Consider the following 1,153,433-nt stretch of genomic DNA (forward strand, 5'->3'; position numbering starts at 1 on the left):
CAGGAGGGATAGTCCCCCCAGGACTTGGCAACCTCCCGGGAGGCAGTGAAACGGCTGTGAAGAAAAATAAAACCTTTTTTTTTTGTTTGTTTTTTTAAATAACTTAAATGAAAAGAACAGGCTCTCTTCAAGAGAAAAAGAAAGCCTGCAAACAATTAACTCCTAAACTACCTGACTAAAAAATAACAAACTACCACAGACTGCAGGGGTTAGGGACGTCCACCTCTGCTGGGAGACAGAGAAATACTGAGGGACTGCAGGTGGTGCTCCAGGGGATACGTCAGAGTCAGGAGAACGTTTCTCTGCCTCCCTCTGCTGGATTGGTGACATAACCCAGGGTCTGGGCTGATCCAGGTACGTACAGGGAACAGAGAAATACTGAGGGACTGCAGGTGGTGCTCCAGGGGATACGTCAGAGTCAGTAGAATGTTTCTCTGCCTCCCTCTGCTGGATTGGTGACATAACCCAGGGTCTGGGCTGATCCAGGTACGTACAGGGAACAGAGAAATACTGAGGGACTGCAGGTGGTGCTCCAGGGTATACATCAGAGTCAGGAGAACGTTTCTCTGCCTCCCCCTCTGCTGGATTGGTGACATAACCCAGGGTCTGGGCTCATCCAGGTACGGACAGGGAACAGAGAAATACTGAGGGACTGCAGGTGGTGCTCCAGGGGATACGTCAGAGTCAGTAGAATGTTTCTCTGCCTCCCTCTGCTGGATTGGTGACATAACCCAGGGTCTGGGCTGATCCAGGTACGGACAGGGAACAGAGAAATACTGAGGGACTGCAGGTGGTGCTCCAGGGGATACGTCAGAGTCAGGAGAATGTTCTCTGCCTCCCTCTGCTGGATTGGTGACATAACCCAGGGTCTGGGCTGATCCAGGTACGTGCAGGGAATGTATTTTTAGTACTTGCCTTATACTGTACAAAATTACTGAATTTTTTTTCTTTTATCCATAGTATGATGTATGCATATTATGATTAACTATGATGTTAATTAACTATGATAATTAACTATGATGTTAACCTACTCATGCCTTTCTCTCTCTTCTCCTAGTTCCATTACCCTTGTTCATTGTAACTTCATTTCCTAGGCACTAGTTTCAGTTTTATTGTTATTCTGCACTCCTTGTTCAAATGTAAACCGGCATGATGTGATCTTATCATGAATGCCGGTATATAAAAAACCTAATAAATAAATAAATAAAATGATGCAAATCGAAATTTTAATTGTACGCCAAACTCAGAAACCTCCCCCAAAAGCTTACATTCAGAGCTCTTGAAAGGAAGGATCCTAATCTCAAGGAAAACCTGAAATCCACTGGCTGAGGGAGCCCCAGTTTTCTACCTGAAGTTGAGCTCCACCACCCAGTGCGGCTGTCACAGCAGGAGCCCCCCTTTTTTTTTTTTTTGGACAGTTCCCCTCTGCTCCTTTGAGATTCAGTTCCATTGGAATCAAGAGTGGGATCTGGTTTCACAAGCCTTCCCTCTCGACAACCTAGAGATTTTTTTTCCATTTTCCATCCCCTTCAGACTTACTGCAGTCCACTCACTGCAGAGACAGTGCCCTGCAAGGGGACCACGGATCAGAGATGCGGCAATCATGGGCCCTAAATCTGCTCACCAGGTGTCACCATTGCAAGATGACCGACTCCCTTAGTGTCCCGTCCCCCCCTCGTCTTCCCCGGGATTTAAACCCTGCCTCCACCGCATATAAGTCCTCCGGGGAAAGGGAAAAAATACTTCTGTTACCTGAAGGTAACTTGCCTTGACCTACCAATGAAAAGAAGGCACGAGCTACATGCACAAAAATAAAAGGGCCCAGCCCCTACCGACATGGAAAGCAGAAAACTGACCCAGGAGTCAAACCCAGGTCCTTCCACTTGCTGTGCCCGCTTGCTCCAACTTTTCCCTTGCTCAGATCCTCCATTCATCTCCTTATTCTGCAGCAGTTCTCATGGGATATGGGGAAGTCAGGAACAGCCGCCAGCTGCGGCGAGGTGGGAAAAGGAAAGCAGAAAGAGAGAGCAGCAGCAATACCAGGTGCAGTGGAGGATAGGGCCAGGAGAGAGAGCCATGTGCGGGAGAAACGGTTTTTGTGTGCACCTTGTTGTGACGAGGCAGCTGTTATCGACCTCCCATTGCTCCTCCATCAGTTACCCCTCTGTGCGGGTGTCCAGCAACTCCTGGGTTCACATTACCATGACCTGGGAGCCATGAAGGAAGACAGGGAAAGAAAAAGACCAGAGACCAAGTCCAAGCTCAAACCTTGCCTTTACTGCACTGACCAATGTTGCCCGATCTGAAATACAAAAATTCCTTATGGAAACCTCAAAATTTACCATATTTTACAAATAATTTTCATAATGCTGAAAAATTGTATTGCAAACGTGAAGTAAGATGGATATAAAAGTTAAACAAGTCTAGAATTGCTCGTCAGAAATGTGCGTTTTAATGTCACTTTGATGCATAACATTCTTTGGTGTGGAGGATGGTGTTGTGGGACAGGGTGAAGCAGCTACTGGTGGCCCTGGTACAAGCCCTACTCCTATCCCTTTACTCCTGCTGCAGTACGGAAACATCACTTTTTAAATGTATCATTCAACATAACTTTTCTTTTCACAGAACATGCTCTTTTAAGTTGCCACACAATTCCAAATTCATTTTTGTCAATTAGTTTGCTTTTCATTTTTTCCCCGCTTTTGACTTTGCTCTCTCCTTCCTTCCTTCCTTCCCGTTGCTCCCCCAAGCTTTTTCTCTGTCCCCCCAGTTGTTTTCCACTCTCCTTTCAACCTATAACCCAAACTTCTTCCTTCCCTCCAGCTTAACCTCTCCCGGCTGCTCTCACCCAGATTCCTCCCTCCCTCCAGCCTCTACCTGCAGAGAGGTGGCTCACCCTGGCCTGTGCCCAAAATAGAGCACTGCCACCCTGTGCCCAAGTGCAACAGCATCACCTCTTCCACCTTACATTCGGGTCCATGAGACACATCTGGCATGCCTAGCTAGGGTTGCCAACTTTTAACTGTCAAATTTCGAAACATTTGGAGATGCTGTTTAATATCTTCACTAGGGCCAGTTTTTGGGGTGGGTGAGCCGGGCGGTTGCCCAGGGCGCCTTCAGCCGAGGGGGTGCCCTGAACAGTATGGGGACAGATAAGTGGAGGCCCAGAGTGGTCACTGAAGATCCCATCCCACCGCAGGAATTGCATGGCCATGCTGGGATCCCATCCTGCTGCGGCCAAAGACACAGCCAGCCCGGCTGTGGCATATTCCACCCTGCAGAGGCTGAAGACAGGCCCAGGCTGGTCACGACCGAAGCCTGAAATCGCATAGCTGTGGCAGATCCCATCCCACTGCAGCTGAAGAGAAGACTGGAAGGGGGGGGGGGGGGCCACCATCAGGTGAAGGGAGTGCTTTTCACCCACTGTGCCATTCACCTTAAATCCGGCTCTGATCTTCACCGATGGGGTTTACGCACATGCGACATTACTAGCCTTCACCATTACAAAAAAAAAGAAACCTATTATTTGATAGCAGATAAGGAACAATCTAGTTTGCTCAATTACTTTCTGCTAGTGTCTTAGACCCTAGTTGATCTCTGGCTTTTCCCTCACTTCTTTGCAATTAATGATCCCGTGCTTTCTTTGTCATTGTTTTTGCCTCTATCACCTCCACTGAGAGGTTATTCCATGTATCCACCATCCTTTCTCTGTGAAAAAATTTTTTCCTATGTTATTCCTAAGTCTACCCCTTCAGAGCCTCATAGCATGACCACTAGTTCTCAAACTTCTTTATTCTGAAAAAGGTCTGCTTTTACCAGCCCAGGGGCCAAATTACTGTTTTGTAACATTCGTTAGGCCTCTGATTAAATCATGGACTGAAGTGTGCCCAAGTGACACAAAATAAAAATATCCAAACACACTGAATGTACAGTAGCTACCAAAGCACCTGCTATATTTATTGATTTTCAGTTTCAATTGTATTTTTCCTGGAAATTTATCAGTTTTTTTTACAACAAACAAAAATTGAGAAAATCTGTGTAAAAACAGACTATTTTTTTGGTTTGTTGTAATAAACAGTGATAAATTTCCAGAAAAAATAAAATGAAAATTGAAAATGAAGGTCCCTAACTCTATTGTATAATTGAAGGGGAGGATCAGATGCTAACCTGCAGCATGAGGGCTAAAAATCAGGACATTTCAGAACATTTTAGCCCTCCTCCTTTTTTCCAGGACAGTACCCCAAAAATATGTACAATCCAGAAAAATTATGGACAATTAGGCATGCCCCAGTTTCCCCACCGGGCACAATGTGCATGACAGTAACTACAGATACAGCACAGATCGCTCACTCCTTCACCAGCTCCCCCTGATGGGGCATCATCTGACTCCGGAGAGGAAGAGGGATGTATGTGTCATGGGGAAGGGGAAGGAGGAGGGGCAGGGGACCCCTTCAATTATCGGTTTCTCCACCTTTACTACTATTCTCCTCCTGTGATGTCATATGTCAGAGACAGAAAGCCAAAACGATAACATATGCAGTTTAAAAATAACATATCAAGATCCCCATGTTTCATTAACAGTGAATCTGAAACTGGGTTTGATTTTAGGCGCAGCACATGCAAAGGCCAGATGTTGGCCCACACCCCCTCTCTCCCCTGCATCTTGAGGCAAGAGACACTGCATTCGTACACTGCATTCGTACAGCAAAGCTCCGCTCCCCTCCCTGCCTGCCTGCCTGCCAGCCAGGCAGCTTCAGGCTGGAGACGGAGCTCAAATGCAAGCAGCAAGCTCCGCTTTCCCCACCCAGTACCTGGAGGTGGCACGCGCTAGCAGCAATTGGGAAAGACCACGGTCAAAGTCCGGCGGCAAACTCCGCTGCCCGCCCCTAAACACCTTCCGAAGCAAGAAATGCTCGACAGCGACGAGCACGGAGCTCACTTTCAAGCAGCAAGCTCCATCCTTTCCGCCCCCTGCCGGAAGCAGACTGCTAGTGCAGTGGCGAGGGGAGACGGGGGGCGGGGTCGAGCAGAGGCAGGATTCTGCTAATTGGCTACCGTGCAGGCAGGCGCAGAAAAGACTTGGCAAAACCAACGTGGTCTCCTCTCATCCTTCTTTCCTCACAAGGCTGGAGAGGGAGGATTCATCTGATTGGCTGCGCAGGGAGGGGGGGGGGGGGGGTTGCGGAGAATACAAGAAAGAGAGCACGGTCAGCCATTGCTCCTCCCCCAAGAGCTGATTGGCTGCAGGTAACCAGGAAGTAGAAGCTGCCGGGCTTTCCAGGGGATGCTTACTTCAAAATGAACAAACCGTTGTTTGTCCTTCGCTTTTGGCACAAATGTATCCTGACTCAGTGAGAAAAAAATATATATTTTTTGGATTTACTAATGATAGAATGGATCCAATTATCATGTAAATATGATCATTTTTCTAACTGACCTGAAGAGGCAGAAGCTACGTTTCCGGCTTCCATCCTGCAATGAATCTCCTGTTCTGGGGTCCTGGTGTGAGCAAAGACTCACTAATGTTGCTCTTACAGAGGATAGTACAGTATAGAAATAGAATTGTATTTCTTTATTCTCATATTCTAATTTTTGGTTACTTAAAAAGTAAAGTTGCCTAGAGAAACGTCTGGTAGAAGCTGTTAGAAATAAGCCCAGCTACACAGTCCACCCCCCTTTTTGAGCAATAATAAGGCATTCAGCACATATAGTACAGGCAGGGGAGGCAGCATGTGAATAAGGGATTGTCAGAAAGAAAGGAATGCTGCTCCTTTCCTTTAGCAGTTAGAAGGAAGCAAGCAGCGATACCATGCCCCACATCCCTCCCCACACCTGGCTTTAGCAAGGACTTTTGCATAGAAAACAGCACATAGACAAAGGCATCATGAATAGTATCTTATTGGGCATTTGCATATACACAAGAGAAAGAGAGAGGGGAGTCAGGAACAGGATTGAACAAGCAGGAGTCAGGGAGATAAGCACAGCAGGAGTCCAGCACAGTCAGCTGCATGGACATAGCCGGTTCAGTAATTGGCTACTGGATCCCGCGAAGATAAGGGTATAACCAATCAGGTAACAAGGGGAGCATGAGCTGAGCAGCACCTGGACAGACAAGCTAGGGAACAGGGGAGTGATCAAAAAAGGGAATTTGTAAAAACACAGAGGGAGTTATTGGGGAGGGAAAAGGGGGTAGGCCAGGGAGGGGGCTGGCTTAGGTTGAAAAATGTATAAATTGAAAGGCACAAGGCTGTGAGGGTGTGCTTGCTTCTGTGGGACACCCGTACTTGCAAGTTCATAAAATAAAAGAAATATATTGTTTCACCAAACTTTTTGTGTTCACTATATAATTTTCTGAGAAGGTGCAGTACCACTTCCTACACTGGAGCCATCTGTCTCTACACTAGTCATATTAATCCACATCACCATTCGGTCTGCAGAAATTGTCAAGAAAATCTATAATCATTGACAACCAACCATCAAGGGAACTCCCTGATGTGTGGCAATGTGCTGCAGCTATATGCGAGACAACCACTCTGTGATTGTCACATGCGATAGCTGCCGTCTTTATTCTTCAAATTCTTTATTCTGTATATTTTATACTTTTTAAATTTTTTATCTGAATGTGCTTTGTATCTTATATGTGAGGTATCCTCTCCCCGGCGATCAAACCAATCCTAAGCATTTTTGCTACTATTTTTATGTACTTATCGATTTTCGTTGATGCTTGATGAGTTTCTGCTGCTGCTGAGGGGTCAGGGCCGCCTTCCGGACCTCCTTAAATGGGAGAGACAGGAGCTGTCCTGGCTTGGGAGGATAGCAGCCATAAAAATGAATGCGCTACCAAAATTATCTTACCTTTTTCAATCCCTACCAGTTGAAATATCAGATGCCCAATTAGCCATATGGCAGCGCAAACTCCTACACTTCATTTGGAAAAAAAGACCGTCACGGGTGGGGAGACATATACTTTATTTACCGACTAAACGGGGAGGGTTAGGGGTCCCTTGCCTAGAATGGTACTGTGCAGCGGCACAATTAAAGTTTATTTTTGATTGGCATGACCGTCAAGCAGGGAAACGTTGGGTGACTTTGGAAGCAGCTTTACTAAACAAATGCCATCCGGATACCCTGATATGGCTGCCAATTAAAGCCAGAGATATACGAGCCCCAATCCCAACATTAAAGCTATGGGACAAATGGAAGACAGAGGTAGTGGGTAGTAAATGCTATTATTATAGCTCCCCAATATTTATGAACAGAGATTGTATTCCAGGTTGTTCCAAAGCTGCAGCTACTAAGTGGATAGCAAAAGGCTGTAGTAAACTGGAACACCTAAGGTCTGGAAATAAGATAAAAAGCTTCCAGGAACTTCAGGATTTATTCCTTCTGGACAGATCAGACTATTATTTGTATGTGCAACTATTTCACTTTATGTCCCAACCGAGAGTTAAAGAAGGGATATTAATGTGAAAATTCCTGTTTGGGCGGCTGAGCAGAGGTGAGGACTTGCCTGGAAGCAGGAGAAATATCTGCCCCTGAAGTGGTACTTGTGCTTGCTTTCGGAGCCTGCCCGCGACCAGAGAAGGGACCAGAGCCCCGCCCCCCGACGCTCTTGACGTTAGCGGAAGGAACACCGGCGCCCATAAAATCGGCGCTGGAGAGAGACTCTGTTGCGGCTGAGCAGAGGTGAGGACTTGCCTGGAAGCAGGAGAAATATCTGCCCCTGAAGTGGTACTTGTGCTTGCTTTCGGAGCCTGCCCGCGACCAGAGAAGGGACCAGAGCCCCGCCCCCCGACGCTCTTGACGTTAGCGGAAGGAACACCGGCGCCCATAAAATCGGCGCTGGAGAGAGACTCTGTTGCGGCTGAGCAGAGGTGAGGACTTGCCTGGAAGCAGGAGAAATATCTGCCCCTGAAGTGGTACTTGTGCTTGCTTTCGGAGCCTGCCCGCGACCAGAGAAGGGACCAGAGCCCCGCCCCCCGACGCTCTTGACGTTAGCGGAAGGAACACCGGCGCCCATAAAATCGGCGCTGGAGAGAGACTCTGTTGCGGCTGAGCAGAGGTGAGGACTTGCCTGGAAGCAGGAGAAATATCTGCCCCTGAAGTGGTACTTGTGCTTGCTTTCGGAGCCTGCCCGCGACCAGAGAAGGGACCAGAGCCCCGCCCCCCGACGCTCTTGACGTTAGCGGAAGGAACACCGGCGCCCATAAAATCGGCACTGGAGCGGCGCACCACCGCCGCCGGCGCACCACCAAAGCCGCGCGCCCTAAGGGGCGCGCCGGCTTGTTCCGGCTTAGTCCGGAGAAGGACGGGAGGACGGGGACCCCTCCTCACGGATTATGCCAGCTCGCCATAGGGAGTGACGGACCTAAACAGTACTTTGTCAGGGCGTATCGTCGTGAGTTCCTGACTCCAGTTTCTACTATACTTTATTTGTACTATCAAAAATGCCTCATAAAAGGAAAGGCAAAGTTCGAGTCTATCCACCAGACCCGAGCCTAGCTATCGGGCAACGATTGATTTCAGATTTCGCCCTGCAACCACAAGAAATAAGGGCTTCAGTCCCCATTGGTGAACAGGCGGGAGGAGAGCTCTATTCACCTGGGGAACTGTCACTGAGCCCCCCCGAATGTAGAACACCACTGAGAACTTTGCCTCAAAAAACCGACCGAGGAGTTGTGCAGCTTGCTGAAAATACCATCAGCCAGAGCCTACTGGGTGGCCCAGACGTCGGTCAAATGAGTGGAGAGGAAGGAGCCTCTTCCAATCCCCAAAGACTGGAATTATCAGGAGGGGAAGGAAGGAGTAGATGTGTATCCCCCAAGACACCAACTGAAGCTGATGAAAGCTCCATTCATGGGGTAAGGAACCCTCCTCAGCAATTGAACAAACCTGCAGTGATAACCCTAGAGAACATCTGGGAACTTGTAGCAGGAATGTCCCTTAAACTAGATATTCAGACCCAAAAGCTGGACGAGATAGCGGCCAAGGTCAGGGTCCTCGAAACGGACACAAAAACTAAATTTATTGAACAAGGTAACTCTATTAAAAAGATAAATGAAGATATAGAAAGCCTGCAGAATGCAAACGCTGTAATAGTCTCAGAAAAAATATCATCCTTGAGAAGGCTTGAGTCTATTGAAAATTATATGAGACATTTAAATTTGCGTTTACTTAATTTTCCCGTTATTGCTGGGGAAATACCTCTTTTGTCTTTTAAGAAATATGCAATCGAGGCATTAAAAATTCCAAATGATATGATACCACCAATAAAAAAACTTTTCTTTTTACCTAAAAGAACCAGTACACCCTTATTATTACCTCCACAGTCAGATTTTCAGAATCTGACAGACTATTTGGAAAACTCTAACGTAGAAATAATGGATAGGGCGGTCCTGTTTATTACTTTCTTTGACGAAATGGCGGTATCATTGATAATGAAGAGCTACTTTAAGAATATGAATATTTCCTATTTAGGTGGTCAAATTCGAGTGTACCCTGACCTAGCAAAACCTACGCAGCAGCGTAGGAAAGAGTTCCTATTAATGAGAACCGAGGTCCTAGCATTAGGGGGTAGTTTTAAGTTAAGATACCCCTGTAAATGCATAATTCAACTGGCCAGGAATACTTATGTTTTCTTTGTACCTGATCAGCTGAGGGCCTTTATTTCTGGGAGGAGGCTTCCTGAAGCAACATAAGGGTATAGAATAGATTATAAATTGTGGTCAAAGTACCTTTCTTAAAATGCTTGCAGTATTAAAATATCTCCTCGTAGATTACAGTCTGCCTCTCCCTGTTTTTCCTATGTAATATGAGATTGAGATATCAATTATGTTTTTTGTTAAGTATAGACAAGTTTTCTTAGTCTAAATCTGTTTGAATGAATATCTCTGTATTTTCCATACAAATGTTTCGTTTGTAATATTTGTAAAATGATTATAAATAAATATATAAAAAAAAAAAAAAAAAAAAAAAAAAGAAAATTCCTGTTTGAGGGGCTATCTACCACACCCCATTCAATAAAGAGAAGTATATCTAGAATTTACCGTATGTTAAATAAAGACAGACCCTCTAAACCCACACACATCACTCAATGGGAAAGAGATCTAGGGCACGAGTTGGAGGATAAAGAATGGGACTTGTGCTTCATGTCTATCAGAAAGAGCTCAATCTCCGCTAATATTGTAGAGAATGGGTACAAACTACTCTACCGCTGGGATCTCACCCCTGCCAGATTACAGAGATACTATCCTAATCTGACCGGGAAGTGCTGGCGTGAGTGCGGCGAGGTGGGTCACCTATTTCACATATGGTGGGAATGCCCGGTTATCACAATCTTCTGGGACAAAATAGTTGAGATCTTATTCGAAATAGTAGGGGTGCATATCCCAAAGGATCCCAGGTTAATATTCCTAAGCTTACCTGTAGAAGAACGCTCTCCGGATGTATACTTGTTGAGTATACAAATCATTTTAGCTGCCCGTTTAGAGATCACAAGACACTGGAACAGTAAGGCGGCTCCCACAATCAATTCAGTGACCCAAAGGCTTGCTCAAATTTATCATTTAAACAACCTCACGGCTATTAGACGTAAGCAACTACCCAAGCTTGAGAAACATTGGAAGCCATATCTTGACTGGCAACTGACACATGCTATGGCCCCATGATATGCAAACTTAATGTTAAACAGTGGAATCATTGAAACCTCACTGTGAAACAAATACCTTGGTGATTACCACAACATCAGCCTCCTTTCCGGGAAGATGGGGTGGAGAGGGAAGGTAGGGGGGAGAATAGGTACTGGGTACGAGAGGGTGAAAACAATAAAATACCTCATAAAATACTCAGGTCGCAAGAGAATAGTACCGCATAAAGAAACAAAATGTTTATTGTGAAACAAAATGTTTATTGATAAAAAAAATATTGTTTAAATGGTTGATAATTGCCTATTGTTGGCACACAAAAAAGAGTTGTATATGCTGAATATACTTTGTGCAAATTTACAATGTCGTGTACAGTTCTACATGGTCTATGTGCATTTGCTGAATAAACAACAAATTACAAAAAAGAAAAAAGGTGTTACCACTTTTGGTTGAAAAGTTGGGTTTGTCCTCAGCAATACCCTATCTAGAAAAAATTTCTGTATAAGGAGGATAGGTCACTAATACTTGGATTTCACTAATTCTGCTGGCTGATGTTATCGCTACTAAAAATATCACTTTTCATGTAAGCATTTGAAGGGAGGAATCTTGTAACAGTTTGAAAGGTGCTTTCGTTAAACTTTCCAAAACTAAATTAAGATCCCACTGTGGGACAGGAGGCTTAATGGCTGGATTTAATTAGAAAAACTTTCATAACTCTTGCTACTACCATGTGCTGATAAATTGGTCTATACTCACATTTCTATGATATGCAGCCATAGTACTTAGATGGTTTTTAACTGAAGACAAATTCAAATCTGAGTCCGAGAAGTGCATGAGATAATCCAGCAGAAGATGAACAAACAAATTGACAGGTTCCTGATGAATGTTGATACACCAAGTGACATACTTTCAGTAGTTGAGAAAATATGTTTATCCATGTGGAGGTTTTTCTAGATTGTTGAATAATTTATTTCTCTCTTCGCGAAACATGTTGTACAGTGTCTTCCACTTTTTCATTCATTGCATAGTTCAGCTCTGGAATTCATTAGCAGAAGATGTGGTTATAGCAGTTAGTGTAACTGGGTTTAAAAAAAGGTTTGGATAAGTTCCTAGAAGAAAAATCCATAAACTGCTATTACAGTAATTAATAAGCAATAGTAGCTTGTGATCTAATGTTTGGGTATTTGCCAGGTACTTGTGACTTGGATTGGCCACTGTTGGAAACAAGATACTGAGCTTGATGGACCATTGGTCTGACCCAGTATGGCAAATCTTATGTTTTTATGTTCTAGCCTTTGAGAAGCCAAACTGCCGGTGATAATGATCATACTTTTATGTGAAGAATTTTTCCTTGGTCTTGACTTACGAAATGAGGAATTAGGGGTAATCTGAATTTTACCTCCTCTTCTAAATCTCATATAGTGTTGTACTTGATTTGTATGGGCCAAACTGGAACTATAAAAATCATTGTTGCTCTATTTGTTATGAATCCTCTGCCCGCGGGTCTCCCCACAAGCAGGCACTCACCCCATGCTGTTTCTTCACCCGATGCGGCTAGTGCCGCCAACGTCGGGCCTCCTGGCGCGGCTGGAGCCGTGGACTGAAGTTCCTTCTGTGGCCTGGAAGCCGCCCTGCTTTGCCCTCTTCACTGCGGCCGGAGCCACAGACCTTGCTGCCTTCCATTGCGGCCCGGAGCCGCCGCCAACGTCACCCCATCTTCGCGGCTGGAGGCCGCAAAAGCCTCGGTCTTTCCTGGCGGCTGGAGCCGCCGTCGAGGCTTCCTGCAGCGGCTGGAGCTGCTGCCTATGTCGGGCCTGCGTCTCAGGCCAGCCTGCCTCTTCTGCACGCTGTGCGTCGGTGCAGGCCGCTGTCCGCGGTCCTGCACAGCTCTTCCTGCTCCTTAGGCGCCGGCGCTCGCCTCTCTGCAAGATTTAAAGGGCCAGGCACAGGAAGTGTGCTGGCCCCACCTAGGGAGTGTACTTTCTGCTTCAGCCCTATTAAAGGTCTGCTCCGTCAGTCAGTCTTTGCCTTGCATCGGAGTTGCTTCACTCTGGAGGCTCCTGCCTGCCAGAGCTCCGTCAGGTCTTCTACGTCTTCTCCATGGAGTTCTTGTTGTTTCGTCTCGTCATGCCAAGTCATGTTCATGCCTGAGGTCCTCGTCCAGGTGTCCTGGTGTCTCGCTTTGATCCTCCGTTTCCTGATGTTCCAGGTTCCTTAATGTCCTGCTCCTGTGTCTTCGTCTTCGGTGCTCTTGAGCCTTCCGTACTGCCGGCTGTGGATCTCCCGGTGACGCTGCTTCGTCTTGGAGATGCCAGCAGTGCGCTCCTGAGCTTCATGTCCTGTCTTCGTCTGTGATGCCGTTGCATCAACCCAAGCTCCTGTGTCTTCGTATTCAGCGCTCCTGAGCCTTCCGGTACCTGTTAGGCCGGGGGTCCCTCGGATGATGTCTTGCCCGAGTTTGGACTAGCCTACAGGTGGACGTGTGTCCTGTGCTCCTGAGCCGTCATCCCTGCCAGCAGTAGGTGGAGCATCGGATGACACCGGCTTCGTCGTTGGAGTTCTGCTTCGACTGGATCCTTCCCTGCGCTTGTCCCGCTCCCAGCGTGGTCCGTGACCAGCCTCCTCGGGCTGTGTAGGGCACGCAGTGGGACAGGGTGGTCCGCGACCAGCCCATTGGGTCCGCCCGTGAAGGTGGGCTGAGAAGGGCGCCCTGAGAGACAGTGCCAATGTCCTTCCGCCCAGCTTCTCGTCTCGTCTGGACTTCGTCAGTTCCTCGTCTCGTCCTGGATGCTGTTGCATCACTCTTGGTATCATGTCTTGTTCCTGATGCCGTCGCATCGACCACTGGTCCGTGATGTCTTCGCATCAGCTTTGGTGTCAAGTCTTCGTCTACCATGCCGTTGCATCGATCCTGCTGTCATGTCTTCGTGTCAAGGCCCGTCTGCCCTCAACCTCAGGCCAGGCCTGCTGCTCCATGCTGTTCCACGCAGCAGGTCCGAAAGGGCTCAGAATGGTCGGAGGACCATTCATATTCCAACATCATCTGTTGTTGGCTATGGGAGCTTGCCGGCCTGGCAGAGGGTAAGACCGTCAGCCATGGTGGAACATGCCGTCAACCCTCAGTCCGGTCCTGGATCCATCTGGGGTCGGGCTGAGGCCCAAGGGCACACTAAAAACACCTCTTATGTAACAGAATGCAAGGCCTTTCAAGGCCCCTTACTCGACACTATTTTGTTTAATTTTATGAGAGCTCTTGGAATGAGCAGTATTGATGTGTAAGCAAACATCAGCTCTTTGCATTGTGAATGTGTCAGTTGATGCTGCTTCTGAAGTTGGGAGTCTTGATCCAAAAAATGAGGACATTTCTTATTTGTTGATGAGGCAAATAGATTCATATATGGATTTCCCAAGCAGTGAATAACCTGTGAAGAGCTTGAGTGTGGCCATATCTTCCGACTGAGCCCATCCGCTATCATAACTTATTTCCCTGGGAGATACACTGCTATAAGGGTGATTCCATTTGCCAATGCTTTTTATCATAATTTGGCTGCTATTGCACAAGGATGAAGCAAACTCACTCCTCTTTTGTCTGTTGTGTAGTACATGACAATTTGATTGCTGATCAGAATTTGCACCATCTATTCTTCAATAGGGAAAGAAAAGCAACAAGCATTCTGCTTACAGCGATGAGCTCCAGTTTATTCACATGAAGAAGTCTTTCTGACTTGTTCTAAAGGTCCTTAGTGGTTACATCTCTGAGATGTGCCCCCTATCCCTTTAAGGAAATATCATAGTTGTAGATGGAAGGAAAGGTCACTCCGATATCAGGCTGCTTTCTTTCAGACACTGTTTTGGCGCCTGGTCGCAGCAGCCCCCAGCCAGTCCCCCCTACCTCCTTTGTTCGCCCAGCGCGACAGCCCTACCTCCGCAGCAGGGAGGGCTGTCATTGCTTGAGCCACGAACGCTGGCCCGCGCGGCTCAAGCAACGTCTTCCTCACAGCCAGCATCGGGGCCTCCCCTGATGCGCACGCGTGGGAGGCCCCGCCTCTTAAAGGGGCCGCGGCGGGAGAATCAACCCGGTCCCAGAAGATGACGTCTGCTAAGAGGGGTATTTCAATTCCACAGCTGCACACTCACATTGCCTTCGCAACAGGTCTTCCTTGTTGCTTCCTGGCGTTTCTTCCTGCCTTGCCTCCGAGTTCCTGCCTTGCCGCCGAGTTCCTGACTCGCCTCAGAGTTCCTGTGTCCAGTCCTTGCTTTCGTTCCTGTGTCCAGTCCTTGGCTCGATCTCCTGGTTTTGACCTCAGCTTGTCTTCCCGTCTCTGATTGTCTGCTACCCATCCTGACCCTTGGCCTGTGTCTTCGTTCTGCTTCTTCGCCGCCTGCCCCGGATCTTCTGCCTGGACTCCATTCTGCTTCTTCGTGGAGTGTCGGTTCCTGTCTTGCTGGGTGAATGCTCTGAGTACCCGCTCCTTGGGGGCTCCTCTGCATTCATAGGCTATCCACTCCTTGGAGGGCCGTCCTGCCTGATCTCCTAGAACCATTCCATGTGGGTACTTCTCTTCACCAGCTCCACCTCCCGGAGACGAGCTCCATCGGGGGCAATCCCTCGGGGGTCATCACTGCTCGCTCCGGCTCAAGGGTCAACAAATGTAACAGTTTGTGAAGGCCATGGACCCAGTGGACTTGTCTGGCCTCCAGGCTATCCTGGCCTGGCCCAAAGACTACTGCGGTGGCAAGGGACACCTATTGGCTCAATGTCCTGAACGTCCGGGAAACTCTCGGGCCTAGGTGTCACAGGAGGGCTGACCCTAGGCTGTATCAATCCCACTCCTCCATGTATGCTTCCCGTTACATTGCAATTCTCCGGAGGGTCCTTTACACGCTAGCCCTTGTCGACTCCGGTTCCGGCGGGAACGTCATCCTATCCAAACTAGTTCACCAATTACAACTACCCGTGATGTCCCGTACACCGCCATTGCTGATCTTGTCCATCCAAGGAGACCCTCTCCCAGGACGGGTCACTCTTTGCACTGCTCCTGTGACACTTCAAACTGGGGTTCTCCACAGGGAGGAGGTGTCCTTCTTTATCCTCAAGAAATCCATTCTTTCCGTGGTTCTAGGGCTTCCTTGGCTACAAAAGCATTCACCCACCATTGATTGGAAGACCCTGCAGATCACAGCCTGGGGTACTGACTGCTTTTCCACTAGCCTTCAACCAAGACCTCAACCACAGTTGGTGCTTGCTAGCACTACCCTTCAGTTATCTCCTCAGTACAGTAACTACGCCGATGTGTTCTCCAAAGAGGAGGCGGAGTCCTTCTGGAGCATCGGTCCTTCGACTGCGCCATTGACTTACTACCCAATACAGTTCCGCCCGTGGACGGGTGTATCCGCTTTCCTTACCCGAGACGCAGGCAATGTCTAAGTACATAAAAGAAAACCTCGACAAGGGTTTTATTCACCCATCTTCTTCTCAAGCAGGTGCAGGCTTCTTCTTTGTAGTCAAGAAGGATGGTTCTCTAAGATCCTGTATTGACTATAGGGGACTCAATGCGATCACTCGAAGGGATCGTTATCCACTTCCTTTGATTTCCAAACTACTGGACTGCCTCCATGGAGCCAAGGTATTCTCTAAATTGGACCTTTGTGGGGCTACAATCTGGTCCGAATAAAACCCTGAGACGAGTGGAAGACTGAGTTTAATACACGTGATGGCCATTACAAATATCTCGTAATGCCATTTGGACTATGCAATGCACCCGCAGTGTTCCAAAATTTAATGAACGAGATATTCCGGGATATGCTTCAGAAAGGGGTAATGGTCTACCTTGATGACATCCTGATCTATTCCAAGGATCTGAATATACATCACACAGACGTTCGTCGGGTTCTCCAATGTCTAAGAGAACACCATCTATTTGCTAAATTAGAGAAATGCCTCTTTGAACAGGAATCCCTGCCTTTCCTGGGCTTCATCGTATCTACCACTGGCTTCCATATGAACCCGGACAAGTTAACCAGCATCCGGGAGTGGCCACAACCTGTGGGACTTCGTTCATTGCAAAGGTTTCTTGGCTTCGCTAATTTCTACAGGAATTTCATTCCCCACTACTCACATATCATAGCACCCTTAAAGGCGTTTACTAAGAAGGGAGCTAATACTAAGCATTGGCCAGATGAAGCCATGCATGCCTTCAACGAATTGAAGAGGGCATTTCTGCAAGAGCTGTGTCTTCACCACCCCGATCCAGCTCGTCCATTCATTGTGGAAGTTAACGCCTCTGACTTTGCAGTAGGGGCGGTACTCAGCCAACACTCTCCTCAAGGGACTCTTCTCCCCTGCTCTTTCTTCTCCCACAAGTTTTCCCCCACAGAGAAGAATTATGGAATTGGAGACAAGGAACTGTTAGCCATCAAGATGGCTTTTGAAGAATGGAGACAATGGTTAGAGGGGGCACATTACAGTTTACACCGACCATAAGAACCTTGAGTTCCTCAGTAAGGCTCAACATCTAAATCCGCGCCAGGCCCGGTGGTCACTTTTCTTCAGTCGATTCGACTTCGTGCTATGTTACCATCCCGCAGCTAAGAATGCACGAGCAGATGCACTTTCCAGGCTGCATGAGACTGAAAATGCACCGGAGGTAACCCACTACATCTTGGATCCTGCCAAAGTCCAACTAGTGGCTACCGACACTATACCACAAGGGAAGATGGTAGTTCCCCTTCGCCAGCGACCAAAAGTACTTGCTTGGGCACATGACTCCCTCACTGCTAGGCACCCAGGCAGAGCCCGAACTCTAGAACTAATGTCCCAATATTACTGGTGGCCTCAGATGTCCCAGGACGTGAGATCCTATGTGGATTCCTGCCCCACTTGTGCACAGCAGAAGCCCTTGCCTGGTCAGGGTTTACTACAGCCTCTCCCGGCTCCTTGGGAACCATGGACACACATCTCCACAGATTTCATGGTAGACCTGCCTACGTCCTCTGACAATCATGTGATCTGGGTCGTGATCGACATATTCTCTAAGATGGCACACTTCATTCCCCTATTGAAGCTACCATCAGCTTCAGAGTGGGCACAACTCTTCACGTTGCACAAAAAGGGAGAAGGAATAGCTTTTTGGTTAGAGCAGTGGGCTATGAACCAGGAGATCAGGGTTTGAGTCCTGATGTCGCACCTTGGGCAAGTCATTTTACCCTCCATTGCCTCAGGTACAAAAACTTAGACTGTAAGCCCTCTGGGGATAGAGAACTACCTACAGTACCTGAATGTAAACTGATGTGATATCTCAGATCAAATGTCGGTATATAAAAATAATAAATAAATAAAAAATATATATATATATATTTCAATTGCATGGCCTTCCCCTGCATATCGCATCCGATCGCGGCCCCCAGGTTACAGCCAAGTTCTGGCGGGCACTGTGCAAGAAGTTTGGAGAACACTTGGATTTCACCACAGGGAAACGGACTGTTATGGTTTGAGGTGTTGGAGTGGATTCTTGGGTACTGCAGCAATGGCCACTCCCACTCCCCCTGCACAGCTCTCCTGCTGCTTTCCCTAGGCGCTGGCGCGCATCTCATGTCATTTAAAGGGCCAAACACAGGAAGTGTGCTGGCCCAGTTTCAGCCCTCGACCTCAGGCCAGGCCTGCTGCTCCATGCCGATCCAAGCAGCAGGTCCGAAAGGGCTCGGAATGGTCGGAGAACCATTCAACTTCCAACATCATCCTGCTGTTGGCCTTGGGAGCTTGCAGGCCTGGCGGAGGGTAAGACTGTCTGCCATGGTGGATCACGCCGTCAACCCTCGGTTCGGTCCTGGATCCGTCTGGGGTTGGGCTGAAGCCCAAGGGCACACTAAAACACCTTAGCTAACAGAATGCAAGGCCTTTCGTCGCCCCTCACACAACAGAATGCAAGGCCTTTAGAGGCCGCGTGTCTCGACACAAGGGAATTTGAGGATTTCTGCTATCCAGTGTGGTAGAGGCTTGAACTTATTTCTATAATTCTCTGCTACTGCAAACCATATTCATTGCATAAGTTCATCAGAATATGGAAGATTTGAGTTAGTAGGTGCTGATTCTTTGCCTTGTTTTAAAAGAGAATGTCTAAATAGATGAGACGGAGGTGGATGTCTAGATGGAGACAGAGAAAAATACCTTGTTCACTTCTTTGCAGAAGCTCGAGAGAGACTGGAATCACCAGAGGAAACTTGCCTCTCTTCACTTGATGAAGAAGAAGATAAAGATGGCAATAGGGCTTGTCTTTGTGCCTGAATATCCTCATGGATCCTATGAATGCCCAGAGGAAAAGAAATATTTTGATCTTCTGAATCTGAGAGGTAAATAATTTGTGCAGAAGATAATAGATCATTTATCTGTTCCTGTTCAGGTTGAACTAAGCCTTGTAATTGAGATAATCTTCTTGAAGGAGACATTGGAGAACCAGTCTGAGAAACATGGCTACACCAAGTCTGGTATTCTAAGTCTGAACTCTGGACAATTGTATCTGATGCAAGAGCTTGACTCTGTGACAAATCTAAGTCTCAAGAAGATCTGTGATACCACTTCTTATGAGTGGAAGAGGTCCTATGTGAAGATGACAGCCCAGGCTGTTCCAGTGCCATTTTAGAAGGCTTCGAGTTTGAGGTATAGTCCTTGATAGGATGGCTCGGCACCATTGAGGGTTGCCTCAGAGTCATTGGTGCATGCACCCGTGCTGCTGAAATCTGCACTGTAGAAGGTGTGTGCATAGAGGAAGATGGCTTTGACGTCGTAACTGATCGTGCTAGCACTGATGACTTTTGAATGTGCGCCAAAGAGGTGTGCTTCGATGGCACTGAAATTCTGTTGTGGTAACAACACCGATGTATGTATTGATGCTTTCGGCCCTGGGAGTGGTACTGAAACACTCGGCTCAGATATGAATATTTTGGCTTTTTGGCGCCAAATAATTTAGTCAAAACCTGAAAAATTCTCATCATTGACCCTTCAAAACCCTCTCATTGATGAGGATTTTGGATCTGAGTTATGGTGTATACAAGGTTTTATGGCTTCCCCTGAGGGAGAGCGATGCCTCTCATACGCAACTTAGCGGATAGCTTTGAGCTTCATAGAGAGCTTATAGAAACGGTATTTCAGTGTTCAAGGGGACATATGGTGACATGGACCTTAGATCATTGGGTCATGAACTGTGCCTAGACATCCCAGTGGCAGAATGAACCGGCAACAGCACAATGCGGTTGGGTGGCTGATGGTACACACTATGCCACTCCCTGACAGGTCCTGCTAGGAGGACAGCAGAAAAGCATGCTCCTCACTGCTTCCTCATATACCTGAATAAGGTGGCACGTGGTCACTAAAGCACAGCAGAAGCTGAGCACCATAGCGGCTTCCCGAGTTCTGGTGTTATAGCATTGAGGTGCACAAACATAAACGGGAGCAGCATAAGAGTAGCTATGGTCAATACTTGGTAGGGTGAGCTCTTGTATGATCTGTTACAATGTGTTCCTCCCCACCCCAACATATACACTTCCAGGGTCGGTGCAAGGATATTAGGCTCCCTAGGCAAAACTTACAGCCTGCCACTACCCGCCTCCGCACATAATAAAAACTTATCCATTTATAATAATAGATTTTACATGAACAAGAACATTCAAACTACAGCCTGCTGGGGTAAAAATATCACTTACAACATGTATATTATATTTACATGCAGTGCTGTAAAATCCTGTAAAAAAAAAAGTGAAAAATACCTTTGGAATTGATATTAGGTCTATTGTAAAGTGTGTTGGGTATGGGCTTGGCCCTCAAAAAGCCACATGTAAAATGAATTACAATTTAAGTATATTAAATCTCCCATACCAAAACTGCAATAACTGCCAGCCCTCAAACACTAACAACCCTACTTATGAATAGGCAACACTGCAATTATTACATCAGGCTCTAAAACGTCAATACACCTACTATTAGGAAAACAGAAAAAGCCAAACTGCTATAGATCCCTACACAGAACCTACACACTAGCAGAATATGTCAGCTTAGTCACTCATGCAAACTACAGACTCTCACCAAATGCAGAATAAAGTGACTATAAAGTAGTAATACAAATGTGCAGACAAAAACTGAACTGTAAACCACAACAAGCCAGACTATGTATGCAGTGCAACAATGGAAAAACAGAAACATTAGAATTCTCTCTTGAGGCTGTGGGGTTGATGCTACTGCGCCTACAGGGCTGGGTGGGGGGAGGGGGCACGCTGTTGCTGTTGCTCCTACAATCGAATGCTGCACTGGCTAAGGCTGATCTTGCCACTCCCTACAAAGGCCTGGGGGACACGTTGTTCTATCAGCTGCTTCTGGCCGCAACAACATGGCCTTTCCTTCCTCTTTTCTCGCGTGCACCCACCACTTCCTAATTCAGGCCACACAGATGGAAGAAGCCATGTCATCATTGCCCCCAGATCCGTGGCATTCTAGGTGGTCGCTTAGTGCTTCACTGGCCCTGTACACTCCTTCCTTTCCTCCCCACAGCCATCCAAACCCATCATGCCTGCCCATGGGAGGAGCTACAGACACAGCTGAGTTGGGTGCTGTATGCCATGGGTTTTCAACCCATTCATCTAGACAGACTTAACCAGTCAGGTTTTCAGAATATCTACAATGAATAGCATTACATAGATTTACATGTGCTGCTTCCACTGTTTGCAAATCTACCTTATTCATATTCATTGTGAATATCCTGAAAACCTGACTGACTTAGATGTGTCCCAAGGACTGAGTTGAGAACCCCTGAAATATACTATGGGCTGAGAATCTGCACACCCCCCCCCCCCCCCCCCGCCTTCTCCAACATTTATACTCCCTCCATAGCCTTCCTACACCAGCCACCCAAACAGGCAATACCTACCCATGTATATGCACTTACACAGCCACAGCTGCTCACATAGACCCACATCTTCCTCCTACACCTCCCTCTCCCCCTGCAGACACACAGTCTCAGCCTCTCACACAAGAAGAGACAGAGTTGATGGCCTCAGCTCTCCTCTGTAATTGTAGCAAGCAGAGCAAATTACTTTGGCATGAATCCAGTGATCAAGTCTCTCTGGCTGTAAAACTGTGCAAGGATGCAGGTTGTAGTATCATGAGATACTTTGGGCCTTTGCTGATGACGTCAGACAGACAGGATACAGCATTGACAGACTGGAGATGCAGCTCCCAGTGAGAAACTGCAGCAGCAGGCGCAGAACTCTTTTATCTACGCATCTTTGCCTCCTTGCCATCTTGTGTTCAGTGGCCCCAAACGGGCCACAACTGAAGCAGCAGCCACCCTCCCATCATTCCATCACTGAACCATCAGCTGCACTGACTGCAGAACTCCTCCACAACCCCCCTCCCTCCATTTCACCTCTGAAAGAAGGATATCTTGGCACAGTTGGAAACCATTGCATTTTCTGGAGGAGGATGAAGGCAGGAGACCCTATCCCCTTCCTCAGCATGCTAATCCTCAGGATGGACTAGGCGATGAAGAAATTTATTTTTTTTGGGCCTGGTCCATCCTGAGGACTAACATGCTGGTGGAGGGGAGAGAAAGATAGTAGTATTGTAGGAAAGGAATGGAAAGGGGGTGGTGGGATGGTGAGCACCCTGAGAAGTGGGGAAAAATCAGGTTGGGTGGGCGATACTGGTGCTGGGTAGAGGGTGCGAGAGGCACTCTATGCACACACTCACTTGTTGACTTTCAGCCTGGATAGTAGATTTTCAAGTCCTTCATCCTCTCTAGTTAGGGTTACTGCCACATCCAGGTTAATTGGAAGAAGCTGATCCAGTTCTGGTTTTGCCCAATTGCAAAAACAAGACAAATAAGGCAGAGAGAATCTTAAATGTCCATCAATGTTAGATTCAAAAGAAATTTTAGTCCAGTGTATCATCAGATACATCCAAATTCATGAAGGGTTACACCTTTTTTTTAAATTTGTTTTCATTTTGTTTGGCATTTGTTTCATTTACTTGAAACAAAATAAACACCAAATCAGCAAAGATGGGAAAAATAAAAGGAAACGGGTTGGGTTCCCTCTTCAATACCACCCCCTCAGGTCCTTCCCTAGCTCCCTGAATGCCTGAAAGCTTCCCTACTAGACTCTGCTCCCAGGCTGCTGACATCATTGGTGGCCATCAGGTAATGCAGTGGGGATGCCAACTGCTGAGGATCAGGAGCACTCTTGATTCTCAGCAGTTGGAACTTGGTATCCCCACTGCATTACCTGAAATCCCCTTTTGTGTGATGCAAACCCAGGAGCGAGGTCTGGAATCATAGATCCAGTGGTGGGAGCTTGCAGGCATGCACTGGGGAACCCAGGAGACTGGGCAGAAGAACCTAAGCTCCCCAGAGGGCCTGGGACCTGATGGGAGAGCACCTGCTTATACACCGCCAAAAGAAACAAATTACCAGTACAAAAATCTTTAAAAATATAAAAATAGTATATACTCTCATCTGAAATTTATCAGCTTTGATTTTCTAACAGCCTAGTTTCTTATAAATCTGAGATATGAAATCTTTTGTGCAGACTTCTAGATATTCATTTTACTTATCAATTTATTTATTTCTTCATGTTTCTATTTGCTTTACCAATGCCACCCAAGGCAGCTTGCAATACAAACTTATGCAGTCAACAATACAGGACTTACAACAGGATAAGCATTCCAAAACCAAACAAGGCGCTATTTGTATATCTCTTACCACCTACTGTAGCGGGAGCACTAGGGTGTGGTCCCAATTCCGGAGAGGTTAGTGTGCCCTTGAACCACGGCGTGACTGCAGAGGAGCTCCAAGGAAGCGCCGAGGCAGGCAAGGCGTGTCCAAGCTCGGACGGACAGGCTGAAGACCAGGAACTCTGACCTCTGCTGAACCTGAATGCACCAGGGCTAGCCCTCCGGCTACTCGATAGCCCTTTCGGACCTGCAGCCTGGAAACAGCAGATGCGACAGGATGGACAGAGGTCGAGGACAGGCGATGGTACTGGAACAAGACGAGGACACTTGGAGACATGGTCGGGCGAAGGTACTTGGATACATGGTCAGGTAAGACACTAGGCAAGAAGGCAAAGCTGAGACAAGGCTGAGGTTTCAGGATGAAGAGAGGACCCGGGCGGCTCAAGATAGGTCCAGCCGGAAGAGGCTTCAGTGACCTGGCACGACTGGTGCCCTGGCACGTCCACTGACAGCAGGGTCCACTGAATGTGCAGAGGTTGGACCCCGGAGCCTGGAACATCTGCACAAGGACAGGCTTAAGGGAACTAAGTGGATGAAGACTCTTGGAGAGTGGATAGACAACAGCAAGGTTAAAACTCAGGATGAGGTGGAATCCAGGCGACATTCATAGCAGGTTCCAGCCAGAATAGAGGCTTCAGTGATCTGGCGCGGCCAGCCCCCTAGCAGGTCCACTGACAGCATGATCCACTGGTGGGAGGCTAGGGTGGACCCGGAACCAAGAACATCCAAGGACTAGACTTCCAAAGAGAGGGACCGGAAGGAATGGACGCCTGGAGGCAGAACATCTGAAGATGAAGATATCAGGATAAACTGAAGACAAGGACATCTGGAACACCTGAAGACAAGGATGTCAGGGCATCTGCAAACGAAGACATCAAGGACATTGGAGGATGAGGACATCAGAGACATCTACGGGCAAGAACATCAGGGATATCAAGGGCGAGGATATCAGGAATATCTAAAGACTAGGACATCTGAAGTTAGGATCATCTGGAACATCTAGAGACAAGGACGTCGGGGACATCTAATGATGAGGACATCAGGAGCATCTAAAGGTGAAGACAAAGACATGGGATCCGACAAGAGACTAGGAACCATGGACGAAGACAGGATGAAGGAACAGGAACCATGAATGAAGACAACAAGGGAATTCCCATGAAGAACGGAGTGCCTTGAAGAAGCTGGAGATGAAGAGAGGTCCAGGAGCGGATTGGCTCCTTGCGAAGGCATTGGAGAACTGGCAAAGGGCCCTTTTATAGGGCTGAAGAGGAAATGCCTGGATGACATCATCAAAAGGGGCCGCGGGACTACTCCCACTGCGGGCCCTTTAAGAGGCAGAGAGAGGCGCGGCCACACGCCTAAGGCAGGATCACAGAGAGCGGCATCCAAACCGCGAAGAAGGAGGCTGGAGGCGGCACTAGGCCGCAAAGCAGGGCCCAGCACCAGAGGCGGCTTCCAGCCACAGGAAAGGAGGCTGGGCGGCTCCATGCCACGTGGACAGCAGGTCATGCGGCGGCCCCGCCACGCAGGAAAGTGCGGCAGCCGTCACCGGGCTGCACAGGAGGACTACAACAGCCCTGCCAATGCAGGGAAGATGTTGGTGGCCTCCGGGCCGTATGGAAGCATGGCGGCACAGCCCGCCTTGCAGGAAGAAGGTGTGGGCGGACTCTGGACCACGGGACTAGACGGCAGAGAGCTGAGAGGCTGTTTGCGGCTAGGCCCGTGAGCAGAATCGTAACATCTACAAGTACAACAATTGTACCTTCAGTGTAGATACTGATGCGGGCAGCGCTCATCGAGCTAATCTGTAAAGGCAGACCTCCATGCTTTACTTGTTTGTGAAAATCTTCCTGTAAAAGAGCCCTATCATTACCTACAGGAGGTTCTAACTTTGGAAACAGTATCTATTTGAAAAATAATTTTTCCGATTTTTATATTTTCTAATCTAGCTTTGCTTGCGCTTGCTGATGTCATTGCAGGAATACAGTGATGTGAATTTCATGCATCAGTAATACCAAAAGACAGGTTCCCACTATGGCAGTACTAGATCACAAAGTATTTCTAAAAAGAGCTAATTTTTTAAAACAAGATGCTGTTTCCAAAATCATAGCCTCACATGGTAAGTGATAATAGTCATTTAAAGTAATTGTAAGTGTGTGGTAGTCTCCCCTCTGACATGAACTAGGCATCATTCAATTTCATTTCTATTCATGAACATTTTTTAATTATTTTGTTTGGTAATTGTTTTTTCCCCAAACAAGGAAATATATAAATATTTAACAATACCTAGTTTTCTTTTTTTGGTTCAGAAATTTGCATGGGCACGAGGGCCCATGAAAAAAGTGTGAGCTAGGGGTCCCTGAGAGCCCTATTAGCTCTGGCAGAAATGTTAATGAAATTGAATAAAAGGTTCAAAAGTTATTGGGGGAACACACTTACAAGGAAGGATAGACAGGAAGACATATAGACATGATGATCTAATAAAGCCAGATTGCTTGTAGAAAACTAAGTTAAAAAATTGATGTATGGGCATCAGGGACCTATGAAAAGAATGGACTGGGGATCATTGGGTGCCCTACTTTCTATGGCAGAAATGTGAAAGAAATTGGATTAATGGTTCAAAAGCTATTAGGGGAGGATTGATGATGGTCTTATACAGCCAGCTCCCCCATAGGAAATTTGGCTATAGCCATTAGCCAAAGGCAGCACAGCTTAAAAACTGCTTGATGACATCAGAATGTGCTCTTACCTCACTGATATATCAAAATCTCTTTTTTATGCTTTCAAACATACCCAGAAACATTACACAATTCTTTAGAGGCAGTTGACTTGCATGGAATGAAGCTGTATCTCAAGCTTTGTGATTAGGGACCTAGACATTAACCAGGGCAGCTCGGTGCTGTCACCGTGTGTTATTACAGCTGAACTGAACTGGCCTGTTTCCCTACAGGAAAGTGAGATAAAAACAAACTTGCTTTCCTCACTTGACTTGTTGCTATATTTTAAATAATGGGGCCTATGTACTAAGACAGTAACTTTGAAACAGCCACATGGGCGCACATGTACGCGCATTTGCCGGCTAGCGTCCAGAGACACGTCCATTTTATAATATCTGTGCGTATATGCACGCATGTTGTAAAACAGCCTGGACGCACATACACGTGCGCACAATTTTAAATGGAAGTGTGCGGCCTCTGCCGCGTGCAACCTCTGAAGCGTGCAACCTCCGAAGCGTGCAACCTCTGCCGCGTAAGTCAGAGAATTTTATAAAGCACACCCGCTGACGCCCTAGCTAGTTTTCTCAGTTTGTTCCCAGTTTAGGTATAGGACTTCCAGACCTCCCTAATTTATTAGCCTCAACCCTTAAAACCCCACTGACTAGCCTAGATTTTTTTATGTGTTTTTTACTTACACTCCATCCACAGCAGAAATAAATGTACACGGCACACGCAGGGATGTGTAAGTATTTATGCGCACGTTTCTTGGCCAGGCACACCCTGCCCAGACCACACTCACGTTCCGCCCCTTCTTTAAAAAATTTTGCCTTGTGCGCGCATCAGGAGATACGCACGGCCATGGGCAGCTTATAAAATCCATTTGGTGAGCGCCAGCCCAAATTGTGCGCATATCTCCCACTTCTTGCACATAGGGCTTTTAAAATCTACCTGTAAGCATTTTTCCCATAGATGTAAAACGGGAAAAAAAACATTTAAGTACATCAGGCTATATATGATCATGAACCTATCACTAGTAACCAATCTTTAAAAAATGCTTGATGATATCACATTCTAGAGATGTGAATCGTGTGCCCGATCGTTTTAACGATCAGGTTCGGACGGTCGCTCCCTATGACAAAGTGAGGGCAAAGGCAATCGGTGCCATACTGGCAGTCGATCGCCTTTGCCCTCACTTTGTCACAGGGAGCGACGGTCGCTCCCTGTGACATAGTGAGGGCACAGGCGATCGGCGCCATTTTGAAACCTCCAGCACCGGCACTGGCACTGAGGGTATGATTGAAGGGATGGCTCCCGGACCCCCCGCTACACCACCAGGTACATGTAAAAGGTTTTTGGGGGTGGTCGGGAAGGTGGGAGAAGCAAAGGGGTAATTTGTAAAGGGTCGGGGTGGTTTTTTTTTTTTTAATCGGGCCATCGGTGCCATTTTTATCAGTGGTAGCCAAAATGGCGTCGATGGCCTGAGAGTGGGAGATCGCGCCGGGACACCCCCCCCCCCCCCCACTGGACCACCAGGTAACTTAACATTTTGGGGAGGGTGGGGGAGGGTAAGGAATTGGTTTTAAAGGGTCGGGGTGGGTTTAGGGGTTGTTTTGGTGTGCCGGTTTTCCCGCCCTCCCCCAAATAATGCCCGTGCCCTATAACGATACAATACAAATGCCTCTGACAATAAATCGGGGGCATTTGTATTGTATCGTGCACTCTAACGATTTAGAACGATTCTAAAATTATCTGACGATAATTTTAATCGTTCAAAAACGATTCACATCCCTATCACATTCTGCCCTCACTTGAGATTTCAAGTGAGGTTGATATTCAAAAGCCTTCATGTGGGTAACTTTGGACTTACATGGACAAAAGCCAGGTTTTTAATATTTCCTCCCTGTTGACCCCACAACGTTTTGTGCGTACAATATTTATCCAGTCAATGGAGGCATTTTGGGGGCAGGACCGAATTTTAACTGATAAGAGCACATCTTGAGCCTCTCTGGCTAAAGTTATGCACAGAAATCTGGTCGGTAAAACAGCGGTTCTAACTTTACCTGGATAAAATTATGCACACAACTTTTTGTTTGAGTATACTCAGTGGGAGACCTGTGCACACCTGTGCCGCTGAATATCCTGGACCAGTTACACTCATAACTTTCCCCCGGATAGGTTTGCTGCTCACGCGTCTCTGAATATCGACCTCTCTGTTTCTTCTCTAGAGAGAGGCGACTTGGTAGCCTCTTGCTATATTTGAAACTGCGTCCTCGAGGATAGGCACTAAGCAAGGGCAGGGCATTGCAGCCGGAGACACCACAACGTGCTCCGATCGCTTTGAGATTACAACTGAACCGATTTATTTTTCTGTAAGAAACTAAGGCACAAACAGCATTTCTAAGGGTCGGGGGTGTTGGGGGTACGTGAAAAGTGTGAACTTGGGGGGGTGCAGTCACTGACGGAAATCTGAATGAAAATGAACAGTTCCAAAGTTATTCATGTTAGCTGGGGGCAAATGTACCAACTGAAACCGACATAGCTATGATGACCTTAGAAGGCGAATTTCTCTGTAGGAAACTAGGATAAAATTTCCTTTAAAAATGGTTTTATAGCCATTCAATATAGAAAGACTAAACAGCAAAACAAATCATTTTACCTGGAAAAAATGACTTGGCTGAAAATTGCCCTCATCTACTCAGCTAAAAGTAGAGGCGGGCTTCCATAGTGCAAGCTAAATCTAGCCGGGTTATAAAGAGGCGTTCTGGGGGATGTCTTTAGGGTGAGGGAGTAAAACAGCATGCTGACTTGACATCTTCAAACGAGCTCGCACTATTTGACCCTGCTCGGTTTTTGGCGCAGTCATTTTGCAGCCACAGACTGTCAAAGACAAGCAACTCACGTTGTTTCCCTTTGAGAGATGACTGCAGACTAAAAGTGTCCACGTACACTGCAGATCATACAGGCTATTCAAAATTGCCCCCTTTGTGTCTTTTCTTTCACACTAAATTATCTTTCCCTTATTAATGATACAGTCATCCTCTTAAGGGCTATATTAAATATTTGTCTTCAGCAGAATGACATGTCAAGAGATTTATTAGGTGCCGCAATCCAAAGGTCCTTTTTCTCTCTTTATCACCCAAGTAGTGACTTATTAAACAGATAAACAGTTGATTAGTTTGAAAGAAAACCAGAAGTCCAATGAATCCAGCTAACAGCTATCTCCATTTAGCAATTCAAAGAAAGTAGAGAAAACCCCTGTGTGTCTACCACCCGGTAAATAAATGCATTCTGACCCCAATTAGAGCAGTAGACACCAGGACTGACCCAAGGGGGATACATGTTCTGGGGCAAATCAAGCCTCCACTCCAACATTGAAAATGAAGAGCGAAGGCTGGGGCCTATCTGAACCATCTCCCAATTTACCTCCTGGCCCAGTCCACATTTCCGAGGAATGGCAAGTGATGTCAGATATTGGGAGCGTGCTAAAGCACAGGGCCCGGGGCAGTTGTCCTATTTCACATCTTAGGACGGCCCTGCTTGAAACACATCCTCGGTAAGCACATTTTCCTGAAGTCTATTTTACATCTCCTTACAATGTCAGCCCTTTTTCCTCTAGAACACTGCCTAATTTTCTTTTGAAGGTTTTTGTAGCCATGACTGTCTTTGTTGGGAAAATGTTTAATAATTTCACCACTATTTCAGTGAAGAATCGTAACGTCTTAAGATTGATGATGTTTTCACTTTTTCCTGAAGGGGGACATCTCTTTGTTTTGTTTGCTGTTCTGGTAGTAAAATATGCTTAAGAACATAAGAAATTGCCGTGCTGGGTCAGACCAAGGGTCCATCAAGCCCAGCATCCTGTTTCCAACAGAGTCCAAAAACCAGGCCACAAGAACCTGGCAATTACCCAAACACTAAGAAGATCCCATGCTACTGATGCAATTAATAGCAGTGGCTATTCCCTAAGTAAACTTGATTAATAGCCGTTAATGGACTTCTCCTCCAAGAACTTATCCAAACCTTTTTTGAACCCAGCTACACTAACTGCACTAACCACATCCTCTGGCAACAAATTCCAGAGCTTTATTGTGCGTTGAGTGAAAAAGAATTTTCTCCGATTAGTCTTAAATGTGCTACTTGCTAACTTCATGGAATGCCCCCTAGTCCTTCTATTATTCGAAAGTGTAAATAACCGATTCACATCTACTCGTTCAAGACCTCTCATGATCTTAAAGACCTCTATCATATCCCCCCTCAGCCATCTCTTCTCCAAGCTGAACAGCCCTAACCTCTTCAGCCTTTCCTCATAGGGGAGCTGTTCCATCCCCTTTATCATTTTGGTTGCCCTTCTCTGTACCTTCTCCTTCGCAACTATATCTTTTTTGAGATGCGGCAACCAGAATTGTACACAGTATTCAAGGTGCGGTCTCACCATGGAGCGATATAGAGGCTTTATGACATTTTCTGTTCTATTAACCATTCCCTTCCTAATAATTCCTAACATTCTGTTTACTTTTTTGACTGCTGCAGCACACTGAGCTGACAATTTTAAAGTATTATCCACTATGATGTCTAGATCTTTTTCCTGGGTGGTAGCTCCTAATATGAAACCTAACATTGTGTAACTACAGCTTGGGTTATGTTTCCCTATATGCAACACCTTGCACTTGTCCACATTAAATTTCATCTGCCATTTGGATGCCCAATCTTCCAGTCTTGCAAAGTCCTCCTGTAATGTATCACAATCCGCTTGTGATTTAACTACTCTGAATAATTTTGTATCATCCGCAAATTTGATAACCTCAATCGTCGTATTCCTTTCCAGATCATTTATAAATTTATTGAAAAGCACCGGTCCAGGTACAGATCCCTGAGACACTCCACTGTTTACCCTTTTCCACTGAGAAAATTGACCATTTAATCCTACTCTCTGTTTCCTGATTTTTAACCAGTTTGTAATCCACGAAAGGACATCGCCTGTTGAGAGCGTGGCCTTGGCAGGCCTTGCATTCTGTTGAGAACGGGGGTGTTTAGTGTGCCCTTGGGCCTCAGCCCAGGCCCAGACCTTCAGGGTCGAGCCGAGGGTTGACCCTCTGCCAGGCCTGCAAGCTCCCAAGGCCAACACCCAAGGATGTTGGAAGTTGAATGGTCCTCCGACCATTCCGAGCCCTTTCGGACCTGCTGTGAACAGCATGGAATAGCAGGCCTGGCCTGAGGTTGAGGGCAGATGGATCCTTGACACGTAGACAGGACTATGATGGATGCGGGGGCATCTCGGACGAAACTCGGTTGATGTGACAGCATCAAAAGCATGACAAGGAACTTGATCCAAACAAGACAAGACATAGGGAAGGAGGACATTGGCACTGTCTCTCAGGGCACCCTACTCAGCCCACCCTCGGGACTGAGTCGCAGACCACCCTGTCCCAGGGGAGCGGGACAAGCGCAGGAAAGACCCAGGCAAGGAGGAACTCCAATGATGAAGCCGGTGTCATCCGAAGCTCCCTCTAAGGCTGGCAGGAACGGAGGCTCCGGAGCGCAGGGAGCAATCCCACCTGCAGACCGCACCAATCTTGGGCATTCACCATCCGGGAACCACGGCTCTGCAGGAACAGAAGGCTCAGGAGCACCAGACGAAGACGCAGGGAAGAACATCCTGGCAGGCAGACACATCAGGATAAGGAAGATCATGGTGGAACATCAGGACATGGTCAGGGACCTCATGCAAGACATCAAAACACGAAGACGTGGTATAAAAGCAGATGAGACGAGGAGCTCCACGAAGAACAGAAGACCTTACAAGGCTCTGGCAGGCAGGAGCCTCCAGAGGGAAGTCACGATGATGCAAGGCAAAGACAGACTGAAGTTGAAGTCCTTTTATAGGGCTGCAGACTGGCGACTCCCTGGGAGGAGTTTGGCAGCCCCACACCCAGCTGGCCCTATAACTACGGAGAAGTGCTGTGGGCCGGCCCCTAGGGAAGGGCATGGCTCAAACCAGGAAGTCCATGCAAGCACAAGCAGCCTCAGGCAGGCCCCACGGACATCGAGGCCTCCCAGGCCCTGGAGCAAGTCCTGGACAGTTCGCAGGCAGGACCCTGGCTTGGAGCGGCCTCCAGTAAGAGGTAAGGAGCCTCCCGTAGCCCAGCTACAGGAGGGTTCATAACATCACCTCCTATCCCATGACTTTTTAGTTTTCGTAGAAGCTTTATATAAGAGTATTCATTGCAGGGATTCTAAAAGTCCTCCAAGACTTGCTCACCAGAGGTGAAATGCACTCGCCATTTACTTCTGCCTCTTCCCCTTCACCCCCCCCCCAATAATTTTTTTTTATGGGGATAAGAGAGTTGCAGCATGACTGCATGGTGAGTATAGGACTGCAAACTGGCTGACATCCAGCCAGCAGGGCCGGTTTTTATCTGGCCAGGCCAACTGCCAGCACAAGTTCAAAATTGTAAACACGAAAGCTGGTAATTGGTACAGCATCTGCTAGGAACCCACTCCATCTGCTTTCACTGTCTCCCTTTTGCCCCTCCCCCAGCTCTCCAGTGCCCGCATAGCTCTCATCTCTCTCTCATCTTGCCTCATCTTGTCACAGGAGAGCAAGCTAACCTGCCTCTAACCCACACTTCCTGCCACCTGTGCCTCTCCTGTTCATGTGGTTAATAGTTTCAAATCAGTTGTTTGAAATGCCTGGGAGGGAGGGACATCAGTGGCAAGAATAGGTTAGAGAAGGGCCAGCTGAACTCTTTTGCCAGCTGAGACTGGGGCCGGGCCATGGGAGGGAGAAGGGAGCAGGGACTAGGAGGATTGGGAGGGGATTGAGACAGCTCAAGTCTTCCAGGTTGTCTGCTCCATCTCCTGAACTAATACTTCAATATCCCTCCATTGTGAGGCCGTTGGCCTCCATTCATAAACAGCCTGCAACCCACCCGTTCTCTGAAGGACAGTTGCAGCTCCATGGGGATGCGATTAGAGAGTGCACAGATGCTCACTCTCTCCCTGGATGCCTGCTGCCTCCTCCTTCTTGCAGTACATTTCTGGTTTAGAAAGAAAGCACTTTGGAAAGAAGGCGGGTGCCCTCAGAGGCAGGTAGGGAGCTAGAAGGTATGAACAGGGAGGTGTGAGATGGGAACTAGAAGTTGTGAGGCTGCAGAGAAGTCATATTGGAGAATAGGGAGTATGAGCATGGGGGTATAAGATTGGAGGTTGGCGGGAGGGGGTGAGTTCAGTGGGTGTCAAGCTGGGAATTATAAATGAGGATATGTGGGACAAGGAGCTGGTAGTATAAGTGGGGGGTGTGATTTTGGAATGGGGGAATGAACAAGGATGTGTGAGAAAGTCTGGGCTGTAAGATGCTGTGGATGTGAGATAGGGAGCCAAAAGGTAAGGAGAGGATGAGAAATGATGTAAAGGATGTGCAGAGGAGTAAGAGGCAGTGAAAAGGGATAGAGCTGGGAGGGAGTAAGAGAGCACAGAATGGGAAACTGGATAGGGAGTAAGAAACATATAGCAGAAAAAGACCATATGGCCTATCTAGTCTGCCCATCCACACCAACTGCTCAGCTCTATACCTCTCTTCAGAAATCCCCCATGCATGTTCCAGGATTTCTTGAATTCATATACATTCTTATTTCTATGACCTCCACTGGGAGGCTGTTCCATTCATCTATCACCCTTTCCAGAAAGAAATATTAAAGGGAAGATATTTGTAGTATTGTATTACTATTTTCCTTCCCTGCAAAGGATCTTTTTTGTGGTAAGAAATATTTTTCCGTCAATAAGCAGGGCTTAATTATATGTGATCTGTGGTTGATGTCGTCAGATGGCACTGAAAGGAACTGTCTCTCCAAACTAGTAGAGCTTTGAGCTGTACTGAGCATGTGCAGGAGTCCCCAAGTGGGCATTGCCTCAGTCTGTTTTTATCCTTGCTTTGCACGGAGAGTTTTCTTTGTCTCTCTCTCTTGTCTCCTTAGTCGATAATCTTCTGATTATTCGCTTTTCTTTAGTGACCCACAGCAACACTTTTCAGTGCTAACTACAGCCTTAAAATAAAACAAAAAAATACTTTCAACATTTTGAAGTATATTCCTCAGAAGATTCCAGATGGTGTCAAAAAAAGCAATCAGTGGCTTCAAGGCCTATGTCTGTGGACAAATAATGTACAAGACAAATGGACATGACTTATGCTATCGATACTTAGGACCAGAAAATGACCAGTCCGACTGTCCTGCACATGAATGGATGTTTCCTAGGTCCCAAAGATCCAGGGCAGCAAAAATAACTAGTCCAAGAATTGGTAATAAGATCAGGTCTGCTTCTAGAAGCCATCATTCTTCTCCATCATCAAAAAGCAGCCAGAGCAGGTCCTTTAGCGCTATTTCTTCAAACTGAAATAATCCAGACTGGACAGCTTGCCAGGCATTGAGCCTGAAGTGGCCATGGTCCATGAAATCAGTCAGAATGCCTGTCAAGGCAAAGCACTGAGACTCCTTGATGCACTCTGTCCCATTTCCATCGAAAAAGAAAAAAACATTGATGCAGCATTAAGGAAAAACCAGCTGTAGAAAGAGATGCACTAGGACCTTTGATACACTCGATACATGGAGCATCAAAACCCCATAAAAACAAGCTGATGTATTGACCAAAAGGACTGCATCAGACTGACCTATGCATATTGCATTGGGACACTCAATGCACAATGGGGTAGATTTAAAAAAACTGCGCCCACGCGTACTTTTGTTCGCGCGGCCGGCTAAAACAAAAGAACGCCGGATTTTAATAGATACGCACGTAGCGTATCCGGGGTCGGCGCGCAAGGCTGCCCAAAATCGGCAGCCTGCGCGTGCCGAGCCGCGCAGCCTGCCTCCGTTCCCTCCAAGGCCGCTCCGAAATCGGAGTGGCCTCGGAGGGAACTTTCCTTTCACCCACCCCCCAGCCCTATCTAAACCCCCCTACCTTTGTTGGAAAAGTTACACCTGCCTGATTCCCTGGCCCAGGAGTGGTTTCGGAGGCCTCGGCCATGCCCCCAAAATGCCCCCGGGCAGGAACCACACCCGCGGCCCCATCCCCGGATGACGCGCCGCCGCAACATGCCCCCCCGACACACCCCTGACATGCCCCCCCCCCAGGAAAGCCCCGGGACTTACGCACATCTGTGACTAGAATGACTTGATATGGTACTGGTTGAAGGAACCAGTACCTTCTTGTGTTATGGATGGTTGTAATCATCAACGTATCTCTTTCTTCATCTCTGAGTAATTGTTACTCTCTTATAAAGTGGTTCAAGGAGTTGATTCCACTGAGTTCTTAATCACCACTGAAGTCGATGCATATGTAAGTGTGTTAAGGGGACTACATGAATTGCCACTGCTAAATGACCTAAAAGCACCAGGACTCGACGGGCTGTTGTAATTGTCAATTTCAACAGTGCATTGGCAACTTTGTAAAGGTTTTTTATTCTCTCTGAGAGTAGGAACATTCGTACTTGTATTGTATCTATAATGGCTCCAATGAATTGGATATTGAATGCATTGAGCGGGCTCCAGAACTAATTTCTTGAAGTTGATCAGAAATCCGAGAGAATGAAGTATGGTTATTGAGATATGGAGGAGGGATTGTAATGTGTTCCTCGATGGAGCTACCAAGAGCCAGTTGTCCAGATAAGGGAATATTCAAATCCCTTGATGGCATAAATGAGCCACTATCACTGCAATGCATTTTGTGAAGACTTGGGGGAGGGGGAGGGGGGGGGAGGACAGGACAGGTGATATTGTAGTGGTAGTGACAGTTGCCCACTTTGAAACTTAAGTATTGCCAGAAAAAGAAGGGTGTATCGGGAAGTGTGCACAAGCATCTTTGAGATCTAGGGAACATATCCAATCATTTTACCAAATGAGCAGAAGAACTGTGCTCAGAGATGTCATCTTGAATTTTTCTCTGCAAAGATATTGATTGAGATTTTGAAGATTCAAGACAGGCCGGAGCCCTCCTGACGTTTTTGGAATCAAAACATATTGGGAGTAGAATCCCTGATTGTGAAGAAAATAAAGTATTTTTTGAACTGCTTGAGTGCTTGAGGGGCACTTAAAAGCACTTAAGTGCCCCTCAAGCACTTAAAATTATTTATTTTAAGTGCTTGAGGGGTCTGGGTTAATTGGGGGAAGTGCAGGCTAAAGAACCGGGGGGGGGGGGGTGTCTTGAGGACCTAGCTAGGGATGGGCAAACTGATGGTCGAGCTGGTGAAACTGGTCATGTCCTGGACTTGCGTCTCTTATAAAATTCCCTCACTTGCGCATCTCAAAGCCGACATTTCCCTGATGTGCTTGTCCACGTTTAAAATAAGGAGCACATATACAAGCACCCAGACTATTTTATAAAATGTGCGTGTATCTGTGTGCAGGATATAAAATATATACACGCGTATATGGGCGCCCGTGGGAAAGTTACTGTCCATGTTCCTGGGAGAGTCACAACGAAACCACATACAAAAAACGGGCAAGTCTCCGTTTTGACCTGTCATTTTGATCAACACTGTAAACCGGGCAGACTGGATGCACCAACTGTATCTTACAACGCATTAAAGATGTTTATTTTCCAAAAAGAGACGGGGCGCAGGCATGGTTTGGATGCTCCTGGATTTTACCTTAAAATTAGCGCATAAATACTTACGTGCACTGGTGCATGCCGGGGTCTCCTGTCATGTAACTTTACTTCTGCTGTGGATGACGTGTAAGTCGTACAACAAAAACAATTAAACAGATCAATGGGGTTTTAAGGGTCGGGTCTAACAGGGGGGAAGGAGGGCTTTTAAACTAGGGGGGGGGGTTTGGAAGTCCTATCCTTTAATTGGGCAAACTGGGAATGAACTGGTAAAGCAGGCAATGGCATAAGAACATAAGAAATTTCCATGCTGGGTCAGACCAAGGGTCCATCAAGCCCAGCATCCTGTTTCCAACAGAGGCCAAAAACCAGGCCACAAGAACCTGGCAATTACCCAAACACTAAGAAGATCCCATGCTACTGATGCAATTAATAGCAGTGGCTATTGCCTAAGTAAACTTGATTAATAGCCATTAATGGACTTCTCCTCCAAGAACTTATCCAAACCTTTTTTGAACCCAGCTACACTAACTGCACTAACCATATCCTCTGGCAACAAATTCCAGAGCTTTATTGTGCGTTGAGTGAAAAAGAATTTTCTCCGATTAGTCTTAAATGTGTTACTTGCTAACCTCATGGAATGCCCCCTAGTCCTTCTATTATTCGAAAGTGTAAATAACCGATTCACATCTACTCGTTCAAGACCTCTCATGATCTTAAAGACCTCTATCATATCCCACCTCAGCCGTCTCTTCTCCAAGCTGAAAAGTCCTAACCTCTTCAGTCTTTCCTCATAGGGGAGCTGTTCCATTCCCCTTATCATTTTGGTAGCCCTTCTCTGTACCTTCTCTATCGCAATTATATCTTTTTTGAGATGCGGCGACCAGAATTGTACACAGTATTCAAGGTGCGGTCTCACCATGGAGCGATACAGAGGCATTATGGCATTTTCCGTTCTATTAACCATTCCATTCTATTAACCATTTTAAAAGGGATGCATCAACGTGCACCCCTTTTAAAATCCCCCCATTTACGTGGTGGAAGCAGGATTTGTGTGCACATGCGCACACCCACTTAAAATTGAGCGCACATGTATGTGCAACAAGGCTATTTTATAACATGCGCACATATATGCACGTATGTTTTAAAATAGCCGTATCCCTGGGTGTGAGCCAGTAAACGCGTGCACATCTGTATCCACGCACTGCTTTGAAAGTTACCATCCCAGATTTTATTTGCTGTGTAATCACCAAACAACTTTTACTTAAAGAAGTGCAATCTATACTTTCAAAATATCTAAATAAAGAAGGTACTTCAAGAGTCCTGTTTTATTCATCTGAGCTTTTCATTTTCACTGGGGAAACTTTCAGACACTGTAACCTTTGAGCTTCTGTAATCGATTTTTTTTTTATTACTCATACCAGTTCCACCCATACCTTCATAAAACATTTCACATAAGTTGATAAGGCAGTGTTTAAATACACACAAAGCTGTTTTCTAGTTTCAAGCACGGTGCGTTCTTTCTTGCTTCCTCTCCTACCTGGGCTTGATCTATCAGCTTTATATTCATCTGTGAAGAAAGAAGACACCTCCAAAATTTAAATGGGCTTGATTGGGTCAAGGCATTCCAAAATCAAACAAGCTCGAATTTTAATGCTAGGTCTGGACGCAGCAGGAAAATCGACTTTGCTGTACAAGTTTAAATTTAGAGAATCTTTTACAACAATTCCAACAATAGGCTTCAATGTAGAAATGATTGAGACTGATAAAGATGTTGCGTTGACTGTCTGGGATGTTGGAGGACAGCAGAAGATGAGGACACTTTGGTGCTACTACTTTGAAAATACAGATGGTTTGGTATATGTTGTGGACAGTATGGATAAGAAACATTTGGAAGATTCAAAGAAAGAATTTGAGCTTATCATAAAGAATGAATTGATAAAAAATGTACCAGTGGTTGTGCTGGCAAACAAGCAGGACCTTCCTGGAGCTCTGAATGCCGAGGAAATCACTAGAAAATTAAATATGAGGAGACACTGCAGTGACCGAGACTGGTTTGTGCAGCCCTGCTGTGCACTCACTGGCCAGGGCCTAGCAGAAGGGCTGGGCAAAGTCGCTGAGTTTGCGAAAAACTTCAAGAAATCAAAAGAAGACACTTTTCTGATTTCCAAGCAAAGCGTACGCCTGAAAAATTCAAGACCTGTGGAACATGGGATAAACTAACCCTGCCATTTCTAAGATTCTGCTCTGAAGAACTAATGGATTCCATGCAAAAATGACATTTCATATCAGGCGGCGAGAGCTAAACAGCGCAAGAAAAAGCATTGTACTATTATGACTCATGTAAACCTTTGCACACTGTCATTTTATGCATGTGAAAAAAGCACAAAAATTATAGTTGTAATTTACCTGCACATGTAATGTGTTGTACACCAGGAAAAATAAGCAAGGCAATTATGCAGGCTACTGTAATTGTACAGTACAGCTCTAAAGGTAAGAATGTGATATTTATTTATTGTATGGGGATTTAGGCATTAAAACAGTTCTACTTTTGTAATCTATTTGTGTGTCCATTAGCTTTCTTAAATAATAGCCAAAGTATATGCAACAGTCGTTTCTCAGCATGCAATAAGTTAAGTGTGCCAAGCTGAATCAAGCAGGGCTAAAGATATATACTGTAAAGTCATAAAAGAAAGAAAATAATTTTACACTTTCAGCTGGTATTTTACTCTAGGAAAAAAACTTTTCACTTCTGTGGATCAAACTTCTGAATACATTTCCTCTGATACTGCTTCATTCTCAGTAAAAACATACCTGGCTATAAACTTTGAAGCAATAAACTCATGTTGTATTAAAACGTAATATAATGTGAATGAACTTTTCTTGTTTTTCTCTTAACGTTATATTCCAGTTTAAAAGAGTCTGCTCAGACCTGTTTTGTAATATAATGTATTTGTAATATTGTAATATAATATATTTGTCTATATTTCTATTGCATTTGTTCCTTCCTCCCATTCTTCCTGCACCCCCCCCCCACCTGTATTCTCCCATTACTGTCTGACCCTTAGCAATCCTGCTATTCATATTTTTTGCAACCTGTTTTTCATATATTTAAATGCGTTTTACTCTGCTTTTCAAGCATTAGCGTGTACTTGCTAACCCCTCCAACTGTGCCTTAGATGTATTTAGACCTGTTTCTTTCTGTGATCTTATTCTATCTAGTTCAACTTTTCAATTGTAAAGCACTGTTGCTAGTCGTTTTGTTAATTGTAAACCGATGTGATGTTACTAAACGAATGTCGGTATATAAAAACTGCAAATAAATAAAATAAATGTCTATTATTACAGTCTCATGTTCTACACTGCTCGGAAGATTGAGTTAAATCATTAGTGATAGAAAACTAATTATTTATGGATATGTGATATTGTTAACATGTTGTCTAATAAAGATGTTATTTTATTTTCTGCGTAAATTTGTCCAAGAAACATTGACATGTTACCAAATAAAAGAATTTGCACTTTTCACCCCTACATTTTGGAGCATTTGCAAACTAGTTTTTATTGTTCTTTGCAGCAGAACGTGAGCAATCAATCATTAGTTAAGTACAAATCTGGTAGAAATGCTGGTATAAGAAAAATAAAACTAATCCTAGTTTGTTACTAAATCACTAGGTGGGACGTACAGACCATTAGAAATTCTATAAGCAAGCATATGAGGTTTAATTATTAGCACAATGTTGGCATGATGCATAGTTGTCAGCTCTTTCCTAAAACCCTGGAACATTTAAACCCGACCATTACTGAACCTCCTTGCTCACTTTTAAAATACTTCATCAGCCATTGTGATGTGTTGCACAAGGATGCAAGAAATGTATGTTGCTTGCTCTGTCTTGTGTTACTCAAAAGAAGAGGCAGCAATTTTTATTACTAAAACCTAGGTTACAGCAGCTAGGTGTGCTTTGCGATATCTTTGTAAGTGTGTAGTAAAGTAAGAAGGAATAGGAGATGTTTTTGTTGACCCCTCACAACCTTCAGTCTTCCTGTCAGGCAAGATTGTAGTGTCCGACTCTCTGGTTTCAAGTCCACAGGAGGGAAGATCTTGCAGTAACAGCACAGGAGTTACTCTGGGCACCTGTAAGGATAAACTGCCTGTTTAGGTTTTATTTTTTTCCATTTTAGATAATTGCCTGTGTGCTATTTCTCTACTCTCTCTCCCATCTCCTGCCCCTTATTGTGGTCTAATTTGTTAAGAAATGAATGTATGTACCATGTTTTCCTTTTATGCTGTTTTCTGTTAGTACTGTCCTCCTTTTCATAGTCTGTAAAATTTCCTTTGAGCTTTAATGCTTTGTGAAATTGTTGAAATTAATAAACAAATGACTTAATAAACCTCCTTGCTCTGACCCACTGAAAAGCAGTCATTCTGAAGCAATAAAAAACCAGTTTCAAAGAATTATTTGAAGCAAACAAAAACTGCCTTCTTTAAGTGGCCAAGGGGGTCATTCCCTAAGCTAGGTTAGGCAATAATGCATGGAAATGGTTGTTTGCCGCATGATATTTCAGTGTTTCCATGCGGTATTTGAAATTTTGCACATTAATATTTTCTTCCTACAAATGTTTATGGAAATGAAGAAATCTTATTCAAATTATGCAGAAGAGCTTTGACTTCATCTTCATGCAAAATGATAATGTAAGGTATTTCAGAAATGCTGAGCGAAGCTGAAAAAAAATCTACATCTCTGGACTTCTAGCTATTTGCTTTTTGCCTTTTGGAATTGTAGTTATTTGCTTTTTTCCTTAAAAATCATATGAAAACAGCCAATTTCACATATTTATTTACTCATTCTTATAGACCGCTCACTCAGGGTAGATCCCTGGTCGGTTTGGTGTACAACATATTAAAAAGATAATCCTAAAATAAAATAATTACAATTAAAATAATTAAAAAACACTAAAAAATTAATAAAATAACTTTCAAAACAAAATAAAAATAATAAAATTAAATGAATAACCCTTGCTTACCAGCCTGAAGACACCCCAGAATTTAACTGTATCTTCTCAAGAGTACATCAGTGATGGAAACAGCCAGAATTTCACCTTCTTATGAAAAAGCAGGTAATTTAACTCTTTAATTCCCTCAAGGCTGCGTTCAGAGCCTATTGTAGACAAAATTATTTTCCAAATGGTACTTTTAGTTATTTCCTGGACTGATGGAACACAAAACAGAACCCCAGCCACCAAAAGGCAATGTCTCCTTGCCAGGTAGAGAGTGCATTGTACAAATCAACTCCTCTTGTACCTTTCATCAATTCAAACAGCAGAAAATCTTCAGTGATAACAACTTTGCTGTTTGTACCTCCTACTATGTATGTAAAACCCCTCCCCCAAACCCCACTCTGAGCTAAAATTGCCCCCCCCCCCCTTACAGTGGTATAAATAGAAAGTGACATTGATTTCTCTACAGAGTCTCTCTCTCACTCTCTGTTAAATAATGCAAGGCAGTTAGTGTTGAAGAAATTACCAGAAAGTAAAACTTCAGACACACTTATCCATAACTGAATCTGTTAAAATTCCTTACCTATCTGCCCATGCTTCTTCCTGGAAAAAGATTTGGGTACAATAGCATGATTTTGGTAGATAGGAGGTCACAAAGGCCCGCCAGGAGCAAACATTTCATCCCCGTATCACCTTGCTGGGTCTTCCAGAGGATGAGGTAATCGAGTATTGCTTGAGCTCTGAGGCCATAATGGCTTTATATGAAGATCTCCAAAACAAAAACCGGAGCCAGTCACTGCCAGGTCCCAGGCCAGACCAGGCTTTGTAAAATTGCTGAGCTGCATCCATTTCATGGCTTTAGGTTCACTCTGAACAACACTCAGCATAGTTGGGGGAATGCAAGCTATTTTTTTCAAGATGCTTGCATCAGGTACTATGAGTCATGAGCAGCCGGATTTACAATCACATCAGCTTCCCCACAATGAAGCAATAACAGAGTACCCCAATTATCCTTGGGGCTATAGATTGCACCTATGTAGCCCTCATCCTACCCCCGTTAGAGAGTGGGAGTCTTACTGCACGGGCGTACACAGGCGTGCATTCATTCACTGCCGGCGGGGGCTGCCGGAGGCTGCTTTCGCCGCCGGCTCCCTCCGCCTGGATGAATGCACGCCCGCCGGCTCCCGCCGCCGCCTGGATCAAACGCGCGCCCACCCGCCCACTCCCGCCGCCGCCTGGATCAAACGCACTCCCACCCGCCCGACGGCTCCCGCCGCCGCCTGGATCAAACGCACGCCCACCCGCCCGCCGGCTCCCGCCGCCGCCTGGATCAAACGCGCGCCCACCCACCTGCTCCCGCCGCCGCCTGGATCAAACGCGCGCCCACCCGCCCGCCAGCTCCCGCCGCCGCCTGGATCAAACGCCTGGATGAACGGGCGCCCGCCGGCTCCCGCCGCCGCCTCGATGACCGCCCACCCGCCCGTGTGGAGATGGGGGGATTCGGAAAGTGACACGGTATTTATATATATATATGTAACAACTTTACGCTGCAAATGTTAGTATACATGGAGGTCGTCCATGGTGCAGTCCGGTACGTAGCTGTTCGAACACCACACTAACACCAGGTAGAGGGTAGGCGGTAAACTAACAGGTTAAGGACGTGGCAAAATAGCGGGTTACAAAGGAGATAATCGGAGCGCGCGTCACAGTATCGGAGGGAATAGCTAATTCCTTCATAAATTGGTAATTCGTTCATTTACATATATACATGCTGCGTGCGGAAAAGGTTACGGGTCGGTTTCAAGAAGCGCTAAGGACGCGTGAAACTGGAGACTGTATCGCAGGATCGCTTTACGCATCCCAATTGTGCACCCACAGCGAGTTAATCTCCAACCGCACCTTACAGTATCGAGATGTTTCTTAGTTTCTCTACAGCTCAGCCACCTTGGGATCGCTGTTCCAGTACCTGAGGGACTACAGCCCAGCCGGGCGCTTCCAGTTCACTACTGCCACCTGTCTAATAAAAGAACTAGTTGTGTGTCTGTCTCCTACACTAAGCCTGACCAGTGGTCCCTTTCGGGATTTCCCCCGAGGCGTGGTCACCTGCCACTGGTCCAAGGATTCACCCACAACTATTCTAAATAACTAACAGATTGCTGAATGCCAGCTTTAACAACAGAGCTTTCTGACATAAGGCTAGAAATCTGGTCAGTGTAGCTTCCACTGCCATCCTTTTGGAAGGGTCGTGGCAGGGGGATTCCACAAACTTGTCCGGAGGGAGGTGGTGGAAATCCAGGTAATGTCCCTCTCGAATGATGGCTAGGACACACTTGTCCGAAGTTATCTCGACCCATCTTTGGTAGAATAGGGCAAGTCAGTTCTCTATGGCTTCTTCCTTTGGACGTGTCGGCTGATTTTCATTGTGGGGTACGGCTGGGTCCTGGGCCCGAGCTGGCTCCCCTTTTGTTGTGCTTATTCCGAAAGGACTGGCTCCTGCTTGCGGGACCAGCCGCTTGATATGTACTTCTGTATGGGTTGAAGCGCTGTGATCCTCTGCCTCTGGAAGTTCGAGGGAAGGGTCGCTGGTTTCTCTTATTCCTGTCCTCCGGTAGCCGCGGCAGTGGGGATTCGCCTCATTTGTTGGCTAGTTTCTCTAGTTCGCTTCCGAACAGGAGGGATTCCTTGAAGGGCATCCTTGTGAGTCTCGTTTTGGAAGATGCATTGGCCGACTAGACACTCCTCTAGCTGCGGTGCGCACCAGGTCAGAAGCGGCATCCTTGAGTAATGATACTGCTGGTTCCAGGGTTTCCCTAGGAGTGTTGTTCCTGGTCTGTGATAAGCAGGCGCGTGTCACCATGGCACAGCAGGCCACAATCTGTAGCGACATAGCGGAGACGTCAAAAGATTGTTTGAGGATGGATTCCAGACGCCTGTCTTGAGCATCCTTGAGTGCTGCTCCTCCCTCCACTGGGATAGTAGTGCACTTCGAAACCGCACAGACCATGGCATCCACTTTCGGACATGCCAGGAGATCTTTGGCAGCTGGGTCCAGAGGGTACATGGCTGCCAGAGCATGCCTCCCTTTGAACGTAGTCTCCGGGGCATCCCATTCCAGGAGACCGGCTTGTAATAGTGGGAAATGACGGGAGGTTTGAAGGAGTCCCTCTAGTAGGAGATTCGTCTTAGGTTCCCCTGAGGCACTTGTGCCCGGGATAGAAAGCTCTTTCAAGCTGTGTGTGACCAGATCTGGAAGCTCGTCCTTGGTGAAGAAGCACCTCATGGTTTGGTGGGGTTCTGTCCCCGGAGGGAGTTCCCCTTCCTCCAGGGGTTCTGATTCCTCATCTGAGATGTCCGTGTCCCCGAAGGTGGGGCTTCTGGGCGGTGGAATCACTTCCCTGGCATAGAGGGTCCCGGGATGTTGAGGTCCTCTGGTGGTTGTGGCCATATTATTGGAGGCCCCGGTTGCATGTGGACGAAGTTCTGCAGGCCTTTGAAGAATTCCACCCAGGAGATAGATGCTGGGTCTAAATTAAGCGGTGCTGTGTTTCTAGGGGGCCTTGTTTGATGGAGGGTCCCGCTGGGAGACGCTAGGTCCGGCGTACTGTTCGAGAAGCTGGAACCCGGTACCGGCTGGGGAGGGCCATGGGCTGGATCCCCCAGGGCCTTCTCGCACTGTATACACAGGGCCATGGCCTCATGCTGTACACCTCTAATGTGGCATGCTGGGCAAAGGCCCTGAGCCTTGAGCTTTTTTTCCGGTGGTGCCATGGCTTGTACGCGTAAAATACAGTTATGCGCTCCGGTGCGTCGAAGTTGTGCGCGTAAGATTGGTACGCGCTCAGGGAGATGTGCGCACTGTTGTGCGCACAGATCGAAGTTATGCGCCCGGCACAGTAAGCGCGTGGCTATTCGCGTCGCTTGTGCGCACGGTACTTGGGCGCGCGACATTGTGCGCATAAAGTATTTGTGCGCACGGCTCATCTCTGTGCACACGGATCAGGACGGCGGACAGGGCGGTGAACAGATCAAAATGGTGACGGCGACCTTGCAGACAATATGGCGACCACCTCGGAGGGTCTCCTCGTGGGAGGACCATTGGATCCGACCGGGGTCTAGCCCTGCTAGGGCAGATCAACCCGGTGGCACTGGTCCCAGCTGGTGACCTGTGTGACTCCTTGAGCTTCGGAGACCGGAGACTTTTAAATAGATTTCTACCTTACCTTGTCTCGGCGCTTTCCGGTTTTGTTCCGAGTGGCTTTCAGCTGTGAGGGGAGAGGGAAAATACCTTCACCGCAGCGCTCGAAGTTGCACCTGCCACCTCTCAGCCTCACCCGATGTCGGGGTCTAGGTCCCCGCCGAGGATTGGCCACCGGACCGAGGCTTACCTCTGAGGGATCGCGGAAATCACCTCGGGAATTCTCAACTGGGGGAGAGACCCAATGGGTGTCATCGCAGGAGAGAGCGGCTCATCTGTAGAGGTAAGATTTCTTCTTGTTTGGTTTTCTTTGCTAAATTACTCTAACGCTGTGCTAGCGTGCATAGAGTCCCGAACGTCTAGGGAGACGGAAAATACTGGAGAGCTGAACTTCCTGCAGGGGTATATGTACTAGGGCTGATGTCAGATTGAAATCTGATCCGTCTCCAACTGCTATCAGAAGTACACTATACTCATTGGTCCTGAGTCCATCTGCTACACACTAGGAAAGCATAAATTCTAGGAATCTAATAAATATTGAGATGTGTGGATGCTGATTGGTTGAGAGCTTGTTATTAATGTTTCTGGATCATATTTAAATTGTTAACTTCAACTGCAACACTCAGAGCTCTCCTGGTTTGGTCAATGACTGTAACCTGTTTATTACTTTGTATGCAAATCAATAAGTTCAATAAAAGAGAAACATAAATAAGCCTCAGTTGTTTGCATGATATTACACATTTTTCTTTTTTAACACATACTTCAGCTGAGGTAAACGAAGCCAATTTAGAGGTCTTCAGGAAATCCCCCAAGGGTCTTTCCATTGGGATTTTCCACACATTATGATGATTACTGTCAACTTCCTCTAATATTTACTCTGCATACACTACAGCTTGACTATGTTTGTCCTCTAACTAGTATGTTGATTTATTTCGGCAAGATGAGGATGCTATACTCCATCTTTTTTTTTCTCCTTTGGCTTTCCCCTGTTATTGCAATACACTTATGATGTATTGTCTCCTTTGTAGTTCTGTATTTCCCTGATGATTTTGGTGCTATTACGTGTAGTATATCTGAATTCAAGATAACCTGTGTATGCAGCAGTTACAACCCTAAATAGAAGGTACAGTGGTATCCTTCATGGGGGGCAGTTACAACTCTAAATATTTTGCTAGGCAGATTGGATGGGCCATTTTAGCCTTTTTCTTTTTTTTTTTCTTTATATTTTATTGAATTTTAACAATACATTTTGGTAAAATTCAAGAAAACATATTGGAATCTGGAATTATGAACACATTAACATATTATATAAATATATATAGAATTCCAATAGACAAGTCCTCATTCTGGGAGGCTATAGCGGAATACAAATTAAAGAAAAAGAAACTGCAATAATTACAGCATAAGGAGAGACAATACTAATTACTTTACCATTACACTCCACACATTCCAATCACTTAAGATACCTGCTTATCAACAAGAAATATCTCTGAGTAGGATCTTGAAATATAAATTTATTTTTCTGATAGATAACCAGACACTTACAGGGGAATTTTAAAAAGAAAACTGCCCCAAGGGATAAGACTCTTGGTTTTAACAAAAAAAATTGTTTTCTCCTCATTTGAGTGTTTCTAGAAACATCAGGGAATACCTGAATTTTCTGACCACAAAAAGAAACTTCTTTGTTTCTAAAATATTTCTAAAACACCAAATTTTTATCCTGCTCACTACAAAAGGATACCAAGAGGGTAGCCCTAGAGGGGATATCATCTATAGATGCCTCCAAAAAGGAGGTCAAATTAGGACTATCCCCCTGCAAAATGTCCATCTCCTCTTCCCGATCTACTGATCTCACCTTAAAACGAGGAATGTAATATAATTTAGAAATAGCCATTTATTTCGCTGATGATATAGATAATACTTCAGTAGCTGAAAGTAATCTTGAGACAGGAAAATTTAGAAAACAAAGATTCCTCATACGGATCTCATTCTCCAAATTTTCCAATTGTTTTTGTGACAAACTATCTTTCATAAAAGCAGTACTAGATATTATGAATCTGTCAGGATTCTGGGTTGTGGACCCTTGGGCTGAGGTGGGGTTTGCACTACCTGAGGGTTTGAGCTATGCAGGTCCCCACCGTTGGCAGGCGGAGCCAGGTGACTGACAGAGGCTGACTGGAGCTTCACCACTACCCGCCCTCGTTCCCCGAGGGTTGAGCCTTTGGGTACTTAGGTGGCCTCTGTATGAAGTCTTTGGAGGATCAACAAGAGAGTCAACCAAAGGTCCACAGTGTGGTCAGGCGCAGCAATGGTCGAAGGCAGGCGGCAAGCTGTAGCGAGGTCAGGCATAGCAAAGGTCGAAGGCAGGCGGCAAGCTGTATCGTGGTCAGGCGTAGTAATGATCGAAGGCAGGCGGCAGACTGTAACATGGTCAGGCGTAGCAAAGGTCGAAGGCAGGCGGCAAACAGTATCGTGGTCAGGCGTGGCAAGGAAAACTGGAACCTGAGAGACACACAGGATAGGGAGCAGTTGCCAAGGCGAGTCCTGACAGTCAGGACTCGCCTAATATACTCCTGCAGGGGTGATGTCATGCAGGAGGACCGGGAGGCATAGTGCGCCGCGGGCCCTATAAGAAGGGTAGAGAAGCGGGCGTGCGTACCTAGGAGGCCAAGAGAGAGAAGCCGACGGCGGCATCTCCGCCGTGAACAGTGGCCTCCCGGCGGCAGGCCCGACCGCGAGAGGAGAGACAGGGCCGGAAGCGCTCCTCCTGCCCTGCTGCGATGGGGAAAAGGGTAAGGCAGGCCGGTCGCACATTCTGTGGCCAGCCAACGTAACACTAGATGACTGTAGTGAAGTAACTTGAGATGTTATGGTTCTAGAGGATACTTCTAAATTATTTATACGTGATCCATAATCTTCTAATGTATTCTTAATTTCACTTGAAAGATGTTTCCATATTAATAAGCAAAGTCCATACATCTGCTAATGTTGCTTTCTGGGGGTCTAGGTTCACAGAACCCAATCTTCCAGTCTGTAAGAAAGAATTTGACTCTGAAGGGCCAGATTCCCTTAAAGCAACCTGTTGCCTTTCCAAATTTCCCATATTAAGTTGTGAGTTAACAGTCATCAAAAGAGAAGTATCCATAACAGTATGGGTTAATGGTGGCTGGCTAGGACTCTCTGGGGAGCCTGAAGAAAAATAAATTTCAGAAATCGAGTTCCTTGTTGACTGCCTCACCCGTTGCTCCACATGTAAATCCATTGGACCTCTCACAGCCACCGAGCCAGGAGCTGATGTCACAAACTTTGTTTTCCTCTTTCTACCCATAAACTCGGGTGTACAAGAGGAAAGAAAATCTGTGATAAGAGTCGCGCCCCTTTGGCATGCGGCTTTGGCTGTGCGCCGCAGCCTCACTGATTTTATCGGATCCTCAGACCCCAAATGATGACATCATCGGGGGCGGGACCCTCTGGAGCACAATGGGGCACAGGTGGTAACAGCCCTTCACATAAAGGGGTAGATTTTAAAAGAAGCGCGATCAGCCTACTTTTGCTTGCGCATCAGACTCAAGCAAAAGTACGCTGGATTTTAGTAGATACGCGCGGAGCCGCGCGTATCCACTAAAATCCTGGATCGGCGCGCGCAAGGCTATCGATTTTGTATAGCCTGCGCGCGCCGACTCCCCCCGTTCCCTCCAAGGCCGCTCCGAAATCGGAGCGGCCTCGGAGGGAACTTTCCTTTGCCCTCCCCTCACCTTACCCTCCCTTCCCCTACCTAACCCACCCACCCGGCCCTGTCTACACCCCCCCCCTTACCTTTGTCGGGGGATTTACGCCTCCCGGAGGGAGACGTAAATCCCCGCGCGCCAGCGGGCCTGCTGCGCGCCGGGCCGCGACCTGGGGGCGGGTACGGAGGGCGCGGCCACGCCCCCGGGCCCGTAGCCACGCCCCCGTACCCGCCCCCAAAACGCTGCCGACACGCCCCCGGAACGCCGCGACGACCGGGCCCGCCCCCCGACACGCCCCAGACAGCCCCCCCCTCGGAGAACCCCGGGACTTACGCGAGTCCCGGGGCTCTGCGCGCGCCGGGAGGCCTATGTAAAATAGGCTTCCCGGCGCGCAGGGCCCTGCTCGCGTAAATCCGCCCGGTTTTGGGCGGATTTACGCGAGCAGGGCTCTGAAAATCCGCCCCAAACTCCTCCAATCTGCAATCCTCTGACCAATTTCCCCAGTGGGAGAACACTCTCTCTGGATGACCTCCGAGTTCTTCTCACAGCCTTGCTGATTATATAGGGTCGTCAAGCCCCGAATGATGACGTCATCGGGGGCGGGACCCTCCGGAGCACAACGGGGCAGAGGTGGTAACAGCCCTTCACACAAAGTCCTCCAATCTGCAGTCCTCTGACCAATCTCCCCGATGGGAGAACACTCTCTCTGGAATGACCTCTCATTTTAGCCCTTTTTCTGTGTTACTATATTAAGAGGGCTGAACTTATCTGCACGGAGTAACTATAGTAAAAACCCAAACAGTGAAAGATCTAGGAATATGGATTGACCCAAAACTGAACTTCAAAAAGCACATTGCAATGAAAATCAAAGAAGGTTTCCACAAATTACTAATTCTCAAAACACCTAAAACCACTCCTGAACCAACCCCGAATTCAGAACCATTCTCCAATCCCTGATATGTACAAGCCTCGATTATTGCAACTCACTCCTGATAGGCCTACCCAAATCAACTACTCGACCACTCCAAATACTACAGAATGCCACCGCCAGAATACTCACCGGCCACAAAAAAACGGACCACATCACCCCTGTTTTAAAAGGACTACATTGCCTACCCGTAGAAAAAAGAATCAAATTCAAAATACTAACCATCTTTCACAATGCAATACACGACAGTGAAAACGCCTGCCTAAACACCATTATACAAAAACACAATACTCAATGCAACACTAGATCAACAAACAAAGGACAGCTAGACATCCCATCAGTCACAACCGCCAAACTCACTACCGTAAGAAAAAGAGCAATATTAATAGCCGGTCCTCACCTCTGGAACACCCTACCGGAAAACCTAAGACTACAGAACAACTCAAAAATATTTAGAAAACTACTCAAAACCTGGCTATTCAGACAAGCCTACAAAGAAGGGATAGGATAAACTATTACTCTACCCTACCCAAGAAAAATAATCACCGCTAAGCACTTTATTACCCACTAACTCTTCCCAACCTTTATACCTAGCATCATAACCAGTTGAGCCTATTACTACCAACTGCTGTTACTCACTTGTAGATTATACTCAATACGAGACATCACCGCGCTGTGAAACCACTAAAACTAGATGACATAATTACCATGACATACCCCTTCGGTATTAATGTACAAAGTATGACTGTTCATATAATCTCTTGTTATAACCCCTCCCACAGTTACTATGTAATCTGCCTGTTCTTGTAAACCTCTGTTTTTACTTGTATTTCGGAGTGAAGGCCTGCACCACCTCTCTCCGTTATTAATGTAAACCATTGACTTTTCATGTAAACTGTTGTTATACCTGTAAACCGGAGTGAAGGCCATCGGTAAACTTCGGTATATAAAAACATACAAATAAATAACTAACTAAACATAAATGAGCATAGGGAGGCTAGATGTTTTGGAAAACAGCCTCACTAATTTTGATACCTGTATGGATTATTACAGAATTTCTTAAGACATAGAAGGGAGCCTGGATATTGAGCTAAATACTACTCTTGTAAGACTCAAAGAATGTTACAAGATCTGAAGAGTCCTGTTAAGTGGGAGTGGTGGAGATCAGAATTGTGGAGAATTTTGAACATGTTTGGGTTAGAGGGGCATGATGGTAGTGGAAGAGAATTGAGGGGCTGAGTGGAAGACATAGGGAAGGAAACTGGTGTTGGTTTGCATATAGGAATTTGTATGCTTATCTACTCAGAGCCAGATTTAAGATTTTGGTGCCCATAGGTAGAGTGCCATGGCAATGCCCCTTTGAAGCTGTGCCAGCATATGACCCTAAAGCAAGAAGCAGGCTCCTCTTTGGTCTGGATATTTGGCGCCTTCACAATTTGGCATTCTAGGCCAGGGTTTCCCATACTTTTAGCCAATGTGACATTTTAGTACTTGAAAATTCACGACCCCAGACAACCAAAACAACCCTCCAACTTCTCTTACACTTCGCTTAACCTCTGGCAGATTGTGCTGTCAGTAGATAGCCTGAGGGCCTTCCTGGCCACTGAAGCTTCCTTTCTGGCTATGTGAGTTAGCGTGCAATCTGAATTCCACTCCATCCTGAGTTTTACCTTGCTATTGTCAGAGGCTAGGCGAAGACATTGGAGGACAAGGCTTCAAAGAGAGGAGCCGAAAACAATGGATGCTGAAAGGCAGAACTTCTGGAGACTAGATGGCGTGGTCATCTGGAGACAAAGACATCAGAGACGAGACATCTGAAGGCAGGTTCAACTGGGGTATCTGAGGCAAGGACATCAGGACTTAGGACCCCCAAGGCACTCAACCAAGAGCAACAAGGAGGCACTGGAAGATAGGACATCCGAATGCCGGGTCTTCCAGACTTTGGACCTGCCGGATACTCAACCAAGAGCATCGCAAAGGCTCCAAAGATCAGGCCAGCGGGACATTTACTGGCAAGGACTACTTCAGAGGAAGCCAACTGCAAACAGGGCATCTGAGACGGACATCAGGGGAGACAGGACAGCAGGAAGCAAGGTTATCTGAAGACAGAGACATCTGAGGATGAAGACATCGGACGAAGACATCAGTCCTTGACTTGCCTCAACCCTGCCTCAGCCTTGCCTTAACCTTGATGTAGCCCTGCCCGAACCTTGACGTAGCCATGTCTGAACCTTGGTATAGCCGTGACTGGACTATGATGTAGCCATATCTGAACTTTTGGCATTGCCATGACTGAACTCTGATGTAGCCATGTCTGAACCCTGACATACCCATGCCTTGACCTTGATATAACCATGCCTTGGCCTTGATGTAAACCGTGGCTTGATCTTGATGTAACTATGACCTAGTCTTGCCTTCTTGCCTCTTGTTTCGCCGACCATGTCTCCAAGTACCTTAGTCCGACTATGTCTTCAAGTATCATCTGATCGTGTCTTCAAGCATCCTCGTCTGACCATGTCTTCAGTGTCCTCGTACGACCATGTCTTGAGTCTTCGTCTTGTTCCAGTACCATCGCCTGTCCTCGACCTCTGTCCATCCTGATGCATTTGCCATTCCCGTATGGCAGGTCCGAAAGGGCTATCAAGTGGCTGGAGGGCTACCCCAGACACCAGCATTGCGTTGTTGGGTCTCTACTGATGCATCAGGTTCAGAAGAGGCCCGAGTCCCTGGTCTTCAGTCTCTCTGCCTGTGCTAGGATATGTCTCACCTGCCTCGGTGCTTCTACGGAGTTCTCTGCGGTTGCGCCATGGTCCATGGGCACACAACTCTCCCCGGAATTGGGATCGCTCCCTAGCGCTCCCGTAACACAAAATAAACAAACTAAATCTAAACAACTCAGTTTGATGCATACGAATCTAAACAACTCAGTTTGATGCAAACTAAATCTAAACAGCTAAACTAAATCTAAACAGCTCAGTTTGATGCATACGAATCTTGGGAAAGAATAATCAAAGAAATAGAAGATGAACATAGCCCAATCCAAACAAAAACCATCAAAAATAACAAAGATAACAGAAAAAAGAAGAACCCATGGTATAATTAAGAAATGAAAGAATCAAAAAAAATCTATGAAAACTAGAAAAGCAATGGCGAAAATTCCCCACAGATGAAACTCTAAGAAAATATAAATCCTATCTAAATCAATACCGAGCATTAACAATTCTCACATCATCCTAATCATCCTCACAATGCAAGAGGATATAACTGAAATAAATAAATAGTCATCATTCGACAGAATCTCAAAATTAGAGATAAGTAAAATAATATCCAAACTAAAACCTGCTACATATCCACTAGACCCAATACCCGCCAATTCATTGAAGCTAATAAACCAGGCAATAACCCCAGCAATCATAACAATAGTAAACCTCTCCCTTGATGAGGGATTTATTTATACCTCAAAACTTAAAGCAAGCAGTGATAAAACCAACCTTAAAAAATAAAGCAGGAAGAATAGATGACTGGGATAACTATAGACTAATCTCTAACTTAACCATTCCTTGCTAAAATAATAGAAAAGGCTGTACTTACTCAACTGGAGATACATCTAGACAATCAAAAAATTCTATACCCTAACCAATTTGGATTTAGGAAAAATCATTCTACAGAAACTCGACTACAATAGATAACTGACCCACTATTAACAGGTGTTATGCCCGTCAGTCGCAGATGGCTGCGACCACGCTTACTTACATCCTGCACCGTTCTCCAGCCCTTACCCGGGTCTGCTCGCAGCACAGGCTAATCTCTACCACAGTGTTCCCCATGGCTCCTCGTGGCGGCTGAGACACCGCCGCCAGCTACGTTGTCTCCGGGCCTTCCTAGGCGCATACGCATATCACCGGGCCCTCCTTTGAAGCCTCTTCGACGGGAACCTTGGGGGCGTCCCTACTTGATGATGTCAACGGATCAAGGTACTTAAGATCCACCTTCGCCCTCAGCTAGCCGACTTGGCAACAAGTTCCATACGTCTTTACTAGCTCCTGTTCCGTGTTCCGGTGGCTACGCTCTTGAACTCCGTTGGACCTTGGACTCTGTCTGGTACCTGCTCCTTGGGGGCCAGTGGCGCTCGCACGGGGACTTTGACTCCTGGCCTACCCCACTCCTTGGGCTGGCCCTGCACTTCTTGTAGTCCTACTCTGCAAGGTTCCGCGCTCCTCGGAACTGTCCCCTGGAACACCCTTACCACTCAGGAGTTACTCTAGCGCTTCCCCGCTCCTAGGGGTTGTGCCTACGGCAGCTTCTTCCTACTTCTCAAGTGACTCAGCACCGTCCCGCTTCTCGGGACAGTGTCCTTGTGCTTTACTGTGACTGTCCGCGCCTCCCCACACCTCGGGGTCGCGCTTACGTGCTATGAGACTACCAGCACTTTCCCGCTCCTCAGAGCTGTGCTTCTCTATCATACAGAGAATGCCTGTGGTCCCCGCTCCTCGGGTTCTACCTACATCATCACTGGAGACCGGACTCTGGCTTCCCTGCTCCACATCTCCTCGCTCCACAGCTCCACCCCTCGGGGGGTGTCTCCGCTATCCCTCCTGCATGCCAGTCTCAAGTTTCCCACTCTACGGCCTGCCTGGCGCTTTCCCTCCGGAGTCTCAGTCAAGGTATTATTGGGCAGCCCGCTCGTCTACTGGGGAATCCCTCCTGGCTCCTCGGGACCTCTCCACAGTCTTACCCGGAGCTCCCTACCGTACCTGACCTCACCTCCCATTGGTGTGGGCCTGTGGGGCTCCTCCCCACAGGTTGTAACATCTCATACCACGGGCCAAGGGTCCACCAACCCACAAACCATAACAAGAGGATTCAACTCTGATGAATCATATTGCCTTGTTCTAATCGACTTATTAGCAGCCCTTCGATACTGTAGGACCATAACCTACTGTGCGGAGAGTTGAGAAATATAGGAATAGACTGAACTGTATTAAGATGGTTCACCTCCTTCCTAGCTTCTAGATCATTTCAGGTAAAACTTGACAATCAGCTTTCCAACACCTTCCAATGCAAAACAGGAGTTCCTCAAGGATCTGCACTATCTGTAACCTTAACATCTACATGCTACCAATATGCAAAATACTAACACCCATGTAAGGGACTTAAGGCCTCACCTGGAGTACTGTGTTCAGTTCTGGAGACCGTATCTACAAAAAGACAAAGACAAGATGGAAGCGGTACAGAGAAGGGCGACCAAGAAGGTGGAGGATCTTCATCGCATGACGTACGAGGAGAGATTGAAGAATCTAAATATGTACACCCTGGAGGAAAGGAGGAGCAGAGGTGATATGATACAGACTTTCAGATACTTGAAAGGTTTTAATGATCCAAAGACAACGACAAACCTGTTCCATAGGAAAAAAATCAGCAGAACCAGGGGTCACGATTTGAAGCTCCAGGGAGGAAGATTCAGAACCAATGTCAGGAAGTATTTCTTCACGGAGAGGGTGGTGGACGCTTGGAATGCCCTTCCGGAGGATGTGGTGAAGACCAGAACTGTGAAGGACTTCAAAGGGGCGTGGGATAAACACTGTGGATCCATAAAGTCAAGAGGCCGCCAATGAAGAGTGGGTGACTCGCCAGAATGACGGCTACTGCCTGGAGACAATACCCTTATTCAATAAACATACACATGCTTACTGTGACTCCAACATCGCTCTAAGCTTCAACAGCAAGAGGAAATGTGGAAAAATGGATTTACACTCACAAAGAGGGGAGTAGCTGGCTTGTTACGGCGGTTACTACCCCAAACCAAATAAGCCTGATGCTTCACCTTCAATGCATATACAGCATAGTTCTCTGCTTCAACGGCAGGGGAGAAGAAAAAAGGGTTCGCACTCACAAAGTGGGGAGTAGCTGGCTTGTTACGGCGGTTACTACCCCAAACCAATTGTGTCCGATACTTCACTTTCGATGCATATCCAGCATGGCTCTCTGCTTCAACAGCATGGGAGAAGACTGATACATCATGCATTTCCAGCATAGCTCCCTGCTTCAACAGCAGGGGAGAAGAAAAACAACCAATAAGGACTGTATAACATAGTCTGGGTAAAACAAATAAGCATGGGTGTAGCTTGCTTATTGCGGCGGTTACTACCCCTACTACCCCTAACTAATCAAGCTAGATATTTCAATGGTGGGGGTGGAAGGGAAATAGAACCAAGAGCTAAGAGAAACAGATAAGTATGAGAGAAAAAAACGTGTGAAGCTTGCTGGGCAGACTGGATGGGCCGTTTGGTCTTCTTCTGCTGTCATTTCTATGTTTCTATGTTTCTATATGTTTCTATGATGAAAACTTAACATTGAAGGCCCATATTAGGCCAGATTGACAAACTAAAGAGTAGCAAATCACCTGGACCGGATGATATGCATCCTAAGGTACTGAAGGAACTAAAAAATGAAATTTCTGATCTATTAGTTAAAATTTGTAGCCTATCATTAAAATCATCCATTGTACCTGAAGACTGGAGGGTGGCCAATGTAACCCCAATATTTAAAAAGGGCTCCAGGGGCGATCCGGGAAACTATAAACCAGTGAGCCAGACTTCAGTGCTGGGAAAAATAGTGGAAACTATTCTAAAGATCAAAATCATAGAGCATATAGAAAGACATGGTTTAATGGAAAACAGTCAACATGGATTTACCCAAGGAAAGTCTTGCCTAAAAATCTGCTTCATTTTTTTGAAGGGGGTTAATAAACATATGGATAAAGGTGAACCAGTAGATGTAGTGTATTTGGATTTTCAGAAGGCGTTTGACAAAGTCCCTCATGACAGGCTTCTAAGAAAACTAAAATGTCATGGGATAGGAGGCGATGTCCTTTTGTGGATTACAAACTAGTTAAAAGACAGGAAACAGAGAGTAGGATTAAATGGTCAATTTTCTCAGTGGAAAAGGGTAAACAGTGGAGGGCCTCAGGGATCTGTACTTGAACTGGTGCTTTTCAATATATATATAAATGATCTGGAAAGGAATACGACGAGTGAGGTTATCAAATTTGCAGATGATACAAAATTATTCAGAATAGTTTCAGGAAAAGACAGAAAGGCACCGACATACAGTCCTTAGGACTATACAGTAGATTAGTCTATGAACTCCACACCACAATTAACCATAACTATAATACTATGTGTAATAAAACTACCGGTGTAAGGAACTTGGTACAATTGGTCATGAACTACTTCGCTAAATGACTATGTCTAATGATATATTGTAACCGAACCTTTGACGGCACCTGTTAGAATGTACTATTGTACACTTTTACCTACAATAAATATGTGCCTACATGTAAACCGTTGCGACGGTATTTAACTTAGCAACGGTATAGAAAAGTTTTTAAATAAATAAAATAAATAGTTAAATCACAAGTAGATTGTGATACATTACAGGAGGACCTTACGAGACTGGAAGATTGGGCATCCAAATGGCAGATTAAATTTAAAGTGGACAAGTGCAAGGTGTTGCATATAGGGAAAAATAACCCTTGCTATAGTTACACGATGTTAGGTTCCATATTAGGAGATACCACCCAGGAAAAAGATCTAGGCATCATAGTGGATAATACTTTAAAATAGTCGGCTCAGTGTGCTGCAGCAGTCAAAAAAGCAAACAGAACGTTAGGAATTATTAGGAAGGGAATAGTTAATAAAACGGAAAATGTCATAATGCTTCTGTATCGCTCCATGGTGAAACCGCACTTTGAATATTGTGTACAATTCTGGTCATCGCATCTCAAAAAAGATATAGTTGCGATGGAGAAGGTACAGAGAAGGGCAACCAAAATGATAAAGGGGATGGAACAACTCCCCTATGAGGAAAGGCTGAAGAGGTTAGGGCTGTTCAGCTTGGAGAAAAGACGGCTGAGGGGAAATATGCTAGAGGTCTTTAAAATCATGACAGGTCTTTAACGAGTAGATGTGAATTGGTTAGTTACAGGGGGCATTCCATGAAGTTAGGAAGTAGCACATTTAAGACTAATCGGAGAAAATTCTTTTTCACTCAATGCACAATTAAGCTCTGGAATTTGTTGCCAGAGGATGTGATTAGTGCATTTAGTGTAGCTGGTTTCAAAAAAGGTTTGGATAAGTTCTTGGGGGTGAAGTCCATTAACTGCTATTAATCAAGTTGACTTAGGGAATGGCCTCTGCTATTACTGGCATCAGTAGCATGGGATCTTCTTGGTGTTTGGGTATTTACCAGGTTCTTGTGGCCTGGTTTGGCTTTGGTTAGAAACAGAATGCTGGGCTTGATGAACCCTTGGTCTGACCCAGCATGGCAATTTCTTATGTTCTTAGGTTACAATAAGCTGAGGATACTGAGTCGATTGAAACCATTACTAACCATAACTGACTTTAGAACAGTACTATAAACACTATTATTCTCAAACTTTGACTACTGCAACTCCTTACTTCTAGGACTTCCAGCAAGTCATATAAAACTTCTTCAACTACTACAAAATGCCGCAGCAAGACTAATATCTGGAGCAAAGAAATACGACCACATCACCCCAACTCTGATGGATCTGCATTGGTTCCCAAAACAATCAAGAATATATTATAAAGTTCTAACAATCATCTTCAACAGCATTAACTCAGACAACAGTGATCTACTTGGAATAACATTTAAACTGCACAATCCTCCCAGAACTCTCAGTTCACAAAGCAATGGTCTCCTAACAATCCAAACTATAAGAAATTCTCATCTAACACAAACCAGAGACAGAGTTATATCAATTGCCGGCCCGAAACTCTGGAATTCAATGCCTGACAACTAAGAATAACAACTGATAAAAGAGATTTAAGAGTGAACTGAAAACATGGTTGTACAAAAATGCCTACAACACAACATAAATCTTCAGTATACTATAACTATTATAAACATTTTATTTATTTATTTATTTATTTAACACTTTTCTATACCGACCTTCATAGTAAAACCATATCGGATCGGTTTACATCGAACAGGGTAAAAAACTGGAGCGACAACTAAAGTAAATAAACAAATGAAGTGGAAGAAGCAAAGTTACATTCAACAAGGGGTATGAACTTGGAAGCTTAATCAGCTGGAAAGAGAGGTTAAAGCAAGCAGTAATTATAAATATAATACAATAGAGAAAACAGGTTAAAGCATAATGTGCTTAGAAGTACCAGAGTCCATCGTTCAGGCATAGAATAAGGGCAAACTAGTGTGTATCTGGAGGGTCTGAGAAGGCTTGGCGGAAGAGCCACGTCTTGAGTTTTTTCCTAAATGTTAAGAGGCAGGGTTCCAATCTGAGGTCTGAGGGGATGTTATGCCAGATAGATGGGCCTGCTGTCGAGAAAGCTCGGTCTTTGGTCGAGGTGAGGCATGTGGCTTTAGTTGGGGGAAATTGCAGGGTTCCTTTGTGAATTTCTCTAGTTGGTCTGTTGGAGGAATGGAGTTTGAAGGGGATTTCGAGGTCGAGTTGGAGTTGATTGTGGATGGATTTGTGTATTAAGGTGATTGATTTGTGCAGGATTCTGAAATTAACTGGTAACCAATGTAGGTTTCTGAGGATGGGTGAGATGTGTTCTCCACGGTTAGTGTTGGTCAGCAGTCTCGCTGCGGCGTTCTGTATCATCTGCAGTGGCTTGGTGGTAGATTTGGGAAGGCCTAGGAGGAGGGTGCTGCAGTAGTCAATTTTGGCAAACAGCAAGGATTGGAGGACTGTCCTGAAGTCGTAGAAAAATAGGAGTGGTTTGAGTCATTTTAGAACCTGGAGTCTGTAGAAGCAGTCTTTGGTTGTGGTGTTGACCATTTTCTTTAGGTTTAGGCGATTGTCGAGAATTACCCCGAGGTCTCTTACATGCGTATGGGTGAGATGGGTGTTGTGGGGGGACGGTGTTGTGGGATGTTGTGGGATGGGTGTTGTGTTGAGATGGGTGTTGAGTGTTGTGTTGGGTGTTGAGTGTTGTGTTGAGATGGGTGTTGAGATGGGTGTTGTGGGATTTCAACTTTCTTTGAAATCCCATCCATTCCTAACATGCTTATAGATATATATGTTCCAATAATATGTATGTATTTTGTGTCTGACCTCTGTCCATTGGATCTTATATGTCTAAATTATGTCAGATGATCTATTATTTTGAAAGTTTAAGTGTGAACCAATGTGATCTAGTGATTCTCACATGGAACGATGGTAGATAAAACTACTAAATAAATACTGCAATGCTTACATACCTTCAGGCCAATGCAATAAAGTGCACTCAGCCTCACGATGTATTCAGCGCGAGGGCCGCACATTTGTTCCTTAGTGCATTCCTGTTAACGTCACCACTAATTTACATACAGGCCGATTCAGTAAAAAGTGCGGGAGAGCTGGTGCTCTGTGTCGAGTGCCTGCTCTCCCGACGAGCGCCCAGGCACCTCTCCTGGGCACGCGATTCTGTATTCAAATTAGGTGTCGCGCTAATAATGAGGTGCTAGGGACAATACCTGTCATCGGGTCCGACAACCAACGCTCAATTTTACCAGCGGCGGTTTTCAAACCTGACAGCCACGGGTTTGGAAAACGGACGCCGGTAAAATTGAGCGTGGGTTGTTGGACCAGCTGACAGCCACCTCTACTGCTAATAAGGAGGTGCTAGGGATGTTTTTCTAAACCCCCTCACCGGCGGGTTAGATTTTTTTTTATTGGGCAAGCATTAATTTCTGAGACTTTCAGTATCCCGGGTGACTGACTAATAGGCTTATCAACATGCATTTACATGTGATGAGCGCTATTAGTTTTCGGGGGGTTGTATCAGCCTGGCACTGCATTGGGTACCTAGAGGCTGTGGATGTGTGTTAGGAAAACAAGTGCGTAACACAAGTGCATGTTCTACCGCACATTTTTAATGCATTGGCCCCTTTAGGGGAAAAAAGTCCCATTTGCTGTGGCATAAACTGTTTTAAAATCAGCCAGTTAATGTTACTGTTCAGAAACTACTGTAATTCACTATACTGGGTCTTCCTAACAAACAGGCCAATACAGTGTGGAGCGCACTGTTAACCCGCGATTGGACGTGCGTTTTCGACACGCTAGCTTTACCTCTTATTTAGTAAGGGGTAATAACCCGTTGAAAACGCGCGTCCAACCCCTCCCCCCGAACCTAATAGCGCCCGCAACATGCAAATGCATGTTGATGGCCCTATTAGGTATTCCCGCGCAATTCAGTAAGTAAAATGCGCAGCCAAGCCGCACATTTTACTTTAAGAAATTAGTGCCTACCCAAAGGTAGGAGTTAATTTCTGCTGGCGCCGGGGAAGTGCACAGAAAAGCAGTAAAAATTGCTTTTCTGTGCACCCTTCAACTTAATATCATGGCGATATTAAGTCGGAGGTCTCGAAAGTTAAAAAAAAAAATTGAAATAGGCTTGCGGCTCGAAAACCGGACGCTCAATTTTGCCGGCATCCGGTTTCCGAACCCGTGGCCATCAGCGGGCTCAAGAACCGACACCGGCAAAATTGAGCGTCGGCTGTCAAACCTGCTGACAGCCGCTGCTCCTGTCCGAAAAGAGACGCTAGGGACGTGCTAGTGTCCTTAGCGCCTCTTTTTATTGACGGCCCTAATTTAAATAAATTAAATTACTGCAACGCGCACACAGGAGGGCGAGCGCTCGCCCGCTATCCCGTGAGTTTTACTGTATCGGCCCGAAAATAATTCATGTGCTGCAACTTATTCCCAATTCTGCTGCAACCATTCAGGCAGATACAGTACAGTGCGCTCCACCGTGTTTGGACGCACGTTTTTGACACGCTAGATTTACCCCTTATTCAGTAAGGGGTAATAGCACGTCGAAAACGCGATATTAAGTAGGAGGTCCCAAAATTTAAAAATAATTAAAAATTGAAAAAAAAAAATGAAATCGGCCCACGGCTTGAAAACGGGACGCTCAATTTTGCCGGTGTCCGAACCCGTGGCTGTCAGCGGGTTTGAGAACCAACGCCGGCAAAATTGAGCGTCGGCTGTCAAAGTCACTGTCAGCCGCCGCTCCTGCCAAAAAAAGAGGCGCTAGGGACGCGATAGTGTCCCTAGCGCCTCTTTTTACCGCGGGCCCTCATTTAAATACTGAATCCGCGCGCACAGGAGAGTGGCCTGTGCGCGCGCTCTCCTGCGACTTTTACTGAATCGGCCTGAACGGGCGTTTTGTGACCGGATTTCAGTTGTAGAGCTTTCCTAATGCAAGTTCTTAGAAATGTTGACGCTGAAGCCTTGACCCTAGTACTTTCAAATGTCAAACTGCTTAATTCAACCTCTTTGTAGTTTGGTTACCGAACGGACATATAGGGCTAAAAAAAATGAAGCGAAATACATGCACACGCATTTTTTTTCTGTCTTTCCATGTCGATGGAGGCCCCATCAGGTTTATTAGTGCATTTTCAGTGGGTTGCCATGCTGCTCCCCATTTCGCTCCCCTCAATCTGTTTCTCATCATTTTTGCAGTATTCTCAACGTCTCTTCACCGACTGCCCAGCCCTTCCTAATTTTATAACTCATCGACGACAGCATGAAGCTGACTGCTCCCGGCCCGCGCTAGCGGCCTCAGAGGGGCGCTGATTAGCAATTACTGCGCGGCGGCAGGGGGAGGCGCATTACATTATTTACAGTCTTTATCGCATAACTGCACTTGCGCCTTACGTCACTTTGCAACTACCCACCACATCTCATCTTTTTTTGCCCCGACTAAAGGGGGCCGCCAGCTAATTGGCTCCCATCTGGTCACGTGATCAACCCCCCCCCCCGACCCCCCTCCTTTCCAGCCCTTCGGCGCTTTACCCTCCTTTACTCGGCACACCCCGGTGTTCAAAATGGCTGCCGCTCGCGTGCCTGGCGAAGAAGCCGAAACCACGAACGCCTCCTCGCCCCCTGAAAAAATAAACAAAAACTTTCTTTAGCGCGTCCCCTCTGCTCCGGAGGACCGAATCGCCAGGAAAGCGGGGGGTCGCCCAAGCGAAATCCCAGCGCTCTTCGGTCTCAGCCAATCGGCCGCCCGCGTTCCTGGAATGGGCGGGGCCTGCGGCCTCCAGATCGAGGCTCCCTCTCTACCGGCATTCCGCTTAGGCCAGTGAGCGGGAGGTAACTGCCGGCTGGGCGCAGTCGGGCGAGGCCGGGCCGAGCCGAGCGGGCGCTTCACGAGCGAAGGCAGCAACGACCGAACCGACGCGCCGAGATGGCGGACAACGAGAAACTGGATAACCAGCGGCTGAAGAATTTCAAGAACAAAGGCCGCGACTTGGAGGTAGCCGTCTCTTCGCGGGGGCGGGAGGGGCTGCCTGTTTTATTATTATAATTATTTTTATTTTTTTTTTTTTATAAAGAAGTTGGGACCGGCGGAGTCGCGTCCGGCTGCAGGTTCCGCTGTGACGTCTTTCGTAATTTCCAGCCTCGCGAAGTTTGTGGGCCCGGGGCCCGGGAGTGTGTGTCTGGATGAGGCCTACCTAACTTCCTTCCTTTCCCGGCAGCCTGGGCTCGGTGCCGCTGGCCTGTCGGGGAAATGGGGGGGAGGAGCCCAGTCGGCGGCGGAGGATTAAACTCGGACCTTGCCGGTGCCGAAGCTGAGGAAACTCGCGTGCGCACCCGTGTGCACGTTAAAGCATGGCAGGCCGAGCGGGCACTGACCCTCTGGAAGACTTCGGTTGGCCATTTAAAAACAAACCTGGCCCTCTCTCACTTTTCACCCGGCTTTGTGTGTTTTACATCCTGCTTACCGACCGTCCTCGCACTTTTATTTTAGTAGGTGTGGGTAGGTGCTCGTGTTTGTAAACCAGGCTGAGACGAAGAGCAACAGAAAGCAGTGCCAAGTTTAGATAGGAAGTGACTTTACTTAAAATACTTAATATCGTATGTTGGTAATCGTTTATTTCAGGTATGATGGATTTATTATATAATCACTTGTATGAAAAAAATGCATTTTTATTTTTCACGGAGTTTTTCGTTAGGACGCACAGCTCCAGCACGATTTCTTGCATTTTCTATATCGGAGTTTAGGATTGAGGTTTCCTTTAATTTGCGTATCTAATAGTCTTTTCAAATCAGATTATTAGTGTTGACTAGTAGACATGCTAACAGTTCTTGCTCTGTGCCCAGCTTATATTTATTCTTCTGATGTGACCATCATTTTTTGACTTTGGGCTGGCATGGTTACTCCGTTCACAAGTTCCATCGTCTTTTTGTAACTATACTGGGCTTCCACCCTCAGAAAAAAACAAAAATTTGTTTTATTTATTGGTTACCGTGATTGCTGTCAGGACAAATTAGTAAGCAAGGAGCATGCCTAGGAATTAAATATTGAAATAATACATTAGTATATTAGTTATTCAAGTAGCTTTAATTTTCGTTCCAGTTACGTTTTGATTATCAGGCCAAAATTCAATGTAATTTTGAGATGAGTTAAGTTGATTATCTACTTTCAGATATTTTGAGCAACTTTAAGAACAAGCTAATATATATCTAACTGATTTGAGACTTTGGTACTTATGATTTTAAAGTGGTTGGTGTCAGTTTCCTATATACAAGCATGATCTTCATATTTGCTAAACTGTTGCTCAACTATTCTTTTAAGGCATCAGGTTTGTCAGATATAGAATCTGATCAGTTTAAGGAATAGCTTAGTATTTTGGATATTTGGAATGGGTACAGCCAGAGTAGTTTGATCTCTTAAAATAATTTCCTGAATACTGAGTTTTAAGTGCATGGAATAGTAATATTAAATTTTCATGTGATTTGTTTTACCCAATTCACGTTACCCAAGTGAGTATTTACTCTTGATTATCTTGTTCGCGGCCATATTGAATTTAACCATTTTCTTAATTACATTCCTAAAGTCTCTTTTGCCCTTACATTCTATTCAAGATAAATATATAAGCTCCACTGAGAAGGGACTGTTTCATGTGTTTTTGTACAGCACTGTTATGTCAAGTAGTGATATAGACATAAGTAGCAGTTACTAGAATGAAGTTGGCATGCTTGTCTACTTTTGAGTAGGAAGAGTCTCATTGTTTGCTGTTTTTGTAACTCAGTGACTTGCATACCTGCACTACTGCATACTTCCTTAAGGCCCAAGTGGGATATGGTCAATCACATTTATTTCCAATATATGTATCCCATCTTTCTGTAGAACATTATAGTATTGTCTTGAACCATCAACAGCTGACAAATAATTTAATGGATGTTTATCACAAAACGATGCAAATATACCAAAAAACATTCTGGACTTGTACATGTTTAAATACTGAATGGATCATTGTCCTTCACTCTTTCAAAAATGTAAGAGGGGGATCTTTTTTCTGATATTGCTGATGGTAGTACATTTAACTATATGGATGGAATTAATACTTGCATCCTCCCTCATAAAAAGCAAAAAATCCTAAGTACCATTATCAACACTTCAGATTTTAGTACAGGATATTTGTACATTTAACCAGAATTCAGTACAGGAATTTGTAACCTTAGCAGATATTCCAATATCAATACATATACCTAGTTTAACCTTTCAAGAAGTTAGAATAACTGGGGTTTACAGGTCCTCAGCCAATACCCTGATTTACCACTTGTGAATGAGTAGTAACATAGATGAAGCAGAAAAAGACCATCTGGACGGTCCAACTTAATACATATAGGTTTGCACACTGTATGTTTATATTGTTCTCTCATTGTGTAACACATTTTATTGGAGGTGCAAATAACTTTGCGGACATACTATGCCAGTTTCAGCCAGTCCTACTGATGCACCTGCCCCTGCCCCCAAAGAAATACCGTTTAGCCATCCCTTACCTTATGGTTTACTTAAGGCTGCTGAAACACGGACTGTCTTGTTGAAATAATGTGGTTCTATGTGAGTTTGTGCTGTGTAGTGCAGAAACTCCTATCCTGGACACTTGAGAACTGCATGGGAGTTTCTGCTGTGTGTAGTTCAAACTCACAAAACTGCATGGTGCTGATGAGACCCTTGTTTTGGCAACTAGAAGAAAAACCTGGGAGGGGAGGAAATTTTTAGTTGTTATGGTGACCTGGTGCCCTGAATTTGAAATCTGCTATAGGGTTGTATAAAAAGAGACAGATGGGGAGCAATGTTAGTTCAAAATATTCAGCATGCTCTCCTGTTTTTTTGTATTTTCTTAAATTTCAATACAAGCATTATTTGTACCATATTTGTGTATAAAATAGAGGAAGCCAATTTGCAACCTTGTTTTCAGAAAAGGCATCACTGACAATCGGGCCGATATAGTGTGCTCCGGGGCGCACTTTTAACCCGCCATTGAACACGTGTTTTCCCTTACTCCTTATTCAGTAAGGGGCCGAAAACGCGCGTCCAACCTGCCGAACCTAATAGCGCCATCGACATGCAAATGCATGTCGATGGCGCTATTAGGTATTCCCGCGCGATTCAGAAAATAAAATGTGCAGCCAAGCTGCAGTTTTTGCTTTCAGAAATTAGTGCCTACCCAAAGGTAGGCGCTAATTTCTTCAGGGACTGGGAAAGTGCACAGAAAAGCAGTAAAAACTGCTTTTCTGTGCACCCTCCGACTTTAATATCATGGCGATATTAAGTCTGAGGTCCCAAAGGGTAAAGAAAAAAAAGTGAAGTCGGCCTGCTGCTGTCGGGTCGAAAACTGGGCGCTCAATTTTTTGCTGGCATCCGGTTTCCGAGGCTGTCAGGCTCGAGAACCGATGCTGGCCAAATTGAGCGGCTGTCAAACCTGCTGACAGCTGCTGCTCCGGGCCAAAAGGAGGCGCTAGGGACACGCTAGTGTCCCTAGTGCCTCCTTTTGCCTGTTTCTACCGCCGGGCCTCATTTAAATACTGAATCGCGCGCACAAGCAAGTGGCCTGTGCGCGCGCTCTCCCGTGGACTTTACTGAATCGGCCCAAATGTAATTTACTATTTATCATGCTCTTGAATGGTGTAATAGTAAACGTTGGTTCTCAGAGGCTGCAAAAAGTTTATTTGTCAGTAATAAAGTGTATGTTTGGAATTTATTTAAATAAGAGCCATGCTATGTGAATGCATATGGGAAAGTTAAGGATATCCAGAAAAGCAGTCTTGTTTACAGCTCATCAGAGCAGAGTGGGCTTTGGTATTTGATTTTTAAGCTTGCAGTTATATATTTTGTGCATAAGTTTACCTATCTGTTCTTTGTGCGATCTTGATTAGTACCACGTCCATGAAAAAAATCTAAAGTACGGTATATCCTAAAAGCCTTTTGTGCTTGTTGCTTTCGTTCAGATCATGATTTTGATTGGTATGTTGCATTATCTGGTTTCATACTTACTAAATATATACTGTATGCTCACTCTTCCTGACTCCTTGCTTACTATTGTAGGACACGGTGTACTTACGGAAAGTGTCTCCTATCCAGTGTGGTGGCTGTTTTAGTTTTTTGCTAGTCGTAGAATACAAGTCCTTGTGCTAATGTTTGTCTTCAAAAAAAAAATGTAGATCAGTGGGCCTCTTTCAAAATATGCATACTAGCAAACATCAGCTGATCATTTATCATAAAATCATTTGCTTCTGGATCAGAAATTCAATGGCCACCTGAGCATCTTGAAATACTTCTGTGCATGTCACATTGGATTTTTAATTTTTCAATCCAGGACTGTCCCACCACTCAGCAAAAACATCTTAGCTATTTGGCTACATAGAATGTTAAAGAAGTTTTATTTAAACTGAGATTCATAAGGCATGGTCTGGTTTAAGTATTTATTGGAATTGTGGACCCATTATATTTTGCGGATTCTGATTAGAATTCAACAGTGCCTAAATCAGGCTCAATAAACTATTACAGTCCAGACTGATTTTGATACAGAAATGGGCATGCCCTAACATTTTGGATTGTGAACCCCCACAATCCAGAAACTGATTCATTTTTCAAATATTTTTCATTTTTTACTTGCTAACTTGTAAGGTAAATGCTGGTCACCTCTAATTCTAGAAACAAGTTAGTGCAAGGGAACACCAAACAATTGCAGCTCGATCAGTATAAAATAAGTCGACTTGCAAACTATATTATGGACAAGATGGAAAAGTTAATATTAACCGCTTGAACATAGTTTCTTCTACCTGTTCATGATTTGTAAGTAAGTTTTATTTTACATGTAATATATTTCATCTCTGTATTGTGCTATTGTATTCATGGAACAGAGCTCTAGAAACTCGGGTAAAGTCTATTGCATGATGGATGGCTATGTGCATTGTCTTGCAAGTTGCATGAATGTTTCTAAGGAAGGGTAAAGATGATATTGTCCAACTGAAGCTCAGAGACATGGAGGAACTTGGCTGAAGTCGCACAGCAAGCCTGTGATAAAACAGTTCAGTCATTCCAAGGTTCTCCCGCCCAAGCACTAATCTTTTCAGACTGTGTAAATGTTTCAAGTATTTAAATATTCATCCTTAAAATCACAAGAGAAGATAAAATAGATGTGTAGTTTCTTCTGTTTTTTGTAAATAGGTGTATCAGACTTGGATTAATGCTTCTGGATCAGCATACTGTTCCAGATATCCTCTACTGAGAGAATCTCATTTCGTTACCAGTTCAGTTACAAGTTGTCGGGTTTTTTAAGTTATATTTTTTTCCAGGCATTGATTATAAGACTTGTTTTGGGAATATAACCTGGAACATTTTTAAATAACCCCTAGTTAGGGTACTCCTTGAAGAGCCAACAGTTTAATAGTGTTGATAAGAGGGATGATTAATCTTCCTCAGCAGCAGTAAGGAGACTTTTTGGGTATAAATAGAGATTTTCTGCAAGGCAGCATATATTTTTCATTTTGCCTTTCTTGAAAGGTATTCTAAGTTCCTTTTTTTGTGGAAATGATGGCAGCACTTCTACTTGTCAGTGAAAATAGTCAACAGTTTTTTTTTCAGAGTGCATTGGTAACTTTAAATGATAAATCAGATTACCTAGAGTAGGCCTTAAGAGGTTCAGAGTTCGGGGCATATTATTATAATAAATGCACTCTGTGCCATTCTTATAGTTTAAAATCCTACAGAAGATCACACCTGGATAGATGTGGCTCCCCCCCTTTTGTTTTCTTGTTGGTAGTTGAGTACAAAATATATGGAATTCTACAAATACAGTATCAAAGTTTGTGCAGGGAGAATCCTATAGAAATGACCATACAGTGACAAGGGAAAAGGAATTATATTAAGTTTAAAAAAAACCCCAAATACCCCAAACTTTGTGGATTATTAGGTATTTCCTTAACTTGATTTTAATGTGTTTGAAATTTTAGAGTATGAGAAGACAACGAAATGAAGTAGTCGTGGAGCTGAGAAAGGTAAGAGCTTCAAATCTGAAGTGAGCTCTAGTCAGATTTAATTTTCTGCAAATTGAGCATTGGATTAGAGAGAGAGCTTAAACTTTCTGCAAAATTTTCAGTGCATATGAATAGCATAAATACAGTTTTAGAAACTATATTCTTGGAAGGTATAAATCTGGATAAAAGTCAGTCAATACAATATAACAATTTTTAGAAGATGTGTGGTAAAGTCCTTCATAAGAGTCTCTTTAGGAAATTGAAAAGGCAAACAGAATGTTAGGAATTATTGGGAAGGGAATAGCAAAACAGAGGATGTCATACTACTTCCTTATCGCTCAATGACTAGATTGCACCTTGAATACTGTATGCAATTCTGTTCACTGCATCTCAAAAAAGATATAGTTGCACTGGAGAGAGTACAGAGAAGGGCGACCAAAATGATAAAGGGGATGGAATGGCTCCCCTATGAGGTAAGGCAGGTTCAGCTTTGAGAAGAGACTGCTGAGGGGAGGATATGATAAAGGTCTACATAATCATGGAAGTACTTGAATGGGTAAATGTGAAAGTTATTTACTCTTTTGGATAATGCAAGTACTAGGGGGTACTCCATGAACTTGGCAGGTACCACATTTTAAAACAAATCAAAATTCTTTCTCTCAATGCACAATTAAGCTCTGGATTATATTGCTAGAGGATGTGGTTAAAGCAATTAGTATAGCTGGATTTGAAAAAGGTTTGGATTAGTTCCTGGAGAAGTCCATAAACTGCCATTAATCAATAGGGATTAGCCACTGCTTGTTGCTGGCATTAGTAGCATGGGATCTACTTAATGTTTGGGTACTTGTCGGGTACTTGTGTCTTGGATTGGCCACTGTTGGAGACAGGATACTGGGCTTGATGGATCCTTGGTCTGACACAGTATGGCATATCTTATGTTCTTATGGGATATGAGGCAGTATCTTTTTGTTGATTAATAACTGATTTGAAAGCTAAGGGGTAGATTTTCCTCTTGTGCGCACTTCCCAGCGCACGCACATGGATGCGCCAGTTTTCTACCATGTGCACGCTGGCAAATCCATGGGCCGCACGCACATGTGCACCAAACTTTTTAATCCGCGTGCTTGGGGGGGGGGGGGGATTTCTGCGTGGGGATTCATTCCAGCCTTCCATGGTTCCCTCTCAGTCTGCTCCAATTAAGGAGCAGACTGGGAGGGAACTACCCTACCTCTTTTTTTTTCTTTTTTTTCTTCTGTTTTGCAACTTACTTCACCTCCTGAGCTGAAGTAAACTGTGCACACCAGCCGGCTGCCAGAGCGAGAGTCTCTGGGACAGTGAACAATGGCGCCGTTCAAAAAATTGGCTCGGCCCAGCCACGTGCATAAAGCCTGGAATTTACATGCACATGGGTTTTAAAATCCAGTTTTAAGAAACTAAAGAATAGGATTAAATGGTCAATTTTCCCAGTGGCAAGAGGTGACTAGTGAGGACACCCAAGGATCTGTTCTTTGTTTTAACATATTTTATGAATGAACGATAGTTGTCAACCCAGGAAAAGGACCTTGAAGTCATTGTGGATGATATGTTGAAGTCCTCAGCTCAGAGTTCTCAGAGAATGAAACTGAATATTTGGTTGCCTCTTTATGGATCCATAATGTGACCACACCTCAAGAACTGTGTGCTGTTCTGGTTGCCCCCATCTCAAAAGTTGTCAGAAGGGCAAGTTTAATAATATAGTATGGAATGGCTCCTCTCTGAAGAAAGGCCAAAAATTTAGGGCTCTTCAATTTGGTGACTAGAGAACTGAAAGGAGATAAAATAGGTTTATGAAACTGAAGGGCGTAAAGCAGGTTTAGGATTAACCTTTTCCTGTATTAATTTAAAATGTAATTACTTAGACTGTCATGTAAATTGTTATTTTGACCGATATAAAGTTTTTGTGTGCAGAATTTTTTTAAATTTTTTGCACAGAATTCCCCAAGGAGTATACTAGCGATCACATCCTCTGGCCAAAAGTTCCACAGCTTAAGTATGCATTGACTGATGAAATGCTTTCAGAACTTTATTTTTAAAGATGTTACCAGTTAGTCTCATGGGGTCTCCCCAGAACTAGAATTATTCAGAAAGGTAAATAACCATTACTTAAAGATGCAGAATTTTAAATATTTTTGGCAGAATTTCCCTAGAAATTCACTGAGAGTGTCCCTTCCGCTCATTCTCCCTTCTCCCCTGGCCACTTTGCCCTCTCAGGCCCCAACTCCTCCATCTCCCAGTATCTCTCCCCTCCACCTCTAGGCTCAACCCCTTACACTCTATAGCTAGTCTCGGTTGTCCCCGTTCTCAGTTCTGCCTTTCACACATGCTCCCTCTCTCTCTAATACATACACCCTCATACAGGCTCCCTTACTCTCTTGCATACACACATCCTCCTCATACAGGGCCCTCTCGTTTGCATATACACCCACACAAGCTCCCTTTCTCTCACGCAGGCTACCTGTGTCTCTCTCATGCACCCCTTCACACAGACTAACACCCTCACATATACACAATCCCTTTTTCATACACGAGCTCCCAATCTCTCTCACACTCCTTCACAATCTCCTCATATAGGCTCCCTCTCTCTGAAACCCACACTCAAGCATCCCCCACCCCCTTCTTACCTCCCATGCTTTCACCCTCCCCTCTCTCACACACACATTCTCTCACCGGCATGCCGTGAACGGAGCGCGTCCTGCGTGTGCTGCGGGATGCGCTTCGTTCGTGACGAAGATGAAGCCTCGGGCGTGCTTTTTGCGGCGAAGATGGAAGGCCTCCATGTGCCGCAAACGGCGCGCCGGGGCCTTCATCTTTGCCGTGAACGGAGCATGTCCCGCAGCATGCCGGGTTCTCCTCTATTTTCTGCGTTGGGGGAAATTCTGCGCTCCACAGTAGCGCAGAATTCCCCCAGGACTACTAGTAGTACAGCCAGGTTTAAAAAGGTTTGGAAAGCAGGCCCATTAACAACTACTACCCAGTTAGTCTTGGATTATCCTATCTTACTTCTGGGAGTGAGCAACTGGGAGTGGATATCATGGTCAGGATCTGACAGGTATTTCTAAGACTCAGAATGTCTACAGTTGGAGAAAGGATGCTGAGTCCTCTGTTGGACTGACTTGGCATGGCACATGAGTTCTTATAATGATACTGTATATAAATCACATTTCAGTGGTAGGATATGGAAGTGAAGCATGGATTTATAATAGTTAAAATACTTGTATTTAAAATGGTGTGTGAGGGGAAAATTTCTGAAGATTAGCTGGAAGAACATGATCTTAAATGCAAGGGTACCTGAGACAGGAGGTGGTTGATGAAACTTTCTTATATTAATCTGTGATGGCATATTAGCTAATTTTGTTCTGGAAGGCATAATAGAGAGCAAAAAGAAAAACAAAAGTCTTGAGGAGACAGACGAAGGAAACCGAACGTAGAGAGAACTTGCACACCAGTGTTACTGTGTGTCTAGGTGTCGGGCTGTGATTTCTGGGATAGCGCTGCTGTATCCATTTGGCTAGGCCGTGGTTTGCAGGGTCTGCCACTTTGCAAAGAGCGTGTCTTCAACACAGTGTCCCCTTGCAGCCCATTAGCAACAGCACTGGAACTGTGCAGCCATCAACAAACTGATTCCACCAGGTCCTACAGCAAGCAACTGTAAAAGTGATCAAGAGGCTGCTTGTGATTTTGTTACCTGCTGTTTCCAGGGCTGGCTCTAGGACAAATGGCACCCTGGGTGAAAATTGATGGCATTTCCCGCCCCTACACTGTCCCTCTTCCTCACTCACCACATTCATTCTCTCTCCCCAGCCTAGGCATTCTCTTCCTCCTCTTTCCTTTCAGCTACTCTTTTCCCCCACCCTCCCTCTCCTCCAGGTATTCTCTCTACTACTAGGCACTCTGTAAATAATATAAAACCCAATCCAAACATATTCCAAACCTATATAGTATACTTGCCAAAATGGCACTGATTCCTGGAACTCAAACAGCAAAAATAAATACCTGTGAAAGGCAGCAGTGCAAGTCTGGTTGGTCTTTTTTTGCTTTCAGTGCTGCCTTCTCCACTTTCCATTTCCAGGGTTTTCTTAGTCATTTCCATTTTCTGTTTCTTCTCTCTCATCTTGTTTGGTTAAGAACATAAGAAAATGCCATACTGGGTCAGACCAAGGGTCTATCAAGCCCAGCATCCTGTTTCCAACAGTGGCCCATCCAGGCCATAAGAACCTGGCAAGTACCCAAAAACTAAGTCTATTCCATGTAACCATTGCTAATGGCAGTGGCTATTCTCTAAGTGAACTTAATAGCAGGTAATGGACTTCTCCTCCAAGAACTTATCCAATCCTTTTTTAAACACAGCTATACTAACTGCACGAACCACATTCTCTGGCAACAAATTCCAGAGTTTAATTGTGCGTTGAGTAAAAAAGAACTTTCTCCGATTAGTTTTAAATGTGCCCCATGCTAACTTCATGGAGTGTCCCCTAGTCTTTCTACTATCCGAAAGAGTAAATAACCGATTCATATCTACCCGTTCTAGACCTCTCATGATTTTAAACACCTCTATCATATCCCCTCTCAGTCGTCTCTTCTCCAAGCTGAAAAGTCCTAACCTCTTTAGTCTTTCCTCATAGGGGAGTTGTTCCATTCCCCTTATCATTTTGGTAGCCCTTCTCTGTACCTTCTCCATCGCAATTATATCTTTTTTTGAGATGCGGCGACCAGAATTGTACACAGTATTCAAGGTGCGGTCTCACCATGGAGCGATACAGAGGCATTATGACATTTTCCGTTTTATTCATCATTCCTTTTCTAATAATTCCCAACATTCTGTTTGCTTTTTTGACTGCCGCAGCACACTGAACCGATTTCAATGTGTTATCCACTGACACCTAGATCTTTCTTGGGTTGTAGCACCTAATATGGAACCCAACATCGTGTAATTATAGCATGGGTTATTTTTCCCTATATGCATCACCTTGCACTTATCCACATTAAATTTCATCTGCCATTTGGATGCCCAATTTTCCAGTCTCACAAGGTCTTCCTGCAATTTATCACAATCTGCTTGTGATTTAACTACTCTGCACAATTTTGTCTCATCTGCAAATTTGATTATCTCACTCGTCGTATTTCTTTCCAGATCATTTATAAATATATTGAACAGTAAGGGTCCCAATACAGATCCCTGAGGCACTCCACTGTCCACTCCCTTCCACTGAGAAAATTGCCCATTTAATCCTACTCTCTGTTTCCTGTCTTTTAGCCAGTTTGCAATCCACGAAAGGACATCGCCACCTATCCCATGACTTTTTACTTTTCCTAGAAGCCTCTCATGAGGAACTTTGTCAAACGCCTTCTGAAAATCCAAGTATACTATATCTACCGGTTCACCTTTATATTGATCTTAAAGCGGTTAAGTTCAGTAAATTTCAAAGAGATACAGCGGACTATCAGACCGGGTACGTGTACAAATGGATGGCCCAGAAACCATCCAGGAAAGTCACGTTTGCAGACAGCTCCTCTTCAGGAGACTCAGCAGGAGAGGAGACTCGTCCACCACGGACTCGTGGTCAGACACGCCGGGCTCGCGGAACCGCTGGGCCGACAAACCTAGGACACTCTACGCGCACTTTGGAGGTACCCGCTCCGGCTCAGGGCGACTCCTCTGCCACATCAGCAGCCTACTCTGCATCACGTTACTCTTCAATTGCTGCCGCTTTTTTAGACTCGGGCCAGCCCCGACCACAACCGCAGCAGGACCCTCGTCAGACTCGACAACGAGGAGCCATGTCTCTTCAGAACCGCCCGCCCCGGTCGAATCGGACTCAGGCAGACCTCTGGCAGTGAAATATGAGACGGTCTTTAATTTATCCTCACGCATTCTATCACCTGCGGAGCGAAGTGTATTACATCGGGGACTCTCATTTGTTCCCACTAAAAGAGGGGACTTATTTGATCTGCAGGTGCATCTACATCGCTTCTTTAGGACTCTTAAGCTTAAATTGTTTTTTGAGGATTTTCCGCCATCCAGTGATCCATCGGTCGTTCATACCAGATCTAAATGGACCCCACCGGGGGTGGGGGACGTCTCCCTGGGAGCTTTCGAGCGTTTAGTATGTAAAGATGCCGCACTCATTTGTTCTCAACATCAATATATCAGATACAATGTATCAAGGGATGAGGCCACTGCTATTAAAAATCTTTCCAATGATTTAACCATTGTAATCAAGCCGGCGGACAAAGGGGGAGGGATTGTTATTCAAGACAGATCTGATTATGAAGCCGAGGCCCTGAGACAACTTGGAGATTTGTCTTTTTACCTTCCCCTGCCCTCTGACCCCACTGGACCTCTACTCCAGGATATTAAATCTGTGGTCCAGTCCGCCCTAGATGCTCATATTATTACCAATAAAGAAGCTAAGTTTTTGATTTCGGTCCATCCTGTCATGCCCTTGTTTTACACTCTCCCAAAGATTCACAAAACGTTAGTGCACCCTCCGGGCCGCCCTATAGTGTCCGGCATTGGATCTTTACTCGAACCCTTGTCCCAGTTTGTAGATGTTTTTCTAAAACCACTGGTACCCCAGATTAAATCTTATGTGCGGGATTCTTCCCATTTTATGACACTTTTGTCACAAATTGAGGTTCCCCAATCTACAATTTTTCTTATTACGCTAGATGTGGTATCACTCTATTCTAATATTCCTCAAAGTGAGGCGCTCACTGTCATCGAAAAAGCTTTGAACACACGTCCATTACCACACAGAGTCTCTACAGGTTTCCTGATCCAACTTGCCGAAATAGCTTTGACAAAAAATTTTTTTCAATTTCAGGATATTACGTATCAACAGGTTAAAGGAACTGCTATGGGGGCCACTATGGCCCCCAGTCTAGCGTGCCTATACATGGATGAATATGAAACAGTAAACATTTACCCATCAGCGTGGTCTTCATTCATCCATGTATGGCTACGCTATATTGATGACATTTTTATCATCTGGACAGGCTCTGACATACAGTTTTTTCTGTTTTTTGATTGGGTTAACTCACTTAGCCCTCACATAAAATTTGACTTTAGCATTAACCCTTCTAGTATATCTTTTCTGGACATGTGGATCACTTGGAAGGGGGACAGTTTTGAGACCACCCTCTTCCGTAAAAAAACCGACCGGAACACCTTATTGGCCTACAACAGCTGTCACCCCCGGGCACTGCGTGACAATATACCTACGGGGCAATTTTTACGACTTCGCCGCCTTTGTTCAACACGAGAGGAATTTTTAGCGCAATCACAATGTATGTTTACCAGATTCCTTGAAAGGGGTTACCCAACACGAATTGTGAAAAAAGCGTTTAAACGGGCGTTGTATACGCATCGTGATTGGCTTTTTAGTACCCCCACACAGAGTGATGACGTTTGCTTTACCTGCATCCTCCCATTCTCCACCGTAGGTAGGTCCATTGTTAACATGATGAAACGCCACTGGTTGGCCTTGTCACTAACTGACGTAATGCATGGTCCCCCACGCTTCACATTTAAGAGAGCCACTAATTTGAGAGACCTCCTTGTGCATACCTCACTAGTGCCCCCATTAAACTTACCTCGCTCTAGTGGCCAGCACAATCCCTGTGGTCGTTGCATAATGTGCAGCCATACGGAGTCCGTGACAGTTTTTAAACATCCTGTGTCAGGACGTGTGTTCAGCCTTTATTCTTTGTCAGATTGTTGCACAAAAGGGGTTATTTACGTTATTCAATGCCCCTGCCCGCTGGTCTATGTGGGGAAAACCTCACGGATGATTAAGACACGGATCATAGAACATTGTTCGAATATTAGATCATCTAGGATTGACGAGCCCTTAGTAGCCCATTGGACACATGCCGGACATTCCATCGCTGATCTCTCCTTCCAGGTATTGGAGGTGGTCTCTCCCTCCCCACGGGGAGGTGATTTCGCCAGCATGCTTGGTCGGAGGGAGCAGCGTTGGATTTTCACCCTCAATTCAGTCTCCCCTCATGGTCTGAATAAAGATATAGAGTGGTACCAATTTTATTAGTTATTCCGCCTCAGGTATTGGTTCGATCACAGGTGTTCCTCTGTTAGTTTCAGCCTCTCGCGAGAATTCTTTCTCGCGCCATTTTATGTTCTTTAAATTCAGGTTGAAATCAGCGGGCGATTGCGCTCCTGATGTTCCTGTATACAGGTATGTGAAGTATGTTTTGAAGATACATATTGCAGCCTTATGTTCCGTTTCTTGATTACTCATATTATATTTTAGATTTGAATACCATCTTGTCCCTCCCGATGCAGCCACCGCGAAACACGGGACCGTGTCGGGGGACTGAAATAAATTCTTCTGTTACACAAATGGAGTTGCCACAATGAATGTATTATGAAGACTTACATGAAGATTCACAATAAAATACTGTTTATCAACTAATTGAATGGAACTGTAGTGTTCTACTTGCACCAGTGTTCTTAGGTAATTGAAGTCTCCCATTATTACTGCACTACCAATTTGGTTAGCTTCCCTAATTTCTCTTAGCATTTCACTGTCCGTCTCTCCATCTTGACCAGGTGGACGGTAGTATACCCCTATCACTGTAGTCTTCCCTGATACACAAGGGATTTCTACCCATAAAGATTCAATTTTGTATTTAGTCTCATGCAGGATGTTTATCCTGTTGGGACTCTATGCCATCCCGGACATAAAGCGCCACACCTCCTCCCGACTGCTCCTCTCTGTCATTGCGATATAATTTGTACCCCCGGTATAGCACTGTCCCATTGGTTATCCTCTTTCCACCATGTCTCTGAGATGCCAATTAAGTCTATGTCATCATTTACTGCTATACATTCTAATTCTCCCATCTTACTTCTTAGACTTCTGGCATTAGCATACAAACATTTCAAAGTTTGTTTTTTGTTTGTATTTTTATTCTGCTTTTTAATTGATAGGGATAAGTTAGAATTTTTAGCTCAGGTGAGTTTTTAGTTACAGGCACTTGGACTACTTTTCTAATTATTGGAACCTCACTGTCGGGATGCCCTAATTCTAATGCATCATTAGTATCCTTTAAAGATACCTCTCTCCGAACCATGCGCTGCTGAGCGACTGTCGGCTTTCCCCTTTGTTCTAGTTTAAAAGCTGCTCTATCTCCTTTTTAAAGGTTAGCGCCAGCAGTCTGGTTCCACCCTGGTTAAGGTGGAGCCCATCCCTTCGGAAGAGACTCCCCCTTCCCCAAAAGGTTCCCCAGTTCACTTTCTTCCCTGCATCTCTTGACAATCTTTCTTTTCATCTCATGTATCTGGCTCTTTTCACTGGATGTGGAAGGCTGAAGAAGGCAAGGCTGGACTCAAGAATGCAGGAGAACACCTTGCTAATTATTCTTTCCATTGTCCCTTCTTTCTCTCTTACCAATTGGTTTTCTTTACCACCTCCAGTTGCTTCCTTTCTGACTCCCTCTCCTTAAAACTATCTTTACCTCTTTGTAATTTCTTATTGTTTTGAACCCTTTCTGCCTTTCTCATCCCTTTTTCATTTCACCTACCTACAAGCAATTTATTTCTCAATCTAACCCTCCTTCCCTAGTCTCCTTTTTCCTACTCCTAGTCCCACATTTTCATGCTCTGTACTCACTTCATCCCTAGCCACTCATCTACTTTCTTTGGTCTATAATCCCCTCACCAATTCAAGCTTCGTCATTATTCCAGTCCCTTTTTTTTGCCATTTTGGGTCCTCTCTATCCTCCCAACCCTAATCCCTTTTCTAGCTTCCTCCATCCCCATGGCCTCTCTTCCCAATTTCTCTCCAGATTTGGCTTGTCCCACACTCAATCTTCCCTCTACCCCAAAATGTGATTCCTTCTCCCAGTTCCTCCTTTCTGAGTCTGCTCTCACCTTTTTCTTCCTATCCTGTCACTCCTGGATCTCTCCCTTTTATGCCTTTTGCTGGCCAACTCCTCACCCCACACACTTTTACCACTCCATATAGTGTAGGTCTCCTGCTCCATGCCTTCCATAGCCAGGAGTACACCAGCTTCTTCCACTACATGGAGGCCAGTCTTGCAGTTTGAGGAGCAAGATGACATAATCTCATAGCTCATACTGCAAACCTTGCTCCGTGCAGTAGGGGAAGCAGGCATGGAATAGGAGATATGGAGACCCAGACTCTGCCCACCAAGCTTTGAGGAAGTTTAGCCTCCTCCAGCCTAGTCTTATACTATGATCACCACAGCTCCTGGCCCACTAGCTGAGGAGCCCATTGGGTGATGCTGGCAGTACCCCATATCTTACAGTGCCCTAAGCGACTGCCCCCCCCCCCCCCCCCCCCAAAAAAAAAAAAAGCTCATCCTGTCCAAAAGCTGGCTCTTGGATGTATCTCACCAAGAGTTCCTTTTGGTAAATTGAGTAATGTGACTGTTAAACTTGGAAAAGCATAATGGAAATTACTGCCAACCATTAAATTGGTCAGATGAGGTTGTCAGATCTGGGTTACTGTAGTTAAATTTGATTACTAGCCTCTGTTCTTTCATGCCCCAGCCAGATGAAAGTACTTGTTAGCAGGAAAGTCAGACGGCACAGGTCAAGTCTCGCTCTTGTTGCTGCCAGAGATCATTGTGCAGGTCATAGTTGACACATTCTCATCTGACTCTTGACAGAAGTTGAGTTCAGGGATTGACTGTAGAGGTTCTACTTTTAGGTGGTTATGGTAGTGTTAAAATAAAAATTAAGGCTGGCCTTGTATTTTCTTAGGGTGATTAGCAAAGCAGAGTTTGGCACTTTTGAATTGCCAGATGTTTTTGGTGCAATGAGGAAATTGTTCTGTATGTTAGGATAAATTTAGTATGAATTAAAAGAAAATGAAATGGTGATTGGGATTATAGTGATATTCCTAAGAACTGGTCTAAATCCAACTACACTACTTATCTGACTTAGTTTCTTGGTAATTCTTAAAACAAGACTAGATATAAAGAGGGAGGAGGTGTGGCTTAGTGATTTAGAACAGTAGGATGCAAACCAAGGTTCAAATCCTGCTTCTCCCATTGACATTCCTTGTGTTCTTGGGACAGTTTCTTCTATTGCCGTAGATCCCACTTAGACTGTAAGCTCTATAGAGTATTGTACCTGAAAAGTTGTAAAAAAAAAAAAAAAAAAAAAAAAAAAGCTTGAGCTAAAACTGGAAAGGCAATTGAGATTAGAAATAAAAAAACACAATCTTTATTCTAAAAATAAGCTTGGAGTGTGTGTGTGTGTGTGTGTGGCTCTAGCTCTATTCAACACAGCTTTCATTGTTTGTAATGGGGCTCAATACATTACTAATTGTGTGTGATGCATATACTGCTTTATGCCATAACCTCTATACAGTACTGCAGGGAAGTACCAAAGAGATACTTGGTTTACACTTCATGGTGAGAAAAAAGCACAGTGCCTTTAAGTGGATAGGCATAAGATACTCCCCTTTTTTTTTACTCAAGTACTTTGCTTAAACTTGGACAGCTTTGATCCTGTTTGCTAAATGAGAAGCAGTTCTTTAAAAATGCTGAACAGTTTATACCATTTTTTTCAGCATCTTTATCTAAAGAATTTTTTACAGGCAGTGAATACAGTTTCTTTATCCTTTTGTCCCTTTGACCTAATTTATGATAAGTTAAACCTATGAAAGCTTTACCCAGATCTTACAAGTTGGTAACAGTAACTGCTTCAGAAACCTTATTTGTTTACAGCTCTTCTTTCCACACACATCCCCCCCCTTCCTTCATTCTACCACTGCATAAATATTTTCAATATTAGTGGGCAGTGAGTGCCTCAGGGATCTGTACTGGGACCCATGCTTTTAAATATATTTATAAATGATCTGGAAAGGAATAGGAGTGAGATGATCAAATATGCAGATGATACAAAATTATTCAGAGTAGTTAAATCACAAGTGGATTGTGATAAATTGCAGGAAGACCTTGTGAGACTAGAAAATTGGGCATCCAAATGACAGATGAAATTTAATGTGGATAAGTGCAAGGTGATGCACATAGGAAAAAATAACCCATGCTATAATTACACAATGTTAAGTTCCATATTAGCTACCACCCAGGAAAGATATCTAGGTGTCATAGTGGATAATACATTGAAATCATCTGTTCAGTGTGCTGCGGCAGTCAGAAAAGCAAACAATGTTAGGAATTATTAGGAAGGGAATGGTGAATAAAATGGAAAATGTAGTCATGCCTCTGTATCTCTCCATGGTGAGACAGCACCTTGAATACTGTGTACAGTTCTGGATGCTGCATCTCAAAGATATAGTTGCGATGGAGAAGGTACAGAGAAGGGCAACCAAAATGATAAAGGAGATGGAACAGCTCCCCGATGAGGAAAGACTAAAGAGATTAGGACTTTTCAGCTTGGAGAAGAGACAGCTGAGGGGGGGATATGATAGAGGAGTTTAAAATCATGAGGTCTAGAATGGGTAAATATGATAGGACTAGGAGGCACTCCATGAAGTTAGCATGTGGCACTTTTAAAACTATTCGGAGAAAGTTCGTTTTCACTCAATGCACAATTAAACTCTGGAATTTGTGGCCGGAGGATGTGGTTCGTGCAGTTAGTGTAGCTGTGTTTAAAAAAAGGATTGGATAAGTTCTTGGAGGAGAAAATCCATTACCTGGTATTAATTAAGTTGACTTAGAAAATAGCCACTGTTATTACTAGCAACAGTAGCATGGGATATAGTTAGTTTTTGGGTACACTGCCAGGTTCTTATGGCCTGGCTTGGCCACTGTTGGAAACAGGATGCTGGGCTTGATGGACCCTTGGTCTGACCCAGTATGGCATGTTCATATGTTTTTATTTATTTTATTATTTTTTATATACAGACATTTGATCTGAGATCACATTGGTTTACATTCAGGCACTGTAGGTATTTCTCTATCCCCAGAGGGCTTACAATCTAAGTTTTGTACCTGAGTCAATGGAGGGTAAAGTGACTTGCCCAAGGTCACAAGGAGCGACAGTGGGACTCGAACCCTGGTCTCCTAGGCTATTCCTCCTCCCCTGGTCTTTGGCATCACAGTGCATTTGCTCTTCAGTTTTGATATGTCCTATGAATGTGGTCTGAAATGGCCTGTTGTGAACACTCACCTTAACTTCTTTTTTTAATTTTCAATTTGAAAGAACAAAAGAGATGAACATCTGTTAAAGAGAAGAAATGTGCCACATGAAGATATCTGTGAAGATTCAGATTTAGATGCGGATTATAGAGTGGTAAGATTCTCTGCAAATGTAAGTTGAAACTATTGTACAACATTATTTTGTACTGGCTAATTATTATTTTTTTTAATTCCTATAGCAAAATACTTCTCTGGAAGCAATAGTACAGGTAACTATCTTCATGTTTAAAAACATAAGGGGGTAATTTATGTTCTTCACCTATATCTTCAGTTCTTTTTTTAAATTTTAGAATGCATCAAGCGATAACCAGGGTATCCAGCTAAGTGCGGTGCAGGCTGCAAGGTAAGAGCTGGTTTTACTGAAATTCACTTTACATCAATGTAGGTTAGGTTTTGAAAAATAAATCCATTTTACTTTGCTAAGGAAATGGCATATATCATTTTTGTTTCTTTTTTAAAATTTGAGTCTTTTTACTGAATTGCATTTAAAACTGCATGTTAATGTGTAGTTCTCTATTTTGCTACACCAGTCCAAACAAGTGGGTTATGCTTTCCTGCCAAGAGGTGGAGGCAGACCTATATGAACTGGTGTAATAAGTCTCCAGCAGGTGCAGATATATCTGAACTGGTGCACGGTTTGGAGGGCTCCCAGTAGAACTCAATGAGTGAGGGAATATTCAGCCTCTGTTTGAGATTGAGGGGCTCCATCTGCCTTAAGTTTTGAAATTTTTTCTTGTTGAGGCTATGGTCTGTTTTCTTCTGTCTCCTCCTCCTCGTATTATTGTCCTGTTCCCTTCCTGTTTCAGGGGCTTTTTCATTGAGTAGGATAGCTGATTAAAAAAACCCCAAAAACCTGAGGGAAGGATCAACTGCACAGATTAACTTTGGATTCAGGCTGTTTTGGGAGAGCCCTAAGGAAAAGGAAGCATGATGAACCTGAAGTGCTGCACGTGTGGAGCCTGCCGCTAAGAGTTCTTCCACAGCAGTGTTTCCCAACCCTGTTCCGGAAACCCAATGTATGCAAATCTGTCATGCATATTCATTATAGGAATCCTGAAGCCCTGACTGGTTTAGCTGTGCCTCTAGCAGAGGGTTGGGGAACACTGATTTGCAGGCCTAAAGTGCAGTGGCTGTGGGAGGCATGGGGCCAGTGTCTGCTGCAAGATTTCCTGGGATAGGAGCATTTGGGGGTGCAGGACTTGAATGACTTTTGGGCAGGAGATGCCATTATTTTAAGTGCATAGCGAGCACAATATGGACAACCTGGAACAGTCTCCTTGACTTCTCCTTCTTCGAGAGGCACCCTGGAGCCATCATCTGAAGTCTCTGGAGCTTCTATGGGAATCTGAGAGAAATCACTTTTTCCTTAGGTCTTGTGCAAAAGTAGCACAAACATTTCTCCTGCAAGGGTAATCCCGAGGGACAAGAGTTGATTCTCCCAAACTCAGCATTTTTGGGGGAATCAGCACCCCCCCCCCCCCCCCTCTGCTGGCAAAGATTTCTCTTCAGGAGAGGGATTTTCTCCCAGGATTTCTGGGCAATCCTTACCTCCAGCCAGTTTGCCTTGGGATGGGAAGGATGACAATGTTGGGGGGGGGGGGGCCCCCAAGAGGAAATGGGGAAATTCAGCAGATACTGAGGAGTTTCTGTCCTCCAATTTATTGTAAAGTAGCGGGATTAGTCTCATATTCAAGGTGCTGAAATTCTTAATATTTCTGGTCAGCCGCCCGAGAATCCCAGATTAGATAGGGGTCCCATTTTGAACAGCTACAGGAAACCTCCAAAGTTCTTTCCCGAACACTGGCTATCTGATCTGATTACTTTGGAATAGGAAATCTTTCCCACCGCACCCTTCTGGAAGTTTAGTTTGTCCTTTGTTTTAATTTGTTTACCCAGCTCTTTATGCCCCAATATTCTTATCTAAACGGATTATTAGTAACACTAAATCTAACTAAGAGAGAGATTCTAACAGATACAAAAGCTGTAATGGCTTTTTTTTTGTTTTATTTAAATCTTGAACACAACAGCAGAGATGCCCAAAAAGCAACTTAATATACACTGTTTATATTTGACTGTAATAAAGTGAAATCACAGACAGCAATCTATTATACACAGAAGCCTACTACAATAATTTAAGAATTGACCAGGCAGTAGTCAGTCTCCAAGCTGTGTGTGAACACATACCACCTCTTCAGATTTAAAAGTGGTCCCAGTTTCTCAATTTCTAGGTGTGCTGACTTTTTATAAGTACTGCTTGGGGAAATTTTTAGAACTATAAAGGTTTTGGGGAAAAGTAAACTATTGAGGTATATTAGTGTGTTTGTGTGTCTATTAAATAGTTATTGGGCAGGCAAAAACCAGGAGTTTGTATTTCTCTCCATCTCACCCCTTTCCCACCTATCCCTTAGACCCCTAGCTCATCTATATATATTTGTAAATTTTGCTCATAACGTTTTGTTTGATTATTTCCCGCCTTTATCTCCCCTCCTCATTTGTTCATATGTTAATTCGTTATATCTGTTCGATGTAAATCGCCATCCCAGGCGCCTGTTTCAGTTACACTGTAAACCAATGCGATATCCCTGATGAACGTCGGTATATAAAAATTTTAAATTAAAGGATTGTATTTATTTATTTTATTTATAGGCAAGTGATGCTTTCACACTAAATAAAAAAAACTTAGCCTTAATTTAAATTAAGAAATTCCCCACACCTTATTAAGAGTTTAATCATTCCCCGGTAGATCACTACCAGATAAATAGTGAATACACTAATATATTTAAAGGACTCTAATGGTATGCATTCCTACTACCATAGCAGCCTAAACCTAACTAGGAACTGAACAGATCTAAGATGAAGGCAGCAGTCCAGTAGCAAGAGGGGGGCCTCCCAGTCTTTTGCATCAAGTGTCACATGTATGAATGGTTGTTTGTGGTTTTTTTTTTTTACCCCACCGGTGAAAAGTTGTACTTGTGCACCCAGTGCAAAGAGCTCCTGGCTCTCAGAGAACGAGTCCGATCTCTGACCTGCAGGAGATGAAGCAGACACAGTGGTATATAGATGAGACCTCCGGGATCGTAGCCAAGTCCCAACTCCAGTCTGGTAGCCCTGGTGCTGCCTTGGAGGAGGAAGGTTTCATGATTGGAGAGCATCAACCCCGTGCAGCAGGAAATGATCCTGTAGCAAGGACCCACTCTCCAGCTAATGCACTGTCTTCTTGCACCACGGATGTCTCCCAGGGCTACTGCCCAGGAGGGAAAGGTTAGATCAGCTGTCATAGTTGGTGATTCAGTTATTGGGAATGTCAGCTGGGTGGCTGGTGGGCATGAGTATTGCCTGGTAACATGCCTACCTGTCAACTAAAAAATAAAATTTAAAAAAAAAACTTTTGAAATGTTTGTATGCTAATGCCAGAAGTCAAAGTAGTAAGATGGGAGAATTAGTGTATAGTAGTGAATGATGACACTTAATTGGCATCTCAGAGACATGATGGAAAGAGGATAGCCAATGGGATAGTGGTATACCAGGGTGCAAATTATAGCACAATGACAGAGGAGCATCTTAGTGGCGGGGTGGTGCTTTGTCCAGGATGGTATACAGTCCAACAGGATAAAGATCCTGCATGAGCTAAATGCACAATCAAATATTTATGGGTAGAAATCCCTTACATGTTGGGGAAGAGGATAATGATAGTATACTACCATCCACCTGGCCAAGATGGTGAGACAGACAGTGAAATGCTAAGAGAAATTAAGGAAGCTAACCAAATTAGTAGTGCAGTAATGGGAGATTTTAATTACCCCAGTATTGCCTGGGTAAGTGAAACAGGATATGCTAGAGAGTTCCTGGATGGAATAAATGAGTTTTATGGAGCAATTAGTTCAGGACAGATGAGAAGGAGCTATTTTAGATCTAATTCTCAGTGGAGTGCAGGATTTGGTGAGAGGGGGTAACTATGGTGGGGCCACTTGGCAATAGTGATCATAACATGATCAAATTTGAACTAACTGGAAGGGGACTAAGTAAATCTACAGCTCTAACACTAAATTTTCAAAAGGGAAACTTTGATAAAATGAGGAAAATAGTTAGAAAAAAACTGAAAGGTACAGTTGCAAAGGTTAAGTGTACAACAGGTGTGGACATTTGTTTAAAAATACAATCGTAGACATGCAGTCCAGACCTATTAGTAAAAATTTGTAACCTATCATTAAAATCATCCATTATACCTGAAGACTGGAGGATAGCAAATGTAACCCTAATATTTAAAAAGGGCTCCAGGGCGATCCGGGAAACTACAGCCTGGTTAGCCTGACTTCAGTGCCAGGAAAAATAGTGGAAAGTGTTCTAAACATCAAAATCACAGAACATATAGAAAGACATGGTTTAATGGAACAAAGTCAGCATGGCTTTACCCAAGGCAAGTCTTGCCTCACAAATCTGCTTCACTTTTTTGAAGGAGTTAATAAACATGTGGATAAAGGTGAACCGGTAGAGGTAGTGTACTTGGATTTTCAGAAGGCGTTTGACAAAGTTCCTCATGAGAGGCTTCTAGGAAAAGTAAAAAGTCACGGGATAGATGGCGATGTCCTTTCATGGATTGCAAACTGGCTAAAAGACAGGAAACAGAGTAGGATTAAATGGACAGTTTTCTCAGTGGAAGGGAGTTGGCAGTGGAGTGCCTCAGGGATCTGTATTGGGACCCTTACTTTTCGATATATTTCTAAATGATCTGGAAAGAAATACGAGTGAGAGAATCAAATTTGCAGATGACACAAAATTGTTCAGAGTAGTTAAATCACAAGCAGATTGTGATAAATTGCAGGAAGACCTTGTGAGACTGGAAAATTGGGCATCAAAATGGCAAATGAAATTTAATGTGGATAAGTGCAAAGTGATGCATAGAGGGAAAAATAACCCATGCTATAGTTACACAATGTTAGGTTCCATATTAGGTGCTACAACCCAAGAAAGAGATCTAGGGGCGTCATAGTGGATAACACATTGAAATCTTCGGTTCAGTGTGCTGCAGCAGTCAAAAAAAGCAAACAGAATTTTGGGAATTATTAGAAAGGGAATGGTGAATAAAACGGAAAATGTCATAATGCCTCTGTATCGCTCCATAGTGAGACCGCACCTTGAATACTGTGTACAATTCTGGTCGCCGCATCTCAAAAACGATATAATTGCGATGGAGAAGGTACAGAGAAGGGCTACCAAAATAAGGGGAATGGAACAGCTCCCCTATGAGGAAAGACTAAAGAGGTTAGGACTTTTCAGCTTGGAGAAGAGACGGCTGAGGGGGATATGATAGAGGTGTTTAAAGTCATGAGGTCTAGAAAGGGTAGATGTGAATCGGTTTTTTACTCTTTCGGATAATAGACTAGGGGGCACTCCATGAAGTTAGCATGTGGCACATTTAAAACTAATCTGAGAGAGTTCTTTTTTACTCAACGCACAATTAAACTCTGGAATTTGTTGCCAGAGGATGTGGTTAGTGCAGTTAGTACAGCTGGGTTTAAAAAAGGATTGGATAAGTTCTTGGAGGAGAAGTCCATTACCTGCTATTAAGTTGACTTAGAAAATAGCCACTGTTATTACTAGCAACATTAGCATGGGATAGAGTTAGTTTTTGGGTACACTGCCAGGTTCTTATGGCCTGGCTTGGCCACTGTTGGAAACAGGATGCTGGGCTTGATGGACCCTTGGTCTGATCCAGTATGGCATGTTCTTATGTTCTTATTCCATGCATTAAGAAAGATGGAAGGCAAAACAATTACCGGCATGGTTAAAAGGTGAGGTGAAAGAGGCTATTTTAGTAAAGAAAAAAAATCCTTAAAATTGGAAGAAGGATCCGTTTGAAGAAAATAGGAAAAAGTATAAGCATTGTAAAGTTGTGTAAAACATTGATAAAACATGTGAAGAGAGAACTTGAAATGAAGTTAGCTGTAGAGGCAAAAACTCATAAAAATGTTTTTAAATATATCGGAAGCAAGAAATCTGTGAAGGAGTCGGTTGGACTGTTAGATGACCAAGGGGTTCTTGGGGAAGATAAGGCCTTTGCAGAAAGACTAAATGAATTCTTTGCTTCTGTGTTTACTAATGAGTATGTTGGGGAAATACTAGTTCTGGAGATGGTTTTCAATGGTTGTGAGTTAGATGAACTGAATCAAATCACTGTGAACCTGGGATATGTAGTAGGCCAGATTGACAAACTAAATCACCTGGACAAGATGGTATGCATCTCAGGGTTCTGAAGAAACTCAAAAATGAAATTTCAGATCTATTAGTTTCAAATTTGAAACCTATCATTAAAGTCATCCATTCTATCTGAAGACTGGAGGGTGGCCAGTGTAACCCCAATATTTAAAAAGGGCTCCAGGGGTGATCCGGGAAACCATAGGACCAGTGAGCCTGACTTCAATGCTGGGAAAAATAGTGGAAACTTCTAAAGATCATAATCACAGGGCATATAGAAAGACATAATTTAATGGAACACAGCCAGCATGGATTTACCCAAGGGAAGTCTTGCGTCACAATTTGAAGGGATGAATAAACATGAGGACAAAGGTGAACCAGTAGATGTAGTGTATTTGGATTTTCAGAAGGCATTCGACAAAAGTCCTGCACGAGGGGCTTCTAAGAACTAAAAAGTCATGGGATAGCAGCAGATGTCCTTTTGTAGATTGCAAACTGTTAAGACTGGAAATGGAGAGTAGGATTAAATGGTCGGTTTTCACAGTAGAAAAAGGTAAACCGTGGAGTACCTCAGGGATCAGTGCTTTTTTTAACCAGGGCAAATAGTTAATAGCCTCATCAACATACATTTGTATGTGATGGATGCTATTAGTGGGTGGTTTTGGGGGGGGGCGGGGGTTGGATGCGTGTTTTGGACACGCTAAACACCTTACGGTATATGGGGTTGTAGATGCACATCCAACCGTAGGATAAATAGTGCGCTCAGCACACTGTATGGTATCTGCCTGTCAGATAACTACCCTGTTTCCCCGAAAATAAGACAGTGTCTTATATTAATTTTTGCTACCAAAGATGCACTAGGCCTTATTTTCAGGGGATGTCTTATTTTTCCATGAAGAAGAATTCACATACCAGTATATTGTTGAACAAAAAAATGAACTCTCTCCTCGAGGGCCTGCTCTCCCTGCCTCGGTGCCTGTATTCAACTATTTCTGCCTGCTGGGATCATTTTTAACTTGCTTCCTTTTCTCCATTGGGAAAAACTGAAAGGTGGAGGCTGCTGCCGACTCAAACCTAGAAAATGACCACTGATGTTACTGAATCCTGAGAGAACGGGGCGTTGAGCACATTGTCCATTTCCATCCATTCTTCTCCATTCATTTGTTGATCTTTGAGAGAATGCAGAAGAAAGGAAACTGACTAATCTGATTAATTTGATTCCTTCCTTCTTATAGCAATTTGTATGAGATTTTATTAATCTAGATGTCCAATTATATCACCAATATACCGGTATAGGGCAGTTGCTGAACAAAACAAAGCTTGCATTCTCTTCCCTTTTGGGCTTGCGTGCTCACAGAATCAGAGATTGAAAAAGAAGAATGACGCTCTTTATACAGTAATTTAAAAAAATGCAAGCTGCGGCTACGGTAAGAAGCGTCCGTGAAGCGTTAGGCCCGCGCAACCCATTTTACTGTATAGAGCGCTATACAGTATCCTGGGTGTGCTGGCCTAACGCTTCACGGACACGCTGGAACCGGTATCTGTCATTTGAAATGACAGGTACCAGAAAGTGGACGGTTCTCCTACGCTTGGGATTGCCAGGCCTCTCTCCTCTCCTCCCGAAGCAAGCAACGAAAGCGGGAAAAAAAAAGCGAAAAAGTGAAAAAAATAAGTTGGGAGAGAGGACGGGCAATCCTACGGTACGCTCGGGATTGCCAGTCCTCTCCCCCTCCTCCCGAAGCAAGGCGCGAAAAGCAGCCTTGCTCCGGGAGGAGGGGAGAGGACTGGCAGTGTAAAGCCCTCCTCCGGAGACGGACCTCTGACACGGATCGCGGCTCCCCTGCCTCCCAGAGGCGAAGATGTACGTGCGATTGGGCCGCTCAATGCGTGACGTCACGCATTGAGCGGCCCAATCGCACGTACAGGGGCCGCTTTTGCCCGTGCAGGCATCCATCTTCGCCTCCGGGAGGCAGGGAAGCCGCGATCCGTGTCCGTTGATGTCCGTCCCCGGAGGAGGGCTGTGAAAAAAGTAAGTCACTTCATTGCTTTACACTGCCAGTCCTCTCCCCTCCTCCCGGAGCAAGGCTGCTTTTCGCGCCTTGCTTCGGGAGGAGGGGAGAGGACAGGCAATCCTGAGCGTAGGATTGCCTGTCCTCTCTCCCCTCTCTTGCAACCTTTTTTTTCGCTTTTTTTTTTTTTTGCTTTTCGCTTTTTTTTTTCTGCTTTCGTTGCTTCAGGAGGAGGGGAGAGGACTGGGGCTGCCCCGGAGACCAGCACCCATGGACGGGGGCTGGGGGAAAGTTTGCCGCCTACCCTTACCCCTGCCTCTAACGCAGGGGTAAGGGTAGGCGGTAAGTTAGCAGGTTAAACGCGCGACAAAACGGCAGGGGTGCGCGTTACTGTATGGGAGGGAATACTGTAGCTAATTCGATCGTTTACATGTAATATGTGCTAGGTCTTACTTTCGGGGGAGGTCTTATATTTAGCAATTTGGCAAAACCTCTACTAGGTCTTATTTTCGGGGAAACACGGTAGGAGACATTCCATGAAGTTAGCAAATAGCTCATTTAAACAAATCAAAGAAAATTCTTTTTCACTCAGTGCATAGTTAAGCTCTGGAATTCATTGCCATAGGGTGAGATTACAGCAGTTAGTGTAACTGGGTTGGAAAAAAGTTTGGATAAGTTCCTAGAGGAGAAATCTATAAACTGCTATTAATAAGCAATAGTAGCTTAAGATTTATTGTGGGTACTTGCCAGGTACTTGTGATTCGAATTGGCCACTGTTGGAAACAGGAAACTATGCCAGTATGGCATATCTTATGTGCTTAAGCTATCTAGTTGGTTAATAGACCATACAGTGCATTTTTTGCTGTCTGGCTTACAGTTTACAGACTCTACTCATCAAATGAGAGCCATGGTGACTTAAGTGGCTCATCTCAGGGCCACATCTGTTCCTCCCTAATACATTCACATACCATAAAAGCTAATAATGAAACTTGTACCTGTTCTTAAATTGTTTCAAAACCAAAACCCCTAGCCAATGGATACCATAACTAAGTAACTGTCATTCTAATCAGTAGGTTGAGATGTTACCATTTAACCACAAAAGCTTTGAAGAAATCTTTCTACTACTTTAAAAAGGATATGTGCAGCAGACTACAATGTGTCACCATTTTCCCCAACTTTAACATTTTACAACTTAGTGGCAGCCTTTTTTCAATATGCACCAAAACATCTCTGTACAATAAGATATCAAACCTAAGCTACAAGAGATATTGCATGGGCCTGAAAATTCACTAAAAAAATAAGACTGTTAGTTTCTCGAACTGAAATAAACAGGGTCTGGGCCTACCCAACTAAGGTGAGCTGAGGCCAACCATAGCCTCCCTAAGCCCCTCCTATCCTCTTCCCACCCTGTAAAGAAAGACATGGGAGCCAGGCCTAGCCAGAGGCAAACATGTCCCCCCCCTCACTTAACCTCATCTGTGTATATTTACAGCAAAGAAAAGGGGCAGGAGCGATGCATGTTCCCTGTATGTACCTGGATCAGTCCAGACACCTGGGTTTTGCCTCCCCTCCAGCAGGTGGAGACAAGTTTTTTTCAAAACAACCCAGCCATATATAACGAGGTGCTACCCACAGTCCCTCAGTCTGTCTCCAGCAGGTGGTGGAGGTGCAAAACCCATGGTCTCTGCTGATTACCTGATAACAATTAGTGGCTAGAGTAGGGTTGTCAGGTTTAGAGTTGGCACACTAAGGGATTCTGTGCCTTTAATTCTTTAAAAAAACAAAAAAAACAAAACAGAGGAAGCAAGTCCCTCACCGACTGAGGTTCTGTCAGTCTCCCAGGAGGTTGCTAGGTCCTGAGGGGACCATCCCTCCTGGTAGAGACCGCTGCTTGTAAGGGTCGAGGACCCTGCATTTAGGGATCTGCAGTGTTGGGTTGATACCGGGGAGCCCTGCTCACTCACCCCTACAGGAGCAGGGCCTGCTCCAGAATCAGGGACAGCATTCAGGCAAGTTTGGGGAAAAAAAAAAGTTTTTTTGTGCACTCTCTCTCCAGTACTTCTCTATCCCTTTGCCGCTTTTCGCTGCATCTTCTAGTTTTTTTTGTTTGTTTTGTATTTTATAGTTTTCATTGCTGTGGTAAGGATGCCTCGGGGGTGCAGCTTGATGCTCGCGTGCCTCTCGAGGGAGGGCCTTTGCGTGGCCTGTTTACCCGGAGGTGAAGGTCCCTCCGTTTTGCCCCAAGGAGATTGCCAGAGGGTTCCTCGGTCCTCCACGAAGCTACAGGCAGCCGGCCCGGCCCCAGCTGATCTGTTCCTGCTGAGCGCGGGAACGGAGGCCATCTTTAATTCCTTTCGGGCAGCCACGCAGGCCACAATGGGGGAAGGGTTTTCACCACCCTCCTTATCTCCTCAGCAAATTGTCCCCAAGGGGGGTGTGCCAGTGGGTTCTATTCCCCCTGCAAATGAGGGTTGCCCTGAGGGGGCTGATGATACCTCTTCTGATTTGGATTCCTCTTTTTCTTCTGAGCTTGTCCTGCTGATGCACAAGGCCTTTAAGGAGAGAGAGGCTGGGAGGAATTGGGAAAAATTTTCTTCACAGGCTTCTCTTAAAAAGGTAAGGAAGCGTGCAGGTTCAGGGGGGGCAGGGGGCGGACTGTCCTAAGGGCAAGAGGCCCTTGCGGTCTGTGCCTACTGGGACGGATTCGGACTCCACGTCCCAGGATGACCCAGATCCACAGCCCAAACCCCCGGGGGGGGGGGGAGGGGGTTGATGAGGACACTAATCCACCACAGGAGGGGAGCCAAGGGGTTCAGGCTATGGAAGGCGACGATCCAAAAGTGGTTCGCCTCTTTAAGAGATGAGCTGAATCCGCTTATTCCGGCCATTCTCGGCGAGTTAAGCTTGGATGCCCCACGGGCAGAGTCCCGGTTGGGGGCTATGGATCCTGTATTGCTGGGCTTCAGGAGTCCGTCCATATCTTTTCCTTTCCATTTCTCGGCAACAGATCTTTTGAGAATGGGACACCCCGAGGGGGAAGTGACGTCAGCCCTACAGCATGGTTGCTTGAAGCGATAGCTCCTCTCCCATCCATCCTAATTTCGGCTTTTTTGGTGTAATCCAGGCTAATTTTTACTTCTAGCAAGCACTGGAGGACAAAGGTTTACGTTGTGATGACGCATAGGAAGAAATTGCTGGACTTTAAAAACCTTCTTGTATGAACCGGGAGGCTCCCGATTTGCGGCCTTGAGTGAAGATCCTGAGCCAGGAGATCAAATAATGGCGGACGGGGACACGCGGCATGACTCAGACGAGTCTGAAGCTGTGGTAGACTGAATGGAGGCAGGACAGTCTGGAGCACTCCTAGAGCCCACGAAAGCGGACTTTAAACAGTGGTTTTTTGAGATACAAAGATATAAAATCCTCAAGACGGATATGCAAAAGGCGATAAATGAGTTCCGTTCTGAACTGGGGGAATATGGCCGGCGGGTTGAAGACGTAGAAAATATAGTGGAGGGACAGGTCGTGGAAGTCTCACGCATTAAATCTGATGTTATCTATTTACAAGTGACAAATGAGGACATCTTAAACTAGAAGATTTGGAGAACCGTTCACGATGTGCTAATATAAGAATCGGGGGGATACCTGAAACTGAACAGTATAAGGATGTGGGTCTGGTAGTGCAAAACCTCTGCCAGCAAGTACTCAATGAGCGATCGGAGCCCCGAGATCCTTTTGAGGGCGAAATCGTACTCGAGCGCGCTCAGAGCGCTGCATGCCCCAAAACAGAACAACCCTAGGGATATCATTGCATGCCTACACAGTTATCGCATTAAGGAGGCAGTAATACAGCAGGCGCAAGATGGGCACCATCAAATGGGACGGTCACTGTTGCGATATGAGTTGGTGGCGATCACACTTCAAAAAAGGAGAGACTTGCAACCAGTGACTGCGTTACTTCAAAAAGAAAATCTGCGATATCGATGACTATATCTGACTGGTCTTGCTTTCACCAAAAATGGCAGCACACACCAAATCAAGAACGCAACGGAATGGCCCCGATATTGGCAGGAGCGGGATTACATCTCCCAGATGCTGAGAGACACTCAGAAAGTGGCGGGAACCGGTCATCCCAGATGGCAACGGGTGGGGAAGTCTGGCTCCAGATTGGTCAGGGAATGAAATCTTTTGAAGATTTGTGCACTGCATATCCGTTACCTGTTACTGATGAGTTTGCCTATATGCAGTTGCGGCATTTTTTGCTTTCTAAAGAAGTGAGGAGGGATATGCTCAAAGGGAAGACTCAGAAGGTTTTTGTGAGGTCTATGTGAAGAGGTCATAATCAAAAATTTATACTCCTTAATGGGGCAGTGACTCTCACGCTGCGATATATAACAGCTTGGGAAAAGGATCTGGGGATTCTATTTGATGAAGGAGATTGGGAAGTGTGTTTTCGGGCAATAAGTCGCAGCTCTATAGCAGCGCAACTGGTAGAAAACAGTTACAAGATATTTCGATGGTATCTCACTCCTTGTAAATTGAAGAAAATGGGGTTATGTAAAGAGTCACTATGTTGGAGGAACTGTGGCCAGGAAGGCGATTTTTTAATCATATGTGGTGGACATGTCTGGCTATCAAACCTTTGTGGACACATGCAGCGACATGGCTTAAGGAGGTGCTACATATAGATATACAATTAAGCCCGAAGGAGGTGTTGAATTTCCTGAAGCCAAAGTTCCTATGGAGTACAGCTATTTTATTAGAGCACTTGCTCATGCTGTTCAAGGTGAAATCGCCAAACAATGGAAAGATCACACAGCTCCTGGGTTTTTTTTTTTCTGCGGTTTTACAGAGGCTGAAATGGATTTATCATATAGAGTATTTGTCAGCTTTGAGGAGGGACTCGCTGGCTAAATTCCATAAAATCCACGGCTGCTGTTACTCATGGAATTCTCGGGGGACATCCCCGGGAGCGAGTGATTCACGGGTAAGCCATGCTTTCCTTCATCTAGGACACCCATCCTACCGGGTGTCTACGTTTCTCGGTTGAGGGCACTGGCTGTCTCCAGCTTATAGCCAATTTAACCAGTTCAAATTATCAAGTTAACCAAGCTATAAAGTTAATCAAGTTATTCAAATTATTCAGTCATACATATATCCACAATGCTTTTCGAGGAGAATACTGAAGAGCTGCACTTCCTGCAGGGGTATATGTACTAGGGCTGACGTCAGATTGAAATCTGATCAGTCTCCAACTGCTATCAGGAGTACACTATACTCATTGGTCCTGAGTCCATCTGTCTACACTAAGGAAAACAAAATTATCAGGTAAGGAATTTCTCCATTGGATCTGCTGAGAGTCCCAAAGGTGGATGTAGTGGTGTCTGCAGTAACCAAGAAGTCCGCTATTCCAGTTACGGGAGCTATGGCTCTCAAGGACCTGCAGGACAAAGTTGGAGCTACAGCTCAAGAGGGTGTTCGAGGTGTCAGCACTGGGAGGCCGGGCAGCAATGTGCAGTAATTTTGTGCTGCGTGCGGGTCTTCTTGGGGCCCAGCAACTCCAGGCCAACGCCGACCTCTCCGAGGGGAAAGCTCTTCAGGTGAACTGGCTGGAGGCGGTCATCGCTTATAGCGCAGATGCCCTCTATGACCTGCTGCGCACATCGGCGAGATCCATGGTGTCCGCTGTTTCCACGTGCAGGCTCCTCTGGCTCCGGAATTGGGCGGCTGATGTCTCTTCAAAGGCCCACCTTGGTTTGCTACCTTTCAAGGGGAAGTTGTTCGGCAAGGAATTGGAAGACATGATCCAATCTCTGGGAGAACAAGGTTCACAAGCTACAGGAGGACAGGCCCAGGTCGAGAGGATAGTTTACAGCGCGGTCTCGTTTTCGTGGTACTAGGAGACCCCGACCGGCACGGTCGTCCGGTTCGTCCTTTCGCCCAGGTTCAAACTGGCAGCAATTGTGGCCTCAGTCCTTCCGAAGCAGGTGCTTCAGCAGACCAGGCAACCTGCAGCCAGCCGCGGGGACTAAGGGCTCACAATGAGATACTGCCGGTCCATTCCTCAATACCTGTAATCCATGAAATACCAAACGTGGGAGCAAGGCTCTCGCTGTTCCTCGAGGAATAGACTAAATTGATGTCGGACCAGTGGGTCCTCTCTGTGATAAGTCAAGGTTACGCTTTAGATTTTTTACAGCGCCCTTGGGACAAGTTCCTAGTCTCTCCATGCGCGTACTGAGAAAAGCGAGAGGCTGTACAAGGCACACAGACGCCTCGTGGGCTTGAGGGCGATAACACCGGTTCCGCCTGCGGAACGGGGCAGAGGCTGCTATTCCATTTACTTCATAGTCCTCAAAAAGGAAGGTACTTTCAGGCCAATCTTAGATCTCAAACGGGTCAACAGATGTCTTCACGTACCTTGCTTCCAAATGGAGACCCTTCGGTCCGTCATCGCCTCCGGCAAAGAGAGTTCCTGGCTTCTCTGGATATCACGGAAGCATACGGTCATCACACCAGAAACTCCTCAGGTTCTGCATTCTAGGCACTCATCAGTTCTGGGCTCTGCCATTCGGACTCACCACCACTCCCAGAACATTCGCCATGGTGGTAGTTGCAGCGCAACGCCGGGGGGGGGGGGGGGTGAAAGATTACTTGAGTTTTGGGATCCATGACGTCAATCCTGGAACTGGTACCCTGGCCTTTGCTCATTTGCGTCCTTTACAATCAGCATTGCTGTCCCGCTGGAACCCGGTGTCGGAACAGTTCCACCTTCCGCTTCCGGACTCCGTGAGAGCCAGTCTCGACTGGTGACTTGTCTTGGAACATCTGGAGCGTGGAGTTCCCCCTGGTAATGCCCGACTGGATAGTTTTCACCACGGATGCCAGTCTCTCCGGCTGGGGAGTGGTTTGTCTGGGGGAAAGTCTGTGCAGGGGCAGTGGTACAGAGAACAATCTCAGTGGTCAATCAACCGTTTGGAAACCAGAGCCAAGCTCTGGCATTGGCTGCCTTCCTCCCGCTCCTTCGGGGGAAGTCGGTGCGAGTCTTGTCCGACAATGCAACCACTGTGGCCTATATCAATCGCCAAGGAGGAACCAAGAATCGTCCGGTGGCAACGGAGGCTCGACTGTTGATGGGCGGAATAGCATCTTGTCAGCATTGCGGCTTCTCACATTGCCAGGGTGGACAAGGTGCAGGAGTATTAGTGTTGGATCTGAGCCTGCCAGCAGAATCAGATGCAAGACCCCACCATAGGCTCAGTCGCCACCATCTCGATCCCGGAGAGTGGGAGTTGGCCGAGGCTTTTCAGCTCATCTGCGAGCGATGGGGCACGCCATGCATGGATCTGATGGCCACATTTTAGAATGCCAAGATTCCCTGGCCGACTAATATCTTACTGTACATGTTTCCTCCCTGGCTGCTGATCGGCAAAGTGATCTGACTAATAGAGCTCCATCTGGCAGAAGTGATTCTGGTAGCCCCGGAATGGCCGAGGTGTCCCTGGTTTGCAGATCTGCTCAACCTGTCCACCACGGATCCCCTGCGTTTTCAGGAGTCCGCGGCTCTTCAAGGCCCCGTCTGTTTGGAAGAGGCGGATCGCTTTTGTCTTGCGGCCTGCCTTTTGAAAGGCAATGGTTGAAAAATAAAGGTTATTCGGACGTGGTGGTGGCCACATTGTTGAGGTCGAAAACAGTCTCCTTTCCTAGCTTGTCAGTCTGGAAAGTTTTTGAAGTTTGATGTTCGGATCGTGAGGTGGATCCTATGCGGGCGTCTGTCCCCGACATTCTGGGTTTTCTGCAAACCAGTCTCTCTAAGGGTCTCCTGTAGTTCCCTCAGAGTACAGGTTGTGGCGCTCGGTTGTCTCCGAGATAAGGTCCAGGGGGTAGTGTTGGCATTGCACCCGGATGGGGCACTTTTTCTGAGGGGGGCGAAGCACTTGCGCCTTCCACTTCGCCATCCGTGTCCTTCCTGGAACCTCAATTTGGTGCTTTTGTCCTTGTGTGCACCACCTTTTGAGCCTATAAAGCAGACGACGCTAAAGGATCTCACGCTGAAAGTGGTATTTTTGGTGGCAATTTCTTCGGCGTGCCGAGTGTCCGAATTGCAGGCGTTATCGTGCCAGGAACCCTTCTTGTGGATTTCTGATTCATGTGTGTCCTTGCGAACAGTCCCATCCTTTCTCCCAAAGGTGGTGTCTTCCTTTCACTTGAATCAGTCTATCGAACTTCCCTCATTCTCCGATGTGGATCGATCGGATCCAGTGGCCAAGGATTTACAGAAGCTGGATGTCAGCAGGGCTCTGCTACAATATCTGGAGGTTACAAATCCTTTCCGGGTATCAGACCATCTCTTTATCTTGTAATATGGCCTCCAAGACTACAATAGCTCGTTGGCTGAAAGAGGCCATCGGTTCAGCATATCTACTGCGTGGTAAGACGGTACCGGTGGGGTTTCGCGCTCATTCTACGTGGTCACAGGCCGCTTCTTGGGCGGAATGTCACAAAGTCTTGCCCCAGGAAATTTGCAGGGCGACTACTTGGAAATCTTTGCACACTTTTGCTCGTATCTTTCTGTTTATGCTTCAGTATCGCTTGTTCTATTCTGTTCCCGTTTGGGGGTTGACTGAGCATTATGATAGTTATGTATATAGATTGGTTTGTTCCATGCTGCTTTGACATTACGTAAGACTGGTGAGGGACTGTGGGTAGCACCTCATTATATATGGCTGGGTTGTTTTGAAAAAAACTTGTCTCCACCTGCTGGAGGGGAGGCAAAACCCAGGTGTCTGGACTGATCCGTGGTACTACAGGAACAAAAATTATCAGGTAAGAAACTAATTTTCCTTTAACTCCTGCCCCTCCACAGGTCCTTTAAAAACAGTACTGGTCTGCCTTAGAGCTATCCAGTGTTTTTAAAGGATCTGCAGAGGAGTAGGGTATAAAGGGGCAGGAGCAATACCTGTTCCTCACTGTCAAACACCACCAATACTTGCAGCTCACCCACTAATGGAAGAGGTAAGAGGGGCTAAAGAGGTTATTGGCCCTGGCAACATTTCCTGGGATGAGGAGTGGGGGCACCAGAATGGGGTTGGAAGGGCCTGGTTCTAGCCCAAGCCTTGTGGTGCTCTTTATGGGGAGCGTAGGAGGGGGATCTAAAGGATCTGGTGAGGCAATTTAACAGAACAAATGTCTACATGTTTTAGAGTATTTTTTGGGCAAGGCCCTTTTCCAAATGGAATGAAAGGATAATGGCTTTTTTTGGTTTTGATCTATTTAAAACAAATGCACAGCCTGTGAGTGTGTGTAAATAAAAAAAAAAATAGCTTGCTCTTACATAGTTTTCCACCTAATCAATGTCACTACAGTTTAAATCTAATTCTTAAAGCCAATTTTTTTTATATGGGATTTTTATTTTACGGTTTCTTGACTTGGGCACTCTTAAGGCTTGAAAAGCTAGGCTCTTCCCATCCCTTTGACCCTTAGCCTGGATACATACTGTAAACTGTAGATTTTAGCAGATGAATTTTTCCCAAATAGTGTCTGCAATCAGTCAAGTGTTCTAGGTTTTCTTTCTTGTTCATCTGTAGTAAAGAGCATGACCTTTTATGACAAAGTAGGATGCAGTCCAATTAGTTTAAATCTGCACTTCTCTTTTTCCTTAATTTATGCTGTGAAATGTTTTTTTTTTTTGTCTTAACAGAAAGCTTTTGTCTAGCGATCGCAACCCACCAATTGATGATTTGATAAAATCGGGAATTTTACCTATTTTAGTCCATTGCCTGGAAAGAGATGACAAGTGAGTCTTAAAAGATTTGTATCAAGATATCTTCAGAAATGAAAATGATCTTGAACTCTTTTTCTGTTTTACTGCTTAAATTCTATCTGAAGAGGTGAGTGTTTTGGGGTTTTTTGTCAGCCTTATATACCAGTGTCACTAACGTAATCTCTTTTCATAGTCCATCTTTACAGTTTGAAGCTGCGTGGGCTTTGACAAACATTGCATCAGGTACCTCTGAACAAACACAAGCTGTAGTTCAATCCAGTGAGTATGTTTGGTTTTTTTACATAGTCTGTTAAATTTCTATAGTGTGTGTGAAAAAGAAAAAGGTATATGCGATAGCATAACTGCTTTGTATTTGCACTTACAACTTTGCAAACTGGGGTTCAGGATCTCAAATGACAGTACTCTTCAGGCTCCAGAAGCAGTAGCATTAGTATTGGCAGCCCCTACTCTCGTGTGAGTTTGTGATAAAAGTAAGCCATGTCTGAGGAGGGATTGGGACCATTGCTGGGTCTGTGAGCTTGCACTGGCTCACAAGCCCCATGTGGACTTTCATTACTAATGCTACTGCTGCCGCTTGCACATCACAATCTAGCTTGGGACCAGCTGTGAGGGAAAGAGGAGGGTTCAGTGTGCATGGACTGATGAAGATTGCCATGTCTCTTTTCTCCTCACCATTCACTGACTCTACTTTGAAAACTGTTGCTCCTGTCATCAGCCTGCTCTTTTCACCAGTTGTCCTCCACTTTTGGTCTGGGGCCCAAAAGAAAATGTTGCCACTGGCCCAGGGTAATGTTTACAGAAGGGGCTGCTTGTAGGGAGAGATCAGATGCGGGAAAGGTTTGAGGATTTGATCAGCTGGAGAGGGATTAGGGGGAGGAAATGAGTGGAGTAAATTAGAGGAGGGGAGATGCAAAAAGAGGGTTGGAGGGGATGACACAGGATCATTTGGGGATTGAGAAGGTGGCGTGAGGATCAGCTAGGGGGAATGTAGAATGGGCTTGGCAGGGGAGAGTAGCTGATGGATGGAGGGGAAGAGATTGTGAGGATCAGCTGGGCTGCTGTGTCGGAGGAGTGGAACCCACATCCCTGTAATTTGTTTTGTCTGCTAGGATCATGTGAATTTTCAAGTGTTAAAATGGAGTTAAATTAAACATTTGGGAAACTCTGTAATAAGGGTTCCCTGTACGTACCAGGATCAGTCCAGACAGCTGGGTTATGCCTCCTGTCCAGCAGATGGAGTCAGAGAGAAAACTGAAAGCACCCCCTAGATATACTGGTGTGCCACCTGCGATCCCTCAGTATTATCTCTGACTCCAGCAGATTGAGAGGCATAACCTGCGGTCCTGGCCTGGTCAGTTTGTCAGTACTGGGAAACAAATTATTATAGTACGCTAGTTATACTTAGGACCGGATCAAGTGGTTTCTTCTCTCTCTTGTTGTGTTATTCTTGTTAGACTGTCTGTTTCTCTCTCTCTCTCCCTGGCAGCGCAGGAGCTTAGAGCGTGGCAGGCACAGAGGGCTTGCCCTCTTATTTTCCCCGGCTTAGAGTGTCCATGAGGCTGGGGGAGAGTTTACCGGTGGGCCGGTCACCCTCCCCCCATTTTCCAGGGTCCTAGCCCTGAAGGGGGTTTAGAAGGAGAGCAAAGTTGAAAAAAAAAAAAAAGACAAAAAAGTGTTTGAGCCATTTAAGGCCTGTTGGTGACAGGCAGTGAGCTGGTTTGTTGCTTAGCCCCGGCCTGCCAGTGCCTCTACGGACGTCGGAAGGGGTGGCTGGGTCACCCGGCGCAGTTCTCTGGTACAATTTACTTACCTTCTTTTTTGGCGCGCTTTTCTGGCAGCTCCTCTGCCACCGCGATGCAGCGTTCTTCGGCCTGCACGGCCTGTGGGGGGGGGCGGGGGCACGACTCTCCTGGGAGGGTCTCTGCTCCCACTGTCTTCCCGGGGGTGGGGGACCTTCCCGGGGGTCGAGCGCTGCCCGCAGCGATTCTTCTCTGCCCCCGACGCCGCAGCTTAGCACAGCTCCGAGCAGCCATCCTCCGGCCCCTCCTCCTTCGGGGAGGTGAGCAGCGGCCATCTTGGCCACGAGGCAGGCGGATCACTCGGCTGCAGAGGAGGAAACCTCTCCTCCCCCTTCCCTTCCCGACCTCAACCCGATTTGGGGCGATTTGCGGGATTTCGGAGCCCCCCCTTCTCCCGGGCTCACATAAGTTGAATTCAAAAACAAAAAAAGGTCGGTGCCGTTTTCGTCTGTCTGTGTGCTCCTAAAGCACAAAGCTCTACTGCAGGCAGAATCTGGTGGGGAAGCAGCAGGTCCGTCTCCCCCGAAGACTCCCAGGACAGGAGACCCTGCTGGGGGCGGGGATCTACAGAGATGCAGGCCACCCGCCCGAGGGGGGGGGCCGGGAGTGCGGGGGACTCAGTAGCCGCTCCGGGCCCTCCAGGGGGGGCACCAGAGTTGCATGCAGCGGACAACCTAGAGGTCTTAGAAGGGATGCCCCCAGGTGCTACATTTATTTGGGAAGGATGAGTTAAGTCCCTCATCCTCCATGTCCTGCAAGGGCGGGAGCTGCCTGCTCCACCTTCCAATGTTGCTACCTCCACGGGGGATATTGCTATGGCCAGCCTTCGGGCCCCCCGATTTTCCCTTTACATCCCAAGGTTTTCTAAATTTTTTCTAGGGAATGGGAATTACCGGAGGCTTCCCTGCGGATGAACAGGGCCATAAATTAAAAAAAAAAAATAATAATTTGTATTTGTGACCCGCGGTATATTTGGATCTGTTCCAGACGCCCGCGGTGGATTCAGCGATCACGGCTGTGGTCAAACATACGGCTAGTCCGGTTACGGGGGGAATAGCCTTGCAGGATCTCCAGGACCCTAGGTTGGAGGCCTTATTGAAACGCATTTTTGACGTGGCGGCCTTGGGGGTACGAGCAGCCGCGTGCAGCAGTCTCGTCCAGAGGGCCATCCTGTGCTGGGTCCAACAGCCTTGACCGCGCAGGAGCTCCCTCCGGCTGTGGCGGAGCGGGCAAAATTGTATTGAAGCGCCGGTCGCATACGCAGCGGATATTTTATATGATTGCTGCGCACTTCAGCGAGAATTATGTCCTCTACAGTTTCAGTGCGGCAGTTGTTGTGGCTCCGTCGTTGGTCGGCAGACGCCTCCTCCAAGGCCAGGTTAGGCTCCTTCCCCTCTTAAGGGCAAGTTGTTATTCGGTGAGGAACTAGATCAGATTATTAAGGACCTGGGAGATAAATAGGTTTACAAATTGCCCGAGGACAAGCCCCATCGGTTTCGGTCCTCTGGGAATACCAGGGCTCGGTTTCTGGGTCAACGGCATTTCCGTACGGGTATGGGTGATTTCTTCCCCAGATGCAGCAACCCACGACATCCCAGTCCTGGTCTTCTTCCTTTCATGGTAGGCGGCCTCCGCGGGGAGGTGCCTCGCAAGGATTTCTGCCGGCAAGCCCGCTCATTGAAGACGCGCAGTCCCGCTCCTCCGTTCCTTTAACCGGAGATCGGCTGTCCCGTCTTTGGGAGGAGTGGGTCCAAATAACTTCGGATCTATGAGTGCAAGACGTGACTCGGCAAGGTTACGAGTTGGATTTTGCACGTTCACTCCGGGATCTCTTCATAACATCGCTGTGCGGGCCCCTGGAGAAGCAGCAAGCTGTACTTCAGTGGTCCCGGTCCCACCGGACGACATCAAGACAGGTCGGTATTCCATATACTTTCTGGTTCCCAAGAAGGAGGGCACCTTCAGACCGATCTTGGATCTCAAAGGGGGTGATCAAGGCCTTACGCGTGCCTCATTTTCGGATGGAAACGCTACGGTCGGTTATTGCGGCCGTTTACAGGGGAGACTTTTGGCTTCTTGGCCCTGGCCGAGGCGTATCTTCACATCGGTATCTGAGAGCGGCATCTGAGGTACTTGTGGTTCATGGTGTTGGGACGTCATGGCCAATTTTGTGCCCTTCCATTCGGGCTGACGACCGCTCCTCGGGTATTCACCAAGGTTCTCGTAGAGGTTGCGGCCTCTCTCAGTCGGCAAGGGGTTCTAGTGCATCCCTATCTCGACGATTGCTTCCTCCGGACGAAGTCGCGAGACTCTTGCAATCGGGCGGTTCCTTGGTGGTGCGGCAACTTCAGTTGTTGGGTTGGGTGGTCAGCCTCGCAACGAGTTGACTCGAGACGACCCAACAGTTGGAATTTTTGGACGCTCGCTTCAATACCCTAAAGGGCAAGGTTGTTTCTCCCACATCAACGCATGCTCAATCATGGCTCAGGTGGGGCGCCTGATTGCCCTTCCCATTCCTACGGCTTGGGATTATTTAAAGATCATTGGTCCTTTGGAGTCTACTGCGGAGTTAGTGCAGTGGACTTTTGCGCAAATGCGGCCGTTACAAACCGCATTGCTTTCTCGTTGGGATCTCAGGTCCGAGGTTTACGGCCTGGAACTGCCCTGGCTGGACCCGGCCCACTCCAGTCCTTCCAGGTGGCTAACTCCCGGTCTTCTCCTGCAGGGTGCGGACCTGGAGCCTCCGTCTTGGATTGTGGTGACGACGGATGCCAGCCTATCGGCCTGGGGGGGGGGCGTTCTGTCAGGCCCGAGCAGTCCAGGGCGCGTGGACAGCGCTCCAGTCCACTTGGTCCATCAATCGCCTGGAGACCAGAGTGGTGCTTCTGGCCTTACGCCGCCTCCTCCCGATCGTCCACGACCGAGCGGTCCGGATTCTGGTGGACAATGCGACTACAGTGGCGTAAGTAAATCGACAGGGGCGGCACTTGTCGAGCATAGCGGCCACTCACATTGCCGGCGTGGACAACGGGCAGGCGGATTCTCTCAGTCATCGGCATCTAGATCCCGGAGTATGGGAGCTGTCGGCGGAGGCGATGCACCTCATCGCCCAGCGTTGGGGGACCCCACGCTTGGATCTGATGGCGACCAGACTAAATGCGAAAGCGGTGCGTTTCTTCGGCCGAAGGCGGGAACACGGGTCAGAAGGAGTGGACACGTTGGTGCTTCCGTGGCCCCGTCAGTTTCTTCTTTACGTGTTTTCCTCCATGGCCTCTGGTCGGAAAGGTGTTGCGGCGCATAGAGTATCACCAAGGCCTGGTGATTCTTGTACCTCTGGAATGGCCGCGCCGTCCGTGGTTTGCGGTTTCGTCAACCGGCCGGTCGACGGTCCACTACGGCTGGGGCATCTTCCAAATCTTCTCCGTCAGGGCCTGGTGTTTTCGATCTGGCGGATCACTTTTGGCTGGCGGCCTGGCTTATCAGCGGAAACAGTTGAGGCAGAGGGGCTATTCAGACGCGGTTGTTTCAACTCTCCCTCAGGCGCGAAGGTCTTTGGAAGATTTCCACGTTTGGTGCGCTGCGCTACCTGTTGCGCCCCGTCATTTGTCTGTGGGTCACATTCCTTCGTTTCTGCACGATGGCCTGCAGAAGGGGTTGGCGTACAATTCGCTCCGAGTTCAGGTTGCGGCGTTAGGTTACTTGAGAGGCAAGGTCGAGGGGTTTTCTCTTGCGAGTCACCCTGCTGTTGTGCGGTTTTGTTTTGAGAGGTGGTCGGAATTGGCGACCTCTGGTGCGTGTTCCTTGTCCTTCCTGGAACTTGAGCTTGGTACTCCGTGGCCTGTGTGCGGCACGTTTGAGCCTATCAGGATGGCTTCCTTGACGGACCTACCTCTCGAGACGGTTTTCTTAGTGGCCATCTCCTCGGTCCGTCGTGTTTCTGAGCTGCAAGCTCTTTCCTGCAGAGCACCATTCTAGCATGTTTCCACGTCGGGAGTCTCCTTACAGACCGTACCCTCCTTCTTACCTAAGGTGGTTTCTTCGTTCCATGTTAACCAGACGGTTGATTTGCCCTCTTTCTCGGAAGAGGAGCTCCGGTCGGCTCCAGGCAAAGACCTGAGGCGTTTGGACGTCCGTTGGGTCCTTCTGCGTTATCTGGAGGTTATCAACGACTTTAGTAGGTCAGACCACCTGTTTGTCTTGTGGAATGGGCCCAAGAAGGGGCTTCAGGCGTCCAAGTCTATTATCGCCGCTGGTTGAAGGGCGCTATCGCGTCCACGTATATTGGTTGTGGTAAACCGGTTCCAGATGGGCTTACGGCTCATTCTTTGCGTTCTCAGGCGACTTCGTGGGCGGAAAACATCAATTGGTCTCTAGTCAAGAGATCTGCAGGGCGGCCACTTGGTAATCATGGTATAAGTTTTCCCGGCATTATCGGTTGGATGTCCGTGGTCCGTCCGCTCAGTCGTTTGGGAGCAGCGTGATTCGAGCGGGACTCTCAGGGTCCCACCCCAGTTCAGGCGGCTCGGGTACATCCCAGCTGTCTGGACTGATCCTGGTACGTACAGGGAAAGGAAAATTAGGTTCTTACCTTTGCTAATTTTCGTTCCTGTAGTACCAAGGATCAGTCCAGACGCCCGCCCACGGTTCTGGGAGTCCGCTCGTCTTCTCATATTCCACGGTCCTTCCTTGGCAGATTGTGTTCGCTACGTTCGGACCAGTTTTTAAGGGTAAGTTGTAATTCCTCAGTTTGTCTTTTACACTATTTGTGTTGTATTAGTTCTACCTGGTCTTCTTTGTTGTCCAGGAAGTTTCTGTTTGATCTAGTCTTTAAGTACCTACATGCCTACAAAATTACAAGGGGGTACAGGAAATTTTTGAGGAAGTTGTCTGAAGTGGTCAATTACTTATTTCTGCTTTGATATCACATATACTGAGGGATCGCAGGTGGCACACCAGTATATCTAGGGGGTGCTTTCAGTTTTCTCTCTGACTCCATCTGCTGGACAGGAGGCATAACCCAGCTGTCTGGACTGATCCTTGGTACTACAGGAACGAAAATTAGCAAAGGTAAGAACCTAATTTTCCTCTTCTCACACCCCAAGCATTGTTTTATCCACAGTGCTACTACACAAACTTTTCATAGTGTGGTTATTGAAAGGCACCCATCTGTGCAAGATTATATTAAAGAAATCTAATTTTTCTTAGCAGTCAGGTGGATCCACGACCAGTGGGTTATGCACCTCTACCAGCAGAAGGAGACTGAGCACCGCTGATGTCAGTTCAGGGGTTTTATATACAGGGACAGCCTACCAGTATTCTTCACCTCCAGCAGATGGATGTGCATCTTCTACTAGGGATTGCATTAATTTTTTTGTAAAAGGAGAAATGTTTATTGCCCCGTTCTCCTGTGGTTAAACCTTGTGGTCCCTCCCTAAGGTGATATCTTTGGATCCTTCCCTCAGATGAATACCTTGATCCAGTAGCTGGTATCAGCTGGTGTGAACTTAGCCGTGTGTGTTGGGGGGAGCTGAAAAGGTCTGTGACCCTCCCCCTGTAGTTGGAGACTAACTCTGTACTTGGCTGGGACTGGCTGAGCTCAGGTAGAGTAGTTTTGTTTTTTTTTAAGGGAGGGGTTTGATTTTAGGGACTCCTCTCCCTTCCGGTCTCTTTGTGCTTGGCATGACAATCTGATGTCCGTTCCCACCTCCTTGGGACTTTGGCAGCCTGCTGGGCTAGGCCCCATTCTCAGGCTTAGATTGTTCGCCGCATGGTAGGCTGTGGTGGCATTTGTGCACATTCACTGCACATAAGGCTGCCCTCTTCAGGTATGTCTGTTTGCGCTTACACACCTAGTTGGGTGCCTAGGCAGGAGTTGGGCGCATAAGGGTGCCTAGGCAGGAGCTCATATTTGTGCATCTACCTGAATAGTACATTTCCTAGTGTGTAGCCAGTGGACTCAGAACGAATGGGTATAGTATGCTCGTGCTAGCAGTTGGAGAGGGATCTGACGTCAGCACGGGTATATATACCCCCACAGGAAGCATAGCAACTCAGTAATTTCCATCTCCAAAGCAGTTTGGAGAGCCTGCACGCTCGCTGAGCGTGTTTCCAATCTATTTTCTACATTCTTTGTACTAAATTTCTTCAGGAACATCGAGCCCCGCACTCCTGCGGTGATACCCTTGGGGTCCCTCCCCCAGTTGAGTTTCCCAGGGTGATTTCCGGGGTAAGCCGCGGACCTTCACCAAGGTGGTCATAGTGGTAGCAGCGGCGCTCAGACTGGAAGGAATCCTTGTCCATCCCTACCTATACGACTGGCTAATCAGGGCGAAATCACGAGAGGAGAGCCATTTGGCTACCAACAGAGTAATCGCCCTTCTGGAAAGCCTGGGATGGGTAGTCAACCTCAACAAGAGTTACCTACAGCCTTCCCAATAACTGGAATACCTGGGAGTCCAGTTCGACACCCAGGCAGACAAAGTCAGCCTCACTACCAAGAGAAGGTTAAAACTTCAGACGCGTCTCCGGTCCTTGATGGGAGCCAGCCGGCCCATAGCTTGGGATTATCTGCAGGTTCTCGGCCTTATGGCCTCCACCCTGGAAGTGGTGCCCTGGGCAAGGGCCCATATGAGACCTCTACAACACTCCCTGCTCTCTCGCTGGAGCCCCCGCTTCCGGAATTATTCCACGCACCTACCTCTGCCGGCCAGAGTGAGGACCCAGTTACGGTGGTGGTTGCAGTCCAACCACATGAGCAGGGGGTCGAAGATGTCCTCCCCCACGTGGACTCTGCTCACCACAGATGCCAGCCTGAGCGGCTGGGGAGCACACTGCAAAGAACTCACCGCACAAGGGCGGTGGAACAGAGAAGAGTCAGGGTGGAACATCAACCGTCTAGAGGCACGAACAGTCCAGCTAGCCTGCCTGCAATTGGCTCACAGACTGAGGAACAGAGCAGTCAGTGATGTCCGACAACGCCACCACGGTGGCATACATCAACCGCCAGGGCGGAACCAAAAGCCGACAGGTATCTCTAGAGATGGCCCCGTTGATGACTTGGGCAGAGGCAAATCTTCAGGACATCTCCGCAGTCCACATTGCCGGGAAGGACAACACCACGGAAGACTTCCTCAGCAGAGAAAGCCTAAATCCGGGGGAATGGCAGCTGTCACCCACAGCCTTCCAGATGATTGTGGATCATTGGGGGATTCCGGACATGGACTTACTAGCGGACAAGTCCAATGCTCAAGTACCCAGATACTTCAGCCGCAAGCGAGATCCGTTCTCACACGGGATCGACGCCCTGGTTCAGCCATGGCCCCCAGGGACTCTGCTATACACTTTTCCTCCGTGGCCGCTGCTGGGCGCCATCATCCACAAGATCCAGAAGCACCAGGGCCTAGTTCTTCTAGTGGCACCAGACTGGCCAAGAAGACCCTGGTACGCAGACATGAGAAGACTACTGGCAGGGGAGCCCCTTCCCCTGCCTCCTCTCAGGGACCTGCTTCGTCAAGGTCCCATCCTCCACGAGGATCCGGCTCAATTCTCTTACGGTCTGGCCATTGAGAGGGCTAGACTGAAGAAAAGAGGTTACTCGGAGCCCGTGATAGATACACTCCTCCGAGCCCGCAAGTTTTCCACTTCCCTCACCTACGTAAGGATCTGGAGAATATTTGAAGACTGGTGCGATACTCACGACACCAATCCACATGTGACCACAATTCCTATTGTTTTGGATTTTCTACAGGATGGGCTTCAGAAGGGTCTCTCCCTCAGCTCCATCAAGTTTCAGGTGGCTGCGCTGTCTTGCTACGGTCCCAGGAGGGATGGCAAGACCATTGCCAAGCATCCAGATGTTTCTCGCTTCCTGAAAGGAGTCAAGCACATTCGTCCGCCACTCAAGTGGCCAGTGCCTCTGTGGAACATTAACCTAGTTTTGGATTTCCTCGCGGGATCCACCTTCGGGGGCCTGTCTCTCCGTTCTCTAACTTTGAAGATGGTGTTTCTGCTGGCAGTGTGTTCCGCACGCTGCATCTCTGAGCTACAAGCGCTGTCCTGCCGTGATCCCTTTCTGAGAATCACTCCGGAAGCTATCCATCTTCGCACGGTTCCCTCCTTTCTACCTAAAGTGGTTTCACAATTTCACCTCAACCAAACCATATCCTTGCCTACCATGGCGGGTTTAAAAAAATCTGAAGAAGGGCGTTTACTACGCCATCTCGACATTGGCAGATGGCTGCCCAGATATCTGGAATTGACACAAGAAGTACGAAAGACAGACCATCTGTTCGTCCTGCACAGCGGAAAGAAACAAGGTGCAGCGGCCTCTCGGCCCACCATCGCCCGCTGGATTAAAGAAGTTATCAGAGCGGCTTACGTAGAGGCCGGGAAGTCACCGCCTCTACAAGTCAAGGCTCATTCTACCAGAGCCTAAGCAGCATCTTGGGCAGAATCCAGGATGCTGTCGCCTGCAGAAATATGTAAAGCGACATGGGCCTCCCTCCATACCTTTTCCAGGTTTTACCGTCTGGATGTCCAGGCCAGGGAGGACACAGCATTTGCGAGGGCAGTCCTACATGGTCCTCAGGCAGCCTCCCACCCAGGCGGGGAGTAAAGCTTTTGTACATCCCATTCGTTCTGAGTCCATCTGGCTACACGCTAGGAAATGTTGAGATTACTTACTTGATAATCTCCTTTTCCTTAGTGTAGACAGATGGACTCAGCATCCCACCCAGGCTGCCAGTATACATGGGTTTCACAGATTCCAGGTAGGCCATGTCCTTTTGCTTACCTAAGAGTGTCCCCTTTGCCAGGTGTCGACGCCTTCTGGTTGTGAATGCTGGTGGTCTCCAGCTCCTATCAGTCGGTCAGGGGAATCCTGTTTCACTAATTCATTTATCGTCAGTACACACATATCCATAACAGCTTTTGCAAGGAAGATTACTGAGTTGCTACGCTTCCTGTGGGGGTATATATACCCGTGCTGACGTCAGATCCGTCTCCAACTGCTAGCACGAGCATACTATACCCATTCATTCTGAGTCCATCTGTCTACACTAAGGAAAAGAAGATTATCAGGTAAGTAATCTCAACATTAGACACCTACTTGGGAGATTGGCTGCTGGTGGCCCCCAACCAGTCGACCCTACGAAGCAACCTCCTCAGAAACATATCTTGCCTGGGCCTTCTGGTAAACTACAAAAAAATCGAACCTACAGCCTACTCAGGTCTTGCAATTCATCGGGGCTCGCATTGACACCATTCCATATCAAGCCTTCCTGCCGGAGTCCAGGGCACTTGCCCTGATAACACTAGCCAGTCGCCTCCAAGTGACCACCACTGCTCCGGCCCGCCAACTACTCATCATTCTCGGTCACATGGCCGCCTCTGTCTTACCACACTCGACTGCATATGCAACATTTACAATGGGGCCTGAAGTCCCAGTGGAGCCAGTTCTTCAGTTCTCTCCACTCCTGTCACACGGCCAGCATGAAAAAGGATATGGAGTGGTGGCTGACGCCATTGGCTCTCACGTCAGGCCTTCCTCTCTGGCCCCCTTGACATTACACGATTCTCACCACGGACGCTTCCACCAAGGGGTGGGGTGCCCATCTCACCCACCTAGAGACTCAGGGCCTGTGGTCTGCCTGGGAACAATCACAACAAATAAACCTCCTGGAACTCCGTTCCATTCGGAACGCTCTTCGGGCCTTCGAGCATATCCTCCACTGACAACCAAGTTGCCATGTTCTACATCAACAAAGGAAACTTTGCAGAGAAGCTCAGAATCCTGGAATGGGCAGGGAGCAGATCAATCTCCCTTCAGGCCACTTACCTGCCTGGGATCAACAACTCCAGAGCCGACAGACTGAGCAGGATATTCCTTCCCCACAAGTGGGAACTCCATCAGGATGTAGCAGATCAAATATTCTGCACTTGGGGTCTTCCCCGAATCACCTCTTTGCAACAGAACAGGAAGGTCAAGGCTTTTTGCTCGGTGTATCCCAGTTACCACAAACAAGCACAGGATGCATTCCTCATAGACTGGACAGAGGGCCTACTCTACGCTTTCTCTCCAATACCTCTCATTCCCCGCACAGTCCAGAAGTGCATCGGACAATGCGGATCTAATTCTCATCGCTTCAGCGGGGGCCCAGCAACTGTGGTATGCCTACCTATTTCAGTTATCGGTGGACCAACTGATTCCCCTGGGCACCAGTTCGTCTCCTCACCCAGGAAGGGGGCTCGCTGCTTCATCCACTCCACTCATCTCTGAATCTCACTGCATGGAGATTGAAAGGCTGGTATTCAACCACCTGAACCTTTCTACTCGGCTTCAGGATATTCTGATCTCATCCAGGAAACCCTCTACAAGACTCAACTATCAGCAGAAATGGGCACGCTATGCCTCCTGGTGCTCGGATAATGGCGCAGACTCGCTCACCTGTCCACCGGAGCGTCTTCTGGACTACCTCCATCTGTTCTACCAGAGGGGGCTGGCCACAGCTTAGGTTTGAGTTCACTTCGGTGCCATAGCTGCCTACCACTCTCCGCTCAATGAGGTGCCAATCTTGCTTCACCCGCTCGTCTCCAGATTCATAAAGAGGTTCTACGTTTCTGACCCCCGGTCCAAAAACCTTCAGTACCATGGGATACAAATGTAGTGCTAGAGCAATTAATGCAACACCCTTCGAACCACTGACACTTGTCATCCCAGATTCCTCTCCTGGAAGGTGCTCTTCTTGGTAGTCCTCACATCAGCAAGACACGTCAGCGAGCTACAAGCCCTAGTACACTACTCGCCTTACCTAGAGTTTTATCATGACAAGGTTACGGTGTACACATCCCGCCTTCCTCCCAGAAGTAGTATCAGCTTTCCACATCAACCAATCAATTGCCTTCAACGTTTTACCCAAAGCCTCATGCCAATGAGGGCAAGAGTAGACTACACATGCTGGATTGTAAATGAGCACTCGCTTATTATAAATGCTGCACTCATTCTGATCGCAGAGCCTCCCAGCTCTGTCTTCTTTAACCCGAACACCCCAGGACTTCCAGTTTCCAAGAGAACATTCTCGACTTAAACCTCAAACTGTATTCAGTTCTGCTATCAAAAGCGTTAGACCCTGTCTGCCACCCCTAAGGCACACCAGGTCCGGGCTATGGCTTCAATAGCTCATCTCCACAAGGTGCCTCTTTTGGTCATTTGTAAAGCAGCCACATGGTCCTCGCTACACACATTCATATCCCACTACTGTTTAAACAAGCAGACAGCAGATGATGCATGCATGGGAAAAACAAGTCGGGCACTTCTTGAACACCAAAATACATAAGAACTGTCCACATGTTCTTCTATCTTGAGCGCATTGCCTCACTTCATCATGGACACATGATCTGAAATATCTGCGCTCAATACTTCAGCTGGGGACTGCCAGACAGCATGGCTAATTCATGCTGTTTATCTACAGGAAAAGAGAAAGTTTGCTTACCGTAGATGGCAGATGAATTAGCCATGCTGACCCTCCACCTCCCCGGACAGTTACCAGTACTATATCTAGTCTTGCTTGGATACGGACTTAGGAGACCTGGGGCAGCGCAGGAAGATAGATATAGGCACACACTGACAAAGCTCAGTGATCTTTGAGAGCTCCGCCACCTAGCTGCCCGAAGGATGTCCAGACAGCATGGCTAATTCATCTATGTATAGAAAACACAGTTTACAGTAAGCAAACTTGCTGCTCTTGTGGCAATTTTGTTTTGCACATAGTCTCCGAACTGCAGGCCTTGTCTTGCAGGAAACTGTTTCTGTGTGTAACTCTGGGCATGATACAGTTGCATACTGTTTTGTCCTTTTTGCCAAAGGTGGTCTTGGATTTTCACTTGGAGTTTCCCTGCCGCCTTGGATGTCAAGAAGCATATCTTGAGGTATTTAGATGTTTCTGAACCTCTCAGGAAGACACTCAACTGTCTATACTGCATGGTAAGAGTAGACTGGGTGAGCTGGTGTCGTGGGCTATAATAGCCCGCTGGTTTAAGGAGGTAGTCATGGCCACGTATGTGGATGCTGAGCTGTCATTGCTTAGTCAAGTTAGAGCTCATTCCACTAGAGCTCAGGCAGTGTCATCAGCAGAGATTAGTTTGCTGTCTCTTGTCAAGATTTGCCAAGCTGCAATGTGGTTATCCTTACATACCTTTTCCAGGTATTACTGCCTGGATATGCAGGCTCGGGAGGATGCAACCTTCGCACGGGTGGTATTGATCGGACTGTGGGTAGCCTCCTGCCCTGTTCAGGAATAGCTTTGGTACATCATACTGGTCATGGATCCACCTATCTGAATGTTAGGAGGAGGAATTACTGCTTGCCTGATGATTTCCCTTTCCTTAATGAAGGTAGGTGGATCCACCTTCCTGCCCTTGGCTGCTGGATGATGGTGTTAGGTCGTCCTGCATGGCTGCATGTTCCAGTAGTTACTGGTAAGTATCAATCCAGACCCTATACTAGTATTGCACTCCTTGTCTGAGCTCAGTGGTTCCTGATAGCTGAGTGCTTGTCTATCTGTTAAACAAGTTTTTTGTTTGTCCATAGTTAGCTTTTGTAGAGTATACTGGGGGCTTAATGTCATTGCAGGGGGGTGTGTGTGTATACTGTGACATCAGCTTTGCTTTAGTCTCCATCTGCTAGTAGAGGTGCATAACCCACAGTCATGGATTCACCTATCTTCATTAAAGAAAAGGAAATTATCAGGCAAGTAGTAACTTCTCATTAGTGCTTTTGAAAAGCAGCATTAGAATCTGAAGTCCTCCACTTAACCACAGAACAAGTATGTCAGCAGCAGCAGTAGTACAGACTTCACATTACCTTGATAGAATGTCTTATTCATGTTCTGGAAGGACTGTCTGCTGTGCTTAAGATTAGTTCAGTGTCCCTCTATTTTGTATGTCCTTAGCAGTGATGCCAGGTAGTAACATTGCTTTTTTTTTTTTCTCTTTCTGAATTACTATAACTTACTTCTGGTATTAATTGTCTTTCAGATGCTGTACCACTTTTTCTAAGGCTACTGCATTCTCCTCACCAAAATGTGTGCGAGCAGGCTGTATGGGCATTGGGAAACATTATAGGTTTGTGGGCTTTTTGGTTTTTTTTTATCGTTTAAGAATTAAAGAAATATAAGAGTTGCTTGTGTTTCCTATGTCAAATTTAAACCTAAAAGTTCTGGAGAGCAAATCTGAAATGTAAGCATAAAAATAGAGATGAATAAAATGAGGGCCCATAAGGACCATCTAGTCTGACCATTTACTTGATAGTTATGTGTATTCTGGAAAACATTTGAATCAAGAAATTTGTTGGCAAATGTGTGGGGTTTTTTTTTAGTTTTTTTATTTGCATAAACATTGTTTAATTTTCTTAGAAAATTTTACTGTGCAAATATTTGTTATGCCCTAAATAAATTTGTGATCTTATTCAGCATGTTAATTGCCATATTAAGTAGTTAAAAAAAAACCAAACAAAAAAACTTGTTTTCCAGGTAGCCAGATAGTTGAACTGAATTTTTTGTTTTTGTTTTTTGGGAGATGGGGTGGTTTGAAATAGGCTTTTAAATATGTTTAACTGTTTACTGAACTAAATTCAAAGCCAGAAATTGCTAAGCTTGCCATATAGCGTTGGCATTTTCATTGTTACTCATGAATTTTATGAAATTAATTTTTAAAACATTTTCTATGCTCAATCTTTGGGTACAGTAGCATAAACCTCAGTTTCTTTATCTGTCCTCTAGGAATTCTGTGCTTCTCAGGCTTTTTTGAATTCTGTTCCTGTTTCTATCACCTTTATTGGAAGGCTGTTTTCATCTTACTGTTATTTCCATCCTCCCTCCTTTTGGGCTTCTACAGGGTAGCCCATGGAAAAGTAGCCCATTTTAACTGCTATTAATCAAGTTTACTTAGGGAATAGCCACTGCTATTAATTGCATCAGTAGCATGGGATCTTCTTAGTGTTTGGGTAATTGCCAGGTTCTTGTGGCCTGGTTTAGTCTCTGTTGGAGACAGGATGCTGGGCTTGATGGACCCTTGGTCTGACCCAGCATGGCAATTTCTTATGTTCTTAAAGTAGCCTGCCTGCTTGGCACTAGTATTGGAGGTGGGCTACTTTTCCATGGGGCCACCCTGTAGTTCATTTGGAAACAGGCTGGGATCTGATGCCATGAGTCTTCATTTGCAGCTAGCCAGGAAACCTTTCCCCTTATCTTATATCCCCTTCCTTCTCACTTAGTCCACTCATCAGAACTTTAGTCTTCAACGGAGGACCATTCACCAGAAACCCTACAGTTATTTAGGGGCCTTAAATCCATGCATTAGATGTCACTGCACAGTGAGGGCCTCTCTTCCTCCATTTTCCCCCTCCCATCCCAATAAACACTGATCCCTAGCATGGCTGACCTGGGAAGCAGATAACTTGAGCTGGGACTCAAATTCAGGTACCCACACTGCCACTGGGCTGACCATGAAGAAATCTTTTCTGATGTTAGTCCTCATTCTACACTCTTGTAGCCCTATATTATAACCTCTTACTTATGGTTTGACACCTAGTAGTCATAAGACATGCCCTACATTCTAAAACCACCAAGGTAATAGAAACACAGAGGGCTAATATTCAATGGGTTCTCTAAAATCAATAGTGTTAAACTAAACTGTCAGAGAACCATACATATTTTATCACAAGACAGTTAAGTGAAAACATACAAAAATGTTTGTTTAAGGATAACACAACACCTATCTAGACAAAATACTTACAATCCATTCATTCATTAAAACCAAATACAGTGCATCAAAAATGGACCTCACAACATTTGCAGTATGCAAATTTCACAACAATGTAAATATGTATTGTTTAAATCTTTGTAGTAATCTTATTCTTAAACCCAGCTATACCAATAAGCCCAATTATACAAATGTTATAAATACATTTCAATGAAATTTCTTATGCAGTTGCTTCCACAAAATACTGTCCATTAAAGATGACTAATAATTGTGCACTGTCTTGAGGCCGTGCTCTCTGCTAGTCCCCTTGATGCAGATCTTTGTTTCACCCGAAAAATGGGCTTCCTCAGGGAGAACTCCTTGCCGATCTCCACTATCACCAAATTAAGCTAAAAGTAATAACAAACATCTTAATTTTGGCTGAAAAACCTCCCTTGTAAACCATGTCTCAACAGCTGTAATAAACCCTTACCCATTCAACTGCATCGCATACTAAAATGCCAAAAATGCTTCAAATTCAAGCTCAAATATCCAAAATTCAAAACATGTAACTCTTCTTCAAAAATGTTTTATTCCAAATGTTTTGACATTTTTAAACCGGTGACACAAGCTGTAACCTACAAAGATAAATTCAAAAGATTTTTCAAAAGTTATAGGATAAAAGAGGAACAGATAACTGAACAAACATCACAATGCCACATACCTTCAAAGAACCGGAAATGACGGATACACCAAGCAGCTTCTAAAATCTAAGAGCCCCCTGACTTCCTTATATTGGCACCAAACCCCAAGGGCGTAATCAATTAACCTAATAATCAATGAATGTGGCTAAACCTCTTAAGAGAAGATTCACTATAGCGATGAAACGCCAAAACTCTGAAAATTATCAAAGAAACGCAGCCCACTCAATAGGGCCATTCAGTCCGGACAGGGAGCTAGTATTCCAATTAAAAATAAATCTTTGCTCAACCCGTCTCAAAACAGAGGACAGGTCCCTTCCAGGTTCCAATTTAACCTGTCTAATTACAAAAAATTTTTAAATCAAGAGAATGTTGTAGAGTATGCACCATTGGTACAGCATTGGACAGAGAAACAACATTCTCTTGATTTAACATTTTTTGTAATTAGACAAAATTGGAACCTGGAGGGGACCTGTCGTCTGTTTTGAGACGGGTGGTGCTGGTGCAGCAACAGCTTTTTTTTTGGCAACTCTACCATGCAGCCCATTTTTGTTCAAGTATCTCCTTATTGTGCATGCTGAAACACCCACACCGCTTTGTTTCAGAGAAGCCTGTATTTCAGTAGAAGTTACCTGTGGGGTTTTCTTTGCATCCTGACAAATTTTCCTGACAGTTGTCTGAAATCTTTCTTGGTCTAGTTTGGTATTAACTGAACCCATTATTTCCCACTTCTTGATCAGAATTTGAATAGTACTGATTGGCATTTTTAAATCTTTGGGTATCTTTTTGTAGCCTTTTCCTGATTTATAAAGATGAGCTATTTTGCTCGCAGATCCTTTGACAGTTCTTTTGGTTTCCCCATGCTTCAGTAATCACCAAAGTCTGTGCAGCCCTGGATTAAGTACACAAGGGTTTCTCAAGAGCTAAGAAACTCATTGACTATTCATACACAGACTCTAATTACCTATTCTTCATTGCTATCTCAACCTGTGTGAGTCAACCTGAGTGTATATTATCAGCCCAAATATTCAAGGATATATAAACTTTTGAACAGGACCATCTTATTTCCTTTATTGTGTAATGATTGTGCTATTCTGTGGTATATAAAATAGTTTCATTTGAAACACATTAAACATAACAGACATGTTTTGACTGATCAATCATGTTTTCTTAAAATGCTTACAAATTCTGCCAGGGATATGTAAACTTATGAGCACAACTGTAAATGGGTCACATGACTATACTAATCTACATATGATTTAAATGTCTACATGCATTCAAGAGGGTTTGTGGAAATGTATGCTTGTATATAAGCTATTTAGAAGTTACGATACCAGACAAGTCCAACCCCTAGTGCAGTGTTTTCCAACCAGTGTGCCTTGAGACTTCAGGTGTGTCACAGATGTCATTGTCTGATATTCAGATCCAGACAGTACCTGGGCTCTGATCTTAGCACTTCACAACAATAAGAGTTGCCAGTTGTGACTCTTAAAGAAGGACATGCATAGTCCTACATTCTAGCTATAGCATAAGCCCTGGAGTACGGTAATTAATGGGTAGCATGCAAGGCATGGATAATTGGGTCCTGCTTTCTATGATGCACACAGCTCCTTCTCATCTTCCTCTCTTGAGCTTCTTCCTTTGAGTCCTGCCAGTCTGTCTTATCCCCAGGCTGAGTGAGAAAAGGAGGGTGTGCATTGAGTACTGGATGTGACTGTGCACACACTCTTGGAAGCAGTAGTAGAGGAGTTCTGGCAGCCACATGCACAGCACTTTTACATGGATCCGGCCCACTGGGACAAGTTTGTTCATGTCTGCTCCCTCTTTCTTTGTTTTAAAATTTAGAAAAGATTGAAGTTTTTAGCACTTCCCCAGTTCTTTTGATCATGAATCCTCTGCATTGCCTGCCCCGGGCAGGTTGGTGTGACATACAATATTTTTGTTTATGTAGGTGTGCCATGGGCTAAAAAAGGTTGGGAAACACTGCCCTAGTGAACTGTAATTTTGCCCTCTCCCTGTACGTACCCGGATCAGTCCAGACCATGGGTTGAGCCCCCGTTCCAGCAGGTGGAGACAGACCAGAGTTCTGAGGCTGCCCATATAAGGACGGAACCCACCCAGGAACCCCTCAGTATTTGTCTGTCTCCAGCAGGTGGAACAGCTCACCCTTTGGTTCCCTGTTAGCTTGCCCTCTGGGTTTCTTCTTTCTTAGGGGCAAGCTCACATAAGTGCCATTTTAATTTGCTTCTTATATGTAAAAAAAAAAAAAAATTTCTCTGACTGCCTCTTAAAGTAGACACTTTTGTCTCCCTCGCTCTTGGGGTTCCTAGGGGGGCTTTGCCCCTTGATATTTATCAGCCTAGGTTCCCTTCCCAGTGACCTGTATGGGTGATACTGGTGATGCCAGTCCCTCTCCCCACTTTCTCTGCTGCCGTGCCCAGAGATGCCCATTCCTCGGTTGTGCCTTTCAGGGAAGAGTTACATTCCCCTGACTCTGTGAATAAAATAATTTTTTACTTTATGGTTCTCAGAGATTTATTTATTCTTAGTTCTTTCTTTTGTTTAAAAAAAAAAAAGCAGCAGTTTTTATTTGTGTGGAGAGAGCGGGGTTCAATCTCCCGCCTACCTCCTCTGGGGCTCCCAGCTTAGCTGATTCTCATTAGTTTCGTGGCTACTTCCTCATGCCGCGGCCACTTTGCTGTGTTGCTTGTGGAGAGTCGTCCTCCCGACTCTCCTGCGAGGGGGTTTGTTCTAGGTGCCTTTCAGGGGGTGAAGGCTCCTCTCTCGAATCGCCAGCAATTAAACTGCGGGGAAGGACTCTCCGACTTGCTGCCAGGCCGTTTTTGTCCCGGGATCGTGCGGGAGCGGTGGCCATTTTAGGTTTTTCTGAGCATTCTCTTCCTGCTTATCCGGGAGCAGGGGACTCTATTTCTCAACTTTTTCCACCCGATTTGAGCCCGGTTCGCTCTCGGGGTGCTGGCTTTGAACCCACCCCCCTGTAAGCAGTTCAGTCCGGGCCCGTTTTTCCTCAGAATTTGTTCTGTTAATGCATGATTCTTACCTGGCCAGTTTACAGAGGGAGGTGGACCCCCCCCTCCTGTTCCCCCTTCCAAATCCTCCTAATTTTCCAGTGCCTTTCCCTGACATTGTTCTGGACCCTCAGGGCCCTATTAAGGTTCGCGTAGTCCCGGGAGCTCCCCCTCCCCAGCCTCCTTTGGACCTTTTGATGTAGGGGATGATGATTCTACTGCCCCCCCTTAGAGGGCGATGATCCTCGTGTCCTGCGCTTATTTCGGCAGGAGGAGCTGGAGCCCCTCATTCCCTTCGTTCTTCAGGAATTGGGAATTGATGCCCCCCAGATGATTCTGTGGCGGCGGCGATGACGCTAAACGCGGACCCGGGACTTGGGGCCTTACCGCGTACTTTCCCTTTTCATCCTATGCATCGCTTGCTCCTCCTCAAGGAATGGGAGTCCCCAGAGATGGGTCTTCGCGTTGGAAGAGCTATGGATAAATTATACCTGCTCCCTAAGGACTGCCTGGACATGTAAAAATTCCTAAGGTGGATTTTTCTGTCACCGCTGTGACAAAGAGCACTACCATTTCGGTAGTGGGCGCTACAGCATTATGGGATGTTCAGGACCGTAAGCTTGAATTTTATTTGAAACACATTTTTGAAGTCTTAGCTCTTGGTGTCCAGGCGACAATTTGCAGCAGTCTCATGCAGCGGGCAAGCCTTAGGTGGATGCAGCACCCAGGACCTCCCGTCTGCGGAGGGTGCTATAGCCTATGGTGCAGATGCACTATATGATTTGCTTCGGGTCCAAGCTAAAGCTATGGTTTCAGCGGTATCTGCCAGTCATCTTCTCTGGTTACACAATTGGTTCGCTGATACTTCTTCTAAGACTCAGTTGGGCACGCTTCCTTTTAAGGGCAAGTTGCTTTTTGGTGAGGACTTGGAACAGCTTATTAAGTCCTTGGGGGAAAACAAGGTCCATAAGCTGCCAGAGGACCGTCCCAAACAGTCAGTCTTTTTTCCCGACTCGCACTCGCTTCAGGGGGAATCGCCGTTATGTTAACAGGGCCCGTGGATCCTTCCCCAGGGGAGGGGTATCCAGGTCACAGTCTTGGTCCCATTCCTTTCGTAGCCGTCTGTTTCCGAGATGGCCATCAGCAGTCCACCACCTCTAAGTCAGCACCCCAATGAGATTCGGCCGGTCCATTCCTCCGCACGAAACTTAGGTGGGCGTCTTTCTCTGTTTCTCGAGGAGTGGGCCAAAATCACATCCGACCTCTGGGTCCTCGATGTGATAGAACACGGCTACACATTAGAATTTGCCAGACACCTGCCTGATCTCCACATCGTCTCCCCTTGTGGCTGTTCCAAGTGGCCTGCGGTTTGTCACACCCTGTTGAAACTTCAGGAATTGGGGGCGATCCTTCCGGTTCCGGTACACGAAAGGGGCGCAGGCCAATATTCAATTTACTTTGTTGTTCCCAAAAACGATTCCTACTGTCCCATTCTGGATCTCAAAAGGGTCAATCAGGCCCTCAAGGTTCCCCGTTTCAAAATGGAAACCCTGCGAGCAGTAATTGCAGCGGTTCGTCCCGGAGAATTTCTCGCTTCCCTAGAATCTGAAGGAGGCTTATTTTCACATCCCCATTCATCAGGAACATCAGAAGTTCCTTCGTTTTCAGATCCTAGGTCAGCACTTCCAGTTTCGGGCTCTCCCGTTCGCTCTCGCCACTGCTCCCCGCACTTTTACCAAGATCATGGTGGTAGTTGCAGCAGCTCTTCTTCGAAAAGGGATTTTAGTCCATCCTTACCTGGACGATTGGTTGATAAGGGCCAAGTCCGTCTCTCTGCGCGCTCGCATCTCACATCTCTCGGTTGGATAATAAACTACTCCAAAAGCACTCTTCAGCCCTCGCAAGAGCTGGAATTTTTGGGCGCATTTTTCAACACTCTGATCGGGAAAGTTTTTTTTCTTTCAGACTCACAGACAATCAATCTGATAGATCAGTTGAACATTTTTCTCTCCCTCTTCCCACGGCGTGGGATTACCTCCAGGTTCTAGGGACCATGGCTTCCACGATCAATCTTGTCCCCTGGGCGTTTGCTCATATGCGTCCTTTACAGAAAGCATTGTTGTCCCATTGGAAGCCGATGTCTGAGCAGTATCAGGAGATTCTCCCTCTCTCCGACTCTACCATCACCAGCATACGATGGTGGTTTTCCCTTGCTTACCTTCTCAGGGGAATGCCTCTTTTGACTCCCTCTTGGGTCATAGTAACAACAGACACCAGCCTCTCCGGATGGGGAGCTGTCTGCCAATCTCAAATGACTCAAGGGTTCTGGTCCCTGTCTCAGTCTCTGTGGCACATCAATCGCCTAGAAGCCCGAGCAGTTCGCTTGGCCATCAAGTTTTTTCTTCCTCTGATTTGTCACAAAGCTGTCCGGGTGCTATCAGACAACTCCGCCACAGAAGCTTACATAAATCGACAGGGGGGAACTCGAAGTCGTCTAATGGCGTTAGAAGCCAGCAAAATTTTTCTCTGGGCAGAAAGGCACTTGGATCACCTGGCAGCTTCCCACATAGCGGGAAAGGAGAATGTTCAAGCAGACTTCCACAGTCATCAACATCTTGATCCCGGCGAGTGGGAGTTATCAGACGTAGCGATGGATCTAATCGTGCGCAGGTGGGGTCCTCCTCACCTAGACCTCATGGCGATGCTAGCCAACGCCAAGTCTCCCCGGTTCTTCAGCCGGTGGAGGGAGCATTGTCAGAAGGGGTGGATGCGTTGGTTCTTCCCTGGCCCTCTGACGTTCTTCTCCACGTGTTCCCACAGTGGCCGTTAGTGGGGAAGGTTCTTCGGAGAATAGAACTCATCACGGTCCGGTCATTCTCGTGGCTCCTGAGTGGCCCCGACGGCCGTGGTTCTTGGACCTGGTGAATCTCTCGGTGGACGGACCTCTTCGTCTGTCATCTGCCCCATCTTCTGCGGCAGGGTCCCGTATTTTCCAACCAGGCGGATCGCTTCTGTCTGGCAGCATGGCTTTTGAACGAAGACTTTTGAGACGCAGAGGATATAAAGATGAAGTTATTGCCACCCTTCTCAGGGCTCGCAAACAATCAACATCCCTTACTTATGTTACGGTCTGGAAGGTTTTTGAAAATGTCTGTGAAGAGTTGGGTGTTTCGGCTCGCTCGCCTGCCTTCTATTGCGGTTTTTACTTTCTTTTCTTCAGCGTGGTCTCTGCAAGGGTCTTTCGGTTAGCTCTCTGTGTGTTTAGGTCTCAGCTCTTGGTTCTCTCCTGGGCACCATTGAAGGTCAGCCTGTCTCCTCTCATCCGGATGTCGTTTGTTTTCTCAGAGGCACTAAGCATTTAAAGCCGCCTGTCCGGTCTATTTGTCCTTCGTGGAATTTGAATTTGGTGCTTTGAGCCTCTTCGTCGTGCCACTCTCAAGGACTTGACTCTCTCAAGACTCTTTTCCTGGTAGCTATCTGTTCGCCAGGAGTGTCTGAGCTTCAATCTCTATCTTGTAGAGACCCTTTTTTGCGTTTTTCAGACTCGGGCGTTTCCCTAAAGACCATACCTTCTTTCTTACCTAAGGTGGTTTTGTCTTTTTATATTAACCAGTCCGTTGAACTCCCCGCTTTTTCACCAGAGGATATCGCGGCGTCTGGTAATAGTGATCTTTGGCGTCTCAACGTCAAACGAGTCTTACAGCATTATCTTGAGGTCACTAATGATTTTCGGGTTTCCGATCATCTTTTTGTCCTGTGGCGTAGACCCAACAGGGGGAAGCAAGCTTCTAAGGCTATGATCGCTTGCTGGTTGAAGGAGGCGATTTCTTCAGCCTACATTTACAAGGGCCGACCAGTTTCTGAAGGCCTAAAAGCTTATTCTTTACATTATCAAGCGACTTCTTGGGCGGAGTCTCAATCTGTGTCGCCGCAAGAAATATGTAGGGCGGCTACATGGAAATCTCTTCATACTTTTGCTCGTCACTACCGACTCGATGTTCAGGCTCCAGCCTTTGGTTCCTTTGGTCAGCAGGTGCTTCGAGCGGGACTGTCTGGGTCCCACCCTCTATAGGGAGCTTTGGGACATCCCATGGTCTGGACTGATCCGGGTACGTACAGGGAAAGGAAAGTTAGTTCTTACCTGATAATTTTCGTTCCTGTAGTACCACGGATCAGTCTAGACACCCGCCCGATCTTATTCTGTCCGCTCGAATTCATTCCTGTTTTTCTGGTTAAGAACATAAGAAAATACCATACTGGGTCAGACCAAGGGTCCATCAAGCCCAGCATCCTGTTTCCAACAGTGGCCAATCCAGGCCATAAGAACCTGGCAAGTACCCAAAAACTAAGTCCATTCCATGTTACCATTGCTAATGGCAGTGGCTATTCTCTAAGTGAACTTAATAGCAGGTAATGGACTTCTCCAAGAACTTATCCAATCCTTTTTTAAACACAGCTATACTAACTGCACTAACCACATCCTCTGGCAACAAATTCCAGAGTTTAATTGTGCGTTGAGTAAAAAAGAACTTTCTCCGATTAGTTTTAAATGTGCCCCATGCTAACTTCATGGAGTGCCCCCTAGTCTTTCTACTATCTTTCTTACAGGTTTATTTCTCTATTTTTGTCTCCTGCATAATTTTTCTGGAATTTACTGTTAGGCACCGGAAGCATCTTTGTGATGATCAGGGATAGAGATACAAGAGCGTTTAGTTACACAGTTCATTCAATTGTTTTGTTTGGTTTAAATTAAATTTACTATTTATCCTGGTACTTGCTTGATCTTATTCCTTTTCTGCTTTGACAATGGTTATGCTGAGGGTTCCTGGGTGGGTTCCGTCCTCGTATGGGCTAGCCTCAGAACTCTGGTCTGTCTCCACCTGCTGGAACGGGGGCTCAACCCATGGTCTGGACTGATCCATGGTACTACAGGAACGAAAATTATCAGGTAAGAACTAACTTTCCTTTATCAACTTTAGTACCGTATTACACATTGGATCTTAAGAGAATAAAAACATACTGAATGAGTAAAAATGTACATACTAAAGAGCACTGATTTAAATTTTCTGAAAAACACTCAAAGTAGCTTTTTGAAAAGCAAACCTAATTTTATAGTGCTTACAAGTCCATGTATAGTGTATGCTGGCAAACCTACATGTCTCAGCATTATTCTGTGCCCTTGGAATAGAAAGGATATGGTTTATTTTTGCAATGTGGTGTTCTAAAATGTCTAACAATTAGACCTCATAAACACTAATGTAGAATAGGTAGGACCTCTGACTTAAAAGGAAAGAAGAGAGGTATTTACAAGCCACAATGAATTTGGTTGTTTGTACAGGTGATGGACCTCAGTGCAGGGATTATGTCATCAGCCTTGGAGTTGTGAAGCCACTGCTGTCCTTTATCAGCCCATCTATTCCCATAACTTTCTTAAGAAATGTCACGTGGGTAATGGTCAATTTGTGTCGTCACAAAGATCCTCCACCACCAATGGAAACCATTCAGGAGGTAAACATTTTCTGAGATTTTTTGGTATTGAGACTGCATGCTGTTAGCCAAGCAGAGATATTTGCTCAGTTCTACAAATTTGTTAAGCCTAAGTAATGCCTAATATTAACTTGCTGAATACAAGCTTTCTTGCCCTCCTGTCAGTGTACCACAAATCAGAGTGACATTGCTTGTGTAGGGGACAGGCACACGTGGATTGAGGATAACTATTCATTGTTTTATTTACATATTTTAGGTATTAAAAACACTATGGAGGTGCTGTATTAGAGATACTAAGTAGGTGCTCTTCTGCAAAGTTTAAGAGCTTCAATTGTGTAGGGTCAGAAATTTATATTGATTAGTTATGTCAGTCTTAATCTGAATAGTTGGGAGATTATTTTCCTATTGGGCAATAGGATTTAAATCCATCCTTATTTCTCTGCCTAGTCCATGATGATTTTAACATTGATTTTTTTTTTTAATTAGTTTGAAAAAATTGGCTTCAAATTTTAAGAAAATCCTTTCTGTCCTTGCCTTAACAGATTCTTCCAGCCCTTTGTGTTCTAATCCACCACACAGATGTAAATGTAAGTTAAAAGTTTTTTTTGTGCTGTAACTTTACAGATAGGTATGTTGCAACAAGTGCATTCTTGAAGTCTAAAATAAGACTAGTGTCCAGAACTCAGTGTTTCTCTAGGGAAAGGTGCCTTTCAATTTTCTCAGTCTCAATTTAATATGTACAGCTCCAGTAGCAAAGTATTTACCATCTAAGTGAAATGGAAAATTGTCTAGCATGTGAATGTTATATCTGCATATGATTTGGAAAGGGAAGAATTTCAGACTTGAAGAGCATTCATCTGCAAACATAAATTCTTCCATAGGGAAAGGGTCAAATACCCTGTCATTTTAGGGAAGATTTCAAAACAATTGACCTAGACATAAAGTATTTGACCCTCTAAAATAGAGGTCCCCAAACCTGTCCTGGAGGGCCACCATCTGCCCATTTCCTGCCTACCTTGGTCAGGGATAGAGATGAAAGGGAGTAATGTCTTTTGCATGTTGGATGTCAAGCAACATTTTGCTGTGGTTTTTGGAGGTTACTAAATCTGTCTGGAAGTCTGATCACCTGTTTGACCGCGTTAGAGGGCTCAGGCAGTATTGTGGGTGGAAGTTTGATTATTGTTGCCTGTTGAGATTTGGCGAGCGGTGATGTGGTCATTGCTGCTTGGGAGGAAACATAGAAATGACAGCAGAAAAAGACCAAACGGCCCATCCAGTCTGCCTAGCAAGCTCCAACACTTATTTTCCCATACTTATCTGTTTCACCGACCACCAAGTTCAGGGCCCTTGTTGGTAACTGATTTGAATTTCCTACCATCCCCTGCCGTTGATGCAGAGAGTAATGTTGGAGTTGTATCAAAGGTGAAGCATAAGGCTTAATGGTTACTGGTAGTAACCACCGCATCAAATAAATTACCCCGATGCTTGTTTACCCAGACTGCACAGATCAATGCCTTGTTGGATGTTGTCTGAATGTAAATCCTCTTTTCCACATTTCCCCCTGCCATTGAAGCAGAGAGCAACGCTGGATATGCATTCAAAGAAGTATCAGGCTTAATTGGTTTAGGGTAGTAACTGCCGCAATAAGCAAGCTATCCTCACGCTTATGTTTACCCAGACTGTGTAGTTCAGTCCTTGGTTGTTGCCTGAATGCAAATCCTCTTTTCCACATTTCCCCTTGCCCGTTGAAGCAGAGAGCAATGTTGGAGTTACATTAACTGTGTGAAGGCTTATTGAGTAAGAGTAGTAATCACCAGGTAGTAGCCACCATTCCAGCAAGCCACCCCTGTGGCTCTTCTCTTCATTCCCATCCTCTAGCCTTTATGGATCCACAGTGTTTATCCTATGCCCCTTTGAAATCCTTCAGTTTTAGTCTTCACCACTTCCTCCAGAAGGGCATTCCAGGCATCCACCACCATCTCCGTGAAGAAATACTTCCTGACATTGGTTCTGAGTCTTCCTCCCTGGGGTTTCAAATCGTGACCCCTAGTTCTACCGATTTTATTTCCAACAGAAAAGGTTTGTTGACCATGGATCATTAAAACCTTTCAAGTATCTGAAAGTCTGTATCATAGCACCCCTGCTCCTCCTCTCCTCCAGGGTATTCATATTTAGGTTCTTCAATCTCTCCTCATAAGTCCCTTTATGAAGACCATCCACCTTTTTGGTCGCCCTTCTCTGGACTGCCTCCATCCTGTGTCTGTCCCTTTGGAGATACGGTCTCCAGAACTGAACACAGTACTCCAGGTGAGGCCTCACCAAGGCCCTGTAAAAGGGGATCATCACTTCACTGTTTGTGTGAGTGGCATTGACTTTCAAGTTTAATCAGTTTGTCCACAGTTGGCTTTTCTAGAGAATAGTGGCAGGTTGATGTTGGGGCAGGACTATATATCTGTAATAGCTTCTTACTCCATCTCCATCTACTGGCATAGGTGCATAACCCACTGGTGGGGGTTAGCCTGCCCTCAGAGGAAAGGAAATTATCAGGTAAGTAGTAATTTCTCCATCCTAATCTAAAAAATATTTTGAGGTTAATCGCTTGTGTGCATATCTTGATTAGACTCAAACATTGCCCTCTGCTTCAATGACAAGAGGTAATGGGGAGTTGGTGTCAGACAGCAATAAACCTTGCCTTGACTTTTACAGTCTGAGAAACTGGTAAGTTTGGGGGTGAGCTGTACAGCGCAGCAGATACTACGATAAACCTGCTGGGCACACTAAATGGACCGTTAAGTCCTCTTTTTTTTTCCTGTCGTTTTCTTATATAAATTTAGATGTAAAACTTATTTTAGAGAATAGAAATGTCCCAGTTACTAAAATAGGTTCTTCTGAGGTTTCATATGTGGGTCTTTCTTCAAGCGTCTTCACATCTGTAATGAAGCAGTTTGTCTCAGTAAAATGTGAATATCACAATACCTCCTTAAATCTGCATAAGATCACCTAAGTAGAGGACATACTAGGCACTCCCAGTAGTAAGCCTTCGTATGTTTTTCCAATAATCACATGGTCAAAGTCCAACTAATTTCACAATTTTTGTATACTTTTGAAATGCACATAAAATCACTTAACTTTGATCAAAGCATCCAGCAGAACTTCACATATGTGAAAGTTTTACTATCGGGAGTGTCTAGTATAATCTACTTATATGATTTTATATAGACTTAAGAGATATTGCTAGGTATTTTCCTTGCCTCCTTTTTTGACACTATTTGTTCTGGAATTTGTGTATTATGAACCAATATGATTTGTGCTGAATGAAATGACTGAAGATTTTTTTCTTAAAATAGGAAAGGCATGAGCACTATTAATAGGAAATCTGTTCTAGCACCAAAATATATAGGGTGAACTGCTTAATTATAACATTTTAGATGGCCCTGTAGTCTCTGTCAGTGTGGAACAGCAGGAGCTTGTGTCCTTCTTTATTAGACTCCATGCTTTCCTGCATACTCTGCAAGATGTCTGAACAACCATCCTGGGTGGATGTTGAGTTCCTTCCCACTGTCCATATTAATGTACTAACTAAACACTCACCTTTTTTACGTCTTAAATCCTGGTTCTTCTGTATTATAACCTTAAGAACATAAGAAATTGCCATGCTGGGTCAGACCAAGGGCCCATCAAGCCCAGCATCCTGTTTCCAACAGAGGCCAAACCAGACCACAAGAACCTGGCAATTACCCAAACACTAAGAAGATCCCATGCTACTGATGCAATTAATAGCGGTGGCTATTCCCTAAGTAAACTTGATTAATAGCCTTGTAAATGTTAACTATATTTATTATAATAGTAAATCTCCTGAAACATGTTTTAACCAAATTGTATGCTTCAAGCACCATCTGTGTTTCTGTAGAATGCTGCATGTACTTAGTAGCAGCACTGCAGAAATTAGAAGTTAAAATGTCAGGGCTCAGGCATATCATAGTGATGCACTTGGGTCCCAAGGCAGGGTTCAAGGAGGGCCACCCTTGATGTTTATAAAAGTATTAGTGCCTTACATGCATGTTACAAAATGTGTGGCCTCCATAATTCTGTTGAAGTTGCACAGGCTGGTTTATATAATTGTCTTTATTATAATTCATATGTAATTTATCAATATGTTTACATATTAGATATTGGTGGATACAGTTTGGGCCCTCTCCTACCTAACAGATGCCGGCAATGAACAAATTCAGATGGTAATAGATTCTGGAATAGTCCTCAATTTGGTCCCTCTTCTCAGCAACCAAGAAGTTAAAGTACAGGTAAGGTTTTTGTTTTGTCCGGTTTTTTGTGTTCTTAAAGGCTGCTTTGTATGCACTTTGAGGTCGATGCAATAGCAGCTTGGGGGGAAAAAGGGGTTCATGATTGAGCTCCTGCTCTCCTAATGTATGCCGATCGACCTCTCTGGGGCGCCTGATTCAATATTTAAATTGGCTGCCACGGTAAAAAGGAGGCACTAGGGGAAATTGTGCACCCCTGTTGCCTCCTCTGCAGCGGGTGCCCAGGAGAAGTGGCTGCCAGCAGGCTAGGAAAAAGGACACTCAATTTTGAGGTATGATTTTTCAAAATTTTTTTTAAAGGCTCTCCTTTTTTTATTCCTCCAACTTAATATCGTCATTAAGTCAGAGGAAGTACAGAAAAGCAGTATGTTAATGCTTTTCTGTACACTTTGGGCGGCTGCTGCTCAAAAATTGCCTGCTCTGGGCATGTTATGAGGGTTAAAAATGTCAGGCGCACTTTTTTTTTTTAAATTGGGGAAGAATAACTAATAGCCTCATCAAAATGCATTTGCATGTGATCAGCGCTTTTAGTTTCATGGGGGGCGGGTGTTTGGACGCGCTAATTCCTTTATAGCAAGAGATTGTGGACATAGGTCCAAAACTCACATCCAACCATGGGTTAACCAGTGCGCTCAGCTGAGCATACTGTATTACATCAGCCTGTTTATGAAGACCCGTTTTCAGAATATTCTGATTTCCTAGAGCGTAGCCAGATGGACTCGGGACCAGTGGTTGTGTGTTCCTCTGTTAGCAGATGGGAGACGGAGTCCGGTTTCAAAGCTGACGTCACCCTAGATATACTCATGCAGTGACCTCAGTTCTTCAGTATCTCTCTGTCTCCTAGCAGATGGGGATGCTATCCCCACACTAGCACGGTATTAGTGGGATTGCAGCACTAATCCAAAGAAAGCCAAGAGCCATCAGGTGTCTCTGGAAATAGACCCCCTTATGGAATGGGCGGAGCTAAACCGACAAGGGATCTTGGCCTCCCACATCACAGGAAAAATCAATGTCACAGCGTCCTCAGCAGGGAAAGCCTGGATACAAGGAATGGACACTGTCGACCAAAGGCTTCCAGCTTCTAGTAAATCACTGGGGCCTCCTGGCCATGGACCTACTGGCCACATCTCACAATGTGAAAGTCCCCCGGTTCTTCAGTTGCAGGCAAAATCAGCACTCCCAAGGGATCGATGCCCTCATCCAGACCTGGCCAGAGGAGGACGTACTGTACGCCTTACCCCCCATGGCCTCTACAGGGCAAGATCATCCGCAAGATAGAACACCAGAGGTTTAATCCTCCTAGTGGCCCGGATTGGCCCAGATGCCTGTGGTACGCAGACATATGAAGGTTTCTTATGGGGAGGGGGAGTCTGTGCCTCCACCCACACAGGGACCTTCTCCAGCCAGGGCCCGATTCTTCTCGAAGATCAGTCTCTAGTCTCTTTTGGGCTGATAGTCACCTTGCTTTGCGCGTGGAAGTTCTCATCGTCCCTGGCATACATACGGATCTGGAGAATATTTGAGGCCTGGTGCGAGGGCCACTGGTGCCCCCGCAAATGGCCAAGATTCCCATGATTCTGGAATTTTACAGGATGGCCTGAAGGAAAGGGTTGTACCTCAACTCCCTGAAGGTCCAGGTAGCAGCCCTCTCCTGCTTCAGAGCCAAGGTGAACGGAAACAGTCTGTTGGCACTTCTGGACTTGGCCCGTTTCCTTAAAGGGATAAAACAACTCCGACCACCCTTAGTGGCCAGTCCCCCTATGGAATGTCAATCTAGTATTGGACTTCCTAGCAGGACCTTCCTTTAGACCGATGCGCAGTCTATCGCTGCGCCTATGAACACTAAAGACTGTATTTTTGGTGACAATATGCTCAGCCCGTCGCATCTTGGAACTACAGGTACTATCCTGTCTGGAACATTCATAGAAACATAGAAATGACGGCAGAAGAAGACCAAATGGCCCATCCAGTCTGCCCAGCAAGCTTCACTCATTTTTTCTCTCATACTTATCTGTTTCTCTTAGCTCTTGGTTCTATTTCCCTTCCACCCCCACCATAAATGTAGAGAGCGGTGATGGAGCTGGAGCTGCATCCAAGTGAAATATCTAGCTTGATTAGTTAGAGGTAGTAGGGGTAGTAACCGCCGCAATAAGCAAGCTACACCCATGCTTAATTGTTTTTACCCAGATTATGTTATACAGCCCTTATTGGTTGTTTATCTTCTCCCCTGCCGTTGAAGCCGGGAGCTATGCTGGATATGCGTGAAGTATCAGTTTTTTTCTTCTCCCCTGCCGTTGAAGCAGAGAGCTATGCTGGATATGCATTGAAAGTGAAGTATAAGAATGGAGTGATCAAGCTAGTTGAAAGGCATCAGGAATAGAGGAAGGTGGAGGTAGTAATTTGGTTATTTGGTTTGGGGTAGTAACCGCCGTAACAAGCCAGCTACTCCCCGCTTTGTAAGTGTGAATCCTTTTTTCTTTTCCCCTGCCGTTGAAGCAGAGAGCTCTGCTGGATGTGTGAAGTAACAGTTTTTCTTCTCCCCTGCCGTTGAAGCAGAGAACTATGCTGGATATGCATTGAAAGTGAAGTATAAGAATGGAGTGATCAAGCTAGTTGAAAGGCATCAGGAATAGAGGAAGGTGGAGGTAGTAATTTGGTTATTTGGTTTGGGGTAGTAACCGCCGTAACAAGCCAGCTACTCCCGTCTTTGTGAGTGCAAATCCTTTTTTCCACATTTCCTCTTGCTGTTGAAGCTTAGAGTGATGTTGGAGTCACAGTAACCATGTGTATGTTTATTGAATAAGGGTATTGTCTCCAGGCAGTAGCCATCATTCTGGCGAGTCACCTACTCTTCATTGGCGGCCTCTTGACTTTATGGATCCACAGTGTTTATCCCACACCCCTTTGAAGTCCTTCACAGTTCTGGTCTTCACCACTTCCTCCGGAAGGGCATTCCAGGCATCCACCACCCTCTCCGTGAAGAAATACTTCCTGACATTGGTTCTGAATCTTCCTCCCTGGAGCTTCAAATCGTGACCCCTGGTTCTGCTGATTTTTTTCTTATGGTAAAGGTTTGTCGTTGCCTTTGGATCATTAAAACCTTTCAAGTATCTGAAAGTCTGTATCATATCACCTCTGCTCCTCCTTTCCTCCAGGGTGTACATATTTAGATTCTTCAATCTCTCCTCGTACGTCATCCGATGAAGATCCTCCACCTTCCTGGTCGCCCTTCTCTGTACCGCCTCCATCTTGTCTTTGTCTTTTTGTAGATACGGTCTCCAGAACTGAACACAGTACTCCAGGTGAGGCCTCACCAAGGACCTGTACAAGGGAATAATCACTTCCCTTTTCTTACTCGATATTCCTCTCTCTATGCAGCCCAGCATTCTTCTGGCTTTTGCTATCGCCTTGTCGCATTGTTTCGCAGACTTCATATCATTAGACACTATCACCCCAAGGTCCCTCTCCTGCTCCGTGCACATCAGCCTTCCCCCCCCCCCCCCCCCCCCCCGAATACAGTTCATTCGGATTTCCACTCCCCATATGCATGACTTTGCACTTCTTGGCATTGAATCTCAGCTGCCATATCTTCGACCACTCTTCCAGTTTCCTTAGATCCCGTCTCATTCTCTCCACTCCTTTCGGCGTGTCCACTCTGTTGCAGATCTTAGTGTCATCCGCAAAAAGAGAAACCTTACCTTCTATCCCGTCCGCAATGTCGCTCACAAAGATATTGAACAGGACCGGTCCCAACACCGATCCTTGTGGTACACCACTTAAAACCGCTCTCTCTTCAGAGAAGGTTCCATTTACCATCACACATTGTCTTCTGTCCGTCAACCAATTTGCAATCCAGGTCACCTCGGCACTCACTCCTAAGCTTCTCGTTTTATTCACCAGTCTCCTGTGCGGAACCGTATCAAAAGCTTTGCTGAAGTCCAAGTATATGACATCGAGCGCTCTTCCTTGATCCAATTCCTTGGTTACCCAGTCAAAGTCAATCAGATTTGTCTGACAGGATCTTCCCCTGGTGAATCCATGTTGCCTCTGGTCCATCAATTCTCCGGACTGTAGATAGTTCACTATTCTCTCTTTCAGCAGAGACTCCATTACTTTTCCCACCACCGAAGTGAGGCTAACCGGTCTGTAGTTGCCAGCCTCCTCCCTGTTCCCACTCTTGTGAAGCGGGACCACCACCGCTCTTCTCCAATCTCTCGGCACCACTCCCGTTTCTAGGGATCTTTTGAACAGGTCACACAGCGGACCCGCCAGAACATCTCTGAGCTCCCTCAATATCCTTGGATGAATCCCATCAGGCCCCATGGCTTTGTCCAGTTTCAGGTTCTTTAGCTCTTCCCACACGTTTTCTACTGTAAAAGGATTTTCATCTATTCCACTTCCCTCCAGTTTCTTGTGTAGAGATGGTCCTTCTCCAGGGTCTTCTTTAGTGAACACAGAGCTGAAGTATTCGTTTAATATTTCTGCCATTTCTTCGTCTGTCTCCACACATCGATCGTTACCACCTTTCAATTTCACTATACCACTTTGGACCTTTCTCTTTTCGCTGATGTATCTGAAAAATGTTTTGTCACCATTTTTTATCTCCTTGGCAATCCTCTCTTCTGCTTGATTTTTTGCCAACTTGATTGTTTTCTTCGTCTCCCTCAGTTGATACAAATATTCTTCTTTGTGCTCCTCCCTTTGGGATCCTTTATATTTCTTGAAAGCTGTTCTTTTAGCTTTAATTTTGTCAGCCACCTCCTTTGAGAACCAGATAGGTTTCAATTTTCTTTTGCTTTTCTTTGTTTCTAACATATAGAGCAGTTGCCTTGGTGATTGCTCCTTTTAGATTGATCCACATCTCTCTCGTTCTCCCATCCTTTAAGTTCTTCCTCCAGGTACTTTCCCATTTCCTCAAAGTCTGTGTTTTTGAACTGTAAAACTAGGGTCTTTGTGGTTCTTTTCCCTATTCTATTAGTGATATTAAACCATACCGTTTGATCACTGCTGCTGAGGTGGGCACCCACCTGGACATCTGAGACATTATCTGCATTAGTGAGCAATAAGTCGAGTATAGCACCTTCTCTTGTGGGTTCCAACACCATTTGTTTGAACAAAGATACTTGCATGGCATCCATTATTGCTCTACTATTTTAGTTTCTGCAGATGGGATTTTCCAGTCTACATCTGGCATATTAAAGTCACCCACGATCACCACTTCTCCCTTCCTACCTATCTTATGGATGTCTTCAATCAGATCTCTGTCCAGCTCTTCCTTTTGGTTTGGAGGCCTGTAAACCACTCCAATATAAATGGACACTCCGTCATCTTTTTTTAGGTCGACCCATAGAGCTTCTTCTTTACCCCAACTTCCTTGTAGCTCAGATGCTTGGATGTTTCTGACATAAAGAGCCACACCTCCCCCTTTTCTATCCTCTCTGTCCTTCCTTAACAAGTTGTAGCCTGGTATTGTTGTATCCCATTCATGAGATTCTGTGAACCATGTTTCTGTGATAGCAACAATGTCCAATTCTGCCTCAGCCATTAGGGCCTGCAGATCTGGGATTTTATTTCCCAAACTATGTGCATTTGTGGTCATAGCCTTCCAGGTACTCTCTTTAAGGTTATTGCTTTTCCTGGACTCCTTATGAGATATTAGTTGAGATTTGTTATTCACTTCACTCTTTCCTTTTGCAGTTTTGCCACTGATGACAGAGTTATCCATCTCAATTAGATTTTTCTTTTAGTTATGGATCTTGAAATACTGCATGCATTGTGTTTTTTCCCTCTTTTCTGGTAATACTGCAATGTTTTTCTCAAGAACTTCCTCAGTTTTTAATATAGAGAAGGCTTGTTCTTTTTACATTTGGTACATTGTGTGTCTCCTCATCACAGGTCTAATTCTACCAGACCCACTGTATTCCTGGTTTTTAAAGAATTTCTTAATGACCTGTTTGAGTGGGGGGGGGGTATACCTGTTGGCTGCTCATCTGTCAAGAATGGGTGACTGTGGGTCCTACCTGAGCCTAATGGATCTCCTTTTCTTGACTCCTGGTTTTTCCGTGATATTGGGGAATTATTATCTGAGTAATGCAATGTGGGTGTACTACCTTTAATTGAAGCTAATTGAGCTTTTATCTCAGTCAGCTCCATTTTCAAGGACGAGAGTTGTGCACAAATTGGGCAAGCTCTAAGTTTCCAGATGCTTTCCCTCAGAATAAAGGCTCCACAGCAGTTACATTGGATAGTCCTCATCTTGGTAGTTTGTGATTTGTATTTCCTTGACTGTTACCAATGTACTAATTTATCTCGCTGCCAATGGTAATCTAGGCAGTCTTTATTAGAAATAAGCCCCAGGGGTGGGTGGGTAGAGGGGTAGGGAGGGAGGGAGTCAAACAGTTTAGCCTGGGACAAGCTGGGTAAAGCAGGGCACTTCTGGACTGTTGCCTTTGCTTTTTGGACAATTGTTTTAAAAAACAGTCTTTATGCCCCAATTTTTAGTTTGAACCGAATTTTTGTGCCAACTAACTCCAAGGGAGAGTTTAAAAGCTGTTTAAAAGCTGTTTTAAAAGCTGGAGAGCTGTTTGTTTGGAGGTTTCTTTTTTGGGTTTTTTTTTTTCCTTCTAGCTTTATTCAAACAGCAAATCAACTTACTAGAATAATAACTTACTATAAAGAAATGAAACACAGACCATTCCTTCGATTTACTCTCGGAACATTACAGCTTCGCACTTTTCCTCCTTCTTACCAAAGGTGGTCTCGGAGTTTCACTTGAATCAATCCATCTCCTTAGTCTCGGAGGGTCACAAGGACAGACTCTCGCCTTCTTCGCCATCTAAATGTTGGCAGATTCCTAGTGCAGTACTTAGAACACTCAGAACCAGAACGCAAGACGGATCACTTGTTTGTTCTTCACGGCAGGAAGAAACAGGGCGAAGCAGCTTCGCAAACTACTATAGCCTGCTGGATCAAGGAAGTAATCAAGGCAAATTTACATAGAGGCAGGGAAGCCTTTACCCCTTCAGGTCAAAGCTCATTCTATTAGGGCCCAGGCAGTATCCTGGGCAGAGGCTAAGCTACTGTCACCCACCATCTGTCGAGCAGCGACATGGTCTTCCTTACACACCTTCTCCAGGCTCGAGAGGACGCAGCCTTTGCAAGGGCAGTGCTAACTGGACCACGGCCAGCCTCCCGCCCCATTTGGGAATAGCTCTTGTACATCTCACTGGTCCTGAGTCCATCTGGCTACATGCTAGGAAATGGAGAAATTACTTACCTGCCAATTTTATTTTCCTTAGTGTAGACAGATGGGCTCAGCATCCCGCCCACGGCTGCCCAGGAGAGGCGCCAAGGAATCGTCCATGAGGCAAACCTCTTACATATGAATACGGGTAAGCCTTTGCCCTACCCCTAGTTCAGAGCATACACAGTATGGCTGGTTTAGACGCTTATGTTGGTTGAGTATGCTGGCGGTCTCCAGTTTTTAATCAGATTTTGTTAACCAAGGGTTTAATCAAGTTGTATCCAAATTCTAATCAAGTTCTTCAATTATATATGGCCACGATGGCTTTTCGAAGAGAATACTGAAGAGCTGAGGTCACTGCAGAAGTATATCTAGGGTGACGTCAGCTTTGAAACCTGACTCAGTCTCCCATCTGCTAGCAGAGGAACACACAACCACTGGTCCTGAGTCCATCTGTTTACACTAAGGAAATTATCAGTTAAGTAATTTCTCCATTTCTAATGGGTTCCATTTACTCAATAGCTTGAGTAAGAAATGGTACACAAAGCAGTATGTTGTCTCTTGTGGAGAAGTTAGTTCCTGTTGTGTGTCTAGCAGGTGAATTTATTCAGTGTGCACAATATTGAGAAGGCTTTGAAGTCAGGAACTTTGTTTTAACAAGGCAGAAAAGATTTACTGACTTCATTTATCGAAGTACATCCTCCTCCTGTGTCCATATTCTGTATACAGTATGTGTTCGATTCTATACTTGAACATTTAGTATTTATATTTCCATGTATGTGTTTTGTTCAGACTGCTGCACTTCGAGCTGTAGGAAACATTGTTACTGGTACTGATGAACAGACCCAAGTAGTTCTGAACTGTGAAGCTCTTTTACACTTCCCAGCACTTCTGACACATCCCAAAGAAAAAATTAATAAGGTATGTGACATTAAAAGCAACCATATAGCCTTGATTTTGTGATCATAATAAAGAACTGGAGGGAATTTTATGAATGACCAGTTTTTTGTTTTTTTTGATACATTGGACATCCTATTAGAAACATTCACATTTTTTTCAATTTTGAAGAGGTGCTGCTAGATTAAAATGGCTCATGAGCCAATAGGCTTATTTGCTGGAGTATGCTGAGTGGTTTCTCCAGCCAATTTCAGATGATGGTAATTCAGCAACTCCAGACATCTGAAAAGGAGTAAGGATCCTGCAAACTGTGAAGAAGCTGATGATGTACCACACAGTTCAGAGCTGAGGCTGGCCTGAAAACACATGGAAAGATTTTTTGTGTTTTTTTTTTAAATTCAATTTTCCCAAGGTACTCTTCTGAACCATGGAGGCTTTCTAACTGTATAGTGCAACTTTTAATCACTGTCTACAATTGTTTTGGTTTAGAGAAATATTTGACAGTTTTGGGTGAATTGACTGTGCAGCTTAAAGAAAATACTTTTTATAAAGTTATTTGAGGTTATATAGCGCACAATAGAGCTTTTTAAACATTGCTGTGTAATATTTGGAAGGCACATTTAATTTGGACATTTTATTGCCAAATTATTTAAATTCTTTGGGCAGCTTCTATAATCTTGAATATTTGCAGCTGTACTTGGAATGGAGCTAGAAGTGATCTTTGGAATGATTTTTCATTTGTGAAATCATAGATTAGTACCTCCTCTAAACCAGACAAGTCTAATGGCATACCCTTAAGTGGTTGATCCTAGGGCATTGGTGGAATTGCTTAAAGATTTTTTTGAATGTGTAATAGATGGTACATATTACTGCCAGTTGTCATTTTTAAATATTCCAAGGTAAACGGGATTGGTTTTGTGTTAAAATTGTACACCTGCAGGTGGTAGTTGAACCCACATGGCATTTTAAAAGGATCCAACTGGTTCAAAGGTGGTGGTGACTGTTTTGCCTTTATCAAATAATGTAAAAGCCCTTATGGTTATGACAGCCAGTTCTGAGTGTGAATCACAAAGAAAATGGAGGATTTTAATTGGTATGTTTTGAGTAATTGTGTGTGGTTTTTGGGATGAATGAACAAGTTTATGTGGATTTTTCTTTTTTTTTTTTTTTTTAACTCCTAATGCAGTATCTCTCAGATTTTGAGAACAGTTTTGTGTTCTGTACTTTATAGTAGATTTTGTTGAAATCATGCACAGATAGACTAACTTTTTCACATAATGGGGCGGATTTTAAAAGCCCTGCGCGCCTATTTTGCATAGGCCGCCGGCGTGCACAGAGCCCCGGGACGCGCGTAAGTCCCAGTGCTTTCTAAAAGGGGCGGGGAGGGGGCATGCCGTGGCGTTTCGGGGGTGGGCCCGGGGGCGTGGTGCCGGCCCGGGGGCGTGGTCGAGGCCTCCGGACCAGCCCCCAGGTTGGGTGACTGCGCCAGCAGGCCGCTGGCGCGCGCAGATTTACATCTGCTTTTAGCAGGCGTAAATCTGCCAACAAAGGTAAGAGGGGGGTTAAATAGGGCTGGGGGGGTGGGTTAGGTAGGGGAAGGGAGGGGAAGGAAAGTTCCCTCCGAGGCCGCTCCGAAATCGGAGCGGCCTCGGAGGGAACAGGCAGCACGCGCTGGGCTTGGTGCGTACAGGTTGCACAAATGTGCACCCCTTTGCGCGCGCCGACCCCGGATTTTATAAGATACGCGCGTATCTTATAAAATCCAGCGTACTTTTGTTTGCGCCTGGTGCGTGAACAAAAGTACGCGATCGCGCAATTTTTAAAAATCTACCCCAATGTTTGTGGTAAATATCTAGATGAACAATATTTTGAGTGATAGGAATTTCACTGATTTATATACACTTAATAATTCATTTGAGGCAGGAATGAAACAAATATAATTACCCTTATTTTTTATGTGCTGATGAAATGCATGTTTCCCTAAACATTTTTATTTTTTCACTTAAAATAGGAATAGAAACCATATTTTTGAGTTGTGTGTAGCTATGAAGTGTGACCAAAGGCGGCGGCTGCAGTCTCCAGGCTCAAATTTGAGTCTGTAATAATCCCTTGTCCATTTCTGCCTCAGTTTTTGTTGGTTAGCGTGCAGCGTGGGATTGTACCCCACACTTCACAGAGAAACAGCAAACTTGCCAGCAGCAGAGGTTTTAAGCATCTTCCAGTGCTTCTCAAGCTCATGGTTGTTGGTTCACCACATATGGAACTGCTGAGCAGAACCTGGGAGTTGTCACTTAGGGTAATGGTAATAGGTGCTGCTTCCCTTTCATTAAGGACTTACCAAAACCTCCTTTGCTGCCTAGGCATATTTGAATAGTCATGTCTGAGAAGCACAAAAATGCTCCAGACAGAAAAAATGTAAATGTCACAAGAATATATCCTTTTTAAACAGGTTTATTCTGTCTGCTGTGAGGCAGTGATTCTTAACCCAGTTCTCGGGACACAGCTAGCCAGTCAAGTTTTCAGGATATCCTGAAAGAATATTCAGGAGACAAATGAAGGTATTGCATGAGAATTTAAGATTTGCAATAAATAACACTGGGGAACACAATTTTCGTTGAGTTACATCTGACACTTGTTTTTGACTAACTTTTGACATCTGAATCCAAAAATGACCCCAGTTTTTCTCTCGTCAACTTTTTAAGGTACGATACCCTCCCTTTGTCCCAAAAATCATACAAAACGTACATAGAAAGGAAATACAGTATATTTAGGTAATTTCTTTTATTTGAATGTAGTCCATTTATATCCCTTTAAGTTCTTTATTTTCAACTTGTTTCAATGTATTCCACCCCAAAGGCGACAGTTTCAGTTCCTTGTAAACCGGTGCAATATGTATATTTTACAGGAACATCGGTATATAAAAATTAAAAATAAATAAATTTAGTTATTTTATTCATACAAAGGCTATATATTGTTACTGTAAGTCAAATTGTGTACTAGTAGTAAAGTTCTGCTACCAAACATACATATTAAGGTAAAAATTTACACTTTCCGAGCGTGTGGCAGATGGACTCAGGACCAATGGGTATAGTGTACTCCTGATAGCAGTTGGAGACGGATCAGATTTTAATCTGACGTCAGCCCTCGTACATAAACTCCTGCAGGAAGTGCAGCTCTTAAGTATTTTCCGTCTCCATAGCAGTTAAGGACTCTATGCACGCTAGCACAGCGTTAGAATAATTTTTACCAAAGAAAACCAAATTAAGGAGAAATCTTACCTCTACAGATGAGCCCCACACTCCTGCGGTGACACCCGTTGGGTCCCTCCCCCAGTTGAGATTTCCCGAGGTGATTTCTGCGATCCCTCGGAGGTAAGTCTCGGTCCAGCAGCAGACCCTCGGCGGGGACCTAGCCCCTGACATCAGGTGAGGCTGAGAGGCAGCAGGTGCAACCTCGAGCACGGTGGTAAAGGTATTTTCCCTCTCCCCCCGCAGCCGGAGACTGCCCGGAACAAAACTGGGAAGTGCCGCGACAAGGTAAAGTAGAAACCTGTCTAAAAGTCTCCGAAGCTCGAGGAGAGGCACAGGTCGCCAGCCGGGACCAGTGCCACCAGGTTGATCTGCCCTAGCAGGGCTAGATCCCCCGGTCAGATCAGAGGGTCCTCCCACGTGGAGACCCTCCGAAGTGGTTGCCATATTGTTCGCGTGGTCACCGTCACTATTTTGGCTCTGTTTGGTTCCCTGTTTGCCGTTTCGATCCGTGCGCACAGAGGCGAGCTGTGCACACAACGTAGCACGCACAAGTACCGGGCGCACAAGCGAAGCGCATAACCACGCGCTTACTGTGCCGGGCGCATAATTTCGACCTGTGCGCACATCTCCCTACACACGCACAACTTCGCACACTGGAGCGCACAACTGTATTGTATGCGCACAAGCCATGGCACCACCTGAAAATAAACTCAAAGCTCAGGGCCTTTGCCCAGCATGCCACATTAGAGCTGCACAGCATGAGGAGGCCAAGGCCCTGTGTATACAGTGCAAAGAGGCCCTAGGGGACCCAACTCATGGCCCTCCCCAGCCGATACTGGACCCCAGTCTCTCGAGCAGTACTCCAGACCTAGCATTACACAGCGGGACCCCCTCAAACGGGGCTCCCCAGGGACACAGCGCCCCCTAGTCTAGACCCAGCTTCTATCTCCTGGGTGGAATTCTTCAAAGGTCTGCATACCTTCGTCCACATGCAACCAGGGCCTCCCATAATGCGGCCACAGGCTCCACCAGAGGATCTCAACATGCCGGGACCCTCTATGCCCAGGGAAGTGATCCCACCACCCAGAAGCCCCACCTTCGGGGACACGTACATCTCAGATGAGGAGTCAGAACCCCATCAAACCATGAGACACTTCTTCACCAAGGACGAGCTTCCAGACCAGGTCACACACAGCTTAAAAGAGCTTGCCATCCCGGGCACAAGTGCCTCGGGGGAACCTAAGACGAACCCTCTATTAGAGGGACTCCGTCAGACCTCCTACCATTTCCCACTATTACAAGCCGTCCAGCAACTAATTGACCTGGAATGGGATGCCCCAGAAACTACATTCAAAGTGGGCCGGGCTCTGGCAGCCATGTTACCCTCTGGACCAGCCGCCAAAGATCCCCTGGCATGTCCGAAAGTGGATGCCATGGTCTGCGCGGTCTCGAAGCGCACTACTATCCTGGTGGAGGGAGGAGCAGCACTCAAGGATGCTCAAGACAGAGGTCTGGAATCTATCCTCAAACAGTCTTTGACGTCTCCGCTATGTCGTTACAGATCGCGGCCTGCTGTGCCGTGGTGACACGTGCCTGCTTAGCACAGAACAGGAACAACACTCCTGGGGAGGCCCTGGAACCAGCTGTATCATTCCTCGCAGATGCTGCTTCGGATCTGGTACGCACAGCAGCTAGAGGAGTCTCAGCCACCGTGGCAGCCAGAACACAAATCTGGCTCTGAAACTGGTCAGCGGATGCATCCTCCAAAATGACTCACAAGGATGCCTTTCAAGGGAATACTCCTGTTCGGAAGCGAACTAGAGAAGCTAGTCAACAAATGGGACGAGTCCCCACTACCGCAGCTATTGGAGGACAGGAATAAGAGAAACCAGCGATCCTTCCTCCAGACCTCCAGGGGCAGAGGATCACAGCACTTCAACCCATATAGAAGCTCATATCAAGCAGCCTGCCCCGCAGGCCGGAGCCAGTCCTTTCGGAACAAGCACAATAAAAGGTGAGCCAGCTCGGGCCCAGGCCCCAGCCGTACCCCACAATGAAAATCAGCCGACCCATCTAAAGGAATAAGCCATAGGGGGCAGACTTGCCCTATTCTACTACACTTGGGTCAAGAACTTCGGACAAGTGGGTCCTATCCATTATTCGAGAGGGATATTACCTGGATTTCCACTACCTCCCTCCGGACAAGTTTGTGGAATCTTCCTGCCATGACCCTTACAAGAGAATGGCAGTGGAAGCTACACTGACCAGATTACTAGCCTTAGGCTATAACACCGGTGCCTCCACAACACATAAATGGAATAATAGACAGTATTTATTTTATTGTCCCCAAGAAAGAAGGAACGTTCCGACCTATCTTGGACCTCAATGCTGTCAACCATCACCTATGCGGAAAACCCTATACTCAGTAATAAGGGCGATACAACTGGGAGAGTTTCTTACCTACCTGGATCTTTCGGAAGCCTACCAACACATTCCGATCCATCAAGAGCATCAGTGTTTTCTATGCTTCTCGATCCTGGACAGTCACTACCAGTTCCGGGCACTACCTTTCGGGTTGGCCACTGCACCCCAGATGTTCACCAAGATCATAGTGGTGCTGGCAGCAACACTAAGGAAGGAAGGAATCCGCGTGCACACTTATCTAGACGATTGGCTGATCAGAGCGAAATCCCCCAGAGGAAAGCCACCAGGCAAGCAGTCAAAACCCTACTGGAGAGCCTCGGGTGGGCGGTCAACACAAACAAGAGCTGCCTGTAGCCCTCCCAATCTCTAGAATACTTGGGAGTCTGGTTCGACACCAAACAAGACAAGGTCATCCTGACACAGACAAGGAGATCAAAACTGATGACCCAGTTACGAACCCTGTTGAGCGAACTTCGCCCCACAGCATGGGATTACCTACACGTTCTCAGCCTCATGGCATCCACACTGGAAGTAGTCCCATGGGCACGAGCTCACATGAGACCCCTACAACGCTCACTACTATCACGATGGAATCCACTGTCCCAGAACTACACCGTACGGCTTCAGCTCCCCGACAGAGTCCGGGCCCAACTACAATGGTGGCTACAAGAAGCCCATCTGAGCCAGGGAACGAGACTGTCCTCACTAACCTGGATCCTACTCACCACGGATGCCAGCCTATGAGGATGGGGAGCACACTGCCAGGAGCTAACCACCCAAGGGCAATGGAACAAACAAGAGTCAGGATGGAACATCAATCACCTAGAAGCCTGGGCAGTCAGACTAGCCTGCCTAAGGTTCGGTCACAGACTCCGAGACAAAGCTGTCAGAGTAATGTCAGACAACGCCACAACAGTGGCCTACATCAACCATCAGGGAGGAACCAGAAGCCAACAGGTGTCTCTGGAAATAGACCTCCTAATGTCATGGGTGGAAGTGAATCTTCAAGAGATCTCAGCCGTCCACATTGCCGGGAAAGACAATGTCGCGGCGGACTACCTCGGCAGAGAAAGTCTGGATCCAGGAGAATGGAAACTTTCGACCACAGCATTCCAATTGATAGTAAACCATTGAACACCAACCATGGACCTTTTGGCAAACCGGTCCAACGCCCAAGTACCCAGATTCTTCAGCCGCAGGAGGGAACCCAAGTCCCAGAGAAAATAGATACCCTGGTACATGCCTGGTACTGGCCTCTAAAGTGGCTGGTGCCTCTTTGGAACCTCAACCTGGTCCTAGATTTCCTAGCCGGAACCTCCTTCAAACCTCTCCGCGGCCTGTGTCTCCGACTATTAACATTGAAGACAGCCTTCCTGCTGGCAGTCTGTTCAGCCCATCGTATATCCGAGCTACGAGCACTGTCCTGCCGAGAGCCGTTCCTCACTCACCCCGGGAACCATCCAGTTACGCACAGTTCCATCGTTCCTCCCCAAAGTGGTGTCACTTCCATCTCAACCAAACCATCTCGCTACCATCGCCAGATGAGCATAAGAATTCAGAAGAGGCTCGAGGTCTACACCATCTCAACGTAGACAGGCTCCTAGTCAGATACCTGGAAAGGTCTGAATCCGTACGAAAGACAGACCATCTATTCGTCCTTCACAGCGGGAAGAAGCAGGGGGAAGCGGCCTCGCGAGCAAACATAGCCCGCTGGATCAAAGAAGTCATCAAGGCGGCCTACATAGAAGCAGGCAAGCCATCGCCTTTACAAGTCAAGGCCCATTCTACTAGAGCCCAGGCAGTGTCCTGGGCGGAAACCAAGATGCTGTCACCTGCCGAGATCTGCAGGGCGGCAAGATGGTCCTCCATCCACACCTTCTCCAGGTTTTACCGCCTGGATGTTCAGGCTCGGGAGGACACAGCATTTGCAAGGGCAGTACTAAGTGGGTCACGGGCAGCCTCCCACCCGGTTCGGGAGTAGCTTTTATACATCCCATTGGTCCTGAGTCCATCTGCTACACGCTAGGAAATGAAGAAATTACTTACCTGATGATTTCATTTTCCTTAGTGTAGACAGATGGACTCAGCCTCCCACCCACAGCTGCCGTTACTCATGGAATTCTCGGGGGACATCCCCAGGAGAAAGTGATTCAAGTGTAAGCCATGCTTTCCTTCTTATAGGACACCCATGCTACCGGGTGTCGACATTTCTCGGTTGAGGGCACTGGCGGTCTCCAGCTATAGCCAGTTCAATCAGTTCAAATTAATCGTTATTCAAGTTATAAAGTTAATCAAGTTATTCAAATTATTCAGTCATACATATATCCACAATGCTTTTCGAGGAGAATACTGAAGAGCTGCACTTCCTGCAGGGGTATATGTACTAGGGCTGACATCAGATTGAAATCTGATCTGTCTCCAACTGCTATCAGGAGTACACTATACCCATTTGGTCCTGAGTCCATCTGTCTACACTAAGGAAAACGAAATTATCAGGTAAGTAATTTCTCCATTATAGCTTTTCCGGCAGTGTTCAATCTGTGGACAATCTCACCTGATGCTCCAACAGTAATCAGCCATCATATGTACATCCCATCTACCTTGATACCATGCCTCCATGACCATCAAATCTTGGTGGAATCATTCACCTTGCTCATCACTGACTGCACCAAGGGAAGTCAGCAAGATGGCTATGCAGAAAATGCACCTTGAAGCTTATGTTGTAACAAAGCATTTTGAGGCTCTCCAAGAGTTTCTGGACAATGTCTGTGTAATTCTGTGCTTGTGTATTTCCAAGAGTCCTTTTCAAGGTTTTTGAATGACAACCAAGCATTTTTTTGAAGTTCTGACATTGTTCTGATGAATGTTCATCTTTAATGAGCTGCCGAATCTGTGGACCATCAAACACATCGGCCTTTATCTTTTCAAACGACAGGCTAGGAAATGTCAAAAGGAGATCCTTGAAACAGTCTCCTTCAGTTGGCAAAGCTTTAACAAATTGCTTCATGAGACAGTTTTATGTGCAGAGGTGGGAATATAATGTTCTTTCTGCCGAATCTGTGGACTGTCAACAAGTGGCTCATGTAGAATGTTTGGATCAGCAGGTTTGAGGTCGGATCTTGGAGGCCAATTCGACTGCACCCAACTCTTCTCACAAGCTCTGCTGTACCACTCACAAAAAAACAGGGATACTTGGTATCCTAAGAGAGGCTGACATGATAAAAGAAAACTGCAGTTTTGAAATCAGCATGCCTATTTAAGTCTAAAACAGCTGAAAAATTTAACTCAACAGGAATTGTTAAAAATTGTTCCCCAGTATAATCATTACCAGTACAGTTCATTGTCTTTTGGGCTTTCCTCAGCTTCAAGAATATTCTGAATTTCCACTGATATAGCAAACTTTTTTTTTTTTTTTTTTTTTTTTTTTTAAATAGCTAGACAACCTTATTGGAGCAGATTGTTTTGCTCAAGCTACAGTTCACAGGGATAAAGTCTTTGATTTCATACAAAGACACAACCTGGAAGACAAATCTTAGATTTCAGCACAAGACTTGATTCATCTGGGAGCAAGATTCAACCTGAAGCAGTGTTCATGCGTATTCATTAGGGTTATCCTGGAAACCTGACTGGTATGTGGCCCTTGCGGACTAGAGTTGGACAGGATTCTCAATCTTAAGCAAAATTTCATATCCACAAAAAGACTGAAATGCCATCTCAGGTGAATGGGAGTGATGTTCTGTTCAATCTATGAATGCAACAGAAAGTGTTTCCTTATGACTGTTAAAAATTAGTGGTATTTAATTCCTTAAACTGGATCTTTTCTGACAGTCAAGGTAAAATCTAACATTGTGGTTATCTCATACATCAGCAAGTAGAGTGGCACAGTAAGGCAAGCAGAACATTTAAGCAGATTGGCTGAGTTGTTTCTATCTACATAATGGAGAATGCAAATTCAAATCAGTTACTAGATCATCCGAAAATGGTGAATGCCACTCAGATCCTATGGCCTTCTTCCAGAAGTACTACAAGAGGCATGAGTATCCATTCAATAATAGATGATCAACAGATACTAGAGAAGAATCTATTGTATGGTTCCTCCCTCTCCCTGTATCCTCAAAAGTCATCTATCCATCATATCAACTAAATGGTCAGACTGCCTCATTTAATTGGTAATTCTCATTTGGTGTCCAGGCCTACAGGGTTGTCAACCTAATTTTCAGGGGATACATAGCCAGTCAAGTTTTCAGGATATCTGCAATGAATATCCATATGAGAGATTTGCATACAGTTGAGGCAGTCTCTAACCCAAGGACTGGATTTAGAACTGTACTAGACATGTCGGTTCTCATTTCATTTTGTCTGCCACTTATCCTTCATTTGAACCCTATGCTTTGGAATATTATGGCTGAAAGAGCTTCAGTTGAAGAAAACTGTAAAGCATCAACATGAAGTTCAAGTTGCTCATTCATGTAACATTACCAAGTAGATAGGTAGTTTCTCAAGCAGCATATTTTGGAAGGAGTGTTTTCCAAGTGGTAATTAATCCACTATTATAGTACTTTAAGTTCCACAATATACACTGGGGTGGGGCTGTAACAGAATTGGAATTTTTTTACCCATTATTCCCTCACTAATCTACACTATCCCATCCATCTTTCTAAATCTTTTCAGTTACCTTTCAAAAGGAAACAAAAAAGGTATTCTTCATGGAAATGGGGAGTAATGTAAAGATTGTCAAATAGTGTGTGTTTTGGGGGGGGGGGGGTGTTCACAATCTGACACCTTAAACTGGGGAAGATCTCATAAACTGAGGCTGGAATGGCTGAGGTGGTGACAGTGGAAAGCTCAGAATTAAACATTAGACTGCATTGAAAGAGCCATTGAACAGACATACTGCTGCAACCCCTGGGGTAGAGTGGTGTGAAAAATGAAAGGACAAGAATTTGACAGTAACTACAATTAAAACATAACCCTATAATACAAAACCATTGTGGAGTCTGATTTTTGCAAAGATCCCAAATATTTTATCCTGTTTCTTGATAATGGATAATAGTTACATGATGGTGCATATAATTTAAAAAATAAATCACTATAAAACTCTTTTGGAAATGATGAAATGGAGATCACAGGGTATCAGTTTTTGTATGGGGTGTGACTGGAATATTTGTAATCTATTTAAATATTATGACTTTATTATTAAGTGTGTGTGAGAAAATCATTTGGTTATTGAATGCGGGCACTGAAACTTGCAATGCTGAGTTTGGAGTGCATCTGAGGCATACGACTTGTTTTTTTTATTTTTTATTTTTTTGCAACTATGCCAGTGATTGTAACCCAAAGATAGCTCCCAGAAATAGCCTGGACACCCTTGAATCTCTAACAGGTTCATTGTTATGAATGTGCCTGTGAGCTGATCCAGAAGAGCAATTAAAAGTTAATTGGCATGAATAAGCCGTACATGTGTGTAAAGCTAGATAGAACAATTGCCAATGAAACTGTCATGCCAAGAAACAGAATAGGAAACATTTTAGGTTTCATGAAGTTCAATTAAGTGACTAAAGCAGAAGATTAAATATTTTTGGCAGTGGGCTGTTACCTGTTCAACCCCACTGAAGAACTCCATTAATGGTATTGTTGCTGCAGTCTACTTTTCAAGCATTTCATCAACAAAATAATGCCGTTTCTAGTTGAAAATTGGTATTGGTGTAAATAGTTTCCTCTGCATTCAGGCAGGTTAGTCCACACAAATGGGTTATGCACCTCTACCAGCATATGGAGCTGAGTAAAAGCTGACTTCATATACAGTCCCACCTTGATATCAGCCTGCTAGTATTCTTGGAGGCATGTGATGTATGTTTTTTTTTCCAGAACAGTTATGGTGCCAGGGACAAAAGTTTCAGCATCTAACTAGGTTGGCCTACAGGTTAAGACTCCAATCCTCAACATTGCAGCCGATGCCAGTTCAAGCTCCACTGGGGACTCTTCCGGACAAGCAGTTTTTTGCAGGAGTCTTTAAGGGAATGTACTCTAATGAAGTCATATAAAGACAGTTTGCAGTGTGTGTGTGCTTTAATTTTTATGCAGCTTGCCATATAAGGACAATGGAGCTATCACCTTTTGTATGGCCATGGTTTATTTATTTTATTTTTATTTATTTAAAAGGTTTTATATACCGACATTCATCAAAGATATCACATCGGTTCACAGCGTAACATAAAACTAGTGCCTGTAACGGCGCTTTACATTGAACAAGTTTACCAAAATACAATTAAAAACATATTGAAACTTAATAACTAGAAAGTAAAGGGAAAGGTGGGGGAAATAAAGAATTAAACTAAAATTAAAATAACATGTTTACAAAAGGGTAAAAGAAGAAAAAAAAGGGGGGGGGGGGAAGTGACAGCAGAATAAAGTTAGATTAATAAATTATTGTAGGGAAAAGTGACAGAGGAGTTATTGAAGGGGAAAGTGGCAGAAGAATAAACGTAGATGAAAATTATTGTAGGCAAAAATTGCAAGTATATACAATATGTACAATAATAGGGATTAACATAATTTAACATATGTGCAGGGTAAGGGGTGAAGGTGAGGAGGAGGGAGGGGAGCAAAGGGGAAGGAGAGGGGTTGGACAAGATTTACCTACTTTGGTTTTTTGTTGATACTGTCCATCTCCCTCTGAGGGGAGTGGGGTGGAAGGAATACAATGATCATTTCCTTGATTTCCCATGACCAAGACATCTGAGAGATTTGGGTCAGTCCAGCAGTGTTAGTCTTGGGTCTGTGGCTCTGGGATGGACCCATCCCAGCCTTTCCTGAGTGGAATCCCAGAGTCTTCAGGCTTTTTCTGCAGGGTTAACCAGCAGAGACTCCATGCTCCCACTTTTCAGTCACTGCATGCAAGTGCCACAATGAGGCAGTCCTGGTAATATTCAGGAGGATGTGCTTGATAGGTCGGTTGCTTCCTGTGGTAATTTGGGTTTCTCCCTTCTGGATGTAGGGGAGATTCCTTCAGATTTGGAACCACATTACTCTAATTTGAGTTTTCACAGTTAAGTTGCCAGGTCTGTTTTAGACTCTGGAGATGTTCGGTCTGGCTGGGAGTAACTCTGCCTTGTGCAGTAGGAGGTCCCCTAACTCGTCACGCTATGCAAGGTGTCATGCTTTCTTTCCTCTCCTGGGTGCAATTTCAGGGTTGATTGTCTGTGAATGGAGTACCTTTGAATCTAATTTCATTGGAGGGTGTGCTTTGGCAGGTTTATGCCCCTTGGTTGAAAACAAGGGTGCTCTTGACTATGCTTAGGGTAGGTCTGAGGCTGTCCTTTGTGGCCATGGCGAGGCATTTACAGATTGCATCCTGTTGCTCCCTGGTAGTGCGGATTAGTTGCATCTCTCTAGAGAAAAACAAGGAATGGGATCTGATGGCAGTTCAGTATGGAAGTGGAGGGACAGTATTCTTAGCCAGTGCAGGCTGTGACATGGTGATGGTCTCCAGGTCCAATCTCGCAAGGTTACCCTTTTTTAGGGTTTTCATTTCTGAGGTGTCCTTCGACACCGGAGCTTCTCTATCTTCACAATGAAGGTATACAGATTTGCCTACTGGCTCAGAGGTGGGTCCAGGTTAGTCAAACCACTAGGTCTTTGACATAAGGGATGGCTATGCTCTGGAATTCTCCGGATCTTTCTATAATCTCTACCGAGCAGAGTGCCAATAGAGACTACCTTAACAAAGCTATTGGATTTTAAGGCCATCATGCTTGTTCCCAAATCACAAAAAAAAAAAAAATTGCAGGCAGCTATCCCCCTTTTTTTCAGTCGTTCTTAAGGAAGTTGAGTGTCATTTGTGGCTGACTCCTTCCGGAGGAAAACTATGCGTTAGAGAGGTTTTTCACGTCTTTGTTTCTGACAGAGGCATGTCTATGCATTTCCAGAGCTTGGCCATTACAAGACGTCATGATCATTTTCAGGCATTGTCCTTTGAGCTAGTGGATGCGCACCTGAACAGTCTACAAGGTCTTGGTGGTAAGTCTGTCGTGGCTGTGCAAAGGAGGCACGTGTCTAGACTATTTACAGTCATCTTAGACACTGTAGTATTTTGGTGTGGAGCATCAGTCAGGGGTTCATAGTTTAGTTCCTGGGATCAATGGTGGCCAATTTGGCCTTGGGCAGTAGGCATACTTGTGGCCTCCAGCGCACGCTCACTCCCAACGGCATCCTTGGTTGCAGGAGTGCATAGTGTGGCTTCACTTGCTCCTGCCAGTGAGGGACCACTTGCAATGGTGACTACAGGTGGATCATCTCAGGGAGGGGATTTGCCTGGAGACACCAGGCCATGAGGTTCTTATGTTAGATATGAGCCTGCTGAATTATGGGGCTACCTATCAGGAATTAGAAGCACGTGTACTCAGACTGTTATGTTTGTGCTTCACCAAACAGCTGGAAGCTCACCTAGTCACAGTTCTGGCAGACAATGCATAGAAAGTAGTCTACATCATTCATTTAGGCGTAACAGAAATCTTTTCACTCATGTTAGTGCTTTGGGGTTATCTAATCTTGTGGAGGTACTGTAATTCTTCAGTTAGCGGTCCAAGTGTGCAAAACTTTGGTGCTCCTGTTCAGGTGTGGCTGTGGGGTTGGATGATATAAGCTTTCCTGCCAGGATGATAGCATCTTTCTCAAGATTGCTGTCTAGACCACAATCGTATTTCTGATATCTACAGATTTGGCTGTGGAGGCCATGTTTGATCTATAGAGGTTGCTACTGGGCTGTACTCTTAACCTGTCATTCAGGACAGATTGGGTGCTCTAGGGACCCTTCCACTCAAAGATGCGGATCTGTTTCCTTATGGTTTGATCCTTGAGAGAGTTCGGTTGCTGGTGTGGTTATTCAGTAGTGATTTCCACTTTGCTCTGGGCCACAGAGGGTTCTATCTCTCTGGCTTATGTTAGTCTGAAACCTTCCAGGGCTGGGATGAGGAGTGGGGTCCTTTTTTCTCTCTGGGAGAAAGTCCTTTTAGAATTTCCTGCCTGAAGATTGGCTTAGAGGCTTGATCTTTACCACCCTGAAGATTCAGGTAACAACTCTCACTTGTGACGGAGGACAAGTATTTGCTGGCCTGGAGGTGTCCTGGTTCTTGAAGGGAGTTTAGTTTTCTGCCTCCCTTGTGGCTATCAGTACCACTGCGGAACCTTAATCTGCTCTTGACCTTGGCGATTTCCACCTTTTGTCCACTGTGTGGACTTTCCTTGCAGCTACTTACCTTTTTGCAGGCAGTTTTTTCTCGTGGCAATCTGTTCAGCATGTCTGGTTTCTGAGCGGAGAGATCTTACCATAAGCTGGCTTGTGACTCCATGGGGTGTTACAGTTTAAGGCTGTGCCACTGCCTTGCCGACAGTGGTTTCGGAGTCTGACTCGCTCTATTCCCTTTCCTACACTAGAGGGGATTAGTGATGAGTTGGTCTCGTTTTTTGTGTTCCTTGGATGTCAGATGACATTGGATGAGGTACTTGCAGTTTTCTGGCTCTTTCAGGTAGCTGGATCGATTGTTTATGGTTCATGGTGGAGATAAAGGGATCAGACAAAGCAGGCAGCTATAGCTTGGATGCTGAGATTTCTAAGTAACTTAGAGCACATTCTATTAGAGCTCTAGCAGTATTGTGTGGTGAGTAGGTTATTTTCTTCTGCTAAGATTTCCTGGGCAGCAACGGAATATTCCTTGCACATCTTTCCAAGCATTGTCGCTTGGCTGTTTGGGCTTCGAAGGGCGCAGCCTTCATGCGTGTTTTGTCCTCTGCCTCACACCCTGATTGGGAGTAGCTATGATACAGCCCACTTGTGTTGATTGACCTGCCTGAGTCCAGAGGAAGGAGAAATTAGTACTTGATGATTTTCTTTCCTTTAAGGAAGGCAGGTCAATCCAGAACCCGCCTTCGGCTGCCTACTTGCTTTTTGCTTGTCCCTTCTTGCAGACAATGCAGACTGTTCTGTTTATTTGTTGAAGGACTGGTAAGTGATATAACCAGCCGCTGAGATTAGTGCATGTTAATGCTTTTGGCTGAGCTGTGTTCTTGATTGGGTAGAAACATGGCTGGTAACTGTTAAACACGTTCCCTTATATCCAGTTTGGCTTTTTCAGAGAATACTGGCGGGCTGATGGGGCAGAACTATATGTCCATGATGTCAGCTTTACTCTGTCTCCATCTGCTGGTAGAGGTGCATAACCCACTCGTGTGGATTGACTGGCCTTCAAAGGAAAGGAAATTCAGGTAAGTAGTAATTTCTCTGTCTTCTAGAGATCTTTGAAAAAGTTAATACCTTTTTTTTTTTCTTTTTTTTTAATGTATGCCGTGCATGAGTGGACTGATCATTTTGTATATTTGGGGATGCTGTTTAACCAAGATAGCTAATGTTTTCAAACATTGAAAATCTTTTTATAGTGCTTGACTGCTTAGAGTAATAGTGTGAAAAAAAAATCCTAAAGTTCATAAGCTCAGAACATTTCGAGATCCCTCCATTTTAAGGAGACCAGTATCTTCATGTTCCTCAGTTTTCCCTTTTGTTCTGTTGAATGCTTATTGCAGATCATGCTTGTATTTGTAATCCCTTTTTATGGTGACAAAATGGAAGCACTCTTAAATGAGCTAGGGTTAAATTAAAACTTGGACAGTGATCTCTAAGCACAAAAATTGGATCACAACATTGGATAAAATATTGTTATACTCTGCAGGAGGCAGTATGGTTCCTCTCCAATATTACTGCAGGCAATCAGCAACAAGTTCAGGCGGTGATTGATGCCAATCTTGTACCAATGATAATACATCTTTTGGATAAGGTGAGTCTCTTTTCCATATTTTATCATTTAGTTTTGTAATGTAGGCAAATAAGATTCAAAAGTTTCTTCTGCCAGATGATCTCACAGGTTTTGTGTTAATTTTATTTCAGAGGTACAGATACCATAAACAAGAATAAGCATATCAAATGTTAGAAACAGATCTTATGCATAACAGATAATTGGGGATTTATTACTGTAACTGCTGGCATAATTGTTAGAAGGAAAAGTTGGATGGCCAACTTGTATCTAAAACATGACATTTTAGAAGTTGATTGAGTAGTCTCGTAATTTCTTGTTTGTTGCTAGTTCGATTTGTCTTCTACCCATGTCTCATTTTAATTGTCCTAGTCCATTTTGTCTTCAATTTATTATAGCCCACATGACTCATTTTTATCTTCATCTTCCATTTGTCATCTTTTCATGCTATATTTGTACTGTCAGTATGGTGGCCTGCATGTTCTTCTGATACGATCAGAAAATTTTACTTAAATTGATGGAGGGCAAGTTTCATATCATTTACGTGGTTCAACTGTGCATTTGAAAACTACTCTGTCTGGCTAAGAGTATACATGAAGGTCCATAGCATGCATACTTTCTACCACATTGAGAGAAGGGGGGGAGGACAGATGGTAAGATTGGAAACTGTGCATAGATTGTATGTATTTTTCAAATCTTCACACACTTGAGTATCTGGTGGAAGAAGCTAGCCAGAATGAGTTTTCAAACTGGCATTTCTTGTGCCATGTATATCCTCTGTTTCAGGATTCTTGCAATCTTACTGTTTTTGAAATTTATTGTAATACTAATTTTAGGTTTAATTAAATGCCTTTCATTGGTAGCTTGAGGCGAGCTGCATTCAGGTATTGAAGGCATTTCTCTCTTTAGTGGGCTTATAATCTAAGTTTGTATCTGGGTTAAATCACTTCACCTTCCACTGCCTCAATGTCAAAAGGAGTATCAGCAGGATTTGAACCCTGGCTTCCCTGGTTGCCAGCCTGCTGCACTAATCACTAGGCTTCTCACCACTCAACGTTTTTAGAAATGACTGACTTGGGGTATTTCTTATGTAGAATGTTAGAACCTTGGGACATGTAATTTTTGAACTGAATCTTCATTGTGCTCAGTGAGTCAGCTGAGATTTGTTTCATTTCCAAATAAGGCCTTCATAGCCTCTTATTTTTCTTTAAGGTCACAGTTGCAGTGGAGTCCATAGTGATTTTTCATTATCAAATCTCAGAGTTTAAACTACTTGAGTGACTATTATGGTGCTTATTTGCTATTTTATTTTGCATTACAGGGTGATTTTGGTACTCAGAAAGAAGCTGCCTGGGCCATAAGCAACTTAACTATCAGTGGGAGGAAAGATCAAGTGAGTTGGGGTTGTTTTTTGTTTGAGTACTTCAAAACAAGAATGTAGAACTAGGCAGTAGAGTAGCTGCAGTTAAAGCACAAAGACCATTTATATGCACACAATTCAGGTTTGCCTCAAGATTGCTTTAAATAACATTTTGCTGCCCGTTTGGGAGAGACCCAAGTGGCTGGTCTTCATTATTATATCCATACTGAATTGTTTAATTGTACATCGCCTTGATTGTCATTGAAGAAAGGTGATCCATCAAGTACAATAATAAACAATGAAACTGTTTTCTGATAATGCAAAATGAGATGTTGTGCAGTAAGTGACATTTAAAAAAATGAAAATATTCCATTTTAAAATTCTGTATCCTTTTCTGTTCCCTTAACTGTTCTGTATTTTATGCACTAATTAGTCCTGTGCTTTTTAAATGCTACTATGAATTTACATTATTGGCAAACATAGTTATGAGTGACTGAAGTTAATGTACCAGAATACAACTATGGGGGTCAGGGGAGCTCTGCTTCTGTTATAACTTGTGTAGTATAAACATTTTGTAAATATTGAAACCTAATAAAGGGCCAATGTAAGTTTAAGTTAATTTTTTTTTTAAATTAACTTTTGTTTCTTTCCTAGGTGGCATACCTTATCCAACAAAATGTAATTCCTCCATTTTGCAACTTGCTAACAGTAAAAGATGCCCAGGTGGTACAAGTAGTCTTGGATGGGCTAAGTAACATATTAAAAATGGCTGATGAGGAGGCAGAAACCATAGCCAACCTTATAGAGGAATGTGGAGGTATACGCATTAATCATTCCCTTTTTTTTTTGTGTGATACCAGTGCGTTCCCATTTACAGCAGCAGGTTGGTAAAATGTGCGTGTATGTGGGTTGAAATTTACCGTTCTTTGAAATTGGAATGAGACTGGCACTCAACGTTTCATACCTATCTCTGGTGTAGCATCTTAGACCTGACTTAGTTACTACCAGTGATCTTTTGAGCACCAGAAACAAGTGTTATGGAATTCATTTGTTCCCTGTATGTACCAGGATCAGTCCAGGATATGTCCCCCGTCCAGCAGATGGAGTCAGAACAGACTTCGAGGGGGTTACCATATAAACCAGCTCACCCTCTGCAGGAGCTCAGTATCTTTCTGACTCCAGCAGATGAGAGTTGGGGAACCAGCGGCTTCCCCAGGGTGGCAGGATCTTAGATTCTTCTGTTCTTTTCTTCTTTCCTGTCACTCCTTTACATTTTGGATCAAGTTTTAAAAGTTAAAAAAAAAAAAAAAAAAAAGGGGTGTTCAATTTTTGGGGAGGCGTGGCTCAGGTCTGTTCTGCCTCCTCTCTTGCTCTCTCCTCCTTCCCTGGCTGGGGTAAGTGACTGTGTCTTTCTCTTTGCAGAGTTTTGGATTTTTCCTTTAGGTTTTGAGCGCTGGTGCCTCGTGGAAGCCAGTGGTGCCGGCCTCTCCGCGTTGTCTTCTCCGTCCTGCGGCCCTGAGACGAGTCTTCCCCGGGGCCGCCGCTGCAGGGAGGGGCGTTCCCCTGCACTTCAGGACGTCTTGGGCGGGTAGCGCAGGCAGTTCGGGCCCCCCCGCGGCACATTTTCGCTCCTTGGGGGCCCCCCCCCCCCCCGCGGCGTTTCCTGGTTCTCCCCCGGCGCCCTCGATGCCACAGCCGTCTCGTTGTGCGGCCTGCGGCGAGCCGGGGTCGAGAATCTCGCGGGAGGGGATTTGTGCGCGATGCCTCCCCGGGGGGGGGGGGGGGAGGCACTTCGCAGCCCCTAAGCACGTTTTCCTTCCTCCCCTCCCCGCGGACCGGGCGGCGCGGGCCGGCCACTTCGCCGCCTTTGGCGGGAATGGCGGCCATTTTGAATTTGCAGCGCGATGCTCTCACTAATGCAGCGCAGGACACTAGGGATTTTCAGGAGGCTTCCCCACCGAATTTATCCCCGGAGGAGGTCTTGCCCGACCAGGGGTCTGCAGAGGGTCCCTCCCCTGGGCCCCCTCCCAGCATACCAAGGTTTTCGCCAGTTTATACTCTTAATGCACAGTGCTTATTTACAGGGCCTGCAGGCCCCCGGGGGCCTGCCCCTGGGCCCTTCCCCGGCCAAGACTCCTCGTGTTTCACCTGCTCCACAGGGCCCCCCCCCCCCCTGACCTGGTGGGATCGGTGTCTGGGGCCCCCGGATTGCCACCCCAGATTCATACTGCCCCGGGTGGGGCCGGAACGTCTTCTGCTAGGCTTGGGTCAGTACCCAAATTTAGAAGGCCTTATATGCTAATGCCCTGCACTACTTGTCTTTACATTAAAAAAAAAAATACTTGTATTAAAGTTTTTTTGTAGCCCACTTATAGTGAACCAGATGGGCTAAGTGGGTTACAACATATACGAAATGTTATTCATTTTCACTATGCAGAAAAGGATCCTAGTCTATCCAGTCTATCCAGTCTGCCCAGCAAGCTTATGGAAGTATCTACTGCACTGTGCATGTTACTTCCATGCTTATCAGCTTACTAGACCGTAAACATTGTAACACCACGCTGAAACCCAAATGACCTCATACGAACTCGACCAGTCTCAACACAGATATCTCCAAAAGCTTCTCTAAAGAGGAGGGTCTTCAACTGTTTTCTAAAAAACTTTATTTCCCTGAACATACCGGGATCAGTCCAGACAGTGGGTTGAACCTCCTGTCCAGCAGATGGAGATGTAGAGAAAACCGCAAAGGATATCCTATCAGGACAGTGCTCTACCTGTGTCCCTCCAGTATTTCTCTGTCTCCAGCAGATGCAGATAGTAGAACCTGTGGTTCCCCTTCTTGTAGCAGTTTCTTAGATTGCAAAAGTTTCTCGTCCTTCCATTCTTTACTTTCAAAGGATCAAGCAAGTATTTATTACTCTCAACATGTTTAAAAAAGTTTATTCAGCAGGAGCAGCAAGTCCTGTCTCCCCGTTCTTACTAGGGTCTAGGGGTTACCCTGTCCCCTTGAGTACTTCAGCCTAGGACCCTTTCCCGGTAGCCCATTGCCTGGCCCTGGGGTGATACTGGTGGTCCAGTCTCTCCCCCATTGAGACTCCTTGAGAAGATTCATGCCTCAGTCTCTGGCTGACAGAAATTTATTCCTCTGTTTTCTTTCAGCTACTGTTTAAGCTCTTAAAAAAAAAAAAGATATGCTTGAGAGTTATTTCACAGTACCTTGGACAACAGGAAGCAGCTTCAGGGGAAGGAGCAGGGAGCAGAGCTATTTTTATCTTCTCTCCCATCCGCAGCCAGGCACAGGGGAGCAGCCCCCTCCCCCCTCACCATGCCGAGGTCTCCATAACTGGTATAGTTTGTGGAGAGCTTGCCTCGAGGCTCTCCTGCAAGGGAGTTTGCTTGAGCTATTTACCTGGTGGGAAAGGGCCATCGGCAGTGCAGGAGAAATCAGCTGTTTGAGGCAGAGCTTGCAAGCTCGCTGCCAGGCCAGCCCCGTTTGCGGGAACGGTGGCCATTTTGTTGACAGATACAGAGCCTGTTTCCTTACCACGGGGGGGGGGGGGGGGGAGAGATTTATTAAATTTATTTATTTATTAAAGGCTTTTATATACAGACTTTCTTGATACAAATCAAATCAACTCTGTTTACAATGAACTAAGCAGAAAATATAATTAACCAATCAACAAGAGATAAGGAGCATACAGTTACATTATAACAAGGATGCCTTAACTTGGAGTAAGAAATAAAGAAGGGGTGAACGAAAAAGTAAATAAAATAAATACTATATACAAGAGGGGGGCAAGGAGCCAACCTCTTTAATAGATACTATGCATGAGAAATATGGAAAATTTGTTTTCATAGGTGGGTGGTGGACAATTCTAGATCAGGCAATGGGGTTTGTAGTGGGGAAGGCTTGGCTGAACAGCCATGTCTTTAGTTTCTTTTTAAAAGTTGTTAGGTCTCCAGTCTGAGGTCCGGAGGCATGGCGTTCCAAATGGAAGGGCCTGCGGTAGAGAATGACCGGTCTCTGATGTTTGCGTGGTGCACTAATTTGATTGGAGGAACGTGTAAAGATCCCTTGTAGGCATCCCTTAAAGGCCTGGCCGTCGAGTGCAGTCTGAGAGGATGAAGCAGATCAAGAGGGGTCTGATGGTGGATATTTTTATGAATGATTGTGAGAGATTGGGAATTTCCTTCCCCCCCCCCCCCCCCCCCCCCCCCCCCCATTTAAGCCCCATGGGTCCTTCTGATGTGGTCTCTGACCCCCCTGGATGAGGTTCCCCCTCCAAGGCCAGAAAAAGCCCCCACTCATTTCTCCACAAATTTTGTTCTTTTGCTACATAAGGCTTGTGGCCAGCTTGTTGCAGCAGGAGGAACCCTGCACAGACCCTGTGCACCTTCCTACAGGCCCTTCACCCACCAAAGTGCCTGAGGAATCTGCAGACCAGGGTTCTCAGCCCTCCAGTCTCTCGAGGGGCCACTCGGATTAGGACCATACCTGGGGAGCAAAGCCCGCTCTCACTCAAAACCCGCAGGTTGAGGGGGATGACCTGTGGGTCTTACGCCTGTTCCAGCGAGAGGAGCTGGACCAGCTTACACCTTTTTTGTTTGGCTGAGCATAGATGCCCCTCTGGAGGAATCACAGACTACCCCGGGTTTTAGTAACGTAGACCCTGTCCTGGCTGGTTAGAGAGCCCCTCCGCGTATTTTTCCTTTTCATCCTATGCTAATGCAATTGCTACTCCAAGAGTGGGAAGCTCCTGAATCCAGCTTACAGGTCAGCAGAGCAATAGACAAGCTCTATCCCCTCCTGGACCAGTGCCTAGAGATGCTCAAGGTACCTAAGGTGGATGCTTCGGTATCCACTGTAACAGACAACCACCATCCCAGTGGTCGGAGCGACGGCCTTGACGGATCTTCAGGATTGGAAATTGGAGGTTCATCTCAAGAGGATTTTTTAAGTCTTAGCTCTCGGCGTTCGGGCGACAGTCTGTAGCAGTCTCGTGCAACAGGCAAGCCTCAGATTGGTTCAACTACTACTCAGCACCCAGGACCTCCCGTCTGCAGAGGCAAAACAGGTGGAGCGGCTGGAAGTTGCAGTTGCATATGGGGCTGATGCCCTCTATGATCTTATCAGGTTGCAGGCCAGAGCCATGGTTTCAGTGATGTCAGCCAGACACCGCCTCTGACTGTGGAATTGGGCAGCAGACTCCTCTTCTAAATCACAGTTGGGCAATCTCCCTTTTTAAGGGTAAGTTGCTTTTTGGGGAGGACCTGGAAACAGCTTATTAAATCTTTGGGTGACAAGATTCATAAGCTGCCTGAGGACTACCCTAAACAGTCCAAGCTTTTTTTTTTCCTTTGCACTTTCTTTTCTGGGGGCAGCACCGGTACAAGCAGCCATGGGGGACCTCCCAAAGAAATACCTCCACTAGATCTCAATCATGGTCTCATTCCTTTTGTGGGCGACATCCATTCTGGGATGGTCACCCTCAAGCTTCAGCCACTAAGTCCTCCCAGTGAGATGCAGCCGGCCCATTCCTCCGTTCCCAACTTAGGTGGACGTCTGTCCCTGTTCCACGAGGAATGGGTCAAAATTACTTCGAATCAGTGGGTCCTCGAGGTAATCGAAAGAGGCTACGTGTTAGAATTTGCTCGGGATTTCCTGGACCGCTACTTGATCTCTCCCTGCGGGAGTCGGAAACGTCTAGCAGTGTGCCAGATTCTACACATGCTTCAAGAGCTCGGTGCCATAGTCCCGGTCCCCCTGGAGGAACAGGGGTCCGGCCAGTATTCCATCTACTTTGTCGTCCCCAAAAAGGAAGGCTCTTCGACCAATCCTAGACCTCAAGACAGTCGTCAAGGCGCTCAAGGTTCCCCATTTTCGGATGGAGACCCTGAGGGCAGTCATAGCAGCGGTTTGCTCAGGCGAATTCCTTGGTTCTCTTGACTTGATGGAGGCCTACCTTCACATCCCGATCCGTCAGGAACACCAGAAGTATCCTGGGGCGGCACTACTAGTTTCAGGCGCTCCCGTTCAGTCTTGCCACTGCTCCTCGCACATTCACCAGTCATGGTGGTAGTGGCGGCCTTCCTCTGCCAGGAGGGAGTCCTAGTCCATCCTTACCTGGCCGACTGACTCATTCGGGCAAAATTGGAGAAGCTCTGTGCGATAGCAATCAACAGGGTCTTGTCTGTCCTTGCCTCCCTTGGATGGATGGTCAACGTCTCCAAGAGCAACTTCAAGCCCTCTCAGGTCCTGGAATTCCTAGGACCATGCTTCGACACCCGCGTGGGAAAAGTTTTAACTGTTCGAGGCCCGGGCGCTCAAGCTCATGGATCAAGTACAAAATCTGTTATCTCTCTCAGTGCCCACGGACTGGGACTATCTCCAGGTCCTGGGCTCTATGGCTTCAACTATAGATTTGGTTCCTTGGGCTTTTGCACATATGCATCCTTTACAGAAAGCTTTGCTATCCTGCTGGAAGCTGGTCTCTGAGAAGTTTCAAACGCCTCTACCGCTCTCTGACTCTACCATCGCCAGCATGCAGTGGTGGCTCTCACTCGCCCACCTGTTGAAGGGGATGCCCCTGAAGACACCCCAGTGGATCATTGTCAGGACGGATGCCAACCTCTCCGGTTGGGGAGCAGTGTGTCAGCATCAGGCTACCCAGGGGCAATGGTCCCCGGTCCAATCCCAGTGGCACATCAATCATCTGTAGGCCCGAGCAGTCTGGCACTCAAGGCTTTCCTGCCCTTGGTCTGTCGCAAAGCTGTGTGAGTCCTCTCTGACAATGCCACCACAGTAGCTTACATCAATCGCCAGGGGGGCACCAGGAGTTGTCTGGTGGCCCTGGAAGCCAGCAAGCTGCTCTCCTGGGTGGAGCACCTTCTGGATAGACTGGCAGTCTCCCATTTTGTGGGGAAGAATTTGCAAGCAGACTTCCTCAGTCGTCAACATCTAGACCCCGGAGAGTGGGAGTTGTCCGAAGAGGCGATGGATCTTATCGTGCGCAAGTGGGGAGCTCCCCACTTAGACCTGATGGCCTCCCTGAGGAATGCGAAGGCTCCCAGATTCTTCAGTCGCAGAAGGGAGAACTGCTACCCTGGCCTTGCGACGTCCTCCTCTACTTGTTCCTGCCCTGGCCTCTGGTGGGAAAGGTACTCAGAAGGATAGATCATGGTTCACGGATCTGGTGAACCTCGCGTCAGACGGTCCTCTTCGCCTCTGTTACCTACCAAACCTCCGGGCCGATACAGTAAAGTCTGTGGGAGAGCCACTCCTGTGCATGCGATTCAGTATGCAAATTAGGCCCGGCAGTAAAAACAGGTAAAAGGAGGCACTAGGGACACTAGCACGTCCCTAGCGCCTCCTTTTGGACCGGAGCGGCGGCTGTCAGCGGGTTTGACAGCCGACGCTCAATTTTGCCGGCGTCCAGTTTCCGAACCCGTGGCTGTCCGCAGGCTCGAGAACCAACGCCGGCAAAATTGAGCGTCCGGTTTTCGAGCCGCGGGCAGACTTCAAATTTTTTTTTTTACTTTTGGTAACTTTCGGGACCTTCGACTTAATATCACCATGATATTTCCCGGTGCCCAAAGAAATTAGTGCCAACTTTTGGGTAGGCGCTAATCTCTGAAAGTAAAATGTGCGGCTTGGCTGCACATTTTCCTTTCTGAATCGCACGGGAATACCTAATAAGGCCATCAACATGCATTTGCATGTTGCGGGCGCTATTAGGTTCGGGGGGGGGGGGGGGTTTGGACGCGCATTTTCTGCCCCTTACTTGAATAAGGGGTAATGCTAGAGCGTCAAACGCACATCCAATCGAGGGTTAACAGTGCGCTCCGGAGCGCACTGTACTGTAGTAGCCTGCTCCTTCGGCAAGGTCCTATATTTTTCGATCAGGTGGACCGCTTTTGTCTAGCGGCCAGACTTTTGAGTGGCAGCGACTGAGGAAGAAGGGCTATAAGGAGGAAGTTATATCCACTCTGTTGCGGGCACGTAAGACTTCTACCTCTCACTTACTCACTCTCCATACCCAGATGTATGTGCCGATTCCAGAGTACCAGCACACGAGGCCCCGGTGTCCCAGGTCCTCTCCTTACAGAGAACGGCCTCTCCAAAGGTTTGTCTTTTTTAAATTCCTTGTGTGTACAGGTTTCGGCTCTGTTCCCTTTTACGGCGGTCGATGGTTAAGCAGTGGCGGCCCATCCGAATGTTCGATTCCTCAAAGGGGCCAAGCATTTGAACCCTCCCGTCCGGGCTACTGGTCCATCATAGAGCCTTAATTTGGTACATCGGGTTCTTTGTGAGGTGCCCTTCGAACCCCTCCAGCAGGCCACGCTTAAGGATCTGACTCTGAAGACAGTATTTCTAGTCTCTATTTGCTCAGCCAGGAGAGTGTCTGAACTCCAAGCCATGTCTTGTAGGGAGCCTTTTCTTCGTTTTTCTGATTCAGGTGTTTCCCTTATAGCAGTACCATCCTTCTTACCAAAGGTCATGTCCTCCTTTCACATAAATCAGTCAGTGGAGCTCCCTGCTTTTTCTCCAGAAGACATTGCAAGCACTAGTTTCGAGAGAGAGAGATATCCTGGACAAATTTAAATGCTCTTACATTCTATAAATATCTCTGAGAGAGCGACAGACATACTCAGTTTTCTCAACCGCAGTCCCTTGCAATCCTTGGGCAAGAAACAATGCCAGCAGCAGTTGAGGCATGGTGACCATCTGTCAACAATGCCATCCAGGACAGCGAGGGCATCTTCCTCGGTGCTGGAGAATGACCGGGCCGAGCACAGAGGGAAACATCGCCGGCACTGACGTGGTTCTGCGTTTGGTGGCGGCACTGATACCACACTGGCATCAATGTCCATTGAGCCAGTTGCAAAGCGGGCCCAGGTACAAGTGTCTCCATGCTCCTCTGCATCCGAGGCACCAAGATGTTCCCCACCAGTGCCTGTACTGAGCCACCACGGATTCATATGGAAGTGCCAGTAACGCCTAGCCTGTCTCCCCCTGTAGCTGCACTATCTATACCAGCTTCCAGGGAGGAGCTGGTAGTCCTTGTCCATCAGGCTGTCCTAGATGCCTTCCGGAATCTACTAACACCAGAGCCATCGATATTCGCACCGTTATGGCACCTACCAAGGAAAGCCTAAGTCATCGCCAGCTCATCCTTCTGAGCCTCCACGGACCCCTATACCTATCCTGGGATCCTCGAATGGCGATGGGCACTCTAATTCCACTTCGGCACCGATCCCATGGAGACCTAAGTAAAGGACGTGTCTGAAACCATCCCTTTGGACCTGGTCACTAAAAAGGACCAGAAATTTTTGGGAGGGTCTGTCACTATTTCTTCCAAGAACTATATTATTGTCACATATTGCTATTTACCAGCTATATTTGACACATCTCCAAGGGAACTTCTTTGCCATCCACATGAATTTTGAGCAACATATGATTGCTTCGAAACGTCCTCCTGTTGCCAGCAACAAGACTCAGTGCTAGGTGGTGAACCTGGCTTACAGCCCCTGATTTACGATCCGAAGTCCAAGATAAGCTAGCTGATCTGCCATGCATCGCAGATAATCTCTTCGTGCACAAGGTCCAGCAGACAGTGGCTCAATTGCAAGACCACCGTGAGACCCTGTGACAGCACTCTTAAGTTTCTTGCACAGCAAAGAGGGATGCTAGAAGGACCATTTACGCTCCCGTGTGAGACCAACTGATATCCAGATCACACCAGCTCCGCCTGTCAGGCAGGCTCCTGTATTTTTCAACCTTGCCAGAGAACAGAACAGTCCATCCCACTGAGGACCAGGGCCCGGTATACCATTCCCTGGATGCAACAAGGCAGGGGATTTTAATCCTGCTATTTCCTACTTTCAAAGAAAACTGGTGACAATCCTGGACCTCAGAAATCTCAACAAATTTCTTCAGAAAGAAAAGTTCAAAATGGTGTCTCTTGGCACCATGCTTTCCTTACTACAACAAGGGGATTGCCTCTATTCTCTGGACTTTCTATATGCTTCATAGTGAGTCAACATTTTCAATACCAAGTTCTGCCATTCGAACTATCTTCAACAACTTGCGTATTTCACCAAATGCCTAGTAGTGACTGCTGCTCATCTACAAAGAACAGCATTCACAAGTTTCCTTACCTGGACGACTGCCCAATAAGGAGTCAATCCAAGCAAGGAGCTCTCAATTCTCTGACTCACTATAAATCTACTACATTTGGCTGGGAATTCTGATCAACTACCATAAATCCCATATGGAGCAGATCTGGGCACTGCAGTCGCAATGGCCTTCCTGCCCAACAACCGCGCAGACATCCTATCAAATTGTCCATATCGCTGCGCGCATGCAACATAGCCTCAGCCCATCAGTTTTTCCATTGCTGGGGCCATATGGCTTCCATGATCCTTGTCACTCCTATGGCCAGACTAGCCATGAGAGAAACTCAGTGGATTTTAAAATTTCAGTGGCTCTAAGCCGTTCAACTGCTTTTGTCCCTGATCTACATCACCGATCCAGTAACCAGATGATCTTGGCCATGGTCGCATCCAACTTGGGTTGGAGAGCTCGTATCACACCCTCCAAACCCAAAATGGGTCGACGCCGCTCCATGAAAAGTCTCAGTTCAACTTCCTGGAGCTTCGAGCCATGCATTATGCCCTTTATGCCATCAAACGCTGCCTCACACAAAACTTTGTGGTTACAGACAACATAGTGGCAGTATGGTATTCGAACAAATAGGGATGCACAGGCTCTTATCTGCTCTGCCAGGAAGCTGTGCAGTTCTGGGCCTGGGCCCTTGCACACTCCATGCATCTCAGGGCCACTTATCTAACATACTAACAGATTATCTCAATTGATGTCTCCAACCCCACAAGTGGTCTCTGAATCCATGTGTAGCGAGTAAAACCTAGCGCTGAGGTCAACCAACTATCAACCTCTTACGTCCGAATCAAACCACAGAGTGGACAGATTCTGCTCCCTACCCAGGCTTCGAAATGCATTAGCCATGGACACCTTTGCTTGCCCCTGCAACAAAGGCCTCCTTTATGCGTCTCTTCTGATACCGCTCATAGCCAAAACTCTCTTGTGAACCTACAGCAGGACAAATTTTCAATGATTCTCATAATCCCGTACTGGCCTTGTCAAGTATGCTTCCCCATACTTCTCAACCTATCACTCCAGGAACCAATTCGGCTGCACACAGGTCAACCTCATAACACAAACTCACTGATATTCTCAGGTACTTGTAGCTTCACGAAAACCTTCCACACATAAATCTTACCATTCGAAATTGGCAAGATTTATCAAATGGCGTGCACAAAAAGGTATTGGCCCCTTTTTCCTGCCCCCACTCCATCTCTATTAGGCTATTTAGAATACCTTTCGGATTCTGGTCCCCAGACATTCTCCGCATGGGTACACCTCAATTCCATCTCAGCAAACCACTAGGGAGTAGGGGATGCCCTGTTAACAGCTCAACCCCTTATGAGTTGGCTTATGAGTTTTCTACTACTTAAGCCTCCTCTACGATCACTGTTACGGAATGCGGCCTAAATGCTTACAAGGCTCATGCGTGCCCCATTCGAATCTTTGTTTTCCTATAACGTTCAAATTCTAACATAGAAAATTATTTTCCTCATAGCCATCACCTCTGCTAAAAGGGTCAGTGAGTTACAAGCCCTTGTTGCATACTCACCCGACACTAGGTTCCTCAGTGACTGTGGTCCTCCGTACTCACGGAGGCAAACAAACTCTCTCCAACTGGCTAGCAGCCTGTCTCGAATTCTGCTATGAGGAAGCTGGCCTTCCTCTCCAGGGGCGAGTGCAGGCACAGTTTGTAAGGGCCATGGCAACATTGGTAACACACTACCGTTCAGTACCAATTGCCAACATCTGCTAGGCTGCGACATGGAGCTTTCTTCACACATTCGCAGCCCTCTATTGCTTAGATAAGGAAATCTGTCAAGACTCTGCCTTTGGCCAATCTGTCTTGCAGAACTTTGTTCCAGTATAATCCCCAACTCCTTCCACAACCACCTGCTGTGATTTCAGGCTGCCTCATTGCCAATAGCACCCCAATTTTTGTGCCTGCTGCACGAGTTGTCTGTTGTAATGAGTCAGCTGTAGCTTGCTAATCACCCATATGTGAGGACTACCATCCTGCTTGTCCTGAGAGAAAGCAGAGTTGCTTACCTGTAACAGGTGTTCTCCCAAGACAGCAGGATGTAGTCCTCACGAAACCCACCCGCCACCCCGCAGAGTTGGGTCCACTTACATTTATTTTTTTGCTCGCACTTTTTGCTACAAATGAGACTGAAGGGAGAACCCTGTGGACACAGGGATCATGGCATGCTCAGTGTGCCAGTCAGTTTCTAGAAACTTTGACAAGTGTTCCGTAATAGGGCTCCACCTGATGATGTCACCCATATGTGAGGACTACATCCTGCTGTCCTGGGAGAACACCTGTTACAGGTAAGCAACTCTGCTTTACCTGATATTGAGAATTATCCTTTTTTATTTAATGGGATTAGGTTCCCATTTAAAATGGTAGTGAAATATTGAAATCTTTTTTGATTCACATTTAAATTTTCTATCCCATTTGCAATAAATTCTTAAATTTGGGTTTTTAAATTGTGTATATTGCATCATGTAAGGTATATTTTGGATAAAGACTTTTGTATTCTGATGCAGTTTGTTAGATTATTGTAATGCCCTGTTTGTTGGGCTCCCTTTGGACCATATTAGTCCATAGTCCATTTTGCTCCATCCAGAAATTAATTCTTGTAAGACATTTAGGAATTTTACTCTATCACAAGGAAATACAATTATAAGTCATCAGCGTAGTAGTGTGATTCAAATGGCTGGTTTAAAAGTAGCATCCAGATTTTGGAATTTCTAACTAATTATTCCTAATTGTCTGACCAGACCAGTTCAGAAGCATGGTTTTTCTCCTTACCAGCAAATGGAGGCAGAGAATGAAAGCTTTGCTGGGAACAGCCTTATAAGGAACTGTGCCATCTGCAGCCTTTCAGTATTTGTCTCCAGCAGATGGTGGAAGTGCCAAACATACAGTCGTGAATCTGGTGGATGGAGTTTGAGGATTGCAGAGGGGAGCTGAGGTCGTTAATAACCACCCCCCAGAGTACGGGCGAGCAGGGGGTTGGATCCTTTTTTGCTGAGCCCTAATACTGGAGGAGGATTAAAAAACAATGACATGATGCCTTCCCCCCCCCCCCCCCCCCTTCCTTCTGTGGGTCCTGGTTCTCTGATTTGGAGTAGATTATTCACAGTGAAGTACCCATTTCTTTTTAAGGGATTTGTGGTTTCCAGTTTATTGCTTCTCATTGCTTTAAGGGTAAAAAAGAGACAGAGAGGCCTGCAGCATCAGACGGTGCAGCAGTGAAGTACAGAGCTGGTGTCTTGAGTGTTCTGTGGTGCAGGAGAAGATTTTAAGCTAATGTTTGGGGCCTGGAAGGAATGTAGGAGCACGAATCGGCCATGGGGGGGAGGGGGGGATGCTTAGGAGAACAGCATAGCTTATCCAGTGTGTCTGCCGCCATGGAACGTGGGAAGTGTCCCACTTCCGGAAACTGATGGAAATCATTTTGACTTCGTACCTCTACAAGGCTTGTGCTGGGGGGGGGGGAAGATCATTGGGGACCCTCTAGGCAGATAAAACAGCCTTCTAAGTTGGTTTCTGTTACTGCTCCTGCCGGGGGGGGGGTTGATGTGGCCAATGATAGAAGTGTTTCAGTGTTCAGTGCACTGCTTTGGAAGGCAGAGACCTCTTTCCAGGTGGGTTCTGGGGAAGACTTAGCTGCTCAGGGGGGGAATGGAAACTTCCCCAGTGGAGTCTTTCTTCTAAGTTTGTCGTCCTTATTTGATTAAGCAGGGTACTAACAAAATGAAGCATGGTTCCAGGGCATTCCCCTTCTTGGTCTCCTGCAAACAATCCTGAGCCAAGAAGGCCAGGAGGGATTTGGACCCAGATTGGTCTTCAAGGTCAGTGGATGGTTCTTTGAAAGGCCTTGCAGCGGGGGAGGACAGGGAGAGTGACTGATAGAGGCCCCCTGGAAGAGGGTGAAAGTCTGGGCATGGAAGGTGATGATCGCTGGATGCTTTCTCTCTTCAGGAGAGAGGAACTGAGCAGTGATTCTCCTAGCACAAGCAGGATGGTAGTCCTCACATATGGGTGACATCATCGGATGGAGCCCGGCGAAGAAACTTGTCATCCATGCGAGGTCCCTCTTCAGTTTCTTTTTCTGCAGTGCTGTTGCCTCTCGGTTCTTGGAGCTCTGCTTTTTTTTTTTTTTGTCTAAATCTGGTTCTGAAGGAGTTAGGCTCATTTCATTAGAGCCAAGGTAATATAAGTTCAGTTGGTGTTGCCGCAGGTAATCTGTAGAGCTCCTACATGGTCCTCGTTGCATTCTTTTTCCAGGCATTATCTCTTGGATGTGCAGGCTTGGGATGCCTCTTTTGGGGCGAGCGTTTTGAGAGCAAGACTTTCAAAGTCCCTCCTAGTTTAAGGGTGATTTGGGTATATCCCATGTGTCTGGACTGGTCTGTAAGGAGGCTTAGGAAGGTCAAACTAAGTTTCTTACCTACTAATTTTCTTTCCTCATGTCCTACCAGACCAGTCTAGAGTTCCACAGAATGTTTGTGTGGTTTTTTTTCTTCCTTGTTTACTTCTGCTCACTGGGTGAGGCTGCTATGGAGGATAAGGCTGTAAGTGGCACAGCTCCTATTCCCAGCAAAGCTTTCATTCTGTCTCCATCTGCTAATAGGGAAGAAAAACCATGTGTAGGACTTGAGGAAAGAAAATTATCAGGTAAGTAACCTAATTTTATTTTAATCTGCTTGTATGTGAGAAATATGTAGTTTAAAATATTTTAATATAGATTGAATTTTTCTTAATCATGCAACTTGTTCCACTCTGTATTCCTACCAGCAGGGTCATTAAAGTGTGAGTGGTTTTTTTTTCTCTAGTTTGTTGCTTCAGTGTGGGTGAACTTAAAAAAAAAAAAAAAAAAAAAAAAAGCAGGAGGATTTTACTGTCACAATTTGTTTTTAGAATACATTTTTTTTTTTAAATCACAGGATGTAGATAGTATTAAAGTGGCAATTAACATCAGGAAATGTAGAGTATTCATATTAAACTTTTTTTTTTTTTTTTTTTTTTTTTTTTAATACTTCATAGGATAGGGTTGGGGAACATCCAGTCCTCAAGGGCCAAACACAAGTTAATGTTTGACCATCCCTAATGAATACATAAACTCGCTGCTTCACTTGCATGGAAATCTATCTTGTGCATATTGGGGATATGAAAATCTGACTGGGGTATGGCCCTCAGCCTTGGAGGTTCTCAACCCTTACCATAGAGCCTAGCTCTCAGCTTCATCCCACATGCAATTTTAGTTTAATGGAAAATACATGCTGCTGGTATTCTTTGAATACATTAAGAACATAAGAACATGCCATACTGGGTTAAACCAAGGGTCCATCAAGCCCAGCATCCTGTTTCCAACAGTGGCCAGTCCAGGCCATAAGAACCTGGCAGTTATATAATAGCCTGGGGTCCTTGAGCCAAAGATATCTTGTATCTGACTATTTTGGATTTGTTTTGGTGTAATATTTAGTCCTGTATTGTAATATTTAAATGTTTCAAACAGGGTTGGAAAAGATTGAACAACTACAAAATCATGAAAATGAAGACATCTACAAACTGGCTTATGAAATCATTGATCAGTTTTTCTCATCAGATGATGTAAGTCCTCTTGCAGGTTTTGAAGACTCACGGGACCACTAATCAGTTTTTTCCAGCTGAAAAATGGTTCAAACAAATTGGCAATAAAGAGTTCAAGTAATTGCATGGAAGAGCAAGGTTATCCTGAAGGTGTGGACAGTGGAGGAGACTAGATGCAGGATAAGTGCAAGATGTGTGGGCCTTTTGTTTTTAAAAGCCTGTGTTGAGGTAAAGGGAGTAGCAGAGCAAACGAAAATGCAGAGCTGGATTTATAACATAGGAACAGTAAAATTAAAGGACCAAAATGCAAAGTGAGCATAAGGGGAAGAGTGGAACACAGGTTTAAAAAAAAACAAGCAAACTCATATTTGAAAAGTTTGAAGGAAGGAGGGGGACCGTGGCATGAACAAGGAAGACAGACTGGGATGGACAGAGCACAGAATGACTTTTTTACAACTTTGTCTCTTGTTACTAAGAACTCATGTACATTTGTTTTTGTTTAGATTGATGAAGATCCTACACTTGTTCCAGATGCAATACAAGGTGGAACATTTGGTTTCAATTCATCTGCCAACGTACCAGCTGAAGGGTTCCAGTTTTAGGAAGATAAGTTTGGAAGTTAGATACAGTGCAGCAATGATAAGTGGTTTGATCCATCAAGCTTGGCTCATGGGATCTGCTGCTGCATTAAATCGGGAAAGAAATGTGCAGATTTCATTTGGAATCGAAGAAAAGCCCAAATGGAGTCAAGATTGTGAGTGGGTGCGAATGAGAGTGAGTGGCAAATGTAACGAAAAACTTCACAATGAATGCTTATTTAGGTTGTTCAGAGAAAAAGGGCTACAGGTCAAAGGTCTTCAGTGCCTGCAAAGGAATATCGACTTACTAGTGCAACTGGGGAAAAAGATGCAGTACTATCATCAAGCCTTGTAAGCTTAAGAAAATAGGATACCCATATAAGTCCAAGGAGAATGAGCCCAAGCCTTGCTATGAAGCACTGTGTGAATGGACAACAGTGAATGAATGTCTGGACTCGACGCTGTGGAGCCAGGCTGATCTTTCAAACACGGGGCTCCTTCAGTCACGATGAAGCAGACTCCTAGTCCTGCCGTGGCGTGTGTACGAGCGAGCGTATGGGTGTGGTGCTGTATGTGAACGCATGCAAGCTTGATTCGCCTTCAGGGGGCCGATACTAAACCTAGTAAATCATCAAAATGAGGTCATAAGTGTTACCTTACACTGGACATGGAAACAAAGACCGGTTTAGCAGCAGATTGTGGTTTAACTCCTGCAGCCTGTGTGCTTTCTTTTAGTTTCTTTTTGTTTATTTTTAATTTCCTTCTTGTATGGCTTATTTTTAGTTGTTTAAAGTCAGATAAAATTTCAGGAAGGCTTCCCTGTGCATTTGCACCAGATAAATATTATGAAAAGCTTTCCATATCACCAAAACTAATTTGTGTAGAATTTTGCATGAATTCATAAATTTCCCTCAAAATTGACTGTTTTGCAGTACAAGAGTTGCCATATGGAATAGTAGAAAACAGTAAAATGTGCTAAGAGAGCCATCCTTTTCATTTTCAAAGATGACATTCAAGATCTTTGCATGTGGTAATCTACAGCATAGTTCATTTTTAGATCAATTTTGTTGAGTCCTGTACAATTGTTTCAGTTGTGGTAGAATACTGTGCTGTGTTTCAGCGTTACTAGTTTTCAAGCTTTGTTTTCTATGAAAATGATATGGAAACAATTAAAATACAAAAAAATAAAAAATAAAAAAAATTTGGTGCATATGTACTGCTGAATAAAGACTGGTAAAGAGGTGTGACTAGATGTACAAATCCATTCATGGTTTGAACACCTTTAATGATATGCCTAATCTGTTAAATTGTTTTAGACTCTTTTTATCTTAGATGTAGGCAGCCACAAACTATCTATTTTGAGCCACTTTAGGGAGAAAACTTTGTATTTTTAAAACTTGCATATCAAGCATGCAAGTGTTTTTTAATTGGAAAAATGCCTCAGTTTTGAGGTTCTGCATACTAAATTAAAGGAAACTTTGATTAATTTGTACAAAAAAAGCAAACTCCTTTATAAGGTGGCTCATTGTAGGAAATGCTGTGCCTTCCCCCTTTGAGCACAAGTGTTGCATGAACAGCAGTTTGCTATTATAAGACATACAAAGTTAGCCACCATTAGCATCTATAACTACTTTGTGTTTAAAAGTTTACTGGTAATTCTGGAACACTGTAGAATGGATAAAGATTATTTTGTGATCATAACTCTTTGTTGGACTAGAGTATTTTTGCAGCATTCCTTGTCATCTGAAATTTGGTACAAGTTTAAAACTAGAAGCAGCAGAAAACTAGCTTGTAAAATTTATCTACTGTGGAGTGCAGGCTAGGCTGTCTTGGGGGAAATAAACATTGAAACTTCAAACCAGCTGAGTTGCCTTTTTGTTATGGACGCAGGTAAACAGCAGTGCTGTGTAACCAAGACACTTCCCTACCCCTTAGGATATCCCTTAAACTTAGCTGTTCGGGTATACAGGTACAAATGAAACTAGTTCAGACCTGTGTAGGAGTGTGGCATTAGACACTAAATGCTCAGTTTAAACTTATCTGGATCATATGTTGGCAAAAGTAAAATGGCTTAAAAAAATTTGCTTTTCCCTAACTTACTTGGAGCCAGCCTGTAGTTTTCATTAGAATAATACAAACTGAAGGAAGCACATAGCATTTGATTACCCCTGATTCTTTTCCAATAACGTCAACTGTAGTTTGTTTGAATTTAAGTGCTCTGTAGTATAGTACTTTTAGTTTGTTTCTAATGGGATGTATTTTAAACCACTTTTTATGAAGCACTACACAAAGTGAGAGCAAACCAAAGGAAAAGGTGGTGTTTTGCTGCAGATTTTGTTTTGAAATAAGCTGTTTATAATCAGTGATGTCCTGTTAGGTTTTTTCCAGCTATCTTTGCACAAGAACTTTTTCTTCAGCACACTGTGAAATTGTTAGATTATATTGTAGAATCTTTAGGTTCCTATTCATACCCCAGATCAGTCTAGATACGTGGTTTTGCATTCCTACCAGCAGATGGAGGCAGAGAATAAAAACTTCTCAGGCACTGCTACATAAGAGTGTGCCGCCTGCAGTCCCTCAGTCTCCAGCAGGTGGTAGAGGTGCAAACCTGCAGTATGACAAACAAAATAGAGAAGAGAAAGAAGGAAGACATGAAATTTGAAGAGGTGCTTCCTGAGGTGTTAGGTACCTTCATGGGCCATCTGTTAGGTAGAGCCGGGCGAGCAGAAGGCTGGTAACCCCTGAGCTGTCTCAGCCTGCGGCATTCATGGGACTGAAAGCCAGAGGTTCTGGGTCCCTCTTTACTTCTGAGGTCTTCTCCAAAGCACATATGGCCAAGAACCAGGGAAGTATTAATTTAGTTTTTTACTGGGGATGTTCCCTGTTGCTGAAACTGAAGTGCTATTGCTTTAAAAGAAAAAAAAAAAAAGCAGTCACAGGCCGTTGGTGTGTTTAGTCACATGACAGGCACCGGGGGTGGAAGAGCCAATGGGTTCTTGGTGCTCTGGGAGTCCAGGACTACTCGGGAAAGGTGACTCGTGCCATGGACCGTTTTTCCCTCTTTTGGCATGACAATGAGGCCTGAGAAATAGTGCTGTGTGCGCTCCAGTAATGACGCCAACCTCCAAGTGTGGGAAAGCATGTTGGGCCTGCAAGTGCAGGAGTTGCGTGGCTCAACGCGGCCGGGTTGTGTGCAGATTGCGCATCCAGAGGGGAGGGAACCTCTGCGGGAGCTGCAGGCAGCAGGAGAATCATTCAGTCACAAGGCCCTGGCTGAAAGCACAACAAACATGGCTGGGGATCATGGTAGGAGGCATAGCTTCTAGATATCCCAGGGACTCCCCTCCCCATGTCTCCAGTTACTTAGGTGCAGTCAGAGTGAAAGGATCGGGAAGATGATGTGGAGCCTGAGGGGACCATGCAGGATGATGGGTTTAGTGATGTGGAATTTTCTACAGTTTGTTCTTCTCCTTCACAATGCCTTTTTGGCTAAGAAGGGAGCAGGCAGTAAACTTCCCCCAAGCCAGAAATTGCAGCTGCTCTGTAAGAAATCCAAGGTGGATTTGGCCAGTGGATCAGGGGCCCTTCTCCACCCTTTGAGTCTTCACCATCCTGAGGGAGATGACTTGATGGCTTTGGGAGAGATCTGATGGGGCCGCAGGATGATGCCGGGGATGATCAGGATAAGAACAAGGATGTATCGGACCCAGAGGAGTTTCTTATTGCGGAAGGGGATAACCCTGGGGTGTCCAGGTTATTCCGCAATGAGGAGTTTTGAAGCCTCTCATTCCCCAGGTTCTGGAAAAACTGGGGATCAAGGTCATACAGGGAGGAGACTGAGGGGGATAGACCTGGTCCCAGATGGACTTCAAGGAACAACTAGGTCTTTTCTATTGCTGATGAGCTCGGAGTGAGATTCACCCCCTCCCCTTCCCTTACTTTCAAACATTACCTACCATTCTTGGTTAATTCAGCGTCCCCACCCTTTAGGCCTCCAAGCCTGTGGCAGGTAGCTGTTTATATATCTAAGTTTTTTGCACATATATTGTGTAGCTAATGTAACCTATATATTGTAACCTGATGCTTTACATTATACCTGTTATACAAACTGTCATGTAATATGTTATATAATATATTAATCAACACTCACCTTTTTCCCCATACCAACCCAGTTTCCCTTCCTACCGCCAGGCCACCATTGTTATCTTTACTTTCCATTTACCAAGTTCCAATAACCCTCATTCATTGTAACTTATCTCCTTCCTCTATCAGTAGCCCCTCGTTGCTATTAATGTTAAAGTTTTAATACCCTTGTTTTATGTGAAATGATGTGATATGATATACTTCATGAATGTCAGTATAAAAAAGTTAAATAAAATAAAAGTAGCCAGGGAAACGGCAACATTTTATATTGGTTGACAGAGGATAATTTGGAGATTTTGGTGTTGCACAAGGTGGATACTTGTGTTAGCAGTGACCAAGAAAGACTACTATCCCTGTGGCAGGATTGGCTGTGCTGAAGGATGCTCAGGGTTGAAAAGGATGTTTGAGATCGATTTGTGGTAGTTTGATGCAAAGACCCTTTTTGCACTGGGTGCACAAGTCTCAGGGGAAGGAGTCTGTATCAGTGGACAATTCTAAGATGGCAGTCCGATTGGAGACTGGGATCGCATGTGTGGCAAATGTATTGTATGATTTGGTCCAGACTTCGGCCAGGAGTATGGTCTTTGCAGTGGCAGCGCAGAGACTTCTGTAATTGCGGAATTGGTCAGCAGCTGTATGATCCAAGTCACAGGTGTGTAATCTCCCTTTTAAAGGAAAGCTGCTGTTCAGGGAAGACCTGGAATTGCTGAAGCATCTGGGGGAGTCAAAGGGGAACAAGTTAACGGAAGATGACGAGTGGCAAGAAGTCCTTCCCAGCCCATGTCCAGGATATGAGATTTAATTCCAACAAAAATTTTGTCCATGCAAAAGCAGGAATCTGGAAGACTGCAGTCCTTTCAGGGCTCCCACAGCCCCCCCCCCCCCCCCCCCCCCCCCGCCCAAGGAGTAGCTCCAGAGGTGGTAAGTCTTAACAATGAAGCCAGGCTGGTTCACTCTGTCATGCAAACAATCAGTGGACCAGGATCACTTTGGATCAATGGGTCCTAGAAATGAGACTGTTATGCTTTAGAATTTTCTTGCCAGATCAGAGAAGCCTTCTTTGTGTTTCATTGTACATTCCACAGCAAGCAAGAGACAGTTCGGGATGTGTTGCACCAGCTTCAGGTGTTAGATGCAATCAACCTGGTACCACTGATAGAACAGAGTCAAGGAAAATATTTGATTTACTTCATGGCCCCAAAAAAGTGCACTTTTCAGCCCATTTTGGATCTGCAGGTCAATGCAGCACTCTGAGTTCTGCAGACAGTAATGCTGGCAGTATGCCAAGGGGTGTTCCCGGCATCATTGGATTTGATAGAAGCCTATCTATACATCCCCATATGCTCAGAACATCAAATTTCTATGGTGCTGGGGCAGCATTTACAGTTTCAAGCTCTTCCCTTCAGGTTAGTAACAGCATCGCAGGCTTTCATGAAGGTGGTACTTGTGGCTGCGGCTTTAAGAAAGAACTGAATTCTAATCCACCCTTATCAGGACAACTGGCTCATTCGGGCAGAGTTGAAGGAGGAATGTCACCAGTCTGTTCAAAGGGTTCTGAAAATGCTGTGCACTCTCGGCTGGGTGGTGAACCTAGCAAGGAGTCTAGTCCCATCCCAGTCATTGGAATACTGGGAGCGAGATTTGATACCTGTCTTGGCAGGGTGATTCTTATCTCAGAGAAGATTGTGAAATTGAAGGCCCAAGTGGTTTGACTGCTTTGACTGGCCTGGGATTTTGTAGGTCCTGGGTTCTATGGTGTCTATGCTGGAATTGGTACCATGGGCATTTGTGCACATGTGACGTTCCAGAGTGTGCTTTTGTCTAGTTGGAACCCGCTGTTGGAGGAGGTTCATTGTCTTGCTGCTGTAAGGGGACTCAAGTCTAGTCTTTCATGGTGGCTATCTTGCCACTGTTTGGAGAAAGGAGTAGATCTGGAGACTCGAGACTGGGTAGTGGTGACTACTGATGCCAGCCTCAAGGGTTGGGGGGCAGTCTATGAAGGGTGGCAGCCCAAGGTCATTGGCACAGGTAGAAGCATCCTGGTCCATCAATCAGTTGCAAACAAGAATGATGTGCAGAGCAGAGTTTCCTCCTGCAGGTCCACAGTCAGACAATGAGGGTCTTCTCTGATAATTAAACAAAGGTGGCATATATCAGTTGTCAGAGCAGGACAAAGAGTCGCACAGGAGACAGGCACTGTTTTCCTGGGTGGAGCAGTATCTGACAGGGATAGTTGTATCGCATGTTGGGATGGGCAGTGTGCAGGCGGATTACCTCAGCAGGCAACAGTTAAATGAATGGGAGTTGTTGACGGAGGCTTTGTCTCATATGGTCCAGGTGGGGCAATCCCCAGTTGGAGCTGATGGTGTTACAAGGCAGTGCTAAGGAGGTGTTATTCAGCCATAGGCAAGAAGTTGGTTTGGAGGGAATTATTGGCCTGGTCCAGCCTTGGCCGGCGGAAATTCTGTATGTTTCCACCATGGCCCCTCGGGCAAGTGTTGTGGCACATAAGACACCCAGGAAAGGTGATCTGGTAGCGCCGGAGAGGCTGCATCATCTGTGGTTTGCAGACCTGTTTCATCTCTCAATAGAGGGTCCAATCAGATTGCCTCATCTGCAGGGGTTACTTCGACAAGGGCCCATCTTCTTGGATCAGGCAGATCATTTTTGTCTCGTGGCTTAACTTTTGAGAGGAGACAGTTACGATTGAAAGGATACTCTGAGCCGGTGATTGCTACTTTGCTTCAGGCTAGGAAGCCATCCACTTCACTTGCCTACATTTGAGTTGGAGAGTGTATGAGTCTTGGAGTTTGGAGGAAGGTCTGGAAGGTGTGACCATCCCCCAGATTCTGGCATTTTTGCAGTAGGGCTTGGTGAAGGAGCTGGTCTATAACTCACTCTGGGTGTAGGTTGCAGCCTTAGCATGTTTTTGAGGCAAGCTGCAGAGGAGACTGTTGGCTTCCCAACCAGATGTCTTGTGCTTTCTGAAGGGGAGTGAAGCATTTGCATCCATTGGTTCGTAGGTTGTCTAGGAGCCTTAAGTTGGTTCTACAGGTACTTTGTGGATCTCCTTTTGAGCCTTTATGCCAGGCCTCCTTGAAGGATCTCAATTTGAAGTCAGTCTTTCTGGTGGTGATCTGCTAAGACAGATGTATTTCGGAGATTCAAGCTGTCACGTAGAGATCCTTTTCTATAGATTACAGGATTTAGTTGTGTACGGGGCCGCCTTTTATGCCAAAGGTGGTCTTGTTTCATATCAACCAGAGGGTGGAGCTTCAGTCGTTTTCACATTTATTGGCAGAAGCTCCACATGTGAGACAGCTTCGCTTATTAGATGTGCTTTCGGTGCTCGGATCATCTTTGTCTTATTCATTGGAGCAAAGAAAGGAAGTAAGGCATCTAAGGGCATGATTGATTGCTTGATAGGCTGAAAAAATAGTCTTCAACTATCTCTGTAAAGGTTGGAAGATTCCAGAGGCTCTGGTGCACGCTACTAGGGCATAGGCAGCCTCCTGTGGGAGCCTCGGTGTCTCCACGGAAATATGTAGGGCCATGATGTGGTCTTCGCTGAACACTTTTACCAACCATTATCTGTTGGATATTCAAGCGTTCAAGGAAGCTGTGTTTACAGGGGAAAGTGTGATATGACTGGGTCTTTTGGGTTCCTGGCCAGTGTAGGGGAGCTTGGGTACATCCCACTTGTCTGGACTTATCTGAGGTATGAACAGGCAAAGAAAATTGGTTCTCATCTTCTGATTTTCGTTCGTGGAATACCACAGTCCAGAAGCCAATCTGCTTGTTTTTGAAAGTTATTGATTCAGTATGTACATTGTAAAACACCATGCAGTACAGATCCCCATGCATATGAAATCAGTACACAATATCCCAATAAAGGAAAATGTATGGTGCAAAATGAATAACATCTCAAAAATCCTCTTTGTATATATATATATCTAATTTAAATATATTTGCTGTAGTATACATTTTTTATTTTAAATTGTATTTTTTTGGAAAGCGGTTTTGTAAGAATAATTAGATGTTATATACAAAAAATGATTTTTGAGATTATTAATTTTGCCCATACATTTTTCCTTTTTACAATGACTCCATATATATATATACCACAGGGGATTTTGGTTAATATCAGTGATGCCCCTGAAGAAGCCATTGAGGCAAAACATGTTGGGCCAAAGTTTGATCATGTGAGGGGTGGCCTGTACTCTTCTGAAAATTAGGGAGCTTCATTCAGACCAACTTGCGGTCTGTCCCTATGGCTCCTGACCTTGAAGACTGCATTCCTCGTGGCAATCTGCTCAGCCTGTCGAATCTCCGATCTTCAAGCACTATCATGCCGGGAGCAGTTCCTCAGATTCACGCCAGGATCCATACAGCTGTGCACGGTACCCTCCTTCCTGCCAAAGGTGGTTTCTCACTTCCATCTAAACCAAACCATCTAGCTGCCATCTCCAGACGAGCATAAGGACTCGGAAGACTCACGCCTTCTTCGCCACCTGAATGACAGCAGACTCCTAGTCCGATACCTGGAAAGATCGGAACCTGTACGAAAGACGGACTATCTAAGAGAAACTCACGGACCTCCCATGCACTGGCGAACTTTTTTGGTTACAAAGTCAGATGCTGTGGCTCAGTTGAAGGATCACCATGAGATCCTCCAGCATATGTTGACCAGTATGGTAGGGCTCACAGAGGTCTTTTTATTGCCAGAGGAAATACTGAACAAACAAGGAAAAAGAAAAAACAAATATCACTAGGCTGTGCTCTAAAGGTTATATTCAAAAAAGATTTTGTTCAAAGAAAAAATTTTTTTTAAATTTTTTGAAATAAGACTGACCGTATCGGCAAGCCTGGCGACAAGTCCCTGGAATTTTTCAACAGGGGTTGTCCGGACTTCTCATCATTTACAGTCAACCTTAAATATACTATTTTTTACTGCCTTAAATATACTATTTTTTACTGTACTTTTTGTTTTAATTTTTTGGTTATTTTTTGAATTTTTCAAGGTATTTTCAATAAAATTTATAAATCCAGAGCAATTTGTATATATTTTTCAACGCAGTCCAAGAAATTATTTCCTGTGTCAAAGGACAATGTGGTTGCTGTTTCCTGCAATTCCGGAAGTTAGTCGAGATGGTTTCCGTCCACAATGAAGGTTTGGCAGTGCTCATCGGTATTAAGTAATTTTAAACAAGTGAAATATACGTTTTATCATACTATGAAATGCATTCGTATTTTATTATAGGATGCTTCCGGGCAATTATATGAGGAGACACCGCTGAAAATCTGGTGGGTGTAGGAGATTTCAACCGCTTTTGAATTGTAGCGGATATCTCCCTGAGAAATAAATATTGGCGGGAGACACCATAAGTTAATTTCAACTTTTGAAATACTATCTGGGCAAGAAGGATGTCAGTATGCTCCCGGTGAAATAAATACCGACGGGAGCTACCTGAAGAAAATTAGCGCTCCTGATGAAGCAGCAGCGAAACATCGGCCGGGTGTCGAGGCTATTCTATTTTCTTGTCCTTTGACACAGGAAATAATTTCTTGGACTGCGTTGAAAAATATATACAAATTGCTCTGGATTTATAAATTTTATTGAAAATACCTTGAAAAATTCAAAAAATAACCAAAAAATTAAAACAAAGTACAGTAAAAAATAGTATATTTAAGGTTGACTGTAAATGATGAGAAGTCCAGACAACCCCTGTTGAAAAATTCCAGGGACTTGTCGCCAGGCTTGCCGATACGGTCAGTCTTATTTCAAAAAATTTCAAAAATTTTTTTTCTTTGAACAAAATCTTTTTTGAATATAACCTTTAGAGCACAGCCTAGTGATATTTGTTTTTTCTTTTTCCTTGTTTGTTTGGTGATTGAATTGAATGGAAAATAATTCAGCTCTTTTTGGAATACAGAGGAAATACTGCCCATGTTTCAATGCATGAGTTCTAGCGGCTGCCCCAGACAGCAGCGGACCCCCAGGCCTCAGCCTTTGCCCCGGCTGATGCCTGTGAATGGATTTTGACTGGCTGCGGTGGAGCATAAGCCAATTGGCCATAGCCTCGACACTGCGCCCTCCGGTTGGAGGCCAGCTCTGGTTCTTTGTGGACTGCTGGCCCAGTGTCACACCTCAGACCAGTGGTTTCCATCATTCATTGAGGGTACCTACTCATCTTCCTGGGTGTTCCTGTGGACACTCCCCCATGCCCCTCTTGGGGTTAGACCTCACATCAGGAAATACTCTTGACAGAGCTCTCCACCCTCCTAACAGCCGGAGTAGTCAAACCTGTCCTATTACAGCAGTAGGTGAGGGGACTCTATTCTCACTATTTCCTGATTCCAAAAAGAGCAGGGGGGACTCTACCCTATTCTGGACCTGAGAGCTTTGAACCACTTTCTAAAAAGAGTTCAAAATGGTCTCCTTGGGCTCCTTGATTGCTCTCCTGTAAGGAGAGGATTGCCTTTGCTCCCTCAGTTGAAGGATGCATACACCCACATTGAAATCTTCCCTAGCCACAGGAAGTATCTTCAGTTTGTCATGGGCAAGAGGCATTGCCAATGCAAGGTGTTGCCGTTAAGCCTTGCCTTGTAGCGGTGGCCACGCACCTCTGCTATCTAGGGGTGTAGGTGTCTGACTGGTCAAGAGTGCCATGCAGGAAGGGGCGCTTTGGTCTCTGCACTTGACTATTCAGGTGTTGGAATCTCTGATTCGTCATCAACTACCTGAAATCCTATTGCATCCAGTCGCTGTAGTTGAGCTTAATCTGTGCCTGCCTGGATACAGCTCACGCCAGAGCCCATCTGCCCCACAATCGGGCACTCACACTGGTATCCCTTGCAAGTCTGGTTTGCCGGAGCTGGCAGGTCTCTGCCCGCCTCATGCTCAGTCTGCTGGGTCATATGGCAGCCACTGTCCATGTTACACCTTTGGCTTGCTTACATATGCGCAGGGCTCAATGGATCCTGCGATCCCAGTAGCAGCAGACATCCCAGGACATCCACGTGCACATCTGCATTACTCTACGGCTCCAGGCCTCCCTGACTTGGTGGGAGAGCCTGCCCAATTTGGAACAGGGGGTTCTTTTCCAGTCTTCCCCTTCCCAAATTGTTCTAACCAGGGATGTGTAGACTCTGGGCTAGGGTGCCCATGTGGAGGGCCGCCTCATGCAGGTCCTATGGTCTGCTCTGGAAGCTCAGTGCCAGATAAACTTCCTGGAGCTACAAGCAATTCATTATGCACTCTGGGCGATCTGGGATTGCTTGGCCAACAACCAGGTGGCAATGTGGTACATCAACAAATGGAGGTATGGGATCGTTACTTCTGTCAGGAAGCGGTGCAGATTTGGTCATGAGCTCGGTCTCAGTGCATGCTGCTCTGAGCCATGTACCTTGTGGGGATGAAGAATGTAGTGGCAGACCGCCTCAGTTGGGCCTTCTGACCCCGCGAGTGATCCCTGAATTCGGTGGTGGCAGACGGATCTTCGACTATGGGGAACCCCAGATATGGATCTCTTCACCTCCCCTGCAACAGCAAGGTGAAACAATTGTGCTCCCTGTACGGGGAGGCAGCAAACCAGCCACAGATGCCTTTGCCTGCCATTGGGTCAGGGGCCTCCTATTCACGTATCCTCTGGTGATGACACTCTACTGATTCTCCGGCAGGACAAGGGAACCATGATCCTCATTAGCCCCTTATTGGCTGAGGCAGATTTGGTTCTCAATCCTGTGGGGGATCTCTCTAATAGGGACCCGATCAGTCTGGGGCCCTCCCCAGACCTTGTCATGCAGGATCAGGGTAGGCTGCGCCATCCCAACCTCAGGCCATTGTTCCTAATGGTCTGGATGTTGAAAGGCTAATTCTGTAGCCCCGTGACCTATCGGATGATGTGTCTCAGGTCCTGGTAGCTTCCAGGAAGCCTTCCACTAGGAAGTCTTACAGGCTGAAATGGAGGTTTGCCACGTGATGTGAGTCACAGATTGGATCCGTCCTACTTTACACTGAAACTACTTGACTATCTGCTGCACCTGTTGTATGCTAGCTTGAAGACCAACTCCTTCCAGGTACACCTGAGTGCCATCGGGGTCTACCACCAGGGGTAGGATGGTTCGCCCATCTCTGTGCAACCCATTGTGGGGTGCTTTGTGAGGTCTGCTTCAATTAAAGCCTCCTCTGTGTCCTGGGACCTTAATGTGGTGTTGGCTCAACTCATAAAGGATCCTTTCAAATCACTGCACATCTGTGACCTGAAGTACTGTTTTTGGTTGCAGTCATTTCAGCACACAGGATTAGTGAGCTTTAGGCATTGGTGACGTATCCACCATAAATGAAGTTCTTTGGTAGGGTGGTTCTCTGTACACACCCTAAATTCCTGCCTAAGGTGGTGACTGATTTCCATCTGAACCAGTCAGTTGTCCTGCCCACCTTTATTCCCAGGCCTCATTTGCAGCAGGGCGAACGGGCACTGAACAGCTTGGATTGCAAGAGCCTTGGCCTTCTACCTGGAGCGGACAGCAGGCCACAGGTAATCCACACAACTCTTCATCTCATTTGATAGGAACAGATTAGGAGTGCGGTTGCTAAGCAAACCCTGTCTAACTCGCTGGCGGATTCATCTCCTTTTAGCTATGTGCAAGCAGGACTGCAGCTTGCAGGCCATGTCAAGACTCATTCTGTCAGAGCCATGGTGGCTTCAGTGGCCCACCTTAGGACAGTCTCCATGTCTGAAATCTGCAAGGCTGCGACATGGTGTTCCTCCATACTTTGGCTGCTCAATACTGTTTGGACAGAGATGGCTGACACGATAGCAGTTTCGGTCAGTCCGTCATCCGGAATCTCTTCCAGCTGTAGAACCCAACTCTGTCTGCCTGGGGCCCTTTTTCGGGTCCAGGCTGTTTCCCACTGTTAACAGCACCTGTGTCGTACCTGTTGGCACCTAGTTCAGTGCTTGTTGGTCTTGCTTGTATTCAGGAACAGCCTGTAGCTAGAGATTCACCCATGTGTGAGGACTAGCATCCTGCTTGTCCTAGGAGAAAACAGAGTTGCTTTCGTGTAACAGGTGTTCTCCTAGGACAGCAGAATGTTAGTTTTCACAAAACCCGTCCGCCACCCTGCAGAATTGGGTTTCTCCTATATTTATTTTTTCAAAATTCTGTGTTGAGACTGAAGGTGGACCTCAAGTGGGACACGTGGATAGTGGCATGCTCAATGTGCCAGGTCAAAGTTTCTAGAAACTGACAAGTTTTCCGTGCCCGGCTCCATCTAATGTCATCCATGTCCTAGGAGAACATCTGTTACAGGTAAGCAACTCTGCTTTCTCCTCTTGCTCATTTTCTGATGTAGTCTTAATGGGACTAAATGTGTTATGACACAGGTGCTTCCTGGAGTGAATTTCACAAATAGAGGAGCTATGTAGAAGCACAGCAAAAAAAAAAAACAAAACCTAGGAAGTGACTTGCAAGTTAGTGAAATTTCCAACTATTTGGCAAATTCCATTTACAGCTCCAGTGCCCAATTAGGCAATCACACTAAAAGTGCATTTGAAATTATCTTAAATGAACTAGTTTGTAACCATCCATAATTTTACTTCTGGTTTGGTTCTTTTTGCAATGATATTTTTCCTGGGCAATAAGTGTGCTGCTGTTTAATGTAAGAACAGTCATAGGTGGAGATGGAAAACAGGACTGCTGCTTTCCAGCATGAAAGAAAATGGAAATTGAACAAATGCGAAGGGGAACAAAGCTTTCCTTTTGGATGTTAATTAATTAATAAAGAACCTGTGCTCCAGAAGATCATCTACGCCATCTGTGTTCAGCATCCAGTGTACTGACATCTCTTCTGTTGACAGCCGATCAATTTATTTTCTGTGTTACTAATGCCTCTCTGCTTATGCCAGTGTACTGCTGGTTTTGCTCTGCATCTTCCATCTGCTCTTCAGCTATGTGTCATAGTCATCTTGGAGGTTGTTAATAGCAAAATATTTATGCAGTTGTAACTCATTTGCTTTTGAATCTTTAAATACTGTTTCTTAGTATATTAACTCCACTCCTACCATATCGCATGTATACTGTCTGTCTTCAGAAAATATAGAAAATCACAATTAGCTGGGTTGAGCAGTTATGCAGAATTTGGTAGGCCTCAGCATGCCGCGAGCAGAGCCTGTCCTGCTTGTGGCAAAGATGGTCCAGGCCCCAGTGTGCTGCAAGCGGAGCAGTGAAGATGGAGCAGGACCCAGTGTGAGTCTGTGTGTGCGCAAACACAGGGGGAGCCTATGTGAGGAGATTGTGAAGGAGTGTCTATATGTGTGAGATTGGGAGCTGGTGTGTGTGAAAGATTGTGTATGTATGTGAGGGTGATTGTGAGAGGGAATGTGTGTGAATGAGAGAAGGAGCCAATGTGTGGGGAGAGAGGGGAGCCAGTGTGCAGGGGTATGAGACAAGTAGCCTGTTTAATATCTGGAGCCTCTGTGGGTATGTGTGCAAGAGAGGGAGTCTGAGGGTGTGTGTGCACGAGAGAGAGGGAGCCTGTATGAGATTTTTTTAGATTTGGATATTTACTTAGGTGCTATATAGCCATAGTCTACATTTCTGTATCTGAAATTTTCAAATTTGTTGAATGTCTCTGCTGTAAAAGCTGTATACAGCTTAGCGCTTCAAAAGTATCCAGTGCAAGAAATAACATTCCTGTATTAGTGTAAATAGGTTGTTTTTGAAGGTCTTTATGCTGCAGCCCTGAGAACCATTAACAAATGGGCAACAACAAGCTAGGTGGAGAGAACATTGTCCAAATCTCATCTTGGAGTGAGTTTCCTCACTCCGAAGGCCATCAAATCTTCACAAGAGACCACTGTTCTGTTCGTGCATCTCATGTTGAATGTGAAAGCAGCCCCCAACCCCCTACACTCATACCTAATCCCCACCTCGAGTTACTAGGTGGGCCTACCATAGGGATACAAATACCTGTCTGTCTGTCTGTCTCTCTGCCTGCTGAAACAGGCTGTCCGGAAACCTCGTGAACCGCGATATAAGAACATAAGATGAACATAAGATATATACTGGCAATGATATATACTGGCAATGTAACCCAAATTGGGTTAATAGCGCGATTTGCGCTAAGAGCGTGTTGCATAGCTGTTATCGCAATTTGCGATACACATTCTTATTAGCATAAGGTAACACCCCTTTTTGGTATCGCATGCGATATTGGAAAATGAGGCCCTTAGTGTGTGAATAAAAGGTATCACTGCACATTTTATTTTTATTGGACAGATTTCTATATTATGAAATTCTTTGTAAAGATACAATATGCTAAGATGGTAAGTAATGATTTTTCATCTGGTTATAACTAGTAAAACAGCCTGCTGTGAAGTTCTGGTAGCAAAGTTATTCTGCCTGTGTCTTTGGAGAGGAGAGTGCCCCCTCACTTTTTTTAATAGTGAAAAAAGTTACTCTCTCAATGTCAGGAAGTCTAAAATAGTTCAGCATTAGAATTGGTTCTAACCAAAGTGGCAGAAAACTTGTCAATTCTGATACATAACCAGCAAGCAGCCTTATAAACTGCAGCTGGCAAATGATAAAGGACAGATGTGGAGAAACCCTTCTGGCAGCATGTTCTTGCCATGTTTACTTTAATAGCCATTAAATGAGGTGTTTTTACAGGATTTTGAAACAAATGTGTTCATATTGCTAGGATTCAGGTTTGTATTTATTTAGATTTAATTCCCATTGGTAGCTCAAGCTATTACTTCAGGTATAGTAGGTATTTCTCCAGAGGATTTACAATCTAAAGGCTGGATTTTATAACGCTTTTCTCCTATTCTGTAGCTATGGGGAAGAAATGCTTAGTAAATGAGCCCCTAAGTTTATACCTGAGGCAATGAAGGGTGAACTGACTTGGCAAGGTCTCAAGGAGCATCAGGATTTCAACCCTGACTTCTCAGCCTGCTGCTGCAGCTACTACTCAGAAAATACTGACAGTAAATACTTTTGCCTACAGTAATGTTTTAAGAACATAAGAACATGCCATACTGGGTCAGACCAAGGGTCCATCAAGCCCAGCATCCTGTTTCCAACAGGGTAAGCCCTCTGCATCAACGTTGTCTGAGCCACCGACAAAAGTCCCGAACAGAAAAGGCCCCATCTTGGTCACAGAGGCGTTCCCCATCTGGACAGGTGCCGGGATCTGCGAGTCCACCTTCACTGATGGACCCTCTGGCTACGCCAGTGCTGCCTCCTACTCCGGAACCGGGTATCCATGCCCCAGGTTTCTGTGAGGAATTGGATCGGATGATCCAAGAGGCCATTGGAAAAGCACTCCAGGGGTTCAAACCTTCATTGACGCCGGTTCCCGAGCCAGCTACCGATCCGATAACCATGGCACTTGTACCGCTATTGGTAAGAATGGACAAGTTAATTGATACCCTTCCACTGGTGCATCCGAGAGAACCGATGGCCCCAATTCCTTCCTCACTGATACCCTTGTCATCGGAAGAAGAATCACCGATCTCCATTCCACCCTCGAGTGCTACCACCGATTTCCATCGGTGCCTCCCTCGATGCCGTCTGTCTCCATCAATGCCTTCGATGCCTCCATCGATGGCTTTCGGTCCCACTTCCAAAGCCATCGATGCCTAAGCCCGGACCTCCCGGAATAAGTTACTCCCTTCTGATGAGCCATACAATCCCTGGACAGATGATTCGTCCCAGGATTCAGATGATCTGCCTTCACAGCCCTCTCCTCCTGATGAAAGGAAGCATTCTCCTCCAGAGGACTTGTCCTTTATCAACTTTTTTAAATGTCTGAAAAAGTTTCATTTCAGACTGAAGAGGACTCTAGGCATCAGATGCTACAACTGCTCCAGTTTCTCGATGCTCCTAAGGAAATCATGTCTCTCCCTATTCATGACATTCTTTTGGACCTTTTAAAGAGAAATTGGGAGCACCCTGGCTCTGTGGCACCTGTAAGGCAGATGCCACCTATCTAGTTCAGCCAGCCCCTGGCTTACTGAGAGCTTAACTAGATCATCATTCAGTAGTAGTAGTAGTAGTAGTAGTAGAGTCAGCCCAGAAGAGGGCACAATGCTTCAAACCACACTCTTCCATTCCCCCAGGAAAGGAACAGAAACTTCTGGATGCATTTGGAAGACAAGTATTTCATGGGTCAATGCTCATCTCTCACATTGCTTCCTATCAATTATACTTGACCCAGTACAATAGGGCCCTGTTTACGAAGATTCAGGAATTTGCTGAAGCGTTACCTTTGCAATTCCAGGAACAACTTCATGCCCTAGCACAAAAGGGTCTAGATGCTGCCAAACATGAAGTACGTTCGGCATATGACATCTTCGACACCGCCTTCAGAGTGTCGGCGGCAGGAATTAGTGCGAGGAGATGGGCCTGGCTAAAGTCTTCAGAACTCAGACCAGAAGTACAGGACAGGTTAGCGGACTTACCCTGTGCTGGGGATAATCTTTTCGGAGAAAAGATTCAAGAAGCAGTGGCGCAGCTCAAGGACCACCAAGACCCTGCGCCAGCTCTCCTTATTGCCTTCTGATCTTTCTTCCTCTTCCAAATGTTCTTTTAGAAGAGACTCCAAGAGACAGTTCTACCGGCAAAGGAGATTCTATCCCTGGCGTCCAGGGCTTGAGCTTCTAAGCCTTACCAAAAAGGCCAATCCAAGCAACCTCGACTACAGAAGTCACAGCCAGCCTCCCAGCCAGGTCCAGCATCTGGCTTTTGACTCCTTCCTAGAGAGCAGTACCCAGCCTCCACTTCAGACTATTCCTGTCGGAGGCCGGTTGTGCCACTTCTCCAAACCATGGCACACAATCACCACAGATCAGTGGGTACTCGCTGTAATAACCCAAGGTTACCACCTCAACTTTCTCTCTGTTCCACCGGATTCCCCACCTCGGCTGATATGGAGAACATCCGACCACTCATTGCTCCTAGAACAGGAGGTCTCCCTCCTCCAGTCCCGAGCAATAGAACCAGTGCCCCTCTCCCAACAGGGGCAGGGTTTCTATTCCCGGTATTTCCTGATACCAAAAAAGGTCAGGTGGTGTTCACCCAATATTGGACCTTCGCACCTTAAACAAATACCTTCAAAGAGAAAAGTTCAAGATGGTGACCTTGGGTTCTCTTCTTCCCCTTTTCCAAAGGGAAAACTGGCTCTGCTCTCAAGACCTCCAGGACGCCTACACACACATTTCCATTACTCCGTCACATCGCAGATGCCTGCGATAGGGTAGTAAGCCGAAAACACTTCCAATATTGTTACCATTTGGCCTAGCATCTGCCCCATGAGTCTTCACCAAGTGCCTCGTAGTGGTAGCTGCCTTTCTCAGGAGTCAAGGTGTCCACGTCTACCCCTATCTTGACGATTGGTTGATCAGGGCTCCTACTCAGCACGCTGCACCGATGTCTCAACGTCTCATGTGCCATACCCTGATCTCCCTAGGGTTTCTCAAACTATCCAAAATCCAGGCTAGTTCCCTCTCAAACCCTATCGTTCATAGAGGCTGATGTGGACACTTCAAAAGCGAAAGCCTTCCTACCTCAGGATCGAGCTTTAACTCTCACCTATCTGTCCCATCGACTGCAATCTCGACAACACTCAACTGCACGTCACTTTCTGATCTTACTGGGTCATATGGCCTCCTCTGTGCATGTCACTCCCATGGCCCGCCTGGCCATGAGTAATGTAGTGGACTCTAAAATCGCAGTGGATTCAGTCTTCTTAGCCAATGTCCACCATTGTCCACATCACCAACCAGCTCCGCTTATCGCTGGCTTGGTGGATAAACCAATCCAATCTGCTTCAAGGCCTTCCATTTTGGGCTCCAGAACCTCAAATAACTTTGACAACAGATGCCTCCAACCTCGGCCGGGGCGCACATGTTGCAAACCTGCAAACTCAGGGCATTTGGTCTCCAGAGGAAGCCAAACACCAAATAAATTTCCTGGAGCGTCGTGCAGTCAGATATGCTCTCGGGGCTTTTCAGGATCACCTTTCCAATCAGGTCATCCTGATTCAAATAGACAACCAGGTGGCCATGTGGTACATCAACAAGCAAGGGGGAACAGGCTCCTGCCTCCTGTGTCAGGAAGCTGCCCAGATATGGGCAGGAGCCCTTTCCCACTTGATGTACCTCAGGGCCACCTACTTGCCAGGAGTGGACAATGTGTTGGCAGACAAGCTGAGTTGCACTTTTCAACCGTTCAAGTCGTCCCTCAACCCCACTGTAGCGGACTCAATATTCCAACATTGGGGTTACCCTCACATAGACCTCTTTGCATCAATTCACAACTGCAAAATAGGGAACTTCTGCTCTCTCACTCGCAGCTAACATCTTCAACCAAGAGATGCTTTCTCCTTCTTGTGGGCCAGCGGTCTCCTTTATGCATACCCTCTACTTCCACTCATTTCGAAGACTCTCGTGAAGTTGTGAAGGGACAAGGGCTTGATGATTCTCATAGCCCCTCATTGGCCATGCCAGGACTCGTTTCCAATTCTCCACGACCTATCAGTACACCGGCACATTCCTCTGGGGAAGGTCCTGTTTCTGATCACTCAGAACAACGGCTGCCTTTGTCACCCCAACCTCCAGGCCCTCTCTCTGACTGCCTAGATGTTGAAAGGTTAATACTTCAACCTCTTAATCTTTCAGAGCCGGTTTCCTGTGTCCTAGTAGCTTCACGAAAGCCTTTCACAAGGCAGTCTTATCGTTACAAATGGCACAGGTTTACAGTATGGTGTAATTCCATGTCCATCAATACCTTCACTTGTTCCCCACTGAAGTTTTTGGACTATCTCTGGCATCTGTCAGTTAGGTCTCCAAACTTCTTCTATAAGGGTACATGTCAGTGCGGTAGCCGCCTTCCATAAAGGTGTTGGGGATGTACTTATTTCAGTACAACCCTTTTTGTATCATGCTTTTTGAAGGGCTTGCTCCACCTTAAACCTCCACTGTGCCCACCGGCCCCTTCCTGGGACCTCAACTTGGTTTTGGGGCAGCTCATGAAACTGCCGTTTGAGCCTCTCCAATTCTGTGATCTCCGCCATCTCACCTGGAAGGTGATCTTTCTTTTGGCGATCACATCTGCTCGCAGTTAGTCACCTACCTGCCTTACACTAAACTTCTGTATGACAGGGTAGTACTCTGCACTCACCCTAAGTTTTTGCCTAAGGTAGTATCGGAGTTTCATATCAATCAATCCATTATACTACCCACTTTCTTTCCCAGGCCCCACTCAAACCCAGGAGAACGGGCTCTGCATACCCTTGACTGTAAACATGCTCTAGCATTTTATCTAGACCGTACAGCTGCCCACAGGACATGCACTCAATAGTTTGTTTCCTTTGATCCCATCAAATTGGGCAAACTGGTGGGTAAGCAGACTCTCTCCTCCTGGTTTAGCGGACTGTATTTCCTTTTGTTACCAACAAGCAGGCATTCCGCTTCAAGACCATGTTAAAGCACGCTCTGTCAGGGCCATGGCAACATCAGTAGTGCACCTACGCTAGGTGCCGCTTGCTGACATCTGTAAGGCTGCTACCTGGAGCTTTCTCCACACCTTCGCAGCCCATTATTGTTTAGACAAGACTAGCAGACAAGATTCCATCTTCAGCCATTCTGTGCTATGCAATTTATTTGCGAACGGAGGTACCAACATCCTTCCAACCCAGTAGGGTTCAGGATGCCCTCTACCAAATTCCACCCCAGTTCTTGTGCCTGTTGCATGTCTTTGGGTACATTTGGTGCATTGCTCGGGCATCTTCAGCTCTGTACTCACCCATATTTGAGGACTACCATCCTGCTTGTCCTGTCAGAAAGCAAAGTTGCTTACCTGTAACAGGTGTTCTCACAGGACAGCAGGATGTTAGTCCTCACGAAACCCGTCTGCCACACCGTGGAGTTGGGTTTGCTTACGATTTATTTTATTTTTCGCATGTACTTTTTACTATAAGACAAGACTGAAGGAGGACCCCTGCTGGCTGCAGAGTTGGTGCTATGCTGGGCATGCCCAGTGGGTGCCAGTCAAAGTTCTGGAAACTTTGACAAAAGTGTTCCGTGATTGGGCTCCATCCTGATGTCACCCATATGTGAGGACTAACATCCTGCTGTCCTGTGAGAACACCTGTTACAGGTAAGCAACTCTGCTTTATGACATTTTCCATTTTATTCACCATTCCCTTTCTAATAATTCCCAATATTCTGTTGGCTTTTTTGATTGCAGCACACTGAACCGACAATTTCAATGTGTTATCCACTATGATGCCTAGATCTTTCTTGGGTGGTAGCACCTAATATGGAACCTAACATTGCGTAACTATAACATGGGTTATTTTTCCCTATATGCATCACCTTGCACTTATCCACATTAAATTTCATCTGCCATTTTGATGTCCAATTTTCCAATCTCACAAGGTCTTCCTGCAATTTATCACAGTCTGCTTGTGATTTAAACACTGAATAATTTTGTATAGTCTGCAAATTTGATTACCTCACTCGTCGTATTTCTTTCCAGATCATTTATAAATATATTGAAAAGCGTGAGTCCCAGTACAGATCCCTGAGGCACTTCAGTGCCCACTCCCCTTCACTGAGAAAATTGTCCATTTAAACCTACTGTTTCCTGTCTTTTAGCCAGTTTGACTTTTTTTTTTACTTTTCCTAGAAGCCTCTCATGAGGAACTTTGTCAAATTGCCTTCTGAAAATCCAAATACACTCCATCTACTGGTTCACCTTTATCTACATGTTTATTAACCCCTTCAAAAAAGTGAAGCAGATTTGTGAGGCAAGACTTGCCTTGGGTAAAGCCATGCTGACTTTGTTCCATTAAACCATGTCTTTCTATATGTTCTGTGATTTTGATATTTAGAACACTTTCCACTATTTTTCCTGGCACTGAAATCAGGCTAACCGGTCTGTAGTTTCCCGGATCATCCCTGGAGCCCTCTTTAAATATTGGGGTTACATTAGCCACCCTCCAGTCTTCAGGTACAATGGATGATTTTAATGATAGGTTACAAATTTATACTAATAGATCTGAAATTTCATTTGAGTTAACATAACATGCCATACTGGGTCAGACCAAGGGTCCATCAAGCCCAGCATCCTGTTTCCAACAGTGGCTAATCCAAGCCATAAGAACCTGGCAAGTACCCAAAAACTAAGTTTATTCATAGAAACATAGAAATGACGGCAGAAGACGACCAAACGGCCCATCCATTCTGCCCAGCAAGCCCCGCACTTTTTTTTTCTCATACTTATTTGTTTCTCTTGGCTCATAGTAACCTTTTGGTTCTATTTCCCTTCCACCCCCACCATTAATGTAGAGAGCAGTGTTGGAGCTGCATCTAATTGAAACATCTAGCTCAATTAGTTAGGGATAGCAACCGCCGCAATAAGCAAGCCACACCCATGCCCATCTGTTCACCCAGACTATGTAACCCAGTCCCTGCTGGCCGCTGTCTGCATACAGATCCACCCCTCTTCACTCCCCCTGCCGTTGAAGTAGAGTGTCACGCTGGATATGCACTGAAATTGAAGTATCAGACTTTCTTCCCTGCCGTTGAAGTAGAGAGCCATGCTAATAATGCATTGAAAGTGAAGCACCAGGCCCATTTGGTCCGGGGTAGCAACCACCGCAATAAGCAAGCTACTCCCCGCTTTTTGTGAATGCAAATCCTTTTTTCCACATTTCCTCTTGCTGTTGAAGCTTAGAGCAATGTTGGAGACTTAGAGCAATGTTAGAGTCACATTAACCGTGTGTATGTTTATTGAATAAGGGTATTATCTCCAGGTAGTAGCCATCATTCCCGCGAGCCACCCACTCTTCATTCACGTCTTCTAGACTTTATGGATCTACAGTGTTTATCCCATGCCCCTTTGAAGTCCTTCACAGTTCTGGTCTTCACCACTTCCTGTTGCTAGTAATAGCAGTGGCTATTTTCTAAGTCACTTAATAGCAGGTAATGGACTTCTCCTCCAAGAACTTATCCAATCCTTTTTTAAACACAGCTACACTAACTGCACTAACCACATCCTCTGGCAACAAATTCCAGAGTTTAATTGTGCATTGAGTGAAAAAGAACTTTCTCTGATTAGTTGTGCCACATGCTAACTTCAGTCTTTCTATTATCTGAAAGAGTAAATAACCGATTCACATCTACCTGTTCTAGATCTCTCATGATTTTAAACACCTCTATCATATCCCCCCTCAGCAGTCTCTTCTCCAAGCTGAAAAGTTCTAACCTCTTTAGTCTTTCCTCATAGGGGAGCTGTTCCATTCCCCTTATTTTGGTCACCCTTCTCTACCTTCTCCATCGCAATTATATCTTTTTTGAGATGCGGCGACCAGAATTGTACACAGAATTCAAGGTGCGGTCTCACCATGGAGCGATAGAGGCATTATGACATTTTCCGTTTTATTCAGCATTCCCTTTCTAATAATTCCCAACATTCTGTAGGCTTTTTTGACTGCTGCAGCACACTGAACCGACAATTTCAATGTGTCATCCACTATGATGCCTAGATCTTTCTTGGGTGGTAGCACCTAACATGGAACCTAACATTGTGTAACTATGGCATGGGTTATTTTTCCCTATATGCATCACCTTACACTTATCCACATTAAATTTCATCTGCCATTTCTATGCCCAATTTTCCAGTCTCACAAGGTCTTCCTGCAATTTATCACAGTCTGCTTGTGATTTAACCACTGAATAATTTTTTATCGCCTGCAAATTTGATTACCTCACACGTCGTATTTCTTTCCAGATCATTTATAAATATATTGAAAAGTAAGGGTCCCAATACAGATCCCTGAGGCACTCCACTGCCCACTCCCTTCCACTGAGAAAAGTGTCCATTTAATCCTACTGTTTCCTGTCTTTTAGCCAGTTTGTAATCCACGAAAGGACATCGCCATCTATCCCATGACTTTTTACTTTTCCTAGAAGCCTCTCATGAGGAACTTTGTCAAACGCCTTTTGAAAAACTTCAGAAACCTGGGGTGTATACCAGCCGATCCCGGTGATTTACTACTATTCAGCTTGTCAGGTCTACCAGATCTTCTAGGTTCACTGTGATTTGGTTCAGTCCATCTGAATCTTTACCCATGAAAACTTTCTCTGGAACGGATATCTCCCCAACATCCTCTTCAGTAAACACCGAAGCAAAGAAATTGTTTAATCTTTCCGCGATGGCCTTATCTTAAGTGCCTCTTTAACTTTCCACTGCTTATGCTTTATCCTCTTTTCTTCTGTTGGATCCTTCATTCAAAAATTGGAAGATTATTTGGCTAAAATAGCCATTTTCACCTCGCCTTTAAACCATGCCGGTGATCGTTTTGCCTTCCTTCCACCTTTCTTAATGTGTGGAATACATCTGGACTGTGCTTCTAGGATGGTATTTTTTAACAATGTCCATGCCTCTTGCACACTTGACCTTTGTAGCTGCTCCTTTCACTTTTTTCCAACTATTTTTCTCATTTTATCAAAGTTTCCCTTTTGAAAGTTTAGCACTAGAGCTGTGGATTTGCTTACTGTTCCCCTTCCACTCACTTCAAATTTGATCATATTATGTTCACTGTTGCCAAGCGCCTCACCACAGTTACCTCTCACCAAATCCTGTGCTCCACTGAGAATTAGATCTAAAATTGCTCCCTCTCGTCTGTTCCTGAATCAATTGCTGCATAAAACTGTCATTTATTCCATCCAGGAACTTTCTCTCTAGCATGTCCTGATGATAATTTTACACAGTCAATATTGGGGTAATTGAAATCTCCCATTATTATTGCACTACCAATTTGGTTAGCTTCCCTAATTTCTCTTAGTATTTCACTGTCTGTCTCACCATCTTGGCCAGGTGGACAGTGGTATACTCCTATTACTATACTCTTCCCCCAACACACAAGGGATTTCTACCCATAAAGATTTGATTGTGCATTTAGTCTCATGCAGGATGTTTATCCTGTTGGATTGTATGCCATCCTGAACATAAAGTGCCACACCACCTCCCAGCTGCTCCTCTCCGTCATTGCGATATAATTTGTACCCCGGTATAGCACTGTCCCATTGGTTATCCTCCTTCCACCATGTCTCTGAGATGCCAATTAAGTCTGTCATCATTCACTGCTATACATTCTAATTCTCCCATCTTACTTCTTAGACTTCTGGCATTAGCATACAAACATTTCAAAGTGTGTGTTTTGTTTTTCATTCTGCTTTTTAATTGATAGGGATAAATTAGAATTTTTTAGCTCAGGTGCGTTTTTAGTTACAGGCAGTCGGACCTCTTTTCTTATTATTGGAGCCTCACTGTTGGGATGCCCTAATTCTGAGTCATTAGTATCCTTTGAAGATACCTCTCTCCGAACCATGCGCTGCTGAGCGTCTGTCTGCTTTCCCCTTTGTTCTAGTTTAACAGGTAATACTTAAAAAAACTTTTAAACTTGTGCAATTGTTTGGTGTATTGTTTTTCTTGAAAGCTTTTTAAAAAGCAGATGTCTCTTCAAACCTGCATGAGATGTGGTTGCATTCAAGGAATTGACCAGGGTCTTGCTTACTATGGGTTGTGATTATACAGTATTGTTGAACCCAGGTTCTACTGTCTATATAACGTTGCCTTGTAGGGCTAGTCATGGTGTATGACTAAATACATTAAGGTCTTTGTCAGTTCTTAAACTTATGATCATTGTAGAGTAGAACAATTTTTTATTTTTGGCCCAGTATTTCCTCCAGCTTAGTCAGAATCAGGACTGGGATCCCGCCGCAACAACTTTTTCATTTGCAACTACCTGGAGATTTTTTCCCCTGTTTTAAAAGACCATTCCTACTTTGATGATCTTGGGTTTGATTGTATTGTGCTTTACTCCCTCTTCTTTTTAATACATTACGATGGTGGCAAGATACAATCTGGCTAGGACAGTAGTACAATGCTTTCTCCATTGACAAGCAGGCCTGCATTAACCATTTATGCAGTGGTGATGTCATCTTACCCAGCTCTGAGCTCCTTAAAGACACAAGTGTGCATCTGCAAGAGTTCTTTATGCCTGCTGCCTCATGAGCACGTCCCTCGAGTTGTCCAAGCTCCTGTAAGGACATGTCCTAGTTTAATATATTTTTTCTTGCTTTTTTGGCCCTAGTCTGTCTACCCCATTGCTTAGAAATATTTCTGCCTTAGCCACCCAAACAGAATTTTTAATTCTAAAAAGAATTAAGCTGTCTAAGAGCATGGAGAAGCCCAAACCCCCAGAAGCCTGTGCTAAGCTGCTATAAGGCCTGTACCTGTGGATGCTGCTCATGGATACACACTACATTTTGATACCACTGTTTCAGCCCAGACTACAGTTCTTCAGATTGCTACAGGTGTGGCTGGATGTTGGCCAGGGCATAGCAGTATGGTGTCTAGAAAATGGAGGCCTTGAGAGAGGTGCTAATGACTAAAGCCCCAAGGAGTATGGGACACCCCCCCCCCCTTTCTGGATCCACCTCAGATCAGGGGTTGAGTATGTTACCAGCGTAGATGTTGAGAAAAGCACCAACCTGGTATGGGGGTTCCCTCTCAGATCTTTCCCCCCCAAAAAAAGTATACTGTTGACACGGCTCCTTGATGCTGAGGAGGGACTTGGCCCCATTGGTGCAGGTACCACCAGGCTGCATTCTAAGGAGCCTTCAGCACACTCGCCAGGGAAGATTAAGATGCCAATGGTGATGTCTGATCAGAGCACATCACTGCTAATGCCCAAGAGTCCAGCAATATCAGTACTGGCATAAAAGGAACTAATGTCATCTCTGGAGTGAGGTGCAGTAGAGCCCAACCACCTGCATGGCAGGGGAAGTTTCCAGGGCCCTGGGTTCCTCTTCAGCTTTACCAGCAACCTGGGGTGAGAATGAGCTGATCTGTCTCTAAAGCATGTCACTGGAGAGAGCGCAAAGAAGGGTGACCAAAATAAGGGGCATGGAACAGCTGCTAAGGAAGTTAGGGCTGTTTGGTTTGGAGAAGAGATGACTGACTGGTGATTATAATTTTATTTATTTATTTATTTAAGGTTTTTTTATACCGGCATTCAAGAACTCGTTCTCATCATGTCGGTTTACAGCAAACAGGGGTGCAAAATATAACCAAAAACATAAATAAACGTGAAGAAGAGAAGTAGTTACAATTAACAAGGGCTAATGAACTGGGATTGTAAGAAATAAGAGATAGAGGATAATTATATACAAATGTACAGTATAAATATGGAGTCCACTATATATACACATATATAGTGTCCACTATATATACACATATGATTATAAGAGTGCAAAATCATGAAAGGACTTCAACAAGTTAACATTAATCTGTTATTTTCCTAGCGTGTTGCCAGATGGACTCTGGACCAATGGGTTATGTGCCCCCCACCCCTGCTAGCAGATGGAAACAGGTTTCAAAGTTGACATCACCCTACATGTACCTCTGCAGTGATTGCAGCTATTCAGTGTCTCTCCATCTAGCAGATGTGGATTGTGCCTTATCTATCAGCAACACAGTACTCTTTAGAAGAGGAAGTGTTACCTTAAAGTTTTACCTTTTAAATTGGAGAAAGATCGAGCCCTTTTCTCCTGTGGTGATACCTAATGGTCCCTCCCCAGTTGAGAATTCCTGAGACGATTTCTGAGATCCCTCAGAGGTGTGCCTTGGTCCGGTAGCTGTTTCCCGGCATGGACTTTGCTGCTGAAGTAGCTGAAAGGCAGTGGTTGCAGGAAGCAGAGCGTGGCGGTGATGGCCTATGTCTTCTCCCCCCCCCCACCCCTTGCAGCCAGAGAATGTCTCTATACTCAGCTGGTAAGTGCTGCTGAGCTCAGGTAAGTAAAAGAACTCAGATTCAGGGACATGGAAGGGCTCCAGTAAGTATTTCCTTCAGTTTCTTGCCTGGTGTGCCATACCGACAATGTTCCCGATCCCATTGGGGGAAGGGGGTTTCTGAGCAGGTTGCGTGGCACTTCGATGGGCTAGGCAGGCTTGGTGAGGCACTCCACGTGGCAGGCCACCGTGGCACCATCTTCTGTGCGGTGCTATTTTCCCCCCCATAGACAGTCGGTACATGTGGTGCGGGCTGGCCCTACTGTACACACACCTACGCATGTAAGTACATGCATACATTCGCACAGAACCTGACGCTTATACTTGTGCACATTGGGGCGTATTTGTGTATGCTCGAGTTCAAGTGCTAGCCGCCTGAACGCACAAGCGATACTCTTGGTGCTGCCTGCCATATTGGGGCTGTACAGTCTGACCTTGAATCCTTCCAATGAGGAGGCCTAGGGAGGGCTGAACTCTCAGAATTTCTCCAAGCCTGGCCCCTCCCAGTTGGAGGGACCCAGGAAACAAGAACGAAGGCGATCTATAAAAGCAGTCAGGTTGGAAAAAGTAAAATAGAGGCCCAATGTCCAAGTATGTTTAAAAATTTATTGATTCAAAAAAAAAAAAAATGATAAAAGTAGCCAGACTCTGGCTGAGTTTTGCCACATATTGGCTGCCTCAGGGGCTATAAAACATAATAATAGAAACATGGACATGAATACATAATAAAAACAGTGTTAATAAACAGACAAATTATAAATTCTTCAGTAATAAAACATGACACACATATATGTTTGGTAACATTAGAATTAGTAAAATTAAGTAATAAGTTGCTGGAAACAAATTGTTTGTGCAAAAACAATGGCATAGAGACTAAAGATTAAAATAAATCTCATTGCCGTAGCTAAAGTTATCCTTAAAAAATGTTACCTGTATATGTGTTCAGTGTACAAACATGGTCAATGTATGGATACTAGTTTAGACATCTGTGAAAATGATGTAAAAGATTATACACTGTGTAATAACTTTATATGCTAAAAAATCTGGAGTTTCTCACTAAAACTTGAAGACACATGGTACCTACTAATATATATTAAGGCTGACTGTATATTTTCCTGTGGAACTATTTAGTATGCAGTGACCCAGGACTTGAAATGATGTGTTATAACTGTGATCATTTTCTTTTTCATTTTTATCTCATTACATTTATATCTATTAAAAATCCACTTGAGAAATAAAAGTAATAAAATGTACCTGAAACTGATGCGTTACTCAGTGTGTGTATATTGTAAAAGCTTGGTCGGTGAATGGAATCACACTTCTGCTGCAAATAAAAGGAAGGCATCGCTAATACTACTAGACTAGTTAAATGAGTGATTCATCTGCATAAACACTTTTTGGAGTCTAAGAAGCAATTTAAATCTAACTATAGGTAAGGTTTATGGACATTGATTTAAGTATTTAAACAAGTGAACTTAGAATGAAATAGATCTATGGGTCAGTATTTGATGATACCTTAAATTGTTGCCGATGAATTAAATATACACATCTTGCTGAATAAAAATAAAGATGAGGCAGTATCCTGGGCGGAAGCTAAACTGTCTCCCGTTGACATTGGCTGAGCAGTGACATGGTCCTCCTTCTCCAGGGTCTAGCGCCTGCACATCCAGGCCTGAAAGTACACAGCCTTTGCGAGGGTGGTGCTGACCGGACCGCGGGCAGCCTCCCGCCCCGTGCAGGAGTAGCTTTTGTACATCCCAGTGGTCCTGAGTCTATCTGGCTACATGCCAGGAAATAGAGAAATTACCTGATAATTTTGTTTTCCTCAGTGTAGACAGATGGACTCAGCATTCTGCCCACGGCTGCCCAAGAGCACTACCAAGGAATCACCCATGAGGTGAATCTCGATTTCCAAGAGGACAATTCCATCTAATCCCCCCTCCAGAGCCTGGCATACCTACTTTCTGGAGAATCTTTTCTGGAGATTTCTCAATAAAGCTAGCAAATACATTGTCCGCTGTCATAGTTCACAGCCTTCTCCATATTAGTTTCATTGTTTTTAGTCAGTGCCTGGGACAGTTTGGGATAGGTTGTCCTCATTTGTGTGTATTGTGCAAGAACAGGGCTTTAGCTCACATCTGTGGTTTTTTTTGGTTTTTGTTTGGTGCTCTCCCACATCATGGAGCATTTTAGCAGAGTGGGAGCTAGTTTGTTTTGGGCTGTGTTGGAAGGGACTAATCAAGACACAAAGTAATAGCTTTGTGTCATCCTGCAGTAGTATTGGTTTTAATCTTGCTGCTTCCTATAGCCATTGACAAACATGCTGTCCAAGCTTCACTCTGCATGGAGTAGATATTCCAAACCTCCGCTAGAGTTGGCATTGCAAGGGTCAGGACAACACCTGTAGGTTAGCTTGAGAGGAATTATTTTTAGGGAAAGCATAGTCCCAGGGCAAAGCAAGGAACCATGGTATACAAAAAATCTGCCTTATTTCTTTACACTCTCTCTTTTTCAATTTGGAAGATTTCAATAATAAACATAGACTACAACTAGTAAAATAAGAGAACATAGTGACAATTTTTCCATAATATCTGTAAAAGGGTTCCCAAGCTTTTAATAATTTCCCTCATTTAATTTTCGGCCTGGAAGAAATTGTTATTTAAATAGTCTTGTAATCTGCTACCATTCCAGTAAAATTGAGCAGAGCAGCTCTATCCCATCGCCTGGCAGACCATGCTCTTATAACTGGTTGGTTACTAGAAGATGCAATAATGTAATTTGCTGCTATTAACAAATGTATAATTAAATTAGGTTGCATAGCTTTTCCTTGAAATATAGAAAAATGTAGTATGAGTGGCCCTGAGCATTGTAGAATGCCTGTCCTAATAATGTTTAATCTTATTAAGGAGGTAGCCCTTGGCCCTGGCTGTAGTACACCAGAGATAGTTAAGGATAAGTAATGCAGTGCAACACTTTCTTTGGCCTGGATGGGACACCACTAAGAATACTGCAACAGTCTGCCCCTGTCCTGATTCAGTACACAGGCAAGGATAAGTGTTTCATCGCTTCATCCCAGTCTTAATGCTGTGTCCCATGAAAAATAAGTTTTCTGCTCTGTCCCTGCTTCTATATGTTATGCAGGCAAGGATGAGTAGTGCAGTGCTCTGCCCCCAATGTGGTATGAAGGCAAGAATGAATGATGTAGTGCTCTGTCTTGTTCCTCCCCAACACAGCATCCAGGCAAGGATGAGTCTTGCCTTGTCCCCTCCTCTTATTTTACTGTACAGAAAGAGGTAACATAAATGTTCAAAACAAAGGAAACATGGGCATGTTTAGTATGGTATTTTAGAGTCTAAGGCTTGAAACCTTGAAAATATGATTTGGGTTATTGGCTGAAAGAGAATAGTCTGCAAGCTGACACATTGTAATATTTTCAGGATTCTCCTTTTCGCTGTGATGGAAATTAATTTTCCTGAATGCCATGACACAATATTCTAGAAGCTTTGCTAAACAATAAGACTCAATAACCAGCTATTGCCACCTGTGGAACAGCAGGATGCTGACTGAAATGGAGGCAAGTGCAGCTTAAGGGACAGACTAAACTGCAGCAACATGCAAGAACTACCAACAAAACTCTCTAGCAACTCATTTGTGGTGCTGCTTAAGATGGATTCTCACAAAAAATCTTTTATGGCCTCCCTGGGGTCAGCTCTTGCTGGTGTCTGCTTTGACAAATTCCCCTCCCAAGCCCCAGCAGAAGAGTAGGGTATGTTCTTCTGCTCTCCTCCTGCTATATCTGGGAGATGTGGGAATAACTACATTTTTTAAAAATCTGCAAGTGCATGAAGTAAAAAAAAAAATAAAATTTAAATGAGTTAGAATGTTGAGCACTGAATGAAGAGAGACAAATTGGTATCTGAGACCTGGTGGAAAGAGCATAATCAATGGGCTAGTGTGCAACTTATATTGCAATGAGAGTGGATCAAATTTGGGGGGGGGGAGGCACTATATATTGGAGATGGCATGGAATCAAACAGATCCTGCAAGCGACTAAATGAAGTGTGGAATCTGTAGAATAGAAATTCCGTGTGATATATAGTTTTACCATAAGCTCATGCATATATTCACTGCCTGGGAAAGGCTTCTCTATAAAAGGGCAGTAAAATGAGCTTGCTTATGTATGATAAAAAGTTTTACCGTAAGCTCATTTTACTGCCCTTTTATAGAGAAGCCTTTCCCAGGCAGCGTGTGCCGTGGCGTAGCACTGTGCAGGCACAAATGTGGTGCAGTGCTGTAGGGGCCGCAGGTCTTGCACAGGTGCAACAAGGCATTACCACATATGCATATGTGTTTGGTGCAGTAAGCTGCTGTAATACTCTACGTGTGTTATGCATGTTGGCTTCCCAGAATCATGCACAGGTGTGTCATGGTGTCTGCAGGCCCTCACTAGACATACATCAGTCTGGGTTTTGAATTTCTGAAATTCCAAATTCTGCAGAATATTTCTGGTTAATGCATTGTTACTTAAAACTATCCAAACTTTCTCAAATGTCTTCAAGAGTTATACAAGTCTTTAATGAATAGGTCATAAAGGTATTCCAACAATTTAACTCATTTCAACAGCCAGAGATTTAAGTGAATTTGGAATCTGCAAAAAAAAAAAAAAAAATAGAAAACAAACAAGTTTCATTCCTTGCCTTTAAGAATGTAACAGGGTACAAGTTTAGTGACAAAAGATTGAGATTCTGTTTAAAGTAGACACTGCATTTTAGGGACATGATTCACCTATTACAAGCAGAAGCACAATTTGTAAGGTTAATCACCTTGGTCATTAATAGATCTATCCTGGTAAGCTGGAAAATAGGTGCAACTTCTGCTCTAGATTGCCAGACATGGAGCTGGAGGAAACCAAAATCCAACTTGGCAATGGGAAGAGGTAAACAGATATATTTTCAAATGGTAGAGCTTAATAAAAATGTAGCAGAGAATGAGAAAAAAATGTTATAAGTTGCTTTGCCACAGGCATTCAGTTGCTGGCAGGATTTATGGATGTTAGTGGTGCCTGATGTGTTAACAGGTGGAGCATTGGAACATAAGATGTTCCAGGCCATATCAGCCCAAAGCTCAATGGACCCCATCATCCTGTCTTTGACATTGGCTGATCTAGGTCACCAGTATCCAGTAGAACTATTCCATATTATTGACTCTTAGGGCTAGGTGACGGCTAATCAATGGTTTATGGACTTTTCCTCCAGGTACTTGTCCAAACCACTTTTCAATTTAGCTATGCTAGATACCTTCCTTGACCATGTCCTCTGGCACCAAATTTCATAGCTGATTGTATTGAGTAAAAAAAATACTTTCTATGATTTATTTTGTCTTCCATCTGTTAATCTGAGTATAATATGAAAGGGTAAATAACCATCCCTTATTTACCTGTTGCACCCTATTCATGGTTTTATAAATCCCTATCATATCCTGCTCAGGTGCTAAAGAGTCTTAAATTGGTTAATCTTTCATTGTAATGGAGCTATTTCATCCTCGATCATTCTTGCTCCCGGTGCGCGGTTCCTCCGCACAGCGGCTGTTCCTGAGGCCTCGGCCCCATCCCTGGAACACCCCTTTTTCGAAGCCCCGGGACATACACCCGTCCCTGGGCTTGCGCGTGCCGCCAAGCCTATACAAGATAGGCTTGGCGCGTGCAGGGGCAGCTTTTCGGGGGTTACGCGCGTAACCCTTTGAAAATCTGCCCCTTAGAGAATAGCTACTACTAGTACTGGCATCAATGGCATGGGATCTACTTCGTGTTTGGGTACTTGTAGCCTGGATTGGCCACTGTTGGAGACAGCACGCACATGTTATAAAATCGGGTGTAGATTGTAAAATCTGCCCCTAAGTCAACTTGATTAATAGCAGTTAATGGACTTTTAAGTGATATTTTTACCTTATCTTTAGCTGTATTACTGTGATACTAACCAAAAATCCCTGCAAAAACGACAGTTAGAAGCCATGTGGTATTAGGTCTATTGTGAGGTGTGTTGGGCTTGGCCCTCTGAAGCCTCAAATACACTAATATGCTTCCAAGTAGGAAAATGCCTCACCTCAGTCACACAGGTGCAACATAAACAGACCCTCGCCAACTACAGCACAGAGCAACAATAAAGTAGAAATACAAATGTGCCGACAAAAACAACCGGAAATTACAAGAAGCCAGACTCTCTATGCAGTGCAGCAATGAAAAAATGGAGCCATCACCATTCCTCAAACTTCAAACAAAATTAAATATATAATCATAATACGAAAAGCATACTAACATTTTTTTTTTTAAAGCTGATGAAGAAAAGATCAACTAATTAAAAACACATACAAGTTTTTTAAATATCCCAAACACCCATAACATATTTCAAAATAGCAGATATGTCAAATAAACCTGCAAAATAAAACTAGAAACGATTTAAAAAATGTACGCTCCAGGCCTGGGAACGGTTGATTTCCGGTCCCCTTGAGCTTGTTGTGGATTGGGGAGAGAAGGCTGCACAAACTTCCTCCCTCACACACAAACCCGTAGCTATCTCCGGATCTACCAGCCCTCATCTTATTTATTTATTTATTTGAAACTTTTATATACCGGCATTAGTAAGCATACATCATACCGGTTCACATTGTAAGTGGAAGGCTGAAATTACAACCAACAGGGAGGAATATACATAGAGCAGGAGAGGTTGAAATTAAAGCATTAAAAAACTGTAACAGGCTATTTACATGGAGGCTTAAAACAGGTTAATTACAGGAGTCTATGTACAAATCTTCATTTCAGCTGCTGGCAGGTTGGACTCCACCTGCAGCCCCCATTCGCTCTCTGTTACACGGGGTCCCCCCCATCCCATTCTCTCTCTGTCTCTCGCGCACACCCTCTGCCCATGCCAGGCAGCCTCCTCTTTGCGCGCGCACACCCCCATTCATCACAGGCAAGGTTCAGGTGTACTTCCTCCTCCGCCGCCAGCCTGTACCTTCGTGGGGGGAGAGCAGCAGCTCTTCTAGCTCCTCTTCAGGTGCTGGCCCTGCAGTAATGCAATACAGTGCGCTCAGCCCAGCGCCCTGTATAACCCGCACTCGGACGCAGGTTAAATAGGCATCGGTTTTTGTAAGCGGCAGGCGTGACCCCCTAATTTGTTTATAGCAGCCCCCCCCCCCTTTGCAGCGCCCGCTTTCCGCGTTTGATATAGCATTGGCCCCAGTGCATGTGATGAGACTAGAAGTGCTAGCAGCGTGAACATTGAATACCCTGGGGCCAGCATATGAGGAGGAGCTGCTGCCTGGGCTTCCTCTTCTGTTGTGGGCTCCTGCGTTTGCTGGCATCCAGTCCACTGCCGCCACTATAGTTTCCTGCTGCTTCTGCTGTGGGGTGGGCTCGGGGCCACTGGTGCTGCTGACACTGCCCCACCGGCTGTGCCACCTCGTGCAATTGCACGGTTTGCGCATGCAGCAGCAGTGGGCCTGCTAGCCACATAGGGGGGCTAAGTAGCCCTTATACCACTCCAATCGTGGCCTGCGTGCAGCCCTGCTTCCCTTCTCTTCTCCCCTCCCTGCCCAGCGGGCTTCTGACCCTTTGAGCTTGTGTGCACGAGAGAGGGAGAGCATGTGTACAGGAGAGAAACAGAAGAGAAAGTTTGTGTCCCGTCCCCCCCCCCTCCTGTCTCATAATCTTTAAGAAATGGGGAGCAGCTGCGTGGCAGGAGCCCAGAGGCTGGAACAGAACTTCTTGTCTGTAGACAGCCTAACAGCTCACGAGTGCCCTTTAATGCACAATTAGATAAACTGTATCGGCAGTTCACGAGCAGGATCTAAAATGTATGCACATTAAGGGTACCATCCCCCCTCATCCTTAAATGTTCAGTCCTGCTCTACGGAAAAGCTGGCAACTCTAAATGTAACTGGCCACGCGCGCTGCACTCAGGCTGTGCCTGTGCCAGTGCCAGTGCCCGTGCTCTCCCGCAGAGGAGAGCGGGAATTTCCCGCCTCCTTGCGAGATGCGCTCCCGCTAGTGGTAGGATCTCGGTTTAAACAACAAATTCATACTTGGCGCATGCGCAACTAGCGCGCGCCCCCCCCCCCCCCCGCTGACGGTTGGTTGGCAACCGTCGCAGAGAGCGAGCTCGGAAAGAGGAGCGGAGGGGTTCCTGAGCGGCGGCGCGTGGCGAAAGGGATCCCCCCAGCTGAATGGTGAGAAAGCACGGGCGGAGCCTAGGACCCCGGGGCCCGGTTCCTGTCGTGCATGCTGCCGGCCGCTCTGATGCACTTAAGCGGGAGAGCTCGGGTCCGTGATCGTTAGCAAGCGGGGTGGGGACTCCGGCCCCCGGGCCAAGGGCAGCAGCAGGAGCCGTCCAGGGAAGTAATGCGCAGTAGTTCCTCAATGAGAGGCTAATGGGAATGAAAAAAGTAGGGAGCCAGGGTAGGGGAAGACCAGAAAATGCAGAGCCTGGAACTTAACAACTTGATTTTAGCTCCTAAATAATCTTAGGCATAATTAAAAAAAAATATGAAAATGGCTTAGGGCACAGAAACTTTCGCTCCGGGTTAATTTTTTTCTGAAAAAAAAATTTGTAACAATATGAGTGAGCATTCAAAAAAATGAGTAGCTCAGTCCCTAGTTATAAAACGGTGTCACAGACTGCTGTGCTACCATCACTAATTTTATACACAAATTTCAAGCAACTACTCCACTATAAGCATTGAACCCCAGACAGTCACTTACGAATGAGGGCTAAAAGCTGATCTGGTGAGGGCCTTGAGGAAAAAAAAAAAACACTTTTTGCAAACAGGAAAAAAAAGGAACCCTGCCATGAAATTCTCCACAAGCAAACCTCTGTAAAACAAGCCATACTTTGAGAAAGCATATACTCTTAGACTAGATAAAAAATGGGAACCTTGCTTATCTTAGCAGCAGGAAATTTTCTTTGTGGTCTAATTGACAGTGGCTGCGGGACCTGGTGCAGTCTGCTTTTCCAAAGGTGCTTTCATGAACCTGCCAGTGTTGTAGGCACTGCTTCCTGTAAGTTGTGCATGCTCAGGCAGGGTTTCTGAAACAGCTATGCAGACCCTGCTGTGTGGCAGGAGAATAGCAGAAGCGTGTACCACCACCGCTGCTGCTGCTGTTCTTCCCAGTTTGTGCCAGTTCTGTAAGCATGTGTAAAACTTGTTGGCTGGTACCTTATGCTGATCGCAGTAGGTTTGGCAATCTGTTCTGGAAGATGCTGCACCCCCCTTCATGGACAGGTGGACCCATTTCTGCTCGGCAGTTCCTGAAACAACATCCCACGGTCCAGGCATTCTCTCATCGACACTATCTAGGCTGCCATTCCCGAATGCAATCTTCCCTGTCTGGGCCATTATCCTTGCTCGGTGTGGTACCTAGCTGTGCTAATATGGGTGAGCAGTTTTGGCTAGTCAGTAAACTTGATTCTTAATCTTTCCATATCATCTTGGATCTTGGCACCCAGCAGAAGCACACTTCCTGGACAACGTGTCTGATTGACAGATATCTCCATGTCCTTCAGAAGCCAGTCATCAACCATTACTACCCTCTGCCTGTTATGGGCAGTGGTTGTTGAGCCTTAATGAAGCCTTTAGTTTGCAAATTTCAGTTCCTCTTTATCCTGGAATGTTTTCTCTGCCTTTGTTTCCAGGTCTGCATGCTGATTCTAAAGCTTGAAGGACATTTTTTTTTAAATTTTATTTATATGCATTTCAGATATTTCAAGAAATCATTTGAATAGCAAACTTTGAGACAAATGATAATGTACAATCATAAGAAAAAGAACCCCAAAAGTAATATACCGGTACAAAAAATGTCTCTTATAACCCAAGTCCTCTATGCCAAGATCCAGTCCCACAACCTCAGGTAATCTCTTATAACTATAGCAGAAATAAACTAGCAATTACAGGGCACTTATATAATACGAATAGAAACATTAATTGAATCTTGTGCTTTATTTTAAGGAATAGGAGAAGAGCTTACAACAGGTGGAAATTCCTCACTTTAGAAAGAGGAGAGTTATGAAGGCAGGAAAAATATATATGAGGCATTCTGGTATTTTACAACACATTTGCAGGGGAACTTAAGAAAGAAAAAAAAGGGCACCCAACTCTAATAACCTAGCCCCTAATAGCAAAAACTGCCTCCTCTTTCTTTGGGTCTGTCTAGCCAAGTCCGGGAAGACACAAACTTTCAAATCCAAGAAAGTATCCAGGCAATAGCGAAAAAGCATCTTGAGAATCCATTCTCTGTTGGACCCCAAAAGAAAGGAAGCAATAAGAGTAGCAGGGGTAACTAATTCCTTCTGAGAAGTTTCCAGCATCGTAGTAAGGACCAGCGGTGGAGAATCAATTGTGGCAAGGACCTGAATTCCCTTTTGATCGACAACAACTTTTTGAAATGGGGGAATATAATAAACTTGAAACAAGAGGGAGAGTTTGCTCTGGAATCTTAAGAACCTCAGTCTGATATTTCTTCCCCATATCTTTTGGAGAAATTAACATCTTTTGGGACATTAACAAGACTGAGGTTCCTCGCCCACACTTGGTTTTCCAATACTGTAGTTCCATTTTATTATTATTTTCCTTCAACATAGAATGTTGGATTTCTTTTAAATTACTAACATCCTTTTCAAGAGTCTTACAAGAATTTTTATTAATGGAAATTTCAAACAGTTATCTAAAGTTCCCAGCGAACTAAGTGTTTTATCTGGTTAGTTATATTTATTTTTAAAGTTTGAATCGCATCCCAGATAACATAAAAAGTAATCAAAGCAGGTCTCACCAGCTCAAGCATCTGTAAAGTAGGTAATTCCAAAGCTTCTCCTTCATATTGCAAAGAATCAGCGCTTCCAGTAATGCCCCCGGCTGCGCCAAGAATATCAGGGCTTCGAGGCAGTTCCCATAGGGCTCACAAGCTCGATACGGATTTCGGCGTGTCTGTCATCTCCGTGCAACGCCGATCGCCGGAGCAAGTCCGACTATCTTGCCTCGGCAGGATTAGCCGCAGCTATCTGTTCCTCCGGGGATAAGGATGTTGATAGTTCTGGGAGAGAACCGGGTGGATCTACCTTCCAGACACTCCAACGAACCGACTCCTGGAGCTAGAGTTCCCTGTCGCACGTGGGCGTCCATCGGACCCAACATTGAAGAAACCAGCAAAACCTTGTCCTCTCTGGTCCTTTGCTTCCTACCAGAGTGTGGCTTCGTAGAGGAAATTTGAGGACCCGGTGGAAACAGCCTCAAGTGGGTCTTGCTAGGTCAGCCATCTTGGATCCCCCCAGCTTGAGGGAAATTTGAGTAGGGTGTAAAGTCTAGTTGCTGTAGTAATCTGGGTCTAGTTGCACCTTCCTCTCTGCTTGAATTTTCCATCTTTAACACTTCAATAAGCATTTCATTGTTGTAATCTTCATTCTCCTGGGTGCTTTTCAGTCTTGCTACTATTTCTCTCTTGTCTGAATGAGTAGACCTACAGACATTTTTCACACTGAACTAATTCCTTACTGTATCAAGATATCAGTTTGGACAGTAGCAAAAACAGTAACAGGGGGAGAAGGAGAGAGCTTTGGTGATACAATATTTCCTGGCCATCGTGTAGCTTAGTGCTTCTCAACCCAGTCCTCAGGGCACAGCTAGCTAATCAGGTTTTCAGGATATCCACAATGAATATACATGAGAGAAATTTGCATTCAGTGCAGGCAATGTATGCAGATCTCTCTCATGCATATTCATTGTGGATATCCTGAAAACCTGACTGTTAGATGTGCCCAGAGGACTGAGTTGAAAAGCATTGCTTTAGCTCTTTCTCTATTGCAGCTCCAACATTCTGGAACTCCTTACCAGAGGCTTTTAGGCAAGCAGACTGCTTAAAAACTTTTAATCTTGTTAAACCTCTCTGTTCAGACAGGCCTTCTTTTGATGTTTTTTCTTCAGCTTCTTCGTTTTATGCAGCAATTTCTGTAAATTAATTTGTTTTTTATTTGTTAATGTTTTTGTTTATATGTTTTGTTTTTAACTGTACATTGCCTAGTACTCTTTGCGTAAGCAATTAATACATTTTAATAAAAATAAAAGATAAAGAGCTTCTGGTAAGTGTTGAAAGAAATGAAAGACCTTCCAAAGTCTCTACCTTTTGCCCAGCTGTCCTGCAAGTAAAATCAGCTACCCTTTAGAATCTTAACTTCCTCCTCCAACTTTCACATCTGTCCTAGGGTTCTGAAGGAACTCAAAAATGACATTTCTGATCTATTAGTAAAAATTTGTAACCTATCATTAAAATCATCCATTATACCTGAAGACTGGAGGGTGGCCAATGTAACCCCAATATTTAAAAAAGGCTCCAGGGGCGATCCGGGTAACTATAGACCAGTGAGCCTGACTTCAGTGCCGGGAAAAATAGTAGAAACTATTCTCAAGAACAAAATTGTAAAGCATATAGAAAGACATGATTTAATGGAACATAGTCAACATGGATTTACCCAAGGGAAGTCTTGCCTAACAAATCTGCTTCATTTTTTTGAAGGGGTTAATAAACATGTGGATAAAGGGGAACCGGTAGATGTAGTGTATTTGGATTTTCAGAAGGCGTTTGACAAAGTCCCTCATGAGAGGCTTCTACGAAAACTAAAAAGTCATGGGATAGTGAAGGGGTCTGAGGAGGCGATATCCTTTCGTGGATTACAAGCTGGTTAAAAGACAGGAAACAGAGAGTAGGATTAAATGGTCAATTTTCTCAGTGGAAAAGGGTAAACAGTGGAGTGCCTCAGGGATCTGTACTTGGACCGGTGCTTTTCAATATATATATAAATGATCTGGAAAGCAAGTGAGGTTATCAAATTTGCAGATGATACAAAATTATTCAGAGTAGTTAAATCACAAGCAGACTGTGATACATTGCAGGAGGACCTTGCAAGACTTGAAGATTGGGCATCCAAATGGCAGATGAAATTTAATGTAGACAAGTGCAAGGTGTTGCATATAGGGAAAAATAACCGTTGCTGTAGTTACACGATGTTAGGTTCCATATTAGGAGCTACCACCCAGGAAAAAGATCTAGGCATCATAGTGGATAATACTTTAAAATCGTCAGCTCAGTGTGCTGCAGCAGTCAAAAAAGCAAATAGAATGTTAGGAATTATTAGGAAGGGAATGGTTAATAGAACGGAAAATGTCATAATGCCTCTATATCACTCCATAGTGAGACCACACCTTGAATACTGTGTACAATTCTGGTCGCCACATCTCAAAAAAGATATAGTTGCGATGGAGAAGGTACAGAGAAGGGCAACCAAAATGATAAAGGGGATGGAACAGCTTCCCTATGAGGAAAGGCTGAAGAGATTAGGGCTGTTCAGCTTGGAGAAGAGACGGCTGAGGGGGGATATGATAGAGGTTTTTAAGATCATGAGAGGTCTTGAACGAGTAGATGTGACTCGGTTATTTTCACTTTCGAATAATAGAAGGACTAGGGGGCATTCCATGAAGTTAGCAAGTAGCACATTTAAGACTAATCGGAGAAAATTCTTTTTCACTCAACGCACAATAAAGCTCTGGAATTTGTTGCCAGAGGATGTGGTTAGTGCAGTTAGTGTAGCTGGGTTCAAAAAAGGTTTGGATAAGTTCTTGGAGGAGTAGTCCATTAATGGCTATTAATCAAGTTTACTTAGGGAATAGCCACTGCTATTAATTGTATCAGTAGCATGGGATCTTCTAAGTGTTTGGGTAATTGCCAGGTTCTTGTGGCCTGGTTTTGGCCTCTGTTGGAAACAGGATGCTGGGCTTGATGGACCCTTGGTCTGACCCAGCATGGCAATTTCTTATGTTCTTAATACTAATGCCCTGCATTCAGGGCCGGTGTAAGCACTAGGCGAACTAGGCCTGGGCCTAGGGCGCCGAGTATTAGGGGGCGCTGCGAGCAGTGGTATCCCGAGGGGAGCCAATGCCCCCGGGCGCAGGGAGGCTCATGCGGCCGCTGGTGGACCTCATCCCACAGGCAGCTGGAGCAGCGACACATAGCAGGCAAATCGGCAGGGTCGTGGTGGACCTCACGTCACCACTGCCCGAAGAAAAAGGTCGCGTTCAAGCCTGCATGTGCTCCTCCTTCCTGCCTGTGCGGCCCCAGAAGTAATCGTTGCCGGAGCCGCGTGGGCAGGAAGGAGGAGGAGCATCAGCGCGTGCAGAAGAGGAGCAGCACTTACAGGCCGCCGTGAATCCCAAGTTGCAGCGGCCCGAGAAGAGGAAGAGGACTGGTAGCAGGGCCGCCGCAGATCCCACATTGCGGGTGGCCCGAGATCAGGGCCCTCTGCAGAGCCCATCCTGCGGCGACCCATGAAGAAGAGACCCAGAGGTGAGAGAGAGGCTGTAGAGAGGGAGTAAAGTGTGTATGTGTGCGTGTGTGAGAGTGAGTTGAGAGACTGTGTGTGAGAGTGAGTTGAGAGACTGTGTGTGTGGGAGTGAGGACCTGAATGTTTGCAGAGACAGCATGTGAGAGCCTCTGTGTGTGTGTGAGAGAGACAACATGTGACTGAGAGCCAGTGCTTGAGCAAGACAGCATGTGGGAGTGAGAGAGAGCCTGTGTGTGAAACTCAGCATGTGCCAGTGAGAGACTGTGTGTATGAATGATTGTATGAGAGAGAGCATGTGACAGTGAGAGCCTGTGCTTGAGCAAGACAGCATGTGGGAGTGAGAGAGAGTCTGTGTGTATGAGAGTCAGACAGCATGTGCCAGTGAGAGACTGTGTGTATGAATGATTGTATGAGAGAGAGGATGTGACAGTGAGAGCCTGTGTGTGTGTGTGTGTGTGTGAGAAAGCATGTGAGAATGAGAACCTGACTGAGGGAAGAAGATGGAGAGAAAAGAAATAGAAAAAAAGACAATATAAAAGGAATTGTCAAAAAAATAAGAAAGGGAAGGTGGAAAAAAAAAAGCCTGTGACCAACCGATTAGAAAACTAAGATCAGACAGCAAAGGTAAAAAAAAAAAAAAATTACTTTTTAGTGATTGGCACATGTAATCTTTGGGAATGTGCAAGAATAGCACTTTCTCTATGCGGATCTCACAATGTACGAGATTAGCCAAGAGAAAGTGGAAGCCCACGGGGCCTGGACAGAGGCGGCAGCAGAATGGGCTTCAGTGTCAGTAGCAGCAATCGGCGCCTCCCCAGAATGGTGGTTCTGTTTTTCCATTGTTAATACACAGAGTCTGGCTTCTTGGAGTTTCCATTTCAGTGTTTGTCTAATTTGTGCTCCTTTATTTTGTATTCTCTATTTGGAGAGAGTCTGTTTCTGCTCTGTGTGTGTGACCGTGATGAGAGATTCTGCTAGCATGTAGTGTCTTTATAGGGATCTATAGCAAACGGGTTTGTTTTGTTTCCTCAGTAGGTGGTGTATTGGTATTCTAGGACCCAGTGTAATATTTACCCTTGCTTTTTCACAGGTAGGGTTATTGTTGTTTGAGTCCTTGGTGTTATTACGGTTATGTTATGATGGGATTGCAGTATAGATTTTGAGTGTCTTTTTTTGCGGGATTTTGTGTTAATTCACAGTGTTTTGTGTTAGTTCACAGTGGGGTAGATTTACAAAAAATGCGTGTTCGCGTACTTTTGTTGGCGCACCAGTCGCAAACAAAAGTACGCTGGATTTTAGTAGATACGCGCGTAGCCGCTAAAATCCAGGATCGGCGCGCGCAAGGCTGCCGATTTTGGGCAGCCGGCGCGCGCTGAGCCGCGCAGCCTGCCTCCATTCCCTCCAAGGCCACTCCGAAATCGGAGCGGCCTCGGAGGGAACTCGCTTTTGCCCTCCCCTCACCTTCCCCTCCCTTCCTCTATCTAACCCACCCCCCCCCCCCCCCCCGGCCCTATCTAAAACCCCCCCCTACCTTTGTCCGGGGATTTACGCCTCCCGGAGGGAGAAGTAAATCCCCACGCGCCAGCGGGCCGCTAGCGCGCCGAGATGCGACCCGGGGGCAGTTCCGGAGGGCGCGGCCACGCCCCCGGACTTCCCCGGGCCGAAACCACGCCCCCAGGCCCGCCCCCGAAATGCCGCGTCCCGCCCCCAAAACGTCACGTCGATCGGCCCCGCCCCCGACAAAAAACCCCGGGACTTATGCGAGTCCCGGGGCTCTGCGCGCGCCGGCAGGCCTATGGAAAATAGGTGCGCCGGCGCGCAAGGCCCTGCTCGTGTAAATCCAGGCGGATTTACGCGAGCAGGGCTCTTAAAATCCACCCCAATGTGCCTGGCAGTGGAAGGTGTTTGTGCTGCTGTTACTATGAGGTGACACCAGAATTTGAAAATATCTTTTACAATGTGAGCTGTAAGGGAAACCTCCAAGCTCCATTGTTTGGGGGAATTTCGGTGGATGCACAGAGAGAACTGGAGGTGCAGGATTTATATTGACATTCTGTCCCTTCCTATATATTCCAGACTTCACTCTCATAGCCATATAGAATTAGTTGAATGAGGCTATCAAAACATTTTATAGTAGTTTTAATAGAAGTGTGAATCTGGCCAGCTTTTTTAAATTACGCAGAAGACCCTTTGGACTTTTTTATTAACACTTTTTTTTTGTAACCAATCTTAAAGCAGGATCCATGCTATAGAGGTGGGTGTGATGAAGAAATGTAATTTTGGCTCCCCCCTCAAAAAAAAATTCTTCTGTCTAGAGACGTCACTGATTTTCTGTGACCTTAAGCATTGGTACAAGAAGGATTAAGGGGGGGGAGATGCTGGAGAGGCTCACACATGCATTAGCCCCCGGGTGCCGGAGACCCTTGGTACACACTGGGTGCGAACCATATGGGGCCGCAAGCGGCGGCAAAGAGGAGTGAAGATTTGGCGGGCCGCACGCAGTGCCCAACCTGCTCGCGACCCAGAAAACCACACAGTTGGTGGGCGTGCTCGAGAACGATGTAGGAGTCGGGGCCGAGACAGGGGGGGACGCAAGGGAGAAGGCTCGCCTAGGGCGCCTAGTCTCCTTGCACCGGCCCTGCCTGTAATACTGTCCTGATTTCACATCTCAGCACATCCTAAAACAGGAGTAGGTAACTCCAGTCCTTGAGTGCCACAAGTGAATATGCATGAGATGTACATGCATGCATTGGAGGCAGTGCATGCAAATGCATCTCATTCATATTCAGTGTGGATATTTTGAAAACCTATCGGGTGTGCAGCACTGTAGCACTGGAATTGCCTATCTGTGTCCTTTAACATTTTATCTCCATCCAGGAAGGCTAGGAATACATGAAAATGGAGCCTCACAGAATGGTTCTATCTGTGCATTACCTGCTTTACAAGACTCCACACACAGCATCTCTTGCAGTTGCACAATCATACAGGGGCCAAAAACTTATTTCCTAGCGTGTAGCCAGATGGACTCAGGACCAATGGGTATAGTGTACTCCTGATAGCAGATGGGAGACTGAGTCAGATTTCAAAGCTGACGTCAGCCTACATATATACCCGTGCAGCATGCTTAGCTCGTCAGTATTTCTCTGTCTCCATAGCAGATGCGGACACTATCCCAAACAAGAATAGTGTAACATTTACAGCAAGAAAGAAAGAAAATTTACCTTAAGAAGAGAGCCCCACTTCTCCTGCAGTGAAACCTAACGGTCCCTCCCCCAGTCGAGACTTTCCTGAGGTGATTTTCGATATCCCTCAGAGGTGAGCCTTGGTCCAACAGCCGATTCCCGGCGTGGACTTAGCCCCCAGGGTGGCTGAAAGGCAGCGGGTGCAGATTCGAGCATGGCGGTGAAGGTATTTCCCTCTCCCCCTGCAGCTGGAGATCCCCCGGCACGCGACCGGTAAGCGCCGAGACTAGGTAAGGAAGAAACCTTTACACTCAACTCACAGCAGACTTAGAAAACCACAATATCCGTAAGTTTTTCAGTACAGAAACGGTCTTACTATCCCTCACAGACACCATTCTCAAAGGTCTAGATCATGGTCACCCCTACAGCCTCGTCCTATTTGACATCTCCTCCGCCTTCGATACTGTTAACCACAATATCCTTATCAACCGCCTCTCAGAAATTGGCATTACAGGAACAGCCCTTCATTGGTTCAAATCCTACCTTGAAGACTGAAACTACACAGTGAAGATTGATAACTCAGAATCCACACCCACCCAACTTAAACAAGGCGTTCCCCAAGGATCCTCCCTCTCTTCCACCCTCTTCAATATATACCTCCTGCCACTCTGTCAGCTCCTATCAGACCTTGGCCTCCCCCACTACATTTATGCCGATGATGTTCAAATCCTTATCCCCATACAAGAATCCATATCCAAGTCTCTTAAGACCTGGGAAAACTGCCTTAATGAAATAAACCACCTCCTCACCAACCTACACCTTGCCCTTCACACAGCAGAAACTGAGCTCCTACTCATCTCCACACACAATAACACAGCACACTCACACGTCATCAACCCCCTCCCTCCATTGACCCCTTTCAAGCACAGTGCACTCAACCTCAGTGTAACCATCGATAACCAGATGAACCTAAAAAACTTCGTCAACTCCACCTTCTTCAAGCTACATATCCTTAAAAAAACTTAAACCCCTCCTCCACCACGACTTCCGCACAGTGCTGCAAGCCACAATTTTCTCAAAAATAGACTACTGCAGTTCCCTGCTTCTAGGTTCTCCCTGCCTCAACCCTTAAACCACTCCAAATGCTCGAAAACGCCACTGCCAGAATACTAACCAACACCCGTAAATCAGAACACATCACCCCAGTCCTCAAGGAACTCCACTGGCTCCCAATACTCTTCCGAATATCTTACAAAATCCTGTCCATACTCCATAAAACCTTACACACTGGTAACACACAATGGCTTGATGATAGTATTCTTTTCTCCACACATACTCGCCCAACCAGGACTGTATATTTAGGAACATTATATACTCCCTCTCCCAAAACTGTCTGTCTTAACTCAGCGAAAAAGCGAGCCCTGTCGATTGCAGGATCTGCCCTCTGGAACACCATGCCCACAGACCTCCGTCTAGAGAGCCATCCACCCAAAAATTAAAAAAAAAAGCTAAAGACATGGCTCTTTAAACAAGCATTTCCTGAATAACCTCCTTCCATACTTCGCCTTAGACATCATTTCCTCCCCCTCCCCCAAACCTATATGTTTAATCATTGCTCTATATTTTCTCCTTTCCCTCCTTCTCATCTTCCCCCTACTCCATTATTGATATATGCCCAAGGATTGTGATATCAATGCTACAGCAATGTTATTTATATGTTCAATAATGTTATTTATATGCTCAACAATGTCATACTTATGCTCCCCCCTCTTTTATATTTTATCAATGCTCTATATTTTCTCCTCTCCCTCCTTCTCTTCTCCCCTGCTCCACTAACGATATATATTTTCCCAAAGATTGACATGAATGCTACAACAATGTCATTTATATGTTCAGTAATGTTAATTATATGCTCAATAACATGCTCAACAAAGTCATATATAGGCTTCCCCCCTCCTGCCCCAATAACGTAATGTATATGCCCAAATTCTCCTCTGCACCCTCCCCCCTCTCCTGCATCCATATCATCTTGCTCCAATTAATGTTAATGTACGCTCAATCATTCCCCCGTACCCTCTCGAATAATGTTCTATCCTTAACCATGTGTTACAATGCACGCCACCTAAATCAAGTTTCCTGGCGTGTAGCCAGATGGACTCAGAACGAATGGGATAGTATCCGCGTGCTAGCAGTTGGAGACGGATCTGACGTCAGCATGGGGGTATATATATCCCCACAGGAAGCGTAGCAACTCAGTAATTTCCGTCTCCAAAGCAGTTTGGAGTGCCTGCACGCTAGTTGAGCGTGCTTTCCAAGACTACTTTAATTTTTTCTCTTTTCTTATAATTCTAGATTCTACTTTATGTAAAACTTTCGAGCCCCGCGCTCCTGCGGTGATACCCAAAGGTCACTCCCCCAGTTGAGCTGCCCGGGGTGATTTCCGTGGTCCCCCCCGGAGGTTAAGTCCTCGGTCCGGCCGAATCGCGGCAGGGACACAGCCCCCGGGCGAGGTTCGGGTGAGGCTTACGAGGCACCTCAGTCCCGGCATGGACGAGGCAGCGGGTGCATATCCTCAAACGCGGTGGTGAAGGTAGTTGCCCGCTCTCCCCGCAGCCGGAGACCGCCTGGGTTCCAGCCGAGAAGCGCCGAGGTTCAGGTGAGGCGTACATCTCGTTTTTCGGGTCTCCGAAGGAACAGAGGATCGGCAGCGTGGCACGCCAAGGAGGGCGCCATTTTGTGGGCCTCGTTCAGGTAGGGCGCCGGTAATAGGCGCAGGTTTATTCCTCCTTGAGCGTATATTGCCTTATTGTTGTGAGCATTTCTATTGAGCGTATATTGCTAACCGCATATTGCTGAAAGCCTATTGACCGCTATTGAGCGTGTATTGCTAACCGCCTATTGCTGAAAGCCTATTGAATGCTATTGAGCGTATATTGCTAATTGCATATTGCTGAAAGCCTATTGAATGCTATTGAGCGTATATTGCTAACCGCCTATTGCTGAAAGCCTATTGAATGCTATTGAGCGTATATTGCTAATTGCCTATTGCTGAAAGCCTATTGAATGCTATTGAGCGTATATTGCTAACCGCATATTGCTGAAAGCCTATTGAATGCTATTGAGCGTATATTGCTAATCGCATGTTGCTGAAAGCCTATTGAATGCTATTGAGCGTATATTGCTAATCGCATGTTGCTGAAAGCCTATTGAATGCTATTGAGCGTATATTGCTAATCGCATATTGCTGAAAGCCTATTGAATGCTATTGAGCATCTTCTGCTAGCCGCATAGTGCTGAAAGCCTATTGAATGCCATCGAGCGTGTATTGCTAACTGCTTATTGCTGAAAGCCTATTGAATGCCATTGAGCGTGTATTGCTGACCGCCTATTGCGGAGAGCCTATTGAGAGCCATAGTGCATGTATTGCTAACTGCATATTGCTGAGTGCATATTGCATACATTTGGGCTGTTTTCTTGGCCGCCTATTGCTGAGAACATATTGCGCCTATTGCTGCCGCGTATTATTATTATTGTGCGCCTGTTGTATTAAGCGCCTATTGCTGCCGCATATTATTATTATTGTGCGCCTGTTGTATTAAGCGCCCATTGCTGCCGCATATTATTATTATTGTGCGCCTGTTGTATTAAGCGCCCATTGCTGCCGCATATTATTATTATTGCGCGCCTGTTGTATTAAGCATTCAGCGCATATTTTCCAATGGATCAGAACGCAGCAGCGTCTTCAGTGACGGCGCCGCCTGCTTCAGGCATTAAAGCCCTTGGCCTCTGTTCTGCATGCCAGCTTAGAGCCACGCGCAGTGAAGAGCCAGACTCCCTATGTGCCCAATGTGAGGAGGCTGTGGGACCCTTAGGCCAGGACCGGTCTCAGCCACGATTTGTTGACAGTTCCCCAGGGGCTACCCCGGATTTAGGGGGCAGTCTTGACCAATCAGGAATCCCGGGGGATCTTGTACCCCGGCAATTAGAGGCTGCTTCAATTTCCTGGGTGGATCTCTTTAAGGGGATTCATGCCTTCGTACAGATGCAAACGGCTTCCCGTCCAGGCCCTGCGGTTCCTGCTGTTCCTGTGGTTCCTGCGGTGGCTGCGACTGCGGCGGCTGCTGCGGTGGCGGCTCCCGCGGATCCTGTTCCTGGACCCTCACGCCGTTATCGCGAGCGGGACCTCCCGCCGCTGGACAGTCCGGATCAGTCAGACCAGGAGGTCTCACCGGACGAGTCCGAACTCCCGGATGAGGGGGACCTTCCCCCAGGGATTGAGCCATATAGAACCATGAGGCGGTTCTTCCCTAAAGAGGATCTCTCCGACCTGGTGTCTCAGTGTCTGGCAGAATTGGATATTACAGGTCCCAGCGCTTCGGTGCCCTCCGCGCAGAACCCCCTGCTGGAAGGTCTTCGTCCTACAGCCCGCCATTTTCCATTCTTACAAGCGGCACAACAACTGATAGATTTAGAATGGGCAGCACCAGCGGCTTCCTTCAAAGGGGGCCGGGCTCTGACGAGCATGTACCCATTGGCACCGGCTATCCAGGACCTGCTGGCGTGCCCTCAGTTGGACGCCTTGATTAGCGCTGTGATCAAGCGCACTACCATTCCAGTTGAAGAGGGGACGGCCCTCAGGGAGCCTCATGACCGGCGACTGGACGCCATTCTGAAACAGACCTTTGAGGTGGCAGCTCTATCTTTGCGGATCGCAACTTGCTGCACAGTGGTGACGCGTGCCTGTTTGTCACAGGTTAGAAACAACGCTCCGGCGGCAGACATGGAGTCAGCTCTTTCGTTCCTCACGGATGCTGCATCTGACCTGGTCCGGACAACAGCTAAGGGGATTTCATCCTCCGTAGCTGCCAGGAGGCAGCTCTGGATCCGGAGATGATCAGCTGATGCGCCTTCCAAGACCCGCCTCACCAGATTGCCCTTTAAGGGCTCTTTCCTATTTGGCAGCGACCTGGATAAACTGGCCAGTACATGGGGTGCCTCTCCAGTGCCCAGACTACTGGAAGATCGGTTCAGAAGGGGCCAGCGCGCCTTTCCAAGGCCCTCCAGGGGCAGGAGTTCCCAGCGCTTTGTTCCTTACGGGGGTCGCTACCAGGCACCGCACCCTCAGGCCAGGAATCAGTCCTTTCGGACCAAGCAGCGCAAGAGGGGAGCGGGCCTGGGCTCGGGTCCCGGCCGCGCCTCCCAATGAGAATCCGCCGATTCATCTGGGGGACGGAGCCATAGGGGGCAGGTTAACCCTCTTCTACCCCAGATGGGTCGAGATTACGTCGGACCAGTGGGTCCTCGCCATTATCCGGGAGGGATATTATCTGGACTTTCATCATCTTCCTCCGGACAAGTTTGTGGAATCTTCCTGTCCCATACACAAGGCGGCAGCATTGGAAGCTACCCTTGCAAGGCTCCTGTCCTTGAAAGCCATCATCCCAGTACCTGCCTGGGAAGTGAGTTCTGGACACTATTCCATTTATTTCATGGTACCCAAGAAAGGGGGCACCTTTCGGCCTGTGCTGGACCTCAAGTCAGTCAATCGATACTCAGTGCCATAGGGGCATATCATAGACCAGTTAACAATATTCCTATATCCAATCACCCCTTACTCTCTCGTTTCATTAAGGGGTTAACTCACCTTCGGCCTCCCATCTCTAAGCCTCCAGTTCCATGGAACCTCAACATAGTTCTAGAACAGCTCATGCTTTTCCCGTTTGAACCCATGGACTCGGCACATATTAAATACCTCACATGGAAAATTGTATTCCTGGTTGCAGTAACATCGGCACGAAGAGTCAGTGAATTACAGGCCTTGGTCCATTATTCTCCATATTTGCAGTTTCATCACCAAAAGGTAGTTCTCCGAACTCACCCATCCTTCCTACCAAAAGTAGTTTCTCAATTCCATCTCAATCAGACCATGGAATTACCCACCTTTTTCCCTAAACCTCATACAAATTATAGGGGAAAAACTACTGCACACACTAGAATGTAAAAGAGCTTTAGCATACTACAAAGAAAGGACAAACTCGGACTCCCGTGTTTCTCAACTCTTTGTCTCCTTTGACCCAAAGGCACCTGGATTACCAGTGGCTAAACGCACAATCTCCAGCTGGATAGCGCAGTGCATCAAATTCTGTTACGATAAATAGAAACTACAACTACATTCAGAGCCTAAAGCTCACTAAGTCAGAGCAGTGGCAGCCTCGTTGGCTCACCTAAAGAATGTGCAACCCATAGTCATTTGCAAGGCAGCTAAATGGTCATCACTTCATACCTTCACATCTCATTACTGCCTTGATCAACAAGCAGCCACTGATGTGAAGATAGGGCAATCAATCCTGCAATCACTATCCTCCTGTCCACGGTGACCGCCACACTGTCAAAGATCACGTACAAATATATATATCATAAATAACGTGATCGGGAGCTTGGGACTCCCATGACAGCATGGCTAATTCAGCCCTGCTATCGACGGGAAAAAGCAAGTTTGCTTACCGTAAATGGTGTTTCTGTAGATAGCAGGATGAATTAGCCATGCTGACCCACCCTCCTCCCTGGCAGTCACCAAGTCTTCGACTACACTACAGCTTAATCACAGACTGAGGAGATTCCGTTACTTTCCTGCGCGAGAATACACGCGCAGCCGCAGAGAGCAAAGCTCTGATCTCTGTTTTGACAAGCTCCGCCTCCCGGACCTGATTGACAGATCCCATGACAGCGCTGCTGCCACCGTCAGGGAAAACCTGCGCGATCGGCGCCGAGCCCCGCCGGGGGAAGGTTAGTAACTTGCTCCACACCCAGGCAGCCTCAGCGCCGACAGCGCAGCAAAAATCAAAGAGAAAAAAAAAAGTTTAAAAACGCTGCCAAAATTCAAAAACCGCGCCGAGAACCGAAGCCCCGCCCGGCGACCCAAGCCTCCAATCGGAGCCAGCCCAGAGGGGCTTTAAATCCTCTTCAGACCGGCGCCATCTCCTTTTCAGCGCTGCTGCCACCGTCGGGGAAAACCTGCGCGATCGGCGCCGAGCCCCGCCGGGGGAAGGTTAGTAACTTGCTCCACACCCAGGCAGCCTCAGCGCCGACAGCGCAGCAAAAATCAAAGAGAAAAAAAAAAGTTTAAAAACGCTGCCAAAATTCAAAAAACCGCGCCGAGAACCGAAGCCCCCGCCCGGCGACCCAAGCCTCCAATCGGAGCCAGCCCAGAGGGGCTTTAAATCCTCTTCAGACCGGCGCCATCTCCTTTTCAGCGCTGCTGCCACCGTCGGGGAAAACCTGCGCGATCGGCGCCGAGCCCCGCCGGGGAAAGGTTAGTAACTTGCTCCACACCCAGGCAGCCTCAGCGCCGACAGCGCAGCAAAAATCAAAGAGAAAAAAAAAAGTTTAAAAACGCTGCCAAAATTCAAAAACCGCGCCGAGAACCGAAGCCCCGCCCGGCGACCCAAGCCTCCAATCGGAGCCAGCCCAGAGGGGCTTTAAATCCTCTTCAGACCGGCGTCGCGCGTCGAAGGAGCACGACAAAGGGGCCTGCCCCTTTGTCTCGCCCCTTCGTCTCAGCCCCGAGGGAGCCCCTAGTCTACACCGCGATCTTCAGTTCCGGTTCCTACAACTCTATGCATCTTCAACAGCCTGCATAGTCAGCTCCTTCTTCATAATAGCGTCTCCAACTATAGTTTGAGTACAAACGTCTCAAAACAGCTGCATTATTCATCAAGCCCTACCTACCCGCAAAGAACTCACCAAGCCATCCCCCAGACAGCTGCACCCAAGACTCCAACTACAGACCTGCGCAACCCCAGACCTCCAGCGCAAATCACTCCAGATTCACACTGAGAGCCAGAGTTGCCAGCAGATGCTACAGATGAACTCATATATCTTATAAAAAAGGGGACACTCTTCGGAATACAACTGCCCAGCATTCGCCCTGCATTCGTCTGACTTCATTCGCCCTGCATTCGTCTGACTTCATTCGCCCTGCATTCGTCTGTCTGCATTCGCCCTGCATTCGTCTGACTTCATTCGCCCTGCATTCGTCTGTCTGCATTCGCCCTGCATTCGTCTGACTTCATTCGCCCTGCATTCGTCTGACTGCATTCGCCCTGCATTCGTCTGTCTGCATTCGCCCTGCATTCGTCTGTCTGCATTCGCCCTGCATTCGTCTGACTTCATTCGCACTGCATTCGTCTGACTTCATTCGCACTGCATTCGTCTGTCTGCATTTGCCCTGCATTCGTCTGACTTCATTCGCCCTGCATTCGTCTGACTGCATTCGCCCTGCATTAGTCTGTCTGCATTCGCCCTGCATTCGTCTGACTTCATTCGCACTGCATTCGCCCTGCATTCGTCTGTCTGCATTCGCCCTGCATTCGTCTAACTGCATTCCCACCAGCATTCGTCTGACTGCATTGTGCAGACCCTAAGGAAGCCCCAGAATAGAGCCCTTCAAACCTCCAGCCTTGACCATCGTTTTCATCTTTAATCAAAAAATGAGACTCAACACAATACCAATTATATATAAAAGCAGGAGATTCACACCAAACAAACAAGCCGCCCCTTATGAACCACAAACTCGTCAAAAAAGGCTCTTACCAATCATGATTTCCCCGCTAAACCAACTCCTAGGCCTCACACTTTTCTCTGTTACCCTTTTGAATGCTCAATCTCTCTCAAAAAAAACTCACCTACTAAGTGACTATCTAGAGGAGGAAAAACCAGATCTATGTGCCATCACTGAATCATGGCTAAAACTAGAGGATGCAGCCCTGATCAATCAACTTCCTCTCCAAACATACGACATCTTTTCCATCCCTAGACCTAAGAAAAGAGGAGGTGGTTTGTTATTAGCATCAAAAAAATTTATAGGATTATCTCTTCTCACATCTATTGCCTCTCCTAATCTTGAATTCGCCGTCTTCAAATAATCTCACTTACAACTAGGCCTCGTCTACGCTCCTCCAGGCCGTCTTGACTCCGACCCTTCCCCTTTAATAGAATATATAGCTCGTCACATCAACACGGACGCTCCAGCCATACTGCTTGGAGATTTCAACCTTCACGTAGATGCTAACCCTCGTTCCTCTAATTGTGAAACTTTTATCAACACTCTCAACTCCATGGGATTTTTTCAACTAATAAACGAATCAACTCATAAAGCTGGCCATACCCTAGACTTAATCTTTATAAATAAAGGTCTCTCCCTATCGGCTCCAGTAGTTTGCTTGCCAATCCCATGGTCTGATCACAAGCTAATCCGCTCATCCTTAGCAACCCACCTCCCAAGCACTACTACCTCATTAAAAACCTCAATTCAATTCAGAAAACTATGCAATCAGGAAACCCTTATCACACATCTATTGGAAGAACTAAAACACATAAACATCTCGGACGCTGACTCAGCCATCTCATCCTGGTCCTCTATAACCAAAAAAGTTGCAGATCAGACATGTCCTCGTATCTCCAAAACCATCAACTCTAACAAAGAAAAGAAAAAGCCATGGTATTCCCCCGAACTTAGACATTTAAAGCGGGAACTTAGAAACAAAGAACTCATCTGGAGAAAAAACCCGACTTTAGAAAACAACTCAGCCTTCAAAACCATCATGCACCAATACAGGATCTCCATCCTACAGAAAAAAAAAGATTTCCACTCTCGAAAAATCCACCACTTCATCTATGATCCAAAAGCCCTTTTCTCCCTGGTCTCATCCCTCACTAAACCACCCACATTCATCATCCCAGATGAAAAATCTGCAAGCAAAGCCGAAGAACTTGCTATCTTCTTCAAGGAGAAAATATCCAACCTACTTAAACCACTCCTTGATCAGAAAAAAACTTCCCCCCAACCTCCTCTCTCAACTTCCAATTCTCTTCAGACTTCAAGCCTTGAAGCCTTCGAGCCAGCATCCACTATAGAGATTGAAAATATTCTAAAAAAACTTAAACCTGCTTCCCACCCGCTTGATTCGATCCCTGCTAATATGCTCATTGCTGGCGCAAAAGCTATTGCTAAGCCCATTGCTCAAATCATCAATACCTCCCTTACACAGGGCTTAGTGCCAACCCCACTCAAACTCGCTATACTAAAACCCCTTCTAAAAAAGCCTAACCTCTCTCCGGAAAATCCAGCCAACTTTCGGCCAATAGCCAATCTCTCATTTATAGCTAAAATCCTAGAAAGATTAGTCAACCATCAACTCTGCGAATTCCTGGACGATAACAACATTCTCGCCTCAACACAATTTGGATTCCGCAAATCCCGAAGCACTGAATCCCTTCTCATTTCTCTAACCGACAATATTCTCTTAAACCAAGAAAAAAAACACCCCTGCCTATTGATCCTCCTTGATCTCTCAGCAGCGTTTGACACTGTAAACCACAAGATCCTCTTAGACCGACTAGCAGAGATTGGTATCAAAAACTCAGCACTCAACTGGTTTAAATCCTTCCTACAAGACAGGTTCTATAAAGTTAAGATAAACAACTATGAATCTCAACCGATCAGTTCTAATCTTGGCGTCCCTCAAGGATCCTCTTTATCCCCGACCTTATTCAACATTTACCTGCTCCCACTCTGTAACCTACTCACTAAGCTAAATCTAACCCACTACCTGTATGCGGACGACGTCCAAATACTTATTCCTATCACCAAATCCTTGCAAGAAACTCTTCACTTTTGGAATTCATGCTTCCTCTCCATATCCAATCTCCTTGCTGATCTCTGTCTAGTTCTGAATACCAACAAAACGGAATACCTCCTAATCACCCAAGAAGGCAACTACCAACTCTCCAACACTCATCCTCCGGCACCACCTCCTCTATCTACCCAGGTCAGAAACCTTGGAGTCACTATGGATAACCTACTGAATTTCAAAAGTTTTATCAATAACACAGTGAAAGAATGCTTCTTCAAACTCCAGGTTCTAAAAAGACTCAGACCTTTATTGCACCCACAGGATTTCAGATCAGTTCTGCAAGCAATCATATTTTCTAAAATTGATTACTGCAACTCCCTTTTACTTGGACTCCCAGATATCTCCCTAAAACCGCTACAAATGCTCCAAAATGCCACTGCCAGGATCTTAACTAAAGCAAAAAAAAGAGACCACATAACACCAATATTAAAAAATCTACATTGGCTCCCTATAAAACACAGAATCACCTACAAAACCCTTTCATCCATTCATAAATCCATTTACAAAGCCTCATACTTATACCTCAGGATCCCATTCCAGCTACATACTTCCTCCCGTCCACTGAGATCTGCGCAAAAAGGCTCTCTGAAAACCCCTCCTCTCAAAATTTCATCAAACAAAAGAGCCTTCTCCACTGCAGGTCCGACCCACTGGAACTCTCTACCATTAGATCTCAGGCTTGAACAATGCCACCTCACTTTTAAAAAAAGACTTAAAACTTGGCTTTTCTCTCAAGCCTACGATTGAGTACTATTCACAAAGCCCTCCTCCAGATCTATGCAATATAATACCTCTTAGATCAACAACTAAAGAATTAATCTTCCAATCCCTCTTGTCCATTTTGCAGATACCTAATTCATAATTGATTTATTTTAATTCGCCTGTATATAACTTTTCTATTACTACTGTTGTTGTTTTATTGTTCATTGTTATTAGTATTTATTCAATTTTCTCCAAGTTCATTTTCCTGTTCCATGTAAGACACACTTGTTAAGTCACTCCAATGTTATATGTAAACCGAAGTGATTAGCAACATTGTTGCTAGAACTTCGGTATATAAAAAATGTTAAATAAATAAATAAATAAATAAATATCTACGGAAACACCATTTACGGTAAGCAAACTTGCTTTTACACATATAGCTCCCTTTTAAAATTACCTCCTAAGTGAGCCATGAGACCTACCAAAAACCACCCCCAATACTCCAATATTCCATCTCCTCAGTTCAAGGGACTCCCAGGAGGAAAAAGAGAGACCACTTACTCTGGGTTCAAGCCACTATATATCAGGTTAAGCCCATTCCAAAAAAAGGAATGGAAAAAATGGTGGGGAGGATTCAAGTATGTAAAACTTCCAATCCATGTGAATAGGGCAAAAACTAGGAAAGACAAAGCGCTCTCTACCTGTCCACCGGGAACTCGAGTGAGATAATCCGTTCTTGTCACACAGATCACCCAGCAGTTGTCAGTTATAATATTTATCATTACTAACCTGAGTCAGATTTGTGTAATGGGTGTAGAGGTGAATGTTCTTTTATTAGCAAGTAGTAGTAATAGTAGGAAGGTAGCCACAAATTGTCATACTTGTTCAAACCAGTTGGTCCATGTTGTCTGTTATAAAACGGCACCTCAAAGGAGTGGAGCAGCAGTCTAGTGGTTACAGCAGCGAGTTGAGAACCAGGGGAACCACAGTTCAAATTCAATTTCTCCAACTCATGCGTCTTATAACCTTGGGCAAGTAATTTCTTCATTGCCTCAGGTTCAAACTTTGTAAGCTCTCTGGGGTAGGGAAATACCTACTGTACCTGAAATGTAACTTGTGCTCAAGACAAGTTTGGAAAGATTGATAATTAAATCCAAATTAATTTGTTCAATTCCATGGGACACTAGTTTGAAGATGGTTGATCTAAATGCTTCAGGAGAGCAATTTTAAGCAATTTCAATAATACTGATGGCAGTACAATTTGCAGCAGGTAGGTTCAGTATTTTTAGTTGTGTATACTTTTAAATATTTTATACAAGTTACCATTTCCTTTAAATCATCACATTTGTTTCAACTAATAGCTCAATCTAGAGACATCAAATATTATTTGAATAATGAACTAATTCTGTTTCTATTGTAGGAAATGCATAATTTTGAAGAGGAATTAACCTGCTCCATTTGTTACAATATATTTGAAGATCCTCGTGTATTATCATGCTCTCATACCTTTTGTAGACATTGTCTGGAAAGTGTTGTTGGGACTTCAGAAAACTTCTCTATATGGAGACCGTTACGACTTCCACTCAAGTGCCCGAACTGTAGAAGTGTTGTTGAACTTCCTCCTGCAGGGGTTGCATCTTTGCCTATCAACTTTCCCCTGAGGGCTATTATTGAGAAATACAACAAAGACGATCACCCAGACGTAGTAACATGTATGGAACATTACAGACAACCATTAAATGTGTACTGTTTAAAGGACAGAAAATTAGTTTGTGGTCATTGTCTTACAATAGGTGAACATCAAGGTCATCCAATAGATGACATTCAGAGTGCCTATACTAAAGAAAAAGAGACACCTGGCAAACTCTTGGAGTTGTTAAACGATAAATATTTAACAGGGGTATGCTTACTGATTGAAAAGTTGGAGCAACAAAAGTCTTATTGTGAAAGCACTGTAGAAGAAGATAAAAAAGTAACAGTGCATTATTTTGAAAAGCTTAATACCACAATGGAGCACCAAAAACGAACTTTCCTAGCTGCCCTGGATGAAGTTAATAACAGAATAAGTGAGAAATATATGCCACTTATTGAAAAGATGAAGGAAATAAGAAGAGAGCAGCTTGAACTAACATCACTGAGTAGCTCTGTTCAAGAAGAAGAGTCTCCCCTTGTCTTTCTTGAGAGGATTCATGATGTGCGCCAACGTGTTAAAGCCTTGAAAAGACAAAAGCTTCTTGAGATTCAGCCTGCTGAAGTTTATCCTCGGATGGGAGGGTTGTTAAAGGAATGGTCCAAAATGGAACTTGGGCAGATCAACAAAATTCTCAAACCAAGAATAAGACTGTGTTCTAAAGGGAGGGTATTCAACACAATGAATGAAAAGAAAAACAGACTAATTCAAAAGCTTTTTACATTTTTAAAGCCTATTTTGACAGTGCAATTTGTTGTACTTTCAGTGGCATTGATTATGATTTCACTGAAATCGAACATTGTGTCCTTAGCTTTAAATGAAATCATGCCGATATACCTTGCAGAAGCTGTGCAAATGGCACATTATTATATGGGCAACAGCTTGCAAAATTTACAAACTTTTTTATTCCACATTTCTGATTCACTGTGTGAATGGATGCAGATCATTAGTTTTAATTTATAATTTGTATTGGTTTACAACTCAGAATTTCAATTGGTAGACATTTAAAGTGTAATTTTCATTTTCTAAATCAAAGAATCTTTCAGGATTTATCAACAGTTCTCTTTAGTGCAGCCAGTTAATATTTAATTTGAGGCTTTGCATTTTTAATAGTGTAGTGCAGTACTCAGGATTTTGAATTTTCAGAGATTTTTCTACTCCTATTTAAAATGATCCTAAATTGCAGTTTTTAAACTTCTTTAAAATAACTAATTTGAGATAAAATGTCAATTTTATGCAAGCATTTTGGGGCTGATATTCAGCTATCTGGCTGTTTGGGTTAGCAGGAGGAGAAGAGGCATGGGAGTGGCTTGCGGGAATGACAGCTACTACCTGGAGATTAATACTCTTATTCAATAAACATACTCATTGTTAATGCGACTCCAACATTGCTCTATGCTTCAATGGCAAGAGGAAATGTGGAAAAAAGGATTTGCATTCACAAAAAAGCGGGGAAGTAGCTTGCTTGTTGCGGCGGTTACTACCCCAAACCAAATAAGTCTGATACTTCACTTTCAATGCAGGGGGGAAAGAGGAAAAGAAGATTTATATTCATCGCGAATGCCGGTATAGAAAAACTTAAAAAATAAAAAAATAAATAAATATTCAGGCAACAACCAACAAGGACTGAATTACATAGTCTGGGTAAACAAATAAGCATGGGTGTAGCTTGCTTGTTTCGGCGGTTACTACCCCGAATCAATTGAGCCTGATACTTCACTTGGAATACATATCCAGTGCAACTCACTGCTTCAACGGCAGGGGGGGGGGATAAAGAAAAGAGGATTTATATTCAGACAACAACCAACAAGGACTGAATTGCACAGGCTGGGTAAACAAATCAGCGTGGGAGTAGCTCGCCTATTGTGGCAGTTACTACCTCTAACCCAGGGGTCAGGAACCTTTTTGGCTGAGAGAGCCATAAACGCCACATATTTTAAAATGTAATTCCATGAGAGCCATACAATATGTTTAAAACTAAATACAAGTAAATGTGTGCATTTTATGTAAGATCACACTTTTAAAGTACAATAAGTCTCTGAAAATATTACACCAGGCCTTAAGACACCAATACATCTCCTATTAGGAAAACGGACCAAGTCAGGCTGCTATAGAGTCCTACACAGAAACTACACGCCAGCAGAAAACCTCACTTGAATCACGTGCTGTCCCTCACCTAACATAGAATAAAGAGACCAAAACGAATAACAAGAAGCATGCAGAAAAAACTGAATTGGAAACTGCAACAAGCCAGAGTCTCTGTATGCAGTGTAACAAAGGATAAAAGAAACATCACCCATCCTTATAAAACAAATCAAGAAATATAAAATCATCAGCAGTAAAACTGTACTAACAAAAAGAACATATTTCGAAACAGCTGATGAGTGGAATATCTAATAATTAAAAACTCATATAAAACATTTCCAGATACCAACAAAATATTTCAAAATAGCAGACACAAAGACCCAGTAATGAAAAATAATAAGGATACAAAAATTTTTTTTGCTCTGCATACCTGGGAACGTTTGATATCCAGGTGTCCTGAGATTGTTCTGAATTAGCAGGAGGCGGGGTGGTTTGCTTGGAACTTTCTCCTCTCTCAGTCACATACCAGCGCTCTCTCTCACACTGGCTCTCAATGACACACCTATACACACATGCTCTCAGTACTCACATATACACATGTTTTTTCTCTCTCACTTATATAGGCTCTTAATTACACATTTACACACATGCTGTCTATCTTTTCACGCTTACACACACACACACAAGCTTTCAATCACATAAATACATGCTGTCTTTTTCTCTCACACACAGACTCTCATTCACATGCTTACAAACATGTCCTCTCTTTCTCTCATTTACACACAGGCTCTCAATCACATACTCACATGCTCCCTCACCTAAATCAGCTCTCAATCACACACAGACACACATGGTCTCTCTCTCTCTCTCATTTAAACACAGGCTCTCAATCACATGCTCTATCACCTAAACCATCTCTCAATCACACACAGACACACATGATCTCTCTCTTACTTATACACACAGGCTCTTAATCATACATACACATGATTTCTCTCACACACAAAGGATCTCAATCATACACACATACTCTTTCACACAAACAGGTTTTCAATCACAAACTTACACATACAGGTTCCCAATGGTAAACTTACATTCATGCTCTCTCTCTCTCTCACAGGCAGGCTCTCAATCACAGACATACTCTCTTTCACATGTACAGGCTCTCAATCATTCACATACATGCAATCTCTCACACACACACACAGGCCGCCCCCTGCGGCCCGGAAGAGGAAGTGGAGAGTATCGGGTGCCTGCGCGGCAAGAAGAGGCCACGCTAGTGCGCTCTGCATCGGCCCGAAGAAAAGAAGACTGCAGCGCGGCTCGGAGGAAAATGAAGAGGTTCAACTGCGGCCAATGGGACTCCGCCTCCGCGAGGGCTGAAAATGAAGGAGGTTAGCGTTGGGAGGAGGCTGCTGCGAGTTCCCGGGGTGGGGGAGAGAGAGTGAATGAGCGAGCAAGCTGTGTTTGCTCGCTCATTCACTCTCTCTCCCCCACCCCGGGAACTCGCGGCAGCAGCAGCCTCCTCCCAACACTAACCTCTTCATTTTCAGCCCTCGCGGAGGCGGAGTCCCATCGGCCGCGGTTGAAGCTCTTCATTTTCTTCCAAGCCGCGCTGCAGTCTTCTTTTCTTTGGGCCGATGCCGAGCGCACTAGCGTGGCCTCTTCTTGCCGTGCACGCACCCGATACTCTCCACTTCCTCTTCCGGGCCGGGGGGGGGGGGGGGGAAGAAGAGAGCACGCCGGTGCCGCTGACTCCAGCTGTCCTGCCGCGTGCCGCCCGGGCTGACAGCATTTTAAACCCGGGCGGAGGAGGACCGGGGAGCAGCTGGGTCAGCGGGAAAGTGTGGCAACACTTGTCTGCGAGCCAGATGCAGCCCTCAAAAGAGCCATATCTGGCTCGCGAGCCATGGGTTCCTGACCCCTGCTCTAACCAATTAGGCTTGATACTTCACTTAGATGCAGCTCCAGCACTGCTCTCTACATCAGTGGCGGGGGTGGAAGGGAACTAGAACCAAAAGGTTACTAATAAGGGCCAGGAGTATTAGATAAGTATGAGAGAAAAAAAATGTGTGAAAGCTTGCTGGGCAGACTGGATGTCTGCAGTCATTTCTATGTTTCTATAGGATAAAGTTATCTGGCTAACTTGACCAAGATAAGATATTCAGCAGCTTGGGGCTGTGCCACTGAATATATTTGGCTATTTATTTTAGATGTTTATAATCCACCTATAATGAATATATGCTAAGCAGAGTACAGATTAACACATGATGCAGCACAATAATACAATTCTATTATATAACAAAACTTAAACAGGATAAAATAAAACATGATTGCCAAATGCTTCTATAAACAAAAATGCAACTGATGAAGTGGACTATCCTCAAAATCATGCTTTAATAAATTGTCTATAAGGTGCCACTTGACTCCTGTCACAAATGTTTTGTTCCTTTTGAAAAAATTTTAAATCTGTTATTTTTAAATCCTCCAGTAATGAGTTCCACAAAGAGGGACCAATAATGGAGAAGGCCTGATCACGGATTTGTTGAAGCTGGGCCTCTTTATTGTTTGGGTATCAAGTAAATGTTGCGATAAAGATTGCAATGATTGAGTGGAAACATTATTATTATTATTATCCTTTTTTTTGCAAGTTTAGAAAGATATTCTGCTATCTTATAGTTAACTGGTTAAGTTTAACTGGATAACTTTAGGACAGTTGAATTGCAGACCTAGCCTTATCCGGCTAAGGCCTAGATTTATCAATCTGCAGTAAATATCACATGCGGTAGGAAAAGGAGCGTGTTATGGTAATAGCCTATTTATTGCAATGTGTTATCTTAGCGCTTCGCATAGGTATTACCACAAAGTGCGTTAACTTTTCGCACTTTGCGGTAATACCTACATAATTGCATTTTCCTACCCTCAAAGAGCTCATTTCACCACAGGGGGGGAGGGAGAGAGGGCACCTATCTAAAAGGCCCTTGTAGTAGTTAGCTATTTATATCTCTATAGAAGGCCCACCTACTAACTCGAGGTGAGGTTTAGGTAGTAGTGTGGGGTTAGGGGCCACTTTGACATGCAGAGTGAGACATACAAACAGAACAGTGCACTCTTGTGAAGATTTGATGTCCTTCAGAGTGAGGAAACTCACACAAGGATGATATTTGGACAATGTTCTCTCAGTCTAGCTTGATGTTACGCACTCTGCATGTCAGTGGCCCCTAATCCCTACACTACTACCTAAACCTCACCTCAAGTTACTAGGTGGACCTCCTATAGTAGCATAAATAGCTGCTTACTATGGTACCGCTCCCTCCTCCCCTTTCCTTCCACATCTCAGGCCCTTCCCCAGCCTAAAAATGCCCAAAATGGAATTTGTGAAGAGCCCACTTTTGCACAAATCCTGCCCAATCCCTCCCCTTTTAAAAATTTGCATCGCACCATCGCTTATCACTTGTTAAGGCATTTTTTGCATGCAAAAATGCCTTAACATGATTTGATAAATGACCCTGTAAGTTAGCTAGAGAGTGTCCTTGCCCTTCAGCCAGCTAACATTTTAATTGGATAAAATGTTAACTGGTTGAGTGGCAGCCACTGACTTGGGTCAGCTAAGTCCAAACTTAACTAGCTCAGTGGTGCTGAATATTGGGCTCTATATGTGTATTTTCAACATAGATTGAGACTGGGCCCTAATTTTACATTTTTATATGCACACTCTCCTACAGTCCTAGCTACTTTTTGTTCAGAAAACTGTAACTGCAGACCTTGAGGAAAACTATTTTACAGTGAGTTAAAAAGAGATTGTGTGGGTGGTATATTATCCTGTAGGAAGAAAGGGTAAAGAACATAAGAACATAAGAAAATGCCATACTGGGTCAGACCAAGGGTCCATCAAGCCCAGCATCCTGTTTCCAACAGTGGCCAATCCAGGCCATAAGAACCTGGCAAGTACCCAAAAACTAAGTCTATTCCATGTAACCATTGCTAATGGCAGTGGCTATTCTCTAAGTGAACTTAATAGCAGGTAATGGACTTCTCCTCCAAGAACTTATCCAATCCTTTTTTAAACACAGCTATACTAACTGCACGAACCACATTCTCTGGCAACAAATTCCAGAGTTTAATTGTGCGTTGAGTAAAAAAGAACTTTCTCCGATTAGTTTTAAATGTGCCCCATGCTAACTTCATGGAGTGTCCCCTAGTCCTTCTACTATCCGAAAGAGTAAATAACCGATTCACATCTACCCGTTCTAGACCTCTCATGATTTTAAACACCTCTATCATATCCCCCCTCAGTCGTCTCTTCTCCAAGCTGAGAAGTCCTAACCTCTTTAGTCTTTCCTCATAGGGGAGCTGTTCCATTCCCCTTATCATTTTGGTAGCCCTTCTCTGTACCTTCTCCATCGCAATTATATCTTTTTTGAGATGCGGCGACCAGAATTGTATACAGTATTCAAGGTGCGGTCTCACCATGGAGCGATACAGAGGCATTATGACATTTTCCGTTTTATTCATCATTCCTTTTCTAATAATTCCCAACATTCTGTTTGCTTTTTTGACTGCCGCAGCACACTGAACTGACGATTTCAATGTGTTATCCACTATGACACCTAGATCTCTTTCTTGGGTTGTAGCACCTAATATGGAACCCAACATTGTGTAATTATAGCATGGGTTATTTTTCCCTATATGCATCACCTTGCATTTATCCACATTAAATTTCATCTGCCATTTGGATGCCCAATTTTCCAGTCTCACAAGGTCTTCCTGCAATTTATCACAATCTGCTTGTGATTTAACTACTCTGAACAATTTTGTGTCATCTGCAAATTTGATTATCTCACTCGTCGTATTTCTTTCCAGATCATTTATAAATATATTGAACAGTAAGGGTCCCAATACAGATCCCTGAGGCACTCCACTGTCCACTCCCTTCCACTGAGAGAATTGCCCATTTAATCCTACTCTCTGTTTCCTGTCTTTTAGCCAGTTTGCAATCCACGAAAGGACATCGCCACCTATCCCATGACTTTTTACTTTTCCTAGAAGCCTCTCATGAGGAACTTTGTCAAACGCCTTCTGAAAATCCAAGTATACTATATCTACCGGTTCACCTTTATCCACATGTTTATTAACTCCTTCAAAAAAGTGAAGCAGATTTGTGAGGCAAGACTTGCCCTGGGTAAAGCCATGCTGACTTTGTTCCATTAAACCATGTCTTTCTATATGTTCTGTGATTTTGATGTTTACAACACTTTCCACTATTTTTCCTGGCACTGAAGTCAGGCTAACCGGTCTGTAGTTTCCTGGATCGCCCCTGGAGCCCTTTTTAAATATTGGGGTTACATTTGCTATCCTCCAGTCTTCAGGTACAATGGATGATTTTAATGATAAGTTACAAATTTTTACTAATAGGTCAGAAATTTCATTTTTTAGTTCCTTCAGAACTCTGGGGTGTATACCATCCGGTCCAGGTGATTTACTACTCTTCAGTTTGTCAATCAGGCCTACCACATCTTCTAGGTTCACCGTGATTTGATTCAGTCCATCTGAATCATTACCCATGAAAACCTTCTCCATTACGGGTACCTCCCCAACATCCTCTTCAGTAAACACCGAAGCAAAGAAATCATTTAATCTTTCCGCGATGGCCTTATCTTCTCTAAGTGCCCCTTTAACCCCTCGATCATCTAACGGTCCAACTGACTCCCTCACAGGCTTTCTGCTTCGGATATATTTAAAAAAGTTTTTACTGTGAGTTTTTGCCTCTACAGCCAACTTCTTTTCAAATTCTCTCTTAGCCTGTCTTATCAATGTCTTACATTTAACTTGCCAATGTTTATGCTTTATCCTATTTTCTTCTGTTGGATCCTTCTTCCAATTTTTGAATGAAGATCTTTTGGCTAAAATAGCTTCTTTCACCTCCCCTTTTAACCATGCCGGTAATCGTTTTGCCTTCTTTCCACCTTTCTTAATGTGTGGAATACATCTGGACTGTGCTTCTAGAATGGTATTTTTTAACAATGACCACGCCTCTTGGACATTTTTTACTTTTGTAGCTGCTCCTTTCAGTTTTTTTCTAACAATTTTTCTCATTTTATCAAAGTTTCCCTTTTGAAAGTTTAGCACGAGAGCCTTGGATTTGCACACTGTTCCTTTTCCAGTCATTAAATCAAATTTGATCATATTATGATCACTATTGCCAAGCGGCCCCACCACCGTTACCTCTCTCACCAAATCCTGTGCTCCACTGAGAATTAGATCTAAAATTGCTCCCTCTCTCGTCGGTTCCTGAACCAATTGCTCCATAAAGCTATCATTTATTCCATCCAGGAACGTTCTCTCTCTAGCGTGACCCGATGATACATTTACCCAGTCTATATTGGGGTAATTGAAGTCTCCCATTATTACTGCACTACCAATTTGGTTAGCTTCCCTAATTTCTCTTAGCATTTCACTGTCCATCTCACCATCTTGACCAGGTGGACGGTAGTATACCCCTATCACTGTAGTCTTCCCTGATACACAAGGGATTTCTACCCATAAAGATTCAATTTTGTATTTAGTCTCATGCAGGATGTTTATCCTGTTGGACTCTATGCCATCCCGGACATAAAGAGCCACACCTCCTCCCGACTGCTCCTCTCTGTCATTGCGATATAATTTGTACCCCGGTATAGCACTGTCCCATTGGTTATCCTCTTTCCACCATGTCTCTGAGATGCCAATTAAGTCTATGTCATCATTTACTGCTATACATTCTAATTCTCCCATCTTACTTCTTAGACTTCTGGCATTAGCATACAAACATTTCAAAGTTTGTTTTTTGATTGTATTTTTATTCTGCTTTTTAATTGATAGGGATAAGTTAGAATTTTTTAGCTCAGGTGAGTTTTTAGTTACAGGCACTTGGACTACTTTTCTAATTATTGGAACCTCACTGTCGGGATGCCCTAATATCCTTTAAAGATACATCCTTTAAAGATACATCTCTCCGAACCACTTTTCATTCCTTGCAAAGTGTAATAATATTGCTCTAATGGGATTGTGGAAACACACTGATAGCTTAAGAAATATATATCTATATAAATAAAAATGTTAAATAGTTTGTACCAAATCGCTAATCTCAGCAACCACTTAACCGATTGCGTTCAAATTTGGACACAAGTTTCACTTCACATACGGCAAGGATCTCCTACACTTACATTACATATATGTCACACCGGGGGCTGGTAAAGAAAAATTAGTTTCTTACCTGATAATTTTCGTTCCTGTAGTACCAAGGATCAGTCCAGGACACCTGGGTTGTGATTCCGCACCAGTGGATGGAGATAGAGCAAGACCTGTCGGACTCGGTCATATATGACAATGTGCCAGTCACAGCCCCTCAGTCTTACGCAATGTCAAAGTAGAAACATGAAAAGGAAAAAACTAGCTAGATACCTAACTTTAACGGGGAGCAATTCAAAACCCTCCACTGGAACAGAACCCCCCAACCGAGGGCGTGAAACAAGCAAACAGATTAGGTAATCCAAACAATGAGCGGACTCTCCGTTACTTCAGAACAGCAATGCGGGCGGGATCCTGGATTGATCCTTGGTACTACAAGAACGAAAATTATCAAGTAAGAAACTAATTTTCCTTTCCCTGTACGTACCAGGATCAGTCCAGGACACCTGGGATGTACCAGAGCCAACTCACCGAGGGTGAGAAGCAGAGAGTCCCGCTCAGAGTACCCTCTCTCCAAAAGCCCCGGAATCGGAAGCCTGAACATCCAACCGGTAATGTCTGATAAAGGTATGTAACGACTTCCAGGTAGCCGCCCTGCAAATCTCTTGGGGTGACACCTGAGAAGATTCCGCCCAAGACGCAGCATGGGACCGCGTCGAGTGAGTCCTGAGACCCACAGGAACCGGTTTTCCCCGCACTAGGTACGCAGAGCCAATGGCCTCTTTGAGCCAACGGGCGATCATCGTCCGCGATGCTGCGGCACCTTTGTTTGGACCGGAAAATAGAACAAAAACATGATCTGTCATCCGAAAGGGATTAGTGACCTCTAGATAGAGAAGGAGGGACCTCCGCACATCCAGCTTCTGTAATTCCTTAGTCTTCGGGTCCGAAGACTCCCCGACCACGAAGGCGGGGAGCTCAATTGATTTAAATGAAACGCCGACACGACTTTAGGCAAAAAGGATGGCACTGTCCGCAAAGAGACTCCTGAGTCGGAAATGCGCAAAAACTGCTCCCTACAGGACAGCGCCTGCAACTCCGAAACACGCCGTGCCGAGGAAATTGCCACAAGGAATACGGTCTTCAACGTGAGATCTTTAAGAGTCGACCGCTTCAAGGGCTCAAACGGTGTCGAGCATAAGGTGGAGAGAACCAGTTGAGGTTCCAGGATGGACAAGGATGACGCAATGGAGGACTGAGATGCTTTGCCCCCCGAAGAAAACGGGAGATATCTGGGTGTAGGGCCAGGGAGGATCCCTGAACCTTACCCCGCAAACAACCCAGCACCGCAACCCGGACTCGCAGGGAACCACACGCCAGCCCTTTGGCAAGACCAGCCTGAAGGAACGCTAGGATATTGGAAACGGAGGCGGAAGTAGGATCCACCCCGCGCTTGTTACACCATTCCTCAAAAACCACCCAGACTCTGACATACGCCAGGGACGTGGACTGCTTCCTGGACCTCAACAGCGTGGCTACCACCGCATCTGAGTAGCCTTTTCTCTTCTTACAGGTCGTCTTCTTCCCATTCCTCCCAGTGGCCGCAGTCCTTTCGTGGGAAACGATTCGGTAGACAAGGGGGGGGGGCACGGGGCCCAAGGCTTCGCAATGAGATGCGGTCGGCCCATCCCTCGCGGCAACCCCAGGCCGTCGTGCCAAACGTCGGGGCGAGGTTGACGTTTTTCGAGGAATGGGCCAACGTAACGTCGGATCAGTGGGTCCTCAATGTGATAAGACACGACTACGCGTTAGATTTTGCTCGCACTCCATCAAACAAGTTCCTGGTGTCGCCCTGCAAGCGTCCTGAGAAGAGGGCGGCAGTGCTAGACACCCTCCGGCGCTTGGAAAGCTTAGGGGCAATTTCCCCCGTTCCTGCCAGTCAGCAAGGCAAAGGCCGTTACTCCATTTACTTCATCGTTCCGAAGAAGGACGGCACGTCAAGGCCGATTTTGGATCTGAAAGGAGTAAACAGATGCCTTCGCGTTCCTCACTTCAAAATGGAGACCATTCGCTCGGTAATCGCCTCAGTACGTCCGGGCGAGTTCCTGGCCTCCCTGGATCTTACGGAGGCGTACCTCCATGTAGGCATCCAGCTGGCTTTTCAACGATTCCTCAGGTTCTGCATCCTGGGAAGGCATTACCAATTCCGGGCGCTCCCCTTTGGTCTCGCAATGGCCCCTCGCACGTTCACGAAGGTGATGGTCGTGGTGGCGGCTCAGCTCCGACGGGAGGGGTTCCTGGTACACCCCTACCTGGACGATTGGTTGATCCGGGCCAAGTCCGAGAGTCAGTGTCATCTGGCACTGGCCAGGGTCCTACAGCTGTTGCAGTCTCTGGGATGGGTCGTCAACTTCAGCAAGAGTCAACTTGTGCCCACCCAGTCCTTAGAGTACCTGGGAGCCCTATTCGACACAAAACGGGGCAAGGTGTTCCTATCCGAGGAACGTGTATGCAAGCTGCAGAACCAGGTGAAACGGTTATTGTCTCTTCGGCTACTGCGGGTCTGCGATTATCTGATGGTTCTGGGTTCTATGGCGTCAACGCTCGCGTTGGTCCCCTGGGCGTTCACTCATCTACGACCATTACAATCGTCCTTACTATCCCGCTGGAAGCCGGTATCAGAGGAGTTCCACCTGCCACTGCCACTCACAGTCCAGGCAAGGTCCAGCCTGCACTGGTGGCTAGATTCGGATCATCTGACGTGTGGGGTGACCCTGCTAGTGCCCAACTGGACGGTGGTAACCACGGATGCCAGTCTCTCCAGCTGGGGAGCAGTTTGCCTAGGCAAGTCAGTACAGGGCCGGTGGTCAGCGACTCAAGGGCAGTGGTCCATCAACCGGCTAGAGACCAGAGCGGCTCGCCTGGCACTGCAGTCCTTTCTGCCGCTGGTACGGGGAAAGGCGGTCCGGGTGTTGTCGGACAATGCAACCACCGTGGCCTACATCAATCGCCAAGGAGGGACAAGAAGTCCACTAGTGGCGGAGGAGGCGCAGTTCCTGATGGCCTGGGCAGAACAACATCTCAGCAACATCGCAGCGTCTCACAGTGCCGGGATCGACAACATCCAGGCGGATTTTTTCAGCCGTCATCACCTGGACCCTGGGGAATGGGAACTGGCGGACGACGCTTTTCTTCTCATCTGCGAGAAGTGGGGGGGAGTGCCCCACATGGATCTGATGGCAACGTGGCAGTTGGCGTCGAGAGAGAGGGGCCGAGGGCGTCGACGCGTTGGTCCTTCCTTGGCCGACGGACATGTTGCTGTACGTGTTTCCCCCGTGGCTGACAGGCAAGATTCTCCGGCGCGTAGAGTTGCACCCGTCCACCGTGATCCTGGTGGCACCAGAGTGCCCGCATCGTCCGTGGTTCGCAGACCTCATTCAGTTGTCCGTGGATGCTCCCCTTCGTCTTCAGGGGTTTCCGGGGCTCCTCCGTCAGGGCCCCGTCTGTTTGGAGGATGCGGATCACTTTTGTCTCGCGGCATGGCTTTTGAGAGGAATCGGTTGACGCACGCCATGACGTCACACGCGCCCATCTATGTGCTTTCATTGGCTGGTGCGCCCAAATTGACGGGCACTCCGGCCAATGAAAGCACGCCTGTCTATGTGCGTTTGGAGGGTATGTGTAGGGGAGGAAATGAACTGCGGGTCTGAAGTACATTTGGATGATGGAGGTTGAATCGCAGGTGATGGTAGTGTTCGGCGTACTTTGGATAATGGGGACAGTGAGAATTGTTAGATTGGGGTACAATGGGCAGATTTCTAGGTGCTGTGTAGGGGGGGAGGGCTAGTAAGGTGGGTTTCCAGACTCGTGCTAGATAAACTTTATGGACGCTGTAAGGGGAGGGGAGGCAAGTTGGGTGCCATCTTTTGGCAAAGTCTGGGAGCTGTGCAGAGGTTAGGCTGGAGCGCCCAAATTGACGGGCCGATGGAGCCCTAGCTGTTGCCGAGCCAGGAGAACCGGGACCTGTGCGGGGGGGGACCGCTGCGAGCCGCTTTCGCCGCCGGCTGCCCCCTCCGGAGGGCGGCAGAGAAGGGAAGGAGCTGAAAAGCAACAAAAGGTAAGTTGCCACATGTCGAGCCGCTTCGGGAGGAGGGGATTTTCGGTTTTTAGGTTTTCATGGGTTAAAAAGTTGGGATCCACTTCCTGGTGCCTGTCATTTGAAATGACATTTGAAATGACAGGTACCAGCGCACCCAGGATATTGTATAGGCGCTGTATTAAGCGCCTATACAGTAAAATGGGTTGCGCGGGCCTAACGCTTCGCAGACGTGGCTTGCATTTGTAAGCATTTTAAATAGAGTATCGAGCGATTTGTGATCAGAACAGTGCGTGGGGCAAACGAGGGTGCGCCGGGCACTGCCGCACTCTTTGTAACGCGGCCTTACTGTATCGATCTATATGTCAGCTGGGGACTCCCATACAGCATGGCTAATTCAGCTGCTTATCTACGTGAAAAGAGCATACCATAAACGGTGTTTTCCGTAGATAGCAGATGAATTAGCCATACTGACCCGCCCGCCTCCCCGGACAGTTCTAGCACACCTACCTTGCTTGATACTGACTGAGGAGCCTGAGGTAATCTTGTCATGATACAGGAGGGAGGAAGTACTTAGCTAAAAGTCTTTGCTAGACTTTGAGAGCTCCGCCACCTAGTGGCACGGAGGATGTACCCATACAGCATGGCTAATTCATCTGCTATCTACGGAAAACACGGTTTACAGTAAGCAAACCTGCTCTTCCTGAACATACCCAGATCAGTCCAGACAAGCGGGGTTTTATTCATCCCTACCAGCAGATGGAGGTAGAGAACAAAACTTTGGGCATTGCCACATATACGAGAGTACCACCTGCAGTCCTCTCAGTATTTCTCTACCTCTAGCAGATGGTAGAGGTGCTAACCCTGTAATCCTGACTGACTGGATTTTTTCAGGAAGATTGCTCCCCGAGGTGGCAGGCTCCTGAAGAAGGGTCACCCCTCGGGTGGAACGGGGAGTTGGATGCCCCTGGCCAGCTTCAGCCCGCAGCCCCGGGACCATTGATAGCCAGTTGTCTGGTTTTCCTTGGTGGGCTCAAAGCCCCTCCGCCGAATCAGGAGCAGGGAAGTACCCTTAATTTTGTACTTTTTGGGGGTTTGCTTTGCGTCAGCAGCAGCTAGCAGGCAGACTGTGCTGTCGGGCAGGCAGTCACCTCAGTGGCATCGTCTGGGCAGGCAGACTTACTGAGCGGATCGGGTGTGTTTTTTGTAGGTGGGTGGTCCCAGTCAGGACAATTTTCCTCCGGTTGGGCCGGTTTTTTTTTCAGCCACAGCAGCGGCCTGTTCTGAGCGCCGGTGGGAAATTCTTGGGGCAGTGCACCCTCTTCAGTGTGTGTCAGCTGCCGAGTGGTGCAGCCCCCCCGTATTCCAGGCCACGTGGCAATGCGGTCGGATAGAGAATTGCTTGTTTTTGCTTTTATTTTTTGATTTCTGAGATACATGACAGACAGGCAGCTCAGGGAGGCCTGCAGATCCTGCAGGAGCCCAGTCTGCCTGACTGACCACCTCCTCTGCACAGTGTGCTGGAGGGGGGCTAAGAGAGGCACGCAAAGCCACGGAGCCATTCACGGACCGTGGCGGTGGCGCAGGAGGGAGTGGGTATGGCTGCAGAGGCAGAGCCAGATAGGGGGGGTTACTCCCTGGGGTTCCCCGCCGCTCCTGTCTCCCATGGTTCGACCGAGGGCAAAAAGCCCGGATGTCTCGGGCCCTAGCAGCCCCAAATGCCCTTCGGGGGCCCCAAGGGCCCCCTGAATTTGCACTTTTGCTGCACGAGGCCTTCCTGGCTAGGCAGGCAGGTAAGTGTGGTGTTATGGAAAACCCAACAGTCTTGGGGAAACGGGGGAAGGTTCCCCCTAAAGGCGCGGGAGGTCCGTGAATCCCGCCTCCCAAGGGACGTCTGGCGCACTTGGAATCGGCCTTGAAGACTCGGACGAGTCTAAGGAGGAGGATGAGGTTTCCTCTGACGACGATCGGAATGGGGACCCGATTGGAGGTCATCCTCTCGACCCAGGAGAATCTAAAACAGAACAGGGGACTTCGGAGGGTCCGGAGGCTGAAGGAGATGATCCACGGGTGATCTGTCTTTCAAAAGAGAGGAGCTTCGTCCGCTCATACTTCAGGTGTTGGAGGAGTTAGGGGATTAAGCTCACCCTGGAGGATTCAGATGCTGAGGGGGTTAATCCGATTCTGGATGGCCTACGGAGACCCCCCCAGCGCTTTCTCAATTCCAAAGAGAATCCAGAAGTTGATCAACCGGGAGTGGGATTCCCCCGACTTGGGTCTGCGAGTGAGCAGGGCGTGTCCAAGCTTTATCCTCTTCTGCAGGACCATTTGGATGTTCTCAGGGTCCCCTTCTCCAGATTGTTCCAAGTCAGCCACCAGGCCAGACTGGCCCTGGCCGACTCCATCAGAGCCAGGGGCAGGAAATATGGTTGTGACAGAGGATTCCAATGGGACAAGGCGGCTCTCTGCAGAGGCCTCAAATGGGCAAACGCCCAGGGCACCAGTTCGTTCAGCCATCAAGCCCCAGGACCTGTAAGTAATCCCAGACCTTCGGCACCTGTAGACGAAGCAGACGCGCTATCTGCCCCTGAATTTTGTTCACCCTGTCTGTAAGAAACACTCTGCTCTGCTGGGTGTCGAAACGGGCTCCCAAGTATTCAAGGGAATGGGAGGGGACCAGATGGCTCTTCTGCACATTGATAACCCAGCCTAGTTTCCAGGAGCGACTGACCTCTGTCCACGGACCACACACATTCCTCTAGTAACTTTGCCTGTATCAGCCAATCGTTCAAGTATGGATGCACCAGCAATCCCTCCTGTCGCAGCGCCGCCACCACTACCACCATCACCTTTGTAAAGGTCCGCAGGGTGGTGGCCAGCCTGAAAGGCAGCGCTTGAAACTGATAGTACTGTCCCAGAACCATGAATCTGAGAAACCTCTGGTGCTCCTGACAGTTGAAGATATGCAGATAAGCCTCAGTGAGATCCAGAGACGCCAAAAATTCTCCTCCCCGTACCACCGCAATTACGGTGCGCAACGTCTCCATCCGAAAACGTGGTACCTTCAAACTCTGGTCGACTTTCTTCAGGTCTAGGATAGGTAGGACCGTGCCTTCCTTCTTGGGCCCCAAGAAATGATGGAATATCTGCCTTGTCCCTGTTCGGACACTGGCACTGGTACAACCACCTTCAGACTTAACAACCGCTGAAGCGTTTCCTGCACCGCTGCCCGCTTGCTTCAGGAAAGACAACGCGACTCCAGAAAGACAGACCGCAGTGGGCGATAAAATTCTAAGGCGTAGCCGTTTCTCACCACGCTCAACACCCACCAGTCGGAAGTGATCTTGGTCCACTCCCCGTAGAACCAGGCCAGCCTGCCCCCCATTTCCAGAGACGAGAGGAGTGGACCTGCCGGATCTCATTGTGAGGACTTGTTGCCACCTGCACCCTGGATGGATCCGCTTCTAGATGACCTTCCAGCTCCTCAAAAGGACTGTTGCCTTTGCGAGGATTGTCTTGGGGCAGGGGTTCCTGAGGGCCTCGTCTGACGAAAACATCTGGACTCCTGAAAGAGAAGCCGAGAAAAGTATCCTGCCAGACTTTCGATCCTCTGACAGCCTATTGCCCTTTGTCTCTCCCAGCGACTTCATCAGACGATCGAGGTCCTCACCAAACAGCAGTTTCCCCTGAAAGGGCAGATTACAGAGCTGTGATTTTGATGACAGATCCGCTGACCAGTTGCGCAGCCACAATTGTTGTCTGGACACCACCAGAGACACCATAGCGTGGGCCGTGGTTCTCACCAGGTCATACAAGGCATCCGTGCCATAGGCAACCCCTGCCTCCAGGCGAGCTGCCTGGACTGGGGAAAGAGTGCCAGAGGCTGACTAATCCTGCGGGTTCTGGATCCAACACAAAACAGGAATCAAGGATTAGATGTCACAGTCTTTTTCAAAACTTTATTGAAGTGGAGATGTATATATTCTTAGCCCAGGGCTATAAGAATATATACATCTCCACGCCAAAGTTTTGAAAAAGACCGTGACATCTAATCCTTGTTTCCTTCCTGACGGCTTTCTTAGATCGCCTACCTTCATATTTTTTGGGTTCAACACAAACAGGCCCCCTGCATCGAACTTGCACATACCGCTGCCTGCAGGCCGAGCCCCCAGGACCTCAAAAGCTCGCTTGAGATGCGCTTCTAACTTCCGATCCTGAACATCCTTCAGAGTGGAAGCTCCAGCCACTGGACTAGTGGTCTTCTTAGTGACTGCCGAAACTGCTGCATCTACCTTCGGGACCTTGAGAATGTCCAGATGGTGCTGTAGAAGCGGATAAAGATTAGACATCGCTCTGCCAACTCACAGCCCACTCTCAGTTGATCAATTTCTAGATTTTCTTCAGAATTGGGAAAGCGCTGGGGGGGGGGGGGGGGTCTCCATAGGCCATCCAGAAGTGGATTATTTATTTATTTAAAGGCTTTTAATATACCGGCATTCGTGGGGCACATCATGCCGGTTTACAATAAAACTCAAGAAAGGAGGAAATTATAAAAAAACAGGGAGCGGGGTGAGGGAGTAGGCGAGAGAGGGAGTGGGGGGTGGGATAGACAGAGAGAAGAAGAAGAAAGAGCAGCAGAGAGGTAGAGAGGAGTAACCATAACAGCATAGGAACTTATTTACAGCAATTTGTTAAATACAACAACATTTTGTTGTTATTTATTTAATGTTTTTTTTATATACTAATAACCGTTTGCACATCGTATCGGTGTACATTTAACTCAAAAACATGGTAGGCAGAGCCTTTACATAGAACAGTAACTATAACAATTGAAGTTGCGAGGCATTACAAGAGCTAAGGTATTGCGAAAGAGAAAGTAAACAATGATTATAATAGTTGTGAACTAATATACAGTATATTTACAAGAGAGTCAAACAGTCATCTGGAAAAATGGATTTCATACATTATATGGAGGGAGTAGAGGGAGGGTAGGCTTGTTGAAAGAGCAGAGTTTTTAGTTTCTTTTTGAAATTTTGAATTTTGAATTTTTGAAATTTGTTAGCATACTATCGTAAATTATGTCCAGAGGAGAGTTCAATCATTGAGAATGAGGTGGGGATGTAAGAAGGAGCGGGTGTCTATGAGGGGTTGGTATCAGGGTAGGCCTGCCTGAATAGCCAGGTCTTGATGCCTTTTTTGAATGTGAGCAAGGAGGGTTCAAGCCGGAGGTGTGTGGGAAGAGTTCCAGAAGGCAGGGCCTGCAATGGTGAAAGCTCTTTCTCTGGTGGTGGTGAGGTGTGCGATTTTAAGGGGAGGTATGTGCAGGGTACCTGCATGGGTGGATCTCACAGGATGGTGGGAGGAGTGGAAGTGGGGCATTTCCTTGAGCCAGGGGGAGTTGTTTTTGTAGAGTATGTTGTGAAATATGGTCAGGGTTTTATACTGAATACGGAAAGGGATGGGTAGCCAATGTAGATCCATAAGAATAGAGATGATGAGTTCTCTTTTATGGGTATTAATTAAGATTCTCGCCATGGCGTTCTGTAGGGTTTGTTGGTAGAGTATGGTAGGCCTAGCAGCAGGGAGTTGCAGTAATCCAATTTAGTGAAAATGGTTGACTGCAAGACTAAGTGGAAATCCTGTGTGTGGAGTAGAGGCTTGAGATTTTTAAGGATGTGGAGCTTGTAGAAGCCCCCCTTTAGCAAGGGCTTGATGTGTGGTTTGAGATTGAGATGTTGGTCAAGCGAGACTCCCAGGTCTCTTACAGAAAGGGGTTGGGGGTGGGTTAGGTGGAGGGAGGAAAGGTGGAGGTGGAAGAGTGCTCAGGTTGCTTAGATATGATGAGTATTTCAGTTTTTGCTGCATTAAGTGCAAGGTGGAGGTTGGATAGTAGGGAGTTAATGGAAACTAGGTAAGATTCCCAGAAAAGTAGGGATTCATTGAGCATGTTTTGGATAGGGATGAGAATTTGTACATCGTCTGCATATATGAAGAAATTCAAGCCCAGGTCTGAGAGAAGGTGGCAGAGGGGCAGTAGGTAGATGTTGAAAAGGGTAGAGGATAGGGAAGAGCCTTGAGGAATGCCTTGCATGAGAGGAACGTGAGCAGATTCAAAGTTGTCGATTTTTATTAGGTATTCTCTATGGGTGAGGTAGGAGGAGAACCAGGATAAAGCTGTATCTGCAATACCTATCTCTGCCAGGCATGAGAGAAGGATTTGATGACTGACAGTGTCAAAGGCCGCTGAAATATCTAGGATGGCAAGTAGGAATGATTTCCCTTGGTCCATGCCAATGAGTATGGTGTCTGTGATCGCTAACAAGAGATTCTCGGTGTTTCGACCTTTGCGGAAGCCAAATTGGGATGGGTGCAGTATGTTATGGTCCTCGAGGAAGCTTACGGATGACAATCCTGATTTATGTGCCATTACCGAATCATGGCTCAAAGATTCAGACCATGTTTTCCTCAACCAGCTCCCCCTACACCACTACGACATCTTCTCTATCCCGAGACCTAAAAAAAGAGGTGGCGGGTTACTCTTGGCCGCAAAAAAACACCTTAACCTCAAACCTCCTGCCCCCCCCCCCCAAGAATAGAAATTGGGCTTTCCAAATCCTCCCCCCTCCAGATCTGCCTCATCTACGTCCCACCTACCCTTCTCGAACATGACCCTTCCCCCCTCATTGAATTTATTGTAGACAATCTCAAGACTGACATACCTACAGTCATCCTTGGAGACTTTAACCTTCACGTGGACACCATCCCTCCTACCCTCGCCTGTGAAATCTTCCTAGTCACCCTTGAAGCCTTGGGTTTCAGACAGCTCATTGACACACCAACACACAAAGCGGGCCATACCCTCAACACCTTTGTAAATTCCCACCTTTCAGTACCCAACACCCTTGTAGCCTCCCCCATCCCCTGGTCCGACCATTTCATCATCAATGCCCAAATTTCGCTTAACTCCCCCTCTATGACAACACAAACTCAGAAAAAAAACTATCTCCTTCCGTAAACCCTGCTCCTCAGAAGCCATATCCCTAGCATTTGACAAAGCAGCAAACAACCTTGACTTGTCAAATCCAGATGCTGCTCTACACTCTTGGAACCACATCACCAACACCATAGCCAATGAATTCTGCCCCATGATCCATAAAGAAATCCCTTACCTGCAGATAGATAAAAAACCTTGGTACACCAACAAACTAAAAAAGATAAAGCAGGACATCAGATCAAAGGAACGCATTTGACGCCGCCAACGCTCCCCCAAGCACAAGGCAGTATATAAACAATCACTACACAATTAACGTCAAGCTACCATCAAAGCTAAACAGGACTTCTATTCGTCTAAAATTCATGACCTGCAATTCAACTCCAATGCTCTTTTCTCATACGTCACAGATCTCACAAAGTCCTCCTACCCCACCTCCCACGAAGAAAACTCCAAGGAAAGATGCGAGGAGCTTGCTAAGTACTTCCACAATAAAATCTCCAGCATTCTCATGCGTTTCCCCACCAAGCCCACCACCACTTCCCCCCTCTCCCAAACCATAATGGCACTAGTTTTGGATCCCTTGACCTCACAACTACCTGAGAGAAACCATCTTAAAAAAGATGAAACCAGCCACCCATATCGCAGACGCAATCCCTTCTAAAACCGTCCTCTCCATTCCCACCACCATCGCTAAACCCTTAACCGATATAATTAATTGCTCTCTCACTTTTGGTAAAGTCCCAGATCCCCTCAAGCTTGCTGTTGTGAAGCCCCTCCTCAAAAAACCCACCCTTGACGGTTAGGCTCCTCCTCCAAGATGGTGGCACGCTGAACGTTGGGAGAGGCTGTGTGTTTCTAGCTCTGCAGTGATTTTTTCTTCTTTAAACAATGCCTCCTAAAAGAAAAGGGAAAATACGAGTTTTCCCTGCTGTTTCCTTACCTTCACCTGCAGTACAGCTGGAAATTACAAAATTTCTCAACATTTCAACAAAAGAACCAAGGAATGAGGATCCCGATGTGCCAAACGAAGAGGGAGCTTCGTTTGTGCCTGCGGACTGATCTTAGGCAAGCTCCGACACAGAGGACTGGGGAAGTGTTGCAGCACGGACCGCTAACTGGGTGCACCGTTCTTGGACTGTGTGCAGACGGAACAGCAATGCCCGTGGCTTCAGGAGAAGCAGGACAAACTGGAACGGGGGAGTCCGGCACTCGGATTAGCGAAGGAACAGCAGGTACTGGGCTGGAACCGGGCACATTAAGGGCTGATGCCACTGGAGGTTCGCTGCCAACTTCTAGTGGAGGAACTCCTGATTTTGTGCCCCTAGTAGTCCCTGAAAAGCCTCAAGTTGTCACTCTTGCAGTATTATGGGACATGATGGCTGGAATGACTAATGCTTTAAATGCTCTTAATGTTAAAATGGAGCATTCAATATTGCAGAATACAAACTTAAATTCTCAAATGCAGAATCAAATAAATTCTTTATTAGCTAAAGTTGTTGCACTAGAAGAGAAAGAATCTGGGACATTAGATTTCAAAGTGGCTACGGTTAGAGATAGAGAAATTCTTGCAAAAAGAATTGAAATATTGGAGAACAAAACCAGGCAACTGAACTTGCGGATGTTGAATTTCCCCAGAGTTATTGGGGAAACCCCGTTTACCACTTTGAAAAAGTTTTTGGTGGAAGTTTTGGAATATACGCAAGAAGAATTACCTTCGATTAACAAGTGCTATTTTCTCCTTAGACCAGCTGCAACAAGCGCTGGTCAAAATTGGCAAGAGAATCTCACCGAAATAATTGAGAACTCCACTATTGAAATATTAGAAAGAGCAACGCTCCTGGTTTCTTTCATTTCTTTATCTGACTTACAAGGTGTAATGCGAAAATATTTTAGAAAATTTCCTATATCATTTATGAATGCCAATATTAAAATCTACCCTGATTTGGCCGCAAGTACACAAATTAGACGAAGGGGGTTTTAGCTCTTCGTCAAGAGGTTATTGATTTAGGTTTTTCTTTTATGCTTAAATTTCCTTGTAAGTGTGTCCTAAAAAGGGGTGGAGAAATATTTATCTTTTTTTCCTCTGAACAATTAAAGACTTTTATAGATTCGAAGAAGCCAGCTACATCTACGCCCATTAATGCATGAAGTAAAAATGTTGATAGTCAGCGTACCATGTTTCTCTTTTCTGAATTTTCTTTTTTTTTTTCTTTTTTAATATACTCTCCTTGAATTGTGTGGGGTCCATATAGAAATTGATTTCTGGATTATGAGAAATATATGTTAAGCAATTGGCCTAAAAGAAAGGCAGTTTCTATGGTTTAAATTGTGAATGTTTATCTCAGTTTTTTCGAATTTGCAAAAATGATGAATTTTTGTAATGGAAAATGATAAAGAATTGAAAAAAAAAACCAAAAAAAACCCCCACCCTTAACCCCTCTGACCCAGAAAGCTACCGGCCCATCTCTAACCTACCTTTCCTATCCAAAATCCTCGAGAAGGTAGTCAATACGCAACTCACTGACATCCTTGTGAGGATTAACCCCTTCAGCATCTGAATCCTTGAGGGTGAGCTTAATCCCCAGCTCCTCCAACACCTGAGGTATAAGCAGGTGAAGCTCCTCTCTCTTGAAAAGCCGGATCACCCGCGGATCATCGCCTTCAGTCTCCGGACCCTCCAAGGTCCCCTGTTCAGTTTTAGAATCCCCAATCGTCTGAATATTCCAAGTCCGATTCCAATCGCACTAGCCGTCCCTTGGGAGGCAGAGTTTGCGGGCCTGTGGAACATTTAGGGAGGATCTTCCCCCGCTTTGCTGAACCCGTCGGGCCTTCTGTGACATTGCACTTACCTACCTGCCTAGCCAGGAAGGCCTCGTGCAGTAAAAGTACGAATTTGGGCGAACCCCCCCCCCGGGGCCCCCAAAGGGTGCTTGGAGCTGCTAGGGCCCGAGACATCCGGACCTTTTCCCCCAGGTTGAACCATGGGAGACAGGAGCGGTGGGGACCCTCTCTATTCAGCTCCGCTTCTGTGGCCATAGCCACTCCCTCCTGTGATCCCAGCGCCACCGCCGCGGATGCCTCCGTGGCTTTGCTTGCCTTTCAGAGGAGGAGGTCATTCAGGCCGACCAACGGGCTACCAGAGGCCCTGCAGGTCTCTCTGAGCTGCTTGTCTGTCATAACAAGCACCAAGAAATAAAGCAAGGCAAAATAAAAATCCAAAACAGACAATCCTATGCTTGTCGCGCTTCCATGTGGCCTGGATCGCGAGGGGGAGGGTGCACCACGCGGCAGCTGTCAAACCCTGAAGAGGGCGCACTGCCTCAAGAATTTCCCGCCAGCGCAGTGAACAGGCCGCTGCCGCAACTGAAAACCGCACGGCTCGTTTGGGATTACAGCCAGCCCCCACTGGAGTGAATCTACCCTGACTGGGACCACCCTCCTCTGAATGATCCTCTGATCCACCCACTTACTGCCCGGCCTGCACCCGACGATCTCGCCGAGGATTTCAGCCTGCTAGGCCGCACAGCCTGCTCACATGTGGCTGCTGTTGCAAAAGCAGACAGCTTCCAGTGCCTTTTTTTTTTTTTTTTTAAACAAAGATTTAAAGGCCCAGCCACACAGGAAAGCACAAAAATATAAGTAAGGGTACTTCCCTGTCCTGGGCAGGCGGAGGGGCTTCGGGCCCACTGAGGGAACCAGACCACTGGCCTGTCAGTGGTCCTGGGCTGAAGCTGGCCAGGGGCATCCAACCCCCCCGTTCGCCCGGCTCAACCCAAGGGACGACCCTTCTGCAGGAGCCTGTCATCTCAGGGAGCAATTTTTCTTAAAATATCCAGTCAGTCGGTACTGCAGAGTTAGCACCTCTACCATCTGCTGGAGGCCACGAGCACGCTGCTCACGGCCCTGAGAAGCACAGTGTCGCGCCCACCCCCACCTGTTTCGGCCCCGACTGTGTGCACACAGTCTATTTTTCTTTGCTGTGAGCGGGATAGGCCCTGCTTGCGGCACCATGTGGCTGCTCTTCGGCGCTCCCCTACGGCTTGGCGGTCCTAAGAAGCACACAGTTGGCGCCAAAACAGGTGGGGCCCTAGGGCACCCAATACCCTTGCACTGGGCCCTGCCCCTAAGTAGTGGCAATGATGTCACGTGCGGAAAACTATGTTATCTGCTGGTAGGGAGAAACAACCCACTTGTCTGGCTACACCAGTCCAGTCCCTGTGTTTAATATAATTTACTTAGTGGTCGTTCAGAATATAAGGCAAGAGAGCAAATATAAATAAACCAGGTCATTTGCCATTCACCCCTGCAACTGAATTCAGTTCTAACAAATTCACAACTGGCAAAATTCATTCAAAACACAGCAACACTAAGCAATACAGTACTGTCTCTCACTATTTCTGTAAATATCCATTTAGGGAACTGATTCACTGTACATGAAAAATGGAATTCTTCCTCCCCCCTCATTTCTATTCAATGTTCACAGAAATAAATTGTATTAAATTTGTTCTAAAAACAAAACCAAAAAAACCCAACTGGTTTACAAAGTACTTTATTTGTTGCAATAACAGACAGGTCAAAATTCAGCCAGGGAGCCCAAACTACAAAAATGCTCTTGAAAATTAGAGCACATTTCAGTATAACAATTCAGCTATAGTGAAATATTCCCCCTATAGTAGGCAGCTTTATAGTTTCTCTTTTGAATAATGCATATTACTTAGATTTTACACCAGTCATTTTACACACTAGAAGAGAATAGCTATACAATACAAATACAGTTTAGAAAAATTTGAACCATAAAATCCACATCATAGAAAGATCTATAGCATATTAAATTATACACATGATAAAATAATTTTAAAAAAATTATAGGTCTCCGCACAACAGAACACTCATTTCAGCAACATCCCACAGAAGTCAGTCCTTTAGATGCAATAACTTTAGGGTTTGTTGCAACACTTTTTGTTGTATTGTGAGTCTTATAAATTCCAATAAGTCTATCAGCAATCTCAAACATGTTGTTTCTCAGAGAAATGATGATAAATTGTGCATTTTTCGTTTGTTCCTAAAAATTATGGACAGAAGATATTAGTTTTTTTCATTCAAAACATTTGAATATACATTTTCACCATTTTTCCTACTGTATATCCCTAATAGCAGAATATTTTCTTGTCTGGAACAAAGGCAATCTCTTCCATGACTAATCCTCATTGCATTCTTGCACCAACAAGTGTTGCTGCAGTAGCGGCACTACAGCTCAAGCATATTACCACAGCAGTGTGCCTGAGGTCTGTCAGACAGTAGACAGAACAGTCTCTTATGTTACAGTACTAAGGCTGAGCCTTACAGCCATTTAATATTAATCTTACTTTGCACACTATAAAATATTTTCTACAATTAACCAACCTCCATACTTCTCTGTCAGTATTCTACTAATTTCATTCTGGTCAATTTTAGTCCTTAAAATTATGGGAGACAAAACATTTATTTTTACTTTGCTAGTATAAATTCCAAGGCAAGTACAGACCAAAACAATACATAAATGCTGCCTTAGATAAACAAGCTACATTGGTTTCCTGGCATCTTTACTGGGGAAAAGGAAAATTGGTTCTTACCTGCTAATTTTCGTTCCTGTAGTATCACAGATCAGTCCAGACTCCTGGGTTTTGCCTCCCATCCAGCAGACGGAGACAGAGAAGTTTTGACTGACTGCCCTATATCCTGAGGTGCTACCTACAATCCGTCAGTATTACTCTGTATCAAAGCAGAATATTTAAAACCAAATACGAACTCTAACTTGAAATTTACCTTTGCCCTGAGCATGGGAGAAGAAAAACCTTGAAACGCCAAGATTCTACCCACGAACGCTAATGGTGAGCAGAACCCATCATAACTTTGAAAATAATCTGCCAAAATAGACCAAAAGAACTGTACGAGCGAACTCTCCGTCATATCACTGCTGAAATGGGCAGGTCTCTGGACTGATCCGTGGTACTATAGGAACGAAAATTAGCAGGTAAGAACCAATTTTCCTTTCCCTGTACATACCTGGATCAGTCCAGACTCCTGGGATGTACCAGAGCTCTCCTACACAGGGTGGGACCCTGAAAGTCCTGCTTGGATCACACCTTCACCAAAACCACCAGAGCTTGGGGCCTGGACATCCAACCGGTAATGTCTAGCAAAGGCGTATAAAGACTTCCAAGTAGCCGCCTTTCATATCGAGGCGAAACTTGCTGACACTCCGCCCACGAGGTTGCCTGCGAACGAGTAGAATGTGCTCGAAGACCTACCGGAAGCGGCCGGCCATGAAGCAGGTACGCTGAACCAATAGCCTCTCTCAACCAGCGGGCGATTGTAGCCCTAGACGCCTTGTGCCCTCTTCTGGGACCACTCCACAGCACGAAAAGATGGTCCGACACGCAGAAGCTATTTGTAGTCTCCAAATAACGCAACAGCACCCGCGCACATCAAGCTTCCTCAGATCTCTAGATTGGGGATCGGAGCGGTCCAATCCCGGAAAGGTTGAGAGCTCCACAGACTGATTCAAATGGAAGGAGACCAACCTTTGGGAGAAAGGAAGGAACCGTCCGAAAACAGACTCCCGCATCCGTAATCCTTAAAAAGGGCTCCCTGCAGGATAACGCTTGAAGCTCCAACACCTGGCGAGCTGAGGAAATAGCCATGAGAAAAACCACCTTTAACGTAGGATCTTTGAGTGTCTCCCTCTTCAGAGGTTCAAATGGCGCCGCACACATAGCTTTGAGAACAAAATTTAGGCTCCACGAAAGACAGGGATTTTTGACCGGAGGATGCAAATGTTTTGTCATTTGGAGAAAATGCACCACGTCCGGATGTGCAGCTAAGGCTACACCGCGTATCTTACCACAGAAACAACCGAGGGTTGCTACTTGCACCCTTAGAGAGCTATACGATAAGCCTTTAGCCAGGCCGGCCTGTAAGAAGGACAAGATAACAGACACCAATACCCGAGTAGGGTCCACCTTGTGTTCCACACACCAAGGCTCAAAATTTCCCCACATCCTGACATAAGCAAGGGAAGAAGAGGTTTTCCTCGACTGCAAAAGGGTAGCCACTACTGCATCTGAATAGCCTTTGCTCTTTAGCCGTTGCCTCTCAAAAGCCATGCCGCTAGGCAAAAGCGATCTGCCTCTTCCAAACAAACGGGCCCCTGTCGTAGAAGATTCAGGAGGTCTCGAAACCTCAGGGGTCCGTCCAACGATAGGTTGACTAGATTAGCAAACCATGGACGTCTCGGCCATTCCGGAGCAACCAGGATCACCTCTGTCAGGTGAGCTTCTATGCGCCGCAGCATCTTGCCGATCAGAGGCCAAGGCGGAAACACATACAGCAGGACGTTCTTCGGCCACATGAGAACCAAGGCATCCACTCCTTCCACCCCTGGCTCCCGGCATCAACTGAAGAAGCAAGGGGCTTTGGTATTCTGAAACGTTGCCATCAGGACCACTTGTCGCATATGAGATGGAATACCTCTTCGGAGAGCTCCCACTTCCTGGGATCGAGATGGTTGCGACTGAGAAAATCTGCTTGAACATTGTCGATCCTGGCGATGTGAGAGGCTGCAATGCTGTCAAGATGTTGCTTTGCCCAGTTTATCAACAGCTGTGCTTTGACCACACCAGCTGCCTTTTGGTTCCTCTTTGATGACTGATGTAAGCCACCGCAGTCACATTGTCGGACAGAACCCTGACCGACTTCCCCTGCAGAAGCGGTAGAAGAGCCTGTAATGCTAATCTCACTGCTCTGGTCTCCAAACGACTGATCGACCGCCGGGATTCTTCCACTGACCATTATCCCTGAACTGATCTCTCCTTACAAACTGCTCCGCAGCCGGAGAGACTGGCGTTTGTGGTGACTACCGTCCAAGGTGGGAACTTCTAGGGCCACCCCGTGGCACAAATTGTCTGAGAGGAGCCACCAATTAAGACTGGAATGTGCAGAGTCTGTAAGAGGAAGTGGAAGATGAAATTGTTCCAACATCGGGTTTCAACGGGAAAGCCATGCTGACTGAAGAGGTCTCATATGAGCAAAGGCCCATGGGACTAACTCCAAGGTGGAAGCCATTGAGCCGAGGACTTGCAAATAATCCCAGACTCTGGGAGGACGCTTGCACAACAATGCTCGAACTTGTCCCTGCAGCTTGATGATTCGCTCCTCAGTCAGGAAAACTCTCCCCAGTCGCGTGTCGAACAGGGGCCCCAGGAACTCCAAGGACTGGGAGGGAACTAGGTGGCTCTTGTCTAGGTTGACCACCCAACCTAGCAACCACAACAGATGAAGAACTCTGTGCACCGCAGAGCGACAGAGATTCTGGCTTCACCCGAATCAGCCAATCGTCCAGGTACGGATGAACAAAGAATCCTTCCTTCCGGAGTTGTGCTGCCACCACAATCATTACCGTGGTAAAAGTCCTGGGTGCTGTGGCAAGTCCGAACAGCAGAGCGCAGAACTGGAAATGGTCTCCCAGAACGGAAAACCCCAGGAACTTCTGATGGTCGGCTCGGATCCCGATGTGCAAATATGCTTCGGTCAGATCCAGTGATGTTAGGAACGCTCCCATGTGCACCAAAGCCACGACCGCCCTCAGGGTCTCTATGCAAAACCTCGGAACCCGAAGACAACGGTTGACCCTTTTTGTCTAGAATGGGCCAGAACGTTCCTTCTTTTTTGAGCACCACAAAGTAGATGGAATAACGGCTCCTCCTTCGTTCCGCTGGAGGGATAGGTACGATAGCTTAGAGGTCGCGTAGGCATTGTAATGTGTCCCGCACCACCTGACGCTTTTCTTCGTATGAGCATGGGGAGACTAGAAAGCATTGTCGAAGGCGATGAGCAAAACCTAAAGCGTAACTGTCTTATCACATTGAGAACCCACTGGTCCGAAGTCAACTTGGTCCATTCCTCGTAGAACAGAGAGAGTCTGCCGCCTACAACTGGAACAGATGAATGGACCGGCCTCGCTTCATTGTGAGGATTTAACTCCTCCTGCAGGTTGGGGGGGAGGGCCTCAGTTCTACCGAAACGACGCCCCCGAAAGGATTGGGTCCAGGCCTGCCAGAACCTTGCCTAAATGAGGAGTCTGACGACCGGGGAGTTCGAAACCTCTGATTTCCCCGGAAACGTGTTTAAGGAGGAAAGGACCCACTTGACTTGGGCCTATCCTCCGGCAGCCGATGAACCTTGTTCTCCTCCAAAGATTGAATCATATCTTTATTTATTTTATTTAAAGCTTTTCTATACCGGCATTCATGATGCAATCATATCATGCCGGTTTACAAATAACAGGGGGGTGCAATAACTTTGTTATTTTTAACCAGTGCAGAGGAAGTAAAAAGTTACAATATAACAAGGTTGTTGAAACTGGGAGAGGAAGAGGACAGGAATAGACAAGAATAAATATAAATCTTTACAGAGGTAGATTATTTACATTGTGCAGTAATGTCTCTTTTATGGAATTTATTTACATTGTGCAGTAAGGTCTCAATGGATAATAGACTCTGGAGTGCTTGATTGCTGTAGGATCTCTCCTTGGATATGTTTCGGGAAAGGCTTGTTTAAATAGCCAAGTCTTAAGCCTTTTTCTGAATGTTAATAGGCAAGGTTCAAGTCTGAGATCAGGTGGTAAGGTATTCCAAAGAGCGGGTCCCGCTGTAGAGAAGGCCCGGTCTCTGAGTGTAATATGGTGAGTAGATTTAATTGGGGGAACAGTCAGTGATCCTTTGTAGGCTTCTCTGATAGGTCTGGATGATGTGTGTAGTCTGAGGGGTATTTGGAGGTTGAGGGGGGCTAGGGCGTGGATGGATTTATGGATGATGGTGAAGGACTTGTGTAGGATTCTGAAGTGTATTGGCAGCCAGTGTAGATTTATTAGAATGGGAGAGATGTGGTCTCTTCTTCTGGAATTTGTAAGGATTCTGGCTGCTGCATTCTGGAGCATCTGAAGTGGTTTAATGAAAGAGGACGGGAGGCCCAGTAAGATAGAGTTGCAATAATCTATCTTGGAGAATATAACGGATTGTAGGACTGTTCTGAAGTCCTGAAAGTGTAGGAGTGGTTTCATTCTTTTGATTACCTGCAGCTTGTAGAAGCAGTTTTTGTATTGTTGATAAATGTTTTTAGATTCAAGTGTTTGTCCATTACTACCCCTAGGTCTCTTGCTTGTGTAGCAATGGTATTCATTGGAACAGTTTGTGGGGAGTTGCTGTTTTCGGGTGTGATGAGGAGGAGTTCCGTTTTGGCCGAATTTAGAATCAGATTTAGGTTTGCGAGGAGTCTGTTGATCTCTTGGAGGCAGTATTCCCAGTGTTTAAGAGTTTTTGTGATAGATTCTTTGATGGGTATCAGAATTTGAACGTCGTCAGCGTATAAGAAATGTTTTAGTTGTAGGTTAGATAACAGTTGGCATAGGGGGAGAAGGTACATGTTGAATAGTGTTGGGGATAGTGAGGAGCCTTGAGGGACTCCTTGTGAGGAATTGTAGCGGGGAGATTCATTATTATTGATTTTAACTTTGTAACCTCTGTTACTAAGGAAAGTTTTGAACCATGTGTGAGCTGAGCCTGTTATTCCTATGTCAGAGACGGTTGAGGAGGGTGGCATGGTTGACAGTATCGAAAGCTGCCGACAGGTCCAGTAGAATTAGAAGGAAAGATTGTCCTTTGTCCAATCCCATGATGAGGTGGTCTGTAAGCGATAGGAGTAGGGTTTCAGTGCTTAAAGCCTTGCGAAACCCGTATTGTGTGGGGTGAAGTATTTCGTGATCTTCGAGGTAGTTAGAGAGTTGTGAGTTGACCAGTTTTTCCAAAATCTTTGCTACAAAAGGCAGGTTGGAGATTGGGCGGAAGTTGTTTGGATTCTTGGGGTCCAAGTCTGGCTTCTTTAATAGTGGTTTCAGAGAGGCAGTTTTTAGGGCGTCAGGGAAGATTCCCTGTGTTAAGGAACAATTTACTATGTCCGCTAGTGGTTTGGAGATAGTTTCTGGTATTAGCAGAAGTAGTTTTGATGGTATTAGGTCGAAGGGATGGGAGGACGGTTTCATTTTCTTTAAATGGATTGGATTGGATCTCTAAGGCGGTGGTTGGTTCGAACGCATCCAGAGAGATTCTTTTGTTGAGTAGTTGGTAGGAGCTAGTCAGAGGGGTGGGACTGGGTGGCAAGAGGGTTAAGAGATTGGTGATTTTACTTTGGAAGAATAGGGCTAGTTCGTCGGCTTTAGATTGTGCTTGATCATAGGGGATAGATGGTGTGTTAGGTTGTGTTAGTTCTGAAATGTAGGAGGAGAGGGCCCTTGCATCAAAGGTAAGGTCGTGAATCTTGTGAGCGTGGAAATCTCTTTTTGCCTTTAGGGTAGAGTTCCTGTAGTGGTGGCTGATTTGTAGGTGGAGAGTGTGCTGGGGCAAGGGGTTTTGCGCCATAAGTTTTCCTTTCTTCTGAGGATTTGTTTGAGTTTCCGTAAGTCACTGGTGAACCATGGTTGTCTCTTTGGGGAGTTTGGGTTGAGTGTTTTAGTTGAAAGAGGACATAATTTATTTGCTATTTCCTCTGTGATATTGCTCCAGGATGATAAGGCTGAGTTGGGATCTGAAAGGTTTAAGTGTGTAAGTTCTTTAGCCAGGTGGAAGCTAAGGTCATCAGAAGAGCAAGCTCTTCTGTAGGTGAATGGGGATTGAGGGGGGTGAAGATTACGGGTTTCTGTTATTGAAAAAGTAGCGGTGATTAGTGAGTGATCCGACCAGGGGACTGGAGAGCAGATCGGAGTTGATGAGTGCGTGATGCCGGAGTTCGTGAAAATGAGGTCCAGAGTGTGTCCTGCTTTGTGGGTGGGCTTGTTTATAATCTGTTGGAAGCCCATGGCTGTAAGAGTAGAGAGTAAGGCTTCGCAGTTGGTTGTGAGAGTGGTGTTGACATGCAGGTTAAAATCTCCTAGGATCAAGGCGGGGGAGTCCAGGTTAATGTGTTTTGCAATTAATTCTATTATGGGGGAGGCATCCGAGTCGAGAAGTCCTGGAGGGGCGTAAACTAAGAGGATTTGGAGTTGGGTTGTTTTGAAGAGGCCTATCTCCAGCTTAGAATCCGATTATACTGGGTGTTGGGAGACTCTCAGTTCTTTTTTGGTCACTAGAAGTAGGCCCCCTCCTCTTTTCTTTAGTCGAGGGAGGGAAAAGAAGTCATACATCTGGGTAGGGAGTTGATTTATTAGGGCTATATCTGTTGGTTTAAGCCAAGTTTCCGTTATGGCGCAGATGTCCGGTTTGGCGTCCAGGAGATAGTCATTGAGGATCAGAGTTTTCTTAGTGATGGATTTTCTAAGTCCTTTCCGAACAAAAGCTTGCCTTTAAAAGGCAGGGAACCCAGCTGAGCTTTGGAAGAGACATCCGCAGACCAGGTCCTCAACCAGAGTAGCCTATGAGCCGAGACAGCTGAAACCATAGATCTAGCCGAGATTCTCAGCAGATCATACAGGGCATCTGCACTGTAAGCAACCATAGCCTCGAGCCGCCCTGATAAACAGCATCCTCCTCCGAAAGATATGTACTCCCTTACAATTGCTGCACCCAGCGCAGCCCAGTCCAGCCCTCAAAGAGAAACTGCTGCACATAGCCACACGCACACCCAACGCTGAACCCTCATATTTTCTTGAGCTGAACTTCTAGCTTACGATCCTGGAGATCTTTGAGGGCCGTTGCGCCTGTCACCGGGATAGTGGTCTTTTTGGTGACCGCTGACACTACTGCATCCACTTTAGGAGCTCTGAGGAGATCCAGAGCTTCCTCTGGCAAAGGGTACAGCTTATCCATTGCCTTACTGACTTTCAACCCCAAGTCAGGGGTGTCCCATTCCCAAAACAAGTCAGTGACTGAAAAATGAAAGGGAAAAGACGTGGTCGGACTACGAAGTCTCACCATAAATGGATCAATGGTCCCAGTGTGGGAATCCTCCTGAGGAGTGTCAATGCTCAGCTCCTCCAGAACCACAAGAATAAGGGGGCCTAACTCATCCTTCCAAAAGAGATGGACTACCTTGGGGTCATCGCCCTCAACCACATGGGACCCACAGTTAGATATATGCTCCTGGTTGCCCTCCTGGTCTGCCCCCTGCGGAGACTTGGACCTCAGCTCCTGATCCTCCGGCTCAGAAGCCTTGGAGAAGGAATCCGCCACCTGGCGGGATGATGCAGACTGAAGGGGGCGCTTCACCCTTGATACCCAATCCCCCACCGGAGGTCTGGGTCTCTTAGGAGCTGGTGAACTGGACAAATTTTGACCCAATAAGGAGCTTCCTCCATGATGCCGTTTAGCTGCTTTTCTGGCCTCATGTAGAACCATAATGAAATCAGATGAGAAGGATGAGGGCGAAAGAGGAGTCAGAGGCCCCCTCGGGGCTCTCCTCTGCAGCACCTGACAAATCCCCCCCGTTGGCCTGTCCCCCCCCCCCCCCCCCCCCAGGATAATGGAGGAGGAGAAATCCCCTCCCCACCACAGCCTGTGCCGCCGCACGGAAAGAATTCAACATGGTGTCCGTTCCTGTGCTCAGTGGGAATGGATCTGTAGAAGGGAGCCGCGGCCACCCTAGCTTTGTCAATTCTTTGCTGGCCTTCAAAACGCCGCCCCCAGCGGCACCAGACGTGCCCTCCCACCCAGGGAGGCAGGCCGAATAAAGACCTTCGTGCGAGACCTGCGCATGTCCCCACACGTATGACAGGCTGCACCATGCGGCATCGTGGGAAACTCGGCAGAGACTGGGAACAACAAAAAATAAAGGGAGAGGCTGCGAGCTGTGAAACGCGTTGGGAGGAACGGAAAGTCCAGCACGAAACCAACTAACAAGTCTTTTATTCTTTTTTTTTTGTATACATCCTGACTGGCAAGCCCCCTGCAGGTCCTGGTCCTCCTGAGGTTAGTGAGCAAGGCTCCCCAGTATCACCCCTAGTTGCTGTGTGCAGCTGGCAATAGGGTCCTCAACCTGCAGCTCCAGCGGTCTCAAGTACCAGGGGGGATGGTCCCCTCAGGACCTGCCAACCCCCCCTGGGAGGCTGAAAGGATTCCTCACTTACTTTTACAACTTTTACCCTTTTTTTTTTTAACCATTTTTTTTTTAAACTACAGACTGTAAGATTTTGCACCTTCACCATATGCTGGAGACAGAGAAATACTGACGGACTGTAGGTGGCACCTCAGGGTATAAGGCAGAGTAAGTCAAAACTTGTCTCCATCTGCTGGAGGGGAGGCAAAACCCAGGAGTCTGGACTGATCCGGGTACGTGCAGGGAGCCTACTTCTAAACAAATGTCAATTATTTTGAGATGAACCTTCAATACAACATGCTCAACACGATTTAACCATAAAAAAGACAGATCATGTGTTATCCATGTGACTAAAGCATGTGTCAGCGCAGATGGTTTTCTCAATATCAGAATACATTGCAAAGCAGGTATTAATTTAAAATTACTTACATAGATATAAAATGCAACAATAGACACATTTTTAAAATCAAGTGCTGCGTCAATCTCATCCATAAAATAGAGTGGAGTTGGCTTATAATGATGAAGGGCAAACACCAAAGCCAATGAGCTAAGAGTTTTTTCTCCTCCTGACAGATTGAAAATCTTTTTCCAGCTTTTCTTTGGTGGACGAACACTAAAACAAATCAGAAGTTGTAATATTTATGTATTAGTCAAAATTTTGCATCAAGATATTAGCTCCCTAGGAGAAATCAATGAAAAACGAGAAGACATGACATAGGGGATATGATTGATATTTATAAAATCATGAGTGGGATGGATAACAGGAAACTAGGGAATGGTTATATCTTTTCGAACACTAGGACTAAGGGACACTCGAAACCAGAAGATTTCAACAAAATATTAAGTATTTTTTCACTTAGTATACAATCAAGCTATGTTACCAGAGAACGTGGGCAAGGTAACATAGTAAGGGATTCAAAAGAGTTGACCAAGTTCCTGAAGGAAAAGTCCATAAACAATTATTAGCCAGATAAACTTGGGAAAGCCATCAATTTTCCTTGGGAGTGAAATAGATCAGTTAATTGGGATCTGTCAAGTACTTGTGACCGGAACTGGCCACACTTGGATAGGATGCTGGGGTCAATGGACCTTAGTCTGACCCAGCATGGCACTCATGTTAAAATTTTACTCAATAGCTCAAAAATTGCTGACACGATGAAAAGAACTATCACAATATGCCAGAAGAAAGAATGCTAATGGAATATACACTATGGCATGTTATACTTACGCATTTACAAAATGCCATAAACCAGGACACCTTGCAAGATATGGAAGCATACAAAGTCAGCAGGCAGGCAGCACATATTAAACATAACTGGTGGCTACAATATTAAATTTACAAAAAATGAACTTGGATTTAATTAACCTGGATTTAAATCTAATCAATATAGCAAAGTCCTGGATGTCAGGATGGAACTTGTTCCATAGATGAGTTGCAACAATAAAGGAGTAAAATCAAGAAACCTGCTACAATGTGAGGCATACAGAAGAGTTATGAGAGGAAGAGAGGGAATGAGGGGGGAACAGAGAGAATAAATTAGACAGTAGATCCAGGATCACTTTGTAAGAAAGCAGAGTTGCTTACCTGTAACAGGTGTTCTCCCAGGATGTTAGTCCTCACATATGGGTGACATCATCAGATGGAGCCCTGTCATGGAATACTTTTGTCAAAGTTTCTAGAACTTTGACTAGCACACTGAGCATGCCCAGCATGCCACGAACCCTGAAGCCACCAGGGGTCCCCCTTCAGTCTCGTTTGCAGTAAAAGTACGAGTGAAAAATAAAATAATACAACGTAAGCGAACCCAACTCTGCGGGGTGGCGGGTGGGTTTCGTGAGGACTAACAAACATTCTACTGTCCTGGGAGAACACCTGTTACAGGTAAGCAACTCTACTTTCTCCCAGGACAAGCAGGATGGTAGTCCTCATATATATGGGGGTCCTTTAATAGGTAAGAACTAGAAGGTTCCTAAGGTGTCCAGTTAAGGCCAGTTTGGGTGTGGCAGAGAAGGTAAATAGTGAACTAGCTGGGCATTACAGACTTCTTGAGGCAGCCCCAGAACTAGCTGGGCATTGCAGACTTCTTGAGGCAGCTCCAGAGAGATTTCTCCTTCTGTTCCTGGGCAGATAAAACTCTTAATTTTTCTGTGGTGCTCTTCTGGGGTTAAAAAGACTCTTAATTTTCTGTGGTACTCTTCTGAGGGAAAAAAGAAAAAAACCAAAAAAAAAAACCCCTGCTAGTTTTCTTTCACTATTCTTCTAATTAATTGCTTTGTGCTCCACTAATATCTGCTCCACTAATATCTGCTCTCTGAGCAGTAGAACTGCTGTGTTTTTATACCTTTCTCTAGGTCTGTTATTATACATTAATTGTAATTGTTGCTTGCAAACTGTTATTTTAAGATCCAGTATACCTGCATTTCTATTATTGTATAGCTGTTCTTTAATATTGGCACAGAAGTGCTATGGGATCATTTAATAGCTAAAGGACTAACAAAGTTCCAGAAAGTATCCTACTCTACCCAGCTTGTCCCAGGTTCAACTGTTTGTTTCCCTCCCACCCACGGGATTAGATTACTAATATAGACTGACTAAATTAGCATTAGCAACAAGATCAATTAGTACATTAACAGCAAAGGACATACCAATCCAAAACTTAACCAATATGAGAACTATCCAATGCAACTGTTGTAGAGCCTTTATTCTGAGGGAAAGCATCTGGAGACTTGGAGCTTGCCCGATCTGTGCACAGCTCTCTTCTTTGAAAACGGAGCTGACTGAGGTTAAAGCTCAATTAGCTTCAATTAAAAGAATTACACCCACATTGCATTACTCAGAAAATAATTCCCCAACACCAAAGAATAACCAGGAGTCAAGAAAAAGAAATACAGTAGACTCAGGTAGGATAACACATGTGTCCCACAGTCACCCATTCTTGACAGATGGGAAGCCAACAAGTATACCCCCCCACTCAATTAGTTCATCAAGTAAATCATTAAAAAACAGGATCACAGTGGGCTCTGGTAGAATTAGACCTGTAACAAGGAGACACACACAGTATCAAATGCAACAAGAACATAAAGCCCTCCCTATATTAACTGAAGAAATTCTAGAGAAAAACATTGACGTGTTACCAGAAAAGAGAAAAAAACAATGCATGCAGAATTTCAAGATCCATAACCAAAAGAAAAAGCTAATTGAGATGGATAACTCTGTCATCAATGGCACAACTGCAAAAGGAAAGAGCAAAGTGAATAACAAATCTCAACTAAAGTCTCATAAGGAGTACAGGAAAAGCAATAACCGTAAAGAGAGTACCTGGAAAGCTATGACTACAAATGCTCATAGTTTGGGAAATAAAATCCCAGATCTGCAGGCCCTAATGACAGAGGCAGAACTGGACATCGTTGCTATCACAGAGACATGGTTCACAGAATCTCATGATTGGGATACAACAATACCAGGCTATAACTTGTTAAGGAAGGACAGAGTGGATAGAAAAGGGGGAGGTGTGGCTCTTTATGTCAGAAATAATATCCAAGCATCTGAGCTGCAAGGAAGTTGGGGTAAGGAAGAAGCTCTATGGGTCGACCTAAAAAAAGATGACGGAGCGTCCATTTATATTGGAGTGGTTTACAGGCCTCCAAACCAAAAGGAAGAGCTGGACAGAGATCTGGTTGAAGACATCCATAAGATAGGTAAGAAAGGGGAAGTGATGATCGTTGGTGACTTTAATATGCCAGATGTAGACTGGAAAATCCCATCTGCAGAATCTAAAAACAGTAGAGCAATAGTGGATGCCATGCAAGTATCTTTGTTCAAACAAATGGTATTGGAACCCACGAGAGAAGGAACTATTCTCGACTTATTGCTCACTAATGGAGATAACGTCTCTGATGTCCAGGTGGGCGCCCACCTCAGCACCAGTGATCATCAAACGGTATGGTTTAATATCACTAAAAGAATATGGAAAAGAAGCACAAAGACCAGAGTTTTACAGTTCAAAAACACAGACTTTGAGGAAATGGGGAAGTACCTAGAGGAAGAACTAAATGGATGGGAAAACGAGAGAGATGTGGATCAGCAGTGGACCAATCTAAAAGGAGCAATCGCCAAGGCAACTGCTCTATATGTTAGAAATGTAAAGAAAAGCAAAAGAAAAATGAAACCTATCTGGTTCTCAAAGGAGGTGGCTGACAAAATTAAAGCTAAAAACTGCATACAAGAAATACAAAAGATCCCAAAGGGAGGAGCACAAAGAAGAATATCTGATTCAACTGAGGGAGACTAAGAAATTAATCAAGTTGGCAAAAAGTCAAGCGGAAGAGAGGATTGCCAAGGAGATAAAATATGGTGACAAAACATTTTTCAGATACATCAGCGAAAAGAGAAAAGTCCAAAGTGGTATAGTGAAATTGAAAGGTGGAAATGATCAATGTGTGGAGAGAGACGAAGAAATGGCAGAAATATTAAACGAATACTTCAGCTCTGTGTTCACTAAAGACGACCCTGGAGAAGGACCATCTCTACACAACAAGAAACTGGAGGGAAGCGGAACAGAGGAAAATCCATTTACAGTAGATAATGTATGGGAAGAGCTAAAGAATCTGAAAGTGGACAAAGCCATGGGGCCTGATGGGATTCATCCAAGGATACTGAGGGAGCTCAGAGATGTGCTGGCGGGACTGCTGTGCGACCTGTTCAATAGATCCCTAGAAACGGGAGTGGTGCCGAGTGATTGGAGAAGAGCGGTGGTGGTCCCGCTTCACAAGAGTGGGAACAGAGAGGAGGCTGGTAACTACAGACCGGTTAGCCTCACTTCGGTGGTGGGAAAAGTAATGGAGTCACTGTTGAAAGAGAGAATAGTGAACTATCTACAGTCGGGAGAATTGATGGACCAGAGGCAGCATGGATTCACCAGAGGAAGATCCTGTCAGACAAACCTGATTGACTTTTTTGACTGGGTAACCAAGGAATTGGATCGAGGAAGAGCGCTCGATATCATATACTTGGATTTCAGCAAAGCTTTTGATACGGTTCCGCACAGGAGGCTGGTGAATAAAACGAGAAGCTTGGGAGTGAGTGCCGAGGTGGTGACCTGGATTGCAAATTGGTTGACGGACAGAAGACAATGTGTGATGGTAAATGGAACCTTCTCTGAAGAGAGAGCGGTTTTAAGTGGTGTACCGCAAGGATCGGTGTTGGGACCGGTCCTGTTCAATATCTTTGTGAGCGACATTGCGGACGGGATAGAAGGTAAGGTTTGTCTTTTTGCGGATGACACAAAGATCTGCAACAGAGTGGACACGCCGGAAGGAGTGGAGAGAATGAGACGAGATCTAAGGAAACTGGAAGATTGGTCGAAGATATGGCAGCTGAGATTCAATGCCAAGAAGTGCAAAGTCATGCATATGGGGAGTGGAAATCCGAATGAACTGTATTCGATGGGCGGGGAAAGGCTGATGTGCACGGAGCAGGAGAGGGACCTTGGGGTGATGGTGTCTAATGATCTGAAATCGGCGAAACAATGCGACAAGGCGATAGCTAAAGCCAGAAGAATGCTGGGCTGCATAGAGAGAGGAATATCGAGTAAGAAAAGGGAAGTGATTATTCCCTTGTACAGGTCCTTGGTGAGGCCTCACCTGGAGTACTGTGTTCAGTTCTGGAGACCGTATCTTCAAAAAGACAAAGACAAGATGGAGGCGGTACAGAGAAGGGCGACCAGGAAGGTGGAGGATCTTCATCGGATGACGTACGAGGAGAGATTGAAGAATCTAAATATGTACACCCTGGAGGAAAGGAGGAGCAGAGGTGACATGATACAGACTTTCAGATACTTGAAAGGTGTTAATGATCAAAAGACAACGACAAACCTTTTCCGTAGGAAAAAAATCACCAGAACCAGGGGTCACGATTTGAAGCTCCAGGGAGGAAGATTCAGAACCAATGTCAGGAAATATTTCTTCACGGAGAGGGTGGTGGATGCCTGGAATGCCCTTCCTGAGGATGTGGTGAAGACCAGAACTGTGAAGGACTTCAAAGGGGCGTGGGATAAACACTGTGAATCCATAAAGTCAAGAGGCCGCCAATGAAGAGTGGGTGACTCGCCAGAATGAGGGCTACTGCCTGGAGTCAATACCCTTATTAAAAAAACATACACATGCTTACTGTGACTCCAACATCGCTCTAAGCTTCAACAGCAAGAGAAAATGTGGAAAAAAGGATTCACACTCACAAAGAGGGGAGTAGCTGGCTTGTTACGGCGGTTACTACCCCAAATCAAATAAGTCTGATACTTCACTTTCAATGCATATACAGCATAGTTCTCTGATTCAACGGCAGGGGAGAAGAAAAACCGATACTTCACACATCCAGCAGAGCTCTCTGCTTCAACGGCAGGGGAGAAAATGAGGGTTCGCACTCACAAAACGGGGAGTAGCTGGCTTGTTACGGCGGTTACTACCCCAAACCAAATGTGCCTGATACTTCACTTTCGATGCACATCCAGCATGGCTCTCTGCTTCAACAGCATGGGAGAAGACTGATACTTCACGCGTATCCAGCATAGCTCCCTGCTTCAACGGCAGGGGAGAAGAAAAACAACCAATAAGGGCTGTATAACATAGGCTGGGTAAAACAAATAAGCATGGGTGTAGCTTGCTTATTGAGGCGGCTACTACCCCGAACTAATCAAGCTAGATATTTCACTTGGATGCAGCTCCATCACTGCTCTCTACATTAAAACTGGGGGTGGAAGGGAAATAGAACCAAGAGCTAAGAGAAACAGATAAGTATGAGAGAAAAAATGTGTGAAGCTTGCTGGGCAGACTGGATGGGCCATTTGGTCTTCTTCTGCCGTCATTTCTATGTTTCTATGTTAAGCTGTAATAAGCCTCTCATGAAGCAACTCAGCAGGGGTTGAGCAGTTATCGGGGCATCCCCTACTCCTTGATGGTAAGCAGAGATGGCACTAAGGTGTACTTGGATATGTAGGGAGCAGAAGCGTTCCAGTTTATGGTTCTGACTGGACGCAAAGAGGTCGATGGTCGGCTGACCCAACCGGTGGTCCGCGCCAGTGCATTCTTTGTGCCTGCTAGATAAGTGGCTTGCAGTAGTATGGAATGCGACAGGGCCCAGGCCCAAATCTGCACCGCCTCCAGGCAGAGCAGGTAAGAACCCGTGCCCCCCCTTGCTTGTTCAGGTACCACATTGCAACTTGATTGTTGGAATCAGGACAACTTTGTTGGAGAGGCAGTCCTGGAATGCATAAAGGGCATATCGCATCGCCCAAAGCTCCAGAAAGTTGATCTGAGAGATTGCTTCGGCTGTTGTCCAAGTCCCTTGAGTTTGATGGTCTTGGACATGGGCTCCCCAACCTATGTTGGAGGTGTCTGTGGTTAAGGTCACCTGAGGAGCCGGTAGCTGGAAGGGAAGACCCACTTGTAAGTTGGCTTTGATGTCCACTAGGCAAGGAACAGACGAAGCTGGCTGGTGATGTGTACCAGGGATGAAAGTGGTTGAGTAGCCTGTTGCCACTGAGCTTTGTGAGTCCATTGTGTCACTCTCATGGCGAGGTGTACCATTGGGGTGAAGTGGACTGTTGATGCCATGTGGCCAAGCAACTTGTGTAGAGGGCCAGTCGAGTTTCTTTTTCGATGGATAGAGCTGGCAAGGTTGGACAGCATAATCGCGCGATCGTTGGGTAAGAATACCTTGTCTAGTGTCGTGTCCAGTTCTGGTCCTATAAAAGAGAGATGGTGAGATGGTGTCAAATGGGATTTGGAGTAATTGATTAGAAATCCCGAGTTTAGAAGTCTTATGGTGAGACCGAGCGAGTCAAGAGATCCTTGTTTGGACTGGCTTTTTATGAGCCAGTTGTCCAGGTATGGAAAAATGTATATGCCCCTGCGGAGTAATTGAGCAGCCATGACTGCCATCACTTTGTAAACACTCGAGGTGCTGTGGCCAGGCCGAATGGCAGTACTTTGTATTGGTAGTGCCCGTGACCCACCACAAATCGCAGATACTTGCGATGAGGAGGGAAGATTGCAATATGGGCGTATGCATCTTGAAGGTCCAGAGAGCAGAGCCAATCCCCCTGTTGTAGCAGAGGAAGCATGGTGCCCAGGGATACCATTCTGAACCGTTCCTTGTGAAGAAACGTGTTCAAGGCACAGAGATCCAGAATAGGCTGGGGGCTGCCAGTCTTATTTGGAATTAGGAAATATCTGGAATAGAACCCTCTCCCCTGCTGATTCGGTGCAACAGATTCCACGGCTCTGGCCGACAGAAGGGTCGAGAGCTCTGACTCGAGTAGTTGTTTGATCGTCCCAGCTCCAGAATGGAATGGGTGGGAAGTCCAGGGTTTCTTTTGAAAAATTTAGACAGTAACCGTGGGTTATGATGGAAAATACCCACTGGTCCGTGGTAATCAGGTGTCAATTGGTTGAAAAGTGGCAAAAGCGGCCACCCACTGGAGAATAGCTGCTGCTCTCTGGAAAGGAGTCAAAATCCAGCCGCAAGACTAACTTGTGGAGCTGGCTGTGGTCTAGGTGTTCTCGCTTGGCATGCTTGTCCTCTCTGAGGTGCCCGAGCTGGTCGTGCATGGGACGCAGGAGGGAAATATCTGTGTGGCCTGTAGAATTGTTTCCTGGTGTCCCTACATGTGCCCCTGTGGGCTACGGAGGGAACATCTGGGGAGACAGTTGACAATTGATGCAGGGTCTCATGATGGTCTTTTAGCTGGGCCACTGCATTCTAGATCTTGTCCCCGAACAGGTTGTCTCCTGTGCAGGATAGATCTGCAAGTTTGTCCTGCACTTCCAGGCATAGGTCTGAGGCCTTGAGCCAGGCCCAGCGCCTAGGACTGATGCCACTGCTGAGACTCTGGATGCAGTTTCAAAAGAATTGTAGGCAGCTCTGACCTCATGTTTGCCTGCTTCCAATCCTTTTTGAAGGATGGAGGACAAGGTCTCCTGTTGTTGCTGTGGTAATGTCTCCGCAAAATCCTGGACTTGTTTCCAGAGATTTCTATTATATTGGGTCATGTATAGTTGATATGATGCTATTCGCGCTATCAACATGGACCCCTGAAAAACTGTTCGTCCCAATGCATCCAATGCCTTCTGTTCCTTACCAGGAGGAGTAGAAGAATGTGGACGCGATCATTTAGCCCTTTTCTGAGCTGATTCCACAACTACAGAGTGGTGGGGCAGCTGACTTATTTTGAAAACCTGGGGCTTGTTGGACCAGGTACGTATTATCTGTCTTTCTGTTGACCGGAGGTACCGTACCTGGATGGTCCCACAAGTGGTGCAAGAGGTCCAGAAAAACTTCATGGACTGGTATGGTTATCATCTCTTTTGGAGCATCTACGGTTGTGTTGGGAGGGCACCGAGAAGGACGTCCAGATGCTCAAGCAGGGGCGCCAAGATAGATGGTGCGGGTTCCTGCACCAGTGGCGGCTCAATGATCCGCAGAGCTTGGAGCACTGCCTCTGTGGTCCAACTCTTCCTGAAAGACCAGTGAAGCCAGGACTGAGGGAAAGGGACAAGGTGTCACCGCTGCTTCCTCTATTTTCCAAGAAGGCACAGTGCCTGGCACAGATGCCTGGAACTCTAGGGTATATCAAAGGATGGTGACTGGTGTTGATGCTTGTGGGATTTCCAAAAGGTGCTCGGCCCAGTCTTTCCCCGGCGCCGAGGACGTTCTGGAAACCAGTGAGATTAAGGAAGACCGCTCACCGTTCCCTCGGTCCTTTGAAGATGCAGTCAGAGTAGTGAGGAGTGTATCGAGAAGCTCCCCCCAACCCCCATGAGTCAAGGACTCTTGACATGGGTGTGGATGGAGCAGACTTTATGGAACTAAAGTTTCTCCCTTTTATCCAGGTGTGCGAGACGTCCCTTGGGGGTCATCTGGTCACATAGCTGACACCCTCAGACGTTGTCAGAGGTCCCCAGGCAGAGGATACAAACCTCATGTGGATCCGTAATGGACATGGTCTGCAGGCACCGGCGAAAACTGGACAACGCCATGAAAAAATAACCGGCACGCAGTTGAAAGACTTAAAAGGGACAGAAAAATATTTTCTACCTACCGTGTTAAAGAGAGGTACAGACCGCAATGGGGGACCCAAGGATGGGACTGAAGAAAAAAAATCCCGATTTTAGAAGGGGAAAAACGAAGTAGAAGCAGAGCTCCAGAACCGTGAGGCAACTGCACCGCGGAAAGAGAGAGACTGAAGGGGGACCTCGTGTGGATGCGTGGATAGTGGCATGCTGGGCATGCTCAGTGTGCCAGTCAAAGCTTCTAGAAAGTGACAAAGTTTTCCATGCCGGGTTCCATCGGATAATGTCACCCACATGTGAAGACTACCATCCTACTTGTCCTAGGAGAATGTTCAAATACCTTGTAGCCAGAAAAATAAAGAGGAGTAGAGTTAATAGAAACTAATCATAGAGGTAAGAACATAACATAAGAAAATGCCAGTCTGGGTCAGACCAAGGGTCCATCAAGCCCAGCATCCTGTTTCCAACAGTGGCCAATCCAGGCCATAAGAACCTGGCAATTACCTAAAAACTAAGCCTATTCCATGTTACCATTGCTAATGGAAGTGGCTATTCTCTAAGTGAACTTAATAGCAGGTAATGGACTTCTCCTCCAAGAACTTATCCAATCCTTTTTTAAACACAGCTATACGAACTACATTAACCAAATCCTCTGGCAACAAATTCCAGAGTTTAATTGTGCGTTGAGTAAAAAAGAACTTTCTCCGATTAGTTTTAAATGTGCCCCATGCTAACTTCATGGACGTCCCCCTAGTCTTTCTACTATCCGAAAGAGTAAATAACCGATTCACATCTACCCGTTCTAGACCTCTCATGATTTTAAACACCTCTATCATATCCCCCCTCAGTCGTCTCTTCTCCAAGCTGAAAAGTTCTAACCTCTTTAGGTCTTTACTTATAGGGGAGCTGTTCCATTCCCCTTATCATTTTGGTAGCCCTTTCTCTGTACCTTCTCCATCGCAATTATATCTTTTTTGAGATGCGGCGACCAGAATTGTACACAGTATTCAAGGTGCGGTCTCACCATGGAGCGATACAGAGGCATTATGACATTTTCCGTTTTATTCACCATTCCCTTTCTAATAATTCCCAACATTCTGTTTGCTTTTTTGACTGCCGCAGCACACTGTACTGACGATTTCAATGTGTTATCCACTATGACACCTAGATCTCTTTCTTGGGTTGTAGCACCTAATATGGAACCCAACATTGTGTAATTATAGCATGGGTTATTTTTCCCTATATGCATCACCTTGCACTTATCCACATTAAATTTCATCTGCCATTTGGATGCCCAATTTTCCAGTCTCACAAGGTCTTCCTGCAATTTATCACAATCTGCTTGTGATTTTACTACTCTGAACAATTTTGTGTCATCTGCAAATCTGATTATCTCACTCGTCGTATTTCTTTCCAGATCATTTATAAATATATTGAACAGTAAGGGTCCCAATACAGATACCTGAGGCACTCCACTGTCCACTCCCTTCCACTGAGAAAATTGCCCATTTAATCCTATTCTGTTTCCTGTCTTTTAGCCAGTTTGCAATCCACGAAAGGACATCGCCACCTATCCCATGACTTTTTACTTTTCCTAGAAGCCTCTCATGAGGAACTTTGTCAAACGCCTTCTGAAAATCCAAGTATACTACATCTATCGGTTCACCTTTATCCACTTGTTTATTAACTCCTTCAAAAACGTGAAGCAGATTTGTGAGGCAAGACTTGCCCTGGGTAAAGCCATGCTGACTTTGTTCCAGATTAAAGTTCTGGACCGGGGCTCTGTTCAATGTCACCCATGTGTAAGGACTACCATACTGCTTGTCCTCAGAGAACATCTTTTACAGGTAAGCAACTTTGATTTCACTATGAACATGCAGGACAGTAAGCAGCCACACGAGTGGGGCTTCCAAACAGAGCAGCCACTTTTGTTCTGCTCCCTCCCCTCCTGTTTTTTGAGGAACAAGAGGGAAGAGTGTGATCATTGCTGCGCATAGGACAGACATAAAAAGAGGCTGATTTAGCACTAATGTGTAGCAGGGTTGAATCATTGATGGTTGGCATTACTGCTCACAAGTTTCAAACTTCTGCTACTTCAACTCTATGACCTGGAACAATATTCTGCCACATTTTTTTCCAGAATCTGAGGAAGTGGAGCAAAGAATTGGAGATTTTGTTCTTCTTTGATAATATTAGCAAGTGCAGATTCAATTTAGATGCCAATGAGCCTGTCTCATATGGAAATGTGCAAATGGAGTGACATGCACTATTAATGCCATGTGGCCTAGCATTTTAAAGAAGCAGACTGGAACTTTCTTTCATTTGGAAAGAGTTAAAATTATTTTGGTTAAATTCTGTAATCTTTGTTAAAGGAGAAATGCTTTCCCTTATGTGACATCCCAAGAAGCTCCTGTGAAATATAGTATGTGTGTGTCAGTTGTAAATTGGACTTTAGAAAATTGATGATGGAACTATGAACTGCTACTACTAAACATATTAGCGCTACACAATATATGCAGCACTGTACAAGCGCACACACACACAACAGACAGTCCCTCCTTACAATTTAATAAGACAAACATACAGGACAAGAGAGACTTGAGGAATTTCCTAAAGACAGACAATGGTTAAACAAGAAAAGAAAAAGAAAGTTAGTTAATGAGGCTAAAAGCAGATAATCAGGCCTAAGATTTAAAAAGCAGCCTCAAAAAGGAGAAATAACTTATCCGATAATTCCTTTCCTCTAAGGAAGGCATGTCAATCCACACAAGTAGCTTATGAACCTCTAAGCAGGAGATGGAGCTGGAGTAAAACTGACTCGCTGACATCATAGACATATAGCCTGCCAGTATTCTCTGGAAAAGCCAAACTGTGGATAAAATGATTATACTTGTACATGACTACTGCCAGATACCCACTCATGATTCCAACCAAATGGAAACACTGAGCTCAGTTAAAAGAATTAACATGCACTAACTGTAGGGGATGGTTAGAGCACTTACCAGTCCAGCAAATGAAGTTACAGAAATAACACGCTTCGTCTGACCTAAGGGACCAACTAAAAGCAAGTAGGCAACCCAGGGCGGGTCGTGGATTTGCCTGCTTTCCTTAGAGGAAAGGAAATTATCAGGTAAATAGCAATTTCTCCTTCCTCTGCACTTCAGCAGGCCAATCCACACAAGTGTGAGTTAAAAAGCTACTCCGTGAAAAAAAAAAAAATAAATAAAAGGGGGGTGGGGTGGGTGGGGGTGGTAGTGTGACGCTGCCCGCGATCCCGTCAATACAGCACGCACATAGGCCACAATCTTCTGGGCCCGCACATCCAAGTGGTAATGCTTGGAGAAAGTATGTAAAGAGGACCATATCGCTGCTGGGCAAATCTCAACAGGAGACAACCACCGAAGCTCCGCCCACAATACTGCTTGAGCCCTAGTGGAATGCACCCTAACCTGTCTAGGTAAAGGGAAATCAGCATCCACATAGGTGGCTGCGATGACTTCTTTTACAGGCAATAGTTTACCGTGTCCCTGGTTCACCCCATTTACCTCCACCATGGTGCACAGACTATCAGACTTCTTGAAAGATTTAGTAATCTTCAAGTACCGCATCAGATGCTGCCTGATATCCAAAGAATACAACAGAATCACTCTCATCTCTATCCCTGTCCAGCATGGGCAGAGTAATAGCCTGTTTCAAATGAAACTCTGAAACCACTTTTGGCAAAAACAAGGTACTTTTCTAAGCAATACTGCTCAGAGACATTCATAGAAATGGCTCACGGCAAGAGCGAGCTTGCAGCTCAGAGACCCATGATGCAAAACAGATTGCTATGAGAAAAACTGTTTTCAAAGTGAGCAGCCATAAAGAGAGACCATTCAGTGGCCGAAATGTGTAATCTGCCAAAAAACTCAAGACCAGATTAAGGTCCTAAAATGGCACCAGGAGCCATATGGGAGGATGGAGTTGCTTAACTCCCTTCAAAAACTTAGACACATCTGGAAGGGAACACAATGCTCTCCTACTGACTTGCCCCATGTAACAAGAGAGAGGAGGACGACCATGCGAAATTGGAAAATTGGGTATCCAAATGGCAGATGAAATTTAATGTGGACAAGTGCAAGGTGATGCATATAGGGAAAAATAACCCTTGCTGTAGTTACACAACATTAGGTTCCATATTAGGAGCTACCATCCAGGAAAAATATCTAGGCATCATAGTGGATAATACTTTAAAAGAGTCAGCTCAGTGTTCTGCAGCAGTCAAAAAAGCAAACAATGTTCCCTGTACGTACAAGGATCAGTCCAGACTGCTGGGTTATGCCTCCCTTCCAGCAGATGGAGTCAGAGAAAAGCTGAAAAGCACCTCCCATATAACCTGGTGTGCCACCTGCGATCCCTCAGTATTTCTCTGACCCCAGCAGATCGAGAGAGCATAACCTGCGGTCCTGATCACCTCTAAACTGGGAGGGTTCTTCTTACAGGTTTGGTTTACACTCCAGGGAGAATCCTATGACTAGGCCGCATCTCAAAAAAGATATAGTTGCGATGGAAAAGGTACAGAGGGCAACCAAAATGATGAAGAGGATGGAACAGCTCCCCTATGAGGAAAGGCTGAAGAGGTTAGGGCTGTTCAGCTTGGAGAGCTGAACCATTAGCAATGGTAACATGGAATAGACTTAGTTTTTGGGTACTTACCAGGTTCTTATGGCCTGGATTGGCCACTGTTGGAAACAGGATACTGGGCTTGATGGACCCTTGGTCTGACCCAGTATGGCATTTTCTTATGTTCTTATGAGAAGAGACAGCTGAGGGGGGATAGGATAGAGGTCTTTAAGATCATGAGAGGTCTTGAACGAGTAGATGTGAATCGGTTATTTACACTTTCAGATAACAGAAGGACTAGGGGGGCATTCCATGAAGTTAGCAAGTAGCTCATTTAAGACTAATCTGAGAAAATTCTTTTTCACTCAAAGCACAATTAAGCTGTGGAATTTGTTGCCAGAGGATGTGGTTAGTGCAGCTAGGTTCAAAAAAGGTTTGGATAAGTTCTTGGAGAAGTCCATTAACTGCTATTAATCAAGTTTACTTATGGAATAGCCACTGCTATTAATTGCATCAGTAGTATTAGTAGTAGTAGTAGTAGTAGTATCCAAACACATCTTGTGTTTGGATACTTGCCAGGTTCTTGTGGCCTGATTTGGCCTCTGTTGGAGATAGGATGCTGGGCTTGATGGACCCTTGGTAATTTCTTATGTTCTTATGCTAACTGTACCTTTAGAGTGTTGAGGAACAGCCTTTAAAGCAAGCCTTTCTGTAAAATTTCCAGTATCATAGGAATTTCAACTCAGAGGATGAGAACCTCACTCCTCACACAGCTCTCAAATACTCTCCAAACTCTAACATAAGCTAGAAATGTAGAAAATTTTCTAGCCTAGAGTAAAGTGGAAATCACTGCTGAATCAAAACCATGCTTCAGCAACTGAGCCCTCTCATGGGCCAAACCATAAGACAAAACCGACCCGGATCATTGTGCAGAATGGGCCTCTGATACAATAGATTCTTCCTGAGTAGCAGCCTGAGAGAACTGTCCATCAGAAGTCTTTGAAGATCGGCATACCACAGCCTCCGAGGCCAATCCGGAGCCACCAGAAATACAGTTTTGGTCTGACTTGCAATCTTTTGAATAAGCCTGCTTATCATCGGCCAAGGCAGGAAGGCATAAAACAGCCCACTCCGAGGCCAGACCTGAATGAAAGCATCGATATCTAGTGTTCTCGGATCCCTTCTGCGACTGAAGAACCGTGTACCTTCGCGTTGCCGGAAGTTGCCAGCAAGACCCCAGTTTGCTACTATGAGTTGAAAAGCTTCGTCTGCTAATTCCCACTCTCCTGGGACCAAGTCTTGCCGGCTCAGGAAGTCTGCCTGTACATTGTCCTTCCCAGCAATTTGGGAGGTTGATATGTCCTGGGGATGTCACTCTAACCACACCATGAGAGCATCGATCTCCACCATCACCTGTTGCCTTCTGGTTCTGCCTTGATGATCAGGGGCGGATTGGCCTATCGGGGGATCAGGCTTCCTCCGGTGGGCCGGTCGCTCCCATCACGTGATTATTTTTTTTTTTAAATAGTGACAGCTGCGGCCCGAAGAGAAACCTGCGGACAGGGCTAGTGGAAGCACTAGACCTGGGGTGCTGCGAGCAGTGGTATCCCGAGGGGAGCCAATGCCCCTGGGTGCAGGGAGGCTCATGTGGCCCATCGGTAGGGCCGTGGTAAGATTCATGTCACCAGGGCCCGAAGAAAAAGATCCCGTTTAAACGCGCTGATGCTCCGCCTCCTTCCTGCCTGTGCGGCCCCGGAAGTAAACGTTGCCGGAGCCGCGTGGGCAGGAAGGAGGCGGAGCATCAGCACGTGCAGAAGAGGAGCCACGGGCTGCTGTGAATCCCAAGGCGCAGCGGCCCGAGAAGAGAAAGAGGCCCGGGATCAGGGCCGCTGCAGAGCCCATCCTGCCGCGACCTGCGAAGAGGAGGCCCAGAGGTGAGAGAGAGGCTGAGGGTCTGTAAAGTGTGTGTGTGCGCGCGTGTATGAGATGAGTTTGAGAGACTGTGTGTGGGACTAGGGACCTGAATGTTTGCAGAGACAGCATGTGAGAGCCTCTGTGTGGGTGAGAGAGACAGCATGTGACAGTGAGAGCCTGTGTGTATGAATGATTGTATGAGAGACAGCATGTGAGAGAGAATGTGACAGTGAGAGCCTGTGTGTGTGTGAGAGAGAGAGAAATGCATGTGAGAATGAGAACCTGACTGTGTGTTTGAGGGAAGAAGATGGAGAGAAAAGAAACAGAAAAAAAAGACAATATAAAAGGAATTGGCAAAAAAAATAAGAAAGGGAAGGTGGAAAAAAAAAGCCTGAGCCCAACCGATTAGAAAACTAAGATCAGACAGTAAAGGTAAAAAAAATAAAAAATTACTTTTTAGTGATTGGCACATGTAATCTTTGGGAATGTGCAAGAATAGCACTTTCTCTATGCGGATCTCACAATGTACGAGATCAGTATGGAGAAAGTGGAAGCCCATGGGGCCTGCACAGAGGAGGCAGCAGAATGGGCTTCAGTGTCAGTAGCAGCAATTGGCATCTCCCCAATAGCCATGCGGCAGCAGTGACAGTGGCAGCAGAGGAATGAGAGAGGTTCCAAGGTTGTTGGCAAAAGAAAGAGAGTGGGGGGGGGGTCTGCCTTTAGTGTGTGCATGTGTATGAATGGGTGCCTGCCTGGGGGTGTATGTGTGTGAATGCATGGGTGCCTGCCTGGGGGTCTGTGTGTGAGAGAATGAATGTGTGCATGTCTGGGGGATGGGGAGGGAGTGATGTGAAAATGAATGGGAACCTGCCTGGGGGTCAGTGTGTGTGTGTGTGTGTTTGTGTGAGAATGACGGGGAGCTTGCCTGGGTGTGTGTGTTTGTGAGGGAGCCAGTGAGTGTGAGAGCATGAGTGTGTATGAGAAAATCCAAGAGAGTAAGAGTTTGGTGTGTGTGGAGGGGGAGAGAGTGTCTTAGAGCCTGAGAGTGTGTCAGTGAGAGCGAGAGGTTATGGTGGATATAAGAGCATGAATGTGTATGTATGTGACAGTGTATGTATGAGAGAGAATGGACATGTGAGTATGTGTGAGAGAGAAAGGATAACCTCCTAATCCTCGACAATATCAGGGTGACTGGAAATCAAGAGCTCCCACAGAAGGGGACAGCAGGGGCTTTTTAAAATCCTTATTAGTTTTAATTATTGAATATTATTTGATGTCTGCTCTTTTTTAAATATTTTATTATTGTTGTTATCTACAAATTTTTGAAAATTTCCCTGAGTTAAATTACTGGAGGTTCTATTCATTTGCAGTTTTGAAATATATATTTTTAGTATGATTTTCCTATTGTGATGTTTTATAGTTTTTTATTTTATTGTTTGATGTTTAATGAGGAATGATGGTATTTTCTGTTTTTCCATTGCTACATTACATACAGTCTAACTTGTTGTGATTTCCAGTTCAGTTTGTCTGTGCATTTGTGTATTTTTATGGTCCCTTTATTCTGTATTTGGTGACTCACCAAATCTATGTGTAATTGGGTACCCATGGGCCAGTATGGAGAAAAATCCCCCGGGCCACTATTTTCCCACAATCCGCCCCTGTTGATAATTGATGTAGGCCATTATCATGGCACTGTCAGATATTATTCTCACCGCTCAAGCTTCCAATTGCTCAGCGAACTGCACGCACCTCTTGGCATACTTGAGGCCATGCATCAACTATTGACATTGAGCCACCCCATCCCAGAAGGCATACATCTGTCGTAAGCACTATTCCGGTGCCTCTAAGGAATCCTTCTTTTCTGAGATGATCTGCTTGTAACCACCACTGCAACTGGACACTCACCTCCAATGGCAAGTGGAGTCTCACTGTGTACAACTGTGACTGCGGATTCCACTGGGAGAGCAACATGCACTGAAGGGGCCGCATGTGCGCCCTTGCCCAGGGGACAATATCCAACATGGCTGCCATCAGCCCCAGGACTTGCAGGTAAGACCACAACATTGGCTGAATCAAACTTCTCAGGGCCTGAACCTGGGTAATTTACTTCTGAATGCAACCTTCTGGCTAAAACACTGCCTTGCTCCATATTAAATCACATACTGAGATATTCTAGCATTTGAGCCCATTGAAAACTGCTCTTGGCCAAGTTTACCATCCAACCTAGTTCCTGAAGCAAGGAGTTCATCTTGCGAGAAGCCAGGTATATGGCCCTGAAAGTACCGAGAAGGCCCCTGCTTGGCAAATCAAGAGGCTAGGAAGGCCTACAACACTCAAATCTGCTGCACCACATCCATTCTACCATCTGTTTGAAATAGTCTACTGGAAATTTTCTAGACTACACCACACTTATCTAGCTGTGATGATGTCACAAAGAAGTTTGTGTTCTCTGCCTCCATATGCTGGAAAGGAGAAATAACTCACTAGTCTGGATTGGTTTAGTAGGATGAGGAACTCTTTTTGTCAACTCCAACATCTGAATCTCTGTGCCAAAAAACAGATGGCATGGTCAAAGATAAAGGTCTTTTGCTTGTTGATGGTGCTGGGGAGGAGTCAGTGCTGAGGAGCAGATATATCTTAATTCTCTACACTGAGGAGATATTGACATGGACTGTACCCCTTGGCACCTAGTAGTTTTGGTGCCAAGGGGTACTAGTTTCACAAAGGAAAATTATTCCTTACCTGCTAATTTTCGTTCCTGTGGTACCACATATCAGTCCAGACCATGGGTTATATCCCCATTCCAGCAGATGGAGACAGAAGAAAAACTTGTGAGGCGCTCAGAATTACCCATGAGCACCCTCTGCGTCCCCATCAGTATTAAGAATATCAAAGAAGAACACAAAACTCAGAACTAACTGATGAATGGATCAAGCAAAAAACTCCCAACCAAATAGGGAACTATATACAAGTTGCCATTAAGGCATATAGTGTCTGTTGCCCAAAAACTTGCAAATGCAAATCTCGAAGCCTTCGAGAAAAAACTTGCAACCTCAATATGCCGCCAAAGAGCAGGCTAACTGTGCTGAGGAAAAGCAAGACATTGAACAGAAATGTGCTATCGAAAAGTGTGGGTGGGCGTATGGACTCATCCGTGGTACTACAGGAATGAACATTAGCAGGTAAGGAATAATTTTCTTTTCCCTGTATGTACCAAAGCTTCCCTACATAGGGTGGGCCCTCGATAGCCCTGCTTGAATGACCTGGTCGCCAAACGAACCCAACCCCGGAGATCTTAGATTAAGACGATAATGACGCGCAAAGGTATGTAGTGACTTCCATGCAGCTGCTCTGCAAATTTCTTGAGGAGATACAGACTGACTTTCCACCCAAGAAGTCGCCTGAGAATGGAGAGAATGTGCTTTAATACCATCCAGAGGGGGCTTACCTGATCTGATATACGAGGCAACAATGGCTTCCTTCAACCAGCGAGCAATAGTAGTCTTTGAGGCCTGTTGACCTTTCTTGGGGCCACTCCAGAGCACAACAGATGGTCTGAAAGACGGAAATTGTTAGTGACCTCTAGGTAACGAAGGAGTGCTCGCTTAACATTGAGCTGCCGCAGTTCCCTGGAGTCCTCCTCCTGGAAGGCTGGAAGCTCCACCGACTGAGGTGAAATGAGGATACCACCTTCAGGAGGAAAGATGGCACTGAGGTCAGGGTAACACCCAAATCCATGAAGCCCAGATAGGGTTCCCTACAAGACAAAGCTTGCAGTTCCGATATTCTGCGAGCTGAAGAAGTGGACATGAGGAACACAGTCTTCAGAGTTAAATCCTTGAGCGTAGAATGCTTCAGCAGCTCAAAAGGTGGACCCACCCAAAGCCTGTAGTACCAAATTCAAATTCCACGAAGAACACAGGGCACGGACCGGAGGTCTCAGGTGTTTGACACCTTTCAAAAAGCGGACAATGTCCGGATGTGATGCTAGAGGTGTTCCATCCAAACGCCCAATGAACGAACCAAATGCTGCTACCTGAACCCGAAGAGAATAGTAAGCCAAACCTTTGCCAAGCCCGCTCTGCAGGAAAGAGAGAATCTGTGCCACAGACGCATGATGAGGAGAAATTCCCCCGGAGACACACCAGGAATCAAAAACCTTCCATATTCGTGCATAAGAAATGGAGGTGGAAGTCTTCCTGGCCTGCAAAAGCGTGGATATGACTTCCTCTGGATAGCCTCTTTTTCTCAGCCTTCTCCTCTCAAAAGCCAGGCCACAAGACAGACACGATCTGCTTGATTGAACAATACGGGACCCTGACGAAGGAGTCGAGGAAGATGTCCCAGACGAAGTGGACCGTCCACTGCTAGATTCACCAGATCTGCAAACCACGGCCTTTTTGCCCACTCTGGCGCCACCAGAATCACTGCTCCACGATGAACTTCTATTCTCCATAGAACCTTTCCCACCAGAGGCCATGGGGGAAACACGTACAGCAGAACGTCGTGAGGCTAGGGCAGTACCAGAGCATCCACCCTTTCTGCCCCGTGTTCCCGTCTGCTACTGAAAAAGCGGGGTGCCTTCGCATTTCTTAGAGTGGCCATCAAGTCGAGGTGGGGGGATCCCCACCTCAAGTGACAATGCTTCTCCGGATAGCTCCCACTCTCCGGGATCCAACGTCTGCCGGCTTAAGAAATCCGCTTGAACATTGTCTACTCCCTCTATGTGAGAAGCCGCCAGATGCATGAGGTGACGCTCCGCCAATATCATGAGCTTGTCCGTCTCCCGAGAGACATGTCGACTCTTCGTTTCCCATTGCCGATTGATGTATGCCACCGTGGTAGCATTGTCAGAGGATCCGCACAGACATGCCGCACACCAAAGGAAAAAATTGTTTCAGGGCGAGAAGGACTGCTCGGGTCTCTAGGCGATTGATTGGCCATTTCGCCTGCCCCGATGACCAGTGGCCCTGTGCCGCCTGAGTCTGACACACCGCCCCCCCAGCCGGAGAGAACTGGCATCCGTGGTGACGACTACCCACTGTGGGACTTCCAAGGCTACACCGCTGAGCAAATGATCCAGACTGAGCCACCAGCCCAGGCTGTTCTTGGCATGCTCCAGAAGTGGTAAGAGAGCTTGGAACTCCTGAGACACCGGCTTCCAGTGAGAGAGCAATGCCCTCTGCAAAGGTCGCATACGCGCAAAAGCCCAGGGTACCAAATCTATGGTGGAGGCCATGGAGCCCAGTACTTGAAGATAATCCCACGCCGTGGGAAGTGTCAGACTCTGGAAACGTTGAATCTGAGAAATGAGATTGAATGCCCGGTCTTGATACAAGAAAACCTTGCCCACACTGGTGTTGAAAAAAGCTCCCAAGAAATTCAGTGTTTGCGATGGCGTAAGATTGCTCTTGGCAAAATTGACCACCCATACGAGAGAGTTCAGGAGATGCAACACCTTGTCAACCAACTGCTTGCAAAGATCCTGGGACTTCGCCCGAATGAACCAGTCGTCTAGGTAGGGATGAACTAAGACACCCTCCTTCCGTAGAGCCGCTGCCAAGACTACCATTACCTTGGTGAAGATGCGGGGAGCGGTTGCCAGACCAATGGGCAGGGCCTGAAACTGATAATGCTGACCCAGAATCTTGAACCGGAAAAAACGCTGATGAGCCTTGTGGATGGGAATATGGAGATAAGCCTCCGTGAGGTCTAAGGATGCTATGAATTCCCCGCTGCAGACCGCCGCTATTACTGAACGTAGAGTTTCCATCCGAAAATGCGGAACCTTTAGGGCTCGATTTACAGTCTTGAGATCCAAGATGGGTCTGAAGGCATTGTCCTTTTTGGGAACCATGAAGTAGACGGAATAGTGGCCTGCGCCTTGCTCCTTCAGCAGCACTGGGAGAATGGCTCCAAGGTCAAGTATTCTGTTGAGCGTCTGACGCACTGTTAGCTGTTGCCGCAATGGTCCGCAGGAGGAGAATAGGAACCTGTCCCTTAAGGGTCAAGCAAACTCTAAAACGTAACCGTGCTTTAGAATATCCAGGACCCACTGATCTGACGTGATCTTGACCCACTTCTCGTAAAACAGGGAGAGTCTTCCCCCTACTCTGGGCAGCAAGGAGTGGGCCGGCGACCCTTCATTGGGTTGACTTGGAAGAGGATCCTTGTGGCAAGCCCCCTCGAGGGGATCTGCGGCCACGAAAGGAATGAGACCAAGATTGAGACCTGGTGGATGGATTAGTGACCTCCAGATACCGCAGGAGCGCCCTCCTGACGTCCAGGCTTCTCAAATCCCTTGCCTGAGAAGCAAGATCCAAGACTGAAAAGGCCGGGAGTTCCACTGACTCATATGGAAGGCCAAGACTACTTTAGGCAAAAATGACAGAACTGTTATCAGTGAGACCCCCTGAATCCGAAATTCGCAAAAACAGATCCCTGCATGACAACACTTGAAATTCAGAAACCCTCCTGGCTGAACAAACGGCTACTAAGAAGACCACCTTCAGAGTTAGATCTTTCAACAAGACTTTCTTGAGGGGTTCAAAAGGTGGCTCGCACAGGGCCTTAAGGACAAGGTTCAGACTTCAAAGAGGACACACTCTCACTGGAGGGCACAAATGCTTAGCGCCTCTGAGAAAATGGGCTACATCCGGATGAGTGGTGAGAATGGATCCCTGAATCTGGCCTGAATCTGGCAACCCAGGGCTGTGACCTGGACTCTTAAGGAATAGGAAGATAAACCCTTCACCAGCCCATCCTGCAAAAAAGAAAGCACCGAAGACACTGAAGCCTGGCGAGGGTCAACACCCTTCAGCTTACACCACGACTCAAAGACCCTCCAGACCAGACTATATGCCATGGAGGTTGAGGGCTTGTGAGCCTTCAAGAGCATAGAGATGACAGCCTTCAGATAGAGTTTCTTCCTCAACTGCTTCCTCTCAAAAGCAAGGCCACCAAACAGAAGCAATCCGCTTGATCGAAAAATATAGGACCTTGACGGAGAAGATTTGGTAGATTGTTTAACCATAGAGGCCTGTCGACTGCAGGTTGATTAGATCCGCGAACCATGGGTGACGCAGCCACCAGGATCAGCGGGTCCGGGTGAGCCTCTATTCTCCTGATTCACCTTGCCTATCAGGAGCCACTGTGGTAACACAGAGAAGGACTCTGAGTCCATGGAACCACGAGCGCATCCACGGCTTCTGCCCCATGCTCTTCTGCGGCTGAGGAATGGTTGTGCCTTGGCATTCAAGCACGTCGCCATCAGATCTACATGTGGGAGCCTCCCACCTGCGAGAGATCAAGTCCATAGTGCTGCTAGACAGCTCCCATTCTCCAAGGTCCAGCTGGCGACGACTGAGAAAATCCGCCTGTACACTGGTGGTCCCCGCAATATCTGTTGCAGCTACCATCATCAAATGACATTCTGCCCAGGACATCAGCATCTGCGCTTCGAGAGCTACCGATCGGCTCTTGGTACAGCCCTGTCGATTGATGTAGGCCACTGTCATCACAATTTCCAACAAGATCTGGACCGCCTGGTTGCGCATTAGTGGGAGAAACCACTCCAGAGCCAGCCTCACCGCTCGCGACTCCAGACGATTGATTGACCAAGACGCCTCCCTTCAAGGACCAACAAACTTGAGCCACTTGTGACTGGTGTACAGTTCCCCAACCAGAGAGACTGGTATCGATGGTCACCACTATCTACTGCGAGACCTCGAGGTCCACCCTGCACTCTCAAGTGGCCTTGAGCCATCCACCACTTGAGACTGGACATGGCGGCGTCCGGAAGAGGAAGCTGGAGATGAAACTGTTCCGACAACAGATACCAGCAGGAAAGCAATGCTCTCTGCAGGGGTGTCATGTGCGCGAACGCCCACGGGACCAGTTCCAAGGTCAAAGCCATGGAGTCGATAACCTATAGATAGTCCCAGATCCTGGGCATTCTGGCTTGCAACAGGTGTTGTACTTGGATGCGTAACTTGAAGATCCTCTCTTCTGAAAGGAAAATCTTGCCCAGGCGAGTATCGAAGCGGCCCCCCAGAAACTCCAGAACTTGAGATGGAGACAGGTGACTCTTGGCTAGGTCGACAAACCAACCCAGAGAGCGCAATCGAAGAAGCAGTGACGCCACCACTTGAGAGCACAGTTCCTCCAATTTCGCCCGTATTAGCCAGTTGTCCTAGTAGGGATGGACCAAGAACCCTTCCTTCCGCAGTCCAGCTGCGACCACGACCATCACCTTGGTGAAGGGTCCACGGGGCTGTGGCCAGGCCGAAGGGCAGGGCGCAAAACTGAAAATGTTGAATGAGAATCATAAATCTGTGGAACAGCTGATGATCTCTGCGGTTCCCTAAATGCAAGTAGGCCTCTGTTAGATCCAGAGACGCCAGGAACTCTACCTTTCGCACTGCTGCAATCACGGAATGAAGAGTCTCCATTCAAAACCAGGGCACCTTCAGGGCTCAGTTGACCAGTTTCAAATCCAGGATTGGTCGGAAGGTTCCTTTCTTCTTCAGTACAACGAAATAAATTGAGTTCCTTCCTTTACCCCGCTTCTCATCAGGAACAGGAACAATAGCCCCAAGCCCCTGGAGAGTCTGCTGCACTACTTGCTGCTTCGCAGGGGAGCTGCAGGGAGACACCAGGAATAGGTTTCTTAGGGGACAAGCAAACTATCACGTAATTGTGTTTTATCATGCTTAGAACCCACTGGTCCGATGTGATGTTGACCCACTCCTGGTAGAAAAGAGACAATTGACCTCAGATGAGTGGAACCGAGGAGTGGGCCGGTGGTATCATTGTGTGGGCTTAACTCCACCGGAACACCGGAGGTGCCTTCCCTGGCTGGTCTGTGGCCACGAAAGGATTGAGACCAATACTGTGATCTTCCCGAGGCCTGGCGTTGACCTGTGCATGGATCCCTGCTCTGACGAAAGCATCGCTGACCCCAGAAGTGAGGACGAGCAGGAAAATCTTTTTGAGCTCCTGGATTGTCCTCTGGGAGCTTATGCACGTTATTATCCCCCAGATGTTTTATCAGCTGCTCCAGGTCCTCTCCAAAAAGGAACTTCCCTTTAAAGGGCAGGGCCCTGAGCTGGGCCTTCGATGACATCAGCAGCCAAAATACAGAGCCACAAAAGCCTCCAAGCTGAAATCGCTGAGGCCATAGTCCTGGAAAAAGTGTGAAGAAGGTCATACATGGTGTCGGCACCATAAGCTATGGCCGCCTCCAACTTTTCTGCCTGCTGTGCCTCAGGGGGCAAGAGGTCCTTGGTGCTTTGCAACTGTTGCACCCACTCTAAGCTCATCCTCAGCATATAACTGCTGCAGACTGCCGCTCTGATGCCAAGAGCACCTCCAGTTTTTGATCCTGAAGATCTTTCAAAGCTGCCGCCCCAGCGACTGGAATGGTAGTCCGCTTCGTAACCACGGACACCGCTGCGTCCACTTTCGGAAACTTCAACAGCTCTAACATATCTTCCGGTAACGGATAGAGCTTGTCCATCGCCCTGCTGACCCCAAGGCCCGCCTCTGGAGTGTCCCACTCCCGGACCATAAGCTGCTTCATCAGCTCATGCAAAGGAAAAGTCGCAGGTGGACCCTGTAAGCCCACCAGAACCAGATCCACCGTGTTCAGGCTAAGACCTGCCACCATGGGCGCAATGCCCAGTTCCGCCAGGACATGAGGAATTAATGGGCCAGCTCATCATGTTGAAACAAGCGCATCACCCTAGGGTCATCCCCCTCCAGAGGAACCCCTGAGCCCCCATCATCGGGAACCCCTAAGGGGGGAGGAGAAAGCGTATCATGACCATCGGCCGGGTCCAAGTCCTCCAAAGGTCCCTCTAGAGGCGGCTCTCGGTGCCTGGGAGTAGGCTTTTTGTGGACCCGAACAGCCAGGGAGGCCTCCGGCATCCTGGGTAGCTTTTTAGGTGGATCCACCAGTGATCTGATCCCAGGAGCCCCTCTCTGGCGGGCATTGCTGGCCAAAAAGGCCTGAAGCATCAACAGGATAAACTCTAGTGAAAACCCGGAGGCCCCCATAGCAGCCCAAGCGATTGGGTCCTGATCCTCATCAGAAATCTCCCCCAGGCCCTATTGAGGCTTGAATCTGTGGGAAAGAGCTCCGAGAGTGGAAAGAGCTCCGAGAGGGGAAAGAGCTCCGAGAGGGGAAAGAGCTCCGAGAGGGGAAAGAGCTCCGAGAGGGGAAAGAGCTCCGAGAGGGGAATCCCCCCCCCCCCCAATCACTGCCTCCCTCTGCCGCATGAAATGCACCCAAAATGGCCGCTATTCCCACGCTAAGAGGGAACGGATTGGCTTGAGACTCGAACGCAGCTAGCAACAGCCCAGCACTGCATTGTTTGTTGGGAGCTGCCGTGGCAATGCTGGAAGGTCCTTCCCCTCCGCGGGGGTAGTTGAGGCAAAGTCCCACCGCAGCGTGGCTCGGGAGCCGCTCCCCACATGCAGAGCACTGGCTCCTGCCGGGCATGATTGGGATGCGGCAAGGCCCGCCAAAAGCGCTGGTTAGAAATGTGTGTGTATGTGAAGATCGAGTAAAACCTCGCCACACAAAGCGCGATCCCTCGCACAGGCGGCGGCGGCCCCCCCCCCGCCGAGAATCGCTCCTGCCCTGCTCTTATTATGCAGCAAGGAGTCCCTGGTTCAGCTTTTTTTTTTTTTTTTTTTTTTACTAACGACTACTGGCAGGGAGCGAGAAAAAGCCAAAATAAAAAAAAAACCCAAAACCTTCCCTGAGAGGTGGCAGAGTCTTCAGGCTGCAAAAGGGGAAGGGATACGGGGATATTTTTTCCAATCAATAAATGGTGATATATCCTATACTTATAGTTTGTATTTTTATCGCATAGTAGTTTGTGAAAACTGGAGAATAATGATAAGCTGTTGGTGAATGTTTGGTGAACTCTGACAGCAATTGGAGATCGGTTCGAAGTTGCGGCAGGAAAATAGTATGGTGATCTGTGCATAGAACCAATTGTCAATTTTAAGGTGAGTTTTAGATATTTAATGTGGTAAGTGGTATTCATCGGGTGATATGTTTTGGCTGGATATACATATATATGTATGTTTCATGATGAAATGATATAAGAATTGAGTTTTCAAAGGACAATTGAATAAATGATTAATTGATGTGAATATTCTTACACAGAGAATGTGAATTTATTGAAGATTTATGTGCTTATTAAGGAGTGAAGATGGACTTTCCCTACATATGAAAGGACAATGGATAACATTAATTGCAACCCCTGATGAAACCTTCGGGTGAAACAAGAGCTTCTTGTCGGGAGTTTGGTGAATTGGGAGTTCTTTGAATTGGTGACAATAGGAGTGAAAATATGTGGAATGATCAACGGGAGTTTGTTGAATTGGGAGTTTTTTCAATTAGCGACATCAGGAGTGGGAATATGTGGAGTGACAAATATCTAGAACATACAAATGAGTATATTTAATCAATAATATTGGGAACACATGATAGAGAAAAGGAATATTTATGCTAATCAACAATTCTTTAATATTGGGTATCTTTTGAGATAGAATATAAGGGAAGTAAAGAGCTGGCTAGTTCAAGCATACGGGCCGATACAGTAAAGTCTGCAGGAGAGCGGGTGAATGCCCACTCTCCTGTGCGCGCGATTCTCTATTCAAATGAGGCCCAGCGGTAAAAACAGGCAAAAGGAGGCGCTAGGGACACTAGCGCGTGCCTAGCGCCTCCTTTTGGACTGGAGCGGCGGCTGTCAGCAGGTTTGACAGCCAACACTTAATTTTGCCGGCGTTGGTTCTCGAGCCCACTGTCAGCCACGGACTGGGAAACCGGACGCCGGCAAAGTTGAGCGTCCGGTTTTCGACCTGACAGCAGTGGGCCGACTTCAAATTTATTTATTTATTTTTTTTAAACTTTCAGGACCTCCGATATTCAGGACCGCCATGATATTAAGTCGGAGGGTGCACAGAAAAGCAGTTTTTACTGCTTTTCTGTGCACTTTCCCGGTGCCCGAAATTAGCGCCTACCTTTGGGTAGGTGCTAATTTCTGAAAGCAAAATGTGCGGCTTGGCTGCACATTTTGTTTTCTGAATCGCGCGGGAATACCTAATAGGGCCATCAACATGCATTTGCATTTTGCGGGTGCTACTAGGTTCGGGGGGTTGGATGTGCGATTTCAGCCCCTTACTGAATAAGGGGTAATGCTAGCGCACCGAAAACGCGCATCCAATGGTGGGTTAACAGTGTGCTCTGTCGAAGCGCACTGTACTGTAGCGGCCAGATAGAGAGCACATATGGAGTGATATTTTTTAAAAGAGTGCAATATTGGGAAATATAACAAATTAATTTGTTGTATTTTAATTGTTGTGTAACATATGTTTATGTGTATTGATATTGTTGGTATGTATGAGAACGAATGGTTGAGATATGTAATGTGATGTATTGTATGTATAAATTATATTTATGTTTGTTTTAAACAAAATTTGTAATGAATAAAGATTTGTAAGATGTCACACAGGTATGATGTTTGATATATGTGATGTAATGGTAATACCTGTTTAATTTACCCTCACATGTATGTGGATATTTGACCAATATGGCCTTGGCCATTGGATATTTGACCAATATGGCCTTGCCCATCTCTCTTACAATTTAACTGATAAGCTGCCTCCCCTCCACCCGATACACAGCTTTTCCTCAAGAACTGTTGTACTTGTTTTGGAGCCCCTCTCGCAGTCAGAAGCAGAGCACTGTCCATCTGGTTGAAGAACATACATTAGCAGTCAGAAGGTGCTGCCCATGGAGTTGCACCCTAGCAGTAAGAAGTAGCGCAGCTGTGGAGCCACATGAGCAGCACAGACCTTCTCACCCAGCAGTCAAGAGAGATGCGGCCAAGGAGGCTGAAAGAAACAGAATCAGCCTTCCATTCTGCTCCCCTTCCCAACAGTCAGAAGTATGGCTGTGAAGCCAAAAGCAGAAGCAGTAGTGGCCCGAGGCCTCCTAACAACCCCCTTTTCTCACTTCAGCAGTCAGAAGAACAGCCTGCAAGAAGCACCCCACCCCATCCCGGCGGTCATGAGCATGGCTTATGGGATGGAAAGCAGCAACATCAGCCTCCCACTCTCCCTCCAGACAATCATAAGCAGGAGCAGCAGGGCCCAGAGTCTAGAAGCAAAAAGCAAGAGTCTAGTGGCTGTCCAGGCTGCAGGAGACTACTGCTGCCACTTGCTCTTCCGGGGGGGTGGGGGGAGTGAAAGAAAATGAGAGACAGAGCAAGTGTCTGTATGAGCATAAGACAGCATGCGTGTGTATGTATGACCGAGCATAAGAGATAGCGTGTGTAAGACTGTATGATTAAGCATATGTGTGTATGTATATATATATATATATATATATATAACTGAGCGTTTGAGATAGAGGAGAAAGTTTGTATGCAACAACCCTTGTCCCCTTATAAATCCGTGACAATCTCAGGGCATCCGGAAATAAAAATTCCAGGTATGGAGAGTGGGGGATTTTTTAATATCCTCAGTTTTAATTTATTGTGCATTATTTGAAGTATCTAATGATTTGGAATATTTTATTTCCATTTGTAATAATTTTAGATGAGTTTCTAATTAATGGATGTTTTATTTGTCAGCTGTTTTGAAATATTTATTCTTTGTATTAGTATAGATAACTATTATGATTGATGGTTTATATTTCTTGATTTTGTTTAACGCTTTATGAGGGTCTGTTTTTCCATCGTTGCACTGCAGAGTCAGGTTCTTTGCGGTTTCCAGTTGAGTTTTTGTCTGCAGGTTTCTGTTTATACTAGCATGTAGTTTCTGTGTAGGGATCTGACTTGTTCTGTTTTCCAAATAGGACCAAAATGATTAGAAAAATAAAAGTCCAGCCAGCAAGGGTAGAAAAAAAAAATTATATTCAGTTTAGTGAATGGAATATGCCAACTTTGGGAATGTGCGGCTCATGATATTTTATTTTGCATAATACAGGAAGTAGTACATTTTTGCTTCTATTTCATAGAAATGCATTTCATTAATAAATCTCTCTGGTGTTGCATGAAATGTAATATCTGGCTTCTCAGTGTTTCCAGTTCAGTTTTTGAATGAAGGCTAATGGAGCCAGGATCATACTGGAAGCCCAAAGAAGTAGGGGGAAACTGCTTGGTGAAAATAAAAATAAAAGCCCCATGCATTTAACAGAGTCTCCCAGCTTGCGGTGTTGTATGTTGTGTTCAGGATGAGGGTGCACTTTTTCACTTGGCCATAGGTGCCAAATGGCCTGGCTACGGCTCTGTTCCAAACGACTGATGTTCCAGAGAGACTCTTCTGCATCCCAGCATCCCTGCACTGTCAGCTCCTGACAGTGAGCTCCCCAATTATGGAGGCTCACATCCATCATTAGTATTAACCAGTCCGGTGATGCTAGGGAAATTCCCTTCCTGAAGATCCAGATGTAGCCGCCACTGAAATTGGGAGGAGACATCCATTGGCAGATGGGGACGAACGGAATAGTCCAGAGACTACGGGATCCACCGAGACAACAGGGAGGGCTGAAGACGACACATATGTTCTCACCCACAGTACCACTTCCAGGATTGTTGCCATTAAACCAAGTACCTGCTTATGGAAAAAGGAATGCAACCTCTGCCTCAACATCCCCTGGGCTCTGCCAATATCTTCTTGAGTCTCGTCAATGACCCCGCAATGAAGCCAAACACCAGGAAGATCTGATTCTTTCCTCTGGCAATCTGGGAACCTTCAAGACCCCCACACTTTTGTCATTTTTCCCAAATCCTCTCCAAAAAGCAGCTGCTCTTTAAATGGAAGCTTAGTCAAACTGGATGATATCTGCTGACCAAGTGAGCAACAAGAGAAGTCGATGGGCTGCAATAATGGAGGACACACTGCGAGGCAGATGATAAATCTATGTCCGCCAAAAAGGCTACTTCCATAGGTGGGGAATTCTCCCTCAACAATTTCAAACCAGAATGTGCCACTATGCAAGAAGCCACAATCTAAAGATTTAAGGCAACTGCAAAGGCTTGATTAAGCATAGCATCTATCTTTCTGTCTTGCGCATCTTCAAGGCTGCACCCGCTTCTACTAGGATTGTGGTCTGCTTGGTCACTGAATACCCTAGGGTATCCACCTTGGGGAAACAGAACTGATTCTTTACCAGAGGATCTAGGAGATACATACCCACCAGGAACCAATCTCCTTTAAAATTAGCTTCTGCAGAGCTCCATTCCAAATCAATCAGCTCCTCATGCAGCAGGAAAAGACAGGACACTTTTCTTAAGCTCACCCTGATCAGATTCCCCTGCACTACTGTTGACCCACACCTGTGTCATCCTATAATTGTAACATAAGTAGGAACTGCGAAATTAGGGGGGATAACATCCCCATGGAACATGTGCAACATGGTCTTATGGGCTTCTCCGTCAGGAGGAAGATCCCCTTTCTCCATTTTACCAGGTGGATCTCCAGAGGAGAAAATCTGAAACTCACCCAGGGAATCATCTGACTGGAAGGGATTGTCCCTTAATTTCTTGGGTCCCAGATCCCCTCGTATCTTTTACTTCTCCTGGGGACTGGCAGTTATTTGCCCCTTCCCAAAAGGATCCCTGCCCCTTGCAAGAGACTTGTAAGCCTTGAAAACATTCCAGCCAAGGCAGAGAAACTACTCCCGTTCCTGGATCAGACAGTGCTGGGAGAACTGGGTGGGGAAGATAACCCCCTTGGATCCAGCCTGTCTTTTGGCATCAGAGAAGGGGCTCGTCCCCATACTCCATGCCTACCCCATCCATGGCTGCCTGATTCGCCTCTGTGGCTGGGGAAGATGTTCCAAATAACTCCTAACTCTGCAGCTCCGGGGCCTCCTGTTGCCACAAAATCTTGGGTAGCCATGCCCTCCCTTGGCTGCAGCACATTCCCAGCACAATTTCAGAATTCCTCCCCCAGTATGATCAGCCTAATCCCACAGGCAGAGCAATAGCATGATCTTTCTCCCGTGTTTGCTGATGGTGTAATTTTGGCTGCAGTACACAACTCGCTTAGATCTCTGACTTCCCTAGGCTCACCGCAAGCAGCTCTCCCCCCAAACTGTTCAGACATGGAGAATCACTGTTGCAGCTGGGCCTCCATATTAGTGCGCTTAAATCGGGTTGTGCGCGCCGGTAGTCAAGTGCGCGTAGTCCGTGCGACTGGGACTTGCGCGTGCCGCTTATGCATCTGAGTGTTCTTGTGCGTGTATCTTAGGCGCAGAAGTAGGTTTGTGCACACAGGTAAATTTTGTGCACACGGCCGGCGGCGATGAGAACGGCGAGATTAAGCCAAGATGGCGACGGCGACCATGCGGGCAAGATGGCGACTACCTCGGAGGGTCTCCACGTGGGAAGGCCCTTGGAAATGCCGGGGTCTGGCCCTGCTAGGGCGGATCAACCCGGTGGCACTGGCTTCGGCCAATGGCCTGCGCTCATCCTCAATCCTCGGAGACCGGCACAAGTAAAGATTTCTACCTTACCTTATCTTCGGCGCTTCCCGGTCTCGTCCCGGGCGGTCTCCGGCTGCGGGGGGAGAGGGCAACTACCTTCACCGCCACTTTTGAGGGTGCACCCACTGCCTCTAAGCCGCACCTGAACTCGTCTCGCTCGGGGGCTAAGTCCTCGCGTGAACGGCTCCGGACCGAGGCTGCCTCTATGCCGCGCCCGAGCCCTTCTCACTCGGGGGCTAGGTCCCTGCCGCGATTCGGCCACCGGACCGAGGCTCTTACCTCCAAGGGACCACGGAAATCACCTCGGGAAACTCAACTGGGGGAGGGACCCGAGGGTATCACCGCAGGAGTGCGGGGCTCGTCTTCAGGTAGGAATTTTTCTTTAAATTTTGGTAGAACGCTCAGCGAGCGTGAGATAGCTCCTAACTGCTTTGGAGACGGAAAATACTGAGGATCTGCACTTCCTGCAGGGGTATATGTACTAGGGGCTGACGTCAGATTGAAATCTGATCCGTCTCCAACTGCTAGCACGAGTATACTATACCCATTGGTTCTGAGTCCATCTGCTACACGCTAGGAAACACAAATTATTGGCTAGAAGGATGAGATGACAGCAATACACAGTGAGCAAGTCTTGGATGAATTTTAAAATCCTCATTGATTTTAATGAAGGAATGGTAGAAAGCTGGAGGAATAAGAGACTGAAGGAGGAAAGCAGGAGGTAAGAGTGGATTAAGGTTGTTGAAAAGATAAAATGGGTCAGCCAGAGATTGAAAAATGATGGTAGAGTATCTACATTTTGAAAAGGAAAAGCAGAGCATGCATTGAAAACAAAGATCAGATAGGTCACAGGATTTGATCCACTGTACGTCAGTCTGAGTCACTGTGCTCAGTGGGTAAAGAAAACAGTACTACAAACCTAAACATAATTCCTTCAGAGAATGGATCCAGACTGTCCACTAGTTCAAGCTCAGCATCTCCTCCCAAAGTAAGCATCTGATAATTTTCCTTCAGCTTGTTTGTTATAATGTTAAATCCAGCCATAAACTCATTAAGCCTTTGTTTTCGAAGATCCTCATATGACTTCCTGAAGTTATCTCTTTCATTGGTAATTTCATCCAGTTCTGATACACGTTGTAAATACAATTCTTCCTATTAAAATGAAAAAATTTGTGAATTTGTGAATCATGCTGTCCCTCTTATATTTTTAGAACAAGTCCCAAATGGATGTTTTTGGATAGAGAAATGTTTAATGCAGTTATTTAAAAACAAGTCAAATATATGTCACTGTTAATACAAGTTGGAATCATTCATATATATAGTAGCAAATATCCTAGCAGGGAAAAATTAGGTTTTTCCTTTCTAATTTTTTTTCCTTTAATGCTACAAAAGCCCAGCCCAGATGGAGACAGAACAAGTAACTTGCTGAACTCCCCCATATAAGAGTCAGTGCAGCATTCAGCAGTCCAGCTTTTCTGTAATAAAACAATAAATCAATTTTCACACTCTCCATTTAGCAGAGGAAGCATTAACATAGAAATGATGGCAGAAGACGACCAAATGGCCCATCCAGTCTGCCCAGCAAGCTTTCCCACTTATTTTTCTCATACTTATCTATTACACTGACTGCTGAGATCAGGGCCCTTATTGGTAACTTTTTGGTTCTAATTTCCTTCCACCCCCGCCACAAATGTAGAGAGCAGTGCTGGAGCTGTATCAAAGTGAAGTATCAAGCCTAATTGGTTAGGAGTAGTAACCACCGCAATAAGCAAACTACTCCCACGCTTGTTTACCCAGCCTGTGCAATTCAGTCCTTGTTGGTAGTTGTCTGAATGTAAATCATCTTTTTTTCATTCCCCCTTGCCATTGAAGCAGAGAGAGGAAAATTAGTTCTTACCTGTTAATTTTCGTTCCTGTAGTATCACGGATCAGTCCAGACTGTGGTTTGAGCCTCCTTTCCAGCAGGTGGAGACAGACTAAAACTGAAAGGATATCCTATATGAGGACAGAGCCTATCCTGTAACCCTTCAGTATAACGAATGTCAAAGCAGAAAATAACAAAACCAGAGTAGGATCAAGCAAGTAACCATAAAGCTCAATGGAGCAGATGTAGAACAATGTAATAGATATGGTATGACTAACCGCTCTTGCATATACTTGGTGCTGGGCAACCAAGGCTTCTGGTGTATTTGCTCAGTATTCATGCACAAAAAAGATGTATGGAAATCTACAAATCTGCAAGAGAAACAAGCTTCGAGAGGACAGAAAAAAAGACAAACAGGGAAGGGCGTCTGGACTGATCTGTGGTACTACAGGAATGAAAATTAACAGGTAAGAACTAATTTTCCTTTCCCTGTACGTACCCGGATCAGTCCAGACTGTGGGATGTACCAAAGCTTCCCTAAACCGGGTGGGACCGAGACAGTCCCGCTCGAAGCACTTGTAGCCCAAAAGAACCAAGAAGTGGAGCTTGCACATCCAGACGGTAGTGTCGAACAAAAGTATGCAAGGACGTCCAAGTGGCGGCACTGCAAATCTCCTGCGGAGAGACTGATTGACTGTCCGCCCAGGAAGTAGTTTGAAAACGCAGTGAATGAGCCGTTAGGCCCTCGGGAACCGCCCGTCCTCGACAAAGAGAGGCCGAGGAGATCGCTTCCTTCAACCACCGCACGATAGTGGTCTTAGAAGCCGGCGTACCCCGAATGGGCCCACTCCAGAGGACAAAAGATGAACCAAGACCCGAAAGCCATGGGTAACCTGGAGATAGCGAAGTAGAACTCGTATAGTATCAAGTTTACAGAAATCGTCCCCAGTCGCAGGGGAAAACGCAGGGAGTTCTGCCAACAGGTTGACATGGAGGTTAGAAGAACCTTCACTAAGAAGGAAGGGCCCTTCGTGAGGGATACCCCGGAATCGGAAAAGTGCAAAACAAAAGGTTCCCGACAAGACAGTGCGTGGATCACAGAGATCCGAAGAGATAGAGACCAGAAAGACAGTCTTAAGCGTAAAAGCTTTCAAGGTAGCGCGACGGAGAGGTTCGAACTGAGCCGCACAGAGGGCCTGAAGGATCAGACAAACTCCCCAACGGGCAAGCGGCCGAGAAGGTGGACGTAGATGCTTGATGCCCTTCAAGCACCAATCACATTTGGGTGGCCCGTTCAGTGATGACATTCTACCCGATCCAGGAGAGAGCCGAGAGGGGAGAGGATCTTCTTGGGGAAGAGAGGACTAATGAGATCGGGGCGGAGAGCGCTGAGATACCTGACTCCGCACAAACAGCTTCAAACACGTTCCAGATACGTGCGTACGAAAGGGAAGTTGACCATTTCCGGGCCCGCAACTAGGTGAAGATGACCTCCTCCTAATAGCCCGTGCGCCTTAGGCGTCATCTTTCAAAAACCAGGCCGCTAGACAGGAGCAATCGGCCTGGTCGAAAAATACAGGTCCTTGACAAAGGAGCCGAGGAAGATGGCGTAGCCGTAGAGGTCCGTCCGGCGGAAGGTTGAGAAAATCCGCGAATCACAGCCGGCGCAGACACTCTGGTGCTACCAGAACCACGGTGGAGTTCCATTCTTCTGAGAACTTTCCCGACCAGGGGCCACGGGGGGGGGGGGGGGGGGGGAAGAGACGGACACGACACACACGTACAGAAGGATATCCGCCGGCCAAGGAGAGCCAAAGCATCTACGCCCTCCGAGCCGTGTTCCCTCCAGCGGCGGAAGAACCAATTTGCCTTGGCATTGCAAAGGGTCACCATGAGGCCCAGGTGGTGGGGGACCACCTGTTGACGATGAGATTCATGGCTGCGTCAGAGTTCCCACTCCCCGGAATCGAGCGACTGACAAAATAGACCTGAACATTCCCCTTGCCCACAATGTGGGAGGTCGCCGGGCACTGTAGATGTCGCTCTGCCCAGGCGAAGAGACGGCTGGTTTCCAGGGCCATCAGCGGACTGCGGGCGCCTCCTTGGCGATTAACAAGCCACAGTGGAGGAGCTGTCTGACAAGACCCGTATTGCCTTGCCGCGGATGAGGGGGAGAAACTCCAGAAGAGCTAGGAACATCGCCCGAGCCTCCAACCGAATGATGTTCCAGCGAGACTGAGCTGCTGGTCAGATCCCCTGGGCGTACTGGGAGAGGCAGACTGCACCCCAGACCGAGAGACTGGCGTCCGTGGTTACTATCGTCCACTGAGGGACTCTGAGAGGCTTTCCCTGTAGCAAATGAGGCAGGGAAAGCCCCCACTACAAGTCGGCAACGGTAAGGCCCAAAAAACAGGAGGACTGTGTGAAACTGTTCCAACACTGTCTGCCAATGGGATAGCAAAGCTTTCTGGAACGGTAGCATATGAGCAAAAGCCCAAGGGACAAGGTCGATGGCAGAAGCCAAGGGGCCCGAGACCTGCAGGCAGGCAGACAGACCACCGGAGAAGGCAGCAAGACCCGACTCTGAAACCGGCCGATCAACTCGAGAGCCCGCGCGCGAGGCAAGAAGACCTTGCCCACCCGGTTGTCGAGGTGGGCTCCCAGGAATCCTAACTCCTGGGAGGGCTGAAGGTAGCTCTTGGAGAAATTCAGTATGCACCCGAGAGACGCGAGGAGAGGTAGCACGTGATCCACCGCCTGCTGGCAAGAGCCTCCGCCTTGGACCTAACGAGCCAGACGTCCCGGTAGGGGTGAACAAGGATCCCTTTCCGGCAGAGAGCTGCTGCCGCCACCACCACCATGACTTTGGTGAAGGCGCGAGACCAAAGGGAAGCGCCCTGAACCGGAAGTCCCGGTGGAGGATGTGAACGAGAAGAGACTACGGTAGCCGCGATGAATTGGAATATGGAAACACGCCTCTGTCAAAGCAAGTGAGGCGAGGAACTCTCCGGGGCGAAATGGCACGAGGACCACTCGCAGAATTTTCATGTGGAAAGTGGGATCTTAAGGGCACGGTTGACTCTTGTGAGGTCTAAGATCGGATGAAGACCCGTCCTGTTAGGGAACGACGAAGTAAATAGAATACGGGCCTGCGGCAAGTTTGCTGTCTGGAACTGGGACCACCACGCCCAGACACAGGGGCCAGGCGGGGGTTTGCTCCACCACTTGCCGCTGGGACCGACCGCACAGGGAAATAGAAAAAGGATCTCGAGAATCTCGAGCAAAGCGAAGGTGTACCCGTCTCCGAGGACGTCGAGGACCCACTGGTCCGACATGAATTTGACCCATGCCACAAAAAACAGGGAGAGTCAACCGCCTAGGAAGGAGACAGAGGAAAGAGTCAAGTGAACTTCATTGTGTGGCAGGCGTAAGGATGGAGCGCGTGGGTTGGCCCTCACGAAAGGGATGGCGCCCACGGGAAGGCTGCGACCAAGACGGAAAAACCCCCTGAGGAGTCACCCTGCCCACGTGGGGTATACAGTCTCTGGTCCAGATAATGTGACAAGAGGGTGTAAAGGAATGGGATGGTTTCGGATGGGCCTTCGGAAACCTATGGACCTTACTTTCCCCCCAAGGAATCCATAGTTTCTCAAGGCCCTTGCCAATGAGCAGCTTACCTTTGAACAGCAACGTGCCCAACCGGGCTTTGGAGGACAGATCGGCCGACCAATGGCGCAGCCAGAGGAGCCGTTTGGCGGACCTCGCCGTAGCCATCGCTTTTGCCTGGACGTGGAGAAGATCGTAAGCGCAGCCTCTGCCCACGGGGGGTCCCAGGTGTAGAGCAACTTTGAACCCACCTGAGACCTGCCCGCAGCATGAGACTGCTGCAAATAGGCGCACACACCCCCAGCGCCAGGACATCAAAAATGCGCATCACATGAGCCTTGAGCATGCGGACCTGTGCGGCTTTAAAAGCCAGGAAACCCTCCTGTATTGTGATCGCATAAGTAGTCCCCCTGGAGGGATTATTGTCTTTTGGTTTTTTTTTTTAAATCTAAACATACCTCCGGGAGGGGAAGCTTATCTAGTGCACAGCCAGCCTAGAGTCCCGTTTCAGGAGCGTTCCATTCCCGCAGGCGTTACAACTTGTGCATGGGATGAGAGGGGAAGGTGATTGCCGGATCCCTGATTCCCGCCAGGACCGGGTCCATATACTTGGGCAAAGAGGCCGTAAGGGGTGGAAGAGTATTCTCCGCATCCGGATTAGCGGCAGGATTCGGGGGTACCGGATCCAAAGGAAAGTTGGGGGAGGGGCACTCCCGGGACCACTCCGCAGCCGGTCTAACCGTCAACGGTGCGGAGCAAGGAATTTTTTTTTTTTGCCCGGGGGGGGGGGGGGGGGGCTCGTCTCCCCCCCCCCCCCCCACTCTGGCTGCCGAAGGGTCTTAATGTTACGCTGCTGTGCTCAGTTTATTTACAAAAAAACAAAAAAAAAGTGACACAGAAACAGGCTTAAGTTTAAAAGTGCTCCCAGTGCTTTTAATACTTACCTGCAGCAGCAGACCAATATTCTGTGTCTTTCTCCCCCACCTGGGTTGAACCGGCAGCCAGACAGGCAGGAGTCAGCAGGTTTCCCCCCTGCTTCACTCCGGGCCCTCCCGGCTGTCACTCAAACTTTTTCTCTGCAGCCTTTTTTTCTTCAGAGCGGCTCTCTCTTTGCCATGGCAGGCAGCCTGCCTCTTCTCTGCCAGCCCCTTCATGTTTTTTTGCGAGGGGACCTCTTCTCTGCCTCCCTGCCGGGTGGTGGGGTAGGTCCCTCCTCGGCAGGGCTAGCAAATTTAGCCCAGGGATCAACTCCTCAGAGCTCGGCCATGCCGGGAAAGGTGGCCATTTTGGATTTTTTGTCGGCTCTGTTTTCGGAGCTCCCTGGGGCTGGGGAACTGATTTTTTTTTGCAGCTACCCCCCGATTTCAGCCCCCTGGCCCCCCAGGATGGGTTTTCTGTCACTCTTGCCTCTCCGGGACTTCCAGGGCTCGTTTTGTATCTGATTTTGCCCTCCTTCTGCGAAGATTTTATTTAGCTAGCCTGTAGGAGGAGGAGGATACGTACAGGGAACTTTTTTTTTTTTTTTAATTTACAAAGGATAATAATACTTGCTTGATCCTGACAGAGAAAGAAAAACCCCACAGGGCAAAGGCAAAGTAATAAGGCAAGGGAACCGCAGGGTGAGCTGCCTGCATCTGCTGGAGACAGACAAATACTGAAGGGCTGCAGGGTAGGCTCTGTCCTGATATAGGATACCCTTTCAGTTTTGGTCTGTCTCCATCTGCTGGACAGGAGGCTCAACCCATGGTCTGGACTGATCTGAGTACGTACAGGGAACAATTTAATTTCCATGTTAACTAATCCTACTGTTGCAAATATTATATTTTATTATTGGTTCCCTGTAAAGCCATGTTACGCTAATTTAATGTTCCATGTAAACTGATATGATGTTCCCAACGAAATGTTGGTCTATAAAAAAAAAAAGCTAAATAAAATAAATAAATATTTGGTTTGGGGTAGTATCCGCTGCAACAAGCAAGCTAGTTCCATGCTTATTCGTGAATGCAAATCCTTTTTCCCACATTTCCTCTTGCTGTTGAAGCATAGAGCAATGTTGGAGTCGCATTAACCGTGTGTATGTTTATTGAATAAGGGTATTAATCACCAGGTAGTAGCCATCATTCCCGCAAGCCACCCCTATGCCTCCTCTCTTCATTCACATCCTCTAGACTTTCAGTGAATTCCCATCAACCATGGAAAGTGAAGTCCAGAATATTAAACACCTCAAATCATCAATAACAAACATTTGGCTGAATAAAAATTTCTCTAGAACAGGCTGACAAATGGGTGGGTTCCTGGACTGATCTATTAGGACTTAAGGAAAGAAAATTAGCAGATATGAAGCAAATTTTGTCTTCCTTTTCATCCCACCAGACTAGTTCAGATGCATGGAGCGGACCAGCAATCCTCATCCAAGGTGGGATCTTGACGTGCCTGCCTTCAAGAGCCCCAACCCAAAGGCAATGGTGTTTCAAGCCTGCACAAAGATTGAAAGGAAGACTGAATTGCAGATTTCCTCTGGAAAGACCATGTGATGCTCTGCCCAAGAAGCCTCCTATGCCCTTGTAGAATGAGCTCTGAATTCTCTAGGGACCAACAGTCCTTTAGAGGTATAAGCAGAACCAATTGCTCCTAGACTAACCTTGCTATTGTTGACTTAAATTTCATTTATTTATTTAAATGTTTTATATACCATCATTCTATGCGAGAATCACTAGTTCATAACGGTTACAGGTAAAACATTCATAATTAAAATGAGTGTTACAAGGTGGATAAACATTCATAATAAACGGTAGACAACTAACATGAAAACAAAGCTAGATTATAAGGTTTGCGAAGGGGGGGGGGGGTATTGTTCCTGACTTATTTTGCTTATCTGAGTCATGGGGAACTGGGAATTTCTGTCAAGTAGAAGGCATTTTTGAATAGCCAATTTTTTAAATCGCTCTTGAATTTCAGCTTCGCTTTACCTTTGATCATAGAAAAGGAAGAACAAATGGCCTGTCCTAAGAGGTATTTGGATTCAGAGTCAACCAACATGAGCCATGAATTTTTTTTTTTTTTTTTTTTTTTTTAAACAGACTTGAATACTGCTACATAGACATTAAGGGAAAAACATGGGTCTGCTTCTATGGCCAAATCCATAAGCAGAGCACGTCAAACAGCACTGACTGATACATGGATACTGATACTGAGATATCGCCTGACAAATGAAATGGAGACTACTTTCAGTATGTAGGGTCATTCCCTCATCTTAAAAACTTCAAAATGTTTTTTCTATACGAGAGGGTCTGCAGCTCAGATACACACCTAGCTGAACAAATTGCTACCAAAAATGCAATCTTGATCATAAGATCTTTGAATGATGCCTAATAAGCATAAGACACCACTCAAATTAAGGTCCCAGGGAGGCATGGTCAACCTTACTAGCTGACAGATGCTTTACACTTTTCAGGAATCAAACATCTGGGTGAGACAAGAGACACACCCATCCTTTCTAAAGGAAAATTGGTTCTTACCTGCTAATTTTCGTTCCTGTAGTACCACGGATTAGTCCAGACACCTGGGTTCATCTCCCCCTATCAGCAGATGGAGACAGAGAAAAAAAAACCTCGCTGACACAGTATCTAAGCAATCCTGCCACCTGCAGTTTGTCAGTATAAATCTATATCAAATCAGATAATAGCAAAAAAATATGGAACCATTAAACAACAATTAACAAGAACATGGAATCTTACAGAACAATCTTACAGCTGAGCGGATGACTCTCCCCTTAATATAACCCCCTTCTAATTGGGTGGGCTCTGGACTGATCCGTGGTACTATAGGAACAAAAATTAGCAGGTAAGGACCAACTTTCCTTTCCCTGTACATACCTGGATCAGTCCAGATACCTGGGATGTAACAAAGCCCTTACCCAGGGTGCGACCTGGAGAGCCCCGCTCGCAAAACACTCGCCAAAGGAAGGGTTTGCTGGAGCCCCATCTAAGCGATAGTGCCTTGTAAAAGTATGAGGTGACTTCCAAGTTGCCGCTCTGCAAATTTCCTGTGGGGAAACAAGTTGAGATTCCGCCCATGAGGCCGCGTGTGAACATGTGGAGTGAGCACGCAAGCCTTCCGAAACTGGATGACCCCGTGTAATATATGCAGAAGAAATAGCCTCCTTCAACTATCATGCAATAGAGGCTTTAGAAGCCTTGGAACCTCTATTAAAGACCACTCCACAGCACGAAGAGGTGATCGGACCTCCTAAAGTCATTGGTAATCTCGAAGTAACGCAATAAAGCTCTCCGAACATCTAGATGTTTGAACTCCCTCGCATTAGGATCCGAAGCCGCTAAGTTAGGAAAAGCCGGAAGTTCCACTGACTGATTGACATGGAATGCTGAAACCATTTTTGTTAAAAAGGAAGGTACTGTCCATAAAGAAACTCCTGATTCAGAAATCCGAAGGAAAGGATCTCGACAAGATAACGCCTGAAACTCAGAAATTCTTCTAGCTGAACAAATGGCGGTGAGAAAAATTACCTTAAGTGTCAAATCCTTTAACGTAGCCCTTTGGAGTGGCTTGAAGGGAGGTTCACACAGACCTTTCAGAACTAGATTAAGATTCCAGGATGGACAAGATTTCTGAACTGGAGGACGAAGATTCATTGTACCTCTAAGAAAACGAACCACGTCCGGATGAGACGAAATAGAGGAACCTTCAATTTTGCCAAGGAGCGAGCCCAGTGATGCTACCTGCACTTTAAGAGAACTAAGAGATGAGCCCTTGGTGAAGCCATCCTGTAAGAAAGATATTTCAGGAATTAAGGCCCTAAGAGGGTGAATTCCCCTGACGGAACACCAGGACTCAAAAATCTTCCATACCGGAACATAAGAGAGGTTAGTAGACTTCCTTCTAGACTGTAATAATGTGGGACTACAAAGACCGGGTAACCTTTCCTTTTCAAACGCCTCCTCTCAAAAGCCATGCCGCTAGACAAAAGCGAGCAGCCTGGTCGAAAAATATAGAACCCTGTCGAAGAAGATGCATCAGGTGGCCGAAGCGAAGCGGGCCGTCCAGCGCCAGGTTGACCAGATCTGCAAACCACGGATGCAGAGGCCACTCTGGAGCCACCAGAATCACCTCTCCCCAATGCTTTTCTATGCGACTTAGAACCTTGCCCACCAGCAGCCACAGAGGAAAAACATAGAAGAACTCCTCGAGGCCATAGTAGAACCAGAGCGTCGACCCCTTTGGCCCATACTGTCTTCGGCGACTGAAGAATCAGAAGGCCTTGGCATTCCGAGAGGTCACCATAAGGTGGACCCCAACGATATCGAATTAACTGCATGGCTGTCTCAGAGTTCCCACTTGCCTGGATCCAAGTGTGTGCAACTCAAGAAATCTGCCTGAACATTCTCTGTTCCTGCAATGTGGGATGCCGCTAATCTCTCTAGATGTCGTTCTGCCCAGAGCACCAACCTCTGTGCCTCTAGAGCAACTGCCTTGCTTTTGGTTCTGCCCTGCCGATTTATATACGCTGTTGTTGCGTTGTCCGACAGAACTCGAATCGGACAATTCTGTAGTAATGACAGAAACTCCTTCAAGGCCAAGCATACCGCCCTGGTCTCTAGACGGTAGATGATAGACCAAGCAGATTGTCTCGTGGACCAGGATCCCTGAACAGAATGGGACTGACAAACTGCTCCCCATCCAGAGAGACTGGCATCGGTAGTAACCACCATCCAAATCAGAAATTGAGGTCCACTCCCCGACTGAGATTGGAAGTCTGAAGCCACCATGACAGACTGTCTCTTGGCAAACCCTTGAGAGGTAAGCAGATATGATATTCTTCCGATACTGGCTTCCAGCAGGACAACAATGCCGTCTGTAGTGGTCTCATATGGGAAAACGCTCAGGGAACCAAGTTCAGCGTGAAGGCCATCGAGTAGAGTACCTGTAAGTAGTCCCAGACCTTGAATACTTGCAACCGAAAAAAACGGTGGATCTGGGCCTGCAGTTTCAAGATTCGATCTTAAGAGAGAAAGACTCTGCCTATAAGAGTATCGAACCGAGCTCCTAAATACTCCAAAGTTTATATTGGTGATAGCTGACTTTTGTCATGATTCACTACCCAACCTAGGGACTGTAGGACTTTGAGAACGCGATGAACCGACTTGCGGCACAGAGACTGATTTGGCTCTGATCAACCAATCGTCCAAATATGGGTGAACTAGAATACCCTCCTTTCGAAAGAAAGCTGCCATCACCATCACCACCATCACCTTGGTGAAAGTCAGCGGAGTTGTGGCGAGACCAAACGGAAGAGCCTGAAACTGAAAATGTTAACCCAGAATCCTGAAGCGGAGAAAACGCTGTGTCCTGATGGATGGGAATATGTAGATAAGCCTCCTGTGCATACAGCCGCTATGACCAACCTGAGGGTTTCCATCCTGAAGCGTGGCACCTTGAGTTTTGCATTGATCTTCTTTAAATCGAGTACCAGCTGAAACAAGCCCTCCTTTTTGGGGACCAGAAAATAAATGGAGTATCTCCCCTGACGGAGCTCCACTCTGGGAACTGGTACTACTGCACTTAACTGACATAACTGGTCTAGAGTCAGTTGTACCGCCACCCACTTGACCGGATAGCTGCATGGGAAAATTAGAAAAAGTTCTCATACGGGATGAGCAAATTCTAAAATGTAACCGTTTCTTATCACATTGAGAACCCACTGGTCCTGAGTGATCTTGGCCCACTCATTGTAAAAGTGCCGTAAATGACCTCCTATAATAGGAACGACGGAGTGGACCAGTCAGGCATCATTGGGAAGACTTACCTCCTGTAGAGGATCCCCTAAAGGACCTTCTGGCTCCGCGAAAGGATTGTCCTCATGCTTGCCCCTGCGAAAAATATTGTCTCTGTGGTCCCGGCGTACCACGGGTAGGCCGCGATCTTCTGTCGGACTGAAAACGAGACCTTGATTGAAAAAAATCTCTTACCCTTAAAGTTTATCCTCGGGTAACCTGAGGACTTTGCTGCTCTAGATCCTCACAAAACAAGAACTTACCTTTGAAAGGCAAGGATGCCAATTGTGCCATAGAATAAACATCTGCTGCCCAATTGCGAAGCCAAAGCAACCTTTGGGCGGCTACAGCTGATGCCATTACTCTGGAGGAAGTTCGCACCAAATCATAGAGGACATCTGCACCGTAAGACACAGCTGCTTCCACACGCTCAGCCGTATCCGCGGCCACACCTGATTGAAACAAATTACCTTGAAGCTGCTGTACCCACCAGAAACAAGCACGCTGCAAGAAACTTGAACAAAGTGCTGCACGCAAACCCAGGGACGCCACCTCAAAAATCCTTTTAAGGTGTAACTCCATCTTACGATCTTGTACATCTTTTAAAGCGGCTGAACCAATAACCAGAATCGTGGTGCGTTTAGTCACAGCAGACACCCCGCATTTACTTTTGGGAGAGAAAAAAAATTCTAAATCCTGTTCTGGTAGAGGGTAAAGTTTCCCCCATGGCTCTGCCAACCTTTAAACCAGAATCAGGAGTCCCCCATTCCTCTTCTACTAATTTCCTAACCGACTTGTGGTAAGGGAAAGAAGTTGGAGGATCTTGGATGGCACCTAGTACCGGGTCCTCGCCGTCCAAATCCTGGTTCTCCTGAGGCATTTTAACCCCAAGAACCTGGTAAGCCAAGGGAAGCAAAACCTCCAGCTCTTCCTTTTTAAAAAGGCGGACCACCTTAGGATCCTCCGCCTCATGAATAAAAGAGACTGGGTCATCTCCTTGACCTGCATCCTTGGTAGCCGGAATATTTATTTATTTATTTATTTATGGTTTTTTTATACCGGCATTCATGAACTCGTTCACATCATGTCGGTTTACAGATAACAGGGGTGCGAATAATACAACCAAACATAAATAACGTGATGAAGAGAAGCAGTTACAATTAACAAGGGCTAATGAACTGGGAATGTAAGAAATAGAAAGAGATAGAGGAGGTTAATTATATACAAAAGTACAATATAAATATGGCGTCTCATATATACAGTCTCTGAGTAGAGAATTTATTTGTGGTGCATATTAGGTAGAGTTCGGGAAGGCTTGCCTGAAGAGCCATGTCTTGAGTCTTTTCCTAAAGGTTAGGAGACATGGTTCGTTTCTGAGTTCTGGAGGAATGGAGTTCCATAACGGTGGGCCTGCAGTGGAAAGGGCTCGGTCTCTTAAGGTGCTGTGATTAGTGGTTTTCGTGGGTGGAACAATGAGGCATCCTCTGTAGGCTTCCCTGGTCGGTCTTGTGGATTTGTGTACGCGGGGAGGAATTTGTAGATCGATTGTGGTATGTTGATGAATGATTTTGTATATCAAGGTGATGGATTTATAAATGACTCTGAAATGAATTGGTAACCAGTGGAGGTCTTGTAGCACTGGGGAGATATGGTCTCTTTTCTTAGTGTTTGTCAGTAGACGGGCTACTGCGTTTTGGACCATTTGGAGCGGTTTTGTGTATGAGGAGGGGAGGCCAAGTAAAGTGGAGCAGCAGTAGTCCAATTTCGAGAAAATGAGGGCTTGGAGGATGGTTCTGAAGTCTTTGGCGTGGAAGAGTGGTCTTATCCTTTTTAAAACTTGCAGTTTATAGAAACAGTCTTTGGTGGTTTTATTGATGTGGGCTTTGAAGTTCAGTTTATTGTCGATTAGCACACCTAGATCTCTCACATGAGTGGTTTGTAAGTTGGTTGGCAGAGAGGTTGTGAGATTGTTATCAGGAGTTATGAGTAATACCTCAGTTTTGGCGGAGTTTAGTACCAGATTTAGGCTGTTGAGGAGGCTTTTGATTTCTAGGTGACAGGATTCCCAGTATTCAAGGGTTTTTGAGTATGATTCTTTGATGGGGATCAGGATCTGGATGTCATCTGCATAGAGAAAGTGTATTAAATTGAGGTTGATGAGGAGTTGACATAGGGGTAGGAGGTAAATATTAAAGAGTGTAGGGGATAAGGAGGAACCTTGTGGGACTCCGATGGTCGAGTCGTGGCGTGATGATTCTTTATTCTGGATTTTTACCTTGTAGCCTCTGTTGGTTAGAAATGATTTGAACCAGGAGAGCGCTAAACCAGAGATTCCTATCGCAGCTAGCTGTTTGATGAGGATAGCGTGGTTTACGGTATCGAAAGCTGCTGAGAGGTCCAGAAGGATCAATAGAAAGGATTGACCTTTGTCTATGCCTAAGATAAGTAGATCTGTTAGGGAGGTAAGTAGGGATTCTGTGCCCCGATTTTTGCGGAATCCATGTTGTGAGGCGGATAGAATTTTGTTGTCTTCGATGAAATCCGATAGTTGGGAGTTCACAAGCCTTTCCATAATCTTGGCTATGAAGGGGAGATTAGCTATTGGACGGTAGTTGTTGGGGTCTTTTAGGTCCAGGTTGGGTTTTTTTAAAAGAGGTTTGAGTGAGGCTTGTTTGAGGTCTTCTGGGAAGGAACCTTGGGAAAGCGAGCAGTTGATGATGTCCGCTAATGTTTTAGAGATGGTGTCTGGTATTGAGAGGAGAAGTTTTGAGGGAATATGGTCTGCTGGGTGTGAAGATGGTTTCATTCTTCTAAGGATGGTTTGGATTTCGGAAGACGAAGTGGGTTCAAACATTTCAAGATGAATGTTTTTGATGTGAGGCATTAGGGCTGGAGTTAGGGGGATGATATTGGAGGGAAGTTGAGTAAGAAGATTTGTGATTTTGTTTTGAAAGAAGAGAGCGAGTTCATCTGCTTTAGCTTGAGCTTGGTTACTAGGGCATTCTGGTGAGGGTACTTGGGTTAGGGAATAACAGGAGCCACCAGGGGAGCTTGGCTAGACCCTGAAACAGTACCACCAGAGGAGCTATGATAGCATCCTCTGGATCAACCACCCCAGCTGCATCACCCTGTGGGTGAAACATCAAGCCCTGTGCTGAGGGAACCCTATTACTGGGCATAGGAGTCCTCCTGAGACTCCCCGAAGGACCATCAGTGGGCTGGACAGGTGGAATCTGCGGCTGTATAATCCCCCCCAAGCCACTTTCTGTCTGGCCATATAGGCATCATGAAGTAACAATACGTCTGTGGAGAAAAGTCTCCCTGCACCAAAACGAGCATGGTCTGGTTGAAAAACAGGTAAACCAGAGCTTTCCTCCCCTTCTAGTCCTCCCTGTTCCCCAACCCGGAACGGGCTGGAGACAGAGATGGAGGAACCTCCCTCATCCCCCTCCTCGGTGACGCAGGAACTGCCGCAGCAAAATCCAAAATGGCCACTGTTCCCGCACCAGTGGGTGAGGTAAAAAAGAAGTTGCAGCCGGTCCAAAAGTCAATGATACTCACGATGTTTAGCGGGAGAAGGAGCCACAGACGAACCCCTCCCGACCGTCGGCACAGTTAACGCATAACCCCAACCTAGTAAGCTGGGAAGAATCAGAGCCACATGAACGGCATGCCCTGCCACAAGCCATAAGGTAGAGATAAAATTAAAATCCTTTCTCTGAAGGTACTCACGACAGAACAAAAGGTCCCCCCAAACAAACAGCCAGAGCACTACAAAAAGCTCCTACCTAAGGGGAGGAAGTTGCTCGCCTCTAGAGCAGTGGTCCGGTGCAAACAGTTTTTCTTTTTAATTAGCCTTAGTTAAAAATGAACAACTTCCCTGAAAAATAAGCAAAAATAGCCAAAAATTCTTGGAAAAAGTATTGAAAAGAGCCTGCAGCCGCCTCATGAAGGGAGAGATCTGGACAACCAAATTTACAACTCATGGGCGCCCAGACCAAGCACACACAAGGGTACCAACCCCTGGCTCAGCCGCCTCAACCAGACAGGGAAGAACCCTAAGGATTCTAAAAAATAAAAATAAAAGAATCTCCCCCGGGAGGAAAGCTCAAAAGAAAAAAATTAGCTGAAAAAAATTAGTCAACTACAGAACAGATTAACAGCCTCTGCTATCTGCTGGAGACAGAGAAATACTGACGAACTGCAGGTGGCACGGTTGCTTATAGTGTCAGCGAGGTTTTTTGATAAGGGGAGATGAACCCAGGTGCCTGGACTGATTCGGGTACATAATGGGAACCAACAATCACTCTTATTTTTACTTTGAGGAAATCTATAGATCTAGACCCCTTTTGCAAGCCCACTTATGTAAAAAAAAAAAAAAGAGCCCAGATCAAAGAAAACTGTACCTTAAAAGGCAGAGTCCCTGGTATTCTGGGGCAGATTTCACACGATTGAGTTCCAAGATTTAGCAAATTCTGTAGCAGATTTTTCAAAATTATGCAGCAATTTACTGGCAGTTTCCATATTTTTGCTTAAAGATTCATACCTCTGATTATGCAAAAAGTAATTTTTTTATTATAGCTATTCAAGTTTTTAAATATATACACTATAAATAAAAAATATATCAAGTACAAAAAACTTAAGTATGATACTAATTTTAAACTGTGAAATGTGACTCATTTTGAATTGAAATAGTGCATTGATTCTTTTTACATTTTATTAAAAAGCCCATGTCATCTTTCCAAGTATTCACTTACCAACAACAAAACCTCTGTTCCCTTCTACTGAAAATCATTAACAACCAACCATCAAGGGAACACCCTGATGTGTGGTGATGTTTGGCAGCTATATGTGGGGCAACCACTCTGTGATTGTCACATTTAATAGTTGCCGTCTTTATTCTTCAAATTCTTTATTCCATATATTTTGTACCGTACTTTTTGTTTAATTTTTATTTTTTATCTTAATGTGCTTTATATCTTATGTATGAGGTATCCTCTCCCTGGCGATCGACCCGACCCTAGGTGTTTTCGTTACTATTTCTGTGTACTTATTGGTTTCCTTTGATGCCCGATGAGCTTCTGCTGCTTCTGAGGGGGTCAGGGCCCGATAAGTACACAGAATTTTCTACAATTAGTTTGAAATGTGCTATTTGCTAACTTCATGGAGTGCTCCCTAGCTCTTCTATCTGAAAGAGTACATATCGGATTCACCTTTACTGTTCTACATACACCTCTCAAGACTTTAAAGACCTCTATCATATCCCCTCTCAGCCATCTCTTCTCCAAGCTGAACAGCCCTAACCTCTTTAGCCTTTCCTCATAGAGGAGCTGTTCCATCTCCTTTATCATTTTGGTCACTCTTCTCTGTACTTTCTCCAGTGCAACTATATCTTTTTTTGAGATGTGGCGACCAGAATTGTACACAGTACTCAAGGTGCGGTCTCACCATGGAGCGATACAGAGGCATTATGACATTTTCTGATTTATTCATCATTCCCTTCCTAATAATTCCTAACATTCTGTTTGCTTTTCTGACTGCTGCAGCACACTGAGCAGACAATTTCAATGTATTATCCACTATGACGCCTAGATCTTTTATCTGGGTGGTAGCTCCTAATATGGAACCTAACATCGTGTAACTACAGCATGGGTTATTTTTCCCTATATGCATCACCTTATACTTGTACATATTAAATTTCATCTGCCATTTGGATGCCCAATCTTCCAGTCTCACAAGGTCCTCCTGCAATTTATCACAATCTGATTGTGATTTAACTGCTCTAAATAATTTTGTATCATCTGCAAATTTGATAAGCTCACTCATCGTATTCCTTTCCAAATCATTTATAAATTTATTGAAAAGCACTGGTCCAAGTACAGATCCCTGAGGCACTCCACTGTTTACCCTTTTCCACTGGGAAAATTGACCATTTAATTCTACTCTCTGTTTCCTGTCTTTTAACCAGTTTGTAATCCACGAAAAGGACATCACCTCCTATCCCATTGACTTTTTAGTTCTCTTAGAAGATTCTCATGGTGGATTTTGTCAAATGCCTTCTGAAAATCCAAATACACTACATATACCGTTCACCTTTATTCACATGTTTATTAACCCCTTCAAAAAAATGAAGCAGATTTGTTAGGCAAGACTTCCCTTGGGTAAATCCATGTTGACTGTGTTCCATTAAATCACGTCTTTCTATATGCTCTACGATTTTGATCTTTAGAATAGTATCCACTATTTTTCCCGGTACTGAAGTCAGGCTCACTGGTCTATAGTTACCGGATCGTCCCTGGAGCCCTTTTTAACTATTGGGGTTACTTTGGCCACCCTCCAGTCTTCAGCTACAATGGATGATTTTAATGATAGGTTACACATTTTAACTAATAGATCAGAAATTTCATTTTTGAGTTCCTTCAGTATCCTAGGATGCAACCCATCCGGTCCAGGTGATTTGCTACTCTTTAGTTTGTCAATCTGGCCTACTACATCTTCACAATTCACAGTGATTTGGTTCAGTTCGTCTGACTCATCACCCTTGAAAACCATCTCTGTTACTGGTATCTCCCCAACATCCTCATTAGTAAACATGGAAGCAAAGAATTAATTTAGTCTTTCTGCAATGGCCTTATCTTCCCTAAGAGCCCCTTTAACCCCTCAGTCATCTAATGGTCCAACCGACTCCCTCACAGTTTTCTTGCTTCAGATATATTTTTAAAAGGTTTTATTATAAGTTTTTGCCTCTATGGTCAACTTCATTTCAAATTCTTTCTTTGCCCGTCTTATCAATGTTTTACATTTAACTTCACAATGCTTATGTTTTATCCTATTCAGATGGATCCTTCTTCCAATTTTTGAAGGATTTTTTTTGGCTAAAATAGCCTCTTTCACCTCACCTCTTAACCACGACGGTAATCATTTTGCCTTCCTTCCACCTTTCTTAATGCATGGAATACATCTGGACTGTGCCTCTAGGATTGTATGCTTAAACAGTGTCCATGCCTGTTGAACACTTTTAACCTTTGCAGCTGCGCCTTTAAGTTTTTTTCTATTTTCCTCATATTTTTTTCAAAGTTTCCCTTTTGAAAGTTTACTGTTAGAGCTGTAGATTTAGTTATTGTCCCCCTTCCAGTTATTAGCTTAAATTTGATCATGTTAGGATCACTATTGCCAAGTGGCCCCACCACCGTTACCTCTTACCATATCCTGCGTTCCACTAAGAATTAAATCTAAAATAGCTCCCTCTCTTGTTGATTCCTGAACCAATTGCTCCATGAAGCAGTCATTTATTACATCCAGGAACAATTGATGTATGCCACTGTCATCGCATTGTCCGATAAGACTGTCTGTCCTCAAATTTGTGGGAGGAAGGAAACCAACGCTCTGCGAACCGCTATAGTTTCTAAGTGAATTATAGACCAGGGTGCTTTCTTCACTGGCACCAATCATGAGCTCTTTGCCCCTGATAAACTGCCCGAACCCTTGAGTCTGGCATCCATGGTCACCACCACTCAATCTGAAACCTACAGCTCCGCCCCTCTTTCCAAGCTGGGGTGCAATAGCCACCGCGAGAGACTGGACCTGGAGCATCCCTGAAGTGGTAAAAACAGGTATCCTCTCCAGATTCCAACAGGACAGAAGCGCTCATTAAAATGGTCGTATGTGAGTAAATGCCCATGGAACAAATTCTAGTTCAGAAACCATAGAACCCAGCACCTGCAAATAAACCCAGACTTTGGCCACCGACCCAAAGTAGACGAAGCACCAGAGACTACAACTTGCTCACTCTCTCCACGGTAAGAAAACCTCTAGCTCAATTGGGTATCAAACCGCATCCTCAGGTACCCCATTGAGTGGGAAGGAACCCACTTGCTCTTTGCTAAGTTCACTACTCAGCCCAGACTGCAACCTACTCAGAACCTGCTGAAGCAAGCGACTGCACTCCAATTCCGGCTTTGCCCAGATGAGCCAATTGTCCAAGAGCAGGTGCACCATAACTCAGTCCCTTCTCAGCACTGTCCCTACCACCATCATCACCTTTGTGAAAGCCTCAAGAGCGGTCGTCAAGCTGAACGGAAGAGCCAGGAACTAAAAGTGCTGGCCCAGCAGTACCAATTGCAGAAAATTCTGATGGTCCGGATGGATAGGAATATACAGCTAGGCCTCCATCAAATCCAAGGAAGCAGAAACTCCCCTTTGTGCACTGCTGCAATTACTGTTCGCACCATTTCCCTCCTAAAACATGGGACTCACAGCACCGTGTTGATCTTCTGCAGACCCAGGATGGGCTGAAAAATGCCTGGTTTTATTTTTTTTTCAGAATCGTGAAGTACACTAAATATCTTCCCTGGCCCCATTCCTGTGGTGGTAGTAGTCCTATTTGTTTCCAGCCTCTGCAGTAACTGCAACATATCGCATAGCGCTTCTCATCTGACATGGGATGTACAATGGGACAAGTGATTCTGATCAGAGGTAAGAATCTTATCACCACGTGAACCCACTGTTACGATGGAATCTTGGGTCACATCTTGTAAGAGAGAGGCAACCTCCCCCTGACAGCTTCCACAGCGGAGTGGACACACTTGGCTTCATTGCAAAGCCTTATATGCTCCGGCTCCTTGACCAGAACCTATCATGGGAAGCCCTATAAGCCCCTCAAAAGAACTGCTATCATCCTGAGGCTTGTCTCTATGGCAAGGTGGGAACATCCCTAAACCTTCGAGCCTTTTGAAAATGGGAAATTCTTCTTGCCGACCTTCGTATCTTCCGGCAACTTATTTCTCTTTGCCTCGCCCAAATGCCTCATCAGTTGTTCCAGATCTTCCTTGCACCACAATTTCCCATTAAAAGAAAGATTACACAGCTGTGACCTGGACCATATATTGGCTGACCAATTATACAACCAGAGAAGCCTTCGAGCCATACTTCTGGCAGAAAACCTGACCAAATCATACATTGCATCCATCATATAGGCCACCTCTGCTCCTAAAGATGGTGCCTGCCTGGACCTGGCTGAAGACCCAGATTCCCTCTTCTGCACTGTTTCCAGCGCAAGTAGGGTTGCTGCCTGAGGCATCTACAGATAGCCGCTCAAAGACAAAGCTGACACCTCAAACGTCCTCCTCAACTGAATCTCCAACTTGTGCTGCGACTGCTACCGGAATGATTGCCTTTTTGGTCACAGCGGAACTGAAGTATCCACCTTCGGAAGCCTCAGGAGCTCCAAAGTCTCCTCAGGCAAGGGATAAAGCTTCACCATTGCCCTGCTGACCATAAGACCAGCCTCTTGAGCATCCTACTCCCGGTTAACCAGCATCTTCACCTTTTTCGTTAAAGCAAAAGCCTTTACAGAATTATGCAGCCCATCCAGAACTGGAATCCACCCTCAACCTGAGGGATAAGGGGGCGCAACTCCTCTTTCCAGAGCCATCGGACCATCCTAGGATCACCTCCTTCCATAACTGGAATCTCCTTCGGGTCTGATAGGGGCTTATCCTCATCTAAAACCTCATCATCCAGGTGGTGCTCAAGATCCTCCCCAGGGTCATCACCAGCACCCCTTGAGGATCCTCTGAAGTGTCCAAATCAGAGATGGATCTCTCATCATAGTCCGAAGAACGTCCAAGGCCTGAACAATGAAGCAGCACCCCAGACTTTGTGGGATCCTGCCTGCACACCTTAGCCAGTCACACAGCCTGCTTAACGTGTGGCTAATCCTCATCTAGCTAAATAAGCCTTATGCAGGAGCAGGACAGAATCAGCTCCTCCTGATCACTGGTATGCTCAGCGATCTCCTCAAACGGTTCTTCCCCACTCTCCCGGTCCCCAGGAACTTCCTGCACCATTGATGAGCGCAAGAGCAGGGAGTTCCTGTCTTCCCAGACTCCATCTGCTTCCTACCACGAGGAAGCAAGATGACCATCATCACTTCGCAGGCACCCGAAGAACAGGTAGCACGCTTGCCTGCCATCCCTGAGGAGCTGTCTTCGCACCCGGAGGCACAATCTGGACTGAGTGCACCTGCCTTCAGGTGCAAACACTTCTCTCCACAGGCCCTACAAGATTTGGTGCTCGCTGCGCCGACAGCGCTGTTTCTGAACCCTCCTGGACGAATGCTGCCTCCCAATGCATGCCGCACCAATTGCATAAAATACCATTGAGCCCTCCTGGACTCCAGTTGTTCTAAAGCGACCTCCTGATGCGTTTTTAACTGTCTGCACCAAACCTCGCTGAGCCCTCCCGGACCTCAGGTGTGTAGCTGTGGCCTCCTCCTCAATCCATTCCAGCAGAGCCAACAGCAAACACGCACTGGCAGATCCCTGCACTTTTTTTTTTTTTTTACACTTACCTGTTCCTGGCTGCAAGACTCAGGGAAGGTAAATCCAGAGGGACCAAGGGAGTCAGAACTCCTGGCTTTCAAGTCCTCTGATAGCTTCTGGTTGAGACAGCCAGGAATCTTTAACCCCCTGCTCACCCAGCTTAACCTAAGGAATGTCCCACAAAGGAACCTAGCACCTTAGGAGCCAAGCTTCTATCTTCTTTCTTCCCTTTTCTTTATTTTATTTTAAACTCCAGACTACAGTTTTTACACCTCTACCATCTGTTGGAGATAGAGAAATACTGAGGGACTGCAGATGGCACTTCCATTTTGCAGCAGTGTCTGAAAAGTTTTTCTTTGCCTCCATCTGCTAGTAGGGATGCAAAACCCACTTGACTGGACTGATCTGGGGTATGAACAGGAAATGGGGTCATAACAAGCGCCTGACCAACACTGTGGCTGCCCTGCACTTTGCCGAGGTCCTAACAAGATCATCCAAAGTGTATGCTACCAATGAGGCATCTGCCTCTAGATGAGCTGAATTCTTGGCCATCAGGCCACTCCCTTCAGAGGTCCCCACTGAAAACACTGACATATAGCCATTGCAAATGTCCATCTGAGACATCAAAAGCCTGCCTTGTTTCTCCTATCCTGTGCTTCCTTGAACACTGTACCACTTTCCACTGGAATCGTGGTTTTACGTGAAATCACAGGCACAAGGATCATCTAATTTCAGGACCTTAAGCTTCCCTTTTGTATTGGTAGCCAGAAAGTATAGTTTATTCATAGCCCTGCCAACTCTGAAGTCAGCTTCTAGAATATCCTACTCTGCTAATATAAGGCCTCTAAAAGCCCAATGAACAGGAAGAGCTTTCGCAGGTTTGTAGGGCCTCTCCAGGATAGGATCTCTTGCTTCTGTGCTGTCCTCCTCTTGGCTCCTCAGCAATACTCAGTCACTAGTGCCTGCATATATATAGAGGTCCGCTCTTTTCTCCCAAACTCAACCGTCCCAAATGTGCAGCATTAAGGAGAACCCATGATCGTTCGGCAGCATTCACCACCAGCCGCACAGTGCATCCCACATTCCATCATCAATCGGAATCATTCTTTTTTTTGCACTCACGTTGTGCTGTTTGCGCTCACTAGGCCAATATCATACATGGCCAAAGATCAGATTGGACCCATCCCGGACCTAAAACAGTGTGCGAAAGTAACCCAGAAGCTTATCAGGCAGCCTCTCATTGGAAGTAGCTGCTTATTTATTTATTTATTTTTTTAATCATCAGTCTGTTCTCAGGGAGCTTTGCCTACCAGACAGAGCTTAACCTGCAATGCTCAACTTCCCTTATGTTTTTAAGGAAAGAGGAAGAACTCAGAAAGAAGAAATCATACTCTTCTGGCTCCCTCCACCAAGCTAATGGGTAAATGCTAGCCAGGAACCAACCAACCCTCTGCTTAGCCCTACTCCACAGCCTAACCCTCCAGGAGCAATTTCCAACTTGAATGAGTTGCATGGGCTTGCATTTCTACCATAGGCTGGAGACAAAGAAATACTGTAATAGTGAGGGCTGCATGGACTCCTAAAGGCGAGTTCAACAAGCTAGTTGCTCTCTATATCTATCTGTTGGTTGGTGAACACCACTTATGTGTCTGGGCTGGTCTGGTGATACGAAAAAGAACTTATTGATTTCTCTTCTTATGGTTTCATTATGAGCCATGTGAGGCAAAGACATAATTCCAACTGATAGATGCCATTCAGTTAATGCACCATTTATCTTCTAGGAAAGTTACAATGAGGCTGGCTGGTGCATGAAAATCATTAACTCTGTTTTTCAGGTAGCTTTGCAGGCTAAACTGGCAATTCAGTAGGAAAATAGTAGTAATGACTTAAAGCCTTACCTTTTTTTTATATTCTGCAATTGCACCAAGGTTTGGTTTAATTTCAAGGCATTTGGCTTCTAAAAGAGCAATTTGTTTATTTATAACATCAGGCTCTCTCATAGTTTCAATCCCTTCTTGGCTCAGCATGGGAAGCTCTTCTACTGGCTTACCTTCTATACGATGTAGAGAGATTTTTAAAATCTAGAAAGAGTAAAGATTTCAACAAACAAAAACTTTGCTGTTTTCATTGAAAATCAAAATTTTACACATTTCTACAAAGAATTTCTCTAAGCATTGAACTGCAGTTTTCTAACAGCTCCTGAAGAAAACAGGAGTCTCTATAAGTTGTAATACTTTTGAAAAAGACCAAAAAGATCATAGAGGTGTGAGAAGGAACCTATGTGGTATCAAAAGGTCCTATACTACATAATTTTTCATGGTTCTTTAAAAAAGCATCACAATCTACAAAGTATAATTACTTCATTTACGTTATTTGTTTTACCACGGATTTATATTAGTTTTTAACTCGCTTGGCGCTTTGTTGAAGAGGCAAGACAATTAAATAAATAAAAGGAAGTAAATAATAAAGATAAAAAAATTATAGATGCATCACATAGGAAAGAAATCTTCAGAAAAGGAAGTTACTTTTTCCATTTAAATGCTGTCAGTTATATTGATATATGCTATATGAAAATTGGTTCTTACCTGCTAATTTTCGTTCCTGTAATACTACAGATCAGTCCAGAGAAGTGGGTTGTGTATCCCTACCAGCAGGTGTAGTCAGAGAGCAAAACTTTGGGCACTGCCATATATACAAGAGTGCCACCTGCAGTCCCTCAGTATTGACCTGTACCCAAGCCAATCAACCAACACTAACAGGCGAAGGGTCGACCAAAAACCACTGTCCCTCGCTTCGCCCCAATGAAACATAAGCAAATCAACTGCTATAAAAACTGCTCCAACAATCACATTCTGCACAAAAGTAGCTCCATGAAAAGCAAGGCAAATTCTAGCCAACACAGTCTTTCGGTAACTGAAGTAAGGGGTGGGCCTCCGGACTGATCTGTGGTATTACAGGAACGAAAATTAGTAGGTAAGAACCAATTTTCATTTCCTGAACATACCCAGATCAGTCCAGAGAAGTGGGATGTACCCAAGCCACCCTAAACTGGGTGGGAACCCGAAAGACCCGCGCGCACACCACTTGCACCGAAGGACGCTTCATCAGAAGCCTTAACGTCCAATCGATAATGCTTAGTAAACGTGTGCAAAGAGGACCACACAGCCCCCCGACAGATCTCCTGAGGCGATAGTAACTGACACTCTGCCCAGGAAGTAGCCTGAGCCCTGGTGGAATGAGCTCGGAAACCCAAAGGCACTTGGCGTCCGTGGACTAAGTACGCCGAAGTAATAGACTCTAATCCACCGAGATATGATCGCTTTAGACGCTTTGTCCCCTTTCTTTGTGCCCCCGAAAAGAATGAACAAATGATCGGAGTGTCTGAAGTCATTGATAACCTTTAGATAACGCAATAAGACCCGCACATCCAAAAGAAGAAGATCCTTGTCCTGAGGTGACCTCCTGGAACCCCGGAAGCTCCACTGTGTGATTTACATGGAAGACCGAAACTACCTTAGGAACAAAAGAAGGAACCGTACGTAATGTCAGCCTATCGTCGTGAATCCGCAAAAAAGGGTCACAGCACGACAGGGCCTGCAATACAGAAATCCGAAGCGCTGAACAAATGGCCACCAAGAACACAGTCTTCAATGTCAGATCTTTCAGGGAAGCAGTGCGGAGAGTTTCAAAACCTCCAGACCCTCACATAGGTCATAGAAGTGGCCGGACGTCTCGCCAATTATTTCATCACGAGGTTCATTGCTCGAACCGCTTTCCCAATATGTAGACACATTTTTGCGTCCCTTGATACCTTCTTTGCCATCGTATGTTCGAGACTCTGGAGAATTAATTCATTTTTTGGAGACTTTGAATATTCCTTTTGAAGAGATATCTTTAGCCACAATTGACATCGTGTCCCTATACACAAATATACCCCAAGAGGGTGCTTTGCAAGTGATTCAATCGCGATTAACAGCACAATCCTTTAAGATCCATCCACCAGTCACTTTTATAGTGGAGTTAGTTGGATTGGCTTTGAAAAAAAATTTCTTCACATTTGATAATACCTATTACCAACAGGTAGGAGGCACAGCGATGGGTGCCACAATGGCCCCGAGTGTCGCTAGCCTCTATGTGGGACACTTTGAATCACAGTGGCTGTCAGTTTCCCCATATCAAAATAATATTTTGGTATGGCGCCGATTTATTGATGACATCTTCATAGTGTGGAGAGGCACTGAGGCTCTATTTAAAGAGTTTATACAGTGGTTAAATGCTCGTGAGCAGGCTCTACAATTTACTTATACTTTTCACAAGAGCTCGGTCTCATTTCAGGATATAAACATCTCTATAAAGGCAGGTAAATTCTTCTTTACGATCTATCAAAAGCCCACAGATCGTAACACTTTGTTAGAATATTCAAGTTGCCATCCATTACCATTAAAAACAGTATTCCTTTTGGCCAATTTTTAAGGCTGAGGAAATTATGTTCAACAGTAGGAGAATATAAAATAAGAGCAAAAGAGATGTGCCAGAGATTTTTAGATCGAGGCTATCCTCTAAATGTGATAAAGCAAGCCTGTAAAAGAGCACGATGGAACCACAGGGAACATCTATTACAACCTCAACAAAAAAGAAATTCACAGCGTCCCACGTGTGTTTTGCCATATTCTTTAGGGGCGAATGAGGTGGCACGCAGTATCAGACGCCACTGGAATGTCCTACAAGTGCATTCAGTTTTTGAATCACAACCATTAATAGCTTTTCAACGAGGATCAAACATAAAGGATCGAGTAGTAAGATCACATTTTAAGAGGTGTTCTAGAAAAGAAGTAGAACGGGAAGGACACTCCTCGTGTGGGTCTTGTACGATGTGTCCACTAGGCTCATTCAAACATCAGTATACCCCTAGAGAAACTTAGGAGATTTAAACCTATAGTGAAATCTTCTTGTAATTCCAGCAATGTAGTGTATGCCATATGGTGCCCTTGTGGTCTACTATACATAGGCAAAACAACAAGACAGCTAAAAACTTGCTTGATAGAGCATAAAAGCGCATTAAAATGCAATAAATTAGAAGCCCCATTGGTACAACATTGTTTAGAACAATCTCATAATTTTTATAGTCTAAAATGTACGGTGTTAGAGGTAATGGAACAGGATGAGAGAGGAGGCGATTTAAATTTAAGTTTATTACAGCGTGAGCAGAGGTGGATCTTTAAATTGAACACCGTAGCCCCAGCAGGGCTCAACAAGGAAGTAGATTGGTCGGTGTATTTGTAAAATCAAGCTGATAGGTGCTTTTACCATCCATGATGGGATATAAAAAAATCTACTTCCGTCAGTGAAATAGTGAAAGCGTTCAGGCGCCATATTTGAAAGTTGTGAAGCATCGGGAGAGGTAGCGCTGAGCTGAATAGTGAGTACCATTGAATGTACTGTCAAACAATAGGAAGATATATCAGATAAATTTGGTAAATTAGCAAAATTTGTTTTCACAGGCATTTAGTAGTAAGCCCCTGAAGCAGGCGCAATTGTTGCGCCGAAACATTGTCAATGTCGGGCGGGAAGACAGCTGACAGCAAGCAAGCGAGCGCAAAAAGTGAATTGGGAAACTAGCAGTAAAAGCACAAGCAAAGAGATAAGTGATTTAGCATATAATTTCACGTAACGGTTGGGTGTGAATTTTTAATAATTTTTATTGGGTAAGAGAGGTTGAATTTTTTCACATTTGGAAAAAGAAAAAAAGTTAATATTCTCACGTGGGAATGGTAGATGACGTGATTTAACAGTGCCATAACATGAGAAGAGTTGCAGCCCTGTAAGGGCAAGAGCCTGTGAGCACTCTAATCTGATACCTTTTTCAGTGAGTTTGTTCGTTGAATTATAAAAATATAGCGATTGTTTTTTAGCAATTATCCTCAAAGGTACAATGAGTTCTTTTTGTTGAATATTAAGAATTTGAGGAAGTGAGCCATTATTCTAAACTAATTTCTATATGCTCTACAATTTTGATCTTGAGAATAGTTTCCACTATTTTTCCCGGCACTGAAGTCAGGCTCACTGATCTATAATTACCCGGATCGCCCCGGAGCCTTTTTTAAATATTGGGGTTACATTGGCTACCCTCCAGTCTTCAGGTACAATGGATGATTTTAATGATAGGTTACAAATTTTAACTAATAGATCAGAAATTTCATTTTTGAGTTCCTTCAGAACCCTAGGATGCATACCATCCGGTCCAGGTGATTTGCTACTCTTTAGTTTGTCAATCTGGCCTACTACATCTTCCAGGTTCACAGTGATTTCGTTCAGTTCGTCTGAGTCATCACCCCTGAAAACCATCTTCGGAACTGGTATCTCCCCAACATCCTCATTAGTAAACACGGAGGCAAAGAATTCATTTAGTCTTTCTGCAATGGCCTTATCTTCCCTAAGAGCCCCTTTAACCCCTCTGTCATCTAATGGTCCAACCGACTCTCCCTCACTGGTTTCTTGCTTTGGATATATTTAAAAAAGTTTTTATTATGAGTTTTTGCCTCTATGGCCAACTTCATTTCAAATTCTCTCTTCGCCTGTCTTGCCGAAGGAGGTGCAGTAGAAGAGCCAGCTGCATAGGACCCTCTAAGGCCAGGCGAATCAGATCCGCAAACCATGGGCGACGTGGCCACGCTGGAGCCACTAGCACCACCCTTCCTGGATGGAGTTCTATGTGACAGAGAATCCGGCCGAAGAGAGGCCAGGAAGGGAAGGCATACAATAGGATCCCCGTTGGCCAGGGGCACACCAGAGCGTCGAGACCCACTGAGCCTTGTTCTCTTCGACGGCTGAAGTAACATTCTGTCTTCGCATTCTCCCGCATCACCATCAGATCCAACTGCGGTACGCCCCACCTGGCACAAATGAGGTTCCACGCTTCGGGAGACAGTTCCCACTCTCCCGGGTCGAGGTGACGTCTGCTGAGAAAATCCGCCTGCATGTTTTCCACTCCTGCAACATGAGATGCGGCAATTCCCCCGAGATAACGCTCCGCCCAAGCGAACAGAAGACCCGCTTCGAGTGCCACCGCGGGACTTCTCGTCCCGCCCCGTCGGTTGAAGTAAGCCACTGTCGTCGCATTGGTGGAGAACACTTGAACCATTCATCTCTGAATCCAGGGTAGGAATGCTTGCAAGGCAAGGCGGACAGCTCTTGTCTCGAGGTGATTGATTGACCATGAGCCCTCCGGAGACCAAAAACCTTGGCGGATCTGTTGTCGCACACTGCTCCCCAACCGGACAGAATGGCATCGGTGGAGACTATCAGCCAATTCAGTGGGTTCAAAGTCCACCCCTTTTCCAGATTGTTGCGCGAAAGCCACCACGACAGACTGGCTCTGGACTCGGGAAGCAGGGGCAAGGGCAGGTGGAACTGCTCTGACACCGGACTCCATCGTGACAAAAGCGCACGCTGCAACGGTCATAAGTGGGTGAACGCCCACGGAACCAAGTCCAAGGTGGAAACCATTGATCCCAGCACTTGCAGATGATGCCATACAGTGGGTGATTTCCTTAGTAGAAGAGCCTGGATCTGGCTCTGCAATTTGGCTACCCGGTCCGACACCAGAAAGAGTGTCTCGCAAGGTATCGAACCGGGCTCCCATCAGCTCCTGGGTGGGTTCCAGGTGAATCTTCTGTACATTGATTACCCCCCTGAGCGATCTTAAGGTGAACATCACCATGCGAACCGATCTTTCGCAGTACTCCCGTGACTTGGCACAAATCAGCCAGTTGTCCAGGTATGGACGGACCAGGATCCCCTCCTTGCGAAGGAAGGCCGCTACCACCACCATGACTTTGGTGAAAGTTCAAGGAGCCGTCGCCAGACCAAATGGAAGGGCTCGAAACTGGAAGTGTTGCCTCAAAACCTTGAAGTGCAGAAACCGCTGGTGACTCAGCCGTATCGGAATATGTAGATATGCTTCCGTAAGATCCAAGGATGCTAGGAACTCCCCCATCCGGACAGCTGCCATTACTGTTCACAAGGTCTCCATGCGAAAACGAGGGATTCAAAGACAATGATATACCTTCTGGAGATCGAGGATGGGACGAAACGTACCCTTCTCCATTTTGGGGACCACAAAGTAAACCGGTTAACATCCCTGACCCTCTTCTGCCACCGGTACCGGGGCAATGGCCTGGAGCTCGATCAGACGCCGCAGGATCTCCCGTACCGCTTCCTGCTTGTTGTGTGAGGCCACGTGGGACTCCACAAACACCTCCTGCACAGGCGTTCAATTCTCTTTGTGTAGCCGCCTCTGATCACCTCCAAGACCCAGCGGTCTGAGGTGATCCTTGCCCATTCCGTGTAAAAGTTGGATAATCTGCCCCCGACAGCTTTGACGATGGAATGGGCACTCGTGGCTTCATTGAGGTTTTACTGCCTCCAGTCCCGAGGTGTCCAGAGTCCCGGCCGGGGCGACGACCACTCGAAAGGACTGCTGACGTCCTGGAATCTGCTTAGGCATGGAAGGTGAGGAATTTCTGCCCGATCGAAATCTGCGTGAATCCCGAAAACGCGGCCGAGAAGGAAAAACCTTTCTGGTGGACCTTTTATCTTCCGGCAACTTATTTCCCATGGATTCTTTTTTTTTTTTTTTAATTTTATTTTTATGCAATTTAACAAAACTTATTACAAGAATTTCTCTTGAAAATGAAATACAGAGATGTTACACACATCTAATTACAAATACAATTGAAACCTTTTAAGGAAAGTCTAACTTCTTCCGCAACTCTGCAATAAAGTCCACCAATGGTGGGGGGGGGGGGGGGGGGGGGGGGAGAAGGATTTACTGAGGACAAGCGGTTTCAATGTTGGCACTTGCTGGGGTAACAGTTTTCCCTATTAAAAATTGGGTTAACTGTGGAGGGTCATAAAATATATAAGTATTGCTATTGTACTTAACAGTACATTTGCAAAGGAATATAAAAAAGAATGACCCCCCAATAAGCAAAACTTGCGGTTTTAACAGTAGAAAGGCTTTTCTCCTCTTTTCTGTCTCATGAGAGACATCTGGAAAAACTCTAATATTACAACCAAGAAATACTGTGTTTCTATATCGTAAACATAACTGCAAAAGCCAATCTTTATCATGGTCCAATGCTAGGCATACTATTAATGTTGCTGGTATAGCCAAGTCAGTGTCTGAACTTTCTAAAATATTAGAAATATCCATTATTTGATTTTGTCCAGGGTCTACAGATCTTCTCCCTTGAATTTGCTCTTCAGATCTTCTTATTTTAGGTGCATAAAACATCTTTAAGAACATAAGAAAATGCCATACTAGGTCAGACCAAGGGTCCATCAAGCCCAGCATCCCGTTTCCAACAGTGGCCAATCCAGGCCATAAGAACCTGGCAAGTACCCAAAAACAGTCTATTCCATGTTACCATTGCTAATGGCAGTGGCTATTCTCTAAGTGAACTTAATAGCAGGTAATGGACTTCTCCTCCAAGAACTTATCCAATCCTTTTTTAAACACAGCATTACTAACTGCACTAACCACATCCTCTGGCAACAAATTCCAGAGTTTAATTGTGCACTGAGTAAAAAAGAACTTTCTCCGATTAGTTTTAAATGTGTCCCATGCTAACTTCATGGAGTGCCCCCTAGTCTTTCTACTATCCGAAAGAGTAAATAACCGATTCACATCTACCCGTTCTAGACCTCTCATGATTTTAAACACCTCTATCATATCTCCCCCCCCCCCCCCCTCAGTCGTCTCTTCTCCAAGCTGAAAAGTCCTAACCTCTTTAGTTTTTCCTCATAGGGGAGCTGTTCCATTCCCCTTATTTTGGTAGCCCTTCTCTGTACCTTCTCCATCGCAATTATATCTTTTTTGAGATGCAGCAACCAGATTTGTACACAGTATTCAAGGTGCGGTCTCACCATGGAGCGATACAGAGGCATTATGACATTTTCCGTTTTATTCACCATTCCCTTTCTAATAATTCCCAACATTCTGTTTGCTTTTTTGACTGCCGCAGCACACTGTACCGACGATTTCAATGTGTTATCCACTATGACACCTAGATCTCTTTCTTGGGTTGTAGCACCTAATATGGAACCCAACATTGTGTAATTATAGCATGGGTTATTTTTCCCTATATGCATCACCTTGCACTTATCCACATTAAATTTCATCTGCCATTTGGATGCACAATTTTCCAGTCTCACAAGGTCTTCCTGCAATTTATCACAATCTGCTTATGATTTAACTACTCTGAACAATTTTGTGTCATCTGCAAATTTGATTATCTCACTCGTCGTATTTCTTTCCAGATCATTTATAAATATATTGAAAAGTAAGGGTCCCAATACAGATACCTGAGGCACTCCACTGTCCACTCCCTTCCACTGAGAAAATTGCCCATTTAATCCTACTCTCTGTTTCCTGTCTTTTAGCCAGTTTGCAATCCACGAAAGGACATCGCCACCTATCCTATGACTTTTTACTTTTCCTAGAAGCCTCTCATGAGGAACTTTGTCAAATGCCTTCTGAAAATCCAAGTATACTATATATATATATATATATATATATATATATATATACATATATATACACACACACACACACACACACACACACACACACACACACACTTCGGTATAGAAAAAGTTATAAATAAATATATCTACCGGTTCACTTTTATCCACATGTTTATTAACTCTTTCAAAAAAGTGAAGCAGATTTGTGAGGCGAGACTTGCCCTGGGTAAAGCCATGCTGACTTTGTTCCATTAAACCATGTCTTTCTATATGTTCTGTGATTCTGACGTTTAGAACACCTTCCACTGAAGTCAGGCTAACCGGTCTGTAGTTTCCCAGATCGCCCCTGGAGCCCTTTTTAAATATTGGGGTTATATTTGCTATCCTCCAGTCTTCAGGTACAATGGATGATTTTAATGATGTTACAAATTTTTACTAATAGGTCTGAAATTTCATTTTTTAGTTCCTTCAGAACTCTGGGGTGTATACCATCTGGTCCAGGTGATTTACTACTCTTCAGTTTGTCAATCAGGCCTACCACATCTTCTAGGTTCACCGTGATTTGATTCAGTCCCTCTGAATCATTACCCATGAAAACCTTCTCCATTACGGGTACCTCCCCAACATCCTCTTCAGTAAACACCGAAGCAAAGAAATCATTTAATCTTTCCGCGATGGCCTTATCTAAGTGCCCCTTTAACCCCTCGATCATCTAACGGTCCAACTGACTCCCTCACAGGCTTTCTGCTTCGGATATATTTAAAAAAGGTTTTACTGTGAGTTTTTGCCTCTACGGCCAACTTCTTTTCAAATTCTCTCTTAGCCTGTCTTATCAATGTCTTACATTTAACTTGCCAACGTTTATGCTTTATCCTATTTTCTTCTGTTGGATCCTTCTTCCAATTTTTGAATGAAGATCTTTTGGCTAAAATAGCTTCTTTCACCTCCCCTTTTAACCATGCCGGTAATCGTTTTGCCTTCTTTCCACCTTTCTTAATGTGTGGAATACATCTGGACTGTGCTTCTAGAATGGTATTTTTTAACAATGACCACGCCTCTTGGACATTTTTTACTTTTGTAGCTGCTCCTTTCAGTTTTTTCCTAACAATTTTTCTCATTTTATCAAAGTTTCCCTTTTGAAAGTTTAGCACGAGAGCCTTGGATTTGCACACTGTTCCTTTTCCAGTCATTAAATCAAATTTGATCATATTATGATCACTATTGCCAAGCGGCCCCACCACCGTTACCTCTCTTACCAAGTCCTGTGCTCCACTGAGAATTAGATCTAAAATTGCTCCCTCTCTCGTCTGTTTCTGAACCAATTGCTCCATAAAGCTATCATTTATTCCATCCAGGAACGTTATCTCTCTAGTGTGACCCGATGATACATTTACCCAGTCTATATTGGGGTAACTGAAGTCTCCCATTATTACTGCACTACCAATGTGGTTAGCTTCCCTAATTTCTCTTAGCATTTCACTGTCCGTCTCACCATCTTGACCAGGTGGACGGTAGTATACCCCTATCACTATAGTCTTCCCCGACACACAAGGGATTTCTACCCATAAAGATTCAATTTTGTATTTAGTCTCATGCAGTATGTTTATCCTGTTGGACTCTATGCCATCCCGGACATAAAGCGCCACACCTCCTCCCGAGTGCTCCTCTCTGTCATTGCGATATAATTTGTACCCCGGTATAGCACTGTCCCATCGGTTATCCTCTTTCCACCAAGTCTCTGAGATGCCAATTAAGTCTATGTCATCATTTACTGCTATACATTCTAATTCTCCCATCTTACTTCTTAGACTTCTGGCATTAGCATACAAACATTTCAAAGTTTGTTTTTTGTTTGTATTTTCATTCTGCTTTTTAATTGATAGGGATAAGTTAGAATTTTTTAGCTCAGGTGAGTTTTTAGTTACAGGCACTTGGACTACTTTTCTTATTATTGGAACCTCACTGTCGGGATGCCCTAATTCTAATGCATCATTAGTATCCTTTAAAGATACCTCTCTCCGAACCATGCGCTGCTGAGCGACTGTCGGCTTTCCCCTTTGTTCTAGTTTAAAAGCTGCTCTATCTCCTTTTTAAAGGTTAGCGCCAGCAGTCTGGTTCCACCCTGGTTAAGGTGGAGCCCATCCCTTCGGAAGAGACTCCCCCTTCCCCAAAAGGTTCCCCAGTTCCTAACAAAACTGAATCCCTTTTCCTTACACCATCATCTCATCCACGCATTGAGACTCCGGAGCTCTGCCTGCCTCTGGTGACCTGCGCGTGGAACAGGGAGCATTTCAGAGAATGCTACCCTAGAGGTTCTGAATTTAAGCTTTCTACCTAAGAGCCTAAATTTGGCTTCCAGAACCTCCCTCCCACATTTTCCTATGTCGTTGGTGCCCACATGTACCACGACAGCCGGCTCCTCCCCAGCACTGTCTAAAATCCTATCTAGGTGACGCGTGAGGTCCGCCACCTTCGCACCAGGTAGGCATGTTACCAGGCGATCCTCACGCCCACCAGCCATCTACATTCCTAATAATCGAATCACCAACTATGACGGCCGACAAGGCACTGAGGATATCTCCCCAAGGCAGTAGGCCTTGGGGAGATATCCTCAGTGCGAAAGGACAATGCATCACCTGGAGAGCAGGTCCTTGCTACAGGATCCTTTTCCTGCTACACCTGGTTGGTGCTCTCCCATCATGAGACCTTCTTCCTCCAAGGCAGCACCAGGGCTGCCAGTCTGAAGTTGGGACTTGACTACTATGTCCCTGAAGGTCTCATCTATATACCTCTCTGTCTGCCTCAGCTCCTCCAGGTCTGCCACTCTAGCCTCCAGAGATTGGACTCGTTCTCTGAGAGCCAGGAGCTCTTTGCATTGCATGCACATGTACAACTTCTCACCGGTGGGTAAAAAATCATACATGTGACACTCGATGCAAAAGACTGGGAAGCCCCCCTCTTGCTGCTGGACTGCTGCCTTCATCTCAATTTTGATCCGTTCCTAGTTAAGTTTTTAGGTTGGTATGGGAGTAGGAATGTGTCTAACTTCCTTTAAATGTATTAGTGAATTCACTGTGTGTTTGGTAGTGGCCTACCGGGGTCTGATCAAATTCTCAATAAAGTTTTTGTTGATTTTTTTTTTTTGTGAAAGTGGCACCTGCCTATAAATTAAGGGATGAGCTAGGGGTGGGTGGGCGAGGGGTGGGAGGGTTGGGAAGTACAGTCTAACTTCAGTTAGTCAGCCTGAGTGACTCACTGCTCCCTTGATTAACAAATGTTGGTCCCTATTCAAACCCAATCACACTACCTCAACACCTTTCCAAGGTGAGTAACTGAGCTGAACTATTCAACTTTTTTACTTTGGTATACACTGCTCCTAGCTTATTTCTAGCTTCTGGCTACTTTTTGTGGGTTTTTTTTTTTTTTTTTCAATACAAGCACTCAGTTAGTATTAAATACAAACACTCAGCTCTTTAAAAGTCTGCAGAACACTCAGTTCTGCAGACTCTTAAAAATAAACACACTACCTACTGCTACCTTATTGACTGACTAAAAATACAAACAGTCTAACTTGTTTATTCACTGCCTTTCTGACTATTAAAGGCACAAACACACAAACACACTAAATAATATTCCCAAATAATTAACTTTGCCGCAATACTTTTCAAAAAGACTATGTCCCAAGCAAAAACTTACTGATTCCTTTCAGCCACCAGGAAGGTGATCCTCTCCTCTCAGTGTTCCCACTGGAATGTCTTTGAGATAGGAGGCATTGCTGCTTCTTCTATTTTTAATATTTCCAACAAATAATGTTTAAACAAGTCTCTTGGAGATATCAATGGTACCTGAGGAAAGTTTATGAATCTCAAATTTCTATATTTACTCAAATTCTCCAAATTTTCTAATTTCCTTGCAGTGTTGTTTCTATCCTTAATAAACGTTTCCTGTGTTGCCTTAATTTCCAATATCTGCTGTCTGTTAGTCATTCCTTGGTTTTCCAACTCCACTGTAGTATGTTTTAGCACTTTCACTTCCTCTTCAAACTGAGCAATTTTTACTGTTAATGGCTGAACAAGCTGTATTATAGAAGCTCGCATCTCTATAATTGTTTCCCCATAAAGTTTCCATTGAAAAATGAGAGGGTCTTACCACCTCAGGAATACTTTGAACTGGGACCGCTGTTATTCTCCCAGCACTGTCCAACAGAGAAGAACCTGCCTTCACGTCGTTTACTCCCTCGATGATACTTGGGTTTGCTGGCAGCGTTTCAACCCCTCCGTTCCCTGCCAGGATATGCCCTTCGGCTCTTTGGTCGTTTGGCGTGCCTGTTCGGATTGGGGTTTCTCTCTCGTCTGCTGGATTCTCTGGCGGTGTCCTCGTCGCGGGGCTCAAAGGTGACATCGAGCCTGGGAGAGAGAGGGGACCTCAGCTTCTCCTCCCCGAATCTCCAGCGGCTGAGCATTTCCCGTGTTTACCTCTTTGCGCACGATATGAGCATCCATTGGCCCCGAGATCGGCATCGACGATGAGGGAATTACAGGGTAAGGTTCCCCTCGTGGTTTTCACTTCCTTCCCATTAAAGGTAATTCTTTAGCAAGTAAAATTTTTCAGGCAACACAGGAGCTCAAAATTGTGCTTCTCTATCGAGCGGCCATCTTGGGTCCCGCCCCCTTCTTAGAACCAGGCTTCTTTCCCATGGATTCTCTGAGCAGTTTCACCAACTGATCCAGTTCCTCTCCAAATAGGAGTTTACCCTTGAATGGGAAGATACACAGCTGAGATTTTGAGGACAAATCTGCGGACCAATTGCACAGCCAAAGCAGTAGGCGCGCAGCCACCACAGAAACCATGCTGCGCACTGAGGTTCGCACCAGGTCGTAAAGCGCATCCGCCACATATGCGATGCCCACATCCAAGCGGGTGCCCTCCAGGGCAGCACTACTGCCGGCTCCTGAACTGGCGTTAGAGTCCTGAACCCAGCACAGACACGCCCTCTGCATAAGGCTGGCGCAGATCGTAGCACGAAGACTCAACGCGGCCACGTCAAAGACTCGCTTCAACTGGATCTCCAGTTTGCAGTCCTGCATATCCTTCAAAGCGGCAGCACCCGCCACCGGGATAGTGGTCTTCTTTGTCACGGTGGAAACCGCCGCATCCACCTTCGGAATTTTCAGAAGATCCAAAACATCCGTCGAAAGAGGATATAGTTTGGCCATAGCTCTGCCCACCTCGAGTATCGCGTCCGGCGAGTCCCACTCGCGGGTCCACCAGCTTGCGAACCTTTTTAGACAGTGGGAAGGACAAAGTGGGCCCCCGGATTCCGTCCAGGACCGGATTAACCCCTTCACTATCTGATTATTCTTGCAAAATCTTAAGCCCCAGGACTTCCAACACCTGGGAAATAAGGGGTCGTAGTTCCTCCCCCTTAAAAAGGTGGACAATGCTGGGATCATCTCCTTCCGCGGGTGGCAAATCTTCCCTATCAGCATCACCCTGATCAGGGACCCCAAGATCAGTAACCTAATCTGGAACCGGAACCGTTCCCGGGTCAATCGTGGATCTGGAAGATGGTGGTGGGTTCTGCGGCCCCTGGGGCCATCACTCCCCCCGCGGCCCTGCTGCGTCTCGAGTCGTCCCCTATTTAGAGGCGGCTAGACTGACTAAGCCTCTTAAACCCTGCCTGCTTTCTGGCCAGGAAAGCCTGGTGCATTAATAAAACAAACTCAGGCGAAAACCCATCCGGGTCTCCATCCCCCGGCGTGGGACCCTGAGGCACCGGTTCACCCGGTCCACTGGTGATATCCTCTCCCACAAGGGCTAAGACTGGAGGGGAATCCTCCTCCCTCAAGCCTTGGCGTGAAGCCGCCCCCTCCCGGGGGGAGGGTACAGGCCCCGACGAACCCTCCATCCCGGAGGAGCAGGATAAACAGAGGGAGGCCGTATCCAAAGCCTACCCTCGCGCCCCACATGCCCGACAGACCGCGTACTTAGAGCGGGGCCCCATGAACGGCAGCAAGACACGCGGTCCAGGAGCTGAGGGGAGAAGCGCCGAAGCAGAAAAAAGATGCACTGCCAATGGTCCAATGCCGAGGAGAGGCCGCGATATCTTCCCCCACCGGAGTGGACACAAAAAGGCGTGCAGAGTCAGAGGCGGGAGAAAAAATGCCAACAGGCCTGCTCCAAAACCGCCGCACTGCCGATCGCGCTGAGCCGCGCCAAAAACCTGGCCGGCGAAGAAACACTTACCCCCTCCCTTCTGAGTGACCCGGAGCCCCGGGAGCAGAGGGAAATCTCGCAGAAAGGCTGCCAAATACCCCGGAGTGCCTGCAAAGGCTGGCTGTCCTGACCCGACTCCTTACTTCAGACGAAGATGCTAGCACAGAGAATCTCACACTGTTTCAATTTTTTTTTTTTTTTAAACAAACTTTCCTGAGTCCTGTAGAGCAGAGAGGGTCGAAGGAGCAGCTTCGGGGGTAACCAGGAGCCCCTGGGCCTTCACACCCCGAGTGGCAACGGACGAAACCCAGACAGAGGTAACCAACCCCCCGAAAGTCCGGCTTCGACTGAGGGATGGCCCACGAAGGTGTCTAACACCTCAGGAAGCAAACTTAACGAAAAATCCGGAAATAAAAAAAAAAAAAAATTAACTAACTACATTGAAAAAAGTAACTAAGACTGCAGGTGCCTCTCTTCCAGCTGCTGAAGTCAGAGAAATACTGAGGGACTGCAGGTGGCACTCTTGTATATATGGCAGTGTCCAAAGTTTTGCTCTCTGACTCCACCTGCTGGTAGGGATACCCAACCCACTTCTCTGGACTGATCTGTAGTATTTATATTCTTAAATTTCAGTCAAGTTGCATCTCCTGAATTAGTGTCATATTAATAAGGCTGTCATAATATATTTCTAATTTCATACCTCTCTTTGCCAGTATTTTATCTTTGATTGATGTTCTGAAATGTGACTATCCATTTGCTCAATTTTAAGTCTAATATTAAGAGCATCTTTTTGGAGGGAATGTTCGTTTTCTTGGATTATCTTTATTTCTTGAAGTAAATTACGATGTTCCTCTTGAATGTCTGGTAATGTACCCTAAAAAAAACAAGAAAGATTTAAAATACAAGATTGCCCATGAGGCACTAGCAGTTAAATGTTTATGCTGTGGTCAGGGAATAAATTCTTGCTATTTATGAATAACCACCATCTTTCTAAGGCTGGCTAACACACATATGCCAGCGTAGTCAACATTTCTAAGACTTGAAAGGATTCTGAATATCTGCTCATAGGTCACTCTGTGAGAATCAAGTTTATGATAGTTTCTTCTTTTTGTCATTTGAAATTGGTGCATGGGGTTAAAGAGAAATCATGGTATTAAAGAGAAATCTTAGAAAACTCAGAATTCTCATTGAAAGTATATCTGCTGGGGCTGTGGAAAGCAGAGGTGCTTACCTGTTCTCCTGTTCTCCCAGGACAGCAGGATGTTAGTCCTCACATATGGGTGACATCATCAGGATGGAGCCCAATCACGGAACACTTTTGTCAAAGTTTTTAGAACTTTGACTGGCACACTGAGCATGCCCAGCATGCCACCAACCCTGCATTCAGCAGGGGTCCCCCCCCCCCTCAGTCTCGTTTGTAGCAAAAGTACTAGTGAAAAATAAAATAAGAAAACGTAAGCAAACCCAATTCCGTGGGGGTGGCGGGTGGGTTTTGTGAGGACTAACATCACGCTGCCTGGGAGAACACCTGTTACAGGTAAGCACCTCTGCTTTCTCCCAGGACAAGGAGGATGTTAGTCCTCCCATATGGGTGAATAGCGAGCTACAGGATGCCCGACTAAGTGAACCAAAAGCACCCAACAATGTGCAACAGGCACAACAGGATGGTTTTGGGTAGGAGGGCAGCCTGAGTTTCACAATGGGTCGCAGGAAGGAAGTTGGGTTATTAAACTGGAAACAAATTATGCAGGACAGACTAGCCAAACATGGAATCCTGCCTGCCAGCCTTGTCGAGACAATAATGAGCTGCAAAAGTGTAGAGAGAGCTCCATGTGGCAGCTCAGCAGATGTCAGCAAGAAGTACAGAACGGAGATGTGCTACTGACATTTTTATGCTTTTACGCACCCCTGTAGCGGAAGGCCTGCTTGTTGGTAGCAGAAGGTAAACCACAAAAAAGGGGCAGCTAGTTTCTAAGTATAATGCTACCAAATGACTAGCTCCAAAGTCATTACTTTAATATTGTACCGCTCTAGTTTTCCTGTTCAAGTTTACCTACTTAACTTCCTCTAGTTGCAGCACCGTTGTTGCATTTTGTTGCGCTATGTTGTCCCCTTCCCCACTCCCTGTTCAATGAATTTTCCATCTTTTGTTTGATGTAAACAGATATGTGCCTACTAATGTCTGTATAGAAAAGCTGTTAAATAAATAAATAACTGTAGATGTTGAATATAATGTTTCCGTTTATCATGAATATTTACATCTTTATTATGAATCAACTAAATAAATTATTTTTTGTTATTTCAACATTTTGTGAACATTTTTTTGAATTGAGAAAAAAGACCTCAGAGCTGGCAAAGTGTCTGGTAAACACAGCTACTCGTAAGCCAGTAATTTCAGTCACTGATCTTTTTCATCGCTTTTTTCATTTTCTTAAAACACTTACCGGTATTTTTCGTCATGTTGAAAAATTATTTATGCATGTTGCAGGCCAAATCTATCTCTGTGCCATTACTTTATCCGATATTCAACAGTTCAGTATGAACGGCTTAATTTGAATCGCAACAACTTATATTCAACCACAAGCCCGGCTAATTCTTTAAAGTAGAGTATGCTCCGTGTGTTCAAGTTTCAGAACAAAATTATCTCATGTATTAGAAATTCTGAAACATTCCAGACATCGTGAAAAGAACTGGCACTTATCTGACAACTTGTTTCAGGTTTGCGCTTTTCAAAACAAGTGTGTGCCGACAGACACATTTGATCTTTATCAGTTGCCGCCAACGTTAACTTTTCGCAAGACGCTGCATCAGGGCGGATTCTGTAATATAACAGTCTGTATTATTTATCATTTAATGCATAACATGTTTCGACATTTTACAAGCTTCTGTCTGTTTTTACTCACACTGCTTTCTCGACCTTGTATCTTGATGTTCAGGCTCGATTAAAGCATTTAACATGGCTACTTATTTTTAAACTACACTCTCTCTTGAAATATGATCAATCACAAAACACATACTAACGTGTAGTAATGTTCTGACGCTAAGACTTAAAAGGCTGTTATTGCTGCTTGGCCAGAGAAACCAAAGGAAACACCCACGCTTACTGACGTAATGACTTAAATGTCCATTATATATCTTTAAGGTTGCCTTAAATGTTGTCAAAGTGATCTTTAATGGATCAAACTGTTCCATTCTATTTTGCTGTTGAGACCATCAGGCTCCTCTGAAAACAGTCTGAAAATCCATTCTTGTTCTCTTCGATAGGAGTTGTTTTTCACAATTACCTCTGAAATTTAGTTTAATTTGATCCAATACAAACCAATGTAATTCTTGAATTTTATGGCTTTCTCTAATACAGTGCTCAACCATAGGTGCTGATACCCTCTTATTTCTCAAACAGCTTTTGTGTTCACTGATACGAGATTTTAACGATCTAGTGGTTTGACCCATGTAAATTTTCTTGTTTCTATCAGTACTTTTTTTGAACACACTTGTTATTTCTCCTGAATTTGTTTTCTTCAATAATACATCTAAAAAAGAGATCAACACCTGTGATGAAAGAATTCAATTCACTATGACTTACAATTTTGGAGAAATCTCTTTTTTAGATGTATTACTGAAGAAAACAAATTCGGGAGAAATAACAAGTGTGTTAAAAAAAAAAAAAAGTACCGATAGAAACACCATGCTCCATTATAACAGTGCACATCCGTTACCCTTAAAGAACAGTTTACAATTCTCTCAATTTTTAAGGTACAATAAAAATTGCTCAGACATTGATGTTTATAGACAACAATCAGTACAATTAACACAAGATCTCAAACAAAGAGGTTACCAAAAAAAATGCATTAGTACGGGCTTTAAAAGAGCTTTATATTACAACAAGGATGCATTATTGATCCCACATCCAAAATCAGAAGATGCTACAGTAGTTACCTGTGTCACCAAATTATTCATCGGTCTTGCAAAATAACCAAACAGCATGAGGAACCATTGGTCTCTTATTCAAATGATCCCAGGATTGGAGGATCTAGAGTTTAGAGTTGCTTTTTCCAGAGGGAAGAATTTGAAGGAAATTCTTTGTCCATCCAAATTATATGATACAACTGACGGTATGAGAACTCTTGAAGGAAAAATGCTAGAGGGTCACTACAAGTGTGACCACTGCAAAATTTGCGATCAAACTATGGAGCTAAAGGAATACACATGTTCACGTACAGGATACTCACATAAACTCAAACATTTCACCACATGTCAAACGAACTTTGTAATTTATATCACTGTTTGTCCATGCAAGAATGCAAGAAAATTTACGTGGGTCAAACCACTAGATCGTTAAAATCTCGTATCAGTGAACACAAAAGTTGTTTGAGAAATAAGAGGGTATCAGCACCTATGGATGAGCACTGTATTAGAGAAAGCCATAAAATTCAAGAATTACGTTGGTTTGTATTGGATCATATTAAACTGAATTTCAGAGGAGGTAATCGTGAAAAACAACTATCGAAGAGAACAAGAATGGATTTTCAGACTGTTTTCAGAAGAGACCGATGGTATCGATAGCAAAATAGAATGGAACAGTTTGATCCATTAAAGATCACTTTGACAAAATTTAAGGGAACCGTAAAGATATATAATGGACATTTAAATCTGACGTCATTACGTCAGTAAACGTGGGTGTTTCCTTTGGTTTCTCTGACCAAGCAGCAATAACGGCCTTTTAAGCCTTAGCGTCAAAACGTTACTATACGTTAATACGTGTTTTGTGATTGGTCATATTTCAAGAGAGAGTGCAGTTTAAAAAGAAGTAGCCGGGGGGCGCTAGTGAGCAGCGCTACGAAATGGCCGCGTGATTGCCGAGCTCCCTCTTACAAGCCCTAAAGTTGCTTAATCTTTGCGGTTTCCTGGGTCTCTTCGCCGCTGAAAACGCGCCACAGATATTGCTGAGCCAGCCGTGCAGATGGCCACGAAGAAAAAAACCGCCGATCTAAAGCGGTTCTCTTTCAGCAAACTTGCAGACGATTTACCGTTGGATGACGACAGCGAGCAGGCCCTGCAGCCGCGGGAAGACTTGGAGATGGCGTCCGCCCCGGACCTCGACGTCGACGAAGCGGTGAGCCGGGCTGTGGGAGGCCTGCATCCCGATATACCCACGCGGGCGGAAATTAGGTCTTGGTTCTGCGAGATTCGCATGGACCTCAAGACCCACAAAGCAGATTTATTAGCCAGTATGGCAGAGATGAGGGAAGATTTTAATTCCCTGGGACACCGCGTGGATGATATGGACATACGAATTGATACTCACAGTGCTACGTTGGAGTCCCTTACTAGCCACACACAGCAGGTAGAAACCAGCATGGACGCGATGCAGGATAAAATTGAGGACCTTGAGAACAGGGCCCGCCGTTCTAACCTCCGCATTCGCGGGGTGCCAGAGACTGAACTTTATCAAGATTGTATGCAAACAGCGGCGGCCATTTGCAAAGCAATAATTGTGGAACACAGACCTCCTGAGAGCGAAGCGCAGCCAGACCCACTGATAGTGCTGGAACGTGCACATCGCGCGTTGGGGCAAAGAAGGGACAATCAGCCGCGAGATATTGTGCTCAAATTTCTTAACTTCCAACAAAAAGAGGAAGTGTTTACTTTGGCGCGCTCTCACCCTGGTTGGAAGTGGCAGGACTGTCCTTTGGCTTTTTACAATGATCTGGCCCCCTCAACCTTACAAAAACGATTCTCGCTGCGTGAAGCCACAGCGGCACTTCGTCAGGCGGAGATACGTTACCGGTGGGCTTTCCCCTTCGCACTTGTATTCCAGCACAAGGGGATTTCATACAAGATCAAAACCATGGCTGACGCAGTATCTTCCTTTCGAGAAGCGGGCCTCGTCCACTCATTCGCCGTCGAAGCTCCTGCTCCTAAGCAATCTCGTACGGATGCCACACCAAGATGGCGTAGGCCGGGTACAGGCAGGGGACGCCTGCGGCGGCAGACCACTCCGATAACTCGGCCTCAAGCCGACCAAGGATGACTGTTTGCCTGCAGCCTGTTCTTTGAATGACTTGGAGCTGGTGTACTTGTCTGGCTGCAGTACCGGTGTTTTGATGTGCCTTTTTCTGTCACCGGTGCCAGGGTTTGACCGGTGGCATATTGCCATTTACTATACATTTGGCGCGTTTTACTTTATCTATGCCTCTAGGAGGCATTGACCCAGAGGGTTTGTTGAATTTGTTATATGCTGTTTTTTCCAGTTAAGCTAATACTTTGTTGCACGGGGCTTGGGGGGGGGGGGAGGGGCTGGCGTGGGGCCGCTGGTGCTGTTCATTGTACCCCCCGGGGTTGGAGGTCCGCGGACAGATGGCGGATACTCATGACACACCCACACGAGACAGATTATCATTTACTATCAGGATGGGCCTTACAGTTCACCGTGTAGTGGGGGCGGGGATGGGCATTGGCGTACTCTTTTTTCTTACAAATGCGTCACCCATCCCACTATATGGTACCTCAGAGCATCATTTCTCGATTGCAGGACTCATCCCACTTGTATTATGGTTCAGATAGTTTCCCTTAATGTTAGGGGCCTTAATACGTATAGGAAGCGTTTCCTGCTTAGGCGAGAATTACAACACCAAAAGGCTGATATCGTGTATGTACAGGAGACACATTTATGGCCTAGGCATGGGCATCTTCTGCGGATGAAAAACTTCCCCCATGTCTATCACGCGGGGTGTAGTGGGGGCGCTAAATACACAGGGACGGGAATTCTACTCTCCGCTTCCCTGGTGCATGAATATATTACCCATGTGGCGGATCCTCAAGGGCGCTATCTTTTACTGAAACTCAAGTTGGGTATGCAGGTATATACTCTAATCAATGTTTATGCTCCCAATCAGGCCCGGGGTCCTTTTCTGACGGACATTCAAAACTTGCTTCTCACCCACGCTGAGGGACCTATTATTTTGGGCGGTGATTTTAATCTCACCTTGCAGCAGGGCGTTGATACTTCCTCAGTACACTCACACACCCCTCAGTCCTTACGCAAACAACTTAAAAATTTAATAGCTGACTGGTCCCTTGTGGACATCTGGCGGGTCCGCCATCCTCAATCTCGGTCTTACTCCTTTTACTCACATCCACATGACAGTTACTCTAGAATCGATTTTTTTCTAGTGGACAAGCAATTGGGTAACCGAGTACGTAAAGCTGACCTGGATGTTATATCCTGGTCTGACCATGCCCCTGTGATTTTAGATTTAGATGTGAGTGATGGCGATAAAGGGGACAGCTTTTGGAGATTAAATGAATCCCTACTACAGGATGCCTCTTTTGTACAGACCTTGGAATTGCAGCTTTCTGAATACTTTAAGCTTAATGACACCCCTGGCCTTAACCCGGGTATTGTGTGGGACTGTTCCAAGGCTTTTGCCCGGGGTCTGCTCATCTCTAGGGCTGCGGCATGTAAACGACGTAAACAGAAGGCCCAGGAAGATCTCCTGTGCACCATCCGAACCCTCTCTAGGGAACATATGAGAACCCTATCAGGCCGCTGTTATCAAAAATTATTAGCTGCTAAGTCTGAATTACATAAATTAGATAACGCCCAGCTGCTCTATGCTTTGGAAATTACTAAACAAGCATATTATGAAGGAGGGGACAAAGCAGGTAGAATGTTGGCCCGTAGCCTGAAAGCTAAAATGGCTAGTCACAGTATTTCCAAAATTAAAGGAGGGCAGGGTACTATGCTGACAGACTCTAAGGAGATACGGGCGGCATTTTCTAAATTTTATGGCCAATTGTATCTAGCGGATGATCAAATCTGCCCGGACAGTATTGTCAGGTATTTACAAGGGGTGTCTCTCCCCAGCCTTACTCCGTCTCAATTGCAGGCCTTGGATGCTCCCATTCTGGAAACTGAGATAGTAGCCGTTATAAAGAACCTTAAACCGGGGAAGGCCCCAGGGTTAGACGGCCTCTCGGGCACTTACTATAAGAAATGTACCGCAGTTATAGCAGGCCCAATGGCCCATTTTTTTAATAGCTTGCGAGCGGAGGGCTCCATCACATCTCAGGCCAATGTGGCCGGTATCACAATCTTACCCAAACCAGGGCGTGACCCCACACAATGCGCTTCATATAGACCAATATCCCTCATAAATGTTGACCTTAAGATTTTAGCTCGTATCCTGGCTCTCCGCCTGAATAAATTTCTCCCCACACTTATACATAGTGACCAGGTGGGATTTGTGCCTCACCGTATGGCGGCGGACAATATCCGTAAGGTATTGGACTTGCTATGGTGGGCCCAAAAAACACAAACGCCTGCAGTCCTGCTTTCATTAGACGCTGAGAAGGCCTTCGACCTGGTCCACTGGCCCTTTTTATTCGCTACCTTACAGCATATGGCGTTTGGCCCTCACTTCCTACAATGGATACAAAAGTTGTATGATCATCCTCAAGCGAGGGTCAAGGTAAATAAGGGGTACGGCCCCGCCTTTAGTATCGGTAGGGGTACCCGTCAGGGGTGCCCTCTGTCACCTTTACTATTTGCTTTGTACCTGGAGCCCCTCACCATTAAGATTCGTGAATCTCAGCTAATTAAAGGAGTGGAGCTGGGTGGCAACAGGTACAAATTGTCGCTATTTGCGGACGATATATTGCTGTTCCTGACTGATCCCCTGTCTTCCCTTGGTGGGGTTAAGCAGGAGCTGGATGCCTATAGTGCTGTGTCCGGACTTCGAGTCAATCTTGACAAATCCGAGTTGTTGAATATTAATTTATCTCCGGAGGCTGTGCAGCAGATCAAGGGTCATTTCTCCTTCAAATGGGCCAAATCCCATATTAAATACTTAGGTGTTCGAATATCGCCCTTCATTTCCGACTTATACCGCTTGAATTACTTACCATTGGTGGACACAATTACTATTAACATGAGCCGATGGAACCGAGGTTCCTATTCCTGGTTGGGCAGAATTGCTATTGCAAAAATGAGTATATTACCGAAATTTCTATACCTGTTTTCCTCGCTCCCGGTATACATTCCGGTGCATACCCTTCACCAATGGCAACGCAAGATTTTTGACTTTATCTGGCGCAGGCGACCCCCCCGATTTTCTCGTAATCTCCTTTTTATACCCAAGCGGCAGGGAGGTATGGGTGTCCCCAATTTGACGTATTATTATTATGCTGCACAACTCAGGGCCCTGCTAGATGCCCACCGCACTGCTTTCCCTAAACAATGGGTATCATTGGAGCAAGCAATGGTGGGACAGATGGCGATCCAGGCTATGCCTTGGTTACCAAGTGCTGTCTGGAGCCCTGTACACTGTATTCCCTGGGCTCTAGGGACCACGTTGCGTGTCTGGGGGCTGACGCGTAAACACCTCCTAGGGGACTTTAAATATTTTTACCAATCTTCCCTGGCTAACAATACTAGCTTCCCTCCTGGTAGAGAGTCGCCTCAGTTCCATTGTTGGAAGGAAAAGGGGTTTTTCACTATTGGGCATTTTCTATCGCAGGGATCCTTACTCCCCATGGAACAGTTGGCGCTTAAATATAATATACCCCCTCTCAGTTTTCTTGCTCATGCTCAAATCACCCACTTTATCCATTCGTTGCAAAGGGGGAATCTTCTTCGCCCAGGTAGGTCTATCTTGGAGTCCTACTGTTTATGCAGCGACCATCTTAAGGGCGTTATTTCTAAGATTTATCAACTATTTTTTCAACGGGGCATTGAGCAGTGCCCCTTTGTCAGACAATGGGAGGCGGATATACAACTTCAGTTGGGGACCAACACGTGGAGTGCCCTTTTGAAATTGGCTGGCCAGTGCTCTGTCTCGGCCGCAATCCAGGAAAACTGCTACAAAATGATATATAGGTGGTATCTTACCCCCGACAAATTACATAAATGTTACCCCCAAATAGATGAGGGGTGCTGGCGCGCCTGTGGCGCAGTGGGCACGTATATGCATATTTGGTGGCATTGTCCTAAGTTGGTGCCTCTCTGGCAGGAGCTTTTTACCTGGCTGGGTGGCTTGCTGGCTATAGATTTACGGCCCGCAGCTACCGTAGCGTTGTTACAGGTCTTCCCCGACACTGTTCCAAAGAAGTTCCATCGTGTCTGTGCCCAGGTGTTTGCAGCTACTCGAAGCCTTATAGCGACCCAATGGAAAACAGGGAACATCCCATCCCTCTCAGAGATTAAGGTGAAACTTCACCTTTATTATCGTCTAGCCCATCTAACAGCCTCCAGACATCAACGCCTTCCCTCATTTTTAGCTGCCTGGAAACCTGTTGCTGCTGCCTTGGGTATCCACTGAACGTTTACCGGTCTTTGAATGCTATACGGGGATTCCCCATGCACGTCTAGTTCTGGATAGCTTCCTGTGGTGTATAAGTGTTTTGCTATATTTCCTGTATTTTGCGACTGATGCTCTGTACCTCAGTTAAATGCAGCTTTGTACCTGTGCATAAGCCTATGGTTGGCTATGTATACCGCTCTCACGAAATGTGTTTGGTGATCTGTTGGACATTCCAGTATTAAACGCCATTCTGTCAGGGGGGGGGGGGGGGGGGGGGGGGGAGGGGGAGGTCCATCGGGTATCAGGGTTTGCCGAAGGGGCCGGCATTATATTTAGTACTTGGTTGACTTGTCTGTTACGCTTTTGATGTATGTTTATTCTGTTGCCAAGTGTTCTCTATCTTAAAATGAATAAAAATTGTCAAATTCAAAAAAAAAAAAAAAAAGAAGTAGCCATGTAAACGACTGTTTAAAACGCGGCGTTTTGCGGAGGGGCTTCGTGCCTGGGCCTCCGCTGCTCTCCTACTTACCACCTGAGAGCTCTGCTATTCTGCTGGAACCTCCTGGACATTTTGTCTCACTATCCTGCCTGTAACCCGCGCCTCCAGTGTCGGACCGAGAGCAAGGTCACGCCCCCGCCCTGACATCATCAGGGGGCGACAACTGTTTAAAACGCGGCGTTTTTCACAGGCGCCGCGCGACAAAGGGGCGTGACAAAGGGGCCGGCCCCTTTGTTCGCCCCTTCGTTTTGCCCCTCGTTTAGCATCTTCGGCGCTACAAATATATTTTAGCTCCTACAGCCTCATCTGCAATGGAAATCCCTACAATTACTGGTCAAGGAAACTATTTAAACATGTATGCACAGCCGAAAAACTGTATCATTCATAAGAAAAAGTATTTCAATCGGACTCTTATACCTGTTATGACTACTGTATGTTCTGCAATATTTACTACTCTCTCCTTTTTTCTTTGTAATGCACAATCAGTACGAAAAAAAGTCCCTATTCTTCTGGACATCATTCACTCTAACGAACCAGATTTTTTCCTAATTACCGAATCATGGTTAACTAATTCAGACACAGTTACCGTAAATAATCTAACTCCAGCCAGTTACATTGCTATTTCCGAACCCAGAATAAACCGTAGAGGTGGTGGCTTACTAGCCATCATTAAATCATCTCTGAAACCTATAAAAAACAGCTTACTTTGTCAGGTTCTTTTGAAATACTACTTATCACCACCACTTTACTAAATATTGGCATTATTTACTGCCCTCCTGGATGCCTTAATATAGAACTTTCTAGTTTTTTAGAAACTATTGCAACACTACCCATAGACCTTAACAAAACCATTTTACTTGGTGATTTTAATGTACGTATCACTAGTTCCACTATGCTCACAAACTCATTTATGGATTCTATGTCTGGTCTTGGCTGGGAACAACTTATAAAGAACCCGACCCATATTAAAGGTCAAATACTGGATCTAGTATTTTTCAATCCGCTTTTTGCCACCCCTATTTGGGACGACATTACAGTGTCCCCTATACCCTGGTCCGACCATTATAAAATTCATTTTTCCATTAACCTAGCCCATAATAAACAAGGGACTGAAAAACATACTAAGGTATCCAAAAGAAAATTTATTAGCGTTGACACCTTTATTGAGGCAGTCTCACCCACCCTACCATATACTACCTCAGAACTATAGAAGATTCAGTAGAAAAATGGAATCATGCTATCTCATCTACCTTGGACACTATCGCTCCTTTTAAACAAATTTACCCTAACAACAATAAAAAGAAAGCAAATTCTCCATGGTACACAAAATCTCTACACTCCTTTAAAACACTTCTCAGAAAACTTGAACGTAAATGGCGACATAAACGAACTACTGAAACAAAAAATGCTTATCACTGCACCCTGCGCCGTTACAATAGAGAAATAGACAAAGCTAAGAAACTTTATTATGCTAATAAAATCTCCAAAGCTAACGGAAATCCGAATATGCTATTTAACATTGTAAAACAGCTGACCACCCCTCAAAGCGACAACTTTACTGAATATGATGATACCTTTTGCAATAAAATTGCCACCCATTTTAAAACAAAAGTAACAAATATCTCCAAAGAATTCTCTCAATTACCCTATCCCTCTACTGTTAATAAGGACATCAATGATCTGAATTTAATTCTAACACCAAAGATACCATATTAACTAAAATTAATAAACAAAAACCGTCCAACTCCCCTGAAAATCCTTGTTCAGGTGCCTTCTTTAAAGCCCTCGGTCCACATGCATGTACTTTTCTCTGTTCACTAGTTAACCAATCCTTAGAGACAGGACAATTTCCAAATACCTTAAAAAATAACTTCTATTCTACCAATCATGAAATCCAAAACAAAAGATGCAACTGACCTTAATAATTACAGACCTATTGCAACACTTACCTCTCTAGCCAAATTAATTGAATCTGCAGTTCTACGTCAACTTACTGAATTTTTATCAGATAATAATATTCTTCACATTAATCAACATGGATTCAGAAAAGGTCACTCAACCGAAACTCTCCTTTTAGTCTCTTTTGACACACTATTCCGCGCTATTGATTCTTACACTGACTATTGTTTTCCTAGATATTTCAGCAGCTTTTGATACTGTAGATCATCACATACTCATCTCAGGTCTCAAATCCATTGATATTACAGGTACAGTCCTAAATTGGTTTACATCCTTTCTTACAGATCGTCCTCAGCAAGTTAACATTAACCATTACTCCTCTAATCCTTACACAATTTCATCCGGTGTTCCTCAAGGCTCATCACTATCCCCTATACTATTCAATATTTATCTTCTACCTCTTTGTCACATTCTCTCCTCCCTCAATCTAAAATTCAAAATTAATGCAGATGACATACAATTCCTAGTTCCCTACAAAACATTCTGGTCTAATACTCTATCTATGGTCTCCCTTTACTTATCTACTATTAATTCTTGGCTCTCTCATAACCGTCTGAAATTGAATCCATCCAAGACCGAAATAGTCCATTTATCATCCATGTCAGATACTTCCATAGGTCCACCTTCACATTGATCTATAAACGGAACATCTATCCCTATAACACAATACGCTACAAACCTAGGAGTTATCATAAACTCAGATTTATCAATGAAACAACAAATCTCTTCCTTAATAAAAAAAATCCTTCTATATACTACAGCTCTTAAAACGTCTTCGTCCCCTCCTCTTTTATCAGGATTTTTGAACTATTCTCCAATCTCTAATCTTTTCTGGCCTAGACTACTGCAATGCTCTTTATCTAGGACTTCCCGATTCTATAATTCATCCCTTACAAATCGTTCAAAACAGTGCAGCTCGTATTTTATCAGGTTCTCCCGTTCGAAAACATCTCACACCCATTCTTCAATCCCTTCATTGGTTACCTATAAAATACAGAATAAAATACAAAGTTCTCACTATCATTCACAGCTTAATACATAACTCATCTTCCACATGGCTCTGTTCACTACTTCGCATTTATAAACCAGCCCGACATTTAAGATCTCTAACTCAAAATCTATTAGACATTCCCTCCCCACGACAGGCTAGACTTGATATCACCAGAAGAAGGGCCTTTTCGGTAGCAGGGCCCTCTCTCTGGAACTCTATACCCAATCCACTTCGCCTACTATCCAATTCTCAACAATTTAAGAAATCATTAAAAACATATCTATTTCAAATAGCATTCAACATCCCTCCACACCACTCTGCCTCTAACCAACACCACTCTACAACCTAGCATCCCCCCCTGTTTCCACAGGTTTATTTTTATTTCTTTTCTCCATTTCAAATTCCCCTCTTACCCTTCTCTTCCCCATGATTATAAAATGAATTATGGCCCGGCTTCATTATTAGTTAGATTTTTGTTACCTTTTAGGTATATACCAGTTTTTGTATTTTTAATTTTATTTTAATTCCATTTTATTTTAATTTTATCTTTTATTTTTACTTTGTAAACCATTTTGACAAAAAAACCTTGCTTTGAAAAACGGTATATAAATACTTTTAAATAAATAAAAAATTGAGCCCAAACATCAAGATACAAGGTCGAGAGTGTGAGTAAAAACAGACAGAAGCTTGTAAAATGTCGAAATATGCTATGCATTAAACGATAAATAATACAGAATGTGTTATATTACAGAATCCGCCCTGATGCAACGTCTTGCGAAACGTTAACGGCGACTGATAAAGATCAAATGTGTCTATGTCGGCACACACTTGTTTTGAAAAGCGCAAACCTGAAACAAGTTGTCAGATAAGTGCCAGGTCTTTTCACGATGTCGGGAATGTTTCAGAATTTCTAATACATGAGATAATTTTGTTCTGAAACTTGAACACACAGAGCATACTCTACTTTAAAGAATCAGCCGGGCTTGTGACTGAATACAAGTTGTTGCGATTCAAATTAAGCTGTTCATACTGAACTGATGAATATCAGATAAAGTAATGCCACAAAGATAGAGTTGGCCTGCAACATGCATAAATAATTTTTCAACACGACGAAAAAATAACTGTTTTAAGAAAATGAAAAAAGATGAAAAAGACCAGTGACTGAAATTACTGACTTACGAGTAGCTGTGTTTACCAGACATTTTGCCAGCTCTGAGGTCGTTTTTCTCAATTCAAAAAAAAATTTCACAAAATGTTGAAATAACAAAAAATAATTTATTAAGTTGATTACATAATAAAGATTTAAATATTTTAAACACTGAAAAATTCATAGTAAACAGAGACAACATTATATTCAACATCTACAGCTAGTCATTTGGTAGGAGAAGGTAATACAGTCCGCCAGCCAGGTGGACAGGGTCTGTTGGCCCACCGGCACTCCCAATTTGGTTTTATCGAAGGAGATAAAAAGTTGGGTGGACCTCCTATGAGCTGCAGTGCATTGCAAATAAAAAGCGAGTGCACGTTTACAGTCCAATGAATGCCGAACCCGTTCACATGGGTGTGATTGGGGGTTTGGAAAAAATGTGGGTAGTATTATGGATTGATGTAAGTGGAAATCAGACACTACCTTTGGTAGAAATTTAGGGTGGGAGCGTAGTACCACACAATCATGAAGAAATTTTGTGTAAGGTAGGTAAGTTACCAGCACCTATAGTTCACTGACTCTGCGAGCCGATGTTAAAGTAGGAAGAGCACTTTCCAAGTGAGATGACGTAGCTCGCAGGAGTGTAGGGGCTCAAACGGAGGTCGCATGAGCTGTGCTAGTACCACATTGAGGTCCCAAGCCGGAACCGGAGGACGCAGTGGAGGCTTCAGTTGGAGTAAGCCTCTCATAAAGGGCCCCACAAGGGGTTGCACCGAGATCGGGGCCTCTCCTCTGCCTTTGTGGTAAGTGGCTATGGTGCTTACATGCACTTGGATGGAGGACGTTTGTAGACCAGACTCTGAAAGGTACCGGAGGTAGTCCAGGAACCTTGCTGTGGGGCAGGAAAAAGGATATATTTCCTTTGTCGTGCACCACAAGGAAAATCTTTTCCATTTGGAACGATAAGATATCCTAGTAGGAGGCTTTTGTGAAGCTACGAGTCTCTGAGACACTGTCTGAAAGGTTTAGTGATTGTAGTATCAACCTATCAACATCCATGCTGTCAGAGACAGGGAGTGGAGGTTCGGATGACACAACAACCAGTTATTCTGCGTTATCAGAGTTGGATCTGTGCCCAGGTGAATTGGTTGCTGGATTGAGAGGTCGCGTAGGATGGGAAACCAAACCTGTCGCGGCCAGTGAGGGGCTATGAGGATCATCGTGCCCTGGTCCTGCCATAACTTCACGAGAGACTTGCTGATGAGTGGAAGTGGAGGGTAGGCATATAGGAGACCCGTTGTCCATGAGTGGGCGAAGGCATCTCGTGGTGGTGTAGAGTAGAAATTGCTCACTTTGCGGTTGTGGATTGACACAAAGAGATATATGTATGGGTGGCCCCACTGGTGGAAAATTTTGTTTGCTACAGTGGAGTTTAAGGACCATTCGTGGGGATGAAAGGTCTGGCTGAGATTGTCCGCCATTACATTGTCCACGCCTGCCAGGTAGGTTGCTCTCAGTAGCATGGAATGGGAGAGAGCCCAGGCCCAGATCTGCGCCACCTCTTGGCATAGCAGGTAAGAGCCTGTGCTCCCTTGTTTAAGTACCACATCACTACCTGGTTGTCCGTTTGAATTAGGATTACCTTATTGGAGAGGCAATCCTGGAAAGCAAACAGGGCGTATCATATTGCTCTGAGCTCCAGAAAATGTAACTGGTGCTTTGATTCTGCTGCGGTCCAGGTTCCGTGGGTTTGTAGGTTGTTGACATGGGCTACCCAACCGAGGTTGGAGGCATCTGTTAGTGTAATCTGAGGTTCTGGAGATTGAAATGGTAGTCCTATCAGAAGATGGGACTCCTGAATCCACTAAACAAGTGAGAGACTAAGCTGGCTGGTGACGTGGACAATGTGGGACATATGTTGAGATGATTGGGACCACTGGGTCTTTAAAGTCCATTGTGTAACTCTCATGGCTAGACGAGCCATTGGGGTAACATGAACCGTGGATGCCATATGATCTAGTAAGGTTAATAGACGATGAGCTGTTGTGGTTCGGCAAGTCGGTATTGCTTTGGCCAAGGTTGATAATGTACGCACTCGGTCCCTTGGGAGGAACGTTTTGGCCGCTCTGATAAAGGAGAGGGTACGTGATGGGATTAGATTGGACTTGGGATAGTTTATCAGAAACCCCAAGGATTGTAGTAGCTGTAGAGTGAGATGAAGGGAGTGAAGAACGACTTTCTTGGATGGACCTCTGAGTAACCAATTGTCTAGATAGGGATAGACGTGGATGCTTTGTCTTAGGTAAGCTGCTACTACTGCTAGGCATTTTGTGAACACATGTGGCGCTGACACTAGGCCAAATGGTAGTACTCTGTATTGGAAAAGTCGGTGACTAAGAATCTGAGGTATTTTCGATACAGAAGGGTTATTGCTACATGAGCATATGCCTCCTGATAATCTAGAGAACAAAGCCAATCTCCCTTTCGGAGGAAAGGGAGCATGGAGCCTAAGGTTACCATCCTGAATTTTTTTTCCTTGTGTAAATGTTTGTTATGGGCACATAGATCCAATATAGGTCAAATGCTGCCTGACTGTTTGGAATTAGAAAATAACCAGAGTAGAACCCTTTTCCCCGCTGTACTGTGGGAACCGATTCTATGGCATTTGACCGTAGGAGGGTTGAAAGTTCCTCCTCGAGAAGTGGAGAATGGTTGGTTTTTATCCACACAGGACGAGGGGGGGGGAGTCCGGTGGAAGCGTGAAGAAGTTTAGATGGTAACCTTGGGCAACTACAAAAAGGACTCATTGGTCCATTGTGATTGTGTGCCATATGTTCGCAAAGTGGCACAAGCGGCCTCCTACAGGAAAAGCTGCTGGAGGTTGGCTGTTGCTCTCTAGAATAGAGTCAAAAACCAGACGCAGGACCCATCTGCGGGGCTGGTTGGATTTTGGGATGTCTGTGCTGGCGAGGTTGACCTTTCTGATAGGGACTGGATGGACGAGACTAGGATGGAAGAGGGTAATACCTATGGGTTTTATAGGTTAGCCTCCTAGGATCCCTTCTGAACTGCCTTTTAGCAGTGGACGAAAAGTCAGAGGGAACAGTAGAAAGTTGACGCAAAGTCTCATGATGGTCCTTGAGTTGTGCAACTGTTTCTTGTATTTTTTCACTAAATAAGTTGTCTCCTGTGCAGGGGAGGGTCTGATAACCTTTCTTGGACTACTTGATGCAAGTCTGACGCTTTTAACCAAGCCTATCGTCTGGCAGTTATGCCTGCTGCGGACACTGGAGACAGTGTCAAATATGTCGTAAGCAGCTCTCACCTCGTATTTCCCAGCATCAAGGCCTTTCTGGAGTATGGAAATTAGACCTTCTTAAAACTTTTCTGGCAGAGTTTTGGAGAAATCTTACACTTGCTTCTACAGGTTTCTAGTGTACTGAGTCATGTAGAGCTGGTAGGCTGCTATAGGTGCCATCAACATAGATCCTTGGAATACTCTGCATCCAAAAGCATACAGAGATTTCTGCTTCTTGCCAGGCGGGGCAGAAGAATGAGGTCGGGACCTCTTTGCTTTCTTCTGAGTGGATTCAACCACTACGGGTTTTCTGGAAACCTGGAGCCGATTGGACTAGGTAGGTAGCATCAGTTTTTCTGTTCACCGGTGGAACTGTACCTGGGTGCTCCCAGGTACGCTGTAATAGGTCAAGAAGGACTTTGTGAATTGGAATTGCCATCACTTCCTTGGGGGCATCCACGAATTGGAGAACTTCCAGCATTCTGTGTCTGGCATCCTCTTCAGTTTGTAGCTTAAAGGACATTTCCTTTATAAAGCTTGCAAATGAAAGGTCCTCTGGAGGGGAATGCCATCTCTCCTCAGGGGGTGAAGGTTCTGATGGGATGTCCTCAGAATCCTGAGAGTCAGAGTCAGAGTCATAAGGCTGATCTCCTGCACCCTGTGGTTCTTCTGATGGAGGAAGAAATCCTAATCCACCCAGATCAGGAGGTGGCACCGAAGGAACTGGTGGAGGTATGGAAAAGGGTGGAGGCGGGTACCGAGGCCAGTGGAGGCACCGATGGTATTGGTGCTTTCGATGGGTGTCGGGGAGATAAGATACCCGATGGCCCTAGAATCGGGTCCGGAATCGATGGGTCACGGTCTTCATCGTCCGATGAGAGAGGAATCTGTGTCAATGCCAGTGGAGGAATCAGCAGCATCGTTGGCCTGGAGGGCACGGGCACCGGTGGAAGTGCGCCGAAGAGGGTGTCTAATCTTTCCAGTAGTAGAGCCAGCATAATAGGCATCGGGTCTGGCCTTGGCATGGGAGTCTGTGCCGATGGTGACTGAAATCCTTTAATCGCTTAGAGAACTGCCTCTTGAACCATTCGGTTCAATTTCTCCCGGAAGGCTGGTGGTTGGTAACACAGCTTCCAGGGTTGGAGGCTCCATAGGCATCGCTGGAGGGTCCACAGAAATATGTTGAATCTTGGCTCCCGGCACCATTGCAGGTGGGGATCGCCTCAGTGTCCCAGGTCCAGAGGAGGATGGGGGCTCCTCTCCCCGGGACTTTTTTTTGTCGGCGGTTCCATTGATGCCTTGTTGGTGCCGACACCGGAGGAAGAATCTTTTCGATGTCGAAGCTTTTCTGGTGTTTGGCACGGTCCTTCTCTGGGGCTGAAGATGAGGATGTCGATGCTTTTAAACGAGAAGATTCCGGTGATTGGCGGTCACCGGTGCCTCGTGCTGAGAAAGTGGATGGCGACGGAGTCGATGAGAAGGATGTCTTCCGAGTTGGTGCACTCTTAGCTGAAGCAGACGGGGTCGAACGCTTAGATGCAAACAAGTGTTCCATTTTTTCTAAGTGGGCCTGACGGCCCTTCGGTATCATTTGGGAGCAACTGGTACACAATTGATTGTGGGTCCGTAATGAACATAGTCCTCGGACACTTGGGGCACTTCTGGAAGCCGGTCGCCATTTGAAAAAATAACCCCGGCGCACGGTCGGTGGATGTTGGGCACAATGAGAGTACCGTCTGATATCGACCGCAACGAAGCAGGTAAAAACTTACCAACACTAGCGAAGGTCGATGAGGGGGAACCCCAGATATGGAAAATATTTGTGAAAAAAAGCTCCACGAGGGATACACTCTACGTACAGGTGGTCACAAATGCTTCACCCCTTGAAGAAAACGTACCACATCTGGATGAGCCGTGAGAGCAGAACCATGAATTTTGCCCCTTAAAACACCCCAGGGCTGCGACCTGGACTCTCAGGGAATTGAAAGATAAGACCTTTGCAAGACTGTTTTGTAAGAATGACAGGACCACGGCCACCGAAGGGTGCAAAGGATCAGTTCCTTGCGTCTTGCACCAAGTCTCGAAGACCCACCAAACTCGAATATATGCTATGGGTTTCTGAGCTCTCAACAGAATAGAAATTACATCCTCTGGATAACCCTTCTTCCTCAACTGCCTCCTCTCAAAAGCCAGGCTGCAAGACAAAAGTGATCAGTTTGATAGAAAAATATAGGACCTTGACGAAGGAGATTTGGAAAGTAACCTAACCGCAGGGGTCTGTCCGACAGGTTGACCAGGTCCGCAAACCAAGGTCGATGCGGCCACTCCGGAGCCACTAGGATAACTCTGCCCGGCAGAACTTCTATTCTACTTATCACCTTGCCTATCAGGGGCCACAGAGGAAACACAAAGGAGAATGTCTTGGGGCCGAGATCACAAGCACTTCTAAGGCTTCCACCCTATGCTCTCTTCTGCGGCTGAAGAAGCGCTGCGCGTTGGCATTCAATCGAGTTGCCATCAGGTCCACATGAGGCTGTCCCAACTTGTGGGAGATTTAAGTCCATGGCATTCTTCGACAGCTCCCATTCCCCAGGATCTCATTGCTGATGGCTGAGAAAATCTGCCTGCACGTTGGTGGTCCCCGCTATATGTAAGGTTGCCTGCATTGTCAGATGTCATTCCCCCTAGGACATCAGCATCTCTGCTTCTAAAGCTACCGAACGGATCTTGGTTGCACCATGCTGGTTGATATAAGCCGTCATTGCATTGTATGACAAGTCCCTGACTGCCCGGTTGCGCAGGAGGGGAAGAAAGCTCTCTAGAGCTAACCTCACCGTCCTTGTCTCCAGGTGATTGATTGACCAAGTTACTTCCTTTGGGGACCATTGGCCCTGCAGTGCTTGCGCCCTGCACACAGCTTCCCAGCTGGAGAGACCGGCTTTGGTGGTTACCACCATCAATTCAGGCACCTCGAGGTCCACACCGCGTTCCAAATGGCCCTGAGCAAGCCACCACGAAAGGCTGGACCTGGTGATTTCTGTAACTGGAAGCGGAAGATGAAAATTTTCCAACATCAGGTTCCAACGGGATAGCAATGCACTCTGCAAAGGTCTCATATGCGCATACGCCCATGGGACCAGCTCCAAGGTTGACGCCATGGAGTCAAGAACCTGCAAGTAAGTCCCAGACCCTGGGCACTCGGGTTTGTAAAAGGTTCTGGACCTGGGCTCGCAGCTTCAGAACCCTCTCCTCCAAGAGGACGACCTTGCCCACACAAGTAACAAATTGAGCCCCCAGAAACTCCAGAACCTAGGAAGGAGCTAGATGACTCTTGGCCAGGTTGACAACCCAGCCCAGGGATCTCAGGTGGAACAAACTGTCTCCACCATCTGATTGCACAATTCCTCCGACTTTGCCCGTATTAGCCAGCCGTCCAGGTAGGGGTGAACCAAAATCCCCTCTCTCCTCAAAGCGGCTGCCACCACTACCATCACCTTGGTGAAGGTCCATGGAGCCATGGCCAGGCCGAACTAAAGCGTGCAAAATTGGAAATGCTGACTGAGAATCATGAACCTGAGGAATCTTTGATGATTCCTGCGGATCCTGATGTGCAGGTATGCCTTCATCAAATCCAGGGAAGCCAGGAACGCTCCCTTTTGAACTGCTATGACAGACCGAAGAGTTTCCATCCGAAACAGGGGCACTTTCAGAGCCACATTTACCTTTGTTAAATCCAGGATTGGATGGAATGTTCCTTCCTTCTTTGGTACCACAAAATAAACTGAATACCGTCCCTTCCCTTACTCTTCGTGGGGAATGGGAACAATGGCCCCCAGACTCTGGAGCCTCTTGACGGTCTGTTGAACGACTAGCTTCTTTGCGGGGCATCAACAGGGAGACAACAGAAATAGGTTTCTGAGCAGTCGAGCAAACTAACATGCAGCCGTGTTCTATGAAGCTTAGAATCCACTTGTCCGACGTGATCTTGACCCACTCCTGGTAAAAAAAAAAAAAAAAAAAAAAAAAAAGTCAGTTGACCCCCGATAAGCAGAACCAAGGAGTGGGCTGGCGGAGTCTCATTGCAAGGACTTGGCACCACCTGGCTGGAAACCTCTGTTGGACCTGCAGCCACGAAAGGATTGGGACCAAGGTTGAGACCTCTCAGAGGTCTGTATCTGGCCTGTGACCAGAGCTGTGCTCTGACAGAAACGCCTTTGGCCATGAAAACAAGAGCAAGCCGGGAAACCTTTCTGACCTTTCAACTTGTCTTCTGGGAGCTTGTGCACCTTATCTCCCAGCTGTTTTATCAGCTGTTCGAGGTCATCTCTAAAAAGAAGCGCCCCGAGCTGAGCCTTCGATGAAATGTATGCAGAGAGCCGCATGTATGCAGAGAGCTGCAACTTCAAATATCTTTTTGAGGTGCACCTCAAGTTAACGATCTTGAAGATCCTTCAAAGCCACCACTTCAGTGACCAGAATGGTAGTTCTCTTCTTGACCACTGAAATAAACTTGTCCATCTTAGGAACCTTCAAACAGCTCGAGTGTCTTCTAGCAACGGATACAGCTTGTCCATCGCCCTGATGACTTTGAGATCCGTCTCAGAAGTATCCAACTCCCAGTCCATCAACTGCTTCATCATCTTGTAAAAGGGGATGGGCTTAGCTGGACCCTGCAAGCCTGCCATGAGGTCCAGTGTCCAGGCTCGGCTCCAATAGCGGGGGCGCAATTGCCAACTCCGCTAGGTCATGCGGGTCAGAGGGGCCAATTCGTTGTGCTGGAACAGAGCAGGAGGCTTAAAAGACCACATAAGAAAACGTCTAGGACGGCGGAGGCACTAGCAGCTACTTGAGTCCGCAATGTTCAAGCCCCCGTAGTGGGGGGGGAAGGGGGGGCCCTCAGGATATCTTCATGGAGGACTCTGATCCAGAGGATGATCTTGGTGAGGCTCCTCCTCCTCCAGTTGGTCCTGACGTAGGGGATGAACGTGGCCAGACACACCTTCCCTGGAAGGTGATGATCCTAAGGTGGTTTGTTTGTTCCAGCATAATGAATTGGCCCCTCTGATCCTGCATGACCTAGCAGAGTTGGCGATTGCGCCCCTGGGCCTCATTGGGGCTGAATTCAGCAGGAAATAGCTCCAGAGGGAGATCCCCTCCCCCTGCCGATCTCTCTACAGTCACACGAAAAGCCCTCAAAATGGCCACCGCTCCTGTGCTGAGGGGGAATGGGTCGGCCTGAGACTCCTTTGCAGCCTGCACCTGCCCGGTGCTGCACTGCTTCTCTAGTACTGCCGCTGTGCCGTTGGAAGGCCCTTCCCCTCTGGGGAGACAATGGAAACATGGGCCTGCCGCGGTGCGGTTCAGGAACCGCTCTCCACAGCTTGAACACCGGTCCCCACGAGGCATGACAGCAGCAGTAAGCTCCACAGAAAGCACCAACACTAACGGAGGGAGGATGTAGGAAAACCTGAAAAAGTCAACTCACTGCCCTTCGTGTGATCTCTCGCACAGACAGGCCCTTCCCCTGGTAAGCAGCCCCTGCTCTGCTCCCCACTGCAAGTCCAAGGGAGCCTTGTTTTTTTGTTTTTTTTTAAACTTTATCCGATAAAGAGAACAGCAAGAACAAAGAGAAAAAGGGATACTTTCCTGAATATGTGGCAGAGGCTGCAGGATGAAGGGGAGGGAGCTGGTCCCCCAGCTTTCACCCCCGGCGCCCAGAAGAGCAAATTTGGGGTTCCCAACCCCTGCTCGTTTACCTACAACCAGGGGGAATTGTCCCACCAGGACCTAACAACCCCTTGGGAGGATAGACTCCTGAAGCATTTTCTTCTCTTTTTTTTTTTTTTTTGTAAACTTTGGTACAGAACAGCAGGTTTTGCACCACCTCCATCTACTGGAGACAGAGAAATACTGAAGAGTAGCAGGTGGTACACCAAGTTATAAGGCGGTGCCTGTGAAACTTTCTCTGTCTCCATCTGCTGGAAGGGAGGCAAAACCCAGGAGTTTGGACTGATCTGGGTACGTACAGGGAATGGGGGATCAGGAAGGCATAGAGAGGAGTGTGAGAGGGGCAGGAGAAGAAGACAGAGGGAGACTGCTGGGAAGGGGATCTTGCGATCTGGCTGGGGCTCCAAAGGTTCCCCCCCCATTCTCGTACTGGAGAGCTGAGGGCCCTCCCACCCTCCCTAGCCTTCAGTGCAGGTAAGAGCCACAGATTCGGATCTGTGTTAAAAATAAATAAATATATATATATTTATTTGAGGTTCTTTATATTTATTTAATATATATTTATATTTGCTTCTCTCTGCACTAGGATGCTGTTCTATGCATCTTCTACCCTTTTAGTGAAAGTTTTCTGATATAATCCATTGGAGTTTTATATCAGGTTTTTGACCTAGCAATTTCCTCCTGCTCATTTAGGCTTACAGCTCAATTGAAAGCCAGGCTGGGATCTGGCCCAGGAACCAATCATTAAACTACCACCTAGGGAATTTTTCCCTTATCCTGCATTCCCTCCCAACATACTTTAGTTATTGCAACAACATTCCTTGGCTAGGGCCAAGCACTAGGGCTCTTTCAGGAAACATGTAATCATGGGTCCTAAATTTGATCAATCACTGACACCACTGTGCAATGACTCCCTTGGGGGGCCCCCCCCCCCAATGAATGCTGCCTCCACTGCATCCCCGCAATATCTCTTCTAGAACCTTCCTTTTGATTGATAAAAGGTTTGCTTATTATGAATTTTAATACTTTTGAAGTATTGATATATCTCTCATATTTCCCCTCTCTCTTCTTTAAGATATATACATGTAGATCTTTAATCTCATTTCATACGGCTTTAGATGAAAATCTTGCAACATTTTGGTAGTCTCTACTCAGTCTATATCTTTTCAGAGGTATGATCTCCAAAGCTGAACATAATATGACAGAGGCCTGTACAGTTTCATTGTCACTTTTTTTCTTCCTAAAATTATGCCTCTTGCTAGGCACTCTAGTATTCCTCTAGCTCTGTCCACATCCTTATTACACTGTTTCACTAGTTTGAGATTATCAGATATGATCAACCCAAATTTCTTTTCTGCTCGGTGACCATCAACATTTCGCCAGTCAGTGATTGCTCCCTTGGATTTCTGCAGCAGAAATGCATAAATGCACTTTTTTTTTTTTGCATAGAAACTTAATTGCCAAGCACTCAATTGCTCCTTAAACTTTCTAGATTGCTTTTCATTTGGTCTATTCGATCAATAATGTTTACTCCAGAGCAGATCTTAATGTTATCTGAAAAATACATTTTTCCTATTAAACCCTCTACAATTTCACAAAGATAATGAATGGAATCAACTCCAGGATACATCCCTGAGGCACTCCGCTCAATATCATTTTTAGTTCAGAATGAACGTCATTTATCACCATCATCTGATGTCTATCAACCAGTTTTTAATCTGTATTTCATCCCAGACTGCTTAGTTTGTTTAAAAACCCTGTGGAAGACCGTATCATAAGAAAAACATAACAAGAAAATGCCATACTGGGTCAGACTAAGGGTCCATCAAGCCCAGCATCCTGTTTCCGACAGTGACCAATCCAGGCCATAAGAACCTGGCAAGTACCCAAAAACTAAGTCTATTCCATGTTACCATTGCTAATGGCAGTGGCTTTTCTCTAAGTGAACTTAATAGCAGGTAATGGACTTCTCCTCCAAGAACTTATCCAATCCTTTTTTTAAACACAGCTATACTAACTGCACTAACCACATCCTCTGGCAACAAATTCCAGAGTTTAATTGTGCGTTGAGTAAAAAAACTTTCTCCGATTAGTTTAAATGTGCCCCATGCTAACTTCATGGAGTGCCCCCATGTCTTTCTATTGTCCGAAAGAGTAAATAACTGATTCACATCTACCCGTTTTAGACCTCTCATGATTTTAAACATCTCTATCATATCCCCCCTCAGTCGTCTCTTCTCCAAGCTGAAAAGTCCTAACCTCTTTAGCCTTTCCTCATAGGGGAGCTGTTCCATTCCCCTTATCATTTTGGTAGCCCTTCTCTGTACCTTCTCCATCGCAATTATATCTTTTTTGAGATGTGGCGACCAGAATTGTACACAGTATTCAAGGTGCGGTCTCACCATGGAGCGATACAGAGGCATTATGACATTTTCCGTTTTATTCACCATTCCCTTTCTAATAATTCCCAACATTCTGTTTGCTTTTTTGACTGCCGCAGCACACTGAACCGACGATTTCAATGTGTTATCCACTATGACGCCTAGATCTCTTTCTTGGGTTGTAGCACATAATATGGAACCCAACATTGTGTAATTATAGCATGGGTTATTTTTCCCTATATGCATCACCTTGCACTTATCCACATTATTTATTTATTTATGGTCTTTTATATACCGAAGTATAGCAATCTGCCTTCACTCCGGTTTACATGTAAAACAACTTAATACTTAGAGTTAACATTGGAACATTGTGAAAAACATTACATGAACAAAAAATTTACAAGAGAATGAGAGATTTCTTACAGGAACTATTGTAACATTTCTTAATAGGAAAGATATAGCCTAATAACATAACAAGTACTAGTGGCTGATTGGGCGGTGTGTTGGGGCTGATATAAGAGTCCGAAAGTTGGACTTTAGTTCTTTAGTTCACTAGAGGGGGGATTATGATGATTGATCATGGGAGGGTAAGGTGGGGGAAAGGAGGGGGGGAGAAGAGCATGATTGGCAAGTCTGATGTGTGGAACCGGAGATGTGAAATGGTTCATGCGAGTAGTGCGTCACTTAGCCTATGCCATCTCTGAACGTTTGTCTGAATATCCATGTTTTTATTTCTTTTCTAAAGGGTTTGATGACGTAATTGATCTTAGGTATTGTGGTAGGGAGTTCCATAGGTTTGGTCCTGCTATGGAGAACGCTCTGTTCCTGGTGTTGGTGAGTTTTGCTAGAGGAAGAGGGGGTATTTCTAAGTGTAGTTTGTTGGTTGTTCTGGTCGTTCGTTGAGGTTTGTGTTGCTGAATCATGTTATTGAGTGCATTGTTGTCGGCTTTGTGTAATGCATTGTGAATTATTTTTAGAATTTTGAATTCGATTCTCTGCTTGATTGGAAGCCAGTGAAGATTTTTCAGGACAGGGGTGATGTGATCTGATTTCTTCTTGCCGGTTAATATTCTTGCTGCGGCGTTTTGTAATAGTTGCAGAGGTTTTAGTGTAGATTTAGGAAGGCCAATCAGGATTGAGTTGCAATAATCGAGGCTGCTGAAGACAAGATATTGTAGTACTGTTCGGAATTCATGTTGGTGGAGTAGCGGTTTTAGGTGTTTGAGGATGTGAAGTTTGTGGAAGCCTTCTTTGGTTTTGTTTGCGATGTTCTTTTTTAAGTTGAGTTCGTTGTCAATCCAGATGCCAAGGTCTTTTGTTGAGTTCTTCAGTTGGATCGTGATGTTATCTATTTGTATGGTGTGTGTGTTGGGGGTGATTGGTCTAAGTTGTTTCTTCCTATGAGTATGCATTCCATTTTATTCATGTTGAGGCATAACTTTAGATGGTTCAGCATGTCTCTGATCGCTATTAGGTGCTTGGCTGCAGTGCTCAGTGCCTCTTCTATCAGGAGTTGGATGTCATCGGCGTATATATAGAATGTTACTCCGAGACTTGAGATGAGGTGGTATAGTGGGAGTAGGTAAATGTTAAAGAGCATTGCCGAGAGTGCGGATCCTTGCGATACGCCAGTTTCAAGTGGAAGGGGATTTGAGGATTTGTTGTTAATGGTAACTTTGAAGAATCTGTCTTTTAGGAACGATTTGAACTAGTTGAGGGTTTTGCCGGTAAGACCAATGTTGGCAAGTCTTGACAATAGGCATTTGTGGTCTACAGTGTCAAATGCCGCAGAGAGATCAAGTAGGATTAAGAGGTGGCTTAGTTTGTTGTCGAAACCCCTTATTATTTTGTCTGATAGGTTGACGAGAAGAGTTTCCGTGCTTCGATTTTTCCTGAATCCATGTTGTGCGGCATGGAGAATATTGTTGTTCTCCAGGTGTTCATTAAGCTGTATTAGTGCTGCTTTTTCATTAAATTTTCATTTTCATTAAATTTCATCTGCCATTTGGATGCCCAATTTTCCAGTCTCACAAGGTCTTCCTGCAATTTATCACAATCTGCTTGTGATTTAACTACTCTGAACAATTGTGTCATCTGCAAATTTGATTATCTCACTCGTCGTATTTCTTTCCAGATCATTTATAAATATATTGAAAAGTAAGGGTCCCAATACAAATACCTGAGGCACTCCACTGTCCACTCCCTTCCACTGAGAAAATTGTCCATTTAATCCTACTCTCTGTTTCCTGTCTTTTAGCCAGTTTGCAATCCACGAAAGGACATCGCCACCTATCCCATGACTTTTTACTTTTCCTAGAAGCCTCTCATGAGGAACTTTGTCAAATGCCTTTCGAAAATTCAAGTATACTACATCTACTGGTTCACCTTTATCCTCATGTTTATTAACTCCTTCAAAAAAGTGAAGCAGATTTGTGAGGCGAGACTTGCCCTGGGTAAAGCCATGCTGACTTTGTTCCATTAAACCATGTCTTTCTATATGTTCTGTGATTTTGATGTTTAGAATACTTTCCACTATTTTTCCTGGCACTGAAGTCAGGCTAACCGGTCTGTAGTTTCCCGGATCGCCCCTGGAGCCCTTTTTAAATATTGGGGTTACATTTGCTATCCTCCAGTCTTCAGGTACAATGGATGATTTTAATGATAGGTTACAAATTTTTACTAATAGGTCTAAAATTTCATTTTTTAGTTCCTTCAGAACTCTGGGGTGTATACCATCCGGTCCAGATGATTTACTACTCTTCACAGTTTGTCAATCAGGCCTACCACATCTTCTAGGTTCACCGTGATTTGATTCAGTTCATCTGAATCATTACCCATGAAAACCTTCTCCATTATGGGTACCTCCCCAACATCTTCTTCAGTTAACACCGAAGCAAAGAAATCATTTAATCTTTCCACGATGGCCTTATCTTCTCTAAGTACCCCTTTAACCCCTCGATCATCTAATGGTCCAAATGACTCCCTCACAGGCTTTCTGCTTCGGATATATTTAAAAAAAGTTTTTACTGTGAGTTTTTGCCTCTACAGTCAACTTCTTTTCAAATTCTCTCTTAGCCTGTCTTATCAATGTCTTACATTTAACTTGCCAACGTTTATGCTTTATCCTATTTTCTTCTGTTGGATCCTTCTTCCAATTTTTGAATGAAGATCTTTTGGCTAAAATAGCTTCTTTCACCTCCCCTTTTAACAATGCCAGTAATCATTTTGCCTTCTTTCCACCTTTCTTAATGTGTGGAATACATCTAGACTGTGCTTCTAGAATGGTATTTTTTAACAATGACCACACCTCTTGGACATTTTTTACTTTTGTAGCTGCTCCTTTCAGTTTTTTTCTAACAATTTTTCTCATTTTATCAAAGTTTTCCTTTTGAAAGTTTAGCACGAGAGCCTTGGATTTGCACACTGTTCCTCTTTCAGCTTTGCTGAAATCCAAATGTAACACCACATCAAGCACACATCTCTGACTTCAATTTTTGGTTAACCAATCAAATAAATTGATCAGACTTATTTTACATGATCTTTCTGCTGTAAAGCATTCATATGCCTTGGTTAGTGCAACGCAGTACATTAAAAATATTTCACTGTTTTCCTTTAACATCACCATTAAGTTTTCCCACCACTGTTAAGACTAGCCAGCCTGCAATTTCCAAACTCTCAAACAAAATGAGTAGCAAATGAAATGGGGACTGATGAATGTGCAGTCTAATAAGGCACTTCAGAAAAAAGTGCTGTAAAAAACCATCGTAAAGCAACAGCTTACTTCAGCCTCTTTGCATTCTTTCATTACTTCAGTAGCCTTTTCTTCGAGGTTTTTCAGTTCATCTGTTAACATCATTGTATCTTTTTCATTATCAACAATTTCCTTCTCTGTACGAATCACAGATTCTTCTGCTTTTTTAAGGTTTCTGAATAAAAAGTATTCAATAAGAATATTCACACATATCAAATACATTCCCAAATACAAAATTAAAAATTGATCTGAAGATCTAAGTATCCTCCTTTCATAGAGTACATAAAAAACTATAACAAAACTTGTCTTTAATATTCACTTCTGTGCCAATAAACCTTAAACTAGTTCCTGAGAGATCGGCTTCCCTCTGAAGCCTCCTGCCGCCGTAGCAATACTTTTAGAGCCTAGCAAAGTGAGCTGAATCTTAATCCCAACTCTCTCAATGTCAAATACTCCAGATAAAGATGACCCACAATAGCTCACATGATGCAGAAATTATTCTACTTTATTTCAGAAAGCTTGACTATAAAAGTCAAGATTAATGTACAATGACATTCTGCATCTATTCTCAAGTTTGGAGCTCTAGACTTGGTCACCCTGAGATTATGAAGTCACAGTGTCATTATTAAAGGTGATAAAAGACAAATGCACCATAAGAAAAAGAATGCAGGAAGATACATAAACTATTTCTTGAATTAGTTAAATGGCAGATACGTAGAAATACAAATTTATAAACAGAAAACCATTTAGCAAGGAGAAATTACTACTTACCTGATCATTTTCTTTCCTCTAAGGCAGACAGGCCAATCCAAACCAGTGGGTTATGCACCTCTACCAGCAAATGAAGATTAGTAAAGCTGACTTGCTGACATCACGGACATAGCCCTGACCCATCTTATTTTAGGGAAAAGCCAAACTGGACAAACTGATTATACTTGATCAAAACTATTAACAATCAAACACTCATGATTCCAACAAATTGGGAACACTGAGCTTAGTGAAAAGAATCAACATGCACTAATCTTAGGGGCTGGTTATGGCACTTACCAGTTCATCAAATGAATTAAAAGAAATAACACTCTTCGTTGTCCGACCTAAGGGACGAATTAAAAGCAGGCAGCCTAGGGCGGGTTGTAGATTGGCCTGCCCTCCTTAGAGGAAACGAAAATATCAGGTAAGTGGTAATTTCTCCTTCCTCTGCACTCAGGCAGGCCAATCCACATCAGTGGGATGTACCAAAGCTATTTCCGATAAAGGCAGGAGGCTGCCTGTGGTCCTATCAATACTGCAAGTGCAAAGGCCACATCCTCTTTGGTCCAAATGGTAATGCTTGGAGAAAGTGTGCAAGGCGGCCATGTCGCTGCTTGGCAAATCTTGACAAGAGACAACAATTGATGTTCCGCCTACAATAACGGCACAATTACACCAGGCGTCGCGTGCCGGGTGTGCTCCCCTTCATGCTAACCTTTGTGCTCCTTCTAATATAATTATGTTTATGTTAATAATTTAACTTTTATTAATGTTATTTAGCTTTTTGCTTTGTTTAAAATTATTTCATTATTGATGTTTAAATGTATTAGACTAAGGAATTTTACTTCCTGCTCATTCTGTTTCATTGTAAACCGGTTTGATATGCATTTTATGCAGGAAAATCGGTATAAAAAAACTTAAAATAATAAATAAATAAATAAATAAATACCACTTGAGCCTTAGTGGTATGTGCCCTAATCTGTCTACGCAATGAGACATCGGCATCCACATAGGCGCCATGATGACTTCTATTACCCAATGGGCTATAGTTGCCCACATCACTGGTTCACCCTGTTTACCTTCACACAGAGCACAAAATCTATCAGACTTCCTAAAAGACATAGTAACTCTAGTAGTGCAACTATAGTGTCGGCCTGGCAATGTCTCTCCCACTCCCAAATCCATTACCTACATCACCACATGTCTAATAACACACTGCCATAAATTGGTACAGCATTTATCACAACATACAACTACAAACATAGAAACTGGATAAAAAGGCCATAGATTTATTGAATATATACCCCTTAATTAAATTGCACCCAAGTCAATGTGGTAATTGCCAAACCAGGCTACACTACCACCTCCGCTGTCCATAATACCAAGCAAGGAAGATTAGAACCTGGGTCCCCCCGCCTTCTCCGCAAGCAAGGGGGCCTCCCGAGGCATAAGGATGCCCCATCATATGCTGCCCAAGGCGACAGTTCACTGCTGACCTAGACTATGATGTATGCTTGGATCACAACTGAAATGCCCCCACTGGCCTGGGTTCCCGCCATAGGCATGAGGTAGGGCATGCTCTTGCCTCATGCCCACCAACAATGTTTAGCTGCAGCCAACATCACTCCCTCTACAACAGTCCCTGCAAAGCCTCCTGTAGGAGGTTGTTGAAAGTAAATGTTGCTTACCTGTAACAGGTGTTCTCACAGGACAGCAAGATGTTAGTCCTCACATATGGGTGACATCACAGGATGGAGCCCAATAACGGAACACTTCTGTCAAAGTTTCCAGAACTTTGACTGGCCCCTACTGGGCATGCCCAGCATGGCACTAACTCTGCAGCCAGCAGGGGTCCCCCTTCAGTCTTGTTAAAACGCTACAGGTAGTGCCGAAAATAAAATAAGAAAACGTTACGAACCCAACACCGAGGGGTGGTGGGCGGGTTTCGTGAAGACTAACATCCTGCTGTCCTGTGAGAACACCTGTTACAGGTAAGCAACATTTGCTTTCTCACAGGACAAGCAGGATGGTAGTCCTCTCATATAGATGACTTCTTAGAGTCCTTTCGGAAGGGCTGTTTTGAAGTGTACTCAGAAGGCATCAGAGAGTTTTCTTAGGGTCTCATGATGGTCCTTGAGTTCCGCCACCGTTCGTTGAATCTGCTCGCCAAACAGATTATCTCCTACACAAGGCAGGTCAGATAATCTGTCTTGTACTTCAGGGCGAAGGTTGGAAGACTTGAGCCAGGCCCATCGTCTTGCCGAGATAGCAGCTGCAGATACCCTGGCAGCAGTGTCAAAGATATCATAAGATGATCTGATCTCATGCTTGCCTGCCCATCGTCCAATTCAGACATCTCCTTCACAAAATTTATAGAGGAAAGGTCCTCTGGAGGAGAACGCTTTCTGCTTTCAGTAGGTGAAGGTGGTGAAGGCAAATCATCGGTGTCTGGTGAAGAATGATCAGTCCAGGTATCATAGGGATAAGCACCTGCTCCTCTAGGGACCAGAGGAGGACAGGGCGGTGGGATCCCTGAAGGTCCTGGTCTAGGCTCCGAAGGACTCAAAGGAATAACTGAAGGCACCAATGAAGGCATCGAAGGCACCGGTGCAGGCATCGAGGGCATCGATGGATGGCTCAGTGGCGCCGGACTTATCGGCACCGATGGATGGATCGGTGGCACCGACAGTCGTATTGGCATTGATGGCTGAGGCATCGGCAGGAGGGATGCGGAACGGTGTTTCTCCTCCCGATGACAAAAGTAAACGGGGAGGGCACCGGAGCCATTGGTGACCCAGGGTCCATCGGTCCGGGCACCGGTGGAACCCTGACGCCATGGCATGAAAAAATTGAACTGCAGTACAGTTGACGGCCAGTAGGCCGCGAGGGCCAAACTAGACTGAAAACAGGAAAAAAAAAAACTTACCGAGTACTGCGGCTTAAAAAAGTTGAAGGAGGGACCCCTGTGGGGTAAATTAAATTTTAGTAATTCCGTGAGGAAAATTCCTGTCAGGAATCTCTGCAGAGCTCCTTAACCGTGTGGCTACTGCTGCGTGGAAAAAAGAAGACTGAAGGGGGACCTCTGCTAGCTGCAGGGTTAGTGCTATGCTGGGCATGCCCAGTAGGAGTCCGTCAAAGTTCTGGAAACTTTGACAGAAGTGTTCCGTGATTGGGCTCCATCCTGTGATGTCACCCATATGTGAGGACTACCATCCTGCTTGTCCTGTGAGAATATATCGTATCTGATATCAGAAAGATAAACTTTGTCCAAGCTAGCAAACCTCTGAATGTACATCTGCCCACTTGTGCTTGATCTGACGTCCACCAAGTTTGAAAATCCATACACCAATCTGGCAGTTGACCTTCTTGTGCCCTCTCCTCCACAATTTCAAATTGTTCAATTTTGGGTGCAGAATGATGTCAAACTATAAAATATGAGTGTGCGGGAACCAGAAGGCCAGTTCACCCAAGTCATTTTTGATCCTCATAATGAACTGCTTGCTCAATAGGTCGCTGAGGCCATTGCCCCCTAGATGTATCATGATGGCGTCTGGGGCCACTGCTGAGTCTTGCAATTGCCGAAAAAGGGGTAACAAATGGTCACAAGAGCATACATCACTTGCACATCTAAGTCATGACAAGTCTGCAAAGCACCAATCCAAAATGCGGTCCATAGGGGCAATTATGCACTTTTCCTAGTGGCCCAATGCACAAAAGAATGTCTAATAATCCATAAGAACATAAGAAAATGCCATACTGGGTCAGACCAAGGGTCCATCAAGCCCAGCATCCACTTTCCAACAGTGGCCAATCCAGGCCATAAGAACCTGGCAAGTACCCAAAAACTAAGTCTATTCCATGTTACCATTGCTAATGGCAGTGGCTATTCTCTAAGTGAACTTAATAGCAGGTAATGGACTTCTCCTCCAAGAACTTATCCAATCCTTTTTTAAACACAGCTATACTAACTGCACTAACCACATCCTCTGGCAACAAATTCCAGAGTTTAATTGTGCGTTGAGTAAAAAAGAACTTTCTCCGATTAGTTTTAAATGTGCCCCATGCTAACTTCATGGAGTGACCCCTAGTCTTTCTACTATCCGAAAGAGTAAATAACCGATTCACATCTACCCGTTCTAGACCTCTCATGATTTTAAACATCTCTATCATATCCCCCCTCAGCTGTCTCTTCTCCAAGCTGAAAAGTCCTAACCTCTTTAGTCTTTCCTCATAGGGGAGCTTTCCATTCCCCTTATCATTTTGGTAGCCCTTCTCTGGTACCTTCTCCATCGCAATTATATCTTTTTGGAGATGCGGCGACCAGAATTGTACACAGTATTCAAGGTGCGGTCTCACCATGGAGCGATACAGAGGCATTATGACATTTTCCATTTTATTCACCATCCCCTTTCTAATAATTCCCAACATTCTGTTTCCTTTTTGAATGCCGCAGCACACTGAACAGACGATTTCAATGTGTTATCCACTATGACACCTAGATCTCTTTCTTGGGTTGTAGCACCTAATATGGAACCCAACATTGTGTAATTATAGCACGGGTTATTTTTCCCTATATGCATCACCTTGCACTTATCCACATTAAATTTCATCTGCCATTTGGATGCCCAGTTTTCCAGTCTCACAAGGTCTTCCTGCAATTTATCACAATCTGCTTGTGATTTAACTACTCTGAACAATTTTGTGTCATCTGCAAATTTGATTATCTCACTCGTCGTATTTCTTTCCAGATCATTTATAAATATATTGAAAAGTAAGGGTCCCAATACAGATCCCTGAGGCACTCCACTGTCCACTCCCTTCCACTGAGAAAATTGTCCATTTAATCCTACTCTAAAATGATTGCTGGATTGCCCTTATATGGTAAGCCAGGCACTTAGCCCATTTTGTCCCCAGCGCCATAGCCTTTCTGCACTAGGTTCTAGGCAGCCTCTGCTTGCCCACTAACAGTATCCAGGAGTACATGCAGAAATATGCAGCCATAAGTAGGCCATAGTCATACAAGCACAAAATATCCCTGCACACAAATAGGTTGTGGCGTAACGCATGCACACGTCAGTCCACTGCCGCGCAAAAGCGCGCAGGAATAAATCACCGTCACGGTCCACCATGCAGCTGACAGAACTGAGCCTAAGAGTGGGCCTAGCCAAAGACTGCTCAAGCCACTGAGCCTGAGCTGCCTTCACTCTACACTAATTCCCCAGAAAAGTGAAAGGGAAAGGGAGTAAGAGATGCAGAATAACAAACGTCAAGGGAAAAAGATCCTGTAAGGAAAAAGAGAGGGGGACTTAAACTTCTCTACATTTTTTTTTTAACCTGAATTTAGCCCTCTCTGGCTGAGAGCACGAACAGGTTACTGATTACAAGAGGAGAGGGCACAAGCCTTCACTTATCCTCAAAAGGAAAATTGGTTCTTAGCTGCTAATTTTCGTTCCTGTAGTACCTCTGATCAGTCCAGACAGCTGGGTATTGCCTCCCTTCCAGCAGATGGAGACAGAGAAAGACTTCAAGAGCGCCCTCTCATAACCTGGTGTGCCACTTGCTGCTCCTCAGTATTTATTCGTCCCCAAGCAGAACAATAGTATTCAAATAATCATGTACTCAATTAACCTCCCTCTACCCCTTGAACGAGCAGAGAATGAAGAACCAAACTTCGAAATGTGAACGTTTTGGAAACCATAAAATAGCCCGTGCTATTCTTCAGAAAAAGGGGGTTAGAAAGAATAGAATAGTTTGAGCTGGCTCTCCACACACCTCAAAACCCTTCATGGGGGGGGGCCGTCTGGACTGATCCGTGGTGCTACAGGAAAGAAAATTAGCAGGTAAGAACCAATTTTCCTTTCCCTGTACATATCACGATCAGTCCAGACAGCTGGGATGTACCCAAGCTTTCCTAAATAGGGCGGGACCACGAGAGCCCTGCTCGAATGACACTGGCACCGAAATTGCCAGCATTTGAATCCTGGATGTCCAAATGGTAGTGTCTGGAAAAGGTGTGTAGAGACTTCCAGGTAGCTTCCCTGCAGATCTCCTGCGGGGAGACTAGCAGACATTCTGCCCATGAGGCCACCTGCACCCTGGTGGAGTGAGCTTTCAGCCCATCCGGGACTGGTCGAACACGGCATATATATGCCGATGAAATAGCCTCCTTCAGCCAACGAGCGATAGTTGGCTTGGATGCCTTCTGGCCTCTCTTCAGACAGTGCCACAGCACAAGCAGGTGATCTGACAACTGGAAATCATTGGTAGCCTCCAGATAGAGCAACAAGGCCCTGCAAACATCCAGCCACCTCAGCTCCTTCGCCTGAGGATCCTTCAGTTGTGCGCCCAAAAAGGCTGGAAGCTCCACGAACCGGTTCAGATGAAAGGTTGAGACCACCTTAGGTAAAAAAAGATGGAACTGTGCGTAGCGAAACTCCGGAATCAGAGATACGGAGAAAAGGCTCCCTGCAGGATAAGGCCTGAAGCTCTAACACCCTCCTGGCGGAGCAAATAGCCACCAAAAAAAACCACCTTCAGCGTGAGATCTTTCAAAGACGCTTTCTTCAGCAGCTTGAAAGGGGCTTCGCACAATGCACAGAGCACCAAGTTTAGATTCCTTGAGGGCAGAGACTGCGAGAGTTGCTGGGTACAAGTGTTTGACTCCTCTGAGAAAGCGCACCACATCCGGATGAGTCGCCAGGGAAGAACGCTGGATAGGGCCCCTCAAACATCCCAGAGCCAAAATCTGAACCTTCATGGAATTGTAAGACAGCCCTTTGTCAAGGCAATCCTGCAGAAAGGAAAGAACAAGGGTCACCGATGCTCATCGAGGATGTACCCCATGAGGTTGACACCAGGACAAAAAGACCTTCGACACATGAGTGTATGCTTGTGACGATGATTTCCGAGCCCGCAATAGGGTAGATATAACCGCCTCCGGGTAGCCCTTCTTCCTTAACTGTTTCCTCCCAAAAGCCAAGTCGCAAGACAAAAACGATCCACCTGATCGAAAAATGTAGGGCCCTGACGCAGGAGATTGGGAAGATGGCCTAGCCACAGGGGCCCGACTAAGGCCAGATTCATGACGTCCGTGAAGAAAGGCCTTCGAAGGCACTCGGGAGCCATTACAATCACTCGTCCCGGGTGAAGCTCTATCCTCCAGATTATCTTGCCCATTAGCAGCCAAGGAGGAAACATTTAGAGGAGAATGTCACCCAGCCTATGGACCACCAAGGCGTCGACTCCCTCCACACTGCAATCTCTTCTGAGACTAAAGAATCGAAGAGCTTTGGCATTTGAGTGGGTTGCCATCAGGTCCACATGAGGTTCACCCCATTTCCGACAGATCAGACGCATGGCTGTTTCGAACAGCTCCCATTCTCCTGGGTCTAGCTGTTGTCACCTGAGGAAGTCTGCTTGTACCTTGGCCGATCCCGCTATGTGAGAAGCTGCCAACATCTCCAAATTCTGTTCCGCCCAGGACAGTAGCATCGCCGCTTCGAGAGCTACAGGACAACTCTTGGTGCCTTCTTGCCTGTTGATATAGGCCACGATCATTGCATTGTCCAACAATACCCTGCCCGCCTGATTGGACAGAAGGGGGAGGAAGCTCTCCAGTGCCCGAATAGCCCTTGTCTCTAGGCGATTGATCGACCAAGTCGTCTCCACTGTGACCACCGGACCTGAACCGCTCTGGGACTGACACACTGCCCCCCAGCCAGACAGGCTGGTGTCGGTCATCACCACCATCCACTGGGAGACCTCCAGACTCAACCTGCGCTCCAGATGGCCATGGGCAAGTCAGCACGACAGACAGGTCCTGGTGGTGGCTGTAAGCGGTAGCGAAAGATGGAATTGTTCCGACAACAGATTCCAACGGGCTAGCATCGCGGCTTGCAGGGATCTCATATGCACAAAGGCCCACAGGTAGCTCCAAGGTAGATGCCATGGAACCAAGACCCTGTAAATAATCCCAGACTCTGGGCACCAAGGCTTGCAGAAAATTCTGGACTTGGCCCTGCAGCTTGTGAATCCTGAATCCGGAGAGAAAAACGTTTAATACTTGGGTATCGAAGTGCGCTCCCAAAAATTCCAGGACCTGGGAAGGGACTAAATGGCTCTCGGCGAGGTTGACCACCCAGCCTAGGGATCTCAGGCGACGTAAAACTACATCCACTGCCTGGGAGCACAGAACTTCCGACTTCGCTCGGATAAGCCAATCATCCAGGTAGGGATGCACCAGAGTCCCCTCCTTCTTGAGGGCCGCTGCTACCACCACAACCTTGGTGAAAGTCCAAGGCGCCATGCCCAGTCCGAAAGGTAGAGCACAGAACTGGTAATGTTGACCCATGATCATGAACCTAAGGAATCTCTGATGGTCCTGTCGGATCCTGATATGGAGATAGGCTTCTGTAAGGTCCAGGGAAGCCAGGTATTTGCCCTTTTGGACTGCTGCAATGACAGAACGGAGGATCTCCATTCGGAAGTGGGGCACCTTGAGAGCCATGTTCACCTTCTTCAAATCCAAGATGAAGCTGAAGTATCCTTCCTTCTTTTGGACGACAAAGTAAATGGTGTAATGGCCCTTCCCGTGCTCTGACTGGGGGACCAGAACGATGGCCCCCAGGGAACGGAGTTGACATAGGGTCTGGCGCACTATGAATTATTTTTCTGAACACCAGAAACATGTCCCTTAACGGACGAGCAAATTCTAATGCATAGCCGTGTTCTATTACACTGAGAACCCAAACGTCTGATGTAACCTTGACCCACTCCTGGAGAAAAAGAGAAAGGCGGCCCCTTATGACAAGGTCCTTGGAATGGGTCGGCCGCAACTCATTGTGCTGACATGGCCCCGCTGGGCCATCCAGCATCCCCCACATGACTGCGACCAAGGCTGGAACCTCTCCGAGGCTTGCCTCTGGCCAGAGCTGGGGGCCCTGCTCTGACGAAACCGCCTTTGGCCACGAAAGCGGGAGCAGATGGAAGAAAAGGGCCTCTGTCCTCTAGGCCTATCTTCCGGGAGCTTATGGACCTTGTTCTCCCCCAAATTCCTGATCAGTTGCTCGAGGTCCTCCCCAAAAAGGAGTTTGCCTTTGAAGGGGAGTGCCCCCAGCTGAGCTTTGGATGAAACATCTGCTGACCAATTCCGGAGCCACAGCAGCCTGCTGACATCCCAGAAACCATGGTACGCAAGGAAGTGCGAAGCAGATCTTAGAGGGCATCTGCACCATACGCCACTACCGCCTCCAAGCATTTGGCCTGCTTCGCCTCCGAGGGATCAAGATCCTTGGCACTTTGCAATTGCTGCACCCAGCGGAAGCCTGCTCGGAGCATGTAACTGCTACAAACCGCAGCACGAATAACCAGGGTAGAACCGTCAAATAACCTCTTGAGATGACTCTCCAGTTTACGATCCTGGAGATCCTTCAAGGCCGCTGCTCCTGCCACAGGAATAGTCGTGTGCTTGGTGACCACCATAACAGAGACGCATCCACCTCCAAGAGCCTCAGGAGGTCCAAGATATCCTCCGGCAGGGGATATAGTTTGTCCATCACTCTGCTGACCTTGAGGCCTGTCTCTGGAGTATCCCACTCCTGAAGCATCATCTGACGGAGCATGGCATGCAGGGGAAAGGTCATAGCGGGCCCATGCAAGCCCGCGAGCACAGGATGACCTTATCTGGACCTGGTTGCAGTGGTGATTCCGCAATCCCACGCTCCGCCAGGACATGCGAAATGAGGGGTGCCAACTCATCATGCTGAAACAATCGCACCACCTTAGGATCATCCCCCTCAACCGAGGGCAAATGATCAGGCCAGTCTCGGCGTCAGGGGATGAAATGGGGTCCACCGGCCCCTCCCCCAGGTCAGAATCCTCCAGAAAAGCGTCCTGTGTGGTTCCCCCATCCTACGGGGGCTTGTACTTTGCAGATCTGGTCGCCGTATCAACCACCCTGGGAATCTTGTCCGGCGGACCCACGGACTCCAGGGGGTTTGGGAGTCTTCTCTTAGGGCCACCACTGGCCAAAAAGGCCTGGTGCATCAAAATAATAAATTCTGGCGAGAAAACCGCAGGACCCTTGAATTCCCCTCCGGGGAAAAAGGGTCCTCCTCATGAAGACCTCCCTACAGCCCCCTCAGGCTTCCACAGGGCTGGTACTGGTCGGAGAGAGTGCTGGGGGAAGATCCCCACCCCCCACAGCTCTGTCCTCTGCGGGGCGGAACACACTCAAAATGGCCACTGTTCCCGTACTTAGGGGGAACGGGTCAGCGCTCACCTGCTGTGCAATCGTACCCGAAACTGCGCCGAAGAGCCCTCCCCGCTGGGGAGGCACAGGTCACAGCAGCCCATGGAGACACGGCCTGGCAGCCATTCTCCACAGTGCGAGCACTGGTTCATGGGCGGCTTACTGGGTGCAGAAAGTTCAGGACAGTCGCCGGCAACTGCGGGAGGTGAGAGAAAAAGAATCAGGAGGGAAGGAAATCACCCAACCTGTCGTCCCCACTGACCCGAATCACTGGAAACCGCTGCGCAGCCCATCAGCCCTGCCGAGTTCCCCTCAGTTGCAAAAAGTTCAGCTTTTTTTTTTAACGAGAGGAAGAAATAAATTAAAGGGATACTTCCCTGAAGATCTGGCAGAGGCTGCAAAAGGCTGAAGAGAAAGGAGGAGGGAGCTGGGTCAACTGAGGGAGAGACCAAAATGGGTGTCAACTCAAGAGATCAAGTGGAGTGCTGAAAACTATCTTCTCCTATTTTTACTTTTTTTTTTTTTTTTTTTTTTTTTACACTAGAAGCAATTCCCCAGTCAGGAGATCCAAGTCCACCATCTGCTGGAGACAGAGAATACTGGCAGGCTGATGGAGCAGGGCTATATGACCGTGATTTCAGTGTATCAGCTATACTCAGTCTCTATCTGCTAGTAGAGGTGCATAACCTACTGGTGTGGCTTGGCCTGCGCCTCAGTGCAGAAGAACAGTAAGATGTAGTATGCTAGGGAAGTAAATTAATTGATTACAATACCTGTCTGAAGTCTTGATTGCCACCTGGGCCTTTGTAATAGCTGAAGCACATTCATCTATTTCTTTATTGACTTTATCTAATTTATCTTGCTGTGCCTTAAGCTTATGATTGTTAATTTCAATGATGAGGTTATGTAGTCTTTTTACATCTGCTTCCACTTTTCCAGCTTTTTCTGCTACTTTTTCATGTTCTGCAATTACAATATTTTCTTTCAAAGACAGATACTTATAACACAATTTTAACTTATTTTCTGGTTGTATATTGGGACTTTATTCATAAGAAGACTCAAAGAGCAAAATGACTTGCCAACTTGGGCTTTTCCAGGAATTAAAATTATGATGTTCTGTGATATAATAGTCCATTAAAAACATGAGTAAGACCTGTAGCAGTAACTTACAAAGTACAATTTTTAAATTTTTGACTGTTTTATTGGCACAGACTAAACCATGTGTTTCACCTCTTTATGGGGGAGAAAGGCCTTCAGTGGTCTCTAAATTCCCTTGAGATTGGTGTCTCCTTCAGAAGCCTCCTCCACACTGGAATCTGACATTCAGAAAAAAGGAATAACCTTGGAGAACAGAGACATGAGCTTCTCTGTCCAAAGCAGCCTTATGACCAAAAAGTCCTTTCCCTCAGAGGATATGTCCTCTGTCTTGCAATCTTTCCCCAATGAATTACTCTTATGGGAATTCTGCTCTACTGTGGAGTGCAGAATTTCCCCCATACGAACATACCATACTGGGTCAGACCAAGGGTTCATCAAGCGGAATTGCCAAATGATGCGCAGAAAATGGTAGAGGAGACTCCGGCATGCCACAAACAGAGCACGCGACGTTCACAGTGAAGATGAAGGCCCCAGTGAGTGAATGAATGTGTGTAGAGATGTGGGTGTGAGAGGAAAGGGGTGTGTGAGAGGAAAGGGGAGGGAGGGAGGGAGTGATAGAGAGGGGGAGGAGATGAGTGTGAAAGAGAAGGAAAGGCATATGAAAGGGGAGGGGAGAGGGAGAGCAGGGTGAGAGTGAGCAGGGAAAGTGAGAGAGTGTGGGTGCCAGAGAGAGAGAGAGCCTATATGAGGAAACTGTTAAGGAGTGTGTGTGTGTGTGTGTGTGTGTGAAAGAGAGAGATTGGGAACTGGTGTATACGAAAAAGGGATCGTGTGTATGTGCGGGTGCTAGCCTGTGTGAAGGGGTGCGTGAGAGACACAGTTAGCCTGTGTGAGGGTGTATATGTGAGAGAGAGAAAGGGAGCTTGTGTGGGTGTGTATGCGAGAGGGACCCTGTATGAGGGAATGTGTGTGTGCAACAGAGTGAGCGAGCCTGTATGAGGGTGTGTGTATGTGCACTAGAGCAGTGGTTCTCAAACATTGTTTGGCCAGGACACACCTGACAGATGGTTCTCACATGCGAGACACTGAACATGTGACCATCACGGGGCTAAATGTAAACATGCACTCTGCATCCATAGGAATCGCCTCAACTCTCAGCAATGAGTGCAGAGCAGAAATAGAGCATTACCCTGTACAACTCACCATCCAAAAAAAAAAAGATATTCTGGTTCTGATGACATCTCAGTAAAAGCAAAACAAACTCCCTTCACTACCAGGCACAATAGTCTTCCTTATGAAAACACAGTAATTTACCACTAATGCATATCCTGTTGAGAAAACACAACAAATAAGATAGATACAAATGCCTACATGCTAGTAAAATACCTCACCTCGGTCACACACCCAGAACTGACCTTCACCAAGTACAGAAAAAACACAAATTATAAATATGGAGACAGAAACTGGAATGGAAAACCAAAAAAAGCCTCTCTGCATGCAGTGCAAACCTGGAGAAATGGAAAGAGAAAGCAAAATTGCTTACCTTGTAATAGGTGTTATCCCAGGACAGCAGGATGGAGTCCTCACATATGGTTGATGTCACTGGACGGAAAACTTTGTCAAAGCTTCTAGAAACTTTTGACTGGCACACTGAGCATGCCCAGCATGCCATGATCCCTCGAGCCACAAGGGTCTCCCTTCAGTCTTGTGTATAGCAATAACCATTAGCAAAAATAAAATAATAAAACGTATCAGATCTAACTCCGCAGGGTGGCGGGTGGGTTTCGTGAGGACTACATCCTGCTGTCCAGGGATAATACCTATTTGCTTTATCCCAGGACAAGCAGGATGCTAGTCCTCACATATGGGTGATTAGCAAGCTACAGGCTGCGTCATTTTGTAGTGGACCAACAGCAACAACTTGTGCAACAGGGCACAACAACTGGAGTACTATTGGAAAAATTGAGGCTGCCTAAAATCACAGCAGGTTGGATGTACAAGGAGTTGGGATTATGCTAGAAACAAGTTCTTTAAGAAAGATTGTCCATAGGCTGAATCTTGTCGTCCTTCATTGTCCAAACAGTAATGAGCTGCAAAGGAGTGAAGTCCATGTTGCAGCTTTACATATCTCTCAAAAAACTGCTGTAGCATCACAATTTTAACAACAAGAATTCTGAGTCACCTCAAGTGAGAGAAAAAATTTTTTTTGAATCACCAGACCTCATAAACCGGCATAATTAGTAATGCTAAGTTAGCATAAATTGTATTTGCCCACGTTTATAATCATAGGTCATAGTTGTATATATTTTTTTATGCTTCCGTGAGAGTAAAAATTGTCGCTTATTGGTGATAAAAATATAGTAATTTTGCTTGTTCTTTTTTAAGTCACATTGACATGAACTTAACTTAAGTGAAGAAACGCCATGTTCTTCAGATGAGGCTAGCATGGAAAAAGCCCATGGGCGTTTCTTCACTTAAGTTAAGTTCATGTCAATGTGACTTAAAAAAGAACAAGCAAAATTACTATATTTTTATCACCAATAAGCGACAATTTTTACTCTCACGGAAGCATAAAAAAATATATACAACTATGACCTATGATTATAAACGTGGGCAAATACAATTTATGCTAACTTAGCATTACTAATTATGCCGGTTTATGAGGTCTGGTGATTCAAAAAAAAATTTTTCTCTCACTTGAAGTGACTCAGAATTCTTGTTGTTAAAATTGTGATGCTACAGCAGTTTTTTGAGAGATTTATATTTCGCTGTTATCACTGCATGTAATTTTTGTAGAGAGTCTTTCTGGTACATGCAGCTTTACATATGTCAGCTATTGGCACTGAACGATACTGTGCTACTGAGGTTGACATTGTTCTTACTGAATGTGCCTTTACTCGCTCTTAGAGGAAGGCCTGCTTTTTCATAGCAAAACTCTACACAATCTGCAAGCCAGTTAGAGTTTGTTTGCCCACTGCTTTACCTGGTTTGTTCTTATCAAAAGAAACAAAAAGTTGAGTGGATTTCCTATGGACTGCAGTGCGATCTAGGTAATATGCAAGTGCACGTTTACAGTCCAAGGTGTGCAAAACCCTCTCACCTTGGTGAGAAAGGTCTTGGGAAGAATGATTGATTCAAGTGAAATTCCATGACTACTTTGGGAAGGAATTTAGGGTGAGTACTGGGTACCACTCTGTCATGTAAGAATTTTGTATAGGGTGAGTATGTGACAAGTGCTTGCAACTCACTAACCCTTCTAGCAGATGTAATAGCTATTAAGAATATAGCTTTCCATTTTAGAAATTTAATATCTCAGGAATCCATGGGTTCAAAAGGAGAACGCACGAGTCTGGTTAGTATTACATTAAGGTCCCATTCTGTGACAGAAGGCCTTAACGGGGGTTTAAGGTGAATTAAACCTCTCATAAATCTACTGACAAAGAGTTGCGCTGATATTGGTGCATCCCTTATTGTATGATGATATGCTGAGTTAGCACTTAGATGTACCCTTACTGACGAGGTCTGAAGACCAGGGTCTGAAAGGTGCCAGAGATAGTCTAACAAAGATGTTATATGGGGCAGGAAAAAGGGTCAATACTTTTCTGAGCACACCACGTGGTGAATCTTTTCCACTTCGAACTGTAGTTTTTTCGTGTGGAAGGTTTACGTGAAGCTACAAGCACTTGAGACTTATTAGTTGAAAGATTGAGTGGCTGCAGGATCAAGCTTTCAAAATCCAGGCTGTTAAAGATAGGGATTGAAGGTTGAGATGGCACAACCTGCCTTGATCCTGAGTTATGAGAGTGGGAGCTGTACCTAGGTGAATGGGTTCTCTGATCCAGAGGTCGAGTAGCATGTGAAACCATACTTGTCGAGGCCAATACGGGGCTATGAGTATCATTGATCCTTTGTCCTGTTGTAGCTTCACGAGAGTTTTGGCTATCAGCGGTATTGGGGGATACACGTATAGGAGGCCTGTATTCCAGGGGCGAGCAAAGGCGTCCATGGTTAACTTGTTTTGTTGCTTGTGCAGGGAGCAGGATCTGTCCACTTTGTGATTCAGTTCGGATACAAAGAGGTCTATTGTTGGTTGACCCCAGCATTGGAAGATTCTAGTCATTACCACAGGATTCAGAGACCACTCGTGGGGATGGAACTGTCGGCTGAGGCGATCTGCTACTACATTCTGCATGCCTGCCAGATAAGTGGCCCGTAGATACATGGAGTGTGCAAGGGCCCAGTCCCAGATCTGTGCGGCTTCTTGGCAGAGGAGATAAGAGCCTGTGCCGCCCTGCTTGTTCAAGTACCAATTTGCAACTTTGTCGTCTGTTTGTATGAGAACAGACTTGTATGAAAGGCAGTCCTCGAATGCATATAGAGCATAACGTATAGCTCGAAGCTCTAGGAAGTTGATCTGAAACGTTGCTTCGAGCTGTGTCCAAGTACCTTGGGTTTGAAGATTGTTCACGAGCTCCCCAACCCAAGGTGGATGCGTCTGTGGTTATCTGTCAAACTGGTTGCTGAAGGGAAGACCTGTTAGCATTATGTTATCATATCTACAACATTATATGTTATTGATAGTGCATTTTTTCTTATGTTGTTAATTGTTTCACATGTCTGTTTGTTTCCGCATGTTCATTGTACCTATGTTTCATTGTATCCGCCATCTGGCGAAAGTTCAGTTTCTTGTAAACCGGTGCGATATGTATCTTATACAGGAGCATCGGTATATAAAAGTTAAAAATAAATAAATAAATAGCAAGCTGACTTTGTTCATCCACCAGAGAAGGGATAAACGTAACTGGTGGGTTACTTGAACCTGGGATGACAGTAGTTGAATGGCTTGGAGCCATTGAGATTTCAAAGTCCATTGAGTTATTCTCATGGCCAGTCTGGCCACAGGAGTAACGTGGACCGTGGAAGCCAGGTGTCCCAGCAACATTAAGAATTGATGGACTGAGGCTGTTTTCTTTGTGCGCAGAGATACAGCTAGTCTGGAGAGTGGGTCTGCGCGAGCGTTGGGCGGGAAGACCTTTGCCACTGTGGTGTCCAAATCTGCTCCGATGAAAGTCAGGCGGTGAGATGAAGTCAGTTGGGACTTTTGGTAGTAATGAGAAATCCCAGAGAGTGTAGCAGATTGATAGAGAGCTTGAGAGCATCGAGAGCTCCTTGCTTGGATTGGCTCTTGATGAGCCAGTCGTCCAGGTAAGGAAAGATGTGTGTGCTTTTCTTGTGTAGATGGGCCACAGCCACTGCTAGGCACTTTGAAAATACATGGGGTGCCGAAGCAAGGACCCGGTACTGAAAGTGTTGATGTTCCACGAGGAAACGCAGGTACTTGCGGTGAGGTGGGAATATTGGAATGTGAGTGTAAGCGTCTTGAAGATCCAGAGAACAGAGCCAACCTCCTTTTCGCAGAAGGGGAAGCATGGTGCCCAAGGACACCATCCTGAATTTTTCTTTATGTAGAAATTTGTTGAGATTGCGGAGGTCTAAGATGGGTTGGAGGCCGCCTGATTTCTTTGGAACGAGAAAATAGCGGGAGTAGAACCCACTGCCTTTCTGTGCTCAGGGAACAGGTTCCACGGCCCTGGTGCCCAAGAGTAGTCAGTTCTGACACTAGAAGACCTTTGTGATCTTCTTGCATCCACCGAGGATTTGGTGGTAAGTATGGGGGTACCATGAGGAAGTTTAGATGGTATCACTGGGTTATGATGGATATAACCCATTGATCTGTGGTTATGTTGAGCCTGTTGGTCATGAAGTGGCGAATTCAACCTCCTACTGGCAAATCTGATTTTGGATTTATGGAGGGACTGCTGTTCTCTGGATATGCCTCAAAATCCGGAGACTGACCTGTCTGCGGTGGTAGCTGAGGCCTGGATGTCTTGGGCTGTCGAGGATGTGTTTTCTGGTCTAGTTGGCCTCACATGAGATGCAGGTGAATAGTATCTGCGTGGGCGATAAAATTGTTTCCTAGGGTCCCTTCTAGTGGATCTTCATGCAGAAGGGGCCTCAGTAGTCACTGTGGATAATTGCCGCAGGGTTTCATTATGGTCTTTTAATTGAGCCACTGTATCTTGTATATTGTCGCCGAATAGGTTTTCAACGGTACATGGTAAATCGGCAAGTTTGCTTGGACTTCAGGTTTCAAGTCAGAGGCTTTTAGCCAGGCCCACCTCTCCTGGCGCCGATTCTGTTGCTGACATGCGAAAAGCTGTTTCAAAGGAGTTGTACGCAGCAGAAACCTCATGTTTGAAGGCCTTTATGTAGTATGGCGTTGAGTATCTTGTTGTTGTTGGGGAAGAGAGTCGGCTATTCCCTGAACCTGCTTCCAGAGATTTCTTTGATACTGTTTCATGTAAATTTGGTATGCAGCTATGCGTGACACTAGTATAGAACCTTGAAACATTTTGCGACCTAAGATATCAAGGAATTTTTGGTCCTTGCCAGGAGGTGCTGAAGAGTATGGTTGCAGTCTTCTGGCCTTCTTTTGTGCAGACTCAACTACCACCGACTGATGGGGCAGTTGTGGTTTTTGGAAACTAGGAATTTGTTGGACAAGGTAAGTCGCATCTGTCCTCTTATTCACAGGCTGAACAACACAAGGATGTTCCCAGAGATGATGTTGCAGATCTACTAACACTTCGTGTACTGGTATAGCCATCACTTCTTTTGGTGCATCCACAAATTGAAGAACCTGTGTTTTGTGGCATATGTCCTCTTCTGTAATAAGTTCAAAGGGAATTGTCTCAGACATCTCCCTAATAAAACTGGCAAATGAGAGATCCTCTGGGGGAGATTTTCTCCTTTCTTCTGGAGGAGATGGTTCTGATAAGATATCCTCCGTGGATGTGTCGGTGTCAACATCTTCCTATGTGTCAGAAAAGGTCTCTTATCGAGATCCTGAAGGAGGGAAGAAGATTGGTATGGTAGGATGGGTTGGCACTGATGGATCCTTCGATGGCCTCGATGGAATATGCTGTGGCACCGATGCGGGTTTCGGCAGCACCGGAGGCATCGATGGAAAACGAAGACCTCTCGATCACAAGAGCTCTGATGGACCAGGTATCTGTACTGGCATCAGTGACAGAGGACTGGAATCGGTACCTTCGTCATCTGAGGACCCCGGAATGGGAATCGGGGATTTCAGAGGCTTTGCAGGTTGCTTTGGTATCGGTGGCCCGGGTTGTGTTGGAAGGGCACCGATGAGTGTATCCAGCCTGGTTAGCAAAGGTGCAAATATCGATGGCTCGGGTGTCAGTATGGGGGGGCCAGCATCGATGGCTGTAGGTCTCAGAGCATCGAGCACTGCCTGGGGGATGAAACTGTCCAGTTCCTCCCTGAAAGCTGTTGTAGATATCGTAGCTACAGGGGGTGGCAGGCTAGGCGCTACTGGCACCTCCACAGAGACCTGTAGGGGCTCAATACCCGGCACTGATATCGGTGGGGATCGCCTTGGTTTCTCAGGTGGAGAGGGTGTTAGAAGCTCCTCTACCCGTGTCTTCTTCACAAGCGGCTTGATAGCCATCGAAGCAGATGCGGGATCGGTGCCGGCACCTGTGCTTCCCTCGGTGCTCGGTCTGGTCTTTCCCCAGCAAAGAGGTAGATGTTGTGGATGCCTTAGATGGAATCGGTGACGGACGGTCATCGCTGCTTTGGTGCTCCCGGTGAGGTTTTATGACTGTTTTCGATGGTCCTGACGGTGATGATTGGGTGGACGTCGATGGAATCAACTTGATTTTGAACAGAGTCTCCATCTTGTCGAGGTGAGCCCGCCTACCCTTCGGAATCATCTGGGCACAACTTGGGCAGTTAGACACGTAGTGTGATGAGCCGAGGCACAGCACACAGACATCATGTGGGTCGGTAATAGACATGGTTCGGGGGCACTCCGGACATTTTCGGAAACCTGTTGCCATAATGGCGGAGGTTGAGGCCCAAAAATGGTCGATGACCTGCGGACACCGAAAAAGGTGGTAGCGGGAATCGACCAGGAATAGTGAACTTACTCACTGAACGACGGAAAAAACTATCCTGATGGGAGACCCTTATGAGGAAATGTTTTTTGAAGAAAAATACTAATTTTTTCCGTGAGGAAAATTGTGTGAGAAATTCTCACAGAGCTAACTGCGAGGCAAACTGCAGTGCAGAAAAAAAAAAGAGACTGAAGGGAGACCCCTATGGCTGCAGGGATCATGGCATGCTGAGCATGCTCAGTGTGCCAGTCAAAAGTTCTAGAAACTTTGATAGAAATGTTTTCCGTGATAGGGCTCCATCCAGTGACGTCACCCATATGTGAGGACTACCATCCTGCTTGTCCTGGGAGAAACACATTACTTACCTGACCAGTCTCTCCTTCAATCACACTCATGCTGCTCTCTTATATACAAGCTCTCAATCACACACAAATGCTCTCGCACCCGTTCACACCAGCTCTCACCCAAGACCCCCATTCACACCCAAAAGCTCTCACCCATTCACACCCACAGACACAAAAGCTCTCACCCACGCACCCATTCACACAGACACACAAGCTCTCACCCACGCATCCATTCACACCCACAGACACACAAGCTCTCACCCACAAACACAAGCTCTCACCCATACATCCATTCACACCCTCAGACACAAGGTCTCACCCAGGCATCCATTCACACCCACACACACAAACTCTCACCAAAAACAACTTCTTCCTTCACTGCAGGGATGGGCTCCAGTTCAGCCGTGGCTTTACTCCGGCGGGCCCTCTTTGGGCGTCCATGGTGGCCTCGGTCAAGGTCACATTTCCTCTTCGCTGCCATGGGGATGGGCTCCCGTGGCGGCCTTGGTTTGTTGGGGTTCGACACTGCTATTCCTCCCACCCCACCCCCGGGCTATGCGATGCCTGCCTTACCGGCCAATCAAAGGCTTCTTCCCTTCTTCCTACTCCCACTGGCAGGTATAGAATGAAGGAGGCTTCCCATTGGGCAGTGGGGGTAGGACAAAAGGAGGCTTCCAATTGGCCCACGGGGGCTGGAAAAAGGGAGAAGGAAAGTACAACGGGGCAGTGGGACATGACACATTTGCCGGAGTTTGGCGACACATCGGTTGATAAGCGCTGCACTAGAGAGAGGGAGCATGTGTGTTATAGAGGGAGGGACAGAGGGAGCCTGTGTGAGGGTCAGAATTGAAAACAAGGTCAAACTCAGAGTGGCGATAGTGTGGAAGGGGTTGAGCTTAGAGGTGGAGGAGAGATATACTGGCAGGTGGAGCAGTTGGGGCCTGAGAGGGCAAAGTGGCCAGGGGAGTAGGGATAGCGAGTGGGACATTCATACACAATTTCTAGGGAAATTCTGCTCAAAATACATGGAGGCTCATGGAAAGTAGCCTGTCTGAGTGGCACTGGTATTGGAGGCGGGCTATTTTTCCATGGGCCACCCTGTATTTAAAATTCTGCATCTAAGCTGTAACTTTTTTCTCTATTAGTTTAAAATGCAATTACTTAAAGACTCATGTAAATTGTGTTATTAAAATTCCCTCAGGAGTAACTCCTGAGGAGGCAAGTCCCACCGTCAGTTCCAAAACCTCACTCGCCAGTCTAAGCTACTTCAGCTCTGAGCCCATGGGAGTTTACAGTCCATCTGCACACTTATTTTATAAATTTATTTTGATTTACCTTCGCTTTTCAGGCACTTTAAAACAGATTACTTTCAAGTACTATAAGTATTTCCCCATCTACAATGATTTCATAAGAACATGCCATACTGGGTCAGACCAAGGGTCCATCAAGCCCAGCATCCTGTTTCTAACAATGGCCAATCCAGGCCATAAGAACCTGACAAGTACCCAAAAACTAAATCTATTCCATGTTACCGTTGCTAGTAATAGCAGTGGCTATTTTCTAAGACAAATTAATTAATAGCAGGTAATGGACTTCTCCTCCAAGAACTTATCCAATCCTTTTTTAAACACAGCTATACTAACTGCACTAACCACATCCTCTGGCAACAAATTCCAGAGTTTAATTGTGCGCTGAGTGAAAAAGAACTTTCTCCGATTAGTTTTAAATGTGCCACATGCTAACTTCATGGAGTGCCCCCTAGACTTTCTATTATCCGAAAGAGTAAATACCTGATTCACATCTACCCGTTTCTAAACCTCTCATGATTTTAAACACCTCTATCATATCCCCCCTCAGCCATCTCTTCTCCAAGTTGAAAAGTCCTAACCTCTTTAGTAGGCCACAAACGTTGCCATGACTGACAGAATGAGCCTTGACATGACCCCCAAGATACAGTCCCAACTGGGCATAACAGATGCAGTCTGCTAGCCAATTGGATATTTGTTTGGCAATGGCAATTCACAATCTATTCCTATTAAAGGAAATGAAAAGTAGGGTGGACTGTCTATGTACTTCCCTCCGCTCCAGATAGAAGGCTAAGGCTCTCTTGCAATTCAAACTGTGCAGGGCTCATATGCCTTGGTGCGAATGGGGCCTTGGGAAAGAATGTTATCAGGACGATTGACTGGTTAAGATGGAAATTCGTCCCCAACTTAGGCTGCAAAGGCAGGACCATCCTGTCATGATAAAATTTAGTATAAGGTGGATAAGTCACTAAGGCCTGGAGCTCGCTGACCCTACATGCTGAAGTGACCGCCACCAAAAATATGACTTTCTAGGTCAAGTACTTCAGGTAACAGGAGAGCAGAAGCTCAAAAAGGGCTTTCATCAGCTGAGCTAACACCATGTTGAGATCCCAAGACACAGCGGGAGGCTGAAATTGAAGCAGGCCCTGCATAAAGCATACAACAATAGGCTGTACAGAGATGGGCATACAATCTACACCTTGGTGGTATGTGCCAGATGCACTGAGATGAACTATAACAGAGTTGGTTTTCAAACCAGCCTAAAATAGGTGTAGAAGATAGTCAAGCAGATTTTGCATGGGGCAGGAGAACTGATCTAAGGCCCTCTGCTCACACCACACAGAAAATCTTCATTTGTCAGTAGGACTTTCTAGTGGAAGGCTTTCTGGAAGTTACCAGGACCTGAGACACATCCTCAAAAAGTTCAAGCAGCTGCAGAATCAACATCTCAACATCCAGACGCATGAGCAACAGGGCCTGGAGGTTGGGATGCCGCAGCCTGCCTTGGTCTCACGTGATAAGATCTGGGGAAGTCCCCAAACTGATCCGTCTCCAGATGCACAACTCCCGAAGGAGTGAAAACCAGACCTGTCTCGGCTGAGGCATGTTGTATTGAGGCAACAGTGAAGTATTGTTGTTGAATGAGTCAGCCGAAGATCACAGCAGTTTGGTTGTAGAAGGAGTTGGGATTAAACTGGAAACAAGTTCTTTAAGACAGATTGTCCATAGGCTGAATCTTGTCGACCTTTGTCCAAACAGCAATGAGCTACAAAGGTGTGAAGAGAACTCCATGTTGCTGCTTTACATATGTCAAGAATTGGCACAGAACTATAGTGTGCTACCGAGGTTGACATTGCTCTTACTGAATGCGCCTTTACTCGCCCTTGGAGAGGAAGGCCTGCTTTTTAATAGCAGAACTCTATGCAATCTGCTAGCCAATTGGAGAGAGTATGTTTACCCACTGCCTTTCCCGGTTTGTTTGGATCATAAGATACAAAGAGTTGAGTGGATTTCCTGTGGACTGTAGTGCGGTCTAAGTAAACTGCTAGCGCACGTTTACAGTCCAAGGTATGTAAGGCCTGTTCTCCTTTGTGAGAATGAGGCCTTGGAAAGAATGTGGGTAAAACTATGGATTGGTTCAAGTGGAATTCCGTAACTACTTGGGGAGGAATTTTGGATGTGTAGGGAGAACCACTCTGTCATGTAGGAATTTTGTATAGGGCGAGTACGTGACAAGTGCTTGTAACTCACTAACCCTTCTAGCCGATGTAATGGCTATAAGGAAGATAGTCTTCCATGTGAGAAATTTAAGATCACAGGAATTCTTGGGTTCAAAAGGAGAACAAATGAGTCTTGTTAAGACCAAATTCAGGTCCCATTCTATGACAGGTGGCCGAATTGGTGATTTAAGGTGAATTAAACCTCTCATAAATCTACTGACAAGAGGATGCATAGATATTGGTGCATCTCCCATCTTGTTATGGTAAGCTAAGATTGCACTTAAATGTACTCTTACAGATGATGTCTGGAGACCAGAATCTGAAAGATGGTATAAGTAGTCTAGTAGAGAAGTTGTGGGGCAGGAGAAAGGGTCAATACTCTTTTGCATGCACCACAAAGCAAACCTTTTCCATTTCGAAGAATAATTCTTTAGTGTTGAAGGTTTACATGAAGCTATAAGCACTTGAGATACATTGGTTGAAAGATTGAATGGTTGTAAAATCAAGCTTTCAACATTCATGCTGTCAGGGATAGGGATTGAAGGTTGGGATAGCGCAACCGACCCTGATCCTGAGTTATGAGAGTAGGAGCTACACCCAGGCGAATTGGTTCTCTGATCGAGAGGTCTAGAAGTCTGGGAAACCATACTTGTCGAGGCCAATACAGGGCTATGAGTGTCATGGACCCCTTGTCCTGTTGTAGCTTCACAAAGTTTTGGTTATGAGCAGTATTGGAGGATACGCGTATAGAAGGCCTGAGTTCCAAGGGCGAACAAAGGCGTCCTTGGCTGGCTGGTGTTTCTGTTTGTGGAGAGAGCAGAACTTTTCCACTTTGTGATTCAGGTGTGATGCAAAGAGGTCTGTTGTTGGTTGCCCCCAACGTTGAATATCCTGGTCACTACTAAGGGATCCAGGGACCATTCGTGTGGTTGGAACTGATGACTGAGTCGATCTGCCACTACGTTGTGAATGCCTGCCAGATAAGTGGCCTGCAGAAACATTGAGTGTGTCAGGGCCCAGTTCCAAATCTGTGCGGCTTTTGACAAAAGAGTTATGAGCCCGTACCTCCTTGTTTGTTGATGTACCACATGGCTACTGTATTGTCCGCTTGAATCAGAACAGTCTTGTGTGAGAGGCAGTCCTTGAACGCACGCAGCGCATAATGTATAGCTCGAAGTTCCAGGAAATTGATTTGAAACATTGCTTCGAGTTTTGTCCAAGTACCCTGGGTTTGGAGATTGTTTATGTGAGCTCCCCAACCTAAGGTGGATGCATCTGTAGTTAAAGTTATCTGTGGGACTGGTTGCTGGAAGGGTAGGCTCTTGTGCAAGTTGTCCATCTTCGCCCACCAAAGTAGAGATGATCTTAACTGGTGGGTCACTTGAATTGGAGAGGACAGTGGTTGAATGGCTTGGATCCATTGTAATCTTAAAGTCCATTGGGTTACCCTCATGGCTAGCCTTGCCATAGGAGTGACATGAACCGTGGAGGCCATGTGGCCTAGTAAGGTTAGAAATTGATGAGCTGTTGGCAAGCTCGCTACACTCAAAGAAGCAAGCAACAGGGAAAGTGTGTCTGCCCGATCCTCGGGTAGAAAAGTTTTTGAAAGTATGATGTTCAATTCTGCTCCTATGAATTGAAGCAGGTGAGACGGAATGAGATGGGACTTTTGATAATTGATAAGAAAACCCATGGAGTGAAGTAGAGTAATTGTTAGACTGAGGGAAGTCAGAGCTCCTTGTTAAGATTGACTTCTGATTAGCCAGTTGTCTAGATACGGGAAGACATGGACACTTTCTTTGTGTAAGTGTGCTGCTATTACTGCCAGGCACTTTGTGAATACTCTGGGAGCTGATGCAAGTCCGTACTCTGTACTGGAAATGTTGATGACCCACCATGAAGCGCAGATACTTGCGATGAGGAGGGAATATTGGAATGTGAGCGTAAGCGTCTTGAAGATCCAGAGAACAAAGACAATCTCCTGTTTGAAGAACTGGAAGCATGGTGCCTAAAGAAACCATCTGAACTTTTCTTTCTTCAGAAATTTGTTGAGGTTTCTGAGGTCTAGGATGGGACGTAGGCCTCCGGTTTTCTTTGGAATTAGGAAATAACAGGAATAGAATCCTCTGCCCTGCTGAGTCCAGAACACCGGCTCTACAGCTCTGGCTCTCAGAAGGGTGGATAATTCTACTTGTAGATGAATTATGTGATTTTCGCTTAATGGAAAATGTTTTGGAGGAGAATCTCTTGCAATTGAGACAAAATTGAGCTGGTATCCTCGAGATATTATTGCGAGTACCCATTGGTCTGTTGTTATCTGTACCCAATGGTTGTAAAAGAAGGATACTCGGCCTCCTACCGGTAGATCTGGTTGAGGGTTGTAGAGATGGCTTTGGTCTCTGGTGATGGCCTCAAAAGCCTGCAGCCGGTCCTGTCTGCGGCAGAGGTTGAGGCCTAGCAGCTCTAGGTTGCCTGGGCTGAGATCTTTGCTGGGCCTAGAAGATCTGCCTCTTGATGCTGGACGGTAGTAATGCCTCTGTCTATAGAAAGGTCGTCTAGATACCATCCTTGGAGGTCGGCGAGATGATGGTGTAGCAGAGTTCTGTGGAACTAATGACAGTTGGCGCAGGGTTTCTGTGTGTTCTTTTAATTGTGCTACAGCATCCTGTACCTTAGAGCCATAAAGGTTGTCGCCCATACATGGCAAATCAACCAATTTTTCCTGGACCTCAGGCCTGAGGTCAGAGGCCTTAAGCCATGCCCAGCGATGCACACTTATACCAGAGGCCGCTACTCTGGAGGCCGTTTCAAAATGATCAAAAGCGGCTTGGACTTCATGCTTGCCAGCTTCAAGTCCTTTGTGTATGATTGCTTGGGCGGCGTCTTGATATTCCTGTGGTAATGAATTTGAAAATTCTTGCAGCTGTTTCCACAGGTTTCTCTGATATTGTGTCATGTATAATTGATATGATGCAATTCTTGTGTTTAGCATAGCTCCCTGATAAATTTTCCTGCCAGGGAATCCAAGAATCAATGATTCTTGCCTGGGGGAGTGGAGGAATGGGGCCTTATCCTTTTAGATTTCTTTTGTGCAGACTCCACAACAACTGATTGATGTGGCAGTTGTGCTTTCTGGTAGCCGGGGACAGATTGTACCAAATAAGTGGTGTCCACTCTCTTATTAATAGCTGGTACTGAGCATGGGTGCTCCCAGAGTCTGTGCTGTAAGTCTAGGAGGACTTCGTGGACAGGTATAGCCAAGACTTGTTTTGGAGGGTCCACAAACTGGAGGACCTCCAGTGTTTGCTGTCTTGTGTCCTCTTCAGCTACCAGAGTAAACAGTATAGTGTCTGCCATATCCTGAACAAAAGTTGTAAAGGATAAATCCTCCGGTGGAGATTTCTTTCGCTCTTCTGGAGAAGGATCAGACATAAATCCTTCAGAAGTGTTGGTATGCCTGTTGTCCCAGGTATCATACGGGTCGTCCTGATGTGGAGACGTTGGAGAAGACCTTGGAAGGACCTGGCTGTGGATCATCTAAAGGTATCCGTCCAGGGATTTCTTCTTGAGGCTTGGATGGAGTCGATTGAAGAGCACCGACTATTTCATCAAATTTGTTCATTAAAAGCTGGAACAGTGTAAACTCTGGATGTCCTGGAGCCCCAGGTGACATCAGCATCAATGGTATCGGGTCGGGCATCGGCAATGTAATCGGCATTGGCATCAATGGTCGCCTCGGTATAGACTTCGGTTGTGGTACCGGCTTTGGTGAAGGCACCGGGATCGGCGGGACCGCCGGCATCGGTGAGGGCATCGGCGTCTGTTGATCCTTCAATGCTTGAAGCACCGCTTGACGGATGAAATCCATCAATTCCTCCATGATAGCTGGTGCAGGCAGAGCAGCTACACGTGATGGCGGTTGAGGTGTCGATGGTCCTGCCACAGGGCCCTGTGGAGGATCGATGATTGGTGTTTCGATATGGGATGAAGGCCTCGGAGTCGAAAGCATCTGTGTTTCCTAGAGTCTAGGCTGTTTAGCGGTCGATTCCTCCAGGGAGAGAAGCGCCTCTGGTATCGATGGGTGTCTGTGCCGATGCTTCGGATGGTGTTCCATCGCTGACTTCGTCGATGCTATCGGCGATGAATGATCCCCCGAGCCTTCCGGATGACGCGTTTGCAGTATTATACGTTTAGAGACTCTGGCCGGAGACGATTGAGTCGATGTAGAAGGGGAAGGCAGAAGCTGTAGATGGAATAAATGCTCCATCTTTTCTTGGCAGGCCTTTCTTCCCTTTGCGGTCATTTCAGCACACTTGGGACAGGTTGTTACGTCGTGTGTTGGACCTAAACAAAGGACACATTCAAGGTGTGAATCTGTAATGGACATTGTCCGATTACAGTTGGGACATTTTTTTTAAATCTTGTGGCCATATTTTTTCGCCGACAACAGTCGATGAAAATGAGAAAAAATGTGAGACAAAAATATTTTTACTCGAAGAGTATAAAAGAGACCAAATTTTACTCACCAGCCGGTAGTAATACGAGAGACCCCGATATGGGAGAGAATAATGCTTTTTAAATCTGATTTTTAATCAGACAAACTGTGAGAAAAACTCAAACAGGCTCCTGCTCCGCGATGCCAACAGCAGCGTGGAAAAACGAAGACTGAAGGGAGACCCCTGTGGCTAAGAATATTATGGCATGCTGGGCATGCTCAGTGTGCTCAGAGTGCCAGTCAAAAGTTTCTAGAAACTTTGACAGAAAGTTTTCCGCAATAGGGCTCAATCAATGTCGTCACCCAAATGCAAGGACTAGCATCCTGCTTGTCCTGGGATAATGGACGCTATCCTTCTGGCTGAGGTGCGTATAAAATTGTATCCAATCACAGCAAGACACGCAGCTTCTGGCTCGAATTGTAAAGGAATTCTGTCATAACTCCTGGGCATTCCTTGTTAGCTACAGTCCAGATCTGGCACCATGCAGCCACAACGCTTAGACCTAAAAACCCATGCTTCCTCCCCCCCCACCCCCCCCAAAGAACCGCTCTACTTTCCACCAGAAGGTGATCCTCAGACACTGAGCACATGAAGATGTCCACCCTACGCAAATGCACTACCTTCTCCATCTGTTGATCCAGGCAGGTCCTGCACTGGGTCTACAGATGCCCCTAGCGGCAAGTGCTAGGGGCAACGGGGATCGAACTTGTAGCCCAGGATGTTTGAGGCCAAGGGCTCTTGCAGTGGAGCCACAGACTGTTACCCACTAGCAGCTGAGAAAAAACGTTAAGTTTTTCCCATGGATGAGACCACAGCCACCAGATTCACCCATTTCAGAGGATGTCCTCCCCACTTCTAGAAGTCTGCTGAAACCCACTAGAGAGGCCCATGAAAATTTTTCCTCAGGTTATGCTGATATAGAACTAGGGACTAAAGGGTTTGGTGCACTTTAAGTAAGGTCTGTAAACCTGGGGGAATCTTGAGGCAGCCCAAAGCCACCCGGCGGAAAGAAGGAATGCTGCCTGTGGCAGCAGGGATCAACCCCAGCCCTGAGTGACCAGGCCCAGGAATTCATAGTGGAGCCCCAGGGACTGATTGCCCCTGTCCAACCCCACACCATTCTGCTGGTTGCTGTGTTCTCTTTTCAAAATAGAAGGCAGAAAAAATTCCACAGCAGATTCTGGACTGAACTTCAGTTGAAGTCATCTAAGCAATATTAAGTAAATTGATGCCCATCTCACCACAGAGGAAACTAGGGTAATGGAACCATTCCTGGCCCCGTTTCTCCCTGTTCCTGCAGAGAACTAAGTCTAGGAGCAACAAGGGTAGGAGGACCAAACTCCCGCTCCCTCACTGATGGTCACAAAATTGGACCTTGGCTCTCACAGATAACTGCTCTTCAGCGGAAGAGACAAGAATGGCCCTGCTGAACCGAAGCAGCCCCCCAAAAAGGAAAAAAGGCCATGTGCCTGCATCCACCGTTAATCTGTCGAGCTCCTGCAAGTAATATAGAGTATACTGTTAAGGTCCCTTGGTCCTAGATTTCCAGTCAGTGGGCTGTTTTCCGGCGCTGTGCTTAACTACTATGCTGCTTCACTGACTACTGAAGCAGAAAAATTAGGGTCAGAAAACCACAATACTCATCCCCCATAATAGCTCCCAAGCAGTGTTATCCCAACAGGGGCAACTACTCTGCTTCAGACACCTTTGCTTCTTAGTTTTTGGGTTTTTTTTTTTTAAATCTTTATCTAGGAGCCAGTTTCATCCACATTCTCAACCCTGCCAATTTTTTTTTTTTTAAAGAAGAGAAAAATAGGAGAATTATCCAGGTTTTGGGAAACAGGAAGAGAGGAAATAACACTGGATCCTACCAGTCATGCTGGAATCCTCTGGATCCTGCAATGGCTCCACTGGAGGAGGAAGAACAACTATCATTGCAAGAGCTGCTAAAGTAAACCTCAAAATGGGCCAGATCCACACTCAACTAAGGGATGAACAATGGATTGTCACCTCAGGAGCACTTCCAAATGGATTTCGCTTCATCCATCCAGTCTTCAGGTTGTCTACCATCTGCTGGAGACAGGAGTATACTAGTAGGCTATCATCAGTATGGCAATATATGAGGAGTATACAATAGAAAATAATGTGTGGCAAACAATATACTGGTCAATATATGTTTACAAAAGTTTTTATTTGTGAATCCATACACATAAGTGGTATATAGTTCCAAGCACAAAAGAATTAAACCAAAGTGTGAAAATACTTATGTGTATGGATTCACAAATAAAAATGTTTAACATATATTGACCAGTATATTATTTGCCACACATTATTTTCTATTGTATATTTTCTATATGTGTGTGCTGTGTACTCCGCACCTCTCTTTTTTGCCTTTGCCCAATATATGAGGAGTGACATCAGTGAGCCTATTGATCTGTCTTCATCTGTTGACTGGCATGCATAACCCACTGTTCCGGCATGGTCTGAATGGATAAAGAACTAGTCAGGCTTACAAAATCAAATGTTTTTTTCCTATTTTATTAAGAATGTGCTAATTTAACCTTAAACAGACAATAATAAACCTACCTTTTCTGAAGGTATCAAGTGATTTTTCCATCTGTTTTTGTTTGTTTTTGTCAGGGGCAACGGCAATGACATTGGATTCAAGTTCTTTCACCTGGCTCTTTAGATGGACTTCCTGTTCTGACAGACTCTATCGTTTTAAACAAATAAACATCAGCAACTAGGATATAAGATCTTGCAGTAAATCATATTTATATAAGTACAACATACCTGAATGCTTGCAGTGTATTTTTCTAAAGTATTCTTCATGTCTCGTACACTTTGGCGTAATTTTGCTACTACTTCTTCTAGCTGCACTTTCCCTTCCTGGTATTGCATTGCTTTCTCAGAGTCCATGTGCAGTTTTGATTCCATCATGTTCAACTATTAAAATAAATATATCTTCAGTAAAAGTATATGTATATTAAAATGTCTAAGTTTCAAACATTTACTTGAAGTGCCATGTTTTCTTACATGTAACATTTATGCCTACCATAGAAAGGTGCAATCAATATTAAGTAATTCCTGACTTTGCACTTAAACATGAGATTGCCTAATGGTATAGTTCGGGGGTCCCCTAAATACAGCCTGTATGTGGCCCTGGAAAAATTCTGTCCAGCCTACCAAAATATTCTCTGCTTGCAGGTAAATTGGCCAGCAGAGCAAGGTATGCACCTTTTTTTTATTTTTTAACCATATCATTCATGATAGCCAAACAAGCAGGAATTGCTGAAGGAGAAGCCAACCTCCTTGCAAGCCAAAGAAATGTCTCGTGCAGCAGCAAAAGCGGTTAGAAGGGCTGGCAGTGTTCCCAACCCCCCCCCCCCGCCCCCCACCAGAAGCCCCAGCAAGGTGAGGGGAGGGAATTTAAGGAGAGAAGGGCTGTCAGCAGAAAGGGAAGGAATGAAAAGAGAAGGGAGTGAGTAAGAAGAAGGGGTGTGAGAGGAGGGGAAGACAACAAAGTGTATGGAGGGGGTGAGGGGAATAAAGTGTGCCACAGACACATCACCCTGTCATTCAAACCCCTCCCCCCCAAAACACCAATACTACTATCCCAGAGGGCGGATGCTGACAGTAGAGAGATAGGTGGTAAGGTTTCCAAGGGTGTGACAGGGTTGCCAAGTTCCTAGGAATATTTTTTACTGATACCCTATCTGCTATACCTATGCAGGAATCCTGCTGCCTGCCTCCCCCTTCCATAGCATTTTAAATCCCAAAGAGGACCAGACACTAAGGGAGAACTCCCCAAACCCTACCCCCTCCCACACACACAACTATACTCAACAAAACTCAAAGGAGACACCAACCCCCCACCCTCTGGAGTGATTTGAAATGTTGCATGCAGCTCTTTGTTTAAAAGATTTGGGACCCCTGGTTTAGTTGGCAAAATATACAATTTCACTTCTGAAACAATAGCTTTTTCCAAAAGCAATTCAGAGATAGATTTTTTTTCCTAAGGTGCATAGTTTTTAAACTGAATGAACTTTTGCCATCTTGAGTAACCTACAAGCCTATTTTTTTATACTGGTTTTCATACATGCCTTCTTCACTCAATCATGTCAGCAGCTAACCGTATGCACTAAGATGCTGGAGTATGATCATGTGAACAAAGAACACACAAGAGAGGGACTCTTCATTTCATATCGTTAAATAGCAATATTTCCTTTTATTCAACCAAAATTAACATCTTTTATCTTCTTGTACACTGGCAGTTTGTGGTTGGTTTTATAATTAAATTAACCTCTAATGTCCTCAAAGCTGAGAAAATTTCACAGGACACCGGCCTTTTACTGTCAGTGCTATCATATTTTGGTGCAGTTATTTCTTAATTTGTCAAACATGTTAATTATATTAACTGGAACGATAGAGAAGATGACCACATCTTCAGAGGCTCAGGAAGATGGCAACTAAAACGAGCAATTGAACAGCCACCCAGTGGAAGTGGTGGAGAAAAAAAACAGTATCTGAAATCAAGAAAGCATGAGATAAATATAGGGGACTCTAAGGAAGCGATGAGAAAGCAAAATTGCTTACCTTGTAAATAGGTGTTATCCCAGGACAGCAGGATGTAGTCCTCACATATGGGTGAGTGGAGGCACAGACAATGTCTGTGCCTTACCGTGATCAGACGTCTTCGAGGATGAAGACCGATGCCTGTGCTTCCTGGACTTTTCCTGGTGCTCAACCCGGTCCTTACCCGGAGCCAAGATGGAGAGGAACCAGATTTGGACCACGAGGATATGCACCTCGCTCAGTCCCCCGCTACTTCTGGACTGGGACTCAGTAGCGGAGGAGAAACAGAGGGGGATGTTGCCAAGACTCCCTTATGCAGAGTCGAAGTCCCGGATGCCGATGTTGATTGTTCCTATTTCTTAGCACTGAACAGCTTCTCCATTTTGTCCAGGTGTGCCTGACGACCCTTGGGGGTCATTTGGGCACAAAGATCACAGCCACAGACATCAAGCACTGCCCCCAGGTGCAGAACACAGAACTCATGGAGGACTGTGATGGACATGGTCCGGAGGCACTGGGGGCAACGGTGGAAGCCGGATGACATCATGGAAAAAAGAACGTGGCGCGCAGTCAATGCCCGGCAGCCACTGGGAAAAGACACCATCGGTAATCGACCGCAAACTATCAAGGAAACTTACCGATACAGAGAAAGAAAATCCCAAAAATCAAGCGGAGGGATCTGACGGGACTCATGAAAGAAGAGAGAAAAAAAAAGAAAAGTAGTTTTTCACAGCAAAAAAGCGTGAGCTCCGCAGCTGCGAGGCTTCAGCTTCATGGAAAAAGACTGAAGAGGGACCCAGCGTGGACAGTGGCTCAGTATGTCAAAGTTTCTAGAAACTTTGAAAAAGGTTTTCCGTGGCGGGCTCCATCTGATGATGTCACCCATGTGTGAGGACTACCATCCTGCTTGCCCTTGGAGAAAGGAAAAAAAACTATCTTGGGGAGAAAAGTTGGTACTGTGCCAATCTTCACTTTATCCTTTGTAATTATCAAAAATGTCTCTCTACAAAATGCCTGCAACCTGGAAACTTGCCTAGCCAAAAATAAAGCTACCAAGAAAATGTCCTTAAGTATCAATAGCTTTACTGAAGCCTCTTTTCAAGGGCTCAAAAGGAATACCTGTGAGGCAAGAATAAATTTGAATTTGAGTTCAAGAATGATCTAGATCCCTGACTGGCTGCCAACATGCTTCACTCCTCTAAGGAATCAAGACATCTGGATGAGGGGAACAAGGATCGACCCATCGCTTTTCCCCTAAAGCAAGACATAGCTGTTGTGTGAACCTTTAAGGAATTTAGAGTCATCTCCTTTTGGAGACCACCTTGCAAAACAGAACAGCAGATAAGGCGGCCCTAGATGCCACAATTTCTCGAAATAAACACCAATCGTTAAAAACTCTACACACCCTTGCATAAGCTAGGAGATGCAGAACTCTTCTTAGACCGTAACAGTGCATGAATTCCCTCCAGAGAAGACCCTCTCAAATCAATGAAAACCTCTCAAGGGCCAAGCCATAAGACAAAATTGAGCCGGATCTTCATAGAGGATAGAACACTAGAACAGACCTACTTCCTATGGTAGAAACAGTGACTTTCTGTTCAGCAATCTGACTAGATCCACAAATCAAGACACCAGAATTACCAGACATAGATGTCTGACTATCCTCTGGATAACTATGCCCATCAATGGCCAAGGTGGAACACTTAACACAGACCCTCCAGGGGCCAATGTTGAACTAGGGCATCTCTAACCATGGCGAACCTCTCTTTCTGCAGAAGAACCTTTTCACTTTCTTGAGGCCATCAGGTACAGCACTAGCTCCCCCAACTAGTGCTGGATCCATAAAAACCACCAAAATGGAGGAAGCCCATTCTCTTTTGTCTAGAGCATTGAGACTAAGAAAATCTGTACATTCTCCATTACTGCAATCTAAAAAGTGGAAAGAATCTTAAAATGTTTCTCCACCCATTCCAAAAGGGGCGTTGCATCGGCTGTTACCTGAGCATTCTTGGCTCCCCCTTGGTGATTCAAATACCCAACATCCTTAGCATTATCCAACAAAATGCTAACTGCCTGTTCTTGAAATACAGTCACAAATTGGAGCAAAGCCAAACAATGGTCTCTACATGATTAGCAGACCATACAGCCTCCACCGGCATCAAATCCATGAGCTGTGCGACTTTGAGAATGAGCGCCCCAAACTAATAGGCTAGCATCTGCCATTATAGTTATCCAAGAGGGAGTCTCCAGATCCATTATTTTCTCCAGGTTGTCATTCGTCAAATACCAATTTAGATAGCATTTCATCTGCTAAGGAACCACCAGGCATATTGTGGAATCCTGAAACGTATGATAACACTGGGATAACAATGCCCTCTCCAAAGGTCTCATATCTGAGCCTTTGCTTAGGGAACCAGATCGAAAGCTGACACCAAGGAACTGAACAATTGAGAACTCCTCCAATCCATCAGGCTAGATGCCACCAACAGTGCCCATGCCTGGCCTTGTAGATACTGGATTCATAGTTATCAATTGCACATGACTGGCCTTCGTATTGAAATGGGCCACAATATCCCCAAGAAACTGGGAAGGTTGCAATTTGCTCCTTGGAGTTTTATCACCCATCCCAGTTCTTGCAAAAGGCGTTATTACTTAGGCGGTAGCAGCTACTCTCTCAAGAGCTGACTTTGCTCAGATCAGCTAATTGTCTAGGGAAGGATGCACCAAGATGCAATCTTAACGTAAAAAGGCTGCTATAACCACTATGACATTGGAGAATGTTCTTGAAGCAGGAGCTAATCAGAAAGGGAGGTGCTTGAAACTGAAAAGAGCCGCCTAACACTGCGAAATAATTTTTGCTGATCCTTCCTAATGGGAATATGGTTTTATTTTCCTTATGTTCTACAGTTCTATGTAAAGCCCCCATCCGCTGTTGGGCAGTTCATCGTTTTATGTAAACCGGAGTGATTTGTAATTCCCACAAGAACTTCGGTATATAAAAATTAAAAATAAATAAATAAATATGCTTCTGAAGATCCAAGGACGTTAGGCATTCCACTTTCTTCACCGCTAACTATGGATTTCTTGGTTTCCATTCTGAAGTGCAGAACTTTCAAGGCTCAGCTGACCCTTTCAGGTCCAAAATAGTTTGAAAAGTTCTCTCCTTTGCTGGCTGTACAAAATCAATGGAGCAATGACTCTGACCCTATTATCTCAAAGCACTGGAACTTCTGCCTCCAAGGACAGAAGGTCTATTAACTGCATCTATCTTTTGAGCAGAGGCGCAAGCGGAATCAGACAAGCAAACTCTATAGCATAGCCTTCCAATTTGCTTCCGTAAAGGGCATCTATGTAAGATTTGCCTTGGAAGTTCCATCTGCTGACCAATTCCGCAGCCATAGCTGTCTTCTGGCCATCACCCCTGAGGCCACTCCTCTGGCCAAAGTACGGACTAGATTCGGGCCTGCGTCAGCTAAAAAGGTAGCGGCGGATTCCATAACCACTCTGGAATTCACCCGAGTCATCCACCTCCTGAGAGAGGAGTAGGAATGAATGAGCTACCAGGGCACCAAAAGAAGCAATCTGTAAGGTTATTGCTACTGAGTCAAAAGCCTGTTTAAGGATAGACTCATCCGTCTTATCGTATGCATCCTTTAAGACTGCTCTTCCCTCCAATGGGATAGTTGTTCGCTTAGAGATGGCACAGACCAGCACATCCACTTTAGGGAAACACAAATGCTCTCTCACTGCCGGATCCAAAGAGTGTTCAGCTTCTAATGCTCGTCCCCCTTTAAAACTTGCTTCTGGGGCATCTCATTCCAGGTCAATCAATTCCTGGATGGCTTCCAGTATTGGAAAGTAGAAAGAGGCTTTTCCGTAGGGAAATCAGAATGGGATTCTTTTTTGGTTCCAGAGTCCGCCCCAAGAACTCTCAGTATCTTCAGGGTCTGGGAAATCAGGGCCAGCAATTCATCTCTGTGGAAAAACTGTAACATGGTCCAGTACGGTTCTAAACCTGTTATGGTTTTGAGGTGTTTGAGTGGATTCTTGGGTTCTGTGAAGATGACCATGCCCATGGGGAGGAGCCCAATGAGGAGCTGTAGATGAGACAGACTGAGAATGTTAGATTACTCACTAAGTTGGTAGTTGTATAGGTGGAGATCCCAGCAGGTAGAAGTAGTTGAATACAGGCACCGAGCCAGGGAGAGCAGGCCCTCAAGGAGCGAATACCTGATCCCAGATAGGCACCTGTAAGAAAGCAAAGGGCCCCCGAGGAGCAGGTACTCAGGTTAGAGAAATACCCTGAAGGGCAGAGAGCTTCCAGCGGCAGCAAGGAAGCGGCAGAGTAGCTCAGACTGGAGGCTTTCCATCCATTCACAATCCTTGCTAACTCGATGAGCTAGCAAACAAGGGCAGACTAAATACCCGGATGGCGTGACGTCACTTGAGGGGGACGCCCCTGAGTTTCTCACCATGACGTGGATAAAGACATGGGTGGCGTGCGCGCACCTAGGAGGCCCTTAGGAGATCATAGACGTGAGGCTTTGCCACAGCCATTCCGGGGATGCCGGAGAGAGCGGCAAGCAGACGCGGCGGTAGCTATCTTCCCAAGGCTAGCGGGTAGAGCACAGAGAAAGGTGAGGCACAAAGGTCAAAGCCGTCTGAGACCGACGGACACAACAAAACCAGGGGGAATTTCCCCATCTTCCAAGGAATCTGTATCCTCCTCTTCGTCCGTGCCGTCCACGTCCCTGCCAGGGATACCCTTGGTGAGGCACGGCATGCCTACAGGTCTGCTGACAGGACTGGAGAGGTCTTACCTACTGAGGTTCCGCCCAGACGGAGAGAATTGAGGTAGCAGACTTTACCTATACAAAGACTTGAAGGCCCTGGAAAAAATTCCACCCAAAAGAAGGCAGCCAGGTCCATGCCTACCCAGGAGGTACTGGGGTAGTTGCGCTGAATTTTCCTCTCCCATGGATGACCCAGTCCTGGGGGTACTCAGATCTTCCAGTTAAGTCTGTGGCTAACCCATCCTCTGAATGGGAGGAGCCGGGCTTAGCAAAGTCCGGGGAGGCCAACTCTCCCTGGGCTTCCTCACAGTGCTGATATAAGTTGGAATCCAGGTCAGACTGCAAAGCCCTAATATGACAAGTAGCGCAGAGAGAAAGGCGCTTATGTTTCTTGGCTGCCAAGCCATTGGCTGCAGTAACTGTGCATTCTGTCGCTCACAATTAAAATTTTATGTGCTCAGATTTCGGGTGCCTAAGTGGGATGCAGTGAGGTGCACACACAGCCCGAGTGCCCGGCTTTACCTATATTCTGCACTAAGTAAGTTTTGCGAGTATGTAAGCAGCACATGCGCAGAGCCGACATACTGCACGTACCAATATTCTATGGAGGGCAATATGGCACGCACAAAGACATGCACAAGATGGCACTGCTGTGGCCTACCACGCGGTGTGCCGACCAAGCCTAAAGCAAGATCTAGCCCACTCAGGGGCCTGCTCAACTCACTCGGATTCCCACTTTCCCTTACCCCAACGGGATCAGGAACGTCTGTACAGTGCGCCGAGCAAGGAGACCGGAGGAAGTCTTACCGAAACCCCTCCAAAAGTCTCTGAATCGGGAGGTAAATCTGTTTTTTTTTTTTAAAACTTACCTGGGCTCAACACTGGCTGAGTACAGAGACGGTCTCTGGCTGTGGGGGAAGAGGGCTTTAGCTGTCACCACTGCACTCAGCTTCCTGCCTTTCAGCTAGTTAAGCAGCAAAGTCTACACCGGGAACCAGTTACCGGATCAGGGCACACCTCAGACCTCGGAAATCAGCTCAGGAGTTCTCAACTGGGGAGGGACCATTAGGTATCACCACAGGAGAGCAGGGCTCAATTTTTTTTCCAATTTAAATGTAGAATTTCTCCTTCCAAATAGTACAGCAATCCCCATAGGAAGAGGTATGCCCACTATCTGCTGAAAGGCTGAGGGCACTGTAGGGGTGTATGTAAGATGACATCAGCTTTGAAATCTAACTCCATCTCCATCTGCTGGCAGGGGAGGCATAACCCATTGGTCCTGAGTCCATCTGGCTACAAGTCAGAAAATGACAAATTATAAGAGGTCTGGGTAACACATGACAGAGTGGGGAGGGGAATGGAGCCTATAGCAAGAATACTGTTTATAAGAAAGAGATGTAGTAGTTAGCTCTCTGAAGGAGTTTGAAGAGCAGACACTGTTCTCTTTCCTTCCACCAATACCTTGTAAACCAAAGACAAATTTTCCTTACAATAAAAATGTCATTATTTGCCATACTTTGTTTTCTTGTGTATTGGTATTGGGGCTAAACACACAAAACCAGTTGGAATTGGTCTAGGTGGTAGTTACTAAAATGGTTAGAGATCTTTGTTCTAAAGCATATGGGTACAGACAAAGATCTAAATATGTATTCCCTAGAGAAAAGGCAAGATAGAGGAAATATAAGTCATTTATATATATCTCCAAGGGTTCCATGCAAAGGAAGTGAGCCTCTTTCAATGGAAAGAAGGCTCTAATATAAGGGAGTCATGGGATGAGGGTGAAGAGGTTAAACTCAAGAGTAATCTTAGGAAAGATTTCTTTACAGATAGGTTTGGTGGATGCATGGAACAGGCTCCCAGTGAAGATGGAGACAAAAACAGTATTTGCATTCAAGAAAGCATGGGATAAACACAAGCAATCTTCGAGAGAGTGATGGGAATTGCAAAGTTAAATTAGTTGGGCCAGTGGAGAGACTAGATAGGACATATGATTTTTTTTCTGCCTTCACATTTCTGTTACAAACTAAAAGGTCTCCAGCTCTACTATAATTATTATTATTAATAGGCAGGGATAGGGATGGGAACTAGACTCTCCTAGTTATCAGACCCCCACAGGGGATGGGCCAATTATTTAAAGTCAGGGATTTAGCCCCGTCCCTTCTCACCCTGTGAATCAGATCTACTTCAATGGTTAGAAGGCCACTGGCCTGTCCCTCCCAGCAACAATTTTTCCGGATCCTCTTTCAGCTGCACAGCCTTGCACGTCTACAACCTGCTAGAGATAGAGAACACTGGAGATCTGGCAGGCTGCTCAGTATTCTATATAATGTCAGCCATCTAGTTGTTCTGTCTCCATCTGCTGGTGGGGGAAGGGGGTGGGCAAAACGCCATATGTCTAGATTGGTCAGGTGGAATGAAAAGAAAATCTATATTTCGCTTGTCACAAAATATTCTGTAGTACACCGAAATGCTATAAGACTGGATATTCTGATGCTAGATTCAAATACATCCAGGAGTAGTTACATTCTACAGATCAGCAAAATCTGAATTTCAGAGCATTTAAACTCTAAACATACAGAAGTTCTACAGATTAGATTAAGAAAATTCAATTGTTATATAAAAATGTCATTCAGGTTTGGCTGAAATCAATTATATCTAAAAACAAGATGACATTAATTTTGGAAGATACAGAGTAGAAAAGATGAAATAAAACTAAGACTTTGGGTTTGTGACAGCACAGAAATTGACAAATTTCAGATTAAAATCCGAAAATCCCAAATTCCAGAAATTGTGGAAAATGTATACTGCTGCAGACCATCAACAGCAAAGGAAATTGGTGCTACTAGCAGTACAGAGCATCTGTCAAGCTAGTAATAAAGTCAAATTTTAATCCCTGAAAACCCAAAGTCCTATACATAACGGATATTTTAAAGTATTTTACTAACCTCTGTTTCTGATACTTCAACAATGACAGAGGATCCCATTCTTCCTTTCATTACTTTACCTCCACCACCAGTCATTGTGCCTAAAAGGAAATAAAAATAGTGATACCTCGGTTCTCGAACATAATTCGTTCCAGGAGGACGGTCGAGAACCAAATTGTTCGAGAACCGAAGCAATGAAACCCAATAGGCCTAATTTGTATATAATACAGTATGTAGAAAAACATGAGTCTCAACAAGAAATAAAAGTGTACAGTATGTATTAAAAAAAATAAAATAAAATGTACTGTAAAGTACAGTAAATTGTGTTTCATTTACTGTACCTGTACCAACCTTTATTGTCTTGAAGGGGAGTCCTCTTCAATAAAAACAGAGGGTAACTGCTCTTCGGGTGTTTCTGTTCTCTGTATCTTTTGCTGAGGAGAATCAGAATCTTTCTCTGCAGTTGCTTGTCTGATTTCTTTACGGAAGAATTTTTCAATTTTTTGCTGTTTTTTTCTCCTTTCAGAAATTTTGCGGAAAGTGGACATAACATTGTCATTAAAAATGTTAACTGCTCTATTTGCTACCACTTTATCAGGGTGATGTTGTTCAACAAAGTTTGCGATTTCTGTCCATTTTGCACACATTTCATGAATAAGGCCACTAGAAATATCCTCCACTCTCTCCTCTTCTTCAGAAGAAATTTCTTCCACCATATCCTTCTGCTGCTGTTGTTGTAGGTGCATCAGTTCCTCGGTGGTTAACTCAGCAGCGTGACCTTCCACAAGTTCGTTGATGTCATCTTGTTGAATGTCAAGGCCCATGGTCTTTCCTATGGCCACAATATCATCAACCACAGCAACATCTTCATCAACGACAGGAGCTGACTCAGCTTCTAAACCCTCACTGTCCCTTTCGGGCCATAGTTTTCGCCATGCCGCATACAATGTGCGATGAGTGACATTACTCCAAGCAGTGTCAATCAAGTTTACACAATTTAGGATGTTGAAGTGTTCTTTCCAAAATTCCCTCAGAGTTAGCTGTGTGTCATTTGTCACTTCAAAGCACTTCCGGAAGAGGGCCTTTGTGTACAATTTCTTGAAATTGGATATGACCTGTTGGTCCATGGGTTGCAGAATAGGGGCTGTATTGGGGGGTAAGAATTTTACTTTGATGAAGCTATAGTCATCAACTAGATCTTCCTCTAAAGCTGGGGGGTGAGCAGGAGCATTGTCCATCACTAATAGACATTTTAAAGGCAATTTTTTTTCTGCCAGGTATTCCTTCACTCGAGGTGCAAAAACTTCACGCACCCACTCTGTAAAGAATTGTCTGGTAACCCAAGCTTTGGTGTTAGACCGCCACATCACAGCCAATTTACTCTTCATTACATTGTGCCTTTTGAATGGCCTGGGATTGTCTGAATGGTAGACAAGCAAGGGTTTTACCTTGCAATCACCACTTGCATTTGCACAAAACAAAAGAGTAAGCCTATCTTTCATAGGCTTGTGCCCTGGTAGCGCTTTCTCCTCTTTGGTTATGTAGGTGTTGGCTGGCATTTTTTTCCAGAATAATCCGGTCTCATCGCAGTTGAACACCTGCTCAGGAACAAACCCTTCTGCCTTGACATAGTCACTAAATTCTTTAATGAAGTTATTAGCAGCCTCCTGGTTTGCACTAGCTGCTTCCCCATGCCTAGTGACGCGATGTATGCCACTTCTATGTCTGAAATTCTCAAACCAACCTCTGCTGGCTTTAAACGTGAAAGCACCTTCACCTTCACCACTTGTACCAGGTGTTTCTTTGTTCAGATCACTGAATATTTGTAGTGCTTTCTCACAAATAACGACCTCATTGATGCTGTCACCTGCTAACTCTTTTTCTTTAATGAAAATAAGGAGCAGCTTCTCCATTTCCTCCATTATCTGAGGCCTTTGCTTAGTTATCAGCGTTACACCTTTGGCAACATTGGCAGCCTTTATAACAGCTTTATTCTTAAGGAAAGTAGAGATGGTTGATTTTGGCATGCCATACTCAGCAGACAGATCCGAAACACGTGTGCCCTGTTCATATTTGGCAATGATTTCTTTCTTCAGCTCAATAGTTGTTCTCACAGCTTTCCGCTTACCTTTGTCTGCATTACCACTTCTGGCTTTCTTTGGACCCATGTCTAAGGGTTAAATTCAGTGTAAAGCGTGACTCTCTCCACAAAGCGTGACTCTCTCCACAAAGCGTGACTCTCTCCACAAAGCGTGACTCTCTCTCTGCACTCACACTGATGACGCAAGCAAGGCGCGCTGGGCCGAATGAACGCCATTCGGCTCAACTCGGCTCATCTCAGAAGTTCGAGTTGCAAATATTTGTTCGGATTCCAAGACAAAAGTTTCTCGAATCTCCTGGTCGAATACCGATTTGGTCGAAAGTCAAGGCGTTCGAGAACCGAGGTATCACTGTAAAATGTAATTTCCTCTGTTCTGAACTTAAAAGTATATAGCCTAGTGGTTAGAGCAGTGGGCTGTGACCTAGGAAAACAAGGGTTCAAATCCTGCTGCTGGCGCCTTGTGTTCTTGGACAAGTCACTTCACCCTCCATTGCCTCAGGTACTAACTTAGATTGTAAGCCCTCTGGGGATAGGTAAATACCTACAGTATGTGAATGTAATCCACTTTGAAGTGCCTGTAAAAGCAGAATATAATCCAAATAAATAAATTACAAGTAGATGCTCAAATCAATTTGAGAATACCTGACTGTTCAATGATTTGTCCTTGCAGGGTTACCACTCTCCATCTCTTGTCTTTCTGGAATGCTACCCTGGTAGCTTGATCCAAGTTACTGGCAACAAGCGTATCACGTAAAGCAAAATAAAATGCCAGGTGAATCTTCTCGTCTTTGACTGTCACCATATCAAACAAACGAGGAATATTTTCAGGAGTCTGGATTTTATTCATGCATTTTTCCCATACCTTCATCTATTATGGGGGGAAAAAAAAAAGGAGAAACCAGTTTTGAAGCTAACTAGAATCAACAAAAGCAGAATTGTCTTTCCTATTCAGTTTAATCAAGGCTGGAGCTCTTACATATTTACTTGCAGAGACTGATACTCTATTTTAATTTCCTACCCCATTACCCGGTTAAAATTTAGCTGGTTAAGGAAAAGATGATACAGGGGCATGATTTTAGTTTATGCAGCTAGTGAAGAATATCAGCTGACAGTGACTGAACCTTTCATTGCCCAAGTGCAGTGAAAAAATATAAACTAAGTGCTGGTAAATGTCAGAATTATCAGAACTTAGTATTCAGCAAGATAGGACAGGTAACAGCCTCTCCTGCTCCCACTTTGTTTTTGGTTTAGATTTGGGGACTCAAGAATAGGGGGAGGGAGGTGAATGAAAGATTTTTGTCATTTTTTAATAGGTTATGAGATGGATTCTGGGGGGGAGGGGACATATTGCGGTGGAACAATTTTACATTATATTGGGGGGCAGGAAGAGGCGGCTGTTTGGCTACTCTTTTTTATTCATATTCTGGGAAGCATACTGGCCACTTTATTTTGTGAAGATTCAGTTAGCGACTTTACCTAATTAATTTTATTTGAGTATATTCAGACTGTGCAAGTAACTAGCTAGCTTGGCGCAGATAATCAGCTGGGTAAACTTAACTGGTTAAATTTACTGCTCACCATTTTTTCAATAATGATTTAAATAATAAATTTTGGTGTACAAAAGAGACCAACTAGCCCGTCCAGTCTACCCAATTATTCTTGTCCACACCAAGGATAAGCAAAGTTGCTTGCCTATAATAGATATTCTCTGTAAACAGGAGGACAAATCAGCCATACAAATAGTTGATGTCATCTGATGGTACCAATTCTGACCTTATTCTCAGAGCTCAGAAATACCTAGAATTATTTTTCTGAGCATGTGCAGATGTTTCCACTTAACTGCTGACAAATGAACCTCCTTTGCATTAGTTACAAGCATTAGTGAGAGTTTGTGCTGATTTGTCCTATTGTCTATGGGGAACCCCTATTACAGATAAGCAACTTTGCTTTCTACATGGACAAGCGAGGTGGGGGGGCACAAGTGAGAAAGGAAAGAGCAGAAGACTCTTCCATGGAAAGAAACTACATGTGCTGCTCTCTCTCTGGGCTAGCACACTGAGCTGGCTCTTCTCCCACTGGCCTCCCACTCAGCTGCTGCTCTTTGCCAGAGGATCCAGCAAGGTCTTTCCTTGCTGGCAGGGCCTAGGGAACCCCCATCAGTGTTTCTGCTGTGTATTAAAAAGAAAAATCTTTTCTATGGGCTGGAGGTGGCCACATGAGGGAATCCAACTGATCTGTTGGGCTTAGAATGGACTTCGAAAAGTTGATAATGAATTCCGAATGCAGAGTTTGAATGGTGAATCGGGTGGAAGCTTCCAACTGTTCCTATACCAACACGTAGATATTGCTCAATATAAGCTAACTGTTTAAGAAAAAAATATATTACTACTCTTCCTTACATGGGCTGCTATAATTGCAAGACATTTTCTGAATGCTTTCAGATTTGCAGCCAGATTAAATGAGAGAACACAATACTGATACTCGTCAAAACTGAAACCTTATTTGGGGCAACTTCAGCCACCTATGGAAGGGGGGGGGGGAGGTGGGGTAATATGGAGTCTCCAGAGACCCCCAAGATCCTTGAAAGAGCTGAGGTGGTAGTGGAGGCAGATCAGAGTTTTTTCCCAATGGGGTGGGGTTTTTTTTGTGTGTTTCGGAAAATAGTCCACTGCTTCTTTCTTTGCCCATTGAAACTAAATTTCTCTTAGCATTCAGACAGATGAATCCAGAACCAGTGGGTTATGCACCTCTACCAGCAGATGGAGAAGGAGCAAAGTCGACATCATAGTACATATGCCCCTGCAGTGACATCATCTCGCCTGTATTCTCCATCTCCAGCAGATAGGAGACATGCATCTCTCTACTGGGGGACATCGGCTTCGACTCGACAAGATGGAGCAGCTCTTCGGGTATTGGCACCAGTGAAGATCCAAGGAGCTGCATCAATGGACACAGAGCGCTTGACGTCTGTTCCGTCTGTGGATAGGGGCGCCGGAGACAAACCGCTGATCTCCTCTAGGCTGAGGACTTGGGGTTCGTAATCAAACTCGGCACTGTGGAAGGACAGGGCCAAGGGCCAAGCAGCCAGGGAAACTGAAAAATCATGAGCACCGGTCCTCAATGCACATGCTGGAAAAGGGAATGCACTGGCTAATGAAGCAATACCCCTCAAAACCACCCAGGGGCGAGAATTGCCAGTCCTCCATTGGTGCTGAGGTTCTGCAATGGTTTCTACCGGTCCTGATGCCAATCACCGATTCACCCCCATGGGTCCGAAGAGGATCTAGCCACCCTTCCTTACTCCCAATCGGTGGTGGCATTGGCAATGTTTGAGGAGGAGCTGGAGTGCCAAGTACAGCTAATAGTGGAACAGGCACTAAAGGGCTTAGGACCTATGGCACTGACGACACCTGATCTGGTGTTGCTCACCCTCATTTCTGAAAAAACTCAATATGCTCATTATTGCATACTGACCCAGCTGGTGTCTATTCCCAGGTCAGCATCAGTGCCCGGTGGGGCACCAAGGCCTCGCCCTACCAATATGATGGATGTTGCTGGGTGCGCCTCCCGAAGAAGCTCAACCGAGACCAGATATGGCGAGGCCTACTGCCCTCCATCCAGTTTTACCGGTGCCTGCACCTCTGGAAGAAGGCCACCTAGGAACTCACCCCCTATTTACAGTGAGGATGAGGAACCCCATGACACCCGGGGGGACGATGCTTCGAAGTACTTTTCTGAGGGTCACCCATCAGACCATTCTCCTCCAGAGGAGTGAAGGAAGTCTCCACCAGATGACTCGACCGTTGCAGGGTTTGTGAGGGTAAGGGAGGAAGCCATTACATTTAGCAAAATTGCTTACCTTGTAATAGGTGTTATCCCAGGACAGCAGGATGTAGTCCTCACATATGGGTGACGTCACTGACGGAGCCCTAAGGCGGGAAAGCTTTCTGTCAAAGTTTCTAGAAACTTTTGACTGGCCCTGTGAGGCCACTGAGCATGCCCAGCATGCTATGATATTCTCTGCCACAGGTGTCTCTCTTCAGTCTCATATGTAGCCATAAGCTTTAGCAAAAAATAAAATAATAAATTATGAGGCCCAACTCCGCGGGGTGGCGGGTGAGTTATGTGAGGACTACATCCTGCTGTCCTGGGATAACACCTATTACAAGGTAAGCAATTTTGCTTTATCCCAGGACAAGCAGGATGCTGGTCCTCACATATGGGTGAATAGCGAGCTAGAGGCTGAGTCATGTTGTATTGAGACAACAGTGAAGTATTGTTGTTGAATGAGTCAGCCGAAGATCACAGCAGTTTGGTTGTAGAAGGAGTTGGGATTAAACTGGAAACAAGTTCTTTAAGACAGATTGTCCATAGGCTGAATCTTGTCTTCCTTCTTTGTCCAAACAATAATGAGCTGCAAAGGTTTGAAGAGAATTCCATGTTGCTGCTTTACATATGTCAAGTATTGGCACTGAACGATAGTGTGCTACTGAAGTTGACATTGCTCTTACTGAGTGTGCTTTTACTCGCCCTTGGAGAGGAAGGCCTGCTTGTTCATAGCAAAATTGTATGCAATCTGCTAGCCAATTGGATAAAGTATGTTTTCCCACTGGTTTACCTGGTTTGTTTGGGTCATAGGAAACAAAGAGTTGATTGGATTTCCTGTGGGCTGCAGTGCGGTTGAGAAAAAAGGATAAAGCATGCTTACAGTCCAAGGTATGCAAGGCCCTTTCTCCTTGATGAGAGTGAGGCCTTGGAAAGAATGTGGGTAAAACTATGGATTGATTCAAGTGGAATTCCGTGACTATCTTGGGAAGGAATTTTGGATGTGTACGGAGAACCACTCTGTCATGTAAGAACTTAGTATAAGGTTCATAGGTGACAAGTGCTTGCAACTCACTAACCCTTCTAGCTGATGTAATGGCTATGAGGAAAATAGTCTTCCATGTAAGAAATGTTAGGTCAGTGGAATGTATGGGTTCAAAGGGAGAACATGCATAAGCCTTGATAAAACCAAATTGAGATCCCATGGTGTGGCTGGGTGTCTAATTGGTGGTTTGAGGTGAGTTAAACCTCTCATAAACCTGCTGACAAGAGGTTGTGTGGAAATAGGTGCATCCGCTACCTGGTTATGGTAAGCAGAGATTGCACTTAAATGTACTCTTACAGATGAAGTCTGGAGACCAGATTCTGAAAGATGGTATAAGTAGTCTAGTAAAGAATTTGTAGTGCAAGTAAAAGGATATATGTTGTTTTGCGTGCACCACAAAGTGAATCTTTTCCATTTGGAAGCATAGTTCTTCCGTGTGGAAGGTTTACGTGAAGCTATAAGCACTTGAGATATATTGGAAGAAAGATTGAGTGGTTGTAAGATCAAGCTTTCAACATCCATGCTGTCAGGGCTAGTGATTGGAGGTTGGGATGGCGCAACCGACCCTGATCTTGAGTTATGAGAGTGGGAGCTACTCCTAGACGAATTGGATCCCCGACTGAGAGGTCGAGGAGTGTGGGAAACCATACTTGTCGAGGCCAATATGGGGTTATGAGTATCATGGTCCCCTTGTAGCTTCACTAGAGTTTTGGTTATGAGCGGTATTGGAGGATACGCGTAGAGTAGGCCTGAGTTCCAAGGGCGAGCAAATGCGTCCTTGGCTGGCCTGTTGTTCAAGTTGTATAGGGAACAGTAGTTGTCTACTTTGTGATTCAGATGTGATGCAAAGAGGTCTACTGCTGGATGTCCCCAAAGTTGAAATATCCTGGTCACAACTGAGGGATCCAGGGACCATTCGTGTGGTTGGAATTGACGACTGAGTCTGTCCGCCACTACATTGTGAATGCCCGCCAGATAAGTGGCCTTGAGAAACATGGAGTTGCTCAGGGCCCAACTCCATATCTGAGCTGCCTCTTGACAAAGGAGGTACGAGCCTGTCCCTCCTTGTTTGTTGATGTACCACATGGCTACTGTGTTGTCCGTTTGGATCAGAACAGTCTTGTGTGTAAGGCAGTCCTTGAAGGCATGTAGCGCATAACGTATAGCTCGAAGTTCCAGGAAATTGATTTGAAATGCTGCTTCGAGCTTTGTCCAAGTTCCTTGTGTTTGGAGATTGTCTATGTGAGCTCCCCAACCCAAGGTGGATGCATCTGTAGTTACAGTCACTTGTGGAACTGGTTGTTGAAAAGATAGGCCCTTGCGCAAATTGTCTTTGTTCATCCACCATAGTAGAGAAGAACGTAATTGGTGGGTTACTTGGATTTGAGCATGCAGTGGTTGAATGGCTTGGATCCATTGTGATCTTAAAGTCAATTGTGTTATTCTCATGGCTAAACGTGCCATGGGAGTAACGTGAACTGTAGAGGCCATGTGGCCTAGTAAAGTTAGAACCTGGTGAGCTGTTACTTGTGTTTGTGAGCTGAGCCACGTTGCTAGCAGTGAGATTGTTTCTGCCCGATCTTCTGGTAGAAAAGCTCTTGCAAGGTTGGTGTTCAAATCTGCTCCTATGAATTGAAGCAGTTGTAATGGTGTGAGGTGGGATTTTTGATAATTGATCAGGAAACCCACTGAATGTAGTGTTGCAATTGTTTGATTGAGAGAATCGAGAGCTCCTTGTAGAGACTGACTTCTGATGAGCCAGTCGTCTAGGTATGGGAAGACATAAGCCCCTTGTTTGCGTAGATGTGCTGCTATGACTGCTAGACATTTTGTGAACACTCTGGGTGCAGAGGCGAGTCCGAAAGGGAGTACTCTGTATTGGAAATGTTGATGACCCACTATGAAGCGCAGGTACTTGCGATGAGGAGGGTATATTGGGATGTGAGAATAAGCATCCTGAAGATCCAGAGAACAAAGCCAATCTCCTTGTTGAAGAAGAGGAAGGATGGTGCCTAGGGAAACCATCCTGAATATTTCTTTCCTTAGAAATTTGTTGAGATTTCTTAGGTCTAGGATGGGCCTTAGGCCTCCTGTTTTCTTTGGAATGAGGAAGTAACGGGAGTAGAATCCTCTGCCCTTCTGAGATTGGGGCACTAACTGTATTGCCCTGATTTTCAGAAGGGTGGATAATTCTGTTTGTAGAAGAATTAGTTGAGACTCTTGTTGTGGGATGGCTCTCAGTGGAAATTGACAGGAAATTTAGCTTGTATCCTTGAGCAATTATAGAGAGCACCCATTGGTCTGTTATTGTTTTCCAGTGAGTGTAAAAGTGGGATACTCTTCCTCCTACTGGAAGTTGTGTGTGAGGATTGAAAGGAGTGGCTTGTTCCCTGGGCTGTATCTCAAAACCCAGAGGCAGGGCCTGTCTGAGGTGGAGGTTGAGTATGAGGTGCCCTGGGTTATCTAGTTTGGGCACGTTGTTGCTGAGGCCTAGTGGATCTACCCCTAGATGTTTGGGAGTAGTATCTGCGTGGCCTATAAGTAAGGCCTCCTTGTTTCTCTGCGAGGAAGTCGACGAGGAGGCTGTGTGGGAGGATCCTGAGGTATTTGAGACAATTGACGCAAAGTCTCTGTGTGATCCTTCAGTTGTTGGACTGCCTCTTGAACTTTTTCTCCAAAAAGGTTATCTCCTTTGCATGGAAGATCAACAAGTTTTTCTTGGACCTCAGGCCTGAGGTCAGAGGCCTTGAGCCATGCATATCTGCGTGCAGCAATACCTACAGCTGCAGTCCTGGAGACAGTATCGAAACCGTCGTAGGCTGCCCTCACTTCATGTTTACCTGCTTCCAGGCCCTTATGTATAATGGCTTGTGCAGGTTCTTGAAGCTGTTCAGGTAGAGATTTTGTAAAATACTCCATCTGTTTCCATAAATTTCTCTGATACTGTGTCATGTACAGCTGGTATGCAGAGATTCTGGAGTTTAGCATAGAAGATTGATAAATTTTTCTTCCCATAGAATCAAGGAAACGATGATCTTTGCCCGGTGGGGTAGAAGAATGAGGACGGATTCTTTTTGATTTTTTCTGGGCAGATTCAACTACCACAGATTGATGTGGCAGTTGTGCCTTTTGGTATCCTGGAGCTGATTGTATTAAATAAGAGGAATCCACTCTCTTGTTTACAGCTGACACTGTGGATGGGTGCTCCCAGATACGGTTTTGTAGGTCTAAGAGCACCTCGTGTATTGGGATGGCCAAAACTTGTTTTGGGGGATCCACAAATTGCAGGACTTCTAAAGTATGTTGTCTTGAGTCCTGTTCCGCTTCCAACTTGAAAGGAATGGTGTCTGCCATATCCTGTATGAAATTAGAGAAAGACAGGTCTTCAGGGGGGGACTTCTTTCTGGACTCTGGAGGTGAGGGATCCGACATGAAGTCCTCTGAAAAGGATTCTGTATCTTGGCTATCCCAGGATTCCTCTTCTTCCTGTCTGTGAGTGAATCTTGGTGGAAAATGTAGACCTGATGGACCTGGTAATGGGTTATCAACAGGTGTGGGTGGAATAACGTGCTCCCCAGGTTTTTTGGGCAAGGTGTCGATGACATCTTGGTATCTCTGAAGCAGACACTGAAATGATGATAGGTCATGAACATCATCATCATCCATCGGTGTCGGCCTCGATGTCACTGAAGTTGGCCTCGACGTCGACAGCGGTCGTTTTCCCGATGGAGGCGGTAACATGGGCATCGATACTGTAGTAGTTGATGGTAGTTGCGCATAGATCGACGTCGATGTGGTGATTATCCTTGGTGTCGACTTCTATTGTTCTCGGCGTCACTGTGGACACCGGCATCGGAGGTCCCACCGGAGTGGCCGGCATCGATGCTGGAAGCATCGGCATCGACGAGCCCGTCGGAATTAGCTGTTCCCTCAAAGCCTGTGATATCGCTTGTCTGATAATATCAGACAATTCCGGCGTTACAACTGTTGGTACCAGAGCAGTTGTAAGCAGTGGCGAAGGCTGAGGCGTTGGATCCGCTGCAGGGCCCTGCAGGAGATCAGGTGTCGAGATCGGAGGATGAGGCCCAGACCCCGAAGTTTCCTCCGAGCGTGGCCTCTTTGCCATCGACGGATCCTGGGACGCTGATTCAGTTGTCGATGACCTTCGATGTCGATGTCTATGTTTCGACTTTTGCGGGTCAACGGATTTCGTCGATGTGGACGAGGAGGACGAATGATCCCCTGACGGTCCCGGGGTGGACTTTTTAAGCAATAAGCGCTTTGTCGCTCCGGCCGGAGACGATTTTGATGACGTCAAAGGCGATGGTATTAATTGAAGGTGGAATAAATGTTCCATCTTTTCTAGTCGAGATTTTCTTTTTTTCGGCATCATCTCAGCACATTGCGGGCAATTTTGTACGTCGTGTTTTTCACCGAGACAGATAACGCACTCGAGATGCGGATCGGTTAACGACATCTTACGGAGCATACCGGACATTTTTTTAAAACCGGTAGCCATGTTGCGATCGACGGCAGTCGAGGCAAAAACGGAACTTTGTGAGAAAATTATTTTCTCCAAATGAGAAGAAAATGAGACCGAGGTACTCACCAGCCGGTGAAGGAAAAACCCCTTGAGAGATTGTGACAGAGAATATCTGAGAGGTATGACTGTTAAGTCACCAAAGTTTTGAGAAGTTCTCAATGGCTCCTACACCATGATGCGAACTGCAGCACGGAAAGACGAAGACTGAAGAGAGACACCTGTGGCAGAGAATATCATAGCATGCTGGGCATGCTCAGTGGCCTCACAGGACCAGTCAAAAGTTTCTAGAAACTTTGACAGAAAGCTTTCCCGCCTTAGGGCTCCGTCAGTGACGTCACCCATATGTGAGGACTAGCATCCTGCTTGTCCTGGGATAATAGTTGTTAACTGAGGATAATGCCAGGCACAAAACGCTTGGGATCTTCCAGTTCATAGAGCCTCTTAAGGAAATTGTGGCAGTCCCGGTGCACAAGATCCTTAAGGAGCTAATACTGAGGATACGGCAACACCCCCCTCAGAATCCTGCCTATTAAGAAGGCAGACGGGGTCTCTCTCGTCCAGAAAGATGCCTGATTCGGTAAGCGTCAGCTACCCTACCAGTCAGTGGTGGTCAAATCTGCCCTCAAGAGGGCCAAGTGCTCTTGGATTCATTCCCCTCTGTGCCCCTGGGAAAGATCATAGCGTGACGGATGCTCTTGGGAGGAAAGTCTTTCAAGGAGCGTTGCTCATTTGCCAAAAGATCTTCATTCAAAAATTGGAAGAAGGATCCAACAGAAGAAAATAGGATAAAGCATAAGTGTTGGCAAGTTAAATGTAAGACATTGATAAAGACAGGCTGAGAGAATTTTGAAAAGAAGTTGGCCGTAGAAGCAAAAACTCACAATAAAAACTTTTTAAAAATATATCAGAAGCAGAAAGCTTGTGAGGGAGTCAGTTGGACCATTAGATGATCGAGGGGTTAAAGGGGCACTTAGAGAAGATAAGGCTATCATGGAAAGATTAAATGATTTCTTTGCTTCGGTGTTTAATAAAGAGTATGTTGGAGAGATACCCGTTCCAGATAAGGTTTTCATGGGTAATGATTCAGATGGACTGAACCAAATCATGGTGAACCTAGAAGATGTGGTAGGCCTGATTGATAAACTGAAGAGTAGTAAATCACCTGAACCGGATGGTATACACCCCAGGGTTCTAAAGGAACTCAAAAATGAAATTTCAGACCTATTAATAAAAATTTGTAACCTATCATTAAAATCATCCATTCTACCTGAAGACTGGATGATAGCTAATGTAACCCCAATATTTAAAAAGGGCTCCAGGGGCAATCCGGGAAACTACAGACCGGTTAAAGCCTGACTTCAGTGCCAGGAAAAATAGTGGAAAGTGTTCGAAGCATCAAAATCACAGAACATATAGAAAGACATGGATTAATGGAACAAAGTCAGTATGGCTTCACCCAAGGCAAATCTTGCCTCACAAATCTGCTTCACTTTTTTTGAAGGAGTTAATAAACATGTGGATAAAGGTGACCCGGTAGATGTAGTGTACTTGGATTTTCAGAAGGCTTCTAGGAAAAGTAAAAAGTCATAGTATAGGTGGCGATGTTCTTTCGTGGAATACAAACTGGCTAAAAGACAGGAAACAGAGTAGGATTAAATGGACAATTTTCTCAGTGGAGGGAGTGGGCAGTGGAGTGCCTTAGGGATCTGTATTGGGACCCTTACTTTTCAATATATTTATAAATGAACTGGAAAGAAATAAGACGGGTGAGGTAATCAAATCTGCAGATGATACAAAATTGTTCAAAGTACCGTATTTTTCGCTCCATAAGACGCACCTGACCATAAGACGCACCTAGGATTCAGAGGGGGAAAATTAAAAAAAAAAAATGTGTGCGCTAAAACGGCTCTGTCCCCGGGCGTCTGTGTGTCTTTTGGAGCAAATTAGGGGAGTGCATAACTTTTTTTCTCCCCATTTTGTTTTTGGGTCTGGGGAAAGCCATGTCGGTCCACTCCCCAGATCAGAAAACTTTTCTTTCTCTGGCAAACCCCCCCCCCCCAAAAAAAAACCCCATCCCAACCCTTTAAATTAATTAACAACCCCCCCCCCCCCCACCCTCCTGAACCACCCTTCAAGACCTGCCAAAAGTCCCTGGTGGTCCAGCGGGGGTCCAGGATCGGTCCGGGAGCAATCTCCTGGGCTTGGGACGTCGGCTGCCAATAATCAAAATGGCGCCGACGGCTCTTTGCCCTTACTATGTCACTGGGGCCGACCAATGGCAGCAGTAGCCCCTGTGACACAGTAAAAACAAAGGGCCGTCGGCTGCCAGTAATCAAAATGGCGCCGACGGCCCTTTGCCCTTACTATGTCACAGAGGCTACTGCTGTCATTGGTCGGCCCCAGTGACATAGTAAGGGCAAAGGGTCGTCGGCACCATTTTGATTACTGGCAGCCGATGGCCCAAGCCCAGGAGATCGCTCCCGGACCCCCGCTGGACCACCAGGGACTTTTGGCAGGTCTTGGAGAGGTCAGGAGGGTGTGGGGGGGGGTGTAGTAAATTAAGTTGGCAGGTCTAGGGGGAGTCAGGAGGGTGGGGGGGGGGGGTTTGTTAGATTTTTAAATTTTTTTTATATTCGCTCCATAAGATGCACATACATTTTCCCCCCACTTTTGGGGGGAAAAAAGTGCATCTTATGGAGCGAAAAATACGGTAGTTAAATCACAAGCAGACAGACATAAATTGCAGGAAGACCTTGTGAGACTGGAAAATTGGGCATCGAAATGGCAGATGAAATTTAATGTGGATAAGTGCAAGGTGATGCATATAGGGAAAAATAACCCATGCTATAGTTACACAATGTTAGGTTCCATATTAGATGCTACCACCCAGGAAAGAGATCTTGGCTTCATAGTGGATAACACATTGAAATAGTCGGTTCAGTGTGCTGCAGCAGTCAAAATAGCAAACAGAATGTTGGGAATTATTAGGAAGGGAATGGTGAATAAAACAGAAAATGTCATAATGCCTCTGTATCGCTCCATGGTGAGACCCCACCTTGAATACTGTGAACAATTCTGGTTGCCGCATCTCAAAAAAGATTATAATTGCGATGGAGAAGGTACAGAGAAGGGCGACCAAAATAAGGGGAATGGAACAGCTCCCCTATGAGGAAAGTCTAAAGAGGTTAGGACTTTTCAGCTTGGAGAAGAGATGGCTGAGGCGGGATATGATAGAGATGTTTAAAATCATGAGAGGTCTAGAACGGGTAGATGTGAATCGGTTATTTACTCTTTCAGATAACAGAAAGACTAGGGGGCACTCCATGAAGTTAGCATGTGGCACATTTAAAACTAATCAGAGAAAAGTTCTTCACTCAACGCACAATTAAACTCTGGAATTTGTTGCCAGAGGATGTGGTTAGTGCAGTTAGTATAGCTGTGTTTAAAAAAGGATTGGATAAGTTCTTGGAGAAGTCCATTACCTGCTATTAATTAAGTTGACTTAGAAATTAGCCACTGCTATTACTAGCAACGGTAACATGGAATAGACAGTTTTTGGGTACTTGCCAGGTTCTTATGGCCTGGATTGGCCACTGTTGGAGACAGGATGCTGGGCTTGATGGACCCTTGGTCTGACCCAGTATGGCATGTTCTTAGGTTCTTACATTGCTACCTACCAGCTCTACATTACTTACGTACTCCGGTATAAAAAAAATCTATAAATAAATAAATAAATACATGAGCCAGTACTCTTAGGGACATTTGGAAGCAGGTGCAGGAGGTGACAGAGCACCTGCCTCAACAGCAGCAGGACAAAATTATGTCGTCGGTGCATAAGGGTCTGGAGTGTGCAAAACATGAGGTTCAAGCAATCTACAATATTTTTGAGATAGCATCAAGAGTCTATGCAGCGGGAATCCGTGCCTGCAGAATGGCATGGCTGACCAGAGGTACAGGAATGACTAGCTGATGTACCATGTACACGGAAGAATCTCTTCAGAGACAGAGTGAGGGACACTGTGGCCCAACTTCAGAACCACCATGAAACCCTCCAACAGCTCTCTGGATCCATTATCCTCTTCTATAAGACCGGCAAGACAGGGGCCCAGAAGCATTTCTTTCACCATAGTAAGTACTACCCTCCGCCCCCTATCTCCTGTCCACACCATCAGGGCTCCCCTGGCAATCACAGGCAGCAGAGGGCCCCTAAGCCCCAGCCAGCTCCTCAGTTAACTCCAGGGATGGGGTTTTGACTGAGTCAAAGAGAGCATAGGCCAGTCGCCTGTACCCAGAATGGTGGACCCACCGGTCAGGGGCAGGCTGCGGTTCTTTGCAGACCATTAGCCCAGTGTAAGCTCAGACCAGTGGGTTTTTTCCATCGTTCATCAAGGATACCAATTGAATCTAATGGGTGTCCTGCCAAATTGCCCTCTATGCCCATTTTGGGGGCCGGTAGTGCATCAGGAGGTATGACTAGTTGAGCTCTCCCTCTTAACGTCCAGGGCGATCGAGCTCTTCCACCAGGGCAAAGAGGGCAGGGATTCTACTCCAGGTCCTTCCTGATCCCAAAGAGAACAGGAGGCCTTAGTCTCATCCTAGACCGGGGGATCTTGAACAAGTTTCTTTTAAAAAAAAAAAAAAGGGGCTGGCTATGCTCCTTCGAACTAAAGGAAGCATACACTCACATCAAGATCTTCCCCAGTCACAGGAAGTACCTCAGATTTATGGTGGGAAAACAGCACAGTAGAAGGTGTTGCTATTCAGGTAAGTGTCTTCAGAAAATGTCTGGCACACCTCCACAGGCTGGTAGTGCATGTTTTCCCTTATTTAGATGATTTGCTGGTCAAGAGCACATCTTGGATAGGGGCCGTCCAGTCCATGCGCTTGACCATCCAGATGTTAAGAGTCCCTAGGAATCGTTCTCAACTACCCAAAATCCCATCTCAGCCCATCACTTCAATTGGACTTCATAGGAACCTTGCAAAAAATGGCTTAAGCCAAGGCCTTCCTCTGCCTCATTAGAGAGCAGTCTCCTTTTTTATTTTAATTTTTATATTACTTTTTTGCACTTTTTTCAGCATTTCAAAGCAATTACATTCAGGTACTGTAGGTACTTCCCTGTCCCTAGAGGGTTTACAATTTAAGTTTCTATCTGAGGGAATGGAGGGTAAAGTGACTTGCCTTCACAATCATCACAGTAGAGATTCAACAGAGCCAGCAGGTGCCAGCTTGGCACATATTGAGGTTGTTGGGCATACGGCCGCAACCATCCATGTCACTCTTTGGCACGCTTACACATGTGCAGAGCCCAAAGGAACCTGAGATCACAGTGGCGCCAGGCCATTCAGAGCCTCCAGGATAGCATCCGAGTCACACTGTCTCTCTGGGACTCCTTGTCTTAGTGATGCGTACTTTCAAATCTGGAATGGGGGACCTCATTTCTTGAAGTCTCCCTTCTCAAACTTTCCTAACCAAGGATGTATACACCCTAGGGTGAAAAGCTCATGAAGATGGACTCAGCATCCAGGGTCTCTGGTCTGCTCAGGACTGTTCTTGTCAAATCCACTTCCTGGAGTTTCAGATGATCAGGTACACACTATGGGCATTCAGAAATCGGCTGCCCAACAAAGTTGTCCTGATCCATACCAACAACCAGGTAGCCATGTGGTATGTCAACATGCAGGGAGGCACAGGATCATATATTTCCTGTGTCAGGAAGTAGTCCAGATCTGGTTATGGGCCCTGTCCCACAGGATGGTGCTCAGGGCTAAGTACCTTGGCTAGGATGGAGAGCGAGGTATCAGACAGGCTGCGTCGAGCCTTCAGAACTCACAAGCCGTCCCTGAACCAGGGGATAGTGAATTGGATATTCCACTTCTGGGAGAGCCCGGACATAGATCTGTTTACATCTCCTTGCAACAGGAAGGTGCCTCAGTTCTGCTCCCTGTACAGGTCAAACCAACCTTGGATGCCTTTGCCCCTCATTGGGGCATGGGTCTTCTCTACTTGTATCCTCCGATTCCCTTAGTGGTGAAGACTCTCTTGAAGCTTCACGAGGACATGGGGGACTATGATCCTTATAGTCCCTTGTTGCCAGAGACAGATCTGACTTCCACTCCTACGAAAGTTGTCCATCCAGGGATGAATCAGTCTGGGGACTTCCCCAGATCTCATCAAGCAAGATTAAGGCAGCCTGTAGCATCCCAACCTCCAGGCCCTGTCACTCTCAGCCTGGATGTTGAGAGACTAATCCTGGAGCCACTTGATCTTTCAGAGGATGTCTCTCTGGTCCTGGTGGCTGTTCTAGTAAGCTTTCCACTAGAAACTTTTGGACTGACATGGAGGAGGTTTTCAGTGTGGTATGAACAGAAGGCCCTAGATACGTTCTCCTGCCCAACACAAAAACTGCTTGATAAACTTCTACACCTATCAGAAGCTAGCTTAAAAACAAACTCCATTAGAATTTATCTCAGTGCAACTGGTGCATACCACCACAGTGTAGAGATGGTGCATCCATCTCTGTACAGCCTATAGCTGTACAATTCATGTGAGGCTTGCTTCCATTGAAGCCTCCCCTAAGGCCTCCCCCACTGGTGTCTTGGGACCTTCAAGGTAGTGTTAGCTCACCTGATGAAAGCTCCTTTTGAGCCACTGTGAACCTGTAACCCGATGTACCCGACCTGGAGGGAGCAATTACTACTTACCTGATAATTTCCTTTTCCTTAAACCAGTCAGATGAATTCAAGAATAGTGGGTTATGCAACGCTACCAACAAACAGAGACAGAGCAAATTGATGTACAGTGCCTGAATGTAATCCACTTTGAAGTACTGAAAAAAGTGCAAAAAGCGCAATATAAATAAAATAAATAAATAATAAATATTGCTGCGGTGGCATCAGCCTGCCAGTATTCTCTTCAAAATAAAACTGTGGACAGTTTAGCAAAAACATGATTAACAACAGATACCATTTCAGTACTCAGCCAACAAGAAACACTGAGCTCAGACCCGCGGCTTGAAAAAGCAAGTTTGCTTACCGTAAACTGTGTTTACACCGCAGGATGAATTAGCCATGCTGTCATGGGAGTCCCAAGCTCCCGATCACGTTATTTGTGATACTTATAGATGGATGTGATCTGAAGAATTATGGTAGTCACCGTGGACTGGAGGATAGAGATTGCAGGATTGCTTGCCCTATCTTCGCATCCGTAGTTGCTTGTTGATCAAGGCAGTAATGTGATGAGAAGGTATGGAGGGATGACCATGTAGCTGATTTACAAATGTCTATGGGTTGTACGTTTCGAAGGTGTGCCCATGAAGTCGCTAATGCTCTGACCTGGTGAGCCTTGGGAATAGAAGACAGATGTAATTTGTTTGTCATAGCAAAATTGTATGCATTGTACTATCCAGCTAGAAATGGTACGTTTTGACACTGGAAGTCCAGGTGCTTTTGGATTGAATGATAGAAATAGTTGAGAGGCTCGGTACTCCGATTTTGTTCTTTGTAGTAAGCTAGCGCTCTTTTACAATCCAGGGTATGGAGTAACTTTTCCCTATCATTGGAGTGAGGTTTAGGGAAAAAGATTAGTAGTTCTATGTTTTGATTGAGATGGAACTGCGAAACTACCTTTGGTAAGAAGGATGGGTGAGTTCTGAGAACCACTTTTTGGTGATAAAATTGTAAGTATGGAGAATAATGGACTAATGCTTGTAATTCGCTGACTCGTCTTGCAGATGTTACTGTTATTAGAAACACTACTTTCCAAGTAAGGTACTTTCTATGTGCTAAGTCCATGGGTTCGAAAGGGAAAAGCATGAGTTTTTCCAGAACTATGTTGATATTCCATAGAACTGGAGGTTTTGAAACTGGAGGTCAAAGATGAGTTAAACCTTTGATGAAACAAGATAGTAAAGGGTGATTGGATATCAGGATATTATTTATTGGTCTATGATATGCGCTTATGACACTGAGATGAACTCTAATGGAAGATGTATCTAGTCCAGTTGCGTACAGTGTATGAAGATAATCCATTAGTTTCTTCAGTGGACAGTCATTGGATATGCACCAAGTAGAGTATTGTTTCCATTTGTAGTTGTAATTTCTTCTTGTTTTCCTGGATTCTAACAAAATGAATTGTGTGGAAGTGGAAACTCTGTTCTGTTAAAACGAGCGGTTCAACCACCATGCTGTCAAATGGAGAGATGCGTGCAACGGGTGTAGAAGCGTCCCATGATCCTGTAGTAGCAGATATGGACGATTCGGTAGTTGTATTGGTTCTTCTAGAGACAGTCTGAGAAGGAAACTGTACCATGGTTGCCTTGGCCAGGCCGGGGCAATGAATATCAGCTGAGCTTTGTCTGCTATGAACTTTTGAATTGTCCTTGTTATTAGTGGTATGGGAGGGAAGGAGTACAGGAGGCTTGTCATCCAAGGGATGAGAAAGGCATCCTGAGCTATCCTGAGTTGGGTTGGTCTTATTGAGCAGAATTTGGGAACTTGAGCATTGATCTCCGTTGCGAATAGATCTATCGAAGGTGTTCCCAATTGCATGAAGATGTTTTAGGCTATGTCTGTGTTGAGTGCCCATTCGTGAGGATGAAAGATTCGACTTAACCTGTCCGCTCTTGTGTTCGCCACTCCCGGAAGGTAAGTAGTTTGCAAATGTATGCAATGTTGATGAGCATGTTGGAAGATGAGCAATGTCTCTTTGCACAGGGACCATGAACCGGACCCTCCTTGCTACTTGATTGTCCGTGTAGATCATGACTCTGCGGCCCCATAGGTAGTCTTGAAAAACTTGCAAAGCCTTTCGGATCGCTCTGAGTTCCAACAAATTTATCTGCAGGGTTTGCTCTGCTATTGTCCATAATCCTTGCGTTTCGTACATCTCTAGATGCGCTCCTCACCCCTTGCAAGATACGTCTGTGGTTAGGACTGTGTTGTGAGGGGGAGGACTAAATAGTGCTCCCTTGGAGAGGGTGGAGTGTAAGAGCCACCATGTTATGTCCTTTCTCATCTCGGTTGTTAGCACTATTGTCTTTGTTAACGGTTGTGTGTGTTTCCACTGTCGTTTTAGTCCCCACTGCAGACGTCATGTGTAGTCTGCTATTGGGAACTGTAAAATTGGCTGCCGCCATGTGACCCAAGACTACTGGAACGTGTCTCGCTGAGGGTCTTTGAGTGTTGTTCAAGCGATAAAGAAGCTGACGTAGTTGTAATATTCTGCTCAGAGTGGTATCGACATGCTCCTATAAACTGTAGCTTTTGTGTTGGTTGCAGATATGATTTCTGAAAATTGATCACTAGTCCTAATGCTTGTAAGCATTGTATTACTCTTTGGATATGATCGATCAATATATCCCAAGTCGATGCTATTATTAGCCAGTCGTCCAGATATGGAAAGATTGTCATACCCTGTTGTCTGAGATGAGACACCACCACTACCATGCATTTGGTGAACACCCTGGGTGCAGCCGATAATACAAAGGGGAGTCCTTTGTACTGGTAGTGCTGATGCTTGTACCGAAAACATAGGTAATGCCAAGAGGATGGATGGATTGGAATGTGAGTGTATGCATCCTTCAGATCGATGGAGAACATCCAGTCGTTTGGTTGAATTAGAGGAAGAATTGATTTTAAGGATACCATTTTGAATTTCTTTGGTCTGGAATTTGCGAGTTCTCGAAGATCCAGGATGGGTTGGAGGCCACCTGATTTCTTGGGTATCAGGAAGTATGGGGAGTAAAATCCCGAGTTTTGTTGTTTCCGGGATAGTCGTTTGATGGCCTGCTGACTGTGTGGGCTTGCAATCTCCTCCGCTAGTTGTGACAGATCTCTGAATTTTTAGTGGGGGTAGGTAGGGTAATGTTGGTTTTGTTGTAAATTGAAGTTGATAACCTTGACGTACTATCTCCAGAACCCATTGATCTGAAGTAATCTGCTCCCACACTGCTAGGCAAGAATGGATTCTTCCCGGTGGTGTTAACTTTTGTGGTGGCGGCTGTATGTTTAAAAAATCGGAGTTGTTTTAACTGTAGTTGCTGGTTGTGGATTTGGTTGTCTTTGATTTCAAGGTTTGCCCCTTCATTGAAGAGGGGTATGTTGTTGTTGTGGTCGTTGATAAGATGGGTATGTTTGTTGACGGAAAGATTGATAAGATCTATAAGGTCTGCGATTGTAAGAGGATCGACGATTATAAGGGAAATAGCCTTTGAGGCAGAGTAAGCAGGTTGTGATTGCAAAGATTGTACTGCTATAGCTTCATCTTTTAGCTTCCCTACCATCTCCTGAAACCGGTTACCAAATAGGTTATTCTCCCGTACACGGCAGATTTGCTAGTTTTTCGGCAAATCTTCTCTTATGGAACTGGAACACAACCATGCTATCCTATGGGCTGCTATGGCTGTTGCTGACGCTCTTCATGATGTTTCCAGTCCTTCATATACTGAACGGAGGAGGTGCCAGAAGCACTCTTTCATGTCATGGAGCGTTTGAGGTGTTTGATCTGCCGTGGAGGAGAGCATACCCTTCGTGGCTTGGATACATTCATATAAATATAGTACCATATAAAATTGGTGATGCATAATTCTAGTGTTTAGGATCACATTTTGGTACACTTTCCTGCCACACTCGTCCAGATAACTATTGTCTTTGGTCGGTGGATATGCAGAGTGATTTTTTGATTTCTTGAATCGTTGCATCGCCGATTCTACTATTATGGACGCATGAGATAGCTGTGTTAACGCATATGGCGGGTCTTTCCTCATCCAAAATTTGATGTCGGTTTTCCGTGAGACCGCAGTCAGAGATTGAGGGGTTTCCCAGGATTTTTGAGGAACACTGTGTAACAAGTCTTGTGGTGGTAATGAAGTGGGTTCTCCTGGAATATCAAAAATTTTTAGAAAACCCAAAGGTCTCTGATCTAGGATCTGATTCCTTTTGTACATCTAAATGTAGTATGGTACCCAACTTCTCCAAGAACCGTGGATATGAGAGGTCTTCTGGCGGAAAATATGGTTCTTGTGGTTGTTCGTGTGGATCTGAAGGAAACCCCGACGATGAAGGAGATGTAGGTAGAGATGTGGAATCCCCCTGTGTGTCCTGTTTTGTAAGTGGAGATGGAGACCGGTCTGGAGCCGGTGATATTGTAGGGTCTACCGATGGTTCCGGTGAAAGATGAACTCTCTGTTCTCCAGAGCCCTTCGATGGCTGATTTGACATTTTGAAAGAGGCTTCTAGAGTTTCATAGAAATCCGCTAGAGATTGTGATAATTGCCAAAAATCCTCCGTTTAGGAGACATGACAGTTTTACCAGTATGTTGTGGTGACGGTTCAGCCGGTATTAGCGGAGACAATGGAGGTGGAACAAGCTTTGGTTTGTGAACTGTATCTCCTACTCCTTTAGAAGAGCTACTTGAAGAGATGGATGCCTGAGAAGATGTGAGATATATGGGCGACTTATGTGAATGTGCCCTTATGATACTTACTCCTAGAAGAAATGGAGGTAAAAGGGCTGACTTCCCAGTCTGAGGCCTTATGTGGAAATGATTTATGGTGCGAATGATATTTGTCCCGATGTGTATGCACTGGTGGCACCTGAGTTTTATCCCTTGATAGAGACCTTCTCTTATGCTTAGGTCTAGATCCCGTTGATGAAGCCTCGGAATGTCGTGGCGTAGATTCACAAGAGGTGGAATGGGATAATTGTGGAGATTAGCGCCTCCGCTTTAGGTCACTTCAGCTTGTATGTGTTCTCTTTTGTCTGTGTACAGGCGTAGGTGTTTGCCGGTCCCGTAATGGACTCTTTGATCCGTTTCGGGTATTTGATGGTCTCGGCGCAGACGTCTTTGGCGCCGTACCCTGCACAGAAGTCTTCGGCGCCGTTCTGGTCTGCGCCGATGTCCTCGGCGCCATAGTATGCTTTGACGTTCTCGGCGCCGCGCTGTGCACCGTTTTCGACACCATGCTTTGCGCCGTCTTCAGCGCCGGTGTTTACGAGCCCTGCACCGGAATTTCCGGTTCAACGGTTCTTTTCCGAGACGGCGTCGTACGGTCATGCGGCCCCGGCCGTTTTGTTGAGGTCGATCGGTCCCGATCGATTGGATCAGATCCCTGATCCAATGGCCTCCTTTGTTTCGTTACCTCTTTCCATCCAGGCCTGGAGGGATGAGGATCCCACAAAGCCACTCTCTTGTGAGGGGGAGCAGGTCTCTTCACCGATCCCGGTGAGAAGTGAGCCTCAGACGGCTCCGAGAGGCTGAGAAGCTCCTTCATGCAGTAGGCCTGTTGTCTTTGGGCCCGAGGGGACATGTGAGCACAAAATTCGCATTCCCCCGCGTTATGGGTGGCACCAAGGCAACGGTAACATCGGTCATGGCCATCCGTGACAGACATTACCTTGCCACAGCGACACCTTTTGAATCCTGATTAGGACATCTGAGGAGAAAAGTAGCTCCGCGTGTGATCCCACGCGCGGAAAGAACAGACTGAGCAGAAATCTGTTACTTTCCTGCGCAGGAACACACGCGCAGCCGCAGAGACTAAAAAGCTAAACCTCTGCTTAATAAAGCTCCGCCTCCCAGACCTGATTGACAGATCCCATGACAGCATGGCTAATTCAGCCCTATCAACGGGACACCGGACGCTCAATTTTGCCAGCGTTCAGTATCCGAACCCGTGGCTGTCAGCGGGCTCGAGAACAGCCACTGACAGCCGCCACTCCTGTCCGAAAAGAGGCAATAGGAACGCGCTAGTGTCCCTAGCGCCTCTTTTTAGTGTCCCTAGCGCCTCTTTTTAGTGTCCCTAGCGCCTCTTTTTACCGCCAGGGCTAATTTAAATAAATTTATTTACTGTATCGCATGCACAAGAGAGTGTCCTGTGCGCTCGCCCGCTCTCCCGCGATTTTTACTGTATAGGCCCGAATGTAAATTAGAAAAAGAAAAAAAGACAAAAACCCAGGAATACTTCACCACAATTATAGCACCTAATCCAATAGGAGTCTGTCAGGAATGTGATTTGAGAAATACTCGTAATTGCGTAGGTTCAAAAATACATATTTAATACCAGAAAAGAAAACCAAGCATTTACATGGATATCTCAACAATACTTTGGCTCCTCGTGACATAACTTCCATTCTTATTTCAAGAAATTGTTTCCTATGTAATTGGGGGACCCTTGTTAGATCTGGATAGATCCATACTTTCTGGCCATGAAACATTAAGGAATGTTTACGAGAAAAAAATCTTAATACAGCATTCTTATCAGACAAAAACGTAAATGAAAGCAGTAAAGTAGCTCTCTGTATCAATTCAGTATCGATGGAAAGTTTTAGAATATCAGATACATTTAAAGAAGATTCTATTTGTTGGACTTTGGACTATCCCTTATCAAGCTCATTCACAGGTAAATAATAAATTCTTGAAATCACAGGTAAAGAGTCCAGAGAGTCCCAATATTTGGGTTAAATATGACAAACATTTCAAGAAGTATTATCTGTTTAACGTATGGAAAGCAGAGTTGCTTACCTGTAACAGTTGTTCTCACAGGACAGCAAGAGGTTAGTCCTCACATATGGGAGACATCATCAGGATGGAGCCCAATCACAGAACACTTTTATCAAAGTTTCTAGAACTCTGACTTGGCACAGTGAGCATGCCCAGCAGGGCTGTTTCCTTCAGTCTCGTGCATAGTAAAAAGTGCGTACAAAAAATAAAACAATATCGCAAGCGTACCCAACTCCGTGGGGTGGCGGGCGGGTTCCGTGAGGACTAACATCCTGCTGTCCTGTGAGAACACCTGTTACAGGTAAGCAACTCTGCTTTCTCACAGGACAAGCAGGATGGTGGTAGTCCTCACATATGGGTGAATAGCGAGCTGAGAATGCCTGAGCAATGTACCAAAAGAAACCAAAGACGTGCAACAGGCACAACAACAGGGGTGACTTTGGAAGAGGGCATCCTGAAATTCCCAGCGGGCTGCTGGAAGGAAGTTGGGTATTAAGCTGAGAATAAATTGCGCAGAACAGACTGGCCAAAGATAGTCTTGGGTGCTAGCTTTGTCCAGGCAATAATGAGCTGCAAAGGTATGGAGAGAACTCCATGTAGCAGCCCTGCAGATGTCAGCAAGAGGTACAGACCGAAGATGTGCTACCGACTTTGCCATTGCTCTAATGGAGTGCGCTTTAACGCGTCTCTGGAGCGGAAGGCCTGCTTGCTGGTAGCAGAAGGAAATACAGTCCGCCAGCCAGGAGGAAAGGGTCTGCTTTCCCACTGGGATTCTCAGTTTTATTTTATCAAAGGAGACAAATAGCTGTGTGGACTTCCTATGGCCTGCAGTGCGTTCCAAATAAAAGGCTAGCGCATGCTTGCAGTCCAAGGAATGCACAGCCCGCTCACCTGGATGTGAGTGGGGTTTTGGAAAGAAAGTAGGCAAAACTATGGATTGATTTAAATGGAACTCAGAGACTACGTTCGGTGGAAATTTAGGATGAGTGTGAAGAACCACCCGATCATAAAGAAATTTTGTGTACGGGGGGGGGGGGTAAGTAACCAGCACCTGTAGCTCACTGATTTTGCGAGCAGACGTCAAAGCAAGAAGGAAGAGCACCTTCCAAGTGAGATACCGTAACTCGCAGAAGTGCAGAGGCTCAAATGGAGGTTTCATGAGCCGTACTAAAACCACATTAAGGTCCCAAGCATGGGCCGGGGATGAAGAGGGGGCTTGAGGTGAAGCAAGCACTTCATAAAGTGCGCTACTAAGGGTTGCGTCGAAATAGAGACATTCCTTATACCTTTATGGAAGGCGGCCACCGCACTGACGTGCTCTAATGGAGGAAGTTTGGAGACCCAAATCTGAGAGGTGCCAGAGGTAGTCTAGAAACTTCATTGTGGGGCAGGTAAAGGGATCTAACTCCTTTGATGTGCACCACAACGAAAACAGTTTCCATTTAGAATGATAAGATCTTCTAGTAGAAGGCTTTCACGAAACTACTAAGACCTGGGATACAGAGTCTGAGAGGTTGAGGGGCCGCAAAGTTAGCCTTTCAACATCCAAGCTCACAGCGCCAGAGTCTGGAGGTTCGGATGTCACAGGTGCCCAGCGTTCTGAGAGATCAGTGACAGATCCGTGCCCAGGCGAATTTGCGGGTGGACGGAGAGGTCGCGAAGGATGGGAAACCACACCTGACGCGGCCAGTATGGGGCTATGAGAATCATGAGACCTTTGTCTCGACATAGCTTCACGAGAGTCTTGCTTATGAGTGGAAGTGGGGGATAGGCATACAGGAGACCTGTTGTCCAAGAGAGAGCGAACGCATCCCTTGGTGGAGTCCTGGGACTGCGACGTATGGAGCAGAAGTTGTCCACTTTGTGATTGTGGATCGACGCAAAGAGATAAATCGTTGGATACCCCCACTTCTGGAATATGCGTTCCTCCACTGCAGGGTTCAGAGACCACTCGTGGGGTTGAAATTTGCGACTGAGTTTGTCCGCTAGTACATTGTCCACGCCTGCCAGGTAAGTTGCTCTCAGAAGCATGGAATGAGATAGAGCTAGAGCCCAGATTTGCGCTACCTCCTGACAGCAGGTAGGAGCCGGTTCCACCCTGCTTGTTGATATACCACATCGCCACTTGATTGTCCATTTGGATTAGGATTGCCTTATTGGATAAGCAATCTCTGAAAGCTAGAAGGGTATATCTGATATTGTGCTTTTGCTGCAAACCAGGTTCCCCGAGTCTGTAGGTTGTGGACATGTGCTCCGCAACCCAGGGTAGAAGCATCTGTAGCCAGAATAATCTGAGGTTCTGGAGCTTGGAAGGGTAATATCCCATGAACAGGTTGGATTCCTGGACCCACCAAGCTAGTAAGACGAAGCTACCTGGTGACCTGGACAAAGTTGGACATTGGCTGGTAGGCCTGAGACCACTGGAATTTTAAAATCCATTGCATTACTCGCATGGCCATCGGTGTAAAATGGACCAAGGACGCCATGTGGCCTAGCAAGACGAGAAAACGACGAGCAGTCGTGGTTCGGCGAGACTGTATAGTGTGCGCAAGCACTGCAAGCATATGAGCTCAGTCACTTGGAAGAAAAGCATTTGCTTGGATAGTGTCGAGATCTGCTCCAATAAAGGAGAGGGATTGGGATGGAGTCAGATTGGATTTTTGATAATTCACTAGAAATTCGAAGGACAGTAGTAGTCGCAAGGTTAGATGGAGGGATTGAAGAACCGCCTCAGACAGAGCCCTCAGTAGCCAGTCGTCTAGATAAGGATAGACGTGAGTGCCCAGTCGCCTTAAGTATGCGGCTACTACTGCCAGGCATTTCGTGAAGACCCGAGGGGCAGATGCCAGGCCGAACGGAAGCAATCGGTACTGGAAGTGCTTGTTTCCGACGAGGAACCGGAGGTATTTTCTGTGGGACGGGGTAATTGCTATGTGCATACACGTGTCTTTTAGATCCAGAGAGCAAAGCCAATTTCCCTGTTGAATCAGAGGGGGGTAGAGAGCCCAAGGTTACCATACTAAACTTTTCCTTTCGTAAATACTTGTTCAAGGCCCGAAGATCAAATATCGGACGAATGCCTCCGGACTTTTTTGGTATCAAGAAGTACTGGGAGTAAAAGCCTTTTCCCCTTTGCAGAGAAGGTACTTGTTCTATGGCACTGGCTTGAAGAAGGGATTTTATTTCCTCCTCGAGAAGTGGAGAGTGGTCGGCGGAACTCCACGTCGGATGAGGCGGGGAGTCCGACGGAATGGACAGAAAGTTGAGATGGTAACCTTGAGCTATTACAGATAGGACCCACTGGGCTGTGGTGACCGTGTGCCAGATGTTGAAGTGGCAGAGACGGCCACCCATTGGTAATTGCGGCAGTGGCGGAGGTGGACATTTGCTCTCTATTGGGCAGTCAAACACCAGAGTAAGGACCAGGCTGTGGAGGAGGCTGCGTCTTCTGAGGCCTAGGCTGGCGAGATTGAGACTTCTGATATGGTCTAGACGGGCGAGACAGAGTCTGAGGTGGGTAGTACCTGTGTGCCTTAAAGGTGGTTCGCTTAGCCTCCTTATGGAATGGGCGTTTAGAAGAAGTGGAGAACTCCATGTGCACAGCCGAGAGTTGCCATAGCGTCTCCTTATGGTCTTTAAGTTGAATGACAATCTCCTGAATTATCTCACCGAATAGGTTATTTCCTGTACAGGGGAGGTCAGCTAACCTCTTGAACCTCTTAATGCAGATCCGAAGACTTGAGCCAGGCCCATCTCAGAGCACTTATCCCAGCTGCTGACACGCTGGTGGCAGTGTCAAAGATGTCATAAACGGAGCGCACCTCATGTTTACCAGCATCCAGACCTTTCTTCAGAATGGCATTGAGCTGGTCCTGGAACTGGTCAGGAAGAGTATCAGAAAGATCCTGGATCTGGTTTGAACAGGTTCCTGCTGTATTGCTAGATGTAAAGCTGATAAGTGTTATGTTTTGAGGTGTTTGGAGTGGATTCTTGGGTATTGTGGGGATGACCTAGCCCACGGGGAGGAGCCACAGTACTAGTCTATACTCAAGATGCACAAACACAGAGTTCTATCTTTTATTGTACAGCTGATGTATACCACCAGAGGTGGCAGTGGTGAGGTGATGCAGAGGTAGCAGTGCAGGGACCCAAGGCAGAGGGAACCCGTCTCACCGAGATGGTATAGGGACTTCCAGGTGCAGGTTCCCAGCGGTTTTCGTGCATAGCGGCAGCCGTGGGCAGGATTCTGAATCCATCTTTCTTCACTAAGGAAAACGAAATTATCAGGTAAGTAATTTCTTCATTTCCTAGCGTGTAGCAGATGGACTCAGGACCAATGGGATGTACAAAAGCTACTCCCGAACCGGGTGGGAGGCTGCCCGTGGCCCACTTAGTACTGACCTTGCGAATGATGTGTCCTCCCTGGCCTGAACATCCAGGCGGTAGAACCTCATGAAGGTGTGGATAGAGGACCACGTCACCGCCCAACAGATCTTGGTGGGTGACAGCATCTTGGTTTCTGCCTAGGATACTGCCTGGGCCCTTGTGGAATGGGCCTTGACTTGTAGAGGTGGAGGCTTGCCTGCCTCTACGTAGGCCGCCTTGATTACTTCTTTGATCCAGCGGGCTATGGTTGCCCGTGAGGCTACTTCCCCTTGCTTATTCCCGCTGTGAAGGACAAAAAGATGGTCCATCGTTCGTACGGATTATGATCTTTCCAGGTATCTGACTAGGAGACTGCAGACGTTAAGATTGCTTAGAAGGCGTGAGTCTTCAGAGTCCTTATGGTCGTCTGGAGATGGCAGCGAGATGGTTTGGTTTAGATGGAACTGAGAAACCACCTTTGGAAGGAAGGCGGGGACAGTGCGGAACTGTATGGATCCCCTAAACAAAGTACACACTTGAGGTGTGGATCTGTAATGGACATTGTCCGATTACAGTTGGGACATTTTTTAAATACTGTGACCATATTTTATCGTCGACAGCGTCGATGAAAATGAGAGGAAACCATTTTACTCAAAGAGTAAAAAAGAGACTAAGATTTACTCACCAGCCGGTGGAAACCTGAGAGACACTGATATGGGAGAAAATAAATGGTTGTGAAATCTGATTTTTAGTCAGACAAAACTGTGAGGAAAACTCACAAAGGCTCCTGCTCCGCAATGCCTACAGCAGCGCGGAAAAACGAAGGGAGACCCATGTGGCAGAGAATATCATGGCATGCTGGGCATGCTCAGTGGCCTCACAGTGCCAGTCAAGTTTCTAGAAACTTTGACAGAAAGTTTTCCACACTATGGCTCCATCAATGATGTCACCCATATGTGAGCACTAGCATCCTGCTTGTCCTGGGATAAGAGGAATTATATTCAGACAACAACCAACAAGGAGTGAATGGCACAGGCTGGGTAAACAAATAAGCGTGGGAGTAGCTTGCTTATTGCAGCAGTTACTGCTCCTAGCCAATTAAGCTAGATACTTCACTTAGATGCGGCTCCAGCACTGCTCTCTGCAACAATGGCGGAGGTGGAAGGCAACTGGAACCAAAGAGTTACTAATAAGGGCCAAGAGTAACAGATAAGTATGAGAAAGAAAGAAAAAAAGTGTGAAGGCTTGCTAGGCAGACTGAATGGGCCGTTTGGTCTTCTTCTGTCGTCGTTTCCATGTTTCTATATTTAAGCAATGATCTGTGATGTGTGTTCATAATTTATCCTCTAAATATTTACTGGTATTGAAACGTAGCCTAGTGCATTGTTAGCTATCACAAAAACTTAGCTAATACAAATAAGCATTTTAAACAACTCAGCTTTCATTAGTTTAACTCTACTAATAAAGTTGATAACTGTTCACATGCATTTTCATTGCAGGGTATAAAACAGAATGTTATACAAGTACTGTTCAAGAAACAAAAAGAAATGTAGTAAGAATAATTACCTTGTCGAGTCCAATAAATGTTGCAACACCAATATTTTGCTTTTTCAGGAAATGTACACATTCTTGAGCTGTATCAATGGTATCTACAACAATGTGATCTAAAGCACCACAAGATGATGAGATGGCCACATCATATTTCTCATCAATTGCTCCCAAATCACCCTAACAGAGAACATACAAAAAGCAACATTTTTTCATTTTAATCATTTAGCAAATGACCACCTTTCTGTACTAAGTTAATGGAGTTAAACAACTGTACATGTAAGTTCTTTATACATAAAAATACTATCATATGTTAACTTGGCACACATTAAAAAGGGCATTCTTCTGTTTAAGTTAAGGAAACTGCCTTATGCCTTAGGGAAAACATTTCCTTCCCTGATAATTTTCTTTCATTGAGTCCTACCAGACCATTGGGTTCTCCTCTCCCTACCAGTAGATGGAGGCAGAGAACAGTTTTTCTGAAATCACCTGCAGCACTTCAATATTTCTGTACTAAAGCAAAGAAAAGATTAACAGAACCCTGCCTCCCCAACAAGCAAGGGACTGAAGATGGGCCCCTAAGAGAACCTGCACTTTATATAAAACTAGGGATTGAATCACAAAATTATCAACTTGAAAACAACCATATGAAGCAAAAAACTTATACAGTGTAAAGTAGTATGTTTGCTAAAGAAAGGGAGAGAACCTAGACTGGTCTGATAGGACACAAGGAAAGAAAACTGGCTGGTAAGAAACCAAATGTTTCCTTATTAATTCACCAGATTAGTCCAAACCATGTGGGATGTATCCAAACAATCCTTACTGTTGAAAGGAAGACGACATACCTACCGTATTTTTCGCTCCATAAGACGCACCTGACCATAAGATGCAACTAGGATTCAGAGGGGGAAAATTTAAAAAAATAAATAAAATGGTGTGCTAAACCGGCTCTGTTCCCGGGCGTCTGTGCGTCTTATGGAGCAAATTAGGGGAGTGCATAACATTTTTTTTTTGTCCCCATTTTGTTTTCGGGAGGGCCATTTTGGTCTACTCCCCAGATCAGAAAACTTATCGTTCTCCTTCTGTGGGAAAATAAACCCTCAAAAAATCCCCATCCCAATCTTTAAATTTAATTAACTACAACCCCCCACCCTCCTGACCCCCCCAACACTTGCCAAAAGTCCCTGGTGGTCCAGGAGCGATCTCCTGCACTTGGGCCGTCGGCTGCCAGTAACCAAAATGGTGCCGACGGCCCTTTGCCCTTACTAATTCACAGGGGCCAACCAATGGCACTGGTAGCCCCTGTGACATAATAAGGGCAAAGGGCCGTCGTTGCCATTTTGATTACTGGCAGCCAACGGCCCAAGTGCAGATCTCTCCCAGACCCCTGCTGAACCACCAGTGACTTTTGGCAGGTCTTTGGGGGGGGGGGGGGGGGGGTTTGTAGTTAGGTTTGGATTTTTTTTATGTTCGCTCCAGGTTAGTGCCAGCAGCCTGTTTCCACTCTACTTAAGGTGGCGCCCATCCTTTCGAGAAAGGGCCACCCCCCCCCCCCCCATTCCACAAATGATGCCTTTTTCCTGCACCATAGTCTCATCTTCACTTTGAGACTCTGGAGCTCTCCTTGCTTCTGGGGTCTTGCACCTGGAACAGGGAGTAGTTCTGAGAATGCAACAGGACAAGAAGCTGCAGGGGAAGACGGCAGACCCCAAAATGGCCGACGGGCCGCCGAGCCCCGGCCAGCCAGGAAAAGAAAATTAGGTCTTACCTTCGGTTAATTTTCGTTCCTGTAGTACCAAGGATCAATCCAGACTCCTGGGTTATGCCTCCGCACCAGCAGGTGGAAACAGAGCAAAACTTGGCGAGCTCCACTATATATACCAGGGTGCCACCCACAGCCTGCCAGTATTACTCAATGTCAAACCAGTGGATATTCCACTATAAACTATATACACTAAGAGCAACCAGGGAACCCTCGGGTCACTTCCCCCTCGAAGAACCAGACCCGGAAAATGACCGAATTGTCAGTGAAATGCAACAGCAAAAAAACCTTTCGTCCAACACAGCGGACTCTCCGAACTTACTGTAGTCAAAGAAAAACAACGGGCGGGACTCTGGACTGATCCTTGGTACTACAGGAACGAAAATTAACGAAGGTAAGACCTAATTTTCTTTTCCCTGTACGTACCGGATCAGTCCAGACTCCTGGGATGTACCAGAGCGCACTACTTAGGGAGGGAAACGGAGAGGCCCGCTCTCAAGACGCCTGCTCCAAAATTTCCCTCTCTGGGATCCCGAACATCCAATCTATAATGACGCGCAAAAGTATGCAACGACTTCCAGGTCGCTGCCCGGCAGATCTCTAGAGGCGAGATCTGATGAAACTCTGCCCAGGAGGCAGCCTGCGACGGCGTAGAGTGTGCCTTTATCCCTAAGGGTAGAGGACGTCCTGCCAGAAGATAAGCAGAATTGATTGTTTCCTTCAACCAACGGGCAATGGAGGTCTTAGAAGCCATGTTACCCTTTTTTGGACCACTCCAAAGAAAGAATAGATGATCCGACGTCCGGAAGGCGTTTGTGACCTCCAGGTAGCACAAAAGGACCCTACGCTTGTCCAACTTCTTCAGGTCCTTGGAGGACGCATCCGCACGGTCAAGATGGACAAAAGCTGGGAGATCTACCTACTGATTCAGATGGAACGCCGACACCACCTTGGGAAGAAAAGAAGGGACGGTCCGGAGGGAGACCCCAGACTCCAAAATCCGTAGGAAGGGTTCCCTACAGTAAAGGGCCTGAAGTTCCGAAACCCTCCTGGCGGAGGTGATCGCCACCAGAAAAACCGTCTTCAATGTGAGATCTTTCAAGGTGATCCTCTTCAATGGTTCGAAGGGAGGCTGACACAGAGCCCTAAGAACCAAATTTAAGTTCCAGGATGGACAAGGTGGGGCGAGTGGAGGACGCAAATGCGTTACACCCTTTAGGAAACGTATCAGGTCGGGATTGGAAGCTAAAGGCCACCCATCCACGGAACCTCGCAGGCAACCGAGGGCCGCCACCTGAACCCGCAGAGAACTACAGGACAGCCCCTTAGCGAGGCCATCCTGCAGGAAAGACAGGATATCAGTAATGGCAGCCTGGGTAGGACGGACCGACCTAGGCACGCACCAGGATTCAAAGACCTTCCAAACTCGCATATAGGAATGAGAAGTCGACAGCTTGCGGGAACGAAGAAGGGTGGCTACCACCACGTCCGAATAACCTTTTCCTTTCAACCAGCGCCTTTCAAAAGCCATGCCGCTAGACAGAAGTGATCTGCCTGATCAAAACAGACGGGTCCCTGATGTAGGAAATTCGATAACGGCAGTAGCCGGAGCAGCGCCTCCAGAGCCAGATTGAGTAGGTCCGCAAACCAAGGCCTTCGCGGTCACTCCGGGGCCACCAGGATGACCTCCGTGGGGTGATTTTCTATGCGACGCAGGACTTTTCCTATGAGTGGCCACGGGGAAAAGACGTACCGGAGGATTGACGTGGGCCAGGGGAGTGCCAGAGCGTCTACCCCCTCCACCCTGGTTCTCTGCGGCGGGCGAAGAAATGCGGCGCTTTCACATTCTGAAAGGTCGCCATTAGATCCATGGCCGTCGCCCCCACCTGTCGCAGATGAGCTGGAAAGCGACGTCCGCCAGCTCCCATTCGCCCGGGTCGAGATGATGACGGCTCAGGAAGTCCGCCTGAACGTTGTCCACCCCTGCGATATGGGACGCGGTGATCTGGAGTAGATGCTCATCCGCCCACTGCATTAGTAGCTGAGCCTCCAGGGCCAGTGGGCGGCTCCGGGTTCCCCCCTGACGATTGATATAGGCCACCGTGGTCACATTGTCCGATAGTATTCTGACCGCTTTTCCCAAGACCAGGGGCAGGAACGCCCGTAAAGCCAGGCGTACCGCCCTGGTCTCCAAACGACTGATCGACCAGCGGGACTCTGTTGCCGACCAGAGGCCCTGCGCCGAATGTCTCATGCAGACCGCCCCCCAACCGGAGAGACTCGCGTCCGTAGTGACCACTGTCCATTCCGGAGTCACGAGGGACACCCCCTGCAGTAGCTTGAACTTCCGTAGCCACCACTGCAGACTGGAACGCGCTACCGCTGGCAAGGGCAACGTAAGTTGGAACTGGGCGGAGACTGGCCTCCAACGGGATAGCAACGCCAACTGCAAGGGACGCATATGCGCAAAAGCCCACGGGACCAAGCCCAACGTCGAGGTCATGGAGCCAATCAAGTGCAAGTAGTCCCAGGCCGTTGGTGGCCGCATCTGTAGGAAAGCCGTGACCTGATCTTGTAGCTTGCGGCAACGGTCCAAGGAAAGGAAGACCTTGCCGAGCCGTGTGTCGAATAACGCTCCCAAAAATTCCAGAGATTGTGAGGGTTGAAGATGGCTCTTGGCCGTATTGACCACCCAACCGAGAGAGCACAAGAGTTGCAGGACCCGTTGGACCGCGGATCGGCAGAGATCCTCAGACTTGGCCCAAATCAACCAATCGTCCAGATACTGATGGACCAAGAGACCATCCCGACGTAGGTGGGCCACTACCACCACCAAGATCTTGGTGAAGGTCCTGGGAGCTGTAGCGAGACTGAAAGGCAACGCTTGGAACTGAAAGTGTTTTCCCAGCACAAGGAACCTGAGATATTTCTGATGGTCCTTCCGGATCCCGATGTGCAGGTACGTCTCTGCGAGGTCCAGGGAGGCCAGAAACTCCCCCGGATGGACAGAGGCGATTATGGATCTCAAGGTCTCCATGCGGAAGCGCTGGTTCCAGAGACAACGATTGACCCCCTTCAGGTCGAGGATGGGACGGAAGGTGCCTTCTTTCTTTGGCATGACGAAATATATGGAGTAATGTCCTCTTCGTTGTTCCGAGGCAGGGACTGGGACGATAGCCCCCAGTTCTTCCAAATGGACCAACGTCTAAAGGACAGCTTGCCTCTTGTCCAGGTGACCGCAAGGAGATGAGAAACATCTTGGGCAGGGAAGGCACGCAAAATCTAACGCATAGCCATGTTTTATCACTGAAAGGACCCACTGGTCTGATGTGATTGTGGTCCAGGCCTCGTAAAAGTGTGACAGTTTTCCCCCCACCTTTGGAATCGAGATCTGGACCGGCCGAACATCATTGTGTAGCCTTGCCACTCGGCACGGAGGAGGAGGAGGAGGAGGCAGGTCTGCCGAAGCATCTCCCACAAAGGACTGGGACTCCTGTCTACCGCCTCCGGAACGAAAGGAGGTAGAAGAAGAAGAATAAGTACCAGAACGAGAAGACAGGGGTTTCCTGCTTCTCCGGTACCGGGAGCGAGAAGAGAAAGATCCTTTGGAACGCCCCCTGTCCTCCGGCAGGCGGTAACCCCTCCTCTCGCCCACTAGCTGAATCATGTCGTCCAGTTCCTTCCCGAAGAGCAGCCTGCCCTTGAAAGGAAGAGAGCCTAGACAAAACTTGGAGGCCCCGTCCGCTGACCAGTTTCTCAACCACAAGAGACGTCTGGCCGACACAGCAGACACCATTGAATGAGCCGAGGTTCTGAGGTGGTCATGCAAGGCATCCGTACTATAGGCAACCACCGCCACCAGGCGCCCAGCCTGTCTGGCTTCCTCCTCGGAGAGACCCTCATTGGCTAGGAGCTGTTGGACCCAACGGAGTCCCGCTCGTAACGCGAAGTTACTGCAAATAGTCTCTCGGGCCCCCAGCGCCGAGACTTCGAAGATCTTCTTTAATTGGATTTCCAATTTCCTATCTTGCAGATCCTTCAATGCCATGGTACCCGTGACCGGAATGGTCGTCTGCTTCGTCACTGCCGAGACAGATGCGTTCACCTTCGGTACCCTCAGCACCTCCAACGCTTCTTCCGGCAGGGGATACAGTTTATCCATGGCCTTCGAAACCTTCAAACCCAGATCCGGAGTATCCCACTCTCTATAAAGTAGATCAGTGGAGGAAAAATGGAAAGGGAACGTTGTGGGAGGACCACTGAGTCCCAACAACACGGGATCCATGGAGCCACCTCGAGCCTCCCCCGGGGGCTCCAGTATCCCCAATTCCTCAAGAATGGTGGGATCAGGTGAGCTAACGCGTCCCGGCAGAAGAGGCGAAGCACCCTCGGGTCATTGCCCTCCGAGGTGCGACCCTGTCGCGCTGAACCATCTTCCCCCTCTCTGCCCCCCTCGGGGGTGGGGACGGGTTCTCCTGGTCCTCCAGGTCTTCTTACGTATCCGACGTGTCATCTTCATCCATAGGTGGGACGGCCCGCAGCGGACGTTTAGCCTTAGGGGGTCCTGGTACATCCTCCGTGGGTGAGCGACCCTTGGGCTCCCGGTGCGAGGAGCGCCTCTTGCGGGCCTTAAACGCCCTATGCATGGCCAGGATAAAATCCGATGAAAGAGGTGCAGGAACCTTCGGAATCTGAATCGCAATCCCGGTCCCTCCCCCGCCCCGCGAAGCCCGCGGGGGAAACTGGCCTCGACGCGGGCCGCTGTGGAGAGAGGGAGGGGGGAGAGTCCCTTGCATGCTCCTCGGAAGACCCAGAAACCGCGGGGGCCGAAGGAGGAGTGCAGGGAGAGGTCGCATCCCCCCGTGCTGGCTTGTGTGTTGAAGTGGAGCGCACCCCCATCGCTATGGCAACGGAGGTCCGCCACACCACAACCCCCCGAATCGCCCCCGATGTCCCCTCGCCCCTCCAGAATGCAGGCCGAGCAGAGCCCATCCCGGGAGAGGCGCGCATTGCCGGACCCGGAGGCTGTGCAGGCCTCACCGCGTGGCATGCCTGACCCTGCTAATAGAGTAGAGCCGCGAAAAAAGCCCGCGAAAAAGCACGCCTCTAAGGGGAGGAAGAACAAGCTTTAAAAAAAAAATTGAAAGTAAGGTCGACGAGCCGCCGCAGCGAAGGGAAGGTTTCTTTTTTATTTTTTTGAGACGGAACTCACCGTCGCTGTCCCTCGTCGGGTTCTGAATCGGGTTGGCAGGGGTGAGTGAACCGGGCTCCCCGGGGTCACCCCGGCTGGGCTGTGGCAGGCGGGATCCTCGACCCCTAGCACCAGCGATCTGCTCTACCAGGAGGGATGGCCCTCTCAGAGGCTGACAACCTCCTGGGAGCACTGCCGGGGCTTTCAACGCACTGAAAGAAAAAACCTCCTTTTTTTTTTTTTTTAAACTTAATTAAGGGAAACAAGACAGCCAACAAAACAAGAAAAACTTGCCTAGCTATCCTCTGAACTACTAAAAAACTCTTTTACTGACCAAACTTTCTAACCAGGCTGTGAGCTATGCACCCGCACCACCTGCTGGAAACAGAGAAATACTGGCAGGCTGTGGGTGGCACCCTGGTATATATATATAGAGGAGCTCGCCAAGTTTTGCTCTGTTTCCACCTGCTGGTGCGGAGGCATAACCCAGGAGTCTGGACTGATCTGGTACATACAGGGAACTTCAAATACAAGGGAGCTCGTGGAGGAAGTTACAAAGGCAGTAGTCCTAGCTCTGGACACCCGAGGGATCTCGCAACAAATAGCGGCAGGTAATGAAACACTGGCAGAAGTTAAAAAGCAAGTAGAGGGGGGTGCTGTTCTGCCGGCGACGGTGATGGCCGCTTAAATTTGAGCTCTCCCTCCCAGACTATAAATGCGCACTTAAACTGGCTTTAAAACTCACAGAAAACCCCTGGAAAATTCGCCTACCTTGTACGGGTGATTGATACCATGGCGGGCAAGCGGAAACCTACGGATTTGAAGCAGTTCTCGTTCTCTAAATTACCGCCGGAACTGTCGGAGGATCACGAGGGCAGGCCGGGGCAGGCCGCGCTGGAGAGTGCCGCAGTCAATTTTGCAGCTGACCCGGGGAGTGCGGCGGTCGCGGAAATCGAGCCCCCGGCGAATCTCACTCAGCTGCGGGATGAGATACGCGGCTGGTTCATCGAATTCCGGGCGGACCTTAAAAACCATAAGAAGGATCTGTTGGCCTCTATATCAGACCTCCGTGAAGATTTCGCTGCGTTGGGCCAACGTGTGGATGAGGTTTATGTAAGGACGGAGGGACATGCGGCTGCTATCAACACTCTGAACGAGCAACAGGGGGCCCTGAGTGGTGAGCTGTCTTCTCTTCAGGATAAACTAGAGGACCTTGAAAACCGCTCCAGATGCTGCAATTTGCGGATACGAGGGGTCCCTGAATTGCCAGCTTATAATAATGCCACTGAGATCGCGGGGCGCATCTGCAGATTCCTTCTCTCTGAGGGCAATATCCCTAGTACTGACGCTTCAGACCAGCCGGCTATTAAATTGGAAAGGGCCCACAGAGCCCTGGGACCCAGGTCTGATGCCAGACCTAGGGACCTGGTATTGTGCTTTCATAGCTTTGCCCAGAAGACTGCGATTATGGAGGCGGCTCGGAAACAGAATAATTGGCTGTGGGAAGGACATCCTATCTCCATCTTCCAAGACTTAGCCGCCACCACGCTGAGACGGCGGTTTGAGATGCGAGACATCACTACTTTTCTGCGGCAGGAAAATATTCGATATAAATGGACTTTTCCGTTTGGCCTACAATTTGAGGTGAAAGGGACCACCTACAGGCTTAAAACTTTGCATGCCGCAGTGGAAGCCTTGGAAAAAGCTGGGTTTCGCCTTCCCATTGCTACTACACGGCCCGCAAGCTGGTGGATCAACCCCGCTGGCACAGAGTTGGTAAAGGGGGCAAACGCCTTCGTAGGCACTCAGAGGACTCAAGAGCAGCCTTATCGGATCAAGGATGAGCTGCTGGTGCCTCATCATTGCTTAATTTACCTGTTAGATCACCTTTATGGTTATCTTTTCTGGTTGCACTACGTTGCATGTATCTTTGTATGATTTCGCAATTCCAAGTTTATCTGTGAGAGCATGTGTGTTAGTACTGTAATGTTAGCAGTTTCTGCTTTTTCTTGAATGTTGTGTAGTCTGGGGGGGGGGGGGGTATTGATGGCGGATGTTAGCGCCCGGTTGGCCACCCTCCGGATCATGGTACACACCATCTCGTGTGATGGGTGGTGGGGGGGAGGTGGGTGGGTTGGGGGGGTATGGAGGAATATTTTCTCTCCATGTATTTGGATTTCATATCCTGTTTTTCTGAACGGATCATGGGCTATGGTTATGGGAATATATAGCTAGTCAGGGACTACTTTCCTATATAGGTTATGGCGGGGATGTTGAGGTTTGTCTCTATCAATGTTAAGGGTCTTAACCACCACCATAAACGTGCTCTTCTAGAGAGGGAGTTGTTGACCCAACATGCTACGGTTGGGTTTTTACAGGAGACCCATGTCCGTAAGCGTTACGAACACTTACTGCGGTATAGGCAATTCCCACATAAATATCTGGCAGCCAGCACAAAAAAACTCTAAGTTTGCAGGAGTGGGAATCTTATTGGCCCGGGATCTCACGCATGAGGTTCTTGTTTTTGTACCTGATCCTCATGGTCGGTACGTGTTACTGAAACTTCGTATTGGAGATGAAGTTATGACAATGATCACTGTTTATGCTCCAAATACGGGACAGGGCGCCTTCTTTCGCACCCTTGATAATCTATTGCTTTTGCATGCTGAAGGTCCAGTGATAATTGGAGGGGACTTTAATGTTACCCTTAACCCAGCTCTGGATAACTCTGGGCAATCCTTGCTTTCCGCTCGGGGTGCGAGGTCCTCATTGAAATCCCTAATGTCGAGGTGGGCTCTTAAGGATATCTGGCGCCAGCGGTTCCCTACCTCCAGAGCTTATACGTTCTATTCGCATGCTCATCAATCCTATTCTCGGATTGACTTTTTTCTTGTGGACTCTATGATACAAAATCGAGTAGTGAGGGGGGACATTGACCCTATTACCTGGACAGACCATGGCCCAGTTACTTTGGCCCTTACCCTAACTAAGGCCCATTCAGGACAAAGATTTTGGAGGTTAAATGAAACGTTATTGGCGGATAAGAGTTTTCTGCTTAAATTTGGGCAAGACCTACTTTCCTATTTTCAGACTAATGCTACCCCAGAGTGTAAGCCCCCTATGATATGGGAATGTTCTAAAGCGGTCGCTCGAGGCTTGCTCATCTCGCAGGCGACCTATTGCAAAAAGGTAAAGGGGGAACAAAGGGCCATCCTACACGCCTCAATTACCCAGCTTTCTCGGCAACATCAGGTACACCAGAGCGCGAAAATTTTTAGTCAACTGGAGAAAGCTAGATCTGAACTTCAAACGTTAGATCTTGATGCGACTAATTTGGCTTTAAATATCACCAAACAGCAGTTTTATGAGGAAGGGGATAAGGCCGGTCGACTCTTGGCAAGACGTCTTAGGGTGGTACTGGCCCAAAATAATATCGCTAAAATTAAAAATCATCGTGGTGAGGTTGTTACGACCTCTGACTATATTCGCCACTGCTTTACTGAGTTTTATGCTACTCTATATGCTGAGGACCCTGCTATTACAGACCTAGATATAGATAATTATTTAACCCCAGTTGACTTGGCGACTTTGTCCCTTGACCAACAAGCGAGCCTTGAGAGGCCCATTTCTGCCGGTGAGGTTCAATATGCTATTAAGTTGCTGAAGGCGGCTAAGGCACCCGGCCTTGATGGTCTCTCGGGGGTTATTATAGAAAGTTGTCGCACATCTTGGCTCCACCCCTCACAGACATGTTTAACTCTTTGAGGGGGGACTCGAGGCTCGCTCCGCACTCAAATGTAGCGGGTATCACGGTTCTGGCTAAGCCGGGGAGGGACCCGGAGGTTTGTGGCTCCTATCGCCTGATCTCTCTGATAAACCTTGACCTTAAGATTCTGGCCCGGGTGATGGCGGAACGTTTGAAGTCTATTCTCCCTCACTTAATTCATAATGACCAGGTAGGCTTTGTACCAGATCGCATGGCCAGTGATAATATTCGTAAAGTCATTGATCTGATTGATTGGGTTCAGGTTAAACGAATACCGGCAGCTCTCCTGGCCATCGATGCTGAAAAAGCTTTTGACCTGGTCCACTGGCCCTTCTTATTTAAGGTTCTGAAAAAATGGGCTTTGGTCCTTATTTTCAGGGGTGGGTGCGGGCCCTTTATGATTCCCCACAGGCTAGGGTTAAGGCGAATGGTGGTTATGGCCCTTGCTTCCCTATCCAGAGGGGTACTCGACAGGGATGCCCCCTGTCCCCTATGCTATTTGCTCTCTTCTTGGAGCCCCTTGCCTCGAAGATCCGTGGTTCCTCTCAGGTGGTGGGGATTGAGCTCCCGGGTATTCATTGCAAAATGTCGCTTTTTGCGGACGATGTTCTCTTTACACTGACGAACCCCTTTGATTCTCTCACAGCGGTGAAGGGTGAACTTGAAGCTTTCCAGAGAATAGCGGGGTTCCGGGTCAACCATGATAAATCGGAGTTATTGAATCTCACTATGAGCCCCTCGGAGATTGAACGTATAAAGGCGGCGTTTCCTTTCCGGTGGGCCACACATTTTATTAAATATTTGGGGGTCCATATTGGAGCACGTACCAATGATTTATATAGTCATAACTATACCAAACTTTGGCAGAAGATTGAAGGTGATCTCCATCGATGGAGTAGGGAGGCTTTTTCTTGGATGGGTAGTATTGCCATCTTGAAAATGAATGTGCTTCCATGTCTATTATATCTGTTCTCTACTCTACCCATCCTAGTGCCCAAAAAGGTTCTTGCCACCTGGCAGAGGAAGCTTTTTGGCTATATTTGGAAGAAGCGACCGCCCAGGGTGTCGCGGGCTGTCCTTTATCTGCATCGTAAAAGTGGGGGGAGGGGAGTCCCCAACTTGGCATGGTATCATGGGGCGGCTCATCTGCGTCAGGTTGTCGCCATGTATCAACAACGTGATATTAAGCAGTGGGTCCGGCTCGAACAGGCCATGATTGTGGGTATGCCTATTCAAGCCCTGTTTTGGCAGCCTAAACATACATTCAGGCCCATTGCATACATGCCTGTGGCGTTACGGACCACTCTCACAGTGTGGTGTCAATGGCGCGCTCCGCTTGTTGGCAACCACACCTACTATCAGTTGTCTCATTTGTTCCATACCAATGATTTTCCGATGGGCTTTCGCTCCCCAGTCTTTCATACTTGGCAACAGCAGGGGGTGGTCACCATAAGTCATTTCTGGAGGGATGGGGATGTCTTGCCTACACATGATTTTATGTCTAGAATTCCTGGGGGCATGGGAGATTTTTTGTGTGTTGCGCAGGTAAGGTACTTCCTCCAAATGATTAGAGATCAGCACCTAGTACGTGCCATCAAATCTATGTTTGAGACTTTTTGTGATAATGCTGATAAACTCAGAGGTGTCATTTCTAAATTGTATGGTTTATTAAATGCGCAGTCCCCCTTTGCTTTTCCTCATATCAAAGCTTGGGAGAAAGAGCTGGGAGTTACTCTGAGGAGGACTGGGACGTTGTTTTTCACAACACAGCTAAAAGTTCCATTTCTGCAGCTATTCAAGAACACTGTTATAAACTCCTGTATCGCTGGCATTTGACCCCTGCCTGGCTACATGTTATGTTCTCTCAAAGGTCTGACCAATGCTGGAGACAATGTGGCCAGGTAGGCTCTTTCCTCCATATTTGGTGGTCCTGCCCCATCGTGACTGTATTTTGGGACACAATATTTGACTGGTTGCGGGCTGTACTGGCCACGGATCTCCTTCCCGGACCTTCACAGGTTTTGTTGAACTTGCCTTGTGAGGACATGGATAAATTCCGGCAAGTCTTTATTACTCATGTGTTTATCGCAGCCCGCTGTGCAATTGCCAAAGCCTGGAAAAAACCGGACTTACCTTCTCTGCCGGTGGTGATTCATAGACTGCATTTGTGCCATCGTATGGAATACCTCACTGCGCTGCGCAGGGATAGGGTTGTCAAATTTCACCGGATTTGGGACCCCTTTCTCAAGTGGCTTCACAGTCAAACTACTTAAGGTACACATGGAGTGGCTTATACCAGATGACCTGGCTTACCACTGGGGATTATACCTCGATTATACTTCACATCTACCTATTAGTGGACTGGATATCTCTGACCGTTCAAGTTTTTGCCCATGTTTTCTTCTATTTTGTTGACTTTTCATATGAGATCCATTTGGATTTTATTGGAATGTTCTGGAGAAGGGATGCGGGTGGGAAGGGAAGGGGACAGTGGGGCTTGGGGACTGTTTGATGAAAACTGTATTGGTCTCATTGTATTCTTTTGGTTTGCTATCTATTTACTGTGATCAATAACATTTTATATACAAAAAAAAAAAAGCAAGTAGAGGACACCCAGTCTAGGATTGTAAGCCTGGAATCTGAGTCAATAGAACTGCAGGGTAAAACTACTGACCTAGACAAACATGTGCAGAAAATAGAAGCCAAACTTGAAGATCTAGAGAACAGATAGTGTAGAAATAATTTGCGCTTTGTGGGTCTTCCAGAATCTGTAACGGAGCGGGAACTCCCCGTTCTGATGGAAGGCTGGTTACTGGACACACTGGGACTACAAAATTTAAGAGGCCAGTGCCACGTGGAGTGGGCACATAGAATAGGGATGAAAACATCAGGATACCCCAGACCACAGGTTGTTATTACAAGATTTCTCAATTACTCTCATAAAATGCTGATCCTGCAAGCCTACAGGAAACTCGGCCATTTGGAATATGAAAATTCCAGGATACTAATTTTCCAGGATTTTTCTGCCGCAGTATCAGCAAAACGAAAGGAATTCTCAGGGATCTGTATAGCACTAGTAAAAAAAAAAAAAAAAAAAGCAAATTAAATTTTCGCTACAATATCCAGTGAAGCTGCGCCTGGAATTTCAGGGTACCTGGCACTCTTGACACCGCGACAAGTGCTCAGCTTTTCTTGGACTCTCAAAAAGACACTTGGATTACCTTGGAGGCCATATGTGAAATGGAGATGGTTTACAGAGGTTTTAGTACATAGTGGATGGCTACTGCTTACCGTTATATGTTGTTTTTTGGTTCAGTTTGTGCTTACTGGTACTTGCTTACCTCTATGTGTCTGAGTTACGGGAGGGGGGAGCGGCGGCGGACCGCTCCGGATTGTAAAGTGATCTCTGTACCTCTCTAGAAAGAGGTCAGTAGTATTGCTGTGGATGTAAGTAACTGGGGATGTTGCCTGGGGGGAGGGGGGGGACAGGAGACGAGGCAGTTGGGTAGACAGAAAAGGGGGATGGGTAGGATAACAGAGCACGAGAGGGGTCCACCACAGTCTGCTGGACTAGAGCACGGGAGCTCTAAACCTGCTGTTGGCTTCCTAAGCTGGGGGGAATGGAACAGGATCTTATTGAGACGCTTAGAAAATGTAGAAATTCAAAGATCATGTTGGATTAAATATGGCTGAGAAGCTGTGCCTAATTTCCTGGAATATGGCGGGTATCGGTTCTCCAGTGAAATGCACTAAACTGCTCACCTCACTCCGTAGGCGTAAAGCACAGATAGCCTGTATTCAGGAGACACACTTGACTGCCCTGGAAAGTGAAAAACTTAAGGCAGATAGGGTGAAAGAAATTTATTATTCTCCCGCAGTTAACCAGAAGGGAGGCGTAGCAGTTTTAATAGGAAAGCACATTGCTTGGGAATGGATCACCACAACACTGGATCCTATGGGAAGGTACGTCCTTGTGGTGGGGAAAATAAATGGGCGCCTAATCACCCTATGTTGCATATATGCTTCCAATACATATTCCCACTCATTTTTTCTGACTCTGGTGAAGGAGGTATTAACACAAGCACAGGGGCCCATAATCATAGCAGGGGACTTCAACTGGTAGATGCGATGACCTGTCCAGGTCCGCAAGTCTCCGTCTCAGCTCTGGGACGAAGGGCATATCTTTCTTATGTAACCAATTACATGTGTTAGATATCTGGCGTACATTTCACCCAGAAGAACGAGACTACACGCATGTCTCCCGTGCACATAAGACTGTCTAGGATAGACTATATTCTCATCTCTGCTAGGAACCTGGCCCTGGTGCAAAGGGCAAAAATTGGTTCTCCAGAATTCTCAGACCATTCCTGCGTCTGGATAGAGTTCAACTGGGGGGGTGATCCGCAAAGGAAACAGGCAAGGTGGCGTTTCCCCACTCACCTAACCAGTGATAGCGAGTTTCAAACATATCTTAAGGAAAAGTGGACTGATTATAGTACGAATAATAAACATAAAGATAATCCAATCCTTTTCTGGCTAGCGGGTAAATCTGTAATGTGGTGGTGGGGGGGGACGGGGGACGGGACATAACGGCGTACATGATTAGGAAATTAAATTACTCAACCAACGTATCTTGGAACTGGAGAGGGACTTATGTAAAGCAAAGTCGAATCTCATTACAAACCCATCGGCCTCTACCAAACAGTTCTACAGGGAAGTGCTATGTTCCCTGAACTATTTACATAAGAAAACTGAAAAGCAGATGTTATATACATCACATAAGCTCTACTGCTTTGGAAATAAGGCAGGTAAACTTATGGCAAATTTAGTTAGGGCCCAACGGGGACAAACCTATATCGAAGAGCTTAAAGATCCTGGGGTGATAAGGCACACATCGGCCTCCGAAATTTGCAGTATATTTCGGACTTTCTATGCAAATCTTTACAGTAGTGAGGATACTGCAGAAGCAGCAGCACAGGAAAAGCAGTTTTTCCAGGGGTTGGAGCTCCCGAATCTATCGGTACAGCAACTTAAATGGCTTAATAGACCCATAGATGCCAAAGAGATCCTGGAAGGGATTAAAAATAGCCCCATGCACTGATGGCTTCAATGCGGATTACTACAAAATACTGAAAGATGCTATAGGTGTTGACATGAGGGACTACTACACAGAGGTGCTGCGTAAAGGGGCTTTCCCAAGGAAAATAAACAGGCTTTTATTACGGTTTTACCTAAAGGGGTAAGGATCCTGTACTGGCTGCATCGTATAGACCTATCTCCCTACTAAATTATGATTTAAAGCTCTTTGCTAAAATTATAGCCACCCATCTGCAAGAATTCCTACCAGCACTGATATCTCCAGAGCAAGTGGGTTTCTTAAAGGTAGAACGTCAGGTTCTCACATCATTCGCCTGTGGTCCGCCATGAAAAAATGTAAATTAGATAACTTGCAAGCCATAAGTAGTCTGGTTTGATGCCGAAAAGGCATTCGACCGTGTGGCATGGAAATATCTTTTCTCCGTCCTCAGTAGATATGGTTTAGAAGGAAATATAACTGCCAACATCTCTTTATTATATCAAGAACCCACTTCCTCAGTGCTGGCAAATGGGGTTCTTACAAACTTTTGAACTTCACAGAGGAACTCGCCAGGGATGTCCTCTCTCCCCCATACTGTACATCTTATCACTTGATCCTTTGATTAGAAAGATTGCAAGGGATCTGGAGATTAAAGGTCTCGAAGTACGGGGAGAGACTTTCAAAATAGCCACTTTCACGGACGATATTTTGGTCTAATGGACCCCGGATTTCCTTACAAAAGGTGATGGCCCTCCAGTGGAGGTATGGCTTATTTTCGGGCCTTAAAATAAACCTCGATAAATCAGAGGCATTGGATCTTTCGGGCTCCTTAAGAGGTAGTTGGCTGGGCCCTTTCCCCCTGAGTTGGGTTGACCAAGAAATGAAATATTTGGGCATTAAAATACCGGTAAACATAGAGCTCATGTATAACGTACGTTTTACCCTTATTAACGAGCTCAAAGGCTCATCTAGAAAATTGGCGGATGTTACCCCCTATCCTTGAAAGGGAGAATTACAATTGTTCAAGATGATAGAACTCCCATGATGGCTATCTTTTACAAATGTTGCCTGTCTGGCTTAAAAAGAAACATGTCAAAGACTTGGAGAAATGTTTAACCAGGTTTTTGTGGAAAGGTAAATGAGCCCGTTTAGCCCTACAATCCCTACAGCTCCCTTGGGGGGAGGGGGGCATGGAGTGCCCCAGGATTCAGGATTATAATCTGGCCTGTCTCCTCAGAATAATACAAGATTGGCTGCTGGGCACTGCTCAGTTCTCCCCTCTGAAAGTTCTCCAAGCTTGCAGTTATCTTATGAACATTCAAAATCTCTTGCATGTCCCAAGAGGTAAGGTCCCACGATTGGTGCGGATGAATCCAATTGTGAACAATTGTCGGGTGACATGGCGAGGGCTATGTAGTAGGCTTGGGGTCTCCTGGGAGCTGTCTCCTTTTATTTCCATACGGGGCACGGAAATTTCACCCCGGGGCAGGACCAGCCCAGTCTTTCAGAACTGGGAACGTAAAGGTTTGGAATTTCTCCATCAATATGTTCATGGGGAGACGAGACAGGTGATCCAGTTTGCTGACCTTATACAGATATATCAACTGGACCACAGGGAATTTTACGCTTACCTCCAAGTGCACCATTTTATGGTACATGGCCTATCCCTACAGAACAGTGCACAGATATTCCCAAAGTTCACAAATTTTTTCTCACTTCCCAAAGGTCAAAAAATGTCTTGTGCAACGTTGAGTAAGGCTTTGGGGAATATAAAGACTCAGGGTCAACTATATGGGCTGGCGGGGCGCTGGAACCAAGAATTGGAAGTCTCACTCTCTACTAATACCCTGCGCACTGCATTTCTTGGTTTGAAAACTGTATCAGAGAATGTGCTACTTCGGGAAACTCAATTTAAGTTTCTCAGGCGATTATATATATCTAGAGACTGGGCTTATAGGGTGAAACTGACTGACAGTGATTCTGTAGTAAATGCAAGACAGAAAAAGGAACATTGTGTCAATTTTGGGACTGCAACTGCATACAAAACTTTTGGCGAGATGTTACCGCTTTCCTTCAAGGATTACAAATACCACCCTTCCCAGAAACGGCTAACTTTTATCTCTTTGGAGAGACGTCTGCTTTTCCCACTTCAATCATAGAGTTTCAACGAGAATTTCTAAAAAAAAACCTTCTACTTAGTAAAAAAAAAAAAAAAAAAAAAAAGATCCTAGAAGTGTAGCTCAAGGAAGAGGCCCCAACGAGGACTCAGTGGAGACTGAAGTTACATCAGATGGCAGTTTTTGAACACATTACAGCCCGGAGATCCTCTGCCACAAAATATCAAGAATATCTCGCCAGATGGAATTTGTACTTACTGTCTGAAGGCTAAGGCCAGGAGTAGCTTGCTCGATATGATTTAATCGACCCTAGTACAGACGGAGGAATTGAACTTTACGCTACCAAGAACGTGCCTGCTCAATTAGGAATATTGGGAGGGGGGGGGCTGTGGGAGTTAAAGTTATATTAAGGTTCAAGCTCCTACGGGAGTAGATCGCTGTTATATTGTGGGCATTTGGAAAAGTAAAAGAAAGAACATAAAAAAAAAGAGGATAGAAAACAGAGTAGGGCTAAATGGTACATTTTCCCATTGGCGAAAGGTGAATAGTGGAGTACCCTACAGCAGCGATTCTCAACTGGTGTGTTGCGAGGCACCGGCAGGTGTGTCGCGTACCCGCTGCTCTTTTCCCTCTTTCACCTCAGCGAGACGAACACTGCTGCTGTCCTGCCCGGGCAATCAGCACATTCAAGCACTGAGGGGAATGGCAGCAGTGTTTGTGGAAGCCGGCAACAGGAACGTGACCGTTTCTTCTTCTGTCCCTGTGGCCCAGAAGAAAAAAAGTGATGTTTACCAGGCATGCGGGAAGAAGAAAAGGCCATGCTTATAATCTGCTGCAGAAATCGCATCCCAAGCCTCTCCCCAGTGATCATCGTGGCACTGAGCAGTCAGCTGAGAATGTGGCCACCGGGATTTCCTGTTGCGCAGTTGTTGGGGAAATCCATCCATTAGCTACCCGGACCCAGAGCTGAAAATCGGTGCTGGCTGGCCACTTTGCCAGAGGCTGCAACAGTAGGTGCAGCTGTCCACCCCCCCCCCCCCCCGACCTCTCCTTCTCTCGCCAGCATAACCCCAGCAAGAAAATATAAAAAAAATAAACTGCAAAAATATAAATAAATAAGTAAAAGGCTGGGGTGGGGAGAAGAAAAAGCATAGAATTACATCCCGCAGCGGCAAGAAGGCAGCTGAGTGCTGCCTTCTTGCCGCTGCGGGATGGGGGAGGTCACTCCTGCTGCAGTTTCCAGTCTGTAAGGATTTTGCTTTAAAAGCAGCATACTGGCTACCTTGTGCTGTAGCTGCCATGTGTGCTGGGGGTAGGAGTGAGTGAGTGAGACAGAGAGAGTGAGCCGGCATGTGAGTAAGTATATGAGAGAATGTGTGTGTAAGTAAGAGAGAAAACTTGTGAGAGCAAGAGACTGCTCAGGAAAGTCACTGGTGTATGTGAGAGAGAGATTGGTCAGGGAGGTGACTGGTGTGTGTGTGTGAAAGAGATTGGTCAGGGAGGTGACTGGTGTGTGTGTGAGAGAGAAAGATTGGTCAAAGAGGTGACTGGTGTGTGTGTGTGTGTATATGTGTATGTGAGAGAAAGATTGGTCAGAGAGGTGACTGGTGTGTGTGTGTATGTGTATGTGAGAGAAAGAGATTGGTCAGAGAGGTGACTGGTGTGTGTGTGTATGTATGTGAGAGAAAGATTGGTCAGAGAGGTGACGTGTGTGTGTGTGTATGTGAGAGAAAGAGATTGGTCAGGGAGGTGACGTGTGTGTGTGTGTGTGTGTGTCTGTCTGTGTGTTAGACTAGTCTTGTGCCCTAAGGAAGAAGAGTGTGAGGACAGAGCTTCAGCAGCCCTTGCTGCTTCTGGTATGTGCTATTGGCCTACAAGGGAAAGGAGTAGGAGAGTTACTGGAGAGGATAAGTAAAGGTGGCTTTTTAAGTTTATCTTTCTTGATTGACTGTCATTTTAATTATTGGGTATTATGTGATGTGTCTGCTGTTAGAAATATTTTATTGGTGTTTGGAAAATTTTTAATAATTTAAAAAATTTTTAATGTTTGGATGTTATTCCATTATCAGTTGTTCTGAAATGTTTATTATACTCTTGGAGGAGAAGTCCATTACCTGCTATTAATTAAGATGACTTAGAAATTAGCCAATGCTATTACTAGCAACGGTAACATGGAAAAGACTTAGTTTTTGGGTACTTGCCAGGTTCTTATGGCCTGGATTGGCCACTATTGGAAACAGGATGCTGGGCTTGATGGACCCTTGGTCTGACCCAGTATGGCATGTTCTTATGTTCTTAGTTTAGAATTATGTTATATTTCTCAAGGAATGTATAAATAGAAATGTGGAAACAAAAACTGAACTGGAACAGCAAGAAGCCAAACTTTGTATGCAGCGCAACAACACAGAAACAAAAACATTAGCTTTATGGTCATTTTATTCTATATTTGGTGAGGGTCTGTCTGTGTTCTGCGTGTGTGACCCAGCTAAGGGTGTTCTGTGAGCTTGTAGTTTCTTGGTAGGGATCGATAGCAACTTGGCTTGTTCTGTTTTCCTAATAGGAGCTGTATTGGTGTTTAGGGCCTGGTGTAATTTTTGCAGTGCTGCCTTTTCATAGATAGGGTTGTTACTGTTTGAGTTCCATAATGCAGGTGTAACTTTGTGAGCATTAGTTTGTGTACATTATTGCAGATCCTGGAAGTCTGTTAGGTGCTATATTTCTGTTTTGGGTTTTGGTTTAAATTCCAGTTTCTGTTTCCATATTTATAATCTTTCTGTATTTGGTGAAGGACAATTCTATGTATGTGACCGAGGTGAAATATTTTACTAGCATGTAGGCATTTATATCAATATTATTTGTTGTGTTTTCTCAACAGAACATGCATTGGTGGTAAATTACTGTTTTTTTCATAAGGAGGGCTATTGCACCTGGTAGGCGAGAGTATTTATGTTGCTGTTACTGAGATGACAGCAGAAATATATTTTTTGTATGGTAAATTGAACAGGGAATGTCCTAGTTCTGTTATGTAGCCATTGTTGGGGGGTCAGGGTGGATCCTGAAGATAGGAAAATTGGTACTTACCTGCTAATTTTTGTTCCTGTAATACCACAGATCAGTCCAGACAAGTGGGTTTTATTCATCCCTACCAGCAGATAGAGGTGGAGAACATAACTTTGGGCACTGCCACATATACGAGAGTGCCACCTGCAGTCCCTCAGTATTAATCGATACCCAAGCCAAGATAATTAAAATTAAATTTAAAAGGGTGAACGAGGCTCCAAAATGGATATCCCTGACCAACTGGAAAACCAATTTAGAACAACAAACTGAAAACCTGGCCAAATATGGCAACACTGCTTTGCAAACAAAATACAGCAGTCTTTCGGCATAGATTGTTAGGGCAGGCCTCTGGACTGATCTGTGGTATTTCAGGAACGAAAATTAGCAGGTAAGTACCAATTTTCCTTTCCTGAACATACCCAGATCAGTCCAGACAAGTGGGATGTACCAACGCCTTACTAACCTGGGAGGGAACCCGAAAGACCGGCTCGAAGAACACTCTCCCCAAAAGGGGTCGTCTCTGGATCCCGCACATCCAAACAGTAATGCTTGGTGAAAGTATGCAAGTATGCAAGTGTCAGCTCCAGAGGAGACACTAGCTGACACAGCACACGACGCCACCTGAGCAGGAGTCGAATGCGCCCTAAGCCCCACTGGAACTACTCTTCCTTTGGAGATGTAAGCCGCAGAAATAGTCTCTATCAACCAGCGAGACAAAGAGGATTTGGACGCCTTCTCCCCTTTTTTTGCTCCCCTGAACAGGACGAACAAATGATCAGAGCGACAGAAAGCGTTCGTGACTTTCAAGTACTGCAAGACCACTCTCGTCTCACATCCAAAAGATGGAGCTCTCGTCCTATTGAGGGATCCCGAGCTCAATCCAGAAACCCAAGCAGCTCCACTGTTTGGTTCACAAGAAAACGCGACACCACTTTGGAGAGAAACGAAGGCACCGTTCGCAAAGACACCTTGTCTGACGAAATCTGGAGAAACGGATCTTGGCAAGAAAGCGCCTGTAATTCCGAAATCCTCCTAGCCATCAAAAAAACTGTCTTCAGATTAAGTGTCTTCAAAGACGCACGACCCAGAGGCTCGAAAGGATCCTCGCAAAGGGCTCTCAACACTAGATTGAGATTCCACTCCGGACAAATGCTACGCAGAGGCAGATGGAGATGCTTGACCCCCTGTAGAAAACGCAAGACATCCGGATGGGAAGCCAAAACCTTCTCTTGTTCTCTCCCTCAGACAAACTAAGGATGAAACCTGGACTCGAAGAGATTATTTATTTAAAGGATTTTATATACCGATAACCGTTTGCACATCGTATCGGTTTACATAGAAAAGGGTGAATAAATAAAATAGGATAAGCCCACCTGCAAAAAGGACAAAATATGGGAAACGGAAACCTGAAGAGGGTTCAATCCTTGTTGTCCACACCAGTTCTCAAACACCTTCCAGACTCTGGAATAGGCCAAATAGGTAGGATGCCACGCTTGTAAAAGTGTAGCAATTACTGGTTCAGAATACCCTCTCACATGCAATTGCTTCCTCTCAAAAGCCAGGCCGCGAGAAAGAAGCGATCCTCCCGATCCGAAAATATGGGACCCTGACAGTAGATTTGGTAAGTGGGTCAGGTGCAGGGGTCCGTTTACTGACAGACGAAGCAGGTCCGCGAACCAAGGACGTCGAGGCCACTCCGGAGTCACAACTACGACAGACCCAGGATGACCTATCCGTCTGAGCATCCTTGCTATAAGCAGCCACGGAGGGAAAACATACAGGAGAATACCGGTCGGCCACGGAAACACCAGGGCATCGAGCCCCACCGCCCCTGACTCCCTCCAACGGCTGAAGAACCTCTGTGTCTTGGCATTGAGACTCGTTGCCATAAGATCGAACTGAGGAGTTTCCCACCGATCGCAAAGGAAATTCCAGGCTTCCGGAGATAGTGCCAACTCCCTCGCCTGGACGTTGTCGACTCCTGCTACGTGTGATGGAGTTCTGCCTACTCGAATAGCAGTTGAGCTTCCTACGCTATCACGGGACTCTTGGTTCGGCCCCGGCAGGTGATGTAAGCCACCGTGGTCGAGTTGTCCGAGAAAACTCGAACCATCCGATCGCGGACCAAGGGTAGAAACCACAAGAGCCCTGGTCGATTGATGGACCACGCCTGCTCCACCGATCAGAGACCTGCGCAGACTTGCCCAGACAAACCACCCTCCAGCCTCGAAGACTGGCACCTGTGGTGACCACCACCCAATCAGGGACCTCGAGAGGCATCCCCCTTCTCCAGATTGCAATGCGTCATCCACCAGGCCAGACTGGACCTGGCCGACTCCGTAAGAGACAGGGACAGAAAGTATTGGTGCGACAGAGGACTCCAACGGGACAGCAACGCTCTCTGTAAAGGCCTCAAAATGAGCAAATGCCCAAGGCACCAGCTCCAAAGTGGACGCCATCGAGCCCAGGACCTGTAAATAATCCCAGACTTTTGTCAGCGGTAGACAAAGAAAATGAATCATCTGCTCCTGTATCTGCCCCACTGGGTGTTGAAACGGGCTCCCAAGTACATGAGGGAGCGAGAGGGTGCCAGATGACCCTTCTGCACATTGATGATCCAGCCCAGAGATTTCAGGAGTGACCTCACTTGGTCTATGGATCGCACACACACTTCCAGTGACTTCGCCCGGATCAGCAAGTCGTCTAAGAAAAGGTGCACCAACAACCCTTCCTGTTGCAGGGTCGCATACACCACCAAAATCACCTTCGTGAAAGTTTGTGGGGCAGAGGCCAGACCGAAGGGAAGTGCTTGAAACTGGTAGTGCTGTCTCAGCACCATGTATCTGAGGAACTTCTGATGCTCCTGATGGATGGGAAAATGAAGATAAGCCTCGGTGAGATCCAGGGACGCCAAAACCTCCCCCTCTCTGTACCGCCGCAATTATGGTACACAACATCTCCATCCGAAAACGTGATACCCTCAAACTCTAGTTGACCTTTTTCAGGTCTAGGATAGGATGAAAAGTGCCCTCCTTTTCTGGCAACATGAAATAGATGGAATACCTGCCTTGCTCCCGTTCGAACACCGGTACTGGCATTACAGCCTCCAGACAATCGTTGAAGCGTTTCCTGGACAGCTGCCAGCTTGCTTTGGGAAAGACAATGCGACTCCAGAAAAACTGACGGCAGAGAACGAGAAAACTCTAAGGTGTAACCTTCGCTCACCACGCTCAACACCCACTGTCGGATGTAATCTTGGTCCACTTCCCGTAAAAACGGGCCAGCCTGCCCCCGATCACCAGAGACGAAGAGTGGACCTGCCTGATCTCGTTGGGAGGACTTACTGCCACACGCTCCCTGGGTGGATCCGCCTCTAGATGTCCTTCCAGTTCCCCAAAAGGACTGCTGCCTATGCGAGGACTGTCTTGGGGCCAAGGCCCCGAGGATAGCGCCAGACGAAAACGAGGCCGAGAGGAAAAAGGCTTCCAGACAGACCTTCGATCCTCTGGCAGCCCTATTGTGTTTCGTCTCACCCAGAGACTTCAGACGATCAAGATCTTCACCAAACAGCAGCATTCGTTAAAAAGGCAAATTACAGAACTGCGATTTTGAGGAAAGATCAGCCAACCAATTTCGCAGCTACAAGTGACGTCTAGGTGCCACCACTGACACCATACTATGAGCCATGGATCTCACAAGGTCATAACGCATCCGCTCCATAAGTAACTCCCACCTCTAGGCGAGCGGCCTGGATCTGGGTAGAGTCCTAGATGCCGTCTGCTCCTGCGGCTTCTGGATCCAACACAAACAGGCCCGCTGCATGAGAATTGCACAGACCGCCGCTCGCAGGCCTAGACTCAGAACCTCAAAGGCTCGCTTGAGGTGCACCTCCAACTTCCGATCCTGAACATCCTTCAGATCGGAAGCTCCAGCCACCGGGATGGTAGTCTTTTTGGTGACCGCCAAAACCGCCGCATCTACCTTCGGAACCTTGAGAACATCTAAATGTTCCAGCAACAGCGGATAAAGCTTGGACATCGCTCTGCCAACTCGCAGCCCTTAGACGGGGGAATCCCACTCCCAGATAATCAACTTTTAAGAACATATGAACATGCCCTACTGGGTCAGACCAAGGATCAATCAAGTCCAGCATCCTGTTTCCAACAGTGGCAAATCCAGGCCATAAGAACCTGGCAAGTACCCAAAACCTAAGTCTATTCCATGTTACTATTGCTAATGGCAGTGGCTATTCTCTAGGTGAACTTAATCATGAGAGGTCTAGAATGGGTAGATGTGAATCGGTTATTTACTCTTTCGGATAGTAGAAAGACTAGGGGGCACTCCATGAAGTTAGCATGGGGCACATTTAAAACTAATCGGAGAAAGTTCTTTTTTACTCAACGCACAATTAAACTCTGGAATTTGTTGCCAGAGAATGTGGTTCGTGCAGTTAGTATAGCTGTGTTTAAAAAAGGATTGGATAAGTTCTTGGAGGAGAAGTCCATTACCTGCTATTAAGTTCACTTAGAGAATAGCCACTGCCATTAGCAATGGTTACATGGAATAGACTTAGTTTTTGGGTACGTGCCAGGTTCTTATGGCCTGGATTGGCCACTGTTGGAAACAGGATGCTGGGCTTGATGGACCCTTGGTCTGACCCAGTATGGCATTTCTTATGTTCTTATGTTCTTAATAGCAGATAATGGACTTCTCCTCCAAGAACTTGTCCAATCCTTTTTTAAACACAGCTACACTAACTGCACAAAATTCTAGATCTTCCTTGGAATTGGAAAAGCACTGGGAGGTCTCCTGAGGCCATCCAGCACCAGATTAACACCTTCTGCATCCGAATTCTCCAGAGTGAATTTAACCTCCAATTCCTCTAACATCTGGGGGATAAGCAGGCGAAGCTCCTCTCATCGCCTTCAGTCTCCGGTCCCACTCTGACCCCCTTTTCCTTTCTAGAATCTACTGGGTAAAGAGCAGGGTCTCCTATCGGATTCCTCATCTCGATCGGCCCCCGAGGAAATATCTTCCTCCTCACAGGACTCCTCCGAATCTGACTCCAAGCATGCTGGGCATCTCTCACGGAGCAGGATTCACGATCCCGTAGATCCTTTAGAAGGAACCTGCATTCGCTTCGCAGAGTCTGCGGGGCTTACCTTCACCCCGCACTTACCTGCCTAGTCAGGAAGGCCTCATGCAGAAGCACAAATTCGGGAGAACCCCCCCAGAACTCCCGAAGAGCGCTTAGGGCTGCTAGGACCTGAAACATCTGGGTCTTCCGATCTCGGCCGGACCATGGGAGAAAGAAGCTGTGGGGCTCCCCGGAACGACACCCCCCGATCCAGCTCCGCTTCCATGGCCATAGCCATTCCCCTCCTGTGCTCCCAGCGCCACGGTTCTGGAATGTCTCCGTGACTTTAATTTCTTCTCCGACTCTACCTCCTCCCCTCCTGCACACTCCGTGAAGAGGAGGTCATCAAGGGGGGCCGCCCGACCCCCACAGGCCCGGTAGGCCTCCCCGAGCTGCTTGTCTGCCATAAGCCCCAATAGAAAGTAAAACTCAGAAATTTAAATAAATACTGGCTAAAACTGAAGCAATTCCGCTGCCCACAGCATGGTAACATGGCTGGGACTGTGAGGGTGAGGGGTGCACCAAGCGGCAGCGATTGAAAACAGAAGAGGGCGCACTGCCACCTGCAATTCCGGCTGGCACACACAAACTCTGGAGCGGCTGAAAAACCTTGCGCTCCAAATGGCAGGGCAGCCAAACAAAAACAGAGATACCTTTTCCCCAACTGGGGTCTTCCCCCGCTGCCAGCTTTTCCCGATCCGCTCGAGCACCACCAGGCCCGCTCCCGACGACCGAGTCCAGTGCCTGACAGGCAGCTCAGCCTGTCCTTAGCCGCCGCAGCCGATAAGCAGGCACTTTGTTAAAATTTAAGTCTTAAACGCCCAGACACCAATAAGAAAGTTCCCACAGTAAAAGCTAAGGGTACTTCCCTGAAACGCTTCCGGGCCGGCGGAGGGGCATCGGGTCCCACCGAGGGAACCAGACTGGCTCCCAGGGATATAGGATGAACTAGACAGGTTCGCCCGGTTCAACCCGAGGGATGGCCCTTCTTCAGGAACCTTGGCACCTCGGGGAGCAAATTTTCCTCAAACTATCCAGTCAGTCAGGACTGCAGGGTTAGCATCTCTACCATCTGCTGGAGGTAGAGAAATACTGAGGGACTGCAGGTGGCACTCTCGTATATGTGGCAGTGCCCAAAGTTTTGTTCTCTACCTACATCTGCTGGTAGGGATAAATAAAACCCACTTGTCTGGACTGATCTGGGTATGTTTAGGGAACAGAATATATTGGAAACATTACTTACCTGATAATTTCGTTTTCCTTAGTGTAGACAGATGGATTCAGGACCAATGAAAATAGTGTGCTCATGATAGCAGTTGGAGACGGAGTTAGATTTCAATCTGACATCAGCACTAGTACCTATACCAGTGCAGGAAGCTCTGCTCTTCAGTATTCTCCTCACAAAGCAATTGTGGATATATGTATGTCTGGATAATTAACTTAGTTAACTTTAACTTGAATAACTTGAAAAACGTGATTAACTTGAACTGGTTGACATGGACTATAGCTGGAGACCGCTAGTGCCCTCAACTGAGAAACACCAGCACCCGGTAACTATGGGTATCCTAGCTGAAGGGAAGCATGGCTTACCCGTGTTTGTCTTGCTCTCGGGAATTGACACCCGAGGATTTCGTGCATAGTGGCAGTCGTGGGCGGGATACTGAATCCATCTGCTCTTCAGTATTCATCTGCTCTTCAGTATTCATCTGCTCTTCAGTATTCAGACTCAAACTGGCAGTCGTGGGCGGGATACTGAATCCATCTGCTCTTCAGTATTCATCTGCTCTTCAGTATTCATCTGCTCTTCAGTATTCAGACTCAAACTGATCTACCTTCCACGCCAATCCTTACCTTCACATACACCATGACAAACCTTCTTGTTTGAATTTTATATTATTTTACACTATCGTTACATGTTTGAATTAAAAACCTGTCCTTTCTCTTCTCTCTCTGCCAAGTTCTAATCTCCCTGTTATTTGTAACTGCCTTTTTCCGCAGCATTGTTTTAGTTTTGTTTACGATGCACACTTGTTTTAATGTGAACCAGCATGATGGGACTGCGTTCTCGAATGCCGGTATATAAAAACCCTAAATAAATAAATAAATAAATAAATCTGTCTACACTAAGGAAAACGAAATTATCAGGTAAGTAATTTCTCCATTTCCTAGCGTGTAGCAGATGGATTCAGGACCAATGGGATCTACAAAAGCTACTCCCAAACCGGGTGGGAAGCTGCCCTTGCAAATGCTGTGACCTCCAGAGCTCGAACATCTGGGTGGTAGAATCTGGTGGGAGGACCATGTCGCCGCCAGACAGATCTCGGTGGGTGACAGCATCGTTGTTTCCACCCAGGACACTGCCTGGGTTCTAGTGGAATGGGCCTTGAATTGTAGCAGTGGAGGCTTGCCTGCTTCTACATATGCTGCCTTGATTACTTCTTTGATCCAGCGGGCTATGGTTGCCCGTGAGGCCACGACTCCTTGTTTCTTTCCGCTGTGAAGGACGAATAGGTGATCCGTCTTTCGTACGGGTTCCGACCTTTCCAGGATTCGGACTAGGAGTCTGCTGACGTTAAGATGGCGAAGACGGCGAGATTCTTTCGAGCTCGTGCTCATCTGGAGATGGTAGCGAGATGGTTTGGTTTAGATGGAAGTGAGAAACCACCTTTGGAAGGAAGGAGGGGACAGTGCATAGCTGTATGGATCACGGTGTAAGCCTGAGAAAGGGTTCCCGACAGGAAAGTGCTTGAAGTTTGGAGATGCGACGGGCCAAACATATTGCCACTAGAAATGCGGTCTTCAATGCTAGTAGTCGTAGAGACAGAACACAGAGAGGTGTGAAGGAGGCTCCCGCTAGGAAGTCTAGTACTAGACTGAGGTTCCACAGGGGAACCGGTCACCTTAAGGGTGGACAGATCTGCTTGACCCCTCTCAGGAAGTGGGAGACGTCCGGATGGTATGTTAGGTTAATGCCTTCCACTTTGATTCCGAAGTATGCCAACGCAGCCACCTGAACCTTGATGGAGTTGAGACAACCCCTTCTGTAAGCCGTCCTGCAGGAATTCCAGGATTGTGGGAATTTTGGCTGTCCACGGAAGGATGTCGTGGTCCTCGCACCAGGCTTCGAATATTCTCCATATTCGTATGTAGGTTAGTGATGTGGAGAACTTGCGTGCTCGGAGCAATGTGTCAATCACCGCCTCGAGGATCCGTTCTTCTTCAGGCATGTCCTCTCAATGGCCAGACCGTAAGAGAATCGAGATGGGTCTTCATGGAGGATCTGGCCTTTCTGGAGAAGATCCCTGTGTGGAGGTAGAGGGAGAGGGCTCCCCGTCACGAGTCTTCGCATGTCTGCGTACCATGGCCTTCTTGGCCAGACCGGGGCCACTAGAAGTACTAGTCCTCTGTGGTGCTCTATCTTGCGGATGATCCCGCCCAGTAGTGGCCCCGGGGAGAAGGCGTATAGCAGGTCTTCCTGTCGCCAGGTCTGGATGAGAGCATCGATCCCTTGGAATTGTGGTTCTTGTCTGCGACTGAAGAAGTTGGGAAATTTGGCGTTGGACTGGGTTGCCAGGAGATCCATGGCTGGGGTTCCCCAGCGGTTTACTATCACCAGGAAGGCTGTGGTCAACAGCTTCCATTCTCCTGGGTCTAGATTTCCTCTGCTGAGGTAGTCCACAGTGACGTTATCTTTTCCCGCGATGTGGGCAGCTGAGATCCCTTGTAGGATTGCTTCCGCCCACGCCATTAGGGAATCTATTTCCAGGGACACGTGTTGGCTTCTGGTTCCCCCCTGGTGGTTGATGAAGGCAACTGTTGTGGCGTTGTCCGACATGACTGACAGATTTGCCCTGGAGTCTGTGACAGAACTGTAGGCAGGCTAGTCTGACCGCCCAGGCTTCCAGTCGGTTGATGTTCCATCCCGACTCTTCCTTGTTCCATTGCCCCTGGGCCGTCAGTTCCAGGCAGTGGGCTCCCCACCCTCGTAGGCTCGCATCTGTAGTGAGCAAGACCCAGGTTGGTGGAGAAAGCCTTGCTTAGATGGTTTTCTTGTAGCCACCAATGGAGCTGATTCAGCACTTCCTCCAGGAGCTGGAGGCGAACGGAGTAGTCCTGGGACATCGGGTTCCATCGTGACAGTAGGGAGCGAAGTAGCGGTCGCATGTGGACTCTTGCCCACGAGACCACTTCCAAGGTTGATGTCATGAGGCCGAGGTCTTGGAGGTAGTCCCAAACTTTGGGGCAGGGACCTCCAATTAGGATTCGCAATTGGTTCATCAGTTTTCTTCTCCTTCTAGGGGGAAGAACGACCTTGTCTTGTTTGGTGTCGAACCAGACTCCCAGGTACTCTAGAGATTGAGAGTGCTGCAGACAGCTCTTGTTTGTGTTGACGACCCACCCGAGGCTCTCCAGTAGAGTCTTGACTCTGATGATCGCCTGGTGACTTTCGTCTGGAGATTTTGCCCTGATCAGCCAATCATCCAGATATGGGTGTACGATGATTCCTTCTTTCCTCAATGTCGCCGCCACTACCACCATGATTTTGGTGAACATGCGGAGGGCTGTGGTTAGCCCGAAGGGTAGCGCCCGGAACTGGAAGTGGTGGTCCAGGATCGTGAAGCGTAGGAATCGCTGATGCTTGTGATGGACTGGAATGTGCAGGTAGGCTTCTGACAGGTCCAGGGATGTAAGGAATTCTCCTGGCTGTATTGCCCTTATGACCGAGCGCAGGGTTTCCATGCGGAAATGTGGTACCCTCAGGTAGCGGTTGACAGACTTGAGGTCCAGGATAGGCCAGAACGTTCCCTCTTTCTTGGGGATGATAAAATAGATGGAACAGTGCTCAGTATTTTGTTGTTGCATGGGCACCGGTGTTATGGCTTTTAGGGCGAGCAATTTGGCCAGTGTAGTTTCCACTGCCGTCCTCTTGAAAGGTGCGTGGCAAGGAGATTTCACGAACTTGTCCAGAGGGATGTTGTGGAAGTTCAGGTAGTATTCCTCTCGAATGAAGTTAGGACCCACTTGTCTGCTGTTGTTTCGATCCATCTTTGGTAGAATAGGGCAAGCCTGCCCCCTATGGCACCTTCCTGTGGATGGGTCGGCTGATTCTCATTGTGGAGTGCTGCTGGAGTATGTGCCGGAGCCGCCTCCCCTCTTGTTGTGTTTGTTCCGAAAGGACTGACCCCTGTCTGCGGGGCGAGGGGCTTGGTATGTACTCTTGTAGGGTCTGAAGCGCTGTGATCCTCTGCCCCTAGGTAATCGGGGAGAGGGGTGTTGGCTTTTGTTCTTGTTTTCCGGTAGCCGAGGTACTGGGGATTCGCCCCATTTGTCGGCTAACTTCTCCAGTTCGCTTCCGAACAGGAAGGCTCCTTTAAAGGGCATTCTCGTGAGTTTAGTCTTGGATGTTGCGTCGACTGACCAACTTCAGAGGCAGAGTTGCCTTCTGGCTGCCACTACGGATGAGACGCCCCTGGCTGAGGTGCGTACCAGATCAGAGGTCGTATCCGTGAGGAAAGATACCACTGGTTCTAGTGCTTCACCAGGCGTGGCAGCATTCCTGGTCATGGATAAGCAGGTGCGTGTTACCATGGCACAGCAGGCAGCAATCTGCAGTGACATAGCTGATATGTCGAATGACTGTTTAAGGATGGATTCCAGACCATCTGTCCTGGGCATCCTTGAGTGCCGCTCCTCCCTCAACTGGAATGGTAGTGCGCTTTGTGACCGCGCAGACCACGGCGTCCACTTTGGGGAACACTAGTAGATCTTTGGCTGAGGGCTCCAATGGATATAGGACTTCCAGGTCCCGCCCCCTTTGAAACTGGCCTCCGGGACCTCCCATTCCAAGCTGAACAGCTGTTGTACGGCTTGCAGCAAGGGGAAATGGTGGGAGGCCTGACGGAGCTCTTCTAGGAGAGGGTTCGTCTTTGGTTCCTCTGTGTAATTTGTGCCTGGAATGGCAAGCCACTTAAAGCTGAGAGCCACAATATTTGGTATCTTGTCTTTGGAGAAGCGCCTCATGGGTCGGTAAGGTTCCGTTCCAGGGGTATTTCCCCTTCCTCTGGGGGGTCTTGATCCTCGTCTGAGGTGTCCGTGTCCCCTATAGTGAGGCTTTTGACTGGGGGGGGGGGGGGGGTGGAGAGAGGAACAAGGAAGGCCTGAAGAGCCCTGGGAGGCAAGGGTCCTCTGCTGGCGGATGTGACTGTGCCATCGGTGGCGGCTGCATGTGGACAAAAGTGTGTAGACCCTTAAAGAATTCTACCCAGGAGAAGGATCCTGGGTCTAGATTAAAGGCCGCTGCGTTCCCCAGGTACCCCGTTTGGGGGAGGGTCGTGCTGGGGATAGAGAGGTCCGGGGTACTATCGGTGGATCCGGATTCCTGTACTGGCTGGGGAAAGCATTGACCAGATTCTCCCAAGGCCTCCTCATGCTGCGCCGCTCTTATGTGGCAGGTTGGGCAGAGGACATGTGCCTTGGTTTTCTTGGTCGGTGGTGCCATGGTTTTGTGCGTGTAGGTCGCTGAAACCCCGGTATGTGTGTTTAATGTGCGCGCCAGGAGGCTTAGCTATGCGCTCTGGGTGTGCCCAAGGTGTGCGTGTAGGCCGGGATGTGCGCTCACTGAGATGCTCGCGCCGCTGTGCGCACGACATCTATGCGCCCGGCTCGTCCCTGTATGCACGGTTCAATTAGACGGAAAGAGCGGAGAAATGGCGTCAGCGACCATGCGAGTAAGATAGCGACCAGCTCCAAGGGTCTCCACGTGGGAGGACCCTCGTATCCGATCGGGGTCTAGCCCGGCCTGGGCTGATCAACCCGAAGGTATAGACTCCGGCAGGCGATCTGTGCGGCTATCCGAGCCTCTGAGACTTAGAAAAACATTTTCTACCTTACACTGTCTCGGTGTTTTCCGGTTTCGTTCCAGGCGGTCTCCGGCTGCGGGGGGAGAGGGAAGTACCTTCACCGCCACGCTCGGTATTGCACCCACTGCCGCCTCTCAGCCGCTCCCGTTGCCGGGGCCTAAGTCCACACCGGGAACCAGCTACTGGACCAAGGCCTACCTCTAAGGGATCTCGGAAATCACCTCAGGAAATCTCAACTGGGGAAGGAACCTTTAGGTATCACCGCAGGAGAGCGGGCCTCGTCTGGAGGTGTAAGATTTCTTCTTTGTTTGTAATTTTCTCTCTTCTTTGGTTTGAATACTCTAACGCTGAGCAAGCATGTATAGAGTCCCGAACTGCTATGGAGTCGGAAAATACTGAAGAGCAGAACTTCCTGCACGGGTATATGTACTGGTGCTGACTTCAGATTGAAATCTGACTCCGTCTCCAACTGCTATCAAGAGCACACTATACCCATTGGTCCTGAATCCATCTGCTACATGCTAGGAAAGTTTACATTTAGCAAATGTTGCTTACCTGTAACAGGTGTTCTCACAGGACAGCAGGATGTTAGTCCTCACATATAAGCGACATCACAAGATGGAGCCCAATCACGGAACACCCTTGTCAAAGTTTCCAGAACTATTCTGCCCAGCAAAGGCCACAGGGGAAAGGCATACAGCAGCTAGTCTTCCAGCCAGACTTGTTCAAGAGTATTGAAACGCAAGGACTTTGAATCTCTCCTGCGACTGAAAAAGCAAGGAACCTTCACATTGCGAGAAATCGCTAACAGGTCTAGGAACGGAAGGCCCCCGCGATCCACTATCAGCTGAATTGTCTAATTTGACAACACCCATTCGCCTGGATCCAGACTCTCCCAGCAATAACAGGTGGACCCCCAAATACTTATTGTGAGGCTCTGGAGTCAGCGGCTCCCATAGCACCATTCTTAGTTTTCTTGTACTGAAAGGATTAGGTACCGGAAAAGGTATGCAACCTTTGGCCTAATCATCTCTGGTTCAAATTCCTTCTAGAGTCCTGTTAATGACCCCATGAAGCTGACGAACTCCATGAAAATCTAATTCTGCCCTCTGGAAATCTGGGAACTTTGGAGTAATCCCATACCTTTGCCATTTTCTCCAACTCTTAAACAGATGATCCTTAAACAGAAGCTTAGCTAAACTGGACTTTGAGATATCTGACAACCAGTTGCCAACCAAAGACAACAGTGGGCCACAATGAGGGAGGCAATGCACCAAGCTGTCAGACAGGCTAAATCATACTCTGCATCAGCCAAAAAGGCTGCTCCTGGTTCTAAGGATGAAGAATTCTCTAATCTCCTCCTGCACTTCCTGTGCCGAATGTAGTCTTGAGCACGCCATGATGCAACAAGCTATCTGAAGATACATGGCCACTGCATCAAAAGCTTGTTTGTGCATGGCTTTTATCCTTATCCTGAACATCTTTCAAGCCCACACCTCTTGTCACTGGGTTAGTGTCCTCTTGGTCACAAAGCATACCAGGGCATCCACTTTTGGGAATCAAAGCTGATCACTCACTTGAGAATCCAAGGGATAAATGCCTGCCAGAGAATAACTCCTTTTAAAATTAGGCTCTGAAACACTCCATGCCTCCAAATCTATCAATTCCTGTACCAGATGCTTTCTGCAAGCTCATCACGATAAGATTCTCTTTTCACTACCGCAGTTCCAGCACTGGAGCCCTCATCTAACTGCAGCATACGAAGGGACTGCACAATCAGAAAAGATAATTCGTCCCTGTGGAATAAGAATAGTTCTGTGAGCCTCCCTTCTAAGGGGCATTCATCCTCTTCCAAATCCTCCATGGAGGAAAAACCCGGAAGGACCCTCAGGGAGTCATCCGAATGATAGGGCTCTTCTGATCCCTCAGGGTCTAGGTCTCCACGTGATATCCTCCTCCCCTGGGAACGATGGTATCCGAAGAAAATACCACTGTATAGAAGGATCCTTTGCAAAAAGCTTACAGATCTTGAAAAAGTTCCATCCAGGACAAGAGAAGCCATCTCTGCATCTGAGACGGCAGCGTTAGAATGGCTGGACAAGGAAGTGAAACACACAATCTTGGTCTGTTCTCCCATGTCAGGGAATGGGGGCCATGTCCCTACTCCGAAATGGCAACCACATCTTCTTCCAGGGCAAAGCACTCCTTTTCAAAAAGGAGTCTTTTAGGCTCTCCAGAATACCTTGCCACAAAAATCACTAATAGCTTCTCACCCCTTTGCATCAGAATACTCTGCAGAGTCTGGACTGCACCGCCTGCCCCACCCCCACTCCTCCCCCAGCATCACAAGGCACAGGCCACAAGCAGAACACAGTGCTGGCTTCTTTTCGTACAGTGCTGCAGACGCCATTTTATGCTCACTATGTGGCTCTCCTGTAATGTTAAAAAAGTTATTTTGTAAAGCAAGTTATATGTACTTAGTTAATTAATCTGTTACACTGTATCATGTCATTATAAGGCTTGCCTTAGACATCATGTTGTATGTAAACCGATGTAATATGTCAAATCGAATGTCGGAACGGAAAAATAAATAAATACAAATAAATAATGCTACCCTCTCACTCAGGTGTCCTCCCCCCGATGCTACTACAGCCTCTGCCCCCAAAAAGGGGGTCAGACAGTACTTGTCCTTCTGGAAGCTCTCCCTACATTAGCCTACTCCACAGAGGAAGGGGAACTGATACTTCAACTCTGCAGCCTCACCCCAGGATTGACCTGTTAATACCTCTGAGTTCCCCGCTCAACTGAGGGAGGGAGCATATTGTCACCTCAGGGGCTCAGAGTCATCTCTTGGCAGCGAATCTAAAATCCACAGCACCTGTTAGCACATCCGCCATTTGATTGAGACAGACATCACTGGCAGGCTGATGTCAGCATAAAAGTATAAGAGTGATATCAGCAAGCTTTGATCTCTGTCTCCATTTGCTCGTCAGCGTGCATAACCCACGTATGATCGATTGGCCTGAATGGGTGAAGAGGATCACAAAGTAGTGGGTGAATATCCACTAATGAATATCAAACCAAAGAATGCCCAAGGTCTGGAATTCAACTCAGCATGGCCGTGTCAATATTTATAGCGCATACAGAACGATTGTGGATCAAAACAGGCTCTCATTTATTACTGAAAGTCTTTAGAAATAACCAGTAATCAAAGAGTATGTGCTCTGTGTTCATCCTGGTGTGATTTGGTCTTGAAAAAAAAAACGACAAAAAACCTGGCGACTGCAATACAGCAGCATTTCTGCACAGCCACCTTAGATCACTGATGTATAACATGATTGTGTAGTGCTACATTAAAGGAATATAATAAAACCTTGGAGGAAAATGATTTGATTGGTCAGAAATTAAACATTCCTCTGCCCAGGGCTAGAGAGACATCAGTTTAGTTTTCTGTAGTGACACCAGAGGTCCCCATGGATTTCAAAGAATTTAAAAGAAGCAAAACAACTTCATAAGATCTTATCAAATACTTCTTCGCACACAAACCAGAATTAGGATAGTCTCCATATGGAGAATTTCCTCAAAGATGACAAATAAACCTTAGAAAGCCTAGGAGAATGTAGTCAGTCAAATATGGAAATCAAAAGGGAAATATTTTTAAGACTGCACAAAGAAACCTAAAACATCTTTATTAATCAGTTTAGTATATTACCAGTCTCCCATAAATTCCAGGAATATTTCCAGATTTTTTCTGTTCAATTAGAGCTTCAAGAACTTTTCCTCGACTGTTGTTCATGGCCAAAGAACTTTTTGCTTCTTCTACCTTCTGACGAAGATCTCGAACAGCATGTTTTATATTTGCTTCTTCTTTTGAAAGTTTTTCAAGTTCATTTTCTTTCTAAAAACAAAAAAACAGTTTAAAACATAACCTAAAGAAATACATATGTGGGTAATCGGAATAGTTATTTAGAGAAGAGAAAAAACCTGTTATATGGTTTTAATATTGACATTTTATTGGCTTTCAAAAATAAACACTCCATCAAATCAGTGTGACTTACTGTAGTATCAATACTGCATATAGTATTTTAGAAGAAAATATTGCATAGATTTGAATAGGTTATATATAATAAACAATTTAGACACTTGTGATGCCCAAAGAGTAGGCTTAATGCAATAATTACCAAAACAGTGAAATTATTACAAGTAATAAAATACAGGAAAGTGTGGACCTATACTTTTTTATGCTATTTACATTGAATCTGAGGGTTTATTGATATTTTGCTAAATGCATGAAGGGTCCTTCATGTTAAGATTTTATTTGTCCTGGGAATTTCCCAGTATTTGTTATAACTAGCAAAAATGAGAAAAAAAAAACAGTGGGAAGAATACTTTATTTTCACTGATTTTTCTCTCATTGTTGTTTGTTATAATGAACACTGAGAAATTCCCGGGATAAATAAAATAAAATAAAATCTTAACATGAAGGACTCTTCATGCATTTAGCAAAATATCAATAAACCCTCAGATTCAATGTAAAAAGCCTAAAAAAGTATAGGTCCACCCTTTCCAGGAAAAATAAAATAAACTGAAAATGAAGGTCCCTAAATATGAGAAATAGGAAAATTAGTTTCTTACCTGATAATTTTTGTTCCTGTAGAACCAAGGACCAGTCCAGACACTTGGGTTTTGCCTCCCCCTCCAGCAGATGGAGACAGAGAAATTTTCTCAAACAACTCTGCCATATATACCAAGGTGCCACCCACAGTCCCTCAGTCTTACGTAATGTCAAAGTAGAATGGAACAAAACCAAACTGCACAGCTAACTGTCCTTCCTTCTATAAAAAGGCGTAGTCAAACCCCCAACGGGGAACAGAACTCGCAGAACCAAAGGAACAAGCGATAAGGAGGAACAAATCTCCAGAAAAAAGATAACATACGAGCGGACTCTCCGTTACTTTAGAGTACACAGCCATGGGCGTGGCTCTGGACTGATCCGTGGTACTACAGAAACGAAAATTATCAGGTAAGAAACTAATTTTCCTTTCCCTGTAAGTACCCGGATCACTCCAGACACCTGGGATGTATCAGAGCCAACTTACCGAAGGTTGGTTCCAGAGAGGCCTGCTCGGAGCACCTTTCTCCAAATCCCCCGGAATTCGAAGCTTGAACATCTAATCAGTAATGCCTTGCAAAAGTGTGCAACGATTTCCAAGTAGCCGCCCTGCAAATTTCCTGGGGCGACACTTGATGACATGTCTCCCAAGAAGCGGCGTGTGACTGTGTAGAATGGGCGCGACGGCCCACCGGAACCATTTTCCCACACAGTAAATATGCTGAACCGATAGCTTCCTTCAGCCAGCGAGCTATCGTAGTCTTTGAGACCATACCACTTCTTTTCGGACCATTGTACAACACAAAGAGATGGTCGGACACACGGAAAGGATTCATAACCTCTAGATATCGCATCAAAGCCCTGCGAACATCTAGTTTCCGTAAATCACGTGCCATAGGATCCGATCGCTCCACCTCGGAGAAAGAGGGAAGCTCAATCGACTGATTCAAGTGAAAAGAAGACACCACCTTTGGTAGAAAGGAGGGAACTGTCCGCAAGGACACACCTGAATCAGAGATCCACAAGAAAGGCTCCCTACACGACAATGCCTGCAATTAAGACACCTGACGGGCCGAAGAAATCGCAACCAAAAATAACACCTCCAGCGTGAGATCCTTCAGCGTCGTCCGCTTTATAGGCTCAAAAGGTGGCGCACACAAGGCCGAAAGTACCAAATTGAGATTCCAAGAAAGACACGGATGGCGAAGCGGAAGACTAAGTGTTTTGCCCCCTGAAGAAAACGTGCCACATCTGGGTGTAACGCCAACGGTACCCTTTGGACCTTTCCTCGGAGACAACCTGTCGCCATCTGCACTCTGAGGGAACTACAAGAGAGACCTTTAGAAAGACCAGCTTGAAGAAAACCTAGAATATCTGAGACCAATGCCCGCGTAGGATCCACCGCGCGCTCCGCACACCAGGCTTCAAAAACCTTCCAGACTAACATAAGCTAAGGAAGTAGTCTGTTTTCGCAACCTCAATAAAGTAGCCACCACCGCGTCCGAATAACCTTTATTCTTCAGTCGCTGCCTTTCAAAAGCCATGCTGCGAGACAGAAGCGACCCGCTTCTTCCAAACAGATGGGGCCATGATGAAGAAAAGTCGGAGACTCCCGAAACCGTAGAGGTTTCACGGCGGACAGAGTAGGAACGCAAACCAAGGACGCCGCGGCCACTCTGGAGCTACTAAAATCACCTCCGGATGAAGCTCTATTCGCCGGATCACCTTGCCTATCAGAGACCATGGAGGAAACACGTACAGTAAGATGTTCGTTGGCCAGGGAAGGACCAGGGCATCGACCCCCTCGGCTCCTGTCTCTCTGCACCGACTATAGAACCATGGAGCCTTGGCATTCTGGAATGTGGCCATCGGATCCATGTGTGGCGTGCCCCACCGATCGCAGATGAGCTGAAATGCCTCGTCAGCTAGCTCCCACTCTCCAGGATTGAGATGGTGACGACTGAGGAAGTCTGCCTGTACGTTGACTACCCCGGCGATGTGAGATGCTGCAATGCTGATGAGATTCTGTTCCGCCCAGATCATCAACTGTTGCGCCTCCATCGCTACCGGGCGACTCCTGGTTCCTCCTTGGCGATTGATGTAGGCCACTGTGGTTGCATAGTCTGATAAGACTCTAACCGACTTCCCCCGAAGGAGCAGGAGGAACGCTTGCAAGGCCAGAGCCACTGCTCTGGTCTCCAGGTGGTTGATAGACCACTGAGATTGTTCTCTGGACCACCGCCCCTGCACAGACTTTCCCAGACAAACCGCTCCCCAGCCGGAGAGACTGGCATCCGTGGTGACGACTGTTCAGTCAGGCATTACCAGGGTAACTCCACACGTCAGATGATCCAAGACAAGCCACCAGTCAAGACTGGCTCTCGCGGAGTCTGTAAGCGAAAGCAGTAGGTGAAACTGTTCAGACACCGGATTCCAGCGGGACGCAGATGAGCGAAGGCCCAGGGAACCAATTCCAGAGTGGACACCATGGATCCCAAAACCTTCAGGTAAACTCTCACCTGCGGTCTCTGTGGTTTCGGTGCCCACGACTCAAGTATGGGTGATATTCCATTTATTTTGTTGTGCCCAAGAAGGAGGGATCCTTACATCCCATCCGGAATCTCAAGAGTTTCAACCGTCACTTGAAGATGACTCATTTTCAATTGGAAATCTTATGCTCTGTAATAATGGTGGTGCAATTGAGGAATTTCTGACCTCCTTGGATCTGTCAGAGGCTTACCTTCATATTCCCATTCGATTGGAGCACCAATGCTTTCTACGCTTTATAGTGTTGGATCGCCATTATCAGTTTCGGGTGCTGCCTTTTGGTCTCACCACTGCTTCCAGAACATTTTCCAAGATTATGGTGGTGGTAGCGGTGGCCTTGCAAAAAGAAGGAATCCTGACTGATTCAAGCCAAGTCTCAGGAAGACAGCTGCCTGGTGACACACAAGGTGATCTCATTGCAGGAGCTCGGTTGAGTGGTGAACCTGACCAAGAGTAATCTTCGACCATCCTAGTCATTGGAGTATCTGGGGTCTGGTTCAACATGGGACAGGACAGAGTTTTGCTACCGAAAGTTCAAATCTAATAAGACAATTGAATCCAGCAAATTACCCTCTTGATCAGATTTCAATCTTAGCATTAAAACCATTAGTACATATAGTAGCTGCTACAATCACCACACTGATAGCAAATGTTGCTTACCTGATGTAACAGGTGTTCTCACAGGACAGCAGGATGTTAGTCCTCACAAATGGGTGACATCGAGGATGGAGCCCAACCACGGAAAACTTCTGTCAAAGTTTCAGGAACTTTGACTGGCCCCTACTGGGCATGCCCAGCACGGCACTAACCCTGCAGCCAGCAGGGGTCTCCCTTCAGTCTTGTTTCAAAGCTACAGGCAGTGCCGAAAAATAAAAGAAAAACGAACCCAACACCGCGGGGTGGCGGGCGGGTTTCGTGAGGACTAACATCCTGCTGTCCTGTGAGAACACCTGTTACATCAGGTAAGCAACATTTGTTTTCTCACAGGACAAGCAGGATGGTTGTCTTCACAAATGGGTGAGTACCGAGCTGAGGATGTCCTGACTTACACCAAATGTACCCAACGGCGTGCAACAGGCACAACAAGTGGGGTGGAATTTGGGGAAGGGCATCCGCACCCTACCGGGAAGGTGGAAGGGTGTTGGTACATCATGTTGGAAAAAGGTTACGCAAGACAGATTGGCCGAAGATGGAATCCTGTCTTCCAGCTTTGTCCAAACAATAGTGGGCTGCAAATGTATGGAGTGAACTCCAGGTGGCAGCCTTGCAGATGTCAGGAAGCGGCACTGATCGAAGGTGTGCTACTGAAGTCGCCATGGCCCTTACAGAGTGTGCTTTGACACGGTCTTGGAAAGGAATGCCAGCTTGCTGATAGCAAAAGGAAATGCAGTCCGCCAACCAGGAGGAAAGAGCCTGCTTACCCACAGGTTGTCCCAACTTGTTAGGATGGAAAGAGACGAATAATTGAGTGCTCTTCCTGTGAGAAACTGTATGGTCTAGATAAAAAGCTAGAGCTCGTTTACAGTCTAGGGTATGCAGAGTCTGTTCCCCGGAGTTGGAGTGGGGCCTGGGAAAAAAGATAGGTAGTATGATGGATTGATTGATGTGAAACTCCGAAACTACCTTAGGTAAAAATTTAGGGTGAGTGCGGAGTACCGCCCGGTCCTGCAGGAGTTTAGTGTAAGGCGGATAGGTGACTAGGGCCTGTAATTCACTAACCCCACGAGCGGAAGTGATAGCCAAAAGGAATAACACTTTCCATGTGAGATATTTTAGGTCACAGGAGTGGAGAGGTTCGAAAGGTGGCTTCATAAGGTGACCAAGAACCAGATTAAGGTCCCAAGATGGGGCCGGAGGACGTAAAGGTGGCTTCAAATGGAGCAAGCCTTTAAGAAAGCGTGTTATCAGGGGTTGTACTGATATAGGAACACCCCCTATACCTGTATGGAAGGCGGCTACCGCACTGACATGCATTCTTATGGAAGAGGTCTTTAGGCCTGATTCCGATAGATGCCATAAATAGTCCAAGAATCTAGAGATTGGACAGGAAAGGGGATCAAGGGCCTGAGAAGTGCACCATGATGTGTACCTTTTCCATTTGTAGGAGTACGATTTTCTTTTGGAAGGCTTTCGTGAAGCTATCAGGACACGAAAAACTGAATCTGAAAGGTTAAATGGCTGAAGGACTAACCTTTCAACATCCATGCCGTCAGGGACAAGGCTTGGAGGCTGGGATGGAGGAGGCATCCGTCGTTTTGAGTGAGCAGATGCGGGTCCTTTCCCAGAGGAATGTGCCTGCGGATGGAGAGATCCTGGAGTATGGGAAACCACACTTGGCGGGGCCAGTGCGGTGCTATCAGGATCATAGTTCCCCTGTCTATCCAGAAAACATAGCCACGCCACAAATCCAAAACCAGACTTGCCAGTAGGAGGTCAACTGGCTCAGCATTACCACAGACCAATGGGTAAGCCTTTGAAGAATGAACAGTTTCTTTTGCAGGAAGAGGCAAGGGGACACCATAAACACATCCCAAGGAATACTACGAAAATTCTAGTGCATACCCTTTGAGTATCACCTCCAGGACCCACTGGTCCAATGTGATCTTGACCCACCTCCAATAAAAGAAACGATCCCCTATTTCCTGTTCTGGAAGCTGGGTCGGCAAAACTTCATTGGGAAGCTCGGGAAGGTCCACCACCCAAACCCGCTTCTCTCTTGGGCTGCCTGGGATGAAATGACAGACCTACCGAAAGACCAAGTCTGACGAAAGATTGTCCCCCATGTAGGGACAAAAACGCCTGGAACCCCAGAAACAACCCCTCATACCAAAGAGGCACTATTACTGTTTCTTATCCTCCAGCAACAGAGGCACCGGAGACTCGCCCTACTTCTTGGCCAGTTTCTCCAACTCGCTTCCAAACAAGAGCGAGCCTTTAAGGGGCATCTTGGTAAGAATGGCTTTAGAAGTTGTGTCAGCTGACCAGTTTTGCAACAAGAGTTGATGCCTAGCTGCTCTCACCAAAGCCACTCTTCTGGCAGAGGTCTAGATTATATCACAGCCTGCGTCTGCTAAAAAGTTGGCAGCAGGCTCCATAACTGATCTGGAATTCCCTTCAGACTCATCAACCTCCTGAGAGAGAGGCAGACAAGATCTCATCCTAAGGTACAACAGGAGGCAAATTCATTGCCACTGCCTCAAAGGCTTGCTTAAGAATAGCCTCAAACCTTCTATCATGTATATCCTTCCCTCTACAGGGAAAGTTGTCCACTTAGACATGGCACGTACCAGAGCACCCACTTTGGGAAGATGCAAAAGCTCTCTCACAGCTGGATCCAGGGGGTACAGGCCTTCCAATGTCTGACCCTCTCTATAATTTGCCTCTGGGGCACGCCAATCCAGATCAATCAATTCCTGGATGGCTCTGACATAGCTTATGAACCAGGAACACCCAGCGTTTCAATGTCTGGGAAATCAGGGTCTGCAGTTCATCTCTATGAAAGAACTGCAACATGATATGGTTCCAGCCCTGGAGGAATTTCCCCATCTTACAGGGAATCAGGATCAACCTCATCATCACAGCCATCCGGATTCCTGTCAGGAACACCCGCAGGGAGCCAGGGCGAGCTCTGGCCCTTAAGCATAGGACTAGAAGAGAGAGGAGCCACCGGCTGAGGGTCCAACCGGACAGAAATGGGGAAGCGGTGGACTGTACCTGAAGAAAGCAAATGTTGCTTACCTGTAACAGGTGTTCTCACAGGACAGCAGGATGTTAGTCCTCACATATGGGTAACATCACAGGATGGAGCCCAATCACGGAAAACTCCTATCAAAGTTTCCAGAACTTTGACTGGCCCCTACTGGGCGTGCCCAGCATGACACTAATCCTGCAGCCAGCAGGGGTCCCCCTTCAGTCTTATTTAAAAGCTACAGGCAGTGCCGAAAAATAAAATAATAAAACGTTACGAATCCAACACCACGGGGCAGCGGGCGGGTTTCGTGAGGACTAACATCCTACTGTCCTGTGAGAACACCTGTTACAGGTAAGCAACATTTGCTTTCTCACAGGACAAGCAGGATGGTAATCCTCACATATGGGTGAGTACCGAGCTGAGTATGTCCGAACATGTACCAAATATACCCAAAGGCGTGCAACAGGCACAAGAACTGGGGTGGAATTTGGTAGAGGGCATCCTGAACCCCACCGAGCAGGCGGAAGGGTGTAGGTATGTCACGTTGTAAATAAGTTACGAAGGACAGACGGCCGAAGATGAAATCTTGTCTTCCGGCTTTGTCCAAGCAATAGTGGGCTGCAAAGGTGTGGAGAGAACTCCAGGTAGCAGCCCTGCAAATGTCAGGAAGCGGCACCGATCGCAGGTGTGCTACTGAAGTCGCCATAGCCCTCACAGAGTGTGCTTTAACATGGTCTTGAAATGGAATGCCCGCTTGCTGATAGCAGAAGGATATGCAGTCCGCCAACCAGGAGGAGAAATTCTGCTTACCCACAGGCTTCTCCAAGTTGTTAGGGTGGAAAAAGACAAACAATTGAGTGCTTTCCCTGTAGGCAGCTGTACGGTCTAGGTGGAATGCTAGAGCCCGTTTACCGTCAAGAGTATGCAGAGCCTGTTCTCCTGGATTGGCATGGGGCCTGGGAAAAAAGGTAGGTAGTATGATGGATTGATTGAGATGAAAATCCGAAACTACCTTAGGAAGGAATTTAGGGTGAGTGCGGAGTACCGTCCGGTCCTGCAGATGTTTAGTGTAAGGCGGATAGGTAACTAGGGCTGCAATTCACTAACTGAGAGCTTAAGTGATTGCCAAAAGGAAAATCACCTTCCATGTGAGATATCGAAGTTCACAAGAGTAAAGAGGCTCGAATGGTGGTTTCATGAGCCGACCCAAAACCTGATTAAGGTCCCAAGAAGGGGCCAGAGGACATAGTGGAGACTTGATGTGGAGAAAGCCCTTCAAAAAACGTGCTACAAGGAGTTGTACTGATATAGGGACATCCCCGACACCTTTATGGAAGGTGGCTACGGACTGACATGCATTATGATGGAAGAAGTCTTAAGACTTGACTTTGATAGATGCCAAACTTCGGGATTGGACAGGAAAAGGGGTCAAGGGACTGAGAAGAGCACCATGACGTGAACCTTTTCCATTTGTAAGAGTAAGATTTTCTTGTGGAAGGCTTCTGTGAAGCAATCAAGACACGGGAAACTAGTTCAGAAAGGTTAAGTGGCTGAAGGATTAACCTTTCAACATCCACGCCGTCAGGGACAAGGCTTTTTATTTATTTTTATTTAAAAGTTTTTATGTACCGCACAAATGGATAAAGTATATCCGTCTAGGCTTGAAGATTGGGATGGCGTAGGCACCCGTCATTTTGAGTAATCAGAAGCAGGTCCTTTCCCAAGGGAATGTGCCTGCGGATGGAGAGATCCTGAAGTATTGGAAACCACACTTGGCGTGGCCAGTTAGTTGCTATCAGGATCATGGTTCCCTTGTCCTGACGTAACTTTATGAGAGTCTTCGAGAGAAGAGGAAGTGGAGGGAGTGCATAGCGCAGACCGGTTGCCCATGAGAGGGAGAATGCATCTCTGGGTTGAGAGTGTTTGCTGCAAATGAGAGAGCAGTAGTTCTCCACTTTGCGGTTTTGTAGGGACGCAAAGAGATCTACCCGAGGATATCCCCATTGTTGGAAGATGGTGTTTGCTACCGAGGGGTTGAGAGACCACTCGTGCGGTTGAAAGACGCAACTCAGCTTGTCTGCCAGCACATTGTCCACTCCCGGCAAGTAGGTGGCCCTGAGGTACATCGAATGGGAGAGAGCTTCCGCCCAAATCTGCGCAGCTTCCTGACATGGAAGGAAGGAGCCCGTGCCTCCCTGCTTGTTGATGTACCACAAGGCCACCTGGTTGTCAGTCTGAATCAGGATGACTTGATTTGAGAGGCGATCCAGAAAAGCCCTGAGAGCATATCTGATTGCTCGAAGCTCCAGGAAATTTATTTGTGTTTGGCTTCCTCTGGAGACCAAGATCCTTGTGTCTGCAAATCGGCCACATGGGCTTCCCAGCAGAGGTTGGAAGCGTCGGTGGTGAGAGTGAGTTGAGGGTCTGGAGCCTGGAAGGGCAAGCCCTGAAGGAGATTGATCTCATTATTCCACCATGCGAGACAGACGGAGTGAGTCGGTGACGTGGACAACGGTCGACAGGGGTTGAATGGATTGAGTCCATTGAGATCTTAGAGTCCAGTGCATGAGTCTCATTGCCAAACGGGCCATTGATGTGACATGGACTGAGGACGCCATATGTCCCAGGACGACGAGAAATTGCGTGCAGTCGCAGAGTGCTGAGACTGCAGCTGGTGAGCAAGAGACACAAGAGTTAGTGCTCGTTGTCGAGGCACGAAAGCCTTTGCCTGTAAGGTGTCCAAGTCTGCCCCAATGAACGACAAGGTTTGAGATGGGACTAAATAGATTTGTCGTAATTGACGAGAAATCCTAATGAAATTAGTCTGTGTAAGGTTAGATTGAGGGACAACAGGGCAGCTTGCTGAGTGGGAGCCCTGATTAACCTATCGTCCAAGTAGGGGTAGACGTGAACACCTTGGGTTCTGAGGAAGGCTGTGATGACTACGAGGCATTTTGTAAAGACTCGTGGTGCAGACGCTAGACCGAATGGAAGCACTCGATGTTGATAGTGCTTGGGGCCTACTAGAAATCTCAGGTATTTGCGATGAGATGGAGTTATCGCAATATAAGTGTATGTGTCCTGGAGGTCCAGAGAGCAGAACCAGTCTCCTCTTTGTAGAAGAGGTAGAAGCGAGCCCAAGGTGACCATCTTGAACTTCTCGCTGGAGGTACTTGTTGAGGGCCCATAGCTCCAGAATAGGACGAATGCCTCCCGATTTTTTGGGGATTAGAAAGTACCGGGAATAGAACCCTAGGCCGTGCTGAGAGTATGGTACGGGTTCTATTGCTTTGGACTGGAGAAGGAGGGAGACCGCTTGATCCAGAAGAATGGAGTCACAGATGTTCTCCACATCGGTAGAGGTGGGGAGTCCGGAGGCAGGGAGAGAAAGTTCAGATGGTAACCCTGAGCAATTATTGCCAATACCCATTGGTCTGAGGTGATTGAGTGCCGTATGTTGTGGAAGTGGCACAATCGACCTCCCACTGGTATGTGAGCCAGTGGAATGTGGCTGCTGCTCTCTAGGTAGAAGTCAAAAACCTGAAGCAGGCCCTGGTTGAGGAGCTGCTTGTGGCTTTTGTTTACGTGTTTGACGAGACTGCGGTTTTTGATAAGATCTCGTGGCACGGGATCTGGTTGGTGGCAGATAGGACTTCTTCGGGCGGAAGAAGGACTTCTTAGAGTCCTTCCTGAAGTACTGTTTTGAAGAGAAGTCGGAAGGCATCAGAGAGAGCTGTCTTAGGGTCTCATGATGGTCCTTTAGTTCCGCCACCGTCCGTTGAATCTGTTCGCCAAACAGATTATCTCTGACACAAGGCAGGTCAGATAACCTGTCTTGTACTTCCGGGCGAAGGTCAGAAGACTTGAGCCAGGCCCACCTTCTCGCTGAAATAGCAGCTGCAGATACTCTAGTAGAAGTATCAAAGATGTCATAAGATGTTCTGATCTCATATTTGCCTTCCTCAAAACCCTTGTTTACTAGGGTTTGTAATTGTTCATGAAATTGCTGAGGCAGGTAGTCCGAGAAGTCTTGTATCTACTTAAAAATGACCCTATTATATTGGGTCATATAAAGCTGATAGGCGGCAACCCGGGAGATGAGCATGGATCCTTGGAAGAATCGGCGACCGATGGCATCTAGGAACTTCTGTTCCTTGCCAGGTGGAACAGAAGAATGAGGCTTCGACCTTTTTGCTCTCTTCTGTGCAGACTCCACCACTACAGAGTGGTGATCTAAATGTGATTTCTGAAAGCCTGGAGCTGACTGCACCAAATAGGTAGTGTCAGCTTTCCTGTGGACTGGAGGAATGGAGCCAGGATGTTCCAAGTTCTTCTTCAGGAGATCCAGAAGAACCTGGTAGATAGGGATAGAGGTGATTACTTTAGGGGCATCCAGGAATTGGAGCAACGCCATCATCTGGTGCCTATCATCCTGTTCAGTCTGTAATTGGAAGGGAACCAATTCAGACATTTCCTTCACAAAATTTATAAAGGAGAGGTCCTCTGGAGGAGAATGCTTCCTACTTTCAGTGGGTGAAGGTGGTGAAGGTAAATCATCGGTGTCTGGAGAGGAATCATCGGTCCAGGTGTCGTAGGGATCAGCACCTGTCCCTCTAGGAATTAGAGGGGAACAGGGTGGTGGAATACCTGAAGTTCTTGGTCTAAGCTCCGAAGGAATCGGAGGAATTATCGGAGGCACCGATGAAGGCATCGAAGGCACTGGTGCAGGCATCGATGGATGTTATCTGTGGCGAGGCACGTATCGGCATCGATGGCTGAAGCAGAACTCCCAATGGAGGGATGCGGAACGGTGTTTCTCCTCCCGAAGACACTAAGTGGGGAGGGCACCGGAGTCATCAGAGATCCAGGATCCATCGGTGGAAAAGCGGCCATGAGCGTTTCCATCCTGGAGAGCAGCAGTGCCAGCGCTGCCAGAAATGGGTCGATGATCGGTTCCGCAATCGGTACTGATGTCGGAGGAACCTGAAGTCGTTGCATGGCCTTGTCGATGGCCTCCTGAACCATCCGGTCCAGTTCTTCTCTAAGACCTGGAGCAAGCAGCCCCGGCTCCGGAACAAGAGAGGGAGGCAGAGGCATAACCAGGACCACCATTAAAGGCGGCGTCACGGCTCCAGATCCCCAGTCGGGTGAGGGTTGCCTTGGTGACCCAGCCGCAGAAACGTTCGGTGCCTTTTCTGGACGGGGTTTCTTTGACAGCAGCTTGGACGATGGCAAGGTCGATGATTTTGCTCCCTCGATGGTCCGAGACTTACGGGATCGATGGCAATGTTTGTCCCTGTGATCTCCTCGGTCCTGAGGGGGAGCAGAGGGTGTCGATGGCCGAAATGTCGTCGATGCCGGGCGGTCACCGGCCGGTGGTCGATACTGGCGCGAAGTTGACAGTGCCGGCTCTGACGACGTCGATGCAATGGACGGAGTCGGGGTTTGAGCACAGAAGAGAAGTTCCATCTTCTCCATTCTGGCCTTGCGACCTTTTGGTCGCATTAGGGCACATTTGGTGCAGGTCAAGACATCGTGCTCGAGTCCTAGACACATTACACAGACTTTATGGGGGTCTGTGATAGACATGGTGCGGGTACAGTCCGGGCACAGACGGAACCCCGACGCCATGGCAAAAATCGAGCCGCGGTACGGTCGACGGCCAGTAGGCCGCGAGGGCCAAACTTGACGGTAATCGACTGAAAACGGGTAAAAACTTACTGGAGTACCGCGGTCTGAAAGAAGAGGGACCCCTGTGGGGCAAATTAACTTTTAGTAATTCCGTGAGGAAAATTCCTGTCAGGAATCTCTGCAGAACTCCTTTACCGCAAGGCTACTGCTGAGAGGAAAAAAGAAGACTGAAGGGGGACCCCTGCTGAATGCAGGGTTAGTGCCATGCTGGGCATGCCCAGTAGGGGCCAGTCAAAGTTCTGGAAACTGAAGTTTTCCGTGATTGGGCTCCATCCTGTGATGTCACCCATATGTGAGGACTACCAACCTGCTTGTCCTGTGAGAAAGGCTTGTAAGCCTTGAAAAAATTCCACCCAAGAAAAAACAGCCAGTTCTACACCAAGCCCAGAAGGAACAGGAGTTGGTCCCACAAAATGGCCCGAGCCAGTCAAGGGAGAAAAAAGATCTGGTGTTTAATTGTTCTCTGTAAACCGATTTGATTTGCATACAATGTAAGAAGATCGGTATATAAAAAACTAAAAATAAATAAATAAATAAATGGTGTCCCTCCCAGAAAGGCCATGACCAACTCATCATCAGAATGGGAAGAGCCAGGCTTAGCAAAATCCGAGGAAGACAACTCTCCTTGAGCACCTTAGCAGTGTTGACACAGGTTAGAAGCCAGGTCAGGCTGAGAAGTCCTAACATGCAGCTCGATACTGTAAGGTGCGGTTGGAGATTAACTCGCTGTGGGCGCACAATTGGGACGCGTAAGGCGATCCTGCGATACAGTCTCCCGTTTCACGCGTCCTTAGCGCTTCTTGAAACAGACCCGTAACCTTTCCCGCACGCATGTAAATGATATGTAAATGAAAGAATTAGCTATTTAATGAACAAATTAGCTATTCCCTCCGATACTGTGACGCGCGCTCTGACTATCACTTTTTTTCCCTGCCGATTTGCCGCGCGTTTAACTTGTTAGTTTACCGCCTACCCCTACCCCTGCGTTAGAGGCAGGAGTAAGGGTAAGCGGCAAACTTTCCCCCAGCCCCCGCTCACCTGCCCTGGTCGCATCCATGGGTGCCGGTCTCCGGGGTAGCCCCAGTCCTCTCCCTCCTCCCGAAGCAAAAAAAAGCGAAAAAAAAAAATCCAATGCGGCCCCACTTCGGCAGCTCTCCTTCGGCGGAGATGGCAGTGTAAAGCGAGACGGACCACGGCGGAGACGGCACTGTAAAGCGAGACGGACCGCGGCGCAAGGAGAGGAGGAGAGAGAAGACGCAACTTACTACAGCCAGCCCTCCTCTGGACAGCGGCTCCTCTGCCTCCCAGCTGCCGGCGAAGATAGACGCCCGAATGGGTAGGCCCTTCGTGCAATTTGACCTCAAGGCGTGACGTCCCGACGTTTGGCGTCACGGCATGCGACGTCACGCCTTGAGGTCAAATTGCACGAGGGGCCTACCCGTTCGGGCGTCTATCTTCGCCGGCAGCTGGGAGGCAGAGAAGCCGCTGTCCGGAGGAGGGCTGGCTGTAGTAAGTTGCGTCTTCTCTCTCCTCCTCTCCTTGCGCAGTGGTCTGTCTCGCTTTACAGTGCCGTCTCCGCCGTAGGGGGGCTGCCGAAGGGGAGCTGCCGAAGTGGGGGCTGGCTGGAGTAAGTTGCGTCTTCTCTCCTTGCGCCGCAGACCCCCCCCGGACATCGGCGACAACCGCGGCTCCTGCCTCCAGCTGTCAGACAGACGCATCGCACGTGGGAAAGCGGCCCCTATGCGTGCAATTGGCTGCTCAAGACGTGACGTCACATGCAGTGACGCCAAACGTCGTAACGTCACGTCTTGAGCAGCCAATTGCACGCATAGGGGCCGCTTTCCCACGTGCGATGCATCTGACAGCTGGAGGCTGGAGCCACGGTCGTTGCCGATGTCCGGAGGGGGGGGGCTGCAAAAGTAAGTCGCTTCGTCGCTTTAAACTGCCCCCCACCCCCTCCTCCCGGAGCAAGGCTGCTTTTCGCGCCCTGCTTCGGGAGGAGAGGAGAAGGGACTAGCAGGCCAGAGCCTAGGATTGCCCGTCTCTCCCCTCGCTCTCTTGCTACTTTTTCGGTTTTGTTTTTTTTGCTTCGGGAGGAGGGGACAGGACTGGGGCTGCACCGGAGACCGGACGCGGCCAGGGCAGGTGAGCGGGGGCTGGGGAAAGTTTGCCGGGCATCGGAGAACATAACTGTCCACTTCCTGGCACCTGTCATTTCAAATGTCATTTGATGACATTTGAAATGACAGATACCAGCGTGGCCGTGAAGCGTTAGGCCCGCGCACCCAGGATATTGTATAGGCGCTCTATACAGTAAAATGGGTTGCGCGGGCCTAACGCTTGCCTAACGCTTCGCAGCCGCGGCATGCATTTGCATGCAATTTGAAGAGAGTATCGAGCGGTAGGTGAAGAGAACTGTGCGTGCGGGGAACGAGGGTGCGCCTGGCACTGCCGCACTCTAACGCGGCATAACTGTATCGACCTGATAGGCAATCACAAAAGGAAGACACTTAAGCTTCTTGCTTACCAGCGCCACTGCTGCGGTGAATATCTGTTGGAACTGCTTGCGCTCAAAAATGAAATGCGCCAAAAAAATAAGCGCCTAGAAGAAAGCACGGCAAGGCACACTCACAACCTATCCACCAGGTTAAGAGTGCAAAAAGGTTCGTGAGCGTAAAAAGCGCGCCCAAAAACAGAGTGCTCAATGCGTGCACAGAGCCGAAACATTGCGCACACCAATGACCCATAGAGGGCAGCAGAACACACATGACAGCATGTGAAAATGGCCACTACGACCTGCCATGTGGTGTGCAAGAAGAAAGCCTAAATGCGGGGCCTAGCCCACCAGGGGCCGCTCACATGCCAGGCTGCCCAGTTCTCCAACCCCAAAGGGAGCGGGATTGAATATCAGCACAGCATGACAAGAACGGAGACCGAAGGAAGTCCTGAAACCCTTCTGATTGATTCAGGTAAAACTTTTTTTTTTCTTTCCAACCTTACCTGAGCTCAGCGCTTACTGGCTGAGTAAAGAGACTGTCTCCGGCTGAGGGGGAGAGGGCATCTGTCATCACCACCGCACTCTGCCTCCTGCACCTGCTGCCTTTCACTGAACTAGCAGTTAAGTCCACACCGAAAAACCCTGCTACCGGTTCAAGGCACACCTCAGAGACCATGGAAAGAAAATTATTCCTTACCTGCTAATTTTCGTTCCTGTAGTACCATGGATCAGTCCAGACGGTGGGTTATGTCCCCCGTCCAGCAGATTGAGTCAGACCAGAGCTCGAAGGTGTCACCATATAGCCGAGTACACCCTCTGCTGGAGCTCAGTATCACGAATAGCAAAGCCCAAGAAAGAGCAAAAACATTTTGGATCAAAAATCCTTAATATGAAGGAACAGAAAAAATATATATAACTAGAACCAGCCAACGAGGCTACAAACAGCCAACTTATGAGGAGCTGTGAACAACAATAAGTAAGCATTGCAGAAACAGAGAAAATACAGAAAGACAGCATGACAGCTACACGCAAGAACCTGAGCAGAAACCAAAATCCCAGAGTGGTGGGCGTCTGGACTGATCCATGGTACTACAGGAACGAAAATTAGCAGGTAAGGAATAATTTTCTTTTCCCTGTACATACCAGGATCAGTCCAGACGGTGGGATGTACCAAAGCTTCCCTAATTCGGGTGGGTTCCTGAGAGACCTGCTCGGAGTACCTGATCACCAAAGTGTCCCGAGGTGTCCGGCGCAAAGTGTAGCCGATAATGTCTGGAGAAGGTGTGCAACGACTTCCACGTTGCCGCACGACAAATTTCCTGCGAAGAGACGGAACGCGACTCCGCCCAGGACGCCGCCTGCGAGCGCGTAGAGTGTGCTGAAAGACCCCGCGGCAGGCTCCGACCCGCTGCAATATAAGCCGCTGAAATGGCGTCCTTTATCCAGCGCGCAATGGTCGTCTTCAAGGCCTGTGATCCTTTCTTCGGACCAGACCAGAGCACAAACAAGTGATCGGAGACCCGGAAGTCATTCGTAACCTCCAGGTAATGGAGCAGGGAACGCTTGACGTCCAGAAGACGGAGAGACCGCGATTCCTCTGGAGCAAACGCCGGGAGTTCCACCGTCTGATTCAAATGAAAGGACGACACCACCTTCGGGATGAAGGAAGGTACCGTACGTAGGGAAACTCCAGAGTCCGAGAATCAAAGGTACGGATCCCTGCAGGATAAAGCTTGCAGTTCCGAGATGCGGCGAGCGGAAGAGATGGCTACGAGAAAAACCGTCTTGAGAGTCAGGTCCTTAATGGTAGCCCCGCTAAGTGGTTCAAAAGGTGAGTCCGACAACATCCGTAGGACCAGGTTAAGGCTCCAGGAAGGAAAACGGATCCTGACTGGTCGTATGTGTTTGACCCCCTTGAGAAAGCGTGCGATATCCGGCTGAAGGGGGAGAGCACTGTCCTTCTGCACCAGGGCGTTCAGGGCTGCCACCTGGACCTGGAGAGAATTATAGGCGAGGCCCTTATCCAGGCCATCCTGTAGAAACTGGAGAATCATTGGAACCGTCGCCTCCGTGGGTCGAGTCCTTTGATTGGAACACCAAACTTCGAAGACCTTCCAGACTCTGACATAGGCAACTGAGGTGGAGGGCTTACGGGACCGCAGCATGGTTGAGATCACTGCCTCCGGGTAGCCCCTGCGACGGAGGCGGTGCCGTTCAAAAGCCAGGCCGCAAGACAGAAGAGTTCTGCCTGCTCGAAAAATACCGGACCCTGGTGCAGCAGATGCGGGAGATGACCCAGACGCAGTGGCCCGTCCACCGTCATCTGCAGAAGATCTGCGAACCATGGCCGACGGGGCCACGAGAATCACGGGACCTCGATGGTGCTCTATTCTGCGAAGGACCTTTCCCACCAGGGGCCAAGGCGGAAAAACGTAGAGCAGCTGATCCGACTGCCATGGCAGAACTAGGGCATCCACCCCCTCCGCGCCGCGTTCCCTCGTTCGACTGAAAAAGCGCAGCGCCTTGGCGTTGAGGGGGGGTCGCCATCAAATCCAGGCACGGGGGCCCCCAACGGCGGACGAGAAGATGCATCGCCCCGGAGAGCGCCCATTCCCCGGGATCCAGCTGTTGACGACTCAGGTAGTCCGCCTGAATATTGTCCACCCCGGCGATGTGGGAGGCCGCGATTCGAACGAGATGACTTTCTGCCCACTCCATCAGGAGCGTTGACTCGAGGGAGACATGTTTGCTCCTTGTTCCCCCTTGTTGATTGATGTAGGCCACCGTGGTTGCGTTGTTGGAGAGAATCCTTACCTCTCTGTGCTGAACCAGGGGAAGAAAACGCTGAAGGGCTAGGCGCACGACCCTTGTTTCTAGGCGATTGATCGGCCACTTCGCCTCCGCTGGTGTCCATGTCCCCTGCGTGGTGCTTCGTTCGCAGACGGCGCCCCATCCCACAAGGCTGGCATCGGTGGTCACCACCACCCAATTGGGCACCTCGAGCGAAACTCCGCGAGCCAGGTGCGCCGGAACCAGCCACCAATCTAGACTTTCCCTGGCAGTTGGTGGGAGGGGTAGAATCACCTGATACTCCTGCGAGACTGCCCGCAATGGTCGCAGGTGCGCAAACGCCCAGGGTACCATGTCGATGGTGGAGGCCATCACTCCCAGGAGCTGAAGATAATTCCAGGTGGTGGGCTCCGCCAGAGCCGCAAACCGAAGCACATGCTCCCTCAAGGATTGGGCCTTGTCCGGGCGTAAGAACACCATGCCCCGCTGTGTGTCGAAACTCGCTCCCAAGAAGTCCAAGCGTTGCGAAGGCACTAGGGAACTCTTGAGGAGGTTCACCACCCAACCCAGGGATCGTAGAACTTGGACGACTGTCCACTGAAGCCTGCCCGTGTGAGAAGGACTTCGCGCGAATCAGCCAGTCGTACAGATAGGGATGTACTAGGACTCCTTCCTTGCGAAGAGCCGCTGCCGGCCACAACATCAAATCGCCGGAAGAGACACGCCTCGGAGGGGGGGGGGGGGCCTGAGGAGCGGAGGAGTGCCGCGGGGGGGCCCGGGACGGCCTGCACAACCCGCCAGAGATCCGGAGATGTCGGGGAGGGGAGGCCGTCTCCAACCGGAGCAAGTAGCGCGAGGGAGAGCTATTGGACCGCGGGACCCTCACAGCTGCGTGGAGAGACCGGCGCCACCGGCATCCACGGAGCACTCCGACGGCGCGTGAGAAAACCTGTGAGAGAAAGCAAATCTTACAATTACCCCCAAACCGAAGGAGAGAGGTACGGAAAAGAGAAAGAGGCAGCACAATAATAAACACGCCTCCTCAAAAAATTGAGCTTTTTTTTTTTTTTTTTTTAGTTAACTTTAGTGATCCAAAATGTTTAAAAGAAAGCTGACAGGAACAAGTAAAAAAGGAAAAGGAGAAATGTTAAAAGCCTGTCACACTGGGGGAGCTACTGGGCCCCCCAACTCTCATCTGCTGGAGTCAGAAAGATACTGAGCTCCAGCAGAGGGTGTACTGGGCTATATGGTGACACCTTCGAGCTCTGGTCTGACTCCATCTGCTGGACGGGGGACATAACCCACCGTCTGGACTGATCCTGGTACGTACAGGGAAATCGCCTCGGGAATTCTCAACTAGGGGAGGGACCTTTAGGTATCACCGCAGGAGAGCAGGGCTTTCTTTTCCTGAATTTAGAATTTCAAATTTCTCCTTCAAAAAGCTCAAAACAATCCCCATAGGGAGATGCACATCCACCATCTGCTGCAGACAGAGAAAACTGGCAGGCTGGGGTCACTGCAGCGTTATGTATCCTGTGACATCAGCTTGCTCCATCTCCATCTGCTGGCAGGGAAGCATAAACCCACTGTCCTGAGTCCATCTGTCTACATGCTAAGAAATAAGTGATATCAAGTTATTAGAAAAAGATTTTTTTTTTAAACCAGTTAGTCCCAAAATCATTTGCTTCCCACTGTACCAAATGTTTTAAGGGCCAAACAAATACTCCTCTTCCAAATTCTACAGAAAATCCAATACCCCATGCAAATTCCTTAAGGGCAACTTAATCAATACAAATTTGTGACTGCTAAAAATCATACACAACTGAAATTGATTTCAATGTGCTAGACCAAAACACTAAAGCATCAAGAAGAATGTACTGCTACACAGATTGCGAAAAGAAAGCACACTTCCCACAAAATTCATAGACTCCATACAGAATGGTCAGTGCGCTCTAATTATGCATATTGAAATAGTTTTGCAAGTTAAATCAAAGGACATCAGGAACAGGCGAAAAGGTATACACAATCAAACACCCACCCAACAAAAAGGAAGTGTACAAATAATTCTAACCTTCTTTAGTTCCTGCTCAGTTTGAGGTAGTTTTGTTTCAAGTTCCTTGATAGCTGCTTTTCTTTCCTTCAGTGTTTCTGAGGCAGTAGTTAGGGCCTCTTTTGCCTTGCTAAGCTGGGACACAGCTGTATTATGGCGGCTTAAGTAGATATCTAGTTCTGACTGGGCTACATCCATCTTTGAACGGGCTTCATTTACTGATTTGCTGAATTCCATGAGCTCTTTTTCCTTGTTCTGTAAAGATTAATCATGATTAACTTAAACAAAAAAAAGATACTTTTCAAATCAGTAACAGCTGGAAAGGCAAAACAGCTGAAAATTAGGTTTTGGTATGAACACAAAGAAGAAAACCAGGTTTGCTGAAGTTTTTCAGTATAGGCAATGGGTACAACATAAAAAATTAGATCTCATCTACTTAAGTTATTTTACTAAAGCCAGACTTAGCTAAACTACTGCTTTATCTAGGCTGATTAGTAAGCCCAAGGATAAAACAGTTTTCAAAAGGTATTTACTTCTGCAAAATGGCCTGACTGAAAACTGCCCGTTTCAAATGTGGATAAGTGTATAGTACCGTATATGTGGTTTCCATAAAATGTGCACTTTTTGCTGCATTAAAAAAAAAAAAAAAAAAAAAAGATGTCTCTCTGTGGGACAAAGTAGTAAAATACAGTATATATATATATACTGTATTTATATTAATGCTGTATATATATTAATAAAAAAATATGAGTTCAACAAATAGGATTACATGAATGTTTTGGTATGATAAAACATTGGTATTCAAATTATTGAAATGACCACTATGTGATTTCTGTTTGGAGATATAAATGTAAACATGAAGGAATTTGGGTTCTAAAATGTGTATTGTAACATTGAGTAGTGACTGTTTTATGTGAAAAAATATGTATGGATTGTTTTGAATAAACAACTATTTATGATCGTGTAGATTTGGAAAGAAAAAAGTTGTGAATATGAATGGGTATGTTTGAGTATGTATGTGTACTAATGGTTATTTATTTATTTATTTATTTATTTAATATCTTTTATATACCGACGAACGTTGGGAACATCTCATCGGTTTACAGAGAACAGAACTTAGCAACAGGCTTTACATTTGTCACATGATTATAATAGGAATAGTAGAAATAACAATAATTAGATGTGAGGTAATAGAGATGTGAATTGGTGAAATATAGATGTGAATGTTTAGATTTTATGATTGATTAATGCATTGGGAACTGATTTTGATATATTCCTATAAATTTAATAAGAGAGTAATTTGGAATACAGTAATTGTGCTTTTACTCCACTCCGTAGGGAGTGTTGTGTTAGTGTGTGTGTGTGGTGTGTGTGTGTGTGTATATATATATATATATATATATATATATATATATATATATATATATATATATATATATACACATACATATACACATACACACACACACACACACACACACACACTAACATATGGGTGATGTCACTGGACGGAGTCCTATCACGGAAAACTTTGTCAAAGTTTCTAGAAACTTTTGACTAGCACACTGAACCCACTGAGCTTGCCATGAACCCTCAAGCCACAGGGGTCTCCCTTCAGTCTCGTGTGTAGCAATAAGCGTTAGCAAAAATAAAATAAAACGTATCGGACCCAACTGCGCGGGGTGGCAGGTGGGTTTCGTGAGGACTATATCCTGCTGTCCTAGGATAACACCTAATACAAGGTAAGCAATTTTGCTTTATCCCAGGACAAGCAGGATGATAGTCCTCACATATGGGTATTAGCAAGCTACAGGCTGAGTCATTCTTGTATTGGACCAACAGCAAACAACTTGTGCAACAGGCACAACTGGTGTACTGTTGGAAAAAATGAGGCAGCCTGAAATCACAGCAGGTTAGATGCAAAAGGAGTTGGGATTATGCTGGAAACAAGTTCTTTAAGACAGATTGTCCGTAGACTGAATCTTGTCTTCCTTCTTTGTCCAAACAGTAATGAGCTGCAAAGGTGTGAAGAGAACTCCATGTTGCCGCTTTACATATGTTAGCTATTGGTACTGAACGGTAGTGTGCTACTGAGGCTGACATTGCTCTTACTGAGTGCGCCTTTACTTGCCCTTGGGGAGGAAGGCCTGCTTTTTCATAGCAGAACTCTATACAATCTGCAAGCCAGTTGGAGAGAGTTTGTTTGCCCACTGATTTACCTGGTTTGTTTTTATCAAAAGAAAAGATTTGATTGGAATTCCTATGGACTGCACTGCGATCAAGGTAATATGCAAGTGCATGTTTACAGTCCAAGGTGTGCAAAGCCCTCTCACCCTGGTGAGAGTGAAGTCTTGGGAAGAATGTGGACAAGACTATGGACTGATTCAAGTGGAATTCCGTAACTACCTTGGGAAGGAATTTTGGGTGTGTACGGAGTACCACTCGGTCATGTAGGAATCTTGTATAGGGTGTGTGACAAGTGCTTGTAACTCACTAACCCTCCTAGAGGATGTAATAACTACTAAGGAGAGAACTTTCCATGTAAGAAATTTAATATCGCAGGAATCCATGGGTTCAAAAGGATAAAGCATGAGTCTTGTTAGTACTACATTAAGGTCCCATTCTGTGTTTGGTGGCCGTAATGGGGGTTTAAGGTGAATTAAACCTCTCATAAATCTACTGACAAAGGGGTTATGCTGATATCGGTGCATTCCCTATTGTATGATGGTAAGCTGAGATAGCACTTAGATGTACCCTTACTGACTAGGTCTGGAGACCAGAGTCTGAAAGGTGCCAGAGATAGTCTAATAAAGATGCTATGGGGCAGAAAAAAGGGTCAATACTTTTCTGTGCGCACCACGTGGTGAATCTTTTCCACCTAGAACGAAAGGTTTTTCGTGTGGAAGGTTTACGTGAAGCTACAAGCACTTGAGAGACATGAGTTGAAAGACTGAGTGGTTGCAAGATCAAGCTTTCAACATCCAGGCTATTACAGGTAGGGATAGAAGGTTGGGATGGCGCAACCTGCCCTGATCCTGAGTTATGAAAGTGGGAGTTATACCCAGGCGAATGGGTTCTCTGATCGAGAGGTCGAGAAGTATGGGGAATCACATTTGTTGAGGCCAATACAGTGTTATGAGTATTGACACCTTGTCCTGTTGTAGCTTCACAAGAGTTTTGTTATTAGCGGTATCGGGCGATACACGTATAGAAGACCTGAATTCCAGGGGCGAGCAAAGGCATCCATGACTAACTGGTTTCTCTGTTTGTGCAGGGAGCAAAATCTGTCCACTTTGTGATTCAGCTCGGATGCAAAGAGATACACTGTTGGTTGACCCCAACGTTGAAATATCCTGGTCGCTACTAAAGGATCCAGGGACCACTCGTGAGGTTGGAACCGACGACTGAGGCAGTCTGCAACTACATTGTGAATGCCGGCCAGATAAGTGGCACGGAGAAACATGGAATGTGTCAGGGCCCAGTCCCAAATTTGTGCGACTTCTTCTCAAAGGAGACACAAGCCTATACCTCCCTGTTTGTTCAGGTACCACATGGCTACCGTGTGGTCTGTTTGTATAAGAACAATCTTGTGTGAAAGGCAGTCCTTGAACGCATGTAGAGCATAATATATAGCTTGAAGCTCCAGGAAATTGATTTGAAATGTTGCTTCGAGTTTTGATAAGTACCTTGAATTTGGAGATTTTCTATGTGTGCTCCCCAACCTAAGATGGATGCATCTGTAGTTAAAGTTACTTGCAGAACTGGTTGCTGGAAAGGTAGGCCTATGCGCAAGTTGTTTTTTGTTCACCCACCATAGGAGAGATGAACGTAGTTGGTGGATTATTTGAAATGAAGACAACAGTGGTTGAACGGCTTGTATCCACTGTGATCTTAATGTCCATTGGGTTATTCTCATGGCTAATCTGGACATAGGCGTGACGAACTGTGGAGACCATGTGGCCGAGCAGAGTTAGAAACTGTTGTGCTGTCGCCTGTTTCTTTATGCGCAGAGATTTCGCTAATGAGAGTGTCTCTGCACGGTCCTCTGGGAGGAAGGCTCTTGATATTATGGTGTTCAGGTCTGCTCCGATGAACTGCAGTAGGCGAGATGATATGAGGTGGGATTTCTGGTAGTTGATTAGGAATCCCAATGAGTGGAGCAGATTGATTATGAGTCTGAGAGAGGCGCAAGAGCTCCTTGCTTTGACTGGCTTCTGATGAGCCAGTATTCCAGGTAAGGAAAAACGTATACACTTTCTTTGTACAAATGAGCCGCTGCTACCGCTAGGCACTTTGTGAATACTCGAGGTGCTGAGGTAAGTCCGAATGGCAGAACCCGGTATTGGAAATGTAGATGATCCACCAGGAAACGCAGAAACTTGCGATGAGGAGGGAATATTGGAATGTGAGCGTAAGCGTCTTGCAGATAGAGAGAACAGAGCCAGTTTCCTGCTTGAAGAAGGGGAAGCATGGTGCCTAAGGAGACCATTCTGAACTTCTCTTTCCATAGATATTTGTTGAGATTTAGGAGGTCTAGGATGAGATGCAGGCCTCCTGTTATCTATGGAATGAGGAAATAGCAGGAGTAGAATCCTCTGCCCTGCTGAGGGTGGGGAACTGGTTCCACGGCCCTAGCTCTCAGAAGGGTGGATAATTCTGCTTGCAGAAGAGTGATATGATCTTTGTGTATCCAAAGAGTCTTTGGTAGAGAGTCTTTTGGTACTGTGAGAAAATCCAGATGATAACCTTGTGTTATAATTGATAACACCCATTGATCTGTTGTGATGTTTCACCAATGGGGCTGAAAGAGAGAGAGAACCGACCTCCCACTGGTAACTCTGGGCTCAGGTTGGTGGAGTGGCTGCTGTCCTCTGGCCTGGGCCTGTCTGAGGAGGAGGCTGAGGCCTAGAAGCTCTCCGTTGTCTAGGCTGGATTCTCTACCTGGTGGATAGTACCTACGTGGTCTATAGTAGGGCTTTCTGGTGGCCTCTCTCACTGTGCGACATGTGGCAGATGAGGTATCTTGTGGGATAGCAGACAGTTGACGCCGAGTTTCAGAGTGATCTTTTAGCTGAGCTACTGCATCTTGAACCCTTGTTCCAAAAAGGTTATCACCAACACAAGGCAGATCTACTAGCTTCTCTTGAAATTCAGGCCTGAGGTCAGAAGCTTTGAGCCAGGCCCAGCGACATGCACTGATTCCAGTTGCAGCTACTCTTGAAGAAGTCTCAAAACTGTCATAGGCAGCACGTACCTCGTGCTTGCCTGCTTTCAGACCTTTGTGTACGATCTTGGTGAGTCTTGGTGTTTTGAGGTAAAGACTCTGCAAGCTGTTGCATTTGTTTCCAGAGATTACGTTGATACTGTGTCATATACAATTGATATGATGCTATCCTGGAGACCAACACTGAACCTTGGAAAACGTTTCTTCCTAGAGTGTCTAAGAACTTTTGTTCTTTGCCAGGAGGAGCTGATGAGTGGGGGCGATTTGCTTTGACTTTTTCTGGGCGAATTCTACCACCACAGATTGGTGTGGGAGTTGGGCCCTCTGAATTACGCCAGGAACTCTGTCACAAAAAATTTAAACAAAACCTTAAAACCTGGCTATTTAAAAAAGCCTACTATCAATGATCTGAATTCTCAACTACTCTTCCTAACTGCCACAATCTCTCATATATTGCTTATATTCTATTAATACAAAGTTATATACTGTATTGTTTTCGTTTAGTTACCTTGTTATATTGTAAAGCGCAATGCTGAATTACTGTTTGAATGTAAACAGAGGTGATGTTATTTACGTACCCCGGTATAGAAAAATCTATAAATAAACAAATAAATAAATAAATAAATAACCAGGGATGTGCTGCACCAGATAGGAGGTATCCATTCTTTTTTTTTAACCGGTGGTACTGAACATGGGTGTTCCCACAGCCTGTGTTGCAAGTCCAGCAGAACTTCATGTACCGGGATTGCCAGTACCTCCTTAGAAGGGTTCACAAACTGCAGAACCTCTAAAGTCTTCTGCCTGGTATCTTCTTCTGATAATAGTTGAAAAGGAACAGTATCAGCCATCTCCTTTACAAAGTTGGTAAAAGATAAGTCCTCTGGGGGTGACTTTTTCCTGTCTTCAGGTGGGGACGGCTCAGACATGATGTCCTCTGAAGAAGTGTCTGTGTTTCTGTCATCCCAAGCGTCCGATGCAGGGCGCCGTGGAGGAGAAGCATGAGGTATAAAAAGAGGCCTCGATGGCATCGGTGGTTTTTGTGGAGGCATCGATGGAGGAAATAAAGGCATCGATGGAGATATCGGGATTCTCAGCCGAGAAAGTCCGGAGGGCCCTGGTATAGGTTCAGATGGCAGAGAAGTCATCCGAGGCATCGTCGTCACCGACAGGAATCGGAATTTTAGGTGCCCTTGGTTGCACCGGAAAAGCTCCGATGAGGGTATTGAGCTCTGACAGAATTGGCTGAAAAACTGAGAGGTCTGGTATCGGTGTTGGCACTGGAGCAGACATTGGCATCAGTTCCAGCGCTGTCGATGGCTGAAGATTCCGGAGAGCTTCATTCACTGCCTGGTGGATAAAACTGTCCAATTCCTCCCTTATAGCTGGTGAGGTCAAAGCAGCTATAGGTGGTGCAGAGAAGGCGTAATCGGCACTTCCACGGGTCCCTGTGGTGGCTCGATTCCCAGCACCTTTATTGGTAGGGATTGCCTTTGAGCAGTAGGCCTCGAAGGTGTTGATGGCTCTTGTATACGAGACTTCTTCGGAGATGGCTCTCTCGGCAACAATAAGGTCTCTGGAGTCTACATCAGTTGATGCCGATGATGATGATGCTTTTCTTTATGCTCCGTACTTTTCTTTTCAAGCATGAATGTCGATTTTACAGATGTCCGGGACGGAGTTGGTGATAGCCGGTCTCTGGAGCCGTCACTGCGACGCTTTCAAACGACTAACCTTTTAGAAGCTCCAGCCAGAGACGACTGAGTTGACGTCGACTGAATAATTTGAATATGGAAGAGATTTTCCATCTTCTCTTGTTGGGCCCTCCTGCCCTTGGCCGTCATTTCAGCACATTGAGGGCAGGAAGAAACATCGTGAGACTCATCCAAGCACAGGACACACTCGACATACGGGTCATGATAGACATTGTGCGAGGGCACTTTGGGCATTTTTTGAAGCCCGTTGTCATAATGAAGGCCGGACAGCCGTCGACAGCCTTCTAACAGAAAAATTGTTTGAACCTGATCGAAACGGGAAACAACTGTACTCACCGGCTAGTGGTGACAGGGAGACCTCTATGTAGGGGATGAAAAGAGATTTTTTTTAAAACTTCTCTCTCAAATTTGGTGTGTGAGGAAGTCACACAGGGCTCCTTCACCACAATACTAACTGCAGCACAGAAAAACGAAGACTGAAGGGAGACCCCTGTGACTCGAGGGATCATGACATGCTGGGCATGCCCAGTGGACTCAGTGGGCTAAGAGTACCAGTCAAAAGTTTCTAGAAACTTTGACAAAGTTTTCCGTGATAGGGGTCTGCCCAATGACATCACCCATATGTGAGGATCATCATCCTGCTTGTCCTGGGATAATTACTAATTCCCTGACTACTTCCTTTCTTCTAGAACTATCAAGGCCAGTCCATTATGCCTGGGTTATGCATATCTACCAGCAGATGGAGACAGATCATCAGGCTCACTGATGTGACTTCTCATATCTTTGTGCTGAATTTGCCTGCTAGTATTTTCTGCAAAATCTAACTGTGCACAACTTAGAACATAAGAAATTGCCATGCTGGGTCAGACCAAGGGTCCATCAAGCCCAGCATCCTGTTTCCAACAGAGGCCAAAACCAGGCCACAAGAACCTGGCAATTACCCAAACACTAAGAAGATCCCATGCTACTGATGCAATTAATAGCAGTGGCTATTCCCTACGTAAAATTGATTAATAGCCATTAATGGACTTCTCCTCCAAGAACTTATCCAAACCTTTTTTGAACCCAGCTACACTAACTGCACTAACCACATCCTCTGGCAACAAATTCCAGAGCTTTATTGTGCGTTGAGTGAAAAAGAATTTTCTCCGATTAGTCTTAAATGTGCTACTTGCTAACTTCATGGTATGCCCCCTAGTCCTTTTATTATTCGAAAGTGAAAATAACCGAGTCACATCTACTCGTTCAAGACCTCTCATGATCTTAAAGACCTCTATCATATCCCCCCTCAGCCGTCTCTTCTCCAAGCTGAACAGCCCTAATCTCTTCAGCCTTTCCTCATAGGGAAGCTGTTCCATCCCCTTTATCATTTTGGTTGCCCTTCTCTGTACCTTCTCCATCGCAACTATATCTTTTTTGAGATCCGGCGACCAGAATTGTACACAGTATTCAAGGTGTGGTCTCACCATGGAGCGATATAGAGGCATTATGACATTTTCCGTTCAATTAACCATTCCCTTCCTAATAATTCCTAACATTCTATTTGCTTTTTTGACTGCTGCAGCACACTGAGCTGACGATTTTAAAGTATTATCCTCTATAATGCCTAGATCTTTTTCCTGGGTGGTAGCTCCTAATATGGAATCTAACATCGTGTAACTACAGCAACGGTTATTTTTCCCTATATGCAACACCTTGCACTTGTCCACATTAAATTTCATCTGCCATTTGGATGCCCAATCTTCAAGTCTTGCAAGGTCCTCCTTTAAACTGGAACGTATATGCACAACTATTCCCTCTCTTTTTTTGTTGTAGCTTTCAGAAGGCTAAGAAATCAAAGGAAAAGGGGGAACACAGGAAAACTACCACAAAAACAACCGGGAAAGAGGCAAACCCCATTTATTTCACCCCTCCCCTACCCCCCTCATACTCCTTCCCCCACACCCTCCTGCTGAACCCCCCCCCCATCATGAATCCCCCCTCCAAAAAAAATGTGCATCATTCCCCCTCCCTCCCCACACCCTCTCTGCCCCCCGAAATTCTCCTCCCTAGCACCCATCCCCAAACACATCTACATACCTCACCCCACTCCCTCTTTTCCCCCTGATAACCCCCTACGATAAACTTCTTTTTTCCTAATACATTGTTCCAGCATAATGTTACAGTTTTATGTTGTATATAATCACATTATGTTTTATTTAATCTGCTTAATAATGTTATTTTAGCCGACCCTTCTCCCAATGCGATAGCTTAGAATATGTATTAAATAGTTTTTCCAAACGATAGATAAATAATCAAATACTATGAAGCAACTACCTCTCCTGAATTGAACACAAACCGAGGAGAGAGGAGAATTAACTCACTTACCAAATATCAATAAACTTGTTTATCCAACAAATGAATTCCCAACAAATGACAATATCATAAGACTTATTGCTCTAATGTTGTAATCTGCGGCCTCTCACCACGCAATGGGTCGCAGGCTGTTATCAGCTTACAGAGCTTAATGTAATATAATCATTTATTGTCATTTGTCCACCCACCAAATACCTTTATTCAATAACCAATCCTATGGACCTATTATAAATTACTACAAATATGAACTGTAACTGAACAGAAACGTTCTTTGAGAATCAAGTTCATCACAAATAAGAATACTTAGCCATGAATTTTTCATCGAGCAGCTACTTTGCTGTTTAAGTTATGCATCCCAAGTTTATTGATATTTGGTAAGTGAGTTAATTCTCCTCTCTCCTCGGTTTGTGTTAAATAGTTTTTCAGCATAATAATGTTCTCATCTTAGCCAACGCTTTTCCAAGTTTACATTTACCTCATTTCATGTACAAGTTAAGTTCCCTGTAAACCGATATGATGTTACTACGAATACCGGCATATAGAAACTGTTAAATAAAATATAAATAAATAAATAAAATAAATGCAATGTGCAAGCATTCCTGCTATGCTTCTCCTCTGTGTAACCCAACAGAGTTCTGAAAATTAAAGGAGATAAATTAGCAGAGTCAGGAGAGAGCAATGTCTGGTCTAACTGTTCCAGAGGAAAGGAAATTATGAGCTACATAGTAATTTCACCTTCCTCTATGCCCAGTCAGGTCAGTCTATGCTGCACGGGATGTACCAAAGATATTCCCTTGTGCAGGCAGGAAGCTGCCTAAGCCCCTTGCAAAGCTACTGAGGCAAAGGAGACTTCCTCCATAACTCGAACATTCAGATGATAGTGTCTTGCAAAGTTATATGACATCAACCAGGTCACAATCTTACAAATTTCTAGCAGAAACACCAACTTCAGCTCTGCCTACAAAGTAGCCTGCACCCTTTTGGAATAAGTTCAGATTTGCATTAGTAAGAGTACTCCAGCTTCTACGTATATCGCTGCGATCATCTCCTTGATCCAACGCGTTACTGTAACTCTGGGCGCCGCTTCACTTTTACACTCATCTCCGAACATAACAGAGATGATCAGCCCTCTGAAACTAATTAGTGACCTTCAGATACCACAAAATATGTCACCATACATCCAAAGAATGCAGAAATGCATACTCCTTCACTTACAACTGCTTATCCAAGAACAGCAAGGATACCGCTTGATTCATATGACAACTCAAGACCACCTTTGGCGAAAAGGAGGGCACTGTGCAAAGCTGCTGCACCCTTATCCTGAATAATAGTCAGAAAAGGCTCCCTACAAGAAAGTGCCTGTAAATGATATCTTATTCATAGAACAAGCGACAACCAGGAATACAGTCTTCAAAGCAATCATAGACCCATCTTAAGTGGGGAGAACTGAGATCCAGCTTAGAAGGAGAGAACCAAATTCAGATCCCACAGATGAATTGGTATCCAAAGTGGTGGCCAAATGTTTCTTATGAAGTGTTAAGCACGAGACACATCAGGGTAAGAAGACAGAAAGTGATCCCAAATCCTTCCTCTAAAGCAAGCGAGTACCACCACCTGTACCTTCAACATATTGAGGGCCAAACTTTAGACAGATCCTCCTGCAGGAAATCCAATACGTGCAACATAGAGGCCCAGCCAGACATGTACGGATACTCAGCACACCAACCTTCAAAGACTCACCATACAAGCACATAAGCCAAGAAAGTGGAAAACTTCATAGCCTTCAAAAGCATAGACACTACAACCAGAATAATCTTTTGTCACCACGTATGTCCTTTCAAGGGTCAAAATATAAATCAGAATCGACTTGGATCCTCATGAGACAAACACACACAGATGGAACAAGCTCCCGAAGAGGACTGTCACACAAGAGGCATGAAAGAGCAGAATTTCATGGCTGAAGAGACCAATCTGGAACCCCTAGGAGAACAAGACATGGATGCCCAGCAATTTTTCCAGTCACTTTGCCTATCATGAGTCAAGGGAGAAACACATATAAAGTTTCCGTTCCCAGCCATTCCTGTACTACAGCATCGATTCTGGATGTCTGGTTTCTCCTAGAATGAAGAACCTATTCACCATCAAATTCTTGCCTGTCACATCAAATCCATGAATAGCAGATCCCATCTAGCGATGATGAGGTCAAAGGTCCTATCGGAGAGAAGCCATTCCCCCGGATTCAGAATGTGATTATTAAGATAATCTGTCTGCATACAGTTTGCTCATGCTATGGGAGATGCAGACAAGGCCTAAAGAGGTTTCTCCAGCCAAAGAAAAAGCATGTCCATCTCCAAGGAAACCAGAACACTAAGGTCCTCCTTGATGACTGATGTACACCGCTGCTATGTTGTCTGACAGCATTCTTACCGCCCTTCTGAATAACCAGAGTGCAAATTTGAGGAATACCACCTGAATCCCAAGAGCCTCCAGATGGTTGATGGACCAGCATGCCTTCACACTTGCACTTCCTGCGCTAAGCATAAACTGAAGCACACCATAATACAACAGCAATGGAGAAATTATTTACCTGATAATTTCGTTTTCCTTAATGTAAACAGATGGACTCAGGACCAGTGGGGTATTGTGCTCTTCTGCTAGCAGATGGGAGACTGAGTCAGATTTCAAAGCTGATGTCACTCTAGATATACTCCTGCAGTAACCTCAGCTCTTAAGTATTCTCTCTGAAAAGCCTTTGTGGATATATCTTTGCTTAAATAACTTGATTAAACCTTAATTGAATTCGTTCAACTAATTTCCAAAGTGGAGACCGCCAGTGCACTCAACCAATTAACGCCGACACCAGACAACCATGGGTGTTGAAATAGGGGTAAGCCGCGGCTTACCGTATTTGCTTAGTTTCGAGGTTCGTTATCCGAGGTTCTCCTTTTCTGGGGCAGCCGTGGGCGGGATGCTGAGTCCATCTGTCTACACTAAGAAAATCGAAATTATCAGGTAAGTAATTTCTCCATTTCCTAGCGTGTAGCCAGATGGAATCAGGACCAGTGGGATGTACAAAAGCTACTCCTGGACAGGGCAGGAGGTTGCCTGTGGCCCACATGCCCTTGCGAAGGCTGTCTCTTCTTGGGCTTGAACATCCAGGCTGTAGAAACTGGAGGTGGTGTGTATGAAGGACCACGTTGACACCCAACAGATATTGGCGGGCTTGATTTCTGCCCAAGAAACTGCCTGTGCCCTCGTAGAATGAGCCTTAACCTGTAGTGGTAAGGGCTTTCCTGCCTCTATGCAAACTGCTTTGATTACTTCCTTGATCCAGCGGTGTATGGTCACCCGGGAGGCCGCATCTCCTTGTTTCTTCCTGCTGTGAAGAACGAACAAGCGATCCGTTTTGCGCACCAGTTCTGATCTTTCCAGGTAGCGCACTAGGAGTCTTCCGACATTTAGATGGCAAAGAATGCGTGAGTCTTCCGAGTCCTTATGTTCATCCGGAGATGGTAGAGAGATGGTTTGGTTCAAGTGAAACTCAGAAATCACTTTCGGTAAGAAAGAGGACGGTGCGCAGCTGTATGGTTCCAGGGATGAACCTAAGGAACGGTTCCTGACAGGATAGTGCCTGTAGTTTGGAGATGCGACGAGCTGAACATATTGCCACCAGGAATACAGTGTTCAATGTTAAGAGGCATAGTGACAGACCACGTGTTGGTCTGAAGGAAGCTCCACCTAGGAAGTCTAATACTAGATTGAGATTCCATAGAAGCACCGGCCACTTTAGGGATGGTCAGAGTTGTTTAACCCCTTTCAGGAAGCAGGACAAATCCGGATGGGTTGATAGCCAGATACCTTCCACTTCGGCTCCGAAGCAGGACAGTGCGGCTACTTGGATCTTGAGGGAGTTGAGTGACAATCCCTTCTTCATACCGTCCTGTAGGAACTCCAGAATTATGGGAATCTTTGCTGTCCGCGGGAGTATACTGCGATCCTCGCACCAGGCTCTGAATACTCTCCAGATCCGAATGTATGAAAGGGATGTGGAGAACTTGCACGCTCGGAGCAGGGTGTCAATCACGGCCTTTGAGTAACCACACTTCTTCAGGCAACTCTCTGAAGAGCCAGACCGTAAGAGAGAATAGAGACGGATCTACGTGGAGAATCGGGCCCTGCCGGAGAAGGTCCCTGTGTTAAGGTAGGCATAGAGGGTTCCACGCAAGGAGTATTTGCATGTCTGCGTACCATGGTCTTCTTGGCCAATCCGGGACCACTAGTAGAACTAATCCCCTGTGATGTTCTATCTTGCGGATGACATTGCCCAGTAGCGGAAGTTATACAGTAAGTCTTCTTCTGGCCAAGTCTGGATGACAGCCTCGATCCCTTCGGAGTGTGGCTGTTGCCTGTGGCTGAAGAACCTGGGGACCTGGGCACTGAGTCGGGTGGCCAGTAGATCCATGGCTGGTAGGCTGTGGTCGATAGCGTCCATTCTCCCGGGTCCAGGCTCTCTTTGCTGAGGAAGTCTGCTGAGACAACGTCTTTTCCTGCGATGTGGAAGGTTGAGATCCCTTGTAGGTTTATCTCCGCCCATGTCACGAGAGGGTCTATTTCCAGCGAAACCTGCTGGCTTCTGGTTCCTCACTGGCGGTCGATGTAAGCAACTGTTGTAGCGTTGTCAGACATTACTCGAATCGCTTTGCCTTGGAGTCTGTGGCTGAATTGCAGGCACGCTAGTCTGACTGCTCGAGCTTCCAGGCGGTTTATGTTCCATTGTCCCTGGGCCGTCAGTTCCTGACAGTGGGCTCCCCACCCTCGCAGGCTCGCATCCTTGGTGAGCAAGATCCAGTTCGATGGGGATAGGCTTACTCCTCTGCTTAGGTGGTCTTCCTGTAGCCACCACTGGAGCTGAGAACATACCTCTGCTGGTAGTTGGAGGCGAATTAAGTAGTCCTGGGACAGTGGACTCCATCGTGACAATAAGGAGCGCTGGAGCAGTCGCATATGGCCCCTTGCCCACGGGTCGACCTCCAGGGTTGATGCCATGAGGCCGAGGACTTGAAGATAACCAATGCACGCCCCAAGGTATAGGACTATCAATCATCGTAATTGTTCCATCAGTTTCCTTCTCCTCGGGGGAGGGAAGAAGACTTTGTTCTGTTTGGTGTTGAAATGGGCCCCCGGGTACTCTAGAGATTGAGAGGGCTGCAGACTGCTCTTGCCCGTGTTCATGACCCAACTGAGCTCCTGCAGTAGGCTCTTGACTCTGCTAGTCACCTGCTGGCTCTCTTCCGAAGACTTTGTCCTGATCAACCAGTCGTCTAGGTAAGGGTGTACCAAGATCCCTTCCTTCCTCAGTGTTGCCACCAAGACCACCATAATTTTGCAGAATGTTCTAGGGACGGTTGCTAGGCTGAAAGGAGGTGCACGGAACTGGTAATCATGACCCAGTATCGCAAAGCGTAGAACACGCTGGTGGTCCTGATGGACTGGAACGTGAAGGCAGGCTTCAAAGAGGTCTATGGATGCTAGAAACTCTCCTGGTTGTACTGCCATTATGACGGATCTAAGAGTTTCCATGCGGAAGTGTAATATCTGCAGATGCCGGTCGACGTTGTTGAGATCCAAGATGGACCGGAATTGATCCTTCCTTCTTGGGAACAATAAAATAGATGGAATAGTGCCCCGTATTTTGTTGGGGCATTGGGACCGGAGTTATTGCCTTCAGACAGAGTAGTCTTGTTAGAGTGGTTTCCATTGCCAGCCTCTTGGTGTGGGAGTGGCAGGGTGACGACATAAATTTGTCTCGAGGGATGCTGCGAACTCCAGAGATTAATCTTCTCAGATGATGTTTAGTGCCTATTTGTCCAATGTTATCTCGACTCATCTTTGAAAGAAGAGGGCAAGTCGACTTCCTATCTCCTCTTCCTGTGGATGGGTCGGCCCATTCTCATTTTGGAGCATGGCTGGAGCCTGCTTCCAGGCCTGCTCCTCTTTTGGTCTGTTGGTTCTGAAAGGGCTGGGACCTTCTGGAAGGAAGAGGTGCCTGGAACTGCGAGTTCCTGTAGGGTCTAAAGCACTGCGAGCCTCTGCCCTTGGTTCTTCTAGGGGAGGGACGCTGAAATCCTTTACTCCTATTTTTCGGTAGCAAATTGGGATTCACCCAATTTGCTGGCTAACTTTTCTAATTCGCTTGCGAACATGAGAGATCCTTTAAAGGGCATTCTTGTGAGATTCGCTTTAGATGTTGTGTCTGCAGACCAATTCCTTAGCCATAGCTGTCTTCTGGTTGCCACTATTGAGGCAACACCCCTGGCTGAGGTACACACCAGGTCTGAGCTTGCATCCGTCAGGAAGGCTGCTGCAAGTTCCATCATGTCATCGGTCTATGTTCCAGAGTTATTTGCCTCTCTCTCTCGAGAGGAGCAAGCAGGAACATACCACCAGTACGCAGCAGGAAGCAATCAGCAGTGTCATTGCTGTTGTGTCGAAGGCCTGCTTGAGGATGGATTCCAATAGTCTGTCCAGAGTATCCTTCAATGCAGCCCCTCCCCTCAACGGGAATCGTTGTTCTCTTTGAGACGGCACAGACCATAGGGTCCACTTTCAGGAAATGCAGGCGTTCCTGGTCGCTGGCTCTAGAGGGTATAGGGCTTCGAAGGACCGACCCCCTTTGAAGCTGGCCTCTGGGGTATCCCACTCCAGGTCAATCAGTTCCTGGATGGCTTCCATCATTGGAAAGTAGCATGAGGCTTTACGAAGTGACACCAAGATGGGGTGGTTCTTTGGTTCCACCATAGGGTCCGAGCTTGGAATACCCAGCGTCTTCAGAGTCTGGGAAACAAGGGCTGGTAATTCATCTTTGTGGAAGAAGCGAAGCATGGTTCGATATGGTTCCATTTCTGGAGGGATTTCTCCTTCTTCCAGGGAGTCACCTTCATCATCTGAGGTGTCTGGGTCCCTGTCAGGGAAATTCTTGGTTAGGCAAAGCATGTCTCGAGGCATCCGAGCAGTGCAGGGAGGGTCTTGTGCTTCTGGCAGGGGTTGAGCCTGGGGCGCAGCCGGTGCTGATTGTGCCTGAACGAGGCTTGCAGACCTTGGAAAAATTCCAACCAGGAGAAGGTACCTGGGTCCATATTAATCCCAGTGGGAGTCAGAGTAGGGGCCCCAGAGGTGCCCTCCTGTGGAGAAGTCATCTCGGAGATGCATAGATCTGGGGAGCTATCGTCTGTACCAGTTCCGGACCCATCCTCTGACAGTAAGAGACCAGGCTTTGGTTCCCCCTGGGCTTCTCTGCAATGTTCAAGAGGAGCCAACATACCTTCACTTCCTGTCCTGCAGTTGCACTAAAATACTCAGAATCTGGAGAAAAACACAACTTTTCCACTCAACATAGCTCTTCAGAAACAAGCCTTAGTATCCTGACTCTCTCAACAATAAGGACTTTACTCTTCTATTACTCAAATGTTATTCAGGAATAAAATAGGCTAAGCAGCAAGATAGACAGGAGAATTCACTAGGAAAGAAGGCAAATCAAGGGGGATGGCAAGCACAAAACCCAAGTCTTCAGCCCTAATCTATCACCTTGCAAGCCCCCTGGGTCCAGGGCTATGCTCAGCGAAGAAGAGAAAGAGACTTGTACCTCAGGAGTTGCCTGTTGTGTCCGGTGCTAGACAGCTTCGCCCCGTTTGGCTCACCTTGTTCATGGCTCCTTCCGCTTACCTAGGAAAGATGGCTACCGCCGCGTCTACAAACTGACCTCTCCGGCGACCCTGGAACGGCTATGGTGCAGCCTCCCGCTATGCTCCTCAGAAGTACCTACTAGGGTGCGTGCGCACCACCCATGTCTTTTTCCAACTTTGGCGCAAACCTTGGGGGCGTTCCCCTTTGCTGATGTCACGGCATCCGAGTATATAACCTATTCTAATTTGCTACCTCGTTGAGTTAGCAAGGACTCAAATCCGTTCCTGTCTACACTACTCTGCCGCTTCCGTGCTGCCGCTGGAAGCTCTCTCTCTGCCCTTCGGGGTAACTGCTAACCTGGGTACCCGCTCCTCTGGTAGTCGCTCGAGGGCCTGCTCTCCCTGCCTTGGTGCCTGCACTTTCTTCATCAACCTGGTGGAATCGCATACCTACAGCAAACACCTAGTGAGTACTCTAACTCTATCTCATCCACAGTACTTACCTTGCTGGGAAACCTGCTTCGAAACCTCCCTATACCAACGGGGTGAGAAGGGCTCCCTCTGCTGAGGTCCCTGAGACTGCTACTACCAGACTGCCTCATTACTGCCACCTCTGGTGATACTCTTCAAGCTGTATAATAAAGAACTAACTGTGTTTGTGCGTTCTGAGTCAAGCCCAGTACTGTGGCTCCTCACAGGGCTTCTCCCCGTGGGCGTAGTCGTCTGCCACAGTACCTAACGATCCATCCAAACGCCGCTTAACCATAACATTGCCCTCTGATTTTCAGTCTTTACCCAGCCAAAGCAAGCATCAGCTCAGCGAACAGGATATTCACCTACCATCTGCTGGAGACAGAATACCAGCAGGCTGAGGTCAGCACAAGAATCTATCATGCTGTCAACAAGCCTATTAGTCTCTGTCTCTATCTGCTGGTTAGAGGATATAAATTGTCTGGTTGTTCTGGCTAGCTGAAGAGGAATCTTATTTAGTATTTCAGAGGTACAATACAGAGCATTACATTTTCCAATAAAAATTATATACATGTTCTACAACATATAAGAAACAAGTTTCATAAACAAAAAAGTTACCATATTTTTCGCTCCATAAGACGAACCTAGGATTCAGAGGGGGAAAATTAAAAAAAAAAAAAATGGTGTGCTAAACCGGCTCTGTTCCCGGGCATCTGTGCGCCTTATGGAGCAAATTAGGGGAGTGCATAACATTATTTTTGTCAACATTTCATTTTCGGGTCTGGGGAGGGCCATTTCGGCTACTCCCCAGATCAGAAAACTTTATCGTTCTCTTTCTGTGGGAACCCCCCCCCCCCGCCAAAAAACCCCCATCCCAACCATTTAAATTTAATAAACTACAATCCCCCACCCTCCTGACCACCTCCAAGACCTGCCAAAAGTCCCTGGTGGTCCAGAGGGGGTCGGGAGTGATCTCCTGCACTTGGGCCGTCGGCTGCTAGTAATGAAAATGGCACCGACGGCCCTTTGCCCTTACTATGTCACAGGGGCTACCGGTGCCATTGGTCAGCCCCTGTGAATTAGTAAGGGCAAAGGGCAATCAGCGCCATTTTGATTACTGGCAGCCGACTGCCCAAGTGCAGGAGATCGCTCCCGACCCCCTCTGGACCACCAGGGACTTTTGACAGGTCTTTTGGGATGGTGGGGGGGGGGGGGGTGTCAGGAGGGTGAGTGGTTGTAATTAGCTTTTTTTTTTCTTTTTTATATTCACTCCATAAGACGCACAGACATTCCCCCCCCCCCCCCCCATTTTTGGGGGGAAAAAAATGCGTCATATGGAGTGAAAAATACAGTAACTAAAAAAGTAAAAGCCAGTTTAAAAGTTGTTAACCTCCTTTTCTTCTTGAAGACCTTGTGTTTCCTCTTTAAGGTTATCCATCACTTCCTTTAACTTTTCTTCTTCTGCTTCTTTGCGTTTTTCAAGAGTTTCCTTTCTAGTTGTTGCTTCTGTGATAATTTTTGTACTGTTGCCAGGCACACATTTTAGTTCTTCAACCTGTTAACACACAAAATTTTAAATTTACAACAGTTTAAAAAAAAAAAAAAGTATAATAATTTTAGACTGGCATTCATTGCAGAGGCAGCAATAACTGCTCAATTCAGCTGGAGCTAACAAACTATCAGGCTGATTCAATAAGAATCGCATGTGCTCTGTATTGAACGCCTGCCCTCCCTATGTGCGCCAGCCACTTCTCCTGGGAGCGCGATTCTTTATTTAAATGAGGGGGGGGGTCGCGCAAATAAGGAGGTGCTAGGGAGAATAGCACTTCCCTAGCACCTCCTTATTAGTGAAGAGGTGGTTGACAGCGGGCCCCGACAACCGATGCTCTATTTTACCGGCATCGGTTTCTGAACCCGCTGACAGCCACGGTTAGGAAAAGACGCCGGTAAAATTGAAAATCTGTTTTTCTAATCGCTGACTAGCAGGCAAATTTGTTTTTCATTTTTGGTTCCTCCAACTTAATATCACTAGGATATTAAGTCGGAGGGTGTACAGAAAAGCAGTATTTTCTGCTTTTCCGTACACTTTCCCAGGTTGCTCAGAAATTAATACCTGTCCCCTTACTGTATAAGAGGTAATAGACACGCGGCAAAATGCATGCTAAACGGTGCGCTCGGCCGAGTGCACTGAACTGCATCGGCCTGTATGTTAAAACTAAGAATTGTCTTTTGATTTTGCTGGGTAAATACACTATTTCTCTTTAAATTTGCTTTGAAAAGCAAATTGACATATTTAGATTCTACTCTTCCTGTCAGAAACTTAACTTTTTACTGCTTTTTTAAAATACTCTTTCAGAAGCAGAGGCCAAACTTTTGCAGCTTTACTCAGTTATAGTGGCCCCTGTCCTCAATTCTGTAAATTAGCACCTTTTTTATATATATCTAATCTTTTTAAAAAAAAACAAAAACTGCCTTACTCAAGTAATTCAAGGCAAGAACATTTCAAATTACAGAACAATCCTTATAATGTATGCAAAAGAATAGGCATCCCTGATCAAATTGTATATTTCAGTGAATTTATAGGTGAACAGAAGTCAACACAACCTCTACATGGTTCAAAGTTAAGTTCGAGATATTTCCGCAATTTATGACTATCTGCTGATTTTAACAGATTGAAATAATAAAACAGTGAATATATCATGTGCGAAACTTAGGAAACCCTTCCATTTGTTTCATTACTACTTAAAAAAAAAAAAAAAAAAAGTTAAAGTCCAAAAGGTTGATTGAATTATTAGGTCTTTGTTTAGGTGAAGACAATTCCACAGTTGAACCAAAGTTTGACCCTTCTAATCTGTCTACTTTTCAACAATCATGGGCTCCTGTAAGCACCAGCCTGAACAATTGATAAGATATTGTGATTCATTCTTACAAAGCAGGGTAACACTTTAATAATCTCCAAACGCATCCAGCTATCAATTTCAACTGTCAAAATCATCATCAAGGAACGGAAGTTACACAGAACTGTTGAAGTCAAGGCAAGATTTGAAAAATCTCCGAAAGTACCCTAAGATCTGCAAAACAGAACTCACAGATCACTGCAAGTAACCTGCTGAAAAATTTAGCTAAATGAAAATTGGTTCTTACCTGCTAATTTTTGTTCCTGTAATACCATATATCAGTCCAGAAAAGTGGGTTGTGTATCCCTACAAGCAGGTGGAGCCAGAGAACAATTAGAACTTTGGGCACTGCTACATAACGAGAGTGCCACCTGCAGTCACTCAGTATTGACCTGTACCCAAAGCCCATGCTAATAGAACTAAATAACGAAGGGTAGCACCCAACCAAATTTCCGGACTACCACTTTCGTCGCTGGTAAAAACCAGACAGAGCAACTGCTAAAAACTGCTCCATGAATCATGTCTGCAAAAAAGGAGCTTCAACAATAAAAAAAAAAAAAAAAACCTTAAGCAGGTTCTGACCAAGACAGTTTTTCGGTATTCTGAAGGGGTGGGCCTCTGGACTGATCTGTGATATTACAGGAACGAAAATTAGCAGGTAAGAACCAATTTTCATTTCCTGAACATACCCAGATCAGTCCAGAAAAGTGGGATGTACCCAATCCACCCTACACTGGGCGGGAACCCAAAAGACCCGCATGAAGCACACTCTCCCCGAAGGACAGTTCATCAGAAGCCTTAACATCCAATCGGTAATGTTTTGTATAAGTGTGAACAGACTAACACACCGCTGCCCTACTGATCTCCTGAGGCAACAGTAACTGACACTCTGCCCAGGAGGTAGCCTGAGCACTAGTGGAATGAGCTCTGAGACCCAAAGGCACCTGATGCCCTCGGACTATGTATGCCGTGCAAATGGCTTCCTTAATCCACCAAGATATGGTCGCCTTTGACGCATTGTCCCCCTTCTTTGGGCCACCAAAGAGTACGAACAAATGATCAAAACGTCTGAAGTCATTGGTAACCTCCAGATAATGCAATAAGGCACGCCGCACATCCAAAAGATGAAGGTCTCTGTTCTGAAAAGACTCCCGGGACCAGTTAGGGAACCCCAGAAGCTCCACAGTTTGATTGACGTGAAAGGCTGAAACCACGTTAGGGACAAAGGACGGAACTGTACATAACGATACCCGATAGTCGTAAATCCGAAGAAAAGGATCCCGAAAAGACAGGCCTGCAACTCTGAGATCCGACGGACCGAGCAAATGGCCACCAAAACCACCGTTTTCAAAGTCAGATCTTTCAGGGAAAATTCACGATGAGGCTCAAAAGGAGCGCCACATAGAACTCGGAGGACTAAATTCAAACTCCAATCTGGACACACCGAACGGATGGGAGGGCGCAAATGTTTGACCCCCTTAAGAAACGAGCACCATCCGGATGCACTTCCAGCGAACAGTCGTCAAAGTTTCCCCGCAAGGTAATTCAGTAAGTAATTCAGTAAGTAAATGGATGGATTTTCAAATTACACAGTGTGGAGCCATATGGACTTAATGAGAAAGTAGAATGGTTTTCTATGATCTAACAGTTTAGAATTTCACAGTAGTTAGCCTTCTGGTGTCACCATGCCAATTCTAAAAAAAAGTGGTTTGAATGCTGTCGCCCGCATAGTTGTATCATAATATGCTTGTACCACCCTCCCCGTTCATTATCACAAATTTTTTTTCAAGATGGCCGTCTTTGTGACGTCACTGTCCTTATTTGGAGTTACCCACCCAGGGTTTCCCTTGCTACGTCATTTGCCCTATATGGATATGACCATATTTGTAAGCTCGTACGTCATTTCCTGTCAAATCACGATTCGACGGGTCCCCCTTAAAGTCAGCGTCTCTCGGGCGCGCAAGCTGTCAGTATCTGAACGGCATGTTGGCAGGTGACAACGGTATAGTGCACGTAAGTCAGGTTAACTTTTAACCACTATTGAGAAACCATAGCATTTTTCAGCTTTATTCTTAAAAGATATTCACTTGTTCCAGCGCACAGACAATCGCCGTCTCAGAATTTGCATACTGACCGGGACACAGCGGAGTAAGTTTCAATTTCCAAACCGAGCCCTTGCATCTTTAGCAGTAAAGCATATAAGAACTCTGATTATTTTATCTTTACACGCAGAAACATTTGAAGGCTCATCTCTTCCTGAAGGTCCCTGATGAAGGAGTAACAGACTCCGAAACACCACGGTGTCGGAGGCCACGCTTCAGGACTTTCTTGCCCTTCTCCTGCGTTCGAATAAAGATAAGTGCACACACACTAGTGTTCTTAAAATTGCACAGTGTCAGTGTCACAGTTTCAGCACCTACTGGTGCGACTAAAGCGTGTTGCAACCTATGATTATACTTGCCCGGAATGTTACAGGCTTCAACCAATAAGCCACAAATAGACTGAGGCTATTTATGAAGGTTGCTCAACGCTACTTCACCAGAGTTCCCTTTCAGCTGAATTTTTGTGCCCTCAAGAACAATGTCATGAAGAACCTATCCTCCAATCTAAATACCTTATCCAAGAACATGTCAGTCTTTAATGTATATGTTATTTGACCTCATTGATTTAATGTAATTGTTTATGTATATTATTGTAGATTGTGTTGTAAACCGAGCTAACTTTAGAGTCCCTTGCCACAGCACTGTAGGAAACCAAGGACTCGGTCTATACTTTAAATCTGCTTGACTGAAGATATTCTAATTCCTAGGTCATTTCATTCCAACATTCACAATAAGAAAGGAACCTCATTGACCCCATGAACAGAAAACATCTGCTAAAACATTCAATTCATAAAACCCTAGAAGTGCATATAGCAGAAAAAAAAAAAACCCCCAAAAACTGATGAATAAAAAAAAATCTAACAAATCTCAACTGTAGCTATTTCTAAATAGGAAAAAGTCTAAACAAGTCCTCCCAAATACGTTTAAAGAAAATTCTTTAAAAATGATAGTAATATTAAAAGTTCAATAATACCTTTTCCTTGTCCTTTTGTAGCTGTTTCTGAAGTTTCTTGGCTTTGCTTTTGGCATGTTTTAGTTTCTCCCTCACATCAACGTCTTGCAGGTCCAACTGGGTAAATTTTTCTCTATTATCCTCAATGAACTTTGTAATTTTATTAAGTTTCCTGATAGGGAAAAGATACCATGAAATGAAGAACTGCAGATTGGAATTTTCTGAGTACAACATACTGGAATACAAAAGAAATGCAACCTCAACTATGACCCCTCAACACCACTTTCTCCCCCCTCCCCCAAATAAAAAAAACAACACACACTAAGAGCATCAAGGAAACAAACAAAAGGAAAATTAGGTCTTACCTTTGCTAATTTTCGTTCCTGTAGTACCGAGGATCAGTCCAGACTGCTGGGTTATGTCCCCCGTCCAGCAGATGGAGTCAGAGAGAAAACTGAAAAGGCACCCTCTATATACTCTGGTGCGCCCCCTGCGATCCTTCAGTATAATCAATAACAAAGCAGAATGAAACAAGAAACAATGGCTGAAAACTGGTGACTAGAACAAGATAAACATGAACATTTGGAAAACGAGGAAACCAGGCGTTAGGCCATGAAATACAAACAGGAAAAACGAGCACCATCTGAAACAGAAAAGCTGAAAAACAGAGCCGCCGCGGGACTCTTCACTGATATGGGCGGGCGTCTGGACTGATCCTCGGTACTACAGGAACGAAAATTAGCAAAGGTAAGACCTAATTTTCCTTTCCCTGTACGTACCAGGATCAGTCCAGACTGCTGGGAAGTACCCAAGCTGCCCTAAATGGGGTGGGACCTAGACAGTCCCGCGCGAAGCACACCGCTACCGAAAGAGTCCACCGGAGTGTGCACATCCAATCGGTAATGTCTAGCAAAAGTGTGCAAGGATTTCCAAGTAGCCGCCCGGCAAATCTCCTGAGGAGAGACAAAACCACTCTCCGCCCAAGACGACGCCTGAGAGTGCAGAGAATGGGCTTTGAGACCAGCCGGAACGGTACGACCCTGACAAGTGTAAGCAGAAGCAATGGTCTCCTTCAACCAGCGAGCTATCGTAGTCTTGGACGCTTTAGCTCCCTTTTTCGGACCGCTCCACAAAACAAAAAGATGGTCAGACAGTCGAAAAGGGTTGGTAACCTCCAAATACCTCAACAGCGTCCGTCGCACATCCAACTTCCTAAGTTCCGGTTGTCGAGACGCATCCCTATCGTCCAGAACAAAAGCAGGGAGATCGATGGTTTGATTGATGTGAAAAGCGGAAACTACCTTCGGCAAGAAGGAAGGAACAGTACGGAGCGAAATCCCCGAATCATGAATACGGAGAAAAGGCTCTCTGCAAGACAACGCCTGGAGCTCGGATATTCGCCTAGCCGAACAAATAGCGACGAGAAACACTGTTTTGAGAGTGAGATCCTTGAGGGTAGCCCTTCGTAAAGGCTCGAACGGAGAAGAACAAAGAGCACGGAGAACCAAGTTTAGGCTCCAAGAGGGACAGATAGCCCGTACCGGTGGGCGTAAGTGCTTAACCCCTCTTAAAAACCGCGCTACGTCAGGGTGCATGGCGATGGAAACCCCTTCAAGCTTACCGCGGTAACAGCCTAAAGCCGCCACCTGCACACGGAGGGAATTATAGGATAAACCCTTCTTTAGGCCCTCCTGCAAGAATGCCAGAATATGAGACACCGTAGCCTGTCGCGGTGGCACTTCCAAGTCCCTGCACCAAGTGTCGAATACTTTCCATACTCTGACATAGGCTACCGAAGTAGAAGGTTTACGAGCCTGCAGAAGAGTAGTAATGACCGAATCCGAATAACCCCTCTTTCTCAATTGACGCCTCTCAAAAGCCAAGCCGCTAGACAAAAGCGATCGGCCTGGTCGAAAAATACTGGACCCTGCCGTAACAGATGAGGCAGGTGACCGAGACGCAAGGGGCCGTCCACTGCTAGGTTGACCAGATTGGCGAACCATGGTCTCCTTGGCCATTCTGGAGCCACTAGAATAACTGGACCCGCGTGTGATTCGATGCGGCGCAAGATTTTCCCCACTAACGGCCACGGAGGGAACACGTAGAGGAGAACGCGAACGGGCCAGGGTAGAACCAGGGCATCTACACCTTCCGACCCGTATTCCCGTCTGCGACTGAAGAAGCGAGCCGCCTTGGCATTTGAGTGTGTCGCCATGAGATCCAGTCGGGGAGTTCCCCACCGTTGGATGAGGAGTCTGAGTGCTTCGTGAGACAACTCCCACTCTCCCGGATCTAGCTGTTGCCGGCTGAGGAAGTCTGCTTGAATGTTGTCGACTCCGGCGATGTGTGACGCTGCAAGACGAGACGGGTGTTTTTCCGCCCAAGCCATTAATCGACTGGCTTCGGACGCCACTAGCTGACTTCTTGTCCCGCCTTGCCGGTTTATGTATGCTACCGTGGTCGCATTGTCGGACAGGACCCTGACAGCTCGCTCCCGGATCAGAGGGAGAAAGTGTTGCAACACCAGGCGGACCGCTCTGGTTTCCAAACGATTTATTGACCACTTGGCTTGCGAAGGCGTCCATCGCCCCTGAGTGGACTGAGATTGACAGACCGCTCCCCAACCGGTCAGACTGGCATCTGTCGTGACAATGATCCATTGAGGGGGCTCCAAATCGACCCCCTGGAGGAGATGGAGTGGATTCAACCACCATTGCAGGCTGGTCCGTGTCGGTTCGCAGAGTGGCAAAGGCACTTGAAATTCCTCAGATTTGGGGTCCCAACGGGATAGAAGCGCCCTCTGTAGAGGACGCATATGTGCAAAAGCCCAAGGAACCAAATCCAGAGTGGATGCCATATAGCCAAGAACTTGTAAATAATCCCACGCCACCGGCAGGGGGTGAAGCAATAAACGGCGAACATGAGTTTGCAAGCGCTCCATCCGTGCCTGAGGGAGGAAAACCTTGCCCAGACTGGTATTGAACAAGGCTCCCAGAAACTCCAATCGCTGGGTGGGTATCAGCCAACTTTTGGAGTGATTGACGACCCAACCCAGAGAGTGAAGCCGGAGAAGCACCTTCTGTACCGCTTCCTCGCAGAGAGGTAGGGACTTTGCTCGGATAAGCCAGTCGTCCAAACACGGATGTACGAGAACACCTTCTCTCCGGAGACTTGCAGCGACCACTACCATGACCTTGGTGAAAACTCTCGGAGCTGTCGCAAGGCCGAACGGAAGAGCACAAAACTGGAAATGCGAGCCCATTATCATAAAGCGGAGGAACCTTTGATGGAACTCCTGGATTCCTATATGCAGGTAAGCCTCTGTGAGGTCCAAAGAAGCCAAATACTCGCCTTTGTGGACCGCTGCGATAACAGAGCGCAGAGTTTCCATCCGGAAGCACGGTATGTGTAACGCTCTGTTGACCTGCTTCAGATCCAGAATGGGACGGAATGTGCCTTCCTTCTTTGGGACGATGAAGTAAATGGAATAGCGACCCGTTCTTTGTTCGGAAGGTGGAACCGGCACTATAGCTCCAAGGTCTTGTAACCGAGTTATCGTCTGCGCAATCGCCTGCTGTTTTGCTTGGGAACCGCTGGGAGAAATGAGGAACAGGTCGCGGAGGGGCCTTGCAAACTCCAATGCGTACCCGTAATGAATGATGTCGAGAACCCACTGATCGGTAGTAATTCTGGCCCATTCCTCTCGAAAGTAAAAAAGACGTCCTCCTACTTTCGGAACTGAGGGATGAGCCAGCGTCCCTTCATTGAGCTGTTTTGGCGGCGGCAAAGGAATGCAACGCTGTTGTACGCGCTGGCCGCCTGCCACGAAAGGAAGGAGTCCATGCTTGAGAATGCGTGGTAGGTTGTCTAGATGAATAAGTGGAGGAGGAGGAGCCTCTACCGGAGCGAAATCGACGCTGCCCGCGAAAACGACCGCGAAAATTGCCCGAAGACCGAAAAAACCGAGGTTTGTCCTCCGGTAACTTAAATACCTTGTTCTCTCCCAGAGAACGAATTAACTGCTCTAACTCGTCCCCAAATAAGAGTTTACCGCGAAAAGGAAAGGAACCCAGTTGTGCTTTGGAGGACGAGTCGGCAGCCCAGTGACGCAGCCAAAGTAGCCTTCTCGCCGATACTGCGGAAGACATGGAACGGGCCGAGGTGCGAAGCAGATCATAAAAAGCATCCGCAGCAAAAGCTACTGCGGATTCCATGCGGTTGGCCTGCTCCGCCTCCTGCGGCGGCAGATCTTGCGATGTTAACATCTGTTGTACCCAGCGAAGGGTAGCGCGCTGCACCATGCAACTGCAAAGTGCTGCCCGTACTCCTAAGGCTGAAACCTCAAATATCCGCTTCAATAAGGTCTCCAACTTCTGATCCTGAAGATCCTTTAGGGCCGTACCTCCGGTCACCGGGATGGTAGTGTGTTTCGCCACGGCTGTGACAGCGGAATCTACTTTAGGCACCTTAAGCAACTCCAATGAATCCGCAGGTAGCGGGTAAAGTTTATCCATCGCCCGACTAACTCTAAGAGTGGCCTCTGGATTATCCCATTCCCGGTAGATAATCTGAGCAAGCTTATTATGAAAAGGAAAAGCATGCGATGGAGTGCGGAGTTCGGTCAATTCTAAGTCACCCGGTAGGTCATTTGACTCAATCTGGGGTACCGGAATTCTCAGTTCCTGTAGCACATGACTGATTAAAGGATCTAACTCCTCCTTGTGAAATAATCTGAGAATTTGAGGGTCGTCCCCTTCGACCGGATCCCCGCCCCCAATATCCATTCCTGAATCCGGGGTGGGAGTGTCTGGTAAGACCGGATCAATAGTAACATGCGCTGGAGGCTTAGGAGGAGGGGCTGGATTAGGAGGAAGGGCTGGAATAGGGGTTCCCAAGCCCAAGCCAGTGGGAGCTGAAAGTTTTCCCCGTTTATCAGAAATAGGAGCAGCCTGTTCCCATTCAGCTTCTGCTTCCAAATAAGCTTTATGGAGCAAAAGCACAAACTGTGACGAAAAAGGGTGAGGCCTCTTCGAGGAACCTCCCCTGGCTCCTCTAGTCGGCTGAGGGCTAAGCTGCGGAGGAAATTGGGGTAGGAGGTCCTCTCCCTCCTCAGACGACACTGAATCGCGATCGATATCGCCCAAAATGGCCGCTGACTGCCCCAAAATGGCCGCTGCCTCCGAGGACGGAGGAGAGGAGAGTCGTGGTCTGCCCGAATTTAAACTTGGCTCCTGCCGCGGAGAAGGGGAGATACCGGTCGCGGCTGTCTTCCGCGAGGGCCCCTCCCCCCCGGGAAGGCACCGGGAACAGAGGCCCTCGCGGGAGAGCCGGCGACCCTGCTCTCCACACGCTGCACAAATGGTTCCTCGAGGCATGCTGAATCGCAGAGAAACGGCGCGAAAATGGCGCGAAAAGGGGCCCGGGTGACAAGCACCCCTTCCGGAGAGCACAGTGAGTAAGCAGGCGAAAAGGAAAAAATCACCTCTTTTTTTTTTTTTTTTAAACCAGTAGCGCTGCTACCAGCAGCCGAATAAAACTTGAAAATTTTTTATTTATTTATTTATTTTTACTTGGGAGCCGGCAGAGGGTGCACCACACCCATAAAATCTAATTCTCCGAGGAATTAATACTTCTCAGGAGTCGGAGAGGGAGAGTGACCGGCCCACCGATTAATACTCCCCTCCTCTCACTGGGCTGGGCAGACAGAAAAACTCCGGGAAAAGGCTCTAGGGTAGCACCCTGCCTTGCCTGCTATGGCTCCAGAATAGGCAAAATTAGTTCTTAAATTTACAATGAGCTAGTCACCAAATCTTTAAGCCATATAATTATAACCTAACCTGACAGGGAACTTCCCCAACTACAGGAGATCAGGACCGCAGGTTATGCTCTCTCATCTGCTGGAGTCAGAGATATACTGGAGGATCGCAGGGGGCGCACCAGAGTATATAGAGGGTGCCTTTTCAGTTTTCTCTCTGACTCCATCTGCTGGACGGGGGACATAACCCAGCAGTCTGGACTGATCCTGGTACGTACAGGGAAACAAATTTAAGCATTCCAATTTGCACAATTTTTTTTTTTTTTTTTTTATCTCAAATAGGAAAGAAACACAAGGTCAAAAAATGTTAACATACTCCTGTAGATAACAGAAATGTACACTATACAACGCAGACCAATTTACACACTTTATTCTGTTGCAGCAGTCTATAGTTAATAAGGTTAACAGACATCAGATATGCAAGAGTAATTAAAAAAAAAACTAGCTAAAAAATTAAATGACCTGTTCACACAATTCTCTACACTAACATTTTTATATGAGGTCTTTTACAATTTTGCAAGACAATATTTACTTTTCTATTTCCTTCAAGGCTTTATTTTTTACTTTCATTTCATCAGCAAGTTTATTACTCTTCTCATTAATATCTTTAGTATCTTCATTTATTTTCTGCTTCTGTGTTTCCATTTCACTAATCCGCTTCTGCAGATCATGGCTAGTGGGGACAAACAAATAAGGAAAACTATATTAGGTTTTAAAATACAAAAACAAATTTTTAAACAAGCAGCAGGGAAATACAGTACAATTGCCAGAAGGTCTCAATCCTCAAATTTGACATCTGGAAAATCTGTAGTTTTACTAAAAAAAAAAAAAAATACATACACACACCCCAATTCTTAAATTAGAAGAAAGTGTAATGAAAAGGAAAGAGGAAAATGTTCAAATATAAAAAAGATTTTTCTGGAAATTAAATCTGTGTTGTGTACATGGTTTCAATCTTTTTCAGAAATTTTAGACTTGTAAATTATGTACCATTTGTTGTAAAATGTCATGAAAGAAAGGAGAAATTACTACTGACCTGATAATTTCCTCGTTTTTTGTTTTTTTTTTAAAAGAACAGACAAGTGAATCCAAAAATCCAAAACCAGTGGGTTATGCACCTCTACCAACAGATGGAGCCTGAACAAAGCTGACAACAGTATATATACCTTGCAGTGACATCGGTTTGCAAGTATTCTCTACAAAAACCAACTGAGGACAAACTAACAAAACTTGATTATTAACAGACAACCACTTCAGCACTCAGCCAACAGGAAAACACTGAGCTCAGACAAAGTGGGTTATAACCTAAGGGGCGGATTTTAAAAGCCCTGCTCGCGTAAATCCGCCCGGATTTACGCGAGCAGGGCCTTGCGCGCCGGCGAGCCTATTTTCCATAGGCCTGCCGGGGCGCGCAGAGCCCTGGGACTCGCTTAAGTCCCGGGGTTTTTTGTCGGCGACGTGTCAGGGGGCGGGGCCGATCAACGCGGCGTTTTGGGGGCGGGACACGGCGTTTCGGGGGCGTGGTTTCGGCCCGGGCAGTCCGAGGGCGTGGCCGTGCCCTCCGGAACCAGCCCCGGGTTGCGTCTCGGCGCACCAGCGGCCCGCGTGGATTTACATCTCCCTCCGGGAGGCGTAAATCCGTGGACAAAGGTAGGGGGGGGTGGGTTAGGAAGAGGAAGGGAGGGGAGGGCGAAAGAGTTCCCTCCGAGGCCGCTCCGATTCCAGAGCGGCCTCGGAGGGAACGGAGGCAGGCTGTGCGGCTCGGCGCGCACCGGCTGCCCAAAATCAGCAGCCTTGCGCGCACCGATCCTGGATTTTAGCGGCTACGCGCGTATCTACTAAAATCCAGCGTACTTTTGTTTGCGACTGGTGTGCCAACAAAACTACGCGAACACGCATTTTTTAAAAATCTACCCCTTCGTCTAGGGACTGGACTGACCCTAACCAGTACTCCCTGGAACACTCAGCCATGCAGGAGGATAGTAGCACAGCCATTCAGCAGCCAAGGGTGGGAAGGTGGATTCTCCTTTCTGTTCTAAAGAAAAGGAAATTATCAGATAAGTAGTTTCTCCTCTCTTAGCGTTCAGACAGGTGAATCCGAAACCAGTGGGATGTACCAAAGCTATTCCCAAACAGGGTGGGAAGCTGCCCGCGGTCCAATCAATACCGCAACATGCGAAGGCTGCGTCCTCCAGGATCTGCACAACCAGGCAATAATGCCTGGAAAAAAGTATGTAAGGAGGACCACGTTGAAGCTCGGCAAATGTCGACATGAGACAACCATCTAACCTCTGCCCTTGACACTACCTGAGCCCGAGTGGAATGAGCCCTAATCTGACAGGGCAATGACTGCTCAGCATTCAAATAAGCGGCCGAGACCACCTCTTTAATCCAGCGGGCTACTGTAGCCTGTGGTGCCGGCTTTCCTGTTTCCTTCCACTGTGAAGAACACACAAGCGATTTGTCTTCCTCAGAGGTTTAGAAACCTCCAAATACCTCAAGATATGCCTCTTGACATCCAGGGGTCGCAACAGGTGATATTCCTCCACATCTTTCCCTGTCCAGAGACAGCAGGGAAATGGACTTGAATTCAAGTGAAAACCCAAGACCACTTTTGGCAAAAAAGGAACGAACAGTGCACAGCTGTATCGCCCCCAGATCCACTTGTATAAATGGCTCCCGACAAGGCAAGGCCTGCAGTTTGGATACCCAACACGCTGAACAAACCGCCACAAGAAACAGCGTTTTCAAGATCAGTAACCTCAAGGAAAGGTTACGCATTGGTCTAAAATTAAAGCCCACTAAAAAATAAAAAACTAGATTAAGACTCCACAAGGGCACCGGTAACTGCAAAAGGACAACGAAGATGCCACACTCCTTTCAAGAAACAGGCCTCATCTGGATGAGCTGACAAGATTCCACCATTCACCTGACCTCAGAAACAGGCAAGAGCTGCCACGTACCTTGAAGGAATTAAGGACCAACCCTTTACTCAAGCCATATTGCAAAAATTCCAAAATGAGCGGAATCTTAACTGAACAAGGAAGAACTCCTCAATCCTCATACCAAGCCTCAAACTCTCACCAAACCTGCAAATGGATTAAGGAAGTGGAGAACTTTCTCACTCTCAGCAAGGTGGCAATCACTGCAGTAGAATATCCACACTTTAGCAACCGAGCCCCCTCAAAGCCATATCTTAAAACAAAAATGAGTTGGATATTCATAAGAACAGGCCCCTGCTGTAGCAGATCCCTGTGTGCTGGAAACCGGAGGGAAGAGTCCATGAGGAGCCTTCCCAGATTTGCATAGAACAGCCTCCTGGGCCAATCTAGTGCCACTAGAAGCACCATCCCCCTGTGACTCTTGATCGTCTGAGCCATTCTGTCCAACATGGACCACAGGAGAAGAGCATACAGCAGCTTGCCCTCCAGCCACTTCTGCACGAGGGCTTGGGATCTCTCCTGCAAGAGAAGAATTGAGGAACCTTTGCACTGCAAGAAGTTGCCAGCAGATCCAGAAATGGAAGGCCCCAAAGATCCACTATTAGCTGAAACGCATCATTGGACAATTCCCATTCTTCTGGGTCTAGACTGTCTGCTGAGAAAGACGGCTCTTACATTGTCTTTTCCTGCAATGTGGCTCAGCAGGCAGGCCGGCACCCTCTTGCTGTTGCGAACGAGGGCGGCCAGCGAAGAGAGGGCGACCCTTAGGCAGGAAAGCCTTTGCTTGTGCCGTGTCCAACCTGGCGCCTATGAAGCCTAGCCATGGAGACAGACAGAGATGCGACTTGGGGAAGTTGATGACAAATCTCAATGTCTGCAAGTTCTATACCGTCAGGGCGAGTGCGTTCAAAGCCCTGGAGCGGGAGTCGCTTCTGATTAGCCGATTGCCCAGACATGGAAAGACATGGACCGAGCGACGTCTGAGGTAGACAGCAACCACTGCCAAGCATTTAGTGAAGACACGTGGGGCCGATGCCAGCTCAAAGGGAAGCACTTTGTATTGAAAATGTGTCACCCCCACCAGGAAGCGGAGGTACTTCCTGTGGTTGGGGATAATTGCAATGTGGGTGTAAGCCTCCTTTAAGTCGAGGCAGCAAAAAGCCAGTATCCTCTTTTGCAGGAACGGGATCAGCGTGCCCAGAGAGACCATCTTGAATTTTTCTCTTACGAGAAAACGGTTTTAATACCTTGAAGTCTAGAATTTATTTATTTAAAAAAACTTTTATATACCGGTATTAGTATGCATACATCATAGAATGGGCCATAAGCCATTGTTCCTCTTTGGAATGAAAAAGCACCTCGAGTAGAAGCCGTGGCCCCGCTGCTAGCGGGGAACTGGTTCTACTGTGCCTGCTGCTAGCAGGGCAGAAAGTTCCGATTGAAGGTCTACCTGATGGGTGGGCGAACCCCACGATGGACATTGGGGGAGCGGTCTCTGGGAGCCTTCTGAAGTTCAGGCGGTATCCCTGGCAGACAATGGAGAGGACCCAACGGTCCAAAGTGATCGCTTCCCGGCTGTGGGCAAAGCAAAGGAGCCTGCCACCGACCGGGGGATCGACCACCAGAGGAACCAGCGTTTGACACATGCCCCCTCGCCGCCAGTCAAAAGCCTGTAGAAGGGGCCTGCTGGGTCCTCGGAGCCCACTACTGTCGGCCATGACCTCTGGGACTGGTCAGAGGTGGGCGGGCACGGGCGGCTGGAGGACAGTATTTCCTCAGCCGGTAAAAGGGCTTGCGAGAGCCTGGCCTGGAGGACTTCCTTGAAGAGGAAGGCCTTCGAAGGGGTTGCTGGAGAGTTGCTGAAGAGTATCATGCTAATCTTTCAGCTGCACCATGATCTCTTTCACCTTATCCCGAAACAGGTTCTCGCCTGTACAGGGAGATCCACAAGCATGTTTTGAACCTCTGGCCAGATTCCCAAGGCTCTGAGCAAAGCCAACCGTCTGGTACCAAAGCCCCTGGCGGCCAGGCGGGCTGCGGTATCAAACACGTCATAGGTAGTCCTCACCTCGTGTCTACCCGCCTCAAGGCCCAGCATGGCAATGGCTGCAAAAGACTCCTGCCTTTACTGGGGAAGGCCCTCCGTAAAGTCTTGGACCTGTTTCCACAGACTGCAATTGTATTGGGTCAAGTATAGCTGGTAGGCCGCAATGGGGGCCACCCTCATGGCCCCTTGAATCATCTTCCTTCCTATGCCATCAAGCTCCCTGTGTTCGCGCCCCGGAGGGGCAGAAGCATGTGTCTGGGAGCGTCTAGCCTTCTTGAGTGCGGACTCCACAACCGCTGAATGGTGGGAGAGGTGCCGCCGATCAAAGGCCACGGCCTGTTGCATCAGAAAGGTAGCATCGGCCTTCCTGTTCACCGGGACACAAACACTTGGTGTTCCCACATACAGAAGACGAGCTCCTTAAAGATGTCGTCCACCGGCATCGCCATGATTTCCTTGAAAGCATTGATGAACTGGAGGACCTCTAGTATCTTGTGGCAAGTATCCTCCTCAGACAAGAGCTGGAAGGGTATGGCCTCTGCCATTGCCCTTACAAAGCTAGCAAACGACACGTCTTCTGATGGAGACTGATGCAGTTCCTCCAGTGGGGAAGGCTCCGATAGGGTCGTCGGAGAACTCAGAGGATTAGTCTGAAGCATCATCGCCCCACGGGTCCATAAGGACCCTCCTTCCTCGCTGGGGCCCGGGGCCCCAAGGGCACCGAAGGCTGTGGGGGCACCGACAGCATCAATGGAGCCCCCGGCATCGAGGGGGCATCGGCGGCGGCCCGGGGAACAACAGGCAAGGGTGCCCAGTCCCCAAGACTTCATCTTTCCTCGCAGGACCTGGGAATCGGGATCACTCTGGTAGAGGGTGTCTGTGGCAGAGGCATCAAAGGCCTCTCGGGCACCAGTGCGCCAAGAAGGATGTCCAGACGCTCCAGCAGGGGTGCAAGCATTGATGGCGGATGTTCGGGCACCGGTGGTGCCAGCAGCTCAACGCTTTGTAACACTTTGAGCACTGCCGACTGCACCCTATGAGAGGCGCCACTACTAGGAGTGGGGAAAGTTCCCTGGGTCTTTTGTGCCCTGATGAGTGCTTCTTGGGGGTCTTTGAGACAGTGTGCGTCGAGGGCGGTAGCATTGATGTGCCGAAGTCTTGTGCTTCAATCCCAAAGCATGCAGTTGGCTCTCTGCGACGGAGCCCCGATGCTACTTAGTGCAGATGGCGTATTTGGCGCCGATGTGTCTCCTGTGTTATGCGTTGGCACCGGCCCGGACAAACCGGAAGGCCCTACACCAAGGAGGTTTGGAGGCCCAGGGAGGTGGGGGGCCCCAGGGAGGACAGAGTCTAGTCTTCAGAAGGGGCATACGAGCCAGATGCCGCTTCACGAAGTTTTGCGATCCTGGCAGCCCTCTATTGCCGGGCTCGGGGGAACATGAGTCCGCAGTCCCTGCAGGTCGCCTGGTCATGATCCGGTCCGAAGCAGATGTAGCATCTGGTATGCCCGGTCACAGACATGATTTTGCCACATTGGCAAAATTTGAAGCGTGGTGGCCGCAGCATTTCCTCGAAAAAGCGAAGAAAAAAGCGAAGAAGAAAAACAATACTTTTTCCTCTTCTTTGTTTATTTTTCTTCAGAAGAAGTGTTCCACTGAAGAGAAGAGCTCCACGTGCAGTCACGCGTGCGGAAAAAAACGGACTGAAGGGGAAGGGGGAAGCGCGGCAGGATCCAAGCAGGCACACTACACTGAAAGACTCAGTGTTCTAAGAGAGCTCCGCCACCTAGCCGCCCGGAGTACGTCCCAGTCAGCATGGCGAATTCATGCTGCTTATCTACAGGAAAAGATTGTGGTACCTGTTTCTTATCTTTTGGTAATAGAGGAACTGGGGACTCACCCCACTTATTGGTCATTTTCTCCAGGTCACTCCCAAACAAGTGAGAGCCTTTAAAGGGCAACTTCATAAGGTTAGACTTCAAGATTGTATCAGTCGACCAATTTCTCAACCCTAGCAGACACCTATTCGCTATTACTGAAGTCACCCCTCTGGCCGAAGTGCAGACCAAATCTCAGCTCACATTTGCCAAAAACGTGGCTGCTGGTTCCATCACTGCCCTGGAATTCACACCAGATTCATCGATCTCCCGAAAGAGCAGTAAACAAAAGGAAGCCATCTGTAAATTCATTGCCATTGCTTCAAAAGCCTGCTTAAGAATAGCCTCAATTCTCCTATCCTGTGCGTCCTCCAAGGCCACTCTCCCTTCTACGGGAATAGTTGTCTGCTTGGTAATGGCATACACAAGTGCATCCAACTTCGGAAAACGCAATTCCTCTCTCACAACTGGGCCCAGGGGGTACAGTCCTTACAAGACTCATCCCCCTTTAAAATTAAGTTCCGGGCACCAAGTTCAAGATCAATTAATTCTTGAAAGGCCTCCATAATAGGAAAGAAACATGAGGCTTTACACAAAGAAATCAATATGGGATCTTTATTTGGGTCAGACATAGATTCAGCCATAAGTAACTCATCTCTATGAAAGAACTGCAACATAGTTCTATATTTATTTATTTAGGAGTTTTTTTATATACCGAGGTATAGCAAAAAAAAAAAAATGCCTTCACTCCGGTTTACATTTACAACAACCTGTTAAATCTAAAGCATTTAAACAGAAACTGGAACTGGTACTGAACAATAACTTAGTGCAATAAATAAAAACAAACAAACGATATAAATCATATAACGAGGTATATAGCTGTGCTCAAATTATGTCTGGGGAAGAATTGTTAGAGGGAGAAGATTGATGAGGTTTCGGTGAGTTAGTGAAATAGTCACTGGAATGATATTGCATACCCGAAGAGGGGATGCAGTAGGTGTGGTCTGTTGTGTTATCCTATGCCGTCTTTGAGTGTTTGGCTGAATAGCCATGTTTTGAGTTCTTTTTTGAAAGCTTTAAGGTTTTCTTGTGAGCTCAGGTGTTGTGGTAAGGAGTTCCATAGATTCGGGCCAGCAATGGAAATGGCTCTATTTCTTGTGGAGGACAGTTTGGCTAGCGGTAATGGTGGCACTTCTAGATGTAGGTTACTTGTTGACCTGGTCGTACGTAGTGACCTGTGTACATGTATGACATTTATTTATTTATTTTTAATTTTTATATACCGGAATTCCTGTATACAATACAAATCAGTCCGGTTTACATGAAACGAAAAGATAGCCCTGGTCTGGGAAGTCAGACCGGGGTTTTTTACAAAGAACATTGAACAATAATATATAATACATTGAACAATAACATATAATACAATCCTTGAACAATAACAATATTTAACATTACATTGAATATTTAATAACATTGAACAATAACAATAACATTGTCCAGAGCTGTGTTGTCGGCTTTATGAATTGCATTGTGTAGAATTGTTAGAACTTTGAATTCTATTCTTTTGTCTACCGGAAGCCAGTGTAGATTGTTGAGTACGGGGGTGATGTGGTCGGATCTCTTTTTACCAGTTAGGACTCTGGCTGCGGCATTCTGTAATAACTGAAGTGGTTTTAAGGCTGTTTTAGGTAGACCTATTAAGAGTGAGTTGCAGTAGTCTAGGCTGGTGAAGATGAGGGTTTGTAGGACGGTTCTGAATTCTTGGTGGTGAAGCAATAGTTTTAGGTGTTTGAGTATTTGGAGTTTACAGAAGCCTTCTTTTGTTTTAGTTGCAATGTGTTTTTTGTAGTTTAGATCGCTGTCAATCCAAAAGCCAAGGTCTTTTACGTTATCTTTGAGTTGTATGCGGAGGTTGTCAATTTGGAGAGGTAGTGTGGTTAATGATCCTGAGTTTTTTCTTCTGATTAGAATGCATTAGGTTTTGCTCATGTTTAGGCATAGTTTTAGGTGGTTTAGTATATTTCGAATTGTATCGAGGTGTGTGGCTGCAATCGACAATGCGTCTTCTAAGGTGGAAGTGATTGGAATGAGGAGTTGAATGTCGTCAGCATACATGTAGTAAGTTATTCCTAGGCTTGATAGGAGTTGGCAAAGGGGTAGTAGGTAAATATTGAAGAGCATGGCCGATAGAGCCGACCCTTGTGGTACTCCTGTTTCAAGGGGGATGGCTTCGGAAGATTTGTTGTTGACTGAGACTTTGTAAAACCTGTTATTTAGGAAAGAGGAGAACCAGCCTAGAGTTTTGCCAGCGAGCCCAATGGTTTCTAAGCTAGCTATTGGATGGCTCCAATCCCAGAGGAACTTCCCCATTCTCCAGGGAGCAAGGTCGGCTTCATCATCCATACCATCCGGATACCTATCAGGAAGACCGACTCCAGGTGTACCCTGACACTTACTCACAGCATCAGGTATATGGGATTTCACCACCTGCGACCCTGACCTGTTAAGACTGGCCGGGGCCAAGGACTGCGCCTGAAGAAAAGACAGCAATCCTTGAAAAAAATTCTATCCAAGAAAAGGCAGAGGGAACCATGCCAAAACCAGGGGCACCTGTTCTGTGCCCACTGAACTATCTTCCGCCGCTTCCCAGTTAGGGGAGCTCCAAAGTCAGGCGACCCTTTGTGCAGCTCTTTTTCCATTCCTGCACCAGGCTGGGAAGAACTGGGCTTAGTAAAATCAGACAGAAGCAATTCTCCCTGAGCCTCCAAGCAGCGCTGACACAAGTTAGAGGGAACGTCAGATTGAGTTGCCCAATTATGACAAGCAACATATAGGATAAAGAGCTTAGGCTTCTTTGCTATGGGTGCCAGTCTATCAATAGGCCCTAAGAGGCATCTCACAATAGTGCACCCAAAATTTAGGCACTCAACACTGAGCCTTGATAAGTGCATAAACTGATCTCCACCGGGACGCTCAGATAGTGCATACAAAAAAGCATGTGCAATTGTGCACCCTGGTAGCCCAACCAAGCGCAGAAGCACGAACCCATAAAAACTGAAAACAGCAGTCTTTTGCACACAACGGTGGAGGCAGACTTGGACCTTGTTGCTGTCATGGAGACATGGTTCACGGATTCTCATGAGTGGGATACGGCCATACCAGGCTATAACTTAAGGAATACCAGAAAGGACAAAAAAAGGGGAGGAATAGTCTTTATGTCAAAGATAATATCCAAGCAACTGAACTGCAAGGAAGGTGGGGTAGAGAAGAAGCATTATGGGTCGTGCTAAAAAAAAAAAAAAAAAAAAAGGATGATGGTACATCCATTTTTACTGGAGCGGTGTACAGGCCTCCGACTCAAACGGAAGAACTAGACAGAGAACTGATCAAAGACATTATAAAGATGGGAAAGAAGGGGGAAGTGTTGATTGTTGGTGAATTTAATCTTCTGGACGTGGACTAGAGAATCCCTTCTGCAGAATCTAACAGAAGTAGAGATAGTGGATGCCCTGCAAGAGGCTCTGTTCAAACAAATGGTAATGGAACCCACGAGGGAGGGAGTTTTACTCTACCTAGTGCTCACTAATGGGGCTACTATCTCTAGTCCAGGTGGTTGATGACCACTAGTGCTTAGTTGGGCAAACAGTATGCTTTAATGTTGCAAACAGGATCCGGAGAAGTCACACAAAGACCCGAGTTTTGAACTTTGAAAAAAACAGACTTTGTAGAAATGGGGAACTATCTGGAGACAGAACTTGAAGACTGGGAGAAAATGGGAGAGGTCGAACAACAGTGAGGCAAACTAAAAGGAGCAATTACAAAAGCAACAAATCTATATGCTAGAAAAATAAACAAAAGTAAGAGAAATAAGAATGCAATCTGGTTCACAAAGGAGGTGGCTGATGTAAGAAAAAAAAAAAAAAAAGCAGCTTTTAAGAAATATAAAGGATCCTAAAAAGTGGAACACAGGGAGGTTTATCTGGCGAAACTGAGGGAGATGAAAAAAGTAATCAAGAAAGCAAAATGTTGGGCAGAGGAAAGGATTGCCAAGGAGATAAAGCAAGGTGACAAAATATTTTTCAGATATATCAGAGAAAGGTCCATAGTGGTATAGTGAAATTGAAAGGGGATAAGGATCAATGGGTGGAGACAGATGAAGAATTAGCAGAAATATTAAACAAATACTTCAGTTCAGTGTTCACTAAGGAAGGCCCTGGAAAAGGACAGTCATCAAGACTGTAGAAGGGGGTGGAGTAGATGAAACTCCATTTACGGAAGATAATGTATGGGAAGAGCTAAGAAAACTAAAAGTAGACAAAGCCATGGGGCCGGATGAGGTTCACCCCAGAATACTGAGGGAACTCAGATGTGCTGGCAGGTCCGCTGTGTGACCAATTCACTAGATCCCTGGAAAAGGGTGTAGTGCCCAGTGACTGGAGAAGAGTGGTGGTGGTCCCGTTTCACAAGAGGGGGAGGACAAAAGGCTGGAAACTACAGGCCAGTTAGCATCACCTCGGTGGTGGGAAAATTAATGGAGACTCTTCTGAAGGAAAGGATAGTGAACTATCTACAATCCGGTGGGTTGTTCGAGCAGAAGCAGCATGGATTCACCAGGGGAAGGTGCTGTCAGCCAAATCTAATTGATTTCTTTGATTGGGTGACTAGAGAACTGGATCAGGGAAGAGTACTCAATGCAATTTACTTGGATTTTAGTAAAGCTTTTGATACAGTCCCACATAGAAGACTCATCAACAAAATGAGAAGCTTGGGAGTCAGCTCCAAGGTGATGGCATAGATTACAAACTGGTTGACGGATAGAAAACAACAGGTGATGGTAAATGGAACCTACTCTGAAAAGAGAATGGTGTTAAGTGGAGTACCACAGGGATCGGTGTTGGGACCGGTTTTGTCCAACATCTTCATGAGCAACATTGTGGAAGGGATAGAAGGTAAAGTTTATTTGCAGATGATACTAAGATATGCAACAGAGTGAACATACCGGAAGTAGTAGAGAGAATGAGATGGGATTTAAGGAAGCTGGAAGAGTGGTCGAAGATATGGAAGCTGGGATTCAATGCCAAGAAGTGCAGAGTCATGTGTCTGGGGTGTGGTAATCCGAAAGAACTGTATGCGTTGGGGAGTGAAGGGCTGATGTGCACGGAGCAGGAGAGAGACCTCGAGGTGACCGTGTCTAATGACCTGAAGTCGATGAATCAGTGTGACATAGTGATAGCCAAAAGCCAGAAGAATGCTAGGCTGCATAAAGAGGAATATCTAGTAAGAAAAGGGAAGTGATAATCCCCTTGTACAGATCCTTGGTGAGGCCTCACCTGGACTACAGTGTTCAGTTCTGGAGACCGTATCTCAAAGAAGATAGAGACAGGATGGAGGTGGTCTCCATCAAATGACATATGAGGAGAGGTTGAAGAACCTGAATATGTATATCCCGAAGCAGAGGTGATATGATACAGACCTTCAGACACTTGGAAGGTTTTAATGATCCATGGTCGGCAAACCTTTTCTATTGGAAACATTTTAGTAGAACTAGGGGTTATGATTTGAAAAACCAGGGAGGAAGGCTTAGAACCAATCTCAAGAAATATTTCTTCACTGAGGGTAGTTTTATGCGCCCCGCCTGCGCCGTCACAGGCACGGGGCTACTCACCTTCATGGTTCCATAGCGGGTCACGGGACGACCTCCCTCGCAGTAGTTGCCAGTCCTGTCAGGCCCCAGCGTCCCGCAGCGATGGTCGTCGGGCCTTCCACAGCATGCCAGGCATCATGCCGAGGCTCGGCGACATCGGCCATGTTAGCCACACCCATACGCGTGCACAGACTGCCCGGACTCATGTAGGGCCAATGGCTGGTCCAAGCTCCGCGGCACGCCCTGATTGATCCCCCAATATCAGGAAGCTCCTGTCTAAGCTTCCTTGCCTTGGCAATCGAGTCGGTTTGTTCTAAGATTGCCTTTGCGCATGTTCCTGTTTGTTCCTAGTCTCGTTCAGGATCCTTCTGTTTCTCACTTGCTCCTGCATCCTAGTTCCTGCATCCTGCTTGTTCCTGTGTTCGTCTGTCTGTCTACCCACCGAGGTAGTACCCTCGGACTGTCTTACTGCTACTGACTTCAGCCTGTTCCTGACCTGCCTGCTTCCCTGCCGCCTGCCTCAAAGACCTCAGCTTGTTCCTGACCTGCCTGCCTTAAGACCTCAGCCTGCCTTTGACCTCATCTGACCTCTGGTACCTGACCCCTGCTTTGCTGACCATTCCTCAGATTGACTCTGGATCTTGACCTCGGCCTGCCTGACCTCGTCTCCAGATTCTGGCTCTGGTCCTCGCCTTGTCATCGCCAACACTGTTCTGGTTCTCCTTGCTCTAACCAGCAGTCACCTTTGAACCCGATCTCGCGCCCTCTGTCTCCATGGGCACACTGGACTTTCATTCTCCGTGCAAGGCCCACCTAAGTCCAAGCAGCCCGGGTCCCTACGGGCTCCTCCCAGGGGGACCTCAGACTTCCAGTGGTGAAGCTCTTCCCAGCCTCTATCTCCTCCAGTGTTCCGCCCCCTGGGGGCAGTTACCTCCTGTTTCCTTTCAGGAGGCGTTCCAATTCTGCCCCAGAACAAGGGTCCACCCCCGAGCACAACACGTAGGGGATGCTTGGAATGCCCTTCCGGAGGAAGTGGTGAAGACTAAAAGCAAAGACCAGATGATTTCCACACATTAAAAAAGGTGGAAAGACGACAAAACGATTACCGGCTTGGTTAAAAGGGGAGGTGAAAAACTATTTTAGCCAAAAGATCTTCATTCAAAAATTGGAAGAAGAATCCAACAGAAGAAAATAGGATAATGCATAAGCGTTAGCAAGTTAAAAGTAAGACATTGATAAGACAGTCTAAGAGAGAATTTGAAAAGAAGTTGGCCGTAGAGGCAAAAACTCACAGTAAAAACTTTTTAAAATATATCCGAAGCAGAAAGCCTGTGAGGGAGTCAGTTGGAGCGTTAGATGATCGAGGGGTTAAAGGGGCACTTAGAGAAGATAAGGCCATCGCGGTAAGATTAAATGATTTCTTTGTTTCAGTGTTTACTAAAGAATATGTTGGGGAGATACCCGTTCCGGAGAAGGTTTTCATGGGTAAAGATCAGATGGACTGAACCAAATCACGGTGAACCTAGAAGATGTGGTAGGCCTGATCGATAAACTGAAGAGTAGTAAATCACCTGGACCGGATGGTATACACCCCAGGGTTCTGAAGGAACTAAAAAAATGAAATTTCAGACCTATTAATTAAAATTTGTAACCTATCATTAAAATCATCCATTGTACCTGAAGACTGGAGGATAGCTAATGTAACCCCAATATTTAAAAAGGGCTCCACGGGCGATCCAGGAAACTACAGACCGGATAGCCAGACTTCAGTGCCAGGAAAAATAGTGGAAAGTGTTCTAAATATCAAAATCACAGACCATATAGAAAGACATAGTTTAATGGAAAAAAGTCAGCATGGCTTTACCCAAGGCAAATCTTGCCTCACAAATCTGCTTCACTTTTTTGAAGGAGTTAATAAACATGTGGAAAAAGGTGAACAGGTAGATGTAGTGTACTTAGATTTTCAGAAGGGGTTTGATAAAGTTCCTCATGAGAGGCTTCTAGGAAAAGTAAAAAGTCATGGGATAGGTGGCGATGTCCTTTCATGGATTACAAACTGGCTAAAAGACAGGTAACAGAAAGTAGGATTAACCTTTTAAGTACCAATGTTCCACAAGTTCATATACCCCATATTGAGGTCTAGATAACTAAGATATATAAAAAGGGGCATCAGGAAATAATTCCTTCAATAAGCAGGATCTAAAAGGTTAAATAGACAATTTTCTCAATGAAGGGAGCGGGCAGTGGAGTGCCTCAGGGATCTGTATTGGGACCTGTACTTTTCAATATATTTATAAATGATCTGGAAAGAAATACGACAATTGAGGTAATCAAATTTGCAGATGATACAAAATTGTTCAGAGTAGTTAAATCACAAACAGATTGTGATAAATTGCAGGAAGACCTTGTGAGACTGGAAAATTGGGCATCGAAATGGCAGATTATATTTAATGTGGATAAGCGCAAGGTGATGCATATAGGGAAAAATAACCCATGCTATAGTTACACAATGCTAGGTTCCATATTAGGTGCTACCACCCAAGAAAGAGATCTAGGCGTCATAGTTACTGCAGAATGCCGCTGCAAGAGTACTGACCGGAAATAAAAAATCGGATCACATCACCCCAATACTAAAAAGCCTACACTGGCTACCAATCATTCAAAGAATTGAATACAAAACCCTGACGATCATCCATGACGCTTTACACAATTCAGTTAACTCCGCAGTCAGTAAAATGTTCCACCCCCACAAACCTCAACGGAACACCAGAACTTCTGAAAAACGTCTACTCGAAATACCCACATATCCCATGGCTAAGCTTACTAACACCAGAAATAGAGCTCTCTCCATAGCGGGGCCTAAACTCTGGAACGCCCTACCATGCTACCTCACCACTATCATCGAAAATAAATCATTCAAAAAAGAACTGAAAACCTGGATCTTCAGCCAGACTTTCAATGATGATTTAAGCAATCCACAATTGTGATGCCTTAAGCTTCCCATCCTTCTCCCCTCTTCTCTTCTCCGCATACCTACCCCTTCCTCCTTCCATTACCTACCCCATCCCCCCCTCATTTCCTACTTTTCCCATTCAGACTTTCTTGTATTCAGAGCACGAGTTTGTATATACCTTCCTCGTTTTTCGTTTCTATTTTCTTTTTCGTTATTTGAATTAAATTATTTTTTAGTTATTCCTGTTACTTCCTTCTCCATATGCTAGTTGCATATACTTTTGTTTCTCAAATTGTTCTATGTATCATTGTTTCGTTCCAATGTAAACCGGGGTGAAGGCATGTGCTAAACCTCGGTATATAAAAGCTTCAAATAAATAAAAATAAATAAAAAATAGTGAAGAACACATTGATATAGTCGGTTCAGTGTGCTGCGGCAGTTAAAAAAGCAAACAGAAAGTTGAGAATTGTTAGGAAGGGAATGGTGAATAAAACGGAAAATGTCATAATGCCTCTGTATCGCTCCATGGTGAGACCCCACCTTGAATACTCTATACAATTCTGGTCGACGCATCTCAAAAAAGATATAGTTGCGATGGAGAAGGTACAGACAAGGGCGACCAAAATGATAAGGGGATTGGAACAGCTCCCCTATGAGGAAAGACTAAAGAGGTTAGCACTTTTCAGCTTGGAGAAGAGACTGTTGAGGGGGAATATGATAGAGGTGTTTAAAATCATGAGAGGTCTAGAACGGGTAGATGTGAATCAGTTATTTACTCTTTCAGATAATAGAAAGACTAGGGGGCACTCCATGAAGTTAGCATGTGGCACATTTAAAACTAATCGGAAAAAGTTCTTCTTCACTCAACGCACAATTAAAGTCTGGAATTTGTTGGCAGAGGATGTGGTTAGTGTAGTTAGTATAGCTGTGTTTAAAAAAGGATTGGATAAGTTCTTGGAGAAGTCCATTACCTGCTATTAATTAAGATGACTTAGAAAATAGCCACTGCTATTATTAGCAATGGTGACATGAAATAGATTTAGCTTTTGGGTACTTGCCAGGTTCTTATGGCCTGGATTGGCTACTGTTGGAAACAGGATCCTGGACTTAATGGACCCTTGGTCTGACCCAGTATGGCATGTTCTTATGTAAAACTGTGAAGGATTTCAAAGGGGCATGGAATAAACACTGTGTATCCCTAAAGGCTAGAGGATGGGAATAAATAAAAAAGCTTGGAGGTAACCTCCCAGAGCAGCAGTTACTACCTTGGGAAGCTTGCTGGGCAGACTAGATGGACCATTTTGGTCTTTTTCTGCCGTCATTACTATGTTACTATGTAAATATGCCGCTGCAGCCTACCTTGCAGCAAACAAGAATAACATGACAGCGGAGTCTAGCTAAAAAGGTTATTCAACCCACCAGGCTGCCCACGTCCCCTGAGCTCCCCTGGAGGTGGGAACAACAGGAAGCTATCTGTAAATTCATTGCTATTGCTTCAAAAGCAAAAGCTGGATCGCTTGCTGAGCACAGAGACTGGGGGGTGGGGTGGGGATGGAGGAGGAATCCCTATTTAACGCCCCTATTTATTTATTTAAATTGTCCTTTACCTGAGCTTAGTCAGTCCTGGCTGAGTACAAAATCTGCCTCCAGCTACAGGGGAGTGCGCACATGCGTTCACCGTTGTGCTCTGCGTCCTGCACCTGCTTACCTATCAGCTGTTTTTTTTTGTTTTCTTTTTAAACAGTTAAATCCACACCAGTTGAAAAACCAGCTGCCGGACCAAGGCACTCATCTGAGGGACCACGGAAATCACCTCAGGAATTCTCAACTGAGGGAGGCACCATAACGTATCACCACAGGAGAGTGGAGCACGTAATCCTTTTCTTGCTTTCTTTCTTTCTTTTTTTTTTTTTTTTAAGCAATCTGCAGTAGGGAGATGCATGTTCACCATCTGCTGGAGACAGAATACCAGCAGGCTGATGTCACAGCAGGGGTATATATACTGTGATGTCAGTTTTGCATAGACTCCATCTGCTGGTAGAGGTGCATAATCCATTAGTTTTGGATTCACCTGTGTGAACGCTAAGAAAATATAAGTTGTAATCGTATATATACATATACAATGCATATACATATGAAGGTAATTTCAAATATTTTTTCGTCTGCCCTTCTTTCAAAAGATCAGAACTCCCCAGAGTTCTAAACTGTAAGCCACAGTTCACATTCCTTAAACAAATCTGCTTTGAAATGGCACGTTGTTTCAACAGAACAGGATTTCCTTACCAAAAAACTTCTTCCCAATCATTGAAATCCCATAAAAATCCCATACCAGGGTTTACTTACATGTAATATTGACAGATATGATTTCTATTCTTAAAAATTTCATTTTCCAAGGTAAGAAATTCAATAGCTTTATCTTTCTCTCCTTCCAGAGCATCTTTTTCTTTTTCTACCATTTTAACTCTGTTTAACTATAAAGAAGAAAACATTTACAATACTTCAGAATGGGAAAACAGCAATGTGCTAGTCACTAAAAACATTTTTACAATCTATGTACTTTAGACTGTCATTTTCAGCATATTTAATCTTGTGTAGTTTATAAACTTTTTCATTATGTGGAAAATATGCAGAAGAGCAGGCACTTCCTCTACTGGATGTGTACGCTCTCATATATGGAAGGGATGTTACATATCAAACTAATGGGCCGATACAGTAAAAGTTGTAGGAGAACAGGTGAGTGCCCGCTCTCCTGTGCGCGCGATTTAATATTCAAATGAGGACCCGTGGTAAAAAGAGGCACTAGGGACACTAGCACTTCCCTAGCGCCTTTTTTTTTTTTTTTTTTTTTTACAGGAGTGGCGGCTGTCAGCGAGTTTGACAGCCAACACTGATTCTCAAACACACTGACAGCCACGGGGGGAGAGGGGAATACCTTCACCGCCGCACTCGATTCTGCACCCGCTGCCTTTCAGCCATCCTGGGGGCTAAGTCGACGCCGGGAACCAGCAACTGAACCAAGGCTCACTCTGAGGGATATCAGAAATCACCTCAGGAATTCTCAACTGAGGGAGGGACCCTTAGAGCCCCGCTCTCCTGCGGTGAAACCTATCTTTTTTTTTTTATTGCATTTCAATCTTTTACAAAGCATAGATTCTTTGTACAGAAAAAAAAAACATTCAATAGGAATAATCCAATAGAAACATTAATTTTAACTTCAGTCCCCAATATTTCTGGTGGGAGGGGAGTATCAGAAAATATATAAATTCACAAAAAGAAAAAGGTCATTAGCCTGCTATATCTTTACCCTCTTTATATATAGCTAAGTAACAGGACTTTCTGTTGGTGATGATACATACTCATCAGCAATCTTCTCTGGGAGTTTAACCACAGTTTAAGATGTTCCAGGGTTAAATAAATAAATAAAATAAATATATATATATATTTAAGGGTTTTTTATATACCGAGGCACGTTTATATATATATATATATATATATATATATATATATATATATATATATATATATATATCTCATTATTAAATTTAATAATACACTTACATGGGTATCGAAGTTGATATATTGCACCCAAAGATCAGGCTTCCTGGCGTAAGGCCAGAAAGCCTTTTCTCCTTTCTTGAGTGGCTTTTGCCAAATTAGGAAATATCTGGACAAACTGTACCATAAAATTGACCCCCATATGTTGAAAATAACTTTTCATAATCATTCCCATATCTTGTTCATATATAAATGATATTAGCAAGGTCGCCCTTTCTACTGCTTTAGTAGTTGAAGATTCCAGTAATTCTGTTAAATTTCTAGCTGATTATATTGTACTTTATTTCCTAAACAAGTGAAAGGCAAGAAATAAACCTTATTAAAGGCCGGTATATTCTCCAAGGGAATTTGTAAAGTCTCGTTTAGATGTCTACGAAGAGTGATTCGCGGTTGTTCAGCAAGTATCCTCGGGAAGTTTAACAGTCTCAAGTTTAATCTTCTTAACTGATTTTCCAACATTTCTGTTTTCTTATTTAAATCTAAACAGTCTTGTACCATAACTGACTGTGTTTTCTGTGTTTCTTTCATCTGGTTCTCAAGTCCTTGTATCTTATTTGCTTGTTCCAATAAATGAGAGTCATGCTCTTGGGTCACAATTTCTAATCTTTCTGGGTTATTTGAGTTACACAGTTTTGCAGGCTCATATTTTGATGGGACATTAGCTCCCAGAGAGCATCCAATGTAACCACTTTGGGTTTTGGAAAAGAAACTCTCTCTGGTGGATGTTCCTGGGGCAAAAATTGAAGCCAAATGAGTAAATTCATTCATAGAAGGAATTAAGACTGCCTTACCGCTCGAAGAAACCGGCTTCAAAATGTCCGAGACCAGTGTCGTTTCAATTCCCTGCCGTGTTGTCTCTCCACCGACCAGTTCGCCCGGGACTGCTCCCTCTGCTGCTTCTTCTGGTCCTGCCCTGGACATTGTTGGCAGCGCAGACTCCGGCAGCATGGTTGAGGTAATTGCCTTTGGAATCCTTAGCATAGGAGGGCTTAACGATAATTCCCAAGACGATATGGGGGCTCCCTTCTCATATTTGTCAGCGGGGTTTTGCTCCTCCTTACTCGGGTAATCGAGCCTGCATTCGGGGATGGTCCTTTGTCACGCTGGAAGGGAAGGTATGGAGGGATATACCTTCACCTTCCCTTTTCTCTTTGGAGGCATAATAGAAACATAGAAACATAGAAATGACGGCAGAAGAAGACCAAATGGCCCATCCAGTCTGCCCAGCAAGCTTCCCTCATTTCTTCTCCCATACTTATCTGTTTCTCTTAGCTCTTGGTTCTAATTCCCTTCCACCCCCGCCATTAATGTAGAGAGTGGTGGAGGAGCTGCATCCAAGTGAAATATCTAGCTTGATTAGTTAGAGGTAGTAGGAGTAGTAACCGCCGCAATAAGCAAGCTACACCCATGCTTATTTGTTTTTTACCCAGATTATGTTATACAGCCCTTATTGGTTGTTTATCTTCTCCCCTGCCGTTGAAGCAGGGAGCTATGCTGGATATGCGTGAGGTATCAGTTTTTTTCTTCTCCCCTGCCGTTGAAGTAGAGAGCCATGCTGGATATGCATCGAAAGTGAAGTATCAGGCACATTTGGTTTGGGGTAGTAACCGCCGTGACAAGCCAGCTACTCCCCGCTTTGTGAGTGTGAATCCTTTTTTCTTCTCCCCTGCCGTTGAAGTTATGCTGGATATGCGTGAAGTATCAGTTTTTCTTTTCCCCTGCCGTTGAAGCAGGGAGCTATGCTGGATATGCGTGAGGTATCAGTTTTTTTCTTCTCCCATGCCGTTGAAGTAGAGAGCCATGCTGGATATGCGTCGAGAGTGAAGTATCAGGTACATTTGGTTTGGGGTAGTAACCGCCGTAACAAGCCAGCTACTCCCCGCTTTGTGAGTGCGAACCCTTTTTTCTTCTCCCCTGCCGTTTAAGCAGAGAGCTCTGCTGGATGTGTGAAGTAACAGTTTTTCTTTTCCCCTGCTGTTGAAGCAGAGAACTATGCTGGATATGCATTGAAAGTGAAGTATAAGAATGGAGTGATCAAGCTAGTTGAAAGGCATCAGGAATAGAGGAAGGTGGAGGTAGTAATTTGGATATTTGGTTTGGGGTAGTAACCCCCGTAACAAGCCAGCTACTCCCGTCTTTGTGAGTGCAAATCCTTTTTTCCACATTTCCTCTTGCTGTTGAAGCTTAGAGTGATGTTGGAGTCACAGTAACCATGTGTATGTTTATTGACTAAGGGTATTGTCTCCAGGCAGTAGCCATCATTCTGGCGAGTCACCCACTCTTCATTGGCGGCCTCTTGACTTTATGGATCCACAGTGTTTATCCCACGCCCCTTTGAAGTCCTTCACAGTTCTGGTCTTCACCACTTCCTCCGGAAGGGCATTCCAGGCATCCACCACCCTCTCCGTGAAGAAATACTTCCTGACATTGGTTCTGAATCTTCCTCCCTGGAGCTTCAAATCGTGACCCCTGGTTCTGCTGATTTTTTTCTTATGGTAAAGGTTTGTCGTTGCCTTTGGATCATTAAAACCTTTCAAGTATCTGAAAGTCTGTATCATATCACCTCTGCTCCTCCTTTCCTCCAGGGTGTACATATTTAGATTCTTCAATCTCTCCTCGTACGTCATGCGATGAAGATCCTCCACCTTCCTGGTCGCCCTTCTCTGTACCGCTTCCATCTTGTCTTTGTCTTTTTGTAGATACGGTCTCCAGAACTGAACACAGTACTCCAGGTGAGGCCTCACCAAGGACCTGTACAAGGGAATAATCACTTCCCTTTTCTTACTCGATATTCCTCTCTCTATGCAGCCCAGCATTCTTCTGGCTTTTGCTATCGCCTTGTCGCATTGTTTCGCAGACTTCATATCATTAGACACTATCACCCCAAGGTCCCTCTCCTGCTCCGTGCACGTCAGCCTTTCCCCCCCCATCGAATACAGTTCATTCGGATTTCCGCTCCCCATATGCATGACTTTGCACTTCTTGGCATTGAATCTCAGCTGCCATATCTTCGACCACTCTTCCAGTTTCCTTAGATCCCGTCTCATTCTCTCCACTCCTTCCGGCGTGTCCACTCTGTTGCAGATCTTAGTGTCATCCGCAAAAAGACAAACCTTACCTTCTATCCCGTCCGCAATGTCGCTCACAAAGATATTGAACAGGACCGGTCCCAACACCGATCCTTGCGGTACACCACTTAAAACCGCTCTCTCTTCAGAGAAGGTTCCGTTTACCATCACACATTGTCTTCTGTCCGTCAACCAATTTGCAATCCAGGTCACCACCTTGTCACTCACTCCCAAGCTTCTCGTTTTATTCACCAGTCTCCTGTGCGGAACCGTATCAAAAGCTTTGCTGAAATCCAAGTATATGACATCGAGCGCTCTTCCTTGGTCCAATTCCTTGGTTACCCAGTCAAAAAAGTCAATCAGATTTGTCTGACAGGATCTTCCCCTGGTGAATCCATGTTGCCTCTGGTCCATCAATTCTCCGGACTGTAGATAGTTCACTATTCTCTCTTTCAGCAGAGACTCCATTACTTTTCCCACCACCGAAGTGAGGCTAACCGGCCTGTAGTTGCCAGCCTCCTCCCTGTTCCCACTCTTGTGAAGCGGGACCACCACCCGCTTCAGAGGAATGAATAAAGGAGATAGAGCTTTAGCAAGAGCTCATGCTGCAAGTTGCTAGCAAGTGGCCATGTTGGCTCTTCCCCCCGGGGCTCGATCTTCTTAAAGGTAATTTTCTTTCTTCTTGCTGTAATTGTTAACACTATTCTAGTTTGTAGTATAGTGTCCGCATCTGCTAGGAGACAGAGATACTGAGGAAGTGAGGTCAGTGCAGGGGTATATGTACCCAGGAAGATGTCAGCTTGAAATCTGACTCAGTCTCCCATCTGCTAGTAGACGAGCACAATACCCATTGGTCCTGAGTTCATCTGGCTACATGCTAGGAAAACAAGTATTAGCTCAGAAAGTGCATTTTTAATTCTGCTTTGAACTCACACTTTCTTACATTTTTCAACTGAATAAAACAAAATAAAAACCACAATCTAGTTCCATTCCACCCCCCCCCTCCCAAAAAAAAAAAAAGCATCATTCACCTTTTCTCCTCTTTGCTCATTTAACATCTCAACTCTACGACACAAAACCAGAATGGGCTCCTTCAGTCGACCAGATCCAATTATATCTTCCAAATATTCAAGCATACCTTCATCATGTTCAGTTTGTCCCTTCGGTTTCATCATAGCAATTTGCTCAACTTCACCCTATAAATGAGATGCTAGTTTTAATTTAAAAAAAATTTTTTTTTCAAAAAAGTTCTTTTCAAAAGGGACAGTATATTTATTTCTGTTAGGTAAACATGGTAAAGAAGTCAACGGAAATTTTATAAGACAAGAGGAATGCCTGTCAAAAATTATAGGGAAATCATCTATATGAGCACATCACTATCACGAGAATGGACACACAAAACCTGTGAATAGCACATGGTCTTTCACACTGTTCCACATGACAATGTGTGTACCTCACCTACCAAGAGGACAAAGTTTAGCAAGAACAATTTACATGTGTACATGGTACCTGATTCATGGGAAACATGCAATACAACAAAATTTTATTGGATATCATCCATAACTTTCGTGGCAATTTTGGGTGGAATACAGAGAGGAAAACCTAAGGAGCTAAATATCAAATCACTACATGTCCCAAAAAGAGAATGTAAATATACTTTTGAGTGTGATATACAGACAGCGACCAACCTGCACATTTAGCAAAATTATAGACCGATATACTGATGATATAATGCATTATAAACACTGTAAGGCCATTTCAAAAGAATTCATACTACTATTTAAGAATCCCCTTTCAGTCTAAAACTCCCAATTAATGGTCAAAGTTACCTTTGATATCAAATACTTGTTACTTCTATAACAGAAAAGCCCAATTTATCAAAATTTATATTAGACCATGTTACTGTAACTAGATTAAACCAAGCAAAAAAAAAACAAACTACTACTTACCTAATAATTTCCTTTTCTTTAGGACAGGCAGCTTAATCTAGAACCAGTGGGTTATACAACTCTACCAGCAGATGGGGACGTAGAAAGCTGATGTCACAGTAAATATACTCCTGCAGTGACATCAGCCTGCCACTATTCTCTTCAAAAGCAACTGTGGACAGACTAGCAAAAAATGTGATTAAAAACAACCAACACTGTATGCAAACAAGAAACACTGAATTCAGACAATGTATTAAACACTAGTCAAGCAACTTGACTAACCAGTAATCCCTGGAAACACTTAGCCCTGCAGAAAGACCATAGTGCAAGCATTCGGCACCCAAGGGCGGGAAGCTGGATTCATATGCCTGTCCTAAAGAAAAGCAAATGTTGCTTACCTGTAACAGGTGTTCTCACAGGACAGCAGGATGTTAATCACTTCATTGCTCTCCTTCTGATTATAATGTACCTTTCCATTTTTTGTTACAAGTTCTCTATCCCCCGTTCGATGTAAACCGATCTGATATGGTATTTAACCATGAAGTTCGGTATAGAAAAATGCTTAATAAATAAATAAAATAAATACGGATGACATCATCAGGATGGAGCCCAATCACGGAAAACTTCTGTCAAAGTTTCCAGAACTTTGACTGGCCCCTACTGGGCATGCCCAGCATGGCACTAACCCTGCAGCCAGCAGGGGTCCCCCTTCAGTCTTATTTGAAAGCTACAGGCAGTGCTGAAAAATAAAACAACAAAACATTACGAACCCAACACCGCGGGGCGGCGGGCAGGTTTCGTGAGGACTAACATCCTGCTGGTCCTGTGAGAACACCTGTTACAGGTAAGCAATATTTGCTTTCTCACAGGACAAGCAGGATGGTAGTCCTCACATATGGGTAAGTACCGAGCTGAGGAATTCCGAACATGCACCAAATGTACCCAAAGGCGTGCAACAGGCACAACAACTGAGGTGGAATTTGGGAGAGGGTATCCTGAACCCCACTGGGCAGGCGGAAGGGTGTTGGTACGTCACATTGGAAACAGGTTATGCAGGACAGATCGGCCAAAGACGGAATCTTGTCTTCCGGCTTTGTCCAAGCAGTAGTGGGCTGCAAAGGTATGGATAGAACTCCAGGTGGCAGCCCTGCAAATGTCAGGAAGTGGCACCGATCGCAGGTGTGCTACTGAAGTCGCCATGGCCCTCACAGAGTGTGCTTTAACAAGGTCTTGAAAAGGAATGCCCGCTTGCTGATAGCAAAAGGATATGCAGTCCGCTAACCAGGAGGAGTCTGCTTACCCACAGGTTGCCCTAATTTGTTAGGGTGGAAAGAGACGAACAAGTGAGTGCTCTTCCTGTGGGCAACTGTATGGTCTAGATAAAAAACTAGAGTCCGTTTACAGTCAAGGGTATGCAGAGCCTGTTCCCCTGGACTGGAATGGGGCCTGGGAAAAAAGGTAGGTAGTACGATAGATTGATTGAGATGAAAATCCGAAACTACATTAGGTAAAAATTTAGGGTGAATGAGTACCACCGCCCGGTCCTGCAGGAGTTTAGTGTAAGGCGGATAGGTAGCTAGGGCCTGTAACACTAACCCTGCGAGCAGAAGTGATAGCCAAAAGGAAAATCACTTTCTATGTGAGAAATTTTAGGTCACAGGAGTGAAGAGGCTCGAATGGTGGTTTCATGAGCCAACCGAGAACCAGGTTAAGGTCCCAAGAAGGGGCCGGGGGACGTAATGGGGGCTTGATATGGAGCAAGCCCTTCAAAAAGCGTGTTACAAGGGGCTGAACTGATATAGGGACATCCCCGACACCTTTATGGAAGGCGGCCACTGCACCGACATGCATTCTAATGAAGATGTCTTTAGACCTGATTCTGACAGATGCCAGAGATAGTCCAAAAACTTCGGGATTGGACAGGAAAAGGGATCAAGGGACTGAGAAGAGCACCATGATGTGAACCTTTTCCATTTATAAGAGTAAGATTTTCTCGTGGAAGGCTTCCGTGAAGCAATCAAGACACGGGAAACTGGATCGGAAAGGTTAAGTGGCTGAAAAATTAACCTTTCAACATCCATGCCGTCAGGGACAAGGCTTGAAAATTGGGATGGACCCAAAAAACACAAAGGAAGGCGATCTATAAAAGCCGTCAGGATGAACAAAGAGGATGGATGCCAGATGTCTTGTAAATTCCTTTATTGAAGTGGAGACACAAGATTAGCCCGACTCAGGCCGAGTTTCGCCGTTTGAAAACGGCTGCCTCAGGGGCTTATATTCTCTCTGATTCACAATTAAAGTTATCTGTATGTCGAAGGTCATGTTTGACTGTTCAAGTGGAGATTTCATCGTGAATACGCTTATGAGATCCAATAATGCTGTTGGTCACATAGTCATCTATATGACCTTCGACATACAGATAACTTTAATTGTGAATCAGAGAGAATATAAGCCCCTGAGGCAGCCGTTTTCAAAACGGCGAAACTCGGCCTGAGTCGGGCTAATCTTGTGTCTCCACTTCAATAAAGGAATTTACAAGACATCTGGCATCTATCCTCTTTGTTCACCTTGAAAACTGGGATGGCATAGGCACCCGTTGTTTTGAGTGATCAGAAGCGGGTCCTTTCCCAAGTGAATGTGCCTGCAGATGGAGAGATCCTGAAGTACTGGAAACCACACCTGGCGAGGCCAGAGACGTGCTATCAGGATCATGGTTCCCTTGTCCTGACGCAGCTTCACATGAGTCTTCGAGAGAAGAGGAAGTGGAGGGAATGCATAAAGTAGACCGGTTGCCCATAAGAGGGAGAATGCGTCTCTGGGCTGAGATTGTTCACTGCGAATGAGGGAGCAGTAGTTGTCCACTTTGTGGTTCTGAGGGGACGCAAAGAGGTCTATCTGAGGATATCCCCATTGTTGGAAGATGGAGTTCGCTACTGAGGGGTTGAGAGATCACTCGTGCGATTGAAAGATGCGACTCAGCTGATCTGCTAGCACATTGTCCACTCCCGGCAAGTAGGTGGCCCTGAGGTACATCGAATGGGAGAGGGCTTCCGCCCAAATCTGCGCAGCTTCTTGACACAGAAGGAAGGAGCCTGTGCCTCCCTGTTTGTTGATGTATCACATGGCCACCTGGTTGTCCGTCTGAATTAGGATGACCTGATTGGACAGGTGATCCTGAAAAGTCCTGAGAGCACATCTTATTGCTCGAAGTTCCAGGAAATTTATCTGGTGTTTGGCCTCCTCTGGAGACCAATAGCCTTGTGTGTAGATCGGCTGCATGGGCTCCCCACCCAAGGTTGGAAGCGTCAGTGGTGAGAATGATTTGAGGATTTGGAACCTGGAAGGGCAATCCCTGGAGAAGATTGTTCTGATTTTTCCACCAGGCGAGGGACAGACGGAGTGAGTCGGTGATGTGGACAATGGTCGACAGAGGCTGAATAGCTTGAGCCAATTGAGACCTGAGTCCAGTGCATGAGCCTCATGACCAAGTGGGCCATTGGAGTAACGGACTGAGGACGCCATGTGTCCCAGGAGGACGAGAAATTGGCGTGCAGTCGCAGTGTGCTGAGACTGCAGTTGGTGAGCAAGAGACACGATGGCCAGTGCTCGTTGTCGAGGCAGGAAAGCCTTTGCCTGTAAGGTGTCCAAGTCTGCCCCAATGAAAGATAAGGTTTGAGATAGGACTAAGTAGGATTTGTTGTAATTGACGAGAAACCCTAACAAAATTAGAGTGTGTAAGGTTAGATTGAGTGGGAGCCCTGATTAACCAGTCGTCCAGATAGAGATATACGTGACCACCTTGTGTCCTGAGGAATGCTGCAACGACTACGAGGCATTTTGTAAAGCCTCGTGGAGCAGATGATAGGCCGAATGGCAGCACTCGGTATTGATAGTGCTTGAGGCCTACTAGGAATCTAAGGTATTTGCGATGAGCTGGACTTATTGCAATGTGGGTGTATGCGCCCTGGAGGCCCAGAGAGCAGAGCCAGTCTCCTCTTTGCAGAAGAGGTAGAAGCGAGCCCAAGGTGACCATCTTGAACTTTTCTCGCTGGAGGTACTTGTGGAGGGCCCGTATATCTAGAATAGGACGGACGCCTCCTGATTTTTGGGGGATTAGGAAGTATCGGGATTAGAACGCTAGGCCTTGCTGAGAGTATGGAACGGGTTCTATTGCTCTTGACTAGAGTAGGAGGGAGACCTCTTGATCCAGAAGAACGGAATGGTCGGACGTTCTCCAAGTCTGCAGAGGTGGGGAGTCCGGGTGGCAGGGTGAGAAAATTCAGATGGTAACCCTGAGCAATGATTGCCAGTACTCATTGGTCAGATGTGACTGAATGCCACATGTTGTGAAAGTGACACAGCCGACCTCCCACTGGAATGTGCGACAGAGGAATCTGGCTGCTGCTCTCCAAGTGGAAGTCAAAAACTGGAAGCAGGCCCTGGCTGGGGAGCTGCTTGTGGTTTTTGTTTTCTGGTTTGACAAGACTGAGGTTTCTGATAAGGTCTCGTAGCAAGGGATCTGGCTGGTGGTGGGTAGGACTTTGGTGGATGGTAGAACGACTTCTTAGAGTCCTTTCTAAAGGGCTGCTTTGAAGAGAAGTTGGAAGGCATTGACGAGAGCTGTTTTAGGGTCTCATGATGGTCTTTTAGTTGAGCCACCGTCCGCTGGATCTGTTCGCCGAACAGATTATCTCCTACACAGGGCAGGTTGGATAAACGGTCTTGCACTTCTGGGCGAAGGTCAGAAGACTTGAGCCAGGCCCACCGTCTCACTGAAATAGCAGCTGCAGACATTCTGATAGAGGTGTTGAAAATGTCATAAGATGTTCTGATCTCATGCTTTCCTGCCTCAAAACCTTTACTTACAAGGGTTTGCAGTTGGTCTTGGAATTGCTGAGGCAGGGAGTCTGAGAAATCCTGTATCTGCTTAAATATGGCCCTGTTATATTGGGTCATATAAAGCTGATAGGCAGCAATTCGGGAGATGAGCATGGCCCCTTGGAAAACTCGGCATCCAATGTTGTCCAGGAATTTTTGTTCCTTACCACGAGGGGTAGATGAATGAGATTTTGACCTCTTTGCCCTTTTTTGTGCAGACTCTACCACGACTGAGTGGTGATCAAGCTGTGACTTTGGAAACCCTGGGGCTGACTGTACTAAATAAGTAGTGTCAGCTTTTCTGTGTACTGGAGCAATTGTTCCTGGGTTTTCCCAGTTCTTGAGAAGATCAATAAAAACCTGATGAATGGGATAGAGGTTATTACCTTGGGGGCATCCAGGAATTGGAACATCATCTGGTGCCTATCATCCTGTTCTGTCTGCAATTGAAAAGGAACCAATTCAGCCATTTCCTTCACAAAATTTATAAATGAGAGGTCCTCTGGAGGAGAACGCTTTCTACTCTCAGTGTATGAAGGTAAGTCATCGGTGTCTGATGAGGTATCATCACCCCAGGTATCATAAGGGTCAACACCCTTTCCTCTAGGAAGTAGAGGGGGACAGGGTGGTTGGATACCTGAAGGTCCAGGTCTGGGCTCCGAAGGAATCGGAGGAATTATCGGAGGCACCGATGATGGCATCGAAGGCATCGGTACAGGCATCGATGGATGGCTCGGTGGTGCCGATGGACATATCGGCACCGATGGTTGGATCGGTGGCGAGGGATGTATAGGCATCGATGGCTGAGGAATAACTCCGGATGGAGGAATGCGGAACTGTGTTTCTCCTCCCGATGAAGCTGGCAATGGGGAGGGCATCGGAGCCATCGGAGACCTGGGATCCATCGATGGAAAAGTGGCCAAGAGGGCTTCCATCCCAGATAGCAGCGGTGCCAGTGCTGCCGGAATCGGGTCGATGATCGGTTCCACAATCTGTGCCGGAGGAACCTGAAGACGTTGCATCACCTTGTCGATGGCCTCCTGGACCATCCGGTCCAGTTCTTCACGGAGACCTAGAGCAAGCAGCCCCGGCTCCGGAACAGAAGAAGGAGGCAGAGGCATAGCCGGAGGGACCACTGTTACAGGCGGAGTCGCGGCTCCCGATCCCCGATCAGGTGAGTGTTGCCTCGGAGACCTGGTCGCAGGAATGGTCGGTGCCTTTCCTGGACGGGGTTTTTTCGACAGCGGCTCGGACGATGGCGAGGTTGATGATTTCGCTCCCTCGGTGGCGATGTTTTTCCCTGCGATCCCCTCGATCCTGAGGGGGAGTAGAGGGTATCGATGGCCAAGTAGTCGTCGATGCCGGTCGGTCACTGTTCGGTGGTCGATGCTGTCGCAAAGTCAAAGGTGCCGGTTCAGACGACATTGATGCGATGGACGGAGTCGGGGTTTGAGCACAGAAGAGAAGTTCCATCTTCTCCATTCTGGCCTTGCGACCCTTCGGTGTCATTAGGGCACATTTGGTGCAGGTCAAGACATCGTGCTCGCGTCCTAAACACATTACACAGACTTTATGGGAGTCTGTGATAGACATGGTGCGGGTACAGTCCGGGCACCGACGAAACCCCGACGCCATGGAAAAAAATGTAGCCGCGATACTGTCGGCGGCCAGTAGGCTGCAAAGGTCAAACTCGACAATAATCGACGGGGAACGGATAAAAACTTACCGGAGTACCACGGACTGAGAAAAGTTAGAGGAGGTACCCCTGTGGGGGCAATTTTACTTTTAGTAATTCCGTGAGGAAAATTCCTGTCAGGAATCTCTTCAGAGCACCTTTACCACGAAGCTACTGCTGCACGGAAAAAAGAAGACTGAAGGGGGACCCCTGCTGGCTGCAGGGTTAGTGCCATGCTGGGCATGCCCAGTAGGGGCCATTCAAAGTTCTGGAAACTTTGACAGAAGTTTTCTGTGATTGGGCTCCATCCTAATGTCACCCATATGTGAGGACTACCATCTTGCTTGTCCTGTGAGAAAAGGAAATTATCAGCTAAGCAATAAATTCTCATTTCTTAGCATTCAGTCAGATGAACCCTGAACAAGTGGGATGTATCCAACCTACTCCCAAACAGGGCAGGAGACTGTCCGCGGTCCTGTCAAAACTGTACGTGCAAAGATTGCGTCCTCCTGGGCATGCACATCAGACGATAATACCTGGAAAATGTGTACAAGGAGGACCACATCGCAGCTTGGCAAATGTTGACGGGCGACAACAATTTATCCTCCATCTATGACACTGCCTGAGCCCTAGTGGAGAGAGTCCTTACCTGAATGGGCAAAGCAGAGTTGCTTATCTGGAACAGGTGTTCTCCCAGGACAGCAGGATGTAGGCCTCACATATGGGTGATGTCAGACGGAGCCCTGTCACGGAATACTTTTGTCAAACTTTCTAGAAGTTTGACTGGCACACTGAGCATGTCCAGCATGCCATAATCCCTGTAGCCACAGTGGTCTCCCTTCAGTCTCATTTGTACAAAAGGTGCGAGCAAAAAAATAAAACTGTTTCAGACCCAACTCCACGGGGTGGCGGGTGGGTTTCGTGAGGACTACATCCTGCTGTCCTGGGTGAACACCTGTTACAGGTAAGCAACTCTGCTTTCTCCCAGGACAAGCAAGATGGTAGTCCTCACATATGGGTGATTAGCAAGCTACAGGCTGACTCATTTATTTGGACCAACAGCATACAACTTCTGCAACAGGCACAACTGCTGATGTACTGTTGGGAAAAATGAGGCAGCCTGAAAATCACAGCGGATGGATGTGGAAGGAGTTGGGATTATACTGGAAATAAGTTCTTCAAGACGGATTGGCCAAAGGCAGAGTCTTGATGTCCTTCCTTATCTAGACAGTACTGTGCTGCAAATGTGTGGAGAGAGCTTCATGTTGCAACTTTACAGATCTCAGCAATTGGTACTGAATGATAGTGTGCTACTGATGTTGCCATGGCTCTTACTGAGTGTGCCTTCACTCGTCCCTGAAGAAGGCGGCCTGCTTTCTCATAGCAGAATTCGATACAGTCTGCTAGCCGGTTGGAGAGAGTTTGTTTGCCCACTGCAACTCCTGGCTTGTTTTTATCGAACGAAACAAAGAGTTGGGTGAATTTCCTATGGACTGCAGTTCGGTCTAGGTAAAATGCAAGTGCACGTTTACAGTCCAAGGTGTGTAAAACTCTCTCACCCTGGTGAGAGTGAGGCCTTAGGAAAAAGGTGGGCAAGACTACAGACCAATTCAGGTGAAAGTCGGTTGCCACCTTGGGAAGGAATTTAGGGTGAGTACGGAGGACCACTCGATCATGGAGGAATCTTGTATAGGGTGAGTATGTGACAAGGACTTGTAACTCACTGACCCTTCGAGCAGATGTAATGGCTACTAGGAAAAGAACTTTCCATGTAAGAAATTTAACATCACAGTTGTGTAAAGGCTCAAACGGTGATCACATGAGTCTTGTAAGTTCTACGTTTAGGTCCCATTTGGTAACTGGTGGCCGTAGAGGGGGCTTAAGTTGTAGGAGGCCCCCATAAACTGACTTACAAGGGGTTGCACTGTTATTGGGGCATCCCCTACTCCCTTGTGGTACACTGAGATGGCACTGAGGTGAACCCGTACCGAGGAAATCTGGAGACCAGTCTGAAAGGTGCCAGAGATAGTCTAATAGAGATGGAGTGGGGCAGAAAAAGGGGTCGATACCTTTTTGCGTGCACCACATGGTAAACCTATTCTACTTAGAAAGATAAGATTTTCATATGGAAGGCTTTCATGAAGCTTCAAGCACTTGAGAAACCCTGGTTGAAAGACTGAGCGGTTGTAGGATCAGGCTTTCAACATCCAGGCTGTGAGGAATAGGGTCTGAAGGTTCGGGTGACGTAACCTGCCGTGGTTTTCAATTATGAGATTGGGCGCTGTGCTCAGGCAAATGGGTTCTCGGATGGAGAGGTTGAGAAGCATGGGAAACCACACTTATTGAGGCCAGTACAGGGCTATGAGTATCACTGATTCCCTGTCCTGTTGTAGCTTCATGAGAGTTTTGGCTATTAGTGGCATCGGAGGATACGCTTATAGGAGGCCTGTGTTCCAGGGGCGAGCAAAGGCATCCATGGCTAACATGTTTTGTCGTCTGTGCAAGGAGCAGAATCTGTCCACTTTGTGATTCAGTTCGGATGCAAAGAGGTCTATGGTTGGTTGACCCCAGCATTGGAAGATTTTGCTCGCTACACAGGGATCCAGAGACCACACGTGGGGATGGAAACCGACTGAGGCGATCTGCACATATGTTCTTGTATGCCCACCAGATAAGTGGCCTGGAGATGCATGGAGTGTGCAAGGGCCCAGGTCTGCGCAGCTTCCTGGCAGAGCAGATAAGAGTCTGTTCCTCCTTGTTTGTTCAAGTACGACACTGCAACTGTATTGTCTGTCTGTATGAGAACAATCTTGTGTGACAGGCAGTCCTTGAACGCATATGGAGCATAAGGTATGGCTTGAAGCTCTAGGAAGTTGATTTGAAACTTTGCTTCGAGTTGTGACCAAGTACCCTGAATTTGAAGGTTGTTCACATGAGCTCCCTAACCCAAGTTGGATGTGTCAGTGGTTAAGGTCACTTGTGGAACTGGTTGCTGGAAGTGTAGACCTGTCAGCAATTTGGCTTTGTTTGTCCACCAGAGAAGTGACAGGTGCAGCTGGTTGGATACATGAATCAGGGATGAAAGAGAGTGAGTGGCTTGGAGCCACTGAGATTTCAAAGTCCATTGAGTTATTCTCATGGCTAGCCTGGCCATAGGAGTGACATGGACCGTGGAAGCCATGTGGCCCAGCAACGTGAGGAATTGATGGACTGAGGCTGTTTTGTATGTGCGCAGAGATGTAGCCAGTTTGGAGAGTATGTCTGCGCGGTCGTTGGGCAGGAAGGCCTTTGCGACCGTGGTGTCCAAATCTGCTACGATGAAAGTAAGGAGGTGAGATGGATCCAAATGGGATTTTTGATAATTTATCAGAAATCCTAGTGAGTGTAGTATATTCATAGTGAGCTATAGATAGTTGAGAGCTCCTTGCTTGGATAGACTCCTTATTAGCCAGTCGTCCAGGTAAGGAAACACGTGGATGGTGTTTCTGCGTAGATGTGCGGCAGCCACTGCTAGGCATTTTGTAAAACACTCATGGCGCCGAAGCCAGACCAAATGGCAGAACTCTGTATTGAAAATTTCTGTGACCCACTATGAAGCACAGGTATTTGCGGTGATGTGGGGATATGGCGATATGCGTGTATGCGTTCTGAAGGTCCAGAGAACAGAGCCAATCTCCTTGCTGTAGTAGGGGAAGCATGTTGCCGAGAGACACCATCCTGAATTTTTCTTTTTGAAGGAATTTGTTGAGATTGCGGAGGTCTAGGATGGGGCAAAGTCCGCCCGATTTTTTTGGAATCAGAAAATAATGAGAGTAGAACCCTCTGCCTTCTCTGTGCCAGGGGGACGGCTTCTACAGCCCTGGTTCGCAGAAGAATGGAAAGTTCTGACTCAATCGGGCCCACAGTGGATTGAGTGGAGAGTCTGGGGGCACTGTGAGGAAGTTAAAACAGTATCCCTGGGCTATGATGGATATTACTCACTGATCTGTTGTTATGAGGCGCCAATTGTGTTGGAAGTAGTGCAGACGGCCTCCTACAGGTATTCCTGGGCTTAGGTTCATTGGCGATTGGCCGCTGTTATCCGGAAACATATAAAAATACAAAGGCTGGATCAGTTTGTGGGGCTGGTTGTGCTCTGGGTGCTTTGGGCTGGCGTGTATGTCCCCTCTGAGGGGCTCTGACTGGTCTTGCTCGAGATGCAGGATAGTACTTGCCTGACTGAGATCAGCAAGGGTGCCTATAAGGAGTGACATCAGCAAACCTGTTTGACTCCATCGACTAGTTAGTGGGCATAACCCAATGATTCTGGGCTGGTCTGGCTGAAGAGGAAAGAATGTTTTCACGCTAGAGACCATCATGGCTACAACACTGAATAATTTTAAAAGTAAACACAACATGCAGCAGTAAAAATGCTGCATGTTGTGCGGCATCAGGAAGTTGCTGCCGGGAAGAGTATTTAAGATATGCCGTGGTACACAAAGGAGAAGTGAATGCGGCGTCTCCAGAGAGATCTGCGTATGCAGAGCCAGCTGTTCAATCTGCTCCTGCTGTCTGGTTGGCTACTGCGATAGGAATGGCAGTCATTTGAAATGTACAGGAAAGGGAGCCTCCCACTGTTAGTCCCAAGGGGCGGGGCAACAGAATTGGGAGAAAAAAAAAATTATGGGTAGGGGTATGATGATTCAACTAGAGGGAAATAAGTCAATACAGGGGACTAGGGACAATCAAGTTTAAGGTTAAGCAAGTAATTTTCCCACCATACTGCAGGACTACAGATGTGTGTTCTTTTCATTTTCCTCCGAATTACCATGTGATGAGTAAGATGGCACAATTCAATGATATACTAATCTTCTTTCAATAAAGCAACTACAACTAATTTGAGCACCAACTAGTGAACTCTACTACTTGATCCATACTTTTTTGTACAGTCACAAAACATCTGATAGCAGTGATGATGTTGAAACATACATTGTGAGGAATAGCAATAGCTGTAAGTTTGTGTCTGCTTTTTTTTTTTTTTTTAATAATTATAAATAGAAATTTATTTGCTATTTCAAGAAGAAGATATTCGAGGAATGCAGGTCTGGTTCTGCCTGGTTTGTCAACAGAAAACATTACTGTATCGAAATTCACTAGCCAGATACACAATAGAGCTATCATAAGTTAATGTAGCAATAATGCATATTTACTGAAAGTCTTTGCACAAAATATTAATGAAAAAAGGCACAATTGCCTCACTGCGTAACAAATTTACTTCAATGGACTAGTGTATAACCTATGTTACTTGTTCAATAATATAAGAACATAAGAAATTGCCATGCTGGGTCAGACTAAGGGTCCATCAAGCCCAGCATCCTGTTTCCAACAGAGGCCAAAAACCAGCCCACAAGAACCTGGCAATTACCCAAACACTAAGAAGAACCGGAGTGATATGTATTGTATACAGGAACTTCCGGTATATAAAAACCAAAAATAAATAAATAAATAAGAACCCATGCTACTGATGCAATTAATAGCAGTGGCTATTCCCTAAGTATAATTGATTAATAGCCATTAATGGACTTCTCCTCCAAGAACTTATCCAAACCTTTTTTGAACCCAGCTACACTAACTGCACTAACTACCTTCTCTGGCAACAAATTCCAGAGCTTTATTGTGCGTTGAGTGAAAAAGAATTTTCTCCGATTAGTCTTAAATGTGTTACTTGCTAACTTCATGGAATGCCCCCTAGTCCTTCTATTATTCGAAAGTGTAAATAACCGAGTCAAATCTACTCGTTCAAGACCTCTAATGATCTTAAAGACCTCTATCATATCCCCCTTCAGCCGTCTCTTCTCCAAGCTGAACAGCCCTAACCTCTTCAGCCTTTCCTCATAGGGGAGCTGTTCCATCCCCTTTATCATTTTGGTTGCCCTTCTCTGTACCTTCTCCATCGCAACTATATCTTTTTTGAGATGCGGCGACCAGAATTGTATACAGTATTCAAGGTGCGGTCTCACCATGGAGCGACACAGAGGCATTATGACATTTTCCGTTCTATTAACCATTCCCTTCCTAATAATTCCTAACATTCTATTTGCTTTTTTGACTGCTGCAGCACACTGAGCCGACGATTTTAAAGTATTATCCACTATGATGCCTAGATCTTTTTCCTGGGTGGTAGCTCCTAACATGGAACCTAACATTGTGTAACTACAGCAAGGGTTATTTTTCCCTATTTGCATCACCTTGCACTTGTCCACATTAAATTTCATCTGCCATTTGGATGCCCAATCTTCCAGTCTTGCAAGGTCCTCCTGTAATGTATCACAGTCTGCCTGTGATTTAACTACTCTGAATAATTTTGTATCATCCGCAAATTTGATAACCTCACTCGTCGAATTCCTTTCCAGATCATTTATATATATATTGAAAAGCACCGGTCCCAATACAGATCCCTGAGGTACTCCACTGTTTACCCTTTTCCACTGAGAATATTGACCATTTAATCCTACTCTCTGTTTCCTGTCTTTTAACCAGTTTGTAATCCACGAAAGGACATCACCTCCTATCCCATGACTTTTTAGTTTTCGTAGAAGCCTCTCATGAGGGACTTTGTCAAACGCCTTCTGAAAATCCAAATACACTACATCTACCGGTTCACCTTTATCCACATGTTTATTAACCCCTTCAAAAAAAATGAAGCAGATTTGTTAGGCAAGACTTCCCTTGGGTAAATCTATGTTGACTGTGCCCATTAAATCATGTCTTTCTATATGCTCTACAATTTTGTTCTTGAGAATAGTTTCCACTATTTTTCCCGGCACTGAAGTCAGGCTCACTGGTCTATAATTACCCGGATCGCCCCTGGAGCCTTTTTTAAATAAATATTGGGGTTACATTGGCCACCCTCCAGTCTTCAGGTACAATGGATGATTTTAATGATAGGTTACAAATTTTAACCAATAGATCAGAAATTTTCATTTTTTAGTTCCTTCAGAACCCTAGGATGCATACCATCCGGTCCAGGTGATTTGCTACTCTTTAATTTGTCAATCTGGCCTAGTACATCTTCCTTAACCAAGGAATAGGGGACATGTTCCTGTGTAGCTCAGGGTCCCCTCCTCCCATCTTTGGTTCATAACTTGGTTTAAACTGAAAATAATTAGTTCCTGTTTGCAGAATTCTGATAGAGAGTGTCAGCACAATTGCTTTGGATGGGCTATGGCCTCAAAGTCGCAGCATCAGGATAAGAGCAAGGTGGCAAGTCAGAAAATGACGGTTCCCCTTAGTGCCCTACCATCGCTGACAGCACTGGACTCAAAGGGATCAGAAGTAGCAGGGTCAGTCGTAGCTAAACTAGAAACTAAATTTGATAAAATTTAAAGCAAATTTGATGAAAGATTTACACTTTTAGCAGACTCTACTAAGCATATACAAGAAATGGAAATATGCATCTGACCTTGATGATTGAGTGCCGGCTTTAGAGGCAGAAACAGAGGCGTTAAAGATCGTGATCAACAAGCTAATAAAATTAGATGACCTTGAAAACAGGTCCTATCGAGGAAATCTTAGATTTATTGGCTTACTGGAGAGTATTCACAATAATGATATAGTGGAAGTATTAGAAGAATGGATGCCGTGTGTCTTCAATCTAGATAAGAAACATGGCGACCTTCATATAGAACGGGCCCACCATTTGGAACCTCAGCTGGTGCAGAGACCTAAACCACGTTCTGTAATTGCAAAGCTATTGAATATGGTGCACAAAATGGACATACAGGCATACCATATAAACAAAAAAAAAAGGAGTGTGAGGGAACACCAGTTTTAATTTTCCAAGATTACTCTGCGATGGTTGTAGCTCAGAGAAAAGCTTTTGCACTACTTTGTGCTTGGCTAGCTGAAAGGAGAGTCCAGTTCACGTTGCAGTACCCGGCGAAACTACACGTTACTTATGAGAACAAAGTGAGCTTTTATGATTCCATGGAGGGAGCTACAACTTTTCTGAAATCTTTACCTACAGGAGAAAACCACTGAGATGCTATCCTAGGTCTGGAAGCTACAGCCAAGGGACAAAAGGGAAGACTGATTCGGTTGAGAGCACTGCTGTTAAAAAGTGCATTATTAGAGCTTAGTTGCTCACAAGTTCAACTTTATTACCATTGCAGTTTCACTTTGTCTTCTTGGTTGGAAATAACTCTGGAAATCAGTTTATAGTTCGGAAGGACCAATCACAAACAAGGAAGATTTGGTTTTACAACAAATGAAGGCCATCATGGATTTTACTTTTGTTTCTCTCTTCTCTTTTTTTCTTCTGTGCTTTATTGATCAGGTGATGGGAGGAAGGGAGTACATACGTCTCCTGACCCTATGAATAAGGATATGTTATGGCGTGGTTGGGGAGCAGTTAGGGAAATGAAGACTACACAACCAGATGTTAAAAATGGGGAGGGAGAATGGGACTGTGTTGGGATTCTTCAATATGGGGATATTTGGATGAGATTCTAAATTCCTTAACTACAGCACCAGTAAATTTCCATATACTGAAATTCCAACAATTTTGAAAGATTAAAACAGAGATCACTCTGAGCAGTGAAGTTAAACAACGGCCAGAAGCCATTTGAATGATTTTTTTTTTTTATTGAGTCTCCTACAGCTTACTTAACTCCAGGATTAAGATGTACATCAAGCTTCCTACTACTGATCATGTAGTATGAAGCTGGCAGAGATAATGCTATAAGAAAAGCTTGACATTGTCTAAGCAAAGTGACAGTGGAAGTCCACAAAGCAGCATGTTGGATTAGAAATGTTCTTTAGGTTAAAAATCCAATAGTCACCGCTTGTATTCAGGAATTTACATGGATGCAAGTGTTTCTTTCAAATTGACAGTTAAAACTTCTGCCAGGAATACCTTACTTTCCAGAAAATGGCTCAGTGCCTCTTGTCCATATCCTCCTGATACTTTGAAGGACTTAGTCTGCCAGTCCTTTGAGGTTATCTTGAAATGGAATTTTATAGCATCCTATTTCTTTAAGCTATCTATAAAGGACTATTAAGTACTCCTAAAAGGCATATATTTTTAGATTATAAAACTGGCTATGTGCTAAGAAAAAAAAAAATCTGTTTCTGCATTTTGTTTTACCTTGTAGTTTGTTTTTTAAAACATAAGATCATGGAGCAGACTCAAGGTTACTATACACTCAATTGAAAGGAGTTACAGTTTAACTAATTTCTCAGCAAATTCTGGGCTTTCTTCAATGTACTGTGAACCGCGCTGCCCTCTAACCTTTCTATAAAAATGCCCAACTTCCCACAAGACCTTGTACAAATATTTGAAACAGGGAAACAACTGAAAATTTCATCAGTAATATATACATCAACCTGGGCAATTATGAACCAGTTTAAGTTGAACTACCTCTTTAATCCATGAAAACATGTGACACCATGTGCAGAGGTCAGTGGAATGGATATAAGCAATGTAAGGTAATGTTTTGTTATTCTATGTAATTGTGCCAGTATGAGGGGAACATTTTCCAAGTGTCATCTAGAGAGCAAAGTGATCAACAAGTACTATGCATCAGTACTTGAAGTTACTGAGCCATTTTACATTATGTTATAGGAGATTTGTACCTCCTGTTCACTCAAAGGTACTCAGATTGCTAAGCTCTTTAGGGTATGAACCCATTGAACCTGAATACTAATAATGCTGCAAGCCACCTCAAGCATTATTTGGAAAGGTGGGCTAAAAATTCAAATATTAAAATGGCAGTCTTAATCTCAGTTTTATTGGTTTGAACCTAATCCAGGTCAACAGTGATCATGGAGTAAAAATCTGTTTTCCCTCACAAGTAACAAATCTTAATAAAAACAAAAATACTAAGATATGACCAGAAAATCACAGGACACAAATGCAATCCAAATATTTTTTAGTACTATATATAAAAATGTTAAAATAGGGACTATATTGTATATTTTATAAGAACAATGCTGTAAATGAATACTAACCATATACCAAGAATGCTGTGATTTTGGAAACAGAGACTACTAACAATTAGCACACCCATGTTTTTTTTATTATTAAGTTTATAATTCTAATAGTACTGCTGTAGTGGAACTGGGATTCTAATGTCAATATAGAATGTGTATTCCCATACATAGAGCTGCAATATTGTCACTATAACAATTTACATACACAGTTAACATTCAAAGCTAGCTTTCCATTATTGTAGAGTCACATTTGAAATGTTTCCATAATTACAGCTTGTATAGTAATTAGTGTTCATTTACAGTAATTCTCAAAGTCTGTGGTAATCCTCCATTAAAATTAAAATTTTCAAAGGTTATAGTGGTACCTACTGCCCCCACTGGTTGCTTTGGCTACTTCTGGCTGGCAGAACATAGATGTATATATAAATGTAACAGAACTACAGAAAAGCACATTGCACACTGCTTCATGCCATGTGCCTACTGGCCAACTATAATATATTACTTTATGTTGGGTGCTGTGCTTAACAAACTATGAAAAATGTTTAAACACACGTAAACATTTAACTTTTATCCTAAGTTTACTTTACTATCTTTTTTAATAATATAGCGGGGAAGGGTCCCCATCAGTGAGCAAAACAGATTTAAAAAAATAAAGGATTTGTCACAGAACAGGAATTAACTAGGTAATCTGATACACTGGCTTATCTGATGTGCTGAGCAATATAATTTAAAGTACCACAACATCAGAACTGACAACGCATGAATTTTTATTTTTTTTATTTTTTTTACTGACAGTGCCAGATTTTTTACTGACATCATATCTGTTGAAAAGAAAAAAAAAATCCCCATTGCCATTTTGTGCACAAATCATGGATCTTTTTACTCTTGGCATTTTCTCCATTACATTTCATTATCTTGATCCATTTTCATCACATCCTGAAATCATACTTTGCTCCATTTCAGACTGATTTCCTATTTTCACCAAGGACAGTTAGCAAGTATCTCACTTTAATAAGTTACTCAAACCTGCAGTGTTGCCTACCGGGTTGCATCTAAAATTAAGATCTATTGCTAGCTTTTCTAATAGTACAAAATAGTATTGCTAGCATTCCATAGTACAAAAAAAAAAAAAAAAAGTACAGTGAAATCCAATAGGAACTGTAAAACAAACCAAGACGAGACCAATATATGTTGATAGAATTTGGTTGCACACCTAATAGAAGAATCTTATACATCAGTGTTTTTCACATGTACAAACTATTACTTGTCTCATTAGGTAGATGTAATTCTCTTATCTAAATTGTAACCTTATTTCTATTATCAAAATAATTAGCATCTCCAATTCTTTATACATGATATTCAAAGCAATGAGCGATGCAGCATCAGCAGTATCATGGGCGTTTAGGGCACTTAACGGAGATGTCCATGCTTGTCTTAGTTTTCTTATATGCTTGCTATTAAGAAAAAAAAAAAAGATCTAAATCTAGAGATGCAACTCGGTGGGAAATGAATTCTCTGGTTTATACTTCAGTTTATATTTCCACTTTAAGCTGGAAAGCAACTGTTTGGAGTGATGTTCTAGAACTGTATATCTTATTTTAAAAGATTTATAGCCCGCTTATAACAAACCAGCCATGCCAAGCGGGTTAGAACACATCAATTACATAATTAAAAGAAATAAAATATCTAGAGGACTATTACTTTAAAAAACATTTCTTCAAAAAGGTTTAGGAAAGCATATAGCAAAAAATCTTTCTACAAATTATTTAAGAAACATACATTTTAGAGTTATGTTTCTGCTCCTTTGTTATGCTAATAAGCAGTAAACATTTGTTTCAAGTAATAAAAAGCATGTATCTCTTACTACAGAAAATATGCATGTTAGGTAATACATTGCAGCACATCATCAGTCTCATCTTACCTGAGCTTTTTTTCCATATAATTTTTGATAGACTCGCAAGTTAATAAATTTCTACACTTCAGTGTACATACAAAATAAAAACTACAAGCCAGTCCCCACCAAAACACAACAGAATTTTACATTAGCATCAGCTATAAGAAAATACACAGGCTTAGTTAGAATTCAGCAGTTTGTAACTTTGGATCAGTAGGAAAAAAAACCAAAACTATTGAAAGATTGTGTGCACATGTATGTGGGATTGTTTGAATTTATTATAACAGGAATATATTCATTTACCCTTGAACAGAATTCAGCTGCTGCTAAAATAGGTAAGTGACTGATGTAAATATATTATTTTAGCTATCTTTTAAAATAAATACTAAAGGTACACAATTATATTGTTTAAAAAGAAGTTGCTGAATTCTTGCCACGCTTAAGCAGCACAACAACATTGGGGTTTAATATTTACTTTACTACACCAATATTTACGTGCTGCTAATGCGGAACAAGACAGACACGCCTTTCCCTAATATATAAAAAATGAATCCCGCAATAAAAACACAAAAACCTATCCTGACATTCAGTACCAACGATCAAGAAACTGACATTTTCCATTGCTTCTCTACCTTAAAGTTCCAAAGCAGCAAATAATGATTAGCTTCTTTGTAACAGTATGCAAACCATGATGTGCTGCTATAGTATTTTAAGGTCCTTAAGTGCAGGATACTTGATAGAACCTAAATATAAGAATAGTACAAAAATATATATATCACATGAATTACATAATATGTTTAAAGACTTACTTGTAAAATTAGGAACCTGTTATGGTCTAAATCAATTCCATGACTTCGAAGCAGAATTCCAACATCTTTAAATGTTGCTCTTTTTCCACTTATGTGGTAAGAGGAAGAATTGTCTTTACTGGCTGTTCTGGATACACAGAAAGTGCTATTAGGAATTACTTCATAATCATCACCTTCCTGTTTTAAAGAGGGAAACAAAATCCCACAATTGTTAGAATTTACACTTTGGATTTTAAATTTCCATTATAAGAGTAGTTCTCTACTCACTTTTTGCCTCTGCAACACAAAATCTAAACTTATTCCCAGGTCTAATGAAGTTTTACTGTTCAGGATTATTTCAATTATATTAAACCCTATAATTCTCAATTCACTACTTTAAAATGTTTTGCCTCTAAAAAGCTTAGATACAAGAGACAGTACAAGTGCATTCTCAGGGATAAAGTGCCCCAAGGCTTCCAATGTTTATGCTATTTGTGGAAAATACTCATACTGGTTGTAAGGTTAATTTTGTGCAATAAATTATAGGACCTAAAAAAAAAAAAAAAAAAAATTAAATAAGCTTTGAGGCTGAGAATACCTTAGTACTTCTCAGATTTTTTTCTTCAGTAAGAAATACCTTATACATTAAATACTCCAAATATATGTACTACCAGTTTTATCTGTGGTACACAAGAATCCTGTACTACAAATACACTTGAGCAAACTACAAAATTAACATCACTTCATGATAGTGAAAACAATTTCTTAAATGAAGTGCCTACCAATAATATATTTTGAAGAGCACTGTAAAATATTTGCTTTTAAATTTTCAGGCATAAATGTGATTGTTGCTTCCAATTAGTAAATTTCTAAACTTCTCTGAGCAACTTTAATCTATTAAAGGTAACTTTCTTAATAAAAAATATTTAGAAACCACAGTAAATCTTTACAGGTAATCACAATTATCACATAATAAAAGTATTTATACTTTGAAATCTAAACATCTATTACAGCTCAAAACAAAAAACTCAATTAATATATATCTATAAAAACAATTTTACTATTAAAATCATACCTATACTGACAGGCCACACAGTTTCTTAAAACCTAACTTACATAGTCTCTATTCCTAAAAATACTGATAGATTTTTTTGTAAAATTAAAGAACATTAGTAAAATAAATATTTTTGTAGTTTATATAAAAAGCATCAACCTTTTTACTAAAGCATATACTAAAAAAAAAACGCTACATAAAAATCAATATATACAAGGCATTACACATTTAGGTTGAGAGACATACATACATTGTTGCTGTCATTTTTTTGGCAGTAAAATAGTTTCTCCTTCATTTCTAAATATTAAGGTAGGTCCAGAAACATTGTGGTATGCAGACTGCCAAAACTGACTTTCACTATCAACAATTCAGCAGCAGACATTTTAAGAATACATCTGAAAAGGTAGCTCTTCAGTTTCAGTTGAATAACTTCAAAGTTTAAAAATAAATCCACTTTGCGAGTTTTGAGAAAAATCATACAAAATAGTAGCCCCTCCCCCCACTTGCAGAATTGATCCAATGAATAAATAGTTAATACTAGCAATATTTTTTGTTGAAACTTAAGGAAAAATCTTTTGGGATACAGCACAAACTCCACCAAGAAATGATAAAACCGATTTATACTTAAACACAAAATATACTATTAACCAAATTGCTCCAGTAAAAATATTTGATATTGTCACTAAGTTCTCTAAACACATCTATTTAAATACTATTTTTCAGCAGTTTTATTTAAAATGGTATCACAAAAATTATGCATCTTGATTTTCTTATGCTATGTGCCTTACCTTATCAATTATTTTTTGGAAATGAACTTCCACAGTACAGCTCTGAATGTCCTTGTGCTCATCAGAATTATGGATCAGAACTGAAAGTTTTTTTGACCTTATTTTTTGGGCCCGGTACCCAAACACAAAAAGCATGGAATCGATTACATTGGATTTTCCACTGCCATTTGGGCCAATAATACATGAAAAACGCTGAATGAAGAAAGTAGGAGAAAACATATTTAATATTAAATTTCACATAATGAACTCCCATTACTAGTGCACTCTATTTTAGTTGCAAACTTAATACTTTCTTTTAGAGCAAGAAATCAAACTAAAATGGGAAATCTTACTTTTACTATCAAGCAAGGGAATAAAACAAAAAGCTAACACTTATCCTATGTAAAACTGAGTAAATTAAAAGAAATCCCTAATAAATGTCTACTATACGCCCTGCAGTTTTACAAAGTAATAGGTTCACAATTAACTACAGAAGAATGATATTATGTATCCAAAATCTTTGTTTAGAGGTTGATGGTATATCTTGCAATTTAACCCTTTGAAGACTATAAAAGACCAATCAGCAAAAAATGGAAGCTATGCCTATAGATGCTTAATATACAAAACTCCAAAAACAATTCTATCAGATTATACATATTATGAATTTAGTCACATGTAATCTAAATATTTGAACTATCACAAGTTATCAGTTTACTTTCTTCCTATATGCCTAATGTTTAAAGAAAGTATGAAAAAAATCCATAGGCCATTGTGCCTTATACAAATATCCACTAAAAGTTTAATGTAACATAAAAAAAGGGTAAAATACCTTATGAAAAGGTCCTAAAATTTGCTCCCCTGCATAGGATTTGAAGTTCTGGTTTACAATATGAGTTATCATAAGTCGAGGAGCTCCAGCTTCATTGGTCATTGCTGGAGGTGGGGGAGGAGGGATGCTATTCAAAATCTCTTCTAAACTTCTATCATCAAGTACCTCATTGGGAGCTTCTATGTGCAAAATAATGAAATGAACACACTAATTAGTAATGACCTGCACTAATTTGTTGATATAAAATAAAGCAAAAAAAACAAAAACTGATTTCAGAATCAAGAAATAAAGCTCACTTTTAATTAGACAGTAAAATTAAGGTAGATTAGTATAATTGCCAATCCCCTTCAAAAATAATTTTGATAATTATTTTACCAGATGCATTTTACAGTTTCAAATCATATTTTTTGAAAAATGTCAAATTGTATGTATTTGTAATTGACTACAGAATAAAATAAATCGTTTAGGGAAGTTCATAAACTCCGATTCAAAAAACAAAACCTTGTAAGGTGTTAAGATGGGGAAACCTACACATTGTTTCTTAACAGTCAAACCCTATTTTCAAAGTATAGCAGGCAAATCTTCTCTTCCCCCTTTCCACAACCGTCAAACAATTTAAAAACATTCCTCTATTAATGTCAAAACTTTCTGCTCTGAAATATCACCTTAGCCTTAAAGGAAAAAAGTTTTTTGTTTTTTTTTTAAGTATTGAAAAAAGTCATCCTCCGAGTTTTCTACACAGAAAAGATGATTACATGGACTAATAAAAAGTCTGAAAGCCAAAATTAGGCTAATAAATATACAGAAATCACCCCCCCCTCCCCCCAAACTATCATATAGGTAATTACCTTTTCCTGGGTTTCACTAGAAAGAAAAAACTACTCACACCCAGAGAACATCAAAATAGCAACTAGCAAAGCATACTCTAGGCTAAAGTGCACAGACGGAGACTCTTTCAGGTCTTCCCGTGTACGTCACTTTCATAGCGGATCTTACCCCAACAAAAGGCTACGATGGCATTTATTACTTACTGCAAAAGCGAAGCTGAACTTATCCTTTTCTTCTCCTACCTTGCTGTGCAGCTTCCCCAGTCTCCTTGCTGCTGACGCCCACCTCCATGCCCACCTCGTCCGTGGGCTGCCCGCCTCGGCCCTTTGCTGCTGCTGCTGCTGCTGTGGACGCCTTGCTCTTCTTGCTCGGCATGATTGCTTGGACCCTCCCCCCCCCCCCACAAGAAAGAGATTTCATGGTTAACACACACACACACAAAACCTTGCTAAATTCGCCAATGCAAGTTATAGCATAAATCCGTAGGATCTGGATGAATAAGGATACGGTAAACCCTTAACTTTTTTTTTAAATGACCATGGTCAAAAGATTAAAAACCAAAAGTTTCCTACAGTGGAATTCAAGTCACGTGAATAATTCCTCTTTAAATAAATAAATAAATGGGTTTACAAGTTGTAACGATCAGGCTGATCATGAAAATGCCTACAAATAAGTGAATGAGCACTTTACTGGAAGCCACTGGCTGGAAATAAAAATGCCCGAGGTCTGCACTGCCTGTCATACACCTCCTGTGTCAAACTAGAAGGCACATGGGACAGGTTACAAGCAGTGACTCCCAGCTTCCTACCGAATTACCTCTAAATATCATCATGACAACAAAATCTCAACACACAGGGGGAAAAAAAAATCAGCGCACACCGAAGCAAACCAAACTAGTGGCAGTTCATGTCCTCTCGGCAAACCGGCAAAGTCCCATGACAGACAGACAGACACACAAAAAAAAAAAAAGTCTCCAGTCATTTAACAAAGTTATGAAATACAATAGAAAATTGGTGGCAGAGAGGAGCTGATCGCACTAAAAAATAAAAACCTAAACCAATGGCTTTCCAAGAAGAAAGTTCCTATAACGCACATAACAGGTTTATAAAGCGAAGATAGTTTAACAATTCGGCATAAGTAGCGGCATATTACATGCAGGTCCAGCTGACCAAGTCATAGATCCTGAACAGAAAGCAACTTGAAGACCTGACAAACGGGAAAAGGACGAAAACCCGTATTTTCCAAAGTGAAAGCAAATTACAAAAATGACTACAATACAAACGTCTAAAATATTTAACCACTGACAGATCTTCATTCGACCTCATCACAAGTTTACAGCTACTTCCTTATGAAACTTGTTTACAAACCGCCCCGGTCTGTCACTTACCCCCTCTTCTCCTCAGTCTACTCCCGCTAAAAGAAAAAAAAAAAGAAAAAGAAGACAAAATTCACCTCCAGACCCCCTTGAATCCGACACAGACTTTGCGCGGGCGCCTCGGGAATTTTTTTCTTTATTTTTTGAAAGCGTCTAGAACGGTTCCAGGCTGAATTTAAATGAATAAATGAGGGAATTAGCAAGAACGCCGCGAGTGCTGGGACGCAACCCCTCTCTGCAGCTCGGCCGCTCTACTCGAAAATGGCGCCCAAAATCCAAACTCGAACCGAAATTCGTTACAAACGCGCAGGGCATTCTGGGAGCAGCTTGTGGGGATTTCAAAAAAAAATGCTTGGGCTGCTGCCATCTTTTCGCTCTCGAGATCGCGGCCCTGTTTTGCGAGACGAGATGTTTCACTTTTTTTTTTATTTTCTTAAAACAGTGTCATAAAACTTAACGTGGCGTCGATTTTTTTGAAAAATAAAAAAAAATATTTTTTCTCGTAAGCGCCGGGCATTGTTTTTTAAGACAAGTCGGGTTACCCGGAGACGGCCAGGGGGAATAGGGTGTGGCATTAAACGGAGCGTTTTTATTTCAACATAACGGGAAAGGGTGAGCTGACAGCTTGATGTGAATGAAAACGAAACGACAAACGAGAAAATGATAGTTCGTTGGAAGACGGCTTGGTGCCTACGCAAGGATTTCTTTTTAACTATGACTTTGCGGATTTGTTACTGAGCAAAGTGACAGGAAGGGAGCAGACAGCGCGAAGCCTCGCGAGACGTAACCATAGCGACAAGGCACAGACCACTTCCTGGTAACGTTTACCCTGGAAAGGGAGGCGAGGCTCCGTGAGTATTTTCATTTATGCAATCATGAAGAAAACTTTCCTTTTACTAATGGAATGAAACAGGGTATGTAATTACTTGTTTGTTTATTTTTAATGTACTAATGGAGGGACTTGGATTTTTGTAATTTACTTGAATGCAGCCAGTGATGGCAGAGTATGGCTTAGGCATTCCTGAATGTAAACTGCGCGAGGATTCAAGGTTTGTTCGACCTTAAAAAAGGAATGATTTCCATATAATACAAATGTCAACTTTGTTCTGAACTCTGTCGATTAACCTCTGCTACAAGTCCAGTGTTGGAAATCATGCAAGACAGCACAGACCTTGTCCTTATTTTCTTTGTCCAGTGGAAAGCGAGCGAGCCTGTATTCTTTTGGAAATCAGCTTAAAAAGCAGCAGAATATAGAGCAGTTTGATTATTGGTTTTATAAGAATATAGGCAATGCCATGATGGGTCAAGACCGTGGTCTGTCAAGCCCAGTATTCTGTCTCTGACAGTGGCCAGTCCGTTTCACAAGTACCTGTCAGATCCTCGATCTATTTCTTGTATCTCACTCTCAGGGGCTTTCCCAAGTGTACCTGGCTAATGGACTTTTCCTTCAGAAACTTGTCCAACTCTTTTTAGAACCCCACTATGGGGCTGATGCAATACAGTGTGCTCAGCCGAGCGCACTGTATAACCCGCAGTCGGATGCGGGTTGAATAGGCGCTAATCAATCCCCTAATGCAATAAGGGGATTAGAGCATATTAAATGCGCGTCCAATGCAGAATGAATCTAATAACGTTCATCACATGCAAATGCATGTGAATGCTATTAGTCATTCACTCCGCTGCAAAAAAAAAAAAAATGTGCATCTTGGACACACATTTAGCGATCAGCTATTAAAGCCTGCCTAGAGCAGGAGTTAATAGCTGAGCGCATTTAAAACAAATACAGAAAAGCAGAAAAAACTGCTTTTCTGCACTTCCTCCTACTTAATATCGTTGCGATATTAAGTAGGAGGAAAAACTTAAAGAAACAAGTTTAAAAAAAAAACACTTGACAGTCGGGTGCAGGAAATGGACACTCAACTGACAAGTGTCCGTTTCCTGAACCCCTGGCGTCGGTTTTCTTCACGGCGGACGGCCGAGTTAGGAAAACCGACGCCGTTAAATTCTGCGTTGGTTTTCCTAACTGGCAGACGGCCAAGTTAGGAAAACCGATAGGGTTATCGTTAGCAAGGAGGTGCTATGGGCATTAGAGCACAATCAAGTGAAAAAAATACTTCCTTCGATTTGTTTTAAATCTGCTGGTTGCTAGTTTCATGGAGTGTCCCGTAGCCCAAGTGTTGTTTGAAAGGGTAAATAACCGTTCCCTAATTACCTGTCCCACTCAATACATGATTTTTTAAATCTCAATCGTATCCCTCTCACTCATCTCTTCTCCAAGCTAAAGAGCCCTATATCCTTTCTCCATGAGGGAGTGTTTCATCCTCTTTTATTACTTTTGTTGCCCTTTTCTGTATCTTTTCTACATCTGCTAGGTCTTTTTGAGATGGGGCACACAATACTCAAGCTATGGTCACACCATGGATGAATAGATATGTGATAGGGGCTGGAAGACTAATGTAAATAGACTGGAGAAGGATCTTGGGATGAATGTGTGGCAATCTGAAGATGGGGATGCAACACGATAAGGCGATAGCTGAAACAGAAGAATGCTGGGCTGCATAGAGACAAGAATAATCAGCAGGAAATAGGAGGTGGTAATGCCTTTATACAAATCCTTGGTGAGGTCTCACCTGTAGTGCTGTGTTCAGTTCTGGAGCCTGTGTTTCAAAAAGGATAGCGATATGATAGGATGGAGGCGGTCTAGAGCAGGGTGACCAAAATGGTGTGGGATCTGTATTGAAAGACTTATGAGGAGAGGCTGAAGGATTTAAACATGTATAACCCTGGAAGAGAGTATGTGCAAGGGAGATATGATACTGATCTTCAGATACCTGAAAGGTTTTAATGATGCACAATTTTCAAACCTTTTCTGTTGGAAAGGAAACGGAAGAACTAGGGATCATGAAATGAAACTCTAGGGCAGGGGTCCCCAAACCTGTCCTGGAGGGCCACCAGCCAGTCGGGTTTTTGGGATATCCTCAATGAATATGCATGAGAGAAAATTTGCATGCACTGCCTCCATAACATGTAAATTTTCTCTCATGCATATTCATTGAGGATATCTCAAAAACCTACCCTTAACCTGTTAGCCTTGATGTATTTGAAGCACCTTGTAACATTGCTCTCCTCTTCGTTGGGAGTAAAAAGGGGAATTGGATTCAGACAACAGCCAATGCTGGGCCTTGACATTTACATCCATGTACTGATATGCACACACTAGAAAAAAAAAGCATAGGACTGCTTCTACGGCCAAGTCCAAAAGCAAAGCACAATCAAGCAGCATTATATGAATAATTATCATGAAGGCTTTTCACTCTGTAAAAATGTTGCTAGCAGTAATTTTGTTATGGGTTTGATAATTGCTTGATTTTGATTGAAAATATTACCACCTTTAACATAAGGCTTGGGCGAAACCTGCTCGGAGTGACAGTTTCTAACTTAACAGTAACATGGGAGTAACTTGCATGGAGTGAGAGTTACTAACCTTAACAGAAACATGGGAGTATCCTGCACAGAGCGGCAGTTACTAGAAGAAACTTGCTGGGCAGACTATTGAACATTTGGTCTTTTTCTGCCATCATTACTATCTTACTATGTTGTTATCTATTCCTTTCCAAATAATTCCTAACATTCTGTTTGACTTTTTGGATTGCCCCTGCACACTGAGCCACAGATTGCAAGGATTTGTCCATATGGACTCCGAGATTCTTTTCCTGGGTGGTGACTGCTAATATGAAACCAGCATCATGTACCTGTAATTGGGATTATTTTTCTCTAAATGCATTACTTTGCACTTGACCACATTAAATTACATCTGCCCAGTCTTCTAGTCTCACAAGGCCGCCTGCAGTTCTTCACAATCCGCTGCTGTTTTAATGATTCAAAACCAATTTTGTGTCATCTGCAAATATGGTTACCTCACTTGTCATTCTTTTCTGCAGATCACTTGTGAATGTGCTAAACAGCACAGGACCCAATACCGGCCCCCAGGGCACTCCAAGAATGACCTTTCTCCAATTGGAAAATTGACCATTTACTCCGACTCTCTGTTTCCTGTCTTTCAACCAGTTACCGGCCCACAATAAGACACCAAATTTCCTGAGAAGGCACCTGGCATTTGTCGCTTCCTCCCTCTTCCTTGATTCCTGGGTGGTTCCCTTCCTTTCTTCCCTCCTGGACCATGGTGGTCCTCTATTCCACTGTTTTCCAACCAGTGTTCCTTCAGACCTGATCAGGTGTGCCACGGAATAGTCACCACTGCCTCTTAAGTTTTTCACCATTAGAGTGGTCTAGGCTTCTAGATTTTCCTCCCTTTTGAAATCTTTATTTCTTAAGATCTCAAAATATTTTATTTTCAGCCAAAATAAGGAAGAGCAACAATTTGCAGTAGTTTTGCACAATGTTATGGTCTGTAATTGTCATGTTTTTATAAATAAATAGTGCTAGCTGTGTAGAAAAAGAAGCTAATAATGTCCCCGCTAAATAAACCTCAAGCAGGTGAAACCAACCTTCATATATATTCTAATCCAAACAAATCTGGAGAAGCAAACCTAATCAGATATGGTGTAAATAGATGTGTAATATAAACTTTATTTCATGGGCGGTGGGAGAGATAATATTAGAGCAGAGTACTGCACCATAGAGTGTTAGTTTTAATGTAATCATAGACTTCCATTCTCTTAAAAAGTCACTCAAAATGCAAGAAAAATAAATACAAGGAATTTGTTTATATTAAAGCTAACTCTATATGGTGCAGTAGGTAGCTGCAGTTTGTTCCCCCCTCAAGGATATATTTATATAATTTTCGATTTGCTTCCCTGGGCCTGTCTGAATTATAATGTACATGAAGAATGGTTGCCTCTTGTTTTATTCCTGATTTTTATAATGTTGACAGCATATGTAGCACAAGATAAACTCTGATGCATTAATAACACTATTATGTATTCTCTATTTGCAAAACATATGGGAATTCTATATACACAGCATGGAGCCAATATTCAGCCGCAGAGCAGCTAGTTAAGTTATCCCCGGCTAACTTAACAGTGATATTCAGTGGCGCAGCCAAATATACCCAGCAATCTTAAACTTAGCCAGTTAACTTTATTTATTTATTTTATATACCGACATTTGATCTGAGATATCACATTGGTTTACATTCAGGCACTGTAGGTATTTCTCTATCCCCAGAGGGCTTACAATCTAAGTTTTGTACCTGAGGCAATGGACTTGCCCAAGGTCACAAGGAGCGACAGTGGGACTTGATCCCTGGTCTCCTGGTTCATAGCCACTGCTCTAACCACTAGGCTATTCCTCCTCCCCTAAATATATCAGTCCCCGGACTGCCTCTGATTTATGCAGCTAAATTCTAATCGCATATGGCTTCTAATATCGCCACAGTTATCCATCTAAATATAAATATAAATGGTTTCTCAATATCGGCCTCCGTGTGTATATAATGAATAACGATTACCCACTGGATAACAGTTTGTTCAATAAATGGAAGGATTTCTATAATTCTCAAGTGCTGAGAAACCAGGAATGACTTATGGAAATTCCTTCCCTCTTTGAGTGGACAGAGAATCAAACTTGCATCTAATGCACAGATAAGCAAAAGGTCCTACCTCTCTGTACCTTTTGGTCTCTCTCATCAAAATGTATGACTTCCTTACAGATTTAACAACACAGCTATTTTTTTTTAACTGCCTTTGTGTGTTTCATCAATATCACTTGTCTAACAGTGCAATAACATTTTTTTTTCTGGCTGTAAAGTCTTGAGATTTTTCACTTCTGATTATGATTGTTTTAATTTGTAAATTATATTTTTTATCCTTTAGGTAATCTAGTCCAAAAGAAGGCATTCTTTGTTTTTGCCTTGATCAGGACAGCTAAAGACCAAGGAAGTTAAGAAAAATGAGACTTAAGACTTCACTTTTAAAGGAACCAAAACATATCCTTTGACAAAGAGTATAAACTTACTTATAAATTTAAAGTTAAAAGATGTAATATATGTTCACAGCACTTTCAGACCCATATTAATTTAGAATTTTACAATGGGCATAATATATGTGGAAGAAAACACTGGAGAAGCATCACCAATTTTTGGAATGGGTATATGGAATAGGTTAGATGCCACACCATTTATGGAAGAGAGGGTTTATGTGGAAGTAGCAGAATTGAAAGTTAAGAAAGCTTTGGGGCCGTATAGGATATATTCTAGGATATCAAGGTAGCTCAGATGTTTTGGTGGGTCCAGTGAAGGATGTTTCAGTTCTTTGTAGACAGGAATGTGGTTCTGCAGAAATGGAGAAGGGAAGATATTGTCCCTTTTGTAAAAGCAGCAACAGGGAGGATGGTATAAACTGACCTCGGAGATGGGAAAATTAATGGAGAGTTCACTGAAGGAAAGGACAATGAAGTATCTTGAATCCAGTGTTACAGAATCCAAGGCAGCATGGTTTTACCAGAGGGGAGAGTGTGTTAGACAAATCTGACAATTTTCTTTGGGTGACTAAGGTCATGCACTGGATGTGATATACCTGGATTTCAGCAAAGCCTGAGGGTGGGCGCCAAAGTGGTGGATGAGATTATAAAATGGTTGAGTGATAGACAACAGAGGGAGCAGTAAATCAAGTTCATTTTGAGGAAAGGAGACTGATAGGTGAAGAGCCTCAGAAATCTGTCCTGGGACTAGTTCTGTTCCATATTTTTTGTGAGCAGTATGGCAGAGGAGTTAGTAGAAAAAGCTTATTTTTGCAAATAACATAAGATCTGCAATAGAATGGATACCCGCAAGGGAAGTGATCTAAGAATGCGTGCTGAGTGATTAAGTGCTTGGCAACTAAGTATCAGTGTAAAAATGTGCAGGGTCATGCATGTGGGATGCAGAAATCCAAAGGAGTAGTATATGATGTGGGGAGATGCTGTTGAACACCAAGCAGGAAAGAGATCTTGAGGTGCTCATATCTGATGATCTCAAGGTATTGTGACAAGGCCATGGCTACAGCCAGAGGAATGGTAAGATATGTAGTGAGAGGCAAAACTCAAAATAAAAAGGTTTTCATGCTTCTGTACAAATCATTGGTGAGACTTCTTCTGTAGTACTTTGCCCGGTTCTTGAAGCCAGATCTCCAAAAGGATAGAGGCATTCCAGAAAACAGCTACTAAAATGGTGCAAGTTCTGCACCAAAAGTTCCATGAAATAAAAATTAAGCACCTACGTGTATTTATTGTAGAAAAAAGGAAAAATGGGGAAAAATATGATAGATACATTTAGATACCTCCAAGTTATAAATAATGCACATGAGACAAACCATTTTTAGTAGAAAGGAAGTTTTAGAACAAGAGGTCATGATATGAAGCTCCAAGGGGTAGAATCAGACATGACATCAGAAAACATTTGTTCATGGCAAAGGTGGTAGATGCTTGGAATTGTCTTGCAGGGGAACTGTTGGAAGCTTAACCTGCACTGAAAGTCAAGAAAGCATGGGATAAGTATAGAAGATCCATAGGGCAAATAATGTGAAGGGAAAGCCAGAGATGAACTGCTGTTTATAGCATGCACCAAGAAATAAATTGGACAGACTAGATGAGCCTCAGGGTCTTATCTGCTGTCATATTCTCTGTTTCTGACCCATAGTTCTATGATAAATTCAGGGTAAAATTTTGAACCAGAATGCACTTTGTTTTGCATCTTTAGTTCTTTAGTCTGTGAAGAGGTCTATAGGTCATCAGTATAAAATAAGCAAACTGACAAAGATCCCATTCATCATCATCATTTACTTATACCATGCCTTTCCAGCCAAGGAGTTCAAAGCATTTTACATACTGAATCTTAGACAAAGTTCTAAAAAGTAGACCTAGAGTAAATTATTCATTGCATAGAGCAAGATGTCACAAATAGTGCAATATTTATTTATTTAGACATTTTATATACCGTCATTCCATGTATAGGTCACAATGGTTTACAAAGGGACATTCATAATTATAACTCAACAAACAAAGAAAGATTGGTTATAGAGGTGGTAATCATAGGCAGGCATTAGTATCTACCAAGGGAAGTTTTCTAGTACATATTAGCAATTGATCTTGTAAGTAAGGCAAAGTATACGGTTAATTAAAATGATAGTCTTCACATCTTAGTCAGTGGGTTGTTATATATACCTTGAGGAAATATAGACTCTAGTGGAGTTTGTAGCCATGGTTGGAATACAGTAGTAGTCAGACCAGTATGTATACATAGTAATATGCAGCCTTTGGTAAGGCTTGTGTCTTTAGTTGGAATATATGTAGAGTTCTGAATAGGGTTTGTGTCCTTAGATAGTTCCAAAATCTGTTTTTACCCATTTCATTAATGTTATGAGATCTGGGCACGTCTGTTGTGTAATGGTAGTGAGTTCCATGGTGTAGTGCCTGTAAAAGTTCTCTTATTGTTGCTGGTGAGGCCCACGATTTTTGGGGATGGAACTTTCAGTTGGGCTTGGGAGCTTAGTATGTGGTCAGCTGTGTAAGGAGTGAGAGATTTCATGAGATAAGTTGGTAACAAATCTTTGTGTGTTCTATAGGCCAGAACTAATAGTTTGAATTTAGTGCAATATAATGTCAGGAATCAATGTAGGGTTTTTAGAATAGGGACTATGTGGTAACATTTCTTAGCCTTTACTATCATATGTGACACCATGTTTTGAATGAACTGCAGGCAGTGGTTCCAGGCGTTGGGGATACCAATGTAAAGGGTGTTGCAGTAGTCCAGGTGGGATATTATTTAGTCCTGGATGGCAGATGTGAAAGCCTTGTCATCCAGGAGATGGTGGAGATGATAGAAAGCTATTTTAGGTTGGATCTGGGTGCGTTGTGAGTCCAGTACCTGAATGTAATCTGCTTTGAAATGGCTGAAAGGCAGAATATGAATCAAATAAATTAAAAAAAAACATGAAGCCTAGACTCTGTACTTGAGAACTGAAGGATAGTGGGGTTGCACTGATGACTATTTTAGGAATTTGGTGGCTGGATTCTTTGTTTCCCATTTCAAAGTATCTCTATTTTTTTGATTAAGATTTTTGTTTTGGTGTAGCCAGTTGGCTATTTTTACTAAGCAGTCATTGAGATTGTTGATGATTGTAGCACGGTTAAAGACTTTAGTGTCTTAGCCCAAAATGCAAAGATTTCTATAATGAAGAAAATAATTGGGAAAAGTGTACTCTCGGGCTCCCATTGAACGTAAACATTGCCAATGTGATGTTATTTATTAACACTAAGATGAAGTCTCCAATATTACTATATTTCTTTAGTAGAGGAAATTGCACAGTGTGAGAACATAGATCATGGAGTACTACAAAAATGAATAACACTGACCGTTTTTCAAGTTATCTGCTGTAGATTACTCAAACTAATGTCAAAATTCTGGTTTTCTTTAATTCTGTCACACACAAAGAATTGGTTAGCTGCCTGGGATGGACTACAGCTGATGAACTCTATTCTTGTGGTGATGATCACCAGATTTTGAAGTGGAACTTGTTAACTAGTGAGACAATCCAGTTAGTTAAACTTCCAGATATCTACCCAATTGATCTACACTGGTTTCCCAAAAGTGTGGCTGGAAAGAAGCAAATCCAAGCAGAGACTTTTGTGCTCACAAGTTCAGATGGTAATCATGTACACTTGTTTCAATAAAATAAATACAATTGCACAGTCCAAAAGAACTGTATCTTTGAAAATTGTTTCTATATTAATAATGAAAGTACCAAAATTAATTTGATTATAGCAATATCTTTTGTGGCAGAAAGCAATTGATTTCTCTTCTTCACTCACAGTGCATGCAGAGTATGCTGCTATTACAGTAAAATTTTAGGAGTCTTGATCAGACCTTTCCATTGAAGGTTATTTGTTTTTAGTTACCTTATTTTGCAATTTATGGACATAGCAGGTTTCCAATTTTCAAATTTATGTTGTATTTTTTAAATTCAGATTTTTCAGAAGAGTGAAAAGCAATTTCATTGGTTTAAGATTTCAGTCATTTTAATTTATTGCAAACACCAGGTTTGTTGGGCAATGGAATGGGAAGGACTAATCACCTATATAACTCTTAAAGCTATAACAAATAGATTAAATAATCTAAAGAATATTTGGTTGAGGAGCTTGTAATTAATACAACAAGAACCACCATAGCTGTATGCAAATGTTTGTTAATCTGCTAACTAAGACCTACTGTCCCACAAGGTTTTCCACATATAAACAGTGCTAAATTAGTCATGCTTTCAGGGCGCGTCCCCTGGCGACTCTCGGGAACTTCTTCTAGCAGCTTTTTTTTTTTTTTTTTTTGCTGCTGCATGCCTGTGCAGTGCCCTTCCCACACAGCTAACGGTCTCCTGCCAGTTTAAGAACATAAGAAATTGCCATACTGGGTCCGACCAAGGGACAATCAAGCCCAGCATACTGTTTCCAACAGTGGCCAATCCTGGTTACAAGTACCTGGCAAGTACCCAAACACTAAGTAGATCCCATGCTACTGATGCCAGTAATAGTAGTGGCTATTCTCTAAGACAACTTGATTAATAGCTGTTAATGGACTTCTCTATGAACTTATCTAAACCTTTTTTTAAACCCAGTTACATAACTGCAGTAACCACATCCTCTGGCAACAAATTCCAGAGCTTAATTGTGTGTTGAGTAAAAAATAATTTTCTCCGATTAGTTTTAAATGTCCTACTTGCTAACTTCGTGGAGTGCCCCCTAGTCCTTCTATTATCAGAAAGAGTAAATAATCAATTCAAATTTACCCATTCTAGACCTCTCATGATTTTAAAGACCTCTATCTTATCCCCCCACAGCTGTCTCTTCTCCAAGCTGAACAGCCCTAACCTCTTTAGCCTTTATAGGTGTATTCACTAATTAATCTGCTAGTGATGATTAAACTCTCAGTAAGGGCTGGTGCAGTAGTATGGTTTAGAAAAGAGCCTGATTGATTTTTACTGAGAAAGTGTCTCTTGCCTAAAAATCAAGGGTTGAGCTAGGGGTGGGAGGGAGGGAAAGACAAACACTAGAATTAACTCCCTCTGGCTTGCTTATTATCTCAGAAACACACAAACTCTAAAGAATATATCCCACTATTAAACCTCTGTCCAAAGTTTTTTTTTTAAGTCCAAGAATTTCCAAAATTATACTTACCAATTCTCTTCAATCACCAATTAAGTTGATCTTCATTCAAAGGATTAAGAGGCTTGAGATTCACAGTCCTCTTCTACTGCAAAGGGTGCCAGGCCTCTGGAAGCTGGGGCTGTGGAGTTCGAAGCTTGGATCACTCACTGTCACCTCTGGAGTCCTCTCCTGGGGATGCTGGGAGCAGTATGCAGATGAGCCTTCCGGTCCTCTTCTACTGCAAAGGGTGTGGAACCTCTAGAAGCTGGGGCTGTGGAATTTGAAGCTTGGATTACTCACTGTCACACATTCGGACACGGCTTCTTCTCCCTCCTTTCTTTTTATATTCCTCTCATCTGAGAGCCCCAAACAGCACTTTTCAGTGCTAATTATGGCTCCAAAGGCCACAGGATGTAAGTTTTGCCGTTACAGCAAAATCATGTCTGCCACAGACGGACCTAAACTTTGTTATATCTGCCTCAGGCCCGACCACGACATGGCGGCCTGCCACGATTGTGGGAAGATCCCCCAGGGCCCAAAGACAATGGGCTGCGAAAATAACTCATCTGAGGTAGAGTGTCCAGGACACATCGGTGTCCTAAGCCTCGCGTCGTTCTACCCAATTTTCCCTGGCCAGGGAAACAAACAGGGCAAAGGACACAAAAAGAGCCTCCTCCGATCAACCCTCCTCCACTCAGAGGGAAAGGGAAGGTGAAGGTTAGATCGAGCAACCCCTTCCAAGAAGGCCCATAAAGCTCCGACTTCCAGCTCCTTCCGGAGCCGTGATGGGTCGTCTGTGTCAGGATGACTGCCGTCGGCACAGTGAGACATGCCAAGACAAAGATCCAGTGTGTCAAACTTCGACTGATGCACAACCTCAACTGACTCGCTCAATGCACGGCGCAGATTCCCTGATGCTTCTGACACTGACACAGCCACTGACGTGCCTGACGCATCGCAGTGTAATGGGTGATCCACTGATGCACCCAATTGAAAAACAGGGTAAGGCAAAAAAGAAAACCCACCACATGGAACATGGGGCATCTGTTCATTAAAAAACACTGAGTCCCCCAGAGTCCGAAGCAGGTACCTTCTTCACCACTATCAATACTACGGTCGGACTATTCAGCAGGTTCAGAAGAAGATACCCAACATCACTCTCTGAACTCTTCTTCATCTGCCTCCGTCCTGCATGATGACCGGGCATGTTGCTCAAGTAAAAGATCTTCCACCCTCAGACATTCTTCTCAGAGTCACCTTATTGGACCCTCTCCCCCTTCGAATAGGAGAAGGACGACTAGGCCTCCTAAAGAACTCCAAGGAGTGGCCTCAGACTTTCTCTCATATCACCAGGCTTCTCCAGACCTTCTTTGATTTGGTAGTCCATGCCCAACAGCCTAGGCCCCCCTCCAGTATTTCCGGAGTGAACACGGATCGCTTGGCACCTCCTCCTCAACACTCAGATCTTAAGCATTTGAGTCCCCATGGCAGCCCATATTTCGAGCAGCCAGAAGCCCCTTCCCCACCATCTCCCTGCTCTTCCACAGGAATACCTTCTGACCCCCCTCCCCCCCCCCCCTGGTGGGTCGCCAGAGCCGACATCTCTGCCTGAAGATCTAGCTTACTCCAGATTTGTTGAGAAACTGGACTCTGTATTGAACCTTTAAACCAAGAAAATTCCCGATCCACGATCAGAGCTGCACGACCTTCTCAAAATATTTGGCACTCCAGCGGAACCTACAACACTTCCGTCTCGCTCTGTGCTCTAAACAATCATGGACAAAGCCTGGGAGACACCTTTCTTCACGCCCACCATTTCTAGGAAAACTGAGCTGAAATTCAGAATGCAAAAATCTAAGCACTTTGTCACAGTACAACTTCCATATGCCTCCATTGATGTAGAGTCTGCCATGAAAAAAGCTAGAAAGACACGTTTATATTCATATACTCCGCCAGGCAAAGACAATCGTTACCTAGATGACTTTGGGCGAAAAGTATTCCAGGGATCGATGTTAAATGCCAAGGTGCAACAGCACCAATTTTATATTACTATCTATATGAGTATCCCCAATGCCTAAAATCTGGGTCAGACCAACGTAGGCGTTTGGTAAATGATTTAAAAGAAGGCCTACGTCGCCTTTTACACACTGTCTATGAAGCCTTTGACATATCAGCCGTGACATCTGCAGCAGCTATTGCAGCACAATGCATAGCTTGGTTAAAATCAAGCGCAATCCGCAAGGATGTTTATGACAAACTTGCCGATCTCCCCTTTAAAGGAGATATTATTCGGTGATAAGCTTGTGTGACTGCTCTCAACTTAAAGAACAGAAGGTGGTAGTATTCTCTCTTACCTCCTTCCAGGATCAATTGACCTCAAGACGTTGTTATCCCTCCTACAGAAGGCCTTTCTACTCCCGGCGCTCTTAGAAGCCATACCCTCCTTCCTATGTCACCCAGAGGCCTCAACCACCCCAGACACAACCTCAATGGAGCAGACCCTGAACACAGTGTACGTCCAAGCGAACCTCAACCGCTGCTCCGAAGACTCCGTCTTTTTGATCCCTCCACAGCGACAGCTACTCAAATCCTAAGAGGCCAACTTACATCTTTTGCATCAGCATGGGAACGGATTAAATCAGATCGTTGGGTCCTTGGCATCATCCGTAACAGCTACCATCTGAATTTCAAAATGCTTCCCCTGTTACCACATGTAATAGTTCCTTCCCGAGGGACAATCCCCTCCTTTTACAGGAGATCGAGCTCCTCCTGAGTCAGAGGGCAATACAAAAGGTACCCTGCTACCAATGGTTCCTGGGATTTTATTCTCAATACTTCCTCATACCCAAAAAAACTGGAGGACTGAGATTCATCCTCTACCTTAGAGGGCTGAACAGATTCCTCATCAAAGAGAAATTCAAGATGACCTCTCTCAAGGACATCCTACCCTTCCTACAGCCAGAGGACTGGATGTGCTCACTAGACCTCAAAGATGCTTATGCCTACATTCCCATGCACTCCTCTTCTTGGCGCTACCTATGCTTCCAAGCTCACCATCAGCACTGTCAGTATCAAGTACTTCCCTTCGGCCTCTCCTCCATGCCGAGATTTTTCACCAAATGTCTTGCGGTAGCTGTGACCCACCTTCGCAAGGAGGACATAACACTCTTCCCTTATCTCTATGATTGACTCCTGGTAGACCCATATTGGGACCTGATTCACACCCAATGCCTACGAGTCCTATTCTTCCTGGAGAATCTGGGCTTCTTGGTCAATTACGAGAAATCTCACCTGGAACCGTCACAAACAATACAATTCATAGGAATACTCATCAATACCCAACTATGCAAAGCTTTGCTCCTGGAAGACAAGAGTCCTCTCCTTTCAGACCCTAGCCAGATCAACGAGGGATCTACAACAACCCACCGCACATCAAATACTGATGCTCTTGGGTCACATGGCAGCAGCCACTTATGTGATACCTCATGCTCATCTACACATGCGACGCCTCCAGTGGAGCTTGAAATCCCGATGGTCTCAATGTTTTCATCTCGTCTCAAAAGATAATCCTTACCTGTTCCTTGATCCAAGACATCGACTGGTTGCTACATCCAACAGCTCTGCACTCAGGTGCGCCATTCTGGCATCCACCACATCAGATCGTACGGACTACAGTCGCCTCCATGACAGGATGGGGAGCCCATGCTTTACATCTAAAGACTCAAGGGCTATGGTTGACAAAAGGAATGAAACTACCAAATCAATCTATTAGAACTCCACGCCATTCTCTACGCTGTCTACATTTTCTCAAAGACTCTTTAATACAAATCAGTCATGATTTATACAGACAACCAGGTTACCATGTGCTACGTAAACAAGGAAGGAGGATCAGGTTTCAGGACTCTCTGCAAGGAATCCATACTATTGGAGTGGGCACTAGTACACTCAATTCAACTTCAAGCAACTTATCACCCCGGTGTGAGAAACTCTGAAGTGGACAGAGTCAACCGCCTCTTCCACCCTCATGAATGGGAGCTCAACGACGAGGTGACGGCCTACATTTTCCGCTGCTGGGGCACACCTCTAATAGACCTCTTTGCTATGGAACACAAAAGTATCACAGTTCTGCTCTGTACAACAGAGCCGTCACAGATTAGCTCAGGGCGCCTACCTTCTGCAGTGATCAAACGGCTATCTTTATGCGTTCCCTCCATTCCCATTGATAGGATGGGTACTACAAAAATGCATCTTGGACAACTCCAACCTCATTCTCATCGCCCCGGTTGTTACTCCATTTATTTTCTGGTCCCAAAGAAGGAGGGGCTGTTTCACCTATCCTAGACTTAAGGTAAACTCATCCCTAAGGGAGTACCATTTCTGTATGGAAAGTCTGCATTCCATAATTGCAGCAGTTTGAAAAGGAGAGTTTCTGATGTCTCTGAACCTTTTGGAAGCTTATCTGAATATTCTGATTCAGAAAGATTATTAGAGATTCCTCAGATTTGCAGTGCTGGGGGGTCATTTTCAGTTTCAGACACTTCCATTTGGTCTAGCAACTGCGCCTCAAACCTTTGCAGAAGTCATCATGGTAGATGTAATGGCCCTGAGAAAGGAAGGCCCTGAGAATCGTCGGTTCAGTGGGCTGCGGCAGTCAAAAAAGCAAACAGAATGTAGGGAATTATTAGAAAGGGAATGGTGAATAAAACGGAAAATGTCATAATGCCTCTGTATTGCTCCATGGTGAGACCGCACCTTGAATACTGTGTACAATTCTGGTCGCCGCATCTCAAAAAAGATATAATTGCAATGGAGAAGGTACAGCGAAGAGCAACCAAAATGATAAGGGGAATGGAACAACTCCCCTATGAGGAAAGACTAAAGAGGTTAGGACTTTTCAGCTTGGAGAAGAGACGATTGAGGGGGGATATGATAGAGATGTTTAAAATCATGAAGTTAGCATGGGGCACATTTAAAACTAATCGGAGAAAGTTCTTTTTTACTCAACGCACAATTAAACTCTGGAATTTGTTGCCAGAGAATGTGGTTCGTGCAGTTAGTATAGCTGTGTTTAAAAAAGGATTGGATAAGTTCTTGGAGGAGAAGTCCATTACCTGCTATTAGGTTCACTTAGAGAATAGCCACTGCCATTGGCAATGGTTGCATGGAATGGACATAGTTTTTGGGTGCTTGCCAGGTTCTTATGGCCTGGATTGGCCACTGTTGGAAACAGGATGCTGGGCTTGATGGACCCTTGGTCTGAACCAGTATGGCATTTTCTTATGTTCTTATGGTTTATCTGTACCTGGACCAAGTGAGGTCAAAAGCGAAGTGCTGAAGCTCTACTTTCCAAAGTGATTCAGCTGTTGCAGAGTCTAAGTTGGATGATCATCTTTTCCAAAAGCAAGTTTGTCCTTCCCAGGTTCTGAAGTATCTTGGAACTCATTTTGACACTCAGAAAGGGAAGGTGTCCCTTACAGTAAACAGGATTCTGAAGCTCTAGGAAGAAGTCTGTGGCTTTCATTGTCTAAAGGCCCCGAGAGTCTCGAACTGCATGCAGGTGCTAGGGTCCGTGGCTTCGACATTAGACTTGTGCCCTGGCCAGAATCTCAAATGAGACCGTTACAATTGGCTCTTCCAGGTGGCTTTACCCAAGGGAAGCTTGCCTCACAAATCTGCTTCATATTTTTGAAGGAGTTAATAAATGTGGATAAAGGTGAACCGGTAGATGTTAGTGTATTTGGATTTTCAGAAGGTGTTTGACAAAGTCCCTCATGAGAGGCTTCTAAGAAAACTAAAAAGTCATGGGATAGGAGGCGATGTCCCTTCGTGGATTACAAACTGGCTAAAAGACAGGAAACAGAGAGTAGGATTAAATGGTCAATTTTCTCAGTGGAAAAGGGTAAACAGTGGAGTACCTCAGGGATCTGTACTTGGACCGGGGCTTTTCAATAAATATATATAAATGATATGGAAAGGAATGCGATGAGTGAGATTATCATATTTGCAGATGATACAAAATTATTCAGAGTAGTTAAATCACAAGTGGATTGTGATACATTGCAGGAGGACCTTATGAGACTGGAAGATTGGGCATCCAAATGGCAGATGAAATTTAATGTGGCAAGTGCAAGGTGTTGCATATAGGGAAAAATAACCCTTGCTGTAGTATATGTTGTTAGATTCCCTATTAGGAGCTACCACCTAGGAAAAAGATCTAGGCATCATAGTGGATAATACTTTGAAATTGTGGGCTCAGTGTGCCGCAGCAGTCAAAAATGCAAACAGAATGTTAGGAATTATTAAGAAGGGAATGGTTAACAAAACGGAAAATGTCATAATGCCTCTGTATCGCTCCATGGTGAGACCGTACCTTGAATACTGTCTACAATTCTGGTTGCCACATCTCAAAAAAGATATAGTTGTGATGGAGAAGGTACAGAGAAGGGCAACCAAAATGATAAAGGGAACAGAACAGCTCCCCTATGAGGAAAGGCTGAAGAGTTTAGGGCTGTTCAACTTGGAGAAGAGATGGCTGAGGAGGGGATATGATAGAGGTCTTTAAAATGAGAGGTCTTGAATGAGTATATGTGAATTGGTTATTTACACTTTTGGATAATAGAAGGACTAGGGGGCACTCCATGAAGTTAGCAAGTAGCACATTTAAGACTAATCAGAGAAAATTCCTATTCACTTAATGCACAATTAAGCTCTGGAATTTTGTTGCCAGAGGATGTGGTTAGTGTAGCTGGGTTCAAAAAAGGTTTGGATAAGTTCTTGGAGGAGAAGTCCATTAATGCCTATTAATCAATTTTACTTAGGGAATAGCCACTGCTATTAATTGCATCAGTAGCATGGGATCTTCTTAGTGTTTGGGTAATTGCCAGGTTCTTGTGGCCTGGTTTTGGCCTCTGTTGGAAACAGGATGCTGGGCTTGATGGACCCTTGGTCTGACCCAGCATGGCAATTTCTTATGTTCTTATGTTCTTACAGTATCAGACTGCCTCTACCGAGCGAAGGGCAAAGCAGTCTAGCTTGGTGGCTGTCAGAACTGAATATGTCGACAGGGATGGAGTTGTAAATTCCAGATTGGATAGTAGTGACCATGGATGCCGGTCTGACTGGTTGGTGATTCTCTGCCAAGGACTTATGACTTTCAGGATTGTTGACACGGTCGAAGGCGATGTGGTCCATTAATCGTTTGGTGGCGAGAGGGATCAGATATATGTCGATTGAGTTTCTGCTCCTAGAAAAGGAGAGAGCGGTGAAAGTGTTGTCGGACAATGTGACAGCGATGGCTTACATAAGCAAACAATATGGAACCAAGAGCCAAGCAGTTTCTCTAGAAGTGGCCATCCTATTTAGGTAGGTGGAGAGTCTTCTTGTATGTCTATTAGCTTTGCACATTGCTAGGTTACAGAACGTGCAGGAGGATTTTCTCAGCAGGCACATGTTGGATCCCGGAGAGTGGCAGCTGGCAGAAGTGGTGTTCTCTATGATTACGGATAAGTGGAGAATGTTGCAAATGGATTTGTTGGTGGCAAGGCAGAATGCCAAGGGACTTCAGTTCTTCAGTCATAGAAAGGGATCTAAGTCAGAAGGTGTGGATGTTCTGTCCCAGCCATAGCCTCAGTATTGTCTTCTGTATGTGTTTCCACTGCGGCAATTGATAGGCAAAGAAATTCTCAGGCTAGAGAGGCATCAAGGAACCATGATCCTGTTGGCCCCAGAGTGACCAAGAAAGCCTTGGTTTACAGATATTGTGAGACTCAGAGTAGATGGCCCCCTGAGGTTCAGTCACATTCAGGGGTTACTTCATCAGGGTCCGATCTGCTTGGAGGAAGCAGATTGATTTTCGTCTCGTGGTTTGGCTCTTGAGAGGAGGAGATTGCATGGAAAGGGTTACTTGGAGGAAGTGATTACTATATTATTGTGGGCAAGAAAAAATTATTTTCTCTTGCTTATATCTGGGTTTGGAGTGTCTTTGAGGAATGGTGTCGGGGGGGGGGGGGGGGGGGGAAATCTCCTTTTTTAGGCCTCGCTGTTTATGATTCTTTATTTGCAAAAGGGGCTGACTTTAAATTCTCTTCGAGTTCAGGTGGTAGCACTTTCTTGCTTATAGGGGGAAGGTGCAAAGGCAGATCCTAGTTTCTCATCCAGACATTGCTCATTTCTTGAGAGGGGTGAAGCAGTTGCTGTGTCCCCTTCGGTGCCCGACGCCTTCTTTCCGCCCTCCTTACCTCTCTGGCGCCTCCCTCTCCGACCGCGGGAAGATTGGCTGCCGCGGTGTTCTTCTGCCACAAGTCTTCGGGTGTTCCCGGACCAGCTCGACGGTGCTATCCGCCATGTTCCTGGAGGTCTAGGGTCGCGCGCGTGGCGCGGCCCTAACTGAAGTACCGGCAATGGCACAAACCTCGGGGGCTTCCCCCGAAGATGACGTCACCCGCAACGGATATTTAAGGTCTCAGTATTTGCTAATACATCGCGTTAGCAAGGGTTTCGCTACCTAAGCTACTCTGCCTCCTCTGACTTACCAGAGGTACCCACTTCTTGGGGGCCTCGCTCTCTCTTTTGGTTTTCAGGTGACAGTCTGGAATCGGTACTCGCTCCTCGAGGGCCCTTGTTCCCAGACTTGCTTCATATACTCTTCTGCCTGGAAGTCATCACTACCAACTATATCAGCTACATCAGTGAGTTATCATCGTTCTCTCTGAGCTTTCCCTGGAACCAGGTACTCACTCCTTGAGGGCCTATACATTCCAGCGCCTGGGCTTTATTGGGACATTGTGTGAGTGTTACCATCTGCATACCCTGCCTACTCACTATATCTCAGTTTCTCTACAGCTCAGCCTCCAGGGATCGCTGTTCCAATATCTGAGGGACTACAGCACAGCCGGGCTTTCCAGCTCACTACTGCCATCTCTGGTAGTTCAATATATTGTTTAATAAAAGAACTAGTGTGTGTCTGTCTCCAAACTCTGAGCCTGACCGGTGGTCTCTCTCGGTAATTTCCCCCGGGGGCGTGGTCATCTGCCACCGGCCCAAGGATCCACCCTCAACTATCCCTAATTAAAACAGAGACTGTTAACTCTCACGGAGAACACATCAGATTGCTAACTCCTATCTGATTGCTTCTCCCATCAGGCATCAGATTCTCATCAGATTTCTTACTCCCTAGCAGATTCACATCAGTTGCATCATCCTGTTAGGAAATTGTGTCTTCTTAGGAGTCCTAATTTGGATTTGAAGCCTCTGTGTATTAGTCGCTTTGAGCCTATTGAGGAAAAGTCTTTGAAGGATCTGATTCATAAGACAGTTTTCTTGGTGGCAATTTATTAAGCCAAAAGTATTTCTGAACTACAGAGAGGTCTAGAACGGGTAGTTGTGAATCGGTTATTTACTCTTTCGGATAGTAGAAAGACTAGGGGGCACTCCATGAAGTTAGCATGGGGCACATTTAAAACTAATCGGAGAAAGTTCTTTTTTACTCAACGCACAATTAAACTCTGGAATTTGTTGCCAGAGGATGTGGTTAGTGCAGTTAGTATAGCGGTGTTTAAAAAAGGATTGGATAAGTTCTTGGAGGAGAAGTCCATTACCTGCTATTAAGTTCACTTAGAGAATAGCCACTGCCATTAGCAATGGTAACATGGAATAGACTTAGTTTTTGGGTACTTGCCAGGTTCTTATGGCCTGGATTGGCCACTGTTGGAAACCAGGATGCTGGGCTTGATGGACCCTTGGTCTGACCCAGTATGGCATTTTCTTATGTTCTTATGTTCTTCTTAGGTCTTATTGTGTGAAGACCCCTTTCTCAAGATTTCGGAGGATGGGGTTTCAATACGCACGGTTCCCTTGTTCTTGCTTAAGGTGGTCTGTTCACTTAGACCAATCAGTTGAATTGACTTCTTTCAGGAAGACTTCTTCTGGAGATCAGTTCAGGGAGTTGCATGTATTGCATGTGCACAGAGTTCTTTTCAGATACTTGATGGTGATAAGCTCTTTTCGTAAGTTGGATTATCTGTTTGTAAAAAGGGGGCGGAGACACCAAGTCTTCAACTGGCAGGTAGGTTAAGAAGACCAATATGTTGACAAAGATCTCAAATGGTCGGATAGCGCCGAAAGGTTTGAGAACCCATTCATCTAGATAGATATCAGCCTCTTGGGCTGAGTGTCAATTGATGTCAGCCCAGGACAATTGAAAGACAGCGATGTGATTGCCTGTGCATGTATTTTCAAAGCATTACAGGTTGGATGTCCAAGTATCAGTCATGGCTGCCTTTGGAGCAGACATGTTGAGAGCAGCTCTTTCAGATTCCCACCCAGTTTGAGGGTGGCGTGGACTGGACTCATCTGGTGAATAAGGAAAGGAAAACTGGTTTCTTATCTGCCAATTTTCTTTTCTTGAGTTCCATCAAACCAGTTCAAAGTCCCACCCGGTAACTTTTCAGATCTTCTCTTGGCAAGTGTGTATTCTTTTCAGATTAGGAAATTTATTGTGGTAGCTCTCTCCAATTGAAGGGGTCAGGACTAGCTTTGGCTCACCTGTAGGTTTCTCAACCTTTGTTCATTGGGGAAGTTAATGTTCATAGTCATAGCTTAGATACATCAATACTGACCGACTGACTGCAAGCGGCACAGTGTCTTATGTAGGCGGTTACAATAAATCTTGTATTCTCTGTCTCCATCTGCTGGTAGGGGAGAAAAACCCATCCATCTAGACTGGTCTGATAGAACTCAAGGACAGAAATTTAGCAGGAAAGAAACCAATTTTCTCTTATTTTTCCTTATGTGCATCACTTTGCACTTGTCCACATTAAATGTCATCTAACATTGAGATGTCCAGTCACCTAATCTTGCAAGGTCCTTCTGCATGTCCTCATAATACGTTGTTTTAACAAATTTGAATAATTTTGTGTCATCTGCAAATTTGATTACTTCACTCATTGTTCCCTAATCATTAATGGATATGCTAAACACTATAGACCCTATTGGTCTTCCATTATTGATCCCTGTGGTACTCCACTATTGATCTTTCTCCTTTTGGAAAACTTGCCATTTAGTCCTACACTGTTTCCTGTCTTTTAACTAATTACCAATCTACAACAGGACACTGCCTCTTTTAAATTCCCTGTTATTTAGCATAATAACCAAAGATGTTGCTCTAGGTTCGATGCATTTATAAACTATGATTGCTGAAAACTGAAAAAGTATGCAAATGCATGGACCATTCTGCACATCTTTTGATTTTTATGTTTTCTATAAACATCCATGCTTGCCAATGCCCTCTGGATTCTGGTGCAGAAGGATATGTAGTCTGATGAAGTTGATAGTTTTTATGTATTTCAGGCTTACAGTGTTTACCGTGTAACTTTTACATTTTTTAGGAAAATTTCATCTGATATCAAAGTTAGGAAGAGTGGAAAAAAGTGTAGAGGCACATTCTGGAGCTGTACTTGCAGGAAGATGGAATTACGAAGGTACAGCATTGTTAACAGGTAAATTAAATTGTGACAATTTTAAACATATTGCACCTCATTCTTTTCTCACAGGATACTGGGTTTCATGGACCCTTGGTGTGTCCCAGTATGGCAATTTCTTATGTTCTTAAAAGATGTTCATTGGCATGATAGATTACGCTAAAAAATAGATGTTGACATTTCAAAAATAATTTCTATAAAGCTGACTGTCATTAGTAAGCAGAGGAAGAATAAAAGCTTTTGTTTCCAGAGGATGTGGTGAAGACAGTGTAGCTGGGTTTAAAAAAGGGTTGGATAAGTTCGTCCATACGCTTTCGGTGCCTTGAGCGCCCGTCCCAAATTGACAGGCGCTCAAGCCAGCAAAGGCGCATGAACATGCGTGCCTTGAGCGCTTTTGGTGCCTTGAGCGCTTTCGGCGCTCAAGGCACAGAAAGCGTATGGACGAACACCGTGATGTCACGCACGCCCGTTCATGCGCCTTTGCTGGCTTGAGTGCCCAAATTGCACTACGGGCGTGTGTTCATCCATCTTTGCCGGCGGGGGCTGCTTTCGCCGCCGGCTGCCCGGGAGGCAGGGGAGCCGCGGTGCGCGCCTCCAGAGGAGGGCAGAGAGGACTGTAAGAAAAAGTAAGTTAACTTTTGATACACTTTATTCCCACTACTTTAATAGCATGTCGAGTCGCTTTTCGCCCTGTGCCTTGCTTCGGGAGGAGGGGAGAGAGGACTGGGGCTGCCCAGGAGACCGGCACCCATGGACGCGGCCAGGGCAGGTGAGCGGGGGCTGGCGGCAAGATAGGTTAAAAAGGAGATAGTCGGGGCGCACGTTACTGTATGGGAGGGAATAGCTAATCCGATCGTTTACATCTCATATACATGCCGCGGGCGGAAAGGGATACGCGTCGAGTAAAAGAAGCGGTAAGGATCGGTAAGAACAGATAGTGAATCGCGGGTTAGACTTACGTGGCCAAATTGTGAGTACACAGCGGGTTAGAAACGGGGTAACTGCAGCCGCGCTTTACTGTATCGGCCCGTTTGTAAGGTACAGCTATTGAAGAGCAGGTAGCTGAACTTGCACAAGAACTTAGGGAAAATATACTTTTTTAAGTATGGGAACTTATTTGCATATCTGCCAAGAATGATAAGGGGCCATAAAGGGAAGACGACAAAACTAAATTAGATAAGGCAGGCAGTCAGTTAGTTTTGGACAATTGACAGCTGGGATGTATCATTTTCTAGAGATAGGATCAACAGGGCAGAATGGGTGGACCAACCGGTCCTTATCTACTGTCAGTTATGTTTCTATGAAATTTGATAGAGCTGATACAGATTGTAGCATCATTGATTTGTATTTCTGTTGGTGTCATAACATTAATTTGAAAAATCAGTTCAATGCATAAGACATCTGAAGAACTGTAAGCAAACAATGTAAATATGTTCAGTGGCTTGCAAAATTAATCAGCATCCCCCCCCCCCCAAAAAAAAAAAAAAGTCAGCAGATCTGTGTGGATTACAGCAGTAGAATGTTTATTGCAAACCAATTTGCTCTTCAAAGTCACAATACATTTTCTCTGCATTTTTGGTCAGTCAAGATTAGAGTTTTATAATTGTATCCTTAAAGTGCAACAAAAGTATAGATACAAGTTACTGCTTTTCAGCCAGAATTTTACAGTTGAAACTGCATTCCACTCTCAAACTACGCAGTGCTGCACACTGATATTTATGGAATATGCTGTACCTGCACTATTGCTTGAAGTTCTCGCTTAAAACATTCAGAGTCTAGTGTTTGCTTGAATGTTTTGCAGAGTGAGTACACTTGTGGGAAGGGAGTAATTTTCAGAGGGACTTCTGTGCATAAAATACTGTTTTCCCTACAGAAGTCACCTTTTACAAAATTGTTTTCCCGATATGTAGGTAACCTTTTGTCATGTTTGCATGTAAGTTTATCTAGATTGAGGCAAGCTGTTCCTGGGATAGGGTTTGGGCCTCTGCTCATACATTTCTGTTTTAAGAAGTAGGTGCTTAATTGTCAGGAAAAAATTGTGTGCACATTTTAGCAGGTGTAACTTATGTGGGGTAGCTTTGGTGGGATAATTTTCAAAGTGGACTTGTGCGTGTAAGTCCTCTTTGAAAATTGGTGTAACGTATGTACAGTTTTGCCAACTTTGTTATGCAGGTTCTTTGAAAGTTACTCTTCTGATGAATAGTATATTTTGTTTTGTTCTAGTTAGAGATAATCTCTTGAATAAAACTGACATTTTTCTAGCACATTTCATTAACAGCAGTGAGACATAGTGTGACTCCTGGCAACAAGGAGGATAGAAAAATGCAAGATTTAGTAAGGGTTTCCTCCCATGCTGTGTGAGAAAACCACAGGTAAAGCAGGCCAAAAACCTAAAACTATTATATTTGTATATTTAAGTTATGCTGCACTGCTGAGTATGTTAAATTCTATATCCATAGTTGAACAGTATGACTGTATAGTATTTTACACCCTTTGGAAAAGACTAACATTTTGAATGTTCTTTACAACATAGGGTACTTTGTTTTGTGTTCTGTTTTCCATCATGCTGCTCCTGCAGGACCTTATAAGATAATAATGGAACATAGCCATCTCGAGAACTCAGAGAGGTACAATGGAACACAAAATAAAGTATTGAGCATATGCCAGACAAAAATCCTCAGGATAAATATGCTTTAAATTATTTTTGGCTCTAGTATAATGGGTATAATATTATAACACAATAAAATAGTGCTGTAGAGCGATGTTGAAGCTTTTGTAGTAAGGACTTGTATATCATTACATTTTCTATAATATTTTTAATATCATTTCCTTAATATTGAAGCTAATATCCTTTTCATTCATTCAAAAATACTGAGTGTTTTTCTAGCCATTGTCTAAATCTGTTCCATATTTGATAATTCTATTGTCTATCTGGATGCCTTGAGTATAGTACTCATAATGAAAATCACTAACAAGTATATTACTTCACATTCTACCTTACGCAAGCCAGAGCCTGTGCCTTTACCATTCATCAAAAACTTTTATGTCCTCCCATCCAATTAGTTTCCTGTGCATGTGTATATCTCTCAACTGGTATTTTACAAGCTTTGTTAAGTTAGTTTGGTTTAAAATGATACATTGGCCCTTCATTGTTCTCTAAATAGAGTTTTTCCTTGGTGATAGATTCTATCTTTTCCCTGCCGTTCCTGTTGGAGTAACCAGATTTCAGTTTCTGATTTTATTAAATACAGCAGCATTCACAAATTCTGCCTTTCTGTTCTCAGCTATACTGATTCCTTATAAATAGCGTACTGTATTAATTTTTTTATTGAAAATATTTATTTTCTTTTAGTATTTATGTAAGAGCTGTTGATTTTGCATTGAATCATTATTTGCATTTTGAACCCTTAATCCTTTGGTTTTCACCTTATTTATTATTCCTCTTGACTCTGGCAAAAAGCTGCCACAAAGTACTTTAATGTATTACTGTTATCTAAATTATCCACTGTCATAGCTTAGTTTATCTTTAAAAGACCTTACCATGGTCTTATGTAAATTTTTATTGCTTCCATATGTTCAGAATCCCTTTGAACTGAACTTTGCTTCTTTACTACTTATTTTATCAAACAATGCTTTTGCCATTGTACTGAGTGTTGAGGTTCCACTTATTGTTTTATTTTAAGATTTGGAAGCTTTTTATTTCTAGTGGTTCTTAGTCTCATGAGGCCTTTTTAGTGTGTTTAAAATATTAGAAAAGCGCTGTAATTTTGATGTATCTGTCACAGGAGCTGTCCAGACTGTGGTGCTGAACAGAAGTGAAGCCCTGTTTAATAAACTCCCAAGTTTATTGGTCATCCTTGTATCAACTTTATTTTTGTTTAGTTTGTTTTTCTCAGAATATATCTGAGATTGTTAGTTTTTGCTTCAGCTCCTTTTGATCTAGATATTAATCCATTTACTCAGGTTGTGCTACCACTTACCATTTCCATAGCACTGCTAGACATACTGCAGCCATAACATTGAACTTAGATTTTTGTAATATTTTATATTAGTCTTTTTTTATCTCGTGCATAATTCATATCAAAAGTACCAATTGTTATGGTCACTTTTACCCAAGAGTTCTCTTTCGGAGCGGCCTTGGAGGAAACAGGGAAAGCCATCGGGGCTCCCCTCGGCTTCGGCGTGCACCCCCTTGCGCGCACCGACCCCGGATTTTATAACATGTTTTAAAATCAGGTGTACATTTGTGCTCGCCGGGTAGTGCGCACAAATGTACCCCATGCGTGCTCCTCTAAAAATCTGCCCCATTGTGGGTAAGTTGCAAATAAAAGTAGATATGTTCACTGGATAGGTTATATAGAGCTTTTAATTCTGGCCATGGCAGTATTGCCCCCTGTGCATCCAAGACATGGCCCAAGTCAGTAATCCCCACTGACTCCCAGGTTTTAAACTCTATTGCCTGAGAGCCGGGGATAAACTCAGGGTTCCCCTAAGTGGCAGAAAATATGCACATAGCCGCGAAATATTTAAGTAGCAGGTGAGGGACAACCGTGCGCGCCGGATGGGGGCTATTATCATAACAAGGTCCTTACGAATCATTAAGTGCCGAGTGTCCGCTTGTAACACGTAGTGCAAACCAAGCGAACCCAATAAGGTTTGCTCCGCTGCCAAATTCACCCAGGAAGAGCTCCCCAGCACCCAATCCCGCACTATTCGAAGATTACTGGCTACATTATACACCCCAAGGTCTGGGACACTCATGCCCCCCCCCCCCCTCACCCATTTAAGTTTTAAGTATCTGAGAGGTATTCTTGCCTTTTTCCCTCGCCACAAAAAGGCCATCAGGGACCATTCCAAATTACCTAAGTCCGTACGTTTCAAAATAATAGGGATATTTTGGAAGAGATAAAGCCATTTGGGTAAAATAGTCATGTTTAATTCAATTCAGCGAAAGAGGCAGAGACATCCAAAGTTGCAGCTTTTCCTAGCGTGTAGCAGATGGACTCAAAACAAGTGGGTATAGTGTGCTCGTGCTAGCAGTTGGAGACGGATCTGACGTCAGCACGGGTACATATACCCCCACAGGAAGTGCAGCAACTCAGTAATTTCCGTCTCCAAAAGCAGTTTGGAGCTACCTCACGCTCGCTGAGCGTGTTTCCAAATTCTAACGCCACCACAGTGGCATACATCAACCGACAGGGCGGAACCAGAAGCCAACAGGTATCCCTAGAAATAGCCCCCCTGATGACTTGGGCGGAAACACATCTCCAGGACATCTCCTCCATCCACATCGCCGGGAAGGACAACACCATGGCAGACTTCCTCAGCAGAGAAAGCCTAAATCCAGGGGAATGGCAGCTGTCACCCACAGCTTTCCAGATGATCGTGGATCAGTGGGGGACGCCGGGCATGGACCTACAAGCGGACAGGTCCAACGCTCAAGTTCCCAAATATTTCAGCCGCAGGCGGGATCCTCTATCCCAGGGGATTGATGTCCTGGTACAGCCATGGCCTCGGGAGATCCTGCTATATGCCTTTCCTCCATGGCCCCTGCTGGGTGCCATTATAAACAAGATCCAGCGGCACAGATGCCTAGTTCTTCTAGTGGCCCCGGACTGGCCAAGAAGACCCTGGTACGCAGACATGAGAAGACTACTGGCAGGGAATCCACTTCCCCTGCCTCCACACAGGGACCTGCTGCGGCAAGGTCCCATCCTCCACGAGGATCCAGCTCAATTCTCTCTTACGGTCTGGCCCTTGAGAGGGCTAGACTGAAGAAAAGAGGATACTCGGGGCCGGTAATAGATACACTCCTCCGAGCGCGCAAGTTCTCCACATCCATAACATATATAAGGATCTGGAGGGTATTTGAAGCCTGGTGCGAAACTCACGGCACCAATCTACATGCCGCTAAGATCCCTATCATTTTGGATTTCCTGCAAGATGGACTTCAGAAGGGTCTGTCCCTCAGTTCCATCAAAGTTCAAGTGGCAGCGCTGTCCTGCTACGGTCCCCGGAGTGACGGCAACAGCATCGCCACACACCCAGACGTTTCACGTTTCCTGAAAGGAGTCAAACACATTCGCCCGCCACTGAAGTGGCCATATCCCTGTGGAACCTCAACCTAGTTTTGGAATTTCTAGCGGGACACGCCTTCAGACCACTTCGAGGCCTGTCCCTCGTTTGTTAACCTTGAAGATGGTGTTCCTGCTGGCTGTATGCTCAGCACGCCGCATCTCGGAGCTACAAGCACTGTCCTGCCGGGATCCGTTTCTCAGAATCACTCCAGAGGCTATCCATCTTCGCACGGTTCCTTCCTTCTTACCCAGAGTAGTCTCACACTTCCACCTCAACCAAACCATATCCTTGCCTACCACGGAAGGTTTGAAGAAGTCGGAAGAAGGTCGAATACTACGCCATCTCGACATCGGCAGGCTACTGTCCAGATACCTGGAAATGTCGGAGGCAGTACGAAAGACGGGACCACCTGTTCGTCCTTCACAGCGGGAAGAAGCAAGGGGAAGCGGCCTCACGGGCAACCATCGCCCGCTGGATCAAAGAAGTTATCAAGGCAGCCTACGTAGAAGCGGGAAAGCCACCACCTCTACGGGTCAAGGCTCACTCTACCAGAGCGCAGGCGGCCTCTTGGGCAGAAACTAGGATGCTGTCACCTGCAGAGATCTGCAAAGCGGCGACGTGGTCCTCCCTCTATACCTTCTCCAGATTCTACCGTCTGGATGTCCAGGCCAGGGAGGACACAGCATTCACGAGGGCTATCCTGAATGGACCTCGGGCAGCTTCCCGCCCAGTCCGGGAGTAGCTTTTGTACAACCCACTTGTTTTGAGTCCATCTGCTACACGCTAGGAAATGTTGAGGTTACTTACCTGATAATCTCCTTTTCCTTGGTGTATGCAGATGGACTCAGCATCCCGCCCGGCTGCCGGCATACATGGGGATTCACCAAGTCACGGTAAGCCATGTTTTCTTATATAGGGCATCCACCCTACTGGGTGTCGACGCCTTCCGGTTGACAACACTGGCGGTCTCCAGCTTCTATCAATCGGTGAGGGTAATCCTGTTCATTTAATTGATCTGTCAGTCACACATATATCCATAAAAGCTTTTGCAAGGAAGATTACTGAGTTGCTGCACTTCCTGTGGGGGTATATGTACCCGTGCTGACGTCAGATCCGTCTCCAAGTGCTAGCATGAGCACACTATACCCACTTGTTTTGAGTCCATCTGCATACACTAAGGAAAAGGAGATTATCAGGTAAGTAATCTCAACATTTCTTGTGTATGTGACATAAGGCGTGTAACATTCAAGGCATATAGCTAGGAGAGTTGGGAAGGGATTACCACGCCTAAGTACTTAATTTTACACTGGGCCCACCTTAATGGGAAGGGTCCCCTCCATTCCTCCCAAAGGGCTACGGGGAATGCTAGGGCTTCTGATTTATCCTTATTCAGCTTAAGCCCCGAGAGAGAACCAAACTGATCAAAAAGCTCTAGGAGCGAGGAAAAAGACAGGGCAGGATTTGTAAGGAAAACTAAAATGTCTGCCGCAAACGCGGCATATTTAAAAGTCTTCGCTTGGAATCTCACTCCCTTCACCGCTCTGTGCCCTTGAATGGCCAGCAAAAGAGGCTCTAATTGCAAAAGAAATAATAATGGGGAAAGGGGGCACCCCTGCCTAGTGCCTCTGCCCACCTGGAATGCCTCCGATCTTCCACCATTAGCCACAATTTTCGCTACGGGGTCCGTGTATAAATGTTTTATGGCCTCATGAAAATAGCCCTGAAACCCCATAAGGTCCAGTATTCAGGACAGATACGCCCAATCCACCCTATCAAAAGCATTTTCTGCATCGAAGCTGACGGCTAGATAGGGCGTATCAGTCTGATGACACATTGCTATTGCCACCAAGGTCTTCCAGATGTTGGTAAGTGCATACCGCCAAAGGACTTGTCCAGGCTGTACCAAAGTAGGGAATAAGGGGGCCAAGCGATCAGCCAATATTTTAGCTAATAGTTTTTGGTCCAGATTCAAAAGAGAGATGGGCCAATAGGATGTGGCTTCCATGGGATCCTTCCCTGGTTTGGGTATAAGGGTGATGTGCGCCAGATTATAGTGCGGGAGATAAGAGCCTTTCACAATGAGAGCATTGAAAGTCTTAGTCAGTGGCGTGGCTACGAAGTCTATTAGGGTTTTGTAAAACTCGGCCGTATAGCCGTCCGGGCCAGGGGCTTTAAAGTGCTTAAGTGCACGTATGGTCTGGCATACTTCGTCTTCTGTAATGGGTCTATTGAGCCCTTCGACCTGGACTCTCATGAGCCATGGCAATATAAGTGTAGAAAGGAACCTGTCACAACCCTCAGAGTCCCAGTGCCCAGCTTTATACAGATCCATGTAAAAAGTTTGAAATGTGCGAAGAATTTCTGCAGTGTCGAGGCTGTTATTGCTGTTATGCAGCGGGGATCCCTGATTGATCTTGATAAGGTTAGTCCCAAAAAGCAAAGAGGTAGGCGATCTATGATTGCCGTCAGGAAAACAAAAGAAATAGATGCCTTGGTCTTTTTTCAAATGTTTATTGAAGTAGACGTATTTTGATAAAAACAATGCCCGACTCAGGCTGAGTTTCGCAGCTCAACAGCCGCTACCTCAGGGGCTATAAATGAATCATACAATAAATATAATCAGTAAATTCAGAGCTTCTAATTGTTATGCAAATAAACTTGTGAAACTCAATTGAAATTGTTAAATGGTGACATCTATAATATGACAAAAAGTGTTTCATAAAGAATACTATTGGTGTATTATTAATACAGCAGAGAAAGAGAGTTTTTTTCTCTGTCAGTATCTAATGACCAATATTATTGACCCTCATTACCTTAGACAATTATGAATCTCAGGTATATTTAGAATGATGTAGAAACATCAAGGAACAAAGTTTCTGTAAATGGGCGATGCCACGCAACTGTAAGAAATGCACAAGTCAATAATAAATAAAAGATAATTTTGAACTTTTACAATGCTTAAGAACATTAATTATTCATGAATTAAAAAATGAAAATAAATGATAACAAGTATCATCATGATTTAGACCTATCATTGGAAAAAAATAAAACATTAAAAAATGTAAAAAAGCGGGGACAAAGCCAAGATGGCGGTGGAATAGCAACACTGCTCTGAACGCTGTCCGTTTATCGCTTGTTTCTACTGAACTTTTTCCTACCTTATCTTGTGAAATGCCTCCGAAGCGAAAAGGGAGAGTAAGGGTGTACCCCGCAGCCCCTTCTCTCCCTCCAGGACAGCGGACTATAACGGAGCTGTCTGCAGGCTTTTCAAGGCAGGGGGGGCATTTCTCCGTTGAGACGCTCGCGGGAAGAGCCATGAACGATCCTGGAGGGACCAGCTTAAGCGCCCCGGACTCTTGGATGCCTCCAGTGCTGATTCCCCAAAACTTCTCAAGTCCGGTGAGTGCAGAAGCGGCCCTGACCGGGACTAGATGATGCAGCTGTGGGTGCCACCGTGTGAAGTGGGAGAAGTGAGCAAGGCCTGAAAGGGGAAAATTTGGTTGATTTACAGGTGGCAAGCCTCATACCTGAGGCTGTGTTTTCTTTAAATGCCTTAACTGGTGAAGTTGTGCAGTCTGAAGCTGCAAAAACCATGTTCCCTAAACCTTCGGTAGTAACCATGGACTCCTTATGGGGACTGATGGCACAGATAGGAGTAGCATTACAAACAGTTTCTTTGCAGCAAAAAAGTGTTTCTTTACAACTAGAAACCGTTACCCAAGACTTTAACTCAAGGAGTGTGAACCAAATACAGAGGATCCAGCAGTTGGAGGAACAAACTAAGAAGTTTCAAGATATCCAGGTGGCATTAGTGCAAGATCGAGCCATCCTGAATAGGAAAATGGAACAACTGGAAAATAAGACCAGAAATCTGAACCTTAGGTTTATTAACTTTCCTAAGGTTCTGGAAGAACAACCAAGGATAACTCTAAAGAAATATATGACTGAGATATTAAAAATTGCAGCTAAAAATATACTAGTCTTTAATAAAGTATATTTTCTACCACATGCAAGATCAAGAGAAGAAGAAATGGCACCTACAATCGATACGGCAAATTTAACTGCCTTTCTAGAGACTTCTACATCTGAGATAATAGAAAGGACAACCCTCCTAGTGTCTTTTATATATTCACAGGGCCTCAGTTTAATTATGAGAAATTATTTTCAAAATATGAGAGTGAAGTTTATGGGTAAGGTTGTACAAGTGTTCCCCGATTTGGCCAAAGCTACCCAGGATAGGAGAAGAGGGTTCCTTGCCATGAGGCAAGAAGTTCGTTCTATGGGAGCTGTATTTATGCTTAGATACCCTTGCCGTTGTATATTAAAAATGGATAATGTTACCTATGTGTTTTTTGTCCCTGAGCAATTGAAGGCACTATTGGATAATAAGAAAAAAGTGTTACCTAATCCCATAGTCCAGGATTCCACTACCAGTGAGTCATAGAGAAAAGAAAAAGCCAAAAAAAATCAAAAAACCGCTAAGCTTATACTTGTGGATAATTTTCCTTTGTTTAATCTCCTCATAATTCTGGCATAAGCCCCCTGTTAGTCTATATTAGAGGTCAAGTAAGAGAAATGTTTTCTTTTTATTTTTGTTAAGCAGTATTTACTGTGTTCTTGCATAAGTCTGTTTCCTTGTTTCTCTGCAAAGAGGATATTCTTTGTATAATTTGAATAAATTAATAAACAGAAAATAAAAAAAAAGTGTAAAAAAATAATGAATAAACACCTCCCTTCTTCCCAGATCTCATAATCACTATATTAAAAAAACACAACTACCCTCTAAGGCTCTAGTTGAAAATTAATCAACCAAGAAATTTAAAAAAACAAGAATAATATTAGTGATGACTTTTTTTTTTTTTTTTCATTTTTTATTTATTGATATTTCAACAATTTACATTGAAAATTAAGTAATGAAATGAAGAAGAGAATCATTACAATACATACATAAATTCCTAATCCTTAGGAAATGAAATAATTTTTCTTATCAATTATAAGAACATTGGGAGAACCAAATATTTAGCGGATTACAGAAAATAATTATACAACTTTCTCCAGGAAAAACTCTGTGTTGTGTACCCACTCTGACTTATCCAACTCTCCTAGTTCTGGGAGTTTAGGAGTCCAGATATTGACGGAGTTGTGCAGGGTCAGTAAAGATATACCTATTCTGATGCAGCAGAATACATCTGCAAGGAAACCTCAAATGATATTTGGTTCCACGTGAGATCACTTCTTGTTTCATTATTAGAAACTCTTTCCTCTTTTCCTGCATTTTCTTAGTTATATCCGGAAATATTCTTATTAGATATCCGTAGAACAATGAATTCTGATTCCGGAAGAACTTCTTTAGTATATTATCTCTATCCGTGGTTTGTACAAACGATATTAATAAAGTTGCTCTATTCTCAATTTTTGTCTCGTATGATTTCTCCAAGATTTCAGATAGATTATCTGGCTCTTCAATATCTTCTCTCTTCTGTTCCTTCTTTTCAGGTAGGTAAATCATTTTTGAGAATACAGGAATAGTAATTTCGGTATAACCCAAGATATTCTTAAGGTAACTTATAAAAAGATCCTTAGCCGTCATCCATCTTGATCTTGGGAAATTCAAGATTCTCAAATTATTTCGACGTATTAAATTCTCTAGGAAGTCCATACGTTTTCCCATACTAGTTTCAGACTTAATAAAATTACACTGAACTTCTTTCACTCGAGTTATCTCAATTTCTACTTTATCTATCGTCTTTTCCACTGATTGAATTCTTTTTTCCAAACCATCTGATTTCTCCATATTTTGTTTTACTGCAGAAGTCAAATCACATATTGCCTTATTCATACTTATAAGTACTTTCCGTATTTCTTCCAAATTTAACTTTTCAGCAATCTCAACCAGCTTCTCCACAATCACCTCAATTCTGGGCTCCTTACCTCTCCCTTCTAGGAGACCAGCCTCTCCATTTTCTTTCTGGGTTGCTTCCTCTTTACCTCCCCCGGAGCCCTCACCGAAGCAAACAGGTTCCCTCTGTCGCTTCTCGGAGAGTCATAAGTCCTTGGAGCAGTTTTTTCCTCTACCAGATTGAGCTGTTCCTGCCCCAGTGCTTCTGGGGATCGAAATGGCATTGCTGGAACTGTTGGAGCCCGGGGGCTCAATGATGTTTCGTCGGCCAGGGCGTCTGGTGGCCGCTCTCCAGTACAAACGCCAGCGGCCTCTCCTTCCGGGTTCTGGTGCACAAGTCCGAACGCATCGTCGATTCGCGGCTGCCGCATCGAGGAAATAGGTGTTGAAGTAATATTTTTGCGAATCCTTGCTTTTCTTTTTGTGTGGGGCATCTTATGCCAAGAAATAAACAACGAGGAAATCGAAATTTCAAAAAATAGTGACGTCTTTTAAAATAACTATATGTTGCATTAGACGTGCTTAAATCATTTACATAACCTATGGTGTTAAATGCTACCAATTGGATTGGCTCCTATGTATGTTTACAAAAAAGATGGGCAAATCATAAAGGATTCAGTGAGAGATGAATCGACAGAACCTAAATCTTCCACTTCTTTTTTCAGAGGAAGAGGGGATTGGAGAGGGAGAGGGAGGAGAGGGAGCTACAACAACCGGTTTCAAACATATCAGGATCTGAGGTTTCAGAATTAACAACGACAGATAGAACAAAATTGTAAATCTATCATCAAGGATATTAAGTGATGATGAGGTTAGCATTTTGAACAAAGGTTTGTCTTTTATTCCCACACCTTTTTATAATTCGTTTCGTACAAGGGTTGAACTTTTCAAATTTATTCGTAAATTAAAGATTATTGATTTTTTTAAGAATAACAGTACAGAACATACAGATTTATCTATTATTAAAAAGCCAAATAACTGGATTCCTCCTGGAGTGATTAATCCAGTGATACACACATATGAGACCTTGATTCTACAAGAAATAGAGAAACTTGAAAATAAGGAACCTGATGAGATTTTTTAATATCACAAAAAAAGAAAAAGAAGCATTAGTTAATCTTAAGAATGATCACGCTGTAGTTATTAAATCAGCAGACAAAGGAGGATTGATAGTTGTAATGGATACGACTAAATATATTATTGAAGTGGAACGACAACTATCAGACCAATCCTTTTATTATAAATTGAAAGGGGACCCAACAAACATCATCAAGAAAGAAATAGATGATTTGTTACAGATTGCCAGTGAGAGAGGTTTTCTGACCAACAAAGAATTGAATTTTTTGAAAGTAGATAACCCAATTATGCCAACCCTATATATACTGCCGAAAATACACAAATCTGACTAATCTGCCAGGTAGGCCCATAGTTTCAGCAATAGGGTCTTTGTTAGAACCCCTCTCTACCTTCCTCGACACTTTCCTTAAATCACATGTTTCAGAAGCACCGTCCTACATTTGTGATTCCTCAGATTTCATAAATACACTAGAAGTATTAAATGAACTGAATGAACCTTATGAGGACCCGTTAATGGTGACACTAGATGCTCTATATACAAACATACCCCAGTTGGCAGCACTGGAAATGATTACACAGATATTACAGATACGTACAATACATAAACGCATCCCAAATGAATTCCTGCTTAATTTAATAACAATAGTACTCACAAGAAATTTTTTTAGTTTCAACAGAAATATATACCAACAGATAAAAGGAGTGGCTATGGGGTCCATGATGGCCCCATCAATTGCGAACTTATATGTAGCTAAATTCAAAAAAGATTTTTTAGTAGTTCACGATTTTGAAGAAAATATATTACTATGGAAAAGATTCATTGATGACATTTTTGTATTATGGAAAGGTGAAATGGAGACTCTAGATAGATTTAATATTTGGTTGAATTCCTTGGACCTGAATTTAAATTTTACTATGAATTACAATAGCTTATCGATTCCTTTTCTAGATATACAGATTAGTATAATCAATGGTAAATTTATTACAGACATTTATAGGAAACCAACCGATACAAATAAATTATTGCACTACACAAGTAGTCACAACAAATCAGTGTTGAAAAACCTTCCATACTCGCAGTTCTTAAGGTTAAGGTGACTTTGTACTACTGAATCCATTTTTAAAAAAAGGTCAATACAGATGAAACAGATTTTTAGAAAAAGATTATCCATTTAAGCATGTACAGACTGGTTATGAGAAAGCATTGAAACAAAAAAGGTCTGATTTACTGGTGAAGAAAAACAAGAAAACAATTGATCGTGTAGTCTGCCTCATCACTTTCTCTCACAAGTCCCATAATATTATTACTGTTTTGAAAAATGTTCTGGCCCATCATACAGGCCCTACCTGCCTTTAAAGATAAAGACTTGATGATAGCAAACAAAAGAGACAAAAATTTGAAAGATCTATTAGCTCCTTCCTCATTGCCATTCAATCCAGTTCGTGACAAGAGACCACCGGGCCATCGCCCTTGTGGTAATTGCTCAGTCTGTAAAGTTAATATCAAAACAGACAAGCTACACATACCTGGACAGCACAAATGCTTTAAACTTAAATCATTCGCTAATTGTAAAAGTAAAGGAGTGATATACGCAGCGATATGCCCATGCAATAAATTTTACGTAGGTAAAACGATTAGAGAATTTAACAAGCATATCATAGAGCATAGGAGCAGTTTAAAACGTTGCGTAACATCTAAACCTTTGGTTGAGCAATCTGTACAATTTAACCATAAGTTTGATGAATACAAATTTTGCATAATTCAGCAACCCAATCTTAACTGGAGAGGAGGGAATCTTGACCAATTATTGTTGCAATTAGAACCAAAAAATATATATGAATTTAACACAATGATTCCGAATGGTTTAAATATGGAAATAGATTACACTGTGTTTTTATAAAGGTGCTCTTATTTTTTACTACTGTATAATACAGGGGTCGGGAACCCATGGCTCGTGAGCCAGATATGGCTCTTTTGAGGGCTGCATCTGGCTCGCAGACAAGTGTCGCCATACTTCGCGGTTCCCCGCTGACCCAGCTGCTCCCCGGTCCTCCGCCGCCCGGGCTTAAAATGCTGTCAGCCCGGGCGGAACGCGGCAGGACAGCTGGAGTCAGCGGCACCGGCGTGCTCTCTTCTCCTCCTCCCCCCCCCCTGCGGCCCGGAAGAGGAAGTGGAGAGCATCGGGTGCCTGCGTGGGAAGAAGAGACCACACTAGCGTGGTCTCTTCTTCCGCGCAGGCACCCGGTGCTCACCACTTCCTCTTCCGGGCCGCGGGGGGGAGGAGAAGAGAGCACGCCGACTGGAGTCATCCGGGTGCCTGCGCGGGAGTCATCGGGTGTCAGCCGGGTGCCAGCGCTGGAGTCATCGGGTGCCTGCGCGGGAAGAAGACTGCAGCGCGGCTCGGAGGAAAATGAAAATCTTCAACCGCGGCCGATGGGACTCCGCCTTCGCCTCCGCGAGGGCTGAAAATGAAGGAGGTTAGCGTTGGGAGGTGGCTGCTGCTGCCGCGAGTTCCCGGGGGGGGGGGGGGAGAGAGAGAGTGAATGAGCAAGCAAGCATGTGTGTTTGAGATCCTGTGTGTGTGAGTGAGAGATTGCATGTATGTGAATGATTGAGAGCCTGTATATGTGAAAGAGAGTATGTCTGTGATTGAGATCCTGCCTGTGAGAGAGAGAGCATGAATGTAAGTTTACCATTGGGAACCTGTATGTGTAAGTTTGTAATTGAAAACCTGTTTGTTTGAAAGAGTATGTGTGTATGATTGAGATCCTTTGTGTGTGAGAGAGATCATGTGTATGTATGATTAAGAGCCTGTGTGTATAAGTAAGAGAGAGATCATGTGTGTCTGTGTCTGATTGACAGCTGGTTTAGGTGATGGCGCATGTGAGTATGTGATTGAGAGCCTGTGTTTAAATGAGAGAGAGAGACCATGTGTGTCTGTGTGATTGAGAGCTGATTTAGGTGAGGGAGCATGTGAGTATGTGATTGAGAGCCTGTGTTTAAATGAGAGAGAGAGACCATGTGTGTCTGTGTGTGATTGAGAGCTGATTTAGGTGAGGGAGCATGTGAGTATGTGATTGAGAGCCTGTGTGTAAATGAGAGAAAGAGAGGACATGTTTGTAAGCATGTGAATGAGAGTCTGTGTGTGAGAGAAAAAGACAGCATGTATTTATGTGATTGAAAGCCTGTGTGTGTATAAGCGTGAAAAGATAGACAGCATGTGTGTAAATGTGTAATTAAGAGCCTATATAAGTGAGTGAGAAAAAACATGTGTATATGTGAGTACTGAGAGCATGTGTGTATAGGTGTGTCATTGAGAGCCAGTGTGAGAGAGAGCGCTGGTATGTGACTGAGAGAGGAGAAAGTTCCAAGCAAACCACCCCACCTCCTGCTAATTCAGAACAATCTCAGGACACCTGGATATCAAACGTTCCCAGGTATGCAGAGCAAAAAAATTTTTGTATCCTTATTATTTTTCATTACTGGATCTTTGTGTCTGCTATTTTGAAATATTTTGTTGGTATCTGGAAATGTTTTATATGAGTTTTTAATTATTGGATATTCCACTCATCAGCTGTTTCGAAATATGTTCTTTTTGTTAGTACAGTTTTACTGCTGATGATTTTATATTTCTTGATTTGTTTTATAAGGATGTGTGATGTTTCTTTTTTCCTTTGTTACACTGCATACAGAGACTCTGGCTTGTTGCAGTTTCCAATTCAGTTTTTGTCTGCATGCTTCTTGTTATGCGTTTTGGTCTCTTTATTCTATGTTAGGTGAGGGACAGCACGTGATTCAGGTGAGGTTTTCTGCTGGCGTGTAGTTTCTGTGTAGGACTCTATAGCAGCCTGACTTGGTCCGTTTTCCTAATAGGAGATATATTGGTGTCTTTAGGCCTGGTGTAATATTTTCAGAGACTTATTGTACTTTAAAAGTGTGATCTTACATAAAATGCACACATTTACTTGTATTTAGTTTTAAACATATTGTATGGCTCTCATGGAATTACATTTTAAAATATGTGGCGTTTATGGCTCTCTCAGCCAAAAAGGTTCCTGACCCCTGGTATAATATCTGTGATATGATTAATTGCTGCATTGCTGCATTTTAAATCTGTTCTTTTAAACATTTTTATTAGTAATAATTTTTAATATTTATGCATGTGTTTAATTTTTACCCTGACCCTTTTATTGACTCATTTTTACTTTACCTTTAAATGCTTTTATATTTTTTTTCACTGATCTGCACAGTCTGTATATACCTTTTACAATTTTAGTACTTTATAGATACAATTAACATTTATGATGTACAAGTATTTTCCCATTGTTTGACACCTCCCCAATATGTCTCTCTGTTTTTATATAAAATTAGTAAGCTACCCATTGTCTGACATTTCCCTATTTTGTCTGTCTGCACCTCGCCCTTGCAGACGATTGACAAAGCTATTATTATTTTTTTGATATAAAGACATCCTAATATATTTATATAACCTTCCTTAAATTTGTTTTCAGTAACATGTACAGATAAACATATATCTGGTTTCTTCTTTAAAGAAGGTATTTAAATTGAACACTTCCTCGTTTTTCAAGGAGAAACCACGCCCAGTTGATTGACAACATTAAGTAATTTTATTTGAGATAAGTTTTTATTTGTCCATTAAATTATTTCAAAACTTCTTACACTACAGCTTTCCACAACTAATGTTTATTTAAAGTTCATTTTGATTTTTTTAATTTGTAAGTTTTTGGCACCAAAAAAGCCCTTTTAAAAATGGTCGACTGACAGCGCTTAGGGGTAGATTTTCTAAATCTATGCGTGTGCGTACTTTTGTTCGCGCACCAAGCGCGAACAAAAATCCGGGGTCGGCGCGCGCAAGGGGGTGCACATTTGTGCAACTTGCGCGCGCTGAGCCCTGTGCGCACTGCCCGTTCCCTCCGAGGCTGCTCTGAAATCGGAGCGGCCTCGGAGGGAACTTTCCTTCTTCCCTCCCGCACCTTCCCCTCCCCCCTACCTTTGTTGGCAAAGTTACGCCGGCCGGAGACAGACGTAACTTTGCGCGCGCCAGCGGGCTGCTGGCGCGCCATCACCTGACCCGGGGGCTGGTCCGGAGGCCTCGACCACGCCCCCGGCCGGTGCTCATATAGTAAATATTTCAAAAACTTTCACGGCAAAGTTTTAAGGGGAAGAGAAATCCACTCAAAGCATAGCAAGTTAGCGTGCGGCCATCTTGGAAATGCCCCGATAGTGACCAGATTTGGCCTGAGCAGCAGCAGCAAAGTTTGTTACTATTAGGGGTGGGAGAACAGATGGACTGTTTGCATTGCCTTTAAAACACCTAAAAATAAGCTTTTATTTAGATTAAAGAAAGTTAATATATTTCAAATGCTTATATGACTAGCATGTCACATTAGAAAAAATGACATTTACTTGTGGCACAGAAAGTAAAAAAAAAAAAAATGAGGCCTATAATATGTGTGCTACCTAGATTTGAATTTCCTGCCTAGAAGGACTGCTGGTGTTTAAGGGCATGGCATAAATTACAGATTCAGGTCAGAGGCAGGAAAGAGAGAATGGATGGGTTCATCTTCAGTCAAGGTCTGGCTTCTAGACCTTGGCTAGTTGGCATGTTTTCAAGGTATATCAGTTTAGAAGCATAGAACATGTTGGCAGATAAAGACCATGACAAATTCTGTCTGCCCATTTTTGACTCCTGTTCCACTTACCACAGAACCTATTCTGTCCTTCCTTTTCCCCCATACCGATCCCTGTGCTTAGTACATGCTTTCTTAAAGTCTGTCACTTTAGAAACATTGAATTATTTTATTCTTTGCATTTCTCCTCTCCCCACTTACTCATTTGTGCAGCCCAGGTAGTTTAAAAGGAGAGTGTGCCCTCCCAAAGTCAAGGGAAAAATTGGCAGGATATGGACCTGCACAGGGAAGACCCCAATGGATCTACTTGTCATAGTTGCTGGAGTGGTAGTGTGAAAAGAAAAAAAACAATAAAATATCTTATTTTTTCTTATAATTTGAGACTTCTATCTGTATAAAGTCAAATAACTGATTTTTCTTATGTTGAACAGTTAATTTTTTGCAATTTTAAACAAATGTAACTTTTTTTCTTCTTAAACTGAGTGGTACAGTTCTTTGCACATAAAGAAAATATACTAACAGTTTGAAGAAAGTGGATTTTGTTTTTATGTAGTACTAGTACATAAGTTATAGTGCATGAGCTATCGAGACAATACAGGTCCTGTCTTCAGAAAGTAAATGTGAAACTCTAGATTTCTAATGCCAGCACTAGTAGGTTTTGTGTTGGAAGCTCTCAGATATGATTCACTCACCATAGTGGCTATGCTGTATTGAAAAAAAAAAGTGTTCATGCTTTATTTTTTTGCAGCTGGAGAAGATGGGCAAATAAAAATTTGGTCTAAAAGTGGGATGCTGAGATCCACGTTGGCCCAGCAAGGTAGGATTTATAGTTAATTACCTATGTGTTGATTAATACTTTTATTTTTAGAATATTTAAAATATATTTAATAAACCTGGTGATCCTTTTATCCCCATGTAAAAATTGCAGCAAAAAGTTATGAACCCCCCCCCCCCCAATATCTATTTATTTATATTGGCAACACAATCCATGTAGTACAGTTTACAAATTTAAAAGAAATCACAGTTTAACCAAATTTAAATCAGCATTTCAGCTTGGCTAGCAAATGTTAGACTGAAATATTCTGTATGTGCTCTAAAATATAGTATTACACATTATAAGAAATGTAATTTTTTATTTTTATTAAGATGTTAGCTGAACAAAATTTCCATTCAGAGCGAATGATTCACTTTCCTTTATCTGCTCTATCAAACTCGCATTGTTACATATATTTTTAGTATTTTCAATGCAAAAAACAGTCAAAAATGGAGCAAAATTTTGAAAAATAACATTTCCCATCCCCCATGGTTACTGTGTAGTCTTCCCTTCCCACAGGCATAATCTGAAAAATAGACTTGTACCCTTTCCTATGAGTTGACTAGTGGGAATCTTGTATACCTTTACATCATGACTCTCCCCATTTGCCTCTTGTTTGTAGTTTGAATATTATTAAGCTTACGACAGCTTGAGTTAGCTAATTTTCAGCACAGGATGCAATTGCTTTCTCCTTCACATAATGTTTACATGTCTTCTCCATGTTAAAACTGAGGTTTTGAACAACTGTTCAGTAATGTATAACAGATGTAGCTAAATGCCCTGCAGTGGCTCTAATAACTCCAGTATTCTGGTTCCAACCCAGATGATCCTCGGTCACAGACTAGGCAAGGTTAAGTGTGTTGCCCATGAGGCAGTAATTTAAGATATTAACCTGCGTTCCCTTTATTCTAGTGATTAGCATTCCTATAAAACTCCTTTCCCAGATTTTTCAGATGGTCTTCCAAAACATCAACAGAAATCTTTTATTTACTTTTTAAAGCATAAGTAATTTCCTGAATTAACTGCACCGGGCTAATTGCATGGATGCTGCAGGTCACCGGGGTACTGTGCTGAGCTAGTTCATGAGTGATGCAGGCATTCAGAGTCAGGGGAGGGGTGGAAGAATGTCAAGCTAGACAGTCCTTCCCACGGCCCAGCTACACACGCATATAGGGGCCAGGCCATGGGGACTGCGCAGCCTTACATTTCTTCTGGGTTGGAAGGGAGAGTTGTAGATCTGACAGTCACTGTGTGACTACGTTTAGTGAAGAGCACCAACCCAGCAGGCACAGTGCCAGGCTGAAGCTTCTTCTGGCCATGCTCAGGAATGCCGCTCTTCATTACAAAGGTCATTCATTGGCTCCATCAAGCTCTGCTGGAGAGGGAGGCAGGATGGAAGGAAATTGGTTCAGTTTTGGCCTCTTTCTTCTGCCAGCCATGCCAGAGCTCACTGGATCTCTTGTCCCTTTGCTATGGGCAAAAAAAAAAAAAGGAGCTTTTATAAAAGATAAAAGGGCTGGGCTTTCCTTCTTGAGCATCCACTTATGCTGCAATGCTTCCTAAAAAGTTGAATTATTTTTTTTCTCTCGCAGGCACAATGCACGAGTACTTGCCTCAATTGAAGGGGCAGATCTCGGGCCAAGTGCAATACTACATTGGTCTGAACCAGTGGCACCGACCTGCTGCTTGTCTAGCAACATCACTGTTCTGGCCAGTGGCATCACAGGCCATGCCAAGCATGCTAGGTCTTTGTGAGAACATGCCACTGAAGCAGCTGGCATTACTATTGAGAATGGCATATGGAGTAAGGCTAGGGACCATCAGCGAGGAGGTATGGCTGGGCCCAGGATATCTGACTCCATAAAGAGAATCTTGGAAGTAGTAAGAGTGAAAGCAGGATCTGGAGGCAAGGTCCTTACATGGCAGGAGCCCAGATAAGAGAAAGGACAGGAGCATGGTAGGGAGGGGGCAGAGGTCAAGGCCCAGAGCTGCTTAACAGGGAAGCAGTTGCAGTGGCCCTATGAATTTTGAAGGGTCAGACTGCTTTACAGCGGTGTTTGAGTGCAATGGGCCAGTGTCCTCCTGAAGCTTGCACTGGCCCAGCAGCTTCCCTCCAGGGAGTAGCATGAGCAAACAGGCCCGTAATTAGCAGTATAGGAGCTGTGAGCTCATATGGTAATGTGGCTACAATAGTCACATTGCTCTCCCATCTGCTCAGAGTATAGCCGGGGAGCGGGAACAGTTAAAATAGATGACTATGAATCTAAACCCATCCACTTCCACAGAGACGTACCCCAAGGATCCTCATTGTCCTCGACCCTTTTCAATATTTATCTACTTCCCCTCTGCCAACTCCTCTCTGACCTTGACCTTGCTCACTTCATTTATGCGGATGACATTCAGATACTCATCCCCATTACTGACTCCCTTGCCTCCACCCTTGAAAGATGAGAAAACGCACTATCATCAATAAATAGCCTCCTCACCTGCCTTAACCTTGCCCTCAACTCCTCCAAAACGGAACTACTCATAATCTCACTGCCTCATCACAACATTAGTACCCCCCTCCCCCCCACACACAATCTCTCCTTCTCACAGCATGCACAAGATTTTGGCGTCATAATCGATAATCGCCTCAACCTCCAAAAATTCATCGGTCGACTATGAAAGATTGTTACTTTAAACTTAACACCTTAAATAAACTCAGACCTCTACTCCACCTTAGCGACTTCAGGACAGTACTACAAGCCACTATTCTTTCCAAAATAGACTATTGTAATTCCCTCATACTTGGTCTACCCAAAGCCGCGATTAAACCTCTTCAACTTCTTCAGAATGCCACCGCCAAAATACTCACCAACTCACGCAAATTCGACCACATCACCCCCATCCTCAAAGATCTTCATTGGCTCCCCATCTACCACAGTATAACATACAAAACACTCACCATCATACATAAAACCCTCCACAACCAGAAAATGCACTGGTTAAAAGACTCGATCCACTTCCACACATCCAATAGACCTACCAGATCATCATATAAAAGTATCCTCCACACTCCCTCTCCGAAACATTTGTACCTCAACTCCACCAAAGAGCATGCCATATCCATTGCTGGTCCTTATGCCTGGAACTCCATGCCACCTGAACTCGGACTGGAGTAATGCGCACAGAAATTAAAAAAAAGAAAACAAGCTCAAAACATGGCTATTCAAGGAAGCCTACCCCTAACCCCACACAGCTCAATCCCCCCTGGATTTTCACCAGCTAATACAACTTCCCACCTATTTTGGTTTCTTTACATGAAATCATTGAATGCCCTCTATACCCTGTCTTTACCCTGTCACATGCCTCTGCTTTACACTACTTAAGACATTGATACATGATTTGTATATATTTTTCTACTGTTCTATTCTTCCGTTGTATGCCTATGTATTAGTTCTATGATATCTTACTTATGCCTCTTTTCCTTTCTTTTATGCATATTACGTTCGCATCTCCCAGTTTGTTACTCCCTGTTTTTTGTAACTGATTTCTCTATGTTGTTCTCCCTTGTTTCGATGTAAACCGGCATGATGTCCCTGATGAATGTAGGTAAAGAAAAGCCTTAAATAAATAAAACAGCTAGCACTAATAATCTAATACTGACCTGGTTTGAGTGGTCCATGTTTTCCTGATAACTTGGTTTGGGTACATTTAAAAGACCTTGAAAAGATTGCATTTACTTCAGAACACCGCTGCATGGATTATAGTGGGTTTGAGGGTAAGAGATCATGTTACTCCAATAATGAAGTGTCTTCATTGGTTGCCTGTGGAGGCGAGGATTGTATTTAAGTTTCTGATCCTTACTTTTAAGGTATTTCAATCATGGGGCCTAATTATTTATGAAGTAAACTGGTTTGGTATACACCAGGACATAGTTTAAGATCTTCCAAGAAGGAATTGCTGGTAATTCCAGCCCCATTATAGAGATGTTTAGTCAGGACCTCTGATTGGGCCTTTTCAATGGTGGCTCCTAAATTATGGAATTCTCTCCCAGATGAAATCTGTTTTCAAAAGGTTTATATGGCTTTTAGAAAGCCATATAAAGACATCTAGGAAGTACTATCCTGAATGAGCAGCTATAGGCCTTCAGTAAGGGAGGAGGTCATCTCCACCCTGCTGCGAGCCCGGAAGCAGTCGACTTCTCTGGCCTATGTGCGCATCTGGAAAGTTTTTGAGTCCGCGTGTACGGAGGCGGGTGTCCCTGCGCGCTCCGCCTCGATTCCTTTGATTCTTTCTTTTCTTCAGAAGGGTCTCTCTAAGGGCCTCTCCTTCAGTTCTCTACGCGTTCAAGTCTCGGCGCTTGGCTCTCTCTTGGGTCGGGTGGACGATCATGCCTTAGCAGCTCACCCTGACGTCATTCGTTTCCTGAGGGGCGTTAGACCCCTCTGCCCCCCCCTCTCGGGCCACGTGTCCGTCGTGGAGTCTCAACCTAGTCCTTCGAGCTCTCTGTGCGGCTCCCTTCGAGCCTCTTCGCCACGCTACGCTCAAGGATCTTACTCTAAAGACTGTCTTTCTGGTCTCTATTTCCTCTGCTCGCCGTATTTCCGAGCTTCAGGTGCTGTCCTGTCAGGAGCCCTTCTTGCGTTTCTCCGATTCCGGGGTTTCTCTCCGGATGGTTCCTTCCTTCTTGCCTAAGGTTGTCTCCGCTTTTCATGTCAACCAGTCGGTCGAATTCCTAGCGTTCTTTCCAGAGGAGATTGCGGGTATGGCGGGTGGCGACCTTTGTCGGCTAGATGTGAAACGAGTCTTGCTTCGCTATCTCCAGGTCAACAATTACTTCCGGGTATCGGACCATCTCTTCGTCCTTTGGAGTGGTCCCAACCGCGGTAAGCAGGCTTCTAAGACCACGATTGCGCGGTGGGTGAAGGAAGCCATTTCCTCGGCGTATCTTTGTCAAGGTCGTCCGCTTCCTGAGGGTCTGAAGGCCCATTCTCTGCGTTCTCAGGCTACTTCATGGGTGGAGAGTCAATCTGTCTCCCCGCAGGAGATTTGCAGGGCCGCCACTTGGACGTCTCTGCACACTTTTGCTTGGCACTACCGTCTGGATGTACACGCTCCGGTGTTCGGTTCCTTTGGGCGGCAAGTGCTTCGAGTGGGACTGTCTCGGTCCCACCCAGTTTAGGGAAGCTTTGGTACATCCCACTGTCTGGATCCAGGTATGTACAGGAAAAGAAAATTAGTTCTTACCTGTTAATTTTCATTCCTGTAGTACCACGGATCAGTCCAGATGCCCTTCCCTGTCTGTCTTCTGTCCTCTCGAAGCTTGTTTTCTTGCAGGTCTGCAGATTTTCATATTTTCCTTGGTGCAAGATTACTGAGCATTTACACCGGAAGCTTTGGTGGTTATTTTATACCAAGTTTATGCAAGAGCGTATAGGTATACCATGCTTCTACATTAATCTATGGTTGCTCTGTTGAGCTTTTTTGGTTACTTGCTTGATCCTATTCTTGGGTTTATTGTTTTATGCTTTGACATACGTTATACTGAAGGGTTAGAGGCTAGGCTCTGTCCTGATATAGGGCATCCTGCAAGTTTTAGTCTGTCTCCACCTGCTGGAAAGGAGGCTCAACCCACTGTCTGGACTGATCCGTGGTACTACAGGAACGAAAATTAACAGGTAAGAACTAATTTTCCTTTTCTCTCCAGTGGAGCCCCCAAAGTGGAATAATATATGTACTCTCATTTGTTATTTGACTAAGTTGTATTTGTTTTGTAAATTGTCATAAGAACTTTAAAAGAGCGCTTTAACTGAGCTGACATAAAAAGTTACCTAAGTTGAAACACTGTCCAAGGGTGTAGAGAGCTAAGCTAAGTGTTGAACACTATCCTTAACTAGGGTTCGTCTGCTGGGTACTATACACCACCTACTCCCTAACCTCTTACTAAGCCTATTGGGAAGCTGCTGATGGAATTTACGATTCCTTGACAAGAAAAGCAGAGACTGGAAACGCTGCATGGAATAGAGAAGAGAGTTTCTGATATGTAGCAAATTACAGAGAAAATTACCTTTTACTGATAAAGTACTGTGCAGCTCAAGGGAAGATTTCCATATAGCCAAAAGTTTAGCTGTCAAACTAAAGCATTTCATTAAACCTCTACATAAAAATCAGAACTTCACCTATTACTGGTTTCTTTTTCTCTTGTTTTCTTCCTCTGTTTTCAAGGAACACCAGTTTACTCTGTAACATGGAGCCCTGATTCAGAAAAAGTCTTATACACAGCTGGAAAGCAACTAATTATCAAACCTCTTCAGCCAAGTGCCAAGGTTTTACAGGTATTATAAATATAACATATGTCTTAATAAACTTACTATATTTCACATAAATAACATTGCAACTTAAATAAAAATGATTAAATTGAAACTGTATGCTTGCTGCAAGTCTGCCTTTAGGTCAACGGTTACTTGCCTACACAGTTGAGATGCATATCCACAGGACAAGGATCTTAATTACCCAAGAGAAACATCTGTATTTTCATGGATATACTCCATACCCATGTAAACCTTGCACCTGTGTATACCCCGCCTAAAAGTAATCCTAGCACCCATGTAAACCCTGCACCTATGCCACATATTAACTAGGCTCCATTTACTTTAGATACATATCGATAAAAATATCTAGGAATGCTCATTTGTTTCTTCCATTTTGGCATAAAAAACAGAATACATGTATTTTTTTTTATATGCGCATATTATCCGGTATTTCCGCGTGTACTATAGTGCCCAAGATATGCATGTAATGTAAAAACGAGTATAACTTGTACGCTTATTTACCCTGCATGAGCAACTGTGTGAATCAGGGGCGGATTGGCCTATCGGGGGATCGAGCATCCCCCGGTGGGTCGGTCGCTCTGGTCACGTGGTCTGCCGAGTGCGGCCGCAACAGAGCCTCGCTCGGCAGACCAGGGGGTATCTTCTGGGCCGTTTTTGGGGAAAATCGCCGGGCCGATCTTTACCTGGAATCCGCCCCTGGCATGAATGTAAAAAGTCTCTACCCTGTAGGTTATATGCACGAAAATACGGTATATTACTTTACATGTGCATAAACTGAAACGTGTTATTACTGAATAAAATGTTTAATGGAAATATTTCAGAAGCTGTATGAATCAGTAATGTACAAATATCATTAATAAGTGGAAAAATAATTCTTAGAATTTTGTGAATTAAAAACAATTAATATATTCATTCATAAAAATACTGTTAGAGGTTTTCAATCATGTATTTCACCCAGAAAAGGGGACTTATCAACTCCCTTCCAAGAAGACAATTACAGTATCTCTGGAAACTGCAGCTTTACAGGAAGAAAGACAATAATCTAAGTTGGGATTTTTTTTGGTGCTTACCACACTGATTCTCTCATGCTGTTTTAAGTGTTTAATTCCTTAGTCTTATTTGTTTTACCTGATTTGAAAACTGTGAATTTTTGTATTTTTGTTTCCATGGAGAGAGATGTGTGGGTGTAAATATATAGTTTGTTGCAAAGGTTTCCTAAGATAGCTGAACTGAAAAATATCTTGGATCAGTGTAAGATACTTCAAAATAGAAGTTTAAATTAAAGTGGATTGAGTCACATGATGCAGTGAACCCGGACGGATGTTTGAGTTTGGGCTCCGGGTGCTGCCCTTGAAATATATCGTCCCATTGCTGTAGAATTCACTTCTTTCTTGCTTAAACTCTGCAGGATGTTTGCTAAATAGTTTATGGACAGATTTATAACAAGATTGCCTAACATTATGTACACAAGGTTTGCAAAAACGGAGAAAGAGAAGCCGCACCTTTCTGAGTCTAAGATGGCCGCTATGAAAGAGAATGCTTCTCTGTCTTTGGCAAAAGCATGAATATTACAGCACTTACTGAAGCAGTAGTGACAGCGTTGAGCAGCAGATTTGATGCTATATCTGCCCAGGTAGTGGGGATACAAAATACGATAGTTGACTTTGGCTCCCATATAGATGTGGTGGAAGGAAGAGTCGGAATAATAGAGGATGACTACTGCAGCAGCAGCAAAAATACAGCAATTGGAGAAATTACTTCTGGATCAATCTGAGAAACCTGAGGATATAGAGAATTGCTCTCGCTGCAATAATGTGAGAGCCATTGGAATCCCTGAATCGGTGGAGGAGAGACTCTTAAAATCGGTATTAGAAGCGGGCCTGGCTAAGGAATTGGGCCTTCTGCCAGACAGTAGGCCTATAATTATTGAGCGTGCACATAGGCTCTGCAGCGTGATGGCAGACAGAACCAGGCCAAGAGAAGTAATTTTTAAACTATTTAATTATGCACAAAAAGTAGAGATCATGCAATTATACTGCAAGCAAAAAGATTGTGTGACCATCGTAGTCTGTAATTTCAACATTTTTCTCTTGGTGTTTCCGCTAAGAGGAAGGAGTTTACAACTGTGTGTTCAGCCCTAGTCACCAGGCAAATACGCTTTGCTCTCCTGTACCCTGCACATTTGAAAATATGGCTGCAGAATAAATTTCATCTCTTTGAATCAGTGGCAGAGGCTCAAAAATTCGTGGATGACCTGCCTGCAGCGGGTAAGTGACTGTTTCTGTCCTATATGAGCTGCCATTGATGCCCATAACACTCGTGGAAAGGAAGACCCAATGAGGTAGATCTTAAAAACATACGCGCGCGTACTTTTGTTCGCACAACCGACGCGAACAAAAGTACACCGGATTTTATAAGATACGCGCGTAGCCGTGCGTATCTTATAAAATCCGGGGTTGGCGCGCGCAAGGCTGCGCAAAATCGGCAGCCTGCGCGTGACGAGCCGCGCAGCCTGCCTCTGTTCCCTCCGAGGCCGCTCCGAAATCGGAGCGGCCTCGGAGGGAACTTTCCTTCCGCGTCCCCCCACCTTCCCCTCCCTTCTCCTATCTACCCCCCCTCCCACCTTTGTTGGGCAAGTTATTCCTGCTTGAAGCAGGCGTAACTTGCGCGCACCGCCTCGGCATCCCCCGGCACAGGCCGTAGTGCTGGGGGACTCGGGACCGCCCTCCCAGCCTGCCCCCGAACCGTCGCCACGCCCCGGGACTTACGCTCGTCCCGGGGCTTTCCGCGCGCCGGCGGTCTATGCAAAATAGGTGCGCCAGCGAGCGTAAATCCTGCAGGATTTACGCGCGCAGGGCTTTTAAAATCTAGCCCGATGGGTTTAAGTCTGGGACTTTGATTATTGGACTTCCACTACCTTGCCTTATTTGTGTGTTGCAGTGTTTGCAATCACTCATATAACACTTGTCCTCAATAGTAATCGTTAGCTCAGCCCAGCTATTGTAGGCACTGTGGCAACGTTCTCACCCTGCTTCTATCAGTTTATTATATCGGTCAGCTGTTGTTAAAGGCGATATGGAAGTCATTACCTAAGTAGTCCTTGTTACTTGCGGCTTCAGCGATAAGTTTGGGCTATGAAGGGTTGTAACGTTTCAGTGCATGCTGCATACGTTTTGTTTTGATTGTCTGGAGGGGCAGCACCGGAGCACATCTGTAAGTTCTCCTGGCCATCTCTTGTAACAAGGCGCTTTATCAGGGAGCTTTGTTTGTTTTTCTGGGTGGGATTGGGGGGGGGGGGGGGGGGTTGGGTTGGATATTTTCTGGCCTTGGGTGAGCATGAAAGATATTTGTTCCATAATTGGATGAAGGGATGTTCCCATCTGCTGTGACGTTAAACAGTGGTGCACTTCCTATTACTATAATATGGGGAGACTGGAGCTCAAAATGGGACAGTCTGGGCTTCCTGGTGTTTTGAGGATCTCTTTCTTACTGTGGACTCCAGGGATATGGGATGAGGACCACTACTGAATTTTTATCTTGGAATGTAGCGGGGTCGGGATCCCCAATAAAGAGAGAGCAAGTGTTATCCCAATTAAAAAGACTCAAGGGCAGTATATTTTTAAAAGAGACCCACATGCTGGATAAGGAGGAACCACGGCGGAAGCGCTAGGCCTGGGCGCGAGCTATGTGCTGCCATGAGTGGTGGTGGCAAAGAGGAGTGGAGATTTGAGAGGAAGGAGTTGGGGTTGCGACCGGGAGAGAGGAATGTGTCGGCGTGACTGAGGGCGTGGCTGCGCAAGGGAGAAGGTGCCTAGGGCACCTTCTCCCTTGCGCCAGCCCAGGACAAGGAATATAAGAAACTGAAGGTCCAAAAAAAAAAAAAAACAAACCGGAAACTGATCCAATATTGCAGTAGCGACCAAAGAAAAAGGGATCAGTGAACACCAGGAGTTCTTTATTCAGCACAGAACATCATAAAAAGCCCGACTCAGGCTTTTTTTAAAATATTAATTAACTGGTCCAGTCTATTAGTAAAATAATGACTTTAAAATACCTATTATATCTAATGCCGGTGGTATGTCTCCATGCAGCAGTTCAGCCTCTCTGAGTGTGTTAAAAATTAACCAAAAAGAAAATTGAACAGATCTCTTCAAGACAAACAGTAAAGAATATTGTAACAAATTGAGACCATCTTATGAAGCATCTTTTGAAACAATGTAGCACATCATATTGAAACAAAGTGTCACATTGGTGCCTGCCTAGAAAAAAATCTTGTAAGTTGCCAAAACAAATGTTAACCTAAAACAGGTTTGTTCTTTTAAATTTTACATGAGGGTGTTTTTATTCGTTAATGCTTTGGCTAAACTGTACGGATTAATTTTTTGAGAGTTTAAACCATTGATATTTGAAGTTTTAATTGGCTGAATTACACGGAGAGATTTTTAAGGAACGTTTTATTTATAGTCATTGTTTTTTGGTGCTAAAGACACATTAGTTTATTTTCTCATTGATCATATTTTAGATTTTTTTTATTATAGTCATTTTGTTTGTTTTTAAATAAAATCTTTGTCCTTAGTTTGTATTTAAATTATGTCAGCACCTATACGGTTTTAAATATGTTTTCATAATTGGCTCTCAGTTTTTAAGTCAATCTAGGCTGTTTTAGGTTAACATTTGTCATTATTTTCACTAATAGACTACACCAATTTATATAAAAAAAATGTTTTATATGTAAAATTTATATGGAATTTATATGGAATTACACACATAGACTTAAGTTTTTCAGAAAGATATATTAGACCATGTTTTAATAACATTTTTGTTATTAATTGTTGTCATTTTTTGTCATTAAGTATTGTCACTTATTATTTATTTATTTTTTTAAATTATCTCTTTATTAAATTTTTAAACAATTACATAAAGCATTATTACACCCCTTATTTCCAGAAGGAGTATACATTTATATTTCTTAAAGAAAAAAAGTGAACAATTATTTATTTATTTATTTATTTGTTCGGTTTTATATGCCGTCATTCGGTGCAGCCATCATAACGGTTTACAGAAATCAAACAAAGAATTTACAATTAAAACATAGTTGCATAAATTAACAGTGGGAGAGATGAAGGGAAGGGGGAGAGGTTGGTGGTGAAAAAGGGAGGACAAGGAAATAAAGGGAAAAGGAGGAAGGTAATAGTCTTGGTATTTATTCATTTTCGGGATGGACTTCTAGCATTGTTAATTATAAGATCATATTGCTGCTACAATGGCTGATGCCAGATATTAATTCAGTATCTCTCTTGCATGGGTCTGGTTGGTAGTATTGATTGAAGTTAGATTGTTGAATTAAATCATTAATGTAGACTTTGGGACAAGGGAAAGTTTTAAGATCCTTCTTGAACGTTTTTATATTAGTTTGAGTTCTTAAATAAGGTGGTAGTGAGTTCTATTTTTTAGGACAGGCATTGGAGAATGCTCTATTTCTTGTTGTTGATAGATGGGCATCTTTGATGGGAGGAATTAATAGACGAGAGGTGTTATTTGATCGAAGATTCCTAATGTTATTCTGTGAAGTGGAAAGAGAGGCTAAGCCATATAGATAACTTCAATGCATGGCTCAAAGCTTGGTGTAAGAAACAAAGTTTTGGATATATTGGAGGCTGGGGCCATGTATGGAACAGTAAAAGGCTCTGTCATAGATGACTTACATCTGTCTGTGGCAGGAAAAAGGATCCTAAGTGATATATTCAAATCCTATGCCATAAGACATTTAAACTAGACAACAGGGATGGCAGAAAGAAATTAGAATGTCATCCCCCCCCCCCCCCAAATACAAGTACAAAGGAAATGGGTAAAGAGGATAACAAAAGTCATCTGAATAAGATACAAAACAAGTCTAAGAAAAGCAGTAACCTGAGTGAGAAAATCTGGAAAGGTATGAGCAGAAACGCTCGTAGTTTGGGCAGTAAAATCCCAGACCTGCAAACTCTAATGGTGGAGATGGACTTGGACAATGTTGCTGTCATGGAGACATGGTTCATGGAATCTCATGGTTGGGATATGGCCATACTGGGCTATAACTTGTTAAGGAAGGACAGAGAGGAAAGAAAAGGGGGAGAAGTAGTTCTTTATGTCAAAAACAATATCCAAGCAACAGAACTGCAAGGAAGATGGGTTAAAGAAGATGCATTATGGGCTGTCCTAAAAAAAGATGATGGGGCATCCATTTTTACTGGAGTGGTTTACAGGCCTCCGAATCTAACAGAAGAACTAGACAGAGATCTGGTTGAAGACATCCAAAAGGTGGGAAAGAAGGGAGAAAAGGTGATTGTTGGAGATTTTAATCTGCCAGACGTAGACTGGAGAATCCCTTTTGCAGAATCTAACAGAAGAGGAGAGATAGTGGATGCCCTGCAAGGAGCTCTGTTCAAAGAAATGGTAATGGAACCCATGAGGGAGGGAGCTATACTCAATTTAGTGCTCACTAACAGGGATAATGTGTCTAATGTCTAGATAGGTGCCTACCTCAGCACCAGTGATCATCAAACGGTATGTTTGATATCACAAATAGGATACAGAGAAGTCACACAAATACCCAAGTTTTGCATTTCAAAAATACTGACTTTCTTGAAATGGGGAAGTACCTGGAGGGAGAACTAGAATACTGAGAAAAAATGAGAGAGGTGGAACAACAGTGGGCCAAACTAAAAGGAGCAATTACAAGGCAGCTAATCTATATGTTAGAATAATAAACAAAAGCAAGAGAAATAAGAAATCTATCTGGTTCTCTAAGAAAGTGCCTGATAAAAGCAAAAAGAACAGTGTTCAAGAAATATAAAGGATCCCAAAGGGAGTAACACAAGGAAGAATATCTGGTGAAACTGATGGAGATGAAGAAAGTAATCAAGAAAGGATTGACAAAGAGGTAAAGCGAGGTGACAAAACATTTTTCAGATACTTCAAAGAAAGGAGAAACATCCAAAGTAGTATAGTGAAATTGGAAAGTGAAAAGGATCAAGGTGTGGAGAGAAACAAAGAAATGGTAGAAATATTAAACAAATACTTCAGATTGGTGTTCACTAAAGACCCAGAAGAAGGACCATTGCTAGTTAACAAGAAAATGGAGGGGTTGGAGTAGACGAAATTCCGTTTATAGAAGAGAATGTATGGGAAGAGCTAGGAAAACTGAAAGTGGACAAGTGGACAAAGTCATGCATCTGGGTTGTGGTAATCCAAAAGAGCTGTACGTATTGGGAGGTGAAGGGCTGTTGTGCATGGAGCAAGAAAGGGACTTTGGGGTGATAGTGTATAGCGAACTGAACATGGCGAAGTAATGTGATAAGGCGATAGCTAAAGCCAGAAAAATGCTGGGCTGCATAGAGTGAGGAATAACCAGTAAGAAAAAGGAAGTGATAGTCCCCTTGTATAGGTCCTTGGTGAGGCCTCACCTGGAGTATTGTTTTCAGTTCTGTAGACCATATCTCAAAAGGGACAGAGATAGGATGGAGGTGGTCCAGAGAAGGGTGGGAGGGTCTCCATCAAATGACTTATGAGGAGAGGTTGAAGGACCTAAATGTGTATACCTTGGAGGAGAGGAGGTGTAGGGGAGATATGATACACACCTTCAGATATCTGAAAGGTTTTAATGATGCACAATCGACAAACCTTTTCTGTTTGAAATAAATCAGTAGAACTAGGGGTCACATAATGAAACTCCAGGGAGGAAGGCTTAGAACCAACGTCAGGAAATTATTTCTTCATAGAGATGGTGTTAGATGCCTGGAAGGAGTGATGTCGACAAAAACAGTGAAAGATTTCAAAGGGGCATGGGATAAACACTGTGAATCCCTAAAGGCTAGAGGTTGGAAATGAAGAAAAGAGTGCACGTGGCGTAACTTGCTGGTGTGGTGGTTACTACCCTTAACCAATAAGCCTTCATACTGATGATGCAACTCCATTATTGCTCTCTGCTTTTACAAAAGGGGGAAAAGGGGAATTAGATTCAGACAACAACCAACAAGGACATTGGATTTTACAGTCTGGGAAAACAAATAAGCATGGGGGGGAAATGGCAAGAGATAAAAAGAAAATTGAGCTAAGACAGCAACCAACAAGGGCCTTGACTTTGATGTTATGGGAAACTAAGTAAGGGGGTGACTTGTATGGCACAGCAGATGCTACCATAGGCTTGCTGGGCAGACTGGAGGGTCCGTTTGGTCCTTTTCTGCTGTCCTTTTCTATGTTTCTATGTAACTCATTAATTTTTTTTGCACATTACTTTGAATTATTCCTTGTTTTAATAAGTGTTGAGCACTGAATTTGGCTCTTAACGTGTGTTAATGCACCTTAGTAAATAACCTTTGGTAATTTTCAGAGGAACATCTGGGGGTAAAACAATGGTTTATCCAAGAAATGGCTCTTTTGAAAATTGCTACGTGTATCTGGGAGAGGCGCACCAAGGGGATGGAGTCTGTACAGGGTTTGCATTTATGTGCATGCTTTCGATTTTGAAAAACATGGACATAAATTTCCTTGAAAACATTTCCCTTGCAATGTGGCAGGTGTAATTTGTGGCTAATTTTCCAAAATAACTTAACATGCTTAAATTTGCTTTGAAATTTGATATAACTTAAGCAATATAATAGCCTGCACATTTATGCGGACTTATAAAATGCCCCCATAATGTTAAAAATATGGTTATTTTTAAATTTCCTAGGTGTTTTGCTTTTAGATTATTTATTTATTGCTTACCATTTTTCCTCCTGCTCCTTTGGGATTCCAGCTTTTACTGGTTTATGGAACCATGAGCTTTCACTCTCATGGAGTTATTTTTCTGCATTTTATAAACCCTTTCTCCTCCCCAGCACCTGTTCCTGACTAGCCCAGCTATCATACCAACAATCCTTGACCTGCAGCTCCTTCTGGTAACTGGTGGTATATATGTGTCTCATCTTTTGATTTTGCCATTGTGTGATGACTGCGATTCTCCCTCTAGGGGCTGGGAAAACTATCTTTGCAGCATCCTCACACTAGTTGACCTGAGGAGCAGAGGCCAGACTCGAAATCAAACCCAGGTCTCTCGTATGAGCCCCCAGACCAGCTTGCCTTATTTAAAGATTTTAGTATAGATAAAAAGTAAGCAGGGAAAAAGATAATAATATATTTATATGAACTATGTTATGTACATGAAATCTAGAACTAATTCCTTTTGCCTTCAACAGTGGAAAGCCCATGATGGGATTGTTTTGAAAGTAGATTGGAACGTGATCAATGATCTTATCCTGTCTGCTGGTGAAGATTGTAAATATAAGGTTTGTGGAATTATGAAATATTTTTATTTTATACTGCTAGGTTTCTTGTTACTTTTCTAACATATAGATTTGTTGCCTTTATTATAGCTCCTTTTAATTTGGCTGTGTTTACATTATTTTAATCTAACCATACTAGTTGCTGACATTCCCCCAGCTTTCAGATATTCTTATGGCATTAAAGATTTCACTGAAATTAAGCAACAGTTGATTTTTTTTTATTTTTTTTGCTGTTTAGAAAATGGTAACATTTGTGCATTGGCATTTGAACAATACTGATTACAGCGCAGCAGAAGAGCTTGTTTAAACAAATACTAAAATATAAAATAATGAGACCAATATTCTGTAAGCCAGTAAGTGGTCAAGTTATTGGGCTAACTTTAGCCAGATAACTTGTCCTGGATATTCTGTGGCCTAAACATCCCACTGAGTATCCTTTATTAAAATTATCCGGCTACATGTAACCAGATAATTTTAAACCTAAGAAGCCAGATTTTAAATATATCTAGTTAGGTCTAAGGTTATCCAGGCTTGAGTGTCCAGATAACCTGCCATCAAACCGGTTAAGTGGAGATTCTGTAAGAGAAAACAAAAACGTCTCCGTAGGCCTCCTGGCCTTATTCCCACCCCACTACCACAAATAGCAAAACCTCCGGCTGGCCAAGACCCCGTCAAACCCTTCTAAATTTAAAGAAAAATCACTTTTTACTGCTGGGATTCCAGCTCTTCTCCCTCCCTCCATGGTAGATACTTAAAAGAAATATACTGGCTCCTCGCCACCTCCCAAATCTCCCCACAGTAATGTCTTGCTCCAAAAACACAGTACCTGAATGCCTCCCGCGTTTTGAAACCCAGGATTGCGGGACACAGTAATCATGGGCGCTTCCAGTGTTGCTCTAGTAATAGTTACTCGGGGCTTTCAACAAGTAGTAGTTTCATAAAGGACCTAGTCATACTCATTGAGCCTCTGGTTTTGGCTCTCGAGTGGGGAGAGGGCTCTAAAAAGAGGCTAGATTTTTATCTCCTCAGCCCCAAAAGTATTATTTCACCTGGTTTAGTGAGTGCCATTCAACAAGTTATCTGGGCCATGCAGAAGATTCCTGAAGATGAGACTTTACTATCCTGCCATTAGGGCAAATCTAGAGCATCAGGTTTCCCCATGGATTTGGTGAAGGACCCTGAAGGAGAGGGTAGAAGCTGAGAGTCCATTGGACTCCATGGAAGAAGGGGAGTTGTAATCTGATAATGAAAATTCCTCCATGATCAAACTATTTTGGAAGAACAAGCTAACATTCCTTATTTCGTAGGTGGTATCCTCTCTCTGTATGATGGACTTCAAAATTGAGGAGGATCTAGAAGGTAACCCTTTCTTCCAGATAGTCAGAATGCTGACTGGAACTTTCCTGCTTCACAAGGAGCTTAAGTGTATGGTTCTAAAGGAGTCTACCATGGGGGAGGGGGGGCTCAAGGGAAGTAAGACCATAAACCAGCTCTATCATTTCCTGTCAAAAAATAAGAAAAACCCTCTTTGGGATACCGAGGGTTGATGCATTGGTTTTGGCCGTAGGGCAACCATTCTTGTAGAAGGGGGCACAGCTCATAAGGATGCACGTGATAGAAAGATTGAATCACTCCTGAAGCAGATTTTTCTTTTTCAACATTGGAAGTTCAGCCCAAGGGAAAGCATGGCTTGTGCATTCGTCTCAACAGTTTCCAGAAAGTCCGGAAGTTACTTGGCTGGAATTGGAGCCACCTTTGTGTTAGATTTCTTGCTGGACAGTCACAGTGACTGTTTTGGCGTGATGATTGCTGTGGTTTCATAACTGAGCAGCAGATCCAGCATCTACTGCTTGTCTGAGCAAGCTTCCCTTTTATTGTTCAGAGAGGACCTAGAGAAATTAGTCAAGGATTTAAGGAAGTCCAAGCCCCATAAACTACCAGAGGATAGGACCCATGGGTCTTCACAGACTAATGGAGGTCATGGCTGTTTTAGAGAGGTAAGGAGATATTGTCTGGGGAGACAATATACAAATCAATCAAGGAGGTTTCATGGATAGAGTCGGTCCTTTCAAGGGGCTAAGAGATCTAGGAGCGATAATACCAGTGCCTCTGGGATTTCTCGTGCTTCCCAATAAAAGACAGTGGGTCTTTTTTGAGGTGATCCCAGGTATTACCAGGAGTGGACCCACATCACTTCAGACCTATGAGTTCTCAATATCATTGAAAATGTATATTCTCTAGATTTAGCAATACCTCTTTCCAACACCTTTATGGTGTACCTCAGTGAGTAGGACACCGAGACACTGGTGGTGAGAACAACTTTGGAAAGGCTGCAACACCTGAAAGCAATAGTCCTGGTGCCATTTAAGGCACAGAGGCAAGGCTACTATGCCATCTAATTTGTGGTCCCGAAGAAGAGTGGGTCTTTCTAACCTAATCTCAAAGGGGTCAACAAATGTCTCTGGATACCCTGCTTCATTCCATCAATGTGGCAATCAGATGAATGGGTTTCTCTCATCCTTGGACCTCTCTGATGTGTACTTTTACATTCCCATGAGAGATCATCATCAGAAGGTCTTTCACTTTTGCATTCTGGGAAAGCATTTTTACTTCCGAGCCTTTCCTTTTGGGCTAGCCACACCGCTGAGGACGTTTACCAAGAAAATGGTCATTGTTCCAACCTTCTTGCACAGATAATCTATCCTTTTCACCCATAATTTCACGAATGGCCAGTAAGAGCCAAGATGTGTCGGGAGATTACCAATTAATGGCAATTCTTGCAACTCCGGATTAGCCAAGAAGGTCGTGATATGCAGATCTAGTGAGGATGTTAACCGGGGTGTCCATTTTCCTGGCGCTCACATCTTCTTGTGTCAGGAGGATCTGGCTCCATTCTTTTGTACAGTCTGGCCTTTCATAGGGCTCAGTTACGTAGAAAGAGATGTACACAGCAGTGATTACTACTCTGCTGAAGGCATGTAAGCCCTCAACATCTATAGCATATGTTTGGGTCTGGCGTCACTTTGAAGCTCATTATAAAATCATTTCGGTATCACCCTGGTGGGCAGAAGTCCCAGCTAGCTTGATTTTTTGTGAGGGGGCCTGAAAAAGGGATTAGCCCTTAATTCTTTGAAGATTCAGGTGGTATCGATTTATTGCTATAGGGGACGGATTTAGGGAGCATCAAAGGCCTGTCATCTAAACATGGTCTATTTTCTCCGAGGGGCCAAATAGATTGTCTACCCATCAGATTCTGGTTTCCCAGTGGGACCTCAATGTGGTCCTTTATGCATTTGTAGGGGCTACCTTCAAGCCTTTGAGGCATTAGTCTTTGAAGGATATTTCCTTAAAGATAATGTTCTTGGTGGCCATTTGCTTGGCTGGATGCATTTCAGAATTGTAGGCTTTATCATTCAAGGATCCCTATTTGGTTTTCTTGGTGGAGGCTGTTTCTTTCTATCCGGTGCCATCCTTCTTGCCTAATGTCGTCTCACACTTTCATGTAAACCAGACAATTTCTCTTTCAACCTTTGCAAAAAAGGATTGTGTTAGGAAGGATAGGTCACTTTGCTTCTTGGATATTCATCAATTTCTCCTCACATATTAAAGGCGATTAATTCTTTTAGGAGGACCAATAGGTTGTTTGTGTTGTATGGCAGCTTCAACATCGGCTTTGGCTTGCTGGCTCAAAAAGGGATCTCTTCAGTGTGTTTGTTTGCTGAAGGGCCTAAGTGTTAGAGTCCCTTTCTGCTCATTCTTCAAGGGTGCAGGTTTTCATTTGGAGTCAATTTCATTTACTTCAGAAGATATTTGGAAGGAGGCTACTTGGTCATCACTGCATTCCTTCACTAAATGTTAGAGTGGATGTCCATGCAGAAGCTTGGGTTAGGCATTGTCAGGCAGCAATGTCTTCTTCCCACCCGCCTGCATTAGATGGAGCTTGGGTACTTCCCATGCATCTATAATAGTCTAGATGGATGATAAGGAAGGAGAAATGTAGTCTTACCTGTTAATTTCCTTTCCTTGAATCCTACTATTAGACCAGTCCAGAACTCTCCCAGAAAAACAGTGTTTGTAATGTATGTTCGCTTGTCCTTACTCAAATGTTTTTCAGGATACAGTCATGTACTTTCTTTCCTTCTTAGGAGGACCTGATACAGTTTCGTCTCCACTGTTTTGTGCATCGCTTCTTTTTTTCTGCCTGTCTTGTGGAGAAGGGTTTACCTCACTGGAGTGTGTTTTTTCTCCTGTTATGTTTCAGAGCTATATTAGTTTATAAGGAGGAAGTTCTATTTCATTGCTCTGTCATAAGGTTATTTATTTATTTACTAATTGATGTTTGTGTTATACCACCTCTAATACCAGTGGTGATGTCACTGGAAGAGGCTGTATGCGCTCTCTCCATCTACTGGCAGCGTGGCATAGGCCCACGTATTTGGACAGGTCTACTAGGATTCAAGGAAAGGAAGTTAACAGGTAAGACTAAATTTCTCCTTTTGTCTAGCATTCACTGAAGAAGATGATTGGGAACACTTACATTATGGAAGAGAGAGATACTTCATTCTGTTTACAGAAAAGAGCTTTTATGGAACTAGCAAAAGTAAAAGTAGAGAAGGCAATTGAGTCAGAGGCAATACATGTTAAGATATTAAGAAGACTTAAGTAAGTGCTGGGAAGTCCACTAACATGTTAGTTTATTCACACTTGAGAAGCAATAGTAGTTCCAGAAGACTGGAGGTAGAAAGATGTTTTCCCTCTTTGCCAATCTGTGTGTGAGAGGAGAAGGCTGGTGGCTACAGGATTGTTAGCCATAACACAGTGATGGGGAAGTTAATGAAATCACTAAATGGAAAGATAATGTAGATCAGCAGTATACAAGATCCAAAGCAGCATAATTTTACTAGAAAGATGTTTTGTTTTATACAAATATGTTACATTTTTTTGACTTAGGTAACTATGGAATTAGATTAGATTGAGCACTGGATGTGATGTACAGTGTCTTATAAAATCCTCATATTCTTGTATGTTTTTCACATTCCGCTATCCAAAAAATACAAATCAGAATGCATTAAAATAGGAGTTTGTTTCATCCATCTATACAACATATTCTAAGCTTTCATCGTGAAAGAACAATTATAAAAATATTCCAAGATAATTAAGAATAAAAACTAAAAAGTGTTGAGTATATAAATCTTCACACCCTTTCTCTTAGCAAACACAAAATAGCTCCAGTTCAGAAAAGGTCCATATTAAGTTAAAGTCATGGTGGTTGAGCAGATTCAAATACTCTGGATGAAGAAGCAAGTTATTCCTGTTGTATGAAGTGAATTTAAAGCAAAGGTCAAAATGTACTGAATAAGGAACTGCTGAAAGATTTCCAGGATAATGATTTTCAAAGGTGCAGATTGAGGAAAGGCTATTAGAAAATTTAATTTGTTTGAATATCATGTGAGGCACTGTTTGGTTCTTCATTATAAAGTGGAAACAGTTTGGCACCAGCAAGACACTGCTATGATCAAGCCACCCCTCCTTAGTCAGTAAGTGTGGGTTAAGGAAACTACTTTGGAAGGCAAACGAATACTTTAGAAGAAATACAGAGGTGTCCGGCTGAGACTGGGGAAAATGTTGATATTTTCAAGGTTACTCTTCAAATGTGGCCTATATGGAAGAATGTCAAAAAGGAAATCACTGCTGAAGAAAAGCTGTTTGATATGCTGCTTAGTGTTTGCAAAGAAATACTTAGGAAACATTGCATATATATGGGAGAAAGTTTTGTGGTCTGAGACCATAGTAGAACGTTCTGATCTCTGTGCTAAGCGATATAGAAATGACATAGAAACATAAAAATGACGGCAGAAAAAGACCAATCGGCACATCCAGTCTGCCCAACAAGCTCCCACACTTTTTTCCCATATTTAGCTGTTTCACCGAACACCAAGTTCAGGGCCCTTGTTGGTAACTGTTTGATCCAAATTTCCTGCCATCCCCTGCCATTGATGCAGAGAGTAATGTTGGAGTTGCATCAAAGATGAGCATAAGGCCGCATCAAGCAAGTTACCCCGATGCTTGTTTGCCCAGACTGCACAGATCACTGCCTTGTTGGATGTTGTCTGAATGTAAATCCTCTTTTCCACATTTCTCCCTGCCATTGAAGCAGAAAGCAATGCTGTATATGCATTCAAAGTGATGTATCAGGCTTAACTGGTTTTAGGGTAGTAACCGCCGCAATAAGCAAGCTACCCCCATGCTTATTTATTTTCCCAGACTGTGAAGTTCAGTTCTTGTTGGTTGTTGTCTGAATGCAAATCCTCTTTTCCACATTTCCCCTTGCCATTGAGGCAGAGAGCAATGTTGGAGTTGGATTTTCAGAAGGAGTTTGACAAAGTTCCTCATGAGAGGCTTCTAGGAAAAGTAAAAAGTCATGGGATAGGTGGCGATGTCCTTTCGTGGATTGCAAACTGGCTAAAAGACAGGAAACAGAGAGTAGGATTAAATGGGCAATTTTCTCAGTGGAAGGGAGTGGACAGTGGAGTGCCTCAGGGATCTGTATTGGGACCCTTACTGTTCAATATATTTATAAATGATCTGGAAAGAAATACGACAAGTGAGATAATCAAATTTGCAGATGACACAAAATTGTTCAGAGTAGTTAAATCACAAGCAGATTGTGACAAATTGCAGGAAGACCTTGTGAGACTGGAAAATTGGGCATCCAAATGGCAGATGAAATTTAATGTGGATAAGTGCAAGGTGATGCATATAGGGAAAAATAACCCATGCTATAATTACACAATGTTGGGTTCCATATTAGGTGCTACAACCCAAGAAAGAGATCTAGGTGTCATAGTGGATAACACATTGAAATTGTCGGTGCAGTGTGCTGCGGCAGTCAAAAAAGCAAACAGAATGTTGGGAATTATTAGAAAAGGAATGATGAATAAAACGGAAAATGTCATAATGCCTCTGTATCGCTCCATGGTGAGACCGCACCTTGAATACTGTGTACAATTCTGGTCGCCGCATCTCAAAAAAGATATAATTGCGATGGAGAAGGTACAGAGAAGGGCTACCAAAATGATAAGGGGAATGGAACAACTCCACTATGAGGAAAGACTAAAGAGGTTAGGACTTTTCAGCTTGGAGAAGAGACGACTGAGGGGGGATATGATAGAGGTGTTTAAAATCATGAGAGGTCTAGAACGGGTAGATGTGAATCGGTTATTTACTCTTTCGGATAGTAGAAAGACTAGGGGGCACTCCATGAAGTTAGCATGGGGCACATTTAAAACTAATCGGAGAAAGTTCTTTTTTACTCAACGCACAATTAAACTCTGGAATTTGTTGCCAGAGAATGTGGTTCGTGCAGTTAGTATAGCTGTGTTTAAAAAAGGATTGGATAAGTTCTTGGAGGAGAAGTCCATTACCTGCTATTAAGTTCACTTAGAGAATAGCCACTGCCATTAGCAATGGTTACATGGAATTGACTTAGTTTTTGGGTACTTGCCAGGTTCTTATGGCCTGGATTGGCCACTGTTGGAAACAGGATGCTGGGCTTGATGGACCCTTGGTCTGACCCAGTATGGCATTTTCTTATTAACCGTGCGAAGGCTTATTGAGTAAGGGTAGTAATCACCAGGTAGTAGCCTCCAGTCCAGCAAGCCACCCCCATGGCTCATCTCTTCATTCCCATCCTCTAGCTTTATGGATCCACAGTGTTTATCCCATGCCCCTTTGAAATCCTTCACAGTTTTAGTCTACACCACTTCCTCTTGAAATCTTGCTATTATTATTATGAGAGCATGAATCAAACCTTATTGTTGAATTATAGAGTGACCATCATTTAGCACTTCAGGCTTATTTCAAATGAACCCTGTTAGAGTGCTAGGGCTTCATAATCATAATTAACAACAATAAGGTTTGATTCATGCTCTTATAATATTTCAATATTTTGGATATTTTTTCTGACATAAAGAGCAACTCCATTATTGTTCTCTGCTTTTACGGCAGGGGGAAATGGGAAATTAGATACATACAACAACCAACAAGGACATTGGATATTACGGTCTGGGAAAACAAACATAGGGGTAACTTGCTGGTGTGGTGGTTACTACTCGTAACCAACATGCCTGATACTTTGGATGCAACTCCAACATTGCTCTCTGCTTCAACAGCAAGGTAACAGGGAATTGAACTAAAACAGCAACCAACAAGGGCCCTGACTTGATGGTTTGGGAAACTAAGGGGGTGACTTGTGTGGCACAGCAGATGCTACCATAAGCTTATTGGGCAGACTGGATGGACTGTTTTGGTCCTTTTCTGCCATCATTTTCTATGTTTCTATGGTGACAGCTTATCTTGAGTTTTATGTCCTATTCTTTCTATATCTATAAAAGGATTCAGACAAAGTAGAGGCAATCCAGAAGAGAATGGTTCCAAGCCCGTACCATAAGATCCATGAGGAGAGATTTCAGGATTTAAATGTATATATCATAGAGGAATAGACTGCATAGGGAAATGAAGTAGACACATTCAGATACCTTAGAGGTACAAATAATGCACAAAAGACAATCATTTTTCATGGTAAAGAAAGTTATAAAACAAAATTGAAAAAGGTTAGACCCTGGAGAACATAAAAAAAAATATTTCTACAAAGAATGGGCAATGGATTGCAGAAGAGTGCTTAAAGGAGAGGGTAGAGGTAAAACAGTATTGGAAGTCAGGAAAGCATGGCATAAGCAGTGAGGAATAAAGGGGAACTGAACATAAAGTGGAGATCATTGTGATCTGCAGTATTGCATGAAGAAGGGAAATTGGACAAACTAAATGTCTTGATCTCATTATCTGCCATCAGTTTCTGTTTTTAAATAGTGATTTACTGCTTATTTTACAAGTATTGCTGTTAAACATTTGGTTTCAATTTCTGAAAAGGCTGCCAGGTACTCAATTTTTGAAGGGAGGCATTTCTACATAACTTGCCCATTTAAACTGCATTTTGAATATTAAAGGTATATTCTGATTCTGATAAGGCATATTTATTGTAATGTTAGGTGTGGGACAGTTATGGTCGCCTACTCTTCAGTTCGCAGTCTCATGAGTATCCTGTAACTTCAGTTGCATGGGCTCCTGATGGAGAATTGTTTGCTGTGGGGTCTTTTCATACTTTACGTCTCTGTGATAAAACTGGGGTAAGTAACAGCTTTTATAAAAGCCCAATATGCATACATGTATTGATAATGGATTGAAATATTCTAATGGATACACACACTCCTATATGTAATCATGACTTTTTCATGTCATTCCATAGGCTGTATTGGTGTATGTTTTCTTGGCTTCCCAGCCAAACTTCTACATTTTATTATCATTGTTAACACTTTGTGGGTTTTGGATAATCTTCTCTTATTGTTGTCCTTTAGGACAAAAACCATATGTAAAATTCTGATTATTAGAAGGATTATTTGTGTATTGTTGCTTTGCTGCCCCTTTCTGTGCATTCTGTCTTTGATTGATAAGCAATGCCATTTTTGGTAGGGTCCAAGGTAGCTGGGCTATAACCAGAGGAAATCAGCTGTTCTGTCAGTTTAACAAAGAAGCTATAAAAATAATGCTTGTGCATTAACCAAATAAATTATTAGTTTTGATCCATAGATATAATAATATTGTTTGTTATTCATGCCATTTTGTTTTATTGTTCTGTGATTGTTACTTTGCACTGCATGATAAAGCTCAGAACTTGTCAAGCAATTGCATTGCCCAATGTCTTATATAAAATAAGGAGAAATTTAAAAGTAAAAAAGGGGCCAGGCACAATTTTATATCAAGAATTAGCTTTTATACCTGAATATAGGGCAGCCTTGAGTATAACGTAAGCTCTGATTTCAGTGGCTGGAAGAAAGAAATTTAACCGTTGTATTTTTAAATATCTACTAGTATATAAAATTCTTGTTAACAACAAATACAATTTATTTCTTCTGCTTAATGGAGTATCCTTAATATACAATTTTAATAAAGAAGCATGCTCCCTTTTAATTACCTTACACAGCTCTAACATGGATTGTAAATTAGGAGGTCCATATTGAAAACCTGTTCAGCTAGCTGAGTTAGCCTGATAAGCTTATCCTGCTAACTTAGCTGGGATATTCAGCAGTGCGGCCATGCTGCTGAATATACCTGGATAAGTTTACGGTTAGCCAGGTAAGTTTATCATGCTAACTTTAGACCATTTAGCTAATTTAGCCAGGTAAGTCCTAATATTGGCATTTATCTAGCGAAAGTGGTGCTGAATATCAGGGCCTACGGATTTATCATGGAGACATTGAGGGGGGCATTTTTTAGACTCCCCATGGATCTGCAAGCATATTTTCAAAGGGAAAGTTCCTAGGTAGTTTTCTTTTAAATATTCACCTGGCATGCATACCATGGGTGCAATGTACCTGCATTTCAGAAGGCATAAAATACAAGCCAAAAAGTACTTGCAGCGATTTCAAAATGAAATTGCTATGCAAGCTTTTCCTTCCCCTTTTCCGCTGCAGATAAAATAGTTGTGGTGTGAAACAACATATGTACTTTTGCCCACACTGAAGAGGGCAACTTTTAAAAAGTATATGTGTCTCCCCAGAGGACAGACTCACACTGGATAACTTTCCTTATATAAACTTTATTTACAAAAGTGGCTTACCTTCAGCCACATTCACACTCAGAATTTATCTTCAGTGTTCACATCTCAACAGTTATGTTCACTATTCATTTCTCGTCATTTATTATGGGCATTCACATTAATTCTTTATCTTCAGTATTCACCTTCTTAAAGAAGCTGCCTTCTCCTGGAGACCCAGAGCCTGACTGTTCCCAGCTGGGCCCAAACTCTTATTCATGTTCTCCAGTATCTGCCTACCGAGCTTCCTTGTCTCTAGCTTTTAAGGGGACCAGGCTAGATGCCTAGTCCAGTGCTGGTTCGGAAAGTTTTTCAAAGACACTCCAGCTCAGTAAGAAAACTTTGAAAATTGCCCTCCACAATATTAATAATTAAGTACCTTTGCAATGTAAAGCAATAATTCATTCTGATGCACTAAATAAAACAGGATAGGTAGCTATCTTCACTACTACTAAAAGTGAGAATAACAGATTTAGAAACCTTATGAATTCAGTTTCCGTCGGTTCGTGCTTGTCTCCCCGGCTCTGCCGCCCGTTGTGTGTCTAGTTGGACATCTGCTTGGACATCTAGTTTGATGCCAGGGCGCCCAATTGTGCACACACACACACGCACACACTATCTAGCGTCCTGGGGAAGCTTGGTTTGTGCATTTATCAAGGCACAGTGATGAGTGCCCTTTTCAGCACCTAAATTTTAGGCGCACTATTATTAGACGCCTGTTAGGAGCGTAGTGACAGATTGATGGCACCCATAGCAAAGAAGTCTAAGCACTTTGCCCTATGTGTTGCTTGTCATATTTGGGCATCTCAGCTTGTCGTTCTCTCTTACTTGTGTCAGCGCTGCTTGGAGGCTCAGGGAGAATTGCCACCATCTGATTTTACTAAGCACAATTCTTCCCAGCCTGGTGCAGGAATGGAAAAAGAGCTGCCAGAAGGATCACCTGACTTTGGAGCTCCCATAACTGGTTTGTCAGCACGGTAAGGTAGTTCAGTGGGCACAGGACAGGTGCCCCTGGTTTTGGCATGGATCCCCCTCTGCCTTTTCTTGGATATAATTTTTTTCAAGGACTGCAGTTTTTTCTTCAGGTGCAGTCCTCTGTCCTGGCCAATCTTCAGGTCAGGGTCTCAGACTGTGAAATCCCGCATATCTGATGCTGCGGGTAAGCGTCTGGATACGCCTGGAGCCGATCTTACCGATAGGGTCCCAGATGGCATGGATGATGAAGCTGATCCTGACTCCCTGGAGTATAGGGAAATTCCTCCAGGATTGGAGCCGTATAGAACTATGATGTGGTTCTTTCATAGAGTTGTTACCGAATCTGATTTCCCAGAAATTGAAGATTCTGGGAGTACCTGGACCTGAATCCATGTCTGAGCAAAAGAAAGATCCCATTTTGATTTCTTTGCTTAAAACCCTGTTATGGAGGCCATTCAAGAATTAATTGATCTTGAGTGGGGTGCCCTGGAAGCTAATTTCAAAGGGGGATTAGTCTTGGAAGGACTGTACCCCCTGGATCCAGCAGCGGGAGAGCAATTGTGCGTTCCAGAAATGGATGCACTTGTGTGTGCTGTTACCAAGTGGACAACTATTCCTGTAGAAGGGGGAGTGGCCTTGAAGGATGCTCAGGATAGGAGAATTGAGGCCTTACTTAAGCAGTCCTTTGAAGCAGTGGCAATGAATTTGCTGATAGCTTCTTTTTCTTGTTCCCTGGTGGGTTGCTTCTGTCTGCTTCTCTCTCAGGAGGATGATCAATCTGGTGTGAATGCCAGAACAATAATGGAACCAACAGCCACTTTTTTGATAGATGCAGGCTGCGATTTGGTCCGTACTTCAGCCAGAGGGTTGGCTTTGGTAATAACATTCAGGCATCGGTTATGGCTGAGAAATTGGTCGGCAGATACAACCTCCTAGTCTAACCTTACGAAGCTACCCTTTAAAAGCTCGCTCTTGTTAGGGAGCGAGCTGGAGAAAATGGCCAATAAGTGGGGTGAGTCCCAGGTTCCTCGGTTGCCAGAGGATAAGAAACAGACACCACGCTCCTTCAACATTAGAGGTCGTGCTATGGGATCCAAATGTTTTTGACCCTACAGAGAAGCAGCCTTTCAGAGGGTCAACCTTTGGGTAGGTCTCAGTGCTTACAAACTAGATGGGGTGCAGGCTAGGGTAGTGGAGCCCCCCCAAGCCTCCCAATGAAGGAGTGCCAACCCACCCCCAGGAACAGGAGATAGGGGGTCACCTCTCTCTCTTTTATCAGAGGTGTGTCGAAATCACGTCAGACCAGTGGGTTCTGGAGGTGATATGAGATGGCTATGTGCTGGAGTTCGCAGTGTTCCTCGGGACATATTCATGTCTCCCTGCAGCTCTTCGCAGAAGAGATATTTATTATTTTATTTATTTATTTAACTTCTTTTACTATACCGACACTCAAGACCAGGTCTTATCGTACCGGTTTACATTAGAACAAGGGGAAAAAACCAATTAACGTATAAGTGGAAATGAGAAGTTACATTAAAACAGGGAGAGTAAAAACATGGATGTCGGAAGATAGGACAGAATTAAGTAATCAAACAATAAGTTAACAAAAATTCCAAACTATAAATTAACATAAAACAATAAATTAGTAGTACAGAAACATGGATTATAGTCAGCGGAAATATACATGGAAATATATATATATGGAAATATATACAGCTGAAATATACATGGTATGTCAAATGGGAGGAGTGGTGGGGGTGAGGGGAAAGGGTGGGTTGAGGTTGCGGGGGGGAGAAGGGAAAAAGGTAGGGAGGGCGGGGAGGGAGAAGGGTGGGTTGGAGGGTGAGAGAGAGTTGGTTAAAATGGAATCCTTCAACGATAGGCTTGTGTGAACAGCCAGGTTTTAAGTTTTTTTCTGAAGGTTAAATGGCATTGTTCCTGGCGTAAGTCTTGAGGAAGCGAATTCCAATGTAGGGGACCTGCTGTCGAAAATGCTCGCTTGTGGATGGAGTTGTGAACTGATGATTTGTTGGGAGGGGCCATGAGCTTACTTTTGTAGGCAGTTCTTATCGGTCTTGATGATGTATGTAGTTCCAGAGGGAAGGTGAGTTGGAGAGAGGATTGTTGGTAGACCGATTTGTGTGGAGTGGATAGGCAGTGGAGTGTGCTTCAAGACTCCTCAGTCTGTGGGCTGTGGTTCCAGTGCCCACTTCTCAAGAAAATACTGGCCAATATTCCATTTATTTCATTGTGTCCAAGAAGGAGGGCTCTTTTCGTACCATCCTGAAACTCAAGGGGATCAACTGTCATTTGCGTGTGACTCATTTTCGAATGAAAACATTGCGCTCAGTGATAATGGCAGTCCAGTCAGGGGAGTTTCTGATGTCTGGATTTGCCCGAGGCATACCTGCATATTCCCATCTGGCTAGAGCATCAACAGTTCCTGTGTTCCACAGTTTTGGGACACCATTATCGGTTTCGAGTGCTGCCTTTTTGTTTGGCTATCAAGCCCAGAACATTTTGTTGGATTATGGTAGTGGTGACGGTGGAATCGAGAGAGGATGTGATCCTAGTTTACCCATACTTGGATGACTGGCTGATTCGGGAAGAGAGCCTCCAGGTGTTGCACAAGGTGATCTCCTTTTTGCAGGAGCTAGGTTAGATGATGAACCTGGCCAAGAGCACTCCCTGTGAATTTCTATTACCTGCAAAACCGAATGATGTTATAAAGGTGATTGTCCCTCCCGACGCAGCCTGTTGGCGAAACACGGGGTCCGTGTCAGGGGACTCTTTGAACTGTTTCTATAATACAGTGGAGTTGCTGCTTATTGGAATATTTAAACCTATATTAAATGAAAATTACTGGACCATCAAAAACTTTTCTGCACTTGTGTTGTATGTACTTTGATTGCTGAGTGCAGTCCCAGCTCTTACGTTGTGATTCAAGAGCAATCTTTAGCCATCTCAGTCACTAGATTCTCGGTGTTCAGTTCGACATGAAGCAGGGCAGGGTGTTCCTGCCGGAGGGCCACATTCAGAAACTGATGGCACAGGTGCATCTGTTGAAGAACACGATACGTCTGACAATGTGGTCTTATCTGCAAGTTCTCAGTTTGATAGCAGCAACTCTGGAGGAGGTGCCATGGGCGAGGGCACAAATGCTTCCTCTTCAACATTCCCTATTGTCTCTGAGCCTGCGGTCTCGGGACTATTCAATTCGGCTTCACCCACCGATGGAGGCCTGCACTCACCTCTAGTGGTGGTTGCAAGAGGATCATCTAAGAAAGGGGGTTTCCCTAAGATCACCGGACTAGCTAATACTCATGACAGATGCAAGCCTCCAGGGTAGGGGAGCTCACTTCAGGAGTTGACAGTGCAAGGGCGCTGGAGTACAGAAGTCTTTCTGGAGCGTCGATCAGCTGGAAGCCCTTGCCGTCCAATTGGCATGCTTGCAGTTCGGCGACCAATTACAGCGTCGAATGGTCCCGATAATGTTGGACAGTGCGATGACGGAGGCTTACATCAATCGGCAGGGAGGAACCAATAACCAACAAGTGTCACAGGAAATATCCCAACTTATGGAATGGGTGGAAATGCATCTTCAGCAGATCTCAACTTTGCACATTGCAGGAAAAGTCAATGTAAGAGCAGAGTTTCTCAGCAGACAGAGCTTGAATCCAGGAGAATGGGAATTGTCAACGATGCGTTTCAGCTAATAGTGGATCGTAGGGGCCCTCCGTTTCTAGATCTGCTGACAACTTCTCACAGTGTGAAGGTTCCTCAATTCTTCAGTCGCAGGAAAGATCCAAAGTTCTTGGGCATCGATGCCCTCATACAGGAGTAGCCGGAAGGCAAACTGCTGTATGCTTTTCCTCGTGGCCCATGTTCAGAATGGTTTGGAAGATCGGGTCACAGTGGGATGGTGCATCTGGTGCACCAGATTGGCCCAGGAGACCATGGTATGCAGATCTGTGAAGGCTCCTGCTGGACTCTTCCCTCCAGTTTTTGGCACATAGGGATCTGTTACGGCAGGGACCTGTTCTTCAAGAAGATCCGACTCTGTTTTGTCTTACAATATGGCCCTTGAGAGAGCTTGGTTGCTAAAGCGTGGATATTCTACTGCAGTGATTGCCACCTTGCTGCGAGCGAGAAAGTTCTCCACTTCCTTAGCCTATGTGTGGGTTTGGCGAGTGTTTGAGGTTTGGTGTGAGAATCAAGGATCGAGGAGTTCTTCCTTGTTTGGTTAAGATCTCACTCATTTTATAATTTTTGTAGGATGGATTGAGTAAAGGATTGGCCCTTAATTCATTAAAGGCACAGGTGGTGGCTCTTGCCTGTTTCCGAGGTCAGGTGAATGGTGAAATCTTGTCGGCTCATCCAGATGTGACCTGTTTCTTGAAAGGAGTGAAGCATCTTTGTCCTCCCTTTTGGTTACTAGTGCCCTTGTGGTCTTAGTCTAGTTTTGGATTTTTTAGCGGGCTCTACATTTCAACCAATGCATAACCTTTCCTTGAGGTGATCGACCTTGAAAATGGTGGTGTGGCAATTTGTTCGTTGCGTAGGGTATCTGAACTGCAGGCCTAGTCTTGTTGGGAGCCATTTCTATGAGTGACTCTGGGGGTGATACAGCTGCAAACTGTTCCTTCCTTTTTGCCAAAAGTGGTCTTGGATTTTCACTTGAATCATTCCATTTCCTTGCCTTCTCTGGACAGGGAAGGAATGTGGAGGAATATCGCCTGTTACAACCCTTGGATATCTTGAGGTATTTTGAGGTTTCTAAACCTCTCAGGAGGACGGATCGCTTGTCTTTTCTTCACAGTGGAAGTAAACAGGGTGAACCGGTATTGCATGCTTCTATAGCCCTCTGGATTAAGGAGGTGATCACAGCCGCCTATGTGGATGCTGAGCAGCTGTTGCCTAGCCAGGTTAAGGTTCATTCCACTAAGGTTCAGGCATCGTCATGGGTGGAGATTAGATTGCTGTCTCCCATCGACATTTGAAGAGCTGAGACATGGTCCTCCTTACATACTTTTTCCAAGCATTATCACTTGTTTGTGCAGGCCCGCAAGGGTGTAGCCTTCGCCCATGTGGTTTTGACTAGACCACAGGCAACCTCCCACCCTGTTCAGGAGTAGCTTTGGTACATCCCATTAGTTTTGGATTCACCTGTCTGAACAGTAAGAAAGTAGAAATTACTACTTAACTGAGAATTTCCTTTTCTTTAGTATCCACCTTCCCACCCTTGGCTGCCAAAGGTTATGCTATGTTCCTCCTGCGTGGCCGCATGTTCCAGGGAGTACTGGTACATGTCAATCCATCCCTTGACTAGTTTTATTACACTCTTTGTTTGAGCTCAGTGTTTTCCTGTTGACTGAATGCTGAAATGGTTAACTGTTCAAGTTTTGTTAGTTTGTCCATAGTTGGCTTTTGCAGAGAATACTGACAAACTGATATCACTGCAGGGGTATATATATTGTGATTTCAGCTTTGCTCCGTCTCTGTCTACTGGTAGGAGTGCATATCATTTTGGATTCACCTGTATGTACTAAAGAAAAGGAAATTATCGAATAAGTAGTAATTTCTCCATACTTTATGCAATATTGGTGTGCCTGGACCCTTTTTATTCCTCAGTTAAGCCAATGTTGTCTGGAACCCTGGTGCAGAATTTCTCCAGTTGCACATTTTTGTTTTTATTTTCATGCATGTATATTTAGCAGTGCACTTGCTTTCAGACTCTTCTTTGAAGCAGAAATATAAACAATATGGTTATTCCAGCATAATTACAGGACCCTGCTAGACATTTTGTGTTAACATGCAAGTTTGATGATCTTTTCACATTCTTTGGGTGGTATGAAGCAGAGGGCCAGTCTCATCCTTGTTTCTTTAGTGCAGAGCAAACAGCTGTTGGATTTGTGCATTTACTATTTGAAATTTACTGAGAGTAGATACAAAAATTTGTATTTTTAAAACATAATGTTGTTCTGGTTGTGTAATTGTTTTTAAGACATAACAGCAGTTTTATATAGCGCAAAATGTTTTTTCACAGTTACGAAGGTCAGAATTTCTGAACATTTCACTACCAGCTTTCATTTCAGGTAGAAATAGATGTTATGCATTATAGTCAAGTACAGCTGGAAAGAAAGACTCATTGATCCACTATGCAGTTTATGAAGTCATGAGAGCACTTAGGAGTTCAGAGAAGGCTGCATTTTCCAAATATTTCTCATCTCTTGTTTTTCAGTCAGCCACAGAGCAGCATAGTTTGTTTGCACAAACAAGTGCATGCAGAATAAAAACAGAAATATCCTAATGTGTAGCCAGATGGACTCAAGACCAATGGGGTTATATGCTCCCCTGCTAGCAGATGGAGTCAGAGTCAGGTTTCAAAGCTGACATCACCTTAGATCAGTGATGGCTAACCTATGACACGCGTGTCAGAGGTGACACGCCGAGCCGTTTTGGCTGACACGCGCAGCGTTTCGAGGACTATCAGGATTTTTTTTTTTTTTTTTTATCGGCTGTGCCGAGCCTTTTTTTTTTCAGCTGCGCCGAGCCTTTAAATGTGTTTTTTAGTTTCCCCCTACCCTCCACCAATGCCCCCGGGCGCAGGGAGGCTCATGCGTCGCAGCGATGAGGCTCAAGACAACGCGCTGATGCTCCTCCTTCCTGCCTGTGCGGCCCCGGAAGTAAACGTTGCCGGAGCCGCGTGGGCAGGAAGGAGGAAGCAAATCAGCGCGTGCAGAAGAGGAGGAGCCGCCGCGGGTCACTGCGAATCCCAAGTCGCAGCGGCCCAAGAAGAGGAAGAGGCCCGGTAGCAGGGCTGCCGCGGCCCGAGAAGATCAGGGCCGCTGCAGAGCCCATCCTGCGGCGACCCGCGAAGAGGAGGCCCAGAGGTGAGAGAGAGGCTGAGGGCCCGTAGAGTGCGTGTATGAGGTGAGTTGAGAGAGGACCTGAATGTTTGCAGAGACAGCATGTGAGAGCCTGTGTGTGTGTGTGTGTGTGTGTGTGTGTGTGAGTGAGAGAGAGAGCATGTGCCAGTGAGAGCCTGTGTATATGAATGATTGTATGAGAGAGCATGTGCCAGTGAGAGCCTGTGTGTATGAATGATTGTATGAGAGAGAGCATGTGCCAGTGAGAGCCTGTGTGTATGAATGATTGTATGAGAGAGCATGTGCCAGTGAGAGCCTGTGTGTATGAATGATTGTATGAGAGAGAGCATGTGCCAGTGAGAGCCTGTGTATATGAATGATTGTATGAGAGAGAGCATGTGCCAGTGAGAGCCTGTGTATATGAATGATTGTATGAGAGAGCATGTGCCAGTGAGAGCCTGTGTGTATGAATGATTGTATGAGAGAGAGCATGTGCCAGTGAGAGCCTGTGTATATGAATGATTGTATGAGAGAGCATGTGCCAGTGAGAGCCTGTGTGTATGAATGATTGTATGAGAGAGAGCATGTGCCAGTGAGAGCCTGTGTATATGAATGATTGTATGAGAGAGAGCATGTGCCAGTGAGAGCCTGTGTGTGTGAGAAAGAGAAATGCATGTGAGAATGAGAACCTGACTGTGTGTTTGAGGGAAGAAGATGGAGAAAAAAGAAACAGAAAAAAAGACAATATAAAAGGAATTGGCAAAAAAATAAGAAAGGGAAGGTGAAAAAAAAGCCTGTGACCAACCAATTAGAAAACTAAGATCAGACAGCAAAGGCAAAAAAAAAAAATGTACTTTTTAGTGATTGGCACATGTACTCTTTGGGAATGTGCAAGAATAGCACTTTCTCAACGGATCTCACAATGTACGAGATCAGCATGGAGAAAGTGGAAGCCCACGGGGCCTGCACAGAGGAGGCAGCAGAATGGACTTCAGTGTCAGTAGCAGCAATCGGCACCTCCGCAATAGCCACGCGGCATCAGTGACAGTGGCAGCAGAGGAATGAAGAGAGGTTCTGAGGTTGCTGGCAAAAGAAAGAGAGGGGGGGTCTACCTTTAGTGTGTGAATGTGTATGAATGGGACTCTGCCTGGGGGTGTATGTGTGTGAATGCATGGGTGCCTGCCTGGGGGTCTGTGTGTGTGAGAATGAATGTGTGCATGCCTGGGAGATGGGGAGGGAGTGTTGTGAACATGAATGGGAGCCAATAAAAGAAACCGACTGACAGATGAAGTTTGTAACGCTTGCTTGGACTTGAAGTGTACGAAATACCAACCTTCAATTGAAGATTTAGCCAATGAAATTCAGCAACAAAAAAGTCACTAAGCAGGTAAGGTAAAGAATTATTTGTTTTTGCTTTATTAATAAATACAGTATATATATTAAAATTATAACTTTGTTGATTAGAGCTACAAATATCACAAAATTATGGATTTTTCTAGAAGTGACACACCACCCGAGTTATGCTCGGTTTTTTTATGAATTTTGACACACTGAGCTCAAAAGGTTGGCCATCACTGCCTTAGATACACCCCTGCAGTGACCTCAGCCCTTCATTATCTGTCCATCTCCTAGCAGATGTGGACATGCTTTCCCTATCGGGATTGCTGTACTCTTTAGAAGAAGAAACTTTACCTTTAAATTGGAGAAAGACTGAGCCCCACTCTCCTGCAATGATACCTAAAGGTCCCTCCCACAGTTGGGAATTCCTAAGGCGATTTCTGAGATCCCTCAGAGGTTTGCCTTGGTCCAGTAGCCGGTTCCCAGCATGGACTTCACTGCTGAAGCAGCTGAAAAGGCAGCGGGTTCAGGAAGCCGAGCACAGCAGTGACTGCCAAAGCTCTCTCCCCCATCTCTGTACTCAGCCGGTAAGTGCTGGGCCCAGGTAAGTTTAAAAAAAAAAGAAAAGGTTCTCCCATTCAGAGATGTTGGAGGGGTTTCGGTAAGGCTTCCTCTGGTCTCCTTGCTCAGCGCACAGTACCAACATCGTTCCAGATCCGGTACTGTAAAGAGAAGTGGGCATCCGAGTGGGTTGAGTGGAGCCCCTCCCCCCAGTGGACTAGGCCCCGCTTCAGGCTTAATCAGCTAGGCGGTGTCGGCGCCATTTTGCGCACGGTTTTGTGCGCCTTGCTTTGCCCTCCGTATAGCAACAGTGCATGCTGGCTCTGCACATGTGCTGTGCACAAAAGTGCACACATGACTTCACACACAGTCTACGCACACAACTACTTAAGCGCAGAATTCCCGGGCTGTGCGTGCGCCTCTCCACGGTTTGCTTAGGTGCCCGAAATCTGTGTGAATGAAAGTCTTCAAGCGCAAGCCAGCTGAATTTGCAACTGCCATCTCTAATGGCTCCGGCAGCAAAGAAACATAAGTACCATTCTGTCTGCGCTGCTTGTCATATTAGGGCTGCTCAGTCTGACCTGGATTCTTACTTATGTCAGCACTGTGAGAAGGCCCATGCAGAGTTGATCTCCCCAGACTTTACCAAGCCTAGTTCTTCCCATTCTGAGGATTGGTCAGCCACAACCTTAACCGGAAGCACCCCGGATCTGAATAATCCCGGGGCTGGGTCTTCTTAGGAGAGGGAAATTCAGCAGCATCTAATCCAGTTCTTCCTGGGCTAGGTATGGACTCGATGACCTTCTCTTGGGTGGAATTTTTCCAAGGCCTTCAAGCCTTCGTACAGATGCACTCTGCTTCACTTGCCCCTGTCTGGACGGAACCACAGCCGGTAAGGTTTCCCTCTCTTTGCCCTATCTGTAGTCCTCGAGACATGCCTTGCCTCACCAAGGGTGTTCCTGACAGGGACTCAGACAGCATGGATGAACAAGGGGATCCAGATTCCTTGGAAGATGGAGAAATCCCTCCAGGTTTAGAACCATATCGGACCATGTTACGTTTTTTCCATAGAGACAAATTGCCGGCCCTGGTTTCCCAGATTCTGAAGGCACTGGGAGTTCTGGGCAGACTCCATGACGGAACCTAAGACCTGGTGCCTCTATGGAAAGCCTTTTGCTATTTTCCGGTCCTAAAAGCCATCCATGAGTTGATTGACCTGGACTGGGATGCTCCCGAAGCGAGTTTTAAAGGTGGTCGAGCGTTAGAAGATCTATACTCACTGGATCCGGCAGCGAAAGAACACCTGTGCTTCCCTAAAGTGGATGCGCTGGTCTGCACTTTCAAAGCGAACTATCCCAGTGGAGGGAAGAGCAGCCATAAAGGATGCACATGATAGGTGAATGGAGTCCATCCTTAAGCAAGCCTTTGACACGACAGCAGTGACCTTACAGATTGTTTCCTGCTGTGCCCTGGCGGCTCGCTCATGCCTGCTCCTCTCTAGAGGTGGATGACTCAGGGGCATATTCCAGATAAGCTATGGAGCTTGCCACTGCCTTTCTAGCTGATGCGGGCTCTGACCTAGTCCGTACCTCAGCCAGAGGAGTGGCCTCAGTGATAGCGGCCAGAAGACAGCTATGGCTGCGAAATTGGTCAGCAGACACAACCTCTAAGGCAACCTCCAAAGATGCCTTTTAAGAGATCACTCCTCTTCAGAAGCTAATTGGAAAAGCTGGCCACTAAGTGGGGTGAATCTCCAGTGCCCCAGCTACCGAAAGATAAGAGAAGGCAGTCACAGCGCCCCTCACCTATGAGGGGTGCCCAGTGCTTTCGGTCCTAAAGAAACTCGGCATTTCAGAGGCCTTGGTCCTCTGAGAAATTTCAGTCCTTTCGGAGCAGACAGCCCAAGAGAGGGGCAGATTCAGATTCGGCCTGAACTCCCCAATGAAGTTTTGCCGACCCATCCGCGGAACGAGGAGATAGGGGGTTGATTTATCCCTCTTCTACCAGCAGTGGGTTGAGATCATGTCTGACAAATGAGTACTGGATGTCATACGAGAAGAATACGCACTGGAGTTTCACAGCACTCCTCGGGACATGTACATGATGTCTCCTCGCCACTCTCATCACAAGAAGCAGTCAGTGGAGTCTACCTTGATAAGGCTCCTCAAATTCAGGGCTATAAATCCAGTACCTGCGCCCCAGGAAAACACAGGGCATATTCCATCTATTTCATCATAACGAAGAATGAGGGTTCCTTTCGCCTCATCCTGGACCTCAAGACTGTCAACAGACACCTACGGGTAATTCATTTTCGCATGGAAACTCTGCACTCCATGATAATGGCCGTGCAACCGGGAGAGTTCCTAACCTCCCTGGACCTCTCCGAGGCCTACCTTCATATTCTAATGCAGCAAGATTAGTATTTCCTATGCTTTGCGGTACTGGGCTGCCATTATCAGTTCCAGGCACTGCCCTTCAGCCTGGCTACTGCCCCCAGAAAATTTTCCAAGATTATGGTGGTTGTAGCAGCAGCACTGAGGAAAGAGGGAACCTTGTGCACCCACAATTGGATGACTGGTTGATCCAGGCAGTCATGGGAAGAGAGTCTCCTGGTGACCAGCAGGGGTGATGTCCCTGCTTCTGGAGCTTGGTTGGATCGTATATATGGACAAAAGCATCCTCAAGCCCTCTCAGTCCTTGGAATATCTGGGAGTCTGGTTCGACACCAAGCAGGGCAAGGTCTTTCTCCTGCCTTCTCAGATAAGGTAGTTAATATCCCAAGTGCGTCAGTTGACGAACACAATACCCCCCAAGGTGTGGAGATATCTTCAGGTCCTTGGTTTGATGGTGTCTACCCTGGAGGTAGTACTGTGGGCTAGGGCACACATGCGGCCACTTCAGTGCTCCCTGCTGTCATATTGGAACCCGCTGTATCAAGACTACTCGATTTGCCTCCACTTACTGATGAAGTATGTTCTTGGCTCCAGTGGTGGCTTCAGTAAGCTCACCTGGGCAAGGGTGTAAACCTGTCCCCACTGAACTGGATGGTCCTCATGACAGACGTGAACCTCTGGGGTTGGGGAGCTCACTGTCAGCAACTGATGGCCCAGGGACTTTGGACCAAGGAAGAAGCGCTCTGGAGCATAAACCACCTGGAAGCACGGGCGGTCAGATTGGCTTGTGTACAGTTCAGCCACGTACTCCAGGATCAAGCAATCCGTGTGATGTTGGACAATGCAACAATGGTAGCCTACATCAACCTCCAGGGAGGAAATGAGCCAAAAAGTGTCTCTGGAGATAGATCTCCTTAGGGAATGAGAGGAATTGAATCTACAGATGATCTTGGCCTCCCACATCGCTGGAAAAGACAACGTCAGAGCAGACTTTTTAAGCAGGGAGAGTCTAGATCCAGGAGAATGGACGTTGTTGGCCAGAGCCTTTCAGCTGCCTGTAGATCGCTGGGGCCTCCCGTCTATTGACTTGCTGGCCGCATCTGAGAATGCGAAGGTTTCCCGATTCTTCAGTCACAGAAGAGATCAGTGGTCCCCAGGGATCGATACCCTTGTGCAGACCTGGCCAGAAAAGGTCTTACTATATGCCTTCCCTGCATGGCCCCTGCTGGGCAGGGACATTTGCAGGCTCGAGCACAACACAAGATTAGTCCTTCTAGTGGCTCTGGATTGGCCCAGGCGCCTGTGGTATGCAGACATGCGGAGACTTCTGGTGGAGACCCCTCTGTGCCTCCCACCACACAGGGATCTGCTCCAGCAAGGTCTGGTCCTTCATGAGGATCCAAAACTATTTTGTCTTATGGTTTGGCCCTTGAGAGGGCTCACCTCATGAAGCGTGGATATTCGGCAGCAGTAATTACCATCTTGTTTCGCATGTGGAAGTTCTCGATGTCTTTAGCGTATATGCAGGTCTGGAAAGTATTTTAGGCCTGGCGCAAGGAATGCGATGTTGTCCCTCGGACAGCCAAAATCCCTCTGGTTCTGGAATTTTTATAGGACAGCTTGAAGAAAGGGTTGTCCCTTAACTCCTTGAAGGTCCAGGTAGCGGCTCTCTCCTGTTTCAGAGGCGAGGTGAACAGAACGCGCCTGTTGGCGCATCCGGACATGGCCCATTTTCTAAAAGGGGTAAAGCACCTCTGGTCACCCTTACGATAGCTTGTTTCCTTGTGGAATCTTAATCTAGTATTGGAATTTTTGGCAGGGTCTTCCTTTTGGCCACAGTGCTGTCTGTCCTTACGCCTGTTAACCCTGAAAACGGTGTTCCTGGTGGCACTATGCTCGGCTCATCACATCTCTGAACTGCAGCATTGTCATGTCAAAATCCATTCCTCTGGATGACCCCAGGAGCATTACAACTTTGTACTGTTCCATCCTTCTTGCCCAAGGTAGTCTGAGTTTCATGTGAATCAGTCAATTTTATTGCCGTCCCTAGATAGGCACAAGGACACGGAAGAATACTGCATCCTCTGCCATTTAAACGTCAGAAGGTTTTTGGTGCGGTATCTGGAGCTTTTAGAACCGCTGCGCAAGACGGACTGCTTGTTTGTTCTTCATGGTGGAAGGAGACAGGGTGAACCAGCTTCACGGACTAACATAGCTCGCTGGATCAAGGAAGTGGTCACAGGAGCTTATGTAGAGACAGGAAAGCCATTACCCTTTCAGGTTAAAGCTCATTCCACTAGAGCTCAGACAGTCTCCTGGGCAGAAAGCTAAGCTGCTGTCTCCTGTCGACATCTGCTGAGTGGCAACTTGGTCCTTCTTACATACCTTCTCCAGGTTCTATCGCCTGTACATTTAGGCCCGAGAGGATGCAGCTTTTGCAAGGGAGGTGCTAACCGCGGGCAGCCTTCTGCCCTGATCAGGAATAGCTTTTGTACATCCCATTGGTCCTGAGTCCATCTGGCTATACGCTAGGAAATGGAGAAATTACTTACCTGATAATTTTGTTTTCCTTAGTGTAGACAGATGAACTCAGTATCCCGTCCATGGCTACCCAAGAACGGTGCCAAGGAATCGTCCGTGAAGTGAATATCGATTCCAAGAGGTTATGGGGAAGCCGTCGCTCAATCCCTAGATGAAGGCATATAAAATTTTGCTGGGATTCAGCATTTGTTTGGTCGAGTACAGTTACGGTTATCCGTTTTAATCAAATTTTACTTAAGTTGTAATCAAGTTTTTTCAATAGTATATCCACAATTGCTTTTGAAGAGAATACTGAAGGGCTGAGTTCACTGCAGGGGTGTTCTAAGGTGACGTCAGCTTTGAAATCTGACTCAGTCTCCATCTGCTAACAGGGGAGTATGTAACCCATTGGTCCTGAGTCCATCTGTCTACACTAAGGAAAACGAAATTATCAGGTAAGTAATTTCTCCAATATTCAGAACTTGAAAAAAAGGTTTTCAGCAAAACCAAGCAAAGGGTCAGATTTCATAAGCTCGTACCACCTCTTTTTCTTGTGTTTCAGAGGAGACATTAATTGCAGTGAGAATATTAATTCCTTTTTTTGAAGTATCATCAACATATGAAAGTTCTGATGATTGGCAAGAAAGTGTGTGTGATGGTTGGGCAGAGAGGGACATTCTGTAATCTCCCAGTGGTATGCAGTAGACTAAAGAAAATTATTAATATTTTCTCCAAAATGAGAAACGGCTAACTTTCAAGTGAACAAGAATCATTGGCTCAGGCTTGGGGAGTATGTTAGTGAAAAATACTTGGTAGTATCTTTTCTCTTATTCCATAAATTTGCCTTTGTGCTCATGGTGGATTTTGATATTCTAGTTAGCATAACCCTTTTGCTTTCACTTTTCCGGTTGATCTTAATTCTGTGACTTGAATCCTGCAGAAAATGTATTTAGCCTTCTTTTTATAGCCTGCTCTGTGCAGAATTACGATTTTACTGCCGTGCTATGGTGCTTTGTCTGGTTCTCTGCTGCAGTTTCCTGATTTGTCTGAGGTTCAGCCCTTTTCCCTAGAGACTCTCCTTATGGTCTTTCCCTTTTATCAGCAATTTTCCTGCTTGCTTTTTCTGTTCCATACTGCTGTTGAGGTTCCTGATCAGCCTTTGTTTTCTTGTCTGAAATTTAACTGAATTTTCTTCTACAAAATCCCTTCAAGTACCAGCAAGTCATTTGCAGAGTAGATTGTAGCTATAAACTTTCTTATGCTCTGTAACAGACTTCGTGCTTACAAACACTTTGGGCTCCCTCTGCTGATACAGAGCCATCACTCAAAACAAGACTGGAAGAACTGTTTAAAAGTAGATCTGATGATTTTAAAATAGCCATGCCTTCTGCTCATGATATATTTCAAATTGCCATGAGTAGGGGAAAGAGCCTTTAGCACAACATGGGAGAAGATCCACTGGATTTTTTTCTGTAAAATAGTCATGTTATGATTATGGAAACAAATGTGGTTTCTATTAAAATTAAACTTGTAACCAAGAAAATAACCAACAACTCTGTAGTGTCTCTCATCCTTCTCCCACTAAACGGGAGTCAAATCAGAAGCATTAAATTGGTGATCCAGGGCTTGCCAAAAGGAATAGGGAGAATGTGGGTCAGATGACTATTTTCCCACATTCTAATGAATTTAATGTGAACAGAGTTCTTTTTTCTTTAAAACTGGAATTTTTTTTTTAGAAACTAAGTATCAACAATTCTTTCCTGTTATTGTTCTGGAGAGGCTTGGGAATTTCTCTGGACCTCTCATCAGCATATCATCAGCAAACAAATGGGCAGGCTGAAGGAATCAACCAAATCCTCAAAGGATTCCTAAGAGCCTATGTCAATGAATGGCAGGATAATTGGGCAGAATTCTGCCTTAGTAATCATGTCTGAGACTTCACGGGATCTTACCCTTTCCAGATCATATATAGCTGACACTTGCCAGTTCCATTTCCCATATTTGGGACAGTCCTGTGTCCCGCAGCTTACGTAATGGGCCGTGACCTTGAGAAATTGTGGTAGAAAACACTCCAACTTCTTTCATTTGTAGCTGAAAAGTTCAAGAAGCAAGCAGATAAAAACTTTAGCTGAAACTCAGAGATTTAGTATGGATAAATACTCGCAATCTTTGACTGAAGAATCCAGCCACAAAGTTTTCACCACACTTAGCCCATTCCCAGTCTGTCATCAGATTGGACCAGTGGCAAGTCAATTGAAACTGCCACCTATCCTCAGATTCCACAGGGGCGGATTTTCAGAGCCCTGCTCGCGTAAATCCGCCCAAAACCGGGCGGATTTACGCGAGCAGGGCCCTGCGCGCCGGTGAGCCTATTTTACATAGGCTCACCGGCGTGCGCAGAACCCCGGGACTCGCGTAAGTCCCGGGGTTTTCGGAGTGGGCGTGTCGGGAGGCGTGTCGGGGGGTGGGGCCGGAGCGCGCGGCGTTGTGGGGGCGTGTCGGCAGCATTTTGGGGGCGGGTACGGGGGCGTGGCCACGCCCTCCGTTCCCGCCCCCAGGTCGCGGCCCGGCGCGCAGGAGGCCCGCTGGCGCGCGGGGAAATCCCCCGACAAAGGTAGGATGGGGGTTTAGACAGGGCCGGGCGGGTGGGTTAGGTAGGGGAAGGGAGGGGAAGGTGAGGGGAGGGCAAAGGAAAGTTCCCTTCTAGGCCGCTCCGATTTCGGAGCGGCCTAGGAGGGAACGGGGGTAGGCTGCGCGGCTCGGCGCGCGCAGGCTATACGAAATCGATAGCCTTGCGCGCGCCGATCCAGGATTTTAGCCGATACGCGCGACTACGCGCGTATCTGCTAAAATCCAGCGTACTTTTGTTTGCGCCTGGAGCGCAAACAAAAGTAGGCTGTTCGTGCTCGTCTGAAAATCTACCCCACAGTGTTTTCCATGTGTCTCTTCTCAAAGTGTTATTTTTGTCTCGGCCATCACGATCCCCTCCTAAACCAACTGAAGTAACCTCAGAAGAGGTTTTGGAGTAAGAAGTTCAATCTGAGTGAATCTGAAATAAACTCTACTACCTCATCTTGTGGAAAGGGTTTGGTGCCGAGAAGAACGCCTATCACCTCTTTCCCTTCAAGCCTTTGGGAGCAGGCTTAGAAAGGGGGAGATACTGTGACACTTGGCTTATGGCAGGAATTCCAATACGTCCAGCCTACTCGGCCTGCTGGCACTTTCCCCTTAGGTGCACATCAGCCTATGAAGGCCCACTAAGGAGAACTCCAGCAGAATTGCGCCCTGATGCGGTCACACAACTGGGTATTTAAACCCCAGCCGCATTACAGCAACATGTCCTCCTCCTCCTGCAGTGTGTGTTGCTTCATTGTCTGTTTGCCTTGCATCCCTGTCATTGCCCTTTCTTGCTTCATCTGTTCCTGCCATGTCTTGGTCCTGTCCATCTATGCTTGACTTCTGGTATTGACCCCAGGCTTTAGACCCTGACTATTCTTCTGGATTGCCACCTGCCGTAACCTCTGCTTAGACCTAAACTCTGATTAACCTCTGCTTGCCCCAACCTTGCCCTGGACCTATACTCTGCCTTTCTTGACCTCTGCCTGGAACTCGACACCGCTTGCTTGCTGCCTGTCCTGATTTCAGCTAATTCCTAAACTTCACTTGACCACTCATTGCAGGACCCTCACCTAAGTTCTGCTGGCCCCTGGAATCCAGAGCTCAACCTGCAGGGATCGGATCTGGCATAGGTGAAGCCCTAGACCCAGTCCTTGTGAGATCATATCTGCCAGCTGTTGATGTGGGCCTAACAGGTTCACCTAATAGGCTGCGTCAACCATGCCACAGCCCAAGGACTCACATCCATAACACACAAGAGAAAGATGGTGTAGTGTTAGCAACTTAGGCAGCAAAGGAATTATGGAACAGTGTTAGCAGTTTAGGTTGTGAGGAAGGAAAATGAGTACTTACATAGAAACATAGAAATGACGGCAGAAAAAGACCAATCGGCCCATCCAGTCTGCCCAGCAAGCTCCCACACTTATTTTCCCATACGTATCTGTTTCACCGACCACCAAGTTCAGGACCCTTGTTGGTAACTGTTTGATTCAAATTTCCTGTCAACCCTGCCATTGAAACAGAGAATAATGTTGGAGTTGCACCAAAGATGAGCATAAGGCTTAATAGTTAAGGGTAGTAACCAACTCATCAAGCAAGTTACCCCGATGCTTGATTACCCAGACTGCACAGATCAAGGCCTTGTTGGATGTTGTCTGAATGTAAATCCTCTTTTCCACATTTCCCCCTGCTGTTGAAACAGAGAGCAACGCTGTATATGCATTCAAAGTGATAAATCAGGCTTAATTGCTTTAGGGTAGTAACCGCCGCAGTAAGCAAGCTACCACCATGCTTATTTGTTTTCCCAGACTGTGTAGTTCAGTCCTTGTTGGTTGTTGTCTGAATGCAAATCCTCTTTTCCACATTTCCCCTTCCGTTTAAGCAGAGAGCAATGTTGGAGATGCATTAACCATGTGAAGGCTTATTGAGTAAGGGTAATAATCACCAGGTAGTAGCATCCATTCCAGCAAGCCACCCCCATGGCTCTTCTCTTCATTCCCATCCTCTATTCTTTATGGATCCACAGTGTTTATCCCATGCACCTTTGAAATCCTTCACAGTTTAGTCTTCACCACTTCCTCTGGAAGGGCATTTCAAGCATCCACCACCCTCTCCGTGAACAAATACTTCCTGACATTGGTTCTGAGTCTTCCTCCCTGGAGTTTCAAATCATGACCCCTAGTTCTACTGATTTTTTTCCAAAGGAAAAGGTTTGTTGTTGACCATGGATCATTAAAACCTTTCAAGTATCTGAAAGTCTATCATATCACCCCTGCTCCTCCTCTCCGCCAGGGTATACATATTTAGGTTTTTCAATCTCTCCAAAATCTTCTACAGAATCTCTCCAAAATCTTCTACTGATGGCATAGACCACATGGCAGAGATAAGCAGTGTCATTGGAATAGGCTGCCAGGGATACACAGAGCAGTGTCAGTGGCATAGGCCATGGGGGAAAGCTGGAACAGTGTCAACAGTGTAGGCTGCAGGGGAGAGACAAGTAATGTTAGCGGGATAGGCCATGGAGGATAAATGTAGCAGTGCTGGCAGGGAGAAATGAGCAGTGTCAGTGGCATAGGCCATGGGGGATAGTCTGAGCCATGTTGGTAGCATAGGCCGCAGGGAAGAGATAAGCAATCTCACTAGCATAAACGGTGGAGGAGAAATGATTAGTCTCAGAGGTACAGGCTATGGGGAGAAAAAGCAGTCTTTGGAGCAGAGGCCGCTGAGGAGAGAAAAACAGCCTTGGTGGCGCAGGCCATGAAGGAGTGGGAGCAGTCTCAGCATCATAGACCACAAGGGAGAAGGAACCATGACACACTCCTCTAGAAAAAGAAGCGGTGTTACCAGCAATTATATATATATATTTTTTTATTTTTTTTTTTTAATTTATTTTTTTTTTTTTACAATACAAATAGCCGTTTTATGTAAGATTATAAGTCATATGGGAGTGCAATTATTTATCAGAGTAATTTGAGAGATGCATATTTTTTTCAAAAATGTAAACTGCTGTCTGGCTGGAATTTACTATTATGTATCAAAATAAATGATATAATTTAATTATTTCAATAACTAATTATTTGAATAAACATGGTGCCTTATTTAAACAAAAATGTGCTTTACAATCATATGGCTTAAAAAGGTGAAAGCAGGAACCTATGTAGTCAGTCTCATGGAAGTATTTTTAGGATAAACTGTATTGCAGTTCCTGAAGAGCTGAGAAAAGAATGTGTAACTCAGTGGTAAACAAATAATTTCTTCTACAATCTTTACACATTTTGGTGACTACAGCTTAACTTTACCGCTTTATGGAAGCATCATTCCTCAATGGGTAGTGTGCTGGAGGAGATGCACACCAGTTATTTGTAGGGGTAGGGCTGGAAGGGATAGGGTGGGCAGTTGCTAAGGAGGAATATCAGATTGTGTGGCAAGAGATTAACTGAGTGTTTGGGTGGCCTTCTTTGGTACTACTGATTTGATGGCTAACATTAAAGTAAGTGTCCTTAAATGTGAAGAGCTTAATTCACCAAGGAAGAGGCAGTTTTTGATTAATGTATCCTACTGTGGTGCATCGATTTTTATATATATATATATTTATTTATTTATTTATTTATTTATTTTATTATTATTATTATTTTAACAAGATACCCATCTGAGGAAGCAAGATGAGCATTCTCAGATATATATATTTTGCATTGAATCTAATTTGTGTTGAATGTGTTGGAATGTAGAAAGGATAAAGAAGGGAAATATCTACCTTTCAGATTGAAGCTGGGGATTAATGTAGTTTAGTGAATATTTATTCTCCAAATAGCGACCAAAGGAGGGGGGGGGGGGTTTGTGTCAAATTGGGAGAGCATTTTTGTGATATGTTGGAAGGGTATGTGATTCTGGGGGGTGTTTTAATCTTACACTTAACCTTCATTTAGACTTTTCTAAAGGGACTGGTGTGGCCTCCACAATTCACATAAATAAACTGAGGATTTTTGTTTTCTCTTGGGGTCTTTATGATGTGTGGCAGCTAAATAATCCCTCTTGCTGAGATTACACTTTCTTTTCTAGGGTTCATAATACCTACTCTACATTAGATTATTTTTTAGTGAGTAAATCTTGAGTGACAGGTTGTAAATCTGTTGATATGGGATCTATTACGTGGTTGGATCATGCATCCATTTGTTTGTGTGATCTCTCTGTTGCAAAAAGAGTCAGGGAAACAATATTGGACATTGAATGACTCTTTATTAAATGATGAGAAGGTCAGTCAGGAGGTAAGAAAAAATATTAGAGAATCTTTATTTTAATGACCCGGATGGCAGATAGTATGGGACTGCCTTAAGGTGGTCATACAAGGAAAAGAAAAGGAAAGAGGATAGTTAGTGGATTCTGTTAGAGACTTGGAATAAATTCACAAATGATCAAGGAGTCCTAAAATACTTAAGAATTAGAAGAGAAAATTGATAAATGCATTATTGATTGAAGATCTTCAATATAGGTTTGATATTACATGACAAACATTTTAAATGGAGAAATAAGCAGGCGCAGAATCAAATTTTAAAAATCAGATGAAACAGGAAAGTTTTTGAAAACTTCCTAATCAGACATAGGTTTGTGTACTTTTATCAGGATCTGTATGCTGCTGATACTTCAGTTCAGATGGGAGTGATAGATCAGTATTTGACCAGATCAACCTACCTTGTACTCTACTAGACTAGCCGTTAGGCCCGTTCAAACGGGCGAGACTCCATCGCTCAGACCGGCACGTCGGACAGAGCCGCTCTCTTCTCCACAACTTCTTACCCTTCCCACTTATTCACTCATATCCTCTTCCATCCCCTCTCATCTTCCCTTTCCTTCCCCTCCTCTCGCACCTCATCCACAACCCCTTCCCTCTCCCTCAGCCCTCCTCCACTCCCTCTTTTTCTCTTCTACAGGGCCGGCTGTATCCTGCTGAACCTGTGAGATGCAGAGAGCGAGGGGCTGCCTCTCTCCGTACTTCCCTCCCTGTGTACTGTGGCTTCTCACTGCTGTCCCTCTAGCCGTAATGCCCATTAAAACGGGCGAGATTTGCTGTGCTCCAGCCGTCCCAACTCTTTCCCCCCTTCCCCAGCGGCGGAGGGACGGGCTCAGGCTGTTGTTGGTCCACCTCCTCCCCCACCCCCCAGCACCACGAAGGGCTGGAGGCGGCGGCGGTGGTGGTGGCAGGAGCTGCAGTGGCGGCCAAGGGGGATCTGGTGAGGCGGCGTCAACTCAACACGTTGGTGAGAGATCTGTCTTCCATGCATGCGCGGCCCCTCGGTGAGAGCCACAGAGCAGCTCTCTACTGCGCATTTGCGGCACGTTGGTCCCAGCTCCCTTAAAGGTATTATATTGCTGCTAAATTGGATGAGGAAATTTCGAGATCTGAAATCCTTAAAGTTATATCCTCTCTCAAAGTTAACAAGTCCACAAGACTTGATGGCTTCACAACAAATTCTATTAAAAAAATGTATTCATTTTACCTCTTTTGAAACTTTTCAATTCCCTTTTAAAAGATCTGATGTTGCCACAGTCAGTGAATCTAGCAGGCATCAGGATCCTTCCAAAATTGGCTTCACAGTTAAGTTGGGTACTCCCAGATCTGGTGGCCACTGTTCAATCTGGTTTTATTCCCAGGAGGCAAGCAGCAAATAACAGCAGGAAGGTAATACATTTGATTTGGCAGGTTTGTGAGAACAAAGTCCTTTTGGTTTCATTACTACTTGAGGGTGAGAAGGCCTTTCTTTGATAGTTTACATTGGGCTTTTATGTTTTCCAAACTGAGGAAAATGGGTCTGGTATGAGTTTTTTGGCATGGTTGCAAGCTCATGCCCCATGCTTTCTATCAAGCTAAACGGGAAATACTCTTCGATATTTGGTTCAGACAGCGGTGCAGGGCAAGGGTACCCACTTTCTCCCTTATTTATGTTGGTTGTAGAATCATTGGTAGAGAGAGTACAATTGGGAGATATTCAAGGAATAAAGGTATCTCATAAGAAAATAAGAATTTGCCATGCTAGGTCAGACCAAGGGTCCATCAAGCCCAGCATCCTGTTTCCAACAGAGGCCAAACCAGGCCACAAGAACCTGGCAATTACCCAAACACTAAGAAGATCCCATCCTACTGATGCAATTAATAGCAGTGGCTATTCCCTAAGTAAATTTGATTAATAGCCGTTAATGGACTTCTTCTCCAAGAACTTATCCAAACCATTTTTGAACCCTGCTACACTAACTGCACAAACCACATCCTCTGGCAACAAATTCCAGAGCTTTATTGTGCGTTGAGTGAAAAAGAATTTCCTCCGATTAGCCTTAAATGTGCTACTTGCTAACTTCATGGAATGCCTCCTAGTCCTTCTATTATTCGAAAGTGTAAATAACCGATTCACATCTACTCGTTCAAGACCTCTCATGATCTTAAAGACCTCTATCATATCCCCCCTCAGCCGTTTCTTCTCCAAGCTGAACAGCCGTAACCTCTTCAGCCTTTCCTCATAGGGGAGCTGTTCCATCCCCTTTATCATTTTGGTTGCCCTTCTCTGTACCTTCTCCATCGCAACTATAACTTTTTTGAGATGCGGCAACCAGAATTGTACACAGTATTCCAGGTGCGGTCTCACCATGGAGCGATATAGAGGCATTATGACATTTTCCGTTGTATTAACCATTCCCTTCTTAATAATTCCTAACATTCTGTTTGTTTTTTTGACTGCTGCAGCACAGCAATCAACATTTAAACATTTAAAATCTCTCTCTTTGCCGATGATATCCTGTTTATCTTGATAAAGCCTTTTTGTCCTTTGCTGGTATTAGTGCGCGAATTCAAGGCTTTTGGGAGAGTGTTTGGTGTTTAAAGTGAATATGGGGAGCTCAGAATTGCTAAATATAACTCTTACTGCAGAACAAATCCTTTGGATTCGAAATAGCTTCCCCTTTAAATGGGCCCAGGATTGTATCTGTTCTCTTGGGGTACATACACATAGGAGTTGACTGGAAGAATTTATTTAAGTTGAACTGCGTCCCTGTGATTGATAACACAGATTCCATGCTGATTATTCAAGATATTTATCTACCCTTTGGGATCTTGCCAAGTACTTCTGACCTGGATTGTCCACTGTTAGATGGGCTTGATGGACCTTTTGGTTTGATAGAGTATGGCAAATCTTATGTTCTTATGTAAGCAACAATTTTTTTTTTGTTTGTTCTTGTGTACATTTAGATACATCAGGAAATATCCATATTCTATGCACAAGAAGAAGGATTTCTTTGAAACAAAGCACAAAATTTAAGAGCCTACTCAAAAGTAAATGTAATTAGTAAAGTTGCAATATTATTCACATCAGTAGAATGATTTTTCAAAAGCCCCAGTGAGATCTAAAATGTCCAAGGTGAGCTGATTCTCACCTCTCCATTTCCTAAGTGGAAAATAATATCTCTTAGGAATAGGTGGACTACTTTCAGCTGGGATCTTGAGAATCTCCTGAAAATATTTCTTAAGCAGGTCAGTTGGTGTGAAGGTGGTGGATTTAGGGAAATTGAAAAATCTCAGATTCAGATGTCTGGCATGATTATCAAAATTTTGTAGGTTGTGGTAAACAAAAATGTTATTCTGGATTAGAGCCAATTAGTCTGCAAGGCATCCTTTCTTTAGCCCATTCCTACCATCTCCTGTTTTTGTTTTTTTGTTTTTTTTTAATTTTTGTGAAAGATGCTTAATTTAGTTTATTAAATTAAACTCTACTTGAGTCTGAGATTTAGCAGATAGTCCAGAAATGTCATCAACATGTTTAAACAGTGACATCCCCCATCCATCCCTAACATGGCAGTAGCAGTTCATAACACATCAGATGTTATGATCTCTGGCTTCACTGAAGAAGTCCTCCATACTTTACTTGGTGCTGACAGCCAGTTAGCAGTTCCATCCACCACTGATGGGGTATTCTCTACTAGAGAATACCCCATCAGTGGTGGATGGAACTACCTTTTGAGGCCTCAAACAGACGTTGCTTCCTATGAGGCATTCTGCCAGTCATCAGTGTAAACTGAACCATTGGAGAGCAGAGGCTGTAACCTCTCAGACAGGTATATTGGCAGCAGTGACTCCTGCAGGAGCCTGGAGTGCCTGATGACTTTCCTTGTAATCAGGTAGGGGAGAGGGAATGCTAACTGCAGAACCTTCATCTGCTGTTGATAAGTTGGACTTGCTGGGAAAGAACGCTTAAATCTTGAAAAAAAAAATGTTAAAGGGTTAAACTATTCCTGACTGTGTATATTGTGTGTTAGTTTTTAAAGCTAGTATTTGTTTGCAAGTGTAAAGAATTGTGTGTGTTTAGAAATAATAAGTTTTGGATTAATTTTGTAAGTTACTAAAGGATAGTATTTATAAGTATTAGAATTGTGAGTTTACAAAGGTCACTTACTTGGTCTGGAAAAGTAAAAGTACTGTTTCCTGGGCAGTGAGCACTGATTTGATTCCCACCCACTCTCCTACCTATCTCCCACCTTTCCAAGTCATTTTTTATGTTATATAGATTACCCCATACACATCAAGTTAGGAGGAAAATCTTCAAAATAAAAGTCAGTTAATGATTTAGAATAACATACCCTGATTTTGGTGATTGACTAATTTTAGTCTTGTTGCTGGTCATTCACAAACTAACATAAGTCAACTAGTTATCAATTTAAAAACCCTAGAAAGCCATCAAATAAATAAATTTAAAAACTCTAGTCCAATGAAAAAACCCTTTTAATTGAGAGACAAATCTACTCCTTAATCAGCTTTTAAAATTTTAGCAACTCAATGAAATTGAGATGCAGACAGAAGTCCAGAAGCAAGTTGGGGGCTGTCCAGTCTTTTGCACTGAGTGCCACATATATGATTACCTACCTATTGGTGAGAGGTTGTATATATGTTCATAGTGCAAAGAGCTATTGGCTCTCAGAGAATGAGTCCTATCTCTGGAGATCAGAGTTGCATACCTGGAGGAGCTGAGGCAGATGGAGAGGTATATGGAGGAGACCTTCAGGGACATATTAGAGCAGTGCCAACTCCAGTGAAGCAGCACTTGTACTGCTTTGGAGAAGCAAGGTCAACTGGCAGGAGGCCATCACCATGGTGTGGCAGGAAGTGATCCTATAGCTAGGATCTGCTCTCCAGCTAATACTTAATCCTCTCATACTAAGGATGTGTTTCCAGAGCCATGTACCCAGGAGGGAAAGGTTAGGACAGATATTGTAGTTGGTGATTCAAAAATGAGGAATGTAAGTAGCTGGGTGGCTGATAGGCATGAGGATCACTTGATAACTTGCCTGGCCAGCAAATGTAGAAGACCTCATGCACCACCTATATAAGATTTTAGTGTGCATGCTGGGGAAGAGCCAACTATGGTGATATATGTGGGTACCAATGACCTAGGAAGGCGCAGGCAGGAAATTCTTGAGGCTAAATTTAGGCATAGAAAGAGGCATGATAAAAATCCTGCAGGAAACAAAATGCAGTGTGGAGTCCTTATGGATAGGAATTCCATGTGTGACAGGTAAGACTATAAAACTGGGTGTATACTGAAATTTAAAAACCAAATAAATTTGGCATCACAATAATAATGGGAAATTTGTTACCCCGGTATTGACTGGGTCAGTGTCTTATTGGGACATGCTAGAAAGTTTAAGTTTCTAGATGTCATAAATGACTGCTTCATGGAGCAGCTGGACCTAGAAGGAACAAGAGAGGCAGCTGCTATACAGTGCATTCAGAAAGTATTCAGACCTCTTCACTTTTTTTGACATGTTGTTATGTTGCAGCCTTATAATAAATTAGATAATATGCATTTTTTCCCTTCTCAGTCTACACACAATAACCCATAATGGCAAAGCGAAATTGGATTTGTAGAAATGTGTACAAATTTTAAAAAATAGACATATCACAGTAAATAAGTATTCTGACCCTTTGCTATGACACTCAATTGAACTCAGGTGCATCCTATTTCCATTGATCGTACTTGAGTTGTTTCTCCACCTTGATTGGAGTCCACCTGTGGTGAATTCAATTGATTGGACATGATTTGGAAAAACACACACCTGTCTCTGGCCTAGATTCATCAAAATGCTATAAATATAGCAGAAATAGTACACTCAATTAAAAGAAAATAAAAAAGGGCGTAGTTAGACTAATTTTCTGTGTACCGCACAGGCAATTTGCGTTACTGTGTTGTACATCGATTTGTGCGTGGTGTATTATTTTTCTAATGTATATATACCGGCTTCCTGCAGCTGCCTCTTCGATGGTGTGTCAGGCGTTTGGAGAGAGGAGAGGAGTTTGTGGTAGCTGGTTGGAGGTATTTAGCGAGTTCTGATTGAGGTGTCCTGTGGCTTGTTTCCCATCTGTTTCACTTTTCCTTTGTTTATTGTCTTGATCTCTATGTGTGAAAGTTATTCTTAGTTTGTCCTGTTTGTCTGTCTGTCTTTGTGTTTGGGTGAGGTGTGGTGGTGAGGCAGAAGATGAGTGGTGAGGTGTGGAGGAGGAGTGGATAGGATGGAGCATAAGGAGACTGGGAGAGAGGAGAGGAGAGGCGTGAGGAGGGAAGACCAGCAGGAGTGCCAGGGAAAGGAGTAGGGACAGGAACAGAAGTAGAGACATGAAGGGGGGAAGGGATAGGAGGAGACGGGGGAGAGAAGGGGATAGGCTAGGGGTAGATAGAGAAGAGGGGAAGGGAGTTAGGGCAGGTGTATGGGAGAGAGGGAGGAGGAGTGAGAGTCAGGAAATGGAGGACACCTCTTCGGAAGCAGAAGCAGCACCCCTTCAAGCAGCAAGACGCGTTCGTCTGAAGGCATTGAAGTTCAACCCAGAGGACGAGATGATCATTGCTGGGGTTCTGGAGCATTATGCCATGCTCTTCGGCAACCATGCGGTCAAGACCTCGAGGACATCCAAGGGCCTGATCTGGCGCACCATCATCCAAGTTATCTCAAGCTGCAGTGGGGAGCAGATGGCCCACAAGTACTGGGACATAAAGGCCCAGTTGAAGACAAAGGTTGCTAACTGCAACAAGTACATCCAGCAGACCGGCAGAGGAGCCCCTTGTCCAATTGTGCTGACGTCCAAGGAGGAGTGCCTTGTCCAATGGCTTGGACCGTATGTGTATGAGGGCATGGCTAAGTGGCTGGACACCAGGCAAGCTAGAGCCAGTAAATTCACTTACCTGTAAATGGCAAGGCTTCTACAGTTGTGCACATAATTTGACATGCAAAGTGTGCATCTCATGCCAAATGGACCATGTGTGCACCTCTTGGCTTTGGTACTTATGTCTTCTTTGATTCCACAGCTCTTGCCCAGGACTCTGCCGGGCCCAGCCATCAAGCCCCAGGGACCAGCTGTGAAGCAACACTTTTTCATGCCCCCTTGCTTATAGACTCACAAACAGTTCAGTGAGGAGGAGGAGCAGCAGCAGCAGCATCTGCTTCCCCAGCACAGCCAGATCTTGGAAGTCCTTTGCTCAGCAAGCCCACTGAATGTCGCTTCAATGGCAACTCCAGACTCTGCAGAGGGTTCATAAACGAATGCTATATGCAATTTGCTCTGCAGCCTTCCGACTTTCAGGATGAGTTGACGAAAGTCAAGTTCATCCTATCCCACCTTGATGGGAAAGCGCTAGCCTGTGCTTCTCCCTGTGGGAACGCTCAGATTCCTTGTTGAAAGAACTAGTTCAGTTTGTGGCTGTTTTCAGACGGACCTTTGATGATCCTGGGCGACAAGCAAGCACCAGCTTACTACATCTCCGTCAAGGACAAAGAAGTCTTTTTGATTGTAGCATTGAGTTTTGGACTTTGGCTACCGAGCTCACTTGGCAGGAAGACTGCCTCCAAGCTATCTACCTGGATGGACTCTCTCCGCAGCTAAAAGATGAGTTGGCTGCACGGGAGCTCCCTTCCTCTCTGGAGAACCTTATAGATTTGGCAGGTCGAATTGACCATCGTCTCCAAGAGCGTCACCGGGAGAGTCTGATGCCCAAGAAGCCTTTGCAGGTTCGCTCCCACTCACCACCAGTTATCAATCCTGCATTCTGCAGCGACACTAGAGTGGTCAAGGCGGAAGAACCTATGCAGTTGGGTCACGGGCGGCTGACACCGGAAGAGCACCTCTGGTGGAGACAAACTGGCCTGTGTCACTGAAGGGATATATCCTGAATGCTTAAAATCTGCAATCATCAAGCCATTAATAAAAAAGAACAACCTAGATCCGGAAAACATCCAAAATTACAGGCCCATATCTAATCTACCTTTCATTGCAAAAATCAAAGAAAAAAATCATCCACTCCCAACTATCAGAATACTTAGAAACAAACAACATACTTCACCCCGTACAATTTGGATTCAGAATAAACTTAAGCATGGAAGCATTACGCCTTTCACTTAATGACACAGTTCTTCGAGGATTCGACAAAGGACTAAGTTACATTTTATTACTCCTAGATTTGTCAGCCGCCTTTGACACAGTCAACCATTCCATTCTACTCGACAGACTTTTTGAAATAGGAATCTCAGGCACTATACTAAAATGGTTCACCTGTTTATCTCAAAGAAGTTTCCAAGTAATATTCAACAACAACCTATCAAATAAAGTGAACCTAAATACAGGAGTCCCACAAGGATCTGCACTGTCAGCAACACTTTTTAACATCTATCTCCTATCTATCTGTCACACACTGGGTCGCCTGGGTTTGACCCATTTCCTTTACGCTGATGACATTCAAATATTAGTCCCAATTCAAAATACGCTCGAAAAAACCTACGAAAAAATAACCCTCTATCTCTCAAAAATCAAGCAATGTCTTTCCAACCTAAAACTCATAGGGGTACATTTTAAAAAACAGCGCGCACGGGTACTTTTGTTCGCTGGATTTTTTTAAAGATACGCACGTAGCCACGCATATCTTTTAAAATCCGGGGTCGGTGCACACAAGGCTGCGCAAAATCGGCAGCCTGCCTCTGTTCCCTCCGAGGCCGCTCCGATTTCGGAACTTTTTTTTTGTCCCACCCCCCTGGCCCTATCTAAATCCCTCTCCCTACCTTGTTCGATGCAGTTACGCCTGCCGTAACTTGCGCACGTCAGCTGGCCAGGCCCCGACACAGGCCGCTGTGTCGGGGCACTTGGACACGCCCCCGGACCGCAGACACACACCCCCGGACCGCCCATTTTAGCAAGCCCTGGGACTTACGCGCGCCGGCGGCCTATGCAAAATAGGCGCACCGGCACGCAGGGCTTTTAAAATCTACCCCATAATTAACATCGAGAAAACTGAATTAATCATCCTTCACAAAAAAATCAATGACTTACCCAGACAACCACTCAAAACAGAAAACCCAGAAACAATAATCTCTCCAGTTGACCATGCTAGAAATCTTGGAATTACAATTGACAAAGAATTATCCTTCAAAACCCATATAACAAATAAAATCAAAGAAGGTTATCACAAATTACTGACACTCAGACGTCTCAAACCCTTCCTCACACAAAATGATTTTAGAACAGTCCTGCAACTACTACTATTTACAAACCTGGACTACTGCAATGCTCTACTCCTTGGCCTCCCTTTTACCACCATCCGACCACTCCACATACTGCAGAACGCAGCCGCCAGGATTCTTATAGGAACTAAGAAATCAGAACACATTACACCTACTCTCATATCCTTGCACTGGCTTCCAATTAAATACAGAATAGAATACAAAGTTTTATCAATCCTTCACAAAATAATCACAGGACAACAAAACTACTGGCTAACTGAACACATTGAATTTCATGCTCCAAAAAGGAACCTTCGCTCAATGAATAAAGGCCTCCTCAAAATTCCTCACGCAAAAATCACGCATCTAGTATCAACCCGAGAGAGAGCTATATCCATCGCCAGCCCATCTCTATGGAACTCTTTACCCCACAATCTAAGAATTCAATTTGACACCAAAACATTCAAAAAAAAGATTTAAAAACCTGGCTTTTTACCAGAGCCTTCTCAGATAAACTTAGTCGCTGGCACCAGCAGACTCCCAACCGGACAGCACCAGGAAAACAGAGATGCCACCCTGTCGACCCGTGAAGGCTCAACACAACCATGAAATCTACAATAGTCATCCAAGAACTTTTTTTCTCCTATATAAAAACTAACCCTACTGTTACTTCCTCCAATGTTACCCAACTTTATCTATGAAATCCTATGTTAAAACTCTGTTATTCTCCTAATATTTTTTCCTGTAAACTGTTATGATGGCAAAAGCGAATATACGGTATACAAAACATGTTAAATAAATAAATAAATAAATAAATAAATAAATAAATAAATAAATATTGCGAAGCACCTGGCCACCATCTACAGGCTTGCCCTATCCGTCTGGGAAACTCCTTGGCCCAAGTTCAGTAGGGGTCCTGGGACTCCGGGCCTTCCCGGTTCTTGCTCTAGTAGATTCCGGAGCAGGAGGTAATTTTATCCTTAAAGTCCTTGTGCAGCTTTTGGTAGCAGAAACAGACACAAATACAAGGTCCACGAAGTCCTAGACGTCCGCAGTAGGGGCCGTCGATGGGAATACCTCCTTTCCTGGGAGGGATACGGACCCGAAGAGAATTCGTGGGAGCCAGCTCGAAATATCCTAGATAAGACTCTCCTCTTGAACTTTCACCATGCCCATCCGGGCAAACCCCAACCTCCAGTAGGGGGGCGTAAAGGGGGGGGGGGTTACTATTACGCATGCCGCCTGCAGCAGCCCCGCAGCACGACCCTCTCACCTTTTCACAAGGAGTTCAGCTCCTGGCTCCTCGTCGCTGGCAGCAATGGGCCGCCAGCTCCGACCTCGGGTTCCCTCCCATGCCTCCGGCCCTGCCATGCTACCCAGTGTTGCCAGCCAAGATGTCCCTGTTCGTCAGGCCTCTCCGAGTGGCCCGCCATTGGCACCGTGTCCCTTCCTAGGTGCACGCGCATCATTCGTTCTTTTAAAAGGCCCATGGCGGGAACCTGGCCGTGGACCTGGAGGCTGACGTCAGACTCTTAAGCGTATAAAAGCTCAGGCCTCGCTCCATAGCGTTGCCTTTGCAACAGGTCTCCTCGTACTCGTTGCTGATCCTAGAATATATAATATATATAATATATTTTATTTGTTTATATATAGTATATTTATAGTATATATATATATATCGTCATCAGACCGGCAGGGAACTGTTTGAACTGGAGGGGCCTCAGTAGCGCACGTGGTTCAAACAGCTGATGTTTGACCTGCGCCACGCCGAGCTTCACTGTAAGATGCACCCCGGGAACAGCAGACTGGCAGGGAGCTCAAGCTCTGCCGGCAGAAGACGATACATGGCATCAAAGTTTATGGTTAGTACAGGCCATGTCCTTCTCATTTGTTTAGATATATTATTTATTTATTTATTTTATTTATTTAACTTTTTTTATATACCGGCATTCATGAACAAGTCACATCATGCCGGTTTACATAGAACAAGGGGTGCAATGAACAGTAGAACTAAACTCGTGCAAGGGGGGAACAGTTACAAAAAACAGGTGTAGAGTAACTTGGAAGAGCGGAAAGGGGGAGTGGGGAGAGATAGGAACTGTAAGGCAAAATATAAATAAGTTAATAATTAGTTAAATTACTATAAAGAGACATTGTTGTATGAGTATGAGTTCCAAAGTGCAGGTCCAGCTGTCGAGAATGCCCGGTCTCTTGCTGTAGTGTGACGGGTTGATTTTGTGTTCAGAACCTGGAGGGATCCTGGAGGAACTGGATGTTCTCTGCCTTACTATAAAAAAACTATTAGAAAATCATGAGGGTAATATACTGCCTGGGATAGAGGACACGATTGTCCGGTTTTAATCGTATTTGCTATTATCCCAGGACAAGCAGGATGCTAGTCCTCACATATAGGTGACATCAGTGACAGAGCCCTATCGCGGGAAAACTTCTGTCAAAGTTTCTAGAAAACTTTTGACTGGCCGCCTGAGGCTACTGAGCATGCCCAGCATGCCATGATATTCTCTGCCACAGGGATCTCACTCCAGTCTTCGTTTTTTCCACGCTGCTATCAGCATCACGGTTACCGGAGCCCTCTGAGATTCCTCTCAGTGTTTTGACTAAAAAGTCACTTTTCTCATAAAAAATCTCCCTCACGGGTCTCACTTAGTCTCATACTTCATCGGCTGGTGAAGTGATTTCGCATAGAATTTTTTCTAAAACGCTTTTGAATTCTCTTCAGTCATCGACGGCCATCGGTGACACTATGGCGTCTGGCTTAAAAAAATGCCTGACTTGTAATCGTACAATGTCGATTACTGATCCGCATTTAGAATGTGTACGCTGCTTGGGTGAACAGCATGATATCTCCTCTTGTGAAAAATGCCAGGAGATGACACCCAAAGGATGAAAACTGCGTCAAGAAAAAATACAACACTTTTCAGTCTGCAGTTGATTACTTCACCATCGACTTCATCGAAGTCATCACCGGTGGGAGCTTCTAAAAATGTTTTACTCAAAAAAATGTCGACCGGATGGCTCGGGTGACAGACCTTCACCTACACCATCGACGGCATCGATACATTCCGTTATATTATAAAGGTAAGGCCTAAGCACAAACACCGTCACCGACATGCCTCGGTCTCGCCGTCCACATCTACCCATGGGGAACTGAGCGAAAAACGGCCTAAACACAAAGTCATCCCGATGCCCACAAGGCCCATTGCGGTAGAGCCACTCACACCGCAAACTGTCTCATCTCCGTATCCACCGGGGCAGATTCCTTCCCCGATACCGCAGGACATCGCATCGCTTATAAAAGAAGCCGTATTGCAGGCTGTGAAAGATCACCTACCGGTGCCTCCACCAATGCCGGTGACATCGCCGATGCCGGTGACGTCTTCTTCGTCTATGACGTCACCGATGCAGGCACAACTAGTGCCAATATCCGATGTACAGACGGTGGCAACAATACTGGGAATTTTCCCGATGCCGGGTGCCGGCCCGATGCCGGGATTCGGCTCAATGCCGGGAATCGGCCCGATGACGACAACCTTCCTGAAACCAGGATCCTTCACGATGACACAAGAAACATCAACTATTTCTCCGATACCAACATCGATGCCTCCCTCTTCCTCACAGACAACATCGATGCTAATTACAACTTCAGGTCATTTTTCAATGCCTATCACTACCACTGCTCCATCATTTGAAAAGACTACGCTCTCGACACTACCATTGATGCCAATACGAAAATCCTTGATGCCATCGATATCACACACAATACCAACGATGCCACTTCCTTCTGGACACCCAGTGTCATCAGAAGCTGCATTATATTCAGTGATTCAAAAGAAATACCAAGACTTAATAGATTCCTTGCCTTCGAATCCACAGCAAGAGGAATTTTCTTTTCTGGAACCCATACCAGGACCATCTGGATTGGCTCTTCCACTACCAACAGGGAAGACAGTATTAGACACTCCAAACTATGACACATGGAGTGATACTCACTCAGACACTTCTGAAACCTTCATGTCTGACCCTTCCCCACCGCACCCCTAGGAAGCAATCTCCACCAGAGGATCTTACTTTCTCTACTTTTTATTCAAGACATGGCTGACATCTATACCTTTCAAATTAGAGTCAGAACAAGATCTCCGTCACCAGACACTTGAGGTGCTACAATTTCTCAACCCCCCTAAACAAATTATGGCAATTCCCATACATGAGGTACTACTCCAACTGCAGCAACGATTGTGGGAACATCCCTGTTCTGTTCCCCCAATCAATAAAAGAATGGATTCCACATACTTGGTACAAGCTGCATCTGGTTTTCAAAAATCACAATTACCACATAATTCAGTAGTTGTAAAATCTGCCCAGAAAAAAGCTAAGAAGACAAGAATTCACTCGTCCAATCCTCCAGGGAAGGACAACAGGTTTCTGGATTCTCTAGTCCACAAAGTATTCCAGGGTGCAATGTTAAATTTAAGGATAGCCTCCTATCAATTATACATCACCCAATACCAGAGAAACCTCTGGAAGCAAATGGAGGATTTCATCCCATCTTTTCCACAAGAATGTAGAGAATCTGCTCAAAACCTCATAAACAAAGCTTTTGAAGCTGGAAAACATGAGGTAAGAGTTGCATATGATTCATTTGAAACATCCTCAAGAGTTGCAGCTTCGGGTATTAGTGCCAGAAGGTGGGCTTGGCTTAAGGCCTCAGACCTACGAACGGAAGTCCAGGAAAAATTGGTAGACCTCCCCTGCACAGGAGAAAATTTATTTGGTACAAAAGTACAAGAAGCAGTGCCTCAATTAAAAGAATACAATGAGACATTGCGACAGCTCTCTTCCCTTCCTCAGGACCCCACTACGCAAACTGCCCGAAGAACTCAAAGGAGGGACGTCAGAAGACCATATTATCGTCAGAAATGATTTTATCCTTCAAGTAGACCTAGACAATCCAGACCTCAGCACAGGACACAAACTCGTCAGCAGAGAGTACCTAGGCCTCAGCCTACTACACGACCAAGTCCTGCTGCGGGCTTTTGAAAAGATCTCCAGAAAGCTAAGCCTTTCCATGAATCCTCAACCAAGACTCCTAGTAGGAGGCAGATTATCCAAATTTTACAACAATTGGATAACAATAACCACAGACTAATGGGTTCTATCTATAATATCTCGAGAATACCAACTCAATTTCCTCTCAATTCCCGCAGAGTTTCCACCATCTCAGATTCATCTCAACTCGCATCACATGCCTCAACTACAAATAGAATTAGCCACCCTTCTGAAATCCAGAGCTGTAGAACCGGTGCCCCGGTCTCAGCAGGGCAGAGGATTCTACTCCCGTTATTTCCTCATCCCAAAGAAAACCGGAGGCCTACATCCCATCCTAGACCTCAGAAATCTCAACAAATTTCTAAAAAAAGAAAAGTTCAGGATGGTTTCTCTAGGCACCATGCTTCCACTTCTTCAGAAAGGGGATTGGCTTTGTTCTCTGGATCTTCAGGATGCTTATGCTCACATTCCAATATTCCCTCCTCATCGCAAATATCTGCGCTTCATGGTAGGCCACCAACACTTCCAATACAGAGTTCTGCCATTCGGACTAGCCTGTGCTCCAAGAGTATTCACCAAATGCATGGCAGTAATAGCAGGACACTTGCACAAACAAGGTGTTCATGTTTTCCCATATCTCGACGACTGGCTCAACAGAAGTCAATCTCATCAAGGAGCAATAGCTTCCCTCAACCAGACAATTGCTCTACTTCACTCCATGGGCTTTCTCATCAATTATCAAAAGTCCCATCTCACACCGTCACATCTGCTTCACTTCATAGGAGCAGAATTGAACACCATCCTCTCAAAAGCCTTTCTATTTATTTTATTTATTTATTTAAAAGTTTTTTATATACCGCACGTGGGGTCACTTACGTGTCCGTCTAGGCGGTTTACAGGTTTACATACATAATAAAACAAATTTAAATATAAAGCATAAAACATTTTCACATACATAATAAAATAAACAAAATAAAGTAATTCTTGATTAGCAGGTATCCAACGGATATGGGTAAATCAGGGTAATCATTTAGGTAATAGTACTGTAATTGTATGCATCATTAAATAAAAAGGTTTTGACCATCTTTTTAAATTCATTTCGGTTAGGTGTCATTCGGATATTGTCTGGTATAGAGTTCCACAAAGATGGACCAAGAACTGAAAAGGCTCTTCTTCTCCTAGCAAACTCAATTCACTCACAAACACAGGCAACAGCTCATCAGTTTCTAAACTTACTAGGCCATATGGCCTCCACAGTTCATGTCACTCCTATGGCAAGGCTTGCCATGAGGGTAACTCAATGGACTTTGAGATCACAATGGATCCAAGCCATTCAACCACTACATTCTACAATTCAAGTAACCCACCAACTACGTTCCTCTCTACTTTGGTGGAAGAACAAGGACAATTTGCGCAAGGGCCTACCCTTTCAACAACCAGTCCCACAGATAACGTTAACTACAGATGCATCCACCTTGGGCTGAGGAGCTCACATAGACAACCTCCAAACTCAAGGTACTTGGACAAAACTCGAAGCAACATTTCAAATCAATTTTCTGGAGCTTCGAGCTATAAGTTATGCGCTGCATGCGTTCAAGGACTGCCTTTCACACAAGACTGTTCTCATCCAAACGGACAACACAGTAGCTATGTGGTACATCAACAAACAGGGAGGTACGGGCTCGTATCTCCTTTGTCAAGAAACCGCACAGATTTGGGCCTGGGCCCTGAATCATTCCATGTTTCTCTGGGCCACTTATCTGGCAGGCATACACAATATAGTGGCAGACCGACTCAGTCGTCAATTCCAACCACACAAGTGGTCCCTGGATCCCTCAGCAGCGACCAGGATATTCCAACGTTGGGGACAACAGACAATAGACCTCTTTGCATCACATCTGAATCACAAAGTAGACAAATTATGTTCTCTTCACAAACAGAAAAACCAGCCAGCCAAGGATGCATTTGCTCGCCCTTGGAACTCAGGCCTACTATACGAGTATCCTCCAATACCGCTCATAACCAAAACTCTAGTGAAGCTACAACAGGACAAGGGGACCATGATACTCATAGCCCCATATTGGCCTTGACAAGTATGGTTTCCCACACTCCTGGACCTCTCAGTCAGAGATCCCATTCGTCTGGGAATAGCTCCCACTCTCATAACTCAGGATCAGGGTTGGTTGTGCCATCCCAACCTTCAATCCCTATCCCTGACAGCATGGATGTTGAAAGCTTGATTTTGCAACCACTCAATCTTTCAACCAATGTATCTCAAGTGCTTATAGCTTCATGTAAACCTTCCACACGAAAGAACTATTCTTCAAAATGGAGAAGGTTCACTGTCTGGTGCAGGCAAAACAATATTGATCCTTTTACTTGCCCCATCACTTCTCTACTAGACTATTTATACCATCTTTCAGACTCTGGTCTCCAGACTTCGTCTGTAAGAATACATCTCAGTGCAATCTCAGCTTACCATAACAAAATAAGAGATGCACCAATCTCCACTCAACCTCTTATCAGTAGGTTTATGAGAGGTTTAACTCAACTTAAACCACCAATTCGGCCACCAGTCACAGAATGGGACCTGAACTTGGTATTAACAAGACTCATGCGTTCTCCTTTCGAACCCATAGATTCCTGTGATCTTAAATTTCTCACATGGAAGACTATCTTCCTCATAGCCATTACATCAGCTAGAAGGGTTAGTGAGTTGCAAGCACTTGTCATGTACGCACCCTACACAAAATTCCTACATGATAGGATGGTTCTCCACACACATCCAAAATTCCTTCCTAAAGTAGTTACGAAATTCCACTTGAACCAGTCCATAGTTTTACCCACATTCTTCCCAAGGCCCCATTCTCACCCAGGAGAAACAGCCTTACATACCTTGGACTGTAAACGTGCTCTATCCTTTTATTTAAACCGCACTGCAGTCCACACGGAATCCAATCAACTTTGTGTTTCTTATGATCCAAACAAACCAGGGAAACCAGTGGGTAAACATACTCTGTCCAGTTGGCTAGCAGATTGCATACAGTTTTGCTATGAAAAAGCAGACCTTCCTCTCCAAGGGCGAGTAAAGGCACACTCAGTAAGGGCAATATCAACCTCAGTAGCACACTATCGTTCAGTGCCAATGCTTGACATATGTAAAGCAGCAACATGGAGTTCTCTTCACACCTTTGCAGCTCATTATTGTTTGGACAAAGAAGGACGACAAGATTCAGCCTATGGACAATCTGTCTTAAAGAACTTGTTTCCAGTTTAAACCCAACTCCTTCTACAACCAGCCTACTTCTGATCTTCGGCTAACTAATTTCAACAGCAATACCTCCCTGTTGCTTTAATGCAAAGGCTCTAGCTTGCTAATCACCCATATGTGAGGACTAGCATCCTGCTGTCCTGGGATAACAGCTATTACAAGGTAAGCAATTTTGCTTTCTGTCCACAGTTAAATAGGTGTTATCCCAGGACAGCAGGATGTAGTCCTCACGAAACCCACCCGCCACCCCGCGGAGTTGGGTCCGATACCTTTTATTATTTTCTTTTGCTAAAGCTTATTGCTACATACGAGACTGGAGTGAGATCCCTGTGGCAGAGAATATCATGGCATGCTGGGCATGCTCAGTAGCCTCAGGCTGCCAGTCAAAAGTTTTCTAGAAACTTTGACAGTTTTCCCGCGATAGGGCTCTGTCACTGATGTCACCCATATGTGAGGACTACATCCTGCTGTCCTGGGATAACAGCTATTACAAGGTAAGCAATTTTGCTTTCTGTCCACAGTTGCTTTTGAAGAGAATACTGGCAGACTGATGTCACTGCAGGACTATATATACTGTGATGTCAGTTTGCTCTGTCTCCATCTGCTGGTAGAGGTACATAACCCACTGGTCCTGAATCCATCTATCCACCTTAAAGAAAAGGAAATTATTAGGTAAGTAGTAATTTCTCTCTAAATTTCAGTGCACAGTTTTAAATGCTCAGCTTATTACATCAACCTACTGATGTGTAAATCTCTCCTATGTGGGGGATGCTCCTTGGGCAAGTCACTTCACCCACCATTGCCCCAGGTACAAACTTGAGGCCTGAATTACTAAGCAATTTTCCCCATAGACACAGAATGGGAGAAAAGCTTTAATAAATCAGGCCCTGAGATTGTAAGTCCTCTGGGGCATAAAAATACCTACGGTGCCTGAACTTAAGCTGCTTTGAAGTGCCTGAAAGGCGAAATATAAATAATTAAATGAAAAGATAGAAAATATTTAGATGGTATCATTCTAAGGTATTTGATTTCCTAAAATTCACATACGGTAGTAAGGGAGGAGGGAAATCAAATCTGAAATCTCTTGGTTTCCCAGCTTTGTCCCTTTTCCCTGGTGCTTACACTATCGACCATGTGCAGGTTCATAATGCTAGATCAATTAATGAAAACATGCCAGAAGAAATGGGCTCAACCTTTTATAATTTTACTAATGATTAGGCATTAGACCATTTTCATGATACTTGCAAATAATGTAGAATTGGGCACTGAAAAGCACAAAAATATGTTGTTTAGTATAAGGCAACAATGTAAAAGTAAATATACCTGTAAAAGAATGGTGGTCTCTGTGTGATAGAAGGTAAATATTAGAACGTTAAGAGAAAAGTTTCTGTTTCTTGGCTTAGATAAAATGAAGTTGCATACTGGGTTGTAAGAGGCTCGGAGGCTGAGGAAGGGTTAACTTAACTGAGTACAAAGAAAGTCCTGAGTCAGCAGTAGCAAGAAACTTTTTTTCCCCCAGGCACTTGAGCTCAAGTTTTCTTTGCATCAATCTTTAATTATTTTGTCTGAGGTCAAGGAAAAGTTCACTTGCAAAATAAATGGCTTATAGAGTAGTAAAGTTGGTTATCCTTTTAGATTTTAAGCTAAATTGTTTCACAAAATGAAGAAGAACACAAACTACTAGTTTATTCAAATGCAATGCAGTTTGCTTTCAGCTAGTCACAGATTGCTGGAGACAGATTTTGGCATTTAAAATAAATTTGGCACCATTCTTTAGTACAAAGAAGGATGTCTCCCCCCCCCCCCCCCCCACACACACACACACACACACTCTCTACCCTCACTAAGAGAAGAGATAAATGGCAATCTCTGACATGAGAGGGCCCAACCAGGTCTTCTGGCAGAGTCATTAGTTCTCAGCCAGTAAATCATTATCTTTGCAGACTAGGCAACCTGCTTTTGACAGTACAAGCCCTTCTTTTGTGACAGATTTGTCCTCTGTTAGAAGATACTTTAGCAGTTAATGCCAGCCAGATGTGTCAAAGTTTTCATAGCACTAACTGTAAAACTGCAATTCACTTCTTCTTAATATGACGAATACAAATTTATATATTGATTAAATACAACAGAAACCAAGCTGTGCTGGTAAAGTTGTTCTTACTGACAGAAAATATCAATATGAAAATTCATGCTGTATTCACTGAACCAGTTGTGGTGCTCAGATTTTCTTACCATTTACTGCTTTGTGCCTGCAGTCAACTATTAATAATCTCATAGGAGTACTAATGTATTTGTGTTTATGTAACATGCATCTGGGAAAGCTCAAAGAATTGTTTTCTCTGTGCTATTAATGATTTTTATGCTTGATACAAATACTGTGGAAAGTTTAAGTTATCAAGAGCAATTTAGTATTTTTAACTGAAGAATTATATTTAGAGTTTTTTTGATGAAGTTTAACAAAATTAAGTCCATACAAAGGGCCAGATTTTTCAGGGTTTGCCTGGCAACAGAAAAACGTTATTTATTTAGGTGTTTTATATACCATTGTTCCAAGATAAGATCATAATGGTTTACAAAATCATCATTCGGCTTCTCGGTCAACATTCCCATTCTAGGTTAGCATTCATATTAATAACATAAGAACATGCCATACTGGGTCAGACCAAGGGTCCATCAAGCCCAGCATCCTGTTTCCAACAGTGGCCAATCCAGGCCATAAAAACTGACAAGTACCCAAAAACTAAGTCTGTTCCATTTTACTGTTGCTAGTAATAGCAGTGGCTATTTTCTAGGTCAACTTACTGTATTCTTCGCTCCATAAGACGCAGTTTTTTTCCCCAAAGGGGGGGGGGGCGGAATGTCTGTGCGTCTTATGGAGCGAATATAAAAAAACCCTAAAAAACTAACTACAACCCCCCACCCTCCTGACTCCCCCAAGACCTGCCAAAAGTCCCTGGTGGTCCAGCGGGGGTCCGGGAGCAATCTCCTGAATTTGGGCCGTCGGCTGCCAGTAAGCAAAATGGCGCCGACGTCCCTTTGCCCTTACTATGTCACAGGGGCTACCGGTGCCATTGGTCGGCCCCTGTGACATAGTAAGGGCAAAGGGCTGTCAGCTGCCAGTAATCAAAATGGCGCCGACAGCCCTTTGCCCTTACTATGTCACAGGGGCTACCGGTGCCATTGGTCGGCCCCTGTGACTTAGTAAGAGCAAAGGGCCGTCAATGCCATTTTGATTACTGGCAGCCGACGGCCCAAGTGCAGGAGATCGCTCTCGGACACCCGCTGGACCACCAGGGACTTTTGGCAGGTCTTGGGGGGGTCAGGAGGGTGGGGGATTGTAGTTAATTAAATTTAAAAGGTTGGGATGGGGGGGTTCCCCACAGAAAGAGAGCGATACCGAAATGGCCCTCCCCAGACCCGAAAACAAAATGGGGACAAAAAAAATTTTATTCACTCCCCTAATTTGTTCCATAAGATGCACAGATGACCGGGAACAGAGCCTGTTTAGCACACCATTTTTTTTTTTTTTAATTTTCCCCCTCTGAATCCTAGGTGTATCTTATGGTCAGGTGCGTCTTATGGAGCGAAAAATATGATAATTAATAGCAGGTAATAGACTTCTCCTCCAAGAACTTATCCAATCCGTTTTTAAACACAGCTACACTAACTGCACTAACCACATCCTCTGGCAACAAATTCCAGAGTTTAATTGTGTGTTGAGTGAAAAAGAACTTTCTCCGATTAGTTTTAAATGTGCCACATGCCAACTTCATGGAGTGCCCCCTAGTCTTTCTATTATCCGTTCTAGACCTCTCATGCATCACCTTGCACTTATGCACATTAAATTTCATCTGCTATTTCGATGCCCAATTTTCCAGTCTCACAAGTTCTTCCTGCAATTTATCACAATCTGCTTGTGATTTAACTACTCTGAACAATTTTGTATCATCTGCAAATCTGATTATCTCACTCGACGTATTTCTTTCCAGATCATTTATAAATATATTGAAAAGTACGAGTCCCAATACAGATCCCTGAGGCACTCCACTGCCCACTCCCTTCCACTGAGAAAATTGTCCTTTTAATCCTACTCTCTGTTTCCTGTCTTTTAGCCAATTTGCAATCCACGAAAGGATATCTCCACCTATCCCATGACTTTTTACTGTTTCTAGAAGCCTCTCATGAGGAACTTTGTCAAACGCCTTCTGAAAATCCAAATACACTACATCTACCGGTTCACCTTTATCTACATGTTTATTAATTCCTTCAAAAAAGTGAAGCAGATTTGTGAGGCAAAACTTGCCTTGGGTAAAGCCATGCTGACTTTGTACCATTAAACCATGTCTTTCTATATGTTCTGTGATTTTGATATTTAGAACACTTTCCACAATTTTTCCTGGCACTGAATTCAGGCTAACTGGTCTGTAGTTTCCCGGATTGCCCCGGAGCCCTTTTTAAATATTGGGGTTACATTAGCCACCCTCCAGTCTTCAGGTACAATGGATGATTTTAATGATAGGTTACAAATTTTTGCTAATAGGTCTGAAATTTCATTTTTTAGTTCCTTCAGAACCCTGAGGTGTATACCATCTGGTCCAGGTGCTTTACTACTCTTCAGTTTGTCAATCAGGCCTCCCACATCTTCTAGGTTCACCGTGATTTGGTTCAGTCCATCTGAATCATTACCCATGAAAACCTTCTCCAGTATGGGTACCTCCCCAATATCCTCTTCAGTAAACACCGAAGCAAAGAAATCATTTAATCTTTCCATGATGGCCTTATCTTCTCTAAGTGCCCCTTTAACCCCTTGATCATCTAACGGTCCAACTGACTCCCTCACAGGCTTTCTGCTTCGGATATATTTTAAAAGGTTTTTACTGTGAGTTTTTGCCTCACTTCTTTTCAAATTCTCTCTTAGCCTGTCTTATCAATGTCTTACATTTAACTTGCCAATGCTTATGCATTATCCTATTTTCTTCTGTTGGATCCTTCTTCCAATTTTTGAAAGAAGATCTTTTAGCTAAAATAGCTTCTTTCACCTCACCTTATAGCAATGCCGGTAATCATTTTGCCTTCTTTCCACCTTTCTTAATGTGTGGAATACATCTGGACTTCTAGGATGGTATTTTTTTTAACAATGACTACGCCTCTTGCACACTTTTTACCTTTGTAGTTGCTCCTTTCAGTTTTTTCTAACTATTTTTCTCATTTTATCAAAGTTTCCCTTTTGAAAGTTTAGCACGGGAGCCGTGGATTTCCTTACTGTCCCCCTCACCTCTTTCAAAGTGATCCAGCACCTGGTCCCTCGTCTCTGGCGGCTGTGGGCCGCCGGCTCCGTCCTTGGGCCACCCCTGGGGCCTCCAGCTCTGCTACAGCTCCTGATGCTCCGCATCGGGCCTCTCCACGTGGCCCGCGGAGACACGCCTTCCCGACCAGCACCGCTCCCCTCCCTAGGCACACACGCGCACAGATAATCCTTTACTAGGGCCTGCGGCGGGAACCTTGCCACGGCTTCGGATGATGACATCATCTGAGTTCCGGTATATAAGCCCGCACTCCGCTCTCTCAAATTGCCTTTGCAACAGGTCCCCCTCACTAGTCGAGTACTCATTGCTGCTTCTGTTTCTGGTTCCCCGATCCTGATTGCTTTCATTCCTGTTTCCTTGTTCCTGTGTTCCTTCGTCTCTCCTTCAGATTGCTAACCTGGTTTGACCTCTGCATTGCCTGACTACTCCGTTGCCTCTCTCCAGCCCCGGACCTCTGCATCGCCTGACTACTCCGTTGCCTCTCTCCAGCCCCGGACCTCTGCATCGCCTGACTACTCTGTTGCCTCTCTCCAGCCCCGGACTTCTGCATCGTCTGACCATCCTTTGACTCTCTCCTCGTCCTGAACTCAGCCTTGCTTACCATTGCTTCCAGACTGCCGCCAGCCCTCATCCCAGCTTGCTTCAAGATGCCTCTTCAGCCTTTGTCCTGGACATGGTCCATTCAGGCTTTGGCCTGCTCTTGCTCAGGCGCCCTCTGTCAGACTTTGTTCCTATTGACACCCGAGTCTCTGGGACTCCACCTCGTCCAGTACAGACTGTTACCTACACTAGTTGCTGCCACTGAGCTGACTTCGATCCACCCATCGATGACCACTGATGGAGGCCATGTAAGTCCAGCCGGTCCCGGCACCCAAAGGCTCAACCCGCGGGGAACGAGGACTGGTATTGCTGAAGCGCCAGCCGACCTCCGTCCATCAGCCCTCTCTGCCTGCTGACAGTGGGGACCCGTAGGATCCTTCCGACTGGTAGCGTCAACCCCACCTCGGCCCAAGGGTCCACCTCCGGCACAACATTAATTCAAATTTGATCAATTCGGGTCAATGCAAACAGCTCATACATAGTCTAGGTCATATTCATGTACAGTGGGCCCTCGGGTTACGACCAACATTCAAGGTTTTGGGTTACGAACAAATTTTGAGTTACGACCAAAATTTTCAGTTTTGAGATACAACCAAAATTCGAGTTACGACCCGTGCCACTTGTGTGCAGTTTGGGGTTTTTTTCGCGGATTGGTTGTGATTGGCCCGTTGTTACTGCCTATCGCATTTTTTTGGTCTTGGAAGGCGGGACTTCAACAGAGATTGGATGGCTGGTGTTACCTGGCAAGGAAATGCAAACAACATCATCGGGGACAGCATGGGGGGACTGCATCAGAGGACAGCACTCAGCTGGCAAGGTACAGAAGAGTTTCTGGAGGGGCCATAGATGTTATCATAAGTGGTGGGGAGGGGGGGAAAAGAGTGTCTGTGGTTGGTGTTGTTTTTGGTTGTACACCTTTTTAGATTTCTTTTTTTTTTTTTATTTCTTCTCCCTGCGGAACACCAAAGAAGTGTTAAAAATGGCCCCAAAGATAAAGAAAACAATCACTATTGAAAAGAAGAAGGAAATTGTGCAGAAATTTGAGAATGGCGTTCGAGTGACCGATCTCGCTCTCATATACAGCATGTCAAAATCCACCATTTCCACAATCTTACAAAGAAAAGATTTGTACAAGGAAGTTAGTGTGGCTAGAGTTGTCACTCAAATTAGTAAGCAACGATCAACAGTGATAGATGAGGTAGAAAGCCTATTGCTTTATAGATAGATGAGGTAGAAAGTCTCCATCCCTAACCTCCCTCCTCCTCTCGTTCAACTTCGCCTCGGGCTCCCTGTTAGAGCCCTCCTAATCTCTTGTTTTGCTCTCTGTCCACTCCCCCTCCCCTGTTCAATGTATTTTCCACCTGCCGTTATAATGTAAACCGATATGATGTGTATTTTAATGTCGGTATAGAAAAACTGTTAAATAAAATAAATAAATAAATATTGCTAGTGTGGATAAATGAAAGGCAGATGGCAGGTGATTGCCTATCTAAATGTCTAATCTGCGAAAAAGCTAGGGCTATAAATGCAGACATTGTAAAGGATAAGCCATTACCAAGTAATGCCATGCCAGTAAGGGATGGTTTCACAATTTTAAAGCAAGAACTGGGGTTCATAGCCTAGCTAGGCATGGTAAAGCTGCCAGTTCAGATAAAAAGGCTACTGAAAACTACATACCCCACTTCGAAGCAATGACACAGAGAAATGGCTTTTCCTGTCAGCAAGTTTTCAACTGTGATGAAACTGGACTGTTCTGGATGAAAATGTCCAAGAGAACATACATTATCCAGGAAGAAAAGAAATTCCAGGCCACAAGCCAATGAAGGATAGGCTAACCTTATTGCTATGTGCCAATGCGAGTGGTGACCTTCAGATAAAGCCTCTCTTGGTTTATCATTCTGAGACTCCTAGAGTGTTCAGAAAACAGAATGTCATGAAGAATAGGTTAGGGGTCATGAGGAGATAGAACAGAAAAGCCTGGGTGACCAGAGTCCTTTTTCTTGAGTGGATAAGGGAGGTTTTCTGCCCTACTGTACAGAAATAACGGGAGGACAAAGACTTACCACTCAAGGCTCTCCTCATCATGGACAATGCTCCTGCTCACCCACGAGACTTGGAAGACTAGTTGACTGAAGAATTCCCATGGCTCACAGTAGAGTTCCTCCCACCCAATATAACTCCTCTACTGCAGCCTATGGATCAGCAGGTCATAGCTAACTTAAAGAAGCTATACACCAAGGAACTGTTCCAGAAGTGCTTCCAGATGGTTTCAGATACGGATTTAACCTGTAAAGAATTCTGGAAGGAACACTACAGCATCCTTTCATGTGTGTGGGGTTAATAGAGAAATCCTGGGCCAATGTCTCTCAAAGGACATTGAGATCTGCCTGGAAGAAAGTGTGGCCTAAAATTATAGAAGAGCGAGACTTCAAAGGAGAGGAGCTTGAGCCTGCAACTGACCCTGTGGTCAATGACATTGTCACTATAGCAGAGTCCATAGGCTTGTAGGTAGACAGTGCTGATGTTGAGGAACTGGTGGAGGAACACTCAGAGGAATTGTCTACAGATGAACTTCAGCAACTTCTGGCTGAGCAACAGAGAATGGCAGCTGAGGAGCTTTCTGAAGAGGAGGAGGAGGAGCAACAATCAGTGCAGCAAATTTCCTCTTCTGGAATTAAGGAAATCCTAAAAAAATGGACAGAGCTACAAACATTTGTAGAGAAGACCCACCCAGATAAAGGAAAAGCCAGTCATTGCATTCACTTGCTTAATGATAATGCCATGTCATACTACAGAAACAATGTTGAAGAAAAGACAGAAACAGACAATGTTAGACCAGTTTTTAGTTGCGAAAAGTTTGAGACCAAGTAAGCCAGAAGCAGGACCTAGTGGGCTACAGAGCCCCCCAGGTAGAGAAAGGACACCAGAGAACCCAGATTCCAGATGTTCTAATGGAATGGGACTCTCCTTCCAAAACAATAACCACCTTCCATTCCATCCTCCCCCTCCTCCTCCCTTCCTGCAAACCAAAGATGTTAACCTTTAAATAAGTAATTAAAAAAATAAAAAATAAACTTGAATTGTTTCTGGTAGGCTAAGCACATTTTATAACCTTTTGGTGAATACACTAGGGAAGTATTGGTGTTTCTGGTAATTAATGACCTTATACCACCATTTTTTATTATAGAAATGGTTAGGTAAAGGGTGCTTTTGGGAGGTTCGCAACACATTTTTGGTTTTTGCATTATTTTCTATGGAAAAAATAGTCTTGACTTACAACCAACTTGAGTTACAACCAGCCCTCTGGAACCAATTGAGTTCGTAAGTCAAGGGACCACTGTATTATCTAGTTACATGCATTATCTAGTTTCTTACAATAATAAATACCTATTCTAGGTCAATACAACAGCATCAAGAATAAGTTAATTAAGGTACTATGAGGGAAGATTGTAACCTATAATTTTCATTTCATTATCCTGTATTCCATACTCAAAATGTAGTCTTTTTCACTTTACACCGTTCAGTTCTTTTTGCTCAATTTACTAATATTGTCTAAAGCAGTGGTTCTCAACCTTTTTTCAGCCGGGACACACCTGACAGATGGTTCTCACATGCGTGACACACTGAACATGTGACCGTCACGGGGCTATATGTAAACATACACTCTGCATCCACGGGAACCTCCTTGACTCTCAACAATGGATGCAGAGCAGAACTAGGGCATTACCCATAGAACTCACCATGCAAAAAAAAGATATTCTGGTTCTGATGACATCTCAGTAAAGCAAAACAAACTCCCTTTACTACCAGGCACAATAGCCCTCCTTATAAAAAGGCAATAATTTACCACTAATGCATATCTTATTGAGATAACACAACAAATAAAATTGATACAATTGCCTACATACTAGTAAAATACCTCTCCTCGGTCATACACACACAGAACCAACCTTCACCAGTACAGAAAGACCACACATTATAAATCTGGAGACAAACTGGAATGGAAAACCAAAAAAGCCACTCTGCATGCAGTGCAAACCTGGAGAAATGGGAAGAGAAATATAGCACCTAACACAGTCCCAGGATCTGCAGTAATGCACAGAAACTAATCTGCACAAAGTTACACCTGCATTATGGAACACATAACAACCCTATCTATGAAAAGGCAACACTACAAATATTAAATCAGGTCCTAAACACTAATACACCTATTAGGAAAACAGAACAAGCCAAGTTGCTATAGATCCCCACACAGAAATAATTGTAAAACTATATTAATAAATGTTTCAAAATAACTGATGAACAGAATAACATCAAACAATTAAAACTCAAAAGTATTAAAAATTGTCCAAATATCAATAAAATATTTCAAAACAGCAAACACACCACATAATACTCAATTAAATGGCAGTCAATCAAAAAAAAAAAACCAAAAAACTTAAAATGCCACCTTTTAGTTACCCTCTCCAGCAACTCTCCTACTCCTTTCCCTTGAAAGCACATTCCAGGAGCAGCAGCAGCAGCAGCTGCTGAAGCTCTGTCCTCACGGTCCTCTTCTTTAGGGCCCACAACAAGTCACTCAAACACACCACACACACACACTCCAATTAAACCCTACGACCATCTCTGACTCACACACAGACACCAGTCACCTCCTTGCCTATTCTTATCTCTCTCTGTCTCTCACACACCCCAGTCACCTCCCTGCCCAGTCTGTCTCTCACACACAACCCAGTTACCTCCCTGCCCAGTCTCTGTCTCTCACACACACCCCAGTCACCTCCCTGCCCAGACTGACTCTCACACATACCCCAGTCACCTCACTGCCCAGTCTCTCTCTCTCTCACACATTCCAGTCATCTCCCTGCCCAGTCTCTCTGTCTCTCACACACTCCAGTCACCTCCCTGCCCAGTCTCTCTGTCTCTCACACTCACTCCAGTCACCTCCCTGCCCAGTCTCTCTGTCTCTCACACTCACTCCAGTCACCTCCCTGCCCAGTCTCTCTGTCTCTCTCACACACTTTGCTTAGAGCTCCAATGCTGTGTTCGCCTTTAATTTCGCAGTGGCAGATTCCCCAGTGCTGCCACTGCCTTCTCAGTTGCACTGAAGCAGCAAACATTCATTTTAGAAAAATATGCCATGGCACTCAATCCTTTCTTCTGGCTGTCGGGATATCCCTAGGCTCCCACGGCCCCCCATCTGCCTGCTTTTATGGCCGCTGGGAGCTGCAATCGCCCCATCTGTAATCATGGCTGAGTGCTACTTTTACTTTAATTGCGGCTCTGCAGTGCTCACTTTTGCATCGGGGGAGATCCCCGGAGCAACCGGCCTCTTCGTGCTTGCGACTCACTGCCACTTTGGGGAATCCCTACTCTATCGCGGTTCCTGCCGCTTTGGAAGCGGGAAATCCTGGCACGGCTGGCCTCTTTCTTTGTGGCTCACTGCTGTGTTTAATTTCAGCACTTCCAGCCCATGGCGGCCACAGGGTCAGGCTTCTTCGCTGCCATGGGCCTGGACACTGCCACTCCTCCCAGCCCCCCCTCAAACCCACCCCACCCCCGGGCTATGAGATGCCCCCCTTCTTTCTGCCCCACTGGCCAATCAGAGGCTTCCCTCACTTCTTCCTACTCCCACCAGTAGGAAGAAGGGAGGAGACTTCCGTTTGGCCCGCAGGGGCAGGAAGAAAGGAGAAGGCTTCCGATTGGCCCGCAGGGGCAGGAAGAAAGAAGGAGGCTTCTGATTGGCCCGTGGGGGCAGGAAGAAGGGTGGAGGTTTCCCATTGGGCCGCAGGGGCAGGAAAAAGGTAAAGGGAAGTATAACTGGTGCTGTGGGACACCGGGAGCCACGACACTCTAGCTGGTGCTTGGTGACACATTGGTGTGTCGCGACACACCGGTTGAGAATCGCTGGTCTAAAGGTCTGATAGCGATATTATCAGATTCTTGGCTTTTACATTCATTATAAGCATTACTAAGGAGCCGTGTTTTCAGTTCCCATTTGAATCTCTTTCTTTCTGTTATCAGATGAAGTGACTCTGGGATAGAGTTCCATAACTTCAGGCCTGCTATGGAAAACATTCATAGAAACATAGAAATGTCGACAGAAGAAGACCAAACGGCCCATCCAATCTGCCCAGCAACCTTCCACACTTATTTTTTTCTCATACTTATCTGTTACTCTTGGCCCTTATTAGTAACCTTTTGGTTCTAATTACCTTCCACTCCCACCACTGATGTAGAGAGCAGTGCTGGAGCTGCATCTAAGTGAAGTATTAAGCTTAATTGATTAGGGGTAGTAACCGCCACAATAAGCAAGCTGCACCCATGCTTATTTGTTTACCCAGCCTGTGCAGTTCAGTGCTTGTTGGTTGTTGTCTGAATATAAATCCTCTTTTCTTCATCCCCCCTGCCGTTGAAGCAGTGAGCTGCGCTGGATATGTATTCCAAGTGAAGTATCAGGCTTATTTGGTTTTGGGTAGTAACCACTGCAACAAGCAAGCTACTCCCCAGCTTTTTTGTGAATGCAAATCCTTTTTTCCACATTTCCTCTTGCCGTTGAAGCATAGAGCAATGTTGGAGTCGCATTAACCATGTGTATGTTTATTGAATAAGGGTAATGATCACCAGGTAGTAGCTGTCATTCATGCAAAGCCCCCTATGCCTCTTCATTCAATCTTTTATTTGTGTTGTGCGTGCTCCGTGTTGTAGGCATTTTTAGAAGTTCTTTGTCTTGCGATCTTAGAGCTCTCTGTAGTGTGTATGATTATTTATTTATTTATTTATTTAAATCTTTTCTATACCGTCGTTCGGCAGGGACCGTCACAACGGTTTACAATAAGGCACATAAAAGTAATGATACTAAAATTTGTCAGTTTACATAGGTGCCATAGGGTTCGGCACATAAGAACATAAGAAAATGCCATAATGGGTCAGACCAAGGGTCCATCAAGCCCAGCATCCTGTTTCCAACAGTGGCCAATCCAGGCCATAAGAAGCTGGCAAGTACCCAAAAACTAAGTCTATTCCATGTTACCATTGCTAATGGCAGTGGCTATTCTCTAAGGGCCGGATTTTAAAAGCCCTGCGCGCGTAAATTGGTCGGATTTAAGCGCACAGGGCACTCGCGCCCCTATTTTGCATAGGCTGCCAGCGCGCGCACAGCCCCGGGATGCGCGTAAGTCCCGGGGCTTCGTAAAAGGGGCGGGGAGGGGGCGTGTCAGGGGGCGGTTTGGGGCGGGACCGGGGGCTTGGCGCCGGCCCAGGGACATGGTCGAGGCCTTTGGACAAGGCCCCGGGTCGGGTGATGGCACGCCAGCAGCCCGCTGGCGCGCGCAGATTTACACCTGATTTCGGCAGGCGTAAATCTGCCAACAAAGGTAGGGGGGGTTTAGATAGGGCCGGGGGGTGGGTTAGGTAGGGGAAGGTGAGGGGAGGCGGAAGGAAAGTTCCCTCCGAGGCCGCTCCGATTTCGGAGCGGCCTCGGAGGGAACAGGCAGCGCGCGCTGGGCTCGGTGCTCGCAGGTTGCACAAATGTGCACCCCCTTACGCGCGCCGACCCCGGATTTTATAAGATACGCGCGTATCTTATAAAATCCAGCTTACTTTTGTTCGCGCCTGGTGCACGAACAAAAGTACGCGCGCGCGTAAATTTATAAAATCTACCCCAAGGTGAACTTAATAGCAGGTAATGGACTTCTCCTCCAAGAACTTATCCAATCCTTTTTTAAACACAGCTATACTAACTGCACTAACCACATCCTCTGGCAACAAATTCTAGAGTTTAATTGTGTGTTGAGTAGAAAAGAACTTTCTCCGATTAGTTTTAAATGTGCCCAATGCTAACTTCATGGAGTGCCCCCTAGTCTTTCTACTATCCGAAAGAGTACATAACCGATTCACATCTACCCGTTCTAGACCTCTCATAATTTTAAACATCTCTATCATATCCCCCCTCAGCCGTCTCTTCTCCAAACTGAAGTGTTCTAACCTCTTTAGTCTTTCCTCATAGGGTTGTAGCACCTAATATGGAACCCAACATTGTGTAATTATAGCATGGGTTATTTTTCCCTATATGCATCACCTTGCACTTATCCACATTAAATTTCATCTGCCATTTGGATGCCCAATTTTCCAGTCTCACATTTATCACAATCGGCTTGTGATTTAACTACTCTGAACAATTTTGTGTCATCTGCAAATTTGATTATCTCACTCGTCGTATTTCTTTCCAGATCATTTATAAATATATTGAAAAGTAAGGGTCCCAATACAGATCCCTGAGGCACTCCACTGTCCACTCTTTTCCACTGAGAAAATTGTCCATTTAATCCTACTCTCTGTTTCCTGTCTTTTAGCCAGTTTGCAATCCACGAAAGGACATCGCCACCTATCCCATGACTTTTTACTTTTCCTAGAAACCTCTCATGAGGAACTTTGTCAAACGCCTTCTGAAAATCCAAGTATACTACATCTACCGGTTCACCTTTATCCACGTGTTTATTAACTCCTTCAAAAAAGTGAAGCAGATTTGTGAGGCAAGACTTGCCCTGGGTAAAGCCATGCTGACTTTGTTCCATTAAACCATGTCTTTCTATATGTTCTGTGATTTTGATGTTTAGAACACTTTCCACTATTTTTTCTGGCACTGAAGTCAGGCTAACCGGTCTGTAGTTTCCCGGAACGCCCCTGGAGCCCTTTTTAAATATTGGGGTTACATTTGCTATCCTCCAGTCTTCAGGTACAATGGATGATTTTAATGATAGGTTACAAATTTTTACTAATAGGTCTGAAATTTCATTTTTTAGTTCCTTCAGAACTCTGGGGTGTATACCATCCGGTCCAGGTGATTTACTACTCTTCAGTTTGTTATAAATGTTTAATTGTTACATGTGATGAATCATGTCCAGGTCATTCTCAGCTTTGAGTACAAAACTATCTTTAAACTTGTTGAAGAGTTACTTCTAATAGGCATGGGTTAATGTTGTTGATGATATTAAAAATTAGTCAGTACTTTATAATGAATTCTGAATTGTACAGAAAGCCAGTGCAGTGCTATTTGCGAGGGGGTGATGTGGTCAAATTTCCTTACCCCTAGTAGCAATCTGGCTGAGGCGTTTTGCAGTAGTTGTAATGGTTTATGAGTCCAGAGGGTAAGCCTAGTAATAGGAATTTGCAGTAATCTATGTTGGAAAATATTAGTGTTTGTAGAACAGTGCGGAAGTTCTATGTTCTTAATAAAGGTTTCAGGTAGATGACCGAGGGGTTAAAGGGGCTCTTAGGGAAGATAAGGCCATTGCAGAAAGACTAAATGAATTTTTTGCTTCCGTATTTACTAATGCGGATGTTGGGGAGATACCAGTTCCGGAGGTGGTTTTCAGGGGTGATGAGTCAGACGAACTGAACGAAATCACTGTGAACCCGGAAGATGTAGTAGGCCAGATTGACAAACTGAAGAGTAGCAAATCATCTGGACCGGATGGTATGCATCCTAGGGTAATGAAGGAACTCAAAAATGAAATTTCTGATCTATTAGTTAAATTTGTAACCTATCATTAAAATCATCCATTGTACCTGAAGACTGGAGTGTGGCCAATGTAACCCCAATATTTAAAAAAGACTCCAGGGGCGACAGGGTAACTATAGACCAGTGAGCCTGACTTCAGTGCCGGGAAAAATAGTGGAAACTATTCTCAAGATCAAAATCGTAGAGCATATAGAAAGATATGGTTTAATGGAACACAGTCAACATGGATTTACCCAAGGGACGTCTTGCCTAACAAATCTGCTTCATTTTATTGAAGGGGTTATTAAACATGTGGATAAAGGTGAACCGGTAGATGTAGTGTATTTGGATTTTCAGAAGGTGTTTGACAAAGTCCCTCATGAGAGGCTTCTAGGAAAACTAAAAAGTCATGGCATAGGAGGCAATGTCTTTTCATGAATTACAAACTGGTTAAAAGACAGGAAACAGAGAGTAGGATTAAATGGTCAATTTTCTCAGTGGAAAAGGGTAAACAGTGGAGTGCCTCAGGGATCTGTACTTGGACCGGTGCTTTTCAATATATATATATAAATGATTTGGAAAGGAATATGACGAGTGAAGTTATCAAATTTGCGGATGATACAAAATTATTTGGAGTAGTTAAATCACAAGCGGATTGTGATACATTACAGGAGGACCTTGCAAGACTGGAAGATTGGGCATCCAAATGGCAGATGAAATTTAACGTGGGCAAGTGCAAGGTGTTGCATATAGGGAAAAATAAACCTTGCTATAGTTACACGATGTTAGGTCCCAAATTAGGAACTACCACTCAGGAAAAAGATCTAGGCATCATAGTGGATAATAGTTTAAAATCGTCGGCTCAGTTTGCTGCAGCAGTCAAAAAAGCAAACAGAATGTTAGGAATTGTTAGGAAGGGAATGGTTAATAAAACGGAAAATGTCATAATGCCTCTATATCGCTCCATGGTGAGACTGCACCTTGAATACTGTGTACAATTCTGGTTGCCGCATCTCAAAAAAGATATAGTTGCGATGGAGAAGGTACAGAGAAGGGCAACCAAAATGATAAAGGGGATGGAACAGCTCCCCTATGAGGAAAGGCTGAAGAGGTCAGGTCTGTTCAGCTTGGAGAAGAGACGGCTGAGTGGGGATATGATAGAGGTCTTTAAGATCATGAGAGGTCTTGAACAAGTAGATGTGAATCGGTTATTTACACTTTCGAATAATAGAAGGACTAGGGTGCATTCCATGAAGTTAGCAAGTAGCACATTTAAGACTAATCAGAGAAAATTCTTTTTCACTCAATGCACAATAAAGCTCTGGAATTTGTTTCCAGAGGAAGTGGTTAGTGCAGTTAGTGTAGCTGGGTTCAAAAAAGGTTTGGATAAGTTCTTGGAGGAGAAGTCCATTAATGGCTATTAATCAAATTTACTTTGGGAATAGCCACTGCTATTAATTGCATTAGTAGCATGGGATCTTCTTAGTGTTTGGGTAATTGCCAGGTTCTTGTGGCCTGGTTTGGCCTCTGTTGGAAACAGGATGCTGGGCTTGATGGACCCTTGGTCTGACCTAGCATGGCAATTTCTTATGTTCTTATGTAGTCAATGTAATATTCTAAGCTTGGAGTATCCTGTTTTAATTAGTTTGCTTATATGCTTTTTCATTGATAAATTTTCATCAATTTGTATTACTAGATCTTGTACCTGATCTGAAGGAGCTATGTTAAAGTTTCCTAGGTCTAGGATTGGCAGATAGATTATTGTGGAATTTCTCCTTAAACATACAATTTCAGGGCGGGTTTTGTGTTTAGTGTTAATTTCAGCTGAGTTAGTCTTTGTTGTATTGCCTTCATGTGTGTTGGCAGTGTCAAGTAGTTTTTTCAAATGATTTGTCAAATGGGATGTATGATATCTGCATAAAGGAAGAATTTGCTTCCTAGTTCTGCTAGTAATGCGCATAGAGGAGGCATGTAAATGTTGAATAGGGTAGTCAAGAGTGCTGACCCCTGGGGGACATCTTTATCCATTGTCTTGGAATGATCTGTTTACTAGGAAGGAAAAGAGCCATTTGATAACTATTCCATCTATTCCAGTTTTTTTCAGCTGGTGTCATAGCAGGGTATGGTCTATGGCAGAGCTTTCCAAAATGCGTGTCGCGACACGTTAGTGTGTCGCCTGCAGTGTGCAGGTGTGTCACGCAAGCCCGGTCAACTCCGACGCGAGTTTGGGCTTTTTTTCTAGAGATTCACTTTTTTTTTTTCAGTTCGTGGGTTGCTTATTATTGGGCGATTTTTGCTGTCAATCGTGGGTTTTTTTGGGCTTGGTGGGTGGGACTTGAGCCCAGCTGTCCCTGTCATTGGCTGCTGCTGCCGATGAGGCCTGGCCACGAGGAGTACTGACTGCAAGCAACAGTGTCTGGTGATCCTGGAAGGTTTTATGCAGCCCGGCAGGCTTGAACCCTGAAGGGAGTGAAGCACTTATCTGGCAACAATCAAAAAGAAGTGGTACATGAGTGTGGGGGCCAGACATGTGCTGGGGGGGCGGGGGGGAGATATGAGTGTGTGGGGGCCAGACGTGTTTGGGGGGGAGAGAGATAAGTGTGTGGGGGACAGACAATTTGTTTTATTATTGTTACTCATAAATTATAATAATAACTAATCTTGGAATATTATATATTTTTAATATAAATGAAAGGTTTTCATGAGATAGGTTGTGTTGTGAAACATTTTATTTATATATATATTTAAGGAAACATACATAAATTGTTGAAATACGTTTAGTTCGTTTAACATTTAACCTCTGGTTTGCTAGTAGACTGAATTACTGTGTCGTGAAATTGTTTGTCTGAAAAGTGTGTCACCAACATGAAAAGTTTGGAAAGTTCTGGTCTATGGCGTCGAAGGCTACTGTTAGGTCAGTTAGTACCAGAATATAGGATTCACCATTATCAAACCTGTGTAATACACGATCTTTTGTGAAGCTGAATTGGTTAGGGATTAGAATATTATTGTCTTCTAGGTAACTTTCTAATTCTGATAGCACTGCTTTTTCTAGGATTTTAGCAATGAAAGGCAGGTTGGATATTGGTCGATAATTGACCCAATCATCACTGACCCCCGATTTTATATAATCGCGTGTCCATGTGTGGGCGCCGGATAGTATGCGCACATGGACGCACGCGTGCAGGTCTTAAAATCTACCCCTATCTGTGCAAGTTGTCTCTGGGTTCAGTGAATGCTTCCACTCACATTGTTAGAAGAGCTTGTGGAAGGAATGGCATTAAAGATTAAGTTTTGGAACCAGTGTGACTAAGATTTCTCCACAGCAGTGTCCCATACTTACAGCATAATTAAAATTAGTTGAGCGTTACAGAGCAGCCTTTAAAGTATAGAGTTTGTATTTTTTTTAAACCAGTCTTGTTTCACAAAAAATTGTAATTTCTTTTCAGTTTCTTTTGTAATCCAAAAAAGCTAATCTGTACTTAATGTCCCTAATTTCCTCCCCCTCCTCTTATTTTTATTATGTCCCTCCCTGACCCTCAATTGGTAAAAACAGCTCTAATTTGTGCATTCTTTTCTCTAAACATATAATCATTTTGGTAATCTCAACTGATTTTTTTTTTCCAGCCAAGTGACAACATTTTTACAACATGGATAGCTAAATTAGATGGAAAGATATGTTCTTCTTTCATTTACTTATGAAAATATTTCTAAAAATAAACATTCACGTTCTTGATTTCTCGAATTTACTTTAAGTAGCTCTACACTGGATGTTACTAGGGATCTCACACTCTTAATTTCTCTCAAACCTCACTTGAATTTCCAGTACTTCTCAGTATTTGGCTATTTTAAGTATTCAGTATTCTTAGTTCTCCACCTGATTTCAGGGGTGTATTTTAGGGAACTTCATTGACAGCACATCTCAGGCTACTCTGTGGCCTTGCACTGATGTTCTTCCACTGTCTTTACACATCATTCATATTTACTAGTACATGTAATTGAATATATGCTGCCATATATGTATACATAGACAAAAAAACAAATAGGCAACACTGTCATGACCCCTTCCCCTTTAATCATTACTCAGCTTCTCAGGCTTAAAACTAGCTTTGTATCGCTGACCCCTTGCAAGCGTTAATTAGATTTCCTGTGCCTATTATTGTCTTTCCTGCTGCATAATAATGTCACTGTAATAAAATATCTTTCAGCAGGCTTTTAGATTTTAAAATTATAAAAGCAGTGACGATTAAATATTTCTACATGAGTAAAATAAGCATGGCTGTGAGGAGTCTATCTCTTGCTGGTATTCGTTATGATGGCGACACCGAATGACAGTATATAAAACTCGACAAATAAAATAAAATATTCTTTTTTCGTTTCTTGGTAGCACATTCATAGCAAGAATTTGTGAGGGTAATTTTCAAAAGCTTGCATAGTTGTAAAGCACATGGGTACTTTTACCATATGTATTTTGTAGCTAATTTTTGAGGAAAAACATAGTAAATGACTGATAAGGACCAAAAGTCGCACCTCTTACTGCAGAAATTTAATGTTGATTTATTTCTTATTTTTTATCCTGTTTTATTCTGTTCCATTACTGTTACATAATGTTACATAATGTTTTTATCATGTATATATTCCTATCTTTTGTTGCTCATTTCATGTATATATTACATTATATTTATATTATCATGTACATATTCCATATACCTTGTTGCTCATTTTCCAGCCCCTTCGGCCGCCTTTCTGTTTTTTCTCCCATCCCTTTACCTGTTTTTTGTAATTTCCTCCTGCTTTCAGTTTTTTGTAAACAGGTATGATGTTCCCTGCTAATGTCGGTATATAAAATCTTTAAATAAATAGATAAAATGGTCCATCTAATTTGCCTTTGATAATTAGGTAATATAAAGTGCACATGCTAAAAGCATCCACATACTTTGCAGCTGCTCTTTGTGCAGGTGGCCGGGGTAGGGAGTAGATGCGGTGAGGGTAAAATAACCTGCATACTTTTGAAAATCCCATGAATGTGTGCTGTTTTACTCCCTAATACTACATATTTATATAGTGCTACTAGATATATGCACTGCTGGACAAATACACATTAGAGACAGCCCCTGCTATGTCGAGCTTACAGTCTAATTCCCCTGTCTAAACACACCTCCGGGAGCACCTCTTTTATTTAACCCAGCTAAATGTACACATGCTATGGAACCTGCATGTACTTTTAGCTGGGCAGAGGAGAGCAATTATCCAAGTTAGCATGGTTTTATCGAGGTAGGTCTTATGTCAACAAATCTGAACAATTTCTTTGATTAGGTAACAGAGAGTTGGATGAGGAGATAGCACTAGATGTAGTGTGCTTGGATTTCAGTAAGGCCTTTGACATGGTTCCACATAAATTGAGCCCTGTGGGCATAAAGTGACTGACTGGGATAGAAACTGGTTGAGTGGGAGGTGACAAAGGGTAGTAGTAAATAAATTTTACTCTGAGGACAGAGGCATTACTATTGGTGCGCCACAAGAATCAGTCTTTGGACTGGTTCATTTCAATATTTTCATGCAAAACATCCTTGAAGGATTATTGGGAAAGGTTTGTCTTATTACTGATGGTACAAAAATCTGCAACAGGGTAGACAGCCAGGAAGGTGTGGAAAATAAGAGGGAGGATCTAGCAAAGCTCAAGGAATGGTCTAGGATCTGATAGCAAAGATTTAAAATTTAAAAATGCAGTTATGCATTTAGGATGCAAAAACCCAAGGGAGAGATACAGTGCAGAGGATGAAATTCTTCTAAACATGAAAGAAGAACTGGTGTTGGAGGTGATCATATCTGAGAATCTTAAGGTAGCCAAGCAGGTGGATACGGAGATGGCAAAGCCAGAAAGATGCTTAGTGAGAGGAATGATCAGCAGAAAAAAGGAGGTGATATTGCCACTGTATGTGTCCCTGGTGAGATTTAATATGGAATATTGTGTTCTAGAGACTGAAACTTCTAAAGGATAAAAACAGTTGGAATCGGTCCAGAGGGTGGCTACTAAAATGATCAAAATCTTCCACCTAAACATGTTTACTGTAGTGGGATAGGGGAGATATGATAGACACATTTAAATACCTCCAAGGTTTCCATGCAGAGGAGGTAGACCTCTTTCAAAAGAAAGGAGAATATAGAATGAATGCTCATGGGATAGGGTGAAAGGGGGAGTAGAATCAGGAGCAGTCTTAAGGAAATATTTCTTTCAGAGATGCATGGAACAGCCTCCCTGTAGAGGTAGTGGAGACAAGGACAGTATCAGGCCGATCCAATAAAGCCGCACGGAAAACAGGCGCTCAGTGCTGAGCGCCCTCTTTCCTAATGCACGCCCAGCTACCTCTCCTGGGCGTGCAATAGAATATTTAAATGAGGGGTCCTGCTGCCAAAGACAAATGTTCCACCCTAGCGCCTCCTTGGCAGCAGGTGCCCAAGAAAGATTGGCTGCCAGCAGATTAGGAAAAGGGACGCTCATTAATTGAGCGTCCCTTTTCCTAACCTGACTGCCAGCACACTTTTTTTTTTTTAATTTAAAAATGTACAGAAAAGCAGTATTTTCTGCTTTTTTGTACACTTTTTTGGGCTGCTCAGAAATTATCGCCTGCTCTAGAGCGTAAAAATGTGTGGGTCGGGCGCACATTTTTTTTTGGACCTGGGGAGAATAGCTAATAGCCTCATCAACATGCATTTGCATGTGATGAGCGCTATTAGTTTCATTAGGGGTTGTACGCGGGTTTTGGACTCACTAATCCACACTGTATTGGATCGGCCTGTATCTGAATTCAAGAAAGCTTGGGATAAACACAGAGGAATACTGAGAGAGTAGTAGGTATTGTAAAGCTGAATAGTTGGTGTGAATGGACAGACTAGATAGGCCATATGGAGGGTAATTTTCCAACACCAATATACCAAAAAAAAACCCAGTAGTAAATTTAATTCATTGACCATACCTCAAAAGTTTTTTGTATTTCTTGGCTTTTTCTTATTTTTATTTATCATTAATTCTTTTGTAGGACCTTCAAGTCTTCAGAATGTACCATACGCATCATGTCTTAACTCATGTCCAATTTTATTTCATATTTACTCATGTTATTTTTTTTAAAAACTTTTTTTTATTTTATAAATAACTTAACCCAAAACTGGGGAGCTCACGAAACCCTTTTTTTTTTTAATTGCCAACAGTGCACTTTAATTTCTTTGACAAGATGTATGTCGAAGGACCTTACTCTTAGAGCAAAAGAATTAATGATAAATAAAAATAAGAAAAAGCCAAGAAATATAAAAAAAAATTTTGTGGTATTGTCAATTAATTAAATTTACTACTGGGGTTATTTTTGGTATTTTGATGATTGGATAATCCTCAGAATACATTGTGTATTAGGGTAATTTTCTAAGCCATTTCTGTGAGTAAAAAAGCACTTAGTGTGGAAATGAGCTTTTGGAAAATTGCCCATCCTATATGAAGGTAGAAATATGCATACAGGACCTCTAATGCACATGTTTTTACCCACAATAGAGGGAGCCATTTCCAGGAGAGGGGTTGGAGCTAAACCATACTTTTGTATTTTCAAAAGTATTGCATAGTTTTTTTCCCAAAATCTACCTGCATATATTAGTAGGTGTAAGTGTGCATGAGTAGGTTTTGTTTTGTTTTGTTTTTAAGGTAATTTTCAAAGTGAAAGTATCCATGCATTTTTACTTTGAAAATTTATGTAAAGGCCGCAGATAAAAGATACCCACAGACTTTACATCAGTGTAGGCAGTGTGCTATTTATGAAAAATTTGACAAGAATCATGTCTTATATAATAATTTAAAAGGTTTTCAATATTTTTAAATCAGACAAGTTAAAATTGCTGTCATTATGTTCCACAAAGGAACAGTGATATTTTTTTTCTTTACATTGCAGTGGTATTCTGAAATATAATTAATGGGCTGCATGTTTTGGGCTCACAAGACTGAAACTGTGATACCAGTGGTGGTTTTAGTGAGAGTTGGCACATGCAACCTTTTTTAATATATATACGGTATTTTTTTTTTTTACATGTGTAATAGTTCCAGGAGCAAACCCAGAAGAAAGTTTAAAAAATGCTTTGTAGCACAAAGTATCATTAAGAAAAAGGAAAAAAAAGTAGTTTGTGCTATATTGATACCCTGTAGAATGTTTTCTAAATTAACTACTTAAATGTTACAATATTCTGCCTTTCCTTTGCCAGTTAATCTTTCGAATTTTATGAAAATGTTACTTTGGTGAAAAATTGACAGCCAATATCTGATGTCAGCAGTTTCAATGCCTTATGTGAAATGGCTCTGTCAGCATTCTTATTGGAGCCAGACGTCTTACACATAGGATTTACACTATACCTGATTTGCCAGCCAGTCCTGTCAAGATACAAAGGCACTTAACTAAAGCCAGCTGCAGTCCTCTATTTAACAGCCAGCAACACTTATTTATCAGGTTGGCCTCCAAAAGTCTTGCTTCTTCACGCAAGATTTTTTTTTTCTTGACACTAAATGTAAACAGTGGCTAAAGAAATAGGCATACTAGGATTTGAAGGGGAAGTGGGGGGGATCAGGGTGAGCGAGAATGAGTCACATGCCACTAGAATGATTAGTGTTTGAAGGGAACCAGACCTGGCTTGCTGGTCAACACAGAGCTTTTTAATGTGTCTGATGTAATGGGGCTGAATCAGCAAATTGTTCCTTGGGGAACCATCTGCAGCTATACTTATCATTAACCCTTCCCCACCATGCACATCTAGTTAAAGGACTACATTTAATGAATACTTTTGCTTTATTTTCTTTATTTATATTCCTCGCTGTTTAAATAAATCTTGTATGTTTTTTTAAAATAAATATTGTGGTAGTAGAAAACCAAAAGCCATATATCCCAGGTTAATTTAGTGACTAAAATTATTTTATATAGGGGAGCTTTTGATTAATATACATCATTCTTAAGTGAAAAGCTTTTACAGAGGCTCTAAAGGAAAAAAGAATCAATGTAATTTATGAAAGTTAATACGCAGTCAAGTGACACTTTCTGTAGAAAACTATGCACAGAAATAAGGGTCAACAAGCAAAAACAAATATAAAGCAATACTTTTTTACTGGATTACCTTTCAGGAGCTAGTCAAAAATGTATTATGTTAGTCCAATAAAAAGTTATCATCTTGTATATTTTGTTTATTGACGTTCATTTTCACTCATTGAAGCAGACCACATTACTATAATATGTTCTTATAGAAACATAGAAATGACGGCAGAAGAAGATCAGTAGGCCCATCCAGTCTGCCCAGCAAGCTTTCACACTTATTTTCTCATACTTATCTGTTACTCCGACCGCTGAGTTCAGGGCCCTTATTGATAACTTTTTTGATTCTATTTTCCATCCACTCCCACCATTGATGAAGAGAGCAGTGTTGGAGCTGCATCAAAGTGAAGTATAAAGTTTAATGTTTGAGGGTAGTAACAGTCATATCGAGCAAGTTACCCCGATGCTTATATATTCATACTGCTCAGACAAATGCCTTGTTAGATGTTGTCTGGATGTAAATCCTATTTCTTCATTCCCCCCTGCCGTTGAAGCAGTGAGCTGCGCTGGATATGCATTCAAAGTGAAGTATCAGGCTTAATTTCTTAGGGGTAGTAACTGCTGCAATAAGCAAGCTACTCCCACGCTTATTTGTTTACCCAGACCGTGCAATTCAGTCCTTGTTGATTGTTGTCTGAATATAAATCTTCTTTTCTTCATTCCCCCTGCCGTTGAATCAGTGAGCTGCGCTGGATATGCTTTCCAAGTAAAGTAACAAGCTTAATTGGTTTGGGGTAGTAATCGCTGCAACAAGCAAGCTACTCCCTCACTTATTTGTTTACCCAGACTGTGCTAACTTGTTGGTTGTTGCCTGAATGCAAATCCTCTTTTCCACATTTCCTCTTGCCATTGAAGCATAGAGCAATGTTGGAGTCGCATTAACCGTGTGAACGTTTATTGAATAAGGGTATTAATCACCAGGTAGTAGCCGTCATTCCCGCAAGCCACCCCCATACCTCTTCTCTTCATTCCCATCCTCCAGGCTTTATGGATCCACAGTGTTTATCCCACACCACTTTGAAATCCTTCACAGTTTTGGTCTTTACCACTTCCTCCGGAAGGATGTTCCAGGCATCCACCACCCTCTCCTTGAAGGAATACTTCCTGACATTGGTTTTTCCTCCCTGGAGTTTTAAATCATTCTGCTGATTTTATTCCAATGGAAAAGGTTAGTCGTTGACTTTGGATCATTAAAACCTTTCAAGTATCTGAACGTCTGTATCATATCACCCCTGCTTCTCCTTTCCTTCAGGGTATACATATTTAGGTTCTTCAATCTTTCCTCATAAGTCATTCGATGAAGACCATCCACCTTTTTGGTCACCCTTCTCTGGACCGCCTCCATCCTGTCTCTGTCCCTTCGGAGATACGGTCTCTCTCTATGCAGCCCAACATTCATCTGGCTTTAGCTATCGCCTTGTCACATTGTTTCGCATTGCGGCCTACCAACTTTACATGACTCAGTACAAGCACAATCTCTGGAAGCGAGTCCAGGATTTTGCGGAGGGCCTTCCTCAGCAACAGCAGGAAGCTCTTGTCGCCATTGTCTCACTGAGTCTGGAAGCAGGAAAACATGAGGTGCATTCCACCTACAATGTTTTTGAGACTTCAGCCCACTTAGCCACCGTGCGCATTGGTGCCAGAAGGCTGGCTTGGCTCCGGGCCTCGGATCTCTGACTGGAGGTCCAGACAGACTCGCCAACCTCCCCTGTACCAGTGAGAATCTGTTCGGGGATATCGTCCGGGATGTGACGGTGCAGCTGAAGGACCATCATGATTCCCTCCAGCAGCTATCCACTAGTGCCTCAGAAGGGCCATCCTCAGCCAGGTTCTCGTAAACCCTTCTACCAACAGAGGAAGTATTACCCTCTGGCCGATCGGACTCGCACACCCCGAACCAGTTCCAGGAGTCGCCCCCGCCAGCAGCCAGCCCCTATACCCCAATCGGCACCCCAGCAAGCCCCAGCCACAGGCTTATGACTGCGATGAGGGAACACAAGTCAGCTGGCAACCCTGTGGCGCCCGATCACCCAGCCGGTGGCAGGCTCCTCCGCTTTACCCGTCGTTGGGAAGAGATCACAGCGAACTGCTGGGTCCTCTCCACTGAAGTCAGATTTACCAGTCTATAGTTTCCCGGATCCCTTTTTAAATATCAGGGTTACATTGACTATTTTCCAATCTACAGGTAATTCGGATAATTTTAATGATAGGTTACAAATTTTTACTAATAGGTCTGAAATTTCATTTTTTAGTTCTTTCAGAACCTGGGGTGTATACTATCCAGTCCAGGTGATTTACTACTCTTCAGTTTGTCAGTCAGGCCTACCATATCTTCCAATTTCACTGTTATTTGGTTCAGTTGATCCGAATCATCACCCATGAAAGCTTTCTCCGGAACGGGTATCTCTCCAATATCCTCTTCAGTAAACATTGAAGTAAAGAAATCGTTTAATCTTTCCACGATGGCCTTATCTTCTGTAAGTGCCCCTTTAACCCCTTGTTCATCCAGCGGTCCAACTGATTCCCTTGCAGGCTTTCAGCTTCGGATATATTTTTTAAAGTTTTTATTGTTAGGTTTTGCCTCTATGGCCAAGCCAGACCACCAGGGACATTTTGGTGAGTCCTGGGGGTGTAGGGAGGGTGTGGGTACGGGGTCAGTTGGTGGTGGGAGCTGAATATTTTAATAAATGGGGTTGGTGCGGGGGGGGGGGGCAGGTCCTATGATCATTTTTTTAAAAATAAAATATTGCTTTACTGGCCCCCCCAAAAAATGATAGGAAAAAAATTTCATGTTTTTTAATTTTTTTTTTTAAACCACAAAATGAAACTAAATAGGAAGTACCAGTGTTTTGTCAGGATATTGAGGGGGGATACATTATAATTCAATTGATATATTGGGTACTGTTACATAAATTCTGGCTAACATCTATTGTCCAAATACAGATCAAGGGGAGTTCTTTTATAAAATTGATGGGTCATTGAAAAACTGCCTGGCAGGCAGATTAATTTTGGGGAGAAACTTTAATTTAACCAGATATCCTAAGCTAGATAACGCCACAATGTACTCTCAAAATATCATAGGATCCAACTTAAATCTTTAATGAATAAATGCAATTTAATCAATTGCAATTTGGAGAATATTGCATCCTTTAAAACACAATTATACCTTCTATTCTAAACCCCACAATGTATTCTTCAGGATTGATTTCCTCAGTGGAAAAATCACTGACTTCCGATATGAGAGGTGCAGATATTGGCTTAATAATATGGTCATATCATGCAGTAGTCTCATAGGTCTTTTTAGGAGATAAAACAGCTAAAGGCTGACAGTTTTAGAGAGCAAATGACAGTTTATTTAATGATTCAGATTTATGCCAGAACCACCAATCAATTATAAGGGAATATTTCAAATTCAATGACACTCCCAAAATGACTCTATTTGTTTTGTGGGATTGTCTCAAAGCAGTCATTCAGGGAAGATTAATAACTTGGGCCTTTTGGAAGAAAAAGGAAAAAGAGAATAGGAAAAAGCTAGAACAGAATATTCATACAGTTTACAAACAGATCCATTTTATATTATCAGAAGAGGTTGTTTACCATATAGATCTGGTTAAGCAAACGTATAATGAATCAGGCAACAGGGCAGGCAAACTTCTTGTGCACAAATTAAAAAGCAAATTATATCTTAACCAAATACTTAAAATCAAGGCCAGGGATGGTTCTTTTGTTATGGCAAGTGACAAGATACGGACATGCTCTGCTCAATTTTACAAAGAGCTGTACAATGCTAAGGATCTTCCAGAAGATATAATATTTGATTAGTATTTAGCTGGGCTGATTCTTCCATCTGTTCCAGTTGAAGTGTAGGGGAAATTCTGGGAAGCGAGATTTCAACTTCGGAAATGGTGTGGGCAATTAAAGATCTTAAACTAGGCAAGTCTCCAGGTTTGGACAGGTTCACATCAAAGTTTTACAAAACCTTTTGCAAACCAGTTGCTTGTCCATTGATGTAGATGTTTAACTATTGCAGGAAAATAGGGACCTTTTACAATCTTCTAATGTTGCTAGCCAAAGAGGGTATTGAAATAGCTCATAGGGCTGGCTCCGTGAAATACCCTGACACATAATTGCTCAGGGTCCTCTAGACCAATTTCTCTTATCACTATAGATCTTAAAATTCTAGCAAAGGTTTTAGATCAAAGATTGAAGGGAATAATCCATCTGCTTATTCATAAGGATCGGTCGTATTTATGCTGGGACATATGGCAGCAAATAATGGGGTAGATTTTAAAAGGTGCGCGCGGGAGTAGATTTGTTCGTGCAACCCGGCGCGAACAAATCTACTCCAGATTTTATAACATGCACGCACTGCCGAGCGCATTTTATAAAATACAGGGTCGGCGCACGCAAGGCTGCGCAAAATCGACAGCCTGTGTGCGCCGAGTCGTGCAGCCATCCTCCGTTCCCTCCGGCCCCCCCACCTTCCCCTATCTAACCCACCCCCCAGCCCTAACTAATTCCCTCCCTACCTTTATTTTGCAAGTTACGCCTGCCGGCCAGCTACCAACACACCATGTTCTGGTCCGGGGGCAGGTCCGGAGGCCACGGCCATGCCCCCGGAACGCCCCTGGACCGGAACCATGCCCGTGGCCCCACCCCAGAATGTCCCCGATGGCGCGCCTGCCGCAACACGCCCCCCGACTCGCCCCCCAGGAAAGCCCCGGGGCTTACGTGCGTCCCAGGGCTTGCACGCACCGCCGAGCCTATGCAAGATAGGCTCGGCATGTGCAGGGAGTGGAAGGGGCAGCTTTTCGGGGTTTGCTTGCGTATCCCTTTGAAAATCTGCCCCAATTTGAGAAAGATATTAAATCTAGTATCCTCTGCCAAAACCAACAAATTCCTTCTGTCCTGTTTACAGTGGATGTGGAAAAAGCCGTTGATAGGGTGCACTTCAAAGTACTAGATAAGATGGGTCTAGGGGGTCATTTTTTGGGATGGGTGCACAAGCTGTACCATAATCCTGAGGCTTGTATAAATATATTCTACTCTAACAATATTGAAATAAGAAGGAGCATGAGACAGAGATGTCCATTATCTCACTTACTATTTGCCATCAGCATCGAGGCATTAGCTGAGAGGGTCTGAGAAATACCCTCGATAGAGGGTATTTCTATTGGAGAAGAGTAGTATAAGATTTCATTATTTGTGGATGTATTCCTGTTTACTTTGTGAAATCCTACATTCTCTCTGGAAGCAGTATTGGAGGAGATTAGAAGATATGGCCGTGTATCTAGCTTTAAAATTAACATGGACAAATCTGAGCTACTTCCCATATGCATTTCTGAGTCCTTACACCAAACCCTAAAGACACATTTCCCATTTAGGTGGGCTAAGAATAAGGTGAGATATCTAGGAGTTTATCTTGGAAATGATACTAAAGATCTATGCCGTTTCAACTATTCCAATTTAATTCCGTCTATATCTTGGGATTTAAAAAAACGGGATTCATATACGCTCTACTGGTTAGGTAGAGTGGTGATAGTAAAAATGAATATTGTACCTAGATTGTGTTATCTTTTTCAGACATTGCCCTGTTCGATATCGGATAACATCATCAAGAGCTTACAAAAGAAGATATTTGATTTTATTTGGAAGTGCAAACCTCCAAAAGTAGCCAGATCAATATTATACAGATCTAAGTTAACTGGTGGGTTGGGGATTCCTAACATTTGGAAATATCATATGGCTGCACACATAAAAGCTGTTTTAGATTGCTCTAGATTTCTAGAAATTACTGGCGGATTTAGAAATCACCTTCTTATGCTGATGACAAACAGTTTTACATCCCGTTCGCCAAATCATTTGAAAAAACAGTATCGACACTCTCAACATACATGAATGCAATATAGCCAGAACTATCTCAACTTAAACTAACATTGAACACTAAAAAAAAAAACTGAAATCATTTGGCTAAGCAGAAATTCTTCCACCTTCTTCTTATACGCTGTTGACGTACAGTTTTACATCCCATTCACCAAATCATTTGAAAAAACAGCATTGACACTCTCAACATACATCAGCAAATGATGAGATTGACATAATTGGCATCACAGAGACTTAGTGGAAGGAGGATAACCAATGGGACAGTGCTTTATCAGGAAACAAATTATATCGCAATGATAGGGAGGATCAAATTGGTGGGGGTGTGGCACTTTATGTCTGGGAAGATATAGAGTCCAACAGGATAAAGATCATACAAGAGACTAAATGCTCAGTAGAATCTATATGGGTAGAAATCCCATGTGTGTTGGATAAGAGTATAGTGATAGGAGTATACTACCGTCCACCTGGACAAAATGGTCAGACAGATGATGAAATGCTAAGAGAAATCAGGGAAGCTAACCAATTTGGCAGTGCAATAATAATGGGAGATTTCAATTACCCCAATATTGACGGTAAGTGTAACATCAGGACTTGCTAGAGACATAAAATTCCTGGATGTAATAAATGACTGCTTCATGGAGCAATTGGTTCAGGAACCAAAAAGAGAGGGAGCTATTTTAGATTTCATTCTTAGTGGAATGCAGGTAATGGTGGCGGGGCCACTTGGCAACAGTGATCATAACATGATCAAATTTAAACTAACTGGAAGGGAGACAATAAGTAAATCTGCAGCTCTAACACTAAATTTTCAAAAGGGAAACTTTGATAAAATGAGGAAAATAGAAAAAAACTGAAAGGTGCAGCTGCAAAGGTTAAAAGTGTTCAACAGGCATGGACATTGTTTAAAAATACAATCCTAAGGTGAAGTCCATATGTATTCCACACATTAAGAAAGGTGAAAGGAAGGCAAAACGATTACCGTCATGGTTAAAAGGTGAGGTGAAAGAGGCTATTTTAGCCAAAAAAAATCCTTAAAAAATTGGAAGAAGGATCCATCTGCAGAAAATAGGATAAAACATAAGCATTGTCAAGTTAAGTGTAAAACACTGATAAGACAGGCAAAGAGAGAATTTGAAATGAAGTTGGCCATAGAGGCAAAAACTCATAATAAAAACTTTTTAAAATATATCCGAAGCAAGAAACGTGTGAGGGAGTTGGTTGGACCAATAGATGACCGAGGGGTTAAAGGGGCTCTTATAGGGAAGATAAAGCCATTGCAAAAAGACTAAATGAATTCTTTGCTTCCGTGTTTACTAATGAGGATGTTGGGGAGATACCAGTTCCGGAGATGGTTTTCAGGGGTAATGAGTCAGACGAACTGAGCGAAATCACTGTGAACCTAGAAGATGTAGTAGGCCAGATTGACAAACTAAAGAGTAGCAAATCACCTGGACCGGATGGTATGCATCCTAGGGTACTGAAGGAACTCAATAATAAAATTTCTGATCTATTAGTTAAAATTTGTAACCTATCATTAAAATCATCCATTGTACCTGAAGACTGGAGGGTGGCCAATGTAACCCCAATATTTAAAAAAGGCTCCAGGGGCGATCGGTAACTGTAGACCAGTGAGCCTGACTTCATTGCTGGGAAAAATAGTGGAAACTATTCTCAAGATCAAAATTGTAGAGCATATAGAAAGACATGGTTTAATGGAACACAGACAACATGGATTTACCCAAGGGAATTCTAGCCTAACAAATCTGCTTCATTTTTTTTGAAGGGGCTAATAAACATGTGGATAAAGGTGAACCTGTAGATGTAGTGTATTTGGATTTTCAAAAGGCATTTGACAAAGTCCCTCATGAGAGGCTTTTAAAAAAAAAAACTAAAAAGTCATGGGATAGGAGGCGATGTCCTTTCGTGGATTACAAACTGGTTAAAAGACAGGAAACAGAGAGTAGGATTAAATGGTCAATTTTCTCAGTGGAAAAGGGTAAACAGTGGAGTGCCTTATGGATCTGTACTTGGACCGGTGCTTTTTCAATATATATATATATATATATATATATATATATATACAAACAAACTCCCCAACATACAACAGTCGGAGTTAATAAGCACTATTATGATGTTTAATAAATCGTTTCAAAAATATGGTTTATTTTGAAAATATGAAATTTTATTAATAGCTTCAACCAAATCACTAATAATTTGTGTGAATAAATATATTACAAACCATGAAATATTTCATACATACTAAAATCCTCGCTAAACCCATTAGCTTTGACCCTCCATCCTCTCCTAATTCTACCCTCAATCTGACCCTGATCAAACTAAATGTTCCCTCCTCTCATTGATGTTGTAACAGGTCTGTATAAAGAAATACACCACTCAGTACTTCAACAATCTTATATCATGTGTCTTCAACCACATTCCTTAATTCACACAATTAACGGCTACTAGTGGTGTATATCCTTTTGATGACTTTTCGTCCCATCCCGACAAGGTCCTCGTTTCGCCAAGATTGGCTTCTTCAGGGGAATACTTTAATTATGACCAAACATAAAAAATAGGAGCCATTGAGCCGGAGTGAATTGAATGTGTAGTTTTCTGAATCCACTCCGTTTAGAGTACAGGTAGGAGTGGGTATCAGGATAAAGCTTTTGTAAATCCAAATGGAACTTTTTAATTAATACAGATTTTATTATAAATGATAAGATTCATAGTGTGGTTGGGAATTATCATTGGGGTGCATGTAATATTAAGCAAAATTAAGTTAGTAGAGGGGGTGATTAGTTTGACCTAATGTGAGCTTTATGTTTTCAGACATAAGTGATGGAAGCTATTCGTTTGTATTGATGTTTGGTCATAATTAAAGTATTCCCCTGAAGAAGCCAATCTTGGCGAAACGAGGACCTTGTCGGGATGGGACGAAAAGTCATCAAAAGGATATACACCACTAGTAGCCGTTAATTGTGTGAATTAAGGAATGTGGTTGAAGACACATGATATAAGATTGTTGAAGTACTGAGTGGTGTATTTCTTTATACAGACCTGTTACAACATCAATGAGAGGAGGGAACATTTAGTTTGATCAGGGTCAGATTGAGGGTAGAATTAGGAGAGGATGGAGGGTCAAAGCTAATGGGTTTAGCGAGGATTTTAGTATGTATGAAATATTTCATGGTTTGTAATATATTTATTCACACAAATTATTAGTGATTTGGTTGAAGCTATTAATAAAATTTCATATTTTCAAAATAAACCATATTTTTGAAACGATTTATTAAACATCATAATAGTGCTTATTAACTCCGACTGTTGTATGTTGGGGAGTTTGTTTGTATATAAGCTTCAGCACTAGTAGAGTGAAAATTGCCACATTTTTTGCTTGCTATATATATATATATATATATATATATATATATATATATAAATGATCTGGAAAGGAATACGACGAGTGAGGTTATCAAATATGCGGATGATACAAAATTATTCAGAGTAGTTAAATCACAAGCAGATTGTGATACAGTACAGGAGGACCTTGGAAGATTGGGCATCCAAATGGCAGATGAAATTTAATGTGGACAAGTGCAAGGTGTTGCATATAGGGAAAAATAACCCCTGCTGTAGTTACACGATGTTAGGTTCCATATTAGGAGCTACCACCCAGGAAAAAGATCTAGGCCTCATAGTGGATAATACTTTAAAATTGTCAGCTCAGTGTGCTGCAGCAGTCAATAAAGGAATTATTAGGAAGGGAATGTTAGGAATTATTAGGAAGGGAATGGTTAATAAAACAGAAAATGTAATAATGCCCCTATATTGCTCCACAGTGTACTAATTCTGGTCGCCGCATCTCAAAAAAGATATAGTTGCAATGGAGAACGTACAGAGAAGGGCAACCAAAATGATAAAGGGGATGGAACAGCTCCCCTATGAGGAAAGGCTGAAGAGGTTAGGGCTGTTCAGCTTGGAGAAGAGACGACTGAGGGGGGATATGATAGAGGTCTTTAAGATCATGAGAGGTCTTGAACGAGTAGATGTGAATCGGTTATTTACACTTTCGGATAATAGAAGGACTAGGGGGCATTCCATGAAGTTAGCATGGGGCACATTTAGAACTAATCGGAGAAAGTTCTTTTTCACTCAACGCACAATAAAGCTCTGGAATTTGTTGCCAGAGGATGTGGTTAGTGTAGCTGGGTTCAAAAAAGGTTTGGATAGGTTCTTGGAGGAGAAATCCATTAACTGCTATTAATCAAGTTTAATTTGGGAATAGCCACTGCTATTAATTGCATTAGTAGCATGGGATCTTCTTAGTGTTTGGGTAATTGCCAGGTTCTTGTGGCCTGGTTTGGCCTCTGTTGGAAACAGGATGCTGGGCTTGATGGACCCTTGGTCTGACCCAGCATGGCAATTTCTTATGTTCTTAATGTAATATATCAATCACACCAAAAAAACCCACACACCAACGGTGTATTCCAGTACACACCAATGTAAACAATCCAAAAGCAACTAGTGTCCTGGTATTAAATTTACAATAGCACCTAGTACGCCCAACTACTTATGTATGACCCTCTATTCACGGGCAGACATTGTCTGTACTGCTCGTTTTTCATAGGGGTCACTAAATCTTTAATCAAATGTAATTTTTTGTTGATTTTCAAAAATTTTTAGCAATAAAAACGGATACTTATCCGCACTCGGAACCCAAACCCGAGTGCGGATAAGTATCCGTTTTTATTTTTGATTGCAATTGCTAAAAATTTTTGAAAATCAACAAAAAATTACATTTGATTAAAGATTTAGTGACCCCTATGAAAAACGAGCAGTACAGACAATGTCTGCCCGTGAATAGAGGGTCATACATAAGTAGTTGGGCGTACTAGGTCTTAATGTAATATAGCCAGAACTATCTCAACTTAAACTAACGTTGAGCACTAAAAAAACTGAAATCATTTGGCTAAGCAGAAATTCTTCCATAGTTAAACCTCCACCTATAGACCTGAGTAATATTTACATTGCCCCCACAGATCAAGTATGGGACTTAGATATACAGATAGATGAAAACCTTACAATGAAAAAGCACATAAATTAATTAATGCAGGCTACGCCAAGCTGTGCATTTTACATCAGTTGAAACCTTTCCTAACTTTCGAGGACTTCCGTACTGTTTTACAAACATTAATTTTCTCAAACATAGACTACTGTAACACCCTATTACTCGGCCTTCTGACAGGTCTATTAAAACCATTACAGTTATTACAAAATGCCTCAGCAAGACTTTTATTAGGAACAAAGAAATTTGGTCACATCACATGCTCGCTGGCTGCCAGTACAATGCAGAATCTATTATAAAGTATTGACACTAATATTTAATATCATCCACTCCAGTAACCCCGGTCTGATAGGTATGACACTACAGCTATGCACACAACAAGGAACACTAAGATCTCAAAATAAAGGACTATTGACTATGCCTACAATTCAGCATACACATCTGATGCAAATAAGAGATCGTATGTTTTCCATAGTGGGCCCAAAGCTGTGGAATTCTCTACCCTGAGGTGTTACGTTTTCTACCAGAAAGAAAAAGATTTAAACGTGAGCTGAAAACTTGGCTATTCAAAAATACATATAACCTAACTTAAAAATATCAGAATGTAGAGAATTACAATATCAAGGACAAAGATTAACTGAAGAAAAAGTAATAAGTAACGAGAGATTTTAAGTATCTTAAGACAACTCACTGACTCTTCTGTGAAAGCTGTTGAAATAGATCCTAAGGAAATATTGATTATGTAATTTATTGAAATGTTATTAATAAGTTAATACTGTTATTACACTTCCTACATATGTTTCTCTCACTCCCTCTCTCCTCTGTTCTTCTCTCTCCCTATGCTTTTGCTTTCGCCCAGCCCCCCTCTCTTCCTTTTTCCTGACTGCTCCCCCTTTCCTCTTCCCCGTTTTTTGTAATTTTCCTTCTCCTAGAGTTGATTGTAAACCGGTATGATGTGTCCTACGAATATCGGTATATTAAAAGTTCATAAATAAATAAATAACTGCTGTACTACAAACCTGCTATCCTAGACCTTTAGTTAATATGTATTAGAAAATCACAGTAGATTTGTATTAATCCCTGTTCTGTTGATCAATAGTATGAATGTTACTTTTGTAAACCATTGTGATCTTCATTTGGAATGACAGTATTCAAAGTGTCTAAATAAATAAATAAATAGATATATAACAAAGGATTACGATAGAACAAAAACTGGTGGGATTGATGCCTCTTAAAGTACTTGCTTGGATAGCTAAAGAACTCAAATGGGCACTTAATTCACTCCCTATTTACCCTAATGACACTGCAGAAATGGGACAAATGCAAAGCATTAGTGTGGGCTCAAGGCATTATTTCCATAGAACATCTATTAGAATTAATAAAGAATTTCTCCCAGGAATTTTTCAGTGGTGGTCCATAGGTGGGAAAATATGGGTCTGGATAGTTTGAAAAGATCTGGGAACATCCTAAAGTGATACATTTTGCTGACCTAAAGACTGTTTATAACTTACCTCCAGGTGACTTTCTTTCATATTTGCAGTTGGCACATTTTGTACGTTTGGATAGAGGGAAATCATTGAAGGTTATTGAGAAAAGACAGATACGATTAAACATATCTGAAGTGGACTCTAATCTGAATGAACCACCCCTAAATACACCAATGTATATAAGTTCTAGCTCTTTAGTTAATATGTAGTGGATCACTTCATTTGATAGATGTTAATGCCTGTTGATGAATACTAACCCTGTAACCCGTCATTACCTGCTGATTTATAGCTATGAATGTTATTTTTGTAAACCATTGTGATCCTTACATAGAACGATGATATATAAAATATCTAAATAAATAAATAATTGGGAGGAGGATCTGGGACTTATGCTTCATGACAAGTGGAACTTTTTTCAGCCTTGCTGGAAAACAGATATAAACTGCTGTTCAGGTGGTACTATACACCAAACAGGTTACATAAGATTTATTCAACTGCATTGTTGGAGAAACTGTGGGATGTTGGGCACCTTCTACTATATGTGGTGGCAGGATCCTCTCATTTGTGATTACTGGGACAGCCATTAAATTGATGGAGAAAATTGTATGATGCTCAGTCCCAAAGGACTTTACGATACTTCTGCTGATGGATGTTTCATCTAGACAGAAGCACTAGATGTTACAAATAGCGCCTGCCGCCAGGTGCAATATTGCGGCCTGGTGGAAAAAGCCTAGATCCCCACCACTTAGTGGGGTGTATCAGAGATGCATACGATACATTATATGGAAAAACTGACAGCACTGAGATGTAATCCAGTCCCCAGATTCAGGGCAGTATGTGTGGTTAGCAAATCTGAATGTATGTGATGTGTAGTTACAAAACCCAATTCTATACCAAGCACATCCCCTTATTTTCTTGCAATCAAGGACGTGCCTGTGTAATTAAATGACCATCATACTAGGCATCATCGTCGGCGATGAACACTTTAAGGCTCAGCCTTATATATTATCATCAGTCATTGTAAACTGTAACCAAATCCCAATTTCAGCTTCAATATGATGGCAAAACTAAATTGTTTTTATTACCTTGATGCAAATAAAGTCACCAAATCCCTAAACCTCCTTGATCGTAGTGCAAAATTTAAAAAGTCACCAATGTTCGATCTATCATCATCCAATGTGCAAATTAATGCTGAACACTTATCTGGAGATGTTGAATGTCACAGGTAAATTTCACTGTGAAGACCGCCATCTGTATATGATCTTCGTTATACTTGAAGCCCGACACGGGACTGTATTTCAGACTAGCGTCCTTTTTCAAGGGCTAGAAAGTGCATTTCATTTTTTCCAACAATACGATTGTAGACACGGCATTCGTGGAATGTTAAGTGGTGGTAAAACTGTGCCAGATAGCCAGATAATACTGACTTATCTGGCAGCTGCTACCTGCTGCCAGATAACCGGATAAATCCGTTTTTATTCAGTTAAGTGGTGGTGACTGCCACCACTTACCCAAATAATGGCCTGTCAGTGATGCCTCCTGCTTCCTTCCCAAGTTAAAATGTGTGTTTGGCCTGTACCAAATGCACACTTTAAAGTTAGGCACGTTTTATTTTAACTCCCAATGTATTTGTACAGCATTAGATTACTCGTTCGGGAGTTTAACAATATTTTAAGTTAAATGTTAAAATTGTGTGCTGAAATGAAGTGCACAGTGTTTTAACGCTCAGCTACCTGTAAGTATTGTGTGTAATTCTGATCATCCCATCTCAAAAAAGATAAAGTGGAGCTAGAAAGGTTACAGCAAAGGGCAATAAGAATGATAAATGGGATGCCATGTCTCCCATATGAAGAGAAGTTACAGGTTGGGACTCGTCAGCTTGGCGAAGAGGCAATTGAGAGGGGATATGATAGAGGCTTAGAAAATCATGAATTGGATTCAACACATAAATAGGTGACTGTTATTTAGCATTTCAAACTGTGCAAAGAACAGGGGATGCGCCATGAAACAAAAAGGTAGTAGATTTAAAATATTTTTTTCTCTTGGCACAATCAAGCTGTGGGATTTGTTGCAAAGGACATGGGCAAGGCATTTAGCTTAGCAGGGTTTAATAGGGGTTTGGACAGTTTCCTGGAGGGAAAGTCCATAAACAATTATTAGCCAGGTAGATTTGGGAAAGTCACTGCTTTTCATGGGAGTCAGCAATAAAGAATGGATCCAGATTTTTGGGTTGTACTGGATGCTTCTGACCTAGATTAGCTGCTGTCAGACAGAATACTGGGCGCTCAGTTTACCTTTGGTCTAATTCAGCATGGCATATCTTATGTTTTTATGATAGAATGGATGCTGTGGTGTTGGATCTAGAAGTGTTGGTATCATGTCTATTAGTCACATGATGCTTGATGTTATAGTTTTTGGTCAGCGTGTCTCAAGCCAGTCTTTGAGAACCTCTAGCCAGTCTGATTTTCAATATATCTGCAACAAGATGTGCAGAAGATAGATTTGCATATAATGGAGATTGTGTATGCAAAGCTATTGCAATCATATTCATTATGGGAATTCTAAAATTCAGACTTGCTAGTAGGTACTCCAGGACTAGCTTGAGAAATGCTTTTTTAACTTATCTGCATTTGCTTCTTAAAAGACACATACATCTTGTGGTATATTCTTCTTTCATGTCTTTAGAGAGTCTGTTCTGTCATTTTACAGCACAGATACCTGTTTGCAAAACTTTATAATCATTCCTTGCAGAATGATCCATGCGTTCTCAAAGTTTGTCTTTGGTCAGGGTTCTCTGAATATGTTTCACTTGTTTTTATTCCTTGATTATTTTACTTGCTGTTAATCTTGATGACTAAAGCAGTGAGCTCTGTAGTTCATTTCTTGTAGCAGATATTTTGATCCTTAGCTATTTTGGGTTCTGAATTTCCTGCAAGTTCTTGGCTGAGAAATGCCTTTACTCTTCTGGGCAGGATTTAAGGTCTGAGCCTTGTGCTTCTTTTTCATTTCCTACTGTAAATATTTCTGATACTGTTGTTGTTACATTTGTCATGTTACATATTGATCCCTTCTCAAGTAAGCTTTTTTCTTCACAAGCATTATTGTTGTTTCAAGCTGTATTTCTTTAGTTACATAGAAATGACGGCAGAAGAAGACCATACGGCCCATCCAGTCTGCCCAGCAAGCTTCGCACTTTTTTTTTCTCATACTTATCTGTTACTCTTGGCTCTTAGTAATACTTTGGTTCTATTTCCCTTCCACCCTCACCATTAATGCAAAGAGCAGTGTTGGAGCTGCATCTAAGTGAAATATCTAACTTAGGGGTAGTAACCGCCGCAATAAGCAAGCTACACCCATGCTTATTTGTTTACCCAGACTATGTGATTCAGTCCTTGTTGGTTGTTGTCTGTATATAGATCCACTTTTCTTCATTCCCCCTGCCGTTGAAGCAGAGAGCTATGCTGGATATGCACGAAGTATCAGACTTTCTCCCCTGCCGTTGAAACAGAGAGCTATGCTGGATATGCACGAGTATCAGACTTTCTCCCCTGCCGTTGAAGCAGAGAGCTATGCTGGTTTCAATGTTCCATTCGGTCATTTTGTATTACATTTGGGGCAAATTTTTAAAACTTTTATATGCATAAAATTTAGAATATATACAGTAAGTACCCTCTACTCAAGTATTCTTTATTTTATAAAAGTCCAAAATGTGCAGAAAGTGAAAATACATGCCTGTGTAAAAAAGGGGCGATCTAGGAGTGTTCCAGAGTGCAGGGCCAACACGTTCATAAGTTGCTGTTTTAAAAGACGTAGAATCATTTGTCAGATTTACTTGTGCATTTTTACACCTGCTAATTATCTGTCATAAGTGATATTAAAAATTTTTGTGTGTAGTACTGATTGGGTGGGAGGTCAGGGTGAACTGGGGGAGCTCAGGCAGAAGAAACAGGAAGGTTTCGATGACCTGTATAAGGACGGTGAACCAGTGGACTAATTGGTAAACTGGTTAATTTAATTTATGCACACATGTTTTAAAATTGGCCGATGTATGTATGTCTTGCTTTACTTTTGTGTGTAAAATATACATGCGTATATTTTCTAAAAAGGTAGGAAAAGTATACTCATTGAATGCATTGATATACATGCTTTCAGTGCATTGCATATATTCATATGTAAGCCTACATACGTGGGGTAGAGTTACGCATATGTTATAAAATCTATATCATATGCATGGGTTATAAAATACTTGCATATTCCCTATCTGCTCATGACCGTATACATGAATATATGTTTAAAAGCTATCCTCCCTGGGTGTATTTTCAGAAACTCGTACAGTCTGCCTATCCTCTGGTAGTTACACAATCGGTTCACTCTAGGTCTAGCTTTACCAAGTTCAAAAAGAGACAGTTAAAATGAACAGTAGGTAAATGGTTCAAAATAGAGGAATTAGTTCTTGAATTCTAAGCTTGAGAAGCTCCTTGGGATGGCATTTGACAGGTCAAGTAAAACATTAATGTGAATCCACAAAATTGCTACTTTTGAGCAACCACAGTTTCATAGGTAAGTAGTTATACTGAACACAAGTACACACAAAGGTTTATGGGTTCAAATAAATAGTAACATTCTTCTGTTTTTTCCTTCTAGTGGTCATATGCATTAGAGAAACCAAATACTGGCAGTATTTTTAATATTGCGTGGTCAATTGATGGAACTCAAATTGCTGGTGCTTGTGGAAATGGACATGTCATTTTTGCCCATGTTGTGGAACAGCATTGGGAGTGGAAGAATTTTGAAATAACATTAACAAAAAGGAGGACCATGCAGGTATGAATTGTATATTAGATTAGTGATTTACACTAGAGCTGAAAAAAATGTTTACATTAGAAATAGTTAATTTGGCAGGGTCAGTGAATTCCATTGTTTCATTTACATCTATTAGGCATGTAATGTGAGAGGACTGTATAATGTCTTTTAATGTAGCAATATTCTTTAAAATGGGCTAAACAGATTTGTTTAAGAAAGAAAATAACTGAAGCCATGAATGGAAGATGGAAGCCTTGAGAATTGGTTTAGCTCAATCTCAATGTTGTTCTCCCTTGTTGCGATGTAAACCGGCATGATGTCCCTGACGAATGTCGGTAAAGAAAAGCCTTAAATAAATAAATAAGCAAATAAAAATGGTGGGAATTGTGGCAGAATATGTGGTAACTTGATTCTTTTCAAACTCTTTATACCTTATTTTTCACCAATTTTTTCTCTGTCGTCTGTGTTCCACTTCTAAAATGCAATAAACATCTTTCCTTTCAGCTTCATCTCTGCCTCAGATAGAATTCACTAGCACCATAATCAGGTGCTCCAACTTAAAACAGTGAGCCTTAACTTTAAGGCAGGCCTCATACCATCTAGATGGTCTTTCTGCTTCAGCTCCTGTATTTATGGGTGGAGAGGTGATGATTAACAATATTGTCTTTCATGTTCCACTCAGGTTCACAAAATGTATTGAATTTAAAAGGTATTTTATTCATAGTACCTACTGTAACTATGGCTATCAATGCAAAGCAATTAAATATATCCTGACAATCATTTTGCAATGCCATGCTTCAAATTCTCTTTTAAGGAAATGATATGAAAACCGTGATCTGGTTCTGTGTAAGAGGCTTATCTAAAGTAATTTATTTGCAGTGAGGACAGCCAATAAAATTTATTTTTAATTCTGTAAAGTTTATGAACTTGAGCATATTCAGATTGGAGACAGTGCTGCTGCTGTTCAACACCCATGAAGCAACTGAGAGCACTATGTGTGGAACCTGGAGGTCATGGCCTGTTCCACTAAACATTTTCCCCATAGGCACAGACTGGGAGAAAAGCCTTTGCAAATCAGACCCTTAAGACCGATTTGAAATACTCCCTGCGAATAAAAAAACGGGGGTTACGTGAGCGGCTGGGCCTTGCACATGCTGTGCGAATTTTAGAAGAGTCCCGGCTGCGCGCCTAACCCCCGTTACGCGCACAAGAGCCAGGCCTCTGTGAAGGGGTGGTCCGGGGGGTGGAGCGAGGCAGCCCAGGACCGCACTTCTCCTCGCTGTCCCGGAGCCTCGCGCACTGGCCAGCTGCCAGTGTGCGCAAATTACTTCAGGTTATGCCCTGAAGTGTCTTGCAAAATAAATGGTAAAAAAAATGTAAAATGGGTTTTAGAGGTGGGAAGGGAGGTTAGGGTAGGAGATAGGAAAGTTCCATCCCAGTTCGCACCTAAATTGGAGTGGACTGGGAGGGAACTGGGGAAGGCCCTGATGCGTTACCGCGCGAATGCTGCCAAAATCGCCCCTCCTCCCTTGTACGGGCTGCCCCTGATTTTATAACATGAGCGCACTGGCGCGCACATCATATAAAATCACGCGTCCATGTGCGCGCGACAGGGACGCACGCGCATATTTTTTTTTAATCTAGCCCTTAGCTTTTAAATGATATACTCCTTTAAAATTCAGATGTAGGAACTGCTGACATGCAAGCTTTTATGATCCAAACAGCAATATATTAATATAGATTGACCAAGTTAAATACAAATCATAACCTATAGCAGATGTAATTGAAAATTAGATACTGAAGGGTTAATTTTCAAAGGGGTTAGGCCCCTAACGTTTGGAGTTGGGCTACTAACTTGAGGCTTTTAAAAATTTACTAGAGCTGAGTGCTACTTGTCTGGAGTAAGAGGGAGGGAAACAAAGTTAGGAGCTTAGCATTGATTTTCAGAACTACACATCCAAATTAGGAGCCTAAATCTAGACAAATGAATAGCAGGCCTAATTTTAGGAGCGTAAGTTTTAGGCTTCTAAATTTGTATGAAGTTCCTAGGAGCCTAAAGGGCTGGATTCATCATTCTTCGCAGAATGATGAATCCAGCAAAAAAGGGGGCGGGGGGCGAAGGGGTGGGCGGGCCTGTGAAAGGTGGTGCTATTCGCCGCGCTACTGCCGGAGATAATGTTCCTCACATTATCGCCGGCAGCGGTGCCGCGGCCGACTCCTCCCTCCAGCTAATTAACATCCTATCACACGCAATAAACGTTTAGAAAATGATCCCCTAAGTTTTCCTAAAAATAGGTGCCTAATTTAGGGGGCCTTAATTTAGTGTGCTCAGATTGACCCCCATCTGTTTTTCCTTAAAATGCTGGTTTGTTCACTGTGCTTTTCTTTAGTGCTTTTTTTGTTGTTAGTTTTGTATTCAGTTTGCAGAAGTGGATTTCTTAAATTATTTTTTTTTCTATATCTTATGAAGGATTGTGTTGCACTGTGGAATTTCATACCCCTGCTTGTATTTAGAAGCTTTCATCTATGTTTTTCTGCCTTCCTTGCCAGGAAGAATTTTTTTTTTTAACTGGAGGTTTAATTCTCCTGCTTTGGCAGTAGTCATAACTTTATTGTATTCTAACATCATTGGGTCCTAAGTAGGGTTGGATGGGAAGGTATTAATCATCCAGTGCTCTTACAGGATCTTGGTCTCAGCCAAAAGGCAAGAACTGGTTGTCCTCAACCCATACCTCAGATTATATATTTAATATAAGCCAAATATATTTTTTGAAACAAAATAACATTGATAAAAATATAAATTTACAAAGCGATCATTTAATACATTGTAAATAATGCAAATGGCTGTCAAAATACGATCAGAGCCCAAAAAAGGATACATAAATTATTCTAAGAGGAAGTGTCATATAATGATGCCAGGATGTGCTGTACTGTATTGCACAAAGTATAATCATATACCCGAGGGCCTCAGATGTATGATTATACTTTGTGCAATAGCACTTCTGCAACCCTCCTCATATAGTAATTTATTTATTGTTGTTAGGCCTCACCTAGTCTTTTGGATTTGTTTAATTGTACAGTGGGTTACCATTCATTATCTTTTGTTCCAAGAACAAATATATTGTAATCATTAAAGGTAATAGATAGATAATTTTTTTAGCTGGCAGTTTGTATAAGTTATATATGCCAAACTTAAAATATAAGTAATTGTTTACATTCATTAAAACAGTAGCAAGTACATTGCAGTTAAAACAAAACCAAAAAAAAACAGTTGTGTTTTGTTGTGTGGAAAGTAGTTCATAGTATTTCCATATTTTAGATTAGGATAACATAGAAATGTAGATGGCCACCTCAGTAGAAATAGAGATATATCTTTACCCATAATGATTATTCAGGGATTTCTGACTCCCTTACTTATTCCTTCCTCCATACATTTTTTCCCATCCCGCTCATAAATTATCATTACTAACTCAGCCCTCTCACATTAACCTCTGTATTATGCCATATCTCACTGTCAGTAACAGACAAGAGATTCTCTGCAGAATCACTTAACTTGGGTAGTAATTTTCTAAAATAAATAAAAAGGTACCAGGTTGGAGCCAATGATGGCCTCCACTTTCCACTCCAGCTGCATGGGTAAAAGGAAGAAAGTTTAAAAAGGTTCCAGGACGGTGACCCCGCAGAAAATCACTATTGATGTAAGTGACTGAGTTCAAGGCTTAGCAATTCTAGTCCTCATGAGCTGTAAAATCGGTTTGTTTTTTAGGGTAACCAATATATGCAAATCAACATGGTCCTTAAACTAAATGTAATCCAAATATCTGACGAGTATTTATTGATAACCCAAAAACGGATCCATTTGTGACTCCCAGGGACTGACTAGTTGCCTACTCCATCCTAGCTTATTAGTTTTCCAAATACATCTTTACTTGGTTATTTCAGGAGCTTTGTACTCATCTTTTATCCCAGGACAGCAGGCTGTAGTCCTCACATATGGGTGACATCATTGATGGAGCCCTATTGCGGAAAACCTTCTGTCAAATTTTCTAGAAACTTTTGACTGGCCCTGTGAGGCCACTGAGCATGCCCAGCATGCCATGATATTCTCTGCCACAGGGGTCTCTCTTCAGTCTTCGTTTTTCCGCGCTGCTGTAGGCATCACGGAGCAGGAGCCTTTGTGAGTTTCCTCACAGTTTTTTGTCTGACTAAAAATCAGTTTTCACATTCATTTTCTCCCACATCGGGATCTCTCAGGTTTCCACCGGCTGGTGAGTAAATCTTTGTCTCATTTTTACTCTTTGAGTAAAATTTTTTCCTCTCACGTCTCTTCTCATTTCATCGACGGCTGTCGACGTTAAAATGGCCACAGGATTTAAAAAATGTCCCATCTGTAATCGGACAATGTCCATTACAGACCCACATCTCGAGCATGTGCTTTGTTTAGGGGAAAAACACGACGTAACAACCTGCCCCAAATGTGCAGAAATGACCGCGAAGGGAAGAAAGGCCCGCCAAGAAAAGATGGAGCATCTATTTCATCTACAGCTTCTGCATCTCCCTCCACATCGACTAAATCGTCTCCGCCGGTGTCTCAAAACGTAAAATTTTGAAAAAAACGTCATCAGGAAGGGTTGGGGGACCATCCATCGCCAACGTCATCGATAGCATCGACGAAGTTAGCGACCGAACACCGTTCAAAGCACCGCCATCGGCACAGACACCCATCGATACCAGAGGCGCTTTTCTCCCCGGAGGAATCGACCGCAAAACGGCCTAGAATCCAGGAAACACCGGTACCTCCGATGCCGAGGCCTTCATCCCACGGAGACGCACCACAGGGCTGTCGAACCTCCACAGGGCTCTGTGGAAGGAACATCGACACTTCCACCACGTACAGCTGCTCTGCCTGCACCAGCTGTTACGCAGGAATTGTCGGATTTCATCCATCAAGCAGTGCTCCAGGCCTTAAAGGATCAACAGATGGCGATTCCGGTGCCTGCACCGATGCCGACAACCCCGCCAATGCTGTTGCCTGCACCGATGCCTGCACCACAGCGAAAGTCGATACAGAGGCAACCATCGATACCGACACCGATTCCATCGCCGATGCCTGACCCGATGCCATCGATGCTGATGTCTCCTGGGGCTCCAGGACATCCTGAAGTTGCGCTCTACCAACTTCTCATGAAAAAATTTGATGAAATCGTCTGTGCCATTCCATCCAAGCTATGAGACGACATTCCTGGATGGATAGCTATAGATGATCCGCAGCCAGGCCCTTCTGGACTTCCTCGACCACCAAGATCTTCTCCAATGTCTCCACATCACAAAGATCCATATGATACATGGGATGAGGGGCATACAGACACTTCCTCTGAAGGATTTATGTCAGATCCTTCCACTCCAGAACAAAGGAAGAAATCTCCACCAGAGGATTTATCCTTCTTAAACTTTGTTCAGGATATGGCAGACACCATACCCTTCACCCTGGTAACTGAGGAAGATGCTAGACAGCAAACACTAGAGGTCCTCCAATTTGTGGATCCTCCAAAACAAGTATTAGCCATACCTGTCCATGAAGCCCTCCTAGACTTACAACATAGACTCTGGGAGCACCCATTCTCAGTACCTGCTATCAATAAAAGAGTGGACACTACTTATTCGGTACAGTCTGTTCCCGGCTACCAAAAAGCACAACTTCCACACCAATCCGTGGTTGTGGAATCCGCGCAAAAGAAATAAAAAAGGATAAGGCCGTGTTCCTCCACTCCTCCAGGCAAGGATCATAGATTCTTGGATTCCCTGGGTAGGAAAATTTATCAAGAAGCCATGTTAAATACAAGAATTTCATCATATCAGTTATATATGACTCAATATCAGAGGAATCTGTGGAAACAAATGCAAGAATTTTCAACCTCATTACCACAGCAATATCAGGAAGCAGCCCAAACAATCATTCACAAAGGACTTGAAGCTGGCAATCACGAAGTCCGAGCCGCTTATTGATGGTTTTGAACACAGCCTCCAGGGGTAGCGGCCTCTGGTATAAGTGCAAGACATTGGGCATGGCTTAAAGCCTCAGACCTCAGGCCTGAGGTCCAGGAAAAGTTAGTTGACTTACCATGTATTGGTGACAACCTTTTTGGTTCTAAAGTGCAAGATGCTGTAGCACAATTAAAAGAACACCAGAAAATCCTGCGCCAACTATTGTTACTTCCACAGGATTCTGCTACCCAGTCATCTCGCCGGCCTCCAAGAAAAGAATCTAGACGACCCTTCTATCGACAGAGGCGGTATTACCCTAGCATCAAGGGGCAGATCCTCTAGGCCGCAGCAAAGAGCTCAGCCCAGACAACCTAGGGCGGCTAGGCCTCAACCTTCGCTGCAGATGGGACCAGCTGCAGGCTTTTGAGTTTTTTCCCAGAGACCAAAGCCATCTCTTCAATCCTCAACCAGATCTTCCGGTAGGAGGGCCGAGTATCCTCCTTCTACAAACATTGGTTACAAATAACAACAGACCAATGGGTACTTGCAATAATATCTCGAGGTTACCAACTCCGTTTCCTCTCAATTCCAAGAGATTCTCCTACGAGACCTCTTCCTCTAAGCGAAAATCACATAATCCAATTGCAAGTAGAATTATCCACCCTTCTGAGAGCCAGGGCTGTAGAGCCGGTGCCCGGACTCAACAGGGCAGAGGATTCTATTCCCGCTATTTCCTCATTCCAAAGAAAACCGGAGGTCTACATCTCATCCTAGACCTCAGACATCTCAACAAATTTCTGAAGAAAGAAAAGTTCAGGATGGTATCTCTAGGCACCATGCTTCCACTTCTTCAAACAGGAGATTGGCTTTGTTCTCTGGATCTTCAAGACACTTATGCTCACATACCAATATTCCCTCCTCATCGCAAGTATCTGCGCTTCATGGTGGGTCATCAACATTTCCAGTACAGAGTTCTACCATTCGAACTTGCCTCTCGCTCCCAGAGTATTCACCAAATGTCTGGCAGTAATAGCAGCACACTTGCACAAGGAAAGTGTCCATGTCTTTCCCTATTTAGACGACTGGCTTCATCAGAAGTCAATCTCAACAAGGAGCTCTGGAATTCTCTCAGTCAAACCATTACTCTACTTCACTCCAAGGGCTTTCTCATCAATTATCAAAGTCCCATCTCATTCCGTCTCAACCTGCTTCAATTCATAGGATCAAATTGAACACCATACTTTCAAAAGCTTTTCTACCCGGGGATGGAAGCGGTACCCGGGGATGGAAGCGGTACAGAGAATAGGGCGACCAGGAAGGTGGAGGATCTTCATCGGATGACGTACGAGGAGAGATTGAAGAATCTAAATATGTACACCCTGGAGGAAAGGAGGAGCAGAGGAGATATGATACAGACTTTCAGATACTTGAAAGGTTTAATGATCCAAAGGCAACGACAAACCTTTACCATAAGAAAAAAATCAGCAGAACCAGGGGTCACGATTTGAAGCTCCAGGGAGGAAGATTCAGAACCAATGTCAGGAAGTATTTCTTCACGGAGAGGGTGGTGGATGCCTGGAATGCCCTTCCGGAGGAAGTGGTGAAGACCAGAACTGTGAAGGACTTCAAAGGGGCGTGGGATAAACACTGTAGATCCATAAAGTCAAGAGGCCGCCAATGAAGAGTGGGTGACTCGCCAGAATGATGGCTACTGCCTGGACACAATACCCTTATTCAATAAACATACACATGGTTACTGTGACTCCAACATCACTCTAAGCGTCAACAGCAAGAGGAAATGTGGAAAAAGGATTCGCACTCACAAAGCCGGGAGTAGCTGGCTTGTTACGGCGGTTACTACCCCAAACCAAATGTGCCTGATACTTCACTTTCGATGCACATCCAGCATAGCTCTCTGCTCCAACGGCAGGGGAGAAGAAAAACTGATACTTCACGCATACCCAGCATAGCTTCAAACGGCAGGGGAGAAGAAAAAAAGGATTCACACTCACAAAGCGGGGAGTAGCTGGCTTGTTACGGCGGTTACTACCCCCAAACCAAATGTGCCTGATACTTCACTTTAGATGCATATCCAGCATAGCTCTCTGCTTCAACAGCAGGGGAGAAGAAAAACAACCAATAAGGGCTGTATAACATAGTCTGGGTTAAAACAAATAAGCATGGGTGTAGCTTGCTTATTGCGGCGGTTACTACCCCTACTACCCCCTAACTAATCAAGCTAGATATTTCACTTGATGCAGCTCCATCACTGCTCTCTACATTAATGGTGGGGGAGGAAGGGAAATAGAACCAAGAGCTAAAAGAAACAGATAAGTATGAGAGAAAAAATGTGTGAAGCTTGCTGGGCAGACTGGATGGCCGTTTGGTCTTCTTCTGCCGTCATTTCTATGTTTCTATGTTTTTATGATCGGGCAGACACACTTTCCCTACTGGCAAACTTGCTTCACTCAAAGAAACAAGCAACAGCTCATCAGTTTCTGACCTTACTAGGCCACATGGCCTCCACAGTTCATGTCACCCTTATGGCAAGACTAGCCATGCAGGAAACTCAATGGACTTTAAAATCACAATGGATCCAAGCCATTCAACCACTTTCTTCTCCAATTCAAGTAACCCACCAGCTACATTCATCTCTACTTTGGTGGGTGAACAAGGACAAATTTGCGCAAGGGCCTTCCCTTCCAGCAACCGGTCCCACAGATAACTTTAACTACAGATGTATCCACCTTAGGTTGGGGAGCTCACATAAACAATCTCCAAACCCAGGGTACTTGGACAAAACTCGAAGCAACATTTCAAATCAATTTCCTGGAACTTCGAGCTATACGTTATGCTCTGCATGCGTTCAAGGACTGCCTTTCACACAAGACTGTTCTGATCCAAACGGACAATACAGTAGCCATGTGGTACATCAACAAACAGGGAGGTACGGGCTCGTATCTCCTTTGTCAAGAAGCAGCACAGATTTGGAATTGGGCCCTGACACCCTCCATGTTTCTCCGGGCCACTTATCTGGCAGGCATTCACAACGTAGTGGCGGATCGACTCACTCGTCAGTTCCAACCGCACAAATGGTCCCTGGATCCCTTAGTGGCGACCAGGATATTTCAACGTTGGGGACAACCAACAATAGACCTCTTTGCATCACACCTGAATCACAAAGTGGACAAGTTCTGCGCCTTGCACAGACAGAAACACCAGCCAGCCAAGGACGCCTTTGCTCGCCCTTGGAACTCAGGCCTTCTATACGCGTATCCTCCCGATACCGCTCATAAACCAAAACTTCTAGTGAAGCTACAACAGGACAAGGGGTCCATGATACTCATAGTCCCGTATTGGCCTCGACAAGTATGGTTTCCCACACTTCTAGACCTCTCTATCAGAGAACCAATTCGCCTGGGTGTAGCTCCCCCTCTCATAACTCAGGATCAGGGTCGGTTGCGCCATCCCAACCTTCAATCCCTATACCTGACAGCATGGATGTTGAAAGCTTGATCTTACAACCACTCAGTCTTTCAACTAATGTCTCTCAAGTGCTTATAGCTTCATGTAAACCTTCCACACAAAGGAACTATTTTTCGAAATGGAAAAGGTTTACTTTGTGGTGCACGCAAAAGAACATTGACCCTTTCTCCTGCCCCACAACTTCTCTACTAGACTACTTATGCCATCTTTCAGATTCTGGTCTCCAGACATCATCTGTAAGAGTACATTTAAGTGCAATCTCAGCTTACCATAACAAGATGGGAGATGCACCAATATCTATACATCCTCTTGTCAGTAGATTTATGAGAGGTTTAATTCACCTCAAACCACCAATTCGGCCACCTGTCACAGAATGGGACCTGAATTTGGTCTTAACAAGACTCATGCGTTCTCCTTTTGAACCCATGAATTCCTGTGGTCTTAAATTTCTCACATGGAAGACTATCTTCCTTATAGCCATTACATCGGCTAGAAGGGTTAGTGAGTTACAAGCACTTGTCACGTACTCACCCTATACAAAATTCCTACATGATAGAGTTGTTCTTCAGACACATCCAAAATTCCTCCCCAAGGTAGTTACGGAATTCCACTTGAACCAATCCATAGTTTTACCCACATTCTTTCCAAGTCCTCATTCTCACCAAAGAGGAAGGGCCTTACATACCTTGGACTGTAAGCATGCACTAGCCTTTTACTTGGACCGCACTGCAGTCCACAGGAAATCCACTCAACTCTTTGTATCTTATGATCCAAACAAACCAGGAAAAGCAGTGGGTAAACATACTCTATCCAATTGGCTAGCAGATTGCATACAGTTCTGCTATGAAAAAGCAGACCTTCCTCTCCAAGGGCGAGTAAAGGCGCATTCAGTGAGAGCAATGTCAACCTCAGTAGCACACTATCGTTCAGTGCCAATTCTTGATATATGTAAAGCAGCAACATGGAGTTCTCATTACTGTTTGGACAAACAAGGTCGACAAGATCCAGCATATGGACAGTCTGTCTTAAAGAACTTGTTTCCAGTTTAATCTCAACTCCTACATCCAATCTGCTATGATCTTCGGCTGCCTCATTTTCAACAACAATACTTCACTGTTGCTTCACTACAAAATGACTCAGCCTCTAGCTTGCTAATCACTCATATGTGAGGACTAGCATCCTGCTGTCCTGGGATAAAGCAAAATTGCTTACCTTGTAATAGGTGTTATCCCAGGACAGCAGGATGTAGTCCTCACGAAACCCACATGCCACCCCGCGAGTTGGGTCCGATACGTTTTATTATTTTATTTTTGCTAAAGCTTATTGCTACATACGAGACTGAAGAGAGACCCCTGTGGCAGAGAATATCATGGCATGCTGGGCATGCTCAATGGCCTCACAGGGCCAGTCAAGTTTCTAGAAACTTTGACAGAAAGTTTTCTGCAATAGGCTCCATTAATGATGTCACCCATATGTGAGGACTGCATCCTGCTGTCCTGGGATAACACCTATTTACAAGGGTAAGCAATTTTGCTAAATCCTTTATGAACTGTATTAGTATTGAAACCAGGGGCATATCCATGCACTTCAAAGCTTGTCTTTTCTCTCCCAATAGGTACGCAATGTAATCAATGATGCAGTGGATCTAGTAGAATTCCGTGACAGAGTCATCAAAGCCTCCTTAAACTATGGGCATTTAGTTGTTTCAACTTCCCTTCAGTGTTATGTGTTTAGGTAAAAAAAAACCCCAAAACTTACATTTCTTAAATCTTGATATGTTCCATTTGTTTTTGCATTTTAAAGCTAAAATATTAAGAGTTCATATTCAGCAGAAATATTAAGAGTATAATTTCAGTCTTGCGTTTGGATATACATTGGCCAGAATATGCTTTTAAATTGCAGAGAAGGAGTTAGCCAGTTCTGTTATTTTCAGCAAGTTGAAGACAGTTTTAGAATATAAGATATACCATACTGAGTCAGATCAAGGCCCATCTGAGTACCTGGTAGGTGCATTTCTTGTTTCTTCATCCTCGGGGATAAGAAATGGCTTTCCAAAGTCTACCCGGCTAATAACTATTTATGGACTTTTCTTCTAGGAACTTGTACAAACGTCTTTTAAACCCTGCTGTGCTAGTTGTCTTGACGACATCCTCTGGTAATAAATTCCATTGCTTGATTGTGTGCTGAGTGAAAAAAATACTTTCTATGATTTTATAAAAAACTGCTGGTGGTTAGTTTTATGGAGTGTCTCCTTGTTCTAGTATTATTTGAAAGATTAAATAATCATCCCCAGATTTTATATTTCTCTGTAATATTCCCTCTCAGTCATATCTTTTCCAAGCTGAAGAACCCTAAACCCGTGTAGCCTTTCTTCATACAGGACCCATTCCATTTCTTTAATCATTTTGTTGTTCTTCTCTGTACCTTTTCTAGTTCTGCTATATCTTTTTTGAACTGGGTGACCAGATCTGCATACAATACTCAAAGTATGGTCACATATGGATCTTTGCAGAGGCATTATGATATTCTCAATTTTATTCCACATTCCTCTCCAAATCATTCTTCACATTCTATTTACTTTCTTAGCATTCAGACAGGTTAATCCACACCAATGGGTTATGCACCTCTACCAGCAGTTGGAGACGGAGCAAAGCTGATCTCACAGTTTTATATATATATATATATATATATATATCCCTGCACTGACAGCTCACCAGAATTCTCTATCTTCGGCAGATGGTGGATGCACATCTCCCTACTGAGGATTGCTTAAAAAAATAAAAAATTAGAAAGGGAAAAAAAAAGAAGGAAATTATTTTTGCCCTGCACTTCTGTGGTGATTGCCTTATGGTCCCTCCCTCAGTCAAGTTTTTCTAGGTGATATTCTGCGGATCCCTGCCTCAGTATAGTGCCTCAGTCCAGTAGCTGGTTTTCCGGCATGAAACTTAGCTGTAGAGAGAGAAACAGCTGAGGCTAAAGGGAGCAGGAATCTGAGTGCAGCGATGAAAGCCTTTGCCCTCCCCCACTGCAGCCGGAGACCGACTCTATACTCAGCCGGGATGGGCTAAGCTCAGGTAAAGAGTAAATATAAAAAAAAGATGTGAGAGATTCCCTTCCCCTTCTGGTCTCCAAGCCTGGCATGCCGATCCAACATCCTTTCCCGTCTTCGAGGGAGCTTGCGAAGTTGTGGGCAGCTTTGCCGGGTTGAACATCCTTTTGGATAGGCCCTGCTCTCAGGCTTTGCTCAGACGGAACGTGGTAGGCCACGGCAGCATTTGCGCACTTTTTTATGTGCAAATCTGCCGCAAAACAGTGTTTGTCAGTTCGCGCTTGCGTGCCTGGGTGGGCGCTCAGGTGGGCACCTACCTGGACTGCGTATTGGGCGTCTAAATTTTGGGTATCCGTAGTGTGCACATTGTACAGAGCTTGTTTTTGGGCGCCCTGGTCAGGTTCGCATGTGCGCATGCGCAGTTGGGAGCATAATTGTCAGACACCTTTGGGAGTGTGTTTGCTAGTGGGAGTTTCTCCAAGGCACTAGTAGCAAAGAAGCCTAAGCACCTTAACCTTTCTGCTGCTTGCCATATTTGGATATCAGCCTGGCGTCCCCTCTAACTTCTGTCAGCACTGCTTGGAGGCTCAGGGAGAATTATCTCTGGCTGATTTTGCTGAGCCCGGCCCTTCCCAGTATGATGTGGGAATGGGAACCATGAGGGGACATGTCAGAGGTTCACCTGGTTTTGGGGCTTCCCTAACTGGTTCTTCAGCAGTGGAAGGCAACTCAGTGGGTGCAGTATTGACACCCCTTGGTTTTGGTATGGATCCTTCTACCCTTTCTTGGGTGGAATTTGTTAAGGTCTGCAGTCCTTTCTTCAGGCACAGTCAACGGCCAAACCTCAGAGTTTCAGGATCGCAGACTGTGGATCCCCACACGCCTGGTGCCACAGGTGAGCGTCGGAGTACATCTAGACCTGCTGCGGGTCACGCTGATAGGGACCCAAATGGCATGAATGATGAAGGAGATCCTTACTCCCTGGAGGATGGGGAAATTCCTCCAGGGTTGGAACCATATAGAACAATGTTACCAGCTCTAATCTTCCAGACACTGAAGATGCTATGGGTGCCAGGTGCTGATTCCATGTCTGAGCCAAAGAAGAATCCCATTTTAGTTTCTTTGCGTAAAGCATTATGGATGCTGTTCAAGAATTGATTGATCTTGATGGGGAACCCCGGAAGCTAAATTTAAAGGGGGACGAGCTTTGGAAGTGCTGTACCCCCTGGATCCGGTGGCAAGAGAGAAGTTGTGCTTTCTGAAAGTGGATGAGCTGTTGCTGTCACTAAGTGCACGACTATCCCTGTAGAAGGGGGAGTGGCAATGCCCAGGATAGGAGAATTGAGGCTATCCTTAAGCAAGCTTTGAGATGGTGGCAATGAATTTGCAGATAGCCTCTTGCTGCTCCCTGGTGGCTCACTCTTGCTTGCTTCTCTCTCTCAGGAAGTCGATGAGACTGGTTTGAATTCCAGGGCAGTGATGGAACCAGCAGCCACTTTTTTTTGCGGTTGTTGGCTGTGGACCTGGTCCACACTTCTGCCAGAGGCTGGTTTTGGTGATTGCGGCCAGACGTCAGCTATGGCTGAGGAATTGGTCAGCCGATACAATGTCAAAATCTAATTTTATGAAATTGCCTTGTAAAGAATCACTCTTGTCTAGGAGTGAGTTCAAAAAAATGGGAATAAGTGCGGTGAGTCCCAGGTTCCTCAGATTAAAAGCAGGCACCACACTTGTTCAGCGCGAGAGGTCATGCTAGGGGTTTCAAACATTTTGGACCCTACAGAAGGCTCGACATTTGGGTAGGTCTCAGTCCTTCATCCCAGGCAGCTCAGATGGGACACAGACTCGAGCGGCGCTGCCATCCAACCCCCTCAATGAGGGTGTGCTGACCCACCCTTGGAAACAGGAGATAGGAGGTCGCCTGTTTCTCTTTTTTATTGGAGTTGAGTTGAGATCACATCATACCGGTGGGCTCTGGAGGTGATGAGAGATGGCTATATTCTGGAGTTTCTTAGCATTCCTCAGGATATTTTTGTGGTGTCTCCCTGCAGCTTTTCGCAGAAGAGACAGGCAGTGGAGTGTACATTGTCAAGACTCTTTGGCCTGTAGGCCGTGATCCCATTGACTGTGTCGCAAGAAAATATGGGCTGATATTCCATTTTATTCATTGTATCCAAGAAGGAGAGTTTCTTTTGGTCTCATCCTGGATCTCAAGGGAGTCAACTGGTTTTTTGCGAGACACTCGTTCCCACATGGAAACCTTATGCTCGCTGATAATGGCAGTATAGTTGGGGGGAGTTTCTTACGTCTCTGGATTGCCTGAGGCATATCTAGATATTCCCATCTGGCTGGAGCATTGACTATTTCTGTGTTTCGCTGTTTTGGGTCGACATCAGTTTTGAGCGCTGCCCTTTGGTTTGGCCACTGCACTCAGAACCTTCTCGAAAGTCATGGTCGTGGTAGCAGCAGTGTTGAGAAAGGATGGCATTCTGGTCCACCCATACTTAGATGAGTGGCTGATTCGAGCCAAGAGTTTGAAAGAGTCTTCATGCCTCGTGCGAGTTGATCTCCTGGCTACAAGAACTAGGTTGGGTGGTGAACTTGGCCAAGAGCAATCTGCAGCCATCCCAGTCACTGGAGTATTTCAGAGTTCTTTTCGACACAAAGCAAGGCAAAGTGTTTCTGCCAGAGATCCGCATTCAGAAACTGATGGTGCAGGTGCAACTATTGACAGAAACAGTACATCCAACAGTGTGATCTTATCTACAGGTGCTCAGGGTCGATTGTAGCCACTCTAGAGGTGGTTTCATGGGAAAGGGCCGCATATGCGTCCTCTTCAGTGCACACTGCTTGCACATTGGAGTCCACAATTTCAGGACTACTAGATTCAGCTTCAGTTACCAGTAGAGATCAGAATCCAACTGCTGTGGTGGTTGCAAGCAGATCATCTAACGAAGGGCATTCCCCTACGAACACCAGACTGGCTAGTACTCACAACGGATGTGAGCCTCCAGGGTTGGAGGGATCACTGTCAGGAGTTCACTGCACAGGAGTATCTCTGGAGCATCAATCGCTGGAAGCCTGTGCCGTTCATTTGGCATACTTATGATTCCTCAACCGCTTCCAGAGTCGAGTGGTCTGAATGATGTTGGACAATGTGACAACAGTGGCTTACATCAATTGTTAGGGAGGAACCAAGAGCCAACAAATGTCACAGGAAATAGCCCAACTCATGGAATGTGCAGAAGTACATCTTCAGGAGATCTCATCCTCACACATTGCAGGAAAAGACAAAGTAATATTCCACTAAAGCACAGATCAGAGGAGGTGAAGATGCAAACTCCAAGCTGCCTTCAGAAACCAAAGATGAAGAAACCCCTGTCTGGAACCACCAACAACCTTATCACAAGTGTCTCCTTTGAATTCTGTGTCTGGGCAATCACTGCCAAGGCATCTGCAGGCACTGACCTCTCCACCAATGCTAAATTAGGAGAGATATCCAGATCCTGCAAACCATCTACCAGGACTGCTACACCAAGATTCAGCTTCGGGGTTGGAGCCCTGTCGCTCAAGTAGGAGACGTCTCACCATCCATTGGGTCGCAGCTTCAATGCCAGTGCCAGCAAAGGATTCCATTAACATGCCCAGAGGAACAAAACACAAATGTTCAGTCAATGACTGTCATAGGGAGCCAGTCTACAAGGGAGAAACCTCCCTCATCTTGCCCTTCCATTTATGAATGATAAAAGGCAAAAAAATTGAAGGTAAAATAAATCCTCCATGGATCTCAATAACTGTACAACCATCTTCATTTCATTTATTTGTATACCGTAGTTCTATATAAAATACAATCATGGCAGTTCACAGAAAATAAAAACATTCATAATTAAAAACAATGCAAGTACATAAATCCAACAAAAATAGAAAAGTATAAAAGTCATTGCTAATTAACAGGATATTTTCTATTTGATATTTTTTTCTGCATTCTCCTTCCATAAAATCGTCTAATTTAAACCTTCTCAAAAGCAACTCTGAACAGCCACATTTTTAAATCTTTCTTGAAAACTTTGAGATCTTTTTGTAACTTTAAATTTTCAGGTAAAGTATTCCACAGTCTTTCTCTAACTTCAGATAAGTATTGATGGAATAGTGAGTAAACCTTTGTTTGCAGATCTCAGGTTTCTTTGTGGGGTTTGAAAATGTAATGCTGCTCCTAACCAGAGTTTTTATTGTGAATTATTTTATGAATAGTGGTTAAAACCTTGTACTGTATTCTTTGCTTAACTGGAAGCCAGTTAAAGGCCTTCAATATGGGGTAATATGGTTATATTTTTTATATCCCAATATTACTCAAGCAGCGTTATTCTGCAACAGCTGCATGGATCTTAATGTCATAGCTGGTAAGCCCAATAAGAGAGCATTGCAGTAATCAAAACCAGAGAAAAGCATAATTTGCATGATAGTGCGGAAGTCACATGAGTTAAGTAGTGGTTTTACCCTTTTAGTAAACGGAGTTGATTATAACTGGCTTTAATCATTCCAGCGATATGTTTTTTCATAGTTAGATTCTTATTTATTTTCACACCGAAATCCTGGGCATACTCAGCTATCTCAAAACTATCTGTTCTAATCGTAATATACTGTTAAGTGCCCGCCATGCTTTAAGACGCTTATCCAGGGATACAAGAACACTTAGATTTTGTAGAAAGTATAATTTTTTATTGAGCAATATAAGTATTCTTGGGAGATGCTGGATGCCATTTCTCTAACAAACTGACCACCAGCATATCGTTGTATACATGAATTGATCCTTCTTTTACAGGTAAAATACAATACAGTACTAGGTCAGAAATTCTGAAAGCACGTGACCACTTAGAGAATCATTTATATAGGTTGTCATGTCCATAGCATTTATTTTATTTATTATTTAGATCTTTTCTATACCAACTTTCCAGTAACAGAATTACTGATCAATTCGGTTTACATTTTGAACAATAACAACAGCGACAAGTAAATGTCTTACAAGGAACAGGAAAAAAAAAATAACTTGGAAATAAATATATGGGTTGATAACATAAAAGTACTATATACAAAGCCTAAAAGTGGGTAAAGGCATTAATCAATGGCGTGGGACTGTCAGGAGGCGGGTATTGGGTTTTGGACTGCCAAGGAGTTGAAGTTGATTAGAAGAATTCTTTTGGTATTCTTTGTGGTATTTTTTTGGGGTATTCTTTGGGGGTTCAGAGAAGTTCTAGAGCTGAACTTGTAAAGTTCTTATATAGCTCTCTTGTAGGATGAATTGAAAATAACCTAGAGGGGTCCTTGGCAGATATTATTCAGCAGGCTGATGTTATGGAAAAGCTTGATGGAAGAGCCAAGTCTTAAGTTTTTTTTTGAAAATAATGGGGCATTGCACTGATTTGAGTTCTGGCAGGAGACTATTCCAGAGTTTGGGACCAGCTGTGGAGAATGCTCTTTTGCTTAACGTTGATTTCATTGGTGAGTCTGGAGGTTGTTTCTGTAGGCTTGTCTCACTGGGTCTAGTAGATGTGTGGAGTTGGAAAGGGATTTTGAGCTCAAGTGGTGTCAGGTTATGTAGTGCTTTGTGTATTGTTGAGAGCACTTTGAAGCGTATTCTGAAATTGACGGGCAGCCAATGTAGGCTTTTAAGATTGGTGAGATGTGGTCTCTTTTGTTAGTCTTGGTTAGAATCCTTGCCGAAGCGTTTGCAACATCTGTAATGGTTTTAAGGCGTTTGTGGGGAGGCCCACAAGAAGAGCGTTGCAATAATCTATTTTCGTGAGAATGATTGCTTGTAGAACCAGTCGGAAGTCTTGAAGATGGAGGAGTGGGTCTAAGTCTTTTTAAAACTTGTAATTTGAAGAATCCGTCCTTTACTATATTGTTGATGAGAGCTCTATAATTCATTTGGTTGTCAAGTATAACTCCAAGATTTCTGACTTGTGGTGACAAAGTTAGTTGAGGAACGAGGTTGGTGCTGGGAAGTGAGTATGTTCCATCTTGAGAAATGAGTAGGTATTCTGTTTTGTTTTGATTAAGGATAAGGTTTAGGCTTGTGAGTAAGTTGTTGATGGCTTGTTGGCATGTATTCCAGAAGTCCAGAGTTTTTTGGAGAGATTCAGTGATTGGGATTAGAATCGGGATTAGCATGATAGATTATCCCTAAACTACCCTGATTATTTCTCCAAGGTGGAGCCCACTTACCATCACTCTTTAGATAGTCCTTTGTTCTGTTAGAATCTTGATGGTCAGGGCAATTATCACATCTTAGGCTGTGTTTACAGATGCCCCTGTTAATGGTGCCCCTGTAGTGACAGTCTAGCCTGAGGTTCCAGCCGTTGTCTTCTGCTTTTGTGACCCTATAATTAGGCATCACAAAGTGTTGCCAGCTTCAATTGTTGTCCAGGTGTCCTTGAAATTCCTGCAAGTCCGGTTCAGTAGGACATTTAAAGTTCACATAGCCAGAAAGGCTAAGATAGCAGAGGATTCTGGGTCAGTTGCCGTCTCCATGTTGATCTCAAGCTCAGGCACACATATCATTTCTCTTTTGTGCCACTCACAAATAGCAAGAGTGGCACACCCAAGTACCAGAGGGGAGGACAGAACCGTAAGAAGTGATTATGGCAAATGGGCTAAAATGTGTAGGCTAACAACTAACCTTTGATGTGCATTGTGATCCCAATAGATCCCTACTAAAGTAAATGAGACTCATAGATAGACATGCATTCTCTAGTTAACAAATGATAGCATTGTGACTAAGTTTCACTAGATGTCCATTAGCTCTACAGTTGAGCTGCAAGGATGACTGTATTATAAAGAAGTGAAAACCTATAATAGCAAGACCACATATGTTATCTTTCAGAGTCAAGTAATTACATATTAATGTAACAAGTATAAACATAGGAAAAACAAAGAGAGATCAGTATGAAAGTAGTATTTTTCTCATATAATATCATTTATACTGGGTGAGTCTCTGCAAGGAGTACAGTCTCATAATAAGAGGCTGAGACAGGAGAGAAAAAGTATAAAACAGAAGAAGTATAAAACAGAAGAAGTATAAAACAGAAGAAGTATGAATATATGATAAGAGAAAAATAGTATTGAAAACAACCCAAGATAATAATCACTAAAATAGCAAACATGGATATAAGCAATGTACATAACCAGGAGAGTGAAGGAAGCCAGGAAAATTGTTATGGCAAAGGACAAAGAGCATGGACCCCTTGCCCGAGGTGAGGTTGGTGCAACCTTCAAAAGTGAACCCCCGCAGGTCCCCACCGTCGGAAGGCGAGACCGGGCTGGTACAGAGGGCGGGCTGGAGCTTCGCCAATACCAACCCTGTTCCCCGCAGGTTGAGCCCTTGGGTTCCGGGGGGCCGGCTGGTCTTAGGTGGGCCTGTGAAGAGCGTGGAAGCGTCAGCGGAGTAGTCCAAGATTTGTCCAAGATCAGGAGCCCAAGGATCGCCTAAAGCCAGTCAGAAGCCAGAGAGTCCACCGATATCCAGTAGAGTCAGAAGCCAGAGAGTCGGAGGTGGATGAGAAGGGAGCTGAACTATTACCTGTATTGATTACACAGCTGACTCCGGGGGTGAGGAGAGTAATCCGGCCCCCGACGGCATCGCTGCATTGCACTTCTGGTTCATGACGTCATCGGGAATGGTCTGGTGAAGGGCCTATAAAAACCGGCCCTCCCGCGGCATACCGGTGAGGTGGAGGAGAAGGGAGCTGAACTGTTACCTGTATTGCTTGTACACAGCTGACTCCGGGGGTGAGGAGGGTAGTCTGGCCCCGATGGCATCGCTGCATTGCACTTCCAGTTCCTGCCGTCATCGGGGAGGATCCAGTGAAGGGCCTATAAAACCGGCCCTCCCGTGGCGGCGCGCAACTTTGCCTAGGAATTAACTCCCTTAAGTCTCCTTCACCTAAAAGTAAGTAAGTAAATGTTTAATCATATAACTTCCTCCTCCGGAAGCCTCCAATAGCAGTAACAATTACATGCAGTGTTTTGGAAGTAATAGCTGATCCCTCCCAAAAAGTCTGAAAGGATATTTTCTTCTTTATTGTTGGTGTATTTATTATGCCACATACTAAAAGGAGGGCAAGCTGAGGGAAGTGACCGTTACATCTTCCCCAGTAAACCCATCGCAGGCGGAAAATTGAGAGCTTTTTTCAGCTTAGGTCCCGAGAAAACTCCTAAGGAAAGAAGCACTATGAATCCAGCAATAGAGCAAAAGGCAGATTCACCTGCTTCAGTTATCACACTTAGCCCGGGAGCGCCAGCAACACCCCCCCCCTCCCCCCCCCCCTTTTTTTGGATTGCCCGGAGAGAAGAACTTTTCCTGAAAAAAGAATAACATCTGAATTAAGTGAAGCAGAATCTGTATCTTCTGAAAAAGCTGGGGGAAAGATACCCCAGGAAGACACAGGAGCAGGGACTTCGAAATGGGAGGAAGGAAGACCTGTCATTGAACACAGGGAAGTGTTGGACATTGGGGGTTCAGAATTAGCCATCAATATTCCTATACACAAATTGGAAAAACCATTTGTAATCACCTTGGTCAGTGTATGGACTGCAATCATGACTTTGGAAAGATCCATATCCAAATTAACTAATGTGAATAAAAGAGTACTAAAATTAATTAACTAATGTGAATGTGAATAAACGAGTACTAAAAACGGAACAACAACTTGAAACACAGAAAGTACAATTAGAGGAACTAGAACAGAAAGTATCTCAGGTTCAGAAAGTTCAAGGGGGATAATACAAGGGGAAATGGTCCAGATGAAGAACCTGGAAAGATTGGAAAATGAGTCAAGATATTTAAATCTCAGAGTTATAAATTTCCCCCAGGTCAGACATATATCGATACAAGACCAATTTAAAAGTTATATGAATGAGGTATTAAAAATACCATTAGAAGCAACCCCCCTTGCAAAAATATATAATGTTTCATATAATAGAGTGAATGAAGAACAAATACCTCCCTTAAATGTGACAGAGCTTCTTGAGACCTCAAGTGAGGAGATAGTAGAAAAAAGTGGAACTGTATTGGTAAAATTCATATTTCCATCGGATAGGGATATGGTTCTAAAGCTATTCTTGCGAAATCAAGCTGTTAAATATTATAATCAACAAATTTGGATATTTCCAGATATTGCCAAAGTGACCCAACATAGAAGGAAAGAATTTCTGGCATTGAGACAGCTTGCTGAACAAATTGGAGCCCAAATGGTAGTGCGCTACCCATGCAAATGCATGTTAAGATTGAATAGTATGAAATATACTTATTTTGAACCATCAGATCTTAAAGTGTTCCTAGAAGCCAAGAAATTAGTTGGAAATAATGTTGACTAAGAGGGTTGTCGCATTATAGAAAGGGTGGGGCGTTATACTTCCATTTTCTTAAAAGTGTTACTTTAATTATTGCTCATCTAAAAAGATTGTTTACTGCTAATTTCATGGTAATAGAGTATCTATTGATAAATCTTTAATGGAAGATAACAATTTGATTGTTAAATCTATTTGTGAAATCTCTTTGGGGATTTATAATATGCAATATTATTTACCTTTGTGTTTTTAAGAAAAATAGACACCCATATTGTATTTTGCCATATTATATCATGAAGATTAAAAAATTCAATAAAGTATAAATTAAAAAAAAAAGAAGCCAGAGAGTCGCCGGTAGTCAGTCCGAGGTCGAATCCAGGAAATCCGTCCGAAGAAGACAAAGGATGGGAGCTGGAGCAGGAGAAGATGCGGAGGGCAGGAAAGGACTCTGGAGATAGGAATGGACATGGGAAACAGGAACAGGACACCGGATACAGGAAACCACTGAAGCAGAAGAACTTCACCACAGCAAGTAGACTCGTTGCCACGTTGCAGGACGATAGGGGAAGCTCCCTTAATAGGGCCAGGGATCCTGACATCAGCTAGGAGCAGGGCCTGGTTCTCCCGCCGCGGCCCCTTTAAGAGGCAGAGTCCTGGCGCGTGTGTGAGCTAGGGGACGCCCAGGAGGATCAGAGACGGCGGCGTTGGAGGCACCATGCAGCCGAGGGAAGGCCTGGGCAGCTGAGAAGCGGCGACAGCGGCTTGCCGCTGTGGCAAGGGCCACCGAGGAAGGTTGGACAGCCAGGCCACAGTTAAGGTGGTGCGCCCGCGGTCTGTTAGTGCCGGCGGTGCTAACAGTACCCCCCCTTTTAGGCGCTCTGCCAGGGGTCTGGGTTTCCGAGGGTGAGAGGCATGGAACTGTTCAATGAGATCCTTGTTCAGGATATTGGGTGAGGATTAAAACTGTTGCTGTTTTAAACCTCTTTGTGTTGTTTTCCAGTACAAAGTTATTAACAAATATACAGACAAATGAACCAGAATCATTCTTAATAAGTTTTCATTAAGTATACTAAAAATAATCTACAAGGAGAGTGCGTCCCCACATCAGATCAAAATAAATAGTGCACTTTTATTTATAATTGGCCAGAGAAAATCTTTTACTTGCTAACTACAAAATTATACTTACGCGTTGATTATGTAGGCCTGATTAAATACTTACAAACAGATCTGTCATCCCCTACCGCAATGGGGGGCACTCTCTCTTCTGTCTTCCGGGTATCACTTTTCAATAAACAGACATCCAGAAATCTTCTGTTCATGGGAATCACTATGCATTAATCAAACATCCAGACATCTTTATCTGGGTAACTTCCTTCGGACGAGAGCCAGTTAATGTCAAAGTACCAATGTTAGGTCTGAGCCTGTCCAGCAGATTCAGACGCAAGACTGCACAATGCACGGTGGCCGCAGCTGCCGCTGTGTCCCTGTTCAGGCGCCAAAATGTTAAGCGTCACGCCATACTTTATGATGCTTATCCAGGGATACAAGAACTCTTAGATTTTGTAGTCGCTTGTTACAGCTTCCAATCCCCAGTGTGTGGGATTACTTACAAGTTCTGGGGTTCATGGCTTCGACGTTGGAATTGGTGACTTGGGCCTTCGCTCACCTGAGACCGTTGCAGAGAGATCTACTGTCACAATGGGACCCAGTGTCGGAGAAATACTAGTTGTCCCTGCCTTTGTCGCAGCGAATCAGGTCCAGCCTGCAATGGTGGCTGTCTGAAGACAACTTACAGAAGTGAATGCCCCTCAAAGTCCTGGATTGGGAGATCGTGACAACGGATGCAAGCCTTCAAGTCTGGGGAGAAGTGTGCCTCGGTCATACAGCACAGGGAACCTGGTCCTTACCCGAACGGTTGTGGTCTATCAATCGCCTAGAGACAAGGGCAGTCCACAAAGCGTTGTTGGCATTCCAGTCCCTGGTGCAGGGGAAAATTGTTTAGTCTTCTCGGTCAATACCACCATGGTGGCTTATCTCAGTTGCCAGGGAGAAACCAGGAGTCCGGCCGTGGCACAGGAAGCACACCTTCTCTTCATTTGGGCCGAGCTTCATCTGGAAGGCATCGCAGCCTCTCATGTGGCAGGCGTGGACAACGTGCAGGCGGACTTCCTCAGTCGTCAACAGCTGGATCCCAGGGAGTGGGAACTATCCTGGGAGAGTTGGAATCACATTTGTGCCCCATCTGGACCTCATGGCGACCGGTGTCAACGCCAAGAAGGACCGGTTCTTCAGCCAAAAGAAGGAAATCAGGGCTGTAGAAGTAGATGTCCTAGTCTGCAAGTGGCCAACCAGAATCCTCCTTGTATGCCTTTTCTCCATGGCCCCGATCGGGCACGTTCTCTGGCGCATAGAGGACCCATCCCGGTTCGGTAATTCTGATGGTACTGGAGTGGCCACGGCGGCCGTGGTTTGTGGACTTGGTACGGTTGGCGACAGACGGCCCGCTACGCCTAGCTCATCTGCCGAACCTCCTGCGACAAGGGCCCATTTTTTCGGATCGGGAGGATCACTTTTCTCTCGCAGCCTGGTGTTTGAGAGGCAGCGGTTACGGATGAAAGGTTTTTTGGAACAGGTGATTTCCACCCTGCTTCAGTCCAGGCGGCCCTCGACATCTGTGGCATACGCTCTAATGTGGAAGGTGTTTGAAGTCTGGTGTGACCAGCAGTGTGTAGTGCCATTGTTGGTGACCATTCCTCAGGTCTTGGGGTTTTTGCAGCAGGGATTATCTAAAGGTTTGGCTTATAGTTCCCTGCGTGTTCAGGTTTCGGCCCTGGGATGTCTCCTAGGGCGGGTAGGTGGCAGGCCTCTAGCCAGCCACTCGGACATTGTCCGTTTCCTGAAAGGGGTGAAGCACCTTTGTCCTCCTTTTCATAAGTTATGCCCGGAGTGGAATCTCAATCTGGTATTGAGGGCGCTTTGTGATCCCCCTTTTGAGCCTCCGGGACACACTTCCTTAAAGGACCTCACCTTGAAGACTGTGTTTTTGGTGGCCATCTGGTCTGTGAGGTGTATTTCAGAATTACAGACTCTTTCCTGTAGGTATCCATTCCTTTGCATCTCAGCTGATAGGGTGTCCCTGTGCACGGTCCCTTCCTTTTTGCCGAAAGTGGTGTCTGCCTTTGATGTTAATCAGTCTGTGGAGTTACCCGGATTCCCTGATTGGGCTCGTGATCCCGCTATGGGAAGATATCTTCATCTGTTAGATGTCCGCCGGGTTCTCCTTCAGTATTTGAAGGTCACTAACTCTTTTCGAAAATCGGATCACCTTTTTGTACTCTTTGGAGGTCCGAAGAAGGATGAAAAGGCATCTAAGGCATCCTTGGCTTGCTGGCTGAAGGAAACAATTTGCTTGGCCTACATCGGGAAGGGTCGCCCCATCCCGACTGATTTGAAAGCTCACTTGATGAGAACGCAAGTGGCTTCTTGAGCGGAGTGTCAGTTGTTGCCTGAGGAGATTTGTGGAGCCGCAGTCTGGTCTTCCCTGCATACCGTCACAAGGCTTTATCGTCTGGATGTCAGGGATCTGGACCAAGTGCTTTTTTTGGGGCGAGCATCTTGCGAGCAGGTCTTTTGGGTTTCCGCCCGGTGTAATGTGGCTTTGGTACATCCCACTGGTCTGGACTGATCTGGGTATGTACAGGAAAGGAAAATTGGTTCTTACCTGCTACTTTTCGTTCCTGTAATACCACAGATCATACCAGGATCCCGCCCAGGTGCTACTGCCGAAAGACTGATTTACCTAACGGTTAGCTGCTGTACATAGGGAATCTATCAGAATGATTCTATAATATTTTGGTTTTTTGTTATGAACCATGTTCAAACCTGATTTTCAGGTATTGGGGTCATTTGTTTTGGAGCCTTGAGGGAGTTTTTTCCTGTTCGCCCTTGTTTCGGGAATTAGATGGTCTTTTGTCAATTATACTTTGCTTGGGTATCAATAATACTGCTGAGCTGCAGGTGGCACACTTGGGATACCAATGCCTCGAAGCTTTGCTCCTGACTCCATCTGCTGGTGGGAGTGCATAACCCACTGGTCTGGACTGATCTGTGGTATTACAGGAACAAAAGTTAGCAGGTAAGAACCAATTTTCCTATCAGTGTCCAGTGGCTGTCCAAACACAAATAGAATGTTAGGAATAGTCCAAAAAGGAATAGAGAATAAAACATAAAATGTCATATTTGTCTCTATATCGATTGTATGCAGTTCTGGTCGCCCCATCTCAAAAAGATATAGCGGGAACTAGAAAAGGGCATCAAAATGATAAAGGAAATAGAACAACTCTCCTATGAAGAGAAGCTACACTGGTTAGGAGGACTCTTTAGCTTGGAAAAGGGATAAATGAGAGGAGTCATGATAGAAGTTTATTAATCATGAGTGGGGGAATGTCTAAGTAAAGGACTTTTTTTTTTTTTTTTTTTTTTTTACCCTTTCCAGTAATATTACAGCAAAGTGACATTCCATGAAACTAACAACCAGCAGATTTAAAAGTACTATTTTCAGTCAATGCACAATCAAGCTGTGGAATCTGTTGCCAGAAGATGTGATCAGCTAACACAGCGGGGTTTAAAAGAGGTTTGAACAAGTTCCTGGAGAAAAATTCCATAAAATATTATCATCTGGGTAGACTAAAGAAAGCTATTGCTATCCCTGGGAGTAACAGGAAATAGATCTAATTTATGAGGTCTGCCAGGTACTTGTGACCTAAATTGGCCATTATCAGAGACAGGATTTCTGGGCTCAATGGATCTTGGCCTTGACCCAGCATGGCATTTTTTATGTTATGTTTTAGGTATGTGTGTGCTTTAACTGTGTTTAAAAAGTGATATTTCCAGGGGTGTGTTTTTAGATCAAGGGGAGTAAAAGTAATGTATTCTTGGACATTTTTCAAAACTATACTCTCTGCTTTACCCCTTTTCGGGGTAAAGCACACAAATAGAAGGTGCAAAGTATGTGGGCACTTTTAGCATGTGTACTTTGCAGCTGCTCATTTTCAATACAATTTCCCTTTTGAAAATTGATTTAAATGTATGCAGGCTAAAAGTGCAAATAGTGTGGGACTTACTATGTCATAATTCTTACAGAGGACTGATTCAAATTTTGAACCATATTTTTGAAATATGAATTCAGAATGTTTAAATATTAGAATTCTTTTATTTAAAGATGATTTTACTTTTATAATGTTAAAACTGTAGGCTTGCTCAGTAATATAATTTAAACAGAAATGCATCATGGAGCATATGTCTCATTGAAGGTGGTGAAACAGGGCTAGAAATCAAAGTTGAAAGGAAAAGTCACGAGTCCCAATTTTTCACAAGATTACTGACTGATACAGAGATACCTACAGCAAAGGTCGGAGTGTTCATTCTTCCAGTCCTCCATGTTCTTTGCCAGCTATTTAAGCCTTCATGACTGCAGTCCATCCTTCATGACTTCACCCATTGCTCAGTGGGGTATTGTGAGACTGTAAAGGAGTGTGTTCATGGATGCTCTCTGCTCCGCAGAAATCCCTGCTTCCATGCAACCTCCCATTGAAGAAAACAATGACACGCTATTAGAACAATTTGGTTGGTTGAGTGCTGGATTTATTTTACTTTATTTATTTAATCGCCTTTCTGAATGAATTAAATCAAGGCAATGTACGAAACAAATCTAATAATGGGTTTTTACTATAGCTGTGGAGAACAGTGTAACTATAGTTAAACAACAATGATTTAAAATGTTTATTTTGCATTTTACATATAGTTTTATTTATTTTTCAGCACAAAGAACTGGAATACTCCACTTATCTTTGATCTCAAGGAAGGAACTGTTAGTTTAATTCTACAGAGTGAAAGGTATTGTGTTGGTTTTGTATTAATACACTTTGAGTTATGGATAGTCACTGCCTGTGGATTACATTATTTAGGTCCTCTCCCTATACAGTGTATTTGGCTGATATTCTTTTTTTTTTTTTTTTTTTTTTTTATTAATTTTCAAAAATCCAAACAAAGCATCCACTTTGTACAGTAATATGGCATTTACCTAACAAAAAAATCTAGGAAATATTTATCTTTAGGATAACACACAGCATTTTACCCATTAGGCCACAATAAATGAGGGAAAGGAGAAATATACGAGGAGATCAAAAAGAAAATACTCTAAAGGAAAAGACATAACTTGAAATGACTTGCTTATCTATCATAGGATGAGATAACCTAGATATTGCTACTTCACAGTAGTACCCTCTTGGAATCTACAAAACTCTTTAGCTGTTCCGGAAGAAAAAAGACATAATTAACTCTTATTGTATTTAATTATACATTTGCATGGAAACCTTAGGAAAAAAGTTGCATCTTTAGCTAGAGTTTCTTGCCACAAGGCCAGAAAGCCTTTTCTTCTTTCCTGCGTACATTTAGTCAGATCAGGAAAAATTCTGATTTTTTGGCCCGTGAAATGGTATTAGATTTTCTAAAATAACTTTTCATTACCATACTCAGGTTTTTTTCAGAAAAAAAAAAATTATCAGTATTTATTTATTTATTTAAAAGTATTTATATACTGTCATAACAATATAGATTGATCATAACAGTTTACAATTGATAATAAAATAAAACAAAATCATAATTGTAAAATATTACATAAGTAACTAATTAACATAAAAATAATAAAAGTTGGAGAGAAATACAATCAAAAATTAGTGTAGCTCTCTCAGATATTTCATAGGCAGAAGATTCTAGCATTGCTGCTAAATTCCCTAAATCAACAGAAATAGCTTGAGGTTGCATATTTGAGCGAGTAGTCAGAAAATATACTTTATCCAAGGGGGGAGCAGATTCATTTGTAAAGTCTTAAGACTTCTAAGAAATATCTTCTGAGGGTAACTCGTGGAATTTCTCCCACCACCCTTGGAAAGTTTAAAACTCACAGGTTTTAATGTCTTAAAGCATTCTCAATATATTCCACTTTTCTTTTCATGGCTCCACAGTCTTGGATAATAACTGACTGGACATCTTTCACATGGTGTAAATCCATTTCCATAGCCTTAAACTTTTCTAAAGTTTCTTGCTGGTATACTTCATTATTCTTTGAGATAATTTCCATTTGTTGAGTTATTGCATTTATTTTCATCGAAGAATCAGAAAAAATTTTTACCATAGAGGATGTAAGATCCCATAGGGAATCTAGGGTGACTACGCTGGTTTCTGGATTATAGTTGACAAACCTTGGCTCAATGGGGGTTCAGCAGCAGGCCTCTCTCCACCCAGCACCAGGCCAGCTGCTCCAAGTTGTTCCAAGCCTCCAACAGCTTCCTTACTGGCTTCCGACGAACCAAACACAAGTGAATCACATGGCGCTACTTCCTCAACCTCCATATCCAGAGCTCTGTGACTCTGAACGGATCGCGGCAACATGTCTCCCCGCATTTCCAGCAGCAGCCCTTCACCCCTAGGAGTCTGCGAGATCTCCGAGGTCGGGGCGGGCTCTCCTCTCCCCGCCTGTCCCTCCATGCAAAGTCATTCTGGTGCACTGAAAGATCGTTTTCTGCCCCGGGGGTGGAATAGAACTCGAGGGTTAAGTTCTTACTCTCCCCTTCCTTTTTGGAGGCATCAGAAATTCAGAAAATAGGAATATTTAACACACACCTTCCAGAGGGGCAACTCAGTGCTCCGGTCAAGCCGCCATCTTGGCTACTCCCCCGTATTTGGTTGATATTCTACATTGATTCCTAAATAACATTTTAGAACATGGAATATGCCTTCCAACACTGGACATAGGAAGCCAGTTAAGAAAAAGCATTGAAAGTTATGTTTTATATAACTTCCAAACCTGATAGTTCTTGTACAAGCAAGTTTGTCATCTTTAACAGCCCTTAGTCCTGATCTCAAGTCATGAGCAGTTGTCTCATTTTCTCATCATCACCATCTCACCTCGACCTATTAGGTGGCCCTCCTATAGAGGTGCACACAGTGAGGCCCTCCCCAGAGTCTCTCTTTCTCTCTCTCTCTCTCTCCCCTCCACTCCACTCCCTCCTCCCTCCCCAAGCCCAGAAATGACCAAAATGCAGTTCCAAAAATTTCTCACAAATTGCATTATGGCTATTTTGGGCATATCGCACAGCCTAATGCCAGGAAAAAAGGTGTAGTTATTTCTGGCATTAAAACTGTGTGATAGCATGCGTTATGCTATCTCATGGTGCGATATTCCCCTAATTTAACTAAATTCTGCCCAAAACTCCTCCCCTATCCTGTCCACCCCAAAAATTTGCATTCGTACCATCCGTTACCATACTTTTCGCATGCGTTATGGCGTTAATGCACGTGTTAACCTGCCTTCTGAACATCAGTAGGAGCTGAATTGCATCTATTCAGTAGAATGCTCCAGTTCAGCTACTGGATTACAAAGATCTGTATACTACAAAGCAGGTACCAATAAGGGAAAGCCTAGAGTGAGAGCATTTTCAAAGAGTGCCTACTTTCTAGGGAATGGTTGAAGCCCCTAGGGGCGGATTTTAAACCCCCTGCTCGCGTAAATCCGGCCGGATGTATGCGAGCAGGGCCCTCCCGCGCCTGCGCGCCTATTTTGCATAGGCCTCCGGCGCGCGCAGAGCCCCGGGACTCGCGTAAGTCCCGGGGTTTCTGAAAAGGGGCATGTCGGGGGCATCGCCGAGTGACGCTGCGTTTGGGGGGCATGGCACGGCATTTGGGGGCGGGCCCAGGGGCGTGGCGCCGGCCCGGGGGCATGGCCGCGCCCTCCGGAACAGCCCCTGGGTCAGGTCTCGGTGCGCCAGCAGCCTGCTGGCGCGCGCGGATTTACGTCTGCCTCCGGCAGGCGTAAATCCATGGATAAAGGTAGGGGGGGTTTAGATAGGGCCGGGGGGGTGGGTTAAGTAGGGGAAGGGAGGGGAAGGTGAGGGGAGGGCGAAAGTAAGTTCCCTCCGAGGCCGCTCCGATTTCGGAGCGGCCTCGGAGGGAACGGAGGCAGGCTGTGCGGCTCAGTGCGCGCAAGCTGCCCAAAATCGGCAGCCTCGCGCGCGCCGATCCTGGATTTTATAAGATACGCGCGGCTACGCGCGTATCTTATAAAATCCAGCGTACTTTTGTTTGCGCCTGGTGCGCAAACAAAAGTACGCGAACGAGCAATTTTTTAAAATCTACCCGCTAGTGTGAAGATTTTCATTGCCTGTAGTTTTTGAACTGTGTTTTCCTTTTGATTTTCTGTATGGATTGTACTATATTCAGTGTATCATCTGTGGGGTTTTCCACAGATAAACAGGCTGAATTAGCCATGCTTTCTGGGTGCGCCCCCTGGTGGCCCGGTAAGGAATTTCTCTTAGAATGTTGAGAAAAAGTTTGTCCTTGTCTCGCCCCTGTGCTGCTGTGCGTTGCTTCCCGCGAGATTGACTCCTTTCCCTCAGTTCCTACTTTTCCCGTTGCAATAACGGTCACGGTTCTTTTTTCTCTTCGCAGAAATAGTATCCTTTCTCTCACCTCACTTACGTGAGCCCCCAACGGCACTTTTAAGTGCCAAATGCTGCTGGTTTCAAATGTTGCCATTGTGATAAAATAATGTCCATCATTGATGGACATGATAGATGCTACAGATGTTTGGGCCTGGATCACAACCAAACTGAATGCTACAATTGAGGCAGAATGAGGGCGCAAAAATAGCACTGCTCAGAGATCCAGGAGAAAGTACATCGGGCTCATATGCCACGAGTCAAACCCACTCCTCTCCGGGCAGGCAAACTACAAGATCAGAGCCAAAGAAAAGAGTGTCTTCTCTCGAACCTCCCAAGGGCTCTGGATCAGGTACTGAACTGTACCAAGCAATCCCATGCCCATTCAGCCCGTCAAGCATCAAAGACTTCCGGGACGTCAAGTGCATCAATGGAGAACCATCCTTCGAAGCTGACACATAAATCCAGCAGGGAAATGCGTCGACTGACGCACGCTGCGTCAACTTCGGCACCAAGAAAGACTCATTCGGAATCAAAGCAACTCACCTCGACGCATGCGTCGACTAAATTAAAAGCAAAAGACGAGGCATACGATGCAAAAAGTAAAATCCTCAATGCATGCCACTAAAAAACACCAGGACCCAAGGTCCTGTTGAATGGAACATTTCCAAACCATTAACTATAATGAATATGGAAACGGGTAACACTTCGGAGGAGGGTATTGCAACACCTCCATCACGTCTATCATCCTCCGCCCACCAGAAACACCATAGATTAACGGAGGAAACCCTTTCTCCTGCAAAAAGGAGAAAAACATCTAAAGCTTCAACTAAAGGTGTGCAGGCAGTAACCTCCCAGTCAATCAATCAATCACATCACAGGTATTCTTCAAATGTTTTTTGACACACTGGTGTCAACTCAAATTCCACATTCTCCATTCAGTCCTTCAGAAGCACAACCGGATACTATTATCATTCCTCCTTCGCCTGATCTCCCGTCCAGAAATGACAACAGACAGGATTTTTAAGCCCACCTTCTAAAGGACTGACAGGAGAGCCTATTTACTCCTCCCCATCTTCACCGCAATCTCCAATAAACATTCAATCAGATCCTCCGGAAGAACAACTGAAACCTTCATCACCCCCGGAGGACCTTTTGTATCCAAAATTCATAGAGAAAGTGGATAACACTGGAGATCAAAAAATTCCTGTATCCGAGGGCTATCATACATGGCCTTCTAAAAATATTCTACATGCCAATGGAACCAACTTTACCTTCCCACTCAGTACTAGATGGCGTGATGGATAAAGCATGGGAATCACCTTTTTCCACATCAACTTCAAAGAAGACAGATCTAAAATTTAGAATGCAGAAATCAAGGCATTATGGAGCTTCTAATCTATCATATGCATCCATAGTGGTAGAATCTGTTATGAAAAAAGCAAGAAGATCTAGGTTATATTCAAATTCCCCTCCTACATAAGATAGTAGATATCTGGACGATTTTGGCAAAAAGGTGTTTCAAGGAGCAATGCTTAACACAAAGATCCAACAACACCAATTTTATATTGCTAATGTCTCCAGAACAGGAAGACCTAATCAAACTCAGACACACAAGATAGCCAGAAAAAAACAGGGTATACTAGACATGGAAGAAGGACTTCATCACCTACTTCAGATGATTTATGAAGGGTTTAATACCTAGTCACGAATTTCAGCATCAGCTATAGCAGCTCATAGAATAGCGTGGCTTGGAGCAAGTGCAATCAAAGAAGAGGTCCATGAAAAACTAGGAGACCTCCCATGTAGAGGAGATAATTTATTCAAAGAGAAACTCAAGGAGACAGTAATGCAGTTAAAGGAACAAAATGTAGCAATCTCATCTCTAACAGCACCCGCTGACCAAGCTGTGCCACGGCATTACTACCCACCATACAGGAAACCATTTTATCTCAGATGATCATATAGGTCTTATACATCTTACAGATGTCCCCCATACCAACCTAGATCATAACCAAATACAACAAGATCAGGGATGAAATCAGTCTCAGAGTACTAAAACAGCCTCAATAGGCTGTTTCAAAACCACAGCAATCTTTTTGAAGCAGACAGGGTCACAGCAACATCTGCAATGGGCAGTCAATTCCTTTCATTTTATCAGAAGTGGGTCAACATAACATCAGACTGTTGGGTACTCAACATAGTAAAGAAGAGGTATCAGCTAAACTTCTGCTCAAAGCCAAATTTATCACTCTTATCCCCACCTTCTCAGAAATCAGAGGAAATTCCACTTCTATTAAAAGGAGGTAGAATTACTCCTATGTCAGCATGCGATTCAAGAACTACCACATCATCAACGGAATTGTGGGTTTTACTCCCAATATTTCCTCATTCCCAAGAAGAGTGGAGGTTTACGTCCTATTCTGGACCTCAGGCCTCTAAACAAACACCTTCAGAAAGAAAGATTCAAGATGTCATTCCTGAAAACAATTTTACCCTTTTTACAACCCAATAACTGGATGTGCTCTCTGGACCTCAAGGATGCATATAATCCGATGCACCCAGATTCGTGGCGTTGCCTTTGTTTTCAGGTAAACTCACTCCATTATCAGTACAAGGTCCTCCCATATGACCTCTCCTCAGCACCCACGGTTGTCTGATAGTAGCCAAAAACCCAAGTCTACTACAAAGACATCAGATTCAAATGATTACTTGCCTCGAAACTTTAGGCTTCATTGTCAATTATGAAAAATCACACCTGACCCCCATCTCAAACGCTACAGTTCATAGGTGCAGTTTTAAACACAATGCCTATGCAAGGCATTCCTCCCACAGGAAAGAACTTACACGTTTCAAAATCTAGTCTTGACACTGCTTTGCTTCCACATCCCACAGCTCGACAGGTCCTAACAATATTGGGGCACATGGCAGCGGCCATATATGTAGTTCCCCATGCTCGTCTTCACATGCGCCTTTTATAATGTGACCTAAAAACTCAATGGAAACAACACTGCCATCCCATGTCAAAGAAAATAAAACTAACTCAACCAATGTCATACCACTTGAAATGGTGGCTGATCCCTGGGACCTTACAGTCAGGCGCCCTTTTTCGGAACCCAACTCATCAAATAGTACTAACCACAGATGCATCCACTAAGGCAGTGGTTCTCAACCCTGTCCTGGGGACCCCCCCCAGCCAGTTGGGTTTTCAGGATAAATACACAATGAATATGCATGAGAGAAAATTTGCATACACTGCCTCCATAACATGCAAATTTTCTCTCATTCATATTCATTGTGGATATCCTGAAAACCCGACTGGCTGGGGGGGTCCCCAGGACAGGGTTGAGAACCACTGCACTAAGGGATGGGGAGCTCATGTATTAGCTTCAAAACACAATGTCTTTGGTCCCCCAGCAAAAGGTTTCTCCAGATCAATCTTCTGGAATTCTGAGCAATATGATATGCAATCAAAACTTTCTCCCACATCCTACACAACAAAACTGTCATGGTCTACACAGACAATCGCGTAGCTAAGTTCTACATAAAGAAGGCGGGTCAGATTCACGGATTCTTTGCAAGGAAGCAGTTTAACTAGAGTGGGCCCTGACTCACTCCATATGTCTCCATGCAACCTATCTACCAGGAATAATGAACACAGAGGCCGACCGCCTCAGCAGAATATTTCACCCTCCCGAATGGGAACTTCACCAGGAGGTAGCAATCTCCTTCTTCAAGTAATGAAGAACTCCATGCATAGATCTGTTTGCAACCGAACAAAACACAAAGCTTCAAAACTTCTGCTTCCTATACACGTGTCACCACAGAATAAACCAGGATGCTGTCCTACTCAAGTGGACAAAATATCAACTTTATGCATTTCCTCCAATTCCACTGTTAACTCGAGTACTACAGAAATGCATAGCGGACGAGTCAGATCTCATTCTCATAGCACCAGCATGGCCAAGACAACCCTAGTATGCCTACCTAATGCATCTTTCCATACATCCACCAATCTTTCTACTGAGCAGACCAGACCACCTGATACAGGACAAAGAATCGCTGCTACACCCATTGCAGGCCTCCCTTCATTTAACAGCATGGAGATTGAAAGGGAAATATTAAGCCATCTTCAGATTGCATCAGAGATTAAGGACATTCTCATCTCTTCAAGAAAACCATCCTCAAGGAAATATTACGCAGGCAAATGGCAAAGATGTCATCATTGGTGCAGGTCAACAGATCTCAACCCTATTTCCTCCTCCCCAGAACATCTACTTGAATACCTTCATAACCTGATATTTCTGAATTAGTCATCTCTTCCATAAGAGTACATCTCAGACCCATATCAGCGTACCATGCAACTGTGCATGGAACACCAATATCCACTCACTCTCTAGTATCTCGATTCATGAAGGGTGCCTTAAAACTCGGACCTCCAATCACTCAACCGGCAATACCTTGGGACTTAAATGTGGTATTGGAAGCATTAATGCTCCCACTTTTTGAACTGATGCAAACATTTTCATTAAAATTCTTGACTTGGAAGGTGTTATTCCTGGTAGCCATAACATCAGCTCGACAAGTCTGTGAACTACAAGTCTTAGTCCACTACTCCCCTTACCTTCAATTCTATCATGACAAAGTCACCTTACAAACTCACCTGTCCTTCCTTCCAAAGGTGGTTTCGGCTTTTCATTTGAATCAGACCATTACTTTACCAACTTTTTTCCCAAAACCACACTCAAATAGTAGATGTTACGATGCTGCTCATGGAGCCCATCCCACAAGCAGCCTCTCACCTTGCCCCAGTTCGACCGGCGCCCGACCACCGGCCTGACGCCGCCACTGCTGCCGCCGGACCTTGCTCTTGCGCGGCTTGGACCACCGTGCCGCTGCCACCCTGGACCGCCGCTAATGCGGCCTGGCTGCTGCCAACATCATGCAACTCATCAGGAGGGACCACTGCCGTTCTTTGTGGCACGGAAGCCACTCTTCTTTCCTCCTTTTTGCAGCGGGACTGCTGCCACCGTGGACTCCACCTCATGCAGCTAGGAAGCCGCCACGATGCTCCTCTTCGCAGCCCTGGTGCCACCGCTGACTTCCTCCAACTCCCGGGCCTCTAGGAGCTCGCGCGCACCTCATCACAATATTTAAAGGACCAGCTGCAGGAAAAGCCCCGCGATCCCACTGGATGACCTCATTAGCCTGCCCCTTCACCAGCCCTATAAAAGGGCTCTCGTCCACTTCCTTGGAGCCTTCAAACCAGATCCATGGTCGTCCATGCTCCTCTTCTCTGTTCAAGGTCCTCTGTGGTCTTCTCTTGTCTAGGTAGCTCTTCGTTAGATGTTCCTGTTCTCCTTCATCTGATGTTCTGGGTCTTGTTCCTTGTTGGAGCTTCTTCGTCGCCTGTTCCATGTCCTGATGTTCCTTGTTCTGGTGTTCCTTGTTCCCGATGTTCTAGTTCTCCAGTTCCTGTGCCCTGATATTCAAGTTTCTCCAGTTCCTGGCTCCGGTGTTATTATTTGTGATAGTTGTGGGTGGATCCTTGGGCCGGTGGCAGATGACCACACCCTCGGGGGAAGATCCCAAGAGGGACCACCGGTCAGGCTCAGAGTTGGGAGACAGACACACACTTAGTTCTTTTATTAAACAGTTTTTGAGAACCACCAGAAGTGGCAGTAGTGAGCTGGAATAGCCCGGCTGGGCTGTAGTCCCTCAGGCACTGGAACAGCGATCCCAGGAAGGCTGAGCTTTAGAGAAACTGAGATAGTGAGTAGGCAGAATATGCAGAGTTCAGGAACAGAACCTTGATGGTAACACTCACACTGTAGTCTCTTAGAATAGCCCAGGAGCTGGAATGAAGTAGGCCCTCGAGGAGCGAGTACCTGGTTCCAGGGAAAGCTCTGAGAGAGAGATGGTAACTCACTGGTGTTGTAGGCAGCAGTGACTTCCTGGCAGAAGTTATATTCAGTAGCAGGTCCGGGAACGTGGGCCCTCGAGGAGCGAGTACCGGTTCCAGACTGCGACCTGAAAAGTAAAAGAGAGAGCTAGGCCCCTGAGGAGCAGGTACCCCTGTTAAAGTCCGAAGAGGCAGAGTAGCAAAGTATGCAGAGAGCGAATCCCATCCGCAGCAATACCTGGAGGCAGCTAGATAGGAAACCCTTTGCTAACTCGATTAGTTAGCAAAATGAAAGACCTTTAAATATCCGAAGATGATGACATCATCTCAGGGGGATGCCCCTGAGGTTCGCGCCACTGCTGGTACTTGAGTCGGGGTCGCGCCACGCACGCCCTTAGGCCTCAGGAGAACATGGCGGAAGGCAGCGTCTAGCCGGTCCGGGATCGCCGGAGGAGGTCGGCAAGATGACACCGCGGCAGCCAAACTTCCATCAACCTAGGAGGGAGTCGCCAAAGAGGTAAGGAGGGCAGAGTGGAGACGTCGGGCAGCGACGGCTGCAACATCCGGGTATTCCTGTCTAGCCTCACCTGCTGGATTCCGCCTCCAGATGACCATCCTGAGGGTAAATCCATACTTGATTCAGTTCCTTTTCCCAGTCATTGGAGCCCTGTTCCGGCTGGATCCTTTTCCTGTGCTGCCCGGATTCCCTTCCGTCCTGAGCTTCAATTCTGCGCTTGTCCCACTCTCCACGTGGTCCGCGACCAGCCTCTTCAGGTTGTGTAGGGTACGCAGTGGGACAGGTTGGTCGGCGACCAGCCCAAGGACAGGCTGTGTAGGGCGCTATGAGGGGCAGTGCCTGTCCAAGTCTTTGAAGTATCCTGAAAATTTGTCCGAGTCTTCCAAGTTCTTCGAGTTCCATGTCTCGTCTTGCTCCTGCCCTCAGCCTCCATCTGGCCTCACGCACTCGTCATTCCCAAGCGCCGAATCCGGAAGGGCTACCGAGTTGCCGGAGGGCTACTCTTGAGATCAGCATTGCTTTGCTGGGTCTCACCGGCGTGTGCAGATCCAGTGGAGGGCTGAGCCTGCCTTGTTCCAATTCCTGATGTTCCATGTCTTGATCCTGGTCCATTTCAGTGGATACATATAAAAGTGCCTAACTCTGGCCGAGTTTTGCCACTCCTCAAGTGGCTGCCTCAGGGGCTATGATAAAATAACATGAAAATTAATACATACGCGATAAAAAGCATAAATTAATAAATTAATATCTCTTCTCCATAATACCGACATGGTGAGTTGTCCTGAATCCATAGCTCGCAGCCATCATTCTCCAGTGACCTTCTCGCAGCTTTTCTGAGCTGGTAGAATCAGGATAGGGAGATCCTGATTTTCCGTTTCATCTGTTCCCCAGCGCTGCTTTTGCTGCCAGGCAAAGGACTGTAATTGCCACCTTTTGTCTCGCCTGTAAGCCTACATAGCTCTTCTGCTGTAAATCTTCCTAGAAGGACCCATTATTGTCCATCTGAGGACCCCATGCCTTCCCTTTGGAACTACATTTGAGATTCTATACCACTAACCATGGATCCATTGTAAGTTGTTCCTGCAAGGATCTCTGCACTTACAATCTGTCTATAAAAGTGGAAGAGCGTCAATGACATCAATTGGAATCCTCCGCTGTCTTCAAGCTTTGTCTGCTTGAGCCTTACCACCCACCTTGAAGCGGCTCGTCTGATCCTAGCCTGAAGGATTTTACACCTACCAAGCCATTCTGGGAGATTCATTACAAGGAAACAGTATCCTGTGTAAAGTTGAGCATTTACATCTATTGATTACCAAGCTCCTTCAAGGAACAATTCACTGCTATATGGGAGCCTACGTTAACACGCGGATTATACCTAAAGTACAATTCTTCCTTGACCTTACAAAAAGAGACTATTCTCACCCATCACTGGTTTTGCAAAAGTCTGGGGTTGGTAACCCTCAGTTTCATTCTACCTGTCAACCTCAAGTCCGTATACAATCTATCATCAAGAGGGATAAAAATGTGTCTCCAAAATCAGCTTTCCACCTTTTGAGTAATGTTTGTTGGGCTTCCTAGTTCCACCTGGTACTTTTCGTACCAATGCTTACCTAAGAACAAGTGGTAATCTGCAAGTTTGCGTATGCACTTTCCTGGTATATCATCTAAGAATCCAGCAATCATGCCCTAATTTACTATCTTCGCCATTGCTAACAGCAGGAAGATGTTGCTTATGCGTTCCTCACTTCCATCTTGACTAAACAAGAACTAAGAACCAGACTAATACTTCAAGATGCTACTACTACTTCTGTGCCTTCAGTTCAATCTGGGTCATGCATTCTTCTGAGTTTTATTGTGTCTGTGTCTAGTCCTCAGTATGTTCTTTGCCTCATCGTTTCAGCTCCTTCCAAGTTTTTGGAGATCTTGTGTTTGGACCCCCAAGTTCCCCAGCTGGTATAAAGATATGCCTTCTTGTTTTCAGCCGTAGAGAAGAGGCTGAAGAAGGGGGCTTTGAGGAGGGGGTGCTGTAACGATGCTCGCGGAACCCTTCCCACAAGCAGCCTCTCACCTTGCCCTGGTCCGGCTGGCGCCCGGCCACTGGCCCGATGCCGCCACTGTAGCCGCCGGACCTTGCTCTTGTGCGGTTTGGACTGCCACATCGCTACCATCCCAGACTGCCGCTGCCGACGCCATGCTACGCGGCAGGAGGGGCCGCCACCGTTCTTCGCGGCACGGAAGCCACTCTTCTTTCCTCTTCTTCACAGCGGGAGTGCCACCGCCGTGAACTCTGCCTCATGAGGTGGGAAGCCACTACTGTCGGCCACTCCTACGCGGTCCGGATACTTGGGAGCCACTGTCTTTCCATCTTCATGCAGCTAGGAAGCCACCGCCGATGTTCCTCTTTGCGACCCTGGTGCCGCCGCCGACTTCCTCCACATCCTGGGCCATAAGGCGCGCGTGCGTGAGCCTTATCATAATATTTAAAGGGCCAGCGAAGGGAAAAGCCCCGCAGCCGCACCGGATGACCTCATCAGCCTGCTCCTTCACCAGCCCTATAAAAGGGCTCTCTTCCACTTCCTTGGGGCTTTCAAACCGAATCCATGGTTGTCCATGCTCCTCCGGTCAAGGTCCTCTGTGCTCTTCTCTTGTCTAAATGGCTCTTCATTAGATGTTCCTGATCTTCTTTGTCTGATGTTCCTGATCTTGTTCCTCATTGGAGCTTCTTCGTCGCCTGTTCCATGTCCTGATGTTCCTGATGTTCCACATTCCGGAAGTTCTTGATGTTCCTTGTTCCTGATGTTCTAGTACTCCAGTTCCTGTGCCTTGATGTCCTGGTTTCTCCAGTTCCTGTCTACGGGTATTCCTGTCTAGCCTCGCCTGCCGGATTCCACTTCCAGATGACCAGCCTGAGGGTAAATCCATATTTGATCTGGTTCCTGTTCCTGGTCATTGGAGCCCCGTTCCGGCTGGATCCTTTTCCTGTGCTGCCTGAGCTTCAGTCCTGAGCTTGTCCCGCTCTCTCCGTGGTCCGCAACTAGCCTCTTCAGGTTTTGTAGGGCACGCAGTGGGATAGGGTGGTCCGCGACCAGCCCAAGAGGGGCTGTGTAGGGCGCCCTGAGAGGCAGTGCCTGTCCAAATCTTCCAAGTATCCTGAATCCTCGTCCAAGTCTTCCAAGTGTCCTGAAAACTTGTCCGAGTCTTCCAAGTTTCTTGTGCCCTCGTCTGAGTCTTCCAAGTTCCCAAGTTCCATGTCTTGTTTTGTTCCTGCCCTCAGCCTCCGTCTGGCCTCGCACACTTGTTCCCAAGTGGCAGGTCCGGAAGGGCCATCGAGTGACCAGAGGGCTAGTCTTAAGACCAGAATTGCATTGCTGGGTCTCACCAGTGCATGAAAGTCCAGTGGAGGGCTGAGCCTGCCTTGTTCCAGTTCCTGATGTTCCATATCTTGATCCTGGTCCAGCCTTGTTCCTGCTCCAGCCTGTGCCTGAACACTCTCGCTTCCCACTGTGTGTGTCTTGGGGCTCTCCCTGAGCTGCACCATGGCCCAAGGGCTCACAATCCCTCTTGAGCAAGCGACCACACCTCCGCGCTCGCAACAGTAGAGAAGCCCTGCTACATACGCTGGACTGTAAACATGCATTGGTTTATTACAAACAGAGAACTGCCACTACCAACAGGCATTCCCAACTTTTTCTGTCTTCAAACCCGAATGCTCCTGGCTTACCAGTGACAAAAAGGACTCTTTCCAGCTGGCTTTCTCAGGTCATATATTTCTGTTATTCTAAGAGATCTCAACAGTAATCTTCCAAGGTAAAAGCTCATCAACTGAAGCAATTTCAACTTCATTTGTACACCTTCTGCAGGTCCCAGTAGAAGACATCTGCAAAGCAGCTACATGGTCTTCCCTGCATACATTCATGTCTCACTATTGTCTACAGGATCAGACAAAATCCGATGCACTCATGGGAAAGCAGATATTACATCACGCAACAAATTCATAAACTTTCCACCCTTTGCAAGGATACAAAACAAAAGAAAAAGAGGGAGAAATAAAGGTATCAAATATATTTCTTCCCTAGGGAGTATCGTATGCTTCAAATTCCAGCTAGGGACTCCCAAAAAGCACAGCTAATTCAGCCTGCTTATCTGCGGGGAAAAAAAGCAAGTTTGCTTACCGAAAACAGTGTTTTCCGTTGATAGCAGGATGAATTAGCCATGCTTACCCACCCACCCACCTCCCTGGACAGATTTTTACTATTAACCCTAGCTGTGTTTTCTTCTTTATATGCTCCTGTGCACCTTTGCTGTATTATGAACTGAGGGAAAGGAGTCAATCACGTGGGAGGCAACCGCGCAGCCGCACAGGAGCGAGACGAGGACAAACATTTTTTCAACATTCTGTTCCCCCACCAGGGGACGCACCCAGAAAGCATGGCTAATTCATCCTGCTACCCACGGAAAACATCATTTACGGTAAGCAAACTTGCTTTTTTAATCACCTGTATCAAATACCTCAGTAAAGGATTTATTTTCAACATCACTGTGTGGCAGTGTATTATTCTTACTGGATGGTATCCGAAGACCTCTCAATAGCTGAAGGGTCTTGAGAAAATTTTGCTCTCTCGCATCAGAAAGAACCCTGAAGTATGGGTCACAGTTTAGCCCCAGCAATCTCCAGTGAACCCATAAGTCAGAATAGCTGGTGGAAGATTGGCTACATGTCTGAGCTACTGATATCTAGAAAAGGTACAGTAGGTATTTAAGAAGGATGCTTACTTTATATTGAGAGAAAATTATTGGAATTCTGAAAATGATCGTGTCTTCTGTTTGCATATGTTTGCCTCATCCACTGTGAAAGGTGAGTTTTGGTGGAAAGCACACAGATCAAAATGAATGTAAAAGTTATATAATTTGAGAAACTAGATACAGTCTATATGTCTCTTTTGACACACATGGGCCAGCAATTCTAAATGTTGTTAATTTTTTGTTTGACCCCCCCAAAGTCATGCTACACTAGGACAGATAATTTAAATGCAAATCCACTGAAAGTTAAATTGAGAATGAAAAAAGTGGGATTGTACAGAATGCCAACTTAAAAATATTGATAGTGGACTGACCCAGTGACTTAGAAATTGTGCTATGAGGGAGACCTGGATTCAGTCCCTGAGCCTGGCATCTGATCCTCAGACTGACTGGGACTGGGTTGCTGTGGAGGAATCTTAGTCCCTGCACAGTGGTGACACTTTGTGTCACCAGTTTAAGACACAAGCTGTTCCAGATCTGGAAACCTGAACTGGTTTCCAGAAGGAATCATTATTTGTGGCCTCCGGCCAAGAACAGTCACTGTGATAGCTATGGGTGTGAGGGGTGGAATTATAAAATACAGAAACCCCCAGGTAGTTGCACATAAAGCCTCATGGTGTTCTAGGTCAGTAGAGGCCAGTTCTAACTGAGCTGGATGCTCCTGGCAGCAGGACGAAACTGCCAGGTCAAAAAAATAAATATTAATAGCAGTACAGGAATATAAATTACAGTATAGCAAATATTAATTAGGCTCTGACTCTGCTGCACAAGACTAGTCCCAGAGCAAAATGTACTTGAGACTTCACAAGTATCCTGAAACTTTCTCTGTTCTAGGCATTTCCTTTTAGTAGGCAGTGGAGGTGTGTTTTTATATTCCTATGAAGGCCGGCTCATTTCTTCTCCAAAGCTTCCAGGAATAAGAACAGATATTTTAAATGCTCAAACCATATCGCTGAGTAATGATACCATCGCAATAAAGGACAAAGCCGATGAAAAACGTATGTTATACAATTTTATTTTTGCTAGATAAGGCCAAGCAAAAGTCTTGGTTGATTTAACAAGAAATTTTTTTCTGTGCTGTAGTTCTGAAACGTTCATAGGATATATGTTCGTAAATCAGTTGTAGGGAAGAGTTTTCATTGCCAGATTACACCAACATAAGAAATAATCCAAAATGATGTTGCAAAGTGCCTGTTTGTTGAATTGCCATGGGCAAAGGACCTTATAAAAGTTGAAATTATTATTGATTGTATTTGAACTTTCAAGATCACCTAGGTTCCTTTTTCCAACTGTCAAATGTAGTCATAAAGATTTTCCACCTTAACTACTTGATAGCATTCTGTCATCTGGTGCCATTTGCAATCTAATTATTTCAATCCAGTTTGTTTTGACAAAAGTGAACTGCTATTGATATGAAAGTCAAAGTCATGGCTCATAGTACTGAAAGGGACCCGCCTCATTTTCTATCTATGAAATATACCAGAATGTTCCTGATTACTCCAATGCAATGTAAAAGTGGATAGAGACTGTGGCAGTCGGCAGGCTAGAAGAGTTAGAGACATAGAAATGAGGCAGATGTAAGAGGATTAAATAGACTTAAAAAAAATCCTTTCCTTTCAGTTATCTACCTTTTTGAAGCACTGACGGGGAAACCAGTGGGAGATGGAAAACCTCTTACTCATAAGGTAAAAGCATAAATATGAACTGTTACAATATTGTTCAGATTTTTATTTCCTAGATAAAACCAATTGGCCAGATTTTTAATGGCCCGCGCGTGTAAAACACAGGGGTTACGCGCACAGCCAGGCCTTGCTCACCCCGCGCGCATTTCAAAAGGGGCCCGCCGAGCGCATAACCCCTGCTACGCGCACAAGAGCTGGGTCTCGGCAAAGGGGCGGGGCTAGAGGTGCCAAGTACAGCGTCCATTTGCTGCTGTGCTGGGGGATCACAACTTACTTTTTGCTCCTGCAAAGGAGCTGTAGGAGCTGGAGTAAGTTAAAAAAAAAAGGGGGGGGGGGGGCTAGGATAGGGATAGCGGCGGGAAGGATAGGGGAAGGGGAAGGGAGTTTAGGGTAGGGGGTAGGGAAGTCCCCTCCCAGTCCACACCTTAATTGGAGCAGACTGGGTGGGAACTGGGGAAGCCTAGTGCACGCATGTTACAAAATTGCGTGTCAATGTGGACACGCCGGGTAGCACTTGCGCGTCCTTTTTTAAAATCTATACCTATGTGTACTTCTCGTTTGTTTTTCCCAAACTAAAAATCTATAATAATTTTAGAATGTGTTAGCTATGTGAATTTTAACCAGCTTTTCCAACATAAGCCATGTTTTTGTGCATTCAACTCCAGCAAGTTGTAGCCTAGCTGGACTGACATAGCTCATAACCACTAACTGTAGCACACAAGTCAGAAACCAGGACAAGATTGAGGCTGTATTTGCTGCTTTTACAAATCCTGTTCCCAAAGCAACTGTAGCTTATGTGACATTTTCATTACTTATCCCCTACTCATACCACATAGATAAGTGTCTACCCTGTGACACATACAGATCCAGACAGTGACAGTGACATTGGGGTTCAGAGGTCATGCTTGAATTTATATTATTCATATGAAAAATAAAACTGCAATTAACCTAATCCCACACTGTCTTTTGTAATAATGTATATTAAAAAAATGTAAATGTATCATATATTTTTAAAGAGTTTTTTAGTAAATTTGGTATTGGTTTGAGTTATGTAAAGTAGTCTCAACCTTTTTGCTTCTAAGGCTCCCCTTCTTCCCTCCTCCCCCCATCCTTTCTAACCCCCTGTTGTAAAATTTTCTCTCATTCCTAATCCACAAGTATTTTCTCTATATAAATTAGCTAAATATTTCTGGTTTTGTTTTTCATTAGGTTTTGTTAGATTTCGAACTACCTGAAGTCCTCTTACTCGCCTCTGGGGTGATTTACATTACCCCAAATCTTTTTCAGTTAACTTGAACTGCTGTTTGACTGCGTATATTCCTAATGATTAGAAAAACTAAACTCTCATGATAAATATTGATTTCCAGAAAGCATTTTCTGAAATGAAAGCATATAAAAATGTTCTGTAACTTAACATTTTCTTATTCTTTCCTTTTGCCAGTGGCTGTTCATAAACATGTAAGGAGATCCTTCTGTATTTCAACAAGTTTAGCAAACAGGAAGAAGAGAGGACATGGCAAAAATATATAAAACATGGGTCATATATATATTTTATGCCCATGTCTATATTTAGAGTATCAAACAAACCAAGTTAACTGAAAAATATTTGGTTTATGTGGCACATTAGAGTAGGTATTGCATTCATCATTAATTTAGCAGTAAATACATTTCTTATACCAAAACAATGAAACTTTTTGTAATTGAGTTGATGCTTCATGCTTCCTTTCCTGCCATATACAAGTCCTGCCTAAACATTTCCCTTTCTTGAAGTTGCCTTTAAATCTTAAACTCTGGCTCTTCCTGATCATTTCATCCCTGGGGAGTTAGTCCTGAAGGAATTTTCAAATCCCTGCACATATGGGTCATGCGCCATCTTTGGTATATCTAAAGCGCTTTCTAAAAACAAATTGTGAGCATGTATGTTCAGGAAGATGCGCAGTGATGGACTAGTTGCCAATCAAGTTATTATTTTGTTTGTCATCTCAATAGAGCAGGGCTTCCCAAACCTGTCCTGGGGACCCCACAGCCAGTCGGGTTTTCAGGATATCCACAATGAATATGCATGAGATACAGTTGCATATTCCAAGTCTCCATGGTATGCAGATATATCTCATGCATATTCATTGTGGATATCCTGAAAACCCGACTGGCTGTGGGGGTCCCCAGGACAAGTTTGGGAAGCCCTGCAATAATCTGTCTGGACATTACTGTTTGTGCATTTTTTACATCAAAAATTATTTTTATGATTGATTCTTCTTAATCATTTTGGATCTCAAATTTATTCTCAAATTAACCAAATACTTTCATCTCATTGAATTATAGATTGCTTAAATTTTGAACATAAGAATTTTCCTTTATTTATGTGACATAACCTAGAACTTGTCACTGTTGCTTTAATCCAGCATTAGAACCTGTATTCTAATACCTATGAAAGAGTACAGTTCTGTTTTTATTTTCTATAGTAATGAAGTGCATGTTGATATGTTCTTTGGTTAACTTTAATAAGATACAGTATGTCTTAACTCCTTCCTAGAAGACCAAGGTGAAATTTACTAATATAAATAGTAAGATTTAAAAAATTACAGTAATCCAGCATTTCTTTTATACTTTAGATTGAGATTGTAGAGATTGCCTTGGATCAAAAAGGACCTACCAATGAAAGAAAAATTGCATTTATTGATAAAAACAGAGATCTTTATATCACAGCAGTACGGAGGTTTGGAAGAGAAGAAAGAGTTATCAAAATTGGTAGGAACCAAAGAACTTCAATATTTTTTTACAATTTATGAATACAGGGGTAATAAAAGGTTTTGCACAAGTCAATGTGTGTTGATCCATGTAAAAATGTGGTTTGAAAATTGTCCCCTGTGAACATGGCTAAAAGTGCACTTCTAGTTGCACCAAAAGGTAGCAGCACTGGGATTATGGTTCGGGCAGGCACAGGGAAATCTGTGCAGGGATTTCATTTCAACAATCCCTTGTGTAATTTTAAATATGTACTGTGCACCTGCTTCAATGCGGGTACTTTGCACCCACAGAGATCTTTTACTTGAATTTTCATGAGCCTGGAAATTAGCTTGTAGGCCTGCGGGCACAATGGATCTGGACCTATGAGGTTTAACTATTGCTCTTAATATCTCTGGAGCTTAATTTTAAATCACCATACAGCAGACTTAAATGTTAGTAGCATGTGCCTTGGTATTATCCCAGGTCAAGCAGGATATAGTCCTCACATATGGGTGATGTCACTGGACGGAGCCCTGTCACGGAAAACTTTGTCAAAGTTTCTAGAAACCTTTGACTGGCACACTGAGCATGCCAAGCATGCCATGATCCCTCGAGCCACAGGGGTCTCCCGTCAGTCTTCTTTTTTCCGTGCTGCTATTAGCCTCACAGTGAAGGAGCCCTGTGTGGTAATTTCCACATGCTATTTTTTCTTAACGGAAAAAGTTACAAGTTTTTCAAAGTTATCCCCTCCATAGGGGTCTCCCTTTTTCCACCGTCCGGTGAGTACATTTTTCTGGTCGATACTGTTATTTCGAATATTTTAGTCAGAAGACAGTCGACGGCTGTCCAGCCTTCAAAATGGCTACCGGGTTTAAGAAATGCCCAAATTGTCCTCGCACCATGTCCATTACGGACCCACACGTCGAATGTGTGTTGTGTTTGGGCGAGAAACACGATGTATCGACATGCCCGCAGTGTGCTGAGATGAAAGCAAAAGGCAGACCGGCTCGTCTGGAGAAGATCGAGCATCTTTTCCATCTTCAGTTGCTGCCGTCGACATCGACCTCAACACATTCGTCTCTGGCTGGAGCGGCAAAAAAGTTAGTATTTAAAACACGATGTCATCCCGATGAAGCTGGTGACCGTTCATCTCCGACTCATTCTCAGTCGTCTATAAAATCCACCTCTGTGCTCGAGAAAAAGGGCACCGAGCATCAGGAGAAACATCGGCACCAGCATCGAAGAGCTCTGGAATCGATGTCCGGGGGGCAATTGATACCTATCGAGCCGACTCCGAAAAAACCTCGGATAGAGGAGTCATCGGTACCATCGATACTTATCACTTCCAGGCGATCTCACCGGTTTCGGTGCTGGGTACCATGCTACCACAGGGATCTGTGGAAGGGCTGGTTCTGCCTTCACTGCCACCCCTTTAGCTGCTCTGCTTCACCAGCTATAAGGGTGGAACTGGATGGTTTTATCCGCCAGGCGGTTAAAGAAGCTTTACGGGAGATTCCATCGATGCCATTGCCAGCACAGACTCCATCACAAATGCCGATTCCATTGCCGGCACAGATTCCATCACCGATGCCGGACTTGACACTATTGGCGCCGATACTCGCCAGGCTAAAGGCTCTTCTTGGTGTCATTGCGGTTCAACCTCTCCCACTAAGACCAAAAAATCCGCTTCCCAGCCCTAGCGACGATGATGTCTCAAAGAGTTTACAGATGCCTGAACCAATACCAGGACCATCGGGCATATCACATCCGAGGCCTTCTTTTTCTCCATTGCTTCCATCAATGCCACCGATGAAACCGTCGATGCCACCATCCCACCCTCACTCCACTCTGCCTCGATGACCTTCTTCGGACACCTGGGATGAGGGAGACACCGGTACTTCATCGGAGGATATTTTATCGGATCCTTCCCTTCCAGAAGAAAGGAGGAAGTCCCCTCCAGAGGACCTTTCTTTTTCCAACTTTGTAAAAGAGATGGCTGATACCATTCCTTTTCATTTAGCGACAGAAGAGGACACCAGACAAAAAACCCTAGAAGTTTTACAATTTGTGGATCCTTCTAAAGAAGTTCTGGCAATCCCTGTACATGAAGTACTCGTGGATCTCCAGCACAGTCTATAGGAACACCCTTGTACTATACCACCAGTAAACAAGCGGACTGACGCCACTTACCTGGTGCAACATGTTCCAGGTTTTCAGAAAACCCAGCTTCCACACCAGTCTGTGGTGGAAGAGTCGGCCCAAAAGAAATCAAAGAGGATCTGACCACACTCATCTACACCACCTGGGAAGGATCAAAAGTTTCTGGACACCCTTGGCTGAAAAATGTTTCAAGGGTCCATGCTGGTTTCCAGAATTGCGTCATATCAGTTATATATGACTCAGTATCAGCGCAATTTGTGAAGCAGATGCAAGAGCTGTCACATTCACTTCCTCAGCAGTTCCAAGATTCCTTCAATGATATCATTTATAAAGGCTTAGAAGCTGAGAAACATGAGCTCCGTGCAGTCTATGATAGTTTCAAAACATCGTCCAGAATGGCTGCAACAGGAATCAGTGCTCATAGATGGGCCTGGCTGAAAGCTTCGGACCTTTGGTCAGAAATTCAGGAAAAATTTGCGGACCTTTCTTGTGCAGGAGACAATCTCTTTGGAGAGAAAGTACGGGATGCTGTAACGCAGCTGAAAGAACATTCGGAGACTCTGTCAACTCTCTTCTGTTCCACCAGAGTCACAATCATCTGCACGTCGACCAGCCAGGAAAGGCTCTAGAAAGCCCTATTATAGACCACGGAGATACTATCCCCCAGCAACCCGTGGCAGGCCATCCATAGCAGCCTAGAGAGGCCAAGCTAGACAACCAAGAGCACCTAGGACCCAACCTCCTCCTCAGACAGGCCCTGCATCAGGATTTTGAAATCCTGCCAGAGGACAACAGCCTCTCCACCACCCTGACCCCAAACCTTCCTGTAGGAGATCAGATCTCATATTTTTGCCCCAATTGGTCGCACATCACCTCCGATCAATGGGTACTCTCCATCATATCTCAAGGTTACCATCTGGACTTTCTCAATGTACCAAACAACACCCTACCAAGCTCGTTTTGAGTACCACAAAATCATTCCTCACTTCTGCAAACAGAATTATCCACCTTCCTGAGCACCAGGGCCGTGGAACCAGTTCCCCAACCTCAGCAGGGCAGAGGATTCTACTCCTGCTATTTCCTCATTCCAAAGAAAACAGGAGGTTTACGACCCATCTTAGACGTTCGAAAACTCAACAAATTTCTACGGAAAGAAAAGTTCAGGATGGTATCCTTAGGCACCATGCTTCCCCTACTTCAAACAGGAGATTGGCTCTGTTCTCTGGATTTTCAAGACACTTACGCTCACATTCCAATATTTCCCCCTCATCGCAAGTTCCTACATTTCCTAGTGGGTCACAAACATTTTCAGTACCGGGTGTTGCCATTCGGACTTGCCTCAGCACCAAAAGTGTTCACAAAATGCCTAGCTGTGGCAACAGCCCATCTACGCAAGGAAACCATACATGTATTCCCGTATCTCGATAACTGGCTCATCAAGAATCAACCAAAGCAAGGAGCTCTCGATTCCCTCAAACACACGATCAATCTGCTTTACTCATTGGGATTTCTAATCAATTACAAAAAATCCCATCTTCTACCATCTCGCACTCTACAATTCATCGGAGCAGAATTGAACACAACCGTATCTAAGGCCTTCCTCCCAAAGGAGCGCACAGAGACTCTGTCCACTTTAGCGAGCTCTCTGCATACAAGCCGAACAGCAACTGCCCATCAGTTCCTCATTCTGCTAGGTCACATGGCTTCTACGGTTCATGTCACCCCTATGGCCAGCTAAGCCATGAGAGTAACACAATGGAGTTTGAGATCACAGTGGCTCCAAGCCATTCAACCACTGTCATCTCCAATTCATATAACCCACCAGTTCATCGCTCCTCTGGTGGACGAACATGAACAACTTGCTAACAGGTCTCCGTTTCAGCAACCAGTTCCACAAGTGACCTTAACTACAGATGCATCCACCTTAGGTTGGGGAGCTCATGTAGACAATCTTCAGATTCAAGGTACATGGACAAAACTCGAAGCAACATTTAAAATCAACTTCCTGGAGCTTCGAGCTATACGTTATGCGCTTTATGCATTCAAGGACTGCCTTTCACACAAGACTGTTCTAATACAAACAGACAACACAGTTGCCAATGTGGTACCTGAATAAACAAGGAGGCAGGAGCTCTTATCTCCTCTGCCAAGAAACCGCAGAGATTTGGGATTGGGCCGTCACGCATTCCATGTTTCTCCGGGCCACTTATCTAGCAGGCATACATAACATTGTTGCAGATCGCCTCAGTCGTCAGTTCCAACCCCACAAGTGGTCCCTGGATCCTTTCATAGTGACCAAGATATTCCAACGTTGGGGTCATCCAACAATGGACCTTTTTGCATCTGAGCTGAATCACAAAGTGGACAAATTCTGCTCCCTGCACAGACAGAGAAACCAGTTAGCCAGGGACGCCTTTGCTCTCCCCTGGAACTCAGGTCTTCTATACGTGTATCCCCCGATACCGCTAATAACCATGTTCAAATTTGTGCACTGTTCATTGTTCTCTGTAAAGCTCGTTAGCTGCATTTTATGTTCTCTGTGAACCGATGAGATGTTCCCAACGTTCATCGGTATATAAAAGCCTTTAAATAAAATAAATAAATAAATAAATAGATAACCAAAACACTAGTGAAGCTACAACAGGACAAAGGGTCAATGATACTCATAGCCCCGATTGGCCTCGACAAGTATGATTTCCCATACTCCTCAACCTCTCGATCAGGGAAACAATTCGCCTGGGCACAGCTCCCACTCTCATAACTCAGCACCAGGGCAGGTTGCGCCATCTCAACCTTCAATCCCTATCCCTCACAGTCTAGATGTTAAAAGCTTGATCCTGCAACCACTCAATCAACTAATGTCTCTCATGTGCTTGTAGCTTCACGAAAGCTTTCCACACGAAAATCCTATCATTGTAAGTGGAAAAGATTCGCCACGTGGTGCACACAAAAAAGTATTGACCCTTTTTCCTGCCCCACATCATCTTTATTAGACTATCTCTGGTACCTTTCAGACTCTGGTCTCCAGACTTCCTCGGTCAGGGTACATTTGAGTGCCATCTCGGCATACCACAAGGGAATAGGGGATGCCCCTATATAAGGGCAGCCCCTGATCAGTAGGTTTTTGAGAGGTTTAATTCAACTAAAACCTTCTTTATGACCTCCAGTCACGGAATGGGACCTTAATGTAGTACTGACAAGACTCATGCATTCTCCTTTTGAACCCATTGATTCCTGTGATGTTAAATTTCTTACATGGAAAGTTATCTTACTAGTAGCTATTACCTCTGCTAGGTGAGTTAGTGAGTTACAAGCACTTGTCACATACTCACCATACACAAGATTTCTACATGGCCGAGTGGTTCTCCGTACTCACCCTAAATTACTTCCTAAGGTGGTTACGGATTTCCACTTGAATCAGTCCATTGTCTTGCCCACATTCTTCCCAAGACCTCACTCTCACCAAGGGGAGAGGTTCTTACACACCTTAGGCTGTAAACGTGCACTTGCATATTACCTAGACCGCACTGCAGCCCCTAGGAAATCCACCCAGCTTTTTGTTTCTTTTGATAAAAACAAACCTGGTAAGGCAGTGGGCAAACAAACTCTCTCCAACTGGCTAGCAGATTGTATAGAGTTCTGCTATGAAAAAGCAGGCCTTTCCCTCCAGGGACGAGTAAAGGCGCCCTCAGTCAGAGCAATGTTAACCTCAGTAGCACACTACCGTTCAGTACCAATAGCTAACATATGTAAAGCTGCAACATGGAGTTCTCTTCACACCTTTGCAGCACATTACTGTTTGGACAAAGAAGGACTCAAGATTTAGCTTATGGACAATCTGTCTTAAAGAACTTGTTTCCAGTATAACCCCCAACTCCTTCCACATCCAACCTGCTGTGATTTCAGGCTTCCTCAATTTTAGCCAACAGTTCTCCAGTTGTTGTGCCTGTTGCACAAGTTGTGCGCTGTTGGTCCAAACTACATACGAGTCAGCCTGTAGCTTGCTAATCACCCATATGTGAGGACTATATCCTGCTTGTCCTGGGATAAAGCAAAATTGCTTACCTTGTAATAGGTGTTATCAGGACAGCAGGATATAGTCCTCACGAAACCCACCCGCCACCCCGTGGAGTTGGGTCCGAACCAGTTTGTTGTTTTTTATTTGCTAAAGCTTATTGCTACAAACGAGACTGAAGGGAGACCCCTGTGGCTTGAGGGATCATGGCATGTTGGGCATGCTCAATTGGCTCAGTGTGCCAGTCAAAATTTTCTAGAAACTTTGACAGAAAGTTTTCCGCGATAGGGCTCAGTCCAATGACGTCACCCACATGTGAGGACTATATCCTGCTGTCCTGGGATAACACCTATTACAGGTAAGCAATTTTGCTTTCTCTTTTCCCTTGATGAAACACCTTGTACACATTCCTACTCTGTCAGATATGGCAGCAAAATGAATTATTTCTGGAGACTCCAATAAATCTGTTCAAAAGTTGTGTGATGTCACTGCCCAAGGTTGATCTTGTTTGACCGTGTAACAAGGTATGACATATGAGATCATTTGAGAAAGCCTTGTATAATTTAACAGATTTTTCTCTGTGCCCGGGATCACGCGCCGGCAGAAGCAGGCATAATTTACAAAATAAAGGTGTGGGGGGGATTTAGGTAGGGCTGGGGGGCAGGTTAGATAGGGGAAGGTGGGGGAAGGGTGGGGGGGGGCCCGGAGGGAACAGGGAAAGCCATCTGGGCTCCCCTAGGGCTCGGCGCGCGCAAGGTGCACTAGTGTGCACCCCCTTGCGCATGCCGACCCCAGATTTTATAACATGGGCGCGGCTGCGCATGCATGTTATAAAATCGGGCGTACATTTGTCTGCCCGGGTAGTGCGCACAAATGTTGGCCGCGCGCTAGGTTTTAAAATCTGCCCCTTAGTTTTTCACAGGCACAAGTTTCTGTAAACATTTCTTAAATAATATTTCTAGAACTATGCATCATCCCACAAGCAAATATTATATGCCACTGGAAAGGCTCAGCTTTCTTGTTTCTGGAAACATATCCCTTAGAAGATTAGTGCTTTCTTCATTGATACCATATTGAGCTCTGTTACAAGTCTTCACATTGGCAAGGTTTGAGCAAGTCATATCTAGCCATGTCTCATCATTCCAAATGCATTACCACTAGAATCAACTCATTGTGCTTGGTAGTAATAGAAAATATTTAATGTAGTGAGTTGCGCCTGATCTATTCTAATAAGGTTTGATTGAAAAAAATCAATTTATTCATGACAGATTTGGAAAGGGGCACAAATACAACAGTAATTTAAGAAGCATGCACGTAATAAATGTATATTAAAAATCTAACAATTATGGGTCCTGCAAATAAGAGAGATCTGTGGTTGCCGGAACAAAAATTGCAGAAGCTGCTGTTCTCCTGCATTATTCTCTTCACCTGGCAGTCAGTCAAGAAGAATGGAAAGCTGAATTATAAATAACTCATTGATTTGATAGATGGAGGAAAATAAATGTTTTCCTCTCCATATCACATGCATGCAATTTCAGGATGTTATGAATTAATTTGGTGTTTAATGTATTTTATTAGTTTATTTTAAATAGTTTACATGTTACCAGTTATTATATAATGATTTCAAGTTGATGGAGTTAAAAATGTATATATTGCTCAACTGTTCTGTTTCATTTAAGGTACAATGGTGCATGCTTTGGCTTGGAGTGACACTTCAAACATACTCTGTGGACTGCAGGATACTCGATTAACAGTTTGGTACTATCCAAATGTAATTTATGTAGACAAAGATCTCTTAACAAAAACTATTTTTGAAAAAGATGCAAGGTAACAACATCTCTTTCTGAGCATTTCTAGTATCTACTGCTGTTTGGATTTAATTAGAGATTCTGTTTCAAAGAAATAAAACTAGAATAGATGGGTATTTGGCCTCACGCTTTATCCTCTGAGCTGTGATTGTATTATTCTTTATTTCATCTAATCTCAAACACAGTTTCTTTGTAGTCTAAGTATACCCATATTTGTTATAGTACTTTCATTATAATAATGGTGCTGCAACATCTCTGATTGTGACAGGATTTACTTTACTTCTCTATAATCTTTAATGCAGTGTTTTTCAAGCTGGTCCAGGAGTACTCCCTAGTCAGTCTGGTTTTCAGGATTTCCACAAATCATGAAAAGCCATCTCACTCTGGATATTGTGGATATCCAGAAAGCAGCATTGGCTAAAGTATATTCCAGGACCAGCTTGAGAAACACTATTTTAATGGACTATTTCTTTACTTTGGTTCTCAGTTTTATTGGCTCCCTATTACAAGGTTACATGTATTAGTAAAATTTTGTTTTTGAGAATGTTAAATTAAGATTTCTTCATGGAGAAGCAGGATAGTAATCAGCCACATAAATGAGTGATGTCATCCAATGGCGCCAAGACAAAATCTCTCTGAGCTCAGAAAATCCAACTGACTATGCATGGGTAGTCCCACGCAGCTGCCAGTGCATGAAACTACTCAGTCTTTTTTCTTCCACTTGTACACAATTATGTGTGCTCTCAAGCTACTTATCGAAAATTTTCAGTAATTTAATTTCTTATTACTGAACTATTTTCATTTACCTCATTTTTCTTTTCACAAGTCTCCAAAACATATAGGGGTAGACTTTAAGACCTATGCACGCATGTCCATATGCGCGCGCTACCCAGCACGCACACATGGACATGTGATTTTATAACATGCGCGTGCAGGCTGCCTTCTCCCGTTCCCTCCTAGGCCGAAATCGGAGCAGCCTCGGAGGGAACTTCCTTAACCCCCCACCCCACCTTCCCTTCCCTTAACTCCTCCGCCCCCCAGCTGTAAGCTAAACCCCAAAAAATTGTCCTACCCTGTTGCACCCGCCAGTCGACTGCCGGCATGTGATCCCCAAACAGTGTGGCAAATGGCCGCTGTGCCTGGAGCTTCTGACCATGCCCCCTCCCCGCCCCTTTTTGAAAGCCCTGGGACTTAGACACAACCTGGGGCTTTACGCGTGTTGCCGGGCCTTTTTAAAATAGGCCCGGCATGTGTAAAGTTTTGAAAATTGAACCCAAATTTTTTTCATTCAATTAACATAAATTTTCATTTCAAAATGGAGTTCAAGCCTACCTTAACTTTCTTCACTATGGCAGACAGCAAACTAGACTTTTAAAGATGGGACAGTTGCTTCTCCAAAATATCCTTATCTGACCAAAAAGACTGCTGTGTTCACTGTTTGGTACCTTCACATGCTGTACCAAATTGTACTTCCCTGTGCCCAAATGTCCCAGGACTAGAAGAACAAATTAAGCTGCATGAGACTAAATGCACAATTGAATCTTAATGGGTAGAAATCCCTTGTGTGTTGGGGAAGACTATAGTGATAGGAGTATACTACCGTCAAGATGGTGAGACTGACAGTGAAATGCTAAGAGAAATTAGGGAAGCTAACCAAATTGGTAGTGCGGTAATAATGGGAGACTTCAATTACCCCAATATTGACTGGGTAAATGTATCATCGGGACATGCTAGAGAGATAAAGTTCCTGGATGGAATAAATGATAGCTTTATGGAGCAATTGGTTCAGGAACCGATGAGAGAGGGAGCAATTTTAGATCTAATTCTCAGTGGAGAACAAGATTTAGTGAGAGAGGTAACGGTGGTGGGGCCGCTTGGCAATAGTGATCATAATATGATCAAATTTGATTTAATGATTTGAAGGGGGACAGTAAGCAAATCCATGGCTCTCGTGCTAAACTTTCAAAAGGGAAACTTTGATAAAATGAGAAAAATAGAAAAAAAACTGAAAGGAGCAGCTACAAAAGTAAAAAGTGTGCAAGAGGCATGGTCATTGTTAAAAAATACTATCCTAGAAGCACAATCCAGATGTGTTCCACACATTAAGAAAGGTGGAAAGAAGGCAAAACGATTACCGGCATGGTTAAAAGGGGAGGTGAAAGAAGCTATTTTAGCCAAAAGATCTTCATTCAAAAATTGGAAGAAGGATCCAACAGAAGAAAATAAGATAATGCATAAACATTGGCAAGTTAAATGTAAGACATTGATAAGACAGGCTAAGATAGAATTTGAAAAGAAGTTGGCCGTAGAGGCAAAAACTCACAGTAAAAACTTTTTAAAATATATACGAAGCAGAAAGCCTGTGAGGGAGTCAGTTGGACCGTTAGATGATCAAGGGGTTAAAGGGGCACTTAGAGAAGATAAGGCCATCGCGGAAAGATTAAATGATTTCTTTGCTTCGGTGTTTACTGAAGAGGATGTTGGGGAGGTACCCGTATTGGAGAAGGTTTTCATGGGTAATGATTCAGATGGACTGATCCAAATCACGGTGAACCTAGAAGATGTGGCAGACCTGATTGACAAACTTAAGAGTAGTAAATCACCTGGACCAGATGGTATACACCCCAGAGTTCTGAAGGAACTAAAAAATGAAATTTCAGACCTATTAGTAAAAATTTGTAACCTATCATTAAAATCATCCATTGTACCTGAAGACTGGAGGATAGCTAATGTAACCCCCATATTTAAAAGGGCTCCAGAGGCGATCCGGGAAACTACAGACCGATTAGCCTGACTTCAGTGCCAGGAAAAATAGTGGAAGTGTTCTAAACATCAACATCACAGAACATATAGAAAGACATGGTTTAATGGAACAAAGTCAGCATGGCTTTAACCCAAGGCAAGTCTTGCCTCACAAATCTGCTTCACTTTTTTGAAGGAGTTAATAAACATGTGGATAAAGGTGAATCTGTAGATGTAGTGTACTTGGATTTTCAGAAGGCATTTGACAAAGTTCCTCATGAGAGGCTTCTAGGAAAAATAAAAAGTCATGGGATAGGTGGCGATGTCCTTTCGTGGATTACAAACTGGCTAAAAGACAGGAAACAGAGTAGGATTAAATGGACAATTTTCTCAGTGGAAGGGAGTGGGCAGTGGATTGCCTCAGGGATCTGTATTGGGACCCTTACTTTTCAATATATTTATAAATGATCTGGAAAGAAATACGACAATTGAGGTAATCAAATCTGCGGATGATACAAAACTGTTCAGGGTAGTTAAATCAAGAGCAGATTGTGATAAATTGCAGGAAGACCTTGTGTGGCTGGAAAATTGGGCATCAAAATGGCAGATGAAATTTAATGTGGACAAGTGCAAGGTGATGCATATAGGGAAAAATAACCCATGCTATAGTTACACTATGTTAGGTTCCATATTAGGTGTTACTACCCAAGAAAGAGATCTCGGCATCATATTGGATAACACATTGAAATCGTTGGTTCAGTGTGCTGCGGCAATCAAAAAAGCAAACAGAATGTTGGGAATTATTAGAAAGGGAATGGTGAATAAAACGGAAAATGTCAAAATGCCTCTGTATTGCTCCATGGTGAGGCCGCACCTTGAATACTGTGTACAATTCTGGTCGCCGCATCTCAGAAAAGATATAATTGCGATGGAGAAGGTACAGAGAAGGGCTACCAAAATGATAAGGGGAATGGAACAGCTCCCCTATGAGGAAAGACTAAAGAGATTAGGACTTTTCAGCTTGGAGAAGAGACGGCTGAGGGGGGATATGATAGAGGTGTTTAAAATCATGAGAGGTCTAGAACGGGTAGATGTGAATCGGTTTTTTACTCTTTCGGATAATAGAAAGACTAGGGGGCACTCCATGAAGTTAGCATGTGGCACATTTAAAACTAATCGGAGAAAGTTCTTTTTCACTCAACGCACAATTAAATTCTGGAATTTGTTGCCAGAAGATGTGGTTAGTGCAGTTAGTATAACTGTGTTTAAAAAAGGATTGGATAAGTTCTTGGAGGAGAAGTCCATTACCTGCTATTAATTGAATTGACTTAGATAACCACCACTATTACTAGCAACTGTAACATGGAATATACTTAGTTTTTGGGGTACTTGCCAGGTTCTTATGGCCTGGATTGGCCATTGTTGGAAACAGGATGCTGGGCTTGATGGACCCTTGGTCTGACCCAGTATGGCATGTTCTTATGTTCTTAACCTCTGTGATTAAGAGGAAACCATTGACTGCTGAAGGACCATCGCCAAAATCAGAAAAGGCAAGAATCCTCTAATGCTAAGCGCCATGATTCAGAGAAGTCTCGGCACAAGTGTTTTCCCCCCTCCAGTTAAAAGAGACAAATGTGTTCTTCGGCACTGAATGACTCAGGAGTCAAGATAGGTCCTGTTGGTGCCAACAAGACATTGATGCATAGAGGCACCTTTGGCACCATCATTACTCAGTGTCACAGTTTGTGAGCCCTTGTACTTTGGTAAAATTGGCGCTGCCCAAATGGTGACTTGGCTGGGCTCTCACTGACAGGAGGCGGACTCTCTCAGATGGGGACCAGATGTGAGTTTCACCTGTACCAGCCTCTTTCCCAGCAGTTGAGCCCTTGGGTTCTGAAGCCAGCAGGATTTAGGGGACAGAATAAAAGCAAGAGTGTCCAGGCAATGGTCGGAATAGGCGGAGATCAGGCAGAATCAGGTTCCGGTCAGTTGTCAGGGCAATCAGCAGTTAAGCAACATCTGGTTATAGGCAAAGGTTAAGACACAGGTGAGCAATCCAAAGAGGGAGCTAGGCAGGGCAAGGAGAAGACAGGAGCAAGGCTGGACTGAGCAGGGCCAAGGCAAGGCAGGCTGGGATGAGGCGAGGCAAGATGAGGATGAGCAATACGCACGGGGCTGTCCCGTGACTGGCTGAACCTTACATTCAGCACAGAGATTTCTCCATTGACAAGTAAAAGTACTGCATCCTTGGTGCCAATGTCTCAACGCCGAGCAGGCAAAAAAAATAGTGCATTCTGAATCTATGCTAGGTAAGCATTTTATGCTGCTGGTTCCAGATTTGGACAGTTCTTCTACTGGAATTCCCCTGCAAAACAAGAACTTCATCTCCTCCATCCTTGCTAGAACAGTGTCTTCCATTTTGGCATCCATGGCACCAAATCGGAAACTCGAGCCATTGTTTCACTGTATACATCCAGTCAAGAATTCAGGCACATTGAATGACTGGCTAAATCTCAAGGGTCCCTTCCTATAAAGGTAGGACATCCTCAGAAGGAACTACCTATAGTATTGTCTGATTCACAGAAAGAATCACATTCATCATATACTTCTCTGCATTATCATTCAGATGAGTCCACAGGTCTTCCATCAGACCCTTCTCTATGGTCTTCCAGAAGTACATCTTAGCAAGAGGATATGTCATATTGTACCCTTGTCCAAAAAATGACAAAATTAATTCCTTTTACTTTACAGGAGGAGTTGGAACCAGTGGAGGATATATTTGGTGTATCAAAATATATCCAAACCCCAAGACAAATAGTTGCTGTTCCAATTCATTGAGTATTACCAGAACTTCAAACAAGGATTTGGCAGACATCTTTATCTACATTACCTGTAGCAAGAAAATTAGACCTCACATACAAGGTTCAGCCTTGTCCTGGGCATCTAAATGTACAACTGCTACATGATTCGGTAATAGTGGAATCAACTTTGAAGAAAGCTAAATATTCCAAAACAACCCCTCTGAGAAAACATACCAAGTTACTAGATACCAAGGCAAAGAAGTTATTCCCAGGAGCTATGTTAATATCTAGGATAGCAACTCATCAACTATATATAGTACAAATCATATATAATTCCTTTGCAAAAGCTGCAAAACATGATCCAGCAACTTCCTTTAGATTGCATAGATCTTTTTTTTTGTACCTCCAAAGATATAATAATGTGAGGAAACATCTAATTAGGTCAGCTTATGCTGCATCTTCCAGTATATCTGCATTAGCCATTGGAGCTAGAAGGCTAGCATGACCCTACCCTGGGTTTCATGTCTTCACAAAGATGGTAACAAAAATTCTTGCAGATGCTCCATGCACAGGAGATAACGTTTTGGAAAGAAAGTAAAAGAAAGAGTGGTTCTTATTAAAGGGATCACTATTCCTCTCCTCACATTGTCAGCCTCTACAACTGAACAATTATCCAGAAGTAGGAAAAGTAAACTTCAGCAGTACAAGAGGCAATACTACTATGCAAGAATTACCAAACCTACTTCTTTCAGAGGCCTTGCCCACAACAACAGCAGAGTAGGCCACGTAGTAGGGGCAGAGCACAGCCTAAAACTCTCCAACAAACACAGTCAAAATCAAACTGTAGTTTTTTGACCACAGTGTCAAGGAAGCTTCCCTATCAGATTATACTTCTAAAGGAAGGAAGACTTCAACACTTCAGCCCACTTATGGTCTGCAATAACAATAGACCATTGAATTTTAAAGATCATGCAACAGGGAAACTGTCTGAATTTCTAGTCCTCCAAGGAATCCCTCACAAACTCTTCCAACAAAAATGGTCAGCCCTTCTTACCACATATGCAGTGAGCCAATCCCAGTTCCACAAAGGAACACAGGATTCAACTTCAAATACTTTCACATTGCAAAGAAAACAGGTGGCCTCCATCCTATTTTGGACCTCAGAGATCTCAAGAAACACCTAAGAGAGAAAAGTTCAGGATGAAATCTTTAGGAATTATCCTCCTTTGGAATTCAACCACTTTAGATCTCAAAGAAGCTTACACAAATATCCAGAAGTTTCTACATTTCACCAAAGCTAATGAACATTACCAATAATGGGGTGGATTTTAAAAGGTGCGCACACATGTCCATGTGCACACGTTTTCCGGCGCGCACACATGGACACGCCGAATTTGTAACATGCATGTGCGGGCGGCGCATGCTAGGGAGGGCAATTTTATAAGATTACGAGCGGCAATGCAATCAAGTATCCCCGAGTTTCCTCCCAGTCTGCTCCAATTAAGGAGCGGACTGAGAGGAAACTTCCCTACTCCCCTATCCATACTCCCTTCCTCTTCCCCTCTCCTCTCCACCCCTAAACCTGTTCTCCTAGCTTCCCTTTTTTTTGTTTCATTGCTTACTGCTCAGTTGGAGCAGAAGCAACTTGCGCACGCCGGCCAATTGCCAATGTGTGCTTCCCTGGCCGCTACAGCAAATGGCCGCTGTACCGGCTGCCTCCAGCCCCACCCTTCCCCATTCCCCGGACCGCCCCCTTGTACTGAGATTTATGCACGTGGTCGGACCCGTTTGGAAATTCGCCGGGCGCACATAAGGCCCGGCCACACACGTAAACCCCAGGATTTATGCATGCAGGGGTTTAAAAATCTACCCGAATATGTTTTTTCACTGCAGCACCCAGGTGTTCACAAAATGCCTCAGTTTTTCTTGCTTATCTAATAAAGATCAATGTATTTCTATTTATATATTTAGATGACTGGCTCATAACCAGCCATATGCTTCAAGAAGCTTATTTCTCCACCCTCCTTATGATTTACCCCCTTCAATTTCTAGGGTTAATCATCAATTTCCCAAAATTCAATTTGGAGCAATCTCACATAATAAAATTCATATGAGCCTAAAAGAATACAGTACAAGGGAAAGAAATTCTTCCTTAGCAACGAGTACAAGAACTAACCAAAATAATCTTTTCAGATTAAAAACAGGTGCCTACCTAATTTTTCATGAGGAATGTTGGGCCATATGGTGACAATAATCTGTTATCCCTTTTGCACAACTCAATATGAGGCAAGCTCAGAGGCACCTGAATTTTAGTGGAACCAATACTTATAGCCACTTTCCCACAGAGGAAATATATCTAGTGCTCTCATCCATTTTCTGGCATGGTGGAGAAATCCTGTAAATCTATTGCAGTGTCATTTTTTTCATCAACCTCACTTTTAAATCACAGTAACCACAGATGTCTCCAACCAAGAATGGAGAGCTCATCTGCACAATCATTATTCTCAAGGAACTTGGACTCCATTAGCAAGATTGCTCCACATAAATCATGTAAAGCTGAAGGAAATCTTCAATGGCCTGAAAGTATTCAACTTCTGGTTAAAGAAAAAGTGGTGTTAATCCAAACAGACAACCAAGTAGCAATGTTCTATATCAAGGGGGAACAGGATCTTATGTTTATCAAGAAGCCTGCAAGTTATAGAAATGGGCAGTTTTCCAGTACATGCATCTGATAGCTGTGTGTCTCCCTGGGAAGTAAAACCAAATAGCAGATACTCTAAGTTCCCAACTACAGTCACACAAATGGTCATTAAACCATCAGGTAGCACTGGAGCTATTTCAGCTGTAGAGCACTCTGTGAATAGATCTCTTTGTAACACTGTTGAACAACAAAGTTCCCATTTGCTGCTCCAGGAGACCTGCAAGGAATAGTTTAGTGACAGATGTCTTTTCAATATTTATTTATTTATTTTATTTAACGTTTTTATATACCGATGTTCTGGTAACAATGTTACTAATCACTTCATTTTACATATAACATTGAAATGACTTAACAAATTTGTCTTACAGAGAACAAGGAAACGAGGAACTGGGACAAAATTAAATTAAATTAGATTAAATTACCTAGAACATTATGAAATACATCATTATAAATAATAGAAATCTAACATACTAGCGGTTAGGATCAATCATGTAACAAGTGGTCGATCGTTGGCAGTAGGAAATTGTAAGAGTTTCTATGATTATTAAGCAGTGGGAGACATATTGAGTTGTCCATGGAGGGAGAGTGTTGGTAGAGTCCAGCTCAGGCGTAGGCTTGGATGAAGAACCAGGTCTTGAGTCTTTTTTTTAAAGGTGAGAGGGCATTGTTCGAGCCTAAGGTCTGAAGGGAGAGAGTTCCATTGGTTAGGGCCAGCTGTGGAGAAGGCTCGTTTGTTTGAAGATATTTTGATTGGAGGGGTTTTTAAAGAGCCTTTTTGTGCAGATCTCAACGGACGGGAGGCAGAATGAAGCTGCAAAGGGATCCTGAGATCGAGGTGTGAGGTTTTGTAGATACATTTGTGGATAGTTGAGAGAGTTTTGTATAGGATTCTATATTTTATGGGGAGCCAATGGAGATTCTTTAAAATCGGAGTAATGTGGTCCCTTTTTTTTGCTTTAGTTAGAATCCTCGCAGTGGCATTTTGTAGCATTTGGAGAGGTTTTAGGGAGATAGCTGGGAGACCAAGTAAAAGAGCATTGCAGTAATCAATTTTTGAGAATATGATTGCTTGCAAAACTGATCTAAAATCATGGGGGTGAAGTAAGGGTCTAAGTCTTTTTAATACTTGGAGTTTGAAGAAGCATTCTTTCACGGTGTTATTGATAAAGCTTTTGTAATTCAGTTGGTTATCCATGATGACTCCTAGGTTTCTGACCAGGGGAGAAAGAGAAGGTGGTGCCACTGGATGAGTGTTAGAGAGTTGGTAGTTGCCATCTTGGGTGATGAGAAGGAATTCAGTTTTGTTGGCATTGAGAATTAGGCAGAGATCAGCAAGGAGATTGGATATGGAAATGAAGCATGAATTCCAAAATTGAAGGGTTTCTTGCAATGATTTGGTAATTGGAATGAGGATTTGGACATCGTCTGCATATAGGTAGTGGGTTAGATTCAGTTTAGAAAGTAGATTACAGAGAGGGAGCAAGTAAATGTTGAATAAGGTTGGTGATAAGGAGGATCCTTGAGGGACGCCTAGGGTTGAACTGATAGGTTGGGACTCATTGTTGTTGATCTTAACTTTATAAAACCTGTCTTGTAGGAAGGATTTAAACCAATTGAAAGCGGTGTTTTTAATTCCAATCTCTGCTAGTCAGTCTAGGAGGATCTCATGGTTTACAGTGTCAAAAGCCGCTGATAGATCGAGGAGGATAAGAAGGCACGGTAATTTTTTCTCTAGGTTGAAAAGAATGTTATCGGTTAGAGAAATTAAAAGGGATTCGGTGCTTCTGGATTTACGGAAGCCAAATTGCGTTGAGACGAGGATGTTGTTGTCGTCTAAGAATTCGGAGAGTTGATGATTTACTATTCTCTCAAGGATTTTAGCTATAAAAGGGAGATTTGCTATTGGCCGAAAGTTAACTAGGTTTTCCGGAGAGAGATGTGGCTTTTTTAGAAGCGGTTTCAGGATGGCGAGTTTGAGTGGGGTTGGCACTAAACCCTGGCATAGGGAAGCATTGATGATTTGAGCGATTGGCTTAGCCATAACTTTGGCGCTTGCTATGAGAAGATTAGGGGGAATCGAATCAAGGGGGTGGGAAGCAGGTTTAAGTTTCTTTAGGATGTTTTCAATCTCTAGGGAGGATGCTGGTTCGAAAGCTTCCAGGCTTGAGGCCTGTGATGGGGTTGAAGCAGAGAGCAGATGTTCGGGTGAAGGATTTTTGTGATTCCGAAGAGGATTTAGGAGGTTGGATATTTTTTCCTTGAAGAAGATAGCAAGTTCCTCAGCTTTGTTTGCAGCTTTGTCATCCGGTATGACGTTTGTGGGAAGTTTGGTGAGGGATGAGACCAAGGAGAAAAGGGCTTTTGGGTCATAAATGAAGTGGTGGATTTTTCAAGAGTAGAAATCTCTTTTTGTCTGGAGAATGGAGATCCTGTATTGGTGCATGCTGGTTTTGAAGGCTGAGATGTTTGCAGTAGTCTGGTTTTTTCACCAGATGTGTTCTTTGTTTCTAAGTTCCCGCTTTAAGTGTCTAAGTTCTGGGGTGTACCATGGCTTTTTCTTTTCTTTATTAGCGTTGATGGTTTTGGAAATTAGTGGGCATGTCAGATCTGCAACTTTATTTGTTAGAGTGGACCAGGATGCGATGGCTGAGTCCACGTCCGTTATGTCAATGTGTTTAAGCTCCTCAGATAGATGTGTGATGAGTGTTTCCTGGTTGCATAATTTTCTAAAATGGACCGATTTTTTCTGTGAGGTTGTAGGGATAGGATGGTGGATGACTAAAGAAGTGTTGATTAACTTGTGATCAGACCATGGGATTGGCAAGCAGACTGCGGAAGCGGAAAGGGTGAGACCTTGATTGATAAAAATAAGGTCCAAGGTGTGTCCTGCTTTGTGGGTGGATTCGTTTATTAGCTGTTGAAAGCCCATGAGGTTGAGAGTGTTGATGAAAATATCACAGTTGGGGGAACGGGGATTAGCATCCACGTGAAGATTGAAGTCTCCAAGTAGTATGGCCGGCGTGTCCGTGTTGATGTGTCTAGCGATACATTCTATTAAAGGAGAAGGGTCTGAATCGAGACGGCCTGGCGGAGCGTAGATGAGACCTAATTGCAGGTGAGGGAATTTGAAGACAGCAAATTCGAGAGAGGGGGAAGAGTTGGTTGTGAGAAGGGATAATCCAAGAATTTTTTTAGATGCTAATAGCAGACCTCCTCCTCGTTTTTTTTGGTCTAGGGATGGAGAAGTTATCGAATGATTGGAGAGGGAGTTGGTTGATCAGGACTGAATCTTCTGGTTTTAGCCAAGATTCGGTGATGGCACATAGATCTGGTTGCTCTTCAACGAGATAGTCATAGAGTAAGTGGGGGGTTTTCATTAGAGACTGAGCGTTCAATAGGGTTACTGAGAATAAGGTAAGACCAAGAAGTTGGTTTAGAGGAGAGAGCATGATTGGTAAGAGTCTTTTTTGTCGTGTTTGTAGATCAAAAGGTGCGACTTGTTTATTTGGTGAGTATCTCCTGCTTTTGTAAATGATTGGAATAGCATTGGGTCTCATGTTTGTTGAAAGAATATGATGGAAGGGATGGTAAGTGAAGAGTAAAAGATAGTGTTTGGTAGCGGAGCCGAAGCAGGATAACAGGTAGTTAGAGATGAGGTTCAGCAGTAAGACTTCTGTGTAGAAAATCTGGGGCTTTTCTTGGGGCTGTACGGAGAGGCATACAGGCCTTCTTTATGCATGCCTCCAGTTATAATTACTATTATTATGTATTTTATTTCATATACTGCATTAACATTCAAATCATCAAAGTGGTTTACAAAAAAATGCAAAAATATACAAATAGAAGGCAAAAAATGCTATTTTGTTACATCAATTTTTCAAAGAATAAATAAGCAACAAACTATAAAAATATTGTAAATAATTAACATACAAAGCAAGAAAATATTTGTATAAACATTTCTGATTAAAATGGTCCATGTGATTCCACTAATAGCCGAAACAATTCAAAAGTTAAGGAAAAAAAGGTATAATGATTTTGATAGCCCCTTTTTTAGCCATGTAAAATTTGGTTTCCATGACTTCAATGCCTAGCTGTTCAGCAACCAATAAAATTGAGAATATTCCCATCCCTGATCACTCAATTCAGTGGGAATCTTTTTCATCCCAACCTTCAGTCTTTAACTGTGTGGATGCTGAGAATCAGCTAGTCTGTTTTTTTTATTCAACTACTTCCTGAATTGAGTAAGGTTATTCTTGCATGGAAAAAAATGCATTACCAGAAGATTGTATAGCTTTAAGTGGAAAAGATTTTCTGTCTGGTGTTTACAGGTCACACGAGACCCCTTTGTGTGTCCTGTTTTCCTCAGTACTTTTTAAGCCTACCTCACCTAGGATTAAGAACTAACTTAGCGTTTATCTTAGTGTTATAAGCATATACCATGAGAATACAGGAGGAATTTCTATCTCCCAGCAACTTACAGGAACCAGATTCATGAAAGGCCTAATTCATTTTAAATCTCTGGTTAAAGATCCTGCTTGGGATCTAAATATACTTCTTGCTCAACTCAAGAAATTGCCATTTGAACCTCTTGCAATAGCAGAAATCCCTGTCTTGGAAGGTTTTGTTTTTGATAGCTGTGACTTCTGCCTGCAAAGTAACTAAATTGCAAGCATTAGTTTCACTCTCTGTATACCCAGATTTTCCATAACAGAGTAGTTTTAAAACTCATCTAAATTTCCACAAAAAGTGATCCCTCCATTTCACTTAAATCAGTCCATTGTATTGAAAATAATTTTCCAAGATCACACCATCCAAAAAAGCTCCCTAGTGTATATATAATACCCACAACATCAGGCGCACTGGTAATAATTAATCTATTTATAATTCCCAAAATACTTTTTTATTTAATTTTTTAGCAAAATCTTTTTTTAAAAAAAAGTTTGTTTCTACTTTCAATAACTCTTGAGCATTCAGTAGTATTTAGATGAATTTTTTATTGTGCAAGGGAAAACCTCAGGCAGCCACTGTGGAAAACTTTTAACTTTCATACAGGGTCATTCATCAAAATGCGTTATGGCGTTAACGCCCACAATAACACCATAACGCATGTGTTAACGAAATAATGCATACAATAGTAATGGTAGCACGTGGCACAAATACAATTTTTCAAAGGGGCGGGATTGGGGAGGGGTTTGGGCGGGATTAATGAAAACGAAGGGCATTTTTGCACTGTGTGATAGCAGACGCACACTTTTAATGCTGGAAATAACACCTTTTTTCCTGGCATTAAGCTGTGCGAAATGCCTGAAACAGCTATAACACAATTCGCGATAAAGATTTCAAATTGCATTTTGGCCATTTTTGGGCTTGGGGAGAGGTTAGGGAGAGGAAGAGCGTAGATGAGTGGAATGGAATAGAGGTAGAGAGTGAGAACGCCTCTGGGGAGGCTGTCACAGTATTCAACTATTTATATCACTATAGGAGGGCCAGCTAATAACTCAAGGTGAGGTTTTGGTGGTGGTATAGGGTTTTTGGGCCAGTTTTACATGGAGAGTGAGCCATACAAACAGCACAGTACACCTCAGTGAAGAGTTGATGTCATTTGAAGTGAGGAAAGTCTCACAAAGATGAGATTTCTACAATCTCCTCTCGCCCTAGCTTGATGGACTCTACAGTCTTCTCTCGCCCTAGCTTGATGGACTGTATACCAGGGTACTGTCAAGCTAGGGCGAGAGAACATTGTAGAAATCTCATCTTTGTGAGACTTTCCTCACTCCAAATGATATCAAATGTTCACTGAGGTGTACTGTGCCCTTCATACATCTAACTCTGCATGTAAAACTGGCCCCAAAACCCTACACCACCACCAAAACCTCACCTCGAGTTATGAGTTGGCTTTCTCCCTCTCTCAACACACCCCGCGATACTACCTATGTGAAGCCTTTTTCTTATCGCGGGCGTTATCCATGCGAAATTATAGCATTTTGATGAATCTAGGGGATAGTGGTACAGCTTCAAACCTGTTGTGAAAGGGAAAAAATCCCTTTCACAATATTCCTTCATTACTTTGTAGAGCCATATTCTTGAAAAATATTTTCACAAACAATAACAATTCATGAAAAAATTCAGCTTTAAAAATTGCAAGGTTCAATCACAAAAAGGATTCCACTTCAACATTAAGATTCTCAGTCTTTTATATATACAGGATTACTTTTTTTTTTTTAATTTGTATCCAGTAGAGCAGGAACAATTGTACTTAACTTGCCAAAATGAAGCTGACGTGGCCATTTTTCGCTGATAAAGCTGCATCAAGGCTATATAAAAAGATTTTTATGCGACCTCCTGCTTCTGTCTTCACCTGATAGGCCAGATGGTCCTCTGCTGATTATAAAAACATAAATACTTCCTCAGCTCGGGAATCCACACTTGTGAGGCTGATTATTGTCCTGCTTGTTCATGGAAAAAGCAAAGTTGTTTGTTTATAACAATCTTAGGAGATTGTAGGACAAATCCTATTCTCCTCCCCTTGCTGCAAAGACTGAGGAGATCCGCATGGTGGTGTGGCAACACTTCTGCATGATCACATGGTGGTGTGGTAGTGTGGTGGTGTGGTGTGGCAACACTTGTGCATGATCAGAAAACTGTGATTTTTCTAAGCTCTGAGCAAGCTTTTCCATCTCTGTTCCATTGATGACATCTCTTACTTGTGTCACTGATTTGTCATGCTATCTACAGAGAACACCTGTTACAGGTAAACAATTTTGCTTTCCTGTAGGCATCTTCTCGGAATGCCATTCTCGTCCTATCCCACTTCAGTTGTCATGAAAGGTGGAATATAAATCAAATCTTAAATTAAATTAAACCTTACTGTTCCATAAAGTTCTTGAAAAGAAACCAGCTACTCCAGGTATACATGCCCAGCACCCTGTTGGAAACAGGATGCTGGGCTTGATGGACCCTTGGTCTGACCCAGTATGGCAACTTCTTATGTTCTTAGAACTCTTTTGTTGTTTGCAAAATATGCTCTGTTATTAATTTTGTGCTTGTTCTGTTTTATTTAACAGTGAGTTTAGTAAAAATCCACAGATTGTAAGTTTTGTTGGAAACAGAGTAACAATACGAAGAGCTGATGGTTCACTAGTGCACACAAATATATCGCCTTATCCAGCTATTCTTCATGAGTACGTTAGCACTTCAAAGTGGGAAAATGCAGTCAGGCTCTGTCGCTTTGTTAAGGTAATTTCCAAAAGTCTGTACTAAAATATATAAGGTTATGATTCAGATTATTTATGATACATTTTATGTATAATCAAACATGGTATAACAATCACTTATGAAAGAATATGAAACAATTTTCTGAAAACAGGGATTTTTTTCTTCTGTCTTGGTGTATTAATCTCTGTTTTAAGTATGCTTTCCTTCTATGCTTACAGTTCAAATATAGCTATATTCATTTGCTACTACTCATTTTATTCATTTCCCACTACTCATTTTGTTTGCTTTTTGTTTCTTATAATTGAGTCTGCAGTATCAGTGGGGGGCGGCCTGTTAGTTTAAAATGCCAACCTTTCCTCAATCCTCACCTCTATTGTAGTCTATGAAAATATTTCTTTTTTCCTCTGATATGGCAGTGCTATGACTTGTACCATATTTAAAAACCATTTTCTTTTGTTTTCAATGTTCTCTGTTAAATCACTAGCATTCAGGTTAAGCCATTTAGAATATGTTAAATATGTACTGTATTTATTGAACAATAAGATGTATCATGGTTTTAGTGTGAAAAAGTATTACCGTGTGGTCTGTATTGTACAGTATGCCCTACTTCACTATTCAGTGGCAGTACCTTCATATTGTAATAGCTGCTTGCTCTGGATGTAATCTTACCACTATTTATTACCACCATTAGTGGCATGGGTTCTATTTAATGTTTAGGTACTTGCCAGGTACTTGTATCCTGGATTGGCCACTGTTAGAAACAAGATACTGGGCTTGATGGACCCTTGGTCTGACCCATTTTGGCAATTTCTTATGTTTGTTCAGTAATTCTAATATAGATACACTTCATGATATTTTTAATGTATTTTCAAAATGTCCCTTACCACATTTTTTGTCTCTGTCAAAGGGCATGTTCATTGTACATTCAATCTTCTCATCTTATACAAGTAATTTCAAAGCTAATTTCAGATAGCCCGCATAAGCTCATGTATGCACATAAATCTGCTTTGAAAATTCACAGGTGTATGCAGATCCCTCTGTGGCATACACATAGGTGTAACTTTGTGAGTGTGGAGTTTTACTATCCTCCCCCTTTTTTTTTTGCATTTTTTTTTCTCATCTTATAAAAATGCATGCCATAAACTCTATTAATCCTAACTCCAAAAAATATCCCATATATGAATTTGTTTGTATTTTTATTTATTACTCACTATGGGAAAGGTTACTCCCTTTTATATAATATTTCACATAACTTTTAAAAAACTGTGATGTACTCCAAAACATCAAAAAAAAATTTTTAAGGAAAGGGTGGAACATTTCACAAGTTTTTCAATGTCATTACCACTGTGTAATGTACCAATTTTTAATCATTAACGATCCACCTCCATCCTGAATGTTTTTAATTTCTGAAACTTGCGCCAAAGTGATTTAAAAAATTTTTTTAAATGCTTCCCATATAGATTGTCCTCTTAATGGCTAAAAATTAGCCGGCTGGTTTACAGGGATATCTTATTTCATGAATGACAGCGAAAACCGATTTTTGCAAATGGCAGGTTAACTTCCTCCGGCATAAGCACTATGCTCACAGGTGAAATATAGAATAAACCGACTTATCTTAATGACTGTCGTCGTCCGCCCGGACTGTGCTCGCAAGTAAAATATGGAAAAAAAACCTACTTATCTTATTGGCTGTCGTTGTCCACCCGACAAGGCCTGGTTTCAGACCCAAAAAGGGTCTTTCCTCAGGGGATGTATCTGGTATGTTAAACCGTCGGATTTACATATCGATGGTCGTTGCATAAACTATTACTGTCACTTTTTCAGGCCATTCTTTTTAAAGCTGTTCTTTATAACTTTCTCAAGCCATCATACTTCCCTTGTTTCACCACCTCAAAATGAAGTTTGCAAGGATTCCTATCTCTTCTCATGAAACGCTCTCAAATTGCACTAACACAGCTGATGTGATTATATACTACACCCCCTTTATTCAAAGCCAACCAATATCACCTTACATCGTTTACCGCTGGCTCCATGTATCAAACCAGTGCATTCCAATCCAGCTCTTCATTTAAGCTTTGCGGTGTGTTGGGTTTTTTAAAGTAAAAATCCAAAACGATTCCCGGGTGGTTTAATATATTAAGCGGTCACCTCCCGTAGAGATTCCTTACACTTGGTCTATAATGATCCATTGCAAATGGCTGAATGATGATGGACTTGTAAACCAGGTTGAAACGATCGGTGCCTTGATAGTCTGGGTATTTAACCGAGATTTATGTTCATTTAACCGCGATCTCATACTGCAGGTTGTTCTGCCTATATTCACCATTGGGCAAGGGCAAATGATGGCATACATCACATATGTCGAATCACAATTTGTTTTAAACTTCCGAAACACTTTATACTTTGACACCGGGTCCACCCAGACCTCCCCTTCTATACAACTTGTACAGTGTGGACACTGACCACATTTGTGGTGTTCTGGTGTTTCTGCCCTTTGGCAAAAGGAGAGTGTGCATGTACTAACTTATCTCGTAAGTACTCCCTCTAGATGTCACTATTATTGGGGGGTTTTGAAAAATGCCAATGCTGGCGGATTGCCATGGCTATGACAGATGTTGCTGTAGTTTGTTTCAGTACGCAGACCAATTCAGGTGTATCCTTTTTTGGTTTATAGGCCAGTAAAGAGTGTCTATCCAAGAATTTGGCCCACTTGTATGCTTTCTTTATTGCCTGTTTGGGGTAACCACGTTGGAGAAATCTGCTGCTTAAAATCTCAGCTTGTTTTTCAAACTCCTTGTCAGAACAAATGCGTCTGATACGAAAGAATTGGCTGTCAGCCCACATTTGAACGTGTATGGATGGTGGTTATGAAATCTAAGTAGGTTGTTCCGATCTGTTTTCTTTCGAAATACTGTTGTCTGAAATTGACCATTCATTAATTTAACTGACATATCCAGAAAGGATACCTGTAAATCTGAATAATGTACTGTAAATTTTAAATTGCCATCAATGGTGTTAATCCAGTTGCTGAATTGTTTCAACTTCTCCTCTGTCCCTTGCCACAATACAAAGGTATTATCTATAAAACGACTCCAACTTGCAATGTATTGTTGCCACATAGATTTATAGATGACTTGTTCCTCAAATTGTGCCATGTATAAATTGGCCACTGTGGGGGCCAATGGTGAACCCATTGGGACCCCATGGATCTGTTGATAAACCGTCTTTTCAAAGATGAAATAATTATTTCATAAAATTAATTCGGTCAGCTGTAATATGAATGTAGAAGAAATGCGTTGAAATCCCAACCTATTCTCTAAAGCTCGTTGTATCACCTTAATACCCTCTGCTTGGGGTATGTTAGTATACAGTGCTGAGACATCCATAGTTATCATCCAATAATGTGCTTGTGATGTACAGGACGATTGTTCTAATTTTTGTAAAAAGTGTGATGTATCTTTTACGTATGATTGCATCTGTTTTATGTACGGTTGTAGTAACTGGTCTACAAAGACCACCGGTGCTTCTAACACTGATCCATTAAGGGATACTATGGGACGAATGGGTGGGTTATCCAAGCTCTTATGTATTTTAGGAACTGTATAGATGGCTGGAATGTGTGGATGTTCTACTATATTTTCTCTCTTTATCAGTCAAACCTCAGGTGGTCTCTACAATGGTTCTGATTTCTTCTTTTATTGATGCTGTGAGATCCTTGATTAGCTTGATGTAATATTTTGGATCATTCAAGTGCTCTATTAAATCATCCTTTTCTAAATAAAGCTCCAACTGTTAATTTTTTCCAGTTTGCTTTCCCTTTGCTATAACAGATAGTTCAATCATTATTCTGCTGTCTCAAATCCCCCATAAAGTTAAATTTCCATGGTTTTAAAACCATGAGCAACAAAACATTCACTGCAAAGTGATGGACATCAACTGCTGATCTGCATTTATTTTCTTTGTAAGGGAGAATTATAAAAGTTAAAGGGAAAATCTTGTCTTGACATTCAGAATTTTGCAACACTATCCTAGGTCACCTTAGTATTGTAGGTAGATTGGACAAAGTGTAAATAAGAATGTGGCTGAAAGAATGAACAATAGTTAGACTCAAGCTGAGGTTCCAATGGCAAGCCTTGTGTTTAAAACACATTTTCATTTTTAAGCTATTGAAACATCTCCAAACCTTCAACACCAGTGTAACAGAGAAAGTTTCCCTCAAGTGTGAATATATGGAAAAATGCATTTTTTGCTTTTGGAATATTCCAATTAGTTCTTTATAATTTATTTATTTATGTGCTTTTATATACCGTTGTTTGGAACTGGCTTTCACAACGGCTTACAGTAGGAACAACAGTACATATAACGTTATGTATAAATATAACAGTACAGTAGGAACGTATAAATATAAAAATAACATATAGGTATAACAGTACAGTGGGAACAGTGGTACATATAACGTTAATCCAGTGAAACAATAATAATCGGAACGATTAACAATAATACATATTATAATAATAAATAATCCCTTCTATTTTAGTTTACACATATTGGTTTATGATATCACATGCAGCCATGTCTAAAGAAAGTTTTGAAATCTGAAGGATTGATGTAGACTAGTACATTTATAAGCATGAAGCCACACTGAATTAGTGTTACCTAGTTAATTTGTGGCCCAGGGAATATTGTCAAATCGAATTATTGTGCTACTCAAAAGAGAAAAAAACCCCACTTGGATTTACAAGAAAGTTTTGACAATTTAGAGTTCAAATGAACTTAAAATCATTTATTAATGTTTTATCACAATGCCACCCTCACACTCAAATGCATTTTCCTAGCGTGTAGCCAGATGGACTCAGGACAATTGGTTATGTGCTCCCCTGCCAGCAGATGGAGACAGAGTCAGGTTTCAAAGCTGATATAAACTTACCATCCAGGATCTCGTCTCCTAGCAGATGTGGATTGTGCCTTCCCTGTCGGAAACACAATACTCTTTAGAAGAGGAAATTTTACCTTTAAATTGGAGAATGATCGAACGCCACTCTCCTAATGGTCCCTCCCCCAGTTGAGAATTCCTGAGGCGATTTCTGAGATCCCTCAGAGGTGTGCAAAAAGACAGCGGGTGCAGGAAGCCCAGTGCAGCAGTGACGGCTTATGCCCTCTCCCCTCGCAGCCGGAGACCATCCCTGTACTCAGCCGGTAAGCACTGAGCCCAGGTAAGTAAAAGCAGTACTCTGATTCAGATGTGGAAGGACTCTGGTAAGTCTTTCCTTCAGTTTCTTGCTCGGCGAGCCATACCGACAACATTTTCGATCCTGTTGGGGCAAGGGAAGGGGGTTTCCGAGCAGGTTGAGCGGCCCTCTGATGGGCTAGGCCCCGCTTCAGGCACGGTGAGGCACTCCACGTGGCAGGCTGCGGCGGCGCCATCTTGCGCTTGGTTTTTCTGTGGCACCATTTTCCCCCCATAGACTGTACATGTGGTACGAGCCAGCCTTACTGCACACATAAGTGCGCTTAAGTGCGTGCTCACCTGGGCGCATAACCGCGTGCATACCTACGCATGTAAATACACGCATACGTTCGCGCCCAACCAGATGCTTATACTTACACGCGTCGGGGCGGATTTCTACACGCTCGAGTTCAAGCACTAGCTGGCTGAACGCACAAGCTGCACTGAACTATGACTCCAACAGCAAAGAAAAACAAGCAACACTCTCTTTGTGCTGCCTGCCATATTAGGGCTGCACAGTCTAACCTTGAATCCTTCCTGTGTCAGCACTGTTAGGAGGCCCAGGGAGGGCTGGACTCTCAGAATTTCTCCAAGCCTGGCCCCTCCCAGTTGGTGGATGGGTCAGCCATGACTTTATCCGGTAGTACTCCGGTAGTACTCCGGATTTGAACAATCCCAGGACTGCGTCTTCCTCAGGAAAGGGCAGTTCAGCGGTGCCTACCCCAGTTCCTCCTGGCCTAGGCATGGACCCGACAGCCTTCTCTTGGGTGGAATTCTTTCAGGACCTTCAAACCATTGTTTAGGTGCAGTCAACTGCTGCCCCTGCCCAGACTGAGCCCCAGCTGGGAAGGCCTTGTCCTCCCAGCTCTATTAGCATGCCTCGGGACATGCCTCGCCACACCAAGGGTGTCCCTGACAGGGATCTAGACACCACAGACGACGAAGGGGATGCAGGTTCATTGGAAGACAGGGAAATCCCTCCAGGCTTGGAACCATACCGGACCATGTTATGATTTTTCCACAGAAATGAATTGCCTGAAGACTCTGAGATTCTCGGCACGGACCCTATGTCGGAGCCAAAGAAGAACCCCCCATCCTGGTGTTTCTACGGAAAACCTCTTGCTATTTCCCGATGCTGGAAGCCATTCAGGAGTTAATTGACCTGGAATGGGATGCCCCGGAAACCAGCTTTAAAGGAGGATGGGCATTGAAGGCCCTGTACCCTCTGGTCCCAAAGAACACCTGCGTTTCCCGAGAGTGGATGCCCTGGTCTGCGCCATTTCGAAGCAAACAATTATCCCAGTAAAGGGAGGAGAGGCCTTGAAGGATGCGCATGATAGGCAGCTGGAGTCCATCCTTAAACAAGCCTTTGATGCGACAGCAATGATGCTGCAAATTGCTTCCTGTTGTGCCCTGGTGGCTCGCTCGTGTCTGCTTTTCTCTCTTGAGAGGCAGATAGCTCAAGGGCGCATTCCACAAAGGCGATGAAGCCCACCACAGCATTTCTAGCGGATGCAAGCTCTGACCTAGTGCGTACCTCAGCCAGAGGGGTATCCTCAGTGGTGGCGGCCAGAAGGCAACTATGGCTGCGAAATTGGTCAGCGGATGCAACCTCTAAGGCAAACCTCACAAAGATGCCCTTTAAGGGATTCCTCCTATTCGGAACCGAATTGGAAAAGTTGGCCAGTAAATGGGGTGAATCTACAGTTCTACAGTGCTGCGGCTACCAGAAGATAAAAGAAAGAGGTTGCAGCGCCCCTCGCCTATGAGGAGTTGGACCAGGGGCTTCCAACATTTTCAGACCTACAGAAACTTGCCATTTCAGACATCTTGACCTTTGGGAAGGTCTCAGTCCTTTCGGAGTTGTCAACCAAAAAGAGGAATTGGTTTGGGCTCAGGTTCGACCCAAACTCCCCAATGAAGTTTGGCTGACCCATCAACGGGACGAGGAGATAGGGGGCCGACTATCCCTCTTCTATCAGCGGTGGGTCGAGATCATGTCGGACAAATGGGTACTGGACATCATACAAGAAGGAAATGCTCTGGAATTTTGCAGCATCCATTGGGACATTTTCATGATGTCTGCTTGCCACTCCCAGCACAAGAAACTGGCAGTGGAATCTACGTTGATAAGGCTCCTCAGTTTGAGGGCTATAACTCCGGTACCTACACCCCAGGAAAATACAGGGCGTTATTCCATCTATTTCATCTTACCCAAGAAGGAGAGTTCCTTTTGCCCCATTTTGGACCTCAAGAGTGTCATTCGTCATCTGCAGATAATTCACTTCTGAATGGAAACTCTTCACTCAGTCATAATGGCCATACAACCGGGAGAGTTCTTAACCTTTCTGGATCTCTCAGAGGCCTACCATCATATTCCAGTCTACCAGGACCACCAGCGTTTCCTACGCTTTGTGGAACTGAGCTACCATTACCAGTTCCGGGCGTTGTCCTTCGGCCTGGCAATCGCCCCCAGAACATTCTCCAAAATTATGGTGGTGGCAGCAGCGGCTCTGAGGAAAGAAGGGATCCTGGTGCACCCTTACCTAAATGACTGGCTGATTCAGGCGGTTGTTGGAAGAGAGCCTCCAGGTGACCAGCAGGGTCACGTCTCTTCTTCAGGATCTTGACTGGGTTGTGAACATAAGAACATAAGAAAATGCCATACTGGGTCAGACCAAGGGTCCATCAAGCCCAGCATCCTGTTTCCAACAGTGGCCAATCCAGGCCATAAGAACCTGGCAAGTACCCAAAAACTAAGTCTATTCCATGTTACCATTGCTAATGGCAGTGGCTATTCTCTAAGTGAACTTAATAGCAGGTAATGGACTTCTCCTCCAAGAACTTATCCAATCCTTTTTTAAACACAGCTATACTAACTGCACTAACCACATCCTCTGGCAACAAATTCCAGAGTTTAATTGTGCGTTGAGTAAAAAAGAACTTTCTCCGATTAGTTTTAAATGTGCCCCATGCTAACTTCATGGAGTGCCCCCTAGTCTTTGTACTATCCGAAAGAGTAAATAACCGATTCACATCTACCCGTTCTAGACCTCTCATGATTTTAAACACCTCTATCATATCCCCCCTCAGTCGTCTCTTCTCTCATTCTCTCATTCACACATACACATATATAGGCTTCTCACTCCCATGATCTCTCCCATGCATACACAAACATACAGGCTTCTCACTGCTATGCTCTCTTTCATGTATACTCACACACACACACACACAGGTTTCTCACTCCATGCTCTCTCTCAAACATACACACAGACTTCTCACTCCTACACACTCTATCAGGGCTCTCCCTCTCTCCTGGGCCTCCTTGGTATGTCAGGTCTCCTTCTTGGGCCACGTGGAATGAATTCTATGATGAACCTGCATTGGACCTCCTCTTCTCAGGCTACGAGGGATGAGCTCTGCGATGGCCCTGCATCAGGCCTCCTTTGCTCAGGCTGCATGGGATGAGCTCCACGACGGCCCTGCACTGGGCCTCCTTATCTCAGATGGGCAAGATCAGCCTCAAGCCCTCCCAGTCCTTAGAGTACCTGGGAGTCTGGTTCGATACGAAGCAGGACAGAGTGTTCCTCCCCCCACCCCTCGAGAATAAGAAAGCTGATAAGCAAAGTGCACCAGTTAACGAACACAATGCGCCCCAGAGTGTGGAGCTATCTCCAGGTCCTCGGCCTGATGGCGTCAACCCTAGAGGTACTGCCGTGAGTGAGAGCACACATGTGGCCACTCCAATGCTCTCTGCTGTCATGTTGGAACCCACTGTCACAAGACCACGCGATTTGCCTCCACCTTCCAATGGAAGTATGTTTTTGGCTCCAGTGATGGCTATAGGAAGTTCACCTAAGTAAGGGTGTAAGCCTGTCCCAACCGAACTGGATAGTCCTCATGACGGACTCCAGCCTCCAAGAATAGGGAGCTCACTGTCAGGAATTGACAACCCAGGGGCGATGGACCAAGGAAGAGGCGCACTAGAACATAAACCACCTGTAAGCCTGAGCTGTCAGATTAGCGTGCCTACAATTCAGCCACAGACTCCATGGCCAGGCGGGCTGCTTAATATCAGACAATGCAACAACTGTAGCCTACATCAACCTACAAGAAGGAGCTAAAAGCCATCAAGTGTCTCTGGAAATAGACCCCCTTATGGAATGGGCGTAGTTATATCTACAAGGGATCTTCGCCTCCCACATCGCGGGAAAAGACAACGTCAGAGCAGACTTTCTCAGCAGAGAGAGTCTAGATCCAGGAGAATGGACATTGTCAACCAGAGCCTTCCAGCTCTTGGTAGATCGCTGGGGCTGCCCATTCATCGGCCTTCTGGTCATATCCTACAACGCGAAGGTTCCCCGATTCTTCAGTTGCAGAAGAACTCAGCGCTGCCAAGGGATCAATGCCCTGGTCCAGACCTGGCCAGAGGAGGACTTACTGTACACCTTCCCTCCATGGCCTTTGCTGGGCAAGATCATTCGCCAGATCGAGTGCCACACAGGATTAGTCCTTCTGGTGGTCCTGGATTGGCCAGATGCCTGTGGTATGCAGACATGTGGAGGCTTCTGGTGGAGAACCCCCTATACCTCCCTCCGCACAGGAACCTTCAACAAGGTGCGATCCTTCACGAGTATCCAACTCAGTTTTGTCTTACAGTCTGGACCTTGAGAGGGCTCGCCTGACGAAGCGTGGATATTCGGCATCAGTAATTGCCACCTTGCTCCGCACTCGGAAGTCCTCAACATCCTTGGCATACGTGCGGATCTGGAGAATATTTGAGGCCTGGTGCAAGGAACGTGGGCTCTCTCCTCAGTCAATCAAGATCCCCATGATTCTGGAATTCTTATAGGATGGCCTGAACAAAGGACTGACCCTCAACTCACTGAAGGTCCAGGTGGCGGCTCTCTCCTGTTTCAGAGGCGAGGTGAACTTTGCCTGCCTGTCGACACATTGGACTTGGCCCGTTTCCTAAAAGGAGTTAAACACCTCCGACCACCCGTAAAATGGCCGGTCCCCCTATGGAACCTCAATCTAGTATTGGACTTCTTAGCAGGGCCTTCCTTTCGGCCGCTGTGTGCTCTGTCTCTATGCCTGTTAACGCTGAAGATTGTATTCTTGGTGGCGATATGCTCGGCTCGTCGCATCTCTGAACTGCAGGTACTGTCATATCAGGAGCCGTTCCTCCGGTTGACTCCCGGAACATTTCAGCTTCCCATTATCCCTTCCTTCTTGCCTAAGATCCCTAGATAGACATAAGGACTCAGAAGACTACCGCCTCCTACGCCACTTAAACGTCAGTAGGCTGTTAGTATGGTATCTAGAACGTACAGAACCGATGCGCAAAACGGACCTCTTGTTTGTTCTTCATGGTGGAAGGAAACAAGGCGAAGCAGCTTTGCGAGTTACCATAGCTCGCTGGATCAAGAAAGTGATCATGGGAGCTTATGTAGAGGCAGGGAAGCCTTTCCCCCTTCAGATTAAAGCTCATTCCACTAGGGTCCAGGCAGTAAGCTGGGAGGAAGCTAAGCTACTGTCTCCCATCGACATCTGCTGAGCAGCGGTGGTCTTCCTTGCACACCTTTTCCAGGTACTATTACCTGGACGTCCAAGCCCGAGAAGACGCAGCCTTTGCGAGGGTGGTGCTAACCGGACCATGGGCAGCCTCCCGCCCAGTTTGGGAGTAGCTTTTGTACAAACCATTGGTCCTGAGTCCATCTTGCTACACGCTAGGAAATGGAGAAATTACTTACCTGATAATTTCGTTTTCCTTAGTGTAGAAAGATGTGTTCAGCATCCTGCCCATGGCTGCCCATGAACAGTACCAAGGAATCGCACATGAATCTCGATCCCAAAGAAGTTATGGGTAAGCCATTGTTACGGTTTCGAGGTGTTTGAGTGGATTCTTGGGTACTGTGGAAGATGACCACGCACACGGGGAGGAGCCCCATGGGGAGCCACGGTACTGGGCTTGACTCAGGACACATAAACACTGAATTTGTCTTTTATTGTACAGCAGAAGTATACCACCAGAGGTGGCAGTAGTGAGGAGATCCAGAGGTAGCAATCCAGGGACCCTCGGCAAAAGGAACCCATCTCACCAAGATGGTATAGGGAGGTTCCGGTGTAGGTTTCCCAGCACGGCAGAACTGTAGATGAGACAGACTGAGAATTAGATTACTCACTAGATGGTAGCTATAAGATTGACGATTTCACCAGGCAGAAGTAGATGGTTACAGGCACTGACACAGGGAGAGCAGGCTCTCGAGGAGTGAGTACCTGATCCCATTGAAGCACCTGAAAGAAAGGAAGGGCCTCCGAGGAGCGGGTACCCAGGTTAGTGAATACCCCGAAGGGCAGAGAGAGAGCTTCCAGCAGCAGCACGGAAGTAGCAGAGTAGCTTAGACTGGACGAATCCAATCCTTGCTAACTCAATGAGCTAGCAAACAAGCGTAGGCTAAATACCCGGATAGTATGATGTCACTCTAGGGGGACGCCCCCGAGGTTCCCGCCATGACGTGGATAAAGACGTGGGTGGCATGCGCGCGCAGCCTAGGAGGCCCTTAGGAGAAACATGGCATGAGGTCTTGCCATAGCCGTTCCGGGGACGCCAGAGAATGCGGCTTGCAGACGCAGTGGTAACCATCTTCCCAAGGCTAGCGGGGAGAGCAGAGAAAAAGGTGAGGCACAAGGGTCGAAGCCATTTGAGACCAACAGACGCAACAGCCATTACCCTATCCCTAGATCTGGGCATTTATAATATTGCTGGGATTCAGTGCTTATGTTTGGTTGAGTACTGTTACGGTCACCAATTTTAATCAAGTTTTTAATCAAGCGACGGCCAGCAAATCTTCACTAGGGACCACTGTTCTTTCCGTACGTCTCATGTGGAATGCAAAAGTGGCCCCCAACCCCCGACGCTCATGCCTAATCCCCACCCCGAGTTAGTAGGTGGCCCTCCAATAGAGATACAAATACCTGTCTAGGGCATAGGCACTATAGTAAGTCTCTCTCTCTCTCTCTCTCTCTCTCTCTCTCTCTCTCTCTCTCTCTCTCTCTCTCTCTGCGATGATTCCTTCGGGTGTTTGTAGATACTATTACCTTTTTTCAGATTTATGTCAGGTTTTGGTTTTTGGTTATGGGAAATTTCAATGTAAACTTAAATTATGGAGCATCTTGTACAACAGCAATACTTCTTTAAGTCATAATATTTCAGGAACTTGTTGACATAATTTATAGCAAATGAAAACAGAGAATAATAATTATATATGGAGAAAAAATAAGCCCAGAGAGCACATCATGTAACATTTATTTATTATTTAATCCATCTTATTATCTACTGTTTCTTCAAAATTACAATGTTATATGCATAATAAAACATAATATAAAAATCAACAGTCACATATTACCCCACACAATAAAACAATCACAGTACACAGTTACAATAATTGCAATGAAAAACATCATCATAAAAAAATCTGCATATGCCCTTTTAAACAAAAAAGGCTTTACCAGCTTCCTGAATCTTATTCATTTTCCTTGCTCACCTCTAAAGGAAGTGTGTTCCACAACTTTGAAACTACTAATGTAAAAGCTTGCTGCATACTAATTTGTTAATTGTTTAATCTGTTCAATGTAAACCGCTAATGAGGCGATAGTTCTTGTTCCCTGTAAACCGGGGTGATATGTATATTATACAGGAACATCCGGTATATAAATCCTATAAATAAAAAATAAAAATAGTAGCTTGAAACTTGTATGACAGAATGCAATGGTATTTCAATCAAATTTGTATCTTGTTATTACAAGTTATACATGGGAATATACTTTTTAAACTTACCTGCAAGACAATGACCAACTCTGTAAAAAGCTTTATGAACTATAGCAAGTACCTTGAATTCAGTTCTCTCTGCATTTGGTAAAAGTTGTCAAACTGGTTCCCTAAGGCAAAGAAAATATTCTAATTGCAGTGTTCTATACTACTTCATGTCATAATTAAATATTTAGGTAATCTTAAATAAAGGGAATTACAGAAGTCAAGTTGACTTAAAATGATTGCTTGAACTATCATTCTAAATTCGTCAGACAAAATCTGTTTTAAAGGATGATTCATTCTTAATTTTGCAAAAGATATTCTTGGTACATTTGCTATTTGAGATTTCAAAGAAAGACTGGAGTCCAAAAGAATCCCTAAATCACTTGTCTTATCACATATTGTGACAGCATGTCCATGGAAATCATAGTGATAGTGGATCACAAGTACCAAGCTACATTCACAGCCTTGCTATGATTTAGAACCATCCATGTGCATCCATCCATTCACTTGTCTTAGTCATGCCTTCATGAAGATTTATTAAAGGAAATTCCTTATTCAAGAGACTTGGAACAAATAATTGCACATCATCCGCATAAAATTTAAATGAAAATTCAAGTGCTTCCATCACTTCAGCCAAAGTGTGAATATAAATATTAAAAAGCACTAAAGATAAGGAAGAACCATGTAGAATTCCCATATCTATGTTAAAGCATACTTATCAATACAAACACAAAAGGTAATGCCAAACACAATCACATATAGTTGCCACCGTTTGCCAACTCAATTGTGTATTCAAAATGTATGGTTCCTTAATAAAGTCCAACAAAACAGGGAAAAAAATATTTTTACATAAAGTCCAGCAAAACGAAAAGGCAAAAAACCATCGGAAAACGCCGGAACAAGTCCTTCAGAAAGTGTCATCATAGGAAAACATTATATTCCAGGATGTTATTGAGGCCCAGCGGGTGAACTGTGTCCAGACGGTGAATCCATCGGGGTTCTGCTTGAAGTAGTCTTTTGTCAAAATCTCCACCCCGCCATGATGGTTTTTTGCCTTGCTTTAGCTTATAGTTTACGTTCCCTATAAGCGTCCTGTTTCCATGGTAATTGTAAACGTCCTCTGACGTTATTACGCCCGTAAAAGAGCGGGCTATTTAATCCCTGATACCGGTTTAATGTGGTCTTTAGCCCGGCGTTGTTGAATGGGATTTCATCGAGACTTTATGTCCTGCTATGAACAGGTGGCTACACTGTTGCCAGTTAAGTATATTTTGAATTTCATTCACTTTATCATCGAGCACCAATGGATTTTGTTTTCATTTCATTTTTTATAGATATCTCATTAAGATTATTTGACTCCTGAAGAAGCAGCTGAAAGGCTGCGAAACATGGCCGCTGTCGAGTCAGCATTTAGCATGCATTGAATATAAGATATGTGTACTAAAGTCATTTATGTCAAACGGATCATACTATGAGACATCGAAAGGGCAATGATAATTTATCCTGCTAGAGAATATTGCTTGAGGCTATTGTACTGCTGGACTATTTAATTTGAACATCTTTGGAGAGTACGATGTGAACATACAAGCTGCACATACTGACATATAATTTGAACAACACCGGAGGGTGTGATTTCAATACACAGGCTACAAATGATTGAAAAGACCGGACGGCTCGGTGTGTCTTTACTGAGCACGTCGACAATGGCTTGCTGATGCAGTTCTGTTTCCTCTTAAAAAAAAATTTTCGTTTTGCTGGACTTTATTAAGGAACCATACATTTTGAATACACAATTGAGTTGGCAAACGGTGGCAACTATATGTGATTGTGTTTGGCGTTACCTTTTGTGTTTGTATTATTAAGATCAGACAGGTTCGCAACATTCGCTCTTTGTGATTTGAAAGCATACTTATCGACATTCTAAATATGATCAAAACCATTGAAGTACTACACCTCCAATTCCCAACATTTGCAGTCTTTTTAACAGTTTATGATGGGGAATATTATCAAATGCAGAACTTATGTCTTAACTACACCAAAATTCCAGTTTGACCGCTATCCGTAACATAAGATGTGCTATACTGGGTCAGACCAAGGGTCCATCAAGCCCAGTATCCTATTTCCAACAGTGGCCAATCCAAATCACAAGTAGCTGGCAAGTACCCAAACATTAAATAAATCACAAGCTACTATTGCTTATTAATTAATAGCAGTTTATGGATTTTTCCTCTAGGAACTTATCCAAACCTTTTTTAAACCCAGTTACACTAACTGCTGTAACCACATCCTCTGGCAATGACTGTGTGCTGAGTGAAAACAAAATTGGCTTTGATTTGTTTTAAATGAACTACTTGCTAACTCCATGGAGTGCCCCCTGGTCCTTCTATTATCTGAGAGAGTAAATAACTGATTTACATTAACTTGCTCAAGTCCTTTCATGATTTTGTAGACCTCTTTCATATCCTCCCTCAGTCGTCTCTTCTCCAAAATGAACAGCCCTAACTTCTTTAGCCTTTCCTTAATCTTTTTGGTCACCCTTCTCTGCACTTTCTCCAATGCAACTATATCCTTTTTGAGATTTGGCGACCAGAATTGCACACAGTATTCAAGTTGCGGTCTCACCATCGAGCGATACAGAGGCATTATGACATCTATCCTTTTATTTGTCATTCCCTTCCTAATAATTCCTAACATGCTTTTTTAATCACCACTGAGCCATCGATTTCAATGTATTCTCCACTGTGTCACCTAGATTTCTTTCCTGAGTGGTAACTCCTAAGACAGAACATACCGGGCTGATTTAAAAAAAAACCCATGCGTAAAAAACGGGAGTTTCGCGTGTGGCCAGGCCTTGTGCGTGTGGCTGGGCCTTGAGCGCTGCGCACATTTTAGAAGAAGCCCGGCCAGGCACGTAACCCCCGTTATGCGCACGAGAGCCAGGCCTCTATCAAGGGGCGGTCCCGCGGGCGGGGTGGAGCAGGAGGCCGCTGGTACAGTGGCCATTTGCCACTGTGCCGGGGGATCATGCGCCGGCAGCCTGCCAGCACGCAAGTTACTTTAGGTTGGGCCCTGAAGTAACTAGACAGAAAACAGGTAAAAAAAAAAAAAAAGGGGGGGGGGGATTTAGAGGGTAGAGAGGAGAGGAGAAGGGGAATGGAGGTTGTGATAGGGGGTAGGAAAGTTCCCTCCCAGTCCTTTCCTAAATTGGAGTGGACTGGGAGGGAACTGAGGGAGCCCTGATCTCGTTGCTGCACGAATTTGCATAATTTTAGCCCCCTTGCATACACCGCCCGCACGTACGCACGCGGATTATAAAATCCAGCGCATATGTGCGCGTGGCCCATGTATTTTATAACATGCACGCACCGGTGCATGCTTGTTATAAAATCGGCGCACCCATGTGTGTGTGCCGGGTAGCATGCGCACATGGATGCACGCGCGCACGTTTTAAAATCTACCCTTAACTGTGTAACTACAGCAAGTGTCATTTTTCCCTATATGCATTACTTTGCACTTGTCCACGTTAAATTTCTTCTGCCATTTGGAAGCCCAATCTTCCAGTCTCGCATGATCCTTTTACATTTCATCACAATCTGCTTGAGGTTTAACTATTCTGCATAATTTTGTGTCATCTGCAAATTTGATCACCTCACTCATTATACCCCTTTCCAGATCGTTTATAAATATATTAAAAAACACTGGTCCAAGTACAGATCCTTGAGGCACTTCACTTTTTACCTTTTTCCACTGTGAAAATTGACCATTTAATCCTACTCTCTGTTTCCTGTCTTTTAACCAACTTGCAACCCACAAAAGGACATTGCTTCCTATCCCATGACTTTTTAGTTTTCTTAGAAGCCTCTCATGCGGAACTTTGTCAAACGCCTTCTGAAAATCCAAATACACCACATCTACCGGTTCACCTTTGTCCACGTGTTTATTCACCCCTTCAAAAAATGTAGGAGATTTGCAAGGCAAGACCTCCCTTGGGTAAATCCATGTTGGCTGTGTCCCATCAAACCATGTCTATCTAAATGTTTTCTGATTTTATTCTTTATAACAGTTTCCACGATTGTTCCCGGCCCTGAAGTCAGGCTCACCGTTCTATAGTTTCCCGGATCACCTCTGGATCCCTTTTTAAATATTGGGGTTACATTGGCCATCTTCCAATCTTCAGGTATATCAGATGATTTTAAATATAGGTTGCAAATTAATTGAAATATGTCTGAAATTTTCATTGTTTAGTTCTTTCAGAACCCTGGGGTGTAGGAATCACAGTGTGGTCTGTGGACCCCTAGCCTGAGTTGGGATTGACACAACCTAAGAGGGTAAACCCCCACAGGTCCCCAATGTCAGGAGGTAAGGCCGGAGGAAGACAGGGGCCAGCTCGTCCGAGAGACTCCAGAAAGAGGAGCAAAGGCCTGGCCCTGGAGCAGGAGACAGGTACTGGAACAGAAGTCCTTCAAGGAGAAATGCAGGATCCCGAAAGAAGCACACAGGAAACGGCTTGTCAGGGTACGGTCCGAGGGAGCCTTATGTAGTCCCGTGCTAATGAAGTCATCCTCTGGGGCGGTCCCAGGTTTCCCACTGAAGGCCCTTTAAATAGGTGCCAGTGCCGCGCGCATGCGCCTAGGGGGAACCCCGGGTGGGGCCAGAAGCTGGCGGCGAATCGTGCTGGGGAGGCCGAGGAGGTCCCTGCGTCGGCAGGTGCGAGCGGAGAAGACTCGGCGAAGCAGGCCGTGGCACCCGACACCCCAGGCAGGGTCCGGAGGCATAGCCGAGTGGAAGGAGCCAGCATGGGGGTTCCGCAGGCGGTGTGTGCAACAGTACCCCCTCCATTAGGACCCCTCCCAGGGGTTCTGGGCTTCCTTGAATGAGCGCGGTGGAACTGTCTGATCAAATTCTTATCAAGTATTTTAGAAGCAGGTTCCCAGGAGTTCTCTTCGGGGCCAAAGCCCTCCCAGGCTAGAAGATATTCCCATCGATGCACTCATCTCCTCACATCCGGATATCACTCACCTGATGGGTGGAATCATCTTCGGTGGCTACCATTTGAGGTTTAGGTTGAGGTCGCGATGGCCAAGACAGTACCAGGGGTTTTAAGAGGGATGAATGGAAGGATTTGTGGATCCTCATGGAAGAGGGTAGCCGCAGCTGGTAGGTGACAGGTCCAAGTTGACAGATCACAGGAAAGGGTCCAATATAACATGGAGCCAGCCTCATGGAAGGAAGCTTAATGCGTATATGGCGGGTACTAAGCCAAACCTTTTCACCAGGTTTAAACTGAGGAGCGGGCCTCCGGTGGGCATCATCTGTCTTCTTGGCTCTCTGGGCGGCCTCCTGGAGGAGACGTTGCTTGTGTTCCCATAGAGATTCGATTATTGCCTCTCGTCGAGATTTATCGAGCATCACAGTGGTCATCCATACACACCTTTTCCAAGCATTATCGCTTGGACGTCTGGGCTCAAGAGGACGCTGTTTGTACAGGCAGTATTAACTGGACTGCGGGCAGCCTCCTGCCCTGTTTGGGAGTAGCTTTGGTACATTCCACTTGTGGGGATTGGCCTGCCTGAGTGCAGAGGAAGGAGAAATTACTACTTACCTGATAATTTCCTTTCCTCTAATGAAGGCAGGCCAATCCCCGACCCACACTCTCCTGCCGAGTTTTGCCTTTGGTTCACCCTTTAGGTGCGAACAGTGTAGAGTGTTGTTCCTGCTATTCGTTGGAGGACTGGTGAGTGTCTTAACCAGCCCCTCGGTTTAGTGAATATTCATTGTTTTGTCTGAACTCAGTGTTCCCTATTGGTTGGAAGCATGAGCAGTTGATTGTTAAAATTCATTTTCAAGTATAATCAATTTGTCCACAGTTTGGCTTTTGCAGAGAATGCTTGCGGGCTGATGTCAGAGCAGGGCTGCATGTTAATGATGGCAGGTTTTATTCCGTCTCCATCGACTGGTAGAGGTGCATAACCCACTTGTGGGGCTTGGCCTGCCTTCATTAGAAGAAAGGAAATTATCAGATAAGTAATAATTTCTCCTTTTCAAAAGTTTAATGATTTGGATGTATTCTCATGTTTTTGATAATAAAAATAAAAAGTCCAAGTTGTAAAAAAAAGGAAAACGTTGTTCGGAACCAAACTTTTCTTTTGTCAGATTTTTTTTTTTTTTATATGTATGTATATAATACTATGTAAGTATACTGTGAAATGCTGCATGGAGCAAACGGGTTGAAAGAATTTTAAATAAATAAATAAGTAAATGAAATGTTTTATGAACAAAACCGTTTTTAATGACACAAAAATACAAAGGATTAGTAGTCCATTAGATGGCTTGTTTCTTCTGATGTCATACTTGTAAGGGAGGTGTTCCATTGACTCATTTCAAAGGTTTCAGTTAACCTTTGTTTAAATGTATTTTCCTTTCCAAAAACCTCAAAAGAAAAAATTACAAACACTATTCATTCAAATTACTAGAACCTGTCTAGATCAAAAAAACCTGTTCAAATAGATACGTTTTTAGTGCCTTGCTTTGACAAGGCTGTACGTACAGACTCTGGTAGATTGATTCACAATCCCAGGCCAGCCGCTGAAAATGCACTGTTCCGAGTAATCTCCAGTCTGGCATTCTAGTAGATTTTTACTTTCAGATTGCAATGTTGCTAAACCAAAGACTTTGGCTTGAAAATGACCAGAGTGTCTTTGTGATACCTTCAACCAGTGAAATATCTGGTCTTGTAACATAAATCATATCCAAGAACAGCTAGAAAGTCTGTTGAATCACTATATTCCAATTCTTGAGTGGTCCTTAAACTTCTGTAAGCAAATAAAAAGAAGTTTGTGTAATACTTCTAGAAGTTTATTTTAAAGAAAGTTGTACCCCGTATGACATGCACCGTTTCAAAAGTATACCTGACAAATAGTAATATTCTCCTGTAGCAATTAATATGTTGTTGGCAAATCAGGGAAATGGCAATTTTCAAAACATTCTAGCTGCATTAAAACACTCCCAGAGGCCAATGTATCAAAGTGTGAAGGGTGTCCCAAAAACAATAGTGCACACAAAAATGCCAAATTGCGCACATTATCACATTTGCGTTTTTTGACTGTTTCATGTGCACCATTTTTCTTTTTTGGATCTATTCTCAAAATATGCAAAATCACTAATGAGCTGAATAATCAAATCTGTTCATTAATGATTTTGCAGAAGTTACATTTTGCGTGGAAAATCATAGAAATAGGCAGTTTTCTGTGAAATGTAATTATACCTCAGGGAGATGTAGTTAGGTTTCTTTGTGAAAAAGAAAGTGATTTCTTCCTAAATCTTTTGCACAGAAATCACTACAGGAGCTGTTTGCTTATTATGAAAATAGATGGCACCACAAGAAAAACATCTTGCAATATTGGTCCTTTCTTGTAGTGAGTTCCATAGGTTGCCATGTCAGTCTCCGAGATTTGCATAAAATTGCTCTCCTTAGCTCAGGAAAATACACAAATATATAATATATTAAAAAACACAGGATGATAAGTAGATGAACATAAAAATATAAATACGCACAGAAAAACGAGATACAAAGTACTCTGGTTAAATCATAAGTACGTAAAAATCCAGAGTATTTTGATTCTCATTTTTGTGTGCATATTTATATTAATTTTTATGTTCATCTACTTATTATCCTGTAATTTTGAGTTTTTCTTTTATATATTATATATTTATTTGTGTATTTTCCTCTTTTTTATTTATTATTTTTTGTTTTATTTATACATTTCAACCCCTGACGCCAGAGTCGGGCTTTTTTAACTACTGGAATTTTGTGCAAATAAAATATCTCCATTCTAAGGCGAAAGGTCTGTCTTGTTTTCATTGTGCATTTATCAAACTAACAGGATTATTCATCAAATTGTATTAGGGCCTCAACGTGCAATGAAAGGGATTTAATGTGCGATCTTTATCCTGGCACGCATTTGTGTGTAAATTTGATATTGAGTATGCAAAAGCTAGCTTTTTATTCAAATAAAGGACTCCTACCACCTGTCGTGAAAATTTATTGCACACTAATGTGGGATTTAACATTGGAAGTAACAACACCTTTTGTGCATTAGAGTGTAAAAATAGTTTTTATTGTGCGATAGAAGCTGTGATCGCAGCTATTATCGTGGGTAACATCAGAAACACTAAAACAAGGGCTTTTCTCAGACACATCTACACAGCCCTGCTGGGCCAAAAAATAACCTTTTTTTACCTACCCTTTCTTCCTAAATCTTCTATGTTAGGAGGAAGTGTAGTAGTAGCAGGAAACTGGCTGCTTCAGTAGCCCATTTACGTGATGGAATCTGGATCTGTGCGCACATGGGGCCAGAATTTCAAAGAATTTCAGTGTGTGCCGCCGGGCCTATTTTAAAAAGGCCCGGCGGCACACATAAAGCCCCGGGACGCATGTAAGTCCTGGGGCTTTACAAAAGGGGCGGTCTGGGAGGCGGGGCGTGGCCAGAGGCCTCCGCACAGCCCCAGGGCTGAAGTAAGTTTGGAGACTAAAAAAGGAAGACGAAAAAGGTAGGGGGGAAAGGGTGGGGGAGGTAGGGGAAGGGAAGGTAGGGAGGGGTGTAGGGAAGTTCACTCCGGAGCAGCCTGTGAGGGAACGGGGGAAGGCTGCGTAGCTTGGCGCACATAAGGTGCACAATTGTGCACCCCCTTGCGCGCACTGACCCTGGATTTTAATACTTGCGCGCACCAGTTATAAAATTAGGTGTACATGTGTGCGCGCCAGGTAGCGCGCGCAATCTTTTCAAATCTACCCCATGACATTTACATATCAAATAGGGCACACATGTAGGCGCATTCAGCCTGTTTCATAACATGCATGCAGATATGCACCTATGTTTTAATGCTTACAGCTATTGCATTACATAGGCGCATATATGCATGCGTGATATCAAATAAGATGAACGCATGTTCATGTGAACCCTATTTGAAATGTATGCGCACATGTGCACACAAATCCCACTTCCATCACGCAAGTGGAGGGATGTTAAGGATAGGATAGAGGGTCATGTGGATTTGTTCTGGGCTGCAAGGGGGATTAAGAGGAAAGAAGAAGGAGAAAATGGCAAATGTTTTATTGTTTTGTGATTTGCCTTTGGCTTGCATAATAGACACTGCACTCTGAAGGTTTGTGAGTTTGGTAAGTTTGGTTAATAAAACGTTTTACACTAAGAGACTTGCGCTGATGCCATTGCCAGTTTATCATTAGTTTGTTCCTAGTTCGCCCAGGCTAGGGATAGGACTTCCAAATCCCCCTAGTTTGTCTTCTTTTCCCCCTGTTAGCCCCAACCCGTAATAGCCCGCTGACTAGCCTAGATTTTTTCTTTTATGACTTACACAGTAAGTAGTAAAGTTAAGAGGCAGGGGACACTAGCGTGCGTACCTGTGCACATAAGTGTATATATGCACATCTATTGGCCTCCTCCCCATACACCTATGTCCCATCTCTTTTTTTTTAACTTTTCACATGTGCGCATAGTGGGAGATACGTGCGTACTCTGGCGATTTTGATAACCCATTCTGTGCGTACTGGCCCAACATGTACACCTGTCTCCCAGTTTGGATACGTGACGCGCTAATGTGTCGCACACAGTGATACTGCGTCTCGCAATGCAAAAAATGATCATGGGTTACGATTTTTTACTATGCGATGCAAAATGCCAAAAATGTGCATAACTGCGCCCCTTTTTATCGCGGCTGCTAATGCGCCATATTCCCGCGATAAATTTAGCAATTTGATGAATCTAGGCCTGTCTGTTTTAAGTGTTACAATAATGTGTATACTTCATGGAACCATCGAGAGCTAAGAATCCTTATGATAACATGACAACAGAATTAAGACAAGATCCTGTTGAAACTTAAAATAGTGCAACACAGTCCTAATAATATCTATGAAATATATGAAAAGAAATTTTAAAAGGTAAGGAACTAAAATAGAGCACACTCCAGAATGGGATACCTGGGAAAAGGCCAAATGCATGTCGTTCACTTTTGCCTGTGCAGCAAGGCCAATTACAGCCATTTAATTTAAATAGTGAATGTATGTTTATTGGTTTGTACTTCCTAGGAGCAAACTATGTGGGCTTGCCTTGCTGCCATGGCAGTTGCCAATAAGGATATGACAACAGCAGAAGTGGCATATGCATCAATTGGTGATGTAAGTAATAGTATTTTGTGCCTTGCCAATTAGCTGTTTCTTGAAACTTACACTGCCATCTATAGAAAATAGCAGCATGCCTACTGGAAAATAGCAGGGATTTTATGCTGTTAGTGCAACTTCCAATGAGTAGCTGTGGGAATGTCAGCAACTATTTGCCGCCTTTCAGAAATATTCTTAATTTTAATTCATTGTACTTAGTTGAACTGTTGGGTTTTTTTCATATATATATATATATAGATTGATAAAGTTCAATACATCAATTCAATCAAAGATCTTCCATCCAAAGAATCAAAAATGGCTCATATCCTCCTGTTCAGTGGAAACATTCAGGATGCTGAAGCAATTCTTCTTCAGGCTGGTCTCATTTATCAGGCAATTCAGGTCAACATCAACCTTTACAACTGGGAAAGGTAATAAAATACATGCTAATATTTTATTTTATGTTTGTCACTTTATGTTGATAAATTTTTCATATGACATCCTTGTGCACATTGAAGAGCATGACTGTGGAAGGAGGAGTATGGATGTTCTCACCTCCCCTGATAGCTTGAATCTTACAGATCTATTAGAAATATCTTAAGAGGAAAGCAAATAGAGTAATGCTCATTGCCTCATTTGTTATGGAGTCAGAGATTTAATATTTAACTTATATTTGCAAAGTTGGAGTCTTTGCTTTCATGGCTACAGAATTAATGTGTTCCCAGATTTATCTCCAGCTTCATTAGCTGTTAGGAAGAAATTTCTAGCTTTAATCTCCCAAATAATCTCTATTGGGGCAACTTTGTTTTTGAAATTTCCTGTTAATTGTATTATGGAATACTATTAATCCTGATCATTTGACATCATTCCTACAAAGGAAATCTTCTGATACAGGAGGTGCTGATTCTGAGGTCTCAGAGCTTGAATAACAGCTACCATATACAGGGCTTAATTTATGGGGGAAGCCAGGTAGAATGCAGTCCCAGCACTTCTTTTCAGGCTTAAGAGGCAGAGCAGCAGGGGTGGTGTTCTCCATCCCCTCCTCTCCAAGCAGCCTGCAGGGAGGAAGAGGGTGAACCTGGATAAACAGAGCAGCCATTCTGTTTCCTAATCCAGCCCCTCTCCTCCTATAGTCCCCCATCCTTATCTCCTTGTCTTCCTGTATTGCAGGGAACTGGAGGCTGGGGGGTGGAGTGGGGCAAATGAGGACCAGTTTAGGGATTCATAGGGGTCTGAAGATGGACGATCAGGTTTACCAGAGTAGAGAAGGGGAGGAGATTAGAGAGAGAGGCCAATTCCTCCACAAGCCTTCTCCTTACCCCAGTGATCCTCCAACCCCTGTTCCCACCAGTGCTGACCCCCCAGCAGTCCTTCACCTACCAATTAAGAGTATGAAGCGTGCATTTAAGTATATGTGTGTGTGAATTGGAGACAGTTTTCACGTCCAGCTCCTTTGCACTAGTCAAACCTGGCTCTAGCCTTGATCTACCTTACCTCCCCTCCCCCCCACCCCACACACACACCACAGTTCCACGTCCCTTTTGTCTACAAATTAAGCCCTGATAGTATATCTAGTGGAATGGTTTAACGTATGAAGGAATTGGTGCATTTTATACTGTAGTTCTATTGGTATTTTTCTTTCTTCTATTGATAGGCCTTCCTTTGACTCTATTGTGGACTTGTTAGGCACAGACTCTGTAGATTAATTTATCATTTGTATTTGGCGTTATGTTGTCTTGCAAGAGTAAGTCTTAGATTTCTTTCCACTGTTCTGTGTAAATGGAAATTTCTAAAATAATAAAAAAAGACACGTGACTTAATATCAGCATATCTCTAATTGTTAATAAAAAGCTTACTAACATGAATTTTCTCATCCATTTAGCACTAAATATATTTCAAACTTTTATTATTAGAAATAATAAGATACTAAATGATAAAGGTAATAAAACAGGCTTAACTGGGCATTCCACTAGAATACAGCTTGTTTGTTATGACAATTATGGAAGTTAAATAATCCATGATATCTGTAATCTTTTTAAAACATTTCTGATTCTCTTTTTTTAAGAATATATTTTCATGGTTTTCTACAGTAATATTGTATCCTGTTTTTCATAGCACTTTCACAGTTAAACACAACACAGCTAATGACAAAAGCATTTATTGATGAGTGAACACTATATAAAATTATTTCCATTGTATTTTACTTCTTAGAACATACTGCTGAGTCCCCTAGAATACTTAACATGTTAAAGCTACTTATTGGACTCTAATTTCCTGCTTCCTTTCTGCCCCTGCTCTTGTAATACATGCATTTTTCTACCTCCATGATCATTTCATTAGTGCTGGTTATAAGAGTTTCTCTCGTGCAGCATGATAGTGACATACAGTTGATGAATGTCATGTCTTCTTTATGATTTATAATAAGAAAGAAACAAAACTGAAATATTGCAGTATATTAATGTGTTGGAAATGGATTTGATTTACTAAGGCTTTAATCCCTTTCTGTCTCTCTGAGGAAAAAGCTTACTGGTGCGCCAAAATCAGAAGATATACGCGAGTCTTGGATCCACACGTGCCGCGCGGATTTTAAAAGGCCTATGACCATGCATGTATTTCTCGTTAGAAGCACAAAACTTTTTTCTGGAATAAAAGGTGGGGTGTGGGCGTAGTCTGGGCAGGGATTGGCCAGGACATGAGGAGGATGGGTCTGAAACATGAATTCAGCGCATAAGTATTTACGTACACAAGTGCATGCCGGGGTCCCCGACCATGTAACTTTACTTCTGCTATGTACGGCGTGTAAGTTGTGAAATAAAAAAAAAATAGAGTAGTTTGCCAGGTTTTAAGGGTCAGGGCTAATAGGGTAAAAGGGAGGCGAGTTAGCTAGGGGGGTTAGGAAGTCCTCTCCTTTACTGGGGCGAACAGGAAACGAACTGGGAAAAGAGGTAATAGCATCGGCGCATGTATCTGGAAAAATCCTCCCCCAACATTTAAACGAGTGAGGCGGCATTTGCGCGCACATCAATATGAAATCATGCGCACATGTATGCACAAATAGCTGATTTTAAAACATGCGCACATATACGTGCGTATGTTTTACAATCGCTGTGTCTATGTGCATGAGCCGGCAGTCTAGAACAATTGTGCGCCCATGTGTGGGTCTTAAAATTTACCTCTTTGTGAGTCAGGCCCTCCCTACTGCTGAGACACTAAGGGCTTTCTTAAAAAAATGGACTTTTCCCCATCTTTGCCTATGCTCCCTGGCTGAGAACTGTCACCCCAATGATTGGAGTAAAGTAAATTGGGAAGGGAATATAAAATAATAGGTAAAAAAAAATCCAAGCCATGGTTCCGATTGAACTGGAAGTGCAAAGCAGCAAGAGGAAACTCTCCAATCAAAATGAAATGATCACACAGAAATATCTAGAATGAAAGTAATTAATTTTTTACAATGCCTCTCCCATAAACTCCACAACAAAGTGTTTTACAAAGAGAAGAAAGATGTGCCATCTTTCCAATGGAAACAAGGCAGCAGTTACTTGTAAAGCAGCACTCTGCACAATAATGTGGCGTGAGACCAAATAATTAAGGGAAGCATGCATTTCAACCACAACAAAAAAAAATCCAGCAAATTGTAAATGCCTGAAGACCAGCAGGTTCACTAGTCGCACATGTGGGTTACATAACCAAGCATGGTGTTGAGCAGAACGCATTTACTCAGGCTGTCGGGTAAAGTCTGAAATTCTTTGCTGTGCATGCGCTGGACTTCCTGAACTGTGGCAGCCCCACAGCTGCTCACAGTTTTCTTTTTTGCAACCAGCCCATTTGAACATATCTCCAGCAGATGCTATCACTTCAGCATTCATGTTTTTTCTTTCTATCCTCAGCCTAAAATGTTGTAATTGTTTTCTTCTTAGTTTCACAGTCAGGTTTTCGGATTTTCATTAAGTTTTATTATATATTTTTTATGTTCTGCCAAAAGAACCCTTCCCCCCTCCCCCTCCCCCTGCTGATATTTTTTAGCGGGAAACAAAGCATTGGAATACAGTCAGTTTTTCTTTTGCAGGCATATTTTTTTTTTTAATCCTCTTTTGATTTTGAATCATCTGTTTTTCTTACCATGTCAGAAAAGCAGGCCAGCAGCTTCAAATTCTATCCTAAATGCATATGGAAAATATTAATCACTGACCATCACAAAGTGTGCTACATCTGCCTTGGGAAGGACCTTAGTGATGATGGCTGTGAAGTTTGCTCCAGGATGTCGCCGGAGCAATTTGATCCTGTAAGGACAAGATTTCAAGATCGGGTCCATCTGTGCCACCAGCTTTCTGGGTGGCTTTTTCTTAATGTTTCATAACTCCTTACTAGTTAAATGAATCTGATCCTGAAGTTTCCTGGAGCTCCAAACCCTGCTTCATAGATTGTAGTCCTGAAGGTGATTACTCTCTGGATCCCTATTCTGAGCCCTCTCTGCAATAGGATGCTTTCCATCTGAGGACCTTCCAGGTCCGTTCAAAGAATAGCTAAGGCAATCCCTTTTGATTAAGAAGTTGAAGAAGGCATGTTTAATAAAACAACAACAACAACAAAAAAGACAGAGTCACAGGAATGGCAGCCATTGGCAGTACTGCATCCAAGTTTGCAGTTGCTCATCTGACTAACCAGAACTACCAGACATGTAAATTTAAGGTAAAGATACAGGTACTTCGAAATGTGTAGAAGAGGAATCCCCAGTCACACAGGCATGGGCTGGAAAAATCAGCCAAGTACTGTTTCTCTCAACATTAATGATGATCAGATTGTGCATATTTGTAAATATGCCAAACAAATGTTCAATGAGTTGAAGAAGATGTATAACAGAGCAAATTTAAGCAATAAGCTGTATTTACTTAGAAAACTGAATCAAACTAAACTGCTCAAAGGCCATTGCATGCAGGATGTGCCTTAGAAATGGTGAAAAAGACTGCATGGCATAGGACAAGAAATTTAAGACTTTCATGTTGTAGTCCAGCTGCTCAGTGGTCTCCAAGATTGTTATGAGACACTTGTAACAGCACTAGATGCTAGACCAGATGATGAACTTACCCTACAGTATGTTAAAGGAAAGCTTGTGGATGAATATAATCGCAAAGCAGAAAGTACAAATAACAGTCAATCAGCCATATAAATGCAGGCCTGTATTTCTAAAAGCTTTACTAAGAAATGTGAAACAAGGGAATGTTTTGTGTCCAAAAAGCCTGGACACTTAAAGGCAGACTGTAGAATTTGAAAAGCTGGAATGAACCAACTACAGAACGAGTCCAAGACAAAAAGCCAAAAATGCTGTGAAAGAGGCTGACAACAATTCTGATGTTCAATTTGCATTTAATACTAATACAGATGCAATTTCACAAAATACCTGGTGTATTGACTCAGGCGCCACAAGTCATATGACAAATGATAAACATTTCTTCACTCAATTTAACCAGAATAAATCTGAAAGGATTGTCACAGCCAATGGACAGTATATGGTCTCAGAAGGAATAGGGGAAGGATATCTTAACTGCCCTCTCTCCCCAAACCGTACAAGAAAGATACCTATTAATATATATATCATTTCATTAATTTCGTTGGTATTGCATCGTTGGTATTGCATGGAGGTTGATGCGGCATCGATGGCACCGATAGAGTAATTGGGCACCTCGGTTGGGAAATATCAGATGGTCCCGGTATTGGCTCAGGCATCAGTGAGGCATTGTCATCCCAAGGATCAGGAATATATATATGTGCCTAATCTTGAAAGCAACCTGCTATCAGCAAAAAAAGCTTACCAAACAAGGTAACATTGTAATATTTAAAGGGGACAGCTGCTTATCAGAAATGGAAATCACACATTTGCAGAAGGCAAAATCTCAAATGAACTATATCAATTAAACTGTAGTGAAATTTTCAATGCTGCTAAGCAAGAACATCATGTTAATTGTATTCATGTATGGCACTGTCATTTAGGGCATAGAAAGGTTACATTAAAAAGGAAAATGAACATCTTGTCAGGAAATTACAAAAATCTCTCTATGGTCTTAAGCAATCAGCCAGAGCAGAGAACTGCAAAATAAGTTTTGCTAGAACAAGGGTTCTTGCAAAGCAAGGCTGATCCATGCCTATACTCTTAAGTTTAGGGATGGAAAATGGATGTATCTATTGCTATATGTAGATGTTTTGATTATTACCCACGAAGAAAGGTAAAAAAGTCAAAGCTAAGTGAAGTTCTAAACCTGCACTTTAATACTAAGGATCTAGGAGAAATTACATACTATCTAGGAATCCATATTCGGCGATAAGAAGATGGGAGTTTTCTTCTAAATCAGTCTGCTAAAATCAGTATAATTCTCAATCAATTTGGGATGTCACAAGCTAAGGATGAAGCAATGCCAATGGATGCATCTTATCTGAAGTTGGAAAAAGAGGATGATCTTTTACAGAGTAATGATCATTTTAGACAAGCAGTGGGGGCACTTTTGTGTGTGGCAACCACTAGATATTGAAGTGGCAATGTCTCATCTTTGTAGACATGTCAATAAACCTCGCCAAGGAGTTTGGAATGCCATTAAAAGTCATGCAGTACCTTAAGCACACTCAAGACTTAACTCTAAAAATGTCTGCAAAAGGTGATCTTGAACTCAAAGGATATGTTGATTCTGATTGGGTTGGTAATTCCAGTGATCGTAAATTAACAAGTGGCTACTTGTTTAAACTTGGCAACAGTCTAATTTCTTGGTCCAGGAAAAAGCAAATGTCAGTTGCACTATCATCAATAGAACCTGAATACATCTCAGCGGCCTGCGCTAGTCAAGAAGTTGCTTAACTGCATCATTTACTACAAGATATTAGTCCGTTGCTCACTCTACAGTCTTATTTGAGGACAATCAAAGATGTAGAAAGCTTGCAAACAGAAAATAAATGCCAGAACTAAGCATGTCAATGTCAAATATCATTCTCATCAAGATTTAATAGAACAAGATGTCGTCATGTTTGAATATTATGAATCTGACAATATGCTAGCAGATGATATGACTAAGCCAATTCCAAGGCCAAAGTTTGAAAGAATCTGATCTAAGTTGGGACTTATCTGAGAAGCAGTTGTTGAGTGGGGGTGTTAGACCTGTATTTTGAATCCATTCTGTTATTTCAACAACTGTTCTCAGATGTGTACTAGTGTTGTATAGAAACTGTGTGTTTGTCAGTGTTATGCTGCTTAAAGTTAAAAAAAAAGAAGGTACTTCCTCTCACTCTGTACAAGAAGCAGTAAGTTATTCTGTCTCCATCTTTTTGTGCACACCATTATTAAAAGGTATTCCATGTGCTTTACAGATTCTGCTGGTCTTACTTGCATTTCTGCTAACCTTTGCTATCACCTAAGAATCATATAGGATGGTCAAGAATTGAGTAAACTTGAATCCTGAGGGAGTGCTGACAGCAGATGTTGTATCTGTTGATAAGTAAGTAGGACTTACTAGGAAAGAGTACTTAAATCCTGCATAGAAAATTGACGGAGGGTTGAATTATTACTGTGTGTATGTGTCCTCTGATAAATAGTTTCAGAGTTTGAATTCTGTGCATAGTTTAAGGTTTCAGTTTAATTCTAAGTTTATAATTGTGTATGTGCTAGGAAATAGACTGAGTTTGCAAAGGTCTGTTATTTAATCCGAGAAGGTATGAGAGCTGGTTCCTGGGCAAGTAGTTACTGGTGTTCAGTTCCCACCCACCCCAGTCACTTTTTTGTAATATTGATTGTTATCCCAGGACAAGCAGGATGATAGTCTTCACCTGTGGGGTGATGTCACTGGGCAGAGCCCTATCATGGAAAACTTTGTCAAAGTTTCTAGAAACTTTTGACTGGCACACTGAGCCCACTGAGCATGCCCAGCATGCCATGATCCCTCGAGCCACAGGGTCTCCCTTCAGTCTTCTTTTTTCCGCACGGAAAAAGTTGGAAAAATTTTTTCCTCACGGAAAAAGTTGGAAAAATTCTCAAAATTAATCCCCTTCATAGGGGTCTCCCATTTTCCATCAATCGGTGAGTAAATTTTTTGTCGCGGTTGATACCATTCCAAATTTTCTTGTCAGAAAGCCATCAATGACTGTCTGGCCTCTTCAAAATGACAACGGGGTTTAAAAAATGCCCAAATTGCCCTCACACCATGTCCATCACTGACCCTCATGTTGAGTGTGTCCTGTGTTTGGGCGAAGGACATAGTGTCGCCACATGTCCACAATGTGCCGAGATGACGGCAAAAGGCAGACGGGCCCGTCTGGAGAAGATGGAAAGCCTTTTTCTTATTCAGCTACTTCCATCGACATCAACACAGTCGTCACCGGCAGGAGCAACTAAAAAGTTAGTAATAAAGACTAAGCGGCGTCCTGATGGCAGCGGTGACTGACCGGCCCCAACTCCATCTCTGTCATCTATTAAATCGACCTCGGGGCTCGAAAAGAAAAACACCGAACATCGTGAAAAGCATTGGCACCGACACCGATGGACTACTATCCCCGATGTCGGTTCGATTCTCGGAGCAGCTTCGATACCTATCGAGCCTCCACCGCAGAGGATTCGAGTAGAAGAACCATCAAACGCCCTCGATGGCTCTTACTCCAAAGCAATCCCCACCGATATCGGTACGGATACTGTGCCACCACAGGGACCTGTGGAAGAGCCAGTTCCGCCTTCTCTGCCACCCCCTATAGCTGCTCTGACCTCACCAGCTATAAGGGAAGAACTGGACAGATTCATCTGCCAGGCAGTAAGGGAAGCTCTACAAGATCTCCATCAATCGGTACCAATGCCAGCACCGATGCCGATGTGGACCCATCGGTGTTCACACCGCTACTCGCTAGACTCGATGTCCTGATTGGTGCCCTGCCGATGGCACCACTACCATCAGAACTGAAGACACTGAGCAACCAACAAATATCAATTCCTGATCCTCAGGGATGACAATGCCTCACCGATGCCTGAGCCAATACCGGGACCATCTGATATTTCCCAACCTAGGCACCCAATTACTCTATCGGTGCCATCGATGCCGCATCAACCTCCATCGATGCCACCAACAAAACCATCGATACCTTCCCATCTTTCGATGCCGTTTTTCATCCTGCACTCCACTCCTCTACGGTGTATTTTATCAGACACATGGGAGGATGTGGACACTGATTCTTCCTCAGAAGATGTATTATCAGATCCGTCACCACCCGAGGACCTCTCCTTCTCCAATTTCGTGAAAGACATGTCAGATACAATTCCTTTCCAGTTGGTAACTGAGGAAGACATGAGACAAAAATCTCTGGAGGTTCTACAATTTGTAGATCCCCCTAAAGAAGTACTTGCCATACTGGTGCATGAAGTCCTCGTTGATCTCCAACATATGCTGTGGGAGCATCCTTGTTCAATTCCACCAGTGAACAAGCGAACTACTTACTTGGTCCAACATATACCAGGTTTTCAAAAGCCTCAACTCTTTCACCAGCCTGTAGTGGTGGAGTCCACCCAAAAAAGATCCAAAAGAATCCACCCTCCTCCACACCTCCTGGCAAGGAACAAAAATTCCTAGATGGCCTGGGGCGAAAAATGTTCCAAGGTTCCATGCTTGACTCCAGAATTGCGTCATACCAATTATATATGATGCAATACCAACGAAATTTGTGGAAACAGATGCAGGATATTCCAACGTTGGGGTCAGCCAACAATGGACCTCTTTGCATCTGAGCTGAATCACAAAGTGGACAGATTCTGCTCCCTGCACAAACAGAGAAACAACTTAACCAGGGACGCCATTACTCGCCCCTGGAACTCAGGCCTTCTATACGCGTATCCCCCAATACTGCTAATAACCAAAACCCTCGTGAACCTACAACAGGACAAAGGGTCAATGATACTCATAGTCCTGTATTGACCTCGACAGGTGTGGTTTCCCATACTCCTTGACCTCTCGATCAGGGAACCAATTCGCCTGGGCACAGCACCCACTCTCATAACTCAGGATCAGGGCAGGTTGCGCCACCCCAGCCTTCAAACCCTATCCCTCACAGCCTGGATGTTGAAAGCATAATCCTTCAACCACTAAATCTTTCAACTAATGTGTCTCAAGTGCTTGTAGCTTCACGAAAACCTTCCACACGAAAATCCTATCGTTGCAAGTGGAAGAGATTTACCTTTTCCTGCCTCACGTCATCTTTATTAGACTATCTCTGGCACCTTTCCGACTCTGGTCTCCAGACTTCGTCAGTAAGGGTACACCTGAGTGCTATCTCAGCTTACCACAAAGGAGTAGGGGATGCACCAATATCAACACAACCCCTTGTCAGTAGATTTATGAGAAGTTTAATTCAGCTTAAACCCCCGTTACGGCCACCAGTCACAGAATGGGACCTTAATGTAGTACTAACAAGGCTCATGCGTTCTCCCTTTGAGCCCATAGATTCCTGCGATGTTATATTTCTTACATGGAAGGTTCTCTTCCTAGTAGCTATTACTTCTGCTAGAAGGGTTAGTGAGTTACAAGCACTTGTTACATACTCACCCTATACAAGGTTCCTACACCCTATATGAGTGGTCCTACGTACTCACCCAAAATTCCTTCCCAAAGTAGATTGCTGCCCAGATACCTGGAAATGACAGAAGCAGTACGAAAGACGGACCATCTGTTCGTCCTTCACAGCGGGAAGAAACAAGGGGAAGCGGCCTCTCGGCCCACCATCGCCCGCTGGATCAAAGAAGTTATCAGAGCGGCCTACGTAGAGTCCGGGAAGTCACCGCCTCTGCAGGTCAAGGCTCATTCTACCAGAGCGCAGGCGGCCTCTTGGGCAGAATCTAGGATGCTGTTGCCCGCGGAGATATGTAAGGCGGTGACATGGTCCTCCCTCCATACCTTTTCCAGATTTTACCGTCTGGATGTCCAGGCCAGGGAGGACACAGCATTTGCGAGGGCAGTCCTACGCAGTCTTCAGGCAGCCTCCCGCCCAGTTCGGGAGTAGCTTTTGTACATCCCACTTGTTCTGAGTCCATCTGCTACACGCTAGGAAATGTTGAGATTACTTACCTGATAATCTCCTTTTCCTTAGTGTATGCAGATGGACTCACCATCCTGCCCGGCTGCCAGTATACATGGGTTTCACCAATTCAAGGTAAGGCATGTCATTTCTTACACGAGAACGTCCACTCTACCAGGTGTCGACGCCTTCCGGTTGGGAACGCTGGCGGTCTCCAGCTACTATCAATCGGTCAGGGGAATCCTGTTTCACTATTTCATTGAGCGACAGTACACATATATCCATAACAGCTTTTGCAAGGAAGATTACTGAGTTGCTGCACTTCCTGTGGGGGTATATGTACCCGTGCTGACGTCAGATCCGTCTCCAACTGCTAGCACGAGCATACTATACCCACTTGTTCTGAGTCCATCTGCATACACTAAGGAAAAGGAGATTATCAGGTAAGTAATCTCAACATTGCAACTCTCCCCAATGCAGGTAGGGTCAGAGTTGCCTAATCCGCCTTAGATTCAGGTGTGCCTCTTTTGTCACTCTAGATACGGTTTCATGGACTGGGATGAATTCAGACTGACTCCTAGAATTGATAAATAGAACTAATAGTAGTACTTAATTTTTCTGTAACTGGAGAAAATTTGTAGAGTTACAAGATTTTTTCAGTGAATAATGCTCTAATTCAAGGGGGATTCAGTATAGTATAGCATTGCATGCAGAAGAAATAATTGTCATCCATCTCTAAAATCCTTATTTTGTCTAGTTTCAAAAAAACATAATGTAGGTCAGGATGCCTAACTGTATGTACAATTTTCATAGGAAACATAGGCCTGGATTCACCATTCTATCGCAGAATGGTGAATCCAGCAAAGGGGGGGGGGGGGGGGTGGGGGAAGGCCTGTGAAAGCCGGCAGCCATCGCACCACCGCGGTGTTATCACTGCCGGCTTTCACACCCAATAGCGCCACCGTGAAAGGTGGTGCTATTGGGCACGCTACTGGCGACGATAACATGGCTTACCTTATCGCCGCCAGTGAAGACATCGCGGAGTCCGCCCCGACTCTGCCCCTAGCAAGCTATCGCATGCGAAAAGGGACTTTTCACATGCGATAGCGGCTTATCGCATGCAATAAGCTTTACAAAATGACCCCCATAGGCAGTAGATAGGACAGCCTTAATGCAACCTCGCTGTAGGAGTTAGTGTCTAAACAATTAGCGATACAGGCACAACATACATAAATACATCTTTTAAAGCAGAATAGCTTTTATAATCTTCCTATTCTACTTTTTTTAGTCTTTGTCCTCTTTACATATATAAGGTACCATTACAGGGAAAATCTTTTTTGGGAGGTTTATATGGAAAAATTGTATTACTTGCTGAGTTCTGTTGGATCAAAAACACAACAAACTAAGAAGTTAAAGAAGTGGGAAAAAAAAGTCATATTTAAAGGAAATATACAAAAGTAAATATTCATATAAATATCTGAGTTCTCAGGAATAAACTAAAGATTAGAACTGAAAGGGGGAATGTTATGATGTTGTTTCTCTATCAGACAATGTATTTAAATGTGTATTTTGTTAGTACAGCTGCTCAAAAAGTGCTGGTAACAGGAATTAGCCAACCATTCTCAGCAGAACAATAACAGATTACTATTCCCTTCAGCAGGGCTTTTCTAATCTTCCTATTCATATTTGTTCCAAAACCTTTGAAGAGGCCCTATGCTCTTTTATATAATTTATCATTTCTTAGCGTTCAGACAGGTGGATCCAGAACCAGTGGGTTATGCACCTCTACCAACAAATGAGACGGAGCAAAGCTGACGTCACGGTGTGTATATATACACACCCCTACACTGACATCAGCCTGCCAGTATTCTCCGTCTCCAGCAGATGTGAATGTGAATCTCCCTACTGGGGATTGCATTGAAGTTCTTTCATCTAGGCCTCTAAATCCTGATGCTCATGAGCTGGCTCTGCGCTTTGTGGCCCTCCGAGAGGTGGCAGGTGCTTCCTGCCTAGCCTTCTGTCTTTTTTTTTATCTAATTCTGGGCTAATTTTTTGGCTGCAGAGCCTTGTCTGTTAGAAGGCATGATCGATGAGCTGCTGAATTTGCTGTAACGAGATGACTGAGAGAGAAGACAGCCATATGTTCCAAGGCCAAAATGGCAAGACTTTATTTTTTTTAATATAAATTATTATATTGTAATCAAACAAAACACAGTTTCTCTCCTCATGACATGGGGGAAGGCCAGGGAGGGGAAGAGCCTGGACCACACCATTACACCACACGGTCATGCGGTAAAGAAGCAGCGAAACTCAAATTAGGAGCACTTGAGTGCCTCAACACGCCAACTACAAAGAGACAGAACCTGGCCTGGAGATGGGATAGTAGGGACTCCCACTCCTCGCAAATGAAGACACCTCCATCCTCTCCTAGTAGGCCAGGCAGGGAACACAGCGAGAGGGAAACCGGGCACCCCAGAACTAACCCAGAGCCCGCCAGCAGTCAGCAAACCACCGCTCCTAAACCGCTACCAAAGCAAAAGGGTTTCCCTCTTTTTTTTTTTTTTTTTTAAACAGTGCATCGCTATTACGCACGAGTCCCGATCATGTCACCACCGTGATAAACTCCTATCATGATTGCCAGCTAGGCCACCACAAACCAAAATGGTCCCAGACCAACAAAACATGTACATTTTCATTGAAAGCTGGGCTACAGACAAGTTGGAGGGTAGGCCAGCAAAAAAACGGACAGCAGCAACTGAAGGGAAGAGGCAAAAGCAAGGCTGCCGATCCAGTAAAAAGGGGCTCAGGAAGGCCCAAACCCAGCCTTAAATACTGTGAGTGGGGCCTCACTGAGTGCTCCCCTCGCCTACCCATAACCTATTCCTGTGCCCATTACCCTAATCCCTCCCAAGTCTGCTCCTTTCCCTGACCTCTTACCCACTCCTCAGCTCCCCTACACCATCCTCCCAACCACTTCCTGCCTGCTCGCAGGCCTTCCTCCACCCATGTTGTGCCTGCACTCCCTGACAGAGAGGTCACTTGGTTCTTTATGAATGAAGCCTAATGGTGTTATTTATATGTTCATACTAGTTTTTATTTATATTAATGATAAATATACTTTAGGAATATTAGTCTATTAATTTGTTCAGCTTCTGTACACCATTTAAGACATTTTTGGTTTTGGATGCCTTTTTGTAGGTAACTATGGGGGTCATTTATCAAAGTGCTATATGGCGTTTTCGCATGCATTAAGCATCTTTAACACATGCGAAAACGTCTTAATGCATGTGAAAGCCCCATAACGCATGGTGCGATGCAAATGAGAAAAATAGGAGTTTGTGGTGGGATTTGTGGCCAAGAGGGCTGGGCTCACAGTTTTGCAAAGCCATATTGCATGGCTTTAATGCAAATTTTAGCTACACCTTTTTCATTTGCGTAAAGCTGTGCGATGGGGCTTTATCACTGGTTGCAATGTTTTTGCAAATGCCGTTTTTAGTAGTTTTAAGCTCCTGGAGAACCAGCCTAGCTGTCAGGGCCCTTCTACAACCACAAGGGGGGGGGGGAAGGGAGGGAGAGAGAGAGAGAGACTATCTGTATAGGAGGCCCACCTAGTAACTCGAGGTGAGGTTTAGGTACTAGTGTAGGGGTTAGGGGCCACTTTGACATTCAAAGTGAGACGTACAAACAGAACAGTGCTCTCTTGTGAAGATTTGATGACCTTCGGAGTGAGGAAACTCGCCCAAAGATGAGATTTGTGCAATGTTCTCTCAACCTAGCTTGATAGACTCTCTACCTGGGTAACAACAATCTCTCTCTCTCTTTACACCCCCCCCCCCCCCCATGGTCATGGTCATAGAAGGGCCCTCACAGCTAGACTGGCTCTCCAGGAGCTTAAAACTACTAAACATGGTCCCCCCAGTGGTTGTTTGTAGGAAATACAATTCTGGCACTTATCGCAATTTGCACTTAGTGCTTCCGCTAGGTATTAGCGCAAATTGCGAAAAACTGCCTATTGCCATAAAACATGCTCCTTTTCCAAACGCATGCGATATTTAGTGCATTTTGAGAAATCCAGGCCTATGAGAGGTGGGGAGATATTAGTCTAGTTTGATTTTAAGTTTTTGAGTTGTCTTTGTTTCTAAATATTGTTGTTTGCTTTTAAAACTAACTTGCTTCTAGCTTGAGGAAGTGATACATACATTTTAATAAGTAAATCAAATTTTTTACATTACTCCAGAGCATTAGAACTAGCTGTGAAACATAAGACACATGTCGACACAGTTTTGGCTTTCCGACAGAAGTACCTGGAGGACTTCAGTAAAAAAGAAACCAACCAAAGATTTTTGCAGTATGCAGAAGGTGTAAGTATAAAGTTCAGTCACTGGCCCCAGAAACATAACCAATCTTATGGATGTAATATGATCTCTGTATGACAGAAATCTGTGTAAGTTAAGCACAGCTGATAGCAGGCATTGTCTTTCTGTTTTCAAATGAATGGTTTTAACACCAGAGCAACATCCAGATAAAACCTGCTTAAAGTTGGAATTTTGCTGAAATTGAACGTCACAGAAATCCATGAATGTGTTTCTTCCTCTCATTCTTTCAGATTTCCACCCATGCTTTGGCTTTGTTTATTATTTAATGGATCTTGCTTCCTTTTATTCATACCTTTCTCTCAGTTCATTTGGTTACTTCAGTTCTTGTTCTGCTTTCTGCTACAGGTATTACAAAGGTTTTGGGTGGAGGGGTTTGCTTCTGTTTTAGAAATGTTAAAAAAAAATCTTAACACTCAGGCAAAATTGAATGTCTTCTGATAGCAAAAGATTTCCTTCTCAGAAGGCTGATTAAAGGTATGATGATATACATAAAGTACAGCTTGTGAAGTCTTGTTGCTTAGCTTACTGCTCCACTTATTACCATTAAAAAGTACCGTATGTTATTCCGCACATCATTTGCATTCTTAGACTTCAATGGCGTCAGTCATACAGAGCAATAATTTTGCTATTAAAATTGTCCATAGTCACAAAATATCATACATTGCAGTGAATCAACAGATTCAAAGATGTATCTTAATCATTTCAATTATAAAATCTGACAACAAGTCAGATTCTGGTCTTGCATCTGTTTTATTATATCTCTGTCTATGCCATTGTAAGTACTAACAGGCATAGTTTTATTTTACAGGTGGAAGTGGAATGGGATAAAATCAAGGCCAAAATTGAGATGGAAATCGTTAAAGAACGTGAGCGAATGTTAACCATTTCAGCTCAGACAGTGAGAAGCAGTATAACTTCACAACGCTAAATCCTCTATTACCAGTGAATATAGCCACCATTTCTGCTTTTCAAAACTCATGCTTTAGTGGTATGCTGATAGTAAAGCCTAAGGAACAAATATTATCAGATTTAAAGAAAATCCATGTGATATATTTGATTTTAAGACAATAAAAATTATTAGGCCAGGCATAATTTTAATTACCATTGTTTAATATTTCCATTTTTCTGATGCCATCCAATTTGTAAATAGCAGGTAAATATTGCACTTCTTGTATGAGTTTAGATAACCACAGTAGAGTTTAATACTTAAAATGTATTTAATTATCTAGCTTCTGTACATTTGTTGAAACATATTTTGGCACAATTTAAAAGCAGGCTAGACTAAATAAGTTCTCTAGCTACCACTCAGGCAGTCTGTAAGTGGAAGCTCTTCTGCTATACTTGAAACACTAGCTGAAGAATTTAATAACTTATTGGGGGGAGGGTAATTTTCAAAGGCACTTACATGCATAAACTCTGTTTTATGAGCGTAATTGGCTCTGTGAAAATTGCCCCTGCAGGTACGTGCGTAAAAGTGTGCTCAGAACATGATTTTATACATACTTTTACGCACGCATTAAATAGGCAATCTGTGGAGGGGCGGGATCAGGATTTGCATGCATATTTTTGTAAATTTGTGCATATGTACCACATGGGGTTTCCAATCAACTCATAAATTTTCAAAGTGGATTTATGTGCAGAAATCCACTTTGAAAATTCTGTCTAGAGTCCAAGGGTAAAAAATGTGCATGCTGTTTGAAAATTACCCTCTAATGAGCCATGCTACTTGTGATATGTTGTAATTAAAAAAGCATTTATAATAGGTAGTGTAACTTTCTGTTCAATATTGAAAATATTAATCAAATATTGTTTGATCTGAATTTACTTATTATCCCCAGTAAGGATTTCACATTAAGGAAACTTACATCATAAATTCTGATATTTCATTTTTCCTCACAATTTTTGGCTTTTTCCTTTAGATAATTTTATCATGTATCAGTGTCCCAGTAAATGCCTTCATCAGCACTTTAATTCACAACGGCCAGTTGATTTCAGCATCTCTTACATTCGCCTCCAATTTATGTATAGTTGACTTATCCATTTTTGCTTCCAGTCTCATTAGTAATGCAGATAAAGTTTGAGTAATTTCTCATCTCAGTTTTCAAACCTGACAAACCCACAATCAATTTTTCCTTCATTATCAGACATTGTACCAAGTTGCTCTTAAAGGTTACATAGTAATATAGTAGATGATAGCAGAAAAAGGCCATCTTGCCCATTCAGCCTGCTCAGCCACTCTGCTCTGCACTGTGAAAGATACATCCCAATGGCCAGCCACAGTGGAAGGATGCTATCTTTCTTTAAAACATCTGGAGGTCCTAGTGCAGAGCTGGTCTTCACAGACACACCTGTAGAAATAGCTGTTTTCCTCAGCATGGATCTGATAAGATAACAATGCTTCAGGGCTACTTGAGCTCATCAGGGGTTCTTAGGGTTCCCCTTTTCCTCTTTTGAATTTAACAGTCCTACCCGGTTCTTTATGGCTCTCCCATCTTGCTTGAATTGTAAACCATATCCTCTGTTTCAGTTTAACCATGGAATCACATACTGGAGTCTAAATAACTTTCTATGTCTCTGTATTGCCCAGGTCCAGATCTCATAGCCAAAGAGGGCAACCTCTAGTCATTTTCACCTACTAATACCCTAATACCAGATTCCTACCAGTGGCATAAAAATAAAGCCACTCTAAGCTTTGGATTTTGCATGTTAGGATGTTGATAGAATGGACAAAGTGTTGTACAATTTCCCAATTTAGCCAAGCCAACACATCAATAGCAGAAACGTTTTTATTGGAAACAAGGAAAGATCAATATTACCGGTAAATTTGGGGATGACAAGATATCTTTTATTGATCCAGACCAATTAACTATATATATTACATCTAGAAGGGTGAAAGGGATTTCAGATTCTTTTGCCTCTAATGGTTCTACTGTCTCTTTGAATTTCTGAAGTTAAGATTTGTTAATCCAAAGAAAAGTTTTTCTAGGGTTATGATTATATTTCCTCTCTTATTTATTTGTTTAATTAAAGTAAATATTTTAGTCTGGTAATATTGGGTGGAAAAAGGAAGATACTATTTCCCCCCCCCTCATTTGCATTTGAAAAATGCAAATGAGGATATGAAGATTCATGTAGAACCTTCCTATTTCATATTGAGTATTTTCTCATTCTGTTTATATTAATATTCACTTTTCTGGGTTATAGACTTTAATAGTATTTTGACAATATAGATATTGTATGAGAAAATAACTTAAAATGGTTTTAGAACTGTCATTTGATGCCTGAAGGCTTTGTAATGGTTACTTTAAAATTATAATTTAAGAAATATTAATGTTTCTTAAAAAAGGGAAAAGTTTGGAAGCTAACATAACCATTAAATTGAGATACATATGGTATGTAATGTGAATTTTAAACTTCATGGATAAGTTTAAAACACCAGAATAACATCTCAACAAAATACAGAGAGTTTTGAGATCATGATGATAATAGTTATCCAAACCATGGAACTGTAAATAGTATAAATTAAAGCTCTTTCAGCTATTTCAATGGCAGTTCTGCTTGCTGCTATGTGGAAGATATGGGTTCAATTCCTAGGTTAGCCCTGCTCCTCAGACAGGCTACAGAGGCAGCAAATGCCCTGGGGTAGGGAGTCCCAGTGATTGTACAACAGTGACATCAGGTGAATGGGGTTAGGAAGGAAGCCCTAGTTCATAATTACCCCTGGCTGAGGAGTGTCCCTGCAATGATTGAGCTAAGTAAGTTGGGAAGGGGATATAAAATAGGACAAAACCATAGGTAGTCATGAATGAAGGCTCATGACACTGTAGGTCAACGAGCTGGAAACCTTAAATTAACAGAAGGAAACTGTTGGGCCAAAAAAGTGTCATCATTGTAGGAATGTTGGGCCGTGAAATAAAGACCTAAGCAGGTGTAACTTTGGCTGTTTTTATTACTTAAATTTTACATTAAGCATTTCAGTAGGTAGGTCTCTTTTTCACACAACAGAAAATGACCCTCACTTTCATGCTGAAAACGACAGTCACTGTTACTTTTCCACATAAGCTAATCAAAGGTAAGAAATCAGCCTTACTAAGTGTTTTTGGAGATTTGCACTTTTTCATGTAAACAAAAATATGAATGATTTGTGTTTCTGCTACATAATTATACATCACCCCAATGAACATATTGCAATATAAGTGTGTGTAAGCAGCGGAAGGCCGGATTGAGTGGTTCATTTTTTTAGGAATGTCAGAAATTGATGATTTCTTTTCAAAATAATAATCTTTAGTTATTGCCCCTTCTTTTATTTAGGCTTTCATGTAAGTAAGTTTATTTTTCTTAAAGCATTAATAAAAAAAAATTCAGTAAGGTTCAACATTTTCTTAACTTGTAAGATATCTCCAAAGATAAAATATTTTCACAGTGTTACAATGTCATATTTCTCTATTTAATTCTTGATGTTCTGACTGCATAGTAAATGCTGTTAAATACAATAACAAACCAAATACAAATCTCCACCCGAGGAGTGTAAAACACAATAGAAAACTCACTCTTTCACTCCAAAAATACAGTAAAACATTTCCCCAATTCTTTGGGGAATAAAATGCAAGATTTATGAAAGTCGGAGTACTTGTATGTTACAGGATATGAAATAGTACAGTTGAAGTTCTATGTCATGTCATTCAGATTTACATTTTTACTTTTGTTTAATATTTATAGTTGTAAATCTTTTTGATGTCAAATCTTCATATTTCATAATTTTCTTACTAGTTATTACAAATAAAATTAATTTTATATTATTCGTTTCATTCTTTATTGAATCCAAATAATGAAAAAGAAGATACAAATTTTTTATGAATGCTTTCAATATAATTGTATGCATTTCTTCTTGGATTTTTTTCAAACTTTATTGCGTTTGAGTTTTTAGGTGCAATTCACTAAAGCAAGAGAACCTATTCTTGAGGGTGCATCCATCTATCCACATGGTGCAGGAACTGTTTATTGTGAGTTTTGTACATGCATGATTGCACATGGTGCATGTTAGGTCATACACAAGTAGGGAGAACCAGCAGGAGTTCACGTTGCTGCTGCTGATATTGGTCTTCCCTTGTCACATATTTGAAAAGCTAGGCAGATAGGTTGTGGCAGAAGAGGCCTGGCATGGAGACAGCCTCGACAGTTATTTCCCAGGGCTGGGAAACAAAATGAGGGTGGCAGCAGGTGGTTTGTGGCAGAAGTTGCCCAGATGGGAGATAGTATTGGCAGCTGTTGTGTCCCTAGGCTGGGAAGCAAGGTGGCAAGTGGGTGGGTTGTGTCAGAGAATGCCTGGCTGGCAGACAGCCTCAGTAGCTGTCAATGTGTCCATGGGCCAGGAAATGAAGAGAGGAAGTTGATGGTCAGATTCTCAAAACGTGCCTTTGTGCAGTGCTTAGAATATGCACTTTTCAAACTTGTTTTGAACTGAACTGGTCTTGAAAGTTCATGTACTGAATTGTCTTTGCATTAGGTATATGTTGGTCCAGTAAAAGAGGTACTAAACACAACAAAAAATCCCTTCCAATTCAGCTTCTAGAAGCCTGCATGGCTAATGAGCATTAGGAATTACATGGTCAATCTGAATGCCTAATAAGTAATGCTGTACTTGTATTTGCATTGAACTGCCTTAGTTTAATTATAAAAACAATCACAGTAATAAAATAAACCAGAATTGTTTGCATGCGCCTCAGTTTTGTTGTTTTACTTTCCATTTTATTAAATATTTTCATAAAGCAGCAGTTTGAACCATTTTTCTTAGGTATGCTACATTTTTAATTATATTCGTGATCTAATATCTAGAGCCATAGATTTATTTACAGCATTCTCCAAAATCACTGAAATCTTATCCTGAAGCTAGGATGTACCACAGCAATAAGTTTCAAATCCTCCATTCTTGCACTGCAAATAGTTTCATTTTGCATAAGTAGCCTAATAAGAGATGGAACAAATCCTAAATTGAAGCTTTTTCTGACAAATCTAGATATCTATCATTTCCCTACACAGGGGTGTGGCATGTTGAATCATCAACATTGAGAAGGTGCCATGGTGAAAAAGGTACAAATCTTTATTAGTTTCTGTAACTAGGCCTAGACTCATCAAAATGCTATGTTTATCACATAAATAACGGACGCGATAAAGAAATGGGGTGTGTGTATTTAAATTGCTGTCCTGCTGCATTGCATAGGTAAATATCACATGTGGCATTATTGCATTGCACACAGCGTTGCGTCATTGCACAGCGTGTTTTGGGGGGGTGTTTTTTTTTTTGCTACAATATAAATACTGGCTTCTTGCACATGCCTCTTTGAGGGTGTGTCAGGAGTTTGGTTAGAGGAGGTATGTGTTGGTGGGTTCTAGGAGATTTATAGTGATTACTGATTGTAGTGTCTTGTTTGCTGTTGTTCTCTCTTTCCCTTTCCTTTTTTCTTTTGTCATCTTTGTTGGAATGAATGTTTTTGTTTGTTAGTCCAACTTGTCAGTCTGTTTTTTGTGAGGAGGAATAGAGAAGTGGTGAGGAGTAGAGGTGGTGAGGTGTGTGTGTGTGCCGAGTCTGAGGAGAGGTGTGTGTGTGACGGAGGTGTGCTTGGAGATTGGGGAGAGAGGAGAGGCATCAGGATGGGAGGGATTGGGGGGCAGAGAGGGAGGATGGAGGCAGGAGTGGCAGGGGAAGGAGTCAGAGTAGGAGTAGGGACAGCTACAGGAGTAGAGAGAGGAAGCATGGAAGGGATAGGAGGGAGGGGGAAGGGGAAGGGTCTAGTCAGGTGAGTTTTGGAGGAGGAGTAGGGCAGAGTAGGGATAGATAAAGAAAGCAGAAGAGAAGAGAGTTGGTAGGGTAGGTGCAGGAGGGGGAGGAAGAAGGGAGCAGGAGGGAGAGTGAGGAAAGGGAGGACACCTCTCCGGAAGAGAAAGTGGCATCCCCTTCTGGCAGCCAGGCAGCAGCACATCCTCATCTAAGGGCCATAAAGTTCAGTATGCAGTAGAACAACCTGGTGATTGCAGGGGTCCTGCAAAACTATCCTCAGCTGTTTGGCAACCGGGCGGCAAAGACATCTAAGGCAGCAAAGGGGTAGATATGGTGCAACCTGGCACAGTCCATCAGCAGGCAGAACGGCATTGAAAGAAGTGGGGAGCAGGTGGCCCACCGATACAGAGATATTAAGGCCCAGCTGAAGGCCAAGGTGGCGGCGAGAGCCAAGTTCCAGCGTGTGACCGGAGGAGGACTGCCCTGTCCAATCCAGCTGACACAAATGGAGAGCAACTGATGGAGAGGCTGGGGCTGGACATATTCGAGGGCATGTTTAAACAGCCAGTAAGTTCACCTCACCCGTAAATGGGCAGGCTGCAAGTGGAGGCACACATCATTTGGCATAAGATGATCACTATGCAAAGAAGCTAAGTGCACCTCTCATGCCAAAGAAAATAAAGGATACTTGCTGGCAAATGTGCTTATGTCTTCTTTTTGGTTTCTCCTCTTTTGTTTCAACAGCTCTCAGGTGCCAAGCTGCCGGTCCCAGCTGGGAAGCCCCTAGGCTGAGCCAGGATGCCCCTGGGAACATCTGCCCACTCGCAGTACTCCAGAGGCCCTTACTGATGGATGTAGAGACACAGTGTAGGAAGGAGGAGCAGCAGCCCTCACCACAGGATTCACAGCCATTGCTGTTGCTACAACAGCTCACCTCAACAAGCCCACTTCAGGCATCCCTCAATCTGTCCACATTCATGGAGGAAGGCAACCTTGACTGGCACTCTTCAGAACCAAATGTACCGTGAGCCAGCACCCCACGAAACCATGTGGATTCACCATCCCCAGGCCAAGTGGAGCACACCACCCCATCAATGCCCGTCTTACAACCTCACACAACCGGAGTGCCATCAGCACCGGCAACGACGGCCCCACTGTCAATGACAGAAGCAGCAGTACCGACACTGCCAGCAACACCGACACTCCCACCAGGACCAGCACCAGCACCAACCACAGAAGCAAGCATGCCTGTACATGAAGTGAGGCAATTGTGTGGAGAGATTCGGCTACTCAGAAGATCCATGGACAGGCAAAACAGGATCCCGCAGCAGAATATGGCAGCAAACACTCAAAATGTAAACACTCTTGTTGCTGCCATCTGCAATATCAGTAATGTACTCACACAAATACTGCATGCATGCCAGAGCAGCCTTCAGAATCCTCAGCTCCATTCGTAGAATCAACACCCCGCAGAATTCCCCCCCCCCCCCCAACTGGGAAGGTACCACATGGCAAGGGGCCTTGAAGAAAACAAAATGGGCAGTAAAGTCCAAGAAGACAAAATTAGCGACAAGACTGGGCTGGCCTCTTCACATAGTTGCTGTGCTATCTAGATGGAAGAAATCAGCTCGGTTTGTCCTCACTACAGCACTGCCTTGCCGTTTAGGTGGAAGAAACCAGCTCAGTGTGTCCTCACTACAGAGTTGCTGTGCCATCTAGATGGAATGGTCCCACAAAACAGACCGGAAGGTGGTTCTTCAAAGCCAGAAGGCAAATAAAGCAAGACAGACCAGTTGCCTTAGATTAGGATAATTTATTTGCACATATATCTCTTGATAAAAAGAGCCCAACTCTGGTCGAGTTTCGCACAAGGATGCTTCAAGGGCTTTATCAGAGGCAAAATTAAGATTCAATTTTTCAAGTTGTAAATGGTAATCTAAAGTAAAATATATATAGGGATTAAGCTATGGTGAAATAGTTTGTTGGCTTGCATGGTTCCAGTACTCATATTAATAGACAGAGGCATACAGCACACCATTGAGACTTAATCCTGCCATGACCCTATACTTTTTACTTTAGATCACTATTTACAACTTGAAAAAATGAATCTTAGTTTTGCCTCTGATAAAGCCCCTGAAGCAGCCTTGTGCGAAACTCTGACATAGTTGGGCTCTTTTTATCAAGAGATATATGTGCAAATAAATTATCTTAATCTAAGACAATTGGTCGGTCTTGTTTTAATATTTGCTGTCTAGATGGAAGAAACCAGCTCAGTGTGTCCTCACTACAGAGTTGCTGTGCCATCTAGATGGAAGAAACCAGCTCAGCGTGTCCTCACTACAGAGTTGTTGTGCCATCTAGATGGAAGAAACCAGCTCAGTGTGTCCTCACTACAGAGTTGCTGTGCCAGCATGCAGAATGCTTGCTGTTCTGTGAAGCCTTTTCTTGCAGCATACTAGCTAAGAAGTCCTCCTAGAGGCTCTGCCCCTATTACAGGATTAGTTAAGTAACCTACAATAATTTTCCTGCTGCTGGCTTTTGTCATGCTGTCCCATCTCTGCCTCCATGCTGCTGGTGTCATTTGAGTTCATCTCCTGCAAGTGCTGCCTCCATGCTGCTGGTGTCATTTAAGTTCATCTCCTGCAAGTGCTGCCTCCATGCTGCTGGTGTCATTTAAGTTCATCTCCTGCAAGTGCTGCCTCCATGCTGCTGGGTGTCATCTGAGATCATCTCCTGCAAGTGCTGCCTCCATGCTGCTGGGTGTCATCTGAGATCATCTCCTGCAAGTGCTGCCTCCATGCTGCTGGGTGTCATTTGAGTTCATCTCCTGCAAGTGCTGCCTCCATGCTGCTGAGTGTCATCTGAGATCATCTCCTGCAAGTGCTGCCTCCATGCTGCTGAGTGTCATCTGAGATCATCTCCTGCAAGTGCTGCCTCCATGCTGCTGGGTGTCATCTGAGATCATCTCCTGCAAGTGCTGCCTCCATGCTGCTGAGTGTCATCTGAGATCATCTCCTGCAAGTGCTGCCTCCATGCTGCTGGGTGTCATCTGAGTTCATCTCCTGCAAGTGCTGCCTCCATGCTGCTGGGTGTCATCTGAGATCATCTCCTGCAAGTGCTGCCTCCATGCTGCTGGGTGTCATCTGAGTTCATCTCCTGCAAGTGCTGCCTCCATGCTGCTGGGTGTCATCTGAGATCATCTCCTGCAAGTGCTGCCTCCATTCTGCTGAGTGTCATCTGAGATCATCTCCTGCAAGTGCTGCCTCCATGCTGCTGGGTGTCATCTGAGATCATCTCCTGCAAGTGCTGCCTCCATGCTGCTGAGTGTCATCTGAGATCATCTCCTGCAAGTGCTGCCTCCATGCTGCTGGGTGTCATCTGAGATCATCTCCTGCAAGTGCTGCCTCCATGCTGCTGGGTGTCATCTGAGATCATCTCCTGCAAGTGCTGCCTCCATGCTGCTGGGTGTCATCTGAGTTCATCTCCTGCAAGTGCTGCCTCCATGCTGCTGGGTGTCATCTGAGTTCATCTCCTGCAAGTGCTGCCTCCATGCTGCTGAGTGTCATCTGAGATCATCTCCTGCAAGTGCTGCCTCCATGCTGCTGGGTGTCATCTGAGTTCATCTCCTGCAAGTGCTGCCTCCATGCTGCTGGGTGTCATCTGAGTTCATCTCCTGCAAGTGCTGCCTCCATGCTGCTGAGTGTCATCTGAGATCATCTCCTGCAAGTGCTGCCTCCATGCTGCTGAGTGTCATCTGAGATCATCTCCTGCAAGTGCTGCCTCCATGCTGCTGAGTGTCATCTGAGATCATCTCCTGCAAGTGCTGCCTCCATGCTGCTGGGTGTCATTTGAGTTCATCTCCTGCAAGTGCTGCCTCCATGCTGCTGAGTGTCATCTGAGATCATCTCCTGCAAGTGCTGCCTCCATGCTGCTGGGTGTCATCTGAGATCATCTCCTGCAAGTGCTGCCTCCATGCTGCTGGGTCTCCTCCTGGGCCTCCTGCCTCCATGCTCCCACTGCCTTCATGCTTCTGTGTCTTCTGCTGCTTTAGCTGCCTCAATGCTCCTGCTGCCTTCATGCTGAACTATCTATCTATTTATTTATGAATTTTTATGTACCACTTATACGGACATAAGTATGAACTAACCGGTTTACATCAATGTCCTGCTGCCTTCATTCTGAACTTTACTGCTGTTGCCCTTAGGCTGTCCCCTTAGAGTGCACTCTTTCAACATGGGCTGTCTGAGACCTTTGGCTTGACAGTACATAGTAGTGCTGCATGTAGCTGTTACTTAACTCTACTTCTATACCTTTTGGGGTACCCAGTGGCGTAGCATGGGGTGGGCGGCCACCCCGGGCGCCGGATCTAAGGGGGCACCAAAAAGCTATTTAAATAAAAAAAGAAATTAGTATTTTAAGCCCAGATGTAAGTGTTGTTGAATACTGGCAGATCGTCTTTTTTTTTTTTGTTATGAGAGATTTATAGTAATGGTCAGGGGTGGATTGACCTATTGGGGGATCGGGCATCCCCCGGTGGGCCAGTCTACCTGGTCACGTGGTCTCGACCACGTGGCTCTTCTTCAGCCCAGCCTCAACGCCTTCGCCAAGCTGGCAGGGGCCGAAGAAATACAAATCGAGGCCGGCGGGGGCCGAAGAAAAGAAGATCAGCCAGGTGAGCCAGCGGCGCGCGGGCCGAAGAAATGAAGATGGGAACTACCCAGCCAGCCCCCGCTGGAGAAAATTAAAATCGAGGCCGGTGGCGGCCGAAGAAAAGAAGATGGGCGCCTCCCAGCCAGCCTCAAGCAGGGGCTGGCTGGGAGGCGCCCATCTTCTTTTCTTTGGCCTCTGCCGGCTTTGATTTTAATTTCTTCGGCCTCCGTCGGAGACAGCCGGCCCCCAAAGGCCGGCGGGGGCCGAATAAATTAAAATCGAGGCCGGCGGCGGCGGAGGCCGAAGCAAAGAAGATGGGCGCCTCCCAGCCAGCCCCCCCACTTGAGGCTGGCTGGGAGGCGCCCATCTTCTTTTCTTCGGCCCCTGCCGGCCTCGATTTTAATGTCTTCGGCCCCTGCCGGAGATCAAGAGGGCCGAAGACATTAAAATCGAGGCCGGCGGGGGCCGAAGAAGTGAACACCAGTCTGCTAACCGCCGCCGGAGACCAACTGTTCAACCTTGGATCGGAAGGGTGCTTCTGTGTGTATGTGAGAAAGGAGCGGTGTGTGTGTATGAGAAAGGAATGGTGCTTCTGTATGTGTATATACAGTATGTATGTGAGAGAGGAATCTGCCAGTTAAAAAAAAAAAATTTGTGCTGGTAGTGCAACTTTTGAAAAGTTGGATGAAAGATTAAATTACTGAATGTTAAGCATCCCTCTTCTAGAAAATAAAATTTAGCAAAGTGGGTAGAGACAAATACTAAAGCAAAAAAAATTAAACTATTTAAAATGTTCATCTCAGCAAAATCACAAATTTAAGATACTGATGCCAGGTTTTGTTTTTTTTTAGCATAATTTAAGCATGAAGACTAGAATAGTTCCAATCTGAAATGGTTTTGCTATTTTTTTTTAAGCCTTTAGAAAATGTATATTTTTAAATGACTAAGACTGGAGTCTTGATGGAGGGAGAGGGCGCCGAAGAAGTCTCTTGCCCTGGGTGCCAAATTGTCTAGCTACGCCACTGGGGGTACCACTTCCTCTTTCTATGTTCTTAGTTGTAATCATGATTGTGCCTAAAGAATAAGATGCAATGCCTGTATATGTAATGATGTCATTTCAATATATGAATGTACAGGTTTACAGTGAATTTGCTGTTTATGAAATGTACTATTGTTACTTGCTATTAGCTATCTTGTCCTTGCAGAATGATTACCTAAGATATTGTGTTACTTTCAAACAGCGCACTACATGTGTTTACAAATAAAGTGCTCACTGTTTTGAAAAAATCTACTTGCTGATTGTGTCCTTTCCTTGTGTGGTTTTAGTGCTTATGGTACCGAAGGTTAAAGGTTTCTCTCTACATGAGCTTGCATGCTACAATGGCCTGCCTCTTTCCAATTATGCAATTATTGAGCAGGCCAGACCATATGGGCTATGGCATAACAATGAAAGCTGTGTGTATGCTGGTAAAGAAGACAGCCAGAGATCATTACTGGGTACCTTCACTATTGCTTCTTGATGGCTTCTTCAGCACCATACTCTTTGGTAACTCCTGCTTACATGTGCCTGTATGTGACCTGCTCAGTACCTTCTTGGCCAACACGTTACATGCTGTGCATGTACAGGTTGGGCGGTGTAAAGGCTAATTTGGCGTCGTCATGACAACTATTTTTTGCCACCTTATTTCTGTCAGGAGTGCAAGGGTATGTGACCAGAAATATTTGTAGCTTACACTGTAAACCTAATACGATGTGTACTTGCTGAGTCTTGCTACACTCTGTCAGCTGCTGAATCACAAGTAGGGATGAGTAGTAAGGGAGTACCTTCTGCTCTACAATGTCCACAGACAACCACCAGAGGGCCTAGAGGGATGCTTCTGGTGCTGGGGGCCAGGCTGCATTCTACACTGTGGCTCCTACCCAAGTACTTCCATGGCTTGGGGGTCTGTATAATACGTGTAACATAAGGATGCCATTACAGGTAGCATAAAGATCCTAAAGGCAAGCCACTACAGGAATGGCAATATGTGGAAGTCTGCACACAGCACCAGCAGCACCCCCCTCTACATCCTGTGCTATGCACCTGTGCAGATTGTGTATCACACACTACTCCCTCACTCCTCCTCCCTACTTGACCCACAGCAGCTGACACAGTGTTCCAAGAGTCACAAAGTAACAGTTTAGTTACTGTTAGAAGTAAAGCTTGTTCAGTGTTTTAGAAATGGTGCCCCCTCCCTTTGTAGACAGATATAGTTGCACCATGTCAATTTTTGCACACATAAGGTATTGTCCTTCCTATGGCCGAAAGACAGTAGGCCTCCTGTTCCACTGTGTACACAGCACAGACTGAGTGTTGAAAAATGAGGCCTGGTGTGGCAACCTCTATGTCACCTGTGCATGATATGAGCAACAGCGATGTGGCAAACGAGAAAATTTAGAGAAAAACAGCACTATTTAATAGGAGTGCCACAATGCCTGTGGCACATGGCGAGCAAAGCAACAACAACCACAGACACACAAACCCATGCACCAGGTTTCTCAGTACATGCAGCGTGTAAAGTAGCATGATGCTACATACTCGTCTGAATCGGCCTGTTCACTGCATCACAGCATTCCAACATTCACTGGCCAGTTTCTTAACCAGCACTACCTCCCTCCATTAATTTGCCAGCCCTTGGGCCAGTGCTAGATGTGGGTAGGCAGCACACCCCATAATAGCTGCACTATTTGACCTACTCCAATTAGTTTTTGCTAAAATAGTGTGGGGGGAGGTCTTGCTGAGAACAACAGGCAAATGTTAAGTCTAACATTCATATTGTACAACATACTGGATGTGTCACCATGCCCAGCTGCTCAACTCTGCACCCCTGTGAAGACTACAGATAAACTGTGAGTGTACTTTGGGAAAATGAGCAGTACAAGGGATCAGACCATTCCTACCGCTGTCCATATGCTGGCCTGTGAGGAGCATACCTTCTCTAAAGGGCAAACAGTTGATCAATGCTGTGCCAAAGCTGTCTGTGCTCACTTTAGGTAAACACACTGCCTGCTAAGGGGTATTGGATTGCAGGGCCAAGGGATCAACCTCCGAATGACACACCCACCCACACACAACCACTGAGCAAACCACACTGTTACGCCCTCCTCCTCCAGAGGGGAGGAGTTAGCAATCTGTTATCGCTCACCCTGCCAGGAGGGAGTTAGCTATCTGTAGATCTGTTAGCGAACTGCTCTTAGATACTCCTGTAAGGAAGGAGGTAGCAATCTGTTATAGATCAACTCTCCAGGGAAGAGGAGTTGGCAGTCTGTTCAATGATACTCTTCTGAGGAGAGGAGCTAACAATAGGTGTATTGTACTTCGCTACTGAGATAGCAATCTATCATGCCTCCGCTACGGAGTAGCAATCTGTTATATACAGGCTGCTGGCAAGTCCCATAGGAAGAGAAGTTAGCTATCTATATAATATTTCCGTAAGCGGTGGTAGTGGTCAATAGTGGTTGGTTCCCACAGAGTGATAGTAGTAAAAGGAATGACCACTTGGAGGAAATGGTGAATCCCTGGGCCGATGGCAGATGACAGCGCCCCCAGGAGGAGATCCTGAGAGGAAACACCGGCTAGGCTAGAATATGAAATAACACAAATAGTTCTGTATTAGACTGGAAGCTGGACCACCAGTGGTGGCAGTAGTGAGTGGATGTGTCCAGCAAGGCTGAAGTCCTTCTGATACTGTAATATAATCTCTGGGTCGTTGAGCTGTAGAGAGACTAGAAGTAGTGAGTAGACAGGGTATACTGGATACAAGATGGTACACTCACAATAGCAGATGTCTGCAATGGTCTCTATGCCACAGAGAGTCTTCAGTACTTTCAGGAACAGGAGCCGTAGGCGAGCACTGGTTCCCACAAACAGTCTGCAATAAGAACTCAATAGCTCTATATGAAATGGCTTCTAGAGTAGAAGAGAGTCTGTAAAGGATTCTAGGAACATGGGCCCTCATGGAGCAAGTACTGGTTCCTATCGGTAATCTTGCCAATGTAACTCTTGATCTCCGTACCTGTGATAACATCTTGGACGGAAGGGAGTCTTCTGAGCTATAGGAATGTAGGCCCTCGTGGAGCGAGTACCAATTCCTATGTACAATAGAACTCACTGTGTTCACATCCGCAATCACTTCCAGGCAATGAGGAGTCTTCTGAGTGTTCAGGGACATAGGCCCTCGAGGAGCAAGTACCGGATCCCATCTTGGCAATCTGAAATCAAGAAGAGAGAGCGGAGACCCCGTGGAGGGGGTACTCCTGGTAAGTTTGAAAAGGCCGAGCAGTGGAAAAGGATTCCCCTCGCTGACTCGGATCATTGTTGCAAGTATCGTGGACTGCCGCAGCAAGTCCTGTTGGAGTTCCTTGCTAACTCGTTAGAGGTTAGCAAACAAAGACCTTTTAAAGTGAAAATGGATGATGTCACTATGGGGGACGCCCCCGAGGTTCGCGGTCTTGCTGGTACAAAGTCTGGAGCGCGCGCCCCTACATCATCGGGAACATGGTGGATCCACAGCATCAAGCCAGCCGGGGACACCGGGACCAAGAGGCAGGGAGAACCCACAGCTGCATCTGTCCGTCAGAGCCGAAGGGAGTCACTTCCAAAGTAGAGAGGGTGGAGCGAGGGGTGTGAAGAGGCACGAATGCAACACACACACACAGCACGTCAGTCACACACTCACTTATGTTAGCAGTGTGGACTGTATGCTCCAGTTCATGCCCCTACACATGTGAAGGCTCATGTTCCTGCAATGTGTGCCATTAACATAGAGGTGTGTGTCAGCTTGCAGAAACTGCTAATGAGGCTGTGTGAGTCCTTCCTATCCCTACATTCTCTATAGCTGCCCACAGGAAAAAAATCTGTCAGAAGCAAATAGATATATCACCCCTACTTAGTGTGATGTTCTCACATGGAACCCTGAAGGCTTAGGTGGCATAAAATGGGTGTCTGACAAGCTAGCAACACATAAATATGTTGTGCTGATGGTGGAACCTTGGCCCTAGGTGGGGTTCACGCTACCCGTAGGGCAAGCCCCACGTGTCCCCACCGTAGGAAGGCAGATCTGACTAGGAGACGGAGGCCGACTGGAGCTTCGCCAATACCAGCCCTAGTTCCCCGCAGGTTGAGCCCTTGGGTGCCAGGGCGGGCTGGTCTTAGGCAGACCTCCGTATGATAACTCCCAGTAGATGAGAGGAATGGTAACCAGGGACCATCAGAGGTATCAAGGGACTGATGTGGGTCTGGAGGAGGAAGGGATCCAGAGACCCGGACGCATTGAGTGAAAAAGAGCTTTCTCCAATTAGTTTTAAATGTGCCACATGCTAACTTTATGGAGTGCCCCCTAGTCTATTATCCGAAAGAGAAAATAACCGATTCACATCTACCCGTTCTAGACCTCTCATGATTTTAAACACCTCTATCATATCCCCCCTCAGCCGTCTCTTCTCCAAGCTGAAAAGTCCTAACCTCTTTAGTCTTTTCTCATAGGGGAGCTGTTCCATTCCCCTTATCATTTTGGTAGCCCTTCTCTGTACCTTCTCTATCGCAATTATATCTTTTTTGAGATGCGGTGACTAGAATTGTACACAGTATTCAAGGTGCGGTCTCACCATGGAGCGATACAGAGGCATTATGACATTTTCCGTTTTATTCACCATTCCCTTTCTAATAATTCCCAACATACTGTTTGCTTTTTTGATTGCCGAAGCACACTGAACTGATGATTTCAATATGTTATCCACTTTGATGCCTAGATCTCTTTCTTGGATCATAGCTCCTAATATGGAACCTAACATTTTGTAACTATAGCATGGGTTATTTTTCCCTATATGCATCACCTTGCACTTATCCACATTAAATTTCATCTGCCATTTGGATGCCCAATTTTCCAGTCTCAGAAGGTCTTCCTGCAATTTATCACAATCTGCTTTTGATTTAACTAATCTAAACAATTTTGTATCATCTGCAAATTTGATTACCTCACTTGTCATATTTCTTTCCAGATCATTTATAAATATATTGAAAAGTACAGGTCCCAATACAGACCCCTGAGGCACTCCACTGCCCACTCTCTTCTACTGAGAAAATCCTACTCTCTGTTTCCTGTCTTTTAACCAGTTTGTAATCTATGAAAGGACATCGCCTCCTATCCCATGACTTTTTAGTTTTCTTAGAAGCCTCTCATGAGGGACTTTGTCAAACGCCTTCTGAAAATCCAAATACACTACATCTACCTGTTCACCTTTATCCACAGGTTTATTAACCCCTTCAAAAATATGAAGCAGATTTGTTAGGCAAGACTTCCCATTAGTAAATCCGTGTTGACTGTGTTCCATTAAACCATGTCTTTCGATATGCTCTACGATTTTGATCTTTAGAATAGTTTCCACTATTTTTCCTGGCACTCAAGTCAGGCTCACTGGTCTATAGTTTCTAGGATCGCCCCTGGAGCCCTTTTTAAATATTGGGGTTACATTGGCAACTCTCCAGTCTTCAGGTACAATAGATGATTTTAATGACAGGTTACAAATTTTAACTAATAGATCAGAAATTTCATTTTTTAGTTCCTTCAGTACCCTAGGAATCATACCATCCGGTCCAGGTGATTTGCTACTCTTTAGTTTGTCAATCTGGCATACTACATCTTCCAGGTTCACAGTGATTTGGTTCAGTTCGTCTGACTCATCACCCTTGAAAACCATCTCTGGAACTGGTATCTCCCCAACATCCTCATTAGTAAACACAGAAGCAAAGAATTAATTTAGTCTTTCTGCAATTGCCTTATTTCCCTAAGAGCCCCTTTAACCCCAAGGTCATCTAACGGTCCAACCGACTCCCTCACAGGTTTCTTGCTTCAAATATATTTTAAAAAGATTTTATTATGAGTTTTTGCCTCTAAGGCCAACTTCAGTTCAAATTCTCTCTTCGCCTATCTTATCACTGTTTTACACTTAACTTGACAATACTTATGCTTTATCCTATTTTCTTCAGATGGATCCTTCTTCCAATTTTTGAAGGATTTTTTTTTTGCTAAAATAGCCTCTTTCACCTCACCTTTTAACCATGCCGGTAATCGTTTTGCCTTCCTTCCACCTTTCTTAATGCGTGGAATACACCTGGACTGCGCTAGGGACTCACTGTTCAACACTTTTAACCTTTGTAGCAACACTTTTAACCTTTGCAGCTGCACCTTTCAGTTTTTTTCTAATTATTTTCCTCATTTTTATCAAAGTTTCCCTTTTGAAAATTTAGTGTTAGAGCTGCAGATTTACTTATTGTCCCCCTTCCCGTTATTAGTTTAAATTTGATCATGTTATGATCACTATTGCCAAGTGGCTCCACCACAGTTACCTCTGTCACCAAATCCTGCATTACACTAAGAATTAAATCTAAAATAGCTCCAACTCTTGTTGGTTCCTGAACCAATTGCTCCATGAAGTAGTCATTTAATACATCCAGTAACTTTATGTCTCTAGCAAATCCTGATGTTACATTTACCCAGTCAATATTGGGGTAATTGAAATCTCCCATTGTTATTGTACTGCCAAATTGGTTAGCTTCCCTGATTTCTCTTAGCATTTCATCATCTGTCTGACCATTTTGTCCAGGTGGACGGTAGTATACTATCACTATACTCTTGCCCAACACACATGGGATTTCTACCCATATAGATTCTTCTGAGCATTTATTCTCTTGTATGATCTTTATCCTGTTGGACTCTATATCCTCCTGGACATAAAGTGCCACACCCTGTACATAATTTCTGTACTCAGGGCCAGGGCAACAAGAACACTTCGACTCAGCAAGAGGTTTAAAATTTAGTTTATTTTGGCTTTTTAAAGAAGAGTCAAAGACAAGTGTTCCTGGGAGATGCTATATGCCCTCTATCTGTAATAACTAGCATCTCCATGAATATATGACATGCCCTGACTTATATAATCAAAATACAGCACTACCGAAGTTTCCAGAATCATGTAACTGCCCACAACCTCATTTACAAAAACACATGATGCTGTTGTCATGACAATCTATCATGTATAGAAAATGCTTGTGAGGACATCCTCCATTCATTTGTAAAAATCATACTCTCCACCTGTCTTCCCTGACACACCCTCCCACCATAAAAAGTTCCTTTATCAATCTGGCTTTGATGCACTTTGTTCCTCCTGATATCCTGTTGTTCTTCTTTGTTGTGTAAACAGATAGCAAGTCTGTGGCTTGAATAGGAAATAGGCCTGAATTCCGTTTGCTAGCCCCAGGACTTAATTAAAACTGTAACCTTAAAAGGATCTTCTTTTCACCTGGCTCCTGTCCGTTGAGATATGCATTTGTAAGACAAAAGCTTGCATCCTGGTTTCATGCGAACCCAGCTTCCTTGTATTATGAAGTAAATGTTGCCATTGAATAGGCCTCTTCCTGTTGGTGCCAGTAGGTCTATCTCAGGGACATTCTGCAAGTCATGCTCAGAAAGGCACTCAGAGTTCATTCACCTCTGACAGGCCACAGTACAGCAGAGGTGTCTGGGTATTTTTCCTTCCTAATATTGTGTATCTGATCAATCATATTCTTCAACCCCCACCAAGTTGATCCTCCCTATCATTGCGATATAATTTGTACCCTGATATTGCACTATCCCATTGGTTATCCTCCTTCCACCACATCTCTGTGAAGCCAATTATGTCAATCTCATCATTAATGCTATGCATTCTTATTTTCCCATCTTACTTCTTAGACTTCTAGCATTGGCATACAGACATTTCAAAGTGTGTTTTCTCTTTGTATTAACAACATGCTTTTCAGTTCTTAGAGATAATTTGAAAATCTTTAGCTCAGGTGATTTTTTTACATATAGGCACATGGACTATGTTTGCTTTTATTGGAACCTCTCTGTTGGGATGCCCTAACTCTCCTGTTTTATTAGTATCCTTCAAGGATACATTTCTCCGAACCATGCACTGCTGAGTGACTGTCAGCCTTCCCCCTTGTTCTAGTTTAAAAGCTGCTCTATCTCCTTTTTAAAAGTTAGTGCCAGCAGCTTGGTTCCACTCTGGTTAAGGTGGAGCCCATCCTTTCGGAAATGTCTCCCCTTTCCCCAAAGGTTTCCCCAGTTCCTTACAAAATGGAATCTCTCTTCCCTGCACCATCGTCTCATCCACGCATTGAAACTCTAGAGCTCTGCCTGCCTCTGGGGACCTGCACGTGGAACAGGAAGCATTTCAGAGAATGCCACCCTGCAGGTTCTGGATTTCAGCTTTCTACCTAAAATCCTAAATTTGGCTTCCAGAATCTCTCTCCCACATTTTCCTGTGTCGTTGGTGCCCATATGTACCACGACAGTTAGCTCCTCTCCAGCACTGTCTATGATCCTATCTAGGTGACGGGTGAGGTCTGCCACCTTCGCACCAGGCGGTCCTCACGTCCACCAGCCACCCTGCTATCTACATTTCTAATAATTGAATCACCAACCATGATGGCCGGCCTAACCCTTCCCTCCTGGGCAGTAGCTCTGGGAGATTTGTCCTCAGTGCGAGAGGACAATACATCACCTGGAGAGCAGGTCCTTGCTACAGGATCGCTTCCTGCTACACCAGGGTGATGTTCTCCTACTGGGAGACCTTTCTGATCCAAGGCAGCACTGGGGCTGCCAGACTGGATTTGGGATTTGGCTAATATTTCCCTGAAGGTCTCATCAATGTACCTCTCTGTCTGCCTCAGCTCCAAGTCTGCTACTCTGGCCTCCAGAGATCGAACTCGTTCCCTGAGAGCCAGGAGCTCTTTGCAGCGAGTGCACACATACAATCTCTCACCGACGGGTAAAAAATCATACATGTGACACTCAGTACAAAAGACTGGAAAGCCCCCTCTTGCTGCTGGACTGCTGCCTTCATCTTACTTTTATTGAGTTCCTAGTTAAGTTTAGGCTACTAAGGGAGTTGGAATTAGAGTACTTTAAATTTACAGATGTATTTACCAATTAATCTACTAGTTAAGTTTAGGATACTAAGGGAGTTGGAATTAGGGTACTTTATATTTACAAGTGAATTTACCAATTAATCAGCTAGTGTCCTACAAGGGAATGATTAAACTTTCAATAAGGGCTGTAACAATAGTATGATTTAGATATGAGCTTGATTGATTTTTAATGAGAAAGTGTCTCTTGCCTAAAAAAAGCAAGGGTTGAGAGGGTGGGAAAGACAGACACTAGCATTAACTATCACTGGCTTTCTTATTACCTCAGACACACACAAACTCTAAAGATTATATCCCACTATATCACCTTTCTCCAAACTTTTATAAGTACAAAGATTTCTCAAAGCTATACTTACCAATCCTTTTTAACCACCATTAATTGATCTTCACTGAAATTATTGAAGGCTCCTCTTCTACTGCAAAGGGTGCGGGGCCTCTGGAAGCTGGGGCTGTGGAATCAATCCCTGGATCACGTGCGGTGACTTAGCCAACAGAAACTTTTCCTAACCCTTCCCTTATGCCCTGCAGACCTTTTTTCCAAACTGGGGCAGGTCCTGAGGGGAGGGGAGCAGCTGCAGCTGAATGTTATTGAGCTGCATGAGAATAAGTCGGGGTTTAGTTTGCTCTCGGTCTCTGCCTCTCATATAGTCAGCAAGAGGGAATGGGGATACTGCAGAGCCTGAGATGCTGAGAGCAAAGCAGACATTGACTCCATCTCACTTTAGCTCATTAATATTCAACTGCAGTTGCTCCCCTCCCAGAGATCAGGCCTCAAGACTGCCCCAGCTGGAAAAATAAATGTTCATGGGTTAGGGGTATTAATTCTAGTAGTGTTACAGGCTAGCAAGGGGGAGGGAGGGATTTCATCCTTTTTTTTTTTTTTTAATGATAAGCTGGTGGAGGGAAAAAGAGGGATTTTTTTTTTTGTACATGACCAATTCTTGGCTGACTGGATGGGGAGGAAAGAAAGAAGAGGGATTTGTTTTCAATGATCAACTGACTGGGAAAGGGAGAGAGGGAATTTTTGTTAGGAAAATACAGTTGGCTGGCTGAGAGAGAGGGCTGCTTTGTTTTTAAAAATGAGCATCTTTTTTTTTTTAAATTTTAAACTGGCGTGTTGCCTTCTTAAAATGACACATGTATGCTGCATGGCTGACCCATGAAATTTAAAGATTGGGTAGGAGAGGGAGTATATCCTTCCCTCCTCCCACTTATCAGGGCTAGAACCGGTCCATGTAAGGTAGCCAGCCAGTCCCTGGCATACAAATACTTGAGAAACACTGGCCTAAAGGACCTCAGAGATCAAGGTACTGAACAACTCACTCCTAACCCAATGTTTCCTCTAATTTTTGACAGGCTGCATACGCAAAAATTTTCTTTTGTGGAACTTTTTATAAGTTGAGTTCAAATTTGTGCGCTAGCAGCCAGTATTATGCAAATAATATTATGATTTGTGGTGCACCTTGGGGTAGATTTTATAATGTGCGCACCAATTTTATAACATGTGGCAAGCATTCCGGCCTTCCCCAGTTCCCTACCCCCCTACCCATACTCCCTCCCGCTCCTCCCCACCCACTCTAAACCCCACCTTTTTTTTGTATTTTTCTTTGTTTTGCAATTTACTTCTGCTCCCGAGCTGAAATAAGTTGCGTGCGCTGACCAGCTGCAGGTGCGCGAGCCTTCGGGACAGCGAACAATGGCGCTGTCCTGGCCACCCCTTCGAAGAAGCCCTGCCTGCACTTGTGCGCGTACCGGGATTTATGCACGTGGCCGGGCCCCTTCGAAAATTCGGTCGGTGCGCAAGGCCTGACCATGTGGGTAAAGCCCAAATTTTACACGCGCAGGGCTTTTAAAATCTGGGCGATTGTTTTATCATGTGCATGAGGATCATGATCTGTGTGCACACACAGCTTAGAGGGTACAGTGTTCTTACCCATCCTGCGTTCTCCTTTGACTCCCCTAAACCTTATGCCTCTCACTCACACTCCCCACACTAACTCACCTACACCATGTGCCTCTTACTCCTCCCCATGCTGTTCCTTGATAAAACTGGATTTTTCTGTTATTGAACCAACATAAGAATTACCTAATAATGTCGATATACAGGAGCTTTTGAAACTATGGGCTCTTCACTTATTTGAACTATTTCTTAGGATTTTATTGACCTGTTATGCTATCTTTTTTTTTTTATTGCAGGCATGATGTATTACAATCATTGTACCAAAAGTTGCAGGATACTGTAAATGCAAGTATAACCTGGTAGTCCACATTGGCAAGCAACAGATTTACAATTAGTGTGAGAACCTTGATACTTTTCATAACTTTGGCTTGAGGGAGCATAATCTGTGCACTGTGCATGGTAACTCAATCTAGCAGCTGCTCGTCCAGACCACAAGAAGTTGCGGCAGCAGCACTAAGCACTCCATTTTCTCCCATATCCCCACACCCATCATTCTCATCTGCCTGTGAGATTAGATTACAAAAGGTTTCTACTCAGCAAAAGGAAAGGAGCCTGGTAGCACAGCAAGGAACCCAGAAGAGATCCAGGTTGGAAGAAAGCTGAACAAAGCACTTGCAGAACCTTTTGTTGGGCTGTTTTTTTTTTTTATTGCACTGCTGAAACTTTCCAGAGATTAAAAGTGAGCCAAACCCACCCACCACTGTCTAAAGAGTGAAAAGGTATCAAACACTAACTTCACTGGATTGAAGACTCTAGCTTGTGCCTTCAGCATTAATTCCCACTCCCCTGACCAAGCGTTTGGAGGCAAAAATTCACCAGGAATGTAAGTTTAACTGAATAGCAACTTGCATAAAGGAGCCTATCCAGGAGATATTGGGGCAGCAACAATAATATTGAGAACTGTTCATAAAATATACATTTGGACTGGACAGAAGGTAGAACCACTATTAACACCAGCATACAAAGCATTGTGCACCTGGAGCCCTCATCCCAAAACTCTACACTTATTCTAGTTTACAGCAGGAATGAATCTGGACTAATCATCCTGGAGCTATTCAGCTCCCATTCTGTGGTAGAAATTGGCCCATCTTTTCTTTTCCTCTCATAAAACATCATGAGGGCCAGGCTGTTCCCACTGTCTCTCCTTTTGCTCTTTCGTATTGCATTCACATGGGATGTGAAAAAAGAAATATCAGGCCTCATTTGGAAGTCTGTCTCAATGCTTTTAAACACACAGTAGTTTTATTCCCAGTCTATATCCCAGCATTGGTTCAGGAGGACAAACTGGAGGAAGGATAGCCTGGATGGAACACAGCAAGGGTGAGTGTGGTGCCATCTGGTGTCTTCAGGTAGCACAATGAGTAGCAATGCAGAACTCAATATTTTTATGATATGCAATGCATCCACAAGCAAATTTCACACTGTAGGAACACATCCTGCCTTATATTTCCCTAGTAGAGACCTTGTTTTATAAAATGAGTAGAAGGCTGAGGGGTTGCATTCACACTTCTGACTCCAAACACGTCAAAACCTTTTTGCATGCTACACTTGGCAAAGTTTTATTGCATGCTGTATCACACTCCAAATCAAAAGTAAGTGAGTGAAATGAGAAGGGCTTTCTGATACAGGTCACTTCCCATTATTGGTAAAGGCTGTGGTAGCCAAGATTGCCCAGCTCTGTCAACAATGGCGTGAATGGCCTGAACTGCGTCTCAGATAAGGGAACATAAGAACATAAGAAAATGCCATACTGGGTCAGACCAAGGGTCCATCAAGCCCAGCATCCTGTTTCCAACAGTGGCCAATCCAGGCCATAAGAACCTGGCAAGTACCCAAAAACTAAGTCTATTCCATGTTACCATTGCTAATGGCAGTAGCTATTCTCTAAGTGAACTTAATAGCAGGTAATGGACTTCTCCTCCAAGAACTTATCCAATCCTTTTTTAAACACAGCTATACTAACTGCACTAACCACATCCTCTGGGAACAAATTCCAGAGTTTAATTGTGCGTTGAGTAAAAAAGAACTTTCTCCGATTAGTTTTAAATGTGCCCCATGCTAACTTCATGGAGTGCCCCCTAGTCTTTCTACTATGCGAAAGAGTAAATAACCAATTCACATCTACCAGTTCTAGACCTCTCATGATTTTAAACACCTCTATCATATCCCACCTCAGTCGTCTCTTCTCCAAGCTGAAAAGTCCTAACCTCTTTAGTCTTTCCTCGTAGGGAAGCTGTTCCATTCCCCTTATCATTTTGGTAGCCCTTCTCTGTACCTTCTCCATCGCAATTATATCTTTTTTGAGATTGAAATGTGGCCTATATAAGGCTTCTTTTCTCACTGCCCCTACCCTTCTTGTGTGTCTTGCTCCATAATCAGATGTGAAGAGTGATCACTCAGAACAATTTTCAAGTTTCTCACAGGACAAGCAGGATGGTAGTCCTCACATATGGGTGACATCACAGGATGGAGCCCATTCACGGAACACTTTTGGCAAAGTTTCTAGAACTGACTGGCACTTACTGGGCATGCCCAGGATGGCACTAACCCTGCAACCAGCAGGGGTCCCCCTTCAGTCTTCTTTTTTCCACGTAGCAGTAGCCACGCGGGTTAAGGAGCTCCACAGAGATTCCTGACAGGAATTTTCCTCATGGAATTACTTCATAATTTACTACCCCACAGGGGGTCCCCCTATTCAATTTTTTCTTCCGTGGTGGTCTGGTAAGTTTTTTACCCGATTCCGGTCGATTCCCGTCGAGTTCAGCCCTCACAGCCTATTGGCTGTCGACCGCACCGCAGCTAAATTTTTTCAGAGGCCACGGCATCGGGGTTCCGTCCATGCCCCGACTGCACTCTCACAATGTCCATTATTAACCCTCACAAGGTCTGTGTAATGTGTTTCTGGAGTGAGCATGATGTCCTTATTTGCACCAAATGTGCCCTTACGACACCAAAAGGTCGCAAGGCCAGAATGGAGAAAATGGAACTTCTCTTTCAGTCACAAACTCAGACGCCGTCCATAGCCTCGACGTTGTCCGAACTGACTCCATCTACATCGCGCTAGTATTGGGCATCGACCGGTGTCCATCCGGCATAGACGACTTCATGGCCATCGACGCCCTCTGTTCCTCCTCAGGAAAAGAACCAGGGAGATAGTCAAGAAAAGCATCGATTTTTGCGATTCGCGGCAGCAGATCGCTCCCGGACCCCCAGGGACTTTTGGCCAGCTTGGGGGGGGGCTCCTGACCCCCACAAGACTTGCCAAAAGTCCAGCGGGGGTCCGGAATGACCTCCTGCAGTCGATCTCCTGCCGGCGCCATTTTCTGTACGGAAAAACGATTTGCGGCAGCAGATCGCTCCCTGACCCCCGCTGGACCCCCAGGGACTTTTGGCCAGCTTGGGGGGGCCTCCTGACCCCCACAAGACTTGCCAAAAGTCCAGCGGGGGTCCAGAATGACCTCCTGCAGTCGAATCGTGTTGGTCTATGGCCGGCGCCATTTTGCGCCGCCATTTTGCAAAATGGCGGCGCAAAATGGCGCTGGCTGAAGACAACACGATTCGATTTCAGGAGACCGTTCCGGACCCCCGCTGGACCCCCAGGTAATTTAAGGCATTTTGGGGGGGTTAGGGAGGGTGGGGGATTTAATTTAAAGGGTCGGGGGTGGGTTTTAGGGTGTTTTAGTGTGCCGGTTTTCCCGCCCTCCCCTTCCCCCGATTTACGATTTTTTGATGATAAATCGGGGGAATTGTTATTGTATCGTGGCCCTAACGATTTTTGACGATTTAAAATATATCGGACGATATTTTAAATCGTCAAAAAACGATTCACATCCCTACTATCTAGTATAGCTCCCAAGCTCCTAACGTCATACTTGATGTTTAAGGCCGGCGGCATGGAATTGATTTCTAATTCAATTTTCTCTGTAACCTTATTACAGATATATAAAATTTGTTTTGGCATTATTAAGAGAGAGAGACATCTGAGTAAGAAGTTGATTAATGGAATTGTAATAAATGTCCCATAATTTCAAAGTAGTCCTTAGTGAATCTTTAATTGGAAGAATTATCTGGACATCATCAGCAAAAATATAGTAAACCAATCCTAAACCTGCTAAAAATCTACATAGCGGTGCCATGTATATATTAAACAACGTGGGAGAAAGAGATGACCCCTGCGGCACTCCTGTAGTCAATCTCATCACTTTAGATTCTACTGTGTTTATTTTGACTTTAAATGATCTCTCTGTTAAATAAGATGTAAACCAATCAAGAGTAGTATCTCTGAGACCAATTTCTTTAAGTCTACAAATCATGGACACATGATTTATAGTATCAAAAGCCACGGATATATCCAATAGAATCAGGAGATACGAATTTCCATGATCTAACCCTCTCAGGATAGTATCAGAGAGAGAAGTAAGAAGGGTCTCTGGACTGTGTGACTTTCGAAATCCAAATTGGGATGGAAAAAGCAGTTGATGATTCTCTATGTATTCCACCAGTTGTTTATTCACAACTTTTTCCAAAAGCTTGGCAAGAAAAGGTATAGTCGAGATGAGACGATAATTAGCTAGGTTTTCTGGGTCAAGATTTGGTTTCTTGATTAAAGGCTTGACCACAGAACATTTAAGAGAATCAGGAAAACATCCTTCTTCTAGAGAGGTGTTTATAATATCTGCCAATGGCCGAGCTATAACGTCAGGTACTGATTGTAAAGTTTTGATAGTTAAAAAATCTTGGGGGTGAGCTGCTGGGTTCATGCCCTTAAGCAAATTAACTATTTCAATAGAAGATACTAGTTCAAAATTAGACCAGCTATTAGATGGATTCAATGGGAGAGAAATAACCTGTTTGCTTTTTATAGATACTTTGTCTAAAATAAGTGAAATTTTTTCAATGAAATAGTTAGCAAGTTTATTCGTTTTATCTTGCAAATCTTCTAATGATGCTGAAATACTTATTGGTTTAATGAGATTGGAAACATAAGAAAATAGTACTTTTGGATTAAATTGAAATTTATGGATTTTCTCAGCGTAAAAATCACGTTTTGCTGTATCTATAGCAGCTCTATATTTTTGTAGCAACTCTCTATATTTGGTCCGGATATCTGGACAACGTGATTTTCGCCACGATCTTTCTGAACGACGTAATGCTTGCTTTAGGGTTTTCAGTTGATTTGTGAACCAGGGTGCTGCATGTGTATCATGGGAAGTAATCTGTTTTTTAATCAAAGGGCAAAATTCGTTTGCTATTTCCGCCATTATGGCAGATGATAATACCGCTCTATTAGTGTAGGAAGTAACACTTAGTAGAAATAGTGAATCCCTGGGCTGATGGCAGATGACAGCGCCCTCAAGTGGAGATCTTGAGAGGGAGTATTGAGACAAACACAGAGTTCTTTATTAGACTGGAAGTAGAACCACCAGAGGTGGCAGTAGTGAGTTGATATGCCCAGCAGGGCTGAAGTCCCTCTGATACTGGAACTACGATCTCTGAGTTGCTGAGCTGTAAGGAGAGACTATAGGTAGTGAGTAGACAGGGTATGCTGGGCATAACCAGTGGTAGATGATACACTCACAATTGTAGATCTCTGTAGTGTCTTCTTTATGCAACAGAGAGTCTTCAGTATTCAGGAACAGGAGCCGCAGGCGAGTACTGGTTTCTATAGGCAGTCTGAAATAGAACTCACAATAACTGTGTATGGGATGGCTTCTGGAATAGAAGATAGACTAGAAGAGATTTAGGAACGTAGGCCCTCATGGAGCGAGTACCGATTCCTATCTGCAATGGTAACTCACAATCTCCGTACCTGTGATAACGTCTTAGACTGAAGGGAGCCTGATATTAGGAACAAAGGCCCTCGTGGAGCAAGTACCAGTTCCTGCCTGTAATAGGACTCACTGTGTTCACGTCTGCGATCGCCTCCAGGCAATAGGAGTCTTCTGAGTCTTCGGGAACGTAGGCCCTCGAGGAGCGAGTACTGGATCCCGTCCAACAATTTGAAATCAAGAATAGAGAGCGCGGAGCCCCCAAGGAGCGGGTACTCCTGGTAAGTTTGAAAAGGCCGAGCAGTGGAGAAGAATTCCCCTTGCTGATTCGGAACGTAGTTGCAAGTAGCGTGGACTGCCGAAGCCAGTCTCGTTGGAGTTCCTTGCTAACTAGCTTGCAGTTAGCAAAGACCTTTTAAATTGAAAACGGATGATGTCATTACGGGGGGACACCCCCGAGGTTCGTGCCTTTGCTGGTACAAAGGCTGGAGCGTGCGCGCCATTACGTCATCAGGAACATGGCGGATCCATAGCGTCAAGCCAGCCCGGGGATACTGGGACCAAGAGGCGGGGAGAAGCCGCGGCTGCATCTGTCTGAGCCGAAGGGAGTCGCTACAAAAGGTAGAGAGGGTGGAGCGAGGGCGAGAATAGGCACGAATGCAACAGTCCAGACAGCCTCGCAGACAAAAACCACAGACAACCCCTCAGCCAGGTCCTGCATCTGGTTTTTGACTCTTTCCTAGAGAGCAGCATGCAGCCTCCACTGATGCACGTGCCAGTGGGAGGACGATTGTGCCACTTCAGCAACATCTGGCACACAATCATCTCAGACCAGTAGGTTCTTACCATAATCACTCAAGGTTATCATCTCAACTTTCTAGCCATTCTGCCAGACTCCCCACCTCAGTTGACAAGGGGAACATCCAACCACTCACCACTCCTGGAACAGGAGGTTTCCCTCCTCCTCCAGTCCAGAGCAATAGAACCAGTGCCTCAGATTCTATTCTCGGTACTTTCTAATCCCAAAAAAGTTAGGTGGTGATCACCCGATCCTAGACCTTCGTGCCTTAAACAAGTACCTACAAAGAGAAAAGTTCAAGATGGTAACCTTGGGTTCCCTCCTTCCCCTTCTGCAAAGGGGAGACTGGCTCTGCTCTCTAGACCTCCAGGATGCTTACACACACATCGCAATAACTCCATCTCATCGCAAATTTCTGCGATTCCTCATAGGCCCAAAGCACCATCAATACCGAGTGCTACCATTCGGCCTGGCGTCTGCACCATGAGTCTTCACCAAGTGCCTCATAATAGCAGCATTCCTCAGAACTCAAGGTGTCCACGTCTACCCCTACCTTGACGATTGGTTGATCAGGGCTCTCACTCAGCAAGCTGCTTTGACATCCCTACATCTCACCTTGCATACCCTAATCTCCCTAGGGTTCCTCATCAATTATCCAAAGTCCAGCTTGGTCCCATCACAAACCCTGTTTATAGGAGCAGACTTGGACACCCTCAAAGCAAAAGCATTTCTTCCTTGAGAACGAGCTCTCGCTATCTCCTCTCTTGCCCATCACCTACAGTCCTGACAAAGCTCAACTGCACGTCACTTTCTGGTTGTGTCATTCCCATGGCTCGTCTAATCATGAGTCATGCAGTGGACTCTCAGGTCACAGTGGATTCAATCATCTCAACCACTGTCAGCTGTAGTCCACATCACCAACCCACTTCGCCTATCTCTGGCTTGGTGGAAAAATCAGGCCAATCTCCTCCAAGGCCTTCCGTTCCAAGCTCCAGATCCTCAAATAACCCTTACAACCGATGCCTCCAACCTCGGCTGGGGAACACATGTTGCCAATCTACAAACAAGGGTCCTGGTCTCCAGAGGAAGCCAAACACCAAATCAATTTCCTGGAGCTACAAGCAATCAAATATGCTCTCAGGGTGTTTCAGGATCGCCTTTCCAACCAGGTCATCCTGATTCAGACAGACAACCAGGTGGCCATGTGGAACATTAACAAGGGGGAACGGGCTCCTACCTCCTGTGTCAGGAAACTGCACAGATTTGGGCGGAGGCCCTTTCCCACCCGATGTACCTCAAAGCCACCTACTTGCCGGGAGTGGACAATGTGTTGGCAGACAAGCTGAGTTGCACCTTTCAACCGCACAGTGGTCCCTCAACCCCACAGTAGCAGACTCAATATTCCAACGTTGGGGTTATCCTCACATAGACCTCTTTACGTCACCTCAAAACCGCAAAGTAGAGAACATTTGCTCTCTCACTCGCAGCCAACACTCACTACCAAGAGATGCGTTCTCCCTCTCAGGGGCAACCGGTCTTCTATATGCATTCCCTCCACTTCCACTTCTCTCAGACTCTCGTGAAACTATGTCAGGACAAGGGACCCATGATCCTGATAGCCCCTCACTGGCCACGCCAAGTGTGGTTTCCGATTCTTCAGGACCTCTCCATTTGCAGTCACATTCCCCTGGGGAAGGACCCGCTTCTGATCACTCAGAACGACGGGTGCCTACGCCTCTCCAATCTTCAGGCCTTGTCCCTGACTGCCTGGATGTTGAAAGGTTAATTCTTCAGCCTCTCAACCTTTCGGAGTCAGTTTCCCATGTCCTGATTGTTTCATGGAAGCCTTCCATGAGAAAATCTTATTTTTACAAATGGAACAGGTTTAAGTCATGGTGTTCCTCACTGTCCCTTGATCCTTTTACCTGTTCCACCATGAAGTTTCTAGACTATCTCTGGCACTTGTCAGAATCAGGACTAAAAACATCTTCCATCAGAATGCATGTCAGTGCGGTAGCTGCCTTCCATAAAGGTGGTGGGGATGTTCCCATTTCGGTACAACCCCTTGTAACACGTTTTTTTGAAGGGTTTGCTTCACCTCAAGCCTCCACTGCACCCTCTGGCCCCTTCTTGGGACCTCAGTCTGGTTTTGGGTCGGCCTCTCCAATCCTGTGATCTTCGCTACCTCACATGGAAAGTGATTTTTCTTTTGGCAATCACATCCGCTTGTCCTGACGTAGTTTCACGAGAGTTGCACATCTTGGGTACATTTGGTACAGTTCTAGGACATCCTCAGCTCGGTACTCACCCATATGCGAGGACTACCATCCTGCTTGTCGTGTGAGAAAGCAGAAGTTGCTTACCTAAACAATACAATCAGAAGCTTTTAAATCCCCAAATGAACTAGAGTGGAATATGTGGCTTTTCTCCCCTGTCCTTTCCCACTCTTGATTCATCAGGTGCATTTTCTGTTATTCAGAGTTGGTACAGTTCGCACTTTGTGCATGTATCTACTAGCACAGTATTTCTCAACCTTCGGTGTGCCAGGGACTGGCTAGCTATCTTATTAAATTATATGGACTGGTTGCAAGGATGATGAGCAAGAAGAGAGGATCCCCTTTCCAATCAAATTGTGAGGGGGCCTACTCTGCAGCTGGCCTATATCAATTTAAGAAGGTAACCAAAAAAAAAAAATCTTTAAAAAAATTGCTTATTAAAAAAAAAAGTTATCTTTCTCTTGTCTTCCTTCCTTGTCCCAGCCAGCCCTCTCTCCCTCCCCAATGCAGCTAACCATGTTGGTCATTAAAAAAAGAATAAAACATCTATCCTGCTCACTTTTTTTTTTCTCTCTCTCCCCCATTAGCCAGCAATGCTACTACAATTAATACTCCTTCCTGCCCTGTGGATTTTTTTTCCAGCTGGGGCCAGTCCCAAATCTGTAGCTGACGGTTAAGGAACTGGAGCGAGACTAGATCAGTCTGTTCTGCTCTCAGGTCCTGCCTCCCTATAGAAACCGGGAGGGGTTGGGGGCCACTGTGGAGCCTCCGAGCACAACAGATGCTGACTCACTGGCACTCTGCTTGTTAACATTCAGCTGCAGATGGGAAAATATGGCCCATGGAGGGGTGCAAGGTGCAGTGTGCTGCTGCAGGGCAGGTCTTGCTTCCTCCTCACCCTCAGATATTCACCTCTGGTTCAGTGATTGGGGAAACCCCCCCCCACCTTCTACCACCCTTCCTGCTTGTTGAGTAATGGAGCTGCTCACATGAGAGCTACCTCCACTTTCTCACTTTACTTGCTCCATACATTTCCTTCTCCTTTCTCTTGTCTTTCCTAGTTAAACTGCTTTTCTTTTTATGTCTTCCCCATCCCCTTTTGGTGTTCACAGTCCACCCTCCTTCTGTAACGAGTTCTAACTTTGCACAACGATTCTTCGTGCATTGTGCACACAACCTTAGCTTACCGTGTGTGTCTGTGTTATCCTCCTCACCCATCATAGCCTTTGGTAAACGCAAACGAGTTATTACCAATACAACTGCTGGGCTTGAAACCGCGTCCTGCAGATGCCTGGTCCCCCAGTTGGAGACCGCACGGCTCCCGGAGGCTTAGACTTCATTCATGTAAGAAGCTAAAGCTCCTCTCTGCTGCCTTCCCATCCCCCATCAGTGCACGCTATTTACAAGACTGGAAGGAAGACGCCCAAAGTATCTCATCTTAAAGGCACAATAATCGTAATTAACAGGTGAAGGTTGTGACCCTTGGTTTTTTTTCATTGTTGCGTTTTAATCAGTTTAAACTCAAGTACCAGCGGTTTATTGTAAGGTGAAAACGAAAGCCACCATCCGATCACTTAAGCAGCCATTACCCTTGCTCAGTTTTCAATCTGGAATTAACCTGCTGACCCCAGGTTTCATAAAGCAGCCTGATCCTTTTATCCCAGAGCAGAAAAGCACGAGTAACCTGCAGAACAAGTGCTGAGCCAGCAGAAAGACAGCATTTCTTACCTGGGGTATATGGGGGGGGGGCTAAACATGGGCTTCAACAAGCACTGGACAAAATCTTTTATTTGTGCAATTATCGGATAAACGCACAGCATTCAAGGAGTAAACCTCCAAAAATAATTCCGCAAACTTCTTTATTTCTCTTTTGGAATTGCTTGGTTCTGTTTTCGTCTCACAGGACTGAACCTGGATCATTCTCTTATTACAAAAGACAATTTATTAGCTCATTATTATTATTACCTTCTGAAGGAGCAGCTCGGAGGCGATGGCTCCTTATGCTGGAAACCTCAAACTTCACCTTCCTATATATCCCCCCCTCCCCCCCCCCCAAGCTTTGCACTGTGACCCTGGTAGCACAGCCCTGACCTCTCGGCAGAGAGCACGGATCGCCAGTGGCAGAGCTGCAATTAGCCGTCATCTTCAAAGCAAGCGTTGGGCGTCCTTTAGGGAAGCAACGAGGGTCCCTCTCTCGGCGCGAGACTTCCAGGCGCCGCTGGGCTTCGCTCACACCGTGTCCAGGGCCACTTTCCCCGTCCGAAATCCGGGCTCACAGAAGATCTGAGAGGCCTCACTTTAAAAAAAAAAAAAAAAAAGATATATATTCCGTAACCTTTCCCCCAGGGCCAGCTCGGTCGGCAGGATTTCTGGAAACTTTGTACAAAGTGTTTAAGAGAGATAAGGCCAGGATTACTCTAAAGCTGGCTTTGAAAGTAAGGCACTTCGAAAATAATATTAGCAAAGAAAAAAAGGTCCTGCAGCGACAGATTTTCTAACAGGATTGGCTGTCGATTATCATGGCTAAGAAAATGCAGGAAACAAGAACGTACACAGTGCAAATAAACAGACTTAAGCCCCGGAATTTGCTTTTTCCTACCCATCTCATGCATTTCTTTCTCCTCGGTGTTTGGCCGGGCACACGGCCGGGCGTCCTCTTTGGTTTCTGGAATGACCTTTCTTGGATTCGCGTGCTTTGATTTTGGTAACAGTGACAGAAAAATAAAAGCTAACCCTTCATTTTCATCCTCCTGAAAGCTCTGGACATTCACAAGCACAGGAGCACCAGCATTTAGCCCCTTAGTTTCCTCCCAGTCTGGAAGTCATCCTAGCGTCCATTTATAGAAGGGGAAGTGGAGTCAGCTGCTTTCTGTAGGGCGCTGCAGTAAGAACAGACTTCAGACGCTGCATTATTCCTAAACCTCCCATAAACCGAACTGAACAGATCTGTAGCACTGACTTCCAAAGTTTACAATTTCCAAGGGAAATGAACATAATTCGAAATCCGGACAACAGGAAAGCTTTCCAAAACTATTAAAAAAAAATGAAATTTCAGGGCAAATATTCTGTAATAGGCCCCTGGGTCGTTGTCCCCGCATTATCTTATCAGAGCGAACGCCGCTCCTTTCAGATGCCCCTTACAAGAATGAAGTGATGTGAAAGCGCAGTCTGTGGAGAAGTGCGTGGTCGGATCCTTCCCAACAGATGTGAACCTCTGTACTGCATAAAGTGCAGCTTCTGCCTGGGATTCAGCTTCTAAATGCTTTGCGGAGCACTCCGGCAGTTGAAAGGGGCGCTTGCTCATCATTGCAGGCAGTACGTGGCTAGTTTTTCGAAGGGTTGTGTGTGTGTGTGTGTGTGTGTGTGTGTGTGTGTAAAGATAGCTTATTACCTTTTTAGATGCAGTACTACTTTTAGAAATGTTTCGAGCCATTCTTCTGTGTATGCATAAGAGTGCGTTAAAAGCCATGAGCCGCGCGATCTATGGGAAGCCACAGCGCGTCCACCTGGAAAGGGAGAGTGCGGGCTCTGCCTGCAGGATAACCCAGCGCAGCCCATCCGTGCCGTACACCGCTTCCCTCCAGTTACAATTCCGCAGGCACTTGCCGGAAACAAGGAGGAGGCTGGCTTTCCGCACCTGCTGATGGAGTCACTTTTGTGTGCTGCGACGTCCACAAGTTGATCGATTATCCAGAAAGTCCAGAAGTGACTTCTTTTTTTTTTTTTGTGCCATTTGGGGCTCCCTCCGCCCGCAAGATAAAACGAATGCAGCTAAGGCTGGCGCACAGGCTTCTTTGGAAGTTGGATTTTCTTTCCCCCCCCCCCTGTAGGTGCAAGTCGATGCCTTGGCGCCCTAGACTTGCGCCGAGGGAAGGCAGCGCCTCCATCGCGGGCGGTGCAGCAGCCAGGAGGGGGCGCTGCGCAGGGGCGGGGCCGCCGGCAGGATCCGCAGCAGCAGCTTCAGCTGGGCGCGGCGGCGTCGGCGCCCCGGGCCGGGGAGCCGGGCCGAGCGGTGCCCATGGACTCCTCGTAGCTGGGCAGCGACTTCACCTCCTCGTAGCTGGGCAGCTGCAGCCGGGCCGGCGCCGCCAGCGCGTGCAGCTCCTGCCCGCCGTCCAGCAGCGAGTCCTGCGAGCTGGCCGCCGTCCGGTTGAGGAGGGCCGGCCCCTCGCGCTGGGGGCTGCGGCGGCGGGGGCGCCGGCGGCCGTAGCCGCGGGGGCTGGGGCAGATGATGCGCTGCAGGAAGTAGCCCAGGGCGAAGAGGACGAGCAGGATGAGGAGCCCGGAGAGCTTGCGCACGAACCAGCCCACGTTGTCCAGGAAGGTGTGGAAGGGCAGCTTGCAGCACTTGATCTCCGTGTGGCTGGCGTTGCCGAAGACGCAGCAGCCCTCCTTCTCGGCGCACAGCAGCTCCCCGCACGTCCAGCCCGCAGCCGCCGCCGCCGGAGCCCAGGCCAGCAGCAGGAGCCCCCCTCGGGGGGCGCCCGGCAGCCTCCCCGCCAGAGTTGCCGGAGCCCCGCGGAGCGCCCGCCCGCCTCACATCTTGGGCAGGAGCGCAAAGTGCTGCGGCGCCGCTGCAACGCGCCCTTTAGTGCGGCTGGGACGTGGGGCTCCCCCGCCGCTCCATCACTTGCGCGCCTGCGGGCGCCAGCTGCGCGCCCACATCTGGCCGGCCATGGCAAGGGTTAAGCGGGAAGGCGGCCGGCAGCGAGCAGGCTTGCTGCAGCTTTAATCTTCATTAATCTGTCTGTCCTCTCTCAAGCAGACGGAGCCGCTCGCAGGTTTCCATACTTAAGTGATTGCTTATGTAAATATACTTACTGCTGGGATTCTCTTACCAGACTCCTTGGGCTTTTTTTTTTTCCTGATTAAAAATTCATGATCCCCATTTAGCTGATGCGATTGGGCTTAATGCAGCTGCTCCTCCATTAGGCAGTGATTTACTACTTTCCGAGCGCTTGGCTGCAAGCTGCGCCCTGGTTCTTGATGCTGCTTTAAAATACTTTAATTTTTTTCCCCCTTTTGCGCGGAAGAAGCTTACCCAGTTAGCACCTAGGTATCTAAAATATGTTAAGTGTTTGCCATTTTCTTATGTTACTTTACTTTAAAAACAGAATAGATGGCCAATAAACAAATTGTATAGAATCGAACTCCAATTTACTCAGCTGCTTGTGCATCAGCTGAATTACAGAGTAATGATCCCAGGTTTCACCTCCCCTTAAAATGAATTGAATGCACTTTGTATTACTCTTGTGATGTTCTTAAGCTTCAAGAAAGCATTTTGGGAAATGGGTTGTGTTATGTTAAGGAACACGAATGTTCCAGGTGGAAATGTTTCCTTTTTCCAAACAGTTGAGACAATGTGTCTTGTTCACTTGCAACCACGATAGGAAGGAGATTAATGGAAACCTATGAAAACATTACATGGTCCCAATGTGGTCTGGTAAATTGAGATGACTTTCGAATGGAGAGGTTTTTACACCCGTGAAGATAATAAAAACATCAGAATTTGCCAAACTGGGTGAGACCGAGGGTCCATCAAGGTCAGTATCCTGTTTCCAACAGTGCCCAATCCAGATCACAGGTACCTGGCAAGATCCCAAACAGGCACTTGTGACCTCAGAAATAGTACTTTATATGCTTTGGACTCTTCTCCTGTTACCTTCTCTCAAATTATTTTCCCATACCCAGAAGGAAGAAGTAATTACAACATGGTTAAAAATGTGTAATGGCCCAAGGTTACCAAAATAGTGCAGGGAAGAGTCTCAGTCCATCAGCATGACACAGTATTGTGGACTGCCACTGGTGTGATCCCACCTATTTACGTTTTTATTATTTTCCATCAGTGGAGTACAAACAACCATCATGTTGAAACACACTGGGTACATTAAACCACTGAAAGCACAGCAAGTAAACACACTTTCAAGTGAACCGAACTGACCCCCCCCCCCCTCCCCATGCCCTCCCCCTCCCCCCAGGTAATAGGGTACCAGTCCATTACCAAAACACCCAAAAGAGTCTGACGTGGAACAAAATCAGACGAGGTATTGACCTCCAGGGACTAGAGTCCTCCAGCTGGTAAGTTCGCTCTGCGTCGCCACAGGTAATCCTTTAAGAGTAGGCTTCACTCAGCAAAGCCCAGCCCCCTGCCCAGATGTCGCATCGGTCCAAGATCAAAGCCGAATAGTCCAAGAACGGTTTCCAGATCTTGAGATAGGAGGATAGTTGGTTGTGTTTAGTTGCCGTTAATGAAGCCAGTCTCTGATATCGATGTAATAAAGTAACAATGTCAGTAAGTCATGGGACCAAAGCAATCAGAGTACGGGTTGCAATAAACATTTGCATACAAAATCGCTGATGGTGCTTATTAACAGTATCTGGGAAAATTTGTAAGAGCGCTGATTCAGCAGCAAAAAGTATCGGTACATCCAACACCCTAGTTAACCAAGCAAATACTTCCTCCCACAAAGGAACCAAAACAGTACAGTCCCACCTGTATTTTAACGTAGGAAAACCCCCCCCAAATAAATGTTACAATGCCTGGTGACAACAGGAAGCCTTGAACTCCAATGTTAGCCAGAATGGTACCTCTCTAAGTGCTGATGAAGGAGTTAGGCTGTCCGGGTAGTGGTGCCCCCTTTTCAGGTAATGGCACTTCTGGCTCTGTGACTCATAGAGCCTTCCCCTCCCCCCACCTGGCTAGGAAAGCACTGAAAGGGGTAGAGGCCCAGATTTCTCCCCTACTGGACAAAGTGCTGGAAGGGTAACCTGCCGTGAGCACCATGAAACAACACTGCACTGGCCATTGCAGGGCAGGGAATGTGCTGCTAATTGGGGGCACTGTATCGCAAATCCAAGCCTGTTGGATATTCTGCCTATAGCACAAATGTGCTAGCAGCAGTCACTGAATGGCAGCTAATTGTAAGGAGTCTTTTCCTGGACAAATTAATAATGTCTCTGGCATTGCTAATAGGTAAGTCTTATGATGTGACTGTGCTGAGAGCTTATTTCTCACCAGGCCATCTGATATTGCCCAGAGGTTTCTATTCTATAAAAGGTATCAATACCTTCATGAAACTTGTAGCTTACGTTGCTGAATTTCCCTGGCTAGTAGAAAGCTGCGTCTTGCCTGTGGAGTCTTGCCAAGCTTGACGACGTCGCCTCCTGATTGAGAACACACTTTGCAGTGGCTTGGGAAAAGGCCATTATTGCTGCTGAGGCTGCCTCACAGCACATGAAGGACATCTGTTTGATAGTGTAATGGAAATCACTTGTCAGCTCCCAAAAACTCTATGTCTTTGTGTTGCCGTTGTGATAGGAGCCACACACCAGGTCCATGCTGATTCAAGAACAGCAAGCGTAGCTTTTGGAAGAAGGAATGTCACACAAAAGATCCAAGATGTCCAGGAAGAAAGAAGTCCTGCTTGAGCAGCCGCAAGCCTCTTCTGTACATATTATCGAACCAACCAGATTATCTGTGCCTGATGTAAACCCCAGTCAGTGTGTGAAACGAATCATGACACATCAAAGCATCCACAACACCGAACTGCATAATGGAGCACCAGATGAGATGGACGTAGGCTTGGGCGTTCTTTGTACAGAAGTTCCTGGGAGAAGCAGTGAGCACTCTGGCCTTGACATCATTTGAATTCGTAACTCTCAGTCATCTTTTACATGGCTATCAGAAGAATACCAAGATTTTGTGAGAGTCCCACATGGCACATACCAAGGCAATTCTACCTTCAATATGTTTCTCATGTGGTCAAATCCAAAAGGACGACCACTGAAGGACTACGTTTTATCTAGGGCATGGTGAACCTCTCAACCTTCTATAATTCTGTAACAGTGCTGGCCTCCACCGCCTCCACTGGGAGGCTGTTCCAGGCACTGTCATCTTCGTCTTTGATTCTTACAAGTCCCATACTTAATGCAACACCCAGGCCACCTCGCATGTTTTACAACCAAGTTTTGTAGTAATCGGAACATCTGGCCACCTCGTGCTCTTTGATGTCGCTGCGCCATGCAGGTTGCCCCAGCCTCCTTGGAAGCTTATGGTGCCTGTGCCTTGCCATTCTTCTCTCTCTTGCTTCTTCTCTTACTTTTCTGCTCTTTCTTCCTGCTTCTGATGTTTTCTCTTCCTTGCATCCTTAGTCCTTCCTTTCCAGCTCTTTATTTCTCCCTTTTAGCATTTCTCTTCTCCTTCATAAACCTCCTCCCTGCTTCTTTCCTTTTCTCCTCAGCTCATTGCATTTTTTTATGTATTTCTTGCTTTCCTGTCACTTCATCTTCTCTATTCTCATTTTTTCATCTCTTGCTTTTTTTCTGTGTCTTTCTCTTCCCTGTTTCTTACCTATTTAAAAAAAAAAAAAATTGTGCCTGTTCCTATATTTCACCTTCACTTTTTCTTCAATGTCTCCTGAAGTTTCTAAACACTAAGTGGGCCATTTATCTTCTCATTCATTACATTTAAAAAAAATAAATAAATTGGGGGAGGGGGGCATCATGGGACATAGAAACATAGAAGATATCAGCAGAAAACGATTATTGCTTCCACTCAATTTGCCCAGTTGTTCCTGGCTACTGTGCTGTCCCAGGTTTAACTTGATCTGGTCTTCTCCCGCCTCATGCCACTGAAGTCCCTTTATTCTGCCACTGTTTTGGCTCTTATAACCTCCCCTGGATGACATATCATAAAAGTACCACACAAAGACCAGTAGGAGGCTGGGAGCCAAGTCCTCTTTATCACTGATACAGATTTGAAGTTATTTTATTACATGATATTTAACATAAACCTTGCATACATGGAGAGTGGATCAGAAGAAAGACAAAAATTAAACAGAGCCAATTAACATTTGAGTGCAAACGTCCTTATTACAGAGAAGTTCAGCTTTGGTCAAGGGTACATTCCCTTTCATTGGATGAATTAACAAATAAATTGTCAATTTAGAAATTTCATTTATGATCATAATAGAAGTCCAAATGGAAGAAACAGGAAAAGAAAAACAATCTTTTTCAAATGGTGTTCTGACTTTAACTAAAAGCCAATTTCAGTTTTTCAAATGAATTTAAGATTACAGAATGTATGCAATGCCAGACAGCAATCGTGCACTGCTGGTAGAGCCTTAAATTGCCACAGAAGCTGAATTATGTCTTCAATGATTGCAGACCTCTTCAAGGTGCATTAAGGTCTGTTGTGGAATCCAGTTATCTGCAGTTGGATTCAGATGGATGAGGAAAGGTGAGTACATATTCAGATGCCTAGGCCTTTCCTTCTACCCAGAGAAGGACTACCCCTGGTACATCCCTGGGACATTAAATGTTCAGGGTACTGTGATCTGCAAGACCTGAGGTTGCATCCAAGTGGGCACACATATCTGCATTTTTCTTTCCTCATGTAACCCAATTTACTGCATTTTACTACCCTGATCAGTTTCTACACAGTACACACTTCCAGTGGTCTGCGCTGTCTGTAACTCAAATCTCATTTCACAGACTCTTCAGGTGCAGTAAAATGTAATCCACAGCAATAGAAGTCGGACGGTGATGGTGCTTCTTTCTACCTCTTAATCCTCACTTCATCTTCAAAATGATATTGTTCCTCCATGATCCAAGTTGTTGTTCTCTTTTTCTATCTGAGAGAGTAAGGCCTTTTCCCAGGGTTGTACTGAGCACATAAGCAAACATGTCTCGGGAACCATTTTACTCCTTCACATAGAATATTGATTCCAAGTCATCCGAGTGGTTCTGCTCCCTTGGAAAAGGCCCCTTTCTGGAATGTTCATGCATTCTGCTTTATTAAATATTACAAAGAAAATCACATACATTTTGTTTACAAAGGAGGTTGTCTTCTCTGGACAAGACATGCACTGCCATTGGGTGTCCTGTCTGCATTTAAAGGTGTTGGCTTTACTTTAGCTTCTCCAGATTAGGGTATCAACTGCTGAGAAATGTCCTGTCCAGCAGGGATTATTGTTTAATTACAAGGAATCTTCCTATAAACATTGTTTTGGTGATAAAAAGAATCTCATGAGCAGTAAGATGGACACATCACATGTATTGATTCTCAAAAGCTTGTAAGTTGCTCTGCATCCCCAGTGCAAAAACCCTGTCCATGGTTTCAGTCTGCCTCCATGTAAAAAATAGGGGGAGATGGATGAAGGGCAGGCATTTTACATTAGGCATTTTTATTTCAGCTAAGGATTCAACAAACAAATCCCATAAATGAAACAAAAAAAAAGGAAAACAAAACTAACAACCAAATATGCTGTTTGCTTATTGAGTATTACTCATGCTAAAGGCAATTTTAGTGTTTACGAAGTTGGTCTTTGTGTTTTGACTCTGCCACTGCCAGACTTTCCCTAGCAATATCCACAGGGAACCTTTTACATTTGCAGGCCTTTCCTTAAATAAACCTGCATTCACCATGCAGCCAGCAGTGCTACAGAGGCTGACATGGTGAGGGTTGAAAACTCCCTTGGTAGAAATGAGACCATAATGCTTGCTTAATAAAAGCCCAGGCAGCTTGGGCACGCCACTCGTGACTCTTGCAGAATGACACATAGAGCCACAGATGCACACCTGGTTCACCCCGAATCCATTTCCTACGCTAGTTTTGAAAAGCCGTATTTACTGGCAACTTTAGATAGCAGTGTAGGCTGGAAATGGGAATACTCGGTATGCTAGTACTCAGAAAATAAAACGGGTGATGGATGCCTGGAATAGCCTCTGAGTGGAGGTGGCAAAGCCAAACCATAAGAGAATTCAAGAAAGCTTAGACCAAACACAATATATAATCTATTTGATAGGAGATTCTAGAATGAGGGTTCATGGGATGAGCGTGAAAGGGGGTAGACTCAGGAGTAATCTTAGGAAATATTTCTTTACAGAGAGGTTAGTGGGTGCATGAAGCAGCCTCCCAGTGGAGGTAGTGGTGACAAAAACAGTATCTTAAGTAAATAAAGCATGGGATAAATATAAGGGATTTCTGAGAGAGTGATGGGAATTGTAAGGTTACATTAATTGAATGGATGGGCAGACTAGATGGGCCATATGGTCTTTTTCAGCTATCAAATTTCTATATTTCTATGGAGGTGAGAATAAATCCTAAGATCAGGGAGGTAGGCTCTGTGCTACTACATCAGAAATTGGCAGACTAGGTGGATCTTGTGGTCCTAATATGCTGTCATTTTCTATCTAATTCTCACACGTACATGTATTGCTGAGGGAAAGTCAGTGCACAAATTAAAAATCTGTATGTTTTCAGTATATGTCACTTTCATTTAAATATGGGCAGGCCCGGTGCCACCAGGTGTGCAAACCATGCAATCGCACAGGGCGGCACACCCAGTGGGGTGGCGTCGGCAGCAGGGAGAGGCGCTGGTGGGATGAAGTCCACCGGCGGCAGAAGAAAAAGTCATGTCCAGGTGCTCCTCCTCTTTCCTGCCTGCGCAGCCCTGGAAGAAAAATATTGCCAGAGCTGTGCAGGCTTGAAGGAGGAGGAGCATTGGCTGTGTGCAATGTCAGGGCCGCCGCAAGATGAAATCCCACCTCATGGCGGCTCGAGAAGAGGAGGCCCAGTAGCAGGGCCGCTGCGGATACCACGTCGCAGCAGCCTGAGAAGATCAGGGCCGCTGCAGAGCCCAACCTACTGCAACCTGCGAAGTGGAGGCCTAGAGGTTCGAGAGAGGCTGAGGCCTTAGAGTGTGTGTGTGTGTGTGTGTGTGTGTGTGTATGAGAGTGAGTTGAGAGATTGAATGTATGTGAGAGAGGTGAGAGACTGTGGTGGGAGTGAGAGCCTGTATGTTCGGAGAGAAAGCATGTGAGAGCCTATATGTGTGTGTGTGAGAGAGTGAAACATCATGTGAGAGCCTGTGTGTTTGTGTGAGACAGCATGTGAGAGCCTGTGTGTGTGAGAGTAAGACAGCATTTGAAAGAACATTTTAGAGTAAGCTGTGTGTATGTGAGAGCCTGTCTGTGTGACAGCATATGAGAATGAGAGCCTGAGTGTGTGTTTGAGGGAAGAAGGAAAGAAGACAGGTGGATAGAGAAGAAACAGAAAAAAAAAGACCCTGTAAAAGGAATTGGCAAAAGACCAAAAAAGGGAAGGTGGGGAAAAAAAGCCTGTGACCAACAATTAGAAAACTAAGATCAGACAGCAAAGGTAAAAAAAAATATCATTTTTTAATTTTTAGTGATTGGCATATGTTATCTTTGGGAATGTGCAAGAGTAGCACTTTCTCTATGCTGATTTTGCAACGTACAAGATCAGCATGGAAGAACTGGAAGCCCTGAAAATTTTTAATACCGTGGTGCCTGCACAGAGGAGGCAGCAGAACGGGCTTCAGTACCAGTAGCAGCTATCGGCACCTCCCCAATAGCCCTGCAGCAGCAGTGACAGTGGCAGCAGAGAAACGAGAGAGGCTCTGAGGTTGCTGGCAAAAGAGAGGGGGGGGTTTGCCTTCAATGTTACATGTGTATGAATCGGAGTCCGCCTGGCGGTGTTTGTGTGAATGAATGGGTGCCTGTCTGAGGGTGTGCCTATGTATGAGAATGAATGGGTGCCTTCCTAGGGTCTGTCTGTGTGAGAATGGGTGCATGCCTGGGGTGTGTGGGTGTAATTGGGAGCTTGTCTAGACTGGGGGTGGATGTGTATGTGTGAGAGAGAATGGGAGCTGCCTGGGGTTTGTGTATGTGTGAGAGAATGGGAACTACCTGGGTGGGGGGTGTGAGAGTGAGGGAGAATGGGTGCTGCAGGTGGATTCCAACCTGCCAGCAGCTGAAATGAAGATGAGGGCCTGACGCTGCTGGTAGATCCCAACTAAAGAGGTACTGGAGACGCTTGTGGGTTTGTCTGAGAGGGAGTGTATGTGAGTATGAACTTGTGTGTTTGTGTGTGTATATATCAATACCTATAAACGACACTTGACCGACGTGCCGCAAATGCGCAGTAGAGACCAGCTCTACCGCGCATGTGCGGGCGAGCACGTCGGTCTCAGGCAGCGTCAGGGAAAAAAATGGCGGCGTCGAGTGGCGGTTCGCAGCGGCGGCGGCGGTTGGCGGCGGCGGTTCGCAGCGGCGGCGGCGGTTCGCAGCGGCGGCGATGGCAGCAGCGGGCGGTGGCAGCAGCGAGGGAGGGAGGAGAGAGAGAGCGGGAGGGAGGGAGTGAGTTCAGGGAGGGACTGAGGGAGGGAGTGAGTGGGACTGAGGGGGAGTGGGACTGAGTGAGAGGGAGGGAGAGAGTGAGTGGGAGGGACTGAGTGAGAGGGAGTGAGTGGGACTGAGGGGGAGAGGGAGGGAGTGGGACTGAGGGCAAGGACAGAGGGAGTGGGACTGAGTGAGAGGGAGGGAGGGAGAGAGTGGGAGGGAGAGAGAGGGGGAGGGGGGAGAGAGAGAGCGGGAGGGAGGGAGTGAGTTCAGGGAGGGACTGAGGGAGGGAGAGGGGGGACTGAGTGAGGGAGTGAGTGGGACTGAGGGGGATGGGACTGAGTGAGAGGGAGGGAGAGAGTGAGTGGGAGGGACTGAGTGAGAGGGAGTGAGTGGGACTGAGGGGGAGAGGGACTGAGTGAGAGGGAGGGAGGGAGTGGGACTGAGGGCAAGGACAGAGGGAGTGGGACTGAGTGAGAGGGAGGGGGGAGAGAGAGAGGGGGGGAGACTGAGTGGGGAGGGAGGGAGGGAGACTGAGTGGGAGGGAGAGGGAGGGTGGAGAGGAGTGGGTGGGGGAGGGGGGTGGTGAAGAGTGAGGGGAGAGAGAATGAGGGGGAGGTGAGAGACAGAGGGATGTAGCCCGTTTTAACGGGCTTAACGGCTTGTATATATATAAGAAAGAGAGGAGTATGAACTTGTGTGTGTGTATTATATATATATATATATATATATGTAAGAAAGAGAGGAGAAAGTTTGTGCATCCGTCTCCCACTAATCCATGACAATCTCATGGTGACTGGAAATTAAAGGTATGGAGAGTGTTAATTTTTTAAATCCTTTTTAGTTTTATTTTTCAGGTGTTATTTGATGTGTTTGCTATTTTGAAATATTTTATTGATGTTTGGGACATTTAAAAAACTTAAGTATATGAGTTTTTAATTATTTTTCCAGGACCCCCCAACGTTTGCGCTGACTCGGGATCATAATTTCAGAGACCTCTTAGCACAGTCTACTTTTATACAATCAGTTAATTCAAGGGAAACTATGCACAAAGGGCATTTTTCATGTGCACACTGTAAGGTGTGCCCTTGGTCTTTTAACGGGGAATTACTGTGTTTGCCAGATTGGCATCCGCTTAAATTGATATCATACACCACTTGTGAGTCTTCAGGAGTGATCACTTAATATGACGTCCCTGTGGTCTATGTTATATTGGGAAGACTATTCAAAAAATTAAAACAAGGATTCAGGGACAAATGAGCTGTAATAAGTGTGAGAAATGTGAGGCTCCTCTAGTCTCCCATTGGAGAGATAAGGGTCACAAGATTGATGACTTAAGGTTTATTATATTGGAGAAACCAGAGTGATGCTGCCAAGGCGGTGACTGGAAAAGTTTTGTTACAGAAGAAACAAACCTTTATCTTTAAATGGGTCACAGTGGCCCCTAGGGGTCTTAATAAGAAGGTTGAATGGGGAGCCTTTTTTGACTTTTTTTTTCTCTGATTTTCTCCTTCTTTGTCTGATTTTATCTAATATTTTTGCACATCAAATTAAGTAGAAAAGCTGGTGATGTTGATATGTGTGATTTATTTACACTGCCATGTTGAATAGGAATAGATGCTGGTTGTGGCAATAAGTAACCTGTTGGCTCTGGTTTTAGTTAATAGTTTATTAGATAGAAATAATGAATGTAAATGGGTTTATGTTAACATAATTTTCCTTTACAGATTAATGTTATCATTCCCTTGATGCAGGCATTTTATCTGCCAAAATGCTGCAGCATCAGGAATAATTCCTTTGTGGCACTGAGTGATTTGGAAAAGCATTAATATCTGTATCTGCGAAGATGCGATCAGTAGGATTTGTTTAAGGCTTCATTTCCAGTTATTAACTGTGGTGCCCTTTCGAAGAATCTCACAAGATTGTTGGATAAAATGTATAATATTGATGGACATATGGCTGTACCCATCTGATATATGGATCTGAGAGTTATCGGTAGAGATTTTGAGTTACGTGTGACATCTGTAGGATCATTTTGGCAGAAATGTCTTGCAGGTTTTTCTTGTTTTGGGGAGACTGTGTTTTTAAACATTTTTTAACCTTTGTTAATCTTCTAAAATTTTCTTCTTAAGATATTGTATGATAGATATTTGTGACAGATGTGCCTTTGTGGAATTTTTTTTATTATACACATGATGTAAGATTAAGTGATGTAAGTTTGTGTGTATTTATATTAAAAAAAAAAAAAAAAGGGGGGGTGGTGAATTTGAATATCTAGGTCGATGTATTGAAGGTTTTTAGTCTTCATAGAATAAAGTGATATAGACAATTTTCTACATTTAAAATATTGTTCTGAATTTTCACACTGTTCTGTATTACAGGTAGGAATGTAAATCTGCCAAAGGCTGTGGAAGGGCTTGTAGAAGTTCCCATAGAAGAGCCAGCTGCAGGGGTGGAATGGGCCCAGGATGCACTAGGAAACTCAAGCTACAGAACACAAGCAGGCCGATACAGTAAAGCACAGCCGCGGTTACCCTGTTTCTAACCGCTTTGGACGCACAATTTGGACGCGTAAGGCGAACCCGCGATTCAGTATCCGGTTTTACGCATCCTTACCGCTTGCCGAAATGGACGCATATCCGTCTCCGCCCGCCGCATGTATATGATATGTTAATGATCGATTTAGCTATTCCCTCCGATACAGTAACGTGCGCCCAGATTATCGCCTTTTTAACCAGCTTATTTGCCGCGTCTTTAACCTGCATATTTACTGCCTACTCTGACCCTGGCGTTAGTGTGGTGTTCAGTCAGCTTCCCGCTGCCTTGAGCACCCGGCTGTATGTCCAAGCTGTGACCTCGGACGTCCGGCAACCCCTGCGTGCTGAGCCCGCACTTCAGCATCTCCAGCCACAGCTCCCACAGCTCCAGGGGCTCCCTGAGCGCGTACCCGGAGCTGCCACAGTCCTCGCCCCGTGACTCCCTGCTGAGCTCCGGGTTGCCGGAGGAGCCCGTCCCGCCTGACTTCGGGGACGCGTGCCGGCACAAGCCGCCCCGGCCGGAGCAGCTGCCGCCGCCCCCCCATCCCGACCGAGGATCGGCCACGCTGCACAAGTTCCAGCTCCCCTACCAGGTGACTCCGTGCAGGGAGAGCGGACCCAGCCAGGCGGAGAGGAGGTTGGAAGCCTTGACCCTGGAACTGGAAAAGGAGCTGGAGCTGCACATGAAGAAAGTATTTCAGTGAGTAACTAGTGTGTGGTACTTGCTTCAGTGCGGACAAACGTTCATGGACCTTCCCGCTGCCTTGAGCGCCCGGCTGGACGTGCAAGCCGCGACCTTGGACATCTGGCTTGGACATCCAGCCGGGCGCTCAAGGCAGCGGGGTCTGTAGGAAAGAACCATCCACTTACCTGGTGGAATGACATTTGAAATGACAGGTACCGGCGCACCCTGGATACTGTATAGGCGCTGTATACCACTGTATACAGTAAGATGATTGCGCACGCCTACCGCTTCATTGACGCGCTTTGGACGCCATTTGGATTTGCGTCTAATTTGAATACTGAATCGAGCGGTATGTGAACCAAAATATGCGCGCGAGAAATGAGGGTGCGCCCAGCATTGCCGCACTCTTTCTTACGCGTCCTTACTGTATCGGCCCGAAGGTAAGGGTGGCAGGATCTCCACATTTTAATTGCAAGGCTCTGAGCACCCCTGATGTTGGTACGCTAGATAAAGGGGATGGTCCAAAGCAAGTATTTGTAGTTGGTATTTCTTACTGTTTGGCTGAAGACAAGGGAATCCAGGAACCAAGGAACCATCAGAGCGCACTGTACTGTATCGGCCTGTGTGTTTGGTAAGGGTTTGTTTGTGTTCTGCTTGTGTGACAGGGGTTAGGTATTTTGCTAGGGTGTAGTTTCTGTGTAGGGATCTATAACAGTCTGGCTTGTTATCTTTTCATAATAGGAGGAATATTGGAATTTTAGGGTCTAATAATGGGTGTAATATTTGTAGTGCTGCCTTTTCATAAGTAGGCTTGTTTAGTTTTGGAGTGTTGGCAGTTAGTGCTGTTTTGGTATGAGAGTTTACTATATTGCAATTGTCATTCAGATTTTTCAAAGGATTTGTTTTCAGCATTAACTTAAAGTACAATTTTTAAATGTCTACAATACTGTAACCTGAAGGCTTTATGAAAGTGGCAATTTGCTGTGCTATGCAGTGTCTGGGTTCCTCAGCCAGCTGTTAGGAGCACCTTAAGAAGAGGTCCATGAAGAGTGGGGATGATTAATGCACTCAGAATATTTCAATATTGGCAAAAATGAGCAATACTCCCATATATTCTTTCCTATCTCTTCCTTCTTATCCAAGTTCTGCTACCCTTGTTATTTGTAACTGCTCCTTCGATCACCACAGTTCTAGTTGTTGTATTTAATGCTCTCCCGTTCCATGTAAACCAGCAAGATATGTGCTCATGATTGCCGGTATATAAAAACCTTAAATAAATAAATAAAAATAAAAATAAACACATGCATACAGACAATTAAGGGCATGCAGGTTGTGCTCCATCATTCTCATGTTTCATGTGGAATCTTGAGCGCATCACTCATCATTGGTGGTCCTGCTGTCCTGGGGATGCTAGAATAGAAGGAACAGAGGGACGAGAGAGAGGAGGCCAGTTCAGGGGCAATGGTGGCAAATGTATGCAAAGAGGGGGAGAATCAGGTGATCAGGTTCCTCCCTCCTCCTAGGCCTCAGGTGCCCATTTCTGTTCTGTGGAAAAGTGGACAACCCTGGAGGCTGTGGGGGAGGATAGGAAAGACCTAATGGGCCTGGGCCCCAGATCTTTGAAATACCTAGCCACGCCCCTGCCCTATTCTCCTGGGGCCATGCCTGGAGCTCTCCCTAACCACCAATGTAAGTAACACTTTTTTTTCAGTTATGCGAGTCAGTGAACATGTGTGAGCGTACGTGGGTGTCAGCATGTGTATGCGTGATGGTATGCGAGAGTCTGAGCGTGAGTATGTGGGCATGAGAATGTGTGCCTGAGTGTGACTCAGTATGACTCCGTCTGTGTGTGTCACTGAGCATGTGTGAGAATCGCTGTGGACTGTGTGTGAGACTGCTGGCAATGGAGCCAGTGAGTCTCCTGGAGAGTGGGGGTGCTGAGAGGGTGTGGAAAAGGGAAAGGGAGGGGGCCAGCTGAAGTCTGGGGTAGGGCTGGCAGCATGCAGCGGCAGAATGTGTGTGTATGAAGGAGCCACAGTGTGGTTTGCCTCATTGCTTGGCAACTGGTTCAAGAGCTGATTGGTTGGCACCAGGCCAGGAATAATCTTTAAGTATATGAGATGTTAATAAATAAATAAATAAATAAATAAAAATGAGATTTATCTAAACTTGAGTGGGGGGAGCAGCAACAAATTGCATGGATGGAAGGAGGACTGCAGCTCTGTTTGCTCACGTCTAGTCTAGGGCATGCTTTAATTATTTAGGATAAATGTGAAATTTTACATTGGAGATATTTTGGCTCAATTTTGCTAGGCTCCAGGTCAAAGGATGTACTTGTTAAAGGTGGGCTTGGCATGCTTTTGGGAGCTGTTGATGCACATGCTGGACAGAACGTGCACACAGGAGTCAGGTACTGGGTGGGCTGGTTTGGACAAATTCCCCCAGGCTGATATTTTCTTACAATTCGCCCCTGGTTCCTACGAGTGTTGCAAACCTTAGTTACAGATGAGGGCATTGTGTCTACAGTCCTCCAAAGCTACAGGGATCTTATAATACATGCCCTAGCTTTAAAGTAGCAGGTCAATTTCTGATGTGGTTTTTTAATATTCTACATACTACCTTTAGGTGAGAGAACCAGATGACATGGAAACAACTTGACATTAATCCAATGTGTACTTGCTTGCAGCAGCTCCCCAGTAGCTCTCAAGGACATTTCTTCCAACCACTCTCCCAGAACTCAAGACATCCCTTGAGTCTGTGCTCCATGTGCAGCTGCAGCTGAGTCAGAAAGAAACACTGGGAGGGTTTTTTGTTTTTTTTTCAGTTTAACATGAATGAAGAACATTTGGCTTTGTAGAACTTATGCTTTAAAATTAAAATAAGTTCACCTACCTAAGAATAAACTGATCATCCAGATTCCTACTCATAAAGGCACTGACATGTAGTAAATGAAAATCTTTGTTGCTTGAAGGTCATAATGAAATCCAAATATGTCTGCTTTACTTGTTGTGACCTTGTACTTTTAGAGGTCAGCGACACAGCAGATTTACCCAGGAGAAAGTTATGTACATGACTTGTCCCGGAGATTCAGCAGGACTTCCATGTACCAGTCTCCTGCTGAGTATACTCAGATAAGATTACAGATGCAACTTTATCCGGGTAAAGCAGACTTGTGCACATAACTTTACCTGACTAGCACAGTTCAAGTTAAGCCCCGCCCCTGGGTACCTCCATGGCTGTCCCTTTTGTGCAGGTAAATTTTATGTGCACACACACAACGTCTGTAATCGGCGGGGGGAAATATTCAGTTCTCAGGTTTTGGCACGTCACTCAAAGTTACCCACACGAAGGCTTTGGATATTGTCCCCTTATTCTTTAAGATCATTTGTTTTGTTCTCATTGTTGCATTTAATGCTGTCTCCTACTGTCAGTGTTTACGATATGTTCTCCAGTGTAAAAACGCAATAAGTGGCACTGAAAGATGCAAGCAGCATTGCAGCTGGAAAGCTTGAGAACAGTTCTGTCGGCGGTGTTGTCATAAAATAGCCCCTATTTTTTAAAGAGGGGACGGTTACGCCAAACCGCGATATTTCGGTTAATTGTGCATTTTCTCAGGAAGCCGTATGACTTCATTCTTCTGCTATTTACAACTTAAGCCAAAGTGCAGCCTCATTCTGTTTTAAGATTAAATATAGAAACAGATTCTCTCTCCCTTTTTTTCAAGACTTTTTTTTTTTTTTTTAACTACCCACTCAAAGCATCTGAGTCAAAAGCCATGAGAAAAAAAGATTCCCATCTGGTCAGGCTACTTACTGGCAACCTTGCTGTTTCTGCTCTCTCCTCTCAAGGTCACTTGCAACATGAGGAGGTGACATAATGTCTGTGGGTGAAAAATGTTTCCCTCCCAGAAGATTAGAAGCAAATAAAACGGACGCAGCACTCAATAACCTCAGAATGGCAGAGGAGACGGATTGCACTGAAAGCGCAAGGGCATAGTTACTAGAGATGTGAATCGGAACTGAAATGGGATCCGATTCCGGTTCCGATTCAAGTTGCACGTAGGGGATGTGGAGACATCAGAAACTGCAGGAGCCCAGCTTTAGGTCGCCAGCAGTCAGCTAGTGGCACACGTTTTGTGCTCCGCTGTGCAGATCTTTCCGTGTCATACAAGCAATGTATTCGGAGTCCACCCCTTTTGGCACTGCAAGGCAGATTACCTTCAGGTACTGTAAGATTTCCCAGGGGAGGGGTTTACAATCTCAGGGCTTCGTTTACCAAGCATTTTCTCCATAGATACAGAAAGGCAGAAAAGCCTTAGTAAATCAAGCCCTAAGGCAATGGAGAGTAAAGTGGCTTAGCCATGGGCATGAGGAGTGGATTTGAACCTTGGCTTTGCTGGGTCATAATCTGCCGCTCTAGCCATTAGGCTTACTCCTCCCCATAGGAAAGCATTTCAAGTGAGCAAAGTATCCACAGAACCTCTGCCTTGCCCATTCATTTTCTCTTGGCTCCAGCAGCTGCTTTCAGTGACATTTTCAGCTCCTGTATTAATAGGGAATCAGAAGAGGAGGTTGAGAAGTTAGAGGTAATTCAGAGGAGGGTGCAATGAGCCATACACAGAAGGAAGGAGGTACATCCATGCTTTCTGGCGCCAGTGGTTCCTGACAGGCGTGGGGTGCTCTCAAGGGTCCAGGAGCTGTGGTGCTGGGCCAGCCGAAGGCTGCTCGCTCCTCATCAGCCCGGGCAGGAGTCAGGCTATTTCTCCTTTATTGGGGGGGTCCCAACAGGAGGCTGCACTCGCATCCTTCTCCTCTCTCTGGCTCAGTGGAAGGCTGTTCCCTCCTCCTCCTCCACCACCCAGATCAGAGTAAGGCCTCACCAATGCTTGTGCCAGCTTTCTCTCCCCCCACCGGCAGGCCTGGCAGGGGAGCCGAAAAAGTGAAAGAGGCAGCAAGGGCCGGAGGCAGAGAAGCACATGCTCTGCACTCATGGATGCACTGCCACCTTCTCTTCCTCGCCTCAGTGCTCCTTGCCTTCATCTGATGCTGAAAGGAGGGAGGGAGATTATGGACGGGAGTCTTTTCTGCTGGCTGGGAGCCAGGAGGAAGATTGCTGGGTGCTGCTAGGCAGGGAGGGGCGGGGGAGAAAGTGTGTGAATGCTGTTGGACAAGAAAGAGAGTAGAAGAGAGAGGGAAAGGAGAGTGGGGAAACGAGAGGTCAGGGGGGGACATTGTGCAGGAAGGAGAGGGAAAGAGGGGGTGGGGACAGAGAGGGGAGAAAGAGGAGATGGTGGCGAGGAGAATCATTTAGGGGAGAGAGGGAGCACGAGGGAGAAGTAATGCTGGGCAGGGCTGTGAGGGTGTGAGGGGAGGATTGAAAGGGAGCAGCTGGGAGAGGTGAGAGTTGATAGGGGTAGAGAAGGGGAGTGGCAGGCTGAAAGAAGCAGAATGTGTCAGTTTTGGGAACGGGCATTTCTTCTGTCCCATTGTAGGAGGATAAATATTTCCTTTTCTAGCTCTCCAGTTTTGCGCTGCTTGCAGAGTTGCTTCTTGGGATTTTCATTCCAGTTTTTGTCTCCACATTTGTAATTTTTTGGTCTTTTATTCTGTATTTGGGAAGACCGGTCTGTCTGCATCTGTGTGTGTGACCGGAGGCATTGTATTAGCATGCAGGGATTTGTTGCGTTTTCTCAATAGGACATGCATTGCTGTTGCCTTGTCATAGGTAAGGGCTGTTGCTGTTTAAGACCTTGGCGTTCGTGTTGCTATGGCTTGGCAGGCTTGCTGCACATGTGCTGAGCAGGTTTTTGTACTATATACAATGCGCCTGGTAGTAGAGGGAGCTTGTGTTGCTGTTATCCAGGTGACACCATAATCAGAATATCTTTCTTATATGGTGAGTTGTACGGGGAATGTCCTAGTTGTGCTCCGCACCCATTGTTTGGGGGAATTCTGTTCCTGTGGATGCAAAGTATATATTTACATTTAGTCCCGTGTCAGTCACGTGTTCAGTTTGTCATGCTTGTGAGCATCGTCTGTCAGGTATGTGTCCTGACAGAAAAAGGGTTGAGAACCACTGCTCTAGAAGAAAGAAAGGAAGGAGAGGATATGACGCAAACTTTTAGTATCCAGCAGATTTCAATAAAGTGCCAGAAGGCAGCATTTTGCATAGAATGAAAAGCTCAAGGTCAAGGGGGTCATCCCATGAAGCTGAACAGAGGGAAGCTTAAAAGGAATATGAGAAAAGACTTTCTCACTGAGAGGGGAGAAGACACACGGAACAAAGTTTCAGCAGAAGTTATAGGAACCAAAATAGTGGCCAAATTCAAGGATAAGCACAAGGAGACCTTAGTGTCGGAGGGAGAGAGAAGACCACAGATCAAGTAAAACCTGAGACAGCACAGTAGGTAAGGCAGAAATGGGCAGACTGAGTGGTCATTTTCTGCCAGCATCTTCTATTTATGGCAATTCCAGATTGCTAATACATTATGGCAGTCAGAGCAGGCCGGCTCACTGGCAGAGCTGTGCAGAGGACATGGATTTGATGCCTGAGTCAGATCTTCCACTCCCTGGGCTGGCCAGCATCCACAGCTCCTGGGGGAAGGGAATTCCTTTTATCAAGCAGTGGAGAAATCTACTGTCTGGACTGAGGTGTTCTGGAAGGAGCCCTCTGGTCGAGGTTGGTCGCTGCAACTGGGCTAAGTCAGCAGAAAGGGGAATAGAGAATGGAGGCAAAATCCCCAGGTGACTGGTAATGGAGGCTCATGGAGCCGGATCTCAGCCCTGGTTCTGACTGAGCTGGAAGCCAAAAGGAGCAGAATGATAACGCAGCGATGGGCCAGCAATTTACCTATGCAAACACATGTACACGAGGATGGAGTATGGAGGCTGACAGGTGAATGCTGACTGCAGTTGCTTAATGGCTTTTACCAGAGAAAGCCCCACTAGGAAATTAATGTTGTGAAGGGAGATTACCTCAGGGTAATGAAAAAGAACATAAGTCATCTCGTTTCACTTCCTTAGTGGAAGGGAGGCCTCTGGCGCATGTCATCCCATATACGAGAATTGAAATTTGTGAGGAGTTATGCTGTCTGTTTGCCACAGAGAGAGTGACAGGTTATCATTAAAAACTGGAGAGAGATCACATTCCCCTTCCTAAAAACACAAAGCAGAGAGAAATGTGCTTTCTGTTGTGCAATATTTTGGTAGGTGATTGGCAATGATGTAAGAAAGAAACTCTGAAACGGTACAGACCACAGTTTCTCAGCAGAAATATCTAATTACATTTTAATACAACCATGTTTCATTCTTATATTGTTTTACTTTTAAGAAAGTGGTTTAAAGCTCAGAATATCATTGTGTCTCCAAAAGGAGCTGGGTAGTTTGATCATTAAACATTCATATTATATACGCTTTCAGTCTCAGTCAAAGGACCAACAAGGAACCACACTCAGCTTAAACCTTACATGCTATGAACAAAGCCAAAAAAAGAGGCTTTGTTAAAAAAAACAACAAACCCAAATAGTATTTATTTTATTTATTATTTTTAAAAGTTTCTATACAGCCTCCCCAGTCCCTTAGGGGTGCCCGAAGAGGTTTCCATCAATATAACAATAAAACCAAACAATACAAACATCATAAATAAAACAACAGCAAGCATCAGGTCCATTTACATGATGCAAATTACATTGCAAAGCATAAAAAAAAATAAACAGAATGTCACCAATGACCCAATAGTCCAGCAACTTGCTTCCCTTCCATACATTAAGTTGGAAAATGGAAAGCCTTGACTCTTTTGGAACTCGAGAAAGCTCAGCTCTATGAGCTTCTATAGGCAAACAATTTATTTCTTTTTATTTATTTAGCAATTCTTATATTCTGCAATCATCGCATACATATCTGATACAGAATACAGCATACATTCACAAAAATATAGAAAGCACAGATTCATTAAAATGACAACAAACAATAAAATTAAACACTAAAACATATAAATATGTTGCGGTTCTGGCCGCAAGCACCGCGACCAGACCCTTACCTCCGTCCTCCTGGACCTACTCCTGCTTCCGGAGGTCTGGTTTGCACCCTGTTCAGCGGCGTCCCTGCGGGGGCCGCACCGCCGGGAAGCTTCCCATGGACGCCCTGCTTCTAGGCGCGCACGCTTTCTAGGCCGTTTCCTGCCAGTGGTGACTCCGCCCACTTCCTGACCTCAGACGCCGCGGCCTTGATAAGCCGGCCACGGACACTCAGGCCTTGCCTTGCAACGGGCTTACCTCCTGGTTCCCTGTTGCGCCGTGCCCCGGAGTGAGTTGCCTTGCTACTCCCTCCGTTCCTGCTTGCCAGCTACAGTGCCTGCTTGGTCCCTGCTTGCCTGCTACAGTGCCTGCTTGGTTCCTGCTTGTCAGCTACAGTGCCTGCTTGGTCCCTGCTTGCCTGCTACAGTGCCTGCTTGGTTCCTGCTTGTCAGCTACAGTGCCTGCTTGGTTCCTGTCTGCCTGCTACAGTTCCTGCCTGGTTCCAGAACCCGAGCCCTGTTACAGTTCCTGTCTACTGTCCTAGTCTGGTTCCAGTTCCCAGTCCTGATCAACAACCCGCCTAAGTCCCAGCGGCCGGGCCCCTATGGGCTCCTCCCAGGGGGGCTTCGGCTTCCAAGGGTGAAGCTGCCTAAGTCCCAGCGGTTGGGCTCCTATGGGCTCCTCCCGGGGGAGTACCAGCTTCCAGGGTGAAGAGCACCTCTACGTCCTGCCTGAACATCTGCCTCCCGGCCTGCCATATCCTAGAGACATTGACCACCTTTCCCAGTCTCCTGCAGGTCGGCCTAAGGGTCCACTAAACTGAGACTCCATAACAAAATAATACAATTTTAAACAAATGCATTTTTGAAATATAATGCCTTCAACAGCTTTCTAAACACTTTAATGTAGACTGAAGTCTACATGGCAGTAAAGCCAATAAATTCAAATCCATGGAAGGCAACTATGCGATCCACAAGCAAGCAAGGATGATCACAATGCAAAAGTTTAAATATGATCACAAGAATTTTAAACTGAGCCAATGAAGATTAAACAGCACCAGCATTAGATGCTCTGTGCAATTAACCCCCATTAAAATCCTTGCTGCTGCATTTTGTAATAGTTGCAGTGTTCTAGTATACTTTTTAGGAAGACCAGCATATAGGCTATTGCAGTAATCCATCTGTTTGAAAACAAAAGATTGTACTACGGATCAAAACAAATCACTAGTCAATAAATTCTTTAAAGGCATTAATAATTTAAGCTTATAAAATCCTATATTAACAACTCATTTGATCTGGGATCTAAATGTCAGTTTGAGTCCAGTAGAAACATAGAAATGACAGCAGAAACGGACCAAATGGTCAATCGAATCTGCCCAGCACGCTTATGGTAGTAACGGCTGGCCATACAAGCCTCCTTTATAATTATCCGTTTCCCAGACTGCCAAAGTCAGGGTCCTTGTTGGTTGCTGTTTGAGTCCAAGTCCCCATTACCTCTTGCCATTGAAGCAGAGAGCAATATTGGAGTTGCATCAACAGCATTAAGGCTTATTGGTTAAGGCTAGTAATTAAACGCCGTACCAGCAAGTTACTCCTATGCTTATTTGTTTTCCCAGACTGTGCAATTCAATGTCCTTGTTGGTTGCTGCCTTAATTTAATTCCCCTTTTCCCCCTGCTGTTGCAGCAGAGAGCAATGATGGAGTTGCATCAACAGCATAAAGACTTATTGGTTAAGGGTAGTAGGTTGCATACTTCAGAAACAATACAAATGAGTCCTAGCATAGTGCAGAAGTGCTGGAACACACTGTGGATCATTCTGTCCTACCCAAAAAAGCGATGTTTTATTAACATTTCAATCTAAAAAATTAGACCTTATCCATTTGCTTACGTCATTCATGCATTGCTTAAATTGCAATACCAGGGTTACATCAGGGCAGCCACTGAAATTGTCCTGAAATAGGACTAGGTCAACCTCATATTTCAAAGCGGGTACCTTGGGTAAACAGCCCTGAGAGGAGTGGAATTCTCTTGTTAGCTTATATCAAGCCATTATATGTGCTGAGCAAGAATTTGAGACCAGGAGAAAACTGGATTTTCTTTTACAGGATATGATGACCTCTGCTTGAACAAACATTAAGTATCATCAAAAGATAAAGCCTATGCTTTCAAGACCATAAGTCCCTCCAGATGTCTCATCAAGGATACATATTAATATAACAATATAATAGCATAATAGATACCCGCATCATAGAATGGAATGGTGTGCTCAGAAGGAAAGTAAAGTCCAGGGATCCTTCAGGTAGTATCTGAGTTGTGAGTAGATTAGCATAGATTAGCATGAACCAACATATACAAAATAGTTGTATTGAAGACTGGATTGACACATCGATAGTAGAAACATACAAAATCAAAAGTGAGCTTAACAGAATCAGAGATAATCATGACTTGATAATATCATTCAAATAAAAGCAGAATGTCACAGTAACAAAGGCTGACACCTTGATGATGGGTACATTTCTCTGTGCTACCATGTATCCCATATGAGCGTGTATTTTCTCCTGTGGACTTTCTTAATTTTCTGAGCTTTCTGTTCAAAAGATATATTAAAGCTTACAATAACATCAACCAAGGTTATTTGTAGTTGAGTGCACAACAGTCTAAAGTTGTGATGACTTATTCTTGATTGGTTGAGAGTTAAATGAATAAATTCAAGTCATACTAAATGTCAGCAAAGAAAACAGATAATTAAAACTGCTTATGTCCATAGGTCAGTTTGTCATCCTTATATTAGCATAATTTGGATTTGTAGTTTTTTACTGAGAAGAAATCTGTGTTCTATGAGCCTACCAATGGAAACCCAACACCATTTTGATCTGTCCTTAAGGCATCGATGCTCTCTCAGAATTGAACTGTGAAGTTCATCTTGGTAGATAAATGATTCCCATCGACACAAAGTCATTAAAAAAGTGTGTGTGCCTCACTGTTATTTAAGAGATGCAAGACAATAAATAAATGATAGGAAATGCTGTCAACTCTCATTCAATAAATCTAGTTGAAGGTGAGCTAGGGACTGGGCCTTATAACATCAGATGTTCAGTCTTCAAAGTTGAAAGAAGTAACTGTGAATGGTAACTAATTGTCAATTTGTAGACTTCAGCATATATGATTAAAGTTATCAAAATGCAGAATGTACAATTCACTAATTATCTCTAAAATGCTAGTAATGGAATCAAGTGTATCACACTGATCATACTAAGAGTCTCAAAACTCTTATGTTTATGGTAATTTAATTATGGAAAATGCTGTTGATTTAAACAGTTTTAGACATTTCTGTGACTATAGAATGTATTTGCTTTTCTCCCAGGATTTCTCTCTTATATGTTAAGACTTCTTTCTCAGGCTCTATAACCCAGCCATTGCAATGACAGGGGGGCCATAGGCTGCAGCTTCCTCCATAATGCAGTAAGCTTGCATCTTGAGTCCGGTTAAGAGGCATCGCTGATGTGCAGTGCCTGGGAATTTCTCCCTCCTAAGGCTCTGAATGCTGCCTCTTCAGGTCCTGCTGACCAGAAGAGCAGGATCTGAGTCCAGAAATCAGACTTTGGTCTCCCGCTGTTCTGTACAATTGGGATGGCCTCTGTAAATATTTTTAAAATAAGTTGGATGACTTCCATAGCAGTTAATGTACTACTGAGAATTCAGATTTAGTCAGATCCTACGTCTTTAGAAGTCTCCTTGCAGTCTGGAAGGATTCTTTTTAAACTGAGGAGCAGAGCTGGATGAAAATCTGCAGGGTTCATTGCTTTCCTCTGGATCATCACAAGCAGAGCCATAGCCAGGCAATGTGGCGCCTATAGCCAAGTGAAAAACTGCACCCTCACCCATTACACGACACATGACACCATGAGTTGGGAAACTTTGTTAAATGTTTGTATATTAATGCCCATGGCCAGTGCAAGGGTATCAGGTGCCCTAGGAAAACATTATGACCTTATACCTCCACTCCATCACACCCTTTTCACACCCAATTAAAATTTTTGAATTTATAATAACAGATTTTACATGAAAATGGATATTGATAGCATAATCTTCTGAAGGAAAAATATTACTTGCAATATGTATATATTATTTACATGCACTGCTGAAGTGCCAACCAGAAAACTCTGCAAAAAAGCAAGAGACACTTGGAACTCATATGGTATTAGGCCAACTGTAATGCATCTTGGGCATGGGTATGACCCTCAGAGAACCACAAAAAAAACAAACCAGAATTACAATGCAATAAACTTTCTGTATCAAAACAGCACTAACTGCCAGCACTCATACTGCAACAACTCTACCTATGAAAGTTAACACTGTAAATATTACACCAGCCCTAAAACACCAATACACCCTCTATTAGGAAAACAGAACAAACCAAGTTGCTATAGATCTCTACATAGAAACTACATACTATTGGAATACCTTACTCAGTCACACATGCAAAACACAGATAGACCCTCAAATACAGAAAAAAGAGACCATGAAATATAAATAGAAATGTACAGGCAAAAACTAAACTGGAAACCACAACAAGCCAAATTCTATATGAACTGAAACAATGAAAAAACAGAAGAATTACCATTTCTCATAAAACAAAATTAGTAAAAGCATGCCAATAAAAAGAATAATTCAAAACTAATGATTAGAATAGCATTCAATAATTAAAAACTCACATAAACATTTTCCAAACGTCAATAAAATATTTCTAATAACACATCAAATAACAAATAACACATCAAATAACACCCAATAATTAGAACTTTTGATTTCCAGAAATCCTAAAATTGTCATGGATTAGCAGGCATTGTCTCTCTCCTACATGACTACACACACGCATGCTTTCTCTCTCGCTCTCCTCCACACACATGTACACATGTTCTCTCTGTCTCCCACACACATGCTTTCTCTCTCTCTCTTCCACACTCATGCTCCCACACAGTCTTGCTCCCATTCCCCCCACTCCCCAGTACTCTTGGTCCCCTCTCTTCTCCAATACACCCCACTGCCTAGGAGTCTTAATCCTCAGCCCCCTCTCCCCACCCAGACCCCCCCACTCCTCAGCAGTCTTGCTTTCCAGATGCCTCTCCCATCCCAGAAACCCCACTTCCCAGCAGTCTTGCTCCTCAGCCTCATTTCCCATCCCCTCTACTCCCCAGAAATCTTGTTCCCCTCCAGTGCCTCATCCATAATCCCCTCGCTCACTGCAGGTGCATGATTTCCTGAATGCTGCTCACCCCTGTGGGGTACTAACACAATCCCCCTCATTCACCCTCTCTGCTCCAGAAGAATGGAAGGATGGCGGCCTTGCAGTGCGGGCTCCTTCCTCCCTCCCAGTTGCCACTGCCTGAATGACATCATCACTGCCTCCAATAAGGTTTCTTCCGTTTTTGGCTGCACCCTCATTCCGATTCCTATGAGTCGAAAAGCAGCCCAGCTCTGCCAGAATCATCAGCGTGGCCGGCGGGCTGCGCTGCTTTCCCACTTACTGAGGCCCCTTATGGCGGCGGCGCTATGGCGCCTTTTGATAGCGGCGCCTATGGCTGTGGCCATATTGGCCATAGGCACGCTACGGCTCTGATCACAACACATATGAAGAGGGCTGAACTCAAATTGATGTTATCTTTCAACCAAAAATGCAGTTCTGTTCCTTAATGTTTGTTTCTGCCCTGAGCTGTTTTGTAAGGTTTTGATAAATATCTAAATAATTAAATATTTCCATGCAACTAAGTAGACCTATTTGAAGGCTTCTCACTGGAGCTCCTTCCTAGCATTGGCTGTCTATAACTAGGTAACCATTCCGTTTAATCTCGCACTCATGAGTTCTTTCCTAACTGGAGGTGAGAGGACGTAAGTGGAACTCACAGCAAGAATTAATTACAGCTGTTGTCCATGATTAACCTTTTATGAGTATTTGGTTTGCAGATGGAAAAATTCAGTTGGTGCACTTTGAGATAATGTACTCCAATACAGAAAATAAAGTTTCAATCAGTCACTGGTAAGTTCACAGAAATCTTCTGCTCTGTGGGACCCATTCTCTCTAGACTCCCTCATAAGCCACTCTTCTGGGCAGTGTCCCCTTTTTGGGCTCCCCTGCACCAGTAACTGTTTCCTTCGTGCAGACGTCTGTAGTCCAGCAGTTGTACAATGGAAATCTCTCTTGCTCTGGCAAGGATGAGATCCTGCAGACTTCTCTGTTGAGCGGAAGCAGTCAAGCAGTTTCCCAAACTTGGCTCTTCTTTTTTTGACTCCAATCTAAAATTCCACTTCTTAGACACTCAAGGGCTATTCTTTTGGATAAACAGGGAGCATGGAGTTAACTCCTTTTATCCTCTTCACCTCTGGGACCTCTCAGTCTTAAAATCCTCCTGAACCTCAAAAGACTCACTCCTGGGTGCTCGAGTGCTCCTCCCTTGAGCCTCAGCACACTCCTAGGATAGGATAGGAGCAAAGAGCATGAGCCAGAGTGGGCTCATGAGGTTTTTTTTGACTCCTCCCAATGGGGCGTGTCAGAGCACTGAACCCTCCTTCTTCCTTTGACCTCATACATCCAGGGGCTGGGGAGATGCTGATGCATACAGGAAGAGGCACTTTGGTGACGCCCTTACACACAAGCAGGGCTTTTTTTTCAGGAGGTTCTGAATACCGGCACCTTTTTCCTCCACCTGCTTGATTTGCCCTGTGATCCCTTAAAAAAAAAACCCCCAAAAAACCATATATCATGTGAATACCGGCACCTTTTTTCCTAGAAAGATAGCACTGCACACATATGTTGCCAGCACTTTGGCATATTAGAGCATTGTTTGTTATAATTTACTTTCAATGAATTATGTAATTACACTGCACATATATTATTTAAAGCTGAACATTAACCTATGATAGAAAATATTTCTTTCTGTCATGTAGCTGATTGTGAAGAAAGTTATTTTGAATACAATATTAATTTAGTTTGCATTTTAAATGATTTTTTTGAGTATGTTATATAAAAGTATACGACGAGCTTCCCATTAGAGTGCTGTCATGAATAATACTTAAATAACATCTTTCTTGGAAGGTAACTGACTTTGCTCTTAAAAATGGCTTAGGGCTGAGATTAAAATCATGTACAATATGTGGGACTAAGGGTGGGGGTGGTTAATGCCCTGTGCCTTGCCATCATTAGGGGACTTGAAAAAATTAAGAACCAGGTCAAAGCAGAAGGATTATACCTTTTGTTAGAGAAAAGAAAAAGCTGATAGTAGATTGTGTAAGAATGAGTGCGAGAGCCATGAGTTAAAGGATGGTCTTATCTTGGCCATTTGGAACCTGTAGAAAATAGGCTGGGGGGGGGATTGGCGGAAGATTTAACATCTTTTGTAAGGATGGTCCCTGCTTGGCTTTTCTGCTGTGCTGATTGAGAACCTGTACAAAAAAAAAAAAAGGAATTATTACCCCGCCTCTCATCCTTAATGGAGACCTGAAAACATTTGGACCCTGAAGAAACGGACAACAATCAATAGGAATAAGATGATTTAATATGAGAAAAGAAAGCCTCCATCATTTTAATCAGTCACTATTTCATAATGGATCTGTTGGTGAGCAATCTCTCTGACTAACACTGTGAGGTGAAGCTTACATATTCGAACATTATACTGCTGTCTCTGGAAAGTGCACGCTGCCCTTCTAACTTAAAGGGCCCGATCCTTTTTATGATACAAGGCAACCCCTAAAATCTATCCTGCCATTGCTTTCCTACTGGGAATAATTTCTGAGGGAAAACATGCTTTTGCAGGGTCTAATAAAAATTAAAGGATGTATCATGAATCTGTGTTGCAGTAAATAATCAAAATAGCTAATTTAATTCTTGCATAAAGATTCTTTTTTTTTTCCCCCTTTTAAACTTGCAGAGTCCCCTGGCTTTTTAATCTGATACACAAGCTTTTTGCTTCTCTTCTGTGCAATAGATATGAAAGGGTGCCTCCAGTGAAACCAGCAACTGAGCTGGATGAAGCCTTTGGGTAGCCTCTGTATCACTGTACTTTGATTTCCAGTTCATAAAGCTTCTCAGCTTGCTGGTTAAAATGCAAAATCTCAGATGTGCTCTTTCTTCAGTTCATTTCATTAGGGAATTTGCTGATATCATTAGTGAGTTGCTCTCCCACCACTATTGAATAATATCTGTTAGATGAGCTACCCCTATGGGTTTAATTTTCGCTGTGCGTTTCGACACTTGAGTGTGTGCATCAGCCATTTCAGTCAATTGAGCAGATCTGAACAGAAAAGGCACAAGTTATATTATAATGTATTGTAAGTTATATTGTATTATGTTATACTGTAGGATATATTGTTGCTCCCGTTTCATTTTAAAATTTACTGTAAGAAATAACATGAAGTTACAATGTAAAATAAGAAGCCTTCGTCTTCTTAGAAGCCCAGTTGCACTGTAAACCGATGTGATATTTCAGATCGAACACCGGTATAGAAAAACAAATAAATAAATAAATATGGACCAGCTGAAGGTTTCTTTTAAACAGTATATTATATCACCAGGTCAAAGATATACTGTAACTGCCTGGGCTGGTTTTCCAGTGTGGAAAGATGAAGTCAGCAGTGCCATCCTGAAAGATTTGGAATTCGTCCTTCCTGCCAGCAATGATTTGGATTACCTACCTGAGTGGGATGCTCTGCTTGTCTGAGAAGTTTTGTTGAAGCTGATCTGTATCTCACAGGCCCGTACTGTACACTGGCTCTTCAAGACCAATATGGTTATTGTCAACAATGATTCTGACACAGCACCTACAACGGGAGCCTCCAATTTATCAACACATTGTACATGTGGTTATTGCCAACAAGTATTTGAAAATGTAAAAGAAACTGAAGACCCACAAAGCAGGAACGACCAGTTTTACTATGTGTGAACTAGCAGGACGCCACCCAGTGGCTGCATTTCAACATGCAACATAGACACCTTTGTTTATCCCAAGAGAACATTTAGTGACTGTATCATCTGTCAGCTGGTCCTTTATTTGAATTAAAAAAAAAGTGATGTAATGCTTAGCTTAGCTTTTCCTTTTACCTCCTTCACCGGTTTAAGTAGCGGGAGGTGACTTGTTTATGTACAGATGGTGCGATAGCTGTAGTGGCTTTTATCATGCCTCAAGGCAGACGCAGTACATACAGAATAACAGGCTGAGCAGGCCAGTGCTGGTTCAGGGAAACCCATCATAACATCTGTAAAGGAGATGGCAGACTTTTCACGTTTATCAAACTAATATGCAGGGGAGTCCCAGAGCAATTCTCATTTGTGCAATGGCAAATGCTCCTTCCCCTCCCCCCCAACACTTTTTTTTTGGCTTGTCACAATTGCTCTGGGACTCCCCTGCATATTAGATTATTTCTTTTTTATTCGTTTTTGCCGTAAATGTTCAGGTTTCTCAATGAAATATGCATTTCCAGACTTCCAGGGTTACAGCTTATTCTGCTGTGAAAGTCATAGAAATGCACTTTCTGTCTCTCCTGGGTTCACCTCAGCCTTTGGTGTTTATGACGTTTCGATAGTCTCTTCATACAAATGTAAAATAAATGATTTGTAATAAAACCAGCAATGATTTGGAGGAAAGATCCTGTGGGATACTAGAACATGGAATGATAGCACTGGTTCGTTAGTGAGGCATCATTAACTGGCAGCAAACACCCACAGAATTTTGCCATTCATATTAAAAAGAAAAGTCATACTTTTTGTTTCTTTTGTAAAATTCTACGTCTGGGCAGCAGACATTGTCAAATAATTCTGCATTTTTTGACACATTAAGGGGCCAGATGTACCAAAGGGGTTTCTCCTGTGTCTATGGAGAAAAATGCATAGTACCTAGGGTGTTATGTATCGGGGGGGAGGGGGGCAGTGATCTTGTGATAATAGTTGCTACCTTCTGCTGATATTTTTTGATTAAATATTTCCCATCAAGTGGGGTTGGGAACATCATAAACCACAGCGCCAGAGAAGTGGCTTTTCAATGTCATCAGAGCCACAAGAGGATTAGATATTTCCATTTTCCCATTTGCTTGTTTGTTTTGCACTGTCTGTTAGACCGATAGTATTATCTAATGGGCAAAGGTAATTTCTCAGCCATACTAAGTTGCAATTATTTTTCTTTTTAGTATTCTCCTCTTCAGTGCGATGTTTGTCATTTTTATCAGAGTTTTGATGTGGTTTTGTGCCACTAATGGGTCTCCATTTGTCTATGGAAAAACACTTCAGTCATCTGATACATATGAATATATAATAGCCATGACATAGGAGTTGTTTCCAATGCTGTGCCAATGATGTCACAACTCACAAGTAGTTCAGCAATAAATGAGTTATGGTCAGTTATCTAAACACAAGTGAAAATAGGTTTGAAAGCTACTAGAAAGGGATTTAAAGATTGCATAAATATACACACCATAGCAGGAGTGGTAATGCAAAATCATAACGTGTTAACCAATTGACTGGCATTTTTTATTTTGAGCAATTTTTGATCTCTAGACATTTTTTTTGTCACCCTTTACTTTACTGTTTATTAGTTCCTGAAAATATGTATTTGATTGCTCTAATAAAGGGACGTACAGCACCTTGAGCTACCAATGGAAAGGCATGAGCTACATAAATAAGTAATAATAATAATGATGAGGATAAGAATTTCTTCCACTGTTCTAGAACCACAAATTACTCAGGGGGAATAAAGTTATGAAAATGTTAGAATATAGCGGGCTACTCCTGAAAGGATCACAGGTGTCTTTTTTATTGTATCGAAACCATCTCTTACAGAATACCTGACCTTTTTTGTAGATAAATTTGAATTAGTTTAATATTCCAAGGATAAGCGAAAGGTGTTGCACGAGTGCAGAAGTAGATGGGCTTATGTTCAACTAAGTGTGGGTGTATGCGCAACCACAATTATTTTGGCTGGGCTTCCATTCTAGTTGAAAGAAAGTGGGTTATTTAGAGTTGCCACAATAAACAAAGGAGCCTGTTATGAAATAAATGGGAATATCAATTTCAGTGAGAATGAAATCGGTGATCAGTATCAGATTTTTTTTTCATAAGGTTAAAATGCTGCCCTGCTTGAAAAAAAAAAAAAAAAGAAAGAATCCCTTTACATCTCCTCACAAATGAGCTGATCTCATAAATAATGTATTGGGTATTGACAATGAGGCATTTTACTTTGTTGTATTTCAGAAGCACTGACGTCGCTATAATGTGAAGAAAAGTCATCCAAGTAATGATTTTTGTTAAATTAGAAGAAGGAAAAAAACTATATAGATCCTTCAACATTTTGTGATGAGTTAACCTTTTTTTTTTAATGCAGCAAGGTAATGGCAAAAGTGCGAAGGTCAGGTCACAACTTCAGAAGTATCAGGATAATGGGAGGAAAGGAGACGGGACATCATGACAGTGTTGTCCATCATCTTTCTATAAATTACTTCTGTGTTTGTTTTATACTTATTACAAAGCAGAAGTCATTTTGGAAGCACTGTGCAAGGTTTGGTTAATAATAAGCTATCTCCACCTGCTGGACACGTTAAGAAACTGAAACCATGCTGTGCTGGGTTGATATACTACTGTCAGGAGATTTCCCATTTTGTGTCTGTGGGGGGAAAAATACTAAAGATAGCTGGCCCTAAGAGTTAGAGCTTACGCCTGGCATCATTTCATGCCTCCAGCCATCTACGTTAGAAGCTCAGTCAAGATGGCCTTCCAAGATGGCAGCTTGAAGGCGGCCTCTGAAAAGAGCCTCGGCTGCTTCTCTTAAATTCGTGATTCCCTTTTTGAAATGGGCAAACACAAGGGGAAAGTCCTTACTTACCTGTTGGTAAGTAAGGACTTCATTCGGGCCTCCCCAGCGTCAGCCCGAATGAAGCTGGCCTGTTTTGTGCAGCTCCACGCTAGTTGTGTTTTGGAGGGAGAGGAGCTCTGTTACACTGCCTGCAGTGTGGACACTTAAAACATGAATACTGTTACATATTTGGAGTCCTCTCCCCCTTCCTGCCCCTGAGGTCATGTGATCAATAGCCTTAGGTAACAAAGGAAGGTTCATGCAGGAAGGGTCCAATAACTTTATTTTGTGCACACAACTTTTAAACAGTAGTGCCTGGACAGGCAGGGGCCAATTACTCATGGTTTTAGGTCTCCATATTCCCCAAAACATGAGGTGTTTCATTTCTCTATGCTACACTCTGGCAGGCTTGGGGATGCTGGCTCAGTCCAAACAGCAGTGAATGCTTCACAGCAGATGGGTTCACATGCAATGATGACTAGAGGCAAGAACTGTATGCCCATACAGCCTTTTCACTGATGTGCAATAAATCAACTTGAACCAGTTGTGCGTTGCTGCATTACTGAGGAGTTCAGAAGAGCATAGTTACATCAAGTCACCTGAAGTACTACCTCCAGTTAGCAAAATCTTTTCCGTGCCTACGCAGAAGATTAGAGGAGCTTTAGATGACACCCAGGGAACCTGGTCTTTATTGAACTATTAGAAAGATTAATAGAAGTGGAGACTAGTAGGGCAACACTTCTTATGTCTCATTTGTTTGAAAAAGACCTTCATATGATTATGTGTTTGTTCATTCGGAATAGATTGTTTTCTTGAGTCAAGAAATCTGGGTATTCCCAGACCTGTGTAAAGTTGCACAGGAAACAAGGAAAGCTTTTTGTCATCGTGCCAAGAGGTTAGGTCGATTGGTGGTGCTGCAGTTTCTTCATTATCCCTGTAAATACTTGATTACTCTTGAAAATGTTAAATGCAGTATTGTTTTCTTTGAACCCTCAGCCGAGATTTCATTCAGATGCTAAAAGATGTCTGGAACTAGGAGAGGTAATGTTGCTTAACATTATGTGATTTTTTTTTTTAAATTTAATAAATATTTTTTTAAACAGCTGAGTCAATAGCCATGATAACAGTATTCAAGAAAGCAAGGCCTAAGCATAAAGGGTGCTTAGATGAGAGGATGTGAAGGTAAAGCCTGAGAGTTACTAGACTGTGCGGGATTGCAGCAGCAGTTGAAAATGTGCAGACTGGATGGGGCTTGTGGCCTTTATCTGCCATCACACTCTGTTTATTTTCTTTCTAAGCTCTCACATCTTTCTGCGTCCTCCTGCACATGTACAGCAATGTGCATGTTGATTGTGGTTTGCAAACAAAGGTTGGCTCTTATAAGCTGTTCGACTCTTTTACACTTGCTGTGTCAACAAGGAAATACAGCAGAGCTGCCAATAAGCAGAAATCAGACTTAGTTGAAGATGCTGAACTGGGAGTGCAATTGATGAATTTGACAAAATAATATAGTTTTAAAATATTTCATTTCTCTTTCTCCCTGTCACACTCCTTCTTTCCATGCCACTCATATAGACGTCTTCCAGCTCCCAAGCATATTTGCACATAAAGCATTCCAGAGAAAGCTAACAGTGGCAGTCTCCAGCTTACCTAACTCAACATGTCAGGTCCGATACATGAAATTAGCAGGATTGAGCACCATGACTATTAGAGACCATCATGCTAGAAGCATAGCTTTTCTTTCTTTCTTGCCTTCGGTATTTGACTGGCAACCTAGCAAAGGTATCTCAATTATAATAATCCCAGTAACAACATGTACAAACAGTACCTAGTTAAAGAATTAGTTGAGTAAAAATTGTATAACAGGCACAACAGATTCCAAACGATAACTGACCATTATTTAAAAAAAGAGGAGAGGTGAAGGCGAACTAAAAGGAACACAGCTAACAGAGTGGGTCCTGGTTTTAATTTTAAACTTCAGGTCTTAAAACGGTTGAGACCTCTCCTCCACTTCCAAGACTACCGTACAGTTCTCCAATCAATCATTTTTTCAAAAATTGATTATTGCAATTCACTTTTGTTCGGCCTCCCAGCTAATACCATCAAACCCTTACAGATGCTGCAAAACGCCTCAGCAAGGATTCTGACGAAGGCCAACAAAAGAGACCACATTACACCCATCTTGCGGAACCTGCACTGGCTCCCAATCAAATTTAGAATCTTGTTCCAAGTACTTACAATCACACACAAAGCCATTCACAATATCACCCCACTGGAGCTCAAGAACCCAATTCGGCCACGCATACCCTCCAGACCGGTGAGATCAGCGTATAGAGACACCCTCTATGCCCCCCCCCCCCCCCTCAAAACCTCATTAAGGAAGCGAGCTATATCCACTTCAGGTCCAGCACAATGGAACTCTCTCCCTCCAGATCTCCGGCTTGAACGATGCCCGATTACCTTTAAAAAAAGACTCAAAACCTTGCTGTTCGACCAAGCCTTCTCAGAATTCAGATGACCCTTTCAGTTTTATGCTGTTCTCTAATAAACCATCGTTCACGCGAGCCTTCGCTTTCTCAGACAATTTCTAACTAGATATCCACCCTGTACCTAGACCCAGTGTCATCTTTTTAAGCACCGGATCTCTTTACCTATGTTAGTTTCCGGACTCCGGAAAAGATAATTTATTTATCAGCTCTGTTAAACCCAGTTCCGTTGATCCAAGTTTGTTCTTCCTTTTGTTTAATGTAACACATTCTTTCATTGTTTGTTTATCGTTCTAATGTAAACCGAAGTGATATGTAACTTCTTACATGAATATCGGTATATAAAAGCACTAAAAAAAAATAAATAAATAACTAATTCCTGCCCACCAGTGGCAGAGGGATTTAACTGCCCCGGGGCACCTTGCATCGGTCTTTTGGCTAAGACCAAGTGTAATGGTTGAGCTATGAGCTGATATTGAAAACTTGTGCAATACAGCGATGTGGGGTAGGGGGGTGGGGGAGATTAGTGCCCTGACACTGAACCCCACCAGGAACCCAACAACGTTAAGGACAAAGGGGGGGGTCACATTTTTCTGCTAAAGAATGAAATCAGTTCTGGTGGTGCTGAAGGAGGAGGCTGCAGGGAAATCCCAGCAGCAGAAGTAGCAGCAAGGTCTCTCACTGATGCTGGCTGGAACTCTGGGACCTGCATGCGAGTCATTTCATAGCATTGAAGCCCTTGCAGAGCTAATTAAAGGGTTTAAAAAAAATAGAATTCCTCTTTATTCACGTTTTGTGTTATGCTGATGTTGGGGACATGACCTGAAAGTAGGGGAAAATCGCTTTCAAGAACTTGGATCACAATAAGAGGAGAATAGAATAACATGTATAGTATCAGTCGCGTGAATTCCATGCATGCGCATGGCTTTTTAAATTAGGAGTCAGCAACATTTCAAAAACTGTTTTGAGTAGCCTGTGAAAAAAAATACTAGAAAATATAGGGTGAGTATGGATTTCCAAGCTAAAAGCATGCATTCGTGCATTGACTTTTGGACCAAGACACTAAGGGGTAGATTTAAAAGAAGCGCGCGCTGCCTACATGCCCGCGCACTACCTGGCGCGCGGGCATGTACGCCCGATTTTATAACATGTGTGCGCAGGCGCGTGCATGTTATAAAATCCAGGGTCGGCGTATGCAAGGGGGTGCACAATTATGCACCTTGCGCTTGTCGAGCCGCGCTGCCTTCCCCTGTTCCCTCTCCCCTAACCTGACCTTCCCACCCCTTCTCCTAACCTTTCCCCCCCCCCTAACCCTACTCTAACCCCCTCACTGTCCTTTGTCTTACCTTTTGCGCCTGCCTCTGGGCAGGCACACGTTGCGCGCGCCGGCAGGCTGCCAGCACACGATCCTCTGACAGAACTGCAATGGCCGCTCTGTGGGAGGCCTCTGGCCCCGCCCCCAGACCACCCCACCCCACCCCCGGACCGCCCCTTTTGTAAAGCCCCGGGACTTACACGCGTCCCGGGGCTTTATGTGTGTCGCCGGGCCTTTTTAAAATAGGCCTGGCGCACGTAGACCCGGTTACGGGCGTAAATCCTCTGGATTTACGCCCGTAACCCTTTTAAAATCCGGCCCTAAGCACAAATGGGAAAAACATTTTGATTACAGTACGTCAGACCCATTGAGTTCTCTTTTTTCCAGGAAGAAGCTCCAAAGCAAAGACTGTTTCTAATTATGATGAAAAAAAAAGAAAAGCAAAGATAGTATAGAATGCTTCATTTATCTTTGGTCAGGTGTATAGAGATCCCATGGGATCTCCACTAAAGATTAGACCTAGTGTTAGGGAAAAGCAGTATAGGATAAAGAAATATGTCACTGCACCCCCACTGGAGATTGCTGCAATAGTAATTTTCTGCCTGCATAGGAGAAAGTGAAGCATTTCAAGTTGAGAGTCAAAGAAGAAGGATTTGATTTTTTTTTTTTTTTTTTTTTTAGTTTCCTTATCCTTGCCCAGTATTGGCTCAAAACCTTTGGCTGAGTAGTTGGGAAGTGAGAAATTGAAATCTCCTGACCACACCCAGTGGTTAGAAAGTAGATCTCAGTGTTTTGAGGAGTTTTGCGTATGGCTATTTTATTTGTGAGGAAGTTTTCTGCCCATGCTTCCAACTCATGAGAGAGAAGTAAGGAAGAAGGATATATATACTTTTTGGGTTTTTAAATTAATTTTGGATTTTTCAGTTTGAAGAATTCCCAGTGACTTGAAGAAGGAGATTGGGAGAGGAGAGAATATAATCTGCAGGAGAAAGGAGAAACCCGAGGCAGGGGAGTTTAGGACAATTTGGTGACAGTCTGTGGACCACAAGTATTTGGAAGGAAAGATCTGTAAGGGACAGGATACCAGTGCCATTACACCCTGGGCAGCCTCTTATTCCACTCACAAAAAGAAAGGGGACTCCCTGGGGAGGGACACAGATCAATGTGTATTTTATTTATTGAACAGAAAGCGCACCTGCATATCCTACCCAGCAGCCCCCAGGTCAGAGCGATCCAAACTCCATAGACCCAGCTTCCAGAGGCCTCCTCACCCCTTGCAGCAGAAGAGGCTCATCTGCATATCCTATCTAGCAGCCCCTGGGAGAGGACTCCAGAGGTCACAAAGAGCAATCCAGGTTTTGAATTCCACAACCCCAGTTTTCAGAGGCCCCTGCACCCCTTGAGGCAGAAGAGGACTGGAAGCACTTGCTGTTAGGTGCATGAACCTCAAACCTCTCAATCCAGTGGGAGCATTGAGAGGAGAAGATCATCTTGCTAGCAGCTGAACAGGATTGATAAGTATAGCTTTGGGGAATCTTAGGACTTTTGTGTGTGCTGAGAAAATAAGCAAGCCAGAGGGAGTTAATTCTAATGTCTGTCTTTCCCTCCCTCCTACCCATCCCAAGCTTATCCTTTGATTTATAGGGAAAAGACACTTTCTTATTAAAAATCAATCAGGCTCTTATCTAAACCACACTATTGCATCAGCCCTTATTGAGAATTTAATCATCCCCTTGTAGGTCATTACCAGCTTAATAGTGAATATACCAATAAATTTAAAGGACTCTAATTGTATGCATTCCTACTCCTGTAGCAACCTCAACTTAACTAGGAACTCAACAAAATTAAGATGAAGGCAGCAGTCCAGCAACAAGAGGGGAGCCTTCCACTATTTTGCATCAAGTGTCACATGTATAATTTTTTACCCGCCGTTGACAGGTTGTATGCGTGCGCCCAGTGCAAAGAGCTCCTGGCTCTGAGAGAATGAGTCAGATCTCTGGAGGCTAGAGTGGCAGACCTGGAGTAGTAAGGCAGACAGAGAGGTATGTAGATGAGACCTTCAGGGACATAGTAGCCAATACCCAACTCCAGTCTGGCAGCCCTGGTGCTACTTAGGAGGAGGAAGGTCTCCTGGTTAGAGAGCATCATCCTGGTGCAGCAGGAAGTGATCCTGTAGCAAGGACCTGCAATCCAAGTGATGCATTATCCTCTTGCACTGAGGACAAGTCTCCTAGGGCTACTGCCCAGGAGGGAAGGGTTAGGTCGGCCATCAGTTGGTGATTCCATTATTAAAAATGTAGATAGCTGGGTGGCTGGTAGACATGATCATCGCCTAGCAACTGACCTTCCTGGTGCAAAAGTGGAGACATCACAAGTCACCTAGTTAGGATTTTAGATAGTCCTGGGGAGAGCTGACTGTCATAGTACATATGGGCACCAATGACAGGAAAATGTGGGAGGGAGGTTCTGGAAGCCAAATTTACGATTTTATGGGAAAGCTGAAATCCAGAATCTCTAAGGTAGCATTCTCTGAAATGCTCCCTGTTCCACACGCAGGTCTCCAGAGGCAGGCAGAGCTCCAGAGTCTCAATGCGTGGTTGAGGCGTTGGTGCAGGGAAGAGGGATTCATTTTTGTAAGGACCTGGGCAACCTTTTGGGGAAGGAGGAGTCTTTTCCAAAAGGACAGACTCCACTAGACCTGGCTAGTAGTCAAAACGGAGACCACTAGGAAATATCAGATAACCCAGCAGCAAAACTAGTGAGCCAGCTAAGTAGACCAAATTAAAGAATCCCAATCCAGAATTCATTCTACATGGAACCCCTCTCCTCCCCCCGAATGAAAAATTAATTCACAACTAAAGGAGCCTGCTTTGTAGAATATATTTACCGTATGCGCATGTCCATAGCCTGTACATTCCACAAAGCAGGTTCCTATAATTGTGAATGAAATTTTCAGGATTTACAGGAAAAAATATCCTGTCAGAGTCCTGATGTCCTGAAAAGTTGGGAGGCACAGACACACATAGGAATCTCATAAGCCTTCTTTTCCTTCAGAAAGTAGACTGAAAACTAGACAGAGAAACACTGGACTCAGTATAGACATATCTGGATGCAACTTGTGAAGACAAAAAAGTAAAAAGAGGTGCATGCCAGGTATACATTAGAGGTATGCACACTTTGTTTTGTTTCTGTTCATGTATTTAAAATGAGAAAAAAAGAACCAAACATATGAAATTATGAAACAAAAAAAACAAAAACAAAAAAAAATCAAAGAAAAACAAAATAAAACAAAAATGTCAGGCCCCATCAGTGAAGAAGGAAAACAATGCCTTCATGGGCCTCCCCTCTGATCCCAACTCTATCACATTGTTTTCATTCTTCATGAGCAGGATTGATCCTTGGTTGCTCCTGTCTCGCTGACACTATGCTGACACTATGCTGACACTATGCTTAAAACTTAAAGCAGAGCAAGGCTGGTGCCATTGTTATTTTTTTTTTCCATACAAAATGACTCCAGTCTACATCTGGGTTTGACCAGCACCATTTTGTTTGGAATAAATTAACAACGGCATTGGTTTTGATCTGCTGGCACCATTTCCAAGTAGAACACCGGTGGGACAGGAGCATCTGGGGATTGCTATTGCTCCATGAAGAATGAAAAATATGGTAAGGCAGGGGGTGAGAAAGAAGGGTTTTTGGTATTGGCAGTGAGATTTTTTAAATAAATGAAACAAATTTCATTTTTGTTAATTTCTTTCAGTTTGTTTTAAAAATGGATATGAAATGGGAAATTATGTTAATTTCCCATTTCATTTCAAAAGAATGAAAATCCCTAATACAGATCTATCGGGCCGATGCGATAAGGTGCGCTGAGAGTTCTGCATTTAACGCCTCTTAAACGCACATTTTCTACACGTAAAACTAACGGGTGATGCAGCACGGAGATTTACGCACAGATAATCCACCCGTATAACTGCATGCACATGCATAACACCCGCTCCTGTAAATCAATGTGAATGAGGTCATTAGTCATTACCCTCCTATGCAAGGAGGTGCTTACATAGAAACATAGAAACAACGGCAGAAGAAGACCAAACGGCCCATCCAGTCTGCCCAGCGAGCTTCACACATTTTCTCTCATACTTATCTGTTTCTCTTAGCTCTTTGGTTCTATTTCCCTTTCACCCCCACCATTAATGTAGAGAGCAGTGATGGAGCTGCATCCAAGTGAAATATGAAATATCAAGCTTGATTAGTTAGTGGTAGTAACCGCCGCAACAAGCAAGCTACACCCATACTCACCTGCCCAACCAGACTATATTATTCAGCCCTTATTGGTTGTTTTTCTTCTCCCCTGCCGTTGAAGTAGGGAGCTATGCTGGATATGCGTGAAGTATCCGTTTTTCTTCTCCCCTGTCGTTGAAGCAGGGAGCTATGCTGGATATGCGTGTAGTATCAGTTTTTCTTCTCCCCTGCCGTTGAAGCAGAGAGCCATGCTGGATATGCGTGAAGTATTAGTTTTTCTTCTCCCTTGCCGTTGAAGCAGAGAGCTATGCTGGATATGCGTGAAGTATCAGTTTTTCTTCTCCCCTGCTGTTGAAGCAGAGAGCCATGCTGGATATGCGTGAAGTATTAGTTTTTCTTCTCCCCTGCCGTTGAAGCAGAGAGCTATGCTGGATATGCGTGTAGTATCAGTTTTTCTTCTCCCTTGCCGTTGAAGCAGAGAGCTAAGCTGGATATGCATGAAGTATTAGTTTTTCTTCTCCCTTGCTGTTGAAGCAGAGAGCTATGCTGGATATGCGTGAAGTATCAGTTTTTCTTCTCCCCTGCCGTTGAAGCAGAGAGCTATGCTGGATATGCGTGTAGTATCAGTTTTTCTTCTCCCTTGCTGTTGAAGCAGAGAGCTAGTACCTAACAGCCCATCACATTTTTTTTTTAGCTGGAATATTAGCTCCAGCTCAAAGAAAGGGTAATCATAACAGCCAACATCAATAAAGGATTTCTCCAACACAATCAGCAAAAGATTTCTCCAGCACAATGGTGCAATATCTGCATTTCATTTTTCTACTCGCCTATCTCTTGTGTGCATGTGCCAGAATAAGAGAGAAGGAAGAGTACAGGAAATAAGAACCACAGGAGAGAAAAATTAAGATAGACAAAGGAGAGAGGAGCATGTGGTCCAGAGAGCCGTGATCCGGAGATCATGCAGGCAGCGCATTTCAGACTGCAGACAGAGACAGAGACAGATGAGGTGAAAGGTATCATTTGAGCACAAGGGCTAATTTGAGTCTTTATGAGGACCTTTGCAGTGATGTAAACCCTCTCTTGGTTCATGGCCATGCTATACCAGGGTTGGTGAAACCTGCTGCATGCTTTACAATTTCTGGCCAGTGGAAGTTTCCAGAATGCAGTTGGTATAGTGGGCAGAATGGACCAGTCCTCTTTTTTTTTCAAGGCAATTTGGTCAAATTCTGTGGGCAATGACGAACACATGAAAAGTTACATAAAGTTTCCAGAACAGCAGACACAACTGCATGAGACAAGGTGAGGGTTTCAGGATATCGCTGGCATGCTGAATGTGATCAGTGGCAATAGATTGCACCCATGTTGCTCTCATCCCTCCCTCCAAGTGTGAGATAGCACGTCTCAAAATTCTGAATGTTGTGCCAAGATTTCCTGGGAGCTGTCATGATTCATACATATTTTCCCAGTATGCACTTAGGCACAATTTTCCAGATAGGACATATGGTGACCACTAGTTGCTTGGTAAGTCCTTCTTTTGGGTGTCATAGGGGAGGGGCACATCATTGCTATTGCTATGCACTGGGGAGTGAGGAGCAATGTTATGTGGTGGGTGGGGTTGGGGGTGAATGTAATGGTTGGGGAGGAGGGATAATCACCTACGCATCCATTGATAACATTGGTGTCTTAGTGCAATGTTTGCGCTATCATTGGTCATCTCTTTGGGGAGGGGGGCAATATATGATTGAAAAAGAAATGTGGTTGGGGAGTTTGCAGGTCAAGTGCCCGGTTTGATGTTAGCCACTTGATTGTTCATATATGACAATACTGACCCAAACCATAGCTTACATGTGTGGGGGAGAGGGGAGGGCACTCAAAAACCACTATAGTTGATACTGGTGTGACTGTACACTAGTACTGATGTGTGATTGATATTTATTGTTCCCTTTTAAAGGTTAAGCTGCTGAATATGGATGCTCACCCCTCTCCAGGCGCCATGCACTCATGTCGAAAGAAGATACAACAAAGTACATACAAGCATGAGATCAGTAGTGGAATGGACATTTGGGTTGCTGAAAAGTCATTTTCGGTGCTTGGACCATTCCGGAGCAGTCCAAAGAAGGTGGCGTACATAGTCTTTGCCTGTTGTATGCTGCACAGCATCACTCTGAGGTTCGGCATGCAAGAGGAAATGGCTGTTGACTTGGAACCAGATCCTCCAGTTCATCCAGCCATGGAGAGGGACAGAACCTTAAGGGGCAATGAGGTTCACCAGAAGCTCATTGCTGACTACATTTCATGTAAGTTCTGTATTCAACTAGTATTTGCCCTTTGGCCCCAATTGTTAGATTGATAAGGAGGAAGGTGGATTTTCCAAGGGTGCACTGAGTAACTACCATTCTCTTGTTTGATTTCTGGAGGCATAAATAGAAGGCGACTTGACACAGTTCTGCTTACAGTTTTTCTGTCTGTTATGTATGTCTCTTGCCATTTTTCTTGTTAATAAAAATTTTTTTAACACTGGCCTATTAATCAGAGGTGGGAACCTGACTGGGAGGGAACCTGACTGGCTAGGGGGTCCTATAACCTGACTGGGAGGGAACCTGACTGGCTAGGGGGTGATCCCTCCTCACTGGACGTACATCCACACTTGCATGGACTGGATGGGCTTTCATTTTATGCAGTTATATAATCTGCATAGCCAGGGAGCCCAAGAAATCTGAATGTGAAGGAATCTGACTTGCTTATTGAGCCCTAGAAACCTGACTGGGAGGGAATCTAATTTGCTATGGGATGATCCCTCCTCACTGGATGTATTTGTACACTGGTGATTATATAACCACATGGCTAAGGGGTCCAAAATGCCTGACTGGGAGAGAATATGATTAGCTAGGGGGGCCCCTAGAAACCAGACTGGGAGGGATCCTCTTCACTGGATGTACATCCACAATTGCATGCACAAGACTGGATAAGCGTTCAGTTTGTGCGTGCATGTTACACTGTGCATGCGTGGTTGACTTCAACATCATCAGTGGGCGGCATACATAATCCATGCAGAGACTGGAGCAGTGGCAGGGAAAAACAAGGAAGCAAGAATGGTCAGACAGGGACTGGCTGGGGGTGCAGAGGCTATTCAATAGCCAGGCCTCATAGCCAAGCATAGATGGTTCATGAAACCTTCATGGGCTGTTGATTTGATTACTTGATTCAAGATAATATTGTTTTCTAATCAGAGTTTTATAATTTTTCACTCGTTTCAGATTGAGGATTTAAAGAAGAGGGCAAGGAAGCTTCGCAGTCATGAGAGGGAATGGCTGGATGCCCTGTGAGAAGAGGAGGAGGAGGAGGATGAAGGCAAGTCATTTCAATGGGCCAGCTGCACATTCTGCATTAGGGCCACAAGGAGGTTTGAAGGGGTGGGGGGCTTGGTGTTAGAGAGAGAAAGAAGAGGGAGAAGAGAGAAAGTGAGAGAGAAGAGGGAGGCAACGACAGAGATATAGGGGTGGTGGCCGGTGTGGAGGTTGAGAGGGCCTGGATGGTTACTGGGGAGGAGAAGAGGCAGCCAGCAGTTGGTGGAATACAAGAAAGCACAAGTGCAGCTACTGTCTTTTTTTTTATTTTTATTTAATTTATCTATTGACTCATAGCTATTCTTACAATATGCAAACCTCATGTGATGTAGAATAGAAATCTAGAAAACAACATAAATAAGTTAAATATTTTATTTCCAATAAGAAAACAAAATTGATATATGAGAGAATAAAAAATAAAAAAGATTAAAATGGGCATTCTTGATATAAATCCTTCTGGACATCGCTTTTTTTTTCCTGAAGGTTTTCTCTCTCTTATTTCAGATAGCAGGACATCCACGTCGTCCTCCTCTTTACTGTTTAACTGAGAAATGACAGTACATCTACTGTGTGGAAATTGAAATGAGAGCCAGTGGAATCAACCATGCACAGCATCCACAGGAGCAGTATAGTACATGGAGTCTGTGAAAGCAGGGACCCAGAGGAACCGCACAAGAGTTCTCATAAATAAGTGATGGAATTCTCTCTGCATTCAGATATTTTATCAGTCAAGAAAAATGAACCTTCTGAGAATGATATTTTGCGGTGCAGTGATAATGACACTTTATCTCCCTCAGGCTTTTCTTCTCTCCTCAGAAGAGTAATCAGATGATTTCCTGAAATCTTAGAAGCAAATGCATAGTGCATCGCACAAAGCAGGAAGGAAAACAGCACCAGAAGCAAAGAAATTAACCAGATACGGTTGCTCTGAATTTTAGGCATTGCACAGTACTGAACCATGAGCAAGTTAATTCAGATTATTTGCTAACTGGAAGTAAGACTTATGCACCACGAGTGCTCCATGTATCATAATGAAATATTTATGGCACTGAATACTTTTGTGCTTTGAGTGAAAAGATTTTAATTTCCTTACGAAATTAACTTGAACATGTTTGTTGGTTGAAAGCATTATTTATACAACAGTATATTAACCCCAGATTTCTGTTTTTGGTGATGGTGGTGGTTGTTATTTAGGCTTTTCCTTCTGGATGGAAACTTCTTGCTCTGACCCAAAGAAAAGTAAGAAGCTGGAATTACTCTTGCTTTTAGTTTCTCTTATAATTAAAGGATGTTAATTTTTTCTGAATGCTTTTTTCTCTATCGGATTGGACATTAGCATGAGAGGATTAACCAGGCTGCATGACAGAGGATCATTTCTTGTCTTCGTACCCTGTGTCTCTTTTGTTTCCTAATTTGTGCAATACAGAAATAGGAGTACTGAGATGATAATTGTAAACTGTTACTGTTGCGATCCCGGGCCGGGCCCCGGGATCTCCACTCACCACCCGGTTCGCCCTGTCCGTGGGAGCTCCCCCCTGGCCTGCCGGACCCAAGACGAGGCCGTCCAGGCCCGAGACGCGGCCTACTGAGGCGTTCTCCCTGCGAGGGAGATGCCGCCGGCGATCCACTGCTGACCCCGCCCCCTAGGCACGCACGCGCACAGGGGCGCCCAATTTAAAGGGACCAGCACGGGAAAACAGGGGACGCTTCCCTGCTGACGTCAGATGCTGCCGGGTTATTTAAAGCCCGCAGTCACAGCTAGCCAGTGCCTTGCAACGAGGTTGACTCTTCGGAGTAGCTAGTCATGCTTCCTGCTTCTCGGTTCCTGCTTGTTCCCGACATCTGATTCCTGGCTCCTGACCTTGCTTCGTTCTTCGACTCCGGCTTCTGCTTCCATCCCTGGTTTTGGCATCCGACATCTGATTCCTGGCTCCTGATCTTGCTTCGTTCTTCGACTCCGGCTTCTGTTTCCATCCCTGGTTTTGGCATCCGACATCTGATTCCTGGCTCCTGATCTTGCTTCGTTCTTCGACTCCGGCTTCTGTTTCCATCCCTGGTTTTGGCATCCAACATCTGACTTCTGGCTCTCGACCTTGGCCTGTTCCTGGACTTCGGTTTCATCTCTTCCCACTGCCGCAGGTACTTGTTCATCACCCGCCCGGAGGTTTCTCCTAAGCCCCAGTGGCTCGGGTCCTCACGGGCTCTTCCCGGGGGGACTGCGGGCTTCCAAGGGTGAAGTCTCTCCTGACCTCCTGGGCGCCATCTCAGCGTTGGATTACCTCGGCAGGCTGCTCTTCTGATCCTTGGTCGCATAGGATCCACCTAAGACCAAGAGGCCCGGGCTCCTCCTGTGGTGAAGCCGTCTTCGAAGTCTCTCCTCAGCGCTGCCTCCCGGCGGCGCCACCCACTGTGGGTATCCACAGCACGACACCTGCAGTCTCAGCCGGTCCAAGGGTCCACGATCCTAACAGTTACTCTTTTCCGGAAGGATAAAAGTAAGGTGTGGAGTAGCCGAGTGGTTAGCGCAGTGGGCTATGAACTGGGGAGACCAGTGTCCAAGTCCCATTGTCATTTCTTGTGACCTTGGGCAAGTCACTTTACCCTCCATTGCTGAGGTGCAAACTATCCCCGAGATTCATCATTCCTCTATAATTATAGCAGAGTTGTGAAAAAAAAGGGGGTGGGGTGTTATTTGGGAGGGTGGCTAAAAGATCACTCTAGAAAAAGGAGGAACTTTCAGAACCTTTTATAAATAATGTTTAATGGTTACCAACAGACTCTTGCTCTTCACTCCCAGGGAATCAGCGAGTCTCTAGTTCCTTGCTTGGCAATGTTCCAGCTTTTTAGTCTTACATTGTATTGCTATATTATCTCTGCCTGTGAGCCTAGAATAAACCACGCAAGTCAGTTTTTTGTACAGTATATTCTATCTGCATTTCCAGTTCTTCAAATCTCTTTAACAGCATGGAGGAGAAGTCCATAAACTGCTATGAATCAATAGGAAATAGTCATTGCTTGAGATCTAATTAATGTTTGGGTACTTGCCAGGTACTTGTGACTTGGATTGGCCACTGTTGGAAGGAGAAAACTGGGCTTGATGGACCCTTGGTCTGACTCAATATGGCATATCTTATGTTCTTATGTATTTCCAAATCTTGCTACTTTTAGCAACATATTGGATTTTACATTTTCTAATATTTTGATGATAGTGCTCATCTCTGCCAAACTCAAAACTTGTGAAGCAATAACATCCTCATAGTTAGATTCTAGCTAACCTTTATCATTTGATTCTGTATGCTGAAACACTTCCCAGCTGAAACAAATAGAGGAGAAGTTCACAATGAGCTGGCATTTTCTATGCGTATTTGCATTCTAGGTATTATTTCATCTTAGTGCACACACCATCACGTTCTTTGCAGCCTTTACAATAGGATTGCAAAAAAAATAAAGTGCATGCATAAACACATATTAACATATTTTTTGCCTTTTTGAAGCCCTGTGGTACAGACTGCAAAGAACGTGATGGTGTGTGCACTAAGATGAAGTAATATATGACAGGTGTGTATGCAGCTAGATAGATTACAAAATTATTTAACTGTTGCCTTCCACAGGACTTAATTAAAGCATAAGTAGTTTGAATGTTACTTCTAGGTATTTTTCTCTTTTGTACAGGTCTACATTATGAGCACTTGAACTCTTTCACTGATTAGTTAATGTTGTTTTTCTATGTATATACATTATGTCACAGTTTAAACACACTGAAACATTGTTTAATTTCCATTAAAAAAGTGTTGCCCTGTGATAGAGACTATACCTCATTGAAAGTAGATTAGCTGCAAAACAGATATACTGAATCCACTCTTCCTTGCACTCTATCTTTGGAAATATCTCCTTTTCTTTTAAAACAAAAATTAAGAATCTAGTGGTTAGTAGCGCCAACCCATGTGCACGAGTGTTGCGTTTAACCCCCTGCTTTTCCCTATCTGCCAGGGAGTGGGGGGAAGCAGGGAAGCAGGGAAGGCTCCTTCTGCCATGTGGGCTGGCAATTCCTGGTCATTGTAGGTGGTATCAACCCATGATGACCACTTTTCCAGGGTTGGGGCTCTTAAAGGTGCCGGGTTCAGCAGCCAAAGTGCCCAACTAGTGTCCCGCGGGTTTGATGAGGGATTCCTCCTCCCACCTCTTTCCTCTTTGGGACGGAAAGAGGAGGAAACATTGCTGTTCATTGGTGGCAGCTTGCTTGGGAGCACGGGTCCAGGAGGGAGGATAAAAGGCATGGGCGACAGCCTCTTTCTCCTTCTTTACATATCCTTCTAGGGTCTGGGCTGGGCTCCTGAGTGTTGCACCCACCAACTCTCCTACTGTTTGGGCAGTTAGTTCCTTTTGCATTAGTTAGGGTTCATGCCATTCAAGTTCAAATATGTTCTTACAGCAAGTACAAGTACCCACCGGTGAGAAGTTGTACATGTGCATGCGATGCAAAGAGCTCCTGGCTCTCAGAGAACGAGTCCGATCTCTGGAGGCTAGAGTGGCAGACTTGGAGGAGCTGAAGCACACAAAGAGGTATATAGTCGAGACCTTCAGGGTCATAGTAGCCAAGTTCCAACTTCAGACTGGCAGCCCTGGTGCTGCCTTGGAGGAAGAAGGTCTCATGATTGGAGGGCATCAACCTGATGCAGCAGGAAAGGATCCTGTAGCAAGGACCTGCTCTCTAGGTGATGCATTGTCCTTTTGCACTGAGGATATCTCCCCAAGGCCTACTGCCTAGGAGGGAAGGGTTAGGTCGGCCTTCATCATTGGTGATTCGATTATTAGGAATGTAGACAGCCGGGTGGCTGGTGGGCGTGAGGATCACTTGGTAACAATCCTACCTGGTGCAAAAGTGGCGAACCTCATGCATCACCTAGATAGGATTTTAGACGGTGCTGGGGAGGAGCGGGCTGTCATGTTACATGTGGGCACCAATGACATAGGAAAATGTGGGAGGGAGGTTCTGGAAGCCAAATTTAGGCTCTTACGTAGAAAGCTTAAATCCAGAACCTCCAGGGTAGCATTCTTTGAAATGCTCCATTTCACGTGCAGGTCTCCAGAGGCAGGCAGAGCTCCGGAGTCTCAATGCGTGGATGAGACGATGGTGCAAGGAAGAGGGATTCAGTTTTGTTAGGAACTGGGGAACATTTTGGGGAAGGGGGAGTCTCTTCCGAAGGGATGGGCTCCACCTTAATCAGGGTGGAACCAGACTGCTGGTGCTAACCTTTAAAAAGGAGATAGAGCAGCTTTTAAACTACAACAAAGGGGAAAGCCGACACTCGCTCAGCAGCACATGGTTCTGAGGGAGGTATCTTCTAAGGATACTAATGCATTAGAATTAGGGCATCCAGACAGTGAGGTTCCAATAATAAGAAAAGTAGTCCAAGTGCCTGTAACTAAAAACTCACTTGAGCTAACAAATGCTAACATCCCTATCAATTAAAAAGCAGAATGAAAATACAAACAAAAACAAACTTTGAAATGTTTGCATGCTAATGCCAGAAGTCTAAGAAGTAAGATGGGAGAATTAGAATGTATAGCAGTGAATGATGACATAGACTTAATTGGCATCTCAGAGGCACGGTGGAAGGAGGTGGCGTTGGCAAGTTAAATGTAAGACATTGATATGCAGGCTAAGAGAGAATTTGAAAAGAAGTTGGCCATAGAGGCAAAAACTCACAGTAAAAACTTTTTAAAATATATCCGAAGCAGAAAACCTGTGAGGGAGTCAGTTGGACCGTTAGATGATCGAGGGGTTAAAGGGGCACTTAGAGAAAATAAGGCCATCGCGGAAAGATTGAATGATTTCTTTGCTTCTATGTTTACTGAAGAGGATCTTGGGGAGGTTCCGTACCGGACAAGGTTTTCATGGGTAATGATTCAGATGGACTGAATCAAATCACGGTGAACCTAGAAGATGTGGTACCTGATTGACAAACTGAAGAGTAGTAAATCACCTGGACCGGATGGTATACACCCCAGGGTTCTGAAGGAACTAAAAAATGAAATTTCAGACCTAATAGTAAAAGTTTGTACCATATCATTAAATTCATCCATTGTACTTGAAGACTGGAGGGTGGTTAATGTAACCCCAATATTTAAAAGGGGCTCCAGGAGCGATCCGGTACACTACAGACCAGTTAGCCTGACTTCAGTGCCAGGAAAAATAGTGGAAAGTGTTCTAAATATCAAAATGATAAAACATATAGAAAGACATGGTTTAATGGAACAAAGCATGGCTTTACCCAAGGCAAGTTTTGCCTCATAAATCTGCTTCACTTTTTTGAAGGAGTTAATAAACATGTAGATAAAGGTGAAATGGTAGCTGTAGTGTGTTTGGATTTTCAGAAGGCATTTGACAAAGTTCCTCAAGAGGGGCTTCTAGGAAAAGTAAAAAGTCATGGAATAGATGGTGATGTCTTTCGTGGATTACAAACTGGTTAAAAGACAGGAAACAGAGAGTAGGATTAAATGGACAATTTTCTCAGTGGAAGGGAGTGAGCAGTGGAGTGCCTCAGGGATCTGTATTGGGACCTGTACTTTTCAATATATTTATAAATGATCTGGAAAGAAATACGACGAGTGAGGTTATCAAATATGTGGATGATACAAAATTTTTCAGCGTAGTTAAATCACAAGCAGATTGGGATAAATTGCAGGAAGATCATGTGAGTGGAAAATTGGGCATCCAAATGGCAGATGAAATTTAATGTGGATAAGTGCAAGGTGATGCATATAGGGAAAAATAACCCATGCTATAATTACACAATGTTAGGTTCCATATTAGGAGCTACAACCCAAGAAAGGGATCTAGGTGTCATAGAGGATAACACATTGAAATCGTCGGTACAGTGTGCTGCGGCAATCAAAAAAGCAAACAGAATGTTGGGAATTATTAGGAAGGGAATGGTGAATAAAACGGAAAATGTCATAATGCCTCTGTATTGCTCCATGGTGAAGGACCCAAAAAGCAAAGCGGAAGCCGATCCAGTTGGCTGTGTAACAGTGAAGAAAACAAGAATCGGATGATGGAAAAAGCCCTTTATTAAAACATGCCCATGTTTTAATAAAGGGCTTTTTCCATCATCCGATTCTTGTTTTCTTTATCGCTCCATGATGAGACCGCACCTTGAATACTGTGTACAATTCTGGTCGCCACATCTCAAAAAAGATATAATTGCGATGGGTACAGAGAAGGGCGACCAAAATGATAAAGGGAATGGAACAGCTTCCCTATGAGGAAAGACTAAAGAGGTTAGGACTTTTCAGCTTGGAGAAGAGACGACTGAGGGGGGATATGATAGAGGTCTTTAAGATCATGAGAGGTCTAGAACGGGTAGATGTGACTCGGTTATTTACTCTTTCGGATAGTAGAAAGACTAGGGGGCTCTCCATGAAGTTAGCATGGGGCACATTTAAAACTAATCGGAGAAAGTTCTTTTTTACTCAACGCACAATTAAACTCTGGAATTTGTTGCCAGAGAATGTGGTTAGTGCAGTTAGTATAGCTGTGTTTAAAAAAGGATTGGATAAGTTCTTGGAGGAGAAGTCCATTACCTGCTATTAATTAAGTTGACTTAGAAATTAGTCACTGCTATTACTAGCAACAGTAACATGGAATAGACTTAGTTTTTGGGTACTTGCCAGGTTCTTATGGCCTGGATTGGCCACTGTTGGAAACAGGATGCTGGGCTTGATGGACCCTTGGTCTGACCCAGTATGGCATGTTCTTATGTCTGATTTATTGTATACTTATATTGTTACAGCTGGGTGGGGTACCCAAGCCTAAAGTGTGTGTGTGGTTGGGGGAGGGGAGAGAATATTTACATTGTGGGAATTGTCTTTGCCGCAAGACTCAATAATTTGGCCAGAGCTGACTGCCACCTATAGGACAGAAGACGGTTCGGCAACAGGCCTGTGACTCCACTTCCAGCCAGGATGCAGGCTTGGAAGGCTGCTAGCCTTGCTAGCATGGGGTGAGCTGTCTGTATGGCCTACACCTACATACTCACTGCTACAACCTGGCCTAGCTCGCCTGGGGTGGGCTGGGTTGGATTTTGAGGGGGAGGGGAAGTTCTCCTTTCTCCTGCTTAGGTTAGTACCATCTGTTAGTATAAGGCTCGGGTATGTAGTTTAGATCTGTTGTCAGGGTTTAGTGTGCGCAATAAAGCTGTGGCTTATTTATTTCCACTTGAACTCTGGCTCCAGGTATTTATGTCTGTTTTAATGGTGCTATGTTTGGGATAGACCTGGCTTGGCTGCCCCGATTATTGCTATCCATCTGTGACAGTAGAACTAGTGCTGTAGATACCAGTCCTAGCCATCAGGAAACAGATGTTGCACTGATCTGTGGTTGATCCCTGCTCCCTCCCCGCCCCTCTGTCCCCCTCATTCTGCTCCCAGCTGCAACACGCTCTGCCTGGCCAGCGCTCAGTGCTTCCTGTTTATTCAGGTGCTGGATCAGGAGAGCAGTGATAACTATTACATTGTTAAAGCTGCAATATCCACTTAGTTAAAATAAATACAGATGAAGAATCAATAATTTGAAGTATTTTCCAAAACACTAGTACATTTGAAAGGAGCGGATAGGAAACCTATGTTTTGAAACATAAATTTATATATCATGGTTTGTAACAAGCAACACTGTACATGAAATAAGGTCCTGATCCTAAAATACAAATTATCTAAAATGATCTTTTCCATGTCTTAAGGTGTCCATCCTCAAACAGTAGAACTTTACCATGCTGCATCCCAGTATCCTTGAATTTAAGAACAGAAGAAGTTGCACGCCGAGTCAAATCAAGGGTCAAACGAGCCCAGCATCCTGCCTCCAACAGTGGCCAATCTGGATCTCTAGGAAGTACCCGGCAGACCCCAAAGAGTAGATTCATTTCTTTTCACTCGCTCCAATTGATAAGCGGTGGGTTTTTTCCCCAAAATCTACCTGGCTCATAATTGATGATTATGGACTTTTTCTTCCAGGAACTTGCCCACACTGCTTTTAAACTCAGCTATCCTAGATGCCTTGATCACATCCCCGGGGCAACAAATTTCAAAGCTTAATTGTGCGTTGAGAGAAAAAAAAAAATGTTGCAAGTTAGCAACCATAACACAAAAGAGTATGTCACTGCTTGCTATTACTAGATTAGCAGTCCTGTTGCAAAAGTGTATGTGATTCTACTCATAGTGGGCCCATATCAGGACCAAGCCCCAGCTTATATTGTATCACAGTAGATAATGGCAGAGAAAGTCCAATTTATATCCATCAGTGGTCCAAGAGGAGGTAAATGATTTTATTTCTGTACATCCTATAGTTTATTATGCTCTTTCCCATGCCCCCCCCAAAAGACTTTTTCTGCAGGCCAAGCTGAAACTCTTCCTTGCTGCTTCACTACCACTTTAGGTAGTCGAATGTATAAATTCCCATACTCAAAACCAACACTAGCTGCCTGTGCCTTTAACCGAACCGATCAACCCTATTCCTATCACTGCCTTCTATATCTGTCCCAAAACATATTTAAATTTCATTATAGCGTTGGCCTCCACCGGTAGGCTATTTTAGGCCTTGTGCTCTTCTGTGGTTCTTAAAAGGCACATACTTAATCCAACCCCCAGGATAGAGATTTGTCCCCTACTTTTGAAAAATAGCAGCATCCTGGTTATTGGAGTAGGGTCATACAGGCCACGGCTAATGAGTGAAAACATTAATAGTTTCTCATGTTTTGCCACCAAGTTTTGTAATAATCCATACAGCCACCAAAACTAGTGGGGATGCTATCCAAAACCCATGGCCACCCTGTCCTCACTGATGTTAGGTTATCACCACAGCTGTTCTGTCTAGGTTACCCCAGTCTTGTTGGAAACCTAATACAGTTGTGCTGCCACTCTCTGCCCACTGCTTTGTATTCTCCCCTCTTTCTAAGGTTTCACATGACTGAGCAAACATTGAGTCCTTCTCTCTCTCACTTCTTGTACCTGCCTGCCTGCCCCACCACTGTGTTCTGTGTATCGATGAAACATGAATTTCGTCATGGACTTGGTTGCCCCTGCTACCACTGTTCGGCTATGCCAGACATTTACCACCCTCTTAGTAAAGTTGTTTCATGCTCGCTTCAAGATCAGACTTATCATCATCCCAGGGCCAGTTTTTCCATTAGGCAAACCAGGTGCTCGCCAAGGGTGCCAACGATTTTGGGGGGGGGGGGGGGGGGGCAAAAATCCCTGGAAACCTCCAGGCACCACCTATTCACTTTTAAAGCAGAGGGACCATAAGGGAATGGATGCTGGGCAGACGTGTGGGGTGGAGGCAGAGGAAGCTGTAGGGGACTTATGGAGAGAGGCTGCTGAGTAGGTGAAGACAGAGTGGAGGAAAGAGAGAGGATGCTGGGCCTAGCAAAAAGGAGGCAAAATGGTTGGAGTGATGCTGGTGAGCTGAGCAGGGAAGGGATGGGAGAAAGAGGAGGATGGGGAGAAGGCAAAAGGAGAGATGGTGAAGAGGGGCGTAGAGAGAAGCAATGTTGGGCACTGTGAACAGGGGCGTAGAGAAAGAGATGGAGGACTTGGTAGGGGATGAGAGGAGAATGAAAGATATATGTCGAGCAGGGCGAGAGAGGGGGTTGTGGTGCCAGTGCTGCTGCTGCTGAAAGGCAGGTGTATTTTTATTTATTTACTTTTTATATACCAATGTTCGTGGAAGCTTCACATCGGTTTACGTCACAAATCAAACAGTAATACATAACATGATCAATCTACAACCTTAAAAACATCTTAAACAATTTAAAATAAAATTGCAGCAAATCAAATTAAATAAGGCTTAAATTCTAATATCAAATAACTGCCCATAAAATAATGATTCATTTAATAATAAATACAGTAAATTTAAAATTGATATTAGGGAAAACAATTAAAATAAAATAAAACAATAAAACAAGGGAATCGGCCTGACTAGGAGAATGTGTTGTGTGTCCCGGCCGGAGGTGCCACTACCGGGTCTGCTCACCTCACGCTCCTCTTCCCTTGCCGCCAGCTCCCGACGTCCCTGACACTCTCCTCGGGCCTCTCCGACTTCCTCCACGCCACAGACCTCTCGGCGGAGCTGCCATAGGGGTGGGGCTCCGCGTCTTCGGGGTCCTCAGCTCCACCCCTAGCCATGCACGCGGCCGACGTCTCCACATTTAAAGGGCCCAGCGTGGGAAGCTCCTCTCGGATGCCGCCTGATGACGTCACATAGCTGGACTCTAAGAAGCGAGGCCCTGTCCCCAGGACCTCGCCTTGGCAAACGGGTCAACACCTTCGGTGTAGCTAGTCTGCTGTCCTGCCTTCCTGTCTTGTCCCAGTGCTCCTGCCTTCCTGCGTTCCAGACTTGTCCCAGTGCTCCTGCCTTCCTGCGTTCCAGTCTTGTCCCAGTGCTCCTGCCTTCCTGCCTTCCAGTCTTGTCCCAGTGCTCCTGCCTTCCTGCGTTCCAGACTTGTCCCAGTGCTCCTGCCTTCCTGCGTTCCAGTCTTGTCCCAGTGCTCCTGCCTTCCTGCGTTCCAGTCTTGTCCCAGTGCTCCAGCTTTCCTGCGTTCCTGTCTTGTCCCAGTGCTCCTGCCTTCCTGCGTTCCAGTCTTGTCCCAGTGCTCCTGCCTTCCTGCGTTCCAGTCTTGACCCAGTGCTCCTGCTTTCCTGCGTTCCAGTCTTGTCCCAGTGCTCCTGCCTTCCTGCGTTCCAGTCTTGTCCCAGTGCTCCTGCCTTCCTGCGTTCCAGTCTTGTCCCAGTGCTCCTGCTTTCCTGCGTTCCTGTCTTGTCCCAGTGCTCCTGCCTTCCTGCGTTCCAGTCTTGTCCCAGTGCTCCTGCCTTCCTGCGTTCCAGTCTTGTCCCAGTGCTCCTGCTTTCCTGCGTTCCTGTCTTGTCCCAGTGCTCCTGCCTTCCTGCGTTCCAGACTTGTCCCAGTGCTCCTGCCTTCCTGCGTTCCTGTCTTGTCCCAGTGCTCCTGCTTTCCTGCGTTCCAGTCTTGTCCCAGTGCTCCTGCCTTCCTGCGTTCCTGTCTTGTCCCAGTGCTCCTGCTTTCCTGTTCCAGTCTTCTCCCAGTGCTCCTGCCTTCCTGCGTTCCTGTCTTGTCCCAGTGCTCCTGCCTTCCTGCGTTCCTGTCTTGTCCCAGTGCTCCTGCCTTCCTGCGTTCCAGACTTGTCCCAGTGCTCCTGCCTTCCTGCGTTCCAGTCTTGTCCCAGTGCTCCTGCTTTCCTGCGTTCCAGTCTAGTCCCAGTGCTCCTGCTGTCCTGCATTCCTGTCTTGTCCCAGTGCTCCTGCTGTCCTGCGTTCCTGTCTTGTCCCAGTGCTCCTGCCTTCCTGCGTTCCAGTCTTGTCCCAGTGCTCCAGCTTTCCTGCGTTCCAGTCTTGTCCCAGTGCTCCTGCTTTCCTGCATTCCAGACTTGTCCCAGTGCTCCTGCCTTCCTGCGTTCCAGACTTGTCCCAGTGCTCCTGCCTTCCTGCGTTCCAGTCTTGTCCCAGTGCTCCTGCCTTCCTGCGTTCCAGTCTAGTCCCAGTGCTCCTGCTGTCCTGCATTCCTGTCTTGTCCCAGTACTCCTGCTGTCCTGTGTTCCTGTCTTGTCCCAGTGCTCCTGCCTTCCTGTGTTCCAGTCTTGTCCCAGTGCTCCTGCCTTCCTGCGTTCCTGTCTTGTCCCAGTGCTCCTGCCTTCCTGCGTTCCAGTCTTGTCCCAGTGCTCCTGCCTTCCTGCGTTCCTGTCTTGTCCCAGTGCTCCTGCCTTCCTGCGTTCCAGTCTTGTCCCAGTGCTCCTGCCTTCCTGCGTTCCTGTCTTGTCCCAGTGCTCCTGCTTTCCTGCATTCCTGTCTTGTCCCAGTGCTCCTGCCTTCCTGCGTTCCAGTCTTGTCCCAGTGCTCCTGCTTTCCTGTTCCAGTCTTGTCCCAGTGCTCCAGCTTTCCTGCGTTCCAGTCTTGTCCCAGTGCTCCTGCTTTCCTGCGTTCCAGTCTTGTCCCAGTGCTCCTGCCTTCCTGCGTTCCAGTCTTGTCCCAGTGCTCCTTCTTTCCTGTCTTGTCCCAGTGCTCCTGCTTTCCTGCGTTCCAGTCTTGTCCCAGTGCTCCTGCTTTCCTGTTCCAGTCTTGTCCCAGTGCTCCAGCTTTCCTGCGTTCCAGTCTTGTCCCAGTGCTCCTGCTTTCCTGCGTTCCAGTCTTGTCCCAGTGCTCCTGCCTTCCTGCGTTCCAGTCTTGTCCCAGTGCTCCTTCTTTCCTGTCTTGTCCCAGTGCTCCTGCTTTCCTGCGTTCCAGTCTTGTCCCAGTGCTCCTGCCTTCCTGCGTTCCAGTCTTGTCCCAGTGCTCCTTCTTTCCTGTCTTGTCCCAGTGCTCCTGCCTTCCTGCGTTCCAGTCTTGTCCCAGTGCTCCTTCTTTCCTGTCTTGTCCCAGTGCTCCTGCTTTCCTGCGTTCCTGTCTTGTCCCAGTGCTCCTGCTTTCCTGTGTTCCAGTCTTGTCCCAGTGCTCCTGCCTTCCTATGTTCCAGTCTTGTCCCAGTGCTCCTTCTTTCCTGTCTTGTCCCAGTGCTCCTGCTTTCCTGCGTTCCAGTCTTGTCCCAGTGCTCCTGCCTTCCTGCGTTCCAGTCTTGTCCCAGTGCTCCTGCTTTCCTGTTCCAGTCTTGTCCCAGTGCTCCAGCTTTCCTGCGTTCCAGTCTTGTCCCAGTGCTCCTGCTTTCCTGCGTTCCAGTCTTGTCCCAGTGCTCCTGCCTTCCTGCGTTCCAGTCTTGTCCCAGTGCTCCTTCTTTCCTGTCTTGTCCCAGTGCTCCTGCTTTCCTGCGTTCCAGTCTTGTCCCAGTGCTCCTGCTTTCCTGTTCCAGTCTTGTCCCAGTGCTCCAGCTTTCCTGCGTTCCAGTCTTGTCCCAGTGCTCCTGCTTTCCTGCGTTCCAGTCTTGTCCCAGTGCTCCTGCCTTCCTGCGTTCCAGTCTTGTCCCAGTGCTCCTTCTTTCCTGTCTTGTCCCAGTGCTCCTGCTTTCCTGCGTTCCAGTCTTGTCCCAGTGCTCCTGCCTTCCTGCGTTCCAGTCTTGTCCCAGTGCTCCTTCTTTCCTGTCTTGTCCCAGTGCTCCTGCCTTCCTGCGTTCCAGTCTTGTCCCAGTGCTCCTTCTTTCCTGTCTTGTCCCAGTGCTCCTGCTTTCCTGCGTTCCTGTCTTGTCCCAGTGCTCCTGCTTTCCTGTGTTCCAGTCTTGTCCCAGTGCTCCTGCCTTCCTATGTTCCAGTCTTGTCCCAGTGCTCCTTCTTTCCTGTCTTGTCCCAGTGCTCCTGCTTTCCTGCGTTCCTGTCTTGTCCCAGTGCTCCTGCCTTCCTGCGTTCCAGTCTTGTCCCAGTGCTCCTTCTTTCCTGTCTTGTCCCAGTGCTCCTGCCTTCCTGCGTTCCAGTCTTGTCCCAGTGCTCCTTCTTTCCTGTCTTGTCCCAGTGCTCCTGCTTTCCTGCGTTCCAGTCTTGTCCCAGTGCTCCTGCTTTCCTGTTCCAGTCTTGTCCCAGTGCTCCAGCTTTCCTGCGTTCCAGTCTTGTCCCAGTGCTCCTGCTTTCCTGCGTTCCAGTCTTGTCCCAGTGCTCCTGCCTTCCTGCGTTCCAGTCTTGTCCCAGTGCTCCTTCTTTCCTGTCTTGTCCCAGTGCTCCTGCTTTCCTGCGTTCCAGTCTTGTCCCAGTGCTCCTGCCTTCCTGCGTTCCAGTCTTGTCCCAGTGCTCCTTCTTTCCTGTCTTGTCCCAGTGCTCCTGCCTTCCTGCGTTCCAGTCTTGTCCCAGTGCTCCTTCTTTCCTGTCTTGTCCCAGTGCTCCTGCTTTCCTGCGTTCCTGTCTTGTCCCAGTGCTCCTGCTTTCCTGTGTTCCAGTCTTGTCCCAGTGCTCCTGCCTTCCTATGTTCCAGTCTTGTCCCAGTGCTCCTTCTTTCCTGTCTTGTCCCAGTGCTCCTGCTTTCCTGCGTTCCAGTCTTGTCCCAGTGCTCCTGCCTTCCTGCGTTCCAGTCTTGTCCCAGTGCTCCTGCTTTCCTGTTCCAGTCTTGTCCCAGTGCTCCAGCTTTCCTGCGTTCCAGTCTTGTCCCAGTGCTCCTGCTTTCCTGCGTTCCAGTCTTGTCCCAGTGCTCCTGCCTTCCTGCGTTCCAGTCTTGTCCCAGTGCTCCTTCTTTCCTGTCTTGTCCCAGTGCTCCTGCTTTCCTGCGTTCCAGTCTTGTCCCAGTGCTCCTGCTTTCCTGTTCCAGTCTTGTCCCAGTGCTCCTGCTTTCCTGCGTTCCAGTCTTGTCCCAGTGCTCCTGCTTTCCTGCGTTCCAGTCTTGTCCCAGTGCTCCTGCCTTCCTGCGTTCCAGTCTTGTCCCAGTGCTCCTTCTTTCCTGTCTTGTCCCAGTGCTCCTGCTTTCCTGCGTTCCAGTCTTGTCCCAGTGCTCCTGCCTTCCTGCGTTCCAGTCTTGTCCCAGTGCTCCTTCTTTCCTGTCTTGTCCCAGTGCTCCTGCCTTCCTGCGTTCCAGTCTTGTCCCAGTGCTCCTTCTTTCCTGTCTTGTCCCAGTGCTCCTGCTTTCCTGCGTTCCTGTCTTGTCCCAGTGCTCCTGCTTTCCTGTGTTCCAGTCTTGTCCCAGTGCTCCTGCCTTCCTATGTTCCAGTCTTGTCCCAGTGCTCCTTCTTTCCTGTCTTGTCCCAGTGCTCCTGCTTTCCTGCGTTCCTGTCTTGTCCCAGTGCTCCTGCCTTCCTGCGTTCCAGTCTTGTCCCAGTGCTCCTTCTTTCCTGTCTTGTCCCAGTGCTCCTGCCTTCCTGCGTTCCAGTCTTGTCCCAGTGCTCCTTCTTTCCTGTCTTGTCCCAGTGCTCCTGCCTTCCTGCGTTCCAGTCTTGTCCCAGTGCTCCTTCTTTCCTGTCTTGTCCCAGTGCTCCTGCTTTCCTGCGTTCCAGTCTTGTCCCAGTGCTCCTGCCTTCCTGCGTTCCAGTCTTGTCCCAGTGCTCCTGCCTTCCTATGTTCCCGTGGTCCTCTGTGTTCCAGCTTCTGTCCTGATTCCTGCCCCACGTTCCTTCTCCTGTCGTACTTTCTCGGACTGATTCACGGTACTGACCACTGCCTGCCTATTGACTACATTTGACCACCGCCTAGAACTGACCTCTGCTTGTCTGTCCACGTTGACAGCCACCTGGAATTGACTTTGCTCGTCTTGACTACGCACGGACTGATCTCAGAACTGACCCTTGCTTTGGCTGACCACCCTCGGATGGATACTCTGGCTTTGATCCTTGTGCTACACTCGGATACTGTTTGCTCCTATGAAAACCAGACCAGCCTGCTTGGACACTGCCTGCGGCCTTCAACAGACTAGACCAGTAGGCACCACCTATCTCGCCTGGAGGATCTTTGTCTCCTGTTGCCTTCCTGAGATCTCCGGTGATCCTGGTTCAGGTCTAGTCCCTCCTTTCTTCACCAGCCGCGCACCTGTGCTCGTGGTGGACACACCTCTCCGCTACCTCTCCGGGAGACCCTCTGAGGCCCACCTAAGTCCAGGCGGTCCGAGTACCCAAAGGCTCAACCTGCAGAAACCCTGGATTGCTATTGGTGAAGCTCCAGCGAGCCTCTGTCTCCTTGTGTGCTCCGTCTCCTGGTGGCAGGCGCTCTCTGGGTCTGACCAGAGGGTCGTACCAATCCTGCACCGGGCCAAGGGTCCACCTCCATCGCAACAGAGTGCTTGTTCGAATAGCCATGTCTTAAGTTTCTTCTTAAATGAATGTGGGTGTGACTCGAGCCTGATGTCTAAAGGCAATGGGCCAGATTTTATAACATGCGCGTGGGCGGAGATTTGTTCACGCAACCTGGCGCAAACAAATCTCCGCCCGATTTTATAACATGCGTGCGCTGCCGCGCACGCATGTTATAAAATCCAGGGTCGACGCGCGCAGGGGGGGTGCACAATTGTGCAACCTGCGCGCGGTGAGCCGATCAGCCTGCCTCCGTTCCCTCCGAGGCCGCTCCGAAATCGGAGCGGCCTCGGAGGGAACTTTCCTTCCGCCCCCCCACACCTTCCCCTCCCTTCCCCTATCTAACCCGCCCCCAGTCCTAACTAAACTCCCCCCTGACCTTTATTGAAGAAGTTACGCCTGCCTCCGGGCAGGCGTAACTTGCGCGTACCGGCTCTCCATCCCCCGGCCCGGTGGCTGTTCCGAAGACCTCGGTCCCGCCCGTGGGCCGGCGCCCTGCCCATGGCTCCGCCCCTGGAATGCCCATTTCTTTAAACCCAGGGACTTACACCCGTCCCAGGGCTTGCGCGCGCCGAGCCTATGCAAGATAGGCTCGGCGCGCGCAGGGGGAGGCAGGGGTAGGTTTTCGGGGGTTGCACACGAATCTTATGTGCGCAACCCTCTGAAAATCTACCCCAATGTGTTCCATATTTTAGGACAGCTAAGGACAGGGCTCTGTCTCGGACAGCGTTTAAATGGGCTGATTTTGGTGATAGAATGGATAGCAGCACCTTACCAGATGATCATAAATTTCGCTGAGGAGTATGAATATGTACAGCAGCGTTCAGCCATTTGATTTTTTCACCACATATGGTTTTATGTATTAATGTCAAACATTTAAAATGAATTCTATGATGGATAGGGAGCCAATGGAGCTCTTTCAAAACCGGGGTAATGTGATCATGTTTTTTGTTGCTGGTTAAAAGCCGAGCGGCGGCATTTTGTAAAAGCTGTAAAGGGCGAATCGATGACGCGGGGAGGCCTAGTAACAGAGCATTACAGTAATCTAATTTAGAAAGTTGTAGAGCCTGAAGGACTGTTCTAAAATCGTTGAAGTGTAACAGAGGTTTTAGTTTTTTAAAAATCTGTAATTTGTAAAATCCCTCTTTTACTATGGCTTTTATGGACTTCTTAAAATTAAATTCGCTATCAAAAATGAAGCCTAAATCTCGTACTTCGTGAATAATAGTGTGATTAGATAGTGACGATTTTAATACTGATGTTATCTTATCGCTAACTTTGTTACGGATCAATAAAATTTCTGCTTTAGAATGATTTAGAGATAAAAACATCTGTTGTTGAATGGATTTGAAGTATATAGTCCACAATTTCAAAGTGTTTTCAATAGAACCTTCTATTGGACGAAGAATGTGCACGTCATCTGCATATATGAAATGTACGAGTCCTAAGCCGGCCAAGAATTTGCAAAGAGGAAACGTAAATATTGAAAAGGGTGGGAGATAAGGATGAGCCCTGAGGAACACCAAAACTAAGAATAATTGAATCAGACATGACCAAGCCTAATTTAACTTTATATGCTCTAGTCGAAAAATAAGATTTAAACCATAACAGAATAGTATCAGCAATGCAAATTTCTTTAAGTCTATCATTAGATCGTGATTAATAGTATCAAAAGCTGATGATATGTGTAATAGAATCAGCAGGGAAGATTTCCCGTTATCTAGGCCTCTTAACACGATGTCGGAAAGTGATACAAGTAATGTTTCTGTTAAAAAAATTTACGGGAGCCCAACTGAGAAGGAAAAAGTAGGTGGTTACACTCCAAATAATCCATTAATTGCTGGTTGACCACTTTTTCTAATAATTTTGATAAAAAAGGAAGTGTAGAGATAGGTCGGAAATTGGATAGGTTATCTGATTCTAAGTGAGCTTTCTTTAAAATGGGCTTCACTACAGCGCACTTCAACAAATCTGGAAATTTGCCTTCATTCAAAGAAATGTTGATGATATCCGCTAGAGAACTTGATATGATGTCTGGGACGGACTGCAGAGTTTTTATCGATATGGAGTCAATTGGGTGGGAGGCGGGATTCATCTTCTTTAGTAAGTTTGCAATTTCTACGGATGAAACATTATTAAAGACAGACCATCTCAAATTCGGGTTATTAGGCAGAGAAATCTGTTGCAATGGGGAGCAAGTTAAATTGCTAATTAGATTACAGATTTTTTCTTTAAAAAAGATAGCAAATTTGTTAGCTTTACTTTTTAAGTTTCCTAGGGGAAGGAAATGTGAATTGGTTTTAGTCAATTCAGAGACGTAAGAGAACAAGATATTGGGGGTTAAATTGAAATGTATGTATTTTCTCAGAATAAAAGTCTTGTTTAGATGAATTGATCTTGGATCTATACTTACTAAGGGCAGATCTGTAATGTGCAAGTGAGGATGAATTTGGAAGTTTGCGCCATTTTCTTTCATGACGGCGCAAACTCTGTTTTAAAGATTTTAATTCTGGTGTAAACCAGGGTGCTTTATGTTTTGAAAATGGATAAATCCATTTCTTAATCAAGGTTCTCCTAAAGTGCCTAATGGGCCTACAGGATCCAGCAAACTTGCCAAATGTAACTGCTGGTATCAAGCTTCACATTTTGCCACTGAAGGGGGCTTTGTTTAAAACAAAAGAGTATTGTCCCCATAAAGTAAACTTCATGTTATTGGTGCTCCTACCATCTTAGTACCCCGGAGAATGCCACCCTGGCTGAATTAACAGCTTGGTACTAAAGCATGTGTAGCAGAGTTAAAATAGAAATATCTGTGCCTCATACTTCTTTGAAAACCATAGAATAAAGTACTGGATAGACTGCACCCCCACACTGCATGTGTGCATCTGTCCCCCTGCTCTAGTAGGGTCGTGCAAACATGCATAGCCCGGATAGTAGGGTCACACGTCTATGATGCTGACCCCAAGGTATAGGATACCTTTTATTCCACCAGGCAAAATCCATTAGACCTAGACGGCTGAGTCTTACATTTTGAAAAACAAACAAACAAAAAAAAAAGCTCCTTATGTGTCCGTGATGTCCCCGTTTCTGGATATCATGGCACAGCCCGATAACAGTTCTTCTTCCTCTTCCTCCCAGCAGAGAGGAGGGGCGCCCTTCCCTTGCATCTCTTTCATCGGGTGGCTGGGCGGGAAGGAAGCACGCGCCACCCCCCCGGAGCAGCGGAGGAAAACGCTTTCGCTTCGCGCTGCCTGCAGCCTGCAAGCGGGAACAAGGGCTTCACCCGAGGAGGAGGAGGAAGAAGCAGCAGCAGCAGCAGCAGCAGCAGCGGCGGCGGAGCAGGATGAGTAGCAGCGACGGCGCGGGAAGCAGAAAGGGAGCCAGGTGAGCGGCGCGAGGAGAGGCGCGCGGCCAGGCGCTGTGCCCGTCCGGGGAGCGCCTCGTGCACGGCGCGAGGAGAGGCGCGCGGCCATGCGCTGTGCCTGCCTGGGGAGAGCCAGGTGAGCGGCGCGAGGAGAGGCGCGTGGCCAGGCGCTGTGCCTGCCCGGGGAGCGCCTCGTGCACGGCGCGAGGAGAGGCGCGCGGCCATGCGCTGTGCCTGCCCGGGGAGCGCCTCGTGCACGGCGCGCGACGAGGGGCGGGATGCGAGGCTGCACGGGTCTTGTTTAGAAGAAGAAGAAGTGCGCGCAGCAGGAGGGGAGGGGGGAGACGGCGCCTTGGACTGATCACCTGGCCCGGGACTCGAACGGAGGCTCCTGCGGCTTTTAAAGGGCGCTTATTGGCGTTCGCCGCTTGCGCCCTTGGCCTCGTAACCCATTGAGGAATAAACGGGCGCCCGGAGGCTTTCTAGCACGGAAAAGAATAAGCGGCCGCTGCAGTGCTTAGCGAGGGCGGCGTGGATTTGGGGCGGGGGCGCAGGTGGGGGGTGTGGCTGAGAGGGCGGGGGGTGTCGGTTTCCGGGGCCCTGTGCATCCTCGAGGAGAGGGGGGACAGGGGCCCTCTGCATCCCCCCCCTCCCCCTCGCGAGCTAAGCCTCGGGTTCCCGGTCTGCAGCTCCCTTTGTTCCAGAGGTGGGAGAGAAGAAGGGGGGTTTCAAGCTGCCCGAGCCCCTCAGCTGTTGTGTCTGCTGCTCCTTCCTGGGTGTTTGCCCTCATTAAACACGGACTCCTTTTAACATTTTCGCTTGATACCGTGATCCTTGCAGACGGGATGGGCAGATGCTGCATAATTAGTTACAGCGCTTCTGCAAACATGAGCTGGACAGCTGCCAAGGAGAAGGAGAAAACATAATATTATTCTTCAGTGGCAATTGGGTAAACAGACACCGAGAGATGAAGTGGCTTCGGCTACTCGTGTACTGATGTTCTCAGTGGAAAAGGCATTTGCTGAGATGTTAGAATACATGACCATAGGATCCATGACCTTGAAACCAGCACCCCTTGCTGTTCTATAGAAATAGCTCTGCTGATTTTAATTGCATAAAATAAACTTCATGTTGTTGGTGCTCCTGAACATAACAGGTTACATCTGTTTATTTATTTGTCACCTAACAGAAGCTCAAGGCAGTGAACATTAAGAAAAACAAAATCTTACATTATCAAAATAGCAATAACACCAAAGCAAAAGAAAACAGCCACCACATTATGACACCATTAAAACATAATAACAGCCAACCCCCAAAATACAGATTGAAAATTATATCACCTGTGTGAAAACTCCAGTAAAAAGATGGGCTGTAAAACGTTTATGAAACCTTAAATAATTTCTCTCCAAATGTTGTTCCTTTGACAGAGGTTTCGGTCATAATATCCATGGGCACCTATAAATGCCCATGCTGTAATTCAGGCACATTTGAACTCTCTGGGAGATCTTTATTGAGGATTATGTGAAATAGCCATCAAATTAAGAGAACCTGGAAAATTCCAAAAAATACAATTTTAAGTGGAGTCTAGACCCGTGGAATCTAAAGATCAAAGATTGCCCCTCCTCTCACTATGTTTTTTTTAACAAGTAATATGATTTCCTTGTGCTTAAAAGTTTATATTTCTAAGATCTTGTAGGATACTATCCAGAGTCCCTCTGTCAGTCCAACTGGCACAATGTAAACAGAAAGGCAGCCACCATCAGGACAGAGGAATATGTCAACTCAAAAAAAAAAAAGGGTCTGGAAAAGGGAGTTCCTTGAGAGACTGATAGCTCACTCACATGCTACTGTCTGACAGATTAGAATGTTTGATGTTTTAAATGGATGTTATAAATGATAAGTCACTGAAGTATGTGAGAGAGATGACAGGGGATATAATGAAGTGTATCAAAAATTTAGCATTGTCAGTAATAGACTATTAATATAGAAACATAGAAATGATGGCAGAAGAAACCTTCAGGCAGCAAAACACTGCACGGAGCGGCAGTAGCCACAGAGGCATTCACAGAGCGGGATGCCAGTGGCCAGTGTTTGGTGTTCCGCCTTCACGGAGGGCTGCCATCTAAAAACAAAAACAAAAACAAAAAACAAACAAAGCAGGGGTGGGTAAGAGTAGGGGGCAGGGGTGTGGCCTGCTTGTTGCAGCAGTTGCTACCCCTGATTGAGTTGGATGTTCACCGGGATGCGGATACGGCGCTGCTCTCTAAATTGGTGGTGGGGTGGAGGGGAATTAGGGCTGGAGGGTACTGGAAGCCAATAGTGACGGGTGGGAGGGAGAAAAAGGGGGGGGGGGGGAAATGGATAAACTGCGTGGCTTGCTGGGCAGACTGGATGGGCCGTTTGGTCGTCTTCTGCCGTCGTTTCTATGTAAGAAGACCAAACGACCCATCCAGTCTGCCCAGCAAGTTTTGCACTTTTTTTTTCTCATTCTTATCTGTTACTCTTGGCTCTTAGTAATCTTTTGATTCTATTTCCCTTCCACCCCCACCATTAATGTAGAGAGCAGTGTTGGAACTGCCTCTAAGTGTAATATTTAGCTTAATTAGTTAGGGGTAGTAACCGCCGCAATAAGCAAGCTATACCCATGCTTATTTGTTTACCCAGACTAAATAATTCAGACCTTGTTGGTTGTTGTCTGTATATAGATCTACTTTTCTTCATTTCCCCTGCCGTTGAAGCAGAGAGTTATGCTGGATATGCATTGAAAGTGAAGTATCTGACTTTCTCCCCTGCCGTTGAAGCAGAGAGCTATGCTAGATATGTGTGAAGTATCAGTCTTTCTCCCCTGCCGTAGAAGCAGAGAGTTATGCTGGATATGCAAGCAGAGAGCTATGCTGGATATGCAAGTCTTTTCTCTCATTAGTAATTAGAATCCTATACACTCTTGATTAATCAGTTGTAAATTGATTTGCTCCTGAAAATGTTTGTTCTATATTCATTTTTGGTATTTTGCAATGGAGATTTATCCGATTATTGATCTTGAGTGGTCTCATCTATCTGTTAAGCTGCTTTGCTTTGTAGGGTTCCTGAAACCAGGGGATCCAGCCATTCCTCTGCCCTACAAATGATGTTATGTCTGCTTAACATTCAGAGCTTTCAAATATGCTGATTTAAAGATCCAGTGGTTATCAATCAAACATTTATGAAAGAAATGCTCAAATAAGGATGATGACGTTATCTGCAAAGGTTTATGTAAAAGCTTTGCCTCTCCCACACACCCAGACTTCAGTTAAGTCACTCCTGCAAGGCTGAAGGCTTCATAAGATGCACATAGGGAACCCAATTTTAGTTTAGGGCTGAAGTCCATGTGCATATGCAGACTTTAGTTCTAATTTTCAAAACAATCTGACGTATATCTGCTTTGAAAATTAGCAGGATTGCACGTACCTTTGCACTGCACAAGCGTACATTTACACATGCTAGGGAGCAGATGTAAATGCTCATGCAGAGTTGAAAGTAAGCAAATAAATGCTTTCACAGCCCTAGCTCCTCCTCCTGGAATGCCTCTTTGCAGTACACGTAAAAGTGCACATGAAATCACTTCCATGTGTACATTTGCGCTTACAAGCCCAGGGGTCATTTTCAGAAAGTCTCAGAATCTGAAATCTAGCAATTCTACAAAGCATAATGGAAAGTTATTTGAATTATTTCACTTGGAACCAAAACCAAAGCACTCTTACGTGTACTGCAAAGAGGCATTCCAGGGGGAGGAGTTAGGGCTGTGAAAACATGTATATGCTTACTTTTAGCACTGGAAAGTATGCACATAAATATTTGCATGAGCATTTATATCTGCTCCCTAGCAGATATAAATACTCATGCATTAGCAGGATTGCATGTACCTTTGCTGTGCAAAGGTACATGCAATCCTGCTAATTTCCAGAGCAGACTTACATGTGTAAGATTGCTTTGAAAATTTGAAGTCTGCATATGCAAAGTACACACAGACTTTAGCCCTAAGCACACTGTTATAAAATTGGGTTCCCTATGTGCATCTTGTACAGCTTTCAGCCTTGCAGGAGTGACTTAACTGCCTCAGGATGCAAGCAAGTTTATAAACTTTATAAATCTGGAGAGAGTTGTGTTGGTAAACCTGTCTGGAATTATTTACGTTTTGATTGAGAAAAACTGAAGCCACAAATAATAGCAGTTTCTTTTTTTTTTTGTATATAAAAGTTTTATTGTCAATCAAAGCTACAACATAGCAGAAAAACAACAAAAACCTTGAACATGTATCAGAACCCGAATACTAATGAAATCGTGGATTTTTTAAAACATATACAGGTGAATTTTCAAAGGAGCTACTCATGTAAATGGAACATTCTATCTTAGCATTTTTCAAAAGCCATTTATGAACATAAAGTGTGCTTACTTGAGTAAATCCTATGGACAATTCAATGGTATATTTTGTAGCAATTTTCAAAAGCTCACTTACATGGGCAAAGTGCATTTGCACACGAAAAACTCATTTTAAGCATATAAATGCTTCTAAAAATCAAGCCCTTAATCTCTCTCCCTCCCTCTCTCTCTCGCTCGCTCTCTCTCTCTATATATATATAATTCTTAATAATTACTTAGAAAATAGCCACTGCTATTACTAGCAATGGTAACATGGAATAGACTTAGTTTTTGGGTACTTGCCAGGTTCTTATGGCCTGGATTAGCCACTGTTGGAAACAGGATGCTGGGCTTGATGGACCCTTGGTCTGACCCAGTATAGCATGTTCTTATGTATCCAAAGGAAATTTAGGACATCGTGATCAGTAATAATATATCCAATCAAAAAGGAAACACAAAAGTGGAAATTCCTCTGATCTAATGCTTTATAGCCCATAATAATGGAGACTCCATTATTCAGACGGACAAGGAAAAAGAAAAATTATGTAATCAGAAAAGAGACCCTAACCACTAAATATGTGATGATCAACCCTTTCTCATTGAGAAGATGTGGTAATCTGCACATCTGCAGTTTTTAGACTTGTCCTAGACTTGCTTCTAGAAACAAAAAAATTCAAATGTGTGGGATCATAGAAAACATATCTGACCTCATTCAACTTGATACATTTGCAAGCAAAACAAAAAAATAAACCGAGTGCCAAGAGTCAAGGTCTGTTGGCACATCAAAAGAAATTGCATCTTTCCTGAATAAATATGAGGATGTCTGGAAAATTAGAACTCTTTTTCCCCCATCAATTGGTCTTCAACATCCAGTCCCAGTCTGTGTAGAAAACATAGGAGACTGGGAAGAGTAGATGCCACAACATCTTCCTCTATTGATCTTTCCAGCATCTGGATTAAGATCCAAGCTATCAAGAGATATCTGCTCCCCCTTCACCCGCCCCATGGCCTTGTCTTCACATCTCCCTAGAGGTAAATAATATAAATCTACAGCACCTTGGTAAGATAACCTTTAAACATATCTCATTATCATGGAGAGGTTACGGAAGACTGAGGGAGGTTAAAGAGTTTCACATTCAGCTGTCTGCTAGCATGCTGCAAGTTCTCGGCTCTCAAACGAAGGGCCAGGTTATCCTTAGCCAAGGATTAAAACTCAGAAACCTGAGATTACACCTGAAATATTTTTCAAAACCTAGTCCTAAAGAATAGTGCCATAAGAAGCAGATTTGGATTGCAATTCTTTCACCTATGAGTGATGGACTGCTCCATGCTATTTGTTTATTTATTTTAATAGACCACTATCTACGGTAACGCACGAAGCGGTTTACAAGGTGCACACATAATAATTTAAAACAAAGCATTAAAATAATGCAATAAGTTGTGACATGCAAAACTAAAACATCAGACACTCCTGGTGGAAACAAAAAACCCCATTCTGAGTCCAAGGTGATGGTTTGTGGCTTTGTGAAGTCACTGCATTTGGCAGCAGATGTTCTGGTAGCAGTTGGGGGAGATCCTTACCAGATAGTCCTTGGGTCTGGCCTCCTTCCACTTTGGGGAGGAGCGACTGGTTTCCCCGTAATCTCCTTCCCTGCTCTCCTTTCCTGCTCGCCATGCTGCCGTCCTCCAGGTTCCCTCCTCCTCAAAACGATGATTGTGCCGAACATCTCTCCCCTTCTGCGGCAATCAACATCGGGGTTATTTCCAGTGAGGCTGTTGTGAGAGCGTTGGCAGATTTTATGCTTCCAGGCACAGGAGGGACGTCACTCCCTGGGGCAGAGCTAGAACTCAAGCTCCAGATAGTATATTTATAAGAATCTGGGACTTCTATTTTATTTCTTCTCCTTCTCCTGTTTTCTTTTTCGGTTTAATAAAAAGCTTTATGAAACATCCATGGTAATATTTATATGTGACCTTCAGAGTGAGGAAACACCCAAAGATGAGATTTGTAATTGTTTATATCTCTTGAATTGTGATTGCAAATATGAGTAGTTCTGTGTTATAAGTGGTTTTTGTAATAATCAGTCATCAGTTTGAAATCAGTTGAACGATCTTTTAGGTTTATTTATTTTATTTATTTATATAGTTGTTTTTATATACCGACATTCATTGGAGTATATCACATCGGTTTACATTATAACTGTTGGAAATAGTAAGATTAAGGTGTCTTACTATTGATACATTGTAACATTGTGAAACATTAAAAAACTTAAAAACTAAGGTGACTTATTAATACATTATTACATATATTAATTGCCTCAGGATTTCACTATCACACTGTTTGCTGTTTGCTAGTATGACATTGTTCTTGTTTAAATCTGATTAATGAGTTGTAATTGTTTGATTGCATCAGGCTTTTTTTTTAATTTATTTAGTTGTTTCTAGTTCTGTATGAGTTGTAGCATGTTTGTTTGTATTGCTAGCTTCATGACTTGCCTTTGAACCTCACATCTATAATTAACAGTAATTGGAGTTAGTAAAGTTGGTCTTGGAGCATGGTCATGCCCTGGGGTTTATGTTTGAGAGGAATTGCTTAATGCCTGCAGTGACTGTATTCATACTTTGGATGTATTGTCTTTCAGTGGAGAAGATGTGTGCTGCCTGGAACAAAAAGGTAATTCAATGTCTTTGTGTGATGGCATTTTCTTATTAATACTGATGAAATAGGGTGTGTTCTAAATGCTGTAAAACCCATTATAGCTGTTAGTCCAATATTTTAAATAATTTTTTAAAATTATTAAACTGCTGCCATTGGTTGCACTATTCTGTGAGTTTTTAACTGTCAGTGAATGCCCTGTGAATCTGACATCTGCTTGGCCAGTGTTAATATTTCAAGCTCTAGAATGCTTGACAGGTGGGTGATAAATATTTTATATAAATTTAAATAAATGATGGGCAGGGGAAAATAAATTATCTACAAATTATCACCTCCATGACTGAATGGAACATCTTTTTATTGATAAATACTTTACCTTTAAAACAAGTTTTGAGATCATCATTGCTTTTTGTTTCATGCGATTAGTGGCATCAGTGTTTTTCCTACCTTTTCCTGCATCTTTTCTCACTAAGGGCCTCATCTTCTAAAGTATCGCAGGCCTGCGATACTTTAGAAGATGAGGGGTGGGGGCCGAAACGGGGGGCGGGCCTGCGCTAGCCGGCAGCGATCGCACCGTCGCGGTGCGATCGCTGCCGGTTTCGCACCCAATAGCGCCACCATAGGAGGTGTAGCTATTGGAAGCGAAATAAGCAGCGAAAAGGCCCTTACCTTTTCGCTGTGCGCGCCGTCGTCGCGGAGTCGGCCCCGGTGATGCCCCGACGACTCCTCTTCCGGGGCCGACTCTGCCCCTATTTTGGTATCGCACGCGAAAAGGGACATTTCACGTGTGAAACGTCCCTTGCCGCGTGCGATACGTTTGGAAAATAAGACCCTAAAAAAAAAAAAAAAGTTTTTCACTGATGCATTGTGGAACACTGTATTGGCAATTTCCCCCTATAGTCATCAAAATGCTATAATATTTGCATCAGTTTATTGGGGGGGGGGGGGGGAAGAGGACCAGCTTGTAACTCGAGGTGAGGTTTTAGTGGTGGTGTAGGTTTTGGGGTCAGTTTTACATGCACAGTGAGACATACAGAAAGCACAGTGCACATCAGTGAAGATTTGACGTCATTTGGGGTGAGGAAAGTCACACAAAGATGAGATTTCTATAATGTTTTCTCGCCCTAGGTTGTGAGACTTTCCTCACTCCAAATGACGTCAGATCTTCACTGAGGTGTACTGTGCTGTTCGTAAGTCTCACTCTGCATGTAAAACTGGCCCCAAAACCCTATACCACCACCAAAACCTCACCTCGAGTTACTAGCTGGCCCTCCTATAGTGATATAAATAGTTGACGACTATCCCCCTCATGTCACCCAGGCAGAGAGTCCATCAAGCTAGGTTGAGAGAACATTTTACAAATCTCATCTTTGGGTGAGTTTCCTCACTCCGAGGGTCATCAAATCTTCACAAGAGAGCACTGTTCTGTTCGTACATCTCACATTGAATGTCAAAGTTGCCCCTAACCCCTACAATAATACCTAAACCTCTCGAGTTACTAGGTGGGCCTCCCATAGAGATATAAATACTTATCTAGAGTCAGGACATTATGGCTAGGTGCTCTCTCTCTCTCTCTCTCTTAAACAGGTAAGTAAGTAAGATTTATCCGGATAAGTGGAGGACATCTGCTATGAGCACATATTTGTGCTCCTATTTTAATAATTCAATTTAATAATTGCCACTTGTCAGCTTTTATGTGTGTAAATTTTCAAATTTTATAACATGCACATATGAAGTTCACCAGTTTGCCCAGGCTATTTTTACTAGCAAATTTATTTGCGCACCATTAGTTGTGCATGTATATTTCAGCACTTGTACTGATATGTACTATCTCCCTAATTTTAAATAGCCCACTCATGTAAATCTTGGAGATACGCATGTGACCGGGCCGTGCGCAAGTAAGAAAACAAAAAAAAAAAAGAAAATCTAGAGTAGTTAGATTGGGTTTAGTGGTTGGGGAGGAGAGGAGAGGGAAAAAGAGAGGAAGGCTAGGTAATTTCCCTCCCAGTCTGCTCCTTAATTGGACTGGAAGGGAACTAGGAAAGGCCTTCTCACGTCACTGCGCATTGTTTTTTAAAATCCCCCCCTCCCCCGCAAGAGGCCACCTGTCCAGATATTAAAATCTGGCACACATGCAAATCATATTTTATAACATACACACACTCATTTTTAGGCACACAACTCTTGAAATGTATCTATAAGGTTGCATCTGAGTTAATGGAGGATGACGTGAATTGCCCATGGTTACAGGAGCATTAGTGGGATTTGAACCCTGGCTTCTCTGGCTCTCAGCCTACTGCTCTAACCAGTGGACTGCTCCTATTTAGGTGACAGTAAACAATGTAAAGTAGCTCATTAACTGTGTGATCATAAAACTGCATCACTAGCTTTGTATAAACTTTAACTGCACCTTAGTGAGGTGTACGTAAAGTTCTTGTGAAAAATTTCCTAGAAATAAATATGCACACTATTTTGCTCCCATGCTTATATGCATATAATCCCAATAGAAAGATAGCTTGCACTAAATCAAACATGGTGTACACAAGTTTGTGTTGTTTATTACATCCACCTTAAAGTTTGGAAAAAATTGTTTAGGATGGGAATATGGGAAATGAATGGCATTTCTTTATATTTATATTTTACCTTATTTATATACAAGTATGTACTAGTGCTGAAGAGAAAATAAAAAGCATGCATCATGACTTCAGGATTCAGTTAGCCTATGTGTGTGCATTGCCTAAAAATTAATTTACTCTCCAATATGCAGAGTGGTAGGAATTGTACAAGCATGAGTGGAAGATATAGTAAAAAAAAATGGTAAGATTACCACTTGCTGGAAGCTTTCACTTTGGGATATGGAAAATCACTGGCTGTTGTTTTATGTGTTTTATGGGCCATGGGCAGCCGTCCAGGCATTGCTTTTTTCCCTGACACATTAAAAATGTATGTTAGGCAGCATAATAACAAGTAAGGAGCAGTTAATGTTACTCAATTCTAAGAAGACAAGTTATTCCTTTGAGTATAATTTTATTATAATTTTGGAGCCTATTGATAATATATTTAAGTTACTTCATGTATTATATATGTTTTCTTATTTTTGTAGTTTTCTACTCTGTTGAGCAGTTCTTTGTTTTATGTAAACCGGAGTGATTTGTAGTCCCTACAAGAACTTCGGTATATAAAAATTAAAAATAAATAAATAAAAATAAATAAGTTGTGTTTTGCAAGACTGTAATTTAATGTTTTATTTTGTAACCCACCTTGAATATTCCTTGGACAGGTGGGATAGACATTTAAATAAATAAACAATACCAGTTTCTAAAATCTCTAGGTTTTATACTCTCTTTAAGAGTTGTCATATTATTTTTAGGTATAACTTTATATTCCTTTCTCTACACTGCTCTCTTGATTTTTTTTTTTTAGCCACAAATGCAATGTCTTTTCTACATCTGGAATGGTCCCCTTGAAAGAGTGTTAGTACTGCTTTATGAATTGATTAATAGTATTAGAGCAGGTGATTGGGGATTATTTTAAAATGACTATTTATAGTTTTTATTATGAGCTTACTTAACCACACCAAAACAAATAAGGCACTTTTAGGTATGAAGCCCTATTGTGCATTACTGAACATGTAGAAAGTAATCTTGATTTTTTTTTCTCAGTAACTGGCCATCACAACTTCCCAGTTGCCGGTTACATCTGTAATGAGCCACTATCTGTAGAGATCAGATAGTTCAGTTTGCTTCTGAATTTCCACATGGCAATCTACTTTTGTTACAAGACATCGCAAGGTCTATGAAGGCTGAATCTTGAAATGTTTACTCAGTAATGAGGAAGCATTTAATATTCGTGAAAAAGGTATAATGTCAAAAAGCAAAATTTGAAAAGTCCCAAAAGAAAAGGAGGATAAGATGGAAAATCCAGCAACCCAGTGTGATGGTCCTTACAAAACTGATGGGTAGTATCTTTTGGCACTGAACACAAAGGTGGATTTTTGTTGTTGAAAAATTGTAATAACACAATATTAATACATTGCATGGAATAATCAAGTTCTTCAAAGAGATTCCAGCTAGGAAAAGAGCTGAGAGCAGCAGCATCAAACTTTTATTATTTCCATGCTTTTCTCTTCCTCTCCCTTGAGGAGCATTATCTTTGTGCCTGGAAAAAGGAAAGAGCAGAGTTTAAAACACAGATGACAATGTCAGCAAGGCAGAGAAGCGGAGAAAGAAAAATGGTCATTTGTTTTGTTTTTTTTAAGAAGAACTGGACAGGAACAGTTTACTTTTTAGATGTTGATTTGTTGCAGCTTTTGAAAAAGAAAAACAAGAAGAAATCAAGACCCAGAGGGCTAAGATTGGAGAATGAAGGGTGAAATTGTGGTAATAAGAGCAGACACTGAAAGACACTGAAGAAAAATCCATAGAATAGGGAGATTGTTTTATATACTGTAAGCTGCTCTAGGCATTATAATGGAGAAAAGCATCAATAAATAATAAGCAGAAGGTTGGACAAAGCTGGATTAGGGATAGGGACAGAGATCTTGGGGAGCAAGGTTAAGGACACGAGAAGAAATTGAAGGTGTTAGACCAAGGTAGCAAGTAGAGAAACAACAACAAAGAGGGGAGAAGAGATTGGACAAATGAGAACTTGCAAGATAAGACTTGTGAGGTATCAATGGATGACAGCAAAATTGGGGGGGGGGGGGGGGAGAGGGCAGGGAGTTGTATCCCCCCCATCCCCATACACTCTCCCTCACACACATACAAACACCCCCACACATACAATGACCCCATCCCATGCACAGCCCCACCCCCCCACACGCACCCTAATACTGACCATCCTACACACACATGCATGCACACACACACACACACACACAAACTCATCCCTAACTCCTCAACTCCCCCCACATATGTGTTCCCAACTCCACCCCCACACACCTCCACCTGCCCAGCCACTCCCTGACATGCACCGCCCACCTGCCCAGCCACTCCCCACCATATGCACACACCTTCAGTTATTTCCCAGCACTCATCAGTCATACCAACCCCTTAACAGGCACACACAATCTACCTGGGAGGAGAAGAGGGGTGGAGGATGAAAGTAAGAGAGTATGAGGGGGAGAGTGCTCATATACCCTCCTAGCTCACTCTCCTGCAGACATACAGACACACACCCATCCCTAATGTTATTCACACCAAGCCCATGATACACATACATTCTCTTACAATACCCCCACACACGGGGGAGGTGGAATCCGTGGAGATTGCAAGGGGGAACTGATCCATCCACTGATACACACCCCCTCCCTCTCACCGTCCTACAAAACACACATATGGAGGAGGAGGAGGGGGGGGGGGGGAAATAGGGAGGGCCGTGGCGGAGAGGGTGAAAGTGCACATTCACTTACACACACAGGGGAAGAGAGAGAGGGGAGAGGAAAATGGAGTGGGGTCCCCTCCCCCAACACACGCACACTCTCCACTCACCTCTCAATAGCACCTTCCCCCCACTTACAACCGCAGCACATACACACAATTCCCAGGCAGGTGGGGGAGGAGGTGAGTAGGGGAAGAACATGGAGTGGGCAAGGAGGGAAAGTGCCTGTGCACTACACACCACACACACAGCTCACACCCCCACATTAACAGCACCTACCACTGACATTAACACCTACGTGCACTACGCACCACACACAGCTCGCACCCCCACATTAACAGCACACACCAACGACATTAACACCTACGTGCACTACGCACCACACACAGCTCACACCCCCACATTAACAGCACACACCAACGATACTAACACCTACGTGCACTACACACCACACACCACTCACACCCCCACATTAACAGCACACACCAACGATACTAACACCTACGTGCACTACGCACCACACACAGCTCACACCCCCACATTAACAGCACACACCAACGATACTAACACCTACGTGCACTACGCACCACACACAGCTCGCACCCCCACATTAACAGCACACACCAACGACATTAACACCTACGTGCACTACGCACCACACACAGCTCACACCCCCACATTAACAGCACACACCAACGATACTAACACCTACGTGCACTACACACCACACACCACTCACACCCCCACATTAACAGCACACACCAACGATACTAACACCTACGTGCACTACGCACCACACACAGCTCACACCCCCACATTAACAGCACACACCAACGATACTAACACCTACGTGCACTACGCACCACACACAGCTCGCACCCCCACATTAACAGCACACACCAACGACATTAACACCTACGTGCACTACGCACCACACACAGCTCACACCCCCACATTAACAGCACACACCAACGATACTAACACCTACGTGCACTACGCACCACACACACAGCTCACACCCCCACATTAACAGCACACACCAACGATACTAACACCTACGTGCACTACGCACCACACACAGCTCACACCCCCACATTAACAGCACACACCAACGACATTAACACCTACGTGCACTACGCACCACACGCACCGCTCACACCCCCACATTAACAGCACACACCAACGACATTAACACCTACGTGCACTACGCACCACACGCACCGCTCACACCCCCACATTAACAGCACACACCAACGACATTAACACCTACGTGCACTACGCACCACACACACAGCTCACACCCCCACATTAACAGCACACACCAACGACATTAACACCTACGTGCACTACGCACCACACACACAGCTCACACCCCCACATTAACAGCACACACCAACGACATTAACACCTACGTGCACTACGCACCACACACAGCTCACACCCCCACATTAACAGCACACACCAACGACATTAACACCTACGTGCACTACGCACCACACACAGCTCACACTCCCACATTAACAGCACACACCAACGACATTAACACCCACGTGCACTACGCACCACACACACAGCTCACACCCCCACATTAACAGCACACACCAACGACATTAACACCTACGTGCACTACGCACCACACACAGCTCACACTCCCACATTAACAGTACACACCAACGACATTAACACCCACGTGCACTACGCACCACACACCACACACACAGCTCACACCCCCACATTAACAGCACACACCAACGACATTAACACCCACGTGCACTACGCACCACACACACAGCTCACACCCCCACATTAACAGCACACACCAACGACATTAACACCCACGTGCACTACGCACCACACACAGCTCACACCCCCACATTAACAGCACACACCAACGACATTAACACCCACGTGCACTACGCACCACACACAGCTCACACCCCCACATTAACAGCACACACCAACGACATTAACACCTACGTGCACTACGCACCACACACAGCTCACACCCCCACATTAACAGCACACACCAACGACATTAACACCTACGTGCACTACGCACCACACACAGCTCACACCCCCACATTAACAGCACACACCAACGACATTAACACCTACGTGCACTACGCACCACACACAGCTCACACCCCCACATTAACAGCACACACCAACGACATTAACACCTACGTGCACTACGCACCACACACAGCTCACACCCCCACATTAACAGCACACACCAACGACATTAACACCTACGTGCACTACGCCCCACACACAGCTCACACCCCCACATTAACAGCACACACCAACGACATTAACACCTACGTGCACTACGCACCACACACAGCTCACACCCCCACATTAACAGCACACACCAACGACATTAACACCTACGTGCACTACGCACCACACACAGCTCACACCCCCACATTAACAGCACACACCGACATTAACACCTACGTGCACTACGCACCACACACAGCTCACACCCCCACATTAACAGCACACACCAACGACATTAACACCTACGTGCACTACGCCCCACACACAGCTCACACCCCCACATTAACAGCACACACCAACGACATTAACACATACATGCACCTCACCCATCACCCCAGTTGCACCCCCATCCCTGCCACCACCACCCACAATCCCCTACTTTCACACCCTCTATCATCCTGACCCATACCCTTCAGCACTGAACACTCCCCCCCACTCAACTGCCCCCATTCCTTCACCTCCAACAGAGACCATGCAAGACAGGTAATGTAAACATCTAGCTCACGGAGTCATAAAACTCGCCTTCTGACGTCGCCATGCAAATGATCACTCTCTCTTTTTTGGGGGGGTTCCCTTAACATCCACGCACAATCAGTCAAGGGGGGAAAAAAGGAGGGGTGAGCTAAAGAATTCTATAGCACTGTCCCCGCCCTTCCTATCATTAAAAGTCACTTGCCCTGCCCAGCTTGCATTTTCTGCCTAGGCATCGGCAAGGAATCTAGAGGGTCCACTGGCAGGGTTGGCAAGCGAAGTGAGCAGGGACACAGCCCCTAGTATTTGAAAATATCTGTCTCATCTTTTAAAGGACTGTTAGATTATGGTGATTTGGTAGTAAAGACGATTCTCCCCCTCTCTGTTTATATATTGTAGATGTGTGTGTATGTACATACATATTGGATCCAGTATGTATCCAGAAAATCCACTGTAGACATTCAGTTTCTGTTGTACACTGTATAAAGACTAATTTCTTAATCACAGTAGCTTTTTAGAGAGTGTCGATTTTAAGCATCTCATAAAAGGAACTAAGGCTTTAATAAAGGAACATGAAACAATCTTGCTAGACATCCTCACAACAATTGATGCTGTTTTCCTGTTTAGACATGATTAGTAATGACACTGAAGAGAAAGTAGATAATAATATTTGATAATGAGAATTGAAACCTTTTTATCTACTGATAAAAGCTTCTTACAATCCATTATACTCAACCAGCTGTTTAGAAATATCCAATGCACATTTTGGAAAGGATACCTCCAGAATATTGTACATATTAAGCAGAGCTGAATCCATTAAAAACTGAAAGCTTTACTGAAAGTCCAGTATAATTAAGAGTATAAATGAAATGCTGCAGACTGAAAGCTAACTGCATGTCCATCATTTTTATTTTTTAGTTTTGCAGGAATGGTACTGAGGCTGGGAGCTCTGCAGCAGGGCTCCTTCCAGGGCCCTGCATCATGGGTTATAAATCCAGCCACTAGGTGGTGCTCTTGATGGGGGGACCAACGCAAATTGTAGTCCACTGAATTGAATTCAGTAGATATTTTATTTTGTCCTACGCTGCAGCCAGTCCTTCAGCTTAAAGACCAGGAATTAGATATACAAACGTTGCCAGTTGACTGACATGAGCCTTATTTCGTAGCAAAGCTGTCTCAAGGGGGCAACAGTAGGCAACAAATATCGTCAGGTGCTTAAAGAATTTAAACAACTTGAAAGGCTGCCATTCAAGCTGTTTAAATTCCTTAAGCACCCGATGCTACTTGTTGCCTACAGTTGCCCCCTTGAGACAGCTTTGCTATGAAATATGGCTCATGTCGGTCAACTGGCAACGTTTGTATAACTACTATCTGGTCTTTAAGCTGAAAATTGGCTGCAGCATAGAATAAAATAAAATATCTATTTAATTTAATTCAGTGGACTACAGTTTGCTTTGCTACAGCTCCAGTATTTGCTAATGTATGGTTTGGGGATGCTGCCAGATCTTCTTCTTTTGCTATTAGTGGGGTGCCATGACTCCCTTTCCCCCAGGTACTGCCCGTGTGACCACTGCCTCCTTTGTATCTCCAGCCCTGGCCAATGCAGTATACGGAGGCCCAGATCTGGGAATCAAACCTAGGACTTGATCTGGGAACTGGACCAGGAACCTTCCATATGGTAGCAATCAGCACTTACACTGAACCATTGGGTTGGCTCAAAATGGCTATCATTTGAAATTCTGTAGGCCCACCTTGGATTGCTTGATTCACTGTTGCATGAGCTGTTGTATCCAGGGTTCAATTTGAACACAAGTTTGTAGCCTGCAAGCAGTATTGCAGTGCCAAGTAGGTATAAATAGGTAAAAGTTTAATGCTTATGAAGCTGAACCTATGGTTTCCAAGACTCAGAAAGACTCCCCTGTCTCCAGTTTTAAAGCAGAAAGTGTTGGGTTAAATTTTAATGACTTACTAGCAGTAGTATCTTTATTAGCCACAAATATCATTGTGACAAAGGAGGATCCTGACTTTAAGAAAATAAACATCTGAGCTGCCTCTTAGCTTTGCAAGGAAAACAGAATACAAGTTGTAAAACATGCACTTATAGAGTTCTTGTGATATAAGAATGAGCACTGGCCAGCTTTTTTTGCAACAGTCTAAAGTATGTATTGAAACCCCAACAAATACATGCAATTTTAACCCATGTCCTCCTGTTTTATCGCTTTTAGAAAATAGCTCTTCAGAGTCTGAAGATACCCAGGAAGAATGCCAGTGTGGTAAGTAATAACATGACATGAAGATCCATATCGTCACTGCTTTAGTTCTGTTGAACTGAAGAATACCAAGTGTTTTAAAATGTTTAGAGAGTCCATGCTAGGTCCTGATAACATGGAGTCTGGTTAAGGAAAAGGGTCCGACTTATCTGAAGTTTCCTGCTAGTCACAGAACGGCTAACTGTGCGCACATCCTCTGTAATAAACCGTAGAGTATGAAAATCTGTTCTGTTTCCTAGGCCGTTTTACATTCCACTGCCTGAAAATGGAAGGAAATGTCAGGTGAACGTAGTAATTTATGTAACTGCTAAATCTCATAGGTGCTTTCCTAAGAACGTAACATGCTCTCATTTTGTGAAAATACTTTGCAGCGGTTACCGTCTAGACTTCAGCACATAAGTCTATCATTCCACATCTTTGCACAATTACAAGGGGTCATTTTCAAAGCCACTGACAAACACAGTCTGTGTGGTACAGGTGTGTGCAGAATTTTCTGCTGTGCAGGGTGTTTCAAAATTGCCCTCCTTATATATATATATATATTTTATTTTTTTTTTGCATGAATTTTAAAATATTTTTCGGTTGCTGTGAGTTTGTATGAGATCTAAGTAAAAAGAAAGCTGAGCACATACATTATTTACTATTATTAAGATTGGGGCATTTAATTTTGTTATTAGTCTATGTCCTTATTAATGGGCCTATTTATTAAGCTGTGAAATCACAATGACATTCAGTATCGGAAAACAGCATGCGGTATTTATTAATTAACACACATTACTTTCTGCTCCTTGCGTGTTATTTGCTGATTTCACATCCAGTTCTACATAAGTAAAATAGTAATGAGCTGCATCACGTACAGAGGCATGCAAAGCAACTCATTGTTATAGATACTGAATAACTTGGTGCTTAGTAGAGATGCACATGCATTTGAAACAAAAATGTAAAATTTGACAAATAAGCCCATTTTCATTTAATTTCCAGCACTCGGAAACAATTTTAAAAAAATGAATAATTTTGGCAGTTTTTCATTTTTAGGAAATAGTGTGCCCTATTTACTAATAAGGTGCGTTATTTCTTGAAAATGAAAAACCACGAAAAAAAACAAAAAAATTAAGACCTCAAAAATGAGAAATGAACAAAAAAAAATCTCTGAAAATAAAATAAAACGATGATAAAAAATGTTGTGTGCACATCCCTAGTTTGCAGTCAGTTTCACAAGCCATGCTATTCTGGGAAAGTTAACTAGACTAAGAAGCGAGGTTAAATTCCTCCACGCATCACCAGGCTAAGGTGCTTTAAAAGGGCGACAAGTCTCTGTAAGAAGCCTTCCACCCCCTCCCTTCCAAATTCCCTGCTTCTCTGTGGGAGTAAAGTGCATGTCCTGGTGCCTTTTATTAAGCCTCATCCCTGCCCCTTTGTAAAATTATCCCCTGGGGATTGCCCCTCGATGCCCTTCCCTATATTCAGTGGTGAAGAAAGGGTGCGGGAGTGATCCCCAGTCCCTCCCACCCTGCCAAGCTGTAATATAAAAAGGCACTGGCTCGCTCGTGGCTCCCGCCATTTTGTATTCTGCCATCAGTGGAGCAGGAGCAATTGAGGATCACGTTTGCCTCTTTCCTTCAGTGCCAATTATGGGATATGCTGGGGGGAGGTTTGGGAGGGTAAGGGGGCAACCTGGAGGGTGGGGTTGGAGTCCCCAGAGTAGATCTTAATAAAAGGCACATTTGTAAACATTTACGTGGTAGTGGTGGTGGGAATCTTTGTCCAAGGAGATATATTTTATATCCTTGGACAAAGGATATTTTATATCCTGCTTGATCCCAAACGTACTGTATACTCTTCAGTTCTAACTCTCCAATGTATCCCAGTTCTATTCGCCCCTATGTTATTGTCCGCTTGCCATGTTCAACTTTATATGTATTGTTCATTGTTCACTGTTCTCTGTAAAGCTCGTTAGTTGAATTGTTTGTTCTCTGTGAACTGATGAGATGTTCCCAATGTTCATCGGTATATAAAAGCTTCCAAATAAATAAATAAATATTTTACTCCCTCAGGCCACCAAGGAATTTGGACAGTGGGGCGGGGAAGGCTTTTTAGAGGGCCTCGTGGCTTCTTTAACGTGGCAGCTCCAGGGTGGTGGTGAAGGTTTGCCATCGTACGTCGCCACAGCCCAGGAAACCAATTTTCCTGACTGCATCAAGGCAAGGAAATTTCCTGTGGGATTTACCAAACTGCAGTACTAAGGTACTTCAATTTAGTAAATCCTGTGGGAAATAGCTTGAATAAAATAGAGCAAGAATGCGCTGTTTTACCATGGGTTAGTAAATAGGTCCCTAAGCGAGATACTCTCGCTCTCTGATGTATTGAAATTTGCTGTTTTATTATTCATTTTATGCTTTAACAGGCTTATAGAATTTTAATAGGTTATTATTTATATTATATTTATTTTATATGTTACGTTTATTTTCTGTGGTGTTCTATGCGTTGAGTGGTTTTGTGGTGAGGCTCAAATAAGAATAAATTATTATGAAAAAAGATTTGAAACCTACTAGTAACTGTTTTGGTCTTATATACATTAAACACAAGCACAATCTAAAGCATTTCTATTGTTGAAACGTGGCACAGATACAGTTACGCATTTCACTGCGTATACTAACTGCATATATTTTTGCCTTATTATGAAAATGGCTTATGCAATGTTCTTTTCATAAGGAGAGAAAAGCTCCAGGAGTTCCTCAGATAATGAATCGGGTAAGTCTTCATTAACATTCTTCTCTGACTTTTCTTGGTTTCTTATTTCTTTGAGGGCGTTGGTTTGAACCTTTGAATAAATCCCAAGGTAATAATTCTAAACATTTTATAGGCTTCATTTGTCTGACTTAATGCTGCATCTTTGGTTCGACTTTAATGGAAGTAAACAATTCTTGTGCCCATTAGGAAACCTGTTACAAATTTGATAAATTTAAGAAACTAATTGGGTTTCTGGAGGCAAAGTTTACAGTTCCATTCCCTTCTCCACTACAAACACAAATTTCTCTTTATTGTTATCCCAAATGGTACCTAGTCAGTAGCTGGAACATTATATCCCTTTGTATTTCAGTCCTCTTGTGCTGGCTCACTTGATGCAGCACAGATGTAATTGTAGCTGTGTTGGCCTGGAGAAAAGAATAGCTGTATTACAGGTTGTGGCTTCTTTCATGGAAGCGCAGTATAAGAACAATCCAAAGATGATGTGCATCAGCCTCAGGACCCTTAAAAGGATTTGTGTGATTTCAGGGACAGTAACATTTAAACAGCCGCACGGGCGCACATGCACGAGTGTATACCGGCTCGTGCCCAGCGACATTGCCATTTCATGACACACACGCAGGGTATAAAATGGGCTGTACGCGCGTACATGTGTGCACATGCACGTGTGTATACCGGCTCGTGCCCAGCGACATTGCCATTTCATGACACACACGCAGGGTACAAAATGGGCTGTACGCGCGTACATGTGTGCACATGCACGAGTGTATACCGGCTCGTGCCCAGCGACATTGCCATTTCATGACACACACGCAGGGTACAAAATGGGCTGTACGCGCGTACATGTGTGCACATGCACGAGTGTATACCGGCTCGTGCCCAGCGACATTGCCATTTCATGACACACACGCAGGGTATAAAATGGGCTGTACGCGCGTACATGTGTGCACATGCACGAGTGTATACCGGCTCGTGCCCAGCGACATTGCCATTTCATGACACGCACGCAGGGTATAAAATGGGCTGTACACGCGTACATGTGTGCACGTGCACGAGTGTATACCGGCTCGTGCCCAGCGACATTGCCATTTCATGACACGCACGCAGGGTATAAAATGGGCTGTACACGCGTACATGTGTGCACGTGCACGTGTGTATACCGGCTCGTGCCCAGCGACATTGCCATTTCATGACACACACGCAGGGTATAAAATGGGCTGTACACGCGTACATGTGTGCACAGTCTTATATGGGCACCTGCATGTGCAAATGCCTCCTCTACCGCGTAAGTGGTGGGATTTTTACCAGTTTGCCCAGGTAAGGGCAATTGGACGAAGAAATGAGGGAAGCTTGCTGGGCAGACTGGATGGGCCATTTGGTCTTCTTCTGCTGTCATTTCTATGTTTCTATGTAAGGGATAGGACTTCCTAACCCCCTCCCCCCCCTAGTTAAATAGCCTCCCTTTTACCCTTTTACGAGTGTATACCGGCTCGTGCCCAGCGACATTGCCATTTCATGACACGCACGCAGGGTATAAAATGGGCTGTACACGCGTACATGTGTGCACATGCACGAGTGTATACCGGCTCGTGCCCAGCGACATTGCCATTTCATGACACGCACGCAGGGTATAAAATGGGCTGTACGCGCGTACATGTGTGCACGTGCACGAGTGTATACCGGCTCGTGCCCAGCGACATTGCCATTTCATGACACACACGCAGGGTATAAAATGGGCTGTACGCGCGTACATGTGTGCACGTGCACGAGTGTATACCGGCTCGTGCCCAGCGACATTGCCATTTCATGACACACACGCAGGGTATAAAATGGGCTGTACACGCGTACATGTGTGCACAGTCTTATATGGGCACCTGCATGTGCAAATGCCTCCTCTACCGCGTAAGTGGTGGGATTTTTACCAGTTTGCCCAGGTAAGGGATAGGACTTCCTAACCCCCTCCCCCCCCCTAGTTAAATAGCCTCCCTTTTACCCTGTTAGCTCCAGCCCTTGGCTGACTAGCCTAGGTTTTTTATTTTATTGCTTACACGCCATCCATAGCAGAGGTAAAGTTAGGCAGCAGGGGACTCTAGCATGCACGTGTGCGCTGCTTTCATTCATACATCCAGACCACACCCATTCCCTGCCCCTTTTTTAAAAGTACGTGGGCACCTTTTAAAATCCGTGTGGGGTGCGCTGGCCCCACTTCTGCGCGTTTCTTCCGGATTTGGTGCGCGCGGGGCTTTTAAAATTCGCCTTACACTGCGCCATCTTTGGATGCCATCTTAGCCTTGGCTATTCACTCACAGAGGAGGTTGAAGGTGACTTAGAAGAACAGGAACGCTTTTTTAATACTGTAAACCAGCGTACAACAATCAGGCTCTGCAGGCTTCTCTCATAATCCCGTGCTGTCTTTCTTCCCAGCACCCCTGTGTGGCATAGCACATATGTGTAATTTAATTGTCATGATAGAGACCTTTTATTGGACCAAATAAAGAAGGACAGATATGAGGTCCATGTTTAGGCATGGATTATTTTGGCACAATTCAACTTTTGACTCTTTTAAAAATTGTTTAGTGGACTGAGGTAATTTTGGTGCTAGACTCAGGCTCCCCTCCCCACTTCGAACCCAGTTACCGTACCCTATTTTGTTCTGCACAAATGATCTGTAGCTTTGCTTTCCTCTGGGCCATAGCTGTGAGGCAGCTTCACAGAATTTTGAGTGTTGGCTTGCTAATAACAAGTACAGCTTAATGTGTCCAAAAGGAAAATATTCTGGATAAGAACACAAGAACATAAGAAAATGCCATACTGGGTCAGACCAAGGGTCCATCAAGCCCAGCATCCTGTTTCCAACAGTGGCCAATCCAGGCCATAAGAACCTGGCAAGTACCCAAAAACTAAGTCTATTCCATGTAACCATTGCTAATGAAGGGGAAGGCAAGATAAACCAGCTTGTCTTATGTTAACCGATTGAAAGCAAGTTTCAGCAGGTGGTTAAGTAAGAGATCTGGGGATTACACTAGACAAGGGCTTCCCATACTGTAGGTTGGGACTCCAAATAGGGGTCACAAAACTATCAGCTGGATTCAAAAGTGCCTCAAACAACTGTGTCCTTCAGGTGCCAGCAGCAACCTTAGCAGTGGAAGTCAGCGTGGAGCCTGTGAGATGGCACACGCACACTCTCGGACCTTGCATGAGTTTCTGTAGTAAATAAAAGCCCAGCATGAGGAAGTATTAGGGCTGCTGTAGGGTCTTTGTTTGCGCCAGCCTACAGGCCCTGTGTTGACTTTCATTACTAATGCTATTGACACGGCAGATCATTGTTAGGTTTGGGACCATCTATGAGTGTGGACTGAGTGCGCCTAGGCCACTGGAGGTTGCCGCTGCTGCTCACTCCTTTCCAACCACTGAAACAACCCAAGGTTTCCCCTGTCATCAGCCTGCCCTTCTTCCCACCAGTTGTCATCCACCTTTGGCCCACGGCCCAAAGGAAAATATTGTTGCTGTCCCTGGCCAGGGGTGTGTTTGGAGGAGGGATCAGATGCAGGAGGGGTTTGAAGGTTGGATCAGGTGGAGAGGGATTGGCTGTGGAGGGTGAGAGAGGGGGAATGTCAGAAGGTTAACTGGGAGATGTAAGAGAGGAGCTAGTGGGTGAGAGAAGATCAGCTGGAGGGTGTGCGAGAGAGAGGGGATGGACTGGGGAAGTGGGAGAAACCGGGGGGGGAGGGGGAGGGGAGGAGGGGGGATGTGAGATGGGATCAACCAGAGGGGTGGAAGTTGAGAGAGAGGAAAGAATTGACAGGAGAAAGGGGGAGATCAGCTGATGTGCAGGGAGGGTGACAGTAGAGTGACTATTAAAGGGGGACTATGCCCCCTACTAATTTGTTTCCATCATTCTCTGGGCTCATATGAATTTTTAAGAACTAAATGGAGTCTTATTGACTGAAGGTTTGGGAAGCCCTGTGCTAGATGCTGCTATAGCAGTGGTGCTGCATATTGAAAAGGTCTGACATACCTGGATTTCTATGTTGTGCATGATTCAGCAAGCAAGCCCTTTTTAGGCATAGGCCAAATGAATACAGATGTGCATATTTGAATCTTCATATAGCACAAAATCCTCAATGCTAGTGAATACTAATGATCCAACAACAAAAACGCCAGCACAATATAAAGATATTTTAGGGACAGTCATGTGTGGAAAAACCTCTGACTAGATACTATCCGAGAAAAACCACACCTTTTTGATATCATAGTCCCATTATCTTCTGTATTTAACACTTTGCTCCACCCCAGTCATTTCAAAATAAATTTTTTGAAAATAATCAAAAGATTATCTGAACTAGCACTTCCCTGATTATGAAGACAGCTGCCTGCCTTGTTTCTAGTGCCAGGCATGGGGACAGTATTAATCCTGTTTAGTTTTCACTGTTTGTCTTTTGATTCGTGTATCATTTTTAAAATTGCTTGTTTTGTTCACACATCACTTTATTGTTTGGTGTTGACCAAGCTGGCAGTTGCGCTCTTTAAGGTGAATTTAAAAGCCAGGCGCGTGCCAAAATCGAGTGACATTTGCGCGTTCACCAGATTTTTAAAAGCCACCCACATGCACGTACAAGTCCCAATGGAATATGTGTAAGGTGGGTTTTTGTTTGTCTTTTAATTTTTTAAATAATTTTTTAATTTATTTAGTTACTTTGTAAATGGTGAGTGGGAAATGAATAAAGTAGAAATTATTCATAGTTAGTAAGGGTTTGAAGGGGGAATGTTGATTTTTCTTTGCAACCACAAGAGGATTTTTTTTCCAAAATAAATACATTAATTAATTACATAAATTGTTCCATCATTGTTTATTCTGCTACTAAGTATATTTAGATTTATTTGTCTTATGTATTATTATTATATATTGCTGTGGATTGTCAATTGTGGTGTTTATGCTTTGATTTTGACCTGCTGGGAGTGCATTGTTCATTCTGCGGGATGAAAAACTAATTAAAAAAAACTAAATAAATACCATCAGACAGATGGACAGACAGATTGATTTAGCCCTAAGGTGCTTTCCTACAAAAGTAAACTGGGAGAAAATACCATTAAAAATTGCCACAACTTGCAAAGAATCTTGAATGGCATGAAATTAAAACCAAAACGTAGCTCTGCTGCTTCATGGATCTGAAGGCAGAGCCCTCCCTCCACTATTGCCCTCAGTTTTTGGCTGCTTACAAAATTAACAATCTTAGAAAAATGATAAAACAAGGTTCTATCCCTCCAGAAAACTTTAGTCTTTGTATATCAAAGGATCCCCATGAAAACCTTGCCATGTGCTTAGTTTAGTCCCTTTGCATTATATAAATCTTTGAACAGGCACACAGGTTTTCTGCTTTTTAGGCAAAAAGACAACAAAGGCAGCAATTAGCAATAATACTCAGAATACACCAATTGTGGAAACAGGAATTTTCATATGGCAGCAGATGCCATATGTAAAAGAATTGGCTGGAAAAGTAGGAAAACAGGATGAACAGCAAAATTATTTCAGGAGATTGCATAACAGTGAGAGAAAATCGCACATGGTTATGTGCACTGTACTCATCGCTAATCTCTGTAATGGCCCGATTTTAAAAGGGCAAAGCCAAATCACCAACGGAGCAGAAGCTGCACTCAATATTGACAGTTCCACCGCAGCGAGTGCAGAAGTAAATCCCATAGTCCAATGTTCAAAAGGACTTTTTATTTCTTATCTCCGGCAACTCCACTGTTATCATAAAAGTACTTCAAAGGGTCCCCCGACACCGACCCGTGTTTCGCCGAGGCTGCGTCGGGAGGGACAAGCAGCATCATGCGGAAATCTGAATTGATTCATATACAGTTTTCAGGGAGCCATGCGCGTAAAAAATAGTGGGGGTTTACATGCGTGGCTGGGCCTTGGGCGGGCTGCAAAGGGGCGGGGCCAGGGGCGTGGTCTGGGCGGGGCAGGGCGGGCCAGGACAGCTCCATTCCATGCTGTCCCGGAGAAGTGCGCGCTGGCTGGCTGCCGCCGGCGCACGGGGATTACTTCTCCTCCCGAGGAGCAGTAAGTAACTGAACACAAAAAAAAAGTAAGTAGTTAGGAAGAGATTGGGGGTCTGGTAGGAAGGTTAGGTAGGGGAATAGGAGGGAGCTGGGGAAGCCCTACTCCCGTCGCCGCGCAACATTCCCCCCTCCCCCGGGTGCGAGTTGTGGGCCTCCTGCACGTGTGTGCTCGCGCGGCCATTGGATTGCATAACATGCGCTTACCGGCGCTCGCATTTCTATAAAATCGGCGCATCCATGTGCACGCCCGCGTGCGTTCCTTTGAATATCTACCCCTAAATGTTCAAACATTACATTTGATTGTTACATTTTTATATATCCCCAGATGCTGAGGAGACACATTCAGAAAAATCAAGTAAGCATATATTATTTTATTTGCATTTTGACTATTAGGAGAAGAGTATCTTGAAATTATTTGCAGGGAACTGTTGTATGATTGCAGGTTTCTGATTTCGTGTCAGTACAGAATTCCACCACGGGCCCTGTATCTGGGACTGGGTGTCGGGAGCGTATTACCCAAGCATCGGTCAACGCTGGCCTCCTGGTGAACTGAGTTGAAGATAGCTTGTTTTGGCATTTAAGATCTTGAAGTGTCCTCAGTACTCAAAATCCTGCCTGCCAGCTTACACCCCATGTTCTGCTTTGAGATCTGTGCCTGAGGCCCGCTTGGGGGTCCCTTTCCTCAAAGCGTTTCATCTGGCCAGAACATGAAAAAGAGCATTTTCTTGAGCAGCGCTTACCCTCTGGAATTCATTGCCTCAGGCCTGTCAGCTAGAGAATGATTATTATAAATTTAGAAAGCCGTTAAAATGGTGTATTGGTTTGTTTTTTTTTGTTTATTTTTAAAAGAAAGCCCTTAAGCCAGACCATAAATTTTGCAAGGACTGAAATGGTAGTTATCTTTAAAGGTTATTTCTGATTTATATTGTTGTCATTTTGTATTGCATTATTATGTAGGCTTTGTATTACATGGTTTCATGTTTTTTATTTAGATGTTTTTGAGCACAAACTTTATAATAGTGCACTTAGGAGTGAAGTTTGCGTGTACGGAATTTCCAAGGGGGACTTATGCATGTAAGTCCGCTTTGAAAATTATCAGGACTCCGTTCACCTTCGTTCATGTGAACATTTATGCAATACCTTTGAAAACTGAAAGTGTACGCGTAAATGATTTCCCCGCCCTGTCTCCTGCCCCCCCCATGGAATGCTTCTTTGCAGTATTGCAGGTAAGTACACGTGAAATTTCATCCGTGTTTACTTTTTACGCTTACAACTCTTGGGGTCATTTTCAAAAACCCATTTACACATGCAGAACTGCATTTATTTGCGAAAATGCTTTTGAAAGTTACCCCCTTTTGAGTAAATTTTCAAAGGGGTTCCACGTAGAAAAATAGCACATCCATGCATAAGTAGCGTGCATTTGTGTACATGCTATTTTATGAACATCGAAAGCGTGCATGTATTTTCAGTTTCGCACGTACATTTTACTGGCACAAAAAAGGGGGCGGTCTAAGGACATCCCAGGGCGGGGTAAAGAAGAACGCGCAGAAGTTGCTAAGAGATATACACATGTAAACGATGAAACTTATTCATATCATTTTATGCCTGCTAATTGAGTGGCACAAGTCAACTGGTCATCTGTTGTCTACAGATTTTGGGTGGGGGTCAGGGTGAAGTGCTAGAGGGTCTAATTGAACTAGAGATGAACTGGGTGAACTGGCAGAGGTATCAGCGAACTGATTTTTGAGAACGCACGCAAGTAAGTAGTTTGAAAACAGAGGGACTGTAACTTTCAAACTGGTGCCTGGGCTCACATTGGCAAATATTCGTCAGTGCATGCCCAGAGGTGCAGCTATTTTATGACTTGCACGCATATGTGCGCACATGTTATAAAACAGCCCGGCCGCACGCGTATGTGCAGCAGATTTTTTTGTGGGCGCGTGCCCACGACATTGCCAGTTTACCAGTTCATCCAGTTAACAGCTAGGTCTCCAAACCCCCTGGTTTAATAGCCTACACTCTCCCCAGTTACTCCCGACCCCTCAGAAATGGCTCAGTCCTTTTATTTTATAACTTATACGTCATCCATAGCAGAAGTAAAGTTAAGTGGCAGGGGACCTCAGCGTGGGAGTATTTATGCGCACATACATTTATTTATTTATTTATTTATTTATTTATTTATTTAAAGACTTTTCTATACCGTCGTTTAGTAATGCACCATCACAACGGTTTACATTTAGGCACGAAATAGGTTTGATAGTTTTCTAAGTTATCCAAGCAGTGCCAATATTTTACGGTTACATTGTTCAATAATATACTCTAATTGAAAAGTGGGTTGGAGATGCTATTTATGATTGCCAGGCTAATCATATATGTGCATAAAATAATAAAAACAACTCTGCTTTTATAGGTGACTTTCAGCTGAATGTATTTGTTGGTTCTTCAGCGACCTCACTGTGAAATGCTTTTTTGAAGAGCCATGTTTTTAGGCCTTTTTTGAAGAGTTTTAAATCTTTCATTAGTCTTAGCTCAAGTGGTAATGTGTTCCATAATAATGGTCCTGCCAATGATAGTGCTCTCTCTCTAACCTGGGTTAACTTTGCTGTTTTTACTGAGGGTATGGTTAGTAGTGCTTTATTGGCGGACCTGAGATTCCTTTGAGGGACATGTAATCGAAGTGCGGTGTTTAGCCAGTCAGCATTTTCGTCATTTATTAGTTTATGAACTGTGCATAGTGTTTTGAATTGCACTCTTTGTTCTATTGGGAGCCAGTGTAAATCCGCCAGTGTTTGGGTGATATGATCTCTTCTGCCTTTTCCAGTAAGTATTCTGGCAGCCGGGTTCTGTAGTATTTGCAGTGGTCTGCAAATACTACAGGCCCCAAAATGCACACGCCCCACTCAGACCATGCCTAACTCCCCTTTTCAAATGTGCACGCAGCAGGCTTTACGCACGTATCTAGGTGCTTTCTAAAATAAGCCTGACTTATTCTTGCATCCCCTGATTGATGGCAGGCGGGGCTTCTTTCCTGCTGCTGCTGCCGCCTCCTCCTCTGTCGGCTTCCTTCTGATGTCAGAACTGCGTGCCGATCGCTGACGCCTTCAGCTGGTGGGAGACTGGAGGTGATCACGCAGGAAATTGGGGGGGGGGGGGAGGAAAGAAAGATCAGTGCCTTTTCACTGAGAGTGGCAGCTGTGACCCACCCCCATCTACTCTCTGGCAAAAATTTCGTGGTACAGCAGTGTGCTTTGGCACATAATTTGGGAACCTCTGCACTGCATGTTACATATTAGTGATGCATAGCTATCCCATTGTTGCATACTTAAATTGACTGGAACTTCCTTTGGCTAAGAAGACACTATAAACTTCCTTGTTGCGAGGACAGAGAGAGAGAGAATACTTGAGTTTTCGCTTCTTCCGAATATTACAATAGCACTTACCTGGCAAGCGAGGTCATACCTATGCAACATGTTTTCAGAACATGCTAAGTGTATAGTGCTTCCTCCCTCAGCAACTTTTACGTCACATGCATTGTTTGCCCTGAGTCATTTTGGCAGCCTGTGAAACATTGGGACAACAAGGCATCGGCTGGGCCAATGGCCACTATACGTGAATACAAGGCACTTGACAGGCCACCAATCGTGTCCTCCTCCACAGCCACCCCCCATTTTGGTGCCATTATGCATATACACCTAGGCAGATATGTAACTTACAAAAAAAGATGTCTTACCTACAAGCCAAATATCACCATGCAGGCCAGCCACAAAATTGTCAAACAGGCCCGATTGCCTAAGTATAAAGGAATCGTGCATGGCTCCTGGGTACCTGGCCACCACGTCCAGGATCCAGCATCTCAGACCACTTGGACTTTGATAGTGTGGAAGCGCTTTCTGTTGCAGTGCGTCTCCTCCCCTGATGGGATGGAATGATGGCTATGTGAGTGCAGTCGATAGCACTGACAACACTAACGGTCGCGAAGACATTTGATGTAGCAATTAATGCAGTCAAAGACTGCTTCAATGACCTGGTCGAGACAGCGTGAGAAAGTGGTTTGGGACATTCTCCCCACGACCCCTACTGTGGTTTGGAAGGAGCCGTTTGCCGTGAAATGGAGGACGGCCAAGAGTTTGGTGACGCCGGGGACAGGGTGGGACCTTTGGGTGACCGGATCCAGATCCCCTCGGAGATCTTCAATATAATTTCTAGATTGCTCGAGAGCTGAGGCGATACCTGCGAACCACAGAATCCTCTGTCATGCTCAGCAAGGGGGTGCGTGGTGGAAATATACTGTCCCTGTATCTCCAGTGCTGCGGCTGCCTGCGTGCCGGACACTGGAGTAGGCCCTGAGCTGGTAATACCACAGCCTCTGCCTGTGGTGCTTGTATTTCCATGAGACGTCTTGGAAGTGGCCTTGGCTGTTGTTCACGTTGTTCTTCTTCCACATCTGCGGCAAGCCTGGTGAGGCATCATGTATGTACATTTGACACAAACAAAATGGCTTTAATAGAGTTGACCTGGTAAAGACAGGCATTTTTATTGGTCCAGGAAGACGTGGTAGGCGTGTCTGTTATGTTTGGAGGTTTTTTTTTTTGCGTGCGATACACATCACGATAATAACGCATTGTGCGATGCTGCGTGTGATTATTTTTTTGCCCATAATGCCAAGAAAAAAAAGGTGTAGTTTTTGCCGCGATAAAAACTCGTGATAATGTGCGAAAGGGATCGCAGGAAGCGCTGACCAGCCCTATTTTACATTTATCCCGCCCACACTCCTCCCACTGTAATATTAATGTGAAATGTGCGTATGCCGGAACACACACGATAAACCGCAAATCGCAAATTGATAAATGACCCTGTAAATGGCTGCTTATGTGGCAAATTCAGGCGCTTATCTGGCTGGATTATAGCCAGATATGTTGTAATCCGGTTATAATTTAGCCAGATATAAAAGCGGCATTCTGGGGGTGTTCTGGGGAGGGGTCCCGTTGTCCGGTTAACTTAGGCGAATATCAGGTATATCCAGCTGAGTTAGCCGCATAACTTTAGAGCTGCTCGGGAGGCCGGGGTTCTAGCTACTTACCCGGATATCTTCTGAGACATCTTCTGAGATATCCGGGTAAGTTGCATAACCTTTTATTTTTTTTACAGCACCAGGTCATGGGCCTCCCAGCCCGATGCTCTCACCCACCCAATGTCTCAACCCCCTCCCTCCAGCTCGCCACAAAAATGTGCCTCAATCTTAAAAAACAATGTAAATTTCCAAAAGGTGAGCACTGCTGGCCCCGGGCCTCCAGCCCCCTCCACCCCTCCCTGTAAAAAAAAAACAATCTTAATTTTATGCCTTTGCTTCACAATCCCGGCGTCTGCTTCCAGCATTACTTGGGTTTCAGTGCTGGAATCCTACTTCCATACTGCACGATAAGCTTCCAGCGTTATGACCCCAAGTAACGCTGGAAGCGTTCGCCGGGATCACATAACACAGCGATCCCGGCAGGACAAGAGGGGCCGGAGGGTGCCTGGCTGTGTGGGGGGGTGGGGGGGGGGGAGTAGATGTTTGGTGGGGGCAGAAGGGATAAATTTCAGATTTTTTAATGGGGGGAGGGGGGGTCTGGAGGCCTGGACTGGCAGTGCCCAATCTTTTAGAAATTTACATTGTTTTTTTTAAAGACTGGGGCATATTTTTGTGGTGCACAACAGGGAGGTGGGGGAGGTTGAGATGTGGTGGTGGGTGCATATTTGACTTCTACGAAAATGCACTAGAACCATTGTATCTTTTTATTTTATGGTCACTATTAATAGTTATTTTGTCAACATTTTATAGTTTAAATTATAAGTCATGAGTTATATTTTCACTTTGTTTGGAATAGACAAGTTGCTGCACTCTTTCCTTGCTTTTTATTCTTTATACTTATTCACCTCCTGCTCCCTGTTTTTTTTTTTTCCCATTTCATAATCCCCACCGCCCCAAACACATCTTTGCATGCCACTGGGATCTTGCTAGCTTTGAAGGCTGGAGGGAAGTTTCCTTTATATTGACCTCAGCATGGCTATTTAGAGTCACTAGAGAAATCGCAGCCCTTCTTTACTTCTTCCTAAAGTTCAAGCTTTTCATTTCCATGGCACATCCAAGCCCTGCTGGTCCTTTGCCGCAGTACACAGCATTATGGATCGAACCAAATGGCTGGCCCCATCTTTTTTCATCTCAGCTCTAAAAAAAAAAAAAACCTATAAGGACTGGTTTCTTATTCAGATTTAAAAAAAAAAATGTGCTAGGTACCATTGGTTTGGCATAACGTGTTAAATGTTTGTTTTTATAGATGAGTTTGAAGAGGTATCAGCTGATGATGCACCTTCATTTGTTACAGGTGAGTAATGCAAAACGTTTCAGATGCAGTAAGCAGATGTTGGTTTTAAGATTCTGTTTGCAAAAGATCAATGTATAGTATAGTACACTATACTGGGGCTCCCGGTTTCCCATGAGGCCACTGCAAGGACCACAAAATCCTGTCCTTGCTGAGAGATTTCCAGGTAGCAGTGGAATCACAGGAAACCTGGGCCCAGGTGGATGTGGGTGGGCAGCTCACCATGGCAGCCAACACAAGACAAAGTGAGGTTAGGAACCAGAGCCTTTTCAGCAGGAATGCCTGACCTTTGGAATTCTCCAGAAAAGGAGATTAGGCTGGAAAATATTTATTTTTGTTTTAGAAGAAAACGGAAAGATTGGCTCTTTCTATATATCTGGGTGAGAATATCAGAGTTAATGTAGAAGAGAGGAGTCACTCATATTGTCTATATTGTCCATTTGGCCAGCTGCCAAATTGTTCTACTGTTTGATATGGCTAAAGTTTTAATGGATCGGGTGGTCTCTGAAGGGATGGGTGATCCTATTTTAATTGGTACAAATGTATTGATTAAGCTACTTTGGTTTTTCATTTGCTTAGTGGGTTGTAACATTTTTTCTGAGTTCTTGAATGTTATTAATTTTGTATGCTTTATGTATATTTGATGTACTATTTTATGTATGATGCCATATTTAAAACTGTGAGTTTGGGAATTTTGCAGAATGGAGGCATGCAATCCATTTGACTTCTCCCTATTTAACACAGCCCCCAGTTTCCAGCAGTAGCTTAGGTGTAGATTCTGATTTTCTTTAGCAATTCTGCATCATATTTGCATCAATTTTCATCATTTGCATATTAAATAATGCAAATGTCATGTTTATTATTTAATTTAAATGTATTAATAAATTCCTTATTTATTTATTTAGGGCTTTTTTATACCGGCATTCATGATAAAATCACATCATGCTGGTTTACATAAAACAAGGGGAGTGATAACGTTGAACGAAAAACAGGTGTTGAGAGGCAGAAAAGTAAGTTACAATAAAACAAGGGAAATTGGAACTAGGAGAAGAAGAAGAGTAGAAGCAATGATTTAGGCAGTAACAATGAGAGGAATTATTTACATGGTGTTGACAGGAAATTTACAAGTTGATGTTGTTGTTGTCTGTCTAGTGAGAAAGTTAGGAGAGTCAGTTGTGATCAGGAAAGGCTTGCCTAAAAAACCATGTCTTTAGTCTTTTTCTGAATGTTAATAAGCAAGGTTCCTGTCTGAGGTCAGGGGGAATGGCATTCCATAAGGATGGTCCTGCAGTAGAAAAGGCCCGATCTCTGAATGTTTGGTGGTGTGTTACACTTGTTTGTGGAACGTGTAGGGATCCTTGACTGTCTTTACAACCATTGCCCAAGGTGGTGCACAAACAGGTCTAATCATTAAATCCAAACAATAGGTAAAATGAGTATACACTGAAAAAAGACTGAAAATAAAACTAATCACAGTCAAGTTCCTTACAATGCTAGATACCCTGACCGTGTCCACCAGCAACGAATTCCATAGCTTGATTGTGCATTGAGTGAAAAATACATTCTCCAATTTGTTTTAAATCTGCTACCTGCTAGTTTCAGGGAATTTCCTCTAGCGCGAGTCCTATTTGAAAGGGTCCACCACTCATGATTTTATAAACCTCAGTCCTGTCCTCTCTCAACCGTCTCTTCTCCAAGCTGAAGAGCCCTAATACGTTTCGCCTTTCTTCAGAAGGGAGCTGCTCCATCATTTTTTGCTGCCCTTCTCTGCAGCTTTTCTTGGTCCATTATATCTTTCTTGAGATGGGGTGACCAGACTGGCACACGATACTCGAGGTGCGGTCGCCCCATAGATCACACTTCTGCTCTCCATTTCCTTTCTGAATAGTCCCTGACATTTTGTTTCCTTTTTTAACTGCTGCAGCTGTAGCATGAAAACGAGAAATTCTGTTTCATGCGAATTCTGAAGCACATCTGCCAGGTGCAAAGTGTTGAATTTCGCATTACTTTTATTCAGAGAACAAGTTCTTCCAGTTATAACATTGCTCTTGACATCGGTAGCAGTGACACGCATGGAGCTCGGGGTAAAAGCTCTTCAGCATACATTGTTTGCAAGTTAACAAGATAAAGGCCTTTTTTGCTCCTCCTTTTCTCCAATTCTGTGCCTCTGGCATTAAAAAAAAAACCCAGCTAAGTGAATCAGGCCCTAAGTGTTTAATGCAACACAAGTAGTCAAATCTCCTTAACTCAGGAAGGAAACATAAATGTGAAATTCTGGTGGCACGTTTGTCTCATAATGCTTGTTAATAAGCAAGGCTACGTTTAAGTAGATGACAGCAGACAAAAAAAAAAGAGCATCTATTTATTTATTTATTTGTGGGTTTTGTGTACCAACGTTCGTAGGAAAACATCATATCGGTTTCCAGGTAACACCGAACGTAGCAACAGTGCTTTACAATAAACAGGGAACAAAGGAAACTGGGAAGAGCAAGGAGTACATTATAAAAAGAGGATAACAATATTTTAGGTATAAAACAAATACGCAAGAGGAGTATGGGGCAGGGGGATGGGAGGGGGGAATATGAAATTTGTACATATTTATATTAAGTTGATAAAATAGGCATCTGGCCCAGCTAGTCTTCCCAGTTATTCTGTATATGCTGCTAAGGATACATCCCAGCTGCCAGCCAGAGTGTGCCCACCTGAAAGATTTCTCCTTATCCAAGGCAGCCTTTTTGCTCTTTTTTTCCTCATAGGCCACCATCTTGGGTAGAAGAGCATACAAGATTTATGTATTTTTCTTTATTTTGTTGTACATCTGGGTCTGTTGAGGAAGGCAATCTATAAGCTGTACAAATGAATAAACAGATAAATAATATCCCCACTTAGTTCCCTCCAGCCCCCAGCTTCCCCATGTAATAATCTAAACAGCCAGCAATACTAGTGTGGCCCTTGCCAAATATTCAACCTCCTAGTTTCCTTGAGTAGCCTACCAGACAGACTCGGCAATCAGTGCCAACGTTTCTGGTAGGATTTCGAGTTAATTACAGAGCTTGCAGCCTGCCAGACAGACCCAGCTGCTAGTTTGATTCTGTCATCACGGTACGATCTACACAGATACCATTACTAATGATCCTTCCAGGTCCCTCGTGGAGTCTGCCAGATAGACTTGGCTATGAGAGTGTCTGTATTTTGCATGCATTGCTTCCATGGTATGCAAATGTATTGCATGCATATTCAATGGGGCTATCCTGAAAGCCCAACTGGCTGGGGGGAGGGGAGTGGGAGGGGTTCGCTGAAGACAAGCTTGGGAACCACTAGCCTAGGAGATCAAAAATGGAAGCAATCTTATCATTAATTGCCCTGGATAAGGCTTAATAAAAACTAAATTAAGTTAAGTAAAAACAACCAACATTTAGCTAATATTTTGTACTTTTCTGAAATAATTTGTGCATTCATGCTTAAATCTGACTTTATAAATTATTTTGCTTTCTTCCAACTATTTCAAGAACACTTAAATGGACCATATGTAATATTCCTTGAAACACCTGCTTAAAAGATCATGAGCCATAAAGTTTTACCTGTTCCAAATAAAACAATACTTTATGCTGGCAACTTTAAAAACATCAATATGGGACCAGCCCGCTGGATCAGTAATAGTGCTACACTCAGCCATGCTGAAGGTTCCCACTTCAGTCTCTGACTCGGGTTGTCTGTGCCCCAGGTCAGCTGGAGATGCTGCAAAGGCAGTATTCGCAGCCCCTGGGATGCTGGGGGGATGTGAGGGAGCTCTGGTCGTTGCTTACCTGCGACCCCCGGCAAGCAGATTCAAGGCCCATGATTTCAGGTTCTGGATGGAGCTCTGGTGCAAGGCCCCTGGCTCAGAACAATCGCTGTAATGAGGAGACTGCACACGTTTGGAGGGGATATAACATAAGGGGAGAAAAAAATCTCCAGGTCACGGTGCCAGATCGCAGCCCTGGATCCAGTCGAACTTGGGAGTACAAAGGAGCAAGAAGGAAACTGTTGGTAAAAAAAATATCCCCACAACAAGCAAAACATCAGTGCACTTTGACCAGAATTGCTCATCTGAATCTAAAAAGCCTCACTGGAATTCAGAGTCAGTCATTACAGCTGGCGGCACGTGAAGTGCAAATGCTTTCCTTAAGCATCATAGAAACATAGAAATGACGGCAGAAGAAGACCAAATGGTCCATCCAGTCTGCCCAGCAAGCTTTCACACTTTTTTTTTCCATACTTTGTTACTTTTGTCCCTTTAAATTACTTTTTTGGTTCTATTTCCCTTCCACCCCCACCATTGTAGATAGCAGTGCTGGAGCTGTATCTGAGTGAAGTATCCAGCTAATTGGTTTGGGGTAGTAACCTCTGTAATAAGCCAGCTTCTCCCACGCTTGTTTATCCAGCCTGTGAATTCAGTCCTTGTTGTTTGAATACAAATCCTCTTTTCTTCATTCCCCTGCCGTGAAGCAGCGTGCTGCGCTGGATATGTATTCTAAGTGAAGTATCAGGCTTGATTTGGGGTAGTAACTGCCGTAACAAGCAAGCTACAACCATGCTTATTTGTTTTACCCAGACTATGTAATTCAGTCCTTGTTAGTAGATGTCTGAATATAAAACATCTTTTCTTCATTCCACCTGCCGTTGAAGCAGAGAGCTATACTGGATATGCATTGAAAGTGAAGTATCAGGCATTTTTGGTTTGGGGTAGTAACCGCCGTAACAAGCAAGCTACTCCCCTTCTTTTATGTGGATGCAAATCCTTTTTTCCACATTTCCTGAACTGTGCCTCTCTTTTGAATCTCACGGAGGTAGACACCTCCAGTAACTCTCTTAAAACTGATGCTCATATAGCTAAAGAAACAGGAGTCTGCTATATTCATGTCTAAACTAAGAATCATTAGATTTTGATCTTAACATTGCTCACTTTTTTGTGGGGTTTTTATGGAAATAAGTTAGTGCATTAACATTTTTGGTAACATGAACTTTTTGTTGATGAAGACATAGCTTGCAGTCCATATAAAGTTATGCATAGCTTTCCTTTTCTAGCCAAAGAAGAAACTGAGAGTAGAATATCACCACAGCAGGCTTGTGAATCTGGTATGGTATGGCTTTTTTTCCAAGCTATTCAACATGAAATTTACAATTGTTAGGTAACTTTCCTATGAGTGAACAATTGCTTTTCTCCATTGCATTTAGGATTTTATGGCAAAACTCTCTGTGAACACTGCATGGCCCAAAATGTAAGCTTTTTAATCCCCTAAAGAACATTAGAATGATCTTAAAAGCATGTTGTTGGTGTATCAGTGAGTTAATGTAACTTTATGTCTCTGTATGTCAACAGAACCAGAAGGAAAAGCTGATGCCCAGAAAAATTTCTAAAGGACAGTTTCTGTAGGTACAACTTACAGCATAGAGTTTTTTCCCTGCATTTCCCTGAACAAAATTCCCTTGCCTTGTTTGATTTCCTTTTTTGGGCTCCTGGATTTATGTGTAAGAATAATGAAAATATATATATATACTTTTTTTCTACATGCCATTGTATTCATGTCCTTCACAGTTTTTGGATTTTGAGGTATGTTTTTTCCTTTGTTTAATTGACCACTTTTTGAACAAAATTCTAAATAGCTAAGTACAACCTACAAACACATGATACAAATGGGAAGTGAGATGGCGCCTGTCTGCATCTTCTCACTTCTGTAGACCTGAGTTCATTACACTCAGGGAGGGCAATTTTCATAGTGATTTGCATGGGTAAGTAGCAATTTACATGCATAAATTGGCCTGTCTGAAAATTGCCCTATATCAGAATGGCTAAAAGTATGTGTGTTATTCCACAGCATGCGTGCTTTGAGGCCAGGCATTCCTGCGCTGTAGAGAGTATTTTTCATTAGTTTCTATAGAAAATAGCTGCACCTGTAGCTGCAAAAGTCCACAGGTACAAAAGTTTCAAAATTAAAGTACACTTGTAGCTTCTCTTTGGACCTTGATGCAGAAGTTTTGGATTAAATGTACCTGCAGATTTTGTCCTAAAGCAGACAAAATTCCCCCATAAAGTCTTAAGTGAATTGTGCTTATTCTTAACCTAATCCCTAATGGACATTTGCCTATCATAGCCCACAGGAGATCTGAGATTGGCATAGCATATGCACATCAGAATTTATATGCACGATTTGTGAGGGTCTGCGTGCAGTACATGTGACTTCAGCCACTGCTTTTAGTCCAGTGCTTTCACGAGCACTGAAGTTTCACCAGCAACTTTTCAAAAGATGTGCTCTGTTTCTGTGCAGGCTAATCATAGACGGCGAAGGGATTTACCAGTGTTCCATTACTGGTTTGATATTTGAAGTGTCGAAGAAAGTTCACATCAAATATTCTGTTATGTCCTGGAGCAAGTTTGCTGATTATCTTAAAAAAACGTGGATTGTGGGAGGCCCTATATTTGACATCCAATGTGATCCGGCCATTCTTAAATCCATTCAGTTTCCACATTCTCTTTGCTTGCATGGTATGTACTAGCAAGATTTGCAGTTGGACACTGCTTGCTAATCATTGTGAAAGGCATGAAGTTATTGGAACTGCACTTGTATATGTCTTTACAGATAACAAATTTGACATTACATTTAAAGTTTTACACGTTAAAGGAAGGGATCCAGAAATAGAACCATCGGTTGAGTATTCATCAACACACGTCAAATGGCGTGTAACATCACTGTCTCCCGTGGGGCCAGTCATGCAGACGTCAGAATCGGTCCAGCACCATGGAGTTGTCCTTCTTTATAAAGTTATTGATGTCTATCCATCCTTATCATTTCGTGTATATATCACTATTAATAACGATTCATTTATAAAGGTAAGTTAGAACATAACTTTTTAAGCAACTATCTGTATTTCCTTTGTCCTTTTCTCTTCTAGAAATATTATCTTTAAAAATCCTATTACCATATAGAGCTGACATAGCTATAATTTTATACCTTCTATAACATAAAAAATAAGGTGCCAGTAATCAGACTTCTTGCATTTGAAGGCTATTGCATACGAGAGCCATAATACGTCTGAAAGATTTTGTTTCAGACTTTTCATGTTAAAAACAGGGTTTTTTTTCTTCAGTATTTCAGAATATTGTTTTTCTTGGGATTATATCTTGATGGATTTGATTTGCAAACTTTTTTTTCTTTTTGCCTTAAAATTGTTTCCTTTGTTTTTAAGCATTCTTTATAGTTGGTGCTGGAGAAATCCTTATGCTGAGGCTGATATCCATTCGTGTCCTTTTTCAGCTTACCTGCCTAACTTAAAAAATCATGAGGTCCATATTGAGTAAGCCAGCAAGTGGGAAAGTTATCCCGGTAAAGTTATACCGCTAACTTTAGCTGGATATTCAGCAGAACTTACCTGGATCAGGTTTCCGCTGAATATGCCTGAATAACATTATCTGGATAACTCTGGGACAGGGGTTTGACCCGGAGTATTCAACTTTGTCCAGGCAACGCTGAAGATCAAAGTAAAACTGTATCCTGGGAATGTCTCCAGCATCGTCTCTTTTTATCTGGATACATTTTGAGCAGGTAGTGAGTTGCCCAGACAATATTTAGCCAGTTGCAGGGAGAAATATTCAAATCTTGGATTTTTTCCTGCTAATTCCAAAGGTTAGCCAGACAGAACCCTTTAAATATTGACCTCTTAGTGCATAAGTTCCATAGCACTGGAAAATAGGTGCTTGTTGTGACTATATCAAATGCAATCAAATGACTTCTATTCCTGTACATGAATCCATGAAAGACCATATTCTTTCCAATGTTGCGGAAGTTATGTATATAAATTGACCAGCAATGGAAAGCTGTGCATGCAGGCTGAAAAAAGACAGAACACACATAAATGTACTTCCTTTCTCATAAACAATCATACTCTATTTCACAAAAGTACACTATCTTCTCTCACACGTTCACACAAACACACTCCCTTTCTGATTCACACATTCAACTCGTATACGTATTCTCACACACATACACAGACATCCTCAGTTTCATACACACACACACACACACACACCACACAATGACAACATCCCTGTCAACACATGCTCACACACACACACACCCACACCCACAAACATTTTCACTGTTGCTGACATAACACCAACGCAGCCTCTCCATGTCTCTCTATCTTTGTCAACTTCTCACACATGCACAAAAATATTTTGGAAATTTTATTTTTTCTAATGCTTGCTAAATGCAATATACTGATATATTTAGGACACAAATGAATGTCATTTGAAATCAGTTTTTTTTAATTTTAGGATGTCACAAAAGCAGTCAAATATTCTGACAAGAAATTCATAAAAATTGACAAGCCTCCCGTTTGTCGAAAATTATTGCAACACGGAAAGAGGTACAGATTAACTAGTGAACCAGAAGCTGAAATAAACCCAGAGGTACTGTATCACATGCATGAATGATGTCCTCCATGTTCAATGTGCTTCTAAAACTGTATTCCCTGGGAAATTAACTTGGTTATCACTTCCATAATAGTTAAGCATAATTATTGAGCATAACTGTTAGCACTGGTGATGTTTCATTTGTTTTAAAATGCTAAATAGGTCATCAGACAATTAGATGCTTCATTGTCTTCTATCCTGTTATAAATATTAAGAGGATCTCATAAGAACATAGGAAGTGCCATGCTGGTTCAGATTGGTGATCTATCTTTTCTCAGCAGACTTTGTTCATTGAATATCAGACCATGAGCCAAGAACCCAAAGCCTTGTTGTTGATACCAACCATGCAGCCATCTCCAGGATGAGTCTCACATTATTACTACTACTACTTCTACTGCTACTGCTAGTAGTTAACAATTTTTGTAGTGCTACTAGGCATATGTAGCACCGTGTAGATGCATTAAAAAGATAGTGCCTGCTGCTCCATGAATCTTACAATCTAGTTGAGCAAAAGATAAATAATTATCTAGTAACTATTTAACTATTACAGTAAAACATGTTTAGCATGAGAAGGCCAAGAGCAGGAAGAAACTGGATTTTTGGATTTAAAATCAATCTCGCACTTTAGGCATGTTTTACCCTCTATCCAGGGGCAGATTGCAGGAAAATATTAGCCGGGGGGAATTTTTTTCAAAACCAACCTACAGGGTATCTGACTCCCTCGTGCACTTTCTCTGCAGCACTTGTGTCAACAGCTCCCTAAAGCACGCCAAGTTGACTCTGGAAGCTGACAAAATTAAGCCTAAATATCTCTAAAATAAATTTCCATTTTTCCTCAATAACTAAGAAATAGAGCGTACTCTAGACCAGCGGTGAGTAAACTGTTCCATCCATTCAATTCGGTCAACATACGCACACCAATATCCTGGTCTGACCAACCAAGCAGCTCTTGAACTAGTGAAAGTAATGAGACAACTACACTGCCAGCCAGTGTCAGAGCTCAGTCACACAAACAGATTTATAGATTGAGAAACTTTATATGCACTGACTCATACTCTCTATTCTCAGACACACAGATAAACCCACATACTGAGAGTGAGTGTGAGTGGGTGTGTGTCACCCACATATGCACTCTCCCCCTGACACAAAGTGTATGTATAGGTATATGACACATACACACATTCTCTCTAACACGCTACTGTTGTGCTGCTGCTTATGTGCTCACACAGTGATTGCTCCCACCCCAGCACTGTCGCATCATAGTTTAAAGTTCTTGCTTGCTGCCAGCCCTTCCTCATTCTGCAGCAGCCTCCTCCTCCTTCGTTTCCAGTCCCACTCTGAGACCTGCATGTTCCCTAGCTTAACTGCTCCTCTCACAGCTCAGTCCAGTCACCTCAGACAGAAGCCTCCCCAACAATGCACAGGTTCTTCCTCCTGGCTCACTCTCTCCCTTCCCGAGCCTGTAGCTTGCCTCCGCTTCTCCACCACCCTCCCACCACTCCAGTGCATTCCCATTGACTGCAGGGTACACAGTCTGCTGCTTTTTATGGCTCCCCAGGCTTGACTCTGCCTACCTTCTCCAGGGGATAGGGGACCAGAAGTGATCCACAGTTTTTCCTGGGTTTATAAAAAGAAAAACTTAAGCCCTGGCCGAGACGAGGGAGAGCCACTAACCCAGCTCCAGATGGGAATCCTGCTTTCTCTTATGGAGCCAGGGCTGGTGCAAGGGTAATTTATAATAACAGATTTTATATGAAAAAGAGCATTCAAAGTACAGTCTTCTAAGGTAAAAATATCTCGTACAACTTGCACTACTATGGCACCAACCAGAAAACTGCAAAAAAGCCACCCGCAACCATATGGTATTACAGCTTATTGTAATGGGTGTTGGGTGTGGGCTCGGCCTTCAGAAAGCTTTACGTAAACTGAATTGCGATATAGTAATCCTCCCCTATGAAAACAGCACTAACTACCAGCACTTAAAAGTAATAACCCTACCTATGAAAAGGCAACACTGAAAATACTACATCAGCCCCTAAAACACCAATACACCTGCTATTAAGAAAACAGAATGAGCCAAGCTGTTTTAGATCCCTGCACAGAAACTACATGCCATGGTGCCCTTTAAGCTGAGCATATGAGTGATTGCTCTTACATTTTTGAGCATTGCTTACAGGTTGTACATGATCGTTCACATACATTTTTCTTTGTACTATACACAGAAATGGAACATTAATGTTGGTGCTCAAAAATTGTTGGTTTAAAAAATTGTTGCTCAAATGAAAAAAAATGTGTACATACCTAGTCACTCCTTGAAACACTGCTACACGCTAGCAGAATACCTCACCTCAGTCATACATGTAGAACACAGACAGACCTTCACCATAATGAAAATAAGGAGATAATAAAGTATAAATGGAAACATGCAGACAAAAACTGAACCTGAAACCGCAACAAGCCAGACTGTATGGAACGGAAAAACAAATATAATACCTCACGAAACATCAAACAATAACATCAAGAAATTTAAAGCATCAATCATAATAGTAAAACCAAACTAATAAAAAGAGTAAATATTTCAAAACAGCTGATGAAAAGAACTTCCAATGATTACGAACATAACTTTTTTTTTTAATTTCCCAAACATCAATAAAATATTTCAAACTAGCAGACAAGCAAGCAACATCCAATAGCTAAATTAAAGCAAAAATAAATCCCCTGCTCTCCATATCTGGGAACTTTAGATTCCAGTCATCCTGAGATTGTCATGGATTAGTAAAGGGAGGGAGATATGCACAAACTTTTTTCGCTGTCTAACACAATGTTCATTCTCATACAAACTCCCTTATATTGTTTCTCAAACACATGCTCACTAGATTTTATTTATTTATTTATTTAGCTTTTTTATATACCGGCATTCATGAACAAGTCACATCATGCCGGTTCACATAGAACAAGGGGTGCAATGAACAGTATAACTAAACTTGTGCACGGGGGGAAGCAGTTACAAAAAACAGGGGTAAATAACATGGAATGAGCAGAAAGGGGGAGAGTGGGGTGTAACAGGAACTGTAAGGGAAATATAAATAAATTTAATAATTATTTACAGTACTATATAGAGACATTGTTATATGAACTGGAGGGGGTTATGAGCTGTCCGGGAAGGCTTGTTTAAAAAGCCAAGTCTTTAGTCTCTTGCGAAAGGTTGGAAGGCAATCTCACGTAGAGATTGGAAGGCAATCTCATGTAGATTGGAAAGGTTGGAAGGCAATTGGAAGGTAGATTGGAAAGGTAGATTGGAAAGGTAGATTGGAAGGTAGATTGGTAGATAGAAAGGTAGATTGAAAGGTAGATAGAAAGGTAGATTGGTAGATTGGTAGATAGAAAGGTAGATTGGTAGATAGAAAGGTAGATTGGAAGGTAGATTGGAAAGGTTGGAAGGCAATTGGAAGGTAGATTGGAAAGGTTGGAAGGCAATCTCATGTAGATCTCACGTGCTCTCTCGTACATGCTCACTGGTTCACATGCTCTCTCTCTCACAGACATGCCCACTGTGTCCCACACTGACACTCTTGTTCACACATGCTCACTGGCTCATTCATGTTCTCTCATATACATGCTCACACACATGTTCACTGACTCGTTCTTGCTCACACACATGCTCACTGACTCAGTCGCTGTCTTTTACACTCAGGCCCACTGGCTTAAATAGTCCTCTTGCTCAAACATATGCTCATTGGCTCACTCGTTCTCTCTCGCTCACAAACATGCTCTGGCCCAACTGTACTATGCATGCAAGAATGGAAAAACAGAAACATAATCACTCTTCACAAAACATCAAGCAGTAAAATCAAGAGAGATAGGACATCATTCATAATATTAAAACCATGAAAAGAATGAATATATCAAAGCAGCTGACAAACATAGGGGGCCCAATATTTAAAGCACATTCAGTGCTACTTAGGCAGATAAGCTGAACTTTTTTTAGTTAAGTAGCAGCCGCTGAATATGCGCTTACGTTTAGTGGATGCTGCTTAACCACATAAGACCCTTACATGGCTAAAAGGTTAGCTGCATATGTTGTGGGTGGAGGGACTTAGATGCATAACTTATGTTGCTAAGGAGCAGTATTCAGTCTTGGCCACATAAGTTATATGGTTATAACCTATACGACTAAGTACAAAATATATATGCATACATTCAGCAACATAGCCGTGCCACTGTATGTACTGTGTAATTTGGCCGGATAAGTTATATCCAGCCAAGTTACTTAAACGGCCATCTTTCAGTAATGGGTCCCTAATGATTTAAAAAATCATATAGATTTGTTCTAGTATTTCCCAAACACCAATAAAATATTTTGAAACATCAGACACATGAAATAACACCCCATTATTTAAAATTTTATAAGATTAAATAATTTAAAAATCTCCCTCTCTTTATACCATTAAATAAATAAATACTTGGCATCTTTTGATTTCCCAGAGATTGTTGTGGATTTGGGTGAAGGGGGCCACACAATCTTTATCATCTCTCTCTCCTTCAGACACTTAGGCACTCTCTTTTTCATACACATGCAGGCTCTCACACATACATTCAGGCTATCTCTGTTTTTCAATCATACACGCCAGGCCTTCACACGCAGGCTCTCTGTCTCATACATACATTCAGACTCTCTCATACACATCTGAAGGCTCTCATGCATATATGCAGATGCACTCTCTCATTCACATGCAGCTCTCATACACATGCAAGTGCTCTCTCTTATACACACAGGCACTCTCATGCATACATGCAGGCTCTCCCTCTTTCATACACACATACAGTCCTCGCTCTCATACATATCTGCAGGCTCTCACTCTCTCATGCACACATGCAGATGCTCTTCCTCTCTCTCATGCACACATGCAGGTGCTCTCTCTCATACACACGTAGGCACTCTCATGCACATATGCAGGCTCTCTCTCCCTCATGCACACATGCAGATGCTCTCTCTCTCTCTCTTATGTACACATGTAGGTGCTCTCTCTCTCATACACACGCAGGCACTCTCATGCACATATGTAGGCTCTCTCTCTTTCATATACACATGCAGGCTCTCACTACCTCATGCACACATGCAGGGGTTCTCTCTTTTGCACCCTTGCAAATTCTCTTATACAAACACACACACATACAGATACGCACACATACCCCTCTCAGGTGTTCTTCTTTCTTCTGTGCCTTGGCCGCACCCACAATACCCCTTATTTAGTGCAAGAGGGGAGGTGGGAGGCAGTGGCCCTGCAATCGCTAGATGCATCTTTCTGTCAACTGTGGGCCATAGGCCTTTCTTCTTGACACAGCCCGAGGGAGGTCGCGGCTCCACCGAGACCTCCCTCGGGCTGTGTTGGGTTGGGCGCCGTCACGGCCTTGCTGAGACTTCCTTCGGGCCGCAACTGGCTGGGCTTTGTTATGGCCCTGCCGAGACCTTCTTTGGACCACGACAGGTTGGGCTCTGTCGCAGCCCCACTGAGATAGACCCCAACCTGTCGTGACCCGAGGCTATCACGGCCCCGCTGAGATCTCCCTTGGCTGCAATGGGTTGGATTCTGTCACAGCCCCACCAAAGGGCATATTTTAAGTCCTGCTAATTGAAGTAAGCACTAACTATGATTACATTGACTCCACTATATCCTCTGATTAAGAATTACATTCATAGAAAGTCAGCCTCTCCAGTTCTATTGAATCATTCATTCTTTGTTTTCTGTCTACACCATGTTGATGTCCAAATGCAATTTTAATCTGTTTGGATTCCATGAGTTTATATAGCTATACATGTATCAAGCACTTTTTGTTTGTATTCACACATTAATACATGTATTTTATATTTCTAATTATTTAATTGTGTTATTTTAATTTTTATCTGAACACCTATACATGTATTTTATTTTATGATTTAAGTACGTACATCTATACATGTATTTTATGTCCTTATTGTTTTGAATTATTTAATTGTGTTGTTTTAAGGTTTTATATTTATTTGTTCAATTTTAGTTGCCCCTGAGGCAGCTCTATGAGCGAAACTCGGCCAGAGTCGGGCATTGAAATAAAGGGCTTCTTCTGATCGTTATGAAATGTTTTCCACATAGCACTCCACTTCACACCCGCTATTTGTGCAGACGATGAAGAAGGCGCAAAATAGCATGTGTGATTTTGGAAATAAATGTATGTGTGCAGTCTGCCTCCCCCAACCTAAATGTATCCCCCAGGAGTGCCTGTTATTCCCATGGTTTAAGGTGTATTTGTTGTGGAAACTGCATGTACTTTTAGATGCGTTTGAGGAGGTCAATTTTCATTCAGAATACTCTATCCGTATAAATATAGCTAAAGGGAAATATTTGGAGGGCAATTTTCAAAGGTATTTAATCAGGTTAATATGTAAAAATAAATTGCTGTTACACGGTTACTAATAACCATTGAATTGCTAATGAGCTGCTATAGAACTGTTAAGTTGCAATTGAAAATGTTAATGAATTGCTAATGAGTGACTAATCAACAGCCAGTGAATTTCTGTCTTTCTGCTAATAGGTTGCTATTGGATTGCTAATTAGGTACTAATGAGTGGCTGAACTTCCAGTGAATTGCTTTTTGGCTTCTGAGTTGCTATTTGGCTATTACTAAGTTGAAAAGTTGCTAGTGATTTGCTAATGAGTTGCCCTTGGGTTGTTAATATGGTGTTAATGAGTGGCTAATAATCTTCCAATGAGTTCCTATTTAACTAATAGTGAGTAGACAGTGAGTCACTTATGAATTATTGTTGAATTGTTGTATGGTTGCTACTAATGAGTTGCTGTGTAGCTGTTATCTAGCTGCCGAGTTGCATTTCATTTTGCTGTTAATTTTGTGATTAGTTTCATAAGAATGCATATTTTTAAATGGTTTTCTGACTTAATTTTTAGGACATTGAATTTCTTGATGACTCGGTTTCAAAACTGAAAAATTATACTGAAGTCTTCTTTGAGCAACCAGAGGAGTTCAAGCTGTCTTTGACCGAAATGGATTCAGATGAGATTGTTTGGACTGCAAAGCTACGAATGTGTAGGTATTTTGGGCATATGATGACATTGATGTTATGACAAAAGATTAATTAGGTTCACTGACACTACAGGATTTTCATACTGCAGGGGTAGACGTCATCTAAATAGCAGTGGGTGATGGGAGATATGATACAGGGATTCAATGCGCACCTCCAGGGATTTTTTACTACTTTAGCTGGGAGTGGTGTTCGCAGGGCAAAGCAGCCCCTTTAATACAGTGCCCCGGGAGCCTTGAGATGTACAGGTCTAGTAACGCAGCTTGCAAATTTTTTCAGCAAGCCACGTTATTTAATTTAGGGTATTAATAAGCTCATAGCATGCAAACGCTCATTTTTATATTTGTGGTACCAGGGCTCATTTAACATGAGATATTTCAAATATCTCATCTTATCTCCATGTTAGGGCATTTACCATGTGAAAAACGTGATAAATGGTGTAACGTGGCTTAGTGGATGAGCCACTTAGATTGTGAGCACTCTGAGGACAGAGAAAAATACCTGCTGTACCTGAAAATAACTTGCCTTGAGCTTCCAAGGATAAGACATGAGCTAAATCCAAATAAGTACATTTTCAGATGAAAATTTAGGCACCTCAGTGTGTCAAATAGACCTGAGAATTTTTGGCTGTCTTTGTATGCCCATTACTCCTGGCAGCACAGTGGTCATGGGGGCTTTTCAAATGAAATTCCAAAACCCTTACCCCTGGATGCATCATTCTGCTGTAAACATACAGGCTCATCATTCCGCTGTAAATATAATAGCGGAATGATGAGCCGCGGGAAGAAAAGGGGTGGGGGAGTGATATTGAGTAGGCTGCCGCATCACGGCGGTGCGTTTTCGCCTGCACAGCACCACTGGCCCCTCGTTTTCCTAAACCCCGCCCAAACCCCTCCCCTTTCCCTCATTTAAATTTGCAATTTGAAGAATGACCTTGTAAGTTCCCTAAAAGTTAGATTGGTGTGGTTGGAGCAGGCTCTTTCAGATTCATTATTTGAAAACCTCCAGAGCCTCTGCACTGCTGCAGCTTCTGAAAGCAGCAAGGAGCCGGTGCTGCTGGCACTGAAGATGGCCAGAATCTAAATTCTAAAAACCAAAAATCTTACGGGCTAATTTTAAAATGAGCACGCGTGTGCCAATACATGCACAAATGGAATTTTAAATCATGCGTGCACTTGTGCACGCATGATTGAAAATACACTTACTGGGCCAGATTTTCAAAGCCCTACGCGCGTTAGTGGGGTTACGCGTTTCGGGCCTATTTTACAAAGGCCCGGTGATGCGTGTAAAGCCCCGGGACGCATCTATGTCCCAGAGCTTTGAAAAAGGGGTGGGGAAGGGGACGGGGAAGGGGGGCGGGGGTGGTCCAGTGCCAGAGGCCTCCGACACAGTGGCCATTTGCCGCTGTGTTGGAGTTTTGTGTGCCGGCCAAGTGCCAGTCTGTGCAATCTGCAGGCGCAGAAGGTAGGACAGAGGTCTGGGGGGAGGTAGAGATAAGGTAGAGATAGGGGGTGGGTTGGTTAGGGGAAGGGGAAGGGAGGTTAGGGTAGGGGGTTGGGAAGTTTCGGAGCGGGCTGGGAGGGAACAGGTGAAGGCCACGGGCGTCGGCACGCACAGGGTGCACAATTGTGCACCCCGTTGCGTGCACCGACCCCCGATTTTATAACATGCGCGCGCATGTTATAAAATCGGGCATCCATGTGCGGGCGCCTGCACGTAGCTTTTAAAATTTACCCCACTCTGCGTATATATGCTCTTAATTTTAAAACATGCATGAAGGACATTTCCAGTTTTGCCAATCAGTGCACCAGTTTGTCCAGACAATGTCGAGGTCATCCAGACCCCCTCTGGTTCTTCATCCTGCCCAACCCCTAGCTGATCTGGACCCCCTCACCTTGTCATGTAAGCCCTAAAATGCGAGATCTGCAGACTTGCTCCTCATCAGGAGCAGCAGTAAAGTTAGGCAGCTAATAAGCTGCCAGGCACTGTAGCCTCTGGATTTAAAATACGGAGTTTCGCGCATGACCTTTGGCCCCGCCCTGCCATGCCTATGCCCGCTCCTTTTCTGTCCCCTTAATTTTTGCTCGCGCACGCGCATTTACGCGCATAAATTTCAGCTTTTAAAATCTGCGTTGCTCACGTGTGGCCTACATACACACCTGTATTGGCATTTTAGCATGAGCAACGCTTTTAAAATCAACCCCTTAGTCTATACATTTGGAGCTGTAATGTATTGAAAAAGTCTCTGTGGAATCAGACAGGATGTTTTAAGATTGTATGTTCACACCTTTTAATGCCCATTTTATTGTGATTAATTACCCTTTCTAATCATTCAGAATAGTGAATGTGAATTTCAAGTTAAAACATTTTTAATTATCGCATGTAAGTGCAATCTTCTGGGGTACTTCCTCCCTCGCCTGTCAGACCGTCATCCGCCATCTTGCTACATAATCGCATGCTCAAATTAAAATTTGTCCAGACTCCCTCCCTCACTCCAATAAAGCAGCTGGATAAGAGAAGATAACTTTGGACTAATGAATATTTTAAGATGCAAACTGGTGGGTGTCCTATGAAAAGGATCTAGCTGAAATAATTATACCTTATCCTCCCCAATGCATTGATTTTTATTTCTTCAGGTGACTGGATAGTACACAAACCCACTATGGAGACCCAGAAAAACAACAACAATTGTAAGCATTTTAAATATTTCTAAAATATGCAGAGGACAATTTTCAAACTTTCTGCGCTGGCAGCATGAGGGCGCGTGCTTTTCCCCTGTGGGCTTTGCACCAGTTTTTAAAGGGAAGGCACTTGCCTACTTCCACTTTGAAACCTGCTATAGGTACAAAGTACTCATAGTACTTGCGTCCATTTTTTGTTTTCGTCCTGCAGGTAGATTGTTAGCTGTAAAATTCTGCGGGCCAATTTGAAAATACCATTTACCAGTGCAATAGACCTGAGCATGCTCCCGAGAATCCCCTTCGCTCAGCAGAGATAAAAGTACTCCTGGTGTTGCACATCCCCCTGGACTTATAGCCGCATTGGGAGGGCAATTTACAGAGAGGCCTGCTAATTCAGAGAAAACCATTTCTACACATGTAAAATGCTTTGAGAATCGTCCTCCCCATACCTGGCCTCTGCATAAATATTCTAACTTTCTCACTAGGCAAAGACTGATTGAGGATGATATGATAAATATAGCTTTATCACCTATCTTGCTTTTATTTTTTTTCCCTCTTAATAGTGTTATTAGGATCAATTTTCAAAGGGTTTGGTTCCAAAGGGCTGGATTTACGAATGCCGCAAGGCATAGTGAATCCCGCGGGGGGGGGGGGTGGTCCTGCGATAGCCGGCAGCGATCGCACCTCCGCGGTGCGATCGCTGCCGGTGTCACACCAAATAACTGCACCATAAAAGGTGTAGTTATTTGGTGTGACACCGGCAGCGATCGCACCTCCGCGGTGCGATCGCTGCCGGTGTCACACCAAATAACTGCACCATAAAAGGTGTAGTTATTTGATGTGACACCGGCAGCGATCGCACCTCCGCGGTGCGATCGCTGCCGGTGTCACATCAAATAACTGCACCATAAAAGGTGTAGTTATTTGGTGTGACAACCCGGCAGCGATCGCACCTCCGCGGTGCGATCGCTGCCGGTGTCACATCAAATAACTGCACCATAAAAGGTGTAGTTATTTGGTGTGACACCGGCAGCGATCGCACCTCCGCGGTGCGATCGCTGCCGGTGTCACACCAATAACTGCACCATAAAAGGTGTAGTTATTTGGTGTGACACCGGCAGCGATCGCACCTCCGCGGTGCGATCGCTGCCGGTGTCACATCAAATAACTGCACCATAAAAGGTGTAGTTATTTGGTGTTACACCGGCAGCGATCGCACCTCCGCGGTGCGATCGCTGCCGGTGTCACACACCAAATAACTGCACCATAAAAGGTGTAGTTATTTGATGTGACACCGGCAGCGATCGCACCTCTCCGCGGTGCGATCGCTGCCGGTGTCACACCAAATAACTACACCATAAAAGGTGTAGTTATTCGGCGCGAAACTGACAGCGATAAAGGTGCTTACCTTTCACTGTCTGCGCAGTCTTCACGTCGTCAGCCCCGGTGCCGCCCCGACTTCTCCTGTTCCGGGGCTGACTCCGCCCCCAACTCCGCCTTCATCTTGGTATCGCATGCAATCCGCTTGATAAATGACCCCCAAAGTTTGGGAGTTGAGCGCCCAAATTGCCCCTTTTGAAAACTGACTTGGGCCGAATCCGTAAACTTAGGTGCCTGAAAGATGGTACCTAGGGGGGTGGAGTTAGGGTGGAGGAAAAAGTTAGGAACTTAAGACTGATTTTCTGCCCCAGGCACCTAACTTAGGATTCTATATCTATGAATATAGGTATAAATTAAGGTTTAGATCCCTAAATTTAAGTGAACTCTCATCTGAAAATCTAAATTTCGATGCATGAAATTTAGGAGCTTAATTAAAATTAGCATGCTTTGAAAATTGACCCCATTATGTCTACAACAGCTTTATTATCATAACCACTGCTGAACCATTACTTATTATAATACATTTTTCTTTAACCCTTTGCCAACTTATTCTATGCAGTTGCATAATCACATATTTTAAAAATGTTTTAATGTAGAAAATGTCAAACATATGGCATACCTTTTTAAACAGCAATCCAATATGGAGAGGGAAAATATATATTCCCAAAAATATTAAAATCCTTATTGAATATATGTAAGTAATGAGAAAGGTATCATGGCACTTTAACTTTATGATACCTTTCTCTTTACTTACATATATTCAATAAGGATTTTAATATTTTTGGGAATATATATTTTCCCTCTCCATATTGGATTGCTGTGTATTGGGAGAGGAGTTTGACTTCTGTGGTGTGATTAATATACTTTTTTAAACTGCATTGTCAATCACATGCACTCCCATTGCCCCAAGATGCAAACTGTTATACTTATTGCTTTATTTGATTGCCTACTTTTTATTCTGAAAAACCTGCAGTGGTTTACAAAGAACTCCAGTCAGTAAAACATAAAACATACTTCATCATCCTTTCCCATCATCACTGCAATACCACATGTATGTTTTATGCCGGTCAATACAAAAAAAGAATTATAATCAGTTTTATACTGCTCAAAACAAATAAATGTGCAGATTACAGTGAAAAAAGAGGAATAGAGCCATTCGTAGAAAACCAAACCACTTGAGTATAACTTGGGAGTCTGAATAACAAATTGCAGTGCAAAATCATTAGAGCAGTTTTCAAACGCACAGGTCTGTGCGTCTCACTATCTCATACCTTGCATTTAATCTTCTTTTGGGCACTTTTCCTCATTGTATATGGTTCGCTTCTAAATTATCAAATACCATTGGTGTACACAGTACAGCGCAAGGCAATTCCCCTGGTTTCTTGCTCCGCAGGCTTTCAATCAAAGCTTTGGCGCAGGGGAGGTTAAGTGATCTGCTCACGATGAGGGTTAGTTGGCAATGTCTCACCAGGTTTTCCAGGTTAACAGCCTTGTGCCCTAATCGCTGCTGCGACCTGCTGGCTCCACCTATCTATAGAGCGTTCTCTTCCATTGACCCTCACGCAGTTATGCACAGGTCAGAAGGATCCTCCTCCCTCTGGGCTCCAGACCCTTCTATTGGTTAACTCAAAGACAGCTGGCCAGTGATGTGGGGCTAAGCACAGCTTCCTGCCAGTGTCCCCTGCGTGCACACGTGCCATGAGGCAAGCTCACGTAGGAAAAACATGGGCAGCCCCCGCCCAGCTGGGATGTGCAGGTGCTGCGAATAACCAGGTGCCCGACGCATCCGTGTGGAGTGCCGCCCCCGCTGTGCTGGGCGTATCGGGGATGCGCGGCGGGGAGGGGGGAGTCGCATCCCCCTCCCCTCCGTGACGGTCATAATGGCACCGGCACCGTCTGGCCGGTGTCCTGGGCGGAGCACCACCTTCTGTCAGGCCGGCATGGCTCGTGACGCCACTTCTCCCATTCGGTCCAGTGTCGGCGCGGTGATGTCATTATAACGCACCCTGACGCAGGACCATTCGATTGGCCCGGGCGAGTGGCGTGATAACATTGGCGGGGGGGGCGATGTGACCGGGGAAATTTAAAACCTGCCGGCTCCCCTTAATTTGGTCTCTTCTTCTTTGGCCCCAGTGCGGCACGATTCGCACGATTGCGATGCTGGTTCGAGCCCCGCCCCGATCACCCGAGTGAGTAGCGCCAAAGCACTTCCTCACTTTAAAAGATTTTCTTCTCCTTTAATTACATTTTTTAAAAAAAGGAGAAATTTGGACTTTGCAGGCAGCTGGCGAAATTTATATAGCTGCAGGCTTAATTTTGCCCAGCTTCCCGCCCAATTCCCATTTCTCGAGACCGTGCAATCCTGCATTTAGCTCGCTCCTAAAAAAAAAACATGTTCTGATTGTTAAAAATAAAAAAATTAGGATTCGGCCGATCCGGAGCAAGTGAGCACGTGGTGAAGCTGATGTGTTGCTAAGCTTTGTTACGGATGCCCCTGAGGTCCAACTCCTCCGCTGTGGCTCAGCAGGCCCCAGCAGGGTGCGCTACGGAGGTTTTACTCACTCCCGTCATTGAGGTGCCCATCGGAGCGGGACCTTCAGGACCCTGACCTATGGCCCCTCCCGCCCACTGGCGTTTCTGACCAGAGGAGAGCTAGACGCTGATGGGGAGGAGGTAGGGCATCCTGGCCCCCTCAAGGAGCGAAGGCGGCTGCGAAATTGTCTGGGAAAGGAGGGAATAAGGTAGAAAAGATTCCAAAAGGCAAACAGAATTCAGATAATTCTGCGAAGCAGTTTTGATGCACTCAGCACAGATGCTGCTGCCCATAAGAGACCAGATCAAGGACCATGCGGTTCTCTTACTGGAAGTTGTTCCACCGTTCTTCCCTAGCCTGGTACCTGAAAACCCGATCAGCCATGCAGAACATGCCCCTGCACCTTCTCGCCAGCCCAGCGTTAAGAGCATGCGCAGCCTAAGGGAGGAGCCATGGTACAGATCCCCATCCTGTCCGGCTTCCCGCTCGTCGTCTGAGCATTTCCATGGAAGCCCTGATTCACGGCACGGGCTGAACCAGAGGCTGGACGGTTTTGTGCATTACTGGGGGTACAGGCTTTTCGATTTTGAATCCCGGTCCATGCGGAAAAGATGGCCTCACTACTCATATGCATCCAGATCTCCCCCCTTATTCCTACTGGGAATTTTCACCATATCCCGATAGCGGTAGGGACGTGGGAGAGAGCAGTCACTACCGTCCTTGCCAGAGGGGGCGCAGATGTGGGGTCAGGGAGCCCCCTGCAGCGCTTCAAAATGGCCTTCATCAACCTGGGGGTGAGAAGACACGCCGTCAACGCCGGTAATCATCACCTGAGCGCTCAGCTGTGTCCCATTGCAGCGATGCTGATGGCAGATCCCCCGACACCGAAGCCACCGGCAGAGATTCCCGCACTGCTTGGTGGAGCATAGATGAGGTCTCTTGAAAGGAGCGCAGAGGAAAGGATGGATACAAGAGAGCGAGGCACGGGCGGTCTTCGTCTTCCTCACGCAGCGGATCTTCCATTTCATCTTCCTTTTTTTTCTCAGAAGATTGTGTTCCTCTTCTGTGGCAAGTAGATTAGATCAGGAGGAGGCGGTATGACCCCCAGAACTGCCTGGAGCAGAGCACGAACTTTGGGAATCTGTGCCCAAAGCTCTTAGACATCGCATCAGGCACAGACATTACATTGACTTGTTCCGGTTGCTGGAGGGGCACAGGAAGCGGGGCCAGACTAAGGAGGAAAGGAAAAAGGAACTAGAGGCAGCTAAACCCACAGAGAGAGAGATCGTTAACTGGGTGCGGGCATTCGCTCGAATAGCTTCTGTAGTTGTGCGTGCAGAGCCCGCTGCAGTGCAGCCCTTCTTCACATACTTGGACACTATTTGGGCATTTATAAAAAGCACAGAGGGTTCGCATGGCTTAATTATGATGAGGCCTTTCGGGATAAAATGGCCAGTAAGTCTGCTATGTCTTGGGGAAGACAGGATGTCAGCCTCTGACTCACAAAAATGATGGCGTGAACATTCGACACCAAAGCAAGCTTGCGGTCCTTTCGTAGCGAGCAGGCCCATGCAGGCAAGCCAAGCGCATGCAAGTCCCTAATGATGTCTGTTGGAGATACAACCGGGGGGCCTGCTCCACTACCGACTGTAGATACAAGCACTTCTATAGTCGGTGCTCAGCACCTCACCCTGGGAAACAAATGCTCGCAGAAGGAGCAACCTCTGTAAAGTGGCAGGCGATGCTTCCCTGGTTGGTGCGTTACCCTAATAGGGTGGGGGCGAATACTTTGCTAAGCAGTTTCCAAGATGTTTTTCTGTTTCCCCACACAGGTCAGCCGCAATCCGTCAAGGTAGTCAATGCCCTTTGGCGCACAGTCTGGCCGGCATTGTCAGGGAGAAGCTCAGGAAGGAGGTTCAGCTGAGGCGGATTGCTGGTCCTTTCGTTGAGCCCCCACTGGAGATTCTTGTGGTATCTTCTCTGGCAGTCGTTTCAAAAAAGGAGCCTGGAAAATGTGTAATCTACCTCATCCTGTGTTAATGACCATATTCACTCGGAATATTGCTCGGTACAGTATTCGTCCTTTGATACTGCATTAGAGCTGCTAAGATCCTGTGAGCAGGGTGCCCTTATGGAGAAAGCAGACATCGAGTCTGCTTTTTGGCTACTACCGGTACACCCAAGAGTTTTCCACTACTCTGTTTTCATTTCGAGGGGGACTTCTATTACGACAAGTGTCTGCCAATGGATGCTCGATTTCGTGCGCCTACTTTGAAACATTCTTTACCTTCCTACATTGGGCAATTGCAGAGGCAGCTGGGCTAGCAACGCTAGTTCACTATCTAGATGATTTCCTGTTTATAAGAAGAGCAGGTACACCTGAATGCGTCAAATTGTTTGGCACGTTTCATGACCTGGTGCACAGATTTGGCGCCCTTTTGGCAGAGGACAAGTCTCAGGGCCTGGTAACGGTCCTTACTTTCTTAGGGATCGAGCTCGATTCCACGCGAATGGAATCCAGACTCCCAGGTGACAAGCTGGTGAAAATAGCTGATCTAGTGTCTGACACCATGCACAGCAAGAAAGTCATGCTGAGGTACATGAGGTACCTCATAGGCAGCCTGGCCTTTGCATGCGAGTTATTCCTATGGGCAGAATTTTCCTGCACCGCTTAATTCGGTCCATGGTGTGTTTGGTTCATGGCCACTACCGCTTGCGGATAAGCAAGCCAATTAATGAAGACTCCGCTTTATGGTCTGTTTCTCAACGACTGCAATGGTGTTTCAACATGGCTTCCTAAACCGATGAGCAGTGATGAGCTTCAGCTATCCTCTGACGCATCAGGAGGCATTGGCTTTGGTGTTTATTTTAAAGGAATTTGGTGTGCAGTGCGCTGGCTGGACCACTGGACAGCGGGCGGCTTAACCAGGAACATCGCATTTGTTGAGCTGTTTCCCATAGTCGCCGTACACATCTGGGGTGAGGTGCTTATTTGCCAATGGGTAGTATTATGGTGTGACAATGCAGCAATAAACAGTCTTCCAAGTGCCTCTTGGTGGCAGAGTTGTTGAGGGAGTTTGTGTTATGTTGCCTGCACAATAACATTATGGCATGAGTGAAGTATGTTCCTGGAATGTGCAGTGAGATAGTGGATTCTCTCTCTCGTTGCAAGTGGTCCCTGTTCAGGAGGTTGGCGCTACAAGTGGAGCTGATCGGCAGAGAGGTCCCAGAACAGCTATGTTCCTTCGGAACTGGATGGCATGGGAGATGCTGTAAAGATCACTTGCTCCATCCACCTGGAACACTTACATTCACAACTACAACAAAGTGAAGGTGTTCCTCATTGCGAACAACTGGTCTGATCACCAGGTTCCCAAGGATCTCTTGATTAGCTACATGGTACATGCCAAGCAGCAGGGGCTGTCCAGGAACATTGTTTGTTCACACTTAGCCATTCTAATATTCTTCTCGAAGCTGGAAACAGGCCAGGCAGAGCAGTATTTCGCCGTAAAAAGGGCGATGCTGGGTTGGGCAAGGAAGTCCTTACCTCAGCACAACATGTGGAGACCATTGACCCATGACCTCTTGTTATTGCTTTGGCACATCTTGCCCATAGTAGCTACGGACGAGTTCGAGACCACGCTTTTGCGCTTTTGCGCTTGTATTCTTTGGAGCCTTGCGCATTAGTGAGTTCACAGCACCATCTCAGAACGCATCACAGCTACAGGGCAAGCTGCGGAAGGATGTCAGCATCTCGAACGGCCTGCTATACCTATGATTGTGACAGTCCAAAACTGATCAAGGGGCACGTGGTCAAGTCATCACTTTGACAGCAGTTAAAGGTCTGGTAACATGACCTTATGCCCAAAAGGGGATGGCTTGTTTTTACTGCACCAGGATAAATCCCCATTAAGCAGATACAGTTTTCACCAGTTTTCAAGAAAAAAATTGGCGAAAGCCGAGCTTCAGAGTGAAAGTTTCGGCACTTACTCATTCCTCATTGGAGCCGCCTCTAGCATTGCAACTGTTGGTCTCCCACAGGCTGTCATACAACAGATGGGTCGATGGAGGTCCAGAGCTTTTGCATCATAGATTAGGCCTGGGACTGGCGTAAGGATTTGCCACATTCAAGGGCGCATTGAAAAAAAAAGAAAAATCCTGCTTTCTATGATTCCTCCTAATAGTATTGGTGAAATAAAAAGAATTCTGGACGCCCAATACACACACAAGATACATGGTCCAGGCTGTGTATCTTGTGTGTGTCTATGCCGGTAGTGGGAGAAAACGGACACTCGTAGATTGAGCCCGTTTTTCCAACCTGCTTGACAGCCCCCTCTCCTGTGTGCCCAGTGCCGAGGAGATGCTAGGGACGCACGTTTTTCCCCGGCTCCTCCTTTTTACCACAATCCTCTCATTTAAATATTGAATCCTATACCCAGGAGAGGTGGCTGGGCGAGCGTTAGGAAAACAGGTGCTCAACACCGAGCACCCGTTTTCTGTGCACAATTATTGCATCGGCCCCTCAGAGTGGCTGAATAAAACATTTGCTGAGAGACAAAATGAATGACAGGGCTCTCCTATGAGAGGAAAGTGTTCTGTTTCTAAAGAAAGACAAATCAGAGGCAGCTTCTCATCTCTAGTTTGTGACAATTTGTGCAGAGCAGGCATATGCTAGTGATGTTCCTTCTCCAGAAGCTTCAGATACAGAGAATTAACAAGCTCACAGATTCATGCTTTTTAAGGATTCCAAAATTAATTTTCTGAGCAAACAATTTGCCACGATATATTAAATTTCAAGGTGACAGAGTATACTCCTCAGCAGACCCTCTGTAAAGCATTGAAAAAATAAAGGGAGGCAATGTCTGTCTATTCACTTGGTAAAAAGTAAATGGATACATCCTGACCATAGGTCTAAAAGAGGGAAGGAATAATTCCCAATTGCTCCTGCCCCACTAGCATCATAATCCAAAATGGTGCTGGCTGACCTGTGGCTTTGCTTTATCCCTGTAAACAATTCACCAAAAAAGACTGAAAACTCTGAATATCAATTGGTGTACACCTAGTATAAGTGCTGAAATAAATTTAAATAAATTTGAAAAAGTTTTCAAATTTTATGTGAAACCGCATCAGCAAGCCTGGCGACGGCCGTGATAACACTTGCCGTCCGGACCTCTCGTCATGTGCGGTAGTTGATACTTTTATACTGTCCAAATTTGTTTGAACATTATCTGAGAACAGATAATGTTCAAACAAATTTGGACAGTATAAAAGTATCAACTACCGCACATGACGAGAGGTCCGGACGGCAAGTGTTATCACGGCCGTCGCCAGGCTTGCTGATGCGGTTTCACATAAAATTTGAAAAATTTAAATAAATTTGAAAAAGTTATTTCAGCACTTATACTAGGTGTACACCAATTGATATTCAGAGTTTTCAGTCTTTTTTGGTGAATTGTTTACGGTGACAAGACTGTCTTGGGTTCTTTTGTTTGCTAATTTTGCTTTATCCCTAACATGGAGGGGGGAGGGAATGTGTGTGTGTGGCAGACCTTAATATTTTACTCGGGGTGCCTGCCCTTCCTATGTTCAGAGTGGGGTACAATATGAACATAAACAGTCAAATGAAAGGAGAGAACAAGACAATGCATCATTCTTACTAAAAAGGGAACAACATAATTCTTCAAGAAGGGGGAAAAACAAATATGCACCTAGTGTTGTGTCCATTGGTGCCCGATGTCATCTCTCCGCCCTCCTTACCTCTTTGGTGCCTCCCTCTCTGTCCGCGGGAAGAGGCTGCCGCGGCGTTCTCCTGCCGCTTGTCCTCAGGTGTTCCCGGACCGGCTCAATGCTGCAACCACCATGTTTCCTGGAGGCCTAGGGGGCATTGGCGTGAACCTCGGGGGCGTCCCCCGAAGATGACGTCGCCTGCGACGGATATTTAAGGTCTCGGAATTTCTAACACTTCGAGTTAGCAAGGGTTTCGCTACCTAAGCTACTCTGCCTCCTCGGACTTACCAGCGGTACCCGCTCCTCGGGGGCCTCGCTCTCTCCTTGTTTTTTCAGGTGACAGTCTGGAACCAGTACTCGCTCCTCGAAGGCCCTGATCCCAGACTTGCTTCATATACTCTTCTGCCTGGAAGTCTTCACTACCAACTATATCAGTGAGTTACCATCATTCTCTCTGAGCTTTCCCTGGAACCAGGTACTCGCTCTTCGAGGGCCTATACTTTCTAGTTCATGGGCTTCATTGGGATATTATATCTCAGCCTCCAGGGATCGCTGTTCCAGTATCTGAGGGACTACAGCCCAGCTGGGTTTACCAGCTCACTACTGCCATCTCTGGTGGTTCAGTATACTGTCTAATAAAAGAACTAGTGTGTGTTTGTCTCCTAACTTTGAGCCTGACCAGTGGTCCCTCTTGGGATCATCCCCTGGGGGCGTGGTCATCTGCCACTGGTCCAAGGATCCACCCACAACTCTCATATATAACTACAGATCTCGAACAGAGTGCTAACTACTATCTGATTGCTCCTCCCATCAGGCATCAGATCAATAACACCTAGAGAGTCCATTTTTGACATAGGGGCCAGAAGTGAAGGCAGAAGTCTGCTATGTAGAACCATCTGAGGATGGACATGTTGGGGTATTCCATTATCATTTCGATTTGAGAAAGCTTTCTTGAAGACGAAAGTTTTTAGGGTTTTTTTAAACAAAGTACTTTTTCAGAGACATCTTACTTCCTTAGGTAGGCTGTTCCATTGGAGTGGTCCTGCAGAGAAAAATGCTCATTCTCTGGTTTCCTCAAGGTGGGTGAGCTTTGGAAGAGAGTTATCTAGTAGCATTAGGTTAGAGAATCTAAGTGGTTGGGAAGGGGCGTGGACTTGTGATTTAAATCTGCTTTTGAACTCTTTGACACAGCATTTTTCTACTAGTCTTCATTATCTGATTTATAGTTGCCTTCTTATTTACTGTAAGTTCAATAAGAAGAGTTAGTGAATTAAGTTGGGGTGGATAACTTTCAAACAACTGCTTATAGCATATACGCATGTTTGTAGCCACGCATAGATTTATCTATTTATTTATTTATTTATTTATTTAATTATTTGATGAGTTTTATATACCGTCATTCGGAAACGTCAAAATAATGCCATCATAACGGTTTACAAAATAAGGTTACAGGGATAAGGGGGGGTTAAACAAGGAATGCAAAGTACAAACTGTTATTAAGCATAGTGGATAACATGTGTAAGGATTTAGTTCAGATTTTTTGTTTCATTTCTTATTTATGAAAACCTAGATGTGATGAATTTCATTTATTCATGAAGTTGGATTGGAGGGCAATGATGTTGTGGTATTCATTGGGTGAGTTGGTATGCTTTGTTGAAAAACCACGTTTTTAACTCCTTTTTGAAGGTTTTTAGGTTTTCTTGAGTTCTGAGCTTAGTCGGTAGGGAGTTCCAAAGTTTTGGGCTACCAAGGGAGATTGCTCTTTTTTGGGTTGAGGTGAGTTGATTTGAGTGCGTTGGTGGTGTTTTTAGGAGTCCCTTATTTGCTGATCTAAGGTTTCTGCTTGGGGTATGTAGTTGTATGTAGGGGCTTAGCCAATTTTCTTGTTCTTCATATATAATTTTATGTAGGATGGACAGGACTTTGTATTCAATCCTGTATCTTATTGGTAGCCAATGAAGTGAAATAAGTGTTGGGGTGATGTGGTCATGCTTTTTTGCTCCTGTGAGGATTCTTGCAACTGAGTTTTGCCGGATCTGGAGTGGGCAAATGGTGTTTAGAGGTAAGTTGAGAAGAAGAGAGTTGCAGTAGTCTATGTTGGAGAAAATTAGTAATTGGAGGACTGATCTGATAGATAGATATATATATATATATATATATGATATAGATGTACTATAGTATTTTAAAACACATGCATATTAAATATGCATGCTTTATAAAATATATGTATCTCTACCCTGCAACATAGGCATGTAAATAGGCTTATGCATGAATGCATGCAATGCATTGAAACCACATATATTAATACATTGAATGCTTGTACTTTACTAATGTGAGGAGCAGAGTGAGCATGAGTCCTTTGTGTTGCAATGCAGTAGATGCAGCCTTGGGGGTGAGCTCGTGAGACCTGCGTTAGCAACTGGAGAATGTGCTTTGACGTGAGCCAGGCTAGAGCTTCACCTTTACCCTTGGGTTCCGGCAGCCGGCAGGACTTAGGTGGTTCGAGAGATCTAAACAGAGTCCAGAGACAGGCCAATATATGGGGAGGGCAGCAGACATAAGAACATAAGAAATTGCCATGATGGGTCAGACCAAGGGTCCATCAAGCCCAGCATCCTGACTCCAACAGAGGCCAAACCAGGCCACAAGAACCTGCAATTACCCAAACACTAAGAAGATTCCCATGCTACTGATGCAATTAATAGCAGTGGATATTCCCTAAGTAAATTTGATTAATAGCAGTTAATGGACTTCTCCTCCAAGAACTTATCCAAACCTTTTTTGAACCCAGCTACACTAATTGCACTAACCACATCCTCTGGCAACAAATTCCAGAGCTTTATTGTGCGTTGAGTGAAAAAGAATTTTCTCCAATTAGTCTTAAATGTGCTACATGCTAACTTCATGGAATGCCCCCTAGTTCTTCTATTATTCGAAAGTATAAATAACCAAGTCACATCTACTCATTCAAGATCTCTCATGATCTTAAAGACCTCTATCCTATCCCCCCTCAGCCGTCTCTTCTCCAAGCTGAACAGCCCTAATCTCTTCAGCCTTTCCTCATAGGGGAGCTGTTCCATCCCCTTTATCATTTTGGTTGCCCTTCTCTGTACCTTCTCCATCACAACTATATCTTTTTTGAGATGCGGCGACCAGAACTGTACACAGTATTCAAGGTGCGGTCTCACCATGGAGCAATATAGAGGCATTATAACATGTTTTGTTTTATTAACCATTCCCTTCCTAATAATTCCTAACATTCTGTTTACTTTTTTGACTGCTGCAGCACACTGAGCCAACAATTTTATGTATTATCCACTATGATGCCTAGTTCTTTTTCCTGGGTGGTAGCTCCTAATATGGAACCTAACATCGTGTAACTACAGCAATGGCTATTTTTCCCTATATGCAACACCTTGCACTTGTCCACATTAAATTTCATCTGCCATTTGGATGCCCAATCTTCTAGTCTTGCAAGGTCCTCCTGTAATGTATCACAGTCTGCTTGTGATTTAACTACTCTGAATAATTTTGAATCATCCGCAAATTTGATAACCTCACTCATCGTATTCCTTTCCAGATCATTTATATATATATTGAAAAGCACTGGTCCAAGTACAGATCCCTGAGGCAGTCCATTGTTTACCCTTTTCCACTGAGAAAATTGACCATTTAATCCTACTCTCTGTTTCCTGTCTTTTAACCAGTTTGTAATCCACGAAAGGACATCGCCTCCTATCTCATGACTTTTTAGTTTTCGTAGAAGCCTCTCATGAGGGACTTTGTCAAACGCCTTCTGAAAATCCAAATATACTACATCTACCGGTTCACCTTTATCCACGTTTATTAACCCTTTCAAAAAAAATGAAGCAGATTTGTTAGGCAAGACTTCCCTTGGGTAAATCTGTGTTGACTGTGTTCCATTAAATCACGTCTTTCTATATGCTCTGTGATTTTGATCTTGAGAATAGTTTCCACTATTTTTCCCGGCACTGAAGTCAGGCTCACTTTGCATATTTCTTCTGCAGAGATAGGTATCTGCAGAAGAAATATGCCAAGCTTTTGCTTGGCATTCTATATATACCTTCATTAAACATAGAATAGATAAGTGCTCAACTGCAGATGGCAAGTTACAAAGAAGGATTCTTCAAGCTGCGGTCAGCCCAGTCCTTTAAGGTACTTGTTTTGTAAGTCCCTTGATGCAAACTGTGTGAAAGTAAAATGGAATAGGAATTGTGTCTTACAATCAATTATCAATCCATTAACTTTAACACAGTCTGCACTATCCATCCTTGATTCCAAATGTGAACGTCGGTCATGTCAGCTATTAAATACTGTGATATATTCAGCTGCGTGAATGGATATTTTACTGTGACATTTAAATTTCTGTGTGTCCTTTTTCAGAATACACTGCTAATGAAATACTCAAGTGGGTGGGAAGGCCTAATTAGCTTGACATCAGTGGCTAACTTTGCTTGAGTCAGCAGGCGGAAAAGTCTTAAATCCTGATGGAGGAGGATCCTTGGTCTCATGTTACTGCAATCTGCACCTAACCCTTGGTATAGAATGAATGAGAGTTTATCCCATGGTAATTGATGTTAAAACAAGATTCCTATTTTGTTAAATTATAATTCTTAGCAGCGTTCAGCAGGTGCTGCAAATTGTGAATTCTGAAACTGTTTCCTTCATCCGGAGTGCTTTACTTGTCTGGCCCATCGTGCTGTAAACACGCATTTCTATGGTATGGCTCAGGACACCACCGAATGCAGTCTGGCTTCAGAGAGAAATAAAACAAAATACGTTTCCGGACATTTTTTTTTTTTTTTTACTTTTTGAAACTGGGAATACTGTTGTGAGGGGAAAAAGGCAGGAATTGCTGCCTATATCCCTTTAGAAGATGACACACACTGGCAGGGTATGCTTGAGCAAATCAAACTTTGCATGTATTTGCTTCTGTGCAATGAAATTACCTTAAAGCAGCTGAATACATGGTTTACTATGCAGAGCCTATGCCTGGGAAACATTGTTTATTTATTCTTGCCTCAGCATAGACTGTGATTTGAGTGCTTGCTCCCCACTGAACAGAGATACTCTAGCACTGGAGACATCTGTAGACAATATAACAAAAGTAAAGACAACTCTGTGATATATTCCTTAGGCTGTAAACGAAGGAAATCATCCAGCTTTACAGAAGAAGGTTTCTGCAATAAAAGAGCAAGATCGAGTTCAGGTAGCGTATCTGTATAGCTCACAGTATGGCACACTTTTCATAATTGTATTGTTTATACTGGTTAAGGGAATTCGCAAAGCTAGATTTTAAAAGACGCTTGCACGCGGTTCCCTGCGCGCACATGGATGCACCGATTTTGTAGCATGCGCGCGCATGTGTGAGCGGGACGCGACTCCACACACGAGGGAGTGGACTGGGAGGGAACTGGGAATGGGCCATTCGTGTCGCCGCGCATTTGTTCTTTTAAAATCACCCCCCTTGCTGGCACGAGTCGCGACCCCCCTGCACATGCGTGTGCATGCTATAAAATAAAGGAGCGGACTGGGAGGGAACTTCCCTAATCCCCTACCTACTCTGCCACCCTTTTCCCTTCTCCTCCCCAACCCCTAAAATCCCTCTTGCTACCATTTTTGTTTTGTTTTAAAACCTGCTCGCTCTGATGAGCTGCAGTCAGTTCTGTGCACCGGCCGGCTGCCAGCGTGCGCTTCCACGGGACAGGGCCTAATGGCCACCGTCCCGGCCGGCCCCTGCCCCTGGCCACGCGCGTATCTCCTGGTTTTTGAGTGCCCCGGGCTTTTAAAAATTAGCCGTTAGCATGAGGTTTACTTCTTGTATAGTTCAAGTCAAAAATGATTCAGATCATTTTTTATAAAGCACCCAGGTGAATTCTGTAACTATATTTTGGTCCCAAACTGAAATAATCATGTGCTATTGTTATCATGATTTATAGTGAGAGCTATCGTGCCTGAGCTAGTGTTGAACAGAACTAACTGGTGGAACCTAAGTCACACACAGTGGAGAATGTTTAATAAATGTTTTTATTAAAATGTATTAACCTTTATTTCCATGCAGTAAAGAACTGAAAATTGTATTTGTTTCAATAACTTGAGTTTATAACGTATTGGCTAAGAAGAGGGCAGATTGCTAGGACAGAACAATTTGCTCATTCTTCTTGTATGACTAGGATGCCATTCTCATATTTCACAGGTGACAGATTGACGTCAAACTTTATTTTTTATCATGAAGTGCATGTAAATCACCAGAGCAATGAAAAAAAGGGGGATATTCTGTAATAATATAGCCTAGGGTTTGTAAGGTCACCCTGCATGTATAGCCAGGTGTGTCAGACAAGCCCATCTGGAACATATTCACTCAAAAGCATCCATGACCTGTAGGGAAGGGATCAAGGTGGAGCCCTTAAAGGAGTAATTCTAAATAGTATCCAACACTTATCTACATTGAAATGTATTGTCACTACAGTACAGTAATTACCGTGGGTAACCGTGACCATCCCGAGGCTCGCTCTTGTCCCCCATCTCAGTACCTTGCAGAAAGCAGTTGAAATGCCAACTTGATGTTCTCCCTTGCCATAAGTGGGGCCTTTATTTCTCAAGCGTTTGCTGCACTATAGACTGAGGCGTAATACAGCAGGATAAACACTGTGGATCTCTAAAAGCTAGAAGATGGAAATGAGATAAGCGTACAGAGGGGTAACTTGCTGATGCGGCAGTTACTACCTTTAGCAGAAGGCATGGAGATTACTTCCCTTAACCAATACGTCTTGATGCTTTTAATGCAACTGCAATATTGCTGTCCCCTTAGATGGTGGGGGGAAAGGGGATTGGATTTTAGAAAACAATCAAGGGCACCGACGTCTACTGTCTGGCAAACTGATATTCAGACATAAAGGAAAAAGCACAGGACTGCTTCCACAGCTAAGTCCTAAAGGAAATGAAGAAAGTGTGCATGGGGGTAACTTTCTGGTGCGGCAGTTATTATCCTTAGCAGAAAGCATAGAGATTACTACCTTAACCAATAAGCCTTGATGCTTTAAATGCAACTGCAACATTGCTCCCCACTTTGGCAGGGTGAAAAGGGGAATTGGATTCAGGCAACAACCAAGATGTCCCTGACTTCTATGGTCTGGGTTATTGATTCGCAGACATAAGAGAAAAAGCACAGGACTGCTCCTACGGCCAAGTCCATAAGCAAAGCACGTCAAGCAGCACTGTCTGAATTTTCAAGAAAGCTCATCACCCAGTGAAAAAAAGATGCTAGCTGCAATTTTTATGGGTTATCATAAGATATGGGGATAAATGCACAGAGCGGCAGTTACATGGGAGCAACCTGAACAGAGTGGCAGTTACTACCTTAAGAAGTTTGCTGGGCAGACTGAATGGACCATTTGGTCATTTTATGTTGTCATTTCTATGTTTCTATGTATAGTTTTCAAAAACTGCCACCTACAAATGTTGGTTTTGATTTCTTAAGGCTTGTTTTGCCATTCTGCCTGTGTGGGAAAAATTTAGAGGTCCATATTCAAAAGCATTTAGCCAGATAACTGAAAAGTTATACAGGTAAATGAAGATTTGGACACTTATCCGGCTAAATTCTAGGCAGCTATTAAGATAACTGGCTACAATTTAGCCGGGTAAATTAGGGGTATTCCAGGGGTGTAAATGAGAGGAGTTGAGTTAGCTGGCTAAGGGTTAATTTATCAAAGTGCTATATGGCATTTTTGCATGCAAAAAAATGCCTTAATGCATGAGAAAGCACCATAACGTTTGGTGCGATGCAAATGACAAAAAGGGGAGAATATTTGCCAACCAAGCTATATATATATATGAATGAGAGAGAGAGAGAGAGAGAGAGAGAGACTAGCCATAATGCCTTCATGCTAGATTAGGTATTTATATCTGTATGAGAGGCCCACCTAGTAACTCGAGGCGAGGTTTAGGTATTAGTGTAGGGGTTAGGTTTGATATTCAAAGTGAGACGTACGAACAGAACAGTGCTCTTTTGTGAAGATTTGATGACCTTCGGAGTGAGGAGACTCACCCAAAATGAGATTTGTGCAGTGTTCTCTCAGCCTAGGTTGATGGACTCTCTACCTGGGTAACATCAAGCTAGGTTGAGAGAACATTGCACAAATCTCATCTTTGGGTGAGTTTCCTCACTCCGAAGGTCATCAAATCTTCACAAGAGTGTACTCTTCTGTTCGTACGTCTCACTTTGAATGTCAAAGTGGCCCCTAACCCCTACACTAATACCTAAACACCTCGAGTTACTAGGTGGGTCTCCTATATAGATATAAATACCTACCTATCATGAGGGCATTATGGCTAGTCTCTCTCTCTCTCTCTCTCTCTCTCTCTCTCTCTCTCTCTCTCTCTCTCTCTCTCTCTCTCTCTCCCTACTAAACATGGTCTCCCCAGTGGTTGTATGTAGGAAATACATGAATTCTGGCACTTATCACAAAGCTCAAAAAAGTTATTGCAATTTGCACTAAGATAGTGCTTCACATAGGTATTACTACCATAAAATACACCCCTTTTCCTATCACATGCGATATTTAGTGCATTTTGATAAATCCAGGCCTATGTTAGCTGGCTAACTCAGAGTTAGCCAGCTAACTCAGAGTTAGCTGGATAACTTAGCCTGCTAAGAATTGTCCTAAAGTTAGGCAGATAAAGTTAGCCAGCTAATTTTAAGACAGCCGGCTATGTTCAGTAGTGCACCTGCACTATTAAATAAAACTCCAAAGTTAGGCCTAGATTCATCATTCCGCTATATATTATATAAATATAGTGGAATGAGGAGCCGCAAAGAAAAAAGGGGCGGCGAGGCGATAGCGTGTACACCCGGCCTCATCACAGCGGTGCGTTTTCGCCTGCCGCAGTTGCAGCACAGTGCACACTTTCGCCCCCATAGCACCACCATAAAAGGTGGTGTTATTTCTGGCGCTACTGCCGGAGATAATGTCTAAAACATTATCGCCCGCAGCGGTACCGGAAAAAAATTTTCCTAACCCTGCCCTCCCCTTTCCCTCATTTAAATTTTAACTTTGCGATGCGGTCGCTATCGCATGCATTAGGGCGTTATCGTACGCGATAAGGCCACATCGCGTTTTAAAGATTGACCCCCTTAGCCGGTTAAGTTTATATTTTTTGCGGAATGATGAATCTAGGCCTAACTTTGCTATCTGGACAGTGCCTGAATATGGACCTCTTAGTAAATTGGGCCCAGAGTTAGTATGCAGCTGATTACCCACTAGAGGGAACTGTTTCACATTCTGCCAAGCAATCTGTAGGCAAGAATTTGCAGCATGTTCTTGGTAGAGTGAAAACACAACACTGCTATAGATTTCTTTTGTTTATTCTGGTTTTTCACAAAACCGTAATCATGCAAATTAGGCTTTCCTGAAAGAATTGTCATTTCATTAGGGATCTTGAGATAATAATATCTGGAAGGGGTTCTTCATTGAAGTATTGTTCAAAATAATTATGAAATAGTAGCTTTTTAGATAATAATAAAAAGGAGACAACCATTACAGGCATGCCTGTATAGGAGTATGCATGACACAATTAGTTCTGGAGGAAACTTCCTGTTAGAGACAGGGTGCTTGGTTCTCTGGATCATTGGTCTGACCCAGTACAGTATTTCTTATTGTTCTTATATAACCACCTGGCATGCACGGTCACTCTGGGGTCCTTCTCGTAGGGGGACAGATTTCTCTGTTAGGGTCATCCCAGTTAAAGGATAGTGCTGTTCCCTATGTTGAAATCATGATACAGGACAATAAAGATGGTAGTTTCCAAATGAAAATCTGTTTACTTATCACAGCTTGATAAAGAAATAGAACAGTCACAGCCCAGCTGGAAAATACACTGCAAAGGTAAAATAAATGAAACAGACAGTCTTTCTTATGCTAGAGTACACCATGCCACAGTTACTGAAGTACAGGGGTGAAGAAGGTAGGACAGGAGCTGAGCCCACTGGATACTGAATCCTGCCAAGATAGTTACTCCCAGGGGCCTGTGCTGGATCTCTTCCTCGCCTTCAGTTTCTCAGCTGCAGATTTATGGGTCAGCAGTATCTTTCAGCAAAACTGTGAGAAAGTCTCACAGCTTCATTAACTTCCTCTTCAGCCATGGTAGAGAGCTTTAGGGAAGAGACATTTTCCCAAAGATTGTCCATCTTTTCCCTCAGTATAAGGAGAAAACAAAATTTTTCCCACTTCTGCAGTACATTAAGGGGTGAATTTTCAAAGAGTTACGTAAAAATGTGCATATATGTATATAAGTAGCATTTACCCATGTACATGCTATTTTATAAACATCTAACATAATGGGCATATCTTTGCCTTTGCGTGCACATACACATAAGAACATAAGAAGTTGCCATACTGGGTCAGACCAAGGGTCCATCAAGCCCAGCATCCTGTTTCCAACAGTGGCCAATCCAAGTCACAAGTACCTAGCAAGTACCCAAACACTAAGAAGATCCCACGCTACTGATACTAGTAATAGCAGTGGCTACTCCCTAAGTCAACTTGATTGATAGCAGTTAATGGGTTTCTTCAAAAATATATGCATAAAAAATTGGGCATTCTACTGAGAGGCCAACAATTAAAAGACATACGCATAGATTTACCAATTTATGTCATTTTACACCTGCTAATTATTTTGTGTAAGTGATAATAAAAGGTGTTTATTGTGTACTGTTGGTTGGATGGGAGGTCTGGGTGGGCTGTGGGGAGTTGAAACTAAAGAACCAGGAGGGTCTCGATGACCTGGAGATGGACTGGATAAACTTGCGGAGTAACTGGTAAAACTGGTAATTTCAATTATGGGTGCATGTTTTAAAATGTACTGACGTGTAAATCCTGAATTACGGGAGTGAGTCCTACTTTATTTTTGTATGTAAAATATGTATGCGCATATTTTTTAAATTGGTAGGAAAAGCTCTCACATGTAATGCATTGAAATACTGGTTTTCAGTGCGTTGAATGTATTCACATGTAAGCATACATACACGTGTATGTTGTGGGGTAAAGGTATGCATAGTTCATAATATGGGAGTATCTGTTACACTTGTTATAAAACACTATCGTAAATCTTCACGCGGCCATATATACGCGTGCAGTTGTTTGAAAATTATCCTCCAAAATCCTTTGACCGAGAGCATACTACCACTTACACTTATGGTTTATGCCTTTAGACGATCTAACACAGTACACGATAACTGACCAACAGCTGATGGACCTTGCCAAGAAGCTGGGCAAGGACTGGCAAGTGCTTGGTGTCTCCTATCTCCGAATAAATATGGATGACATTGATCAAATTAAGGAAAAGAATGAAGATATCACAGTCCAGAAGTTCAAGATGTTGGCCTTGTGGCGTGAGAAGGAACAGAAGAAAGCCACAGTCAGAAGCCTGTATGACTGTCTGAAGGAGCGCAGTGATGTAGGATACGAGCTGCTTCAGATTCTGGAAGGTACACCCGTGCTGAGTTTTACCTGCTGTACCGATGTTACTGCAGAATAGTTTGGAGTCCGTGGTATTGGACAACGGCAAGCTTTATACTAAGAGATTTAAAAAAACCCTTAAAGCTGGACTTTCATAGAGTATTTTAAAGCCACTTTGCCTCTGTTCTAAACATCCGTCTTTTAATATTTTGTTTAGTGTGACAGGGCAACGGTAGAAAGCTTGGCTTCTAATGTTATCAGAATGCATAAACTTCCTGTTGTGATTTTGTCACTATCGATACAACGCTCTTAAAATCAGTCCTCCTATTTATAGTGTTTAAAATGGATGTTGCTTCCAAATTAATGTCCCCTTATGGCAATGATTTGGTTCAATGCTTCTTTTTTTCCTAAAATATATCAAGATTTCATAGTTTAGAAGTCAATTGTTTTCAAAGTAAGTTCCTAACTTTGATAGGCCCTAAAGTGACCCTTTTGAAAATTTACCAGGGCTGAATTTCCTAGGATCCTAAAATGTGGGTGGCTACAGGAGGGAGTTAGTGGAAGGACTCAAAGTGAAGTGCTTAGCACTAATTTTCAGTAAATGACCCAGGGCTAGTCGCCTGGGTCATTTACTAAAGGTTTTCTCCCATTTTGTGTCTATGGGAAAAATGCTTAGTACATGACCCCTTAGGAACTTAAATCTAGGCAAATGAATAGCAGGTCTAAATTTAGGCAACTAAGAATTATAGACAGATTCATCAAAATACTATAACTAAGGCGGAAATAGCGCCCGTGATAAAAATGGGGCGTGGTTAGGCTAATTTCCCTGCTCCTGCATCGCATAGGTAATTTCCGCAATGCACGATACATTTATCGCACCCGTGCTATTTTTCGCATTGCACGCTGATTAATCCACCGCAGGCACATTACCGACCTAAGGCGAAAGATAAATGACCCAGTTAGGTTGCTAAATTTAGGTGAATATTATACTGGAAACTTAGATTCCCAAATTCAGCTGAAAATAGGTGCCTAACTTAGGTAATTACTTAGGAAATTACTTTTTTTTAATATATCAGCCTTTTAGTTTATAACTACAATCTTACTTTTCCCCTTAATTTCTAATAATAAATGATAGCTATCAAAGTAGGCCTGACAGTCATTACTTTTCTGGTTGTCATTGAAGACATATTTATTCATAGCGATCCATGAATTAAAATTATTTTTTAATAAGAAAATAAGAATAGAGAATTGTTATGAAATATAATTATTCAGGGGCAATTTTCAGTGGAGTATATCAGCTCAATATATTGTACCAATTTGCAAAGAGAAATTCTTCTTTGCATTTATTATTGTTATTGGTCTTCTGTATTTGTATTTATTTTTTTGATTTAGTTGATTGTTAATTATGCTGTATTTATTGATTGTTATTATGCTGTACCACACTTGGAATACGTTCTTTTTGTAGTTTCCTTTTGAAGATGCTAAGATGCAAAATATGCATGCACCAAAAGAGTATGCATACTTTGTACCTACCATTCTTGCAGGTGGCTGACTGGGGGCAAAATAGCATGTGCTCTTTCAGAAATCTCATGCGCATAAAAGGCCAGATTTTAAGAACTACGCGTGGGCGTAGATTTGTGCACGCAACCTGGCGCGCCCAAATCTACGCCTGATTTTATCCAGGGTCGGCGCGCATAAGAGGGTGCACAATTGTGCAATTTGCGTGCGCTGAGCCACGCAGCCTTCCTCCATTTCCTCCGAGGCCGCTTCGAAATCGGAGCGGCCTCAGAGGGAACTTTCCTGCTACCCTCCCACCTTCCCCTCCCTTCCCCTTCCTAACCCGCCCCCCAGCCCTACCTAAACCCCCCCCCTTACCTTTGTCCTATAAGTTGCGCCTGCCTCCGGGCAGGTGTAGATTGCGCATGCCGGCCAACGGCCAGCCCGCGATCCCGGGCACAGCGGCAAATGGCCACTGTGCCTGGAGGCTCCGACCCTGCCCCCGCCCCCAGACAGCCCCGCCCCTTTTTCAAAGCCCCAGGACATACGCGCGCCCTGGGGCTTGCGAGCATCACCGAGCCTATGCAAAATAGGCTTGGTGTGCGCAGGAGCGGGTTTTTGGGGTTACGCGCGTAACCCTTTGAAAATCCGCCCCAAATTGGTTTTCTCCCTTGACTTGAATGCTTCTTTTTTTATGCTGCTAAAAAAATATGCACGCTGTGGGGCCGATGTAATAAGGTGCACTGAAGCCGCCGAAGGTTTGTATACACATGTACACATGTTTGCATGCGTGTTTTCCCATGCAAAGCCCCGTACGGGGATGTAATAAGGGTTTTGTGCACGAGAAAAAAGCGCGTACAAGCGCGCTTACAGACCTGCAGTTTTTTCTGCACAAATGCATGCAAATCATGTACAATGCATGGAGCTAGGCGTATGCTAGTGTGGGCTTTTTAATGCAGGTTTTTTACCGCCATGGTCGGGGCACAAATTAGCGCCAACTCAGGGGCCATTTTAGTCCATTGCTTGCACTGGTGCGATGTGGTTGCATTGGTGTGATGTGGTTGCACTGGTGTGATGTGGTTGCATTTGTGTGATGTGGTTGCATTGGTGCGATGTGGTTGCACTGGTGCGATGTGGTTGCATTGGTGTGATGTGGTTGCACTGGTGTGATGTGGTTGCATTGGTGCGATGTGGTTGTGTGTCCGTGCAGCTCTGGTGTGATTTTGATGATGAAGATTTCTGATTGTGTCCAGCTGTTCCTGATGCTGTGGTTTATCCTATGGGTTCACCAAAGGATGGGCAGCAGCAGAAGGTTTGGCAGGTGATAGAGGTCGTAGCAGGTCTGGGCGCCTGTCTCGGCGTCCGAGCATCCAGAGTGGCGCCTTTCTGGGCATCCTAGCATCCAGATTCCTGCCCAGCTGAGCACCTATCTCAGTGCCCTGCAGTTAATTATCACCCATGAACATATTTGCCATTTTTTCTGCAACACAGAGTTATTCAAAATATTAAAAATACCAAGATCGTACTTTCCACTGAATAGGGAGACCCATTAGCTCGCTCGCTTTTATGCGCAGATTATCAGCGCGGGTTTTTCAGCATGGATGCTGCTGCTTATTACATAGGGCCTTACCGCTCTTATGTACGTGCATTTCTTCATGAGTGTGCGGATTTCTGCGCAGAAATCATTTGCATAATTAATTTTTTTACATCCTGCGGAAGTGCCAGCTTTAGCCGTGAGCGGTGATCTAAACCCACGCTCATAACTAGCGCCTGTTTAGCCGCTGCTCTTATTACTTCGGCCCCTATGTAAGATTCACATACATTTAGCCTCATTTGAGGAGGGCAATTTTTCTGTCGTACTGTTTTACCCAGATCAATGCTTTTGAAAACTGCCTCTGCGAGTCCTAAGACTGCTGTTCCTTCTGTGCTATCCCCTATTTTAACTAAATTTTTAAACCTTTTTTTTTTGTAGGATATCTTACAGCAAACATAACTGACAATGGTGAGAGAATTTAATGGAGAGCGGCGAAGGATCCGTATCTGCATTATAATTGAAATTTGTGTCTATTTCAAAAGGTGCCTGGTTGTGAACATTTTACACATCTAAACAAGCAGCAGCAAAAAAAAAAAAAAAAAAAATCAAGGAAATTAAAGCTGTCATAGAATTCTGGTGTCTAATAGAAAAAGAAATCTTTATTTAAAATTGCTTTTTACTATGGCTGAGGGAAAAGCATGAAAAATGAAGTTGTAAATAGATGTGATGGTTAAAAAATAACTTAGATTTGCACTAGTTGAATGTGTGTTTGGCAAACACAAAATAGTTTGTGTGGTCAGTGTTATTTGAGCAGCTATTATGTTCATTCAGAAAGGCACAAACACAGTCTACAGTGGCCCTACGGCTTTTTATATCAAACTTTGACTCCCAAAGCATTTCCTATGTACTATAATACTTAGTTTCACAGTCAAATTCTGTTTTTTAACACAAGCCCTTCAAAGTATTCTAATTGGGTGGGCGCAGGGCTGCGGACTTGCATTCGATTTCCAGCCCAGGCCTTCTGCTCCACGTGGCAGCTGAAGCTGAGGATGCCACAGAGGCAGAAGGGAGGTCCCAGTTATCATGTCATGGAGATACCTAGTGGCCAGATCTAGGCCATTGATTACAGGGTTCTGGAATAAGGCCTGGTGCATGGCCATAGGCTGAGGACTGTTGCTGCCATGATTGGACCAAAGCAAATTGGAAGGGAATAACAAATAGAAGAAAAATCCATGGATAGTTGAGAAAGAAGACTCATGGTACCGGATCCCAGCTCTGGGTCCAATTAAGCTGGAAGCCCAAAGGAGCAGGAGGAAATTTCCAGGGTCCTTCCTCCCCCCCCCCAAAAAAATACAAATTAGTTGATGCCCAGAGCATTTGTTAGTGGAGAGTTCTAGTAGTCAACTTGGTGCTGGAAAAAAACAGATTGCAGTTTGTTTTACTTTTTATTGGACTGACATAAGGATTATGCAAAACTGATGTTCATGAGATGAAAGGATGTGCTCTAAAGAGCAACAGCTGCATTTTCTTTCACTCAGGATCCTGATTTTATGATGGCCTTTTTCCTCTATAAGCATAAAATGGGAGCAGCTGTACAGGACTGGGGGATAATCCAAGGAGCAAACGTAGCACAGTCAAGAAGGCAGCAGACTCTAAAACCCTAGCACAACAGGATTTTTTCCTTGCCTCATTACTTTCAGGAACCTGTGAACAATTGTCTCTATCTGTGAGGAACCCTAGATAAATACCAAAAAAAGTGATGGAGGAAAAGGGGAGTGTACTAAGTAAAAACAAACAAAATATTTTAAATCCCTTGAAGATAAGTTATTTAAAGGAAGGAAAAGACTTCATAAAACTGCTGCTAGGAGTAAGAATCAAGATTCATACTCAACTGAGGAAAAGCTCCTTAAATTTTAGTGAAACTTACAGGATAACGGTGAAAAATTAATCGAATCTAAATCTCAAAATCATGAATCTTTCAAAATCATGAATCTTTCAACAAAAGTCCAAGACTTATCCGACTTATAATGAAAATCTGATTATTCCAGAGTTTTCTGTTGATAAGCAGGCTGCATTAGCCATTACATGTGGGTGACATCATCCGGTGGCATTGAATGGGCTCGTCTCTCCAAGCTGTAGAGCGTTTAGCTCTACTAAGCATGTGCAGAAGTTCCCATGCGAGTGTTGCCTTGTGAGCCTCCTCAGTCATTTTTTTGTCTGAGCTAACTTATGGATGTATACTTCGTCTCTCCTCTAATTTTTACTTCAAACTTGTAATTTTCCCTCAAGAATATTATTCTGCCTTACCTCACTGCTTCTGCAGCCACACAAACAGCACTTTTAAGTGTTACAAATAAAAATGGAGAGGAAACTTTTTTTCTCACAGGATATTGCACCAAAAGTTTATAATGGTGAGTGATTTCAAAAACTTCCTGTGTGGAAAAGTAATGACCCTCACTGATGGTCACAAGTTGTTCTACCACTGTCTGGGACCAGACCATGACCAAAAAATACGTAAAGCCTGTGGACGGATATCTCCGTACTCACAGCGCTCCAAAGCTGTGTGCTTGGAAAAGTTGCATAAATCTCTCAGGAGTGTCAGTAAATCTTCCTCCTGTAGTGCAGCAGCATCTGCCTCCTTGGGAAAGCCTGTGAGTTGAAGCCATTCCAAAACTCTCCCATCCACAGGGTCTAGGGTTGTGTGGTCGAATTTAGCTGCCCAGACTCCATCAATGCATTAGAGGCATCACTCCCTTGAACTGGCCCTATCTGCATCAAAGAAACATAAGCAATCCTCACAAGGTGAATCTGTGCCAGAATCATTGGGCTTTTCCTCTGTGGTGCAATCGGTGCAGGCATCATTCCAACATGGTACATGAAAGCACCAAAAGATCAGTGCATGCCTATGTTGTGTTGAAGAGCGCTGCATCGAGGCACTCAAAGCATGGTGCCTCGATGAACCTGAAGCATTGAAATCATTGATGCACTGGAAACATGGTGCACCTGAAGCACAGTGCATCATCGCATCCAGTGCTTGGTGCATCAATGTATCTGATGTATCAACGCACCCAGTGCATGCTACATAGCTCCCCGATACAAGGTACATTGGCACACCCTAGAATGATGCACGATGTACCAATGCAAACCATACTTATACACTCGATGCATCTTGACTCTTCTGATGCAGAAATGTCTTCTCTGTATCAATTCTCAGTGCAGGCCATATTGCATTCGACTCATATTTCTCTCTAAGATGTCACTGGACCTTATTTGAGTGTACAGCGTAATAGGAGCTCACGATCCTCTACATCACCCAGAGATTCTGCATCATCTTCCTGGGACTCAAGAGGATTACCCAAACAAAACTTTGCTAGCCATGTAAGATCTGCAGGAGAGGGAGTAAGAGTACCCTTACCTCTTCTATTGGTGAGATAGCCAACATCCCTAAGGTTGGTAGCAAAAAGATCTTCAATTACAAATACCAGACTCTATCTGTTTGATAGTGCCGCTGTCCTCAAATCTTCTGCCTATCACACTGCAGGAACAAGTTCTAATTTTAGAAGATAGTCCTCCATGAAGCCCAGCCCAAACGTCACAGTAGTTCTATGAACATGTTCCCTTTTACAAGGGAGGTAATTTCTTTACCTCCCTTGTAAAAGAGACAAATGTTACACTCTAATTCCCCATTTCAACTCTCGTTTTGGTGGTTCCTCAGACTGGAGTGCCAAAATCACCTTTGGGAGTGTGTTCATCATCGGAACCTCAGTTGCAGCTGAGTCTACTCATCTGGAGGCAATAGATCAAGCTGCTTCTCTGAAACGTCAACTAGAAGAACATCCTTCTTCCCCTTTTTCATCATTGGAGTCCTGGATGAGTGAGCCACTATATCTTGAATTGGATGAGGATCCTACTGGAATACCTGTGATTCCTTGCGCCAGATCTTCTGGAGCATTCTTCTCCCCCCAGAAGACCTCGCATATTCAAAATTTATTGAAAAATTGACAGCTGCAAGAAGCATTCATAAGGACAGAGACCCACGAACCTAACTCCTTGGTCTATTAAAGATTCTGGATATACTTGCGGAACTTGCTTCCATACCAGTTCATAACATTCTTAAGGCATTACTCTGAACATTATGGGAGACACCTATATCTTGCCCCCCCCCCCATTTCTAGAAGACTGGATCTCACATTTCAGGTCAATAATCTTCAGGATATGGCATTGTATATCGTCCACACCAGTCTGTTGTAGTGGAATCGGCTACGAACAAGGCAGGAAAAGATCATAGACATTTTTGGCAAAAGAATATTCTAGAGTACAATGCTCTCTGCATGCATTGCCATTCATCAGTTCTATAAGGTTCAGTACATTCATGATTGTCTCCTGAAACTGAAACCATACCTACATTCTTCTGCTGAGAATACTCTCCTTTAGCCATTTTGGGATGCTGAGAAAGGGGTGCGACATGTACTCCTTTGTCTATGAAACCTTTGACTCCGCTTTCTGTGTCTCCACAGCCTCTATTGGAGCACAGTGCATGGTGTGGCTAAGAGCCAGTTGCATCTGAGAGGACATCCAGGAAACACTGGCGGATCCGCCATACTTTATTAATTTAATAAATTTAAATAAATATTAAATATTAAATATTTAAATTGTGTCATTAAATTGCATTAAATATTAAATTAATATTTGACTTGTATATCGTTTAACCAGTTTATTCTTTCCTATTTCTTCCTCTTCACCAAGTTTTGCTACCCTTGTTAATTGTAACTGTACCTTCGGTCACCTCAGTTCTAGTTTGATGTATTTAATGCACTCCCGTTTCATGTAAACCAGCAAGATATGTTCTCATGATTGCCGGTATAAAAACCTTAAATAAATAAATAAATAAATAAATAAATACTTAGGAGACAGTGTATTCAGGGAGAAACTCTGAAAAATGGTCACACCGATAAAGGACCAAAATGTGGTGGTCCAATCTCTCTGGCGCCAGAACAACCTGCTCTGTTGTGACATCCGTACAATCATTACAAATGTCTGTATTTTCACAGATGGCAGTATCATCCTTTTCACCAATACTGCCTCCAGCTTCTTCTGGCACAGCATTAACAACAATTTTCTGCCAGGCATAGACAAAGGGAATTCCATCAGCCAAAAACAACCCAGCAGCCCCAGTCTAAGCCAGGGCCTCATTTTTAAAACCATCATCCAATCTCCATCCTTTCCTTCTGGTAGGGGGATGAATTCAGCATTTTCTGGACAATTAGTGTCAAATAACCAAGGACTCTTGGGTTCTTAGAATTGTGCAGCATGGGTACCAGTTGTATTTCTTGTTAGGATTTGTAGGTATGTGGGCTCTGGGCCGAGGTGAGAGATGGTACCGCCCACAGGGAGGAGCCCTGTGAGCCTCACCATCGGGAGGCGAGATCTCAGCGGACATAAGAGACAGCTGTGGAATAGAGTCTTTATTAGAGAGCTAGAGAGGCACTGCCCGAGAAGTGGAGAGTGCAGGAGAAAGACAGAGAGTCTGTGCGATGGGGTATGCCCAAGGGGAATACCTCTGTGGTGAAGATACGGCAATGGTCCGCAGAGTGGGGTACACCGATGAGACTTCTCAGTAGAGATGATACGGTGGTGATCCGTGGAGCAGGGCACACAAGTGAGGGGTCCTCAAAATAGATCACACGGTAGTGGTCCTCAGCACGGGGTACACCGATGAGGGTTCCTCACTTAGAGATGACATGGTAGTGGTCCGCAGCGCGGGGTACACCGATGAGGGTTCCACACTAGAGATGATACAGTAGTGGTCCATAGAGCAGAGGTACTCACAGTAGCGAAGGTTCCAGGAGAAGCCCCAGGAAACGGACCAAGCAGTATTCCAAGGCAAAAGGCCCTCCGAGAAGCGGATAGCTAGAGTGTCTCACGCCAAAGGAGCAGGAACTGGACAGGAAGTCTGTAGTGAGCAAAGTGGATTCAGCAATGAGGGAACTCGTTGCCAAGTCATAGGTAAGCAGGGCCAGCTGGATAAATGTCCTGGAAGGATTCCGTCATCCGGAGGGGACGCCCCCAAGTTTCCCGCCATGACGTGCTTAAGACTGGCCTGTGTGCGCGCGCCCCTAAGGGATTCTGAGGGCAGGATGGCGGTCGGCAGCGTCCACGGCGATCAGGGAGTCCCGGGAATGGTAGGCAGGCCGGCGATAGCTGGCGGAGGCCGCAAGTCTTCCCCCACGGAGTCAAAGCTCTCCTGCATTTTCTCTTACCGAGGCCCCACTGCTCTCACTGGCACATGGCATCCTTCAATAGCGGCGCCTATGGCCATGGCCATATTGGCCATTGGCTCTGCTAACAGTGGACAGCCTGGGTCATAAGTGCCCTGAAGATTCCATAAAGTAGATCTTTTTCTTGTAACTCTTTCCCAAGGACAGCAATAGTTTTCTTTAGTCTACCTGGGTAATGTTTTATGGACTTTTCCTGCAGGAACTTTTCTAGGCTTCTTTTAAACCCTGCTTTACTAGTTGCCTTGACTATGTCCTCTGGCAACAAATCCCACTACTTCATTGTGCACCGGATCTAAAAAAGGATAGAGACAGGATGGAAGTAGTCCAGAGAAAGGCAACCAAAATAGTGTGGGTCTCTATCAGTAAACTTACGAGGAGAAGCTGAAGAATCTAAATATGTACACCCTGGAGGAGAGGAGGTGCAGGGGAGATATGATACAGACCTTCAGATACCCGAATGGTATTAATGATGTACAAATTTCAAACCTTTTCTATTGGAAAAGAAACTGTAGAATTAAAACGTGAGAAATAGTCTCTCCTTTTTAATTTAAGTTTTGCCAATGATTCTATTCCACTGGGAAGTAGCATTTGCTACTCATTAGATACTCACTAGTGTATCATAGCACCATAACTCCCAAATGGGCAGTTTCTCGCGTAGCCGGGCCTTGCTCGCGCCACTTGCATTTTCCGAAGGGCCTGTTATGCCTCTCCAAAGGGGCGGGCCGGAGGCGAGGTCTGGGTGGGGAGGACCGCAGCAGGGGGATGATCCGGACAGCGTCATTCGATGCTCTCCCGGGGGAGCACGAACTGGCAGCTGGCCGACATGCAGAGATTACTTCTGCTCCTGAGGAGCAGTAAGTAATCAAAAAAAAAAAAAAGGAAGGGGTTAGGAGTCGGAGAGGGGAAGGGTAGGTTAGGTAGGGGTATGGGAAAGTTCTCACCCAGTCCGCTCCTTAATTGGAATGGACTGGGAGGGAACTGGGGAAGCCCTAATCCTGTCTCCGCATGTGGCCTTTTAAAATCCCCCCCCCCCACACATGGAGGAGGCCATCCGCCTGCACATGCATGCACGGATGTTAAAATGCACCGTGCATGTGCGCACGGATATCGTATTTTCTAACACACGCGTGCCATAAAATAGCCACGTCCATGTGCGTGTGCCAGGAACTGCGTGCACATGGACATGCAGGCACGGGTCTTAAAATCGACTCCTTAATAAACAGCGGTTCTGAGCTGTTTAGTTTGGGATAGCTGTAATGCCCTTTAAATTGTTTATGCATATGTAATTTGTAAATATTGGTAATGTGAATTTCAGTGCTGGTCATTTGTACCAGTTGTACCGTTCTTGTACTTATGAATTGCAACCAAAGGTTAATGCGCAGGTTCCTACAAACAGCAAGGCTTAACCTTTGGGCAAATGTCTGTGAAGTTGTATTGGGAGAGTCATGGGATGTCATCTTTTTCTGGAATATCTATTTTAGGGGCACCCTTGCCTGACAGCACAAATAACTGGGCCACGTTATTGAATGTCGTTTCTGCCTGGTTTGGGGCATGGAATTCTAGCCCAGCTCTGTCCGCAAAACTAAATAATAATAATAATAATAATAAAATACATCCCAATCTGGCAAGGTTCTACCATTTCTGACAAACAGCCTCTTTGGTTTTCACTGTTAACAGCTTTGTTCTTGACAATGGAAAAACATCCCATTGCTTTATACGCCAGCTATATTCTACCTGCGAGTCTGCTTTATAATTGACTCAGTACTTGGCTGTGTGTTGTAAATGAAATGTCATTAAAACTGGAAGTTTACAAAACTTTGGTGTGACTTGTGTGCCCACTACTTAAAAAGTTTGGTGTACTTTCCTAAAAACATTCCACAAATATAAATCTTCCAAGGAGGAATTAGAAATCCTGTACACTTTCTCTAAGTTATATTTGACAAACTTTGAAATAGTTATGACAGTTCCTTAAGTTTATTGACCAATAAATATTTTAAATAACTCAGGGTTTTCCTAATAAATAGAATTCATGTCACATTTTTCACAATATTGTATACGTTTACAATTTAAATAAAATATATTTAAATAAATAGGTATGTGAGTGTTTCATGTTTTAGAGAACATTTGTACAATACAGCTTAATAAATGTGTGTGTTCTGTAAATCAGAACAGCTTTATACAACAGATAAATAGACATTTTCTTCAAAAGTCCTTTAGCTTTTTTTTTTTTTAAATATAATGGGCAATTGTTTTATATATTCAGTAAGGGTTGACTTCAATACTTTCCTTAACCATGGGGCTAATCGAATGTTATTGTGTGTTACCCTATAGAAAACATTGTTACTATAGCAATATCTAATTTAGGACCTGATTTACAAATGTATTTTCCCACGAACACAGAAAGGAAGAAAAATCTTAGTGAACCAGGTCCTTAATTATTTCTTTTTTGATTTGCCTGACGTAAAGTTAAGGAGAGGTAGAACCCAGCGCACTTTCATCTTCCAGTACAGGCATTTTCCTCTGGGGTCTTCATCATTTCGTAGCGTTCAAGAAGTTAATCACTCTGGTGATGGTTTCAATGCGAAGACGAAAAGCCAGAGTGACCTCACAGCGTCTCATCATGGCACCGAATGAGGAAGATGTTGTTGAAGGCTTCTTTACCTCACATGGGAAGTTCAAAGCCTGCAAAGAAGAATATGGTTAAATGTGTCTGCTTTATGTCCAACCCAACAAGCTCAAACAGCCGATCCTAGTTATAGCAGATCCTATAACTTAGTGGTTCCTAAACTGTCGAACAGTACCTCTAGACAGTAGGGACGGTAGTTTTCAAACCGGTGCGTGGGCACTCTTTGGCGCGCATGCATCAGCATGCAGCCAGATATGCGACCATTGTATAACATGCATGCGAATATGCGCGCAGTGTTATAAAATAGCCTGACCGCATGCATGTGTGTGCCCAGTTTTAAGTATGCATGCGCCTGCGTGCCTAAATCCCGCTTCTACCATACAAGTCAGGACATTTTAAAAGGGGTGCGCGTCCACACCATTCCAAGTTTCATTAGTTCATCCACCAGTTCACCCAGTTAACAGCTAGCTCCTCCAAACCCTCCTAGTTTGATAGTCTGCACTCCCCCCGGTTACCCCAGACCCTTTCAACCCCCTCTATTGATTTTTTTAACTTACACCTCATCCCTAGCAGAAAAAAACTTAGGTGCCACTGGACCTGGGTACATGCCCAGGCATGCAAGTATTTACTTGCCATACCCCGAAACACTCATGCCCCGGCCAGACCATGCCTCACCCCTTTTTGAAAACCTTTGAGATGTGCACGCGGCAGGAGATACACATGCATCTGGGCGGCTTTTAAAATTCGGTCGGCGTGTGCCAGCTCATCTGGTGCACACATCGCCCAATTAATGCTCATGCTGGACTTTTAAAATTCATCTCTAAGTTTTCAGGATATTCACAGTGAATATGTATATTTAATGCAGTGCCTCCACATACATTTCATTTGTACTCATTGTGGGTATCCTGTAAAACCAACCAGCTGGGGGGGTACCTGAGGACAAGTTTGGGAGGCACTGCTCTAACCCAGATGTTCATCATTTCATGCATATACTGTACCCAGGCTACTACTACTATCTGGTATCAGTGTATAATAAAAATGACTGCTATATTCATGTTTCCACTCTGCTTGATGAAAATATGAATATAGCCCAGATATATGTATGCTTTGTCTCGAAAGACAACCATGGGAGCCTGTTTGGATCCATTTCCAAATACTCAACAATGGCCAGGAACCTTTTAAACCAGTAACATAATGCAATTTCTGAAAGGCTGGTTGGCTTTCAAGCAGGCAATGGAACTTGTATTACCAAGAATTGAATCTATGACTCAAAATTACGATGCTTTTTTTTTTTTTTTTACTGCAATTATAAACTTGGCAGTGAAACCAGTTCCCTGAGGTCATCAAACTGTACACCCCCACGCTGGCAGTCAGAAAGCACTCAACTCCTGAAAGAATTTGCAAGAACGGGAGATGAAGATAAAGCCAAGCCCTAGCTGGAATCCCTAAATTCTGCCAGAAGGCAATGATAGTGAGGAACATTGGAAGAGATGAATTTTCCACAACCTAGCCGCAAGGTGTGGGATCTCCTGCACCATCTTGGCGCCAGCACTTCGGCAATAAAAAGAACATCGGAAATGAGTGCAAGTGGAACACCTCACACCTTCTTTCTTGTATAAAAGCTGTGACAAACAGCATAAAAAGAATGTACGGAAAGAACTCACAGAATACTGAAGAGCCTTCCTGAAAACTGTACATATTTCCAGCTGTACATCAAGGAAGAAATCACAACTTCCCTGAAGAATGCTCAAGCCAAAAAAAGCCACTGTAAATTACAACATTTATCACAAGCTCACAAAGAAATTGGTACCTGTCAGGCAAGAATGGTTGATTGCCCGATTTACTGCTCTTCATCTAAGCCAAGGATGGCCAACTCAAGAACCCCCAAACAAGCCTGGTTTTCAGGAGATCCACAACAAATATGCATGAAATAGATTTGCATACACGGCTTCGTTTGTGTGCAAATCTATCTCATGTATATTTATTATGGATCTCCTGAAAACAAGGCCTATTTGTGGCTCTCAAGAACCAGCGTTGGCCACCCCTTATCTAAGTGGTATAATTCCTAGGCTTCGAGCTCTGTGCTGTCTGACAAAAATGGTACTGGACAGTCACTTTTCAACTTATGCTTCTCTCACATCTATTTGGGGGGGGGGGGGGTAATCTGAGCCCCACTGGTCCACCAGGGATACAAAAATATAACCGGTGTGGGGGGGAGGATGAGGGGTTCAGTAGGGTGGGATGGGGGACCTATGGTCTTGAGGGTATCCAGAGCCCTGGGGTTCGAAGGCCAGGATTTTTTTTTTACAAAGCTGTAGGAGGGGAGATGCTGGTGCCAGGCAATTTTAAACTTTTCTTTTTTTTAATTTTCACCTATTAGGTCTGCTCCTGGAGGCAGTGGGAGCAGGAGGGGAGGCATTAACAGGGTTTCTCAGAAGACCCCCCAGTGCTTGTTTTTTTTAACAGTTTGGGGGAACTTCATTCGGACTGCTGGGGCCCTTTAACTCCAGAGTTATAATTAACTTTAATTAAAATAACAGGGCTTGTGATTTCAGGCAAACTGCATTATGTTATTTCCATAAAGTTGACTAGTAATGAGCAGTTTACATGTATTTGCACGCAAATCAGCTCATTACATTGTTTAACCTGGCAATGGTCTTAAATTAGGGCATCAAGCAGCTATGTTAAGAAATTAGATTTTCCAAATGAATTGTGTTTTTTTGAATGAAAATGGGCACATTGAAATGCACCACAAGAGAGTGATTACCTGTCAGTCTCCATTGGGATAAAACAACATTAAAACAGCTCAGGGGGATATAAAAACACCCAGAGCTTCCGCCTCCATCAGGCTCGGTGCTCCTTGTTTCTGTAACCCAGTCTGCGAATGTTCAGAACAACTAAATGCAACCTCTCCCATTGGTGAATGTTAGTATGTGGTGTATGACGTTCCACCGATGTTCTTAATAAGACGTCATTGAGGATCCTAGAAGAATTCTGAATGGTTTCAATCTCACAAGAAAGATTTCAGAGCTCTATAACTTGCTTTAGACCCTTAGCTGGATGCTATAAGATAGATTTTAAAAGCCTTGTGCGCGCAAAAACAGCCATTTACGTACATAAGTAGCCTGAGTGGGAGCTACGTGCCTTATAATCAGCTGGGAAGAGCGTGTGTACATTGATAATATGTGTGCCCAGAAAAAGTGGCAGGGCCACACCTAGCCTCCAATTCTCCTCAGCTGGCACACGTGCCACTGCTCCTTGTTAGAGAGAGAGCGAGAGAGAGAAACTCTTTATAGGGCTCAGTGTGATACTCTATATATGGCTGAGTTTTCGGGAGATGGGTTGGGGTTACGGGGGTGTTGTTACAGACACACTCAGAGGTATTCATTGTGAAATTGACCTCATTAAAGAATTTTTGACCTTATAAGTGATGAAAAGGAGATGATTTGTATAATTACATTTTGCATTCTACACCTATAAGGTCAAAAATTCTTTAATGAGGTCAATTTTACAGAATTGACTCTGAGCATCTGACTGGCACATATTTGCCAGAAGAAGACTTTCATTACAGGTTATTCAGGTGCAATTGCAAGCTTGTCCACAGCAAATAAAACTCAAGAAATGTTATGTTGGGATTTCTAAAATATTCATTCATCATAGTTCCAGATATTTGTTAGCAGATAGATAGTTTATTAAAACTTCATATTCTGGTGTCTATAATCTGTTAAAGCATTTTTGGTGCCTGCTCAAGTTTTGCTCTATCAAAGCATATCAGACTTCAGTGGGTGAACAGCTGCCCTATAATAACCGTCAGCTTGTGCCTAACTTGCATGTAACTGTGTAGCAGTTGATTAGCCAAGTATATGAAAATAAATAGAAGAGACTAGCAACAGTATTCTATTGAAAGTAAGTCTTACCACTTTTATAAAAACGTTGCCTCTAACCAGAGTATTAGATAAGAAATAGTGCTGTAGCTTTAGTATTTTCTGATGGGGACTGAAGATGGAGTGCAAGGAATAAAAGGCAATCTATATGGTAAAATACATTAAAAGAAAGACTCACCTCAATCATTTTGCCAATACTAACAGAAAGTGATTTATTGATATTGTGCAGCTCAGCCTTGTACACACTCAGGTCTTCCTGGATAGCCTTCAGGCACTTGCTCTGTTAGAAACATATTTGTTAAAGATTTGAGGACCTCTAAAGCAATTATTTTTCAGAACAGAGGTAGCTTTCTTGTTGCATGGTTTGATGACTTACCTCATCAAAAGGAACTTTGATTACGTCCAAGCAACCTTCATTCTGGAATGAAATGCGCCAGATGTTACTGCATTCTTTAGTATTAATGGCACAAGATAAAATGTATAGGAATGTATGTACAAATCTACACATATATACATATTAAGTCCAGTGCCAGGACCCGTCTTTTCAACGCGTGGGGCAGATATTCAGAATTACGCCCTCCCTCAGCTCTGGCACAGCACTCTCTCTCTCTCCTTTGGCAGTGAGGCCCTCTGGTGGTGGCGGTGGCTCCAAAAAAGCACTACCCCTCTCTCTCTCTCTCTCTCCCACCTCCTGCCCAGCATCCCCCTCTCTCTCCCTCCTTAACCAAAATTCATGAATTTAAAGAACTGCATACTGTAATGGTTGAAGGAATTCTCACTGGGGCAGAGCCCCTGTGTGTTTATGCATTGGGCCCTCTGCTGGGTCCCTGGCTGATGAGGCCTCCTCGGGTCTGATGCTCTGGCCCTTCCAGTCCTGGCACCGTGTAAGTCCTTACTTACCATAGTAGACTGACTTTGTAGGCATTCATTCACCGTGCTCATTGTTCTCTTCATGACCTCCTTAAGATCAATTTCTTCATAAGTACAGTTGAACTCATGTGACAGATCTTTCTGTGTAAAAGAAAATGTACATAAGTAAGAAATAAGTGTGACAGATCTTTCTGTGTAAAAGAAAATGTACATAAGTAAGAAATAAGTGTGACAGATCTTTCTGTGTAAAAGAAAATGTACATAAGTAAGAAATAAGTGTGACAGATCTTTCTGTGTAAAAGAAAATGTACATAAGAAAGAAATAAGTGTGACAGATCTTTCTGTGTAAAAGAAAATGTACATAAGAAAGAAATAAGTGTGACAGATCTTTCTGTGTAAAAGAAAATGTACATAAGAAAGAAATAAGTGTGACAGATCTTTCTGTGTAAAAGAAAATGTACATAAGTAAGAAATAAGTGTGACAGATCTTTCTGTGTAAAAGAAAATGTACATAAGAAAGAAATAAGTGTGACACCCTGTTTAAGCAGCCATGTTTGAATATAAAGTTAGTGTTGTGCAAATTCATAAATAGCTTTTGTATCCTGTTTCTGTCCATCTCAGTAGATGTAAGTTCACAACCAGGAAGTTGTGGAAATTAAAACAAATCTACATTTTTGAAAGTTTTATTTTCTGAAGAATAATAAAAGAAGATCATAATCAATATTTGTTACTCGTTTGGTATGTTAATCTGTTTTCTTAAATTGTGAGACCATTTAGAGCAGGTAATTTCTGCGAACTGCTGAAAACTAGAAATATTTCGCCGTGATTATTATCCCCTTCCTGATGGTTCTCTATCTCTCAGATTTCTACAGGACATTGGGTGGGGAGCTTTAAGATAGGGGCAGACCTTCCAAAAAGATACAGTCATTGACCCCTTGAGGTTCGGCACTGACACAATTAGAGATAGGAAAAATAAAGGCAAGCCCAGCGCAATTCAGAGCCAGCAATGCCTTCTCCAATGTTTCCTACGTCAATGAAAGACGTCACTCAGATATGAGGGCAATGTCTAGTGTGACCCTTACTTCATTTTATGTTTAAAACATGGTTTATTTATTTATTCAGAATGCCCAGGACTTTTGTTTCAGTTTGTTGGAGAAATCTTTCATTTTGTTTTCGTTTCCTTTCGTTTTCCTGTCTTAATGCAGGTTAAATGGTTTTTAACATGCGCCTAGATTTGCGTTAAAACCATGTAACGTGCACTAAAAGAGAACTATAATAGAAAATGAAATTTTGTTTCTTTTTCTTGCTTTTCTTTTGCAGATGACAGAAAGGAATCATTTTCATTTACTAGACCAAGGGACATGTGTAAAAGAAAGCGCTGCATCATTTTCTAGCTAATTAACGCATGGCTGCTCACATATTGATTGCAATGCTTACCAGTTTAAAATATAAAAAGGATTTCGGGGCCTTTGATACTGCCATTTACCTATACACTTGAAATCCATATGCCAGGCAGAGGTATAGGCATTGATATATTCAGTATAACAAGTACATCGTTAATATCTCTCTGCTGGGCACAAAATGTAAATATGCTAAGCGTGGACATGAGGCTATATTATTTAACACTGCTGAACCACTTCCACCATCTAGTGGTATAACAGAGTTTGGATTCTTTCTGCTTTTAAGGCCTGATCACACCCGACCTTTGAAAGACAACTTGGGATATGCAGTTACGTTTCTCGTGATACCGGCTGAGTGTTGATATTTAGCTCTCTCAGCATAGTCGAGCTGACACGTGTAATGATGCCGCATAGTCCCTATTTTTGCATAGATTTTGCAGCTATATTTGTAACAGCTAAATAACGAACAGTAAAGCGGCAAACAGCGTGCAAATTTTCACAAATGGAATAGCGGGCATTATTTGCCAGTTTAGCACATGTTAACACGTCTGCAAATATCGCTGCACCTTTGTAAACTTGCTTCTGTTCTGTTTTGTTGAAGGGAAGATGATTAATGGATTATTTTTTGCTGAAAATATTATTAGGTGCAAAAAGAGATCTGATAATGTTCTGCACTGATAAGATAACCTGTCATGCTGCATTTCTTTACTTTTTCCTGATCTTTTGGAGTTCTCTTTCATTGGATATTTGGTTAGATACCTCTCATTTAGAAAGATATTGAAAGCTTGGCTGTTTGAGAACACTTTTCTGGGTAGTAAATGAGCTATATTTTGTTGAGGGGTGATAATTGATTATTATACTCTCTGAATCTGAACTGTTATATTGTTGTACTGCTATATGTTTGTTTTCTTAATTTGTAATATTTTAGATTACATTGTAATCTGCTCTGGGATATCAAGGAAAAGCAGAATATTAAGCTTGAATAACTAAAGAATAGATACAAGAATTATAACTAAATGTATTGCTAATTCTATATCTCCTTTTGGGGACTGCACCAATTATGCACAGCTTTATATTTGCATGTACTTTGTGACTAAGCAAAAAGAGAGAACTATAAAATAAATATATTCTAGTAATCTCTTTGCTAAAAATTAGCTAGTAGGTGGTTTGAATTCTCTCTAGAAGAGAAAACCAAGATTTAAAGAGGCCATCAAATGAGACAGATTATATGACTCAAGAACCAAACATTAAGGGGAAGGCCTTGCCTTGTGTTTATTTATCTTCATCAGGAACAAAAAAAAAAGTAGTGGAAGATGGAATTTTAATGTTCATAAATGTAAACATAATAGAAAAATAGCTATTGAATAAAGAAGGAAGAATCCTATTGGGGATGAAAAGGTCATTGACACACCCATACACACGTAATATAAAAAAAATCAGCAGAGCATCTTTGAGAAATATTGGCTTTATCTGCTGATTTTATATGGACCTTCTTTATTCTTTAATTCTTCAATTCAACTAGGCTTAGACAACACCAATATTTCCTTGCAGGAAAATTTGAAATAAAAGCTAATTTTGAAATAATATACTAAGGGGTCCGTTTTCAAAACGACGTGCGATTTTATAACGTGCGCGCTGGGAGGGAACTCTCCTAACCCCCTGCCTAACCTTCCTTCCCTTTCTCCTCTCCTCTCCACCCTGACCCCCTAACCCCTACCTAGCTACCCCAAATTTTTTTATGTCACTACTTACTGCTCCTCCGGAGCAGAAGTATTTTCTGCACGCCGGCCAGCTGCAGGCATGCACTTCCCTGGGACAGCCGCTAATGGCCGCGGTGCCGGCTGGCCTCCATCCTGCCCCGCCCCTCCCTTCCCAGACCACGCCCCCTGGCCCGCCTCCTTTTTCAGAGCTCGGCACTTCTGCGCGTTACAGGGGGTTACGCACTTTGCCGGGCCCATTCTAAAATGCGTGCGGCACACACAAGGCCTGGCCACGTGCGTAACCCCCCTGTTTTCGCAAGCGGCCCTTTGAAAATGTACTTGTAAGCCATTAAGTTGTGCTGGATACATGACATGCATTGTGCTCAGAAGACTTTGATAATATTTTTTTTATTATCAACCCTCTGATACACATTCACATGCAGATTACATTTTTATTGATTTACTGTTAAGATGCAGGCTAACAAACTCTAGTGCAGGATATATTATGTGGTCTAATCATGCCTGAATGCCCTGTACATCTGGAGAATTTAAAAGAGATTAATAACTGAAAGCTTGGGACTGTTAATGACAAATTACTGAAAAATGTGATAGTTATTGATGGGGTTAGCACTGTAATCAATGATCTTTTCCCATACAATTAAATGGAGAATTATTCCAAGCAATAGTATGGGATGCGTTCAAAAACAGTTATCAGAGGTAAACTAATATTGGTTGCCACACTTATCAAAAAATCCAATATGACCATGTAATAGAAAATGTAAAAGCTACGATGGAGAATCAGCATAAAATAGTAATTCTAAACAACCCTTAAAACAACTAATCACTGCTAGAAATTAATTACAAATGTATTAATGGATATGATAGATAGGAGGCAACTGTATCATAAATAATACAGGTGATAAATTGCTAACTTTAAGGGCTGATTTGATGCCTTAGTGATACCACTGTGCACTGCACGTGTTGAGTTTGACCTTCTGCTCCTCTGGCTGGCAGGGTTGGGGATAAGGTGGAGGCAGTAGTAGTCACAGACTTCCTGATGGAAGATATTTCCAGCCATGGTCAAACAGTGACACTTACTTGCTGGCTACCAGGGCATACTTGTGCTGGGCTCCGAAGGAAATAACCCATGCCCCTCTGTGATGGGTAGGCTGGACGGGAGGGGCTAAAAGAATGGGGGTTGACTATACATCAGTGTTTTTCGACTGGGGTTCCACGAAATCTAAGATGAAACTTTTCAAACCGGTGCGCGGGTGCATATATGTGCACGCATGCCAGCTCATGCCAAAATATGCGGTCATGTTATAATATATGTGCACATATGCATGTATGTTAGAAGATAGCCTGGCCACGCGTACGTACGTGCGTGCCGAATTTTAAGGGGATGCACACACTTCTTCTACTGCATAACTCAAGGACTTTTAAAAGGGGCGCACGTCTACACCATTTCCAGTTTAACCAGTTCATCCACCAGTTAACAGCTAGGTCTTCTAAACCCCCCTGGTTTCATCGCCCACACTCCCCCTAGTTAACCCCAGACTCTTTAAACCCCTCAGAAATGGCTCGATCATTTTCTTTTTTTAAACTTTCACCTCATCCCTAGCAGAAGTAAACTTGTGGACCCACCGAACCTGGGCCAGGCCCCAAAAGGCCCGGGCCCCATTCAGCCCACGGTCATACCCTGCCCCTTTTTGGAGACTTTTCAGATGTGTGGGTGCAGCGGATTTTACACGGGTATCTAGGTGCTTTTTAAAATAGGGTCGGCGTGCGTAAGCCTGACTTGTGCGTGTACCCCCCAATCGATGGGCTTTTAAAATTCACCTTTAAGGTTCCAGGATCATCAACCCTAGGGTTCTGCACATGCTGCCAGCACTGCCTCCAGAGCAGCTGTTGCCTTCCAGTGCCGCACTGAACTCACAGTCTTGCAGGCCTGTGGGCTTTGCAAGCCTTAAAGCCACAGAGCTGCACGGAGAGGAAAATCCAAAGCTACATGGCTGGTATTGCTCATTTTTCTTGCCGGTTGGAAGTTCCAAGGGAAACCCCCCACCGGAAGTACAGATGTTCCAAGAAGGGTACCCCCTCTTCTCATCAAGAGTTCCTCAGCAAGGGAGGTTGAAAACCTCCGGTGTACTTATTTATTTGTTTATTTTTAATTTTTCTATACCGAAGTTCCTGTACAAGTACAAATCACACCGGTTTACAATATAACTAAAACAAATTCGCTAAGGAGCGTTACATAGAACAGTGAAGGGAATTGAATATGGGATGTGTTATAACTTGAACATATAGTACATGTAACTTATCAAAGCATATAATGTTACTTAAAGGTTCATGGTGCAGTGGGGGCTGCTTTGGATCAAGCTGAAAGCCTAGGGGAGCAGGCAGAACTGCCAGATCACAAGAACCAACCTTCCCCACTCCCCAACAAATACAAAACAACGTTCTAGCTTTTGAAGCTTATGTAGTATCTTAAGCTTCTATCTTTAAACATGATAGACTTATAAAGACATCATGTTGCCGTGGTTCTTGTTTTAACTAATTTTAATTCCACTTTTATTATGTCAGAAGTACTATAAATAAACTTCTGTCAACATTATATAAAGCTTACCTAAATTCATTTTCCATTCAAGTGTTCCTCCTCCGTGGTTGGATATGTTGGAATTCAGGTGCTTACAAAAGCAAAGATAATTTGTTTGAAACTAATTACCCAGATCTTGTTGGTAAACTCCAGAGAGACTCCCTAATATGGTCAAAATATAATTATATCTGAGACTGGAAGGATTATTCTGATAAAAATAAATCTATTACCAGGTGTTTGATACTGATTTCAAGGGCTCACAATTGAATTCCCTACTAATTTACTTACAACTTTTTTTTTTTTTTTAAGAAAATGGATATTGCAATTTGAGCAGAACGGCAAACCCAAAACAGCTAAGTGCATTATATAGATTTAATTTGTCAATTAGGATTCAATTTGAATAGTCTCTAGTATCAAGAACCAACTGGGTGATATGATTCCTTAAAAAAAACAAAAAAAAACCTGAAAAACTATAAAATTCCTTCTTTGACTTAAATTATGGGAAAGCTGCAAGGAAAAGAAAATTAGTCCCAAAGTATCTGCATTTTTTCCCTTAGTTGAAGTCATTACAAAGAAAAATTCCAGGTCTCAACTATATAGGCCAAATTCTTCTCGCTGGTAAAATAGTAGATTTTAGTTTCTTTCAAACTAAGGGGTCAATTTTAAAAGGCGCTCGCATGCATCCATGTGAACGTGGTTCCTGGTGCTCGCACATGGATGCACCAATTTTATAACACGTGTGCGTCGATGTGCACATGTTATGAAATACATTTCCCACGTGCACATGTGCGCCAGATTTTCAGGTCCGAGCGTGCATCTGCAGGCAGGTGGCCTCCTCCCTTGCAAGGGGGGAGAATTTTAGAAAAATACATGCGGGCGTGGCAATCGGGCCTAGACCAGTTCCCTTCCAGTCCACTCCAATTAAAGAGCGGCCTAGGAGCAGACTGGGAGGGAACTTCCCTAACCCTAACCCTATCCTTCCTCTCTCTTCCCCTCTCGTCAGACCCCTAAACGCACCCTAGCTATTCCCAAATTATTTGTTTTTCTACTTACTGCTCCTCCAGAGCAAAATTAGGCCTCTGAAATTAATGAATCGAAGAAACTTTTAAGGAAAAAAGAGAGACAATGATGGAAATCACCATCGCCGAACACATTAGGAACTTATAGAATTCACCAAACTAAATATAGAACCTTAATTAACAATACTAAAGAGTTATTATACTACTAAACTTCATGATATAATATATAACCCCAAAGCCTTATATACAATGGTTAAAAGCCTGACCAAAGATGCCTCAGATTCACCAAAAAACATCAAAGCCTCGATAGATAAATGTAATGATTTTTCAAAGTTTTTTAATTAAAAGAGCCCGAATTTAACAAAAGATTTCACTCATCTTGTAAATCGACCCATAACCCTAAGACGGTGGAAACCCTGCTATGGTCACAATTTGAATACACACCAGAGTTAGAAATTCAACAAAAATTAAAGAGACTAAATCCAGCCAGCCACCCGTCAGATGTACTGTCCATTAATTTGTTAAAATCAATAGCTGAACTGGTGATACCTCAAATCTCCAAGCTAGTGAATGTATTGCTAGCAGATGGTGAAATTCCTTGATCACTGACATGCACATCAATTAAGCCAATTTTGAAAAGAAATAACTATGACAGTGAGGCATTAAACAATTATAGACCAATATCAACTTTACCCACCATTTGCAAAATAGAGAAAAGAATTCAACCGTAATTAACTGATCACCTTAGCACTAATAATGTACTATTTCCATCGCAATTTGCCTTCCGGAAAAATTATAGCATGGAAACCTTATTATTAGCCTTAATTGATACAGTACTTTGGGGCTTTGACACAAGGCAATCATATATATTGGTATTACTAGATCTATCCGTAGCCTTTGACATTTTGGATCATAATATTATGATCCAAAGACTGTCAGAAATTGGCCTAACTGGAAAAACCTTAAAACGGTTTAAGTCCTTTTTATCTAACTGAACATACCAAGTAAGAATGGGAGGTGCTTCTTCTAATCCAGTAAATATGAATACAGGAGTGCCCCAAGGAGCTTCATTATCTGTAACTCCATTTAATATATACATGCTTCCATTATGTTGACTTTTGACAGGTATGGGAATTACTTATTACTTCTATGCTGAAGACATTCAATTTATAGTTCCAACAGAAACATCAATTGAACATATCCCGAAGACCTTAGAAATGTGTCTTTCCGCAATACAGCAATTGTTGAAACATATGAAGTTAGTTCTTAATAAACAAAAGCAAAAATTATGTTACTAAATCAAAAGATTCCCATTAAATCTCCTACATACTTTCTGTTAGACTCCACTAAAATAGATTTAATGGAACAAGCACATAATCTTGGAATTGTTATAGATAGCAACCTATCCTTGAAAAAACATATAAAATAAGAAATGGATGTAATAAGCTAAAGGTACTCAAAAGATTAAAGCCTTTATTGAAATATAATGATTTTAGGACTGGTTTGCAAACCCTCATATTTATTGAATTTGATTATTGTAACTCCCTATTACTGGGATTACCAGCAAGTGCAACCAGAGCATTGGAGTTGCTGCAAAATGCCTCTGCAATAGTCCTATCAGGAAATAACAAATATGATCATATTACACCAATCTTGAAATCGCTACACTGGCTACCGGTTAACTTCAGGGTCTATTACAAAGTGTTACGTATACTTCACAATGTGATCAACAATAACAATACTGACTGGTTACGCGCAACATTACACTTATACATGCCACAACGTAACCTAAGATCATCTAACAAGGGACAACTCCAAATACCGTCATTGCACTCTGCCCATTTGAGTGAGGTGAGGGAAAGGGCAATATCAATCGCTGGGCCGAAATTATGGAACACTCTGCCAGTTGAACTACGCAGCCAGTTTAAGAAAGGTCTAAAAGCTTGGCTATTTGGTCTTGCATACACTGGTTAGAAGGACTAATCAGTATTATGATGAATTAATGCTGAGAACCCATTGTGTTTCCAGCAGCAAGTGAAGGATCCAATTCAACTTTTATCTGGCAGAGAATTGCCCTTGGAGCCAATCATATTCTCTTTTGGTCTGTCTATAGGTAAATTATGTTTATTTTAGAATTAGCTAAATAATGGATCTTTTGGTCACAGCTAGGTCTGGATTTATACGTAGGCACACTAGCGCTGTGCCTAGAGTGGCAACATTTTTGGGGTGGCAAAGTTCCTGCCCCCTGCAGGCTTTCAATCTCATCCTACTGCTCCTCCAATATGTGGATCTCCAGTCTGATTTTGTTTCCTGCCTTCTTCCCTGCCCCATCCAACCTTAGAGCTCTGGCTCACGGACCAACTCTGATGCTGGTGCTACAGTTATAACTAAATACATTAGGGGGTTGGCATGAATTTATCTTCAACATCCCAGGATAATAATCTTCTGTGCAAAAAACTATCCAGCAATCCAAAACCAGCCAAACTTCTTTAAAAATTGTTTAAAAATTATTTGAGAGCGAGAGTGGTAGTTTCATATCTTGACCCTGTTAGTAATGTGCCAAAGTAATGGTATGTTACTGGTCTCATACTTTTTCATAATCATTAACTTACCACCTTCCTCCCTTGTCAAAAAGCCAGAAATCCCACTCGGGTCAACTATGCTTTTTGACTTATTTTTATGTATACGTACCTATCCAGTGTCATAATCCTCCTCTACAAAAAATCTTTTGCTTTTTTCTTTTCTTTGCTACTATAATAAATCAGAGTTACTTTACAATCTGAAAAATGTTTGAAATCTTCCCATGCTTAGCTTTTTAATGCTCATCCATTCCACATGAAGGACCTCCCGACATGTGGAATGTCGGGAGGTCCTTCATGTGGACCTCGAAATCCGTGATTCCTTCGTCAGGAGAGACTGACTCCTGCTTCCTTCCACCATGCTCCACCGTCTATTTCAAATGAGCAAGGTGGGCCATCCATTGCCTCTACCATGTGACAGGGGCCGACCAATGGCACCGGTAGCCCCTGTCACATGGTAAGGGCAAAGAGCCACCGGTGCCATTTTGATTAGTGGGAGCCGACGGCCCGAGAGGAGGAGATCGCTCCCGGGACCCCTGCTGGACCACCAGGGACTTTCAGCAAGTCTTGGGGGGTTGTAATTAATTACATTTTTTTTTATTTTATTTTTATAAATTTAACAAATATTTTCAAGAAAACACTTCTTGTTTGAAAAAAGAGATACATCAAATTAATCTTGATAGGAAAATATACAATTTTTAAGTAATAAAGATTAATGTCAAATCAAAGTCCACCATACTAGATCTCAAGACAATAACCTCAGGTAAAGAAAATTATAAATTACATTTTCATTTTAAAGAAAAGGAAGCTTATAAGATATATCTGGGTATGTAATTTGCTCAATCGGAGCTGACATTCATTCTATAGGTGAAGAAGTTCCTGGCAATATGTTTTTCCCCACTAAGAAAGCAGTAAGTTGATTCGGTTGATAAAAAACATATGACATCCCTTGATATTTTATAAGGCATTTACACAGGTATTTTATCAAAAACATAGCCCCAATTTCCCTTACTCTAGGTCTTAATAGCAAAAACTGCTTTCTTCTTTTTTGAGTAACCTTTGATAAATCTGGAAAAACATTCACTTTAAGGCCCAGAAAATGTTCTAATCTATGTCTAAAGAACATTTTTAATGTCCACTCTTTATCTGCTTCTAGCAGGAATGTAACCACCAAAGTAGCAGGAATAACGTGAATTCCAAAATTTCAGTTAAATTTAGCTGTAATGAATCACCAGTGGGTATTTTTTTTACTTTACCATTTACACAAGCCTTATTTTTATTTGATGGAATATAATAAATCCTTGATATCACTGGTAAAGCCTGATCAGAGATTTTTAATATCTTTGTCATATATTTCTTCCACATTTCCTTTGGGGATATATATTGACTCTTAGGAAAATTAATAAACCGGAGATTCCTCCCCCTTATTACATTTTCCATATTTTCTAACTTAGAATTCAGTATAGTATTATCTTTCATTAAAGCATTTTGAAAAGTTGAAATTTTTTCCAATTCTGTATTAACCTTAGAAATACATCCTTTATCTATTGCACATTCTTTTTCCACCTTCTCAATACATGTTTCAATTTTCCCCATATAAGAGTAAACTAGAGCCATTTGATTGTATATATTTGAATTTAGGGCCTGTTTAGCATCCCAAATGGATTCAAGTGAAATGTTAGTTGGTCTTAACAATTCCATTTTCATAAGCTGGGGAAGCTCATATTTTCCTCCAGTATTTCTCTCAGATGAAATGTCATTTATATCTCCCCCAGGGCCTGATGGTGAAACAAGGAGACTGCCAATTGCCTGTGATGGTTCACCCCCTTGGGCATCTAGAATTCGGGAATCTCCCAAGTCCTGATGGTCCAACGGCTGGGTTTTAGGCCTTGTCTCCGCAGGGTTACCTGGGGGGCTCCACTCAACTGGGGAGAGGGTGGTATACAACCCTTGAGAGGGGTCAGGTAATCCTCTCTCCTTTCCCACACTCTGCGAGAATTTCCCCCGGTTTAACCATACCTCTGTGTATGTGAGCATCCATCGGGCCTGCACAACCTGTGGGCCGGATAGGGCCTCTTTTTCTTTGGCCCTCCGTTTCCTCAAGGAATGCGGCATTGAAAAGAAAGGAAGAAAACAATTTCTGTGCCACCCGACACTACTCACAGTTTACCGGTAGCTTCTAAAAGCCTCGAGATCTGACGCTCGGGTGCCACCCAAGCTGGTGGAGATACACGGGAGAGAAAATTCCACTTCGCCAAGTAAATAATTCAATAGAAATATTTTTTAGGCAGTTCAAAGCCGCGCGCCCCTTTGGCGCGTGCCGGCGTCGGCTGTGCGCCGTGGGCGGGCTTTTATGGGCGCTCAGCCGGTCCTTCAGTGATGACGTCAGGAAAGTTAATATTCAGCTGTGCTCGTTGCTCACCGTCGGGGCCAGGAAAAGTGACCCCCGGAATAGCCGCTGGAATTGCTCAGCTTGCAGGCAAGTATCTCTCCCTTCTCCACCAGAAACGTAATTAATTAAATTTGAAGGGTTGGGGTGGGTTTGGGGTTTTTGTTTTTTAAATGTGCCCTTTCTCCCCCACCTCAAAAAAATGATAGGAAAACCACACGAAATTTTGTGGGTTTTCCTTTCGTTTTGTCAGCCCCCCTCGAAATGCAACGAAATAGGAAATATCATTGCAAACGAATGCAAATCCCTATTAGACATTCACTCCAGAAGCAAAAACATAAAAATTGCTGAGTGCTCCTTAAACCACTACAGAAAAGCAGAAAAAAACTGCTTTTCTGTACTGCCTCCTACTTAATATCATTGCGATATTAAGTAGAAGGAAAAAGTAAACTAACCAAAAAAAACAAAAAACGCTGGCAGTCGGGTGCAGGAAACAGACACTCAATTGAGAAGCGTCCGTTTCCTGAACCCCCTGGCTGTGCGGTCGTCGGCTTTCCTAACCGGCTGAGGGCCAACGCACTCGGGCTCTCCTTGCTAACGCGACCCCCTAATTTAAATATTGCATGGCGCCCCCAGGAGGGGCACCTGGGGGCGAGTTAAAGCAGGCACTAACTGTTCGGCGCCTGCTTTCTCCGCCAAAATATTGCATCAGCCCCAGTGTGTGCAAGTTTACCAGGTTTAAGCTAAGCTTTAGCAATATAGCAGGACTGCTTTGAAAGCCAGACATTTAAATGCCAGTGCCAGATACCAATTACGTTCAATGTGGAACTACAAAAGCGTTTAAACTTTACTTGTATCTGGAAAGCTAGGGCTGTGTACTTAAGGAAGATGGTAGGCTAAAAATAAAACACAGGGAGCTCTTCCTTAAATCCATACAAATTGTGCACTTAAACTTAGTGGAGACTTTGTTAAGAGCTTATGTTTAAGTATGGTGCTCTATTAGTGAGATATTAGAAGGAAATTAAGTAAAGGAATTTCAACAGAGGGGTTGGTCTGATTTATGTTCTAGAAAGTTAGTAAATGTGGGGAGCTTGGAATTCTGTATTTGGCAGACCCTCCCAGTCTGGCCAGCAGATGTCGCTGTCCTCAGAACACACTTTGCAAAGAGCCATCCATACTCCTGTCCCTCCCAGCTGCAGGTACTGGAGTGGATGTCTGAACGCTATTTAGCCCAGCCATTTTAAGTCACCGTGGGTTCAGTTTGAGGAAGCAGCCAAGGAGTAAAGATGTCTTTTTTCCATACTCTGCTGGGGCCTGACCTGGTCCTGTCTGAGTTATTACAGCCTCTCACCTCATGGCAACCTTTTCTCATCGTCTGGGCCTTAAGCGAGTGCTTCCCCCCATAAAAAGAGTCCCCCCCCCCCCCCCCCCCCAGGTATTAAGCGTCAGCATGGGATGTATTATGCTAGCTGGAGCATCCTCGAAGATATAAATTAGTTGTGTGCCCTATGGAGCAGCAATCCTCCAAGAAGGGGTTATATGTAATAAAAGAATTCAAACTGCAACCTGATGAGTTGATGACTCTTATTGAAGGGCCTGAAAGGAACAAAGGAAGGTTGTCCTGGGGGACACAAACAGGGTGGAAGACAGATAAGGTACCCATCCTGCATACCCCTTACCCAGGGCACATGACTAGAGAAAGTGGTAACTAGGTAGACCACTGGCATATTAATCCTATAGGCACTTCAATTTCTTAAATCCTCAGGCAGACACCAGAGTGTCAAACCCTTCCCAGACTACAGAGAGGTGCTGTCAGAGACCCCCGTCCGAGCACATCAAGACAGGCATCCCATTACACTATTTGTTTTCATGACAATAGGTGAAAAGTAACAGTATTTTAAATTTTCTGTGTCAGAGTTTCTCAAATCCAATCTTTCAGTCTTTTCAGGATATTCACAAAGATTAGGTAAGAGATATGCCATCATAGCCAGCTTTTGGGGTGTGCAATCCATGTGACTGCACATGGCGCCATGACTGAGGAGGCACTACGAACCTAAGAGAGAAGGCCTGATGCAATCCATGTGACTGCACATGGCGCCATGACTGAGGAGGCACTACGAACCTAAGAGAGAAGGCCTGATGCAATCCATGTGACTGCACATGGCGCCATGACTGAGGAGGCACTACGAACCTAAGAGAGAAGGCCTGATGCAATCCATGTGACTGCACATGGCGCCATGACTGAGGAGGCACTACGAACCTAAGAGAGAAGGCCTGATGCAATCCATGTGACTGCACATGGCGCCATGACTGAGGAGGCACTACGAACCTAAGAGAGAAGGCCTGATGGGGCCATAGTGAACTCTGTCCCATCACAGCCCTAAGAGAGAAAACCAGACACATTCTGCACCAGCCTGAAGAAAGAAGGCTGGCAGAATTGCGGGAGACCCAATTCCATGATAGCCTAAAGAGAGGGGGAGGCCTTGAGAGTGAGTGTAGGTGTGAGAATGAGAGCCTGTTTGTGTATGTGTGAGAATGAGAGACTGTGTGTGTGTGTGTGTGTGTGTGTGTATATGTGAGAGAGAGCCTGTGTGCATGTGTTTGTATGAGAGACAGAGAGCCTGTGTATGTGAGAAACTGTGTATGAGAACATGGGCGTGTGTATGAGGGAGAGAGAATGAACATGTATGTGTGTGTGCATGTGTGTATTAGCCAATGTGTCACACTTAAAGGTGAATTTTAAAAGCCCAATGTACACATTAATTAGGGGAAGCATGAATATGTCGAACTCATGCTTGCCGAGCAGATTTTAAAAGCTGCTGAGATATGCACATATCTCCCGGAGCATGCACATCTTGGAAGTTTTCAAAAAGAGGTGGTGAATGGACCTGAGATGTGTGCGTAAATACCTATGCGATCCAGCGCGCACCGAGGCCCCCGCTGCGTAACTTTTTCTGCTGTGGATGACGTGTAAATTAAAAAAATAAAGAAAAAATAGGCAGATGTGCAGGGTTTTAAGGGTCGGGGATAACTAGGGGGTTTGGAAGACTTCTCTCTCTTAAGTGGACGAACTGGGGATGAACTGGTAAAACTGCTAATAGCGTCTGCGTGTGTCCCTTTTACAATCCCCTGATTTACATGGTAGAAGTGGCATTTGTGTGTGTACATGCGCACGCTCGCTTAAAATTTGGTGCACATGTGCCCACAGCCAGTCTGTTTTATAACATGCACGCATATACGCACCCAAGTTATATAATAGCCACAACCTGGGCATAGGCTGGCACATGTGTGCACCTATGCACCCACAGGCTGGTATGAAAGTTATCATACCAGCCTGCTTTTTCTGCACTTTTGTTCAAGTTGTTAAGTTTATTTTAATTTGCACTCCTGTTTCTTGTGAACCAGCATGATGGGACAATCGTCTTGAATGTTGGTATATAAAAAACTTAAATAAATAAAATAAAATAAAAATCATTCCTGGCTCTCATGTACACACATGCATGCACACAATCTTACACTGTCACACAGACACAAACTCACACACAAATAATGTGCGTGTGTGTGTGTGTGTATGTGAGAGAGAAAGAGGGCATGTGTGTGTGTGTTTGGATGAAAGAGGAAAAGCCTGTGCATGTGAGAGAGGGATTGTGTGTGAGAGCCTGGGTGTGTGTATGAAAGAGGGAGTCTGCGACAGAATGAATATGTGTAAATGGGTCTGTGAGAGAGAGGAGAAAGTTTGTGTAGCCCCCCCCTCCCCCAATCTATGAGAATCTCAGGATTACTGGAAATCAAAAGATTCTGCGTATGGAGAGCAGGAAATTTTAAAATCCTTATTGGTTTGAATTATTGGGTGTTATTTGATGTTTCTGCTTTTTCAAAATATTTTTTATTCAAAGTTGTTAAATTGCAAGAGGATTGTGAGAAATTGCAAGAGGGCATTGCAAAACTGGGAGACTGGGCATGCAAATGAAATTAAAGTGATGCACTTAGGGAAGAGAAACCCAAATTATAGCTACATAATGCAAAGTTCCACATTAGGAGTCACCGCTCAGGAAAAGGATCAAGGTGTCATTGTTTAAAATATGTTGAAATCTTCTGCTCAGTGTGCAGCAGCAGCCAAGAAAGCAAATAGAATGCTAGGAATTATTAGGAAAGGAATGGAGAATAAAATAGAGAATATCATAATGCCTCTGAATTGTTCCGTGGTGCGACCTCATCTCAAAAAAGATATAGCAGAATCAGAAAAGGTACAGAGAAGGGCGACTAAAATCATAAAAGGGAGGGAACAATTCCCCTATGTAGAAAGGCTAAAGAGGTTAGGACTCTTCAGCTTGCAGAAGAGACGGCTGAGGGGGGATATGATAGAGGTCTATAAAATAATGAGTAGAATGGAACGCGTAAATAATCAATTGTTTACTCTTTCGAAAAGTACAAAGACCAGGGGAGACACAATTAAGTTACTAGGTAATAAACTGAAAATACATAAGAGAAACAATGTTTTACTCGACACATAATTAAGCTCTGGCATTCGTTGCCAGAGGATGTGGTGAAAGCTATTAGTGCAGCTGCATTAAAAAAGGTTTGTCCAAGTTGCAGGAGGAAAATTGCATTAACCATATTAAGGTAGAGTTGCAGAAATCCATTGCTTATTCATGGGATACGTAGCTTGGAATCTATCTACCCCTTGGGATCCCGACAGGTATTTGTGACCTGACTTGGCCACTGTTAGAAACAGGATGCTGGGCTTGATGCATCTTTGGGCTGACCCAGTATGGCAAGTTAAGAACATAAGAACAAGAAATTGCCGTGCTGGGTCAGACCAAGGGTCCATCAAGCCCAGCATCCTGTTTCCAACAGAGGCCAATCCAGGCTACAAGTACCTGGCAAGTACCCAAACACTAAGTCTATTCCATGTAACCATTGCTAATGGCAGTGGCTATTCTCTAAGTGAACTTAATAGCAGGTAATGGACTTCTCCTCCAAGAACTTATCCACATTTTTTTTGAACCCAGCTACACTAACTGCACTAACCACATCCTCTGGCAACAAATTCCAGAGCTTTATTGTGCGTTGAGTGAAAAAGAATTTTCTACGATTAGTCTTAAAGTTTTATGTTCTGATGTGTTTTGGGAAATTTTTAACATTTTTTAATTATTAAATGATCTATTCAGGTGTTTTGAAATATTTATTCTTTTTATTAGTATGATTTTATTATTATGATTCATGATTTATATTTCTTGATTTTGTTTGATATTTTATGAGAAATGGTAATATTGCACTGCATATAGCGTCTGGCTTTTTGCGATTTCCAGTTCAGTTTTTGTCATCATATTTCTACCTTTGCTTTATGGCCTCTTTATTCTGAATTTGTCTCCAACAGTTATCTGACAATGTGGGTATATTTTGTATAATCTATGCGGTGTTAAATATTATCTGAATAAGATCTTATATCCATTTTCTAAAATTGATGCAGTGTTGTCAGATTATTTAAAAAACAGTTTTGCTGGGTGGTTAAAACTGGCCAGGGCTTTCTTTACTGCATGTAGGGCTCTTAGGAATTTTCTTGCAATGTCTTATAGCCAAGATCCCAGATAAAGTTAATGTCAGGCCAAAGTATGCATAGTCCAGGGGTGTGCTCTACGCTTTACTTATTTACACAAAATTTGAAATTTGTATTGGAGATTTTTTGGCTCAGTTCTGCTGGTGATTTGTGATTCAGGGATCCATGATTGATAGAAAATGTAAAAAATATGTCTTTTTATTTTGTAAATGCAGCATTTCTGTATCTAAGGTCAGCACTGGAGAGGTGGTGGGGGGAATGAGGTCAGCAGGAGAGAAAGAGCGTGCCCTCTGCTGCAAATCCATGTCCATGGGAGGGGGGGGGGGGGTGGTATTCATCCTTTTCCCTCCCCTGAGGAGAATGGATGGGGGGGGGGGTACCATTAACTATTTTCACGCAATTTGCCCTAGGGCCGGCCCCACACGCACTTGTGTTTTTGATGTTGGTGGTGGGGTGACGGGCGCTAAGTTCAGTTATTTCATGGGGCACCACTTAGCCCACAGCCGGCCCTGTTTGCTGTATGTGCACGCAGTGCAGGCAAATATCTCCTGCACATTCCTTGTGGGCATCCCGGAAACCCAGGGTCTCATAAAGGATGTCAAGAGCTGGCTTTGAGAATCTCTGTGCATCCACCCTAGAGCTTCAGCCACAATGAAGGACCGGTAGTGCAAATGATATTGTGGATATCCTGTGAACCTGATTGTCTGTGGGGTGAAGGGGTAAAGCTGGCACCTTGGCGAGAGATAAAGAACAATGGATTCACCCAGACATGGAACGGCTGAAGGCACATTAGTAACAGTGCACAGTGGAAAGGGTGCAATGCCGGTGCTTTCCTGCACCTATTCCACTTCTTCTCTCCATAGACCATATGGGCTTCATTTGTTCCTGCTCAAGATGCTCCCCAAAACACAAAACGTTTATCTGGAGCATTAAAAATAAAAACTAGCAAGTGGCGCTGCAGTCTCGTAATAATTTTCTTCCTTGCACTTTATTTTATTTAACCGCAGTCCATAGATGTAAGGTTCATTTTTTGGCGGGTTTTTTTTTTTTAACATTGTGAGATTTATATATATTTTTTGTAGCAGATATACACGTTAAACGATTGGCTGTTGTGAGGCCCCCGGAGTGCGAGGGGGGTGCACGCGCGGATCCCGCTGTCAGCAGCAGAGGAATCCGCGGGTGCGGGAAGAAAGAGGGAGGTGCAAAGGTAGTAAGAGAGTCCGCTGGTCGAGTAAACTAGGGGCAGTGCTGCCGCAGGAAGTGGGGAGCTTTTGGAGACAGAGGGAACTTGTATGCCTTTTAACCCCTTTTTTCCTTGTCTTTATAAGATTTTTTTCTAATACATCTATGGCAGTTTTATTATAGTTTTTACTATAATTATTCTTAAAACCATTCTATCTATAGATTTTACTATTTCACAATTTCAGTTTTGTGTGCATTACAAATAATTTTCAGTTTTGTTTTTTCCTTTCCAAGTTTGTTTCTGCTGAATGCTGATGAATATTTCTCTAATATGCAGCTGCAGCGTACGAGATGTTCATGTTTCTCAGTAATAATGTGTTCCTGATGGTGCCAATTTAAGTGGCTCTTAAGGTATTTATTTTGGGTTTGTTTGCTCTAACACACATTTGTACATATTAATGTCCTAAGAAGGTTTGTCCTGAAATACATCCACATATCTTCTTCCCTCTCTTTTCCCTCTTTTCCTCCTCCCCTCTTGTTTTCCTTTTTTCTCCCTTTTTTGCTCTTTTTTCCAGTTTTTCCCCACTTTCCTCCCCTTTTTCCCCCCCTTTTTTCCCTTTTTCCTTTCTTTTCCCCCTTTTTATGTTTTTTCTTTTTTCCAATAAACACCAATAATAATTTTTGATACACATAATAATTAATTTTATATAGTTTTTTCATTCAAGTCCTTTATTTATCAAGTTGTTTATATATAAGCACTGTTTTCCCTCCTTACATTTTTAATTGTTTTTTAATTTATTTTTATTTGCCATTCTGATATTTATACACACATGTATGTTTATTTCTTATAATTTCATACATATGTCTGTACATATATATGTAGTACATATATGTTGTAAAACTGGAGTTTTTAACATTTGTATGTTTTGTATTTATTATTATTATTTATCATTATTTATTCAATTCGGTCATATTCCATTTTATTTGTTGTCTCATATATTTATGTATGTGTGTGTTTTTTACTTATTTATAATAGCCCCTGAGGCAGTTTGTTGAGCGAAACCCGGCCAGAGTCGGGCAAGATTCAATAAAGTCCTATTTTACCGAGCCATTTCCTTATGTTGTATTGTTTCAAGTTTCTCTGTTGTAAAATTAATATGTTTAATACAAAAAAAAAAAAAAATAGGAGGTGCACTTTTTCAAAATAATTATTAAATAAATTTCAGGTTAGCAATACGTTAAATAGTTTCAATCAATTTTAGCAATTGGTATTAAATTTGCAATTACTTTGTCTCAAGTTAATTAAAAACAAAAGCTCTTTAAAAGACAATTGCAAGGATAAATGGCAGCAACCAGCAAAGAAAGGAGCGCCTTACCTGTAGCTGATGTAGTGCGTCAGTGGCGTTATTTAACAGGTCCTTAGAGATAGTGAGACATTTGTTCAGCTCTACGAGTGGGCCCGCTAGCTTTGCAAGGGTTCTGCCTTCACAGTGCTTGGGCAGGCTAAGAGTGATCAGCGCCACAATTAACCAGGAGCCTGAAAAAAAACCAAACCCAGTACATCATTCACATGTACACATTCATATTCTCAAGAACAGATCAGTTTTCAGCCTAAAGCCCCTCCTTGTAATTTCCTTGTATACACTTTTACATTCTTTTGTGGAAACAAAGAGACTGCCTCACCAAGAATAGGATCTATTGAGAATCTCTCTCTCACACGAGCCCAGTAGAGGAAAGCACACCTGATAAATCGGGAAACCAGCACAAAGTGACCCAGTCCCAATTCAGAGTTGTACATCCATTTATACAGCTAATTCCACCATTCAACAGTTAGACAATGTCATCCTAAAATCAAAGAAGCACATGCATCCAGGGAGTGATTAGTAATCAGCGTGCTGAAGGGCAGGCTCTTACAGTACCAGTAACTCACACAGGAAGCTGCTGCAGTGGGAAGACTTGGCCATGGTTTCCTGACGAGGTCAGTGTGGTGTCTGGCCTTCGGACTGCTGTGCAAGGAGACTGCAGCTCTGCTCTATGCTGGGAGGCAGCGGGAAGGAAGTTATATATACTCCTCAGGATCAGCCACAGGAGTTCCCCAATCTCTCTCTTTCTGTACAGCAGATACTTGGTCATATGTGTCAACGTGAAACCTGGGTGATACAATTCTCGGACCAGATTTATTTCGGCCACCAACAGAGGGTGATGGGACACTCATTTGAAGATCCAAGTTTGATCCACAAAACTCCCAAGTACATTTTACAGAAGATGTTTATGAAACCTTTGTGCCCTTCAAAGGTTTGAAGTGTTTTTTTCACTTGATTGAAGAGCTCAAACTGGACTTTTTTTTTTTTTTTTAAAGTAAACATTTGCGGATATTTTATACTTACCCTGACAAGTGTGTAAGAAGTGTATTAACAGTGTTAATAAAATTAAAGTGCATTTGATCTTCCGTTTGTCATGGATGGAATTTTTTTTGTAATAAAACATTTATCTGCTTAGGAGTCAGAGAGGTGCTGGGGAGCTGGGCTTCCTGCACAGGTGTGTATGGGCTGACATCAGCTTTGAGGTCTGACTCCGTCTCCCATCTGCTGTCAGGAGTGCATTGTGCCCATTGGTCCTGAGCCCATCTGGCTATATGCTAGGAAACAGGCTATTTTAGCCAAAAAAATATCCTTCAAAAACTGGAAGAAGGATCCATCTTAAGAAAATAGGATAAAGAATAAGCATTGTCAAGTTAAGTGTAAAACATTGATAAGACAGGCAAAGAGAGAATTTGAAATTAAGTTGGCCAAAAGCAAAAACTCATAATAAAAACTTTTTAAAATATATCCAAAGCAAGAAACCTGTGAGGGAGTCGGTTGGACCATTAGATGACCGAGGAGATATAGGGGCTCTTAGGGAAGATAAGGCCATTGCAGAAAGACTAAATTAATTATTTGCTTCTGTGTTTACTAATGAGGATGTTGGGGAGATACCAGTTCCAGAGGGTGATGAGTCAGACAAAATGAACCAAATCACTGTGAACCTGGAAGATGTAGTAGGCCAGATTAACAAACTAAAGAGTAGCAAATCACCTGGACCGGATGGTATGCATCCTAGGGTACTGAAGAAACTCAAAAATGAAATTTCTGATTTGTTAAAATTTGTAAGTTATCGTTAAAATCATCCATTGAACCTGAAGACTGGAGGGTGGCCAATATAACCCCAATATTTAAAAAGGGCTCCAGGGGCGATCCGGGTAACTATAGACCAGTGAACCTGACTTCAGTGATGGGAAAAATAGTGGAAACTATTCTCAAGATAAAAATCATAGAGCATATAGAAAGACATGGTTTAATCGAACACAGTCAACATGGATTTACACAAGGGAAGTCTTGCCTAACAAATCTACTTCATTTTTTTGAAGGGGTTAGCATGTGGATAAAGGTGAACCAGTAGATGTAGTGTATTTAGATTTTCAGAAAGCATTTGACAAAGTCCCTCATGAGAGGTTTCTAAGAAAACTAAAAAGTCATGGGATAGGATGCGATGTCCTTTCGTGGATTACAAACTGGTTAAAAGACAGGACACAGAGAGTAGGATGAACAAAGGAATAGATGCCAATGGTCTTGAAAGAACGATCTCCACTTGTGCGGACAAACATGTTTGTCCGCACAAGTGGAGATCGTTCCGTGCATGCGACTACCAGATATTACTTTTACTGATCATATAATGGTATATATGATCCTCCATACAGAAATTGTTTAATTTGTGTACTGAAGAGAATACATACAAGCCCCTGAGGCAGCCGTCCTGATACGGCGAAACTTGGCCTGAGTCGGGCTACCTTGTGTCTCCACTTCAATAAAGTTTCTTTCAAGACCATTGGCATCTATTCCTTTGTTCAACCTGACGGCTTTTATAGATCGCCTTCCTTTGTGTTTTTTGGGTCCTCCACAGAGAGTAGTATTAAATGGTCAATTTTCTCTGTGGAAAAGGGTAAACAGTGGTGTGCCTCAGGGATCTGTACTTGGACCGGTGCTTTTCAATATATATATATATATATATAAATGATCTGGAAAGGAATATGACGAGTGAGGTTATCAAATTTGCGGACGATACAAAATTATTCAGAGTAGTTAAATAACAAGCGGATTGTGATACATTACAGGAGGACCTTGCAAGACTGGAAGATTGGGCATCCAAATGGCAGATGAAATTTAATGTGGACAAGTGCAAGGTGTTGCATATAGGGAAAAATAACCCTTGCTGTAGTTACACGATGTTAGGTTCCATATTAGGAGCTACCACCCAGGAAAAAGTTCTAGGCATCATAGTGGATAATACTTTAAAAATTGTCAGTTCAGTGTGCTTCAGCAGTCAAAAAAGCAAACAATGTTAGGAATTATTAGAAAGGGAATGGTTAATAAAACGGAAAATGTCATAATGCCTCTTGAATACTGGGTACTGTGTACAATTCTGGTCGCCACATCTCAAAAAAAATATAGTTACGATGGAGAAGGTACAGCGAAGAGCAACCAAAATGATAAAGGGGATGGAACAGCTCCCCTATGAGGAAAAGCTGAAGAGGTTAGGGCTGTTTAGCTTGGAGAAGAGACAGCTGAGGGGGGATATGACAGAGGTCTTTAAGATCATGAGAGGTCTTGAATGAGTAGATGTGCATCGGTTATTTGCCCTTTCAGATAATAGGACTAGGGAGCATTCCATGAAGTTAGCAAGTAGCACATTTAAGACTAATCAGAGAAAATTCTTTTTCACTCAACACACAATTAAGCTCTGGAATTTGTTTCCAGAGGATGTGATTAGTGCAGTTAGTGAAGCTGGGTTCAAAAAAGGTTTGGATAAGTTCTTGGAGGAGAAATCCATTAACTGCTATTACTCAAGTTTACATAGGGAAAAGCCACTGCTATCAATTGCATCAGTAGCATGGGATCTTCTTAGTGTTTGGATAATTGAATTGCCAGGTTTGGCCTCTGTTGGAAACAGGATGCTGGGCTTGATGGACCCTTGGTCTGACCCAGAATGGCAATTTATTTAGAAACTTTATTTATTTAGAAACTTTTATATACCGGTATTAGTGGGGACATCATACCGTTTCACATATTAACAAAAGGTTTAGAAGTACATTTCAACAAGGTAGGCGAACTGGGCATGGGGTTAACCTAGGGTAGTAGGGAAAATAGATTAAACAACAAGAAATCAACAAGAGGTCATAACAAGAAGACAACAATGTACAATGTGATTAAATTCCTTAATATAAGGAAAAGGGCGGTCACCTGGGGGGTATGAGCAATAGAGGGAAGGGAGGATCTATTCTGTGTAGGCTTGGTTGAACAGGAATGTTTTTAGTTTCTTTTTGAATTTGATGGTGCAGGGTTCAAGGCGCAAGTGGACGGGTAGGGAGTTCCAGAAGGTGGGGCCGGCAATGGATATGGAGCGGTCACGGGTGGAGGAGAGATGAGCTGCCTTCAAGGACGGTACATGTAGATTACCTTTGTTGGCAGATCTGGTAGCTCGGGAGGACAGGGGCGCAGTGAAAGGGAGGTCAAGCCAGTTGGAGTTGTGAGTGTAGATAGATTTGTGTACTATGGTCAGGGTCTTGTAGTGTATACGGAAAAGGATGGGAAGCCAATGTAGATCCTTGAGGACAGGGGTAATATGTTCGTGTATGCGTGTGTTGGTAATGAGCCTTGCAGTGGCGTTTTGCAAAAGTTGAAGGGGTTTTATTGAAGATAAGGGGAGCCCTAGGAGGAGGGCATTACAATAGTCCAGTTTGGAGGTAAGGGTGGCTTGGATCACTGTATGGAGATCTTGGGTGTACAGCAGGGGTCGGAGTTTCTTAAGAACGTTGAGTTTGAAGAAGCCTGCTTTGAGGATAGATTTGATTTGTGGTTTCATGCTAAGGTTGGGATCAAGGAGAACTCCGAGGTCCCTAACAGCTGGTTGACCTGAGAGGAGGTTAAGTTTAGGGTCATTAGGTATGAGGTCAGGCGGTTGCGAGGAGATGTGGAGGAGTTCCGTTTTGTTTGCGTTGAGGGCAAGCTGAAGGTTGGTGAGGAGGGAGTTGATGGCTGCAAGGCAATTTTCCCAGTGCTCCAGGGCGTCAGATATAGAGCTGTGAATGGGAATGATGATCTGAACATCATCAGCATAGAGATAGAATTTGAGTTTAAGGTCAGTGAGGAGCTGGCAGAGGGGGGTGAGATAAATATTGAAGAGGGTTGAGGAAAGAGATGAGCCTTTCGGGACTCCTTGTTGTAAAGGGTGTGAAGCAGAGAGGTTGTTTCCAATTTTGACAGAGAACTTTCTGTTTGAAAGATAGGATTTGAACCAGGCGAGAGCTATTCCTGAGATGCCGATGCTTTCTAGCCGTGTCAGGAGGTGGTGGTGGCTGATGGTATCAAAAGCCGCCGAAATGTCAAGGAGGGCAAGGAGGTAGCTGTGGCCTTGGCCCAAACCTCTGAGGAGGTAGTCGGCTAGGGAGAGGAGTAGGGATTCGGTATTAAAATGTTTTCTGAAGCCAAATTGGGAAACATGGAGGATAGCGTGATTTTCAAAGTAATCCATCAGTTGCGAATTAACAACTTTTTCCATTAGCTTGGAAATAAGAGGGAGGTTGGAGATGGGGCGGAAATTGGAGGGGTCTTTAGGGTCTAGGGTCTAGGCAATTTCTTATGTTCTTATGTTCCTCATGTGAATACTAAACACAAATAGCCATCAATAAGTTATAATATTTATATAATTATCCTTCTTTCTGTCCCTTTAATTCCACCCTTCACATCTCTTTCCTATACCTCTCCCTCCCACCCTTCCAATGTGCACACTAAATAACTTTCTCGGTTCTGTAGATGACACTTTTTTCATTCTCTTCTACCCCATTTCCTGCCAAACTTTTTCCCCAAAATGTTTTGAAAATTCTCCATAGTCCCTTTCATTCTCTCTGTTTTCTCTTCCTATGTAACCTGTGAAAGATAAAAGATCCATCCATTCATTACATAAGGGTTTAATAATTGTTTTCCAGTTTCTCAAAATGATCTTAATGCTGACAGTAATAGAATTCTAATTCCGTTTCTTTGTCCAGGTATTTATCACGGGGGCAGAATTTTTATGGTCATAATATGTGCCTCCTGCTAATAATATAAAAATAACAAAAAGCAAGGGGAAACCATACAAAGCTATTAAAACTCAAGCAGATATTTCACATAAATTCTATAGAGCTCGGCATCAGAAAAAACGGTGTTCGTTTAGTTTACATCCACCGCCTCGTCCCACACAATGGGCCTCAAGCGGTATCAGCAGCACCCACCTCCAGTCTCATTCATTTGCCGGTTCATTAATTACTCATAAAAAACAAATTTATTAGACTTTTTATGCATGAGGAAAGCTCCAAAACCATTCGCATACCCACTTAAACAACATGAAATTGAAAAGACAAAACCCAAAAACAAACAAACAAAAAAAGCTCATCTTAAACGGACGCGCAGTTTGCAACCTCACAGCTGAGTCCGAGAAACGAAAACCGGAGCTGAGCTCACATTTCGGCGGCCACTGTCGCCTGCCTCACCCTGGAACAGACACGAAGTTTGATTTGTTCAAACACCTGTCCAAAGGACAGCATATCAATAAAAAAATGGTGACTGATCTTGGCAATACATTTGTCTGTTTAAGATGAGTTAATTTTGCTTTTTGTCTTTTCAGTTTCATGTTGTTTAAGTGGGGTGTATGAATGATTTTGGAGCTTTTTTCATATATAAATCTTCTAATAAAATTTTTTTTTTTGAGAATTTAATGAATCGGCAAATGAATGAACCTGGAGGTGGGTGCTGCTGATACCACTTGAGGCCCATTGTGTGGGAAGAGGCGGTGGATGTAAACTAAATGAACAGCGTTTTTCTGATGCCGAGCTCTATAGAATTTATGTGAAATATCTACTTGAGTTTTAATAATTTTGTATGGCTTCCCCTTGGTTTTTTTTGGTATTTTTGTATTTTTGAAGGGGCTTCTACTTTTGTTTTTTGTAGCTGGTCCTGCTAGTAAATACATAATTTGGTCCAGTTTTCCAAATTGTGATTCTGAATTGTTAATAAGTATTGTAAAAGTTTTTCATATGATTACATGGAACAGCCTGGACAGTGACTATCTGGTGCTGGAACCATGAAGCTTTGAAACTGGGAATGTCCTCTTCAGCACTCTCGGTGTGAACTTGCAGAAGTCACTTAACCTCACAATGCTCAAACGCTCTCGCTTTCTCTTTCTTTGCATGCCAAAAGCATGCCTGGCCTTACAAACGTTTGTGAAGAACTGATCCCCAATGGATAATATCTAACCACAACCACTAGGTGACTCCCAGCTTATGTCAATTCATTTGTTAAGGAAGTGTGATTATGTTTCTGACAAATTGGTCTCTTGACCTGAAAAGCTAATGCATACGGTAACACTAAAATGTTGTGTTGGTTTTTTTTTAGTTTCCAATGTGTTGTTAGACTTGCTAAGGATTGGCTTTCATTAATCATCTGAAGTTGCAGCCTAGTAGTTATTAGAGCACCAGGCTATCAACCAGGAGAGCCTCTGTTCAAATCCCACCGCTGATGCTCCTTGTGACCTTGGGCAAGTCACTTCAACCTCCATTGTCTTAGATACAGACTAGGAGTTCCATATGCAAAGGCCATTTAGAAGGATAACATAATAGTTATCCATCAAAATGGCTTCCCTGGCTATATTTAGTCCTCATCCAACTAAATTCTAGCCGGATAAGAAGGGGGCATGGGAGGGTAAGAAGATTTCCGAGCAGTGGAGTAAGCAGCTAACGCCGACATTCAGAGTTACCCGCTTAACTTAGGCATCTATCTCTGGTCGGGCCGTAGGGCTGTCCTAATGTTAGCCGGTTAGACATAACCGTTAAATTTAAGGTAGCCGAGTATGTTTATCTGGCTAACTAGCCAAGCTGCACAGCGCCTGAAAATGGACCCCTAAAGGTTTTCCCCATTTTGTGTCTAAGGGAAAAATGTTGAGTAAATATAACCCTTGGACTGTAAGCCCTCTGGGGACAGGAAAATACCTGGGGTACCTGAATGTAATCCGCTTTGAAATATTACCAAAGGTGGAATGTACATGAAAAATGATCAAGTCCAAGCTCAAAGGCAAGTTGCAAATTCAGGTACAGTTGGTAGATCCCTGCCCAAAAGGCTTACAATCTAAGGCCTGCTTTCTATGCTTCCCCCCCCCCCCCCCCCGTAGACGCAGAATGGGAGAAAGGCTTTAGTAAATCCTGCCTTAAGTTTGTACTTGGGGCAATGGAGTGTGAAGGGGCTTATCTAAGGAGCAGCAGTGAGAGAAGCAGGGTTTGACCCCTGATTTCCCTACTGCCCCTCCACTCTAATGAGGTGTTAATCGGTCGTAAGTGGATTAACAAGTTACTACTGAACTGCAAATGAGCCATTAATCAGCTGAACTGTTAATGATATATTAATGAGCTTCAGATAAGTTACTAATGACTGTTGTTCATGAGTTGCCACTGAACTGTTAACGAGTTACTAAGGCGCTGGTAAGGATTCCTCATGGGAATACTGCCCAGCAGTAGAGTCTGGCACGCCCTTACCTGTGGATCCTCTCACACCCTCCCTATTCACAATTCTCCCTCCCTGAGCCTTTTGTTCATGCCTGCTCTTCAGCAGGGTGACTCCTGTGCTTTCCGCAGCGCCAGCTATTTCAGGCTTAAAACGGTGGGAGCACAGCTTCCAGAAAACTTTAAACACTTAAATGTCTCCACAGAAATTAAAATAAAGACATGAGAGAGAAAACGGAGCTGCACCTGTGTTTGAATCGCTCATGCCAGGACTGAGCGCCTTGCTTTGCTGGCACTGTGCTTTTAAAATGATAAAACACATCAGCACCATGCACCCAGGTCTTTCCATTGATGGTGTCCATTTGGCCCAAGCAATTCCCACAAAATGAAGCAGGAGATTGCCACTGTTTGAGTTGCAACATCGTGGCTGTGCTTTTAAGCCAGAAAAGCATTTCAGACACTGAAGGCTCAGGAGGAGCCATGGGAAAAGTGCTGTTGACTTGTATCTTGCAGCACAGACCACGTTTAATGGTTGAAGCACATGTTGGGGGAGCGACATCACTTTTGTTTCGCTACGTCTATATTTTTCTCTGCTGGTTTTTATCAGCACTGTGGGGATAGTGCCACTGCTTTTTCCACGGTTATTTTAATTTATACTGTGTCTATTCTTAGCTTTATTAATGGGATATAACATTATAAGTCTGGCTTAAGAAACCTTTTTAGCTTCGAGAGGGTAATTTTCAGATGGTTTATGGAGGGCTATAGTCTGTGGGTACTTTTTTTCCCCGCATAAGCCGGCTTTGAAAAATGTGTGGGTTGTCCAGGTCTGCTCACGGACATGTGGGCCCTGCTCGGATCAGCTGCAACTTTCTGCCTGAACATTTCCGCGCGTGCTTTCGAAAATCAAAAAGTGGACATGAAATCTTTTCCCCAGCGGAACAGTACACGCAAAACTGGGTCTCACTAGCACCACTCACCATCTGATTTTTCAAGCATGATGTACACAGACCTTTATGCAAATTAGGTTTCTGACAATCAAGCATAAAAAGGCTTGCCTACCATATGATGATCATCTTGTCCCTTTGAACGGTTACCGCCAAATCTCTTTGTTTTGTGAAACTGGCAAAGGCCCTCACACTTAGGATGCTCCTAGAGCAGGGGCCTTTTCAAAAAGAGCTGCACCGTCCGTATTTTTAAACCAGATTACAGCAATGAACACTGCAAATCATAGCACTCAGACGCAAGCAATTACAAATTCTTTGGTAACTTTAAAAAAAAAAATTGTTTAAGACCTTTCCTAATAATTCTTTTCAAGCCTTAGGAACATCCATATTTGTAGGCCGATACAGTAAAAAATGCGGGAGAGTCAGCGCTCCATGTTGCGCACCCGCTCTTCCGATGCCCACCCGGGCACCTCTTCTGGACGCGTAATTCTCTATTTAAATGAGGGGGATTGCGCTAATAAGGAGGCGCTAGGGACAATAGCGCGTCCCTAGCGCCTTCTTATTAGTGAAGAGTTGGCTGTCAGTGGGTCCCAACAACTGACGCTCTGTTTTACTGGTGTCGGTTTCCAAACCCGCTGACAGCCACGGGTTAGAAAAACGGATGCCAGTAAAATTGAGTATCTGTTTCGCTAAACTGCTGACAGGTGGGCAGATTTTTTTTCTTTTAATTTTTAAATTTTTGGTTCCTCCAACTTAATATCGCTAGGATATTAAGTCTGAGGGTGTACAGAAAAGCAGTATTTTCTGCTTTTTTCCGGGTTGCTCAGAATTGAAGGCAGGCATTCATTTCTGAGTGTAAAATGTGCGGCTTGGCCGCACATTTTATTTTCAGTATCCTAGGCGACTGACTAATAGGCTCATCAACATGCATTTGCATGTGATAAGCGCTATTAGTTTTCGGGGGGTTGGCCGTGCATTTTTGATGCGCTATTACCCCTTACAGTATATGCACATCGGAAACGCGCGGCCAATTGCGTGGTAAAGGGTGCACTCGGCTTAGCATATCTTACTGTATCAGCCTGACGGGAAGGTAACACTTGTGACTGATATCAAGTCAGTTTGGACCTATCAGTTCTAGGTTGCTGGCCCTGAAGTTTCCGCCTACTGCTTTGGGTTTCCAGCTCATTCAGAACCAGCCTCTCTCTCTGGGTCTCCCGGGCCAGGAGCTTCCATTTGCAACTTTCTAGCTTACACATTGCTCTGACAGTCCTGGGATCTGGGACTGCAGTTGTCCAGTGATGCATGAACAATTTTAGTGGTTGCACTTGTTCACAAAATGAAATTCCCTTTAACTCCCCTTCAGTTTAAGAGCTACCTTCACATATTTTATATTCTATTTTAATGTATCTTTGCAGCCCACAGACTTTCTTTTTTTCTCTTTAAAACACAGTTTTCCATTAAGAATTTCTGCATTTATGAAAAGTGAAAATACTATATGCTTTACTATATTTAAGACGGAACCACTACCAATCCACAAAAAATGGGGGTAATCAAAATCACAATCACACTACACAACCCACATCAAATAATTCTTTTAAATTTGTTATCCTTTAAATTTTATTACATCTTAGCCTCTTTCAAAAAATTCACCAAACTGGTCTATGATTTAAAAATTAACTTCAAACTTGCTTTTCACACCCAAAAACATTTTTAAAGAGTGTAAGGTGATGTTTCATAAAATTTCAGGGCACCTTAATTATTTTTTTAATCATGAACACCACCGTCCACCCTATAGTCCTTTTATTATTTTTCTCAAAAAAGATTTTTTTATTTTTATATATTCCAAAAAGTTTTTCTGTAAAAATGTGAAAAGTTCAGAGCAAAGAGAGGAACAGTTCACCAGTTAAACATTCAATACTCCAAAAAAAAAAAAAAAAAAGATAGACAGATGTTGTTCTAAATGTTACTTAGCTTGAGCTTAGATCCTGAGAGTTCCATACAACCATTGGCAAGTTTACCCCAACAAGGCCCAGTTTCGAATTACTTCTTCATCAGGGGAAGCCTCTTGACCGCTGCACATCTCAGCTCTCTTTCATTCTTTGTTTAAATCCATTAATTACTCTAAAAATGCTTGCAGCGCGCTGCCCGGTACTGTATTTAAGAGCCTGCATCATTTTCGGAGTCTGACAATCACAATTTAAAGCTACAGCAATTACATTTTTCTCTAGAGTAGACAGAAGTATTGTCACTATCGTGCTAGTCTTCCTGAATATGCAGAACTAAGAGCCAACAAACAAGGTGTAGGTGATGCAGATTTATTGAGTTAATCCGAAAAAAAAAGTGTCACCTACAACCTGTTTGTTGACCCTTTTTTTGTTTAGACACAACAATGTTTAACGACGTAAGGAATTGTGTTAAGGTCAGACCAAGGTCCATTGAGCCCAAACTCCTGTCTCAACAATCACAGCCATAGCCAGGCAATGTGGTGCCTATGGCCAAGTGAAAAACTGCGCCCTTACCCTTTGCACAACACAAGACACCAGGAGTTGGGAGACTCTGTTCAATGTTTGTACGTTAATACCCATGGCCAGTGCAAGGGTATTAGGTGTCCTAGGAAAACTTTACAGCCTTGCACCCCCCACCCCATCACACCCTCCTCACACACGATAAAAAATGCATTTATAACAATAGATTTTACATTAAAAGGACATTCAAAGCACAGTCTTTTGAAGTAAAAATATCACAATATATATATTATATTTGCATGTACTTTTGCAGTGCCTACCAGAAAATCCTGCAAAAAAGCAAGAGACACTTGGAACCTATATAGTATTAGGCCTACTGTAATGTGTCTTGGGCATGGGCATGACCATCAGAAAGCCATGAGACAATGGAATTACAATGGAAGAAACTTTCTATATCAAAACTAAACTAACTGCCAGCAATCAAACAGGAACAACTGTACCTATGAAAGCTAACATTGCAAATATTACACCAGGCCTAAAACAGTAATACACCCTCAATTAGGAAAACAGAAAAAGCCAAGCTGCTATAGATCCTTATATAGAAACTACATACTATTGGAATACCTCACTTCAGTGACACATGTAAAACATAGATAGACCCTCAAATATAGAATAAAGAGACATAAAGTATAAATAGAAATGTCCAGACAAAAACTGAACTGGAAACTGCAACAAGCCAAATTCTGTATGTCCTGCAAAATGGAAAAACAGAAGCATTACCATTCCTCATAAAACAAAATTAGTAAAACCATACCAATAAAAATAATTCAAAATAAATGAATAGAATAACAATCATAAGAACATAAGAACATAAGAAATTGCCATGCTGGGTCAGACCAAGGGTCCATCAAGCCCAGCATCCTGTTTCCAACAGAGGCCAAACCAGGCCACAAGAACCTGGCAATTACCCAAACACCTAGAAGATCCCATGCTACTGATGCAATTAATAGCAGTGACTATTCCCTAAGTAAACTTGATTAATAGCAGTTAATGGACTTCTCTTCCAAGAACTTATCCAAACCTTTTTTGAACCCAGCTACACTAACTGCACTAACCACATCCTCTGGCAACAAATTCCAGAGATTTATTGTGCGTTGAGTGAAAAAGAATTTTTCTCCGATTAGTCTTAAATGTGCTACTTGCCTAACTTCATGGAATGCCCCCTAGTCCTTCTATTATTCGAAAGTGTAAATAACCGAGTCACATCTACTCGTTCAAGACCTCTCATGATCTTAAAGACCTCTATGATATCCCCCCTCAGCCGTCTCTTCTCCAAGCTGAACAGCCCTAACCTCTTCAGCCTTTCCTCATAGGGGAGCTGTTCCATCCCCTTTATCATTTTGGTTGCCCTTCTCTGTACCTTCTCCATTGCAACTATATCTTTTTTGAGATACGGCGACCAGAATTGTACACAGTATTCAAGGTGTGGTCTCACCATGGAGCGATATAGAGGCATTATGACATTTTCCGTTTTATTAACCATTCCCTTCCTAATAATTCCTAACATTTTATTTGCTTTTTTGACTGCTGCAGCACACTGAGCTGACGATTTCAATGTATTATCTACTATGACGCCTAGATCTCTTTCTTGGGTGGTAGCTCCTAATATGGAACCTAACATCGTGTAACTACAGCTAGGGTTATTTTTCCCTATATGCAACACCTTGCACTTGTCCACATTAAATTTCATCTGCCATTTGGATGCCCAATCTTCCAGTCTTGCAAGGTCCTCCTGTAATGTATCACAGTCTGCTTGTGATTTAACTACTCTGAATAATTTTGTATCATCTGCAAATTTGATAACGTCACTCATCGTATTCCTTTCCAGATCATTGATATATATATTGAAAAGCACCGGTCCAAGTACAGATCCCTGAGGCACTCCACTGTTTACCCTTTTCCACTGAGAAAATTGACCATTTAGTCCTACTCTCTGTTTCCTGTCTTTTAACCAGTTTGTAATCCATGAAAGGACATCGCCTCCTATCCCATGACTTTTTAGTTTTCGTAGAAGCCTCTCATGAGGGACTTTGTCAAACGCCTTCTGAAAATCCAAATACACTACATCTACCGGTTCACCTTTATCCACATGTTTATTAACCCCTTCAAAAAAATGAAGCAGGTTTGTTAGGCAAGACTTCCCTTGGGTAAATCCATGTTGACTGTGTCCCATTAAATCATGTCTTTCTATATGCTCTACAATTTTGATCTTGAGGATAGTTTCCACTATTTTTCCCGGCACTGAAGTTAGGCTCACTGGTCTATAGTTACCCGGATCACCCCTGGAGCCTTTTTTAAATATTGGGGTTACATTGGCCACCCTCCAGTCTTCAGGTACAATGGATGATTTTAATGATAGGTTACAAATTTTAACTAATAGGTCAGAAATTTCATTTTTGAGTTCCTTTAGTACCCTGGGATGCATACCATCCGGTCCAGGTGACTTGCTACTCTTTAGTTTGTCAATCTGGCCTACTACATCTTCCAGGTTGACAGTGATTTCGTTCAGTTCGTCTGACTCATCACCCCTGAAAACCAACTCCGGAACTGGTATCTCCCCAACATCCTCACTAGTAAACACGGAAGCAAAGAATTCATTTAGTCTTTCTGCAATGGCCTTATCTTCCCTAAGAGCCCCTTTAACCCCTCGGTCATCTAATGGTCCAACCGACTCCCTCACAGGTTTCTTGCTTTGGATATATTTAAAAAAGTTTTTATTATGAGTTTTTGCCTCTATGGCCAACTTCATTTCAAATTCTCTCTTCGCTTGTTTTATCAATGTTTTACACTTAACTTGACAATGCTTATGTTTTATCCTATTTTCTTCAGATGGATCTTTCTTCCAATTTTTGAAGGATGATTTTTTGGCTAAAATAGCCTCTTTCACTTCACCTTTTAACCATGACGGTAATCGTTTTGCCTTCCTTCCACCTTTCTTAATGCGTGGAATACATATGGACTGCGCCTCTAGGATTGTATTTTTAAACAATGTCCAAGCCTGTTGAACACTTTTAACCTTTGCAGCTGCACCTTTCAGTTTTTTTCTGACTATTTTCCTCATTTTATCAAAGTTTCCCTTTTGAAAGTTTAGTGTTAGAGCTGCAGATTTATTTATTGTCCCCCTTCCAGTTATTAGTTTAAATTTGATCATGTTATGATCACTGTTGCCAAGTGGCCCCACCACCGTTACCTCTCTCACCAAATCCTGTGTTCCACTAAGAATTAAATCTAAAATAGCTCCCTCTCTTGTTGGTTCCTGAACCAATTGCTCCATGAAACAATCATTTATTACATCCAGGAACTTTATATCTCTAGCAAGTCCTGATGTTACATTTACCCAGTCAATATTGGGGTAATTGAAATCTCCCATTATTATTGCACTGCCAAATTGGTTTGCTTCCCTGATTTTGCTTCCCTGATTATTGCACTGCCAAATTGGTTTGCTTCCCTGATTTCTCTTAGCATTTCATCATCTGTCTGACCATTTTGTCCATATAGAAATTTCCAAACACCAATAAAATATTTCAAAATAGACACATCAAATAACATCCAACAATTAAAACTAATAAAGTTTTAAAAAATCTCATGCTATCCATAATCTGGAAACTTTTGATTTCCAAATGCCCTGAAATTGTCATAGATTAGCAGGCAGAGAGGAAGTGGGGTTATTGTGCACATACATGTTTATACTGATTTTGATGTAAATCACCTTGATCTGCTTTGTAAGTTTGGTATGTGTGGTATATAAATATTAAATGAAATACTCCTTTTCATATACACTCATTTCTCTCTCTCTCTCATATACACATGTTCTTTCTTACTCTAACATGCATACATGCTCTCACTGTCTCCCACACACATACTCTCACTCTCTACCACACACATACATAGAAACATAGAAATGACGGCAGAAAAAGACCAAAGGCCCATCCAGTCTGCCCAGCAAGCTCCCTCACTTATATTCCCATACTTATCTGTTTCACCGACCACCAAGTTTAGGGTCCTTGCTGGTAACTGTTTGATACGAATTTCCTGCCACCCCCTGCCATTGATGCAGAGAGTAATGTTGGAGCATAAGGTGAGCATAAGGCTTAATGGTTAAGGGTAGTAACACCCACACACTCTCTCTTGCCCACACACATACACACATGCTCTCTATCACTCTCCCATACACATACCCACACATTTTCTTTCTCTCTCTCTCTCACACACACACACACACTCACACACTCACATGCTCTCTCTCACCCCCCTACCCCTTGAAGCAGCAAGCAGCAGCAGTCTCCTTCTTTAGCCCCTGCGGTCAAGGAAATGACTTCTGGCCATGGGAGCCAACCCAGTTCTGGACTTGGAATCTTTCTGGCAGAGCAGGATAGGGTTGGGCAGGGCACTCACCTCCTCCTCCTCCTCCTCCTCTGAAGCAGCATAGCTCCGCCGACAGCATGGTCAGCGGGGCCTCAGTAATTGCAAAAGCAGCGTGGCCCCCGCCAGAATCAGCAACATGAATGGTGCAACCTCTCTGCTTTTCCACTTACTAAGGCTCCGCCGACCAATGCTGTTGGCTTTGGCAGGGCTGTGCTGCATTTTCTCTTACCGAGGCCCCACTGCTCTCACTGGCACATGGCATCCTTCAATAGCGGTGCCTATGGCCATGGCCATATTGGCCATTGGCTCTGCTATCAGTGGCCAGTCTGGGTCATAAGTGCCCTGAAGATTCCATAAAGTAGATCTTTTTCTTGTAACTCTTTCCCAAGGACAGCAATAGTTTTCTTTAGTGTACCTGGGTAATGTTTTATGGACTTTTCCTGCAGGAACTTTTCTAGGCCTCTTTTAAACCCTGCTTTACTAGTTGCCTTGACTAGTCCTCTGGCAACAAATCCCACTACTTCATTGTGCACCGGATCTCAAAAAGGATAGAGACAGGATGGAAGTAGTCCAGAGAAAGGCAACCAAAATAGGGTGGGTCTCTATCAGTAAACTTACGAGGAGAAGCTGAAGAATCTAAATATATACACCCTGGAGGAGAGGAGGTGCAGGGGAGATAGGATACAGACCTTCAGATACCCGAATGGTATTAATGATGTACACATTTCAAACCTTTTCTGTTGGAAAAGAAACTGTAGAACTAGGTGGTCACGAAATGCATCTCCAGAGGGGATGACTCAAAATCAACATCAGAAAATATTTCTTCACAGAGAAGGTGGTGGATGCCTGTAATTCCTTCCTGGAAGAAGAGGCGAGGATGAAAACAGCAAATGAATTCAAAAGGGCATGGGATAAACCCTGTGGACCCATAGAGGCTAGAGGTTGGAAATGAAGAAAAGGGTGCATAGAGTGGCAGTTATTCATCTTAGCCGAAGGTACAGGCATAACCTGCACGAAGCGGCAGTTACTACCATGAACAACTTGCTGGGCAGACTGGATATGTTGTAATGTTTATGGGCCCCCCCCCATGAAGGCAGTGAAAATGCAGTTAAACACTTTTTGACATGTCACACATGTCACACATTATTTTTGTTCTCAGTTTCTGATTTTTCATCATAAGCAGTTTTGTAATTACTAAGAAGAACATTTGGGCTTTATCTGTCATCATTACTATGTAAATTATGTTACTATGTATGACTGCAATGTATTGTCCACAAGATCAAAGTCCTTTCCCTGGGTAGTGACTCCCAAAATAGAATTGAGCACCACGTACCTGGCAGTCGGGATTAGAGTATCACTTTGCACTTTTCTACATTCAATTTTCTCTTCTTCTATTCGGATGCCCAGTCTCTTAGTCTCACAAGGTCCCTCTGCAGTGCCTTCAGATTCAAGCCCATCCAAGTGAGCAGGACTGGCAAAAGATGGAAGAAATCTGCGACTGCACCGCTGCTAAAACTGAGCAGAACACCACCGAGATCCTCAGCCAAGCCCATCCCAAGGGGAAAGAAATCCCGTGCTGGGCCCTACAGCAGCAGCAGCCCCGTTCCCCTGCACGAGTTTCCTCGTTTACAGGAAGCAGGTGCATAAGAAGGGGGTGGGGGCCACTGTTGGGCCTTCCTGTGCATGCGGCCCCGGGCCGGATTTCTTTTCTGTTCCTCTCGCTACAGCTGCCAAACGGAGCTGCCCTGGAAGAAGCCCAAAAGCTGAGCAGAGGTGAGAAGCTGGGAAGGGGCTGATTTTACAGGGGGGGTAAAAAAGCTATTAAGGGAGTAGGGAAGAGAGGAGTCGGGAAGGGATTTGTAGAGCGAGGAATCAGCAGTAACAATGGACTGAGTAAGAGCCATAGGGTGGGCATGGAAGGGGAGGAGGAGAGGAGCTTGTGGAACATGAGAAAGCACTGGAGAGAAAGGGTCAGATGAGGGGAGGGGAGGCCTAGGGCAGAGAGAAGTCATGGGGAGGATTAGGAGGGAGCAGGGGCCATGGGATGTATAGCAGCTATGGGGCGAGGAGGAAGAGGACTGGGAAGGAGCTGTGGGGAAAAGGGAGGGAGAGGACCCAAATGTAGACCCTCCCCCCATGGCCTTTCCCTGGGAATGTTTGTACAGCTGACTGAGCTGAGAGTGCCACCGCTCAGCCAGCCACAGGCAATGCGCTTACCTGGGGGGACGCTGCTCCGTTCACCGGCTCTCAGAGATTAGGAAGGGGGGGCGGAGAAGTGGAGTCTTCAGGACAGTGGGGGGCACAAGGATTGAAGGACAAGTGAGGACTCGGGGATTGGGAGAGTTGGGTCTCCAGGGGACACCATAGAATAGGAAATTGGGGGGTTGGTGGGAGAGCAGGGACCTACGTTGGGCGAGGTTTGGGGTGGGGGAAGAGTGTGGACTCAGAGAAAGACTGGGGAATCAGTGGGGGGGGGGGGGGGGGGGGGGGGAGCAGATTCAGTGGGAGGAGTAGGGTATTCTGGGACCAGCATGAATATAAAAATAAAATGCCCAGTCAAACAGAACATTTTATTTTAAATGTAGTGATTGGAATGTGTCAGTTTTATGAATATGCATGATAGCGTTATATTTTGCTCAGTACAGGAGGAAATGCATTTCTGTTTCTATATCTCCAGGGTTGCAATTCTCAGAGTCTACCTTATTGGGGTTTCCAGTTAATTTTTGTCTATTCATTTCTATTTCTAGTTTGTGGTCCCTTATTCAGTATTTGGTGAGGGTCTGTCCACGTTCTGCGTGTGTAACTGAGGTGATGGATTCTGATAGCGTGCAAGGTCTGTGTAGGGATCTCTAGCAGCCTGGCTTGTTCTTCTTTTCCCAGTAGGAAGTGTATTAATGTTCTAGAGTCCACTGCAGTATTCACTGTGCTGCCTTTTGTTGGGTGGGGGACGGGGTCCATCTGCAGGGGCCTGTGGCACACAACAGAGCCGGTCTGTAAAGCCTGAGTATCCTGGAGCCTGGCCGGACAATATTAACTGATTATTGTGAAATATTCTGGGACCCAGTTCAAAGTCTGATCTGAACATGTCTCCTACCAAAATGTTATATTTTCGGAATAGTAGGATTTTGTTCACGGATTTAATTTTTTTTTCTGGTGCATCATTAGCTTTCTTGTATACAGGACATACCCTACAGTCCTGAGGCTTATATACTGGGTTTGAAATATTTTGTGGTAACAACATTTGTACTTTTACATATTTTTAGAGGGTAGATGACTACACTTTTTGCGGGGAAATGTCCACTGGAGCACCCCCCTCTTCCATAGTCTTCCCCCTTGACCCCCAAATGAAGCACTCGCTTGCTGCAGAAAACAAATATCCCAGATTCATCCATCCGAAATCTGGTAGCCTGCTATAACCCAACTACATTGGTCTTCAGAAAGCAATGTCCAGACGCTCAGAAGCCTGAGAGAGAGGTTGCATGGGAGACTACGTAGTGATGGTTTGCACAGGGCAGGGCGGCCGTGGGTCCTCACCATGTGAGTTCTGGGAGTTTAGTGCTGTTCTGGTGCACTAGGCTTGCTCTATAGGTTCTGAGTGGTTTTGTTTTACTTTACAATGTGCCTGGCAGTGCTGCGTTTTTGTTACTATTACTGAAATGGTTTAAAGTTTTATATTTAAAGGTATAATCAATTATGTGTATTTACAGGATCATTCTTGGAGGGATGGGGGAAGGATGACGCCTAGTTCCATTGTTGCCAAAATTTTGGCAGGGTCCTGTTCGTCCAATCCCTGAGTGTGCTAAATAGCAAATAACACCTCTGGGAAGACTCAGCAGTGTGCTCAGTGAAGACAAAAGCAAAATGGGAAGGTGATTTGAGAGAGAAACTGCTGGGGACAGGATAGGTCCCCAGCAGTTTGCCACCCCCTAGCGTTTGCCACCCCCTAGCAGGGGGTGGCAAACGCCGGATCCAAGAGCCAAGAATAGGCCTGATTTTCAGGATATCCACAATGAATATGGATCAAATAGATTTGCGTACAATAGAGGCAGTGCATGCAGATCTATCTCATGCATATTCATTGTGGATATCCTTAAAACTTGGCCTGTTTGTGGCTGTTGAGGACTGGAGTGGGCTACCCCTCTCCTAAGGGAAAAGGGGGCAGTTAGGTGGTTGAGACTTGAGAGAGAGAGAGACTGCTGGAGAAGAGTAGGAATTGAGAGAGAGACTACTGAGGACAGAGCGAGGGATGGGAGTCATCTTATCACCCCATCCTGTCTCAGCAGTCTCTCTTTCAATTCCTCATCTCCAGCAGTCTCTCTCTCTCTCTCTCTCTCTCTTAAAGGGGGAGAGTGGGACATTGCTATGGGCGGAGAAGAGTTTATTGATAACAGTATAACTAGCATGCTCACACCCTAACCACTTCCCTTGTGGCTGTGAGCCGCTGTCTCCATCCTTGGGCCGTCCCCAGCGCTCCTGGTTCTGTAGCGGACTTCTGTGCTCCGTGGCGGGCCTCTGTGCGTGGCCCGGGAAGAGACACCGCCGTCCTGTGCCGTACCCCTCCCTAGGCACACATGCATCTCAGCTTCCTATAAAGGGCCCGGGAGCTTGGACGTGGCCCCGGATGATGACACCATTGAAGCTCCGGTATATAAGGCCGGGCTCAGCTCCTGTTAGTTGCCTTTGCAACAGGTTTCCACTCTGGTTGTGTACTTCGTTGCCTCCTGTTGATTCCTTCGTGTTTCTGGTTCCTAATCCCTTCGAGTTCCTGTTTCTGGTTTGTCTTCTCCGTTCCGGTGTTCCTGCTACCCAGCTTATCCTTCTGGACTGATCTCCTGGACCCAACCACTACTTTGTTTGACTACACTATTGATCTTCTCCTGGACCCGAATACTGCTTTGCCTGACTACGCTATTGATCTTCTCCCGGACCTGACCACTGCTTTGCCTGTCTATGCTATTGATCTTCTCCTGGACTCGACCTCTGCTACGCCTGATTACACTACTGACCATCTCCTAGTCCAGACCTCTGCCTCGCCTGACCACGCTACTGATCATCTAGTCCAGACCTCTTCTTCGCTTGAACACGCTACTGACCATCTCCTAGTCCAGACCTCTGCCTCGCCTGACCACGCTACTGACCATCTTCTAGTCCAGACCTCTGCCTTGCCTGACCACGCTACTGACCATCTTCTAGTCCAGACCTCTGCCTTGCCTGACCACGCTACTGATCATCTCCTAGCCCAGACCTCTGCTTCGCCTGACCACGCTGTTGCTTCTCTCCTGGACTTGATCTCAGCCTTGCCTTGCCTTGCCACCTCTCCTTGATTGCCACCTGCCCTGACTCCAGTTTGTTCTAAGATGCCTCTACTATCTCAGTCCTGGATTTGGCCTTTCAGGCTTTGGCCTGCTCTTGCTTGGGGGTCCTCTGTCAGATGTTAGTTCCTATTGGCGCCCGGGTCTCCGGGACTCTGCTTCGTCCAGTACAGACCCTTCAGTTCCGCTGTTGCTGCCTCTAGACTGACCTCTTCATCTCCTCATCGACGACTACACACAGAGACCCACCTAACTCCAGCCAGCCCCGGTACCCAAAGTCTCAACCTGAGGGGAACGAGGGCTGGTACTGGCGAAGCTCCAGCCGGCCTCTGTCAGTCAGCCCACTCCGCCTGCCGATGGTGGGGACTCATAGGACCTCTCCTACGGGTAGCGTCAACCCAACCTCGGCCCAAGGATCCATCTCCTGCGCAACATTTAGTGATTAACTATTTTTAGTCCTATTGCTGGTTATTCACAAACTAACATTAGACTTGTAGACACAAACATTTTGTTAAAAAATGAGAACTGAAGGGGTGGAGGAGGTGTACTTTCACCCAATTCCGGCCCAGTTTTTTCCTTTTTTTCAAGATGCTGCCACTCTGAGGAGGGGGAGGTAGCATGTTTACTGCTTCATGGAAGGGAACAGAAGATAACATCTTAATGAGTAATGTTCATGGTGAACCTTAAGATGTTTTCTTCTGTAAATGAATAAAATACTTCTTTGAACAGCTATTAGTTTTGTGGACCTTCACCTTTTTCCCCAATCACTATTATTACTAAAGTTATCTGGCTAACGTTCTCCTAGATTCATCATTCTGCTGCATACTATCGCCCCCATTGCACCATGGGAAAAGGTGTAGTTATTTCCCGCGGAGCTGCTGGCAATAATTTGAAAACATTATTGCCTGCAGCGCTGCTGGGAGATAATTCTGCCCAAACTCCGCCCAAACTCCTCCCCTTCTCCTAATTTGAATAATACCGTCACTATGCGGCTGATATCACATGCAGTAGGGCCTCAATACACGTGATACCGGCATATTGCACAATAAAGAATGACCCTGTTAGCTGGATATACCCTATATTCGGCTAGGTTTGCCGGATATCTCAGCCCGTCCTTGAAAACACCCTTTTTTTTATCCGGCTAAATTATAGCCGGATAAGTAGCTATCTGGCTATAATTTAGCAAGATAAGTGGCTGAATATGCCACATTTGCCATTTAGATGGATAATTTGTGCGTTATTTGTCTAAATGGCTTTTAAATATTGACTTCAAGGTTTTTAATTTGATTATCGAGTCTAATGTTAGTTTGTGTATAACCAACAATAGGATTAAAAAATTAGTTAATCACTAAAATCAGGATTAAATATGTTACTCTAAATCACTAATTGACTCGTGTTTTGATGATTTTCCTCCTAAAGGGGTAATTATATATTAAAAAATTGACTGGGATGGGTGGGAAATAGGAAGAGTGACGATGAGTTTGTGGTCTATGGTATCAAAAGCTGCTGAAAAGTCTATGAGTATCAGGAGGGCTGATTGTCCATGGTCAAGGAAGAGTCATAGATCATCAACAAGACTGATTAGTTCAGTTTCTGTGCTCTAGTGGGGGTTGAAATCTAGATTGGAAGCGGTCCAAGTACTTAGTGATTTGTAGAAAGTTGGCTAATTGTAATAGGGCCACTTTTTAATGATTTTATTAAGGAAAGGGAGGTTTGAAACTGGGTGATAGTTAATACATTTGGGTCCAAGCTTAGGTTCTTCAATTTAAGTAAGTCTTATCATGGCTTTTGTGAGACACTTAGGTAGGTGCCCTTCAGATACTGAAGTATTGATAGTGGTTTGTTTGATGAGCCAAGAGGGGATAGACTTTTTCAGAGCTGTTTTGGGTTTGAGGTCTGAGAAAAAGGTGTCCACCTCTTTCCCAGGCAGGGAGCAGAAGAAGATGAGGGTGGGGGAGGGTGTGGTTAATTGTGCCTGGATGGGGCAGATGGTGTTTAATTTGGATACATTCATCTTTTTGGTGAAGAACTCAGCTAGTTTGTTGCATTAAGTTCTTGCTTTTAGGGAAGAGGGTAGGGAGTACAGGAATCTGTTGACTGTATGTAAATGTTCTTTTAGTAAGTTTTTTGCTTGGGCAATTGATGGCATTGTGGTAGATTGATATCTCCTGCCTTTGTTTCTGTCTGATTGAGTTTTCGATTTCTGCCATCGATGCTCCAGTCTTACTCCCATTCATTTTAGTTCTGCCAGTTCTGGTGTTTACCAGTGGGTGGGTTTGGGGTTTTTAATGTAAGTTAACCTTCTTTGAGCTAAGTGTTTCTATAACTTTCTTAAGGTCAGAGGTCCAGAATCAACCAGAGGAGTGAGTTCAGTGACATGGATGGAGGGGCTTTATTTGTTTTTGGTTTCTGGATGGCTGGTAGAAAGCTTTCTTGGTTTGCATGTGCAATTGGCCGCAAAAGGTTTGTGAATACTACCTTTGCAGATTTCTTGGTTGGGAGTGGTTGTATCTCAAGGTATACCAAATAGTGGTCTGACCAGGGTAATGGGAAAGTTTAGATGTTGTCAATGATAGTTCTTGGAACAGTCTGTGTGGCACAAGTACCAAGTGAAATGTTAGGCTCCCTACCTCTCCAGCAGTCCAATTGTGCTCAGGCTCCTCTGACACAGCTCCTGGCACCATGCTTTGCAATTTAAGCCTTTACATAGGCCTTGGATTTAGGATTCTCTGGGTTGTTGGCTGATGATGTCATCACTGCCTGGATATATAAAGAAGCTCTCTGCACCTAGCCAGCGCCTCAGCAGCAGGTCTCTTCGTGCTTTGTTGTCAATTCTTCCATTTGCCTGTATGCTCTCAGTTCTAACTTCCACGCACACCTGGATTTCACCTGAACACTGCCTGCCCTGAACTTTGCTTGTACGCTGCCTGCCTTGACCTCTGCCGGCCTCCAGTTTTCTCTCTGTGCTCCTGTCTCTGGACCCTTCCACCCGCTGTCACCTGCTCGGGCCTGACCCATGATTCAGGCTGTTCCAACCGAGCAGCAGCACAAGGGCTCACTCCCCCCCCCCCCCCCCCCCCCCGCACTATGAAATTGAGGGCGAAGGCTCCTAATGTGAATTGGCTTTTTAAACAGTTTCTATCATGGTCTCTCATGTGATTATAGTTATTTGTTTCTTATGCGTTATGCTTTTCCATGTAATTGTTTTACCATATATCATGTGATGAAGTTACTTGTTTTCTTATGCGTTCCATGTAATTGTTTTGCCATATATTTAGGCGCTTTGTTTCCCTGTTCCCTGTAAACCGATACGATGTGAAAATGGCTATCGGTATATAAAAACGATTAAATAAATAAATGCATTTTATTTAAATCAGTTCATTGTCTTCCCAATGGTTTTCCCAAGATCACAGCTCATAAGAGCTGCTCATAAGAACAGCTTTATTCTGTTAAGAAAGAACAAAATCTTAAAGAGAGTCTTCACAGGTTTTCCTTTCTTTCAACCCAGTTAAACAAGGAATTTTAGTTACAAAGAGGACTCTTGCTACTTGGATATCTGATTGCATCATTTATTGCTAACTTCAAAGAAGTGAAAACTCATCAGCACAGGGCTTAAGGCACATCTTTGGTATCTACAAGAACAGTATGTGCAGTTGGATTTTAATATATATGTCTTTTTCCTAAAATTTTTAGATAGTGTGGATTATAGATAATTTTTAAATAAATATACAAAACTGCTACTTGGTCTTGCATCCATACTTTTCCTGCTCATTACTGCCTAGGAAATGCTTTGTACCGAGATAGCAGTTTTGGTCAGGCAGTTCTTCAAAACTTCTTTAACTAATTCCTTTAACTCTCTCCTCCAGCTTCATGCACAAAATACAGGTTGCACTCATATACTAAAATTCTCATGTGACAAAAATAATCATAAGCAACCCTTAAGTCGGGAATCGACACGTGTGAGTCTGACAGTATCCTGCTTGTCCACGGGGAAAGCTGTGCCACTCACTTGTAACAGGTGTTCTCTCTAGGCTGCAGGATAAATCAGCCACACTATTTATTTATTTATTTAAAAACTTTTCTATACCGTCGTTTAGTAGTACACCATCACAACGGTTTACAATTAGGCACGGAATAAGTTTGGTTTGGTTTCTAAATTAACCAGAGGGTGCCAATAAATTTCTCAGTTACATGTTTCAATAATATACTTTATATGGAAATTGGATTGGGAATTCCAATTATATGATTAATAGGATAATCATATATGTTTTATACTGTCCGTCTCTTAATTTAATACTTAATTATGTGAAAAATAATAAAGTAAGCAATTCTGCTTTTTTGGGTGACTATCAGCTGTGTGCATGTGTTCTTATTCACTGACCTCACTGTGAAAGCTTTTTTGAAAAGCCATGTTTTAAAACTTTTTTTGAAGAGTTTTAAGTCTTTCATTAGTCTTATTTCGAGGGGTAATGTGGTCCTGCCAAAGATAGTGCTCTCTCTCTAACTTGGGTTAGTTTTGCTGTTTTGACCGAGGGTATGGTTAGTAGAGCTTTATTGGCCGATCTGAGATTTCTCTGGGCAACATGCAATCGTAGTGCAGTGTCAGCCAATCGACATTTTCGTCATTGGTTAGTTTATGAATTGTACATAGCGATTTAAATTGCACTCTTTGTTCTATTGGCAGCCAGTGTAAATCGGCAAGTGTTTGGGTGATATGATCCCTCCCACCTGTCTTTTAGCTTGCTATAAAGCCAAAGGAGACTCATGGGTTGGGAAGGTTGTGTAGGAAGGTCTGCAAGTGTTCGGAAAACCTTCTTGGTTGGTGGCTGAGTTATCCTGCTGTCTTCAGAGAACACCTGTTACAGGCAGGGGCGGCTCAAGGCAATCTGCTGCCTGAGGCGAGAGAAGAAATGGTGCCCCGCCCACCCCCAAAGGCAAAGCACAGGTCAAATCATCGAGAGGGTCATGGGGGGCAGAGAGTCCCCTTGGAGTCTGACCCCTTCTGGTGATTGGGGGAAAGGAAGGGTCAGAATTCCTAAAGAAATGGCAGACAGTGCATCGCTGAAGCTGGCAACCCTGCTACACTCCCAGGAACCCTGCAACCTGCCTCCCATATTTCTGCAGCATTTGCCCCTGGAGAAGTGGGAAATGGGTGACTAGTAGGGCGTCGGTGTGTGGCACACTCTCACCAGGTCGGTGCAAGGATATCAGGGGCACCAGGCGAACTTAACACACTAACCCTCACCACACACACAATTAAAAACTGTGCATTTATAATAACAGATTGTACATGAAAAATGATATTCACAGTCTTTACAAGTAAAGATATCACAGCAACCTGTATATTAGTTTTGCATGCATTGCATTGGTGCCAACCAGAAAACTATCATTACCCCGGACTGTAAAGTCAGGGCCCTGCATTGGTTGAAATCTGAATCTAATTCTGCTTTTGTTCCCCTGGCCATCGAAGTGGAAAGTGATGTTGCAGGTGTGTCAAAATCAAGAAAGCTAATTGGTTAACAGTAGTAATCCCTATGCTTTCTGTTAGGCATAGTAGCTGCTGCTCCATGCAAGTTACTCCCATGAATTCTTTTCTTTATTTCCACCTCTAGCCTTTAGGGATCCATGATGTTTATCCCATATATTTTATAATTTGTTTACTGTTTCCATTTTCACCACCTCTTCCTGACAGGCATTCCTGGCATCCACCACCCTCTCCATGAAGAAATATTTCCTGAGGTTGGTTCTGAGTCATCCCCCTTGGAGTTTCATGTTGTGACCCCTAATTCTACTGTTTGCTTTCCAAGGGAAAAGATTTGAGGATTGTGCATCATTAAAACCTTTCAGGTATCTGAAGGTCTGCATCATATCACCCCTGCACCTCTTTTCTTCCAGGGTATGCATATTCAAATCCTTCAGCCTCTCTTCTTATGTCTGATACTGACCCCACACTGTTTAGGTCGCCTTTCTCTGGACCATCTCTTTCCTGTCTCTATCCTTTTTGAAATACAATCGCCAGAACTGCACACAGTACTCCAGGTGAAGACTCACCAAGGACCTGTACAAGGGCATTATCACCTCCTTGTTCTTACTGGTTATTCCTCTCTCTCTATGCAGCCCAGCATTCTTCTGGCTTTAGCTATCACCTTGTCATATTGCTTCGTTACCTTCAGATCACCAGACACTGTCACCCCAAGGCCCCTCTCCCAATTTGTGCGCATTAGTCATTTATTCTCCATCGCCCTCCATCATCTTATGGTGCTTGGGATGTTCATGTCACTGCCTGTGCCTGTGCTTTATCCCTCTCAAGGTGCCTTAGGGTACTGCTTCCCTTGCTTTCTGATGTATGCATACAAGTTTCATAAAACATGGATGGAAAATGCCAATGTTAGAGTAAAAGCAAAGATGCATTGCTTTCCCCAGAGACTTTAATGGAAACAAAATAAACAATATAACAAAATAAATAAAATAACTAATGAAATGAAATAAACTAAACAATGCAGCTTGTAGTCCGTCTTCCCACTTAATTCATGACAATCTTTCTATCCCTATAGTAACGAAAGCCCGAAGCCTCGAGGTCATTCTTGACTCTGAATTATCTATTTCTAACAATATCTCTACAGTAGTAAAAAACTCTTTTTATAAAATTCACATGGTCAAGCGTTTAAGACCCCTGCTTTACCCTAAAGATTTCCGCACGGTGCTACAATCCTTGATACTTACCGGATTGGACTACTGCAATGCTCTTTATCTTGGCCTTTCAGATATCACTCTTCGTCCTTTACAATTGATTCAAAATACTGCCGCCCACATCCTAACAGGTACATCCAGGAAACATCACATGAGCACAGGACTGGGGTGGTTACACTGGTTCCCTGTTCAACTTCGGATTCAATAAAAAATTCTATCCATTATTCACAACCTTATACATAACCAATCTTCCATCTGGCTATGTACATCTCTACGTGTATACCAACCCAACAGACATTTGTGGTCTTTAAATAAATGCCTACTTGAAGTTCCCTCTATCAGACTTGAGATTACCAGGAAATGTGCGCTTTCATTTGCTGGCCCCACTCTTTGGAACTCTGTTCCAGACTCTCTAAGGCAGATAACTAAATCAAAAGACTTCAAGAAAAAGTTAAACACCTACCTGTTCTCCATTGCCTTCCATTCCGAGCCAGCCACTTAATTCTTAAAATTAAGTAATCACAGGCATGTTGAGGCTTTATTTTATTAGTAGTAGTATTTTTGTCTTAATTATTTATCATTAGTATTGTATTAGTTTTAATCTGTATTTTTCCTATGTTTTTACTACTATGTATGTATTTTCTGTAAACCGTTTTTTTTAAATTTTATTTTTATTCATTTTCATCTACATTTAAGTAATAACTCTTACTTTCTGAAAAAATCAGAGATACATGAGCATATGTCTTAATACATAATTTTCAAAAATAATTGATCAACAATAATAATCATTGAGGAAATATTCCAAATATTTTAACATATACCCTTAAATTAATCATTTACTCATGCCCCCCACAATAAAGGTAATAGAGGTATAGAGGGGGGATTGAAACATCGGGAGTTAAACAATGAAACTTAATATAAAAGAAACAGGCTTTATGTATCCGAACCTTATTTTTAACTATGTATCTTCAGAGACTAGTTTGTAACTAAGGATTGGGTAGTTATGTTCCTAGCGTTTAAAAAAGACTTTAATTGCTCTGGTATGAAAAAAATGAAAGGTTCATCATGCGCTCTAATTAAACATTTGCATGGATATCTCAATGAAAAATTATAACCAAGAGATATTACTTGAGGCTTTAAAACTAGAAATTCACGCCATCTTTCCTGTGTAGCACGGGTAAAGTCAGGATATATTCTGAGTTGCTGAGAAAAGCAACTAGCTGAGATATTTTTAAAATATCTCTGCATTATTTGACTCAAATCAGCCTCGTTGAAAAAAGTTACTAACAGGGCTCCTTGTTCGTAAACTTCTTCTACAAAGCTTTCTAAAAACTGAGTTAAATTCTCTAGAACCTCTGGCTGATTTTGAGTATTTCTCACATTAGATATTATAGGCAAAAATATCAACATTCACAACAGTAGTTTTTTGATCTTCAAACTTTAGAATTTCTATCATATATTTTTTCAAAGTTATAAACGAATCTTGTCCTAAGACTTTGGGGAAATTTAATAAACGTAAGTTTAATCTCCTATTATAATTTTCTAGATGTTCTAACCTCCTACTGGTGTTATTAAAGTCCTTTATAAGTTTTGTTGCACAGTCAGAGTTTTTACACGTTGAAGATTCAATTTTTCCAATTTGTTCCTTAAATTCAGAGGATTGCTTCTCCACTTTTTCCTCCAATTTTGGCCTTTAAATGTTTCAATTCTATTCCTTGTTCCTTGTGGCACTGGCCTAAACCGACCATTAAGTCCCATAATGCTTCAAGCGTTACAACCTCAGGTCTAGGTGGAATATGAAAGGACTCATCCATATCTTCCAAATGGGCTGAGTCTCCTTCCTCCGTTGCTGTCCCGGGCATTCTCGCTGCTCCAGCCGGCACTCCAGATTCACCATCCACGTCGAGGTCAAGAAACAAGCCCCAGCTCCCATGCTGTTCAGGTCCTCTGTCTTGGCAATGCGGTTCCTTGACCAGGCAAATTCTCTCTCGAGCCCCCACCATCCGGAGTCGCACAACCGACGTCATCCATCAGCGTTCCAAGAAAGGGAGAGGAGCCAGACAATCTCAGGACCTGAGGAGGTTGAAGGCTTAAGGTTACCTCTCTTGGTGGCTCCCTCGAGGTTAACCACAGCGGGGATTTCGCCCTCCTTTTCCAAAGTCGGAGTAGATTGGAAGAATGTAATCAATCTCTGCGATGAGGGCATAGCGGCTTTGGTAGGGTAGGAGTGCACTTTACCCTTTCTTTTAGCAGGCATCTTAGAGGAAATCAAAAGTGCAGAGAGAACGTTCCTCTGGTCTAGCTTACGCCGCCGCCATCTTGTCCCCCTCCTTCTGTAAACCATTTTGACCAACTTCAGTTGTAAAAGTGGCATATAAACAATTTTAAATAAATAAGTAAATACAGACTGACAATTGTGTTTTCTGTGCATATATTTATGAGGCATCTTCTTCATTTCTCTAGCTGTCATACTCTAAATGGCAACAACCATATGAGATATCACATGGCTTAAAGTTTACTGCTGTAGTCACATGGATTATGAAACTAGTGGCTCATTACTTAAAACAAATTTTCTGTTATTTCCTTTCTCATATGCTCCTTCCCACCTCTACAGAAACAAAACTAATAGAACCCACTGCTCTGTTAATCTTCCTGATATCTTTCACTCTTTTTGATGCTACTTCTTATCTTCATAGCATGCTTTTTGCACCTTCCTCTTGCTCCTTCCTCCTCCTCTCTGTAATAGTATTAATTTATGTATTTCTAGCTTCTGTGATTCTCAACACTGAAACAATATAAATTGATATGTTCAATCTTTAGATCTCTGAGCAAATATATGATGTCTCAATTTGAGGAACAATTCACTGAAATGGTTTGTACATTGTGTACTTTCTAGTGTTTTGACCTATGCAAACAGCAAGAATCCTGACTGAAAAATCGGAACTACTCTTAATAATTCATTCTTATTCTAGACAAGAATTTGCTACTCCCTTTTTTCCTGGAAGCACTTGTAGACATGGCTAAGCTCTGCAGAATGACACCACCTGGTAGCAGTATGTGGCGAAGTGCCGATAGCTCGTACCATTCTGTGTAACTCAGTATTGCCAGCGGGCAACCATGACATTCTCCACTCATGCAAAAAAAAGGAGTAAGATTCTCTCTTGACATTGGCATATACTACAACTTCATGATGAATTTCTGGTGCACCCATTAATAACCTATTCAAGAAGAGCCAACAGCAGAGACCATGTCATTTTGGATCAGGACTGGAGAAGAGGAACGTTTAAGTTTGAAGGGACAGTATCCCTGTGCAAGTTGTTCTATTGGCTGTGTCTTTGTCTCTGAAGAGATTTGTTTATTGTGTACAGTCTTGGGAATTCCGCTATTTTACGAACTGTAATAATACACATCTAGTTTACCTTGCTATTTGCCCAGGCAAGATGTTTTGTGATGATTAAAAACTAGATTCTTGGAACATTATAGCCGCCTCTGTATTTGGAGAATTGAGGCCCCAGTGGTCCAGCATTGTCTACCATTATAGCATTCTTTTAAATAACTAAGACTCTGTTATAGATCGGGCTCGTATATTATGGCATGATCAAACTCGCAATAAGCTTTATCTCAGAATTGACATGACGTTTTAGGCTGGATACTATCTCATCACAGTCTCAGCTCTGAAAGAGAGTGGCAAATTTTTTATCGAAAGTACATGTCTGTATGTTTGGGTATTTCATATCCTAGGACTTTTTATCGTTCTGCCCCTCCTTAACATTATAGTTCAATATTCTATATATTTATGGGTCAGCTGTATTTTTATGGTTTAGGGGGAGCAGTGAATGGATTTTGGAAAATGGAATGGATCAGCTGCTTTTGTATCTGCCAAAAGCTGTATTTTTTTCCTTTTTCCTATTTGTACTTTCATGAATTACAAAACATTTTTTATGATGATAATGATGAAGATGATGTGTCTGCTACACTTGTGAATAATATATTGGAGCCATTTAAAATGATCTAGTAGTTGACATTCACGTCACTCTTTCTGTGGTTTTCAATAGTGGATTAATCATCTGTGAGTGGGTAAATGCCTATGATGATTCATTAACTCTCACTGGAGATCATTTTGTGAATGAAATCCATGTGATACAGTTCATAGTTGATGACATATCAGCTGTTCTCTATAATTGGCTGCTGATGGATTGAGTTGCCCATTAGCTAGGCTATTGTGTGGTTTGAAGGACTGAATCCTTTGCAGTGCTATATTTGCAATGACCATAAATACATGTTCTCTTACAGTTGTCATTTGTGCTGAAACATGACCCATGTTGGGACTGGGATTGACCTCAGCAGGATTCATACACAAATTCCTCATGCTTGGGAAGTATTGTATATTTGCTCTTTTTTTGAATGCTTGCCACAGCTAAATGTGTTACATTTGAAATACTAGACATGTTTTCACATTTTGCACTATTTGCACTACTTTGGATTTTCGATAAAGATGACAAAACTGAGAAGGCTGATTATTTATAGACACATACAAGCTTTTAGAGTTCATTTATGTGATTGTCTTTTTATGTATGCTACTATTTTAGGTTGATACTGTGAAGTATTTACCATTAGAGTGGTTTTGAAGTACTTTTTCACCACTTTGCTTACTTTTAAAAGATTCTTAACCTCATAGGCTAGTGTTCAGTACTCTATCTAGTAAGCAATGTCCTGTTTTGCTTTGCTTTCTCTTATCTTTCATAACATTAGAATCATATGACAGTGTTACTACTTTCATCATAAACCCCTGCAGTGAGAGATTTTGTAAATATGTTGATAGATGCACATTCTAAAGCAATGTAGGGATTCTCAAAGGTGCCTCATGTTGTTCGATTAGGAACTCATCACCTATTTCTTTTGTACTGGCAATTAAAGCATTAGATTTGCCGTGCCTGCACAATATAAAGTAAATAAATATTCAACCTCTTTGGGAGTGATTGCCAGATACCTGAGTGAACTAATCAGGTTACATATGGCCATCATTTTATACAGTGTCCCTGAATAAGAGAGCCCGGTAATCTGAGTTTTAAATTATGCGGTTTTTGTTTTCAGTTTTCTCATTGTACCTGCCTGAATTATTTACAGGGTTTTGGAAACCAAAAATGTAAACTCAATCAAATGGTACTGTAGCATATGGACTGGCCTCAGCGTCTGGAACAGCCAAGGAAGACAGAAAGTCTTGGCTGTTCTGCTCAGAAACAAAGGTTTATTTACAGAAGTCAAAAATACAGCAAAGCATAAATAATAGCTCACCTTGCTTTAAACATCCAAGCAGTTCATACATATTCTGTATGGGCATCCCATGGGCTCGAAGCAGCTCCCCAGGGCCTCCCTAACCCTTCTGGACCCTGATCCTGCTAGGAAGGGATCCTCCCAGGATCCAGAATCCCTTGCGGCCCTGCACCTTAAAGTGGACTGGAGCAGATGGCTCTAGCCTTGGTTTTAAGGTGGTTTGAGGGAATCTTTTGTATATTCCCTCCCATATTCTCCTCCTCAGCTCACCCCCTACTCGGGTGAACACTTACCTGTGTCAGTGACACCTCTTTTGAAAGAAAGTCAGCGTTGACGTTCTTCTTCCCAGACTCTTGCTGAATTTTATAACTGAAGGGCTGCAGAGCCAGGAACCACCTCATTACCCAGGAGTTTGTCTCTTTTTATTCCAGTTTTTCCATATGAGTGGTTGGTGTTCTGTCACCAGGGTAAACTGCCATCCCAGGAGGTAATATCATAAGACTTTGAGGGCCCATTTTACTGCTAAGACCTCTTTCTCCACTGTAGAGTACTTTTTCTCCCATGGCATGAGCTTCATAATTATACAGGCCACTGGATGTTCTTAACCATCCTTCGTTTGGCTGAGGACTGACAGTGCCTCCATTCCTACCTCTGAGACATCCTTCTGAACGATGGAGGATTCTATAAAGTCTGGACTTATTAGGAATAGGTTGGAGCAGATTGCTTCCTTCAGCTCCCAGAAGGCTTTTTCTGTGTCGGCTGACCATTGGACTTTTTCCAGTGATTTCTTCAATAAGATCCTCTTAAGTGGCTCTGTCTTCTCAGAGTAATTAGTTACAAACCTTGTATAGTAGCCTGTCAGGCCTAGGAATGCCCTTCCTTTTGGTTTGTGGGAACATTATCTGGGTAACAGCCTCAATCTTCCTGGACTGTGGGTGGACTTGAGCCTTCCCCAAAGTATAGCCCAAATATTGGACTTCTTGTTCTCCCAACAAGCACTTCTTAGGGTTCGCCATCAGCCCAGCCTTTTTCAGAGTGGATAGTACACCTTGAAGCTGGCTCAGTTGTGTCATCCAATCTGGGCAGTAGACCTCTATGTTGTCCAGGTATGTGGTGGCATAACTCAGTGCGGGTGGAGCATATGGTCGACCAAGCATTGTAATGTTGTGGGGGTGACATGGCGGCCAAACGGGAGGACCGTAAACTGGAAGAGCCTGGCAGTGTTGAGAAGTCTGTCTTCTCCTTCCCCATTGGTGTGAGGGGTACTTGCCAGTATTCTTTGGTGAGATCCAGGATCAAGATGAACTGAGCCAAACCCAATTGCTCAACCAGCTCATCTACCCTAGGCATTTGGTATGCATCCAGTTTGAAGACTTCGTTGACTTTTTTAAAGTCTACACAAAATCTTATGTTCATAACCGGTTTTGGTATTTAGGACTATGGGCAAAGACCAGTCGCTAGTAGACTCTTCTATGACTCCAGGCTGGAGCATTTCTTTCACCTCTGTTTCAATGACTCTGTGTCTGGCTTCTGGGATTCGGTATGGTAGTTGATGTATAACCACCCCAGGTGGGATAATGATATCATGTTGGACCAAGTGAGAACATCCTGGAAAGCTTGAGAAGATTTCTCTATTCTGCTCAAGCAACTGCTTTAAGTCAGCTATCTGGGAAGTTGACAGCTCCTCTCCCAATGGCACCTGGGTTTGGTCCACCTCAGTGCTGAGCTTTGGGCCGAATTCCCCATGTACCATCTTGCACTCTTGAGGAAGCCATTTCTTTAGTAAGTTGACATGGTAAATTTGACTTTTGTTCTTCTTAACCAGTTGGGCTATTTTTTAATCCACCAGACCATTTTTTTCCGAAACCTTATAGGGTCCTTGCCAACTGTGAGCAACTTGCTTTCTGGAAAGGGCAAGAGAATCAGAACCCAGTCACTGGGCTGGAAACTCCTGTGAACTGTGGGATGGTTGTAAGCTCGGGCCTGAGCGTTGTGGGCCTTCTCAAAGCCAGGCAGGCAGCCTGCTTGTGCTTAGTTTAGACGCTCTTGCACTCATATAACATAGTCCACGAGATTCTGTCCGGGGTTTTCTTCATCATCCCCTGTCTCTCGAGTCACATCTAATATGCCTCTTGGTCTTCTACCATATAACAGCTCGAAAGATGAGAAGCCAGTTGAACTCTGGGACACTTTGTGGGCTGAAAATAGCACATAAGTTAGTAGCAGGTCCAAATTTTTGTCATCTTCATTTACGAACTTCAGCAACATTTGCTTAAGTGCTCTGTAGAAGTGACGAGGCCATCGGTCTGTGGATGGTGTACTAACATACACAGAGTTTTCACTTTAAGCAGGCTTCAGAGTTGCTTCATTACTTTAGAGACAAATGGGGTCCCTTGGTCTGTCAGGATTTCTTTGGGTAGTCCTACCCGAGAGAAATCTTTCATTAAAGCCGTTGCCACTGTCAGGATTTTCATATTTTTCAGCATTAGGGCCTCAGTATCTTGTGGCATAGTCTAAAATCATGAGAATATACTTGTACCTCGAGTGGCTCTCTTTAGCAGTCCCACGAGATCCATACCCACCCTTTCAAAAGGGGTTTCAATTATAGGCATGGGAATGAGAGGTGCCACCCGAACACCAGCAGGTTTAGCGAGGTGGCAGGTAGGGCAGGACTGAAATACCACTGGATCTGTTTAGATATCCCCAGCCAATAGAATTGGGCCAATATTTTCTCTAGGGTTTTTTCTAGCTGCATGACTTTCTTGCGATGGGAATGAGGAGTTGCTCTATCAGCTCCCCCTCTTCACTCCCCTTTATGACTCAGAATAGCAAGTCTTCCATTATGAAATATGGGGAATCTGTCATGGTTGCCGGAGTTCCTGGAATCACCTTACCTTCTAGTTTCTGTAGGTGCTTCCTTGCCCATTAAAAAGACTCATCCTTCCTCTGGCCCGTTTAAAGTCTCCTGGTTTACCCTCCTTTTCCCCGTTAATGGGGTTGGGCATGAGATTCAAGTTGGATGACGATTCTTCCCCAGAGTCAGAGGCAGCCTCCCCCTCTGTCTCTTGCTCAGCTGCATGGGTGTCCCCATTGTGAGCTTGATCCAAAGACTGTTAAAGTTCAGACAGTCCCGCCCAATCAGGATGAGATTGGGCAGTCATGGAAGGACCCCAACTTCTATTTTATGATGGCTAATGGATGTCTTTAACTATACTTGGTAAGTTGGATATTGTCTGTGGTTGCCATGTATGCAGCTCAAAAACACCACCTTATCGTAGTTGATTTGAACTCACTTCACCAACTCATGCTCCCCAAATCAACCAGAGCCTGTGTTGGAACACCATCTATTTCTACTGAAAGTATGAAGGAGCCAGCCTCTTGAATGGGAATGTCCACAAAATGACACCAATACAGTGTTACAGCATTGATGTCCATTGCTTCTTCTTCATGGTGGGGACAGTCCCGGGTGAAATGACCATTTTCTCCACAAGCAAAACATGGAGGACTCCCCAGGATAGGCCTTGGGGGTTATGACTTGCGTTCGGGCTGGCTCTTCTGGAAGCCAGAGCCTCTGGTTCTTAGGATCTCGTCGGCCTCTACGTCCATCTCGTAACTTCTCAGGGCAGCGCAGTGTCTCTGGCATAGAGTGAGCCTGGTTGTATGACTTGGTTACTTTTAAGGCCTTCTCCAGTGTTACATCTAGTTGTTGGTAGACCTACTGCTGCATGGGCCATCCAAGGCTATCTAGGAATTGTTCCAAGAGAATTGTCTTGGCGACCTCCTTGCCAGTCTTCCCCTCCTGGGCAGATCCACTTCCAAGTGACATTGCAAAGTCTATGGAAAAGGTTTCTTAGATTCTCCCCAGGCTGCAGGAAGCATTGTCAATAAGTCTTTCGATTGAGCCCAGTTGTCTGGAGAATGGCAGTCTTAACTTTCTGGTACGTGGCTGTGCCATAGGGGTTCACGGGCTGAATAGCAGCTTGACAGCTTCAAATCAGTAAGTTACCTATATTGACAGCCCACTTGTCCTCCAGCCAGCCAATCAGTCTAACCATCTGCTCAAAATTCTTTAAGTAACTGAGTCCTGTCCAGGCCAAGCGAGGAGGTTTTGTCACCTCCCTTGGCTTGAAGAGGTGGTCGGTCTAGGCCTGCAAAGCATTTTGCCGCTGTTGCTACCCAGTAGCCAGAACCTGTATAACTTGCTCAATGTTTGTCTGCATTCTGGGGAAGACTAGGCAAATGCTTCTCCGGGCAAAGGAGAGAGAAAGAAAAAGAACCCCGAAATCCTGCTGGCCTGTTTGGCCCTGCCTTACTTCTTGAACCCTATTTATACCAGGCAGGCTATCCACTTAGCCTGTTTGTAACATCGTTAGGCGAGAAACTTGGGAGGCCTCAGGAAATAGGAGAGAGAAAAAGGGGTCTATCTTTTTTTTTTTTTTTCTCTTTATTGTAGCTATGTGTAGTTCCCGCTACAGGCCACCCAATCCCACTGCTGCCACCACGTGTAGCATATGGACCGGCCTCAGCATCTGGAACAGTCAAGGAAGACAGTTAGAGTTGGCTGTTCTGCTCAGAAACAAAGGTTTATTTACAGAAGTCAAAGAAAGCAGCAAAACAAAAATAATAGCTCATCTCACTCTAAACATCCAAGCAGTTCACTTCACACACATTCTGTACCATGGGCTCAAAGCAGCTCCCTGGGGCCTCCCTAACCCTTCTGGGCCCTGATCCTTTATATTGCTAGAAAGGGATCCTTCAGGGAACCAGAATCCTTGAAGCCCTGTGCTTTGAGGCAGACTGGAGCAGATGGCTCTAGCCTGTGTTTTAAGGTGGTTTCAGGGAGTCTCTTTATATACGTCCTCAAAAACACCAACTGTAGAAATAGCAGTTTTTCAAAGAAATCGAAAAGATTTCCAGTGTTAATTTGCATGATACAAGGCATGGATGCCGAGTTATCCAAGTGTACTTAACTCTACAGTGTGGTCTCTCTCTGGCAGTTCAGTGCTCATGCAGTTATAAGGGGGGGGGTCACCAAAAGTGTCCCTTATAGTATATATGAGAGTCTTCTGCGAGCCTGGACGTGTGAGGAATGACAGCATAGGCAGGTACAGGGGCCCCTGATACTCCCTAGTGGGGTTGCGTTCTGATCAAAACCCATGAGCCCATTTGGCTTGTGGTTCTGGTCCTTCAGTCCTCTGCCCTGAGTTGGTGGCTGTGACCCAAGGCTGAGGTTCTGCGGCCCTCGGATGTAGGGGATTTTTCATGGGATCCAAGGGGGTTCTCAAGAGCAGAGAGAGCCAAGAGGAAAGTTAGTCTCATTATTCCGTGGGAGATTTCCCGTCTTGAAGAGCGGATTTAAGGTTAAAGTCAGCTTGAAAACTGCCAGAGTAATAAAGATACTTAGCTGCTGTGCGCAGAATCTGTCAGCAGAGAGCAGCGGCAGGAAACTCCGGCTCCCTGCTGGAGAAGGCATTTTGGGTGCAGCTTGCAGCTGCCATCCAGGGAAGTGCCCATGGAAAGTCCCTACTGCCAGGGAGTGCAGATTCACCAGTGACTCTGTCAGGGTTTTCTTGCATTTTTCCTTTCTTTGTTGAAGTGCATATGTTGCCATTTTTCATCTGCAATCAAATTAACCAGCAAAAGGAATTTTTTTTTAAACCCACTCAATGTCTTGTCTTGTGTTCTTTTGCCCTTTATCCTCCACTGAGACTTAGCAGACGACATCCAGGCAGCTCCACCAAGGAAAATGCCTGCTTCTACAGCAACAGTTCACCAGATATAAGGATTTTCCATTTTGTTTCCTATATCTCTACTGATCAATTTCAATTAATGTTTATTGATACAAAGAATCCCTTATCAAGTGCCCAAACAATCTGGCCTTCTCAAACTTTATTGGCACCACATTTTGCAGTGGCCACATTTAATGCTAGGGGGGGCAATTTTCAGACTGTCCGCTTGGGGGCAAAAGTTTGCTGGGGCTTTTTACCCATGGACTTTGCACCAGTTTTCAAAGAGAAAGTAAGCGCCTGCATTCACTTTGAAAATTGCTGCAGGTATGAAACACCTGGAGACTTTTGCACCTGTTTTTTGTGCGGGTGGATTCAGTACAGAAAATTAACGTGCATAGACTTGAAAACCCAATTAGTCAACATCCAGCTTCCCCTACCCCCAACTTCTCCCTCCCTCAAAGTCCCTCCCCCAAGAGATGACCTGTAAGTGTGTGGCAGATCTCTTGAAAGTGAGCTCAGGCACCTGGTGCGGTCCTGATTCAGATCGGTTGAGGAGGAAGGCAGCCTGGCAGTAAGCATTAGTTAATGTGTTTTAGCCAGGAACAGGATTCTTAAAGTAGGTTTGGGTGGGGGATGGAAGATGGGGAGGGAGTCACTATGTAATTGCATATTCAGAAAACCTGGCAGAAGTCTATAATGTCCTGTCAACAATTATTAACGTTAATGAGGAGCTAACATGTTTCTTAGTGACACATCTAGTTGTTCGATAGGCAGGGAGGGGCTAACTTTGTGAGGGCCATTTAAACCTCTTGCTTATCTAGGATACTGCTTTAAAGGAGCGCCAACTCAATGGAGTTATCCTGAATGAAACGAGCCCATCAAATCTGTCATAGTAGAACAACTAAATAGCCTTTCCCAGAAAAGTCACAGTCTTTCATTAAACTGACAAACCCTAAAAAGACTGAAATCATCTGGCTGAGCAGAAACTCATCAACAGTTAAACCACCTGCCCTAGACCCAGGTAACTTTCTTATTAATCCCTCAAATCAAGTACGGGATTTAGGTGTACAGCTCGATGAGAACCTCACAATGAAAATTCACATCGGTAAACTAAGACAGATTACCCCAAGTTAAGTATTCTATATTGATTGAAACCATTAATAACTTTTGTGGACTTCTGTACTTTATTGCAGACTCTAATTTTCTCAAACCTTGACTACTCTCTCCTTACTACTAGGTCTTCCAGCAAGTCACTTAAAACCACTACAACTACTACAAAAGGCTGCAGCAAGACTATTAGGATCTAGGAAATATGATCACATTACACCCTCACTGATAACACTACATTGGTTACCAGTATAATCCAGAATCTACTATAAAGTATGAACAATAATATTCAAGACATCATTACAATAACAGTGGCCTATTAGGAGTGACACTACAACTAGATCAATGTTAATATGTACTAGAAAATTTCTCTTGATAGATATTGTTTGTTGGCTGAATTAGAATGTTACTTGTAAACCACTGTGATCTATGCTTGGAACAATGGTATATAAAATGTCTAAACAAATAAATAAATAATTAAATACATATTGAGCTGTAGCACCATAAGGGTTACTGAATGCTGAGTTTTAGACCATCATTGGGTTTTCCCATTTTTAAACATTTTTATTGTAAGCCATTCAAAAATAAGACAAAGTCCAAAATGTTATGTTTTTGTAAGAATGTGAACCCTGGGCTGAGGTGAGATGTCTCTGCCCACAGGGAGGAGCCCTGTGAGCCTCACCATCGATAGGAGTGGTCTCAGTGGTCATGGACACAGCTGTCAGGTAGAGACTTTATTATATAGGAAGGAAAGCGAGTGGGAGGTGTAGATAAAGAACAGTTCTGAGCTGAGGGGTAAACCCCCAATGTGAATATCCAGTAGTGGCCTGCAGAGCGGGGTACACCAGAAAGTCTCTTCAGAAGTATAGCAAATACCTCAGACATGCAGATCCGGTAGTGGCCCGCAGAGCAGGGTACGCCGAAGATGTCCGTACTGTAGAGGTGATGAGAAGATAGTCTGAGGTGCAGGAGCCCCGGATGGGGATCCTGTGGAAGGTATGGTAATACCCTGCAGTGACTCCTACTGGAGAGGATATGGTAGTGGCCTGAGGCACGGGGTACGCCATAGAGGATTCCTCCGTAGGATAGGTAATATTGAAGTCCGAAGTCTAGTACTCACAAAAGTAGTTCCAGGAGCCTGTTCCGGGGAGCGGGACAGATAGCAGTCCAAGGCAGGAAGGCCCTCCGAGGAGCGGATAGCCAGGAACGCGGAAAGCCCCCCGAGGAGCAGGTACCCAGAGCGTCACACGCCAAGGCAGAGAACTGGAACCGGAAGTCCAAGGATGGAGCGGATTCAGCAACTAGGGAACTCCTTGCTAACTCATCGAAGCATAGGGCCAGTCAGTTTAAGTACTCTAGCGGGATGACGTCATTTGGAGGGGATGCCCTGAGGTTCCTGCTATGACGTGTACAAAGGTGGCCCTTGCGCGCGTGGCTTAGGTGATACCAGGAACAAGATGGTAATCGGCAATGGCCACACCATCCTGGGAACGCCAGGTAGGTCGGTAGTGACTGGCAGAGGCCGCCATTCTTCCTAGAATTGACAGTGCAGCAAAGAGAGAGGTGAGCATGAGTGGTCGCAGCCGTCTGCGACTGGGTGTAACACAAAATTGACTTGACTTGGAGGAAGGAGGTGGAGCTTGTCTGTAGTTTTCCTTTGTCGGGCTCCATTCTGCCCCTGCCTATACATGGTTATTTACTCATCGAGATAACGTGGCTTTGCCAAGTCTACCTGCCTAATACCTTGAACTTGTCCAATCCTCTTTTGAAACCCACTATGTTAGTTGCTGTGACCATATCCTCTGACAACTTCCACAGCTTTAAACAGTGTCTACATCACATACCCCCCCTTTCACATAACTCTCTCATAACCTCTCTGTCACAACCGCCATCCCCTATTTCACAGAGCCCCCCCACTACCGAATCCCTCATTACCCCCACTCTTTTACATAATCTCCTCCAACTTCTCTATCACAACCCCATCCTCTGTTTCACACAAGCCCCTCAATCACATCCCTCATCTCGTCCTTCTTTCACATCACCCCCCTACAACCTCTCTCACAACTCACTGCCCCCAAATTCTTTGCTAGTTTCCCCTGATGTTGATATCTGTAAAGAAGAGGAGTAGAGTGGTAGCACATTGGGTTGTGCCCTCCACTTCAGCTGCCCAGGTCTCACTGCTGTTTTCAACTACTGGCCTTTCAACACTGTAGAGCGCCCCCCCCCCCCCAATTGAAAGCAGCAGTTGGCCTCAGGTGCCAGAGAAGGAAGACATGACCTAATGTACTGCCTCTCTCCTTATCATCTTGGTGCAGTGATCAGTGAAAGGGGAGGGGGAGAGGCTGGGGAACTAGGAAGGGGATTGAGAAGAGGGGTTAAGAAATGTGCTTCCGCCAAACAGCTACCCTTCACCTTCCTGATGTGATCTGGATGAAACTGGCTCCCTGGTCTCCCGCAGTGACTCTGCAGGAACCAGTAAATTCCATGGGAAAGTCAAGTTGAACTTTTGAAACCAGTGTTCTTTCCAAAAATAAAAAATAAATCTTTTCAATAGTATGCCCCATTAAGGATGCTCATATTTTACTAAAATGTACAGTACTCAAACATTCCATTCATGATGGCCACCAAGTATAACAGCTGAAATCCTAAGTGGGAACCATGGACTAACCCCCATAGTATATTCTTTCTTGCCCCTAATGAAACATGGTTAATTGTTTCATATAGAAACATAGAAACACAGAAGTGACGGCAGAAGAAGACCAACGGCCCATCCAGTCTGCCCAGCAAGCTACGCAGTTTATCCATTTTTTTCCCCCTTTTTCTCCCTCCCACCCGTCTCTCTATTGGCTTCCAGCACCCTCCGGCCCCAATTCCCTTCCACCCTTCCCACCAATGCAGAGAGCAGCGCCATCCTAGTGAACATCCAGCTCAATCAGGGGTAGCAACTGCCGCAACCAGCAGGCCACACCCCTGCCCCTTACCCACCCCTGTTTTGTTTGCTTGTTTGTTTGGTTTTTTTGTTTTTTGAGATGGCAGCCCTCCATCCTTCCGCTCCGTGAAGGTGGAACACCAACCACTGGCCACTGGCCGTGAATGCCTCTGTGGCTACTGCCGCTCCGTGCAGTGTTTTGTTGCATGAAAGTGGAACACCAATTACTGGCCACTGGCATCCCGCTCCGTGAATGCCTCAGTGGCTACTGCTGCTCTGTGCAGTGTTTGCTGCCTTCTCTCTATTTATGCCCACTAGACTTGAAGGATCCACAGTGTTTATCCCACGCCCCTTTCTGTCTAAAGCAGCTGTGTGTTGAAAAGCTGCCAGACCCAAAAAACTCCTGTTCACCATCTCAATATTAGTGAAGGAGAGGATGACAACAATTGAAAAACACAGTCTGGGTCACTTTGCTGCATAATTTGTCATGTTATCAGTGAACCTTTATTCAAACGCGAGAGTGAGTCCGGTAGGCCCCGATCCCGACCGGTAGGCGCTGACCCAACCCACCCCCATGGCGACCGGACCCACCTTCATGACGGGCCTTGACGCGAACCACCTCCTTGCCAGGCTGCGACCGGAAACCAGCCCCCCCAGCCTGCAGGAGGAAGTCCAGCAGACTAAACCCACCCACCGCACGCTAGGCGGCAGCGAGGGACACGGACACTACAAAAGAGAGGTGAGCGTGCCTGTGTCACGCGCCTAAGGAGCGCAACAAAGGGGCATGCCCCTTGGCGCGCCCCTTAGCGTGTCCCATTGGTGAAACAACGAGAAACCCTAATACAACCGACAAAAGACTATCGATCTCTCAAGTCGGCTAAAATTCCAAACGATACTAACTAACCACCGAACGACACACAATTCCTACACGACAATCATACGGAGCAAGAACCACAAACCACAACTCAACTGAGAACTGAGAACTATGAAACCCCAACAAACTCACCCGAAACTTTACAAAACTACCTATATCAACAAATCAAACAAACAGCTAAGCGAAACAGAACACCTGTGACCAGAATACCAAGAAACGATTTTGACCCACCACACCACGAAACACTTCTACTCAAAAACATATCTATTTCACCAACCATACAAAACAACAGACGAAACACCACCACAACCACTCCCCCACACAAATCAACCCCCAAAACCACCCACTACTCCAATTCAAACAAAGATGGCCTCAACGCCCAACAAGATCCCTCCTGAAAGACACGGATATCTCATCAATATCCCCGTCAAGAAATCTATAAAAAACATGATATATCTTACATTATTCCTAATAAACGCGCAAGCCCTAACTAAAAAATTCATGCTCTTATCAGATATCATACAGGAAAAAAACCCTGTCTTCATCGCCGTCACCGAAACCTGGTTTAAAAATACTGACCATGTAATCACAAGCCAACTAAATAACAATGAATACGACCTATTTTCAATTCCCCGGAAATCCCGCAGAGGAGGAGGATTACTATTAATCATAAAAAAACATTTCACAATGAAACTTAACCCACACACAATCCCGCAACAATATGAAGTAACCATCTTTGACTCAGAAAACCTGCAAATTTGCATAGTATACTGCCCCCCCAAACTTCTAAACAACGACATATCCCCCCTCCTAGAATTCTTCATAACAGACATCAGCACGAAGAAACCAACAATTATACTAGGAGATTTCAACCTCCACATGGACTGCAGCCCCCGATCACAAAACTGCCAAACAATGCTTGACGTACTATCTACTTTAAATCTCACACAACAGGTGAACAACCCAACTCACAAAGCAGGTCACACCCTGGATCTGATATTCACAAACAACTTCTTCTCAAACACATCAATATCATATACACCAGTCCCATGGTCCGACCACTGCAAGACCCAATCAAACATTATCAACATGACTAAAACAAACGAAACATACTCCTTCAACTACCGACCACCCTTCCAACCTGACATCCTCCAACAAGAACTCGGAAAACAACTAATAAATCTGGATCTTTCCTACATAAACAATGCCACCAAATCATGGCACAAACTCACAGCGGAAACTGCCAACAAAATAAACCCTGAAAGAACAAAACAGATAAAAAACAATAGAGAGAAAACAAACCCCTGGTTCAACACCCAACTAAGAGACTCAAAATCTACCTTAAGGAAAAAAGAAAAAGAATGGAGAAAAAATAAATGCCCACTGACATTGGAAAGGTATCGCACACATCTTGCCACATATAAAAAAATGATTAACAACACTAAGCGAGATTACTATAGCAAAAAAATAAAAAACTCCACTAACAACTCCAAATCCCTCTACAACATAGTGAACAACCTAATATCAGAAAACAACAACAACCCCACCTCACAAACCAAAAACTTAAGCCAAGAACTTGCTCTGTTCTTCAAACACAAAATCAGCAGAATAACAGGAAACATAAACAAATCCACCATCCTAGATGACCAGATTACCTCCAAAAACATAATACCCTGGTCCAATTTCGACCCCATATCGACCACAGAAACGGAGAAACTCTTAAGAAAACTTAACCCAGCCTGCCATGATCTGGACACAATTCCAACTCGTGACTAAAGGAAATAGTACAAAACATTGCTCCATCCATCATGGCTATCATAAATAAATCTCTCGAAGAATGTGAACTACCAGATATATAAAAAATCGCAACTATTAAACCAATAATAAAAAAAAGAACCTCAATCCAGATGACTTGAATAACTACCGCCCAATATCAAATTTACCACTCCTAACTAAAATGACAGAGAAAGCTGCTCTGAAACAACTCAATGAGCACCTCGAAACCAACATCATCTTACACCCTGCCCTACACGGTTTCAGAAAAAATCACAGCACAGAAACCTTGCTACTCAACTTATCATACTCAATAATAAGAGGCTTCGACAACAATTTAAGATACATCCTCATACTACTTGACCTCTCAGCCGCATTTGACCCGGTAGACCATAAAAGCCTAATAAACAGACTATCTGACATCGGTCTTTCAGGCAAAACTCTCAACTGGTTCACATCCTTCCTTAAAAACAGATATTTCAAAGTTAAAATTAACAACAACTCCTCAGATGCCATACCTCTTGAAACCGGAGTGCCACAAGGCTCTGCACTCTCCGCCACACTTTTTAATATATACCTGCTCCCCCTCTGCCAACTCCTCTCAAGTCTCGGTGTCACATACTACATGTACACCGACGACATACAACTAATCATTCCAATAACAACCACCATCGAAGATACAATGAAACTCTCGGCCTCCTACCTAGACACCATAAGAAACATGCTAAACCACATGAAACTATGTCTAAACATGGATAAAACCGAATGTATTCTACTAGAGAGAAAAAACTCAAGATTGAACACAATTCACTCCATAAAAATCGACAACACATACATCAAATTAAAAGAAAACGTGAGAGATCTCGGAATATGGCTAGACCCAGAACTTAACTTCAAAAAGCACATCTCAACCAAAATCAAAGAAGGCTTCCACAAATTACAAATCCTCAAACAACTAAAACCATTACTGTACCACCCTGATTTCAGAACCGTTCTACAATCACTTATATTCACCAGCTTCGACTATTGCAATTCTCTACTAATAGGACTTCCCAAAGCCTCTATCCGACCACTCCAGTTACTGTAGAACGCCTCAGCCAGAATCCTCACCGGTCACAAAAAATCCGATCACATCGCTCCTGTGCTAAACAGTCTACACTGGCTACCTGTAGAAAAGAGAATCGAATACAAAACCCTAACCATCTTACACAGTACAATATACAACAGTGAAGGAACCTGCCTAAACATTATTAAAAAACACATATCCCAAAGCAATACAAGAACCACTAGCAAATTACAACTAGACATACCATCAATCTCAACCGCCAAACATTCCAATGTTAGAAACAGCTATCTCCATAGCCAGACCTCAACTCTGGAACTCACTACCAAAACAACTAAGATCACAAAATATTTAAAAAAGAACTCAAAACATGGCTTTTCAAACAAGCCTTCAAAGATGGAATTGGCTAAACACACACACAATTAAGATCACGTCAAGCAATCACGGACAGCTAATTTTGACTATGGATAATTATATTACCGCTAACGATAAACCACTGTGTAGATTTTCAAAATGTTAACTATTTACGGATGGCTATGCACTATGTTACGATGTTGCTGCTTATTAAGTTGGACTATAACCATTTCGATTACTTAGTTATAACATGCCCATATATATTGTCGCACCAGTTATATTGTTATATCATATTCTTTGTTGCACCAGTTACATTGTTATACCAGTAGTTACTCCTCTTGTAATACGTTGTTTTACCCGTAAACCGGAGTGAAGGCCTCTAGCTAACTTCGGGATATAAAAAAATACAAATAAAACAGAATAGTCTTCAGAAAACAAAACATGCAGGAAAAACACAAAAGTTCACAGTCTTCATAGTTGTTTTTTTTCTTACTGAAATGCTGATGATTTGTATCAATATATGAGAGGTTTTGGGAGCCTGTTTCAAGCAAGAGCACTGTTGTGGTCTGGTTTTCCCTTCCACGTGCAGAAAGAGCTGTGGCTTGCCTTCCAGGGAAAAATTCCAAGACTGACCTTGTGTTTCTTTAACAGATACATGCAATTTCCCAATAATAATGAATGGGATCGAAAATTTAAGGCAAGTGATAACATGGAAGATTATTGAAGAGGACAGTATAATGAGATCGGGAGGGTCAGTGGAGGAGGATGAAATTTTCAAGGCTCCCAGTACCATACTTTAAAGACATCTGCATTTCTCCACTGCAGATGCTAGAAATATTTCAGGCTATGGTTTAGGCTCAGTCATCTTGGGATCCCAGGATGCCAATTTGATTTAAATGTACTTATTTGCATTTTTAAATGTCAACTAAACATCACAGGATTGCTGTTATAACCACACTTGCAAGAACAGCACATGCTTAATGCAGCAATAATCCAATCTCACAGTAAGGAAGGATCATCTTCCAAATGTTGGCCCTATACCAGTGTACTACTGAGGAAGCTCAGGCCATTGCTAATAGCAGAACCACTTCTCCCTTTTTGTGGTTTAAAACTGGTGAGAACATAAGAACATAAGAAATTGCCATGCTGGGTCAGACCAAGGGTCCATCAAGCTCAGCATCCTGTTTCCAACAGAGGCCAATCCAGGCCACAAGAACCTGGCAATTATCCAAACACTAAGAAGATCCCATGCTACTGATGCAATTAATAGCAGTGGCTATTCCCTAAGTAAACTTGATTAATAGCCGTTAATGGACTTCTCCTCCAAGAATTTATCCAAACCTTTTTTGAACTCAGCTACACTAACTGCACTAACCACATCCTCTGGCAACAAATTCCAGAGCTTTATTGTGCGTTGAGTGAAAAAGAATTTTCACTGATTAGTCTTAAATGTGCTACTTGCTTCACCAATTTGAAAGCAAGTCGACTTTCTATCCCATGACTTTTTAGTTTTCGTAGAAGCCTCTCATGAGGGACTTTGTCAAACGCCTTCTGAAAATCAAATACACTACATCTACTGGTTCACCTTTATCCAGATGTTTATTAACCCCTTCAAAAAAATGAAGCAGATTTGTTAGGCAAGATTTCCCTTGGGTAAATCCGTGTTGACTGTGTTCCATTAAACCATGTCTTTTTGTATGCTCTACAATGTTGATCTGGAGAATAGTTTCCACTATTTTTCCCAGCACTGAAGTTAGGCTCACTGGTCTATAGTTACCCGGATCGCCCTGGAGCCTTTTTTAAATATTGGGGTTACATTGGCCACTTGAAGTCAGTGTCTCATTTTAGTAAATAGGAAAAGCAGGAAAGATTTGCAAATACCTTTGAATATGTAAAAAAAAAAAAAAAAAAGAACTCTTTATTGCCCAATTCAAGGCACTTACCTAAGAACTTCATGTGGATATGCATATATAACACTATCAAGATCTGGTTTTTCCTTTCTAAACACACTAAAAAACCTTAGCCATGCTTACATCTCTTCCTGTTTAGACAACTGCAAGCTGCTCCTCACAGATTTCCCAAGGAACCATCTGTCTCCACTACAGTCTATCCAAAATTCAGCTGCACAACTTATTTTTCTCCCATGCTGTTACAACAAAGTTGTGACCTTCCCTCACCCCTTCTCAAGTCAATGCATTGGCTCCGCAGCTGCTTCTGCATACAGTTCAAACTTCTATTCACCGACAAGTGCATTTACTGCAGCTCCTTGTGATCTCACTTCTCTTCCCCTATATCCCTCCTCATGACCTCGAGTCATTTTTGTTTGAAACAAATAGGCAAAATACAATGGGTTCCATTTTTATTTTATTCATGGACTCCTGAAACAAATGGAGGTTGCCCATGAATTTAAACAAAAATGTTCATCTCATTCATTTTTGATTCCTGTTGAAATCTATGTCCCATTAAGTCTAGGGCTGTGTTAACCAAATGATAGGTGCAGGCTAGGTCTAACTGGTAACTATAGAGACCAACTTTTGCTTCTGTGACATAGCAACCTCCTGGGAGCCAAGGTGAGACAAGTTGGCAAGGAGACCAGATGGAGGACAATTCATAATGAAACCTTTTTTAACTAGTCTATAGCAGTCATCTGGATCAAGTAATGCTGATGTCCTCCCACTGAAATGTTGTATGTGCAAATTTGCTCTGGCTACCTCCCATACCCTAGATGTGCCAACTTGGGGGTCTTGCTGACCGTCTGTCTAGTTGCCATGCCCCAAATGTAGCATCTTGATAGTCTTTCTGAAAAGTACCTATATGCCATGCCCCTGATGCATCACCCTAGGGGTTTTGATGCCTTTATGTTTGCTGCTCGGATCCCATCCTAGTTCTCCTACCCTACAAATTTCTTTGTTATACTGGAGTATTTTATCCTCAAAAATAAAAATGTGAAAAAAGTAAAACTATACAAGTTTCTCCTCCCACTCCAACTCTTTTCTTATTCTCCACCTTATTGTTTTGTTGTACCTCTTTAAAATCCTGGCCTGTTATTCCTACCGTGCTTCTTTCTTGGTTATACTGAGGTATTTTTGCCCCAAAATAAAAATGTAAGAAAAGAAAAACAAGCAACTCTTTTCTCCATTACTACCCCTTTTCTGGTTTTATGCCTTGCTGTATAAACCTGCCACTATTACTGCTCTGCCTGCCTCTGGGTTTCTAATATGTCTTGGAGAAAATTAGCCATTTTGGGTCGAATTTTGCTGCTTTGGGTGATATTCATGCCATTGCTGGTGATGCCTTTACTGGCTTGGCCTGTTCATACAACAATTGTTGATTCCCTTTGCCCATCTCATGTTTCCATGATGGTTTTGCTGCCTTTGTGCTATTTGTGAGTCCAAGCTTTCTATGCCTTGGAAGTTTTAATGCCTTTGTGCTGTTTGCATTTCCTCACATAGCATGTGAAAGATATTTTTGCACATACTATAAGTTATTGGGTATAGCATTGTATTGTACAACTCTAGTACACTACATAGGCATAGTCTTGGGCTTTTTATGGCACTGGGCTGTTTATGATTCCTCACACTGCATGCTTTAGGGGTTTTGATGCCTTTGTACTGTTTGTGATTCCCCACACAGTATGTGAGAGAGAGTTTTTCACACACTGTAAGAGTTAGAGTGTAGTAATATAATAAACAACTGTAGTACATAGGCAAAGTCTTGGGCTTTTGATGCCATTTTTCCTCCTGCCTCAGCCCTTGTAGTACATCTTGGGGTCTTGCTGCCATTCTTCTTGCTGCATTGCTCTGCTACTACTGTCTCTGATTTTAATTGAGAGTAGCACTACTACCACTACTACTGCTACTGCTGCTGCTGCTGCTATTGCTTCTCCAAGCTTCTCTTGGTACCATGCCTTGGCCATATTCAAGATTCTTCAAATCCCCTTCCTCTGTGGTACTTGCTGATTCTTGATCTTGCCCTGGCAATTTGATGCTTTGCACACTTTCTGCCCCACTCATGGGACCAATGTTCCCTCAAATTTTTTGAAAGACTCTATGTGCAAAAATGTTCTTTTTGTACAACCTTTTATAAGCCAAGTTCAAATTTGTGCACTTTAGCCACTATAATGCAAATAATATCATGATTTCTTGTGCACATTATGTTTTGCTGTGTTTGCAGAGATTATGATCTCCACACATGTGCACAGCTTAGAGGGAACAGTGCATGGAAGCTCAAGCCCGTCATGCCATTCCTGGTACTACTCCCTTGGGCTTTTGGTGCCATTCTTTGTCCTGCCTCGGCCCTTGTGCTATATCTTTTGGCCTTACTGACATTCTTCTTGCTACATTGCTCTGCTGCTACCATTTCTGATTGTAATCACCTTCACCACTGCTGCTGCTGTTGCTCCAAGCCACGCTTGGTACCTTTAGGGTGTTTCCTTTCTGATCTGACTGTTTTTGAGGTTTTTCCCAAATTCCCTTCCCCTATGGTACTTGCTGATTCTTGGTCTTGCCCTGGCAATCTGATGCTTTATACAGGGCTTACCCAGTTATCTTTAATGGCTTCATGCCCTCAGACTTTGTCTTCAAACTCCCTTCCCTTACAGTTCATATGAATAGTGGTTTCATCTGCTATTTAGCTTTCAGAGCAAAAGCAGAGGCAGCAAAATTGCAACACCCAAAACCAAACTGACATTGTTGGCCCTGGGATGGCTTGGTTAGCTGAAACCTGGTCAACAGGTAAACAGTCTATAGTAGTTGCTCAAGCCTGTCCAAAGGATTATTTTATGATTAACTGAATAAACAGGGGGGGGGGGGGTAGTGGTTATTTTTAGAGATGGTTTAGCATTAAATAGGCTATTTTTAGATCCTGTTCAAGGATGTGAAAATGTTAGTAAAATTGGAGTATGAGGAGCCAATTATGATTTTGCTTTGATATTGCCCCCAAGTCTCTTTTATGAACTATTGGATGCAATATCTAAAGTTACACTGTTGTAGGCATTAAAATACCCCTACTTTTTAATTAAGGGAGCTTTTAATTTATGGATAGATTGGATTGTATGAAGGCAAAGAATTTTAAGTCAACATTAACTATGAATGAGCTGATTCAGGTGGTCCAGGGAATCACCCATGTTGGTAACCATACTTTAAATATGATATTTGATTCATGCAGGAAGGTAGTTTAGAAATGAATAATTTGGAGATGTTACCTTGAACTGATCATTATTTAATAAGTTGCTAAAAAGAAGGGAGAGAGAAAATTGCCAGGTGAGGTGATAAGACAAAGGAAAATAGATCCAATCAAGTTTGCAGAAACTGTTAAAATTGATGTTGAATGGGAGGATGTGTTAGGGAATGTGGATTGTTGTGTGATGGAATGGTATAATTTTTTAAGTTGGGGGATGAATTTAGTTGACCCACTGGATAAGACAAGGCCTCAAAAGGATTCCAAGTCAGCCTTATCTGGCTGATTTGAAGTGAAGGTTGCGACAATTAGAAAGGAAATGGAGGAAGTCTGATAGGGTATGTTGGCACACAGCTGCCACAGACTATTTTAAGCAAATTGTTTCTGTAAAAAGGAAGTACTATTCTGGTCTTATTGACAAAGCTGATAATAACCTTAGAATAACTTTTAAAGTGGTGAACTCTTTATTAGATGGGAAAAAAATTCAGAGTCGCTGGTCTATGAGGATCTTCCTGCCTGTGAATGTCTAAGTGGGTTCTTTGAGGAAGAGGTTTGGAATTTGTGCCAAAAATGGCTTGGAGAATTGGAGAGAGATGGGAATTCTGGAGTTTTGGAGGGTTCTGTAGGATATGAAGTTGTGAATTCATCTAAAGAGATAACGATGCAAAATTTTACTCCAGTGACGTTTATAGAATTTAGATGTTATTTGAAAAGTGTTAGAAATTCCAACATTCCCTTGGACCCATGTCCTTCATATTTGATTGGAGAATTGCCAGATGTGATTCTCCAGAGACTTTGAAAATTGATGAACTCCTCCTTGTTAGAAGGAAGGGATCCTGAGATTCAAAAGATCGCAGTTATTTCCCCACTTTTGAAAACTGCAGATTTGGATCCTAGAAATTGTTCCAACTATAGGCCAGTGGGAAACCTACTGTTTGAGGCTAAATTATTAGAAAAAATTGCCACAGCTCAGCTTTCAGAGTTCTTGGAAACAGAGGATAAATTAGATCCTACGCAGGCAGGATTTGTTGCGCTCCGCGGCCGGTCCTGCTCACCTCTCCCGTCCGTCTACCAGCTCCGGGCTCACTCCCTCTGCTGCTGCAGCGAGTTCGCGGCGTCCCTGGCTCCCCTGCTCACCATCTCTGATGCCGGCCTCACAGCGGAGCTCCCGCAGGAGCTCCGCGTCCTCCTGCTCCTCAGCCCTGCTCCTAGGTGCGCGCATGGCTCGTTGTACTTAAAGGTACCAGCGCGGGAAACTCTAACCCGGCGCCCTCCGATGACATCACAGCTCCCTTGCATAAAAGGCCAGACCCGTTCCCCTGAACAGTGCCTTGGCAATCGGGTCGTGCACTCCCGGTGTCTCTAGTTTGCTTTCCTGCATTCCAGTGCCTCCTGTTCCAGCGTCTCCTGTGTCTCCTGTTCCTTCGTCTCTCCATTCCTGGTAGTACCCTTTGGACTGATCTCACGGTACTGACCTCTGCCTGTTCTCTGACTACTCCTGATTGCTGCCTGACATGACCTCTGCCTGAACTTCGACTACTCTTGATCACCGCCTGGAACTTGACCCCTGCCTGACCTGACTTCTCTTGATCGCCGCCTGGAACTTGACCTTTGCCTGACCTGACTATGCCCGGATTGACCACTGTTACCGACCCTGCTTTGGCTGACCATTCTGGACTGATACTCTGGCCTTGATCCTCGTTATATACTCAGACACTCTCTTCTGGCCTCCTGCGACCTCTGGACTTCCCTGTTTGAACACCGACTGCGCACCCTTGCTTGTGGTGGGCACTCCCTTGAACTTTCTCTCTAGGAGACCCTGGGAGGCCCACCTAAGACCAGTGGCCCGGGCAACCAAGGGCTCAACCTGAGGGGACCCCTGGTTGCTATTTGCGAAGCTCCAGCTGCCTCTGTCTCCTCCTGTGCTCCGTCTCCTGGTGGCAGGCGCTCTCCAGGTCCGACAGGAAGGTCCTACCAATCCTGCACCAGGCCAAGGGCCCATCTCCAGCGCAACAGGATTTAGAAGAGGTTGCAGCACAAAGACCATTAGTCTCCAAACTGTAGTGATCTGCCCGCTCCAGATCCGAACCCATAAGAAGTGACAAGGGCGGCGGCCTTGATAAGTATATAATAATAAGAACAAACAGTGGGTCGGATAAGTAGCCGGGGAGAAGGGAGTTTATAAGCAAAGAATACAAGAAAAAAAGGAAAAAAGAAAAAAACCAAAAAAAGTATAAATAATAAAGAATAATAGACGGGGCAAACAAAAGGATAACTGAAAATTGGTTATCCTTGTATAAAGGCACCGTACAAAAAGCCACCGAGCAAGGTTTTCCCTTGAAATCAGTGGATGTTGGAGAATCGTTTGAGGAGGGAAAGAGGTTAGGTGCATAGTGATTAATTGCATCAGTAGCATGGGATCTTCTTAGTGTTTGGGTAATTGCCAGGTTCTTGTGGCCTGGTTTGGCCCCTGTTGGAAACAGGATGCTGGGCTTGATGGACCAGAATGGCATGTTCTTATGGAAATCAGAATAAATCCCAGCATGCAATGTGGTAAAACCAGGACTGGATCAATCTGTCCTGAAAATCTAGAACCAGTTGGCAACCCCATGGAGGTGAGAGGCATTTCGAGCTCCTCCACCAGATCTGTGATGTTATCCAGCCTCGCTGAAGTCTCACCTATAGTGGACATTAGCTGGGTGACTTGATCAACAGTGACACCAATTTGGTGTCCAGGCTCGCGTGTATTTTTTTTCTCTCAGTTGCTTTATGGTGACCTTGACCGCCTCAGCCTGTTCAGTGGAAGAGCTCTGCTGGTCATGTTTTCTTCGTTAGATGCAGCTTCTTCACTATAGGCTGCCTTTCCCGCTGCAAATTTTCTATACACGTGTTTCACCCTGACGAAACAAGAGGCTTCAATGTGTCTTTGGTATATTGTGAGCTCCATGAAGCATGAACTGCGTGACACGTATCCGTACAGTGCTGCATATGTCCAGTAGACTTCTGTTTTCACTTTGCACGTCATGGCACCAGAGTCAAAAAGCCAACTGTGCAGAATTCACCCCTTTGGATGGGTACAGGGCCAGATTTATGTTCAAGGCCCCCCTAGGCATGGTAGCAGGGGAGGGATTCCCTTTCCTTCCTCCAAGGATGCTGGAACCAGGCCAGAATCAGGGGAGGCAGTAAACATGTGGCATGCGTTGATCACCTTCTCAAGATGCGCTGCAACGAAAGGGCATATCCTCCTCCCTCCTGGTGCACCCACCCCCTTAAAAGGTGCCGGGCTAGGCGTGTCTTAATGCCATTGGGTCCTGCACCTATAAGGGGACAGGTAAAAATCCAACGGGACACTGTCGCTCTACAAAGTTCCACTTGGACATTGAAGACGGGTGCCCCCTTCAGCCTGGCACCTGTAAACCTGTGCTCACAGTACCAAGTGGGAAGTCTGGGCTGATCAGATAGTGCTCTTTTAAAGCACAATGTACACTTAGGAGGGAAAATAGCTTTTAAAAAATGATTTTGTTTAAACCTTTGGATCCTATTCTGGGTGCTGCTCTGCCAGCTATCTTTTGACCAGTTGTCAGGCCAATAAAGGATTTGTTCTAGCATTGAGAACCTTCTGATGTTGCCTGGGGGCTACATGTGCTCTCTAATGCCTGTCCATGTCAATGGCATGCCTCAGAGAATGGAGAATCCCCTATGTTTTAAGCCTATACTAGTAATGCCCCAAACAATGTTCTGGGTGTGCTCTAGTGGAAGATGTTTATAGTGATCAGCATGAGTTTGGGATGTTGCAGGCAGGAGCTGAGAGAATCTTCTGGAAGCACAGCAGTTGGAAGAAATGCTGGACTCCCTGCAAAGCTGCTAGCTTCTGGGAGGAATGTGAGACACCCCCCCATCTATAAAAGATGTCCACTCAGGAGATGATATGGAACCAGGGCTTAATCTGTAGACAAAAAGGAAGTGGAACTGTGGAGGGAGTGGGGTGAAGAGTGTGACCTGTGCTGGAATCAGGAACTCTCTCCCTAACACGTCTTCCTCCTCCTTGCCCCAGCTCCCACCAGTGTTCAACCTCCAGCCATTCTTCGCCCACCAAGACTGATTTACACCATTATCCCTGCTCCACTTTCTCAGATCTCAGAATAAAGGAGGCAGAGTGCTGTTCTAGGTCTTTCTACCATAACCTAAGCCCCCAGGTAAGAGATGCAAAACAGAGTTGAAGTAGCACATGTTTGAAAGTTGTGAGCAGTAATGCCAAGCATCAGAACTTCATCCCTGGGTACGCGGCTGCTGCTGCTGCTAATTCAGCCTCTTTTTTTTATGAGCTGCAGACTACTTCAGGATCACGCTCTCCTCTCCAGTTCCCTGAAGAGCAGAAAGGGGGCAGGGGGGCAGAAGGACAGAGGCAGAGGGCCTGCTCTAGGGTCATCCCCCCTCGTCCCTACAGGCTGCCTGGAGGGAAGGGGCTGGAGCAGAACCCTCCTGCCCTTCCTCTTCTTTCTAAAAAGAAATGGTAGGACTGCATTCCAGGCCATTTCCCCCACAAGTTTAAGCCCTGCACGAACGATTTATTTATTTATTAATGTTTATGTTTTGGCGATAGTGACACAGTCATGCTAGGCGAAACTATGAGTAGTAAAGGGGATCCCCCTACCAACTAGGGAACAATAGACTCCCCCGTAGTACTTCTCACAAGAGGAGAAGGATCAAAAAATGTCTCAAGAGAGCCAGGAATGAGCTACATGCTTTAGGAATCCGTGTTTTGGTCTGTGAGAAGACAGTTTGAGGTGTAGCAAGAGCCCCAAGGAATCTCTTATTTGGAATTGTGAATTTCAAGGCTAAATGCTCAGCACAGGAAGGTAAGGACTGTGCACACTCGTTTGTGCCTGTGAGAGCAGCATTTGACTACGTTGCATGTGTAAATCGGGTCTGGCCAGTGTTGGAAGCAAGTGGAGATTGGGAGTTGTATGCAGTTACTCCAGTGAACCTCTGCTGCCACAGAGAAGACCGCTCATTCGTAACACTGAGTGTTTTCACCCTTGGTCCACTACAACACCCACAATTTAAAAAGAGCAATACATCTGTTCAGGATTCAGTCTTGACCCATGGCTACACATGCATGACAGACGCATTTACAAACCTCAACATATCATTGGCTATAGCTGTAGCTTTCACACACACAGGAAGAGGTATTTCTATTTCATTCTTTACTTTTTTTTTCCCCCCTCTGGTTCTGGCTCACCTTCCTCTACGTTTGAGTTCCCAGCCTTAGATGAAACCTGCAACCACCAAGCTCATGGCGATTTTATGACTGGCTAGGGAAGGGAAGCAGCAGGGGAGAAACTGAGGCACCATGGAACTTCATTTAAGGTTGCTAGGTTTTTGTTTCCCCAGATAAGGCCCAATTTTTATTCTCCCTCCTCCTCCTCTAACCAGCCACCAGAACTGCAGTCCTTAGTGGCTGGGCCAAAGAATTTCTAAGAACATAAGAACATGCCATGCTGGGTCAGATCAAGGTCCATGAAGCCCAGCATCCTGTCTCCGACTGTGGCCAGTCCGGGTCATATGTACCTGGTGGATCCTGAACATTTGATTTGTTTCTTGCATCTCACTTTCGGCGATAAGTTCTGGCTTTCCCAAGTGAACCTGGCTAATGGACTTTTCCTTCAGGAGCTTGTTCAGCCCTCTTTAGAACCCCACTATGTTACTTCCCTTGGCCATGCCCTCTGGGAACAGATCTCCTAGCTTTGCATCACCGTAAATCCCACTTCTGAATGTGTTACGAATACCTCCCCCTAGGGACTCCAAATACTGCCTCCACAGCCCCTGCCAGACTGATAAGCAGATTCCACGTTTGGGGTGAAATTGAACTCGGGTTTCTGCATGGCAGCTGGGTTCAGTCCTTACTACTGGGCCATCAGATCAGGCCCTTTTTTTTTTTTTTAAATCTATTTTTAACAAGGGTTTCTGCCAACAAGCTTATTTTATTGTCAGTCCCAATAGAAGCAAAATTGAGATATGCACAATACAGATGATTTTTAATTGTAATTGTTTTCATTTTCTTCAACCATCCTCTTGCTGAAAAACCCCCCCAAAAGAAACTATGACAGGGGAAAATAGGCTTTACTCTTGCAAGGGCATGTATAATTTTCAGCAGTGCATTCTAGAGCGGAGAGGGGATGATACAGCAACTTCTGAACGGACTCCCTGGTTCCCCTCCACAGATTCAGCAAGAAACAGAAGGTGACATCAGGAAGGAAGTGAGATGGCATCACTGAAAAATGTTTGTTTTTTTTCCTGCTACTGTCATACTCTCATGGCACTGCCTGAAAACTATTCTCTTACTCATCGGTGACAACCCACTGGAAACCCACAGCGTCACCTGATTACTAATAGTCAGTAATAGCTGCCTTTCTTGAAAGTATCTGAGCCGTAATTTAAAAAAACATTAACTTACCAAAATTTACTTATGTTATTATGGCGCAGTACAGCTTTTTTTTGTGGTTTTGTGGTTTTCCGTCCCAAAAAAGCTTTTAAGGAGAGTGTTTTTCTTTATTAAACACATTCAAGATCTCCTTATTTAAGATCGGTATGACTGTATCCCAGAGTTACTTCTCTTGTACACTCACAGACTAACAACTTATCTCAGCAACTATTATGCTGCTAACAGCTGAAATTCTCTCATTGTTAAATCATGCAATTTTAGAGCTGAACTCTTTGGTACGGAACAAATTTCAAATTAGTATTAAAACATGCAAAAAAAAGCAAAATTAAATGTTTGTAAGCCAAAGGGAGCCACAAAATGTTATGCCTTTTAGTAATTGTTCATTTTACTACACCGCACCTTGCCCTATCTCTCACTATAGTACGTTGTGCTGGAAGATAACTGTCCGTGCTCTGCCCTATCTTCAGTGCTGCAAGTGACCTGCAGAGTGAGCTACATAAGTAGCATTAAGACATTTACTGCTTGCACGCCATACTGGGGATGCCCAAGCATCACTAGAAAGTGGGGTGCCCCCTAAAAAAAAAAAAAAAAGTCTTAACCCCCTTTGGCCTACCAGTGGAAGTGGTAGAGAGCAGCACTTTTAATAGATTTGGGCATGCATAGGACAGCTTTGGAGGCGAATAAAGAGGTGAGAGGTCAGGTAAAAGACAACACTGGGGAGGAGCAGGAAATAAAAGAGAATTGGATTCAGACAACCGCCAACACTGGGCCCGAACTTTTATGGTCAGGAGCACTGATACGCAAACATTGGGGGGAAAAAGCACAGGTCTGCTTCTATGGCCAAGTCCAAAAGCAAAGCACGTTTAAGCAGCAGCCCGTATGGGCGCCGCCGAGCGCGACGGTGAGCCCGATGAACGAAAGAGTGGCCCACGATCCAAGCACAATCCCGGGGCAACGCTGCAGTCGCAAAAACGGTCTGGTCTGAAAGAGAAAAAACAGCTATTACCACGCAAGGCCGCCGAAGGCTGTCCCCCGACCCCTGCCCCTCCGGACGTAGCTGCGGAACACCGGCGACTTCCACCTGCCCAAGGCTTGAATGCGTGCCGGTGCCCACCCCAACTCGGCCGCCACCGTTGCCGCACGGATGCGAAAGGAATGCGAGGTATAACGTCCCGCTTCCCACCCTAGGAAAGTCACTACCTGCCGTAAGACTGCCGTGAACTGGAAACGAGTGAGCGGAGTACCGTCCGCATGCACTAAAAAATGCCGCCCAGTCGGAGGCCGCCACACCACATATCGCAGTGCTGCGCTGACAGGACAGACCAGGGCATGGGAGGCACGAGGTAAGGACACCCACGCTCCAAGACCAGATTGATCCGTCTTGGAGCGCCAAAGGCGAAGCGTCACGCTATGCTCGTACAAACGGACGTCCTGAACTAACAACCCCGCCTCACCCCTATCCCCTTTGGACCGCGCCACCAGCTCCCCAAGCCGAAAAGCTCCAAAGAAAGCCCACGCGAAAGCCAGCCGGAACAATGCTAGCTCGCATCCCGAACGGCAGAAACTGGGCAAGGCCCCAGCAATCTGGAGCAGATCAGGGAGACGAATAGGCCAGCGCCGATCCCTCTGGCGGCCCGCCCCCTTACCCCACCCAGCCAGGAGCTTGCGCACCAAAAAACTACGCAACGGGCTATCGAACCCCGCTAGCTTACGGAAGAAGGCAAAGCCTGCCAACTGGCACCGCACCGAGGCGACGGAGAACCCCGCCTGTTTAGCCCAAAGGATAAATCGGACAACATCGCCTTCCCGCACCGCGCCCCCTCGCCACCCAGAAGAAAACAGAAAACTGGTCACATATCGGTTGCCGGAGAGATAAGCCTTCCACGTAGCAGGCGCCACCGAGCGCTGGAGGAGGTCCGACGTCACGACGTGCCGAGCTGCCAAAGGGATGCTGGAACCCGATCCCCAATTGGTCTGGCGTTCGGAGCCACTGCTCGAAAGACGTCCCACTTAAAACGAGATAAAGCGTCAGCAATGAGGTTTAGAGTGCCAGGCACATGTCTCGCCTTAACAGTAACATTCCAGCGGAGGCATAGCATGACTAATTCCCGCACTAAAGCCGACACTTTTGGACACCTTGCTGCCAGCTTATTGACCACCTGCACGACTCCCAAGTTGTCGCACCACCACACCACGCGTTTGTTAGCCAATTCTTCTCCCCACAGCGTCAACGCCACCAGTATAGGGAAGAGTTCCAGAAAGGTAATATTCTTAACCGTGCCATCGGCAACCCAAGTCTCCGGCCACCGTTCCGCGCACCAGTTACCCCGGAAGTAGAGACCAAGACCCAACGCGCCCGCAGCATCAGAATAGAGGGACAGTTCCTCATTAGAAACCTCCGGAGCTTGCATAATGCACACCCCATTAAAGGATGCAAGGAATTCATCCCAAATAGTCAACTCGTCACGCACCGCCTTGGTAACACGTATAAAATGATGACCGGCCCGCACCCCTGCCGTCCTCGCAGAAAGGCGGCGAATAAACGCGCGCCCGATAGGTATGACCCGGCAAGCAAAGTTGAGGGAGCCAATTAAGGCTTGTAGCTGGGTTAATGTGACTTTCGCCGACCCCTTAACGATAGCGACCAATCCCTGCAGCTGCACCAGCTTTTCGACTGGCAACCGGCAAGCCATGGCCACAGAATCCAGCTCTATACCCAGAAAGGTCAGACGGGTTACCGGACCTTCCGTTTTGTCATGTGCGATAGGGACGCCCAAACGCTCTGCTGTAAGAAGGAAACCATTCAGTTGACGCCGACAGGCATCGTCGTTCCCCGGGCCGACGAAAAGAAAATCATCTAGATAATGGACGGAAGCCTTGCAAGCATTGTGCGTGTTCGTAGCCCAATGTACGAAGGTACTGAAGGTCTCAAAAAAGGCACACGATACCGCACATCCCATGGGTAGGCACCGATCCACAAAGTAATGACCGTCAAAGTAAAAGCCGAGGAGCGGAAAACTAAGTGGGTGAATAGGGAGCAAGCGAAAGGCTGACTCGATGTCAGCCTTTGCAAGAAGGGCCCCAGGACCCGCTGCGCGAACCAATGCTACCGCATCGTCAAAGGAGGCATACGTAACGGCACAGTCTTGCGAAGGGATGAAGTCGTTTACAGACGAACCGTCCGGGGCCGACAGGTTAAGAATGAGCCGGAATTTGCCCGGCGCCTTCTTGGGTATAACCGCCAATGGCGACAAATGCATGACTTCGAAAGGCGGACTGAAAAAAGGACCAGCTATGCGTCCTAATGCGATTTCGTCCGCCAACTTGTCCCTAACCACCGAAGCCAACCGAGACGCTGAACGTGAATTCCTCACCCGCCCCCCATAACCTGGACCCCCATACGGAATACGAAAACCATAACGAAAACCATCGGAAAGAAACTGAGCTGCCCGACGATCCGGGTAAAGTTGTAAGGATGCAAGCATCGCTCCCAAGATAATCGGAGAATCGGCTTTGCTAAAAATGGACCGATCATTTAGCGCCTTTACCGGCCCCAGTGCTCTGCCCTTGGGTGCATCGCAGAGCGGAATGAGCTCCGCCACACGTGGCGCACGCATGTCGAAATTTGCAGGCGGGAAAGAGACACGTGAGCTTATTGAACCGCCAGCATACATCGGATCCTCCTCCCGAACTTTTAATCCCAGGGTCATTTTGTTTTTTGCCGGGGCCGGTCCGAAAGGACTGTGCCGCTGTGACAACTGTGGGATCCTGGGGCGCCGAAGCACCCGCTCCCCCCGCCCGCAGGCCACTCCGGATGGACTGCACGCCTTTGTTAGTCATTTGCGTGAGCCATAAGTGTATGTCCTGGGACCCCCAGGACATGAACCTGTTACCCGCCATTTTGTCACGAAACTTCTCGTCGTAGTTGAGCCAAGCCCAACCATCGTAGTCCCTGAAGGCGCCGAGTATACTGTCCGCGTAGGACAGTAATGAGCCGTACTGGGAAGCATCAAAATGACTAACCACGCTGGCTAGCCGAAGGAAACCGCGTACCCAGTTAACAATATTCTTGGCAATCCGAGGTCCAGTACCTCTCTGCCTCGTACGTTTCTTGGCTTTCTTGGAGCCTTTCTTCCCCCCCCGGCGGCCCTCCAACAACTTGAAAATGTTTACAAATTTCCGTTTTCGAATGCGTTTGACCAGCCGCCTGGGCACCTCTTCCCATAATTCGGTCAGGGATGCCAAAGCTGGATGGCCAACATCGCACCTCGGACCCTCGTCGCCGGCTAACCGCGTGCGCGCCGAGTGGGCACTAGAGCCAGAGGCCGACGAGGAGGAAGGTGAACGAGAGGTGGGACGGGACCTCTTACCCCGAGCCCTGACCCCAGTAACCCCAGGTGGGGTATGCACCTTACCTGCAGCCCCCTCGACCTGGGCAACAGCACCGCTCCAAACACCTGGGGTCGCTGCAGACACACCTGCCGATGTACCTCCACCGAAAACACTGCAGTCAGGGTTCAGGAAGTTCGCCGCAGGCTCATGTTCACGCCAGGCCTCAAGAGTGGACGGACCTGGGCGCTCGTCCTCCAAATAGCCCGCAGCCCCTGCGGCCCCGACATGCAGACCGCCCTGGCGCCGACCAACTCGTTGTAAACCGGGTCTGTCCACCTCCTCGCTGCGAGGAAACAGGAGGCCACCCGAGGGGGGGGGAGCAGGTCCGGCGTGCCACGTCCCGAAACCCTGGCTGTCCCGATGGGGAGACTCGGTAACTGGGACGAACCCGTATCCGGCCCTAGCCATCCGCTCTAAGAAGGCGGCCACCGCAGCAGCTTCATGTGCGCTGTTAAATGGCGCAGGAATGAGGGAGGCACAGGAGGCCGCGGACGCCCCAGGAGGCAGGGGGGCATGTGTGGATGTGAGCCCGGCTGGGAGCAGGGGAGTGCTGGGGACTGCGAGCGCGTCAGGCAGCATGGGGGCACTTGAGATGGGCCGGGAAGGGGGGTGCCCGGGGGGGAGGGACGGCCCGGCTGCCCTGCTCTCGCGGGGGCGGCGTGATCTAGGCCTGGCATTCGCCATGCCACCTCGTCGCCTGCTGTCTGGAGCGGCAGTGGTAGGCGCCGGGCGGCGCCACGTGGACATGCAGGGGGGGCTAATAGGGGGCTTAGCGCGTGAAGCCGAGGAACGTGCAGTTCCACGCCCGCGCGCGCAGGCGGGTGCCGATGGCCGGGAAGACCGCATATGTAAAGGGTGGAGCGGACCACGTGGGACCCGCGGGCAGGCAGGAACGGCCGGGACTGAAGCCGCGCGTACCAGGGGGGAGGTAGAGCAGCCGGCAAACGGACTGGACCGAGCGCCGTGCTCGTGGTCCAGGAAAGTAAAGGTTAGTGCGGTCGCGACCGGTCCTGGGGGGGGGGGGGGGGGGGGGGGAGGGACGCAAGCAGGAGGGCTGGGGCAAGGCCCAGCATCAGCCTCGGGCCCGCTCTCACCGGAATCGGAGAGGTACGGGAGAAGCGAGGGAATGGGGGGCCCCGGGAGCGAGGGGGAGGTGCCTGGAGTACCCTGAGCTGCCGCTGTACTCACGCGGATGGGGGCTAGAGCTGGCAGTCGCGGCCGCAACGCGCGCCGATCGGGACCTCGCAGGCGGGTGTGCTCGCGATCCCGTCTGCATCCTGCTCGCCGCCCTAGATTTAGCGCGCCGCATGCTGAACGGAACCAAGCCACAAAAACAGCTATGGGACCTCCGTACAGAGGATTCGGACAGCAAACAAAGGGGAAGCAAAATCGCCTCCGCTTTCTTCGCTGCCGAATGCCTCACTAACTGCCCTCGACTAGCCCTGCGCCTTACCATGCTCCCACTGTCCAATAGCAGCGCGGCTTTTCAAATCGCCTGCTGCCATTGGTCCCACCATCCCCCTCTCTCCTATTCGCCCCCCCCCCTTCCCTTCTGTCTGCCTTGCCTCCCACCCGATCCTGCGTTATTCTCGGCGACCTGCGGGACAAGCCCGGGTCGCCTCCTTTTATCTGACTTATCAAGAAGGCTGCTCACCCTGTAAAAATGTTGCTACCAGTAATTTTGTTATGGGTTTGACAGTCACTTGGTTTTGATTGTAAACATTACTAGCCTTAATATAAGGCTTGGGGATCATCTGCGCAGAGCCTCAGTTATTACCCTTAACAGAAACATGGGGAAAACCTGCACGGAGGTTCAGTTATTACCCTTAACAGAAACATAGGGGGTAACCTGCACAGAGTGTCAGTTATTACCCTTAACATAAACATGGGGGTAACCTGTGCAGAGGGTCAGTTATTACCCTTAACAGAAACATAGGGGGTAACCTGCACAGAGTGTCAGTTATTACCATTAACAGAAACATAGGGGGTAACCTGCACAGAGTGTCAGTTATTACCCTTAACATAAACATGGGGGTAACCTGTGCAGAGGGTCAGTTATTACCCTTAACAGAAACATAGGGGGTAACCTGCACAGAGTGTCAGTTATTACCATTAACAGAAACATAGGGGGTAACCTGCACAGAGTGTCAGTTATTACCCTTAACATAAACATGGGGGTAACCTGTGCAGAGGGTCAGTTATTACCCTTAACATAAACATGGGGGTAACCTGCACAGAGTGTCAGTTATTACCCTTAACATAAACATGGGGGTAACCTGTGCAGAGGTTCAGTTATTACCCTTAACAGAAACATAGGGGGTAACCTGCATAGAGCTTCAGTAATTACCCTTAATAGAAACATGGGGGTAACCTGCACAGAGTGTCAGTTATTACCCTTAACATAAACATGGGGGTAACCTGCGCAGAGGGTCAGTTATTACCCTTAACAGAAACATAGGGAGTAACCTGCATAGAGCTTCAGTAATTACCCTTAATAGAAACATGGGGGTAACCTGCACAGAGTGTCAGTTATTACCCTTAACATAAACATGGGGGTAACCTGCGCAGAGGGTCAGTTAGTACCCTTAACATAAACATGAGGGTAAGCTGCGCAGAGGGTCAGTTATTACCCTTAATAGAAACATGGGGGGTAACCTGTGCAGAGGTTCAGTTATTACCCTTAACAGAAACATAGGGAGTAACCTGCATAGAGCTTCAGTAATTACCCTTAATAGAAACATGGGGGTAACCTGCACAGAGTGTCAGTTATTACCCTTAACATAAACATGGGGGTAACCTGCGCAGAGGTTCACTTATTACCCTTAATAGAAACATGGGGGGTAACCTGTGCAGAGGGTCAGTAATTACCCTTAACAGAAACATAGGGGGTAACCTTTGCGGAGGTTCAGTTATTACCCTTAACATAAACATGGGGGTAACCTGTGCAGAGGTTCAGTTATTACCCTTAACAGAAACATAGGGGGTAACCTGTGCAGAGGGTCAGTTATTACCCTTAACATAAACATGGGGGTAACCTGTGCAGAGGTTCAGTTATTACCCTTAACATAAACATAGGGGGTAACCTGTGCAGAGGTTCAGTTATTACCCTTAACAGAAACATAGGGGGTAACCTGTGCAGAGGTTCAGTTATTACCCTTAACAGAAACATGGGGGGTAACCTGTGCAGAGGTTCAGTTATTACCCTTAACATAAACATGGGGGTAACCTGTGCAGAGGTTCAGTTATTACCCTTAACATAAACATGGGGGTAACCTGTGCAGAGGTTCAGTTATTACCCTTAACATAAACATGGGGGTAACCTGTGCAGAGGTTCAGTTATTACCCTTAACATAAACATGGGGGTAACCTGTGCAGAGGTTCAGTTATTACCCTTAACAGAAACATGGGGGGTAACCTGTGCAGAGGTTCAGTTATTACCCTTAACATAAACATGGGGGTAACCTGTGCAGAGGTTCAGTTATTACCCTTAACAGAAACATAGGGGGTAACCTGCGTGGAGCCGTACTTGGATCTTTTTCTGCCGTCATTACAATGCTAATATGGCGATGCATTGCATGTGAGAGTTTATCCACCCAAAGTGGAAACATCTCAGTTGGGCTGACTGGATCTGCCATAATCTGGTACTGTTACTATATATTTCCATTGTATAAAAAAAAAGACAAGTAATACAGAAGTGCAATCATGTGTATGCCATAGGTAAGGTTTATTTTAGTTTACTTGTGTATTTTCCTCATACTTCTTGTGTCTGGAAATCTGCGGTCTGCTTTTTTTCCCCAAAACTTTCCACTGGGCCTGATGAGTGCCCAGTAATAATATGAAAGAGAATGCATCACGGACTCTGATTTCTTACCATGCGACCAGTCTTAAGCGGAACTATTATTTCCGGGTGATGTCTTCAGGTGCTCTTTGTACCTTTCTAGGTCATATTTTTGTGATTTCAGATCATGATAAAAAAAGACCCACCTACCCCCAACTTCCCCAAGTCAAAAACCTCTCTCCAGTCAACAAACAGGGCAAACGGTTCTGCAGAGCTGGATAATAATAATAATACTTTTTTAATTTATTTATAGTCCCACCTTCCCTGACACTTCAAAGTGCATTGCATGCAGGCACTGTAGGTAATTCCTTGTCCTTAAGGTCGTGGCCAGATTTACTCAAGCCTCTCTCCCATTCCGTGTCTCGGGGCCTGATTCACTCAAGCCTCTCTCCCATTCTGTGTCTAGGGGGGAAAATGCTTAGCAAATGCCCTACATTTGTCGCCGAGGCAATGGAGGATGACTTGCCCCAGGTCACAAGAGACACCCAGCGATTCAAAGGCCAAGCCGCGGACCACCACCATGAGGACAGTAATACTCCTCAACCCTCTAAACCGAATGCAGACTCAGAAATGCAGCAGCTTGCTAAGCTAAGGGTGAATCTGTCTGAAGTGCGACACCGTCTGTCACTATGGGAACATTCCGCCTCTATTTTTGAAAGCCAAATTAGCTTCTTTTCACCTGCTAACCTTGTTTTTACTTTGCTTAAAGCCTAGGCTGATCTGTAATCTTTTCTTTTCTGATTGTTTAACCTTATTACCGCTGCCTTCCAGTCTGCCTGCTCCCTCTATCCTTCCTCTTCTGAGTTATTGTTTGTAATACCTCATGTCATTGCATGCTCCCTTCCGATTAAAAGAGATAGATCTTTAGTCTTTATTGCGTGTTCTTTATTTTAATTTATAAACTGGAATACAGAGGAAGTTAGGGACGGTAACTTTCAAACCAGCATACGTGTATATCCTGAAAATCAGGCCAGTTTGGCTTTTGAGGACCAGAGCTGGCTACTCCTGAATTATTTGGTATAGGGACATACACTTATTTACTTCACACATGAAGGGTAGATTTTCTGACATAAAATCACAGATAAGTTCAAGTGCTCTGCAGTATGTCAGTGGCATAGCCACGGGTGGGCAGTTGCTTACCCAGCTTGGACCCAGGCCCACCCAACCTGAAGAGGCCTGTTAGAGCAATGCTGTCGCGGGATCCCATCCCCACAATGGTGCAGAGGAGGGCTGGAGCTGCCAGGTAAGGCCTGGCTCGACCGGGTGTGTATGGGGAGGTGGTGGGCCTGTGGCAGCAGGCGAGGCCACCGGCCACCGGAAGAGCCTAATCAGCCATCAGCCCATAGCCTCACCTGATGCTGTTTGGCCCACCGACCTTTCTGCATGGGGGGAGGGAGTAGAAGCTGTGCACGCCCATGCACAGTTTTTGCTCCCCCCCCAAGCAGGAAGATTGGTGGGCCGTACAGCACGAAGATAGCAGGAGGCCTTTGGGGCTGTGGTAGAGCTCATCTCACCATGGCCCAATGATAACAAGAGACCATGATGTGTTTGTGAGCTTGTATGTATGTGTGTCTGTGTGAGAGCCTGTGTGTATCTGAGAACGTGTTTGTGACTGTGTGAGAGCCTGTGTGGGTGGGTGAGAATGGGAGCTTGAATGAGTGTGTGGGCGGGTGAGAATGGGAGCTTGAATGTGTGTATGTGGGTGAGAATGGGTGCCTGGGTGTGCGTCTCTGTGTGCCATAAGAAAGGGAGCCTGGGAGGGACTGTGTGTGCATAAGAATGGGAGCCTGGGTGGGGTGAGAGAGTGAGAGCTTGTGTGTGTGTGTGTGTGTGTGTGTGTGTGTGTGTGTGTGTGTGTGTAGAGAGAATGTGAGCTTGTGTGTATGGGAAAGAGCATATAAGAGTGAGAGCTTGTATGTGTGAGGAAGTCTGTGAGAGAAAGTGTGTGTATGAGTCTGAGGGAGGAAGGGAAGAAGATAGTAGGAGAAGAGAGACACTGAAAGGAATTAGGAAATGAGTGACAAGGGAAAAAGAGACCAGGACCCACTGATTAGAAAAATACAAAGATCAGACAACAAAGGTAAAAAAAAATATTTTTGATTTTAGCAATTTTGAATATGCCGTCTTTGGGAATGTGCATTTCTTAAATTTTTGTATTTTGCTATTCTTCAGTATTCCACTGTTCAGAGTCTAGTTTCTCAGGCTTTCTATTTTGGTTTTGTCTGCATGTTTCTGTTTCTAATTTGTAGTCTCGTATTTCTATATTAGGTAAAGGTTGGCCTCTGTTTTGCCTGTGTGTGTGGCTGAAGTGCAGTATTTCTAGCATATAGTTTCTCTGTAGTAGTCCAGCTTGTTCAGTTATTCCAGTAGGTGATATATTAATGTTCTAGGGCCTGGTGTAGTATTTGCATTGTTGCTGTTTGAATCCTGAGAGTCAATGCTGTGACTGTATGGCAAGGTTCTAGATGCCTCTTTCTTTGCAAGAGTTTGTGTTACTTCACAAAATAGCAGTGGAGGGTTATTTTTTGCTGAGGGGACACCAGAATTTGAATTTATTTTTTTCCATGTTAGTTGAAATGTGAATTGTCCTAGCTCTGCTCTGTAACTATTCTGATGATTAATGCTATTTTATTGTAGTTATGATGATTTCTGGCTTTCTGCAAAGAGGATTCATGAAAGAATACATTAATTTGTTTTATTACATGATTGGTTTGCTTTGTACATGATATACTTGTGCATTTATAAACTGCAATAAATATAAAATACAGATTCATAAGGAATTTTTAATGCTGGTAAGTGCTTGAAATAGAGGTAAAATGTTTTAAAGTTTCATGCATGATGCATAATGGCTGTTGCAAACTACTTAGAAAGCCATTGTAGGGTGCAGTATATGGCATTATTTATCAATGAGAAAATAACTAGTAGGGCTCAGACCTGCATGCCTACAGCCCAGCCATGTTACCCTTGTGCCCACCCAAAAAAATCAATCCTGGCTACATCACGGCATTATGTGCATCCTTCATATAAGCCTATTGTATGATTCCTGTGGGTATGTGGTTAGTGCAGTTAGTATAGCTGTGTTTAAAAAAGGATTGGATAAGTTCTTGGAGGAGAAGTCCATTACCTGCGATTAAGTTCACTTAGAGAATAGCCACTGCCATTAGCAATGGTTACATGGAATAGACTTAGTTTTTGGGTACTTGCCAGGTTCTTATGGCCTGGATTGGCCACTGTTGGAGACAGGATGCTGGGCTTGATGGACCCTTGGTCTGACCCAGTATGGCATTTTCTTATGTTCTTATGTTCTTATCACCGAGAGGTTTCATGTCATGGTGTCCATATACTAATTATGCTGGATGCCTTTGGCTGCCTCCTAAATTATGTGGAATATCCCTGCCAATGCGGAATATCCCTGCCAATGATCCTCTCGGTGGTAACCCACTTGAGAGCTATTTAGATCATCTATAGAACTCACAAACTTCGGCAGTCGAAGATCTTAACCCAGTCTTATAACTATCAACTGTTATTTAACCTACATTAAGCAATGTATCTTTTACTTATGTTATTAACCCCATATATACTTATCCAAGTTATATCGACCTGTTCATTGTAAGACATTTACTTGTCAATGTTATTGTTAGAATGTAAACCGAATTGATCAGTAATTCTGTTATTGGAAAGTCGGTATATAAAAATGCTAAATAAATAAATAAATAAATCTTCCTGGCACTAGCTTTCGCAGGGCTAGATCTCATGAGCTGATGCATGGGATGCTTTATTTTCTGACATGGCCGATGTCTTGTGCTCCTTTGGGCCTCCAGCTCCGTTGGCAGCTAGACTAGAATCCTGGTGGTTTCCAATACATCCTGCCTTTTTAGGTAGAATAAACATTTAATGTTTATCGTCCCAAATTTTGGCCAACATACCACTGTCTTCTCTTTGGTAAGCATTGGTCTCTTTTTTTTTTCCATGGCACTGGGACTCCCGGGTTCCTGATATGGCATTAGGAGAAGGGCATTGAACAGCGCACTAATAACGTGCAGAATGGTGAATTGTACTGAAACATATCAGCAAATCCTCAGCAGGGAATTTTCCCTACAAGTACAAATAGCCAGTTTAAATATTTATAAAGCATTCATGACTTCTCATTCTCGCTTGCTCATCTCATTTCAGATACTGCTAGTCACCTCTGAGATGCAATGAGCTGGTGCTAGTGAAGGCAGTACGAGTTCAGTGAACTGGAGGTATACACTGGTTATAGAGGGATAAAATACAAGCAAATCCATGCCACCACTTAATATTCTTCCAATCTTCCCAATACTACTTGGATCACAATCCTCCCCACCACCACCAGCACATTGTATTAGCTGTAGCGATTTAAACTCCAATGAGATGCTTCAGATATGAGGCGTATTTGTATGTCTATGGGACAAAGACGACCATCTTTTCAAACAATTCAAACTAGCAAAAATCACGCAGGAAAACTATCCCAATTAGTGAAAAAAACCCAAACCTGTCCAGACCCAGCTCACTGGCACCTAGAACCACCAAGGAGAGCCCGCTTAGCAGAAGACTGCGCCAAATTCTTTGATTACAAAATTTGTTATCTGTTCCTCCTTTGTCAACCCCCTCCTCTCACAGGCCTGTGCAATAAAAGTACCCCAGACACTCCTCCTTCAGCCTCAACCAGACGTATTCAACTCTCCACACACTGCGTTCCACTTTCTGAATTCAGAACAATCATCACCAAAGAGGTAGAGAAGATCCTCCAAAGGATCAATTAGGTCCCTTGCTTTTTAGATCCCATATCTCCCGTTTGGCCCGAAGATAGCAGGAGACCATGATGTGTGTGAGCTTATATGAGTGAGAGCCTATGTGTTGACAAAGAGGTGCCTCATTGCAAAAAAAAATGTATTTTATGTCAATGGCTGAACATAGAAAGCTTCTATGCTGCATTTGTTGTTTCTTGAATATAAGCCACTGTCTCAACTTTCTCTTGAACCTAACAAACGCCTTTGAGACGTTTGGCATCCCTTCTTTGCTTCTCTTCCTGTAGATGTGAGGGGGAAAACTCACTAGTAAATTTCAACATTTATTCTTTGGATGGGGACTTTGACAGTATTTATTTCCTTTATTTCAACTTGAAATTTAGACATAATCAAGTTGATGTTAGAAGGCTCTGGGTCGCAAATCCCGGGGGTTACACGTGTGGCTGGGCCCTGTGCAGGCCGAGCGCATTTTAGAAAGGGCCTGGGCGAGACTGCCGATACATGCGGAAATGCTGGGCCTGAAGGAAGGGACGGGGTCTGGGCAGGCTGGGACAGCGCCATTAGACCCTGTCCTGGGGAAGCACATGGCCAGCGCACGCAGAGTTTATGTTCCGGAGGTGCAGCAAGCATAAAAACAAAAAAATTGGGGATAGCTAGGGTAGGTTTAGGGGTCAGGGAGGAAGGGTAAGATAGGGAACTGGGCAAGGGCTCAATTGCATTGCCGCATGATTCTTTTAAAATCCACCCCCCCGCGTGCGGAGGAGGCTACCCGCCTGTACATGCGCACGCGGACATTAAAATCAATCGTGCACGTGCATCACATTTTATAACATGTGCGCTCCGACGTGCGCCCGCTATAAAATAGTCGCGTCCATGTGCTCTTGCGGGCCTTTTAAAATCTACCTCTTTGTGAGGATGCGTAAAATTCCTTGCTGACGCTTGGTGTTTTGGGTAACGTGTGTTGTTTGTTCACTTTGCTTCTACTTTGATGTTAATTTTAGGGGGGAGGGGGGCGCGTAATGTATTAGATGCTCTTATATCTCTAAGTGACTTTGTTTCCTACTTGCTGGTTCGTGTTTTTCATTGTGCAGTGTCTCACTGTTATTGTGCTGCTTTGAAAATTAATAAAGGAAAAAAACAAAACAAAAATAAATTAAAGAAAGAAAAAGGAAAAAGAAAGATATATTTAAAACATAGGATTAAAAACCTTCATCTGATCGGCTGAAAAAACAAGACAACACAAAACTAGGTTTTGATTAACTTTCTAAATTTGGACTGATTTTTCTCCATGCGGGAGAGAGTTCCAGTGAACCTGGGACCTGACATGGAAAGGCCTCCCTTCTGGAATGCTCCAGACGAAGCTTTAAGAGCTCCGGGAAGACGTGAGAACTCTAGTCCGAGTATAGGGAACCCGAAAGGCTCCTGAGGTAACCGGCAGCCCCTCTCTCTCTAGTGCCCTGTGTGTTACACAGAAAATCTTTAAAACATTTCTGACACTAACAGCCACTGAAGATTTTTTTTTTTTTTTAGCAGGGGAGAAATATTCTGTTTTGAAACTCCAAAGATAATTCGGGCTGTAATCTTCACAACTATCACATCATTGGTGTTTAGCTTACTTCTTAACTCTATATATAAAGCCATCGAACCCATTTCCTTATTCCTACCTAATATACCCACCTCTTATATATTTTCTAGAAATCTAGTGTGAGGATGGCCAAGCAGGCTTCACTCTCCTGGAATCAGAAACCATGCTGCCTCCAGGCTTTCTGAAGTAATATTCCCATTTAAAAAACAAAACACAATGCTGAGACTCAGTGCCCACCTTTGCAGTATTCACCTTACAAACAGGGCTGTAGAAGGTCTTCCCTCTGGCCAGTGTACCTTCACTTCCTTCGGGCTTGGACAGGATAGTTTAACCAGAGCTGCCTCTCCTAGAGATGTAGAGGCCTCTTGAACCCAGCTGGGCTTACACTCTTATCCCTGCCCCAGCTGGTCCTGCCCAAAGAGCTCTCCCTCTGTGGGATTTAAGATGGACCAGGCATCTAGCAACAGGGCCACTCCGTTACATCTACCCCATATTTCTTATTATATTTATATGTATCAATTAATTATGTAATCTGTCTTGGGCCTACCTTTTAGAAAAAGATGGAATGTCAAATGCTTAAAAATCAATATATGTACACATGCATAAAAAGCACATAGCAGAACTGAAAATATTCAGGCAACCATTTAAGAATGCACAACTTACTGATTGACATGCATGGTAAAGGAAAATTGGATTAGATATTTTGACACCCTAACTCCTGTTTGCAAACAGACCTGCTTTTGAGGAAGCTCACAATGAATATGTAAAAATTAATGAAGTAGGATGAGGAAGGTTTCATACATTTTCTGTAACATGCCTCCTCAGCCTTGTACACAGAATCATACAATTTGTAATCATAAACCAACCTCCATCCTACCTTGAAAATATTTTTTTATGTGAAAAAAATCTTGAAAAACAAATTGTGTATTATGTGCTTAAAATCAGCTAAAAAAGCTCAATCTTATTCAATTTTTTTTGTGAAATATGTTTATTGCTTTTCACATACATTAGATATGGCAGGTGATTTTCAAAACGTGACTAAACAATACAAAGCACCTCCGTAATCTATAAAGTTTTGAACCTTAAACACCACAAGTAACTGTTTCGTGCCTTAAGTTTTCCATATCTGACCCTCCATTCTTGTTCTTTAAAAGATCGGGCTCCGAGATAAAGAGATAAGGATGTTTTGCCAGTCTATCCCCCCCCCCCTTATTGTCCCCCCTCCCCCCATGTGTCTGTGCATATTGTAGTCTAGCAAATGCTTGGAACTCCTTACCAAAGCCTGAGAGAGACTTGAGTTGGCCCTTAAGGGTTCGCTATGGAATCGTTAACTTATGGTTGGGCATAGGTAGGCGTTTAGGGGCTGCCAAACTGTTTCGACTTCTAGCTTATTCAAATTTTTGTAATGAGTGCTAACATCTTCAACGCTTCCCGCATCTGAATAACAATTAGTCACTTCTGGACCTCTCGGTGTCTCTGTTATAGTTATCTTCTTATAACATTCTCAACCACAGTTTTTTTACACGCCACTGCTTACATCTTCTACGCGTACCGCGTCTAAATGACAGTTAATCACTTCTGACACTGGTAGCATCTCTGTTATAGTTATCCCTCTTTTTTTCTTTTAACACTCTCAGCCACAGTTTTTTTTTACACGCCACCTTTATATTCCCAACAAACAAGGTTAATACTATACTTGAAGCGCCTGATCAACTTAGCTTTATGCCAATTGCCTCCCGACATGATCATGTTTCGATACAGTCCATTTTCCTTCATCAGGGGAGTCTCTATCCTTTTTCTTCACCGTCGGGACCTCTCATATCATGCGGCTGGCGTCTAGTGCTGGTGTCATCTCCATTATTTCTCTCCTTTTTAAACTGATCAACTGATCCAAGGTGCACCAATGGTATAGTCACGTAACCTGCGTTCAAACGTCTGTCACTTGGCTCAACTTGTTACCAAATACCTTCAATGCAGCTGTGTAACCTATGTTTTTTTGAAAAAGAAGACCGGGGGGTATTTATTTCATTCATATTAATGATTCCCACTCGATATCCTCATTTAAAAATCCAGGGTTTATAGTTTTTAATTTAAAAATCCAATTTTGCTCACAGTAGTTCAACTCTTTTTTATATCACCTCTTTGATTCTTCTCTTCAACAGAATCGATAACTGTCCATCGGAGATCCTCAAAACTGTATTCATTTTCTATACAATGCTCCACAATTGGGGCTTCCATCATTTTTGTGTTTAGTCGTGATTTGTGTTCAATCAACCTTGTTTTCACTGCTCTGGAAGTCCGTCCTCTATAATTTTTAGGGCAGGGACATTGAATGATGTACACCTCAGTTGTGGACAAACAATTCATCTCCCATCTTCTTGTCACCTTGTACCCCGTAATCGGATCTTTCCAGTCCAATCTTTCCATTGTCAGTTCATCGAGGATTACCTGTTAGCCAATTTTTTAGATTTCGGAGGATTTGTTCCACGAAAGAAGAATTTGAGAAACAAGCACAGTAGCTTAAACAGAAGTTCCAAATGAGGGGTTACCCCAAAAAAGTGATCAATCAAGCCTATAAAAGAGTGAAATATTCGGATAGAGAACAATGATTGGAATATATAAATAAAGAGAACCAGATCAGGTTGACATGTATTTTACCACAGAGTACGATAACATCAGCTATAATAAATTCCATACATAAATATTGGCATGTACTTGCGTTGCATGAAGTCTTCCAAGATACACCCCTGATAGCTACAAGGGGTCCTAATATACGGGATTGAATAGTAAATGCGGACATTGCTAAGTACAGAAACAGCAATGTCATTAAGGGAAGACACAGTAAGTGTGGAAAATGTGATGTATGAACTGACAATGGAAGGATTGGACTGGAAAGATCTGATTACAGGGTACAAGGTGACAAGAAGACGGGAGACAAATTGTTTGTGGTGTACATCATTCAATGTCCCTGCCCTAAAAATTATATAGGACAGACTTCCAGAGCGGTGAAAACAAGGTTGATTGAACACAAATCATGACTAAACACAAAAATGATGGAAGCCCCAATTGTAGAGCATTATATAGAAGATGAACACAGTTTTGAGGATCTCTGAAGGACAGTTATCGATTTTGTTGAAGAGAAGGATCAAAGAGGTGATATAAAAAAGAGTTGAACTACCGCAAGCAAAATTGGATTTTTAAATTAAAAACTATAACCCCTGGAGGTTTAAATGAGAATATCGAGTGGGCATCATTAATATGAAGGAAATAAATACCCCCCGGTCTTCTTTTTCAAAAAAACATAGGTTACACAGCTGCATTGAAGGTATTTGGTAACAAGTTGAGCCAAGTGAAGTAGATGTTTGAACGTAGGTTACGTGATTATACCATTGGTGCACCTTGGATCAGTTGATCAGTTTAAAAAGGAAAGAAATAATGGAGATGACACCAGCACTAGATGCCAGCCACACGATATGAGAGGTCCCAAGGGTGAAGAAAAAGGATAGAGACTCCCCTGATGAAGAAAAATGGACTGTATCGAAACATGATCATGTCGGGAGGCAATTGACATAAAGCTAAGTTGATCGGGCGCTTCAAGTGGTTCAAGAACTGGGTGGATAATTTGCATTTTCTAATTATGTTGAAAACCAGACCTGTTTCTTTGAGGCCTGGAGTTTAGAACTTCTTCCAAAATCGTGTTTTAAGTGGGTGAAAAATATAAGTTGAACTGGAGGAATTTTATACTCTCATTGAGAAAGGTGAAGCCATTTTCATGAGACTCGAGAAAATTAAAAAGTCATGGGTTAGGAGGCAATGTTCTATTGTGGACTGGGAACTGGTTAAGAGATAGAAACAGAGTATAGGACTAAATGGTCACTATTCTCAATGGAGAAAGTTGAATAATGGAATGCCCCAGGGATTTATACTGGGACAGCTGCTATTTAAATATATTTATAAATGACTTAGAGAATGGATCAAAGTTGCTGATTTTACAAAATTATTCAAAGTTGTTAAATTTCATGAGGATTGTGAGAAATTGCAGGAGGATCATGCAAGACTAGGACACTGGGCATCCAAATGGCAGGTAACATTTAATGTGTACAAATGTAAAGTGATGCACGTAGGAAAGAGCAACCCAAATTATAGCTACCACAATGCAAGGTTCCACATTTTGGAGTCATCACCCAGGAAAATGATCAAGGCATCATCATGGATATGTTGAAATCCTCCACTCAGTGTGCAGTAGTGGCCAAGAAAGCAAATAGCATGCTAGGAATTAGTAGGAAAGGAATGAAGAATAAAATAGAGAATATCATAATGCTTCTATATGGTTCCGTGGTGCAACCGCACCTTGAGTATTATGTGCAGTCCTGGTCACTGCATCTAAAAAAAGATAGAGCAGAATTAGAAAAGGCAACCAAAATGATAAAAGGGATGGAATGATTCCCCTTTGAGGAAAGGCTAAAGAGATTAGGGTTCTTCAATTTGGAGAAAAGATGGCTGAAGGGAGATATGATAGAGGTCTATAAAATGCATGGAGTGGAACAGTTAAACATGAATTGGTTTAATTTTTCAAAAAGTATAAAGACTAGGTAATACATTTAAGACCAATAGGAGACAATTTTTTTTATACAATACAATTAAACTCTGGCAATCATTGCCAGAGGATGTAGTGAAAGATGTTAACCTAACTGGGTTTAAAAAAGGTTTAGACATGTTCCTGGAAGAAAAGTCCATAAACCATTTTTAAGGTGGACTTGTGGAAATCCGCTGCTTATCCCTAGGATAAGCAGCATTGAATCTATCTACTCTTTGGGATCCTGTTAGCTACTTCTGACTGGCTTGGCCACCGTTGAAAACAGACACTGGAGTTGATGGACTTTGGATCTTATTCAGTATGGCAAGTCTTATGTTGTTAATCTCTTCACCTCAATTTACTATATTGCTAAGCAGATGGTTTCATTTTCACTCTTACCATAACAACAGGAATAGAAACTTGTGCTTGTTCTGTAATAAACGGCGTAGTCTGAGGTGGGGATTTAAACTTCTCGTAAATCTCTGCTCTTTGATTTTTTTGGGGGAATGTCCTCTGCTCCGTGGAGGCAGCTGATACTTGTACTCTTTCCAGGGACGGTCTGTGACATAATCACTAGCCTCTTACCTCTGCTCATCTGCATTAAAATGTATTTTACTGCTTGGGTTTTGTTTTTTTTTTTTAATGAAGGCAACACAGGGGGGCTGTGAGACTCCATCATCTCATCAGTATGGCTACTCTGCTTTGCTGCTGTCCAGCTAGGACTATTGACCAGTTAGAAAAGGGAAAGTGCTGCTCAGAGCCCACAGCTGTGGCCACTACACACAAACTCAGGACAATTCAGGCTCTTGCTCTAAGGCACTGGCAAAAAAAGCAAACAAGCCGGGCCACATGAGAATTCTTGGGCTAAAACGAGACTGACTTTTGACCCCCTTCTCTCTCTCTGCAGGGGTTTCTGATTTCTTCCCTCCGAAATGGTTACAAAACTATTAATTCTGAAAATAAACTAAATTTCAGTTCCCAAAAAAAATGGAATAAAACTGTCCCAACACCGTTGTTTGCAGGAAGATATGCAAATGAGTATGGGGGCGGGGAGCAAAACCATCTGATGACATGTAAAGGGTAAGTTTAATTTTCAAGCAAATCAGTCTCGGGTCTCTCCTTGGGACAACCCTGCCATCAGAGGCTTTTCATTGTTACGAGAGAAAATACTCCAACAACACTGCTTATGAGGGCTACCATAGTCTGACATCTTATTCTTACTCACAGTTTCCTATGGATTTGGTCCATCACATCACCTTTTCCAGCTCAGACTTCATGAAAGTACAAACTGAAGTGCGACAGTACACACAGTACAATTATATTCTTACTGCATTGCTTGTGCAAGTTCAATTTTTACAGTTGTTGCTAGGATTGTTCATTTGCAGTAATTAAACCATTAACCCCTCTGCTAAGGGGGTCCAGGCGGTGTACAGGTGAAAACAAATGCATACCTATATAAGAATCATGCAACTGGAGCACTATCCAGAACAATGTCGTGGCAGTGTTATACGTTTTTGTTCCTTAGCCACTCCCTGCATAGCTTTGGCAGGTGTCGTGATGAAAGGTGAGCTTGCTGGCAGAGGGCAGCCGGCAATCCTCAACGAGTCCTCCGTTCATCATCCCTTCTGTCCCGACACATGCACCAGTCCCTGTAGATGAAAAACATCCCCATGATGCCCTGCTGCTAACAGCCCACTTCACCAGAGGGATGGTGCTCTGCGGGTGATGCTTTGTACTATTCACTTGGCAGTGGTGGGGTAGGAGGTGTGGATACATGGACCAAACGCTGTTTTAAGACATTTTACTTCCAGACTATGAAGCAACAAAGATGTAAATTTTGAAAAGGGGGTGTAGACTTTCTATAGATCTTCTAGCAAGTATCTCACTCTGAAAAAGTAGCTATGAATGTTACATTAGTAGGTATTTAAAAGCAGTTAAGGGAAAAGCACCCCACTCTCTATGCTGGACTGATCTACCAATCAAGACATTTCATTGACCGAGGAAATCCTTGTGCTTTCACAGGATTAAAAATTTCTTTTGGGGGAGTGAGGAGAGAGAGAGTGAAATGGCCTTTCTATAAGTCAATGACTCTAGAGAAACAGTTCTAGCTGCAAGGCAATTTGATTGTAAGCTCTTTTGTGACGGGAGTTGCTGTACCTGAATTCTAAAAATGCTGTGGGTTTTTGTTTTTTTTTTTAATATTTTACGTTTCAGCGCTTCAAAGCAGATTATATTCAGGTACTGTGGGTATTTCCCTATCCCCAGAGGATTTACAATCTAACAGACCGATTCAGTAAAGTCCGTGGGTGAGTGGGCGAATGCCCACTCGCCTGTGCGCGCGATTCAGTATTTAAATGAGGCCCGGCGGTAGAAACAGGCAAAGAGGCGCTAGGGACACGCTAGAGATGGCTGTCAGTGGGTTTGACAGCCGACGCTCAATTTTGCCGGCGTCTGTTCTTGAGCCCGCCGACGGCCATGGACTCAGAAACTGGACACCGGCAAAATTGAGCGTCCGGTTTTTGACCTGACAGCCGCGGGCCGACTTTTTTTTTTCTTTTACCCTTCAGGACCTCCGACTTAATATCGCCATGATACACAATGTAGCTCCGTCGGAGCACACTGTACTGCATCGGCCAGTTAAGTCTGTACCTGAGGCCATGGAGGCTTCCCCAAGGTCACAAGGAGCAACAGTGGGACGTGAACCCTGGTCTGGCTGGTTTGTAGCCCACTGCTCTAACCACTAGGCTATACCTCCACTATCTTAGCCTTGTTTGGAAAGAGAGGCTAAAAGTCCCTATCCCCTGAAAACATGCAGAGGCAGGGCTTCAGGAATGCCTCCTAGCAAGGCTGTGTGTGGTGGGGGTGATAGGAGGGGCTAGAAGTGGGGAGAGATGATTGTGGGGGATTATAGAGCTGTGTGGATGTGGTAGCTGGGGGATGGATACTAGAGGTGTGCACTTTTGGGTGGGTGGAAGCATGAGACGTGTTTTATTTTGGGCTATGACTGTGTTTGTAAGAAGCTGACATGGCTGTGAGGATTGTGTGTCAGTTGGATGCATGTGTGGAGGGGGTATCCGAGGGTATAGGTATGTCTGTGTGTGGGGAGCTGTAAATGAGTGTGTTTGTGTGCGTGTGTGTGAGAGGGTTCTAGAGAAGGGGAAATTACGTGGCAGGGTTGTGTGTGGGTTTTTTGGGTGTATGGCTGTGTGTGACTTGAGACGCTACATCATTTATTTTCGCTGCGGGGTGAAGGTGTCTTGAGAGCAGGTGTGGGGGGCAGGTGGGGGCATGTAGACTTGTGTGGTGTGCACGCAGATGAGAGGGGATGGGGGGTGTACATTGTGGAAGTGCCTTTTTCTGTCTTCCTTTGCCACTTGCTTAATTTCCCAGTCTCTGCTCTGTGGGCAGGACTGGGGATGGGGTAGGGTACATTTGTAATGCAGCACTGGCCAACCTAACAATTCAAACAGCTTCTAAGTTTTTCAGATTGATCATAATGTGATGACTTTTTTTTTTGGAGGCTTGTCAAAACATGCTGAGCTAATGCTTCTGCTTTTGAAACTCATCCAAGCGACTCACATTTTCTTCCTGCATGCCAAAGTTGGTGAATTTCCCTCTTTCAGTTTGGGTGTATGGCTGTGGGAGTGGGCCTGGTTTTTTTTTTTTAAACACAATTCTTTCCAATATTTCGTCTGCTGGAAAGTATTTTAAAAAAATAGAAAAAAATGGGGCCTATTACGGTTGTTGCTTGTGTTGGGAGCAGATAGCGTCGTCTTCCACACCTCCCCTGCTCAGATTACTACATTTCTTCTCCAGGTCAGCTGGCCAGAGCCTTGCTCCTTTAAGGATGGACAAAGAATCTCCACCCGCCTCCAGCACAGTAAGAGTCACAGCACAGCCAAAACCACACCCCCCCCCCCCGCAACATTTGCATAATAGGAGTGGATTGATTAAATTCATAAGTGGATCCTCCGTTGCTTGAATCTACACGTGTGTACTTTCAGTCATAATTAAAGAGGAGAAAGCGGCCACGGTGCTGGTTGAAAAGAACACAAGTATATTTAATTTAAAAAAATAAATACATAAATGCACATCACAAGGAGCAAGTAAGCGCCTAACTTCTTTACTTTACATCACTGCTGACAGCACTTAAGTGGGCAGGGGTATTTTTAGCTACATAAACTGATCTTCCCCTACCGGTGGCTGGGACAGAAGACTGGATTTGTGCAAGCAGGCTGAAGAGCAGGAACGTAGTTTTGAAGTTTGGTACCCACTGAAAATGTAGTCTCGTGTGTGCGGGTAACTCTCTCGGCTTTCACTGGGACATATTAAGGCCAGGTCATAGAAATCACAGGAAACTAGTTTTAGCAGACATGCCCAGAGTTGTAAAGGTGGAAAAAGTTACATAACAAACCTAATAGGATACACAGACATTTAGCAGCCCAGGAAAAGATTACTAAGGGGGAAAAAGTGAAATTTATAGTTTGCCATGAAAATATTAAATCTTTGAGCTAGAGAGTGAAATTGAAAATTTATAATGCACATAAGAGATAACACAGAATATATGACTTTGTCAACGTGAAGGATGGAAAGCAAGCAATCTGGCCCTCTCTTTCAGGACTGAATTTTCTCAGTCATGCATGTGCAGAGAACAGTTTATGCACAAAAATAGCTGTTATAAAATCCTCTGGGCCTCAGTACACATAAAAGTAGATGTGTAACCCCGTTGCACACATATGTTTATGCAAACTGGAAAGAGCCGGTCCAGGGCGAGGGGCAGAGTTCGTACTTACAAGCATGCCTTTTGATTTTAAAAGTCTGCATGCAGGTTAACCTGTAGGAGTTGCAGCTTCTGAACAGGAGGTGTAACTTTGTGCAAGTTTAAGCTATGCGCATGGCAGGCTAATTATCCAAGCACTTTCAAAGCAAACTTATGCATACAAGTTCAGTTTGAAAATGAAGGCTCATTACACAGAATTTACTCCTTCCCGCCCAGTTATAAAATCATTCTCCCTAAGCTGAAGTAACTGGAGATTGTGCAACAGAAACAGAGACCATGCCAGCAAAGACGAGGCGGTCTGTCTCATCTGCCCACTTTCTTTTCTGTTGCAATACCACAGAGCACTTGCTCATTGGTTTTACCCTCCATTCTTCACAACTAAGGGTTTCTTTCAACTTAACCTCTGCTTTCTTCAATTTCGATACTGTTTTGGCTTTCACCAGCTCCAGTGGAAGTCTGTTCTGCATATCCACTATCGTTTCTGTGAAGCAGCGTTCCCTTATGTTACTCCAACAGTAAGTCTGCCCCCACTGAACCCCATATCATAACCCCTCATCACAGAACTTCCTTTGCACTGAAAAATGCTTGCTTCTTGTGCATTTATGTCTGTGAGGTATTTGAATGTTTCATCGTATAGTACTTATGGGTGCATACTATATACCTGGCTTCTCTCTGTTGGAGATTCGGCCTCGAGGTGGACACGAAACTCCAGATTCCATCCCACCAGCGATTGGTACAGCGGCAGCCTCGCGTCATTTTCTTTTCAGTCACCTCCCTACGCACCCCAGCATTCTTCACAAAGCAACTTAGTACATGAAGGCAAATAAAAGACCAATCAGCTCATTTAGTCTGCAGAGATATTCTGTCCACACTGCCAAGAGTACATTCCAGCTGCCACACACACACAGACACACACAAACACACACACACACGTACACACACACACACACACACACACAGAGTGTGATCACCTGCAAGATATTCATCTTACCCTGGACAGCCCTTTTTAATGTCTTCCTTCTTGGCACGCCAGGTTGGGTAGATGAAATTGCAAGATCCCATCTTTCCCAGGCCTAACCACAAATCTTAGTAATCTCTATAGCCAGCAATAAGTGTGGTCGCTGCCCAAATCCTCAGTCTCCATGGTCCCCTGCACAGCCTGCCAGACAGACCTGGCTTTTCTCCCACCTGCCAGCTTGTAGGATATTGTTCCTTATCCAAGTCAAGTTTTTACTCTGGTTTTCTACCATCCTGGGTAGATCAGGGTTGCTATCTCACCCCAGGAATAGCCAGAGTGATCCGGACCTGGTTTTGCTCCAGGACTGGAGCAGTCTGGCATGCATGGATTTATACATCTAACTTTCCCACTGACTTCCGAACTGTTCAAAGAATTGATTTTATGGGGTTTTTTTTTTTTTAAATTAATGTACATTGTGATGACTTAGATCCCCGCTGCAGGTAATATTGCTGAAACATGGCCATGTAGAGTCTTATGACTTAATCTATGCATATTTAATAAAGTAATACATTTTTAGATATTTTGTTTGTTTTATTTATATATGTATTGTGCTTTTAAATATATATATGCTTGCTTCTGTCATGTGCAGCACACTTACCTACTCCTCTTTGTTCATTACTGCTAGCATCCACCCTTGCATTAGTTTGCTGCCTCTCTTTTTGTGTTTTCTGGAATCAATCCTGCCTCCAAAGAACCACTGAACTGAGCCGTGAGTGGAACAGCCAGAACCTCTAAATACTGCACGGGTGCTCCTGACAAGAAGCATTATGTGCCTTGCATATATTACAGGTTTTACTTTTACCTTCTTTAAGCTTTATTTCCTGCGATTTCTCTGAACCCTTAGGAGCAGTCATGTTCATAACTGTGTCAGGCTAAACTTGCACGCTGCATCTGATCGGCTCCCATGTCTCCAACAGCATTCTGTACGCCGGAAGAACCAGATAACCGCTTCACGGGGCACAAAGGCTATTATCTTGAACAGACAGCAACATAAGCCCTATGCGTGCAGGATGTAAGATACAGATTTTCAGGTGATTTACAAAAGTGACATGAAATAATGCACCCATAAGCAATAACTATTTGAGGAAAGGTCCATGGTGGGCAGGGCTATTACTAGAATAAAAGCCAAGCCTGGAGGAGCTGAAAATCCGGGGCGGCGACCCACGTGGGCATCCTGTGACGGTAAATACTCTGTGCGGCATTTCTCCTTCTTTTCTTTTATGAAGCCGACGGCAACGATCCGCCGGTGAAAGAAGCTCCTCCTAAGGAATTAACCCAGTGTGTTTCTTTCAGACTGCTTAGGAACGTAACTAATAGTCTACTTAGCACATAATTAAACCAAAAAAAAAAAAAAAAACCCTCTCCCTCCTCCACTACCCAATGGCTGTGGTATTTAGTGCCTGTAAATACCCTGCCGGCCTATGGATTTTACCCAGGCAAGGTATTATCTGTCATACAATGTCCTGTCCGGAGCCATTATTGCTAGAACTCCTCCCCCCTCCCCCTGTTTTCTCAGGCTCCTCTGGACTTCCAGTACAGCTGGGCCCTGCTGCCGTGAGCTTTCATTCTCAGCTATCTATAGGGATTTCCCCCCCCCCCCCCCCCTGTTTTATATCCCTTTCTTAAATTATGTTTACTCCAGCTGGGACTTGGCACCAGGGCTCTTTGGGTGTGGCCACTGGAAAATGACAGACTCGCCCCCCAGGGCTACCAACACCATCTCCTTGGCAGTCCCCACCCGACCCCCCCAGGAACAGAAGAGGGAAGCTGGGAAATCCAGGCCAGGTCTTTCAGTGAGCACGGTGCCCGCCCAGCTAGAATTTGTTTTAAAGGTGGTTTGTTTTCTTTTTTCCCTTCATGCTACCTTAAAACTAAACACTACAGGCCTTATGTACATTCTGAACAGCTCTCAAAGAAAAAATAATTGTAGGCATTTCTGGCCTACAACGTTATTGGTGCAGTCGGTCAGACTGCTCGGACCCCGACCACAGACGCTCCCCCCCCCTTTGCCTTGCGATTTTAAAATCGACCAGGAGGGCAAACACCGGCTGACGCATCACCAGGACACTCCGCGGCACCGTCCGACAAAAAGACTTATCATATGAAACAAATTTTAAACTTTTATTTTACATATTTTTACATAAAACTTTCAAGATAACTTTCAGAATCCAACTGAATGTTAATAGCACATCTAAAAAAAATAATAATAAAAAAAAGAGTCAGATAATCAACATTCACAAAATGTTGAAAACTGATTAAAAGTATAGAGAGAGATTACTGAAAGCTACGATGTCACTACGAGGCAGGCATGTAGTTCTTGACTTGTATAGCACCGTCAATTACAGTTTCTGTGTTTAAAACTACGGTGAATAATAAAGGAGTAGTCATGGCAAAAATACTGTTTCAACTTAAAAGTCTCTAAAAAGAAAAACAAAAAAAACCAAACCACCCCTCTGGCTCTCCCTCCCCGTAGTTCTGCAGTTAAGCACTGTACATTCTTTTCTGTAATAACATTTTCTTAAAATGCCTGATATTTAGTGGCACAAGTAAAAAGTTAAAATAAATTAAGAAGCGGAGGCCAATCACTGGACATAAAGCTTTGCACGTTATTCAATGACTAACACTGATTTTTCTTGTGCACCATCTTTAGCATCAGCGTTTGTACAACCACAGAAGCAAAATAAATTCTAGCTTGCTTTCCTAATGTGATGGTTTTCCTTTTTTCCCCTTCCCCACCCTTTACTTTGCAGGCATTTTCTCTGCCAAGTGCTTCTGCTGACTTTCAGCATGTCTGAAAAATAAAAAACAGAAGAAGGTTAACCAGGTTCTGGCCGGCTCACTGCCAAAACCACCCTCGCGAACGCAAAGGATGCGAGGACAGGCAGTGCAAACTGCCTTTAGGCCTAAATGCAGTTTCTCACACACTGGCGTCACACTTCTTAGCTAGGCTGATTTCATGTCAATATTAACACATCACAATATATAAGTGGTTTCGGAGCTACAGGAGCGAGATGGAAGGAGAATTCCTGAAGATGCCATTCACGTTTTAAGGTGGAGCAATTAGCTCTTTAATGTATCTGCATCTTGGAATCTAATTTAGCGTTCCTCACTCAAGCTTTACAAGCAGCAGTCCTGATCCAGCTCCACAAATTAAGAGAAGAAAACGATTTGATTCATTAGCTGAATTTCAGGCTGGTTTCAGATGGTATCACAGTACTGAAGCTGTGATGGTTTCTATGACTGACAACTTAACATTGATGCTTGATGGGGGGGGGGGGGGGTTCGAACGCTGTTCTGATCATTCTTGATCTCAGAGCTACACTCAATACCATCAATCACATATTTCTAAGACGACATCTGTCAGAGGCTGGGATTAGAGGATGGCCTCTAGATTGCTCATCCTTTTATTGTGGATAGAACACAAAATGTGTATAGGGAAGACAGTGTCTCTTCTATCTAAGGTGTTATATGGGGATCCCAAGGTTCACTACTGCTTTTCAATGTTCATTACAGCCATTGACATGCAATTAGTGATTACTGTACTACCTATTTTTTCTTTGCTAATATACAGTTGTATTCTCCAATAGATGGTGATCAGGTACAGCAGGGGCAGCCAACTCTAGTCCTGAAAAGCCAGCCAGACAGACCTGATTTTCAGGAATGAATATGCATGAGACAGTTGTATACAATGGATTGCATGCAAAATTGTCTTATGCATATTCATTGTGGATCCTGAAAACCAGGTCTGTTTGTGGATCTGGAGGACTGGAGTTGGCCACTCCTGAGGTAGAGGTTTTGGAAAGACTGGGCAAGTGTCTGGCTGCTATCAGAAACTGAATGCTCAATCTTAAAATTAAATCTGGTAAGGACCGAGGCCCTGTGGGTCCGAAAAAATGAGATATAGTTTCCAGAGCCATGTTTCAATGAGTATCTACATGAACAGAAGTTGACACAACCTCTACATGCTACAAAATTAACATGACATCTTTCTGCAATAATGCAAAATTGCTATTTGCTAATTTTAAGAGACGGAAAATAATAAAAAAAAACAGTGAATATGGCATGTACAAAAGTTTGGACATCCTTCTAGTTGATTGATTAGTACTTTTAAAAAGTTATTAAGGCCCCCAAAATTGGAGGACTCATTAGGTTTTAGATAGTCAGGTGAAGACAATTCCATACTCTGAGATCCTTCTAACCTCTCAGGTGGTGATTGTTGTCTGGGTTCTGTTCTGCAGATCTGACCTGTTTTTGGACAGTTCTCAGAGGTTTTTCTTGGTCTTCCAGTTCTTGCCTTGACGTCAAAAGTTCCATGTGAGGTACATTTCTTAGTAATGTTTGACAATTCAAATGGCTATCTGGAAGCATTCAGAGATTTTTTTTAAAAAAAGCTTTCACCTGCTTCGTAACAGTGAATTATCTTCATTTTCAAATGCTCAGACAGCTGCTTAGAGGAGCCCATGACTGTTGAAAGTAGACAGAACAATCAGCACCTGAGAGGTTAGAAAGGCCAGAGTATTGGGCAGATTTTTAATCCTACGCGCGCATGTTATAAAATCCAGGGTCGGTGCACGCAAGGGGATGCACACTTGTGCATCTTGCGCGCGCCGAGCCCTAGGGGAGCCCCGATGGCTTTCCCCGTTCCCTCCAAGGCCGCTCCGACATGATATCACGTTTCACGTCCTATTGCCTCAGGGACCCTCCGGATACATGATTATCTTCAAAGAAGTCGTCCGCTCAAAAGAGTCAGAATGAATCCTCTAATTCTCTTCTAAAGAAAAGTACTGTGAATGAAAATCATAATCATGTATCTGGAGGGTCCCTGAGGCAGCAGGATGTGAAACATGATATCATGTCGGACTCTGGATCCTAATCAAGGGGAAGTATTGCAGCTGGCATTCTCTTTTTTAAAAAAATTGAAAAAAAACTTTATAAAAATCTTGAAAGGACCAATGATTAAAGGTTACCCCGAGTGGTGAAAATACAGAGTAAATGTCATGCTCGGCATTCGCGGGGTGGTATGAAGATCCAAGTTATAAAATATTTAAAGTAGATTTCTCTGCAAGTTGAATAGATATAAGTTGGACACAACATCTTTTAGGACAAGTTTAATGTTACAGCATGTAGAGGGTTCTGGTCACACAGAGATTCATTGAAACATACAATCTGACTGGGGTGCCTAAACCTTTGCACATACTATTTCTATGCATGCACTCCCATTGTATGAAAATACCTCCCATATACATTCATTATGGCTATCCTGCTAGATCCCAGGGACCAGATTGAGAATAAGTACACCAATGCGCAGGGCTCAATTCACCCAAATTCAGTTTGGCCTTTAGAGGGTAAATAATGGGAAATATACAGAAGGAAATCACATGACAGGCAACAAGGAAATTATGAGAGCCTTGTTGGTGACCACAAGCATGGCACTGCAAAGGGATTTAAAGCAGCCTTATCCATATGACAAAATTAGCTAGAGATTAATTGGATAAAGGATTTCAGGAAAGATAAGAAGGACAGGAGGTGTGATCCAGACTTCCTAGCCACATAGCCTATTTTTAATTTTAGTATTTTCAACCCTGAATCTTATAAGCAGTACTTCTGTTTTCCAAGTTGGTTACAGCTTTTGAATTTCTTATTTCTTTAAAACAAAGTTTTTTTTCCTTCAGCAAAAGGATAACAGTAATGAAAAGAGTTATTACAGGTCAGTACTATAAAGACAGCTGATTTTAAAGCAAAGACTGAAGATCAGAAACCAAAGAAAACAAATTAGGTTTAGGCTTATATGCCCTGTATTTCTGATATTAGTTCTATCGATGGGGTTTATGTCTTTTAGTTGGTTATTACATAATGCATGTTTGCAGATTTTTATCTTTTTGATATATTTATTCTATTTATACTTGATTTGGTGTGTATGATTATACTGTTTTTATGTGTTGTGCTTTTAATTATTTATACTGATGTATGGTTTTATATTTTTGTAAAACACCTTGAGCCTTTATTGAAAAGATGGCATTAAAAATAATTGAGTTTTTAGTTATGATGCCAATTATAGTAAATATTGTTTGCTATAGGAATATTTGCTGCTGAGATGAAGAGCATGGTTAACACTGAGCGGTGAGGTTTAACAGAGTTGTCAACTTTATATTGTTTTGAAGCTTTAGGCTGAATAACGTATACCCCCAAATGCAGATAACTAAACAAAACACGGACCCATGTTGGGAAACATTTGAATGAACAGCTGTGAACACTGATTGGCTGCCAGAAGAGAAATAAGCGCGTTGTTTTTAATTGCAATACCTTAAAAATGACTAAAAACAAAATTGAGCTATGACAATGTGATTAAATATAAGGCAATCTGAAGGCCAATTAAGCCAGTACTGCCTATTATGGTGGTCTTGAAGAACTACAAGAATGCCTCGTTTAATGGAGGCATTGTTTTAGTTACAGTCTTGAGTGCCACACCTGTTTCACATCCATAGAACACTTCCTGCCATAGTCCATGTGTACGAGTTTACTTGTAAACAGGGATTTCTCACTGGCTTCTGTTCTAGGATGAGATGAGACACAAGTGGTGTTTCTCTCTGTCTCACTTCCTTTGTGGGTACCTTGGTTAGAATACTATTCCCTGGTATATCCTTTGCGGCTGTAGCACACATGGTAGAGAAGAACTGCCCATTGTGCTTCCACAAGAGAGGTGCCTTGCTGAATGAGACATGAACTGAAGGACACCTGCAGTGTCCTGTTTAGACAACAACTCTTCTGTATCTTCCCTAAGGCCCTCGGATGATGCAGCTCCGCCCCATGCAGTATATAGGTGCAAGTGCACGCTCTGATAGGAGGTGCGGTGCGGAGCGGAGAACACAGCCTGTGAGTTACTGAATACAGAGGTGAGTTTTTGTAAAGGGGAAAAATTCTTGATATATAGGACTGCTGCAAAAGAAATGAGGGCAAGACAAACTGTGCAAAGAGAATGAGAGATTTAAACTTTTTCTCTGCATTTCTCATACATTTGAATCTTCCCTTGCTCCCATTCATCATTACAAATTATAAATATATTTTTTCAACAGCAAATGACAGACTAGAGTTTTTTTTTTTGACTGTTTTTCCGCATATTTTTAAGTGGTGCAATATGGTGACTGAAGTGGAGAAAGTAATCTTGGCTTCTTGCCCTAGGTGGAATTCAACATGTTTAAGCATGCTCAGTGTGCTTCCTCCATCTCATGTTAGATACTGGTGTCATCTGGAGATCAGCTCTGAAAAGGGATACCAAGTCTGGTGTATTGTAACGAGCTTGCTAATGCATTGTGTGATCAGGGCAGAGGCTTATCTAAACATCAGGGAGAAACGAAGGGTCTCTCTGAACTAAATTTTATTATTTTTTCTTTTTAAACAGAGGATCTGAATCCATATATTTGCTGAGCCTGGTAAAAAGAATTTCCAACAGAAACTTATTCAACTTCTGAGTTTGGGTGAATCGAGCTCACTGTGCAAGTGTTTCTCTCAGTTACCAGAAAATGTTCAGTGTGAGAATCAACAGAAGGACTCGACAAAACTGAGAATCTGTTGACCTGCACTTTTACAGTACAAACTGTACAACTCAAACAGATTGCACTGTCTCCAGAATGCATCATAAGAGAGGCTGCTGAAAATATCAGATGACTGGTAAGCAAACAGCTGCATATTTATGGCTATCATCTGCTAGCACATAATGCCAATGGACTGCAGTTTCCAACATTCCCCTCACAATTATACGGTGCCACTATGATTCACTGAATGACTTCAAAAACCAATGGACCACAGCATCTATAACTGCATTTGCTTAATGTTGCAGAGAAAGGTCAATGCTGTTTGTGCATTATGTCTCCGTGAATGGGACAACATAATCATTTTCTGATTTTACCAGATGCGAGTAGAATATTTGCTCCCCTAAAATATAAAGGTCTTAGTTATGAAGGTGAACATCACAGTGAGCGTGGACTGTGCACATCTATTTGTTTTTGCAACTACTACTGACCTAGTCAAGTCTTCAATGTCCACCAGCATTGCATCCTGCTCCATGTGCAATTCATCTCGAATAAGGAGAAGCTGTACCAATTCTTCATTCAAGCCTATCACAAAAAAAAACAAACAAAAATCCTCAAAACAAAAAAAACTGACATTACAACAGGGCAGAGAAAGGCTGGCAGCTCCACAGCAAGGGCCGTGTACAGTCCTGTGGGTGACCTGATATATACTCCCTGGCCTGGCAATGCTGCAGAGGTGGCATTTACAGCTGCTAAGAGAGGGTGCTTCAGACATCATTCAGTGATGTCATACGGTGGGGGTCAGACTTAACCATTCACATTAGCTGGGTTTTGGAGGGAGCCATGATTATTGGCTACTGGCAGCGGGTTGGGCTGAGTTGGGAGAGGGATATGAAAAAGGGAAGAAAGACCCCTGGACAGATGGGCTCGTATCCTGTAACCCAGTTCTGCTCTGTAGCTGAAGCCCAAAGGAAGCAGCAGAAAACTGCCAGGTCCATAAAAAGCGAGACATACCCAAAACAGCAGCAGGGTAGATCATTACCCGGGGCTAACCTGTGCAAGTGGGGAGTTAGAGCTTAACAAGGGCATTATGCACGTCATTACTTCAAAACCCCTCGATTTGGCATCTCCCTCCTTCCTAGCTTGGCCCTATGTGGTCGGGTTTCGCTGGACCAGTCCTCCCTCCCCACCCCCTCACCTTAAAAACAAAAAAAGGTAGCCGGATTGGAGTGGGACTTGCCCACCCTCCCAAAACGCTTCTTACCCATCTAAAATTCTGGAAGCGCGCGAAATTCCCTCCTCCTGACCCCCAGCCGGGGAAGACCTTACCTCCCCCTCTGGCAGGGCTGCTTCCTGCCTCGCAGCTGATTGGTCCCCTCCACTGTCAGTTGTCAGTGCAAGGACCAATCCCCTTTCAGAATTCTGAAAGGGGATTGGCCCTTCCACTGACAGTGCTGGACCAATTGGCAGACAATGAACAAATTAATATTATGGATCCCTGTAATGCCCGACAAGGCACAAACTGTGGCTCATCTCCTAAAGACAGTGTCTAACAAAATAACCTCTTATGGTTTTCAGTTAACAGAAACCAGAGTTTTCTTTATAGCTGGCAAGGGTCTCCTTCCTGCAGAACACGGTCTTGGACTACAGCCCTTGCCCCCTGAAATATGTTCTGTTGAATACACAGCCTGCTTTGTTAAGTTTCGCTGTCAGGGCACAGGAATGACACAAGTCATGCTGGTGCGCTTTGCTGGTGTAAGAGTGCTCTACCTGCAGCGACTGGGAGAGACATGGAGGCGGTTCATGATGCTTTACCAGAAAATCCCACAGGTTATGTGGCTTCCTAACCAGGGAGACTACTGTGCTCAGAACATTACTTCAAAAAAAAGGAAAAAGGTCCATAAAGGATTGCGCTGTCTCTTTTCATTTTCTGAAGAGCAGAAAGATGAATCCCCCAGAGAGCTGCTTGAAAGCAGCCCGCAGACAGTCACACTTACAGAGAGTGGCGGCTGAAGTGCTTTATACAGCCTCTCATAAAATGGGAAAAGAAAAAAAAAAAAAGCAAGCCCCCCAAACAGAACAAATGTTGTTTTGTGTGTATTGTCATTCACGGCAAGGACAGCTACCACGTCAATACGTTATCAGATAAATGACTGGCAAACTAGCAAAGGAGATCAGCCACAACACACACACACACACACACACACACACACACACACACACACACACACACACACTGCCTTCACCCTCAGGGAAAACAGAATGAAAGCCACAGAAAGAACTTAATCTGTCATTTACTCTCTTTTCAGGCAGAGTGTGTACGTAACTCAGCCTTCTCTCCTGTCAGTTTCACACGCTGCCTGAAAAAGGGAAGGACTGTGATGTCAGATAGTGTGGTCTGTGGCATCCCTAAGGCAGGAGGTGTGACTTCACTGCCCTGCAGGCAATTTCTCACTCACCAAAACTTCACTGAGCAACAATGATGGGAAGGGGGGGGGGGGGGGGTGGAGAAAGAAAAGCTGAAAAAAAAAAAAGTACTGGCACGGGTTTTTCCAAAATCTTCCAGAGTGCAGCTGAAGATTTTGAAAGTATAAACAATACAAAGGCAAAGACCGTTACAGGCTGAAAAGGAGAACTATCAGATTGCAGTTTTCAAGAGGTCTCCGCATCTTCCAGCCTGAAGGCCACGTGTGTCAATTTCATTCCAAGGCAACAAAAAAGTCCATGCGCTGTCCCTTTAACTTACTTTCTATCTGTGAGTGGAGATCGTTGACTATCACTTGTAGCTGTCCAATAGTCATATCTCTCAGGTCACTTGGTTTCAAACTCCTTTTCATCAAGCATTCACTTATATGAGGCATGTGTGGCAACTACGTACAGATGTAAACAAAAAACAAAAATACAATTCAAGTAAAACAGAACTAGTTCATGAAGTCTATTCCTGTAATATACCGTATATACTTGCATATAAATCGAGAAAATTATGCTGAAAAATAGGCCCAAAAATGCCGGTTCTACTTATGCATGCATACAATCTGTTTTTCTGCTTCTACTCTGAAGTCCGTGAGGTATGCGCGTACGTATGCGTGAAGTGCTGAAACGGAGCAGCTAACTGATATTTTGAGTTAGCTGCTTAACTTATGCAGCTAACTCTGGTCGTGCCGCTGACCTGTCCTAAAGTTAGTGCGCTGTGTGATGGGTTTTTTTTGTTTTGTTTGTTTTTTTTAATTCGGACATGGCTTTTCTTGAATCTTCCTGGTAGATCACTCATTTTAAATCTCAACGTATACAATTCATTTCAATAGGATTTGGTCTCAAAATCGCCTATCGACTTATATATGAGCTAGATTTACAGATGAGTATACACGTTATGAGTTAATAGCATCAATATCTATTAAACTAGCGGCACCTCGCATGGTTCTGCTGAGAGGAGTTATGGGATACAATGAAAAAAAGCTATTCTGCAAGACAAACACTAGGTAAAGGAGATTTACTAAGAGGTGAGAAACTAGGTGCTTTATTTTTATCTTGTTAACTTACACATTTTCTTTTTAAAAAAATTAATTAATTAGTTAATGGGTAAAGTTACACCCATTGCTCTGCAACGTCAGCTCCAGTCATTGTTACGCTGTGCACAGCAGTACTGTACATGACTGAGAAACAGCCCATCAGCTATTGGGTTGAATGCCTTGCAGGGTTTAATAAAAATGTCAAATGGACTGGGCCCCATAGCTCAAGCCATCAGCCCTGTTAGATTGCAGTGCGGCAGACACGAATTAAAAAATCTCAGATGTCCTTTGGAGGTCTCGCGCTCAAGCAAGTTGGGAAGACTACTTGCTACCGCGGTGCCTTCTGGCGCAAAAGTGGCGCAGAAAGGGTGCGAGGGATCGTGTGCTCGCTCGTGCATGCGGGTGGGGGAGGGGCACGGTCTTGGATGAGCACTAGGGATGTGCATTTGTGCCTTCATTCGTTTGGGTGCCCAGCGTGTCTCTAATGAATGGACAGATGTCTGTACAACGAATGGTTGTGTGCTTATTTGGGTGCACTGTAGACATATGTGCGCACATCTGTCCATTTGTTAGAGGCGCATTAGGCGGCCAAACAAATGGACACTTTTTTTTTTTTTTTACACAAATGCACGTCCCTACTAATGAGCACTTTCCCCTTCATCCCACTGGGGGAGAAGTTGGAGAAGGGAAGGGCATACAATTAAAAACCAAGCAAGACATCTTTGCTAGGCATTCACCGTACATTTAAACATTTCTCTGCCTGAAGCCAGTTTCTAAAATTCTTTTATACTAGTTTGGGAAAGGCGAGAAAATCTCTCACACTCAAGCAGGTGATTCAGACAGAAGGCGGCAGCTTTCTCATAAAGTACAATACGCATGAGCCTCTCTGGTCCCTAATTATAGTAAAACATTTTATACCCAGCAAAATAAAAGCTCTACTATGATACACCATAGACTCTTTTTAGAGCTAGATAACAGACACTCTCAGAATGATCTGAATAGGATGTGCAGCATAATAAGAAACAAAAAATGTGTTTTACTGGGCTAGGGCTACCCTAAATGCACAACTGCCAAGTTTAATTTATGTTTGAATAAAATGCTAAATATTAAATAGCAATGGTATTTTCAAATATGCATTTGTCACTTCATTCCTGAAATCACCAAATCAAGCAGCAGTAACCAAAGACGACATTGTTGTAAACTCTAATCAGTTTCCTTCTTGAGCTAAATTTTAGCAGAAAGATTATTTAATGAAACAGTACAGTTATTTGGCTGCCAGTGTGTGTTTGCTCTGCTTGCATGACTGTTATGTGTTTCTTTTTTTGTTTCTCTTTTAGTTTATGAAGAAATTTGACCTATGAATGTACAATTAATATTTATAATTCTGATACATGCAGATGACAGAACATGACCAATCTGCCCAGTTACTCCTGTCCAAACAAGGCCATATCCCAGCTGCCAGCCATAGAACAAAAGTCTCTCTCCTGATCCAGGACAGATTTTTATCTTCTTTGTTTGAGCTCTGCAGATGAGCGCACAAGATCTGCCGCTTACCTAGTGCCTTACCCTGCCAGACAGACCTTGCTGCAAAGTTTTATTTACTTAATTTAAATTAATTGCCTATCTGGACTCTGGGTGATGTACAAAATCATCTCAGTGTGGTTGCCCATATTTCTATTAGGGCTTCTGAAGCTTCATATTTCCCCACTTTGTCCTTCATACCGGCAACACCAAAATTAGTTGATGAATTGGTCCAGTAGGGCCCTAAAAATATTTGCTGGTGGGCTGTGTTTCAGATCTCTTCTCTTTTTGCAACTAAGGAAACTTTGTGGTCTACCCCATGACCTTAAAGTCCACTATAGTTTTGGTCTCCAGCATCTGCTCTAGGAGGATGTTTCTACACATCCACGACCCTTTTCCACGGAAAAATACTTCCCAACATTGTTCCTGAGTCTATCTCCTCAGAGCCTCTTATGATCCCTCCTCCATTAAACACTGCTTTTTATGACATCATAACTAATCCGAACCAGTCGTCATGGAGTATGTGTGAGATGTCGGATGCTTTTCTGAACACAGCTGGTCTCATAAGTTCAGCAGGAAATGCAGGGCATTACAAATTGGAAAACAGCAGCTTAAAACTGAAATATCGTATTTTTCGCTCCATAAGACACCTTTTTTCCCCCAAAAGTGGGGGGAAAATGTCTGTGCATCTTATGGAGCTAAAAAAAAATCCACAAAAACTTAACCACCCACCACCCTCCTGACCCCCCCAAGACTTGCCAAAAGTCTCTGGTGATCCAGCGGGGGTCCTGGGAGCGATCTCCCCCTCTCGGGCATTCGGCTGCCAGTAATCAAAATGGCACTGGTGGCCCTTTGCACTTACTATGTGACAGGGGCTACAGATACCATTGGTCGGCCCCTGTCACATGGTAGGAGCAATGGATGGTCCACGCCATTTTTTAAGATGGCGCCGGCCGTCCATTGCTCCTACCATGTGACAGGGGCCGACCAATGGTATCTGTAGCCCCTGTCACATAGTAAGGGCAAAGGGCCATCAGCGCCATTTTGATTACTGGCAGCCGAATGCCCGAGAGGGGGAGATCGCTCCCAGGACCCCAGCTGGACCACCAGGGACTTTTGGCAAATCTTGGGGGGGGGGGGGGGGGGGGGGGGGGGGGTTGTAGTTATTTAAATTTGAAGGGTTGGGGTGGGGTTTTTTTGTTTTGTTTCACAAAATAGCACGATAAAAGTTTTCCGATCCGGGGAGTGGACCTAAATGGCCCTCCCCAGACCCGAAAAGAAACGGGGATGAAAAAAATTGTATGCACACCCCTAATGCTGGAACCGATCACTCCATAAGACGCACAGACGCCTGGGAACATAGCCGGTTTAGCACACCATTTTAAAAAAAAATTTCCCCCTCTGAACTCTAAGTGCGTCTTATGGTCAGGTGCGTCTTGTGGAGCGAAAACTATGGTAGTTATTGGATGTCACGCACACACTGGTGCATACCATGGGCATGCTTCTGTTAAAATGTATCTATTAACCTTGCTGTTCACCATCCTAGACCATCTTTTCCAAAAGGTAGATGGCATTGTGTAGGGCAAGATTTGGAATGCAAAGAGGACAAACTGCAAAAGCTAAACATAGCTGGAGTTGCCAAATTTATGGTAGCTGCTGACCAGACTGACACAGAAGGCACCCCCTCCCCTTTTGTTCATGAAGGAAAAAAAGTGAACAGATATCAACATTCATAAGGGTGATGGCCACATTTACTGCAGTCTGAAGTCCAAATATTAAATATTCTTCCTCTTTAGGAATATGTCCGTTTAATCAAAGGCCATGAGGTGCACAATCCCTACAAAGTAACAGATATAACCAGAGTTGCAGTTCAGTTCAAACAAAAGGTATCAGCCCCGCAAATTCAACCTTCTTTTGTCAAAGAGCATCAGAAAAAGAAACTTGAATATTTCAATGTTTTCTGAACAAAAAAACATCTAATGATACTGAAGTCTTGTAGCTAATTTCTACAATGGAAGATCTTCTCTCAACATTTTTTTTGCCTTAGATTGTGCAAAAATACATTACGGCAAAGGACTCACAAGATCAGCTACTGGAGACTTCTTCCTGTTCTGCTTTTCTATTTCTACTTGCATTTTGGCCATGGGCTTTGCCATTGCCAGTGCCATTTTGGCTTCTGCTTGCAGCTTTTTTTGCCTGCTGATAAAATCCATGTCTTCTAAGGATTCAGATTCCTCTTCAGTAGTATCTCTGTCAGAGTAAGAAGAACTTTGCTTGCTCTGTAGAAATGAAACACAAGATAACAATACAATAAACAGCTGCGATATTCCATGAGAAATGCGGGTCCTTCTGAGCCAATCATCTGATGACCATGGCAGGTTAAAGCCCTTTTTCCCTGTATTTTTCTGCACAATAAAAGTCTACGATGCAGTTAGGGCCTGACTGAAACCTGCCTTCCTCAAATTCGGCTAAAAGGAGCCGCAGGTTACACAGGATGCATATTTTTAGCCGCATTAAAAAGAGGTGCTCCTGTGGCTGCTTTCTATCAGGGCAAGTAAAAAAAACCCAAAAAACAAGTAAAAACAAAACGCGCGTACAGATGATATCTAACTGAACGCACACTATTTTCCTCTTGCTCGGCCATCCACAGAAATATTTAGGTGCAAAGTGTGTGGACTCTTTCGGTATGTGCAGCTGCTAATATTCACTGGTTGCTTCCCTATGGCAAATCTGTGTAAATTACGTGTGTTAAAAAGCTCCCATGTAGTTTGCAGTTAGGCAGGCCATATGAAAATCAACCCCTTGATGAACATAAATGCCCAAATCCCTGCTGGTACTCTATATCTCCTCAACACTTATGAAATTGGGGGTAGTGGGCAGGCTTAGTAAAAGTTTGAATTTATAATCCTTCCCCTCATAATGAACTATGGGGATACAAGTCAAATCTCAAATGGCGGCCAACAAGATCAAGACATCTTATCCTTAAGCAAGCAGCTTCCATGTTTTGTTTTGTTTTTTTTAGTTTTGATAGATTCCAGTTTCAACTACTGGTCACCGATTTCCTTTCACGCTCTAAGCTACCAGCCCCTTCAATTCACTGCTGCTGACAGCAGCACAAAAAAAAACAGAAAACTAAGATAACCGGAGGGCACATTCCCCATCAACAAGATATTTTTCCAGGTATAAAAGAAATGCTGAAAAGCCGGGATGAGGTGAAGGACAGCGATGAATGAAAGAAGCATGCCTTCACGGTACTCAACGAGTCTAGGCTGCTTCCCTGTGAGTGGGGAAGAAAGGCAGGTAAAAATATATGCAAGAGATCGGCGCCATTCTGAAAACCCAATCCTCATGAGGACTCCCCATGTACGCATCATGCACCTAATTATCAGATTTGACCTTACAATGCTCTCTCAGCTGTACCAAAGCCAAACTCTCAGCGATAACTTAGCTGCCTGAATGCCTAATACATTTTTTAATTCTATTTTGAACTAATTTGAATCATTGGTCTGCATTGTGACAAGTCAAAATGAGTTATTTTCCTATGGATATCTAACACATAATAGAAGAATATTAGAATTGCCATTCTAGGTCAGACCCAGGGTCCATCAAGCCCAACCTACTGTTTCCAATAGTGGCCAATCCAGGTCACAAATACCTGGCAAGATCCCAAACAGTAAATAGATCCCATGCTACTATTGCACAGTGATAAGCAGTACCTATTTCCTAAATCTACTTGGTTAATAACAGTTTATGGACTTCACCTCTACGAACTTGTGCAAACCTTTTTAAACCCAGTTACGCTAACTTCCTTAACTACATTCTCCGGCAATTAGTTCCAGAGCTTAATTGTGCATAGTGTGAAAAAGAATTTTCTCAGATTTCTTTTGAATGTGCTACTTGCTAACTTCATGGAGTATCCCCTAGTCTTTGTCTTTTTTTGAAAGAGTAAATAAGCGCTTTGCATTTACCCGTTCTATTCCATTCATGATTATAGACCTTTATCAGTGGACAGTGAATTTGTTTTTAAGACTATCTTCTACTATTTTGCCTGGCACAGACATCACCAGTCTATAGTTTCCCAGATCACTCCTAGAACCCTTTTGAAAAACTGGCGCCACACTGACCACTCTCCAGCCTTCAGGTATTGAGGCTGTTTTAAATGATAGGTTGTAGAGCACTAGTTACAAGTTTGCAGTTTCACGTTTGAGTTCTTTTAGGACTCTGGGGTAAATTTGATCTATTGCACCTTTCATTACTACAGCGATTTCTTTTAGTTGCTCAGAATCACCCCCATCAAAAATTGTTTCTGGCAAGGATATGTTCCAAATATCCTCCTCGGTAAACTCTGAATGCATTCAGTTTTTCTGCTATTTCCTTGTCCTCCCTGAGCACTCCCGGCAATCTAGCAGACCAGCTGACTCCCTCCTCACAGGCTTTTTGCTTCAAATGTACTTGGAAGAGAGCATTTATTTTTAGTTTTTAACCTCTATGGCAAGCTTCTTCTAAAATTCTCTCCTGGTGTATCTAACTCGCCAGTGCTTATGGTCTTGCCTGTTTTCTTTATTTGGTTCTGCTTTCCATTTTTTTTTTTTTCCAAAGATGCCCTAATTGGCTTTTCACCTCACCATTACACCACGCTGGGAGTCATCTGATGATCTTTCAACCTTTTTTAATGCACGTGATACATTTTATATTGGCTGCCAAAAGATTTTTTTTTTTTAAACTATGTTCATACCTCATGCAAGCTTAACTTTTGCAACAGCTCCTTTTAATTTTTATTTCTATCTGGCTCCCTTTTTAAAATTAAATGCTTTTGCAGTAGTTTTATTTAATGCCCTCCTCTCTAGTGATTATGTCAAATTTGATTGCATTACGATTGTTATTGCTAAGCAGCCCCGCTACAATAACCCCTTGCAGCAGGAGTAGATCTAAAACAGCTTCCCCCGTTGTCTGTTCTAACCCCAGCTGCTCCATGCAACCTTTATGGCATGTCCTGATGAGACGCTGACCTAATCAGTACTGGGGGTAACTGAAACCTCTCATTATTACTGTGTTGCAAATTTATCAATTTTCTGCTAGCTTTTCACAGTCTGTTTCTTCAGTTTGGCCAGGTGGACAGTAGTACACATCTACTGCTTTACTCTGATCCATCACACAGGGAGGTCTATCTGGAAGAATCCCACAGTGCATTCTGTTTCCCTGCAAGATTTTCATCCTTTGCATATAGTGCAATCCCCCACCAATTTGATCAGCTTTTATCACCACAATATAATTTATACCCTAGTATCACAGTGTCCCATTGGTTACCCCCCTCCTACCAGAGATGCCTGCTATGTTTATATCTTCGTATGATGCCATGCACCCTAACTCTCCAATCTTGCTATTCAGATTTCTAGCATTCACAGTGAGACATTTTAAAGTATGGGTTTTATTTGTATTTCTGTCTGTATTTACGACCTGCTTATTAGCAGAAGATACAGGCAGTTTAGGGTCATTCACATCTGTGTACTTTTTATTCCCATCCATCTGCCACACTTCACACCTAACTGCAGCCTCTCTACTTAGATATTCCGATGTCCCCGTTTTGCAAGCATCTTTGAAAGAATCAACCCTCTAAACCATGTGCTTCTGAGCGACTGTCTGCTCCCCCCCCCCCCCAGTCTAGTTAAAAAGCTCCCTCTCCTTTATGTTATGACCGGCAGCTGCACTCGTCCCATCAGAATAGGCTCCCCTTTCTATAGAATTTTTCTTTACTTTCATATTTATATACGGCTCCTTTCATAAAGGATACAATCAAAACAATATAATCACAGGCAACAATATAAAATACATCAAATCTATATAATAATGAACCCTTTAAATACATAAAAAAATGTTCCCCAATTCCCAACAAAGCTAAAGGCCTCTTCCCTACACCACTGTCTCATCCAGGAAGAGGAAGTTTATTTTATTTTATTTTTTTTTTAGCAAAGTATTTTTACATGGAGACTGTGATGGATGCCTGGAATGGTCCAGGTGGTGGAGAGAAAAAATGGTAACGAAATTAAAAAAAAAAAAAAAAAAAGCAGTATAAACACAAGAGTATGACAACGAAGCCCTGGGTAACCTGCATGGAATGGTAGTTCAGCCCATAAACAGCAAAGCTATGGCTGCTCTGTGCTTCCAGGAATGCACTGGGATAGCTCACACACACAGGGCAGCGGTTACAGCCCTAGGCAGACTGGATGGACCATTTTGGTCTTTACCTGCCAAAATTTACTATGTTAAACCTACCATAGGAGACAAAGGTGTATCCAAGCTGGTCTCAGTCTTGCTATCATCAGCATCGCTGTCCTTGTCACTACCACTGTCATTCACAAAACAAATCTGCAAGTTCATCCCACTCTGCAGTCTACATGGAAAAAAAAGGAGAGAGAGAGAGCAGCACAGTTACATTTGCCGTAACAATTAAGACAATTTGGTGTACATGCATGTCAAACGTTTGGATGTGACCGAGCATATGGCCTGGGGCTCCCAACACACTGGAAGAGTATGAGACAGTAAGACTATTAGCACAGCAAAACATAATGAAAACTAGTTTTATTGTGAGGGAAGTGCAGTAAACTTCAGCATTGAGGGACTGACTCAAGAGTTTTCCTCCCAAGCCAGAAATGAGAGAAAACCCTTGTAAGGTCAGGCCTTGAGCATGTAAGAAGCCAATACTGAAAGATCACCGAATGCCTCAATTTAAGCACCTATGTTTAGTCAGGTTTGGCCTAGCTTTCAGTTTAAGCCAGCTAAGTCAGGCACCCAGCAACGAAAATCAGGGCCCAGTGGCTAACTTTGTTAGCCTACTCTGGCCTTACCCACTTTTTATGTTCCACAAACTTTGCACGTGAGCACCTAGTCTGGAGATTGCCCTGTAAGGGGGTCTATTTTGTGCACACACATGGACGTACCAATTTTATAACATGCGGGCAGTCTACGACTGGCATGCGCAGGGGGGGGGGGGGATTTTCTAATTATGCGCGACGACACGATCGGCCATTTTCCCAGTTCCCTACCTAACCTTCCTCCCTTTCCCCCCTGACCTCTAACCCTTACCTAGGTACCCCCAATTTTTTTTTTTATTTCTATACTTTCTGCTCCTCGGGAGCAGAAGTAAACTCCACACGCCATCCGGCTTCCGGTGCACAGTGTCCTGGCCTGCCCCAGCACTTCTGCATGTAACGAGGCCTGGTCACACGCGTTAACCCCTGTTTTTTTTATGCTCGCGGGCCTTAAGCGTATAAGTATCCTTAAAAAATATACCATGACCAAGAGGTATGCTCTCATAATATTCTGTTAACTATTAAATCTGATAGCAAATCAACAAATTACAAGAGGCATGTGGACTACTTTTCAATAGGACACAGCAGGTGGCCAGAGTAATGGAGTAAGAATCAGGAGACATAGATTCAAATTCTGCTTCTGCCACCAAGTTCTGTCACGACCTTGAGCAATTCGCTTTAAGTTGCTTCAGGTACTCACTTAGACCATAAGCTCTCTGGGGAACTGGGCTCAAAGTATCTGAATCTAATTTTTTATATAGCATACCTAAATCGAAATTTTACAAGTGCTGCCATAATATAACTGAGAACTCGGTCTATTTAAAAAAAAAAAAAAAAAAAAAGTCGCACAAGGAAAACCAAAGTTATATTGTATCGTAAAATATCTGAAGTGGTTCTTTATAAATGAATTCCAATCATCCTTTTACTGGGTCTTATGACTCTTCCAGTGCCATTTTATTTTGTTTACATGAACATCTACAGAACATAAAAAAAACTGGTTTTTACATATCCAAATGGACTAACGTGGTAATTATGTTACCTTATTTAGACTGCAGATGTTAGAGTGAGATTTTTTTGTTTTTTAAAGACTTGAAAAATAAAATCGGGAGTGAACATTTTCTTCTAAAATGGAAGATGCAATATTTTTCATTTTTATAACAAATATTTAAATAAAACATTAGCCTAACTTGCACCTGATCCAAAAGTACTATTACCAGTGCCTCTAGGACAAAGGAAGGCACGATTTATTAGCAATTAGTTGTTATGGGCTGTGGATTTGAAATGTGACCAGGACACTGTAATGCTGCACATGGGATAGGATTTTTTTTTTTCAGTCCGTTGACTGGTTTGTACTATATCTAGCTGGCTCAGTCATATATATTAAATTGGGGGGTGCAGGGAAAATGTTTTGTTTCGTTTCATTGGAGGGAGGTTGAGTGGCTATTTTCTGCACTTACATCAGGCTGTTTTCATCTTTTAGGCACTACAGATTCTTTAACAGATAAGCACGTTTAATATTCAGAAATATGGCAGAGGTCCCTATAGACATTCTATTTTAAGTGCAATTATAAAAAAAAACAAAACAAAATTAGAACAAAATAAAGTCACAGACCTAAGATGAAAATCTTGGAAGTTTTATTTGGACTCAAGGCATCTGTTGCTAATGTTCAGTTGAAGCCATTTATGACTGTCATATATGCACAAAGGTTTGTGTTTTGCTAGGTAATAGGATGGATTCTTACTAGTTGCCAGTTCATTTTTTCACTCTAGTGGTTCCTTTTCTTAAATAATACTAAAAAAAAATCCAGGCCACGGTTTCCGAATACTTAGGCTGGCAAGCACAAAGTAACTTTTTTTTGTTAAATCACAACTTCAAAGTTTATTTTTAATAATGTAGGCAAGTTTACGTAATATTCCTTACATGTACTTATTCCAAACTTTGTGCAAAGGAATTGGTAAGTCTTTCATACACTACACCGACCGGACATGCAGCTGCTCGGATGTTTGTTAGAGGCACCGGTACCAGTGACAAACCCAGTAAGACAGTTATCCTTCACTGCCGAGGAGGCTGGTAAATTCCTTTAAGATGAAAGGCTGAGAATGCTGGTGCCCAGATTCTGCTCCCCAAGCAGGCGTAAGGTTGGGAATGCAAAAAAATTAAATCCCCCCAAAAGGCAGCACTCACAGTCCCTGAGGTTGTAGGGGGGAGGAGAAGGGAGTCTCGGCTGCTGGACGGAATTAGTGGGCAAGTGTCTGTTTCCAGAGCAAGCCTTGGTCTGTGGACTTGCCCAAAGGCTCTTGGTGTATTGAAGGGGGGGCTAGGGGATGCCTGTGAGTGTGTGGTGCTGTAAAACAGGGGAAAACACTCAGGTGGTTGTAAAGGAAAGCTCGTAGTATCATGTGAGGCTGGTTCTGATCCAGCTGGAAGCTCGATGGGCACAGAAGAAAACTGCAGGGCCAAAGACGAAAAACTTCGGGCGTCTCAGGAGCCATCAAAGACCATAAAAGCCAAGAAATGCAAAGAGATTCAGACAATGTCGGAAGTGCTGTGCTCTCACTGCCACCTGCTGTTGAGCTTTAAAATTACAACATCTGTACTGGCATTTTTTTTCTCTTTTCAGCTTTCAGCAGTGAAGCAGCAGAATACTTTCAAATCGTGAAACTTTGCTGCTGTGAATCACCTTTGCTGGATAAAAGCTTTTAATAAATGTCTTCAAACAATAAGAAATCCACTTTTCCTCCCAAGATATCAAAATTCACGAGCATCTACTCCCCTATGGACCTGAACTCTACAGCCCAGAACAGACAGATAGACAGACAGACATCAAGTCTGCATTTGGTGGATTTTGTTTTTTTTAATTCCTCACAATTTCCTCCTACTTGTTTGTACTTCCAGCTCAAATGGAATCAGTGAAGGGATCTGCTTGACCTTGCAAACTACCCAGGGAGTTTCAGAAACACAAAAATGTGATGGCAGACAAAGACCTTGTAAGCCTGTCTAGTCTTAAACAAAACAAATATTTCCCCAGATAACTTTCAAAATTAATGACCATGTATTTGTAGGACCATTACTCCCGCAGCCTAACTATATTAATCTATAGGCTGCTTTTGCAAACTAAATCCATAATGCATGCATGTAAAATCCAAAAACAAAACATGAGACAACCGACAATGAAGACAAAAATCCCAAAAATAGTTAGCTCAGATCCCATTGATTCACCCAGACACAGTGCTGTGCTTTGTAATGAAGCACATCAGTGAGTCTTGACCAAACGGTTTAGGCTCTTTCAGCTGCTCATGCTCAAATGCAAGGCCTTCGGATCTTCATTTTTTAAATGACGCGTGAGCAGCTGAAAATAAAAAAACATTTGGGCGTTTTGTGTGGCCGAGTCCAGTCTGCCCAGCTCTACAATACCAACCACTCCCTCAGAGATCCTCTTGCGCTTGTCCCATGCTTTCAGTCCTTGTCTCCACCACCTCTGCTGGGAGGGCTGCTTCATGCTTTCCATCACCCTTTCCTGGTAAATAAATTCTTTCCGTAGATGACTCCTGAGTTGACAGCCCATCATCCCACGATCCCATTTTATATCCTGCGCAATTTACCTTTCTCCGGTCACTGCACTCCTGCGGTCTGAAACCCTGCAGTGATGGACCCTAAGTCCCAGCCATCAGGGGTCATCGCTGCACAATGACCCAATCCCTCCCCCCCCCCCCCGCAAGCTGCCTCCTCGGCAATCCCCCCAGCCTCGGCCAACCTGGAGCCCAGAAAAACCTCAGCTGGCAATTGAACCCAGCTCCTCCGCGAGGCAGCGCGCTGCAGTTTAACCGAGATACCGAGCTGGCTGCATCCAGTGCTCTGCTCACCGATTCCTCCCCCCGGAGCTGAAAGCTTTCTGTGGCATTTTACTAAGTTAAAATAAATAAATAAAGTGCACATTCAGAATTAAAGCAGGAGAGATGTGGGAGGAGGAGGGGCACTTTGTGTCGCCACTTTCCCCCCTCCATTTGTTCTTATTGCCAAATGCCTCTGGTACTCAACGCTAAAAACGAATGGGAGACGCAGGAGCAGGAGGCGGATCCTCCCTTCACCCTAAACCTTTTCCACAGAGGATCTTTATGCAGCTCAAAAAGCAGATGCAAGGATGTTGCAGTGACAATCCCGGGATTACGCCGTCACTGCCCTTGAAGCAGTTTGCTTCAGCCGGAGGAACATCAAACGTGCTTTGGCATTTAGTTATTCCACGGGCTTGGGGCTGGGCTCAGGAGCGATACCTTTACAGAGGGAGTCGCTGAGGGAGGCTTGATTTGCTAACACGGAGTTTACCTGCAGAATTGTTACTGGAGAGGAACGAATCCATGTCTCCAACATCTCAGTTCACAAGCAATAAATATGCTGTGTGTAATTTAATGTCATTTTTCTGCTCCATTGCCTTGCTTGAACCATTTACCACTTGCAACTGAATTTGGGTATTGATCAGCCTGCAAATCATGCAAGGAGAAAAAAGGAAAAAAAAAAAAAAAAAAAAAAAAAGGCTCGTCCTCTTACTTACAGGGCACTGTTAGCCCCCGTTTGGCTGTGCGTTTTTGATGCGCTATTTTTACCCCTTATACAGTAAGGGGTAATAGCGCGTCGAAAATGCGCAGCCAACCCCCCGAAACTAATAGCGCCCGCAACATGCAAATGCACGTTGATGGCCCTATTAGGTATTCCCGCACGATACAGAAAGTAAAATGTGCAGCCAAGCCGCACATTTTACTTTCAGAAATTAATGCCTGCCAAAGGCTGGCGTTAATTTCGGCCGGCACCGGGAAAGTGTACAGAAAAGCAGAAAAAACCAAAAATAAAAAAAATGTAAACATTTAAAAAAAAAAAAATATATAAATGTGCCCACGGCCAGTGGGTTGGAAGATGGACGCTCAATTATGCCAGCGTCCGTTTTCCAAATCAGTGGCTGTCAGCGGGCTCGAGAACAGACGCCGGAAAAATTGAGCGTCGGCTGTCAAACCCGTCGACAGCCGCCGCTCCTGTCAAAAAGGAGGCGCTAGGGACGCGCTAGTGTCCCTAGCGCCTCTTTTTACCGCGGGCCCTCATTTAAATACTTGATCGTGCGCCCAGAAGAGTGGCCTGGGCACGCGTTGGGAGAGCTGGTGCTCGCCTCGGAGCGCCGGCTCTCCCGCGGGATTTACTGTATCAGCCCGTATGGAATTATATGCATTGAAAAATGTTGCTATCCATTACCTACATCAGTGTTTCCCAACCTTTTCAAGCCCAAGGCACACCTACATTTGCAAAAATGTTGTGTGGCACACAGCAGCCTCCACCGAGCGGGCAGTGCGGATGTCAAGCAGACTCGCATGGCCAAAGGAAGAGCTAGGGGGAAGCAAGGAAAGCCCCACCGGTCTCTCTTCCAAATTGTAAAACGAAGGGAGAGAGCAGACAGGGAGACGCATGAAATCAAAATGGACCAGCTCCCTCTATAAACAAGTACAGGAAAAAGGGAGAAGTGGTTATGGTGCGGGCAGCTGGGTTATTTACCTTTGCTGCCACATGCGATTGCCAGAGCTCCTCCCACTGTGGTGCTCCCAACATTCAGAGTGAATCACACGCGGTGCTCGGTGCCTACTTTCCAATCTCACTTGGGCTGGGCATGGGACAGAGGCTGGAAGGACTGGAGGACACTCGGGGGAGGCGTGTGTGTGTGTGTGTGCGTGTGTTCGTGTTCGTTGCACAAAACAGGACCTGCCTATTCATTAATCACAACGCTCCAGAGGCGCCTGCTGTGGTTAAAGAGAAGTGCATGATTGCACAGGTTGTCAGAAAGGGGTTCCTACAAGTTTAAGGGCCTCCGCTGGTGTTTCTTGCTGCTGCAGACCAGGGGCTGGTCTGATCTGAGCATCAGGCGGTGGAGACTTTTCCCGTGGTATACCTGATCAGGTCTGAAGGCGCACGGGGGTTGGGAAACACTGACCTATATAGTTGGGTCCCAAGACTGAGGCTATGCTAAAGCAGCTGTGCTGCCAAAGCAAACCTGTGAAAGTGTTTCACTCAGCCCCAGAGGAAACTGTCTAATTGCTTCTGAACCTCTCCCTCCGTTTCTATTTTGGATTGTGCTTTCTCCTCTTAGGTGTCCTTCCAAGGGGGAAGTTAACATGCTGCCCCTTTCCATTTCTGCCTTATAAATTCATAGCCCCTGTACTGCTCAGCAAATGGAGACCATGCCCACTAATACAGGAGTAGCACTGGCTGCAAGCTGAGTGGAGAGGCAGAGCCCCCTCTATTTATTCAGCACTGAAAATAACTTCATTTTAAAGCAAGGGTATCACTACATCAACCGCTGTCAATAATTAGCAAAGGCATTTCCTATCATCATTGAAAAGCTGGTGAGTGAAATACAAAGGCAAATCTTGATCATATTTGGCCAAGTAGCAGCTTTGACAACTAGCAACATTAAATTGCACATGGCGGCCAGCTTAGCTTCAAAGCAAACCATATTTACATTTCATTCACAGCCTCGTGCGAACAAAATGCCCAATAAAACTGCATTTACTAAAGGAACTGCAGGATTATTAGAAAGTGCAACATTCCCTTGCTCAATAATGCACTTTTTAAAGACAATCTTAATAAAGGTTACCCCCTCGTATTTTGGCCTGGAAGTAAATGCAACCATTTTTTTTTTTTTGAGAATCATCTAAAATGCAGATGTTTTAAACAGCTATCACCTTATTTTTTTTGCTCTATGTAATAGAGCTCTCACCATGGCAAAAAAACGAATTTTGGGAAGACTCCCAAGCCTATAGAAAGAAAAAGGCAAAAGTATGCTGTATGTTTTCCACTTACCGAGAAGAAAGACTTGGCTTTCCACTTTTGCTACAGCTGGTATAAATTCCTGGGCCATCATCAAAGAAACTCCCAAGGGCTAACTTTTGTCTAATAGATTCTCTCTCATTTTTCTGGGCCTAGAACACAGAAACCAAGATTACAATTATGCATTAGTTCTCTGGCCACATGCCTGCCATTATCCGAAATGCAAGACGAGCAGTATTCCTCATTCTGCGTTCTGAAACATTTTGCGCATCTCTAATAGTAGTCATGGCCATGTCTCATATGAAAAATAAATCATATCCTCTGTATTGCTTAATATTTAAACACAACAAAAAGACTTACTGTACTAGTTAGCCATTTTACTACAAAGAGTGTGGAACACTGGCTAGCGTAGCTGCTCGGAAGTTGCAGGGCAGTACATTTTAACAGTGCAATATTTTAAACACGCTTGCTCTGTGCACTCTTGAAGTGTTGCACAGTAACTGGCAGATTTCTAACTTCATGGATACCTTATAGAAAATACCGATTTAAAGAGACAGGAAATTTATAACAAAATACAATCATACAGCTATATTACTTTGATATAGCACACCAAGTTCTATGAATAACCACAAATCTGTGAGTGGGTCAGTACCGCCAAAAGCCTTAATGTGGCCTATTACTCATGATCTATTTTAAAATCCCCATTACTTTGAATTCATCTCACTCAAATGAGGGGGATAGACAATCGAAGCCTTTGGAAACAGGTTAACTGCGCCTCAAACGTGGTTTATGAAATGCTTTTCCCAGCTTGTACACGTGAACAAAATCATTGGTGAGAAAGGCTGCTAATACATCAGGCATGTGGGCTAACCAGGAAATTCATAAGCCAAGTTAATACCACAAGTCACAGCCTCACTTTAAACAGGCTTTCCATAAACCTTATATTATGTACACCTTCTATAAACTGTCTTGAGTTGTTTGTCTTTGCTGACAGCGGCTGACGCTAACCCTGCAGCAGCAGAGAAAGCCACCGTCTGCTGATTTCTGGTAACACTCAATGGGGAATAGAATCTGGACTTTAAAGCTTCCCACGCTATGGCATTTTACAATCCTGCTGTTGCTTGTACTGCTCCCCTCAGCTGGAATTCAGGTTTCCTCAGTTTTCAAGTGACGGAGGAAGGCATGCACAGACAGCACTGTAGCACAAGCACACAATCAATAACCTTGCATTTACATCTATCAAATTCAATACACTCGTGCATTTGCTTTGCAATTTACACCTGCACATCATCTTAACCCTCTACTGAAATCCCCCATCTAGGACTTTTAATCAGGTCATAAAATTGAGAAGTCAGGTTTTTTATGACTGCCCCTTGCATTGAAAGGTTTGTATGTAATGAGAATATTTAATCCGGCGGTGCACAGGCATTTCTGCAGATATTAGAACAAAAGCTCCAAACCTCAAAGAACTGAAAAGATCAAGCAGACTAATTTTAACAGTATCCACACAAGCTCCGAACGCAAAACAAAACTCATCCCCCTGACCCGCACAGGAATTTTGTGGAATTTAATAGGACTGCAGAATCTTTTAACTTCAAATAGCTCCTTTTTCCTGTTGCCCCAAGCTTTCAAAGTCTACCTTTGGCGAGATGCTTTTTCCTTGGGACTCGTGTAGTCTAATTGATCATCTGCTATATGACGGTATGGGCAGATCTCTTTTGCAGTGCAAGAAAACAGAAAAGCTAGCAGTAAATAAACTGTTTTGTTTCAGGACAGACCATATCACAGGGCAGTCCTTTTTATGGATCTGCATAAAAAATATTAGATTCCGCAGAACTTCACTCAGGTTACAGAAATGTTTTATAAATTATGGAGCCCTTGTGATTTTTTTTCCCAGAGAGCATTGCTTTTCTTAAAAAAGATAAAATAAAACAGTCTTAATGTAATATGCAAGTCGGATCACTTCAGCACTATAATGTCCCACATTTGGAATGGCTTACTGTTCAGTAAGGTAAGAATAATAAGTTTTACATCCAAGTGAGATGTCGCTTATCAGGATGTGTTCT

At 44.5% G+C, this 1,153,433-nt stretch overlaps 9 protein-coding genes, 1 long non-coding RNA gene and 1 other non-coding gene across 25 annotated transcripts in view; 6 read left to right on the forward strand and 5 right to left on the reverse strand.

Moving 5' to 3' along the window:
* Positions 1–5,091, reverse strand: part of B3GALNT1 (beta-1,3-N-acetylgalactosaminyltransferase 1 (globoside blood group)) — a 21,274-nt gene extending 16,183 nt beyond the window's left edge. The window contains exons 1-3 of one of the 5 annotated variants that reach the window (XM_029616259.1): positions 4,805–5,090; positions 3,437–3,488; positions 2,107–2,302 (exon numbers count right to left, since the gene is read on the reverse strand). The gene's annotated coding sequence lies outside the window, so the exon portion shown is untranslated. Of the gene's footprint in view, positions 1–2,106; positions 2,303–3,436; positions 3,489–4,804 lie in introns of all 5 variants that reach the window. The other 4 variants (XM_029616261.1, XM_029616258.1, XM_029616260.1 and 1 more) reach the window with 4 other exon arrangements.
* A 33,229-nt stretch (positions 5,092–38,320) lies between these two features.
* On the forward strand, positions 38,321–38,960 carry ARL14 (ADP ribosylation factor like GTPase 14). Its single transcript, XM_029617374.1, has one exon. It carries the CDS (start codon positions 38,340–38,342, stop codon positions 38,958–38,960), a length of 621 nt encoding a protein of 206 aa, XP_029473234.1. The 5' UTR covers positions 38,321–38,339.
* Positions 38,961–63,414: 24,454 nt separating this feature from the next.
* On the forward strand, positions 63,415–175,319 carry KPNA4 (karyopherin subunit alpha 4). Its single transcript, XM_029615521.1, has 17 exons — positions 63,415–63,872; positions 69,866–69,910; positions 83,088–83,177; positions 83,263–83,292; positions 83,374–83,426; positions 100,988–101,083; positions 101,244–101,329; positions 115,903–115,989; positions 126,675–126,844; positions 127,366–127,410; positions 130,993–131,124; positions 139,178–139,306; positions 155,682–155,786; positions 157,084–157,155; positions 157,777–157,939; positions 172,810–172,904; positions 173,387–175,319. The coding sequence occupies exons 1-17, from the start codon at positions 63,804–63,806 to the stop codon at positions 173,483–173,485; spliced, it is 1,566 nt and encodes a 521-aa protein (XP_029471381.1). The 5' UTR covers positions 63,415–63,803; the 3' UTR covers positions 173,486–175,319.
* LOC115099682 lies at positions 150,061–150,376 on the forward strand. The gene has a single exon (XR_003858857.1).
* Positions 175,320–209,467: 34,148 nt separating the features above from the next.
* On the forward strand, positions 209,468–233,514 carry TRIM59 (tripartite motif containing 59). Its single transcript, XM_029616895.1, has 2 exons — positions 209,468–209,695; positions 231,849–233,514. The coding sequence occupies exons 1-2, from the start codon at positions 209,693–209,695 to the stop codon at positions 233,079–233,081; spliced, it is 1,236 nt and encodes a 411-aa protein (XP_029472755.1). The 5' UTR covers positions 209,468–209,692; the 3' UTR covers positions 233,082–233,514.
* Positions 233,515–256,996: 23,482 nt separating this feature from the next.
* Positions 256,997–575,057, reverse strand: SMC4 (structural maintenance of chromosomes 4). Of its 3 annotated transcripts, XM_029617080.1 has the most exons (24): positions 574,863–575,057; positions 573,653–573,798; positions 572,583–572,761; positions 571,775–571,966; positions 569,954–570,130; positions 549,832–549,996; positions 544,521–544,648; positions 527,248–527,388; positions 520,922–521,072; positions 516,340–516,504; positions 497,527–497,760; positions 477,340–477,525; positions 440,676–440,837; positions 412,473–412,698; positions 409,751–409,830; positions 400,231–400,383; positions 400,024–400,150; positions 380,768–380,957; positions 369,026–369,170; positions 339,642–339,815; positions 324,097–324,279; positions 300,535–300,767; positions 266,954–267,137; positions 256,997–257,525 (listed from the first exon to the last, which is right to left on the reverse strand). In XM_029617080.1, the coding sequence occupies exons 2-24, from the start codon at positions 573,783–573,785 to the stop codon at positions 257,358–257,360; spliced, it is 3,876 nt and encodes a 1,291-aa protein (XP_029472940.1). In that variant the 5' UTR covers positions 573,786–573,798; positions 574,863–575,057; the 3' UTR covers positions 256,997–257,357. The 3 variants fall into 3 exon arrangements, with proteins under 3 accessions (XP_029472940.1, XP_029472941.1, XP_029472942.1); XM_029617081.1 differs by lacking the exon at positions 324,097–324,279; XM_029617082.1 differs by lacking the exons at positions 256,997–257,525; positions 266,954–267,137 and having other exon boundaries at positions 300,597–300,769; positions 324,098–324,279.
* A 151-nt stretch (positions 575,058–575,208) lies between these two features.
* IFT80 (intraflagellar transport 80) lies at positions 575,209–839,774 on the forward strand. Of its 5 annotated transcripts, none has more exons than XR_003858776.1 (20): positions 575,209–575,636; positions 580,620–580,732; positions 584,210–584,428; positions 597,303–597,413; positions 616,850–616,918; positions 623,126–623,235; positions 632,451–632,540; positions 641,585–641,722; positions 723,920–724,099; positions 735,165–735,283; positions 751,767–751,841; positions 767,497–767,660; positions 768,283–768,347; positions 770,957–771,092; positions 778,926–779,073; positions 794,363–794,534; positions 817,662–817,751; positions 817,992–818,164; positions 825,084–825,211; positions 832,999–833,118. XR_003858776.1 is itself a non-coding variant. In XM_029617084.1 (20 exons), the coding sequence occupies exons 2-20, from the start codon at positions 580,696–580,698 to the stop codon at positions 834,063–834,065; spliced, it is 2,340 nt and encodes a 779-aa protein (XP_029472944.1). In that variant the 5' UTR covers positions 575,218–575,699; positions 580,620–580,695; the 3' UTR covers positions 834,066–839,774. The 5 variants fall into 5 exon arrangements, 4 of the variants coding, with proteins under 4 accessions (XP_029472944.1, XP_029472943.1, XP_029472945.1 ...); XM_029617084.1 differs by lacking the exon at positions 825,084–825,211 and adding an exon at positions 833,946–839,774 and having other exon boundaries at positions 575,218–575,699; positions 832,999–833,122; XM_029617083.1 differs by lacking the exon at positions 825,084–825,211 and adding an exon at positions 833,946–839,774 and having other exon boundaries at positions 575,218–575,636; positions 832,999–833,122.
* Positions 839,775–867,060: 27,286 nt separating this feature from the next.
* On the reverse strand, positions 867,061–873,519 carry C9H3orf80 (chromosome 9 C3orf80 homolog). Its single transcript, XM_029617375.1, has 3 exons — positions 873,474–873,519; positions 868,766–869,909; positions 867,061–867,670 (listed from the first exon to the last, which is right to left on the reverse strand). The coding sequence occupies exons 1-2, from the start codon at positions 873,517–873,519 to the stop codon at positions 869,335–869,337; spliced, it is 621 nt and encodes a 206-aa protein (XP_029473235.1). The 3' UTR covers positions 867,061–867,670; positions 868,766–869,334.
* A 37,614-nt stretch (positions 873,520–911,133) lies between these two features.
* Positions 911,134–1,008,645, forward strand: CARD8 (caspase recruitment domain family member 8). The gene is made up of 20 exons (XM_029617376.1): positions 911,134–911,154; positions 911,585–911,930; positions 931,633–931,753; positions 932,818–933,060; positions 940,081–940,112; positions 950,450–950,497; positions 953,207–953,245; positions 959,634–959,663; positions 965,626–965,673; positions 970,738–970,788; positions 970,888–970,931; positions 971,033–971,082; positions 971,979–972,196; positions 972,291–972,541; positions 973,985–974,119; positions 981,064–981,202; positions 983,834–983,887; positions 998,677–998,748; positions 1,004,749–1,005,024; positions 1,008,465–1,008,645. Exons 1-20 carry the CDS (start codon positions 911,134–911,136, stop codon positions 1,008,506–1,008,508), a joined length of 2,262 nt encoding a protein of 753 aa, XP_029473236.1. The 3' UTR covers positions 1,008,509–1,008,645.
* Positions 968,020–969,703, reverse strand: LOC115099165. The gene is made up of 2 exons (XR_003858698.1): positions 969,477–969,703; positions 968,020–968,518 (listed from the first exon to the last, which is right to left on the reverse strand). It is a non-coding gene; the product is annotated as an uncharacterized LOC115099165 (long non-coding RNA).
* A 118,656-nt stretch (positions 1,008,646–1,127,301) lies between the features above and the next one.
* Positions 1,127,302–1,153,433, reverse strand: part of LOC115098554 (schwannomin-interacting protein 1) — a 944,827-nt gene continuing 918,695 nt past the window's right edge. For all 5 annotated transcript variants that reach the window (XM_029615175.1, XM_029615176.1, XM_029615177.1 and 2 more), the window contains 6 exons: positions 1,151,401–1,151,519; positions 1,144,027–1,144,144; positions 1,139,835–1,140,032; positions 1,135,470–1,135,593; positions 1,133,215–1,133,308; positions 1,127,302–1,127,985 (listed from right to left, as the gene is read on the reverse strand). In XM_029615175.1, coding sequence (XP_029471035.1) covers positions 1,127,934–1,127,985; positions 1,133,215–1,133,308; positions 1,135,470–1,135,593; positions 1,139,835–1,140,032; positions 1,144,027–1,144,144; positions 1,151,401–1,151,519 — 705 coding nt within the window. In that variant the 3' untranslated portion in view covers positions 1,127,302–1,127,933. The remainder of the gene's footprint in view (positions 1,127,986–1,133,214; positions 1,133,309–1,135,469; positions 1,135,594–1,139,834; positions 1,140,033–1,144,026; positions 1,144,145–1,151,400; positions 1,151,520–1,153,433) is intronic.

This window comes from Rhinatrema bivittatum, chromosome 9 (assembly GCF_901001135.1).
Source record: "Rhinatrema bivittatum chromosome 9, aRhiBiv1.1, whole genome shotgun sequence".
Taxonomy (NCBI): Eukaryota; Metazoa; Chordata; class Amphibia; order Gymnophiona; family Rhinatrematidae; genus Rhinatrema; species Rhinatrema bivittatum.

Excerpts from the sequence above, each read along its gene's own strand:
- ARL14 (XM_029617374.1), top strand. The coding sequence starts at position 38,340 with ATGGGCTTGATTGGGTCAAGGCATTCCAAAATCAAACAAGCTCGAATT.
- KPNA4 (XM_029615521.1), top strand. The coding sequence starts at position 63,804 with ATGGCGGACAACGAGAAACTGGATAACCAGCGGCTGAAGAATTTCAAG. Across the intron at positions 83,427-100,987 it reads AGTGCGGTGCAGGCTGCAAG|AAAGCTTTTGTCTAGCGATC; the intron begins GTAAGAGCTGGT and ends TTGTCTTAACAG. Across the intron at positions 172,905-173,386 it reads AGTTTTTCTCATCAGATGAT|ATTGATGAAGATCCTACACT; the intron begins GTAAGTCCTCTT and ends GTTTTTGTTTAG.
- SMC4 (XM_029617080.1), bottom strand. The coding sequence starts at position 573,785 with ATGCCGAGCAAGAAGAGCAAGGCGTCCACAGCAGCAGCAGCAGCAGCA. Across the intron at positions 440,838-477,339 it reads CTGGAATTTATGGGAGACTG|GGTGATTTGGGAGCAATTGA; the intron begins GTAATATACTAA and ends GTTCTCTGTTAG. Across the intron at positions 412,699-440,675 it reads CATTTATTGGACTCGACAAG|ATGAAGGTATGGGAAAAATG; the intron begins GTAATTATTCTT and ends CCCCCATAATAG.
- IFT80 (XM_029617084.1), top strand. The coding sequence starts at position 580,696 with ATGAGACTTAAGACTTCACTTTTAAAGGAACCAAAAC. Across the intron at positions 616,919-623,125 it reads ATCCACGTTGGCCCAGCAAG|GAACACCAGTTTACTCTGTA; the intron begins GTAGGATTTATA and ends TCTGTTTTCAAG. Across the intron at positions 724,100-735,164 it reads CAAAAAGGAGGACCATGCAG|GTACGCAATGTAATCAATGA; the intron begins GTATGAATTGTA and ends CTCTCCCAATAG.
- C9H3orf80 (XM_029617375.1), bottom strand. The coding sequence starts at position 873,519 with ATGCAAGGAAGAGAAAACATCAGAAGCAGGAAGAAAGAGCAGAAAA. Across the intron at positions 869,910-873,473 it reads CAGGAAGAAAGAGCAGAAAA|GCGGGCGGGCGCTCCGCGGG; the intron begins GTAAGAGAAGAA and ends CCAAGATGTGAG.
- CARD8 (XM_029617376.1), top strand. The coding sequence starts at position 911,134 with ATGGTGACCACTAGTTGCTTG. Across the intron at positions 970,932-971,032 it reads AACACTGCATGGCCCAAAAT|AACCAGAAGGAAAAGCTGAT; the intron begins GTAAGCTTTTTA and ends GTATGTCAACAG. Across the intron at positions 972,197-972,290 it reads ACATTCTCTTTGCTTGCATG|ATAACAAATTTGACATTACA; the intron begins GTATGTACTAGC and ends ATGTCTTTACAG.